Source organism: Anthonomus grandis, chromosome 15 (genome assembly GCF_022605725.1).
Source record: "Anthonomus grandis grandis chromosome 15, icAntGran1.3, whole genome shotgun sequence".
Classification (NCBI taxonomy): Eukaryota; Metazoa; Arthropoda; class Insecta; order Coleoptera; family Curculionidae; genus Anthonomus; species Anthonomus grandis.
In genome coordinates this window covers 18801562-19946181 of record NC_065560.1, presented here as the reverse complement: position 1 = coordinate 19946181, position 1144620 = coordinate 18801562, and the positions used below count along the sequence as shown (strand labels likewise).

Genomic DNA, 1144620 nt, shown 5'->3' with positions numbered 1-1144620 from the left:
CTAGATTCCCGGCTTTTGCAGAATATGTACAGGATAATTAGTAGAATTATTAATTTGATTCTCAAAATGGTAAACCAATTGATGTGTTTTTCGATAAACGGTTGATTGATCATCTTATCATGTTGTTCGGGGTACTGGGTGAGGCTATGTTCGGCGATGTTCAGATCATCAACATTGATTTCATTGATGCATAAGGGGTTGAGGTTTAGCATTTTATGTTTTTCTGGTAACTGCTCACAACATGTGGATGGAATCAATACTGGTGACGGATTTACTTAGAAAGAGGTTTCTTTCATTAATCTATTGAATAAGGTTGAGCTTGGATTCTCGTACTTCCAACAAAGGCATTACAGGATTTAAAGATGTTCGTGGCTATTCCTTGCCTTCTTACTTTATGGTATATGGGATTGAACCGGACGTTGTAACTAACCATGAAATTGATTGAACCAGTTGGCTGGACATGGTAACCATCGGCGTAGAAAATTGAAGTCGTACAAGTTTTGGGCAGCTTTGTTTGTTGCCTAAGGAGTTGCGCCTCACAGATGGCGTCACTATCAATGGGGTCGAAAGTACATTGTAGCAAATTTTGGTCTTTTTGTCAATAATGTCTTAAAAGGTTATGAAAAATAATGAATCATCATCGCGCGCAATGTATTTTTTTACAGTTGAAATTGTATGACAGACCTGTTCGATTGTCTAAAATTGGTATTGGATATAGGCGGTACAAGGTATAGGAACAGTGCTCAAAAAGTGGTATTTTTAATACAAAGAGTATTTTTGTATCAGATTGGTGGGCCTCCAATTCGATTATGTCGATGTATTGGGCAATGGCGGAAGTTGAAATTAGTAGGGGCAAATTGTTTCTTTGAAGAGAATTCGAGATTTGTCTAAGAGATTCTTCTAAATCAGAGATTTTTATTATAGTGCCGTGCAGTATTTTTAGACATGCAAAAGTCACTGCACTTAGTACATCATTTAACGTGTCCTTGATAAACAAATAGCTTTCCATCAATGATTTACATAAATCCAACGCTTTGATTTGTGCCGATAAAAAGCTAAGTCGTCTGAAAGTTCAGCTATGGTGTCTTCAATTTCAACAATATTTTTATTAAATGTCTCTTCATCGATTTTTAATTTTTGTATAGTAGAGTTAAAACTTTTTATAACAGATGTTGCCACCGAAATTTGTTTCTGCATAAGCTTTTCAATGTTTCCCTCGTTACGGTTGTTTCTGTCAATGCAGTCATTAAAGTATTGTCCGTCTGATTCCTGTCTTAGTTTCCAGTTATTGTTTTCCAAATGGTTCCGATACCGTTAAATATTCCGCGTTTATATCTTAAACTAATATCCTTAGTATCTAGCATCAATTCTTGATATTTTGTATTTACAGATTTTGACATTTGTTTAAGAAGACTTATATGCGTTTGAATTTCCGATTTAAAAGCTACGATCATTTGATTGGTTTTTTCGGTTGATAGAGGGTCAAAAAAAGCATTTAAAATTTTGTCGTTATGCTCTATTGCGTCCTTAAACGGAAGTAAGTCTTAATAGATTAAAAGCGTCCATTTTTCTTTGGATATTTTAATATTAAATTCCTCGGTGAAAAACAGTCCAATTGTGTTATTAATAGGTGTGATTTGGTATTGGCTGCTGGTGATCGAGGATAATCCCAGTAATAGAAGAATCGTTTTAAGCATTATCTTGTTCTCTGTTTGTTCGATACCAGGGGCTTCACTAGGTGTTCCTTCCGTACCCTTGTTGCTGAGTGAGGACGCTGCTGGTATGCCTTGGGGCGGTTTCTTAGGGTGCTACTTGGTTGTTTCTACTAGTTGATATCACACGCGAATTAGGCAAGTCCTTGTTTTCGTGGTGTATAACTAATTCGTTCCGACTGCGCCAATGTTAGGATTTGTATATAGAAAATTGTTAGAATACAATGGTAAATAATATTACAGTTTGCTAGTGTGTTAAGTTTAGTATACCATTAAAGAGATGACGCTACTAGTACTGAAAAGTTATTTTTAATGACACACATGTTTTGTACCAAATGTGAGGTTAAGTAGTTCTGTTCTTTTTTGGCCGTAAGTTTACATGTACGGTTCGTGTTGGGGCGCTTTTTGGTGTCCTTTAATTTTGAATAAACCAGTTTAGTAATTAGTAATAGTCTTTATTTTATGCCCCACGCAAGTAAAATTCCTTTATAAAAACAATTTTATTTTAAATTTACAAATTCAAACCGACATAGTAACGTGCTTAATTAATACTCTCCTAATGCTAAAATTACAGAGAGTATTTATATCAAAATGGTAGACTGACGCTGCTGACTGAGCAAAGATAAGGTAGTTGTTGGTTTCCTCTTGAGACTAAGAGGTGGGGGAATGCAACGCTGCATATTCTTGGAACTGCATTTATGGTAAATAAGGCGTGAGATTATCTGAGTAATATAAGAACTGATACTGAAAGGATAATGGCTAATTTTTTATATTTTTTAACATCTAATAATTCAATAATTTTATACCAAAAAACATTTATTTGTAGAGGTTTGCAACCATCTCAAATGCGTTTAGATATTTATTATAAAAAAAAGATTAATTCAAACCCTTTGGGAGCCTTTTTCATTTCTTTAACATTTGACTTTTAAAGTAATTCTTATAAAAAATCTTTAGTTTGTAGAGGTTTATAACCACTATAAATCCGATTTAGTTATTGATTGTTAATATCTGGACAAAAAAATATTAAAATTCCTTGAGAATTTCAGGAGATACGGGCATTATATCGATGAATATATATGTATATATATATATATATATATAGAGCTCGGCAATATATATATATATATATATATATATATATTGCCGAGCTCGATTACCGAGTAAAAAAATAAAAAAATAATGATATGACATTATGAAAGATAAATCTAAACTAAAGATAAAGCTACAGTCTTTGGTGAGTTTTACTATGGCTAAACAATCCTATGCGAGATTTGCAAATCCGGCCACAAACATCACAAGGAAATTCCTGCAGAGCCGGTCTTTGGGTTCTTCTAGTCGGTTGAGGAGCAATGGACGTCGCTCTTCTCCATTGGACACGATTGTTAACTATCTCTTCCCAGTTGTTTTCAATTGCCAATAGCTTTAAATCATCGTGGTCGACATCTTTGAAGCGTTTGTATTGGCCTCCCGGCCTCCTTGCACCTTTTGTTAGTTCTCCATACAAAACAGATTTTGGTAAGCGCCGTTCGTCCATTCTGTATACATGACCCAGCCATCTCATTCTTGCCCTTCGTACCATAGTGTCAATATTTATACAGTTTGATCTTTGCAGAACCTCATTATTAGAAACTTAAACCATCTGATTCTCATCATTTGTCGCAGTTGCCGTTGCTGAAATTGTTCAAGAGCCTTTATATGTCGTCTGTATGGGATCCATGATTCGCAGCCATATAGTAGCGTTGGTACAATTATTGCTCTATATACTACCGTTTTCGTTTTAAGACTCAGATTATGATTGTAAAACACTCGATCCTTAAGACTCCAATACGCTTTTGATGCAGAGCTAATTATGTTTGCTATTTCGTCGTCTATGTTTAGTTTTGCACTAAATACGCTACCTAGGTAGTTAAAGCGTTCAACTTGCTCCAAAGTCTCGCTATTGACCTGTATGAGCTGAAGATTATCTGATGCAGGAGTTATAAGAAGCTTGGTTTTTGACGTGTTTAGTTTTAGACCTAAGGCTTGGTATGCCCAGGCATAAGAAGCAAGAATTTCCTGAAGAGTTCCTGCTATGTACGCAATCAGCGCACAGTCATCTGCATATTGAAGATCCGTGATAAAATGCACTCTTGTTCTAGCTCTAAGACGTTTTAAATTGAAAAGCCCTCTATCATATCTATATCTGATTTCAATCACTCTAGCAGTTAGATTTCTGTCAACAATGATCGATAGCGCCGCAAGGAAGACATTGAACAAAATAGGAGCCAGGACGCAGCCCTGCCTAACTCCCGTCTCAGTGGAGAACGGTTCGGAAAGCTCACCGTTTACTAGCACTTGTGCTTGATTACTTGTATGTAAATTTTCGACCACTGAGACGAATTTATTTGGGATTCCGAAGCGTTTTAAAATGCACCAGAGGACCTTTCTGTTAACCGAATCAAAGGCCTTCGCCAGATCTATGAATGCGACATGTAATTGAGTCTGATGTTCTCTCACCTTTTCTTGAAGTTGGCGAAGTGCAAAGATCAGATCGTTGGTTCCTCTGTTTGGCCGAAAGCCGCTCTGGGTTTCTGGAATAAGTTTTTCCACTACTGGTTGTAGTCTATCCGCTAGGATCTTTGATAGAATCTTTCCCGCTATCGACAGTAATGAAATGCCGCGATAGTTCATCTCATCTTGTGCACTGAATAATTCCGGGCTAGCTGGTCACTCTTGCCGGTTTATTGACTCGATTGTTGGATCTAGGCGCCTATCTTTTTTTCTCTTGGTCGCATCGGAGTGCTTTGACTGTTGAGGCTCGGAGCATGGGATTGACTGCCGGGACGTGGAAAGGTGGGTTATATTTATAGGTTTCGGTATTTCTGTGATTGGTCATTTGGCGGCGTGGGTGACACGCCCCCAAAAGCGAGAGATATATCCGTTTACCTTGGATCTATTTCAGAGTGAACGTTAAGTTTAATTTATTTTTTTAAAATACTTTATTTTTGTTAGTTTAATAAACCTATTGGTGAATGTTTTGTATGTGGGAGAGAATCGGATTTTACGTTTTTTTTTAATTGAATTTTGTTAAGAAAAGACGCCTCTCCATGGGCGGTTTTCCCTCCATTTAAGTAAAAATTTTTTTAGATCGCTATTCTCGAGGGCCCCGACACGTTCCTTGAATTTTGTGTGTTTTCTTTTCATAAACTCCTCTAAGGTCTCAATACGGCAATCGTCTCTGATATCTATGTTTCGTACATATCTGGGCGAGTTTGTAATTAATCTTAGTGTTTTATTCTGAAAACGTTCTAATTTTATTAAATTTGTTTTGGTTATATTTGTTAACACGCATGAGCCATAGAGGAGTTTAGGTCTGATGATTTGTTTGTATAGTAGAAGCTTTCAATAGACATTTTATTTTTTGGGCCCAAGAATGAATACAAGCCCTGTATAAGGCCATTGCACTGATTGAGCTGCCTTTTAATGTGATAATTAAAATTATTTTTATCATCAAAAAAACTCTTAGGTATCGTACCTCGCTCTTCCAGGGGATTTCAGTGCCCAACACCACCAGGTTTGTAATGTCGCGGTCTACTTTTTTGGTAATTAATATTGCCTCCGTCTTGTCTTCATTGATCTTTATCTTCCATTTTAGTGCCCATGCACAGAGTTTTTCTAAGTGGCTTTGTAGATATGCTTTTAACTGATCCAGGTATCTGCAGCTGGCGAAGACGCAAGTTAAATGTAGTCAACACGAAAATAACTTTTTTTTTTAAATTATTTATTTGAGAGCGAAATTTACAACTTAAAATCTAGCTTAACATGAACAGTAACTTAATAGTAATGTAATTAGTTTTTTAATGGCAAGGCAATATATATATTTATAGTGTGGGTTTGCTTAGTAATCAAATAAGTAAATCAATAGGTAATTGGTTAGCTGAATAGGCAGATTGGTAGCGTGTAACTCCTCCCTTCGTAGAGGTGAGCCTGGGGATGCAGGGGAACTTAGATGACGATTTGAGGCTGACTGGTTGTGGCTTCGGGTGAAGGAGAGCGGTTGGCATCTTCTAGAAGTTTGGGCACCATCTTGAAGTATTTCGCGTAGACTTGGTACCCAATGAAGCTGAGAATAATAATATATATTAACAGGGTCCAAATGCTGATGGGCTGTATATGAAGAGGTCCGTTGAAGAGTAGGGCTTCCTTCAGTTGTTCCTTTTCTTGGGCAATAATACTGGGTATATTTTCAATGTCCTCAAGGTTTAGCTTATCCATTTTAAAGGGCGGGATTTCTATATAATTAGGATTCAGATTGGCTTCAAAGATGAGTTTAGGCAGCTGAATGTTCTGGAATTTTGTTTGTTCTTTCAGGTGGTAGTTCCTAAGGAGGTGACCTTCTATTTGGATGGTACAGTTAGGCGGGAATTCTAATACATAGGTTCCTTTTAAAGGTATGTTTTCTTTGTTAGTTCCACATTGTTGGTTTGCGATTGTTTCGTTAGGTGTTATCAGCATCCATTTTTCTTCTTCTAACTTTTGGATTTTTAGGTTATTGATTTTTGTCTCGACAATTTGGCAATTTATGGTTTTTTTTGCATACGATAGTAGGTTTACTTCGCATGGAGGATCAGTTCCTATGCTCATAGGGCTGCTTTCTTTGCATATAAAGTGTTGTGGCGTTATCTCTTGGCACTTTGTGTCAAATGCAATATAGCTAACTTCATTTAAAAGGAGGTATTTGTTAGGTGAAATGATGATTTGAAAGGTATTTTTAAAGGGAACTGGGAGGGGATATAGACGATACAATACATAGTTTTTTATTTCGACTATAGGTACTTGTATGATGAATGTGATTTTGTTTTCTTTTATGTAACTTTTAATTTCAATAATTTTTTCAAAAAGCAATAAATTTTCTAATGTGGCAGTGAAAGGAAGTTTATTGTATGTTAAGTGTGGTGTTATAGACATGATTTCATTTAAAAGGTCATTAGGGTTTACTATGGAAGGATGGAATATATTTAATTTTGAAAATGTGATGGCTATACCGACATTTTCTAGAATATCGTAGATGTTTTGAAAAGCATTGATTACTTGAGATAAAATTATTTGGCTTGTAAAGTAACCATAAGAAATGGTGTTATTGTTCTGAATTTGTTTAATAATCGTGTCTATCTGCCTAATGTGTTTTTCTAAAATTTGTTGGTTGTAGGTTAAATTCTTGCTAATATTTATAAAATTTATTGATGATTTTTCTATGATAGTAATTTGCTCTTTGAGAAGTGTTTTAACTTTATTCTCATTATTTGTTATAGTATTAATAGCGTTGTCATATCTTTCAGCATCGTTTTGATCTAAGTTTCCAGTCAAGGATTTGACTATAGATCCTAAACCGTTAATGAGACCTCTCTTGGTACGTGAAAATGAATAGAAAGGGTTGATTTGTGTTATCTGTATATTGATTTTGTTTTTTAGAGACGCGATTAAATTAAAAGAGTTTAGAAAATGATTATAATTAGTGGATGTGTTTTTTATAGAAGATTGTAATTGGAAATAATGGTTTTCAAGGGACTTAAATTCTTTAATGATGTCACTTACGTCTAATATTTCAACAAAGGACCAATAGTCAGATATGTTTTAAGCATTACCAATTTTTAGGGGAAGGAGTCCTGGATTTTGATTAATTTTATGGAAGTTAGGGGTTGCTAGTTCTGCTCCTGCGAGCTGGAAGATTCTGTAACAACAGGGGGTAGTTTCAATTCTTTTATGTGAATTGTTATTATTTTGTTGTTAATAGGGTTTTTAATCTTAGCTTTATTTCTGTTAAGGAGCTCTACAATCTGATAGGGGCCTTTAAATTTGTTATCTTTTTTATTTCTAGAATTGTTAACTTTGTAAACTTTGTCTCCTTTTTTGAATTGAGTTTGATTGGGACCTAGTTTATTGTTTTTTTCTATGACTTTTTGTTTTTTATCTAATAAGTTTTGTGTTATATTTTCGTAAAGATGTTTAACTCTATCTTTATGATTTATAACATACTCGTTATAAAATGTCGATTCTAAAAGATTACTTGGATCTCTGGAATTTGTATGGCCAAAAGTTAATTCGAACGGGGTAAATTTAGTGGAAGAGTGTATAGAATTGTTGTATGCTATTATGGCATAATTCATAAGGGAGATGGTACTATCTGACGGATGTTTCTGTCGAAGGATTCTTAGATGTTCGATAAGGGTTGAATGTAGCCTTTCGACGAGTGAGTTTGATTCGTGGTGGAGTGGAGTGGTAAAATGTACATTAATTTTATGAGCACGCAGAAGCTCTTTAACAGTATCGTTTTTAAATTCTGTGCCATTGTCCATGGTAATTTTGTCAGGAATACCATAAAAGGAAAAGTACTGAATAAGGCCTTAGCGATTTCAATAGCTGTTTTTCCTTGAATAGGGAAAGCCTGTCCTAATTTTGTAAAAGCGTCTATAATAGTTAAAAAATCTTGGTTATCATATTTAAAAATGTCAATATTAATTAGTTGAAAAGGTTTTCCGACAGTTTCTGTTAATACCAGAGGAACGTATGGATTTTTTCTTGCATATTTGCTGGTTTGGCAAATATCACAATCGTTTATATATTTTGTTACATCTGCTTTCATTGACGGCCAGTAATAATTACGTTTAAGTTTTTCTAATGTCTCATTAATGCCACGATGGTTGCGTTTACCTTCGTGTTGATATTTGATTAGCATGATTCGTTCATCGAGTTCAGAGACGGAGTTTACTAATTTTGTGCATTTCATTAAGTCCGGAGGAATAAAAATGTTTCATGTAAACTTTGTTAAAATTTAAGTACATCGAATCATCGTAGAAGTAAAGATAAAATATTTTGTTTTCCTTAGTGTAATTTTTTAATAAATCAATGATAAGAGAATCATTAGAGTTAGAGTTAGGAATTTTTACATGGAGTATTTTATTATTTCCAAATTGTTCTTGTTTAATGTTTAATTTATTATAGGGATTTTTAGAAATTATTATTTGGTGGGGTTTGTTGTTAATTATGTCTTCCAAAATTGTAATGCCTTCGTTTATTATGTAGGGATCGCTAGAAGAGTGTGGTGTGGCTAAGGTGTTTTGTGCTTCTTCAAGTCTTTTACGAAGCCTGGTTTGGGGTGGTCTGGTTTGAATATTTTCTATTATATTTATTTTGGGTATTACTGTATTAGAACTTTGTGGGGATATGATGTTATGGTGGGTAGGGGGTTCAAGATTCATGTTTTTTAATGCTTCGTTGCAAAGGTCATTTAAGAATTCATCTATGTCTATATCTTGTTCACCAGGGTTGTTTACAATACTTTCGTTTTCAAAAGCATTGATTTGAATGCGAGAGAGGGCATCAGCATTTGTATTTTGGAGGCCTTTTTTATAGATAATTTCATAATCGAACTCTTCTAAACGAAGACGCCATCTAACTAATTTACTGTTAGGTTCTTTTAGACTGAATAACCAGACAAGGGGTCTGTGGTCGCTATATATTTTAAACTTTTTCCCAAAAAGATATGGGCGAAAATATTTACATGCCCAGACGATCGCTAGGAGTTCCTTCTCAATAGTGGAGTATTTGCATTCGCTATCGTTAAGGGTTCGGCTTGCATAAGCAACAGGCTTATCGTTAGGGACGTTACCTTGTGATAATACGGCACCTATGGCAAAATTACTAGCGTCGGTAGTTAGAATGAATGGCTTTTCGAAATCAGGATATTGTAAGATAGGGGCATTCATTAGAAGATGTTTGCAGTGTTCGAAAGATTTTATGAATTCGGGACTATGGATGACTTTACAATCCTTTTTGAGGCATGAGGTCATAGGTTTGGTTATTTTAGCAAAGTCTTTAATAAACCGTCTATAATATCCAAGGAGACCTAAAAATGATTTAATATCTTTTGAATTTTTGGGGATTGGAAATTCTTGAATTGCTCGGATTTTTTCAGGGTTTGGTTTTACGCCATTGGATGTTACAAGATGACCTAAATATTGGACTTCTTTTCTAAGAAACTCGCTTTTATCCATTTGTACTTTGAAGTTGGATTCTCGGAGTCGTGAGTAAACTTGACGTAGGCGAGAAATGTGTTCTTCCAAGGAAGTACTGAAAATGATGATGTCATCGAGATATACGACACAAATTTCATTGTGGAGGCCACGGAGGATATTATCCATAACTCTTTGGAAAGTTGATGGGGCATTTTTCAACCCAAATGGCATTCGGCGGAATTCATAGTGACCTGATTCTGTTGAAAAGGCGGTCTTCTGAGTATCATTGGGATCCATCTCAATTTGATGAAATCCATTAGCAAGATCCAGTGTGGAAAAATACTGGCTTCTACCTAATTTATCAAGTATATCTGCGATGTTGGGAAGAGGATACTTATCGCCTATGGTTTTTTCATTCAGCTTACGATAATCGATGACGACTCTCCATTTTTTTTTTCCGGATGCATCAACTTTTTTTGGGACAACCCAAATTGGACTAGACCAAGGGGAGACTGAGTTTTGAATAATTCCTTGATCTAACATTTTTGATATTTGATTTTTAACTTCCTTCTTGTGTATCTCAGGATAGCGATATGTTTTATAATAAAGGGGTGTCATTTGTCAAATTGATTTTATGCTGAATCTGGTTAGTAAATGTTAAGGGTATTTTGTCGCAGTAAAATATGTCGCGATATTCAAAGCATAATCTTCTAATAAAGTCTTTCTCTTCTTTATTGCAATGGTCCAAACGCAGGTTTTTAAGATTTTCTTTAAGTATATTATCATGTTCATTAGTTAGGGTTTGGTTTGTTTCGATTTTGTTGCAAAAGTTTACTTCTAAAATATCTATTAATTCAACATTAAAGGGTCTATTAATATTAATGGTAACGGGATATTCATTGGCATTCGTTATTGTTGTATAGGCAAAAAAATTTGAAATGTTTACAAGTGCTTTAGGCATTTCTGTATTATTTTCAAAATTTTGATATTCTAATATGCTTAAGCCTTCTTTTAGATTTACTGGGATTTTTACAATTTGTTGACATCTTGACGGAATTGTTATAGAAAAATTTTGAAGATCATTAAAGATATTTTGAGTTTCTATTGGTTTTTTTATTTCATAAATAATTGGAATAGTAGAATTTTGTGTTATTAATTTACAATTTTTTAAGTCAATATTAGCGTTAAGTTGTTTTAATAAGTCACTACCAATAAGTCCATCGTATTTTTGCGAAAAATCGAACAAATAAAATTTATGGTAACCATTAAATTTAAAGATTTTAAAAACTGGAATATTAGCGACTTCATTGTGATAGGACATAGCGTGTGCCGTTTGGATATTAAATTTCTCATTTGTAATAAATTTATGATAAAACGTGTAAGTAAGTTTAGGGTTCATTAAACTTCGACTACTACCGGTGTCTATTAAAAAATATGCGTTTAGGTCAGCAATATAAATATATGGTAAATCCGATCTAATGTTATTTAAATGGATTATGTTGGGTGTGTGTTGATATCGGGGTTTTGAAAATTTTGTTGTTCGTTAGAAATGGTTATGTCGTCACTTTTATAAGTGTCATCTTCGATCGAGTTGGAAAATTAATTATCAGGAATATGATTATACGGATCGTAATAATTATTATCGTCATAATAATATTGATCATTCTGATAAGGGTTATAATAGTCGGAGTAGGTATTATCGGAATCGAGATTATAGTCAATACTTTCTGGAGAAATTTGATGGGCATATAGTTCTGAAACGCGGGGCCTTTTGTTTCTAGGAACAAAGGTATGTCGACTATTTCCTGAACTTGTGTCCATTGGTTCGACTTGATTTCGACGAATGACTGAACTGGGTAAACTATTATTTGGGTTGAAATTAGGGGGTCTTAGATTCAATTGAGGTCTATTAAAGGTGTTATTTGAAAAATTGGGTCTAACAAAATTATGAAAACTTGTATTTGGAATATTTGGCCTAGAAATCGATATGGGATTTGGATTAGAATTTTGAAAGTTTGTTGGTCCTATAGGTTTTTGAAATTGGGGTCTGGCGTAATTAAAAGTGTTTGGTATAAATGATGGAAAATTGCTGGGGGTTGGTGGTAATGGGGATCTTGGTTGGGGTTTTGATTGTTTGTAATGAGTGCGAAATGGTGGTGGGTAGGTTTGTAAGTTATAATTTTTTCCTTGACTTAAGTATATAAAGTTTTCTTCTTCGACTACTAACGATAAAGCTTTTTCAATATTTTCTGGCTGACGTAATCTAACAACTAACTGAATTTGAGGGGGCAAGTTACTAATAAAAGTTTTCAGAGCAAATTCTTCATAGTGTTGAATTTTAATTTTCCTTTCATTATCATTAGCAACAGAGGTGTTTAATTTTGAAAATAAATTACTTCTGGCATCCTGCACTCGCATGCCAAATTGTGTAGGACTTTCGAACCTTTGAATTTTTAGAGAAATTAAATCTTGGATAAGACATTCGATGCTTCTTTGATCTGAAAAGGCTACTATTAGGGCGTCTTTAATTACGGCCCAATTATTTAAATCTGAGTTGGAGCAAATTATATCAGCGGCTCGACCTTTAAGTTTCATTAAAATGGTATCTATTAGGCAAATATTTATGGGATTAGCTATATTTGTTGTATCTTGGAAGTTACTTAAAAAGTGTTCACAAGCTGTGAGAAACCTATTTAATTGCCTAGGGTTGCCATCATACGGAGGTATGTTATCAGCTTGGTACCTTAAGAGACCAATATCTTTATTGTTAGACTGCATGTCTGATTGATTTGTGAGTTGAGAACCTTCTTGAGTGGATAAACTTAAAAATGATTGAGCTAAATTTTCAATTTCTTCAGCCAAAGATTTTGGCATTAAAGTTTATTGTTATGATAAAAAAGGAATAATACTAAAATATGCAGAAACTAAAGAAATATGAAAGAAAAATTAGCAAAAGAGAAAAATATTTACCTATAATAATATGTCAAAATATTTTACTAAATATTATACGTCTATGGTAAAAATAAAGGAAAAATGGAAAAATAGGAAAAAGTTGCTTACGCCAAAACTGCGAAAATTTCCATTGGTTTCTTTCTTGCCTTAAGCCTAGTGGTCCTAAAGGAATCGATGCTAGTATTCCCAGGAAAATGCTCTCGGTGTTGTTGACTTCCTTGGTGGGTGCAACTTCCTGACGATGTGTGTTCTGAAGGCTGCTTCCAAGGGTAGGTTCTTCGTGCTTGAACTGTCAAAACAGACCGGTTTTGGCGATTTTTGTCCGACCGTAACACGAAACTTCCGACTGCGCCAGTTAAATGTAGTCAACACGAAAATAACTTTTTTTAAAAAATTATTTATTTGAGAGCGAAATTTACAACTTAAAATCTAGCTTAACATGAACAGTAACTTAATAGTAATGTAATTAGTTTTTTAATGGCAAGGCAATATATATATTTATAGTGTTGGTTTGCTTAGTAATCAAATAAGTAAATCAATAGGTAATTGGTTAGCTGAATAGGCAGATTGGTAGCGTGTAACTCGCATGTGTCGTCTGCGAATAGCGCCAGTTGAGAATAATGATCATTTTTTGGTATATCCGCTTGGTAGATGTTAAAAAGGGTTGGTGAAAGTGGGGATCCCTGAGGTACTCCCGCTTTTATTTCCCTAAAAGGTAGGATTTTGTTTTCTATCCTTGCTGTGAAGGATCTACCTCTTAGGAAACTTTGTATTAGTTTTACCATACCAGCGGACACACCAAATTTTGACATTTTAAATATCAGTCCGCCATGCCACACTCGGTCGAAAGCTTTTTCGATGTCGAGCGTGATCATGGCGGTTGAATTCAGTGAGTTAAAAGAATCTGTTAAGTTCTGTTGAATTCTCGCCAGCTGCATCTCTGTAGAGAGACCCTTCACAAAGCCGTGTTGTTCTTTGGGGATTATTTTAAGTTCTTCTATTTCCTCTCTCAACCTGTTGAGTACCGCTTTTTCAAATATTTTACCTATTGTTGGTAACAGGCTGATAGGTCTGTAGCTCTCTGGTTTTGCAAAATTTTTTCCCTGTTTCGGTATCAATACCACTATTGCCCTTTTCCATGCTTCAGAAAAGTAGCACAGGTTTAGACATTGGTTGTAAATTGTCAATAGATCCATTAATATGTTGTCTGGTAGCATTTTTAGCATTTTATTATTTATGTCGTCATAACCTGGTGCTTTTCTATTTAATTGTAATGCTATGAGGTCTCTTATTTCATGCAGTTTGATTTTTTTAGGGGCTCTAATGTTTTGTGGTGGTATTTCTTCTATTGTTTTGTTTAAGTTTTTTATTTCTTCTTCTAATATTTGATTTTCAGGACCTGCGTTAATGTTGAATTGTTTTTCTAGTGAGTCGTTAAATGCCTCGACTTTTTCCAAGTCCGAGTACACTAGACTTCCATCTTCTATTTGTATGGGCGGGTAATCTGTTTTTGTCTTCCCTCTCAGTATCTTTGAGACTCTCCAGTATTTTTTGTGATTTTCATCATCGTTGTTTAATTCCTCTAGAAAATTGTTCCTGCTTTCTTTCTAAAGTCAAATACTTCATTTTTTATTGTTTTAGTTAGACTGTTTGCCATTCTTTTTGTTTCTGGGTCTTTGTATAACCTTGCCTGTAGGTTTAGTCTATTTCTTGTTTTAATTAAGTTTTTAATTCTCATTGGGAAAACCAGGAAATGGGTGTTTGGGATAGGGATTTTGGTGGTAGCTTTTTCATAAGCTAATTTTATTTTGTTTGTCATATTATCGACTTGAGTGTTTATTTCATTTGGGTTTAAAGGGGTTGGGATGGGATTTTTATTTTGCAAGATTTCTGAGAAGAATTGCCAATTAGTTATTTCTTTTACAGGTAATGGGTTTTTTTGAAGGTTTGTGCAATCGTTATTAATATTGGGGAGTGGTCTGAGGAGCTTAAGGAATCCAGGTTTTCTACTGCAATGTTGTGGCTAAGGTTTTTTATCACTGCTATATCTAGTATGTCGGGTGTTATGTAATGATAATGAGTTGGCTCTTTAGGAGCTGCTACTTGTCTTGTGTTTTCATTTATGTAATTTTCCAATTTTTTCCCGGCTGGATTGTCGATAGTACATCCCCCGATTCTGCTTTTGGCATTCCAATCTCCTGCGGCTATTGTTGGAATGTCTTCTTTGAAAAGCTCGTCTAACTCTTTGTATTTTAACACTTTATTTGGTGGTTTGTATACTGAGATGAGTAAAAGTTCCTTATTGTCTAAGTATATCTTTATAGCCGTGTTCTCTATAACCGGGTCTGTTTCCCTTTGCGGTACCTCTTGGTGTACAATATTATTTTTTATGATAATTGCTGTGCCTCCGCCCACAACATCAGGTCTGTCGTTTCTGTATACTTTATAGTTTGGTATTTTAAGCTTTGTGTAGGGTCTCAAGAAGGTTTCCTGGACCAGGGCCACGTCTATGTTATTTATGTTGATAAAGTCAATGAATTCAAGTTTTTTCGGAAATAATGACTGCGCATTCCAGCTAATGATGTTGAGACAGCTAGAAAAGTCCCCCGGATTCACAAGTTAGTACCCAGGAATAGTTTAATCGCCGGATTGGCGTTTAATAGGTTAAGTTTATTCATTAATAAATCGATTTTTTTTCCAATGCGCCTTCTGGCAAGCTCAATAAGTACATTAAATTATTGTTTCGGTTAGGGAACCCAACTTGCTTTGCAGCAGAAGTTGAGGTTCCCGCCCCCAATATGGCCCCCATAGGCTCCGCTCCTTTGTTTACATTCGCGTTGGGCGTTTTTTTGGTTATATCAGCAAAGGATTTTATGTTTTGATTTTTTTGTTTAATTAAATTGGCATAATTAGGGTTTTTCGGACAGCGCCAATAGTTTGCGGGGTGGTCCCCGCCGCATCATCGAGTGACCATATTCTTGACATCTATGGCACTGTCCGATTTGCCTGATATTGTCGATTGTGTAAGATTTTAAACGCAACTGAAGGTCCGTTTTTCTTTTTTTCTCCGGACCGGTGTTGAACCACCCCAGTTCCTGGGGGTCGAACCCCATCAGTCTTAGTTCTTCATCTATGTCTTTTAACTCAAAGTTACGGTCAAATTCTCTGAGAATAACGTTCAGTTTGCGATCGTCTTCAAGGAAAAAGGAGTGGTATTCCACTCCCTTCTCCCTAAGAAGCTTAGTGAGTGATCTATGGTCCTGGGGGGTCTTAATAAAGGATTTTTTTCATTTTGTATATTATTTATTGTATTTTCACTATTCGCCTTTTTTTTCTCGCTACTCTCCACCACACTACATTCGTCCCCCATGTCTGATGACTCTGGAGGGGCAAGCTCTGGGAATTGGTTTTTATTTTGTATTTGTATGTTAGATATCAGCTTTTCCTCGCCCCGTGGGGGTGAGGGGTTGCTGGTATCTTCTCTAGGTCTCTTTCTAGTTTGTTCAGTTTTTTGTGTGTTTTTGGCTTGCTCCTCCATAGCCGTCATATGCAAGGTTAGATTTTGATTATTTACTTTAAAATTTTGATTTATGTTTATTGTTTCTTCTAGTTGAAGTTTGAGGTTAGTGATCTCATCTTTAAATTTAGCGTTTTCGATAGCCAGCGCGTTGAGCTGGCTCTCGAATTTGTTAAGTTTTTCATTTAATTGGTGATTAATTGTTGAGAGATCTCGATCTCTAACCTCCTTTTCAAGTTCTTTTATTCCCTCACTTCGGGAATGCGCTACCCCAGCCCCCAAACTACTACCCTTTACTGTGGGATCGGGATTTAGGGAGGATTTTAAGGATCTACTCTGGGATCGGGAAAGATTTGTGCTAGGTTTTTTAAATTTGGAAGAGGATGCGGGATAGCCCTGCAAAGTCTTACCCCGCTCTTTTTCCAACTTTTTCTTCACGTTTACATTATCGCTTTTTGTCGAAAAATCAGTCAAATAGCCATCTGAGGTGTCCATCTTATCTGTCGTTTCAAAGGATGCTCTTAGATTTGGCCCCCCAGCGACTATGGGGGGCGACTCGACGTTGGGCTCCGTTTTTCTGTTAAATTGCTCTCAATAGTATTATTACTGTAGGTGTAAGAAAAATACAAGTTTGTTTATTTATTTATCTGTGTAACTAAACTGCAATGGGACTCTCTAGTTGCTTATGCCGAATGAATGAATGAATGAATAATGAAAACCGAATAAATGAATAATGAATAATAACCCCGCGATAGTTGTCACAGTCATACGCGGAGCCTTTATTCTTGTAAATGTTTATGATATTGGCGTTTTTAAAGTCTTGCGGGGTTTTTTCGCTGAGCCAGATTTTGTCTAAGATAGATTTCAATGGTACAATAATATTGTCACCGGCCGTCTTGTAGATCTCAGCTGGTAAGCCGTCGGGCTCCGCAGCTTTATTATTTTTTAATTTTTTGATAGCTGATCGAATTTCTTCCACAGATATTAGACCATCCAGTTCGTGTGCCGTTTCATATTGTAGAATCATGTCTATCACTTTGAGGTCAACTTCGTTTCATTGATTAAGTACTGTGCAATAGTGTTCCCTCCATCTTAGCATGATATCTTTTATGTCCTTAAGAGTATTGCCGTGCATGTCTTTTACTGGGCATATATTTCGGCGGGAAGGACCGTACACTTCTTTTAGAGCTTAAAAAAACTTTTTGTAGTCTCGGTCATCTGCGAACTGCTGTATTTCGCGCGCCTTGTTTGCCCATCAGTTGTTCTTTAGCATTCGCGTTTCCTTTCTGAGTTCGTTTTTAGTATCTCTAAGCTTCGTTTGCGCAGCTATGTTCTGAGGATTGCTAAGAGCGTTTTCCTGAGCTACGTACTTACGTTCCAATAGAGGTTTTATCAGAAGTTCATTCTCTTTGAACCAGTCTGGCTGATGATTGCGCGGCATGGTTCTCAGAATTGAGCTGCTAATGTCCATTAGATTTTGTTTAACTAAAGCCCAGTGTTCTTCTAGATCTTGTAGGAAATTATCGGCATGAAGATTTTCTCTAATTTCGCTACGAAAATGCGAAGCTACTGCTGTATCCTTGAGTTTTTCTAGGCAAAGCTTTTTGTTGACTTTCTTACTGTTGCCGCGCCTATACCTTGGTTTTAAGTTGATTTTTAAGTTAGCCAGGACCAGGCGGTGGTCCGTCCAGCACTCTACGTCAACTCTGGTTTTAGTAACTTGCACTTCGTTCAGATTTTTCTGGCGTACTATTGTGTAGTCCAGCATATGCCAGTGTCCCGATCGAGGGTGACACCAAGTACCTTTGAATTTATCATCCAATTGAAAGAAGGTATTTGTTATGGCTAAGTCATGTTCTGTGCACAGTTCCAATAGCAACTCTCCGTTTGAATTTGCTTTTCCGATTCCGTGGGCACCGATAACCTTTGGCCATATATCAGCTGCTTTACCAACCCTGGCATTGAAATCTCCCAAGAGAATAATATGTTCTTTCCTTGGTATTCTTTCTAAGATGTTGTTGAGTTCTTCATAAAATACTTCCTTTATTTCAAGGTCTGCGTCCAGTGCTGGTGCATAAGCCGATATGATGGTAACATAATTACCATTAGCCACTTGGTATTTGAGCGCAAGTCTTTCGGAGATGCCATAAGGTAGTTGTTGGAGTGATTTGACTATATCGTTCTTTATCACGAAGCCTACTCCGTGCAGCCTTCTACCATCCTCTGGATAACCTCTCCAGAAAAGGTATAGTTCTGTTCGGTTAAAAAACCTTCACCGAATAGATGGGTCTCAGAAAGGGCGGCTTGATCTGCTATAACTGCCGTTCTTCGTTGTGCATGAGTAGCAGTGTCCGAGTCGTGCAAGGTGCGGATGTTCCAGGTGGCTAAGGATAAGTTTTTGGTTTTACGTTTGTGGTAGTCTTTCTGATAATTCATCTTCGACGATTCATCTTCAAATGTAGGCTGCGATTGTGGTATTGTCGGAAACAACCAGATCAGGGTCGCCTGCTGCCCAGTTGCTATCGCATGAAGGAGGTCTATGGCACAGACGGTCTGCGACGATAGTTCCTTCCCAATCAGGACGCGATGAGAGTCATTTCCTACTCTCTTCTTGAAGACGATGATGGTGGATTGTTCTAAGGTATTCTGCTTATACCGGCAGAGACTCGGTTGTCTTTTAGTCGCCTCTTACGACAGGCAGACAATACCTTGGGTCTACAACCGTACCCGAACCCCACACGGGTGTTATATCGATGAAATAACAGCGGGCGCGGACTATAAATAGGTTGCTGGCCTACGAGATATGCTGCGTTCTAGATTTTGGTTGTTGGATATCGATCGGGCGCTAGCTTCACAGATGTGAAAAAATATCTAGAAAAACAACACAAAGTGGCAACTTCGGATACGTGCATTGTAAACATACAGGTATTCTACATTGCCAAGTTTCTTTTTTTTCATTAGCTTTTTTGCCAGAAATCTTTTTTTTATCATTTAGTCAGCAAATAAACGAAACTTTTAAAGAGTACACTTTTCATCTGTTACAAAATACAACACATTAAAAAAATTAGTAGTAGATTAATAAAATTATATATTGAATGAAAATTTTGAAAGTCGATTTGACATCATTGTCTGAGAGATGGTGAACTCAAACAACCTCCCCTATGGTTTGCAGCTGGGCGTATTCTAAGCATTCAATGTTCTAAGCAGAAACGTATATGGATTGCAACAGCGTTCATCAATTGCTATCGGCGGAGCTACGCATGAAACTATAATAAAGAATAATAAAGGAACTTCCTAGATGGATCTGAGACAGTGTTGCCAACTATAGAAAAATGAAAGCCGCTAGTTTGATGTTTAAAAACCGCTAAATTGCATATTTTTCCGCTAAATTACTAAGTTTGTAAGTCTACATTTATATAGTTATTTTAATTTTGTTTATGAAACAAAAATTGGTCTAAAGATGTAAACAAGGGTATGGCGTTTTTTTTTTAAATAAAATAGCATAAAACTTAACACTGATTTATAAGTTTGTTATTTTTTTAAACTGTTTTAAGGGGAAATAAATAAAGATCCTTAAGCTTGTGTATTAAAGTTTTTATTATTCAAAACAAAACAAAAATATTCAATAACAACGAAAAAATAGGAACTAAAATTTAATAAACTAAACTACATTATTCTGTGAAGTTCCATAAAACAAGAAATAGAATTGTTAAAAATAATAAACAAAAGGTTATTTCTAAATAGTTTTAAAAACTAAAAGAAGAGAAAAAAAATTAAAGATTCAAAAATGACAAATAAAGGTATGTATATACCTATGTTAAAAAAGATTACTCAATCAAAATATTAAAGTCTGTGGTATCGTCGTCATCATAGCACTTTTTTGTGCCTATTCGATTGACAATATCAAGAGGCACATCATAATCATTACAACATTTGTTATACCTTTTGAGTCCATATCTTACCGAAAGTATTGCATTTACCATATTGGTACTCATTTTATTTCGGTATTTGTTTTTCACTATATTTAGGGAACTAAAAATTCTTTCCATATCTGCATTAGAAAATGGCAGTACTAAAATTCCCAATGCAAAATTGGAAAGTTCCATAAAGGGATTTTCCCCACTTGCATCCCGATATTTTACGACCTCAGTCCAAAAGTTAATGGTGTGGGTTATATTTTCCCATTTAATAAAAGTTATATTGTTATATTGCAAAATAATTTTTTCTATTTCATTATCAGCAATTTGCATATTTTTTAATAATAAAATCAGTGGCTCGATTTCTTTGTTATGCTTTAAAATATTCTGAACAGAAATTAATGAAATTTTTTCTAAATGTTTAACATTTTCAGGAAGACGATTTTTAAGTTGCTTAAATAACTCTACTAAAAAATTACGGCACCGTTCTCTTATAACCTTTTCTTCTGCAGGAGTAACTTTTTGTTGGTTTAATAATTCGCTAATTTTTGTCTCAAATTGGTAAACCAAATAGGGTTTGGGATTTATTAAAATTTCAAATATATTATCGCCGTCTGTATTTTGAGTTTCCCAATTGGGAACTCAATTTCCAATACTCTTAATTAACATATTTAAATCATGTAACAATAAACTCGGATCTACATGATTAGATTCGAACATTTTATTAACTTTTTGTACTTCATTTAGTACAGGTTTTAAAAATAAAAGATATGCCAAATTTGTTACGTCTTTAAACATTGAGTACAAAATCTCAGCGGTATAGCATTTTTCCGAAAGACGCGAGTTATGTGATGCAACCAGGCCAAGAACCTCAGTTGACCCCATACATATTATTATTATTACAAATATTCCTGAATCAACAAAATAAGCATTTTAATATTATTAGGCTCCATAAAAATTGCATTATATAAAATCACTTATCTATTAATTTTCGACGAATAAAGTTGTAGTTAATTGATGGTCAAATTTGTGTAGAATTTATTTTGAATTAAATTTTTTTAAAAGTAGATGTTCAATAATAATTCCATCACTGGCGTAGTCGTTCATGTAGGTGTCTCAAAGATTCCTGGTTGTGCAAGCAGTCTAAGAAAACGTTGCTGAAGCCAAGAAATCGTCAGTTTTAACTGTTTGTTGAGGCATTGAAACCAACCCAAGGCAAGAAGACTACAGTTGCGAGAAGTAAAATCATGAGACAAATCATCCCATTCCTGCTCCTCCTACCCATAGCTACGAACTTAGAAGTAAAAAGAATTAGAAATCGCATATTACCAATGGCCATAGGAAAAACCTATATATCAGCTACGAAATATACATCCATTCGATATGCTAACAAAAAATCAAGAAATTCTAAATAACAACTTTAATAAAGAACAATCAATTCTATCCTCTATCACACAAGAATTTACTAAAAATTTAGAAAAAATAAATACCAATCAAGCAATTATATTGGAAAAACTAAATTTACTTGAGAAAAATCAGTTAGATTTATCTAATGCCCTATATATGTCTTTAATATTAGACAAAATAATGTTGCAATTAAACACCTTAATTTCCGTAATAAATAACATCGAAAACGCAATCTCATTCGCTCATGTAAATAAAATGCACAACTCTATACTTAATCCTAACCAACTTTTAAATTTAATAGAAAATATAAAAACAATATATGGTCCAAACCGAATACCTGAATTTAAAGAATTAGTAAACTTTTATAACTATTTATCTGTTCAAGTAATTATCAAAAATAGCTCAATTTTATTTTCAATACACACCCCAATTGTCTTTCCCAACCACTATATACTTTACAAACTCTACCCAATACCCATTGGAAACAAAACCATTCTCCCTTCCAATCCTTATATCCTACTCACAAACGATAACTACTGGACCACAGAAGAAGAATGCCCGCAGCTAGAAGACGTTTTCATCTGCAAGCAAACCACCCTCTCAAAAGACGAATATTGCCTCTTCCAACTGCTAACAACGTCAACCAATATATGCCCGTTAACCAATGTTAATTACCAAAAAAGTACCATTCAACGCCTAAATGGTAACGAAATTTTGGTCATTCCTGTGCAGATGACAATCGCCCGAGACAAATGTCAACAAGGACTCTACAAGATCTCTGAACCAAGTATTGTTACCCTATCTATGTGCCCCGTTGAGATAGATAACAAAACATACGAAGGCGAAAGAAAAACGGAATTCCAATATGTTTTAGAATTGCCAAAGTTTTCGTATGTCCAAAGCAGCAACAACAATTCCAAATTAACCCTCGAGGAAATAAACTTGGATGAACTGAAGACAGCGCAGAAAATATTGTCGACAATCCAGTTACACCCTCTAGAGGCGCCCGAAAATTCCACGTACCCGTGGATCGCTCCAATCTCATCCATTGCCGCCCTCATATGCGGAATCCTGCTGTATATTGGATGGAAGAAATGGAAAAAGCCTGTTTCATCCCATAGAAGCCACCACTACGAGAACGACCCCTTCGACGGCCCTTCACAAGAGAGTCGAAAAAACGAGCAGCCATTGCAACCCTTATTTTCCGAACTTAAGGAGGGAGGAGTTATGTGATGCAACCAGGCCAAGAACCTCAGTTGACCCCATACATAATTATTATTATTACAAATATTCCTGAATCAACAAAATAAGCATTTTAATATTATTAGGCTCCATAAAAATTGCATTATATAAAATCACTTATCTATTAATTTTCGACGAATAAAGTTGTAGTTAATTGATGGTCAAATTTGTGTAGAATTTATTTTGAATTAAATTTTTTAAAAAGTAGATGTTCAATAATAATTCCATCACTCGCGTTATTTCGAAATGGGTTTTTAACTCAATATATTGATTTAAAATTCTGTCTACAGCAACTTCAATACTTAACCATCTTGTGGAGCACGCGCGTACAATTTTTTTTGGATATGCTCCATCATTTATTGCATTAAAAAGATGCTTGTAATTATTTTGACGATTTACTAAACCAATTGTACGTTTCAGAAATCATAAATTCCAAGTTTCTTGGGAATGTTTCCTTAGCTCCGTGAGATACAGCTAATTGTAGAGAATGGCAGACACATCTAATTAAAAGTAAATTTGGAATTTCCGATTTTAAATGAGTGTAGACACTGTTGTTAATACCTGTCATAACACTGGCATTATCGGTACCAATTCCCACAAGATTATTTAGAGAAAGGTTAAAAGTTTTTAAAGTTTGTTTAACGGCGGTTGCAATACTTTCGGCATTACAATGCTCTAACTCAACAAGCGCTAAAAATGTTGATATTCTTTTACCCAATTGATTATCATAATAAATGATTGCCATTCCTAATAGTTTTGTAACACTTATGTCATTGGATTCATCCAATAACAAACTATATTTACAAAAACCAGTAATTACAGATTTTAACAAATCTTTTTGAAAATGGGGGTAAAATACATTTCTTATGATCCCGCTGCATTTTGTTCTATGTATTTTTAAATTTTTGGCGGACACATCCTGGAATGTATTTTTACATAACTCGCCAAGATGGTCTATGGGTAATATAGACGAATGCACACAAACAAATAACGATAATTTTGCCTCCGCAGTCGCTGAAGTGTTATCCTTATTCATACCGGCATAATTTATTTTTGATTGGACCCTAGATCTACTCGGTGCAAATGGTTCAGCTGCCTTGACATGTTTAAGGGATGTCAAGTGTTTTTTTATATCGGATAGCTTTGTAGAAAAATCAGATTTACAATATTTGCACCTTGCACGGGCTGGATGGCCTGCAACCTGCACTAACCAATTTCGAAATTGAGGAAAACTTAACCATTCTTCACGAAAATGTTGGAAATATTTTGTCTTAGGTTTTTTGGACATTTCTAAAAAGTAAATCGATTGGTAACCATAGAAATAATTTTTTAATAGAGAATTAAATAATAAAAATTTAAATATGTATGTTACGGATAAAATGCACTATTTGAATAAAACGCAATATCTTTATAGTATTTTAATTGCTTAATTCGGTATTTTTTAAATAATTTTAAGAATATAATAAAAATAATATTTAAAAAAAAACGACAATTCCACACTTATGTCATCATAACCCAAACCAAGACAATATTTACTAGAATTATCCGGCAGTGTTTCCAGATTTCGCATTTCACCCATAACGTACCTAACACTTGAAACAATAACAATAACAATAAAACTTACCAGTTATTCTGTTTTTAAGCAGAAAACGAACAATGTAAAATAATAACAACAAAATTGCAAAGAACTAAACAGCATAACCTAATAACGTAACTCTGACCTGATAAATTATGTTTCTTATTTCCCAATAAGGCAAGTTACGAACTAAAGAGAATCCCCGAGATCTGAATTATGCAGCCAATAGGAGTTCGAATATATCATTCGACAAAGCAAGCAAAGGCGATGTTGCCTATTACTAATAAATCGATTTGTAAAAACAATAAAATTATTCTAATTTATTGTTTAAAAGGACAGTTGCAGTTAATACGCTAAATTATGTTTTTTCCCCCAGGTAAACCTCAGTTTTCCGCTAAAAAATCCGCTAGCTGCAATAAGCAATTTTTTTCCGCCAATGCAAATGTAATTACGCCAAATCTAGCGGAAATTCCGCTAAGTTGGCAACACTGCTTCTCCGACAAGAATGACAGACAGACCCAGTGGCGGGGTTATTAAAATTATAGCCTACGTATATGCATTGGTGTACTAATTTACTCTACGCAAAAAGTCTTTTGATAATGAAATAACGATTTTAAATTGAAAGTAAAAGAATAGGTTAAGTCTAAACAGGAATTGTATCAACTATTAGATAGAATAGAAAACATCAGCATATAGGCAGGTCTCAAAATAAATAAAACAAAGACAAGGATCATGGTAATAGATAGAGCCAAAAACTAAAACGAACTAACGAAAATAAATAATATCGCTATTGTAAATCAGCGTATGTATCTGGCATCTGCAATAACCAATACGGGAAGATGCACTGAGAAAACTAAACGTAAATCGGCTATTCCAAAAAATACAATAGCTAAAGTAACTAAAATCTGGAAAAAATACAAAATTACCGTAACGATCAAAAGAAGACTAGTCAGATGCCTAGTCTTTGCAATTTTTCTCTATGCGGAGGAGTGTTGACTTGAAGAAAACTGACAAAAAGATGCACTCGAGATGTTTTGCTGTAGACGTATGCTCAGAATTCCTTAAATAGGTCGCAGAGCAAATGTGTCAATATTAGAACAATTAAATATTAAGAAAAAACTGAGAACCAGGTAACAGAGCAAACCATAGGCTAATTTAAACCTGTCTTTCAAAGGAACCGTCCTGAGAACTTTGCGCTACAGAGAAGGATGGAGCGTAAAAGAGGCTGAGGAAAATCTCCCACAAGATACACCGACCACATTGGCGTTTAACTATCAAAGTATGCAAGACTGACAGAAGACCGGAAAATAGATAAAGGCGTCGGCAAGACGAATTCATGATATTATGATACCTGTATCAGGTTAGGATATCCTATTAACGATATCGTGAATATGTTTAATATGTTACATCTTTAAGATATCTGTTTAATAACTTTTGCTATAGACATTATAAGGTTGAATAAATATACATTTCCATTATCGCTATTATTACAATTCGTAAAAAAATATTTTTTAATTTGTTCAAATCTGTTGCAATTTAACACGACGTTTCAAGTTTAAACTGACAACAACTACTATTCTACGGGTTTATATACTAATGATGTGCTAGTCATATGGAATTTGTGGTCATGCGTGAAATACATTATATCGTGAAGTGCCCGGAAGACAGTAGAGGTCTCCAGATGTTGGGAATTTCGACACTGGGCTGTCTGCAGATTCTTTGATTTTGCGCGACGTACATTTTCTCTTTTTTGTGTTTACTAGCCTTGTCTCATGATCTTCACAATCACTCAAATTATTATTGTCCATTGTATTGTTTTTCACTAACAGCAATAACAAACAAAACCTTTTTTACGCGAGTATCGTTAACCTTACTTGCCGAAGATATAAACAACGACTGCCAAACCACTAATTTATATACGTATTATTTAATTTCTTCAAGAAATTTTCTTTTTTTCCAATGCTGTTCCTTACATAGAATTTGTACTTCTGCCCTTGCATTGGACGCTTGGTTCAACAACCATGTATGAAGACCACAGGGGAAAAACGTGTTAAGTCAAGAAATTTGTGAAATCGAACTAATCAGAAAAAATGATCGGTTAAAAGGTATATGATCTATATACACGGCTATACAGGGGAATAACGTGACCAGTTACTAGTTTTAACAAGAATAAATATTGGTGTACTAGGAACTTGTTGTGGAATTATTAAGTCCACGCGGTACAATGAAAAAACGTGTTAAGTCACTTTTGTCGTCATCTTGCGCGTATATAAATTAGTCGTTTGGCAGTCGTTGTTTATATCTTCGGCAAGTAAGGTTAACGATACTCGCGTAAAAAAGGGTTTGTTTGTTATTGCTGTTACTGAAAAACAATACAATGGACAATAATAATTTGAGTGATTGTGAAGATCATGAGACAAAGCTAGTAAGCACAAAAAAGAGAAAATGTACGGGTCGGGTAAGAGATGCTACCAAGTTAATGAGGCATGCCTGTCAATGCCGACGATACAGATGCTTTGAAAAGATAACTGCAGATGAAAGAATGGACATTGTGCGAAAGTTTAATCTAATAAAATTTGGAATGATCAAACAGCCTATTTAACAGGTCTTATTTCTCTTTGTCCAGTGGCTCAGCGCCGACCTCGATTACCGGAAGATGAGAGTATCCTGAGAACTTCAACGTTTTATTACAAGGTTCGTATACTTCGTGAGAATGTAGCAGTTGAAGAGCGAGTTTGCAAGAATGCGTTTGTTTCTCTACATGGTTTAACAAGACATAGAATAAAAACCATACAAAAGAGTCTCCAGATGAGTGAAACTGCACCTATTGATAAACGCGGTAGACATTTGAATAGAAAACACAAACTAAGCGTTGAAACTAAAAACAAAATTTTAGAACACATTAAAAGTTTCAAGGCTAGATCAAGCCACTACAGTCTTAATAAAACTAAGAGAATTTATTTATCTGCCGAGTTAAATGTGAAAAAAATGTATGATATGTTTAAAAAAAAAATTCCTCAAGTTAAGGCTAGTTATGAAACTTACCGCTCCATATTTTGCAGCAAGTTTAATATATCCTTTAGATATCCCCGTAGTGATACTTGTAGCTTCTGCGACCAATTAAAAGTACAGATTGATGCATGCCAAGAGGAAAAGGGCATTAAGGATTTGATGTTTCAACAAAAACTACATCTAGCGAAAACCGAGGTATTCTACGCACGTAAAAAGCAGGCCAGATTAGGGAGTCGAACAAAGGCAGACACAAAAGCAATATGCATGGATTTCGGAAAAAATTTGCCCATGTCGAATTTATCCACGAATGATGTGTACCACAGCCGGCAGTTATCATTCTTTTCATTTATTGTACACAAACTCTTAAATTCTGAAGTATTCTTCTATGCTTATCCTGAAACAGTAGGAAAAAAGGGCGCGAACCAAGTCTGCTCATTTTTATTTGATTATATTACCTTGAAGTTACCTGCTGAAGTTAGAAATTTACAGATGTTCTGTGATTCGTGCTCCGGACAGAATAAGAACTTTCCAGTGTTCCAATTTTTACATTACTTAGTCCATCATCGTTCCAAGCTTGAGTCCATTGAAGTCACATTCCCCATTCGAGGTCACTCCTACATGGAATGTGATAAGGATATGGGGATCTGAAACGGAAAGTTTCGGGCGGAAGTACCGGATGACTGGTGTAAACACATAGAAACCGCTTGTTTAAAGCCCGCACCATTTCTTGTTGAAAAAGTTGATCGTTATATGATTAGAAATTGGACAGATTTTCTATCTGCAATGTATTTGAAAAAATGTCCTTTCGCCACACGTCCAATCCGGCAATTAAAAATTACTAAGGAACATCCTCGCTTAGTTTTTTATCCAGATACTTACAATGGTCTTTGGAACTCGTCAGTTATTGTACCTCCAAGAGAAAAGAGAATCACTGATCCGCCGCTACCCGACGGTCAGTTTTACCACCCACCAGTCGCAACTTTTGGTTAGTAGGCTCGTTTTGACTTTTGCAACAATTTAATTATCAGTGATTTTTTTTATACAGATGATACACCTATCCCTTTGGAAAAATATAAGGACCTGCAGAAGTTAAAAAAATTTTGCACCCCAGAGAGTCAGCTTTTTTATTCTAATTTAAAAGACAAGTAGAGACAACTCCTTGGCTTGGTGAGTTATGGTTGATTGTCACTAAATTACATGCCTAATTAATACTTTGTTTTTTACAGCTTTTTTCAGTTCATCCCATAAGAACCGAACCCAGATAAATAACATATAAATAAAATAATACATTATACTTTATGTTTGGTAAATAAATAACAGAGAATAAATAATTATTTAAGCAAAATTTAAATATAAATTAATCAATCGCCACTGACTTAGCAGTTTGTTTCTTTCATTGTATAAGTATATACAATGAAAGAACGTGCTAAGTCAGTGACATAACACCTTTTTCCCCGGTATTCGGTAGTTGTTTGAAACTTCGACACATTGTGGTGAAGTACCAGTTTGATATTATATTACAAAATGTCATTGAGGACATAGAGCAAGGTCATAGCTTCAATATGATGGCAAATAAATAACCATTTTGCAAGCTGTGTAATTGTCGCAGCGTTTCTAACCTTAAAATTCGTTTCCTGTCAAAAAATAGAAAAATGACTTGGCACGTTTTTCCCCTGTGGTCTTCGTATGTTATGGTTGTTGAAAGTTCTTTTGCAATTTCTGATCTGGAAACTTCGCCTTTTAGGGTTCACTTTTGGTGCTCTTTTTTCCTAACTTCCAAGGGTCGTTTTGTGGCGCCAATTTATAAGTCTCCGCATTCACATGGTATTTGATATATACAGTTCTTGGTGTTCTCTAGGTTTTCTGGTTTGGATCTCGATACTAAACCTCGTATGGTTGTATTCGACGTAAAAGCAGTTTTCACGTTGAACTTCCTAGCGATTCTCCTGATTTTCTCTGAAGTTCCTGTGATGTACGGAGTCATTAAAAATTCTGAGGATTTCTCTAGCTCTTGTGGTTCTCTTCTTTTTGTTATCGCTGCTTTCTTGATTCTTGATTTGATCAACTTTAGTGGGTACCCATTTTGTTGAAGGCTCTTGGTGATATTTTCTATCTCCATCTTAAGGTCGTCACTGTTGTTGCAAATTGTGGCCACTCTTTTACATTGTGATTTTATGATTCCCACCTTTGTTGACGCCAGATGGCTTAAATTCTAGTGCAAGTCCTGGCCAATATGCGTGAGTTTGCAGTAGACTGAGGTCTAAGTCGCACGTTTCTTACAAGAACGTCTAAAAAGGGTAGGGTTGATTCAGTCTCCAAGATCATCGTAAACTTAATGCTGGGTTTAATGTTGTTGAGGTGTTCCAGAAAGTCCGTTAGCTCTGCGTCGCTTTTGTCCCAGATGATGAATGTGTCATCTACGTATCGAAGCCACATCTTGCATTTAGAATGTGCTGTTCTTATAGCGTGCTCTTTAAACCACTCCATGTAAATGTGGGCTACGATTGGAGATAGTAGCTATCCTATTGGGAGTCCTTCATTCTGGGCATAAAACCTATCTTTATCTTGAAAGTAGGAATTATGAAGACAAACTTTCAAAAGCCTCATAACTCCCTCAAGTAGTAGTCCAGTGCGTTCAGCAAGAGTCATGTCCTTCCTGAACCTTTCCTTAATGATGTTCAAGAATTTCTTGATGGGCACATTCGTATACAGACTCTTAACATCAAAGCGTACTAGGCTGTCACCGTGCGGCTGTTAGTGCGGGACCGTCGACAGTCTATCGGGCCGGAGACTGTATCCCCTCCACAATGATTGCGTCACACTAGTGGCCGGCGGGAACCGCGCTTCGCGCCATTCACGCTTCTTTTTTTAAAAATTACTATTGCAATAATACTGCACAGTGAGCGTTTTGAAGCCCAAATGGAAAATTCGTTTTGAAAGAATTTTTAAATACAACCGATACTTCAACACTAAAAGCATCAGTGATTAACAGTACCACTTCTAATACTATTATTAATACATGTAATGATTCTTTGTTGTATAACGAAATAAGCATATCTGTTAATGATTTAAGATATGACTTAAGTATGCCAAAGATTATTTTAATAATATAATTATAACCATGCACACATTGTTTCAAACTATTATTTCTGAAAGATACTAGAAGACATTTTTAAATTTTACTGAACTTTCCTACAAAATCATTTTTAAAACACTTGCGGTAAAAAAACTGGAGGTAGCAAATTTTGAAATGGATAAATACAATTGTGACTGTGGTAACAACCTTATCAACACTTAATAAAAAATGTGTTAACACCTTTTCAAATATCCTTTTAAGTAATTATAGCCAGGCTAAAAATAATATTATCGAGGAAGATTTATTAAAAAAAAAGAGAAACTTGGAAAAGTTTTCTGGAAAATCCGAAGTTGGAAAAAAAAGAGAATTCGAAAATGTACTGAAGAGGCCAATGATCCTTAATTTGCTATTTTTTAATTTGTTTATGTTTTTTGTTTTATGACTAATTTACCCACCTTTTCACTTGACGAATTTAAACTTTTATCTGATTTAGTTTTTGTAGGTAATTATTTTTGTTTAGATATTAATTAAGTATATTTATAAATTATTTTTTTCTTACTTATATATTTTTGTTTTTGTACAAACACATTAAATAGGTTTGTGTATAATATTTTGTGTTAATTTTTTTCCGGAAAATATATTAGTTGAAATAAAACGTGTCTAATAATTATCTTGTTGTAACATAATTTTATCCTAGGCAATTGTGAGATATTATGTTCATTTTCTTGAAATAATTAGCAGTTAAAAATTTTAGATATTTTTTTTACTTACTGTAAGGCTTAAGAATAAAAAGTAACTTTTTAAATTTATGGCTAAAAATATTCCATGTCCAATAATTCTTACTTCAACTTACTACGAGTAATTGTTTCCGAGATATTTAAATTTAAATATATTTTCGACGCCGCTCTGTGTGTTAATTAAACGGGGCAAAGCTGCAATACACGGCCACTAACGTGACGTCAGGCTAACCAGTCTCCGGCCCGATAGACTATCGACGGTCCCGGTTGGTGGCTTGAAGTAGTTCGACGAAGTGGAATGAGTTTTTGACTAATGATTCCATGTTACCTCACAGTCTAATGATGTTTAACGAAAACCTATAAAGTTCGGATGTTAGCGAATCGCTGGAGCTGGCAATACATCGCAACGGCGTCTATTCTTTATATGTTTTGGGAAGTCTATAGAAGTGTGGTGGTTTGCTGTGGTGTGGAGTGAATTTGGTCCGCAGTGCATTTTTAAAAAAAATTGAGCTGAATACTTCTTGAGTCCTCTATAGACTCTGCCCTCTACGATTGGTGTAGGACCTTTTGTAAGCAGCCGGTATTCACCTTTGTTCAAGACTTCTTCAACTTTGTTATTATAAATATCCACGTACATTATGACTGTTGCGTTACCCTTGTCCGCCGGAAGGATCTTGATATCGGTGTCCTTTTTTAGGTCTCTCTGAGTGCAATCTGTTCTGCTCTGGAGATATTCATTTTTGGTGGTTGCTTCGTCACTTAGTCAAGTGAAGTTAGTGAAGTTCGTCAGCTGCTGCCCGGGAAAGGTTGATGGTCTGTACTGAAATGATGACGTCCAAAATCGCTGGTTTCGAAGATATGGCAAAAGAAAGTCCTTTACTTTAAACTTTTTTCTCAGATTCAGAAAGAGTCCTCTTTGATACATTGATTATGGTTTTAGATTAGACGGAAAGCCATTTATCTCGCGGTTCCTTGTGGTATTTAATTTTTGCAGTTTCAACTGGCATTTAGTTTTTCAATTTTCTCTCAACTTTTGACAAGAATAGTCTACCTTGGCAAAAATCGGTTCCAAGTCTTCATCTTGAGAGAGTTTATTTTCTTGAAAGTGTTGTTCACAGTCCTTTGCCAACTGTACCTTTTTCCAATGATGGTATTACAGTTGAGAGCGAAGCAGCTCCTTACTGGCGCGCTCTAGGATGCGCACTGATTTTGTGCGCGTCATCGCGGATCCTAAACTAAAACCCACCGGTATGACATCGTTATCTCTTGCATCTCGTAGGAAGTAGATAATGCTCTTTAACGATCCCGTGCATTAGGCGAACTTTAGAGAAAATTAGGAGAACCAAGAAGCTCAACGTGAAAACTGCCTTTATGTCGAATACTACCATACGAGGTTTAATATCCCAGACTAAACCAGAAAGCCTAGTGGATATCAAGAAATGTATAAATCAAATACCATGTGAACTTGCGGGAACTCATACAAGTGAAATAAAAGGACCCTTGGAAGTTAAGAAGCACCAAAAGTGGACCCAAACAGGGGATATTGTATATATATATATTATATATTTATATTATATCCTATTTTGATATATTGTCCGTCTCCATAATATGGTGTTACTACTAGAGATGAAACGGATATCCGGTAACTATCCGGTATCCGGCCTATCCGGTCTACATTTACTATCCGGCCGGATACCGGATATTTAAACAGTAACGTAAATAACAAAAAATAGTCGAACTATACTTCTAATAGCTTTTATTAAAGATAACAAAGTCATAGAAACCATCTGAAAAACTAAATTATTCGTTATAAAACAGTAAAAACTAAAAGAAGAAAATTGTAGCCACATAAAAATTTTAAGTATACTAGACTAGAACAACTCAACCATATATTAAAAAAACCGCAAAGGGATTCTTAAAATTTACACCTAAAAATATTTTAAAATTAAAAATACATATACCTAATAGTCAAAATTAAGAAGTGGTAAATTATGGTGAATGAAAACCAGATTTTCAGCGTTTGCCGAGAACAGGCGATTTCGCTTGTTTTCGTAAACCAAACCTGCTTCGGAAAACAGCCTCTCACTGAAAACACTGCGGCAAGGAGCTGAAAGGTATACTTTGGCAAACTTCATCAAATTGGGATACTCTTGTACGGATCCCGGTTGTGATCAATTCGAACTGTCTTCAAATAACCGTCAATATCTCTTGCAATTGGATTTTTCACTTGATTACTTTGACTGTTATTTTCATGTGCTATTTCATTGAAACAATCCCAAAAGGTGTCGTGGGAATCACGAGTCACATTGGAATCAGTTTCATTTCTGCTTTTTTTAAAAGGTGGTGGTGTGGATGGTGGCGATGTATCACTGCTGCTGGAGGACTCGTCGCAAGTCATTTTTAAAAACTCTAACTAGATCTTTTGTCGCGCTCTTTCAGCTTCGAGAGTCCCTAAATAGTTTGTTTTGAATCTGGGTCCAAGAAAGTTGCAATAAGATAATTCGAATTTGTAGATAATGACCTAAAACGAGAATTCAATTCTGATTTTAAGGCAGCTCTCATATGAGGTAAATCAGCTGTTCATTGCGCAGTCCCATCCTTGCATAGATATTTTTTCAATGCTACTAGATGCGGTATTACTTCGGATATGCAGGAGAAACCAGCACTTGTGATTTTAGTTATCTCTTTGAATGGCTTCAAAAGTTTGACACATTGTTCCATCAGACACCACTCATGAGTCGTTAAATTAGTCAGTGTGTCGTAATCGGTAATATAAAGGGATATAGCACGTTTTTGTTCTAACAAGCGTTCTGACATGTAAAACGTGGAATTCCACCTCGTGCTGAGTGTGTATCCTGCACTAATTGACGTTCGGGTAAACTCAACTCCTTTTGAATTGCCAACAGTTTTTCTTGAGCTAACTCCGAATGATTAAAATGTGTAACGAGACGTCTGCCTTTGCTTATCATTTCGATTACTTCGGGCTGTATCTTTAATGACTCAGTAGCAACCCTCTGAAGCGAATGAATGAAACATCTGGCACAACTATACTCTGCCATGCGAACACATTTCATCATGTTTGCACCGCTGTCATGAACAAGTACATGTATTAGGTTTTGGTGAATATCCCATCGAGCTGCAATAGCATTGAGTTCATTTGCTATGTTTTCCCCTGTGTGGGCTCCGGAGAATGGTTTCATAGCAAGAACTCCATGTTGAAGTTGGAATTCCGGAGACACCCAATAGGCTGTGAAACTCAGAAAGCTAGAGTTATTGTGCGCACACGTCCATATATCAGAAGTGACAGAAATTGCGACAGCATTTGAAATGCTTCTGGAATCTGGAATAATTTTTTGGGTTATATATGTGCGGCTTGGTAATTCATAGCGAGGTAAAGCATGTTGAAGAAGTCTTTTAAATCCAACTCTTTCTACGATACCTAGCGGCTCATTATCTAGTGCAATCATTTCTGCAATTAAATAATGATATTTTTTTGCCTTTAAATCATTAACATTCCAAACTTGTTTTCTCTCAACGCATTCTGATAAAGTTAGCTGTTTTTCTGTCGTTCTCAAAAACGAACTTGTACTAGAAGCACCAGACTTCTCAAGCATGGTAGTTTCTTCTTTGCCTATAGCTTTGTTAAGCAAAGCAAACTTCTCGGGATGATTTGATTTTACGTGGTTAGTCATGGCGGAAGTACCTAGAATATAGGTAATTTCTAAATTTACTTTTTTTAGAAAATAACCAAATATATACACACTTACCAGCCTTTTTTCCTTCTCCGCCCCGAGATATTTGAAGCTGGCACAGCAAACAGTCTACCTATACTTAGCCAACCTATTGTTGTCCTTATTTATGTCAAAATATTTCCATATTGGCGACCTTTTAGTGTTCGACGACATATTTAGAACTTCTAAACAATAAAAATATCTGCACTCTATCTACGCAGGGACTAAACCGATTTTGAAAGGTCACCAATACCACGCGCCCGGTCAAACTACGCAGAAACTAAACTAATATGGAACCGACGCCACGACATGCCCCCGGTCGATATAATCGAATTTTAAACGAAAGACGTCGAATAAACCCGATTTCGATGGCAGGATATCTGGCCGCCGGATATTCGGCCCTCCAGCCTCGCTGCCCGCCGAATATTCGGTATCCGGTATCCGGCCAAACAACTATCCGTTTCATCTCTGGTTACTACAGACTTGGATGGAGTTTTTAACTTTCAAACCATCAGCATATTCTATTGTCGACTGCTGCTCTATGTGATCAAAAGTAGTCAGTTCTCGATAATCATGATCTAAAAAAAGAAATTTTTAAATTGAATAACCTATACATATATATTCCTAGACTCGAAGAAATAAAAACATATTATTTTACTGATTTCTAATATATTATAAAAAATATGATTTGGCCACAGAACAGAGGTGTCAGTTCAAGACCATTCTAACTTACCTTGTGTTTAGCCTGGGAAGTTAAGTATTAAATATATTGGATCTGTTAAAAAACCAGGCAATTTGTGTTTTTGCTGTCCACAGATTTTACGCACCAGCTTCTTAGTATCCATTTCTCACTTTTGTTGTTTACATTTGCACTTGTTATTTTAATTTCCAACTATTTATGCAAATGGAGTAGGGCCAATGTCTATATTCTAAGTTTTCACACACCTAAATGAAAACTAATCACAGGTGATACACAATATACTGAACTAAACAACTGGAAAAACTTATGTTAGTGCGAAATATCAGAACAGATCGATTTTGTTAAGATTTTTCAGATGATTTGAATAATGAAAGTTAGTTTTTCGGCAGAAGCAAAAGGAAAGGCTGTGCAAACTAAAGAACTATGGCCGCATTTTAAATAACATAATTTAATGTTTGACAGTCCGTGCAGCCTCGATAAAAACGCTAGTTTTGCATTCTTAGCGCCGTCTAAATGTCGAGGAGTATAAGCTTTTTAGTGTTCCATACATCGCCCAATATTTCAAGGCTCTAACAAATCGACAGTTTCCACTTTACATACGTGAATTTGTTAATAATGTGAAGGTGATATAATAGTTACGATGCCATTTCGCATTAAATGATTTCCACTTAACCGATTTCACTTCCGTAATTCGCACGTGGCAGCGAGGGCGCTCCGTAAGCAGAATCAGGTCTTCTGTAAGCTGAATAGCCAATTTTTATTGCAAAATTGATAGCACGTTTGTGCAAAAAATCATGCCTATAACTTTCCCAGGAAAAAAACTAATTACTCAGCAAATTTTCATAAAAATTTTTATTACGGTAAATTAAACTACTTTAAGAACAGCGTATGTCAGCTTAATATATGTGTCATGCAATATAAATAGGCTCGGAATTTAATTAGCCATGAGCTGTCAAGCAAAGTAAAAACTATCCTTAATTTGAAAATTGATCTATATGATGAAAAGCTGTGTCATAAAAAAAGAACGTTAAATTGAAAACATCAAATGTCTATTTTCACTTTTTATTCTTAAATATAGAGAGCAACTCTATTGTAAATATTGTTCGTAACATTAGAAATTTATTAAGTTACATTATTATCTTAAATAGATTTGAAGATTAATTTAACAAAATTGCGTCTGTTGAAGATAAAACATCGATAGTAATAAATATAACTAAAATAATTATTCTGAGCGAGGCGAAACTGTCAGGACTTTTATTAATAAAGTTCTGGAAATCCGACAAACTATCAAAGGAAGCATTCGGTAACTAAGAATTTATTAGATACGAACGCACGTAGAGGGAAGCGGTCCTGTGGTGATAAATGTTCCGGTTCGTGGATCGGAATTAATTTTGCTTTTAGAACGGTTAATTGAACTATAAGGGAATGCCTAATGGCTTGAGTTAATCTTTTTAAAGCCTACTAATATCATCAATTAAATGTATTTTCATAAGTGCTAGTATTTAATATAGATGTAACTGAGCACTACTTTCATCTGTTGGAAGAATTTTATATGATTTAAGTGTAATTTATAAGCTGTGTTTAATAGTTGTCACTGAAATGCGAATGTTATTCGATAGAAGAAGTTGAGTTGTTGTTTTGTTATTAAAAATGGAATAGAATTTAGAACAGAAACAGTTAAAGAAAATAAATTATTAAAAATTAAAGAAAATAATGATTTCTAAATATTCCACCCACCAAAATGTAGATTTTAAGACCTAGACGGTACGTGTATAAATATGTACTTGTGTAACGAGCCTCAAATCCCACTGCAAAGGGTGTTTTTGTTTGTTGCGTATAATGGAAAGGGTATTTTCCGTAATATTTGGATTAACTGTAGGCTATTCTTAATGTTCTTTTAAAGTATTCACGTATTTGTGAGACTACCATTTTCAAAATTCAGCTCCGAGGGACTGGATTAATTACCATCTACTATATCGACACACCTTTAATTCGATTAAGGCGCGTTTAGACGGTTCAATTTGGATGATCATTTCGGATGAATCATCGTCGTCTAAACTAGTATTCATCGAAAGTGATAATCCAAGATGAAGATGAAATAAAATTAAACCCGCTCTACTTTGTTTCACTTTCGATGATTCATCGCGGATGTGAGTGAACCATGTAAGTGCCGTTTCACATGAGGCGTACGACGCGCCCTACGTGCTACGCCAGAACCTCGGTTGGCATTGACTCTATTGGTATGTTTCAGATGCAGGCGTGTACGCAAATTTTGAGCGCGCGTGTACGCCAGCGTGAAATTTACGGCGCCGGCTCCACGCGGCACGCCTGGCCCGTACGCCCGATGTAGGTACGCCAGGCGTAAGGGCATGGTGGCAAGTGTACCCATTCACATGCAACGACGAGCGCTGGAAGTGGGGGAATTTGTAGTAGCCGTGCTGTTGCCTAAATTCCATTTTTTTTCTTCAGTTCACATTCCGTGTATTTGTATTTTGTATCGTGGTATTCGTGGTTCAATAATGTGATTATTCTTGTCGAACTATCCTTTAACTGTTCAACCCTCAATTCAATGGATCTCGTCGACACAGAATTGATGATTAGTGCTATTGAGGAAAAAAAATATTTGCGACGTTTCCGATGAAAATTATAAAAACAGAGACGCTAGGGAAACATCTTGGGTGGATATTGCTGCTGCTATTATTCCCAATTTCAAGGATTTAGATGACAAAGAAAAGAAAACAGCAGGTATGTACATGTATTTAGTTATTTAGATAGGTACACCATATTGTATGCTAATTTATTTTACTATCTTGCCAAGCCACTTTTCCACTGCCTACAAAATAATTGGCAAAAGCATCTCTTGTTGTATTTATAGTAGAACTTTGTGGTATTCTGTGTGTGGAATCACGAAATCCATGAATTGTTAATGTATCTTCAAACTTGAAATCATCTCTCACATGAACAAAATTGTTCAGAATGCAGCAGGCTTTAATAATTTTTTTGAAAGGCGTAAACTTACATTCAATGGTCTGTGTAAAATTCGCCATTTGTTTGATAATATCCCGAAGGTACATTCGATAAATCTTCTAGCACGGGTTAACCTATAGTTGAATATTTTTTATTTGTAATTCAGATTCTTTCGTGCATATGGACGTAGTAAATTTTGTGTGAGAGGAAAGGCTTCATCACCTACTATGACATAAGGTTGAGCAATATTTTCTTTAGGTAAAGGTTTTTCTTTTGAGATATTTAATGAATCCTTTTGAAGTTTTTGCCAAAACGGACCATTTTTGAATACTCTTGAATCAGAAAACTTTCCATATGCTCCAACATCGACATAAGTAAAGCAACAATTCGCGTCACAAACGGCTAATAAAAGGACTGAGAAAAAATGCTTATAATTGAAGAAGAGAGAGCCACTTTTTGTCGGCTTAATAATTCTGATGTTTGCCGTCGACGTCCCCAATACAATTGGGAAAATTTGCGCGCTCTTCAAATTCCATGGAAATGTTTTTCCATTTTTTAGTACTTGGTATTCCCATACATTCATCCTTGAGCAAAGTCCAAATAACGATACAAACTTCTTCCACAACAGTGCTGCTGGTTGAAATGCCCAGTCGATATCTATAATGTAAATCTGTGAATGTGTTGCCAGTTGCCAAATATCTGAAATAAAAAGAAATATTCATGGATTTAATTTTTTTTAGTTGTTAAGCTACAAAAACGTAGGAAAACCGTAAGAGATGCCTTCACTCGTTGTCGTGCTAAAGGAAAAACTTTGAAAAGCGGATCAGCAGCAAAAAAAGGTGTCAAATATACATATTATGAGAATTTGAGGTTATTGGAGAAATCTATGGAACTCAACAGGTAATTTTAAACTATTTTATTTCACTTGGGACCTGAAAAAATATACTATTGTTAGCACCGAAGCAAATTTTACTGAGGCCACTCCACAATCAGATGATCAAAACAGTAACCAAGAAGATGATGACCATTTGGATAAAGAAATCGATGATGGGAAAGTCCAAGCTAAACGAGTGAAACCACTTTTTGAGAGAAAAGGGCTCCAAAAAGAAATGCATTAGAAGAAAGTCTGGTTAAATTTAAAAAAAAAACTGAAGAGCCTATAGGTGATGAAGACAAATCATTTTTGGACTCATTATTACCGACTCTTCGAAACTTAATCAGGATCGAAGCTGCAATTCCGAATTAAAGTATTGAATTTATTGGTTTAAATTTAAAAGAAAATCCCAGTACAACCTGCAGCAATAATTACACAGGAACCCTAACCTCCAAACAATAATTATTATTGTCAACAACCTACGTTATCTGCATCAAGTGGATTTCCTTTAATACCAACGATTTCCCCTGGGGCATACGACATTATATCGTCACCACAATCAAATACATCTACTTCAAGCCAACCACCTGACCAGTATATGAACATTCCTGCCTACACTCAGTTGCCATAATGTAGTTAAAAATGTAATATTATGTATCGCAATAAATAATATTCAATAACTATCAGTAATATACATTATTAACTTACCTCAGAGCTACACACAGTCGTTCGGTCGCCGATATAGATAGCCTAACTACATTTTTATGGATCAACTTGAATTCTAGTTTTACATTCAATTCGTCGAAGGTCGTAGTACTCATCCGAAAGTAATTAAAAAATTTCCTTCAATGCTCCCTCAACTCCGAATATAGGGTTACAAATGCACCTTTTAGTAACCTTTGGCTGACAATAGGATGTACCCAAAATCGTCTTTTTCTTGCTATTTTTCTCTGAATTAAATAATATGCTGCCACCGCAACAACGCCCGAGGTACACAGTTGCGCGTCCATTTTGATACTGCTTCACTATCCCCGTGTGAAAAGAAAGTCAACACTCTACGGCCTACTCGCAGCGTAGAACGTAGGCGCGTTATACTAAACATTCCCAGCGTTGTACTAAACATTACTAAACATTCACTAATCACTGCAGCGGCGCGGCGTACAGTGATTAGTGAATGGTTGAAAATTTAGCACGATTGGTGGCTGTTATTTACTGCGGATAGTTGTTTATAGCATTTTTATCAGCGTTCTATAACGTAAAATTATTATACATGGTTTTCAAGTGAAAGGAAGATCACCATTAATTTTGAACTTACTTAAAGCCCGACAGTGCTTGTGGAATACGAAAATAGAAGAGTATAAAAGTAAAACTGCCCGAGAAAGAGCTTTAAAGAAAATCGTCGACGAGTTAAATATCGAAGAGGTCACAGTTAAAGATGTTAAATTAAAAATAAAAACAATCCGTACAAGATACTCATCAGAGCTGGCTAAAGTAAATCAGTCAACAAAGAGTGAAGTTGGGTCAGATGATATTTACGTACCAAAACTTTTTTGGTATAAACTAGCAGATTCTTTTTTAAATGCAGTATGTGTACCAAGGAGTAGCACAGCAACTAAAGTAAGTATGGTATTTTATCTACTCAATATTTCCAAAATAAGAGGTGTGATTATCGGAGATTTCCAATAAAATCTCTACCATTAATTCTTAAATAACTATATTAGCAACGTAAATGATTAGGAAATGTTTAAATCATTTTCCATTGCCACGGGACAATTTCTGTTAAACAAAACTGTTTTACGTAATCATCACGCAAGTCTGTAGTAGATCTCTTGGAGTTGTTACTTATCGTGAGTTTACTATCTCTAAGACCATCATGTGTAACCTGCCGCCAATTTCCAGGTAAAATCTTGCCTTGCTCCCATAGTTCGGTCTCAACCAGTTCTGCATTAAAGTATGGGTTTTGTCGGGAAGAAGTTGTCCTGAGCCAGTTATGAAGAACACATGTTGTTTTTACTAATGGTTCAGTTGTTTCTACTTTCAGCGGAATGGCCTTTTCAAATATTCGAAAACGCGACACGAGAATGCCAAACGCATTTTCTACCACGCGACGCGCCCTGGATAGCCGGTAATTAAATATCTTTTCTTCATCGGATAATGATTTTTTGCTGTAAGGTTTTAAGAGACAGGTTCTATGAGGAAAAGCGTCGTCACCCACAAAGACACCATTTTTTAGTATATTTAGTTAATATATTTAGCCAATTATTCTCTAAAGCTTCATTAAATGTGCATTTGGAAAATACTAGTGCATCGTTTGCTCTACCATTCGTACCGACATACAAAAAGTTATAGTTAGCGTCTACAATTGCAAAAAGAATAATACTAAACGTTTTTTATAGTTAAAAAAATAAGAACCGCTCTTCTTAGGGCAACGTATCGCAACATGTTTGCCGTCCATAGCCCCGCAACAATTAGGAAAATTCCAAAGAGTATAGTAATCCTTTATTACTTTTTCCCACTCCGCCGTTGTAGTGCCAACATGCAATGAATAGACGATATAAAAAATGTTGTACTTTAAAAAAAAATTGTGCATGAATGAAAAAGTGTGTATGAACATGCGTGAAATGCACCATTCAATTTATTAAACAATATCTATTTACAAATCAATCAAACCAGATGTATTTCTATTTTAAAAGCTTAGCAAAGCGCTTTCGGCGTATGAGCCATCATCAGTGCTAACTGAAATGAGTTGGGTGTTAAATGCGTAAAAGACACTATAGTCAAAGGTGAACGAATGGAATGTACTCACTTGTCACTTAAGCCCAGAAGTTTACCATATTGGGAACACATTCGATATTATTAAAATTACACGTAACATTTAGACACACTTAAGACTACAGAACACTAAACAGGACGAACAGTATTTAAAAAGGGGAGAACGTTGGTCTCGTTTGTGTTTTGTTTACATTTATTGTGGTTTCTTAGATGGTGGGAAAAATGTGTGTCAAATTAGGTTAGCCTACAGTTAACTTTACTTTAAAATTAATATTTATATTATGCGAACCTATCGGAGTAGTAGTAGCGACAGATCGGTCTAGATGTCATTATCGTAAATGATGTGCGGTAGTGCGAGTTGGTTATAAATTGGTGGCACAAATTAGACTACAACAATGAATTTTTGTTTGGATAAGGAAGTTGTTATCCTTTAAGGATGTAAAGCGAACTTTTAAATTAGAAAGTTGCCAATGTTTATAAAAAATGTTAATTGTGGAGTTTTCTATGTAATGGAACGTAAGGTCTGTTAAGGTTCACTTGTATATTTGAACAAGAGGGATTTTTTATGAGCTCGTTGGTCATATAAATGTCTTCAAGAAAATCTAGTCGGTTATAGTTCTTAGAGGTTACCTGTTGGAGAATTTTAGAATTAGACTTTGGACTGAAATTATGGTTGTTAGATTTTATATGTTCACCAAATGCAGATGAGGGTCTACTTAAGTGCTCAGCTATGCGTGTTTTTAAGGGTCTACAAGTTCGTCCCACATATGAGCAATCACAAGAATCACACTGCAATCTGTAAATACCACTCTTTGATAATGGGTCAAGTTTATCCTTGGTATTAATCAAAATCGAACCCAAGTTGTTTTTAGTTTTATAAGAAATTTGTAATTCTGATTAGTGTTTAATGAAGCTATTGTTGATTTTTTTTATTTAGATGAGAATTAATGAATGGTAGAGATACGAATTTACTATCTTTTTTAACATCAGGAAAGATGTGTTTTTTAATTTTTGTTAATTTAATTTTTCTGATTAAAATATTAATTAGTTTGGGGTCATAGTTATTATTATAAGCAATTTGTTTAAGAACATTTATTTCGTTTTGAAAATTAGAAGGAGATAGAGGAATGCTTAAAAGAAATTGCTTGGTGATCATGGAAAAAGCATTTTATATATTAAAAGTTAAAACTTTTTTAACTAAAGACCACTAAAGTCCAGTCCTTTTAACAACTTTGTCAGAAAGACCTCTACTATTATAAAACAATTTTACCATTTTTTAGAAGAACATAATGCTCCATATACCCTCTTAGCCAGCAACCCTACATGTCCACGTCTTTACGGCTTACCCAAGTTACATAAAATCGGCATTCCAATAAGACCAATATTATTACCAATAACCTAACACACATTTTTCCCACCATCTAAGAAACCACAATAAATGTAAACAAAACACAAGGGAGACCAACGTTCTCCCCTTTTTAAATACTGTTCGTCCTGTTTAGTGTTCTGTATAGTCTTAAGTGTCTATAAGTGTGTCTAAATGTTACGTGTAATTTTAATAATATCGAATGTGTTCCCACTATGGTAAACTTCTGGGCTTAACTGACAAGTGAGTACATTCCATTCGTTCACCTTTGACTATAGTGTCTTTTACGCATTTAACACCCAACTCATTTCAGTTAGCACTGATGATGGCTCATACGCCGAAAGCGCTCTGTTAAGCTTTTAAAATAAAGATTGCTCTGAATGCATCTGGTTTAATTGATTTGTATTGTCCTTCGAGCAACACAGCCACTTTCCTCTTCTAATATCTATTTATTTCATATTCCACAACGTAAATCAAGCCCGACTCAAGATATTGATGATACAGATGCCACACCTGTAGAAGCATTAGCAAATGACAATGCACATAAAAGAGTCACAAAAGATAACACCTAGAGAGACTGTAAAGCTCCATCTTTAAAAAAGAGCCGCTTTTCTAAAGTTGAGAATGTAGAAAGGGCGATTGATAAATTATCTGCACTTTCTGCATATAATTCTGCCACAGAAAGTGAGCATGAATTTGATCACTTCTGCAAAAGTCTGTCAACACAACTGAAACGGATACCCCTGGATCCTGCCTTACTTTGTCAGGAAAAGCTGCAAAAAGTTATGATTGAAGAGCAAATGTATTTATTCCGATTGCAAACTACTTCCACAGATGTTTCCCAATATGCTCCACAATGGACCTACTCGCCTTCGCCGAATAGTCAGATATCAAACTCGACTACATCCTATGTAATAAATTCCTATTCTGCCACCCCCATTCCTTCACCATTACAGTCGCCTAACCTGCCGAACTTTGTAGAAAGTGCTGTTCAAAACGAAACTAACCCAGAACAGTCATCCCAGGATATATTGTCACAAGCCTTGTCTACTATTGATTACCAGTAAATAAATATTCATTATATTCACAGATTATATTAAAAGTATTACTTACCTTTAAATATACTTTAAGAACTTTGTAAATAGCGTCCAATCCTTCTGGTAAAAACTGAGAGATAGAACATTTTGGTACACGGTATAAGGCTTCTAGTGTTGCAAAGCAATCGCCTGCTACAATATATCTAAGTACAATGTGCAGCTTTAGCCTGGGGCAAAGACTTTCTCTCATATATGTATTTTCTCTCATATTGAACCGTCTAAACGCGCCTTTAGTTTTGAATCGGGTATGATTTGAGTAATAGACTGCAAAGTAAGAAAGTGACTTGGCATTAAAGGTTGCAAGTCGTCGGCATCGCCACTCAGAGGTCTTCTTAAGAAGAGCTTCAATCTGTGTAAGAAAAGTAAAGAGTTCTTCGAAGGAGAAGGTTTGAAGTCCTATAACTCAAAGTAAATATGCTATAACTGATTTTACAGCGGCTTCAGGGAGACCGTTCATAAATGGGTTGAAAGGATAAACAAAATTCCCATGTTATACTAAGGGACTCAGCTCATTATTTCGCAAATTCAGAAAGCAAAGTTACGACTCCTTTGAAATTTGTTTTCTGGTCGCAGTAAACCTGAATAACTTTACCACGCGTAGCGACAAACAGGTGAAACGTAGCTACAAAAGCCTGTGGTTATGTCAAAAGTAACCTCTAAATGTATACTTTAAACTGTTGTGGATACAAAGTCACAAATATAACCTTTAGAGGTTTTCGCACCTCTGTGCTTAGACATAATCAGGAAAAAAAAGGACCAGCGAAGGCTTGTCACGTGTCAATTTTGATTAAATTATTTTGATTGTTAATTATTTTAATTCTTAATAATAGATATTAAGTATTGGATCATTTAACTTCATTATTTCATTGCTTTATACTTCTTACAATGTAGGTGTTGGTTGACTGTAACTTAATTTACTTTCTATTTTATTTTATTTATCGCAATGTTATATTCCGTTGGTTAAGCACCAGTTTTTCTTGAGCCATTGTGAATGCGGCTTTATTTTGACATTTCTATGTACACATTGGCATTTTTTTGACCGCGTGGCAGGACTCACTTTTCTTCTGCTTGCCGGTGGTTGAGTGGCCTCGACATTTTTATAACCCGATTTTGGGTATTTTGGAGGCTCACGGCCTACCAGGTTTCCGCAGGGCTTTTATTATGTTGCTTCTTGGGTACCTTTATAGTCCTGTGGATAACCGCCTTGCGGAAATTACTAGGCAACTATACCAGAGGGAAGTGTCCTTTGTCAGCCTTTTTTTTTTGCACCACGTGCAGTTTTTTTCAATTGTCATTGTCGTCCGTGAAAAGGTTTTAGGAGCCCCTTGAGAAGGTTCCACTAAACCCACTGCTGCCAAACACCAGTGCAGACTACTAGGAAAAACCCTGTAACCAACAGGCTAAGACACTTTGTTCTTCTCCAATTAAATTTTTTTAATCCATTAATATAGCATGTGGTCACTTTTTTATTCATATCTTTTCATACTTCATACTGAAGTTCGCTTCAATCATTTTAATGTAAATTGTTTAAATTAAGATGTTATATTATAAGTATTGTAACTATAATTAAGGGATGATTGATTATATTTTATATATTTTATGATAGAAACTAACAGCTTTTCTCATAGGTTCTTCTTCTACTTTTACTTCTTCCTCTTCTTTTTTTTTGCCAATATTTTGTTTTTTTCATATTTTATCCAACGTCTAATCACACCTACAAGCTGCTATAAGACTCTGCAGCTACTGTAGTAACTAGTTTTTTTTTAAATAAATTATATTATTAAGCGTGTGTTTGACTCTACCGACGTCAGTAATCTAAGGTTAACTCTTTTTGAATATTATTAAATTGTGTTATTGTTGATGAGCGAGTTCTGGGACAATCCAGGGAACTCTGGCTCATTCCGCCTTGAACCAGTGGCGCTTTTTACCCACCCTGATCTTCACCTCCTTCTGGGCTATGGCATAACTTTTTCACCACTGAAGCAACTTACCTACCAATAAGCACCTGGTAACCTTTTTTTTTAATATTTTAATTTTTTTGTTAATTACTTCTTTTAAATAACGTGACAGTCAACACAGAATGGCTGGAGCTAAAAAACTCTGAATTTCTCTGGCACATCTCTTATGTGTGTATTATATGAATTGGGTTTACCTTTAAAGCAACAAATGCATTTTGAAAGAGATTTATAAGTAGCCAATCCGGTTGAAAGAATCCAGGATCCCTAATCTGGAGTAAAAAATTGTGCGTTGCTTTTAGCGGTGGATGATAATTTTCTTAATGTACCTTTTCGACTAATATATATGTAAGCGTATGAGATTTATTAGGGAGTATAGGATGTTTGACTTCGTAAGAATGATCAGGTGAATGACGAACTCTACTACCCATCCTGAGTAATCTCTCTGCATCTAGAAATAATGTTAACTTCCAATAGGGTTTTGGAAATAAATAATTCTTAACAATAATTGCAATAAGGTTGCCGAAACATTAATTTTGAACATGTTTGATGAATACCCTAAGGGCACTGTTAATTTCAGTAGGTATAATGATACCATCAAGCAAAGAAGATGCTTGATGTTTGATGTTTTTTGGGCTTACAGGTTAATTATTCTAGATTCCTTAACTATAATTTGCAGTAAAAGATCACTTTGCAGTAAAAGATTAAAAACATGATTTTCAGTTTTCACTGCAGTGTGAAGAGCTAGAACTGAATTTTTTGTCCTTTTCTCGCAGGTACGGGGTTATGTTCTCCTGATCCTTCCAAAATATTGTGGTTATCAAATAGTATATGTCCATAGGCCATACTGATTGACAAATTCTAGACCAGACCATCAGATAATTTCCGTTGTGATGAATGAAAGAGCCGGTTCGATTAATAACACATTTATTACTCGTCTGGTGCCGTTATAAACTTATTATATATACTAACTAGTAACAAGACGTCTCGTGTTAGCTAGATTCTTTGCCATATAATTCAGTAAGAGGTCCGACTAAATAAAACTTCAGTAGGGGATTAGTTTATCCGACTTATAAAATCTTAAATTTAAACATCTAATTGCTGATAGCTTACATAAAAAAATAATACCCACTTTACGTGGCTCAGTATGTCCAGCAGACAGTGATAGCGAGAAAAAAAACGTAATTACTGAATTTAAAATAATGTCGTATGCCCAAGTAATAACGTCATTTGCAAAATAAGCTTTCTCAATTAACTATTACATTTTACACAGCACGGTATGTCCAATCGACAGGGACAGGATCTTCAAAAATGAAATGAAATATTAAATTTTGATTTTGAGGTACCGGCCCTGAAATTAAAATAATAAATTACTAAGTCAAAGAAATCTAAAATCGTGGACACCAATGAATATCAAGTGATATAAGTCGTAGTACTACGCAGCATACCCCGTCTTACCTTACCGGAGTTATTTCCAAAATACGTTGCACATTAACCATAAGTAAATCTTGAATTTTTAAATCAATCAGCCATTACCAAAACTATATTTAAAATCACTTGGCCAATTAAAATTAAAAATCCGTGCAATAAATACTAGTCAAAACTATTGTAAATATAATGAAGTAATACTACAAGAACTAATGAGACTATCTATACTTGAGGGTTCTTTAGACGCCAGAAATAAAATTAATTTAAATGGGCTTTAACTCGCTTTCAAGAAAAATTTGAAAGTGGTTTGGAAACTCTCTTTAACAACTACTACTCAGACTAATACTTGGTAGAAAATAACAATTTGGTTGCAAAATATTTCAAAAATAGCTCACGGTAACCAAAATTCCAAACCTCAAAGCTCTTCCAAATTGAGTGGCAACTGCAGGCTTTAAATGATGATCACAAATATTCAGCCAAACCCATCCAGGCTCTAGCAGTATCCAGAGTAGACACAGCTCAATACAGTTGCACCCTCATCAGGACCTAACAGTAAAATCTAATGTGGCCAAGTATCCATAGCAATTAAGCCTCAAGAAAACCCATAAGGAATCCTAAGACAAGGACTGTCCTCCAAAAATTCCAAAACAGAAACCCATAAAAAAAAACTAGAATAAATAAGCCTTCATTTTGTGGAAAGGTGTGAGTTTTCTCAGATAGACAGAGTGAAATTATGTAAAAAAAAACGCATACCTCCAATTAGAGGGTTTCAAACCAAAATCCAAAAATGACAAGAGTGAATGACGCCAGTTTGCCAGTGGTACAGGGTATGTGTAAAGTTTTAAGGGTATAAAATTGCCAAAAAAAAACAGTAAAAATCAAAGCATTAAAATCACAGCATTACGCTCTAAATAGGTTTTTACTATTACAACATTAGTCGGTTATGTATTCCGTAAGAGTAAAATTTAAAAGAAAATTTTAAAAGAAGACTGAAGCACTTTTCACTTCCTGGTGGTTGTATAAAAAAAAAAGAATAATCTGACCCAACGGTCGATATGGCTTGCTCCAAATACACATTAGGTTGGCCAACATTGAACTTTTCAATCCTTTTTTTCTACACACCCAAAAATCACAAATAAACATTATGTTTTTAAAATAAAAACAAAATACTGTTGACAATAAACTAATGACACATCAGTGCACTCGTTTAATTTCGAACCTACTCCAAAAATCTACACACTGCCAACAAGATAGATAAGGTAAGAAGACACAGGAAAATAATTTATTAGAGACTAGAGAAAGACAAGACCAATCAAGATCCAAGAAAATCAAATTGAACTGCTAGAATACAACCTGTAATACAATTATAAATATAGAAATAATCCAGTCAATATTGCAGCACATGAAAAACAATTTTTTAAAACTGAGAAATATTGGGTAAAGTTTTGTCACAAATCACACAAGGTCTAACAAATCTATTTTGGTGAATTTTGTATTAAAAACCCTAAAGAATTTAATTTCTTTAACTAATAGCAAGGACCAGTACAATTAAACATAAAGCAGTAGAATTGTGCAGTAGAAGCGTTGATTGAATATTTGAATAACTCAAATATTCAATCAACGGTAGAAGTATCCATGTTAGGTTCCTACTGTTTGGTGATATGAATGAAAAATAGAGAACTGTTAATTGTTAAGTGGTGTTAGGTGGTTTAATTCACTAGTTTACTGGCTACACACAGATGGCGGCACTATGACCATATTCAAAAATAAAGAAAAATATGCAATTTATTTACGGTGGACTTTTGAACTGTAACAAGCTTTACTTTGATTCATGAAGAGGAGCTTGAATTGTTTTTACCTCTCAGTATCAGATTATGTACAGGGTGGCCAGATAAGAATGCAAAGTGCTGTATTTTGGAAACTATTCGTCGTAGAGACTTGCGGTAAAAAATTTTATAAATAAAGTGGGAAAAATAATACCGTGGAAAATATTTTTAGATTTCCAAGATGGTCGCCAGGGGGGTAATCGCCATCTTAAACTTTTTAAGTGATTTTTCACTGAAATCTACCCAGTAAATGTTACGAAAAAATATACGCTTTTTAAAGCTCAGCTCTATTCAAATAATTTTTGTTTAACACTTTGTGACGTATCTATTCAAATAAAGTGGTGGGGGTTAATTTAATGTTTTTTAAAATAAACAGCTGTAACTCCTAAACGACTGAACGGATTTTAACAAACTTGGTCTCGTTGAAAAAAACATTTATTGCTACATCAAATCCGTCTTATCTGTGATATATCTAGTGCTTACTAATGCCTCTAGAGTGCGTTTTTTGATCTATTAACAGAAAATTCCAAAATTCTCTAAGAAATTAAATGCAATAATATGACTTTTTTTCATAAAAATGTAGTAAAATGATAGCTAAATATGCCAGTGAAAACCGTATCTCGATATCTTATTCGTAGCCTGAAATATCGAAGAAAGAATATCTAGTTATCATATAATTTTAATAAGACGCTATTACACCAATATTTATTGTTATTTATTTGTCTTTTTTCAAGGTTCAATGATAAAATGTTTTAATTTAATAATTTTTAAATATTCTTTGTTCAAAAAGTTTTTAAAAAAACGCGTATGGGCATAATAACAAAAATGACCGATTTTGAAATAAAAGTAATGCCTCCTTAAATGCTCGAACTGTCTTCCATCAAACTTAATGCATTGTTGGAGCCGCTTATGCGTGCACATTACAGCAATTTCAATTTCTGCTCTTGATAGGCTGTAAATGGCTTTTTATATTCCTATTTTCATGTCGTCTCTAGTTGTTGGTTGAATTTGGTAAACAATATCTTTCAACCGACCCCATAGGTATAATTCCAAATAGGTGAGGTCTGGGAAGGAAATAGACTTCCTCGGCCAATCCACCTTTGTTGAAATCTTAAATCTACATGTTCTTGCACATTTCTTGATAAATGTGCTGGGCAACCGTCTAGTTGCAAAAACATATTTTGTCGTAATTGCAGGGGTATATCTTCGAACACAGATTTAACTAGCTAACGCAACAGATACCCATTCATATAGCGAAGTTTGGACCTCAGACCTCATAAAAATCGGCCGCCGCAGCAGCAGTGATACCAAAGCTGTAATATATTGTTCGAAATGCGGCGCCCTGTTGCCAATATGTAAAACTAGAACCGTAACTAAAATAAAAAGACTTCGTCTTTTAAATTATGAAAATATGTATGTATATTAATGTGTATAAAGTATGTACAATATTTACAGTTAATTACAATATGACATAGTATGTACTTACAGTATGCATAATATTTATATTACAAAATAATAATTAATAAAATAAAAATAAATACATATTTACTTAGTCACTGATTCAAAACGTGGTTATTATACGTAAGTATTCTAAGCTGATTGATAAGCAAAAAAAAACAATTTTACTCGAAAATATACAAATTTAGTGTTAGAAATTTAAAAAATTATTATTGGTATAGTCTCTATGATTTATATTTTTTTATATAAAAGAAAATCAGTATCTTGTATAAAAAAAAAAGAATTTTATCGACTTTAAAAAAATGTGTATCAATTAAACAAATATAAAATGTATAACGGCAAAGGGGTCGAAACTTTAGTAAAATTCTTTAATGTGGATTAAAAAAAATATAAAGTATAAGTATTCAATTTTTTAAATAAAACAAAAAATGGCAAGAAATATGTATACAGGGTGTGCCACAATCATTGTCAGAGGCTATAATATTTTAAAGATAAACATTTATACAAAAATTATTTTCAATACTTAGTTGTAGGGAAAACTACCTTCATCATCCCCCAGAAACCACTTCCAACTTTGTTTTGTTTAATGGCACTCCCATTATTTTTTTTTTTAATTTTTAGAATGTTTGTAAAATAACTAATTTCATTGCATAACAAAAATTATTATGTGTTAACATCAATGTAAGGAATTTTTCAATTTTGAAAATTAAAGGTTTTTGTGGCAAAAATAAGAATACTAAGTTTGTTTTTATTTCAATTTTCATTTATTAGTCGACATATTACATTAACTTGGTATTCTATTAAATAAAACAAAAGTGTTTTTATTGATTTATTTAATAAAAGCACTAAAAAAAATGTGTGTTCCTATTTTTGCCACAAAAACCTTTAATTTTTAAAACTTAAAAATTCCTTAAGTTGATGTTAACACAAAATGCTTATTATACGATTGAATTAGTTATTTTACAAAAATTCTAAAAATATAAAAAATAGTGGGGGTGCCATTGAACAAAACAAAGTTGGGGGTGGTTTTTAGGGGATGATTTTGTCAGGGGGTAGTTTTTTAAATAATTTTGGGTAGTATCCTGACATTTAATAATTTTTTTTTTAAATTTTATCTTCAAAAATAAGAGTTATAGCATGTGATGTTGATTATGAGACACCCTGTATAGACTCGGAAAATCGTTTTAAAAGTTAAAATTTTGCTTTTATATAGAAAAAACTAATATTTTATAATTTATGTTTTTTTTTTAATTTTTAGTTTATTCGTGTTTTAAGTTTTTAATTTTTTGTTTTTTATTGTGCAAAGTTTTTCGGGTCCATTTACAAATTTATAAAGATTAGTATAAACAAGGTTTGTTAAAAAAAAAACTTTATGTTTATAGCAAATTTGATCAGCTGGTCCTAACCACTTCATATTTTTTGATAAAACTTTGTTTTTCATTTCGGTCACAAATTCTTGATGTTTAATTTTTTTTAACTCATTTGAAAAAATGTGCATCGATTTTTCCACAATCGCGGTAACTTCTGTAGAAGAACTGACTAAATACGCGTTTTCGTGCCCACCGTAATTTTTATTTAAAAGAAATATTTGTGAAGGATCGGTTAGGTAGGTAGCTGATTTTAAAGAATGGGCACAATCTTCACAATTAAATTTTTCCAGCACTTTCTTTACTAGATACTCGGCGTAATACGAATTGCCACATTCTTCTAAAGAAGTTTTCGTCTTAAGGGACATTTTGACTTGATTTTTTGGTATATCAACAATATTTTTAATTTCAGGGGTTTGATTTGTTCTCAAACTCGTTGATAGGTTTGCTTTTTTTTTAGAAAAATCAATTAAAATTAATTGTTTGTCAGAATCAATTTCACAATTGGAAATTTTTGAAGGGGTCAACAAATCCATTACGCTTTTAATTGTGAAAAATAATCGGAAAGATCTAGCTGTAGGATTAGGATTCCAGCCACCACGTTGCCGAGCAATTGAAAAGAAATTTTCCAAAAAATCCTGATTTAATCTGTTAGTTAGCAAAAAATGATTATTTTTTTTTTTTTGGGTCTTCATATAAAATTTGAATGGCAGTTATGGACTAAACCAAACCTTTAAAACACGGCGGCCTACTTTTTGAAATTTTCTTTATTTGTTTTTTTTATTTAAAGTTTCACTCACTTTTATTAGAGACTCGAAAACACGTCTTCCTTTTTGCAAAATCTATAACCCGTATGTTTTGAGAATTCCACAGTTATAGGGATTTTTTGAAAATAATCTTTTGCTATTAAGGGCGTCGAATAAATTATTCATAATTTCTAAGAATTCTGCGGTATTAGTGCCCGTTTCCCTATCAATAAAGCCTTTTGTGACAGACGTCTTAACGGCTGCAGCCATTGTATTCGAAAAAAGTTGTAGTGCCAATTTACAGGACATCTTTTCAAACGCATCAGGATTAATATGCTTATCAGTTATATTTGGAAGAATTCTGGCCGATTGAGATGCCTTGTCAATTTCATAGATTTTTGCTATTATATCAAAACAAATATTGTTGTTAAATGATTCAAATCTTATTCCTGATTGCCAATTATTCCTGATGCTTTTGAAAAGATGAAGAACATCATACAATGCAATTATCTTTTTGCCGTTTACATAAAAGTATGGTTTATCTGTATTGACACCTAACAATTTCATTGCGCCCGTATTATTCGTCCCTTGGTCACAAACTACAGCAACGGGTAAAAATCCAATTGTGTCTAGAACACTAAGAACATATACAATTATTTTTTGTAAGTTTTCTTTACAAACTGAATTCTGGGAAAAAAAGTAAGCTAATGGAAGTAAGCTTTTTTCTGAGTCCTACCTAAAGGTCCTAGGTCTTCAAATCCCTCTATTAGATCTAACTTTTTATTAAATTCTAAATTTTCCTTGATGCTTATTTCATCAAAAGCTATGAGACATTTTTTTTTCATTTTGTTTCATTACCATAGCTTTTTGTTTTAAAAAAACTTGAATATCTTCGTCAATGCCCGTCTTAAAATCATTTTGTGAAATCCAGTTTTGAACAGTTGACAGAGCGGGTAATACGATGCCTTTTTTTCTCAAGAAAAGGTAAGCCGATGGAGATTTATAGTAAAATGATAAACAAAATTCTTTTTCTTTTTGATTCCAAATCACACGTTTTTTACCTCTTAACTGCATTCCTACAAAAGTTTTTGCCACTGGTGATAAAAAAGTTAACAGCGGTAGCGGTGATGAAAACATTAATTTGGATTTTTCTATTTTATTTTGTAATCTGAAAGTAGTTTTCTTATAATTTTTATTCTTTTTTGTAATAAATCTAATTTTTTTTCTTAATTTTAATTTTGTTGGAGTCTCAACATGATCTGGTAATGAAGTTATTTCACTGACAAACTTATTTTCCAATTCGTTATCATATTTTACTTTTTTCCTGGAAGAAACCTCCGAGCGAGCCTCCGAGCTAAGGTCAAGCAATGAACTTTTCATTTCTGCATACGTTTTCTTTGGAATTGATACCTGCAGATTTTCTGCGCAGTCGCTGGTAAATGGACTGCTGGTGTAAGCTGCATAGTTTTTCGGAACAGCGTCTTTCTTCAGGTAAAATTGTTTAGCTGTCCGAAAGTCCTCGCTTGTAAAGTGGTTTTGACATAAATATTTAGCACGTAAGGTTTCATCGCCAATACCAGCCAATTTAGCATTTCCTTAAATATAAAAAAAAAATTTGTTTAGCATTTGCGAAATTAAAATTTAAAAAATTAATTTTTTTACAGTTTTTTGTTTCATATTACGTACTTTGTTGATAATGAGGACCGTAATTAACAAAAATTGTTTTATTTAATTCCCGACTTATTTACCTGCATTCCTTAGACCACAGATTTAACTAGCTAAGTAAAATCTAACTTAGCTAGTTAAATCTGTGCTTAGACTGATCATTTAAAATATTTGCATGTATTTTCCAAGTCCCAGAATACAAGTGTCCAACCAGTATATTTTTTACATTTAATTTTACGGTATTAAAATGTCAATATTAAATATGTATATCGGCAAAATCTTTTTAAAATAATGTTAAAAGGACAAATCTTAATATTTTATTACCAAAAAAAAATTCTAAAAAAATATAAAAAATGGCATCCGGTTTTAGAACACAAAAAAATATAAATGAAGGAAAAAAAAAATCGAAACTTCTATATTAATAAATTTAAATTTTATAATTTATGAACGTTACTATCCTTCTTTTTTTCTAAATCCGTATAAAGTTTAGAACAATAATTGAATTTTAATAAACAATAATTTATTTAATCAATTATTAAGAATTTAAAATAAAATATAAATAAAAAAAATATAATAAAATAAAATATAATAAAAACCTGTGCAATTTCTTCAAAGGCATTAAAAAATTAACTTCTGAGGAAACTTAACGTTAACGTTTAAAAATTTTAATAATTCTATTAAAAAGCTGGTAGTCAGTTTTAATATTTTTGCTATACCTATCTGCCCTTAGAACATTGAAAGGCTAGAATTAGTAAACAACAACTTTGTTTGAGTCTAACATGTGCACAGGGGCAAGAGGGGTGTTTTGTTTACAAACATATTTGCCGATTCTCTGTTGTCAAGTCGACGCAAATTTCCAACGGAGGAAATTTTTAGCTATATTTTAACAACCATTATAACGTTAATTTAATTTATTTGTGTTGTATTTTATAGGAAAATTTAAAATAAAAAGCATAAATACTACAATTAACCTATTTTAAGAATAAATATAATATCCTTAAGCAAAAAAAAAACAAAATTATTAACATTCTTATCCCTAAAACTGCTTCTAAAAAATTTGAAGCGACAACACCGGAGCTTAAGCGCCCGAGCCATACGCGTAGTGTCATCTGTCAAACGGCTTTTTGTTTATTTTCGGGATTCGTGTATTTTCTTTAATTTTCGGTTTCAAAGGGGAAAAGGCCACATTTTAGTGTTTTTTTAAATTGCTAGGATGGGAAAAACTTGTGTCGTTTGTGCCGCATCATGATAAAAAGGTGATTCAAGCCGATCTTTTCACAAGTAAGTACCGATACTTTCATAACATCACTTCATGGGGTAATCATCATCATAAACGTAGAATAGGGGATCTTATAGATATAAACCTAATAAAAACTTGAATGTGAAAGTGTGCGTAAAATACCAAAATATTCATATTTTTAAATCTAAATATTTTTTTGAACATATTCATCTATCAATAGGCTATAAAAAATATAAAACTAGAATTTTGTCCCTGGTTTTATTACAGGATTTTATGTTTTTTTTTGTTGTTTTGGCAGAAAGAAGGCATACCTAATACCCATGTACCTATCTATGTATAGTTATGTTTTTTTAATATAGACATTAGGTAGATAGATGAAATTACTAATTTTTTATTGCCTTTGAAGAATTTTGAAATTTATTTAGATATTGATATCTATGTATAAAGTTAATTTTGTCTTTCCCTAAAATTTGGTCGATAATTTTTTTTGTTTTACCATATTGCAACTTACAATAATATATATAGTAATTGGCACCACATATTAATTCATTACTGTAATTTTTTTTGCTTTTTGATTAAATATCAAATACTTATTATAGACTGCCTAATATATGCCCAAAGGGAACAATGGATTTCATTAATGGAAATCAACACAATTAAACAGAACATATTTGTTTGTTCAGATCACATCCTTAGAAGTGATTTCTTATATAAGGAAGATAATATTAAAACTATAAAACAAATCAGCTCTACCTCAAAGATAATTTTTTTAAAATATATTTTTCTAGTATAAAAAAATCATCACAAAAAGGATTAGTGTTACTCATATAAGCTTTATTTATAACTAATACTAATTAAATTAGGTAACTGTGTAAAACTATTTTTTTACTAGGATTTCTGATGCACTGGTTAAAAACACAGCAGCGGATAATTCAGTTAATTTACCAAGTGATTTATCCTTCAAAGCTGCAGGGGCAGCTTTCCTGAAGAGTGCAAAAACTTCTTTAGCTTCCAAAATGGTATATAGTACAAACAGTGAAGCTAATATAGATAAGTATCGATAATTAAAATAGATTAATATTTTTGATACACCAAATTTTGTATAATTACAGATCTGATCATTCATCATCAACAATAACTGCATCTGAGATTAATAGTTCTACAGTAATCGTGGGGTCTAGGTCAACAATTACTATTTCTTATCCAAGCCGTTTTTGTTTAACTGGTACACATTCCCTGACTCTGCCAAGGAAAAGATAAAAATACACTATTTTATTTGACTATAGTAATACACTATTTTATTTTATTATACATATTTTATTTGACTTGTAAAAGTACTTGTTTGTATATTACTACTAATAAACTATCTAATCTATTGTACATAGTCTTTATTCTTAGGTAAGCTTTGTTTTTTAGTATAAATTAATATGATATAATAATTGGTATTAGGTATTATATAGGTCAATATTAAATGTCTCAAAACCATTATACAGGCTAAATACTCATAATAAAAATCTTATAACCTACAAAAAACGTGCAACTCCTTCACAATTTGAACATCCTTGTAGTTTTAACTTTTTCCGCTGAAGCAATACTGTCCCTTTGAAAAAGTCAGCACCATAGAAGTATATATTATGTGATATAAGTAAGTGATGTAAAACTGAGTTTTGTCCAATATAACAATAACAATAAAATTTTGCAAAAAATTTGTGTCTTAAAACATGATTTATTAAAAAATCTATAATATTATATTAATAAAATATTTAATTGCCATAAAAATGCTTTGACAAAAATGCTGCCTTTTATTAGGACCTTCCTCTAATGAAGTCCGTTAAAAAAAACACATAAATAGCTCATAAATGGTAATATTACTTATAGTCAAACTTTAATAATTAATAAAAATTTATCAGGTAAATATTTGTTGACGACGTCACTGGTAAAGAGTGCTTGTATCGGTGACATCAACAATGCGATCGAGCGGCGTTGCGGTGCCATTACCGTTTTCTCGTTTCTTCGTACTTTATTTTCATTTATTTAACGTATATTGACTTCAATATATTCGATATCTTATCAAATTTATTTTTAAAAAATGCTTCATATTTTATTAAAGGGGAGCAGTAGTATTGTTTTGTGCCTTCGGAAACAACTGAAAATGTTTATGCTATTATAAAGCGATTTTTGCCATTTCTCTATAAGCATTTGGCATTATTGCATCAGAGATGTTGCAAGCAAACAAACCTGCCCATAGTTCCACGGCATGCTACTTCTAGCCTTTCAATGTTCTAAGTATCTGCCTAACAGATTTTAAATTTATTTTAAAATTCCTAAAAGTCATTAAAACACTAAAGGCTTATTAGAAATAGTTTTCTAATTTATTCGATCTCTAACCATTTATGATATTTCAATTTTAAGCAACTAAACACTGACCAACCGGCATAATTATTAAATGCCTAACATTAAATTTTTGTCACAAAATATCTTGTCGCTTCGTAGGTTGGTGGCATATGGAAGAGGTGAAGCACCCCTTGGGCCCCATGCACCTCAACCCCAAAATCTTAAATGGAACCACCCTTTTTGTGGTACCTCAAATTAAAGTTCTTTTTGAGTAGTATTCACCTGCATAAGATTTTTTCAAAATTTTATACAGGGTCGCATTAAAAGTTTTCAAATTGTCACCCTGTATATAGTTACCCTGTACTAGTTAAATCTGTGATACTATTATAATAAGACCACCATACCATAAGCATGAATAGCATAATTATTTTTACATAAAAAATAACGCACCCTCCTTATTATTATTTTAAATTATAACCAAGAAAAAGAAGCTTAATTCTTAAAATCTAAAAAATACTTACCACAATTTATTATCCATTGGTCACAAATATGCTTAGTTTTAACTGGAAACCTAAACATTCGAGTTGTAGAGTTTCTTCGTGAATTTCCACAATTAAAATATTCACATTTACCACCACCCGGGCGCGGGCAGGTTTTTTTTGGAATAATATTCATTGTTATGCAATACTTTAATACAAACTCAAAAAAAAAACTTAAACTTACACTAAACACAAAAGTTTAAACTAATTACAAAACAAAACGCAATCAATTGTATAATAATGTATATCAGTTATAACACAAAACAAAACGCAAATACCTCGGCAAATTGCAACCAAAATAATATCGTAGTTTTAACCCCATACCTCAGGTTTTTTTTTTCGAACAACAAGCCGAGAGACCGACCGGCGCCGGCTTCCACCAAACTTGGCAACAATGGCGACGTAAAACGCCGATGGTTAGCTTGCTCAAAAAGCCGGCTAACATTTGGGGTCCCGCGATTTTACTATTCCAATCACAGAACACAAATTATATTAATTCCAATGGGTATCTGTTGCGTTAGCTAGTTAAATCTGTGCTTCTAATAAAAGAGGCAAATGGTTCACCAGAAAATCAAGAAATACGGCACCATTTAGTAGTTGATCAAAGAAATAGGGACCTATAATAGTTTCGCCCACAATGCCACACCACACATTGACACTCCAATGGCCTTGATGTTGGACCTCCCGCAACCAGTGAGGATTGTTGTCACACCAATAATGCATATTATGCAAATTAATGTTTCCATCACTCCTAAAAGTGACCTCATCTGTCCAAAGAATTTCGGATAAAAATTCTTTATTTTCCCTAATGCTACCCAACATCCAATGAAAATAATCTAACCGTCGGTCAAAGTCTCCGTGATTCAAGGTTTGATATAAAACCATATGATATGGGCGCAGTCTAAAAATTTGAAAAACACATTGCGAAATATATAAAGTAGTATTTTTTGTGACATAAAAATTTAGTTGTGATCCTTTAAAACGTTTAGAATAGAGTGAATGAGACATTGCTCTGATACTAACGTGGGGATTGAATTCCACGTATGCTAAGACATTAATAATATTATCTTCCCTTGTTCTAGCCGAGTGTCTTCGCAACTGAGGTCGAAAGCTGCCAGTATTACGCAAATTTCGCACTAAATGCGGAAAAATTCTCGCATCGCATAAACGCCGATTTGGAGATCGAGCTCTGTATACCCTTTGAGCCAATGCCGCATTTTGAAGACATTCAAAATATACTGCAATCATATCGACAGCTTTATCATTAGTAAAAGGCATTTTAATAGTTTTAACGCTTTACTTATGTGTGCAACGAACACAAATTGATAATGTAAAAAGAGTTATACCATTGCATTTAAATTTTAAGAGAAAATTTATTGAATTTGCTAACATTTCATTTAACGCTCTCTAGCGGAAATCGTAAAATCTATCGACACAACTCTAAAAGCGCAGTTTATAGGTTAGGACATGTTTTTTAAAATAAATTATTATTGGTTAAAATCGCTTAAGTCAAACCAGAAAAATTTCCAAATATAAAAAAAACGTTTTTACTTCCCCCCACTACTTTATTTTAAGAAATATAGAAAAAATTTATAACAAAAGACAAAGATAATTAAGAAAGCGTTAAAATGCATATATTATAAATACCACTTATTTTGAAAAAAAACGTAGAAATAACTAGTTTTCTGTTTGGTCATGCCTGTGATGCCCTCTAACGGCTGTGCCACAATCTCGAAAATAATTTCCAGCATTTTCTTGCATGCACTTTTGTAAAAAAAAAAGTTTCCCCACCGGAACGCTCTATCTCAATTAGCCGTTGAGATATAGCCGGTGAACATTCTTATTTGCCTACCCGGTACATACAGGGAGTCCAACATAAGGATGTACTGTATGGGGATAAGAAATACGAGGTCGGTTAAATTAGAATCCTTAATTAAATACAGCTTCAACTATCCGAATATTTCCGGAGATATCTGAAAAAAAACTAAATTTGGCAAAATGGTTTTTATTTTTTCCAGCTCTATATTAACAGATACCAAAAAACTGAAAGCACTTTTTTATTGCCACTTTTCGTGCTTTACAATTTGATGTATAAATAGTTTAAGTCCGACGTTTCATCTCTGACTTATCATCATCAACTTTCATTTTTATATGAATCGAAAAAAAACTATTCTGTGTATAAACGCTTATTTAATGATAATTAATACTAAAGCGTTTTTTTACATTTGCTCTCAGCTTTTACTATAACAAAAATTTAATGCTAATAACGGCCATACTTAGTATAAGTTACCTCTTATTAATATGAGTTATTTATATTAATACAGAATTGGCCAGTATGTCCTGCACGAGTAAGCGCTGGAAAAACAATTTCCGCTCATTGAGACGAGATAAACGAATTAATTTCAAACATTTCTCTTGACATTTATTGTGTTCAGTACTTTTAGATAATTAATTTAATAATGTTTTCTCAGTTAATTTGTTTTTGTTATTTATTGATTTATATTAGTATAATTTTTCAAGGGTAGTTTATAATTTAGTTTGTTAAGTATCGTATAATTTTGTTAAGTAAGAGAACGAGGTTTTTCAAACAAGAAAAAACTGGACATGGTGGAATGTTGTGTAAAACTCAAAAATAATTAAGACGATTTCTAAATAACACACGGATTTTATTACAATGAAATCAGATTAAGACAGAAGAGAATAAAAGAATAAAAATATTAATATAAACGCAAACGACTAAATTAAGCTAAAATAGGCTTCTGTATGCGACAAGTGCACGCTTTTCAGGCCAAAACCCAATTGTCCCTCATTTGGGTTCAAGTTGCCCTAGATCCATTTGTGTAACCCGATACCCAAAGAAATAGTCATCTTATTTATGGGTTCCTAATGGTTTTAAAGATTTTGCCTGGTTCTTGTCGTCCAGTGGTGATAACATTCGGCCATCCTGATTTTAGAGTGACCTCACTCTACAGTCTCCAGTACCAAAGCTTGACCTGAGTATAACAGAAAAACGGGATATAAGAAAATTATAGATTCGGGGCAGTAATAAAATTTTATTACGATATATGCATTTATGTAGGTCAAATAATCTAAATAATTTTTATTATGTTACGGGAAGCAGCTTTCGTCCTGTACTTGTCTTTATAATTTCCTGAAAAGGACTTTATAAGCTTATATATATATCTGTAAATATCTAAATAATATGTTGTTGTATTCAATCTGTAACCGTAGAAAAATGTGCTATAATAAAATAAATATTCAGGGGTAAATATTCAAGGTTGATTTTCTTTATGTAAGGGTAATAAAAGGAGTAAAATAACCTCGAAAATAACCAGACAAATAAAATAAATATTCAGGGATAAATAATACTACAATCAAGGAAAAATAACATCAAGAGTAACATAAAAATGGGTAAAATGTACGTAAACAAATAACACGCTATAGCTATATGGGCCCGCGCTAGACTAATAATCTAGCCCCTGGAAATGTACGAGCTATACCAGAGGCTCCAGAACCAATCCGGAATACCGGGACTATACCAAGGTCCCTATTCCTGGCTCAACCTCAACTCGACCGCCACAGAACATCATACTATACCTTGTACTATTTCACCGGGACATTTCCATCATACCTTCACCTATCTTATCACTGAAAATGTACACGAGTATACCAAGGTACCAAATATACTCGGCCCCCAAGATGAAATATGCTTAACATAAGTTCTTGGACCATTTTCAGATATCTCTCACCTTTTGCTACCCTTACAACCGGATCCAAGGCTTAATATTGTCGATACCAGCTACTCCTACATACGGAGTCTGCGATCTGGTCATTCCCGGGATGTCTCTGACCTCATACCGGTCATTTCCCAGCACCTTGATGATCCTAAAAGGTCTCTGCCATTTCGGCAACAATTTCCTACTGGACCCTGTAGCCTGTAAGTATTCTATCCGTATCAACACCAACTCTCCAACTATATATTTATCAGGAGCTCGACGCCGCGCATCAAAATGTTCTTTTTGGCGTGCCTGATAAACCGGATAATTATCACATACCCTTTGCCGTAACGCGGTAACGTCAATGTCCTTCGCAATTTGTTCCTCGGGTACAAATGCAAGTATTGTACTTTTCAACCAGCCATTTCCCCGTGGCAACCCCACAGCATTCAGGTAGTGAGTTATTCCCCATTCTGCTCAGTGGGCTTTCGAGGAGGCGGCGTATAGCATCTTTCCTGAACTCTACTGGAGCGATAACGAGATAACTCATGATCACCAGATCTTCTTTTCCCACTTGTGGAACGTTCACGGCGGGTACTAGGGAAACTCGCGGAGTGTACGTAACCGCGTTCCGAGTTTCGGGGCATCTTTACACGAAATTAATAGTCTAATAAACAATGCTTCGAGTTTAATAGGTCACTGGATTTACTAATCCCACTTCTGATGTAAAACTCAAAAATAATTAAGACGATTTCTAAATAACACACGGATTTTATTACAATGAAATCAGATTAAGACAGAAGAGAATAAAAGAATAAAAATATTAATATAAACGCAAACGACTAAATTAAGCTAAAATAGGGTTCTGTATCCGACAAGTGCACGCTTTTCAGGCCAAAACCCACGTGTCCCTCATTTGGGTTCAAGTTGCCCTAGATCCATTTGTGTAACCCGATACCTAAAGAAATAGTCATCTTATTTATGGGTTCCTAATGGTTTTAAAGATTTTGCCTGGTTCTTGTCGTCCATTGGTGATAACAATTGTATCTCGGAAAAATTGTGATGCCGCTGCGTATTAAAATAAGTAACCTGAGAGAGACCAGTCTGGTCGTTCTATGTTTAGGTCACTGCTTCAAAATCTCAAAGAACACGGTGCTTTCAAAAAACCTGGACCCGCAAGAAATAAGGTAATAAATGAAGAAAAAGAAATAACAAGATTCCAGTCAGTTGTTGAAGGTCCTACAACATCAACAAGGAAAATAGAAAAAATACAGGAGTTCCAGAATCAACGGCTCATTTTGTTTTAAAAAAGAACAAATACAAGCCTTTTAATTATCGAGTTTGTCAAGGTCTCAGACCCGGGGATAATACTCGACGGCTGACATTTTGTGAATGGAACACCAGAAGACGTTAATTTTTCCTTCAAGGTAATATGGTCAGATGAAAATATGGTTACAAATAATGGAATTTTTAATCGTTTTAATTCCCATCATTGGTCACAAAAGAACCCACGAGAAAAAAGAATAATCCATGCACCAACATCGATTTGGTTTTAATATTTGACTAGGCATTTTGAGTACAAACATATTAGGACCATTTATTTATCACGGCTCGCTGACATCTAATCGTCACCTAAATTTGTTTCAAAATGATTTAGAAGAGCGACTAGACAGACTTCCACTTGGAATAATTAGAGATTGTTGGTTTTAACAAGTTTTAACAAGAGAAGCCTGCTCATAATATCAGAGCAGGCTTCTTCAGAGCAGTACGAGAATACATAAATCAACAATTGCGACGTACGGTGATGTGCAGTTGAGTCCACAATCGCCAGATTTGACGCCTTTTGACCTCTTTATAAATAAATTAGCACTAAAATAAACAGATATACACCCATTGGTCCATAATAATCAAAAATTGTAAAATAAGAAATACCTACAGATAATTTAGTTGTTCTGTTTTGTTAAAAAAACAGCTTTAGTTTTTTCTTGAAACCCGCTACTGACATTTCTTTTATAGGATTCGGAAAAAGGTTATTGTAAATTGCCACAGCATTATACAAATAACTACGACGAAAGAAGGTTGTTTGATATCTAGCATTTGACAACTTATTTATAAATCTTAGATTTGCTTCATGTAATTTTTTCCGAAAAGTAAGTTTTTTGCGGATGTAGGGAGAAGTAGATGACGCTAGCAGTCTATGCACAAAAACCGTGAATTGCAAAGAGAATAGATTTTCCACGCGCAGTCAACCAAGTTCATAGAGCCATAAATAAATCTGCAGCATTTTTTGCAGCTATTGCAAACGGTACGCAGTGATTTTGTCTAAATATGAAAATAAACAATATTGCAGTAATTCATAATAGGTAATACTAAAGACTCACACAGTTTTTTCCTTACTTTAAAATTAATTATATTTTTGTTTGCATACAATGGCTTTAAAGAATAGGATGACTTTTTAATGACATTAGAAACGTGTAACTTAAAGCGTAATTCAAGTTCCGACGTGACACTCGCCAAAGTTAGACCTCTGGTGTGCGCTTAGGTACTTTTCGACGCGACGCGATCCGATTCTAATCGAGCGGCTCCGTAGTGTATGTTTTCCTTGTGTTCAGCGAGTGTTCAGTGAAGTGAAGTGTAGTGCGAGACCAGAAGAGTCATGTCCAGCGGCGACGAGTCCGACCGCAGCAGGTCACCTCTGAGCCATGAAGAGAGACCCAGCCATAGCCGTCGAGAGATGGACTATGACAGGGCATCTCTGCTCCAGGCGAACCTGGCCTCCCAGGAACGGCTAACAGCGCATTTCCAGGAATGCCTGGAAAAACAAGCCGCCCAATCCGCGGAAAGAGAAGCCCGTCAGCTGCAACTGTCCCTGGAACGGGAAGCGCGAATGCAGCAAACCATCAATGAGTTGACCGAAGAAATAAGGCAGCTCCGACGTCAACTCACCGAAAAATCGGGTAAGTCGCATGATCCAATTTCTCGGGATATTAATATTGCTACCCCCGCCTCAACCCCCGTTATTCCCTCTGCTATCACTCCGGTAGCAGCTACCCCCTCCGCCCTTGAAACCACCCCAGCAGAGGTATCTGTCTCCGTAATGGAGACCCACCGCAAACCCTTCTCCTTCCAAAGAGGATGACGACGATTTCGTCGTCGTCTCCTCCAAAAGGAGGAGAAGGAACTCTGCCCCCTCCCCTAAAGAGCATCCCCAAATCCCAGCTGCCACAAAAACCCCTACAGCCACGGCATCAGGCGCCAGACCTGGTTTCAGAAACCAGCCCCCTCCCCAACCCGCCCCACAAGCCCCTAAAAGGGAAAAAATCCCACCGATCGTCTTACGAGACAAAACTAGGTACGATCAAATAACTGCTCACCTAAATCAGTTAAAAATTAATTTTGGTCATACCGTCAATATACGTGACGGTATCAAAATCCACCCACAAACCATCGATGATTATCGTAGAACCCAGTCTTTCCTTGAAAACCACAAGGAGCAATTTCATTCCTTCTCCCTCCCTGAAGAGAAAAGATTATACGTAGTACTTAGAGGAGTCCTTGAGCACTGGTCATCTGAAAAATTTGCTGACAACTTAAAAGAACAAGGCTTCCATCCGATTACTGTTTCGCGTTGGTATAACGCCAACAGAAAACCAGTTCCAATGGTATTGGTTGTCCTCCCAAGGGAAGAAAAAGAAATCTTCCAAGTCCAAGCGCTTGGAGCCATGAGAATACGTGTCGAAGCCCAAAGGGCCAAGACACGTAGCACTCAATGTCACAGGTGTCAATTATTTGGTCATGGTCAATCTCGCTGTAACGCACACCCAAAATGTGTAAAATGCGGCAAAGACCATCTGTCGCAAGAATGCGAAAAACCTCTCTCCACTCCCCCGTCATGCGCCAACTGTGGCGGTGTCCACACCGCGTCATATCAGGGTTGCCCCAGGAACCCGAAACAAATCGTCAAAGCCCGCGCTCCAACAGCCACCCTTTCAACCCCTAACTTCAAATGGGGACAGCAAAACAACGCCAAACTTGCTGCTCCTGCCCCCGCTTCCCTTCCTGCGACCACCCCAACTAACGGTTCGTCTCCCGATCAACACCAAATGTTCGCCGCCTTTATGTCTAACATGCAACAGCAATTTATGCAGCTGATGCAGTCATTCTCCCCTGCTCACCAACTCGCTTAATGGCTAACGCCCCTCGCTTCAAACCTTCGATCTTAAAAATCGCCTCTGTCAATATTAACAGTATTGGCAGAAAAAAGGCGGAAATCCAAAGGTTCCTCGAAGATCACGCCCTTGACGTTCTTCTGATTCAAGAGACGTTCTTAAAGCCCCAACACCGTTTCTCCCTAGCTAATTACAACGTAATAAGGAGTGACAGGCTAGACGAGAGAGGTGGTGGGACTCTAATAGCTATCAAAAAATCAGTCCACCACTTTCACTCACCAAACCCGGATCCAACCCTCGAATCCACATTTGCAACTATAGAAATGAGTAGCGGCCCTATACTGGTTGGGTCGGTTTACGCACGCCCCAATAGGGAAATAACACGGGTTCAAATAGCAAACCTCTTCTCCCCTGTCACCCCCATCCTGGTAGGAGGCGACTTAAACGCCAAACACCTTGACTAGGGATGCAGGCGCCAAAATCCTAAGGGTCTCCTCGTACAGGAAATGGCAGAAACTATTCCATTTAATGTATTGCCCCCCCAGGAACCCACTCACGTCTCGTCAAATGGTGCACCAGATATACTCGACTTGTTCTTCTTTAAAAATATTTCCATGCCTACGCAAGTCTGCGTATTACACGAACTCTCGTCCGATCACCTCCCCATCTACATGGAATTAGGTCACTCGTCAAATAACCCCATCCCTCCCAGCCCCAGATTCTTCACAAACTGGGCAGCTTACAGGAATCACCTCCAATCTTGCCCCCCGGTCCCCCCTATTAACGACCCCCCTTCTCTCGAAGGCGCCATAAACAGGTTAACACAAAACGTCTCTGAAGCTTTATCATCAGCTAAGAGAGAGCTCCCAAGGAATTTCAATAAAACACACATCCCAGACGATATAAGAGAGGAAATAAGACGTCGAAACCGTCTTAGAAAACTCGCTATAAGATCTGGCGATCCGTTCGTAAAACAACAGTACTACCGCGCAAATCGACGAGTAAAATCACTTCTGGAAGACTTTAACTCTGAGAGATGGGATCAAAAACTCGACGATATTGAAAAAAATATTGAATATCCTTCGGAGCTTTTCCGCCTCGCAAAAAATCTGGTTAAAGGGGGGAGGAAACCCCTCCCGTTCATTAACCACAATAACACCAAAATATCCGACCCGCAACAAAAGGTTGAGGTCTTCGCAAATTCACTTGAAGGGCAATTTTCCCCCAACCCCCCAAAAAACCCTGCAATCGCTCTCAGCATCTCAAATGCTGTCCAAACGGCCCTTCAAGCCCCTACCACAGCCCCGGTACCCCAGGTAACCCAAGTCGAAATCAGTGGAATAATTAAAGCCACTAAAAATAAAAAAGCACCCGGCGCGGATCGCATCAGCAATCCAGCTTTAAAACATCTTGTCGACACTCAGGTTAACGATCTTACCAGAATCATCAATGGTATATTTCGATTCTCTTTTTTCCCCTCGCAATGGAAATCCGCTGATGTCATCCTTCTCCCCAAAAAGGGAGAATCAGCAACAAACCCCTCGAGCTACAGGCCAGTAAGTCTTCTCTCAGCAATGGGAAAAATTGCCGAAAGAGCTATCCTTAACCAGCTCACCACATTCTGCAACAGGCACGAAATAATCCCGGATGGTCAATTTGGCTTCAGATCAAAGCACTCCACCACCCATCAAACGACCCGGCTTGCCTTCCACATTCTCTCAGGAGCAAATCGTGGATTGCACACCGGGGCTGTTTTCCTGGACATAAGCAAGGCTTTCGACAAGATGTGGCACGACGGTTTATTGCATAAACTAGTCGATGCCCGTTTTCCCGACTGCCTTGTAAAACTTGTCCACTCCTTCCTGACCAACCGATCCTTTCGTGTTTGTGCTGACGGTTTTGTATCCACTCCCCATCCAATAAGAGCAGGTGTTCCCCAAGGTTCCCCCCTGCCCCCCCTGCTATTTAATGTTTTTATGTGCGATATACCCCCGTCCCCACACAATACAATACTCCAATACGCAGACGACACCGCAATACTCACCACCTCTCCCAAAAAAGAGCATATTAAAATCAGGATCCAGAGACACCTTAACTCACTCCACTCCTGGATGGACCGCTGGAGGTCGGAGGTCAACCCCAGGAAGACCCAGCTGGTGTTCTTTTCCAAAAGGAAAAGAGCACCCGCTGGCCATCTGAAATGGGGAGCCACTAATCTCGGCTGGTCCGTCCAGGCCCGTTATCTAGGTATAATCTTCGATCAAAAGCTGACCTGGGAAAAACACGCCAAGGCCCAAGCTGGCAAGGCCAAAGGCCAGCTGTCGACCCTCTACTCCCTCCTCCATCCCAGAAATAAATTGTCACTTAAGACCAAGATCCGGATCTACCAAACATACATCCGTCCAATCATAACCTACGCCTCCCCCACCTGGGCAGACATCCAGCCCCGCCACATGCAGAGGCTCCAAGCAGTGGAAAACAGGGCTTTCCGGATTATGTCAGGCGCACCATGGTACGTGCGCAACACCACTATACTGCGAGATCTCCAAGCTCAACCCTTGGCAGACCACCTGACGAAACTAAAGGACAAGTACCTGACCACTGCTCTGGAGCACCACAACCCCCTGATCCGGATCACTCATTCCACCCGAGCTCCCCCCAACGCCCCGTACCAGCTCCCCGGCGACACACTAAGACGTGATTGACCTCCTGCCCCGACCAACCCTCCGCCCCCGTCCAGGTCAGCAAACCCCCCCCACACCAGGTCCGCCAGCCCAGGACCCACGAAATGCGGCAGCCAATATTAATATTAGTATTGTGTTTTGTACATATTATTAGTATTAGTTTTAATCCGCCTAGCTTTTAAGATCTATGTTATATAGAATAAGATACACTTAGCTAATTAGATATAAAAATGTATATTTTAATCTAGTAAAATAAACGTGAGTTTCAAAGTAATAAAGCGTAATTCATCATCCAAAAGCAATCCAATATTTTTTGCACATTTAACCATACTTAGCTGATTACCTCCCACAAAAAGCTTTAAACTATCCAATGCAAATCTTTTTCTGTTCTTAAAGGTAAAGCACATAACACAACACTTTGAAGGATTGAGTTTTAAATTATTTTGAGAGGAAAAGAAGGAAATTCTAAAAAGATTGTCGTTTATTTTATTTGATGCCTCTAATACAGATTCAGCTTTAGAAGAATGATTAATTTGCCTATTATCTGCAAACGCCTGGATCTGGCAATATTTTACAACTTTAAATAAATCAGAAACATACATCAGAAATAAGAGAGGTCCCAAAACAGATCGCTGAGGTACTCGATGTTATATATTTGATACTTGATAAAGTCTAATCTTCCAAGACCACCATTTGCCTTCTGTTGGATAAGGAGGATCTAAAAAACATTTGAGAAACATTATCAAAGCCATAATAAGCTAATTTTGCTAAAATGATGATCCAAGGTGTCAAATGCTTTGGAAAAGTCAAGCATTATAAGTGCTGTGGAGTCCTTTATCCATTGCAGAAATTATCTCTTGGGTAACGTTTAGTAAGACAGATGTCGTGCTATGTTGTTTTCTGAACCCAGATTGCTTATGCGGAATAATATTATTGGAGGTCAGAAAGTCATAAATTTGCGGCTGTATAAACTTTTCGAAAACTTTAGCGATGACCGGGATAATTGAAATTGGTCTAAGGTCGCAGAAATTACTCGGATTATTAACTTTAGCCAAAGGTGTTAAGAGAGAAGTTTTCCACATACCAGGGAAATACCCAGTTTCTAGGCAACAGTTTATAATATGCTTAATATGTGGAGGTAGCTTTGGAATACAGTGTTGCAATATTGACGCTGCTTTTGAATCACAACTGTATGCATTTGATTTTAGGCTTAAGACATTCATATTTCAGAAATTTCCTCAACTTTGGCTAATCGAAATGAAAAATTTAGATCATGCTTAAACTGCTTGTTCTGAAAATTAGCAACTTCTTCCGGGCAACTACCTAACGGGCTATAAATTGAAGCAAAAAAGTCATTCATTTTGTTTGGATCTCGGAGATTTAAAGGAATAGAACGATTAAAGACATTTTATAGACTTAGATTATTAATAGCTCTCCATAACTGTTTACTATCTCTGATGTTCTGATGAAATTGCAGATAATTTCTTTTTTCTCGCCTAATTATTCCCACCACAAGATTACGCATCTGTCTATAATATGCTCAATCCGCCAAATTTTTAGACTTTTTAAAACTTGACAATGCCTTATTTTTTTCTTTTTATAAAAAGCTGCACATTTGCAGTTATCCACGGGGTATAAGGCTTAGAAATTTTTGACGTCGTAAAATGACGAGTAAAATCATAAGCTGTAAGGCAATCAAGCAAAATATTATTTGTTAAATGATTAACATTAACATCCCCAGGATAATAATATTCTCATACTGTAGACATGTATGTGATAATATATCATCAAAACATTCAACACAACGCCCTAAATCTAACCTTGGCGGTCTATAGACTGTTCCAGCAAATTGCCTGCTTTGCCTATATTTACTTTAATAAATAAACACTCTAAATCATCAGAAAAGTCAATGTCAGTAAAAACTAAAGAGCTTTCAAAAATCTGTCGTACATAGACAGCCACGCCCCCACCCCGACCACTTCGATTTTTTACAAATAATTTGTAGTTCGGTATTAGAAAATTATCAGCCTCAGAATCGCTCAGCCAGCTTTCAGAAATACACATTATGTCAGTATTGGTTGACGGAATTAAATTTACAAGATGATCAAAGCCTGTAAACAGTGATCGGACATTTAGATGCCCAAATTTAACATTTTTAACCATATTAGCTCCCATATCAGTTTACCAAAAATACCCAGCAGACCAACAAATTATAACAAAACAAAAGAAAAATAAATCAAATTAAAAAAAAAAGAAAAAAAATGTTCTAAATTGAATCGATTATTTCAGAAACCCGTCAAGCGCCAAAGTATGCAAAAATGAGTTACGAACGGAAAAAATTCCTTTGGATATAGTTGCATCGTTTAGCGCATAAACCCGGCAAACGCTGTTGCCGTATAAGGGGTATACGGACCATATTTATACCGTTTAGTGCAGAAACCCGTCAAGTGATGTCACTTTACGGCTTTCTGCGCCAAACCGAATATTAACCGAACATGGCCGCCATTATTCGCTGCCAGGCGTTTGTTTTTGTGCTGTTCTTATTAGTCTTTGTTTGTCGGTGTTCCTGAACGTTACGTAAAGTGAATAATAATCATTTAGAAGTAATTATATGTAGTTCTGCATGATAATAATAGTTGCTCGGTCAGTCATGTCAAGGTCAAGCAGTTCAGAAGAGGATGAACATGTGCCTAAAAGAAGACGTGGAATAACTCATGAGGATTTGTACAAGCGTAATAAAATGCGCAATGCTAGATTAAAAGGTGAGACTTATACAAACTATAAGAATAATGTAGTTCCTCAGAAAGTTAAGCTAAATGGAATAACTTGTAAGTGTGCTAACAAATGTCATTTAGAAATAAATCAAAATATAATAGATGATACATGGCATAAATTTTATTTACTACAAACCAAGGATCTTCAAGATACCTATTTACAAACTTTGATAGAAGTCGAAGATGTCAAGCGAAGACGAAAAAAGACCGAAGAACCTCTACAATCTAAAAGAAAAGTTACATATAGATACAATGTAAAAGTACATGGTGTTAAAGTTGTATGGAAAAATTGTTTTTTGCAAATACACGGAATTTCACGTGACAGGGTAGATAGAATCTGTCAGCTACTTGGAAAAAACCTTGGAACGCCAACTGATAAAAGAGGTAAAAATAAAAGTGGAAATGCTAAGCCTGGAGCGGTTTGTTTTCGCATCCATGAACATATTTCCAAATTTAATGTAAAAGAGACGCACTATGGCGGCGCACTGAAGCCAAAAAAATATCTAGATGCACGTTTGAATATTAAACTAATGTATCAATGTTTATATCCGAAAATGCGGACTTGGGAAATGAAGTTAAATATAACTATTATTATATGTATTTTAAGGAAAACTTCGGTTATTCATTCCTGAGTTGACGTTTGTAGTTTCTGCGAGAGTCAAAATGTTAAGATAAAAGATAAAGCTCTAAATGACACTGCAAAACGGGTTGCAGTAGCAGAGTTAGAGTAGAGTTATTCATAAGATAAGAGCAAAATAGTTCTATGTAAGTATGAAAGCTGCATCAGAGAATAAAGATGATGATAGTACTTGTTTCCTGTGCTTTGATTTTATGCAAAATCTGCATCTGCCAAACATTCCCGTGCAAGAAATATTTTATATGCATCAACTTCGGGTCAAAGCTCTACGTATATTATGAGGGGGAAGTAAACAAATCCCCTGATGAAGTTTGTAGTATGATTTTAAAATACATCAACACTGAAGTACCTGCAACTGTAAAACACCTTGTTCTATTCAGCGATGGTCCCTCAGGCCAAAATAAAAACCATACAGTTACTCGTTTTTTGATGAATCTTTGTGACAGGAAAAGGTTTTCTACAATAACACAACTTTCCAGTCAGAGGACATTACTACAGATAAAGCATAGATGCACCACAACCCATTGAAGAGATTTAAATTTAAACTTTAAATTTAAGCTTTAAGAAACTTAAGATGTATTTTACTCGCGGTTTTAAGAGTATTTTTTTGTAGTTATCCATAAAATGTAATAGAAAAAAAAAAGTAATAAATGTTGCAATATAAATAACTGACAACATTATTTCCTAATTACTCCAAAAAACTTCTTAAAAAAAACTTTTCAATATGTCAATAAAAAATATTATCGTTTAGTGCAGACACCCGTTAAGTACACGATTTTCAAAAAAAAAAATTGTTTAGGTACCACAAGAAAAAAAATTATTGTTTTCATAAAAACGCTTGGTATTATAAGTACTTTCAGTAAAAAATCACGTTTACCCTTTAAAAAAATTGTTTTTATAATGAAACAGTTTTCTTTACTTTTTTCTTAACTATAATTTTGACACTTTACGGGTTTCTGAAATAATCAATTCAATTAGGTTAAATGGGCACAAGTATGAAATCTATGAAAAAGATAAACAAAAAGAAGTTTATCATAGGTGCCTCTGAACCTTTTTATGTGGAGATATCTAAAAAATTATGTCTAATATAATATGGGCAAAATTGTGAGCGTGAAGAGGAACATCAAGTACTTATTAATGATCGAAGCCATTAATAGCATAACCCCTGATATGCTTATAAACGTACTAAACTTAACTGTTAGACGAGCTTACGTAGGCATGGAAAATGTTTGTGAATAAATATTTGAGCATACGTTAATTTTTTTTTTGTAATTTTATTTGTAAAAGTTGTAATTTAATTAATTAAAAACTAACGCTATATCAAAAAAACTTTCGAAGACGAACCTTTAATGAAGTTAAAGCTGAGAGTAAATATCAAAATGCTTTAGTTAGTAAGTTAATCATTGCGATTTTTTAATATAGGTAAGCGCTAAATGTTTTTTGAATGCTCCTTCATGGCCTACTATGACAGTAAAACCAAATATTATCTCTGAAATAGCCTTATTCTCTCCTTACTCGACTACGGTGATATCGTATATTCTAATTCTATAACATCTGAGCGTTCTAGATCTATACAAAAATTGCAAAATAGCTGTATAAGATTTTCTTATAGCGCTGCCTATCGGGAGCATATCACACCTTATTTAAACATAAATTCTATTTTAAATATGGAAAGGAGAAGAAAATTACACATATATGCCTTTATATATAAAATAATAAAGTCGGGTCAACCTCCTTATTTAAATAAGTTATTTACTACTCTCTCGCCTTTACACAACACTCGTAATGTTGGAAATTTTAGGATACTTCAACATAGAACAATTAACTTCCACAAGTCATTTTCGGTTGTCAGAGTTACAATGTGGAATAACTTGCCAAATAATATTAAAGATTGTCACTTAATAAATTTTACACCAAGGTTAAGCAAATTCTTCTCGACTCCCAACGAGATGCTTAGTAGTATGACTAGTAGTAGATACCTAGTGGTATAAACTGCAAAATCAACAAAGACCAAAGATAAGCTGGTCTGTTGAATCTTTCTTTTGTGGTTCTCTTTTGTCTATTCTTGTTGCCTTCCGTCGCATGCCAGCCAAATTGTTTTGCCATTTTTTGTTTCTGCCCTTTTTAGTTTTAGTTTTGTTCTTTTTTAGGTTAATTAGGTAAATTAGTTAATTTTTTTTTTGTGTTTATTTATAATGTTTTCAAGGCCTGTTTCACGCAAATTGCGCTATCGGTTTTATATAATTGCGAAGCAGTTCCTTTTACCAAAAATTGTCAATTTTTTTTCGCATGTAGCTAATTATATTTATAACTATTTTTTTGGTAATAAACTTTTTTGACTTTGACAAACAACAAATTTTCATAAAAAGTGACTTTTTGACCGTAAAACTTTTTTAAATATTATGTGTGATACATCGTTGTAATTTTCATTAAATACGCTTTTTTTCGGTCCATATAAAAAATGAAATTTGATGATGATAACTCAAATACGAAACGTCAGATTTAAACTATTTATACATCGCATTGTAAAGCACAAAAAGTGACAATGAAAAAATGCTTTCGGTTTTTTGGTATCTGTTAAATTAGAGCTGGTAAAAAATAAAATTTTGCCAAATCTCTGGAAGTATTCTGAATTTTAAAATGGTTGACACTGTATTTAATTTAGGATCGCAACTTTTCTACTTTAACCGATCTCGTATCTCCTATGGTTTCCGAGATCCCCATACAGTTCAATATTTAAAATTCAATATTAAAATTAGAATATTAAAATTTCAATATTTGCAATTATACAGTGACCGCCTAAAGTTCCGCATAAATTCGGTAAAAATTAGAGACATGATTTTTTCAGAAAACGCTCGGACCCGTCGATTTTTATTTTAAGTTGCGCATTATTTCACATAAATTTTTGTATAGAGGGTGGAACAAAAAAAGATATGACGTCATCGGTAATTTTTTTAAATGGAATGCTATATTTTTTATTAAATTTATGAAATATAGGCGAAATTCCAAGCAAGTTTCGTATAACACACTTTATCTCAAAACTCAACTGTCCGAAATATTTACATTTAAATAATAAGAAAACAAATAAGTACGTCTACGAGTATTTACAAATTAAGGTAAAATCGAGGACAAAAATAATCTTATAAACACTGCCAATTGTTTCTATTTCCATGGTTGCACTTGTAAAGAATCTCCATTTTCGAATGTCACTGTCAGTTAATAGTTTTTATCAGAATAAATTATGGCTAATTTAACGGAAACCCAACGAATTGAAATTTTGATAATGCTTGGGTACGGGGATCGAGTGCGCATGCAAAAAGAAGTAAGTGAACTGTTTAATGCCAAATACCCAAACTATCCTATTTCTCAGTCAACATTTGAATGGTTAGTCAATTTTTAAGCAGGTAAGTCAATTTTTTTTGATATATTGAGATATTGAGAGCATTCAGTTCAGAATTAGCGTAAATATCTTTAGAATTAGAAACACTTAACTGGATAAAAAGCAGGCTAGTCAGCCGATATACGGCTTCAAAGTTTTACTATAAGGGAAAAAAGCAAGTAAGTCAAGCGAAAAGAGAAAAAAACCAGGCAGATCAGTAATTATTACGAAACGCCGCCGCCGCCATTGCCACCTGGCACGGTTCCTACTGCCGCATTATTAACATGTGTGTCAACAGCGTTTAAAGCCATTAGATTGTTTTTCGTTTACTATTGTTTCGTTAGTTTTGTATCATCTATTTAGCTTTGTGTTTGTGACTATACCGTAATGTCAAGCTCGGACGAAAGTGATAAACTTCATAGTGAGCCAAAAAAAGGAAGAAAACTGGTCGGATGTCTGATGTAAATAAAAAATTAAGACTTGCGACATATGAAGCTGGCCCCCCTTGCCATTGCAAACGATTTAAGTGTTATGATTCAATATCTGAACATAACAGAAAAGAGATATTACATAACTTTAACCAGTTACAATCCCACGAAGAACAAAATATGTACCTGGCTGGGCTAGTTACTGTAGGACACGTAGTACAGAGAAGGACACGTGGCACAGAGACGACCTCGAAAGGAAGAAGAAGAGGCGAAGTTGCGTGATGCTAGTTTTTCGTATAGAGTTCGAGTCACCGACGAAGGGAAATAAGGTTGATATTACTGTATGTGCAAAGGCATTTTGCTCATTACATGGCATTAGCAAAAATAAGATTTACTATGTGCAGAAAAGTTTAAAATCAATGGGTTGTGCACCTAAGGATAGAAGGGGTAAGCATTCTAAGGAATACAGACAGCTAAATAGGGTCACTGCAGCTCTGGTTGAGAACCATATCAAAAGTTTTAAAATTCGCCAGAGTCATTATAGCCTTAAAGATTTAGGTAAAACTTATTTGCCAGAAAATCTAAACATAAAGAAAATGTATAATCTATTCAAAGAATTAGACCCTGCAGCAGTGGTATCTTACGATACTTACTGGATAATTTTCAACACGAAATTTAATATTTCTTTTAGGTATCCCCGCACGGACACTTGTGCAACTTGTGATGAATATATAACAAAAGTTAAAGCTTTATCTGCGGAAACTGATAAACAACAAATTCAACAGCTAACAACAAACAATATTTTTCATAAGAAGAGGGCGGAATGTTTTTACAACCATAAGAAGAAAGCCAAAATCCAGGCAAGAAAAAATAAAAAGAAAGAAGCTATTTGCATAGATTTCGCTAAAAATGTCTCCCTGCCGTAGATAGCTAGCAACGATGTATATTATAAACGTCGACTTTCTATGTACTCCATTTTTGAGTCCATTTTTTACATGTACGATGAAAGTGTTGTCAACAAAGGACCAAACGAAGTGGCCTCATTCCTTTTTCATTTTATTTAGAACTATTTGGATGACGAAGTTCAGGAATTGGAAATTTTCTGTGATTCTGCAGGAGGGCAGAACAAAAACTACACGATATTTAGATTCATTCATTACTTAACGAACAATCGCATCTATGGCCTCACAGACATTAAAATTACATTTTCTATACGTGGACACTCACACTTGAAGTGCGATAAAAATGTTGGTCTATGGAACATAAAAGCACCAATGGAAATACCAAAAGATTTCGAAGAAATGGTGAAATTATCACGATCGAAACCATCCCCTTTTACTGTGATCAGTGTTACTAAAAGAATTGTATTGGATTGGAAGATAATGTTGCTATCAAAGTATGCCACTAAATGTCCTTTTAAAACGCAGCCTATCAAAGTCATACAAGCTTCTTCTAGCCATAGCCGTTTGTTACAATATCGCACGACGTACTTTGGAGAAATGCTGACAGGCATTATTAGAGCACCGCGGCATAGTCAATAATTGTCAAAGGGGTTGTTTGAGCTTTCCTCTCCAGCTTACAATGGTATGTTCTATTAAATATTATATTTTTTTACAAGCAACGCGTGGAAAAATATTACTTTTCAAACTAGCTAGATAAATAAATATTACTTAGTTTTAACAAAATCTTATTTTTTTAGGCCTCCTGCCAATTTCCAGAGCCAAATTCCACGATTTGCAAAGTTTAATAAAGTTTTGTAGCCCCTCTGCTGTCAAGTTCTTTCTCAATCTACCCCATGACTAATTTAATGCAAGTTAAAATATAATTTATTACAATCACCTTACATTGATGTGGTTTTTTTTCAGGTCTGGATCAATCTGGATACAACCGACATCATGGAAACTCGCTTTTTACTTTCTTAGAACATACTGTAGTTATTTTTATAAACAGTCTTTTGATACTGATTTTGTACCGTTTTTAACATTAAATTGTGTTTTTCTCAGTTTCGTGAACAATTGACTTATCTGCTTTTTTCCCCTGACCCTTTTAGTAGAATAGGGCACAAATTCATAACTTCAGGTCATGTTAGGGATTTGCCAAGATCAGGTCATCCAAAAATTTCTGAAGAAACAAAATTAAACGTTCTGCTCTTCGTCGAAGAAAATCAAAACAATGCAACTTCACAAATTTCAGTTGATAATAATATAGCGGGAACGTCAGTAAGAAGCATCTTAAAAGCAAATGAATACCACCCTTATAAAATTAGACTAATACACGAATTAAATGAGGACGATCCTGATCGAAGAAACCAAGTTTGCGAGCAAATGATGAACTTTGTTTTCGGATGAAGCAACTTTTTGTTTAAACGGTGTCGTAAATCGGTAAAATTGTCGGTACTGGTCAGTGTCAAATCCACACTGGGCAACTGAGTCTCATACACAGTACCGTAAATCTATTAATGTTTGGGCTGGTATCGTGGAAAATAAAGTAATAGGCCCATACTTTCTCGAAGCAAACTTAACAGGACAAAGCTATTTGAATTTTCTTCAAGAAGATCTTATTCCTGCTTTGGCTGCCCTATACCCAGATGAACAAGACCCTGCTGTCCCGACAGATAATTTGCGGTTTCAGCAAGACGGCGCACCGCCACATTTCTTTAGAGATGTCCGTAATTACTTGGATACAGTGTTCCCAGGAAGATGGATAGGACGAAGAGAGCCAATAGAGTGGCCGGCCAGGTCACCAGACCTAAATCCCTGCGACTATTTTTTATGGGGGTACCTGAAAAGTAAAGTTTATATTGAGAAGCCAAACAACGTAGAAGATATGAAAAATAGAATTAGATATAAAATTAGACGTATATCACCCGAAATAATTGATAGTGTTTTACATGAGTTTGTAAACCGTCTTGCTTTCTGTCAAGAAGTAAATGGGGATCAGTCTGAACACTTGATACTTTAATTCTATTATTTAAAATTCTATTGATTGTATTAATAGAAAAAAAAAAAATATCTAAACATACATTCTAATAGATATTCTCAATACAGAAAACTTTTACTGCTGTTACAATCAAGATAAATAAAAACTTTTCCATAACTCTAACTAGCATAAAGAAAAAATGGCAATCGATACTCCCCAGCATCGTGTATATATTACTATTAGAAAATCCGTGTTTTATCCTATCTCACAAAATAACGAAGTTTGGTTTGTCGCTCAGATTTCCACGTGACTGGCCAGAATATGTCTCTGGATGGTCATAAATAACGATTTAATGATACATATCCATAAATTTTCATGTTTATCGATATTGGAGCAAATAAACGGAATGTTTATGGTGTTGACCCGAGCTATTTTCCCGTCAGCAAAACGGAAATTTAAGACATGGATAAAACTCAGCGCGTAGAAAACTGATTTTGCATATAGAGTAGGCGTAATATATTATTTATTGCATTTTGAAAAGCGATCGTTAATAGAATTAAAAAAACTATAGGAGTCCTAAAATTCCATTGGGGCGTATATACCACACGAAATTTGAAAAAAGTTATTATACGTAAAAAACCTTAAAAAGAATTGAATTAAGTTGGAACGTCGGAAAACGGGCGCAAATTTAATTTACGAAACCCATCGTACTGATTACCGTCAGTTATATTAGAGATTTGACTGATGATAAAGTATGATTTTCAAATATCTCATATGGCATTTGTCGACATAAATTGATGTATTTGCTTTTTGTTAACTTTTTCAAGGTAAGATATTTGTATCGAGCATAAGCAGGAAAAATACATTTGGGAAATTTAAAAAATAAGTTTTTAAACAAAATACGAGGAAAAAGGTCCATTAGTTTATTAATGGAACTTTTTACATTTATGGAAAACTTTTTTCACAATTTATATACAAAAATTGTGATTGATCGTTAAACAAATTTTACTTAAGAGGTTGCCTAGAAATATGGCCAAGCAAATGGCAAAATGTATTCGTTTAACTAGAACGGCAACACATTATTGAATTTAGCTTCGAAGTAATGCAAATTTTCCAATGAAATTTTAATCGTTTGTTATTATTTGTAATAGCTACTTATAAATAGATTTATTCTAGATTTATATATTTATTATCTTATAATAGTATTTATCTTAATATGTTTTGTTGATATATCATCAACATTTTTTTAGACTCGTGCTTGGCCCATTTACCCGCTCGTTCCATAGGAACACACATTACAATTAGTAGTGGCTCCACCAAGCTAGGCATTAGTTCGCAGGCCATGTACGCCACTCAAATCTCAAGAATTCTGAATATTGCGAATTTAAATTTAATAAAAGGCAGACTTGTTATTTTATCTGGCAGGCAAATAAAAAATCTGATGGATAATATTTTAACATTTCTTTGAGTTAAAGTTAGTCTATGTTGGGGAATCACAAAATTAGTCTATGTTTCAATTTGTTAGGATTCTTATAGCTTTTTTTTATTGTATAAATATGGAATCCCAGTGTGTAGATCGACCTCATCCCAAGACACAATACATCATTAGACTCTGGAACATGCCTATGTACGCAATTCTACCAATGTCTGTTGTTGTGTATATCAATGTCTGTTGTTGTGTATAGCATTATTTTTCTTAGTAAGAAGTTGACACAAGCAGATTATGGGAGGAGCTAGATGAACTCAAAATAATTCCGGAGGAGCAGTGCGCATTTACAAGAGTATTATCAACTGAGTTGCAGCTTGCACGGATACAACAGATACTGGCGGATTCTTTTAATGCGAAAGGATCTACTGCCATGAACACACTCGACATCGAAAAGGCATTCGATAAAGTGTGGCATGACGGTTTAATCTATAAGTTGCAGAAATTTGATATGTCCGCAAGGTTCACTAAATTTATTACAAATTTCCTGAAAGACAGGGAATTTACTGTTAAAATAAATGGAACTATCACCTTCTAGTCCAGGATGAGAGCGACAGTTCCCCAAGGCTCCCTGCTCGCACCAATTTTAATTAACATATACCAAGCGGACATTCCAAAGAGCACCCACTATTCGCGACTCGCATTATTCGCGGACGACACTTGTGTCTTTGCGAGCTGTAAAAATTTAGGCCAGATATCTGCATACATGCAGAGTCATCTAGATAAAACTATAAATAGGAGTATTTTTCGATAAAAAGAATAACTTCAAAACGCACATCCTAAAACAAATTAATTCATGCAATGGAACCATTCATGCGCTTTACTCCTTTCTCTGCAAAAGCAGTAGGTAAGCTCTCTTTGATTAATAAACTAATGGTCTACAAACAGGTTCTACGTTCTAAACTGCTTTACGCCTCAAACATTTTCTGGAATACCACGAAGACGAACATCAGAAAGCTTGAGGTGTTTTAGAATAAGTGTTTGAGGGTGTTCACTAATGCACCCTTCTTCGTAAGGAATGTTCATCTGCACTCTGACTGCAAACTTGATACTGTCCAAGAATACATATAATACAGAAGTGTGGACAACACCCTAATAAGAGAATTTCTCCTGAGACGAAGGGAAAACCGGCAATGGAAAGGCGTAATGTGATAGTAGCCGCCGAATTCAAATATACGCAATAAAACAGTTATTCTGGTATCTAAGATGAAACCAAAAGACTGAGATTGCTCAGTTCTTCGCATCACTTACTCAAGCTTTGTTTTCTCTGCGAGGAGTGGAGCTCGGGCTCTGGCTCCGCCCAAAGATAACTTGCAACCTTTCCCCAAAGCCTAATTACTTTTTCGTATCTTGAAATAAGTTGTAACAAAGGAAGTTAACACTTGCTAGTTTGTTATTTAATGATAATATATACGGTTTAAAAGAGAGCTCCTTATCCAATATAATTCCTAAAAATGTTGTTTAGTTTTCATTACTTGATACTTCTTTTTTTTTTTAAGAAAATTGATGATATATATCATAGAAATTGGCCTAAAGTTATTTAAATCTGTTTTTTGCCTTTGTTTTTATAGATAGATGTGACTCTTGTAAGTTTTAGTTTGTTTGTGAATTTTCCTGTAGAAAAACATATGTTTACAATTTTAGTTAGTGGTATTTTTGGTAACTATGCTGAAAACCCTTTTCAAGTACTACCCTATGCAGTAATCTGTTACAATAATACTCGCAATAAAATGCATGAATTTACTCCATATGAACTCATTTTCGAACTAACTGAAATCTAAAAACAAGCACGCTAAAGAACTGAAATAAAAAAGAATGTGCCTGGACATACTACCTCATCCAATTGATAGTGATGCAATTTGTGAAGCACAACTCTTGAAGCAAAATACCCAACTACTACCACAAGCCTACCAAGTTAATGTTCTCCTAGCCAAAGGTTATAACGTCCAAAATATAGACCAAAATTAATGGTTGATTTCACTGTCTGATCCACTACCCATCACCACTAAATGTATAGGAAGAGAGCCCTCCTCTGGTATCGCCAAGCTAAAGGGTATCCTGCAACTTCAACCCTCTTGTACAGCCTTCATTGGTAGGACCAGAGTCCAAACAAAATATATTGTTCAAACCTATCAAAATATCAGCTTCAAAAACCAGCCTGAACTTATTGGACAAATGTTGTAAGCATTTATCAACTAAAGAATATATCCCGGAACTTTAACCCTTAAAACTAAGAAAGATTGATATAGACGATTTCAATAGAATAAACACAAACTAGTCCAATACTCTGAAAATTTGGAACAAATGATACAAAGACCTTCAATAAATCAACACATCTTCTGGTTGACTATTATTTCAATCACCCTGATCATCCTTCTTGTTGCCATTTACAATTTGATGAGTACCACTTCAGCAGATGACCCCAACTTTGTCTCCCACCAACCTTGAGAATTCACAACCGCAAACTCCAAAGCTTTAGATTCAGCGGCTTCCTTCCCAAAAGAAGACCTGCCGTTCACCCTGATGACTCTCCTGAAGAATCCCCAAATTTGGCCTCGCCCTAAAAAAGTTGCTACCAATTAGCCTTTAACTAAATGAGGCAGTTGTTATATGTTGAAATACAAAACCACACACATGTGTTATTTCGCAATGAACCAAAGTCAGCAGTTCTACGAATTAGAAAGATTACTATTTCCGTTAATTGGCAAACCCGGGGCCTGATTCCTTTACTAAGGAAACAGCTGACGCAGCTCTACCATTGTCTACGCCCGATGCCTCTACCATGGGAACCGCTGACACCGCTGTACTATTTTCTATAAATACAGCACATATAATAATTTTAAGTTAGTTCTGTAAGATTAGTTTTTAGTTGCATATTTAATCTATGTCCATTTGAATTAAGAGCTCTCTTAAGAGCTTCTTCTCTTGAAACTTCCTACTAACAATAAAACGCCTGTAGACACTTTTATAAAAATGTACTCTATTGTACATTAATTAAACATCAAACTTATTTTAAAATGTATATCACATGGTCATTAAATTTCATAGTTCGTTTGGCTTTTATCTGCCCCAGTCGTCCGAATTGGAGGACGTACTCGATTATTTTCCGGGTATTAAAGCATAAATAGGCTGATAGAACCCCAATTTATTTTCTCATTAATATGCTGGCTGTAATTACACGGCTTTAGATAGGGATGCAGCTCCATTAAATTGCCGAATAATAAAACGGAAAAGCAGGGAATAAGTATTTTTATGCACGAACGGAATAAAAACTGGAAATTACTTTTTATAATTATAAATAAAAATAATGATGCCGGGTATTTACAGCGCCACATTGAAGATAAACATTAATAGGGATTAAATGACTAAGGTAATCCAAGCGTGTTGGACGAGATATATAGGGTGGAGACTCTAACTGGAATAAATTCGGTAAATTAATTCATATTTATTTTTGCTTGCGGGAATTTCAAAAAAAGGCAAAAACAAGTCTACTAAGACTTTTTTGCGACCTTTAAAAATATATTTAAAACATTTTTTTTCAGCACCTCCGAGAGGGTGAATCCTAACCCTACTTATTTTTTATAAATAAGATAATGCCACTTGTTGGAATGCTCTTTTAAAAAGGAAATTGATAGTGTCCTTTTTATTTTGAAACGAATTAACCCTTAACTTTAAATTGGAGAATAGATTTTTAGAGGTACAAAAATTAAAAACAAAATACCTCTATCTTGAAAACTGATCAATTCCCAAAAATAGTCACACAGGGTCGCGTAAGGACTTATCCACATATTTTTTTAAGTAGATACACTTCTTGTGCCACCTTGTACGAGTACTAATTTAAAATTGAGGTTGATGGCACATTTTGCTTGTCATTAGTTTATTAAAAAGCAAATTTTTCCAATTAAATTGAAATATTTTATGACATAACCTTTGGTAACGCAGCTATGCTAAGGTCTGCTGGCTAGCTTGTACGGTTAAAGATGTATGCTCGAGTAAAGTCAAAGTCAAAAGTATTTTATTAGTTTAAAAAACATACATATTTTCATTGGGAAAGTATAGGTTATAGCCTTACCTAAAACTAAGCTAAAAGTGAGAGAAAAAGCTAAAAAATATTAATACAGACAAGGTAAAACTTTACATATAATTTTATTTTATTAAATTTACGGGAAACCTCATTTTAGAAAATAAATGTACAAAATAGATTATTACAGTATATAATAAATAAATAGATTATAACCTAGTGAGTTGATACAATGTAAATAAATATATATATATATCTAAGAACTGAGTTGACACCATTACAGCCATAGTCTGCTCAGGCTATTCTTAAAAACGGACAGTGAACTACTACATAAATCAATGTTATGAGCGTTTAAGACACTCAGAGATCTATCGATAGGAGAAAGATGGCCATATTCAGTTCTGTGCATAGGAACATGATAAAGGTCAAAATTGCGTAGAGTTCTATTTGGAACATTAAGACCCACTTTAGAAAGAAGGTCAGGAGCATTAATCATGCCATTAACCAGCTTAAAGACAAAACAAAAATCAGCGTTCACACGCCGTTTGGCCAATGTATCCAGGTTAAGTCTTACTCTCATGTCCTCACGATGGTACTCGTCAAAGCTAATGCCCATTCTAAAATCCATCTTGCACTCTCTCAATCATATCTATATAGAGGGGACCACACTACTAAAGAGAATTAAGGATTAGATCTAACCAATGAGACATAAAGGAGTCTATAGGCTTGCAGAGAGAGATGTGAACTATACCTGTTTACAGCACCCAACACTCTTAGTCCCTTTAAAGTTATTTTAGAGATGTGATGAACAAATCTCAAATGCTCATCGAACCACACGCCCAAATCCTTGACTACATTCACATACTGCAAGGACTTACCAAGGATACTATATGTAAAATTGAATCTCTTCAAACCTCTATGAAATGATATGTAGCAAAACTTAAAAATATTGAGCCTCAATCCGTTCATCACTGACCACTCACACAAAGTATCAAGGTCTTCCTGAAGTTTGGCTATATCATTCACCTGCTTAATCTGCATGTAGAGCTTCAGGTCATCAGCAAACATACTTACAGAACTATGATTGATCACATTAACAATATCATTCACAAATAGATTAAAGAGCAGAGGGGCACAGTGAGATTCCTGAGGAACCTCTGAGACTACATTAGTAGGTGCAGAAGTAAAGCCATGCACCTTCACACTCTGAGTTCTTCCTATCAAAAAACTCTTTGGCCATTTTAAGAGGGAGTCATGAAAAGCAGCACTTTCCAACTTGGCTAGCAAGAAACCAAAGTTCACCCTGTCGAAAGCCTTGGAGAAGTCGGTATAGACCGCATCAGTCTGAACCTCCCTCTCCAAAACCCCCAACGGATCACACTCGTATTGAACCAAACTGCTGGTTGTGGATTTCCCAGAAGAGAATCCTGTTTTTCACTAACGATTCCTTTGCATTGCCATGTTAGCTGACCGCAAACCAAACTATCAAACAATTTGGCCAATGAGTTTTGAATAGATACTCCACGATAATTGGCAATATCCCCCTATTGCCAGCCTTATATATCGGCATGATGAAACTGTGCTTCCAAGCTTCTGGGAAGGCAGAGTCCTGTAAAGACATATCAAAGATTATCTGGAGAGGCTTACTAATTGTATAAATACAGTTCTTTAAGAAGACATCAGGTATATCACCTGGCCCACAGATAAACTTGTTAGGTAATTTTTGGATCTTAGAAAATACCTCCGAGAGAGTGAAGCGTCCAACAATAATATTCTGGGAACCAAATTCAAGAGAATCAGGAATGGGATAAGTAAAGTTGTCGTAAACTGTAGCAAAAAACTTTGCAAACAAATCAGTAATTGCTTCCCTAGGCTCTGCTATTTGTATAGTATAATTGAAATGTAAATATTAAGATACACTATAAAAAACACAAGAAAATCGTATACACTATCTATCACTATGTCATCCCGATAGAATTTCTACAGGCTATAATAAGCCTTGTTTAGAAGTTCTCTATTCAACAGTCCACGAAAGTCCTTAAGGCACGAAACATTTCTCAAAACAATGAGTAAATGATTGTACAATTTCCGTCCTTCATATTGTCAACTAAATTAATTACAGTCAGTATAAAATAAATAGTTTCTACTGTTATAATTTCTAAACAATTAATAATTACTAATCATTTTCAAAACCGAATGTGCGAAGCACAAAATGCAACCTTAGCAATTGTGTGTATTTCATCTTTATTTTACTATGGGTCATTGACATAATTTTTAGGTATTTGTATTTATACCTAAAAATTATGTCAATGGCTCGAGATCTAGAAAGATCATCAGTTATTCGATAACCACTTCGTGCTGATCCTCTACCCTCAGGTAGGAACCGGTTGGACCATAAACCGCTGGTCTCCGTCTAAGGGTGGAATACCCTTGTAAGGAGGTAACTCTGCCCTTTGAGGGGATCGACAAATTACCTGCAGTGACCCAGTCAATCTCTTTATCTGAGAGAAGAGTTGGCTCGGATAGCTAGGTTCCGGGGCACAGTTATCCAAAGGGTTGGACTTAGAACTGTTAGGTATTTAATTAGGTATTTTTATTATTGATAACGCTCCCTCAGCTGAAAACCAATGGTCAAAGTTACACCCTTTACTACCCCTGGCCTTTTGTGGTAAGGCTCTTTGTACAGCCTAAGGCGACCCAATACGTTTATCAAACAAACTAAATGGTTTTCCGCTATCGATCTATCTATCGAGTTATCTGTCCTCCCTTCCCGTACGCTGCCCATAATCAAGGAGCCAGAAAGGCCTACTGGCCCTTTAATCAACGCAGCTGCACAGGAACTACTTTATCTGAGAGGAGTTAGAGGTCCGCCGGACAATATTATCAATGATCTCTTAACCAACGCGGTTCTTGGCTTTGGCAAAGGTATATTGGAGGCCTGTCGCGTCACATATCTTTGGTTAGTACCTTAGATTCGAATACGGTTTTTATAAATAAGAGATGACGTTTCAAAAACAAAGAGAGATGTCAATATTAAAATCCTCTGAGCTACAATATGAGGCCTACAAGATTCTCTCTGGTTGATGTTAACAGAAATCTAATTGCCTTTTTCTAAAGGATGAACAAAATAGCTAGAAGATAAGTCCCACCCCAAAATGGAATGCCACATCTAAGATGCAACTCAAGTAGGCTGAAATAAACTGAACGTGCAAGATCCTTACCTAATTCATTCCTAACAGCTCTTATTGCAAAACAATCTGATGATAATTACCTGCTCAAGTGAATTATTTGATCTTCAAAATGCAGCTCCCCATCAATTAGAATGCCAAGAAATTTCGCTACTTTTAGGTCCGGCAGGCCATCCTCCTCCAAGAGCAAACCCCTTACATCACATCTAAACCCAACAACATGTGTCTTACTCATATTCAAGAAAGGTTAGTTGAAATTAAACTATCCTTTAACTACCTTAAGGTACCACTCCCTGCCACAGTATGGTAGTATCGTCAGAAAAGAGATTAAGAATACCAGTGATGTTCAGGTAAGCTAGATCGTTTAAATAAAGGAAAAATAAAACCGGTCCCAGGACAGAACCCAGCGGGACTCCACGTTTGATGTTTAGTGAAAAAAGCCTTAAACCAGAGTTGACAACAAGCTGACAACGACCTTTAAGGTAGCTTTAAACCAGAACAGAGCGATACCTCGGAACCCGTATATCTCCAGCTTAGACAGCAGTATTCCATGATCCACACAATCAAATGCTTAAAATAGATCACAGAACACCGGTATCATTTATCGACCCCTCATTCACCCTAAATTAAACCAAAAAGCTTCAAAAAGCTATAAATAGTATCCTGAGACTTCCTTGCCGACTGAAACCCAAATTGTTTAAATGTTATCAAATAAAATGAATAAAGATATTCCCACACTCTTTTCTTTACCAAAATTTCCATGACTTTAAAGAGAGCTGACGGAAATTGGACGGGTCACCAGAGTCACCATCTTTAAACGGAGGAATCACCATTGCACACTTCAGACAGGGTGGAAACAGACTCCGCGATCATGACGCATTAATACAGGCACATAGAGCATCCAGAGCATTGAGGTAAATACAAGAAAACCTCTCAGCGGAAATTCCATCAATTCCACTTGAATCATCTTTTGCTTGTAAAATCTCTGAAATCACTTCCCCAATTTCTTCCCTGTTAGTGCCAAAAAAAGTAAATGAACCACTACAGAAAACACTTTCAAGATATGAATTTTTATGTCAAGTTAGTAATTAAGTTAGTTGTATTGTGACCAAATCACTAGTCGAATTAAAAACTCTACCGCGACTACGTTCTGCGGGTGGTTTTAGTATCTTGATATAGTTATATCTTCGTTCAAAACTGAACATGTTACACTGACAAGATTTGTACAAAAATAGTCAATTATTGTGGAGGAGGTATTAGTAATTTAAGTTGGATCGTCAATTTTCATAGAAAGACCATAACTATTTAGCAGATTTACAAGCCAAATAGTGTTAACACCTTTTTTATCTAAAAAGTTTATATTAAAATTTTCTATAAAAATAATTTTAGATGAGTAAGACATATTTGACAAAAGTAAATCTAGATGTTCAAAAACATTATTTAACCATTTTAAAGGCTATCGATACACATAGATAGTATACAGGTCATGTGGCTTACAAAGGCATATTAAGAACTCAAAGGCCCTCTCTCAATCAAATGATTAAATTTGATTATTCGTTCAAAAAGGCCAGTATAGGTAGAAGACTTTATAGTGGAAGAATTAAAATAAGAGTACCACCGTGAAGAAAAAATTTCCTAAAACTAATGGAAACTGGGCTATAGCCAGCAACAAGAAAACATTCATCTGGCTTAAGCCAATGTAATTAACACTCTGTCTAGACAGCCTATACTAGGTTAGGTTAGGTTTGTTGTGAGTCGGACACTGCGAGTCTATAGTCGCTCACTCCTCCGCAATCAAGTCCGCCCTCTTTAGGAATTCGATAATTTGAGTGGAAGAACCATTCTTAAGGTCTTCCGTATTAGATAAGGCATTGCCGAAGATGGCCTGTCTGATTCTCTTTAGTGACATCTGCACAAGATGTGCTTTGCAGTCTCGTCTCCCTCCATGCATAGTCTGCATTCGGCGACTTCCGCCAAACCAATCCTATTCATGTGTTGACGCAGTCTGCAGTGGCCGGTATACATTCCCATATATTAAAGCTTTTAGATGCTTCCTTTTGAGTTCCCTTATGGTATCTCGTACCTTCCTTATTACGTCCGGTATGAAAGCATTTGCATGGTTGTGTTCTAATAATCCCTCTTAGTAGTACTTTGCTTTGTTGTGCAACAGGCTTGAGATTGTGTGTTTTGCTGTATTGTAGGCAATGCCTAATGCTGGTTCTGGACCTATCAGGTTGCATTCTGCTCCTTTTTTGGCTAGCTTGTCAGCCGCCTTATTTCCTGTAAACCCAGCATATCCCGGAATCAATGTTAGAATAATTTTGTTACTTTCCCGAAGCAGTATAAGCCCTTTTTTGCCGCCCCATATTACTGTAGATGTGCAGGTAGAGGATTCTAGCGCTTTTAGAGCCGCCTGAGATTCGCTGTAGATTTTGATGGTTCTGTTTTCAAGTTGTATTTGGTTAAGCATTATTGCACAGGTCTAAATCGCATGAAGTTTCGCCTGAAAAATTGATGAGTGTTTCCCAAGACAGATAGATCTTTCTGTCATTGGGTTAGTACAGTATATTTCAGCTCCTACTCCAAAATTGGTATAGGGACAGTTTTGGTTTTTTGATTGATTGTTTTGTCAAGATGTAAGTTCCAATTAAGCGTCGCATCTAAGGTTATCCCAAGATATTTCGCCTCCGTTGCAAATTGGATGGTTTCACCTGACAGGATTGGCGGTTTGAGTTCGCCCATACTCCTTTTTCTTGTTGATGGCACTATTTTATGCGGATTAATACATTTTCTCCCTCTTGCACCATTTTAGAATGATGTTCAGCCCTTCTTGTAGTGCAGCTGAGATTCCTTTATCATTTTTAACAGGACCACTACATCATCTACGTAAGCTTGGACTTCGACCTCCCACAGTCGAATTATGGCCAACATATATACCCCTTCCTGTAGGCAACCTCGCGTGGCCCTGTGCACTCAGTGCTTACAGTCACTTAGCATGATTCAGCTGCAGATAAGATGGCCGACTTCTCTTGCTGCTGTCGATTCATAGGGTAAGCAAGGCAGTGCATTGTTGAAGGCCCCTTCTATCTCTAAGAAGGCCGTTGAATAACCTGCCGTAGGCGTATTGGTGGAGATTAAGCGGGCATTTCTTCAGCGCCACATCTCTGTTGTGTCCATTAATGACCTTCACCAAGGTCTTCAACAGAAAGGATGTCAAGCTTATTGGCCTGAGCGAAGATGCCTCGGCAATTGGTCACCAGGCTTTTAGCATGTATGTTAAGTTGGTGGTTTTTTAGCACGTTGGAATATACTGCCATGCTAGGCTGGCTCTAAGTAGTGCGCTAACAGATGGGGTAAAAGTAAATCCAGCCCAACTTGAAGAAGTGCTGGATGGATTCCGTCCCCTCCTGGTGATTTAAAGGGCTGGAATAACTTTACATTTAACCGCAGTAGGCCAAATTATGTTTATGGTAAAAAGCCAGTTTTCTTTGGTTGGTCGCCAGGGTTTTGACCCAACGTTTTCTCTAAAGTGATGAGGCATTTTGCACCCAAGGAAGTGTGCCAGAATTGCAATCGTCTCTCGTCTGGTTCGTGTGAAAGTGCCGTCGGGGCGTTTTATCGACCCTAGCATCCGTTCACGTTCTCTTGAGAGCACTTTGAAGATTCTTGCACTGCGAGGCGTTCCATTAACGTCCTCGCAGAACCTTCTCCATGAATCCGTTTTGGCTTAATATATAGCCTTATTGTAGCAGACCGCATTTTGTTAAAATAGTAAAATTAGAAGCATAAATCTAATAAAAAGAGGTTACAATATAATAACGTAATTTTAGAAATATTATAACAATGGTTTGTGCTTTTTAAAAAAGAGTTAGTTAAGGCGACGCCGTTGTTTGAACCAGAATAAAGGAGTTGCCTATCAATTGACGTGTTTCATTTCAATGTTATTTCCCATTTTTATAACACAGCGGTGGGATGACTTAAAATTACTTAGTTTTTTGATTCTTAATGGTAGACATGCTTCTAAAAATGATAAATTAATATACGACATAGAAAAAGTTAAATCGAAAAAAGTTAGAGGCGAAAAATCTAAAAAACCTCACCTTAGGATTCGTTCACCCTCGTTTTCAGAAGGTGATAATTCTAGTTCGAGTTCTAGTTCTTCCGACAGTAGATCTACGAGAGAACGGACAATAAAGCGTTTAAGAAGAAAATTAAGTGAATTAAAAAGATACGTATTGAATGAAAAGTACGTTAGTGTCGGGTATTCGTGCGGGGACGAATTTTAGTGCCGATTTTTGACCCAAATCGGGATGACGTGATTGTGGATAAATGGTTGAGCAAGGTTGATAGTTTGGCAGAACGCTATCAGTGGATTAGTGGACGATACTATTCTTGGGTAATTTCTGCGGACGATTGCGAGGCAAAGCTCGCCAGTGGTATGACGAAAATGTAGAGTATGACTCTAGTTGGACTGAGATTAAAACATCAGTGAGCTATTGAAAGACGCTGCTAATTATAGGACGAGGCCAGGGCAAAATTTGGGGACTATTGTTTTAAGAAAGTGTCCAAATTAAGGGCACTTAAATATATAAATATACCTGACGCTTATTTGATCGATACGGTTGTAGGTGGTATTAAGGACTTACTTTATGCTTACTTAAATACCGTGGGTAATATGCCTAAAGACATAAAAAGTTTGAATGCAGATCAAGTAAGATTTCAAGTAAGACTTCTGTATTATTCTAGTTAAGAGGATGATTTAAATAGCGCTGACTAACCAAAGGTTAAAGGTACAATTAATAACTTTAGAATTTTTAATGAGAAATATTTCGTCTTTGAGATATTTGCAAAGATTAGGAAATTTGTCACCGAATATGTAAGGGCATGTCTTAGTAAGTATTACAAGCAACATTCTTCAAAATCAGAATGTAAATTGAACCCATTTGAAAAACCATCCAATTCCAACGTAGGGTCATTTGTGATAAGTAAAAGGAAAAATAAACTTAATTTTATAGTTGTTGACGCATTTACTAAATTTACCATATTGGAGCCAGTTGATAACCAAAAAAGTATGCACGTAATTAAAATAATTACCAACTTAATGTATTTATTTGGTATACCTACTATAATTATAAGCGACAGAGGAACAGCTTGTACATCACGAACCTTTAAATCTTTTTGTGATACTTATGGGGTTAAGCATATATTAAATACCGTTGCCACGCCCAGAAGCAATGGCCAATATGAACGCTACAACAAAACAGTTGTAAGGGCTTCATCAGCAACTGCTGCAGGCAAAGACGAAAGAGATTGGGAAACATGTAAAGTGCAAGTGCACTTAATACTAATTATAACTATAATTAGTATTAATTCGACCCCTATGAAGGCGCGTATTGGTAACAATCCCAAACATGCGACAGGCTGAAGGGATTGCTTTTTCAAACTCGTTATTTTCTCTTATTGTTAATGAAATAAAGCTAAAGATTTTGGAATACTTAGTGGACTGTATATTTTGTAAACCCTATCTGCCAGGCCGACAGCTGTTTGAGAAGTAGTCAGAATGTTTGTCATGAATTTCTACATAAATTGGATCAACTATAAGATCAACTAGTGGCTAGAAAGGAAGCCGAAGCAGTCCCATACGTTATCATATTTAAACGAAAATGCTGTATCCGATCACCTTTTTTACTAACCCACACAATTCGTTGTAGATCTCTATGTTTTGAATTATTTTAATTTGTCTATACATCTTAGCGATGTCTGCTGTCAAAACAATTTCATTTTGACCAAATCTAACTAAAATATTAAATAATTCTTGAATAGGAGGTCATACCTTTAATGCATTATTTAATGAGATTCCACTACTAGTTTTAGAACTGGCATCGAATACCACACGGAGTTTTGTTGTTATACTAGATTCGTTGACAACCGCATGATGGAGTAAATAGCAAACTTTTTCATTACCTAAAATCCCACTGTTTGGGATTCTAGACATATGACCTAAACTAATGTATTTTTCTATAAACTGATCATATTTCTGTTTTAAATCTGGATTTTTAACTAATTTCTTCTTCACTAAATACAATCTTTTCTTTGCAATATCTAAAGACTCGCCTAATTTTTCTAAACAAGGTTTCGTGGGTAGTTACACAGAATCTACCTGACTTGTTCCCACTTATTGTCCTAAATAAATTGTTACACTCTTCCTCCTCCTCCTCCCTTAAATAAACCTTTTTTCCTGCCAAAAACTCCTCTATCTTTCAGAACCTTTCTAATTGCTCTTGAACATCGAGCACAACATGATGACTAAAAACTGAACTACCTAACCTGTCTTCTTTGACCACTTGCAATGGTGCTGAAACTATCCATTCTGAAAACACTGTTTTCTGCAAGATAGGTTTCTGATTGCCTAATCTAATTTGGCCTACACACAACAAGTCAAAAAAGATTCTTGCTCCTAGTAAAATTCCACCCTTGGAAAACTGTGATAAAAAAAAATGATAAAGAGGAAATGTGAGACGTTATGTTTTGAAATATCTGAAATGGAATATTTGCCGTGAAATTATTGTGACTGACGTTTCGTTGATCTGATGGTGACTGAATTTTAATAGGCATTTTGCTCATTCCGGAAATTGGTATGTTAATTTTCTGCACGTTTAACCCTAATTGCTTTACTAGATTTTCGGTGACCAAATTAACGTGCGATCCATTATCTAGTAGGGCTCGACACTTAATAAATTGATTTTTATTATTTTTGATCTCTATGACCGCAGTCGACAAAACAATTTTATCCGAGTTCTTTGATTGCTACACATGGCTACTATCTGATTTTCATTTACCTATTCTTGACTACCTACATCTACACTACTAACGTGATTGGCCCTAGCCTTCTCTATATGCAAAATCATATTATGCCAACCTCGACATTTTCTACACCCACTAGATTTACAGGTTCTAACTTGATCGTAAATAATTGTAACATAATCCAAAATCCTTTGTGCAAACAAAGTGGTTTCCCTTGCATACACTTAGGATTACTACCATCAGATGTATTTCCTACCAAAGCATAAATACCCCGATTGCCTACACTTTTATTTGGTATCCTAAAATATTTACTGCTGTTATTATAATCAACTTTACCTAACATCCTGACTTTATTTTCTAAAAAACTGATAAAATTGCAAAGCTTAGGGTTACCCTTGAATTCAGCTATCGATTTTTTTTCTTATTCTTTTTTCGATTCTTCTTCGAATTTTCTACTTAGAAAGAAAATATTAAGTGTATCCCATGATTCTACCGGCTCCTCCAATATTTTTAGTGCTCTAGTATGCTTTTCCATATTAACAGAGTGTCCCTGCAACAATTATTTCCCGCATCTAAAGTTACATTTTTATATTTATACATTGGCAATACTTGGTTGGCACCTGGATGCGCAGACGACTTAGCAGTCTTGTGATTGAAGCGCCACCAGTCGTCTCTCTCTCCAAGTATATCAAAAAAGTAATTCTCAAAAGGTGGTTCTTCGCAAATTCCTTTTCGCAAAAGTCTACATTGTTCTTAAGAAAATCTAATCTAAGTGAATGCTTTGAAACAAGCAAAATCCAGTCAAGTTCTCCAGAGAAAATCAGGGATCCCTGCGACACTCACATCCAGAAATTCCAAAGGTAAGGTGCCATTCATCATTTTTATTGCCAAAGTATACCCTTTTCGCGTCGAATCTTAATAAAAAATTTGTCTTTTAATAGGAACCACCTTTTCGCGACATTTTCTGGTCCTTCGAGCCGGATTTTCATTTGCAAAGAAATTGAAATATATATGTAATAATTCCTGATTAATCCATTTGACTTTTCATATTCCACCATAACAGCCATTTTTTAAATCATTCGTGTCCGTCGGCTCTCATCGTATTTAAAAACGTGTAAACGGTTCAATTTTCGCTATATATATTAAAAAATCGACCATCTGACCGTCTTTACACAGGTGAACAGCACTTGACCCATCACCTTGAAAATCTATTTTTGGTAATTTGAATTTTTTATAAATAATAAAGAATAAAGCCTAATACGGCTGAGACGTTGACGGCGCGACGGGTTTGTTTATATTTTTTGAACCTAAAAGTATATCGTTCGGTTGTGGTTCGCGTAATATTAGGATGCATAAATATTTTAATTAAGAAAGAAGTCAGTAGAGAAAAGAAAGAATACAGTCCATTTTCTAACGTTTTTGAAATTGGTGAATTGGTGCTGGTTTGTTCGCAAGGGATGTAGTTTTATAGTTTATCAAGTGTAAGTATTCAACGTGGATTTCTTCTTAGGATAATATCGAATGTTGTAAGTTTTTTTTAATTCTTTTCTCGCACTAATTAATCAATTTCGCTATACTTTTTCGCTAGTATACTTATTTGAATATCATATCGCTATTGTTTTATCTTTTCGCTGATATTTAATCTCTAATTAAAAATTTTTGGCTGATTTTAAGCAATTTAAACCTAAAAATAATTCATTTTTTGGGCTGATCAGATTGTAGCTAATTATTTAGAAAGAAAAATGTCTTCAAAACATAAAGTCGCTCAAAAACGAAATGTTTCTGTTTAACATATAACCGACATTTATATTTTTGCCATTATTTAAATCTATGTATGAAAGTTTAGATAACGTTTATATCGAGTTTAAAAAATTTCATAATAATGTGGTTGGTTTCTTAGAGAATGATGAAGAATTCGTTGTCGAGGATGTTATTAGACAGCAAGTTGATTTAAATTATTTTAAAGTCAAAACAATTTATTCACAAGTGTGTCCACCCGAAGAAAATAGTTTTTCGTTAAGCACTAATGTAGCTCCCATAGTACCAAATCACACTGATTTAAGAGCTAAGTTACCAAAATTAACCGTACCTAGTTTTGATGGTAATTTGAAGTCATGGCCTATTTTTTTAATATGTTTAAGTCAATAGTTCACGAAAATATGACTTTGGCCAACATACAAAAATTTCAATATTTGATTTCTCTTCTAAAAGGTGAACCATTAGATCTGATTAAGTCCATAGCCACTATTGAAGCAAACTATGAAATTGCGTTTCAAACATTGTTAGATCGCTACCAAAATGAAAGAATTTTAGCAATCACATATTGGGACGCTTTAAATACTGTTCCGTTTTTAAAATCAAATTTTCTTAAGGACCTACGCAATTTGTTAGACTGTTTTAATGAAAATACTGCAGCTCTGCATATTTTAGGCTTTCCAACTGGCCAGTTGTGTTTTGTTTTATTCAATATGTTGCTTCAAAGGCTCGATAATCAAACCAGAACTACTTTTGAAATGGAGTATAGTAAGGTAGAATTACCACTTACAAAAATTTAGTTGAATTTCTGCATAATCATTGTAAAGCCTTAGAATCTGTTCAGATTATGCCTTCCCCTCAATACCAAAAAATACCTGTGTCATCCTCGAATAATTTCAAAAATCAAAATAGTTAATTTCATAGTCCCAAAAATTATTGTCAAACTTTTGTCGCAAATATTCCTAGTAACAATCTTAACCCTTCAGCATTAGCTAGTTCTTCAAATAATATAGGTTCAAGAGTTTCTTCATTCCCTGAAAAATTGCAAAAGTGTCGCCTTGGCAATCAATCTTTTTTTCTTGCTAAATCCCCGCATGATCGTTTTGCTTATATTAAACAGAATAATGCCTGTATAAACTGCTTAAGGTTTACGCATATGTTAAAGAACTGTCCTTCGACATTTAACTGTCGCAACTGTCGATCTCGCCATCATACCTTGGTTTATTTTTCGCCAAATTCCAGACATAATAATTCAGTGCAATCCAACGTTCCCGGACCTTCTACTTTAATAATTCATGAGCTCCCGATTTCATCTCATCTCGATAATATTTCGCAATCACACTCGAAACAACAATTGTCAAATTAATCTGAAGAAGTGACACAGGTTAACTGCGCATGTGCCTGTCTAAAATCTGTTATACCTAAAAGTACAGTACTTCTATCTACCACTTATGTGGACATTATCGAGGTACGAAGAAACATTCAAAAGGTTCGCGTACTCCTAGATTCTGCTAGTCAAGCTAATTTCATAACAGAGTCTTGCCTAAATCGATTGGGCCTTCCAAAAAAGAACTACGTTATTCCTATTGTGGGAATTAGTCAATCAGCGGGTACTACTAGTGGGATTTCCAGTTGTAGAATTAAACCTGTTGATGAGTCATCACCATTGTTTACCATTGACGTTTTTGTTTTACCGAAGATTTGCTCAGATATACCCTCTTTTAAGATTATGTCTCCACATTGGAACGATATTTCAAATTTGAAGCTTGGTGATAGAGATTTTAATATTCCTGCTTCAGTCGATATGTTACTTGGAGCAGATCTGTTTTCGCAAGTACTGAAGTTAGGTCAAATTCCTGGAGCCAGTGGTAGCCCTACAGCCATTGAGACTAAATTTGGATGGATACTTCTCGGAAAAATCTCCAATTTTCCTCAATCATTTCAGGTAGAATCTTATATTTCTTTAGCGAAACCATCCCTTCATCAGACTCTTAATAAGTTTTGGGAATTGGAATCAGTCTCGGTAAAAATATCTAGCTCTCCCGATGATAAGAGAGCTGAAAAGATATACCAAGACACTCTCTCTAGAGACAAGTCAGGTCGTTTTATTGTATCTCTTCCTTTTCGCAACTCAGAGCCCGATCTAGGTGATACCTATTCTATGGCGAAACGATGCTTTCATTCTCTTGAAAATCGCCTTTTAAGAAACCCCGATTTGTATCGTCAATATTCGAATTTTATGAGACAATATCTTGATAATGGTCATATGAGTTTGGTTTCGCAAGACGAAAAAAACCCTAATTTTTTCGCATATCTCCCTCACCATTGTGTGCTTAAGCCCGAAAAATCTACTACAAAACTTCGAGTCGTTTTTAATGCGTCAGCTGAAGGATCGAAGGGTATAAGTTTGAATGAAAGTCTTTTCCCCGGTCCTAAACTTCAACCTGATATCAATAGTATTCTCCTTAAAATTTCGCTTTTATGCTGTGGTATTTTCGGCATGATATAAAACAAATGTATTTACAAATTCTATTGACTCCTAAGGATAGAGATTTTCAACGGTTGCTTTGGCGTTTTGATTCCCAAGGCCCTCTTCAGGAATATCGCTTGAACACCGTTACTTTTGGGGTAAGTTCCATTCCATTTTTGGCCATACGTACTGTTCAAGAGCTAGCTTGTCAGAAGTCTCATAGATATCCAAATGCCTATGAAATTTTACGCAAACAAATGTTTATCGACGACATCTGTACCGGGGCTTGCTCTATACATGAGGCTCTTCAGAAGGATCTTATTGGAATTTTGAAGTCAGGAGGATTCGAATTAAGAAAATGGGCGAGCAATTGCCCCACCCTCTTGAAGTCCTTTTCGCAAGAGGAGTGTCAGATTCCCATAACCTTTGACAAAGAAAATTCTTCACCCATAAAGGTTCTTGGCCTCTAGTGACACCCTTCAACTGATACTTTTTCATATTCATGTCAACCATCTGACAAAAGTTGCACCAAAAGACACATTTTGTCAGAGATTGCCAGAATTTTCGACCCCTTGGGTTTTCTTTCTCCGGTTACTTTTTTCGCTAAGTGTTTGATGCAAAAGCTATGGTTATCTAATTTAGGGTGGGATGATATCCCTAATTCTCGTATCATTAATTCTTAGATGCGATTCAAGCAAGAGTTACCTGCTATATCAAACATTGTCTTGCCCAGACAGATTCTCGCTTAAAATAGTGTATGCTGTGAAATTCATGGATTTTCTGATGCCTCTGAAGCGGGATATGCCGCTGCTGTGTATCTGCGCACCAAGTTATGTAATAATAAAATTGAAACATTCCTCATAACTGGAAAATCGCGAGTCGCACCTCTTAAATCATAGAGCCTACCTCGATTGGAGCTTTTAGGAGCTACTCTTCTATCAGACCTTCTCGCTTTCGTACTAAGAACTTACTCATCTTTAGTTTCGATAAATGCTATTTTTGCATATACCGATTCCGTCGTAGTCCTCGCCTGGGTTTCGATTTCTCCTCATCGTTGAAAGACTTTTGTCGCCAATCGCGTAGGCCATATTCAAGAAAATATCCGTAATGTTTCGTGGTTTCACGTTTCATCAGATGACAATCCTGTTGATTGCGCAAGTAGAGGCTTAACGCCAAATAATTTAGTTAATCATCCATTGTGGTTTAGTGGTCCCACATGGCTGAAACTACCCAAATCGGACTGGAAATTAAATTCAAATTTTGCCAAGTCTCTTGATATTATCCAACAGATGTCTTGCGAGGAAAAACCCCTTGTTCTCTCAGTTGTAATCGAAGCCAACATTTTAGACGTACTTCTAGAAAACAAATCAAATTTACTTCAAATTCAGCGTATAATAGGCTATTGCAACCTATTTATTTTCAATTGTCGTAGTAAATCGATTCGAATTTGTGCCTCTAAACTATCATCTGACGAAATGCAAGACGCTCTGCTTACTTTAGTAAAAAGATGTCAGGAGTCTTCTTTCGATCAATTAATATCGAATATATACGACAATAAACTTTTACTAAAGCCATATCGCAAACTTGCCCCTTTTTTAGACCAAAAAGGTTATCTCAGGGTGGGCGGACGTTTACGTCATGCCAATATCCCGTTTGAGACAAAGTATCCTCTTCTACTTCCCCGTACTCATCGACTTACTGACCTTAATTGAAAATATTCATAAAGAACATTTTCACCCGGGATTTAATACTGTTTTGTATTTACTTCGTCAACAGTATTGGATACTTTCAGCTCGCAGGGCCATCCAGTCTGTTTTATCAAAATGCATTCGCTGCTTTCGTCTTAAACCAAAATCGTATACCCCCTATATGGAAGATCTGCCCTATTTTCGTATTTCACAATTGAAATATTTTTCACATGTCACCTTAGACTATGCAGGTCCCATTAACATATCTTTAGGAAGATATCGTGGTTCCAAGTTGTCTAAGGCCTATATTTGCCTTTTTCTCTGCTGTGCTGTAAAAGCAGTACACATTGAGTTAGTATTCGACATATCTTCTGAAGCTTTTATAGCGGCTTTTCGGCGTTTTGTCGCTAGCCGTGGTCGTTGCTCCGATATCTACAGCGATTGCGGTACCAATTTTATTGGTGCTAATACCCAATTGCATGACTTGTCCAAACAAGCATCTGAGCAATTAAAAATCACTTGGCATTTCAATCCTCCCGCTGCACCTCATTTTAATGGACTGAGTGAAGCTGCAGTAAAGTCTGTAAAGTATCATTTGTTCCGTGTTGTTGGAGATCAAATCTTAACCTACGAGGAGTTAAATACTTTACTTATACAAATCAAATCGCTCCTAAATTCTCGTCCGCTTTATCCTCAAAGTTCAGAAACGATCTGGTTTCATTGACCCCCTGTCATTTTCTGACCTTAGAACCCCTTACTAGTTGTCCCAGTCCAGACATGTCTTCTCTTAAATTAAACCGTCTCTCTAGATGGCAGCTAATTCAGCGTATGAATACCGATTTCTGGGTTCGGTGGAAGGACGAGTATTTGCATACATTACAACAGCGTTCTAAGTGGGTCCAAAAACCAAGTGAAATTAAAATAAATGCTTTGGTTCTCATAAAAAATTAAACCAAGAATCCAATGAATTGGTTACTTGGTAGAATCGTAGAAGTACATCCCGGTAATGATGGCCATATACGAGTAGTTACGGTGCGAATACAGAACGGATTGTTCAAACGGCCCATCGTAAAGTTGTGTTCCTTGCCGATAGATTAACTTCATACATTCATACATTTAAATACCACAAGAAAAACGTCCGTTTTGGTGGGCGGAAAATGTCGCTGAAACAATTAATTCCCGCGTCTAAAGTTAAATTTTTATATTTATACATTGGCAATACTTGGTTGGCACCTGGATCCGCAGACGACTAAGCAGTCTTGCGATTGAAGCGCCACCAGTCGTCTCTCTCTCCAAGTATATCAAAAAAGTAATTCTCAAAAGGTAGTTCTTCGCAAGTTCCTTTTCGCAAAAGTCTACATTGTTCTTAAGAAAATCTAATCTAAGAGAATGCTTTGAAACAAGCAAAATCCAGTCAATTTCTCCAGAGGAAATCAGGGATCCCTGCGACACTCATATTCAGTAATTCCAAAGGTAAGGTACCATTCATCATTTTTATTGCCAAAGTATACCCTTTTCGCGTCGAATCTCAACAAAAAATTTGTCTTTTAATAGGAACCACCTTTTCGCGACACAGAGATACTTTTACTTTCGAATAAATGCAATTTTGTTTATTTTAACACTATTGGAATGTTTGTCCGAACTCATTAAAGTAAAGGGACCCTTTTGGATGGTTTGAGCCACGCCGTTGTTTGAAACGGATTAAAATTAATTGCTTATTAAGTATAGAAATAGTGAAATTATGGTACGTCGACTTTTATCTTTGCAAAAGATTTAATATTAGTACCTAATCTTGATGTTAAATTTTACTATGTTTATTTCTATTTAGGGTAAAACAACAACAGTTTTTTACATACCACTTACATTAAATCCCAGATAATAAATGAATTTTTTATCCCGTAAACAAACGGACTTGCTCATCCAAATTGATGTACCCAAAATCCGATATCTGTCATATCATTAATCAATTTTACTATCCTCCCTCGTGATAAATAGCCGATTAAGGCAATCTCTCAGTAATTGCCTAGAGTGTCTCGATGTCATTATATATGAAATTTGATTTCCCATTTTGTTCGTGAAGCGCTAAGTGTTTTAGGCAAAGCTTTTAAAATTTAAATTAATTACATTTTTGATATTTTAACTTGGTAATTTTTTAAGCGACTTTAATATAATGAACTTTATAAAACGAATTTTACAATAAAATAAAGAGGGACCTCTTTTTTTAATGGCCTTTATGCTAGAAGCTATTTCATAATAGAACTCTTATATAAAAAGTTCTAAGCCTAAGATTCCTTTACTAAATATCTCTGTATATTAATTTATAATTTATTTAAAGAAACTGTGTTTTCTAAGTATTAACGAATATATTCTTTTCTTCTCATTTAATTTATTTTGATTTTGTTTCTGTGTAAGTAAATCCTTATTACGGGTAATGGGTATTTCTTCGCTGGCCTTATAGCATAAAAATCCTTTGAATGGCATTCACTAAAACCAACTCTCTTTATATCCCTGTTGACTGACGATGGGATCACCCTGCGGCATGACCCCTGTCCGGGCTTTCAGTTGAGCAGGGTTTCAGTTTATCTCAAATGTTTTTTTTTTTTAATCATAACGTTATTAGCTTTTAATGTCATTTTATTTTTACGTTTTTATGATTAAAAAAACATTCAAATACTATCATTATTTGTTATTGTAAATAACCGAACTTGACTGTAAGTTTGTCAGCGGTAGTCAGCCCAAGGGCAAGACTGTCGTTGGGGATACTAATCCAAAAATGATCTAACGATGTTTGTTAAGCATTATAGACTTTTGCATTTCTCGGTAAATTATTTCATGTATATCTATCTATATCTTTTATTAAATCTTGTACTTTCTTTGGAATTAGTCCCACACATGAGAGAACAACCTGGATGACCTTCAGATTTTCAAGCTTACATAACTCTTTATTACCTTTTTAGCTCTTCGTATTTGTTTGGTTTTTCGAGATATTTGATTTCTGTGTTATTTGAAATTGATATGTCGATTAGGAGAGCTTCTTTTGTTTGTTGATCACTGTGATATCTGGCCTACTATGCTGCACTGTAACATCTGTCATAATAGTTTTATCCCAATAAATTTTAACCATTTCATTTTCTGTTACCGGTGAGGATTTGTATTTGTTATGTATATATATTTAATATATATTATAGCGGGGTTCGTTACCTACTTGACGTAAGTCCACCCTTTAAGGGTATCCGTCAACCCCCTCACTATTTCTTTGTACCGTTATAGGAGAAAAGTTGACAAAAATGCCTCGGGGGACACTCTAACTCAAAAGAGCTTGGAGGTCCCTCGAGACTTTCGGGTAGGCCTTTAAACAGTGAAGAAACCAGGTAGGTATTTAAAGTTAACTGTCCAGCTATTATTAAATCTTATTACTATGAATCATTATTATTAAAAATATGGTAACAGGTTTGTTTGCTTAAAATAAACGAGCAAATGTTAAAATGTTAAAATCTAGCAATCCCCAATTACCAATTTCTATGATTTAGCACAGGCAGTAATTTAAGAAAATGTCGCGGATAATTCGGCACTCTATTAATGACTCAGAACAATATGATTAAAGGGACGAGGTTAAGGTGTTTTTTTATACAAGCGGTTACGGATGACATTCGTGAAGCAAAGTCAGAAACTCAACACTAATCAAGCGAAGTAAACTCAATCAATCGGACAACATTTACCCCTGCTCTGTTAATATACGATACAGCCCAAGTAATAATTAATAAACGCGGCTACTGCTTGCCCTACAAAACACGAAGAAAAATAGTGTCCAAACAGTAGTTTTCATCAATAGAAAATTAAACGTAATGGTACGGCCGCGGACAGAGCAGAAAATAAAAAGTCAACAATAAAAGTTATCAATTAAATACACAATTAATCCGCAGTGAGTGTTCCTCTGGTTCCAAACAAGAATATAACTTTTTGCAAACGGAATTGCTGAAACGTTGTTTTAATCACCCGTTTGCTACCTGCCCTACAAAACACGGAAAAATATAGTGTCTACGCACCAGTTAATAACACTCGCGACAGTGGCTTGCCCTACAAAACACGAAGAAAAAATGTGTCCAAACCACAGTTTTAAAAGTACATAAAACGGAGCGGAATCAATATGAATATTCTAATAACAAATCGCCTATAAAAACTCACAGCGGAAAAATAAAATACCACCGGAAGACAGTGGCGGCTTTTGGGGTAGAGCCACAGTGCCATGGCTCTACCTAATAAACGTTGAAAATAAAAAAAATAATGTATTTTTTAAATTTTACTTCAGTCTATTAATATTTAATACTAATTATAAAATTAAATACTGGAACGCAGCCAGTGCAAGATTCCGCAAATTTCGCTAATGCGAAATCGAAGACGTAGTTGTCGCGCCAGGCCCCGTATCGATGCGTGTTACATCTAATAATCACAGCAAATGTCCTTGAAACAATGTGGTAAAGCTACGGCAAATTAAATAATTTTGGGCCGGGCTCCAAACCAATAGAATCTTTTCTAGCAAAACGTGCGTGATATTGTTTGTTTTGATTATTCATCGGGCGTTCGCGGTTCCGTAGAGATCTTTTATTTTATTTGGCTGGCGTTTTCGGCTTTGTTGGTGTTTTTTATTTTTATTGAATATTAAAAACAATGAATAAAAATAGTTTTTTAAAAGCAAATCCATTTTCCACCTTATCATTGGAACAAAAAGTAGAAATAAAGGAGTTTTTATTTCTACTTTAGGAGGGCGACCGTTGCCCGATTTAAATATAGAAAATGTTTTTTGAGTTATTAAAAACAATAAAATTACTTATTTGTGTACCTTACTGTAAATATTGAAAACTGTATGTTACCTGTGACCTGAAGTATTGACATTTCCATGTAGTTTTTGTAAGTTCATTTCCTTAAATTTCAAAATTTTTAAAATTTGTATTTTTATCTACAAAAAAAAATAGAAAACTTATTGCATTATAATTTTGATAATAAAATGTAATAATTTCGATCACTCGTTCGGTCATGACAAAATTAGATCAAGGTTTGGCCCTACCTCCCTGAACTGTCAGGAGCCGCCACTGCCGGAAGACGGTGTAAAATGATGATGATACCGTAACGCGGATAATTTTACCATTATTTTATTAATATAATCCGTTTACTACATGCCCTACAAAACACGAAAAAAGAGTGTCTAGGTAGTAATTTAATAAAACGCGCTGCGGCCTGCCCCACAAAACACGAAGAAAAATTAGCCCAACCAACAGTTTAAAAATAAATTATAACGGAACGATATTAATAGCAACCGATACGATAGCAATCTTAATACACGAGCTTGGAAGCGGCAGGTCAACTGTCAACAGGTGGCTTTAAATATTGAAAATTTAACATTATAAAAAATACTGGTACTTCGCTCGAAAGGTATGGTATGACCCTACTGCGACGACTGTGTCGGCTTGGTGGACCTGGAGCCTTTTTATACCCACGGCAGGAATTTGGATGCCGGCGACACACGAACATCCTCGGAATCAATCGTTGGATAAAAATGCAATTGGGAAAACTTAATGGAAGTAGAGATTTCCGTCATGAAAATGGTACGGATATATAGGCGGATATATGACCTTATATGGTAAACAAACTTAGTTTCAGCTATCAAAACCGGGTATTTGAAGGTGAAAACAGCGGGACAAAGGTTGGTCACATGTGTACAAGAAAACTGGCATTTCAGGAAAACCGCGGGAAACCGAATCATGATTTATATTATATTTTGCCAAAGAGGACATGTCCCTTTGATTAAAACGGCTTTCCAAGGTAGGTAAACCCTAAAACTTGCATAATAGGATCTGTAAACATTGCAACAGCGTTAAAGGAAAATTCATGAAAATAACCGGAAAACTTGAAGCATAGTGATGCAACATCTCTCAGTTTTAGGCATTTGTGGTTCTTTACTGTCCTAAGAACAACCAGGACTGAAAACAATGAAGGCCAGGGACTAGAACATTTAACGTAGAACTAGGTATAACCTATAATAAATCGAATCTTTCGATGGTACTATCAGGATAGAAACCTCTTTAAGTTGGTCTCTTTATGTATGTTTACCATTAAAAGCCTCTATTGCAGCTTCTTTATTGTGCCACTCTAGGATATTGCTTTCGGTTAAAATTTAGCAACTAGATAAAATATTCTGTAATGTTTCTTAGTTCTTGTTACATCTCCTACACCTGTCTGTTGGTATTTCTTCGTTTACCATACATTTTTGATAGTTTCTTGTTTTTATAACTTGGTCTTCGTTCATCATGAATACTTCTGTTTCTGGAAACAGCGTTCTAGCCTTAAGTCAATTGGTGGACTTAGCCTGGTCTATTGAATCCTTTTGTAGTTGGTTGATAAATCTTCCGTGTAATTGTTTAGAGCATCAGTCTTGGATTTTTCTTCCATCGGCTTTTCTATCTCTATCTTCTTAGATTTTATAATGGAGTAATCAAGACTTCGTAGTAAACTAGAAACACTTATTTATTTTACTAAAATGGAGCGAAAACTTAACGTCGGCCATACACTTTTGCCGAAGAAAGACTAATTTGCAACGTTGTCGCTCGTAATAAAAAAAACTTGGATTCTCTACATACCGACAACTTTCTTCGACAGAAGAACTAAGTGACAGGAAAATCAAGATAGGATACTTAAAGAAAGGTGAACTATCGACTTTAAACAAAGAAGGGACCATCGAGCTTCTCCTTAAAACTCACTTTCCTGAAGAAGGAAATGCTGCACCTTGCGCCGAGAAACCAGATCCGGAGCCGGACTGGAACCTCGCCAAAAACAAAATAACGAACGAAGCCATAACTAAGGCAGTCGATGAATTTAGTCCATATAAGGCTGCGGGACCAGATGGAATCATACCCATGATGTCGTAGGTAGGCCTCGAAATTACACTACCTTACATGAAGAGAGTTTTTGAGGTAAGCGTTGGTAATGGGGCATGATCCACTCACATGGAAGGCTTTATCCCAAAACCGGATAAAAAAAACTACCGTCAACCAAAGTCCTTTAGAGCAATTAGCCTGACTTTATTTCTACTTAAGACTACAGAAATGCTTATAGACAGATATATAACAGAGGAATTCTAACAGAATCGCCACTACAAAGAAATCAGCATGCCTACATTAAAGGGAAGTTGAAGGAAACGGCACTTCTCTTTGTAGTAAACAAAGCTGAAAAACAGTGAACAAAGAACTGGCACTTGCTCTTTTCTTTGACGTGGAAGGTGAATTGGATAAGGCGAAAACAGATACTATCTACCACGCCCTACTTACCAGCGGCAGCTTATCTGGTCAGGTGGGTCAAAACGGCGCTGAAAGACCCGGAAAATCAGTGCTACACTAGGAGACTGTCGTGTCGAGAAGAGTGTGAAAGGCGGCTGCCCGCAAGGCAGTTGCCTTTCGCCACACCTTTAGTGCCTGGTGATCAGGACTGTCTCCTCTGGAAACTAGAGCTTGAAAGATTCTATGCACAAGCATACGCGGACAATGAATTAGTGATGGTGACGGGTAAATTTGTGAACACAGTCTGTGAGCGGATGCAAGCCGCATGCGGGTAATGGAACAGTGGTGTCAGGAAAAAGGGCTATCTGTCAACCCAGAAAAGACTGAGCTCATTCTCTTTACTAAGAGGCAGAATTTGACAGACTTTAAATCTCTCACTATATATCAGACTCGCCTAGCTTTGAGGCAGCAGGTCAAACACTTGGTAGTTACTTTAGACAGCAAGGTCATGTTTAAAACTCACGTAGCTAATAAGGCAACAGCGCTAATATGGAAATTACGGCCAACAATAAGTACAAGATGGGATGTAAAACCCCATGTTCTTCAGTGGCATTGTACTGCAGTCATACGACCGACCATCTCATACGGATCCGTGGTATGGTGGCTAGCCGTATTGAAGGTTATTAACACCAAAAAGCTGACTAGACTGCAAAGACTGGTCTCTTTGGGAATTACTGGAGCCCTGAGAACAACACCTGCGGCACTACTAAATATTCTTCTTGAGCTACCGGAGCTCTCAGTCTGGATTAAGAGGGAAGCCATGACGGTGGATAAGAGGATGAAGGATAGCGGAGACTGGCGCAATGTTCACTTAGGACGAGGCCCTATGATCATTGCTCTCAGGATTTGTAAAAACATACCAATTATGACATCCAGATGCACGACAGCGAGTGGCAAACTAAGGTTAAAGAACGGGCTTCAAGTCGAAATCCCGAAGGGAAGAATGGTCGGACCAAAAAATCAAATTAAAGAGTCAAATGATTTACAGGCCTCGTACACAGATGGGTCATGGATAAAAAGCAACAATTCGGCCAGAGCCGGAGTGTACAATATGAAAATGAACACCTCTAGGAAAACATACCACAGTTTTCCAAGCGGAAATTTGCTATTCTTGAAGTAGAAACAAACGAAAAGCATTGAAAGGTAATGGAAGATTTGCACCTACTCTGATAGTCAAGCTGCCCTCAAGGCGATCCAGAAACCAACGGGCCGGCGCAGCGCTAGTCCAGGAATGCAGACACGCATTGGAAAGACTTAGCAGAATACAGGGAAGTGAGATTGAGGTGGATTCCAGGACACCAGGATGTCGAGGGCAATGAGCCAGCCGACGAACTGGTTACTTTAGCTCCTTTGTAGGCCCCGAACCTTGTCTCGGTATTAGCAAAAAACAGATCTCCCAGGCACTTAATAATTGGGCCTGGAAAAATACAAGGAAGTATTGGAGAAGGACAGAAGGTTGTAGACAGGCCAAGGAAATGATACCAGACCATGACGGCTCTAAGGCAAGGCCACTGCTAACAAAGACTCGATAGAGTATCAAAGACTTGGTGGGAATCCTGACTGGTCACAACAGTCTAAACAGGCATCTACACCTTCTTGGTATAAGAGAAAGTCCACTCTGTCCGAGCTGTGGTACAGGGGAGAAAACTTCATATTACATACTAGGTATCTGTGATAGGTGGAGTCGCCTGAAAAGGAAACGTTTTAAAGCAACGACACTCCAACGGGAAGATCTTAAAGATCTGGACTGGGACAACATGCAAGCCTTTATTAAAACGACGAGCCGACTCAGTGAAGACCGCGCATTGGGGGTGGAGGCGTAGGGTTGGGTGATTCTGGAATTGGTGAAAGCGACTGTTTAGGCCTACTTGCCGAGCTCTAGCTCCCCCACCCTTACTACTACTACTAAAAAAAAAATTAATTATACTGTTCCATTCTTATGTTAACGTATCGTTAAGAAAGAAAAGAAAAAAAGTATCTGTTAAACTGCGATTTGATTGAGGTGATCAAGGTTGTCTACTCTATGAATTTCACCCTGATTGTTTTTTACATAAACACTGCCATTAAGGCACCACGCACTTTTTGCACTAAACCTATTCACAGCGGAACGAAGCAGATTTTGTCGCACTTTTGTGAGATCTTCCTTGATTGTAATATTCGGCGTCGATTTAAAAAATTGCGATTTTTATGCATCATTGATCATTTGCTTACGTCAGAAAACTGAACCAAAATAGCAGGCGGTTTCAATGGATCGGTTACTTTTGACTGCACATAATACCAGCGGCTCATGTCGGACATTTCGAGATTTGTGGTTTTGAGATTAGTTTTTAGCATGTTAAAGACCAGTTAAAGACCAGTATGTTAAAGCCAATTCAAGGTCGTCCTCGCGCTCGACTTTCAAACCGAAAATGCGAATATTACGCCTGCGAGTATATTGTTCCTGAGAGTTTAGCATAGTGGATAGGCGCGAATTTTCTTCTTTTAAATCCTTGAAGCCTTTGTAAGAGTTGTTGACTGTTTCTCTATTTCGCTTAATATTTTAGCGTATTTTGATTCCAGTTTCTTGGTTATATTTTTCGGTTTTATGTTTTCGGCGATAATAGGCAGTTGCGCTGTTATGGTTTCGCGCACCTCGTCATGAACTATGCGCTTACTATCTTCCTGATCTGTTTTCGTTAACAGTTTTCTCAGAAATTAATAGTACTAATCACAATAGGAATAATCGTCTATAAGCCAATCCACAATGTAGCTATTAATTATAGCTTCAACACACAAAACTCTTAAAATAATTCTACACGGTTGTTGGGGTATGTTTACTTGAGCAGCGCCATCTCGGCTCTTAATTAATTAATGATTATTGAAACATTTAAATCTATATTTTTAATAGTCTTTATTTAATTACCGTAGGTGCAAATACCGCATTTGAACTAGTTAGCTGTAAATGAACAGAAAAATAACTAGCTACTTGAGTGTTATCAATTTTTTGTTATTCGTTAATATGTCTTAAGTATTGCAGTATAAAGGGATAGCATAATTATAATAAGAATATGTTTATGTTATCACAGCTCGATGCTTTTCATTGAATATAAAATACTCACTATATCATAATCATTTACACATTGGATGTTACATTTCGGCGTAAGGCTGTTAATAAAGTGATCATGATAAAAATTGATTACATTATTTATTGCCCATAAATCTGCCCGATTTATACCTTAATATATTATAAGAATAATAATTGACTTTTGTTTATATCTCATTAATAAATACATTAGTTCATCCGAGGCGTGATTTTTTAATGTACCCTTTGATCTAGGGATTTATCTGTCGATCAATGAGCTGGCTTTTTCTCAATATTTACAGTATCATATCTAAAATAATTATCTTTTAGCAAAAATAAAAAACCGCACTTTACCAAATTAAATTATTAATTTTAACCATATATCTTCTAGTTATAGTACATATATCTTAGTACCTATCCCTTAGTTATTTTAAAATATACGAATACGGATACCGGCTACACAACAAATGATTTGTGGAAAGTTATTCTAAGCGGGAACCGGAACTATTTGAGAGAAAAATGGCATGTGTCTTGAAAAATGGACACTTATAACCCTCTTGTTGTAAATTCCTGAAACGTATTCCACTATGCGGTCTAACAGACAGGGAATAAAAATGATCTTAGATAAAATTTAGAAATATTTGGAAAAAACGGAAAAACCTTGGTATTTGTTTATTATACCAGGAAATAATAAATATTGCCGTGAAACTATGGGCAGTTTGTTGGCTTGCAATATCTCTGATGCCAAATGCTTATGTGGAAGTGACAAAAAACATTAATAATATTATTCAAATTTGTCACTTAATTTGACAGGTACAAAACAATATTCTAACCTAACTTGCCTTGACTGTCGTTTAATTGTTTCCAAGGTAAAAACTGAGTAAACAATTAAAACTAAATGAAATGTCACAAAGCGCGTCCTTTTTAAAGCCCGATGGAACAGTTTCAAAATATTAAGAATTATCTTCATTGTTTTTGACGAAAGAGACCAATAATTTTAGGAGAATACTGACAGTCAAAGCAAGCATACAAATTATAGAGAATTAAAAATATAGGGATTTACAATAATATAACTTAAATAACCTCAATTGCGGCCAAAATGGGGCCCTCAAACTAGATGAACTACTTAAAAACTATAGACAAAAATATTAACCCAAGCGTAAGTAAAACCCAAACCCTAAATAAACCCTACAAATTAACTTTAACCACAGAATACTAATAAAATAGTACAAAAACTAGGAGAATAATTAACGTATTTACAATTTCATAATACTGCTCCCCTCTCAAGTTTGATCAATCAAACACCTTCAGGGTCAAATATGGGAGCACCTGAGTCATGATAGGGCGCTAACCGGACGATGTTTACAATTTTCGTCTTCGTTGTCGGATGTCGCTGGATACGATACACCACGTCGTTGATTCTGGTGACCATATTGAATGGACCTTCCCAATCCTTCTGGAGCTTTGGTGACTTGCCCTTCGTCTTCCGTGGATTGTATAACCAGACTTTATTCCCAGGATTAAAACCGATAAAATTGGCCTTTATGTCATAACGTGTTTCATTCTGTTACTTTCTAGGTGAAGTTCATCCCGTGTTTGTTCGTGAACAATTTGAAAATGCTCTTGTAAATGGTCGACGTACTCCTCAAGGATTTTAGACTTATGGGGTCTTCCAGTAATAATGTCCAAAGGTAAACGAAGTTCATCACCGAAGACAACTTTTGCCGGACTTTTTCCAGTTGACTTGTGGATAGAATAACGATACGCCAATAGGAATTGTTGTATACAGGTATCCCAGTCGGTTTGCTGAATGTTTACCACCATCCTCAACTAGGTTTCAAATGTGCGGCTTAATCTTTCAACCATTCCATCAGACTGAGAGTGTAGGGGGGTTGTACGGGTCTTATTGATTCCCAGCAACTGACATACTTGTTGGAATATTTGTTACTCAAAGTTCCTTCCTTGGTCTGAATGTATATCAATGGGTACACCAAATCGACAAATCCAGTTCTGAAACAGCACTTCAGCTACTGTCGTTGCTTCTTAGTTTGGAATCGGATAAACCTCGGGCCACTTACTAAAGTAATCCATAGCAACAAGAGTGTATCGGTTTCTGGAGCTACTAGTAGAAAAGTGTCTACGTCTATGGCAATTCGTTCAAAGGGTGCACCAACAAGATACTGCATTATCTTTCTTCTTGTCCTGGTTCTTGGACCCTTGCTTGACGAACACTGCTTAAACTGTTGGCACCAGCGTTCAACATCTTAATGACTGTTCAGCCAGTAAAACCGTTCTCTTACTTTTGCCAAGGTATTAATAACTTGAAATTAATTAATTAATAACTTGAAATTAATAATTGGTATTAATAAAATGTCCTCCGCCGACACCGCTATGAACAGCTTTAAGAACTTCTGGAATCCGTTTTCGAGGAAGGACTGTCAGATATGTCTTTTGTTTTCCATCTACCATTCAACCATTCTGGTTTTGAAATTTTTCGTAGTAGTTCGTAATAATAGTTCGTAAATAAGACCAAATACTGGGTCATCACACTGATCCTGGATTAAACTAGCTACATCTCACTCTTTAGAACTGTGAAGGTCAATACGATTACAAGTAAATATCTCTGGATGCTGTTTTGATTCCTTTTTGAAACAATGTTAACATGTTTCAATACAGGGTCTTCTCGATAAAGCATCGTTATTTTGATGATATTCGCTTTTCCCATATTCTATTGTAAAGTCATTCTCTTGTAATCGTAGAAGCCACCTTGCTATTTGTCCTTCGGGGTTTTTAAACTAAAACAGCCATTTCAGAGAAGCATAGTCAGTTCTAAGGATGAATCGTTGACCATACAAATATTTATGGAAATGTTTAATAGCTTTTACTGCTGCCAATAGCTCTCGTCTGGTCGCAAAATAGTATCTTTCTGGTTTTGATAACGTTTTACTGAAATAAGCTATCACTTGCTCGCCATCATATTTTTGTGATAGAACGCCCCCAATTCCAACATTGCTTGCATCGGTATCTAAAATAAAAGTTTGTCCAGGAATCGGACATGTTAAAATTGGAGATGTGCACAGTGCTTTATTTAACCGTTGAAATGCTTTTTCATAGTCCGGTGACCAACTAAATACCATTTTGTCCTCCGTGAGCTTATGTAGAGGTTTTGCAAGGTTTATCGAAATTTGTTACAAATCTTCTGTAATAGGTACAAAGGTCCAGAAAGCTTCCTAACTCGTGTTTGTCAGTGGGTCGTGGCCAATTTTCGATTGCTTCTACTTTATCTTGATCAGTCTTGACACCTTTTTCTGATATTATATGGTCAAGGTATCGAACTTCTTTTTGAAATAAGCAACATTTTTTAGGACTTAGCTTCAGGTTGGCCTCTCGGAGCTTAACAAATACCTTTTGAATATTGTTCAAATGATCTTCAAATGTTTTTTCCAGTATGATGACGTCATCCAGATAAACTAAACATGATTCCCAAGTCATTCCACGTAACACTGTTTCCATAAGTAGCTGGAGTATTGCTGAGTTCAAACTGGCACAACTGGAGATGTCCAAAGACTCTGGGAAGGTTTTATAATTCCTTGTGTTCTTACTTCTTGAAGCATTGAGGAAACTTCTCCTTGTTTAGCTATCGGAATCCTTAGAGGTGCTTGTTTAATCGGAGCATTGTCTCCAGTGTTAATTCGATGGTGCACCAAATCAGTTCTTCTTGGTCATTATCGTGCAAGGAAAACACATCTTGATTTTCTTCAAGAAGACGTCGCAATTTACTACACTAGTCCATGGTTAAATTGACAGAAGATTCTTCAAACAGGTTTTGTAAAGATAACAGGAAAAGTCTGTTTGAATAACGACTTGTATCAGCATTTTTCATGACTGCCACTACTTCAGAGCTTACGCCAACGTTCTCTCCTTGTTTCAGGTGTTGATCATATCCTTTTAAATTTACCATTCGAATGAAAACAGTAGATTTCTTCTGCGATGAAGTCTTGGCTGAAAAAATTCCTTGACCATATAGTTTACAGTTTTCCATGGGCTCAATCAAAACAGTTTCTCCCTCTTCTCCTCCAGTTGTAGCCTTAACCAACACCTCTAAATTTGCTGGTATCGTAATATCCTTGAATAACTTAACGGCTCTGGTATTTAGTTTATCCTTATATAGGTGGTGCATAAAAATATCTTCATTTCTCGTCGTCAATATCCGGTTATATACATCCATTTTAAACAGCTGAGCATCTAGCTGAACAAACAGAAAAGGCAGAAAATAGTTCAGATAATTTATATCTATATTTAGAGGAAGCCAATTCTGATTGTCTGGAAAGAGTCGAAATCATGGGGGAAAAATTTGATTTGAGAACCGTTGCATCCCTTTTGCCAGTAATGGATGGCACAGAAAATACGACTGAAATGTTAGTTGAAGGCATCGAATTATATGACTCACTGCTGGAGGCCAATGCAAAACAATATTTAACTAATTATGTTCTTAAAACTAGATTAACAGCTAATGCTAAAATACGCCTCCAACGATCTTACGAGTCTAACGATTTATGTCATACATATTACACCTCACACTTTCGCTATATCATAATATGAATCGCCTTTTTTCCTTGGTGTGGACAGACGACACAAGTTTTTTCCCTTTCTCAACTAAAAATTAAAAACAAAACACACAACAGCCTATAAATAACAAATGCCTAGGGTAAACACAAGAACGATTGACAAGATGACATTTCGCGCATCACTGAACTTTTACTTGCGGTGTTGCCATTTCAAATTTTTCTGAAGTGGTTTTAGGAATAAACATTTTAATAGTTTTTATTAGTTTGAAGATAATATTTTTGCTCTTAGAAGAGATTATATATATCGCTGCTTTTTATTTTTAATCCAAAATACAACACAAAAAATCAAATGAACATAATGATATGTGTTAATATACTATAGCTGAAAATGTTCTCTTTTGAAAATGTGTGTAAACTTGACAACAAAGAATCGGTAAATATATTTGTAAATAAAATAATCCCTTAACTACAACAAAATAGTTGTTTACTAATTCGAGTCTTTCAATGATCTCAGGTCACGTGTTATTGTTCACGAGTTTTTCTTGCGACTAGGGAATTTGGTCACAAAGCACCAAATAATTATAATATTTTAATGTTCGTTTTTTGTTGCATGTTTTTCAACACCCTTCTAACAACAAGTTTCGAGAATCCACGTCTTCTGAAGTTCACTGTGGATATTGAAAGGTAAGTCCAGTAAATTTAAGTATTTCTCTAGATACTGAGTTATTTCTCCAATTGCTTGAATTACTATTGGAATTATTTGTATTTATTCTAGTTGCGCCGTCTTTTTCATGAAAACTTTTCTACCTTCTTTTTTTCTTTTCTGCCGAACCTATGTTCTGCCGGTTCATAAAGTCTGTCCACACCAAGGAAAAAAGGCGATTCATATTATGATATAGGGATACTGTGAGGTGTAATATGTATAACATAACTCGTTAGACTCGTAAGATCGTTGGAGGCGTATTTTAGCATTAGCTGTTAATCTAGTTTTAAGAACATAATTAGTTAAATATTGTTTTGCATTGGCCTCCAGCAGTGAGTCATATAATTCGATGCCATCAACTAACATTTTAGTCGTATTTTCTGTGCCATCCATTACTGGCAAAAGGGATGCAACGGTTCTCAAATCAAATTTTTCCCCCATGATTTCGACTCTTTCCAGACAATTAGAATTGGCTTCCTCTGAATATGGATTTAAATTATCTGAACTATTTTCTGCCTTTTCTGTTCGTTCAGCTAGAGCCGTTTATAATCTACTTTGTAATATTTTATCGATGGCGGAAAAATAAGACTCGATACCCTCAATATATTTTTTAGCCTCAGAAATTACCTCTTCTTTATGATTAACACTATTAAATTTATCTCTTATGTTCACAAATTCTATACTAAAATTATTAACTGTGTGTAACTTACCCCTATTATATTTAACATTATCACGCCTATCTAATGGATCCTTATTCAAGTTCCTATAAAATACTTTAAGCTCGTCCAAAAGGTACCTCAGCTCCTGGGTCTCCATGCATCTCTCATGCCTCGGTGCGTATTAGCGGCTTTTTGCCTCACTAATGCGTTCCCACGATGCTGGCTCCGGTATGGATACAACCAGTTGAAGTTCGCATGTTGTGACCGCTCTTCGGAATCGGTCTAATGTCGTCAAAAGGGCACTTAAACACGCTCTTGGCTTAGAGCTATTTCTCTCCGTATCTTCTGCTTTAAAAATTTATTATATCTGTTCCAGCAGAAATAAATTATGACAAAAATCGCCAATATCAGCACTCCTAGGCCTAAAATATCTTTGAGTGACCATGACGCGGTTTTTGCGATACTGGGGTTGTTGGTTAGGCCTCCACTGTTACCCGCTTGGGCAATAATTACCTCTTCTTTTGAATATTCGGTTCCCATGATATCCACCAAATATTTTCTGCGGCACTAACACTTATACACATTTACAAAATTACTTTAACTGAATTTACTTATTATTTACCACTACTATAATAACGCCAACTGGCAGATTTGCCGTGTGATGTTGGGAAAAGGTTCATCGTAAATCGAAGGCGTTAGAGTGGTTTTTTCTATACATTTATTAGCATCTGACTTACAACTGCCTTACGTCTACAATAATCCTAAACTAGTAACTTTAACTACGCAGCGTCTACGTGCTGTGTTTATGTAATCAGCATAATATAAATTATCAATATATTGGTGTTGCCTTGACAATCTAGAACACCATACTAACCTACATACCTTGGACTACAATCCTTAATTAAAGATAAAACAATAATTATGTCATACATATTACACCTCAACTGAGATAACATTAAATATCAAAGGAGAACCGACATCATGAACGTAGAACAGACGATCATAGAAATAAACTTAAAATAAAACTTGAATGTGAAGTGTGTATAAATTATACTACTGGCCTTATGTAGTAGTGTCTAAAATACCAGCTTTTTACTCGGCAAATCAAATTGCACATTATGTAAAGAAAAAACTGGGGACAACCGACTTTATTCATTGCTTCCCTATGCTAAAAAAATTAGTATACTTCTTACTCCGAAAAGTTGGCGTAAAGGACAAATATCATCTGAAGAAAATAAAGAACCTTAGCATGTGGCCACCAGGTACTTTAGTTAACAATACAATTTCTGCATGCTTTTTATCACCCTTATAGATAAAGTCACCAGCTTTAAATTCTGCAAACCATACCGCAATAAATCAGCAATTAGATTTTCAAGCTGCGGAAAGCTTCCGTGAAGGATACGCGCGCCCCAATTCAGCAATCCAATCTGGCGCTATGGAAAGAAGACGTTCATTAGTGTAGAAAGACCTACAATGAAGGACAAGCCAGATTTGGACCCAATGACGTCGCCTATAGTGCGATTGTCGCGTGACTCGGATGCAACTAATAGTCGTTATTTATTGGCAAGTCTAAGAAATCCGTCAATATTAAAACCTCTTAGGCTGTTTCTTGCTTATCTTCATGACCAACCCTCTAATGTCTGATTTGAAGGACACACTTGTACTAGCATCAAACTGGCATTAGCATCTGAGGGCCTACCGAGTGACGTCGATCCTCTTCGTTAGTTATATTATCGCTTTCACGACGCCTATGGAATAAATCAAGCTGAAGTCGATGCTGATCTGGCTACCATTAGTTCCTACTTTTCATCCGAGAAACTTATATGCCTGCAAAAAATTAGGGAAAGCCACAGCAATTACTATTCTAGTAGTTCTCCAAATAGAGCCAAATTTTTAGTTATTATGTCACGATCAGAGGATCTAGCACCCTCTGTAAATTTGGACAAAAGCAAGCTTAAATGTTGATGAGCCTGTTTTTGTTAAAAATTATGCAACAATCGCTAGATTTAATAGAAGTAAATTATCTCATGGAGGTATCAGTAAAGTTTAATAATCTGCTATTTAAAAAAGTATTCGAATGTTATATTATCTATAATAATAATTATGATCTCTATTGTTTGTATTTACATACAAAACTCCCGACGTGGACAATATATTCTTTCAGAAATTGCTGATCTTATTATTCAACGATGTTAAAATTGACCTGTCCAGTGTGTGCGCTGCTCTTCAGATAATTTTCAAATCATTTGGTATAGTCATGCATCAAGTAGCCAAATAGAATTTTTAAGACTAGCTCCAGCACCATAGATTATGTAGTTTCATTTTTTGATCTAGCACTCGTTGATAGTACTGTTTTAATGTAAAGTTTCTCTGACCATGAAGCAGTATTGACAAACTTTGTGTTGTCGTCAAACACAAGCAAAAATTCCCCGCACTAATTAAGCCGTATTTTTTTCTAACAAAAATTTTCTAAATTTATGTTTCCTCTGGAGATGTTGATGAATGAATTCTTTACCTTTATAAAATCATTATGTAGTTTAGCGTTTAAATCTTTTCCTCTTAAGCCATGCTCCCATTATCCCACTTAAAAAAAATTTCATACAGCACTTTCTTTCTTAATAATACTTAATACGTAAAATTCTACAGAAAAGTTTACCATAAGACTATAAAGGCTGCCGAGGACATTTATTATAATAGGAAGTTGGCTAAATCCGGTAATCTTGCCAAAAAACAAAAAAATATTTAAGAAATAAGACTCTTATATCTAGCAACATCTCTACTTAACCGATTAGCCTAAACGATTACTTTGTAAATGTGGCTAAAAATTTATTGAGTATCAATTGATTACTACTCTTATGCCTGTCATTCCAAAATGGAGTTTTTCCAAACTGTCTTAAGACTGCGATAATTATTGCCTAGCATAAAGCAGAAGGTAAAAGGGAGGCTTCGAACTACTGCCCAATTGCACTTCTCGCCATGCTGTCGAAAATCATGGAACGATTAGTTAAAAAAATACTTCTACCGTTTCTGTCCAAATATAAAATTCTCACTTCTCATCAGTTTGGATTTTCAAATAACAAATGCACAAATGACGCTATTTTTTCTCTTTTTCATAATGTGTACTCCAGCCTGAACAACCACCATTCAACATCGACAATCTTTTGTGATTTTTCAAAAGTATTTGATTGCGTAAATCAGGACATTCTAATTAATAAGTTACAGATATTACGGATTCAGAGGTACGCCTCTTGAATGGCTTAAGTCCTATAACAGAAATCAGCTTGTAAGGGTTGATTCGACACTGTCTATTAACGGTCAAATGTTGATCCACTTTACCCCATGCATGGGGCTAAAGTGGACAACATGTAAATTTTCACGTAAAACTCATTTTAAAAATGTGTGAGGTAAATTGGATAACTAAATATCGTTTTAAAAATTGGTTTTCCAAAAGAAATTTGGTAAAAAAGAGATAAAACAAATTTTATAGGGGTTTTAAACTGTTTATTAAATACAAAACAAACTTTTTATTCTTAATAGAAAAGTGAATGGCTAATAAACTTTAAAACGTAAAAAACAAAACATTTAAATTAAAAAAATTAACTCAAAATAAACAAAAATAAATAATCAAAATTAAACATTAACCCAACAAAATTATTCTACTGGAGAGAAATCCGCATTCAAAAATAAATGTTTTCCACGTTTGACACTGCTTAAACTTAACTTTTGTACAATTTGTTCCCTATTGACAGTTGGTATGTCAGCAACAACAGGGTAAACAAAAAATATGTTTTTTGTGCCGTTTTGTTTTCTTAATGTATTTATGACAAACTCATTTTTTCCAACCAAATTTTCTATTTTGCCAACAAATTTTCTATCACGTTTATTTGTAAAAAAATTCACTATTACGTTATCACCGATTTCTAAATTTTTTCCCTCAAGATTAAAGCACGGTAGGTCAATTTCACTCACATCACCATTATTTTCTTTATCCTCTTCTCCGTCAGAGTCTGAGTTTGCTTTCAATGGGCTTTCAGGATGTTGTCTTCGTCTGTTTCGTCTTCCAAGGATCTGATAATATCTCTGACTAAGATGCTTTTACCTGCAGGAACCGCCATTTTTTTCCCGCGTTTTTGGATGCCATCCTTGGGTCCTGCTCTGTAAGACTCTAAAGACTTACAAGGGCATCGGACCAGGCTTTTTCTATGGGATCTTCCATAGGGACATGTCCGCCTACATTTCTAGAAATTTTGTAAAGAACAGCGTTGGGGTTAAACGGAATTATTCCACACGCTTAAATACTGAAATCGATTTTTTTTCAGAATTCACACCAACTTTCTCGATTGTCTCTTTTAAAAGCCTTGGAAACACGGTCTTTGGAATAACCTCCCGGTTTTTCTGCTTCCATGCCTCCAATACATTTCGCCATGCAGCCTTCAGGGGCCGAAAATAGGCCACATCAAGTGGCTGTAATAAGCTAGTAATAATGGAATTTGGGGGCAATAATACAAAACGAATGTCATTGGTTTCGCATGCTTGAATAACGCTAAGAGTTAGATAGCTACCCAAATTATCGCCTATTAACACCTTAGGCCAAACCAAATTTTTAGTGTGCGGGATAATTATATTGAGGAACCAATCTTCAAATCAGCAGAATCGAACTATTCACTGGTGGTTCTGCTCTATCTGCTTCCTGGTTAGCCGCCTTCTGACCACCCGGGTTAAAGATGCTTGGCTTTATAAACTATGTATGGGGGCAATAATGTTCCACTTCCCGATATCGCAAACATTACGCTGGTGCTTGTTTTAGACGTATCTATTATCCTATGTGCATGTCTTACCCCGCGTTTTACGACAACCCTTACTGAGCCAGGGTCATCGACAAAATTGCTTTTATCATAATTTATGACGTTACATAAATGTGTAATTTGTGTACATTTTCCAAAGTTTTTTGCTCAGAAAAATAATTATTAAACATCTCATAGTCGACGGAACCTCTAACTCTTTTAGTGTTTTTAGCCAATTTTATTGTTAGATTCTTGCCATAAATACCCTGAACCAATCCAAATTCGGTAAATTATCTGTAAATCCTTTCTGTCGGCACCCCAGATTATTTAGATATTGCTGAACAAATAATCTTATGTCGGTTGATTTTAATGGAAACCCCCAGTTTGCACAAATAAGTAAGCCATCAACTAGTAATTTTTCCTCAGCCTCCGGCAAATCTAGTTGTCTGCCATATTTTAAAGGATGCTTACCATGAACCCGGTTATACAAGGTTGTGTATGGTACGCCATATTGTTCTGCAGCTTCCCAGACATTTAATGTTCTTTTGTTGACTGCCCTTATTAGAAATATTTCATTATAATTTTTTTTACCGGCTGACCCAATTTTCATCTCATATACTCTTGGCATATTTCCGAAAATAACAATAACAAAAATAAGAAAACATATTCCAATCTAATGTCTAATTTCTTTAAAAATCTATGATCCACTTTACCCCACAAAGTTGATATTTTTTATAATTCCGTGAAAGAATAAAATAGTTTAATTTTTTGTTTGTAAACTCGCATTGAATATTGTGATCTACATACAGTATATAATTACCTCAAATAGCCAAAAAACCCGTGTGGTGTATACTTTCCTTACTGCACGTCAATCTTTTCAACCAACAACAATCTTACGACAAACACGAACTGAAACAAAACTGCAATAGCGAACGCTACCAGCCTCATACATGCCATCCACTAGACTAAATATTCGCCTCGTGCACTTCTGTATACTTGTATAAAGTCGCGGTGCGGCAGCACTGTCGTACCGTGACGTTGAAGGTCGATCAACGAGTTCGGACTGTTAGAGTTAACTTTACCCCATAGTGTTCACTTTACCCCATTTGACAGTACTTATACAGTTTAAGGCAGTTTTATAAGTTATACAGTGACCGCCTAAAGTTCCGCATAAATTCGATAAAAATAAAAGACATTATTTTTTAAGAATACGCTCGGACCCGTCGATTTTTATTTAAGTTGCGCATTAGTTTACATAAATTTTTGTATACAGGGTGGAACAAAAAAAAAGATATGACGTCATCGGTCATTTTTTTAAATGGAATCCTATATTTTTTATTGCATTTATGAAATAAAGGCGAAATTCCAAGCAAGTTTTGTATAACACACCTTATCTCAAAACTCAACTATTTCAGAAATATTTACATTTAACCAACAAGAAAGCAAGTAAGTACGTCTATTTACAAATTAAGATAAAATGGAGGATAAAATGTTATAAACTGTGAAAACTCTTATTAATGTATTAGGTTTTCAAACTGATCCCCATTTACTTCTTGGCAGAAAGCAAGACGGTTTACAAAATCATGTAAAACACTATCAATTATTTCGGGTGATATACGTCTAATTTCATATCTAATTTTATTTTTCAAATCTTCTTCGTTGTTTGGCTTCTCAATATAAACTTTACTTTTCAGGTACCCCCATAGAAATTAGTCGCAGGGACTTAGGTGGTGACCTGGCCGTCCACTCTATTGGCCCTCTTCGTCCTAACCATCTTCCTGGGAGTAACGGTGCGCCGTCTTGCTGAAACTTGTCACTTAAACTTAGAACTCAAATTATCTATAGGGACAGCAGGGTCTTGTTCGTCTGGGTATAAGGCAGCCAAAGCAGCGATAAGATCTTCTTGAAAAAAATTCAAATAGCGTTGTTTTGTTAAGTTTTCTTCGAAAAAGTATGGCCCTTTTACTTTATTTTCCACGATATGAGCCCAAACATGAATAGATTTACGGTACTGTGTATAAGCCTCAGTTGCCCAGTGTGGATTTGACACTGACCAGTACCGACAATTTTGCCGATTTACGACACAGTTTTAACAAAGAGTTGCTTCATCTAAAAACAAAACTCGTAGCACAAACTGACGGTTATTATTGCAAATCATCATTTGCTCGCAAAATTGGTTTCTTCGATCAGGATCGTCCTCATTTAATTAGTGTATTAGCCTAACTTAAATTATTAAGTTATTTAACTCACCATCAAATAATAAATAAACATCAATACGGATTCGTTTACAAAAGATCGACGGAAATGGCCATTTATAGTGAAATTACAATATAACATGGAGAATCTTAACGGAAAGGCCACTGTGGCTGGACTGTATTTCGATTTGTCTCAGGCGTTTGACACGGTTGACCATTCTTTACTGCTGGACATCCTGGGACGGTATGGACAGTAAGTTGTCTTTGAACTCTGGTAAAACGGGGTTGATTAATTTTTCGAAGGCCACTGTTATCTCAGAATCTCTACTTGTGTGGTCTGGTGGGCAGTCAATCCCTGTAGCCAATAGTATTAAATTCTTGGGAAAACACATTGACCCCAATTCAAATTGGGAGAAACATATTATAAACCTTTATTCCAGATTAGCTAGCTTGTGCGGATTGATTAGAAGATTAAGGCATGTAGTGTCTGAGGTATCTCTTCGCCTATTTTATTTCGGATAGGTACAGTCGATCTTACAATATGGTATCTGTTTCTGGGGATCAGCAAGAGGAGCTCTAGATATATTTAGAATGCAAAAGCGTATCATTCGTTGTTTATTGGGCCTGACCTACAGAACTTAACTGTAGACCCTAACCGGTAGACCCTACTTTAGCAGATTAAAAATACTCATCCCTTCCTCCTTATACTTTTCTTTCTTGGTGTTATTCGTGAAAAAACACAATAATTTGTTTGTTAAGAATAGGGCAATGTACGCTGAGGATATGACTATAATTACACGACATAGAAATCAGAAAAGATCTGCGCATTCCATTGCATAGTTCAGAAACTATGGTCGAAGAAAAATATATTTAAACAATAAAAAACATATTTTAATGTTTTTATAATTTTATTTTTGGATAATAATTGTAACTTATATCTTAGATGTTTAGAATATTTATTTTAAGTTAAAAATTAGTTTAAAGCATACAGCGCAATATTAGTTTGTTACAAAATATAACCGATACTAATGGAATACTGTTGTCAAATTCCCAAAATATAGATGAGGCATTCACAAATTTCCTTCAAAGTCGGTCAAACTACCCTTACACATATTAATTTAAATCCTAACGTATGTTCCACAAGGTTCACATCTTTCACCACTCCTGTTTTGGTCACTAAACTGATTAAGACTTGATAAGCAATTAAATTTGTAAGTGAAGGTATTAAATGGTTCAAACACAGTGCTAAAATAGTTGTGTATCAAGAATCATTTTTAATAGTAAACTTTTTGTGTCATATCGAATGTTATTTTTTGTTTTAGCGATATTATAATATTAACTATTTTGGAAAACTATGTAAAATATTGACTTTTTTAAGTTTTGCCTTTTGTTACATGTGAATCAACAACATTCTCCAACTTATCATAACAGCGTTTTAGGTTCTGATCTCCATCGCTAGAACACAATATAATTTTTCACACACAATTCGTTTTTTTTAATTTAAGATAAATTTAACACTAGCCAACCATGATGGGCATCCTTCAGCTTTAAAAAAATTGTTACAAGAATATTTAAGAAATTCGTTATTCTAGGAGTCGATTCAATATTTATATTTCATTTATTATATTTACATTTTTAAACTTAAATAATGTAAATGCATATTCAAATGTCAGTCAACAGTCTTCTTTTTTTGATGCTCATAAAAAAACTTATTTATATTCTTAAAAAAATACAGATTTAATTTCATCCTATATAGAGTTTTACCTTTATAGTTTAACATTTTAATTTAAAAGTAATGAGTTAAGCGTACTTCTTATCCGCAGTCACCGCAGTCACGAGATGCGTCTCAAACCGTTGACAAAAATTTAATTAGGATATTGGCTATTTGGCAGGGCAATTTTCAGTTATCGAAATATTAAATTTCCCAAAGGCGGATGCAATTTGGGAACATTCATTTCTATTTTGAATTGACAGGGTAAGGGCTTCAACGCAGATTAGCCCTCTTCTGCTCTTTTAAGGAAATTGAGAAATTGCGGGTTTGAAATTTGCTGGAAGATTAAACGATTTATGCACCAATAATTTAAAGGTTTGTAATCATAAACTTGTTAGGATTTCATAATAGATTATTATATATTATATTAATATATTATTAACTGCATTAAAGAGTAAAATATCAAAAATTTATATGGACATAGGTTGAGGTGAGGAATTTGATATTATGTTTATGTTTTATTCACGTTTAACAAGATAATAATAATAATAATAATAATAATAATAAGCCTTTATTTCCAACAGGCAACTTGCCCAATAACAGGAAACAGCTGCAAAACAATGAAAAATATAGTGAAAAAAAAAACACACACAAACAAACCTAAAAGAATGAAAAGAAAAAAAAAAGTAAAGTAAAGTAAAGTCACAATCTCAAAAGTTATCCAAAAAATTAGAACAAATAATTACTAATGTGATATAAAAACCCAATTATAAAAGTTTAGCAAGATAATCACATATTCAACAAAATAAAATTAAATTAACTGCAATATACCTACTAACTATAACTTAAATATTTATAAATATTACTTGACGATTTTTTTTAATTTTTTTTTTTTTTAATGATACCTCTTGACCTATACTCTGACATCATTTTAGTGTTTTAGTTTTGTTTCCTATTAAATATTTTAATTAACTCCCTTCAACTTCTGTTTTATTGACAGCTTTACTTATTTTTTAATCAAATCTATCAAAAAGATGCTTTTTTTTATTTTTTCAATCTGTTTTGTTATAATTAATTTTGGTAATGTGTATAAATTTTATGGTAAAATGTTTTAGATGTTATATTTGTTTGTTTAAAATTTGAAATTTAGTGAATTTGGAATTTTTTAGTTTTTAGGATGCTTGTACACAAGATTTTGTTTTGTCTTACGTAATATAGCACATTTTCTTAAACACCTGGGTCTTAATCCCAAGAGTAATGATCCACCAAGATATCGACAATCACATGAACCGGAGAGAAATTTATATCGCACATGTCATGATACTATTACTGGAAAGATAAACCCACTTGGCGATGCAATTTCGTGTGACTTTGCGCATGACGTCACTCGATGACAAAAATTCTGTTTGTCGGTTGGAAAAGCAGTATTTTAAAGCCATTTTTTATTTAACATTACTTATTAAGTATTATTATATTTTGTTATATGAAATATGCTATGATTATTATAATAGTATGTAAAATATTTTCTTAATAGTATGTAGGATTCGTGGATCCGTGCAAGGATAGTAAAGCCTTATATAATATAAATGCCTATTTTGGTTTTGGAAAAGGTTTAAAAAACGATTTTTATTATTTAAGGTATTTTAATTTGAAAATAAATATACACAATATGAAACGTCTGAAGGCTTGTTAATTAATAATAAATTAATAATACTTAATAGCAAAAAAAAAAGGATTTATGGTTTTTATTTAACTTTTTTTTACTTTAAACGAATGCCTCTGCAGAAAAATATCAGTGATATAATATGTACATATTTTATTATGTTGTAAAAAAAATAAAACAAAAATAGAGGATTAATATACAGCCTATTGTAACAATTAACTTTTATAAAATTGTGTGCGCTAAGTATACATATGAGTACCCATTGGTTGTTGGTAATAATAGTGTTACCAGTAAATGCCAAAAGAAAATGCATGATGCCATTGATGACATACAACCAATTAATTTCACTTTCTTAAGTATCTATAATCTATATTTTTTTAAATTGCTTATGGGTAGACATGTTATTAAAATGGTTTTGTAATCCATTGTCGGCAAACTTGTTTGTCCTTTGGAAATCTAAAGAATCGGCAATCCGAAACTACCTTACTTTTTTTGTTATTGTTGCTTGAACAACCCACAACTGCACAGTACACCACCATAAAAAATTTTTAATTATTATAATTTAATAAACTCTGCCATATTTGTCACACAAAATACACACAAAACAAATAAACCATGCCCTAACCCTAAATCCATCGAACATCTAAAGCAAAAACGAAACGTCATATTAAAATGTATTAAAACTGTGTTCATGTATTAAAAGCTGTTTCTGGGGAAATTTGTCATCGACTGACGTCAGGCGTGCGAGAGAGATAGGCTCATCTCATGCGCGTGGCTTTATCTTCTCGAGTATTAGTATCACGCGCACATGTGACAGATCCGATTAAATATAGGGCATATTGTATATAGTGGCGATTTCAACAGGATGTTAGTATGAAGCCTTGGCAGAAAGAATGTTAAGGGAAGTCTAGCATTAAGCCTAGGCACCATGAAACGTACACCAGAACGAAGTACAGGACTATCACTGAATCCATTCAGTAACCCATGCAGGAATTTTACACAGAAGATCATTCTTCTGAGATGTAATGGATATAGATTGAAGCGTTCCAATAGTTGCCGATGATCAAACCCTCTAACCGAATATATGCCATCCTGCCTGAAGGCCAAAAACACAGCAAATCTACGCTGAACAGATTCAAGGAGACCAACATGATTCTCATAGAGCGGGTTCCATATAATGCAGCCAAACTCCAGTGTTGATCTCACAAAGCAACAGAAAAGCAGTCTTAATGTAGATTCCAAAGTAAAACTCTGAGAACTTCTAATTATGAACCCAAGCCTTCTCAGCGCTGACTTGGCTATGTTGTTGAAGTGTGGAACGGTAAATTCAGAGTCAAAGGTGATACCAAAATCAGAAATTTGCTCTAATCTACTCAAAATAGTATCATTAATAAAGTAATTAAAATTTAAGGGTGTTTTTGATCTAGAGTAACTGACCACACTACATTTAGCCGCATTCAAGCCTAACCTGTTAACAGCGCACCATACCTCCAATGTATTTAGACAGTTCTGAAGAAAAACACAATCTTCCAAACCATATACATTTAAATATAGCTTCAAATCCTCGGCAAAAGCCAGCCTATGACAAGTGAGTGACTCAACCAAGTCATTTATAAAAAAACTAAACAGGAGCGGACCCAGGTTCGAGCCCTGTGGCACACCCGACGTTACGTTAAAAAGTTAATAATAAATAAGTTAATAATAATAAAAAAGTTAATAATATACAATTATTATTTCATAAAAGTTAAACGTTTAAGTATGGTATATTGTATACTATTTAAAGTCATTTATAAAATGCTTTTAATAGAATGAGATTTTTTTTTAAATATATTTTATGCATCAGGGGGCATTTTTCGACGTACAAAGAAAAAAAATATTTTTTACAAATGGCGTCCATAAGAGATTTACTGTAACTATTATTTTTCTAAAATACCAAACCACTGCTATTTTTATTACTACTATTTTTTTAAATCTAAACAAGGATTTAAGCAAAGTTTTGAGCAAGTTTGTGTTTTTGAGTTTTTTTTTATTTGTATATCTTATTTGGTATAATTATTGTTTCATACGCGTAAATGCATTTCCTATTTTTTTGTAGATTTTTTTGTGTATGATATTCCATTATTACACTATAAGATATGAAAAGTATATAGTACCTTACACAGTGATATTAATATGATATGGGGACCATTTTATCATATTTGAGGTGTAGTGATCAAGTGTAAAGACTAACGATGTAAATCCCTTTTCAACTTTTTTAAATTCCGAAATTTTCTCCCTTGTGTAAACAGAACCCTATATGATATACGTATATTCTACAGTTTAATAAATATACCTTGACCATATACGGTTGATAAATATACCAATAGTTTTAATTTGAATCAAATCAAAATAAGCTTTATTGTTATGAATAAATATTTGTTGTTAACAAAGCAACTTAAAATGAAGAAAAAAAAAACAGAATAAAAACAAATCAAAGGAAAACAACACAAAGTCTCGGTCTCAAAGAAAATTCTTTAATTTGTTAGAGTGGTGACACGTGTTTCGCTCCTAAGAGCATCATCAGATCTAAAAACTAATGTAAACGAAACCAAATAAAATTACAAAAAGACCTTAAGGTAAAACAAAAAATTATACCTCAAGAAGGTTAAAAACACGCCCTACTGGGTCAAATATACACACACACTGAACGGTAAAATATAAGTTTAAAAAACTGACGTCACAAATATATAAAAAACAATAACATAGAACTTGAATACAAGAAAATAATAAAAAAATAAAAAGGAACTATCGAGATTTGAACCTACAACCTTGCAGCAAGACTGTTACCGTTTGCTGCGTTGACCGCTAGGCCACACCGTTCATGCGATAGCGTGAAAAGAAAGGAGGGGACTACAAGATGTTATTAAAAAAGAGTCCCGGCTCAAAATTTAACACGTCATTAACGCAAGTTAAAGCTGGACTCTTCTTTGCTCTTGTAATCTCTAGCTTCTCTAGAAGATCCAGCTTTTTGCCCTACTGGCAGTCATGAACCACTGCCACATTATTGGGGTAGGAAAAATTATGACCTGTTAACAATAAATGATTGGCAAACGCTGACTTGGTCTCGACAATATCGGTGGCTTTAAACTTGTTCACCAGACCAAGATGTTCTTGTACCCTTGTTGATATTTTCCTCCCGGACTGTCCCACATAAATCGTAGGGCAATCGGCACAATGCAAACTATAAACTCCCGATTTCGAAAGCGGATCTGGCTTATTCAATGGTTTAACCAGATTTCGCTTTACGGAATTAGAAGTCTTAAAAGCAATTGAGATGTTAAAAGGTTTAAAGAATTTCGCCGCCCCCTGGGAAATACTTCCAAAGTAAGTTAAACATCTAATATTTTTATTATTACGTTTATCCTTTCCTCCTGATATGCAATGTGGTACGAAAGTTTGTACTTATTAAAAAACTTAAAATATAGTTTTTGAAACTTGATAGAGGGAAGTTATTGTTGATTGCAATAGATTGTATTATATTGTACTCTTTTTTAAAGACTACATTGGAGAGAGGTAAATTACATAATCTATAGAAGAATCAGTTAAGAGCAGCAAACTTGTGTTGGCCAGGAGAAAGGGAATTAAATTGGATAATATTATCCGTAGCGGATGGTTTTCCGTACACTTCAAAAGTTATTCCATTGTTGTACCTAGTCAGAAATAAATCCAAAAATGAAGTCTTGTTAACTTTTTTTTCCAAAGTAAAAATAATGTTACTATAAAGAGAATTTAGGAAATTCAAAAATCCCGCCAGATCATCGTCGTTTCCTCTCCAGACTAGACAAATATCATCGACATACCTTTTGTATGTAAATTTAAAAAACTTACTAACCATAATTTGATTTTCTAAATGGCTCATAAATACTTCGCTTAAGAAAGGTGAAAGGCATGAGCCCATAGCGAGTCCTGCTGATTCATCCTCATCATTCGATCATTGGTAGTCGTACGAGACGGTTGTGTCTTCGCTCGTCGGCTCTGATGGTTGATAAGTTCTGTGTTGACTTTGATTTGTTTTGATTTGTCTTTCTGTTTTTGACCTTACCAGACGCGACGCGAAGTTTTGCTGTACGTGTGCTTTTGGTATAAATAGTTTTGATTTGCTTCCTGTATAAACATTAGTTTTGATTTCCGATTAAATTAGTACCTGTTAACCTAAACTTGACCTTAAAATCACAATTTATTGAACTTTAACTCTACAACATCAAGTTTTCGCAGTGCGTGTGATTTGATAATAAACAGTTCCGGTCTCCTGCTTAATAAACAAATAATTTTCGTTCACGGAACAATATTTGTTATTTAAATATTTGGACACTTTTTGAAATCAATCTTAAGAAATTATGGCTGAATTTAAGTGTAATTCCTGTCATAAGACCATCTTGGAGAAAGAAAAATATAAGCTTCGCTGTAGCGGGGAATGTCGCCGAAATTTTTGCATGTCCTGTACTGGTTTGGATAAGGCCACAACAAAGGTACTGTATAATCAAAAGTACCATAGCATTAGATTCTTCTGCAATGTTTGTGACTCTCCTACTTTAAAATACCTTCATGACAAGGTTTCACAGTTACAAAAAGCGCAGATTTCTTTAGACATTGTTGATGCTTTGGGTTCATGTCTCAAAAAGAATATGGATTTCTACCCTGTCATTACAGAACTATATGACATCTTGAGTCAAAATGATCCCAAATGGAAGGTTTTGTTCGAGAAAATGGATGACATTCACAACTTGCTTGCCAATAGTAGATCTGAAAATGGTCAAGAGTCAATGTTTCACTCAATTAGGGATATGAAACAAGAGCTCTTTAACCTGTCTTCACTTCTTTTGGGAAATCACGACGAATCCGTCAAGATCCAGATTCATGATTCACCCAAACAAGAACTTGCCAAGGAAATGGAAGATTTACGGAAGAGTATTAATCAAATGGCCCTTAAATTGGAAAAGTTGACAGTTAAGGAAAAAGAAATCCCTAAATACATTCCAACAATAGCAAAAAGATCCATTTCCATTTCTATACAGACCGATCAGGAACCAGAAGTTTCGCCCCCTACAAAAAGAATAACGGTTTCACCTCAGAAAACCATAACTAGGGAAGAATGGCATTACCTAATCGTCTCTAATATCTCTCCTGACTATACAGTAAACCGGCTCGCTCACTACGTTAAAGATAAGCTCCACACTAATGCTTTTATTCGATGTTTTCCCTTCACGCAAAATGAAGACAGTGTGAACTCCAGCTTTAAAGTAGGTGTCCAAAACAAGGATCTTTTTAGCCAGCTAAAATAGACGAACGTATGGCCGGCTGGTGCTGTTGTGGATGGACAGAGGATGGGTTTATTACCACCGTTAAATTCTCCACCAGCAGCTAATAAAACCACTCCCAAACCTGTCTCAAATCAGCTCAATATGCTTCAAATTGGTTCAGATAAAGATGCGATAGCTGCATCTAAGTCATTTGGGCAAGAAAATGTCAGCTTCAAACTTGTGGAGAAGGCGAACGATGATGATGGACTGCATAATATGGACCCGATGACTCCTCCAGTAGTGCGACTGTCCCAAAAATCTGATGCGGAAAATGGACGGTACCTGTTGGCTAGACTGAGAGACCCCACCATCTTAAAAACTCTTAGGCTCTACTTGGCATACCTCTATGACCAGCCTTCCAACGTCTGTCTCGAAGGCCACACCAAGACCAGTGTCAAGCTAATGCTAGCTTCAGAGGGCCTACCTACTAACATAGACTCCCTCCGACGCTTGTATATCCGTTTCCACGACGTCTATGGAATTGGTGCAGCCGAAGTGGAAGAAGACCTCTCCGCTTTTAGATCCTTCTTTTCTTCAGAAAAAATTTTAAGGCTTCAAAAAATACGAGAAAGTGAATCTAATTATTTTTCCACTGGTTCCTCATCTAGGAACAAAAATTTTTAAATAATGTGACGCGACCAGAGGATCAAGCACCCTCTGATAAATCGGATGATAGCAAGCTTAGCGTATTTTTTCTTAAGATTCAGTCCTTAAGACACAAAACTAATGAATTATTTCTTTTTTTAGAAGAGCTAAATTTTCCAGAAATAGTTGCTATAACCGAACACTGGCTAAACACTGATGAACCTGTGTTTGTTCAAAATTACACTACAATAGCAAGATTTAATAGAACTAATTTATCTCATGGGGGCACTATGATTATGTCTATAAACAACGATTTTTCACCGTTATTTGTATATTATTTGTATATTATTTGTTGTATATTATTTGTGTATATAGAACACCTAACGCTGACTTACAGACTTTCCTTCAAAAGCTACTAAGCTTGCTAGAATCCTTGCCCTTAAAAGGTAAATTAATTTTGTGTGGCGACCTTATTGATTTTTCCAGTGTGAGTGCTGCTCAAAAATCTCTTCACTCTTTTGTCTCAATGGGTATAGTAATGCATATTAACTTTCCTACCAGAATAACTAGAAATAGTTCTAGTAACATCGACTATGTCGTGTCATCTTTTGCTCCTGAACTCGTAGATTGTACGGTTTTTAATTCCGGATTTTCTGATCATGAAGCTGCACTAACAAAATTTTCCATAAATTCTAAAGGCAAAAACACGTTACGTAAATTAGGCCGTGTTTTTGGCAAAAATAATTTCTTACAATTCAAGAACTTATGCCAAACGGCTGATTGGGATTTTCTTTCTGACGATATAGATAGTGAATTTTCTAGTTTTAAAAAGTCTTTATCAAGTATTGCAGATAAGTCGTTTCCTCTTAGACCTATCACAATTAAACATCATAAGCCATGGACCACTAAAGGCTTACGTGTTTCTGCAAAAAACATGCGCTCATTATCACACCTAAAAAAATTTACAGACAGCGTATTTTTTCATAACTATGTCAAGCTTTATAGAAAAATTAACCATAAGACTATAAAAGCTGCAAAAGATATTTATTATAATAAAAGGATGATCGAATCAAGTAATGTTGCCAAAGAAATATGGTCTATTATAAATGAATTAAGAAATAACACTTCTTCATCTAGCACTATCCCTACTTCACCTGAGGACCTTAATCACTACTTTGTTAATGTAGCTAAAAATCTAATGGCTACCGTAACACCTTCTCACGATCCTCGTTCATATCTTCCAAATGAAAATTTACACAGCTTCTTTTTTACCCCCATTGTATCAACAGAGCTTCAAACTACAATTAATGAAATAAAAAACAAATCATCATCTGGTACAGATGGGCTCACTCTCAAAATGTTTTCCATTTTAGGGAGTCTAAATGTTTTCCATTTTAGGGAATCTGCCAAATTGCAGCTTAATCCATCTAACAAACTTAATTAACAAGTCATTCCAAAATGGTGTCTTTCCTACCTGCCTTAAGACTGCAATAATTATTCCTTTGCATAAGGGAGGAGATAAACAACAAGCTTCAAACTATCGCCCAATCGCACTCCTTCCCACTTTATCAAAGATCATTGAACGATTGGTTAAAAAAAGGCTCTTATCGTTTCTGTTTAAATATAAAATTCTTACTCCTCACCAATTTGGATTCTTGAGTAACAAGTGCACAAATGATGCTATGTTTTCTCTCTTTAATAGTGTTTACACCAGTATAAATAATAATCATTCAACAACAACAATTTTTTGTGATTTCTCCAAGGCTTTTGATTGTGTAAACCATAACATCTTAATTGACAAATTCAATCACTATGGGTTCAGAACGCCCCTTGAGTGGTTTAAATCGTATCTCAGTTACAGAAATCAGCTTGTAAAGGTTGATACGGCGCAGTCTTCTTGCAAACCAATAGAATGTGGGGTACCTCAAGGTTCAGTCCTGGGCCCTATTTTGTTTCTGATTTTTGTAAATGACATGGCCAATCTTAACATCAGTGGCAAAATCTGTCTTTTTGCTAACGATACTAGCTTTACATGGAGCAATCCGGATGCTAGGGCACTACATGCTACTATTTCTAATGACTTAATTACCATTAAATCATGGTGCGATTCTAATCTTCTGTGCCTAATTGTCTCAAAAACTAAAGTCTTATCATATAAAACTACTATTCAACCCTTTGTACTTAACAACACCAGTTTGGACGTTATTGAATCTGTGAAGTTCTTAGGACTTAATGTTGACTACTCCCTAAAATGGGACTTGCATATTGATGCCTTATATAAAAAAATTAAGTTCAGCATGTTTTGCCTTAAGATCAGTTTCCAGGGAATTAAGTTTACAAACATCAAGAACAGTTTATTATGCCCTTTTTGAGTCACATCTACGTTACGCCCTTCCATTCTGGGGCACATGCGGTGTGACTCAATTTGAGCGCATCTTTAAACTCCAAAAGAGAGCAGTTCGGTATCTGCTTGGACTTAATAGCAGAGCTCATTGTCAAGAAATCTTTAAAAAATACAAGATACTTACTCTTCCCTCTTTATTCATATTGGAATCTATTTGCTTAGTACGCAAACATAAGTCAGAAATGCCAAGTAGGCCGTCTCACAATTATTCACTTCGCAACGCAGTGCATGATCTTTATCTGCAAACCCCTCGGTCCGAGTTAGTAAAAAGCTCTATTCTATACAGAGCCAAAAAGATGCATAATCATTTGCCTTTGGAAATTAAATCAATTACTTCTTTTCCTCGATTTCATAATGCTTTGAAGGCATACTTTCTGGAAAAAACCTTGTACGCAGTGGAGGATTTTTTTCTAGGATAACTTTTTGGGTATCATACACACACTGGCTCTTTTTCTCTCTTAATATATTAGTTTTTTTTTTCTTTAGTAAATGAATTGCACTTTTATTTTGTATTTAATTAATTTACTGTTATTGACTATTGTGTTTATTTTTATTGACATTTTATACATCATGATGTATATTGACCAGGTACATTGTTTTTGTACAGTTTTGCATGTATTTATTTTGTTTGTATATTTTATTTTTATTTTTTATTTGTGTGTTTTGTTTTGTTTTTATATGTTTTTTGTTATTAGCTTTGTCCACAAAATTTTGTAATTTTTTGACAATAAAGCATATGATTGATTGATTGATTGATTGCTTAAAAATTTTCCATTAAATTATAAAAAGTTTTGTTCCAAAACCAGCGATAAGAGACATACGAGGTTGTCTATAAATAACTTAGGGAGTTATTGGGGTTAAGCAATTCTTCAACTAACGTTACACATTCTGAGGCGGGTATGCTGGGAAAGAGATTTTTTACGTCCAGGGAAATCAAAATAGAATTATCGGGTATATTAATATTTTTTACAAAATTTGCAAATTCTATTGAATTTTTGATCGAAAATTCATTTTGAAATCCTGTTATTGTCCTGAGAGTAGTGTTAAGCCAAGAGGGCAGTCTATAGCAGGGCGAACTGACGAAAGAAACCACTGGTCTCATAGGAATACCTTCTTTATACTGTATTTTTGGTAAGCCGTACAGTTAGGGAGTTCTAGGGTTCATAGGGTATAGGCTGGCTTTATTGGACGAAATACTCTAAAGTTATGAGGCAACGACCCAGACAGCTCTTAACTTTGTTAAAAAAGCTAGGAGTGGGATCGTTATTTATCGAAACAAAATCATCGCCAGATAGAAATTCCGAAACTTTATCCACATAATCAGCCTTATTCATGACTACCAGAGAAGCGCCTTTGTCTGCCTTAGTTATTAGGAGATTGTGTGTTTGAATTTTATTTTTAAGGGAATTTAAATATATTTTGCTAAAGTCATGCGGTGTTCTATTTATCCCTTCTGAATTAAGAAAATTTTTAATTCTGGCTCTAACTATGTTTTTATTAGGTATATTGTTAGATTGAATTATATTCTCAGCCTCCACTGATTTCTTTAACATTTTTATTTATATTTTGGGTAAAATTAAATTTTAAGTTAAGGTTAAGGATATTTTCTTCCTCTTTGGTGAAAGATACATTAGTGACGTTAAGAAAGCGTTTATGAAAAGAAAAGCAGCTCTTACCCGGTCCCTCCCGGATTTATGTGGGACAGTCCGGGAGGAAAATTTTGACAAGGGTACAAGAACATCTGGGTCTGGTAAACAAGTTTAAAGCCACCGATATTGTCGAGACCAAGTCAGCGTTTGCCAATCATTTATTGTTAACAGGTCATAATTTTTCCTACCCCAATAATGTGGCAGTGGTTCATGACTGCCAGTAGGGCAAAAAGCTGGATCTTCTAGAGAAGCTAGAGATTACAAGAGCAAAGAAGAGTCCAGCTTTAACTTGCGTTAATGACGTGTGCAATTTTGAGCCGGGACTCTTTTTTAATAACATCTTGTAGTCCCCTCCTTTCTTTTCAAGCTATCGCATGAACGGTGTGGCCTAGCGGTCAACACAGCAAACGGTAACAGTCTTGCTGCAAGGTTGTCGGTTCAAATCTCGAATGTTCCTTTTTATTTTTTTATTATTTTCTTGTATTCAAGTTCTATGTTATTGTTTTTTATATATTTGTGACGTCAGTTTTTTAAACTTATATTTTACCATTCAGTGTGTGTGTATATTTGGCTCAGTCGGGCGTTTTTTTGGGGACCTTCTTGAGGTATACTTTTTTGTTTTACTTTAAGGTCTTTTTGTAATTTTATTTAGTTTTGTTTACATTATTTTTTAGGTCTGATGATGCTCTTAGGAGCGAAACACGTGTCACCACTCTAACAAATTAAAGAATTTTTTTGAGACCGAGACTTTGTGTTGTTTGCCTTTGATTTATTTATATCAGGGTCTCTTTGAGAATATGGACGACTTCTTTCAATTAGAATAAAAACAGTAAAAAAGAGAAATGTATACATAAAAAAGGGAAAATCAAAATCTATATATACATACAAAAACATACACTGTAGACTCCACAAAACATTAAGCATAAAACCCTTCAAGGTTATAGTAGGCCTTTTCTGTCAAATACTTTTTAAGCCTATGTCCAAAGCATTTAACTATTGTAAGGTCTCTAATGTTGCATGGCAGGTGATTAACACCTTCGTAAAAAATTGATTTCTGAATAAAAGCGGACGTTAGAATGGGTAGTTGCAGATTGCCCCTCTGTCGTGTCACATACTCTCATATATTTAGAATCCTCTGCCATATATTTATGCCGATTCTTGAACATGATGCTAGCAACTTCCAGTATATACATAGAGGTGACTGTTGGAATGTTTTCTCGAGCAAATAGAGAGCGGCAGAAATCCCAACGTTTTGCCTTGCAAATATACCTGAGGGCTCTTTTTTGCAATACAAAGAGCAACTGGATAAGATAATTTCTAGCATTCCGCCAAAAACAAATACCGTAGCGAAGACGAGACTCGACAAGGGCAAAATATACAGTTCTATCAATCTCGGTACCAAGCTCTTCATTTACAATCCTGATGGAAAAACAACCAGTTGATATTTTACTAGCAAGATCAAGTACATGATCAGTAAATTTAAAGTTGTTATCAAGGATGACACCAAGACTTCTGCTGTGTGTTTAACATCCCCAAGCTAAATGTCAGGATTTCGGTCTTATTGACGTTCAATGACAACTTATTTGAGCCAAACCAGTCTCGTATCCTCCGGAGGTCCATCATCAGGTTCAGTCCCATAAATCAAGAAATCCGCGTTGCAATAATAACGCCACCACTTATAAATTTGAGATGAGCTATAAAAATGTGTTTTAGATATTAGATTTAAGTATTATTAAAAATTGTTACTTTATTTGACTGATAATCGAAAATAATCTATTTTATGATTCAGTTGAGTAATGAATGGAGCATTTGCCTTGTTATAATAAAAATTAGATTAAATAGAAAAATAAAATGCTACAATATTGCAGTTAATTGTTAAATCAAATGTCGTCTCCACTCATTTATTCTAAACATAGTTCTGTATTTTTGAGTTCTGTTAAGAGCAGGAACTGAGTAAAAGTTACAAACATATTTCGGACACAGTAGTGTTTGTGGAGGAAATCTTAAAGGGATTTGCCGTAAGCAAAGAAAAAGGAAATAAAAAACACAAAAACGATTTCAAAATTAATACAAATCATAATTACCAGACCTTGAGTTTCTGTGAAAAGTTACCATAAAGTGATATCAGTGTGTTGCAGTGACATACAGAGGGAAATCTGACAATTACATTCAGCAACTAGAGCACCAATCCATCAATCTTAGGAGAAAATAGTTATTTAAATTGCAAATTGGGTTAAAATATACAAATACAATTACATACAAAAAGAAGTGCTCTATAGACAACAAAAACAAATTATTCAATCATCCATTCTCTCATATTTATCTTTAATCACCCAATTTTGATTTTCTTTAAAAAAATTAATTGTACCTTTGTGAACAAGGAAACCTTTTCTTGAAGAAAATGGCGCAGACATTAAGTAGAGTTTTATCTAAATGGAATTTACGAAATTAAAATCGGCTGTAGTTCCAAGTTTTAGCTTATCCAGGATCAAGACTATTGGGAAAAAGAAACAGACCTAAAAATCATCAGCAAAGTTCGTTATTATAAAGCACGCAGCACGAAAAGGGGGAGCCATATTACCTATAAATCTATTTCCGCTCGTATAGAATGTAGTTAAAATATGTATACAGGGTGTCCGAGACAAAACAGTCCACCCTGAAAATTTTTAAAAATAAATTGTTTAGCCAAAAATGTAAAATGTAATATTGAGGGGGACATTTACTGACAGAAATGAGCCCCCATGTCGATGTTTTTAAATGAAAATAGAGGTCAAGCAATACCTTGAATTACAGGTTATTTTATTCCCTACATAGCCCTCTTTTATTTTTTTATTTTATCAATTCGTTGTCAAGAAATGTGAATAATTGTGGATAAAAAAATGTGATCTTATTTTGTGAAATAAAATTAAAAAAATTTAAAACTTATTTTATTAAATGTTGAAAATGATCTCGGTTGACCCCCATACAAAAATACAATTGTTGCTCAAAACGTACTTTAGCGAACAGTTCGGGCGTTATTAACTGACATTTGTTACAATTCTATTCTGAAGATCTTCTTATTCTGAAGAAGTCAAGCTTTATGGCAGAGAAAAAAAATCAAAAAAAAATCCAAAGGAGTAAGATTGGGAGATCTAGCAGGCCATTATAAGGTACCTCTCCGGCAAATCCATCGTCCACAAAATACGTTTTTCAAAAAATTCAAATTCAAATTCAAAACGTTTATTTGCCAATATCAAAAATTACAAAACAGTTGTGCTTATGATGTAAGTGGAGATAGCAAATAGGAATGCATCTCGATTATAAAAACCGTTTCTCAAAAGTACCTCTGCGAGAGGTACTTTTAAATGATACATCCTCAAGAAAAAGCAACAAAAAAAACCTTACGTAAGAATATCTTTTTGATACATTTTGATAGTGAGAGCTTGACCTTTAAAAATAAAAAAAAAAACAATTTATTTATATTTATGTACACAGGGCAGGGCTAGGCAGCGACTGAATCAGGGAAGCGCAGAAGAGGAAACACATCCAATATATATAAATATAAATAATATGATACAGGTATATATTGTTAAATGCGAAACGAAAATGTAAGTGTAGACTTGACCTAGTACAGCTACATGAATGAAAAGAGACTGGAAAAAATCCAATTGACATTCATCTTAAAACAGGGTCCGGCAGTCAAACCTGACGGTTTTTGAAATGGGATAAATAAAAAATTTGTTGAGATATTTTAATTATTATTTTTTTATTGTAAAGAGGCGGATGGGAAATTTAACATTCATAATAGAAAAACACAAAAATAACTTATATAGCAAAAATTATGTCACTTAAATGATGACCACCATTTTCTCTACACTGTACGAGTCTCCTGGAGAAGTTAGTCTTGACTCTCTGCAATGTTTGGCGCAGGATCTCACGAATTTCTTGCCGAATGTTCTCCTTCAGTTGGTTCAAATTATTTGACTTACAGACCGGTCTGAGATCCGAAGAGCTTGGTCGTGAAGAATGGCAGAGCGACGAGGGCTTCGTTCAACAGCATGTCGAACAGCTTATTAGCAGGTGTTCTAACAATAACACCTCTACAAAAGGACAAAGCGCTCCAAAAAATTTTGCTTGTGACGTCACACGTTTGGGCCATGCACCAACACCCACTCAAAGACAAGGCCTTAGTGCTTGGCACGTGACGTCATCGATGTGGGCCACCGATTTTTAAAAACCAAGGGATTTCATATGCTAATATCTCAATATTTGGCTTATTTTAAAAAAATGCTAGGAATAGAATAGAGTTCAGGAAACATTCAAAGGTATGTTTTAGTTCTGGTTGAATGGCAGGTTAAATATTATGGTGTAATATTAAATGCAGACTCCCAACTCCCCTACATCTGCGCCAAAATTCAACATACGTATTTAGGTATTTTTTTATTTTTTTTATACCATTAAGTAGTAAAAAATGTTATTATATACACATGAATACATATATTGACTTTAAAAGCTTAAAAAGCTTAGGTATACTCCAGTTCATGTAATTTTTTAATTGCAGAAAAAAAAGCACATTTTTTCTTCGAGGTGTCAAAATCAGGAAAATAAAATTTTTGGTCTGGTTTAGAGTTAAGCCAATTATTAAATACACATTTAAGTAAGTGAACTGTGTCAAATAGGTAAAATAATGGTCTCTGATTATCTATGAGATGAGGATGAACAATGCTAAGTTAGTCTGCAGTTGAAAAATGACTAATGACATTATTATCACACTATTAAAAAACTATGCACCCAATCTCCTCTAAATTTTCAATAATTGTCTTAATAAAATTATAAAGTATGTCTGATGTAATTTTGGAGATGGGAGCTATATGAACTACTTCCTTAAAGCTGGAACACACACTTGTAATCATAAAAGTAAATGCCGAGGAAGCTAGAGACTTATTATTGACTGATGTTCCAGTGATATTACCGCCTTTATAGTCCATGTAAGGGTCAATATGAATTTCATCAAAAAGTAGTGTCACAAATCTCCCATGATCCTTTAGTAAACTAAACACATTTCGGGCATAAGTTAAAAACATTTTTTTTCATCTATGTGGGGATCGGTCATGTGTTACAAATACCCATTATAATTTGTAACAAGGCAAGTAACAAGGTATTAGATAAATGATAAAATTTAAAAAAATGGAAGTTTAAATTATAAAAAGAGAAATAAGGATGCACTCTTTTTTTTTAACTAAATTATAAAGTAAGAGCAGTTAAAGATATAGATTTAATTATTTTAAGATAGTAATAGATCATCCTAACGTTTACGGCAATCTGCAAAGTCTGGCAGCGTTGCAGGCAGCCTTCCGTGGACGAACGCCGGCAGCGTCAACAGCTGAATTCACGCGAAAATCAAACATACTAAAAAGTTTTAAAAACATTGAAGACAACAAAATGGTGCATTCTTTAGATTTTATTTGTGAACAATTAGCTTTGCTTACAACTGCAAAGGAAAGGTACAGATATTCAAGTAGTACAATAATTTTGATTTCTATAATCTATACTATTAGTCCTCATGCATACCAGTATTTAAGAGATTATGGATCCCTAATTTTACCACATCCTCAAATTATAACGGGTATTTGTAACACATGACCGATCCCCACATAGATGAAAAAAAATGTTTTTAACTTATGCCCGAAATGTGTTTAGTTTACTAAAGGATCATGGGAGATTTGTGACACTACTTTTTGATGAAATTCATATTGACCCTTACATGGACTATAAAGGCGGTAATATCACTGGAACATCAGTCAATAATAAGTCTCTAGCTTCCTCGGCATTTACTTTTATGATTACAAGTGTGTGTTCCAGCTTTAAGGAAGTAGTTCATATAGCTCCCATCTCCAAAATTACATCAGACATACTTTATAATTTTATTAAGACAATTATTGAAAATTTAAAGGAGATTGGGTGCATAGTTTTTTAATAGTGTGATAATAATGTCATTAGTCATTTTTCAACTGCAGACTAACTTAGCATTGTTCATCCTCATCTCATAGATAATCAGAGACCATTATTTTACCTATTTGACACAGTTCACTTACTTAAATGTGTATTTAATAATTGGCTTAACTCTAAACCAGACCAAAAATTTTATTTTCCTGATTTTGACACCTCGAAGAAAAAATGTGCTTCTTTTTCTGCAATTAAAAAATTACATGAACTGGAGTATACCTAAGCTTTTTAAGCTTTTAAAGTCAATATATGTATTCATGTGTATATAATAACATTTTTTACTACTTAATGGTATAAAAAAAATAAAAAAATACCTAAATACGTATGTTGAATTTTGGCGCAGATGTAGGGGAGTTGGGAGTCTGCATTTAATATTACACCATAATATTTAACCTGACATTCAACCAGAACTAAAACATACCTTTGAATGTTTCCTGAACTCTATTCTATTCCTAGCATTTTTTTAAAATAAGCCAAATATTGAGATATTAGCATATGAAATCCCTTGGTTTTTAAAAATCGGTGGCCCACATCGATGACGTCACGCGCCAAGCACTAAGGCCTTGTCTTTGAGTGGGTGTTGGTTCTAACCGTTCGAGGTGATCATCAGCGAATTTTTCGAAACTTTCAGAACACTGAGGAGGAACATTAAACCGTATACGAAAACTCTGGTGTGTGAACAGAATGGCGACCATCCCCACCCGACCAGACCTACCCATGACCAGTGGTTGATCTGGTTAGAAAACCAAACTTTTTCTTTTATTTCTTTTTTTTTTTATTACTTATATTTTTAGTTAAGCACAAGGTGGATTTAGACAATTCAGTGAGAGATTTAAAGTGGTTTGTATTTATGTGATTAAAAGTAAATGTGGAAAGGTCGAAAAACCAGCCTTTAAATATCCTTACTTTAAGGTGTATGTATCCGGCTTCAGACCTGGTCTAAACTTCTTGGGTCTTCTAATTCGGGTTTAATCACTAAGAGTGGTTGCGGGTTTAGCTAGCGGCATATCATGATTTAAAGTGTCAATACTAAAATCCAGCAAACATAGGGTTGTTACTTGTATTTGTTCTTCATAGTGCCTAATATCATTCGTAAGATTTACCAAACAAGTAGTTGTACTAAAATGTTTCCTAAACCTGGATTGACATTCAGGTATAATTTTATAGGAATTTAAAAATGCAATAATTTGATTATACATGTGTCTCTCTAGAACCTTAGACAAAACAGGTCAAATACCAATAAAGCGTAGATCTTTAGCTTGTTTAAGGTTTGAGACTTTTGCAAATTGATTAATGATAGCCTTTTTCCACAAGTCTGGAAACTGATTTTCTAAGATACAGGAGTTAATAATATTGAGGAGCGGTTTGCTACATAATGGAAAATAAGTAACAACATCTCTTATCCATCATGGCCTACTGAATTAGTATCAATTGATGCTTTAATATCTTTTAAAGTAGTCTTATCCATAAGGTTAAAATTTAATGAATTGGGGAAATTGAAAGCTTTGTTATTTTGATAAAAGGAAATTTTTTCTTTGCAAGTAGTGTCATTCGATGTATTAGAAGTAGCAAAGAAGTCATTGATTACATTTGCTTCAGATAATGCGGCAGATATGTTGTAATAATTTTTTCTTTGTATAATATTTAACTTCTTTACTGTATCCCAAAGGGGCTTTCCAGAAGTTTTAGATAAGTTGCGAAAATAAGCATTTTTCTCGCGTATGATAGCGTGTTAAGAATAAATTTTTTAAATTACGATAGTACTGGAGCCAGTTACCACCATAAAGACGAACAGTTAATTTTCTAGGAGATTATCATATTATTCAAGTAACTCAATGATTTTGGGATTGATAGAGTCCTGCAGAAGTTCCACTAATACAGTAATTTTCAGCATTATGATTTCTATTAATAAAAAAAGGTCCAACATTATGATCTCTTTGGATATCATTATTCATTAATTTGATTGAATCCCATACATTGTTTGTGAGGTCGCTGCATATGTGTTTCTCGAAATATTGTGTATATTGACTTCACTATGTAAATAAAAAGAGCATTCAACTGAGAAATAGACATTGGACAGCAACATTCTCTCGCGATTTCAGCTATCACTAAGAGCCGTTTCACACGACGTCACCACCGTAGTGCGACCATGGTGTCGCTGCCAGAATTTTCCAGCTACTAGAGTAACCACCATGGTTGAGCTTCCATGCCGGCCACTAGGCAGCCGTTTTGTTAGAAATCGTATATGCGGTGATAAATACTATTTAACTAGTTTCAAAATGGATATCGAGGAAGTAGCAATTATAGCGTGCTTAGTTTCGTGTGAACGTAAAAAAGTGAAAAGGCGAAACAGAAAATTTTGAGTGCATCCTTTACTTACTGAACGATCCACAAAAGGATTATTTAAACATTTCTATGCAGATGTTAGAAAACACGAGGATAAGTTTTTCAGTTATTTGAGAATGTCAAAGAAGTCTTTTGACGATCTATTGAATAGTTTGAGAGAACCTTTAACTGGCCTCGAAACGAACATGAGGCGGTGTATAAGTCCTGAAGAAAAATTGGTAATTACTTTAAGGTAAGTATGTATAAATAATTTTATTATTGAACTATATTTTTCACAAACAACGTATAAAAATACAAACGTAAACAATTTTCTAATCAATTTAAAGGTGCGCATTTAAAAATCTTAAAATAATTCTAAATACTGTGAGGCTTCTGAGGTACTAGGAGATAATAGATTTATGTTGCTTGATGCAGGTGATGGAGTACTTGTTGTTGCTGGAAATAAATTGGGAGATAACTGTGGCACAGATACCGAAGTTGCTGGTCCATACAGGTTAGAGTGTATCTCTGGTGATGAAACTGCAGAAAAAATTGAGAAGCTTGAGCACGGTTAATTAAATTTATAAGTTCAATTTTTGTTGAAAATCTAATATGTTCAGGGATTAACTTTAGAGGTTTCAGTAGCGATAATAAAAACATTCTGTCCTCGTCTTCTTCCAAACGTGGAGACTGTTCTCTTTTATCTAAGCTTTTCTCAAGAACATCTATTAGATCTTTTTGGCTAATTTTTTCTTCTTTGAATAGCACCTGTTGGGGCCTGGTAGGGATTTTCTGCATTTTCACCTGAAACTTCTTCTTCGGCGGATTTTGCTACTTGTTCAGACTCGTGACTGGTTTCCGTATCTCTTAGTATATTAGTTTCAATTGTTTTAGATTGGACGACGTTTTGGAGGAATGATAGTTGCTTTTAATATATGTATGAATTTTTTCGAGAGACAGCAGATACGGATTTAATTTTTTTCAGCCGATTCACCTCTCTGTTGAAACAGTCGCGCAAGCTTTCTGTCCTGCAAATAAAAATATAAATACTCGTAGTTATACGTGTTTGCATAAATATTTTTGAGATTAAAATAATATTTTAATGATACCAAGTTTATGAATACTTTTACTAATTTCCTGCGGCTACCGGATGCACATTCACTGATCTTCATGTTGGCTTCAGACTTGGAATATCAACTATTGCTGGAATAGTGAGGCAAGTGTGTGCAGCTATATGGCAAAGACTAAAAGAAAAATGTATGCCACAGCCTACAAGAGAGCAGTGGTTAGAGATTTCTAAACGATTTCAAAAACCAGCTAATTTTCCTAATGCATAGGTGCCATCGATAGCAAACACATAAGGCTGATTAAACCTACTGATAGTGGTTCTTTGCATTACAACTATAAGCATTATTTTTCCACCGTATTGCTTGCCATTTGTGACTCAAATTATTTGTTTACTGCCATTGATGTTGGAGCATGTGGTAAAAGCAGTGACTGTACAATGTTTAGAGTCTATATTTTATAAGAAAATGAAAAACAATTCATTATACATTCCAGATCCTCGGTGAATTTCAACCGAAAATGCGACACCTTTGCCATATGTATTAGTAGGCGATGAAGCATTTAGATTATCACAAAATATTATGCGTTCATTTCGAGGAAATTACCTTACTGAGAAAAAATGACTCTCGGGCACGCAGATATATCGAATGCACATTTGGGATATTTGCCAACAAATGGAGGATATTTCATAGACCGATAAATGTACATATGGACTTGGCTATCGAGATAATTAAGGCTTGCTGCATTCTTGATAATTTCGTAAGAGAAAGGGATGGTTACAGATAGGAAGACTCGCTTACAGTACCCGGTTTAGAAGATACATATACAAGCAGTGGATAGAGGAAGCAGAACGGCAATATCTATAAAAGAAAAATTTGCAGATTATTTTATTAATGAGGGTCAGGTTCCGTGGCAACAAAGCAAGATATAATTAGTATTAATATTGTGTAATAAATAGGATGTGTAAAATTACTCGTGAAAATAAAAAACTTTGATTTAATTTTTTTTCTTACCAATTTCTTTCTTTTTTTCAACATCAACTTTTTGGTGTTAACTTCAGCGTCTCCAAACAAATTGACAATTTCTTCCCAACACTTGTTTTTTAAATCACGATTAGAATAATTATCATGTCTTATGTCCCACATAGCGGGACGATTTTCAATTTCAATAATGAACCTCTCAGTATCAAAATTCTTGCTGTCCATCTTATCCAAGAAAATATGGAGCTACTTCGGAAACTGCTGTCGCGAGGCCACATCTCACCACCGTGTGAAGGCTTGCATATGACTAAACGTATTTTACATATCGTCGCCACCAGAAAATCGCACTGGCGTCTAGCCCCAGGTATGCAACTATTGATCCTGACGCTAATTTTATTATTGACGGACGGTGGACAGTAATTTTTTTATGTTTTTACGTAGAAAATAGTTAAAATTATTTGTTTTTCTTAGTTATGCTTATTTTTAAAAATAATAAAAAAAATGTAATTAAAATAAATAATTAAATAAATAGAACAAAGTTGAAAATATCTCATTTATTGATAAAAAAAAACAATAAAAAAAAAGTTGGGCATCAAGATTTGCACTCTTCATGTCCTTGACAAGAAAATCTGCAAATAAATTAAATTTCAATGCGTTAAGCAAAAAACAATTTTTGGTAATTTTTGTTTGTTATAACGTTTTTCGCCAATTTTAGAGAGTGTTTACACTCGAGTTTAAAGAATACTTTTGTAAAGAATTTTTTGTTAATATCTCTAATATTGGAAAAAACCCGTATAACAAAAATTATTACAGATTTTTATTTAAAAAATCTTACCTGCTTTATTAAAGAAAAATTAAGGGTAGTGCTGTTTCATTTGAAGCTGTCTCAAGTCTCACTTTTCTATTTTTGGGCTTAGGCTTTTTTCGTGTGGAGAAAAATCATTTCTTCCTGATATTTTTGTTGTGTGGTTCCTGTGGTTTTTTGTTTTTAGCTCTTGGAATGCATTTGCTGTTTTTCAGAGCTCTTAACGTGTGCTTGATTGGAACTAGTGCTTTTTCTATAGTATCAAGCTCTTCATTTTCATCTGATATAGTAAAAGAAACAACGTGTTGCAGTTCTTCCAATAAACTTGCTACCCTTCGTTTTTTAGATTCAAAGGATGTAGTTTTTAACTTTGTGCTTGTTGACAGTTCCGTTAAATGCGCTTTTGCTTCTAATGTATGCAGTTCCTCTTCCATTGTCTCTTCCACTATGATTAGATTACTCTCGTTCTCTCTTCGCCGACAACTTTATCTACTGATACATTAAAACAAGGTCAAACTAAATTTATTCTTATAGCTAAAAAACTGAGCCCCTAGTCAAAATAATAATAGGTATATCCCAACTACCTAATCCAATAGAAACCCAATTAAAATAATACAAACATTACTTTCACCATTAATATTAAGCCACACATATTTAAAGACCATTACCTATGTTTTTTTATTTAAAATGTATACCTATTTTTTTCCTAATTGTCGTCATTTAAGAATATGAAGCATAATGTTATACAAAAAAAAAATGTTTATGTCGCATAAAATATTATTAATAAATTAATGGAAAATAATCATAAAAATTACTTACCAAGTTCTTGAGAATGCTCCAGTGAGTCAGTTACACATTGAGAAATATATCTGATCAGAAGATGAATATGTTTGCACATGTTGTATTTAACTGACGAGTCAAGACAAGAACAGCAAAACTAATGGATGCAAGTTTTACATTCATTGCACAGTAGTTGGCATTTACAATCTTGTTGAACTCTACTGGATAACATATAATTCTGCTGTTGTTTCTGAGGCAATGTTCCATCCATTTTCACACTCGACTACTAAATCTTCCCTCAATTTTAAACTTTTTTTGTGCCTGGACCGAATTATTTGCAGCTTACTGGACAGCTTCCTCTTGTTAAGAACTATTAACCTGTCAATGCATTTGTCTCTTACAAATCGCATTATTGCGTTGATTGCCTTGTCCAATCGCTTGACTTTCTTCCGTTTTAAATAAGTATATCTTAGTGTTTTGTGCATACGTTCTAAGTGCATGTTTGTATTTAAACCCGCACCAAGTCGGTGGCAGTATGCCCAACATTCTACACAGCACATGTAATACTTATTAAAATAGTTGGCAAATTCCATTGTATCAGGGTCTTAAAGTAACATAGTATATAACTTGTAAATTAAAATATTAAAAGTTGTGACATCCCTTTCTTCTAAGACAGCTCCTAAAATTATTATAAATAAAAGCCTAAAAATTAAAACAATGTTAATAATGTTATGATTTTTCAAGTTTGGCAAAACACACTTGCTTTTCTTTGGTGTTGATTTTTGATAAATTCTTACGTCACGCCTGGTCAACGTGCCATGAACAGTATAATCTTTTTGGCTTACCTGAATTTTGGAGGAGACATTATTTCAATCCATGCATTGAAGAAAGCTTCTGCCATATCTGACATGAAGACATTTCGGCAAAGTGCAGTACCAAGGCGAGATTTTACAAAGTGAAAAAATATTTTTAAAACTTGTTTATCAGACCTATTTGACACAAGAAAACTACAAGGAAATCCCTGACGAATATCATCAACAACAAGGAGAGTTATAAGTTCGAAGTCATAGTTATTCATCCCATGAGTTCCATGTATACAGATGCAATCGGTCCCATAAATGTTAAGCATTTCACATTGTGCAGCAGTCATGATAATCAAAACAATATCCTCATTTTTTAACATTGGCCATTCTTCACTTTTAGAACCTTGGGGCTTATAAAACAGAACTGCATCTCCATTACTTTGCATATCATTGATCCAGGACTCTACACTTATGATGTCGTTTTTATGTCTAACTGATGAGGAGCACAAATTGAAACAGGCTTCTATGTTATATAGATCTTTCTTTGTGAGCAGATGCAGACGTTTTAGTTCTGAGTCAGTGATTGAATCTCTAATTTCGTCTAAAATATCTTCAAATGGGACTTTAGAAGAAATTTTTACTGCTAAATTCTCTCTTTCTGTTTTAGACAAATTCAAGTGGCTGATGTCATTCTGATGTCCCACATGTTTGTCCATAATGGTCACTTTGCAAGTGCCATTATTAAGCTTTTTTATTTTTATGCTTGCTGGGCAGAGTGCATTTATTTTCTTACTTCCTAGTATCTTTAAGTGCCGAATATTTTTGCCTTCTGGAACATATCTTTCTGAACGATGGCATATAAAACTTGCAGCTACATGTGATTTAAAACATTTCTGATAGTTAACCACATATTTACAGTTTGTATCATTTTCAAAGGTAAGCTTCCAATTAATAAATTCTTCCTCACTTTGAAACGTCAATTTTTTATGTTCAGTAAAAATGTTGTGAAAATCTCTATAATGTTCTATAATGGTCTTCCTATCAGCACAAAAGTCACTGCACAAAGCACACTGATTTGCATTTGTAGTGGTCGAGGTATTGGGGTATGTAATATCTGGAGCTGAAGTGTTATTTGAGCTTCTATGTGGAATTTTAAATTTCTTAAATGCGTAAAACGTTTTTTACACTGGTCACAAGCAAAATTATATTGTTTATTTTGTCGTATTTGCAGGAAAGCTAGATAATTATCATTATTAGGATGAAACTTGATGAAATGCTTTCTTAGATTGCTAATGTTACTGTATTTTTTGCTGCACTGCACACAAGTATGTTGCCCCTCAATTTTTTTATTGTCTTAAATGCACTTCCATCTAATAGCAAATAAATTAACAAAACATGGATTTATACAGACAAATAAAAGTAAAAATAAACATAAAAATTAAAATTTTACCAACTTGAAAGGTATTTCCGGTATTTCTTATTTTATATTATCTACTATATTTAACTTTTAGTTTTATTTAATTTAGTTGTATAATTTCACCCGAAATTAATAGAGTTTTACAATACTAACGAAAAAACGACACTTTAAAACAACACACAACTTGCCGAACAGTATTCTAACCTAACTAACTTATGACTAACTTCACCAAGCGCATGTCAAAAAAGGAGGATCAATAGTTGCATACCCGGGGCTAGACGCCAGTGAAAATCGTGCGGACATTAGGTTAATTTTGCGTGGTCGCGGCCTGTGGCGCATACAATTTGGTCGGGCTACCGTGTGTGAATAGGTTAACCTATTTATTATTTTTTAATGGTGGCGCCACCATGGTCGCGCTACCGTGGTGGCGTCGTGTGAAACGGCTCTAAAGTACTCTCAAAATTGTACACGGCGATTAAAATTATCTTTATTTAGCTCATGTACTACTTGTAGGCATGATATTTGTGAATTAAAAGTTTGAGAACGATATAATTTCGCTCATTGAATGCAGAACTATTTTAAGTCACAAAATCGTAATTTTACAGGAGATGATTTTTTTAATTTTTGTTTAACTACGCGTTAATTTTAAAGAAAAAATAATAATCCTTGTTTAGTTTCTTCATAAGTTTGAGCTTTAAGTATGACTGAGAAAAAAAAAGGACTTAGAATCCCTATTTCTCACTACTAATATCCTATGTAATTATGAAATTTAGTTAAGTAAAATAATATGTGACATAGGTTAGTTCTGATTACAAAAAAAAATTATATAAAAAGTAAAAAACAGTGTCTACAGTAAATAAAATTCTTATGTTTTGCCAATAAAAAAACAACGATTTTTTTAATAAACAAAATAAAAAATATATTTCTCAAAAATACAAACTAGGTAATCAAACATGTTATTTAAACATTATTAAAAAATTCGGCTGTTTAATTACATTTTGAAAACATTTTGGAAAAACGTGTTTGTGGAAAAAAGCACTTATTATAGATTTTATCCCGAATCTTCATCGCCTTTTTCTTCTTGACGAATACTGGAAAATGGTAAACTATGGTAAAAGTGATGATACTGATCTGGTACTACTTTCTTTTTGTACAAAAATTGGAGATGATCATATGTCTTTTTTGTTAACGGAATTAAATCTTCATGGCATTGCTTAAGCTGAACTTTGGTAAGGTCAATGTCAATTTTTTTTCTTCCTTTTTGTGTTAGGTTTATTTATTTAAATTCTTCATTATAATTATATTTAAAAAGAATTGTGTTTGGTAAATTGTTATTTGCTTTGACCACCTTAATTTTAAGAAAATATACCTTATCATTGTTTTCGTCCCTATCCCAATTTAAAACAGTATCTTTGGTAAGGGCTTTTAGATCAAAAAAATCTTCTTGGCCCATCTCAATTACATTGTAAGGTTTGTTTTTTTTTGCGATCCGGACTAGGGTATACCACTGATCAGGGGTAAATATAGGAATATGCTTCGAAGCCCTCTCAGTGTGCATCGAATCCCCTTCAGTCTCTGTGTGACCTTTTTCTAAAAATGTATGTCTGATGATAATTCCATGTTCATGGGCCAAAAAGTTATACATGGAAAAAAATTTGTTTCTATTCTGACCTATACAATTGTCAGAATAAAAGGAAAATTTTTTCCGATAGACTCATACCACATATAACAAAGTCCATCACCATTAGCCATATTGTAAACCGTAAAATTATATGTAGAAAGTTTGAGTTTATAGTAAGTTAACCCAACATTAGATTTTGGTACAGGAAGAATTTGCTCTAGCTCAAAAACAGCTGCATATAAATTATTGTCTAATTTCGCTTTCTCCTTATCCGCGTTTTTGAATTGCCTCGCAATCTCTTTGTTTCTAATGTGTAGCTGATATTCCTCTTCATCTCTTTCTACTACTGTACTTTGGTCATACTTATTGCAAAGGTCACACAAATCTTTTTTTGGAATAAAAAAAGAAAAATTAAATTCACTATTGAAAATCAATCGGTAAATACTTTCAGTCGCTGGTGGCTTGAGATGTTTTTCACTAAAGTACTCGAGATAAAGGGCATATATCTTATTATCATATCAGTATCAATATTTTGTTGTAACCATTTTAGCATTTTACACGATTTAGCTTTTTTATAATTGTTTTAAAAATCAATTCTAAATTAACTCTGTAGTAGATTAGTCGTTTCATATTTGAATAGAAAATAAAATTCCGTGCTAATAAAATTTAAAAAAAATCCGTGGTATAACTACATAATTTATATTTAATAGTTAAGAGGTCTACACAAGTCAGGTGAAATCATACGACATCATACGACACATTTGTTTAGATGCCTAGAATACTATAAATCGTTTATGCTGTACATTTTACATGACAGGGTGGATTTTTATCCAACTCTAGACTGGTAACATATAATATAATATATAATAAAGCATGTTACTTCTGGGTTTCCTTCTCTAATTTTATAATAAATCAAATTTGGCCCTAAAGCAAAAGTAATTTTTAAGATTTTGTTTCTAATAATTCCATCAGGTTTTAGATAACTTGATTCTTTTTAAATAGTAATTTTCTTAAAAAGAACATTTAAGCATAACAAAGATGTAAATAAGACAAATATGGTATTAAATCACCTAATATAAAGGATTTTTTTTTCAATATTATATTTATTATTTATAAAGCTATTCTGGCCGACTTCGGTCAGAAAGATGCCTGACGTTAATTTCATCATATTCCAGCTGCGTAAGCCCTTCGCGATTTTTGTCGAGGCAGATCACGTACTTCTGGAAGGGACCGGCCAGGGCCACAAGGAATTTACGGGGATTTATAGGGCAGGCAAGTATAAGGCCGAAGAAATATTAATGGTTTGCATTTACCGCTAGACTGCATCCGAGCTTTTTCTCTCCGTTTTTGAATTTAATTGAGTTTAAGATATCTTAGGAATTAAAGGTAGTGCTAGTCTAATTAATAATTTAGTATTTTAATTTTATTTTTTAGTATTAATACCCAGTAGTCTAAAAATCTTCAGCAGGAGGTAACTAAACTAAAATGTGATAATCAAAAAATGGCAAATGCATTGGACAATCAGGAGCAAAGGTCAAGGAATTACAACGCCAGAATTTTTGCCGTCCGGTAAGCCTCCAGCAGTATTCGTGCGGTTTTGTAATGACGATGATCGGTTGACCATTTTAAAAAATAGAAAAAACTTTAAATCTACAGGTGTGCAAGTATGTGAAGACCTAACTAAAACAATTTATTTTGTGTAAACTTTATTTCTTATCGCATTTTTTAAAAATTATCTGTACAAATTTTGGGTTAATATTAACTTTGTGGTAGCTGCTACGTTTGGGTTCTTTTTTTTTACGTAAAAAGAGATTTTTCTTTCATATAATTTATTTATTTTTCTCTATTTTTCTTTCTTTCCCTTTTCTTTTACAAAATTTTTCTTGTGTTATGCACTACACACTGTTATGCTCATATTAATGCTAGATCTATTTTAAATAACTTCAATCATTTTAAAGATCATATTTCTAAATATGATTATGAAATACTTGGTATAACGGAGAGCTGGCTTAATCCAAATGTAACTTACGAAAGTACTTATCGGAAATATTTACAGACCTCCTGGAACCAATTATCAAGAATTTCAAAATTATTTTGAGGATGTTTTAATTAATTTTTACACCGGTTGTAACCAGATTTTGTGTTTTGGTGATTTTAACATGAATGTGCTGGATAATGAGGCTTCTCAGGTTATTTATTTAAATAATGTTTTGGATACCTTTAGTCTCAGTCAGATTTCAGATTTCAGAACAAACAAGAATATCTCATTTAACTTCTACGTTAATCGATTTGATCTGCTGCAATCCTAACATTGTACAGGATGTTGGCACTCGAGATCTTAATGTTTCAGATCATTTACTTGTTTATGTCCATCTGAATCTAATTAATGCCGAAACACCCAATACTTCATATTTGTTTAGATGCCTAGATCGTATTAATTATGCTCAGTTTCAGGCCGACATCGAAAGTGCATCTTGGAATTCCATTTATCTCATTCACAACATTGATTTAAAAGTAGATTTTTTAACGTAAACAATATTAAGCATTTATGATGCTTAATAAGTTAAGAATAAAAAATGGTAAAAAAAAGTCGTATAATCCCTGAATAACAAATAACTTCACGTTGCATAAAAATCTTCGTAATCAAGTACTTAATCACTTTAAGTGCACTAAGGATCCTGTCCATTGGGATTACTACAAAAGTCTAAAAAATCTTACAATAAGTGCTATAAGAGCTGAAAAAAAGTATATCTTAATCACAAGCTTCAGAATTGTAGTTTGAAGAAGAAATGGACTGAGTTTAAAAAACTAAATGTTCTTAAAAATAAAAATAAAAAAAATTTTAATATTGTTTTTAATATAAAATCTAAAGCTTTTGGTGCAGATAAATTAAATATTACACTTCTCTCTCTTTGCTGTCCTTTCATAATACCATATATAACACACATCATCAATAGCTGTATTGAGAACTCTCCAAAAAATTGAAAATATTCAACGTTTTGCCTCTGGTTAACGTTAATAACCCTAGTCAACTAAGATCAATATCATTTTGCCAACTTTCTCAAAAATTTTGCTGTCATGAAAACTATGTTGACAGACTTAATATTATTCCTTCCAAATAGTCGGGTTTTAGACCACGACGATATTGTCACTTCTCAATATTCTGTAAATAAAAGGCTCAAATAAACCGCCTTCTATCGCTAAACAAAAACTTAACCTATCGTAAAAGCTATTTCGCACCTCCAAAAGAGTTTCAGGTAAAATGGAATGGCACCTTCGACAATTTTACTTCGCAACTCCCCTAAATTTGTTGGCTTACTGAATTCATGCTTGTAAATGGTCTACTTAAGGTAACCCTACAGATAAACTAAAAACCTTATAAAAACACTACATTTTAGTATACTGGATCCTAAAACTACAGTGAAGATACTAAATACTTTTATAAATTTAACCACTCTTTTGAATCTGGCCCAAAGAGTTAATATAATTTTCTAAATTCTGTTTTTTTGCCTTTGTTCTTTAGCAGTTTCTTCCATTAAGGAAGGAAACAGTTTCTCTGTTGCCACTATGGATTCCAACTTCATCTCGCACATCAGCATATGCACAGTATAAATACGACATACGACAATACGACACAATAAAGTATATTATGTATACTTTATTGTGTCGCTGAAGGACAAACAGGGGCAGTAAGCTGTAAAAAACTAAGCAAAAAATGGACTTTTTTCCCAGAGAATAGAAATCATACATCAATCATAAATGTATCATACCATGTTTCGGCTAAATAATATAATTATGGATCTTTCATCCTCCTAAAATGATTTAATTTACTTCAAATATTCTATAACCCACCTGATAATTCCATTACAGCAGCTCTTAAGCTTAAATCCAAGTTTTATCAGGTATCTCCGCAAAATTGAGACTGAGAAATGTTTGTTCCTTGCCGATAAGGTGTCCTTAACCATCTCTATGGTCAGAACCTCATTGTTTTTTTTCATTTAGAATACACACCTTTCCTTGGCAATTTGTCAATATCCGTGTCAAGTCCCTTTGATTCTCCGGCATCTTTCCTTTTTTTTCTGTCTTTAATCCCTTTTTTTACAGGCATATTGTACTATAGGTTACCCCTGTTAAAAACGCTGTTTTTTACAAAGCACTACAATCATTTGTGAACTAAGGATCATTCCTTAGATTGTTATAGACATTTAGATAAATTTGTTTGGCGTCTATACTTAAACAATTACATTTTAAAACTTCTTGATTTCCCCTGTAGCTTCTACTTCCCTTGCTTCTTTTTGCTTTTTCAACACTAGAAAATGAACTTTCAGAACTATGTAAGTCTAAATCACTGTCCAGATCACTCTTATTGTTTTCATCACAAATGTTTTTGTCTTTCTTATGCACCCACGGTCTCCATAAGCCCCCATAAACACTTTCCTCTTCATTTGCCCAATTTTCCGGTCTATTTCCCCGGGGTCGAAACATTTAAGGTCTTTATGTACAATACCAAAACAAATCGACCAACAACTATTTTAAAGGCGATAGACCCATCCTTAAAGACTGTCTACAAACACGTCGAAAATAATACAAAAATAGCTCAAAAATTTATTTGGGTACGACCCCGCAATTCTCAAAATCAGTGGGATAGAGAGAGATATACAATCACTTGCACAGCCTAAAGTAGGAATCGACAGAACGCAGGTGTTTTATCTTTGTTTAATAGACTGGCTAAAAAGAGGTGACAAGTCTGTGAGTGCTGGAAGTGTTTAAAATATTTTGTAACATGCTTGGATGTTAGTCCGCGGTCTATTTTTTGATATTATTTTCTTGTGATATTATTTTCTTTCTAAAAATGGACATTTTCGAAAGAAAAATAAAAAATAGTATAAAACACGGGGTTTTACGTATATTTAAAATGATTTCATATATAAATAATATAAAATTTTGCCATTTAAACATGTATATCATGCGACAATAAATACGACATAGGCGCACGCACTAGTTAGTGCGGCATCTGCGACACATCAAAGATTCTAATAGATCTCAACAAAAACGACGATGAAGGACGAGAAGCTGAGCTATTTGCCACCATATGCGGGCTTACGCAGCTTGTGGAGGAACCTACCAGAATCCCCGATCGAGACGGCGAGTCTCCTAGATCTGGTCTTGGCTTCAGACCTTGACTCGTACACAGTATCAGTACATGCCCCCCTAGGAACATCGGACCACAAATTGATAACAGTGTCTTGCCAGTTGGAGGTTAAAACGCAGGATCCTCCGATGCCGCGGAAGGTATGGCACTATAAACCAGCAGAGTGGAATCATCTTCGGGAATTTTATCGCTCATTCCCTTGGAAAGAAGTCTGCTTTAGAACCAATAATATCTCAGAATGTGCAAACCAAATTACAGAGACGATCTTGGCAGGAATGGAAGCTTATATCCCTTTTTCTACTAAATGCGGATCAAACAACAAGCAATGGTTCAACCTGAATTGCAAAAAGGCAGTAAACACTAAAAACGCAGCATATCGCAAATGGCGTCAACATCCTTCCATCGAAAATCGGAGGAACTTTTTAGCCTCCAGAAATAGCTGCAAGCGAATTATTGATGAATGCAAAGAGAGTCACAACAACAGGATCAAAAACAAACTGCTAAACTGCCCAAATGGAACAAGACCTTTCTGGTCGGTATCGAAAGCCGTTAGTCAAGGATTTGCTAAGTCGGCCTTGCCACCCCTAACAGCAGATGATGGTTTTAACACGGTAACAGCAAGGGAAAAAGCCAACTTACTGGGTAAACTCTTCGCGTCCAATTCTACTCTGCACTCGCAAGGCAAAACACCGCCTTATTTGCCAAGGGTGAATTCATCGTTGGGAGAAATTTCGTTTCCCCAACGAATTATAAATAAAATTCTTAAAAGCGTAAACACCAACAAAGCTACTGGACCCGATGGAATTCCAGCCCTAATACTAAAAAGTTGTGCAGACGGATTGACTTCTGCCTTATGTAGACTGTTCACGGCATCGTATAAGCAGGGCCAATTTCCAACAAGCTGGAAAACTGCTCGAGTGCAAGCTGTACCCAAAAAGGGTAAGAAGACGATGCCCTCCAATTACCGCCCGATTGCACTAGTTCCAGTAACATCGAAGATTATGGAGAAAGCAGTCAACCAACAACTGTTAAGATATCTGGAATCATCTGGACTAATCAGCGATCATCAATACGGCTTCCGAAAGCTTAGATCCACCGGCGATCTTCTGGCCTACGTCACACACTTGTGGACGGAGGCCATGGCGAAGCACGGCGAGTCCCGCTCAGTCGCTCTTGACATTTCCAAGGCATTTGACAGAGTGTAGCATGAGGGACTACTAACCAAGCTCTCCTCAATCAGCATACAAAACTCATTATTGAATTGGATCAAAAGTTTTCTTGAACAACGAACAATCCAAGTAGCCGTCGATGGATACCTCTTCGACAAATTTAACATTAACGCTGGAGTCCCTCAAGGATGCATTCTATCCCCGACCCTTTTCTTGGTATATATCAACCATTTGCTAGGAACCACTGTCAATCCAATCTACAGCTTTGCGGATGATAGCACACTTATTTCCACATTTAAGTCCGCCAAACCAACGACAACCGCAAGTTCTCAGAATCTTAGGCAGCAACAAGTAGCTTCAACCAACAACGATATTAGAGCAATTTTGGAGTGGGGCGATAACAATTTGGTCAATTTTAACGCTAAAAAAACGCAGGCTGCAGTATTTACGATGAAGACTAACCTTGGTAGCCCGGAGCTGGTTATGGCAGGGAAAACATTGCCAATGAAATCATCTTTACATCTTCTAGGAGTCGAGGTCACCAACAGTGTATCTTGGCATGACCACGTTGCCGAGGTCGCCAGGGCGGCTTCCTAAAAACTCGGAGTGCTTTTCTAAACGAAAAAACTGTATACACCAGAACAGCTGCTGACTCTTTATAAGGCTCTTCCCTTCTTTATACTTCTTTATACGCCCTTCCCTCGAGTATTGCTCGCATGTCTGGAGCTCTGCACCCAAGCATAGTTTAAACCTGCTGGATTCTATACAGAAGAGAGCTATTCGTCTTATCGACAAACCAGAACTGACAAAGAGTCTGGATAGTCTGGAGCACAGGAGAAAGGTGGCTGATCTCTGTTTATTCTACCGTTATTATCACGGTAAGTGCTCCTCTGAGCTGGCAGGCCTGATTCCACCCAGGGCTGTTCCGGCAAGAAGGACGCGTCTAGCAGTTGCGGCTCATCAACATCGAGTCCACCTGCCTACCCCAAGGACGTCGCTGTATCGGGACTCATTCATCTGGAGAACATCTTCTTTGTGGAACGGGCTTCCACCTCACATATTTCCCGACGCATACAACCTACAGCGATTCAAGATAAATGCCCACAAATATCTTCGCGCAAGCACCACTCCAAGAGTGACATAGGACTTTCCTCTTGTGCTTGTGTTTACCATAAAAAAAAAGATCTCTGAACTGAACTTTAGATTGAAATACACTAAACTCGACCTCTATGAACCTAATTGTTACTTTTTTCCAAATTGTGAAACTACATCCCAAATTTAAACGATCGTTATTGTTTTTTATTTGTAATTTCGATTTCTTTTTATTGGAAGATACATGTCCATAAAGATATCATGCTTAATGTCCAAATATATTTTATAATTAGTCATTTATTATTTTTTCGTTTATTTACAAGTATATACTTATTTATGATGAATTGTAAAATTTTGTCAAATAAACGTATTATTATTATTATATCAATATATTATTTAAAAAAATAAACTCTTACCTGTTTTAGGATGCAAATCTAAGACATGTTTCAGTTAACCTAGTTTGCATTACTGTTTAAAAGCTGCTGGTACGGTTCCAACAAAAATACTGTTAGTTTTCTAGTTCGTAAGCCCTTATCTACGTAGTAAGTACTAAAGGACCCATTTACGTCTCCGTTTTGGGCCGGAATCCGGGCCGCGGAGCCGAGTCAAGGGTCCATTAATATTGATGTTGTTTGCAAGTGGCTATCATATTTTTCTAGGACCGTTAGGAACAGAGATAGCAGCCTAAAATACTTAATAATTTAATTTTTCATCAATGATAATTTTTTGTATCGGTTCTGGTATATTTAATTAACCGTGCTTACTTTAAACATTCCTTTTCTATGTTTTTAAGGCATATAAATAAATTTAATATTTATTATTTAGGTAGAAACTCAGATAACCATAAGGAAAAAGCAAATTAGAGAATAATTTCCTAGTGCCCGTAATAATTGTTACTTGGTATGATGTGAAAACAAACCATTCAATCTTAAGAATTGTTTTTTCAACAGCGACAGTGTTTAATATTTTCATTAAATTTTTACGTGGATTTGTGTTTTGGTTTAATAAATGTATTATTGTCAGCCTCGGATTTCTTTTAATATCGTTAGTAATAAAAAATTAGCCATCACAGTTGGCCTCATATAGTTGTAATTTAACGAGAAGCCATCAAGACTTTTTTTAATTTTCTGGTTTATCTTAATAACAATCATTCTAAAATCATTCTAAAATCACACGAAAAATTTCGAAGCTTATCCTTAGAACATTGACTGCTCTAGGCATTAATAATAAGCCTAGCTGCAAACCATGGGCGGGGTTGTTTGAATTCACCATCTCTCAAACAATGATGTCAAATCGCTTTTCCAATTTTTCATTCAATATATAATTTTATTAATCCATTACATATTTTTTATTGTGTTGTATTTTGTAACAGGTAAAAAATGTACTCTTTAAAAGTTTCGTTTATTTGCTGACTAATAATATACAGGGTGTCCGGAAAAAGGAGGCCAATCCGCCGGCCACATATAGGGTGAACCAAAATAATGCGACTTTCGTTATGCCATTTTTTTAATAAGCGCTTGGTATTCAATATACAGGGCGTTAAAATGAGAAATATAAAATCATTTTTTTAAAGTAAGTCGAGTGTTTCATAAGATATTAAATTAAAATTTGGTGTGAGGGGGTTTTTTGGAACGAGAAATTGAAATCCGTTCACGGATTGGCTATACCTTGCAGAGGGCACCACCTGCGGTATATTGCATGTGTTAAAAATACCAAAACTTTTTTCTACCCCTGTATAATAAAGTTCTAGTAAAAAATTCTAATTATCCAATCTTTTCTTGTAAAAAAAGTAAAAAACCCCCTCACACCAAATTCTAATTTAATATCTTATGAAACACTCGACTTACTTTAAAAAAACGATTTTATATTTCTCATGTTGAGGTTCTGTATATTGAATACCGAGCGCCCAATTAAAAAATGGCATGACAAAAGTCGCATTATTTTGATCCACCCTACATGTGGCCGGCGGATTGGCCTCCTTTTTCCGCATACCCTGTATATTTTGAAAGTAATTAACAAATTTTTCAGAATAAAAAAAAAATAAAAGAAGCAACTTGTCAATGTACAATACCTCATATGTTTTCAAGTTGCAAGCATGTTGCCACCTTGTATTTTTTTTTCTAGATATTTTTTCATATGTGTGAAGCTAGGGTCCGACCGATATCCAGCACACAAAAATCTATAACGCAGCATATGTCGTTTGCCAGTGACCTATTTATAGTCCGCGCCCGCTGTTATTTAATCGATATAATGCCCGTATCTCCTGAAATTCCCAAGGAATTTTAAATATGATTTTTTTTTGTGAAAACAAAACAAAAAATCATGAAAATTTACTTTGATTAATTAGTTTGATTGACACAAAACAAAATATTATATATATATTAATCATAATATATACAGATCGTCTTTTCCTTCGTTACTTATAGGAAACCGCATAGAGGCGAAATTTTGACGTCGCGCGTGTACGAGTGCGGCAGAGCACCGCCCCGGCCGGCCCGAGGACGGGATTAGTAAACATCTGACTTTCGTGGGAGCTGTGTCGTTTGGCGACAAAATGTCCCAAAATATTACGCGAAAATCCAGGCACTTTTAAAATATTTATTCTAATGCGGGTTTTACAGACATGACAATGTGTAAAACCCGCATAGAATTGTAATCTTAAAATGTTTAATATGCTGTGTTTTGCATAATGAAAATTAAAGCGTTATTCTAACAAAAAATAAAATATCAACTCTGATAAAAATATAATAAAAAATCAGAAATAAAACTCTAATAAACAAACTTAACAACATATCATTTTTTAAATAAAAGGCTCAAATAAACCGCCTTCTTTCGCTAAACAAAAACTTAACCTATCGTTAAAGCTATTTCGCACCTCCAAAAGAGTTTCAGGTAAAATGGAATTGGCACCTTCGACAATTTTATTTCGCAACTCAAAATTCATGCTTGTAAATGCTCTGCTTAAGGTAACCCCACAGATAAAAGTCATTTAGAGACAAATCTGGAGATCTAGGAGGCCAATTAATATCGCCAGTCCCACTAATAAGGCGGTTAGGAAAGGTATTTGTTAAAAATTCTTTTACCCTAGCCGCGTTATGAGCAGGACAGCCACCTTGCTGAAAATAAACCGATCCCAGGTCTACATCAGGTAGGATTTGAATGGCAGGAAGAACTTGGTTTTGCAGCAACTCAAGGTACTTTTGGGCGTTTAAAGTGCCATCAATAAAAAATGGCCCTATAACATTGTCGCCCAAAATACCTGCCCAAACATTCAATTTCTGAGGATACTGGGTACGAAACTGAAAACTTCTGTGCTCGTTTTCCTGAGACCAATAACGAACAGTGGAAGGATTGTGTTTGCCATGTAATGGAAAAGAAGGTTCATCAGAAAACAAAATATTTTTTAAAAAATATTCGTTTTCATTTGCCTTTTCCATCATGGTTTCACAAAATTCCATTCTTCGCCACTAGCTTCAGGAAATATTTCCTGAGTTTTTGAATACTTGAAACATTTGTACCTATATTTTTTCCAGATACGAGCAACAGTTTTATTGCTCATTCCCAGTTCCTCTCCAACACTTCTAGTAGACCGTGTCGAATCAAGTTCTAGGGTACTGCAAACCATTTCTTCCCGCCGTTCTACACCCTGGACCACTTCAATAGGTGGTTCTTGACGTTTTGTGTGGCATTTTTACAATCTTGAAGACAAAAAGATGTCTCAAAATTTGTGATCACATTTAAAACCGTTTTTGCACAAGGAATCGGTCTATGTCTCAAATGTCACTGAAAACAAATCTCTACATTGTACTGCGGAATTGCCTCCATAAAACCTTTAATTAGTTGAACTCTTTCGGAAGGGGTATAAACAGCCATTGAAAAAACACGAAAATAACGCTCAAAAATTATTAATGCAACGTGCAGTAACACAGCAAAGTGAGGTCTGCTGACTCCCGGTTCAAAAAATAAAAACGAAAAATTCCGCCGCCTGCAAGCCGCAACCAAGCGGTGTTGCCATTATTTTGGGTAATACGTAGCTCACGATAACACGATCTGTATGTATATTAATTTAACAGTAATCTTCTTGCATTTGCCGAAAATTTGTCTATGACAATCTTTTCAATAAACTCACTGCTTTCTTTTAAATAATTGCGATGTATGCTCATTAGACATAAACCTGTAAGCCTTTCTTCACCCATGGTGCTTCTAAGCCACGTTTTAATTCTTCGCAGCGTACTAAAAGACCGTTCTACGGTCGTCGTGGTGCATGGGATAGTGCTAGTTATATGTAGTCAACACGAAAATAACTTTTTTTAAAAATTATTTATTCGAGAGCGGAAATTACAACTTAAAATCTAACTTAATTTGAACAGTAACTTAATAGTAATGTAATTAGTTTTTAATGGCAAGGCAATATATATATTTATAGTGTTGGTTTGCTTAGTAATCAAAAAAGTAAATCAATAGGTAATTGGTTAGCTGAATAGGCAGATTGGTAGCGTGTAACTCCTCCCTTCGTAGAGGTGAGCCTGGGGATGCAGGGGAACTTAGATGACGATTTGAGGCTGACTGGTTGTGGCTTCGGGTGAAGGAGAGCGGTTGGCATCTTCTAGAAGTTTGGGCACCATCTTGAAGTATTTCGCGTAGACTTGGTACCCAATGAAGCTGAGAATAATAATATATATTAACAGGGTCCAAATGCTGATGGGCTGTATATGAAGAGGTCCGTTGAAGAGTAGGGCTTCCTTCAGTTGTTCCTTTTCTTGGGCAATAATACTGGGTATATTTTCAATGTCCTCAAGGTTTAGTTTATCCATTTTAAAGGGCGGGATTTCTATATAATTAGGATTCAGATTGGCTTCAAAGATGAGTTTAGGCAGCTGAATGTTCTGGAATTTTGTTTGTTCTTTCAATTGGTAGTTCCTAAGGAGGTGACCTTCTATTTGGATGGTACAGTTAGGCGGGAATTCTAATACATAGGTTCCTTTTAAAGGTATGTTTTCTTTGTTAGTTCCACATTGTTGGTTTGCGATTGTTTCGTTAGGTGTTATCAGCATCCATTTTTCTTCTTCTAACTTTTGGATTTTTAGGTTATTGATTTTTGTCTCGACAATTTGGCAATTTATGGTTTTTTTTGCATACGATAGTAGGTTTACTTCGCATGGAGGATCAGTTCCTATGCTCATAGGGCTGCTTTCTTTGCATATAAAGTGTTGTGGCGTTATCTCTTGGCACTTTGTGTCAAATGCAATATAGCTAACTTCATTTAAAAGGAGGTATTTGTTAGGTAAAATGATGATATGAAAGGTATTTTTAAAGGGAACTGGGAGGGGATATAGACGATACAATACATAGTTTTTTATTTCGACTATAGGTACTTGTATGATGAATGTGATTTTGTTTTCTTTTATGTAACTTTTAATTTCAATAATTTTTTCAAAAAGCAATAAATTTTCTAATGTGGCAGTGAAAGGAAGTTTATTGTATGTTAAGTGTGGTGTTATAGACATGATTTCATTTAAAAGGTCATTAGGGTTTACTATGGAAGGATGAAATATATTTAATTTTGAAAATGTGATGGCTATACCGACATTTTCTAGAATATCGTAGATGTTTTGAAAAGCATTGATTACTTGAGATAAAATTATTTGGCTTGTAAAGTAACCATAAGAAATGGTGTTATTGTTTTGAATTTGTTTAATAATCGTGTCTATCTGCCTAATGTGTTTTTCTAAAATTTGTTGGTTGTATGTTAAATTCTTGCTAATATTTATAAAATTTATTGATGATTTTTCTATGATAGTAATTTGCTCTTTGAGAAGTGTTTTAACTTTATTCTCATTATTTGTTATAGTATTAATAGCGTTGTCATATCTTTCAGCATCGTTTTGATCTAAGTTTCCAGTCAAGGATTTGACTATAGATCCTAAACCGTTAATGAGACCTCTCTTGGTACGTGAAAATGAATAGAAAGGGTTGATTTGTGTTATCTGTATATTGATTTTGTTTTTTAGAGACGCGATCAAATTAAAAGAGTTTAGAAAATGATTATAATTAGTGGATGTGTTTTTTATGAAAGATTGTAATTGGAAATAATGATTTTCAAGGGACTTAAATTCTTTAATGATGTCACTTACGTCTAATATTTCAACAAAGTCACCAAGATTCCAGAACAAAGTCAAAGACCAATAGTCAGCTATGTTTTGAGCATTACCAATTTTTAGGGGAAGGAGTCCTGGATTTTGATTAATTTTATGGAAGTTACGGGTTGCTAGTTCTGCGCCTGCGAGCTGGAAGATTCTGTAACAACAGGGGGTAGTTTCAATTCTTTTATGTGAATTGTTATTATTTTGTTGTTAATAGGGTTTTTAATCTTAGCTTTATTTCTGTTAAGGAGCTCTACAATCTGATAGGGGCCTTTAAATTTGTTATCTTTTTTATTTCTAGAATTGTTAACTTTGTAAACTTTGTCTCCTTTTTTGAATTAAGTTTGATTGGGACCTAGTTTATTGTTTTTTTCTATGACTTTTTGTTTTTTATCTAATAAGTTTTGTGTTATATTTTCGTAAAGATGTTTAACTCTATCTTTATGATTTATAACATAGTCGTTATAAAATGTCGATTCTAAAAGATTACTTGGATCTCTGGAATTTGTATGGCCAAAAGTTAATTCGAACGGGGTAAATTTAGTGGAAGAGTGTATAGAATTGTTGTATGCTATAATGGCATAATTCATAAGGGAGATGGTACTATCTGACGGATGTTTCTGTCGAAGGATTCTTAGATGTTCGATAAGGGTTGAATGTAACCTTTCGACGAGTGAGTTTGATTCGTGGTGGAGTGGAGTGGTAAAATGTACATTAATTTTATGAGCACGCAGAAGCTCTTTAACAGTATCGTTTTTAAATTCTGTGCCATTGTCCATGGTAATTTTGTCAGGAATACCATAAAAGGAAAAGTACTGAATAAGGGCATTAGCGATTTCAATAGCTGTTTTTCCTTGAATAGGGAAAGCCTGTCCTAATTTTGTAAAAGCGTCTATAATAGTTAAAAAATCTTGGTTATCATATTTAAAAATGTCAATATTAATTAGTTGAAAAGGTTTTCCGACAGTTTCTGTTAATACCAGAGGAACGTATGGATTTTTTCTTGCATATTTGCTGGTTTGGCAAATATCACAATCGTTTATATATTTTGTTACATCTGCTTTCATTGACGGCCAGTAATAATTACGTTTAAGTTTTTCTAATGTCTCATTAATGCCACGATGGTTGCATTTGCCTTCGTGCTGATATTTGATTAGCATGATTCGTTCATCGAGTTCAGAGACGGAGTTTACTAATTTTGTGCATTTTATTAATTTAAGTCCGAAGGAATAAAAATGTTTCATGTAAACTTTGTTAAAATTTAAGTACATCGAATCATCATAGAAGTAAAGATAAAATATTTTGTTTTCCTTAGTGTAATTTTTTAATAAATCAATGATAAGAGAATCATTAGAGTTAGAGTTAGGAATTTTTACATGAAGTATTTTATTATTTCCAAATTGTTCTTGTTTAATGTTTAATTTATTATAGGGATTTTTAGAAACTATTATTTGGTGGGATTTGTTGTTAATTATGTCTTCCAAAATTGTAATGCCTTCGTTTATTATGTTGGGATCGCTAGAAGAGTGTGGTGTGGCTAAGGTGTTTTGTGCTTCTTCAAGTCTTTTACGAAGCCTGGTTTGGGGTGGTCTGGTTTGAATATTTTCTATTATATTTATTTTGGGTATTACTGTATTAGAACTTTGTGGGGATATGATGTTATGGTGGGTAGGGGGTTCAAGATTCATGTTTTTTAATGCTTCGTTGCAAAGGTCATTTAAGAATTCATCTATGTCTATATCTTGTTCACCAGGGTTGTTTACAATACTTTCGTTTTCAAAAGCATTGATTTGAATGCGAGAGAGGGCATCAGCATTTGTATTTTGGAGGCCTTTTTTATAGATAATTTCATAATCGAACTCTTCTAAACGAAGACGCCATCTAACTAATTTACTGTTAGGTTCTTTTAGACTGAATAACCAGACAAGGGGTCTGTGGTCGCTATATATTTTAAACTTTTTCCCAAAAAGATATGGGCGAAAATATTTACATGCACAGACGATCGCTAGGAGTTCCTTCTCAATAGTGGAGTATTTGCATTCGCTATCGTTAAGGGTTCGGCTTGCATAAGCAACAGGCTTATCGTTAGGGACGTTACCTTGTGATAATACGGCACCTATGGCAAAATTACTAGCGTCGGTAGTTAGAATGAATGGCTTTTCGAAATCAGGATATTGTAAGATAGGGGCATTCATTAGAAGATGTTTGCAGTGTTCGAAAGATTTTATGAATTCGGGACTATGGATGACTTTACAATCCTTTTTGAGGCATGAGGTCATAGGTTTGGTTATTTTAGCAAAGTCTTTAATAAACCGTCTATAATATCCAAGGAGACCTAAAAATGATTTAATATCTTTTGAATTTTTGGGGATTGGAAATTCTTGAATTGCTCGGATTTTTTCAGGGTTTGGTTTTACGCCATTGGATGTTACAAGATGACCTAAATATTGGACTTCTTTTCTAAGAAACTCGCTTTTATCCATTTGTACTTTGAAGTTGGATTCTCGGAGTCGTGAGAAAACTTGACGTAGGCGAGAAATGTGTTCTTCCAAGGAAGTACTGAAAATGATGATGTCATCGAGATATACGACACAAATTTCATTGTGGAGGCCACGGAGGATATTATCCATAACTCTTTGGAAAGTTGATGGGGCATTTTTCAACCCAAATGGCATTCGGCGGAATTCATAGTGACCTGATTCTGTTGAAAAGGCGGTCTTCTGAGTATCATTGGGATCCATCTCAATTTGATGAAATCCATTAGCAAGATCCAGTGTGGAAAAATACTGGCTTCTACCTAATTTATCAAGTATATCTGCGATGTTGGGAAGAGGATACTTATCGCCTATGGTTTTTTCATTCAGCTTACGATAATCGATGACGACTCTCCATTTTTTTTTTCCGGATGCATCAACTTTTTTTGGGACAACCCAAATTGGACTAGACCAAGGGGAGACTGAGTTTTGAATAATTCCTTGATCTAACATTTTTGATATTTGATTTTTAACTTCCTTCTTGTGTATCTCAGGATAGCGATATGTTTTAGTGAATAAAGGGGTGTCATTTGTCAAATTGATTTTATGCTGAATCTGGTTAGTAAATGTTAAGGGTATTTTGTCGCAGTAAAATATGTCGCGATATTCAAAACATAATCTTCTAATAAAGTCTTTCTCTTCTTTATTGCAATGGTCCAAACGCAGGTTCTTAAGATTTTCTTTAAGTATATTATCATGTTCATTAGTTAGGGTTTGGTTTGTTTCGATTTTGTTGCAAAAGTTTACTTCTAAAATATCTATTAATTCAACATTAAAGGGTCTATTAATATTAATGGTAACGGGATATTCATTGGCATTCGTTATTGTTGTATAGGCAAAAAAATTTGAAATGTTTACAAGTACTTTAGGCATTTCTGTATTATTTTCAAAATTTTGATATTCTAATATGCCTAAGCCTTCTTTTAGATTTACTGGGATTTTTACAATTTGTTGACATCTTGACGGAATTATTATAGAAAAATTTTGAAGATCATTAAAGGTATTTTGAGTTTCTATTGGTTTTTTTATTTCATAAATAATTGGAATAGTAGAATTTTGTGTTATTAATTTACAATTTTTTAAGTCAATATTAGCGTTAAGTTGTTTTAATAAATCACTACCAATAAGTCCATCGTATTTTTGCGAAAAATCGAACACATAAAATTTACGGTAACCATTAAATTTAAAGATTTTAAAAACTGGAATATTAGCGACTTCATTGTGATAGGACATAGCGTGTGCCGTTTAAATATTAAATTTCTCATTTGTAATAAATTTATGATAAAACGTGTAAGCAAGTTTAGGGTTCATTAAACTTCGACTACTACCGGTGTCTATTAAAAAATATGCGTTTAGGTCAGCAATATAAATATATGGTAAATCCGATCTAATGTTATTTAAATGGATTATGTTGGGTGTGTGTTGATATCGGGGTTTTGAAAATTTTGTTGTTCGTTAGAAATGGTTATGTCGTCACTTTTATAAGTGTCATCTTCGATCGAGTTGGAAAATGAATTATCAGGAATATGATTATACGGATCGTAATAATTATTATCGTCATAATAATATTGATCATTCTGATAAGGGTTATAATAGTCGGAGTAGGTATTATCGGAATCGAGATTATAGTCAATACTTTCTAAGGAAATTTGATGGGCATATAGTTCTGAAACGCGGGGCCTTTTGTTTCTAGGAACAAAGGTATGTCGACTATTTCCTGAACTTGTGTCCATTGGTTCGACTTGATTTCGACGAATGACTGAACTGGGTAAACTATTATTTGGGTTGAAATTAGGGGGTCTTAGATTCAATTGAGGTTTATTAAAGGTGTTATTTGAAAGATTGGGTCTAATAAAATTATGAAAACTTGTATTTGGAATATTTGGCCTGGAAATCGATATGGGATTTGGATTAGAATTTTGAAAGTTTGTTGGTCCTATAGGTTTTTGAAATTGGGGTCTGGCATAATTAAAAGTGTTTGGTATAAATGATGGAAAATTGCTGGGGGTTGGTGGTAATGGGGATCTTGGTTGGGGTTTTGATTGTTTGTAATGAGTGCGAAATGGTGGTGGATAGGTTTGTAAGTTATAATTTTTTCCTTGACTAAAGTATATAAAGTTTTCTTCTTCGACTACTAACGATAAAGCTTTTTCAATATTTTCTGGCTGACGTAATCTAACAACTAACTGAATTTGAGGGGGCAAGTTACTAATAAAAGTTTTCAGAGCAAATTCTTCATAGTGTTGAATTTTAATTTTCCTTTCATTATCATTAGCAACAGAGGTGTTTAATTTTGAAAATAAAAAACTTCTGGCATCCTGCACTCGCATGCCAAATTGTGTAGGACTTTCGAACCTTTGAATTTTTAGAGAAATTAAATCTTGGATAAGACATTCGATGCTTCTTTGATCTGAAAAGGCTACTATTGGGGCGTCTTTAATTATGGCCCAATTATTTAAATCTGAGTTGGAGCAAATTATATCAGCGGCTCGACCTTTAAGTTTCATTAAAATGGTATCTATTAGGCAAATATTTATGGGATTAGCTATATTTGTTGTATCTTGGAAGTTACTTAAAAAGTGTTCACAAGCTGTGAGAAATCTATTTAATTGCCTAGGGTTGCCATCATATGGAGGTATGTTATCAGCTTGGTACCTTAAGAGACCAATATCTTTATTGTTAGACTGCATGTCTGATTGATTTGTGAGTTGAGAACCTTCTTGAGTGGATAAACTTAAAAATGATTGAGCTAAATTTTCAATTTCTTCAGCTAAAGAGTTTGGCATTAAAGTTTATTGTTATGATAAAAAAGGAAAATTACTAAAATATGCAGAAACTAAAGAAATATGAAAGAAAAATTAGCAAAAGAGAAAAAAATTTACCTATAATAATATGTCAAAATATTTTACTAAATATTATACGTCTATGGTAAAAATAAAGGAAAAATGGAAAAATAGGAAAAAGTTGCTTACGCCAAAACTGCGAAAATTTCCATTGGTTTCTTTCTTGCCTTAAGCCTAGTGGTCCTAAAGGAATCGATGCTAGTATTCCCAGGAAAATGCTCTCGGTGTTGTTGACTTCCTTGGTGGGTGCAACTTCCTGACGATGTGTGTTCTGAAGGCTGCTTCCAAGGGTAGGTTCTTCGTGCTTGAACTGTCAAAACAGACCGGTTTTGGCGATTTTTGTCCGACCGTAACACGAAACTTCCGACTGCGCCAGTTATATGTAGTCAACACGAAAATAACTTTTTTTAAAAATTATTTATTCGAGAGCGGAAATTACAACTTAAAATCTAACTTAATTTGAACAGTAACTTAATAGTAATGTAATTAGTTTTTAATGGCAAGGCAATATATATATTTATAGTGTTGGTTTGCTTAGTAATCAAATAAGTAAATCAATAGGTAATTGGTTAGCTGAATAGGCAGATTGGTAGCGTGTAACTTGCTTAAAACAATCAATGCCTTTTTGACAGTAGGGTAAAAAATGTTGGCTTTGTTGAACAGATCATATTCAATATCCGTATTATCCGGGAACGCCGCCAATATTTGTTATCATTGTCTGATGACGGATTACTTCTATGTGTTTGATTGTAAGCAAGGCGTGGAAACGAAATTTCTATGTTCAAATCCATTGCAACAGGTCGCGCTTTTTTAAGCATTTTATTACTTATTTTATCAGGAAACTCGCGGTCATTTCTGAGAATATCCTTAATATTTTTGATGTGTTTCCTCACCGAGATCAGTCGATCGATTTAGCCTGCAGTGCGCTAACTACTGGTTCTAAAACTGCTGAATATTTGGCTATTGTTTGTAGAGCAGTAATAAACACTGGTTTTGTAACGGCTGAATGCAACTGATATGCAGATTTTCTGGTGGCATAATTTCCCTCTACGGATTCTAGAGATTTCACAAGCTCTGGGAAATTTTAAGAAAACTTTCTGATTGATTTATATTTTTCAGACCATCTCGTCTCACATAATCGTGATAGGTTTGAACCGTAGTTTCGACGTTTAGTCGATTCTCTGAAAAACATCCTTTTTAGTGGCGACAGTATTTCTAATTTCTGGCACTGCGTTCGCATCATTCACGACCAGCGATGCCAGGTCTATTCTAGGATTTTCATGCTTTAGCTACCGGTCTACCGCAAAGCTGATTTTATCTACCGGTAAAACTTCTACTCATATTTTCAAATTAATTTACAAAAAAATAAAGAAGAATTAATAAATATTAGTTATGACGTTTCGGTAATTCTCCCATGTCTTAAAAAAATCGTCTTCGCATATGACAAATAAATAGTTTGATAGACAAATTATAGGTCTTTTTAAATATATATGTTAACGTTTTGTAGTTTAACGTTTTAGTGAGTTTATCACAGAGCTATAATGAGGAACGTAAAATGTCAAAAAATATATTTTTTTTAAATTATTATATATTGATGACTATGATATAATTTTTGATGATTAATAAACCCTAATATATTTTTGAAGGCACAATTCATAAAAAATACCTTTATTAATAAATTTTCCGAACTTATAGTAGCAGATAATGATTTTCAAAAAGTTGATAATGAAAACAAATAATGCTAAAAATCTCGGATTTTTCTTAAGCATCTACAGCTTTAATAGATGCCATTTTAGATAATTTAAGTTTTCATATTCAAGTTGAGCAGTATGTTCATAGTCCGAGGTACATAGATAGATATACCGAGGTATATCTTCTGCTCTCAAATTTTGATTTTAATGTTTCAATTTTGCCTCATTTATCTGCAGATGCAGAAAGGACATTTTCACAAATTAATTTATTAAAAACAAAACAAAAGAACAAACTACCCACTAACAGTATTGTTGGTCTGATGCTTTAGAAAGAATACATCAGTTATACCTTATCTATGGAATAGATAGGCAGCAGTTAATGCTTTAATTATTACTATATTATTATAATAATAATAATAATAATATGTACAAAAAATCCGATCACCTTTCTGATTCAGACTGAATTAAATATGGAGCTTTAGTGAAATTGTTAATATGTAGGAATGAAAATTCTTTACCCCGTAAGATTTTCTGATTTGAAGAAGAGGGAAGTGGCTGTGTTGCTCGAAGGACAATACAAATCAATCAAACCAGATGTATTCAGAGCAATTTTTATTTTAAAAGCTTAGCAGAGCGCTTTCGGCGTATGAGCCATCATCAGTGCTAACTGAAATGAGTTGGGTGTTAAATGCGTTAAAGACACTATAGTCAAAGGTGAACGAATGGAATGTACTCACTTGTCAGTTAAGCCCAGAAGTTTACCATAGTGGGAACACATTCGATATTATTAAAATTACACGTAACATTTAGACACACTTAAGACTATGCAGAACACTAAACAGGACGAACAGTATTTAAAAAGGGGAGAACGTTGGTCTCCTTTGTGTTTTGTTTACATTTATTGTGGTTTCTTAGATGGCGGGAAAAACTGTGTCAAATTAGGTAAGCCTACAGTTAACTTTACTTTAAAATTAATATTTATATTATGCGAACCTATCAGAGTGGTAGTAGCGACAGATCGGTCTAGATATCATTATCGTAAATGATGTGCGGTAGTGCGAATTGGTTATACATTGGTGGCGCAAATTAGACTAGAACAGTGAATTTTTGTTCGGATAAGGAAGTTGTTATCATAAGGATGTAAAGCGAACTTTTAAATTAAAAAGTTGCCAATGCTTATAAAAATTTTTTAATTGTGGAGTCTTCTATGTAAAGGAACGTAAGATCTGTTAAGGTTTACTTGTATATTTAAACAAGAGGGATTTTTTTATGAGCTCGTTGGTGATATAAATGTCTTCAAGAAAATCTAGTCGGTTATAGTTCTTAGAGGTAACCTGTTCGAGAATTTTAGAATTAGACTTTGGACTGAAATTATGGTTGTTAGATTTTATATGTTCACCAAATGCAGATGAGGGTCAACTTAAGTGCTCGGCTATGCGTGTTTTTAAGGGTCTGCAAGTTCGTCCTATATTTGTAACTCTTCTCTGATTTTCCTTTTGCTTTCATCGTAGAATCGCACGCCTATTGACAGCTATTCTATTGCAGCTACGTCTAAGACAGTGTAAGCCATGGTCTTCTGAACCTCACTTATTATACTCTCCTTAATAACCTCGCCACATAAATTTATCAATTCGTTTTGTATTTTTGGCGATGTGTATGTATACATTTATTATACAGGGTGTCAACTTAAAAACTTATTCCCATCCTTTATATTTTAGAAGCTATAAAATTTTTAAATTTGCACATTCAAATTTACTCTGAGGGAGACATTTTTTAAAGTTAATTTTCAATCAAATTACAGCAGCCTCCTGGCTGAACTAGGACTGAAACTGAACAACACCTCTAAAATCTTAAATGGATGATGGATGGATGTATTCTGAGCACTATAGGGTTTAAAACACAAACCAAAAATATACCTTTTCAACTGTCGGTTTTTTAAGAAACAGTTATAAGTGGCAACATTCAGGAATCATAAAGTAGGTTCTTATGGGATTTAAAAACGAGGTATCACTGTATCGCCCTTTCCATTTATGAGTGGATTAATGTTAACAAAATAATTTGCAAATTTTTTCTCCATTCAAAGCCGTTGGATTTTCACCACTTAATGAATCAGTTCTTAAATTGCATAAATATAGTCTGTAGTAGCATCTCCTTCGATATATGTTGCTGTAGGTATGTGTAGTGTCCCATTTACCATTTTTTCGAAGAGTGCCGAGTTTTTAAAAACTCCAGAGTCGCTAAATTTTTCATATCAGCCAACATTGTATGTAAATAAATAATTACCACCACACAACGCAAATAGTACCATTAAAAAATATTTTTTATAGTTATAGAACATTGCACTGCTATTAGATGGCTGTATGAGTCGAATGTGTTTGCCATCAATGGCCCCTAGGCAGTGCGGGCAATTGAAAGTTTTTTTAAAACTCTCAGCTATTTCAAGCCTTTTTTTAGCATTTAAAATTGGAAAAGCCATTTGCCACATGTGCTAAATACATTCACAATCGAACATGCAAATCCACAAATGAACAACCAGTTGCTAGATCGCTGCAAAAAATATTATTTTCTGTAATTTTCAGGTTCTATGGTCGAAAGAAAGTGAAAAAACATCAGGAACAGGTACTTAACGAAACTTTCAGATACCAAATGCAAATCTGGGCAAGGCCAAAAAGTAAAAACTCGATTTATGTATACGCAACAGCTGGCATTTTTGTCTGATATAATAATCAGGATATATTTTTAGCCACTCACAAGGAGACTGTAGCTACACAGGATAAAGCTGCAGCGTCAACAGATGAAGCTATAGACAGGGAAGATCCTATGAATTCGGCAGCAGCAAAATGAGGCCTTTAATAAGAAGAAAAAAAAGTGGAGAAAGTCGACCAAGTATTCTGTGACGCACTGCCGAAACTAGGCACAAAGAAAAGGACAAACAAGCATTAAAAGACCGATAAAATGCAGACGAAAATGATAAGAAATTTTTGTTGTCATTGGTACCCTTTTTGAAATCAATTCCAATGTATAACATGTTGGCAAAATGGCCACAAAATATACCACATCAACATCAGTCGCATTCCCAAAATCAGCCAGGGCTTTCTGGACTACAACAACAACTATTATTGCTAACACAACAGCAACAACAGTTGGATCAGCAAAATCAGCCAAGGCCTTGTGGACGGCTACTTTAATTATTGTCACCTCAATAGTCGCAACATTACAATGAACTAAGGCCTTCTAGATGGCAACAAGTTGAACAACGAGCGACATCACTATACTCCCCAAATTCCGAAAATTCAGATAATATAAGCGTATTTTAACTTTATTTCGGATACTACTTCGGATATTTACTTCGGATTATGTAAAATTTAAACTGAAAAAGCAGCCTGTTACTACTAAAATGGTTTGACAGGAAATTTTAGCTTCCTGTACATATTTCTACAAACTTAACTTCTGTTACTTCTTGAATATTTTAAAATATTTTTTTTCGATCTTATAACACCTATTGCTAAAAGTACAAATGTATACTTATTCCTAAAAACTGAAAAATCCATTAACAAATCAGAAGAGGAAATCAATGGGACTGTAAGAAAATAGATAATAACAATTAATTGACAACTGTGAGTGAAAACAGACTACAAAATTATAATCCCGAAGAAGAAGAAATTTTGCTTGAAGAAGGCGAGGTTCTTATAGTGGCAAGAGCGATAATATAAACAAAATAAATGTGTTAAAGGGAACTATATTAGAGTTGTTTCACTTTGAAGTACCTTTGCTTTTACTGAACCTGCTTCTACCGACAGACGATATAACAAAAATCAACATGGTAAAATAAATGTGATTTGCTTCAATACATGCAATAATTCCACGCTCAGAGGAGATGAGTGGATCTCAAGTATATGCTTGTATCCCTTTACAAAGTTCTATTAAAGACAACACGTTGATATCTTGATATTTTTGCTCAAACTATTAAATATTTACGATTCACGGATATTATGTAAAAGAGAAAGAAAACTATTGGGCATAGAAGTTAATGAAATTCTTCAAAAAAAAGTTCTTAATTGCTCAATCTACTGAAAGAGAGAAAAAAAAATAAATGAATAGATTCTCCTGGACGTACGCCAAGAAACATTAAGCCAGTAGTTGTTATCAGACCTCCAGATAACTTATGAAATGACGACGTCGGCCCTTTCATAGTATATTAAACACAAAGACGATGCCGATAATATAAAAAGGGGAGATACTCACTGGATGTGTACTAAATGTGAAACCAGATTGTTCCTGAATTAAAAACAGAAATTGATTTCATAGTTTTCATCAGAAATAATTATTTATGATGAAAACTTCAATTTTTTTCTCGTATTCGTGACAATGTTGATCCTGCTACATTATTAAGAAATTCATCATTTGTAACAATAAGCAAAAATTTAAATGGGTAGGAAAAATCATGATTATTTTATTTTATAGGAGGCAATGTATCTTATAAAATATTGATTGTATAGCCATCAAATCTGCGGCAAGGAAAGGAATTCGGACAAAAATGTTTGATGTTGCCGACAGCTTTTTGTGTAGTTTTCATTTAAAATTCAATGCCGTAAAATCATAAATACATAATGAAAAAAATATATAAAAAAATCAATATGTTTATGTATGAAATCATTATTAAAGTTATTAAAGTATATTTGTTTTTATATTTTATAAATATCAATTCAAAAAAGTAACATAAAAAATATTTGTTTGATTGCACAAACTGGTACAATGTAACAATAAATTTATGCTCTGCTTACCATTAAATCGCTTTAACAGCAATTCTAGCCAGATATATTGAGCTTTCAATATTTAAACCTAGATTAGATTTGTTTGGCATTATTGGCCATAAAATTTGAATTTTATAAATGCTTCGAATTTATCTGCATATATGATACTGATTTGTTGATTACACAAATTACTATTTGTGTGTGTGCCGAATAATAAAGAAGAGTCAGCTCGAAACAGTTGAAAAAGTTAGCCTCTAGTTTTGTGCTTTAAATAATACTTGGTATATTAATATTTTTTGTAAATTATGACATTGCAAAAATATTTTTTCTATTAGATGTACATAATATGAGAATGTGCATTCATCATTTAAGGATATTAAATCATTCTACTGTTGTTCTATGTCCCATTACTTTTGGGACACCCTTTATATTTATTTTTCATTTCTCTATACCTTTCTGTTTTCCTTTTTTTTCTGTATAAGTTTAGCTAGGTTTAGATATTTCTTCATGATCGTTTTGTCCTTATAAATATGAAATTAGCCAAAAAAATTGTTATGACGTATGGAATTATTTTTACGATTTAATTATATATTTTATGTTAAAACTCCAATATTTCCAGTCCCGAGCAGCATAAATCCGGTTTGTCGAGATGCGTTTTATATCATCCGCTCATCTGTTATATAGTCCGTCTCATAGAGCATCATTAAGGAACTCCGCAACATCATAATTTACTCCCCTTTTAAGCCCCTTGTACGTATTCGAAGACCTAATGCCTAAGGGAAGATGATTAAAGGCTTCCTTAGCCTTTAATAGTGAAGTAAACAAAAGACTTTTTTAGCAAAGTGCTTCTCGGAATCATTAATTGAATATTATTCACCTTGTAACATATCGTTGAGTGGGGACAAGGATTTGGAATACTTCTTATAGATTAAAAGACATTTGAAATATGAAGCTTAGTTTCTGTAAGACAAATATTGAAGAAAAACTGGTTTTACTATAACAATTCCAGAATGATATTCCATAAACAATGTGAGATTCAACTAAGGACAAGTCAACAGATCTCAGTATAAGTCGGTCTAAGTGATCGGAATGCACTCTCAAGGGAAAACAACTCGAAGACAGCTTTACCGAAATAGCTCTGATGTGTTTCTCAAATTTTAAATTCTGATCAACTAGCTGAATGCCCGCGTGAAAATAAAAGAAAATTCGAAGAAGGCCTCCAATAATAGTAAATGCAACCCACAATACACAAAAATAAAATCCGAAGCCACGGCTCAATGATTGTACATGCAACCCACAATACACAAAAATAAAATCCGAAGCCTCGCCTCATTGATAGTACATACAACCCACAATTGCCACGCCGTTTTTCTTGAGGTCAAGGAGCGCAATTAATATAATATAATTATTATAAAACCAAGACACAAACAATCTTAAAAATGATTCGTTAGATGCAGAGCGAGCGGTAAGACTGAGTCGAGTCACCTCTCGGGTATCAGTCTCGCATGGACCCGCCTTGTTGTTATGTCTACCAAAATATAACTTTTAATCGTATTTATTAATCAGTTTTATGCCTCTATGCGATATTTATCATATCGCTAACACCGCTTATCGGTGGAATTTCAAAAAGTTCGTTCGTATCCGGGGCCTACATTATAAAAAAACATTGTTGCAGTTAATTTTTTTTTCTTAAGTTGATGCCTGCGACTCTTTGGTGCGGGCAGTCTCCGTTCAAACTCCGAAGCCACGCCCCCTTAGTTCTCCAGGTCACGGGTAACAATTTTCTCATTTTTTACCCCTTATCGGTGGAATTTCGGAAAATCCGTTCTTATCCAGTGCCTACATTATAAAAGGAACCCGTTGGCAAAACGTTTCTAGCTATTGTAGTTTGGGCTCTGCGATGATGAGTCAGTCAGTCAGGACAAACTCTTTTATATATATGTATAGATAGTGAGACCCAGGAATTTAGCACTTACAGTGGGAAATATTTGATTATGGCTTAAAGAGAGATAGAGAACATTTAAAGTTTACCATATTAGTTTTTGGTATGTTGAAGGATCGTTTATTGCTATTACACCAAATTCTTATCGAATGTAAGTCAGTTCTTTGTTCTAGTAGCTCAATACTACCTCCATGCCAAACCATCATGTCATCAGCAAAAAGCCTATAATACCTTTTTCGATCTGAATAGAGGTTAATAGAGATCGAAAACAAGAGGAGGCCAAGGCTGGAGGTCTGAGGCATTCCACAACTGTTCTGCAATGACACAGAGATTTTTCCTCCATTGGATACTGATTGCCTATGATCACATAAATAAGACTTAAACCAATTGAAAGCTACACCTCTAAACCCATAAACCCAAAGCTTTTGGAGCAATATATAATGATCGACACAGTCGAATGATTTCGACAAGTCTTAGAAAATTACTGCTGAAAGGAGGTTTTCATTAATACGCAAATAAATATCTTATAGAAGAGAGAAAATACGGAAGACGGAAGTTTGCTGGAGTATCAGAGTAACGCCCTTTATAAAGAGAACTTGCTTAAGAATGCTGGGAAATTCACCCCTCTGAAAGAAAAGATTTATGGCGCACATAAGTGCATGAAGACCAGCATCGCTAAGGAGAAGAATTCAGTACTTCATAGCAGGCTAATAAAATCTTTAAAAATCTACAAAGTACATAATGTCATGAAAGAATTTCTTAAATATAAGATGGAGAAATGGTAACAAGATGAAAGTGGAAATATTACTCTCAGCCCTATGTCTATGTCTCAACTCACTATGACGGAGCCTAAGCCTCACTGCATATGGCGCAACTCTAAAAACAGGACGTACTGCAGAAACAGTAAGTTATCTGCTTTTTATGAATGATCTGAAACTGTACACGGCAAATAAAAAACAGCTTGAGTCAAACCTAAAACTCGTTCAACAATAGAGCACAGATATAGAAGAAATGTCAAAGTGTAAAAGTTGAAAAATGAAAACTAAAAAAAGGAACATCCATTGAACTAGAGCCAGGGAAAGTAATTGATGCCATGACTAATAAACCATACAAATACTTAGGAATACTGCAGACTCATAAAACTCAACTCAAGAAACCTCACTATAGTAATAAAGAGCTATGCCATATCTGCTCTTCAATACTCCTTCGGTATAGTTAAATGGACACCAACTGATCTGATAATGATAAACAAAAAGATCAGAACAGAACTTACAAAATTCAGAAAACACTATCTAAAAGCATCAGTTATTATAGAACAAATAACACTGTCGCGTAAAAAAGGAGTCAGAGGAATAAGGGATGTCGCTTCAGCCTGCAGCCAGCAAATAAAAGGCTTAAGGATTTTCTTCATTCTTCAAGACAATGAGCCGCACAAAACAATAGTAAAAGCGGATAAAGGCTATACTGCAATAAATCTGTTAGAGCGTCCAAGTTTTTTTATTAAGAGCGACAACGTCGCAAATTAGTCTTTCTGCGGCAAAAGAGTATGGCGGACGTTGAGTTTTTGCTCCTCTGTTATCGATCTATTCTATTTACATAAATAAGTGTTTACAGTCTACTACAAAGTCTTAAGTAACCCATTACATTGGTCCATGGAGCTGAATATGTGGTTCTATGAATAAAGTTAGATAAGCTTCATACATCAAGTGCAAGTATCCACAGGAAACTTAAAATTCGTTGGGACGATAAAATTACTAGTGAAATAAAAAATGTTTGATGAAGAATTACCCTATAGACAATTTAAAGATACCAAGATGTGCAGTCATTTCAGAGTATATTGAAATCCAGTTACATCGGTTCTCTGATCCATCGATCAAAGCATATAGAGCATGCACCTTAGATGCTTAATTTCAACATGAGTTTACGTTTCTACGTTACTATGTGCAAAATCCAGCGTTGCTCCTTTGAAGCAGAATAGCCTATCAAGGTTAGGGTTATGTACAGCTTTCTTGCTTGCAAATTTGCTTCAAAAATTAAGAGAATCTTTGGAAATTAAATTCAGTCGTTGCTATTATTAGATTGATTTATCCATAACTCTTTTTTGAATATATAATATAAAATAATAAATATAATAATTTATAATAAATATGATAATTTAAAACCTTTGTTGCGAATCGTGTAAGTGAAATTAGAACTCTAATCGATTATCAGAACTGGAGCCACGTAAGTTTAAGTGAAAATCCAGCTGATCTACAATCACGCGGAAGTTTGGTGAAACTTTTGGATAATTGTAAATTTTGGTGGCATGGTCCTTATTGTTTCTTGCAACATAGCTCAGAGTGGAATTTAAATTTTCCATTACCAGATGCATCTGAGATTCCCGAAAAGTGTCTCTTGTATTGTATTAAACTCGAGTAGTAAATTGATAATTTAATTACTAAATACTCCTCATTTCAAAATATTCTAAATATATTTTGAGTTTAATTTCCAACCTCAAGGCTAAACCAAATGATAGGGTTCCTGGTAGTTTGCGACCACAAGAATTAAGAATTTTTTTTTTTCAATTTTTACAAAATGGTGTGTTTGTTAGGTGTTGGAGGCTTAGACATTCAGATCAACCCTTTGATAACAGTACAAATTAAAATGAAAATTAATAAGGCGTAACGTCGTCGGTAGGTTGAATAACGGTTGAGTAACGTCTACCAGGTAGGTAAATCAACAGCCTTAGCTCTCCACAATCTTTTTACGAGCATCAGTAACTCCCTGAAACACAAGAAAGTAGCAGTGGCGGCCTTCTTGACATAGAAAGGACCTTCACCAACGCACTGTCACGCTCACTCTATGAATCGACAGCAGCATAAGGCATCAGCCGCCTTAAGGCCGGGACACACCTATCATGCACCCTTCCGATCCGACTACGATCCGATTGTTCTCCAAAGAACGGGTTGGTGCCGGATCGGTGAGAAATTGGAAGGGGTGAGCACACACTACACGCTTCCGAGTTCTTTCCGATTTCCAGCATCGGCTCGATACACTCGATACTGTCATCAGTCTTGATTCAATTATAGTCGTAAAAGGTTTTGTGCGCAAAATGTTCAAAAATTTTAGCAATTGCGAATTAGCTATGATGGCACTTTGTTTAGAAGAAGAAGATGAAGAAAACCGTAGTGATTTTATGGAGAACAGACAAAAACGCAGATTGTGGGTACATTCTGCTTGGAAAAGACGATCCGTAGAAGGAGAGTGTTTTTCACTTTTATCTCATCTGATGGATGACGAGACAAAATTCTACCAATATTTTAGAATATCGATGGAAGCGTTTAACCAGTTAGAACTTAATCTCCAAGAAACTTTGTCTAAGCAAGACACATATTTTAGACAAGCAATCATTTCTACAGACACCGTTTGGCAGTTTTTTTGAGGTAAGAAATTAATTTACTTTCCTAACTTTCATTTATTTTTTAATACCAAGAATTTGAGGTACACAAAAAAGGGAAAACAAAAATTGGAATATGTGGAACAATATATTACATTTCAAACAGAAAACCTTTTTTTGCAACTAATAATTAGTATAGATGAATGTTAATTATTCATTAGCTATATATAAGCAAAAAGAGTTGTCAAAGTGATAATAGTGCCCGTGTTAACACTTGTGTAACTAAGGACATTTAAACATTATTAGGAAACAACGTTAAATTATTTGCCAGTTTAATGCAAATAAATTTGTACGTTAAAGAAAAGTTTTTGGTTTAAATTTTCAACGCACTAAACAAACCCTGTGCCTAAAAGACAGAAAAGAACATTTTTCTCCCTCCCGAAATATGATGGGTAATTTGTAATAACCCCAATCATAGTGGTCCTTCGAGCCGGATCGTTTAGTGCCATAAACTAGGTCTAAATTGCAAATTGCAAAAATAAACATTTAAAAACTGTTAATGCTGGTGTACTCGGGCCGTCGGAAAGTAGACGAAAAGTTTAATAGTGGCAACAATACTTGGATTGACCAATATTTTGTGAAATGGAATGGTTTCTACTGGAAGTGGTAAAGAAAGATAAGAATCTGTGGAATGGAGATTTCTACGCTGCTAGAACCTGGTGAGATCGTTTTAAATCTACTTGGCATGCTCGTTTTTCAGCGCTCTTTTGTGGAAGATCCCTTCAAAATAAATAAATACAAAGACCCTTTTTACTGAACTTTTTTCTGTTATTTTATGGGACTTGTTTATAGAGTTGTTATTTTATTTTAACATTTATTATGACGGGTTTTAGGACTCTTTTAGTTGAATTTGTATTTTAATTTACGAAGTAGGTACCCAAATTTACCTAAATTTACAATTGAGGGTAGAGTTTTCGCCGGGCATATTTTAGTAATGTTAACTTAATTAACTTTAGTATGTTTTAAGTTTAATATTTATAGATTAATTTAGTAAATAAGGTAGTTAAGATGAAGCAAGAAAATATTGCAAGTCTTGAGCAGTTAAAGCATATTAGAAGAAATATAAAAGCTAAATTAACTAGGGCAGGTAAATGGTTAGACTCAAATTTTGATTCAGAAACTAGTATTAATGTTTTTAAATCTCGATCAGACAAATTTGTAATAGATTTTAATAGTTATGAGGAAGTTCAATCACAGATAGAGAATTGTGATGAAGGTCAAGAGTCAGATAGAGATATGGTCGAGTCGATTTATTTTAAAAATTTGGGTAGATTTTTGGATAAAATAGAATCTTTAACTCAATCGCCCCCAAGGGAATTACTCTTGGACTCATCATCTCAGACTCAAAGGCCTTAATTCCAGAAGCAAAAATTCCTGATTTAAAAATCCCTACATTTAATGGGGAATTCTCTCAATGGTCTAGCTTTTATGATATATTTAGTACCTTAATTATAAAAAATCCCACTCTTACAAATGTGCAACGCCTAATGCACTTAAAAGGTTGCTTGATAGGTGAGCCTCTGAATTTAATAAATAATTTGCAGTTGACCCATACAAACTTTGATATTGCTATAAAAACTTTAACCGATAGGTATGAAAATAACTTAATCACTATTAACTGGCATATTAAAACTTTGTTGGAAGTTCCTTCCCTTGTAAAACTAACCGCTAATACCTTAAGAGAATTTGTCACCACCATAAAATAAAATGTTCAAGCTCTAAAGGGCTGGAATATCCCAGTCGATCAATGGGACTTACTTTTAATATACATATATTCTCAAAAAATAGATTTTAACACTCGCAGGTCATATGAATTAGAAAAAAATAGGTCCCAGTTGCCAACACTTAATGAGTTTTTATTGTTGGAGGTTTATATACATCTGCATAATGTTCATTTTCTTCTGGTTCATGCGATGTGGGGCAGAGGGCGAGTGGGCTGATGTTGACAGATACAAGGTTATGGTAGTTCTTTGTTGGTTAATCGCATAAAGCTGCTGCAATTCGTACTCTTGCACTACATTAAAAATCTTCCCTTTAGCAGATTAGATTTGAGAGTTGGTGCGATTCCGGCCAAAAAAGCATCAACAGGAGTTGATGCTTGGAGTTGTCGCCAGTAGAAATGGCAAGGGTTCAGTAGTTTCCTCAGGTTTATCAATATTGCTCATATCTGGTGATTCCAGGATGGAGTTCTGCTGTTGTGATTCATTACCGGATACAGATTCAGTATCATCGCTTTCTTCATCCGGAATGTTAATTAAACCTTTCCGCTCGGCGAGATAAGGAATTAAGAATTCAAGGATGGCCTCATACTAGTACATAGAGGTTGATGTAGCCCCCTGGCCAGATTTTCTTTTACTTTTTTGTCGAGCTCTACATAAACTGTCTCGAATACCGTTCCATTTTTTTGCATTCTTCCTTATGACCTACAACAAGTTATTATATATACATATAAAGCAACTGAAAAAACAAATAAATTTTAAAATACTTTTACATACAGGGTGTTTCACTACCCGTGCTCCAAACTTTGGCAGGTGTTTGGCAGTACTCATAAAAAAAAACAAAAAAAATCCGATGGGTCTAACAAAACAAAAAACAAACAAAACATTTTGTTTCAGGTTTCTTGCTACAGGATATTCCTTTAAGACGATATCCTTTAGCTACAGGTTGGGAAAAAGTACAGGTTGTTCTATTGTTCATGAGATGAGCAGAGCAGTAATTGGAGTGCTTTTAAAGGAAGTGATGCCAGTACCGGATGAGGTCAAGTGGGATAAAATAGCAACCGAATTTTGGAAAAGGTGGCAGTTTTCCAATTGCATTGGTGCAATGGATGGCAAGCACGTCACAATACAAGCCCTAAAATTGTCGAAAAGTCTATACTTAAACTACAAGAAAATGTACTCCATTGTTTTTGTAGCTCTAGTTGATGCTTCTTACAATTTCATTTTTGTGGACGTGAGAAGCTACGAAGAAACTCAGATGGTGGTATTTTGTCTAATTCCAATTTAAAAAAAACTACTCAGAAATAAAGTCAATATCCCAGAGAAACGGTGTCTTCCAGGGGCAGACACTGAACTATAGTTGCCGATGACGCTTTTTCTCTCACAACCAACATCATGAGACCATTTCCGAGGAAGAATTTAACTGACAAGCAGAGATTTTTTAACTACCGATTGAATAGGGCAAGAAGGATGTCTGAAAATGCATTTGGCATTTTGGTTCAAAAATTTCGGATGTTTATGAGACCTCTCCAGGGAAATCCTGAAAACGTAACGAGCGTTATACTCGCAGCATATATCTTGCACAATTTCATTCGAAATTACGAAGGCTATAATGTGTATGAACTTCCTGACAGTACTGATGATAGGACTCGAGAGAAGAGATTTCGTCTTCAGAACTTTCCTTTAAGTATTTAATTTGAGCGAGCAGTTTAAACAATTCTTCAATTCTCTCATATTCTCAAGTCTTATAGTCAAGGCCATTAATATTTAGACTTAAACAAAAACAACTGCGTATTCTATGTTCGATTACAAAATTAAGATAAAATCCGTAAACAACACACACCATCGTATAGGTATATCCGTACCTGTCACGGATGGTAGAAGAAAGTGAATAAAAAGTCTACTTTAGGTATCACCGAATTTGAAAATTTTTGAATATACAATGGATAGCTTACCTTATTTGAAGCATTTTGCTAAAAAAAATCTGCATAAACCATTTTTTTTTCGGAAAAATAAAAAAATTGAAAAAAAAATCCAATTTATTATTTCTCTTTTTATCGCTAGCAAATGGTATTCAAATTTGTACAAACGTTGCGAAATGTATTTTAAAAGGTTTGTGCTTTACAATTTTGACACAAAAATGGATTTTCTTATACGAAAACTCATTTAAAATGCAACAAACTACTTTATAAACAAATCAAGAAAACCATGTTGGATTTGGCATTTGGCTCCGTCAGCTGATTTATGTCGACCCCTTTCGTCGTCGCCGCCTGCGCTATTTATTATAACTTTATATTTTTTTTTAGGATGACTGTGTGATAGGACTAATTAAGGCGATTGTTGTAAATACAGTTTTTAGTATTTTAGCAATTATGAATTTTTTTTTACGGTAGCTGTATTTATCTGATACTTTAAAAAACATTTTCATTTTAATCAACAAGTTTTTTTGAGAACTTTAGCTTTAATTAATTAGTTGCATCGGTAACGGGTTAGCACCGGGTTGTTTTAATTCTATGAAAGAAGAAATAGGGTAGACCGGGGATAAAAGTGCCATTTCTAGTAAAAATTGGTTATAAAAAACTTTGAGAGGTCACTTTTTTTCATTTTTGGTTCCTGTGGTAACTGTAACCTTAAGTTAATAAACTGGCTTGCCACAAAAATCTAACGTGAAGAAAAAAACTGGTATTATCAGTTTTTATGGATTCTGGTAAATGACACTTTTTACCCCATGCATGGGGTAGAAAAAGACGCCCATGGGGTAAGTTGTGCCGTGATAGAATAGAATAGAAACTACGTAAGTAAGGCTGCTTTTAATACGTTTAAGTAAAAGTAAAAAGTAAACTACATTTTTAAAAGGTGTAAACAACTGAACAAGGAACTGTTAAAGAACGAAAAACTTAGTCCATATCCTGAGCCTACTCTTTGCAGGTTCTACATTGCACCCATTCCTCTGAAGGTAAGCTCTGTAAATATGAATCGCAACATATTAGGCAAACGCAGTCATCCTCCGTATCGGTTGAGGAATTCGAGTCTTGATTCTTCTTGCTTGAGTAAACCCTTCTTTTAACTTGTTTTGCTTTTTGTTTAACTTGTTTATTCTTTCTCTGACTTATTGTTGCCTGTCCCTGCTCTAGGGCGTCCTTCTCGGGAGTGTCTGTGAGCACAGCGGTATATCTACGTTTTCTGCCCTTTGTCGATCCTGTTCGAGGTCCTGCTCTGGGAAGAGGTTTTACTATGTCTGGAGAAAATGTTTTCTTTCCTGGCAGATTATCAATGTTAGATGGTCCAGCAATTAGATTTTCGGCATTATTTATATTTTTTTTACAATCATTTTCATTAAGGGCAGGATATTAACTATTTTCATTGGGTTGTTGAGAAGATTCATTAAAAATGAGTCCTTGAAGATTTTCATTGACGACTTGTGGTTCATTCTCAAGAAGTTAGTTGTCCTGATTGTCATTTCCGTTAGGGGGAACTGGTCGATCTGTGACATATGCTGGAGCAAAATCAATGTCTGAGAATACGTCCCGATTATACGGAAAAATGCCGCTCTTTTTAAAATAATTTATAATATTGTTCGGACACATCGCTAGGGGGTAAGCCGAATTAACAATCGATGGAATATCATAAATTGTAATATTCTTTCCGGCATTACTTCTCATCCAGGCATCTTGGGCAGAAGATAGGTATTTCTTGAACGGGCCGTATACACCCACATCTAATGGCTACAGCCCATACGAGCAGTGGGGCGGAAATGATAATAAAACAACGCCATTATATTTAGCCAAATTTAACACTGATATAGCTAAATGCGAAATATGGTTATCTAACAACAGAAGGACTGGTGATTGCTTTGTCGGTTTTACATGTTTAATGAAATGCCTCATGAACAAAAGGAAGCTATCTTCTATCATCCATCCGGATGAATTTGCTGTGCTCTACCAATACAGTCGGGTGGTCCACCCCGAATAAAATAATCTTTATAATTCTTTAAAATTTAATTAACCATTCTGCATAGTGGGGTAAAAGGTGCCACATAGAACGTGTGTGGCACTTTAGACCCCAACTTGTTTTTTTCCAAAACTATTGATTATAACAAAAAAAACTATCTGAAATTTTAAGATTTGACAGCACTGTATGAAAATAGAATCAATAAGGTATCAGAGCAAACTTACCTGGTTTAAATTGGATGAAAAATAGCTTCTTCCGAACAAAAAATATACTATGGCAAATTTTTACGTAGTGAGGCACAAAACTCAAAATGATGCGTCCTTTCGCTTACACGGCTACTAGAACACTGAATGCATGGGCTCGTCTGGCGGCGGTATAGGACTGATCTTAGAATGTTAGTGTCGAGCGCATTTCGGCTAATTTAAAGAAATGGCGGCAAGTGGCACTTTTTCCCCGTGGCACTTTTATCCCCGGTCTACCCTACGCGTACTTTTTTCTAACTTTTTTTAAATTTTAATCAACAAATATTTTCGTAAAAACAAACAAAATTTCATAACATTTTCTTTATTCATATATATATTTCATAAATCTGGCAACATTGTATAGTAACGTTGGTATTTGTGGTATTGCTTGTGCGTAAAAACCTGGATTTTTGACAACTTTACAACATTTTTTTTGCTAAAAACTGCGTCATCCAGCAATTTTTTTTTCTTAAACTGTTTTATTAAACACGGTCTTTCACATAGAATCTAAAAAAACTGTAAATTCAATGATACCTAAAGTCGACAAGACCCATCATCGAATATTGTGTTTATGCTTTGTATTTACTTTGATATAATCTGTACTGTACTTTTGATATTTAATTCTTGCGCGACTTTCTTCCAAATCATTTCTTTGTAGTTGGCGTTTCGCTACTGCTCTTTTGTCTAGTCATACAGTACTGCATACTTCCTCACTTCTTCAATAAGCTCTTCCGGTTTTATAATCCACATTTTTGCCAATTTAATAAAAAAAACAAACACTGCAAAAACTCAAAAATATACAAATTTCAACCGACACGCGTCCTGCAGCCGTAAAACGAATAGACTGCACAATCGGAACACAATCGGATGTATTACCTGAGTCGTGTAGAAAAGGAATCGGACACTTGTCGGAAAGGTGTGAATTACGCTGTTCAAACTTTAGTATCATTTCCCTCTCAGACACACGTCCGACTGTATGATCGTAGTCGGATCGGAAGGGTGCATGATTGGTGTATCCCGGCCATCTGCAACTGGATTAAAGCCATGCTAAGTGACAGAAGAATAACGACCACCTTACAGGGCGAATGTATGCACTTCAGGGCCGCGCAAGGTTGCCCGGAAACTATCTGCTGAACATCATTCAAAAATGGTGCGAGAGGGAGGAAATATCCATTAATACGCATAAAATGGTAATTGTAGCCGGGGATCTTAATGTAAATTTTGATGATAGGAGCTCTGCATGCACAACTCGCTTGAGGAATCTACTTGAGTGTTATGGCTTGCAAATGCATGTTAAATCGCCGACACGTATTGCTCGATTCTCTTCGAGTACTATTGACTATATGCTCTAACAATTGTTCTGAGATCACTATATGTACCATTGAAAATGCTGCACTGTCCGACCATGAAGCAATTTTTTTTAACGTTTTACAACCTAAAGAGCAAGCAAAATCTCTACCACATTTTGGCCGAGTTTTTAGCACTACAAATTACAAACAATTTAACAATTTATGCGCCTCTTCTAACTGGGACACAATTCTTGAATCAGATGACCCTATATCTGCTTTACACAATAGGATTGTTGACTCGTTTAATGCAAATTTCCTATGAAGAAGAAAAAACGCAAAAAACTGTCTAAAAAAAGTGGTTTACTAAGGGTCTAACTATTTCTTAAAAAAATCTCCGTTCGCTCCATACCATCAGGAAATATACGCCATCTCTTTATTTCAATGAGTATTTTGCTAAATGTCGCTCCATATTTCGTCGCTTAATAAGGAACAATATTATTCCAACAGGCTGATGAAGTCCCAAAATTCACAGAAGGAATGTTGGAATATTATAAACGACATACGCAATAAAAACTCTCATAGCCCTGCTTCCGTTCCCAATGTTTCCCCAAACGCACTTAACAACTTTTATTGCAGTATAGCATATAATCTCCAACAACGCTTGACTCCATCAGTAGATCCAATGACTTACTTGTCAGGTATCAACGTTTCAGACTTCTTTCTGTTTTTTCCAAGTGATCTGACAGAATTAAAAGGCGTCTTCAAATCGATAAAAAACAAAAACAGTTCAGGTGAGGATGGCATAGCTGCAAACATTCTTCTTAATAGTCCTGATTCAGCCTTAAAGGTCCTGGTCAAAGCAATTAACCATTCATGGGAAACAGGAACATTTCCCTTTTGTTTAAAAACAGCCAAAGTCATTCCAGTCCACAAAGAAGGAGACATGGAGAATCCTTCTAATTTCCGGCCAATATCACTTTTATCCACCATGTCAAAGATCATAGAAAAACTGGTGAAAACTCGTATGCTGTCTTTTATTAATGTAAATAACATCCTTAGTAAGTGTCAGTTTGGTTTTCGAGAGAATACCAATACAAATGATGCTGTATACCATCTTCTTCAGGACTTGTACTGTCATATCAATGGCGGGGAAGTTTCGGCAGCTGTTTTTTGTGATCTGTCAAAAGCTTTTGACTGTGTTAGCCATGATATTCTGCTGCGGAAATTCCACCGCTATGGTTTTAGAGGCTTTCCTCTATCATGGTTTTCTTCATTCCTGCGAGATCGACGGCAACGGGTTTTGGTTGGGTCCAAATACTCAAAATATAGCTTTATTAGATGGGGAGTGCGTCAGGGCTCAGTCTTAGGCCCAGTTCTATTTTTGCTTTACATAAATGATCTGGTTGGTCTCTCTATTCGCGGTGTCTTCACTATTTTTGCAGATAATACCACAATATTGTGGCAGGCTCTGGACTCAGATTCTCTCCATAAGATCATCCTGGAGGATCTTAAGATGGTAAAAAGGTAGTGTGACTCTTATCTACATTAAATTCAACAAAAACTAAATTGCTATGTTTTAAATGTAATCTTAAAGATGTTTCGATAGATGGTGATCGAATTCAGATAAACCCTGACAGCAAATTTTTTGGAAATTTCATAGACAAAGATCTCAAATTTGATACACATATAAATCTTCTGACCAAAAAGCTAACATCTAGTTGTTATGCTGTCAGGATCAGTGTACAGGAAGTTGGTCCAAAAATTAGCAAGTCCGTTTGTTGTTCCCTCTTTGAATCCCACCTTCGTTACGGTATCGCTTTCTGGGGCAGTGCAAGCAGTTACATTATTCAAATGTTGTTTGTTATTCATATGTGGGGCTAACCACCGGGATTTATGCCGTCCTCTATTTTACCAAAATAAAATACTAACTCTCCCATGTCTGTATATTCTTGATACTGCTTGCATAATCTATAAGTACAGAGAAAAGTTCGTGGTCAAGAGTGCCTCGGTACCCAAGCAGGAATAAGATGATTTTGCACCTTCCTCGACCTCTGAAGTAGGTCTTTAGGTTTAAATAATTAAAGATAAAAATACGACAGTATTTTTATCTTTAATTATCTGCCTATCACTATTAAAAACTTAACTTCGCCTAGGATTTTCAAAAAAACATTTAAAAAGATTGCTTGCTGCTAAGACCTATTAGTCTGTTGAAGAATTTTTTGATTATATACTCTTAGTAACTGTTATATACATAAGATCAATGGTTATGTTTTTGTATGTATGTTCATATTTTATATGTGTGTCTTAAATATTTCCTTTTTAATTTTAATTTTTATTCTTGTAGTTTGTAATTTTTCTAGCTTTGTTAAAAACATTTTAATGTTATAACAATAAAGCAATATTTAACATGACTTGACTTGACTTAATAATGCCATTCACCAGAAAAAGGAATATGGGCGAACTAAACCGCCAACTCGAAAAATTCATTCATTATCCCAAAGATGCTGGTCAAAGACTTGATTGTTTAGTTGAGTTCTTTACTTTATTGAATTATATTTATTTCCCCACTTTATTGTAAGCTTTGTTTATTTATATGTTAGGTATTTTGTGTATGTTATGGCAAGTTTTTGTTGAATTTTCCTTTTTTCGGGTTACATCATTTTAATTATTATTTAGGTCTGATGATGCTCTATTTGAGCGAAACATGCAACCTTTGTCGTTTTATTAAATGTATTTGTGATGCTGTAGATTTTGTGTTTTTACCTTTTATAAAAGTGTATGACCAGCAACTTTGAGATAGTGGATGAATTTTTCGAGTTAAATAATGCTAATCAAGCTTCACTCATCCGCCTCTACCAGAAAAACCTTATCTCAAGGAAGAATTACCTACTGAAGATATGGTTTATTGAACAATGCTTGCATTTTCACCTTACGCCAATTTCGTTTCTTTGCGATGCAGAGTAGAAAAGCCTTAGACCTGGCTAGAAAATCATGGCTGAAACAAGAAATCAAAGACCACTACAGGAACTTAAACAACGTCAATGTAAAATTGAAGTTTCTATTTTTCAAACTTAACAACATATTACATTATGCGGAATTTATTTATTTGGATTGTAAATTCAGAGATGAAGTAACAACTTTCGGCTCTACTACTTTTAATAGATTACACAAGAAACTTAGTAACCTTAAAAACAAATATATAACTTCACTTAGACTCAATGATTTCCACGAATATCGCAAAAGCAATTTTAGTCATGTTTTTCACGATAGATTTATGAACCTTAGTGGTGTTTCTTTCTCTGAAGCCGAATTAAAATTTCTTAACAACAATTTAAAATTTAATCTTTCTACTAGAACTGACCGATGTGTTAGGGAAACATTGGCTGTAGAGGCTGAAAATGCTCTACAGTCAACAAATATATCAAATAAGAACATTTTAAGAGCAAGAATAATTTCATTTTTAAATCAAAATTGTTTCCTTAACAATAAACAAAGAATAAGTGAAAACAACGACAAAATATTAAAATCAATAAAAAAGAAAATGAGGGACAACGATATACTTTTCACAAAAGCCGATAAGGAATCATGCTTACTTGCCTTAAAAAGGGACGATTACATAAATAAAGTAATGGATTTTCTAAACACAGATGACTTTGAAAAGGTCTTAGACATGACCTTGGTAACCTTAGTATATTTTAATTCCACAAAACAAAAACTATATCCCATGAACCCTAAAACATCTCTATTATATGGGTTGCTAAAAGTCCATAAAACTAGCATGCCAATTAGACCTGTGGTTTCCTTTGTTAACTCCCCTTTGTTACCATCTTCTGTTATCATCTTGGCTTAATAACGTTCTTAGAAATGTCTCAAACTTCAAAGCACCATATTCTGTAACAAATTCAGTGAATTTTGCCAAAAGCATTCAGAATGTTTACTTTCCAGATAGCCCAGCTTATATCGCTAGACGTGAAAAACTTATTTTCAAACATTCCACCCGCTGATTGTCTGGTCTTAGTCAAAAATCTTCTCAGGGGGAAACTTGATTCACTCTTGGTGGCAAATCTACTTTTGCTTCTTTCTACACTAACCCAAGGACAGAAATATCTATCTGGCCTGGGAAACACTTATCAATTTATCACGCGGATGTACATGCCATTGAAATCTGTGCAAAAATGCTTAACCAAATGCAACTTTAAAACAGAACCATCAAAATCATACAGTGATAGCAGGTAGCCTCTACCTGCATATCTAGAGCAATATGGAGCTTAAAAACGAGCTGATACTACTTAAGGAGGGGAAAAGAAAAACAAAATTACTCTAATATGGATTCCGGGATATGCTGGCTTACAGGAAATGAGACGGCTCACAAGCTAGCAAAAAAGGAACAGAATCCAACCGATAGGTCCAGAGTCAGCATAAGGCATCGCATACAATACGGCAAAACACACAATCTCAAACCTGGTGCACAACAAAGCAAAGCTTTCTGGGAGGGATTACCAGGACACAACCATGCGAAGGCTTTTATACCGGACGTAACAAGGAAGGTAACAGATACCGTAAGGGAACTCAACAGGAAGCACCTAAAATGGGAATGTATACCGGCCACTGCAGACTGCGTTACCATATGATTTGGTTTGGTGGAGTCGCTCTGCATGGAGGAAGACGAAACTGCAAAGGACTCCTGTACCATGTAGATGTCCAGTACTAAAAAGAATCAGGCACGCCATCTTCGGCAATGCCTTACCTAAGACAGAAGATATTAAGAATGCTTCTGCCAGTCAAATTATCGGACTCTTAAAGAGGGCGGACATAAGGTGCCCCACTCACAACAACAACCTAACCCTAACCCTAAATCAGTGAGTAAATTATTAATTATTCTATTCATATGATCATCGAATATATTTATATTATTTTCTTTAGCTTTTTTAATAAGATAACTTTTAATGAGAATAAAAAACTTTAATTTTAGGAATTTGTGTTTATTTATAAAAAAACTCTAATTTTAAACAATTTATATATTTATAATATTATAGAGAATATTGGCCAAAAACAGTGTTAAATAGAGTAAGTAACATCTGTTTTCCCTATTTCTCATTTCAAATTAAGGCTCCGGGATTCGGGTTGTTTTATTAAAATTTCGTTTTAGAGGACGATAATTTGCTAATGAGCGCCATCTTGCACTAGTTATTTTCTCATTAAACTAGGTAATTGCTTCTCTTCGTCATCTTGCGCTGGAATGAACAAATAACCTAATTACTAAAATGTTATAATAACATATAGAACATTTTTTGCCTCCAAAAGCTATTACGATGTAGAAATAATATAAAATTCTCAATCTTCGAAACTAAAAATGCTAGGGATTACTTTATGTGATTATTATATCGCGATCTTGCAGTAATGATAAATGGCAAAAAGATAAAATGAGAAAAAGGTTTAAAATTTAGATAGTTGTTCAAGCGAAGCTTTAAATCATAACCTGTGAAGAAGATTTTTCGTTTATTCAAATGGTAATACTGGTAAAGTTACGCAATTCTTTACAGTTATTTTCTTACTGATATTTTAAATTAAATAATAGTTTCTAATAAAGAATGCTTTTATTCGCTAATCAATTCCAAGCAATAAGTCCCTTAAATAACAATTTCATATATCTCTGCCCAAAGCAATAAATAAAAAAACCTGAAACATCCTCAATCCCTCCAAGTTAATTACATCCATAAACTATAGGCTTCCGGACGCAATTTTACGGTATTTTGTTTCGTGTCGTATAATATATAGTAGTTTGGTATGTTTTACAACTACAATATGTTGGTTTACTTCCTTATGTTTGGCAATTTCTTTTGTGGTACTTTTCTCGGAACTGAAGATTTTATAGATAAGGTAAGGTTGGAAATTCGTGTAACGTTAGTTCCCCCGGAAAGACGGTTTATGGTCTAAACTGCTTAAGAAATCAAGTATCGATTTTGAAAAAAAAATTGTACGTACTCCTTATGTGCGTTTCTTGTACTAGAAAGAAAATATGCATGGAGTGTAAAAAAGTAGATTTAACATGAAAGTTAATTTCTTAAAATAGCACATTATATTTTTATGTTCTACTTATATTTTGTTCATAATAATAATTTTCCTGGGAAGATTGTATTTAGTTCCTTTATTAAATAACTCTATACAGTATAAGTAATATTACAAGCCATTTGTAATACACTATTCTTAAATTAGAAATGTAATTGTAAACAATTTTGTATTATAGTCGTACGCTATTATAATTCTATACCTGACTGATGGCTTCTTTTTTATTAGATTGTTTCTAGGTCGTCTACTCTTTTACGGTTTGTGGCTTTTTCTAATTTTTAGGCCCAAAGCCATACTTGAGAAATTCTAAACTGCGGCTTTTAGTTCATATTGATTTTAGAAGCTCCTTGAACTGTGTAAGCACTGGAATGACCATCTGGTTAGGGTGGTGATACTCTTTAAAGAGAACTCAGCTCGTCATCACGCTCACTTTATATTTCACAGTAATTAACCCATTATTGCTTACCTCAGGTTAGTCTCTTTAACCGTCACACTTGCTCTATTTAGCACCGTCGACATATTAAATTTTTGAAGGAAACCCGGATTTCCTAGGACTGTGCATATCTACTGATGTGCCCTCAGTTATGGCTTAGAAATTGAACTTTTATTTTATTTCTCTCCTATAATGTTCCATGGAAGGAAAAGATCTCCGTACGTTCCTACAGGCTATAATACTGCGGAATTTTGCGTTTAAAAAAAAAAGTTATTTTTTTTTCCATAAAGCCGGGCTTACACCAGTCAAGTTACCTTTTGCCCTTGCATTTTGTAGTTGCATTCTACTTTACTTGATTCACAACTTGATCCAAAAAGCGCGTTTCCACGTAGTCCAGAAGATGTGCAATTCGACAGTTAAAAACATGGGGAAAAGTCCTATTGTCATACGAAATTGTGTTATTAATCTCACAAGTATTCTCCTGGAAGAAGGGAGAAATCCTGAAAAAAGGATGGTGTCGATAATGGCTTTCACGGAGAGAAAGTGAAGGAGCTTCCACAAATTTAATAAGACAGGTGAGATTTAACGATTCTAAAGAATATAAAATGATGCTCAGAATTATTGCTGAAAAAAAATTTTAGGCTTAATTAAATAAAATTTACTAAATTTTAAAATTTATTAAATTAAATCCTCTGGTGATGGCAAACATTTGCAACAAATACTTTGTGGATGTCAGTACAGAACTTAAAAAAGAAATAAAAGTGCCCTTGCTACCACATAGATTAGACCCAAACCAGAGTCCTAACTTGTCTATGTTTTTAAGACTAGTGTCAGTCAAGGAACTTATATCATATATATCATCATTAAAATCAGATAGTAGTCCAGGGATGGACGGAATAATCAGCAGAATAATTCACTCTTTTATTGTTTTACAACACATAGTTAATCCAATCCTAAAAGCAGAAAAGTTACCAGAACACTTTAAAGTCTCCTTAATAACTCAAATTCATAGGGCCGAATCACGAAATAAAATTCAAAATTATCGATCAATAAGCCTAGTTAATAATCTAAGCCAAATTATTTGAAAAAAGCGTTAAAGGATAAACTGATACATTTTTTTCAAGCAAGCTAAAATCTTATCGTCGAGAAAATATCGATTTTTAGAAGGAAGAAGGACCACCGATGCTATAGACTGGCTTACCTCAGAGATCGCCAAAGGCCTTGACGATAATGAAAAGGTGATAGTGGTTTTCATGGACCTTGTTAAGGCTTTCGACACAGTGTCTCACCAAAACTTCTTTGATGTTCTTGAACATTATGAAGTGAAAGGCATTGTGTTGAAAGTCGTTGAAAGTTATTATTAATCCTCAAGAAAGCAATACACTAGAGTAAATAAACTTAAGTTCCCCAGAAATAAACTCCCGGACACAATTATCGCACAACTTGATTTTTACAGATTTTTTTTTAATAAAAATAAAAAAAAAAATAATGAATAAGCATTGTTAACTATGCATTATTTATTAACAAAAAAAATTATATTCTATTTAACAAAACGAGATTTAAGTAACGTCATTCAATACAAGGAAAAAACATCGATTTTCACTAATTTTAATTTTGATACAAAAATAAAACAATAGACCCATAATGAATTCTTAATATCGTGTATTGCCACCTCTAGCTGCAATGACCGCTTGAAATCTTCGCGGCATTGCTCATATCAAATTTTGAAAACTTTCCTGGGAAACGGAATTTTTTCCCACTCCTCAGGGGCAGCATGTTCTATGATAGAGCGTAAACATAGTTTTTGTCTAGTTCTGCTTTTTGTATAACAAAAGATATATAACTGTTTTAACTAATATTTATTTTTATTTGAATTTTCTTGACAAAATCAGTGGTGCGATATTTTTGTCCAGGAATATATACAGTACTTTCATTTCAAAACGATCCACCCTTAATAACTTTCTTAAAAAAAAAAAACACGTCAAATTAGATATACAGGGGGACGTTTAATTATGCATTTACTGAAGTTCTGTCAATCACCTCCTCACCTCCAGCTAACCTCACTTTAATATGTCAAATGGGAGCCTCCATCGTGTACCAAAACGGTACCAAAAAAAAATGAAATCGGTTAATGTGTAAGCAAATAGTTAGCAAAAATGTCTAGATATAATGAATATTTTATTTACGCCAAACTTTGGTATGTCAAATGGCTACCCCATGGTGTGATACATTATTAAATAATAACATTTAATTAAATAATATTAAAAAATGTGGTTTCCTTGAAAAACAGAGAAGAATTTTCTAAAATGTGATTTTCTATAGTATCATGGGAAGGTATTTTTGACGAGCTTCAAGATAATGTATCATTTGACTATGTATCTTTCTATTGCATTTCAGGTATATATTATTATAGGGGTGACCCTAAGTCCACATTCGAAATACAAGATACCAAATTAAAAAGGTAATTAAAAGGTCTGTTTAAAACTACAAATGGTCAATATACCGCCGACAAAGAAAAGCAAAGTTGATGATGGCTCTCTAAAGACAGAACGTCGGATTTTAAATTTAAAGGTGTCATCGTATAGGCGAGAAAAAGTGATCACAATAAATTATTCATTTAATAAATAATTTTGTTAAATGTTTTGAAACAACGCCAGAAAAAATTTAAAACGATTTTGCCAAATTTCAGTTTTTCGCAAAATTTAGGAAGTATTTGGATTTTATAATATTTTATTATAAAAGAAAACTATATTGCTCAACTTTCCTCTAATTATACCACCTCTATTGACGTCCTGTATAACTGTGATGTTCTTTTTGTTGTTACTACCTTTTTATAGTTTTAAGTATAGTTGTAACAACTGGTAATTGAGATTTTGCCTGTGTCGCTTAAAACTTAAAATCTGGCCTATTTTCCGTCCTATATCGAGTTCTATTAATATCCTCACTCAAAACCCCTTACTTTACAGATCTCACTATGCTGCACAATTTTTCAGATACTGAATGACATGACAAAAAAATTATTGATCAAGAAGTTATATTACCATAGGTATTAAGTCTTATAAATTACTTCAATTGTTCTTTATAATATCTACGTGAAACCTACTAATATCTTAAAATTTGTTGCACATATTTTTTGTATATTAGTTTTTAGTTAATTAAGTGCAACAGGCTTGTTATATAAAAACTTGACCCTCTTGAACACAAAATCGCATCTATAAAACTTTTCATTTTCGGTTGAGGGAAACGTTCAAACATTACCATTTCATCTTCAGAGTCTGATTCACTACTGCTTAATATGGATAAAATAGCAGCAGACACGATCTCCTGGTGAAGGTGCGTAAAAACATGCACTCGGTTCAATGTTATATGCCCTGGTTTTCAAATGGAATCTAAACACTTGAAAGGTGCAAACAAACGCTGAATATGTTTAGCTACTAAACTCGTGTAAACAAGTTATAAGACTTAGCACGGCGGCTGACTAGAGGATACATTAATTTCTGCACCCATGCGGGCCAATAAAATCACGGATCGCTTTCGGATTTTGTCGGTCGGCATCGTCGAAATAATCGGCGGGACTGTTGATGTGGTTTGCTGACCTCACTTTCAATTTTCAGCTTTGAGTCTTTGAACCGTTTTGTTGTTTATTTACTATTTGTGCGACCATGAGTAATTATTATTACTTATATTATCTTGTTGCCTTGTAAATTCAAAACAGCACTGTATATTTACATAAATTTACTACACCTTTATTCGGTGAACATGGATATAAACACATAAGTTCTTTTAAAATTAAGAACCTTTGTGAAATTTTATTGAACAGTATATATTTTTTTTGGGATAATAAATTAATATGTGAAAATTGTGGAAAATCATTTTATTCCACTTCAACATTGTATCGGCATATGAGGGATATACATAATAAAAAAAGAGAGTGAAAAAGAGAGCCAACCATTATTTGCCCCCTTTACCTGGATAAAGAGAAGTTTACATCCTATGATTCTTTAATAAGACACTTTCATAGTATTCATAATATACATATTAAAAAATCTGTTTTAAATTTTAGGAATTTGGCAGAGTTTAAAATTTGGAGGTCTGCAGAAAACAGAGAGGTAGATTATGCTGTTCATCGAAGAAAGAAATGTACTAATGGAGAAGAATATTTTTACTATAATTGTAATAGAAGTGATTCAAAAGGTACCTAGTTAGTTTTATAATTATTTAAGTCGGTAATTTTTTAATAATTAATCGTGTGTTAGGATATGTGAGTACATGTTTGCAATGGAATTTAAAGTCTAAAGGAAGAATTTGTATTCAAGGAATTTGTCCATCAAGAATAATAGTTAAAATTCTAGTAGATAGTAGGTATTTATTTTCTTAATAATTTTAAAAATAAAAGATTTATTCATTTGTATGACATTTTTTCAGGAGTGATTAGAGTCAGACTTTTTAAAACCCACGTAGAACACCCTGACGAATTAAGAAGCAAAAGGCTAACCAAATCAGAACAGGAGATAATTGTGGATAAATTAGCAGCAGGAGTTTCAAATAAGAGAATTATTCAGGAGGCCAGAAGCATAGACGGCAATAAGCTACAAAGGAAACATTGTATAACAAGAGCAGATTTAGAGTACCTAATACAAAAATTTAATATTGACAAGAAAAGGGACAGTGATAATATGATAGCCACAGTGTTAAAAATTCACGAATGGAACAGTGAGGGAAAAATCATGGATTTTTATTTAAACAGATAGGACAGGTTAGAATTTCAGTTTTATATATTAATATTATCTTAACAAGTTAATGTTGCTTAAATGTGTTTTAGGAGAAACTTATCCAAGATTAGAAAAAGATGATTTTGCAGTTGGATACATGAATGCTATTATGGAAAAAAATTAAGAGATTTTCTCATGGAACTCATGGAACAAATAGGAGAAACTGGGACTTTACAATTGTGCTATAAGAGATGGACAAAATATGGGTTCTCCAGTCGCATTCTTACTAAGTAACAGATTAGATCAATTATTTCAAGAGGTTTTTTAGGGCACTTAAAATTAGATTAGGAGAAGCAATTCAAGCTGAATATAAAGGGTGTTTTTTTAGAGGCGGAGAACTTTAAATTGAAATTAAACACAAAATATTTTATTGATATGAACGAATTTGCTTTTATATTAAAGAATTATTTTTTTTTGGGCATTAATATTTAAAAATAATTTCGGGCATGTGACCCCCACGGCTGGCGCGTACGTGGCGTAATCTAGAAGTCCACTTTCCACACATTCTTTCCAGTACTCCAGGCTGTATTTCAGCAATCACGGGTATATATTGGCTTCCAAGTGCTCAAGTGTTTCGGGTTTATCAGCGTAGACATGCGACTTAACATAGCCCCAAAGAAAATAATTTAATGGCGTCAAGTCGCACGAACAAGCTGGCCAGTTTACAGGTCCATTCCTTGAAATTAATTGTTTAGCGCGCTGTATGGCACGTGGCACCGTCCTGCTAAAACCACATTTCTGCAACGCCTGCAAAGGCTTTCAATTGAGTTGTTATCTGTTATATTAAATTTGGTTATCATGTTTCTGTATCGCTCACCGTTTACTGTAACGTTCTGACCATCAGCATTTCTGAAGACATAAGGACCAATGATTCCACCGGCCCGTAAAGCGCACCAAATGGTTAGTTTTTCTGGATGTAACGGTTTCTCGACAATAGCTCGTGGATTCTCATCCCCCAAATTCGGCAAATATGCTTGTTTACATAGCCATTTTACCAAAAGTGTGCTTCATCACTGAACAAAATTTTCATAGGAAATCGTGGATCAACAGCAATCTCTCCTTCCGCCCATTCAGCTAATGTACGGCGCAAAAGATGATCCTGGGGTTTCAACTCCTGGACAAGTTGAATTTTATATGCTCGCAATCCGAGATCGTTGCGCAAAATTTTCCATTAAGTGGATGGACCTAAGTTGACTTGTTGAGAACGACTACGAATTGACACATTTGGATCATTATCAACACTATGCTGCACAGCAGCAATCGATTGTTGCGTGCGCACTGTACGGCGTCTTACGGGATGCGTATTGTCGACTAGAGTAAAAGTATTGCGAAAATAATCAACAGTTTCTCGAATTAATCTCTCTGAAGGACGATTATGAGCACCATAAAACCCACGTAATGCTCAATGTGTTTCTCGAATAGAACCATGTCTTTCAAAATAAATTTGAACAATTTGAAAACGTTGCTCCGACGTGAGTCTGTTCATGATGAATTGCCAAACCAAACTAATCTAAAAATAATCCAGAACTATCAGGTCGGCTGATATAAAAAACAGTGTTGCCAAATAAAAGTTCTCCGCCTCTAAAAAAAACACCCTTTATAATGAGTGATAACGATCCAAAATATTACAATGCATAGATAATGGCTATGGATGCAGGTATGTGTATACTGTATAATTAAACAGTATCATAGATCATTAGTTATTTTTTCACCTATTTGTAGAACATAAACCAAGAAGATTACTTTGTACCTGGCATATAGTGAAAAATTGGAACATACAAGAAAGGTCTAAAATTAAGAAGTTCGAAAACACACAGATAATTAAACATGAAATGAGGAAAATTTTAAAGGAGACTGATCCACAAAAATTTATACAGTTGAAAGAGAACTATTTTAGGCAATTAGAAGAAGAGGAGGAAACTAATTTTCAGAATTGCCTGAAAAAGAACTTAAAACACTAAAAAAGTCAACACTAAAAAATTATAAAACAAATGTAATTAATTTTTTAATATTTTAGGTACTATTTCCAAAGTCAAGAATAATGACGTCGGCGCATTGTTATAGAATCAATGCCAGAATTAATACAAATATGGCAATTGAAAGCTTAAATAAAGTTCTGAAGTACAACAAAATGAATGACAAGCAGAATATTAGGTAAGGAAATTTTAACACATTACAAAAAAAAATATGTAGAAAATATATTTTTTCTCAAAAGGATTGAAAAACTGTTGGATTTACTGGATGAACTTGTTGATGAAAGAATGTGGAAAAGGATTATAAACATGGAAAGGCTAAATGCAAATAATTGTTAGCACAAAATATGTCAGAGTGCACATAAAAGAGCAGAAGAAATGGTGGGTAATAACGGTAATGTATCATATTCTGAATTAGGACATTTTAAGGCAAGGTCGTTTAGTGATAATCATACATGTGTAATGTATTGTGTAAATTATATTGAGGTTTGTGATGAGGACTGTAGGGCAATGCATTGTGAGAAGTGTAAAATATGTAAACATAAATATAATTGTGATTCTCCAGAATATACTGTTAAAAGTGCCATGTGTAAGCATATACATGTTGTAGCTTTATTTGAGCAGAGAAGCGAATATGTTTCAGGTTTCATGGATGAAATGCAAGAAGATAATAATCCGTATATCAATGAACCTTCAACAAGCAAGACAGTTTATGAGGATGAAGTAAATAATTTTCTTGATGAGACTGAAAATAGAATGAATGTGACAATTGATTTTGAAAGAAAGCGTGAGGTATTTAGTTAAACAATAATTTTATTTGGTAGTTCTATAATATAGTATGGTATAAAATTGTAGATTTGTCTAGAACAATTTTGCTCTGAAATTCGTAGTTATGGTGGTGGATTGGGTGAACATGATTTAAAGAAAATGTATGGGTGATTTTAGAAATTTTATGCAGACAGTAAAACAAAAAGAAATAATGATGAGTAAAAAAAGAAAAATAGAAAAGCAGCAGTATTATCCCAACAAAAAACCTAAATAAATTTATTTATAATAAAATGTTGATAACTACTTTATTATTACATGACATTGCTTTTGTGAGTGACCTATTCTGGTATTATATCTAAGTGGTGTTGGCTATTTGTATTCATGTTGGCTTATCACTTTGGCTTATGGTGAAGGATACTTATAAAATATATTACTTTAATTTTGATTTTACCTTTATTATAATTAAATAATATATTAGTGTTTGTTTCATATTTATTGGTATTTGTTTTCAACTTTTGTAAATAGAACCCTTTGTGCAACTTTGTTTTATAGATATTAGTAGATTGCTTAATAGATGAAGTTGATATAATACATTTTTTATATTCTGGATCAGTGTTATAAATAAACCTACTTTACTAAAATATAACCTGGTTGTTTTATTCATATTTGATATATGATATATGATGATATATTCATAATTAAGCTCAGACCCTGAAAAATATTGGAATTTTTTCATTGTTGAAAAAGAAGTAATGTTTTCTATTATTTTGGCTCATTTTCATAGTATGCAATTGCATCTGATGTATGAATCACACGAGACAAGAATGTGTAATAGGTAGGTATATCACAATAAAATAATACTTTTCGAAAATTTTTCATTTCAAAATGAAAATTTTTAAGAATATAATGGATTACTACATAAAATAATAACAAAATGTGTCATTTTTAGACTATTTAATAAAATTATCAATTTTTTTATACTAAATTTTAATTGAGCGGAGTTTAGAGCCTGAGAATTAATTCAAAGCTATCCATTAAGTGCCTGAAATGAGATAAATTATATTTTAGTAAAAGCAAAATTAATAAGATCATGCAACAAAATTATTTTCCATCATTTCCTGAAAATAAACAATTTCTTTACTTAAGTAAAACGTTCCGTATGTTTATTTTTCTCAAATACCATAATTCTTCTTATAATCAGATTTGAAATAAGGTAAGGTAAGGTAAGTGCAAAAAGCGGGCAAATGCAACCACGCAAGCCACACACAAAGCTATAATATATTATAGTATATTTCAACCAGTAAAACCAGCGCCATCTGGTTCCTAACGTGAACCTAAAAGCTCATCATAAAGACCGAATCCTTCAGTAATGCATCTATTGTTAATACGTCTTAGTTTCAAGCTAAGCGCGAGAGACTGCATTAAAAAAACATCTTGTCGGACTTGCATTGTCTTATTTATTTAATGTAACACGACGTTTCGGTTGGTAAGTATCTCCAACCGTTATCAAGTGTAAACTGGTCATAATCTGTCATAACATAATCTGTAAGTCTGATAACATAATCAGTTTACACTTGATAACGGTTGGAGATACTTACCAACCGAAACGTCGTGTTACATTAAATAAATAAGACAATGCAAGTCCGACAAGATGTTTTCACTGTACCATTGTCTACCACCTTCAAAAACAGACTGCATTAACGCGAAGCAGGTGTATTTTTAATTTGCTGGCTTTTGCCGAAAAACTGAAGGTAAGTATTTTATTTTAGGTGAAATAATAGGGTATAAGGGTATTATTTATGAATTGTATTGTTTTAAATAAGTATCGCCAATTATTTTTTGTTTGTTTACATGATTGCACTTGCCTCGTCGAAAATCGACCGTGGGGCAAGTGCAACCACATTTTGTAGGGAAAGTGCAATCATTAGGTTGCACTTTCCCGATATACAAATATCATTTGATTGCACTGTCTCGATGGGTGTTTTTTGGTTTTAGATGGTTAGAAGCTATAAAAGAAAGACACAACGAGGAACAGGTTATACAAAAGAAGCTATTGCGGCTGCGATTTAGAGCATAAACTCCAACCTATTAAGTTTAAGAGCTGCCTCAAAAAGATACTCTATTCCATACAGTACTTTACAGTGCTATCTGTCTGGTCGTCGTGGCAAAAAAAGCTAAACTGGAGGGTATTGTACAGCTTTAAAAAAAGGGGATGAAGAATTGCTAGTCGAGTATCTAACAACTTTAGAAAAAAGTGGTTTTGGTCTTTCACGAAAGGAGCTTTTGGACGTCATTTAACAGTATGTGATTCGGAGTTAAATTCAAACACCCTTTAAAAACGGACGTCCTGGCAAAGACTGGTTTATTCTTTTTAGACGGCGTCATCATCTAGCAATAAAAAAACCGCAGTCGGTTGAATACGTTCGAAAAAAGTAAACCGATCCCTTTATTATAAATGAATATTTCAATTTACTTGAGGGAACCCTTCAACGATTAAATTTGGCTGACAAACCACATCTCATATGGAATTTGGATGAAATGAGTATACGTACAGATTCTGGTAAAACGAAAGTTGTAGGAGAAAAGGGAAAACCGTCGTCTAGAATTACTGAAGGCACCGAAAAAGAAAACTTTACGTGTTTAGTAGCTGCTAATGCTAGTGGTGAAAAGGCACCACCTTTAGTAATTTTTAAGGGCTTAAACTTATGGTCCAATTGGATTCCTGAAAGTACGGGTAATAAATGCCCCAACATGACTTTTGCTGCTAGTAAAAATGGCTGGATAAATTGCGAAATCTTTATTAACTTTTTAAAGAATAATTTGGCTACCACATTCACTGAAGAGAGACCTATACTGCTGATATACGATGGACATGCCACCCATATTACCGAAGAAGTTGTACAGTTTGCAAAAACTGAAAATATTGAAATTTTTAAATTACCAGCCCATACAAGTCATTTGTTGCAACCCCTAGACCTTTCTGTTTTTAAATCAGTAAAAGTATCTTGGCATGAAAGTTTGTGTGTTTGGCAACGAAAGAATCCAGGAAGGCGTGTTTCAAAACGGGAGTTTGCACTTCTCTTTGGAAATATTTAGGCCAATTCGGAAACAAACATTATTAAAAGCGGATTTTGAAAAGGAGGAATTTTACCATTTAATAGGAATGTTATAACCCCTGAAACGTATGATCGTGATATATGGTTAAGATACCAATAATTTCAGTATCAAAACAATAATAAACCATCAGTATCAGATAAACCTACAGACATTATAACCGAAAAGACACCGGAACAAAGTGACCAATGTTTTAAAGAAAGAAAGAAAGAAAATGTGCTTTATTACGTAATACAACAAAATCTTGTGTACAAGCATCCTAAAAACTAAAAAATTCCAAATTCACTTTAAATTTAAAATTTCAAACGAACATAACATCTAAAACACTTTACCATAAAATTTACACACATTACCAAAATTAATCATAATAAAACAGATTGTGAAAAAAAGCATCTTTTTGATAAATTTCATTAAAAAATAAGTAAAGCTGTCAATAAAACAGAATTTAGAGGAAGTAAATTAAATTATTTAACAGGAAACAAAACTAAAACACTAAAATGATGTCAGAACACAGATTAAAAGGTATCATTAAAAAAATCGTCAAGGCTATAATATGCCCTGGATAATAAAAGTGATTTTAATTCCTTTTTGAATCTCTTAACTTCTAAAATTTGTCTGACACATAGAGGAACATGGTTGTAAATTTTTTTGCTAAGGTATATAAGTGAGTTCTTGGTGAGGGAGGATGTAGGGATGGGTAAGGGAAAATCGTTAACCTGGCGAGTCATATGACCAGTGTTAGAGGAAGGTTTAGGACATTTATGAATAAGAGTAGCTGTTTCTAAGATAAAAAGAGAAAAAAGAGTTAAGATTTTTTGAGATATAAAGAGAGGTTTACAAGAATCTCTTAACCCAGCGGAACATAGGTATCTAACTGCCTTTTTTTGAATCACAAAAATTATGTTTAATAATCCCTTGTTGCTTAAACCCCAAAAGGGCAAGCCATAACGAAGGTGGGACTCAATAAGAGAAAAGTACACTGAACGTGCAACTATCCCTCCCAGCTCATGCCCCGCCATTCTTACTGCAAAGCATTCAGAGGATAATTTTGATGCAAGATTTAGGATATGATCTTCGAAGCGAAGGCGACCATCAATGGTAATACCAAGGAACTTACAGCTTTCTTTGTTTTGCAAGGGGGAGTTTTCACTAAACATAAGGCCCTGAACGTCACACTTCAGGGATGTACATAATACTTATGGGATTTACATAATAAAGGTTTTGCCCACATTAAATACAAGCCTGTTTGCAGCACACCACTCCGATAAAATCTTAAGATCCTTAAAAACCTGGGCTCTAACATTATCAGAATCTCTATGATTCCATAAAATGGTGGTATCATCAGCAAACTGACCCACTCTGCCCTGCAGTTTTAATGAACCCAAATCATTTACATAAAGCAAAAATAATAGTGGTCCTAACACTGAACCCTAAGGTACTCCAGTTTTAAGGGATCTGGAATCGGATAAACATCCAGATACTGTAACTCTTTCGGTACGATTAGACAGATAGGATTCCAGCCATTGCAATGCCACACCTCTAAAGACATAATTATTGAGCTTAGACAGCAGTATTCCATGATCTACACAATCAAATGCCTTGGATAAACCGCAAAACACGGCCGCCGCGGAATTTAAGGACACATAGACACTCTCCAAAAAACCGAAAACAGCGTCATTAGTCCCTTTTCCCGTTTGAAATCCAAACTGATTTGCAGATAAAATGCAATTATGTTGCAAAAAAGATAAAATTCTGATTTTTGCAAGTTTTTCAACTATCTTGGAGAGGGTAGATAATATAGAAATTGGACGGAAATTACAAGGTTCACTCAAATCTTCACCCTTATAAAGAGGGATAACCACTGCCTCCTTCAAACATGCTGGAAAGATGCCATTATGAAAGGAATTGTTTATGGCAGAAGCTAAGGCATTCAATGCTGAGTCAGGCAAAAGGAGTAGTAATTTTGATGATATTCCATCAGCTTCAGCTGATTTATGGTTTTTTAAGCTTTTAATTGCATCTCTAACATCAGTAAGGCTAACAGGATAAAAGAAAAAAGAATTTTGAACTGACACTTGTTGAATATAATTCAAAGGATCAATATTAGTATTCACATCTTTCAGCAATAAATGAGGAATATTACAGTAATAATCATTTAAACTATTTGGTCTTACTTCTGGTTCTGAAACTTTCTTGTGAGAATGCCTGAAGTCATTTATAATTGACCAACATTCTCTCTGCCTATTTGAGGACATATTCAAGCGGTCACTATAATATTTAACCTTTGCTGCTTTTATCGTCTTTCGGTCAGGAGCCATTTCAACTGCATACCAATTAACCAAAGCTGTAGTAGAAGAAAAAGCATTGAAATTTGCTCTGCTGAAAATTCTTCCTATATAATTAGATGAAGGAAATACAGTGTTGCATGGAATCCTAGCGAGAATGGCTTCATGGTCAGAAATACCAGATGAGAGTACTCTACATGACACATCATTTAAATTTGTACACAAATAATCAATAGTAGTTGCAGATGAGGATGTTATACGTGTGGGTGAAAGAACATGCATCTTCAAGTCATAAGATTCCAATATACTTAAAAGGGATGTATGATATGATGGCAAGCTTACATCAGTGAAGTTAATATTAAAGTCACCAGCCAATATAACTATGGAGTGTAGAGACAATTGGGATAATAGAGAATCAAGTTTGTCCAGGAACATACCAATATCTCCTGTAAGTGGTCTATAAACACAAAGAACATATAAATTAAATCGCTTACAAAAACAAAGGGAGAATTCAAAAACCTTCTCCAACAGAAAGCTATCATACTTATTAATTTTACAGAAAAAGCTTCAATTGTTTGTTTTGTATAGGAACAGCTATTTTACTGTTCCTCTATGTATGGAGTGTTGCCGACAAAAAATTGATATAGGAATATAATCAGATATTAAGAAACAAAACAGTTAGGCTTTAACCAGTGCTCAGTTAGTAATACAATATCAGGAAAATCACATGAATCAAGTAAAAGATGAAGCTCGTCCATTTTATTTCTTAGAGACTGTATATTTAAAATAAAACTACTGAAACTTTTCGCATGCTTATTTTCAATGTTGTTTATAGAATGTAAGTGAGCTTCATCTTCTGTGTATTTATCTATAAAAAAGAATCCCTATCACAGTCAGTATCTAGAAGTCCAGGTTGATTACTTGGTTTTATTGTGGACACATTTTTTGATGAAATGCTACTTTTGAAATGTTTTAAAATATGGGTATACAGTAATGATGCCAAATCTGATCCAAAGTTGCTGGCATAATTAGACTCTAAAATTCTATTTAGATTAATATTATTTGCGTGAAATATTCTATAGAGAGCCTTATTGCTATTATAAATTACATTATGGTTTGGATACATGTAAGGGCTTGTCATCACTAAACTATTGCTGCGTAAATGTATAATTTTTTTTTAAATATCGAATGATGAGCAAATACCATTTAACATTAAAATCAACATATCATTTTCTGTAAATTCCTTAACCTTAGATGATGCAGTATAAATCAGTTCATTGTTTGTACTTCCTGGCTTCAGGAAACACTGGACTTTGTAGTTAGCTTCAAACTTCAAACCAAAAATATTTTATTGGATAAAATACGATTAAATAAATCGGAACATCCTCAAGCAAATAGACTGCGAAAAAAAATTTCAGCAGGTGCTGAAGTTTTAACTGCCACAGTGGCATACACAATTCTTGAAAGCAAAACTACGAAAGTCATTATCGAGCAAAACGATGTTCCAAGCACTAGTCGAATGAACAAATGGAAACCTAAAAAAAACAGGAAGATAAGTTCAAGTTCTGAATGTTCAGATTACGAAGAGCCAACATATATTGACACCGAGGATGACATAGATTTGGAATCAAATAGTTCCATAGAAAGCCTCTCAAGATTTTGTGATGTACAGAAAATTACTGAAGAATCTGATGGCTCAGAAAACATACCTTTAGCGAATTAAAAAACCTCAGATAAGGATCAGTCTAAAGATCTAGCTGTAGGCACATACATAAAAGTGGCATTCAAATCTCGAAGTTATGAGAAAATATACGTTGGCTTAGTGACCGAAATAATTGAGCCATTTAAAATGTATGACTGTTCATTTATGAAAGCTGCTGTAGGGCAAAAATATCCCAAATACTTTTATTTTCCCAGACGTAGAAGACAAATCAGTGGTGTATAAGTATGAAGTTTTGGAAAGTTTAAATAGACCGGTGGTCAGACGGGGGCTTTACACTTTTTCCCAATTTTACGTTTTTACGATATGGATTTGCTTTTTTGGACTTTTTCTCAAATTTCCACTTATTTGTTACATTTCTTTGGTTTAAATAAAGAACATGCTTAAATTTGAAAATATTGTTTCCTTTTTTTCTGATGGTATGCATTTTATATTAAAGATATATCAAAAATATAATTTATTCCGATTTTTTAAGCTTACTAGAAATATAATGCTCTTTCCCGTTCTTCTTTATAATTCGATTTAACTTCTTATTTTATGTCCGATAGCACTTTCCCCCTCCGGTTGGGAAAGAGCAATCACCTGCAACTAAAAATATTTATTATTATATTTCCAAAATTTGTAAAAGTCTTTATATTTTTAATACTATATCTTTATAGGAAACTCCTGAACAAGTCCGCAAACAAAAATTAATTCGGCAATGTATATATTTTTAAAAAAATATGAAGATGTAAAGAGGCACTATTAAAATTCTTGGTCGCACTTACCCCACCTTACCTTACGCGCCTTAATTATCTGAGCAAATCACAGACAAAGCGCCGTGATTAGCCGGCCACACACATGCAGAGTTCTCTGCATACTTTATCTGGAACGGTCAAAGTCTCGAGACAAAAAAACGACTTAGTCTCTTGCAATTTAATAAAATACAAACATGAGTGAAAATATTGATACACGGTTTATGGGAAAAGAATTTCTGTCAGGATTTATCGAAATATATAAAAGTCATCCGGCATTATGGGAAACAAAATCTAACGAATACTCAAACAAAAATTTAAAGAACAGAGGTTATGAAAATTTGGTGGAGTATTCGAAAAAAGTCTATCCTAAGGCAGATCGTGATTTTTTTTACAAAAAAAATCAAAATTTGCGTGGATGCTTTCGAAAGGAACTGAAAAAAGTATTCAATTCACAAAGGACAGGGGCAGCAAGCGATGATATTTACGAGCCCCGTTTATGGTACTTTGATCTTCTGCTCTTCACAAGTGATCAAGAAGTACCGGTACAAAGCACTGAAAGTGAAGATTTGGAGATACAGAGTCAGTCACAAGAAAGTGAAATTGAAACAGAGCATTCAGAAATAACTGAAGATGACGAAATTACACATAACTCAGTGGAGGTAAGTAAATCTGTTTCAAATAATAAAATACATAGAGAATAATTGTTAACAACATTTATTTCATATTATCAATTAAATATCTATTTTGTAACTAACAAGAAAGAAAATATCTACTATGCTTTACCAGCTTCGATCATTTTATCTTGCCAATCAAGTTTTCCTTTATTATTAAAATATTCGCAGTATTTATCTCTATTATTCTTAGCTTCTATGGATGCTTTACCATGTTTCCTTTTTGAGAGGGAAATCAGTTCCACATCTTTTGACGGCCATTTCCCTTTTTCAGTTATATGTGTAGTAAGATTTTCTTTGTCGGCAGCTGTTGCATAAGACGGACTACTTCTTATTAAAAAATTATGTAAAGTGCAAGCTGCTAGGACTATTTTAATTATGTTTTTTTGATCCATTGCCAAACTGGTGTGGAAAATCCGAAAACGGGCGGCAAGTAAACCAAACGCATTTTCTACCATATTTCGTGCCCTAGACAATCTATAATTGAATATCTTTCTTTCATAGGTTAAATCTTTATCTGGATAAGGTTTTAATAAATTATTTTGTAGAGGGAATGCCGAATCACCAATAATAACAAAATTTAGATTTTCTTTAGTTTCACTGTTGTCTGGAAAACCTAAATTGCCTGTAAGCAGTTTTTTATAAAATGAAGTCCATTCGAAAGCGACACTGTCGGACATTCTGCCTTGCTTTCCAACGTCCACATAAATAAACTCGCAATTCGCTTTCACTAACGCCATCAGAATAACGCTATAAAATTTTCTATAGTTATAATACAGAGCACCTGTTCTTGGTGGTGGTACTATTCGGATATGCTTTCCGTCTAGGGCTCCTGCACAGTTAGGAAAATTCCATCGGGATTCAAAACTGGATGCGATACTTCTCCAGTCTTCTTTGCATGTTGGAAACTGAAAACAAAAGTTTATTTAAGAATATAATAAAAATTTTCTAATCTACCTCTAGTTATTTCAAATTAAAGTCAAATACATTTTTTTTTGTTTTAGATATCTTTCCGCAAACCGTCGTGTCACAAAAAAAAGTCAGTAATAGAGAAACCGCTGGTAATTAAAAAAAAGAAACTATCATTTTAAGAAAGTCAAGTGGACTTCATGAGAACATGTATTCAAGTTTTGAAACAAAATACTGATACGCCGCCGCCGAATGAATTTGAAGCTATCGGGATTAATGTCGCAGCTAAGTTAAAAAAAATGGACTCCATGCAACAAATTTTAGCAGAAAGACTAATCAATAAAATACTAACAAAAGGATTGTTAAAAGAACTATCTCGGTCAGTAGATATAGTAGATACTTCCATCATAAACAATACTTGGCCGACAAATGAAATTTCAAGCAACTTAGGATATTCATACCATTCCAGTACTCCTGTAACTACACCATCGCCTCAACCAAGCCCTCAGTCATCTATTATTAGCAACGATTTAGCTGCATATTACTCTGAGAGTGCTCGAAGTATCTCAAGTTTACAAGATATTTAGATAATAATTTGAATATTTTGTTTGTATTAATGAACAAATTAGAATGTTGTATATTATTATATTTTTAGATTTTCTAATATGTAATGAAAGTAAATTTCTATATTTCGATACATACAGAGGATTAATTTTTCGACGTCATGTGGTTCAAAATAATAGCCAGTGGTGCTACGAAATTTATCTGCTCTATCTACAGACCACCAAGCGACACCCAATATAGACGGCTCTTTTTAAACCTGGTTGATTGCATTAACCATCTGCAAATTGACTACCCAAGCGCAGAAATCATCGTCATGGGTGATTTTAATGTTCACAATATCAATTGGCTGCGCTTCTGCAACAAGAACGACGATGAAGGATGAGAAGCTGAGCTATTTGCCACCATATGCGGGCTTACGCAGCTTGTGGAGGAACCTACCAGAATCCCCGATCGAGACGGCGAGTTCGCGAGTCTCCTAGATCTGGTCTCGGCTTCAGACCCTGACTCGTACACAGTATCAGTACATGCCCCCCTAGGAACATCGGACCACAAATTAATAACAGTCTCTTGCCAGTTGAAGGTTAAAACGTAGGATCCTCCGATGTCGCGGAAGGTATGGCACTATAAATCAGCAGAGTGAAACCATCTTCGGGAATTTTATCGCTCATTCCCTTGGAAAGAAGTCTGCTTTAGAACCAATAACATCTCAGAATGTGCAAACCAAATTACAGAGACGATCTTGGCAGGAATGGAAGCTTATATCCCTTTTTCTACTAAATGCGGATCAAACAACAAGCAATGGTTCAACCTGAATTGCAAAAAGGCAGTAAACACTAAAAACGCAGCATATCGCAAATGGCGTCAACATCCTTCCATCGAAAATCGAAGGAAATTTTTTAGCCTCCAGAAATAGCTGCAAGCGAATTATTGATAAATGCAAAGAGAGTCACAACAACAGGATCAAAAACAAACTGCTAAACTGTCCAAATGGTACAAGATCTTTCTGGTCGAAAGATGTTAGTCAAGGATTTGCTAAGTCGGCCTTGCCACCCCTAACAGCAGATGATTCTATCGCGGTTCTATCGCGGTAACAGCAAGGGAAAAAGCCAACTTACTGGGTAAACTCCTCGCGTCCAATTCTACTCTGCACTCGCAAGGCAAAACACCGCCATATTTGCCAAGGGCGAATTCATCGATGGGAGAAATTTCGTTTCCCCAACGAATTATAAATAAAATTCTTAAAAGCGTAGACACCAACAAAGCTACTGGACCCGATGGAATTCCAGCCCTAATACTAAAACGTTGTGCAGACGAATTGAGTCCTCCCTTATGTAGACTGTTTACGGCATCGTATAAGCAGGGCCAATTTCCAACAAGCTGGAAAACTGCTCGAGTGCAAGCTGTACCCAAAAAGGGTAAGAAGACGATGCCCTCCAATTACCGCCCGATTGCACTAGTTCCAGTAATATCGAAGATTATGGAGAAAGCAACAACTTTTAAGATATCTGGAATCATCTGGACTAATCAGCGATCATCAATACGGCTTCTAAAAGCTTAGATCCACCGGCGATCTTCAGGTCTACGTCACACACTTGTGGACGGAGGCCATGGAGAAGCACGGCGAGTCCCTCTCAGTCGCTCTTGACATTTCCAAGGCATTTGGCATGAGGGACTACTAACCAAGCTCTCCTCAATCGGCATGCAAAACTCATTATTGAATTGGATCAAAAGTTTTCTTGAACAACGAACAATCCAAGTAGCCGTCGATGGACACCTCTCCGACAAATTTAACATTAACGCTGGAGTTCCTCAAGGATGTATTCTATCCCCCACCCTTTTCTTGGTATACAGGGTTACTGGTAATTCGATACATTCCTTTGGAGATGTGATAGGAGAGGGGGTAAGAAGTAAATTGAACCCTAATATGTATTATGCAAAAGTTGATAGTTTTCGACATATTTAATTTTTTCTGTTTTTCTTCAAAATGTAGACCTTAGTGGTTTAAAAGGCAGTTTCCAGAAAATCCGCTGTATATTTTTTTAACTTTTTAGGCAAAATACAGGCTCAACACAATAGTGTTACGTTTGTAATGGCAAAAGTCCCGCAAATAGTTGTAACCATAGGTAAATTCTCGATGCAAAGTGTAATTTTTTTTTCTTAAATAAAATACTACACTTTCTAGTGGATATTTTTTGAAAAAAAAATTATGCTACATTCTTCAAAATTTACGTAAAACTTTCTTATTATCTAAGCTAACTCATAGGCTATAAATGCTACCAAAAATGTTAACAGAATTTTGTATTTTTATTATTAATAATAAGAACGCACTTGAAAAATGCCAAGTGGTATTTACTTCTATGGTATTTAAGTACTATAGCAACAATTTGTTTTTTTAATTTTATTGTTAAGAATTTGATGTGTAGATAGTCTGACAGCAATAATTGTTGTGGAAAGTAGTTAAATTACGAGTTTCGAGTTTATTTTTCTCGTGTTTTCAAAGAAGGTATTCTATTGGTTTCTGCGCTATGGCCACGTTTACTAACGCTGAATATGCAGATATTATGTTTGTTTATGGGTTTTGCAATGGTAATGCCGCGGAGTCTCGCCGAGAATACCAACGTCGCTTTCCAAACCGCCGCATTTCAAATGTCCGTGTTTTCGCTTCGACCTACCGAGCTATCGCTGAAACTGGATCCGTAAAACCAAGAAGAGGTGACGCTGGCGCTCCTCGCGTATATCGAGCAGAAGATGAGGAGGAAATATTAAGACATTTTAAAGACGATCCAACCACATCCACTAATGCCGTAGCGCAGCAAACAGGATCATTGCAATGGAAAGTTTGGTCCACGATTCGGCAAATGGGAAGCCATCCTTACCATTATACGCCTGTCCAAGGATTGGAAGAAGGGGACCCGATAAGAAGGGTAGAATTCTGCAGATTTATTATAAATTCTGATGCAGACAATAGAACTTTTTTAACCGACATTTTGTGGACGGACGAGTCAAAGTTTAGTCATGAGGACATTACAAATTTTCATAACCTTCATTTTTGGGCCGAAGAAAATCCCCGTTTAACAAGAGAAACCAGTTTTCAAAGAAAGTTTTCTGTAAATGTGTGGATGGGACTTATTGGCCGGGATGTAATAGGACCACATTTTTTCCTAGACCATTTAAACGGGGATATTTATGAAAATTTTTTACGACATGACCTACAAGATCTTTTTGACGATATTCCTCTCGCCGTTAGAGGACGAATGATATTTCAACATGACGGCTGTCCAGCTCATTTTTGGCGGTCAGTTCGGCAGTTCCTGGATAAACGTTTCCCGAACCGTTGGATTGGTAGGTCAGGTCCAATAGCTTGGCCAGCACGATGCCCTGACTTAACCCCGCTTGATTATAGCATATGGGGTCAAATGAAAGCACTGCTTTATGCAACCCCAATAATTACCCGGGAAGATCTTATCCAAAGAATAACTAACGCTGCCCAGCAGATCAGGAATACCATAACAACTAGAGCAACAACGACTGAAATGAGAAGGCGCTGCCGAGCCTGTATTCGCAATAGAGGCTCTCATTTTGAACAAGATTTGTGAAGGTAAATACTGATAAATGCGTTACTTTACAATTTATAATAAAAATACAAAACCATGTCACCTAACTTTTAAGCATTTGTATCCTGTGAGCTAGCTTAGGTAATAAGGAAGTTTTAAGGAAATTTTGAAGAATGTAGCATAATTTTTTTTTTAAATATCCACTAGAAAGTGTAGTATTTTATTTAAGAAAAAAAAAATTACACTTTGCATCGAGAATTTACCTATGGGTACAATTATTTGCGTGACTTTTGCCATTACAAACGTAACACTATTGTGTTGAGCATGTATTTTGCCTAAAAAGTTTAAAAAATATACAGCGGATTTTCTGGAAACTGCCTTTTAAACCACTAAGGTCTACATTTTGAAGAAAAACAGAAAAAATTAAATATGTCGAAAACTATCAACTTTTGCATAATACATATTAGGGTTCAATTTACTTCTTACCCCCTCCCCTATCACATCAAAGGAATGTATCGAATTACCAGTAACCCTGTATATCAACGATTTGCTAGGAACCACTGCCAATCCAATCTACAGCTTTGCGGACGATAGCACACTTATTTCCACATTTAAGTCCGCCAAACCAACGACAACCGCAAGTTCTCAGAATCTTAGGCAGCAACAAGTAGCTTCAACCAACATCGATATTAGAGCAATCTTGGAATGGGGCGATAACAATTTGGTCAATTTTAACGCTAAAAAAACGCAGTATTTACGATGAAGACTCACCTTGGCAGGAAAAACATTGCCAATAAAATCATCTTTACATCTTCTAGGAGTCGAGGTCACCAACAGTGTGTCTTGGCATGACCACGTTGCCGAGGTCGCCAGGGCGACTTCCAAAAAACTCGGAGTGCTTTTCAAAACGAAAAAACTGTATACCCCTAACAGCTGCTGACTCTTTATAAGGCTCAAATACGCCCTTCCCTCGAGTATTGCTCGCATGTCTGGAGCTCTGCACCCAAGCATAGTTTAAACCTGCTGGATTCTATACCGAAGAGAGTTATTCGTCTTATCGACAAACCAGAACTGACAAAGAGTCTGGATAGTCTGGAGCACAGGAGAAAGGTGGCTGATCTCTGTTTATTCTACCGTTATTATCACGGTAAGTGCTCCTCTGAGCTGGCAGGCCTGATTCCACCCAGGGCTGTTCCGGCAAGAAGGACGCGTCTAGCAGTTGCGGCTCATCAACATCGAGTCCACCTGCCTACCCCAAGGACGTCGTTGTATCGGGACTCATTCATCTGGAGAATATCTCCTTTGTGGAACGGGCTTCCACCTCACATATTTCCCGACGCATACAACCTACAGCGATTCAATATAAACGCCCACAAATATCTTCGCGCAAGCACCACTCCAAGAGTGACATAGGACTTTCCTCTTGTGCTTGTGTTTACCATAAAAAAAAAAATTAAACATATTTTTTTTGTTTATTGAATTCTAATAATAAAATTACTTACCTTTAAATATTCTTGCTTTAATTCCTCAAAAATTACAGCACATGTTTCCGGTATAAGGTATCCTAATGCTTGTGCGGATATTCCTACAGAATATTTTAGATCTTCATAAGATCTCCCTGTTGCTAGAAATCGAAGTGTGGCTGTAAGACGTTGTTCTGGAGAAATTGGCTCTCTCATAGCAGTGTGCTGTTTTGTTAATCCATTTTTTACCATGGATAATAATTTACCAAAAGTTGCACTATCCATTCTTAAATAATGACCATAATCCATTCTTAAATTTGACTACGTTTTCTAATAGTACGATGTTTAGTTGCCATAAGAATCATACCAGACATAGCTAAACACAGTGCAATCTTTTTCTTATTGCTAGGCATCTTCCCTGTTCACACATACCTATAAGCACAAAAACACAAAAATTAGTAGCCTTATTTACGATCGCGTTCTCTCAAAACTTTTGCCGAGGCCACAAACTTATTTTCAGGCATAGTCTGCAGATAATTGTACAGATTATATCCACTAACATACGGTTTTGTCTGCAACATATTAAGTCTGTCAGATTTGTTCATAAATATGTCTTTACGTTAGTGGTAACGAAAGTTTTTACCTCTGACATACCAAGTCCGCCAAAAACATACGACTTGAACCGCGACGGATTAAATCTCGAGAGAAGTCTCTGTGTGTGTGGCCGGCTATTGGCCGCATGGGTGCGGAAATTAATGTATCCTGCTGACTAGTACTAATCATCCAACATAATGTAAACACCGCTTTAAAACAGCTGCGTGGACCGTCATGTTTTTACGAAACAGCTTGGCAACAGTGGAATCCTTGTGTGTGTGTGTGTGTGTGTGTGTGTGCTATCTGTCTACATACCGGTATTATTTCCCGCCACAGAGGTTTGTTTTCTAATATTGAAATATAACCTACAAATTTGGAAAGTGTAATTCAGTGTAAAGTAAACTATTTGTTAAAAGTGGATGAACTTTTTAATGTTTTAGTGGCCTATTTGAAATTAAGCGAAATTTAGTTAAGATAACTGTTTAAAGCCTAAATAGTGTCATTCGATAATATTCTTAGTACTATATTTTTAGTGATCCCTAAGTTGTATATTGTGCTTTTAGCATCTAACTTTTACTAGCATATAACAAAATGTCATCTCTTCTTAGTGCGGACTTAGCAGCTGCATGCAACGCTCTCGGGTACTACGACGCGAAATCGGGTAAATATTATGCAGATGCAAACACATTAGAGACAGTGAAAGACTTAATTCGGTATTTAAGACGAGATGATGAGACTCATGACATTCGTAGACAGCTCGGTGAAACTGCTGTTCTGCAAAGTGATTTGTTGCCACTATTAAAAAGCTATTGGGAGGAAGCTGATTTGTTTGATGTTCTTTTAAGGTTTGTAAAACAAAATACAAATATTAATTCATTTAGCATTTTGTCTATATTTTTGCTTTTGAAAATGCAATTTATTGTCCTGTTTCCTGATGTCCCCATTCTAACAAAATTACAAAATAAATTATATCCTAATCCTAAATGTATATAATTATCCTGCCATCAACAAATATATTAATCAGATATATAATGAACTTAATCTGAGTATTGAATATCCATATTTTCTATACATCAACAATATATCTATCTAAATAAAGTTAAAGAGCCTTCTAAAAAATGATTTTTTTTTTGAAAATGTTTACATAGAATGTTGAGTTTAAACATTTTATTAATAAAAAAGTGAGGATGAAGTAAAAAAATGCAAAATTTTAAAAATTATAAAGGATTTTCTACTTACGTATGATTCACAATTACACCCGGCTTAACTACACTTTAGTTGCTGGTATACTGGTATTGCTTTATATACTGGTTCTTATCCCATTCTCTGGAAGAGAAGTTTTCTAAAACCCATTTTTAAATCTCGAATTTTCTAAAACAATTTTTAAATAGTAAAAATGAAATTTCCAATTATCGGGCTGTGTGTAACCAATCTGAGTTGCCAAAGCTGCTTGACCGCCTGATCAGTCATAGGATTGCCTGGAGTTTTAAATCTTTATTTAATCCTAAGCAATTTGGATTTATAAAAGGCAGATCTACTGATGCTAATTTGGTGCTGTATGTCAACTACCTCTACTGCTGCTTGGAGAAGGGACTTCAGGTTGACTCAATATATACAGATTTTTCCAAAGCTTTTGATCAGGTTAACCATGGGGTACTCTTCCAGAAGCTTAGGACTTTAGGTATTGCTCTCACTCGGGCCTTGTTTTGTTTTGCCTCTTTTTGATTGATTTAGTTTGGAAACTTGAAAATTGTCGTGTGCTAATGTTTGCTGATGATGTGAAGCTATTTAGGTTTATCACATCCTTTTCCGATGCTGTGCTTCTGCAAAAAGACCTTAATTTGTTCTTTGATTGGTGCCACTTGAATAGAATGTCCCTTAATATCAATAAGTGCCATAAGATTATTTTTTCTAAGCAAAGAAATCCTATTGCTTTTCTTTATAAAATAAATAATGTAGCAATTGGTGTCAAAACAGAGGTTTCTGACTTAGGAATATTTATTGACTCCAGGTTGTCTTTTAAAAGTCACATCAATCAGGTGACTGGTAGGGCAATGAAAATGCTGGGTTTTATCCAACAGTCTACAACTGATTTGTCTTTGCTTACTTTTAGATTACTTTATTGCTCTCTTGTTAGGCCCATTTTGGAGTATGGCTCAATTGTGTGGTCCCCATCATATAACTGCTACATTGAGCAGATTGAAAAAACTCAAAATAAATTTTTAAGGGTGGCTACTTTTAGATGTGGTTACAGGAGTATTACTGTTAGTGGGTCAGGGATAACCTGAACTTACCCACATTAGAGTCATGAAGAACATTACTCGACTTATGTTTTATGCATAAGGTTTTAAATGCTACTATAGATTGTCCCGAGGTATTGTCTCTTTTTAAACTTAGGGTGCCTTCCAGATTGTATAGACAATCAGAAATATTTTCAGTTCCACGGGGAGGTAGCCCCGTGTGCGCACATGGGACTGTGTGGTTGGCGCACATGTGGAGTTGGGATTGCAAAAAGGGATTGGAACCTTGGGTTGGCGCTAAATAGTGGGTTAGGTAGTCGTTTAAGCCCTACTTAGGGAATGGGATAATAGTTAGAAAATGGGAATTATAGGCACAAACATGCCAGGCTCCCCCCCCGCGAATTGGAATGAGGTAGATATTTATTTATTTATTTATTTATTTATTCATGCCAAAAAGTATGAAGCTTTTACACAAGTCAGTCAAAAATATAACTCCAATTTTTTTTTTTTTTTTTTATATTACTCTCGGATATATTACATATAAGCTTTTACAAAGTATGTGTAATAAAATCCAATAATTATAATCTATCTCAGTACATTTTAAGGTGCACCTAGGTAACCAAATACCTGTATGTGCAAAAAATCAAAAACAATTTTATAAAAATAAATATTTAAACAAAATATGTCCCATTCACTAACTATTGCAAAGTTTCCATTTAACACCCAATAAATAATTAAACATTAGAAAACAAAAATCTTTCACGATCACGTATGAATGCCTAAAGCTATGAAATATGAAAATTAATTAACAGTAAGTAGTTTTTTAAATACATGTAAATGATCATAAATGTAATCCCCAGATATTTTACAAAATTTTTTGACAACTTTTGTATGTCTAATATATGGTGGTAATAAGTTGTACAGTTTGGGTGCGTGGTAAAAAATTGTTTTTAATTTCATAGTAATGGCAACAGTTGGAATTGATAAGTGTCTATTTACATTTAATCTAGTCTGATACTGATGATTAACAAAGTTCTTAAATTTATTCGACTTGTGAATATATATACAGAGCGACCAACAGTATAATGTGCGTACATCAAAAATATTTCTGGAATAAAGTAATGCAGTAGAAAATCTTTTGTTTTTTTTGAAAATAACTTTTAAAATGTAGTTTTGGGTAACATTTAAAGAAGTCAATGTGTTTTGGTATATCCCACCCCAAAGAATTAGACCATACCTTAGTAGTGATTCCACAATTGCTTTATAAATCGAAATCAAAAGTTGTTTATTTAATATTTCCCTGAGCACATAAAACTTGTATATTAGTTTTCGAATATTTTTTGATAGTCTAAGGATGTGGTGGTCCCACTTTAAGGTTTGTCAATATAGATTCCAAGATATTTTGTAGAGTGAACTTCATGAAGTTTATCCATAAGACTATCTATGTAAATACTATCAAATGATGGACGGTTTGCAGCTGTGAGGGAAAATGCTATATAAATAGTTTTAGTGATATTTAATGATAATTTAAATGAGTCTAGCCAGTGTTTTATTTTCTTTATACCATTTATAGCATGTTCCTTCACCAAATCCCATGTTTCCCCATGGAAAGTTACTGCTGTGTCGTCGGCATAAGAGATAGTACTACCGTTTTGTATTGACATATTGGTTAAGGAATTTACATATGCTACAAATAAAATTGGACCCAGAACAGTCCCCTGAGGGATGCCCATTTTAATTTGAAGGGGTTCACTTATAGTATTTTCAACTTTGACGGATTGCTCTCGATCCATCAAATAATCAGCAAAAACGTCTAACACGGTTCCCCTTATCCCATAGGATTCTAGGACTTGGAGCAATTTGTTATGAGGGACCGTGTCAAATGCCTTGGCTAGGTCTAGGAAGACTGTAAGACACTTTCTGCCACCATCCAAATGGTCTGTTATTTGCTCACAAAGCACACAAACTGCATCGGTTGTGCTGAGGCCACTCTGGAAACCAAATTGGTTCTTAGAAATTATATTGTTTTGATTAAAAAATTCCACCAGGCGGTCCTTAAGGCATTTCTCAAAGACTTTAGAAAAAATGTTCATTATACTTATGGGTCTATAATTATTTATATTTGATTTATCACCTGCCTTGTGAATAGGTTTTACTATGGCTTGTTTAAATTTTTTTGGGACCTTTGCAGTTTGAAAAATTAAATTTATAATGTGTGCGAGAGGGGAAGAAATATAGATATGAATATGTTTTATAATATCGGTTGTAATACCATCAATTCCGGGTGCAGAGGAATTTTTTAAAGAAGCAATTTGTTTGATAATTTCATTCTTATTAGTAGGTCTTAGAAACATTGAAGCCTGTGTGGATGGTTTTATTTGCAGGGAATCTGGAGGATTTTTAATTTTATTATACATATTGTAACCGACATCAACAAAATATTTGTTGCAAAAATTTGCCATATCCAACTCATTATTAAAACTAGAATTATTGTTAGTTACGTTAAACTTAAAATCTTGGTTACTGTTTGAATCTGTTACTTCATTTATTATCTTATATATTTTTTTTAGGTCAGTACCACTAGACTCGATTTTGGCTTTGTAATAATCCTGTTTACATTTCTTGATTAACGTGCACAAGGTATTACGGTAACTATTAAAGGCAGTTTTGTTTTCTAAATTGTTATGAATTAGTAGTGTTTTTTTCATTTTGTCCCTCTTTTTGATACTATTAATTATACCAATTGTGATCCATGGTTTTATTTTTTTTTACTTATTTTGATATAATTTTTGGGTTTTTGAATGATTTAATGCTTGTGTAATAGTACTGTATAAAATTTCCAATGCTAGTTCTGGATCATCATTGTTAAAAATGCTTTCAAAATTTTGATTATGTATAAAATTGTTAATATGGTATAATTTATTCTAACTGTATAAGAATTTACCTCCTCCTTGTTTTTTTGCAACCCAACTGTATCAGTAATATGCAACATGGTGGGAAAATGGTCAGTTATGGCAGATTGAATGACAAAGGAAGAACAATTAATCTTAGAACCATTTTTTCTTCTCAAGAATATATGATCCAGACAACTAGATGAGTCAGTTGTAACCCTAGTGGCTGAGTTTATGGTAGAAATAAAACCGAAGTGGTTCAGAATAGCCTGGTATGTAATAATTTCATTATTGTTTTCATCAAGAAGGTTCAAATTTATATCCCCTAACATAATGTCAATCTGACTGGTAAATGAATCTGTAAAGAAAGTTTCGAGATCCGAAAGAAAATTATGTGTATTAGTAGAAGGTGGTCTGTATATACAAGAGAGTCTTATTGAGTAATTGTTTACTTTGAATTTGATACTGGTTAATGTTACTTTTGATAGGGCAAGCTCAATATGTGTTACATCGTGTACTAGACTGGACCTAACATAAACAACTGTGCCATCATTTTGATTAAAACTTGCATTATTATAGTACATACAAAACCCATCCAAGCAAAACCCATTAGCATTCTCTATATGCCAACATTCTGTAAGCACAATAATATCACAAAAGTTAAGCCAATAGCTTTCAAGAAAACTAACTAACTGATCAAAATTTTTTTTTAAGCTACGAATATTAAGATGTAATACATTTATAATCTTATTATCTAGTTCAATATTATTCCCCAATAAATCACAATTTAAAATAGTTTCCTCCCTAATGTTATTACCTAAATTGTCCAGGTTCTGTAGAAGTTCAATCTCTTCTCGTGTGTTAGCCATTGATAGATCCATAATCGATTTTAGCTCTCAAAACAGATAATAAATATTGATAGGAAGGACAGTCCAAATCATTAGCTTTATGGTCAGTCTTATAATTTAGTTTGTGTCTATTGTTGGTGTTGATACAGTTTTTACATTGCTTGTGCGCAGCATTATTGCAGTCTCGAGAGCTATGAGAACCAGAACATGATTCACAAACTGGTTGGTTCGGGCAATTGTCACCTCTATGGAAATGTTCTTGACAATTAAAACAGCGTGTAACAGAAATATCTTCGAATATAGCATATCTCTCCCAGCCTATAAAAACCTTCTTAACAGCCATAAACCTATGAAATAGGGAAGGAGAACATTCTGCAAAAACAGTGTAATGGTCCTTTACTTTCTTCAAAAATGTTATATTGAGCTCATCATTTGGGTCAATAAATTTGTTTTGTTCCCTTATACACCCTTCCAAGTCCTCCTTGGCAATTTTACCATCATAGCCTGGTATTTTTATTCTGGGTTTTCTTAATTTTGGTATATCAATGTCATATCCGGCAAGTTTCTTATCAGCTTCCTTCTTCAGAGCATCCAGATCTTGTTTATTTTGACACTTGACAATTAAGTGACCACTTGAGGTAGTACGGGTACCCCGAATAGCAATTTTTAGGTTGGATGGATTTATATTTTGCTTTAAATCAGCCTCCATTTTTTCAATACTCTGGTTGTGTTTGGGTTTAATTATCAAGCTCGGCAAATTATGGTTAGTATGTTTACTTTGTACCTGCTTTACTGGATTTGACAAGGCATTACTGTATGTTATAGTTAAAGAATTTGATGATTTCTGGGTATTTTCTAAGTCTTCAATTTTTCTTTTTAGTAAGGCAATTATCTCATCTTTGGTGGAAATGATAGTGGTCTTATCCTCAATGGTATTTTGTAAAAGACGACATGTCTCTAGAGAGATGCATTTCTTACAATGAAAAATCATAACTCGAGCACTAAGTTGTAAGACTTTAACTTCAGAAGCCGTTAATCCTGCACAGGCCTTGCACACTCCCTTCCGACATCCATCACATTTAAAAACATTATTTTTGTCCTTGCAGACATCACATTCCATGATGAAGCCAGATTACTATTACAAAAGCAACAGGCCAGCTGGCAAATAAAAGTATTGAACTGTAAAATTCGTTTTACCTAAGAACATAAATAAAACACATATAAGCCTAAAAAGTAATGCTTAAAAACACTTAACACTAAAAGTCAAGAGACCCAGCCTATGCAATAGCACTGAAATTTGAGCTCAGGAATTCCTCAAATGAATAAAAAGCATTGGTGACTAAAAAATGTTTTACCTTAGTCTTATAAGCATTAAGAGGCAAATCCTTAACGGAGACCGGCAGGACATTAAAGAACTTAATTCCATAATAAGACACGCCATTACGGGTACGTTCGAGTCTCCTAAATGGTGCCACCAAGGAGCCGCTATTTCTGGTGTCATGACTGTGAGTGCTAGCATGAGTCGCAAACCTGGGTAGGTTTCCCTAATGAACACAAGGCACAGAAGTATGAAGGCGCTTGGTAAGGTGAGAACTCTCAGAAGCCTGAAGTGGACCCTATATATAATTCCTATGCCTTATTCCTATTCTTAATGCCTATAATGAATTTAAAGATATTTATTGTTTTGACTATAAGTTAAGGTACATTAAACCTCATCGTTATTATTTACCTATTAATAATTAAATATCTAAAATTATGTTTTTTTTTTTAAATTTTTTTTTTGTGTATTTATCTTTCAAAGTTTTTTTTGTATATTTATTATATATAAAATTACATAAAATATCAAATAATTTAAATAAATAATACCTATTTTTTAACACCTGATAAATGTGTTTTGTTCATGTAATGTAAAATCTAACTAGGTATATTATGCCTTTATTATCTAAAATTGAGTCCACAGCCAACCCATCCAACTAAAAAGTGTTCCAGGCAAAACCAAAAAATACTACTGGGGACGTAGTGAAGCCACTGCCGTTTTTGTCAATAAGGTTGTTGTTTTATTTTTCTTGTGTGTAATTTACAAAATATGTAATTAAAAGGGGTATAAAGCGATAAAAAATTATATAAATTTACAATAATAACCCCCAAAAAGTTCCAAAATTGCCCCAATATATATATTTTTTAACTATAGCAAAATCAAGAGCTAAAAAACCTTGTGCAAGTTGGCAATAATACGTATTTAACGTATGTAGAAAAACCTTCATAATTTCCAAAATTTTGTATTTTTTCCAATCATCCTCACTTTTTTATCAATATTTTGACCACACTCAACATTCTATGTAAAAATTTTCAAAAAAAAAATCGGTTTTAGACGTCTCTTTAACTTTACCGGACCCTAAATGTATATTAATATGTAGCAGCCCAAGATATACAAATAATACAAAACTTCCAAAAAAATATATATACAACTAAAAACATACCCTTAAGAAAAATAATCAAAATAAGAAAAGTAAAAGCAATCAAATTTATTTGATACTTATCACATAGTACTCAATGAGTAAACTCACTTAGACACCTTTTGAGTTTTGAAGGCTTTAAATCCACTAAGTCAAAAGCCTGATTAAATCTATTTCCCAACATATGGAGTCAATTAATTGGAGAAAATTTACCCTAATTGGAATGGTTTTATTCAACCAGAAAAACAGATGTCTCTCTAAGGACTCTGGTATTGCACCTAAAGTTTATCTGCAATAACAATTCAGGGCAATCAATAGCATTATTTTAGCTTTATAAATGACTTGATTGAGTCACTCACTTGTCATAGGCTGGCTTTTGCCGATGATTTGAAGCTATATTTAAATGTATATGGTTTGGAGGATTGTGTTTTTCTTCAGAAAAACATTAAGATGGAATCTACATTAAGACTGCTTTTCTGTTGCTTTGTGAGATCAAAACTGGAGTTTGGCTGCATTATAGGGAACCCGCTCTATCAGAATTGCTAAGTTTTTGGCCTTCAGGCAGGATGGCATATATCCGGTAAGAGGGTTTGATCATCGGCAATTATTGGAATGCTTCAATCTACATCCATTACATCTCAGAAAAATGATCTTCTCTGTAAAATTCTTGCATGGGTTACTGAATGCATTCATTGATAATCCTGTACTTCTTTTTGGTGTACATTTCATAGTGCCTAGGCTTAATGCTAGACATCCCGTAACATTCTTTCTGCCAAGGCCTCATACTAACATCCTGTTGAAATCGCCACTATATACAATATGCGCTGTATTTAATCAGATCTGTCACATGTGCGATATAAATTTCCCTCCGGTTCATGTGATTGTTGATATTTATTTTTTTTATTTTTTTTTTATTTATTTATTTATACACGGGATCAACCCCATTACAAAAAATATATATATTTCTGAAAAAGAAATAAAAGCTATACTACCTAACCACTAATTACTAATTAACAATAATTATCAAACTTAATCTTAATACCAAGGATAATTAAACCGTTTTACAAGTAGTAACAATATTCTCTCATAATCAGAACAATTAACAATGCAAAATTAGCTAAGAAAAAACAAAATATATTATTATCAATGACAATGATCAAATGTATTTCAAATTATTAATCATGGAGCAAAATTAATTCAAAAAACAAAATCCTACAAACTCTTAATAAGACTCCTAAAATGCAATAAGGAAATTCCCAAAACTTCAATTCCAGCCTCAAGGTCCTTTCGACAGGCGAGTGCATAGCATAGTTATTACGATGATAAGGCAAAGAAAACAATCGATTTGCCCTCAGATTACGGTATGGAATATTAAATGAAATCCTATTAAGTAGTTCGGGACAAATCACAAGGCCATTCAAAAGTTTATAAATAAACACCAAATCATTCTCAGTGCGTCTCTTAAGTAAACTCTGCATATTCAGCAAGTTTATTGCTTCATCATAACAATGGTCATTAGGAACTGGAATGTGAAGTTTATAAAGGCAGAATCGTAGAAATTTATTTTGAACCCTCTCCAGTGCCATACAATTATTCATGTACAGAGGAGACCAAATTATTGATCCATACTCCAACAAAGAGACAACAAGTGATATGTACAACCTTTTGCAAGTTTCAACCGACAGATCCTTACAATTGCGCAGGACAAAACCAAGGACCTTAGATGCTTTAGTTATAATAGTATTTACATGGGTATTAAAATTCAATTGTTCATCAAAAAAGATACCAAGGTCCTTTACTACTTCAGTGTACCTAAGATTAACATTATCAATAGTATAGGAGGAAGTTACCTGTTTGTTTCTTTTGTAGAAACTAATGTAACTGCATTTACCCACATTCAGAGCCAAACTATTACCAACACACCATTCACACAATCTATTCATCAATTATCAATCAAGATCATCTTGCAAGAGAACCATGTCTTGTTCTAAACTGATCACCCTATAAAACTTTAAATCATCGGCAAATAACAAAAAATTACTATTTTTAAAGCAAACCAAAATATCATTAATGAAAATATTAAACAACAGGGGAGAACAATGACCACCCTGTGGAACCCCAGAGGTCACACTGATAAGATGCGACCTAGCATCCCCAATTTGTACCTGCTGAAATCTGTCAGAAAGAAAACTTGCAAACCAGGCCACCAAACAATCTGAAAAACCAAAAAGTCTCAATTTTTCTAATAATAAGCTATGGTTGACACTGTCAAATGCCTTGGAAAAGTCTGTATATATTACATCCACTTGTTCACCCCTCTCCAAAGCACTTAACAGAGCACCCTGATACAGCAAGTTTGTGATAGCAGACTTGCCACGACTGAAGCCATGCTGTTCACTTAACAGAAGTTCTTTGCAATAAAAACTAATTTGGTCATAAATAAGACTGTCTAGAAGTTTTGGGATGGCAGACTGTACACACACACTCCTGTAATTAATCATTTCATTAGCAGCACCACATTTAAATATAGTCATAATAAAACTGAGTTTCCACTTGAATGGAAAAACTGTCAAGTCTAAAGACCTACTGAATAAAATAAAGAGGGGATAAGAAAGGGCACATACACATTTTCTCAAAAAATATTTGGGTATACGATCAGGGCCAGCACTAAGTTTAAGGGGTCATCGAAAGATCTTATCAAAAATTAATCCAATAGATAATTTAGGATTTGGAATAGTCATGTTTACACCAGCCTGCCGAGAAGGTAAGACATTATTATCTCTATTATAGACAGTAAAAAAAAACCTGGCAAACCCCACTGCAATTTGTTCACAACCTGCAAACTCCCTATCATTATAGGTCATCAAATCAGGAAGCCTGTTCGTTGTCTCCTGTTATTAAACTTATACCAAAAACTTTTGGGGTTTGTATAAAGTAACTGGTCCAAATTTGAAATAAAGTTCTGGTAACAAGTCTCCATTAGAGTTTTGCACCTAGCTCTAAGATCTGAAAAGACTTCGTAGTCTGCAACAGTATGACTAGACTGATATTTTTTATGTGAAATTTTCTTTTGCTGGATCAAGTACTTTAACTCCCCTGAAAACCAACTGGGAAAAGACGAGGTTTTGAATCTCTTAAGAGGCACAAACAAAGCTATAGCCATATTCAATATATGATAGAACTCTGAAACTGCATCATCAATATTAATTACATTCAAAACATGGTCCCAATCAACTCCACACAAATAACTATTAACACCCAAATAATTTGCATTTCTAAAGTCATAGAAGAACTGTACAAAAGTTTTTTTTTTACCATTGTTAAAAGTTAATTCAAAATGATAAGGCTTATGATAGACAGATTTATCAAAAACACAGTCAACAGCTTCACTCACCACTAGATCATTCCTATTTGTAAAAGTGAGATCAAGAAAGGCATTTCTATCATTTGGCACAAAATTCCTTTGAAAAAAGTTAAGGTAAGAATAAAACTCCCCAAGTATTAATCCACATGAGTTAGGTGGGCATCTAACAACAGTTCCAAACTCATCATTTTCCCAAAGAGCATCCTAAACATTAAAATCACCAAAAATAATAAAGTCAGAGTTTGAAAATTGTTGCCTGAGAATATCAACTGACTGACAATGTCCTTCATAAGAATCCGTATTGGAGCCAGGTGGGATATACACCCCACCAATTACAAAACTACTCCCGCTCACATTACAAGCTAAAAACAATTGCTCAACTGAATTCTACTGTAATCTAAGTTTTTTGGCATTTATAAAGTCTCTATTGTAAATTAATACACCTATGATACATAATACACATATCTTGGTGGATCATTACTCTTGGGATTAGGACCCATGTGTTTAAGTTATAGTTAGTAGGTATATTGCAGTTAATTTAATTTTGTTGAATATGTGATTATCTTGTTAAACTTTTATAATTGGGTTTTTATATCATATTAATAGTTATTTGTTCTAATTTTTTGGGTAACTTTTGAGATTGTGACTTTTTTTCTTTTCCTTTCATTCTTTTAGGTTTGTTTGTGTGTGTTTGTTTTAACTATATTTTTCATTGTTTTGCAACTGTTTCCTGGTATTGGGAGAGTTGCCTGTTGGAAATAAAGGCTTATTATTATTATTATTATTATTATTATTGATCAACTTGTGAAGAAATATCATATCACACCTGGTTCAATAGTCCTCAAGAAAAGTCATATTTAGCCTTGACTTAAGTTGCAATAAAGACTCATCTTGGACATTTAATCGCCAGCCACAAGTTTTGAGAAATGGACCTTATCAAGACTGTAAATATGGTTAGCATAATAAGGGGACCAGACTATGCAAGAATAAGACATGATACTATGAATAAGTGTAAGATATAAAACTCTGAAGGCAGCTACTGAAAAGTCTTGAGTATTTCTAGTTATAAAACCAAGAGTACGAAGGGCTTTACTAGACAAACTGTCAAACAACACCCCCAAATATTTAATTAGCAATACTTTTAAATTTTTTAAGAAAATAAAAATAGACAGTTGTTGCATGGAGTCAGAAATTAAAAAAAAAACAAAAACCAGTTATCCTCAGGCACTAAGTCTAGGTTTCTTTAATAAATAAGTACAAGTGCATGAGTGAGAACAGTATATATACCGTGTAAGGATAACATTAAACCATCCATAAATTATGGCATTATTATTAATGATAACACTTAAAGTTTTTTTGGTATTTTTATTTTAGCTTATTTTATAGATGTTTTTTATGGTATTATATTAAAATTTAGTGTAAAATTACTTCTTACATGCAATATTCCTGTATGTATTCTGGAAAACATTCCCTCCACTTATTTATTAAATATTTAGTTATTTAAAATTCCCTACATGTTTCGGACACAGTGGTGTCCATCATCAGGGGGTAAAAGGTTTAAAATTGGTATTAGATATACACTCCAGGGTTTGATTTGATTTTTTAGCATACTGTTCGGTGCTTGTTAACAACAGAATGTAAATAAATAAAATAAAAAAAAACAATAATAATGAATAGAGGGTTTTTTTGATATGGAGTCAAACCCTGGGGCGTATATCTGATACCAATTTTAAACCTTTTACCCCCTCATTTTGGACACCACTGTGTCCGAAACATGTAGAGAATTTTAAATAACTAAATAATTAATAAATAAGTGGAGGGAGACTGCAGGGTTTTCATTTTACTTTAACCTACGACTCCGCTGCAAGTATAGACTATTTCTTCACTAAAAAAAAGGATTATTTATCTGGTACAATATTTAATCCTTTTGACATTAATAATTTTTTTGTAAATAACATACCCCCAAGTAATAATTCTGTTGAAATTCATAGATACTATGAAAAACCAGTTATTGGTGCAAAATCTGAAAGTTTTAAATTTCTCATTGTCTCAGAAACTGAAGTGTCTAAATATTTAACCCAAATCAAGACTAGGGCTGTTGGTTCTGATGGAATACATGTAAATTTTTTAATATTTTGCTGTACTTTTATTTTAAAATATTTTTGTCATATAATAAATAATTGTATAGCAAATTCTCTATTTCCTTCTGAATGGAAACGGGCTGATATTGCGCCAATTCCGAAAACAAATATTGTAAAGGGTTTTAATGAGTCAAGGCCCATTTCCATTCGTCCAATATTTTATTTTATTTTATTTTTATTTTATTTACGCCATTCAACAGAAATGCATCCAATTACTGAATGGGAAAAAAATACATTTACAATCAATAACAATAAGGAAATGCTTAAAAAGAAAAACAATGAGAAAAGTAAAGAAAAAAAAACAAAGTTTTACTAAGGATAGTGTACTTTTTTGATATCTGCTATGCTACAGTTAAATAAGTCACATTGACCCTGAATAGAATTACATATATGTGTTACAGGCTCTGCGTAGTGGAGAAAATTTGTTAATGTTAGTCCTTGGTCTAGGTAGGTAAAATGTTTGTGAGTTTCTGGCTGATACAATCATCAGCTGAGGTATGTGAAAGTTCAGTACTTGTAATAATTCTGGCAAGTCGATTAAGTTGTTCACTAATTTATATAGAAACTGCAAATCAGCAGATTTTCTTCTATTTTCTAAAGAATGAAAGAGAAAACTTTCCAGTAACCGTGCATGTGGAAAACCGATTTCTGGGTACACTCCATCGCATTTATAGCAAAGAAATTTTCTCTGTATCCCTCCATCTCATTTATATGCTTTTGGTAATAAGGGGACCAAACTTGAGAAGCATACTCAAGTATGGATCTGACATATGAGAAGAATAAGATTTTTAGGCTGAGGATATTAAAATTATGAGAGTTACGTATTACAAAACCTAGCATTCTGTAGCTACGTTTGACAATATCTGTAATATGTGGCTGAAAAGAAAGAGAGCTATCAAATGTTACACCTAAGTCATTCAAAACTATTGATCTAGGGACTGTGACATTGTCTATGGTATAGTCATAAATAATTATTTTTTTCTTTAAACTGTAAGAAACAACATTACATTTAGCAGCACTTAGAGGCAGGTTATTATTTTTACACCATGCATTAAGTTTGTTTAAGTCACTTTGAAGTAAGATACAGTCCAAAATGCTGTTAATTCTATAAAAAACTTTTTTATCGTCCGCGTATAATAGACTATTTACAGAAAGTTCGTCAGATATTTTATTAATAAATGAGTTGAAAAAAAGCGGTCTCAAAATTGAGCCCTGTGGGACTCCGGAGGCGGCAACAATCTTCGCTGAGCTTCGACCATAGCATTCTACGTACTGGGGGCGGTCACTTAAGTAGGATCTAAAAAGATTCGTTAGGCTGGAAGAAAATCCATAAATTCGATCGAAGTTGTTAACGAGAATGCCATGGTCGAGTCGGTCAAAGGCCTTAGAAAAGTCCGTATATATGACGTCGAATTGAGAGTTGTTATTTATTAATTCAGTTATAAATTCAGTAAGAGAAACTAGATTTGTTGTGGTAGACCTGCCCTGTCTACTGTCAATCAGATGTTTCATCGATGGATTTAAAGCAGTATGCAGAACACGTTCAAAACATTTAGAAAAGTTATTAATTATTGTTATAGGGCGATAGTTTTCTATAAGATTTTTGTCACTCTTTTTGTGTACAGGGTGGCCAAATAAGAATGCGAGGTACTGTATCTGGGAAACTATTCATCGTAGAAGCTTGCGATAAAAAAATTTATTACTAAAATGGCCAAAAGAATGACCTGGAAAATATTTTCAAGTTTCTAAAATGGCCGCTAGGGGGCGCAACTGCAATCTTGAATCTAGAAAACTGATGTTTCTGTAAATTTTGCTGAATTAACCTAACAAAAAAATAGCTGATTATTAAAGTAGAGACTAATCCGAACCTTTTTTATTTGAATAGTTTTGCTGTATCTCTAAAAATAAAGTGGTGGGGGGTGTTCAAAAGTTGGCTTAAAACACACCCTGTATACTAAAAACGCCTTAGCCGATTTTATCAAACTTGGCTAGTTGAAAAGAGCTATTATTAAGCTACGAATATTATTATATTTCATGTTTTTTTAGTTTTACATCTCGCCGCTAGAGGGCTTTTTTCGGCTTTCTCACACAAATGACTAATTTTCTCAAAAAACTTAAATGCAATGGTATAAATTTTTTTATACAAAAAAATAGCTTAATGACGCCTAAATATGCTTGCGAGAACCGCATCTTAATATCTTCATCCTAACCTAAAATTTAGGCCAAAGAAAATTTTATATGGAAATCCCTTAATATTTATAAAAACTACAAAATAATTTATTTCGAATTTCTTTTATAATGTAAGTTGTGGCTCTATAAAGGACCGATTTTAAAAAGAAAGGGTTTTAATGCCCCCATAAATGCTCGAAATGCTGACCATCACGCTCTATGCATTGCTGAAGCCTCTCATGGGTAGATAGAACTGCAGTTTCAATTTCGGCTCTCGGTATGGTATGTATTGCATTACGAATGCGGTTTTTCATATCTTCTCTAGTCGAAGGCTGAGTCTGAAATACAATGCCCTTTAACCGCCCCCATAAATAGAAATCAAGACAGGTTAAGTCTGGGGATCGCGGAGGCCATGGAAACAGGCTTCCTCTTCCAATCCACCGCTATTGAAAAATGTTATTAATATGCTCTCGCACATTCCTAGCAAAATGTGCTGGACAACCATCCAACTGCAAAAACAAATTTTGCCGGACTTCCAGTGGCACATCTTCCAGCAACAACGGTAATTGATTTACCAAAAAGTCGAAAAAAACATTGCCATTTAGAGATTGTTAAAAAAAATATGGTCCAATAATGTTGCCTCCAAGTATACCACACCACACATTTAAACTCCAGCGCCCTTGGTGCTGAACTTCACGCAACCAATGCGGATTTTCTGCAGACCAATAATGCATGATATGCAGGTTGACTCTACCGTCACTATTAAATGTGGCTTCATCGGTCCAAAGAATTTTAAATAAAAAATCTCTGTCCTCACGTATCATGCCTAATATCCAATGGCAAGTCCAACCTACGGTCAAAGTCTGCTTCTTCCAATGCCTGATGTAAATTAACATGATATGGGTGCATTCTATAAATATATAAAAAAAAAAAGCTGAACTTAAATAAATCCATATATGGCGATGGCTATTAGAATTTACCTATTGTCCTTCAAAATATTTTGAATCGTTGTTCTTGATATGCCTAATTCAAGGGATAATGCTCTTGTGCTAACATGAGGATTTCCTTCAATATATCCCAGTACGCTGTTAATATTGTCCACATTTCTTCTAATTCTTGGCCGTTGAAACCTAGGCCGAAAACTACCATTGGCTCGTAAGTTCGCCACTAATCGGGGAAAAAATCTAACATCGCAAGGACTTCGATTTGGATATCGAGCAGCATAAACTCTTTTTGCTACTGCAGCATTTTGAAGACATTCAAAATAAACCGCAAGCATATCAACAGCTTCATCGTTCGTAAAACGCATTTTGCAAAAACAAAAAATGCTCAAGTAACGTAAAACTTTTGACAACTTACTATTGACAATTTGAGGAATGTTTATAATTTGAGTAGACATTTGTTTTGTTGCATTCCATGGCCTGCTTTCTAATAATTATTTTTTTCGTATTATATCCATAGTGAATATATAACATAAAATAGGTCTGATTTTTGATATAAGCATTATTAATACTTACCTTTTAGTGATATTAGGTAATATTTTCAAAAATGGTAAATTTTGTTTTCAAAAGTAGTGAATTTTAAAAAATTCCAAAATAATTAGTATAAAAAAATTAAAATTTAAGGGTATAAAATATTCTTTGGCCTATATTTTAGGTTAGGAACAAGATATCGAGTTGCGGTTTTCGCAAGATTATTTAGACATCATTTAGCTATTTTTCTATGAAAAAAAATCATATCAACGCATTTAAGTTTTTTGATAAAATTAGTAATTTGTGTCAGAAAGCCGAAAAAAGCCCTCTAGCGGCGAGATGTAAAACTAAAAAAACATGAAATATAATAATATTCGTAGCTTAATAATAGCTCTTTTCAACTAGCCCAAGTATGATAAAATCGGCTAAGGCGTTTTTAGTATACAGGGTGTGTTTTAAGCCAACTTTTGAACACCCCCCACCTCTTTATTTTTAGAGATACAGCAAAACTATTCACATAAAAAAGGTTCGGATTAGTCTCTACTTTAATAATCAGCTATTTTTTTGTTAGGTTAATTCAGCAAAATTTACAGAAACATCAGTTTTCTAGATTCAAGATTGCAGTTGCGCCCCCTAGCGGCCATTTTAGAAACTTGAAAATATTTTCCAGGTCATTCTCTTGGCCATTTTAGTAATAAATTTTTTTATCGCAAGCTTCTACGATGAATAGTTTCCCAGATACAGTACCTCGCATTCTTATTTGGCCACCCTGTACAGGGATAATCTTAGATATTTTCCAAAGATCAGGAAAGCTTTCTTGTTTTAAGGCTAAATTAAAAAGGAAAGTTAATGTTTTAACAACAGCTATGGCACAATCATAGAGAAGGAAAGCAGGAATTTTGTTGGGTCCAACAGTTGCTTTTGGTTTAATCGTTTTAAGAGCTCGTAATACTTCATCTTCCGTGAATCTGGATATAATGATGGTATCTGCAAATGTTTTGAGCATATTTTTAACACCCTGTATGTTAAAGTCTAAAAAAAATAAATTTGGATACCTTGAACCCTAGGCTAAAAAAAAGGTACTCTTGTTGATTATCGATAAAATGAACCGTTTTGGAGAAAAAAAATAATAAACGAGCCAATTTTTTATTTTTTTTTAAATGAGATAAGTACGCCAGTTATTCAAAGACCAGAAAATTTCGATTTAAGTCATTTAATTTAAAAAAAATACGTGTTCCTAAAAATACAGTGGTGCCCTAAAAAATACTTTTACAAAATATTTCTTATTTATTATACGTTTATTTCTTTTTTGTTATTCCTAAAATAAAAACTAAACATAAAAAAAAAACTAAAAAAATAATGTAAACCAATTGTATTGTATCTGACTTATTTATCGGAATTTTTGCATTTTTGAACGCATTATTGTTACAAACGTTGCTATACTCCAAATTTAGCAAATATCTATCATTTAAACCTAATCTTTGTCAACATATTCATCCTTTATTTGATAATATTTTTTTAATTTTTGGTAACTTTTAATTTAAATTACATCAAAATATGGAGTTTACTTTTATTGAGTATGCAGATATACATGCATCTTATGTATGGCCTGGTGTCTTGCAATGCATTGGAAGCAAAAAGATTGTACAAAGAAAGATTTCCCAATCGCATTATTCCGGATCAGAAAACATTTCAACGTGTTGATCAACGTCTAAGGGAAACTAGTAGGTTTCTGTTTTCCACTTAATGAGGTAATACTATTAAATTTCCTTAATGCAATTTTAGGATGTTTTGAAATAAAAATATAATGGTGGTCGGAGGAGAACAGCACGTACAGTGCAATTGGAGGAAAATATTTTAGACGCTGTAGCTGACACTCCTACAACGAGTACTCGAAAATTAGCCGCTCAGCTTCATTCGTCCAAAACAATTGTACATATGGTACTTCCAGAACAACTGTTATGATATGTACCCATATCACTTACAAAAAGTGCATGAACTACTGCCCAGAGATTTTGCTCTTAGAATACACTTCGCAAACTGGCTGTTAGATCAGCAGCGAAATAACCCTAACTTTATCAGCACGATTCTTCTTACGGATGAAGCAGGGTTTACCAAAAATGGAATTGAAAACTTACATAACTCGCATGTATGGGCTGATGAAAATCCCCGTGATACTATTATTTCTCATCATCAACATCAATTCCAATCAATAAATATCTGGGCAGGAATTATTGGCAATTTTTTGATTGGGCCATTTGAACTGCCACCACGTTTAAACGAAGAACTTTATTTGGAGTTCCTCCAGAACAATCTTCTAGATTTATTAGAAGATTTGCCCCTTGCAACCCGCCGAGATATGTATTTTATGGATGATGGAGCCCCACCCCATTTTAGCCTTGCTGTAAGACACCACTTAAATAATACTTTTGAAAACCGGTGGATAGGTAGAGGAGGACCTGTTGCTTGGCCTCCTCGGTCTCCCGATCTAACGCCATTAGATTTTTATCTATTGGGTCACCTCAAAACCTTGGTGTATTCCACCCCAGTCGATACTCGGGAAGAACTGCTCCAAAGAATTACATTTCATTGTGATAATATAAAAAACAATCTTGGGTTATTGTGGCGAGTGCAGCAGTTTTAGATTCGTGGTGCCCGCGAATGTGTTAGAGTTCACGGAGCCCCCGTCGAACCTACTTATGAAGTTTTTAATAATTAATTGTTTATTGCTCGTATTGAAGAATTTAACTTTTGTTTACATATTTGGTTTTTGGCATTTTTTTGTAAGTTGGTTTTTCTAATTTAAAAACATACACTCATAGGTTTTTTTTAATTATTTTGTAAAAGCTTTTTTAGGACACCAGTGTATTTTTAGGAACATGTATTATTTTAAATTAAATGACTTACATCGAAATTTCTCTGTTCTTTAAATAACTAGCGTACTTATCTCATTAAAAAAAAATTTAAAAAAAAAACATTGGCTCGTTTATTTTTTTTTCTCCAAAACGGTTCATTTTATCGATAATGAACAAGAGTACCTTTTTTTAGCCTAGGGTTCAAGGTATCCAAATTTATTTTTTTTAGACTTTAACATACCGGGTGTTAAAAATATACGCATTAAAGTGTACAACCTAGTCCGCCTCTGGTAAAGTAAACAAAGTAAATGTATTTTAAGGATGTCATTTTAAGAGGTCCCTAATAGTGTTCATCACCTAAAATTTTTATTAAATTCTACCGGGTAGTTTAAAAGTAATTTATGAAAAACCAATTTTCAGCAGTGTCCTTTAGGAGGAATTTTTTTTATAGGAACAATCGGTATTATTTTTTGATGTTCTACCTAAATCCGAGAGATTTCCCACATGAACCGGGACACCCTGTATATTATTTAATTTAAGTTGAAGCTCATGTGTGCTTAATCAAAGTCAAAAATAGTTTTATTGTTACATAACATAATATGTTGCATTATATAAAACCTTAAAGATAGTTGACAACATAATCTTTTACAAAAATATAAAAATTTTTACAATTCTTATGTACATAGAATATAGAATACACGCAACACAATTAAAAAAGTAAAAGAAGAAAAAAAAAAGAAAAAGTAGTAAGAAGTCACATCACGCTACGCAAAACTCCTCACTGTCAAAAAGTTAAATACTCATCTAGAGAATAAAATGCTTTAGCAAATAAAAGTTTCTTTATATTTTTCACTAAAACGTTTTTCACAATTTATCAGCCTTATATAAAGGAGTAGATGGTTAAAAAGCCTTCTGCCCCCGTACACAATAGAGGACTTAATCTGCTCACTTTTTGGAGTAGGCAGAGGTAAAGAGACGGTTGTTCGGAGATTGTAACCCGAGGAGGGAGGGCCAAGCTGATGGAATATTTTTTGTGGATAAGACAAACAGTTTCTCGAAATAAAAAGGCATGGCAATGTCAGGACAGTGTGTTTTAAAAATAATGGCCTACAGGCAGCTACACACATATCTCAGATGAGACTCAATAAGAGCATGGTAGGCAATTTTAGCACCATCAAGTCCCAGAGAAAGTGTTATTACTCTAATAGCATAACAGTTGGATGATAACTTCCCTATTAAAGAGGAGATATGATTTTCAAATTTGAATTGTTTATCAATTGTCAGACCCAAAAATTTGCATGTTTCGGAAGAACTTATTGTTTCATTTTGCAAAGTGACAGTTCCGAAGTTACATTTAAAAGTTAAAATATTAATTATAGAAATATTAAAAGTTAATCTATTAGATTCACGCCATGACTTTACAAAGTCAAAGTCAAAATATACTTTATTTGCTAAGTTTACAAACTTGTGCTAAAAGCTTCCTAATCCTAGAATTTATAATACAAGTATTTATTTGGTTATACAGGATACAGGACAAAAACAGAATACAGAATCGATTTTGATTGTACATAGAAGCATATTTTATATAAACAAAGAAAAAACCAAAAAAGAAGAAAAGAAAAGGCGAGAACCAACATAAAACAAGAATAATAAAAAAAAAAAATAATAAAATAAATCTGATCAACAGATATATAATTAATTATAAATATAATATTAAAATGAGTCGTTCAAATACTCTTCAATGCTGTAGTAAGCTTTTGGTAAGAATAATTTCTTTAGTTCTCTCCTAAACTTTTTAAGGTCTATAACAGTCCTAATCGAAAAAGGAACATGATTAAATATTTTACGACTAATAAATATAAGAGAGTTTCTCGTAAGTGAGGAGGTGGGGATTGGAAGAGATAAGTTGCTCACTTGACGAGTATTATGACTGGTGCAGGATGGTGGACTTACAGACTTATGTATGAGTATTGCAGTTTCCAATATAAAGAGTGAGAAAACTGTTAAAATTCTTTCAGCTACAAAAAGAGGCTTACAAGAGACTCTCAGACCAACACCACACAGATACCTTAATGCTTTTTTCTGAATAGTAAAAATTATGTTAAGGAGTCCCTTGGAGCACAAACCCCAAAATGGCAAGCCATAACGGATATGAGAGTCAATTAAGGCGAAATAAACTGAACGAGCAAACAACCCCCCCAACTCATGCCTGGCAACCCTGACTGCGGTAACAACCAGAAGAAAATTTAGCGAGGCCCAAAACGTGGTTGTCAAACCTTAAACTCTCACCAATGAAGAGACCGAGAAAGCGACAATAATCCCTATTACAACAATTAAATCTTCATCAACAATATTCTTTAACCTCTTGGGGTCAGTGTCATGTCAAAGTATTGTTGTATCATCCACAAAGATAGTAAATTTGCCCCTAACTGGGATTTGAGAGATATCATTGACATATAGCAGGAACAACTTTGGTCCAAGAACAGAACCCTGGGGTACACCCGCACCCATATCCAGACGGGATGACATATCATTGTCAAAGAATACCCTTTCAGATAGGTAAGAATGAAACCAGTCGAGAGCAACTCCTTTGAATCCATAGGTTTCTAGCTGCTGCAGCAGTATTCTGTGACTTACACAATCAAACGCCTTAGATAAGTCACAGAACACCGCCGCCACATTCTCTCCAGCGTAGAACCCTATGTACAGACTCTTCAAAAAATTAAAACTAGAATCAGATGTACCCAGTTTCCTCCATCATCCTAGTTTTTACCAATCTCTCTATAAGCTTGCCAAGCATGGAAAACAGGGCTATGGGTCTGAAATTTGATGGATCATTGTAGTTTCCACCCTTAAATAATGGTATAATCAAGGCATCTTTAAGTAAATGTGGAAAGGACCCACTTGAAAGTGAAACATTTATCACCTTAGACAAAGAATCAAGAGTTGGTGCCCTATTAGGATCTCTAGTGACAGCCCATCCCATCCAGAAGAGTTCTTATTTTTCATTGAGGATAGAGCTTCCATTATTTCACTAGAATCTGTTGGTCTAAAGAAAAATGTTTCAGGCACCTTAATGTTGTGTAAGTATGAGCGCGGATCTCTAACAGACTGAAGCAATAATATTAATAGACCCAAAGAACACCCTGGAAAAAATGATTGAGTGTTTCGACCATCACCGTGCTATTAGAAACAGAAGGGTTCCCACGTTCACCACGTGTCATTAACAATTTTCCAAGACTCTCTAGACTTATTTCTTGATTGGTTTATTTTACTTGAGTAGTATAAGTTTTTTGCCAGTTTCACTGCTTCGCGGTAAATTTTGCGATATCTATTAAACAAATCAATCAAACCAGATGTATTCAGTCATAACACAAAATATTTCGAGACTTTTAATAATTTAATGGTTTTTATTTTTTTTTCGTATTTCTCCTTTAGATAATCACAAAAGTAAATAGGGCAATTTAATCAAGAAAAAGGGCTCTATTCAATGAGAGTTTAAAAAAAGTGGCTCTCCATTTGAAAAAAAAAAGTTGGGGTTAATTTGGACCCCCCTGTAGGTGAAAAAATACAAAAACTATCTTGAAATGTGAAAAAAAAATAAACAAAAATCGACGGGTCTCAGGAATTTTGCGAGATAAATTTTGTTAGTTTTAACTGAATTTATTCCAGTTAAAGTCACCACACTGTATATATCGTTACCAGGATTATTCTTTTTTTTTTTGTAAAAATTGAATTTCCCGTAAATCTTGCAATAAATAAATATAGGCAGGAATATTATCGGGTCCTGATATAGATTTAGATGAGTTGGCTCGATGTTTAAGAATCGCATGTTGAAATCTACTCGTTTCTTTAATCTTACGAATATAGTCCATAGAATACCATAGAAGTGGGGTAATGAAGTTTATTTGTGGTATTTTTATTTGTTGTTTTGGAATAGATATCATATCAATAATTGGTAGCATTTATAGAATACTTTTCTAATTTCCGTCAAAAAATTAAGGGTCTATCCAGGAGAAAAAACAGCTCTGAAAATCCATTGTTTCCAAAGAAAACTAAAACTTTTCTAAAAAATTATTTTTTAATCAATATTTTAAATATCTCTCATGCGATTTAAAAAATGTTATTTACAATGATAGTGGCGGTTCATACTTTAGGCACTCCACTGACTTTTCTTATATTTTTTTATACTAAAACCTTTTTATCCCTTAAATTGTTTTCCTACTTCAGTTTTTTTGTTTGAAGTAAAAAAACACTTTATTTCAAGAAGTGTTAAGGGTGTTAAAAATTGTGTCTTGTGTAATTATTGTTAATCAATCTAAAAATATACTCATATAAATGCAACATAAAAATTATTATGAATTTATACATATTTTTAAACAAAATTTAGGTCTCTTTTCAAAACCAGAAATAATTTACTGTAATATACCAGCTGAAAGTTCCATTATTACTCGCTTCATGTCTACTTAAGGTGCCTTAGGAACTGGAACGGAGCAGCATATGCTTTCTTAATTTAGCCCTTTCTTTTGCTGACTTTTCCCACGATACATCTGCCCTGATTACCTGCGTAAAAAAGTTCAGTTCACTATTAAATAGGGGCGAAGGACTGGTTTTAGGGCAGAGGGAACTTCTAAAAAAACGACTACATATTGATTGGGTTAAAGGTGGCATAAGGCTACCATCGTAACAAATTGAATACATTTATTCATCGATGTGAAAGTTTTATAGATATAAGTATACCGAATGATAATGATTTATATTTTTGAATACATCCAAGAAAAATTAGTGGATAGAGATTTTATTTGGTAATGGTGCGGAAATTACAGATAGGCAAACATTATAAGATGGCTTTATCTAGTTCTTTTCAGATCGTAGGGATCTGGATTGTCTAAAAGTTAAAGCGAGGTTGGTTAGAACCAGGTCTAATAAAAATGAACATTCATTAATTTTTGGCAATAGACTTCAATTGCTAAGAAGTGATATTGCACAAAAAATTTCTAATGATCCTAATGTTTCAACAAACAGAAAGTTATTAAGTATTTCCAGAAAACTACGTTAAATACTTTTATTGCAGGTTGTAATCGCGTGCAAAAAAAGGCACGTTCATAGTTAACAGTCAAGTTGTTGGAAACCCCGAAGACTTTTCAAAATTGGTCAAATAAATCCATGAGGGTTAAATGTAATTTCACAATTCCAAATGAAACCAATGAATATACTAAGGGTGGGGGACCTAGAGCTGGGCAAGTAGGCTAAACAGTCTCTTTTCGCCAACCCCAGAATCACCCACCCCTACACCTCCACTCCCAATGCGCGGTCTTCACTGAGTCGGCCCGTCCTTTTAATAAAGGCTTGCACGTTGGCCCAGTCCAGATCTTTAAGATCTTTCCGTTGGAGTGTCGTTGCTTCGAAAGTTTTCCTTTTCAGGCGACCCACTTTATCCACCGTAATATGGATAAAGTGGGTTTTTTTCTTATGCCAAGAAGGTGTAGATGCCTGTTTAGAATGTTGTGCTCAGTCAGGATTCCCACCGAGTCTTTGATACTCTGTTGGGTCTTTGTTAACAGTCGCCTTGCTTTAGAGCCGTCATGGTTTGGTCACATTTCCTTGGCCAATTATTAAGTGCCTGGGAGATTGGGAGATTTCTTTTTTACTAAGACCGAGACAAGGTTCGGGGCCTACGAAGGGGTTAACGAAACCTTGTCTTGCCAGTTCGTCGGCCCGCTCATTGCCCTCGACACCCTGGTGTCCTGGTATCCACCTGAATCTCACTTACCTGTGTGCAAGCCTTTCCAATGCGTCTCTGCATTCGTCTCTGTCTCGCATGGACTAGCGTTAAACTGGCTCTGGGTCTCTGAATAGCCTTAAAGGCAGCTTGGCTATCAGAGTAGATGCAAATCCCCCCGTTACCTTCCAGTGCCTCTCGTTTGTTTGCTACTTCGAGTATAGCAAACACCTCCGCTTAGAAAACTGTGGTGTGTTTCCCTAGTGGAAAGGATTTCCCTTTGTTTGTTTCCATCCTGTACACTCCGGCTCCGGCCGAATTGGTGCTTTTCATCCATGCTCCAACTGTGTACCAGGCCTGGAAACAAAATTAAAGGGTCAAATTTGGTTCGCCGACCATTCTTCCTTTGTCAGGATGACGACTTCAAACCCCTTCTTTAACATTAGTTTGCCACTTTCTGTAGTGCATCTGGATGTCAGAATTGGTATATTCTTATACATCCTGAGAGCAATCGTCATATGGCCTTGTCCTAAGTGAACAATGCACCACTTTCCGCATCTCATATCCTTTATCGTCTCATGCGCCGTTCCCTCTCTATCCAGAATGGGAGGTCCGGTAGCTCAAGAAGAATATTTAGTGGTGCCGCAGGTGTTGTTCTCATGGCTTCAGTAATTCTTAAGCAGACCACTCTTTGCAGTCTGGTCAGCTTTAGGGCGTTGATGACCTTCAATACGGCTGGCCACCATACCACGGATCCGTATGAGATCCTCGGTCGTATGCCTGCAGTATAAAGTCACTGGAGAACTTGGGGTTTTAGGCTGCATCTTGTACCTACTGTTCGCCGTAATTGCCATATTAGGGCTGTTGCCTCATTTACTGCCTGCTCTACGGGTGTTTTAAACATGAGTTTGCTGTCTAAACTAACTTTCAAGTATTTGACCTGCTGCCTCAAAGTTAGGCGAGTCTGATACATAATGGGAGGTTTAAAGCCTGTCAAATTCCGCAATTCTTAGTAAAGAGAATGAGCTCGGTCTTTTCTGGGTTGACCGACAGCCCTGTCTCCCGACACCACTGTTCCACTATCCCGCACGCGACTTGCATCCGCTTACAGACTGTGTTCACGAATTTACCCTTGACCGTCACTAGTCCGTCGTCCGTGTATGCCTGTGCATAGAATCCTTCAAGCTCTAGTTTCCAGAGGAGACAGCCTGATCACCAGGCACCAAAGGTGTGGAGAAAGGCAACTGCTTTGCGAGCAGCCGCCTTTTACTTTGGTCTCGACACGACAGTCTCCTAGTGTAGCACTGATCTTTCGGTCTTCCAGCGCCGTTTTGACCCACCCGACAAGATGAGCCGGAGTGCCCCTGGTCAGGAGAGCTTGGCAGATAGTATCTTTTTTTGCCTTATCAAATGCTCCTTCCACGTTAAAGAAAAGAGCAAGTGCTATTTCCTTGTTCTCTATGGCTTTTTCAGCTTTGCTCACCTATGTAGTGGCGATCTATTAGAATCTCCACTGTTATATACCTGTCTATAAGCCTTTCTATAGTATTTAGTAGAAATGAACTCAGGCTTATTGCCCTAAAGGACTTTGGTATACGGTAGTCTTTCCTGCATGGTTTTGGGATAAAGACCACATTTGCCGCCCTCATGTTAGTGGAATATACCCCACTGCAATGCTGTTCTCAAAAACTCTCCTTAAGTAAGACAGTGTAATTTCGAGGCCTACCTGCAAGATCATGGGTATGATTCCATCAGGTCCCGCAGCCTTTTATTAACAACTCTAAACTCATCCACTGCCCAAGCTATGGCTTCCTTTTTTTCCTTCTCCAGGAGAGTGAAGCTCGATGGTCTCTTCTTTGTTTGAGGTTTATAATTCACCAGGCATCCTATCTAGGTTTTGCTGTCAGAGCCCTATTATAAATGATACTTATGATGAAGATTAAGGGTTACTCCAAGAATATTTTACTGCACTTGATGAGGGTGTAGACAAAAGTATTCTATGTTACATTTAGTACTTTTTACAGGAGAAGAAAAAGACTAAATAACTTGCCAAAGTGTAATATTTAAATTTTTTAAAAACCCTCAATTTATTGTGTTTTTATTGCGGAATATTCTCTTAATAATATTATACCTTAATATACGTATTTAAAATTGAAAATAAGGGACATAGCATACGTTTGTATTCAGAATAGTATCATATATCCATTTTATGTGACTTATGATATCTTGATTTTGTAATAACAAGTATAGTCTATGTCTATACCTAGAATTGCGTAATCAAGCCTATGTAAAAAATTTTGGTGGAATAAACGGACCACAAAGTGTATGAAAAGAGCTTATTTTCCGGAAACCTAAAATGTTCACTGAAAACAAAATAAAATGAATAAACCCAAAAAAAAAAACAAAAGCTTAACAAAAATATCCTTAGTAATGATAGTAAAACTGAAATGGTAAAAAATATTACTTATTCAGACTCTGAATCTATTTCATTGCTTTTATTTTTATAGGTAGTATCTGAAAAAAGTCGTCGTATTGCGAAGGTATAGCCAGTTTGTTGCAAAGAAAATTGAGATGTTCATACACTTTTTTTGTTTATCGGAAGTAAAGTTTGATACAAGGTTTTCATTAAGTAATCGTTTTTTTCTGCGTTGTTTTCCTTTCTTTTCGTATTCTAAAGCTTCAAACTCATACTTAAACAAGATTGTGCCTGAATTCTGCGAGTTCGTCTATAATTTTAATTTTCTGCTATTTTACTTTTTCGTTATTAGTAACTTTATCCCAATTTAGAAAAGTCTTTTAAACTGAATATAAACTTTTCTGCCTTTCCTGAACCGTATATTGAGGATTATTTCTTTTGGAAGTGCGAACCAGAAAATACTATTGGTCCGGTAAATATATCGGAATATTTTTGGTAGGTGCGTTCTATCAGGCTATGTACGGAATCGCTTTCGTTCTATGTAGGTATAGCCTTTTTCTAAATAACTAACTATGCATATGTCCCACTTCTGATTTTGGTAGAGGCAAGATTTGTTCGAGGTCAAATACAGCTACAGGCAAAATTAAATGTAAAAGTTTCTCAAAAAAAATTCTCAAGACTTTTGATAACAAAGGGGTTGCGGCAAGGTTGCTATTTTAAAAATATACATGCATTCAGGATAAAAGAAACAAATTCATTTAAAATTCAGGCGTTTTTTTTCTTTTATTTTTCGTCACATTGTCACCTGCGCATTTTTTGCAATAAAAATTTTCTGTACAGGATGCCCCAAGTAGAAACTATGGCGTCAACATAATTTTTTAAAATGTAACACCCTGTAAATCATGACATTTTACAATTTTACGATATATTCTGAATACTTTTTGTATAGCATAAAGTCAGCGGTTTGTCAAATTTGACGTGATAGACTAATAAAACATACGACATTAAAAAATGAAAACGTACACAATATTTATTGCAACTGATGTTCAATTTATTGTTCATTTACTTAAATGCTTATTTGAAGTCGATAAATAACTTCCAAATGCATATTTTCAACTACGTGCGGATCGATTAAAATCATCAACCATTATTTAGTCTATTCACATAAACTTTCAACTTCAAATAGGTTCATAAGAAAAAATGTAATGGGGTTATATCCGGTGACCTTGGTGGCCACTTAATCGATCCTTTTCGCCCAATCCATCTGTTAGGAAAAGTTGCATCACGAAATTGTCGAGCGGCGATGGCAAAGTGAGGAGTCCCTGTCTTGTTGAAACTATATCTCGTTACTAGGTATGTCAGCCCCGTGTGGATTAGGGAATAAAACAACTAAAGCATGGATTAGTTCAAACTATAGAAACTCCAAGTAGCGCTCTCTGTTTAATGTTTCTTCGAAAAAAAAAGGTCCAATAATTTGATTTTTCACAATATCTGCTCACGCATAATTTTTTTGAGGGCACTGTGTGTGGTATCCTTGGATCCAATGATGATTTTCCGTTGCCCAATATTTTTAATTTTGCCTCTTAACGTGTTCATTTAACGTAGAGGTGGCCTCATCAGAAAAAATAATATTTTGAATGAAATTTCCAGCGTCATTGTTAGCCTTAAGAATTTGCTCGCAAAACTGCACTCGGCAGTCAAATAGTTTTCTAATAATTTATGTGTCAGTTGTACTTTAGAAGGATGGTATTTATTTACACGAAGCATTTTTGCCACTAACCCTACTAATAAATTCCAATTCCTGGAAATTGTACTAATCGCAACATGGGGATTATTCTCCGTTTCTAATAGAACATTCAGCGTAGCAGATACTTTTGGAGGTTTTCCTTTAGATACTTCTATTACACAGTCATATTCCCTAAATTTTGATTCAATTTTGCTATCGGTAGATCTAGTAATTGCAGGCGATTAGCATGAGTTGCATTAAATTGATTATGCAGACTTTTTTTTTGTGTACGCACGCGGTCTCCAAAACCACTCATCATGAGTATTTCAATATATTCTTTCTCAGATAAATGCATTTTATTAAAAAATTATGGATAAAATGATAATTATTATGATGATTCCATACTCCCAAATGCATGACAAATTGTTATCAAGTAGGTTCGAAAATTGGAAACTATTAAAAAATAATAAGGTCTACTTACTTTCTAAGAAATCACATAAAAAATTAATGTTGGCGTCATCGTTGCTATTTGAGCCACCTTGTAACCAAAATTCTTATTGCAATGGACGCATTCAATCAAATGGACAACAAATTAAATATTAATTGCAATACATCAGGAAAAAATTGTATGTGTTAAGTTCATATATCTCGTTAGACTGTTAGGTCATATCTGACAAACCATTGACTTTAGGCATCTGTAAAAAGTATTCACAATATATCATAATCATATATCATACATTTTTTATTTCAAAAAACTCGCTGTGTGACAATACTAGTCAATATTTAAAACAATAGAGATGATCCTACTCTGAAATGGGCGTACCATTAAATAAGGAGACAACCCTTTACTTGGATACCTCGAATCTATGACTCGAAGAAAAGTCTTAGATTGATCATAGACCTCGAATCTATGAATATAAGGGTGCGAACATACCGAAGATATCTCGATGATCGCGGTCGCGGTCGATGTCACATCGATATAAAAAAAAACATTACTTTTCAATGGGAGCGAACACAGCAAAGAGGCTTCGATCCTATCACCCTCACTTCTTTACACCGATATCGATGCCAGAACAAAATATTTTGTTTTTACATATCGGTCATCCAGATAGAGTGTCTGCTGATTGGTTGAAATTAAATAGTTCGTCGAACTCAAGTACAGATAAGTCAGCGGGCCGCACAGGTACGTTCAGTACGATTTGAGTTAATAATACGAGTATACGGAAATGGATAAAGATCACCTCATTGATTTAGTGTTTCGTGCAGTTCCAATATGGGATAAACGTCACAAACAGCACCACAATCGACATGTTTTAGCACGAGAATGGGAAAAAATTCCTAGAGAAATGAATACAACAGGTAGGTTTGTTATTTTTATAAATTTTTTTCACAAGAAAAAAAAGGGAACATACCTATTTTTATTTAGGTATGATTTTCATATTTGTAACGGGTTAGCATCAAAATATTGTGTAAATTTCTGTCGAACTAATTTTGCTCTATTTGTTAAGGGATTATGTGATCTTGAGCGTTGCAACTGACATTTAGTCGGGATAGGGGGAAGATCCAAATTATTTAATAAGTGACTTTCCTTATCAATTAGTATGTTATGTAGAATGCATATTGCCTTAATAATATCATCGGCAGTTTTTTCGTGGGTTTCTATAGCGCCGCTTAAAATACGCCATTTTGCAAATAGAATCCCAAAGGTACACTCTATAGTTTTTCTAGCACGTGACAACCTCTTGTTAAAATTTTCCTGTGACATAGTCAAAGATTTTCCCGAGTATGGTTTCCTAACATTTTCCTTAAGAGGATAAGCTTCATCGGTAATAAAAACATATAGAGTTTTAACATTGGAGTTTGGCAGAGTTTTTTCTTCGGGTATTCCTAATTTGTTAGCTTCTAATAATTTTGAAAGGCTTGATGCTTGAAAAGTTCCTCCATCGCTTTGTTTTCCATATGCACCGACATCAATGGATATAAATCTATAGTGATCATCACAAAGCCCTTGTAAAACTATAGAAAAAAAATGTTTATAATTAAAGTACATTGATCCTGAATGGGCAGGACACTTAATTCGTATATGTTTCCCGTCTAAGGCCCTAATACAATTCGGGAACTGCCAAATACGTTCATATCCTTCAGATATTCGTAAAAAGTCGAAAGTTGTTGGTTGGTTCATATGTATTGGCTGAATGACACATGACTTGACATATTTGTTTTACAATTACTGCAACTGTAGTTGCTCCCATATGAAATGCAAACGCCAACGATTTAAAGCTGTTACCTGTAGCAAGGTACCTGAAAAAATAAACATAATATAGGTATCTTTATAACGATTTTAAGAGGGTGAAAAACTATAGAACCAAAACACTGTACGAAACAGGAATTAGCTACACTTTATTTTCTTTAAAAAGAACAATCGGTGTTGTTGCTATAGTACTCCTATAAAAAAATCTTCGTTTCAGAAAATGATGCTAGAAACTGTTGGAAAAATCTACGGCAGGAATTTGGAAAACAATACAAAAAGTACCAGCGTCGTTCAGGAGATGCCGCTCCTGATGAGAATGAGAACCAATGGCCGTATTTCCGAAAGTTAATGTTCCTACAAGATTAGTTTACACCTCGGGATACTTCCAGCAATTTAGTCCCCGCTACTGAAACTTTAACGCAGAGTGAGATGCAGGGATCTATCAGTGACTCAGAAACGTCGAATCAAAGCGATAGTTTTGGTGCCGTATCAAATATAACTGAGTCTTCTTCTGATCTCGATTGTGCACCTCCAACTCCACAATCTACAGTTCACGCGACCCCATCAACATCAACCAATACCTCTGAAAAAGATTATGTTGTGACGAAAACTGGTTACAAGAAAAGAATTACGGCACAGGTACAAATAGGCAAACAGCTAATTAATCTGGGAAAACAAAAGATTGCATTAAGAAAAGAAAAGTCAACCACAGTAAATGATGAAGATGTAGGATTTTTTAATTCTTTACTACCCCATGTAAAGCAGCTCAGCCCGAGAGATAAGTTGACTTTCAGAATGCAAGTCCAGCAAACGTTGTTTAATCTCCTATTTCCATCCGAAGAAACGCAAGTAAACACTAAGGTACTGCAAAATTACCAACATACTAATCTTAATCAAGAATCTTTAGAGGAATCGTTCGTTTTTCAAAACTTGTAAGAATATGTACGTAATAAAACAGTATTGTTAGGTATTTATTGATTCACTTACCTTAATGTCACGACCAATCTTTCTTCAGCCAAAATTGGGTCAGTATGATAATTATTATATTTGCAGACTTCCACTTCTTCTCTAATACTATCATGAATGTAATAAAACGTATCAGGTGTCATTCTCAGATACTCAAAAAATCTCTGTGGGTGATTTTTTAATTCTTTGAATAAATGGTGATATTCTCCCAGATTTTGGCGTTTTTGGTTAATAGGATGTACATTATACTCACGGTTGTTACACACCAACCACCACTTTGCGCTTAAAGATATAGAATCATCACTGCTATTACTGCTACTATTCATTTTTACATTAAAGTTCACATATATAAAATAAACCGAACTCAGTGAGGTGGCGAGGAAGACTGACAAGGAAACCTCTTTGGTATGTTTGCTAAGCATCCATGTAAACTGAAACCGCGATTACGACATCGACATCGACCGCGACCGCGATCATCGAGATATTTTCGGTATGTTCGCACCCTAAGACTTTTCAAAGAATATGCAAAATGGGGATTATCAATAAACCGTACAAAAACACAGTATCTGCACATCGAGAATTAAAGCAGCAACTTGACTGTGGATGAAAATGAGATAGTTAAGGCATGTGAGGAATATACATATTTAGGTACAAAAATAAGCATCAGTGGATACACCAAAATTTAAATATAGAATAAAGAATTGTAAAACAAAAACAAGATATAGGCTGCTTAGATTCAATCTTATGGTCCAAAAATATCTCCCTCTAATAGCATAGTGTTGTATAAATGTAAACATGTCAGCTGAATACATTTTTAAAACGTAGTCTATTGGCACTAGAAATAGGCTTCTAGCGAAGAGCAGCTGGAAAATCTAGACTGGAAAAAAATACTCAATAACCAGATTAGACAGACAACAATAATAGAAGAAATCAAATGCAGGCAGTTAATATGGTATGCGCATGTCGAGCGCATGGACGAAGGAAAACTCTCTAAACAAATACTGAACTTGTTGCCAACTGCTAGGAAAAAGAAAGGACGGTCAAAACCATCTTGAATAGTAGGGATCCAAAAAGCAATGTTCTGAAAATGACCTCATAGAAGCCGAAACGTTAACATTGGCTTTTATTATTTTTAATCTAAATCAAACCTTGTGAAAATGCTCATAAAAAGACCAATATCTGCTAATCTTTCTTATAGTTTTCAAACTTATTGGAACAAGCCTCATGTCATCTAGGTTAGTTGTCCTGTTGTCTTTTCCAAAACGACCTTAAATTGTCCTTTTAGCTTGATAATAAAAACAATAAAAATGAGCGCCCAAACGCTATTTTGGGATTTAGTACTTTAGTAAAAAAACATATCCCTCTTTTTTTCTCTCCTGCATCCTTTCGGAGAAATTTTCAACGCTTGACAGACGCCACAAAACGTTTTCAATTACCTAAAAGTTTAATTGCCTAACAAAGTAGAGGTATAAGTTATACCTCATGCATAAATCAAGGTGCATAAATAAACCCGAATTAAAGCTGGTCTCTCTAAGCCTAGCGTACACGTTCCATCCCCATTAAATATTTAAAATTTAAATTGAGATTAGATCTTAACATGGCTATAAAAAGCCGGGTTGAGGTCCTAATCCGTAACAAGGCTTTAAACTTGATAAACAGAGAGGAGAGTGCATCTGGGCTACCCTAAATTTAAATTTTACATTTAATGTTTTCATAAATTATACGCCTGTTATAGTTAAGGACCTTCGTAAATCTCAATCAAGATTTTTTTAAGAATAACATAGAGTGGCCCTTTGTAAACGTACCGCAGGGTTGGTTAAGGTTAGAAAGAACCTTTCGGCTATCAAGTTTGTTTTTAAAGGGGACAAGTTTTGAATCAATAAACTTAGCAGAACTTTGAAAGAGAGAGTGTTCTCCAATTTGCTGCCTAGTTGTTGACAATAGATCCACTTTTTTGGAAAATATGGAGCACTGAAATACCAACAATACGTTTGACGAAAGATGTACAAATCGATCTAACTCCATACAGTGATACAAATTATCTTCAAACTGTTCTTCATTCATTCTGCAATTTTTGCGATACTTCGCGACATACGCCAATGATTGCCTGCTTGTAAAACTTCAAATGGGTCAGGAAGAGTGTGTAAACTTTGCTTTTCATGTGTCCCCAAAAAAAATATTGGGGACTTAAGTCTAATGACCGAGAGAGCCAGTCAATTGCACCATTTCCAATAGAGCGTCCTGGAAACGTGTCATTTAAATAATTGCGCTCATTTAGCGAATAATGCGGCGGAGCTCCGTTTTGTTGGAAAATCAGTCCTTGTTAGCAGGGTCATTCTCTATGATATTGGTTAGAGCTGGGTCGAGGTATTTTCTAATAAATCCAAGTACAGGGTGGATAAATAATCGAGGTAAACGGCTGTATCTCAGGACTGTACATCTGGCAACAATAGATTTCTTTTTATTATCATAACAGTGGGCATGAGAAAATGCTGGAAATTATTTTCAAGTTCCGTATTTCACCGCTAGAGGGCATAACTAAAAATTAAATAAGAAAAATAGCTTCTGTTTTGAAAACTTCTTAATTGACCTACACCTTTGATAATATTGTTAGAAAGCCTAGAAAATTCTCTATCATTTGGCATGAGAGAAGCTATTGAAAGTATAATCATTAAAGTCGGTGTTAATCCTAAACCACTTATTCGATCTAAGCCATTCAAAATTTTTTGGCAAGATCAATGTAACTGTATTAAATGTCCAATCTCATTACTACTCTATAGTTCCTAATAAAAGAGCTAGAGGGCACAATTTGTAATAGTTCCAGTTTTTTTTAAATGTTACTCCTTAAGTTCAAATCGAACGGTATATTTTTGATATCATATTTGAAAAGCAGATAACATTTTCAAACATATTATAAAAGCCGAACGGTGATATCTTTGCTCATTTTAAAGTTATAGGGAGTTAAAGTTTTTATTAAGCACCGAGTCAAAACTTCTGAACCGTCATCTAGCATTCGGCCTTAGAATGTCTAATTAATGTATAGTAGGCAGCAAAAACGAATGAAACTTTTAATTAAATAATTTATGGCCAAATATTCATTAGACCCAGTTTAATTCTTGTAATAAAGACTAAGCCATATGGTATCCACATCAGCTACAGTATTATGATAGAAGAATGTTTCTACGCTTGGTTCAGCGACTACGCGATACTGGGATTTAGTCGGCCCAGATTTAAAAGGTGTTGCTCTACTGGAAGAACGGAATAAAACAATATTAATGTGTTGGCCTGCGGAGAATTTAATAGGCATATTGGAATTCCAGCGGCATTTTTAGATTTGGGAATAGCTCGAATTACTGTTCGAAATATACTAAAAGACCAGAGGTAAATAATTGCATTAGCCCACATCTTTTTTAAAACCCCTTTTTATATCTAATATCCTTTTTTGCTCGAATATATAGGCATTCCTTTTTATTTGAAGGCTACACTCCTACCATTAAAATCTATACCAAGCTTTAAACGAACATGATTTTGAGCGCAGAATTGATTTTTGTCAATGGATGCGAGAAATGGTTTGCGAAAGCAGGGATTTAGAAATTATTGGTTTTTTTTTTCGTGGCATTTTTTTCGTGGCACAATAACCGGTAATGTTTGAATTTTTCAATAAATGCTTTGCCTATTTTAGTGGAAGATTTGATATTGGAAATGAGACAGACCACGTGTTTCCAATTGGACGGGTGTCAGAAAATTATTCCCGTTTCGTGCGGAATCATACTAATAGTTATTTTCAAGCGCGTTGGATCGGAAGGAGAAGGTAATTTTTTTAGGCCGGCCAGACCACCCGATTTAACATGTCTCGACTTTTACTTATGGGATCGTCTAAAACAGGGCTTCTTAAACTTTTGTCAGTCACGACCCCATTTAAGATGCGAGTTTCTTGACGACCCCATACAAATATTAAAGAAAAATAAATTAATATTTTTTGATGATTTATTAGGTAGCAATATACAGGGTGTCCCAGCGAAAACGAAACAGGTATTTTTGGTATGAAAAAAAAATTTTTTTACAAAAATCTCGAACACGTCGATTTTATTTTCGAGGGGGACAACTTTTCCTTACCAAGGCACCCTCATATCAGTAACCCTCTTCGAGGGGGTGGGATCACCCCTAAAATCTTAAATAGAAAGAGCGGTCGTGTGATACCTTATTTTAAAGGTCTTTTAATTCTGAATATAACTGCCAAATTTGAAGTGGCTAAAATTTTTTATCCGGATATGACAGCTTGTCAAAATTGTAAAAGCAGCGAAAATGAAAAAGGTATTTTGAACTCTGTTTTGGATAATATTTTTAAAAGAATAAGGAAGTCCTAATTTCAAAGGGGTCACTTATTAATTAAGAGGCCACCCTAATACCTGGAACCCTTTACATGGGGTTGAAAGCACCCCTTAAATCTTAAATAGAAAAGGGGGTTGTGCCATTACTTATTTTGAAGGCATTTTTACTCTGAATTTAAATGGTGACTTCTGAGTGACTGATGGATATCTTGTGGATATAAAAATAGCAAGAAATACAATCTCTACTGCCAGTAAAAGTGGAGAGATAAGAAATACCTACCCTTTTCCTTTTGTGTCTTTTAAATAAAACAAGTTTATTTAAATTACGTCAATTTATTAAATGTTCAAATTGTGCCCCGCCTACTTCCATGCAGGAATACAGGTTTTGCTCAAAACGATGCCTGACGTTTTGTAGAACTTCAGGTGTTATCATCTGACACTCATTTATAATTCTCTGCCGTAAGTCTTCTAGGGTGTCTGGTTGGGTTGGGTTGGGTTGGGTTGATTTGGTAAGTCTTCTAGGGTGTCTGGTTGGGTAGCGTAAACTTTTGTTTTTAAATGCCCCCATAAAAAAAAATTTAATGGGGTTAAATCGGGTGACCTAGCTGGCCATTCCATAAAAGGTCCTCTCCTTCCAATCCAACGATCAGGAAATATCTCATCAAGATATTGCCTCACACCAGCAGCATAATGTGGAGGCACTCCGTCTTGTTGGAAAACGACTTGATCATCATCAGAATGATTTCCGCCTTCCATTATTTCTACTATTCTTGGATATACGGCATTTTCCAAGAGATCTCGGTACATTTCTCCATTCAAATTTCCGGGCAGAAAAAACGGACCAACAATGGAGCCGCCCAAGATTCCCGCCCAAACATTTAACTTCTCAGGGAACTGGGTATGAACTTCACGAAACTGGCCCGGATTTGCATTTGACCAGTAGCGGCAGTTATGGCAGTTAAGCATGGAATTTATTATGCTTAAGTATCCTATGAACACTACTTTTGCTTACTCCTGTACTCGTCGCCAATTTTCTGACACTTATTCCTGGCTCGACATGAAGTTGACCTAGGACAGTTATTTGCATTGCTTCATTGACAACAACAGCATTTTGAACCTCACGCTTTTTATTTAAGACACTGCCAGATTCCCTAAATTTAGCAACTATTTCTAGAACGTATTTTCTGTTGACTCGTTTTTCTGGATGAAGGTCATTAAATTCTTGTACCGTTCTATTGGCACAATTGTTATGCCGAAAGAAAAACTCTATCATCTCAACCCTCTCTGCAGTAGAATAAACCATTGCTAACAGTGTTTCAACACGTAAAAGACTGGGTAATAATTTAAAACTATTTAAATAAATGCTGCTTTATGAAAAAAGTACCAATGATATTTAGCAAGCTAAATAAATTCTTCAGATACTTGTGTTTGCATTTTATTTGGTATTTTGTTTTTATTTATGATATGCTGATAAGGTGTAATAACAATAATATTAACAATACTAATAAATTTTTAATCATGTTTTAATGATCCAATAAAAAAAAATTGTAAGAAAGGGTTTCAGGCATAAAGGTTTATTTAAAGCATTTTTTCCATACTTTTATTTGGCTTTCATATCCAGAAGAAATCCATCAGTCACTCAGAAGTCATCATTTAAATTTAAAGTGAAAACGCTTTCAACATAAGGTATAACACGATCCCTCTTTCTGTTTAAGATTTAAGGGGTGCTTTCAACCCCTCGTAAAGGATTCCAGGTATTAGGTGGCCTCTTAATTAATAAGTGACCCCTTCGAAAATAGGATTTCCTTGTTCTTTTAAAACTATTTTCCAAAAAAGAGTCCATAATACCTTTTTCATTTTCGCTGTTTCCGCAATTTTGACAAGCTGTTTTATCCAGAGAAATAATTTTAGCCACTTCAAATTTGGCAGTTATATTCAGAATTAAGAGGACCTTTTTTTTCATACTGAAAATAGCTCTGTTTCGTTTTCGCTGGGACACCCTGTACATATACAGTGTGGTAACTTTAACTGGAATAAATTCAGTTAAAACTAATCAAAATTTATCTCGCAAAATTCCGGAGACCCGTCGATTTTTGTTTATTTTTTTTCACATTTCAAGATAGTTTTTGTATTTTTTCACCTACAGGGGGGATCCAAATTAACCCCAACTTTTTTTTTCAAATGGAAAGCCACTTTTTTTAAACTCTCATTGAAAAGAGCCATTTTTCTTGATTAAATTGCCCTATTTACTTTTGTGATTATCTAAAGGAGAAATACGAAAAAAAAACCATTAAATTATTAAAAGTTGCGTTTAATGTATAAGATGCTCAAAATGAGCACCATTTACTTGTTGGCAAAGCCCAAGACGATAATAAAATTCGTTTCTGACATTTTCTAACACTTCTGGAGATTTTTGTCGGATTTGTTGCCTAATACGTTCTTTGAGTTCGTCTAGGTTTCCTGGTTTGCTCATATAAATTTTACATTTCAAATGTCCCCACAGAAAAAAATCAAGTGGGGTGAGATCGGGAGAACGTGCCGGCCAGTCGATTGCACCCCTTCTACCAATCCATCTGTTGGGAAAATTGTCATCTAAATACTGGCGTACATTACGGGCATAATGTGGGGGAGCACCATCTTGTTGCATCCATATTGTTTCATCATACAAATCTGGATCGAACTGACTCGGATATAAGGCACGTAAGACTGGAACTAGTTCATGTTCAAGAAATTCTAGATGTCTTTCCCCAGTTAAAGTATCATTGAAGAATATGGGCCCTATAACTTGCCTGCCAATTATGCCAGCCCAAACATTAGTTTTCTGGGGATATTGTGTATTAGTTTCCCTTACCCAGTGTGGGTTCTCGTCAGACCAGTAGCGACAGTTCTGCTTATTAACATGGCCATTTAGGGTGAATGTAGCCTCATCAGAAAAAAGGATCCACTCCGAAGATATGCGATTTTCGTCAATGGCGTTCATCATTAATTCACAGAACTGAACTCGCATTTTAGTAGTAAGGTCGTTTGTTTGCACTTTTTAAAATTTTTAGCACAGATTTATGATGAATAGAGTTTTCGCGAGCTATTCTTCTGGCTGCAGTTACCGGATTTTCTTCCATCGCTAACAATACATTTAATTGGGTGTTTTCATCGATTTTAGAAGACCTTTGTCTTGAAACATCCTTCACGTGCCCAACTTCTCGAAATCTGCTTTCGATTTTACTAACCGTACCTTGGTTAATAGGTGGCAAATCTGGATATTTCTGCCTGAATAAGTGGACAGCCTCTAGCTGAGTACGACTTCTGTCCCCATAACCAATCATCATTAAGATTTTAATCTTGTGGGATTCGGATAAATAAGGCATTTTTTCAATATAAGTTAACTTATTTAACAACTGGTTGAAATTCACTTTCAACCAGTGACACTATAACAATGTCAGGAAATGTCTAGATACCAATAAAATAAACAAACACGCCAAAAATTTACCAACACAAAATATTTCGAGACTTTTAATAATTTAATGGTTTTTTTTTCGTTTTTCTCCTTTAGATAATCACAAAAGTAAATAGGGCAATTTAATCAGGAAAAAGGGCTCTTTTCAATGAGAGTTTAAAAAAAGTGGCTTTCCATTTGAAAAAAAAAGTTTGGGTTAATTTGGACCCCCCCTGTAGGTGAAAAAATACAAAAACTTGAAATGACTATTAATATAATATTCATTATTTCTAGACATTTTCGCTAACTATTTGCTTACACATTTACCGATTTCATTTTTTTTGGTACCGTTGAATAGAAATTTTTACGCTCCTTACTATGATGTATCACACGATAGGGGTTCCCATTTGATATATTAAAGTGAGGTTAGCTGGAGATGAGGAGGTGATTGACAGAACTTCAGTAAATGCATAATTAAACGTCCCCCTGTATATCTAATTTGACGTGTTTTTTTTTTTTTTTTTTTTTTTAAGAAAGTTATTAAGGGTGGATTGTTTTGAAATGAAAGCACTGTATGTATAATGTATGTATATAATATATGTATATAATATATGTATACATATATAATAAACTAAATTTAAGTTAAAAGGAATTTTTTTTTGCAACCATGTTACTTAATATATTTTTTAATGAAATTAAGTTTAAGAGTCTTTGCTTATGTTTATAAGACCTTTTATATTGAGGGAGGATGTTGTTATTTTAATGTAAGGTCAAAATAATATAAATAGTATTTATCGGGTTCAACGATTTTTCTTTTCCTTACTGTAATATTTTTTTTTGCCAAGCTTAAGATTCTGTATTTTTATCCTCTGGTTAGTGGCCTTTGTATTTAGGCAAGGTTTTAATATCGCTTACTTGTCACTTTTCTGTTAAATATTAAATATATAATTCTCGGTTCTGTATATAAAGTAAGACTATTAAATAAAATTTTACGCAGAACCTATTTAAATAGACCAGCTTGTCTAAAACCCTACTTACAATTTTCAACAAACGTCTTATATAAGAAAAATTATATTAAAATATACTGCTGAAGATATACAGCCCAGAGAGAAATATTATTTTAAATTCAAGTCGCGAGCAGTAATATTAAGTTGCTTGTAAAGTGAAAGAAAAAGGATAAAAGAAAATTGGATTACTAACATAGAATTTTTTAGTGTTATATCTAAAGAAAGCACTCCTATTCAATCGCTCAAATATAAGGAATAAACCGACTTTATCCAGAGTTTTGAGTTCAATTCCAATCAATTTCTCTGAAAGTAAGAACCCAATTTCCGGTGCTTAAATCAGAATTTGCCATGGGCTACTCAAGGAAAAGCTCAGTTACTGTTTATTCGTTACGACTTACGGTTGATTTTTCTCAAAAATGTATTTTTGTATTTCCGATTCTATAGGTAGGGATTTAAGAGCACATCTCTAGAATAAATAAAATCATTTTTCTCGGAAGTTTTGTGAATTTTGATAATAGCTTTACATTGTTTATGTAGGAAGCAAATAAATAAGAGTGACTTCGAAGTAGGATAAGGCTTAGACCGATATACAGGGTGTCCAAAAACATACCGACAAACTTCAAGGGGTGGTAGAGGATATCAGAACAAATATTGTTTGTACAGTATACATACTATGTCCGCGAATAAGGCAGTTTCGGCTCTAGAGCAAAAAAAACGTTTTTGGTACTATTATTTTGCTCATTAACTCAAATGCTGTTTGCAGTGCAGTCTAATCATTATTTTGTTTATCAACAAATGAATTATTGGTTACAATAGTTGCTCAAAATCCTGACCATTTGCTTTAACGCAAAGATTGCACCAAAGGGTCATTGAGTCGCAAACTATTTGGAGCATTCCGGGAAAAGCTTCTACATTTGCATCATATAGCCGGCCATTATCCTTGCTTACATATCTTCCTCAGTAGAAACAGGTATTTCGTAGACCACTTTTCAAATAACCCCAAAGAAAAAAATCTAGGGGGTTGAGTTCAGGAGAACGCGCGGGCCAGGCAACGGGACTCCTCTTCCAATCCATTGTTGGGGAAATCGCTCATTTAAATACCGGCGCACATTTGCATAAAAATGTTTCGCAGTAATCAAGGCAAAGTATTTTGTAGAAAATGGAAGTAATTATCTGCATTCAAACGGGCAGGAAACAAGTAAACAATTATGTTATGTCTTTATTTTTATGTATAGATGAATAAAATTAAGTACACATTTAATAGAAATGGGTGACGCCGTTCGACGTAACCACCCCTAGAAAACCAGAACCTATAATTATTAATTTATTTCCCATGGAAAGATTCATTTTCCCTGCATAACCCACTGTAGCATAGTAAACATTACAATAGGATATCAACAATATGAAAATATATAGTATTAATAAAAATATAATAGTATAAATACATTATACAGTGCTTTCATTTCACCACCCTTAATAACTTTCTCTAAAAAAAAAAAAAAAAAAAACACGTCAAATTAGATATACAGGGGGGCGTTTAATTATGCATTTACTGAAGTTCTGTCAATCACCTCCTCACCTCCAGCTAACCTCACTTTAATATGTCAAATGGGAACTCCCATCGTGGGATACATCATAGTAAGGAGCGTAAAATTCTCTATTCAACGGTACCAAAAAAAATTTAATCGGTAAATGTGTAAGCAAATAGTTAGCGAAAATGTCTAGAAATAATGAATATTTTATTTACGCCAAACTTTGGTATGTCAAATGGCTACATCATGATGTGATACATTATTTTAAAGGGCATTCATATGCTAATGGTTGTAAAAAAAAATCAAATTGATTGACCAAGAAGCAATTAAAGTGTAAATCGGTACGGTAGAAAAACAAATTTAATTAGTTTAACAAATTTATTTTATTAAATGTTCAAAATGCGCTCCGTTATTAGCAAGACAATAAAAAAGCCTATTTTCAAACTCCTTACGAACATTGGCAAGGGTCTGCCCGCTAATTTCTCTGCATTCTTAAAATATTCTATTTTTTAAATTCTCAATACTCTATATATAAACATATATATACAAACAATATATATAAACTTTGCTTTTTTTTCCAATCTATGAAAATCAAGTAGATCAACATGGTGCTATATTATTGAATGAAAATAATATACGTTTTCAGCAGGATGGACCTTCCGCGCACTACACTTTGGTAGTTCGAGAGCGGCTTGATGAAAATTTTCGAGAAAAGTGGATTGGCAGACGTGGTGCAATCGAATGGCCTGCGCGATCTCCGGACCTAACCCTACTAGACTTTTTTTCTTTGGGGCTACTTAACTTACTACTTTTGAGTAGTGTTTAAGAGAAAACGCCTCTCCATGGACGATTTTCTCTCCATTTTAATAAGAATTTTTTTAATTCCTCATTCTCGAGGGACCTTACCCGTTCTTTAAATTTGGTGTGTTTCATTTTTATAAACTCCTCTATGGTCTCGATGCGGCAGTCTTCTCATATCAATATTTCTCGCGTATATGAAAGAGTTGGTAATTATTTTTAAAGTTTTGTTCTGAAAGCGCTCTAATTTAATAAGATTCGATTTTGTGATGTTGGTTAGCACGCATGAGCCATAGAGGAGTTTAGGTCTTATAATTTGTTTATACACCAGGAGTTTATTCTTTATAGACATCTTGCTTTTTCGACCAAGTAAGGAGTAAAGTCTCTGGATCAGGCCATTGCACTGATTAAGTTGCCTTTTTATATGGTAGCTAAAGTTGTTTTTTATATCGAAGAAAACCCCTAAGTAGCGGATCTCGTCTTCCAGGGGACTTTCGTGCCCAATACCACCAGATTTGAAAATTCGCGATGTTTCTTTTTTGTTATTAATATTGCTTCAGTCTTGTCTTCATTGATCTTTATCTTCCATTTTTGCGCCCATGAGCAAAGTTTTTCTATGTGGCTTTGTATGTAAGCATTTAACTGATCCAAGTATTTGTAGCTGGCAAAAACGCAGGTGTCGTCGGCGAATACCGCCAATTGTGAATAATGCTCATTCTTCGGTATATTCACCTGGTAAATGTTGAAGAGGGTTGGTGATAGCGGGAAGCCCTGAGGCACTCCCGCTTTCACTTTCCTATGTGGTAGGGTTTTGTTTTCAATTTTAGCTGTGAAAGTTCTTCCTTTTAGAGAACTTTGAATTAATTTTACCATGCCAGCGGATATACCGAATTTTAACATTTTGTGTATCAATCCGCCATGCCACACCCGATCAAAAGCTTTCTCGATGTCGTGTGTGATCATGGCGGTTGAGTATCTTGGGTTAAATGAATCGACTAAGCTTTGTTGAATTCTCGCCAGCTGTATTTCTCTTGAGTGGCCCTCCACAAAGCCATGTTGTTCTTTGGGGTACCTGGCTAGTGTTGGATTTTCAGGTCCGTTAATGTTGAATTGTTTTTCTAGTGATTTGTTGAATGCCTCGACTTTTTCTAGTAAGTCCGAGTACACTAGACTTCCATCTTCTATTTGTATGGGCAGAAAATCTGCTTTCGTTTTTCCTCTCAGTATCTTTGAGACTCTCCAAAAAATTTTTGTGATTTTCATCATCATTATTTAATTCCTCTAAAAAGTTGTTCCATTTTTCGTTTCTAAAATCATACACTTATTTTTTATTCTTTTAGTCAGACTGTTTGCAATTTTTTTTTGTTTCTGGGTCTTTGTATAACCTTGCCTGTTTATTTAATCTATTTCTTGTTTTAATCAAGTTTTTGATTCTCATTGGGAAAATCAAAGAGTGGGTTTTTGGGATAGGAATTTTGGCCGTGGCTTTTTCATATGCTGATTTTATTTCATTTGTTAAGTCACCATTTACACTTTTGGTAAATAAGGGATTTTATAGCTTGGAGGAGTTTTATGCAGATAATTTGATCTGATGCTTCTTTTAAATATTTCTGCTTATCGACATTGACGAAATTTTAATTTTATTACATCCAGATTACTTATGTATCGTATTAAGTATGTAATTTTAATGTATGACTGTTCTTATTGTATTTTTTAGTGTTTCATATTTTCTTAAGTTTTTTGTATTTCTTGTTCCTATTATAAGTATTATAATTTCTATCTTATATCTACATTTAAATGTTTGTTTTACCAAATGGCTTTGTCAACAACTATGTTATGATAATAATCTTTGACTTTGACTAACATTAAATTTACCAACCAAAAACTCTTCTTACTGATGTAATGTCGATTCGACACAATTTACTACTAATGTAATTTACGTATTTTTAATTTAAAAAAAAGACTCGTAAAGCATTCTTAATTTGTAATTTCACATCTTATAAGATGCCGGCCTTTCCGCAATAAATTGTGTCCGTTAATCAGTAAAAACCTCCACTCTCGCTAATCATTATGTTCTATTTTTAGATTAGTTGTTAATCTAACTACACCGGCCTTACTCCTCTGGAATGAGCAAAGGCCGACTGAAAAGACGGCGAGCAATTATTACCTACAAGTCGAGGGACATTTGCAAAGCTATAAAGAAGCTTTTGCCGACGAGACCGTTTGGGCCGTTTTAAGCAAGAGGCTTAGTAAAATTTTGGAATTAGTAAGTAGATCTAAAATTCTTAATTATACTAAGTTCGCATTTTGCAGAGGTAAAAAATGTAATATAATTAAAGTGAAATATAATTTCTAAGCATATAATAATAATAATAATAAATAATCAATAAACGTTTATTATGCAGCAACAAAATATGACATAAAAGGTAACATTCACATAATGTGTTCTTCCATGCTACCTGAAAAATACAGTATTAGTGGGCAGTTTTAATACAATACTACTTTATACTAAACTCGTTTCTTAAAATTACTTAACATTACAATAAAGGTATATGTGAATCTAACAGAAAAGCCTTGTATTTCTTCTTGAAAGTGAGCATGATCTTATTAAGTTGTATACTTCAGAGTTTAATAAAAATACACCCTGGTAGGCAAATGAGTTTTTAATGCACTGGTATTTGAAATCTTATAATAGCTTTGTTCGCGAGTCCAACTCTGAACCGGTTCAGGGACTATTCGCATGCGCAGTATAAACACGAGCGTTCGCGGTAACACAATTCTGAATTCAGCATTCAGCGTTCAAGGATAACATCGGATTGGTTCGTTACCGATTCAGAATCAGTTCTCGTAGTCCCCGGATTTTTGATGGTATTAAAAGTTTAGTTCTGCTGTTCATGTGCAATATGCAACATTCTTATCAGCTGTTTGTATAAATCGATCCATACCAACCTGATACTATACTATTTTTCTTGATTCTTACTTCTTAGTTTAATTCATTTTGATTTTGAAGTATAAAGAAAAAATATAGGTGATTATAAATCGATAGAATTAGTAAGTTAATTTATTTTTTTAACAATGGCTTTAATTATTTGCTAAATTATTTTTAGATAGATATTTTCTTTCATCCATTATGTCCGACCACTTATCCTCTAGCGATTAGGGTATGGAAGAGTTGTTAGAATTTATATATATTCCTAAAAGCAATGCATATTTTGAAGAAGTTGTACCACAGTTTAGTGATGTCCAATATACAGTACCCCTCAAAAGTATTTGCCCACCATGTATTCTTTTTAATATTTTAAATTAGATGCAAAAATCTTATCTTTATACCTATATTTACATTGTCTCTCTTTTGTAAATTGCATATATGCTTACAAAACAGCATACTTATCAACTATGGTTCGTTGAAAAACACCGAGTATTTAAAAATAGTCTTGCAAATAACAAACAATGTAGTGAAAATATGCACTTCTTCTAAAAAACTAATCTGTTTACAGCTTGTTTCCGATAAAATTTGAAACATTTAAAGGTCTTCAAGCATTGATTTTGTGTAACATTAGAAAATAATTTCGCTTGCGATTGTCACCGTTTCTTTGCTGGTTTTTCAACATTCTTTAAAATATCTAAAACAAAAGAGTTATAGGTAGAAAGAAAAGGTATTATCATTAGACTTCATAAGGCTGGAAAGACTAACCGTCAAATTTCGACGGATTTGGGAATTCCAAGGCGGACTGTCGATTATAATGTTAGGAAATTCACCAGAGAAGGGACAAACCTCGATCGGAAGGCCAAAGGCAACAAGTTCAAAGGAGGATTTAAATATTATAATTACAAGCAAACGCAATAGACGCCTTACCGCCCCTGAAATCACAGCAAAAATCAACAAGGAGCGTAAAAAATCGGTCAGTGTTTCGACAGTAAAACGGCGACTTTATAATTCTGGTCTTAAAGGACGTTTAGCTGTATTAAAACCGCTACTGAAGGATGTTAATAAGAAGAAAAGACTTGAGTGGGCCCAATCACACAAAGAATGGTGACTTGGAACCATTGGAAGAAAGTTCTCTGGAGTGACGAGTCGAAATTCGAGGTTTTTGGAACGAAGAGGCAAGTTTTTGTTCGCCGTTATGCCAATGAAAGGGTCGCTGAGAACTGTACGGTGGCCTCAGTTAAACACGGTGGTAGTTCGGTGATGGTGTGGGGTTGTTTCGGAGGATCTGCAGTGGGCGATCTATTTAGAATAGATGGAATTCTTCGAATCGAAGTGACAATGTACTTCTTTCTGACACTCGAATAATTGGGGAAAACTTCATCTTTCAACATGACAATGAACCCAAGCACACGTCGAAATTGTGCAAGCAATATTTAGGTCAATTACAAAGGCAAAACATCTCCTGAAAGTTATGGTATGTCTAAATTATAATATGTCAAAATAACAAATTCTAAATGAAAATAAATCAAAATTCTCAGTAAAATAAACTTTATAAAACAGTTATGCTTACCTATCTAAATATTTAATGTAACACATACACACAAATTTAGTAGCTCTTCTAATATGGCACATATTCAAATATGTACAAAACAAAATAGGTACTCTATAACAGAAATAAAATTCTGAATGAAAAATACTTACAATAAATATATAATTCTAATGGGATGGAATGTCCACAGTATAATAAAGCAGTTAAAGGAATATAACAATTGTTCTCTAAAAACTTTTCTAGTAAAACATTGTTCTTCTCTAATAAATTGTTTCTCCTTACTTTCACTAAAAGTATTTGTGTCTTTAATTTCTAGCCGTTTTGTATAGTATTCCTTTCGATCAGTTCTGATTTCCCTTAAAATTTAATATTTCAGTCTTTTGTTTTCATTCAGATTTTTTGGTGATTTCACAGCTTTTCGTTTTATCCTTGAAGAAACAGTGGAGGTAAGACTTTTGACCATTTGATTTCACTAGACTCTATAGGAATTTCAATTTCTACCACTTGTCTGGATGTTCCTGGAGCAATATCTGACTCTGCCACCTCTATATTTTGTCTAGATGTTTCCAGAGGAGCTACCGTATCAGGTGAAAAGAAGATGGGGTTAATATTTTTCACCTACTAGGTGAAAAATATTAACCCCATAGTATACTATACTATGTATTATATCTGCATATTCAAATACCTTTCTTCCCCGTCCTGTTAGTTTTGCATTATCTATAATATTTTTTCGTAATTTCTTTCTAAAACCTTCAATCTATTTTCGCAATTGCTTGCTGATATTTTTGTTTTGGTAAGAGTTGCCATTTCGTTTGCAATTTCATTTTCTTTAAATTTTTTATCTTCAATGAACCCACCTGGTCGCGGTACTGTTTGTAAAGGTCCAAAAAAGTCAAGGTATTTTGATGAGTCCATCTATGGCCCACCTTTTCTGTACATTGGCTTGATGGAATATCCAAAAATTCTCCTAATGCTTCTAAAAATATTATTTCAAATTAAGAATCAATTTGAAGTAAGTATATTACATAGTAGTTCTTACCACGTGCGGAATTATCTATTATTTATGATGATTATGATGGTATTTTTAATCCTGAACGGTTCAGTTCTAGTTCCAAATTGGTTCTAAACATAACCCGCGAACAAAGGTAATGTTTCTTAGGCGGTGGACTATGTAAATCTTGTCTTGCTGTGAAATAATCTGATAGATATTTAGGGTACCTCGACTTGTAAATTCTCTAAACAAACTGACCAAAATGTAAAGCTGCTCTCCTTTCATATTTTAGTATTTTATTGTCAACATATGTTGGTTATGTGATAAAATTTTTGTATGTTGAAAACAAATCTCATAGAGGCGTTTTAAGCTAACTGAATTTAATTCTTCATTTCAAGAGTGAGGTAATTGTAAAAAACAATATTGCAGTAATCTAGCTGTGAACAAACAAGAGCCTCCACAAGCATTAATTTGGCATTTTTGGGCAAATAACGGCAATAACGCCATGTCCTAGGTAAACGCGGGTACGTGCGATGCGATAAACCGCATGCATCGCACGCTATTGCATTGCGTGCGTTTTCACATAGGTTGCAAATTTAAATACGATATTTTAGTTAAAAAACAATGGCTTCGACGTCAACTCGCTTAATTTTACTAACGGAAAACAGTGTTGTTAAATTAAAATTATTACAAAAAACTAAAAAGAGACGTGAATATAGAAAAAATATTTATAGAATCTATAGAAATAGGACCGTTTACGGTGAATTTCATCACCTTTATCTTGAATTGCGACTAGATGGAAGTGCTTTTCGACAGTATACTAGAATGGCAATAAATACATTTGATTATATTGTAAAAATTCGAGATGCCTGCTACCACTGTACCACACATTTTCAAAGACCTATTTCTATTGAAGAGAGGCTTTTGTTAACCTTAAGGTAAGTAACTTATGGAAAAATGTACATTTTAATTGTTTTTATTGAAGTTAAATGTATTAAAAAAGTCTTATTCGAAATTTCCTTCGTTATATGCACTATTTGAATACAGAGTAGTAAAGTTGGAAGCAGGCGAAGACATAGACATACTCGAATAGGAGGAGGGCCCTGATGGCACAGTCGATGGTTGAGCAGGGAAATATGTACCCACAATTGTACTACTGGTAGTCTGCGGTGACATTTCTTCATTAATACCTCTTGGAATTTGTTTCTTACCCGCAGCTGCTGTATCGGATCCATTTTTTGGAAATATGGCAGTAGAGATCTTAAAAATAGAAAATTCTAGTCTTCCGGTGTTCTGGTGCTCTGCTCAAGCAAAGCGATTCTTTTAGTTTCTATATTAAGTAACTTTTCTTCCATATCAATATTCTCTTCGCGTACCATCTTTCTCTTTAAACGAGAATGGTTTTTCTTGGAGGAAGACGGCATATTTTTCGATTCAGCCTGTATCTGTACAGGCTCTGTTTGTTGTGAGCCATCATTGTTGGCATTTCTTTGCGAAACGCCATGCTTAGCAACTCCGAGTGGAACAATAACAGTGGCAACCACTTGCGAATCATCTACAGTGCCACTTACTGGTGACGATGAAGCACTTGGAGTCCAATTTTCGTCCGAGATGTGCGCCTCAGTATCTTCATCGTCAACTAACAAGGTCTGCAATTTTTCCAATACCGCATTGTGAGGAACATTTCCTTCCGTAATTCTAGGAGCTACTATGCACTTCATAAACTGTAGATTAGAAAAATACTGCCATTTGCCTGTATATTTCTCATATACAGCATCACCTGAATGAGGTTTACGAACTTTCTTCAATTCTTTTGCAAACTGATCGCGCAAGTTTCTCCATTTCTTTTTAGCTTCTTCCTCTAAAATAGAAAACAATGCATCAATAAATACACTGCGCGTCAGTCAAAGCAAGACACCTGGTTTTTTGAGTAAAATTCAAACTGCTGTAACTTTTTTTAAACTTAACTTTTTTTGCTTGGTTTTCAGTCGTGGATAAATTTTACCCAAGCAATCAGGTGTCCCGATTTAACTGACGAGCAGTTTGGTATATTATATCCGTATACACTGTGGGTCAAAGATATTTTTGTGGAGTTATGATTAAAAATATGTATTGCTTTTTACTTGACTCCCCCTGAATATTTTTTGGTATAAATGTGAGTATAGATATAATAAATTTTATTTATTTTAGGTATCTATTTACTGGAATCGTATTTAGGCAAATTGCCTTTACATTTCGAATATCGAAATCATCAGTTGCATCGATAGTTATGGAAGTCTCTAAGGCCATTTGGGACTCACTTCAGGAAACGCATATGCCCTTGCCTACCGTCAGTGATTTTGAAAATGTTGCAGTACAGTATTTCAATAAATGGAACTTTCCTAATTGTTTAGGCAGCATCGACGGAAAACATATCAGAGCTAAATGTCCAGCTAAATCAGGCAGCATGTTCTATAATTACAAAAACTTTTTTTTCAATAGTTCTAATGGCAATTGTGGATGTAAATTATCGATTTTTAATGATTGATGTGGGTTCATATGGTAAAGATAGCGATTCAGGAGTATTTTCTAATTCAGCAATTTATCAAAACATCGAAAATGGCACTTTACTTCTTCCAAGCAGTTACCTAACTCTGAAAAAAAAATCCCCTGGTATTCATAGGAGATGAAGCATTCCCATTAAGAACATATCTGTTGAGACCCTATCCTAGAAGACGTCTTCAAAATAATGAAGCTGCCTCATATTACAATTACCGTTTATCACGGGCCAGAATCAGTGTGGAATGTGCCTTTGGCATAAGTTCTGCCAAATTTAGAATTTTATTAAAATCTATAGAGACAAAAGTTGAAAATGCAGTTTATATTGTAAAAGCGATTTGTATCTTACACAATACTATAATAATCGACATGCAAGAAGACCCATTTGTTAACGGATGAACCACTGAAAACAATCATAGTGATAACAATAATAATCTACGTATTCCAAGATCCCACAATCGTCCGACCAGGGAATCAGAAAATTTGAGAAATACATTTTGCGAATACTTTTCTTTAAACAAAATTTAAATAGACCGAATGTACGATTTTTGAATAAATGCAATAAAAATTGATTAAAAATTTACTAGGTACTTTTATTACACTTACTTGAAAATCCAATATTGTTAGCTACAGCATCCCATTCCTTTTCAACAATTAACCGATCCTTGTATCGCGGATTTCTTCTATTCCACAAAACATTTCTTCTTTGCACTTCACAAATTAATGCATCCATCGCAAAAATCGGACGTAAACTGCGGGGAAGATATAACTGATTTTAAATTAAAGACAATGCGTGCGTTGCGGCAATCTAGTTGCGTGCGGAATGATCGTCCGACGTGACAACGCTGGACGGGCTCATTTAAATTCATGTTATTTATTTTAAACGTTCTACGCATCGCACGCACCGCAAATATCGCATTTACATAGGACATAGCGTAATATTTAAATTGATACAAACTTTTAAGTAAAGCATACATGCACGATAATTTTTTATTGACATATACCTGAAAGTTTAGGACCTCATTAAAAATGACACCAAAATTTCTTACTGATGCTGAACAAGGAAGGGCACTGTTATATCTGTCACTGTTTTTAATGTATTAGAACCTATGAGTAAGTATGTGCTCTTGTTGGCATTCAAAATCATCCCATGCTGTCTTGACCATTAACATATTGAGTTTAAGTCCTCATTAATTTGCTGCATATGTTGACATGCATTATGAGGAGAAAATCCGGATAACAGTCACTGAAAAACCGAAGAAGCTCATTTTAGCCAACAGCATCTCATGATTTATGAGGTTAACGGCGTTACTGAAAGAAACATGAAACGTGAAACAAGAAACATGAAATATGAAATACGCAACGCGAAACTGTTTCGCTGATATACAAACTAATGAGTCAAAAATAAAATTAGTTTCAGTTTTCAGTTAGCAATGGACACCTATGATAGTTTGGACGACGCAATAGTTGCTGTTGTTACAACATTATTATTATCAAAATATAATAAAAAACGAAAGAAACGACTTTATTGGGTGCATCCGTATAACAAAACAAACCTTAAACATGGTTCATACGTAGTATCAAGAGAATTAAGTGATCATCCGGTAAAATTTCAATCATTTTATAGAATGTCTTTGCAGACATTTACTAGATTAGTTTCTGTGGTCGGCCTTCATTTATTTAAATGATACGAATTTCAGACTTGCTTTAGGAGTTGAAGAAAAGTTACTTTGAGGTAAGGAAAAAATAAAATTGATATTAAACATATATTTTAATATAATCAGCTTACAAACCTCAAAATATTATTTTATTGAAAAACAGTTGCATTAACAAGGTCCGCATATTGCTTTCCATTATCAGTTGAATATTGTATGTTGCTGTCATAAGAAGATACTGATACTGCAGAAGAATATGGGGATTAAAGAGGAATCTGTACAGTACTACGCGCACAATCTTCATTTAAGATGTCATCATAAAGAACAAAAAAATTCGTTTTTTGAACTGTCTCTTTTGAGCATCATTTAATTTTTTTAAATCAGATAATTCTTTCTTTTCTGTATTTACATTATATTTATTACTCAAGGCATTAAGACATTTTACAGTTAAATTTTCCCAGTTTTGAGTACTTTCAATTTTGCGTTTCTTGGAAGAGAACCTTTGCGGATTTTTTTTGGCAAATCTGTCGGCACTGAAGAAACTGTTCTTTCCAATATATGTGAAGTGCCTATTTCATTCACTTCTTCTTCAATGTCATTGTTTTCAATATTTGAACTCTCTTTACTTTCTTCTTCATTGCCATAGGTTTGACAGTCCTCAATTTGCGAATAATTATCACATACCTCGTCTTCATCTGACTCCGCATTTCTAGTTTAATGTCGGCTTTTCGTATATGGTATCAAATACTTCATTGCATCTTCTAAATAGAATGGTTTCTTCTTTTTTCCAGAACTGCCACTTACTTTCTTGTTTTCTCTTAGATGTCTTAGGAGACTATTTCGTAACAACCTCCACCTCTTTTTACATTCCTCAACTGAAATCAAACAAATAAAATCATGTATTCATGATATTTATATTGAAAATATACTAATGCTATTTATGTTTGTTGCAGGTTTCTCGCTACGGGTTGTTCATTTCGAGCGCTATCCTTTTACTTACTCCTTTTACTAAAAAAGGAAATACCTTCAAAAAGAATATATGCCTTTGTTACAGGTTAAAATTGGCATTTTATACTCATTATTAAAAGCGCTGATTACAGTTATATTTTCAAAATAGATATTTTACAAATATTAATGATTGGTACTAGTAATGCCCTCTCTGTAATAGCCTCCCAAGTAACCCATAGTTCTGTTCTCTAGTCATTTCAAATTACAGTATTCTTTTTTTTTAATGACACATTTAGTCTTGTATATTCCAGCTTCATATTGTACTGGTTGTTAATGAAATTTTATTTATACTCTTATAAAACCCGGTTCTGGACTAAAGAAATATTTTAGAATGTAAATTATATCCAATATTGATTATTCCATACTTTATTTATTTCTTTTATAATAAAAAATGATTAATTGGGCATGTACAATTGTGTATGTTGTACTGTCCATAGTACAATAACTGATTTTGGCTTGACCATACCAGATATGCTGGTTGATTTTACTCGGACTGACCTATCTAATTTTTGTCTCTTTTTATCTTATGTAAATATTAGTTTTCTTGGAAGATAGCAAGCAGTTACTGGTCTAGGGAAAATCGAAATTGAGTGTCATAGTGACACATATTTTCATTGCCAACTTCCTTGGACCATGGTATTTATAAAAAAAGTAAAGTTATTTTCGATTGGCAATACATTTTGTGTGTGATTGCTTAAATACAGATTTAACCTCTGCGGTCGTTCCTTTTTCCAGACCGCCATCATAAAGTGAAGAGTGCTTTAGTTCTCTTTGAAATTCGTGTGAATTTTACCCCTATGGGGATATAATTGACTAAATGTGGTGATAGTAAATCAACTTTTTGGGCGTAATGCTATAATTTGTTTTTTTTTTGTTGAATTTACTGGCCTTTATGGCGGTTTAAAACCTAATAATTTTTCACGTGCCCTCGAACATCGGCAAAATGGCGGTCCTGATTGGCATTGGCAGGGGATAATTTAATTAACAAAGCTACATAACATGGATTTTGGACGGATTTTTTTTGTACGGACCTGATTTCTTCATGCCACATGGTACTTTTATTTTGGGGGTTATGTACTCTACTGGCTCTAATCTAGAGGAGATTTTAAACAACTGTGAGCTAACGTCTGACCTAGACCACTACCAGAGCTTGGCGTATTGTGAAGTGGAAGAGGTGAAGCTTGGAAGCCTGCAGTTTTTCTTCGACTGGGAATTGGATGTCTGGGAGAGTCTCGAATCTAAAGTAGTCTGCTGTGTGTGGAGCTAAGTGACACAACATAACATTTTTTTTTATTCACTTAGTTTATTTTATTTTTATTATCACAATTTTTATCTATTGAGTTGAGATGCATACATATCATCTTGACAATCTGAGCGGGGTGAAGCTGAATTGTGGTGGTTAGGGGATGTAATTATTTTTCTCATTCAAAGGCTGGATATATTTATATTATTTTGATAATCCAAGGCCCACCAGGTTCGACTGTACTTGTCTTAAAAGTTTAAATATTAAAAGTTAAAATTTTATTGACATTATTTAATCGATGCTATTTTATTATTGAATATTACTGATAAGAGTACGTATATATGTGACAAGTGACTCCTGTGAGGTAAGACGCAGCAGGCTTCGTAGTACTAGGAGTATATACTTGGGTTATATTATTTATCTTCAGACTCCTCCTAAGATGTCAAATTTTCTCAGATTAGCTAGTAAATATAAGAGTAAAATAATAAAAGGGTAATTTTGATTGGGGAAGCTTTAACAGTTAGGGTTTTCTTTCTTTTTTTTTTTGCTTAGGTCAATGTCCGTGGCGGGATATACCGGGCCATGTAAATTGTTAGTTTAATTCGAATTGAAGCTTCATTCCCCAAAAGGTTCGGGTGTAACATAATTTATTTTATTTTGACAACCACACTTTTGATTGCGTTTTTTTTTTAGATATATTTCTTATAGATATATTTCTTATAGATATATTTCTTATAAGCATGGTCACGAATGACAGTGCGCCATTTTGGAAAATTAAATTTTATGGCATGTTATCTATTGACAACTTTGTTTTTCTTGTAATTAGAAACTTAAACGTTGTGGTTCCTTATTACCAACTTAAATAGTTATTCCTCTTAAAGATAAATAAAATAACATAATAATAATTCGCTATGATAATCAAGACTTAAATAAATTGTTATTTTCTGTTGTTATTTTCTTTTTCACTTGAGTTGAGTAGGTTAGAATATCATAGGTAATTTGGAAACAATAGTGTATACCGACTTGACCTTGATTTTGTTTTCCAAGTTTCGTTTTGAACTTGCCTAAATAAATTTTGATAAATATTAGGCGTCCATTGGGATTATATAAAATCCAAAACTTGATGGCGCCATACTGACTTTGACATTTATTTGGGTAACTCTTGGGTAGTTACTACCTAAGAAATTTTGGTTCATTTGGTTGAGAAAGAAGGTTAAGCTAGCAGCATTGTAAAGGATTCCTTCTCTGGGCGTTTCAGGTGAGAGGGGTTAGGTTCCTCCGGGCATCAAACAACTTTTGGAGACCCTCTTAAGGCCATAAACCATTCACTATTTTTAGTACTTCTTTTCTTTTGATTAACTTGGGCATTCATCGGTTCCCCCTTTCATTTCATTTAGAAAGAAAAAAAAAGTTATAAAATAAGTGGCTGGAAAGTGGCTAATAGATATGAAAAACTATGGAATATCACCAACTGTCTAGGTAGTATAGATGGTACGTATGCGACGAACGTATGCGAATCCAAGCTCCACCGAAATGTGGCTTTGCTTTCTGTAATTATAAATCATACAATTCGATCATCTTAATGGCAATCGCTGATGCCGATTCTCTTTTTACTGCAAGCTCAGTAGGTGATTTTGGAAGAAACAGCGATGGTGCAGTATTTAAAAATTCCCAGAGTATTCGTACTAAATAACTAGTAAAATATTTTTACAAAACTCACCTCTACATTTTATTTCAATAGCCACCTGCTGCCATGCTAATTCCTTGGAGTTAGAATACTTCTCCAACTTATAATTATAAAGAACCTCATGTTGTATAATGTTGTATAACGGCATATTGTTAAGAATTTCAACTTTGTCCCAATTTAACCATCTTATCATATCTCCTATAGATTTCGAGATCCCCATGTTGAGGGTCGAATTTGAAACACCCTGTATATGTAACACTCAACAAAATAGGTAACTAAACAACTATTTTTTTTAATAAAAAGAGTGACTTTTAATAGTTTACATTGTTTAAATAATATAATTTTTCTATTTAATTGTTTTATTTTAATATTTTCTAAAGTCGTTACTAATTTAATAGCAATATAAAGCGATTAAAATTTACTGTAAAATAATTAACATAAATATATATTTGGTAGCAGTCTCGATATAAATTATCGAAACAAAGCAATCCTACGAAATATTAAAATCCCTTTGTGGACCGTTCAAATTATATTTTAAATACAATTAGTGAATACATTTTACATAAGCGGCAAGGCACGTTGTAATTTTGTTTAACGTTTAACACTATAAATCGATTGCATAAAACATTTGGTATTTCCAAATAACATACAATAATATTTTTGAATTACTAATTTTCCTTCGCTTGTATTTCAGTTTCATTTTATATAGGGGAAACTGGGTAACAGTGAGACACGGGGAACAGTAAGACATTCGAAATTGCTCCGGTTCTTTGTCCAGTCAAAAGATGTCACTACTTGTGTATCTTAGCTACATTGACAGTTACCGATTTCCTATCCGTTTGATTTTCATTCGTGCCTGAATTAAATTCTGTCGCGTTCACGTGCCTTTCGTGTGCAAAAAGTAATTATCAACAGGTAAGTTGAGACTTTTTTGTAAAATTAAGTTGAATATTTAGCAGTTGTTAGTATTACCATAAAGTTATGTGTCGATTAGCTAACAGAATAAGGCAGTTTAATAGGGCAAAAGAAATTTGAGGTTAGGGTTATGATGTTTTTCTAGCTTTAGCGACAATGGGTAACAGTGAGACGGGGTACATTGAGACATGTCTTATTGTTACCCAGATGTTATTAAAAAATATAGAACTCGCTTCTTTTTTTTTAACTTTAAGTGTTCAGAATGCCAAGGAAACCACCAAGGAAAACAAACTATGGAACATTTTCCCAGGAAACTATGAAAAGGGCAGTTGAAGCTGTGCTTAGCGGAAGTAGCACTAGATCTGTTGCAAAACAGGAAAATTTAAGTTTCTAGACCTTATCTAGGTAAAAAAAAATTAGTTTAATCATACTTACCAAATACATACAATATTTATTTTTAGATATGTGCGAAAGAGAAAATCCAGTCAGGATGAATTGATTCAATGTGCACCTAATTATGCAGTAAATAAAGTATTTAATACCGAGCAAGAAAAAATGCTGGCTGATTATATTATTAAATGCTCTCAGATGTTTTATGGGCTCCCTCTTCGTGATTGCCGTAAATTGGCTTATAAGTTAGCATTCATAAATCATTTTAAGATGCCTCCGAAATGGCCCGTTAATAAAATGGCAGGAGAGGAGTGGATGAGAAATTTCATCAAAGAAATCCAAATGTTTCTTTAAGAACTCCAGAAGGATGTAGTTTGTCACGGGCCACATCCTTTAATAAGTATAACTTTAATATGTTTTCTAATAACTTATGGAAAGCAATGAAAGATTTAGCGATGGGACGCGTATTTTTTAATCTTGATGAAACGGCTACAATAACTATTCAAAAATCGGCTAAAGTTTTAGCCGGAAAAGGAGCCGAACAAGTCAATAAAGTTACAAGTGGTGAAAAGGGCGTTCTTGTAACAACATGTGCATAGTGCTGCAGGAAATCATCTCCCTCCTGCTATGGGTTTTCCACGGGTTCGCTTCAAAGAACACATGATTGTTGGTGCTCCGCCTGGTACTTTAGGTCTGGCGTCTCCGTCTGGTTGGATGAATGCCGACTTGTTTTTTAAAAGTAATGGAGCACTTTAGTAAGCACACGTCTAGTTCGAAAGAAAATCCAAGTCTTTTACTTTATGACAGCAAATATTAGTTCCGCTTTTAAAAAATGCGGAATATTTCCCTTTGACAAAGAAATATTTACAGTTATTTACTTTTTGCCATGCTCAGTTACTGAAAGACCTCAACTAGAACTGGGTAATCAAACTCCTCCTCGGGAACCAACCAACAAAGAACCACATGATCAAACTAAACTAAACGCAAATAGATTTATACCCCGGAAAAAATTCGCCAGTTTCTTAAAGCTGAGCCGAGAAAAGAGACATCCAAAGGTAGACGAGAGAGAGAAAGCATGATACCCACCGATACCCCCGAAAAACTTGAGAAAATGCATTCTAATGCATCATCTGAACAACTTGAACTTGAAGTGGATCCCACAGCATTTGAAGATCTGTCAACATTTTCAAAGGTTGAGGATTATATTTTGAAAGAATTTAAACCAGAAAACAAAATCAAACCTTGTTTACTACATAGGAAAGGCGATTTCTTGTGTTACTGAGACAAATGAGGCGAATATTAGCTTTATAAGGAAAAGCCAAAAGACTGATTCAAAATGTTACTTTCCCGTTATCCCAGACACTGCCACAATACCAGTTAAGGACGCTAAAATGATTTTACCAAGACCCCTTAATTACGGTTATACTAAGCGACAATATTAATTTTTTCGTTTGAATTAAGTTATGTTAATAAGAGGATGTAAAAATACAGTCATTAAAAAATTTTGTTTATAAATTTAATAGTAATGATCTTATAATAAAAAGAAAAAAAAAGTGTCTCACTGTTACCCAGTTTCCCCTAATATTTTATTTAAAATTTCATGCACGACGTTCCTGTGAACATTTATCCTAATGTAAACTTTGCCCTGAGGTTTACATGTAAATGAGATTCATAGGTCTGAAAATAAGACTTCTTAAGAAACCTGTTATGATTTAAATTGCGTTTATAAAGGTTCTGATAAAAATCATTGTTTGGCCTGCAGCTAAGTTTATTATTTAAAGGGTTTCAGTAAAAAAAAACCATTCGTCTCATTCGTTTTTTTCTACAATTTTAAACAGTGCGTCTAAAAAGTGTGGAAAAATACCTTTATAGGTAAACGAATTACCTGGTTGAAAAACGCCTCAGATACGTCAATTCTCTTTTATTTTATTGCCTTTTTTCAGATTTCTAAAAAATATACAGGGTGCGTCAAAAAGACTGGGCAGCAGTCCTCCAATTTCGTTCTTTTAATAGCTTTTTTTCTCAACCGCCTCAGATTTGTCCCCTGTTGAGCTCCTGAATTATAACATATTCAAAACCAATTACATAGTTAACCCCAATATCTTGATCTCCAGTCTATACATTTCAACATCTATTGTCGAATTTTCCTGCCATTAATAGGCTACGTATATTTGACGTTGCAATTTTTTTTTGCTATATATTTGTATTCTGTTAGTTTTCATGAACGGGAGCTTTCACGCCCTTTCCCCACTTAAGAGCTACCACGGACTGCCACCATATGATATCCATGAATTGTACTACCTCTACAGCGCAACCCCAAATACCCCAGCTTAACACTAATCTAATATTATCGGTTTTTGATCATGTGTCCAAATATCGCCAAAATCAAAACTGCTGCGGTAACTGTGACGGTGCATACAAACCAGATAAATGCTCTTGCAATGTGCCACCTGATTATATCCTCTCTCCTTATACTTTTCTTCCTTGATGTGGCGTTAACTTTACAGTGTTACTATTTTGCCAAGAGTTTGAAGACGGTAGCTTAGAATTATTGCAGGCTTGGGTTCGACGATTCACTTATGACTGGCTATTAAAGAATCTAAACTTGATTATCACTATTAAATAAGAGGGCGCCACTTAGTTTTTTTTTTATAAATGAATTTTTTTTATAAATTAAGAAAAAGACTTGGTGTATAGGTTTCAATTAACAATTAAATGACCCTGGGTAAAATAGATTTAGAGAGGCAAAAAAAATCTAAACAATACAACCAAATTACATTTACATCAAAGATATGTACACACCTCATGTTCTAATCTCATAAATGTTAATAATTTGCTATAAATTAAAATATGAATAAAATAAGCTTGACAAAAGTAACATTTAAATTATGATTTCGCTACTAGGTAGATTTCAGCACTTGAAAATTTAATTGCAATTATTAAAGTTTTTAGTATATATTGGTATTACGCAGGGAAAAGTTCATGAACCTTTTTACCTAAGGCAGTGTTACTCAAACTTTTTTTCGTGACGGAACCCTTTTTAAAAAACTAAATTTTTAACGGAACAGTAAACTTTACTAACTAACCCTAAACTCTACTAACGTAACCCTAAACTAAAAGCAAAAGCAGTTATATGTGAATTGTTTATTAATAATCATAAAAAAAGATAGATACAGTAAGTAGTGAGTTAGTAAGCAAATGATAACACTAAGTTCATTTAATGCGAGGCATGTAATTGTTTTTTTATTTCCTATCAACTGGGTAATGTCAAGCTTGATAGAAGAAAGTTGAATTCCCATGTCTGATTCGGCATCCATATCCGTTGCGGTATTTTGTTTTTGTAACTGTATATGCCCGTTTCACACAAATACGTTGTTGGGAACGGCAGAAGAACATTCAAAGAACATTCTGTGGCAAGTTGTAGATATTCATCACGAACCCTGCACCAAAAATCATTTAGTGAAATTGTTTTGAACAATGATTCTATGGTTGTATTCGATGTCATTCGTTTCATTTCTAGAAATGATTCATAGATCTGATTTGACATATTTTAAGGCTTCTGCAATTTAGATGAAAAAGCGTTTTGAATCCATGGGTTTATTTTCAGATTTGTATTCTGTTCTTCAGGAAAGTAAGATTCAAAAGATCATTGAGATATTGCACCAATTCAGCAAATAATTAATTTTGAAATATTTCTGTATCACTAAGACTATGGTGACTAAGGAACTCACTTAGCAAAGACAAGCTTTCGATTTCTCTCTTACCAAAAAAAGCAATCCAAAAATCTAATTTTCTTTTAAAGGCAGTTATTTTGTTGTTAGCATTGAAAACTGTTGTCTGTTTTCTTTGTAGTGACAGGTTTAATTCGTAAAATTTTCCAAACATGTCTGCTAAAAATGCTAGTCTAAATAACCAGCCCTTATCAGATAAACGGTCTTTTAAATTAAAAGGAACATCTGTAAGAAATGCTTTTAATTCTGTTCTTAGTTTAAAAAGCCTTGTCAAAGTTTTACCCCCAGACAACCATCTCAATTCAGTATGGAGCAGTAGTGTTTTATGATCGCTACTATAATCTTCACATAATATTGAGAACAATCGGGATTGTAGTGGACGTGACTTGACAAAATTAATTATTTTTACTGACTCATCAAGAACCAGTTTTAGATTTGGTGACATTTTCTTAACCGCGAGTGATTGTCTATGCAGGATGCAGTGGCTGGAACTACAATTTGGCGCTTTCATTTTTATTCGTGATACTGCTCCTGCTGTTCTACCTGTCATTGCCTTGGCTCCATCGGTACAAATATCAATGCAATCATTTCAATCGAGTTGGTTTTCTTCAAAAAATATGTTAATCGTGTTAAAAATTTCTTCTCCGGTTGTGTTAATAGGCAGCGATGAGCAAATAAGCAAGTCTTCTTCGAGTGAATGTTTATATGGATATCGCACAATTACTAGCAAGATGGCCAGTCCAGCAACATCAGTCGACTCATCCATTTGCAACACGAATTTGTTATTTTGAAGCCGTGAAATCAGTTCTTGTTTTATGTTTGCTGCGATATCCTCAATTCGGCGCCCAACTGTATCGTTCGAAAGCGGCACTGTAGAAAGACGCTTTACAGATTTTTCGTCGAGCATACATTTTGTTATGTCTATAACACATGGTTTTATTAGCTTTTCTGCGATGATTTCAACTATGACATACAAACGCACACTGTTTGTATGTCATAGTTTTTTGGCTTCTTAATAATTGTTCTTTTTTACGTAGAAAAAATTCTTTACTTTTGTTTGTGAAGTCGGGATATACAGTTTCTCAATGTCGGCGCATCTTAGCAGGTACCATCGAACTATTAGGAAGGAGTTAGCTGCACAACATACAAAGAGGTGAGCCGTTGGAATCAACAAATCCGAGATAAATGTATGATTCGTCATACTTTCGTTTTTTCTACTTTGTTGTTTTACTACTTGAACTTGAAACCGTAAAACTAGAACTTGACGCCGTCATATCACCTTGATTTGAATTTGACGCATCATCCAAGCGAACCACCTTTAAGCCAGCGCTCCATTCTTCTTTAACACTAATTTGATTTGGTCAATTTTATGACAAATAGTATCTCTTACAAAATACGTACGCACAAAATACAAGATTTTACAACCACTACGAACAACAACAAGACAAGCGAACATAAAATACTGAGCGCGATGTGAGTAAATTTTGCGGTACGTTGCTTGATTAGTAAATTCTCCGCGCCAAACAATCCTCCTTCATATTATACCAGCAACCATCGAATCATCTCGAATTCCTCAGAAACTTCGGAGAGCCGGACGATTTTCTCCGAAGTACGCGTCGACGCACGAGTTCGAGAAACAGCGCGACGAGGTCATTCGATTGGTTATAGTCCGGGGGCGAATGGTGGCGTACGAGTAACGCTGTAACATTTCAATGTAATAGGTAGGGCATTTACTTAATAATACATATATTAAATTTTCGTATATGTATCAGTAACACTTATAAGGCGTTTCGTTTTGGTTGTTTATTTTTATCTTAGGTAACTTTATTCTTATAGGGTCCATTTTAATACATGCATTCATTTATATGACTACTGGCGGAGCCCTACCGTAGGTTTCGCGGAACCATATTGGCCACTTCTTGCTTTACAAATTTCGGAAATTAAAAAATAACTGGCCTTTTACGTGCGCTCCTACCTGCAACACGGGACCAAGTCGTCGAAAAATGGACGCAGTACCGACTAAGTCAATAACGACCCCCCCACCTGTCGCTTGAGCTGTCAATATCAGCCAATCAGAGGAAATATTAATTATGACCAATCAGAGAAGTGACGGACCGTCAACAGAAAGCATGGATAATTAAACCAGGAGAGTGATGCGTTACAGTAGTAATGTGTTATTGACAGTGTGAATTTAAAGAAATATGAATAAAAGAAGTTGACTGAAATTATTAATGTAATTATTGAAATTAATGAAATGTCAATGGAGCGTTAGTGAACATAAGGAATAGAAAAAGAAAACGCTACAATTCGTGAAAAAACACAATCATCCTCTAAGAAATCAAAATTTGGTAAAGCGTCACCAAGTTTTGGATTTAATCCTTTAAATATAAGGAAGTCAAATAAGATGTTTGTATGTAGCATAGTAAAACTTAGTGGCAAAACTTAGAAAAACAATAGAATAAAATAAAAAAGTCAAATAATTTAAAATATAGAAATTAACGTTTGCATACAGACTAATTCAATTGTAATAAATTATGTAAAGTATACTAGCCATATAATTTTCAAAAAATGTAGGTTCCCACGGAATGTAAAATAGCAAAAGAATTGGATTTGTCTTCCTAAATCCTCCTTGCCCTAAAGAAGCCAATAAGCAGAAATATGCGTCGGTAAGACTATCCTTATTTTTTCTACTTTCTGACTCACGGACTATCCCCACTAGCACATTCTTATACTAAAGGATAAATGATTGGTCGTTTCAACAAAAAAATAAAACTTATTTACTTTAAAACCAGTCCAGATAGTAACAGCCTTGAAAGAAAAAAAACGAATCCATTATAATGCCGTATGTTCAAGCAGTGACGTCATTTATACAAGAAACGCCTCAAAAGTATTATCTCCGCCTCATATATTACTATTGCAGGTAATGGTAATTAGCACAGCATGTTCAGTTTACAGTGACTCTCGTAAACATCTCTAGAAAAACTAATAAGTATTAGGAATCGGAATTTATGTATGCACCTGATGAAATATGAAATCATATAGTACTACGCAGACGGACCTTAGATGAAGTTACGGCTACTTAGGCCTAAGTTATTCATAAAACCACTATCAATTTCAGAACATATCTGTCTCTCACTTTTTGTCTGTAGCTCTTACAATCCAGGGTGCGTCTTGGCTGACTCAACAATTTTCCTCCACTAGACTCTGTCATCATTCGCGATATTCACAGTACTAACACAAATAATGTCCGGTTGGTCATATTATAGTTCTTCTATTTCCCTGTTTTTTCTACTACGGATTTTTGTTTCTGCAATTCTGTGTTCGTTCTTTTTCGTCATATCGGAATTCATAATCATAATCGCTCTAAATAATGCAGTGGTATATTCGTTCTTATTTTAGTCGTCTAAGATATATTTTTGGATCTTATTATTTTCTGTAATGCAAAATAGCAGTGATTGGCACTTTGCATTTTGATGTTAATTTCCTTGATCATGTTATTGTCTGACGTGATAGTGGCACCCATATACTTAAATTCATGGACTCTGTTGAACTTGTATTGGTTCATCGTCATATATTCGATGGACTCCTATACGATTTCGACGCTCAGTTCTTGATCGTGGACATGTACTTGGTTTCGCTCCCATTTATTTTTAGGTCTATATTTTCGAAAATTCGGCGAAATTCTTCTTTAAAGTTCACATTGAGTTTACAACGATGTCAGGACAAGACAGGAGCCTCGTTTTTCAATAAAAGAGTCTCCGTTTTTGCCTCCCTCACTACCTTCTCTAAAGCTATAAAAAAGGAGTGAGACGATGGCATCTCTCTGTTTTAGGCCATTTTATACAGGGTGTTCCGTTTATCATGTTACAAACTTCTAGGGCAGATAGAAAAGGTCAAAAGAAAAACTACTTTAGCTACCGCAACCAATTTTGGGAGGTAAATTATTGTTAGTTTAATATTGTTAAATTATTGTTATAGTAAAGTACGTTTATTCTTTTGAACCTACTAAATAAAAAAAATATTTACCAGGGGCTTCAGAATCAGGGGGGTATTTGGTAAATTTAGGCCCATTTCTTTAAGACTTTAATTTCTGCCCGTTTGGGCATTAGATTATGATGTTCCTATGCTTTTTACATAAAAAAGGTGCTCTTAGTGCTCTACGTGCTGGCGAGACCGGTCACGCAAAAATTTAGTCACGGGCCATACAGGAATGTCCTCTCCTTCTGATGGGCAGTGACTGCATTGCTCCAGTGACTGTGGACTGCGGGGGATTCGTGACGCACATTGCAGGCAGAGAGGAGTGGCAGCATTTCAACAGACCTGCATTACTAAATAGGGGGACCATCTGGTACACAGATGGCTCCAGAATGAATAACAGAGCTGGATCAGGGCTTATTGGTGGGATCCCACATACCAGTAGGGCATACTCGCTGGGGGAGCATGCCACTGTCTTCCAGGCCGAAGTATTCGCTGTATTAAAATGCGGTCAGAAAATCCTAAGCAGCGGACACCGCAATACAGTTGTATCAATATGCTCGGACAGCAGAGCTGCCATTAAGGCTATTACGGCCGCAAAGGTAAGCTCCAAGCTTGTACTAGAGTGCATAAAAGTCCTGAAAAAACTGGTACAGGTTGGATGGATGCAGGGTCCAGCTCGTCTGGATACCTGGCCACGCAGGCCATGCAGGTAATGAGGAAGCGGACTCTCTCTCCAGACTGGGATCCGCGAATGTGCCGATGGGGCCGGAACCCATAGTTGGTATCGCCAAATGCGTTGCGGTCGCGTCAATGAAGGGTCTGCTGGACAAGTGGACCCACCGAAGATGGACTGAGTCCCCTGGTATGAGACAGGCCAAAGCGCACATAGGTGGGCCCTCTGCCTTTCTCACCAAAAATCTACTACGCCTAAAAAGACGCGAAATTCGGCTAGTGACAGGTCTTTTGACCGGTCACTGGCACTTAAGAAGCCATCTCCATACTATCGGTATTGCGGACAACCCGGAATGCCGATGGTGCTGTGAGAAGGATGAAACCGTTGACCATGTAGTCGGGGAGTGCCCAGCACTCACGCGCGCTAGGTTCAAATACGTGGGTAACACTTTCAGTGTACCGAGCGACTTTAAGTCTTTCAGACCAGAGAGCCTTATCGGTTTCTCTAAGGCCGTTGGGTTCTGGTAACCCCCGGTGGGGCATGACGGGTCCATCAGAAGATCTATATGCACAACTGCCTTGGCAGCCCACTGTTTCCTCAATTCAATTCAAGGTGCTCTTAGTAAAAGTCGGTAAATATCCACGTTTTTGTGGAAATTGACTAAAACCAAACTAAGGTACAGCACCTAAATTAATTATTTTAATAATAATAATAATGCTAATTCATTGCCACTGTCAGTATTTTTTACATGATATTAAATCCTTTTTTATTACGGTTAAGTAATGGAAGATTACCCTTTGGCTGAATACGCCGATATGCTTTTAATTTATGGGGAAGTTCGATGTAATGGTAGAGCTGCTTCTCGACTATATGAAGAGCGGTTTCCCGAAAGGCGAATCCCAGCTCACACACTTTTTGAAAGGGTCAATCAACGGCTCAGGGGGACTGGCTCCGTTAAAATAAAACGCCAAGATAATGGCGCGCAAAGAAACATCCGAATCCCGGATTTTGAGGAAGAAGTGCATCAGCGATTTGAACATAACCCATCAGTAAGTACTCGAGCAGTAGCTGATGCGATGCATGTAAATCATGTTAGGGTATGGAACGTTGTTAAGGAACAGCTTCTTCGGCCCTACCACCTGCAAAAGGTGCAATCATTAGGACCCAATGATTTTATGCCCCGCGTGAATTTTTGCCAGTGGTTTCTTGACCGGTGTACAGAAGAACCTCAATTTCCAAAATATGTCCTTTTTACTGACGAGGCTTTATTTACAAAAGAAGGAATTTTTAGTTCTAACAATAATCATGTGTGGAGTGAGGAAAACCCTTATGGTATTCATTTTAGGAGCTATCAACATAAGTTTTCGGTCAATATGTGGGCCGGCATTATTGGAGAACGCTTAATTGGTCCAATTATGTTGCCTCCTCGTTTAACGGGAAATATTTATTTAAATTTTTTAAGAAATGTACTGCCAGAACTATTAGATGATCTGCCCCTAAATATACGACAGAACTTATGGCTACAACACCGTGGAGCGCCAGCTCATTTTTCACTTATTGTCCGCGAGATTATATATGAAAAGTTTGGAAGGCGCTGGATTGGCCGCGGAGGCCCTGTCACCTGGCCAGCGCGCTCACCAGATTTGACACCCTTAGATTTTTTTCTTTGGGGGCATATGAAAAGTCTCGTATATGAAACTCCAGTCGAGTCAGAGGAAGACCTGGTGGCCAGAATTTCCGCAGCTGCTGAAGTAATCCAAACCACGCCTGATATTTTTAACCACGTCAACCTTAATATGGTGCGTAGATACAATAAATGTATCGACCGTGGCGGCCGGCATTTTGAGCAATTAATATTTTAAGTTTATTTTTGTAATACCAATCTTTAATAAAATTTGTTTACGTTTCTAAAATTGTTAATTTGTTGGTTTTTTATTACACTTAAAATCATTTAAACATTTTATGCCTCAAGGTAATTAAAGTGACAGTTAATTAATTTGAGTACCAATTTAATAAAGTGGCTACCTTAACTTTTTTTAAACATTTATTTTTTATTTACGCCAGATTTTTTTTTAATTGTTTATTAATAATAATAAGTAATTCATTTTTGTATCTCATAACTTGCTTTTCGTCAATTTTTACAAAAACGGTGATATTAACCATTTACCGACTTTTACTAAGAGCACCTTTTTTATGTAAAAAGCTTCATAATAGGTAACATCATAATCTAATGCCCAAACAGGCAGAAATTAAAGTCTTAAAGAAATGGGCCTAAATTTACCAAATACCCCCCTGATTCTAAAGCCCCTGGTAATTTTTTTTTTAATTTAGTAGGTTCAAAAGAATAAACGTACTAACAATAATTTACCTCCCAAAATTGGTTGCGGTAGCTAAAGTAGTTCCGAAGCTATTAAAAAAAAACTAGTTTTTAAAGGTTATTTTCAAAGAGCTCTAGCTCCCTGAGGAAGCTTTTCCGGACCCATATTTATATGAACTTTTGTTTTTCTTTTGACGTTTTCTATCTGCCCTAGGAGTTTGTAACATGATCAACGGAACACCCTGTATAGTAAAATAGTCTGAAAGCTTTCCTCCGATCCGTACTTCATTAACTTCCATGTTGTATATGGGATTCCTAGCTTTACCATAGCATTACCACCCTCAGGATTCTCTCATACGCTTGTTTAAAGTCAATAAAGAATTGATGTAGGACTTTTTCGTATTCCCAGAACTTCTCCATTAATTGACCGATTGTGAAAATCTTATCTACGGTTGATCGCTTTTTTATGAACCTACAATGGTAGTCGCCTTGCTGATGGTCTACGTAGTAAGTTAGTCTTTCGAATTGTACTAGTAATCAAACCTTATATCCAGTATATTTGAAAACTCTTGCTCTTGCGGTTAATAAATTAAAAAATAAAAACAAACGCCATTCTCAAATGTTGACAAGCTATTAAAAATTCCTTTAAAAGCAGTTATACCCTCCTCCCCCGTTCCGCGTAAGGTTGATAGGTTTATAAATGAAGTATTTTGTCCCATAAAATAAAAAAACAGGTGCGAGCGAAATGGAAAATTTGCACCACCCTGAACATACGATCTTTATTAAAATCTTATATATTCAATAAATAAACCTTGGCGTATTTATAAAACTAATGAAGTTATTAAAATTTATTAACTTCAGGCAACTAATTTTATGCCGCGAGTGGCGCACAAAGAAAATTTGAAACAAAACCAAACAACCTTAACAATGGAAAATCTTCGTTTGCTGGAAAAAAAGAAAAAGTTTAAATCCGTCCCCAAAGGACTTTCATTGAGGGACTAAACTCGCGTTTGGGCTTTTAATATTTTCCCCATAAAACTTTAATTAATTTACTTTTGCGGATCCTTTATTTCGCAGCCTTTGTGTTATGTTTTTGCGTGATGAATTCGCATTATGGCTTTTTATTAAACGTACCAGAAAAACTGACTTGAAAAATGTGCTTTGAGCCATATTTAGCGGGGACGAGCCTGTTGTAAATTTCCTCTTTTTAATTAGTGTTTAATTATTTTTTCGAGTCTCAATTGTTTTATTTTTTATAATTTTAAAATTCATATTTGCAAGAGTTCTTGTCCAAATCATCTTAAATAAATAAATGACTGATTTAAAACAAAAACTTACATAATGAATAAATGTTGTTCCGACATAATAACTCATTTCTGTTTTAATCTAAAGGCGCTTACATATGTGGCGAACGCATGTGGCGGAGGCCCTTTGACCGAATTCATTTTTTTTTTGGGCGTTCGGTGGAAAATTTGTTCTGTCGTCCACATTATGGTGAACAAATTCGTTTGCAGTCATTTTTCAGTTTCGCGGGTATTTTTGGCTATTTGTGGCACGGAAGTTATTTATTTGATGTGAATAGTAAAAGTGGCATCCGATGAAGATATAATTATTAGCGAGGCGGAGACCGAAGCAGTGAAAGAGCCCCCAAAAAACGACGAAAACGGCGCTGGTGGACAACATCATTATTCAAAAGCAGAAGTCGGTATAGAGGGATAGACCTAAAGCTATGGTTTCGCTTGTGCGTCTAACGGCTGCGTCCAGACGCAACCAGTATAGAGATTTACCTGTAACCGTTTCTGCTTGTGCGTCCTAGCCGTACTGCCCGACGTCCGGCGGTGTGCATCTGACGATCTACTGGGACGTGTCTCAGTCTGGACGCAGCCGTTGTACAAGCAAGCATATGTTTTTATTGTTTTTATTATTATGGCGCCAAAATTTTCTGTTTTTGAGGATGAAAAACTAATTGAGGAAGTGAGAAAATATAGTGCAATATATGATCCCGAGCAACGGGACTATAAAAACTTGACTATTAAGGACGCAATATGGGTAAAAATAGGAGTATTGTTGGAAAAAAACGGTAGGTATTTACTTGAATTTTTTTATTTATAATCTTTAATTCGGATTACTACTAGTTCTAGTAATATGAACATTTTGCCCACTAAGAAGAAAGAAAGAAAGAAAATGTGCTATATTACGTAAGAATAATCTTGTGTACAAGCATCCTACAAGCTAAAAAAAAACAAAACAAAAATACAATTTCAAAAATTGACAAAACAATGAAAAAAATTAAACACCAGAAGACAAAACTTTTTGAACATACTCGAATTAAAGATAACTAAATAAAACAATCAATTACTAAATAAAGGTAAACTTGTTGACAAAACTAGAGAAGAAAAAAGGAAAAAAAAACTTTCCAACATGTCCGAGGTTTAAACCTATCCAAGGTTAAAATCTATCCTAAGTCATCATTATAATATGCCTTAGCCAATAAAAGCGCTTTTAATTTTCTTTTAAATTTCTTAACATCCGATATATTTTTAACACATAGAGGAACATGATTGTAAATTTTTTTACTTATGTAAATTAATGAGTTTTTGGTAAGGGAAGACGTAGGAATAGGTAGGGGAACATCATTTACACGACGAGTCAAATGGCCAGTGTCAGAGGGTAGTTTGGGAATTTTGTGAATAAGAGCAGCTGTTTCTAAGATAAAGAGTGAAAAAAGAGTTTTCAGAAATAAAGAGGGGTTTGCAAGAATCTCTTAACTTAACTAGCAGAACACAGGTATCTAACTGCTTTTTTTTGAATAACAAAGACAATGTTAAATAGCCCCTTATTGGTTAAACCTCAAAAAGGCAAGCCATACCGAATATGAGATTCAATAAGTGAAAAGTACACTGAACGTGTAACCACCCCTCCCAGCTCTTGTTTTGCCATTCTTACTGCAAAACATCCAGAAGATAATTCCCAGCTAAATGTAAAATATGATCTTCAAACCGAAGGCGACCATCAATAATTCATCAAAATAAAGGTAATTCCTAGGAACTTGCAGCACTCTTTATTCTGCAAGAGGGAATTTTCGTCAAACATCAGACCCTGAACATCGCACTTAAACCCCATAATAGACGCCTTTCTTACATTAAACACGATCCTGTTAAAAGCACACCACCCTGATAAAATCTGAAGGTCTTCAAGGATACAAGTCTTAATATAATCAGAATTTTTATGGCTCCATAGTATGGTGGTATCATCAGCAAACTGAACCACCTTGCCCTGCAGTTCCAACGAACTCAAGTCATCCACATACAGTAAAAATAACAGTGGTCCCAACACGAAACCCTGGGGAACGCCGCATTTTAGGGATCTAGAAGCAGACAAACGCCCAGACACTGTAACCTTCTGAGTACGATTTGATAGATAGGACTCAAGCCATCGCAACGCTACGCCCCTAAAACCATATTTATCGAGCTTAGATAACAGTATTCCATGATCCACACAGTCAAATGCTTTGGATAGATCACAAAACACTGCCGCCGATGACTCTCCAGAACTCAACGACACATAGACGCTCTCCAAAAAGCTAAAAACAGCATCATGAGTCCCTTTACCGGCTTGAAATCCAAACTGATTTGCAGACAAAATGCCATTATGATGTAAAAAGGACAAAATTCTGCTTTTTGCAAGTTTTTCAACTATCTTAGAGAGGGTAGACAAAATAGAAATGGGACGGAAATTACAAGGCTGATCCAAATCTCCACTCTTATGAAGAGGGATAACCACTGCCTCTTTTAAACATGAAGGAAAAATGCCAATACGTAAAGAATTGTTTATGGCAGAAACTAAAGCATTTAAGGCTGAATCAGGCAAAAAGAGTAACAACCTCGAAGATATCCCATCAGCTCCAGATGATTTATGGTTTTTTAGGCGTTTGGTTTCATTTTTTACTTCGGTAAGATCGACAGGATGAAAGAAAAATGAATGCTCAACCGACACTTGTTGAAGATAGTGTAAGGGATCAATATTACTACGAATGCCCTTGGGCAAGATATTATGTATATCACAATAATAGTCGTTTAAAATGTCAGGTCTTAACTCCGGTTCAGATACTTTTCTATGGCAATGTCTAAAATCATTAATAATCGAGCAACACTCTCTTTGCCTATTTGATGACATATTTAAGCGATCCCCATAATAATTAGATTTTGCTGCTTTAATTGTTTTTCTGTACAGACTACGGTATTTCTGATGATATACAAGGATATTTTCATTTGTGGTATATTTACACAATTTAGTCAAAAAACGGAGGTTTTTAGCTGAAATTCTAAGGCCTCTTGTAACCCATGGTTTTCATTTCTTAGCTTTAAGCCTCATTTTAGGAAAGCACTGATTAATCTTATCACACAGAACTTGAAAAAATAAAGTAAGTGGGTCAGAAGCCGTTTCAAGTACATTCCAATTTACCGAAGCTGTAGCAGCAGAAAAAGCATTGAAATTTCTCCTGCTGAAAATTTGTCCCATATAATGAGATGAAGATAATACAGTATTATATGGCATTTCAGCAAGAATAGCTTCATGGTCGGAAATACCAGATGGGAGTACTGTGCATAAAACGTCATCAAAATTTGTACAGAAATAGTCAATTGTAGTTGCAGATGAAGAAGTTATTCGTGTGGGAGAAAGAACGTGCATTTTCAAGTCGTAAAAATTTAAAATACTTAAAAGAGAAGTGCGTGGCAAAGTTTCATCAGTGTAGTTGATATTAAAGTCACTAGCCAATATAACCTTAGAGTGTAGGGACAACTGGGATAAAAGAGAATCAAGTTTGTCCAGAAACATAGCAATATCTCCTGTAGGTGGCCTATAAACTCAAAGAATATATAAATTAAAACGCTTACAAAAAGAAAGAGAGAATTCAAAAACATTCTTTAACAGATTATCATACTTATCAATATTACAAAAAATCGTTTCAATTGTTTGCCTAGCCAAGACCACGGTTCCTCCATGTATAGATTGTTGACGACAAAAATTTGATATAGGAACATAATCAGATATTAAAAACGTGTCCCTCGTCATTAAAAAACCTCATAAATTGATCCCGTACCTCAAATCCATCTCCGCGGGCAAACCCTCCATGCCCTGTAAAAGATGTTATATAGGGCGACGGTACCTGATCTGAATCAAAATTATAATAGGTCGAATTGTTTTTTTCCAAATAGGCATCTCGGAGCATGTTATGTAGACAGCAAGCAACAATTATTAGGTTATCGCAGGTGTCTGTATTTAAATTTATTCCTGTAAAAAATATTCGAAAAACTTGACATAAAATTTCAAATGCATTTTCGGTAACCCTTCGGGCCCTTGAGAGTCGATAATTAAATATGGCCTTATGTCTATCAATGCGAGTGGAGGGTCGACTATATGGTTTTAAAACATGTTTATGTATTTTTTTTTAATCAATGCTTTATTGTCAAGAAATTGTTACAATTTGTAGACAAAGCTGTAAAACAAAAAAGACACAAAAATACAAACAAAACACAATTAAAGAAAAGAAAAACAAAACAAAATTTAAGAAAATTAAATAAATAAATAGAATAGAATATCTACAGTATATACAGATTAGTAAAATTTCAAAATTGTAAGTAGTCAAAAATATTATAAAATATACAATTTAATGTATACAATGTCAAAAAAAATCATTAAAAAATCTCTCTATGTTAAAAAAAAATTATAAAAAAACTTAAAATAGCTACACAAAGCAGTATACCTAAACATGTACAGATAGTAAAAATACATAATCAGCTAGTGCGAAATTTCAAATCAATGATTACAAAAAAAAAACGTTAACTGTGTAAAAAGCTCTCTCCAGTAAGAATGCTTTTAATGCTTTACGAAATGCAAAAAAAGATGTGATGGATTTAATTTTCAATGGCAGATGATTGTGCATTTTTTTTGCATTATATAATATGCAACTTTTGACCAACTCTGAATGTGGGGTAGGCAGGTATAGATCATGTTTCGTGTTTCTAAGTGGATAACTATGGGAAGGCCTATCAGATGCTGAACCGTGTTTGCGTATTAGACAAACGGACTCAAATATGAATAAAGATGGAAAAGTTAATATTTGAAATTTTTTGAAGAAATGCTGGCAATGACTCCTGTATTTAAGTCTCAGTGTATAACGTAAAGCTCTCTTTTGTAGTCTAAAAATACGTTCAAATTGGGTTCACTACATGTACCCCAGAATGGAAGAGCGTATCGAAGCTGTGATTCAAAAAGGGCAAAATAAACTGTTCTAGAAGTAGACAGGCTAAGCTCCTTAGAAATCGATCTTAACGCAAAACAAGCGGAACTTAATTTTCTTCATAAAGAGTCAATATGTGTGTCCCATTTTAACGAGTTGTCAACAGTTAGCCCTAAAAACTTTACAGAAACCATTCAAAAGGCGCTCCTCTGAACCCGTAATATTGCAACTTTTTTAATAAGATGTCATGATTAACACAATCAAAGGCTTTAGAAAAATCACAGAAAATTTTTGTTGTCGGGTGTTGGTTATTTAAGCTAGAGTATACATTATTAAAAAGAGAAAACATATCATCATTTGTGCATTTGTTATTTAAAAATCCAAATTGATGGGAAGTAAGTATTTTATATTTTAGCAAGAATGATTGAAGTCTTTTTTTAACCAATCTTTCAATAATTTTTGAAAGTGTGGGAAGAAGAGCGATAGGGCGATAGTTGGAAGACTGATCTTTGTCTCCTTCTTTATGTAGTGGAATTATTATCGCCACCTTAAGGCAGTTAGGAAAAACACCTTTTTGAAAAGACTGATTAATTAGAGTAATAAGATGACATCATGTACATTCGGGCAGATTTGAAAACATTTTGAGAGTAAGTCCATCAATTCTAGAAGAGCCTTTGTTTTTGATTTCCCTAGTTGAACTGCAAAGCTCTGGTAACACTACGGGCGTAAAGAAGAAACTGTGGAAATTCTCATTTGCAATGGGAAGATATGAAAGTGGATCATGGGAAGGAGTTATGGTACTCATTAAATTATTTGCCACATTTACAAAATAATCATTAAGGTTCCCAGATGAAGTGGAGATAGTATTCGACAAAGAAGGCTTATTTCTCAAAGCATTAACAATCGACCATATTTCCTTAGCCACATTTTTAGATTTAGCCAGTCTCCTATTATAGTAAATATCCTTGGCGGCTTTTAAAGTTCTCTGATAAATCTTTTCGTAAAGTCTTACGTATTCATGAAAAAAAGCGCTGTCTGAAAATTTCTTAAGATGAGATAATAAGCGCATGTTCTTAGCAGATGTACGCAAGCCTTGGGTAGATCAGGGGTTATGTTGCTTCTTTTTAAGAGGTCTCAAAGGAAAGGATTTGTGAGAAAGACTAGATAGCGTTTTTACAAATCTAGATAATTCTGAATCAACGTCGTCAGAGAGAATATTCCAGTCAGTTGATTGACAAAGGTGCCTAAAATGTAAAAAAAATTTATCCAAGAAAATACGGCCTAATTTGCGTGGAACATTTTTACTTTTAGATTTAGTTATGGAAAACTTTGTTAACACTGCTTCATGGTCTGAGAAACCTGAGCTTAAGACAGTACAATCGACGAAATCTGGCTCAAAGGAAGATACGACATAATCTATTGTAGTAGAGCTGGTTTTAGTTATTCTGGTAGGTGATTTAATGTGCATGATTAAGCGAAAAGAGTCGAAAATGGACTGGAGAGATTCTTGAGCAGCACACACACTGGAAAAATCAATGTTTAGGTCGCCACATAAAATGAGTTTGCTTTTTAACGGCAGAGACTCAAGCAAGCTTAGTAATTTTTGGAAAAAAACATTTACGTCAGCATCATGTGTTCTGTAAATACAAACAACGTAAAGATCAAAATTATTATTGTAGACAATGGAAAATTCAAATATTTTTTCAGAAACTAAATTATCGAACTTGGTTACCATTGAAAAGCCGTTGCTAGTAGATAATATCACAGTACCTCCTTCAGTTAGATTTGTTCTATCAAATCTGGCAACTGTAGTGTAATTATCCACCATCACAGGCTCACCAACATGCAACCAATGTTCAGTTATGGCAACAATTTCTGGAAAATGAAGCTCTTCTAGTAAAAGAAATAAATCATTCGTTTTATGTCTTAAGGACTGAATATTTAGAGAGAAAATACTAAGCTTGCCATTGTATTTTAGAGGGTGCTTGATCCTCTGTTCGCGTCAAGTCATTTAAAAAATTTTATTCCTGGCGGGAGATTCACCAGAATAATAATTGCTATGACTCTCTCTGATTTTTTGAAGGCGTAGCAGCTTTTCTGATGAGAAGAAGGATCTGAAGGCTGACAGATCTGCTTCAACTTCAGTTGGACCAATACCATAGGCATCATGGTAGCGAAAGTAGAGCCTCCGCAAAGAGTTCACGTCACCAGGAAGTGCCTCTGATGCAAGTGCCAATCGGATGCTGGTGTTGGTATGTCCTTCAAAACACACTGGAGGGTTGATCATGCAGATAGGCAAGGAATAGCCTAAGAGGTTTTAAGATGGAAGGGTCTCTCAGTCTGGCCAATAAATAGCGACCATCAGTCGCATCTGAGTCTCTTGATAGCCGCACTATTGGTGGAGTCAACGGGTCCATATTTGCTGCTTTATTAGCCACTGAATTATTATCGATGACAAAATCAACCTCTAATAATTCTGTTGCAAGGGATTTAGAGGCAGCAATGGTCTCCCTATCAGAACTAATTTTCAAAGATTGAACCTCTCTGGATATTGTAGCAGATGTTGATGGAACTGAGCGATGTGGCAGGTTATGGCTGTCTGGAGAGTGAGGCTTAGACTTAGACTGGGAAGGCTTAGATTTGGGCGAGGTGGTACTATTTATTTGGACTGGCGCTTTAGAGGTTTCCAAACATGAATTTATGAGAGTGCCCGGTGGCCACATACTAATATCCTTCAGCCGCTTTAAGTGATTTAAGTTCTGCACACCAATTTTGAAGTCGGAATGTGCAATGTCCTTGGTTTTTAGCATTGGGAAACATCGGATAAAGTCCGCCGTTCCCAGTTTTTCTTTGATGAAGTGTGCAAGCTGATTTCCGGTATACGGAGGTGGGATATTTGATACAACCACGTAATGCCATTCATCTTTGTTCATTGTATTGTCCTTCGGTGACGTCGGAACCTCCGGGTCTGGTTTTTCTGTATGATCAGTCTGGCAGGCTATCGTCCTTTTAGTTACAGGTTGGTAACTTTTAACATAAGATTTTCCTTTAGCTAATTGTTCTATGGTGCGAGCCATTTGTTTAATATCTTTCCTCAGATTCACTACTTCACTTTTTAACTCTCCATTGGAAGAATCATGGACCTGTACCTTTACCGTCTCACCATGGTTGTCCATAAGAATTGATGACAGGTTGAAAATTTCCTGTTTCATATCTCTGATTGAATGGAAAAGAGATTCTTGTCCATTTTCAGAGACAGTATGGAGGCGATGAATGTCATCAATTTTGTCATGTAAACGGAAAGCTTCGTCGCTAATAAGAACATATGGTAAAATCTTGTCAGAGCCTGATAGGCGGTCACCTAGTGGAAACAAAGCTCCCGAGTCCGTCAGTTTTCCTATTTCAGATTGTGAAAATAAACTGCTGTTGCCTTCTTTACCATATGCTCCTACGTTAACAAATACAAATTTGTAGTTTGCATCCACACAGGCCATTAAAACAATTAAAAAATAATCTTTGTAGTTAAAAAAGAGCGAGCCACTTTTGCTTGGACAGAATATTTTTATATGCTTGCCGTCAATAGCCAAAATGCAATTAGGAAAATTCCATTTGTTCCAAAAGTCCAAGGCATTTTGCTTTAATTCTTCTTTACTTGGAGCTTTTAAAAATATTGGATGCAAATGATCACGTAATGCCTGTAAGATGCCCTTAATAATTGTTGAAATATAACAGTATGATATCCTAAAGGCGAAGGATAATGACCTTAGTGATTTACCAGTTGCCATAAACCTGTAAAAAAAAGTTTACAATAATAGAAAATGCTAGTAAAATATACATAAATATATATTTTTTTTAGCTGAAGACTGTAAAGTCCCTTGGAGAAACATAAGAGACTTTATTAAAATTATAAAAATTATTTAAAACATAAAAACGAAAAACTTGGCACAGGAAGTGCAGCTCTATATCAACCAAAATGGCAGCTTTACAAGCAACTAACATTTCTTAACTGGTGAAAAACAAAAGAAAGTAAGTTTTGTGTATATCCAATAATAATTATATCTTGGTTAATGTTTAAATAATTTTTAGAAATTTTACTAATGTTGCAAGTATAGAATCTTCTCAATCAGAGGGAGATGAAATTATGACTCAGGAAGATGATTCAGAAAGCTCACAATTCTTAGAGAATAACGATCCACCATCTCCAATGTACCAGGAATTATCATCGAATAAAAAACAAAAAATTGATGATAAAGGTCTTGGTGATTCTACACCTGAAACTTCAAGAAGTAATACCCCTTTCGCTATTTTAAAAAGACAAAAAAAAAGTCGAAGATTTTCAGGAAGAAAGATCAAAGAAAAGATTAGAATTATTACAGAAAATTGCTAACAATGAAGATGACGAGGTGGACCTGTTTTTTAAAAGCGTTGCTCTTAAAGTTAAGAAATTTCCACCCCATTTAGTAACTAAAAGTCAACTTACAATTTTAACGGCAATCTGTGAAATTGAGAAAGAAGCTGAATCATTTACAGCTCAAGCAAACAATCAACGATTTTCAACTCTAAATCCTCAATCATTTAAGCAAGCAAGCAGTAGCTCATTGCCAACTCAAACAAATTCTCAATCATCTTCAACTGCGGACACTTACTTGTTTCCACTTAAAGGAAACACACAATCACCCGCTCCCATATGGATTCAAAATATCAGCCAGAACCAATATTTGCCAGAAAACTATCGAGATCAGAATTTACGTAATAAAGAGTCCAATGAAAGCACAACTCAACATGGTCTTTACTTACACTCATTTCCCGAAAATTCCTAATTATATACATTAGTTTAGTAGGTATACTAAAAGCACCTTCTATTAAGCCTTATTTTAGTTGTTATTTTTTTTAGAATAGTTGATTTTAGTAAGATTGAAGAAGAAATTTTTATTTGTTTTTTAATATATACAGGTACTTCATCAATAAAGTAAAGACGTAAGTGAAAATAAGTGTTTTTCTATGTAAATATGTTGTTTTTTAATGTAAATACTCGTATAAATATCATTATCAATTTAAAATAAATATCAAGACTTACTTCAAAGTAATGGCCAATTTTTCTGGTGGTGTTACGGGATGCCTTACAAATCGCGTTGACATTTTTTGAAGATCATCTTTTACAAGGCCTAACACAAACTGAAACTGATCATGGTTTAGTCTAAAAAAGGCTCTAAACTTCTTTTCATCCTCATTTAGATGATTTCTTATTAAGATATTATGCTAACCTTCTGTAGATCGTTTTTTAAACAAATCTTGAGTTTTTTGGCGTTTCTTCTTTAATAATTTTAAATATTCTTCTTCTTCATCCTCTTCCAATAAAAGAGCACATAATAGGCGTTTATTCATCTTTGCACGTCGAGATATAACAAATGATTGCGAAAATAAAATTATAGTCAAACGCGTAAATGAAAACACTCTACCGCACTGCCAGACGCGGCGGCTAGCGGTTGCGTCGAAACGCAAACCTCCAGACGCACAAGCGAAACCATAGCTTAAGGGCGGCCATACACGTAACGGTTTACCTGTACGGTAGGCCTGTGCAGGTTACTCTGCAGGTATTCCTGCACAGGTAAAAGAGCACATACACGTTACGGTAAAAAGCGGAGGGATTTAGTTCAGTTCGAGATGGCGATCAATCAAGAAGACGACGCGATCGCTTTAGTCGGTTAATTACTTGAACGTATCAACACACGACGACCGAGCTTATAACTAGCGACAATAATACAGAAAGTTTTTTTACTGGGTTTAAAGTATAAGGGTGCTTACTGTCCTTTCTAGGTCATTAAAGGTGTAAAGAGGGAGAGAAAGAAAGAGAAAAACCCGTCTTGGGTATTAGGGGTAATGGGGATAATAGGGAAAAACTTCCATGAGAAACTTCTCACTCCGATTGCGACTAAGACTCGTGACTCGACGCACATACTACTTCTCGACGACAGTACCTCAACTTGACTGTGACAGTAACTCAACTCGACTATATACTGCAACTCTTGGACCAGTATTTTGCTATCAAGAGCCTGGACAGAGAGGGAGACCCATATTAGGGTTGAAAGAGTAAAGGGAATACGGGTAACTCGTAACCCAACTTGACTTCTACAACAACTGAAATCGACTGTTTTCCTAAATTTTGACCTACGACCTTTTTACCAGCTTGTTTTACTTAGTGGGTGTAAAGATGATCAATAAGTGCCTCTTTCATAAACAAGGGATGTGAAAACCGGCTTAAGACCTAAGAGCCTGACAGTTTTATGGCAATTTATGGGTTATATTTGTTTTTCTTAAAAGTTTGAAACGGTTAAAAGTAACCACTTTAAATTGATTATTTTATAACCTGTGGGAACCTTCTAGGAATCGATGATGTCCTTGAAATATGAACATAGAGCAATTAAAAAATAAATACATCTCGATGACAGAAAAGGGTGTTGTTGGGTTATTTCCCAACACCTGCTTTTCTGGGCTGTATTTGCAAGGCAGGATATCTACTCCTGCATTTTAAGGATAGCGCGTCAGTTGAATGGGCGAAGGTAAACATCACCGATTAGACACCATGGAGGGAAATCTCGCTGAATGCCATAGAGGAACACAAGATTCCTCAACCTCGCCTGCAGTTGGATACTTTTCAAACTGGACTGCGCTAGAGACGATCAAGATCTTGAATTACCGATATTAGCAGAAGGTTTACTGGTGGCACTACTACTACTGGTCCGCATACGAAGCCTCAATACAAAACACTCAGGTAATTTATGATACGAGCACAGCCAAGGCAAAGGCTGCGCTTATCATGAACACCGATGTTAATTAGATAATTTATGGATGGCGACTCTGCTGTGGTGCTAGTCGAATTGGACCCAAACGGAAGCAGGAGAATTCGTTATTACCTTAGCCTACTTTCAGGGGGACACAGACAAAGCACCATCTTTGAATATTAAGAGACTAGTGGAATATTGTAGATGCTATAGATAGACCCTGATCATTGGCTGTGATGCGAATGCCGACAATACAGTATGGAGAAGCACGGACACGAACAAAAGAGGTGCGTCACTGCTAGAACACCCTAACATGGGGATTGCAAGTAGTAGGAATAGTTTAACGTTTTGCAACGCCATTAGAGGAGAGGTTCTTGACCTGACCCTCATAGCTAACAAATCTCTTGAAATGACTGGAGGGTTTCTGAAGAGGACTCCATGTCGGATCATCAAACACATCAGAAAGAAAATCGTTAAAGAGTCAATCGCTCTACAAAAACATCAGGGCAATAGATTGGACCAATAAAATCCACTCGCAAGATCTGCACTCTAGAATCACTAGAAACACATTTTTCATTACAACATCTGAGGAATTGGATGCATCAGTAGATAAACTAACTGATACGATAATATCCTCATTTCATACCTTGGTCGAATAGAAATCTTAGAGAAACTGCGCAGCAAAGCAAAATTGGAATTCAATAGAAAGCCAAAAGAATTGAAAATTGGGAATTGTATAGAAAAGCCCCAACCACCTTTCACAGGGAGTGAAGGAAGTCCGAAAGGAAATCATGGAAGTTTTCTTAAGGACGTCCCAGCCACAGCTAGGCTGCACAAAGCCCTTCAAAAGGAGGCACGAATCCGATATGCATACTGAAAGATTGAATCGTACCTATACAGATACTTTTAATGAGATATTAGTGCTTCTTCTTAGAACTCACTTTCCTGACTTTAGGTTTGGGGCTTCGGATACTGACATTCAAGTGGCATGGCCACAAATTGAGCGAAAGGCGACGAACCAGGTCATCGGGAACTTATTAACCTTTGAGCGAAAGGTATGGGCTGAAAATTTTTTTTAAACTTACCGAGGCACCGGAGCCAGTTGACATTTTTCCGGCCTTGTTAGTACAATGGAGAAATTATTGAACCAGTACCTCAGGAACGGCGCATCCTGGAGGATCTCACTGGAGGTATTCTCCATGAGACGGTTGCATGGACTCCAATTCGCCTATCAGGTGGACAAATCATAATAGTTGATTTGTCCATGGTTCCCAGGTTCCCAGGGAGAGGGTGAAATATCTGGGACTCGCCCTGAATAGAGAAGTTACCTGAGTATCGCACCTCGAAGAATTACTGGAAAAAGACACGATGAACCTTTGGACGGCAAGAGAACTACTTGGTAGATCCTGGGGTCATCCTACATGACCTATTGGATATATGTCCAGAGGATGCGACCCACCATATTGTATAAGGCTCTGATATGGTGGAGGAAAACTGAGCCGAAGACAGCCATATCGAGATAATGCAGGCTACAAAGATTCGCATATCTATGCGTCACAGAGGCCCTGAAATTAACCCCAATGCTAGGCATGGAACCTATTTTAAACCTAGTACCGCTCAAAAGAAAAAAAACGCAAAACCTGGTGTAAAGACTGGCTTTGGAAAAGGAATGACTACACCCACACAAAATTACTACAAGAATTAAGTTCCGAACCAATAGATTACCGTAATTATTTGCGGATGAGCGAGGAAGTCTACCAAAAATTATTGTCAATGGTAACCCCTTTAATACAAAAGAACAATACAGTTATGAGAGCTGCAATTTCCGCGCATGAAAGATTGACAGCTACATTAAGATTCCTTGCAACTGGCCGGTCTTACGAATGTCTCAAGTATTCTACTATAATATCGCCCCAAGCTCTTGGTAAAATAATTCCAGAGACATGTAAAGCTATATATAAAGTGCTACGATAGGACTATCTTCAGGTACGTACAATAACAAATAAATATAAATTAAATTAATTTTTTTTGCCGTTAAGTTTTTTATTTAATGCCTCTAACGAAAAAATTACATACTAGCATCAAACTGCGAGAAATAGGTACCTGCTAAACTTGTCTGGCTCGTACATTCTGCCACTGTTGACTGTGTACCTTGTTCATCATAATTAGAAGATAGCGAGACATAGGGTATGCTGGTGTATGAAGAGGGGTTGCTCATAGGACTGCTCAGTGTAGGGTTCGAATACTCGGGATTATTATGTGATGGGTATAATGGCGGATTAAGCATGCCAATTTCCGCGTCAAATAATATATCATTAATTATTTTCTCAATCATTAAACCCTGATGTTTATCCAGAGATCTGATTATCATGGCAATGCTTTTACCGAAAAGGTCATAACGATCTTCCTGTAGCCGAGGCTTTTTGAAATGATCACGTACTGAAACTAAAACATCATTCGACAGTTCCTCATTTCTTTGACAGATCAGGTCTTGATACAGGAAGTCGCCCACGTTTGTTGGAGTCTATTTTCACTTGACCTTGCTTGTTTTAGACTAATCTCGTTTTTCTCTGTGGTTAATGTTACTTCATTCACGCAAGGTATTGGGGCTGGTTCCTCGATCATCTCCTGCAACCGATTTTTTTTGTATAACAATACAGCACTAATAGCAAATAAATTTATTAACTTCAGCTTAAATAGGCATATAATGTTAATGAATTTAATAAATTATAATTATAAATTTAGAGAACACAAAAATCATAATATTTTTTTTTCAGTTTCCTGATTCTGCTGAAAAATGGGAAGGAGTTGCGGGAATGTTTCAGGAAAAAATGGCATTTTCCACACTGTCTCGCGGCCATGGATGGTAAACATATAGATATGGTTCCCCCAGGTAATACCGGATCGTTCTACTTTAACTATAAAGGCAGACACAGCATGGTACTGCTCGCAATAGTGGATGCTACATATCGGTTTCTCTTAGTGGATTTTGGAACTAATGGTCGAATTTCAGATGGAGGAGTTCTTTCAAATACTACATTTTATGAAAGATTGATCAGTAATAACCTCAATATTCCAGAGCCTAGCAATGTCTCTGATAATTTCAAACAAATTCCATACGTGTTTGTGGCTGATGACGCCTTTCCTCTAGTAACGAATATTATGAAGCCGTTTCGACAAGCTCAGCTAGACTCAGCTTCTAAAGAGATTTTTAATTACCGACTTTCCAGAGCAAGGCATGTTGTGGAAAATGCGTTTGGAATACTTGCATCCAGATTTCGTATATTCCATACACAAATCAATTTAGAACCGAAAACCATATCAAAAGTAGTGATGGCAACGTGTGTCTTGCATAATTTCTTGATGCAACAACAACCAACTACTTATGTGCATCCAAATAATACATATAAGGAGAATTATGATGGGGAAGTTATATGCACCGGCTTGGATACCTCCGAATCGAACATGATCGCATTGGAGCGTCAAAACCAGGCAAATTGGAATTCTACTGCTAAACAGTTAAGAGATAAATTCAGTTCCCATTTTATGCATGAAGGTAACCTTTCTTGGCAGGAAAGTCGTATTCCTAAAAATAAGAAGTGAAAAATTATGTATTATTTGAAAACTATTTAATAAATTTCAGTATTTTTATTTAATTGATTACTTACTTTGTCACTTTCATCGTCGTCATTCAAATTTGAAACAGACGAACTAGGCATGTCTTGATCTCTCAAAAAATCGAATGAGTTGTCGTACCACAGTTTCGGTACGTACAAATCGTCTGTTGATGCTCCAGACTTCTTTGACATATCATGTTTCTTCTTCTCTTTACGTACGTTACTTCTCAAATTGTTAATAATCTTTTTTACTACTGAGTTTCTTGTAGTATCGGGCTCCAACTCCTTTAACTTTGTCACCAATTTTTCGTATGCTTTATTTCTCTTATCGCGATCATGATATTCCTTACTTTTTACTCGCCATAAACAGGATTCAGATTTATATATTTCAATAAACTGTTCTATTACTTCATTACTATTCCGTCCTGACATTCTATCCATATAATTCCACAAAAAACTAAATAAACAACGCAACGTAAACAGACGCACCCGCTCAACAACAAACTGAAAAATAATTGACTGCGCAGGCATTCAATAAGCGGCACACGCGCTCCGGAAAGCACAACTGCACAGGTCGAAAGAATCGATTTTTCATTCCTCTACGGTCACCTGTTCAGGTCGCTTCGCCTGTGTACCTTTGCCTGCAAACGCTGACATACACGCTTGATGTTACTTTACCTGAACAGGTCACCTGTTCAGGTAAACCGTTACGTGTATGCCCAGCCTAAGGCGCTGGTCTCTCTCACCGGCTAACCGCGACCGACGACGTTCGGCTGACGTCATACGGGAGCCTTGCCGGTCGTCGGCGACGGGCGCACGTTCTCTCTGAAATAAGTCACACGTCACAGTTCGCAGTCTAACGCAGACACGCGCTTCAACTGGGCTACTGCTACTAGTTTGTTCAAAGAATGTGTGTAAGATGAATGAAGAGTTACTTACCTTTTTAATTTTGGAAGAAGATGACGAAGAACTATTGGCTTTGTCTACAAAAAAAACAAAAAACTGATACAATGTTCCAGAACAGAGAGAAATAAGGCACTTTGTACAGTTTGGTTAACAACCATCTTAAAAGCAATGATACGAAATTTATAGAATTTTTTCGACTTTTCTAAGGACACTTCGCAAAATTATTAAGTTTAATTGAACATGAGATCACAAAACCGCCTTCCAATAAATACCCACGGCCAATTTCACCCACTGAAAAACTAGCAGTAACGTTAAGGTAAGTTTGTATTGTTCTAATACTCATTAGTTTTGAAGCGAAATGTGTAGGAAAAACAGAAAAAAAGATTACGTTCGTTACAAACTTTTATATTTGGTAGACTAATAGTATAAGTGAAATATTTTAAGATAAATTTACAAGTCTACCATTGGTAGAAATATTCGATGCCATTGTTCGCGAAGTGGATTGTTCATCGTACATTTTTATTTCCATTTCATGTACTGCTTGAAATACTTTGTTTCTTGCCTCTGCGGCAAGATATGGAGGAAATTCTGAGACAATGTCAGCCAGTAGTCGAAAAATTTATGTACTGGTGATTTTGTTGGTTGCGACAATAGTTTCGCAAAAATAAGAGATCGCTCTTCTTGCCTTTTTTCTAAAACTGCGGGCAAAGAACTTTCATTGGATTTCTTTCTTTTTTTACCTAATGAAGGCGTAGGAACTCCGCTTAAGTTTAAAGTGACATAATTTAAGTCACTATTCTGGACTATAATTTCACTTTCTTGAATAAGTGAATTTTCTTTGTTATCATGAGTAATCTTAACTGTTTTTTGAGTGTATCTTTCCTCAAAGCTCTCGGCATTTGTCAGAGTAATTCTTTATGATGGAATTTGGGACAGAAATGTTAATTGTGACATGTATTCCCAATGATTAAGCTTCTCGCCTAGCTCGTACCAGCATCAGCTTTGTTTTTTTTTATGTAATGGTCTCTCAGATATTTCCAGCTTTTTTTCACATCTGCGACTGAATTAATTGTATTTAAAATAGTTGTTTTAATATTCGATGTTAAAAAAATTAGCAAAATACTGTAAATACAAACTTTTTTTGGATTTTGATATAACTTGTACATAATGATATTTTTTTATGTTACAGATTCTTGTCGACTGGAGAAAGTTTGCGATTTCTAGCCTTTCAGTTTCGCATCTCCCATAATTACATATCAACAATACTGAAAGACAGGTTGAATTCACTTTGCAATCATCTGACCCCTTTGTTCTTGTCAAGGTAACAAAAGACAAGTTAGAAGCCATTGCTAAAGATTTTTTAAAAAAAGTGGAACTTTCTCAATTGCTGTGGCGCGTTGGATGGGAAGCAGTGTCGTATACAATGCCCCCCAAATAGTAGATCGTTATTCTAAAATTACAAGCAATTCTTTTCTATTGTTTTAATAGACTTAAGTTTTTGAGTAGATGATTGTAAATTCATATGTGTTGATATTGGGTCATACGAAAAAGAGGGAGACAGCGGAATTTTTTCACCAGCACTACCTGGCTCCGATATATATTTCCCTCACTTTGTTATAGGAGATGGAGGGTTCAGGTTCTTACCCCGTTTGATGAAGCAATATCCTTTTGCTCAGTCAGGAAGATGCACAGAAACGCCAATTTAATTATCGACTTAGCCGTGCACGTAGGACAGTGGAAAGTGCTTTTGGAATGCTAGCAAATATTTTTCGGATATTTCATACACCCATATTACTTGATGCAGAAACTATAGACCGCGTTATTCTTCTGCTGCTGTCTTCATAATATGCTTATAGAAGACCAAAAGGTTCCGATTAATAGGTGTAATGTGGGTAATAATTTACCTACTGAAAATTTGCTTGCCCTGAGAAAAGTGCATTTGTAGCAGCATTGAATTTGAGAAACGAACTAAACCAATATTTATGTTCGCCGCAAGGGGATGTTACTTGGCAGTCAAATTATGCATGATAAAATCAACCTAACCTTTAAATATTATATTATTAATTATTTGTTAATTAACTCATAATAAAAATTAATAAATATTTTTTTGTATAGGAAGAATGGTAAGAACTCAAGGCTTGTTACCAGAGAGTTCAAGAAATGGTAACAGACGATTTTGTGCTGAGGCTCCAATTTTGTAAATGGATAATTAAAAACCCAAACTTAGTCCCTTTTATTTTATGGACTGACGAAGCTACCTTCACTAGAAATGGTTCGTTTAATATGCATGCTTGGGCAGGTGATAATCCAAGAGCGATACGGCGTATTAACTTTCAGAGGAGGTTTTCAATAAATTTGTGGGCGGGATTAATCGGGTACCAACTTATTGGTCCGATATTTACACGTACATATTTAAATATGCTGGAACATAATCTTGGGCAGTTTTTGGAAAACGTTCCTCTTAACATACGACAAAATTTAATATTTCAGCACGACAGAGCGCCTGCTCATTTTGGACGTAATGGTCGTCAGTGGATGGATATCCATTTTGCTGAAAGGTTGGCCTCCTTGCTCTCCAGATCTAACTTAGCTAAGATCCAGATCTTAGACAGATCTAACAGTAGATTACTATTTATGGGGTCATTTAAACGAATTGGTATATGCTCTAGAAATTAATGCCGGTGAAGAATTAATTCAGAGGATTAATTGGGCGGTTAGTGAGATAAGGGAAAATCAATTTTCTATTTTAAGGGCTACTCGTGTAATAAGGCGTAGGGCAAGATTACGTCTCCAACAAAATGGCAACCACTTCGAGCATTTGCTATAATTTGTTTTCTTTTGTTTGTTTGGTTGGTATTTTGAGTTTTTTTTCTTAGCTAATAAGTTAATTGTTTTAATTTTTCTCAATTATTTACACATTATTTACACTTTTGAAATAAATTTTTAAACAAAGAAAACGGTTTTTGCTATTAAAATTAAGTATTTGTTATAGCCTTATGTCATGTTTATACCTGATGATTTGTAACATACCGTTTAATTTTATTAAACGTGATCAAAAATACTTTAAGAGTGTAGGTTGCAAAACATTTAGGTCTGATTATTTCAAAAACGGGCGCTTCTATCAAAATAAGACAAGAGCACCTTTTTTATTTAAAAATATTGATTCTTTTCGATTTTTTTAACAAAATTATTAGAAAGTAGCTAGAAAAAAGGTTTTGACATTTTTAACCTTGCTGACCATTAATTTTAATCGACCCTGTATACATTTTAGCATAAAATGTTATAAAATCAGTTAGTAACAATAACAGTAGTATACGATAAAACTTTCGAAAAAATCACGATCAGGCGTTTCGAAAACATTAACGAAAAACCATCTTCGATAGGAAATTTAAAACACCCTGTAACATAAAAACTATTCACTTTTCAAGATTCCTGTATATTAAGTTTTTGTCTTATTTTTAGACAAAGATGCGGCTGGTGAAATATTGCGATGTAATTTCGGAACACCCTGTATTATTATTTATTTATTTATTTATTTATTTATTTATTTATTTATTTTTAGGGTATAGATTTTCAAGGATGTAAGATAACTCTCGGGCGGTTCAGACACTTTTAAACGAATACAGTGTGTTTATAAAATATACATTTATTAAATATATTAAATTACCTTAGGATATTTTAGCAGTTAACTATTTTTTTTCTAACGTTATTAACTTTTATTTCTAGGAACCTCTTCAGCGTGGTGATGAAAACAGCCTTATTATCGAACGCATCTTGATCCTTATCCGAAATATTCTGTATATTCCCGCCGACTCCATGGAAAGAAGACCTGATAACGATGCTAGTATACATGACCAGGTACGTATTAGTGAAAAGATCTAGGGCGTTTCTCTAAACCTTTTTTCCCTACTACCCTATAGCAGCCTCACTATAGGTTTAGGACAAGGTGGTTTGGCCGTAGTAGGTTGAGCAATGAGAGACTATTAAGTGTAGAACTCAATACTGGTTTATTCACAAAAACTAACAACTATTTATATCAATCTTAAGATAACAATTCGTGGTAATTATAAAAATCAAGATGAGCAACGTAATCATAATTTCAACTATTTGCCAATTACGACCTTGCGAACTTATAACAAACGTGAGCTTAATTATCCATCCCAAACACCTTGATTGACTAACAAACAATTTTATATAATGATGCATGGATACTTAAAGCTACCAAAAAATTTAAAAGTACTAAAAAATGTCATTTAGACATATTTCCCGCTCTCTCTGCTTTCTGCTGGAGGGGTGTTTAAGGGTCGGAGTTCCACCATCGTCGTCTCGCTGGGGTCATGTGTAGATCGACGTCGCTTGTACTGCCTCTTCATAACCCTTAAGGATATGCAACATATCGAGATAATGATCAATATGGTGCAGCCACTTGCAGTGTAGGAGTAAAGTGTGACTTTCTTCCATATTTCGCCTTCCAACTGCTGACCTAGTCGCTGCTCGTCCAGTGAAAGTTAGTCAGGTCATCTGCTACGTTGAATACGGGTTTCCTCGAAGAAGTGCTGGCTGGATTGGCTTTTGCTTGGTGTAGGTCGGTGATATTAACAAATGTTGATGTTTTTGTATAGCTTGACACAACAGGAACGGTATCGAAGCGTTCTGCGATTATGTTGTTTTGTTTGCTTTTTAAGATGCATGCTTCGGTTAGATGAATTATGCCGGTGGTATTTACTAATATTTCTTCCCTTATGCCCTTGCAGGTAATGGCGATGTTTATTGGATTTGGCCAAATAAACATCTATGTATTTGGCGTGAAAAGCTGTTTCCATATGGTGGTGTGCAGTTCGTGTGTTTTGTTGTATGGCTTCCCTTGATGTCGTTGATATATTTCGTCAATGACGCAATTTGGACTGGCGTCTATATTTCTAACCGTTGTCGGTGAACACAGGTATTTGTTGCTTCGGCGTATGCATGCTGTTAATTCATCGTGTGACAGCTTGAAGTACTGTTGATTGTTGTAGTCGACTACCAGAATATCATTAGGTATTTCCAGAGACCAGTAGGAATTGTTTTCAACATGAAGGGCTGTTAAATATACTTTCATGAGGTTGAAATTAGAAATATCTTCAATGGCAAAATGTGTGAACACTTTTGCCAATTGCCTTCCCTCTTCTTGTAGCGACGTTCTTATGGGTATCTGCCTTATTTTCAAATGGGATGGTAACTTCACGTTGGCTTTCTAAGGGATATTGTGAATATGGACCACCACTATACTGGTGACAGGATGTTAAATATCGATCCCTGTTCGAAAAGTATCCGGAAAAGATTCGGGTAGGAACCACTTATTTCAGTGATGAAGTTAGATGCCAGCTGATAGACCATCAGAATATGGATGTTGACTTCATTGCTGTCTGCTATGCGCTTGTATCCTTTCATCTTGTTGACAATTTCCATGGTGTGGCTTATTTCTTCATAAAATGGCAGAGATCATCACTTTGGGTTGGTGTTTGGAGGCTCGGATTAGTTCTTCTTGGTTGTTCTGCAGACTGTCGATGTCCTTATATACTTCGTCGTTCACTCCAAAAACTGACGTTAGAAATTGGCCAAATAGACCTCTTCTTTTGCGGTGAACTCCAAATATTCATTTTAAGAATTGTTAAGCAATTCTATTTTTTTCTTTTTATCTAGGAGATGGTATGCAAAGGTTTGACAATTAATTGATGTCGACAGTTGCTTTGCTTCCTCGCATAAGCTCTGGTAACTATCGTCATATTACTGGTAAGACTTTTTCACTGTCATTATCAATTCGACTCTTGTTGATGTTCAGTTGAAGCCTGAACTCTCCTCTCTCTATTATTGAGATTCCCAACTGTTCGATAAATAAACTTTTAGCTGGTTGCTTGATTGTGTAGTTTGCTGTATCTTGGATTAGTGCTGTAGCCAGTAGAACTTGTTTTTTCCTTTTTTCAGCTGCGTGGTGAGTGATTTCTTGAATTATGACTCCTTGTATTAATTCAAAAATCATTATATCTTGGATTGACTGTACTGGGCCTTTAGCTAGGTTCGTAATTTCTCCTAACGCTGTTATTTTGGTAGTTATTTGGTCTTGAGGTGAGGTTCATTGTTCCAGTGTTCGACGTGTCTTGCCGGTCTTGATGTAGTAAAATGTGGTGGTACCCATTGCAAACTCTGCACTTACTTGTCATGGTGCATCTATCTCTCGAATTATGGCTTAAACATCTGGCACATAGTGGATGGTCTTTTATCATCTTCATTCGACCCGTTGGTGATTGGCACAGAAATAGATTGCAGTGCCAAATAGAGTGTCCTCGATTGCATAGTTGGCATACTAGATTTTTTTGGGATTTGTCGTTTTTCCCTGAATTAACTGCTTCGAGTGACTGAAACCTTCTTTTTAGAAATTCTAAAATCTCTTCTAGTGTGGAAACTTCTAGAGGGTTTTCTAAACTTTGCTCGTAAGTTTTTATGGTTTCTTGATCCCATTTCTTGCATATGATTCTTCCTACCATTGGATACCAAGATGAAGTGTCAAAGCCTATATTTTTAATGCCTTCCAAGCATTCGGTGGTGACACTGACATGATCATACAGTTGTTATTTAATAGTTGAATTATAATTTATCTATCAAAATGTGTTATCTCAGTTAAGATGAGACTCGTTTAAGATGACTTAATAAACTGAAATAAATAATAAATGACTTTAGGACGGACTAGCTTCTAAAGCGCAGTTAATAACACTTTATTTAACACTTTTTGAAAATTATAGGAAATTCTTCATTCTCTCATAAATCATTGTAATTATCCAGCTGCGTATTTTTCGTACAGGGTGTCTCATTTTGGGTACTTTTGCGGGATATCTCCGTTATTTTTAGAGATAGAGAGTTGCGGTTTTCGCGACACTGTGCTACTTTTTCGTAAAACTAAAGATACCGTCAACAAAATTTTCATAGCCCTTTTATTTTTTAAAATACAGGGCATTTTTGAAATTTTTGCATTTTGGGACCCCCCTCGTATGTCCGTTAACTTTTAGGTTTTTATAAAAGTAAAAACTCATTCTTATAGATTTTTTTCCGTAGAATCTAGTGTAGTAATAGTTTTTGAGTTATAACCCAAACTTATGTTTTTTTTTAAATGGAACACTCTTTATATTTATAATAATAATAATAATGGCTTTTATTTGAAAATATACAATAATAAATACAGTAAAGAGCTATTACTACAAGATATAATATGGCACAGTCTAGCTTAGAAGCTACTCTACTGAACCATTTGATATTGGTCTAAACCTAAATAACAAATAACAACACAGATCTGTCATAATAATTAGCATATAACTCCAAAAAGCATTCACCTATCAGAAGAATATAAAAAAATAGCAATATGTATAAGTTAATAAATAAACATAGAAAAATCAACATTTCATGTACATCCAAATTTAAATGCCCTTACTCACAGTATGAACCCAATTACAGCAACCATTTTCACAAAGAAATAACTATTGTAATATGAAGTCTTCTACATGAATAACTGATCAATATTAGATCTAATAAATGTTTTGAAAGAAACTAGTGTGAGAGATTTTATGTGCAGAGGAACTCTATTATAAAGTCTCGCTATATTGTAACTAAAAGACCTTTCAAAAATAGAAGGTGAGTGAAGAGATATAGTAACACAGCTCGTATCGCGATCTAGATTATTGATTTCTGAGCGAAACTTTATTTTCCTGTATAAGTAGTCGGGACACTTTCTTGCTATTATTTTATAAAATAACACAACTGAATGGAAGACGCGCCTCTCATCCATTCTAAGCCAATGCACATCTCTCAACTTAGCCGACACTCCCCGCTCTCTACCCCGTATACCCCCAATTAGTCTTACACAGTGGTTTTGTATTAACTGAATGCAATATTTATCCCTTTCCAGCAAACATGGGCCATAAACTACATCGGCATAATTGAAGTGCGAAAGCACTAAAGAGTCACAAAGCATTTTCTTTAATGACACTGTCAATAGATGCCTTTGTTTAAATATAAGCTTTAGATTTAGGAATGCTCTCTTAATACACATGTTGACATGCTCAGTAAACCTCAAATCACTGTCAAGAACCAGCCCTAGATTTTTAGCGTGGTCAACAAGTGCATGTTTATTATTATTATTTAAATTTATTTGAATGCTATCCTTATGCAACTGTCGTGATTCAGTTCTGCCAAAGAGCAACACCTGAGACTTGGAGGGGTTAGGAGTGACGCAGTGCTTATGAGAAATTAAGAGCAGTGACTCCAAATCTTTATTTATTTCATTTATGCACTCGAGAACACGACCCGGATTAAAAGATTTGTAGACCTGCGTATCATCTGCATAAAAATGTACATTACAAGATTCAATGTATTTTGCCATTTGGGAAGTATATAAGGTAAAAAGAAGAGGCCCCAAAAATGAACCTTGTGGAACCCCAAAACATAATGGCTCGGATTCAGATACTTCGCCATTGATTTTCACCCTCTGACTTCTACCCTTTAAATAACTGGTAACTAGATTGCAAGCGGTAGTGTCGAATCCCAGATATTTTAAAATCGCCAAAAGAAGATTATGATTTATTCTGTCAAACGCTTTTGAATAGTCTAAAAGGACTAAAATAGGTAATTCGTTATTCTCGATAGCTTGAAATATATCATCTGTTACTTTCAAAAGCGCTGTTGAACAACTATATCCTGGTCGAAACCCAGACTGGGTGGCTGGTAATAAATTGTACTGTTGAACATATTCTCGCAACATTTAGAGTACATATTAGATTAACATGTGAACAAATAAACAAGTCCAAAAAAGTCTACTCTGCCAGACCCAGGTGAGTTGGTTCGTTCACCATTTGCTCTATGCCAAGAGACTCTAAAATGGATGAGAAGCGTTTAACATCTTTGGATCGTAAGTTAGCCATATTTATATTAAAATCTCCCACACACGTAAAGTTGTCACATTTACCTCAAATTCATCTAGAATCTATTCAGATTACCAGTAGGAGGGCTATAATAACCTCCCAAATAATGTATAGTATTACCAATTTTATATTTTATCCAAATTTGTTCCGAGTGTACGCTATTACCATAATTAATTATTTGAAAATTAATAAATCCCTTTACATAGAACAATATTCCACCTCCCCGCCCAGTAGTACGATCTCGTCGTATTAAATTATAATTTGGGATTTGAAAAATCTCATCTGCTATGTAACCAGTGAGCCACGTTTCTGATATAAACACAATATCCAGATTATTATTTACAACGAATGATTCAAAATGATTAAATTTTGGCACCAATGAGCGTATAATATTAATTTGTCCTATTATTAACTTATCAGCCATAAAAGATATCTATAATTAGTATAATATCACAAACAAACAGTATCAGTACTTAAAATAGTAGAAAAAAAAACATAAGTAACTATGAAACAGTTTCATCTAAGTCTATGATGCTCCTAATAACTATATACCGTTCCCCATCAGTCTTCCGTGCCAAAATCCTTCCATTCCTGTGCCAGATATATTTGTACATGTTCTGTATTTGTTGCTTAGCCTTCTTAAAAAGAATATAGCTCTCCTTTGTGAGTTCCTCCTCTATATAAATAGGTACTGTTGAGTCTCCCATGCCAGAATTCTGTGCTGTTACTTTTCCCTTTAAAGCTCTAGACCGAAGAAGCTGTTGTTTTAGGTCCAAATATTTCATTGTGACTATTGACTTAACTCCATTTTTAACTGTTATGTGATGTATATCGTTTACATCACTTTCCTTAATCTCTGGACGTAAGCTTTGAAATAATTTTATTATAGAAGCCTCTTTATTCTCAGTTTTAATAGAATGTAGGAGCCCAGTAACACAAACATTATTTATAATTTTAGCTGTTTCGTTAATGTTTAATGCGGACTTAAGAACTTGAACTTCCTTCTTAAGTTCCTGGTTGTCTCTAGAGATTTCAGTTACGATTTCAGATAAAATTTTAGTACGCTTGAGTTAATCTTCATACTTTTCGTTTAAAAAGTCCATTGATTTCCTCATTTCCCTAATTTAATTTTGCACGTCTTGAATAAGTGCTTTTAATTCAATATCACGATTTACTAATGAGGTTTCAGATGGTGACACAAACATAGAAGAAACTCCTCTGTTATGATCCATAACGTTTGATTCCCTACCATGAGACGAGGTCTCCAATTGCGAGAAATGTCCAGATGATCTGCGACTTATCACGAGACAATTATTGCAGGTCCAAGGTGTTTTGTCCTCTTGCATAATTCGTGCTTCTAACTCCGACACATTCCCGCATGCTAGGTGAAAATTGCCTATAGTTTATAAAATTGGCCTTTTTTTTAACTTTTCAACAATATATAACAGTATGGACTTATTTTCAAAAATACGCAAATAACCAACAATTTTCTAAATTAAATGCATAATTTAATCGTAGGCGATGAATAACAATAATAAACAAATAAAAAGTTACAAATTATTAACGACGAATGGGGTGTTGCATCATTCTTATTTTTTTTTGTAATAAAAGAACATAAAAAACAAATATAAATTTAATAAACACTATAAGAAAACAACCATATAACAAAACAACAATGTAACAAAACAATATTTTTACGAGAGATGTTCAAAATGACCACCATCTTCTCTGATACAAAATTGGCACATCTTTATAACCCTTTGAATAGCATTCAAAATAATACTTTTTCTCCTTCTCAGATTTTAAAATTCTAAATGAATTACGTCTTGAAGTTTAATTAGATTATTGCATTGTCTTTTATACACTTGATCTTGTATATACCCCCATAAAAAAATCTAAAATCGAGAGATCGGGAGACCGTGGAGGCCATCTAACAGGTCCGTTGGTACCTATCCATCTTTGAGCAAAGTTATTTTCAAGAAATGCCCTCACTAGCCCAGAGTTATGACTTGCACCATCTTGTTGTAGGTAGACAATGTTAGATTGGGCTAGAGGGATATTTTCCAGAAGTTCTCGAATAACTTCCTCAAGTATGTCTAGGTACCTATGCGCTGTAAGATTCCCTTCAAAAATTCGGTATAATATGTGTTTTCTCAAAATGAAACAAGAGATTCCAACTCCAAAGACACTCGGCGTCGCCAGGATGCAAATGATGAACTATGTTAAATTTGTATGGATAATACCTATATTTCTTTAACCCTTCATTAGTCGCGCGGATGACACTGGTCATCCACGCCTCATTAGTCTAATACTGCATTTCATTGGTTAAGATTTATTACGCGAGCTTTTATGTACCTTCCTACAAGTGATTTAGGTACGTGTATCAGTTATTAGTTGTTGTCGCCTCGTTACAGTTGTTTGGGCTTTCACACATATTTGACAGTGGATGACATTGGTCATCCGCGCGACTAATAATGCTATCAAATTGGATTTTGGTAAGTATTATTTGTTTTTACTATTATCTTTTGAAATTGATACTTTTTTATGTAAAATATGTATATTATTTTTAGTGACAAAATGTTGGATTCTATCAATTAAGTTTCAGTGTGTAAAACAGAGACAGATCGAGATTAGACAGAGAACGCATGCATGTAAACAAATACATGATGGCGGAGCAAAGTTCTATCTTTCTTTTTACAGTCTCCCGTCTCTGTTCCACGCATTGGCGCAAAAATTGGCCATTGTAATTTCTAACTGGCACAATGTGTATAATAATTTACTGTCAAAATTGTAAAAAATCTGTTTTTTTTTAGATTTTCGAAAATGTCACAACCAAAAAGATCAAGAGACGAACGTAGCAAAGATCCCATGAAATGGTTGCAATGGTATAATGAAATGGATGAAGATGAAAGTGAACCGGAAGAAAACGAAAGCGGATCGGATAATGATTTTGTATATGAGAGCGAACATGATACAGATAGTGAACAGGGAGCTGACGAGGAAATTCTGGACGATGAAGATGAAGGGATGCTGGATAATGATCATATCTTGCGAAGGATGGAATGATGAGGTGGAGAAAAAGTAATTTTCCTCTCAATGTTAGAACACGGGCTTGCAATATTATAACGCACTTGCCAGGTCCAAGAAAAGAAGCTCGCGAGTTGAAATCAGAAATTGATATTTACAATTTATTTTTGGACGAGGATATTATTGGGACCATTGTAGAATCAACAAATATTTATATCCAGAAAGTTCGTGCTAAACTTGGAAGGGAAAGAGATGCTAGGGAGACTGATGCTTAAGAGGCTCGAGCCTTTATCGGTTTGTTATACCTTATTGGATCTTTACGCTGTTCTAAAAAAAATGTCAGTAAATTATGGGACAATTCAAAAGGCAACGGTCTTGAATCATGTTATTTATGTATGTCGGAAAGGTGTTTTAGATTTCTTTTGAGATATCTAAGGTTTGATGACATTCGGGATAGGGAACAAAGAAAGGCCCTTGATAAACTAGCACCATTTCGAAAATTAATGGAACTGTTAAATAAAAATTTTCAGAAGTATTTTTGTCCAAGTGAATATCTTACTGTCGACGAGCAGCTATTGTCATTTCTAGGAAGATGTTCATTTCGACAATATATTCCAAGTTCCAAGTAAACCTGCCAAATATGGTTTGAAGGTTTTTGCGCTTGTCGACTCGAAAACAGCTTACACGCTAAACTTAGAACCATATGTTGGCAAGCAGCCAGATGGGCCATATAGCATTAACAATGCGGCTGAAGATATCGTCCTTCGTTTAGTGGAACCAGTAAGAGGAACAAATAGGAATATTACTGGTGATAACTGCTTTTCTAGCCTTTCCTTAGCAAAAAAGCTACAAAGTGTAAACCGCACGTATGTTGGTACTATGCATCAAAATAATGGGGAAATACCCAAAGACTTTTTACCAAACAAGAACCGACAAATAAATTCGTCAATCTTTGGATTTCAGAAAGATTGTAGTCTGGTATCCTACTGCCTCAAAAAAGGCAACGCAGTTCTAATATTATCTACAATGCATTTTGATGGAGCCATAGATCCTTTAACTGGCGAAGCACAAAAGCCAGAAATGGTCACTTTTTATAATATGACAAAAGTTGGGGTTGACCTTTTGGATCAATTGTGTCAAAAAAATAACGTGCAACGCAGTACAAGACGATGGCCCATGGTACTGTTTTATGATTTTCTGAACATAGCGGCAATGAATTCGTTCTGTATCTATAGGCACCATTGTGCAGCTTCAACAACAAATACCAAAAGAGCTGAATTTCTAGAAAATCAAAGAAATTCAAGTTGGGCTCTAATAAAACCACAAATAGAACTGAGGGTGAGCATCGAAACCCTCCCAAGGGAGCTTCGCAGAAGAGCTAAGTTACTTGTTGGGATCCAGGAGAAGGCAGTGGAACAACTTGATAAAATCGGTTCACGAGGACGGTGCTATCAGTGTGGGAGGCAACGTAACAAAATGAGCAGAAAATGGTGTTACAAATGTAATAATTGGGCCTGTCTAGACCACCTTAAAAATATTTGTACCAGTTGTCTTGAGAATCAGTAAATACTTATATTTAGTACAGTACTTTTGGTTACTTATTTAGAATTAATTTTAGTTCTATTAAAATCAAAATCAGTGTATCAGGTTGATTCATTAGTTTATATAATCCAACATTATTATAAAATAAAACATTTTTCCACTAAACTTTTCGTTTGTAAATCATTTTTTGAAAAATAATAACTGGATGACAACTGTCATCCGCGCGACTCTTAGCGTTACAAATATCCACGCGAGGGTTAAGATTCGTCGTGCGTCAGTTTTTGGCTCTCCAATTTCTTTTTCGATTTTTCTGCATGAGCTCGAGGATGTAACCTAAAACATCTATTTCTTTTTCCTCGCCATTTTCTTTATTGTATGCTTTAGGACGCGGCTGAACAAAAGATCCGTGCTCAAGTAAATTGTCCTTTAAAGGAGCAAATATACCAAAAAATGGTTGCCTTCTCTTTTTCTAATCAAAACCCGACGATAATTGACATTTATTTATTTATTTGTCATTTTTTTATTTCTTGTTATAAATAGCCATGGCCTCCCATTAAATTATGAATTTGATCATTTAAATTTAGTTATTTATTTGCGTATTTTTGAAAATAAGTCCATACTGTTATATATTTTTGGAAAAGGTAAAAAAAGGCCAATATAATGGATTATAAATATACAGGGTGTTCCGTTTAAAAAACATAAGTTTGGGTTATAACTCAAAAACTATTAATCAAAAAAAATATATATATCAACACCACTGGATTCTACGGGAAAAAATCTATAAGAATGAGTTTTTCTTTTACAAACACTTTAAAGATAACGGAGATACGGTGGGGGTTCAAAATGCAAAATTTCCAAAAATGCCCGGTATCTTAAAAACTAAAACGGCTATGAAAAATTTTTTGACGGCATCTTAAGTTTTTTGGCAAAGTAGCACAGTATCGCGAAAACCGCAACTCTTTATCTCTAAAAATAACGGAGATATCCCGAAAAAGTACCCAAAATGGGACACCCTGTATATGTTAAAAAATTGAAGTATTTTATTGATGCTTCCAAAACCTACATTAGTGGAACACATTTTTAACGGCTTAAATATTCATGCATGTAAAAAGCGTATATGTATGTGTACCGTACGCTCTTTAAATATTCACATTCAGTTGCACTCGAATCGTTTATTTCAGGTCCTTTGGGCCTTTCACCAATCCGGTATGCTGGACATAATCCTCTATATAACCAGCTCACAAAATGAAAGTGCCTATTACTTACACATCTTGGAGATCCTTTCGTACATGCTGCGTGAACAAAAGGCATCGGATCTTGCACATGCCGCTTTGCAGCGGAGCCAAACGGAAAAAGTGCGGGACGAGGCCGAACTATTGGCCATAAGACACAAAGAAATCAATGAAAAACAGAAGAAGAGCAAGGCATATAGTGGAACAAGGTAATGGTTACATTATCTTAAGCGACAATAAATATTTTTATCGACTGGTTTATTATCCCAATCTCCGATATAATCGTATTTTACGAGTTTGTCAGCTGCGAAAATAACTATGGCTAATAAATGTAGGATTAAATGTGGTAGTAACTTAGACTTTATTAGAATAAGGCGCAATTTTTTAGGATACTTATTAACTTACTTACTAATTTAACACTTACGTGTCTAATAGGGCGGTTATAGATAGATAAATTATATGAAAATAAAAATGTAAAAATATAACTAACTTTTATCGAAATTATTTATAGGTTTACAATTTAAAACCTTAAAATGGGAATCAAAAAAATATATTTTTTTTAAAGGTATCAAATGACTTACTTGCCAACTAGTAGCAACTTGCATTTAAAGAATGGCAATTCTAGTTCATTAAAAAACATGCATGTTATAGAGGGTAAAGAAATATCAGATGATTTTCTTATAAGATCTTTATTTATGCAATGAATTTTAAATAATAAAAAAAATTAATATGCTAGATATGACACATGGAGCCTTATTCTTAGAGGAAAATATACTATATTTTAAGAAGGATAGTGAACATTAAAATGTTTACCAAGAAGTACAAAAATGATTGACAAAAAAACTCAAATTGTATTTTTTTTAGAAAACATTGAATTTGTAAATATTTTTAAATTGATGGATGACAAGTAGAAAGTATACAGGTTGGGGAAAATAGATCATGCCTCATTTTGCTGTCTGACTGCATGCTGCACTGTTAAATTTTAAAACGCTATTATTCTTTTCTCAACTTTTTATGGCTGCTTATACTCTTTCCGAAAGAGCTCAAATTATTAAATGGTTTTATGGAGGCAATTCGGCAGTATAATACTATGGTTAATAAATGTAAGATTTTATGATGCAATAACTTACATTTTATTAGAATAACGCGCGTAATATTATTGAATAAAATGTACAGTTTTTTAGATTATATTTTTAAGGATACTTATTAACAGTTGCGTGCAAGTGTTAATAAATGTGGGTAGTTATACAGGGTGCGTTAACAAGGCGTACGGCAAAGATATCGTCTAAGGGTACATAGTGCAGCGACGAGATTAATTTTACGCAGTGCTATTTGAACGGAAGCGTATATAGTGAAGCGACGGGAGTGTCCTTGTAGCATGGAGACAAAGATAGGCTACGAGCCCTAACAACTATATATTGGAACTAGTAGTCATTTTACGAATAAAATTCCAGTTTACCGTAATTCTTTTAATTTATTTAAAAATAATAAATTAATAACATTTTTCATGTTTTAGACAATTATTTCTAAGGTTTAATAAAATGTTGATGTTAAATAATATTTATTTAATTGTTTGATAATCAAAAAATGTTGACAACTAAATGTTGGAACATGGGTTGCTTTTGCTCAAATTTTTCCAATTTTATTAGCATGACGCGAAGATGGCTTTGAATAAACAAAAGTAAGTAGTACGTTTGTTACAGTTTATTTTCGTCAGATACATAAAGAATAAGAAAATAAAATGAATCTAAAATGTTAGCGAAAGCATAGCTCGATTATAGAACTAAAAGAGACAATTTCTAAGTTATTCTGGTGCTAAAATTAATAAAATAAACAGTTATCATTTCAGTATTAATTCTATTTTTGATATCAATAATTTTTAACCCTCATGATAAAACTCAAATTATTAATCATAACATTATTTTTTTTAAATTGTTTTGATTTCACTAATGTCAGAAGTCATATCCTAGCCAATAAGATCCCAGCTCATTCTCCTATATCCCTACTAAAACCATTTCTGGCGCGAAAATCTTTGACCTCTAGGAGTCTTGAAGAACAAGCCTTTGAAGAAGGTTGTTTCTTGATATTTTTGCCGATTTTACTCTAATGAAAAGTTGAAAACTCACCTTTTGGGTATTTTAGTTTGTGGATACTAAATGCCATACTGCAATAGGGCAGGATTATAAGTGGTGTAGTTAAATCCCAACTTTTTCAAGGTTCTTTGTTTAAGTGTCCAGTTTTGTGTTCCCGAGAAAAGGCCAATTCCCTTGGTAAGTCCTAATATTTTCATTTGGCATTTTGGTTTATGATAATCTACATATTACACATGTAATTTTATATAAGTAGACTCACGCATACCGTTAAGTTTAACCATCAATGCTTATATCTACTTACTCTATTGGCCTCAATCTGGGTATTCTTCCACTTTCAGGCTTTTTCTTTTATCCCCCGGTGTGGTCTGTAGAAATCTCCACTCATCTACTCCAATAACGTCCATAATATCTACATTGACATTCACTGTTAAACCGATCCACACTCTTAAAAATAAGTGAATAAAAATTCAACAATTGTATAAATTTTACATACAATTTGATTCTGGAAATGGTACAGAATCAATTTGTGTAGAATTTCTCTATGCCATTGTGGTTCTATAATCAACAAATTGTGTATCAATTTGATTTATTTTATTGTATATATAGTACACTATTTGTGTACTTAAATTCGACAATATTTTATATTTATTTAATATAATTGTTCAGTAAAAAACCAAACTCTTAGTGTTTTTTTAACATGGTATATACAGGAAAAAAACACAATTTGTGCAGTTTAAATACACACGTTAGTGTAGGTTGTTTTAACAATATATTTTATTTTCTTTCATTTCAACTGTTAAATTTTATTATAAATTGTGTATAATAATACTATATATTGTTTTATAAATTTAAATATAATGTAGGTTACTTATTTTAGGTTTGTATATCTAATTAACATAAGAACTGGAGTTTTTTATTACAATGTTTTGTATTTATATTCATAAACATTTAAAATACATTTTAGAGAATTTAGTCATAAATCTGTGTAATAATAAATTTTAGTGCGCCTGGAAAAACAGGATAAAAAAAGCTGTTTTTTTATTTTAACAATTTATTTAATTGTATGAAATATTTTCGATAATTCCACCATTAATACATTAAAGCAATGTATTAAATCTTTTCTTCAATCGTTTCAAACCTAAGTTTTTTCCATAGATATTTTACACTGTCTCCTTTATAGCTCCATGTAAGTTTAGGGGATCTTGGTGAACACGATATATATACAGGAGCCTTCCTTCCTATCCAATAAAAAAAATCTGAATTATTTGTTTTAATTGTAATAGCCTAGGTTATTTTTAAGAAATTTTTAAAATTTAATTTTAAAAGGTTTTTAGTTTGTTGATAATAGTTTAGTTACCATAGTAACATATCCAAACATTATTTATTTTCTTGTTTCCATAGCAACTAGACTAAACCAAAATAAACAGCAAAAAAATTAACAATGGTTATAAAAGCTTATTTTTTAAAAACAACCCTATCATGTGATACATCATTAGAATCAGATTCCGAGATCTCTGTACTAAACATCGAAAAAAGCTCACCCTGTATATATCGTATCTTTCCCTCTCTCTAAGGTTTTAATAATTTAGTAGGAACTTTAGTAGGTATATATCTACCTACCTATAGTTGTGAAAGTTATACTTGCTAGATTTAGTATCTGTGGACTGCAGTTCACTTTTATGAAAAGTTTGATTTAAGTTTAAACAAACCACATTTATAAAGACTTACATAAAGCATTTCAATGCAATGACAATATTTGGTTTTTCTAAACCAAGTTAACCAAAGGACGAGAGTGTGAGAGCTAGTGGCTGCCCACAGTGAGTAGGTAGGTATAGGTGTTCAAATTTCCTTACAATACTACTACATGACTTGAAAAGGACGGTACAGGACTGTCAGACAGTGCTATGATTAAGTAGATACCATTTTGTAATACAAATTGAAATACAAATGCAATAAAGGTTACAAATTTAACCGACCTCTACATTAAAATTGGATAGGTGCAAAGATAAAAAAGATGTAAAAAAAGTAAGTATACCTACTTATCTATTCTATAAGTAAAGTTATTAGTTATCACTGAAAAACTAAATAGGTACAAGCTACCTGTCTAAACATCAAAATATCCAGTAAATTCCAAAGTATACAATAAATGCAAAAAAAATATGGTGCTTACCTAATTACCTACCTACAAACTGCTCCTGGAGTTGGTCCAATAAACCCCACTCCTTAATTTTATCTTCAACGAATATATCCATTTTTTTCTTATGCAATTTTCACACTTAACGAAACGAAAAATCCTTAAAAGAAATCAATGCCGGCCGATTGGTTGAAGGTCTGAAGAATGAACAGTTGAACACCTGTGGCACTGGGAATTATAGCAATGCTGCCATCAAATGCCATCAAATCTTAAAGATTACACCGCCAATTAAAAAAGTTACGTTTCCTTTTTCCTTACGCGTGTTATTATCACGATATTATTTAAATAAATAAAATTAGAACTTATGCTGATTGGGCTTATTTTTAAATATCCTATTAAATCATTTTCAATTAACAACTTTAAATCGACTGCAAATTTTGATGCATACCTTTACAACTGTTTAATATTGAATCTGGCAACATTGACGCTAACAACCAAGTTCTAGCGGCAAAGGCAAGGACGTCGGGCGCGTCCTCCTTTATACACAATTGTGTATTATAACTACACAATACATAGTTTAAAATTCTATAATTGTGAAGGGCTATTAGCAAGAATCTTTTTTATTCTACACAATTGTAAATAAAATCAACACAAGCCAGAATAAAAAAAATATTAAAAATTGTAGTAAAAATATACTTGGTTATTAGATTTTTTACCAAACTCCATTGGATTTAAAAAAAAAAAATGTGGAATATTTATACACATTATCTTAATAATTAATATCCACTTATGGTGTATTAATTTAATATACAATAATTGTATGAAATATACACATTAAAACATATACAAAATGCCTGAGAATTTTCATACAGGACTGTGAGATATTATCTAACAATTGTGTATTAAAATTAAACATTTTTTTTTTACACAACAAAATGTGAAAAAATCCATCGGGATTTTTCTGTATGCACCCAGGTCCCCCATCGCAATCATGCAGCCCTTTTGGAGCCAGGTTTGATCAATGTTTGTGACGTATAGTGAACCATGCAGTCAGTAAAACAACCTAACCAGTAAACCAAAGTCCTATCAACATTCATTAGCTTTACTGTAGTATATTAGACTAAATACTAACCTCAAAATTACATTGTTATCACTCTCATTATTAGATTTTACTACCACACCGTTGTTTTGAATAGTTTCATAATAACTAGGTACATGTTAGTTATTTTATTGAAATAGACCGTATAGATCTTGTAAACTGGATAAATAGGCCTACTTCGAAAGTACTCACGCGAACTTTTAGCCAACTTTTAGCAGGACTTTAAAACAGGTGGCGCTTATATTTTATTGATCACTTGTTGAATCCACGCCACTCTACCAAAGTGGTTAGTGCTACCCGGCTTCCTTTTAAGAAGATCCCCTGAGCTGTCTCTATAGTCTATAGTAAGTCTCCCTCCTTTCATTGGTTCCCTTGTACCCATTTTCTAACCCTCACTTCCCATACCTTTACTCTCCTTTTTCCTTCCTGTTATTACCCATCCGTCCATTCAAATTTCATTTAATCCAAGTATAATTAAAACAATATTAAAGTAATAAATTGTTATTGATTAATTATAATTATTAATTCTTTATTTTTTTTATTTTTTTAATTTTTTTATTTAACACGTTGTCAACAACAAAAATTTTGATGCGTCACTTGACCATTAATAATCAATTACTGTCATTTTTATTACGAGTAAAATACAATAATGGCTCGTGGAAAACCTACTGATGTAAAAGTGCGAGAAATTATTATCCGGCAGTACCATAAAGGGAAAACAATGGGAAAAATCTCCAGTGGGGTCCGGTAAAGTTAAAGGGACGTCTAAAAACCGATTTTTTTTTGAAAATTTTTACATAGAATGTTGAGTGTGGTCAAAATATTGATAAAAAAGTGAGGATGATTGGAAAAAATACAAAATTTTGGAAATTATGAAGGTTCTTCTACATGCGTTAAATACGTAACTATTGCCGGCTTGCACAAGGTTTTTTAGCTCTTGATTTTGCTATAATTGAAAAATATATATATTGGGGCAATTTTGGAACTTTTTGGGTGCTAAAATTGTAAATTTATAGGATTCTTTATCACTTTGTACCACTATAATTACATATTTTGTAATTTAGACACACGAAATATAAAACAATAACCTTATTGACGAAAATGGGAGTGGCTTCACTACTTCCCTAGTAGTATTTTTTGGTTTTGCCTGGAACACTTTTTAGTTAGATGGGTTGGCTGTGGAATCAATTTTAGGTAATAAAGGCATAATATACCTAGTTAGATTTTACATTACATAAACAAAATACATTTATCAGGTGTTAAAAAATAGGTATTATTTATTTAAATTATTTGATATTTTATGTAATTTTATATATAATAAATAAACATTTTGAAAAAAAAAACATAATTTAAGATATTTAATTATTAATAAGTAAATAATAACGATAAGGTTTAATGTACATTAACTTATAGTCAAAACAATAAACATTAAATTCATTATAGGCATTAGGAATAGGAATAAGGCATAGGAATTATAGGCACAAACACGCGGGGCTCACGCCCCCGCGTGTTTGTGCCTATAATTCCCATTTTCTAACTATTATCCCATTCCCTAAGTAGGGCTCAAACGACTACCCAACCCACTATTTAGCGCCAACCCAAGGTTCCAATCCCTTTTTGCAATGCCAACTCCACATGTGCGCCAACCACACAGTCCCATGTGCGCACACGGGGCTGCCGCCCCATGTGCGCCCGCCTTGTATGCGCACACGGGCCTACCGCATATTTTATGATTATATAAATAAACAAATGTCAAATACTTACCTATAATGAGACAGGACAGAAAATTACGATAATTGTACTAGTACAGTAGCCAGTCCCAATAAATATGTGACATTTTGACAGTTTTTTTTATTTATGAATAAATCCGTATTTGCATATTTGATATTCCTGATTTGCGTGTGGAAATTTGTGTTTATCACCTAAAGAAGTGATGTAAATCCTTCTAAGTTGCAGAATTTTGTTACTTAAGGCTTTAAATTTAAATTAATACCATATATAATGGTCAACGTGATGCCTAGTCGCAAATAGAGTGTAGTTAAGCCGGGTGTAATTGTGAATCATACGTAAGTAGAAAATCCTTTATAGTTTTTAAAATTTTGCATTTTTTTACTTCATCCTCACTTCTTTATCAATAAAATGTTCAAACTCAAAATTCTATGTAAAAATTTAAAAAAAAAAATCGTTTTTTAGACGTCCCTTTAACTTTAACGGACCCCTCCAGTGAATTAAATGTTGCAACAACTACTATATTTAATATAATTAAAAAATATAGTAAAACTGCCAGTATTGGTGTTCGCGGCAAAAGTTCAGGACGTCCAAAAGTTGTTTCTCAAATAAATGTAAGGAACTTGATTAAAATTTGTAAGTCGGGAAGAAGAAATACTCTACGAGAAGTAACTGAAAGGTGGAATAGAGAAAGTGGGATAAATGTTTCCAGAGAATGCTGCCGCAAATATATCCACAAGAGCGGTCTTAGTTTTTATAAGGTATGTTTAATAGGCTGTTCTGTGCTATATTATTTTCATTTTTTCGCCTAGGCCAAAGAAAAACCATTGTTAACGGAGACTCAAAAAAGGAATCGTTACATTTGGGCCAAATCAAAACTCTCGTGGACCAAAGAAAATTGGAGCAAAGTTATTTATAGCGACGAATGCAAATTTGATGTCTGTGTCGGAGATTATCGAAAGCGTGTGATTCGGGACAAAACAGAAGCATTCCATAAGGATTGTCTTAAACTGACTGTAAAGTTTCCACAGGGCATCATGGTGTGGGGTTGTTACATGCAGATTTTGCCCTAAGCATGTAACATGGGATTTCATATAAATTCGGGCAAAAGTTTATGGGTTTTGGTATCGGCTTGAAAGGGTTGTGTGATTTACAGTTTTATAAATGGAATTTGGGGTTTGATAATAATGCAATTTATTTTTTTTAGGCTTTTGGGGTTTGATTATTTTTAGGAATGTATTTACCTACCCTATCCTGTCAGCACACCTCTGTGGGGTTAGTCTTATGTTTCCTTAGTCCCTATTCATGTACCTGGTGTTGGGAACTTTCTGACCTTTGATTTGTTTGTCAAGAGTTTCTATGAGGCCGGTATATGTCTGGGGTATGGAGGGACTTCTAGAGGGTGCTGTTGTGCCATAGATTGCGCTATGAGTGGAGTAAATAAGACCTTTTAGATGGTGATCCGTTAGTGTAGGAAAATTTACAAATACTTTCTTCTATAGCGGAATCATGTTGGGCAAGGTATTCTAATTGATTTGAAATTGGCCTCCCCAGTTTTGCTTGCTATATTTCCCTTCAATTCTTCAAGTTAAGTTTTAGTAAATAAACGTGCCTTGACATCTGGTTTCTAACCCTACTAGCCGATTGACAGTGACTGTGATTGACAGTAATGACTATTGACACACTTGTTGTTGTGGAGGTTTGGCAGCGTTGCTGTTTCCTATTAAAGTTTGGTCTCCATTTGGCGGATGACGGAGCGTCATAAATCAGGCAGAGCGACGTAAGAGGAAAATTGGAATTTCGTAGCCCCGTTGGGAAAATTTTGTTAGTTTTCCATGTTTTAGTATCCGAGCAGTATCATTTTGCTGTGGTCTTGCGGAATTTCTATTTTGATAGAGTGAGGCTCCGCGTAGTTTGCACCAAGAGGCAGGGTCAGTTCGTGTCGAAGAGAGAGAGTGACAAGTTCACTGCCAGTGTCACCTGTCATTGTCTGGTCGGTTGTCAGTTCCTTGTCCAGCCGGTAGCCATCCCGTTATCAGAAAGAACAGTCGACATTTTGTGGTTTTAAGGAAATTTAAGTTCATCTTGCCGGGAATTCGGTTGAATGGAAAAATATTCCTCCCAAGTTTTGGGGTTTAATTTGATGAACGTCTAGTGGGAAGTTGTAGCTAGATAGTTGTAGATTTCGGATTGACCTGATATTTTTGGATTTGGTCGGCTACTCGCACACCATTTATGGGATTTTGAAATTTTCTAACCACAAAACGAGACTCTAGGCCTCGCTCACCACCTTAGGTATGTAGCAACATGTTGGTAATTGCCATAGAATTGATTGTGTGTTTATTTTACCGATTTTTTTTGTCCTCTATTTTAGAGGCCTCTCCTTTTTCTCATTCTCTCCTCTATTCTCTGGTCTCTTCCTATTCTCCGGTTTCTTCTGGTCATCCCAACACTGTTGGCGACCGGCTGAAGTGAGCCTCAACACAGCCTGGACTGAGCATTGTACTGTGGCTCTGCGATTTTGGATTGGAACTTGCCTGAAATCGACTTGCCCATGTGGTCGTTACCCTGGTTGTAGCTGACTGGTTCCAGAGCTGTCGAGTTAAGCTACCTTAGCCAAAATACACAAGAGATTAGAGGACACGCAAGTTTTTGCACATTTTATTTTATTTTTCTCTTATTGAACGGTTTGGTTTAGGGTTGGGAGTTGATTTATTAATTTGAATTTTATGGGTTTATTTTCTTTTATGTAAAACAAAAACGTTAAGGGGTTCTTGCTAAGTCTATTAACATTAACCTGGGGGTTTTCATTTGAGTCGAGCATCGACATAATTGATTTTGATATTGAGCCTGGATCACCTTGTAAGGGATCGGGGGTTGTTGGTTAACAGGTTGTATTGCACCAACATACCATTAATAGGCTTTTAAATTCGAACCTTACTATTTAAAAGTTTTATTTAGATTAATGTGACTTGACTAGAGTTTGTAAAAGGTATTTTAGGGCCAGTGAGGTATTGTGAATTAGGCTCCAAACATATACTTCTTGTAAACAACACGTGATCACGTTTTGGATTTTCCCCTTGAACAGTAGTTCAGTGCGGATTTGTTTTTTTTTTCCTTACTAATTCCTCGCCTTAAGCATACCTCAAATAACTCTTAATTCTTTTATCAATTTTTTTTATTTACTTAAAATTACTACAGTATTACATTTTGAATAATTATCTAAATTTAAATATCTCAGTGGAATTTAATTTTTTTTATATAAATGGAAGTGACTATGTAAATTCTTGGATGATTATATCAATCTGGTGGACCTATGGATTATTATTTGAGTTTTTCCCAAATTATTTTCAGCTTTTAGGATCTAGGTACAGGCATAAATATAGGTCATCATTTTCTTGATTAAGGGGAGCTTATATTACCATCATAATATATCAGGGTTTGGTGTAAAATATTTAAATCAAGTGGCGCTTTTATTAAAATTTCTCCCACTACCTTCTCCACTGTCTAAAAGCTGGCGGCCACCAAATCTCTGAATCTTTTAAAACAAAATTTGCTTGTCTGGACTAAGTAAGTTTTTTGTGGTTGGATAGTAGGTATGACTCACACGAGTTGGAAATAAATTGGTTTGAACCGAGTTACGCGCTACAGGGTTGTATGTCAGCGAAAGGGTTGGGAACGTTACACTTTATTGATGGCATAGTAAATGCAGAAAAATATCAAGACATTCTGGAACATTCGCTTTTACCAAGTGCAGCAAATTTATATCCATCTGGAGATTTTATCTTTCAACATGACGGTGCCTCATGTCATACTACTAAATCTACCAAAAAATGGATGGGGGAACATAATATTAAAGTTTTGTCACACCCCTCTAGCAGCCCGGATGTCAATCCAATCGAAACACTTTGGCACAAAATGAAGCAACGCCTAAGAAATAGTCCGCAGCATACTTTGCCACAACTACGTGCTAAATTACAGGTAAATAGTTTCACCCCTGAATTTTGTGAAGGTCTAGTTGGTACAATGCCTCATAGAATTAAGGCTGTTATTCAAGCTAAGGGCGACGTTACGCCTTACTAATTTGTATTTTCCTTTTTTAAAACTCACTTGTTCCAATATTTAGTTGTCAGCATTTTTCAATTATTTACCAAGTAATTAAATACTAAATAACTTAAAATATATAAATAAATTATAAAAACAATATTAAACATTATAAAAAAGCTTGTTCATTTCATATTTATGATTTAAAAAAAATTAATAAAATATTTTCGCTAAATGGGCATTTATTTCAAAATAACTGCTTGTTCCAACATATAGTTGTTAGGGCTCGTATAATTATAGATTTAAAGTTTTATTTATTTGTCGTGCGACATGCAGCGGCATGTTTCAATCAGTAGTTAAATTCTTGTTGTTATAAGGTAAACAAAATGAATGAAAATTTAATAACTTTTATTTATAACAAAAATGCATTATGGAATTCGCATCCAGATCATCGCAATAGATATATTTTGGATCGGTTGTGGATTTAGGTGGCCAATGAATGCAAAACATCGGGTAAGTAGAGTACAATTTTATTAAATTTTATTAATTACACAGTTATAGTAATAGTACTTATCAATAGTTAGGCTAGATCTACTTTTCGTTTACATATAACTTTATATAGTGTGTTTAAAACAACATTATTTTGTATTATACTGAATAAGAAACGAATTTACATAATTTTGAAAAGTCTCGTACAGACACTGCTTCTTTAGTAGTCCGTACACTCGTAGTACACTCTCAGTAACCAGTTTCAAATGTTTTTCAAAGCCTTCCCTGTGGATGATAGTGTTATGCAAGATACATTAAGCTTTAATTATTTGGTCTGCAGTTTTTTCGTCAGTTTCGATTGATTTTGATAATATGGGCCATTTCGAATACAATTCCAAATGCACATTCTATTGTTTTTCGTGCTGTAGAAAGACGCATGTTAAAATTGATATTTTCTGGGGTTAAGTTTCGTCTGCTTTACGGTTTTAATAAATGGGTCATCAGCGAATGTGCTTCATCAGCAATAACAACGAACGGCGCTTTAATGTTGGTTTGTGGAAGAAAGCTATCTGTAGGAATTTTCAACTTTTGTTTTTTAAGTAATTTATACATATTTGAGTTTTGAAATGTGCCTCCGTTACTTTGCTTTCCAAAACCTCTTCAATAATTGTAAAAACTTAATGCGAGTTGCAAACCGCCTGAAGAACGATTGAATAAAAATGTTTATAATTATAATACATTGTACCTGAATGTTTGGGGCGTTTTAATTCTAACGTGCTTCCCATCCAGAGCACCAATGCAGTTGGGAAAATTCCACAGACGTAGATCATAATCATTACTGACTTGAAGAAAAGCTTCTGTTAAAAGTACGGGTATATGATCAGGTCGCAAAGTATCCCACAAGACCTTGACTGTTTCTTTTACAATTACTTCTACCCTTGAAGCCCCTATTCGGAATGTGAAAGATAAACTTTTAAAAGATTCTCCAGTTGCCAAATATCTAAAAAATAAACGATATTTGAAAATCATTGCTATATATTTATTAAAAATATGATATTATTACTATACATATTATGTATGTTCTAAATAAATTTTCTAAATTTCAGTGAAAGAAGCCCAAGCTAAGTGGAAAAACCACAGGGATTATATCAGACTAGAACTAAAAAAACTACTGCCTCCTCGTTCTGGAGATCCTGGAGTTTCAGAACTGAATTGTCAATGGGTCCATTTCAAACAAATGTTGTTTTTGAAAAGCCAGTTTCACACCTCCGCCAACTCAGAGCAACATTTCTATAACATCCGATGATAATGGTTTTGAAAATTCTGCTAGCGTGTCTTTAAACAGTCCACTGCCCCCCTGTAGCACTTGTTCTAATAGTGAAGAAGATTACTCGCAAATTCCAGTAGAGGATACCCACTTGGAAAGCCAATTTGCATCTCCACAGCAAACGCTTTTCACACCTACAGGTACTCTGGATTTTCAAGAACCTCGAACAGTTTTGCAAGCTAGATGTCGCCACAGAAAAAATCAAGTTGATGCCCTACTGGAAATTGAAAAACAAAAAATTGACTATCTACAGACGAAAAGAATGGCAGTGCGCCAGCCAGAAGAAACACCAGATGAAGATAAGCTTTTCTTTGACAGTCTCGTCCCTCATATTAAAAAAAATTCGGATGGTCGCAAACTAGCTTTTAGAAATGAGATTCAAACCTTAGTACAGCATTATGCCTATCCAAAAGAAAACTTACAGCCTCCATAACCTCGTTACACACAACAAAAACGTTTAATTATGATTGTGACTCAGTTACACTCAATCAATCAACATTGACTCATGAAATGAACTATCCATTCAATAATAATTTATAGATACCTAGTTCGGTGCCATAGTCGGCACTCTTTACTCTAACACATAAGTAATAAAAGTTCCCCTGTTAAGAAACCAGCGGCTCTCAAACAATTTTTTAATTTATATTTTTATGATTTTTTTTTATTTGATGGGTATTAGTATTAATTTCTATAAATGTAAGTAATCATATTTTATTTTCTACTAAAATAATACAAAAAAGACCTAAATAGGTTAAAAAGACTTATTATATTTAAAAAAAAAACGTTAAAAAATATAAACAGAGGAGCAAAAATATAAACATTAAAAAATTATAACGTTAAAGGAAGTTTAGTTTAAAGTTAAATTAAATGCATTAAATTAAATTTAATCTAATTTTGAAGATAGGTCAATGTTGGAATAATTAGATTCATTACTACTTGAATAGTCCACTGGGCGAATAATTAAGGGTCGTACCTCGTCTATCACTTGTTCGGTTTGATAGCTTTCAGCTGTAATTTTTTCTGTGTGATTTATAGATTTTCTCCATGTTTCTTCCTTTATTTGATGTAAGGATTCTTTCCATAAATTAAGGACGCTGGCTTCATCGGTTGTTTTGGAAGCGTGCTTATCATAATAATTTTTTGCTATGCCCCAAATTAACTCAATTGGATTATATTGGCAGTGGTAAGGCGGTTTTCGATCACGTATTTCTCATTATACCTGTATGTTTTACATCCCTGCAGCAAATCAGCCTTAAAAAATATATCGTCATGAGCAATATTTTTTTGTCTAGCAACGTTTTAATTTTCTCTTTCTTCCAACTGCTAGTGGGAAATTTCTCTTCTACTCTGGAATGGTATGAGGCATTATTCAAGACCTTAATAAAAGGATTTTCCAACCGTTTTAAGGAGTTTTTCTTCAATGTTCAAAAATATCGGCATTCATATTTCCGTGGTGGTCGTCTGTTTTTTTCGTCGAAGAGAAAATCAAACTAGCGTCGGAGATAAAGCCCTCGTCATTTCCTGCGTGTAGCACAATGAACATTTTTTCCACAGCTAGAACTGCTGCTGGGATTGGCATTGCGTGCTACCATCTTGCCATGATGAAGTTTCGTCTAGAAACACAATTTTTTTGGGATTTTCCGAGTTTTTATTTTCTAAATATTTTTTCAGAAAATTCCTCCTTTTTGTCACTACATGTGAAAGTTCACACAGTACCGTCCGATTATTCGTCTTTTTGTAACGAAATACAAACTCTTTAGAACTGTTGCCAAACTAGTTAAACTAATGTCGCAAAGTTCTTTGTCCTTTATTATTTGTAGTACAGCAGCCATCGTCGCGTGGTGTTTACTTTTATAGATGTTATAAATAACGGTTCTAATTTCGCTCTTAATTGCTTGGGCTAAGTCCAGACTTTTTGGATGCCGACGGATTCTTTTATTTGGTTTGTCCAGTTCTTCTTCGTCCATATTGCAAATCTTATGTAAAGTGCTTTTTGAGATCTTGCATGCATCACATGTCCGCTTCTTTACTGTCAAAACAGATGGCAATGGCTCTATGTAATTTTTTTCTGGTTATAATAATTTTGTACTTTTAAAACTAAACGACGTTCACCCGAAGATAGAAACCGATATTTAGCAATATGTTTGTCTTCTTGCGAATCCATAATTCATAAATTAAAAAATTACAAAGTAAATTTAATTTTTTTTTTATGGTAAACCCAAGCACAAGAGGAAAGTCCTATGTCACTCTTGGAGTGGTGCTTGCTTGATATGCGAAGATATTTGTGGGCATTTATCTTGAATCGCTGTAGGTTGTATGCGTCGAGAAATATGTGAGGTGGAAGCCCGTTCCACAAAGAAGATGTTCTCCAGATGAATGAGTCCCGATACAGCGACGTCCTTGGGGTAGGCAGGTGGACTCGATGTTGATGAGCCGCAACTGCTAGACGCGTCCTTCTTGCCGGAACAGCCCTGGGTGGAATCAGGCCTGCCAGCTCAGAGGAGCACTTACCGTGATAATAACGGTAGAATAAACAGAGATCAGCCACCTTTCTCCTGTGCTCCAGACTATCCAGACTCTTTGTCAGTTCTGGTTTGTCGATAAGACGAATAGCTCTCTTCTGTATAGAATCCAGCAGGTTTAAACTATGCTTGGGTGCAGAGCTCCAGACATGCGAGCAATACTCGAGGGAAGGGCGTATTTGAGCCTTATAAAGAGTCAGCAGCTGTTCTGGTGTATACAGTTTTTTCGTTTTGAAAAGCACTCCGAGTTTTTTGGAAGCCACTCTGACGACCTCGGCAACGTGGTCATGCCAGGACACACTGTTGGTGACCTCGACTCCTAGAAGATGTAAAGATGATTTCATTGGCAATGTTTTCCCTGCCATAACGAGCTCCGGGCCACCAAGGTTAGTCTTCATCGTAAATACTGCAGCCTGCGTTTTTTTAGCGTTAAAATTGACCAAATTTTTATCGCCCCACTCCAAGATTGCTCTAATATCGTTGTTGGTTGAAGCTACTTGTTGCTGCCTAAGATTCTGAGAACTTGCGGCTGTCGTTAATTTGGCGGACCTAAATGTGGAAATAAGTGTGCTATCGTCCGCAAAGCTGTAGATTGGATTGACAGTGGTTCCTAGCAAATCGTTGATATATATCAAGAAAAGGGTGGGGGATAGAATGCATCCTTGAAGGACTCCAGCGTTAATGTTAAATTTGTCGGAGAGGTATCCATCGACGGCTACTTGGATTGTTCGTTGTTCAAGAAAACTTTTGATCCAATTCAATAATGAGTTTTGTATGCCGATTGAGGAGAGCTTGGTTAGTAGTCCATCATGCCACATTCTGTCAAATGCCTTGGAAATGTCAAGAGCGACTGAGCGGGACTCGCCGTGCTTCTCCATGGCCTCCGTCCACAAGTGTGTGACGTAGACCAGAACCGGTGGATCTAAGCTTTCGGAAGCCGTATTGATGATCGCTGATTAGTCCAGATGATTCCAGATATCTTAACAGTTGTTGGTTCATTGCTTTCTCCATAATCTTCGATATTACTGGAACTAGTGCAATCGGGCGGTATTTGGAGGGCATCGTTTTCTTACCCTTTTTGGGTACAGCTTGCACTCGAGCAGTTTTCCAGCTTGTTGGAAATTGGCCCTGCTTATACGATGCCGTGAACAGTCTACATAAGGGAGGAGTCAATTCGTCTGCACAACGTTTTAGTATTAGGGCTGGAATTCCATCGGGTCCAGAAGCTTTGTTGGTGCTTTTAAGAATTTTATTTATAATTCGTTGGGGAAACGAAATTTCTCCCATCGATGAATTCACCCTTGGCAAATATGGCGGTGTTTTGCCTTGCGAGTGCAGAGTAGAATTGGACGCGAAGAATTTACCCAGTAAGTTGGCTTTTTCCCTTGCTGTCGTTCCCTTGCTGTTGCTGTGTACCGCGATAGAACCATCATCTGCTGTTAGGGGTGGTAAGGCCGACTTAGCAAATCCTTGACTAACGGCTTTCGATACCGACCAGAAAGATCTTGTTCCATTTGGGCAGTTTAGCAGTTTGTTTTTGATCCTGTTGTTGTGACTTTTTTTGCATTCATCAATAATTCGCTTGCAGCTATTTCTGGAGGCTAAAAAGTTCCTCCGATTTTCGATGGAAGGATGTTGACGCCATTTGCGATATGCTGCGTTTTTAGTGTTTACTGCCTTTTTGCAATTCAGGTTGAAAGAAGTTTGCAATTCAGGTTGAATAGAAAAAGGGATATAAGGTTCCATTCCTGCCAAGATCGTCTCTGTAATTTGGTTTGCACATTCTGAGATGTTATTGGTTCTAAAGCAGACTTCTTTCCAAGGGAATGAGCGATAAAATTCTCGAAGATGGTTCCACTCTGCTGATTTATAGTGCCATACCTTCCGCGGCATCGGAGGATCCTGCGTTTTAACCTCTAACTGGCAAGAGACTATTATCAATTTGTGGTCCGATGTTCCTAGGGGGGCATGTACTGATACAGTGTACGAGTCAGGGTCTGAAGCCAAGACCAGATCTAGGAGACTCGCAAACTCGCCGTCTCGATCGGGGATTCTGGTAGGTTCCTCCACAAGCTGCGTAAGCCCGCATATGGTTGCAAATAGCTCAGCTTCTCGTCTTTCATCGTCGTTCTTGTTGCAGAAGCGCAGCCAGTTGATATTGTGAACGTTAAAATCACCCATGACGATGATTTCTGCGCTTGGGTAGTCGATTTGCAGATGGTTAATGCATTCAACCAGGTTAAAAAGAGCCGTCTATATTGGGTGTCGCTTGGTGGTCTACAGTATACAGCAGATAAATTTCGTGACACCACTGGCTATTATTTTGAACCACATGACGTCGAAGTCCGCAGGTTCAAGCGTTTCCTCCCGCTGGCAACTCAAATCGTTCTTGACAAATACTGCCAATCCAAAGTTTAGTCGAAATCGGGTGTGTAGATCGTATCTAGGATAAATGAGGTGAACATTTTTTGTTGAAGGTTTCACCTTTGTTTCTGCCAATGCCAGAATGTGAGGCTTATTTGATAGCAGGTGTTGGTGTACTGCATTAATATTGGTGTTTAGGCCTCTGATGTTGCAGAAATTGATTTTTAGGCTTTTTGATCCGCCTGATGGACCCCCCGACCAGCCTCCGCCCGGAGATCCGAATGGGAGGCGAGTTTACCTCCGGAAAGTTTTGGTCGTGAGGGCGCCATCATGCATTTACTTTTCTTTTCCATTTCCTCTTTGGAAACCGGACACATCGACATGGCGGCGAAACGTGAGTTCCATGGAACCACTTCACGCCGCCTAAGTCCTATGTGGTGGTATTGAACCGGGCGATGCAAATGGACAACATCTACCACCAAAATTAATAGTAAATTATATAGCTAAAATTAATAGCCTGATGATATCACTTCAAAATACTAAAAGGAATAGAATGTAAGTATAGACCACCAAAGTATTTATTTGTCCAAACAGGCAAATTATCACCTTTCAGGTACATAATCCTCTTAACCTATTTTTTCGGCACTATATTTGGGTTTTGTACATTTCCCAGAATTTATAATCCTTTTTTTAACCCAATTCTACCTCTTTTTTACCTTATTAAATCATAATAAATTATAGAGTACACAAATAAATAATAATATTAAAACAAAATATTTAAGTATAAAAAAACATTCCCTTTAAAAAATATTAGTACCCTTTAAAATAATAGCTAATATTACATTAAAAACCAAAAATGTTTTTGAACCGCTGGTAACAGTCGTCCAAACCGGTACTCAATACAAATAGAGAATAATACGGCGATAAGGAATTCATTGTTTAACCGGTCCACTTATACGCCGAGATAATCCGTTATGTGTTAGGGTAAAACAAGCCGACCATATTAAGGTTATTTTTATTTTTTTACCATTTTTCACATAATAAAATGAATTAATTTAATTAATAACATAACTAAAAGCCTTTCTTCAGGACAAATCGGTTATCGTAGAAAAATTGTGAATTTTTTTCTTTCGAAATGGCGACACTTTCTAGGATGTATGAAAATGTAGATTAATCTATTCTCACATAATTACAGAATCTGTAAGGATGTTTTTTTAGTTCTCTGAACAAAGTATAGTAGGCTTCACATTATATTCTCCTTTTGTTAATCGGATGATATCGTCCCTTTATAAAAGAACTGAAATTCGCAATGAGGCACCAGACAGAAGAGTTTCTTCTTCGCTATCCGACAACATTTTGATAACTGATATATTATCGTGCTGTATCTCACTAAAAAATATGCAAAACGAATCGCTCTACTATAAAATATGTTTCTCTGCGTGTTTATCTAGTCGCTTACCTCGTTGCTAGACTCGAACCTCGTCGCTGCACTATATTTGTACCTTAAGTTGTATAGTCTAAGAGCCAACGACACTACGTCATCGGGAATTGTGACATAAATGATAATAGTGTAGAGCTTGGACATGGGCGAGTATGGAACACCCATGTTGACCGGGCAAAGCCTGTGGCAAGCCTAGCAGTTCCTTCTTCTGAGGGTAGCTGAAACATGATCTTTATTTCCTCTTCACAGTTACATGCTGAATTAATATACACTGATGGATTTTTTTTCTTTGTATTTATATTTATATTATAAACTTATGTATATCTATGAGTGAGCATATGTAATATCTTATGAGGAAATATAAACTGATTATTATTATTATTATTATTAATTCGTGTTAATGATAACTGAAAGATGCGAAAATCGTGATTCGTAACGTAATGGAGAATTAATTAAATAAGTACATTAAAGGGGACAGTTGGCACATTAAGAAAGTATGTGTGTGCCGCCCCCTCCCCCCGTGCCGAACTTCTATTGACCGAGCGCAGAGGTTGTTTTTAATCATTGAGCTCATCCAGAATTTTGATAATTTTCTTTAAAATTAAAACTTATGAATGTGCACATCAAGAATAATTATGTGTGCCGGGGAAATTCATGAGCCAAATGCGATGTTGACCGGTTTTTATCGGTCCACTTGGGCGCCATACCAAGATCGTTGTAAGTAAATAAATTCATTAAATTCGCACTTTTGCAATTAATTTTTTTTATAAATCATTTAAAAAAAGGTAAAAATCTAATTAGTGCTTGTAAACACTGGGGAACATAACGAAACAATAATTAATATACATACGTGTTCATTTGAAAACTTCCCACCACGCATTTATCGAAAACCACTGTTTAAAAAAAAAAACGCCGAAATACGTCAAAAGGTTTGTCAAGGGGGACAACTTTCTAACCTAAAATTACTTCACCCCCTTTCACCCTCTGCCCCCCAGGGTCAACCCCTTAAAAAAAATTAAATGGCAAGGGCTATCGAGTAATAGCTTGTTTAAAAGGTCTTTCGAAGTCTTTTATTTTGACGTTTGATTTGTTTAAATCGGTCGATTCGAGTTTTCGAGGAAAATTAGAAAAATCTTTGTTTATCTTAATTTGTTCAGATAGAAAACAAAAACATGAAAATATCAGTTTTTATTTTAATAAGTGTTCAAAATGTTGCCCGTTAGGGTTTGCCAAATCTACAATTCGTTTATAATTTCAAATGGAAACTACCAACATAAACAGCAAATTCCGAAGATTAGACGTGGAAAAAACTAAATAACAACCTGAATTTTTTTCCGCATTCTTTTCATCAACAGAGATATTCTGGGCGAACTATATTTATTGCTATATCTGCTTAGTTATTTATAGTTGCTAAGGAAAATAAAGAATTTATTTTGTCGTCAGTTACATTTGTGACAGTCTTAACATCTTGTCGAACTTGCATTGTCTTATTTATTTAATGTAACACGACGTTTCGGTTGGTAAGTATCTCCAACCGTTATCAAGTGTAAACTGACAGCAAACTACTATTCTATAGGCTTATATACTAGATGTGTGCAGCGATGTGGAAAGGAAAGTCATCCGTAAAAAGAGTTGGGGGGAGGACACGCCTCTCTCTAGATCCTACACTGTCCTGAGAGTAGAGGCTTCCAGATGTTGGGTACATCGACGCTTGTCTGGCTGCAGATCCCCTGATTCTGTGAAATGAAAACTGCCTCTACGAACTTTCTCTTCCGCCAGTGCTGTTCCTTGTGCAGAATCTTGGCTTCTGACCAATGGATATTGTGTCCATTATGCCACGCGTGCTCTGCTATTCCGGATTTGGAAACCTATCCTCTTTGGGTCCAGCTGCGATGTTCCTTCGCTCTGACTTCTAGGGGGCGCTTTGTTTCAGCTATGTATGAGTCACCGCACTCACATGGGATCTGGTAGACGCAATTTTTGGAATCCAACAGGCCATCTGGTTTGATCTTTGATACCACGCTTCTGATAGTGGTGCTAGATCTAAAGGCAGTTCTAATATTGTACTTGCTGGCAATGCGTCGGATTTGTTCCGATGTACCCCTAATGTAAGGTATGGGTAGAAGTCTGGTTGTCGTGGTGGCCTCGTCTCTGATTTGATTTGGACGCGTCCTTTGGATGGTCTTACTTATTAGCTTCTTTGGATATCCATTCTGTTGTAGGTCTTTGTAGATGGTATCCACTTCAGTCTTGAGATCCTCGTCGCTTTTACAGATGGTTCGAGCTCTATTGTAGAGGGATCTTATGATGCCTACTTTGGTGGTTGCAGGATGGTTGGACTCATAGTGAAGATACTGGCCCGTGTGTGTTGGTTTTCTATAAACTGAAGTTCGTTGATTTTTACCGACCTTCTTAACGAGGACATCTAGGAAATGTAGAGCTGAGTCCTTCTCTGTCTCCATCGTGAACTTGATTGTTGGTCTGAAGTTGTTGAGGTGAAGCAGAAAATCCTGAAGTGCTTTTTCCTCTTTGTCCCAAATGATGAAGGTGTCGTCCACATATCGAAGCCAGAGCTTGGGTTTGCAATGGGAGGCATCTATTGCATGTTCCTCGAACCATTCCATGAAGATGTTTGCTATTACTGGGGAAAGAGATGAACCCATTGGAAGTCCTTCGTCTTGGGCGTAGAATCTATCCTTGACCTGAAAGTAAGAATTACGAAGACAGATCTCCAAAAGATCTCCATCACCCCGTCCAGAGGCAGTGTGGTCCGAGTTGAGAAAGCTGCATCCTTGCTTAGTTTGTCTCAGATGATGTTAAGAGACTTTCCTATGGGTACATTGTTGTAGAGACTTTCGACATCAAAACTCACCAATCTGTCATTAGTCTCGACTTCGATCCCTCCAAGAAGGTCTACAAAGTGGGCAGAGTTTCGCACGAAAGACGCTGCATTTCCCTGGATCGGTCTAATGATCTCCAAAAGGAATTTCGAGAGTTCTGATGTCGGCGAATTTCTAGAGCTCGTGATGGGCCGCAGAGGCATTTGCTTCTTATGAATCTTGGGTAGTCCGTATAGGTGTGGAGGTTTGCTATAATGTGGTGTCAGCCTAGAGCGTACCCCATCCGACAATGTTGAGGAGTACTTCTTAAGTGCTCTGTAAATTCGGCCTTCTATGGTTGTCGTCGGATCCTTAGATAGTAGCCTGTATTCGCCTTTATTCAAAACTTCCTTAACTTTGTTTTCGTAGGTTTCCAGGTCCATAACCACAGTTGCATTGCCCTTATCTGCAGGAAGAATTTTGATGTTCTTTTCACTTTTGAGATTCCTGATAGCTGTTTCCTCTTCTTTGCTAATGTTCTGCGAAGGTTTCTGTTTTTTAAGTGAGTCCAGAGCAACCCTTACCTCGTGTCGAAATTCATCGGCCTCAGGACGTGGTAGGTGGATTGATTCTACTGAAGACACTATGTCTATAAAGGATGGTTTTGAGGATATGGCGAAGTTAAGTCCTCTGTTTAACACCTTTTGTTCAGCATCGGTAAGGGTTCTTTTTGACACATTAATGATTGTGGCGGGGAGGTTAGAGGTTGGTGCTGGTTGAGTCCTGTTGGTTCATCTGGATTTAAGGTTTTGGAGTTTTGAAACGTGGCCTGCTCTTAGCTTTTCTCTTAGTTTCTGGTAAGCGAAGTCTATTTTGTCAAAGATTGGTTGATAGTCTTCCTCCAATGTAACTTCTTTGATTTCTTCGAATCGCTGAATGCATTCGATTTCTATTTGTGCTTTCTTCCAACGGCGGTAGCTAAGTTGAGATCGCAGCAGCTCCATACTAGACCGTTCAAGAATACGTTCTGATCTTCCACCTGGTATAGCGGTTTTGAGGCGTAGACCAGTAGGAATGACATTGGCGTCTCTCGTCTCTCGCAGGAAGCTGATGTGTTCCTCCTCCTTAATCATCTTTATCTTGGTTTTCTCAGGAAGCCTCTACTCTCAGGACAGTGTAGGATCTAGAGAGAGGCGTGTCCTCCCCCCAACTCTTTTCACGGATGACTTTCCTTTCCACATCGCGGCACACATCTAGTATATAAGCCTATAGAATAGTAGTTTGCTGTTAGTTTACACTTGATAACGGTTGGAGATACTTACCAACCGAAACGTCGTGTTATATTAAATAAATAAGACAATGCAAGTTCGACAAGATGTTTTCACTGTACCATTGTCTACCACCTTCAAAAACAGTGAAAATGTATTTGTTGAATTGAAGATTTTACTTCCAAAATGGTTTACACACTAGCCGAAAGAGTGGAAATTATTCTAACTTATGGTGCCCAAAATCAATGTGCTCGGCAAACTGCCGTCACGTTTAACGCCAGACATCCGGAGAAGATAACTTCGCAGAGGTATGTTTTAGACTTTATTACTAAGTTTACTGAAACTGGATATGTTGCAAATAAAAAACGTGATCATCGGCGAATTTTGGATGAAGCCGCTTAAGTTGAAGTTTTGGGTCATTTTGGAATAAATCCTAATACTTCATTACGCAAAATTGTTGCTGCCACTGGTATTTCATTAAAATTGAAAATATTGCAACAGTTAACCGAAGACGATTTCGATAGACGAGTTGAGTTTTGTGAAAAAATGACTGAAGCGATTAATGATAATACTATTCATGTAAAGAATATCTGCTTCAGCGATGAATGCACATTTTATTTAAATGGATTTGTTAATAAGCATAACTGTAGATATTGGAGCAATGAAAATTCTCATGCATTTGTAGAAGGGCATACTCAGTACCCTCAAAAAATTAATGTATGGGCAGGCTTTAGGAAATAAAGTGATTGAACCATTATTTATTAACGATAATTTAAATGGAGACATTTATTTGGATATGTTGGAAAATACCATCAATCCGCTTATCACTGAATCCATTGAAAACCAAACCGATGATGATGGAAACCCTATACTTGATGAGGCTGAAATATATTTTTAGCAAAACGGCGCTCCTCCTCACTATGTTCTTCTCGTTCGGCAATGGCTAGATGACGAGTTTTCAGATAAATGGATAGGGCGAAGGAGGCCTATAGAATGGCCTGCTAGATCTTCTGATATAACGCCGTTAGACTTTTTTCTATGGGGTCATTTGAAATCTATTGTGTTAACCTGAAAGTTTGGATGAACTTCGTCAACGCATCATCGACAGTTGCCATGATATCCCACAACATGTTTTTGAAAATGTCCGTTAGGAATTTGAACATCGCCTATATCATTGTTTGGCCAAAAACGGGCAAAATTTGAATACTTATTAAAATAAAAACTGATATTTTCATGTTTTTGTTTTCTATCTGAACAAATTAAGATAAACAAAGATTTTTCTAATTTTCTCGAAAACTAATCGGCCGATTTAAAAAAATCAAACGTCAAAATAAAAGACTTCGAAAGACCTTTTAAACAAGCTATTACTCGATACCCCTTGCCATTTGAAATTTTTAAGGGGATGACCCTGTTGGGCAGAGGGTGAAAGTGCTGTACCAGCCTTTCCGTTTCCAGATTTAATAAACTTGTCGCACAAGCTAGGAAGACTGGTTCACACAATCGGTGTTGTGAAAAATGTGCCGGCGTTAAGGTTGGGGCCGTGCATCCTTGGCGCCATCCGATCTGTTGAGTGACCCGGATCAGGTTCAAGACCAGCAGGCATCTTTGTCGGGTCGAGTAATGTCTGGTCATCAGTCCGACTTGTTGTCGTCGCCTGCGATCGCCAGCAGCGATTTGGTTACAGCCCGTAAACAGTGCTCAGGATCAATTCGCTGAAACAGCTGACGACTTTTCGAGATTAAGACAGAAAATTCAAGATCGTCTAGTAAACAAACAGAATATTGAAATGTCGGATGTTGTTTTGATCATATTAAATATTTTTAATGCTATTAACGATAGAACACTAAGTTGACATGTCTGTTGGATAAAATTGAGGCTATTCAGACAGGCGAGCTTGGCTCAGTGGTATTTGAGCTTAGATTTGTGGTCCAAGACCTCAAGTATTAGTTGGATCAATTAAAATCTTATAGGGGTAAGTAAGACTAACATGACTGCTGAGCAGACTCCTGCAGAGATTTACGAGGAAATGCAGGATAGAGCTTTCAGATCCAGGAATTTTATTTTTTATAATGTCCCTGAGAGTAATGCCGAAGAATCTAAAGTTCGTTTATATCACGCAAGAAGTATGTAACAACCTTTCCAACACTATTATCATTTATATCACAATTCCTGATGACGTAGGGTCGAGCTTCGCGGACTCTTAGACTATTAGCGAATACTCGCACAAACTGTCACGTTGATGTGATGCAGGGTCAAAACAAAGCAAACAAAACATTAAAACCCCAGAACCGACGAGCCAAAACACGACCGTTTTGTACGACTGCTCGATATTAAACTGAACTAACTTTTATTTAAAGAATTAATTTTTGTTAAGTTTATTTTTAAGATGATAATACATAATAAACATTGTAAGATTACGATTCTGTGGGTTGTACACTGATGTATGTCAAGCGTGAATAAGAAAAATATTTTCGAAGTGCCTGAGATTTCGCGTAATATTTTGCTAAATTTTATTGCAAGTAATACAATTACTTTTATTAAAGTCAGAAGACGCTTAAGAACGCTGTACTTACGTACAAAACGACTATGTAACACAGCGTACGAAATGCATGCGTGTGAGTTACCATATTTCACTTTTATGCACCTCTCTATGCGTAATGATCGATTCCCTAACCTGTATAAGTGTATAGACCTCACTGCTATGTCTTAAATATATTCACAAATATTTAATTTTAGTTTGTGTTTGTATGACAAAGTTAAATTACTCGTTCAACAAATTGTACATCCTTATGAATTTTACAGACACTCAAGATTCGGCGGTACATTTGTGGTGAAGTCAATGAAATCTATCAGTGAAAACGAACTGATTTACTACAAACCGCTCTCGAAATTGGAATCTCTGGATTTTGATACAGATAAAGTGAAACCAAAAACTCCGAGAAATAGACTTCCTGTAAGTATTTTTATAAATTTTAATTGTTTATATTATGAATTAGAATTATATATTAAAGAGTTTTATGATATAATATGTTACAAATATTAAATTAATATATTATTATATTATACGGGTTAAATTTAAATTAATTTAAATTGGATCGATTAAACTGTCCAGCATATTTTGACATGACACTGCTTAGAAAATAGTTAAATGTACATTTTATTTCACTTTACTAGTATTCTACGTTAAAACATTTAACACAAGATCAATAAAACAGTTGAAAAGTTTAATCCATTTAAATAGATTAGTGATATATAGGGTGTTTCATTAATATTCCGGAAAAATTCTGAATAGGTTTCCTTGAAAGCAAAAAAGAAGTAGATTTCCATTTCCGTTTCTTCCCAACTAGTAGAGAAAGGGTGATTTATTTGTATTTTTTGATTTTTAATATGCTGTTATTTGAATCAGAATTGGTCTGGAGGTTTTGTGACTACCAAATTTATCATAATTTTTTACACTTTTGATGCGTCACATTTTTTATGCTAGCCTGAATAAAATCTTTGGGCAAAAGAGGATTTCTCTATCATTCTTACGTAAAAAATGTATATTGCTTAGTAGAGATCTATACGAGTCACCGTTTTCAAGATATTTGGGTTTAAACTAATTAATGCATTAGTGGGCTTTCACACCAAAGTAGCATGCGACGTGCGACTTGCTGCTTGGAAGCAAGAAGCATGCTACTTATTTAAAAACCGATACATATTATGAACGGTTTCACACCAGAGTAGCGTTGCAAAAATGCTACGTGGCAACGTGCGGCGTGCGACGTGGGTATACGACAGGTCGTATAATATGCTACGCGGCTGCGTGGTCCCTTGCTGCCCACACGTTGTTTATAGCCATTTGGTGATTGAGGTAGGTATTATTTGTATATTTTCTCATGTCTGTTCTGATGTCGTGCACAAAACGTTAACCAGACAATGAAAAATTCAATATATCGTTTGTTCAAACTGTGGAAACCTATCAGTGTCTTTATGACCACACATTAAAAGCATATAGCAACAGAAGTAAGCAAGATAAAGCTTGGAATCAAGTAGCTGGGAAATATTTTTTTACAGGTAAGTTTATTCTTTTTTTACTTTTTCAATATCAGTATCGATTTATCTGCAATAGGTGCCGGATGGTTAACTGCTTCGAGAGATAACGACGCGTATTTAAAATTACTTCGTTTTTATAAAGAATAGTGGCTTTTCAAATAGGATTAAATTGAACAGCAATTCTGTGAGTTGTATCTATTTCAATTTAAATAAAAACAATTATCACGCCGCTTACCCTCTCATGTTGTTAATATGATTGGGGGTGGCAGTAATGAAGGGCGGGGCGAAAAAACCCCCCGATAAGCAAAATATTAAAGTAGTGGATATCACATATGTCGAAAAGAATAAAGATGTATCTATGCATGATTTAAGTATTCAAAATCAATATAATTCAGGTGCAGAAAATATATTAGACGATAATTCCCAAGATAAAATTATATCAGAAAAAATAAATAACATTGATTTTAATCTAAGATATAGATTGAATAGTGAAGGCCCATTTACCATATATGTTGAGCATAAATACTTAAATTTTGGAAAGTTACATCCACTTAAAATTAGCGAAAAACTCCTTAATCTAGGAGGAGATGAGAAATATATTAATCATATTAATCCAGTAGGTCTTAATAGGGTACATATTGTTTGTCAATCTGCTTTAGGTGCAAACAAAGTTGTAGTTAACCCAGTATTTAAAGTAAATGATATAGTTGCCTATATTCCTTCATATTTAATACAAAAAAAAGTTCGTTCAGAGGAGTAGATACTTCATATTCGGGAGAAAGTCTATTTAGTGCTATTAAGTCTTCAATCCCTATAAAATCACTGCAAAGAAGATACAAGACTATTATAAATGATGAAGGTAAAACCGGTTAGGGTTCCTAAACAACAAATTTAAAAAAATATAATTATAAACTTTTGATAATATTCAACTGCCTCAATATATACAGATATGATCATTCTAACTTCGCCTATAGGAATTATATATCGCGGTAGGTCTGGCAACGTTGTGACAACATATTCGAAGCAGCGGACCCCGCCGAAGCCCGAAACTGAAACCTTTCAGTATTCTTGGGGCGTTCAAGTGGGGATATACTGCTCTATGGCAAATAAAAAAAAATATTTTGTTTCGTTTGAGTCTTTTCTGCTGCATGTCCTAACAGCAAAAAATAAACTAAAAACCGACTGCAATATTGTTGTTAACATAAATTAACTAAATATTGGAAAGGAAATAAAAAAATTACTTCAAAATAAAGCAAAAAATTAAGTTAATTTGATAATATTAAATAAAAATTAAAATTATCTTATGTCAGGTTCAAAAAGGCCACCCTGTTTAGCAGTGCAGTACGTCAATCGATCATAAAACGACCTTCTCGTGTTAGACATCATTTCAATGGAGATACTATTAAATGCTTGCCTAATTTTAATACAAACCTCTTCTAAATTAGTAGACCATTCATTTTCGTGCCTATAAATTTGTTCTTTTAGGTATCCTCAAAGAAAAAAATCATCGGGGGCTAAATCGGGGCTTCTGGCGGGCCATCTAATAGTACCGTTTCTACTGATTGTTCGATCAGGGAAAGACGTTTCGAGAAATTGATGTACCACTAATGCTTTATGAGCGGGACAACCATCCTGTTGAAACCAAACTTGTTCTAAATTGATATTGAGCCCTCGAATAGCAGGAAGAACTTCATTCCTCAAAAGATTAAGGTATTTTAAGGAAAAAGTCCATTCTGAAGTGGAGTCAATATAATATTAAAAAGTTAGTAGGGGAAGTCTGTAGGGGAAGTCTTTTCTCCACAAATGCCAAGATGGTGGCAAGAACATTTGCCGAAATGAATCACTCCTGAAATTAGAGGATTAGCATTTTATTTGTGGAGAAAAGACTTCCCCTACTAACTTTTCAATATTAAGGTATTTGTTGGCATTAAGGTTTCCATCGATAAAAAAGGGCCTATAATTGAATCACCTAAAATGCAGCCCATACATTACCTTTTGAGGGTATTGTGTATGTGTTGGTATGCTTATGTGCTTATTTTCCCTCGAATAACCCACTGTAATGGACGGATTAAGTTTACGACAAATAGAGAAAGAGGACTCATCTGAAAACAAAATGTTACTAATAAACATTTCGTCCCGATTTGCCCTTTCCAATACTTCATGGCAAAATTCCAGCCGTCTCTCATGGTTCTGTGGGAAAATTTCTTAAGTTTTTTTGCAACTTATAGCACTTGTACTTATTTCTTTTTAAAATTCTTCTAACCCTTAAAGGCTCAATACCCGTTTCTTTGGCAATGGTTGTACTATTGCAAGGAAAGTCATTTCAGCAACAGCATAAACATTAACCTCTCGAAGCTCCCTTTCTTCACCTAGCGGTCTAACATCAGGTGGTTGCTCATTTGCGTAGCATTTCCTGCAATTTTGCAAGCACCCAAAGGTCCCAAACCTATGGATAATTGCAAAAATTATGCTGCGTACGGGAATGGGCCGATTTTCGAACGTGAATGCAATTCTGCCTGATATTTCATCGACAGAACTGCCGGCATAATACCACTTAATAATTAGCTTTTTTTCCTCAAGAGAGACATTTTAACAAGAAAATAGCGAGCGGTTTTAAATTTAATCTTTGCTGATTAAGCAGGAAGCTAGGAATAAAAATAACGTTAAACGTTTAAAATGCAATCTCATATTGGCGGTGCAGTGTGGTGGGGATAAGAATTGTCTCGTTTTTCGATGAACGAGCGGGAGAGCCGTGCGGCAGAAATATCAGTGTTGCCAAACGTATTATTTTGGGAACGACATGTATTGTGCCCTCTGTCTATCTCATGCGGACTCCTGTATGTCCCCTCTCGTTTACGCTCATAGACTATTTCCTATAGGCGAGGTTTAAATGATTAAATCTGTATATGTTTACAAACTAAGATATGAATTAGAAACGTGGTACAGTCCAGTTACGATATGTTTTAACCGCCTTCATTTTGGACATACAAATAAACAATGCCGAGGAAAGAAACGATGTAAAAATTGCTCAGTAATTATAACAGACAATGAATGTACAAATTGCAATAACTTTTGCATCCACTGTAAATCAATTGAACATTCTTCAACTAGCAAACAATGTTAAAAATACCAAAGACAAAAAAAAGTCAAAGAAGCCATGGCCAATTTAAACATTTCATTTAAAGAAGCCGAAAAAATCATCGAAATGCCCTCGTATTCAAGTCTAGTGCAAAAAAATTAATTTGCACCTTTATTAAGTATCAATCAAGACAATTTTCCTAAATTAACCAACAAATGCAATTACAAAAATACCCACAACATTAACAATTTATCACTTTCGCAACCTACTTCTTCTAAAAACATAAATACTCCATCATTGTACTCTCAGCCAATTACTGACAATAGTAATTCAAATAAAAAACGGCGGGTTCAGGATAGAAGCCCTATTCGAAGTGATTTCGATTGGTCTTATACCGGTACTCCTTTAATCCAAATAAATCAAAAACAACCTAAAGAAAATTTAAAACAACTTAAACAAAAAATACATGAAAACATTAAAAATGGATTAAGTCAATCTCTCAATTCTAACACCATTATTAATATTCCAGAAATTCTTAAATGTGTTAGTGATATTTTAAGCGATACTCTAGTTAATATTATTGATGAAATATGGCTAATAAAAGACAACAACTAAATATCATACAGTGGAATGCTAGATCTGCTTACTCTAATCATAACCATTTAAAAAACCTTATTATTGACACCAAGTGTACAGACGCTATACTATTATGTGAAACTTGGTATAAGCCAGAATATAAAATTCGATTTAAAGGGTATAATATCATAAGAAAAGATGGGGTTTAAGGTAAGGGCGGGTAGCAATTTTTCTTAAAAATTCAATACGTTATAAAATAATTGACTTTGTAAATTTAACAAATAATAAACTAGAATTGTGTGGAGTTAACATTATGTTTAATAAAAAGGAAATCTCTTTGGTGTCTATTTATAGACCTCCCAATGTTCAGGTATCTATTTCCGACTACGAACGAATATTCTCACAATTAAAGGAGAATTGTATTATAGGGGGGGATTTCAATGCCCATTATATAGCATGGGGTTCCGATAGCTCTAATAATTTTGGTACTACACTAATTAACTCCTTAGATAATTTTCAGAATTTAGTTATTAGGAATCAAGGGCAACCAACCAGAGTTGGTGATCCTAATCAGTCTAATTCTGCTATTGATGTTACTATTATTTCATCCAATCTGATTTAAAATTCAGATTGGAAGATACTTCAGGATTCATACGGTTCAGACCATCTCTCAATTGTCTTGAATTTAAATAACTTTTTAATTTAAAAAAGCACAAAATAATAAGTATTATATTCCCTGGTGGGACGAAGAATGTCAAAACCTTTCAAATAAACGTAAACATATTTATAACTTTTACCGTAAAAATAATAATTTAGAAAATTACATAGCATATAAAAAAATATCGGCCAAGTGCAAACTATACTTTCAAAAGAAATCTAAAGAGAGCTGGATTAACAAAAATCTCAACAAAAATTTGGAATAGGGTAAACTGCATCCGAAAATCTTTGGTTGACAGTAATATAATGCCAGCAACTAATAATATTGCTAGTGAATTTTTAAGTAAAGTAGCACCTATTTCGGTTTACCAAGATATTCCATGAAAACAATCAGATAAAAACCACTATTTAAGCCAACCAATTTCATTTTCAGAATTTAACTTACATCTTAAAAGACATAAAGATAAAAGTCCTGGTCCCGACAATATCACATACAGCATGTTGCTAAATCTTCCTAATTCTGCCAAACAATTTTTAATTAAAGCCTTTAATAGTGTTATTATTGATGGAGAAAGTATTAATTCCAAGTCAGCAATAGTTTTAATTAATAATCCGGGTAAACTTGGTGAATTCAGACCAATAATTTTGTCCTCATGTATTAATAAAACTCTTAAGCGAATTTCAAAAAGGCGTCTGGAGTTTTGGTGTGAGTCCAATGGCATCTTTACGACCTATCAGTTTGGCTTTGGTAGGGGTAAGAGTGTTAGCGATTGCTGAGCACATCTTGTTTCAGACATACAACAAACATACTCAGAAAATAGTTATTTGGGAGCATCATTTCTTGATATTCAAAGTGCTTATGAAAATGTTAATCTTTGTGTCCTGTTAGAAAAGCTTATTGGTTTAGGTGTTCCTGAACGGTTTGCTCATAATCTTATTAAATTATTTACAAACAGAAATATTACCATAAAAACTGCCTCAGGGTTCGGTCTTGAGCCCCTTACTATTTAATCTTTATACAGCTGATTTTCATAAGCTGCAAATAAGATCTAAAATATTGCAATTTGCATACGATTTTTGTATTTATTGTACAGCATACGATATGCCACCTTGTAAAAATAATCTTAACCATGTTATGTATATTTGTAATAAATATTTTCCAAGCAATGGTTTTAGTATTTCTAGCAAAAAATCAGCCTTAGTAATTTTCACACGACACAATTTACAAATAAAAAATCAAATAATTTTAAGTAATACTACCCTTCCATGGATAAAAGAACTAAAATACCTTGGTGTATATTTAGACCAAAAATTGGCATGGAATACCCATATAAATTATATCTTACAAAAAGCTGAAAAGAGCTTGGATATTTTAAAATCAGTCACTGCCCGAAAATGGGGCTCTGATCTTAAGACATTTTTAATGTTCTATCGAGCATTTACTAGATCGTTGCTGGATAAAGGCTCAATTTTTTATGGTTCTGCTAGTTAAACGAGACTATTAAAGGTTGATCGTATACAATATAGAGCTTTGAGATTAGTCACAGGCGCCTTAAGATCCACGCCGATTAAGCATTATTGGCAGAGGCTAATGAGCTACCATTAGAGATAAGACGAAAAACTTTAGCAGAAAAACTTTTGATTAAAAATGTGCAATATTGGAATAACCCACCAATAGATAAAATTCATAAACTGGCTATGTCTAATTTAACTAATAAATATTGGTTGAATAAAAATAGTCCTCCATCGGCTGAAGCTTATACTGAAACAAAAAACCTCCATCAATTCATTAATGAAACAAATATACTATGGATGTTCGAATTAGCTTTTGGAGTTAATTTTTTTGACCCCACAATAATATTTCCTACATTTACGAACTGTCATAAAACCAATCAAACTATTCTTAGGGATACATTGAATAAATTTCAAAATTACTTAGAAATATACACAGATGGATCAAAAACTGCTGATTGTACAGGTTGTGTCTTTATTATTCCTAAAATTAGTATAAAGAAAAATACAAGTGTGAGGATTATGCTTCTATTTTTACTGCAGAGGCATTAGCAATTGTAAAGGCCCTGGAATTTATTAGTGATGCTAATATAAGTTCAAACTTTTTAATACTTTCTGATTCACATTCAGTTCAACACCCAGTAATTTTTAGGTTTCGAGAGGCTTCGATTCGATCAGTGATCTTGATAAACATAGTACTAAGGAGCATTCATTTGGTTAAAAGGACACACAAGATTGCTAGGAAATGAATTGGCAGAAGAGACCAAGGAAGCAATTAAGAGAGATAGGATTCTTTCCAAAGTACATTTTAGTGATATAGTTCCAATTAACCGAAAGAGGTCTTCAGAAACTTGGAAAAGAAAATATCTTGCATATTTAGCAAATACTTCAAATACATACACTTTAATAAAAGCGTCCCTTAGCAGTTATAGTATGGTTTCCAAATGTAACCTTCGAAGATATTTGATAACATCTGTCTTCAGATTTCTAGTGGGTCATGGTAATTTTAATAAATATTTACATAAATTGGGAATAAATGACTCATATATGTAATTGTGACAACCAGTCAATTGATGATTTGAACCATATTTTATTTGAATGTAAAAATAATATTGACGCAGTGATGTTTCTGCATAATAAATTGAAAGAGCTTGGTTTGCTTCCTATGTATCATACTTCACTTATGGCAAACGTAATTGCGGACGATAGAATGGAGTCTATTTTCATAAAATTTTTTGAAATTGTCCAAAAGGAAAATATAACTTGAACGTATATGCCCTAGTTAATAATATTAGTTACTTGGAGATTCCTTTGTTTTTTCCCTATTTTTTACCTACCTATCCGAGCCCCCTATATTCTGTCTTTTAAGAAATATCCTGCATTGGCTCCAGGACGAGAAGCGTGTGACCCTGTCTAAGATCCCTAGTATTAATCTTTCTTGCACTATTCCTTTTTTTATACTCTTTTTATTAGATACAATATCATACTACCCAATAGTATAATTTTTTAAATACTATATTAGCAACCTGTTCTATTATGAATGAGTTCCTATATTGGAACACGTGGCTAAATGTGCCAAGCACAAGGCCAAAAAACCAAAAAAAAAACTTTTTCAATATAACTCGTAAAGTCTATACGAAGTCACTTGAACAACAAGAAAATTCAAACCCCGGCTGATAGTCGGCGAAACATGGGCGTGCGTAATTTTAAAAAAGTTTTCAACACCAAAATAAATTCAATTCATTTCAGTACGCTTAAAATTTTATTTATTTTTTATTTACTTTTTATTTTCTGGAACTTAGAGTTGTTAACATTAATGTTTAGTATAAATATGAAGTATCTGCCGGAGAGTTTAAAATCGGAGTCCTAAATCGATACGACGGAGTTTAAAAACATTTATTTATAATCAACACATACATATTTAATTAGTATTTATATACAAACATTGTTTTGCCACGGTAGTGCATTTTCACGTTTCACAAAGTATGCGCATAGCCTATCTCGTAAACTGCTTGCCGTTGTTGGTTGAGGTCCGTGAAGCTCTTGTTGTAAACTCGCCAACGCATTGTAAGCAGCATCAACATCTTGTTCGTTGTTGACATGCAAAAACCTGCCATCGTGCTTGCGAACATAGTTATGCAAAATACAAGCAGTTTTGACAATATGAGTAACTTTATCTGGTTTACAGTCAATTTGTGTTTCAAAAATTCTAAATTTTGAAACCAGCATACCAAATGCACATTCAACACTTTTCCTAGCTCTCGAATGTCTGTAGTTACATATTCTTTTGGAGTTGGTTAGGGTTCTTCTAGGGTAAGGTCGCATAATATTATGAAGCGGAAATGCTTCATCTCCTATAAAGAACATAGGAAACGTTGAATTATTCTCATCATTCGGTAAGACAGTAGGAGGTGGAATGTTCAATTTATTTCGGTCAGAGCGCGAAAAAAACCGGAAGATTTAATCACACGACCATTGCTATTTCTACCAGAGTCACCAACACTCACAAAAGTGAATATGCCATCTGCGTCCGCACTTGCCATTAAAACTATTAAAAAGTAGCCTTTGTAATTATAATATGATGAACCTGATTTTTTTAGGGCACTTTATTCTTATGTGTTTGCCGTCTCAAGATCCCAAGCAATTTGGCATATTCCATAGTTCATAATATCTGGCAGAAATCTCTTTCCATTGCTCCACTGTAGGTAATGCCATAAATTGCGGTTGGAGAACTATCCATAATTTTTCAGCAGTATCCGCAATAATGCTACTTATTGTTAAAATTTCTCGATAAAATTCAAAGTGAAGCGCTGTAAACGTCATACCAGTTGCGAGTAACCTGAAAATGAAGCAAATAAAATATTTGATAAACCAAAATCATAATCAGTATTAAGTACAATAATAGTATTAACTGAAATAAATTATAATATGCGGACTACACTAATTTATTGGCATACGTTTTGTTTTAGCATCTGAATGCAAAAAAAAAATGGAAAACACTTCGAGGTAGCCTCACGAAATATGTGAAACAGCGTGCTGGAAAAAGTGGAGAGATTCAGCTAAATCAAAAAAGCCGTTTTACTTATGGGGCGTTATGCAATTCGTATTACCATTCACCAAATCAAGACCTCAATCGGGCAATTTGTCAACTGAGGCCAATGAAAATAAAATGTTTGAAGCCGATCAGGGTAGTATAATAGACGATGATGAAAATGATTCCACAGCTGCCGGTCCAGAAGAACCGAGAGAAGAACCCAACCCTAATAATTATTCGGAGGCAAGTTTCCAAGATGGAAATACTTTTTTAAGTACACCATCACGTACATCGAGTAGATCCTCTACAAAAAGAAAAACTTCTGAAAAACCACTAGACGATGAAATGGAGCATGCTGTCACCAATTACCTTTCTCAAAGAAGCGCGCCACAACCTGAAAACCCTGACCTACATTTTTTTTAAAGCATTATTGCGGATATGGGTATTTTAAATGCATCTCAGAAACGAAGATTCAAAGTAGTGGTGCTGCAGACATTAGACAATATGTTGCAAGAAAAGAATAGATCAACATCAGCGAGCGCTTCTTTGTCTACGAATGACAGGCAGGCTAATGCTGTTTTTATGTATTCTTCTGATCTTTCAGCAGAATAGATTTAGTTAGTTTTTTGAGTATATGTTTAATAAAAACATGTTTTAGCAAATTGTCTTGTGGTTTATTTTCATGCATTAACTGGTTTATTACCTACCTACCTCAAAAATATAAGAAATCTTACCTCCACAGTGATTAACAAGCTTCTTGAATGTTGTTTGCTCCATCCTGTAGAAGTTTTGAAATTTTTGAGGATGTAATTGTAGCTGCTGGGATACAATGAAAGTGCTATGCGTGTCAGCATTATCACGTAAATACGGATGAATCCAAACTTTTCTTCTTTTTTTCCTTCTTCTTTTTTCAATCATAGCAGCAATTAATACAAAATTGTCTTCTTCCCATGACATTTTCAATATTGTTTTTTTATTGTACACTACCAACACAGAACTGAAGATAAGTCGCAATTTGCGGCTTCGGTGTGAAGCTAAACGTAAAAGATGCTAGTTGCGACGTGCTTCTTGCTTCCAAGCAGCGAGTCGCACGTCGCATGCTACTCGTACTTTGGTGTGAAAGCCCACTTACGGTTTTAACGTATTGGATTCGGCATATCATTGTAATGGATGTTTTATACTGATTAGTTAACAAGATAATTAAATGAACTAGGAAGAGAGTCTAGTCATAAGTCGACAATGGTTGTATAGTGACTTGAATAAATCAACTAAAAGATTTTCCACGTTTATTATTTCTCTCCTTCGATGCGTAGAACTAGTACCTACAGGATATTTAGCCAGGATATTATTATCTTAGAGCATTGAAAGACTAGAATTATTTTAAAAAAATTTGTTTGAATTCAACATGTGCTTAGGTGCCGTATCATGGAGAAGGGCATTTAAAGCCGACTTTTTCACAAATAAAGACCGATACTTTTATAACATCACATCATGGGGGAACCATGTTTATAAACGTAGAGTAGGGAATCTTAGATATAACCCTAAATAAAAAGTTGAATGTGAATGTGTGTGTGTGACATACGAGTATAAGTAAAATAAGAATATATTGTTGATCTAAATATTTTTTTGAAAAGTATTAAAAGACAATAAAAAAAACTGAAGTTTTGTCCATGGTTTTACTAATAGGACCTATTTCAAATGGTATATTACCTATTTAGACAATAGGTAGATTAGTTTCCGATAAAGCAATACTGTCCCTTTGAAGAAGTCAGCACCTTGTATATATTATCTGATGTGACATAAAATGAGTGATGTAAAACTAATATTTGTTTAATACAATAAAATTATGCAAAATGTTAAAAGTTTGCATCATAAAACATGAATTATTAAGAAATCTATTCAATACTTCATTTATATAAAAATGCTTCTTATTAGGTAGGTACCTTTACTCTAATGAAGTGCGTTAAAAAATACATAAATGGTTCATAATTGTTAATATTACTTATATTTAAAGCATACTACATATATTATTAATAAATATTTATTATGTAAAATTTTTTAACGGCGTCACTGGTAGTGATTCCTTGTGTCGGTAGCATCAACAATGTGATCGAGCGGCATTGACATGTCATTACTTTTTTTTTAATATATTACCTACATTTATTTAACGTTGAATATCGACTTCATTAAAGATTATCCAATGATAGTTTTTTTTTAAATGTTTAATATTTTATTGAAGAACGGTAGTATTGTTTTGTGTCTGTCAAATTACGTGACAAATTTTTATGACAATATATAATGTTTTTTTTTTAAATAATTTCTACATAAGCATTTGTCATTATTGGATCTGAGATGTTGCAAGCAAACAAACTGCCCATAGTTCCACGGCATGCTACTTCTAGCCTTTCAATCTTCTAATATTATTATATAAAAGCCTCATCCTTGTTACCAAGTATGGATGGTTCGAGGATGTGATTTTTTTTAAGAATGTGTACAGGGACTTCATGAGATCAACAAAACACTTATACTCCACGTGACTCTGACTATGGCCACATTTGTCGCAAAGTATATCTCAAATCACAATACTAGTTCTAGTATATCCCCAAAAATAAAACCACGGCAGGTAAAATAAAACCAACCAGGATCCCTAGTTTGTCGTTAAGGATTGCGCGCAGGTAGTTTTATCACCACTAAGTCATATATTCAATCAAATAATCTATACTGGCTCATTTCCTGAAATGTGGAAGCCCGTAAGTGCATGTACTCTATTTAAAAAGGGTGATTCCAGTTTTATTGAAAACTACCGGCCTACTTTAATCTTATGCAATTTCTCCAAATTATTTGAAACCATCCTCATCCTGTTATTTTTCAAATTTGTCCCATTATTTATTGTTCGAAGGTCGATCCTTTGTTGTAGACGGAAAGCTGGCTGCGTGGGAGTATGAGTCATTCGGTAAAGTAAGAATTTGATCATTTATAGGTTCCATATTTACATACATAGCGAGAGGTCGGCCGGCAGAAGGCGTCCTGGAAGAATAAAGTAAGGGTAGGGGGATAAATTGCAATTGCATAATGCAATATTTTCTCGTAAAAAAATGTTGACGTAATGTGTTGACAATTTGCAGGATAACCGATAAGTTAGCGTAAATAAGTAAAGAAAAAGTGACAGCATTCCAACAGGCCTGCATTGTTAAACAGAGGGACCATCTGGTACACAGATGGCTCCAGAATGAAAAACAGAGCTGGATCAGGGCTTTGTGGTGGGATCCCACATACCAGTAGGGCATCCTCGCTGGAGAAGCACGCCACTGTCTTTCAGGCCGAATTTTCTGTATTAAAATGCGGACAGAAAATCGGTATCCCCAGCTTAGGGCGGATTCCGCAATACAGTCGTATCAATATGCTCGGACAGCAGAGCTGCTATTAAGGCTATCACGGCCATAAAGATAAACTCCAAGCTTGTACTAGAGTGCATAAAAGTCCTGGAAAAACTGGTGCAGGTTGGCTGGCCACGCAGGCAATGCAGGTCACGAGGAAGCGGACTTTCTTGCCAGACTGGGATCCGCGAATGTGCCGATGTGACCGGAACCCATAATTGGTACCACCAAATGCGTAGCGATCGCGTCAATGAAGGGTCTGCTGGTCAAGTGGACCCACCGAAGATGGACTGAGTCCCCTGGTATGAGACAGACCAAAGCGCACATAGGCACAGCATAAAGAAACCAGCAGTCGCACTCCGCTTGAAAATGTAAGCGAACTAATAGCATCCTTAGCCATGCCGCAGCCATGTTCTCCGGATGCCGAGCTCACTGTTTATCGAACTGTGTTCATAGGTGTATCGCCTAGTTCAGCGCCGTACTTAGTGACCATTTTGATAGCGTTTTTACAAAGCGTAGCGTTTTTTATAAAAACTTTTGTATGTTTGTTTTCTGATTTTGATTTGCGTTACTATACAGGGTGTTAATTAAGTATGTACCATAAATAATTTAACAGGCGATTGTTTAAGTAATTTTAAGACAAAAAGTTCATATGAACATAGGTCCGCAAGTTCTCTGGCGGTGTTATTTATAACATTAAGGAGCTAATTTACCCCTAACATGATTAAATTTATTAGGTTCAGTGTAATCTCGAACGGGACCTGAAGAAATATTTGTGGCAAAAAAATTGGGGCACCTGAGTTTTGTGCCATTTTTAATATCTTATTTGATTTACTCAAATACAAATACAACTTTTTCGTATCTTGCTAATTTTTCGAGAAAAAAAAAGTCCACTTAATTGCATATCCCTGGATCACATAAGGAATTTGGGGAAAAGTTTCTTTTGGAATTTATAATTAACTAAGCAAGATACGAAAAAAAGTCAAGAGACATAAAAGTTTTATTTGTATAATCCACAGAACATAATAAAAATTGCACAAAAGTCAGTGGCGTATATTTTAGTTGTTGTTAAATTTTAACACCCTGTATATTGAGAACGAAGAATTTCTGGACATATGTTTATATGAACTTTTTGTTTTAAAATTACTCAAAGAATGGTCTCTTAAATTTATGGTACATACCTAATTAACTTCCTGCACGTTCTTTTCTTCGTTTCTTCTATATCGTCGTTGTTAGATGTAGAAATGCGAGGTTTATTTTTGTTTAAATATTTTGTTAATGTATGAACTTTATTAATATTAAAAAATAAATATTTGTACTATGTAGGTATTTTTATTTTACAAGATGATAATATCTAAAAAAATGTTTAAGTCCGGCTCTAGCCAAGGCAAAAGCCGCGTGGACCGTAGCGAGTGTCAGCGGCATCCCTACTATAAGCAAATATGCCGCGCCTGCGTTAGTACACATGCACCGAACTCGCTTATTCAAGCCAATGTATTTTTATTGAAGTGCTACTGCTGGTTTCTTTATGCTGTGACATAGGTAGGACCTCTGCCTGTCTCACCAAAAATCTACTACGCCTAAAAAGACGCGAAATTTGGCTAGTGACAAGTCTTTAAACCGGACACTGGCACTTAAGAAGCCATGTCCATACCATCGGTATTGCGGACAACCCGGAATCAGCAAGAAGCGAGAAGAAGAGGTATTACCCACTTCACAAATTCCATATCTGCTCGACAGGGGTGGTCGAAAAGCAAAAGTACGAGATCGACGATTATTTCACATGTATACATTGAAAGCGGTATCAAAAAAATTCAAGACAACAACAGCTTTGGAAAAACACACAATCGCGAATGATTCAGCATTTGCTGCTAAGCAAAATATAAACTTGTTTAGCTGTTCGGAAACAAATAGAAATTTTTTATTTAATATTAAAACAGATCATCGCGCATCAAAACCCGTGACCGATTTTCTTTTAAACGTGAAAGAAAATGGACAGGTTATGCAACAGTTATTTATATCAAAACGTCACAGATGATAAAAGATTCAAAGCCCCAATTAAGCAAAATAAAATTTAAAATTTTGCCAGCTGCAATAACCAACAAAAAGTAATTGCTACAACAAAGTACGCGAGGTTCGCATGCAACGCGACGTTTATTTGGTCGGATGATGGGTATTTCGATGAAAGAGGCAGCGGATATCGAAAAAATTCTTTCGTATCCCATAACACCCATAGCCACGTCATTATATCACTTAGACGGCACTATTTGCAAAACGGAAAAATCCGCTTTGATGAAGAATTTCCGAAAGGACAGTACGTTATTACAAATTCTTTGCAGCTATGATGCTCCATCTATTCATATTATTTTCGATCGTTATTGTCGCACTTCAATAAAAGATTACGAGCATTCATTGCGAGGAGGTTTCGAGTCATAATATTGAATATGCCATCGCTGGTCCAGAACAAACAAGACCAAAGGACTTCTTGAAATGACTTCGTAATGACATATTTAAAGAAACGTTGGTCGAGTTAATAATGGTATTGGAATAACAAATGTATAGAATTGTGTTGTTCTCCGCAGAAGAGTCTAGTTTGTAATTAAGTGTTCCGAGACGGATATTATTGTTATTGCGTTAGGTAACTTACATAAAATTCAATTAAAAATTTGGATCGAGTGTGGAGTTTTCGATAAGCGTCATATTATCAATTTCAATGAACTTCATGGTCGCTCGTAGTAGAATTTTCTAAAGTATTACCGGGATTTCATGCGTTAACAGAATGTGACTATAACCACGCATTTTCCGAAAAGGAAAACAGCGTCCATATAAAATGCTTTTAAAATCAAAAGAATACCAAACTGTATTCGATAATTTAGGTAATATAGCTGCAAATAAAGAAACTACTTTTTCTGTTGTTGAGTCCTTTGTAGCATGTACGCAATTAAATCTTGCGAAAAAGTCAATCAACTTCGATATTAATTGTTCCACCGAAATTATACAATAAAAAATGTAAACGAGCCTTTTCAAAAAAAAAAACTATTAAAAACTTCTATGCTTGCCACCTTGCTATATCGAATAACGCCAACACATGGAATGAACGAATTATATCGCAAATATATGGACAAGTGCGAATTTATTTAATCCGTACGAATTAGAAACTGAAAATTGCGGGTGGATATTGAATGGCTCTCAATATGAATTCAAAATCATTATACTTACCATTAATGGTTTCGTAATTAAAGCCGAATTTACACGTGTCAAGTAGCTAAAGCAAGTTACGAAATCAAGTTACTAAATTTAGTTACTTGTATGGTGTAAACAACTTGATTTAGTACTTGCGCAAGTATCTAATTTAGTAAGATGTTTAGTCAAGTAAATAGAAACAATTTCTATTTACTTGAGCAAGTTGTCTCCCCCACCTTTGCTTTCTAGAAACTAAACCGCCGACTAAACAAGTGTAGACAGGTTTTTTAGTCGAGTTCATAAGTACAGACTGCGACGTTAATTTTTCTTTTATTTGTGGCGTGTTTTAAAAATGTCTCGTTGGAGTGAAGAAACAACAATAAAATTTGTAGAAGAGTATCGAGAAAGGCGATGCTTATAGGATACAAGGGCTACCATTTACAAAAATAAACAAGCTCGGGACTCGGCGTATAAGGAAATTGAGGAGATCATGGGATACAAGGATTCGGAGTGCCTGAAATCAAGAACAAAATACGGGCGTTGAGGTCAACTTATTCTCAAGAAAAAAAGAAAATAAGGGACTCTATGAAGTCAGGCGCAGGATCGGAGGATATTTATGTCCCCAGTGTAAAATGGTTTAAGGAAATGGACACATTCTTACGTAGCGTAGAGGCCTACGCAGGATAATTTCAATGTAAGTGTATTGTAGTAGTGTTCATATTATAAGTAATTAATCCGATATACGTGTTTTCCCGTCCCGTAACCCGTAAGTATCAATTTGTTTATATAAAACCCTGTAAAAAATAATAAAAAATCATTTCTTAAAACTCTCTTATCATAAGGAAAACACGTATACCGAACAATAATTCCCATATTATATTATTTATATTAAAGTACAGTCAAAATATTATCCGTTGCTGCCATGGCACCGCACCTTCGCCCATAAAGTACTGGCAGACTTGATCTCGTAGTTCTCTTGCACATCTTGAAGAATGATTACCCCCTAAGGTTCTTATAGACGGCAAGGGCGTATTAGTTTCATTTCTCCACGAACCTAGTCTAACCTGACCGCTTTCTATATCTTCTTCATCTAACGATCCACTTGGTGTGTAAGTGTTATGAGAAGTGATCCGCAAATAATTGTGTATTGCACAACAGGTCTTAATAATTTTGTAAACAGTTTCTGGTAAGCATGCCATAGGCTTTTCAAAAATGCGAAATCTGCTAAGCAGAATTCCGAGAGCATTTTCTACTATTTGTCTTGCCCGCGAAAGGCGGTAATTGAATATTTTCTGATTTTCCGAAAGTGCTACTTTTAAACCATTCTCTAGGGCTTCAAATAGAGACGATTGTTGGAAAACTCCACCATCGGATTGTCTTCCAGGACATCCAACACTTATATAGTAAAAACAATAGTTGTCATCTACACGAGCTAACAAAATAATGCTGTTAGTACCCTTATAATTAAAGAATTCACCGCCACAATTTTCCGGTGCATGAATCGTCACATGTTTCCCATCAATCGCACCGTAACATTTGGGGAAATTCCACTTCAAACGAAATCCCTTCTCAATAACGTTCCATTCTTCTTGGGACTCCGGCACCTAAAATAGCTTTTGGTCGCAGTGTTGCTGCACAATTAATGACCTCTACACATCTTTCCACCATACAAGCACAGGAACGCATTCAGTCTGTTCTGACAAGTTTTAAACTACAAGACCTACAGGCCCAGAATAACCAGTACGACACATATGCAGATACCAGTAGTGCTCACGCCTCATCTTCCATCTACACACCACTGCAGTCCCCTACATATTCCGACATGCATTCTTCGCATAGCGATGGATCCACAAATATAATTCGTGCAGAATCAGTTGCCGATGATATTGTACGGTTACAGATAATAGCAAAACCTTTTTCCAACATCTAACATGTTTTTTTTATCAACAACTTTTTCGTAATAAAAATATTTAAAAATAAAACCTTTATATATTCTTTCAGACTTTCATAAATAGCATCACACACCTCGGGTATAAATATGGAGATTGCAGGTGTGGACACACGAAATAACCTCTGCAAAGTTCTATCACTATTTCCTGTGGCTAAATAAGACAATGTGATTTCCAATTTTATTCTAGTTGGAATAGCTGATCTCATTACAGTGTTCTTTTTCGTTTCACAATTCAGAATGTTTCAGAATTTGAGGAGCAATTTGAGCCAACAATATATCAAAATGTTCTTTAGACATCCTCAGCCAATTTGTATATTCTGGCACGTCTTCAGCTGCTAATTCTCTTAATAAAGTAGATGAAGCACCATATATTTCTCTTCGACTCAGCCATTTTCTCACCCAGCAACGTTTCTTTTTAGTTTTGTTCATTTCTTCTGCAACTATTTCGGATGACTCGTCACATACTTTTAAAATACAATTCCGCACTGTTGCACGCGTAACTTTTCCGGCCATGTTTTATCAACGCTAAACAACAAATCATGTAAACGCTTACAAAAACAAAAGGACTAAATTTTAGCTACTTGATTTAGTAACTTGCTTTAGCTACTTGACACTTGTAAATTCGGCTTGACTTCTGGCAATTAATAAGTAGTATGCGGTCTAATTGCGAGAAGGGTACTTGATGAAATACAAATATATGTGAGATAAAATATTTATTCGAATAGGCCACCGACGCACATACCATTTCCAATATCTTCCTAATTCTTCCAAATAGCCTTCTGCCGTTTTGCAACTAATGTTATTTTGAGTTACAGACTAAATGTAAAAATTGCCAGAAGTTTACTCAGTCACATAATTGTCGCAAACATTTTGGCAGCATTAGCGCCTGCTGCCGACTGTTTATCTTCCTTCAGCCTTCTGCCAATTTTTTCTTTACTTATTTACACTATCTTTGGTTATCCTGCAAATTTTCAACACTTTACCTTAGAAATTTCTTACGAAAAAATATTGCATGTCTAACTCTATTCTTCCAGGTCGCCCTCTGCCGGTCGGCCTCTCGCTATGTCTGTAAGTACGGAATCTATAAATGAACAAATTTCCACTTTACCGAGTGTATTAGTAATCTTTGTTGTTTTTCATAGATGCCAACAGGTCTGTAGCTTGACTCTAACTAACTTCAGGGGTACCTCAAGATTCTAACCTGGGACCACTACTCTTTTTTTTCTTTATCGATGACCTTTTAAATATTACTAATTGTCATAAATTAGCCTAAGCAGATGGTTTGAAGATTTTCTGGAAAATGACCACCGTCGGAGAGTGGTTCCTCTTGCAGCCTAATACCAACTTAGTGTGTGGTGTTTTGCAAGTGAGTTTGATGAATCTAGGCGCTGAGAGAACAATTTGCTTTACAGGCCCAATAGAACTCCGCTGCCACTTAATATCCTTAGAAGATCCAGCTTTCGGTCTGTCGTAAGAATCCAGAAACAACTCCGAATCTTGGATATCTGGCTGGAGCCAAGACTTGATAATAGTGATTACGTAAGCTTACATAAGTTAGAATTCTACAAAATTTATGTAAATGGATCACTTAAATTGATAGTAGTTACTTATTCTGTCGGGTACATTACTATTTCGTACAGTCAAATATTAAGAAAGTATTTTCGAAATTGCTATTTACTTAAATGCCCAATAAAAAAAGTAACTAATTATGAATTCATTACAATAATAAAAATTTTACATAAACCGATATGTTGTCTCTTTTCTTATGTCAAAAACATTTATTTAAGCTTACAATAAGTTTGGAAGGCGTACATTCAAAAAAAGCTTCAATGCAGATAACGTCTTTGTAGTCAAATTTACCTTGCAATATTTCGGATAACTTACGGTTTTAAAAATGCTTCAATATTTTTAAGTTTCTAATGTTTAAAAAAAACATTATTGTCAAAAATTCAAAACTATCAATTTTGATATCAGTTTGGTTTCGTTGAAGACGAAAGTCAATAATTGTATAGAATAAAATATAGTATAAAATATAAAACTTCTAAAAATATTTAAAAAACTCTCAATTTTGATAATAATTTGGTTTAAAGTTACAAGGAAGTCAATAACTGCCGTATGGCATAAAAAAAAATTTACTTATTGTTATTTATAAATTCTAGCTCGTATATAAAATAATAATCGCTCTTATATTCTATGATAGTAAGCCAGGATTACAATTTTCTGTATTGTTAAATAAATGCAATTTAAATAAAAACATTGAATTTATTAACTCCGTTAGGTATAAGTTGGAATGCTGTCAAAAAAATTATTTTAAGGAAAATTATAAAACAATTACGTAATGCATAATTTAAATGGATATGGTGTGCGTTTTCATATTTCCTTAAATATATGATTTAAGTTTTTGTTTAGTATTCAAGGAGATGTTTTTGCAGCAATTGTTTTTTAGAATCATCATACATTTTTGTTTAATTGTAAATTTTGAGAAGGTCTATTATTTTTTGGTTTTTAATGGGGTATACACCTGCTTTAGAAAACGTTGAGTCCAAAAATTAAAAACTATTAATTTTGCTTTATGGCATATAGAATTTGTAAATATTCTCCATAAAGAAATTCTATACTTACTTTTATTCATAAAATATAAACATTTTTGACGAAATGGAACATTTTTAACAATTGTATAATATTATTTTTCAGAATATTTAATTAAAGATATGACAGAAAACAAAAAAAAATAGATATTAGACTCATGTTGAGCTAAAGATTGGATGATAAAAAAATATATTTTTTTTAAATCTTAATATGTTATGGACATATTAAGATTTTAAAAATCTTAAATCTTGTCCCTGTAGCGATTTTAAGGATAGAGCAAACTAAAATTTGTTTACCGATAACCCAGGTCAGAAGATCAGATATGTATGCTTTTGGAGGCATCTCTGCAGTATAAAATTCATATTAAAAAGCATAGCACTCGTTTTTGCCTTTCAAACATCTCATTATGTTGATAGTTAAACCACTACCAGTATTGGGTTCATTGTTAGTGCAGGGCCTTTTAACTTGAATTTCATTAATGTTAGGCAGAGCGTTATTTAATTGCGTAGTCAGATTGGTTTCAATATGTCCATGCGCTTCTGTAATATAGTAAGCAAACAGATAATTTACTCTTACGAAGATAGTGGAATATACGCAATTGTTGGTAAACTGGATGACTTTGGACACTAATCAATAGCAGAGATTTTATTGATTTTCTTGAAGTGATATTAGATTAGTAGTATAGAAAATGTATATAAAACCGCTTGAAATAGCCTAAAGCACACACATGTATATGTACAAATCAAAATATACTTAATTTACTAAGTTTACAAACTTGTCCTAAAAGCTTCCTCTATTCTATTAAAAATTCTAGAATTTTCAAAAGAAGTAGGTTTTGGTTACACTTAAAACAGAATACAGAATTCATTTTGATTATACATAAGTATACAGGGTGATTGATGGTTGATGGTACCTTAGACGTTTACGGAGAACGGAAAATAATTTTTTTTTGAAAATTTGGCAACATGGGTTTTAGCTGATGATCTAACGATTAAAAATATTTTTAGCGATGCAGCGTTGCCGCTTATACCAAAAAGTAGTAGCAACTTTGGTATTTTAAATGGAATACCCTGTATATTTTTTTATTTTCCGATCCGCTATCACTTTATGATTGGTTCTGTATAAGGTGTTCCTATACCTATCTTTAGTGGTTTTCGAGAAATTAATTATTTTCTTTATTTTTTGACCAAAACATAGCTCCAAATAAATTTGTATTACTACGGCACTGGAACGCGCAGAACCTTAAAATTATAAACGTAATTTATGGAAGTATTATACATTATTTTTCACTATGAAAATTTGTTCTACGTTATACAGGGTTGCTCAAAATTAGTGATTTTACCGCTAGATACAAAAATGGTAAAAAGTGCATTTTTTTAAATGGAACACCCTGTATATTATAACATATTCTAAAAGGAAATTAAAATCCCTATCTAAAGAGGTATTATGTTCCTATATCGAAGTAGTTCGGTTTCGGAAATAAAAGCAATTTTCTGTAAAAATCGGAATATTTTGACATATTTGCTTTAGTTGGACATGAAAGGTCATGATGAAACAATGCTATTCTATTGATGTTTGACAGTGACATTTAGTTGATTAATAGTGAATACGCTTGGGTGTTTTTTTAAAATAGTGACCTAAAAATTCATTAAAATGGAAAGAAATAGTTATTCAAATGAAGTTTTGATGAATCTATTTATTATTCATGGAAAATGTGACAAAATTGTAGCAACATGCAGAAAGTTCAATGAAATGTACCCGAATTTACAAAAAATAGATAAAAGAAAATTTGTGCGAATACAAAATAACTTTATACAATTTGGTTCACAACTTAAAAATGATACAAGATTATAAGTAATTTACAATAAATTTTCAAAATGATTATCATTGACTTCTAAGCAATTCAAAATCCTGCGTTGTACAGCATGTGTTGTCGCTGGTTGTATTTCAGAAGGATCTAGTTGACCAATGCAATTGATAACTCGTTGACGAAGTTCCTGTTTACTGTTTACCGGTGTCTTGTATACCATTTGCTTCAAATTACCCCAAAAGTAAAAATCAAGTGGTGTAAGATCAGGTGATCTCGCAGGCCCATGGTCCCAAACGCCTAAACTAGCGGTCATCGAATTTCTGAAATAACTCACGTAAATAAAGTGACAGTCGATATTTGAAAACAAGTATGAATTATTCAATCGACGAAAAAATAGCAATAATTAAGTGGCATTATGCAGGAAACAGTTTTAGAGCAGTATCTGAAATGTTTTCAGTTTATTTCCCCACCAAGCCCATTCCATCCATTTCAACTATTAAACGTATTGTCAATAAGTTCGAGTCCAAAGGTACCGTAATAAATAATTGTAAATGTTTAACTCAGGATATCGAAAATAGAGCCGAAGAAAGAGAAAACAGAGATCTTAATATTCTACTGAGTGTAGAGGAAAACAAGATGGTTTATACGAGGGTTCTTGGGCAAGAGGTAAATAAACATCTTACAACGGTATTGCGCACTTTAAAAAAACACAAATATTATTCGTATAAATTCGAAAAACATCAAGAGCTGCAGGAAGGAGATGAAGAGCGAAGAATGGCACTTTGTTTTGTAATGATGGAAAGAGAAATAATGATAGGGATTTTTGAAGAAATATTTGTTTTACCGATGAATGTACATTTACCCTCAACCATGAACCAAATGTTCAGAAGTGCCGGTATTGGAACCAAGTAAATGAACATCGCTCTGTTCATACTCAGACACAATATCCTCAAAAAACAAATGTATTCGTGGGAATTATCGGGCACATATCATTGGACCGTTTTTTATGGACTATAACCTAATTTTAGTATCATCGGCAAACTGACCCACTACTCCATGCAGTGGTAGAGAGCTTAGGTCATTAATATATAATAGTAATAAAATAGGACCTAATCCTGACCCTTAAGGTACACGACACTTAAGGTGTGCGATCCCTGAAGAAAATCTGGGTACGACCAAATAGGTATGATTTCAACCATTTCAAAGCTACCTCTCTAAATCCATAAAAATCAAACTTTAACAGCAGTATTCCATGATCCACATAATCGAAAGCTTTGGACGGATCACAGAACAGAGCTGCTGCAGCCTCTTTGAAATTCATAGATAGGTACACACCCTACAAGAATCTGAAAATCGTATCCTGCATAGCCTTAGATGACTAAAATTCATACTGATTACGGGATAGCACATTGTATTTGGTCAAAAAAGAGATAATTCTTGTTTTTGAAAGCCGCTCAAGAACCTTGGAGAGGGTAGACAAAATTGATATGGGACGGAAGTGGAAGGGTTGGTCCAAGCTACCACCCTTATGAAGAGGGATAACCAAAATCTCTTTTAAAAAGGATGGAAATTCGTCCTGAAGCCATGACTGGTTGATTACCTAAACTAAGCATACAAAGCGCTCGCAGGCAGACATCACAGCAGAAGTGACGAGATACCATCGGAACCCGAAGACCTATGATTCTTCAAACAGTGAATTGTTTCAAACACCTGGGTGGGACCTACAGGGTGGAAGAATAATGATTGGTTGACAGCAGTTCGATTCTCAGCCATATTAGAAAAATATTCGTTAAAACCAACAGGCCCCAAGTCTGGTTGAATCGATCGCCGATGAGAAGACTTCGTAATAATTCGTTCTGCATTCGTTAATAATTGACCAAATTTCCTTCTGTCTGTTACTGGCCGAGCCTAAGCGCTCATCGTAATGCAGTTTCATTCTAACTTTTATCAGACCCCTATAAATTTTCAGTTGATCACTTTGAAAATAAGGCCTGATGACTTGATTGTCAATCGATTTGCGAAGTCTTGTCAAGAATCGCAAATTTTGGGCAGATGTTTTAAGTCCCGCGGTGATCCATGGTTTTTATCTCTTGGGTTTAAGTCTAATCAAGGGAAAGCATATATTTATTTTATCACGCAATGTATCGTAAAAAAAAGTAAAAAGTAAAATGGTTGTGGAGCAGCCTGAATTGCATTCCAGTTAACAGCCGAAATGAATCCAAAAAATAAATTTAAATTGTTTTTAGTAAATACTCTCCCAAAACGGCGGTGAATGGAATAAGAATGTGTGTTGGGAAAAGACACTTTATCGCTACGTCTCCCTGTTCTTATAACCCATCTCTATTAGCGGTGTGAAACTGTCAGCGGCCGCGTCGAAAATCAGCGAGTGGAGTGACAGTCAGTCATCGTGGTCGGTGCTTCCCTGATGTATTGGTTTTTTGTTGACCGATCCGCGTTTATGTTATTCTAAAACTAAAAAATTACGTAATCAGGAATCTCCTGTATAATTTGAAAATGTAATATTCTATTACAACAATCTTAGAGAAATTTTTAGCCAACAACATGAAAAAAATAATTTTGCCATTTAACCCTGGAATGCTACTTGGGATACATCTATACCCCATCATTAATCATATCTCAAGTTAAATGGAAGTGAGCGCGGGAACGAACGCCGACGTCTTATTAGTTTCAAGACGCGGCAAGTCAGTTCGCGTGCGACAATTGACATTGGCACACGGTTTTTTCTTTTCGACATTTGTGATATTTGGGGTTAGCGCGTACCCCAGTGTAGCAGTTTAGGTTAAATATACTCTGTGATTATTATTTTCTTTGATTTTTAAGTTATTATTGATTTTCTTTGTTAGGCTGCGCGAATAATGGCTGGGCAGAAAATGTTCTTCGACCTAACAAAGCCTGAAGATGTCTGGATAAATTCATCACATTTTCTATGAATCTGATTCAGACAGTTTTTCGGATGACAGCGAGGAGGAAGATGCCGGTATACCTGATTTTAGAGAGGAGCCAGAAGAGGATAAAATACGCGGCAATCAAATCAATCGTAATTCTTTTATTGCACCAGAACAGACTGAGGATACCTTTCCATCTGATACAGATTCGGAAGATGACAATATACCATTGGTAGAAATACAGGCGATCAACAGAGATATGGTGGAATTTTACCAGTGCCTACCAAATTAAGGGGTAAAAATGGGTTTATGTGGTCAGGTATTTCATCGTACACCAAAACGAAATCTGGTTTTGCATTTACCTGGAAACAAAAACGAAGCAAAACATATAACATCGAGAACTGAAGCTTGGAAATTATGTTTCACTCAAGAAAATCTCGAGAAAATTTCCCAATATACTAATAACGAGATACAAGTTCAACGATTGAAATATTCAAATAAGAACGATAACCAAGATACTGATGCACCTGTTATTACGCCAGTAGGTAAGAGACTCTCTTGGACTAAGGATACAAACAACATTGAACTCCAAGCACTTTTCGGGCTATTTTATTATGCCGGTGTTATGAAAATGGCCGGAGTTTTGACCAAGGCACTATTTGAAGACACAGGAATTCCAATATTCCGTGCTACCATGCTCGAGGCACGTTTCAGGTTTTTGATAAACTGTCTTCGCTTTGATGATAAGCCGTCCAGAGCTGAAATAAAAGAAACTGATAAGCTTGCAGCTTTTCGAGAGGTATTTGAGAGGTCAATCGTTAAAATGAAAAACCTATATACTCCTTCAGAATATATTACAATTGATGAACAATTGGTTAGTTTTAGAGGGCGATGTCCTTTTAAAATGTACAACTCTTCAAAGCCCATTAAATACGGAATCAAAATTGTGTTGTCCTGTGATGCCAAAACAGCTTTTGCACTTGATGCTGAAATTTATATAGGAAAAGGTTCCACACCAAATGATGTTCCTGTAGCTCAGTATTACTGTAATAAGCTAACCAGTTCTGTCCAAGGAACAAATAGGAACTTGACCGTGGATAACTGGTTTACTTCTATTGAGACCGCGAAACATCTTTTGGAGAGGAAAATTACCATTGTTGTACTGTGAGAAGAAATAAAAAAGAAATTCCTGAGTCGTTTTTGGAACTCAAAGAAAGGAATCAAAATTCTGCCATGTTTTGCTACAGTGGACATCTGACACTGTTATCATACTGTCCACCCAAGAGTGCTAAAAAAGCAGTAATTATGCTTTCGACAATGCACGAAAAAGGTGATGAGCCATTTACGACCAAGTTACCAGATTATTCAATTTTATAATTCTACAAAAGGAGGAGTGGATACTTTAGACCAGTTGTGCCACACTTATTCTACTGGTAGAAAAACACGTCGCTGGCCATTATGTCTGTTCTATAATTTGCTGGATATTCTGGGATATAATTCCAGGGGATTAATTGGGATATGATTCTTTTGCGTGGCTCTGGTGAAGTGAATAAAGAAGTTGTAAAGCACATGATGAGTCGTTTGAAAACTCCAACTTTGAGGCGCGAACTCCGTGAAACTATATGTAGGGTCCTCAAGATAACCACTTCAGAAGAAGTACCTACTAGGCTTACAACAACAGTGGGTAGGTGTGTGCTTTGTCCCAGAAGAGAGGATCGAAAATCGAGAGTAAGCTGTGCTGTATGCAAAAAGTTCGTGTGTTTGCAACATCAAAAAAAAATATGCTCAGTGTGTTTATTATGGATGTGCGTTAAAAGTGTTCTTAGAGACTCGGTTTAAGTTATTATTTTTCTATAAGTGAATAAATTTTTCGTTTTTCTAAAATACGACGTGTTTTATTTGGGGTATGGTTGTATCCCTGTGTAGCAGATGCAGAGTCGGAAATAAGTGTAGCATTCCAGGGTTAAAATCTAATCAATTGATTTAAAAAAATTAAATCCAAATATGTCAAAAACGGTGGCTCGTAGTAACTTTTACCAGGATATTTTATTTTTATTTTATTTTATTTTAATTACACCACTCCACAGAAAAAATTCCAATTATTGAGTGGGGGAAAAAATACAATATTATACAAATTACAATCCAAAACTAGAGAAAAAAAAAGAATACATTATTAATAGCAATAGTTTCCTACAATATTATACAATACTTGAATAAAAAATAATTTTGTTTATGTCTACTATCTAGGAAAAGCGTACTCTTTTAATTTCGGACAAACTGCAGTTGAATATGTCACATTGATCCTGAACAGAATTAAAAGTGCCACATGCTCTACGCATTGGAGAATATTTACAAATATTCGTTCTAGGTCTAGATAGGTAAAATGTGTCAGAATTTCTAGATGATATGCGGGGCACATGAAGATTTACATGTCGTAATAAGTCTGGCGAATCAATTTTATTATTAAGAAGTTAAGTAAATAAAAATTTCAGATCAGCAGATTTTCGCCTCTCCTCAAGACTACTAAAGGAGTACCTTTCTAGTAGGCGTTGATGTGAAAAACCAATTTCTGGGTACACTCCGTCACATTTATATGAAAGGAACTTTAAGAATTTACGCTGAATTTTCTAGTTCATGTATATGATTCATGTAAAATGGTGACCACACAGAAGAAGAAGATTCCAGTATTGATCTCACATAAGAAAAATACAAAATTTTAAGACTAAAGATATTATTAAAGCTATGTGCGTTTCTAATGACAAAACCCAGCATTCTGTAGCTCCGATTAACAATGTCCTGAATGTGTGGCTGAAAGGAAAGAGTGCTGTCGAATGTTACCCCCAAATCCTTGAACTCCGTTGATCTCGGGACAGTCTCACTGTCCATAGTATAGTCATATATAATCAGGTTTTTCTTCAAAGAGTAAGAAACAACTTTACACTTGGCAACATTAAGAGGAAGATTGTTATTTTTGCACCATGCATTGAGGAGATTAATATTATTTTGCAATTCCATACAATCTAAGATACTATTGATGCCATAATACAATTTTGTATCATCCGCATATAACAAACTATTTACAGTGAGCTGTTCCGATATACTATTAATAAATGTATTGAAGAAGAGCGGCCCCAATATGGAGCCCTGTGGAACTCCAGACGTTGCAACTATCTGAGCCGAACTACGGCCATAACATTCCACGTGCTGAAGACGACCCGTAAGATAAGAGCTAAAAAAGTGTATTAGGTGAGAAGAAAAACCGTAGTTTTGGTAGAAAAACCGTAGTTTTGGTCAAGATTATTTAGAAGAATACCATGATCCAGACGGTCAAAAGCCTTCGAGAAGTCTGTATAAATAACGTCAACCTGTGACCTGGCATTTATTGACTCAGATATATGTTCTGTAAGACAAACTAAGTTTGTGGTGGTAGATCTACCTTTCATAAATCCATGTTGACGATGATCTATAAGACCCCTCATTGAAGGAAATAAAGCCGAATGAAGAACACGTTCAAAACATTTAGAAAAATTGTTGATTATTGTAATTGGCCGATAGTTCTCGATGAGATTTTTATCATTTTTTTTGTGTACTGGAATTATCTTTGATGACTTCCAGAGGTTCGGGAAACATTCTTGTTTTAGAGCCAGATTAAAGAGAACTGTTAACAGTTTAGCAAAAATACAAGCACAATCATATAAGAGAAAAGCTGGTATTTTATCAGGGCCAACTATTGATTTTGGCTTGATAGTCTTTAAGGCCAGTAAAACATCATTTTCAGTGAAATCAGACAAAATTATGGACTGTACATAAGGCTTTTGAGTTATATCAACATTATTTTGCGGCGATTCACCAGTAGTGTAAGAACTCTGGAAGTAATCGGCAAATGCATTGGCAATACCCTGAGGGCTACTTAACAGCTCTCTTCTCTGATCAAACATAGATTGTGGTAACGAGCTATTTTCTTTTGAGTTCTGAATTAACTTCCAAAAATGATGAGGTTTTAATTTTAACTCATCTTCAAGACCTCTACAATATTGCTTATAAGACAGATCAACATCTCTTTTAATCTTAGAACGTAATTCTTTAAATCTGGCTAAATCTTGAAGATGACCAAAACGTTTATTTTTTTCACTTGTTATGTTTTTCTTTTAGGGATTTCATTATCTCTGCGGTAAACCATGGCGGATAGGTTCGTGTTCGTTTTACAGTTTTTGGAACAAGCTCATTAAGACAGGAATAAATTTTTTGATAAAAGAGCTCCAGGGCATTATTGACATCCCCAGCGACTCCCAAATCAATCCAATCAATTCCGAGGAAGCTATCATATAAAACTCTAAGATCAGCTCTCTTAAAATTATAGAAAATATTTTCTACTTTACAAGTATTACATTTTTTGCTCTTGACGTCATTAATTCTTATGAGTAAAGATGGATGAACTGCTTCCTCCTCCACCAAAGAATCAGAGCAACCCTCCACTGTGCAAAGCTCAGAATCAGACGAGATGACAAGATCCAATATCCTACCTTGAGAATTCCTAATAGAATTAATTTGATGCCAGTCGAAAAATTTTAAGAGGTGAATAAACTGACTTAGTCTACTGGATGAGGCAGAATTAACTGAATAAGAAGTAAACTCGGGGATATTAGTCACCCAAAAGAAGTACTCTTTGATTATATAAATAGGTTAAAGTAGATAAATATTCAAAAATATCTTCATATACCTGGGAGTTGAGTCCGGGCGGTATATATAATAAAATAATAAACAAGACAGAAAACCCAAGAATCAACTTAGTTTCTACAATCTCGACCATATTAATAAGATTTTGAGGTAGCTTTAAATTTAAGTTAATGACCGAAAATTTTTGCTTCACGGCTAAAATAACACCGCCACCCCTCTTCTCTCTCATCTCTGCATAGTTACGATCACAGCGGTATACCGAATATTCATTTGGAAATAGTTCTGACGAAAAAATGCCATCATTCAGCCAAGACTCCGATATCGCAATAACATCGAAGTCCGTCGATACAACCGCGTTAAAAAACAACTTAGTTTTTGGTCCCCTGGCATTCTGATAGAATATACGAAGGTCGGTGGTACTGGTACATTCGCTCTGTGATTCCTCAACCGACTGCAGCCGATGACGCTCACGAGTGTCGCGAGAGGAGGAGGCCGCGATGTCCGTCCTCGGTAATTGCTACAGGGTGCCCCCAAACACATCCGATTTATATTTCGCATTGGCTTGTTTGAATGCGTAGCAGGTAGAATAATTCCACACTGCATGATTAACTGCAATATTTAATTTATATTTATTTTTTAAGGAAACGCAATTATTACATTTGTAATTACTATCGATCGCTGCGACAGAACAAGCTTTAAGTTCATGTGCCCCTGCGCAAAGTGGACAAACTGTATCACCCCTGCAAAATTTCACAGAATGACCAAAACTGTTACATTTAAAACAGCGTGTTATTGATGTTGAATCATAAATAATGCAATTGTCGAGACCTACAACGATTTTTTTAAGATCTATCAACCGCTTATATGTAACATTATCCAACTGCAAAATAGCTTGAAAGATAATTGCATTTTTTCTAGTAGGCCATATTTTAAGAACGCTCATCCTAGATGTATTATTAAAAATAAACTTATTTTGAGATTTTAAATGATTTTCAAGAACTTCCTTAGAGTAATCTTCAGATAGACCAACCAATCGTACTAATGGCATAGTCGCTTTAATTTCACGAATCTCATATTCTTCGGCGAGTTTCTGATTGGCCAAAGTTTTCATTTTGTCTGCACTATTCGCTTCAATCGTAACAAGAAGACCACCATTCGAAATGTGCTTAACATGACTGAAGGTAATATTTTCATCGGATGGCTTGATGCGATTTAAAATATCCGACTTCGTATGACTGTTATGTTGTTCAGCATTTTTGGGTTTTATGATAAGCTTCCTCTTTTGGTTGCTTAGCGCGTCGGCGCACGTGACTTTTGGTTGAGTTTCGGTGGATTGAAGAATGGTAAGTTTATCTTCGACAATCTGCAAGATGGATTGTTTGAATGAGGAGATATCAGTCTGCCTGGACTCTCTGATGGTATTTTTAATATCATCCAGTGGAAAGTGGCGGCAAGATGGACAACGCCAACTCAATCCGGGAACCGTAGTTATAAGATTTATAGCGTCACCCGGTATTCGCATGCATTCAGCATGGTACCGTCGCTGACAGGGACCTGCGCAGCCTAGATGCGGCTTGTTTCGAGACGAGCCTGCCGCCAAGTTGCAGAAACCACCTTTACTTCCTTATTATTATTATACTAATCATAAACACGCGTACTACGCAAAGAAAATTAGAAAGCACGCGGCGCGGAGGCTTGCAGCCAATATGTTTATGATATCGTTTTATGTGCGAATGATTTTTTTGCTTAAAGATTTAATTCAAGCTAGCATAAACATGATGCATTAAACGTGTACAATACCGTGTAGGTAGCCCTCCCTACAAGTGAAAGCCTTTCTAACTTTTAATAAACCTTCAGATGCCAGTTTTGATCAAACATCAGCATAATTTCAAAAATGATTTAGAAAAAACTAAAAATAAAAAATTTAAACGCGCTATATTTGCAAAACAAAGCATTTGTCTGACTCTGATTTAGCCTCTAAATAATTGTTATCCTATTCATTTATATGACATTAGGTATTGCGATTTAATGGTCTCCAAATTTAGCCTTTTAGTCGTGCCGTACATAATGCATTTTGCAAGCAAAAATAACGTAAGTTGTTTTACAGGTAAAAGCTACGTCAACCGAGCGCAGATCGGCTTTCAGCATTCGTCTGTTCCTAAAGGAATTCTGTGTCGAATTTCTAAATGGAGCCTACAACACTTTGATGTATCACGTAAAAGACAATTTGGTTAGGGCGAAATCGCAGGCCAACGACGAATCGTATTACTTGTGGGCTATTCGATTTTTCATGGAGTTCAACAGGTGCTACAAATTCGAGGTGAAGCTGGTTAGGTAAGTGCTTTCCGATATTTTTACAGTGTTTGCCGAGAGAAATCGAATAAACATAGGGTCGGTTGGTTTTCAAAACGAGTTTCAGATTCCAGATTTCTTTTTTTAATGGAAATATTTGTATTTGAGAAAGATTTGTCTATGATTGGTTAACAAGCTAAAATTTAAACAAAACTATGGAATTAGAAATTAATAGAAATAGAAAGTAAAATGTTTAAATAAAAAAGTTTTATAGTTGCTGAAGGAGTGTTTCAAATATATTGCGATGGGTATAGCTATGGTAAAAAACAAGATTTCGGAGGGTAAGCTAAATATAATAAAAATTATGTATATTTATTAAGCAAAAATATGGCTAATTACAATTAAGATAAATAGAATAATTCAAATAAAAATACTTTAATCAAAATATTAAACATAAACAGCGTTCCACTTAATTTGCAAATTATCATTAATCAATGCTGCTGCTGAGAATGGATGTTTCGAGCACATTAACAAACTAAATTCTAGGACTATGAGACAAACTGTTTTCTAGGACTATCTTGATCCAGATTAAAAATAGAGCATCTCGGTTCATTTTCTGGAAGACCTTAGAAAATCGTCCATGGAAAACCCGGACAGTACTTTTATAGGGGTTTTTCATGGACCGTTACAACATCCCGATTTTCTAGAAATACGCCTGTTATTAAGGAATCATGTCACAAGTCAAAATAGTAAGCAAGTCGAATAACAAATATACAGGGTGGTTCGGTTTCGATGGCGGAAAATTAAATGGCCGACGGAGAACGAAAAAATAATAAGTTTGCTATTATAAATAATATTCGAAAAATGATTCGTTAAAAAATTACAGGGTGTCAAAATTTTAATTAAAAAAATCAATTTTTTTTATTTTTCTTAAACCACTTTAGATATTTTAATGAAATTTGGCACGTTTAGACAGTTAATCAAGACGCATCTTTTTGTGCAAAAATTATTAATTTTATTTACCAGTGATGAATGATGAAAAAAATGATGCGCCACTGTTTTTTTTAAATTTCTTTTTTTTATGAAATCCTTGTTTAATTTAAAATAAAAAACATCTCTTTACTTGTTGTCGTACGACATACCGTTTGCAAGTAAAAATGCTGATTTATAAAAACACATAAGAAGATAACACATTTAATTCGTTTAAAAACAATAACAAAATAAAAACAATTAATAATTAAAGAAGTTGTTCAAAATGCAGCCCACCGATCTCAATACATTTTCTACACCGAGTTATTAAGGAGTTTATTGCAGCCAGTACCACAAAATGTTGATTTTGCATGTCATTACATGCTTCCTGAATTCTTAAGATTAATTCCTCTCTGTTAAATTCGGGATTAGCGTAAACTTTATCCTTTATGTTTCCCCAAACGTAAAAATCTAGTGGATTAAGATCCGGTGACCTGGGTGGCCAGGGTATTGGTCCAATACCATTTTGATCATTAATATCATTCCTCCCTAGCCGGTCAATCCACCTTCGAGGGTAATTATTATTAAGCCAGTTTCTTACACCTATTCCAAAATGTGGGGGGGGCTCCATCCAGTTGTATCCAACTTTCATGTCTCAAATTAATGGGTAAATCCTCAATGTAGTCCGGCAGACTATTATATAAAAACTCCCCTCAGAAATAGTTGTGAGTTTAGCCTTGGAGGTAGGCAATGCGGACCACAAACATTATCACGAATAACGCACAACCAAACATTAACGGAAAATTCATTTTGAAACGATCTTGGCCGAATTGCATGAGGATTCTGTTGTGCCCAAACATGAATGTTAAAGTATCTTGTCCAAAGTATCTTGTGTAAAAAGTCGGGATTTTCCTCTGTTGAGTTTAAAAGCCACTGAAAAAATCATACTCTCTTTTCAGCATCACCAGGGTGTAAACCCTGAACAGGCTGTAGGTGATATGCATGCCTGTGGTCAGCGTGTAAGGTTCGCAATATTTGAGATTTAGGAATTTGTAGTTGTTGAGCTGCCTTGCGAGAGCTCAGCCTTGGATTATTATCAAAAGTGCGCAATACACGATTTTCATTATTATTTCTCTGGTTTCGGTATTGTTCATTATTACTACGTAGACCAAAGTTCCTAAAATTTTGATGTGTTCTAATGAACACGCGAGCATCTGGAATTCTTCTATTTGGATACCGTCTTCGATATTCACGAACTGCCGCTTCCGCATTTCCATCACAAAATCCATAACAAAAATGAAGATCAGCGTATTTATTACTTGAAAAACGCATTTTTCACAATACTTTTAACAACACTGTTAACAATAGCAAAATTAATAAGTTAACCAACGCAATAATTTGACTTACTTAAATAATTAACTGTCATAATAAAATAAAAACAAACCGTCTTTTGTTTTATGCATGCATTGCCTTCTTGCCGGCATTATGATATTCATTATTTGAATTTCGGAATCCAGATTATTGTGTCTTTTTTAGCCAAATCAGAACAAAAACCCAACAGAATAATTTAGTCTGTAATTAAATTTAGTATTTTCATATTTTTTGTTTAATAAAAAAAAATCAGCATTTATAAAAATTTATTTTTTTACTCGCAAACAGTGTGTCGTACGACAAAAAGTAAAGAGATGTTTTTTATTTTAAATTAAACAAGGATTTCATAAAAAAAAGAAATAAAAAAAAAACCGTGGCGCATCATTTTTTTTAATTAAAATTAATTAAAATTGTATGAAGGTCGGCCCGCGCACACGTCACTGGTGAATAAAATTAATAATTTTTGCACAAAAAGATGCGTCTTGATCAACTGTCTAAACGTGCCAAATTTCATTAAAATATCTAAAGTGGTTTAAGAAAAATACAAAAAATTGATTTTTTTAATTAGAATTTTGACACCCTGTAATTTTTTAACGAATCATTTTTCGAATATTATTTATAATAGCAAACTTATTATTTTTTCGTTCTCCGTCGGCCATTTAATTTTCCGCCATCGAAACCGGATCACCCTGTATTACAAAAAGGAAATGATAAATTACAATTATTGGTATCTCACACAAAACAAAGATTACATATAATTAATTTATTAAGTATTAATTCTATTAAATACAATAAATTTAAGCACAGGGGCAAGAGGGGTGTTTTGTTCATAAACATATTGATCGATTCTCTGTTGTCAAGTTTATACGCATTTTCGAAAGAGAAAATTTTCAGCTATATATCAACACATATTGGATTAAAAATAAAAAGTAGAAATAGATATATGTTATTCTAAGAGCAAAAATAACATCTCCAAAGCAAAAAAAAATAATAACCTAATTCCTAAAACCGCTTCTAAAAAATTTGAAATGACAACACCGCAGGCATAAGTTGATGTCATCTTGCGATATATCATCTTGACAAACGGCATTGTATTTACATTCGAAATTTGTGAAGTTCTGTGTTTTTTATTTAGTTTTTGGTTGAAAAACGAAAAACGTTGAGTCATTCCAGTGTTTTTGTGAACTGTTATGATAGTAAAAACTTGTGCCGTTTGTGCTGCACCATGGGAAGAAGGCGATTTAACCGATCTTTTTACAAGTAAATACCAATATTGTAGTAACATAATATCAAGGGACAACCGTCGACATAAACGTAGAATAATAAAAAATTATTAAGAAGTCTATAATAATTATAAAATATTTAATGTCCATAAAAATGCTTTTTATTAGATAAAATACCTTTACTCTAATGAAGTACGTTAAAAAAACGCTTAAAGAGTTCATAAACGGGAATACTTTTTATAATTTAAAGCGTAATCTATTAATAATAAACATTTATCATGTAAATATTTTTGACGACGTCACTGGTAAAGATTACTTGTGTCGTTGGAATCAACAATGCGCTCGGGCAGCGTTGCGATGTTGTTACATTTTTCTTTAATATAAGTTATCTACATTCATTTAAATTTGAATGTTGACTTCTTTATAGAGTATCTTATCATATTTTATTAAAGGGAAATATTATTGTTTTGTGCCTGTCAAAATAAGTAAGTAACTAATTTTTTCTTCGACAAATTATTTTTGTTCCTAACACATTGATAACACTTTCAGATCAGTAATATTGAAACCACCTCAAAACATTATCCCAAAGTCCCAAATGCTTTAATTTTTCAATCAAACCTTTCCTACTCACTGTTTCAAATGCTCTCGAAAAATCTAGAAATACTGCTGTAGCGGGGGGTACTCACGTACTTGCCGTATGTCCACCCCCCAACCTTTGACGTCGCAGGGTATCCGTCAACCCCCCTCACTATTTCTTTGTACAGTTCTAGGAGAAAAGTCGACAAAATGCCTCGGGCGCCACTCTAAGTAATTAAAGGAGCTTAGAGTCTCCTCTAGCCTCTCGGGTAAGCCTTTAGACAGTGGAGAAACCAGGTAGAGATTGAAAGTAGACTGTCCGGTTATAATGAGATCTTATTGCTCTTAATCTTTATTATTACAATTACTAATAAGTAACAGGTTTGGTTGCTTAAAACTAAATGAACAAAAGTGTCCTTAAAATCTAACAATCCCCATTACCAATTTCTGTGATTAAGCACAGGCAATTATTTGGGAAAATGTACCGGAAAATTCGGCATTCTATTAATGACGCAAAATAGTATGATTTAAGGGACGGGATTATGATGTTTTGTACAAGCGGTTACGGATGACATTCGTTAAGCAAAGCCGGAAACTCAACACCAATCAAGCGAAGCAATCCCAATCAATCGGTCAACATTTACCTCTGCTCTGTTGCTATACGAAAAGTAATTATGACATCACGGACTTGGTTATTACTTGTCTCTCACCACTTTGAGAAGCCAAGTAATAATTAATAAACGCGGCTACTGCCTGCCCTACAAAACACGAAGAAAGATAGTGTCCAAGCAGTAGTTTTCATCAATCAAACAATTAAACGGAACGGTACGGCCGCGGACAGAGCAGAAAATAAAAAGTCAACAATAAAAATTATCAATTAAATACAAAATAAATCCGCAGTGAGTGTTTCTCCGGTTGCAAACAAGAATGTAACTTTTCGCGAACGGAATTAATGAAACGTTGGTTTAATCACCCGTTTACTACCTGCCCTACAAAACACGAAGAAAGATAGTGTCCAAACCACAGTTTTAAAATTAAATAAAACGGAACGGGACGGAACGATATCAATAGCAATGGATTCGATAAAGATCTTAATACGCGAGCTTGGAAGCGGCCGGTCAACTGTCAACAGGTGGCTCTTACCTAACCCAATTCACACTGTCAACGTCAAGACAAAATTAAACGTAAATATTGAAAATTTAACGGTATTGAAATATGGAAAAATTACTGGTACTTCGCTCGAAAGGTATGGTACGACCTTACTGCGACGAATGTGAATCCTTGGTGGACCTGGAACCTTTTTATACCCATCGCAGGAATTTGGATGCCGACAACTCACGAACATCTTCGGAACCAATCGTTAAATAAAAATGCAATTGGGAAAACTTAATGAAAATAGAGTTTTTCCTCATGAAAACGGTGCGGACTTGTAGGCTATGACCTTATATGGTAAACAAACTTAGTTTCAGCTCTCAAAACCGGGTATTTCTAGGTGAAAACAGCGGAACAAAAGCTGGCCACATGTGTACAAGAAAACCGGCTTTTCAGGAAAACCGCGGGAAACTGAATCATGATTTATATTATATTTTGCCACACCGGGCATGCCCCTTCATTTAACAGGGCTTCCCAAGGTAGGTAAACCTTGAAACTTGCAAAATAGAACATGTAAACAATGCAACAGCATGAAAGGAAAATTTCATGAAAATAACCGGAAAACTGGTAGCATAGTAATGAAAACCCTCTCAGTTTTAGGCATTTGTGATTCTTTATTATCCTAAGAATAACCAGGGCTGAAAACAATAAGGCCAGAGGCTACAACATAGTCAACGGAGAACTAGGCATAACCTATAAGAAATCAAACCTTTCCAGGATACTATCAGGCTAGAAACCTCTTTAAGTTGGTTTCTTTATGTATATTTACAATTATAAACCACTCATGACTCACAGGTAAAGCTTAAAATGTATCTTTTTATTATGTAAATTATAAATTTAGAGGTTAAAATGTTAACGGAGCAAAATTATCTAAGTTGTTCCATAAAAGACTGCCTGGGCTTACCCTTATTACTATAAAATAAAGACAAAATCTTGTAACTTCGTTACACTGCTAAAACGAGACTCAGAGTCAAGAGTGAAGTCAACAGACTCGGACATAAGTGATTCTCATGAAAGTTCGATGGGACAGAGCTAATTAATTTATTCCTGTTATAAAGTAGTAATGAAAACCCTCTCAGTTTTAGGCATTTGTGATTCTTTATTATCCTAAGAATAACCAGGGCTGAAAACAATAAGGCCAGAGGCTACAACATAGTCAACGGAGAACTAGGCATAACCTATAAGAAATCAAACCTTTCCAGGATACTATCAGGCTAGAAACCTCTTTAAGTTGGTTTCTTTATGTATATTTACAATTATAAACCACTCATGACTCACAGGTAAAGCTTAAAATGTATCTTTTTATTATGTAAATTATAAATTTAGAGGTTAAAATGTTAACGGAGCAAAATTATCTAAGTTGTTCCATAAAAGACTGCCTGGGCTTACCCTTATTACTATAAAATAAAGACAAAATCTTGTAACTTCGTTACACTGCTAAAACGAGACTCAGAGTCAAGAGTGAAGTCAACAGACTCGGACATAAGTGATTCTCATGAAAGTTCGATGGGACAGAGCTAATTAATTTATTCCTGTTATAAAGTAGTTATGAAGCCGTGCACATTTTTCAGCACTCAGAAAAGAGAACTTCAGAAGAAACGGAAAGAGAATTTAGTTCTCATTGAAATGTTCGTCAGTCACTTCACACAGAACCAAGTTTTAAGAATTTCTTTAATTTTTGTCATGGAATTTTTATTAAATGTTGTCATTAAACTATATGGTACGGAGGTCCTCGTAAAATTGTAAAACCTGAGGTTATATCGGGAAAAAAACTCACAGGTCCAGTGTTTACAAGCGACTTACTTTATTATTACCCATCCGTTGACAGTATGGTTGACATAAGAGTGACACATATTAAGACAAGTTCACATACTATATGTAACGCACCGCAATAAGTTGCTACATTTAAAGCATAATATTCAACACTCCCACTTGTGTAAATGTTTTCCAAATGTCAGTAAACACTAACCTAGCACTTAACAATTCCCAACTTATCTAAAAATCTATAATGCTTTTGAGAATTTAAACCTTTAGTCTCGGGGGTCTAATAGGTCAGCGGGCATATCAGATGTCTGTAAATATTTCAACACTATCAAGTTATCAGCAATCAGCTCTCGAATAAAATAATGCCTTACATCATTGTGTTTCGATCTTTTATGCAAACTTGGATTTACAGCCAGCCTACGTGCACTATGATTATCATTATAGAGAATTACTCCTTTCGATTCTAACATAAGCTCCTGGACTTAATTCCTTAAATATATGGCTTCCTTAGATGCTTCCGAGATAGCCATATATTCAGCCTCCGTGCTGCTTAACGCAACTGTCTTTTGCTTTCTACTTTTCCATGACACAATAGAACCAGAAATTTTAAAGCAAAATCCAGTATATCACTTTCTGTCGACTAAACTATTACCCCAATCAGCATCAACAAAACTTAACAAATCTTGATTATCATTATAATATTTTAATCCATAAGATTCCGTACCTTGCAAATATTTTAACAAACGTTTCCAATGACTCTCGTTATAACAATTGTTAAACTGACTTAAATAACTCACTGTAAAAGCAATATCAGGCCTAGTCAAAACACATAAGTACACCAAGCTACCCATGAGCTGCTGATATGGTAACCTTTCAACAGACACATTATCCTTAACTAAATTAACATTTGGTTCAATAGGTGTTGACACCTCTTTACAGGTACTCATATTGAATATCTTTAACAACTGTTCAATATACCTCTCTTGATCTATAAAAATCTCATTTTTATCCCTATTTATGTAACTCTCATTCCTGAACATTGTTTTAGCTCTCCTAGATCTTTAATCTTAAAATTAGAAGCTAACTCACATTTTAAAAGTTCTGTTTCTTAGAATTACCAAAAATGAAAAAATCGTCAATATAAAGCGCAATTACAATCATTCTGTCATCTTCACGTTTAAAGAATAAAAAAGGTTCAAATTCTGATTTCTTGTAATTTAAATTTTGCGACAAAACCTCAACCTTTTTATACCAAACTCTTGAGGATTGCTTTAACCCATAGATTGCCTTATTTAACTTTAATGCCTTATCAGAATTTGACACTTTTGGGCCTTTTGGCAACTTCATGAAAACATTTTCTTTCAGTTGTCCATTTAAAAATGCCAACTTCAAAATTAAGCTTCACAGACAAAGCCAACAACAATCTTAGATTTGAGTGTCTGGCAACTGGAGAAAAAGTTTCTTCAAAATCAATTCCATACCTTTGAGTATATGCTTTGGCCACCAACCTGGCTCTATATGTCACATTTTGGGCAGCATTATGCGTCTTAAATACCCACTTACACTCCACTATACTACCATTTTCTGGAGCATCCACCAAATCCCATGCCACGTCACAGGATCATCCAAATCTGGCTTCTCACCTATCAGATAAGTCACATAGTCACTGGAAGTTTTTACCTTAGGTATTCTGCTTGACCTTCTTGACCTTCTTGCCTCCCTTCAGTTAAACTGTCACTCGCCTCCTCCATAGTTTGGTACTCCACACAGTCTCCCACTGAAACTGAGTCTCCTATTGAAACTGAGTCTCTAATAATTTCGGGCTTGTTCATTGTAATTGTTGTTTCATTAACATCAGATGGCTTCTCCATTATTATAACATCCCTACTTGTGGTTACAGCCCCTGTCTCTGGATTATATACTCGATAGCTCTTTATAACCAAGATATGTTTTACAGCTTTCTTATCCCATTTTAATGTCCTTTGTTTTGGAATATGCAGCATCACAATGCCACCAAATATTCTTACATTCATGACATCAGGCTTCCTGCTATACAACAATTCAAATGGAGTTTTGCTAAGTCCTGAAGCCATACTTCTATTTCGTAAATAGGCAGCTGTATGAACTGTTTCTGCCCAAAACTTCTTGTCCACTGTCACTAAAGGGCACATCCTATGGTGCTTAAGAATCACGAGTAATGCCAGCGCTATGAAGGTGTCTGTGGATATTTTTCTTATTAAGTTCTGTAATGTTTAGGAAAGATGTGCTTTGGGAGTTGATTCCAGACTTGCACTCCATAGAAAGGAGTCCCGATATAGCTATGTTCTAGATGTCTGTGTCACATTTGCCTATCTTGCATGAATAGCTCTTAATGGAATGATATAGCAGTTTAGAAGAGCATTTATCGTGATGGTATCGATGAAACAGAGTAAGGACCGTCACCATCCTTCTACCGTCATACTGTCGAAGGTTCTATCTTCTGGATCTCCTATAAGCCGTATGGTTCTCTACATGAGAGAGTATACTACCAAAGAGTATAATACTAAAGAGGACAAATCTGAGCCTTATAAAGTATCAGAAGTTGTTGTTGTATATACAGCCTTTTCGTCTTAAAAAAAGTCCCAAGGTTTCGAGAAGCTGCTTTAGCTATTCCCACTACATGATGATGACAAAACAGATTGCTTCCAACCTTTACACCTAACGAGCGAGTCTTAGCTGCATTAAGCTTAACTGATTAAGCTGAATTGCCCCACCCCACTCCAAAATGACGTTAAGATTGGCATTAATAGTTTTTACCTGGCGACGCCTTTGGCACTGGGTGTCGGCTGAAGTCATCTAGTTGGCAATGTACTATCATCAGTAAAGCTATAAATTGGATTAGAAGTCTTGTCGACAAGGTCGTTGATATGTAACACGAAAAGGGTAGGGGACAAGATCCATCCCTGAGGGACACCAGAGTTAATTTGAAACCTACACCTTGCATAGGTCCATCAACGATGACCTGGATGAATTATAGTTATAAATGAAGCTCCCAAGCCAAGCAAATCTTGGTGGTAAACTATAGGAGTACAGTTTGTTTAAGAAGTTTTCATACCAGACCCTATCGAATGCCTTTGAAATATTAAGAGCTATTGTGGGGGATTTACCATATTTCTCGATAGCTTCGGTTCAAACATGTTTGACATAGGTCAATAGGTCGCCAGTAGATCTGTGTCTTCGAAAGCCGTACTGGCTCTCGCTTATGATCTTGGTGGACTCCAGGTATTTCAAAATTTGCTAGTTGACAAGTTTTTTCATTAGCTTGGCGATCACCGAGACTGGACGGTCATTGATGGGCATTTCTTTTTTTTTGTTTTTGGGTATCGGTTAATTCTTCGCAAGTTTTCAGTCTCCACGAAGAGACTTCTTCTGTATTTAAACCTATATGTACAGCTGCTCAGGTCCCTAAGAATCGATTAATTATTCGAGGTTATCTTAACTTGTATTCACTTATGTCCTCTTTGGGATTTCCACAGTCTCCGATATGGCATGATATCGTTCCAGTTGAAAAATTGTTGTATCCTTGCTCAGTGTTATATATTTGTGAGGTCTAGGCCTTACTATTCCTATCCCAACTCCTCATAGCGTCTTTAGTTCATCTGTGTACCGCATTTGCCATTCATCCCGTACTCACCTTGAATTTGCGCACCATTCTTCCCTTATATTCCCTGTATTTCCTATCGAAACTATTGTATAGCTGTATTGAGCGGTGCTACGTTTAAGAGGTTCCATGCCTAGCATTGGGGTTAATTTCAGGGCCTCTGTGACGCATAGACATGCGATTCTTTGTAGCCTGCATTGTCTCGATATGGCTGTCTTCGGCTCAGTTTTCATCCACGATACCAGAGCCTTGTACAATATGGTGGGTCTTACCCTCTGGTAATATATCCAATAGGTCATGTAGGATGACCCCAGGATCTACCAAGTAGTTCTCTTGCGGTCCAAAGATTCGTCGTGTCTTTTTCCAGTAACTGTTCGAGGTGCGATACTCAGGTGACTTTTCTATCCAGGGCGAGACCCAGATATTTCACCCTTTGCCTGGGAATCCTAATAGTTGATTTGTCCATCTGATAGGCGAACTGGTTACTAAGTTCCCGATGACCTGGTTCGTCGCCTTTCGCTCAATTTGTGGCCATGCCACTTGAATGTCAGTATCCGAAGCCCCAAACCTGAAGTCAGGAAAGTGAGTTCTAAGAAGAAGCACTAATATCTCATTAAAAGTATCTGTATAGGTACCATTCCATCTTTCAGTATGCATATCGGATTCGTGCCTCCTTCTGAAGGGCTTTATGCAGCCTGGCTGTGGCTGGGACGTCCTTAAGAAAACTTCCATGATTTCCTTACGGACTTCCTTCACTCCCTGTTAAAGGTGGTTGGGGCTTTTCTATACAATTCCCAATTTTTAATTCTTTTGGCTCTCTATTGAATTCCAATCTTGCTTTGCTGCGCAGTTTCTCTAAGATTTCTATTCGACCAAGGTATGAAATGAGGATATTATCGTATCAGTTAGTTTCTCTACTGATGCATCCAATTCCTCAGATGTTGTAATGGAAAATGTGTTTCTAGTGATTCTAGAGTGCAGATCTTGCGAGTGGATTCTATTGGTCCAATCTATTGCCCTGATGTTTCTGTAGAGCGATTGACTCTTTAACGATTTTCTTTCTGATGTGTTTGATGATCCGACATGAGTCCTCTTCAGAGACCCTCCAGTCATTTGAAGAGATTTGTTAGCTATGAGGGTCAGATCAAAAACCTCTCCTCTAATGGCGTTGCAAAACGTTAAATTATTTCTACTACTTGCAATCCCCATGTTAGGGTATTCTAGCAGTGACGCACCTCTTTTGTTCGTGTCCGTGCTTCTCCATACTGTATTGTCGGCATTCGCATCACAACCAATGATCAGGGTCTATCTATAGCATCTACAATATTCCACTAGTCTCTTAATATTCAAAGGTGGTGCTTTGTCTGTGTCCCCCTGAAAGTAGGCTAAGGCAATAACGAATTCTCTCCTGCTTCCGTTTGGGTCCAATTCGACTAGCACCACAGCAGGGTCACCTTCCATAAATTATCTAATTAACATCGGTGTGGTAACATCAAGCGCAGCCCTTGCCTTGGCTGTGCCCGTGTCATAAATTACCTGAGTGTTTTGTATTGAGGCTTCGTATGCGGACCAGTAGTAGTAGTGCCACCAGTAAACCTTCTGCTAATATCGGTAATCCAAGATCTTGATCGTCTCTAGCGCAGTCCAGTTTGGAAAGTATCCAACTGCAGGCGAGGTTGAGGAATCTTGTGTTCCTCTATGGCATTCAGCGAGATTCCCTTCCATGGTGTCTAATCGGTGATGTTTACCTTCGCCTATTCAACTGACGCGCTATCCTTAAAATGCAGGAGTAGATATCCTGCCTTGCAAATACAGCCCAGAAAAGCAGGTGTTGGGAAATAACCCAACAACACCCTTTTCTGTCATCGAGATGTATTTATTTTTTAATTGCTCTATGTTCATAATTTTAAGGACATCATCGATTCCTAGAAGGTTCCCACAGGTTAGAAAATAATCAATTTGAAGTGGTTTCTTTTAAACGTTTCAAACTTTTAAGAAAAACAAATATAACCCATAAATTGCCATAAAACTGTCAGGCTCTTAGGTCTTAAGCCGGTTTTCACATCCCTTGTTTATGAAAGAGGCACTTATTGAACATCTTTACACCCACTAACTAAAACAAGCTGGTAAAAAAGTCGTAGGTCAAAATTTAGGAAAACAGTTGTTGTAGAAGTCAAGTTGGGTTACGAGTTACCCGTATTCCCTTTACTCTTTCAACCCTAATATGGGTCTCCCTCTCTGTCCAGACTCTTGATAGCAAAATACTGGTCCAAGAGTTGCAGTATATAGTCGGGTTGAGTTACTGTCACAGTCAAGTTGAGGTACTGTCGTCGAGAAGTAGTGTGTGCGTCGAGTCGCGAGTCGTAGTCGGATGGGAGTGAGAAGTTGCTCACGGAAGTTTTCCTCTATTATCCCCAATACCCCTAATACCCAAGACGGGTTTTTCTCTTTCTCTCTCTCTCTCTTTACACCTTTAATGACCTAGAAAGGACAGTAAGCACCCTTATACTTTAAACCCAGTAAAAAAATTTTCTGTATTATTGTCGCTAGTTATAAGCTCGGTCGTCGTGTGTTGATACGTTCAAGTAATTAACCCGTTGTAATTAGAGTATAAGAACCATTGTTAGTAGTTAGTAAGAAGTGAGTGAAGTTACCTGCTAAGAAGCAAAGTGAGTGTAAATAAGGTAAAATTAAGTATACAAAAGGACAGCAAAGACAATTCATAGTTTACAACTGCTTTACTGAATAACTGTTCCATTTTCCTGTCTTCAGATCTAATAAATGACCATAATTTATATTGTTGAAAGTTTGTTTCATTTATTAAGTTAATTGGTTCAGCGCCATATAAGCTGTGGTCCTTCGATAAATATACAGATAAACAATTACAATCCACTAGTACTCTCCAGTGGCACAATTAAACAATTGTTTTATAAAGTTTTGTTGGCTAGATGTCTTTGTATGAGGCAGTAGGCCTTTATATGAGGCTGCATGGCCTCACTGGACTCTTTTTTTCACTGACAAACTGAAATTACTTACTTAATGTACTCCAGGATACATAAATCTTTCTATTAATAGTATAACTTGTCAAGTTGTCAAGCAACGCTTCAAAAACATCTTACTGGCAATTATTTTAATAGCCAGGGAACACTTTACATTATTTCCATTTGGGTTTTGGCCTCTTTTTTCTTTTATAAAATACAGAATTACCATGACAACCACACCCGTTATTAATGATCCATAAGTAATGAGTTATTACTCATGGGGTAAGTAATTGGTTTTATTAATTATTAAAAATACGTGAATAATAAGCCTTTTATTAAACGGTTGTAGAAAGAATATTTTTTAATTAAATAACTTATGCAGTTTAGCTACTATCCCATACGAAATATTAAATATAGACCGTACTTGAAATCTCTTTTCCGCTACTTGATTTGGATTTTCGGTTTCCCAATAATGATGATTGTGCTTGTTAAAAACCCTACAGTTGGTGGAACGAGCTTATTTAATCCATACATTTTTTATTGTAAAAACGTAATTTTCTTTTTCATAAAGACCTTTTTGGGAGAAAACCAACCGGCAAAATTATAATTTGTTTGGATAATCATTTTTGCTTAACCGATGTGCAAGTTATTCCAGTTAAGAAAAGAAACGTTTTCTTTCCCGTATATTCAAGAAATTTAAGATATCCAATCAATATATTTTAGCTTATATTTGAAACTCGTAATAAAAAAACAGTTGCATAAAAAATAGTGATCGACCGATATATCGGCCGAGAGCCGATTATCGGTATCGGCCGATAGATATAAACATATCGGCCGATGTGTAAAAAAATAACCATAGCAGTTTAAAAGATTTTATTTTTTTATTTTTAAATTTAAAGTATAATTCAAACAACTTAATCTTAAGAAATTATGGTAGATATAATATGAAATAGAGGAATTTAATATGAATAATGAAGTTTAGGGAGTTTAGGCAAATTATCATGTAAAAATATCAGTCTCTCGGTTATTTCTGGATTCAGCCGATTCCTTTTCGCCGAATTTACGGTTCCAGCTTCTGAAAATATTTGCTCACTTGCAACAATGCCAACTGGTGCAGATAAATATATAAGAGCGTGATTATATAATAATGGTAGAACTTCTCGTTTTTCTTGCCACCAAGAAATAGGATTCGCTTTTCTTTCAAGAAGAGGATATTTTTTATATTCTGCAATTCCAGCATTCACTTCTTCACAAATGGATGCTCTAGAAGATGATTTTGTGTCACAAGATGTTGTTGGAATGGTTTTTGTTGTTATGGAGCTCATCCCTTCTCCGGCAAATTCTTCGTACACTTCCCAAAACAGATTTTGGCCAGATCTAGACTCAGGTTCAGAAGTTCGAGCATATTAGCAAGTGGTTTGTCGTCATCACTATCAATTTCTATAGTTTCATTTATTGTATCTGAAATGACAGGGGAACTAGAATGTTCTACAGATTTATTGGTTTCTTTTATTAGCGACTTTAGATTTGTAGTTATGTATTCGCATATAAAATTACGGTCTTTTGTTGTAAAAAAATTGTCTTTTAAGCGAGGATCCAAGAAAGTCGCGATGGTATAATATTTTTTTAGAAATATATTCTGAAATCGTTTATTTAAGCTGCTTTTCAATCCTTCTTTCCTTGTACCTACTCCTGCAAAATTAGCGTTTTCTTTGTTAAGATAGGCAGTGATAGTCGAAACAAATGGAATGACTTCAGATATGCAGCAGTCTGAGGAACTTGTAATTTTTGTAATGTCTTCAAATGGCTTTAACAAATTTAAAACGCTTCCAACTAATTCCCATTCGGAAAATGTCAAGTCTGTAACAGTCCCATGATCCAAAATATATAAATTTACCGCTTGTTTTTGTTCAAGTAGGCGAGAGAGTAGATAAAATGAGGGATTCCAACGTGTTTGTACATCCTGGAAAAGTTTATGTTTGGGAAGGTTTAGTTGTTCTTGAAGTTTACTTAGTTTATCGCAAGCAGTTTGAGAGTGATTGAAATGCGAAACGATTTTTCTTGATATTGCTATTAAATCACTGACTGCACGTTGAGTTCCTATAGCATCCTGTATTACAAGTTGTAAAGAATGAATGAAGCATGCTTCATAATTTACTTTTGCCTTAACAAAACCATTCCTCATATTGGCAGCATGGTCTGCTAATACTAAGTGAATATGTTCCTTTTTTATATTCCATTCTTGTAACAAAGAATGAAATGCTTCAGCTATGGCGTCTCCTGTATGAGATCCTGAAAACTTCTTGCAGGCAAGTGAAAAATGGGATCTCTGGTTTAAACTTAAACATGTTTTTTCAAAAAAATGGATTGTGACAGACAAAAAAGAACTGTTTGTATATTTGCGCGTCCAAATATCTGTAGTAAAAGATGCTTTTCCCAACATATTTGAAATTGTTTAAGTCACTGTGCTGACACGTTGTGCTTTACATCTTGGGTAAATATCTGGTACAACTTTTTCTCTGAAGTATCTGTCAAAAGGAATTTGATCATTTGGAATTGCTGTCTTCAGTAACCGAGTAAAGCCACCATCTGATACAATGCTGAATGGCTGATTATCTAAACATATCATTTCACCTATAAGGCAGTGAAACTCCTTCGCTTTGGATAAACTGATGTCCCACTTTTGCATTTGCTTGAAAGAGTCAGCCAGTGAGACTTGCAATACCTTAGAGTTAGAAGTAGAAGTACTTCTAGAAGGTCCAGCCGTTTCTAAAAAAAAACAATAGACTCAGGGTGATCAAAAAATCAAATTAAATTATTAATAAAATGATTTAAAGTGATGAAAAAGACAAATTTTTTCCCTCCTACACAAATTTCTTTAATTTCCCCAAATTCCCAACAATACAGGGTGATTCAAAAGTAAGCGGCATCCTTTCAGGGGCGTAATCCTTGTATGAAAATAAGGCAAAAAGTTCATATTAATATGGGTTCGAAATTGCTTCCTAAGGGAGCTACGCCCCTTTGAATAGGACCCCTTGAAGACAATTTTTTCTCTATAACTTTAAAACCCTTTAGAATTAAATTTTAAAAATTGGTGTACTGCATAAACATTTCGTTGTGAATAAGATTCTAAATTCAAATTTTTTAAATTTTATTCAGGTGCGTCGCATGCGGGGGTTGGTAAGGGTAAAACATCTCTTTTTCTTTTACTCTTTAGGTTATTGTGATTTTGTTTGAAAATTATAAAATTTTAGAGTCTTATACGTAAAAAAGGTACTCTTAGTTCAATTCGATAGAGCGTACCATTTACGAGAAAAGCGACTTTGAAAATGTTCTGATTGCGTATGTTTATTGATGAAAATTAATTCGCATTACGATGGACAAAAAAGACACATTTTACTCACATTTTATTTAACAATTTATAGAAAGTGTTCAAAATTATTACCATTCGCGTCACGGCAAGCTCTTAATCTTTTTATTAGATTATGGTGTACACGTGGTAGAATTCTTGGATTGTTTTTAATTGTCTGAAATCCTTCCTCTATTCTTTGCCTGAGAACATCAATATTGGGTATAGGGCGGGAATAAACTAGTTGTTTTAGATGTCCCCATAAATAAAAATCAAGGGGGTTTAGGTCAGGAGACCGTGGTGGCCATGGCACTGGACCCCCACGACCTATCCAGCGGTTTTGATAGGCATTATTTAAATGTTCTCTAGCGAGAATGCTAAAATATGGGGGAGCACCATCGTGCATAAACCACATTTGTGCTCGTAATTGAAGTGGTAGATTTTCTAATATTTGTGGTAATTCATTCTGTAAAAAAATTGTGTAAATTTGTCCTTTAAGTCGTTGCGGCATAAATACAGGTCTAAACTAAAAACTATAAATACAGGTCTAAACACACGTTTAAACTAAACTGCTGCTGATATGCCTTCTGTACCGTAGCATGGGGATTCTCATCCGTCCATAGGTGGTTGTTGTGGAAATTGAAAATTCCGTTTCTTGTGAAGCCGGCCTCGTCAGTAAATAAAATTTTCTTCTCAAAATTTTCAAAAGCAACGCGGTTTTCTTCTAGCCAATTACAGAAGTGTACACGAGGAAGGAAATCTCGCTCTTCCAAAGCCTGAACCCGTTGAATATGATGAGGGTAAAGTAACATATCGTGCAAAATTCTCCATACGGTTGACTGAGAGGACCCTTCTTGATTTACGATGATGCGAGTGCTCAAAGATGGATCTTCTTCAATACGATCTAGCACGCTTTCTTCTAATGCTAGGGTTCTGGCATTTCTTGGTCGCCCAACAACTTCCTGTCTTTAAAATGTTCCTTAAGCAAAATTTAAGTAGATATTATGCGATATTACTCACATTTTTGAATTTACCTGTTTCCCTTAAATTACGATCTACTCTTGCGAAAACCGTACGGTGTGGCACTCGTCGATTAGGAAATGCCTCATGATACAATTGTCTTGCTTCAACACAATTACCAAATGCTCTTCTAAACATGTGAGTATCAGCTTGTTCTTGATACGTAAAATCCAAGTTTGCTTTTTAAACTTAGAAATACAAAGTACCAAACTCAACAAAGGCAATCCCCTTCTTATTAATAATAAATAGTAATTTGTAAAACACTCTATGAAACTAATTTTACTTTGACAAAGTAAATTGTATTTTACAATGACATTTATCAGTCATTTAAATGCCAAAAACCAAAAAACAACCGCCAACTTCGTTTTAAATGCGTATCCAGTAATTTTATTATGTATTAAACATACGCAATCAGAAAATTTTCAAAGTCGATTTTCTCGTAAATGGTACGCTCTATCGAATCCTTTTTTACGTATAAGACTCTAAAATTTTATAATTTTCAAACAAAATCACAATAACCTAAAGAGTAAAAGAAAAAGGGATGTTTTACCCTTACCAACCCCCGCGCTGTGTGACGCACCTGAACAAAATTTAAAAAATTTGAATTTAGAATCTTATTCACGATGAAATGTTTATGCAGTACACCAATTTTCAAAATTTAATTCTAAAGGGTTTTAAAGTTATAGAGAAAAAATTGTCTTCAAGGGGTCCTATTCAAAGGGGCGTAGCTCCCTTAGGAAGCAATTTCGAATCCATATTAATATGAACTTTTTGCCTTATTTTCATACAAGGAATACGCCCCTGAAAGGATGCCGCTTACTTTTGAATCACCCTGTATACTAAATTCTTCACATTTTTAGCAAAAAATCTTTAGCTGGTTTGCCCTTGGGGGTAATTTTTTATGCAAATTCCCTTAAAATTCCTTAAATTCCTTAGAACATTGAAAGGCTAGAAGTAGCATGGCGTGGAACTAAGGAACAGGTTTGTTTGCTTGCAACATCTCTGATGCAAAATGCTTATAGAGAAATGGCAAAAATCACTTTTAATATCATAAAAATTTTCAGTTGTTTCCGAAGGCTCAAAACAATACTACTGCTCCCCTTTAATAAAATATCAAGCATTTTTTTAAAATAAATTTGATAAAATACTCTATATCGAAGTCAATATTAACTTTAAATAAATGAAAATAAAGTACGAAAAAACGAGAAAACGGTAATGGCATCGCAACGCCGCTCGATTGCATTGTTGATGCCACTGATACAAGCACTCTCTACCAGTGACGTCGTCAACAAATATTTACCTGATAAATTTTTATTAATTATTATGAGTTTGAGTATAAGTAATATTACCATTTATGAGCTATTTATGTGTTTTTTTTTAACGGACTTCGTTAGAGGAAGGTCCTAATAAAAGGCACCATTTTTGTTAAAGCATTTTTATGGAAATTAAATATTTTATTAATATAATATTATAGATTTCCTAATAAATCATGTTTTAAGACACAAATTATTAACATTTTGCAAAATTTTATTGTTATTATTATATTGGACAAAACTCAGTTTTACATCACTTACTTTATATCACATAATATATACTTCTATGGTGCTGACTTTTTCAAAGGGACAGTATTGATTCAGCAGAAAGAGTTAAAACTACAAGGATGTTCAAATTGTGAAGCAGTTGCAGGTTTTTTATAGGTTATAAAATTTTTATTATGAGTATTATTTAGCCTGTACAATGGTTTTGAGACATTTAACAGTGACCTATATAATATAATACCAAATATTATCATATTAATTTATACTAAAAAACAAAGCTTACCTAAGAATAAAGACTATGGTACAATAGAATAGATTAGATAGTTTATTAGTAGTAATATACAAACAAGTACTTTTACAAGTCAAATAAAATATGTAGTATGTTGGGCTTTTTCGAAAATCATGTTATTATTTCTTAAGTATTTTAATAATGACTTGAGATCTAATTCAATTTCTTTGGGGCAAATTTGTTTATTGCAATCTTCGAATTTTAATTTTTTGTTCTTTATTTTTTTTCCATAATTTGGTAACAAGTGATTTAGCTTTTGAAACGGTGGAATCATCAGTGCTTAGGTCCTCAGGATATCATTTTGATTTTACCCTAGAATAATATACATAAATATATAGTATTACCAAAATTAAAAAGAAAAAATTAAAAAAATGTATTATGATAATCCAATTGATCAATAAAATGTATGTTATTATAAAGAATCTTTGTAATATCATACATTTGATTAATTGCATTTAATTAAACAAATATAATACAATAAAATACTATATATATAATAATATATCACTTTTAAATAAGATCATAGAATAACCAGACAAATTCTCTCGTTAGCCTATGATAAGATATATAGAATAGGATGATACATGGCATAAAACTAGTAATCTATTTTGAGTGTATTTTTACCTTTTCCTTGGCAGAGTCAGGGAATGTGTAGCAGTTAAACAAAAACGGCTTGGATGAGAAATAGTAATTGTTGACCTAGACCCCACGGTTACTGTAGAACTATTAATCTCAGATGCAGTTATTGCTGATGATGAATGATCAGATCTGTAATTATACAAAATTTGGTGTATCAAGAATATTAATCTATTTTAATTATCCATACTTGTCTATATTAGCTTCACTGTTTGTACTATATACCATTTTGGAAGCTAAAGAAGTTTTTGCACTCTTCAGGAAAGCTACCCCTGCAGCTTTGAAGGGTAAATCACTTGGTAAATTAACTTAATTATCAGCTGCTGTGTTTTTAACCAGTGCATCAGAAATCCTAGTAAAAAAATAGTTTTACACACATACCTAATTTAATAAGTATTAGGTATAAATAAAGCTTATATGAGTAACACTAACTTTTTGTGGCGATTTTTTTATACTAGAAAAATACATTTAAAAAAAAATTACCTTTGAGGTAGAGCTGATTTTTATAATTAAAGTCTGACTACTGATAATATTATCTTCCTTATATAAGAAATCACTTCTAAGGATGTGATCTGAACAAACAAATATGTTCTTTTTAATTGTGTTGATTTCCATTAATGAAATCCATTGTTCCCTTTGGGCATATATTAGGCAATCTATAATAAGTATTTGATATTTAATCAAAAAGCAAAAAAAAATACAGTAATGAATTAATATGTGGTGCCAATTACTATACATATTATTGTAAGTTGCAATATGGTAAAACAAAAAAAAATTATGGAACAAATTTTAAAGAAAGACAAAATTAACTTTATACATAGATATCAAACTATATATAGATAGGTACATAGGTATTATGCATTTTTTCTGCCAAAACAACAAAAAAAAACGTAAAATCCTGTAATAAAACCAGGGACAAACTTCTAGTTTTATAGTTTTTATAGCCTATTGATAGATGAATATGTTAAAAAAAATATTTAGATTTAAAAATATAAATATTTTGGTATTTTACGCACACTTTCACATTCAAGTTTTTATTAGGTTTATCTATAAGATCCCCTATTCTACGTTTATGATGATGGTTACCCCATGATGTGATGTTATGAAAGTATCGGTACTTACTTGTGAAAAGATCGGCTTGAATCACCTTTTTATCATGATGCGGCACAAACGACACAAGTTTTTCCCATCCTAGCAATTTAAAAAAACACTAAAATGTGGCCTTTTTCATTTTGAAACCAAAAATTAAAGAAAATACACGAATCCCGAAAATAAACAAAAAGCCGTTTGACAGATGACACTACGCGTATGGCTCAGGCGCTTAAGCTCCGGTGTTGTCGCTTCAAATTTTTTAGAAGCAGTTTTAGGGATAAGAATGTTAATAATTTTGTTTTTTTTTTTGCTTAAGGATATTATATTTATTCTTAAAATAGGTTAATTGTAGTATTTATACTTTTTATTTTAAATTTTCCTATAAAATACAACACAAATAAGTTAAATTAACGTTATAATGGTTGTTAAAATATAGCTGAAAAATTTCCTTCGTTGGAAATTTGCGTCGACTTGACAACAGAGAATCGGCAAATATGTTTGTATACAAAACACCCCTCTTGCCCCTGTGCACATGTTGGACTCAAACAAAGTTGTTGTTTACTAATTCTAGCCTTTCAATGTTCTAAGTTAAATTCCTAATAAATCCCTAGATTTTTAGCAAATATTTCATGGGTGGTTTGCCCCTCATTTCAATTCTAATATAATTCTGAATAAGCAGGTGTTTGTAAATATTTTTATAACTTGAACTGGAAAATAAAAATTTAGTACTAACCTAAGCTTGAATCAGTCCCTTTCAATTTATAATATTCTTGAGGGTGTTTTTTCCCTAAATGAAAATATTTGAGGTATTTGCCGATTTTCCCACTCCCCTCAATGAAATGGTTATGTCACACAATTTACATTTTGCGGTGGATTTCTTATCTGCTGGGGATAATTTATTCTTGATGAAATATTTGCAATAAATACTTTTTCCATCCATTTCGCTACTTTGCACTTCACCAAACTCCAATTAATAATATGTCTTTGTTAAAGAATAACTAAATTACGCTAAGAAATAAACGATCTGCTTTAAGCATGTAAATACTGAATGCATGGCGTCGGCACTAAACGCACGGGACACGTGTTTGTACGGGATTCACCGAAAAATTAAGGGAATTTATCAACGACTTTGAGCTGAGCTGTATAAATTACCGCTTGTTGCTGTGTTGCCAAAGTGCATTTTTTGTTTTTATTTTTATGATTTTAAATTGAACGTTAAGGAACTATAAATTATATTACAAAATATTCAAATTTTAGACATTAATAATGTTATCAATTAAAAAAGGCCGATATGCCGATATATATCGTTATCGGCCGATTATCGGTATCGGCTAAAAAAGTCATATCGGTCGATCATTAATAAAAAACAAGACTTATGCTATAATTGTTGAGTTTTTCGTAAATGGAACACTCTATTTTCTACATATTTCAATTGTGTGGTTAATTCAATAAAATAACAAATAAAAATACGACTATGTAAAGACTAAAATTACTTTTAATTCTAGGTATCACTAGGTAAAAAAATGGTCATGGGGGTAAGGGGATGACGTCAGAGAAACGCAATTTCTGTCAATAAATGTCCTCCTAAATATTAAATTTGACGTGTGTCGCCATGTTTAGCTAAACAATCTAATTTTCAACATTTTCACCCTGTGATAGACTAATTGAAAAGTAAAATTTATAAATTTTGGGGATGTAGTCAAAGTAAGAAAACTAATAGGCCTAAGATATGTGGAACTCTTTATTGTATTGTTTAGCTTTCGAGTACTATTGCACTCTTCTTCAGAACTCACTGTCATTTAATATAAGGAAAAAAAGAGATTAAAGAACTTAGGTCTTAAATCATTGGAGCACTTTTCTTAAAGTGACGTGTTATATATTATAATTCGTCTTTATCATTCGCTATGACAATTTGGTTGTCAGCAAATTGTAGAGTATAAAAGCAAGTGCCTCCAATGCACTCATCCCGTTACACTTTATATTCCATCGGTACAGAGCTCACGCTACATAGATCTTAAACAATGTTGATGATGCACAGCACCTTTGGCGTAAACCTTTATCTACCGGAAACTTCTCTGACAAGTTATTACTGACTTTTATTCTTGACGATGTGCAGTTTTTGAGAGCTTTTATAATACAAGGGTAATTTGAAAAGTTTCCGGCCTTTTCAAAAAAACACATAATTCAAGCCGAACAAAAACTAATTTCTCGACATAGTCTCCACACAAGTCAATACATTTGATCAAACGCTTTTCCCAATCCTTTAGTCCATCAGAAAAATAATCTTTAGGTAAATCTGAAAAATACAAGTTTACTGCCTCTTCCACCTCAGTATTTGACCCATATTTTCTACCTCCGAGAAATTTTTCAAGTTGGCGAACAAAAAAAAGTTACGTAATCGGAGCTAGGGCTGGTGAGTACGGTGGATGTTGAAGCAATTTTAACATCAATTCTTCCAATTTTCACCATCGCGCTTTTCGTCGATTGTCAACAATCGCGCGCATAATTTTCCCATGTTATCATGCACAAATCTCCATGTAAAATCTTATGCACCCGTTCAGTCGATATCCCGCAAGCCTCAGCAATTTCTTTAATAGTTGATTGACCATCTTCCATCACAGCTGTGTGCACTAAGGTGATGACATCGTCCGGTGAAACAGTTTTTGTACGTCCAGAACGTTCATCGTCAAAAATGCTTGTGCGTTTAAACTCTGCCATGCAATGTTTCACGGTTGTAAATGAAGGCGAAGATTCACCATACACGGAATCTAACTCTTCTTTCACTTCCCGAGTTTTTTCCCTTTCAAATAGAGGAACTTTATCACCGCGCGATATTCGATTTTATCCATTTGTTTAAACAATTGTCGTCTGTCAACTTTAAAAAGGTTCAATGTTTTGTACTAATTATAATTTGTGTGTCATATATATGTAAATGCCATCTATCGGTAAGCGAGAGATCTCGAATATACAGCGACGTTTTGCCGGTAAGGCCGGGAACTTTTCAAATGACTTTCGTAGAGTAACTGAGATTGGTTTCCTGTAAAACTTCTTTGTTTTCTTTTTTGTTTATATATTTCTGTTCAATTAGGCTTTTGTTTGATCCATTAAGATTATTCCCCATTAGCTTGTAGCGAAACTGAAATATTATGGCTGTAGTGATGTTGTTTTGTCCTTTTTTTTAGATTTACTTGTGGCGTAGAACCCAAAAAGTGAGGTTGAATAATAAATATTCTGCTTCGAAAAATATTATTTCTGGTGTCCCACAAGGGTCGATCTTAGGCCCATTATTATTTCTTATATACAGGGTGTTCCTTAAAGAGCTGCTAATATTTAAGGGGGTTATTCCTGGACCTATTTTAAGAAAAAAAGTTCCTATGAACATAGATACAAGGTGTTAAGTTTTAAAAAAATCAGTTTTTTAATAATAACTTAAATAATATTGTAGATATTTTTATGAAGTTTGATACATGTATTCTATGCATCAAGACGCATTTTTTGATGTGCAAAAAAAATATTTTCTCTGCCAGTGGCGTCCCTACAGGTCTTCTATTTCATATTTTTAGTGAAAAAAATACTACGCCACTGCTTTTTCTTAAAATAAAAATTATTTTTTAAATCCTCAATCACTTTTTAGCAAATTCGATCTCTTGGTTTTTTTTCGTCTCGACGCATGGTTTTCGCTTAAAAAAAATAAAAACAATTTTACTAAATTTAGAGAATTTCGTCATGTTAGAGATCTGCCGGAATCTGGTCGTCCTGCTCGAGATGAAAATGAACTACTTGGCGTTTTGCTTTTTTTAGAAGAAACCCATGCACTCCTCTGTCGCAGATTGGGACAGGGCTAATTTACATATGGTGAAATCTGAAGTTCACCGAATAATTAAAAAGCACAAATATTACCCCTATAAAGTTATTCCAGTGCAAGAGTTATTTGATGACGATTTCGATAGGTTAAATGAGTTTTGTAAACGTTTGCAACCTAAATAATAACTTAGTAACAAATATTATTTTTTCCGATGAAGCCACGTTCTAATGGAATGGTTGTGTGAACAGACAAAATTGTCGATATTGAGCAACAAAAAAGCCGCATTGGATGATGGAAATGAATACCCAGTACCCTCAAAAACTAAATGTGTGGTGTGGTATAGTGCGCGGAAGAGTAATAGGTCCAGTTTTCTTTACAGACTTTAACGGGACAAGTAGGGTATCTCGATTTTCTGCAATTTCAATTAGGTCCAGCGTTACTAGATTTCCAGATCTATTGGATCCAGACTATCCTGACGAAGTACTAATTTTTCAGCAAGATGGTGTTCCTCCGTTCTATGCTGCCACTGTGCGTACAATTTTGAATTAAACCTTTCCCCATTGGTGCATAGGAAGGAGAGGACCCATCGAATGACCTGCTAGGTCGCCTGACGTAACACCATTGGACTTTTTTTTGCGGGGATACTTAAAGTCGAGTCGCGGAAAATGATTGAAAATGTGCAACGAGAATTTATTGATTGCCTTGAATATTGTCAAGCCGTATGGACCATTTTAAAGGAGTATCAGTAATTAGTTATTATAGCCATATGACATACAACGAGTCTAGGCTTTATTACCACGAGATTTTCCTAGGCGTCTTGAACTTTCTCCTTGGATGCTAGAAGTCATTGAGCAAAGCCGTCAGTTTTTAAGGCAGATTCTGTTTACCGACGAAGCTAATTTTTCCAGAGAGGCAATCATTAACTATCATAATAACCACATTTGGGCAGATGAAAATCCCCATGCCATAGTTGAAGTTCAACACCAACAACCATTTCCTTTAAATCTATGGGTTGGAATCATTGGAGACCACCTTATTCGCCCACATTTTCTACCACAGAGATTGAATGGGGAAACATACACTCGTTTTCTCCAAAACATACTTCCAGGACTTCTTGAGGCAATACCCTAAATGTTAGAAGAATAATGTGATTTAGGCAAGATGATATTTTAGTTTATTAGCGCGTCGTTATTTAGTATATCGTTGATATTTAGTATCGCGTCGTATTTCGTTGGATAGGTCTAGGCGGTCTTCAGTTTTGGCCACTTCGGTCAACAGATATGAATTCACTAGATTTTACCACATGGGGTCATTTAAAAACTTTGGTATAGTTCAGTTCAGAGATCTATTAGAATCTTTGATGTGCCGCGAATAGTCCGTGTGCCGGTGTTGCTTGTATTGTCACATGACATCCATGTTTAAATCGCAAAATTTTATGTGGAAAGAGTCATAAAGTAATATTCTAAGCGACATTTAATCATTCCATTAAATAAATAAATGTGCTAAGCATTTTTTAAAGAATTTATACATTTGATTCGTAAAATTTGACTCTATGCGCCCACGTACTATTTTGTTAGACGTCTGACCTCAGTCATAGCCACTCAAGCGTGAAAAGTTGCACAGGTCCGGCTTTAAAATTTATTTGTATTTAAAACTTTATTATTCGGGATTTTTGGGTTTAGTTTTATTAAGTTAGAAATTCAGGATAGTTGATAGCTAGATAATATTTAATTTAAATATAAGTTTTAAGTACGTAAAGTGAGTTTAACCAAAAATTTTAATTTAATAAGTTTAGTTTTTAGTGCCATCAGTGGGGTGTTTATAACAAGTGATGAGAGAATAGGTGGTACGAATTACTAAGGCCCATTTATTCTGTGGATTAAGGCATTAAATACTTACTTTTTGACACAAAATGGTAAAATGTTTTGGTTTGTCTTCAAATTATATATATATATATAGTTATTGAGATATATAGGTATTGAGATTTATTTTTACTTGGTGGTGATTATTAATGGGATAGAGAGAGATACACAATCACTTGCACAGCCTAAAGTAGGAATCGTCAGAACGCAGGTGTTTTATCTTTGTTTAATAGACTGGCAAAAAAGAGGTGACAAGTCTGTGAGTGCTGGCAGTGTTTAAAATATTTTGTAAGATGCTTGGATTTTAGTCCGCGGTCAATTTTTTCGTATTATTTTCTAGTGATATAATTTTCTTTCTAAAAATGGACATTTTCGAAAGAAGAATAAAAAATAATATAAAACATGGAGCTTTACGTATATGTAAAATGATTTCATAGATAAACAATATAAAATTTTGCCGTTTAAACATGTATATCATGCGACAATAAATACGACATAGGCGCAAGGACTAGTTAATGCGGCATCTGCAACACATCAAAGATTCTAATAGATCTCTGAACTGGACTTTATGCATGATTCCGGTACTGGATATTGATGACTTGAGAAATGAAATCATTAATTCATGTGCCGTAATTCAAAATTCTCCCGGAATTTTTTATCGAATTCGTCGACGAAAGCGGCGACGCCACGGTGGTCAGAAATGCAAAAAAAACCGGACAAACCCGAAAAAATCAAATGTTACCATTCGAGGTAAAATACCTCTGCATCTTGTCTAGATGGCGTTAGGTTCCTAAACTTTGGAGAGTCAGGTGATTTTATTGAATACCTGATGACAGCTGTATCTCGAAAGGTAACCTATTCGAGAATAGTTTGTGACTCAGCTGTTCGTTAAGTTTTCCAGCGCTCTGGAAAATCATTGTACAGATTCGAGTAATTGTGTTACAATCATCATACGACATGTAAAATGATCGTAAAGATGTATACAAAATTAATGTGTAGATAAAGTAATGTTTAAAATTTTCCGACTTATCGTAAAAAAGGTGTAAATGAACGGGGTGGCCACGGAACAGGAGCATCTCGATCCCGACCAATCCAGCGATTAAGAAATACTTGATGTAAATAGTTCCTATATCCCATTTATAGCAAAATGAGCTGGAGCACCGTCAAGTTGAAACCAAAGATTTTGTCTTAAATTTAGAGGCAAATCATCAAGCAAATCGGGCAGTATTGTAGAAACAGAAATGAATCACCAGTCAAATTACCTGGTAAAATGACAGGTCCTAAAAGAAAGTTATCCATAACACCTGCCCACACATTGGCTTTAAAATATACTTGATGATGTGTCTCAACTATGGCCCTAGGATTCTCTTTCAGCACATATGTGTGCGTTATGGATATTTGTCATGCCGTTTCTCGTGAACGTGGCTTCATCAGTAAACAGAATCGCCTTTATAAAATCCACATTTCTATTATTCATTTCACATTCGTCGGGTAAAAGACCCTGTACTTTTTGAAGATGAAATAGGTAAAGTTGTTGACTCCGTAAAATATTATGTGTCTCGGTTTTCCCAATATTTCTCATCTGTTTATCCAAAACCCTAGTACTAATGTTTGGTGATTCTTCGACAACTCTTAAAATTTCTTGCTCTTTCCCTGGTTAAACCGTCTTTCGCTGAAACTTCCAGTCTCCCTTAGGCGGTTAATCAGATTTAAAAAATATTTTCTTTTGGAATGAAATTGGTTTGGGAATGTCTGGGCATAGTCCTAGCGGGTAAACTAGTATTGGAGTAACATTTTCCTAGTTTCCTAGTTCCTAGTTTCCTATTTTAGAATTCACAGGTATTTACTGCTTACAATAATATTTAAGACTTACCAAACATCAAAACCATATCCGCCATTTCGGAAAAGGGTACATTTCTTGGTCTATGAGCCATTATGGTTTTTATAAGTTGTAAGAAAACACACCAAATACAAACATGTATTTAAAAAATGTAGATTTAGGAGTAATTGAGAAGCTTGTTAAGAGCGTCAGAAGCATTTAAATTTGTCACTTTAAGAGTACGTAAAAAGTTACTGGTGCCCGAGGTCAGCCAATTTGTTTTGAAAGAAAGAACTAGACTTTTAAATGAAGATATCTAATAAACGGTTTCTCAGGCCGACATTTACTAAGAATACTTTTTTTACAAGAAAAGATTGGGTAATCAGAATTTTTTACTAGAACTTTATTATACAGGGGTACAAAAAAGTTTTGGTATTTTTAACACATGCAATATACCGCAGGTGGCGCCTCCTGCAAGGTATAGCATCCGTGAACGGATTTCTATTTCTCGTTCCAAAAAACCCCCTTACACCAAATTTTAATTTAATACCTCATGAAACAGTCGACTAACATCAAAAAAACGATTTTATATTTCTCATTTTGACGCCCTGTATATTGAATACCGAGCGCCGAATTAAAAAATGGCATAACGAAAGTCGCATTATTTTGGTCCACCCTATATGTGGCCGGCGGATTGGCCTCCTTTTTCCGGACACCCTGTATATATGTTAAAACTTGAAAAACTATTTTATATTTTTAAAAACAATATTTTTATTTTAAATTATATTTATTCAAAAATTAAACGGACAGAGTAACGTGCTTAAATTTATTATAATACTACTGTGCTTTTTATTGGAAAACATCCTATTTATATTTAAAATTGATTGCTTAATTGGCATATCTCACGGTAAATTCCATATTTCTAAATATGCTGAGTAAGTTCCGGCGGTCGTTGCTATTGCGACACCATGGGATCGTGACCTGTTACATAAGGTCAATATAATCGCATATAACAACTCCCTCTTTTACTAAAAAGTTAATACCGTGTATTAAGTTTTTCTTAAAATTAAATTATAAAATAAAGTCTAACTAAAACTAGGTAAATACAAAATAAAAAATTATAAAATAATAAGATTGATATTCTTAATATTAAAATGGAGTCTCTTCATTGTCTTCTTCGTCATCTTCGGGATGGATCGATGGTCTTCTTCTTGCTAAGATTCGGCTTAGCTTCAGTCTGGTAGATACTTTGGGATGCGGCCTCGACGGTGATGGGAAATCGTCATCTGTTGGACCCATGGAAATGCTAGGTAACAGTCTCCTGCGTCGACGACACTTTATCAGGATATAAAGACCAATTAGGACTGAAATTAGAGTTATTAAAGAAATTATGAACCAAAATTGATGTTTCTCGATAAATGGTTTTCTCATCATTTTCTCTAATTCTTCTGAATACTGGTCCAGTTGATGCTGCGCTATGTTAAGGTCTTCTATGTCTAGGTTATTTAGCTTTATCGGTTTCAGATCTGGAATCTTTATTTTCTCGGGAATGTTTTGACAGCATTTGTAAGGAACCATGACTTGGTGATTTTTGTAGGTGACATTTTGATCTCTATCTATGATCCGTTTTGCTTGGATTCTTGTGACACCTACGAAACCATTGCAGTAAGGTTGGAGTTTTAGGAGCGAGTTAATTTGGATTATAATCGTCTTTACTTCTTTTCCTTCACACTTTATCGTTATTGGTAACGGATTGGAAACTGTGATTAGCCAGAGATTTAGATCAATTTCTTTGACGTTATATCCTTGTGCCAAAAGTAGAGAAACTTGACAGGTTTTTGGGAGGTGAGAAGCTGCGCTTCACAAATGGCTTCGCTATCGGATAAGGCAGAACATCGGAACAGATTTTTTGATGGATGGCTAGTGGTTTGCAGTTTTTCATATTTGACAACGAGATCTAGAGCATCGAATCATCGTTCTGCGCGATATATTTTTGGTGTGTTGGTATTACGTGGTGAAATTCTGTTCGATTATCAAAAATGGGGGTGGTATAAAGATGATATAAAGTGTAAGTTTCTGGTTCAACCAGAGGTATCTTTAGGATCCAAACTATTCGTGTGTCAGTTTGATAGGCTTCAAGACCTATTATGTCGATATACTGAGCAACAGATGATGAGTAAGTAGGTAAAGGAAGATTATTTTTTCTTAATGTTTGTGAAATTTCTTGCAATGCATTTATTAAGTCTTTGGGTGTGATAATAGAACTGTGCAGCATTTTTAATCTCGCGAAAGCTATGGCGTTTAAGAGGTCATTAAGTGAATTTTCTAAAAAGGAATAACTTTCCATTAGTGACTCACAAATATCTAAAACTTTAACCTGAGCTTCGTAAAATGAAAAAGTATTGCTGATATTAAATATTGACTTATGGATTTCCTCGAGATCTCTATTAAATGTTTGTTCGTCTATTTGCAATTTTTGTATTGTCGTATTAAAATATTTTATGACCGATGTAGTGACAGAGATTTGGTTTTTTAGTAAATTTTCTAGTTGATGTTCATCTTCAGTAACTTTATTTATGCAATTATTAAAATATTCGCCATCGGAGGCGTCCAGATTTCCCGTTATGGATTTCCAAACGGTGCCAATGCCGTTGGCAAGTCCTCGTTTTTCCCTAAAAGCGTATTTTTTTGTACCCGCAAAGATTTCTCTCTGCTTAATATTTACTGAATCAGAAATTTGTCTAAGAAGACTAACGTGTGTTTGTATTTCCGCTCGAAATGCGATTAATCTGGGTTCTTGGACATAAATGAATGAATCTTGCAATTCATTCAAAATCTTATCGTTATTTACAATGGCTTGCTTAATTTCACTTAAGTCTTTGTACACTAGAAGTGTCCATTTTTCGTTAGATATTTTGATGGAACCTTCTTCGTGGAAAAATTGGGCCAAGATAATCGACAGGAAGGTGGACAGTCTGGAAAGAAGAAAGCCTTATTCAAAATAGGGTTTAAGTCTATCGAAGTTAACTTTAGAAATTTGTTTAGTACGGGGATTTAATAACATAGCGGAATTTTGGAAAACTTCGGTTATTTCAAACGGGCCATTAAATTTGTTTTCAGATTTACTTTTGATCTGAGATTCCCTAACATATACTCTTTCACCGACATTATACTCTTTGCTTGTTGTAGGGACGGTTTGATCAAATCTAACTTTAGCTTTTTCTTTGTGATGATTAGTTTTGGCACGTGCGATTTTATAATAGTATTCCATTCGACTATTGAGATCTCTGACGTATTTTGAAATTAATTTTTCTTGGTTATATAGAGCTTCAGAGGGTCTACTTGAGGTATGACCAAAGATAAGTTCGTAAGGTGTAAAACCGTGCGTCTTATTTTTTGTGTTATTATAGCATATTACCGCGTAGGGTAGTACATTAAATGGATGTTCTGTAGGATTTTCAGCTGCATTTGCTCGAATCATTTCTGCTAATGTAGCATGAAATTGTTCCAAAGAACCATTAGATTGTGGATGGTTTACGCTGGAAAAAGTTAATTTTATATCGTACAGTTCACACAGGTCTTTTACCAGGTTATTGTCAAATTCACGTCCATAGTCACAATGTATGCGAAGTGGAGTTCCGTAGTGTTGGAAAAATACAAGTAGGGTATTCACGATGGTGGAGGCCTTTTTGTCGCTTAGGGTAAGCTTGCGTAAACTTAGTCAGTTCATCTCGAATCGTGAGTGCATGATGTCGCGTGGGATATTCGAAAATATCGATGTTGATCCGCTCGAAAGGAGTTTTTGGGGTTTCTGTAATTACTAAGGGGCTACTAAGATTTTTCCTACAAATTTTGACTTTCTGACAGATTTCACAACATTTGATTAATTTTTCGACATCTTTAATTAGGTTGGGCCAGTTATATTTTTCTTTATTACGTCGTACCGTTTCGTTTATTCCTCGATGTAGATTGCTTTTCCCTACATGGTACTGGTCTAGAATTATTGGAATTTCATCTTCGGTTGGCGTTTTCACAATATTTTGGCAGATTTTAAGTTTTATTTCCTTGTCTGCAAAAATAAATGAAAACATCTCGAGAATTGGAAGATCAATGTTATTTTCTACACAATATTTTTTCGAGGTGTCGAATTCGTCCTGTCCTTTAAAGAGGCTATAGAAAAGGTGAGGTGCTACTCTTCCAGGATCGAACGGTAACAGTATGATTAGATAATTGCGATCTTTTACTGATTTACTGGGGACAATATTTATTTTGGTGTCGCTAAATTCGATGTCTTCTCCTAGTATGTCGTCTATGATTTGGTGGTGTATTTCTTCAAGTTTATTGTGCCTAAAGAATGTCACAATTTGTTTATGAGATTTATCCAAAAGTTGGGAGTTAGATATCTCAATTTTTGAATAGTCTATTAGTGATTTTATTCCATACATAGTTGCAAATTTATTGTATTCGGTTGTCAAGACGTCATCGTCTATATCTAAGTTTTCAGGAGTAGGTGGGCTTTCGGGTTCGTCTTCGATTTCTGTCCACTCATTTGAAGCATAAATCGGAATTTTAGATTGAAAGTTAGTGCATTGTTGAAAATTATTAATTTTTATTCTTGATAGCGCATCAGCGTTTTTGTTAATTTTCCCGGGTTTGTGTTCAATCTTATAATTGTACTCTTCCAGTTTGAGTCGCCACCTGGCTAACCTGCTACCGGGATCTTTTATGGAGAATAACCATGTTAGGGGCCGATGATCGGTAATTAATACAAACTTTCTTCCAAACAAGTAGGGACGAAAATGTTTGACGGCCCATACAATCGCGAGTAATTCTCTCTCGATTGTCGAGTATTTGGTCTCTGCAGCACATAGAGTTCTCGATGCGAAACCAATGGGTAGATCTTTGCCAACCGGTCCTTGTGAGAGGACGGCGCCTGTGGCAAACGCGCTTGCGTCTGTGGTCAATAGGAAGGGTTCCTCGAAGTTAGGGTAAATTAGAATAGGGTCGGATATGAGTGTTTGTTTAAGTTCTTCAAAAGCATTTTTACAATCGAAATCAAAAATAAAGGCAGTGTCTTTCTTTAAAAGCTTAGTGAGAGGCTTCGAGATTTTTGCGAAATTCGAGATAAATCGCCTGTAATAACCTGCCAGGCCTAAAAAGGATTTTATATCCTTAGCACTTTTTGGCTTGGGGAAATTTTGGATGCACTCTACTTTGATGGGATTTGGTTTGACACCATCTTTGGTGACAAGATGACCAAGATAAGCAACCTCTTTTCTTAGGAATTCGCACTTATCTGGCTGAATTTTTAGATTCACTTTCCTAAGGCGTTTGAAAACTTCTTTAAGACGCTCTAAACGCTCATGGATAGTGGGCGAATAGATGATAATATCGTCCATGTATACCAGGCACCTTTCGTTTTGAATGCCCAAGAGGATATTGTCCATGACACGCTGGAAGGTGGACGGAGCATTCTTTAGTCCAAACGGCATACGTACAAACTCGTAATGACCGTTCTCAACTGAAAACGCGGTTTTCGGGGTGTCTTCAGGATTGATCTCAATTTGATGAAACCCGGACGCGAGATCTAGCGTCGAAAAATATTGGCATTTGCCAAGCTGGTCCAACAAATCAGAGATATTTGGTAAAGGATACTTATCATCAATACTGAGCTCATTTAGTTTTCGATAGTCTATGACTACGCGTCTAGCTTTTTGGGTACAACCCACACAGGTGAAGACCAGGGGGATATTGACGGTTTGATGATCCCTTGGTCCAACATCTTGTTCACTTGAGTCTTTACTTCCTCCTTGTGAATTTGGGGATACCTATAGGCTTTGGTAAACACGGGCTTTGCGTTGTTGGTGTTTAATCTTATTGGTAAAGGTTAGCTGATCTCCCTCTATATAGAATATGTCTCCGTATTCGAGGCAGATATTAGTGATTAACTCTTTTTCTTCACTATTGAGGTGATCTGTCCTTAATTCATTTCTTATTATGATATTTCTGTCAATAGGGTGATTCAGGGGGTCATCAAGGTTAAGATTAAAAATGGTTTCATTTGATGGGACATAAGGTTCAATAGACAGGTCAGAAAAATCGACAGATTTTGAAATAACGTTAGCATTAATTATTGTTGTATAAAATTCGCCGTTTTCATTTACATGTACGAGTGCGTTAGGTAACCTAACTTTTTCCTTTTCTTGTGAATTGAGAATGGCATTGATATTCGAAAGATTGCATTTTAATTTAAATATTTTTTCGGTACGTCCTTCTATCGAGATTTTATTAAAGGAATTATCGTACATTTTTTCTACTCGATTTTCTGTTTCTTTCACTTTGTGTAAGGGAATAGTTTTAAAGTTTGTAACTAAAGTTTTTGATTTAAGATCTATGACTGATTCATAATGTTCTAAGAAATCGAGGCCTAAAATTCCGTCGAATTCTATGTCAAGATTGTAAACATATACTTTATGAGGGTTTCCGATAGGAAACGGTACAAGAGTGGATTCTTTTATAAGAAGTTTTTCATTTGTTATTTCTTGAATGGATACGTTTTCTGGAAATCGGGTAGGAAGATTTTTTACCGTATTTTCTTTAAATATAGAAATTCCTGCTCCTGTGTCGATTAGGAGTTTAAAGGTATTTGTTAAGTCGTTAATATAGTAGAGATTTTTGGGATTAACGGTTAATAATGGGCTTATAGAAATGTTTGCTCTGGAAAATTGAGGTTCGAATTGAAATCGTCGAGATTCATGGTATTCATTTGGGATTGAATCTGGGCGACAGGATCTTGACTGTCCGGGGGTTGGTTCTCTTGAGGCAGTGACAGAAAATTTTGGTAGTCGTTAGTGTCAATCATTTGATCATTTTTGTCTAAATAAAATTGATAATTTTCAGAGGAATATTCATCGTATTGATGTGGATAATCGAAGTCGTCGATATTTACGCTATCAGTAAAGGAATTATTTTCGAAATTAACATGATGGGTCCGCTGTTGATTTTGCGGAAAATTAGGATTTCTTGTATATTCTAAGGGTCGGAAATTGTTGCTTTGGGGTGCATTAGGGTTTCTTTGAAAATTGGGAAAGGTTCTTGGTTGTTGAATGTTTGGAATGCTGTTTTGTGAAAAATTTGGCCTTTGGTTTTGTTGATAATTGGGTCTTTGGTTTTGCTGGGATCGACATTCAGAGGTCATATGACCTAAACGGCCACAATGCAGACACTTAGGAATTTGAGGTCGGGTCCTCATTGGCTGCACTGGTTTTGAAGGTATTTGTGTTCTCTGAGATTTCTGGGTTTCAAAGTAAGATAACTGAAGCTCTCTTCTAATACGAGTATGTGCTTCTACGAGGTTACGGGGATTTCCTGCTCTTATTATTTGTCCTAATCTAGGTTCAAGTCCCGTAAGGAGAGTATTTAATGCCATTGTTTCGACAAGGTTATTTTGCGCGACTTTTTGATCATTAGTAAGATTAACAGCTTTTTGAATACTTGATAACATTTTCGCATTAAGTACTTGAACACGATTATAAAAGGTTAAAGCGGATTCGCCGGGTGTTTGACGTAATCTTTGTAAATCCTGAATAAGGGATGTGAGATCTCTAGAATCTCCAAAGTGCAAATTTAGTAATTGCTTAATTTCATTATAAGTAGCTGGATTTCGGGAGTTTATTAGCTGTGCTGCTCTTCCCTTGAGTTTATTTTTGACATGTATAGTTAAAAGAAGTTTCTGATCATTATTGGCCATTTTAAATGCACAATCACACGCATTTAAAAAGGAGCACAAAGAAATTTGGTCACCTTCAAATTCTGGGACAATAGAAAATATTTCTGAAAGTTTATATGGTTCTACTTCCTCTTCACATGTTGCTTGAGAGCGAGTTTCAGGCATTTTTATTTATTTATGTTATTAAAGCTCTTATAATTGAAATTTAATTAAAATTAATTATTGCAAAATTCTCTAGTAATTCTTATAATTTATTTATTTGTTTATTATTATTATTTTTTTATATGCTTATTGTAAAGGAAATTGATTTAGACTCAATTTTCTCTAAAGTTAATTAAAATTGAAAATTATTAATAATAAGGTTAAAATTGGCAAATAGTTAAATGACGTATGGTTTAAATCGTACAGTATTTCACCAAAATAATACAACAATAATAATAAAATAACGAGATGATTCGATTACTTTGCTGTTGCTGATTCTGTATCAGCAACATTGATCGTCTTGTTCTCTAGATCGGGCTGTCAGGGGTTTCACTCGGTGTTCCTTCCACAGCTCTCTGAGTGAGGACGTCTTTTCTTTCTGGGTCGTTTTCTTTAAAGGATTGGAATCCACCGTCACTAGTTAGGTCTTTTCCTTGTTCTAATGACGTTGAAGAATCCTATGCGACTGCGCCAGTTGTTAAAACTTGAAAAACTATTTTATATTTTTAAAAACAATATTTTTACTTTAAATTATATTTATTCAAAAATTAAACGGACAGAGTAACGTGCTTAAATTTATTATAATACTACTGTGCTTTTTATTGGAAAACATCCTATTTATATTTAAAATTGATTGCTTAATTGGCATATCTCACGGTAAATTCCATATTTCTAAATATGCTGAGTAAGTTCCGGCGGTCGTTGCTATTGCGACACCGTGGGATCGTGACCTGTTACATAAGGTCAATATAATCGCATATAACATATATATTACCGAGCTCGATTACCGAGTAAAAAAAAAAAATAATAACATTATAAAAGATTAATCTAAACTAAAGATAAAGTTACAGTCTTTGGTGAGTTTTACTATGGCTAAACAATCCTATGCGAGATTTGCAAATCCGGCCACAAACATCACACGAAAATTCCTGCAGAGCCGGTCTTTGGGTTCTTCTAGTCGGTTAAGAAGCAACGGACGTCGCTCTTCTCCATTGGGCACGATTGTTGACTATCTCTTCCCAGTTGTTTTCAATCCCCAATAGCTTTAAATCATCGTGGACGACAACTTTGAAGCGTTTGCTTCAAGGCAAGGAGGCCTCCCGGCCTCCTTGCACCTTCTGTTAGTTCTCCATACAAAAGAGATTTTGGTAAGCGCCGTCGTCCATTCTGTATACATGACCCAGCCATCTCATTCTTGCCCTTCGTACCATAGTGTCAATATTTATAAAGTTTGATCTTTGCAGAACCTCATTATTAGAAACTTTATGAAACCATCTGATTCTCATCATTTGTCGCAGTTGCCGTTGCTGAAATTGTTCAAGAGCCTTTATATGTTGTCTGTATGGGATCCATGATTCGCAGCCATAAAATAGAGTTAGTACAATTATTGCTCTATATACTGCCGTTTTCGTTTTAAGACTCAGATTATGATTGTAAAACACTCGATCCTTAAGACTCCAATACGCTTTTGATGCAGAGCTAATTCTGTTTGCTATTTCGTCGTCTATGTTTAGTTTTGTACTAAATACGCTACCTAGGTAGTTTAAGCGTTCAACTTGCTCCAAAGTCTCGCCATTGACCTGTATGAGCTGAGGATTATCTGATGCAGGAGTTATAAAAAGCTTGGTTTTTGACGTGTTTAGTTTTAGACCTAAGGCTTGATATGCCCAGGCATAAGAAGCAAGAATTTCCTGAAGAGTTTCTGCTGTGTACGCAATCAGCGCACAGTCATCCACATATTGAAGATCCGTGATAAAACGCACTCTTGTTCTAGCTCTAAGACGTTTTAAATTGAAAAGCCCTCCATCATATCTATATCTGATTCCAATCCCTCTAGCAGTTAGATTTCTGTCAACAATGATCGATAGCGAATAATCAGAATTAATACATTCAAAATGGCGGACATTTTTTCCAAAAAATTATCAGATTAACACCAAATAGCTGGTAAGAGGGGTTGTTATGCTCGCTCAATTCAAATTTGACATACATGAGTCATTATTGGATCACTTAATTTTAGAATGGTTCTGTTAATTATGAAATATGAATATCTAATAATAAAAGTATATACAATTATGTTTGAAATAATGTTGATGTTGTTATTTAAAATGTTTCATAGATTACAGGCATAGAAACAGGTTAAGAAACAGGCGAAATTTCTTGGACTAAGCAATATACATTCGATGTCCTCGACGAACAGCTTCATTCAAATTTGAATTCAAACTTTAAAAGATGCAATAAAAAAACTTTTTTGCAAACTTAAATCCAAATGGAAAGATAATAAGTACATGAAAGTCCGATTTTTGGAAAAAAATTAAGACTGGCTGCAAAGGACAATCGATATAACGGTAAAGTACGTAGACATTCGCGAGTGACTTGTATATTTGAAAACGTAATTTGTGATATCATTTGGCAAATTAATATTCTTATATTGCAGTATATGTTGGTTCCGAAACAAGAGTCCGAGAAAATCAATGCCAAGGATAAGAGAAGAAGTGGCAGTGGCGGGCGACCATTCATTTCATTTTTTGAAGTCTGCAATCGTACGAAACGTCGAAAAACTGCGGAATTACGCGTACGCGTAGAAACCGTACACGCCTGAGGAGCTTGTTTATGCCACAAAAGTAAGCCTTCGTTCTGCTGGAGCTGTGTCAGCCTCTAAAATTATCGAGGATGATACGATGTAGTAGCTATAAAAAGAAATTCTCAACCGGTAGACAAAATTACCCCAAATAAAGCACTGTCTATAGTTATCAATTCCAAATTGACCAAGTCGCAGTACTTGAATATCAGAAATGATGTCACAGCAAGAACTTTACGAATTCTCCCCACTTATCAATCCGTTCTTGAAACTAAACTATTATGTTACCCTGAGAATCGTACAGGGTCTGAAACTTGTGCCGAAGTGAAATTTGTAGTCGTTATTGGACCACACTTGCAAAAGAATTCTGGAAATGCAGAGTGAGATGACATGAGTCAACAAAAATTAAATAAATACAAACAAAAATTTACGGACGATAGTAGCACTGACTCGAATATTTTATTAACTTCCATCGTGCCCCTCCAACTTGCCGGTGTCGACAAGAGCTGATATTATTGTGTGGAAGAATCCCAGACCCTCTTCCCCACTATTTTCTCTTGGCCAATTCGACTGCAATTTAAACGACGTGAGGACAAGGCATCAACCATGGACGAAAAACGTCATACGACGAGCAAATAGCTTCCCTGGTTCAGTAATATGAGTGTTACCCATCAATTCGAGTTTCTTATAATTTGGCTTTTACTATGATTGACGGTAAGGTTTCTACCACCGTAATAGAAACTACCTCTTCATTGCGATGTTCGGTATGCGAGGCCACTTCGAAAGTGACATGGACAAAATGCAGAAACTAGTCGTTCACGCCAACAATTTACAATATGGACTGTCGACTTTGCATTGTTGGAGAAGGTTCTTCAAATGCCTACTGCATATCAGGTACAAAATGGATAGAAAACAGTGGCAATCTCGTAAGGAAGATGTAAAACAAGCAACTGCAGCGCGTAAAAAACAAATTCAGACTGATTTCAAGAACCAACTGCATTTACTTGTTGACCGACCAAAACAAGGCATGGGAAATTCAAATGACAGAAATACTGCTCGACGTTTTTTTTTAAGAAAGAAAGAAAATGTGCTATATTACGTAAGAATAATCTTGTGTACAAGCATCCTACAAGCTAAAAAAACAAAACACAAATACAATTTCAAAAATTGACAAAACAATGAACAAAATTAAACACAAGAAGACAAAACTTTTTGAACATACTTAAATTAAAGATAACTAAATAAAACAATCAATTACTAAATAAAGGTAAACTTGTTGACAAAACTAGAGAAGAAAAAAGGAAAAAGAGAAAACATGTCCAAGGTTAAAACCTGTCATTAAAAAAGTCATCCAGGTTATAATATGCCTTAGCCAATAAAAGCGACTTTAATTCTCTTTTAAATTTCTTAACATCCGATATATGTCTAACACACAGAGGAACATGATTGTAAATTTTTTTACTTATGTAAATTAATGAGTTTTTGGTAAGGGAAGACGTAGGAATAGGTAGGGGAACATCATTTACACGACGAGTCAAATGGCCAGTGTCAGAGGGTTTGGGAATTTTGTGAATAAGAGCAGCTGTTTCTAAGATAAAGAGTGAAAAAAGAGTTAGGATTTTTTCAGAAATGAAGAGGGGTTTGCAAGAATCTCTTAACTTAGCAGAACACAGGTATCTAACTGCTTTTTTTTTAATAACAAAGATAATGTTAAGTAGCCCCTTATTGGTTAAACCCCAAAAAGGCAAGCCATACCGAATATGAGATTCAATAAGTGAAAAGTACACTGAACGTGCAACCACCCCTCCCAGCTCTTCTTTTGCCATTCTTACTGCGAAACATCCAGAAGATAATTTCCCAGCTAAATGTAAAATATGATCTTCAAACCGAAGGCGACCATCAATGGTAATTCCTAGGAACCTGCAGCACTCTTTATTCTGCAAGAGGGAATTTTCGTCAAACATCAGACCCTGAACATCGCACTTAAACCCCATAATAGACGTCTTTCTTACATTAAACACGAGCCTGTTGGAAGCACACCACCCTGATAAAATCTGAAAGTCTTCAAGGATAAGTCTTAATATACTCAGAATTTTTATGGCTCCATAGTATGGTGGTATCTTTAGCAAACTGAACCACCTTGCCCTGCAGTTTCAATGAACTCAAGTCATCCACATACAGTAAAAATAACAGTGGTCCCAACACTGAACCCTGGGGAACGCCGCATTTTAGGGATCTAGAAGCAGACAAACGCCCAGACACTGAAACCTTCTGAGTACGATTTGATAGATAGGACTCAAGCCATCGCAACGCTACGCCTCTAAAACCATATTTATCGAGCTTAGATAACAGTATTCCATGATCCACACAGTCAAATGCTTTGGATAGATCACAAAACACTGCCGCCGATGACTCTCCAGAATTCAAGGACACATAGACGCTTTCCAAAAAGCTAAAAACAGCATCATGAGTCCCTTTACCGGCTTGAAATCCAAACTGATTTGCAGACAAAATGCCATTATGATGTAAAAAGGACAAAATTCTGCTTTTTGCAAGTTTTTCAACTATCTTAGAGAGGGTAGACAAAATAGAAATGGGACGGAAATTACAAGGCTGATCCAAATCTCCACCCTTATGAAGAGGGATAATCACTGCCTCTTTTAAACATGAAGGAAAAATGCCATTATGAATTGTTTATGGCAGAAACTAAAGCATTTAAGGCTGAATCAGGCAAAAAGAGTAACAACCTCGAAGATATCCCATCAGCTCCAGATGATTTATGGTTTTTTAGGCGTTTGATTTCATTTTTTACTTCGGTAAGTTCGACAGGATGAAAGAAAAATGAATGCTCAACCGACACTTGTTGAAGATAGTGTAAGGGATCAATGATACTACGAATGCCCTTGGGCAAGATATTAGGTATATCACAATAATAGTCGTTTAAAATGTCAGGTCTTAACTCCGGTTGCGATACTTTTCTATGGCAATGTCTAAAATCATTAATAATCGACCAACACTCTCTTTGCCTATTTGATGACATATTTAAGCGATCCCTATAATAATTAGATTTTGCTGCTTTAATTGTCTTTCTGTACAGACTACGGTATTTCTGATGATATACAAGGATATTTTCATTTGTGGTATATTTGCACAATTTAGTCAAAAAACGGAGGTTTTTAGCAGAAATTCTAAGGCCTCTTGTAACCCATGGTTTTCGTTTCTTAGTTTTAAGCCTCATTTTAGGAAAGCACCGATTGATCTTATCACACAGAACTTGAAAAAATAAAGTAAGTGGGTCAGAAGCCGTGTCAAGTGCATTCCAATTTACCGAAGCTGTAGCAGCAGAAAAAGCATTGAAATTTCTCCTGCTGAAAATTCTTCCCATATAATGAGATGAAGATGATACAGTATTATATGGCATTTTAGCAAGAATAGCTTCATGGTCGGAAATACCATGACGTGCATAAAACGTCATCAAAATTTGTACAGAAATAGTCAATTGTAGTTGCAGATGAAGAAGTTATTCGTGTGGGAGAAAGAACGTGCATTTTCAAGTCGTAAGAATTTAAAATACTTAAAAGAGAAGTACGTGGCAAGGTTTCATCAGTGTAGTTGATATTAAAGTCACCAGCCAATATAAATATAACCTTAGAGTGTAGGGACAACTGGGATAAAATAGAATCAAGTTTGTCCAGAAACATAGCAATATCTCCTGTAGGTGGCCTATAAACACAGAGAATATATAAATTAAAACGCTTACAAAAAGAAAGAGAGAATTCAAAAACATTCTCTAACAGAAGATTATCATACTTATCAATATTACAAAAAATCGTTTCAATTGTTTGCCTAGCCAAGATCATGGTTCCTCCATGTATAGATTGTTGACGACAAAAATTTGATATAGGAAGATAATCAGATATTAAAAAACATTCACTAGGCCTCAACCAGTGCTCAGTCAGAAGTACAGTATCAGGAAAATTGCACGTGTCCAGCAAAAGATGAAGCTCATCCATCTTGTTTCTTAGGGATTGTATATTAAGAATAAAGATACTTAAGTTTTTCGAAGAGCTAATTTCAATTTTACTAGTAGAATATGAACATGAATGAGATTCAACTTTCGTGGACATGTCTATAAAAAAGAAGAATCCAATTCACGATCAGTAACTAGTTCAGACTCATTAATTTGATGATTCAAAGACAATTTATTCGATGAAATATTAATTTTAAAATATTTGAAAATATGTGCATGTAAAAATGATGCCAAGTCTGAACCAAAGTTACTGGCGTGATTAGACTCCAAAATCCCACACAGATTAATATCATTCTCATGAAAAGTACGATAAAGGGCCTTATTACTATTATAGATAACATTATGGTTTAAATAAGTATAAGGGCTTGTCATCACTAAAGTGTTTGTATCAACATGATTTTGAATTAAATTTTTTAAAACATCAGACATCATTAAAACATGGCAATTGCTGCAAAATTTCTCGGCGTTGACGAAAATTTGATCAAACGTTTTCATGTTACGTCACAGGTTCTGTCAAGTGGTTTCAATATTAATATCAAAGCAGTTGGCGATTTTTTTATTGTTCAGAAACTGCGAGATTGTTTGACGACTGTCCACAAGGTGCTAATTCATGGCGCGAAAATTGCTGAAAGATCCATTCTTACTATTAGGCAACTATCGGAGGCACAAGAAACTCGGAATAAGGATGTGAGAAATTACAGAGAACATTTCCCACGAAAATGTTCGCGGGAAAGTACGTTGGAAGACATTTTTCTGCGACTCCTTGCGTCCTTCCGATCCATTGATTTTAAGTTTGCAACACCCAAAAGCAAAGCGAAGTAAAAGTTTGTTTCCAGAAGCAATTGCTCTTTTAACTTGTACGAATAACAATGATTGTGGTCAGTCCAGTGCAAGAAACAAAGAACATGAAAAATTGATAGATGAAAGCGACGACGATGACACTAACGATGATGACAACTATTCATAAGATTGAAATTATTGTTGTAAGATAGTAGTTAGTCAAATTTTATAATAAAATACTGATTACAATACAATACAAACTATTTTTTTTCAAAACATTTCATCATTTTGTTTCCGTAATTTTGATTCTAAAAAAATGAATATCATTTTCGAATTCAGCGACCCAGAAAACGTAAATAAAAGCTAATTAAACATTAAAACGCTTTTTTTTATACAAGTCGGCCGCCATTTTGTGCCCGCCATTTTGAACTTTAAAAAATAAGTCAAATTTTTTAATTCAGCGACTCCGAAAACGTAAAAGAAAGTTGATTTTAGTTCAAAACGCAATTTTTTTATACAATTTGGCCGCCATTTTGAATTGTAAGAAACAAATATCATTTTTGACTTCAGCGACCCCAAAAACCTTGGGGTATGTACATTCGACTTGATTGTCACACGTTTAGGGGTTTTGTCCAGAAATATTGGATTTCAGACCACTGTCCGACGTATAGACTCTTGCATAATGGCAGAGTGGTCATTTTCAACATATTTTTATTTTTTATAATTATTTAATTTCTTTTTCTTTTATTTGGTTTAAAACAAAAATTAGAATTACATCTAAACATTAATAATAAACACGTAACACATTTAGTGGTAGATGGATTTTATTTTTTTAATCGAATACGCAACCTCGAACAAAAGAAAGTCAAGAGATCAAATTTGCTCAGAAATAAATGAGAATTACAACAACAAAAAAAAAGTGGCGTAGCATATTTTTCATCAAAAATATTTAGTTTAAACCTTACACGAACATTACTGGTACAAATAAAAAAAAATAGTGAGTCTCAGAAAATGCCTTTTGATGCATAGAAAAGGCATACCAAATTTTATTAAAATATCTACAGGGGTTTTACAGGTTTTATAAAAAAAATCATATATTTTTCTTCAATCTTAGTTACGCCTTCTAGGACATACGTTCATATAAAGTTTTTTTCTTAAAATTTACCCAAGAATCAGCTCCTGAATTTATTTATTTACACCCTGTATAACTTACAAGAAAGTTCAGCATCATTAGCGACTTTAATAATCTCCTTACACATAAAAATGTCCATAATAAAATAAAATGACATCATTTATTCGGCATCATGCTTCCCTTTTTTAACGAAATAGGGATACTGGCTTCTTATAATATATAAAGCAACTCCGCTTCACGGTTGCCAAGCAAACAACGATTGCGGAACTACTATCTTTAGTTAAAAATCTGCACAGCGTGCAACAGCAAATGAGATACTTTATCGTCAAAGAGTTGATACTGTTGCCAAAACAGATTAGACGCCGTCATTTGCATTTGAATAGGAATAAATGCTCTCATTTTAAAAAGTATACTTTAAAGGCAGGCGGAAACATGTTGCGCTCGCAAACTGAACAGTAGACATTTTTTAAAATTTGAATTTGTTAAGTTAATTTGAAGTGTCTATAGGATTTTAAATAAAAGCTTATACTTGATTGATTTTTTATTGTAGGATAAAAAGTAAATTGATTTACTCGAAAAATGCATCCATTATCCCAAAGATGCTGGTCATACACTTTTATAAAAGGTAAAAACACAAAATCTACAGCATCACAGAAACATTATAATAAAATGACAAAGGTTACATGTTTCGCTCGACTAGAGCATCATCAGATCTAAATAATAATTAAGATGATGTAACCCGAAAAAAGGAAAATTCAGTCAGAGACCAGAAAACTACTTTCTTTGTTTAAAGGCGAGTTCATGTTACAATCTCACTTTTAAAATGACATTTTAATTTTATGATTTATTATTTGTCGTTCGACCCAATCTATACGTTGATGCACAGAAAATTAAAAAAGTTGTGTTATCTTTTCTTTTATATCAGTTAAAAGTCAAAAAAAGATAAAAAAAACTAAAAAAAAACTGGTAAATGCGGCGGGCATTTCTATCTCCCAGGGCATTCACCAATTTATTTACTTAGCTTTTTTTTAAAAGATAAATACGAGGGGAGCTACGACAGTTCTTTAAAATGTCGTTTTCTTATGAATATTTATTTATTTACACATTACAAGGCAAAAAAAGATTGAAACTAACTATTAAAAAAATGGAGAATGCGCCGGGCATATCTATCTCCCAGCGCATTCACCAATTTATTTACTTAGCTTTGTTTAAAAAAAAAAAATTGTACTTTTTAATCATAACTAAATAATAAACGAAATGCAAAAAGAAAACTAATTATTTTAATAATGAAAAAGAAAATAAGGGATTGCTTAGAATGTACAAGAAGAAGTAGCTAAAGCGCTTGGAATTAGTTTAAGAATGGTGCAAAAGGTTGTATATGTAAACAAGAACAATCTTATTTCCAAGCAGGAAACAAAGTCTAAAAGGAAGAAGCCGAAGGCTGAAGATTTAAGTGAATCTGTAAAAATGAAGTAACAAATTTGACTAAAAAAAGAAACTAATTATAACTATCATTATCATTAACAGAGTCGGAAAACTCTTCGTCATTTTCCGAATCTTCTTCAAATGGAGCAATGATCAATGGTTCAACTTGGATATTGAGTACTTTTTCTATCTTCCACCAGGTTCTAATAATGTTTTCAGTGTGATCCACTGATTTCCGCCAATACTCCTTTGTGATGTGATTCAATGCCTCATTTCAAACAGCTTCAACCTGGTCAGATCTAAGCCCAGCACCCACATACTTCTCATAATAAGATTTTGACCCTGTCCATATAAGCTCAATGGCATTAAACTGACAATGGTATGGTGGCAATCTTAAAACTTCATGGCCATATTCACGTACTATTTCGTCAACAGCATATATTTTTGGTCTTTTCAGCGATTTTGCAATTGAACTAAGTTCGGATTTTAGCATATATCGCATGGGATTCTGATTTTCTTTTACTAACCATTCATAAATTTCGCTTTTTCTCTAACTTCCATTTGGTTGTTTATTCAAAATTCTTCAATCATACGACGCATTGTCTAATACTAATAACGAAGGTTCTTGCAAGTTCGGTATTAACTGTTCCTTTAACCATTTTTCAAACATTTCGCAATTCATATTGTCATGATAATCCATACTTTTAGACTTAAAAGAAAAAATTAAACTTGCACCTGGAACGAATCCCGTTGAAGACATGGCATGTAAAATAATAAATCGTTTTCCCTGACCACATCCTTTTTTTCTTTTCACGCTTTTCCCAGATTCATCTTGCCAAGATTTTATTCCACTCCCGTTTGAAAATATCCAAGTTTCATCTAAGAATACCACTTTCCTTAACTTTGATTTTTCATTTTGTGTATATTGTCTTGAAAATCCTATTCGTTGGCTCACAATATTTGGTAGTTCACACAAATATCTTCTATTGCAGTCTTTTTTATAGCGAAAACCTATGCTTTTAATTAATTTTGATAAAGCAGAAAGTCCAATTTCCAAAGTGCCGCGTTGCTTTAAAACATCCCTCAGAAATGGCAGCGTTATATTTGTTTTTAGCCTATATAGTTCATAAATTCTATCCCTTACTTCCATTTTTACACATTCACTTAAATCTTCAGTCTTCGGCTTCTTCCTTTTACACTTTTTTTCCTTCTTGGGAATAAGATTGTTCTTGTTTTCATATACAACCTTTTGCACTATTCTTAAACTAATTCCAAGCGCTTTAGCTAATTCTTCTTGTACATTCTTAGCCAACCCTTTATTTTCTTTTTCGTTCTCGAAGTAATTAATAACATTCAGTACCATTTTTTTGGCTTGAGGATTTAGAAATCCACAAAAAGGCTTTTTCTTTTCCATAATTTGAAATTTAAATTATCTTGTGAAAAGTAATGTCATCCGTCAATCGAAACGAGACAGGCATGTTTGTTATGAAAGTAATTGTTTTAGAACCACTGGCATTTCTCATTTTATCTTCTTTTGATACATTAACGTTGCATATATCTGTTTTGTTTATCTGACGCGTTGTAGTTAAAAAACGTTGTTGCGCAAATTGAAATGAAACGTAACTACAAAAGTTTGTCATTGATAATCCGATACACCCGCACGATAAGAGCGATTTTGACTATACTTAATAATGTAATGTAGGCTAAGCAACAAAAACTGAAAATAATTACCTTAAGCAATTACCTAACACCAAAGATAATAATACTACTAGTAGTTTATCCTTGCTAACACTGAAATTTAAAAATTAATGCCACAAAACTAAATATTAGTTAATTTTAATTAACTAATTAATTAATTATAAAATTTAATTAATTTTTAATTCTTATACATTTTTCTATGTGTCTTCTGTTGTTTACTACCACCCTTCTTAACTGTACCCTGCTTATTTCATTACACTCTTGTCTAATGCGCTCACAAAGATCATGTAGAGTTTGCGCTCTTGATTTGTACACTTTGTTTTTAAGGGTTCCCCAAAGAAAAAAATCGAAAAGGAAGGGAGGAAGGTCGGGGGAACGTGCTGGCCACTGAATTAATGGACTGTTTCGTCCTATCCATCGATTCGGATAATTCTGATTTAGCCAATTCCGTACTACCACTGCATTGTGGATAGGCGCACCGTCAAATTGTATGTGTAAGTTTCTTGTTTCGGCTAACGGCAAATCATCGATTACGTCACTAAAATCACCTTCCAGGAATCGAAGAAAATTAAGTCTATTTAGATTTTCATTAAAGAAAAACGGCCCGATTATACGTTCGTTTAAGATACCGCACCATACGTTAATTTTCTGCGAATACTGCCTTTTACATTGTATCACCCAATGGGGATTTACGTTACTCCACATTCTAATATTTTGAGATGACACAATGCCGTTTGTAGTAAATGTTGCCTCATCGGTGTCTAAAATATTTTTCAAAAATGTAGGGTTGGCCTCTTGCTCGCCTTGTAACCACAAACAATATTCCATCCTGCGTTCTTCATCCCCGTGTTCCAAAGTGTAAAGGAATATAGGCTTGAAAGGCTTCTTGTTGTTTTTCTTTAAACACTCCATATGCAATTTTTGGAAATATTTAAGTTGGCACTAGCAACTCTAATGCTAGTTTGCGGATTAGCAAAAAGAGGACGTACTCCGCCTACTGAACCAGACTGATCAAACCCGTAGTTTATTCTGACTATTGTTGAATGGTGGATGTTTTTACCAAGATATCTCCTGTTAAATTCCGCCGCAACTTCACGAAATGTTCCAACTCCATCGCCAACTAGCCGCACTACTTCAACTCTTTCGTTTAAATTATAATCACCCATAATTGTTCGACAAGCAGTCAAAATGAACTAAATGCATGAAAACTTTGACAAACTGTCAGGAACATTTTCTTTCATAGCATACTTGGGTAAAATTCTAACAAAATAATTTTTAACCAGACACAATCATATCTTTGGAATTTAACAAACAAACAAATTGAGCCCAAAATAGTATGATAATATGATCGATTGTTGTTTATTGAAGGATATTTCCAACCTTTGTGTTCTCAAGACGCATGCCAATTAGCCAAAAATTTAAAAAATATACGTATTTGATTAAGAATATTATTGCGCCTTTTAAAAATTTGACTCCAATTTATTTCAACACCCTGTATACTATCATAACCAAATTTGGTACACTTATGTTTTAAGTGGTCCTGCACAATAATCCAGTACCATTTTTCAAAAATAAATATCGCTAATACTACTTCTCGATTTTTCGCACTTCAAACTTGAATACAGTATGCCATGACCTGCTTTCTCTAAATGTCGAACTTGGCTCATAAGTGCCATTTTTGACCAACTATCCAACAAAAAAAAGTTTTTGAAAATTGGTCAAGAAACAAAAAATTTTAAAGGGGTGGCTAACCCTTAAGTGGGACACACTGTATAAGAAAATTACAGCCTAGAAATATCGAAAAAAAAATAATCAACCAATCTCTGAAGTGTTTTTGGTTGTCACATCACGCTTGTAATGTTAGATATAAATTGTATTGTACCCGCCATCGGTATTTGATTCTGGTCACCTGTGATAAACCAGGTTTCCACCTGTCAAATAATGTAAACGGCATTGTTTGACAGGTGGAAAGTTTTTGGCAGGTGACCAAAATCAATTATACCCATTATATTTCTAACATTTTGGCCATCTTTCAAAAAACTGGTTAACACCATTACATGTCACACAATGTAAATAGCAGAGGAAAAGCTGGTGTTTTAACTGGTGCCCAAAATCATAGAAATATGACGGCTACAATACAGTTTACCAAACGAGGCATATTTAGCCTTTTTATTTCTAAGCTGACACAAGAGCGGCACCAGTAATTAGTTTTATTACAATGCGTTTGATGTTTGTGATGATATTGAAACAAGGCTGTATAGTAAAACAACTATTTTAACTTCTAATTATTATACTTTTTCATTCCGTTATTTATCGCAGATAGATACCCTGTGGTTGTCAAATGGAAGGAAGAAGCAGTCATTTGTTTAATTGGTGAGGTCGACAATGGAGTGGACTATAAAAAAAATTATTAGAAACATTATAAATTATATTTTAACCTCTTTTCTCACCATATTTGAAGAAGCAGGATGCTCTGTGGTTCTCGAATTGCATGAAAAGATTGTCTGTGATTTAGTGCTAAAATTAAATGGTTGACCTAATCCTTGCCTCTAATCCTGGTCTTCCAAATACTCTTCTTTATCATCTGATTCTTCATTTAAATTTATGATGAACCGGTCTCCCCTATTTAACATGATGTGGTGTAAGTTTCTATATTCTTCTTTGAACCTAATTATTTTTTATTCTGCTTTTGTGTACAGATCTGTCCCTATGCGATTAACGCCTTCCTAAATAATCTCTACGACCCTGCTATCATTGGATTTTGACAATTTTGGATACTTATTGCTTCTTCTAATGCTCCTTTTGAGTTGTCCCCAAATCATTTCAATGGGATTAAACACACAATAGTAGGGAGGTAATTTTAAAATGGTATAACCATTCTGTTCAGCAATTTGGTCGACCCTATATTGCTTTCCCCATGACTTGCTATGAAGAACTTCAAGTAGTTCTTTTTTGGTGTACGATTCATGAATATCATTCATGATCTTGCTTCGTACTGGATGAATTGGGGATTTTTTCGAGTAGCCTGGAATGATAAGAGCATTTTCCATGACAACCATACTATTTTTTTAACTTAGGAATAATGCTTCTTTCAAACCATGATTCAAATATGTCTGACTGCATATTTTTATGGTAATCAACATTACATTCCTCAATTTTTTTTCACCCATCCTTTGAACCACAATGAAGAATTATCAGACTGGATCCTCGGGTTGGAGGTGCATCTTTTAGTTTACATAGATTAGAACCATCAGTCCATCCTTTTTTTGCAGTATCATGGGTGTCATACCATGTCACGTCCAAATAATAAATTGGTTGAGACTCCTCCCTAATTTTTTAAATTTTTTCCAAATATTGAATGCGCCATTTGACTATCCTACTGCTTTCCATTCGGACTGCCCTTTTATTTACTTTAAACCTAAATCCCAATTTTTTCAAATGCTTCCTTAAGGTTGTATCTAAGTAGTGTTTCTCCTTTTCTGACAGGGTTTTCCTTATCCTCTCTATGGTTAGCACCTTACTGCGTCTTATCATAGACAATACTCGTAAGCATTTAGCAGTAGCTGGGCTAAGTTCCTTTAGTTTTTCTGCATCTTTCCTTATTTTCTTCTTCCTAATCCCAGTTCTTGCCATTTTAGCTATTGTTGAATAAGGGATACCAGTTAAAAAGGCTGCATTTTGCAAAACAGAACTTTTGCTTTTAAACTTAGGGTCGTTTAATAAATTTTAGTACACATTCAGACAAATTTGTTTTGCTCCTGACTAAGATTTGTGCGGCTAGCTGTTTATTCTCCAGCATTTTCCACTTCATTCGCTTCTTCAATACTGGAAAATGAATTCGGAATCTAAGTCACTGTCCAGATCCCTAACATTATCGTCTTCTTTTTGCATCCACGATCTCCAAAACTCAGTACCTACTAAAATTTTCCCAGGGCCGAAACATTTTAAAGTTTTTAAAAATCAACACACAACGTCCACAATTACAAATAATCGAAACACATTATTATAAAAAAAACCAACTGCCAATCAGTTTGCTCTTATATAGCACTACTGACCTACTAAATTTAATTTACCGCACCGAACAAAGTGAGTGACACTTCGTCGCACCACCCCTCTTCAACAAATACATAAACGCATCAGAAAAAAACAAAAATGGAAATAATCCGGAATCCGGCACTGTCAAATGGCCGCGTGCCCTTAGATGCGGGCAAACTCATGTTGTCTTAGTCAGGTGAAATTACGCGTTTAACTTGAGCATTAAATTATCACAAAAAATATATTTCTTTTCAAATAATGTAATTTTTGTTTTATATAATCGTTTTTCAGATACTTTAAAGTAGTAAGACTGAGTTTAGTGAAATATATTGATATTTAAATACATGAATTAAACACTGCTCAAATTTCTAAAACGACCGTATTATGGTGGCGCCAGTGGGCGAGATCAATCAGTATCTTAGAGATGTGGAGGCTACAATACAAGTTATAGGAGCGAACAACATTTAAAAATAACCATATTAATTAATTCACATATAGTTTTTATCTAATTGTTAGTAATAAATGATTTTGAAATTGCCAAAACAAATGATATAGGTTTTATATTTTAAAAATAAATTTAGTATAATGCTAATTTATACGAGTTTTCTTTTATATTTTACTATAAAACATTTGCTAAAATATATTCAAAGAATTAGACCATCGCCATACGAAAAATAGAATGTATAGCCTTCAATATATATTACGTCCAATTTCATCGAGTCGTTTAGAAAAACCTTTCCCGATCTTATGGAAATCGTATTCTGAAAGGAAAAATCATTTTCTTTTTATTTCCTGCTGAACTTTGGATCCTGCCTGTCAGCTCAATCCAATCTGCAAGAATAAAATATCTCATTTAATGCTGCACATTTTCCGACTTTATATTGACATCTCCGTTTAGAACTTTTCTTTAGTTTTTATTTTATCGAAACTGATCAGTTGGCGATCTTTGCTTCATTAAATCATGCAGTATTTAATAAAGAGACATGTGAGATATGAATATTGAATACACAATTACTTTGATATTGTATTTCTTTAAAACGTAGTATATCATACATAGTTTAATATACATTATTTGTATAAAATTGTTATTTGTTGCAACTACAGGGTGTTTCAGAACTATGGGATCCAACTTCTAGGGGTTGTTCAGTGCAACAGTAGAATCCATTTGAGTATAGGAACCCATGTCCGGAAATGTGTCACTACGCCACTACGGCCCTAAGACGCGTTTAAATTTAGAAAAAATATTAATTACCTAAATAGGATCTGATGCATTTATTTTTACCTTTTGTATATGATACCATCACAACAATTGTTCAAAATGTATTCCTTCCTCCAACCTCAATACACCGATTCAAACGCCGCACATGATTTTGGCGGACTACACTAAAAATTTTATCATCGTTTTGAATGATTTCAAATGCTGCTGTTATTCGTCCAATTAAGTCTAGCTCTGATTCTACTGGAGTTTCGTAGACTAAAGACTTTACATGTCCCCCCAAGAAAAAATCGAGCGACGTTAAATCGGGTGACCTAGGAGGCCAAGAAACTGCTCCACCTCTGGCAATCCAACGGTGCCCAAACCGCTGAGCTAAATACTCGCGTATTTGTACAGCAAAGTGAGCCGGCGCTCCATCACGCTGAAACCACATTTGCTGTCTAACGTTTAGTGGAACATTTTCAAGGGGTTCTGGGAGAACTTCCTCCAAGAATCGCAGATAAATAGGTCCTGTTAACCGTTCCGATAGAAGGTATGGCCCAATTAAATAATCATCAACAATGCCTGCCCATACTTTGACAGGCCAACGATTCTGATGTTTTCTTGGAAAAATTGCATAAGGATTTTCTTCGTCCCAAACATGGCTATTCCTACTATTAAAAATACCGTCGCTTGTGAAAGAGGCTTCATCGGTTCACAAAACATCGTAAAAAATTTGGTTGTGCAATGATGTGATCCAGAAGCCATCGACAAAATTGAACTCTAGGATGATAATCGGCTGCAGTCATACCTTGAACTTTCTGGAAGTGGTAAGGATGGAGTTGTTGCTCGTGTAGTACCCGCCAGAAGCGTTACTCGTATTCATATTCTTAGCGACGTCACGTGTGCTATTTGATGGTTCATCGGCAACTCGCTGAAGCACATCATCTTCAAATTCGACCATTCTTACGGTTCGAGCAACACCAGTATCATGCATCTTAAACATGCCTGTCTCAGCGAGCCGCCGATGAACCGCAATAAACTTTTTGTATCCAGGATGCTGTCAAATGCATATCCGGCAATTCTTGATTGGTAAAGTTTTCCATTAGCAATAAATGTTTAAAAATTGTAAGCTATAACATTTTTAAACATGACATTGAGAATTGGCATTGTTAAGCGTTGATTTTAAACAATTGTTGTTATGGTATCATGTCCAAAAGGTAAATATAAATGCAGCAGATCCTATTTAGGTAATTAATGTTTTTTATAAATTTTAACACGTCTTAGGGCCGTAGTGGCGTAGTGACGCATTTCTGGACATGGGTTCCTATACTCAAATGGATTCTTCTGTTGCAGTGCACAACCCCCAGAAGTTTGGTCCCATAGTTCTGAAACACCCTGTATAGTATATCATACTTTAAAGGCGGCATTTCTGCATAGATTCTAAATTGAGAAGTTGATATAAACTTCTTGGTTTTTTAAGTTACATACACTGTAACTAGTGTAGGTAAAGGTAGTGTAAGTAAAGGTTTATTAACCAAATATGTTGTTTCTTAAATAATGTGTATAACAACAATCACTGCCAATGAATAAAGGTAACTAGACTTAACTCAATAATTTTTGAGTTTGTTCCAGAGCTTTTATAAGTACTGAACACTTTTTTAAACCCGACTTTTTAGAATTTCAATCACATCAATGTTTTATGAAAATCGTTAAAAATGTTATCATAAAGTACACGTTTTATTGTAGCCTTCGGCGACCTGGTAGGGGTATAATTTGAGAACTGCTAGGACCGGAAAGTAGAAGCAATTAAAGAAAGGATCCTTAGAATAAACCATTTCGTGTTTCTTTTGTGAATATTCTTGATTAAAAATGGCACGGCCCGGCTTTTACTAAAAACAACAATTATTTCTAAAATGTCCATTCCAGTTTGGAGCAAATTTGATATATATGTCAGTTTACATGGAAATGAATAGTTTTTTTGCAGTAGAGTCGCACTACATAAAGAAAAATATTGCTGAAGACTAAATGCATCGTACCTACGATCCTAAGGGAGAGCGCCCACCAAAGCAGCGATATGATTGAAGTGAAGCGTACCTGAAACGCAAGTCAAGTGTACAACATGTGTGCGTCTTGTGATCGCATACCAAAATGGTATACAAAACCATGCAAATTGAAGATGGTTTTTAAAATGTCGTCCTATAAAGATGATTTACTTGCAGTTTTGCATTTAAATCATATTAACTAGGCTAATTTTCAACAAAAACGAAGGCGGTTTTGGGTGCATCCCTTTTGGCAAGAACAAAGACGAGATAGTGCTTTTAATTTTTTTAAGGAAGTACATTTGTATGTGGATAAATTCACGTTATTCTACAGGACGTCAGGAGACTTTCCAACTTTTAACTCAGAAAGTCCGTCCTTTTATTCAAAAAAAGGATACGAACGATAGGTGTGGGTGAATTTGGCAGGAATAGCGATGGGAGAGCTTTAAAAGGGAATGCACTTGATAAAGCTTTATTAAGAGGAGTGTTAGGAATGCCGGACCCGAAACCACTTTCAGGAGAAATAACAAATTTCTCATATTTTTTCGCAGCTGATGAGCCCGCTGACACAAAACATTTTAAAACCTTATCCCGAATGAAATGTAACAAACAAAGAGCGTATATTTAATGCAAGGCTTTCAAGAGGCTGAAAATCAGTTGAACGTGCTTTTGGCATATATTAATATTCAAGTTTAGAATTCTAGAAACAACAATCAATCATTCAGGCTTTATGTGTTTTACATAACTTTATCAGGGAACTCTAGCCTATAGGGACGAACTCGCTGATTTTTTTATGACACCTACAGGATCTATACTATGGCAAAATAAATACTTTGTGAAAGAATAATATTATAAGAAAACACTGTCAAAGTTTTAAGTTTTTTTTTTGGCTTCACAGATCTAAAAGTTAAAAACAATGGCATAATACGTATGTATATATTTGTACTTAACATCAGAAAAATGAATGTAATAAAAACAAAATAAACACTTTTAAAAAAATAATTTGTTTTACTTACCTGATGCATTTACTTATTATGCTATAATTTGCCAAGCTTTCTCCTGCACATTCACTCGATGCCAATCTTTGCTAGTAATATCGTAGTGTAATATCGTAGGGTGAGATTCTATTAACTGTACGAATTTAACATTAAATTCTTGAAAAATGTATAAACAAAAGTATTCAAATTCAATTTTATACATAACTTAAAACATATTAGCACCTCGGTACGCATCAGTCGAAAATTGAACGTGTCCTATGTTTCAGCACCCATGCAGTGAGACACTGCATCGAGAAGCTTTAAAAATTTTCAATTGGCGGCAGTCGCGCAGCTTCGGTGAGCATTGTTCCATATAAAAATAAGGAACACTACGCTTAAATGTACATCAAGTCATTATTCTGCAGCTAGTTGTGAGCAGTTAGCAGCATAACAGTATCCACAGCGAACAAAACAACAAAAATTTAAAAAAATCATCATCACAATCCCGTCTTGATCCTAGACTCCCCAAAACTTTTTAACAGTTAAAAAGCCCTCCAAACCCCGACCTGGGAGCTGGCAAAACGCCACCTCAAAGTGCCGAGCTGAGGCCCAGTGAGGAATGGAAGGGGAAACTCGAGGAAGAAATTCAGGAAAGGGATCTGCGAATTGAGAGAAGGAACGAGATCTATGAGATCAAGTTCAAAAATTCTTAACTCACCGAGACAATCAAACTCCTAGAGTATAAAATAAAGACTTGAGTAGAAAATTCGAAGGGCTGTTGAACCAAAACAACGCCCTAATTAACAAAAATGCCAAACTCATAAAGCATCTGACGGTGCTGGAGGGTCCGGCTAAAGTCATGTCCTCAAGACCAAAAGAGGAAAAGAACCAGGGATGATGCGAGCCTGTCTCCGTCTTCACAGGATGGAGGCGAGCTGGCGTCTGAATTGGTTCACCCTGTAAAAACACCAAACAGAGAGCCTGCCCCTCAATATCGTCAGATTCTAACCCACACCCAACTGTAAATCCCATTTTAAATCCCAAAAGCGTTGATCCCAATATATCCAAAGTCCCAAAGGTAGTGCTAAGAGACAAGTCCAACTGGGCTACAAAATTTAAATTATTTTGCGAAAATAAAATAAACATTTAAAAAGTACAGAAGGATAGATTGAGATTAGCTTTTCCCAAAAACATCCAAAGACCATCAAGAACTCACAAGACTCCTCAAGGAACAGGGAATGGAATATATATATTTCATTCTAACATTATAGTATTAACGGTATAAGTTCTAACAGTATACATTTCTTTTCTTCTTAGTGTGTTCCAAACCCAAGTCCCATCCTTACTAACCACTCCAAACACAAGTCCCACATAAAACCCAAATCACACGCCAAATAACCAAAAACAATTCCTAAACACCGTAAAAGACCAGTTACGTTGACAATTCCGTTCTAATCAGCTTTAAGTTCCGCAAACTGAGGGGGCGTGGCCTGCTCCGTTGGCTCGCGTCCAATAACATCACACCCAGACCTTATAAATACAAGCAACCAAACCTTATCCCGTTCAGTCGATTCCTATGTTCCTAGATGCGACCCAGAATTATAAAAAGATGGCGCCAAATCTCTACAGTACGGTCTTAAAAGACCGGCAAGAGTCATTTGATGATAGGCCTGAAGAAATACAGTGCATAACAAGCAAAATGCACATCATTCCTTTTCTCTTCAAGCGCACACCTTTGGTGGGCACTCTTTCTAACGCACTCACAATTCACTGTCAATCAACCAATCACTATCAACCATTGATACATTGATGAATTTCATCCGTTGGAAGAGTGCACCAAAGCAAAAACGGTTGAATATCCGAATGATTATTAATATAATTTTAATGAATCCAGCTGAATTATGAATTCCTAGATATGTTGGAATCTTCAGTTTTACTCAAAGGCCTAAATCATTTGTAAAAATGAGAAAATTAAAGGTTAAGTTTTTTAGGATCAAAGTATTTCTTTGTTTATATCTTTCATAAGTCTCACTGTCCGGCAAAACATTGGACTTTCTTATGCGAATGCTTTATATAAAAAAAATAACAAAATTATACTAAGCATGGTGACATCCACCACCATCAGACGAGGCAGGTAGAAGATCTTAATGCGCCATTTTGCAGACTACTGAATTGTCAGAGGCACCCTGATTATATGGGAATCAAAGTGCCAATGGAAATAAGAAAGCTATCAGTGAACAATTTTAAAAATATATACTATAATACAAAAAATAATAACTTAATATTTTTAAATTTTTAGTGTTGTTTAATCTATTTTAACCAAGTTTTATGTCAATGTTCCAGTGCTGTTTTTAGTTAACTGTACTTAGGTTAGGGTTTTTGGGTATTTGTTTTTTATCCTTTTTTTAACGTATGTAAACATCTTGAAAGTTGCATTGACATGAATAAAGTATTAATTTGAATTTGAATTTGAATTTCGATTTCGATTTCGATTTCGATTTCGATTTCGATTTCGATTTCGATTTCGATTTCGATTTCGACTTCGACTTCGACTTCGATTTCGACTTCGACTTCGACTTCGACTTCGACTTCGACTTCGACTTCGACTTCGACTTCGACTTCGACTTCGACTTCGATTTTGATTTCGACTTCGACTTCGATTTCGATTTCGATTTCGATTTCGATTTCGATTTCGATTCTGAATCTGAATCTGAATGTGAACTTGAATGTGAACTTGAATTGGGAATTTGGAATTTGGAATTTGGAATTTGGAATTTGGAATTTGGAATTTGGAATTTGGAACTTGAACTTGAACTTGAACTTGAATTTGAATTAGTATTTAATTCGGCTTCGACTTCGACTTTGAATAACACTTATGATGGATAACTGGAATTTCACTGAAAGTTTCTAGATGTTAAAAGAGAGTAAGGACAAGCCAATAAAGTGTCCTTGTCTCATGGAATTCATGTCCTTAAGTAAGCTGTAAAGCGTAAATAGATTCTGATGTACTGACATTAATCAGGAGTTCACATAAGGATCGGGATGAATTTGTTGAGCCTCACCTCAAATAGAAGAGTTTTCAGAGGCCAAAGAACTTAAAGAATTTAGAAGTTATCTTGGTTCTACGTCTTGGATTAGGTCTAAAGAGCTTGAGCTTATCTCATCGTTTTCTGAATCAAATCAAGTACTTGCTTACAGAATATCCAAAGTTATAGAAGGAAATTCTAACTGGAGCTGATATTCTGAGCATGGATGAGATCGTAAAAAGTAATCTAGAAAAATCAGGATTCGCTCTGGAAAAACGATTGAAAATGAATGGATTTCATCGATTGGAACTACCAAGGACCAGAAGGGTCATAAGCTCACTTAAGAACTTAAGAATTTTAGAAATAATTTTGGTTTTAGAAGAATTAGTGGCGTACAATTTTTTCTTCAAGAATATTCAATTAAAAATCTCGTATAGACACCATTGATGAGAATTTTCCAAAGTCTGTAGTGCATATATTATGGAAGTTTTCGATGTAAAATGCGTACGTTTATAGTACAGCCTACTTCTTTATGAAACTTACATTACAAGTCAAACATTTTTAACTTAGTATATTGCTTTATTAATTTTTTATAAGTTAGTATCAGTGTTTGCCAATTAAACAACATGACAAAAAAAATCACATTAACTTAATATATTTTTCAATATTACAGATTTCCCCCTTATTTTTTATCTATCTAGACGCCCGCGTAGTCGTTCTTCAATTATTTTCTTTTAATAATTGCCATAATAATTAATGTAGACCCTCATTTTTTACAAAAATATTCGCAGGGCCTGGTATTTTTCTTTATTACTGCCATTTATTCGCTGGCCTTAAAAATATATATTTATTTTTTTACTTTTTAATGAAATTTTGAGAGTGATGGCAAAAACAGAAAACTTTAAAATATATTAAGTAAAAAAAATAAAGCTAGAGAGAAGATTTAAATGGTAAAAGGATATGTTTATCGGGATACTCCGTAAAACGGAAAGCAGAAGTAAAAATGGTATCTGCCGACAAGTGTTTCTGCTTTTTGGCTTCTTACTTCTGCTGCTCCCCGTCTTACGGAGTATGCCGATAAACCCATCCTTTTACCATTTAATTCTCCGTGATAGCTTGCTTTTTTTTTAACTATATTTAGGATTAAGATTTTATTACAGGTAGCTTATGCCTTATTAGTATGGATGCTGTATGTATTTTTCCGCCAAAGCCGGAGGTACTAGTGCTGAAATTGGTTGTTTGCTCTTGTTTGTAATCCCTTATGTTTTTTTCTCCACTCTTTCTTTTGGTTTTCTGGTTGCTCTGTTCTGAAGAAGCCAAGAAACATAAACACGCGTTGGTAGAGATCACCTTGACTCCTTCTGCTTACGGAGCATTCCGATAAACCTATCCCTTTATTATTATTTATTAATCTTCATAAAAATAATTATATGAAATATGTATGTATATATGAGATTTTTAATAACGTTTCTATATAAATGTTAAATTTAATAAACATAAATTATTCTAAGAAATTTAACTTTGGAAGAGTTGTCACGTGAAACTGAAACTGCGGCCATCTTACACATTTTCAAGATAATATGATTCAAGATATAAGATATAAAGTTGTGTTTGTCTTTTTGCTTAAATCCGCTGTTAAATATTTTAAATTCATGTATTGTTAATAACAGATTTCCCACAATTTGGAAAAGAGCAATAATCAAACCAATTTCAAAAGTATCAAATCCCCTAGAACTAAAGGATCTCAGACCAATAATTATTTTACCTGCTATGTCGAAAATTATTGAAAAACACATTTCCATTGAGCTTGGTCATTTTGCAGAAGTCCATAAAATTCTTCCAGAATGCCAGTCAGGATTTCGCTTGGGGTACAGCAGAAGTACTTGTCTTACAAAAATATTAAATGACGCTCCAGTGAGGAACAGAAATCTGGCACCTGCATGGCTCTACTCGACTTTAGTAAGGCCTTTTACACGGTAAATCACGACTTGTTACTAGCAAAATTGCACTATTTTGGCCTCTCAGCGAACACTGTACAATTTTTAAAAAATTATTTTAACAGTCGAGAGTGTCAAGTGGCCATTCCCGGAGGGGCGGGCATCACGAGGTACTCAGAGTTTCAGGCAATCTCTTGCGGGGTACCACAAGGCTCAGTCATTTCACCTTTATTATTCTCAATTTATGTTGCGGATATGTATAAGGTAGTCACATGCCAACATGCCACTTTGCAACAATATGCTGACGATTCGCAAATCTATATACCAATAAATAAGGAAAATATTGAAACGACACAAAACTCCCTCATATCCGATCTAAAAAGCATTGAAACTTTCGCAAGAGACCACAATCTTAAATTAAATTCCGCGAAAACGCAAGTTATAATGCTAGGAAGTAAAAACATCAGAAGAGATGTTCAACATAATTTAGATATTAGCATTTCAGGTAATAAAATTCCAGTTGTTCACCAAGCAAAAAACCTCGGTATTATTATAGATAACGCCCTTACTTTTGAGCCTCATATTAAAATAAAATTAAAAGCTGCCTATTTGCGTCTTAAAAATCTATATAAGCTAAAAAAATATATTCCCTCTAGGCAAAAGTATTTGTTGTGTGACACTTTAGTTCTGTCTCTTTTTGATTATGGTGACACTGTATACAATAATTATTTGCTGTCACACGTAAAAAGAATGATACAAAAGGTACAAAATACCTGTCTAAGACTTTCTTATAATATAAATTTTAGAGAACACATTACACCACATATGAATAGAGTAAATATTTTAAATATGGAAAACCGGAGAAAACTTCATATGTATAATTTTATTTACCCCATTATAAATAATAATAAGCCTACCTATTTAAGAAATATTTTAAGGCCTGCCATTCATACACTTTTATAAAAGGTAAAAAACACGAAATCTACAGCATCACAAATACATTTAATAAAATAACGAGGTTACATGTTTCGCTCGACTAGAGCATCATCAGACCTAAACAATAATTAAAATTATGTAACCCGAAAACAGGAGAATTCAACAAAAACTTACCATAACATACACAAAACCCTAATATTTAAGTAAACAAAGATTACAATAAAGTGGCACTATCTATGTACAAAGAACTCAACTAAACAATCAAATCCTTTATACATTTCAGAAATCTAACCATTATTTAAGAGTCTAGAACTACTTGAGGTTATTAAAAACTAGGTGGCCATCAAAATCAAACCTTTCATTAACACAGGACAGATCTGGGCTTTTAAAAGCTTTACTAATCTCCATTGTCTCCAACAAGTCTAGTTTTTTACTTTTGTTGCATTGATGCAGTATTTTTATATTTTGGCTGTCAGGAAAATCATGTCTGGAGTCGAGAAGGTGATTAGCAAAAGCTGATCTGGTCACTGTGATTTCGGTATTTTTAAATTTATTGTATTGGGCCTTGTGTTCACTAATCCTAGTAGAAATCTTCCTACCAGACTGGCCGACGTACACTGCAGGGCACTCTTTACACCTAATCTCATAAACTCCTGGAGAAGATAGCGGGGGTAGTTTATCTTTAGTTTTAATTAGATGTCTATTTAAGGTATTATTGGTTTTAAAAGCTGCGGTTATGCCAAAGGGAGAAAAAAAAAAAAAAAAAAAAAAAAAAAGCGGGATAATTGTGACGAAATTGGTCCAAAATAAGTAACAAAATAGTAACTTTTTCCCTCTTAAACCTATATATAAAATGTATTTTCAATATGTGAACAAGTATAAATTATCATTTAATTTTATCAGACAACAAACAAGCAATATCAAAACTTTTAGGTCGTTTACTTATTTTGGACCAATTTCGTCACAATTATCCCGCTTTTTTTCTCCCTTTGGCATAACCGCAGCTTTTAAAACCAATAATACCTTAAATAGACATCTAATTAAAACTAAAGATAAACTACCCCCGCTATCTTCTCCAGGAGTTTATGAGATTAGGTGTAAAGAGTGCCCTGCAGTGTACGTCGGCCAGTCTGGTAGGAAGATTTCTACTAGGATTAGTGAACACAAGGCCCAATACAATAAATTTAAAAATACCGAAATCACAGTGACCAGATCAGCTTTTGCTAATCACCTTCTCGACTCCAGACATGATTTTCCTGACAGCCAAAATATAAAAATACTGCATCAATGCAACAAAAGTAAAAAACTAGACTTGTTGGAGACAATGGAGATTAGTAAAGCTTTTAAAAGCCCAGATCTGTCCTGTGTTAATGAAAGGTTTGATTTTGATGGCCACCTAGTTTTTAATAACCTCAAGTAGTTCTAGACTCTTAAATAATGGTTAGATTTCTGAAATGTATAAAGGATTTGATTGTTTAGTTGAGTTCTTTGTACATAGATAGTGCCACTTTATTGTAATCTTTGTTTACTTAAATATTAGGTGTTTTGTGTATGTTATGGTAAGTTTTTGTTGAATTCTCCTGTTTTCGGGTTACATAATTTTAATTATTGTTTAGGTCTGATGATGCTCTAGTCGAGCGAAACATGTAACCTCGTTATTTTATTAAATGTATTTGTGATGCTGTAGATTTCGTGTTTTTTACCTTTTATAAAAGTGTATGACCAGCATCTTTGGGATAATGGATGAGTTTTTCGAGTTAAATACTGCCATTCATATTCGCAACACTAGGTTTAATCACAAATTTGTAATCCCTCACCATCATACGACATCATTTCATAAATTCTGTTGCTGCGCACGTGTGGAACCAACTGCCGGAACAGATTAAAACACGTATCAAGAAGGGTTTCTCAAAGCATGTCAGATTAAAGTTACTCTATGAACAATGTTCTCAAGCTTAGGAAATCAAACATTAGTCATTAATAATACAACATACTTCAACGGACTTCAGCGTAATATCATATATTATAATAATCTTTTTTTTCTCGCTTTTCCCGCGGCCAGGCTGCCCTTACTGTCGCCCCTCGCTTCTGCCTCCTTAATTGCAAATTTTTTGTTTTTTTTTTCATAACTTAACATTATATTTCTTGTATTCGTTTTAAATTCTTTCATAGACTAAATACTAATGATAGTGCTTGCATCTGTCATGCATTGATTCTTTTTTTTTAGTTTAGTTTTTATATGGAATTATTTAAAAATATTTAGCTGTTTTGTTTGTTATGTATAGGATAGTTCACATATGCTTTCCTTAATATAAGGAGCATGTGAAGCGATTTTTTTATAATCGATGAACTGTCCTTTTTGTCATACTTTTTTTTTCATAAAATGTATTCTTTTTTTTTTCTTATTTTGACAAATAAACGAATTGTATTTATATTTGTATTTGTATTTGTAATATTTTTTAACCCTATCAGTATCCTGTATTCGTTATAACACAAACATTTAAGTTTAGATTGAGTAGTGGTCACATAACTGTAGAGTGTTGATAGGGTCAACGATAATAAAACGGTGAAAGATAAGACGGTCAAGTTAATTGGTGTCAATGATATTCTATTTCTTTTAATCTGAGCGTAATAGTCTAAGCTAATACAACGACCCAACTTATTTATAAAACCCATTCAAGAAAACTATCTTACGTTTTAAACACAAAAACTTTTGTAATAATTTATTATGAGTGATAGTTGATTTCTAAAATTCCTTCTGAAATAATCTTCAGAATTTTTAGGCAAGTTGGCCGGTGGCGGTGTTTAGCTATACAGGTCGAGATTTAAAATCATTATATCGATTTTTTTATTTTTATATATTTATTTTGGTTACACAACTTTTATTTTATCTTTAGGGTTTTGTTACAAATGGGCCAATACTAAATTTATACTTTACTGAAAATGAGAAAAGTTGTATTTTATTTCTTGGAGTTTAAATTGTTGCGTTTTAGTACATATTCTGTTTTTATTAATATTATCTATTATAACATAATGTTGTGAAAATATTGTTTTGTCCTCACTAATTACAAATAAATTTAATTTTTAGCGTATAGTAAATTAAAACGTTAGGTTCATATTTCATTGCTTACATAATTTATATATACAGTATCGGACAAAAATTAAGCGACGCTATAATATTCCTAAAAAACTTTGTGACTGTACCTCGTATAATTAGGAACAATTTTGTAGTATCAGTACATACCTTTGTTAATCGTATTTAAATAAATATTCTTTGCCTCTTGTGATGAATAGCAAGAGATTAGTAAATTGTTGTATGTTTTTACGCATTTTTTCATGGACAAAAATAAAGCGACTTGATCGATATTGTTCATACCATTAGTAGATATAAACATCGGTTTTGGTCGGTATCAAATCTATATTTTGTTTAAAAATGCCTCGTGGTAAAAGTTTTTCTATTGATCTTAAAGAAAGAATTATTGCATCGTATAAGATGGGAACACCACAATACGTAATAAAACAAGAACTAAGGGTTTCATAATCTGTTGTGTCGAGAACCATTCAGAACTATCGAATTAGAGGAAAAGTAGTTAACCGAAAACAGAGGGATAGACCGAGAAAAACTTCAAAGAAACTGGATAGAAAAATTAAAAGGATCTTCCAGGCAAATCCTTTTCTGTCAGCAAAGCAAATTCTGGCTGAAGCTGGGGGCTCTAATGTTTCCTCTCGAACGATACAGCGCAGACTAGTTGAAGCAGGCTTAAAAGCATGCAAACCTGCCAAAAAACCGCTTCTTAGTAAGAAGAATATTAAAGCACGTCTTCTGTTTGCAGAACAACATGCTCATTGGACACCAGAGCAATGGAAAAAAGTACTTTTTAGTGATGAGATAAAGTTTAATTTGTATAAAAGTGATGGTGTTCAATATGTTGAAGGTAAAAGACTTGACCCAAAGTATGTCCAAGGTACTGTAAAACATGGAGGTGGCAACGTGTTAGTGTGGGGTTGTTTCTCGGGCTATGAAATGGGACCAATTTACCAAATTGAGGGCATTATGGATAGGTTTAAGTATAGATATGTCCTTGAAAATGTCATGCTACCTTATGCGGAATGGAATATGCCACTAAGTTTTGTTTTTCAACATGACAAAGATCCAAAACATACAGCAAAATGTATAAAAGGATGGTTTAATGAAAATAAAATAGCCATTCTTAAATGGCCAGCCCAATCGTCCGATCTTAACCCGATCGAAAACCTGTGGGATATTGTCGATAGGCAACTTAGAGGTAAAACCTATAAAAACAAAGAATACATTTTTGAAGAAATTAAAAATATATGTAAAAATATTGATCAAGATATAATAGTACAGTCAATCTGTAATTAAAAAAGGCCAGAACTTTTAAAAACTATCCAAGTCGCTAATTTTTTGAGGGTCGATTGCATTCCCGAAGAAAAGCTTAAGTCCTCGGAATTGAGAGTCAACCCCCCCCCCCCTTTTTGGGAAACTCAAAAAGTTTTTCAAATCGATTTTGCGGCTAAACAGTGAGTCATGCAGAAAAACTTATTGAACATAAAATGTAGAGCTTTTTGTGCTCTACAATTCATCTTATGGGCCCAAAGCTGTAGAACCAAAATTCGAAAAGTTAGAGGGCGGTAAAGTCACCAAAAATGACTTTTTTCATTTTTTCACTGAGAAACAATTTTTTTTTACCATCGCAAGGATTGCAAAAATGTAGAGGACAAAAATACCTACAAAATGCATGTCTTACTTTTTTTTTTCGATTTACCGTTTTTGAGATATAATGCATTTAATACGGAAATGTTTACTTTCGTGTATGTAGCCTGCCTCAGATGTTTGGCGAAAGCTGTTTTTCGTCGCCTGACGTTTGCGCATCATGAAATTAAAGTAGAACCTGAACAAAATTTCTTTTACCCTTCTTGACAAATTGAAAAAAGCCATGCAGATGGCGCTGTAAGTCCACGAAAATGAAATTTGCATAGATTAAATGTTCTTTTGCTAACTCCAATTATTCTAACTTGCACAAAATGAATAATTGAAGTGATTTAGTAGAAAGGGATAAGAGAAATTGGTACATGGTTTACGGAGCACCAATTACAACAAAAGCAGAGGGCGTTGCAGTTGTGAAAGTGACGTGCCTCAATAATTATGGTTGCGTAATGCATGTAATGATAATTGATTACTGAATAATTATATAAAATAGCAAGAAATTTACAAATTACCTGGCATTTTCCAATTTGGCTTTATCCCGTTCAGCAACCCGCAGATCGCTGTAATTTGCATAGCATTTTTTATGCATAACGTTAGGCACGCTTTCGTCGCTTAGCAGTGTTTCAAACTGCACGTCTTCTCGGATTGTACATGACGCAAGTAATTTCAACCGACCCTTCGATCCCACGTTGTACGGATTGTCCTCAACCCTCGCATTGCATGTGAAACAAACACTCATTGCTGCGCAGCGAAATGTACGTGTTTACGTCAAAACTGTAAATTAGTCACTGCCGGATCAGCTGATGGAGGAGAGTAGATGCGGGGAGAGTGGGAGTGGAAAGGGCGACAGCGGTCCAGCGAGCAGCTGCTTTTTTTTCATCCTCGCGAAGCACTACACGACATTTGAATCCTTGTATCTCGAAAACAATAAATCGAAAAAAAAAAGTAAGACATGCATTTTGTAGGTATTTTTGTCCTCTACATTTTTGCAATCCTTGCGATAGTAAAAAAAATTGTTTCTCAGTGAAAAAAGTCATTTTTGGTGACTTTGGCGCCCTCTAACTTTTCGAATTTTGGTTCTATAGCTTCGGGCCCATGAGATGAATTATAGAGCACAAAAAGCTCTACATTTTATGTTCAATAAGTTTTTCTGTATGACTCGCTGTTTAGCTGGAAAATCGATTTGAAAAACTTTTTGAGTTTCCCAAAAAAGGGGGGGGGGTGAGACTCTCAATTCCGAAAACTTAAGCTTTTCTTCGGAAATAGAATCGACCCTCAAAAAATTAGCGACTTGCATAGTTTAAAAAAAAATTACAGATTGACTGTACTATAATTGATAATTTAATTTCTTCCATGCCTCAAAGGTGCCGCCAGGTAATCGCAAATAAAGGCTTTTGGACTAAATATTAAGGGCGCAATTTGATAATGTTTTCTTTTATTTTTATTGTAAGCGCTTAATTTTTGTCGTATAGAAATATTTAACTTTTCTTTTTCTTTTTATGATCTTGTTTATACGGAAGAATTTTAGTATGTTATGTAATAAATATATGTTTATTAATGAGTGCATTTGTTTTATTGACTTTTAATTCTTCTTGCGTTTTTGCTTTTTTAATAAAAGAAAAAAACTGTATCGTCGCTCTATTTTTGTCCGATACTGTATATATACATATATATTAATTTAACTTAAGTATTTCTTGCACTTAAGGTTGCTTTATTGCCACATTTTTTGATACTTAAAACGTTGACCGCCATGTGTATCGAATACACAAATACTATTTCGTTCTATAATAAGTGCTGTGTATCGTTTCCGCACGCGTATTTAATATAATTTACATGGCAGAAAGTAAGTCTTGGCCTACACAAATTTCTTGGTATATTTGGGTTGGGGACAAGGATGGGCTAATAATGAATAAAAATAAATCACAAATTATTTTCAAAAAAAAAACAAGTTATATATTTCTAACATAAAAGAACATTTTTAAGGGTAGGTAAAGTACGAATTTGTTACTGAAAACGACTTTATTATCTACATAATATCAAAATAACGCATTAAACTAAAAAAGTCTAATGTGTGGAATTAAAACAAGAACGACAGATAATATCTTGGCATACGGGACACGTGGTACAAACTTGGGCTGCTCTAACAATTTTTCCATTAATTTCTTTTCTACCATATTTGTTGTAACATTTGACACATCGCCCACGAACATTTTTTCCATGCTCTTCATTTTTGACCAAGTAGTGCTTGGCTTGTGCATTTCTGGATGTACCAGGCAAATCTCTAGGAGTGTCAGCTCTCTCAAGCAATCCACTTATTACTTCCTCTCTGAATTGTTTGATGCTCATTTTCTTATGGGTTGTGACTTCGTTAAACAGAAAATGCGCGTTTACCAAACTTGTTTCCCATAAAATTTCAAAAAAAAGTTGACGGTACCACTTAGTACAACGTCGTAACAGATCCGTAAGTCGCCATCTGGTCGCTAAGGTCGATCGACGACTTGCCTGCATTATATTCCGTAATAATATTTGGCTTTATTATTGGAGTGCGCTTTCTAGCTTTGGAGGTAGAGACTTTTAGAGCTGATGTTTTCGTTGACAACATTCTACGATATCTTTTATCGCGGCATTTTAGGACAACAATACCATCGCCAGTTTGCTTAGCCGCCATCTCGCCTCTTTTTATTTTAGCTTCTATAACATCTTTTGATTATTGAAGTATTTCCTGTTCGCTCTCAATGTACCTACCAGATGAGTCTTTCTGCGTCTCAAACGATAAGCCAGAGGAATGCTTGTGTAGTAGTTATCGGTATACACAGTTCGACTCTCATCTAAAAGACCATCTGTTAAATTCATAACGGTTTTTTCAGGAACTTCAGTTGTTGGGTCTTTTGATTTACTACAATAAACTGAGAAATTCCTAGTATAGCCTCTCTCAGTTCAGAGCTTATAAACTTTTATACCATACTTTGCTGCTTTGTTCGGTATATATTGGCGGAATATAAGCTTTCCCCGCCAAGGTATCAATGATTCATCCACACATATCTTCTCACCGGGTGTAAAAGATTTTTGGTAATTTTTAATAAATTTATCAAGGACTTCTTTGATTTTATATAGTCTGTCATTAGTATCAGCCGTTGTATTGTCGAAAAAATGTATAAACTTTAAAATTAATTCAAAACGATTCCTGAGCATTACGGTGCGTGCTAATGGAATACCATAAAGTGTATGTACTCTCCAATAATCCCTTATCTCTGGGAGTTTCTCTAGACCCATCTTTTTTGCTCTTATCCACCCCATAAGAGCAAAAAATCTGAAAATTTCATTTCTAGTTACTGGAGTCCACGAATGGGATCGTGACTGCCCAGGAGTGTCTACACTAATTAAATGCTGAGTGGCGAATAAATTCGTTTGGTCCACTAGGAGAGCTATAATATCATTAGTCAAAAACAAGTCAAAAAAGTCGATTGGATTTCCTTGTGCCAAGATTCCAGCAAAGATATCTTTGATTCCAGTAAAAGGTGCGGTGTATTCAATATGGGGTGGATCTTCATGGGTAGGCATTTCCCATTTAATATTGGCTAGTTTTTCTTTTAACCACTGGGATTCAGTAGTATTGCCTGAAGTGCTCGGCATATCCAAATCGGTAACTTCGTGTTGCGGAACTTCATCTGTAGAAGCTGCTTTTCGCCTTACTTCGATAGGACGCCTGACAATTTCATCATCGCTATCACTTTCGCTTGACGAGTCTTCATACTCATCACTACTAAGAAGAAAGTTTGGGTCTTGAACAGAATCATCACTACTAAACTCCATCATTTTCAGTTATAAATTAACTTAGTCTTTTGAAGACAATTAACTTTATTCAGCTAAACACTCTGCAACAAAGAGACGAGAAATTTAGAAAAAACAATCAGGTTGTTTTATCTAAACTTCTAGTAGGGTTCCGCAGAAATCTTCTATAATATGCTTGTTCATCTGAAAAGAAAAAAAAATAAAAAAAAACAAAAAAAAATGAGTATCTTTTATGATACACGCGGCCTGTACATGAAGAATTTTAATAAAACTTTTTCGTAGACCAGTGTATCAAAAAAGATAGACATATAAAAAAGTATACAAAAGGTAAAAAAAATACAAAAATGTTATATAATATTGTATAATAATGCATAAAAACCATTAATAAGCAAAAAACAAAAAAACTTAAAGAAAATTGTAAAATTTTTGAATATGGGCTTGGCGCTGAACGTGATATCGGCATTGTTTCTTTTGATAGAATATCCATAGTTAGTCGAGTTCAATCTTCGTAGATAGGGTTCATTGCCACACAAAACCAAAGAAGACTAAAAAACGAAATAATAATAATAATAATCATTATTAATAATTATATATATTATTAATTATATAATAATAATAATAATAATAATAATAATTATTATTATTATTATTATTATTATTATTATTATATTTTAACCTCAATAACAATTATAATAGTATGTATTAATGACTAAATTAATGTTTTTTTTTCCAGTGAAACGATGTCCGTACAAACTTTCCATTATGTTCAGCAACAGAGCGAGAACTTTTATGATATGATGGCTACCGATAAGAAAAAGATAAAACTATGGTCTCGCCGATTGCATCTCGCGGTTCTGGCCTACCGGGAGCTTTTTATGACATTGGCTGCTATGGATAGATCGCCAGACGGTACGTACGACTATAATTTTAATTATATCTTAATACAGGGTGACAATTTATTTATTTATTTATAAACGGGCAAAGCCCAATTACAATTTTGTTAAACTTCTACATTCACAACAGTAATACATAATGTAGGTAATATACAGAAATACAGAAAATCATTAAGTAATAATTTTTTAAGTAATAAGTTTCACTGTGTTTTACATTATGCAACACAATGTAAAACACAGTGAAACATTCATCTATATCATTGATAAAAATATTAAAAAGAAGTGGCCCGAGATGAGAGCCTTGAGGCACTCCAGATGGAACCTGAATAGTTTTAAAAAGAAAATTACCAATTTTAACAATCAGTCTACGATCAGATAAATAGCTCTTGAACCAGGATAATAAAGTTTCATCAATACCAATAATTTTTAGTTTATGCAACAAAATATTGTGAGGTACCTTCGAATGCCTTGGAGAAATCTGTGTATATTGTATTCACTTGATATCCCTTCTCCAAGGTATCCAACAAAAAGTCCACCTGAGTAAGAAGGTTTAGCTCTGTAGATTTGCGTGGTCTAAATCCAAACTGCTGATCAATTAGTAGAGGTTCAAGAAGAGGGGTGATGATGTCACATAATAAGCTTGCAAAAACTTTGGGAATCGCACTGAATATAGTGACAGGACGATAGTTGGTAGCACTGGTTTTGTCGCCCGACTTACGAATAGGCTTTAGGAAACTCTCTTTCCAATAGTCTGGGAACATTCCAGTTCGAAGGGACAGATTGAATATGTGGTATAAGGCTCTGGAGAGATTGAAGCTAAATTTTTTTCGGAATAAAGTAGGCACACCGTCTGATCCAGGACTCTTGTTAATATTCAAGGATGAGAGTTTAGTAAATATATCAGATATACTAATGTGAAGGTTAGGTATATGGGTATACTAATGTGAAGGTTAGGTATATGGGTATCGGATGCAGATAATTCATAAGTGGGGACGTTAACACTATGGTGTGAGTATACTGTAGAAAAATAATCAGCAAACATGTTAGCAATCTCTTCTCCAGCACAACTTGTCCCGTCCAAGTATCTCAGTGTATTTGGAAAAGAGCTATTTTTCCTTTTATGATTAACAAATGACCAAAATTTCTTTATGTTTGAGCCAATAGCTGCTTCAGTGCAGTAAATATACTATGTGTAAATTTGTGCGTCAGATCCTTGCATAGCTGTCTCAATCTAGAAAACTCCCGATACTCTGCAGTTGATCGTTTTTGTTTATATTTTTTGTGCATTTGTTCTTTTCGATAATACGATTTTTATGTTCAATTGAAAACCACACTGGGAATTTTCTAACCGACTATTTATTTAGAGGAACAAATATTCAAGAGGCTTATTCAAAAATAAAAAATCCCAGTCGAACTGATCCAAGAACACTATAATCTCTTGAAAAATGGCAGACTTAAAATCCCTGTAGAATCCATTAAACCCGAGACCCTCTTCGACCTCCACGAGACAACTATTTAATTTAATACATAGCGTTGAGTGCACAACTGCAGAAACCAAAAAATAGTCTGCTTGTTTGATATCTGTTGAGGGTTCTTTAATTTAAAAACGAACAGCATTTAATATTGCCTCTACCAATGATAGTGTGAAAGTTAGGCGAAACACGCTAATTTACATATCAAGAGAGACAATTTTTAAGGCATTTTTTGTCGTACTTTCATCCCTGACCCCCAGTGCACCTACTCCTAAAATTTTAAATGGCAACTCCTATTTCTTTTATTGCTTGCAAAAACAGCTTGCAAAAGTTGCTTTGCAAAAACAGCGACCACAATCAACGAAAGACATCTTGAAAGAAATGTTGGACACAAGTACATCCGTGAGTTAGTACTACATTTGAAGAAACAGGATCTGTTGTCAATAAGAAAAGGAATGAGCCAAGACTGCTTGATGAAGCCGCTGAGATTAAAGTACTTATTGAAGTTGCTATGACTCCCTTGCATCCCTATGCACTAAGTCCCTTCGTAAAGTTGCAGATCAAACTGGACTGTTACGTGAGTCAGTCACGAAAGTATTGAAGTTTTACAAGTTTCATCCATACTAACGCCTAATTACTCAAGAATTAGGGAATGATGACCCAGACCGACGTATTGAGTTTCACGAAATTGTGACGGACAAGATTATTACTCAACCCACGTTAATAAAAATATCTGTTTCAGTGATATATACACCTTTTACTTAAATGGCAAATTCAACAAAGAAACCTGTCGTTATTGGAGCGACTTCAATCCTCACATTATTAGAGAGGGACACACGCAATACCCTCAGAAATTTAATGTTGGCAAATGGGCAATAGCACCATAGGTTCCCTCTTTATCAATGGAACTCTAAATGGTGACATTTATGCAGAAATGTTAGACACAACTATAAAACCTCTTATAGCTTATGAGGTGGAAAATCAAAGGGATCAAATGTTGCTTAGATGAACATTTGCTGCACTTTTAACAGGACAAAGAATTGTACAGGAGTGTAGAAGTATTTCTCCTGAAACTGTTCAAAATGTCCGAAAACAGTTTGAATACCGGCTGTACTTGTGCTTGGAAAAGAATGGAATCCGTTTTTCCCAAAAAATTTTAGAGGTAGGTTCAGTGGGGTTGAAAGTAACGCGACCAGAAATGCCTTAAAAATTGCCCCCTTGACATTTAAATTGACGTGTTTCGCCTAATTTTCATATTGTCATTGGTAGAGGCAATATTAAATGCTGATCGTGTGCAAATTGTCATCCGGTATGTAAATAAGAAAGTATTAGGTAAAATTACGGCAATAAAAAACGTTTTATCCCCAAAAGGTATAAAGTGCAATATTATCGATAGCATATACATTTTTAAATTTCGCGAATTTGGAGATTCAATTGTCAATTTATTTTGTAATGTTAGTACACATGTCCCCAAAATATCGTAAAATTTTCAGCTAGATTTAGCTAGCTATTTTGTTTACTTTGCCAATGGCAGCTACTAGGTTAGACGTGTTTTTATGAGCTCGGCGATTTTCGTTTGCTAAAAGACATAGATTAAAGAGTTTGTATAAAATTTTGAGTGAAAAATGAAATAAAGTATAAGAAATTGTGTAAAATGTTCACATTTGCCTATGGCGAGTCTGCAATAAGTAAACTAAAAGTTTAGTAGTAGTATAAGCGTTTCCAAGATGGCCATGAAGGCCTTAAAGGTTATGAAGGCCCCGGACGCCCCAGCATATTAACAACCGATGAAAACGTAAAAAATGTGAAAGAGATTGTTACGAACCAAAAAAACAAAGCTACGATTTACGAAGTCACGTCACTTTCACACACCACCTGCTGTGCCTCTGGGTGGAGTGTAATTGCAATACTCTAGGACATTTCTGGAAATCACATTAGATTCCAAACTCTCCTGGTACCATCACACAGACACCAGAATCAAGAAGGCCACCCGCGCACCATCTAGCCGCAGAACGGCTTTTGGCAACACCTAGCGTTTGTCACCTATGATCTTTCACTAAATCTATTCATCAATTATCAATCCTCTTGTTACATACGGGGCATTCGTTTGGTGACCATGCACAGAGAAAGCGAGAATCTGGGGTAAATGGATAGAGTCCAGCGCCCTTGCATGTCACAACATATCGGATTCCATGCAAACGGCTTCAACTAGAGCGCTAGAAATTCTGTTGAGCCTTCCGCCATTGGACCTGGTGGTCCAATTCGAGGCAATGAGGACTGCGCATAGGCTAGAGGTCCTTTGTGAAATACGGGTTGAAGAGATTGACTGGTCATTTAAAAATCTGGTCACATGCCGTGCAGGAGTGCCCTCTTCTTTTGTTGGGCAGTGAGTGTATGGCATCTAAGACTGTGGATTACAAGGGTTTTGTGACCCACATCGCAGGCAAAGAGGAGTGGCAGCACTCCAATGGACCTAAGCATCTGAATAAAGAGACCATCTGGTAAAAAGAGCTTCAGAATCAATAATAAAGATGGTGCAGGGCTCTGTGGTGGGGTCCCACATACCAGTAGAGCATACTCGCTATAAGGAAGCATGCTAGACAGTAGCTGAAAGACATTTCATTTAATAAAGTGCAAATACTGCAACACAGTCGTATTAATCTGTTCGGACAGCAGGGCTTCCATGAAGGCTGTTACGGCCGAAAAGGTAAGCCCCAAGCTGGTAAAGTGCATAAAGATCCTAGAGAAACTGGTAAATGTTCAGCTAGGTTCATATTCTTGGATAACACCTACAGTGTACTGAGCGACTTTAAGTCCTTAAAACCAGAGAGCCTTATTAGGTTTTCCAAGGCTATTGGCCTCTGGTAACCCTTGATGGGGCACGACGGATCCATCAGCAGACCTATGTGCTTATGCACTGTTATCAGTCTCCGGCTGCCCACTACACTACTAATCAAAAAATCAATGATTATGAACGATAGCCGAATTATAATCAGAGAAGTCGCTGATGATGTTGAAATATCGATGTGTTCATGCCATAACATTTTTTCAATGTTTATCAAAATTGTTGAGTTTTAAACCAAAACAGCGACAAATGGAAGTTTTCTTAGGAGTCAGTTAATGAAGTCCACCACTATGCAGAATTACTGAAACATATTATAACAGATGGCTAAACATGAGTTTAAGGATATGATATCGAAACTAAGGCTCAATTATCCCGGATTATAGTAGAGGCATTTTGGATCTCCCAAACTGAAAAAGGCTGGACAAGTGCGATTAAATGTAAAGGTTATGTTAACTGTGTTCTTCGATTTAAATGGCATATTGCATCATGAATTCTTGCCACGAGGTCAAAAGGAGTACTACCTACAAGTTTACCTGAAGCAATCCGAAAAAAAAACTCCCGGATTTGTGGCAAAACAATTCATGGCTTTTGCACCACGATAATGCACCTCCTCACCCTTCATTACTTGTCCGTCAATTTTTGGCCAAAAACAATATTGAAACGATGCCCCAGCCTCTATATTCCCCAGAAATGGCTCCGTTTGACCTTTTTCTATTTCTAAAAATAAAGAGAACTTTAAAGAGCCCTCCTTTTACAACCATAGATGACATTAAAAGCGCATCACTAAAAGAGCTGAAGGCTATCCGAAAGATTGAGTTTGAGAAGTGTTTCGGAGATTGGAAAAAGTACTGGCACAAGTGCATTATATCTAATGGGGACTATTTTGAAGGCGACAACATTAGTATAGACAAATAAATAGAAGACGTATAAATGTAGACGAACAACTTTTTTTTCAAGAAACAAATATTTTTGTTATTTTCTGAACGCACTCTTACATTTTACTATTTATACGTTTCCATAAACCATTATTTATGTTTGGATCATTTAATATATTGGTAGTAAATACGGATATATTTTATTATATTTTTTACATAATCTTGTTATGTTTTGAGTCAGTGACCTAGCTCAGAAGAGTTTAGAGATTTGTCTACAATAAACCTCAAAAGTGAAGTTGAAAAGTAGAAAAAATTGCGTTTTTATTTGACAAGACTTTAGTTTTCGAAATTCAACCTTTCGAACCAGCTCAGGTTTCTATCGCACCATGATTTGATGATAATTAAGTCATTAGATACGGTCCTATGAAGTGCAGTAATATTCGAGTTGCTCCATCTAAAAGTAATATCTTCCGCGAAGAGACAAGTTTTACTGCTAATGTTCATACTACCAAGGTTTAAAATTATTTTAAGTTTAAATTTATATAATTTTTAAGGTGGCGTTAAAAAACAATAAGTCTAGGGAATTATATAGCATTGTAACGATATTGGCAACGTCGCCAATACCACCTGTTCTTCGTCATTCTGTAATGACATAATTGCATACAACGCACCACATCTTTGGAGACGCGTGGAAGGTTAGCGAATTTTTCGTCAGTGGCCTGCCAAGTATATAAAGAGCCGTGTCGCCGCTAATTGGCAGCGGACAGTTCAGTTGGGAATATTGGTGCGATCTTTAAATCGGACATAAATAGTAGTAAATAAATATTTCTAGTAGTCGTAAGTGACCGTGTAGTGTAGTGTAAGCGTGTAGATAAATCACTTTACTATTGTTGGTATATTAAGTATTTTAATTTACACTGAATGTGTGAATTGGAGTCAACTAGACGTTGGTGAAAATTAAACACTAACGAATTTGGCATTTGCATACACTTTAATCCGATTTAATTAAAGTGTATGCAAGTGCCAAAGCTGGTGGATTTAAAAATTACTGAATTTAAAAGGAAGCTAGAGGAAACGGACTGCGATACTACGAGAATTAAAGCGGACTTGTGGGAGCAGCTTCGCAACGCATTACTTGAGGAAGACGATGACCCGAACATTTTTCGCTATTGTTAGCGATATCAATCAAATGTCAGGTTTGTTGTGAGTGGGGCACCTTGTGTTCCTGCACTGCGACCCTAGGTCTATTGTGGCTCACTCAGGCTCACTAAGTAACGCATTAGCGAAGATGACCTGCCTGGTTCTCTTTAGTTCCGGACATCTGCATAGGATTTGCTCCGCAGTCCTCCTCCATGCATAGTCTGCATTCGGCGATTTCCGACAAACCAATCCTAATCAATTACTCTAGAACTGCAGGTAGAGTCTGATATGTTGATGGAGTATGAACTTGGGTGTAATATTTTTCTTGGCATTAGATCTGATGGCATTTTAAATGTGCTATGATAGCACACCCTCTCAACCAGTTCAGTTTATTCCATCCAGACTTTGTTTGCCGAGATGCCATTTATGACATAGTATAGCCTGTAAGTGGTTCTTATGGCCTTCCCCTGCATATGTGCACATATGTGTATATGTGCAGAAGGGTCAGTCAAGTAGTACTTCCATGGCGGCTGCCGGGGTGGTTCTGATTACCCTCGTTATAAGCAAGCAGGCCTGCCTTTGAAGGCTGTTAGGTTTTATTTTGGCCAGTTGTGTTGCCTTACTCCTCCACACCACAGAGCCGAAGGAGTTTGTAGGTCTGATGACCTGTGTGTATAACGACTGCATCTGTTTTAAGTTCGTTCCCCAGGTCTTGCCGCATATCCTCCGACAGATTCATAGGAACAGTTTTGCTTTCTTGATTTTTTGTCAAAATGCGATTTTCAGTTAAACTTCCCATATAAGATTTCTACAAGATATTTCGCCTCCATCGCAATAGCGACCACAAGAGAGGAGATAGTAGCCCTCCCTGCGGGTAACCTCTCGTGGCCCTGAAGTGTACACGTTCGCGGGTACGTGGTGGTCGTTATTCTTCTGTCACTCTGAGTTGCTGATGGTCGTTTCAAGATTGTTAAGAGCTAAGTCTGTTGATTTTCCTTTCTGAAAGGCGTATTGGTGGACATTGAGCGGGCGTTTCTCCAGCGCCACATCTCTGATGTGTCCATCAATGACCTTTTCCAGGGTCTTCAACAGAAAGGATGTCAGGCTTATTGGCCTGAGCGAAGATGGCTCGGCAATTGGTCGTCTGGTCGGTCAAATGTTGCTGGAGAATTCTGCCAACCTGAAAGCTAAATTGGTGAAAAATTCTGCAAAATTGGAAAAAAAGATTTTAAAAAACAATGCCAATTTGAAAAATGAATTAAAAGAAGACTCTGGTAAAGCAAATTCTTGCGAGCCATTGATAAAGGACAGAATTTAGGAAGAATCGCAATATTGCACGTCAGCACTTTCGATGAGCTTTTCTGTAGATCTTTAGCAGTGCACCACAAGAACGAACTTTATGACAATACGAAATCCTTTGGACTGATGCCCCTTAAACCGGCGTAATTTAACGGGACTACATCCTGGAATATTTATTAGCGTCAGTTTGAAGCGGCTGGAAAAATAACCGGTTGGTCATGAACGAAAAAGGTCACTGCCCTTACACTAGCCTTCAGAGAAGATGCTCCTGCCATCTTGCAAAAAATGTTCCGACAACAACAAGACGTATGCGACCACCTAGGAAGGCATTTGGAATGCGTTACGGCCAATCACACCTGAACCTCTCCCAGACACAGTTGCCAAAAGTCAGTTCTTGCAAGAATTTAAAGCTGACATTGCACGTTTGGTTCGACTGGCATATTCAGATTTCCGGGGAAGAATCATGGATTGTTTGGCAGTTTCAGCATTCCTAAATGTAATACTCCACGATGTTAAAATGAGGCAGTACTTACTACTAGCACTAAAGCAACCTACACCTGAGCTAGTAGATGCATTAACACGGGTCCTTGATTTTGAAGTTCTTGTCCGGCAAGTGCTTCTGGGAGAGGATGGCTTTAAAAAATGGATTAAGCAGATCAGTAGGGGGGTTGGAGAACGTAGCTGCCAGGACTGGAAGTTGGATGGTTTGAAACAAAACGTTCGAAGCTCAGAAGGCGCTAGTTCCACTCCTGCCAAACTGAGGAAGGTCGATGCGAAGAGGCGATCGTCCAGCTGTATTCAGCAAGCTCTAGGAAGAAGACTTTAAGACGGCAGCGGAGAAAGATACTCAGTTGCTAAGAATCATCATCGTCGATTATAATTGGTAAAATGTGTACCTTATAAGATACCAAGAGGAAGATCATCTTGGAGCAAGAAAAATCCTGAGAAATGCTTTCACTCTATCAAGAAATTATCAATAGGTCAATAGCAATGGGACTGGTGCAGGAAATGCGTTGTATGTAGGGCAAGCAATAAGGTAGCAGCAGGTAAGCAGAAGGTTTTGATGAATCAGTACAACATGGGAAGTTTCTTTGAAAGGATTGCTATTAATGTTTCCGTTCCGTTTCCTGAATCAGAATAAGTACATCGTAGTTGTTATAGACTACTTCAGCAAATGGGTTGAGCCGTATCAAACCAGAAAGCCTCTACTATCCCCGACTAAATGTGCCGATTTGGTGTATCTTTGGAGCTACATTCATATCAAGAATGATATTTTGCATCCAGCTTGTTCCAGAATATCTGTAAGATGTTTGGATTCAACAAAACGAGGACTTTTGCATTACACCCGCAGTCAGATGACATGGCGGAACTGAATGAATGGAACCATTAATCGGTATTTGGCCAAAATAGTCTCTATCCACCAAGAAAAATGGGGTAGGTTTCTTTATTTGTTCCTGCAGGCGGAATTGTGATGGGCAGAGAACACAAGGCACAAGGAACTGTAGTGTCATAGCACGATAACGTTCGCCATTCACCGTCACTGCAGTACTGTTCTTCGTTTGTGAAGGAAAACGGTCTAAATGGTAATTAATTCTTCAGACCATAATGAACACCATATAGTGTGGATGCATTGCTTTCTAATGAATCATTCGTAGATTTTCTAAGCCTCCAATGTGACAGTTTTGCCTATTAACGAAGCCATCGAGGTAAAAATGGGCCTTATCACTAAAAATGATGTTTGTTTGCAAATTCAGCAGGTTGCTCAAGTATCCAACTGGCGAAAATGTAAATCTCTAGTAAGAATTCGCTGAAGAGTACCTGTTGAAATGTCCAATTCTTGTGCCCGATGTCGAATTGACGCCTCTGTGTGCCTTTCTGTCACACTTTCGAGACCTGCCGTGATGTTTTCAGTTTCCTGGTACAACCTATGAAAGTTCTCATTTATAAATTTATTAGCTTGGATCACATCGGTGTTTTTAAATGAAAAATATGATTGGGTGGTATCTGTACTCGTATAGCAATGGTAATTGCAGTGAATATTTGTTTTTGTTAGTTGTGATGTATATAAAATATGGAATAAAGATCCTTGAGATACTCTAGAAGTCACTTCAAGAATCTTGACGAATTTCCATTCAGCACTACTTTGCTGCCTACTTTGATACCAAAGGTAGTATAACAGAATCACTAAAATTAATATATTGCAATATAGCCTAGAGAAACCTCGAACTCGTAATGTGTGTTTCACATCACTAACCGAACCAGTACTTTCGAATTTTTAAAATTTTTCTTTTTACAATAGATGAATTAGAAACACTATTTTAACCGAACATTTGACGCACTTTATGAATAGTGGCACTTGAATCTGTCAAGTTTCAAACTGTTATGGGAGATTACGACTGTCAAACATGGCGCGCAATTTAAATCTTGCATTCTTATTGAAATACATTTTATATCGAATATAATGCATAATAAATTAAAAAACTCAACACATTAATTTAAACAAAATATAACAAACCTAAAATTTACAAGATTTCTTTTTTTTAGGAAACGTTCGTGATTCAGCTAAAGTTATCAAAAGCAATATTTTCTACGTCCTGGAGTATAGAGAGTTTATTTTGACATTGCTGGTGAACTATGATGAACTAAAAATGTCGGACACTTATTTAAAAGATCTGATTGAGACGCAGCATATTTTTATAAAAATGCTGGAAACGTTTATTGGTCGAGAAGGAAGTGTGATGGTCCAAGGCAAAAGCAGAAAGAAGAAAGGGACTACTAAGAAAGGTAGGTTTATTTTCATTATATGTATTTTATAATTTAAATAATTCTTCATTATGGTTTGACAATTTTTACAATTTCTATACTTCTTTCCTGATCACCTCGTATTGATATACATCAATTAGTATTGCAGTTATATCAAAATTAATCTTTTTTTACAACTTAGAAAATTAACCTTAATCAAATAATAATCTAACTTAAGTTCTTTTATCAATAAGATGAAATTTGACAAATAAGAGGAAACAAACAAATGAGTCATCCTCACTAATAATTTACTTAATAATTTCTCTATATTAAATTATTAATTACTAATAAGAAGACCTATACTAGAAATATTTAAATATCCACTGAAAAATTATGTATTTCATCAAAAGGTTGTTATAGAGGCATCGCTATGAATTTTCTTAATATAATAATAGTAATAATAATAATAATAAATCGTTTTTTATTAATCATGCATATACATCACATAGATATAAATCTGTTTATATAAGTATATACATAAAGGTTAAAGAATACAAATGGCTAAGTTTAGCCTTATAGGCTATTATTAGGCCTTATTAGGCTACTGTAACACTTAACCTTAATACGTAATTATATTATTAAAATTTAATATTTAATTATTAAAACCTTATTACACCTAATATTTCGAAAATAGGGATCCAAGGCATTATACAAAAGATACCGTATTATAGGTAAAAGATCTCAGAAATAGCGCTGTATGATGTTGCGGCATAGTAAGATGATTTCCATAACAAAGATCACATGAATGGATGTTCGAAAAACTAACTTTTCTCTCAAATATATAGGAATATTTGACATTAATAACCTTATTAGAAAAGTAGCGTAATGATGTCTTACCACACCCGACATATTTAATCACTTTAATTGTTTAAATTCTCCTGAAACATGATCATATCTCCTCAGACCAAATATGAAGCGACAACAGTTATTTTGTATAACTTGCAGTCGATATTTTGTAACTAAATCTAAACAGGGGTTGTACACTATATTACAATAATCAAAAATTGGCAAAACTAGTGATTCACAGAGTTTTTTCCTAATCTTAACTCCTAAGTCTAAAATAAATCTGTTAGCATAAATTTTCATTTCCACATAACTTTTTTAAACTAACCTCCTCACATGATCCCTGAACCTTACGTCAGTATCAATAATAAGCCCTATGCTCTTCGCATATGTAGAAAATCCTAAGTTTGTATTACCCAGTTTCAAGTGCAACCTATCTTCTAGCAGTTTTCGTCGTTTTTCGTCGATAGGAGTTTTATGAAAGCCCAGATATTTTAGTTTAGCATATAGTAGATCATGGTCTAACAGATCAAAAGCTCTAGAGTAGTCCAGAGAGACTAAAAGAACCGCAATGTCTTTGTCTAATGCCCCTATTATGTTGTCAGTTAAGTTCAAATAGCAGTAGTAGTACTATGACCAGACCTAAATCCTGACTGATGAACTGGAAGTAAATCATTAAGATTTAGATAATTTAATACTTGTGTATGCACAGTTTTTCGTATAAGCTTGATTTTTGGATACTTTTTAAATTTGGTACGCGTATATTACAAAATGCGAACTTATGGTCGCTTATACCAGTAGCAGAAATTGTGCTAACATCTAGAACAGCATCTGCATCACTAAAAAATATAGGATCTAGCAATATTGATACTCTGTCAGTGATCCTTGTAACCTCATCAATGGTCTGAGGAAAATTAAAAACATCAAAAATGTCGGATATTGGAATTGAAACCATATTTGATGAGATGTTTGCAGACAGCCAAGTTTCAATTACCGCCACAACATCATAATCATTCCATATTATCAAATCTACAAATTCCTGAAATCCCGTAAATATTGACCTTAAGTTTAAATGTGCCATTTTAACTATGGCATGTTTATTTCTATTATTAATATTCATATTGAGAGAGATCTATACACAGTCAGATAAACATTCAATCTTTTTATTATATAAGCTAATTAATCTGAGTAAGTAGGGACATTCTCGACGATACTTACAAATAAGTCGCACATTAACATTTTTGTATGAGTTCAATCGAAATATCCTCATGATCTTCTGGTAAAACAGTTTATTCACTATTTAAATTAACGGATTTAATTTATTTATAAAAAATGCTTTTATATAGAAGGGTATTAGTATCACAAATTTAGGGAGAGAAGGAATGAAATATAAAAATGTTTATAATTTTGTCTCACTTTCAAATATATGTACCTAAAACAGTTTTTAGTAATTAAGATATATATATTAAGAAGCAGCCCTATAGATGGAAAAAAAAATTGTGTCACTTCCAGGTATGCCTAACACAGTTAGTTAGCAAATATATTACAAATTAATTTATAATGTACAGCCTAAAAATAAAAATCTAAATAAAAATTACAAAATAAAGATATTGAAACAGCCAGAATAGTGAGTCGAGTTATATCTTGTTTGAAAGGTCTTTCAATTTTCTTTACGGCTATACCTAGTTTAAAAGACTTTACTTTAGCGGTTCTCAAACTATTGACTATTTTAACATTTAATACAATATACGTCGCATATTTCGTAGCATATCAGGTGTTATCTGTTGGCATTCAAATGTAATCCTTTCGCGCAATTCTTTTATTGAATCTGGTTGGGTAGCATAGATTTCACTCTTTAGGTGACCCCACAGAAAAAAAATCCAGAGGTGAAAGATCAGGCGACTGCGCGGACCATTCAACAGAGCCTCTTTGTCCAATCTAGCGATCAGGATAGTTCTCATTTAAATAATTGCGGACAGCTATTACGTATTGAGGGAACGCACTATCCTGCTGAAACATCAACTCGTCTTCAATATATTGATTGTTATTGTCATTTTCAATCATGTTCGTGATTGCTAGATCAAAAGCTTCTTGTAAGGTTTAATTTTTAACCACACCAAAAGTTTAATTTTTGGGGATGTTGAGTATGTGCTTCGTGATAAATGTGTGGATTGTGGTCCGACCTATAACGACAATTATGACGGTTGACAGTGCCGTTTGAGAAAAACGAAAATTCATCTGATTCTGAAACACATAATTGGGATTATTTAATCCTCTTTCACTAGTTATCTCACAGAACTCCAAGCGCCCATCCTCATCGTCTTCATTTATGTCATGTACAAGATTTATTTTATAGGGGTGGAAATCATGAGTTTTTAGAATCCTTTGTATACTTCCCCGATTTTCCTCAAGCAAAAAATAACTTCACTATTTCTATTTTTTCTTGTAGGGTAAAAACCATTTTAACTATTACTTTGTTTAACACGATAAACTAAAAATCAATGATCCGATTTCACTCTGATTAAGTCAAATTGACCTCTAAGTAAGATTATTATTTATTGTTTATTTGTAATTTGACATTCTTATTTTTTTCCTCCTAAATGTTAATGTAAATATGTATTATTGCATGGAGTTTATAACGGTGGCCATTTTCAGTATTTTTTGGACTAACGTTTATGTATAATTGTTATAAATTCATAGTTTGATAAAGAATTGCGATTTAATACAGTTTTTCCAAACACCCAACATTTAATACAGATTTTCCAAGAAACTATATTAAATCGCTCCGTTTATAAAAGAACGTCATAACTCAAAAAATTGCATTTTGTAGATAAGTTATAAAAACAATTCATAATCTAACCTACTATTTATGTGAAAGACCGTCACAACTTGCACTTCATAACATTACCGACAGATGGCACAAGTGTCGTTTTACACTTCATCAGATTAACTGATCGGTTATGCGGAAGAACGACAGTTCTTACTTAATTCGCAAGAGAGACTATTCGTTTGGTCCTAATTTTTACGAAACCCATATCATAGAAAAGGATTTATCGCGAGTAAAAAAAATTAGAATTAGGGGCAATCATGACGTAGTCGCTGTTTTTGATTCACAGGCTGTCCTACCATTCGCCAAGGGTAATGTGTCTCTTTTCTACAATAAGTCTAAATTAAATGTCTTAAATTTTACCATCTATGAAATGAAAGGAATAGTAAATTTAGATGAATGTTTCTGCTATGTCTGGGTTGAAACGAATGGCAATCGAGGAGCAAATGAAATAGGATCTTGCTTGCTGAGCTATATAGAATATACATCAAAGGCTAGATCCGAATGTGGCGATCTTGAATTGGTTTTTTATTCGGATGGTTGCGCTGGCCAGCAAAAAAACAAGTACATAAATACATACATTCTATGTACATGTATGCTCTAAGAAAGTATCCTAATATTAGATCCATATGCCATAAATTCCTTGTAACGGGACATACGAAAAATGAAAAAAATGAGGGGATTTGTGCAGATTCCGTAATAGAACGGCAAGTAAAGCGCTACTTAAAATCAAGCCCAATATATTTACGAGTACATAACTTTAATTCGAACTGCAAAAAAAGTGGTAAGCTTTTTCAAATAAAGGAGCTAAGTTTTAAGGATTTTTTTGATTTAAATATTTAAATGGAAGGATTGGAAATCTCGTTGGACAGAATAAATTAAGCGACATCAGAATTCTTAAAATTGAAAAAAAATTATCCACTTACAGTTTTTTATAAAACGTCGTATTCTCAGGAAGAATTTTCGGAAATGACGATCAAAGCGGTTCGAGGTAAGAGTAACCTAATATTACAGACTCTTGAACCTGCATACAAGTCTAAAATAAAAATTAGTGAACGTAAGTGGTCAGATCTTAAGATTTAGTAAATGATGCAGGCATTCCGTCATGTTATGCAGATTTTTACAATAACCTTTAATAAGTGCTATTCACTGTTTGTATCCTTATTACAAGTTTTGTACTTCCTTAATACAAAAAAAGGCAAAGATCGTTTTTTATTTCACCGTCACAATATTAAAAAAGTTTAAATATTTTTCTTAAACAAAGTCACAATACACATACATATGACGATAAAGTAAAAAAAAATTAAATAATGCATTTTTTTTTGGAGAAGAAAGACACAAGTTTTCATAAATCATAAATTTCTCAATTCAAGTGTAAATCTCATGTCACCTGTTAACCACTATACTTTGAGGTCTAAAATCACAATAAAAGCATTTAATTTGTCAGCAAGGTTAAATTGTTACAAAAAAGTAAAAAATCATTAATCTTTAAACCGCTATTTTGACAAATATTAATTTTTGGGTTATGACGTTCTTCTATAAACGGAGCGAATGTTAAAATAGTCAATAGTTTAAGAACCGCTGAAGTAAAATCCTTTAAATTAGGTGTAACCGTAAAAAACATCGAAAGACCTTTTAAACAAGGTATAACTCAACCCACTATTCCATTTAAAATTTTTGAGGTTAGTTCCACCCTGATTAAGGGATGGATGGGGGTGATTTTATACTCTGAAAATGTTTTCTCCTGGTAATCTAAATTGACGTGTCCGAGCGTTTTCTTTTTAAAATCTTTACGAGCCCGACGTGGCCGCCGTCTCGTTTTCGTTTAGCCACCCTGTAAATACAGCTCTCATCAAAGAGAGGTAGAATCAGTCGTATAACGTAAAAAAAAATAATTTTTAAAAATGTTAATCACCTTTAAATATGCCTTAAACAGTTTTTAGGAATCAGAATACAAAAAATAAATTATAGACACACGCGTGAGCCTCATCAAAAGGGCGTAAAATAAACCCCAAAGTTCAATTAATTTAAAAAAAAATTGTGTCTCACTTTCAAATACAACATGCTATAACTTGAAAATTGATGTGTAGAGAGAAAATAATAAACAAAATAACATGTCTCAGAGACAATAATAACATGACATAAGACAATATTAAACAGTTATGTAAGTATACAAAAATGAAAATTATAATATAATGAAGTGGTATATTCTAATGAAAATAGAAAAACCAAACAAATATAATACAAAAATTGTCATTTTTAGCTCGAGTTCTAGATGGGTTTTAAATTTCCATGCCTCTATTATGCCTAGGATCTATGATTTCAGGCAGTAGACATTTAAAATAAAAAAACTTAAATTTTTCTATCATTTTTTCTTTCCAAAATGAATCATTTATTTTCATTTAGATATAAACAGTAAAAGTACAATGTGGCATTCTTACTCCATATTTGCAGCCATTCTAGGCCTAAAGTGATCCTTTTTTGGCTTCCTACTTCTTCGTTTAGAATAATAAACTTTTGACTTTCCTTCTTTTCATTTTCTCATTTTTTAAAAATAAGCATAAAAAACTCAATAGTATAAAGAACAACGTGCACAAAATTGGAACACCTTCACAATAAAATACTTCTAAGTGAACTCCCAATCAACATTTCAATTTTACATAATATTGAATTGCTGTTGACCAGTAGCCGATACCATCGTTTGCACGGATCGGGCGCGTCGCGCGTTTCTTGATTTGATTGACGCTAGCCCGGCCGTGCGTTGTTGCCAAATGATACTAAACTTATCGGCGGTTCAAGAAATTGTAAGAAAAATGCCTGAATTTTGTATTTCCATTCTCAAAGGTTTATTATTAATTTTTTTGAAATGGTTTTTCAATATAATGTTTCTAAAATCGATGTATCTAGAGTCGTATGGAAAGATTTTTTTATTAGTACAAACAACGCATTCCATAATTACTCAATTTTTGCGACAAGCCGGCAATATCGCGAACAGCCTTGTAATCAGGTTGTCTTGTATTTCGTATTTCGTGTACCAATATTCCGTATAATAATAAATAGTAATAATAATAAATCGTTTATTTGCCCAATTTACAATAAAGTATTATGTCTTAACTAGATACAAGATAATAAATATCATATGCTTAAAAAAGATTCGTGTTTAACCTCCCTCATCAAATAAGTTGTAATTTATTTTTTGTTTCTTTTGCTGCATCCAAAATAAAAGATACAATTGTATCTCATTAATTGAATTGTATTTATGTTTAAATACGCTTGTTGATACATTTTTAAAGTCTTCAGGAATCTGGTTGTAAATTAAATAAATATTATAAGAAAATGACCGCTGATAAAACATAGTGGTATGCAAAGGCGGAGAAATTAGACCTTTATGCCAGAGATTCAAAGAATGTACGTCAGTTCTATAGCGCATTTTATTTAATAGATACGAGGCGCGATTTAAGGTTATTACTTGGTGAAATACAGTAGTAGTATGCAAATTTCTACGATCTTCCATGGAAAGTCATTTGGTTTGTCGTAGCATGTAACTGACAGGATCTCCACGACGAATGCCGTAAATTAATCGCAAGCATGACTTTTGCACTCGCTGAATTCGACCTTTGTCGATAGAGTTTAAGCATGGACCATATACGACGTCGGCAAAATTAAAATGACTTAAAACCAGAGCGTCGCATATGGTCATTTTTTGAGATGTTGAAAGCAGGTGTCTATGCGGAAACAGTTGTTTTAAATTAGAATAAGCAGATTGAATGCACTTACTTATATGCTGTTTATACCTCATATTGGTGGCAATGTGAAGTCCCAAATTGCGGGAACAAGTAGAATGTAAAATCTTGTTTGAGGAAGCTTCCAAAGCCATACTCTGATGCAATACTTCGCGATTTTTGCCGAAAATCAAGAAGGTAGATTTAGACGAGTTTATTTGCAGATTGTGTTTTTCTGAAGAGTCTATTAAGGCTTTTAGATCATCGTTTATTTTCTTGGCAGCTATTTCCTTACTTTCAGGAAAAAAAGAAAAGTAGAGTTGCGTGTCATCACCATATAAATGAGCACTGCAATATTTTAAACAAGTGGTGAGATTACTGGTATAAATACAAAATAAAAAGGTCCCAATATGGAACCTTGCGGAACTCCACCTAACTGAAATGCAGTAGATGAAATGCACTTACTCGTTTCAACGTATTGATTTCTATCGGTTAAATAACTTTTAATAATATCAATTGCGTCAGAGTCAAACCCATTATAGCCTAAGATCGCGTAGAGTAATGTATGATTGATACGATCAAATGCTTTGCTGTAGTCGATAAGTACTAAAGCAGTGAAATGCTATGATGAATGCCATGCCACTGACTGAAATGCCGGTAAAATATTATATTTATCTAGGTACTCCCTAATTTGGACATTTAATATCTTTTTCATGACTTTAAAAAGAACTGGCAAAATACTGATAGGTCTTAAATCATTAAAATCGGAAATATTTTTGAGACCTTCCAGCCACCAGGAAAACATTTGTCTAATATACATGAGTTTACAATATTAGTTACAAAAGGTATAACCCGGTCCACACACAACAACATCTCTAGATTTATTTGATCCGCCCCGGTAGCAAGTGATTTAATTTCGAATAAATATTTTCTCACAATATCAGTGGACACGGTATGAAAATTAAATTTTGATAATATTTGACGCCTTTACTTATTTTGATACAAATTTAAAAGATTTCCATGCACTGAATTGTTCTGCGTTGAAGCCTGTATAAAATGATTATTTATAGAATTGGGGACATTGAGATGATCGGGTAATTCGTTAACTTTGCCATTTGAAAATACATTAATTTTCTTTAGCCTTTGCCAAAAAATCTTTTTATCTTTAAAGCCCGTAGTTACTATCTGTGCAAGGTATTATTTTTTTCCTTCACGTATTGCAATGCTAGCTTGATTTTTAATGTAATAGTCCCAATTTAAATCAGTTTTAGTCTTTTGATATTTTTTGTAGGCTTTGTTCTTCAAACTTATCATCTTTTTAATGGTATATGTTAACCATGGAGGTTGTTGTTTTTTTATTTTGTGCTGGGTTAGAGGTGCTAAAACGTCGAACAAATTTATCAAAAAATTATTTTAAGCAGCGACTTTTTCGTTAACTGTTTCCTAATAAATTATAATGGGTGATGTTTACGTTTTTTACATGCCGACACGAAAAAGGAATTCTAATAATTTTAAAGTTAAGAGAGTCTAAAATTCACAAACCTATTTCACCAATTACACGCAGACTAGGTTTCGATTAGTATAAATAACCAGGTTTAAACAATTATTATCTACTTAAAACTGCATAAAAAAACACTATATTTTTGGAGCCAAATAACATAATAATCTTGTCACTTTGGCGATGTTGCCATCCAATAATATGATATCAGCAAATTTATCTTTAATTTTCACTAACCTAAACGAAATAGCTACATAAGTCCGTCTTAAGGTTTTCGTAAATCTTTTTTTTGTGTTTCGCACAGATAGCCAGCAAAAGAAACAGTGTAAAAGGGAAATATCTAGGGTTTACAGGAACTCGGCCCCCCTTTTCTGTCATAAGGCTCTTGAAGGATCAACCCCAATTCCAATCAATATTGCTCTTCCTTACATTTTATTAAACTCTAGTCATTCGATCGCGAGCGCCTCTCGAGCTCCCTGCCGATTTTCAATGCGACGATTTATTTGAATGCGCACAAAGGAGAACGCGAGAATATTTGAATTTTTATTTGGTTAACCTATAGAATTCTCATAATATATAGACAGGCACATATAATGGAATGTCATTATGATTAACGTCTGCGAAGTCGCCGCGCACATTTCTCAATATTTAAGTGTTTGGTTACACTCAAAATATGAAATTTGGTTGATTCTTTATAGATTGACTTTTTTTTATAGAATAAGCTTTAAGATGGAATATTGGTAATTAAAATGGGGTATAGTAGTGTAGCGTTTTTTTTTTCTATTCCTTATGTTCACTAACGTAACGTATGATTTCGCTACTAGGTAGATTTCAGAACTTGAAAAATAAATTGCAATTATTAAAGTTTTTAGTGTATATTTGTATTACGCAGGGGAAGGTTCATGAACTTTTTTACCTAAAGCATATTAACCTTAACCGTGTTATATCTACTTAACTACCAAAAAGGGTACTGAAAAATACTGAACAAAATATAACTAATATTATAGATAAGAAATTGACGTATTAAATTATGACATTGATTAAATAGTTGTAACGTTAAATTGAAATAAAAGGTATATTAATAAAAATTGAAATAAGTGAGATAAATCGATGGTTAATAATATTTAAATAAATGGAATAAACTGACCTGGATATTCCTCCAAGAAATGAACGGCTAGCCTTCAAAACCGAGGCTGTGAATGTATGCCATTTGTAGCTCAGCTATCCGGACTGGGAATCTCTAATACTAGCTCTAACTCTGGCTTCAGGTCCACCGCTTTCAGCGATTTCCCGGGGAAATCAAAAGCCTGCAGCCATTAACAATTGAAGAAGAATAAAGAAGAAAACGGAAAAGTAAAACCCTAAAACAACGGTTTATATTGTATTCACTGTCGATAAAAAATGAATGGCGTTAAAAATGTGACACACTCACCTTGCTAAGTTTCATTATCTATCCAACAAAATCTTGGGCATCCTGCACCAGAATTATGAAATAAACGGTTCCCTAAAAGAACAAGATTAAGGACCATAAATTATAAACCATATTGACCACTTCCTGCTTCACAAACTTCGGAAATAAAAAAACTGGCCTTTTACGTGCGCTCCTACCTGCAGCACGGGAACAAGTCCTCGAAAAATGGACGCAGTACCGACTCAATCAATAACGACCCCACCTGTCGCCTGAGCTGTCAATATCAGCCAATCAGAGAAAATATTAATTGTGACCAATCAGAAAAGTGACGGACCGTCAACAGAAAGCATGAATAATTAAACCAGGAGAGTGATGCGTTACAATAGTAATGCTGTCATTGACAGTGTGAATTTAAAGAAATATGAATAAAAGAAGTTGACTGAAATTATTAATGTAATTATTGAAATTAATGAAATGTCAAAGGAGCGTTAGTGAACATAAGGAATAGAAAAATAAAACGCTACAGTAGTTGTGTTTTTAAATTACACTGGCCCGCAAAATTAACCGGAGAATGAATATTTGGTTCAAATTCAATCCTCATAATAACATTTTCAGTATTGCATCGATTTTGATAATTTTTTATTTTTTTCATATCGAAGCTACACAAATTTCTAACGGATTTCTTATTATACGAATGATAATAAAAAGTAGAATTTGACTCTAAATTTTTAAACACTGTGGAGAAAATTCGCAACAAGAAGATACTTTTTCCTGCATTTTTAAGCCCCATTTTTTTAACAACTTGTTTTTTTAATTCATTCTAATATCTATATTCTTAAAGCAAAAGCACTGACAAAAAGTAAACAATGCACTAATGCTTTATTAGCAACCAAATAAAAAAAACATGGATAACGGCTTTAGAAAATTGAATATATTAGATTCATTAGAATAAACATTGGCTGCTTTGAATTGAGCGCAACATCTACACAGGAGACAGATGGGATATTTTGTTGATAAACATGCTTAGTATTCCGTGTTGCCAGTGATCAATTTTAACAGAAGAAAATAAAATGATATACTAAAGTATTATAATTAGCAGAAACTTAGTTGCATTCTTTATTATAAAACAAAAAAAAAAGTGAAACTCGTTTAATAACCAAAACTCTTTTGTACTATATTTACACTAAACATTAATACTAATTAATATTTTTAATCTGGATTCTTTAAATCACCAAATTTCCACACACAGCGGCAACGCTGTAGATTTTGCCCAGAATATTCTCTCGATAAAGGTATATGGCAACTGCGGTCGTTGTTTACTTTCGGATGTGCACCTTTCGTACAGAATTAGTATTAAAAGGATATTTTGAGTAGTTTAAGTGTATTTTTTTATTTAACATTAAGAATAAAAAATCCATTTTTGCTGAAAAATGATAAAGAAGTCTGAAGTGGGTCACATATATTGGAAAAAAAGAAAATTCAAATCATTCCTTTCACAGGCGCGTTAGGTGTGAATGGTGTCATCCTTCTAGGTTATAATATTATAAAAGACGGCATATTTGTGAAGTATCTATTAAGTACTGGATGATGTTATTTAAATAATGGGATTGATATTCTTAAAAGCAAAATAATTTGCTTTGCTTGCGAAAAAAAATTATACAACAAAAATAAGCTTTTTTAAATTAAACCAAACTAGCCCAAAGCAAACTAACTTTAGTTATTGCTAAATAACGTAAAAAAAACTAAAACTATTCGTGACTCAATGAATTATAAAAATAATAATAATCGCTATGAATTACAGATTTAAGAGTTTGTAAGTTATTATACTTATCGCGAGAAATTGGCAGGGAATTATTATATAAATTCTTGTGAGCTTTATTATCATTTAACAGCATTTTTCGTGAAGGAAGTGGAATCCACTTATCTTCAAAGTCTAACTTATACTGAATGCCATCAGACTTTGTGTATCTTAGTGCTCTAATATCTGTAACACAAGGGTCACCAGTTCTTTTCCTAGGACGTATCGAGTTGAAGTATTTTAGATCAGAGAAGTTTAATAAAAATGTATGATCAACGTATTTGTATTTGTATTTGTATTTGTATTGATTAGTTAGTGTAGTCATTAGTTCAGCAGCAGTCGTACGAAGCGGTCGTGTTTCCACTCGTTGGCTCTGCCGGATTGATGTTTTGTTTTGTTTTGTTCTGTTTTGATTTTTTTTTTGACGTTTCTGCTGTGCGTGATTCCTGCAAAAAATAATAGTTCCGCTTGACTGTTATTGTTCCTGATCTAAAAGTAGTTCCTGTTTAATACACGTGTTTTGTCAACATAGTTTGTTGAACCATCATAACATTACGACGACGCGGCTAGTGTTTATTGTGCGCGTGCTACCTGTTTATAAATTTGTTCCCGCTTAACTGAACTTGACTTTGGCAATTAGCATTGACCCCTACATAAGTGTTTTTGTCTTTGAACTTTTTAGTCTACAATCTTACATTTTTTATTATTATATATTTCTTTTCTTTCTTCACCTTAATAAAAAAATTACTGAGTTCAAATGTGATTCGTGTCAAAAAACCGTATCCGATAAGGATAAATATAAACTTCGTTGCAGCGGAGAGTGTCGCCGGAATTTCTGCATGAACTGCACCGGGCTGGACAAGACAATGACAAAAGCGCTTTATCAGCAGAAGTGCCACAATGTAAGATATTTTTGCAATGTCTGTGACTCTCCGACACTCAAATACTTGCACGACAAAGTCTCTCATCTACAAAAAAGTCAGATTCCCCTTGAAATTGTTGAAGCATTGGGAACGTGCCTAAAAAAGAACAACGAACTGTTCCCTGTATTATCTGAGATCTACGACATTCTGAGCTACCATGACTCGAAATGGAAGACCTTATACGATAAAATAGATGAAATTCATTGCCTCCATACAAGAACTCCTGAAAACGGAAAAGAAACCTTATTCCATTCCATCAGGGAAATGAAGCAAGGCATTTTTAATCTCTCGTCTATTCTCCTGGATAATCATGGAGATTCTGTTAAGGTCCAGATACACGACTCATCAAGGGAAGAGCTCGCAAAGGAAATGGGTGATCTCCGAAAAAGTGTTAACCAAATGGCACTTTCCATCGACAATTTAACTTCTAAGGGAAACACGAGTAGTGGAAGTAGCCTCCCGAAACCAGAAAAATCCTGTTCAACGCAGACCGAGCATTTGGAAAAGCCTATAGATGTGAAGACTCCCATAAACAAAACCACTCCTCCACCTTCCAAATCTTTTGTAAAAGAGGAATGGGAATACGTGGTTGTGTCTAGGATCCCCTCATCCTATACAGCAAATCAACTTGCACACTACGTCAAGGAGAAACTTAAAACCACGGACTTTGTTAGATGCTTTCCTATGCTGAAGAACAAGGACTGTCCAGACTCAGACTTCAAAGTTGGCGTGCAAAAAAAGGAGCACCTAAAAACTTTAAAAGACCCAACTATGTGGCCAGCAGGTACAATTGTAGATGGCTACAAATTGAATGCTTCAACCCATCCAGATTCACCAACATCCAATATTCAGCCACCACCAGAAGCCACTGCTACGCCAGAGAGATCTTTAAGAATTGCTTCAGACAAGGAAGCAATCGTTGCGAGTAAGTCCCTTGCACGGAAACCCTCTAAAATAATAATAGAAAAAAAAACGATGAACGAAGACGAGCCCTTTATGGATCCGTTGACTCCGCCAATAGTGAGGCTGTCCCAAAATTCTGATCCTGAGAATAGCCGTTACCTATTGGCCAGACTGAGGGACCCCTCAATTTTAAAATCACTAAGGCTCTACCTGGCATACCTCCACGACCTGCCGGCGAGTACATGCTTTGAAGGGCACACGAAAACTAGCATTAAACTAATGCTTGCCGCAGAAGGACTTCCCACTGACATGGACTCCCTGAGAAAATTATACTGTCGGTTTCATAATGCCTATGGTATTGGTTCGGCTGAAATTGAAGCAGACCTCTCCGCCTTTGGATCCTTCTTCTCTTCAGAAAGACTCCTACGGCTCCAGAAAATTAGAGAAGGTCAAACTAATTATTTTTCTCCAACTAAGTCAAAAAAATTTTAAATAAAACGACGCGAATAGAGGATCAAGCACCCTCTAAAAAAATGGACGTTAGCAAGCTTAATATATTTCTCATTAACATTCAGTCCTTAAGACATAAAACAGACGAATTACATCTTTTATTGGAAGAGCTAAACTTTCCACATATTGTTGCCATAACAGAACATTGGTTAAAGACTGATGAGCCTGTATTTATTAAAAACTATACCACTTTAGCTAGATATAATAGAAGTAATTTATCTCATGGGGGTACTATGATAATGTCCACTAACAACGATTTTTCCGCGGTCACAAAATTTGATAATTTATTATCTGAAAAAGTATTCGAATTTTCCATTGTCTATTATAATACCCTTGACCTTTATATAGTTTGTATTTACAAAACACCTGACGCGGACGTGCAAATTTTATGCCAAAAATTATTAAGCTTGCTAGAATCCCTGCCCTTAATAAGCAAATTAATCTTGTGTGGCGATCTTAATATTGACTTCTCCAGTGTGTGTGCTGCTAAGGAATCCCTTCAGTCCATATTTGATTCATTTGGGATGGTTATGCATATTAACTCCCCAACCAGAATAACCAAAACTAGCTCTAGTATCATTGACTACGTCGTATCAACCTTTGATCCGGAACTCGTTGATTTAACTGTCTTTAACTCAGGTTTCTCCGATCATGAAGCAGTGTTAACTAAATTTTCTCTAAATCACAAAAATAAAAGAGTCCCGCGTTCCGAAAATTTCCTAAATTTCAAAAATCTATGTCTAAGAACGGACTGGGACTTCCTATCTGATGATGTTAACACTGAGTTTTCTCGATTTATAAAGTCACTATCTGATTTGGCATCCAACTCATTTCCTCTTAGACCCATCAAAATTAAACAAAAAAAACCATGGTCTACTAAAGGCTTACGCTTGTCTTCTAAAAATATACGCTCCTTATCACACTTAAAAAAATTCTCAGACAGTGTGTTCTTCCACGATTACGTAAGGTTGTACAAAAAAATTTACCATAAAACAATAAAGGCAGCCAAGGACCTCTATTACAATAAAAGGATTTCTAATTCTGCAAATGTTGGTAAGGAAACTTGGTCTATTGTTAATGAATTAAGGGATAAGGCTTCTCCATCTATCACAATCCCCACTTCACCGGATAACTTAAACAACTACTTTATAAATGTAGCCAAAAATCTCATGAATACCGTAACTCCTTCCCACGATCCTCTCTCATATCTCGCTAATGAGAATTTACATAATTTCTTTCTTACACCCATAGCATTAGAAGAACTACGCAGCACAATAAAAGACATTAAAAACAAATCTTCATCTGGGGCTGATGGTCTAACGCTCAAAATGTTTTCAAATCTCCCGGATATCACTTTAAACCATCTTACCAACTTGATTAATATGTCTCTTCAAATTGGAATCTTTCCAAGCTGCCTTAAGACGGCAATTATTATTCCTTTACATAAAGGGGGCGAGAAGGATCAATGTTCGAACTATCGCCCAATTGCACTTCTCCCAACATTATCGAAGATTATTGAAAGACTATTTTATCCTTTTTGTTTAAATATAAAATTATAACCCCGCATCAGTTCGGATTCTTAAGTAACAAGTGCACCAATGATGCTATGTTGTCCCTCTTTAATAATATATACTCCAGCCTAAACAGCCATCTCTCTACAGAAACAATTTTCTGTGATTTCTCTAAAGCTTTCGACTGTGTAAACCATAATATCCTAATTAATAAATTGCAGCACTATGGAATTAGAGGAACACCTCTCGAGTGGTTCATGTCATACCTGAACAACAGAAATCAGTTTGTTAGGGTTGATTCGATGACGTCTTCGAGCAAGCCAATAGAATGCGGGGTACCTCAGGGCTCAGTTCTAGGCCCTATTTTGTTTCTTCTATTTATAAATGATATTGCTAATCTGGACATAAATGGTAAAATTTGTCTCTTTGCGGACGATACTAGTTTTTCTTGGAGCAACTTAAATATGGTGGCTCTTCGTAGAACCATATCTCGTGACCTAGTCACCATTAAATCGTGGTGCGATTCAAATCTCTTGTGCCTTAACGTCTCAAAAACTAGAGTATTATCATTTAGCGGTGCATTGCAACCTTTTGTAATTAATAACAACAGAATGGAGGTCGTTGATTCCGTAAAGTTCTTGGGACTGATGGTAGACAACTCTTTAAAATGGGATATCCACATCGATTACTTATCCAAAAAATTAAGTTCTGCATGTTTTGCTCTGAGATCAGTATCCAGGGAGCTAAGTTTGGCAACGGCTATAACAGTTTATTATGCCCTGTTTGAGTCGCACCTCCGATATGCCCTTCCGATTTGGGGTACGTGTGGTGCGACTCAATTTGAACGCATATTTAAGCTACAAAAGAGAGCTATACGCTATTCATTAAGACTAAATTACAGAACTCACTGCCAGGAATATTTTAAAAAATTTAAAATACTAACTCTTCCTTCCTTATTTATATTTGAATCCGTCTGCCTAATCCGCAAGCACTTATCAGATATGTCAGAAAGGCCATCTCACAATTATCCTCTTAGAAACGCAGAGTACGATCTTTATCTACCAACCCCACGATTAGAACTAGTTAAACGATCCATTCTTTACAAAGCAAAAAAAATGCACAATCATCTCCCATTTGAAATCAAATCAATAACAACTTTTTCCAAATTTCGGAAAACTCTGAAATCATACTTGCTGGAGAGAGCCTTATACACAGTAAACGACTTTTTTTAATTTTTTAATAATTAATGTTATGTAATTTTAAGCAAGCGCTTCCTAAACACTGGTAAATTTGTTTATGATGTTATGATAATGTACATAAATAATATTCGTATATTATATAAACAAATTAGTAGTTTGCTAATAATGTTTTTGTAAACAACTGCCTTTTGCCGACTTTGTATACAAGTGAATGTATATATATTTTATAGATTTTAAGGAAATGTGACCTAAACAATTTATAAAATTGTTAAGTTTTTTGTATGTTTTGTTGTATTTTTTATTTTTATATATTTGTATTTTTTGTTTTGTCTTTGTGTATATTTTGTTTGTATGATTTATTTAAATAATAGCTTTGTCAACAAAATTTTAAATTTTATGATAATAAAGCATTGATTGATTGATGTTTCGATTTTTTTTTCTGGCTTCAATGCTTGAGTGTACACGATCGCACTCCATTTGTGAGTGTCCTTTAACCAGGTATTTTTGCATAATCTCCGTATTTGTATGAATAGAATAATTGAGCAGTACATTCGAAAGCAAAGCATTCCTGTTTTGTGCGGCACAGCTATCACTATAAAATATTATAGGTTTATTTTTTGCTTTCTTAGATAATTCATTATCTAAAAAATCTATTAAGCATGTAGCAAAACAGTTGCTTTCCATGCCACCGTGGCCCTCATGCCAGACGTAACAAATTACAGCCTTTGTGACCATATAAATCGTAAAATTGTGACATGCTAACTTTTATTTAAAATAAAGCATGCTTGCCTGCAATTGTGGCACAAGCTGTACAGCTTGCACATCGACCGTAAATACAGTAACAGACTTTTGAGTAATAGCATCATCTTCATCTTTTTCCTTCTCTTTTCTTGCCTTATTTTTTCCTTCTATGTGTTTATTATAGGGATCATCATCGACATCGACCCAAATTGTGTGAAAAACAAAGATCGCATTGATCTTTTCGTGGCTGAAAGATATCAATGTTTAGTTTCTTCATTTCCGCTACAAAAACATCTTTGCTACTAGGATTTTCAACCTCTTTTTTGTAAACCTCATAAACTTCATAGTACGATCGAAAAATTGGCTCCAGGTATAATTTGCTCGTGAAAGCCCTACAATAATGAGAGGGCAGTTTAGGAAGTTTTTCAAAGAAGTTCCGGATTTCTTCACGTTTTTTCTCATTAGCAGTTTAATTTTCTTGGGATATTTTTCAGTAATATTCGGTATTCCAGCATTACTATTTTTTTTACCCATTTTTTACCCAGTTAATGACGCTCCACTCACCCAGCCCTAAAGTAGACAAGAATAGTTTCTTGCAGATTGAAAGCAACTTTTCTTCAATTTTCAAGTGATAAAAGAACGTTGTTTGCCTTCTAGTTTTATTTTTAGTAGTCTTTTGCTTTGTTTTACATTGAGTTACCATTTGATACCGTTGATACCGTTGATATTTTGTATTTCTCGTAGTCTTTGAATAAAAGCAATAAAAAAAAAGGAAAATCACGAAAATTTCATTTATCTTTATAGTGAAGAAATAGTCCATACTTGCAGTGGAGCCGTAGGTTAAGGTAAAATGAAAATCCTTCAGTCTCCCTCCAATTATTTATTAAACATTTAGTTAGGTTAAAATTCCCTACATGTTTCGGACACAGTGGTGTCCATCTTCATTTATCTTCATTTATAAATATCATTTATCTTCGCCATTTTCTTCATTGCTAATAATGTCATCGCAATACTGACCATCAACTTCATCTTTGTCGCATCGATTATTAATATTATGGATGCTGTCATTAGCCTACGAAACATCACATTTAAGGTTAGTATCATTTTCACTTTTCACTTCTGAACGCCCAACTGTATATATTTAGAAAATGCAATTTTGACATTAAAGTTAAATTTGAAGCAAAGAAAATACTTATCTTCTTCTAGTTGAATGACAACTACCTTGACAGACGTAAGCAGCTGGTGACCTTCAAACCATCGACATTGATATTTTGAATCCACCTCTTGCCATCCATTATCAAGAGGCGATAGCATAGTTATGATGAGCGTTTTTCCAAATGTTCAAATATACAAAGCCTTTAAGATCTGCTGGTGTAATTCTGTTTGGCAAGTTTTTAGGTCACTCGTATTCCAGCGTCGTCACCTCAGCCGCTATCTCTTCTTATTTATCTACTGAATTTGTGAGTCTGGGTTTCGTGATTTTAAATAAGAGCCAGACTGTATGTATTTTCTATTATATTGTGTTATTTATCATGTGACCAAATTTTTAATTCTGGGAAAATAAGATCAAAAATGTTGTAATTTTTAGATATTTTAAGATCTTGCAAGACACATTTGCCAATTCCGTAAATCAGCCAGACTTTTGACTATGATTTATGAGAGCGTCGACCAGTAGCGACTTATTAGGAACTTTTTTACATATGTCTATGACTATCTAAACTCTTAATCTTACGATTCAATTTATTGTTTGTTATAAGTAACCATAAGCGAAGACCTACATACTACGTTTATTTACAGTGCGTCCCCTTTCAAATAATCAAAAATGCTGCAGACTATACAAGAATAATAAAAAAGTATTTTAAGATAGGACATCGATGGTTGGAAGAGCCTCATTTCAAAAATATAATTTTTTCCCTCTGTATTAAAAATGCTTTAAGCGATTTAAATGAATTTCTTAGATTTTAAATAATAGGAGGTGAGGCAACTTTTTGAGGAGTTGCAAGTAATTTGACTTTTCCAGGGATGGACGCACATGCACGTTAAATTTTTTATAAAAAAAACAGGTACGCCACTGTTTTATGGTAATCTCCATAAAATAAATAATAATAATAATAATAATAATAATAATAATAATAATAATAATAATAATAATAATAATAATAATAATAATAATAATAATAATAATAATAATAATAATAATAATAAATGTACAAAGTGTGTACATGTTTTTGTTATGTTTAGTGTCGGTGCATACCTACTATCGTATTTTTAAGGTATGAGAGTCACTTTTTTAGGAGATCGGATCGGAAGTCAATTTTTGCAGGAAATCGAGATACCATACTCAATTGCAAATAACGTTATCAGACAGAATATTGAAGGTCAGAAAGAACTCTGAGGTTCTAGCACGATGGCTGTCCAGCGCATTTCGCTCATACTGTAAGGGGGTTTATTAGATCAGAACTACAACAACAGGTGGATTGGTAGAAGAGGTCCAGTCCCTTGGCCAGCAAGGTCACCTGATCTGACACCTCTAGACTTTTTTGTCTGGGGCGCCATGGAACAGCTTATCTACGGAACACCTGTAACCAACAGACCTAGTTGCTAGAGTTGTAGTCGCTGCGGACTTTCTGAGATCCAGGAGTCTCAGATAGTCCGCGATCCAGGGATCTTTGCTCGCGTACATCTTGGTGAGCAGAAAATGTGTGAAAATGCATGGAGGACACTGAGCATTTAGTTTGAATTACTTATTGTTTAAATTTTATTTTATTGTTTATTGCTTAAATTTATCTTTTAAAATTGTTTTTTTTTATTTAAATTATTTATTGTTTAGTTAAATTATTAATTTTTTATTGTAATTATAATAATATTTTCGTTGTGACAAAAAAGTTTTGAAGGATCCTTGTATGGATTTTTTATAAAAAAATTAACATATATGTGCTGCAACTCCGTCCCTGGACATGTCAAATTACCTGCAATTTTTTAAAAAGTTTCCTTACCACCTTATCAAAAAAGGGGACACTCTGTATACCCAGACAAAAAAATTATCGATTAAGTTAGTCGACCTAATTATCTCATGGGGTACACGCACCGCTGTGAAAATGCGTTTTCTGGTGCATTTTGTAGCAGTCTATTTTTTACCATTTACAATCGAGTGAAACTTTTAAACATTATATGATAATTTATACGTTAAAAGTATAGTGTTTAATTTTTGTGCCAATCGCTGGGTGGCTCAAATATCCCTGGAAGATCTCAATATCCTAGGAAAAGAAACAAATTATACAGTCCACTCTTGGTAAGGTGCTTCCACGTGCCTTAAAACTACGACAGCAGGGAAAACTATCGACCCTCCCGTTCAATTCTCAGTCATCATTTTCACCCAGCCTGGTGTTACAGCCACTGTTGGAAATAGGCCTTCATTAAATTGTTCCAGTGAGCTCTGTCTTGAGCTGCTCCAGTGTCTCTACTCATTTTAAGTCGTCACTCAGACGTATTTACGATCTGCCTCTGCTTCTCTTGTCTATGTGTCTATTTTTTATAATAATAATCTATAAATCTATATTTATATAAATTTGTGCAGTATTTTTAAAATACTAAAAAATAAAATAGATTGTTCTGAAACTCTTAGTCAGTTACCTTTTGTTTTAAACAGGATAAACACTCGCCGTTACCTCAAGTATTTTATCTAGCTTATTCATGAGCCAACCTTTATAAAAGTTTTCCCATATAAAAACTTTGTGAATATTTTAACCTGCGTGCTTCCGATATTGACATTGATTCAGGTAGTCTGATTCAGTTTAAGACGATATTATTAAATTGAACAGTAATATGGTATTAATTATTGTATTGTGTTGGTGTAATTTCTGCGTTATTATGTGTATTGTGTGTTTACTTGTTTTTATATTTCCCATACTATTTATTTCATCATAACATTTTATGGTGTCGTAAGTAGGTATCTGTAAGTGGTTTTATAACTATTGATGTAATATGTAAGAAATAATTAAATTACTTTCTTACGCGACCTTGGATTCGAATTCTAAGATCTCTAATTATGTACGATATTCTTTATCAGCAAATATATTTCAGTACCATATCAGTCATATACTGGCATTGGTTCTATATTTTTTATTTTAGTCCCGTAAATTGGATTTACTTTGGCAGCTTAGAAACATTGAAAGGCTAAAATTAGTAAACAATAGCTTGGTTTGAGATCAACATGTGCACAGGGGCAAGAGGGGTGTTTTGTTTAGAAACATATTAATCGATTCTCTGTTGTCATGTTGTCACACACATTTTCAAAACAGGAAATTTTCAGCTTCATTATTTCTTTCATTATATTTTCTTTATTTTTTTTCTTTATTTCTTTATATCAAGGGACAACCATCGTCATAAACGTAGTGTATGTAATTGGACCTACAGGTCGCGTGTAATTATTAAATCAAAGATTTTTATTTCAGTGGACTGTATAAAATATGTGTATTAAAATAAAGTAAAATTGCCAAGGCGGTGGCGTAATTAAAAAATACGAAAGTAGTCGTCGTGCGTAAATGACGGGAACAAAAAGAAAACCTCTTTTTGCGATTAGATGGAAAGGCTAAGGTCAATGTTGCCAGGTGAAAAAAATAAAATTCACCAGAAAAAAAATTAAAAATCACCAGATTTAAAAAAAAATCACCAGAAATTTTAAAACTTTATTTTTAAAGCTGTATTACTAGATTTAAACAAAGAAAATGCATGCTTTAATGTCTGTGTACAACTTAGTAATAAACTCTAAACACTTTAATCTGAAAGATTTTTTTTGTTGCTCCGTTAATATATTTTGCTCAAATGCTACTGCTATTTTGGGTCCCATATACACTTTTTCGAGAGGGAGATAGTATGCAGGATTCCGATATTGGATTTGTATTATATCAGTGTTTTTTAAATATTCCGGCCTTATATAATAGCTCAGTAACATTTTATAGGCAGCACTGATTTTTGAGTAGAAAAACTAAATTTTAGGATTTTCTGATTGAAACTCTAAGTTTAAATCATTAAAAATTGGCAAACTGTAAGTATAATTTAGTGGTGGGATCGTTTAGCATATCATTAATTTTTGTAGCATCAAGGGATGATGCCTCAAATACCTCACTTTTAAAGTAAAACTAATGCTTCATATTGCTCAAGAACTCTCTTTAAAACTATGCTGAAAATAAGAGTAAGTATTTCTAACAAACCTTTCTAATGCATTGGGTAACTTCTCACACGCATAAGAAGCACATAGTGCTAATGAATGGCAAATACATTTCATAATGAATAAATGGGGAATGTCTTTTGATAAATGAGTTTTCAGAGAATTTTTTCGCCCCATCATGGTATTAGCATCGTCTACAGCAAAACCAACCATATTTGTTTTGTACGGTATTTCGTAATTATTTAAAAAATATATAATAGTATTATATAAACCTTCGGCACTTGCATCGGTGACGGGAATTAACGCAAAAAGTTAATCTTTAATTGTCAAATCTTTACTATTAAAGCGTACCACCATTGCTAAATTTTTTACCGCGGAATTATCAGTAGATTCATCAACAAGCAACGAGATATTTTCTTTTTTCAGTGTGTCTACTAAGGTTTCAAAGCTTACTTTACCTATTACATTATTAATTATGGCAGTACACTTGGTTCTGCTACATGATAGTCTTGATACTTGGGAAGAGTTTCATTCCAGAATTACATATACTTTTAACCAACTCAGACAAATGATCCACTACATTGATAGGAATATTGTGTTCTGTAATAAAGCCTGCTATTCTTATTTCATTTTGTTTAAAAATTTTTTCATTAGTTTGAAGAAACAAGTTCCTATGCAAATCGGACTGGTTTTTTTAAACTAAGAAGGTTTGTTTCATGCTTTTTTGAGGCGTTGTGTTTTTTTACTGCCCCAATGCCGCCAATAAAATCCTTGTTACAAACGTTACATTTAAAATAAGTGTTACCTATAGAGTACTTTTCTAAATCCAATGCTTAAAATCATTATGCTGCTCCCAAGTTGAATTATATTTGTGAGCATATCATTTTTTTTTCTGTGAAGTCTTTTCTGCATCATTGGTGTCTAATAAATTAGAATCAGATTGAAAGTAAAGTAAATGTTGTTCTGATTGTATGCTTCGATTATTAAAGAAGAGGAATAAGAGGTGTAGTTATCTCCGATCATGCCTTTGTTCTCAGGAGTGTCTATATCTTTAACTTTCAGCACCAGAACATCGAAAAACCATTTCTCCGAATGAAATCAATTGAATCATACCGAATTGAATCATATCAAACCAACTACTCTATGTATTTGCATAAATTGTTCTGGACGGACCTCCTTAAGTTCAATTGGTGTACAAATTTCTGGTTTTATAAACAAATATTGGTTTTAAAAATTACCCGCATATCATGATGCTAACCGATCCCTAGGGATCACCACCTTCTTAGCTCCAGGATCATCTTGAACTTTGGTCTCATCATAATTAAAGACCAGTCTGGGATCTGCATCCATTAAAACGTCTTTAATGTTCTCTAAGAACTCATTAATAGCGTTTGGCCCTACCGCTGCACAAGTTCGTTTGATATTCACGGATAATCAACTACTAAGGCTATTTCTAGTAATAAAGTCACCCCAATTTACTTTAATACTTTTGCATTTCGACCTTTTCAATGATTTTGTTCAATAGAGATATAGTTCCCCCTAATACCAAATTAGTCATTCAGAGTTCTGTTTTTGAAGACTTATACTCTTTCAAATAATCTGTTATCAGTACTATGTCTTCCATAAAGGGTAAGTTATTTTTCCCGTTTATGCTGATACCTATATTATTCCAGTCTAGTTAGTCTGAATATTATGTATCAAACAAGTATCTACCCAGTACCTAAGGGCTTCTAAAATCGCATGCATTTCGATCGTGTTAAATGCTTTCTAAAAGTCAACAAACATAAGCATCAATGGCCGGTTGTATTATATTATTTTCTTAATGAACTAATGTAAGAAGATGGTCATTTGTTTCGTAACTCGAACGGAAGCAAGCGTGTTCAACTAGTTGCTTAGAACATTGAAAGGCTAGAATTGGAAACAATAATAAGGTAAAGCCAATCTTTTCACAAGTAATACCGATATTGTCATAACAACGTATCAAGGGTCAACCATCGTCCATAAACGTAGAATATTAAAAACTTATTAAGAAATCTAAAGAGTGGTCCAACCAAAACGCACGATGTTAATTGTAAATAAAACAAAAAGTTTTCAGAGAGTTATCTTAATATTTTTTATTATGATGAATGATATATGAATGATATATGACAATTTGTGTAAAACAAAATATCGGTCAAATGCTCGCCACGGCTGCGGTGGCATAACCTATACCTCTATCCGATGGTCCATATTTTCAATTTCTGAGACATAATTGGGGTTCAATGTCGTTAATATGCCGAATAAAAAGCCATTGTTTCGAACAAAAGAGCCATTGTTTCGTTGGAACCACATATCCTCCAGGTCCATATTCTCAATTTCTGGCCACAAGAAGTCCGTTATCATCTCGCGATAGTGAACACCATTCACGGTAACTATTTGGCCGACCTCATTTTCGAAGAAGTACAACCCGATGACGCCGCCAGCCCACAAACCGCACCAAACAGTCACTCTTTGTGAATGCATTGGTTTTCCACAATCACTCGTGGATTCTCATGTGCGCAAATGCGGCAATTCTGTTTCTCAACGAATCCACTGGGGTTAAAGTGTGCCTCGTCGCTAAAGATGATTTTCTTTGTAAAGTCGCCATTCACTTCTGTCTATTCAACCAACCATTCGGCGTATTGACGACGCTTGAAATGGTCAGTAGGCTTCAGCTCTTGAATCAGTTGAACCTTGTAAGGGTGTAAATTGAAATCTTTATTCAAAATTCGCATCAGTGATGTGCGTGAGATGTTCAATTGTTGGGCACGACGAGTTGAGGTTGACGGCTCGTCTGCTACACTATCGCGAACAACAGCAATGTTTTTCGCAGAACAAACTGGGCGAGCATGCACAGGTGTTTTCACATTTTGTAAATTCCCGGTTTGCTGAAAGTTGCGCACAATTTTCCCAATTGTGGACTGTGGACACATTTGGTCGATTTTGGTGACCAAAAAATCACGAAGTGCACGAAATGCATTTTGATTTGAACGACCATTTTCGTAAAAGAATTTAACAATCTGAATGGGCTGCTCAATTGTGTACCTCTTCATAATTGACTTTTTCCATCACTAAAACAAAGAAATGCCAAATTAAGTTGGGCAAAAAAATTGACTTTAAGGTGTGAGTCACAAATTAACATCGTTCATTATCGCTGGACCACGCAGTATAATAATTATAAAATATTTATTTTCCATAAAAATGCTTTTTATTAGATAAGCACCTTTACTCTAATAAAGTACGTTAAAAAACACATAAAGAGTTTATAAATGGTAATATTATTTTTAATTAAAGCATAATCTATTAATAATAAATATTTGCCATGTAAATATTTTTTGACGACGTCACTGGTACAGAGTATTTGTGTCGGTGGAATCAAGAATGCGATCGAGCGACGCTACGATGTTGTTGCCTTTTTCTCTAATATGGGGACGTTATTTACATTCATTTAACTTTGAATGTTGACTTTTTTATAGAAGGTTCTTATCATATTTTATGAAAAAAATGCTTCATATTTCATTAATGAGGATTAGTATTATTTTCCGCCTGTCAAAATAAGATTTTTATGGTATTATGAAGTGTGTTTTTTTTGCCATTTCTACATAAGCATTTGGCATCATTGCATCAGAGATGTTGCAAGCAAAAAAACATAGTTCTACGGCAATGCTAATTTTATGCCTACTTTGTCATGCACAATTTGACTGCAATAATTTTTTTTACAAAAAAAATAAAAAAATCACTACATCATTTAATTTCATCTGGACATCAGGAATGTTAATTTAATGTTAATATTAGGTTATTAATATTTTTAATATTTGTTGATTTATTACTATTATGAAAATGGTAGTTACCATAGGGTGTATGAAATAAGACCATAACAAGGTTTGGTAATAGACTGATTTATTGTATGCTTGATTCCTCTGAATACAGTTTGGTTGTGACGCATTATAACAATAACACAACCTCGGAACAAGGTTATAATCGAGGTTTTAATAATATAACATAATATAACAAACCTTGATGGCACCACATCTTTCCCTTTCGAAAGAATGGCTTTCATCCGCGCATGATGGAAGACATTCGTTGTCTATTTGAAAAGATGTAGCGTTACAATAACACCTTAAGCCTGAATCTAAATTACCTTTTTGATTTTTTTTAAACTACCATCTAAATTATACAATGTTAGGATTTATGAAATGAATTGTAATCTATAATAATAATTCTTGATACGAATATAAAGTAAATAAAACAATAGTTCAAGTACATAGTAATGATAATAATAATACTATTTACATATTATTATGACATGCTCCTCCGCCCTTGAGGGAAATGTTTGCGAAGCAATTTGAAAACAAACTACTATTATTAATTTATCATACTGTGACGTCAATCTGTAACTATTTTGTCAGTGGTACCACTAAAATTAATTCTTAAAAATAGAAAAAAAATAGAACAGTTTTTTAAAGCTACTCACTACCACTTTTGGCACTTTGGCAGTACTCCTGCACTCGGTTTTTATACACTTTAAGTTCTTTTCCGTTTTCACTTTTCACTGTACAGTTTACATTATCAATACTTATTACTACAAAAGGACCTTTGAACCAAGGATCAAGTTTTGTGCGATTTTCGTTGTTAATCATAATCAAGTCACCTGGCTTTAAATTGAGACCTTGAGATGTTTGATCGTATTTAACCTTGGGTTTCTCTTTCGATTTGACCAAAAATTCCCTAGTTCGTTGTAAGGAAAATTGCATGCGTTGTCGAACTTCTTGGTAGTAAGCGTCAATGTTATAAACCGGGTCAATTTTATTTGTCAGTTCATTAGGAATTTCAGGGTTTTTTGCAAAAACTAGCTCAAAAGGAGTATAGTTATGCAAAACTCCAGGTGTTGTATTATAACAAAATGAAAAATATTTAAGACAACTGTCCCAGTCTGTCCGCGTTTCATTAACGTATGATCGCAAGTATTCATTTAATACCCTATGAGTTCTTTCGCACCCCCCAATGCTTTGATGGTGGTAAGCGGTAGAAAATTTGTGGCTAATATTCAGTAAGCTAGACAACTTCTCCATAACTTCATTTTTGTATTCGGTACCCACATCCGTTCGGATCTCTTTCATGGGGCCGAAAACTAAAATAAAGTTGTCCATGATAGCTCTTGCTACAGTTGATGCCTCTTTATTTGGCACTGGTACGACTACGAGGTATTTGGTCAACTCGCACTGCATAGTTACAGCGTAAACATTGTTTTTATCACTTTTAGTGAATGGTCCAATTGTGTCTATGCACACTATGTCGAAAGCCTGTTGCGGAGTTGGTGTAATGATCATGGGTTCCTTATGGGTGATTTTGCTTTTATTTATTTGGCACTTTCTGCAGTGTTTTACGTAGCTTGCAACGTCACGCGCCATATTCTTCTATCGATACTTGGTCCTTATCTTCTTTAGTAGCCTCTTTTGGCCGCAATGGCCTCCAAAAAGTGGGTCATTGTGGAATTTCTCTATAACTCCTTGTTTTTCTTTGTCGTCATTAATTGTTTTGGTGTCACCATATAGAAATATTTTCAAGTTGTCTAAACAATCTTGTCTTACTAATTTGAAAACGTCTAATGAGCACGTGCTAAATATTTTATCATTTGTTTTTAATTTTATTTTTTTGCAAATTGTTTTCACGAGCCAAAATTTGAAGCTGAGACAATGTTTTCCCTAAAGAAAAATTGCCATTAGTGAAACATATTTTGCTTTCAGCGCTGATTTTATTTTTTCCCCATTTTTTCACAATTATCCTTAGATAATCTGGCTTAAGCGTAAATTTTACTGATGGGATTTTAAATAAATTGTAATTGTCATTTGCGAATTTTATTTTATTGCAATTTTCTTGAATTGTTGTAGCATGAGTTCTTGCCGAAGTTTCTGCATTGTCAGCTAGGACTACTTGTTTTTTCTGTGTCATCGACCTGGTGATTGCTAAAATTCTGTGGCAGTCTGACGTCATGTTTTTGAGATCCTCAAATGTAATTCTTGATAATGCGTCTGCTACTACGTTATCACTTCCCTTAATGTATTCTATTGCGAAATCATATTCTTCCAAGTCTAGTCTCATACGCATAAGTTTGGATGATGGATTTTTCATTGAGAATAGGTAAACTAACGGCCTATGGTCAGATTTAACTAAGAAGGTTTTTCCATATAAGTAGGGTCGAAAATGGATAATTCCCCAATGTATTGCAGCTAGTTCTTTTTCTATGACGGATTTATTAATTTCGCCTTTAGTGAAGCTTCGTGAAGCGTATGCTATTGGGAGATCTTGACCCATTGAGTTTTGAGAAAGAACTGCCCCGCAGGCTTCTTTTGACGCGTCCGTTGTAAGAATAAAGGGCTTCTCAAAATTTGGATATTTCAAGATTTGTGGGTCGATGAGCATTTGCTTCAGTTTCTGGAACGACCTTTGGCATTCTTCAGTCTCGCATTCTTCGCATTCTTTTTTGTAAGCTTCCTTAAGGGTTCTGTTATTTCAGCGAAATTTTGTATAAACCGTCGATAGTAGTTGCAAAAACTGGTAAACCTTCTGACGTCATCACTTGATTGTGGTGTAGGGTACTTAAGAATTGCGTCATATTTCGACTCATCCGGCAAAATGCCGTCGGCACGTATTTGGTGACCTAGGAAATAGCAGTTGTTTTGGAAAAATTTACATTTAGTTGGATTTAGTTTTAAATTGAATTTTCGACAAGTGTCAAAAACGTTTCTTAAATTTTGAAGGTGATGGCCTACTGAGCATCCTATTACAATTATGTCGTCCATGTAGAGAAAAGCCTTTTCAGGTGTTATACCGGCAAAAGCGATGCTCATCATCCTTTGGAAACTGTTTGGGCTGACTTTAAGACCAAATGGCAAACGAGTGAAGCAATAGGAAGCTGTGTTTGTGCTAAAGGTGGTGATATCTCGTGAGCTTTCTTCCAGTGGGATCTGGTAAAATCCTGATTTTAAGTCGAGTGTTGAGAACCATTTGGCTCTTCCCAGTTGATCCAAGAAATCATGGATTCTTGCTATGGCAAACTTATCAGCACAAAGTTTCTTGTTGATTTGCTTGTAGTCAATTACAAGTCGCCATTTTTTCTCGCCATTAGATTTTTTAGGGACAAGCAGTATTGGACTATTGTATTCTACTTGAGACGGCTCAATTATGTTATCCTTTAACATTTTGTCTACTTGGGAATTGATTTTGCCTATCTGGGTATGTGGTGTTCTGTAGTTTTTTATGTACACAGAAGTATCATCTGCTAGTCTTAGCTTTTGCTTTTAAAAATTATTTGTAGTTAATGTATCTGTGTCTAGTGCAAAAATATCCGAAAATTCCTGACACAAGTTTATGAGTTCATTCTTTACAAAATCTGCAGCGTCGGCTGTGTTTAATTCCTTTAGTAACAGCTTATTTCTATCTTGTTTGTTACTGTTGTTTTTGCTATCCATGTGAAAAATGTTGTAATTACATAAGTTTTGGCATTTAATTTTTGGGTTTCTGATGGTAACACTGTTGAAATTTGTATTTAGTATCCTTACAAAGGGTGATTGACTAGATGCTATGGTGCTAGCGGTAAAAACTCCAAGGGCTATCCCCTCGTTCTGAACTACAGAGTTTTGTTTTAGATTTTTAAGTGAGTTGAGTTGCCTCACAACCTCAGATCTTGGTGGAATTATCAAGACGTCTTCCTCTGGACTATTATATATTGGCATTGTTATATATTCTTCTTTCTTTGGATTTTATTGTCATAGTCCAGTTGCTATAGTCTAGACGACATTGATATTTCGAGATAAAATCCCGTCCCAAGATTCCATCTGCTGGTATCGGAAAATCGTTACCCACGATATGTGAAAGCTATGTACTGTAGTTGTCTATATAAATATTGGTTGTTGTAGTTCCTATAGAGTTGGTATGCCCTTCTGTCACCCCCTTTATTTGGCTAACCTTGGATCTGTCCACGATCTGTTCTGGATTTATCGTTCTTCTTTTAAACAGTGAAATATCCGCTCCCGTGTCGACCAGTAACGTGACATACGTACTGGTAGCCTGTCATCTCTGTTTGGATGGATACAAAGTTAGACAGTGTTAGGTCCATATTAAATACATAAAATTTGTAGGAGTGCCCCAAAGGACCTGATGGCACTTGAATAATCGAGGTTATAATAATATGACATAATATAACAAACCTTGATGGCACCACACTATCGTGAATATTTTAAACCCTACTAACGATAGCTAATATGTTTACATAATAAAAAAAATTCCATTTATTAATTCTTCAATAAATGTATAAAAAATATATAGGATGTTCCATTTGAAAAAAGCGAGAAATCAAGCTATAAAATTCGTAAAATATGAATGATAACTACGAACACCCTGTATATGACAGAAAGAAACCACTTAAGTCCAAGTAATCCTCCATTCTTCTAGAATCCGAATTTGACCTAATAGGGACATTCTTGACCATATTAGGTCATTAGTTTTCTTTCTTTAGCAGATCTTTCCGGTTGTTCATTAATGATGCAGTATATTGGCTTATCCTACTGTCCTTTTGTGTTCACAACAAAACTTATTAGTTGCTTCATGGAAGTATTTAGTAATTTCTTCTATCCGTTTGGGTATTTTGGTTTAGGGTCTTTGTGATCATTTCTTAGAATTATGTCGAATCTATGTTCATTTTTTTATTTTTTGTTCATTTATGTCTTTCGTGGCGTAGACTGGATTTTAGTGTTGCTCTTACCACCCGATCATCACTTTCAATGTTTATTTGGTTTAGAATTGTTACATCCTATAGTACGTATTTCTTTATATCTTCCTCTTATGTAATTCCTCTGAAAAAGTCTATCGAAAATAAACATTAGCTTAGTTTATAACTAACAGTTCCTTATTTCTGTTGTCTATTTCGTTTTTTCTGTCTGTCTCTTTCTGTTTTATTCCTTATTCTGTTGGCAACGCCGCAAATATCAGCTGTTTTTCATCATTCGCGAATCTTCTGGAACCATGGTCTGCCGAGTATATAAGGAGCCTGCGCCTCCAGCATTTAAAGGAGTCACAAGTTGTGGTAATTAAATACAGTGTAAATAAATGTTTCTAGTAGTCTTAAATAATTATCTACGTGTAACATAAATCAGTTGACTATTTTTTGTGCATCGACTGTTTTAATTCACACCTTAGCGAACAGTAAAAATGCTTCATTTGTGTCACGTGTGAGGTGTGAATTTGAGGTCAGGCAAATGGAAATTGGTGAAAAATAAATAATAGTGAACTAAAACAAATCGGACTAAAGTGTGTGAATATGTCAAAACTGATGGATTTAAAAGTTACTGAGCTCAAAAAGGAGGTGGAAGAAAGGGACTTCGATACGACGCGAAAAAAAACGAATTTACAAAAGGGGCTTCGTAATGCATTACCTCGTAATGCACCTCAACATAATTCTTAAAATAATTTTGTTCCTTTCTGGAAAAATCCCAAACTTCCCTGAATATCCAACCTTTTTCCAACCAACTTTCATATATATTCATCATTACTGGAATATTAACATTTTGACCGTTACAATAAGAAAACTTTCTAGAACGTTTTAACGTTAGATAGCGGTATATATACCCTTTGAGATAATTAGATCAGGTGCGTGCTGCTGCCGCATTCAATTAAGATGAGACCTGGTTGGTGGATTATTGGGGTCCTTTCTAATATTATTTTAGGTTGAATTAGTACCGCAACACTGACAAAGCAGATTCTTTTATCGAGTAAACCATCTTCAAAACAAAATCGCAACATTGGACGTCAACACTTTCGATGCGATGTAGACTTTCAGCAGTGGACCACAAGAACGAAGTTTATGCTAATACGAAATCTGTTTGGCGAATGCGCTTTTCACTACCTCAATTTGATGGTAGTACTTCGTGAGATATTTATCAGCCTCATTTTGAAGCGACTGCAAAATCAAACGGTTAATCACCCAGGTAGAAGGTGGCTGCCCTTACGTTATCCTTGACAAGAGATGTTACCGCCATCCTACAAAGAATATCCCCTGAAGAAGTCAACGACCACCTGGTGAGGGATTTAGAGATGCGTTATGGCTAGTCACACCTGGAAGATGTCGATCACATGCAGTTGAAAAATTGGTATCAAAGTTAGGGGATTCTTGCAAGAATTTAAAGCTGATATTGCACGGTAGGTTTAATTGGCATACTCACATGTCCTAAAAAGAATCATGGAATGTTTGTCAGTTCAAGCATTCCTGAATGGACTCCGCGATGGTGAAATGAGACAGTGCTTACTACTAGCACATCCATCTAAGCCCGTAGATGCTCTTACTCGGGCTCTTGAACTAGAAGCTAGAAGCCAAGAACAAGCGACAGAGTCGTGTCCGAAAAGTATCTCCAGGAGAGGACAACTTCGGTCATGTGGATGATTAGTGAGGCGATTGGAGGACGTAGTTGCCAGGACCCAAAGTTAGAGTACTGAAAATGTGATATGGCAGGCTGTTTGGTGCTAGTTCGATGCCAGGAAGGTCGATTCTAAGGATCGTCTACGGAGAAAGACGAAGTTGTTAAGAACAATCATTTTTGATGTTACTTGCGAAAATAACGATCATATAAAAGACCAAGAGGAAGATCCCGATATCTCCAGATAGTCCTAACTTGAATAAAGGAAGGGAAGAAGCCAACTTGAGAAGAAGTTGCCAAGTATTCTTTCAATGTCAAGTCATATTGGGCACAATGGAACTCCCTAATGTTGGAAGTGGACTCTTGCGGCGGAAAATAGTATGACGGCAAAGATGAAAGAAGGCAAATCGTTTTGCCTAAATATCGGATCCTTATTCAGAAATGTTGAGTTGCTAGCGGAAATCTATGCCGGTGTGTCCGGAGTACATTTTGGAGTAACAAAGACCCTGGAAAAAGTGAGGAAAAGATTTTAATCAGTCAATAAAAAGACAGACGTAAGGGACTAGTGCAGGAAATGCGTTGTGTGTGCGCCAAGTAGTAGGCCGTAGAGAAAGCGGAAGACTTGGATGTATCAATACAACGTGGAAATTTCCTTTGAAAAGGATTGATATTGACGTTGCTGATCCAAAATCAAGCAGGGAATAAGTAAAACGTGGTCATGATAGACTTCAGTAAATGTATTGGGGCATATCCTCTACCAATATAGGAAGCTTCTACTGACGCCAAAGTCCTAATAAAAGAATGAATCTGCCCATTTGATGCACCTTTAGAGCTACATTTAGATCAAGGGCGAAACTTTAAATCCAACTTTTTCCAGAACATATTGTAAGCCGCTTGCAATCTATAAAAGAGGGCTACTGCATTACACCCGCAGTCGAACGAATGAATATAACTATTAATTGGTATTCAGCCAAAGTAGTCTCTAGTCATCAAAGAGCTTAAGGCCTTTTTCACATCCCTTGTTGATGAAAGATGCATTTATTGTACATCTTCACACCCACTAAGTGAAACAAGCTAAGTAAAACAAACTAGGATGGTCCGTAAGTACCCTCATATTCCCAACCCAGTTAAAACTACCTTTATTATTGTCTCTAGTTATGAGTTCGGTCGTCGTGCGTCATAGGTTTAAGTAATTAACCCATTGTAATTAGAGTATAAGAACTTTTATTAGTAGTTAGTAAGAAGTGATTGAAGTTACCTGCTAAGAAGAAAAATGAGTGTAAATAAGGTAAAGTTAAGTATAGAAAACGACAGGAACGACAGTTCATAGTTTACAACTGCTTTAATGAATAACTATTTCATTTTCCTGTCTTCGGATCTAATGAGCATATTTTGTATTGTAAAAGTTTTGTTTCATTTATTAAGTTAATTGGTTCAGCGCCATACAAGCTGTGGTTCGATAAATATACAAAATAAACAAGTACAGTCCACTAGTACTCTCCAGTGGCACAATTAAACAATAATTGTGTCCCCCTGTATTTGGGGAAGAAGCCAGGCAGCAGTTCTTTTCCGAATAACATTCTTCATTTGTACCTTCTGGCTTATCGATCGACCATCCATGAAAGCAAAGGAGAGTCTTTGGCTCGAAGAGTACTTGAAAGAGAACTCCGTCTCTCATGCCAGTTGAAATTTGGTTACTTATCAGAAACCGATGTTGCCGGGGAGCACTACGTCAGTGACCTGCGTAGAAGAATGGATGTCATTCGTAGTCAAGTGCGCTTTTCTATTCAAGATGCCAGCGATTGAATGAAGGGCGCATATGATGTTAATCCCAAATACCAGAGGTACAACCACGGTGTCTTGTCTTCTTTTTCTTGGCTTTATAACCCTAAAAGGCGAAAGGGCTTGTCACCCAAACTTCTGACATTCTGGGATGAGCCATACAAAGTTCTGCAAGACATCAATGATGTTCTCTAAAGAATACAAAGGCCGTCGAGAGGTGAAGCGTAAGTCGTTCACTTTAACCGAGTTGTTTCTTATTATGGAAACCAAAATCAATTCCAATCAGAACCCGATTTGATATTTGATAAATTTATGGCTTATCATTTTAATGGCTGAAAGAGTTGATACGGCAGGACCTATGAAGTGCTCCGGCCAAATATGTCTGGCAAGCACTCTAGATAAGTGATGAAAAGACTCGTAGACAGATTTTCTACCTGGTTACCAAAGAGAAGTTACATTAGAAGCCAACTTATAGGGACATTTGGGATGCTTTGTCCTTTAAAAGCAAGGAACCCCTCTTGATGAGAATCTGAGAAGTCTTCAATTCCCAAGCTTGCATGCGGACTCAGTAACTTGGACTTGAGGATCGAACCTTATGTCGATATCGATATTCACCATCTTTGGGATCATTTCGGAATGAAGTGAGCTTAGGGAAAGGGGAATCATCGTGTTGACGCAAACAGGCACACGGCACGACACCTCTGGAGACGCGTGGAATAAAGACTTCGCATCGTCAGGAGTTAAAGTTCATATTGGAATATTTAAATAATTATTTCTAGTATTCTTAAGGTGGATATTGAATTGCAGCAAAACACTAGGAAGAAACCAAATGCGTCGAGCGCGCTGTAACAGATTTGTCTAGTGAGTACGTTGCACCGAATAGAACAGAACGCGCAAAACGTTATCGTAGGTTTGTTGGCAAATAAAATTTGCTCAAAGAAAACTTGTTTGTTTGCAGGTGTTTAGTGGATAGATGCTAGTTGTTGATTACTGATAGGAACGCGGCGAAAACTGTGTATATGTGTAAAATAAATCAAGTGACAATTTTTGTGCAACAAGTGTTTTAATTCACACTTTAACGAACGCTAAAAAGGCCTGCATTTTCTATTTATAACACACGACGACATGGCTATTCGCTGAAATTTGTTTCTACTGCTTCTTGTATAAATTTCCACTTAATCTGGTGGCTGCGAATAAGACGCCCGTGATTGGTTGACAAGAGTCTACTTATTAAGTAAACTTAAACAGTTCAAAAAGACTACTTCTTAGATAACTTTTTCCATATCTGAATAAAACTAGAGGGAGTGCAACTACAACTACACCCTACCCAACTGTGTATATAGGGTATATCAAGGTAGGTTTAGGTTTCCTTAAAGGATTTTATTTGAATATTTGTCAACATAGGTATTTGATCAGTGATCTTGTAACCACTTTTTAGTAGATTTTTGCTTTTAATTAAAGTTGACTCATATTGAAAGTCTTTAATAGAGTGGCACATATGATAACCGCAGCTTATCAATCTAGAGAACACTAATTGGTGGCAGTGGCGAAGCGTGAACTTTTTTTTCGGGTAGACAAACAATAAAAATCGTTAATTAGAAAAAAAATGTGTATTCAATATTATTCACTTTAATCAAATAGAGAATGAAAGCGCATGAAATATTAACTCAAAGAGAAAAATTATGTAGTGATATAAAAAAGAAAAAAATAATTACTACTAGACTAGCATAAAAAGATAGATAAATAAAAGTAAATACTACTTACAAAAAAACACAACATAGGCATAACTAACTATAACTTATAAATCCATAATATCCATTATTTTAAAATTAATTAAAGACAAATAAAAACACAACTAAAATTCTAAAATACAATTGCCAATATCGAACAGTCGTTTATAAATAACCACTAAAAAAACCTGTAAGATGTATTGCGGCCGACCAGATTAAAATGGATGTGTTCAGGTTTTTAAGTGTTTTAGTATTAAGTATGTAGTCACAGAGAAGGTGGTTTATTTTCAAAATATAGTGTCTTGATGTAAATTGTGTTTGCCAAAACTAAGTAAGGCCATGCAACTAGTAAACCATGTTACAGCCCCTGAGATTAAATTTACCGCTTTAAAAGTAGTACACAAAAAGTTTTAGATATAGCCAATCTCATGCAAACTGTTCTAAATGATACAAATACACTGAAATCCCAGTTTGATATTTTGAAGATATCAATACTCTCATTAAAACTAAAAGAGAGGATTTGAAGAACGCAGCTAAGGAAAATCCAAATAGTTGGAGAACGGCAGAAAAGGTCAAAGAATCGAATGGTAATTCAATTTACTAGAGGTTGAAGTCAAGAAAAGTGTCGAAGAACTGTTTACACAACTTACCAGTCATTCCCCAGAGATCTTGCATTTTTTCAGGATAGGTGGAAATCAGGCTCGGGCTTTACGGGTAGTTCACCAGTTCAATAACCAGATAACGTCATGATCTTGTCAAAATCATTTTAAACTTAAAGGAAAAAAACATTTTGTGACTTTACTATGCAACAGAGGGGTGCAGAAAATAAATTTGTTGAGTTAATAATACCCCATATATTTTTCAGAAAAAAAAACAATAAATGGGACTTCTACAATAAAGCAACAATCTAGTAGATATCCAAACTAGATATTTCGACATAGTGGGCGGTCCATACGCATCTATATAATAGTCCTGAATAAACTTAGAAATTTTTCAGTTTGATTAGTAATTAAAATATAAAACGTAGTGCAAATTGATGTCCTAGTGCCAGAGAATAAATCCGTAAGTCTAATAATGTTTTTATTTATAAATGAGCATTAAAGACAATATAAACAATACATTTTCTATCCGACTGCCTCACAAAGTTGGAATTTGTTTTTTATAGTACTACACAAAGATCAATAAGAGAATCAACCTCACCGGCAAACCGGGCCTACTATACGGGAAGATCGGCCAAAATAAATGTAGGGCAATGTCACCGATAACGAATCAACAAAATTTTGAGTTATTAAATTGAGTTTACGCTAAATTGCAAAATGACAATATTAAAATTGATGTAGAAGCAATAAAAACAGATTTAAATAGTTTTCAAGGGAGAATACGGGAGAATAGGAGCTGGAGACAAAAATCAATGAATTGGAAGGCGAAAACTCAAAACTTCTAAGGTACAACAACTTGAGGAATCTGGTAAAAAAAAATTAAATAGTTATATTTGGCCTACAGGAAAAGGCGGATGATCCTCTAGAGGAAAGTACGCTACACTTATTTACTACAAAAAATGCTTATTAAAATAAATTCACAGGACATTGATAACATATACAGAGTGGGCAAAAAGGCTAGAGAGGCTGCAAGACCGATTATTGTGGGATTTCTACGTTTCTCGGATAAGCAGAAAATTCTGAAAACGCTTATAAACTTAAGGGGACCGGTATAGTTATTTCCAATGATTTAACGCCTCAACAACAACAGGAACAAAAAGTCCTCTGTAAATTCCTTAAAATAGCAAAAAATGAAGTTTTTTCGGCTTAAATAATAAAAAATAAATTAATGGTGAATGAGAATAGTTTTGAGGTGGTGGAATTGTTAGAAGCACATGAAGTTACCGTTACAGAGTTCTTTGTAAGCAAAAAGCAACTTTTTAAAAATAATAGTGCTCCCGCAACTCCGGAACCTCGAACCAAGTCCGAAAAACAAAAAACTATCCATCACCCTCCCCCTAAACCTTCTCCGACAAGACCTGAGGTAAATTCGGGAAAAATCTGAAATAGTCGAAAAGCATACCAACAAATTAATAATAATCATACTTCCAAAGCCTCCAACATTGTTACCAGAACTGTCGCTGTAAGAAAGAATTCATCTTCAACTGGTGTTGAGAAGGGGAAAAAATAAACTATTTAAAAAATTTTTCCTAGGAACCTTCCTATTGTGATTTTAATGTATGGCATAATATATCTAAGTTTTTTAGTGTATAAGACTTACTTCTTATTGGACTTTTTAAACGTTTTTGGTTCTCTATTTTTCGTATTTATTGTAAAATATCAAAAGTTTGAATCTAAATGTATTTTGTGAAAAGAAGAAAGGATTGGTAGTCTTATAATGCATCAATTAAAAGTTGGTCACATAAATGTGCGTTCTCTTTCGACGGGCTTCAATAAATTACGAAATATGGTTAGCGGAAATGAATTCGATATTTTTGCAGTAACTGGACTTGGCTAAATGGAAATATTCCCATTGAAATGGTTTCTTTACCCAATTATAAATTTTATAGGCTGGTGGTGTCGGCATATATGTTTGCATGGATTTACAGGTCAAGGTTGTCCTTAGCGATTATCCCAGAATCAAGGAGGTCGAATTGATTGTTCTGGAATTACAGGTGGGTAGGCTAAAGCTCAGTTGGGGTTGTTTTTATAGGGTGTCTTCGGGAAACTTGCAAGTGTGCGTGAAATACTGGGATAGTCTATTGTCATATGTAGCTACTCTCTATAGTCCAGTGGTTTTTCTTGGTGGTAGCAATATTGACCACAATGTAACAAATATTTTTTATGAATGTTTTATATCTTACGATTTTAGACAAACTATCGACAACCCCACAAGAATCACTGCTAACAGAGAAAAAATTATAAACGTGATCTACACAAATAACTTTGATTATGTAACTTCTTTCGGAATACTTTTAGCTGACCTAATATCGGATCATATAGCTATCTACACCACAGTGGTAACTTATCGCGATTTTGGGAAGTTTAATGGTTACCTTTTTTCTGAGGATCTGGGAAGAGTGTATTGGGATCGGATATTATATATGCCTAATATCGAATAAAAAATTAACTATTTAAACTATCAAATATCGAAACTATTTGATCGGCACGCTCCCCTTAGGATCTCAAGAATTACAAAAAGAGATGTCCTTGGTTAACGGATATAATAAATGCAGTTATGAAAAATAGAGATAAATTTCTAAAAAAATATAAAAAGGATAAAAATGTAATTGGCTTTAACACAAAGAAACAACTGCGTAATGCTGTTGTATCGCTATTAAGGCGTGAAAAAAATGCATATTGAGGATATTGTGAGACTAACAAAGATATAAAACAGCTTTGGAAAACTCTTAAAAGTATGGATATTCAAATTAAAAATAAAAATGAAATTCCTATCAATTTAAAAAAACCAAATGATATAAATCAATATTTCTCCTCAGTCTTTAGTAACTCAAAAAACTGTACAGAGCCATGCCTCTTTTTTTTAGGACTAATAAATTAAATGAAAAATTTACTTTTCACTTTCAACTTACGTCGTTTGACGAAATTGTTAATATAGTCAGTAATTTTAAAAGTACGCTGTTAGTTGAGATAATATAAATGCAAAAATGCTTAAATACTGTCTTCCTGCTATATATAAGCATATAACCCATATTAATAACTGTTGTTTGGAGAGTGATTACTTTCCAGACTTGTGGAAAATCTCGCATATAACTCCTTTACCTAAGATTACTAATTCAGAAGCATATTCGGATTTAAGGCCCATTAGTATACTTCCTACAATTTCCAAAATACTAGAAAGGGTAGTATACATTCAGCTTTATGAATATGCCTCTAGAAATATTCTAAGTCCTTTACAGTCTGGCTTTCGTAAAGGACATAGTACACGTCCGTATTATTAAATGTAATAGACGATATTTATAGGTCTCGCGATGTAAACAAAGCTACAATCTTAATTATTTTGGATTCTTCGAAAGCTTTCGACACTCTGGATCATGATTTGCTTTGTGCGAAGCTCGAATACTATGGCCTTGATCCGACTTGCATTAAGTTTTTAATTAATTATTTGAGTGACCGGTATCAGAGAGTCGTGATTGGGGATATGGTGTCGGATTTGGTGCGCATCACTTCTGGAGTGCCACAAGGACCCATACTTGGGCCGCTATTATTTTTGGTATACACTTTAAAAATTTTTGGTTGGATTATATATTGGAGTATATATTGTCTTGCCGATGATACCCAAATGCGATATTCATTCGACATTTCATCTATGGCCCAAGTTTTTATAGAATAAATAAAAATTTTGAAGAAATTTATCAATATTCAAAGAGAAATAACCTTGTGCTTAATGCAAAAAAAATTAGTCTTAACGTCATAAGTCAAAAAAGCTTAGCCTTAACTTTTTGTGATCCAAAGCACCGAGAAATGATAGAGAGAGAAAAGCTTGCATATGTGAGCAGTGCTAGAAATCTTGGGCTTATGGTTGAGAATAACTTAAATTTCCATAGCAATATTCACATAATTAACGATAAGTTAAGGAAAAAGCTCTGCGAAAGTCTTGTATTTTACATCATTGATTACTGCTATTTAGTATATTTTGCCTCTTTAGGCTCACTTACTAAAAATAGGTTGCAGAAAATTAAAAATACTTGTAGATTTGTTTGCGAAATAAGAAAGTACGATCATGTTTCTGAAAAACTGGTTGAGCTGGAATGGCTTAAAGTTGATAAATTGCATATCTATGCCTATTAAATTTTTATATACCGACTACTTCTTTCCACATCACCCCACTATCTCTATGATAACTTGAGTATCGCTATAATGCAAACAACCTTGCTTTAAGATACAGTCATAGATTTAGTTTACCTCGTTTTCGTCACGCATTTTTTAAGAATAGTTTCGCATACATCATACTTAATATTTTATTTTATAATTGTTATTGCATGTTAGATTTAATTTAATTTTAATCTTTCGCTTTTTTTGTCAAACATATGTTTACAAGAATAAATACATTTAATATTATTATTATTATTATTATTATTATTATTATTATTATTATTATTATTATTATTATTATTATTATTATTATGCTTTAGCTCGCTGATAGCGGTGTTGTCAATTTCATCGGCCTGAAGGCAAGATGAATTTTGCTATGGTAGATTTAGGAACTTTCGAACAATGTTGCATGTATTCAGTATAACAGATTTCTGTATAGTGACAATGGTCCAGGAGGAAAGACCCAATGCGTTAAGGTTTTTGGACAATGTTAAAGGGACAATTCCAGTGGATGAAATAACTAGAGGGAGTATCTTGCCTCCATTGTTGTTTTATCTCGTGATCTGCGTATTTCGCAAGTTTAGTGTGTGTCGTTTCTAGGACATTATTGGTATTTGGCACTGCTATGTCAATTAAAAAGGTTTTCTATTGGGCCGTGTTTATTAAGATTATATCTGGTCTGTTTGAAGTCAGCGTCCTATCGGTCAAAACCGTTTTGTCCCAGTAGAGGCGAAAGTCGTCATTTTCAAGTACAGTTTCTGGTTTGTACTGGTAACAGGGGCAAGTTTCGCCAATTAGATAATAAAGTTTTGCCAGTTCTTGATGAATAATTTTTGCCACACAGTTATGTCGGTGCAGATATTCGGCAGCTTATAGAGATGTGCATCCTGATGTTATATGTTGAATTGTCTCCGGTACGCGCAGGCATTTTCTACATCGATCGTCGATTACTTTCTCATCTTTAGTAATGTACTTAAGGTAATTTCTTGTAGTAATCACTTGGTCTTGTATAGCCATCATAAAGCCTTCAGTTTCAGGAAATAGATCTCCATGAGTCAACATGTTCGGCATTAAGTTCGTGAGGATGCTTTCCGTGTATTGCCTTCTGCTTCCCTGTGTTAACTTTAATGGCTGTGTGCTCTGATTTTGTTACAGAAATGTGTTCTGCTATACTTGCACGGAGATTCAAGGGTATGTATCCGTTATCCGCTAGCACCACAGCTCTATGAAGAGAAGAGGTTTCCCTTATAGTGAAGAAGTATTTCTGAAGATCTGCTACTTGTTTTTTGAAGAGAAAAGAAATATCAGTTAGTCCTCTGCCACCCTTGGATCTGGGAAGAGTAAGTCTTTCGATGGCTGACTGAGGGTGGTGGGCTCGAAACGTCGTGAGGGTTGTTCTGGTCTTCCTCTCAATCTCCTCTATATCAGTCTTTGTCCACCTAATGACTTCAAAAGAATACTTTAAGACAGGGATAGCGTAGGTATTAACCGCTTTAATCATGTTCTTACCATTCAGTTTAGTTTTTAAAATTTGCTTTAGACGATTGATATATTCCTTTTGGCGGTTCTGCTTCATTTTCTTATGCTCTGTATGGCCTGACTGATACGTTAAGGTACTTGTAAGTTTCCCCTTCTTCGATACCAAAGCTCATTTTAATGTATTGGGAAAATATTTCAATTGTTTGCAGCAATGAGTTGACATGCGTTGATGTCCGAGCATAGACTTTGATATCATCCATGTACATTAGATGTGTAATATTATATAGGTTTTCCCTGTTATCTTTAACGATAAATCCATGTTGACTTTGATTAAGCATATGGGAGAGGGGACTCAGGGAATCTCCCTGGAAAAGGCCTTGTTGTATTTTAATAGGCTCAATCGCTAAAGTTTCATTTCTGCAGTTAATATTCAACTGTGCGGTCCAGAAACCCATCATATGTTTTAATAAATTGATAAGCGGTGGAGCGACTTTATAAATCTCAAGGAACTTAAGCAGCCAAGTGTGTAGAACGGTATCGAAAGCAACGGTACGGTGGGAAAAAAAATGTATCCAATTTTTCCAGTCTTGACTCGATACAGGTCGCAACGGTTCTTTGAATATTATGAAACTCTACAGATCGATTAGAGTTTACATGAGACAGTGTGGTATAGTTTTTGGTTGTTCTTAGCATACGCGAAGTATGCGGGAGAAAAATAAAAAGAACTCAAAAAATAGATTTTTTTTAGTTTTTTCGGTGTAATATTTTTATGGTGCGAAATGCAAAAATTTTTTGCATTTCGCATCATGCAAAAATGTTTCGCATTAGTGATAAACTGACAACATCTTCTGTCAAAGTAATTGCTTGATTTTTGTGCAATTGTTATTTCCATGGCCATCTAAGCAAACTTCGATAACTATTACAGATAGGTATAGGACATGCTTAACAAAAAAAGAAAGCTATCACATTGTGAACATTTTAAGATAAAAAAATATAAGTCATTCCATTTGAAAAAAATAAGATATGGGTGTTGATATTTTTGGGTTTTGAATAGAGTATTGCGAACACCCTGTAAAATATTATCAAATTCTCATAGGACCATAAAGTAAGTGTAAGTATGCACTAGCAACCTACAAAAGATTTGGCTTGTAGGATCCCAAATGAGTGAATAATTTTTGTTTTTGTGGAGACGTGCAAACGTCGATTTTTTGATAAAATATTAAATATCTCACAAACGGGTTTGATATAGACGATGATTGATAAAAGGTATGCAGAATTTTTAAAGCAATCCAAAAATGCAATAAAATATAGGGTTTTCCATTTAAATTAAAAAAGTTGTGTATCATATAACATTTATGAATCACCCTGTATATCCAAAAATATTTTTATGTTATGCACCTTACACAGTAAAGTAACTTTGTATAAAAAAAATTTTTGTCTGTCAACAATCTTTAATGGATTTTTCGACTTGAATTGTATTCAAAAAAACTTTCGACTGATCAAAATTAGGGAAAATTTCTACTGGTACCAACATCTACCACCATGATATACCAACAAGTATTTATTGTTATATAATCAATATGACGTATCTATGTCAAATGCTGCCTTAGAACATTGAAAAGCTAGAATTAGCATTGCCGTGGAACTATGGGCAGTTTGCTTGCAACATCTTTGATGAAATGATGCCGAATGCTTATGTAGAAATGGCAAAAAAACACTTTATAATATCATAAAAAAATTTCGCGTATTTTGACAGGGGCAAAATAATACTATTCCTCTTTAATAAAATATTAACCTTTTTTTTCTCATAAAATATGATATGATACTCTATAAAGAAGATTCCAAAGAAGAAGTTAAATGCATGTAAATCACGTATATTAGAGAAAAAGGAAACAACCTAGCAATGCCGCTGGATCGCATTATTGATTCCACCAACACAAGTAATCTTTACCAGTGACATCGTCAAAAATATTTAGAGTAAAGGTACTTATCTAATAAAAAACATTTTTATGTAAATTAAATATTTTATAATTATTATTATTTTTATTATTATTATAAATTTCTTAATAAGTTTTTATTATTCTAAGTTTATAACGAGGGTCGTCCTTTGATATGATGTTATGACAATATCGGTATTTACTTGTCAAGAGATTGGGTTAAATCGGGTTTTTCCCATGGTACGGCACAAGTTTTTAATATCGTAACAGTTCACGAAAACAATGAAATGACTCAACCTTTATCTTTTTTGAATCAGAAACTAAAGAAAAAACACAGAACTTCACAAATGCCGAATGTAAACACAAAGTCGTTTGTCAAGATGACATTTCGCATTATGACGTCAGCTTTTACCTGCGGTGTTGCCATTTAATTTTTTTTAGAAATAAAAATTGCAGTAATTTTCTTTTGAATAACATATCTATTTCTACTTTTTATTTTTATTCCAAAATCTCTAACATCAATAAGTTAAATTAACATTATTATATGTGTTGATATATAGCTGAAAATTTCCTCTTTTGAAAATACCTGTAAACATCACAACAAAGAATCGATGAATATGTTTGTGAACAAAACACGCCTGTGCACAAGTCACAGCTTGTGCACAGGGGCAACAAGCCTTGACTGTGCTCCTGCTGGTCAAGCATAATATTAAGATATTATTCATCATTTTATTTGCGGGTTTTGAAATGACTTATTTTATTATACATATTTCGATAGAAAAATGACAATTCTTACCATTTAATTATTTTTGGTATAAACACAGCAAAAAATTCTTTTAACAACCTGAATTTGATTTTTTTTTTTTTTTAATATAGTGAAAGTCTCTGTGGAATATAGCATTCGAAACCTTCTATTTTGAGCCCCAATCAACCTACTTAGAAATAATTTCTGCTTAGATATATCTAGGTGACCCGTATATGGACAATAAGGGTCGGCAAATAAACGAGAAATTCTTTCGGATCCAGGGAAATGTTATCCGCGGTTTCGCTTCATTGTCCGCAGGGAAAAAAGAAGGCAGGAATGGAGGACCAATGAAAAATATAAGTGGTGTAATGGATCCGTGGCATTGTTAGGGCATGGCATACACATTATAGAGGAATTCCAGCCATTAATCTTAAGTTTTTATTACTCGACCTATTATTGCTCTAAGTGGTCCCCGGGATAATGGATGGGGTTGACAGATTGTTTTTCGCCTAAACCGGATGAAATTTCGGTTAGGTGTATAAGAAATGGTCTGTTGAGTCTGGTGGTTTTGTTAGAAGATTGACCGCTTATTTACTATTGGATTCATCCATCACTAACAGTATTTAAGTTGACTACTTTCTTACATTTTAAATAGTTATTGAAGAATATTTAATATTTTTAATATATTGACTTTTAAAACTAGCACATTTATAAAACTGATAATATTCAGTTGGATATAAATAAATATATTGACGTTATTTGTACTTTCCAATAATGACGAAATTATTGGAAAGTTATATTTGTTCAAACCTACTACTGACATATCTCGTGTAAAATTTGGAATAAAATTATTTTTAAGTGCCACAGCATTTTACAAAAAACTACGACGAAAGAAGGCTAATCGTTAGGTAGTAACCGGAAATTTATTTTTAAATTAAACTTGCACTATATGAATGTTTTTCAAAGGGTAAGTGTTGCGTACCGCAAGAACAATTGTGAATTCCCCTTTATATTAAACTGTTTGACGTGCAGATTGACCCTAACGCGAATTGAGGTTAAACAGTTCCATTACCCTCTCTTTTTTCCTACAATTAAACGAAGACTTTGATTCGCTCTTTGACTTTGCTACTAAACGCATCGAATTTTTCTAGAGGCTGTGTTTTAACTGCTTCCTGCTAAAAATCTTTGTGTTTGTTATGAGATTACGAGGTAAGTTGAGCTTGAATTCTTTTTGTTTTTTGCTTAAAATTTAGCTTTTTTGACTTGATTTTAGCCTTTTTTTCTGGCTTCTGTCCTGTGCATGCTTATAGCATTCCTTGCTTTTTGAACAGACATGAGTGATAGAGGGGGGGGGGGCGGCCCCCTTCTCCCATCTTCAACATGCTCATCCACTGATATAAATAATTGTGATAAAGACGTAGAACATTCTGCTAACATTGGTAACAATTTACAAAAAGTTGATAAACAACCAGTTTTTTATGCTAATTCCGATAGAGGTCCATTTGTAATTTACATTGAAACAACGGAAAGGCTGGGTTTTAACATTGGTAAATTTAAAAATATTTGATCCATTGGGTTGGATTGGTCTAATCACAATAAAGGCAAAAATCATGATGCAACATCTGTGGCAATTAGCATTAGATTGGGATAAAAGTGTTCTTCAAGAGGTTTTTTCAAGTTGGAAATTATACCAACCTTGTAATTTCCATAATAATTATACCAATTATTATGGAAATATATAAAACAACAAATTCTTGATTTAAATAGAATATCTATTTCTCGTCATGTCACTTGTTGTAATCCAATTAGTGCTAAAATGCATACATTTTGTGATGCTTCACAAGTTGCTTATCGATGGTCTAGTACATCAATGTTGTAAGTGCAAAAATCTATATTTTGAGTTATTTGAAATTTAAGGTTTATTAGTTCGCCGTAAATCACACTATTGATTTTAAATATCAAATATGGTTTATTAAATTAAGTTTTAGTGTTGCCTTAAGCGTATAAATGTTAATTTATGGTATTTAATTGTCTAGTATTAAAAATTATAAAGCATTAACTGAAATACCTGTCCTTACCACATTTCGCGTAATACAATTCGTTGTTTAAAAAAAACTACATACATCGATTGTTTGCGTTTGTCTGTAATATCGATTTCGAAAAAGCTTTCTTCTGAGAGATTATACTTGTATTGTATAATGTCAGGAATCTCCTTCTGGAAACGAAGCCACTTGATTCGAAGCCAGTTGACTTGGTCTTTATTTCTATTAAGTGTTGTATTAAATACGGTATCTTCTAAAAGTTTTTACAAGTTAAAAAAATCAGTGAATTTCATATTGGTGATATAATATTCCCTAGGTTTTAGCTTTGCTGTCGAAATTACTAAACACCATTCGCGCGTAGAGTAGTTTTTTTATGACGTTTCTATCGTGGAGTGCATCGAGTCTGCCTCTAGGTATGAGTGTCCAGTTTTCATAAACTTTAGGTCTTAAAATGATCGATGTTACTGAAAGCGTATAACATAGCCGCGGTAACAAATTTACAGCAGACAACTGCCTGCAAGTATTTCAGCAGACAACTGTTAATTTCAAGACCTGCCTTTGTTTCGATGTGTTTCATCCCAAAGAAAACAGTGCCCGTCAGAGTTTGATGCATAAATGGTGAAATTATAGACATTTAATTTATGTTTATAATAGATGCGGTTATCATCTGCATAGCTTCGTTCTTGCGTTGCTTGTGATTGTTGTAATCTTCTTGTAAGGGTTCTGTATTGATGTACTGTATTTAAGTTTAACATAAACTTTATTTCCATAAAATCAAGACTGGAGGACAAATAAAAATCGGTACCAAAACGCGATAACATAAATTTCAATCGAACACTGTTAATCTGCTGTTGGTGGTCGGCGTGCAAGAGAGCGAGCCACGTCAAGACGAGGCAAATTGGCGCGGTTGCCAGCCTTTGTCATTTGTATTGGCGTAAACATGCCCCCCGCCTTGAAACGGCCCACATTTTCAATCGACTGGAAGTGGGCAAATTCTGCAGAAGCTCCTTTTCACGATACCATGCTCGGTCAGGATAGAAGCTACACGACAAACGTCATCATCTTCAGGATGCAGAGAAACTATGCGGCCTAGCTTCCAACTAGTTAGAAAAGTGCGATCCTCCTTCAATAAAACCAGTGCTCCTTCAGAGAGTTGTCCAGAGTTCGTCCTCCATTTGCATCATTGTTGTAGTTTAGCTAAGTATTCTCGTTCCCAGCGGCGCCAAAAATTCTGAGACATTTTCTGAGTCAACTGAAACCTGGTTATTCGGTTGATTTTCGGATCCTCAACGGACTTGTCTGGCACGGCAATAATTGGTCTTCCGATAAGGAAATCAGCCTTGAGTTTAAGATTCCCTCTACTTAGCAAAGAACGGTCGAAAATTCTTCAAAGGTTAATCGAGCATCTGCTAATACCTTTTTAAGGTGATTTTTAACACTCTTCACGCCTGCTTCCCATAGACCCATATTTTTCTGAACACTCTGGTTTATTAACTCGTTTTTGCCTTGATGCAAAAATTTACCTAACTCACGATTAGCTCCTACGAATGTAGTACGGTTGTCGGAATATATTTTTAAAGGTTTTCCTCGCCTAGATGCGAAGCGCGGTAGTGCTTGCATGAAAGAGTGAATTGCCTTCATTGAAAAACACATGAATACTCCTATATAACATTTTTCATACGTGCGACTCGAACGACTATTTCGAACTAAAAACGACCCTGCGTAATCTATGCCTGTAACATGGAACGGACCTGAAGACGTTACCCTTTCTCGCGGTAAATCCCCCATAATGGGATGGATTACGGATGCCTTCTGTTTAAAACACTGTAGACACTTTCTAATTACACATCACACTTTTCCCTAATGAAAAACAGTAAAAGGTGAAGCCCTGGATGCAGTAAATTTTGATGGTAATTTTCAAAAATCAATTTGGTTAAATGATGCTTGGGATCCAGAAGAATGGGGTGTCTTATGTTAACTGGTAAATCAGAGTGATTTAACCGACCGCCTACGCGAATTAAACCAACACTATCTATGAAGAGATTTATGCTAATCAACCGGTTGCTTTGAGGCATTTTAAAGGCTCTACCCTTACTTAATTGTAGGATTTCAGCTGTAAAGCTTTGCCTTTGTGAGGCATATAGAAGGCATTTTAAAGCTTGACGCAATTCTTTTAAGGAAATGAAAGCTTTATATTCTATGGTTGAACTTGACACCTTAAATCTCAAAAGAAATGAAACGACTCTGTGCAATCGCGAAAGAGAAGCAAATCGCTTGAATGGAAAATCATTTCTAGAAACAGTGGCTAACTTTGAAGGGCCTGAGACCTGGCAGCTCCTCTACGTGATGCTTTAAGAATGGCCACGGGTTCTGATAGCCAAGAAGGCCCATGCCACCAGCTAAATGTTTCAATCAGTTGACTAGGAAGTAAACCTCGAGAAGCAAAGTCAGCAGAATTATCTTTGGATTAACGTTTGGATTTCTGCGACTCTATTGCTTTCAAACACCTTCAGAAGGTTAGGACTGGTTTTCAACCACGCCAATGTGATGGATGAATCGGACCAAAAAATAACTTTCTTAAAATCTAGACCAATGAACTTAAAAACCTTGTGCGCTAATGAAGCTAACAAAAGAGCAGCATAATTTTAGTTTAGGGATTGTCAATGACTTGATAGGGGCTACCTTGGTTTTAGCGCATAGAAGATTTACTGTTGCAGATGACTCTTGACCGACTGAACGAAGATAAAGGCAAGCACCGTAAGCTTTCTCCGATGCGTCTGCAAATCCATGAAGCTGGATCTCAGAGGGATTGTCACAGAGAACTTTATGTTTGATTTCAAGATAGTTAACGCAAGTAGAAAACGGCTCCACTCCGTTGCTAATGATAACGGCAGAGGATCATCCCATTTGAATCGTTCCGACCACAGCCACCGCATAGAAATCTTGGATATTATAGTGGAAGGACTCAAAAGACCTAGTGGGTCAAATATTTTAGCGGTTAAAGAGAGCACAGTGCGTTTAGTACATCTGCGATTGGTTATAGTGGCTTGAACATCCAACACAAGAAGATCATCTTTGCAGGACCACGTAAGACCTAAGATTTTAGTTTTCTCATTGGGCGCAAATTCTAAGACTGCAATAGACATTTTGCTCGATTCGAAAACATTCAAGATCTTTTGCTCGTTAGAGTGCCACTTACGAAGTTCAAAACACCCTCGTTTTAAAACTTTAGAAATTTGCTAACAAATATACTACGCTTGTTCGACTGAATTCGCACCAGAAAGGAGATCATCCATGTAAAAATCATGTCTAATAATTTCTGCGATATCTGGGTTAGTAAGTTCGAACTCGTTTGCTAACTGGATCAAACACCTTATAGCCAAAAAAGTAGCACTAGCATGACCGTAATAACTGTGTATAACGAGTACGTCTTTAACTCTTCTAAAGGGCTCTCAAGCTCTCAGCTAAAATTAAAAAGAGATCATCCTGAAGAACAGAGCCCACTAGCTGAATATTTTTTTAAAGTTAAACCATTGCTAGTTGCAGCGAATTCGTCGAAGACTACGCGCAATTTCGTAGTTAAACTAGATTTTTGAAATACCCCATGATGCAGCAAAAATACTCGACTCCCGATTGGCTAGCTAAGTGACCTTGTAAGGACATATGATTCAATGTATAATACTCGCTCATAAAATTTATATAATACTCGTGCAAAGTTTTGTTTTTCACTAGGCGTTTCTCCATTGAGTAAAATTTCTTTTCTGCTTGCTCTTTTGACTTGTCTAACGCGCCTGGAGCTTGCTTTAAAGGCAAAGTGACAATAAGACGACTTTGAGAATCTCTTCGAGTAGACTGTGTAAAAAGAGTTTCAGACTTTAATTCGTCCTTTGAAAGAGCCTTTGAAGAGCCTAGTTCCTCAATTTCCCAGAATTTTGCAATGGTTTTTTGCAGTTTGGACGTTGTGCTGAAATTACATGAAAATGGATAAGTAAGAGAAGAAGATTGACCTATCATGCCGGCTAGAATCCACCATAACTCGGTTTCTTGTAAAAATGGTTGGTTCTTTCCGCATGAGACCTTAGTCTTTCCCAATAAGTTCCAGAATAGATCGGCACCAACGAGGATGTCGCTTGGACCTAGCTTTAGAAACTCTGGATCTGCAAGGGGGTATTGAGAAGAAATTTTCAAATGTTGAAGGTCAAAGGTGGCTGAGGAGATACTAGTTATATCTAGCAAAATAAAACACGTTAATGTTGCCTTGAAATCTTTAAAAGTAAAATGTATTTCTACTTGACATTTAGTCTGCATAGAAGAAATAATGTTGGCGATACCTAGAACTTAAATATTGGCTCGGGCTTTTTTTAGACCAAGACGATCTGACATTTCTTCAGATATAAATGAAGATTGGGAACCGGAATGCAACAGAGCTCTTGCCATGTGAGGTTTTCCTTGCATGTCGAATACTTTAACTTGAAGAAGGTTTTTAGCGATGGCGATATATTGAAAATATAAATCTTCAAACGTAGCCCGCTTATCGTACTCATCTTTCCATCGTACTCAATTTCGCTTTGAACTTGACTGAAGTACCGTCTAATTTTAATAACCCTTCTTGCAAATTGATACATTAAATACTGTAAAAACCCTCAGGATTCTCGTCTTTACATTTATTTACAAATTTGGTAAATGTAAGTGGAATTTTAAGACTGCGCGTCTTCTTACTAAACCGTCGGTGATCTTGTACGTACCTTGAATAAACTGGATAACTATTTATTTACTTGTTAAATGTAAACTTGTGAATAGACTTGAATTGCAATTAAAATCACATATAAAATACTAGCAGAGTTAGGATATTAATCAATGATTAATGAGATTTATATATATATATATATATATATATATATATCTTGTGCGACGAAACTGACATAAAAATCTTGAAATAATAGGAAATGATTGGAAAAACTAGGAACGACTCACCTCGGCTCTCTTCTAGTTAGGCCAGTTAACGCCGCGGTTGCTTGCTTCTCGGCGCTCGTTACTTGGAAACTACTAGGAACTTGCTCGCCGCGTTATAATTTATGGTTTTAAATGCCGATTAATAGCCCTATTTGACTCGGACGGACCATGTATTGATGTACTGTATTTAAGTTTGACATAAACTTTATTTCCATAAAAAAAAAATTGGAGGACAAATAAAATCGGTACAAAAACGCGATAAAATAAATTTTAATCTAACGCTGTTAATCTGCTGCTGGTCGGCGTGCAAGAGAGCGAGCCATGGGTCCGCGTCGAGATGAGGCAAATCGGCGCGGTTGCCATCCTTTGTAATTAGTATTAGAAATATTGTGGTCTGGTGATAGATTCTACTTCTGGGAATCACGCCTACAATAATGTGATTCTATTCTAGAGAACGAGTCGGTGTGCTCCTTTACCATTTGTATGGTTTCCAAAGGAGTTACATTTGGTGGTTGAACATCAATTCTCTTGTCACGTCCAACATAAAGACCATTTCCACTGATGTTTCTTACACAGTTTTCGAGTACCCTATGACAAATTGCAATTGTACTGCAAAAAAATTTTAAATACAGTCGGTGGGTTTCTCCTGCAGAGTGTTTTAAGTAATAAACTCGGAATGGATCTCGATTTTTAGCTTTTGGATTATCTAGATTTCTAACAACGGTCACCTTTTGCATTAACGATGTCAAATAATTTTTCTGGTGAATATCATCAGCCAGGTTATAGTACTCTTGACATAGCGCCTCTATCTGCTTGTGAAAAATACTGACCATATCTATATCTGCATTTGATGCAATCGACATTCTTGGGTTTTTTATCTGGTACTGCTTTCCCACTTCGATTTATATACTCTTTCCCACTTAATCTTAATTTCTTGACAACAGATTGATGCCAAATTTTTTTGTCACCACTAAAGCTCATTGTCCTTGTATACTCCTCGAGACATTCGCAAGTATCTCGTTGAAATCAGCCGAAGAGTTATTGCTATCCGAAGAGGGATTGTTTTCCTCCAAGGAGGATTTGCTTGATGAGTGTTGATGAGGTTCACCTAATTCTTCAGACTGTATGCTCTTCAAGAACAGAAGGTTCTGTCACAGCAACTTTGCCACTTTTTTGTTCAGATGTTCCTAAAAACATTATACTCCCAGTAAACATATCTGTTACCTTAAGCCAAAATTTTCATTAATCTAAGGTCTACAAATTTTTACTAAAACATAGTTCAAATCAAATTAATTTTTAGGTTTTACCTTCAACACAAAACAAAAATGGACATCTGATTTCTTCGGATAGTTGGCTATGTTTTTTACTTGGGACCATAACATCTAATCGTCTTGGTACAATTATTTGATCTGATAAAATGCATATCTTTGCCGAATGGTCAATTTGAAATGTATTATTCGTTTTATCCTGTTTATAATGAGTACAAACACTAGCAGGGCTAGATTTTTCATCTAGGGTGTGTGCTGCTTCCGCTAGATAAAAAAAATTAGTAGTAAATTTTTTTTTACATATTTAATCTTTTCATACTTGATCGCCCACTAGTGGAGCTCAAGAAACTCGGAAGCTATTATCGAAAAATAAACTTACTGTTATTACAATTTATATTACTTGCTAATACTAAATTCACTAAATGTTTTCCCCTATAACACGACATAATTGCACCGGAATTAAATTTAATAATACCAGCGGTTTAACCTTTATTTCCATTGAACAAATGTGGTAAATGCAATTAAAGCAATTTAACTTAGCGCACACGTGTTAACTACGCTTACAACATGTGGCATAGCATTCTATAATTTGGAAGAACTTAACACAATTGGAAGATGGCGCTAAGATCAATAAATTTAAATATTTTACTTACCACTTGTATGCATAAAAAGATCTTGTCTGAAATTGTATGTTAGTGTGTTTAACTCGCTTTTGCTGAAAAATGCACTTACAACATTTGTGTACTAGACCATCGTTATGGTGCTTGCGCCTACATTAGATCATTCAGTAGTGATGGAACATATGTTTATTGTGTGCCAAATCTAGGGTTGCTCCATTGAAAAATGTAACTTTGCTTAGTTTCGAGCTTTCCAGGGCCTTGTTGGCACCTCGATTAGCTAGTAGGGCTTTAAAGTCATTGGATCTTAAGGTAGATAAAATAGTCTTTTGGTGTGATTCCAGTATAGCATTAACCTGGATTTTGGAAGAGACCAGTAAATGGAAAATATTTGTGGGCAACCGAGTAACCGAGATACAGGAACTCACTGACAGGAATGATTGGATGCACCTTCGCTCAGAGGATAGGTGGCAGAATATTTTTATTTTTTTCTCACCTCTACCAACCAATTGGTCATGTACTTTGTTGGTGTTTCTTGATCACATTTTAATCAATAGAACCAGTAAAATATAATTTGAAGAAAATACTCTTTAAAAGCCATAAGAAGGCAAACTGGAGGCTCCATAGAGAGATGCCCTCGGTACTTACTTGAACTGATTGTAATTTATTACTAAGTAACCTGAACTATTAAACAAGCCTTGACAGTCAGATTAAATGATGGAGAAACTAAACTAAGAAATGTTTTATGTAATGATAAATCAATAATTGTATTGAATCATAGTTTTAATTAGCAAGGTTGTCTAGCATGTATTGTAAGTATTGACTATCAAAATATCAGAGGCTTGAACACAAAAACTGGAGAATTTTATAAGTCTGTTTCAAGTTCTTGGAAGAAATATAAAACTACTTCCAGGCAGTTCAGACAGGGTGTTGGACCACCTGGAAGTAAAAGGAAATGCCTTCGACTGTCTGAAATAAATAAGAAATTACTTCCAAAAAACATTAGAATGGACTTTAATTGTCTCGAAAAGTTAATTAACTAAAAATTGAGAAATGCCTGGAAGAAATAAAAAACTACTTTGAGGCAGTTAAAGGAATATAATCCGCGTAGGTGTTAAACTGCTTGGAAGTTAATGGAAATGCCTTTGAATGGCGGGAATAAATAAGGAGTTACTTCCAGGCAGTTAAATAATGATCTTTCAACTTCCGGGAAACACTAGAAATGCCTTGAAGTGCCTGGAAGAAATAAGGAATAACTTTGACTAATAATTGGCAAATAAATAAATTAATAATTCTAGTTCAGGAACCTCCTATATTGATCCAAGAACTTTCACATTAAAACTATAAACATCTCCACTATTTTTATTTTTAAGTGGACTAAAATAATACCTGAATTATCAAATTTGTAATTAAAAAAAACTTTGAAAGGAGTATATATTGAAAGCTGCAGCCCTGTCAAGTGCAAGTCCCTGACTGCTGTGTCCGTTAGTAAGTTTAGATATCTAAAGTTCATATTGCTTCACATTGAACAATAAATCTGGTACATATTAATTGTTTAAAATTTATTAAGTGAGATTGATAACTTTTTCTCGAATTTGATCAGCATGAATGGCCTATTAGTATGCCAATCAAAATTTCTGAACTACCTGAGAGGCGAACCACTACAAAGGTTATGGTTAATTTACAACCTGATTTATCTTTATTTAAGAAGTATTCTTCCTTCTTAAGGCTCGAAAACGTTGTTGCATATTATATATTACGTTTTAAAATCATTGCTTTTAAGAAAAATATTCAATCTGGGCTTCTTTCTGTGTCTAAAATAGATCTGTGCTCAAATGCAATGCTTGCGCAATGCCTTGCAAGCATTGCGCAATTGCATTGTTTTTTGAAAGAAATTAATTCACTTAGATAAAAACAGGAAATAAGCAAAAGAAGCTTATTATATAATTGAAATCCTTTCCTAGATAAAGATCTTTTGAGGGTCTTTTGAGGAGATCTTTGAATATAATTTTAACTATCCTGCAATTCTCCCCAAGAGGCATCCCTTAACGACCCTCATTACTACTTATGAACATCGTAAACCACTTCATTCTGGAGCTCAAGCATTACTAGTTCATATTCGAACCCGGTTTTGCCCAATTGCTGGTCGATACGAGGTTCGAAGAGTTCTCAAAAATTGTGTTGTATGCTTCGGGATGAAACCTGTGATTGTGACTGACATCTTAGTAGGCCAATTTCCGCTAAATAGGATAACGCCATCGCGACCTTTTTTGAATTGCGGAATGTACTATGTTAGTCCATTTTTTGTTAGAGCAGGTCTGTCATGCAGTAAACAATTATCAAAATATACCTAAGTCTTTGCACTTGGAAATAATGTCTGACCTTACAACAAACTCCGTCCTTAATGCTTTCAAACGGTTTGTTTCACGCAGAGGTAGATGTTCGCATATATATTCTGATAATGGCAGGCTACATTAATTTGTTGGTGCATAAATTGATATCACAAATAAATCATCATGAATTGACAGAGTTTTTAAACCGATCAAAAAATCAAAGCATGTTTGCTGAATTTTTTGTCTCGGAGCATATAAATTTGAGTTTTATTCCGTCCCGATCTCCGCATTTCAGCGGAATCTGGGAATCTGCAGTTAATCTGACCATTAAATTTAATTTGCGTCGGATTATCGGTAATGCTTCCTTAACTTATGAGAAGTTGTCATTGTCGCCGCTATCAGCAGACCCAGAGAACCTAAATTCTTTGACACCAGGCAATTTTTTAATTGGAGGTCCATTGACTTCAATAGTTGAACCTGATTTGTCTGATTTAAAAACAGCGCGATAATATGTCAATAGATACCAACATATTACCCAAATGATGCAACACTTCTGGAAACGTTGGTCCCGTGACTACATTACAGAATTGCAACAACGTTCGCGCAGTAAGGATGCTTCAAATTTATTAACCATTACTCCTGGAACTATGGTTTTTCTGGTACAAGTTAACAGTCCTCCGTTAAGAGGGCCCTTTGGGAGAGTGGAGTCGGTGCACACAGGATTAGACGGTGCTGTGCGTGTTGCGAATGTTTGAACTGCAAAGAGTCTGTTTAAGCGTGCAGTGCGTAAATTGTGCTTGTTGCCCATCACCGAACGGACGCGACGTGTACATGGTGTGTTTCACGGACTTAATGGTGACTGTATGACTTATTGTACACAAAAAAGGTTTATAGCCAAGGGACACGCCTCGGAGCCTACGAAGGGGCTAATCAAACCTTGTCTTGCTAGTTGGTCAGCCCGTCAATTGTTCTTGACACCCTGGTGTTGTGGCACCCACCTGAACGGGGTGCAAATCGAAGATTGAATTTTTCTCCAATTTTTTGCCCACCTTTATCTAGTTTTTGAATTGTAGAGATTTCCTTGACGTGGACTGTATGTTGTATTTCGATTTTGGCGGTTTGAGATTAGTGAAACGCTCTTCTACTACTTAAACATCTATTTATTTGGCACACCACCAATAATTTTATAAAATTAATTGAATTTACGGAAAATAATTAGCCTTAAACTTAGAGTTACGTTAATTTGTCTAGCCAAAATGAACAAGTGTTATCTATCAGGTGAAGCCCAGCGCAATAGTTACCCTTGCAAGTTGATTTGATACTGGGGCCGTATTTTTGAAACCATTCGACTTTGATTCGCATACGAAATTAGAGGATTTCGCACGAAAAATCGATATTCGTATTTTCGACTGCTTCGTAATTAATTATATAATTATTATATAAATGAAACAAGCCTATTACGATGGAATTGATGTGCTCTTTATGTGCTCCAGACAGTTATGCACATACTTTTATCCACAAGGCTTGTGCAGTTTTAGCTGAAAAATCTTGGGTGAATTTGCCCGACTCTAATTCCGGGTGCTCTTCCATAAATGAAATTAGTTCTTTATTTTGCTCACTTGACACAAAACCGCAATATTTTTTATTTTTTGAATCTATATTAAAAAAAAAGTCAATTCAAAAAACCCAAGAAACGCCATGTTTTTTAACTTACATTTTAGGTTAGATTAAAAAATCTTTATCGTCTTCATCCCATTTGACATGGCCTCAAAAATGCACTTTTTAATTCGTGTGCGAATTTTGCCGCTCGACTTTGTTCGCATTCGAAGATTCTCGCATGGTTTCGAAAATACGGCCCCCTGATCTGTAACGGTAAAACGATTTCTAGTCGTTTCGAGCGCGACCGGCTTGCGCATCTTCACGATGTAATCGACAGGGTTGCCGATGTTAACAAGAAGTTTCGGAATCCCCAACACCACCTTACTCTTACTTTCTTATGTACTGTTAGTCTTTCTAATGGGTATTTTATGCATTTTTCTCAGCACTCCTTGACTAGCGCTGAGCTGGTCCTGGATTTCTAGATCATCTTGAGGACAGCTCTACTATCAGAAGTAGGTACAAATCCCCTCGTTACCTTCCAATACTTCGTTTGCGTTTGTTTGCTAAATTTAGATATAGAGAAGTGTAGTTTTGCATTTAATAAGATCCTGTCCATGACCTCCCCAGCTCCATCTAACCACACTTTGATATATCAAAAGGAAACCCGTATCGTGGAATACATAACATTATCTATTCAACCGTAATAAAAGTTAAATCAATAAAAAGTGAAATGCCATACCCAAGAGATAAATACCAAAAATGTGTGGGAATAATAAATATTTTATTGACTTTAAACTGTGGAATGTTATATGACTATTGTTTGGCTATCGAATGTACGGCTAAGGAAGGAATTCGGACAAAAATTTTCGATATTGCCGACAGCTCAATTGCAAAAGAGGAATTGAGCTGATCGGGGAGTTATTTTAATTTAAACTTCACTGCTATACAATCATAAAACAAATATAAAAAAAATTGAGGTTTTTAACTTGACCTTTAAAGTTATATTTATATTTAGTAACTATATTTTCTTATTACTGAGTATAAATTAAGTTCAAATTTTTCCAAGGATCTTGTTCGCATCGGTTAAACTCGCAACGTTACGCGAAAGAGAAGTATCAATGCGGTCTACACGTACCTAATTATATTATGGTCTGTTTTATTTAGATAGTCAGATTTTAGATATGTCAAATTTAAAATTTATCTTAAAACTAAATTAGGGTAGATTAAAAATGTAAAGTAATTTCTTGCAGTATAATATACAGGGTGGCCATTTGAAAACGAAACAGAGCCTATTTTGGGTCCCTCAGAACATTTGCGAAAAAATCCTCGGACCCGTCAATTTTTGGTTCAAAAGGGAAACATTTTTTTGCTAGTTTCGCCCCCCTGAGGGCAAAGCCCTAGCGCGGGTGACAAGGGCCCCCAAAATTTTAAATGGAACGGGGAGTCAAGTGATACCTTATTTTGAAGGTATTTTTATGTGGATTATAACCCTAAAGTTTTAAATCGTTACTATTTGCCTAGTCGATACAGGGGCTAATAAAAGTTACAAAGACATGTCAACATTTTTTATGAAAAAAAAATGCTTGTAAATTTAGCAGTTAAATAAATACAAAAAAATTTGTTCTCCTACATTGTAAACCGTACTTTCTGTTGTTTTTTTTTAATACCCGTAGGTATCTATGCCAATTCTGCAAGGGAACTCTTGGTTATTGTTGAGACTGTTATTATAGCAACATTTTGAAGTTTAATAGTGATTGTCAATTACTGCTGTCAGATCATAGTGTGTCAAACAAATAGCTCTTTAAAGTTAGTTAGTTACAACATTGAGTGTGATAATGGTTTATTCACTTGCTGAAAGAGTTGAAATAATTTCTCTTTTCTTTGCGAACAATGAAAACGCTAATAGAACTGCCCAGCTCTTTAACACACTAAAACACCCTAATCGACAGGTCCATCGCAAGTACATTTTGGAATTGGTTCAAAAATTTAGGGAAACTGGGTTTGTGGCTAATAAAAAGCGCGAAATGGATAATCCAGTGGTGAATGAAGCTTCAGAAGTAGCTATTTTAGGCCATATTGTGCAAGATCCTACACTGAGCACAAGGAAGTTATCAACCGTGTCTGGTATTAAGAGAAGCAGCATTCAGAAGATATTTAAAAAAAACGTTTCATCCGTACAAAATGCATCTCGTAAAAGAACTAAACGAAGACGATTTTGATAGGCGAGTACAATTTTGTGAAACTATATCTGAACAAGCCGCCAATGATCCACACTTTCTATTTAATGTATGTTTTTCTGACGAATGCTCCTTTTTCCTAAACGGTACTGTGAATCGTCACAACTGTCGCTATTGGGCTGATTCAAATCCCAGAATATTTCGTGAGGTGCATACACAACATCCTGAAATTTTAATGTTTGGGCTGGCATTTTTGGTAAACATATCGTAGGCCTCTTTTGTTTACCTGGTAATTTAACAGGAGAGATGTACCTGGAATTATTAGAAAATACAATTCATCCAGCATTAATGAATATACTAGAAAATAAAAACAAGTACTTGGAAAATCGTCTAGTATTTCAGCAAGATGGGGCGCCACCCCACTATGCTGCAAGGGTTCGTCAATATTTGGACCAAACGTTTTCAGGACAATGGATTGGAAGAAAAGGAGCTATTGAATGACCTCCTCGTTCCCCGGACTTAAGCCCGTTAGATTTTTTTTTAGGGGGCCATTTAAAAACTAAAATTTATGCTAGTCAGCCAACATCGCTAGACCATTTGCGACAAAGAATAATTGATGAATGTCGTCAAATCACCCCAGAAATTTTGCAAAATGTACGGGAAAGGTTTAAACAAAATCTGTATTATTGTATGGAAGTCGAAGGCCAACATTTTAAACATTTACTTGATTGATTTTATCTTTAAGCCCTTTATTTAAAATTATACTTTTTAACATTTTTTTGTAACTTTTATTAGCCCCTGTATCGACTAGGCAAATAGTAACGATTTAAAAGTTTACGGTTATAATTTACATAAAAATACCTTTAAAATAAGGTATCACTCGACGTCCCGTTACAAAAATGTTACATCCTGCTCCGGTAATTTTTCTTACATATATTTTTGTGTACCTTCGTTTTCTTTAATTCCTTAGGTCTCATCGAATAATTTTCTCAACTTGCTCTTTGCAGATTTTTTGTCTGAGAGATTAATTGGAAGATCATCTTGGAATCGTGATCATCGTGGATATTTGTTGATTTCTCGAATCCTTAAAAATTAAAAAATATTGTACTTTTAGAATAGGGAGAATTACCATGGGGAGAACGTATTCTCATTTATGCTGTACTCTTTTGTTTTTATCCGAGTAAAGCGAATTCCTTCTTATTTTCCGCGTGGCAACCTTGGTTTTCACAAATCCTTTTGTTATAAGACTTTGTTATGCAAAATAAACAGCCATAGATAGTCATTCTTTACTTTTGGATTGACTGTCGAGGTGACAGTTGACTGATGAATCTCAACCTAAGGTCGATTATGGACGTCTCCGTTACGCCGTTTCTAATTTTTCTGTTATCAATTCATCCCATTTGATGTTTGTTCTGTCATTTCTTTACTTTAGCTACATTATTTACTTGAGCATGACATGTGAGCTTTTAGTGGTCAAAAACCACTAAAAGCTTACATTAATTCTGCTTCAAGCTTCTGAGTTTTTATCACATGGTGGTAAAATATGCTAGTGATTGGGATAGTTTGATTTCCTTGATGAAATGAACAATTTGAACAATTTGTACCGACTCATATCTCAGATCAATTATAAAAAAAGATTCTCAATAGAACACAGGGTACTGAATAATCAATCGGTTTGTATGTGGCTGCCATGAGTAAATTGTTTGATAGGATGCCAACACCGATAGATGACAACTTGAGATTAAAAGTCCTAAAATCTAACATTCTTTTTTCTTAACATTTTATCAGAAACGATTGATTCTTCAACTTACAAATTCGCCAGCCTATTAAACTTTGTCGAAAATTAGAGTAGACTAGAATCAATATTGAACATTATGTACTTCCTAAGCCTGGATACCTTTTTTTAAAGCTTCACCTCAGAGAGAATTAAAACTTTTGGTATGTAAATCACAACCCTCAACTCAATTTGTTTAGTTAAATATTTTGAATTGTGAACTTTATCTGACTTATTTTGTCCTTCAATGAGAAAGTAAAAATTGCATCAGATATACAAGCGGTATCTAAATTGATTGAAATGGGATCCCTGGTTTGGCACAAAACATAACAATTATTTGCTATGTTTATTGGGTTTCCGTTTCGATAATAAAATCATCATCAAAGAACTAGTCTCGTCCAGAGCTGAGGCCTCATCAACATAGGCCTCTCTCAATACTCTTCAATTTTTCCGGTCCTGAGCAGCAATTTCCCGAGATGCGTTTCACATCATCTATCCATTTGGTTGGTGGTTCCTGGTTTCTGAAGGCTTTTTGTCTGGGTCGCCATTCTATTGTTTCATTTTTCATATGGCATTCTTGCTACATGTCCATCCCAACTTTGTTACTCTACCGCAGCTGTAACCCCGGTTCTCTCACATATTGTTTCATTGGGAATGTTCCAAGGCGCGTTGTGTTACTTAGCTTTTTTACTAATTTTTTCATTAATATTGAAGTCTCTGAACCATAAATCATTACAACCTAAAAGTCTTTGCATTTAGGGCACAACGGAATCTCTGAATTAAATATATGTTTAAGTTTACCATAAGCTAGTCCAATTATCTGCTCGAATTCTCATCTTTGATTATTTCTGCCGATTCTGATCTCATGTACTAGATATTTATGAAATGACACTTGTAAGATGTATTTTCCTTGTTCCAGAAGCTTTTAGTTAGGGACCAGGTATGTCATGAATTCCGTTTTTGTTGCATTGATTTTGAAGCCAACTTTGTGTGAGGTTTCGGCAGTAGTTTTGACTGCATTTTTTCCGGTTTACCTAAGCAATCTGATATCAATACAGTGTCGTTGGCGAATTGAAGGTAATTAATATTTTTTCCATCGATATTTATATTGTCCGTCCCAAAAGTGATGTCTGAATTCATTTAAAATTAGCGATCGGTTTTTTGCAAAAACGCTCAGACCCGTCGATTTTTATTTCAAGTTTTTTTTGTACGTGATGTTTGTATATACAGGGTTGCCCAAAAATAAGCTTCGACCATCAACTTCGTTTTTTTAATTGGAAGCACCTTTTTTATTTTAATTTATATAATATAAATTAAATATAGTTAATATATTAATTTTTCAATTTCGCGTGGAATTCTATGTATGTGGTCCATCATGTCCTATACCCAAGTAGTAATGATGGGGGTACAGTGTCCGGCAAGCACCCATGGTTTCTCTCCTAATCACACCTGGGGCACAGCGGGCGGGGCACCACGCCTAAGATATGCAGATGTTGGTTGAGTCTGTGACCTGTTAGGACTCCGATCAGTTCTGCTATATTCCCTCTGTGCCGAAACAGAAGCCACGCTATCGTAGCTTTAGTTGGATTTGATAGCAGTTCTTTGGCCTGTCGACAACTGCTGTCCTATTCCAGTTTTTTCTGGTCTTTTCCCATGCCCAGTTGTCTAGGATATGGGAAATGTGGGCTAATCTGGAAATGTGGGCTAATCAGTGGAGGAGCTAATCCGAGGCTTGCGGACCCGTCCGCCCGTTTATTGCCTCCACTCCGCTGTGTCCGAGAACCCAACACACTCGAACCTACTTCTACTACCCAATATGTCTAGCGCATCCCTGCACTCTTGGATCAGTGTGGAGCTGGTCCTGGGTACTTGGATGGCTTTTAACGCAGCCAGGCTGTCAGAGTAAATTATTATTTTAGTCTCATGATTGTTCTATGCCCTCTTTGACTTTTTCCCTGGTGCCACCTCGAGAATGGCGAACACTTCGGCTTGGAAGACTGTCGAATGTCTTCCAAGCGAGAAAGCTTGTCCTTGATCGGTATTGCTAGGATACACTCCACCTCGTGACAGCCCTGTGTGGGTCATTCTTAACCGTCTGTGTACCATATTTGCAAACCCTTCAAAGATCGATGCTGTATGTTTGGCCATTCTTCTGATGATGATAATTTGCCATTGCTTGAATTACAACATCGAATAAGTAAGACTAGCTCTACTGTCTTAGCTACAGATAAAGCTGCTCAAGCCACATCTACAACTGCAGTTAATTTGATGGAACAAAATAATTATTTGAATATTGAAGAAATACCTTTAAAATTACGTGGAAAAAATTAATTCAAATGGAGCGGCAAAGTCGAAAAACAATCAGGTGGGACTTCTAGAAGAATCTAGTAATTCATATTCTAGGAAATGAAGGAGCTTCTCGTTGTGTAACAAGCGGAATTGCAGCTTGGTCTTTGTTTTTTACGGACGATAATTTGAACACATTCGTCTCTTTTACTAACGCGGAAATTCGACTACAAAGAGAAAGGTATGCAAGAGATCGACCTACTGATAATGAGGATGTTGCCAATACAAAAATAAGACCATCATATGTTAGAGATATTAATTTAATAGAAAGCATTATGTGGAAATTACTACTATGCTGGGGCCCTAAACATGAATTCAGTAACCACTAAAGAACTGTTCAATAAGGAAACTGGAATTTCATTTTTTCGAGTAATAATGAGTGAAGTCCGCTTCAACACAAACTGCCTCAGATTTGATGATAAGAACACTAGAATCCAACGAGGTGAAACAGATCGCTTTCCACCAATCCGTGATGTTCTTGAAGCAATTGTCTCCAAATTTAGTGAATTTTATACACCTTCAGAATACTGTAAGTTAGACGAACAACGGGTAAGCTTCAGAGGCCGTTGTCCCTTTAAAATGTACATACCTTCAAAATCGCACAAATGCGGTATTAAAATGTTGGCTTTATGTGATTCAGAAACTTTCTATCTGCTCAATGCTGAAGTATATATTGGTAAAAATTTGATATGATACATTAAATCTAAAAAAGATAATTCATGACACAAACAGAAACCTTACAACAGATAATTGGTTTACCTCCATCCAAACCGCAAGAAAACTGCATGATGACTATTCAACATTAGTCGGAACCATAAAAAAAACAAAGCTGGTATGTTTGCCTATAGTAAATATTTTACATTGCTTTCATATTGCCCTCCAAAATCAAAACAAAAGAAAGTTATTCTTCTGCTAACTACTATGCATCCTGAAGGTGACAAACCGAATTGATTTTTATAAAATTGATTTTCACAACCGGACAAAGGGAGGAGTAGATACATTTGACCAGCTAGCTTACAGATATGTTGCCAGAAAAACAAGCGCCTCTTAGGATCTTTTATAACCTCCTAGATATTGTGGTTATCAAATGAAATGTTCTACATAAAGGTTCCTAAGCTCCTGAAAGGGAATTAATCCCTAACAGAAGGTGGTTCTTAAAAAATCTTGCCAGAGACCTTGTTACTCCGTCCTTGTCGAAAATCAAGAGTTATGTGCAAAAATGCCAAAAGTTCAGACTTTCTTGGGTTTTTAATTCAAAACTTGGATTATTTAATTATTTTATTCCTAATGGGTTTCTAAGTACATACAATAAAGAGCGATAAGACGTGTACATACTCTAATTTTCTATTTGTCTTTAGTTGTATGTATAATTATGGGTATATTTGGTTGACTATATATATATATATATGCAGTTTTTTTATTTAATTTTGCTATTGATTACGTATTACTACTTTCTATTTGATTAATTCTACACTATGGTTGGTATACTAAGACATAATGTTCAACTTGGTAATTTAAATGTGTGGTCCCTTTTTACAAATTTTAATGAATTGAAATCAATGACTGAACTATATAATTTTGATATTTTGCTTTTGATTTGCAAGATGATAAACAGAGCATTTAAATATACCTAATTACCGCTTAATTAGGAGAGATCGAGCCGGCAGAAGTGCGGGCATTGCGACATATGCGAAAACTAATTTTACTCTGGAAACGGTAGCTTTTCATTTTAAAGTAAATGCACAGCTGGAATATTTAATATTTAAAATAAACATTTTTAATAAAAACTATGCTTTTTGCGTTTTATATAAACCGCGAAAATTAAATTTTAATCTTTTAATTTTCGATTTTGATAAATATTTTTTCACACGTTTATCCAACCGTCGATGAAATTTTTTGTTTGCGAGATTTTAATATAAATTTATTTTTGAAACAAATAACTCTTTAAAAAATAATATCTGGCATGATTTCGATAAATCATCAATCTTCTATAAACCTTAATTTACAAAAAGTTTGTTTGACTAATATGAGGGATGACGTGTTATAATAATATACAACTAATACTTATTCTAAAATTGAATTTGAAGCTTTTTTTGTTCATCATGCGCCCATTAAGGAGTCTCTTATAACCAAGACTAAGCTCTATGGATTAACGAAAATTTCAAAATATTTAAACAAGAAAGAACTTGTGTCAGTGGTTCTAGGGTCTTGCAAATCATTTCAATCAATTTGCTATGGCGCTTTTGTTTCTAGCATTGTTTTATTAGCAATGTTATTTCAACAATGTGTACTTAATTTTCATTAAATAATACAGGTTGTCCGAAAATTACGCGTCAGGATTTCGGTTGGCGATTCTACATAAGAAATTAATGCAAGAAACTTCTATATATTTTTTTTCGAAAACTCACAATTAAGGAAAATAAAGCGTGTTTTTTTTTTTTTTTTTTTTTTCATATCATTTTTTATAGTGTACTGATTTTTGCCAAATGTTGCATGCATGTTAAGCTACGGTTTGTTAGAACACTGCGCGACGCATAGCATAAACGTTCAACAGAATCTACCTTGATCGACGCACGGTAGTTTTCATACAAGTGTTTTGTTAGTTTCTAATTGTATGCTGGTGGGTGCAGATGGAGACAAACGTATTTTGTCACATTTTCATATATTTATAGTGTATAATATAAGGATAATCATTATGTCTAAAAAATTTTTGCTGACGATGCTTATTGATGAAGAAGAACATGGATTGGATCTTCTGAGTTTAATTAGTTGTCGTCGCCAAGACAAGACTGAAAATTGAATGTTTTCTAATAGTTGTTTGGAAGGGGCTTATAAAGTAACAATAGAAAAAAGACTATTTGGAAACGACTACAAATTTCGGGAATATTTTCGACTATCCACAGAATTATTTCAATTAGTGTTAGATTATATAAGAGCTGATTTTATTCATTGTACAGGGTGAGTTTTTCAAAGCGCGGAGTAGTATTATGCATTGATGATATTATTTATCGATGACGTGCTCCTGGACTATTATTTGGTTAAGCATTCTTCACATTTTAAAAATATTTTGGACTATACAGAGTGCTCCGAAAAAGCAGGGCACTACAAAAGTTAATTTTTTTAAATGGAACACCCTGTATTGCAAAACATTTTTGAATTCTTTGCGTAATTACCAATCTTTTTTGATAATGGTTTAATATGCCAAAAACTAATAGTTTAGGAGATAAATCAAATTTTGTTAAAAATTTAGAATTTGCACGCATCTCTTTAATATTAAAATTTAGCACCTAAATTTTGAATACAGACTTAATTTTTATCATCAGAAGTAAAATAAAGTTACTTTGATATGCGTGCTATGTAAAATTATTCATTTTGTTATACAGGGTGTTTTTTTTGAAAGGCCAAACTTGCCCAACTTTAAATATAAAAATCTCTCTTATTTTGAATGAAACACCCTGTATATTTTCATGTCATCTAATAGCTTACTTAAGAGCCTATAAATTTTATTAATAATATTCTATCCCTATCTCTAATAGTTTTTGAAATATACTTATATTTCTTCATTTCGTGTTATTTTTTTCTTATAAAATGGAACAAATTTATGGACGTTTCTTTTTATTAAATTCACTTATTTTTATATAATAAAAGTTCATTTCTGTTCAACAAATGTTCAAAGATATGTCCTCCTTGTTCGATACAAATATTAATTCTTTTAATTATATTTTGTCGAACATGGTATAACATTCCTGGTGTTACGGTTTGACAGGCATCCCTAATTCTAATAATCATATCCTCCCTTGTAGTTGGTTTTGTTGCATAGACTTTATCTTTGAGATAACCCCACAGAAAGAAATCTAGCAGCGTAAGATCGCAAGACCTTGGCGGCCATGCAACAAATCCTCCGCGACCAATCCATCTTTGAGGATATTCTTGATCCAAATATTCCCTGCACGATGAAAATGGGGAGGCGCACCATCTTGTTGAAACCACATACTTTGCCGTTCCTGGAGATTGACTTATTCTAATAATTCAGGCAATTGCTGCTGTAAAAATACTCGATATGAATGCCCATTCAAAGGTTCATTAAAAAAATATGGTCCAATTATACGGTTATTATGGATGCCGCACCATACATTAAGGGACCAATGATTCTGGTGCTGAACCTCACGTACCCAATGAGGGTTCTCTGTTGCATAATAGTGCATATTATGCCTATTGACAGCACCATTGCTTTTTAATGTCGCCTCGTCGGAATACATAATATAGTTAACAAAATTTGGATTAATTTCAATTTTGCGAAGTAACCATTCACAAAAAGTTACACGTAGCTGAAAATCTTGATTGTGAAATTCTTGATGCAACTTAATGTGATATGGGTGGTATTTATATTTCCGTGTTGTCCGGTTTACCGTTGTCTGCGAAACATCAGAAAGTAAGGCTAACCTACGGCTACCAATGTGGGGATCCTCCTCAATTTGCAAAAGAATTTCAAGTTCTTTACCTTCATTTGCCACCCTATTAGCAACATTACGTTTTGGCAGATCCACGCTACCAGTCGTCATAAATCGGTCCATAACAACGCGAAAACTGCGGGAATCGGGTGTGCGCCGTTGAGGATATTTTTCTCTATATAGCCTTTGAGCTAGCAGACAATTTTTATTTGCTTCACCCAAAACAAAAATCATATCAATAAATTCATTTCTTGAATAATTCATTTTTAATATTGAAAACAAATATCTAAAAAACACCTTAAAACAAATCTAACTATTAATCTCTAATTAACTAATGTAACTGTCTTTTTGTTATTGAGATTTTTTTCATTTGTTTCCACGGCGCCTTGATGGATACATAAAAAATACGAGGTGCTTCAAAACTTTAAGTCGGCATTGTCAGTTTTTACAGGAGAAAAACAGAAAAATCCATGATATCTCAAAAACTGTTAGATATAGAGATTACATTATTAATAAAATTTATAGGCTCTTAAGTAAGCTATTAGATGACATGAAAATATACAGGGTGTTTCATTTAAAATAAGAGAGATTTTTATATTTAAAGTTGGGCAAGTTTGGCCTTTCAAAAAAAACACCCTGTATAACAAAATGAATAATTTTACATAGCACGCATATCAAAGTAACTTTATTTTACTTCTGATGATAAAAATTAAGTCTGTATTCAAAATTTAGGTGCTAAATTTTAATATTAAAGAGATGCGTGCAAATTCTAAATTTTTAACAAAATTTGATTTATCTCCTAAACTAGTAATTTTTGGCATATTAAACCATTATCAAAAAAGATTGGTAATTACGCAAAGAATTCAAAAATGTTTTGCAATACAGGGTGTTCCATTTAAAAAAATTAACTTTTGTAGTGCCCTGCTTTTTCGGAACACCCTGTATAGTCCAAAATATTGCAAAAAAATGTGAAGAATGCTTAACCAAATATTAGTCCAGGAGCACGTCATCGATAAATAATATCATCAATGCATAATACTACTCCGCGCTTTGAAAAACTCACCCTGTATTTATTCAATCAATATACGGGAAACCATCTTACAACCCACCAATTTTATTTTAAGTATTTATTTTAATACCAACCCATTTTACAAAAGATTTCGTTACAATATTAAATAAAGTAAAAGATGTATTATTAACATAATAAAAGTACTATCACCAACATAATTAGACAGTCTTCAAAACATATACACAAGAAATAAAGACAATAAGAAAACAATAAATTCAAATATTTGACCTAGTTGACCAATAAATCCAGAGAGTGAGCTTGCAAATGGATCAAGTTCAGGGTGAGAGTTTAAATAGGCAAGATTACGACAGATTGGAGAATGTAAAGAATAGTTGGAGTGACAGATTGGTAAAGCAAACAGTTCATGTCTCCTTAGGGTGCGTGCAGGGACCTTTAAATTAAAGCTGTTGATGAGAGCAGGGCAATCAATAAGCCCATGAATAACCTTATACATAAAGCTGAGGTCACTTTGAATCCTTCTAGATTCCAACGATTGAAGTCCCAATATTGCCTCCATGTCAAGTAGGTTATCCTGCATATTCAACTTGTAGGAACAGTACCGGGTAAACCTCTTTTGGAGTCTTTCAAGTTGCATTTTGTGACAATTATAAAAAGGAGACCAAATGATCGAGGCATACTCTAAATGACTTCTAACTAATGAACAATAAAGTATCTTCAAAGTAGATATAGACATGTCACGACAAATTCGTAAAACAAAACCTAACATCTGAGAGGCCTTCCCCTCCACAAGATCACAGTGTTCCCCAAATGTGAGCTGAGTATCATAGACTACTCCTAAATCCTTTATTGAGTCAACAGAACTAAGTACTTTGTCATCAATAGTGTATATATTATTCATTTTATTTTTAAGTCTAGAGAATCCAATTGAGTAGCACTTATTTATATTTAAAGAGAGATCATTCAGATTAGCCCACTTTACAAAAGAAGTAAGATTTTGTTGTAAGATATCAGAGTCCCGCTGTGACTTAATAACAAGTCACAGCACACAATAACTTCGGAAAAGTTTCAAATCATCTGCATAGGCTAAGTAATCACAGTCAGTTAAACACGTTACAAGGTCAATCAGAAATAAATCAAAAAGCAAAGGGGAACAGTGTCCCCCTTGAGGAACTCCAGAAGTCACCAAGATACTTCCAGATTTGGAATCTCCAATCTTAACAAGCTGCTCACGACCCAGCAGCATGCTTCTAAACCACCTTAGGGATCTTTCACTAAAGCCAAGGGAACTAAGTTTTGCTAGTAATAACTCATGATTGACCCTGTCGAAGGCCTTCGAGAAGTCAGTATAAATTGAATCCACTTGATAACCATTCTCGAAGGCCTCCAGCAAGGCAACCTCATATAAAATAAGATTAGTAGAGGTAGATCTACCACTAGTGAACCCATGCTGCCTCTCATCAAACACCCCCTTGCACGCCCACCTAAGCTGATCACAAATAATATCATCCAAAATGTTGGGAACAGCAGATTGCCTTGAGATGCTTCTATAGTTCTCAATTCAATCCCTCTTATCTTCCGTCTTATCCAGACTTATACACAGGGATTATATAGCTTAATTTCCATATATTTGGAAGCTTACCCTCTGATATAGATCTATTAAACAACAAAAACAAAGGAAGTGATATACTATATTTAAGTCTGCTTAACATGTACTCAGGTATCTTATCAGGTCCACAGGAAAGTTCATTAGGTAATTTAGAGAGTTTATCAAATACCTCAGACAAGCCAATATCACAAATAGAAAAATCAAGCCTATTCTCTAAACTAAAATTGGGAGTTCTTACATTACTGTTGCAATAAACATTAGAACAAAAATTAGCGAATAAATCAGCTATATCTTTACTATTATCTGCACTTTTGTTATTATAAAACATACAGGTAGGTAGATTGTAAGATTTTCTTTAAACTGGTTACATTTAAACTGGTTACACAAACAATTTGTTATTAAAAAAGAGGCACTAAAATTTAATATTTCAGCTGGAATACGCTGCACTAAAATCAGTTAAAAAGTATTAAAATTTGCTACACTAATATTAACAGTAGAAGTCCATTTACTGTAGGAATGTTCCTTCAACAATAGAAATTCCAATGTATTGTTGTTAAAAATCCTCTGTCTTTGGCATTTTATTGATTCTATGTAATTCTGTTCTAGGGATTAACTTTAGTTATAGCCAGTCAAATTAAACACTTTAAAACACACATTTAGACATTAAACACAACTTATAACACTTTGATAAACTGTGACAAAAACTGATAATAAGAGAGAAACATTAAACACGCGTTAACAGTTATACATCTTTATTGCGAATATCTATTACCAAACATCCTTACAACACGCGTCAAAATCCAATTAGTCCAGAAGAAAAACTCAGCTTGACTTTAAGGTAAATGATAAAAGTAATATAAAGCACTTTTACTTTATTTATAGAACTTATTTATGTTAAATGCATGTTTAACAATATTCATAAAAGTTCATACTGTGGTTCTTCTGAAAAAACATTCGAGATGGTCCCAGATGCGGCAGTCTGGCTGCGAAAATTGGCATCTGATGCTGAATTTGAATTTGACTCGGAATAGTATCCTTGGTGCGCTGATGTATTGACCATTGATGATGACCATTGTTTATTAGTAAAGGATTCAATTTCTTGTTGCGTAATTTCATCAATTTCATATTTTGAAACGAGAGACATAATTTCGGCTTTGATTTTTGCTTTATTGATTGGTGAAAATTTGGAAATTGTTGAATGCCACACTATTAAAAGACATATTTATTGCATGCTCCATTGAATCGGTTGGTTGGGTTGCAGTCTTCTCGTTATCTAATAAATGGCGTAAAACACCAGTTCTTTCTTCTCGTCCCTTTCTAATTTAGCTTAGAACTATCATGTTTTTGTCTTTTAAATGTGTGGTTTTCTTTTTTTTTTGTGGAGTTTCAATATTGATTTCCTCAGTATCCTTACATCGCTTTGAACTATTTGAGGTTTCAGTATGTTCAGATATTGCTGTTTCTATATCACATTGGGTTTCATCCTCAGGGTTTTCTTTTTCCAGCTGCTCAGATTGTGTTTCATCTTGCGAAACGATTCTTGTTGAATACTATCTTGGGTATTACTTATTGTACTGGAATAAAAAAAAATGTAATTGTTTCCCACTATCAAAGCAGAGGGATTTTAAGGATTTTAAAGTTTTAAGTAAATACCTTCTTTGATCCAAAAAGCGGAGGTGTTTAAATTTCTTCAGGAATGAGTTCTCAGTGTCATGTGTTCTTTGAGATCCTGTACCCGTGCCTTTGGTGTAGTCCTTTCTCTTTCTTTGGTAGTAATCTCTTATAGACTTTCACCTATTTTTACATTCCACATCTAAAAACCAATCAAGAATAAGTCATCGGAAGAAGAATTTTACTACACTAATGCGCAATATTTTTATTGCAGGTTCTTGGCAACTGGAGAGTCATACAGGTCACTATCCTTTCAACACAGAATTCACCATAGTTGGATTAGCATATGTGTAAAACAAGTTCTTCAAAGTATTGTTAAACGTATGCTTCATATCTATTTACCTCAGCCTAGTAAAGAACAAATGGAGGCAAATGCTTCAGATTTTAATAGCTTATGGAATTACCCAAGTTGTTGTGCATCGATTGATGGTAAACACATAAGAATTCGGTGTCCATCCAATGCAGGATCTCTCTATTTTAATTACAAAAACTTTCATTCAATTGTTCTGCTAGCAGTCGTCGATGCAAGGTATAGATTTGTGGCAATTGACGTAGGATCCTATGACAGAGAGGGCGATTCGGGGATATTTATAAAATCAAACATAAGAAAGCAGATTACTACTAACTGTTTTAATTTACCTCCTTCAAGAGTTATTCCTGGTACTCATATGCAGCAACCTCATGTAATATTGGGGGACAAGGCATTCAGTTTAACAACAAAGATGATGAAACCATATTCACAAAATTAAGCAAAGCATGACAAGACAAAAGCCATTTATAACTACAAACATTCCAGGGCCAGAAGAACATCAGAAAATGCATTTGGTATAATGTGTCAGTGTACCTACGAATATTCTACACCCATAGCCGTGGCTCCAGAGGTAGCTGACAACATAATAGTTTCTGCTTGTATATTGCACAACATGCTTCGAAAGGCAAAAATTTCTTGTCCAAACGAAAATGCCAATAGAATTCCGGATTTTCCAAAAGAAAGTATGTTAAAGTTAACCGCCACTTGCGACAAAAGAGCATCATATGCAGCATTTGAGGTTAGAGATAACTTTAAAATCTATTTTAATACTATTGAGGCTGTACCATGGCAAGGCAATATGGTGTCTCGTGTCGAGTAATATTATTATTGTCAAAATATTATATGTGCAATACATGAAACGTGTTATTTTTTTAAAATAATAAATATGCCCTTACCTTTCCTGTGAAGTTTTTCTCCAATTTCTTTCCATATATTAGTTTTCACAACACTATCCTTAAAACTTTTACTTTTCACAGTGTACAATGGAGGAGGTTCTCGTACAAGATCAATCAACTTTTCATCTTCCTCTAAAGAAAATTTGGTTGCCATTTTTCAATGTGTTTTTTATCTGCCCACTTTCAGCTTAACTGAACGACTGCGTCAAAATCAAACTCGGTTTTATTTCAGCGCACACAGTCGACGTTGTCTGTCGTGCGCCTACCTAAGCAGAACTTAACAAAACGCTCTTCTTTATTTACACACGTTTGAATTCAACGTACGTGCGCAGCGTTCAGGAGAATGTAAGTTTTGCGCCGCGTACTGTTCTAACAAACCGTAGCTTTAGTAGTGTTTCTTTGCATTCAGCCTATTCATTTGACTAGTCGTCAATGACAAAAGGCTTAAACTGTCTTTCACCTTAGGAAAATAACTTAGAACTTTTTTGTTTTAATCTTTTCATAAATTTGGATGTCAAATTAGTAAAGATCATCAACATATCTTTTAAGAAGGTGGTCTTGTTGCATCATCGTTGAATTAACGGTTTCCGAGAAAAACAACTTTAAACATTAACCCTACCTTTAATAATTAAAAATTCGTAATTTAAAAAAGTTTTAACGAATCCTTTAGAATATGCCTTCCTTCTGTTTAATTATTTTACAATTGTCAATAAGCCTTTGTCCCAGCTCTTTATTGTTATTTACAGGAACCTTGTAAACGAGAGATTTTAGGTAACCCCAAAAGAAAAAATTCATAGCGTTTAGTTCTGGCAATCTGGGAGGCCATTACACAAACCCACCGCGTCCAATCCATCTTTCAGGGAAATTTTGATATAAATGTTCTCTCACTGCTCCTTTGAAATGGGGTGGAGCACCGTCTTATAGCGGCCACATTTCACGCCTTATTTGAAGAGGAACATCATCTAGTAGATTGGGCAACTCATTTCTTAAAAAGTTTAAGTAGACCTCACCATTTAGCCTAAAAATGTGGCTTATTAAATGATCGTCGACAATACCGGCCCACACATTGAGGGAAAATTTATTCTGAAAACGTTGTTCTACAACTACGTGAGGGTTATTGTCGCACCAATAATGTTCATTATGAAGGTTTATTAAACCATCATGTCCAAAGCTAGCTTTATCAGTGAAAAGAATAAAACGTGTGAAATTTTGATTATGATTATGAAGATTTCTAATGGTGCTACAAAAATTAAGTCGAGCCACTGGATCTTCAGGGTTTAAAGCTTGAACCTTTTGATAATGAAAGGGATGTAGGAGTTGCTCTTGTGAAATTTTATGAACTGCACTTTTCGGAATATTATTATATATTACTGTTGAAATTGTAATGTCAAATTCTTTAAGAAAACTTTTCAGCCATAAAGTTTCTTTGAATACCAAGAGCCAAAGCCAAATACTCTGCTTCAGTGGTTGACTGTGCAACTACATTTTGTTTTTGGCTCTTCCAAGTAATTGGACCATTTGCAAGTATAAAAACATAGCCACTAGTAGATTTACGTGTATCTAAACACCCAGCTTAGTCTGCATCAGTATAAACACAACACCTCAGATTCTAAAGTCTTTCTATAAACAATTTTATAAAAATACGTTTTACAGCCTGTCAATGTTCATCACTCCCGTTATTAAAGAACTTACTTGATTTACCGCATAGGTTATATTTAAGCGACTTGTTGTGGCTAAGAAAATTAATGAGGCATGATAGGGATAAGAACTATTACAATTTAAAACATTGCCTACTGTCGCGTAATTCAATTTAAATCGACAAAAAATATAAACAAAATTTATTTCAATTTGTTACGCCACTGTTCTTCACGGCGGCGCTATGTAATAAAGGAAACCACCCCGCCCGCCTGTTATGACACCGGCTTGTAACGGCCTATCTTGAGTAGTGAGTCGAGTAGTCGTCGGTGACGAGGAGTCTTCGATCCATGTAGAGAAAATGTTGCCTTTGATTTGCAATAATGTGCATGTGTAATAATTAGTCTTTAATTGGGGTTGTAATGGGATTGGGGTGAATTTGTCCTAAATAAAGTGTAGTGCAAGTGACATTGGGTTTTATTGGCCCAGTGAAATGGATATCAATACGAGAAATAGAAAATAGATAACGGGTGGAATTCTCGAAGTTCCCCCACATTTTTTGGTGACCCCGACGTGATAAGTCGCAATAAGTGAGGAAATATTGGATCAGAAGGCAAGAAAATACCCAATTTAACCCTAGAAAATGTAGTTTTGGTGAAATTTGGGATTGCATCATTCCCGTTTCTGCGGCTGCGCCCGGCACCGCATAGCAAAGTAATCCGTAATCCGAATCCGTACCTGTCGGCTCCTGATACCGCTTGGTAACAACCGTTTTTATTCGAATAATTGTTCTGGCGAATGAGAGCGCTGGATTCGATTTGTCATTTGGTTGAATGGATGATGACGAAATTGGTGTTTTGCAAGTTGAAAGGTCAAGTCAAGTAAATATAAATAAGGATCATAGTAGGTAGGTCAGTAGCGGTCGGGTAAGTTTTTAAACAGTTTATACAATAATAATGTAATAGGGTATTTTTGTTAGGGCTGTTGTCAATTATTGTTGTCAAATTTTGTCAGTGCGTTCTAAGTGGTATTTTCTTGACAGTAAAATAAATAAGAACTTAATAAATAAATAATAAATTTAATAAATATGATCCATATAAGTAATTAATGGATAACTAATAATAGGTACCTAAATAGAAGTAATAAATAAATAAATATCGAATAATAGTTGATAAATAAATAATAATAATTAATTGATATTAATAGATATTAATAAATAATACTAATTAATCATCAATAAATAAATAAGAATAGTAAAATAATAAATAGGGCAATAATAAATAAATAGATAAGGGCCTTTGAATAAATAATAATAAAATAAATAAGTAGAATTTAAAATAAATAAGAAGGCCTGTCAGTGTGTTGACTAAAATAAAGTAAGTTATTTTTAGGAAATAGAAGTAAGTAGATATTTCCTCCCCATCCTCTCCCAGTTCATGTAAAATAAACAATAAGTAGGTAAATAAATAATATGTAAATTTAATAATAAATTAATAAGTAAATAAAGGAAGTTATTCCTATAAAGTAAATAAAGTAGTAAGTATAAGGTAAATAGAATAAACAATAACGAGATATACATAAGTGGTAAATAATATTAATATTTGTGAGTGTTACACAAAAACTATAAAATAATAATTTTTGTAATTTAATAAGTAAGATTTATTATGCCTACTGCTCAAGATAAAGAAGATTTAAATAAATTAGTTAGTGATAAATTACAAATTTGTGCCCAATTGGATCGGTTTAATAATTTTATTACAAATGTGGATGAGTCTGTGTCCAAGTTAATCATAGAGGCTCGCCTTAAAAGGTGTGAGACTCTATGGGACAAGTTTGAAGAGTTACAATCAGGTATCGATTTTATAGAGCCGTCTGATGGTTCGGAAAGAATAGATTTCGAAGAAAATTATTTTGAAACTGTATGTAAATTTCAAGAAAGATTAAAGGACCTTTCAAAGGGTGATGTTCAAATAAATAATAATAGTGAAATAAATAATATAAATAATGTTCAACAAAACTATGTGAAGCTACCTTCACTAGATTTACCCACCTTTAGTGGGAGCTATGACTCTTGGTTAAGTTTTTATGATACTTTTGTGGCCTTAATTCACAATAATAATTCTTTAGGGCCCGTACAGAAGTTTTACTATTTGAAATCTTGCTTAAAGGGCGAGGCTGCTCAGGTGGTTCATTCTATTGAAGTAAGTGATGCAAATTATAACATTGCCTTTCAGTTATTACGAGATAGGTTCGAAAATAAAAAAAATTATAATTCAGAGTCATGTTAAGGCTCTTTTTGAGTTACCCATGGTAGGGAAAAATGTTCTTAATGATTTGCGCACTCTAACTGACAGTATTCAGAAAAATATCAGAGCCTTGAAAAGTTTAAATGAACCCGCGGACAGTTGGAATACCCTGTTGATTTACATGTTTACTAACAAGTTAGATATACATTCCATGAGAGAATGGGAAACATTTTGTGTCAAACAAAGTGATATTAAGTGTCAAGATTTTTTCAATTTTGTTAATGAACGTTGTCATGTATTGGAAAATTTAGAGTCTCATAAAAAATCGTTAAGTCAGGGTGGTTTTTTAACTGGGTCAAATAGTTCACAAAATAAGTCTACTGGGTTCAAGGGCTCGAAGGGTGTTCATAGTTTTGTAGCTACAGAAGGTCAAGGGGGGTAGCTCGGGTGACAAAGGGCATAATAATCTTTGTCCTATATGTAAGGGCAATCGACATTTAATATTCAGATGTCCTAAATTTTTAGGTTTAAAGGAATATGAAAGGATAAATGAAATAAAAGGATTACATTTATGCCTAAATTGTTTTAAGAGTAATCATATTAGTACGAGATGTTCCTTTAAGGGTTGTGATAAATGTGGTAAACCACATCACACTCTATTGCATTTGGATTTTTCAAAGACTGAGCCTAAAAATAATGAAAATAAAATTAATGTCAATAATGCTTCATCAAATAATAATAGTGAAGTTAAAATAAGAGCTACACCTCAGGGTGAAACGGTAAGCACCCATAGTAGTTTGAGTGTGAATAATTGTAATCAAGGCGAGGTGTTGTTATCAACAGCTGAGGTTTTGATTGTTGATGATAACGGGGCTACACATAATGTGAGAGCACTGTTAGACAGTGGCTCACAATCGAATTTTATTAGTTCTGAAGTTGTTAATAAGCTTAATTTAAATGTCAAGGAAATAAATATGAGCATATTGGGGATAAATATATCAATAACTTAAACAAATAAGGCTGTGGAAATTTATATTTAATCAAAAATAAATTAATTTTCTGTTTTGTTAACATGTTTTGTGTTAAATAAAATAACTAGTAAACTTCCAACGGTGCATATAAATAAAGATAAATTGAAAATACCTTGTAATATTAGCTTAGCTGATCCAAGTTTTAATATCCCAGCCAAAATTGATTTGTTGTTAGGGGCGAGTGTATTTTATGAGCTTTTACTTGCTGGCCAAATAAGTAATCAGAATATGCCCACTCTACAAAAAACAAGGTTGGGGTGGATAGTAAGTGGTACTGTGCCTGATAGTTGTAATAATAAAAATGGTGAAATTAGTGAAGTGCCTGTTAACAGTTGTTTAAGTGTTTGTGGCTTTTCATCAAAGATTAATATAAGTGACCAATTAGAAAGGTTTTGGAAATTAGAAGAAGTTAATGAAGGGAATCTCTTAAGTAAAGAAGAAAATGAATCTGAAGAGCTTTTCAAACAAACAACCACAGTTGGACCAGATGGAAAATTTATCTATCTAAATTTATCTATAATAATTTATCTATATATAAAATTATTAAAATTTTCAGCTTCCTGTGAAAGGAAATTTAGATTCTTGGTTCTTCGAAGAAAATTGCTGAAAAAAGATTTCTTAAATTAGAGAAAAGGCTAAATGCAAATAGTGACTTAAAGGAGGAATATTCTCGATTTATCAAGGAAAACGAAGAGCTTGGTCACATGACTGAGATATCGAAGGAAGAAATAAAATGTAAGGAAGCTGAATATTATATACCACATCATGGAGTGGTGAAAGCAGACAGTACCACTACGAAGTTGCGAGTAGTGTTTGACGCCAGTGCGAAGACCAATAGAGGTGTTAGTTTAAATGAGATGTTAAGAGCAGGGCCAACTATACAGGATGACTTGTATTCCATTTTGATAAGATTTAGGAAACGCAATGTCGTCCTGGGAGCTGATGTCGAGAAGATGTACCGACAAGTATGGGTACATCCCAATCAAAGAAATTTACAGAGAATAGTATGGAGAAGCAATCCAAATGATGACTTCAAATATTACCGCCTGAATACATTGACTTATGGCACTACACCTGCTTCCTATTTGGCAATTAGATCATTACATGAGGCAGCAATGGAGCAGCAAGAAGCTTTTCCAAAGGCTGCTTTTGAGATATTTCAAAATTTTTTTGTTGATGATCTTCTTACGGGGGGATCATCAGTAGGAGAAGTGATAGAGCTAAAAAAGAGCATATCACAGGTCTTAGAAGGACGCGGATTTAAATTACGGAAGTGGGTGTCAAATAGAATAGAGATATTTCAAAATGAGGAAGCAGACAATATAAATCAATATGTAGTGGATAAAGAAGTTACCAAAACATTGGGGCTAGTTTGGCAATATAAGGCAAGATAGCCTTCAGTATGTAATTTCTCTAGATTATCCTGTGAAAGTTACAAAACGTAATGTTTTGTCAATAATATCTAGAATTTATGACCCCCTTGGGTTGGTGGGTCCAATTATCATTGTCTCAAAAATGATCATGCAAGAAATATGGAGGGGCAAGCTTGATTGGGATGAAGAGCTTCCCCACAATATCCATGAGTCTTGGAGGCGTTTTTTCCAGAACTTGCCATGTTTAAATAATCTTCAGATTTCTAGACATGTAATGCTATTAAAGTAGAATTACATGGTTTTTGCGACGCGTCTGGAAGGGCTTATGGTGGGTGTATAATTTTGCGATCGATATCCTACAAAAATAAAGTACATACTTACCTTCTTTGTGCCAAGTCCAGGGTCGCACCGTTGAAAACGATAACCCTCCCAAGGTTGGAACTATGTGGGGCGTTGTTGTTGTCAAGATTAATTACTAAAACAGTAAATTCTTTGAAAATGGAAATTAATAAAATTATAGGGTGGACCGATTCCAGGATCGTTTTGGCATGGTTGTCTTCGGATCCCAGTAAATGGAGTATTTTTGTGAGCCACCGAGTTGCAGAATTACAAGAGAATAAATTAGTGAATAAGTGGAATTATGTGGCAAGTCAGGATAATCCGGCCGACCTCATCTCGAGAGGTTGTAGCGTAGTTGAATTGATAAATTCAGATTTATGGTGGCACGGACCAGCATGGTTAAAAATGGATGATAATTATTGGCCTGATCAAAATGATTTGACAATTTGCACGCAAGATTTGCCAGAAATAAAAGGTGTAAGGGCTCATTTTCTACACTGTACTTTAGGTGAAGGTAATGAATTAATAAATAAATTTTCAAGTTTTCTGCGGCTTCAAAGAGTAACCGCGCTTTGTTTAAGATTTTGTAATAATTCTCGATTGAAAGGGGGTGAGAGATTAAATGGAAATTTAACGGTAAATGAATTAGAGAAAGCTTTGTGGGTTCTTTGCAAAATTTCTCAGGCTTCTGATTTTCCAGAACTTAAGGCGTTAAAAAATAAAAAACTGATTTCACGATCAAGTAAGTTAATTTCATTAAATCCTTTTTTGGATGATAATAATGTTTTGCGTGTAGGTGGGCGCATTGGAAAGGCTTTCATTCCATATGATAAAAAATTTCCTATTATTTTAGATAATAACAATTTTAGTAAGTTAATAATAGAATATGAACATAAAAGGAATTTGCATATGGGCGCCCAAAATTTATTAGCGAACATTCGTTACAGATTTTGGATTTTGGGTGGTATTAGTGCGGTCAAAAGAGTACTGCGTAAATGTATTGTATGTTTTAAGATTAATCCCTCTAGCATCCATACTTTGATGGGTGAACTGCCTGAGCGGAGAATTTCACCTGCTAGACCTTTTTTTACTTGTGGCGTGGACTACGCAGGTCCCTTTAACATAAAGACTTCAACTTTGCGAAATAGCAAAATTTTAAAGGCTTACCTATGTGTGTTCATTTGTTTCGTTACGCGAGCCGTTCATTCAGAAGTCGTTTCCGACCTCTCAACTAGCGCCTTTTTAAATGCTTTAAAACGGTTTATTAGCCGGCGTGGCAAATGCCAAACTATATTTTCTGATTGTGGCACAAATTTTGTGGCCGCTAACCACGAAATGAGGGATTTTATTAATTTAATTAATAATAAAAATTTTAATAATAAGGTGATCAAACAATTGTCTCAAGATGGTATAAATTGGAAGTTTATACCGCCTCGATCCCCTTATTTCGGTGGTTTGTGGGAGGCTGCGGTAAAACAGGCAAAATACCATTTAAAACGCATTGTAGGCAATGCAACCTTAACTTTTGAGGAGTTGACAACAGTTTTTACTCAAATTGAGGCCTGTATGAATTCCCGGCCGCTTAGCGCTTTATCTAATGATCCAAATGATCTTTCGCCGTTGACTCCGGGACATTTTTTTAATTGGAGACGTTGGTGGCTCTTCCGGAGTCTGATGTGAGTGAAGTGAATCCGAATAGGTTGAATAGATTTCAGTATGTGAAACAGCTGGTTCAGCATTTCTGGAATCGCTGGCAAAGGGAATGCCTCAGTGAACTAATTAGACGTTCTAAGTGGGATCAAGTTACTGGTCCAACCATCAAAATTGATGACTTAGTGTTGTTAAAGGAAGAAAATCTACCGCCTTTAAAGTGGTCCCTAGGTCGGGTTTTAGAATTATATCCGGGCAGTGATAATATAACTCGGGTTGTGTTGGTCAAGACTGACCATGGTAATTTTAAGCGCGCTGTAGCCAAATTGTGCATTCTGCCACTGGCCTAATTTGTAAATAATTAGTACCCTTTTAGTGAATAAGAATAATATGTTAACTTGTAGATTAAGTTCTTTTTTAATTGAAATTACTCATATTAGGATTAATTTTTTTTTTGTTGAAAGAAGGTGATTCTTTCAAGGCCGGCGGTATGTCGCGTAATTCAATTTAAATCGACAAAAAATATAAACAAAATTTATTTCAATTTGTTACGCCACTGTTCTTCACGGCGGCGCTATGTAATAAAGGAAACCACCCCGCCCGCCTGTTATGACACCGGCTTGTAACGGCCTATCTTGAGTAGTGAGTCGAGTAGTCGTCGGTGACGAGGAGTCTTCGATCCATGTAGAGAAAATGTTGCCTTTGATTTGCAATAATGTGCATGTGTAATAATTAGTCTTTAATTGGGGTTGTAATGGGATTGGGGTGAATTTGTCCTAAATAAAGTGTAGTGCAAGTGACATTGGGTTTTATTGGCCCAGTGAAATGGATATCAATACGAGAAATAGAAAATAGATAACGGGTGGAATTCTCGAAGTTCCCCCACACCTACGGATAAAGGCGCACTAGGTTCTGCAGGAATCTTTAGAGGCTTGGCATTAGTCATATTAAATTTATTAAGCAATTTTTCAATATAAAATTTTTGATGAATAGCAATAGTGCCACAAACAAGATCTTGTTCAATTTGAAGACCAACAAAGCGCAATTTATTATTGTTTAAATATACAGTGATTTTAAACATTTGCTGTAAAATTCCTATTATTTTATTTATAGCACTTTCAGATTTCGACATTATGAGTCCGTCATCTACATAAATTGCTAGATAAATTTCTGCGTTTGCAAAGTTACCAACAAAAACACATTGATCACTTTTCAATTGTCTAAAGTCAAATTTATTAAGAAAGGAAACAAACTTACGGTTCCAGCATCTTGGAGATTGCTTTAGTCTATACAAGCTCTTGTTTAGCTTGCAAACCAAGTCTGGGGACTTTTTGTTTTCAAAACCTGTAGGCTGCTTCATTAACACACACTCTGTCAAGTCACCGTACAAGAATGCAGTTTGTACATCAAAATTAGCAATTTTCAAATCCTTTTCAACTGCTAAAGCCAACAAAATTCGCACAGAGTCATATCGCACTACCGGTGCGAAAGTGTCTTCATAGTATATGCCTCTTACTTGCATAAAACCACGAGCAACAAGACGAGCTTTATAACAAAGCGGAATACCATCTGAATGAGTTTTAAGACAATAAACCCACTTATTGTCTATCACTTTTGCACCTTCAGGAAACTTTACCAAGTCCCATGTATTAGTTGTTTTAAGTGAATCTATTTCCTCCTCCATCGCTCGCTGCCACTTGCTAGCATCTTTACACTTGATAGCATTGTCATAGTTTGTCTCCAGAACTTCGCAGTAGTTTGCTACACCGAAATACTCTGGCTTAGCAAGTTTGATTCTGTCTCGTAAAACTGCCTTTCATCATGATTGCTATCTTCTGGATCATCAAATGAAACATCCTCTGAAACACCAAACTCGGAGTGTTCACCCTCTATATCCACTGACTCATAGGAACTGGTCTGTGGTATATTGAGGCTTTCAGCTACGTAATTTTCTTGAATATCTTCTGGATCGTCCACTTCTTGATCCACTTGTTGTTCAATGATATTAAAATTTAATGAAAAGGTTTCAACTTTACTTTCTACCTCCTTCCGTTTCATTAAAATTTACATTACAACTTACTTCAATTCTTCTTTTCTCTAAATCACATAGTCTGTAATTGAAAGAATATCCATCATAACCTACAAACAGTCATTTTCTTGATTTTGGATCAAACTTCTTACGAAACTGAGATGGTATCAACATATAAGCTGCACTGCCAAAAACTCTCAAGTGCTTTAAATCAGGTTTTCGACCAAACCATAGTTCGTATGGGGTTAGATTCTTCGACGAATTTGGTATTATTTTATTTAGAATATATACAGCAGTTTTTACTGCTTCGCTCCATAAACACCTTTTTATTAATAAGCCTAGACCTTGCGCTTTATACAATGGTCCTTAGCTGCCTCTCACTAGGACCATTTTGTTGAGGGGTGTATGGGGCTGAACATTCATGTAATATACCACTATTTTTAAGCAAATATTATTATTAAAAATCTTTGTTGACATATTCACCCTTACCTTGATCACTCCTCATGATTTTGATTCTGTTCCCAATCTGGTTTTCTAAAAGCACTTTAAAATCCTTAAACTTGCTTAGGACATCTGATTTTTGTTTTAAGAAGTAGACACTGCAATAATGACAGAGATGAGATGAGATGAGATGACAATAATGAGACAAAAATGTTTATGGGGCCACAAACATCTCTGTGAATCATTTCACCTAGTTTCTTTGACCTCTTTGATGTAACACTTTGTAAGACTTTCTTATTTGTTTACCAAACTGACATGCTTCAGAGAAAAATTGCTCATCAAATGTCAAATCAAGCGTCAAGTGATCAACTGTCCTTTTGATTGCTGTAGGGTTAATATGTCCAACGCGATCATGCTATAATTTTAAAGATGATTGCTGAACTAGGTTGCATTCTGGAACTGGCTTTGGTCGCAATTGCATAATCCATAAATTTTCTCTAGGGAGATCCACACATGAAACACTTCTAAAAATTCACATTTATTTTTACCAGAGCGAAACATAGAATTCTCATCAGTCATTACTCCCACTGAAAACAAGCTATGGCTTAGTTCTGGGATATAAAGTACATTATTTATTGTGCGATCATACCAATTAAACACCTGGATCTGGATGACATCCTTGCTTTCAGCAACAAGTAACTTGTTGTTTGCTATTCTAACAAACATGGATTCACTCGAAAGATTCTGACTTGGAAAACCAATCTTTTTCTCCGGTCATATGTAAACTCGCACCAGAGGCACATATCCATTCAGTTTTCTTAACATTGGAGCTTGACAAGTACATAGATGTAAAGTCACATACAGATCGTGTTATCGTGAGCTACGTATTACCCAAAATAATGGCAACACTGCTTGGTTGCGGCTTGCACGCGGCGGAATTTTTCGTTTTTATTTTTTGAACCGGGAGTGAGCAGACCTCAGTTTTTTTCACTATGGCTGTTTATACCCCTTCCGAAATTGTTCAACTAATTAAATGGTTTTATGGAGGCAATTCGGCAGTACAATGTAGAGATTTGTTTTCAGTGACATTTGAGAATAGACCGATTCCTTGTGCAAAAACGATTTTAAATGTGGTTATAAATTTTGAGACACCTTTTTGTCTTCAAGATTGTAAAAAATGCCACACAAAACGTCAAGAACCTGTTGAACTGGTCCAGGATATAGAATGGCGGGAAGAAATGGTTTGCAGTACCCTAGAACTTGATTCGACACGGTCCACTAGAAGTGTTGGAGAGGAACTGGGAAGGAGCAATAAAACTGTTGCTCGTATCTGGAAAAAATATGGGTACAAATGTTTCAAGTATTTAAAAACTCAGGAAATATTTCCTGAAGACCAGTGGCGAAGAATGGAATTTTGTGAAACCCTGATGAAAAAGGCAAATGAAAACGAATATTTTTTAAAAAATATTTAGTTTTCTGATGAATCTTCTTTTCCATTACATGGCAAACACAATCCTTCCATTGTTCGTTATTGGTCTCAGGAAAACGAGCACAGAAGTTTTCAGTTTCGTACCCAGTATCCTCAGAAATTGAATGTTTGGGCAGGTATTTTGGGCGACAATGTTATAGGGCCATTTTTTATTGATGGCACTTTAAACGCCCAAAAGTACCTTGAGTTGCTGCAAAACCAAGTTCTTCCTGCCATTCAAATCCTACCTGATGTAGACCTGGGATCGGTTTATTTTCAGCAAGATGGCTGTCCTGCTCATAACGCGGCTAGTGTAAAAGAATTTTTAACGAATACTTTTCCTAACCGCCTTATTAGTGGGACTAGCGATATTAAATGGCCTCCTAGATCATCCTCCAGATTTGTCTTCAAATGACTTTTATCTGTGGGGTTACCTTAAGCAGACCATTTACAAGCATGAATTTAGTAGGCCATCAAATTTAGAGGAGTTGCGAAATAAAATTGTCGAAGGTGTCAATTCCATTTTACCTGAAACTCTTTTGGAGGTGCGAAATAGCTTTTACGATAGGTTAAGTTTTTGTTTAGCGAATGAAGGCGGTTTATTTGAGCCTTTTATTTAAAAAATTATATGTTGTTAAGTTTGTTTATTAGAGTTTTATTTCTGATTTTTTATTATATTTTTATCAGAGTTGGTACTTTATTTTTTATTAGTATAACGCATTAATTTTCATTATGCAAAACACAGCATATTAAACATTTTAAGATTACAATGCGAGTTTGACATATTGTCATGTCTGTAAAACCCGCATTAGAATAAATATTTTAGAAATGCCTGGATTTTCGCGTAATATTTTGGGACATTTTGTCGCCAAACGACGCAGCTCCCACAAAAGTCAGATGTTTACTAATCCGGTCCTCGGGCCGGCCGCAGGCACGTGGTGCTCTGTCGCAGGCACTCGTACACGCGCGACGTTGCAAAATTTCGCCTCTATGCGGTTTCCTATAAGTAACGAACGAAAACACGATCTGTATATATGCAGAGCCGGATGTAGAGACATCCCCAGATCCTGAGCCTTTACCTTTGTCATTTTTTAAATAAAAAATTCGCTTTCTGCATTTTCTTATCCAATGACCCTTTTTATGAAAATACTTACAGGTAGTGTTTCTTTTAAGCTCCTGTATATTTGGCTTAATCTTATTTTTGCTGGTTTCTAGCTTAACTTGTAGGGCTTCTACCTGACAAGCCTACAAGACGGGATATTTCTGAGTCTTCATTAAGCATTCGAGTCTCCTCTTTTAGCAAACTTGAAAAATTCATGCATTATCCCAAAGATGCTGGTCATATACTTTTATAAAAGGTAAAAACACAAAAACTACAGCATCACAGAAAATCTTCTTTTAGTAGTCTTGCAGTTAGGTTTTCAAATTTTTGCTGATCACTACTAACTTGGTCCCATGAAGTACGAAAAGCATTATACCTTGGTGGTAAACTGTTAATTACCTTGGAACATATAGCACTGGAACTAATATTATTCTTGATACCTTTGAGTTGCCGTACAAGCAGCTCAATTGAAGAAATATGATCAGCAATTTTTGTATCATTGGACATGTTGTATTCATAAAACCTCTGCCATTACAGTTCTTTCGAAATTTCCGTTTTCTGCTCATGAATGGACATCAGCCTTTTCCACATTTCAGCAGCATTTTCACAATTTATCAAATGCTGGATCTGATCTTGAGTAATTGTGGACAGTAAAACAACTTAAGCCTTGGAATTATCTGCATCCCATGTTTTCCACTCTTGGCTCGTTGTGTCAGAAGGTTCGGTACTTGAACCATCCACAATCTTAAGAATATTATCAGCCTTTAACACAATCTGAATGCTAAACTTCCACAACTGGAAATTTGACCCATCAAACTTGGAAATATTGCCACAGTCTAGTTTTACGGCCATTTTGTTGCACTGTGTTCTTGTTGTTTATTTACACGACTCGAACGGTTTAAACAACAAAAACTCGGACAATCCACGAACGCGACATTTTAAAAACAAATACAGCAAAACCGAATCGATTAACAGGCTACCCTCGAAAAAATACTGCGTCTGGGCTCATAATCTGTTAAATAAAAGCCCAACGGTGGTCCTTATAACAACATTTATTAACGGCAAAATCTATTACAGAGGCACCGGGCATCGGGTCAATACTGAGATAACTAAAAATAAAATAAATGCAGATTCTAAGAACTGTAACGGCAACAGCACACTCGTTCAGGGTTAAATCTTTAATATCTTATAGTCCGGTCATCTATTAACTGATTTATAGTACGGTCGGACTATATACATTAACATAATACACAAAATTGCTAGTCCTTTAAAAACGATAAATTTCCAAAAGTCTTTTTAGCGTTAAGCCGGCAATTAAACTCGACGGAAAACGTCCGATGTAATTTATCGAATCACCACCTGTCAGTAAATTTTCACCATCTTCATTAATTTATTTACTTGTGGCATCCAAATTTAAATTCTCTCCAATAACTCGAAACGGGCCGACTTCGCCCGCTTTTCTCTGAATAAGGGTGGAATTAGCGTCTCCCTTCAATTTAAATAACAAAGAACGCCTGCCCCTGAAAAGGCAAATGGAAAATGGGTTTTACTTTGACCATTAACCACGACTTTGCCATGTTTCTCAGCTGGCTGGACCGCAAATGAACAGATTAAAAGAAGTTTGCTTAAGAAGTTTTTACATTTGCGAAATTAAAGATATTGTTGTTAATGTAAGCTCCATTCCAACAACTTTTTAAAATTTTGAGGATTCAACAACCACAAAACCAGAACGACATTTATATACAGTGAGGACGCGCAAGTTGGAACAAATTCATTTAAAATTCAGGAGTGTGTTCGAAAAAAACGCTTTGGCACGTCAATTTGTATTTTTTTGATGATGAATTCATCTATACAGGGTGTGTCTTATATCTAATACTAGCATTATTAATAAATTTGCAACTATTTGGGTCATTTGAGCATATTCAAAAAATTTTTTTCATAATTTTTTAACAGGTATATTTGATTGTTGACACCTTGTCACCATTTATGGAAACAGTATGTATTACATTACGTAAATGTCACTTAATTACGTAAATGTCACACAAGTGTCAAGTGTAGTAGCAAAGTTTAAAAGTATAGCGCGTTTAACTGAAAAACAAAGGATTGAAATTTTGATGATGGTAGGATATGGAGACAAGACTCGAATACAGGCCATAGTTTTCGATCTGTTTAGCAATAAGTATTCCTCAGATAATTTGAATCAAGCGCCCATTTTAGCATTTTTCAAAAAATGTTAAAGAGTTAAAAAAAAAGTTTGGAAACGTCGATTTTATCTTTCCAAAATTTCATAAAATGCCCATAAATCAAAAACCAGTAAAAAACATTTTGAAAATTGCCATACATATTCCTTAAATAATTTAACAACACATCTGTTTTAGCGGTTTCCAAAGTCCAAGTTCTGCGAAATAAAATAATTTTTGGAGGGCTCGATTTTTTTTTAAAATTTTCAAAATGCCTATTATTTAAAAATTAGGAGCAACAAAATTCTGAAAATTTTTACACATATTCCTTTTGTTAGTTTGTTTTAAGAAAAAAAAATGCAGATTTACAAAATGTCCATAACTCAGAAACCAGTGGCAATAAAATTCCAAAACTTTTTATACATATTCTTGAAGTAATTTAACTAAACATCTATTTTAGGGTCATTGCACAAATTTTCTATAATTATACCTTTTTTTTACTTTCAACTATAACTAACGAAGTATTTTGTTGTATAAATAGGCTTATTTTATCCATAAATTGTAAAACTAGATACAATGTGTAATATAATGTGTATGTAATGTAATATAAAGTGTATGTAAATTTTCAACTTGTTTCTTTTTTTAATTAAAATTTTTATTATAAAACATGATAATACTATAACTAAAAAGTCAATGTCATTTATTAAACCATTGTAACACATTTTATAGCTAAGTAATTTAGAAAATAAATATGTTTAAAATTTTCAAATTGCGTGACAATCAATATTCACTTCTAAAACGCGGCTACTTAGGTATAGGAATGGGTGATAATAAATAAAAGGTATTTTAACTGTCTATTATAAAAATTTAATAAAATATAGGGTATTCCATTTAAAAAAATTGACTTTTCGTCATTTTACTAAATAAAAAATTTTAATTTAATTTTCAACGACCCTGTATAATGCTGATTAAATCAGGTTATAAGAAGTTTATCAAGATGGTCTCTTCAACTGATGTTTAAAATTTGAGCTTTTTAGTACCTTAAATAGCGGAGAAACAAACAATTAGTTATCCGTTGGTTTTTCACAAAAAACACGCAAAATTTTTTTTTCTCGAAAACTGCTCGAGGTATAGGGAAGTATGATTAAAAAAGACTCAAAACGAAACAGGAAATCAAATATCTAATAATATATAGGGTGTTCCATTTAAAAAATCAAAGGTGTTTTCATTTTTCTATAAAATATTTTAGACCAATATAGAGTATGGTCTGTTACCATGATTACCAAATTTTCAGAAAAACGTTCAGAAAAACTACGTTCCATTTTCAACATCCCTATTTTTTTATGAACCATAATTTACTATTTAAATAAATTGAGAAAAATTGGCAAGGAAGAACAATTATATACCTAAACGCACCGATTACGTATGACTTCTACCGCATGTGATCACAACGAGTTTACAAGTGTAAATTCGTAATTAAGCCAGGATATTAAGTTATACGCAAAGATATACAGGAAAAAAAATATAAAAAAAAGATATACGTTATACAGGCTACTATCTAAGAATCCGACGACAACTATAGAAGGTCGAATTTACAGAGCACTTAAAAAGTACTCCTCAACATTGTCGGATGCGGTACGCTCTAGGCTGACACCACATTATAGCAAACCTCCACACCCATACGGACTACCCAAGATTCATAAGGAGCAAATGCCTCTGCGACCCATCACGAGCTCTAGAAATTCGCCGACATCAGAACTCTCGAAATTCCTTTTGGAGATCATTAGACCGATCCAGGGAAATGCAGCGTCTTTCGTGCGAAACTCTGCCCACTTTGTAGACCTTCTTGGAGGGATCGAAGTCGAGACCAATGACAGATTGGTGAGTTTTGATGTCGAAGTCTCTACACCAATGTACCCATAGGAGAGTCTCTTAACATCATCCGAGACACACTAAGCAAGGATGCAGCTTTCTCAACTCGGACCACACTGCCTCTGGACGGGGTGATGGAACTTTTGGAGATCTGTCTTCGTAATTCTTACTTTCAGGTCAAGGATAGATTCTACGCCCAAGACGAAGGACTTCCGATGGGTTCATCTCTTTCCCCAGTAATAGCAAACATCTTCGTGGAATGGTTCGAGGAACATGCAATAGATGCCTCCCATTGCAAACCCAAGCTCTGGCTTCGATATGTGGACGACACCTTCATCATCTGGGACAAAGAGGAAAAAGCACTTCAGGAGTTTCTGCTTCACCTCAACAACTTCAGACCAACAATCAAGTTCACGATGGAGACAGAGAAGGACTCAGTTCTACCTTTCCTAGATGTCCTCGTTAAAAAGGTCGGTGGAAATCTACGAACTTCAGTTTATAGAAAACCAACACACACGGGCCAGTATCTTCACTATGAGTCTAACCATCCTGCAACCACCAAAGTAGGCATCATAAGACTCCTCTACAATAGAGCTCGAACCATCTGTAGAAGCGACGAGGATCTCAAGACTGAAGTGGATACCATCTACAAAGACCTACAACAGAATGGATATCCAAAGAAGCTAATAAGTAGGACCATCCAAAGGACGCGTCCAAATCAAATCAGAGACGAGGCTACCACGACAACCAGACTTCTACCCATACCTTACATTAGGGGTACATCGGAACAAATCCGACGCATTGCCAGCAAGTACAATATTAGAACTGCCTTTAGATCTAGCACCACTATCAGAAGCGTGGTATCAAAGACCAAACCAGATGGCCTGTTGGATACCAAAAATTGCATCTACCGGATCCCATGTGAGTGCGGTGACTCATACATAGGTGAATCGAAGCGCCCCCTAGAAGTCAGAGCGAAGGAACATCGCAGCTGGACCCAAAGAGGAGAGGTTTCCAAATCCGGAATAGCAGAGCACGCGTGGCATAATGGACACAATATCCATTGGTCAGAAGCCAAGATTCTGCACAAGGAACAGCACTGGCGGAAGAGGAAGTTCGTAGAGGCAGCTTTCATTTCACAGAATCATGGGATCTTCAGCCAGCCAAGCATCGATATACCCAACATCTGGAAGCCTCTACTCTCAGGACAGTGTAGGATCTAAAGAGAGGCGTGTCCTCCCCCCCAACTCTTTTCACGGATGACTTTCCTTTCCACATCGCTGCACACATCTAGTATATAAGCCTATAGAATAGTAGTTTGCTGTCAGTTTACACTTGATAACGGTTGGAGATACCAACCGAAACGTCGTGTTACATTAAATAAATAAGACAATGCAAGTTCGACAAGATGTTTTCAAGGATTACCAAGTTGGGAGAAGCTTGACACCGCAGAAGATACAGGAAATGGAAAACCCTCAAGAAAACAATAAAAAGTAAGTATTTTTATGAGATCTGGGAGTGAAAGCTTACTTCTTACACCAGATGGACGAGGGTTTCAAGCCTATGATTTAATTATTATGATAAAGGCCTGTTTTCAGGCAGAGACAATATTTTGTGTTGGTGCTCTTTGACGCTATATAAAAATGAGAGATAAGTGAATAAGAAAGCTTTCAGGGGATAATGTTATTAACAAATGTTACTCACGTAGGGAATCAATGCAGTCCCGCCAAGTGGAATGAGTTATTGCCAATATCAAATGGCAATATGAGTTATTGCCAATAGTCAACGGCAGTAAACGTCAGGCTAACACCCAATTAACAAAATTTAGATTCAAAGCCTACAGAGGATGGTTAATTAACCTTAAAATACCCTAATTTTGCTTAGATTACCACGTTTACCCATAGCAGCTCACCAACTGTCGAACGCCCACTAATAACCTCTCCAAATGGCTGGTGAAAAAAAAACGAACGATGATCGGTCTTGTGATCTAAATAAATATAGAAATCTGGCCGTACAGCGATACTTTGCTGATATGATTTTATGGTACCGAGACCCGAAAAATAACTCAAATGTTAAAAAAGGATGAAGGGAATCATATATATTGGCAAAAAGGAAATTCAAATCGTTCCTTTTACAGGCGAATTAGGTGTCATCCTTGTAGGTTATAATATTATGAAAATGTAAATATGTTAATTATTCTCCTAGCTTTTGTACTATTTTGTTTTGGATTCTGTATTTAAAGTTGATTCGTAGGGTTTATTAAGGGATCTACTGACGTTCGGTTTAATTTTTTCATCTATAGTGTCTAGTTTTTAAGTAGTTTATCTTGTTTGAGGGCCCCATTAAGGTTATTTAGGTTATATTAGTGTAAATTCTGGCATTTTAAAATTTCTAGAATTTGTGCTTGCTTCCTTTGACTGTCAGTGTTTTTCTAATGGTCTCTTTCGGCAAAAACAATGAAGAAAATTGTAAATATTTCGAAATTGTTCCATCGGGCTTTAAAAAGGATGCGCTTCGTGAAATTTTATTCAGTTTTAATTGTTTAGTAAGTTTTTACCTTGGAAACAATTAAACGATAGTCAAGGCGCGAGTTAGGTTAGAGTTTTTGCGTTGCCAATAAAAGTGTGTGATTTTTTTGTGAAAATTAATTAAAAAGTCGTATGTTAAAGAAATGAACATGCCGATTAAAACTCCCAAAGGATTTAAATAAATCCAAATTCATGCTTGTTTCAACCTTAACAATGTTTTAAGATTCAATTGCATCCAATATAACAGACCAACCCAATTTAATCACTCCCACATAAAAATCCATAAAAAAAGTTTGGAAACAAGGACAGCTCCTGTTGCTTTGATTAGTTTTGCCACATTTTTTTTCTTGATTATTGTGTCTATTAACTATTATAATTATTAAGTTTTAAATTACTAATGTACTTAATTTTAGTATAATAGTGAAAATATTATTGTGGTGGTTGTGTAAGGTTTAAAAAATTTATAAAATTAGTTGTAGGTTATATATTCAACTTGAAATAGGCCAAATATAGTTTTGCTATACGGAAATTTGGCCGCGTTTGAATAACGTTTACAGAGACTTGCTTCTAAAATTGTAGGTCTAGTTACATCGTTAATATTCTAATTTTGAGTTAGAAAATCATTTTGCACAGGCACTGGAAATATTTCCCCTTTATACCACAAACTTTGGATGACGTTTATTTGCAAACTTTTCAGATAACAAATGGTATGCTCTCTTGGATACTTTCTTGCATTTTTATAACATATCCTTTTTTCCAAAAGACAAAAAACAGAAATAACCTTCAAAAAACCCCCTGAATAACATGCAATAAGGAAATGAAAAGCTTTTTATAATTAATTTTCACAAAAAAAAAATTGTATTGTGTATAGTTTGTAAACACCATAAATTGATTTAGTTATTCATTGTTATTATCTGGACAAAATTTTATTAAAATTCCTTGGAATCCAGGAGATATGGGCATTGACGCGGACTATAAATAGCATGCTGGCAACATACGACATATGCTGCATTCTCGATTTACTGGATATCGATCAGACGCTAGCTTCACACACATGCGAAAACATCTAGAAAAAAATTCAAAGTGGCAACATTGGATAGTTGCCTTGTAAATATAGAGCTAGTCTACGTTGCCAAGTTGTTTTTTCATTGAAATCGCCTGGATCAGTTTTATACACATGAATTAAAAACCGGGTATTCGATTTTCTGTTTTTAAAAAACAATTTATTAGACATACAGCCAACATGTAAGTTTACGTATATAAAAATATAAAAAATACAAAAGCTTAAGCGAAGTTTATCTTAACTCTTGCTAACTCTGACTGCTCGAATGAAAACAATAATTAAAGTATAAGGCAAATCAAAAGTGATTACAAAGTTAAAATAAAGTGCATGGTTATCAATATATATAGGGTGAAGGGTGTATAACTCATGCGCGAAGTTTGCACGGTTTCGTGTCGATACATTAGAAATTAAGATGCTTGGAACGCATTTGTAAAGTTAATAGTAGTTGTGTAGGTATAACCTCAACCCTTGCCAAGTTTTGCCGGTCTGTTTATTATCTTGTATTATTTAGTTGACGGTGGGAAATACTCTGATTTTGTCTTAACATTAAATTTAATTAACTTAATACACACACACAGTAAAACTTTAAAGTAAAGGATTTATATTTTACAAAATCAAAAGAAATGTTTTTATAAATAACCTTTTTAAACAGAACCGCTGGTCGATTGATACCTGCCAAGCACCTACTGCGCGTCATACAAGTTACAAACGGTTCCTTCTCTCCGAGACGTATCAAAATGTCCGTTCAGAAACCAATTTCTGAACGGTCCCAGATTCGCTTGGATCGCATTCAGGATAGTTCAGTAAACGGTCATAAGTCTCTTGGAATGCAATATAACTTTTGCGCAACCGCATGACAGTACGATGACCGGTTTTGTGGTCGCTTGGAACGAACCTATAGTTTTGTTCATCAATGAGGCTACATTCAGCCGAGACGGTTCAATAATTTACGGAATTCCCATCTTTGGCAGCTTGAAAATCCCCATGCAACAATCGAACAAAAAACCAGTTGTACCTGTATCTGATAATACGTTTGCCTGTTTTTTATCAAGCAAAGTAAAAAATCATTTTATAAATTTTTATTTAAATTTGAATATTGAAAATGGAGCGTTGCTATAAATGTAAATTACTACTTTTTCATCTGCCGCAACTTAGTTTTGCGGCGAAAAAAATTCGTATAATTAATGCAACCTTAGATTTAAACAACAATAATAATAAAACGATCAGTACTTAAATGCGTGTGTTTTTTTAGTTCTTGCCAGATGGTGCCTTATCGATAAATATGTTAATTTGAAAAGTTGTTCAAAATTTATGTTTGAGTTGTTGCATTTGGCGTTCTGTCTTGCTTTTTATATAGCGTCAGCGACTATATTATGAGCGTCACCGAAACCTCGCGCGACCGTGTGTTTTGAGATATAAAAATTCATAACTTTGGCTGTATGGTTAGTGAAACGATGAAATTTGGCATGTGGCCTCTTAATACATTGGGAATTATGGATCCGTAAACAAAATTTTTTTTTGGTACCCACAGAGGGAGCGGTACCGAGTTAAAGTCAAAAATTCGTAAAAAATCGGAGCAAAATCGAGTCAGACGCGATAACTCAAATTTAAAGCCTTTGATCGACCTGAAATTTTCAGGACATAAAGGGTATTGGGTGATTCATATCTGTATACTTTTTGAGCCAGACCCGTATACAGTGTGAGTCATTATAAGCGAATAAAAGTGAGTAAAAAAAAATTCAAACTGTTCTAGAGGCTAAACTATAATTTAAATAAAAAAATGTTTCGGCGAAAAGGCTTAGTTTTATAGGAAAAATGACATATTTGAAGCTTTTTTAAAAAAAAAAAAAATTTAATGAGTTCCGGCGTTTTTGGTTTTTTTGAATTTTCCGCTAAACGGTACTTATTTCGGAAAAAAAGTTTATATGAAAAAATTGCATCATCTCTTATCTTTCAAATGACATATAACCGAAATTTTTGTGAACCAGACAGGGCGAGCAATAAAAAATTTTTCCCATGAAGGTCCAAAAAATTGATAAAAAAAATCACATTTTACTTAATAACTTTTTAAGGGTGGTAATTAAACATTTTACACTTTCAACATTTTTAATACTTTTTAAAAGCTTTTTTCTGATATACTCTACAGTCATCTACGTAGAGTAGTTTTTGCTCTACACCTTTTTTTAACTTTGACACAAAGACCATTTTTGCCTTCAGACACGCGGAATTTATCTGGCTATAATCCACTAAATACCGTTTTGTTTCAAATATCACAATTTTTCAAGAAAATGCAATTTTCCATAAAAAGTCCAAAAAATCGGTCAGCTGAATATACCTCCCCCCTCCCCGGGCCCGGCTCTCATGGTACAATAATTAGTGTGGTCTAGCACCCAACAAGCGCGTCTCCATGGCAACGAAAACGGCGATTTTCGTCGAAAATAAGACCCTTTTTATAATCGAAATTTAACTACTAAACCCAATTGGAATCGGTCCAGAACTGATGTTAATCTGTTCCTAAGGCTTTATACTATTTTTCCATGTACCGGGTGGCCAACTAAGAATGGACGTCGGCGTTATCTCAGGCCCTAATAGTCGTAGCGCCTTGAAAAAAAAAATTGTAATAAAAGTGGCCAAAAAAAAATGCTGGAAATTATTTTGAAGTTCATTGGTCAACCGCTAGAGGGCGCCACAGCTTCTTTAAATCTTAAAATTGCATTTTTGCCAAAAAACCTCCAATAACGTACACCTCAAAATATTATATTAATATTCTAGGAAGATTTCCTCACAAAAAAGTTTCTACAAAAATTCCTGTCAGCTGTCAAATAAAGTGGTGGAGGGCGTTTTTAGCTTGAATAAAGAAAACAGCTGAAAATCAGCTATGACTGGACCGATTTTTTTTAAACATATTTTTTTAAGTCTATTGTTGCCTTATTTTTTCAACCAAAAGAAAAATTTCAAATTACTTTTCCTAAAATCCGCTAGAGGGCGTTGACTTGTGACTAACCCTTTCTGACGGATTATTTCAAAAAACTCAAATGCAACTATATATATTTTTTTACGTCATTAAGAGCGGGGAAGAAAACGGCACTTCGATATCACTTGTTAAACTAAACTTATTAACAAAATAGTGTCCATTCGAAAATAAAAGTGATAAAAGTGGCCATAAATTACTATTTGCTTAGGCAAGCTGAATAAACTCGTATTAACTAAGTATTTTTAAAAAGAAATAAACTCAGTAGTGTTTTAGAAAATCCGAGATATAGAATTGATCGTTATACGTTTATTTATACAGGGTGTTGTGTGTGTGCCCTATTGGCCTATTTTGGGAAAACTGTGCATACAGTTTATAGTTGTTCTATAGGAAAGTTTTGAAAATTTGGCACCATACCATACCATAGAAAAGTTAATTAAAGATACAACAATAAAATAATTTGACACTTGTAACAATTTTGATGATACCGGATGTAGATGAAAACTTGCTTATTTTAAATAGAACACTCTATAATATGTTATTTGATATTTAAATTCTACATACAATTTGAAGAAATCTTAGGTGGTAGAATAAATAATATGTTCTACACATAATTTATTTAGTTCTTCCCCAAATGTTCAAAATGCATTCCATCATTTTCTATGCACTGAAACATCTTTTGCTCGGTAGACAAAACTGCAGTCTCTACCTCAGCAAATGAGAGAGTCTGCATGCAATCCCTAATCCCGCCAATCATATTTTGTCGCGTCGTAGGTCTAGTTGCAAAAATAATTTCTTTAACTCGCCTCATAAATAAAAATCCAGGCACGTTAGGCCTGGTGATCTAGCCGGCCATCCATCCTATCCATCTACCAGGGTAGTTAGCATCTAAAAACTCCCGAACATTTCGGGCGAAATGTGCTAGACAGCCTCGTGCTGGAACATCATGCGTTGGCGAATTTCAAGTGGCACATCCTCTAATAAAATTGGCAATTCCTCCCTTAAAAACTGCAAATAATTTGCACCATTTAGTGCGTTGTTAAAAAAAATGGGCCGATAATTCGACCTCATAATATTCCTGCCCAACAATTCAAAGACCAACGGCCTTGATGCTGGACTTCTCGCATCCAATGCGGATTCGTTGGTGACCAGTAATGAATATTGTGGAGATTCACGCCTCTATTGCTGTGAAATGTAGCCTCATCTGTCCACAATATGTTTGAAAGCACCTGAGGATCCTCTGCAATCATACCCAAAAGCCAGTGACAATGGTCTGGCCTTCGGTCAAAATCTTGTGCACTTAATTCTTGATGCAGGACTAAATGATATGGATGAAACCTGGAACAAGATGATGACTGCTGATTCAACAGAATAGACCAATCTGGTGCTTTTCGTGTAAAAATTAATTAATTTTACATTTAAAGCATCATCATCAAATAATGAACTCTCCTTAGGAAAATTAAGTCTCATCGCGTATAGTGAAGATTAATATCCAAAAGATCGCTTACCTGTACTGCTTAAGAATATTCTGAACGCAGTAGTTCGATTTACTCCCAGGTCGTGCGCTATTGTTCGAGTACTTAAGTGAGGATTAAACTCGACGTAGGTTAAAACATTTATTATGTTGTCTTCGGTGCGTCCCCTGCGTTATCTCCGAAACACGGGCAGCCGAACGTTTCCAGTCTTTCGCAAACGATGTATGATTCGAAGAAAAACTTTTGCAGTAGGGTGGCGTCTATCAGGATACTGATGCGCATACACCCTTGCAGCAACTGTGGCATTTCTCATACATTCAAAATGAGTACCTATTATGTCAAACGCCTCTTCGTTTGTGTAAAGCATTGTTAAACAAAGCAATACGAAAAACAGAGATAAAAAGTTAAGGAACAAAAAACTTGAACAAAACACAAAAAACTGGAACAAAACAGGAAAAACTGGAACAATACGAACAACTGGCACAACACGAAAAACTGGAACAACACGGAAAACTGTAAAAACAAAGTTCAGAATACGGCGAACTATCAAGAAAACTATTGGATGTTATTAGCGAGACTTAAAAATGATTTAACAATCGCAAGAAGAGACGCTAAAATGACATTTAACTGAAATTTTACATATTTTGCTTCCATGGTTACCTGCCACTTTTGTTTCCATGGCCTACTAACTCAACTTTCCTATGCACAGTTTTCCCAAAATAGACCCATTTGGTCAACTTGGTTTAGTTAACACCCTGTATAAATAAACGTATAACGATCAATCCTGTATGTCGGATTTTCTAAAAGAGTACTATGAGTTTGTTTGTTTAAAAAAATACTTATATAAAAGGAGTTTATTCAGTTTGTCTAAGCAAATAGGAGTTTATCGCCATTTTTATTTTCAAATGGACACTTTTTTTTATAACTTTTGTTTAAGAAATGATATCGAAGTGCCGTTTTCACCAGTTTCTTTGGTTTTCTTTCCCGCTTTTAATGACGTAAAAAATATATATAGTTGCATTTGAGTTTTTTGAAATAATCCGTCAGAAAGGGTTAGTCACAAGTCAACGCCCTCTAGCGGATTTTAGGAAAAATAATTTGAATTTTTTTTTTTGTTGAAAAAATAAGGCAACAATAGACTTAAAAAAATATATGTTTAAAAAAAATCGGTCCAGTCATAGCTGATTTTCAGCTGTTTTCTTTATTCAAGCTAAAAACGCCCTCCACCACTTTATTTGACAACTGACAGGAATTTTTGTAGAAACTTTTTTGTGAGGAAATCTTCCTAGAATATTAATATAATATTTTGAGGTGTACGTTATTGGAGGTTTTTTGGCAAAAATGCAATTTTAAGATTTAAAGAAGCTGTGGCGCCCTCTAGCGGTTGACCAATGAACTTCAAAATAATTTCCAGCATTTTTTTTTTGGCCACTTGGATTACAATTTTTGTTTTCAAGGCGCTACGACTATTAGGACCTGAGATATCGCCGACGTCTATTCTTAGTTGGCCACCGCGTACAAATCATAAGGTAAAAACCTTTTCTTATACCCTAAAACATCGTCTGAAAATGGCCGATTTTGACGTCTACGGGCGATTTTAATGCCGACTTTTACAGCAGTTTTGATAACATGACGTCAACGTGGATGAATCGGCTCGGACTTGCTTCTTATTTTCATTGATAAAATGCTTAAATTAGCTCAGAATTTCATGAAATCCATATGGAATAATTCTAGAGACTCTGGAAAATTCGAGTATGTGCATATCTTTTACCAAGTCGCCTTCCTTTAGCCGTGATAATTCGACAAAGTTTTAGAATTTACTGTGTTTTAGAACCTAACCTCTACATGTATTATGTAAATAAATAACAATACCAAAAAGGAAAAAATATTGATCTTATAAGTTGGAATAATAAGGTCCAAAATGTTAAAGATTGGCAAACTTCCGCATAACTAAACGCTGTAAATGGTATATTACACCTTGCATATAAGTATATAATCAGTTTTCAGCGTTTCAAGCAAGAGGTGTGTAACCTTAAAAGAGTAAGGAAATTATGTGTGTGAAGCAAGCTTCCGATCGATCTCCATCGACCAAAATCGAGAACGCAGCATACCTATGTCGGTTGCCAGCGTAATGCCAAATTATAGTCACTCTCCTGTTAATTCATCAATATAAGGTTCGGAAATTTCTAACGGATTTTAATAATTTTTTGGCCAGGTATTAACAATAACTTATGGTGGTCTCAAACTTCTACAAACTAAGGTTTCATTGTGAAAATTAATTAAAAAGTCAAATGTTAAAAAAATTAAAAGGCTCTAACTTCCAAAATTCCCAAAGGATTTGGATAAAACTTTTTTCTATAATAAATATCTAAATCGACTTTAGATGGTTGCAAATCTCTTCAAACAAAAGTTTTTTGGTAAAAAATTATTGAATTATTAGATGTATAAAAATATAAATGGCTATGACTTTCAAAACTGCAAAAGGATGCGAATAAAACTTTTTTATGTAATTAATAATATATATCTAAATGGATTTTTATTAAATCGACACCGTAAGTCTTTTGCTATTAATCCGATTGGGATGAAATTTGGTATTTGAAGTTTATTTAGGATGCAATTAATAAATTTTAATAGATATTTGACATTTGAGGTCCAGGTCACGTGACACCGTAACTCTTGCTATTGAACCGATTGGGTTGAAATTTGGTATTTTGGTATTTTAGTATTTATGGTTCCTTGAAGCATGATACCCCAACAACTGATCCTCTCTTTCCATGGCATATAAACGTTGGCCCCCTGACTGATCAGACTTAAGTACAACTGATAATTTCTGTTTTTTTTTTTTTAATTTCTCTAAGGCTTTCAAAGAGCCAAACTGGTCCCCACGGACCAAAAGTATAGGAGCGAAGCGACTATACGAGGAATATAATTATTATAATAATAATTGGTATAACACACCGTCTTAACTCTTCTATAAATGTTAAAGATGGCGTAATATAGGCCGAAACGTTGGTAATTAAAGGAAAAAATTTGAAAAGCTTAGATTTTACTTGACCATTTATCCAACTAAACCCTTAAAAAACATAAATATATTGTTATTTCTTTTTATTTAAGGCTCCAAAAAAAGCTCGCAACCCATCAGCCTTACCTTCAATCTAGATGCAATGTGGGATGAGACTTCTCCACAGGTTTCAGCAATTTTGGAATCTAATACTCAGCTTTCTACCGACATTGCGCCTTTTGATGCTGCCTCAGATATTCCGATAGATGATCAAAAGTAAGTTAACGTCTATTAATGTTCTAAACATATATTGTAATTTACATGTAGGTATAGAAATATGTATGCTCAAAACAACTATTTGACTAGATTTTTCCCTGATTTTTCAAATACAGGAAGACAGCGTAAATTTCTAATTCTTATACTTCATGTGATATAAATATTCATCTTTTTATGAACTATGCATTTTGTACGCTACTGCATTCTTCAAATGAGCCACTGGTAGTAATTTTGATCAAAGGGTGTGGAATTTATACATATTTTAGATCATGAAGGAAATAGAGTTTAAAGAATAAAATCGAATCAAACGCCAAATGAATTATTATTTTCATACTCGCTTTGCCGAGTAGGATATTTCAACTTCTCGGAAATTAAACAACAGAAACCATTTACCCTGTCACTCTTTTCAAAAGAATTAAGTGACAAGTTTGCCTCAAGATGGGGAAAGTGTAGGCAAAAGCCCTCATATTCGATTTATATTCCACGTGTTGTTAAAATCATATCCTAGATTTTCGTACTTCTCTTCTCTCTCTTTCTTAGTCTTGATAATTTTATGAGAAAGTAGGATTTTTCTTTCTTCTTATAGAATATCTGGTCTGTTGATCACAACAGCCGTTCTATTGGTAATTATGGGTCTATACCGATATAATACACAATACATCATCGACTCCGGTATTAGTTGTTGTTTATATTTATAGTATGGTGAAGAGTTCTCTTTGATTAGATCGTTCTTGATGGCTATTTGGTGGTCATTAGATATCAATTACAGGATACAACTAACGAAATTCAATACTAGTTGCTGGTGCACTATTTTGGCTAACTGTTTATCTCTTTCGAAGTATGCATTGTCCGCCAGTACCGGACGCGTAATTCCAGACCCCAACCATAATTAGCACGCCTCAGCTCGAGAACCGTCCGATGACATCCGATCATGAAAATTGGCCCAACCCAACCCGGTTCAGCGCGTATTACTTTGCCCAACCACATTCAGCGCGCATTACTGAATCAGTTTGGAGACTAGTATTCGAGATTGTATGATTGCGAACTGAAACGCGTAGCACGTGCTACCGTATTATATAATGTTCTAATCTTGCAAATATATTACTTTTTTTTTATAATTGTGCCAAGCTGTAAATTCAGTACTTCTTCTGTGTTCATGTGCACCATGTCAGAGCTCAAGAAACTTCTAGAATTTGATGTCAACTGTTTGGTAATTGAGAATCAAAGCGAAATAAACAGTCCTGAAAATTTTACCGCTGTAGTTCGAACTAAGTTTAGTGGAGATAATCCAGGCATAGAAATCAATAACTAGTTATCCAAGTTTTCTGAAGCCACCTGTACAAACTGGATTGTATGGAAAACAATTCCACATCCTAAACGGTACTTATATAAGAAATGATTCAAATGTCAAAATAGTTGTTTGAACAAACCAACGACCCCAAAAAAAAGTAAATGCCGACAACGAAATTTAAACTGCGATGCATTAATTAGTGTACTTATTAAGAAGATAGACAAGGATACAATAAAAAACGATAAATATCTCAAACACGAATTAAACGTAGAAATAAAGGTAAGTTTTGTATAATATAATATTATGGTAATCCAATACCTAGATCTTGCAACAGTATTATCACGTTTCGCAAAAACGTGGTCCATAATAATGTTGCACCGACTTAATATTTTTTGACAGTTTATATGCCGATATGCTAGAGAGATCTGGTCAATAGTAAAGAGGCCATTAACGTCATTTTTTCCCGCGCAAAACATCAAAGACGTGCTTTCATCCTCTTTGTCTAGTTCGGTTGGCGACATTCAAGCGCAGTGGCTTCGTGCGTTTTAATGTTTTAATTTTTTTTAGTAAACATCATTTATGTAAATACCGGGTGTTTCTCCAATGTGGTTCCCCCCTATAACTTTTTTATTTTTTAGATAAAAATATGAAATTTGGCAAGTTATTTATTAGATAAATTGGTATCAACTGACTTGTTCAAATATTTTTTGTCACTTCCGGTATCACCGCAAATGGTACCATCTTTATAATTTCAAATGGCATCCAATATTTTTTTTACATATTTCAATATAAAATGACATTCTGAATACAATGACATTGCATATGTCAAATTTTGAATTTACGTCATATTATGCATTCACCGCAGCCATTAGGTTTCCGCCTGAGAGATGGGTGTTCATCAATTTAGTCAGGGCTTGTGATATTTATCCCGGAACTCTCAGCATTTCATGGTCTAGCCGCTGATTTTGTGGCATATTTAGGAAACGGTAAGTTTCTTCTGGTGGTAGCTAGCCTATGTCAAGATGCTCCGAAGATAAAAGAATAAATAAATATACAGGTTGGCGAATAGAAGTCTACACATAGGCATGATAAATGGTAAAACCGCTTCTCACTTACTTTTTGGTTGATAAGCGGTACGGCGGATTCCGATCATCTGATTTGCTATTTTCGGCATATATTTTTTTTTAAATATTTATCATTATGGCTGTTTATACCCCTTCCAAAAAAATTCAATTGATTAAATGGTTTTATGGAGGCAATTCGGCAGTAAAATGAAAGGATTTAATCCCAGTAAATTTTTGAAAATAGACCGATTCCTTGTGCTAAAACTATTTTAAACGTCGTGGCACATTTTGAAACATCTTATCTAGAGGTCTAGACTCATAGAACCGCGGGAAGAAATGGTTTGTAGTGCTTTACTTTTGCATTCAACACGATCGAGCAGATGTGTGGAAGACGAACTCGGTATGCATTATAAAACTGTGACGAGTATTTGGAAAAAATATGGATACAAATGTTTTAAATCTCCCAAAACTCAAAAGGTGTTTCCTGAAGGCCGCGAAGAATAGCATTTTGTGAAACTATGATGGAAAAGGTAAATTCAAATGAAAATTTGTTAGGAAATATTTTGTTTTAAGATGAGTTCTCTTTCGTAAACACAATCCTTCCATTGTTCGTTACTGGTCTCAAGAAAACGAGCACAGAAGTTTTTAGTTCCGTACTCAGTATCCTCAAAAGTTGAATGTTTGGGCTGGTATTTTGGGCGACCACATTATTGGGCCATTTTTCGTTGATGGTACTTTGAACGCCGAAAAATACCTTGAGTTGCTACAAAACCAAGTTCTTCCTGCCATTCAACTCCTCCCTAATATAGACCTGGGATCAGTCTATTTTTAACAAGATGGATGTCCTGCTCATAATGTGGTTAGAGTAAAAGAATTTTTAACAAATACTTCTCCTACCGCCTTATTAGTGAGACTGGCAATAATAAATGGTCTCCAAGATTTCCCGGTTTGTCACCAAATGACTTTTATTTGGGGGGTTATCATTAGAAGGCTATTTATAAACATCATAATAGTAGGCCAACCAATTTAGTTTACGAATTTACAAATTTTTGGAAGTAAGGAGTTTGAGGACTTTTTGAGCCTTTTATTTCATGAATTATTTGTTATTTTCTGCTTTTTTTGTAATGTTCACATTCTATTTTTATTAGAGTTTATATGTTTTTATTAAGAACAAAGCTTGAATTTTCATTATGCATTTCTCAGTATAAAAATGTGGAGAAATCATTGGCATAAAAAAATCTATGCGGGTTTTATATATGCAAACCCTGCATTATAAAAATATTATACCAATGGCGCGTAATATTTTTTTACATTTTGCCGCAAATGATCCAGCCGACGTTAGACGGTTACTAAAATAAAATTTATAAAAATCGAGCTCGAACGCTACTGTCGCGGCGGCGGCGTTGGAACATCTCGCCTGTATGTGTAGTGATCCATTCGCCAATTTTTTAAAGTATACGCTTATATTAACACTTTTAAAGTGCAAAGAATTATATAATCTATTCTAAGGGTAGGAGTTGTGAGAGAAAAGTAATGAGACTGATTTCTTATTTGTCAAAGTTTTCATTTTCTTTAAACAGTAAAATCTTATTTAAAGTCGTTCTCATAGAGACGTTTTTTTCACAGTTAGAAGCAGCGTTGGAAGTTTTCAGCCAGTATGGGCTTCAGCATATCGGTTACACACATATGAATCTTTTCTAATTTTTAACTCCAATGACGTCCTTTGAGAACATTTTTCAGTTTAGGAAAAAGAGAAAGTTGCAGAAACAGATGTCAGGTAAATACGGAGGCTGAAAAACCACATAATTGCCTGGGTACCGGAGAGGGCAGTGTGGCCGATGGAATATTGTCACGATAGAGCATTCATTTATCTGCCATGTCTAATCTGACGCGACTCACCCCTTCTTCTGAGTCTTTCAAGGACGACTTGTTTGATAGTTTGTCCTGGAGGAACAAATTGCTTATGGATGATTCCCCTTTCATCAAAAAATAAACAAATTATCATTGACTGAATTCCTATCAATTCCTTAGCCGAAAAGAGCATTACTTCCCACTTAGCTTCTTGGTCTTTGGATCGTATTCAAAACATCCATTTAAACTCTGTTAAGACGATCAAAACGCTTATTTTTTCAGTTGTCCTGCTCAATGCAGATGCTCAGTACACCGTTGCTGTTCAAATTTAATTGTTTACTCAACAACCTTTGTTGAAGGGGTTTTGATTCACTGGGTTTCGAAGGACCGCCTGTCCTCTCACACAACTTACATATGATGCTGATTGTTAAATTATCTACATTGATTTGTTTTTGATAATTTTATTATACTACCAAACGTTTACGTTGATCGCTTATATAACAACTTCGTTTGCTAACAGACATGTTCTAATGATAATAATGTACGTCTCCCTCTACCACTTGCCGTCTTGGATCTCTCCTCGCATCGGTACAATGTTGTCGCGCAGTACAAAAAAGTAAACTTTACATGAAATTTTATACAGGGCTTAACATCCTTAATGCTAAACGGTGGTCTGATCTCACAAAGGACTCCACATGTTTCGTCGATGTTTTTGTCAGTTTTCGAGGTTCAAGGCCTCCCTGAGAGTTGTTCTTCTTCAACTTCGTTTTCTCGAATTTTTCAAAAAAAATTCGAGAAATAATTTGTACCAGCGAAAAACTTTGGCTCGGGAAAACAAAAATTTCAATACACTGATTTTCCTAGCAATTTTGTTGCCTTCATTTTTTGTAGCCTCATGGTATATGGAAAAAAGGCAGCTTTAGCTCCACAGTATCAACAAATAGAGCACGACTTGAAGAAGCGTTGAGCACACAAGTTATGTCAAATACATGTAATTTTCCTAACCTATTTCAACTTAACCTATACCTAACCTCACACAGAAGCCTTCTTGATTTGGTGTTGACACAAGACCCCTCAACAGATGTCAAACAAGCAAACTATTTTTTGGTTCCTCCAATTGTTCACCCACCGCTATGTATTAAGTTAAATAGTTGCCTCATGGAGGTCAAAGAGGGTCTCGGGTTTAATGGATTCTACAGGGATTTCAAGTCTGACAATTTTCAAGAGATTGTAGTGTTCTTGGATCAGTTCGACTGAGATTTTTTATTCTTGAATAAGCCTCTTGAAGCAATGTTAAATCTAAAAAAATACTCGGCTACAAAATTTCCAGTGTGGTTTTTAATTGAACTCAAAAATCGTATTATCGAAAAGAAAAAAATGCACAAAAAATATAAACAAAAACGATCATTTGCAGATTATCGGGAGTTTTCGAGATTGAGACAGCTATGCAAGGATCTAATACAGTAATGTTACACACAGTATATTTACTGCACTGAAGCAGCTATTGGCTGAAACATAAAGAAATTTTGGTCATTTGTTAATCATAAAAGGAAAAAGAGAGCTATTTTCTAAATATACTGTGATACTTGGAGGGGACAAGTTGTGGTGAAGAGGAGATTGCTAACATGTTTGCTGATTATTTTTCTACCGTATACTTACACCGTAGTGTTAACGTCCCTACTCATGAATTATCTGCATCCGATATCCATATCCCTCACCTTCACATTAGAATATCTGATATATTTACTAAACTCTCATCCTTGTATATTAACAAGGGTCCTGGACCAGACGGTATGCCTACTTTATTCCTAAAAAAAAATTAGCTTTAATCTTTCCAGACTCTTATACCACATATTCAATCTTTCCTTTCGAACTAGAATGTTCCCATACTATTGGAAAGAGAGTTTCCTGAAGGCTAATCATAAGTCGGGCGACAAAACCAGTGCTACCAACTATCGTCCTGTCACTATACTCAGTGCAGTTCCCAAAGTTTTGAAAGCTTAGTATGTGACATCATCACCCCCCTTCTTGAACCTCTACTAACTGATTAGCAGTTTGGACTTCGCAAATCTACAGAGCTGAACCTTCTTACTCAGGTGGACTTTTTGTTGCCTTGGAGAAGGGATATCAAGTGGATACAATATACACAGATTTCTCCAAGGTATTCGACAAGGTACCTCACAATATTTTGTTGCATAAACTAATAATGATTGGTATTGATAAACCTTTATTATCCTGGTTCAAGAGCTATTTATCTGATCGTAGACTGATTATTAAAATTGGTAATTTTCTTTCTAAAACTATTCAGGTTCCATCTGGAGTGCCTCAAGGCTCTCATCTCGGGCCACTTCTTTTTGATATTTTTATCAATGATATAGATTAATGCTTCACTAGCTGCCTATTTTTGTTGTTTGCCGATGATCTGAAATTGAGTTGTATAATCGAGTGCCCTGATTCTTACAAATTAAAATATGATCTAAATAATTTGGTAGTTTGGTATGAAGGAATGGAACTTAATCCAGATAAATGTAAAATAATGACCTTTTGTCGTTCTAGAAATACTATTAATTTCGACTACAAGATTGGTTGCTATACCCTTGAAAGAGTTCCTCTTTTTAAGGATTTGGGTGTCACTTTCCATACAAGCTTACAATTTTCTCATCACTTAGATAGTGTTATCAATAAATCTTTCCTAATTGGTTTTGTTAGGAGATGTACTCAAGACTTCACAAGTATTGCTGCTTTGAAAACACTCTACTGTGCCCTGGTCCGTCCTAATCTGGAGTATGCCCCCTGTGTGTGGTCTCCTTTCTATGGGGTACATATTGATGCTCTTTAACTAGTTGAATACACATTCCTTAAACAAATTGCATATAAACAAATATCTTGGATAATTACAATGATGCAGATATGCTACATATGGCTCCCATTCCGCTACATCCCCCATAAGAGGAGGGATCTTATTACTTTTTACAATATCCTACATGGGAAATCTGAAGCTTCAGAGCTACTTAAAAAAATCAATATTCATGCTCCACTAAGAACAACTAGAGCCACTTATAGTTTACATTACCCAATCCACTGTACTAACTATGATCTTAATAACTCCCTCATTAGAATAATGAGATTAGCAAACCCACATCATGACATTGACCTTTTTGAAACTTATAACAAATTCCTGCGTCAAGTTTTAGTAAGCTTGAGTTAGATATTATTAATTATTATTACTTAATGATTTTCTGTATTTCTGTATATTACCTACAGTATTGGCCATAATAGTTGGAACTTTTGAAAATTTATTATATTTTGTGTGCCTTTTAATTAGCATTTTATTTTCTTTTATAAAGTTTTTGTACACGAAAAACTAGTGTTAATTAATTTAAATGTTGACAAAAATTCAGCACCAGTAGCAGTTCGGAATAAAAATTAAAAAAAGCTGGACAAAATACTTGGAACTAAATGATTTTTATTCAAAAACGACATAAAACATAACTTATTGAAACCATAATATTATAATTAATATGTAATGGTATGGTAACCCTTCGCATTAATTACTGCCTTCATTCTTCTGGACATTGATTCAATCAAATTTTCAATTATTTGTCTGTCAATGTCAGGCTTCAACAAGCTTATGAAATAGTTCATCAGCATTTTTGACTGTTCCAGATGCCCGAATTTTGCGATCCAGATGCTCCCATAAATTTTCAATCGGGTTTAAGTCTGGACTCTGGGCCGGCCATTTTAAAACTGTGATCTTTTCTTGGTCCAACCATTCTTTTACCAATTTTGACGAGTGTTTTGGATCGTTATCATGCTGGACTACAAAATTTACTGGCATAGACTCAAATGTTTAAGGCTCCATTATATTTCGCAAAATATCCCGATACATAAATCGCCCCATTTTCCCCACAATTTTATGTATCGGCCCAGTACCATACCAAGAAAAGCATCCCTATACTATCACATTACCACCTCCATGTTTAACCGTAGGTCGGATAAACTTTTTCTTGCGTCTTTCACCTTTCGGTCGTCTTACATGAACTATTCCATCACTGGAAAACAGATTGAACTTAGATTCGTCACTAAATAGCACTTTTTTCCAATCTTGTACAGTCCAGTTAAGATGATCCATTGCAAATTGTAGGCGTAACTTGACATTTTTCTTCCGCAGCAAAGGTTTTTTAGCAGGTCTGTAGCTGTTAAGTCCACCAGAACACAATCGTCTTCTTACCGTTTTTGCAGAGATGTTGGAAGGCTCACCTTCATTTAATTTTTGTAAAATTTTGGAGAATGACAAAAATGGATCATTCTGGGAAATATTTAAAATTCGCCTATCTACACGGGCAGTCGTGGCTTTAGGTCTTCCAGTGCTTTTACCTAGTACCACATTTCCAAATATACAATATTACTTAATTATCCGTGACACGGTGTTCTTAGGAACGTTTAGTCTTTGAGCAATATTACGCTGCCTAACACCCTGATTGTAAAAATCTAAAATTCTTTGGCGAATGTCGCTGGAATAGGCCTTGCCTTTTCCCATGGCAACACAAAATAAAATAAATAAAAAGAACCCACTTGCACCCTGGTGTGTCAAAGACTGCCTGTAAAAGACATCTTTTATAAAAATTTAAAGTATTTCTTATTGTCTGAAACAAGATAAGGTTGAAATTCTGGTATGCTTTTTTGTTACTTATAAATATGTTTATTGATTGGATGTACAAAAATAAAATATAAATTTAAAACATTGGAAAAATTTTAAATTTTTAAAAGTTCCAACTTTTATGGCCAATACTGTATATTATATATTACTGTTGTGAATTTAAAAGTTTAACATAATTGTAATTGGGCTTTGTCCGTTTATAAATAAATAAATAAATAAATTTAATGGCAAAACGCTGCTCCAAATTCCGCTTTTCCATTTTACTTAACGGATATACCAAAAACTTTATTAATAGCAGCTAAAAGAAAGTAATTACCGGAACACACTGAGTCACGGGATTATTAACGTCAACAGCTCAGCGTTGCCAGATCACTTGCACTGTTGTCATTCTCATTACTTTTCTGCCACGCCTCGTATATCTTCAGCAGAACCAGTCAATATTTTCAGAAAATTTACCGTACTTATGTTTTATCGTTAAAAAAAAATTAAAAACGACGGAAAAGTCATCAATATAAAATTAGCTTCTTTCCAGTATTTTCCCTCAGAATTGTTCGAATAAACAATAAGACAAAGATTTTACTACATATCTTTTTACGTCGTTCTTTCACAACGCATTATTTGGCAGTAACTTAATACCTATTTATAAAGTATGCAACCTAAATCTGCGATTAAGTAAGAATAGTATTTTACTTTCCAATATTAAATTGTTCTTAAAACTTGTATTCTTCTAAGGTTAGATGATATAAACATATGGAAATAAGTAAATTTTTTTAAACATGTATTTTGTTTTTGATCTCTTTAAGGATGGTATAAAATAGGGTAAGTACTGTTGGTGAACGGAAAATACTTAAAAAAATAGTTTTAAATATTTTTTTCAGTGTTTTATGTTTTTTAAAAATCTTATCGTTATTTTTTATCATCATTCTGATATTCCATTCCAGTGTGTATTATCCCTTTAAAAAATATATATATATATACATATATTATTTTTTTCTCGCGCTTTTATTATTGCTCTTTATTTTTAGAGTCGACGCAATGAAAAATATACAGCGCAAATTAAGGAATGGAGAATTTGAGACTGCAATTGCCATTTTACGGGCTGCTAGGTAAGAACAATATTAAATACATTTTTATTATTTATTTAAGGTGGAGGTTTAAATAGGTAGATGAAACAGAAATATATGTTTAAACTTGCAAAATAAAAATAAGTGATACACGTGTTGTAATATAAAAAAAAATCCTTTTTATTTGTCCAAAGTATACACTTAAAATACAGTAAACAATACAGAAATAATTTTATCAATTCTTCGAAAAAGGAAAAATAAGAAAAGCATCGCGATTAAATAAAACCGTTACAAAGATACATGCACACCACAAAGATGTCGATATATCTGCGGGATGCTACCCGTTAAAAGTATAAAAATACTATTTTCAGCAATATAAAAGTGTCTAATACAAAAATCTTATACTTATATAAATTAAAACCTAATTCTCCATAAAACCTAAACCTAAACCTAGATTTACAATAAAATAAAATCCTAAAAACTTTTATGTATGAACACACATTATCAGTTCTCTTACATTATTTCACTTAATAAGCTAAAAGAAACCGTAGATACACGCAATTTGTATTGAATTAATTAGAAATCTATAATAGATTTAATCAAAACAATAACCTGTGATACACAGATCAATTCGATCACATACATATTCAATTAAAAAATAATGGAGGGATTTAATTTTTATAAAACAATTATTTGTCCTTATAATGATGTAACAAGAAATACAAAAAAAAATTAAATGTATATGTTTGTGTTTTTATTTTGTCCGCTAGTTCATTCCATAACTTAATAGCTACTTAACTGAATGATTTTTGGAAATAAGAAATTATTTAGATGCTTTGTATCATGGTTATGCTGACTACAGTAAAATATCTGACGCAAATAAGGTGGCTGCCAAGTTTTTAAAACTCTATGCACAAAACTCAGCGAATGACATTTTCGCCTGTTAGTCATTAATAAAATGGAAAGCCTACTCAAGTGAGGCGTAATGTGTTCTCTGTATGTTATGTTAAAAGAAAAACGTAAACAGGAGTTCTGTAATTTTTCAATTGAATTTGCCGTTAGTGAACTTCCCTAAACAACATCTCCATAATCCATAATAGACAAGACCAAACTGTTACATTGAAAATATTTTGTCTTTGACGGTATATATTTCTTAATGCTCCAGAGTTTCCTCAAACGCATATAAGCAATAGCTAGTTTTCGCTTCACATATGCATTAAAAGACTCATTCATAGTGCATTAAAGAGTTCAGAATCCAGATAAATACCTAAATTTTTAGCTTCCTTCACTATTGGAAGGCGTGTATCATTTATTTTAGGAACAAAATTCTCGGACACTCTCTTAAGTTTTAGTTTGGTACCACTAAGAAATATTGCAGACGATTTAGAAGGGTTAAGTTTTAAATTGTGATTTTTGGCAAAACTATTAATATGATTCAAGTTAGTATTAAAACAGTTTTGTGCAGTTTGCACCTGACTTTTAGGGAATGATATATATAAAGGGTGTTTTTTTAGAGGTTTGGATTTTTAGTTGTCAAAACTGTTTCTGGTGATTGTCAATTTGACAGTTGGTGGTGTATTCGTGGTCAGTACAGTTTGCCATTTCACAATGAATAGACTTACTCCAGAACAACGCTTTCAAATTGTGCAAATATATTTTGAAAATCATAGTTCAATTCGCGAAACTTACCGTGCGCTGCGTCCATTTTACGGTCGACATAATCGGCCATCCGAACAAGTTATTCGAAAAACCATGGATCGTTTTCGTACCACGCATACTCTAGTTGATAATACGCATCCACAAAGACGCCATACAGTGCGCTCAGAAGAAGTTATTGCTGCTGTGGAGCATAGTGTTGAAGAGGACCCGAATGAGTCGATTCGCCATCGTGCACATTGGGGCTGTGCCCATCCACTTTGTGGAAGATTTTGCGGCAAGATCTTGGCTTGCGAGCTTACAAGATCCAACTTGTGCAAGAACTGAAACTGCGTGACCATTATGCGCGCCGTACGTTCGGTGAATGGGCGGAAAACAGTATTCAGCTTGACCCATTTTTTCAATCCAAAATTTTGTTCAGCGATGAGTCTCATTTTTGGTTGAACGGCTTCGTCAATAAGCAAAATTGCCAAATTTGGAGTGGAGAAAATCCAGAAGCTTTTGTTGAGATGCCCTTACATCCATTAAAAGTCACAGTTTGGTGCGCTTTATGGTCAGGAGGAATCATTGGCCCATATTTTTTTAAAGATGATAACGACCAGAATGTTACAGTCAATGGAGAACGTTATAGAGCCATGATTGCCGACTTTTTTGTTCCTCAGTTGAACTGACTTGATGTGGCAGAGCTTTGGTTTCAACAAGATGGTGCAACATGCCACACAGCGCGTGACACTATCAATTTATTGCGGGAAACATTCCATGATCGCATAATTTCACGCAATGGACCTGTGAACTGGCCTCCACGATCGTGTGATCTTAAAACCCTTGGATTACTTTCTTTGGGGATATGTGAAGTCACATGTCTTCAAAGATAAACCACAGACGTTGGATCACTTGGAAGCAAACATTCGCCGCGTTAATGCCGAGATACGGCCCCAGATGCTTGAAAAAGTGGTCGAAAATTGAACTTATTAGGCTAACCCGATTACGCTACATTCGAACCAGCCGTGGCTCATATCATCGAAATAATTTTTAAGCACTAATAGCATAACAATATCTTTTAAATAAAACCAATGCCATGTCAATAATTATTTTTTTTATAGTTTTATTTCACTTCAAATTTGTATACCTCTCAAAAAAACACCCTTTATTATATATTGTAGATGCTTATACATATCCTGCAACATAAATAGAGAACAACAGTGGTCCCAAAATAGACCCTTGAGGTATTCCCTGTGGCATAATCGCGTAATCTGACTTAGCTAGAAGGTAGTCATTAGTACGTATTGCAACACAGTGGGAACGGTTGCTAAGATAAGACGAAAAGAAATCTATCGAGGTTCTTGACAGGCCAAATTATTACAGTTTTGCTATAAGTAGCTTATGACTTAGAGTCAAAAGCTTTGCTAAAATCTAGCAATCCCAAACACGTTACATTTTTATTGTCTAAACGAATTAGTCGAATATTGATTAAACTTGTAAGGCTTGTAGTTGTACTATAATTTTTCCTGAAACCCGATTGACAATCTGTAATAACATGTGAAGAGGTACAAAAGGAAACTAATTGATAATATACAGTGACCGCCTAAAGTTCCGCATAAATTCGATAAAAATTAGAGACATGATTTTTTGAGAAAACGCTCGGACCCGTCGATTTTTATTTTAAGTTGCGCATTATTTCACATAAATTTTTGTATACAGGGTGGAACGAAAAAAAAGATATTTTTTTAATTTTTTTAAATAGAATGCTATATTCTTTATTGCATTTATGAAATATAGGCGAAATTCCAAGCAAGTTTCGTATAACACACCTTATCTCAAAACTCAACTATTTCCGAAATATTTATATTTAAATACCAAGAAAACAAACAAGTATGTCTATTTACAAATGAAGGTAAAATCGAGGATAAAAATAATGTTATAAATACTGCCAATTGTTTCTATTTCCATGGTTGCACTTGTAAAGAATCTCCATTTTCGAATGTCACTGTTAGTTCGAAAATTAATAGTTTTTATCAGAATAAATTATGGCTAATTTAACGGAAATCCAACGAACTGAAATTTTGATGATGCTAGGATACGGGGATCGAGTGCGCACGCAAAAAGAAGTAAGTGAACTGTTTAATGCCAAATACCCAAACCATCTTATTTCTCAGTCAACAGTTAGTAGAATAGGGCACAAATTCATAACTTCAGGTCATGTTAGGGATTTGCCAAGATCAGGTCGTCCAAACATTTCTGAAGAAACAAAATTAAACGTTCTGCACTCCGTCGAAGAAAATCCAAACAATGTAACTTCACAAATTTCAGTTGACAATAATATAGCCGGAACGTCAGTAAGACGCATCTTAAAAGCAAATGAATACCACCCTTAGAAAATTAGACTAATACACGAATTAAATGAGGACGATCCTGATCGAAGAAACCAATTTTGCGAGCAAATGATGAACATTTGCAATAATAACCGTTAGTTTGTGTTACGAGTTTTGTTCTCGGATGAAGCAACTTTTTGTTTAAACGGTATCGTAAATCGGCAAAATTGTCGGTACTGGTCAGTGTCAAATCCACACTGGGCAACTGAGGCTCATACACAGTACCGTAAATCTATTAATGTTTGGGCTGGTATCGTGGAAAATAAAGTAATACGGCCATACTTTTTCGAAGAAAACTTAACAGGACAACGCTATTTGAATTTTCTTCAAGAAGATCTTATCCTGGCTCTGGCTGCCCTATACATAGACGAACAAGACCCTGCTGTCCCGACAGATAATTTGTGATTTCAGCAAGACGACGCACCGTCACATTTCTTTCGAGATGTCCGTAATTACTTGGATACAGTGTTCCCAGGAAGATGAATAGGACGAAGAGGGCCAATAGAGTGGCCGGCCGGGTCACCAGACCTAAATCCCTGCGACTATTTTCTATGGGGGTACCTGAAAAGTAAAGTTTATATTGAAAAGCCAAACAACGTAGAAGATTTGAAAAATAGAATTAGATATGAAATTAGACGTATATCACCCAAAATAATTAATAGTATTTTACATGAGTTTGTAAACCGTCTTGCTTTCTGCCAAGAAGTAAATGGGGATCGGTTTGAACACTTTATAATGTTTTATCCTCCATTTTATCTTTAATTTGTAAATAGACGTACTTACTTGGTTTTTTGTTGGTTAAATGTAAATATTTCTGAAACAGTTGAGGTTTGAGATAAGGTGTGTTATACGAAACTTGCTTGGAATTTCGCCTATATTTCATAAATCATGTCTCAATTTTTTGTCGAATTTATGCGGAACTTTAGGCGGTCACTGTATATGCCTTTTCAACATATTAGAAACCGCAGGTAATATACTAATTGGCCTCAGATCATTAAAGCTTAAAGGATTGGATAATTTTGGTATGGATTTAATGCTTGATTTCTTCCAGATAGTAGGATATACATTTTTCCGAAAATCGATAAGAAATAATAACATTTTTGACAACATATTTGAAAGAAAAAGTCAATATTTCTTCCAACTTGATTGTTGCCTGGCAACCGAAAATAACAGTAAGGAAATATTCATTTCTGTACTGTAAGGAAATGTTATTTCCATACAGTAAACTTTAGAACATAAATGCGAACAGGCTTTTTCCTAAACAATTTTATTTTTAAAACTTTCAGCACAAACAAGGTTAACATTATATTTTAAAATTATTACTTATTATTTGTTATATTTACTGTTATTTGACAATTAGTACAAGTATTGAAAACTGGAAGAACTTGGGAACTAATAGCATTATTTTGTTGAATATTTTCCAAACTAATAATTTTATTTGTATGACAATAACTATTACTATAAATGATCTTGATGTATTGGTTTTTGAATCCGGTATGGTAACTAAAAGTTTGGATAGTAGGTCTTGTATATCTTGTACAGTCATTTTAACCAGCTCGTCCATTCTGCAAGCTCCGGAAATTCCAAATATTACAGCTACCTACAACAATAAATAAGCATGTAAAGAATCCAAATATAATTTGAAGTTTTGTAAGTTACCTTAATCATTAAATATTCCTTGTCTGGAGCTTCCTGAATAAATTTGTTTATTTCTTCTTTAGTTAAAATCTTGGATTTTTTTGGCTTATAGGCATGTGCTTGTTGTTTCAGGAATGCCCGAAGTTTTGAATATTCAGATATATCCACATCATCTTTAATTGCAAGGGTTGCCTTCAGCATTGAATAATTGGCCCATAAAGTTGAAGAATTCATCTTGGAACCAAGCTCCAAGAAGTATGCCATTACAACATTTTCCGAGAAAGAAGTTACATTTTTATTCGTACGGTAGTCCATGAAGCGGTTGTAGGCATAGTTATACTTATTTCTAGATTTTATTGGTAACAATTCCAATGATGCAGCATTCATTGCCTCCGTGAGTTCTGGGAGGGTTTCAGAAATGGAACAGTCATCATCACTCATCATTTTACACGTTACTTTGGCTTTTTAAAACGTTAAAAAATCAACACTTTGGAAAGACGGCACAAATAAACTTTTCACTCGTCAAGTTTGACAATTTAAAATTATGTACTTCGTTTCCGTAGTTACAAAACAATGTTTCATGGCTTCTTTTATTTAAGGGAAAAATAATAATGTTGATTTAAAATTTTTTACATGATTAGTAATAATTTACCGTAATTTTAATGATTCCCGATTTTCGGAAAAATAGTATGTAGACCTCGTAGGAAAAGCCACATTCCCCGACTCCGTATTGCCAGTCTCGGCTTGTGCCTCGACTGGCAATTTTTACGATCGCTGGAATGTTAAGCTTTTCCTACTAGGTATACAATATACTATTCCAGAATGCAAGCGTTAAGTATGTTAATCAAAGGTTTTAGGCAAAATGGTAAACAAAGCTTTATATCTTTAATTGAAATATTCTCTTCTTCGTGTACGTGTGTATTAATAGAATTTATTATTTTCATAACTGACATTTGGTCAATACAATTAAAATTTAACTCGCTTGTCTGTCTAGAGTGTTTATTGGTTTGATAAAATAATAAGCATTCATTGGATGTAGTGTCTGTAATATTATTGCACTCGGCATAGTGAAGATTTAAGTCAAATGGATTAGCTAAGTCAGAGGGTATTTCCATAGATTGGTTTTTAGTAAGATTAAGCTTTTTCATATTTGATCAAAACTGTTTACCATTTTTATTAGCAACCATATTAAAATATGCAGCTTTTTCGCGAATAATTGCATATCATAGAACGTCGCTATAGCGGAACTTCTATTTATGGAGAATTGCAAATGTGTAAAGATCAACTTCCAAAGCGTGTCTTTCCTGAACATTACAACTTAAAGAACTTCAAGTTCAACTTCGCAACTACTACAGAAGAACCATAACTCAAAAAAAAGAATATTATTCCAACAATAGACCTTAGGTCTGCTCTGAATATCATGAAAAACTGGATAGAGAGGAAAAGTCTTAAGATCAGTCTCCTTAAATCCGCAATTACACCATTTACCAAAAGACGTAAGATTGAGGATCTTGGGCTACTATTCTTGCATGGTAAAGAAATTCCATGTTGGGAGAGATAAAATATCTGGGGGTTATTTTGGACTCCCAATTAAACTGGAATCAACAGCTCGACAAAGTCACCAAGCAATCGGAATCAATTTTCTTGACGGCCAAACGCATGCATGGGCAAACCTGGGGACTAGAGCCCAAAATGGCACACTGAATCTAGACTAGAGTAGTAGTGCCTATTCTAACTTATGCTGCACTAACGCGGTGGACAAAAACCCTGCAAATAGGAGCGAGGCTTAAGTTAAGCATAATACAAAGGCTCGCATGTCTAGGCATAACAGGAGCCATGAAATCTACACCAACTGCATACATGGAACCCTTCTTAACCTTCCATCATTACACCTGGTTATTCAAGGAGAAGCAAAGCTGGGACTGGAGCGAATGGGAGATAATGAAGTTAACTTGACAGAATACCAAATCAAATCAAAAATGATTTCGGATCACATGATTCCAAAGTGTTGCTTCCGCACACCATTCAAAGTTGAATATTCAACAAGAAAAGAATGGAATGACAGTAACCGCAGATCAGACGGAGATCTTATTTGGTACACAGATGGAGCCAACACTTACAGCAGAACCGGAACTGGAATTTTTTGAGAAAAACCTAAGCATGAAACATTCCATCCGCTTGGAAGACATGCCACAGTTTTTCAGACAGAAATACTTGCGATACTAGAATGTGATAGGGAAAACATTAGGAGAGCATACACTAATAAGCAGATCCTAATAATAACAGATAGCCAAGCCACTCTAAGGGCCTTATCAAACCTTAGGGTTACATCAAAGCTGGTTTAGGAATACCTCATAAAACTGAAAACCTTAGGAGATCGCAATTCAATTAAGGTGGCGGTTCGCGTAGCTACAGAGACCGAGACACGAAACAGAAACAGGAGACAAGAGACAAATTTCTCGGCCTTGGAGGTGTACTGTAGGTCGAGACCACAAGATTGTAGACAGCAGACCAGTATTGCGTAATTAGTTGTATTAAGCGTAGTGTAATGGAGAGATATACAATTATTAAGTTATTATTGGAAGAAAAAGAAGACGATGATCTGCTATTATATTATTATTATAAAACAAAACAAAGAAAGTCGACTAACAAATTATATACAATTAGAAACCAAGAAGGATTATTTTCCCTTCTGATCAAGAACCATTTATTGTTAAATGAAAATATGTTTAGGATGTACTTTTGGCTGAATAAAATGCAATTTGTATTTTTTATGTATTAAGTTTAATGCAAAAAACAATGCCAAAAAAAGGGAGAATAACTTTGAAGGAAAAAATAGCATTAACCCTAAGGTAATTATATAACATTAGCAAACAGTAGGGAGATATAACATGTGAGTATCTATTAGAATTTTGTAGAAATTGTTGAGAAGATGATAGTAGATCATTCGACACGCTCTTAAATTGGTAAGTGAAAACCTTCTACACTAGGTCGGTGAAATCATTCCGGAAATGGCATGGTGATGATAAATCAGTAAAAACAGTCTGCGGTTGGCAAGATGTTGGCGCTAAATCAGCCGTACCTTTTGATAATGAGTTGGAAGGAGATGTGACGCTTATGGGAGAATAAGGAGTTGTGTCCGTTAATGAACTCGAACGTAAATTTTCTCTATCGATGTCTATTATCTCGCACTTAGTTATTATACTAAATATTTTACTCTTGGCCATTGACCTGGTGCGCACACTTAATTTTCTGAGAGACTTTTCAGTGTTTTTCGAAAATGCTGATATTTCATCAATTGACTTTGAGCTAGCATTGTTTGCTGCTGATGTTAGCAGTATATCTCTGTTTTCTTGTCTTTCCTTCATTAGCTTTAAAAAGTGATCTTCGTTTCTTTTTCTTTTTGTAATCCTTTTTGTTTGTCTATCTGAGATTGTTTTTATTGCATCATTACCTTCTTGTGTAGTTTCATCAATAAATGTTGAAGTAGAAGTTGATGGTAGTGATACTATCTCATGTACGGTATCTCATATATTTCTCTTCAACTCAGGTGTCCAAACTAACTCCAGGATTCATATTTTCATGATCTATAATGTTCGAAGAGCTTTGTCTTTCGTATGGTGTATTTTCTAAAAATCGAAGATTTCCAAAAAAATTTCCATTTTGAGTTTTTTGCAGGGACTGCCGATCCCGTTGAACATTTTTGTTTTCGCTTGTACTGGTTGTAGAAGTTCTTTATTAATTTCCCTTTCTTACGGCATTCTGAATCTGTAATAATAATAATTATTATTATTATTAATAATGAATTACTTGACTGTAATGATTTAAAAATAATTTACAGATAATTTTTTTTCAGGTTCATGGCAACAGGAGAAATATTCGCAACTTTGTCCTTCACATTTCGAATATCATCCTCTTCTATTTCACAAAGAAGTTATTATATATCACTATTTCGTTAAAGAAGTTCTCAAACATTTAATTATTAATTTGTTGCCTATTTTAATGCCTATACCAAAGAAAAATTATTTTAACTTTGTATCCGAAGGTTTTTTAAAAATAAATGACAAACTGCACCGGTGCTATTGACGGCAAGCACGTGCGAATAAGGGCCCCTGAACATAGTGGATCTTTATATTTTAATTATAAGGAGTTTTATTCTATAGTTCTCCTGGCTATCGCAGAGCATAACTACAAGTTTATTGCTGTCGACGTTGGTTCCTATGGCAAAGAAGGAGATAATGAACAATAAATTTAATTTCCCTTAACCGAAAATCTTCCTAGATCTAATACAAAATTGCCACATTTTTTGGTTGTAGATGAAGCATTTAGTCTTGATACTTTTATGGTGAAACCCTACGCTAGGAAAGTAGTTAAAAGTGATTTATTAAAAGAAATATTTAACTATCGCCTTTGTCGTGCGAGAAGAGTATCTGAAAACGCATTTGGTTTACTTTGTCAGACATTCAGAATATTTTACACGCTTATAGGAATAGTGCCAGAAACATGTACTGACACGATATTAGTTGCCTGTTGCTGCATAATCTTTTACGGAAAGGATTTTTAGAACCTGCAAAAACACCTGTACAACCAGGAGAAAAATTTACCTCAAAATGTCTTAACATTGCATGGGCGAGGAGGCTTTCCGAATAGTAATGGATTAGCAGTAAGATCAAAATTAACCGAGTATTTTATGACGCAGCAGGAAGCACTGGAGTGGAAAGAACAACATGTCACACGTCTTAATTAGATGTTTTAAGTCCTTAATTACAACTATGTCATAATTGTTAAATAAATGTAGATATTTAAAAACTACGTACCACTTTTATTTAGAGTTTCAGCTATACTCTTCCAAATATTATCCTTCAAATTTTCATCTCTGTATGAGTCAAGCTGAGAATTAAACAGCACAGGATGTTGTCTTATTATTTCAACTAATTTATCAGTATCTTCATCAGAAAACGAAGTCATTTTGCACAAATGTCCGGGTCGGAGACCGTCTCATTGTCTTCTGCCTCGCCTCGCGTCGCGGTAGCCGGTCTCGGTCTCGCTCGCGAAATGAACGTATAGGAAAGTCTTAAGTCGAGTAGCGGTCGCGATCTCCTGTCTCTGTTTCGTGTCTCGGTCTCCGGTCTCTGTCGCTACGCGATCCGCCACCTTTAGGCTTATATTGGTTCGAGGATATAGATCGGGGATTCCAGTAAATAAAAGAACCGATGAACTTGCAAGAAAAGGCTCTACAGCACCTTCCATCGGACCAGAACCTGCACTGGGAGTGCCAAGAAGAACACTCCACAGTGAGATCAGGGACTGGGTGAAAAGAAAACATCAAGCTTACGGGACAGCTGACGAGAGAAAATATGTTTATGAACTTTAAAATAGACGAAAAAATGACTAGAGACCTCCTTACATATGGAAGGAACAAACTCAGAACACTTATAGGTATCAGAACGGATCACATAGCCGTTAGAGAACACCTGAACAGGATTGAACAGTATAATGGAGACCTTAATTGTCGATTATACGAAAAGGAACCAGAAACATTCCAATATGTAATTTGCAATTGCGAGGCCTTGTGCCGCAAAAGGCAACAACAAATATTTGGGAGAGATACACTGGACTCAGAAGCATTAGGTACCACAGCAGCAAAAGACCTTGTACCGGCTGGTCCAGGGTAGCGAGGTGCTAGGCTGGGTAGTATAGATGTATATCGGGGTGAGCACAATAACCCTTTAGGCTGAAGTGTATTTGGGCATAATTGATGAACCGCAGGAGGAAAAAAAAACTTTAGGTCTCCCTACCCCCCTGTACATAGAGATGCGAACACGTTGCAACTATCAAAAAGAAATCAAATGATCGTAAGCGTGAGTAGCTACGATAATCTATCTATCTATATACAGCGTGGGGACTCTAATTGGAATAAAAATAGTTCAGAAAAACGCAACAACACATTTACTACGACTTTTTAGGGCCTTTAAACATCCATTCAAAAAAATATCCCCTCCAAAAGAATAATATTTAACCCAACTATTTTTTTAAATTAAATATTAATAAAAGGGATTAATTTATAGGATGATGGAAACCACTTTGTTGAAAAGCTCTTTTAAAACGAAAATTGACGGTGTACTTTATGTAAAGTAAGTACTCAGAATGTATTCGTGAGGATTTATTTACGCCAAAATGACGTACTTAACAAAAAGTTTAATAATCGAAATCCTAATGACGATTGGGTTTGTAAACCGGACGCGAACGTATAATGAAGGTGTGGCGCTATATCGAGAAGTTCATACTGATTTGTCCTCACTGAGTCAAAGTACTGTGAGTGAAATTAAGGAGTGTGAGAGCAATAAATTTATGAGAGAAAAGGATAATACAACATACCATAGGCTGTTGATTCCTTTCTTCAATATACACTTGAGCCGCCCGTCACTCCCGTTACCGGCCGGTATTTTCGATAATTTTGGCAAGGTTATACGGGAAGTACTAGTGAAGTATACACCAAATGTGATATAAATACACGAAATGGTTCCCTTTTAAGTGCTTGTTAACTCCTCCCACGTCTGGTTCCTCCTTCATTTTTAAGAAGATAATGACGAATTTTGGTGTTAGTGAGCAGACATATTTTTAGATATGGGGGTTATTCAAAATTTACTTAGGGAAGTATGATTAATATGAATATTTAAATAATTAATGCAAGTAATGCTAATGCCATTACTGAACAAAGAGCAATAGATAAAAACAACCATCGGTAAGCGAGGATATTCTACTGAGTTTTGAAGAATCACTTATATTATCATTTCGGCAAGACAAGTAGCTCGGGATTATGATATTTATGAGAAAACAGTTTTAAAAATTCCAAAATCAACAGGAAAATAAAATAAAACCAGTCCAAGAGCTGCTTGAGAACGCGCCTGATTGTAGATTAGAGTTTTGCGATACCATGATTGATTGGCTACATTAATTTATGATATTACTTAAAAATAAGAATAAGGACATATTAACTTTTATTGTATATTATTATTTTCTTTAAAGGGGACGAGTAAGTCCTGTTCTGTTATGTCATTTAAATGCAAATGTTTGAAATTTTGAAATCAGTTTGTAATCCTATATTATCTTATTTGATCAATACGACTTTCAATTGGTTCTGGATTAAAACTTAAATATTTGGTCAAATAAAGCTTTTACATAGAAATAAAAATGCTCCTATTTTAACTTACCAAACTTGTACAAAATTGGGAATAGTCATATATTTCCATACTTATTACAAGAATATTTCAAATTTGAGTCTCGAACATAAGAATATTTGTAAATTAGTCTAAGTTCGAAACTTTTGACCAAATTTTTAGTTTTCTTGTAAACTTGTATTATTTTTAAAATAGATTTCTCAGCCTTTCCTCTAATAACCACATTTCAGATCATAATTCCCAATAAAGCAATCGATATTCCACGACGATATTGTATACCTCTATTAGCGGAAAAAAACAAGTTATTCATCGTATAAATTGCGTCTGCTTTTAACTCGCCTGACGAACAAAAAGCTCCAATGACAGCTGCTATTAAGCAACTAAGCTATCGAACAGATATTGAAATGTTTCGCTTTAAGCTTATTAAAGCACGTCCCTTTTCAAAATACCAGAAAAACTCTCTCTTTTAAGTTCAATTTATTTAATTAGGGCATGTCTGGTAACAAGTATAATACATCAAAGGTAGTAGTAAAATGCCGCCAGTGTACTTAATTTTACTCTATAGCAGCTATCAGCGGCTTTAACTTTCATTAAAGATCTGAAGGCCAAGAAGATTCACCTTATGATAAGATTTACCCCATTTCAAACAATGTACAGGATCTTTCCCTATATATTGACCCTCCCATATATTCACCTAATCCCTTAGGTGTTAGGGTTAGTTGAAAAAAAAAACTAAATAATAATAAACCTTTGGGGTTTGACTCAAAATGTTGATAGATGGTCAGTTTTTCTTATGGAACACACTATATATGATCTCGTCGAAAAGAGCCGAATTTTCTGATTTCAAATATATAGTGCATCCGTAAAGTAGCGGATAATTTCAATAAAAATTAAATAGACCATTTCTGAAAAAAATGTAATGTGTCAAAAAAAGATATGACGTCATCAATATGTTTTTTAAACGGAATTTTTTAATGCAGAATCAGAAGGAATACATTTTTTTACAAAGGATATGGTACAAATAAATAGTGGTTACATAAGCAATTATGAACGAAAAAAGAATATAAAATGTAAAATTAAATAAATACCTATATAAATTAAATGTTCGAATTGAGCACCGTAAACAACCTGACAATAACCAAGGCCATTTAAAAATTCTTCTTGAACGAACTTGCTGAAAAAAAAAGGTCACGTTGGTGCATGTCGGATCCTTCCAAATTCGGATACAAAGTTATCGGAGCGGGGATAAGATCATGTTGAAGAAAGTCCAAATACCTCTCAACAGTGAGTGAGAATGTCATAAAAAAAATAAGGTCATAAAATTCTTCCTTTCACTATACCGCACCACACATTGACTTTTTGAGCGTGTTGTGTATAACATTCTGTAAACCAATGAGGGTTTTCGGTCGCCCAGTATCGACAATTCTGTCTTTTCACATAGCTGTTTAGAGTAAACGTTGCTTTGTCAGAAAATATTATCCGTTTTACAAAATTATTGTTATCATTACATAATTGCTGCATTTGCTCACAAAATTCATTTAACTAGTTTATTAATTCATAAACTAGTCGTTTTCTTTTCCTCTTTAATTGATCTTAACCATATTCTTTTGATTTCTTTGTATGATTTAACATGAATTTATTATCTTATTACCTTTTCATTTTAATCTTTAAAACTTAAGTAAATAGTTTTCACCGTTGCTGACATTTTATTTGGTGTTCCGTGTTTCCATTGAGAAATCTCTCTTAGGGCTCCTTAAATATGAAGTTTTGAACCGCCAGCCATAACCCAGCAGTGGTAAGGATTTCGCCTGAACCCTAAAAGCAGATAATTTCGCCGCCCTTAGCCCCGTCAACCCACATCATGCCTTAAGCCCTATGTGGTGAAAAATAGCCCATCGCGGACCCTCGCTCCGAAAGAAGAACACCATGGGACTTGACCCGTAAGCTTACTAGCCTTTTTCTTTTCCTCTTTAATTGATCTTAACCATATTCTTTTGATTTCTTGGTATGATTTAACATGAATTCATTATCTTATCACCTTCTCATTTTAATCTTTAGAGTGGCGGGTGAGTATCTATAAGGGCGCAAACGAATGGGTTGAGCATTACCACTATTAATCTGATGCTTCACTAAATCTGTTCGACCAAGCTTCCCACCCATTAAAGAAAAGTATTTTGAAGTCAATTTATCCAAGGCGGATCGCTGTTCTGGGGTTAAAGTTTCCTGAGGAATAATGGCTTCAGTGATACAGATTTCCTGAGATGGCACACCAAAATACCAACAACCATTTTGCAAATCAGGAACGACACCAATAGTTTTCCAAAAATCGGTACCCAATATCAAAGGACAACTCAATTTCTCCACTACCAAAACACTGCAAACCGCTACCTTATCATACTAAAAAATAGGTAAGTTAATTGCGCCAATCACTTTACTAAATACTAGAAGCTATGATTTCCAAAATTGCACTGAGAAAAAGGTGATGATAATAATTGTATATCTGAACGTTGTAATATATTCCATATGCTTAAACCAATAGCAGTAACATTTGCTCCAGAATCCAATAAGCCAATAAATTTCATACCAAATATCGAGACTTCGAGATGAGGACGATCATCGCCATTGCACTGTGGGAAGGCGTAATCTAGAATAGGGGAGCTTGGATTACTAGTCAAGACCTTAGGAATCGAACTGATCTCTCGACTAACTAACAGTTCGCCCTTGGGTTTCCCGACCTACTACAATTTAGACATGAACGGGTAGTCACATTTTCCCGACCGCAACGGAAACAGTGTCGACGAAAGGGTTGTGGACAAGTACTACTCAAATGGCCAGTACTACGACAATTCCAACAAACCACCGGACCACGAGAATTCTGAAGGTGCGGTGAAGACTTCATTGTATGTACACGAGGGTTTCTTGGTCGCTGATACATCAACTCAGGCTCGGCGACATTATTAAGGTTTACTGGAGGAGGTTGCATGCGTTGAGTTCGCAATTGGATGTTCTCAATCTCTTGTGCTGCAAGTTCCAGCTCTGTGACGTTGGTGAAATTGTTAAGTGCAAGTTGATTTTGCAATGAGGGGAGCAAATTTCGGCGTATAATGCAAAGTTGCATTTCCTCGGATGGAGGTTCACGTAACTTTCGAAACAAGTTTCGCCTTTGTGCAATAGCGATTACCGAGCTCTCTAATGGACCTTGTGTCCTATTCCTTATATCACACCAAATATCCTCCTCATATTCTGACGATAAATAGGCAGACCTAAGTTTACATTTCAATTTTTCCCATGACCTGATATCACTGCGTATAGATCTATACAAGACAAGGCTGTGTCCGAAAATAAAATTACTGCACAATGCAGCAGCTGATTCCAAGATATTCCACTAGCAAAACCCAACTCCTCTACACGCTCAATAAAATTCGTAACACTACCAGAACCATCAAAATGTAACTGCCATTTTGAAATTGTTGAAAAACTCTTAGCCAGATCATCGGAACCTAACGGAATCGTGACATCATTAGCATTAGCAGAAGTAAACACGGGTACATTCCGCTTCAAGGTGGAATTAGATTGTGGAGGAAAGGAATAGTTCCTTGATGGGGAATAATAAGAACACGTTATTGGGTTAACTTGATCCTGTGAAATAACGTTCGTAGAAGGAATGGTGTGAAGTGACTGAACTAAATGTGTCGAAGTATGGTCACAAAAAATTGGTGCTGTTCGAGTGAACTGAATTGAAGCAGGCCGAAACGAACAAGAGGGACCTGGATTTACAGATACCGTCGAAGGAATCACATTGGGTGAAAGATGCTGTGAGACTTCTGTCTGAGCTTGAGAAACAGGAAGAGGATGATCCAGAAGGGAGTCCTCTCCAGGGGAAGCCTCAATAATAACCGGTACTTGCAAAATTTCCTCTACACTCATTGTCAAGGTTCGCTTAGCCACTTCTAACCTATCAATAATAGAATTTAACGGATTAGACAAACTCATTACTTCTTCAGAAAAATCAGGGTGAAATTCTAATAGCTTCTTGAAACAACCCTGGATAATATGTAAGGCCTTAGACCGCAACCTACGATACTCTTTATTAATATTTAATTCACTAAGATCTGAGATAGCGCTTTCCAATAAATTACACTTTCCTGTACAAATATCGACTGATAACGAATCAGGGTCCAATTCTATTACCTCAAACATCGGCAAGCTATTAAGTTTCTCTAATTTCAAATATAACTTTAAACGTTGACGCTTTTCCATGAGAGTACCAGCAGTAATAGCACCTCGAGATCATAGCTCATACTCAAGCTCGTCCAGCTCCAATTTATTTATATCCATTTTCCCCTATTATTTATAGCATAACAAGATGGTTCCCAAATTAATAAGTTTTCTGGTTAAAAGTTGTCATTGGTCATTCTCTCTTATCTTGGGGTAAGACACTTTTAATAAAACGATAATTTAAATTTATTTCAGCAATTTTAATAGATATATATATAGATATAATTTTAGTAGTAACCCCAGCTTCCCTATTCTAGATTACGCCTTCGCACAGCGCAATGGCGATGATCGTCCTCATCTCGAAGTCTCGATATTTGGTATGAAATTTATTGGCTTATTAGATTCTGGAGCAAATTTTACTGCTATTGGTTTAAGCATATGGAATATATTACAACGGTCAGATATACAACTGTTATCATCACGTTTGTCTCAGTGCAATTTTGGAAATCATAGTTTCTAGTATCTAGTAAAGTGATTGGCGCAATTAACTTACTTATTGTTTTGTATGGTAATGTAGCGGTTTGCAGTGTTTTGGTAGTGGAGAAATTGAGTTGTCCTTTGATATTGGGTACCGATTTTTGGAAAACTATTAGGGTCGTTCCTGATTTGCAAAATGGTTGTTGGTATTTTGGTGTGCCGTCTCAGGAAATCTGTATCACTGAAAAGTTAAAGATTCCTCAGGAAACTTTAACCCTAGAACAGCGATCCGCCTTGGATAAATTAACTTCAAAATACTTTTCTTTAATGGGTGGTAAGCTTGGTCGAACAGATTTAGTGAAGCATCAGATTAATACTGGTAATGCCCAACCCATTCGTTTGCGCCCTTATAGATACTCACCCGCCACTCTAAAGATTAAAATGAGAAGGTGATAAGATAATGAATTCATGTTATTCATGATTCATTCATTAAATCATATAAAGAGATCAAAAGAATATGGTTAAGATCAATTAAAGAGAAAAAAAAAAGACTAGAAAGCTTACGGGTCAAGTCCCATGGTGTTCTTCTTTCGGGGGCGAGAGCCCGCGATGGGCTATTTTTCACCACATAGGGCTTAAGGCATGATGTGGATTGACGAGGCTAAGGGCGGCGAAATTATCTGCTTTTAGGTTTCAGGGCGAAATCCTTACCACTGCACCAAAAACACCAAATAAAATGTCACCAACGGTAAAAACTACTTACGAAGTTTCGAGAGGCATCAAACCACTAAAAACCATCCTGCTTCAAAAAAATATTTGGTTGAAAATGAGGTTGTTCATAGAAAGGGCCAAGATCATGTTGTGCCAGATATTCTCAGTAGAGCTGTGCCAGAGATTGCTAAATTAAATGTAAACAATAACAAAGAATTAAACTGGTGATAATATTGATAGTGGTTCAATGAAAAATATTGGCGAATTCCATTAAGAGTCGAAGGCAATTGTAATTATGGTGGGTGTCTCAGTCAGCAGTCTCGTACTTAAGTTTTGAAAGAAAAATTTAGAACAAAGTCATTTTTAAATATTCTAACCAAATGAATAAAAGTTAGGATTCTCCAGATCCCGTCTAAAGCGTAATTAATCCTGTAACACGGTGATCAAAATCATCTTCCGATAGCTCTTAAAGTAAGAATATTTTATAAGGGTGGAACTTTGCTTTTTTTAATACTTAATGCACAGTAGATCGCAATAAATTAACATTAGAAGCCTTGTCCGTGATTGTGCCTTAGATCTTGGACCATTAATAGAACGTTAAGCTCATCTTCTTCAGTTATTGAACCCCGATCAGCTTTTTGACTATCCCGAACATGCCCGAATTCACGAAGCTTTGCTTCAACTCTGCTTACCATGTTTTGGCTAATAGGCGACCGATCAGAATGAGTTGCATTAAACAACTGAACCACTTCCTTTTGGGTACTTTCACGCTCGGTTAATTTTGTCATATTTCATACAATAACAGTAAATAAAGTGTAGTTACTAATAAAACACAGGATGACATTGCTTTCGTCTCTCAAAAAGAATAAACACTACTTGCAAATGTAAAAATACTTCAAATAGTTCCACCAAAATACATTCACTTTTTGACACTAACAACAATAACGACAACAACAACTAAAAACCAAAATACCAACATTTAATTTAGATAAGTTTTCTTTAATTTTACATTTTATCGTCATTTTTTGTCTAAAATTGCTTATGTAACCACTATTCATTTGTACCATATCCTTTGTAAAAAAATGCCTTCTTTCAGATTCTGTGTTAAAAAAGGATGGGCAAGGTGGTTTCCATTTAAAAAACATATTGATGACTACACCCTGTATATTTAATTTCCAAGTAGTAAAACCCTAAACCGAATATTAAAATCGACGGGTTCGGGTAATTTTTTTCAGAAACCGTCCATGCCATTTTTATTGAATTTATCCGCTATTTTACGGATGCACTGTATATACAGGATGTACCCTTTCAAATGGTCAAAAATGCTAGAGTACATACTGGAATTATAAAGAAGTAGTTTAAAATAGGAAACCAATGGTCGGAAGAGCGCCCTTTCCAAAATACTGGATGATGAAATTTAAAGAAAAATCGTTTTTTCCTCTGTATTAAAAACGCTTTAAGCGATTTGAATGGAACTTTAGGTTTTAAATGATGATTTACATGAGGTAGTGAGGCAACTTTTTGAGGAATTGCAGGGGATTTGACCTGTCCAGGGACGAAGTTGCAGCATATGTATAAAAGATACTCAAACAAAATTCAAGTATAAAATTTAATAAAACATAAAACAGAAGATTATTTACAAATAAACGTTATTGAAAACGACCCGGCCAATGCTCAAGACGGCAATGCCGCTCCCCGCAGGAATCCTCTGTGACTCCTACGCTTGACCATATCAGGCTTACCACGTTGGCAACTCTACAGTTACGTCTTAATACTTCGAGGCGGTTCTAACATGTATGTATAAAAAAAAGGCCACTGTTTTTTTTGAAAAAAAATTTTTTTTTTTAAACATTTTGTTCATTTTTTTAAAACAAATCCCTTGCATTTTTGCGCTCCGACGCACCGTTTTCGTGCAAAAAAATAAAATTCATACAAGGATCTTTGAAAACCTATTTCTCACAACGAAAATTTTAATATCATTACAATTAAAAATAAAAAAAATAAAACAATAAACAATTTTAATTAAAAAAAAAAAAAAAAACAACTTAAAAAGAACAATTTAAGCAATAAACAATAAACAATTCAAACCAAATGCTCAAGGTATCCTCCAGGCATTTTCACACATTTTCTGCACCTGTTGACCCAAGATATACGCGAGCAAAGATCCGTGGATCGTTTCTCAGAGTCTTCTTGTCTCAAAGTCCGCAGCCACCACAACTAGAAAAAAAAATTCAAAAAAACAATGTACCTGTTTTCTTTTTATAAAAAATGTAACGTACATATGCTGCAAATCCATCCCTGGACAAGTCAAATTACTTGCAAAGCCTAAAAACTAAAGCCTAATCATTTAAAACCTAAAAAATTCATTTAAATCGCTTAAAGCGCTTTTAATACAGAGGGAAAAAACGATTTTTCTTTAAATTTCAACATCCAGTATTTTGGAAACAAGGCACTTCCGACTACCGATGTCCTATCTCAAACTACCTTTTTATGGTTCTTGTAATGCTACAGTGTGCATTTTTGATTATTTGAAAGGGGACACCCTGTATAGTTTAGTTTTTTTTAATTAAACCGTTTATCGTAATATCGGGCTTCAAACGTTAAAAAAATAATTTATTGAAGATCTTGGAAAGCTGTCTTCTGTTAGTGTTTGACGTTGATTAGAAAACAAATGATTCAGAAGACATTATCTTTTTGCCGTTTTGTAAGATAAATGAATTAAGTAGAAATAATAAAACCTTAAGATTTAATATTCATTAAGCGATATTTAATTTTTTTTTGGAAACAATACATTATTTTAATAATTATTTAAATTAAATTCAAATAATTATAACTGCTCTCTCTATACCGGGTGGTGCGTCGCCGAGCGGAACATAGGAAAACCGATGTAAATTATAAGCGGGTCAATTATTGGCTTCCCTGTACATTTTACAGAAAAATGTAAGATAACTTTTGAGACCAATCTAGCAAACCCTCGTGCAAAGTTTCAAAAAATTTTAATAAGCGAATCTTGAATTATTCAATTAAATGTAATTGCAAAATTAGCAAATTTTCGGTTCTACTACTACTACTACCATATAAATCACTCTCGCAGTCGTATTTGGAACGCCTGTGATGACACCAACGTTTACATTTAAGCCATTTTATCCAGTCCTCACCCTTGCTGGTCTAGTAATAATTTTTTCCGCATCTCACACACTCATTTTCATCCCATTCCTCGACTGATTTTCTGATTCAATTTGTCTTCGACACCGTCTTATAAAATCGGACTCTTACACCCCGAATCTGGAGAATCATTCAACCGGATTTTCTTAGATTTTTTATATTTATTTTTCGTAGGTAACTTTTTGCTTTTTAGCGCCGATTTTTTTCTTTTGCAATTAAATATTTTCTGAAGTGTTCAAAATTAAAGCAATTTGTCTTCCACGTTTTTTTACTTTTGCTGACGCACCGCAAAGTTTTTGGGATTGGTGAGATTTCATCAAGTAATTTTGCTGTCGTAAAATCGTCTTCCACTACCACATCTGCTTGATAAGAGCAACTGGGTTGAGGGGAGGAACCATGGCTTTCTGGATTATTTTTTAAAGGCGTCTGCGTCTTTTGCTCAGACGGTACAATATTTTCAACCCTTCTACACCAATGGCTACAAAAGCGTAATCTGGTATGATTACTGGATTAAATGGACATTCGATTTTCTACAGTCGCAGAATTGCCCCAAGCACTACGTAGAAGTTTTCCGAATTGAAATCTTGATGTCAGTTATTGTTGCAAGAAGCGTAGTAATAACTTTTTAGGGATTTAAAGAATGATCGGTCAAGCGGTTGGAGGTAGTGTCTTGTGTGGCTGACAGTGGCTCGGTAGACAAGGTCGAATACTGTTATTCTCATCACAAAATTCAAGTACTTCTGACAAACTGAGTTTGTATGCGAGGTATGCCCATCGACAACCAGTAGCACAGTGCCAGCTGGTTTGCGTGGTAAAAAGTGAAACTTTAACTAGTTAAGAAAAATCGACGCATTAACATATGCGAATTTTTCAAACCATACCATCAAGAAATTCCTCTTTTCTATGTTTGCCTTTGAAGATTGAGAAGGGAGGAAGAAACGTGCCCTCTGCATTACAGCATGCAATGACTGAAATTGGTTCACCCTTCTCACCTGATGTTATTGATCTCATATTTTTTGAACCTTTTGTAACCAATACTTTATTTGGTTTGTTGTTTAATTGTAAACTTGTTTCATCGCTATTAAAGACATTGGAAGGTTTATCATGCAGTTCATTTTTCGACAGGATCTTGTCCAAAAGCTCAAAATGATGTTTAACGGTCTCACGATTTATTCCAGTGGCACGATTAATAGAAATCCCTCCCGCTTTTCGAACAGAAATGTCTGGATGACATCGAATAAAAGAACAGAGCCAATTGTACCCAGCTTTGCCTTTGTCCATATTAAATCTTTGCCCTAAAGTTTCATCTGTTCAGCAATCTTGAATGCCCATATTCTTACCGATTCTCGATCAGGCGCAAATCCATATTTTTGCAGTTTTTTATTGTGATTTACCAACTTCATTTCTGCTTCTTCTTCCAAGTTTGATGATGGTCCAAGCCTTGTAATAGCATTTTCGGTCCTTTAAGGTTGTCTTAAGAATTCCAAAATTTTTGGCTGCTTCGTTTATTCTCGTGGTGCCATTTTTCACGCATTCCAGGGCTTTTTTGGAGAGTCGTGCCTCCATTTAACTCTTTTATCGTTTTTTCTTGTATACTCTGTAGGCATTTTGAAACCTAAAACAATAACATGGTCACACTAGCACAAAAAAAAATTTGTTTTTTATACTGGTCGCTGAAAATAAAGGTCGGAATACCATTTATCCGGGTTTTACCTTGTTTCTAGAAAAATAAGCACTTGCTGTTCATAATTTTGGGATTATATTTTACTTTTACCTTTATTTTGTTAGAAAACGTCAAAACAAACAAAAAAAACTTACCTTTACAATCAGTATTTTGAATACAAAAAATTATTTTGTACAGTACTGATTTTATTCATCAAATTTTTTGAAAAAAAATAACAATACCGATTTTGACAATGTAAACAGCTTGGTGTTGCATGGAAACTGTACTGATTTACTGACGTAACTTAAGGAAGCCATCTAGCGTAGATCGGGTAATACCGGTGGTGGTCGGCCTCTCCCGGAAGCATAATCGTATCGAATATAGCTTATTGCACAACCGAAATTACCGAACTATGCCGACTCAGGTTACTTTGGACGTGCATGATTACACATAAGTATGCAATATCAGTCATCTGATAGATACGTATTTGTTGCAATTACAACTTAATTTGGGAATATTTACTAGTCATCGGCTCGCATTAGTGTTTTGCTTATACGATTTGGAAATATAAAATATGTAGTGCATTTCCAGATAATTATAGTTATCACTATATAAGTAATAATACAATTAGGACTAAATTTAATTCTGAAGAAGATATTGAGGTAAGTCTTTAATAAAAGTTATAATTTTATTTAGTTTCATGAAGGTTTTGAGATTAACTATTGTGTCATTATTTGGCAAGGAAATGCTTCTAATGAAATAAGTGTCATGGCAAGCGTAGGATTATCCGAATAAAGTAAGGACACATGGTCTATAACAGGAACAATAAGAACACCCTCTTCTAAAGCAAAAAAGCATGTTTTTAAAAGATTGTACCACTGCTACTTCTATACTAGAATCATAAATTAGTTAAGCCACGAAAAGACCATACCCTTCTAGAATAAATTGCCCAGCTTAACTGACAAATCCAGCAAAAATACCTGTTGAACTAGGAAATAAATGGCCCTGCATAATTCCAAGCAAAAAAAAATTAAGGCTGCATATCGAAAGTGCGGCAACTCTTGTAAGAAGACAAAAACAGAAGTTATCGACTCTTTCGAAAGGAGACATTCAGTAGCTTCGGTGTACAACAATTTTTATATTAAAAAATGGAACAGTCCGGTAACGAGTATGACGTGTTGTCTTTAGGTCGTTACTTCTATCTAAAAAAGATGTTGAAAATATATGGCGACAACACATATTACAGCGAAAGTGTAGGAATAAATACGTTAAACAAGTTACAAGAAAATCTAATAAAATATTCTGGTGGTTCCTTTAGAATATCTGAAATTTATGATCACCATGCTGTCTCGTTTTGTATAGGGAACACGAAATAGGCATTAGAGAAACTCTGCCAATAATCTGAGGTTTTATTTATAAATGCGACTGGCAATTGCGACGGTTATATCACCAACTATATTTCTTAACTTTTGGCCTGCATTATTTTAACAAGTCAAAAAAGATGATGTTTTTGATAGAGTCGTTGAAAATTGAATGAATATAATGGCAGTTAAAACAAAGCCAAGCGTCAATATTACAGATGATGATATAATCGGCCTTCTTCTAACATGATATTATGTATATTTCATGTTTTGAGAGCGGTATAAGAGTGGCTGAATTTGTGCAAAAATAATATTTCTAAGGAGCATAGACAAAATCATTATTACATGTTCAGAAATATCTCGTATGCAAAACTTGATTTGAACTTGGAGACTTTCACGAAAACATGCCGTTTTTCAAATTTTCAGAAGCATATTTAAAATAAAATTGATAATGGTTTGCATTCATGGTGTCTTTTTTTTACCAACTCTTGGATCCAATACAAATAATTGTATTGAAGTTATGTTTAGATTATTTAAGGATATTCCTTTAGAAAGAACAAAAGCCTACAATTTACCACAACTCACTAATTTTGTAGTATCTGACTAAAAACTACTGTAAGCAGAAACCTTTAGATTTAATTTTTGATAGACTGAATAGCATTACTTTAAAGAGGTTATATCCAAATTCTAAAGATGTAAAATCTTACTAACTGTCGAAAACAATGTTTCATTATACGAAACTACTATTGGAAACAAGCCATTCATTGTTGTGCCCATTACTGAAAAGGTTAAAGAGAAAGCTATTTTAGATGATACTGAAGAACTTTTAGAATCGAATGATCCTGTAGATCGAGTAATATCAAATCAGGCACATATCCAATGCAATCGAAATAATATGAGACGCGGAATAGTACTGGTCTAACTTTCTTACAACAGTAGACAAAGCAGTAAAAGCTATATTAGAAGATGATCCTTCTGGTTTTTCTGTGACGATTAATGCATGTGGAACTCTAATGAGTGGTTGATTTCAGATGTTCAAATTTCAACAATCCGAGTCCTTAAAGATAAATCCTTTGCCTAAAAAGACGCAAAGAAAATGCAAAAAAATAAGCGTTTAGCCAACATCAGTGGTACACAGGAAAACTGCTACAAATAAATATTTTTTTATTTAATTTGTTTAAACAAACATTATTGTTCAAAAAGAAAATATGTTCTTTATAACATTCTAATACAGTATAAAATTAATCAACTGTAAAGTTGATTTCTAGACCAAAGATCCAATACTACAACCAAAGATAGTAAATTTACTACTTAGTAGCGTTTAAGCGCGATATTTCATATCGTATCGGACAAACAATATTGCACAGTTTTGTGCAATCACCAGCGTCCGTTACGAGCCTTAGTTCGGCATTTTCTTATGTGCAATAAGGTACGTCCGATAAGAATTCCCCTAAATGTCAAACAATAACAATGCACCGCCTACCAAGATCTTCAATATTTAATTTTTTTTTGTTTTTTTAAACATTTTTTTTTGTTTCTGTAATTCTCATTTATTTCTGAGCAAATTTGATCTCTTCACTTTCTTTTGTCCGGTTGCATGTTCGATTAAAAAAATAACATCCATCTACCTAAATGTATTACATGTTTATTTTTTTTTTTTTTTAATGGTAAACACAAGCACAAGGGGAAAGTCCTATGTCACTCTTGGAGTGGTGCTTGCGCGAAGATATTTGTGGGCATTTATCTTGAATCGCTGTAGGTTGTATGCGTCGGGAAATATGTGAGGTGGAAGCCCGTTCCACAAAGAAGATGTTCTCCAGATGAATGAGTCCCGATACAGCGACGTCCTTGGGGTAGGCAGGTGGACTCGATGTTGATGAGCCGCAACTGCTAGACGCGTCCTTCTTGCCGGAACAGCCCTGGGTGGAATCAGGCCTGCCAGCTCAGAGGAGCACTTACCGTGATAATAACGGTAGAATAAACAGAGATCAGCCACCTTTTTCCTGTGCTCCAGACTATCCAGACTCTTTGTCAGTTCTGGTTTGTCGATAAGACGAATAGCTCTCTTCTGTATAGAATCCAGCAGGTTTAAACTATGGTTGGGGGCAGAGCTCCAGACATGCGAGCAATACTCGAGAGAAGGGCGTATTTGAGCCTTATAAAGAGTCAGCAGCTGTTACACAAAAACTGTATACACTAGATACAGTTTTTTCGTTTTGAAAAGCACTCCGAGTTTTTTGGAAGCCGCCCTGGCGACCTCGGCAACGTGGTTATGCCAAGACACACTGTTGGTGACCTCGACTCCTAGAAGATGTAAAGATGACTTCATTGGCAATGTTTTCCCTGCCATAACCAGCTCCGGGCCACCAAGGTTAGTCTTCATCGTAAATACTGTAGCCTGCGTTTTTTTAGCGTTAAAATTGACCAAATTGTTATCGCTCCATACCAAGATTGCTCTAATATCGTTGTTGGTTGAAGCTACTTGTTGCTGCCTAAGATTCTAAGAGCTTGCGGTTGTCGTTGGTTTGGCGGACTTAAATGTGGAAATAAGTGTGCTATCGTCCGCAAAGCTGTAGATTGGATTGACAGTGGTTCCTAGCAAATCGTTGATATATACCAAGAAAAGGGTGGGGGATAGAATGCATCCTTGAGGGACTCCAGCGTTAATGTTAAATTTGTCCGAGAGGTATCAATCGACGGCTACTTGGATTGTTCGTTGTTCAAGAAAACTTTTGATCCAATTCAATAATGAGTTTTGTATGCCGATTGAGGAGAGCTTGGTTAGTAGTCCATCATGCCACACTCTGTCAAACGCCTTGGAAATGTCAAGAGCGACTGAGCGGGACTCGCCGTGCTTCTCCATCGCCTCCGTCCACAAGTGTGTGAGGTAGGCCAGAAGATCGCCGGTGGATCTAAGCTTTCGGAAGCCGTATTGATGATCGCTGATTAGTCCAGATGATTCCAGATATCTTAACAGTTGTTGGTTGACTACTTTATCCATAATCTTCGATATTACTGGAACTAGTGCAATCGGGCGGTAATTGGAGGGCATCGTCTTCTTACCCTTTTTGGGTACAGCTTGCAGTCGAGCAGTTTTCCAGCTTATTGGAAATTGGCCCTGCTTATACGATGCCGATTATTAATGTTTAGATGTGATTCTAATTTTTGCTTTAAACCAATTGAAAGAAAAAGAAATTAAATAATTATAAAAAAAATGTTGTAAATAAATGACCTTATGTGGTAAAATCTAGTGGATTCATACCTGGTGACCAAGGTGGCCAAAACTGAGGACCGCCTCGGCCTATCCTACGATTTGGATATGTTTCGTCTAAATAACGACGTGCTAATAAACTAAAATGGGCAGCAGCTTCATCGTGCATAAACCACGTTACTCTTCTAACATCTAGGGATACCGACTCAAGAAGTCCTGGAAGTATGTCTTGGAGAAAACGAATGTATGTTTCCCCATTCAATTAAATCCAAATTTTCTTTGTGGTAGAAAATATGGATCAATAAGGTGGTCTCCAATGATTCCCATCCATACATTTAAAGAAAATTGTTGTTGGTGATGAGCTTCAACTATAGCATGGGGATTTTCATCTGCCCAAATGTGGTTATTATAGTAGTTAATGATTGCCTCTCTGGAAAAATTAGCTTCGGCGGTAAACAGAATCTGCCTTAAAAACTGAGGGTGTTGCTCATTGACTTCTAACATCCAACGAGAAAATTCAAGACGCCTGGGAAAATCTCGTGGTAATAGAGCCTGGACTCGTTGTACGTGATATGGATATAATAACTGAAATAGTCCTTACTTTTGAAATAGCCCATACAGTTATATGATTTGACATGAACCTGCGGACCAATTTTTCTAGTACTGGTGTCGGGTTGTTCATCAATTAAATTAAGTACTGCTTCTTCCAATTCCGGTGTTCTAATATCGCGTTGGCGACCACAATTATGCTTTCTTGGTTGAAAAGTTCCAGTTTCTCGTAGTCTTTGATGAAGGCATGCAAATAATGTATGATGAGGTGCCATTCGTTGAGGGTACATTTCGCATTCTTTCTAGATGCTTGAAATAAATTTCCGTTAGTAAGTCCATAAACAAAATACATATCGGTCATTCTGCATTTGAATAATTTGCCATTTCGATAAAACGAATCAAAATTGCACAAAAAAGTTTCTATTTTAAAGGAGGCAAGAACTGACAATCAAGCAACAATCATCAGCAGACATTTAATAGGTTAATAAGTTAATACATTATTTGAATGGTTAAGTAAAAAACAAAAAATAATTTATTACTTTAAACCTTGCTCGAACAGAAAATGCCTTTTGAGGCATAGAAAATGCATACCATATATTACTAAAATGTCTACAGGGGTTTCAGAGATAATGTACAAAAAAAACATATTTTTTTTCTACCACCCGGTATCTCAAAAGTTAGGATTTTAAGGACATACGTTCATATAAAGTTTTTTTCTTAAAATTTTCCCGAGAATCAGCCCCTGAATTTTTTCGCATCTATTTATTTACACGCTGTACAATAATAATTATAATTTTGTATTAATGAAAAAATTTTTTAGGACGTATAGAAAATAATTATTTTGTAAAGAATACTTTCTTCTAAGAAAGTATCTTCCTTATTATTTAGATAAATACTGAATAACTGATAACTCTGATCGTACAAATAACAGCATATTATATTATATACAAAAATTATATGTTGATTATTGTCAAACAGACATTTATGACATACCATTGCTAACGTATTATAAATAGCTTTTTCTACTTTTTATTAACTTTTTCCAACCTTTTAACTGAAATCCTTGTTTCTAATCCTAGTTTTATAGTCTTTAAGATAAGTAAACTCGAAAAATAATTGGATCGTTTCCAACAATTGTTACCTTTTCTTAGTTGGAGCCCCTACATTTTTCAGGCAATTAATCAAAGGATAAGTCAAAAGTCACATACGAGTTTGCAAGTTAAATCTCTATAAATCTTCGAGCTTTAGAACAAGTTAGAAGTTACAGCCGTATAACACCCTTGAGAAATACGATGATTATAATGCTTTATAATAGACCGCTTACGTAAACTTTACTTTGTCTTAAATCATAATGGTGCGGAATATTCCTATTACCAGACACTGATCTTGGGTTTGCCTTGACAATTAAAAGTTCCACTGGAAGGGTTGCTTTTTAAATTTCAACATTGTACTATAGTTAGTAGTTAGCGGTTTTTTATACAGGGCGTTTACTAAATATGCGGCAAAAACTTAAGAGATTATTTCTTGGACTATTCTAAGGATATTTTGTCCTTTTATGATTTTTGTTAGGACGCTTTGTTTCGAAGATGCAAGGCGAAAAAGAATTTTAGCCATCCAATTATGCTAGTTTTAAAATTATTAACGTAGCCAAAATAAAAGTATAGGTTATTAGGTAGCATTTTTATTTTTCCATTTAAATTGATTTTTATTAAAATAAGCTAAATGCTCCACTCGTTACTTTAATAAATCAAAAGATGAATTATTTTTAATTATCAAGTAAATAAGGCAACAATTTTTCATGAATAATATAACTGAAATACATTTTTATTGCTCATCTTAAAGTGGAACACCTGTTCGGTATACTGGTGGCGCTAGTCGTTACGCCGCAGATTTCTTGATTTATTGGGTTCTGCTCCCTGCCTTGGTTCTTTATGGGTCTGTCAATTGTCAAGATCCATATCGATTGTCATTTCCGATATTTCCGCTGACTTGATTCCCGTGTGTTGGTAGGAGCGCACGTAAAACTTTATGGTCCAACCAAAGAAGTGAGGATGCAAGTTATATAAAATATTCCTTACTTTTGATTCATTGGAACCTCTTTTACCTTATCAAAACAAGATTTGGTAATTTCTTGGCAGGATGCTTAAGATTTCATTGGAAACTTAGCGAGGTGAGTGATAGACCATTTCTTTGTTAGTAACGGCATTGGGACATTGAGCTTTGTTATTATCACTAAAAAATTGTTTCAGGCTTTTCTTTTCTTTTCCGTTTTTTTCTTCGATTTTCGATCTCTATCACCATGAGTTCTTTTACCCACGGTGAGGAAATCTAACCTAACTATGAGCCCCATTTCATACAGATAGGACTCGAACAGACTGCTTAACTTGTCTTGGTAAAGCTCCATATGCTGACTGGAGACTAGAAGAATTCAGGCCAGTTTTATTGTATTTGCTAATCTTTTAAACCTTTTTATTTCTAAATAATTTATTATTATATACTATTTTCCATACAATTAACTTTTAATTAATTACTATAATTACTATGCAATTACCTTTTAAACACTTTGTCAAACTATTTCGTATTACCTAAAAAGTCCATATTTTGGAAGTAATTTTAATAATACACCCACTAAACAAGGTTCATGAACTTTCCCTGTGGTACTCGTTTAATTAGTTTCATTTAAATTCAATCTGATTGAAGTAAAGCATTGTATACCCTTAAACTATAATCTAACCAAAAGTGTAACATAATATTTTAAATTATTATTCTATAAGGAGTGATCATTGATTATATTTTACAAATATTGTATAAAGTGTAAAAAGGGGTTTATGTGAATAAAAAGGGTTGTTATTGGGAACTGTTGCCTCTGATTGCCATAGCATAATCCAAATTGTTTTTACTGAAATTTAAATAATCAGGTAAGAAATTTTCTTAGTTTTAGTGAAACTAAGTGGCGCCTATTTGGTTCTCTTTATTATTATTTTATTAATTTGTATTGTATTAATTGTGCAAACTTTGACTTATATTGAATCCTTACCTACGAACGCCCAGCCTCCAATAATTCTGATTTACCATCTGCAATACTTAAATCTAACAATTTCGTTGATATCTTTTAAAAAACATTCCGATTAACGTGGCCGAAAAAACTTGAGTGTGTCAATCAGTGTTAAAATTTTAGAAAAATCTGGACGTATATTTTCTGTGTTGTTATTTATGTTGTATTGATGTTATGTATTGATATTATGTTGTATTGTATATGATGTTATTTATGTTATGTTATTTATATTATGTTATATATTCTGTTATTACTTAAAGTCTTGTTAGTGAAATCGTCTATCATGAATGGCTATACGAACGCCGAGATGAATGACATGCCTTACATTTATGGACTTGCTGATGGCAATTCATTAAAAAGTAGTCGTTGTTGCTTCAATGACTACCGTCGCTAGTTGTATCGTAACGATTTCCTAATCGTAATGTGCCTAATAGAAAATTGTGAAGTGGAGGACCAGGAAGACAATAACAGTAAGAACGGTATAATTAGATCAAGAGAATGTGCTGGTCATAGTAAAAAAAGATCCAGGTACCTCTACTCGAAAAATTTCAAAGACTTTAAATGTAGGTAACGGGACAATTTGGAAGATTCTTAGAGAATATTTGAGAAGCGTTTATTCAAAAAGGGACATGTCCACTTTAAACGAGTTTGAAAAAAAAAATCGAACAAAATGCTTCAGATTAAGATCGTTAATAAGATTAAATGAGATAAAATATAATTCTTTGTCCGCCCAAAAATATATTCTCAAAAGCAATTTTGGTTATAATTTTTTTTAAGAGAAAAATTGAAAATAATTTTGGACCTGTTTCTCGTGATGTCCCATTTTGCGCGAACTTCAACGTACTAATTTTAATTTTTACTTTTTTACGTAGTATAAAATAAATTCTGTATATGTTTTTCTGTTTAAACTTTTATTCCAACGAAAGTAGACGTTAGTAAAGTAGTAAGACGAGTAAGTTGTTAAATATGTAATTCATGGTCATCTTCCAAACAGTCACAGTCTTTCACTTCCTGTGCAGCCTCTTCTGCTGCAGCTTCTTCAGTAGTTACTCTCTCTTCTAGATTTTTTTTTTTAAAAAGTCCAACTGAGGCAAAGTTTCCGACTTCAGTCTTTCGTGGATAATTGGTTTTTCTAGAAGGGTTCTAACATTTTTTCTTTTCGTTTCAAATTAATTTTCCAAACTTTTTGACTCTTGCTTTTTTTACGTCACCTTCTTGTAAATATACTAAATTGTATTCTTCAGAATTATGCCTCTGACGGGGAAATGCAAAATTACCTCCACTTCCACTTCCTCCAGGTTCATGGATCTCAGATGGTTGAGTAAAGCTGAACCAGTTTTAACTGACCCGCGTGCTGCTTGGTTCTCAGACCAGGTATAAAACGTGGGATGCTTTGATTTTACGTCAGTGCATCAAAATGCATAAAAACTGATTTGAATTGGGGTCTTAGGAAGGGGATGAATTTGTTGCAAGTCAAAGCAAAATGTGACACTTTTATCGGAAATTTCATTGAGCAGTTTGTAGAATACGTTGGCTCTTACTTTATGAATTCTCAGATCTGTCATCAGTTTGGCTTTGTTTTCTGACTTTTGTTTTATGGCATTTTTTAAGTTTAAGCAAGTTTCACAGACGTCGGAAGCGGGCGACGAAAACCTAATGTTGAATTCAAAATAGAAAATTCTTTTAAACATTGATTTGGATGCACGGAAATTGGCATACTTATGGTTAAAAATTTTCCACAGCTTTTCCAAGTTTAATTGACAGGAGAAATACACACGACAAGACTTACTGTTGTTGTTGAGTTTCACTTGCCGGCAAATTGTTCAAAAAATTTTGTTAGCATAACGGTCACCACTACGATTTTCTTTAGGAACGTTTCCGTATAATATGCTCTGGATTCTGGTTTTTGAAATACTGAAGGTTAAAGCAAAAAACTGCCTACAAACTCGCAACGTCGACGATTTTTGTTTACGACAAGTCAAAAAAAAATAGGAAGCAACCATATTTTGGCCTTCCCTTCCTCTTCATTTACACCATCCTTTGGTGTTTTCCTTTTGGGCTGACAAACGGACAGAAGGTGACATAATTTCTGATCTTGTAAGATCTTGTCGGTAGTCTCAAAAAACTTTTGTCTTGCTGGCAAAATATCAGATTTTTGTACTAAGGTAAATTGCAAGGAATTGGTGTTATGATTACACGGTGTCACTAAACCCCTTAGCTGGGGATCTTGATAAGAATACTGGCAACAATAGATAACACATCCGACCTTGTCTCGGCAAAGTATCATTTAAAAATAGAAATTTACCTTTGTCGTTTCAAAATATCTACTTTTCAGATTTTAGGCGGCTGTTTTTTCCTACTACTAACATTAATATTGTCCACTCTGATATCCATGTTAACTTATGCACTAGAATGTGCTGGTTAATTTATTATTAAATAATATAGCAACGATAGCGTTTATAAAGAAGTCACCAGCAAATACTGTTTCAATTGACTTTGAATACATTGCTACTGCGAGGAACGACGATCGCGCGATCCTCCACTGTCATGTCGCGTGCATTTTAGTAAGGTCTGATTGAATCGATATAATATAACCATGTTTTGGTACCGAAATAACCGGAAAATAGCAGCATACGTTAAAAGACAAATATGCCTAGCCAATAAGAATTGAAGATGGGACTAAATACCAATTGATCCCTTCGTTTACGTCCGTAAAATTTCGCGTGTCTATTGGCATTGGCAATATTGACATATTAATTTTGTTTTGTTTTCCCTAACCTAGATTGCAAATTTTATTTTATTTGCTTTGCTTCCTGAATTATTTAAATATCGCCGATAATTATTATTTATATCGATTTTGCCACTATTTGAGTACTCACAGCAGTCATAGTGCTTACTGTTGACTCCGTTGTCTATAATATTCGGTACTACGCTAATTTTGAGTTCAAAAACAAACATTTTAGTGTTTGATTTTCAATTTCTAGTAAACTGTTCAGTGATTTCTTTCCTCTATAATTTCTTTTTTAGCTGCTGCAGGGTCTGTTTCCGATAATTATGGCAACACTAAGGTAAGATATAATTTTTTTAGGTTTAATCGGAATTATTATGTATTTTTTAGCAAACAAAATGCAATCTGCGAAGTCTGCGAGAAGGAGTTTCAGGAAGGAAGTTTCTTCACATTAGGAACAGGAAAGGAATACATTACATACATACAACTAAATAAATACAACAACTAAAATACATACAACTTCACATTAGGAAAGGAATTCACATAAGGAACACATTATATGTCCAATGTGTACCAACGATACCTAGACATTTTCTTATTTTAATAGTTTAAACAAACATTTTTGTTTAATATCCACAAAATAAAGATAAAACAATCATTTTTAAATTTTAGGAATTTTGAAGAATATACCTCTTTTAGAGAACAAAGTAATAGGGAAGTTGATTATGCTTGTCAAATCCAAAATAAATTTGAGAATGGAGGATAACATATATTTTACAATTATAACAGGAGAAACACCAGAGGTTATATAAACTCTTAGTTATCAGACATAATTGTATATTTTGTTGTTTACTTTTAGGATTTAATAGCTTATGTAAAATGAGAAACATTAAGTCTGGGGGAAGCATATGCATCAAGGGACATGCTCCTCAAGAATTTTAGTTAAGGTTTTAAAGAATGGTAATATTGCATTAATTTTTATATTTCTAGACTAATTCATAATTTTAATTTCATTAATTTAGGTTAAAACATTTCAGTAAGCTAGTCGACATTAAGATATTTGATAAATATGATGGGAATTTTTTAATTTCAAAGTAATTTCAAAACTTTCATCACAATGATTTATATAATTTTCAAATTGTCTTTGAAAACTACTCAGCAAGTAAGATGCCTCAAAATATTTATGAAATATTTACTTCTTATGGACACTATGATGATGCATCATCAATGGGATTTTATCAAAACAATGCCTAAACAGTTATTTAAAAATTAAAATAAATACACATATTTTTTAGGATTATATGTTTTATATATTTTGATTTTAATTGTCGTTAAATAAAAGTTTAAATGTTATTTATATGGTGATTTTTTCTTGAAAATTCATATACTTTTAGTTGTTTATTGCCTGGCAATCTTTTAAATCTTTATCATCTACCTACTCGATATTCTCTGATCCACATATTTCAATCTCCTAAGTAATGTATAATTGGCTATTTAAATGTTTTTCAAACGTTCGTTGACAATTATTATATTATGAAAATTTTAAATTACCGATACCTATAGGAATATGGCATGTAAGAAGTAATTTTACACTAAATTTTAATATAATACCATAAAAAAACATCTATAAAACAAGCTAAAATAAAAATACCAAATAAACTTTTAAATGTTATCATTAATAATAATGCCATAATTTATGGATGGTTTAACAAAATCCTATAGTAGCAAATATATAGGTCAAAGATGCCAAATCTCGCTGTTTTGGCATCGAAAAATTCGTATTTTGAATTTTGGCGGCACGCAAGCTACGCCTCTGTAGTGCCGGAATGCTCTTATTGGCTGGGCATATTTGTCTTTTAACGTATGCTGAAAATAGCACATGGCCGACTTGTCTGATTTTGATTGAAACCAATTTCATTTTAATGGGCGGTGAACATGTCTGGTTTTGCTCGAACATAGTACTTTTATATAGTAATTCAACAAGGACATGAATTTTTTTGAGACGATTTGAAGGAGTGGGTCGATAAAAATCATAGAAAAGATAAGAAAATTACTATAAAACGCATTTTGTTTCTTTATGGATATGCCCTTTTTTGAATAAACGCTCCTCATTTGTCATACCCATCACATATACAACGCATTCAGGCACTTCTTTCTGCAGATTACCTTCCACGTATTGCGTCCTGTCAATGGATTTTGCACACATTGGAAAATGATGAAGCCAGTTTCTCAAGAAATGCAATAAGGAATTTTCACAATAACCATGTTTGGGCATATGAAAATCCACATGGGGTGCTTGAAGATCGCTTTCAATATTAGTTCTCGTTAACCGTTTGGATGGGAATTATAGATGACTTCCTAATTGGACCGGTATTTCCACCAGGAAAACTTACCGGCGATGTATACCGCAACTTTTAGAAATAATCGCTACCTCAGTCCCTGTAGGATGTACCATTGGCTACAAAAAAATACAACATGGTTTATGCACGATGGTGCACCAGCGCATTTTTGGCATTTTGGTTCGACAGTTTTTAACAGTAACATACGAAGATGGCTGGATTGGTCGTGGTGACCCTCACGTATGGCCTGCTCGATCCCCAGACTTAAACCCTCTGGATTATATATATTTCCTGCGATGACACCTAAAGTCATCAGTTTATACTACTCCAGTTAAGATGTAGAAAATGATGAGAAATCGGATAATTGCTGGATGTAACGCAGTTAGAAACGATCCTGGTATTTTTGAAAGAGTTGGGGCGTCGATGAGGAGAATGTTGGATGCTTCCATTCGACCGGGAGGGTAGTCATTTTGAACAGTTCTTGTAGATCATGGATGCACAGACCGCAGGCCGCGTAGATTTTTTCTTGCAGTGTTAACCCGTCAAGTGTCGTGTATAATTGAATTGTAAAATCGTACGTAAAACTCTGATAATAATAAGTGTTTCTCTACCTATTTAATCGATTTTAATCAAAGTTAGCTTTAATGTTGGCAATATTAAAATAAAACAAATAAACTATTATTTATTTTCAGAATTTCTCTAACTGTAATAACTACGTCATTATTTCAGATATAAATTCTGTATTAAAATATTAATATCATCTAAAATATTAAAATCACTATGAAACGCAGCATCCTTCTTTTACCAAGTTTACAGGCGAATTAAGGAAGCAAAAAATTTTGTCTTTAAAACGGGAACTTATTGGTCAGCAAGCTATGTTTACAAAACCCATTTAAGATTCAGAAACAGCTACAGAAGTTAGTTATGAAATTTCTCGAATGATAGCAAAGAGAAGTCGCCCCCCTTCAATGATGGCGATTTTGTAAAGGAATGTTGAGAAATTGCCGCTAAGAAAATGTGTCCAGAAGCAGCAAAAAAGTTTGAGAAAATTCAACTGAATCGTATGACTATCCAAAGATGAATTATGTCTTTGTCAGGTAATATTGCGGAACAATTAATTGAAAAAACTAAGATCATAGAATTTTTTTCATTAGCAGTCGACGAATCCACTGATAATAGTTCCACAGCTCAACTTCTCATATTCATACGAGGTGTTACTCAAGATTTTGAAGTCCTAGAAGAGGAGGATTATTAGGAATGTGTTCATTGAAAGGTCAAACCAAGGAGTTGATATACTCAAGGTACTTTTGGATGGTGTCCAAAAACTGATTTGGACTTGAATTGATCAAAATTATCGGGAGTTGCGACTGACGGTGCTTCTTGAAGAAATTGGAATATTTCTGGTGGCAAAAAAGCAAAGGGCTGTTCCAGAACTTAAAAATCCTGATTGGTTGTGTGATTTGGCTTTTTTAGTTCACATTACAAATTATTTGAATGTCTTGAACACACGGCTTCAAGGCAAAAATCAACTGATATCCCAGCACTACGCGCATGTATCATCCTTTCAATGCAAGCTGACACCTTTCAGATCACAATTGAATTCTGGAAATTACAATCATTTTCCGAATTATAAGAAAATGGCTGAAATATTCAACAAAACTGCGATTAATTTCAGATATGTAGAAAAGCTAGATATTTTGATTCAATCTTTTCAAAACAGATTTTCGGAGCTTAAAAAAGTGAAACCTCTGTTGGAAATATTCTGCAATCCTTTCCCAATTTCAGTTGAAAATACGCCAGAGTCAATGCAGTTGGAAATTATACACATTCAAAACGACCAAGATTTACGCAAGAAATTCAACGAAGGAGACTTGCTGAACTTTTACCGCTGCATTGATAAAAATATCTACAAAGAGTTGCGCATAAACGCTCTGAAATGTGCCAGCTTTTTTGGTTCTACCTATATATGTGAACAAACTTTTTCAATACTAAATAATAATAAATTAAAAATTCGAAACCGCCTTGCAAAAAAGTTTGGAAGCAGTTTTACGTGTTGCTACAAGTAAATTTGAGCCAAATGTAAAAAAGATTGTAAGCACTATGCAGTGCAACGCTTCAAATTAAGAAATTCTCTTTCAATTTTAATAAATTATTATCAATTCTTTATGGTCTTTATTTACTTGTACTTCTGGCGGTCGGCCCGCCATCAGTTCATGATTTGCTCGAGGGGCCCCTTGTCTTAATAAGTCTGTGCAACCATGTTGTAGATTACAAAACATTACATGTAATTTTTTGATAATAAATCATTCAAATTCCTTATTGTGTCTAACAAAATAAAATAATACTACAATTAAAAAAAGTTATAATATATTTTTTTTTTTTAATGGTAAACACAAGCACAAGAGGAAAGTCCTATGTCACTCTTGGAGTGGTGCTTGCGCGAAGATATTTGTGTGCATTTATTTTGAATCGCTGTAGGTTGTATGCGTCGGGAAATATGTGAGATGGAAGCCCGTTCCACAAAGAAGATGTTCTCCAGATGAATGAGTCCCGATACAGCGACGTCCTTGGGGTAGGCAGGTGGACTCGATGTTGATGAGCCGCAACTGCTAGACGCGTCCTTCTTTCCGGAACAGCCCTGGGTGGAATCAGGCCTGCCAGATCAGCCACCTTTCTCTAGTGCTCCAGACTATCCAGACTCTTTCTTAGTTCTGGTTTGTCGATAAGGCGAATAGCTCTTTTCTGTATAGAATCCAGCAGGTTTAAACTATGCTTGGGTGCAGAGCTCCAGACATGCGAGCAATACTCGAGGGAAGGGCGTATTTGAGCCTTATAAAGAGTCAGCAGCTGTTCTGGTGTATAGAGTTTTTTCGTTTTGAAAAGCACTCCGAGTTTTTTGGAAGCCGCCCTGGCGACCTCGGCAACGTGGTCATGCCAGGACACACTGTTGGTGACCTCGACTCCTAGAAGATATAAAGATGATTTAATTGGCAATGTTTTCCCTGCCATAACCAGCTCAGGGCCACCAAGGTTAGTCTTCATCGTAAATACTGCAGCCTGCGTTTTTTTAGCGTTAAAATTGACCAAATTGGTATCGCCCCACTCTAAGATTGCTCTAATATCGTTGTTGGTTGAAGTTGGTTGACTGCCTAAGATTCTGAGAACTTGCGGCTGTCGTTGGTTTGGCGGACTTAAAGGTGGAAATAAGTGTGCTATCGTCCGCAAAGCTGTAGATTGGATTGACAGTGGTTCCTAGCAAATCGTTGATATATACCAAGAAAAGGGTGGGGGATAGAATGCATCCTTGAGGGACTCCAGCGTTAATGTTAAATTTGTCGGAGAGGTGTCCATCGACGGCTACTTGGATTGTTCGTAGTTCAAGAAAACTTTTGATCCAATTCAATAATGAGTTTTGTATGCCGATTGAGGAGAGCTTGGTTAGTAGTCCCTCATGCCACACTCTGTCAAATGCCTTGGAAATGTCAAGAGCGACTGAGCGGGACTCGCCGTGCTTCTCCATGGCCTCCGTCCACAAGTGTGTGACGTAGGCCAGAAGATCGCCGGTGGATCTAAGCTTTTGGAAGCCGTATTGATGATCACTAATTAGTCCAGATGATTCCAGATATCTTAACAGTTGTTGGTTGACTGCTTTCTCCATAATCTTCGATATTACTGAGACCAGTGCAATCGGGCGGTAATTGGAGGGCATCGTCTTCTTACTTTTTGGGTACAGCTTGCACTCGAGCAGTTTTCCAGCTTGTTGGAAATTGGCCCTGCTTATACGATGCCGTGAACAGTCTACATAAGGGAGGAGTCAATTCGTCTTCACAACGTTTTAGTATTAGGGCTGGAATTCCATCGGGTCCAGAAGCTTTGTTGGTGTCTACGCTTTTAAGAATTTTATTTATAATTCGTTGGGGAAACGAAATTTCTCCCATCGATGAATTCACCCTTGGCAAATATGGCGGTGTTTTGCCTCGCGAGTGCAGAGTAGAATTAGACGCGAAGAGTTTACCCAGTAAGTTGGCTTTTTCCCTTGCTGTTACCGCGATAGAACCATCATCTGCTGTTAGGGGTAGCAAGGCCGACTTAGCAAATCCTTGACTAACGGCTTTCGATACCGACCAGAAAGATCTTGTTCCATTTGGGCAGTTTAGCAGTTTGTTTTTGATCCTGTTGTTGTGACTCTCTTTGCATTCATCAATAATTCGCTTGCAGCTATTTCTGGAGGCTAAAAAGTTCCTTCGATTTTCGATGGAAGGATGTTGACGCCATATGCGATATGCTGCGTTTTTAGTGTTTACTGCCTTTTTGCAATTCAGGTTGAACCATTGCTTGTTGTTTGATCCGCATTTAGTAGAAAAAGGGATATAAGCTTCCATTCCTGCCAAGATCGTCTCTGTAATCGTGATCGTTTTATCCTCCAACTGGCAAGAGACTGTTATCAATTTGTGGTCCGATGTTCCTAGGGGGGCATGTACTGATAGTGTGTACGAGTCAGGGTCTGAAGCCAAGACCAGATCTAGGAGACTCGCGAACTCGCCGTCTCGATCGGGGATTCTGGTAGGTTCCTCCACAAGCTGCGTAAGCCCGCATATGGTGGCAAATAGCTCAGCTTCTCGTCCTTCATCGTCGTTCTTGTTGCAGAAGCGCAGCCAGTTGATATTTTGAACGTTAAAATCACCCAAGACGATGATTTCTGCGCTTGGGTAGTCAATTTGCAGATGGTTAATGCAATCAACCAGGTTCAAAAAGAGCCGTCTATATTGGGTGTCGCTTGGTGGTCTGTAGATACAGCAGATAAATTTCGTGGCACCACTGGCTATTATTTTGAACCACATGACGTCGAAGTCCGCAGGTTCAAGCGTTTCCTCCCGCTGGCAACTCAAATCGTTCTTGACAAATACTGCCAATTCAAAGTTTAGTCGAAATGGGGTATGTAGATCTTAGGATAAATGAGGTGAACATTTGTTGTTGAAAGTTTTACCTTTGTTTTTGCCAATGCCAGAATGTGAGGCTTATTTGATTGCAGGTGTTGGTGTACTGCATTAATATTGGTGTTTAGGCCTCTGATGTTGCAGAAATTGATTTTTAGGCTTTTTTATCCGCCTGATGGACCCCCCCGACCAGCCTCCGCCCGGAGATCCGAATGGGAGGCGAGTTTACCTCCGAAAAGTTTTGGTCGTGAGGGCGCCATCATGCATTTACTTTTCTTCTCCATTTCCCCTTTGGAAACCGGACACATCGACATGGCGGCGAAACGTGAGTTTCATGGAATTACTTCACGCCGCCTAAGTCCTATGTGTTGGTATTGAACTGGGCGATGCAAGTGGACAACATCTACATATACAAAAGTCGGATAACATTGAACATTAAAAATGCACATATATATCTAATACTATTCTTTTTACTATTACCATCTCTCCACTAGTTAGCTATATTATGAGTGTCCTTGAAATATTCAAACACTGAATATTAAAAGAAAATCTTAAAAAAAATTTATACTCTTATAAAAAACTGATCTCTTGACTAACGCAGATGTTGGTATGGAAGACGTAATTTACCATGTTGGCGAGTAACAGATGTTGGGTGACAAACTGGTGTTGATTTAGGAAAATCAGGCATGCTACTTTCTGTATGTAGAGGCAGTAGATAGTAAGAATACTCTCTTTGATAGAGCATGACCGACAAGACTCTCTAGGACTCTAGGTGATATCCCGCATATACAGAGTGTGCCTTAAAGACGTGCTAATATTTAAGAGGGTGATTCCTGGACTCATTTTAAGAAAAAAAGTTTCTATGTCCTAAGCGTCTCAACTTTTAATAATAACTTAGACAACATTATAGACATTTTTATGAAATTTGGTACATGTTTTTTACGCATTTTTTGATGTGCAAAAAAAATATTTTCTTTGCCAGTGGTGTCCCTACAGGTCTTCTATTAATTATTTTTAGTGAAAAAAAAAAAACTACGCCACTGCTTTTTCTTAAAATATAAATTATTTTTAAAATCCTTAATCACTTTTTAGCAAATTTGATTTCTTGGCTTTTTTTTCGTCCGATGCATGGTTTTCGCTTAATAAAATAAAAACATTTTTACCTCCCTAAAAATCTGATATTTTTAGCGCGTTTTAAAAGTAAATGAGAGTAAAGAAGTGCCGTAACGCGTCTTTTATTAAAAGCCGATTTACACGATGCCAGTAACTGGCGCCAGTCTCACTGGTACGCCAGCGCTGATATCGTATAGACACTATTCTGTGCCAGTCCAGTGCTGGCCGACTGCACTGGCGAGAATAGAGAGAATTTTTCATGCCAGTGGATTTCACCTCCATGCTCCGCAACACCCGCGCCAATGCTTAGGCAGCGTCTAAACGCGTTGCCGCCAGTCAGTAGCATACTTAGGAAGGCTGTCTTGAAAGTTGAATTATTTAGTTTATTTTTTGTAATTATTTCTGGGTGTTTTTGAAAAAATGGCCCGTAAGTTTAGTGCAGATGAAACTTTACAGTTTGTTCAACTGTATAGAGAGCATGAATGCCTATGGAATATTCGATGCCAGGAATATAAAAATAAACAAAACCGAACATCGGCTCTTCAACAAATTCGGACCGAAATTGGTATCGAAGGTATTACGATTGAGGACATAAAATCGAGAAATCTACTAGATCTGGCGCTGGGGGAAATGTCTATATACCGAGAGTAACATGGTTTGAGGAATTAAATTACTTTATCAAAAATGTGGCAGTAAGACGAAGAACAACGGTAAGAAAAATAATATGTATATTTATAAGTTTAGTTTAACATTATTTACTATTTTTATATTACTATATGTGACTAAATTGCCACGGAACACTACCGTCGTCCATAAAAAAATTCTTATATTTATCTCTTTTTTCTCTAGCAATATTTGCTGAATGATTACTTCCTTGATTCGAGATACTTTTTAAGGGAGTTATTTCATGCCTCCATAAGCCTGGTATAATATTTCCGTCTTGATCTTCCCTATCTATACAAGTTGCAGTGATATAGGATTTTGATTTTTTTTAGCCAGTTATGTAGTGCACAAGTTGCAAAAATGATTGCATCTACCGTATTTCAGTTAGTCGGTATTGCCTTTTCAAAAATACGAAACCTACTGACTAAAATCCCAAAGGCCTTTTCGACTATACGTCTGCCACTAGCCTGTAATTAAATATTTTTTTCTTCTGCACTGAGGTTAACGCCTGGATATGGCTTTAATAAATGTGTCTTAAGCGGAAATCCTGCATCTCCAACAACAAATCCATCTTCAGGTAACAGGCCATTTTCTAGTTGCTCGTGAATTGAACAATTTTTGAAAACACCACCATCAGATGCATTGCTACTTGTGCCAACGTTTATGTATGAAAAACAGTAGTTGTGATCAACAATAGCTAACAATATGATGCTGCTTGTTTTTTTATAGTTAAAAAATTCACTTTCACTATTAGAGAGAGCTCTGATTTCTACATGTTTTCCATCTATTGAACCATAACACGTTGGAAAATTCCATTTTGTATTAAAGCCCGCCTCAATGGTTTTCCATTCCCTTTCTGTATTTGGCATCTAAAAAATGAAATAACATGATTAGATACTTTTTCTTTAAAAAAAAAATACAGTTTTATAATATATTTTGTTCTTTTATTTGCAGGATAACATAGAACATGTCGAAGAAAACCCTATCAACGACATGGAACGTTCAGTTTCACCAAGCTCGGAAAATAGGTGTCAGGTTGCTCCGGCAGTACCATCACCCGCGGAGAATGAATCAAGCCCAGAAAAACGGCCACTTACTACCTAAAATCTAAGCGCAGCAAACTCTCACAAATGTCTTCATTAATTGACGATTTAAAAAATATAGATAAAAATATGGAAGAAACAGAACATGACGTATTTGGAAAGAGTGTATCAGCTCAATTAAAGAAATTATCCGAAGAACAAGCAATCATTGCTCAAAAAAAAATACAGAACATATTAACTCAATGCAGAGTTGCTGATATAAAAGCCAAGAAACCTAATTCCGCATATTTTAATATTCAGCAACCGTCCAATATCAGCAGTCGAGCTACCAGCCAGCATTATACTGTCCTCCACCAGAAATCACTCCAACAGGCACTACAAGTTCTTCTTCGGCTTCTCACTACAACGATGATTTTTCCCCAATTTCATATCACAATGATAGCCTGGACGAAAGCACACAAGCCAGTGATATAATAGCCACTGCTTTGAGAAATATGTAATGTAAATTATTCCAAATATATTAAGCATACTTTACCTTATTAAATTGTTTTAATCCTTTAAAAATTGCCCGACACACTTCTGGTATTAACTGTGATATAGCAGATTTGGAAACACGATAAAAGTGACTTATGCTTTCGTAAGACATTCCTGTAGCTAAATATGTTAACTTTATTTTTGCGGGTAGTGCATCTCTCATTATGGTGTCTTGACGCTGAATAGGGTGTTCTATGAGAGAAAGTAACTCGTCAAAATTTTCGGCTGTAAGTCGTAACGCCAATCTGTACTCAGAGGGATCTTCTAATTTAAGCTGTTTTAACAGCAAAGCCGAACCTCCTGTTATTGATCTCTCACTGATCCATTTTCTCACCCATAGTCGCTTCTTTTTTTTTCAATTCTTCATCTAACATATTACTCAATTCATCTCTTAGTAACATAATCACGGTTCTTATTGTTCTTTTTTTGAAAAGTTTAATTTTTCTTCAATTCATTTTTAAAAACAACACAGTACAAATTCACAACTGACTTGAACTTACTAACATCGTGTAAACAACTTTAGGTACAACACTTGGCCAGTAAAAAACTGGCTTGCCAGTGAGCCAGTGAGACTGGTGCCAGTTACTGGCATCGTGTAAATCGGCAATAATTATAATAATTAACGCAAATAAAGTCGCGGAGTCGCTTATGCAAGTTTCTTATTGCTCGTTGCTATGGGCAATGAGCTGTGATTTTAAATGTCAAATTGTTAAAAAAACCATCACAGCGCGCATTTATTTCATTTTTAACTATTTATTGAAGTTATTTCGTTTTCACGCTATTTTTCTGAATATCAGTAATGGCAAATTAAACCAATGAAGAAGTTGCAGCAATGCTTTTCATATATGGCCTCGCCGATGATAACGCAACCGAAGCCAGACGTATTTATATACAGGGTGTCCGGAAAGTCAACGATAATACTGAAGGGGCTGATGGAGCAACTCATAAGCACCCAGAAAAACATAAAATGACCTTAGTAAAAAATCGATGGTTTTCGAGATATTGGCACTTTAGTGGAAGTCACCAAAATCCTACTCTTGGATCAGATTTTCGATTGTCACGTCTTAAAAATAGATATTTTTTAGAATCTCTTTTTAGCTATGCAACACTGAATAGCCATTTTACTGATCAAAGACAAACATTAAACTAAACGCCAAAAAAATATAATAAGAAATCTATTCTAAAATAAAGTATTACTTATTTTTATTTTTTAAACTTTGAATTTGACCGCTCATACTGGACCGAAAAATTGTACGGCAACCCGGCTAATACCTTAAAAAGTTTGCTCATTTAATCTACTTTTTAAAATTATCTAAATGTTGTTTTAACAGTATACTATTATTGTGTTATAGTAAAAAATAACCCTAATTCACCTTATGATATCATTGCAAAAAAATTAAACAAATTTTTAAGTTATGTTTAAAATGTTTTTATTTAACTTAAAAATTAAAAAATCAAGAGCGAAGGTAATTCTTATCACCATAGCAATAAACAATAAACATTTTTGAAATTTAGTTTGTTTACAGTATTCCGTCAACTAACTACTTTTTTGCTTGTATCCCAACGTTTCTGTTACCTTTTGCTTTGGATTTGTTTTTGAGTTCATTTTCCTGTGGACTGTGTTCTTTGAGCTGTTTGTTTTATTGGTTAATCATTTATTATGCCCTTGCCGTATACCACCCAAGAATATGCAAACATGCATCTCATTTATGGTGAATGCAGAGAAAATGCTCTAGCAGCATCTAATCTTTATCAACAAAGATATCCGAATTTGGCCCGATATCCTGACTATCGTGTATTTATTAATGTTCACCGCTCATATTCCGAAGGCAGAATGCCTCATGCTCCTGTTCGAGAGGGAAGACCTCGTATTGATTATGTTGCTCAAGTTTTAGAAGAAATTGAAAATGATCCGACTACTTCGGCACGAGCAATCGAAAGAAGAACAGGGATACCGAAATCGGTAGTAAACGACATCACTAGGCGATTTCAATATCACCCTTATCATGTTCAACGAGTGCAAAGCCTACTGCCTCGAGACTACGAACCACGCCTACAATTTTGCCGCAGAATGTTGCAAAAAAATCAAGAGTATCCGAATTTTTTAAATAATATACTGTGGTCGGATGAGAGTACGTTCAAAAAGGATGGCTTTATGAACATGCACAATTTGCACACTTATGCGTTGGAAAATCCCCACTCTATTCGAGAAGAAAGCTCACAGTACCGATTTAAAGTAAACTTGTGGACCGGTATCTTGAACGGACGTGTAATTGGCCCATTCGAATTACCAGAAAATTTAAACTGGCAGGCTTATTTAGATTTTTGTCGAGACAATCTACCAATTCTTGTAGAAGATGTTCCTTTGGGCAGTCGCCGAATAATGTGGTTCCAAAATGATGGTTGCCCGCCACATTATGCCCATGAAGTTCGTCGGTATTTAAACCAAACATACCCCAACAGATGGATCGACCGACTTGGTCCAATTTTATGGCCTCCCAGGTCTCCAGACGTAAACCCCCTCGATTTTTTTTACTGGGGTTGCATAATAGAAAAGGTTTATGCAAGACCAATAAATAATATTGCTGAATTACGGCAGCGAATAAATGATGCAGCCCAAGATCTTAACGCTGCCAGGAATGCAAGATGAATCAATAGGTCATTTATTAAAAGATGCGACGCCTGCATTCACGTTGGTGGTAGACAGTTCGAACATATTATTTGATTTTATTTGATTTTTTAAGTTAAATAAAAATATTTTTTGAACATAACATAATTATAAATTTGTTTTATTTTTTTTCATAAGGTAGATTAGGTTTATCTTTCACTTTATCACAATAACAGTAAAGCTTTTTTTAAAACATATTGGGTAATTTTAAAATTAAATTAAATGAGCAAACTTTTTAAGGTGTTAGCCGGGTTGCCGTACAATTTTTCGGTCCAGTATGAGCGGTTAAATTCAAAGTTTAAAAAATAAAAATAAGTCATACTTTATTTTAGAATAGATTTCTTATTAAATTTTTTGGCCGTTTAGTTTAATGTTTGTCTTTGATCAGTAAAATGGCTATTCAGTATTGCATAGCTAAAAAGAGATTCTAAAAAATATCTATTTTTAAGGCGTGACAATCGAAAATCTGATCCAAGAGTAGGATTTTGGTGACTTCCGCTAAAGTGCCAATATCTCGAAAACCATCGATTTTTTACTAAGGTCATTTTATGTTTTTCTGGGTGCTTATGAGTTGCTCTATCAACCCCTTCAGTATTATCGTTGACTTTCCGGACACCCTGTATATTTATATTTATCTATTCACTTAATTCTAGAGAAAAAAAACTGGACGGGTAAATTTTATTATTATAAAATTTTTCGAAATAAAACACAAGCTATAAATGATGGGATATTTAACTTTATACATACCTTGCAAGTCTAAATGTGTTAAACATTCAAATTACCGTAGAATTATACTCGGTATCTTCCAGCAGCAGGTCTGGTAACTAAAGCATGTTTTTCTTATTAAGCCGAGTTACCAAACAAACTTCGGCGATAAATTAGGAAAGATTTAAACTTTTCCGGATTTAGCAGATAATCCTTGTGATATAACGTAGTAGTTGCATTATTAGAGATTCCTGTTCCTTCAGAGGCGAACTTATACAAATTCCTTTTTGTAACCCTCGCTTTGTGTGCTCCTAGCTTAATGTAGATCCCGTGTTGTTTGAAAATGCAAGTCATAGTTTTCAGAGAAGAGTCAGTTTATCTTTTAGAAAAAGTTTTCCATTTAGGGTAATAATATAGATACCGCTGTTTTGCAGCGTTTTTTTAAATAAAATATTATTTTAGGTATTTCAAAATTTATAATCTTATTTTCTTCAAAGAAAATATTTGCGCGTATTTCGATAAGCCTTTTCAGGGAAAGATTAAAACTAAATTATGCCTACTTCAAACAAATTTCCTTAAAGAAGAAAAATTCAATTAATTTTAAAAAACTGGCTGATGTTTTTTAGGAAAACTGACTTTATGTTTTTTTTTGTCTAATTTTAAATCTATTTGCAAAAGAAGTGAAAAAAATGCTGCATAATCTTACAAATAAAGTACTCAGGATTAATCTAACCCAAGCAACAGACGATAGTTAAATAAACATTTATTGTTCGTTTACATCAGGTGTAAATTTTTTATTGAACTTTAACGATAAATATCGAATAAATTGTGCGCGTGATATATCATGAGGAATTTATTATTATATTTATGTTTTGTTCACGTTTAACAAGAAGGTTTATTATATGGTAATAAGATACAATTATTATTTCATAAAAGTTAACCGTTTAAGGATGGTATATTGTATACTATTCAAAGATGTTTACAAAATTTTTAATAGAATGTAACTAAACAAATATATTTATCATCAACAAAACGTTAGAAAAAGAATTTTTAGTTATAGTAAACCAGTATAAAACCTTTATTTTAATCGGTTAATAATTGTTAATATAAAATTTATAATAATAGTATCTATTTAAGCTTAAATGGTGGTATATTATACCGGATGTCAAGAAAATCTACCGACAAACTTCGGCATTCTTTGTACGCGTTCTTCGTTTTTTTTTTTGGATACATTTTTTTTTTGGTTTTTCGCTCACGGTAAACCGCCGAGCATCATTCATTTTCTGCCAAGATCCACTTCTGTGCAATTAGTACAGACTAAAATCGCTGTTTTGTGGCAATTTAACGCTTTAGTAATTTTGCGTTCCTTTGTGGATTAATAGCTACAAAATTAGCAAATTAAATGAATTATATCTCTGTAGGAGTTTTTTTTAAATTCATTTGCTGACTTTGGTCAGGATAAATGGTTTTGGTCTTATAGTACCATAGAAAATTTTTCGGTAAGTTCCTGAGACTTTATTCCAGCTTAATTGTTTTTTTGGGTGACTATAATAGGTTTAAATTTCTTTTTAGCTTAAATAAATCAATTTATATTGGAGGACTCGAAAGCTAGAACAATTTTATTAATTGTGTGGCATTCCCATTACTGAATTCTGAATTCTGAAAGTGTAAAAAAAAGTATATAAAAGCCACAAAATTTCACCATTGTGTAAGTAAAAAATAAACCTATTTTTTGTAATAATTTTATTAATATTAAGCCATAAATAATAAGCCAAAAATATTAAAAATAAGTTCTTTATTCATCTTGAAGTTTTGATATTAACTGTACATTTTATTGACACTAAAGAATAATTTTATTACATAATAGCTTACTTCTAAAATTTTATTACAACAAATTAAATAATTAAATAAGTACTCTAAATTTAAATTAAATATTTATTCTTAAATTTATGACAAAAGTTACATGGGTACTGGGGTATTTTAGGGTTGAAGGATAGGGAGAAAAGAAAGATCCAAAGCAGTTCTATTCTTCCTCGTTGGTCTCCGGTTTCCAGATTGGATGAAAGTTAGTTTGGTATGATGAAGTTCCAGATATGTCCAGTTGTTCGATGGTGTCCTCGATTCCTTGAGTCTGTTGTGGTGTCCCAGGCTCCCAGATAAGTCGTTTTTTGTAAATTTAGTGCAGCCTGAATGCTGAAAACAAAAGATTAAACTTACCTATTTTTACTTACCGTGTCCAAAGTGTATTTTTTGCAAGTATTTATTTTATTCAAAAGTAGGCTTAAACTATTACTTATTGACACAAAAGGTGTGATAACACAGTTTTTTTATATCGGCAGAAGTGTAAACCGGTGGGTTTATCCTTGTTGTATTTTTTTTTTAAGCTTTATTAAGTGATACCATGGTATAATAGCTCGCTTTTTAGTAGTGTTGAAATTTTCATAACCTTACGGTTCTTCCCCCAATTGAAGATATATAATTATTAATTAACAATCTAAATTTGAATTAAATTTACCTGTCATTTGAAAATAAATTTTAAAGCTTTTATTTGACCCTAATTTCCAGAGGCAGAGCTTTTACAAGACTTATAATTCGTAGATACTTGGGTCTTTATTTTATGCAGTAGTTTTTATAGTAAGTATTGTGTGGCCCTTTACTTAAATTCTATAGGGGTGTTTTAAGGGTAATTTGGTCACTGGCGCCCCAGAGCTTTATTTTATTTACTTCCTTTGTTTTAAAGAACTTACACGACCACTCTCTGCGAGATAGGCTAGCCCAGCACTCTTTTTTTGGCCACCCTTTTATATTGCATTTTATGTTGACCTATGGTTAAATATATGGGTGGCAAAATTTTATTTTTTAAATCCTTTTTAGTTTTAAGCAAATTGGTGTTGAATTTTGCAATTTTCTGTTATTAGCTCAAAAAACGCGCTCTAGCGGCATTACTAAGAACTAGACATATCACAGATAAGACGGATTTGATGAAGCAATACATGTTTTTTCCAACGAGATCAAGTTTGTTAAAATCCATTCAGTCAGTTAGGAGTTACAGCTGTTTATTTAAAAAACATTGAATTACTCCCCACCACTTTATTTTAATAGATACGTCACAAAGTGTTAAAAAGCTTAAGATGGCGGTTACGCCCTCTGGCGACCATTTTGAAAATCTAAAAATATTTTCCACGGTATTCTTTTGGCCAATTTAGTCGTAAAATTTGTTATCGCAAGTCTCTACGACAAATAGTTTCCAAAATACAGCACTCTGCATTCTTATCTGGCCACCCTGTATATCTTATTTGGTATAATTTTTGTGTTTTGGTGTATAAAATGTGTATTAATGCTTTTACACTTTTTTCTAGATTTCCCTATGTATGATATTCTATTATTACACTATAAGATGTATACGTATATGAAAATTGTATCGTATGCTACACTATGTCTAAATTCATCTAAAATTCAGGGGTGTGTTTGAAAAAAAAACGCTCGGACCCCAGTGCTTCGAGTATATAGGACCTTGGGACAAAAATCAGTTACTTCTATTGGGCTAAGCGTAATGTTCCGAAACTTATGCAACTTTGCACAAATAAAAGGCCCTTTCATTGAACGAATTTAGAGAATTTAATATCTAATGTTACAGGGAAATATGCTATAATATCTCGTTGGAAATATGCGACCAATACATTAAGAGCTGGATAAATGAAAATGTTGCTTTTTAATTTTTTTATAAAAAAATAACAGTAACTTGCCCATTTACCCTATGAAAATTAAATTATTTACTTAATTTTTAATAACAACAATACAATTACATAACAAATTTAAAGTACACGATATCTATAACTTCCATAAGTGTAAAAGTTGATTTCTTTTTCGTAACCTTTAGTATGCTGGTATTTCTTACGAGAGAAATTTAGTCCAAAAATGACTATACATATAATGTATTTAAAACATTAATAAAAAGGTATATACACATAACTACAAATTTTTCTTTAAAGGAAATACGGCAAAAAATATTACAGATACAAATAATAAATGTAAAAAGTGGGAAAAAATAACTCCTAAATTTAGCAAAAAATAAACAGTACTAATACTAAGCATGAAAATGCTTTTAAGTTTTATGTGAAAATTAATCTAATCAAAACTAAAATTTTGTTTGTATTTTAACTAAACCTGAAAACTATAACAAAAAAATCTTAACTTAAAAAAGATATGGAAAATATGTACACATATTATATATAGGTTTAAGGAAAATTATTCTGAATCAGAATTATCGCTAAAATCACTGCTGACAGAATTTTCTATAATGCCTACTTGGCATGTAATACCAATTATATAAGTCTAAATATAATTGTTTAGTCTCATCTAAAAGTTTCTTAAACTCTAGTACCTGAATGTGACAGCCACTAGAAAGAGTTCCAAGAATAGTCGAAAAATTTATTATAAGACGCTTGTCTATTCCTGTTATTTCAGAGCTTAAGTCTGGATTGTAAAAAAAGCGAGCTGTATTGCCATCGTTGCTTGACCCGTATCGTTGCTTTGGTTTGTCCACAATCAGGCCTATTTTTTATTTAAAATCTGACAGTATTTTCTTTTTGTTGTTTTCCACTATTTTCTTATTTTCTGCTCCTTTAACTTGCCAAGATCTTATTTGCAATCGATAACTAATGTGAAGTAAGCACTCAAAAAATCTTATCCAGCAGTGTAATGTGGATAAACCAAAGCTGTAGTTTTCTACTTTTGAAGGACGGTTGGTATTTGGCAAACTCATTTTTTTCGGACTTCCACAGATGATGCATCTGGATATTGCGTTTGTGTCAGAGAGAATATTTGCTACACTACCATCCATCATAGTGAACAATATTTTAAATGATACTATACAAGTAGTTCCGTTTTGAAATTTTAAAATAAAATTATTAAGGTCATTAATTTTATTTCTGCTTTGCTTGGTGAAGTGAGTTTCAACTTGAGGCAAGGGATTGCCCAAATTTAAAAGGGAATGGATTTTTTCTTAGATAAATAGTTTTGGATTTTAATTCCGATGGCCATGTCTCAAAAAGATCCGCATTCTTTATTGATTTGACATCCTCTGAAAAAAAAATATTTAAAGCTTCGTCGCAGACTGACGCAGATAAACTATATACGAAATGATAATATATAAATGTATTAACAATAAAATGTAAAAACTACAAATGGTTTTAAGAGGTTTTTTTTTATATGCCTTTTCAAAGTTTCAAATTTAAAGAGAAATATAAAATAATTGCAAACTAGTTTTACATTTATTATGGTTAAATGATAAACGACTTTTACATTTTTTAATACATGATATTACGTACATACCTTGTTGTACACTGTCCATGTTTGAAAAAGATTTCAACTTTTAACCGCTTGTCTTGAAACACCAACAAAGTATACTCAAGTTTTAATAACAAAAAGGTACTGGTCAACACATGAGATTTTATTATTTTTGGCGCAAATATTTATAAACAAAAAATGCTATTTGCAATAACATTTTTGTGGAATAGTGGCTATTAGTTTGTGGTCTTTAAGATAAGGTATTTAAATACTTCTGAAAAACAAGTCACTTTTTCGATTTTTGTCCATTGGTCGAAGCACTGTGGGACCCGTCGATTTTTATTTCAAGTTGCGCATTTTTGTACGTGAAGTTAGTATATACAGGGTTGCTCAAAAATAAATTACGACCATCAACTTAATTTTTTCAAATGAAAGCACCTTTTTTTATTTAATTTTTGAATTTCGCGTGGAATTCTACGTATGTTTCATGTATCATGTCCTATACCTAGAGTCAAAAGTTATCGAAAAAAAGACGACTAAGCATTATTATTGAAGTTCACCTTACGAGTCACCTTATCTCTGAGAATTTTTATACAGAGCAAAATTCCATTCATTCTTGTTTTTTTATTCTTGGCTGGTGACCGTGTATTTTCATAGAAACTGAATGACAGTTGTACGCCAAACAGATATTATCAAGTGTGAAGTGTACGAGCAAAATTGCGGTTTTCACAATGATAAAGTTAACGGAACGAGAAAAAATAGAAATTCTGTGCATGGTTGGATTTGGTGATAGAACACGTACTTAAAGAGAAGCTTTAGAATTATTCAATGAAATCCACCCTGATCGTCCTCCGATATGTTAAAAGGTGGTGAGTAGAATAGAGGCTAAATTCAGTCATGGAATTCGGTCATGTTAGAGATCTGCCGAAATCTGGTCGTCCTGCTCGAGATGAAAACGAACAACTTGACGTTTTGCTTTCTTTGTAAGAAAATCCATGCACTCCTCTGTCGCAGATTGGGCCAAATTTACATGCCGAAATCTATAGTTCACCGAATAGTTAAAAAGCACAAATATCACCCCTACAAAGTTATTCCTGTGCAAGAGTTATTTGATGACGATTTCGATAGGCGAAATGAGTTTTGTGAACGCTTATAAAACATGTGCAATCTAAATAATAATTTAGTAACAAATACTATTTTTTCCGATGAAGCCACGTTCTGTTTGAATGGTAGTGTGAACAGACAAAATTGTCGATATTGGGCAACAGAAAATCCGCAATGAATGATGGAGGTAAATATCCAGTACCCTCAAAAACTAAATATGTGGTGTGGAATAGTGCGCGGAAAAGTAATAGGTCCCTTTTTCTTTGAACAGACTTTAACGAGACAAGGGTATCTTGATTTTCTCTAATTTGAATTAGTTCCAGCATTACTAGCTTTATTTCCAAATCCATTGGACCCAGGCTATCCTGACGAAGAACTAGTTTTCCAGCAAGATGGCGCTCCTCCGCACTATGCTGCCACTGTGTGTACATTTTTGAATGAAACCTTTCCCAATCGGTGGATAGGAAGGAGAGGAATCGAATGGCCTGCTAGGTCGCCTGACCTAACATCAATGGAATTTTTTTTGTGGGGATACCTCAAGTCGAAAGTATTTGTTAATAGGCCAAATAATCTAGATGACTTGCAAGAGAGAATTCGCTGAGAAGTGCGCGCTATAACTCCGGAAATGATTGAAAATGTGCAAGGAGACTTTATTGATCGCCTTGTATATTGTCAGGCCGTGAATGGCAACCATTTTGAACATTTAACTTAATTTTTGTTCTTTTTTATTTGTTACAAGAATCGTCTTTTTTTCGATAACTGTTGGCCTTAGGTATAGGACATGATGTATGAAACATACGTAAAATTCCACGCGAAATAATAAAAAGGTGCTTTCATTTGAAAAAATGAAGTTGATGGTCGTAATTTATTTTTGAGCAACCCTGTATATACAAACTTCACGTACAAAAATGCGCAACTTGAAATAAAAATCGACGGATCCGAGCGTTTTTTTTTTCGAACACACCCCTGCATTTTAAATGAATTTAGACATAACTTTTGGGATGCACTGTATGTGATACTGGGGTTATTTTATCAAATATTTAAGGTGTAGCACTCGAGTTAAAAAACCAGTAAAATATGTAAATCCCGTGTCAATTTTTTTAAATGACGAAATTTATCCTCTTTTGTAAATAGAATAGTATACGAGTGTCAATTTGAAAAGGTACCACCCTCTATATTTTTGCCCCTGTACAAAATTTAAAATTTCTAAAAACACGTTAGATTTATTTTTGAACGCGATATTTTAAGGTTAGTGTATAATCAAATTGCACCAGCCCTTTGGCAGAGTCAGACATAAACTTTAAAATCTTAAATGGAAAGGGGGTCGAGTGATACCTCATTTTAAAGACCTTTTCAAAGAGACCACATCTTTTTGTTAATACTTTATAAGAAACAAATTAAAACCGTCAAGATATTTATGTTTTCAAGTAATAACTATTGTAATGAAATACAACATAAATAAAGTAATAAAGGTAACTTAATTTATAAAATGTTTAAAATGTTGTCCATTTTTTTTCCACACAGTAATAAAGTCTGCTTTCAAACTCCTTTCTAAAATTTTTAAAAACTTCTGCCAGGATTTTTCTACACGGGTCTGTGATTCTTCTTTTTAAATCTTTCAAATTACTAGGTTGTGTTTTAGAAACAATTGATTTTAAATGCCCCAATAAAAAAAATCTAAAGATGATAAATCGGGCGATCATGATGGCCATTCAATTATAATAATGATAATGCGTGTGACCTTCTCTAAAAATTCGCCAAATTTTTATTACTCCAGTAACGACAAATTTGTTTGTTGATATTTCCATTCAAAAACAATGAACACTCATCAGTAAAGCATGTAACTGGTCAATTCTATTCAGGGACCTCAGAAATCGAAGATTACTAAGTGCCTCCACCTTTCTTGTTATAAAGGATTGAAGTTGTCAAATAAGTTGTATCTGCTAGGTTGAAACTACAAAGATACACTGTTGTAATAGTAATTGAATATTTATTGACTATAATAAGTACAGTATCTTATTAATAAATTCTCTTTGAGGGGTCATTATGGTGGCAATATAAAACATTACCCCGAGATTATGCGTTTCCTGAGCTTGTCCCTTACGAGTCCCTTCGCTGTGGCTTTGCACCCTGTGACGTGACTGATCTGTTTGGTTTCGCTGTTGTGTGGTCTCAGTTTGGTACCACTCTGTTGTGCCGGTATTTCGTATTTTTCACTGGTTATCTATTGTTGATTGGTCACGATATCCTGTTTGTTTTCTAAAAGAGGAATTTCATTGTTATCCTATAACCCCTATACAGAATTTGTGGAGTGGAACCTCTTGGCATTCCCCGTTCGCTTTGTTTTGTAAGATTTATCTTGGGGAGAGGATTTCTTTTGGGGGCCTATGTTTTGATTTCATCTTGACGTTTGTTTTGACATTCGGCGCCTGTTAGCTAAGTTCACGTGACTGAATTTTGCTGACTGGAGCATGTGGGTGCTGTAGTACTCACAGCGTTGCCAAGGAATATCCTAAAGTCTTACGAATTGAGATATCTTGTCACGCCACGTTTGGAATTGATTCCTTATCACAGGATATTTGACCGATCACAATAGATTTCTCTGAGATGTTGGTTCAATGGGACGTGCGGGGATTCGGCTACCTTTTGGTGTATGTATTTTTGGAATTCATTTAAATAAATACAATAAATTACACAATTTCTGGTGGCACCGTGGTCTCCCTGAAAATTGTTGGCAGCGGAGCCTGTGACCGTCATTTCCGGTAGCGCTTTGGTGCCGGATTTCTGATGCCTACGGAGTTTGTCTTACGTCCTTTTGTTCATGTTGACTCGGGCATGATGTCTTCCCCTGTGTGTTGTGTTTTCCCTGGCGATGCTTGGCAACGGGATTGAGCTGAAGCTGTTGTCACTACTCGTCACTCTTGTGGCAGATGTGATGGGTTGTTTTTTTCTATAGTTTTGTTTTGACGAGGAAGAGGGATAGCACTAGATTTCCGGTAGTTTCGTCGTCTCTATAAATAGGGAGTTACGATTCGGCCATTCAGTCGAATTAGTGGTGTCAGAAGTGCTTAAGCAGCTTGCGTAATTTTTGCCAATTAAGTCAGTTCGCTGTGGCTCCAGGTTAAGGGGAATCTAACCGGCGCTGCCATTAGTGGTAGTTCTCATTTGATTTAATGTTTGACATGGTTGAGAGAAAATCCATACTCATTTGAGGATTCGAAGCACGGGCCCACTACTCATCGCATTTGCCTGCCTTAACATCGGCTCACTGGACTCTGCTGGACTATTGCTGGAATTACTTGGCCATACAGAGTGATCTGTCTGGATCTAGAAGAAAAACCCTCCGTGGAGGTGAGTCATTATATATAATTTGTTTGGTTCTTATAAGGATGGTTTTGGAATACTTACGAGGGTTGTATTCTAGGGTTGTTTTTTATTTAAAACTTTAACTTTGGGGTTTACTACCGTTAATGGTCCTGTCCCTGCCTTGTGGGTCGGTTTATCGACTTACTGTGAATAGTGTGGCTGGACGACTTCAAGAATCAACCCGGTGCCCACTAATTGAAAGTTCTGCTCCGCTGTGGCTAAACTATTCAATGTGGCTGCTTTGCTGTGGTTTGAAGCGTACTCATAAAGGAGGCATGTAGGGTGGCTTTACCCTACTGGCGAGGTTGGTGACACGGATTTACTGGTATCATAACATTCTTGACTTTTTCTATTATTGCTGATTTCTTTTAATTTATATTTCATATTATATATTCCATATTACATTGAATTATACTTTATTACAAAAATATACATATATTACTTATGATATGTCATGCGTAAATGTGACATTGGGAGCTTATGACGTCATGCACTCACAGTGAATTACGCTTTAACTGACTAAATTTATATATTATAGAGAGGTCTTAAACATTGTAAACAGTATCAATACTTTTTCACTTTATGGTTGTAATTATTTAAGCACAGCTTAACCTCGCGCTTGCATTTAATTCTAGTTCTTTTATCAACTTTTAACAAGTTTCTCTTGTTTTTTTTTAGTTAACATTGTAGCAGCATCCTCTATTTAGAATAGTATTAGTACATTGCACTTTTACCTTTATCCGACTATCAACTAAGGTTAAAATAAACAGTATAGTATTTGAACCAAGGTTTCTGTAATCCTATTACCTGCATACAGAGTATGGCTGTCAACTAGGTTTGTATAGGACAACTAACAAGGACTTCAATAATTTTTTTTTAATAGGTTTATTGACTAGCTGAATAGCATTGTGCAAGTTGGGAGTTGATTGTTCGTGATTAAGGTTGGGTCTCAAGGAAATAAGAGAATAGTATTGACATCTGGATTTCTGTTGGCATTATGGTGTTTAATTACGTGGCGGCCTCTTTCTAACTATTAGTAACGCACTCTATCCGACTGTAGCTGGGGCCACTATAATCTTGCCATTCTTCCTTCATTTTCTTCCTGGCACATAAGAGTCAGTAACCTAGTTTTTTTTATTGAATTTAATTTTTAAAGTAAAAGAGGGAATTAACGCCTCTAATAGGTGAATAATAGGTTGGATATATAGTTGTCAATCGTTACTAAAGTGATTACAAGAATGAAATCCATCATGTTTGCTTGATTTTTCGCAAACTTCTCAATCAACATTTTTTAAAAAAGCATTTTTGAAAAGGTAATTAAAAGACCTTTAAAATGAGGTATCACTCGACGCCCTTTTCCATTTAAGATTTTAGAGGTTATGACCAGTCGGGGCTGCTGCAATTCGATCGAAAACTAACCTAAAAAATGTTCCCCTCAAAAATAATTTTGCTGTGTTTTTGAAACCTTTAAATTTTATACAGGAGCAGAAATATAGTGGGTGGTAGCTTTTCAAATTGACACCCTGTATGATATACGTATATTCTACAGTTTAATAAATATACCTTGGCTATATACGGTTGATATACCAAAACCAAAAATTTACTAAAAAAACGTTAAATAAATATATATTTAATGATAATAGTATATGATATGTTGCTAGGAAATTACATTATTTGTACTATTTTAAGAGTAAAATGTTGAATTATACCAAACGAGTGCTCAGGCAAAAGCAGTTGGTCAAGGTTTCTGTAGATCAAAAATGGCATCATTGAACAGGGAAGGTGTTTCCATGACAATAACCGTAATGGAAAACGCATAACATTTTTGTCATGCACATTTTTGTTTGAACTAAATGTCCGCGTGATATACGTTGAATTTAATATTATCTTTATGTTATTCTCGTTTAACAAGGAAGTTTATTCCATGCTAATAATATACAGTTATTATTTCATAAAAAGTTAAACGTTTAGGTATGTTTATTAGCTTACAAGACGCATTTAATAAACAAATGTTTTCGCTATTAACAAAACTTTGAATATTTAGTTATGGAAAACCAGTAGAAAATCTTTATTTTAATTGGCAAATAACTATTTATATGGAATTTATAATAAAGGTACCTATTTAAGCTTAAATTGAGGTATATTATAACAGGTGTCCAGGAACTCTACCGACAAACTTTACAGGGTGATTCTCAAACAAAAAGTAAGAATTTTTTTAAATATAGGGGAGAGGTCCCTATTTTGGACCGGCTCTTAAATTGGACCATCGCCTTTATTCGAATAAAAACTGTGCCAGGCGCCATTTGTTGGCCGGTAGATATAGCTTATATATTTGCTAGCCGCAGCCCGAAACAAGAGATCTGTACAGTTCCGATAATTCGGGAAATAACATGTGTTATGTTTTCGTGCTGGCTGATGTAATTTTGCTATTAGCTTCTTATGGCTTTATTTTTTTACTGGTGAGTAACTTTGTCATCTGCCTATGTATATATTTTAAACATGTTGTCACCTATTATTTCGCCTAATAGTTTACCTGTTTTTCACAACCAAACCGTTTTAAAAACGACTATTTTAAAGTGAGGTTATAGTATCCTAAATTGAACCACTTAATAATTCTTATTTTGGACCGGTCCAAATTAAGCAACTTTTTTTTTCTTCAAGGTAAATATGTCACAACGTGAAAAATATGGAAAATGGAACGAGGAAGATATGAAACAAGCCTTAATTGTCCATCAAAATGGAGGTATAGGTTTAAACGAAATAGCTAGAAGGTATAAAATACCGAAGGCAACTTTAAAACGCAGAATTGACGACAAAAACAAACATGTTCATGGAAGTGAAAAAAAATTTGAACGAGCCGCAGATTTTCCACCAGAAATTGAGGAAGAGATAGTAAAGCATGTTCTAGAGCTTGAGAGAAGTCTGTTTGGAATCACTCGTAGTGATTTAAGGAAACTCGCACACGATGTCGCCGAAGTGAATGGAATTCCGCACAGGTTTAAAAATGGACGAGCGGGCAAAAAGTGGTATTATTGTTTTATGTCTAGACACAAAGAGCTATCGCTTCGCCAGCCGGAGGCAACTTTAGCGGCGAGGGCTGTAGGGTTCAGCAAAGAAAAAGCTTTTTTTAATTGCCTCACTGCTCTTTATGATAAACATAAGTTTGGTCCGTCGGAGATATATAATGTCGATAAGACCGGCCTTTCTACAGTCCAGAGACCGCAAAAAATAATTGGACAGAAGGGTAAGCATCAAATAGAATCTCTTACAAGCGTAGAACGTGGAGTAAACACGACATGTGTTTGCTGCATTAATGCTGCTGGTATGTACGTCCCACCGATGCTTATATTCAAGCGAATAAGATTCAAAGATGAGCTCAAAGAAGGCTCAAGAAAGCACCTCCAGAAACAGCTGGATAACGAGTGAATTATTCGCAAAATGGCTAAGGCACTTCATTAATTTTGCGAAGCCATCTAAAAATACGAAAGTATTTTTGATAATGGACGGACATACCACCCATACAAAAAATTTGGAAGTCATAACTTTAGCAAGGGATAATGGAATCATCATGTTGTCACTACCAGCACACACTACCCACAGGTTGCAACCCTGTGTCGTCTCATTCTTTAAGCCCCTTAATTCATATTACAATCAAGCAGCAGATAAATGGCTTTGTGCACACCCTACCCAAAATATTACGCAATTTCAGGTATCAAGATTACTGGGAGAAGCATATGCAAAAGCTGCATCAGTGGAAAATGCTATAAGCGGATTTGCGAAATGCGGCATATGGCCTTTAGATTAAAATGTGTTTGATGACAGTGATTTCGTTTGCCTTTCCAATGTGAACATCGAGCCTACAAATGCGCCAAAAGACAACATTACCTCTTCAGTAAACGAAATGTCCCAGAGTACTTCTACTAACATCAACAGCCTATCCCAACATGCCTCACCAACCTCAGATATATCGGCAGAGCTCGCATGCTCCAAGCCATCGCCATCGCCCCAAAAAAGAAAATCCATTTATGAAATATCTCCTTTACCAATTTTAAAACGAAAATCGCGCACAGCAGCTTCCAGCTCTACGACAATAATAACTAGTAGCCCCTACAAGGATGCCCTTGAAGAAAAACAACATAAGAAAGTGGCACCTCCTCAAACCGTTAAAAAGGTATTTTCTTCTTCAAAGCCGACCTTCAAGGGACATCTGGTCCTCTGAATCTAAATCTGATAAGGGAAAACGCCGCTTGCCGCAAAAGTCATCAAGTGAATCGGAATCGGAAGATGAAGAGTGCCTTTGCCTCGTTTTCCTATCTCCATTTTTGCAATCTGGTCCAGGGGAAGGATGGATACGCTGTGTTTTGTGCAAGAAGTGGGCACACTTAAAGTGCACCACTGGTCGCAATAGTGAGTTCTATGAATGTATAAACTGCGAGTCTGACAGTGACTGATTTTTTTCTTTTATATACCTAATATTTTAGGCTTATATGTATATTAGTAAATTAATGTCAGAATTACATTTAGTTTTATACTGTATTTGAATAGTTTAATAAACGTTTTTTCATTAAAAATAAAAAAAACATAGACATGGTTCAATTTAGGGAACTTGCGGTTCAAAATAGGAAACCAGTATCCTAAATTGGACCAATGACTCTATTTTGATTTGTTTTTTTTTGCTAACCACAGGAACAGGTTTTAGCCTGTTTTGTAAGCTCTATACATTTATAACAGGCCTAAAGTTATGTACAATTTTTTTGTTACAATTTGGTTCTCAAAATTTCATTTTACAGGTATTTTGTTAGGTGGTCCAATATAGGTCCTCATAGTCCAATATACCTTTCCCCTAAATGTATATTCTAAACGTCTTCGGGTCTATAAGGTATTAAAACTTAAAAAAAAAAATATTTTTTAAATAAATTTATCACCTACCAATGTGGATATATTTTTTTTTTTTTAATTTGCAGATGTGCAAATTTGTATTCTTCAATATGATCTGAATATGGTCTTCAGTTTTTTTTATTTGGTATAATTATTGTGTTTCATACACGTAAAGGCATTTCCTACTTTTTTTCTAAGTTTCCCTGTGAACAATATTCCATTATTATAGGATATATACGTGTATGAAAAGTATTTCGTATATTACACAGTGGCACATATGTGATATTGGAGTCATTTCGTCAAATATTTGAGATGTAATAATTGAGTTTAAAAACTAGATGTGTGAATCCCGTGTCAATTTTTTAAAATGCCGTAACTTTCTTCCTTTTTTAAACACAATCATATATGATATACGTATATTCTACAGTTTAATAAATATACCCTGCCATATACGGTTGATAAATATACCAATAGTTTTAATTTAAAAACTGTTTTTTTGAAGCTAGGTAATAAAAAGTTGTCTAGATCTAAAAAAACTGAAATTTTTTCAAAAGTTATTGACTTATTTTAAAAAAAAACGGCTTAACTACAGCAATGTAGTTAAGCCGTTTTTTTCAAGAAATAAAATAGGGTTTTATTACATTTTACTCGAAAACCTTAAGGTTATGTGAGAAAAGTATAGATACAAAAGCTATATGTTTTTTTATCACCTATCAGGCAATTATTTTCTGCAAAAAAAAATTAAAAATTTTTAATTAAATTAACCCTACCCCTGCCCTACCACCTTCCTCCCCCCCCCCCCCCACAAGTTACCAGTAAGAAATTAGTTATATAATATATATATAATAAATATTTAATACAAAAATAGTGTGATTAGATTGCATCGATGAATAATAGTGATTTTTCAGAAGAATTTCATCAAATATTTAAGGTGTAGTAATCGAGTTTAAGAAGTAAATATGTAAATCCCGTATCAAAATTTGTTGTTAAATGCCAAAATTTTCTGCCTTTTGTAAACAGAATAATATATAATAGGCGTATATTCTACAGTTTAATAAATATATATTTAACGATAATAATATATGATGTGTTGTTTGGGCTTCTTCGACGTCAGAGATATTGTTCCGTCATGGAAATCTTGAAAACACTTGAACACTTTTATTTTTTATTTGTTTATTTACTACCCGCCAAGATAAAATACCGTCAATAGTATTAAAAAAATATATGTTGTCTTGCGTACACCACCGTTGTTCAGTGTTTTATTTTTTATACAGAAGAGGTCTCTCTTCACTAAAGACTGGAAACTTGCGCGGATTTAACCGATTCAAAAAACGAGAAAAGACGGTGCCAATCTTCCTTGTTGTCTAGTCTAACGGTCTAAAAAACTGGCCTTTAACTGGCAGAAACTGTGAAAAATTAATGATGAAAAATCCGCCCACTTTAAAATATTTTTTCCTATCCACAAACATTCCATGGAAGGGCTGTTTTTTAAGCACGAGAATAAAATAATAGAATAAACTGTAATAATAATCGAGTTTCCGCTATCCATACACACTTAGGGCTTAATAGCATATCTATGATAATTAAATTGAGCAAGTTTGATCATCCACTTAAATATAGCCAACAATGTTTATTTTAATCCCCCTTTTCGTAAACTGTTCTGGAGAAACATAAGCTAATTGTTAGTATTAAAACTTGCTAACATCAGAGGCAAACCAAAGTCTTTGTTTGTACAGGTAATTAAGACGCCCTACTCTAACAGACGTTACTAATCCAAATAGGGTGTAATGCGGTTAAGAAGCATTACTTGTATTTATTATTTATCGTTTGTTGAATAAAGGTTTAGTTTCCTCTATGTAATTTATGTAATTAAACCTGATATATTTAGTATAATGTAAAGGTTGTTAAACACAGGCCCCAGGTAGCTTTTCGACAGATGTTTCAAGAGGCTCGCAAACATACCTCACCGGCATAATAGAATTAATAGAATTTTACGATGTTGCATTTCGTATAGACATGTGAATTTTAAAAAGGTAGTGTTGTCATATCAGTTCAACAGAATATTGCAAAATTACGTGTTTTTTATTAGTCTGTGTTGCTCCACGCTTTATTCTTCTCATAAAACCAATAAGCAGAAATACGATATCTCGTCGAGTCTTTGTTCTGTTTCAATACGTAATGAGGCTCTAGCGGGAAGAAGCTCCGGAACCCTCAGGATTTAATGTTATATGGTTTAAAATAATAATTAAAAGATCCACAAACTATTTCTGCTTCCTTTATAGACCACCCAGCGATACACATTAAAGAAGGCTTTTCACCGACCTTGCCAATTAAATTGACTATCTGCAAGCAAACCATCCAAAGTAGATGATCCGAGCAAAACATCCTCCAGAAACTGAGATAGCATTTATTCCAAAAAGTTGCGGTATACTTCGCCGGTAAGAGAATATACCGGTCCAATTAAGAAGTCACCTATAATCCCACCAAATATTTACCGAAAACTAATGTTGAAAACGATCTTCCTCCTCAATGCACCTCATGTGGATTTTCTTCTGCCCAAACATGGTGATTGTGAAAATTCTTTATTGCATTTCTTCGGTAGAAAGAATAAGAGTCAGTAGTTTAGGGATTTGAACTAGTGTGTGCAAAGTCCACTGACAGAATGCAATACGTCGAAGAAAATCTGCAGGAAGAAGTGCCTGAACACGTTGTATGTGGTATGGGTAAAACAAATATTCTCTAAGAACCTTCCCTTTTAGAGAATCTCAAGAATCTTTCTAAGAATCTTTCTCTTCTTTTGAGTATATCTGAAGAATTTGAATATTCTTCTACTATGGCCAACACATTCTCTGATAGTTTATAATTCTCTCTGCTAGTAATATTCTTACTGTTGTTGGCCTTTCTGATCTTCCACTTCGCTTCAATGGTCCTGTTTCACGAAGTCGTTAATGTATACTTTTGAAAGTTTTTCTATTAGGCACATACTAATCAGGCAATCATTCACCGAACAACCGACTAGCCTCTAATAAATTGATATCAAGAAGTCCATAAATGTACAAACAAACTAAAAACTCAAGTCTTTTCGCCAATCGGAATGTTTTTAAAAGAAACCAACGGAATTGTTATATTTTTTATTACTTGGTAGGTCCAGTATAGTACGCTATACCTTTATTTTGGCTACGTTAATAATTTTAAAACTACTAAAATTGGATGATTGAAATTCTTTTTAGCTCCGTATCTTCGAAACAAAGCGTCCTATCAAAAATCATAAAAGGACAGAACATCCTTCGAAAAATTAAGCAATTATTGCTTGAACTTAAAGAATCTTAAGTAATGTTAGTAAACACCTTGTATATAATACAACTGGAGACATTTAAAACAGCTTCTCTCTTCGTTTCCTTTGAATGTTGTCTGTTTCAGGCCAATGGTACTTCAGCATATACGACCAAGATCTTAGAGGTGATTTTGGCAGGTATAGAGCCTTATATTCCGATTATCTTGAAAAACTCTTGGTCAACAACATAAATGTTGCTTATCGTAAGTTGCGCCAAGCAAACCGTGCAATTCGTGTCAATTTTGTCGCCTTGAGAAATGCGTGTAAGCCTGCAAAGAAAACTTTTAATAAGATGGTGAAGAGCAAATTTCTCAATTGCCTCTCGAATGAACGATCAATATCGTTCTAATCTGTAGCAAAAGCAGTTAGTCAAGGTTTGTGTAGGTGAAAAATTGCAATGAACATAATGGAAAAGGCAAAATTTCTGGGTCAAATTTTCGCATCAAACTCTACCGTACTTTACCCAGAAAGGATTTTTCAATGCCAGATATGGTCTTTCTCCACAGAGATCTTAAGAATGTTCCCAAAGGTTTAAACACTATCAAATCGGATTAAAAAAGTGTGCGGTCGTGCTGACACCAATCTTGTGCAAACTATTTTCTCTTCTACCCAGTAGAAGGCTCTTCCCTGGAGACTGGAAATTTTGCGTGAATTTAACCATCTCGCGGATATCCAAAAAAAGAAAAAAGACTATGCTCATCAATTACGGTTCGATTGCTTTTGTTCCGGCGATCGTTAAGGTAATGGAGAAACTTGTCAACCAGCAAATTTTAAAATACCTGAGTCCACCAATTGTAACTTTAAAATGACTAGAAACAACACCTAACGTTAAATCTGCCGAACATGGTGAAACTGTGAAGCAATGAGACTTAGAAGATCTATATACTTTCTATGTTTTATACACTTTAGAAGATTCCTTATATGAACCAGTAGAGAAACCATAAATAAACTCAGCAACTTGGAAAGATATCACCCGTATATTCCTTTCATCTTCCACTAAAGACATTGATCGAGAGGTCAGTTCAGTTAGTGCAACGGGTGATGGTTTCTCGGCCAGTCCACTCCAGTTGCCCGGTCGCAAAGGCGGCAGGTTCCTTCACCAACTCCAGGGTCTAATGGGATGCTGAAATATGAGATAGTCTTAGTTTGTGTGAGGTTGCCACCAGACCACTTACCAACCATTAGCATTGCTGAGCCATTCACGGAACTGGCTCAGCCTACTTACGCAATATATAATATTTCCCTTTAGAATACATAATGAATTGACTTTTAATAAAACTGAGAATTCGGTGAGACAGGATTCTTTTATTTTAGATAGCGGTACAGCTTAAATTAAATTAATGACAAATAGTTTATCACAACAAAGAAATTCGAACCAAGAACAGTAACATTAGAGATTACCTAATGCAATTGCAATAAGCTCACAGCTCATCTTAAATTCTAAATACTTAATGTAGTCATTTGGGCAAAACTCCAGCCCCCTTTTATTTTTTTTTAAAGACTTATTTACACGTTTCATTTATTTTACTAGAATTAAAGTTACATTTTGAGTTGGATTAAGAAGAATCAAGACAAGAATAAATTATTTCATTTAGGAGCAGATTATATTTTATTTAATATTTATTAAAATTTACCTTTAGGTTAGTTGAAACAAATAATGTTAAAATAAAAGAAATACACTGAACAAAACTGATTGAGAAGGTACTTATTCTGATGTGGTATGATCCCTTGCCCGAATTGGATGTAGGTAGGTCTGCCACCTCTGCGGCTACATCACTGGACCTGAACTAGTTGCCCCCGGAAGTTTACCTCGCTAACTAGACTTACTCCTATTTGGATGCTGCTAGATGTTCTTGATGATCAAATTTATCCTCAAATCCCACTCGATAATTCCTCAACAAACTCGTTTATTTCAAAATGTACCATGCCCAATTGCTAATCAATATAATAGGAACATCGTGCCAGTGAGCCACAAGCCTGGTTTCCGACGAGCCCTCCATCTTCCTAAAACTCCTAGTTAAATCTTCTTTAACAGGATAATCAACAAATACGGCTTAACTCTTCAAGCCGATGAGTTTCGAAGAAACGGTGAAATCCCACAGTTAGTGGATAGTAATTCCCGGCTGGGATATTAGTCGATTAATACCGATTTCTACTTTAAGATGGTGGCTGCTCTTTGTAAAAGTACAAAGACGAAAGAGAACCAGGAAGCCGAACAAAGGTTCGGAGTAACCTCCGGGCCCCGCAAGAGTAACTCATTTGACCCTCATGACCTTAAACGAAGACCCCATTTAGTAACATTATTTACCTAAAATACAGGATAGGATTTGGAAGAAATTTTAGTTTTGATATTTGTTTTCCTCGTTTAAGAGGAAAACATTAATAATTAAGAAAAGAAATATATTTAACGATGCTGCAGGAAGACTGTAAAGGAATATTCTCATATGATCAACCACAACCAAACACAGGATTTAAAAAATTACTATCGCGAAAGTGAGTGTGATTCTGAATGCGGCCCTGTCCATTTGGTTAATCAATATTCGTGGAGTGACACAGCAGATCAATTCAGGTGATGAAGTGTTGCCAACCTACGACAATCAGCTGAGCGCGTGACGTAGCTGGCTATGGCGGAAGCAATAATATCGATTTCTGTTTGAGGAAGGTTAAGGTTTGTTTTGTTGTGAAAGATTAAATTTAGCATGGTGTATTTTACTATTGGGATATTTGAAAGTGGATAATTTCTTTAATTTAATCACGAAAACGAAGTAGTCTTATCAGATGAACCTTGAAATAAGCGAAGTGAAGTTCTTGTGTCTTTGTTGCCGATTAATGGACTTTGCCAATAGAATCCTCACTGTTACGGAACGACAACAAACATAAACTCCACCACAGAGAATCTTGCATAACTCATTGGTTTAAAGCATTATTCTACTACAGGGAAGTATCCTGGAAGTCAAATTAGTCCATGATCTAAAACTAGACACCCTGTGGTCGAGGAACTTATAGCCGTAACACAATATCATTAATGTCCGCCAGGATGGTTTTTGAAAACACAGGTCTACTGGCGGTCTGTTGGCCTGTGTCACGCATGTTTGGACCAAGCTATTGAGTAATATACTCTCGTTGTTTGGGTTAGAAGCTTCCTCGAATCGATCCATTTAGGTGGTCGTTGATAGACATCCCTTGCAGAGGTTTCAAATTAACGCTGGTGTCCCTTAGGGATACTTGTCCCCTACCCTCTTCCTGTTATATATCAACGACCTTCTCGACATGACTTCTAATCCAATTTATAGCTTTATTGATGACAGTAAAGTGTTTTGATTGAAGTCGTCCAACCAGACGCCCCAAGTCTTATTATATCTGGGCTTACTTTGCTATTGTCTTTGTTAGCTTGCTTGTTAGGTATGGAGGTTGGAAACAATATGTCTTGCCATGTTTATGTAGCGGAAATAGCTAAAACGAAATCTCAAAAACTCGGGTCTCTCTTTAAAACGAGAAGACTGTATACGCCGCAAAATCTTTAAACGCTTTCAAAGGGCCAGATTGGTCCCTCTCTTGAGTATTACCCTTACATATGGAGCTCTGCATCCAAACATACTTTGAAGCTGTTTGAGAGAATTGAAGAAGTTTGGAGAGTTTGGCGCCTAGAAGGAAGATATCGGACCTGACTCTGTTTTACCGATACCATCACGGTCAATGCTGTTCCGAACTGGCCCATAACATTCCACCTAGAGTTTTATGGGCACTGTGACTTGCAGCTATACACGCAAAATCTACTCGACAGGCAGATGTCGAATATCAAGTGCATCTGCAGACGTCTAGGACGTCGCTACTCGCTATATTCTCTTCCTAAGACTCCTTTTTATCGCGAAATGCAACCCTCTGGAATCAACTCCCAATGCACATCTTTCCCGAACATTACAACTTTAGGAAAACTTTAAGAAAAATATCCACAGATTCCCACTGTTCATAGAGTTGGTGGAGTTATTCGTTTAACTGCCACGCGCGTATCTTTGCGTTGCCAACATTAGATTTATATGAAGGCTTGTTTTTGTTGGTCAGTTTGTTTATCCTTGCCTTTATGTTCGTCAACTGTGTATGTTAGTAATGACGTCATTTACGTCATGGTCGTCATTTACGAATACAAACATTTCCTTAGTACGATGGGATATAACTTCAAGATTAAATATGTAGATGTAGAATTAAACATTTTTTCTTGACTGTTCAAAGACTGTTCTGACGCGTTCGACACACAAGCCATGATTTATTGCGGTCTAAAGTAAAATATTACATTTTGTCAAATGATTCTATGGCACTTTTATGGTCATGTTAAATGTCGTAGTAGTAAGGGTGGTTGAGCTCGGCAAATAGGCCTAAAAGTCCATTTTCGCCAGCCCCAGAATCAGTTATCCTTACGCCTTTACTCCCAATGCAACGTCTTCACTGAGTCTGCCCGTCCTTTTAATAAAAGCTTGGATCATGTCCTAGTCCAGATCTTTGAGATCTTCCTCTTGGAATGTCGTTGGTCCAAAAAATTTTTTTCTCGGGCTACTCCACCTATCGCAAATTCCTAATAAGTGGTATTAAGTTGCCTCCTCTGTACCGCAATTCGGACAGAGTAAACTTTCTCCTATACCAAGAAGGTGTAGATGCCTGTTTAGGAAGTTATGCCCAGTTAGGATTTCCAATAAGTCATTGATCCCTTTTCGGCTCTTTGTTAGCAGTTGCCTTACTTTAGAGCCATCATGATCTTATATCATCTCTTTTGTTTTCAATGCGTCTCTGCACTCCTGTATTAGCGCTGAGTTGGACCTGGATTTTTGGATCCTCTTGAGGGCAGCTTGATCAGAGTAGAGAAAAATGTATACCTATATATCGTTACCTTCCACTGCTTCCCGTTTGTTTCCTATTTCAAATATAGCAAACACCTTTGCTTGGAGAACTGTGGTGTGTTTCCCTAGCGGAAAGGACTCCCCTGTGTTCATTGCCATCCTGTACACTCCGACTGATTTAGTGCTTTCCATCCATGACCCATTTGTGTACCAGGCCTGGGAACTGTTTAGCTCCTTGATTTGGTTCGTTTACTATTTTTCCCTTGTCGGGATTTCGTCCCGAAAGCCTTTCTTTAACGTTAGTTTGCCACTCGCTCTAGTGCATCTGGATGTCAGAGTTGGCATGTTTTTATTAATCCTGGAGCGATTGTCGTATGGCCTTGTCCTAAGTTAACATTGCGCCATTCTCCGCTATCGTTCATCTTTTTATGCACCGCTATGGCCCCCCTTTAAATCCTAGAAGTTCCGGTAGCTCAAGAATAATGTTTAGAGATGCTTTTCTCATAGCAGATGTTGTTCTCATAACACCAATAATTCCCAAACAGATCAATTTTTGCAGTCTAGAGAGTTTTTGGTCGTTGGTGACCTTTAATGTCGCTAGCCACCCTGCCATAGATCCGTATTCAACGCTCGGTCATATGACTGCAGTATAAAGCCATTGGAGAACATAGGGATTTAGACTCCATCTTCTACCTTTTGTTTGCTGTAATTGCTATATTAGGGCTATTGTCTTATTTACTACCTGCTTTACGTGAGTTTTAAACATACGTGAGTTTGCTGTCTAAAGTAACTCTCTAATGTTAGGCGAGTCTGATACGTAGTGGGAGGTTTAAAAAGTGTCAAATTCTGCCACTTAAGAAAGAAAATGAGCACAGTCTTCTGTAAGTGGATCGACAGCCCTGTCTCCTGACACCACTGTTTCACCATCCTGCACGCGGCTTAGCTGCCCTTACATACAGTGTTTATGTTGTGAATTTACCCGTGAATATTATATTACACTAGTCTATCTTCCGAATATGCTTGCGCATGGAATTCTTCAAGCTCTAGCTTCCTGGGAAGGTTATCCATAATCAGTAACCAGAGGTGTGGCGTAAGGCAACTGTATAGTTTAAATAATATTAAACTATTATATATTTTACTATTTCTCGTGCATTTTGTTTAAACTAGAGTCTACGTAGCGATTGTTCCTATTCACCAGACTATAGATAGGCAACTCTGATTACACCGTCGCGTTGTGGATTGTATGACTGATAGAAGTCTGAGTTTTGTGACGTTGACACCATAGTAATTTGTGTGGATAATCTTATTTATGTTTAATAATTGCTAATTTACTACTTAGTCTGAGGTTTAGTTATAAATTACCTGTGAATGTGAAGAATAAGTAAAAAAAAGAAAATTAAAAAAAAACCCTCAGACTATAAGCTAAATGATGTTGCCCTAAATCTTTTGTTGTAAATAAGTAAGAAGTTCCTATTATTATAATTATTTAAATTTTATAAAAAATAAAAAAGTATATAAACTAGAAAAAAAATAGATGTACGTAGGTATACTTATTATTTAATTTTTATCCCTTTTCCACCCTTTAAAGTGAATTAAAACTATTTTTTAGCAAATTAGTTTTAAGGTCGCAAAAAATTTGTCATAAAATAGAAAACTATCTAATGTCCTCAACATGGTCGAAGTAATCGGTATTACCTATCCATAGTCCCGTGGATAGAAGCAACAGCTACTTAGACTCAGTTTTATTTAATGAGTTATATTTACTTTTGTAATCGATAAATACAAAGCCCAAACATTTCTTTAGACGGTAAACATACCTAAAATAAATATCCTCTAACCATCTAACTTTATGTTATGTTGTAAACTTGGATTAACAAAAGAATGAAAAGAAAAGCATAAATTCAGGGCTGCTTTCACTTTTGGAACACTCCCTTTTCCGCCACATTACGAATTTATAACGGTGACTGTTCCCCCTTTACCGTGTTGTTTTCCATTTTTCTCGTATACCCTGGTTTCAAATACATCTATCTATTTTCTTGCAGGGAGATTTGGCCTGAGAACGATAGTTTCGGGAGTCCTAATATGGCGCCAGAGGAGGAATTCTTGGCCCTTAGGGACATCTTCTTTGCTGACTTGGGAGGTGAGTGCATTTCGGATTATTTATTTTTATTACCGAACGATACCGGGCCCGCTATGCGACAACTGCAACCTACGTGCTTTTATATCGAGAAATTTTTCGTTTTTTTTTTATGGCGGGTAGCTGTAAATCTGCAAATCGACCGTATCTCGTTCTTGAACGAGGTCCAACGTTAATAAAAGCGGAAAAATGTGAATGAAAATAAAGGTCCTCTAGGTAAAATATATGGGCTTTTGAGGTCGTTTTTCAAATACATTTTTTAATTTTATTAATATTGAATATCAGCAATTCAAATGATTTATAAGTAACTGAGTTTGGTACTCACGTTTTGTAAAATTTATAAAAAAGGCTAAAGAAAAACTTGATTTTGATCCAAATTTAACGAGAGAAGGCGACGCAACGGCGTATTAGAAATCTGTTAAGAGAGAACGACAATCGCGAAGCATTGTCGTTCTCATTAGATCACTGAAAGACTAGAATTAGTAAACAACAACTTTGTTTAAGTTCAACATGTGCTCAGGGGTAACGGAGGTGTCTTGTTTAAAAATATATTCACCGATTCTCTGTTGTTAATTTTATATAAATTTTTAAAAGAGGAAATTTGCAGCTATATATATGAACATATACTCATCGAAAACAGTTCAGCGAGGTTTGGCCCTTATTTAAAAAATGTTAAAAAACGCATTCACATCCGTTAATTTTTGATTTTAGTAAAACGATTTTTTGTTCAAATTTTTAACCCTACAACTTCAATCCCTTAGCGGGGGCGACATTCACCCACATTTTTTAAATGGGAAGGGGTGTGTCGTAATCTTAGAACATTGAAAGGCTAGAATTAGTAAACAACAACTTTGTTGGAGTGCAACATGTGCATAGGGGCAAGAGAGGTGTTCTGTTTACATCCATATTTAGTATTGTCAAGTCTACACAAATTTTCAACAGAGAAAATTTTTAGCTATATATTAACAACATTAATTTAACAACGTTAATTTAACTTATTTGTGTTGTACTTTACAGGAAAATTTAAAATAAAAAGTATAAATAGAATTAACCTATTTTAAAAATTAATATAATATTCTTAAACAAAAAAAAAAACAAAATTATTTACATTGTTATTCCTAAAACTACTTCTAAAAAATTTGAAGCGACAACACTGGAAGCATAAGCGCTCTAGCGATACGCGTAGTGTCATCTGTCAAACGGCTTTTTGTTTATATTCGGGATTTGTGTATTTTCTTTTATTTTTGGTTTAAAAAGGAAAAAGGTCACATTTTAGTGTTTTTTTTTAAACTGCTAGGATGGCAAAAACTTGTGTCGTTTGTGCCGCATCATAGCAAAAAGGCGATTTAAGCCGATCTTTTCACAAGTAAGTACCGATACTTTCCTAACATATCATGGGGCTACCATCAAGATAAACGTAGAATATGGGATCTTATAGAAATAAACCTAATAAAAACTTAAATGTGAAAGTGTGCGTGAAATACACAAATCTTTATATTTTTAAATCTAAAATTGTCCATAGAGTTTGTCCATGGTTTTATTAATAGGATTTTTTTGTTGTTTTGGCAGAAAAAAAGTCATAATACCTATGTATTATGACTTTTTTTGTATATATACCGGGTGGTGCGTCACCGAGCGGAATATAGGAAATTCCATGTAAATTTTAAGGGAGTCAATTATTGGCGTCCCTGTACATTTTACAGAAAAAAATTTAAGATAACTTTTTGAACAGACCAATCTGGCAAACACTCGTGCAAAGTTTCAAAAAATGTGAATAAGCGAATCTTAAATTATTCAATTAAATGTAATTGCAAAATTAGCAAATTTTCGGTTCAGGTAAAACCAGACAGCAGCCATCAGCAAACAATTTGTTATAAGGCTTTGTCAAATCTAGCGTACAGCCGAATACAAGAAATGTTTTTTTTTTTGTTTTTCGTTTTATCAATCTGATAACCATACATTCAAAGTAAGACAAACATTACTTTTTTATCTAAACACTAGCAAATTCTCAGATTAACCCTAGGTTAGGGCAAATTTATTGGCTTTTCGACGAATGGAGGTATGCATTAGTTACGTTTTAAAAATTGGTTTATAAAAAAGTTTATAAAATTATTGTTATTTCAATAATATTTTACTATTTTTAAGGAAAATCAACTATGAGGGCAGAGATCTTAAAGAAGTAATTAAAATTTTGAAGAAAAGGCAAACATCTTTATGAAGAAAGATCTTTTGAAATAATGTGTAATAAAAAACTCAAGATTGTCGCACTTTTGACACCAATTATGAGGAGAGGGCATGGAATGAATTTTTCTAAGGACATAGTTTTCGTACATTCATTCCAGTGGATCTTGCGATCAAACTAATGCAGTAATAACATTTGTTTTTCGTGTGTCGAAAATTGGAGGTATACCCCTAGGTGTAATTTTACATACTGAACAAACAGAAGAAAATTATTTCCAAGCATTTATGCTACTAAAAAACTTAATTGGATTTATTGGCTTTAATGGACAAGGTGCACCTTCTATTAGTATGACTGACGATAGTTCTTCCGAAAGAAAAGCTCTAAAAAAGTGTTTTTCGGAAAGTAATTTACTACTATGTATTTTTCACATGATGCAAGCCGTATGGCGATGGCTTTGGGATAGTACGCCTAAAGTAGACAAAGAGGACAGACAAAAATTAATTTTCTTGTTTAGAAACATTCTTTATTCGTTATCCGATAATATTGCTATTAAGTCAATGAATGAATTAGAAAATCATGAAATCTCTCAAAAATATCCAAACTATTTGAAATATATCAGAAGACTTTGGATGAGAAAATCAGAATGGTGTCTAGCCTATCGCTCTAAACTGATATAACACAAATAACATTATTGAATCATCGATACGTATTTTAAAAGACGTAGTGCTAGAAAGATGCAGGGCATTTAATATGTGTGCTTTAGTAGATTTTATAGTTACCATCTAACATATACTTATCTTATTATTTTAGAAAACAAAAATTGCTTTTATGTTTTGGTTGAACGTCAAATAATACAGGCAGATGGCTACACCACTTTTCTGGAGGTCCTAAAAGTTCTTCTTGCGTTGTACTTTGTACTAATCTTGGTTTACCCGAAAAAACTAGAAACTACCCTCCAAATTGGAATTTCTTCAAAGAGATTTTCTAAAACTTCACCCCGATCAGGGAAGTAAAGCCAGCCAGGTATCTAATAGCCTTAGGAAGGTTTTTTTGTCTAATGAATTCAATAAAAAATAAAAAAACATAATAAGTATCTTTGTTAATATATAATATATCTTTGTTATATTATTATGCATACTATGTATATTTTTTATGTAGAAAAACATTTTTTTCGTTAACATGTTACATGCCATGTAATGTTATTTATTTTGTTTACGTATAAGTACCTACGACAATAATTTGATGGAAGAAGAAGGTACATATTTCCTATATTTTGTTTTATTATTATTAGAATAATAGGTTTTTGTTAGAAAGTGTGATTTTAAAGTCGATTTTTTGTTCTTTTAACAAAAGATTAAGATCAATAAAAGTTTATTCCATTTACCGCATTTTTCAAATATTTAACTTAATGGTGCTGGATATTAAAATGTACAATTAAAAAGTAATCATTTTGTAAAATTAAAATTATTACTCGCAATGGAAAATCACCTTACTCGCCTGTTAAAAGGAAAAAATCAACTAAAGATTTTTTGTTAGTTGTTTATACCATTTAAAATTATATATATATTTTTATACCCTTATTTAACTATACAGGGCCCATATATAGTTAAATAAAAGAACTGAGGCGCGCGTTTTGTGTTCGTACCCATAGAAGTTTTAGCTGATGTCTTAAAATCTCAACACTCTACATTTAAAATTAAATCTATAGTTAGAACGCTATTCTGGTTAAGTGTTAATGTACCTTATATGTACCAGAATGTTAAATTATTATTTTTTTAATATATACTTAATTATATAAAATTTATCCATTTTATTTTATTATATTTTTTAAGTAATATTGAATTACCAAATTTAACAATCATATCCTGTTTAAGTTACATAACATAAGCAGGATCTGATTGGTAAATTATGTAACTCTATATTACTTAAAAGTATAATAATTTAAATTCAGTATAAATCATTCAATTATAGATTTTAAAATTTTATTCATTTAAATATTAAATAATACAATATATATTTTGTAATCTTTACCAAAAAAAAAAAATAATTTCAAAGTATTTAAATGGACAATTTACTTGCTTAACAACTAATTCTTCATAACATATTTTAAAATTTTAATAATTGTATTAATAGATAGTACAATATATATTTTATAATTCTTACTAATTAAATTGATAACATCGTTTTTTTCTTTTAATTATTATTGATTTTTACAGTATTTGAACGGAAAATTTACAAATTTTAATTACATTGCATGTAAATTTACATTACATATTACTAATAATTATTACTTAAAATATTCTGTATTTTCATATTCACAATTGTTTTGTAATTATATAGAATAAGGATTGGTCACAAAATTACCTAAACTAAATACTGAATTTTACGAATCCTTTTTATCAGTGTATATATATTTCTTCTTCTTTTCAATTTTTGAACGTGTGAGATAGTATTTTCTAAATTGATTTTTGCTATAAGTGACATAACACACAATAAAATAAATAACTCATTATGAATTCGTCACAACAATACAGATTTTACTTAAATCAAAGGTATGGACCTAATTGTTTAGATATTTTTAGACATTTAGAAAAAAATATATTAAACTATCACAGTGAAAATAGTATAACATTTTTATATAAATGCAAAATTAATAATTTGATACCAAAATGTTTAAGATTACACATCTCTTACAAAAATAATAAAACAAATAAAATCTTAGAAAGAGCAAGTAAGCGTTATTAAGAGAAATAATTCAATTTTATAGATATAATAAAATTAATTTAAATAATGAAAAATCATATACCTATTATGCTTCTGCATAAATAAGAGTTATTTAAATAATTTTCAAAAACGAATTCACATAAATAAAATAAATCTACTTTATAATGAAAATAAATGAAGAACCTTTAAACACAAATAATAATGATTTTATAAATAAAACTGTTAACTTGTCAGATAGAGTTTTATCTACAAAAAAATTTTGTTTAAAAATATTTTTTTTTTTAAATTATTATATTTTTTTTTTAAATATCAATTCAGCTATAGAAAATGCAACGAAATACTTATCAAGGGATTACCAACATGAATTTAGAATTAGGACAAAGATAGAAATTAAAAAAAAACAATTAAAATTAAACAAAATTTAAACTCTTTAGAATTAAAAGCTTTAAAGACACTTAAATCTGATAACACTATCAAAATACTTCCGACTGATAAAGGTAATACTACTGTTTTTTTAAATACTAACACTTATGAAAATAAATTAAATTTATTAATTAAGGATGAATTATTTTAAATTATCTAAAGATCCTATGGAAAAAATTGAAAGACAAATTTATACTTTACTAAAAAAACATAAAAACCAATTTTCTGCTATTGATAGATTTAAATTAAGTCCACATAATAGTAAAATACCGCATTTTTATAGTTTACTAACAATAAATAAAATAAATGTGCCTTAAGACCTATAGTTAGTAGTTATACTATAGTAGTTACTATATAAAAGTAGCATAAATTCACGTACTCACCCTCTTGCAAAATATTTTTTAAATATCTTAACTCTATAATTTAATAATTCTGATTTTTATATTAAAAATTCTCAACACTTCTTAAAAAAACATTCTACAATTCCTTTTAACCCTCATAATCTATTGCTAAGTTTTGATGTTGTAAGTCATTTTACTAAAGTTCCTGTTGACAAAACTTTAAATTTTGTTAAAAATATTTAGCAGAACGTACAACACTAAGCATTAGTACAATTTTAGAACTTTTAACCTATTGTGTAAAAACTACTTATTTCCAATACAATAATGAATTTTATCAACAAAACTTTGGTATGGCTATGGGTTCTCCTCTTTCATTAGTTTCAAGTAATATATTTGTGGAAAATTTTGAATCTAAAATTATTCATACATTTGATAAAAAACCTAAAATATGGTGGCGTTATATTGATGATATTTTTTCAATTTATCACCATAACGAAATAGATCTTCAATTGTACTTTCAATTGTAATCATCCAATAATGGTAAAAAGAGGAGCGGTAAAAAGTTCATATGATCATGCGAACATTATTTGTGATAATTAATATTTTACAACTGAAGAAAACTTTATTAAAAATATCCTAATAAAAAATAATTATCTCCCAAAGAATTTTTGGAAAATTCTTTGGGAAAATTCTTTAAAGAGTTTGATAATACACATATAAAATTAAATCAACCAATTTTTATGACAAATCTTATTTTACCATTTATTCCAGGTTTTTTTGATAAGATAAAAAGAATTGCTAAAAAATTTAACATAATAACTATTTTTAAATCGCAAAACACATTCCGATATTTATTAACAAAAACTAAATTTTTCAATGAAAATGAATTTAATAAGAATGTAGTATATTAAAATTCCTTGTACTTGTAGTAAATTTTACATAGGTGAAACCTGTAGACCATTACCAAAAAGAATTATTGAACATAAATCTTAGATAAAAAACATTGAGTTTCAAAAATCCAAAATTACACAATAACCATAGTGCGTGCAGTGAGTGCATTTATAATGTTAAATGAAGATAAATGCTTAGCTACTTGTTCGGTTGATTTTAATAATACATGGATTCCTTTGCTAAAAAAAAGGAGGAAGAGGACATGCTCAAAAATTAATTAATAATTTAAAATATATGATATTCATATATTTACTATCATTAAATTACATTAAGATCACACCCTTGTTATTTTAAAAGAAGTAACCTTTCAAATTTTTTACTATATTTCAAAACAGTTTTTAATCAACCTTGAAATTATATAAAAAAGGTATTTTAAGTATTGTCGAATTAAGAAGGAGATTTAAGGAAGAAGGAATTTAAAAGATAATTATATTTTGTGTATATTTTTAATTTAATATAATTTAACTTTATTTACCTTGATAACGGTAGTAGATATAACTACCGAAATGTTAGTTTAAATTAGGTATTTTTATTAAAAAAGTATGTCTTCTCGTTGTTTTTATCGTTTACAATTTTAATATTGATAACAAAATTAGGTGGGATATTAAGAAGATTAATTGAGTTTAGAGATTAATAGATTAAGATATATATCCTAGATATATAAAAAATATATTATACCTCAAGTAAATTATGGTATTTAAAACTTATTGAACTTAAATTAAATTAAGTACAACGAAAGGTATCATTAAAGATTGAAGTTCATATTTCTTTTAAATATGTGAATAAGTCTATTTTCTTTTTTTCAATTTTTTGAGCGTATGAGATAAAAATGTCTAAATTGATTTTTGCTATAAGTGACGTAATACCCTATAAAATAAATAACTCAAACAGAAATAATGATTAGTAATCACCAAACAATTAGTAACGACGCAAGTTTTGAAGGGACCAGACAACTGCAAGGTACTCCCTACCTACCTATCCGCCGTGGAGATGCTTTGCATTTGCCTTGTCAGATTGCTATTTGTGTAACTGATAACCCACTCAGTACCATCAATATCAGGCGCTAATTAAGTATTCCCTAGCCATCCTGAAGGCTATTTCTACCAAATCATATTTGAAACAGGTGATTTTCATGTCAATCAAAATTATTTCATATTTAATTTTTTTATCAGTCAGTATCAATCACAAATAACAAATCTAGTTTTTCGGCTGCATAAGGCGATTTAATAAATATTTAGTAACCGGCTTACCGCTTATTTGTCCGTGATCACTCGTTATATCTCCTCCCCTATACTCCAAAAGCCCCCAGGGAATTCAATAAATTTCCGGTTCGTAGTTATTATTATTCCATTCAAGATTCAAACGGGCTAATTTTCCTTCTGGGCTGTTGCTCCCTGTTATTGTGTGTAAATGATTAATGAACATTTAATCGCCTGCTCAAAACTCACATATTACTTAGGTTGATATAAATGTTGTGTTTCATATATATATTGTAAAATATTGGTCGTTTTGTAAACCCAGTTTTAGTTTAAAATTTCCTACATCAAGTTTGGTGCTTATTAGCAATTATCGGGTTTACTAAGGATATAATATTAGTTTCATTATAAGGGATAAACTCGTTATCACTATTTTTTAAGTTTTTAGAGAAGCCTAATAATATGAAGTTTGATTGGGAAACGGACATATTTTAAACACAAAAAGAAGTTATATATGAGTTGTCAAAACATATTTTTAGTGAAAAATATTCATTCGTATATTTAAAATTTTCGAATTATACTTTGTTTGCGAATGAAAAGCTGTCGGAAAAGTGAACGATTTTAAGAATTTCACGTATTGTAACTATATTTAAGCGTTTACATCGTTATCGTACGACTGTCAATAATAATCTGCCGTGATTATGAAAACATACATATCTACTACTAAAGGCGACGGAGACAAAGCCGGTACAAACAACAACGTAAAAACATTGACTCTATCTCCGATCTTAGAACGGATTTAAAATTAATTCAGATTACTTTAAGTATAGATTATTCCTATTTTTTTGATAGGTAGAGTTTATTCTATATAAAAGAAAATAAATTATTAAAAATAAACAAATTACCTAACATAAACCGGTCGCCTTGAAATCCTACAGTATTTCAAAGTAAATTAAAAATTAATATCATAGCATACAAAATGTGATACTTATCATCTAAATATTAATAACTTGTCTCTTATTTATGACACATATAAAGTCTCATAGCAATTAAATGTCTCATCCCACTAATCATGTAAGTCGATGTCAGCTTGATTAGGTAACACACAAATTATGACCACAGGCCTTTTGATTTCTCCAGAAGCAGTTCGAATGGTCACTACTCGTCTTTCCCTGGATGCGTAACCAGAATTCGTCCCATACACCATTTGAGCGGTGGAAGTCCATCTTCTTTGATTAGTACCAAAAGACCAGGTTTAAGGAATTGCTGTACATATTCCTTCCATTTGACTCTTTGTTGGAGGTGTGATATGTACTCTTTGCTTCAGCGCGACCAAAAGTGTTGTAAGAGTTGTTGGGTTCTTCAATGTCTGGACAAATAACTTTGTTTGGTTTTTGTAAAATCCTGTTCGGGTGTTGTAGTTAAAGGTTCCCCAATGAGCAGGTGTGCAGGAGTGATGAAATTAAAATCGGTAGGATTAGAGGAAAGTGGGCAGAGAGGTCTAGAGTTGAGGCAAGCTTCTATTTAGTATATTACAGTGCAAAATTCTTCGAAAGTTAGAGCAGCATCGCCTGCTACGCGCTTTAAATGGTAATTTATAGATTTGACGCCGACTCCCACAGACCGCCAAAATGTGGGGCTCGCGGTGGTATGAAATTCCATTGTATACTATCATTCGATAGTATACAATGTTATTTGCATTATTTAAAAAAAAATACATAATTCGTTATTTGCACCGACGAAAGTCGTGCCATTGTCCGAAAATATTTGTGAGCATTTGCCTCGTCTAGCCATGAAACGTTTTAGTGCCGCTAAGAAACGTTGTGTAGTTAGGTCACTAATAACTTCGACATGTATTACTCTGCTTACAAAACAGATAAAAAGAGCGACGTAAGATTTTGTAGTCTTGTAATTTCGACCGATTCTGTCCCGTAAAAGAAAAGGGCCGGCATAGTCAACACCACATACAGCAAAAGTTAAGTAAAGCAAAGGTTAGAGTTGTTAAGACGACCACCAACTCTTAAAATATTATCATTGTCCATAAAAGGGTTTAAGGACAAAAGCTTACTTTTGCGGCTTATCGTTTTATTATGTGATAATGCATGATATTCATCGGCAAAAGATTGTTTTTGTAGCATTTGAATTAAAAGTTATAAAGAATTTTGTAACTCCTTGACAGTAAGTGGCCCAGTTCATAGTGCATCCTTATATTTGGAAATATTACTTATAAACCTAAGAACATAAGCAAATACTCTTTTAAGTCTACTTAAAGAAGAAATACTACTTATGTGTTCGAAAAATGCCTCATTTGTAGAAAGAAACGTTAACTTTCTATCACAAATTTCTAGAAGCTTTGTAACGCTCAAATGTTTTACATCAAAAGTGTAAGAAGGTCATTCATTCAGTTTCTGACAATCTCAACCAGACAGGTCCGTAAAACCAAAGATCACAATCTAGTAAATTTAAAGGATTTATTCCTCGTGTTAATAAGTCGGCTGGATTATCGGAAGTGCTGATATACTTCCAGGAAGTTGGCTTTGAAAGTGTGTGTATTTGTGAAATTCTGTTCGCTACAAACGTTTTCAGAAGATGTGGAGAAGTATTTATCCATGATATAACTGTCGTCGAGTCACACCAGTAAGTAATGGATTCAAAAGTATCGGAAGTGGATAAAGTGTTACAGACTGATTCAGTTACCGTGCTGACAAGTTCGGATAATAGCAATGCACCACAAAGCTCAAGTCTAGGTATAGTAATTTGTTTCAATGGTGCAACTCGCGTTTTGGCACAGGCAAGTTTAGATGTACAGTTTCCGAATGAATCTATAGAGCGTATAAAAATACAGGCTCCATAGGCAGATTTTGAAGCGTCACAGAAACCGTGCAATTGTATAGATTGTGGATCAATACAAAAAATGTACTTTGGTATTTGTAATTCATTAATTTTTAGTAACTCAGAACGGTACTTAGTTCATATGGAATGCAAATTTGCAGGAATTGATTCATCCCAAGAAAGGTTTAGTTTCCAGAGTTCCTGGAGTAATATTTTAGCTATAATGGTTACAGGTGCAAGAAGACCTAGTGGATCAAAGATCTGAGCAGTGCAAAATAATTATTGAAAAAAATTAAATACAAAGTATTGAATACAATCTGTGGAGCAATTCCACAAAAGTCCTAATGTCTTCCCATTCTCAGTGTCACCAATTTTTAAAATGCAAGAATCGTGATTATATATTGACTTCACATTGGAAGTTAATTTTCGCAAAGTGAATCCATATTTAAGTAAAAGTTGTGAAATACATTCTTTTATTTCAGTAAGTTCATTAATCTCATCACAACCTGTTAATATAATAAATCATCAACGTAAAAATCATGCAAGATAGTCGAGCAAATCTTGGAAAATTCTTTCATGTGACGAAGTGCTACTTCTTGCAAAGATCTAATTGCAAGAAATGATGCAGAAGCTGTGCCGTATGTTACGGTATTCAAAATATATACAGATATATTATCTTCTGGATTAAATCGCCTTAATATCTTTTGGAGATCCCTCTGTTCCTCTTTTATAAAGATCTGCCGATACATTTTAGCGACGTCTGCACTCAAAACAAAATGGTGCTTCCTAAATCGTAATAAAATGGAAAACAAATTATCCTGAATAGTAGGACCAACCATCATTATGTCATTTACTGAAACTCCTGTAGAAGACTTAGCCGAACCATCGAAAACAACTCTTAACTTAGTTGTAGTGGAAGATTGTTTCAATACACAATGGTGTGGGAGAAAAATTCCTGATTGTCCTCCTTGGTCAGTTGAAAGAGTCAATTTCATAATTTTCATTAGAAACTTGTAAAGACTGAATAATGTTGGCAGCGACACCTTTCAAGGACAAGCGCAAATAATGAAATTTCTGTACATTATTAAGTTTTTTTATTTTCAGGTATAATTGATTTAAAACTGTCACGAAAAAAAAGCCAATGATCAAATGACCCATCAAATGTTGGGAAATTCACGTCAGGTAATTTAATGTTAGTAATATCAACATCAGCTAGACCGGCTTCCGAAGTAGGAGAAGATCTAGTTTCATCTAAATTAGTATCATGGGAGTCATGCTCCTTAATAAATTCAGTAACCTCAATAATAATAGCATAGAAATTATCTTCAAATGCTTGTCGTTCAGGAATATGAACCGTCTCATAATTCTACTCGCAATCAGATCAGAGGTTTCAATAGACAATTGTGCTTCATTAAACATCTCTAAGAGTTCTTCAGCGTTCTCTAATCGTTTACGTAAATTTGCAAAATTAATGTTATCAGTGTGCTTAATAGTATTAAAATGGTTCATAAATCGAGTCAAAGAACTCTTAGCAGACCTACGTTTAACCTTATTGGCGTCAGACATCGTAAACGTATAAATCAAAACAAATTTAAATGACAAACTAAGAAAATGAGATTGTATTTAAACATAATTACGCTTAAACAAAAATATTAAATGTTAGTGTTTATGTTAGTAAATATTACTTATTAAATAAGTATACAGTATAGAAAGAGCTTGTATTGTACGTAAAAATAAATGAAGTCAGCAAAATACCAAGTAAAGTGTGCAATACAGCGGACGTAAATTGTTAAATCAAACCGAAAGCAATCAAAATGTTAACGTAAATGAAATATATTATAATAAATTGTTAAAATATTAAGTGTATGTAGGTATAAACCGTAAAATACAAAAATAGTAGGTATGTATTCGGACGACACGCAAATAAAAGCTAGTGACAAAAGGAAAGGTAAAATGGAACGCACTGACCTGCAGGTAAACTATGTGGTGATCAGCTGTGTAGATGTAGTATGCCGTCACAAATACCAAATAAACAAACTCCTAGTAAAGGGCTGGATTGTTCACGAGAAAATCCGTCGTCCAAGGACCAAAATATGTCGGGAAAGTGAAAGATTTTCACGTATTGTAACTATATTTAAGCGTTTACATCGTTATCGTACGACTGTCAATAATAATCTGCCCACAGAACACAAAGAGCAAAATAGAAAAAAAACATAAATGGGGATTTGCGCCAGGGGAAAGGTTCGGATCGCGTCCACTTTGGCGCTAGTAATGCGGTCCCATTTTATTTTCTGTTTTCTATTTTGACTGACAGATGGCAGCACTATATGCAAAAATGTGTGTTTACTTTTCGTTTCTTGGTTGGCTGGGAATTACAGAAAACGTTTAGAATTCATATTTATGTGCGAGTTTATGATGTTCATCCGCATAATAGATTTTCTTTTTAGGCGAATAGTGATTAGTTTATTATTATATACTGTTGTGACAATTTGTGTTGTGTATTATTATTAAGAAAAACTTTGAATATAATAGTTTATATAAGTGGCTATATTGCAAAAGTTCTTTTTAAGGGTAAACCTAATTTTTGCCTTACTTGCAAAAACAAGTTATTATATCGCGATGGAACGCGTATGGATGCAGAGGTACTAAAGTGTAGACAATATGAAAGGACACATTTAGTCAAACCTGGTAATTTTTAAAATTACCTAATATCTTTTGGAATATTATCTTATTTGATTCCAAGGAACTGTTTTAAACAGCATGTTTCAAAAATTCCTTTTAAATATTTAAGACAACTCTTAGTTTTGGAATACTTGATTGTCCATCTTATAATTTAGGTGATCATGTTTGTGAGCTGATTATTAAATGTGCTTTATTCTGGGGGTGTCGCAATGTAGATAAAATGTTAAAAGATGATTCTAAATTTAGCAACTATTTATCTCCAAACTCAAACAAATTGTATATCGACCCTATTAAAGTTCTAGCTCATCAAAAATACTTATCTCGACAAAAGCAAAGAAGTCAAAAACATATTAACAAATTTCGAAAATACATAGGATTAAGTAGAGTAGTCGTAGGCTAGACTTCGTCTCATATTATGGTGTTTTATTTAATTATTTAATTTTCATTGCATTTATATTTGTGTATTTATAACTTAATAAAGACAGCTTATTATTATTATTATTATTATTATTATTATTATTATTATTATTATTATTATTATTATTATTATTATTATTATTATTATTATTATTATTATTATTATTATTATTATTATTATTATTATTATTATTATTATTATTATTATTATTATAGATTTTTGCCTTGCGGCAATCACACTCCCGTTTTACGGGGAACATTCACTTATCCCAGATATCTAAGATATCAAAAGGATTAAGCTCTGAGGGGACCCTTTCCAGGTTGTCGGGCCCTGGATGGTGTTCGGTCTTCTGTACCCATGAACTTTCTGACGACCCGTGCTGTCCCCAGTAGCACCGCTTTTTGCATGTTTTTGTAGTGGTGCTCACTTAGTCCCAGTTGTTTGAGGTTCTCTACAAGGGTTTTTGGTATAAGTCCAGTTGACGAGATTATTATCGCAATTGTTTGAACATGCTCCATCTCCCATTGCCGTCTGATTTGCCCTTCAAGATCTCGATATTTGATAATCTTTTCGTTGTATTTTACGTCAATCAGCGTGGTTCTCCTTAGTCGCTTATCCACCAGGATAAGATCTGGTCTATTGTTGACAGTTCTTTGGTCGTTGAGAACAGTTCGGTCCCAGTACAATTTATATTCGCCATTTTCAAGAACTGGCTCTGGAGTATAATTGTAATATGGAACTTTGTCCGTCCTCAAGAGGTTCAGTTTAACTGCAAGTTCTTGGTGCAGTATTTTTCCCACGCAGTCATGACGTGCCTTATACTCAGTTTGGGCAAACGTTTGACATCCTCCCGTTATGTGTTGGATGGATTCTGTCACTTGGCATCCATATCGACATTTGTCACTCTGTACTGAAGGATCCGAAATAATGCACTTCAAGTAGTTTCTAGTTTCAAGTAGTTTTCATGAAAGAAATTTCTCAGAACTGAAATTGTCGGTCTAACTGTTTGCCAATGTCTGCCAATCCTCTACTTCCCTGATGTCTTGGTAGCGTAGTTCTTTCTGTGGCACTTCGAGGGTGGTGTTTTTGACCCTTAGTCAATAATGTTCGTGCCTTCCGTTGCAAGTTCTGAATGTCCGTCTTGCTCCATCCCACAATTCCAAAGGAATATGTTAGTGCTGTACAGGCATACGTATTCAACGCCTTAAATAGATTCTTACTGTTGAGGCTCGTTTTCACTATGTGCTTTACTCTTGTAAACTCAGCAGTGAGTTTATCTTTCATTGTTCGGTGGTCTATTCGCGCTGCCTGCATCATTCCCAGGTATTTGTATGTATCACCCTCTTCCATGGCATCTATAGTTTGGCCATCCTGCATCTCGAAGGATCCCGGCTGCATCTTTCCTCGTACAATGTTGTTAATACGACACTTATCCAGCCCAAACCTCATTCCGATATCAGCAGAGAATTCCTCCACGATGTTCAGCATCTGATCCAATTGATTACTAGTGGCACCCATTAGCTTTAGATCGTCCATATAGAGCAAATGATTGACTCTTGCGATTTCCCTACTATTCTTCTTACTAGCAAAGCCGTAAGAGGTGGAATTGAGTCGAGATGATAGAGGATTCATGGCTAGACAGAACCAAAGTGGACTCAGAGAGTCGCCCTGGAATATACCCTTACGGATACGTATTGTGTTTGTCTCAATACTCTCTCCAGTAGGAAGTTGTAGATGCATAGTTGTTCTCCATATCGCCATTGTGCTCTCCAGTAGAGTCACAATGCGTTTATCTATTTTATATATCCTAAGGACATCAATAAGCCATTCATGTGGGATAGAATCGAAGGCCTTCTTGTAATCGACATAGGCGGTGTAGAGATTTCTCTTATTACTATAGGCCTGGTTGCAAATTACGGAGTCGATGGTCAATTGCTCCTTACAGCCCATGTCTCCCCTAGCACATCCCTTCTGTTGAACAGCAATAATGTTGTGGTCCTCGCAATGTTGGTAATGTGCTCTGTAAGACACGCGGTTATCAGCTTATACAGTGTTGGTAAACATGTTATTGGCCGATATTTTGCTGGATCTTGTGTGTTCTGTGGATCTTTTGATAGCCGAAAAGTTGATCCCTGAGTGAGGAACGTTGGAAGTTCGTTTGGTTCCATCAGCAGATCATTTATTAGTGTGGTCAGTTGTTTGTGGGTTGACCACAGCTTTTTGATCCAATAATGATGTACGTGGTCTGGACCAGGGGCTTTCCAGTTGTAAAGGCCTTTAATTATAGTGGAGACCTCTTCAACGGTAAATGGCTGATGATGCATTTGCTCGAAAAGTTGAGACTTTTGTCGCTCTTCATCTATCCAACTTGCCTGGCTATTACATGGTGTTGTCGTTGTTAATTGACTACTCCAGAATGTTGAAATTTTATCGCTGGTTGGATAGTTATTTTCGCAAGGACTGGTTGAAAACTTAAGTTTTCTATAAAAAGATTTCTCCGAGCGTACGAAAAGCGCGTTGTCCTGCTTTCTGCTATTGCTGGATTTATATCTTTTAAACCGTGTGCATATATTATGATTATATAAATAAAAAAATCCTTACCTATAATGAGACACGACAGAAAATTACGATAATCGTACTGGTACAGTAGCCACTCCCGATAAATAATAAAATAATAGTTGTTTACGTAAGTGACATTTGACAGTCTCTTTTATTTATGAATTAATCCGTATTTAGTATTTACATATTTGATATTCCTGATTCTCGTCTGGAAATTTGTGTATATGACCTAAAGAAGTGATGTAAATCCTTCTAAGTTACAGAATTTGGTTACTTAGGGCTTTAAATTTAAATTAATAGCATATATAATGGTCAACGTGATGGCTAGTCGCAAATAGAGTATAGTTAAGCCGGGTGTAATTGTGAATTATACGTAAGTAGAAAATCCTTTATAATTTTTAAAATTTTGCATTTTTTTTACTTCATCCTTACTTTTTTATCAATAAAATGTTCATTCTATCTCAACATTCTATGTAAAAATTTTCAAAAAAAATCGTTTTTTAGACGTCCCTTTAACTTTAATGGACCCAGATGAATTACTTAAAAACTAAACGCTATAGATAAAAATAATAAACCTAAAGAAACCCTACGAATCAACTTTTACTACAGAATACTAATAAAAATAGTACAAAAACTAGGAAAATAATTAACTTATTTACATTTTCATAATAATATAAAAGAAAATAAATTATTAAAAATAAACAAATTACCTAACAAAAGCACATACAATTTCAAAAATACTATTTCAAAATGTAGAGCTTTTTTTACCAAAAAAACTTAAGCTGAATTAATGAAGTGGGAATTCTTAAGGGTGTAAAATAAATCAGAAAGATCTACCACTTTTCTTCTAAGATAGAAATATGGACTTTAAATTTAGGTAATGTATGTCAATTTGTCAAATAAAATTACAACTTATTGACCATACTTCAAAATACCTTGCAAAGAAATATGTGCAATTGTTTCATTAATTATTAAAAACATTTAATTTTAATATTATGAAAAAACTAAAAACCTTATTATTATAAAAAAATTATTATAATGAAATATTATTATTATGTAAAACGAGAATTAAATAAACATTTATTATTGGTTTACATCACGTGTACATTTATGGTTGAACTTCAACTATAAATAACGGATGTAATGTCCGCGTGATAATATTTTATTTACGTTTAAAAAGAAGGTTTATTACATTTTAATAATATACAATAATTATTTCATAAAAGTTAAACGTTTAAGTATGGTATATTGCATACTATTCAAAGACGTTTACAAAATGTGTTTTATACTAAAACATTTTTTATTGATGGCGTCTATAAGGGATTTATTGCAAATATTTTTTTAATAAAAAAAAAGTGCACCACAGCATTTTTCTAAGATACATTTTTTTTAATCGTTATTTAGTTTTGAGCAAATTTGTATTCTTAAGTTTTTTTATTTGATATAATTATTTTATTTCATACACGTTAATGCATTCCCTACTTTGTTCATGATTTCCGTGTGAGATCTGTTATTATTACACTATTAGATATATGCGGGTATGAAAAATATGTCGTATACTACACAGTGGCGTATATGTGAAATCGAGGTTATTTTATCAAATATTTGAGGTGTAGTAATCGAGTTTAAAAACTAGATGTGTAAATCTTGTCAATTTTTTTTTTAAACGACGAAATTTTCACCCTTTTGTAAACAGAATAGTAAATGATATACGTATATTCTACAGTTTAATAAATACACTTTGATCATATACGGTTGATAAAAATACCAAACCAGACAAAAAATTTAAAACTAGTTCAACAAATATACATATATCTCAGTTTAAAACCGTTATCTACGGTAGAAAACGCATATAAATTCTTGATTTAAATTCGCTAAAAGTGTTATAAAAAAGACACACAATATGAAAGTCTAAATATCCGACAATGTCTGTAAATTGAGGCGGCAATAGCGCTGAGTTTTGGTCCCATATATGCCGAAGATATTACATCGACGTTTCATTTCTAAAAGTTTAATTTAACTGAAATATGGATCTGGAACTATATGATGAATTTGGGCTTATACATAAACTACCAGTTTATTTGAGAGTTAAACAGCACATCAAAAACAACATTCAGCGTAAACAAGATATGTGCATAAGCCGGGTCATATTTACATATATGTATTTACAGTTTCGTTTTATTAGTACAAACTTTTCAAGTTTATTTAAAACTTTATGCCGGATCTATTACATTTCCAGAAAACATATTTGCTATTAAAGAAGATAATATTCTCTAATATGATGTTGTCAATTCATGTGGCATAAGTATGTACAATTTATTTACTAATTATTATTGTCTGATAATGCAATCTGTGGATATGGGGAATCGGTAAGAGGGACACAGTTGTAAATATATCATGCCTAATTTAATTAATAAGACGGCCAGCAATGTGTGATGATGTGATGCAGATGCTGTTGTGGATGTTGGAACAATTTCTGCTACCGGTATAAGTTGGCATTTTGTAATAAACGCGTACCAAATTTAAAAAGTGTCCAGAAAATAAGCTTCAAAATGGTACAAAAATTTTAATGAAAACCTTTTTAATGCGGAGCTTTTGCAAACATCTTGGGATAACATATATTACATGCCAAATATAGATGACAAAGTACAATTTCTGTCTGATAAAAACCGTCCGCGTAAATAAACCGCCAGGATCTTGGCTTACACCAGCCCTAAAAGCCATATTAAAAGAATGTGATAAGACTAACTTAAAATATAAAAAATCAAAATCATTGGCTAATCTCGAAGCTTATAAGAAGGCTCGAAACTTTGCTCTTACTTCTATTCGAAGGAAAAAAGGGTTATTTAAACTTTGTAGATTAGCAAAAAAACAACAGGTTGCTTTGGAGAAATCAAACTTAAATGTAAATATAAGTTCAAAAACCTCAAATAGGGAATTTCCACTTGATTCTATTAGGCCTGATTACTTAAATGACTACTTTTTGAGGGTATTTGAAAGATAAAATAAATGTGACCAAAAAACAGTTGTGTTAAACTGAAGAATAATTTGCATTTTCAATTTAATATGATAGGTTAAACAAGCTATAACTTGCCATACCCCTTGCCATTTACAATTTTTAAGGGGATGACCCTGGGGGACAGAGGGTGAAAGGCGGTGAAGTAATTTTAGGTTAGAAAGTTGTCCCCCTTGATAAACCTTTTGACGTATTTTAGGATTTTTTTTAAACAGTGGTCTTCAATAAATCCATGGTGGGAAGTTTTCAAATGAACAACAAAATATTTTTCACTAACATATAACGGGGCTGTTTCATATAAAATACAAAGTGTTCTTGCCTCTGTTAATGTTGATAGTACTTTTAGAACTAATCATACCTTAAGCGGGCTTTTGGTTAATAATAAGGATCGGACAGATATTTTAAACTGTAAACTCGTTTATAAACTTTTTATTGTGAGTGTGATGGTTTTTATGGGTCGAACAAAGCGTAGCTTTAAGATCAAGTTTAGTGAAGATGATAGGTACATTAAACAAAATAATCCTGAGTCGTTATTTGCAAAACACATTATAGAAACCGAACACCGTTTAATCATACAACAAGACAATGTAATTTTACACAGAATACAACCACGACAACCTAAATAACCGGGAAATAATCCTGAAAATCTTTAATTAGGACTACCTCCCTACATGGGTTTCAAAACCTAAAAGTGACGTAAATACAAAATGTGGACTGTTGAGACCAATATAGAATTCCAACTCACAATAAGTGGGTAGTACCATTTCGAATGTGATTATGTTTATTTTCATGTAGTGTTAATTAGCGTTTGCTTATTATTATTAATGTTAAGTAAGAAAGTTGAAAATAGACACCACAAGTCAATATGTATTACAGCGCCCACAATCATATTATAAAACTTATAAAATTGTTGCTTAATAAGAAAAATACTTTATCGTGTAAAGATCGTGTTTTCGTTCGTTACTTATAAGTTATAGGAAACCGCATAGAGGCGAAATTTTGCAACCCCGGCCGGCCCGAGGACGGTATTAGTAAACATCTGACTTTCGTCGGAGCTGCGTCGTTTGGCGACAAAATGTCCTAAAATATTACGCGAAAATCCAGGCATTTTTAAAATATTTATTCTAATGCGGGTTTTACAGACATGACAATGTGTAAAACCCGCATAGAATTGTAATCTTAAAATGTTTAATATGCTGTGTTTTGCATAATGAAAATTAAAGCGTTATTTTAATAAAAAATAAAATATCAACTCTGATAAAAATATAATAAAAAATCAGAAATAAAACTTTAATAAACAAACTTAACAACATATAATTTTTAAAATAAAAGGCTCAAATAAACCGCCTTCTTTCGCTAAACAAGAACTTAACCTATCGTAAAAGCTATTTCGCACCTCCAAAAGAGTTTCAGGTAAAATGGAATTGGCACCTTCGACTATTTTATTTCGCAACTCCTCTAAATTTGTTGGCCTACTAAATTCATATTTGTAAATGGTCTGCTTAAGGTAACTCCACAGACAAAAGTCATTTGGAGACAAAATCTGGAAATCTAGGAGGCCATTTAATATCGCCAGTCTCACTAATAAGGCGGTTAGGAAAAGTATTCGTTAAAAATTCTTTTACCCTAGCCGCGTTATGAGCAGGACAGCCATCTTGCTGAAAATAAACCGATCCCAGGTCTACATCAGGTAGGATTTGAATGGCAGGAAGAACTTGGTTTTGCAGCAACTCAAGGTACTTTTAGGCGTTTAAAGTGCCATCAATAAAAAATGGTCCTATAACATTGTCGCCCAAAATACCTGCCCAAACATTTAATTTCTGAGGATACTAGGTACGAAACTGAAAACTTCTGTGCTCGTTTTCCTGAGACCAATAACGAACAATGGAAGGATTGTGTTTGCCATGTAATGGAAAAGAAGATTCATCAGAAAACAAAATATTTTTTTAAAAATATTCGTTTTCATTTGCCTTTTCCATCATGGTTTCACAAAATTCCATTCTTCGCCACTGGTTTTCAGGAAATATTTTCTGAGTTTTTGAATACTTGAAACTATTGTACCCATATTTTTTCCAGATACGAGCAACAGTTTTATTGCTCATTCCCAGTTCCTCTCCAACACTTCTAATGGACCGTGTCGAATCAAGTTTTAGGGTACTTCAAACCATTTCTTCCCGCCGTTCTATATTCTGGACCACTTCAACAGGTGGTTCTTGACGTTTTATGTGGCATTTTTTTACAATCTTTAAGACAAAAAGATCTCAAAATTTGTAACCACATTTAAAACCGTTTTTGCACAAGGAATCGGTCTATTCTCAAATATCACTAAAAACAAATCTCTACATTGTACTGCCAAATTGCCTCCATAAAACCATTTAATTAGTTGAACTCTTTTGGAAGGGGTGTAAACAGCCATAGTGAAAAAAATACGAAAATAACGCTCAAAAATTATTAATGCAACGTGCAGTAACAGAGCAAAGTGAGGTCTGCTGACTCCCGGTTCAAAAAATAAAAACGAAAAATTCCGCCGCCTGCAAGCCGCAACCAAGCGGTGTTGCCATTTTGGGTAATACGTAGCTCACGATAACACGATCTGTATAGAAGTATGAAGATTAATGAAGATTAAGAGATGTAAAAAAAATAAACTCATCATTTTTAGTAGTAGTAGCTTAAATATATCATAAGCTTCATCAAGACGATTAATCTGTATTTGGCGATTTGTCCTATATTTTTTGGTTATTTTATTTTCCATTGATATTACGAATTTCATTGAGAAAATCCTCATTTCTAAGTCAGAATTCTAGAATGAAAGTAGTATCAAATGTAGCAACGAAATGCAAAAAATATATTTTAAAAGGAAAGAAAATGATGAAAATTATTATTTTCTTTTTATTTATGAACACTTATAAATAATGATGAATAAATAACCGATTGAAATAAGTATTAAAGGACTTTTAAAAGTCCCGAGGTAATTAAATTACCTTTAAGTAGGAATAAAAAAAATGGTGTTTAACCGAATGTATTTTGTGCCGTTTATGTCTATTTAAAAATAAAATCGATTTATGTTATGAGTTATGTTATGAGTCTAGCTAAGACAAACTGTGGCGTAAAACATACGTGCTGCTGAAAAAGAAAGAAAATAAACCTATGTAATTAAACAGTTTGGTATTTTTCCATGCGTACAGAGATGAAATTAAATGTTAATGGTCGAAAAAACTGAAATGGAAATATAGGATTTATTAAAATAGAATTTAATTTATGCGAAACATGCAAAATCGACCAAATCAGGCTTAAAATGGACCATATGTTTTGCGGTGAAATTTAAATAATTTACTCAGAATAGAAAAATGGACTGATAAAAGATTTAACATTAAATTTCATAAGAAAAATATGGTATAAGGTAAATAAGTTTTTAATTATTTAGATTTTAAATAAAAATCGCCAATTCGGATATTAAGGCGAATAAATGGTGGGCCTTATTAAACGACAAGGTTTCTATCTTTAATTTCTGTCCAGAAGGATACCTAAAATGCCAGGAGAAAGAACAAAACGTGCAATATGGAGGTCAGAGCAACTTCAGTCTGCCATAAATGCCATACAAACTCAAACCATGTCACAAAGAACAGCACATTACCGCAGAACATTACAAAATTCTGAGAAGAACCCTACGGAACCACATACAATCTGGGAACGCTATAAAAAAAATGGGTAGATCTAGCATTTTAACAGCAAATCAGGAAAATCAATTTTCGGAAAGAATCATTCGTTTGTGTGAAATCGGCATGCCTTTTACTCCCCTGTTAGTAAGACGATCGGGTTTTAAATTTTGTGTCGGCAATAACATTAAACACCCGTTTCGCACGTCTAAAGGTGTAGCTGGAGAAGATCGGCTTTACGGGTTCTTGAAGCGCAACTCACATCTTGCTAGATGGAAAGCTCAACTTATGAATCCTGGGAGAGATCAAAAGCTCAATAAATTCATAGTAAATGATTAGTTTGCCAAGCTCTCTGATATTTGCAGAGAAATGAATTTTCAACAGTATTCCCAAAATCTCTTTAATATGGATGAAAAGGGTTGCAGGTTGACCATCCACCACCAGCAACAAATTATTGGGAAAACAGGTGCCAAGCGCATCCATCTCGTGGCACCTGAACATGCTGAGAAGGTGACCATTGCAGGATGCTGCAATGCTTTGGGGAATTCCATACCTCCTTTGGTCATATTTAAGGGCAAAAGATTGAAGCCTGAATGGCAAGATCGCCACCGGGTTCCCTTGTAAAAATGGCGGAGAAGGGTAATATGACGACAGAACTTTTTATTGCATTTCTACAACATCTATCTCGCTACAAAAACAACGGACCGGCTGTACTTATCTTTGACGGAGGTTCTAGCCACCTATATTTCATATCAATTATATTTCAATCGTTGATGCTGCAAATCAAGTGGGACTTAGACTGTTTTGTTTGCCGTCGAATACCACCCATGAGCTCCAACCGTTGGACAAGGCTGTTTATCGCTCGTTCGAGTATCATTGGGATCAGGAGCTTCTTCGATATTGGGATGCGCATCCAGACCGATGTCTTAATAAAAGCCGCTTTGGTTATATTTTCTCCAAAGTCTGGAGCTAATGTATGACTCCCAAAAATATAGTCAATGGATTTAGAGCCACAGGTTTGTTTCCACTGGGTCCAAGTGTCATGCCTGAATCAGTGTTTGCCCCATCGTTAGCAACTCAACGTCCTCCAGAAAATATTAAACAGCCTCAGCAAGAAATTAACATAATTCCGGAACCAACAAATGTTAGAGTTGTAAGCAGTATCAATAATATGCCACGTGACTATGACTCAGTTGACTCTAAAGATCACATGCCTTTGACGCTAAAGGAGATGATGAGAAATTCCAAAATAAACAAAAACTTACAAGTTACTACTAACACTACCTCTACTCAAAATATTAATAATGACCATCTTAATAAATCTTTTAAAAAATTACTACCAACCCCTGAACTTTTCGAAAGAAAAACTAACATAGCAAGGAAGAAATCACCTAAATACAGGGCATAAGCAGTGACTAAAGTTTTTTTTGCATCAGTTATCAAACCCACCACGAAGCCATCCAAAATATGTGCTTCTAAGAAGCCGATACCGTCATCTTCAAAAGGTATTGGAAGAAGGACTTTAGAAGTAGATCCTTCAATTACGGACTCTTGGTTTTGTTTTGTTTGTCAGACACAAGATAAAATTGAAATGAGACAGTGCATAGCGTGCGGGACTTGGTGTCACGAGGCGTGTGTGGGCGTCTCACAAGATGATGATGGCTCCTTTATCTGCCCAAACTGCTCTTAGTTTCTATTTTTATTATTTAATCTTTTGTTGGAATATAGTATATAAGCTTCCATGCCCGTTAAAATCACATCTGCAATCTCGTCACTACATATGTTGGGATCTGGTGTTTGAAAGCATAGAGTGCCAAGGGAAGTTGACGAAGAACTATTTTAGATCCCTCCAGTTTGCAGATTTGTAGTGCTATGTTTTACAGGGAGGTGCTGATTCATTTGGTGGTCATTTCGCAGATAGTTTTTATCAAATTTATGGTCTGATGAACCCAAGGGAGATAGAACTTTTAGAGTATACGGTTCTGGAATCGTAGTAAGGAACAGATCCAGAAGCGCCGCAAATTCACCATTTTCTTATATTATATAAGTCAGTATAATTATTATAGCTCGGTGGTCGGTAGAGGTAGCATATAAATTTCATTTCTGTCTTTGACGTTATTTTGAGCTTTATAACTTCTAAGTTTTTTGACTCCAGCCTTTCTTCTCAGTGGCAAGAGAGGTTATTCTGGACGTAAACACATATGTAGTCCAAATTTTTCTCTAAATCGGTGGTGTAGGTCATATCCAGGGTACAAATAATTAACGGTAGGTGTTGTAGAACAGATTGTTGTTTCTAACTTTCTAGAACCAGAACATTAGGTTTTTGATATTGCAGGTGCTGATGCGCTGAATGTATATTTGTGTTTAGCCCTCGTATATTGCAGAAATCTATTCTCAGCTCTGTTTGCGGTGTTCTTTTCTTTTTAGGGGATCCGTATGAAAAGCCCCCGGAATACCATCATACTTTTTTTTTGCTCGTTGCTGAAAACCGTAATTACAGCGCAGTAGCGAAACATGAGTGATGGAATTATGTATGAATACTAACTTTTTAAAAATTAAATTTATTCAAATAATTCTGCACAAAAAAGGGTTGACTATCTATTTAACTACGATCTTTACTACTCGGAAATTAAAAGATAAGTAAAAGTAAAACTAATTATGGGTACTAATATTACTTATAAATGCTTATTTTGCGATACAATAATAATAAAATAATATTATATAAATAAGCAGGATTGTCCGGTCATCGGGGTTATTGGCCTGGTTGCATCACATAACTCGTGGCAAGCCAATTCTCGTATCCACCAATTCTGGTATGGTGGTATCTCAATGGTCGGCGCCCAATGAGCCCAACGCCTACCACCTATATTTGAGCTATTTGTTCAAATTTTTAATGTTTAATCTTTTATTATTCAACTTTTATATCGGTGACTTTTACAAGCAGTTCAAATAAATGACTCAACTTTGAAAACACGCTGTATTTTACCTAACTAGTCAAATGTTGTGTATATTTCGTAGATACAAATTTTGGGCTACTTTACATATTTGCATTCCATATATGAAATAATAAATGAAAGCTTTTAGATAATAAATATGATATGTTTCAAAAGTAACCCTCGGGCATTTTGAATAGAATAATATTGGTGGCCCGGTAATTCGACGAATTCGCTCCGGGACCTCAAAGTGTCCGGAGGACGACTGTGCCTCACCCGCGGGAAATTTGCCAACACGTATGTGTCATTCTCACTTCTGTGCCCCCAGGGAAAATGAGCCAACACAAAAAATAAATCGATTGGAGTGTTGCTTTTAGACACTTTATTTAGGCCGGCCTATACACATTTACGTTGGTCTTCTTGAAAAGTTAAAAATACTACGCAGAGCTATAGGTAATCTTATTTATGGCCTCAAATAAGTGAATTATTTTGAAGGGTTATTAATTAATTTTATTACTCTTACATTACACTTATTACTCATTACACTTAACGTTACACATTTTAAGGCTCCGCTATTTATCCTTTCGAATAGCTCCTGCGGGGTAGAGATGAGAGGCGAGGAAGAAATTATTTTACGGCGGCCGGTATAGCAGAGACATTCTTAAAATGGCAAACGTTATATTCCCAGGGCTGGTTTATTATAAAATTACGGTTTTTGCCTTTCCGTTGTTTTAAAGAGATGTTAAATATGGATGATTATTATAGAAAAGGATGTAAGGTTAAAAAACATAAATGATAAATACATATCCAATTCCTTATTATTAACCTATTACGGGCGTTAATTCCATCTTTAAAAATTAAATTCAATAAAAAAACACTGGATTACTGACCCTTATGTGCCAGGAAGAAAAGGAAGGAAGAATGGCAAGATTATGGTGGCCCCAGCTACATCAGTCGGACGGGGTGGGTTATTAGTAGTTAGATAGAGGACGCCTCGTAATTAAACACCATCATGCCAATAAAAAGTCTCTTACTTCCCTGAGACTCAACCTTAATTACGACCAATCAACTCCCAAGTTGCATAATACTATTCAGCTGGTCGGTAGATCTTGTGTTTAAAAGGAAGGAAAGAAAATTATAACTTTTAAAAAAACTATTGAAGTTCTTAGTTGTCTTATACAAACCTAGTTGACGACCACACTCTGTATGCAGGAAATGAGATTACAAAAACCTTGTTCAAAATACTATGCTGTATATTTTTAACCTTAGTTAACAGATGGATAAAGGTAAAAGTGCAGTAAAATAATAGTATTCTAAATAGAGGATGCTGCTACAATGTTAACTTAAAAAAAAAACAAGAGAAATTGTTGATAAAAGTACTAGAATTAAATACAAGCGCGAGGTTAAGCTGTGTTTAAATAACTACAACCATATAAGTGAAGAAGTATTGATAAAATTTACAATGTTTAAGACTGCTATATAATATATAAATTTAGTCAGTTAAAGCGTAATTCACTGTGAGTGCATGACGTCCTAAGCTCCCAATGTCACATTTACGCATGACATATCGTAAGTAATATATGTATATTTTTGTAATAAGTGTAATAATCTAAGCGCCTAGACAGATCACTCTGTATGGCCAAATAATTCGAACAATAGCAAAACTTCTAAAATAACAGCAATTCTTTTTCCGATAGCTGCCGATGGAGCTATAGAGAGCGAAAAGATAAATATCTGATGAGCTTGGTAGCCCTCTTCCAAAGAATCTTAGTCCAGTGAGCCGATGTTAAGGCTGGCGAATGAAATGAGTAGTGGGCCCGTGCTTCGAATCCTCAAATGAGTATGGATTTCCCCTCAACGTCGGTTAGATTCTCCTTTACTGGGAGCCACAGCAACAATGAACCTGACTTAATTGGCAAACATTACCGCACGCTGCTCAAGCACCTTCTGGCACCACTAACTCAACTGAACTGAGATAGCCGAATCGAAACTCCCTATTTATAGAGACGACGCAGCTACCGGAAATCTAGTGCTATCCCTCTTCCTCGTCAAAACAAAACTATAGGAAAAAAAAACAACTCATTTACATCTGCCACAAGAGTGACGAGTAGGGACAACCGCTTCAGATCAAGCCCGTTACCAAGCATCGCCGGCGAAAACACAACATACAGGCGGAAGACGTCATACCCGGGTCAACACGAACAAGAGGACGTAAGACAAACTCCGTAGGCATTGGAAATCCGGCATCAAAGCCCTACCGGAAATGACGGCCAACAATTTTCAGGGAGACCACGGTGCCGCCAGAAATTGTGTAATTATTGTATTTATTTAAATGAATTCCAAAAATACATACACCAAAAGATAGCCGAATCCCCGCACATCCCATTAAACCAAAATCCCAGATAAATCTATCGCGATCGGCCAAATATCCTGTAATAAAAAATCATTTCCAAGCGTGGCGTGACAAGATATCTCAATTCGTAAGATTTGTTGGTATTCCTTGGCAACGCTGTGAGTCTACAGCGCCCACGGTCTAGTCAGCAAAACCCAGTCATGTGAAATCAAAACATTGGCCCCCAAAAGAAATTTTCTCCTTGAGATGAAATCTTACAAAACAAGGCGAACGGGGAATGTTACGAGGTAAGTAAATAGCCACAATAAAATTATACAAGCCGCCATCACAATCCGAACGATTCGTTCACAAACGCTAGGAATCTCAACACTACCACTCCACTTAAATTCTGTATAGGGGGTTATGGGATAACAATGAAATTCCCTTTTTAGAAAACAAACAGGATATCGCGACCAATTAACAACATATAACCAGTGAGAAAATACAATACCGGCACAACAGATAAACTGAAACCACACAATAGCGAAACGAAACAGATCAGACACGTTACAGGGTGCAAAGCCACAGCGAAGGGACTCGTAAGGGACAACAATCTCAGGAAACGCGTAGTCTCGAGGTAATGATTTACATTGCCACTATAATGGCCCCTCAAAGAGAATTTAATTAATAGAATTTAGGTACTGTACTTATTATAGTCAATAAATATTCAATTATTATTTCAACAGTGTATCTTTGTGGTCTCAACTTAGCAGATATAACTTATTTGACGACTTCAATCTTTTATAACAAGAAAGGTGGAGGCACTTAGTAATCCTCGATTTCTGAAAGTTCCTAAACCTTACACATATGTGAAGAAAGGGCACAATGTGTAGAGCGAGGGCAGAGGAGATTTCTTAGAACTAAGTTTCGACTTAAAGGCGCATTTATGCTTAGGGACTCTTTTTGTTTTTTATTTATTGAAATTACGGAACAGTTATTTGAAAGAAAGAAAGAAAGAAAATGTGCTATAATATTACGTAAGAATAATCTTGTGTACAAGCATCCTACAAGCTAAAAAAACAAAACACAAATACAATTTCAAAAATTGACAAAACAATGAACAAAATTAAACACAAGAAGACAAAACTTTTTGAACATACTTAAATTAAAGATAACTAAATAAAACAATCAATTACTAAATAAAGGTAAACTTGTTGACAAAACTAGAGAAGAAAAAAGGAAAAAAAAAGAAAACTTTTCAACATGTCCAAGGTTAAAACCTATCATTAAAAAAGTCATCCAGGTTATAATATGCCTTAGCCAATAAAAGCGACTTTAACTCTCTTTTAAATTTTTTAACATCCGATATATGTCTAACACACAGAGGAACATGATTGTAAATTTTTTTACTTATGTAAATTAATGAGTTTTTGGTAAGGGAAGACATAGGAATAGGTAGGGGAACATCATTTACACGACGAGTCAAATGGCCAGTGTCAGAGGGTAGTTTGTGGTCAACATAGAAAGTATCAAAAAACTACTTTTTCTACTACCGTGAGTTAATAATAAGTATTTCATTACTTGAACAGACGAAACAAAATTTGGATGAACGGGCAATAACAGGAAGGAAAAGAGGGAAAAGGAGGGTAATAGTATGGAAAATGAGGGTTAGAAAATGGGTACAAGGGAACTAATGGAATAAGGAAGAGAGAAGGGAGACTTACTATAGAGCTGACGGCTTAGGGGATCTTCTCAAAGGGAAGCCGATCAGCACTAACCACTTTGGTAGTGGCGTGGATTCGAAATAAATTAACAATGAAATAAATGTCAACTCTTTACTTTGGCTATTAAATTATCTACCATCAAATTACAGTTTTAGTGTAAGAAAACCTTAAAATTCATCGGCTTACACTAAAAGTCCCTTGTCTAACTGAGAAAGTTAGTGTTCAGAATAAGTCAATTACGTCCCTGCATCGCCCCGTCGACAGCACCGCCGCAAGCCTAGGCGAAGAACGCCAGAACACTCTCGACTGTGAACCGTGCACACAGACATTACTTTTTCTTGTATTTTAATTTCTTTTTTGTAAAATAAACGTGAATATTTTAATTTTAAAGTACCAGCTAATCATTCCACTACACATATATTTGGTCCTTCGAGCACGGATGGATATGGCAGGAAGTATCCATTAAAACATCATCATCAAATCCAATACGAATTTCGACGTTTATACGATATACGCCATTGCGAAGCCGAAGCACAGCGGTTGCGTTTGCCTTAAGAGGTGCGAGAGAGACGAGACGACATTCTGACACTTCAACGTTACGAAATAAATACCAGGAGAGCGGGGTGAGTTGTTCCAGTATCCTTTTATATTTCCTTTATTTTTTCTCTATTTTTTAAGTATTGCTTATACGTTAAGAATAATTATATGTGTTTTATTTAGTGTTAAAGTTATGCGTTTTATGTCCATTTAAAAACATATATTTTAGTTATCGATTTCTTGTTTTAAATACATAGATATAATTCGGCTTTCCATTTAAATTCAAAAGTGTATACATACATATAAAATGTCTGAGGAAGCTCTTAAGGCTTTAATAAAAAAACGGGCTTCCATAAAGGCTAAATTAACATTATTCGAGAAATATGTTGCAACATTTACAGACTTGGAGATTGACACTCTTGACAGGGCAAAAAAATTTGAATTGGAGCAACGCACGATAGGCGCAGAATTAATTTTACAGGCTTTTGACGAAATTCAAAACGAAATCGAGTATAGTATAACAGACGAACACAAACTGCAAGATCAAATAAACGAACGCGAATCATTCGAAAACAAATTTTATTCAGTTTCAGCAAATGCTAAATCAATTCTAGAAGAACTTACAAAAAATAAAGTTGCGGAAAATTCAAGTTTGCCTATTCTTTCGACTGTTCCTCGCATTGAAGGTGTTAAGCTGCCTGAAATAGGATTACCCAAATTTGACGGTTCACACGAAAAATGGATGGAATTTCGAGACATGTTTGACTCGTTAATTAATACTAATACCCAATTAAACAGCATTCAAAAGTTCCATTATCTGCGCGCCTCATTAATCGGTTCGGCTCCCCAAGTCATTCATTCCATTGAATTTACTTCAAATAATTATTTAACAGCGTGGCAAACATTATGCGATCGATTCAATAATAAACAGTTACTCATTCAAAATCACATTCGAGCCATCTTTAATATGGAAAGTGTATCAACTCCAACAGCATCAAAAATACGATTTTTATATGAAAATCTCTTTAAACATTTGAGTATTCTCTCGCAGTTAGGAGAACCCACGAATAATTGGGATACGTTATTAATTTACATTATTGTCGGCAAATTAGACAAACATACGGCCCAAGAATGGGAAAAACAGAAATTTAATATGAATACGGTTACAATAAACGATTTTAAAGATTTTTTAGCGAAACGTGCGAATTTATTAGAAACCATCGAGATGAATATGGATAATACGAGCGAAAATCAATTTATAAAAAACAAAAAATACAGCGACAATCGGAAGCCCTTTAAATTCAATCAGACTCGTGGATTACTTAATGTTGTTGACGAAAATAGCATTTCAAATAATTCGAATACAAAACCCTTTTCAACCTTTTTATGTCTTAATTGTAATAAAACTGAGCATAGCTTATTTTACTGTCCTGATTTTTTAAAACTATCCATTAAAGATCGCCTTACGAGAGTAAAAACTCTATATTTATGTACAAATTGTTTAAGAAAGGGTCATTCATCCAAAGATTGTAGATGGTCAGGATGTAAAATTTGCGGTTTTAAGCATAATACTGTCTTACACAATCCTCAAAACAGTGTAAAATCAGCCGTTACTGTAAGACAACAAAATACGAACAATTATGAATACGAGAACGCAGTCCAAAATTTAAACGTTTCTTCGACGTCAACGTCGGCTCCCGAAACGGAATCATCGGCCGCGACTCAAAGTCGATGCACGTTAGCAACGGCTAGTCAAGCAATTCTTTCGACCGCACAGGTCAGGACTTCGCGAACTGAAGATTCCAATTTTTTAATCTCGCGCGCTTTATTAGATTGCGGCTCACAATCGAGCTTTATTACGTTAGATCTTTGCAATAAATTAAGTTTAAACAAAATTAAACATAAATTAGTTATTTCAGGCGTTAGTGACAAATTATGTTATGCAGATTATAAATGCGAAATATTTATACGATCGATAAATAGCAATTTTTCATTTAAATTAACGTGTTTTGTATTAGAAAAAATTACCTCAGATATACCGGACACATTAATCGATACTGAACAATTTAATATACCGTGCGATATACAATTAGCCGATCCCGAATTTTTTATACCCCAAAAAATTGACATTTTAATTGGCGCTGATGCTTTCTGGAATTTGTTAAGTAATGGACAAATAAATTTAGGTTTACGATCTGCTATGCTTCAAAATACAAAATTCGGATGGATTGTTACCGGGTCCTTTTCAATGCCTTCTAATAAATATCCCATTAAATCGAAATGTAACTTAATTGCAAATGAGTCAGTTCAAAATCAGTTACGTAAATTTTGGGAAATCGAGGAAGTCGATAATCAAAAGGTATGGTCTCTTGAGGAGAATGCATGCGAAGAGCATTTTATAAATAACTTATTAGTTACCAAAAATGGTAGATTTATGGTGTCCCTACCACTCAAAGAATCGCCGAAAATGTTAGGAGATTCACGTAATATTGCCATGAAGCGGTTTTTGTCGCTTGAGCGGCGTCTTATATCAAACGAAAAATTGCGTGAATTATATACAGATTTTCTAACGGAATACGAGTCTTTAGGTCATATGACAGTTATTGAAGATGACGATCGTGATTTGTCCGATTCGGTAGAATATTATATGCCCCATCATGGCGTGTTTAAACAGTCTGATTTATCCACAAAATTACGGGTAGTTTTTAATGCGTCTGCCCCTACGTCTACTGGAATTTCTCTCAATGACCTCCAAATGACCGGTCCTATTATACAACGCGATCTTTTATCCATTTTACTTGATTTTCGAATGCGATCAATAGTTATATCTAGCGACATAAAAATGATGTATAGGCAAGTTCTTGTAAGTCCTGAGGATCGAAAACTACAAAGAATTCTATGGCGTACATCACCAAACGAAACTATTAAAACTTACGAATTAAATACAGTTACTTATGGTACAACAGCTGCATCGTTTTTAGCAATTCGTTGTTTACATCAAGTAGCCGATGAATGCGAAAACGAGCATCCTATTATAGCAAATATCATTCGAAATAATATGTACGTTGATGATCTTTTGGCGTCAGTGGATTCTGAGGAAGACGCTAAGTACATTGTCGAAAACATTTCAAAAATTTTATTCAAACGCGGGTTTGAACTTAGAAAATGGAAAAGTAACAAAAAAAACGTTTTATTAGGCAATCATTCAGATTCAAATGTAGTCGAGTTTTCGGTTAATAAGGAAGGGGAATCGAAAACTTTAGGACTTTTATGGGGATGCGACCGCGATATTTTAACTTATAAAATTCGTATCATTCAAAACCAAAATTATGATAATCATATAACTAAACGAACCATTTTGTCTACAATTGCGACCATTTTTGATCCATTAGGTTTGTTAGGTCCTTGTATAATAATAGCAAAGGTGTTATTGCAAAAGCTTTGGTCAGAAAATCTTTCATGGGATGACATTTTACCCCCACCGATTCTCAATAGTTGGTTAGATTTTTCAAAAGATTTGTTTGCATTGAATGATTTTGTAATAGCACGACATGTATCATGTAAAGATGCAATTTCTCTAGAGTTACATGTTTTTGCAGATGCGTCGGAAGCAAGTTACGGTGCTTGTATATATTTATTATCCGTCAATTCTCAACTCGAACGTTTTTCAAATTTATTGTGCGCTAAATCAAAGGTAGCACCGATTAAGTCTCTTACTATGCCCAAACTCGAACTTTGCGCTGCCTTAATTGCATCTAAACTTCTTAAGAAGTGCCTTGATTCATTAAATTCAAATTTTGACAAGATTTGTTGTTGGTCAGACTCAACAATCGTTTTAGGTTGGCTAAAAACCAGTCCTAATTTATTAAAACCTTTCGTAGCGAACCGAGTTGCTACTATTCAAACTCTGACAAAGGAATTTTGTTGGAGACATGTGCCTACATCAGATAACCCTGCTGATATTATATCACGAGGTCTTATGCCTAGTCATTTAATAAGATCGCGCATGTGGTTTCATGGTCCCTTATGGCTCTGTGAGGATTCAAATCATTGGCCGATTAGCCATACTGATACCTCAAATTTGCCTGAGAAACGTAAAGTACATCTTATAATGTTCCCTTCAGATACTAATATTTTCTTCGAGAAATTTTCAAAATTACCTACATTAAAGCGAATTTTTGCATACATTTTTAGATTCATAAAAAATTGTAAAACGCGACCGGAAAATCGGGTTTTATCTTGTTTAACAGTTTCTGAGATCGATAATGCTTTTATATTTTTAGTTAAATTAGCACAACAGAGTTCTTTTCAGGAAGATTATTATATTTTAAAAAGGGGAAATGTTTTACCTTCAAAGTCTAAACTTTTAAATTTAAGGCCCTTTTTAGACGAAAACGACCTCATGCGGGTTGGAGGTAGATTAGCAAATTCTGATTTCGATTATTCTAAAAAACATCCGATTTTATTGTCACCTACCCATAAGCTGACAAAACTTATATTTGAATATGAACATGTAAAATTAATGCACGCAGGTCCCCAACTATTATTATCGATAATTCGTGATAATTATTGGCCAATTTCCGGCAGAAATTTGGCGCGTAAAACCGTCAAAAATTGTGTTAAATGCGCAAGATACGCAGGGCAAACGGTCCAACCAATAATGGGCGATTTACCTAAAAATCGCGTTAAACTGTCATTACCATTTTCAGTCGTTGGAGTCGATTATGCCGGTCCGTTTATAATGAAAAATAAACCTGGTAGAGGTTGTAAGCCTATCAAATGTTGGGTGGCTCTGTTCGTGTGCTTCTCAACACGAGCTATTCATATTGAGCTTGTCCTGTCATTGAGTGCCGATGATTTTCTTCAAGCCTTTAAACGTTTTGTTGCGCGTCGTGGAAAACCGTCTGAGGTTTATTCAGACAACGGTACAAATTTTATTAAAGCTAATAAGGACTTGCTAGCAATAAGTGAATTTTTTAAATTAAATCATTCAATTATATGCAACACAGTTGCCAGCATGGACATTCGTTGGCATTTTATACCTACTAATTCACCTCATTTTGGCGGGATTTGGGAGGCTGGTGTGAAAAGTCTAAAATATCATTTAAAACGCATAATGGGAAATTCTGTTTTATTTTTCTTTGATTTTCAAACAATATTAATACGTATAGAAGCAGTACTTAATTCCCGACCTTTATCCCCCCTTACTTCCAATCCAGAAGACCTAACCCCTCTCACGCCCGCTCACTTTTTGATCGGAAGATCCATGATGTCAGTACCCGAGCTCAAACTTCCTGATGTTAAGGAAAACCGACTATCAAACTACCAATTACTTCAGAAGCTGTACGAACATTTCTGGCATCGATGGAGTAAGGAGTACCTCAGTGAGTTGCAGCAAAGAAATCGATGGAAGCAATCACAAGGCACCCTGCAAGTCAATCAGATGGTTTTGATCAAAGATGACCATCTACCCCCATCAATGTGGCGCTTAGGACGAATCGTAACGCTTATTCCTGGAAACGATGGTGTTTCACGAGCTGCGTCCGTAAAGACGATAAATGGAGTCCTGACTCGAGCTGTTGTAAGACTCTGTCCGCTACCCATTGTCAGCTAGAACTTCCAAGGCCGGGGGCATGTTCAGAATAAGTCAATTACGTCCCTGCATCGCCCCGTCGACAGCACCGCCGCAAGCCTAGGCGAAGAACGCCAGAACACTCTCGACTGTGAACCGTGCACACAGACATTACTTTTTCTTGTATTTTAATTTCTTTTTTGTAAAATAAACGTGAATATTTTAATTTTAAAGTACCAGCTAATCATTCCACTACACAGTTAGATTACCTTTCAAAATTCAAAACAAACATAAAAGAAAAGCTTTAGCTCTGAGATGCATTCAAGTGAATTCATGTTAAAAGGAAAGTTAATAATCAAACTTATTACCTTAAAAACAAGTAATGCAATAAGAAGAAGCAATGATAATAATAAGAAGCTGCCCCTCCCAAATATAGTGACCATATCAATGGTAAAATTTCATATTCCGTTATTTGGGGCTAAAAGTTCGCATGAGTACTTTCGAAATAGGCCTATTTATCCAGTTTTCAAGGAGATCTATTTGGTTTATTATAATGAAATAACTAATATACACTTAATTATTATGAAACTATTGAAAACAACAGTGTAGCAGAGACATCTAATAATGAGGGTGATAAAAATGTATTTTTGAGGTTAGTATTTAGTATAATATACTACAGTAAAGCTAACAAATGTTGATAGAACTTTGGTTTACTGGTTAGGTGGTTTACTGACTGCATGGTTTACTATACATCATAAACATTGATCAAACCTGGCTCCAAGAGGGCTGCATGATTGAGATGGAGGACCCGGACTGGGTCGGTTTAACAGTAGCTGTCAATGTAGACGTTGTTGAAGTCATTGGAGTAGATGAGTGGAGATTTCTACTTCTTACAATAGTGGATGAAGATCATACCAAGCAAAAAAAAACCTAAAAGTGGAGGAATATTGAGGAATCGCCAATACAGTAAGTGGATATAAGCATTGATGGTTAAACTTCAACTGTATGCTTGAGTATACTTTTAGAAAATTACATGTGTAATATGTCAAGTATCATAAACCGGGACGCCAAATTAAATATTAGGACTTACCAACGGAATAGGCCTTTTCTCGGGAACACAAAACAAAGAACCTTAAAAAAGGTGGGATAAAACTACACTACTTATAATCCTGCACTATTGCAGTATGGAATTTAGTATCCAGAAACTAAAATATCCAAAAAGGTAATTTTTGAACTTTTCATTGCAGTAAATCCGGCAAAAATACCAAGCACTCAGCAATAGCCCTCAGCTAACACTACCTAGCACCCAACTTAGAAAGCTAGCACCACCTTCTCTATGGAATTACAGAATATTTTTACCGGGGAGAGCTAATGTAATGCGAGCCCCCCGTTTCTATATTTCTCCAAAACTTTAACACGGTTTAACATACTACTAGCACTAACTAGCACCTAACTTACTTACTTTAAATCGGCCCTCCCTTTATATCAAATCTCATTTTGATAATCCTAATATTCTATAGAAGTTGACTAGTCTAATAGATTCGTTGACGCTCTGTATTGTTTTGCTTATTATTAAATACCTAATCTGTGATAATATATTATGCTTACAATACAAAAAAATACTGTATAAAATGGTTATGACACTCAACTGACTCAACTGACGTTATTAGAAAATTAAAATCCCCACAAAAAAGGTCTGATTAAAAATATATATATATGTACTTGGTTAGTTTATAAACTAACCAACATTTTTTTCTTGGTAGTTTATAAACTAACCAAAATTCTTAGCTATTTTGGTTTAAGTAGAAAATATAGAATTGATTAAATACTGATGAATTTTTTTTAAATATTTTTAAACTAAAACAACCCCAATTTATTATTGTCCAACTCACCCTTCATACACTTTTAAACAATTTTTTAAAGGTGTTAAAAAATAATAATAATAATAGCGTTAATCAATGTAGTTTAATTAAATATTTAATATGATTATTATGGAATATGTACCTACTTAAATGTACTAGTAATATCAACTTTCCACTAAAATAGTGTTTTGCGCGAAACACGCACTTTTACGCAACCACTTGTGCGCCACTTGTAGTATTGCGTTAGGTGAGTTAAATAAAAAAAAACCTGGGCAATTTTACGTTATTTAATTAAAAAGAACTCAGCGCTCCGTTTAGCCTTAAAGTCTAATCTATACTGCCTATATAGGATGTCCCGAAATTAGACGTCAATCTTTTAACCACGTATTTTAAGGCCCAAAAAAAGGTTAAAATTTTGTATACAGTGGGGTCCAAAACGTCTGAGTTTTTAAGATACAGGGTGTTAAAGATGAAGAGGTGATGGCGGTTTTTTGTAAATATTTTCGAAACACGTGAAGATTTTTAAACAAAAATTTGGTACAGTTACAAAATTTGTTATGCTCTATTTGACGAACTAAAACTTAACTTGAACTAAAAGTATTGAATTGTCTTCAGGGGTTGGTAACACAGGGGGGGGGTCTTCGATTTTTCGTAATTTGGACTAAAGAATTTGAAAATCTGAAGTTTTTTAAGTAAATAAGATACTCTCGTCGTACCTCACCAGAATGCATTATTTTCAAGAAAAAATAATTTGAAAATTTCATTACAAATTCATTTTTTTTATTTCAACGTTTACAATCGAGGTGCGGATAATTAGTTGGCCTCGGAATGACGTGTTTTCTTTGTTTGTGCTGCTGGGTAAACAATGGTTAAATGTCAATAATTCGACAACTTTTAATTTTGTAGGGTGTTGGTGAAAAATAAGGTAATTAAATCTCATGTGTTACCCACCCCTGAAGACAATCAAATACTAAGTTTTAGTTCGTTAAATAGAGCATAAAAAGCTTAGTAACTCTACGAAATTTTATTTAAGAGTTTTCACATTCGACAAGTCAAAAAAAACCGCCTTCACCTCTTTATCTTTAACACCCTGTATCTTAAAAACTAAGAGGTTTTGGACCCCACTGTATATAAAATTTTAACCTTATTTTGAGTCATAGAATACGTGGTTAAAATATTGACGGCTAATTTCGGGACACTTTGTATAAAATATTAAAACAAACACACAAAATGGTTCTACGTGACAAAATCGACCGCGGTATCCTTTTGCCTACACAACAGTTCTTAGATAATACATAACGATCATTCATAAAGAAAAAAAAATAAACTGAGTGTCTCGCCGCGGACCTTTCGATTGCTTTGCCTGAATTTCTTCTGGTCTTTTCTGGGCGTTTTTTGGAGGCAATTAAATTTCCTACAAAAATTAAAACAGATATAAAATTTACCACACTGGTTTGGCAGTTTTCACAAAAGAATAAGATTAGGGACAAAAAAATCGTAAATAATCATAACATAGTGATATTTTTTTCGTCATTCTTAATGACGAATAACATTCTCAAGGCTTTTCATTACAAAAAAAAAGATTCGATTTTCTTGGCCCAGTCTTACTGCCTTTGACTACTTCACATGTTTATGAAAACAAAAACATGAAAATATCAGTTTTTATTTCAATAAGTGTTCAAAATGTTGCCCACTAGGGTTTGCCAAATCTACAATTCGTTTATAATTTAAAACGGAAACTACCAACATAAATTCCGAAGATTAGACGTGAAAAAAACTAAATAACAACTGTATTTAACAGTTATTATTTAGTTTTTTTTAGTCTGGCGAACTGTATTTATTGTTATACCTGCTTAGTTATTTATAGTTGCTAAGGAAAATAAAAAAATTATTTTGCCGTCAGTTACATTTGTGACAGTCTTAGGAATAGTGAAAATTTATTTGTTGAATTGAAGATTTTACTTCCAAAATGGTTTACACACTAGCCGAAAGAGTGGAAATTATTCTAATTTATGGTGCCCAAAATCAATGTGCTCGGCAAACTGCCGTCACCTTTAACGCTAGACATCCGGAGATTTTGGATGAAGCCGCTCAAGTCGAAGTTTTGGGTCATTTTGGAATAAATCCTAATACTTCATTACCCAAAATTGTTGCTGCCACTGGTATTTCATTAGGCTCTATTCACACAGTTACCAAACTTCATAAATTCCATCCATTCAAAATGAAAATATTGCAAGAGTTAACCGAAGACGATTTCGATAGGCCAGTTGAGATTTGTAAAAATATGACTGAAGCGATTAATGATAATACTATTCATGTAAAGAATATCTGCTTCAGCGATGAATGTATATTTTACCTAAATGGATTTGTTAATAAGCATAACTGTAGATATTAGAGCAGTGAAAATCCTCATGCATTTGTAGAAAGGCATACCCAGTACCCTCGAAAAATTAATGTATGGACAGGCATTTTAGGAAATAAGGTGATTGGGCCATTATTTATTAACGGAAATTTAAATGAAGACATTTATTTGGATATGTTGGAAAATACCATCAATCCGCTTATCACTGAATCCATTGAAAACCAAATCGATGATGATGGAAACCCTATACTTGATGAGGCTAAAATATATTTCAAGCAAGACGGCGCTCCTCCTCATTATGTTCTTCCCGTTCGGCAATGGCTAGACGACGAGTTTCCAGATGAATGGATAGGGCGAAGGGGGCCTATAGGATGGCCTGCTAGATCTCCTGATATAACGCCGTTAGACTTTTTTCTATGGGGTCATTTGAAATCTATTATGTTTACTCCCCAACCTGAAAGTTTGGATGAACTTCGTCAACGCATCATCGACAGTTGCCATGGTATCCCACATGTTTTTGAAAATGTCCGTCAGGAATTTGAACATCGTCTATATCATTATTTGGCCAAAAACGGGCAATATTTTGAACACTTATTGAAATAAAAACAGATATTTTCATGTTTTTGTTTTATATCTGAACAAATTAAGATAAACAAAGATTTTTCTAATTTCCTCGAAAACGAATCGACTGATTTAAAAAAATCAAACGTCAAAATAAAAGACTTTGATAACCCTGGGGGGCAGAGGGTAAAAGGGGGTGAAGTAATTTTAGGTTAGAAAGTTGTCCCCCTTGACAAACCTTTTGACATATTTTGGCGTTTTTTTTTACACAGTGGTTTTCGATAAGTCCGTGGTGGGAAGTTTTCAAATGAACAGCCTGTATATTTAACGATAATAATATATATATGATGTGTTGTTTGGGTTTGTAAGTATTGTGTTTTATAATAATATAATAGATTAATTTTTAAACTATATTGTATTTTAAATTAAACTTCGTATCTGTAGAATGATCTATATCTTAAAAATAACTGATTATTTGGATTTACCTAAAATATTGTATAAAAACCATAACCCATGTAAGCTTTACAACAATACATTTTACATTTAATAGTCATAATAATCATATCTAAATCTGTTAAACCAAAAAACAGATCTAGAACTGAAAAAAATGTAATCAGATTAAAACATTGAAAGTTAATTTTGTTAGTATAAAGATATTTTATTAAATTATTCAGCCGCTTTATGAGAACGCCACGGCACGACTCTGAGGGCGGCAGAGTTTAATATATGTGGACAAAAATGTTTAATACACATATAAACAAAAATAAACTGTCTTTTTATCAAGAATGCAAACCAATATGATAAAAAGAAATGCTTAACAATTGCATACCCGTCATCACCAGAGTTATCCACAAATATTTATCAAAATTTAAGGTTAAAAATACTTTAAATTGATGCCATTAGATAATCTTAAATTCTGGTGATTTAGTTTGCATTTTACAGTAGAATAAAAGGTTTTAAAAAAGTTGTTGACATGTGCGAAAAAGGCTTTGGTATATACTTTATAAGTTTATATAAACCGTAACTTAAAACTGTGTTTTTAAATTTAACAGCAAAAGATACATTGATTTACGCTTTTTGAAATTATGCTCGTCACTTTTTGCAGAGATCTGCGCTAAGATTTTTTTTAAATATCTTAGTATTTGGAGTACCTCTGAAAAATTATACATTATTTGAAGTCTAGCGACTATGTAAAAAATATCAGATGGAACTTTTTATGAAAAAATAGTAGAGTTTCTTGACAAGGCAGAACCCTCTACAGATGTTCTTCAGACCTGTAAAAATGCGCAGCCAAATTTTTTTGCCTGACAATGAATAGATATTGGCAAGCATGTCAAAGGAAAAAAGATGTATTTTTAAAGAGAAAGCAGCACTCTTTGCAAAGCGATATCTATTTGTGGGATGTTTTGCTGGACTTTCAACGCCAAGAAGTATCTCGAGTATTACCTCAATCGAGTCGCGGTCGTCCCTTAAGTCCTTTGAAGAATGTTCTCGAAAAACAAAAATTAGGCGTGTCGAAGAATTAGTCACAATTACGAGTTATTCAAAATTTATTCATCATGAAGGTAAATAAATAATCATACACAAAATTGTAGGATAATAATATACATATGTTGTACAACCTACCAAATACATGATAAATAGGACCATGCCTCGATTATAGAAAACCGTTTACACAGGTTCATCATAAGAGCCCTTCAAAAACCTTAAAAGTAAAAAAAAAAAAAAGATTTTCTTAATTAATCGAGATTTAGGAGGTAAATTATTTTTTAAGCCGTAAAGTTTTCTTAAGCGCATGTATGCAATTTTGAGCTTATTCTTTATATGTGTTTGAAATGAAATACCGCTATCAACGTATACTCCCTAAGTTTTTGAGCTCTCGTACTACTGGTAGCTGCGCATTACGAATCTTTGCATTTAAAGTTGTTGCTGCATTAAAGCTGTTATTTCCACCACCTAGAAAAATTACACATGATTTAGACGAATTTAATGTCAAATTATGGTCGCAGGAAAAGTCATCTATATTTTCTAAATCCTTATTAAATTGTTCTTCTATTATGGGTAGAGTTTCACGTGAAAATGAAGTATACAGCTGGGAATCGTCAGTATATTGTTGTAGCATTGAGTACTTTATGCAGGATTTCATATCTGCAACATACAATGAAAAAAGCAACGGCCCCAAAATAGAACCCTGGGGAACACCGGTAGATACAGGATAATAACTTGATTTTTCAGTTGTAGAAGCCTTGTTTATTACTACGCAATTCGCTCTATTATTAAGATACGACTTAAAGAAATCAATCGCGTTATTCGAGAAACCAAAATAATAAAGCTTTACTAATAAAGTTTCGTGGCTTAAAGTATCGAAAGCTCTACTAAAATCCAATAATCCAAAACATGTTATTTCCTTTTTTTCCTCATTTATCCTACAGTTATTAAGAAGGTGTACTAGAGTCGTGGTAGTGCTAAAGTTTTTTCTAAAACCCGATTGGCAGTCTAGGATAATATTATAAAAATCAACAAAGCTGCATATTTGTTGGTGCACGAACCTTTCTAAAATTTTGGATACCAGAGGCGGTGTACTAATGGGACTAAAGTCTTTAAACCCTTTTGGATCAGCTCCTTTTGCTAGAGGTTTCAAAATTGCTTTTTTTCAAATTGTAGAATAAAAATTTTGTAATAAGCAGCTATTAAAAATATTTAATAATGGTTTTGTAAGATATGGTAGGCATATTTCTAGATCTTTTAAGCCTATGGAGTTTTCACGTATTGCGTTACAGTTCATTGTTTTAATGGTTTTAAATAATGTTGGCTCATCCACTTGTGTAAAATTTAGGTCAGACCTTGTGTTAAAATGCCTGTTAGCTTTATAAAAATTAAGTTTTTCATTTGAAGTTGTATCAGCTGTAGTATTTAAACCTGAAAAATAGTTCCTAAGAGCAGTTCTATTTAAAAACTTGTCTGGTAAGCCAGAATTCCTCTTACAGCCAAGGTTTAATTTCCTTGCAGCATTCCAAAATTCTCTTCTATGCTTTTGTGACATTGTGTTGAAATAGGTGATTTTTTTCCTCGCAACAGCATGCTTAGTGAAATTCCTTAATTGCCTATAGTACTGGAGGTGTGCCTCAGTTTTTTGTTTTAAATATCTACGATGAGCCTTATCTCTTTCTTTTATAAGAAATTTGATATTAGATATTTGATATTTGTAATCCACGGCGTAAACGGTTTTTCTTTTACCTTTTTGGATAATAGCGGAGCATGTTTATTTATTAAAAATAATATATTCCTATTGAATATGTCAATCTTTTTATCTACGAGTATATCTTGTGTATAATATATATTATCCCATGGTAGGTGTTCTGCGTCTAAGTTAAACTGATCGCGATTTATATTATTATAATTTGTATACTGGATGTATTTAACAGCATCACGTCCCTTGGCAAAATCCAAAACAGTATATACCATATTATGGTCCGAAATGTCTGGCGAAATACTTACTGAACCTGACTTTTTTATGATTGATAATTGGTTTGTTATAATAACATCAATGAGGCTAAAACTGTTTGCAGCAAAATTTATTCGAGTAGGTTCTGTAATAACCTGTTTTAGGTTAAAAATTTCTGAGAGTCTTTTAAGTTTTTTTTAGGTGACTGTTGTTTTAAAAAGTCAATGTTAAGATCTCCAACAAAGATAACCTGATCATAAAATGGCAAGGATAAGCTACATATTTCCTCTAACCAATCAATAAAATGATAAATGATGATATACAGTTGTAAAAAGAATTGATCTTTTATTTATATTAAGTTTAATGCTGGCATATTCAAAATCAGCTAAAATTACATTAAAATATATATTTTCATTTTTATATTTGTTTTTAATGTATATTCCTACGCCTCCACCCCTTCCTACTCGATCCCTCCTAATAAGTTTGTATCCAGGAATTTCGAAGCTACTGCTATCATGCTCAGGAGTTAACCACGTTTCTCTGACAGTCCCAAAATGTCAAAGTCGTAATCAGACACATAATTTGAAAATTCTTCAAATCCGGTGTTTGGCAGCTGAAGAATCCACGAGAATTTCTGAGAAAACAATCAGTACTGAAGAGGCTTTGGCTTTGTATTTGGATTTGGATTTGTCGGAAAGAAAGTATATAATTTTACGGTGTGCGGTTAATTCTATACATGAAAATTGCTTTTCCAGTTTCTACAAAATTCGCCAAAAAAAAAAAGAATTACTTTCCTTGAAAAGAAATTATGTCCTCCGAATATACAGCTTTAACTTTAACTTGTAAATACGGCTTAGACGGTAGTTCAGGACACAGTACTTATAAGAAATTTGAGGACGATAATTTGTCTGATGAGTATATGTTTTCAATTGCTATGTTAGAGATCCCTATTTAAATATTTTATGAGATAGCTTTAAAAAAAAATAAAAAAAAGCATATTTTTTTTTTTTATTTCCCGTATCGTCATATACTAGACGTACTTGCGGTGGCTTAATATTTGGCTCTTTCAAGTAAGAATCGAAAGGACTACACTAAACTAAAACTACTTAAATCTTTTTGAAAATGGTCTTTGGGTTATACAGCCTTAAATCCAATAAATATGAGAGATATCAAAGATGATATTTGACGGAAGGGAATGAATCTAACGATTTTTTCCATTTACTTTACAAATAGAATTCGTATTTTAAAGTTTAGAATTATTAATAATTAACCTTACTATATACAACCATAATGTAAAATTTTACCATTAATTTTTGATGTCGCAAATAAATGCAAAATTCGCATAAATTCATCAAATTTAATAACGAAAGTTGAAAATTAATTCAAAAGGTTCAATTTAGTATTTTATATGCGCTTATTTATTTAAAGCAGTATTTGATTTCCAATATTTATTTTTCCAGCAAAAAGGCAAATAGTGATTGTATAAAGAAATAAGCATATAAATTTGAAATATTAGTTCTGTCACAGTTAAAATTGCCAAATTCAAGTTATATAAGCTATTTTTAAAGGTGAAAGTTCCAATGTGTATAAAACAAATAATACATTAAATTTTTTACATTTTATTTAAAAAGTTTACAAATTAACAAAGCTTTAATTTTATTAGATCAATCTAATAAAATATAATATTAATATTATTATTATTAATAATATATATTGAAATCATTAAATCTCTATAAATTAAGCTTGAAAGCTGATAATGTTAATTACTTTATTTCCTATACGAAACAACCGGATTACAAATTGTATGGCTTTTTACTTTCTTCCCGGTTGTTATGGTGGCAGCATTTTATCGACTCTAGGAAATCCTAAATTAAATTTTATATTACCCGACGCGGGTTTAACTTTACGAGGGCGAGACCGAAAAACTTGACGTTCAGTAAATTGCTAAGATTATTACTGATTTATAACCCCTAAAATAAATAATAGTTATGAAATTTAAGCTTTTGCTAGTAGAGTTATAATTAGTTGGAAAATAAGATTTATTTTAAAGTTTATTTCTGTGAATTTCTTTGCTAAAAGGTTTGCTTATTTATTAGTTTATTTGTCTTTCAACGGGCAATTGCCCAAAGCAGAAAAATATAAAACATTTTGCCTAAGATCTCTCCTAACCTACACTACACATTGCACAAAAATCATAACCATACCAGATAAAAACTTAAATATGTTCACATCACTAATAAATCAAAGAACATTGGCTTTTAACAGTCTTAAAATTTCAGCTTTATTAGTAAAACAATTCAACTGATCCAAGTACTGGTTAGGAAGTTTGCCTGCCCTAGTAATAAAGAAATAATTTCTATAACTTCTTCGGTGGAATGTCATAGAAAACTGACAGGTCACGATGTTTGATATTAACTTCACAATCAAATTCGTGGTAGATAATGGGAAGTGTAAGATTCCTTTTGAAGGCAAAAAATTGTACTGAACCTGTTCAATCATCTGAATGTGATTGTTATAACGAGGTGACCAAATACATAAACTAAACTCTAGGTGGGGCCGAACTAGTGCACAATGAAGAAACTTAGTAGAAGTAATGTCCTGGAAATCTCTGATGCACCTCTTAATGAAACCCAGCATTTCCATAGGCTTTGATACATGAAGAGAAAAATTTTAATGGTAATCTTTAGATATACCAAGGTCTTTTACACTAGATAACAGGAATATAATTGAACAGGTTGGCGAAAAGAGACTTTTATGCCTACTCGCAGGATACTATAACTACTATTACAACTATTATTACTACTACTACTACTAATTTTTATAGTTTCGTTTAAGAACCCTGCAACGATTCATGCATGTATTTGCAAATACATTTATTTTTAATTTTCTCAGTTCTGAGAATCTTGTTGGCGCTACTTAAAATTGTTAACTTTGGCAACCGCGCCAAACGCACCAGCCTGCTGCTGCACCTCCGACGTTCGAGCTCTTCTCCGCTGACCAGCGGTTCGACAACAAGGCCTCCGTCCGAATTATTAACTTTAAGTTGTTTTTAACCGATTTATATGTCCGCCAGCCTTTATATTTTGTATGGAATAAAGTGAATTAAAAACTAAAGTTACAGTCCGTTAGAACATGGTCCTTCGCGACAGATTAGGACTAAAATCAATGCATTTCTGAACGAAACAAAGCAAGAAAACAAGTTAGTGTATTCGCCGCCGAACAACGACGCCGGGTTTTTTCCACAACGACGGGCTCGGCGCGAGTTATACGGTCGTGGCGGCGCGAAACAATTGGCCTGGTAGTAAAGCAGACGGGGTGAGTCGTTCCTAGTATTTTGTTTCCTATCCTAAGGTTAATCTCCTAATCTCTGAGTTCAAAATTTACGTGCTAGTTTTTATTGCATAAATTTGTATTAGTGAAACTCTGCTAGTATTTTTTTGGGTGGTCTTAACCTATAATTTGAATTTATTTGGTCAGCAGAAGGGCTTAATTTCAAGCCAGTATTTATTTTCTTAAGTATTTCAAGTGTTTAATTTATAATAGAATGCCTCCCACGGGTTTAACAAAAAAGCGCGCTGGCTTGAAAGTGTCATTAACTGCCTTTATTAAATTCGTAAACAAGTGTAAGGATGAGTATCCGCCAGAAGGTCTGAGTGACATTCAAGCTTTTAATTTGCAAGAAAGGTTAATAAAACTAGAAAATACCTTTACACAATTTAATGAAGTTCAGACGGCGATTGAAGAGACTGTTGAGGAGGAAAGCTTACAAGCCGAGTTTAATGAGCGCACTAGTTTTGAAGATTTATATTTTCAGCATCTCGCGATTGCTAAAAGTATGCTTTCTGGTCCAGATGAGCCTCCCCAACCACCCTCAAATCCAAGTGTTATTCACAGTATAACACAAAGTCCACAAGTTCCCGTTAAACTTCCAGATATTCCTTTACCTACTTTCGACGGCTCCTTCGAAACATGGCTTGAATTTCGGGATACATTCGATTCGCTAATAAATAAAAATACAGAATTATCCGAAATTCAAAAATTTCACTATTTAAGGGCTTCTTTAGAGGAAAGGGCTGCCGAAATCATTAAGGCATTAGAGTTTTCCGAGAGCGGCTATACAGTGGCATGGAATGCACTTCTGGAGCGGTACAACAATCATAAATTGCTTATTCATAACCATTTAAAGGCGATTTTTTCTTTAGAGAGTATTCAAAAGGAATCATCTGCAAAAATTCGAGTACTGGTGGATGATTTGAGCAAGCATCTTAGTTCAATAAAACAGTTAGGGCAAGCAATCACCAATTGGGACACGCTTTTAATTTTTATGATTACCTCTAAGCTAGATCAAAAAATTAACTTAGATTGGGAAAGATCTTCAGCTAGTACTAATGCGCCCACGCTAGATCAGTTTATTGCATTTCTTAAAAATCGTGCGGATGTATTAGAGACAATCGAGTTTAAAGGTAATTCATTAAATCGCGGCAGCGCGCCAAAGCCAGACAAGGAAAGGCATTTTTCTAGAGACAAGCCAGTTAGGTCTTTAGTAGTAAGCAAATATTCGTGTTATTTTTGTAACGAAAATCACTCAATTTATTCTTGCAAAAAATTTATTGTTTTGCCCATTCCAGAGAGAGCAAATTTTATTAAAAATAAAAGGTTATGCATGAATTGCCTTCGCGACAATCACAAGGGTAAAAGATGTCAAGTAGGCCCTTGTAAAATATGTAGGGCGTGGCACAATTCATTGCTTCATGTGGATGAAAACAACACGTATTCTTTAAATGACTGTCCAGAGTCAAGTAGTAATGAGCAGACAACTGCTGCTTTAAGCAAGCAAGTTCCTTCGGGAAAGGGATACGTTTTTCTATCCACAGCTAGAATAAAAGTGTTCGACAAGCAGGGAAGGGGTCATTTCGCTAGAGCGCTGTTAGATTGTGGATCCCAGTCTTCTTTCATTTCCAAGGAAATGTCAGAACGTCTTGGACTAGAACAAGACGTAGCTAATCTTTCAGTTCTTGGAATAGCCAATATTACTTCCAATATTCAAAGCAAGTGTCAAGTCCAAATTTATTCAATGTATAAGGATTTTAAGGTTACTTTAACGTGCTTTATTTTACCAGAGGTAACAAGTATTTCGTCAGCTAGTTTTGACTTGCAGCATTTAAATATTCCAGCAAACCTTTACCTTGCCGATCCAGACTTTTTAAAATCGGGTTCTGTTGATCTTCTAATTGGTGCCGATCTATTTTGGAGTTTATTAGGAGAAAGTAAAATATCATGCGGTAAAAGTCAGCCATTTTTACAAGAGACAGAGCTAGGGTGGATTTTAGCCGGCATGATAGGCAACTCTCCTTCTTCCAATGCATCTCCTTATTTGTGCAATTTAAGTACTACTTCTGAGCTACAAAAATCCATTGCCAAATTCTGGGAAATAGAGGAAATAAGCACCTCCAGAGCTCTTTCTAAAGAGGAATCTATTTGCGAAACTCTTTTCACACAAAGCACCCAAAGAGATTCTCAAGGGCGTTTTATTGTCACTTTGCCTTTAAAGCAAGGTCCAGACACATTGGGCAAATCCAGAGACCTAGCGGAAAAGAGGTTCTATGCTACCGAGAAAAGGTTGAGTAAAAACAAGGTTTTGCGCGATTACTATACTGACTTTATGGCTGAATATGAAGCATTAAATCATATGACCTTGCAAAAGGAAGATGATTCTAGCAGTTCCGAAATAGAGTATTATATGCCTCATCACGGCGTCTTTCGAGAGTCAAGTGTGACCACAAAGCTGCGCGTAGTCTTTGACGCTTCAGCTGCCACAAGCAACGGTCTTTCCCTGAACAATATTCAGCTAGTCGGTCCAGTTCTTCAAGACGACTTGTTCTCGATACTAGTTCGATTTCGTAAACATACTTACGTCATCTCGGCCGACATCGCAAAGATGTACCGGCAAGTCTTAGTCGATCCAAGTCAAAGGGCTCTGCAAAAAATATTTTGGCGACCTAATCCCCAAGCTAAGGTACAAACCTACACTTTAAACACCGTAACCTACGGGCATGCAAGTGCTAGTTTTTTAGCCATTCGACGTTTAGTTCAGTTGGCAAACGAGTGCGAACTTTCTAATCCCGACATCGCAGAGATTATCAAGCGCGACTTCTACGTTGACGATCTTTTATCAGGAGCAGATAGCATCGTACAGGCAAGATATATCTGCCAAAAGGTTACAGAAGTTTTGAAACAAGGATGTTTTGAGCTTCGCAAATGGCATTCTAATGAGCAAGAAATATTAAATATATTTGAATGACGTGCAAGCCGCTCTGACCGAACGCAAAGTCACCAAGCGAAACGTACTTTCTTTGACCGCCAGAATTTTTGATCCTTTGGGTCTCCTAAGTCCTTCCACTATAATAGCTAAGATATTCATGCAACGCTTGTGGTCAGAAAAGTTAAAGTGGGACGATCCATTACCATTATCGCTAGCATCGGAATGGAATCGATTTCGTCAAGACTTAGAAAACTTAAATAAGCTAGAAATTGATCGTCACGTTCTCTGCAAAGATCCCATAGAGATTGAACTTCATGGTTTCGCCGACGCATCAGAGAAGGCCTATGGTGCCTGCGTTCACCTTCGTTCTGTTGCGCAAGACGGCTGTATAACCGTAAACCTTTTATGTGCCAAGACCAAGGTGGCTCCACTTAAAGCTATAACAATCCCCAAATTGGAGCTATGCGCAGCATTGCTGCTAGCTAGGCTAGCTCACAAGGTTATACAATCCGTAAAGTTAAAGTTCGACAATCTCGTATTTTGGTCAGACTCATCTATCACTTTAGCATGGCTGAAGACTAGCCCAAACCTATTAAAGGTTTTTGAAAGCAATCGAGTCTCAGAGATTCAAGGCCTAACTGAAAGTGGCGAGTGGAAGTACGTTCCTAGCCAAGGCAACCCCGCCGACCTCGCATCGCGCGGTTTACTTCCAAGCCAGTTACTTAAAACTTCCAGTTGGTAGCATGGTCCTTTATGGTTGTCAGGACCCAAGTCCGAGTGGCCTACTTTTCAACATCACGTGCAAGAGCTGCCCGGTTTAAAGCCAGTTAAAACTGTGGCGATGCCTGTTAACATTTTAAAAAATGATTTCCCCTTCGAGCGCGTCTCAACTCTTGATCGTTTGCAAAGAATTGTATGCTACATTTTGAGATTTAAAAATTTATGTCTTAAAAATTCACAAACCAGAAATTCCATTTCGTTACAGGAAATGAATGAAGCATTAAAGTGTATTTTATATGCCGCGCAAACACAAAGTTTTCCTGATCAGCATTTACAATTATCCAATGGTAAAACTTTAGAAAAGAATAACAAGCTTAGTGGATTAAATCCGTTTATGGGTAGCGATGGTTTAATGCGAGTAGGCGGCCGTTTAAAATTTTCTGAGTTACCAGTTAATGCCAAGCATCCAATTATCCTAGATTGTAAGCATCATTTAACGAGATTAATATTTGAAAGCGAGCATCGAAATCTACTTCATCCAGGTCCGCAACTTCTCTTGTTTACTGTTAGGGAACGGTATTGGCCGATCTCTGGTCGAAATCTAGCTCGATCAGTCACTAAAAATTGTTTGCAATGTTTTAGATTCAAGGCTGCCACTATCGGCCCTATTATGGGGAATTTACCTCGCGAGCGTGTCACCCCCTCAAGTCCATTCCAAGTCACTGGCATAGATTACGCTGGGCCCTTTCTCGTGCGTAGTAGTCGTACGAGCCGTAAATATGAAAAATGTTATATAGGGGTATTTGTCTGCTTTTCCACGAAAGCCGTCCATTTAGAGCTTATATCTACTTTGTCGTCCAAGTCTTTTATACAAGCTTTACGTCGCTTTGTGTCTAGACGCGGCAAGCCCTCAAAAATATATTCAGACAACGGCACTACTTTCGTTGGGGCCAGTCGAGAGTTAGGTGAATTTTTAAAAATATCAGGGAACGAGCTAACTAGCCTAGCAATAAAGGAGAATATTGAATGGTCATTTATTCCTCCATATTCCCCGCATTTCGGTGGCCTCTGGGAGGCAGGCGTAAAAGGCGTTAAACATCACCTTAAAAGAGTTCTAGCAGATGCGCGCTTAACGTTCGAAGAATTCTGCACAGTTTTGTGTCAAATAGAAGGGATTTTGAACTCAAGACCTCTTTGTCCCATGTCGTCCGACCCAAACGATTTCCTATCTTTAACCCCGGCTCATTTCCTTATTGGAAAACCAATTGTGGCCGCTCCAGATGAGCCTGTAGAAGACCTACGAAGCAACCGGTTGACCAGATTCCAGTTACTCCAGAAAATCTGTCAGCATTTTTGGCGTCGTTGGGAACGAGAGTACCTTGCTGAGTTGCAGCAACGCAGCAAATGGAAGACAAATTGTGGAGCATTGAAGGAGGGAGCGTTAGTCCTAATCAAGGAGGAGCACACTTCGCCGACTAATTGGAAATTGGGTCGCATCCTCACGCTTCACCCAGGGGCCGACAACATTTGCCGCGTCGCCTCTATCAAGATATCGAGCGGCATTGTGAAGAGGAGCTTTTCGAGAATCTGCCTACTTCCATTGGATTGAAAGTGTGGGCCCTTTCAAGGCCGGGGGCATGTTGGCGCTACTTAAAATGGTTAACCTTGGCAACCGCGCCAAACGCACCAGCCTGCTGCTGCACCTCCGACGTTCGAGCTCTTCTCCGCTGACCAGCGGTTCGACAACAAGGCCTCCGTCCGAATTATTAACTTTAAGTTGTTTTTAACCGATTTATATGTCCGCCAGCCTTTATATTTTGTATGGAATAAAGTGAATTAAAAACTAAAGTTACAGTCCGTTAGAACAAATCTTTACCCAAATATTCTTAATATTTTTAACTTGGAAAGTTTCAACTTTGTTTTTAATTTTTTTTTTAAATCAATTCTAATTGTTGTAGTAAAGTTTCATTTATATTCCAGCCCTTGTACATCTGTTAAAGTTGTTAAACCAGACGAGTGCTGTTAATAGTATACACATAATTAAGCTAACCTATTCCACGAGACAATAGTATACTATTCATGAAACAAATCCCAGTATCATTGATAAAGATCTTAAAAAGTAACGCCCCCATAAGTAGGATCCTTAGGGAACACCAGATGGAGCCTGTAATGTGTTTAATTAAAAATTCTGCATACTGCAGTCTGTCTACGGTTAGATAAATAGCTTTTCAGCCTCATATATAAAGGAGAGGTAATGCCGTACTTGCCTAATTTTCTTAACAAAATTGCATAATTGACACAGTCAAAAGCTTTACTAACGTTCGTTTACACTGCAGTACGTGATAACCCTCCTTAAAAGACTGGATAACAAAATCAGTAAGTGAAAACTTTCATTTCAGTAAACCGCCTTGACATAAAACCAAATTGCCTGTCATTAATTACAACATTAAGATGACGCAATAAAAAACCATGAACAATTCTTTTAAAAAGTTTTTGGATAGAATTCAAGATGCTTTTGGTCTATAATTTAATTTTTTATTGGTTTATAATGTAATTCTTAATTTAGCAAATATAAAAGAATCCCGATTCATGAATTACACAAACTTACCATTGGCTTAATAACATTCCAGCAGCAAGTATTAATAGACATTATGGATGACGTTATATTAGGATTAGATGTTATGAATGCTCAGCAGTATAAAATGGATGTTCATGTTATAACCGCATTTTAACGACGAAACCTGAAGAGGTTCTTATGCACCATCTACATGAAGATATGGAATTGCCCGAGTCATTATCCTGAGATAAGGAGGTGGTGGTTAATGCCACAATTGATGGAAGAGATGGAAGAATAAACTGTTTTGATTGAGCCCATGGAAAACTATCAAATATATGGTCAAGGAATTCTTCCAGCAAAAACTTTCTTCATCCAGAAGGAATCTGCTATTTTAATTCAAATGCTAAACTTGGAAGAATATGCTCAACACCCGAAACGACTTGGGAATCATGCTTGGTTTATCTGGATAACGTCATTATGCTGAAAAAACATTTGAAGATTGATTTAAAGAATATTCAAGAGGTATTTATTAAGCTCCGAGAGGCTAACCTAATACTAAGCTCTAAAAAAGTTCGATTCGTCGGTCATGTATAATCAGAAAGTGGTGTCAAGACTGATCCAGATAAAGTAGAAGCAGTCGAAAATTGGCCGCGACCCTCTGACAAATACCAGCTAAGACGCTTTCTAGGCATTTGTACATATTACAGAAGATTCGTGAGAAATTTCGCTAACTTCTATATAAGCTTACGGAGGACAAAATTATATTTAGTTGGTCAGTAGACCGTGGAGAAACCTTTCAAGGCCTTAAAACAGTACAGTGCACATTTTTAATATTAACGTATACGATTCCTGCCCAAACTTTTATTTTGGATACAGATGCAAGCCATGTTGGAATTGGAGACGTCCTTTCACAACATTATGAAAATGGCAAGAAATCTTATTCCAGTAAAACGCTATCAAAGCCAGAAAGGGACAAGGGTTTATCCAGAAGACTTTAAAATATGTCAACATTGTCTTAAAAATAAATTTAACCAACATCCAGCGATACTTGCTTATCATCGTATTTGCCTTAACAGTTCTGAAAAGTGAGACGCAGTTAGTTTAATCCAAGATCAGTGCAATGAAGCCGTCTTTCGTCCTTATTTATGAATTGAAGGCTCGAGAAATTTCAAGGCCAGAATGGAAAGATATTTATGTCAAATATCCAAAAGTAAAAGCTCACTGGTCTCAATGGGATTCGTTGGTTATACAAGATGGATTATTAAAAAGACTTTGGGAGAGTGTAGTTGGACATATCTGATAGTCCTTCCTCCAAAATGGATTTTAGAAGTTCTTAAAGCTGTCCATGGCGGTGTTTGCGCAGGACATTCTGAAGTCAGTAAGATCTTGGCAAAAGTAAGATAACGTTTTTACTGGCTGAACAGTCATGAAGATGTTGAACTTTGATCCCGACAGTCCAGGAAGGTGTGTTCGTCAAGCAAGGGCCTAAGAATCCGAAGTAAAAGGAAGAGGTCATCTCTTCCACCCTCCCACGCGTCCCACTCCTGAGCCTTGGACTAAGTAAGAGACATATTTCCCATATCCTGGACAACTGCGCTTTAAAAAAGACTAGAAAAAATTGTAGTAGAAATAGCGGCTGCCAACGGCGTAAAGAGCTACTGTCAAATCCAACTAAAGCTATGATAGCGTGGCTGCTGTCCCGGCACAAAAGGATTACAGCAGGCCAGGCATGCGTCTATGAGTCCTAGCAGGTCACTGTAGACTCAACTGAAATCTGCATATCTTAGGTGTAGTGCTTAGTCCGCTGTACCCTAGTCGTGGCATGGCGGAGGAAATGGCATATCATTTTATAGGGAAATGCGAAGGATGGGCTAGGATCAGGTGAGAAACCATAGGTTCTTCCTTTCTGCCACAAGAGGAACTAAAGGACCTTAAATGGGAAGGCTTGCTCTCCTTCATTAGGAGGATGGGTCGCCTGCTTAGGGAAACTTATTTGCAAATACATTTATAATTAATTTTCTCAGTTCTGAGAATCTTTACCCAAATATTCCTAATATTTTTAACTTGGAAAGTTTCAACTTTGTTTTTAATTTTTTTTTTAATAAATTCTAATTGTTGTAAAGTTTCATTTATATTCCGGCCCTTGTATGTCTGTTAAAGTAGTTAGTGTTGGTACTATTGTCACTTGTGATGCCATAACATATTTTAACTGGTAAGCTTGAAAATGAAAGTTCAAACTGCTTAAATCATTATTATTATCATTAATAACAATGAACTTTTGCGAGTTTAAAATACAAATTAAATTATTTTATATGCTATACTTTCAAATTTTTACCGTCACCTTAAACGCCACCGTTATTCTCCGTGTTAAGTTAAAATCAAGGTAATTGCGACGATTTATGACTATTACTATTTATGACATTTCAGTTATTTCGAATAATTTTTTTTGAAACAAAATTTGCGGCTCTTGTCCCCACCAAACGGCCGTATCTCTGTTAGAATAAATTAATTTTTGTGGTAGGCGAATTTTAACGTTGAAAATATGGCTCTATATTTTTAAACAGAGTTTTCACGATTTAATAGTGCAACTGATAAAATAATGCTATTATTTTTTATATCAATAATAATGGAAATTTTTTTCATCTTTGTGAAATAGGTAATACAAAAATTAGATCAGTTGAACACCTCAAAATGATATACTGGTTGACAATAAAACTACTATCCTCTGAGTAATTCCAAATGGTTTTTGATAGAGTTTTGTTTGAGAATTGTTAAACGTTTGAGAATTAAAGAGTGGGATTTGACCGGAAGCCGTATTTTCCTTATTTGAAATTTAATACATTTGTTTTATGTTAAGAACACTTATATTTTTACGAAGTGAAATTAGTTTAGAATCCGCTACCCACTACCTACAATTATATACTCAAAGTTTTTGACATTTAATTTATTGTTTTTATCTAGATTAACAAAATAAGCGAACTTATACCTCACTTTTAAGGTAAAAAGACATTTTTAGAAAAAAAAATTATGTAAGAACTGAATATTTAATAAATGTTTTGATATTTTAAAAGCAGACTGGCAAAAGTTATACTGATTTAAAAAATTGTTGAATTTTTTCCTTTTAATTCAAATTTAAAAAATACTAATGTATATGTATATGAAAAATATAAAAGCAAAATGGATATGGCATAAAATGTCTTACTGGATTGTTTGTCCATTTGCATCTGCATTTTCTTATCATTTTCTTGACGCCCAATCCATTCCCTGATAACAAGTGAGGTATGAATTGGTGACTTGTCGTAAATTATTTTAAACCCGTTGGGATAGGTGAAGTCAACAGACGGCAGCAACATATTTTCAAATGGTCCTGTAATATGTATTATTATTATTATTAATAATAATAATGATAATAACAAGATTATCATTATACAGAAATCTGTTATACTGAATACATGCAAAATTCTTCGAAAGTTCCTAAATCTACCATAGCAAAATTCATCTTGCCCCCAGGCCGGTGAAATTGACAACACCGCTATCAGCGAGCTAAAACAGAATAATAATAATAATAATAATAATAATAATAATAATAATAATAATAATAATAATAATAATAATAATAATAATAATAATAATATATCCCTGTCTTTCTATTCTTTTGGAGTCATTAGGTGGACAAAGACTGATATAGAGGAGGTTGAGAGGAAGACCAGAACAACCCTCACGACGTTTCGAGCACACCACCCTCAGTCAGCCATCGAAAGACTTAATCTTACCAGATCCAAGGGTGGCAGAGGACTAACTGATTCTTTTCTTTTCAAAAAACAAGTAGCAGATCTTCAGAAATACATCCTCACTATGAGGGAAACCTCTTCTCTTCATAGAGCAGTGGTGCTAGTGGATAATGGATACACACCTTTGAATCTCTGTGCAGGTATAGCAGATACAGAAGATCAGAGCACACAGCCATTAAAGTTAACACATGGAAGCAGAAGGCAATACACGAAAAGCATCCTCACGAACTTAATCTCCGAACATGTCGATTATGAAACGTCGAACTACTGGTTGACTCGTGGAGATCTATTTCCTGAAACTGAAGGCTTTATGATGGTTATACAAGACCAAGTGATTGCTACAAGAAATTTACTTAAGTACATTACTAAAGATGAGAAAGTAATCGACGATCGATGTAGAAAATGTCTGCCCGTACCGGAGATAATTCAACATATAACATCAGGATGCACATCTCTATCAGCTGCCGAATATCTGCACCGACATAACTGTGTGGCAAAAATTATTCGTCAAGAACTGGCAAAACTTTATCACCTTATTGGCGAAACTTGCCCCTATTACCAGTACAAACCAGAAACTGGACTTGAAAATGACGACTTTCGCCTCTACTGGGACAGAACTGTTTTGACCGATAGGACGTTGACTTCAAACAGACCAGATATAATCTTAATAAACACAGCCCAATAGAAAACCTTTTTAATTGACATAGCAGTGCCAAATACCAATAATGTCCTAGAAACGGCACACACTAAACTTGCTAAATATGCAGATCTAGCTCACGAGGTAAAACAACAATTGAGGCAAGATAATGTATATATATTCCCTCTAGTTATTTTATCCACTGTAATTGTCTAATAATAATAATAATAATAATAATAATAATAATAATAATAATAATAATAATAATAATAATAATAATAATAATAATAATAATAATAATAATAATAATAATAATAATAATAATAATAATAATAATAATAATAATAATAATAATAATAATAATAATAATAATAATAATAATAATAATAATAATAATAATAATAATAATAATAATAATAATAATAATAATATATATTTATGTAGCAACATGTGCTACATACATAACCTGAAGATAATTATTAAAAATATGCGTAACATACTTAATTTGCTAAACGTTGCATTCCACCTTATTTGCGAACTCTCTGCAATCGATGATACTGCTGAGGTAGCAACTCGTGGTCGGCTCGTGTAGATCTTTCGTACATGTTACGACACACTTTTTTTTCTGGGTCGGTCTAAGGTAAACAGGGATCTCGGTCTTGGGAGACTATTAGGTATCGCCCCGGAATTCCATGGACAATCTCAGCTTCCCGGTTTTTCCAGAAATACCCCGTTAAGGAGTCACAACCCAGATGTGGTGCAAGTCGAATAAAAAATACAATGTTACTACCTAAGTTATAAACTAAATTTTAAAAACAATTTCTCTCAATTTGCTTAAAAATAATACATATTTCAATAAAAAATAAAAATAAATTAAATGTTACTAGGACAGCAAGTGTTCTCTCACTAGTTTTTTAAAAGTATTTAGAGTTGTACATTCCTTAATAAAATCAGGTAACATATTAAAATTGGATAAACATTTATAAAGTACAGAATTGAGCATTTGACTAGAATTACACCTATCTAATAAAATAAAGTTAGAGGAATGACGTGTGTCATAATTAAGTACTTCGCTAAAAATTTTGATTTTGTCGTAAATGTACGATGGTAACATTTTATTTTTTGCTTTAAACAGAAAGGCATATACACTAAAAGCAATTTTTTATTTTATTGACAACATGTTTGACACATTAAGCATTAATGATACTGGTGTAAATCTGTTGCATTTCAAAATAATTCTAATTGCTCGATTCTGAACCAGCTGTAATAGGTCTATTTTAAACTTAGGTAAATTATAAAGAAGTGATGAACAAAACTCAAGGTGAGGTGCTGCTCTGCTATTATACAGTGCTTTCATTTTAAAACGATCCACCCTTAAACACTTTCTCAAAAGAAAAAAAATACACGTCAAATTAGTTATACAGGGGGACGTTTAATTATGCATTTACTGAAGTTCTGTCAATCACCTCCTCACCTCCAGCTAACCTCACTTTAATATGTCAAATGGGAACCCCCATAGTGTGATACATCATAGTAAGGAGCGTAAAATTCTCTATTCAACGGTACCAAAAATAATGAAATCGGTAAATGTGTAAGCAAATAGTTAGCGAAAATGTCTAGAAATAATGAATATTTTATTTACGCCAAACTTTGGTATGTCAAATGGCCCCCATGATGTGATACATTATTTTAAAGGGCATTCATTATGCTATCAATGGTTGCAAAAAAAAATAAAATTGATTGAATGACCAAGAGGCAACTAAAAAGTAAATCGGTAGGGTAGAAAAAAAAATTTAATTAGTTTAACAAATTTATTTTATTAAATGTTCAAAATGCGAGCCGTTATTAGCAAGACAATAAAAAAGCCTATTTTCAAACTCCTTACGAATATTGGCAAGGGTCTGCCCGCTAATTTCTCTGCATTCTTGAAATATTCTATTTTTTAAATTCTCAATACTCTCAGGTGGGGTTTTATAAACTTTCCTTTTTAAGTAGCCCCAAAGAAAAAAGTCTAGTGGGGTTAGGTCCGGAGGATTATAAAAATGTAAGGTATTGCAGTGTTTTTTTTGTACCTATTAGGTAGGTTTCGCAAAAAATATAAGTGAAATAAATACACATACAAAGTTATAAGACTGCAAAGATTTTTTAAAATAATTTTATAAATTTGAAGACCCTCTTTTTTTCTCGCCAATAACGGTACACATTCTTTACTTAAAAAAATAAATAATTTGCTTTAACTAAATGTACTGTTTTTTACCACACATTTTAACTTCTAAATTGCTTGTATTTTTTTTGATGATCTATTATAAAAAATGTAAAAATGTAAGAGATTTATTAAGGGTGGATGTTAGCGTCAAGCGATATTTTTGTTAATAATCTTGTAGTTCTATGTTATTATTTGATTTATTATAATATTGAGATAAATATACAAGCTTATTATTATATTAATAATAATATGGGCAACGAGATGCGATGCCACTGTCTAAAAAATGCAATGCAGTAATAATATATTTTTCTCTAACATCAGAAGTGTGATAAAGAATCCCAAATATATGTGCCGTTTTGCTATTTATATTGTGCATTGTGCAGTTATCCCTAACATAAGTTATTTATGTGTTATTTAATTTTTGGGTGGCGTCCCAAACGTTAAAATTATAGTGTGTACTAAAATGGGGGAAGAAAATTCGGTTGCGTCCACTTTAGAGACTTTATTACGTGGCCTATTGGACCGAGTGGATTCGCGAGCAAATAATAGCGTTCCTGGTAATGTGCCCTCTGTGTCTTATGCTAGTGACTCTATAAAGTTACCTACTTTTGTGCCTGGAAGAGACGAACCGCAAAGATGGATTGATAATATTTCTGAGTTGGTTACCGATTTAGGTTGGAACGATGGTTCTCTGATGGGCAGAATTGCAAACTGTTTTGAAGAGGAGGCAAGTGAGTGGTTTTCTAATTGGGCTCCTATAGATCGCCGTTCTTGGGTTAACCTAAAGCGAGATTTATGTGACAGTTTTGCGGGTTGTACTAATTTTGGAAAATTAGCACATGACGCAATAATGTTTACTTCTGATGGATGTCCATCTTATGGCTTATATGGTCGCATGAAACTACATAAAATAAATTTTTTGCGTGTAACTTTTTCTCAAGAACAGCTGATAAGTTTAATTTGTTTTGGGGTAAAAGATTCTGTTTTGCAGGCACAGTTAACACAGTCAGGTCATGAAAATACGACTTCTTTGATTGCTCATTTATCACGTATTCAGTCTAAACCAAATAATCGACGTGATAACCAAAACAAAAGTGTTAATATTGCTCATAATAACAATCATGTCTCATCTAGTAATATAAATATCAAATGCTTTAAATGTGGAAAACTAGGGCACCGAAAAATATCTTGTCCGATCCGAGCGAGATGTAAAACGTGAACGGGATATCACTCTAACTCCCAGTACTTCGAAATCCTTTAATGATCCAATAAATAGTTATAGTTTTTGCAAGAAAACTGGACATTCTTTTAAAAATTGTTTTAAAAGATTGCGCCAGGATAAAAAAAAGTGACGAATCCAAACACATTAATGTTTGTGAGTCATCACCTACACAAAATAAAAATATTGATAAGTTTTGTTTATACTCTCTTAATATCGGTGGGACTTTTTATGAAGTATTATTAGATACAGGCGCTCAGGTTTCGCTTATTCGCGAAGATAAAGCTAAGGAAATATCTTCGTTGCATATTTTGAAACAAAAATTAATCAAGGGAGTAGGAAATAATAATTCCTTTTATTCCAAATATGCTATCGAAACTAAAATATTTTTAAATAAAGAAGTTTTTGTGCTAAAAATATTTGTTGTTCCGAATGACGTAATATGTTGTGATATTATAATAGGGTTAGATTTTTTGAGCATTCCAGGCATAGTATTTACGTACAATCAGTGTGTACCGTCTTTACATTTTCAGACCCCTGAATTGGGTTTGGATTTAGTTCAAAATCAACTTGATTTTTTATTTAATGAATTTCAAGATATTTTTACTAGTGGAAATAAGGTCCCTTCATTAATCACCACTGGGGAATTCAAAATACGCCTTACATCAGATAAGGAAATTAAATATCGACCTTACCGTCTATCAGTCACTGAAAGAGAGACAGTGCAAAATATAGTTCAAGATCTTTTGAATAATTCCATAATTCAACCATCTCAGTCACCATATGCCAGTCCCGTACTTTTGGTGAAGAAAAAAAATGCGCCTAGTTTGTGATTTTAGGGCTTTAAATCGTATTACTGTGAAAGATCGATTTCCCCTTCCCCGCATCGACGATCAAATTGATCGTTTAAGTGGCTGCAGGTATTTTACTACTTTAGATATGGCCGCTGGCTTCCATCAAATTAAAGTTCATCCTGAATCAGTAGAAAAATTAGCATTTATTACACCCGACGGCCAATACGAGTATTTGCGTATGCCATTTGGCTTCGCGAATGCCCCCTCCATTTTTCAAAGGGCGATAAATCTTGCTTTACAGGATGAAATTACAAAAGGTTTAGTTTTGGTGTATTAGGACGATATTCTGATTCCGTCTACTACCCTTGAAGAAGGCTTAACAAATCTACGAAAAGTTTTTGTGACGTTAAGATCTCACGGATTTTCCATAAATATGAATAAATGTAGTTTCTTAAAAGAAGAAATTGAGTATTTAGGTAGATTAATTTGCAAAGGTGATGTGAAACCCAGCCCTTCAAAAACATTGGCTCTAAAGTCTCTGTCACCCCCGACAAATGTTAAAGAAGTGCGTCAGTCTTTACGTCTTGCGGGATATTTCCGCAAGTTTGTCCCCGAATTTTCAGTTAAAACCAGACCAATATCACATTTACTAAAGAAAGATGAACCTTGGTGCTGGGGTGATAAACAATCTAGGGCTTTTGAATATGTCATTAATATTTTGTCAAATGAACCGGTTTTAGCCATATTTGATCCCAATCTTCCTATAGAGCTGCATACGGATGCCAGTAGTCATGGTTTTGGAGCCATTATCTTACAAATCCATGATGGGATTAAGCGTGTTGTTGCATATTTCAGTAAAGCCACATCTGATGCCGAGTCACGTTACCACTCATACGAGTTGGAAACGTTGGCCGTGGTTTACGCACTGAAACAGTTTAGACACTATTTTGTAGGTATTCCATTCAAATTGGTCACAGATTGCAACTTATTAAAAAGCTCTCAGTATAAGCGTGATTTAGTTCCGCGAGTAAGTCGATGGTGGATTTACCTACAGGACTTCAATTTTATTATTGAGCATAGGGCGGGTAATCAGATGTCGTATGTGGATTATTTAAGTCGCAATCCACCAAAATCAGTATGCATTAATCGGATTTCTGAGATTGTTGATGGTGCAAGCGAAGCAGAGTTTATTCTAATGCCTGACGGTTGGTTGTTTGTACAACAAAGTACAGACAGCGAAACTCAGGAACTTAAAGAAAAATTAAACAATGGCGAGCTTGATAAAAATCAGTTTTGTATGATTGGTAGTACTCCGTGCCATTTAAGTGAGATAAATTCGGAAAGAGTAACACAATACTTTGTGCCTAAAAATGCACGTTATGCATTATTAAAGGAATATCAGGACGGTCAAGCTCATGTTGGTTTAGATAAGACATTATTAAGTATAAACTCTCACTTTTGGTTTCCAAGAATGAGGGCATTCATTAAAAAGTATATTGACGCGTGCTTAACCTGCCTCACCCAAAAACGCATCCCTAAACCATCCAGCTATAAAATCCAATCAATAAGCAAAGTTGACATTCCATTCAACACTCTTCACATTGATTGTTTTGGACCTTTACCTAAGACTGAAGACGATTTTGCTCATATTTTCGTAGCTGTGGACAGTTTTTCGAAATACTGTTTCTTGTACGCCTTGAAGAGTCTCAAAACGGATGAAGTTGCTGATTGCATAATGGACATAATATATCTTGTAGGAACTCCAGCTCGAATAATAACAGATAATGGTAGTTCTCTTCGTGCAGTCCAGAACCATGAACTCTTACGTGAATGGGATATAGAGTGGCATTTCATTACCCCATACGTACACCAAGCTAATGGTCAAGCTGAACGCTACATGAGTTTCATTGCAAATTTATTGCGTGCTCAAGCAGACATTTTATCTCAATGGAGTGCACTTGTTTCGCATATTTAGCTGATTATCAATTCTACTGTTCATAAAACTACAAAAAGGACACCCCTTCAAACGTTATTTGGATGTGATAACAGGATACCCGAAATTAAGCGTATCATTGATAATGCGTCGGAAGATAAACTGCCTTCTTCGCCTATTCAGACGGAGAAATGGAAGCAGTTTGTAAAGAAGCGTCTTGATGAAAATGCAATTATTCAAGAGACGTACGTGAATAAACGTGCAAAAGTACAAAAAACCTTTAAAAATGGTGATTATATACTTATTAACAGAGAGGTTATTAAGCCAAAGAAATTTGAGTCTGGATGGTTGGGGCCATATAAGGTAACAAAAATCCTATCTACGAATAGATATGAATATTAAGGAAAGTGGGAGATGTTGCTGAATCTACTAGACTTACAGCAGCAGCGTCTTACCAGATGCGTTTGTGGCCAAAGGAATGGACTCCTGAGGACTGCTCAGAGTTACTTGAGTCATACGTATTTACTGACAATGATGATTGCCAGGTAACTAATATTATTATAATTGTATGACCGTGTTAGCGGTAATTGTTGGTATGATGCTGTCTGGCGGATATCTCACTGGGTTAAAATATTTTTGGATAGATGCTTGGGCATCGTATAATGCTGTCTGGCTGATATCTCACTGACTTAAATTATTTTTAGTGAAGATGCTTGGGAATGGTTTAATGCTTTCTGGCGGATATCTTCACTTGTTAGATTTTAGGCATTGGTGTTTGAGCATGTTAAATATATATGTGTATTTTGAAATAAAGTGCTCTTAAGAACACTTGATTATGAAACTGTTTTCCGTTGTCTAGAACATGGATCAAACCAACACTGATGTTGACATGAGCACATCCAGTACTAGTAGTCAGGATGAAACCGAGCATTAAAAAAAAAGGGAAAACATTGGGCTGAGAGCGTCCCAGTGTCAGGCTGGCCGTGTTAGCGTCAAGCGATATTTTTGTTAATAATCTTGTAGTTCTATGTTATTATTTGATTTATTATAATATTGAGATAAATATACAAGCTTATTATTATATTAATAATAATATGGGCAACGAGATGCGATGCCACTGTCTAAAAAATTCAAGTCCAGGTAGTGATTCTAAGTAATGCGTTGGTAAAAATAACAGAAATATTTACCAGCGATCAGTAGAGAATCATCAATATGTGCCTTGTTTGAAACGGTTGTTGTGCGTCTCCTATAAAAATAATATATTTTTCTCTAACAGTGGATCGTTTTGAAATGAAAGAACTGTATAACAATAATCTGGTAGTCAGTGACAAATTTTGTCCGACCCTTGAAACAAAACCAACTTTTTTCGAATACTTTCGTGTTATGTAATCGGCATGTACGTGAAAATTTAAATAACAGTCGAATATAACACCTAAATATTTAATTTGTTGTTCGCGTTCGATTGCAATATTGTTTATGTAAACATGATTATTATCTGTGTTAATACCTGATAGTTTACTTTTCCTTTCAAATAAACAAAATTTGGATTTTGATGTATTTATACATAAATTATTTCTACAAAGCAATTTAAATTTATTCCCCAAGTCAATTAAATATATCGAAAAGAGTTAATAGTAGTGAGATTTTCGAATTATACCTTTTTTAAGCAAAACTGCTTACACAATACATATTTTAAATAATAAATTAAATTATGCCGAGCTTAAAAAAGTTCCGTAATTAAAAAACAAAATTAAAATGTTGCTAGTGGCGCTGTCAGTAACATAATTTAAAAAAAAATATATTTTAAGATTTGCCATATAAAAACAACACCCTATTCCAAATTTTGTAATAAAAACGAATAATACTTGGTAAGTCTATGGCCATATCTTACTTGCATTTGACTTTTAAACTAGGAAAATTTAACTGACCCTCACTTTTTTTCAAAAGGAATCTGCTATTAAATTATTTACCATTATTTATGTTACACCCTGTATAGAGTTACTAAATGATATGCTAATGGGTCTGATGAATAAAAATCGAGCAATTATTTGAAGCAATTGCTTTTTAGCAAAAGCAATTGCTTTTGCGGTCGGTACTCTACCCATTTTGTGAAACGGTCTTGAAATACTAGCAGGTAATTGTTACCTTTGGAAGATCTCGGTAACGGTCCAACTAAATCACTCGTGACTACCTCCCACGGTTGTTCGTTTCGCGATGGCTGCATCAGTCCTGGTGTTTTCTGCTGCCATGGCTTGTACTTTCGACATGACTGACAACTCCTGACATAACGAGCGATGTCTCGCATCATTCCCGGCAAATAATATTTCCTACATATTCGGGAAGTAGTCTTGGCAATGCCACGGTGTCCTGCCACAGGAGAATCATAGTTCTCCTTGAGTACCGCCTCACGAGTTTCTTGCGGCATGCAAAGCTTCCATGGATCTGCCATTTCGCTCTCGGTTAAATCGGAAAGATCCCAAAAATGTCGGTATAACTGTCCATTTTTGATGCAAAAATCGGGGAAAACTGTGGGATTACTTTCTACTGCAGCTTTTTTTGCTCTGTACCAGGAACAGGGATTAAAGTCACCCAGACTTAACAGCGGTTCAGGTTCGGAGTTATCTATGGCACCTTCAAGCGGGTCCCTTGATAGGGCATCGGCAACCTTATTTAGTACCCCCTTACGGTATTTGATCTCGAAATCAAACTGTTGGAGATATACGCTCCAGCGAGCGAGTCGTAATATTTGTTAAAAAAAAGCAAATATATGTTAGTGTATAAAAAGTAAGAAAATTATTTGTTTCGACTTTTTACTGACAAACGTGATGAGATTTACGACTTTTATAAATCAGCCAGTATAATTTTTTATTAACCGCTTTATTAACATTTTCGTTACACTTGAAGTAATGTCATTGTTAAGTAATTTGTTTATTTTCAATAATTTGTGTATTTTCAATAAGTGTTTACAGTACAACCTAAGTGTAACCGTTTTTGATATATTATTAATTTCATGTGAAAATGACATTTTAACTTTTTAAAATTTTCTATCATTCCCCTAGCAGCGCAACATGGTGATTCCTGCTTTTCTGGAAATCTATCTGCAAATATTTGGCATGTTCTCGATAAAACTTTGTTACATTCTCCATACATGGTCCCCAACGACTGTGCCATGTTGCCAAATTTTCAAAATTTTTGAAAAATTTGTTCCTGAGATATCGATCGCGTCTATTCGTCGTAAGACAGTAAACAGGGTTACTGTATACTTATTTCCCTTACATAAACACTAACGTTTAATATTTTGTTTAAATGCAACTATATTTAAATACAATCTCAATTTCTTAATTTGTCTTTAAAATTTTTTTTGATTTATTCGTTTACGATGTCTGACGCCAATAAGGTTAAACGTAGGTCTGCTAAGAGTTTTTTGACTCTATTTATGAACCATTTTAATATTATTAAGTACAGTGATAACATTAATTTTGCAAATTTACGTAAACGATAAGAGAACGCTGAAGAACTCTTAGAGATATTTAATGAAGCACAATTATCTATCGAAACCTCTGATCCCGAGTGCGAGACTTAATAAAGAACTTAATAATGTACAGAAATTTAATTATTTGCGCTTGACCTTAAAAGGTGTGGCTGCCAACATTATTCAGTCTTTGGAAGTTTTTAATGAAAATTATGAAATTGCCTGTAACCTTTTAATTGACCACTTTGAAAACAAAAAACTACTTGCTACTAATCACATCAAAGCCATTTTTGCGCTTCCAGTTCTTACAAAAGACTTCTGAGGGTGTTAGACTACTTTTAGATGGAATTCAAAAGCATTTGCGCTCTTTAAATGCTTTTGGATGTCCTACTAATCATTGGAATAATACTATTGTTCATTTACTTTGTACAAAAATTGATAATATTACAAGATGTGCTTGGGAATCAACTAATTTTGCAGACGAATTGCCAATGATGGATGAGTTTCTACAATTTTTAAAGAATCGCTGTCGCGTATTGAAATCAGTAGTTTCCAGGAACATCGACATACCATCACAAATAAAACAAGATATTAAAGTACATAAAATAAAATCTTTTTCCAATACAAATAATTCACATTGTCATTGAAGTAATAAAAACCACAATATTTATAACTGCAATGATTTTGTTAAACTTTCCCCTTTTGACAGATTACAAACAGCTAAATGACTACATCTTTGTGTCAATTGTCTTGGTAACAACCACTCCACTAAAAATTACAAATCGTCAGGTTACACAAGATGTTCTAAAGTATATCATACATTTTGAAAATAAAACGTCAGCACTTTCAGTCTCTCAAAATAAAATAAATTCAAACACTGTTGAACCAAATATTTGTGTAAGTTTGGTGTAATGTAAGTTTAGTACAGCAAGATTTTCAGGAAAATATTTCTTCATATCATGTTAACACTATTTTAACTGAATCTTTTATTAAGCCTCTTATTTTACTTTTCACAGCTCGCGTCAATGTTTTTGATAAATTTGGAAAACCACATGATTGCAGAGTTTTACTGAATAATGAAAACCAGTCGAATTTTATTTCTGGTAATGCAATATTTTGCAATTACCTAAACAATCTTACAATCTTACTGTTTCCTCGATTAATAATTCTAAAAAACACCTTACTCATTTTGTTAATGTAAAGTTTAAATCAACTATAAATAACTTTGATAGATGTATATCTGCTGTTTTGCCACAAATTACAGGAAATTTACCCTATACAAACATAGATATATTAATGCTCAATAATGCAAACAATATTGTCTTGGCGGATTCAAATTTCAACAGATGCTCCTCTATAGATCTTTTAATAGGAGCTGACATATTTTGGCATCTTTTAAGTATACAACATATCAAACTTGGTAATAACCTTCCAACCTTACACAAAACCAAACTTGGTTGGATCATTCCTGGTTCTATCTATCAAAATCCTCAAACATCAATACACTGCTATCTTTTTATTACACCACATCTTAGCACACAATTGGCGAAATTTTGGGATATTGAGGAGTATCCTAAGACTAAATTCTTATCTGATGAGGAGAAATATTGTGAAACTCACTTTCAAGAAAACGTTTTTCAAACCACTGATGGAGATTTTATCGCGCTTATTCCTTTAAAGACATCCGTTACGAACTTGACTCGAGGACTATAGTATTTAATCGATTTCTTAGTTTGGAGAAAAAACTTGAAAGAAATCCCGACCTAAAATCCCAAGATCATAATTTTATATTTATTTAATTTTTATAGAATACATTCTACTTGGACACATGACTCTTTCAACTGACCAAGAACGACAGTCAAACAAGGATTTTTCCGCCCACACCATTGTGTATTGAGACAATCTTCCACTACAACTAAGTTAAGAGTTGTTTTCGATGCTTCGGCTAAGTCTTCTTAAGACAGGTCCTACAATTTGTTTTTCATTTTATTACAATTTAGGAAGCACCATTTTGTTTTGAGTGCAGACGTCGCTAAAATGTACCAGCAGATCTTTATAAAAAATAAACAGGGATCTTCACAAAATATTATGGCGATTTAATCTAGAAGATAATATATCTGTATACAGGGTGTTCGAAAAATAGACGGAGATATTTCAATGGGTGATTCCTTATAAAAAAATATGAGAAAATTTCTATAAACATGGGTCCGGAAATACACAGTTTTTAAGATACAGGGTGATACATTTTTTTAAAAATATTAATTGTTCATTAATATTAATAATTTTTCTAGGAGAACTGACACTTGTCAATGTCAAACTTCCATGCAGAAATTATTTTTTGTTTTCCAAGGCACCGGTGATTTTTTAACAAAAAATTAATAAACCAATTATGTCCACTGGCATGCAATAAAACGGTATTTATTTTTTTTGTCGAAAACGAAGAGAGATATGAAAAAAATACAAGAGGCCAATAAGTTGTATTTTTAAATACTTAATCAAGCAACAAATATTAAAGTTGAAAAAAAGGCAGTGGTGTAAATTTTTTTGTCATTAATATTTGCTAAGTCTCTCGAGACGCCACTGGACCTTATAATTTTAATCTAATTAGGGCTAAATTAGCCTCTTATTACAACTAGTAATACTGCCAAATTTCAAGAGAATTGAGTAAATATATTTTTTTTAATTTATAAAAAAATAATGTAAAAAAAAATCACCCTGTATCTTGAAAATTGTGCATTTTCGGGCCCATATTTATAGAAACTTTTTCTCATATTTTTTTACAAGGAATCACTCATTGAAATATCTCCGTCTATTTTTCGAACACCCTGCATATTCTGAATACCGTAACTGCTTCATGCATCATTGCTTTTGCATCATTGCAATTAGATCTTTGCAAGTTGTAGCATATCGTCACATTAAATCATTTCCAAAGATTTTCTCTATTATCTTCTATGATTTTTATGTTGATGATGTATTAACAGGTTGTGATAAGATAATTTAACTTACTGAAATAAAAGAACATATTTCACAACTTTGCCTTAAATATGGATTCATTTTACGAAAATGGACTTCCAACGTGAATTCAATCCATAATCCCGATTCTTGCATTTTAAAAATTGGTGACACTGAGAATGGGAAGACATTAGGACTTTTGTGGGATTCCTCCACAGAATGTATTCAATACTCTATTAATTTTTTGCAATAACAATTCTAAGGTAACAAAACGATATATTTTATCTTGCACTGCGCAGATCTTTGATCCGCTAGATCTTTTTGCATCTGTAACCATTATAACTAAAATATTTCTCCAGGAACTAAACCTTTCTTGGCATAAATCAATTTCTGCAAATTTGCATTCCATATGGACTAAGTACCGTTCTGAGTTACTAAAAATTACTGAATCACAAATACCAAGGCACATTTTTCGTATTGATCCACAATCTATACAATTGCACGGTTTCTGTGACGCTTCACAATCTGCCTATGGAGCTTGTATTTTTATACTTTCTATAGATTCATTCGGAAACTGTACATCTAAACTTGTCTATGCCAAAACGCGAGTTGCACCATTACAACAAATTGCCACACCTAGACTTGAGCTTTGTAGTGCATTGCTATTATCCGAACTTGTCAGCACGATAACGGAATCACTCTGTAATACTTTATCCACTTTAGATACTTTTTAATCCATTACTTACTGGTCTGACTCGACGATAGTTATTTCATGTATAAACATTTCTCCACATTTTCTGAAAACGTTTGTAGCAAACAGAATTTCACAAATACACAATTTCAAAGCCAACTTCCTAAAAGTATATCTGCACTTTTGACAATCCAGCCGACTTATTAACACGGGGAATAAATGCGTTAAATTTTAATAGATTGCGATCTTTGGTTTTACGGACCTGTTTGGTTGAGATTGTTAGAGATTGAATGGCCTTCTTACACTTTTGATGTAAAACATCTGAGCGTTACAGAGCTTCCAGAAATTTGTAATAGAAAGTTAACGTTTCTTTCTACCAATCATTCATTTTTCAAATACATAAGTAGTATTTCTTCTTTAATTAGACTTAAAAAAGTATTTGCTTAAGGTCTTAGGTTTATTAGTAATATTTCCAAAAAAAAACACGACTAACTGGGCCACTTACTGTCAAGGAGTTACAAAATTCTTTACAACTTTAGTTCAAATGGTACAAAAACAATCTTTTGCTGATGAATATCATGCATTATCACATAATAAAACGATAAGCCGCAAAAGTAAGCCTTTGTCCTTAGATTAATTTTGACTTGTCTAAGAAACATACAATAATTTTACCCAGCAAGCAGCATTTTTCCTCTCTCTTAGGTTGTACAAAATGAGCAAGGAATATTACTGCATGCTGACCCACAAGCAATTCTTGCTTCCTTAGGAGTGCAATATTCGGCTATTTTCAGTCTTGTTAAAAAGGTTATTTGATCTTGTACGGGTTGTTTCAGATTTAATCACACAACTGAAAAATACTTAATGACTGATCTTCCTTCAACTCGCATCACTTTAACTCCCCTTTTGCTGTATGTGTTGACTATGCCAGTCCTTCTCTTTTACGGTCACAATCGGTCGAAATTACATGAGTACAAAATCTTGCGTCGCTCTTTTTATCTGTTTTCTAAGCAAAGCAATAGATGTCCAAGTTATTAGTGACCTAACCGCACAACGTTTCTTAGCGGAACTAAAACGTTTTAAGGCTAAACGAAGAAAATGCTCACAAATATTTTTGGACAATGGCACGACTTTCAATGACCTGTCGAATGATATAGTCTACAATGGAACTTCGTACCACCGCGACCCTCACATTTTGGCGGTCTGTGGGAGTCATCAGGTGTTAAATCTATAAAATACCATTTAAAGCGCGTAATAGGCGATGCTGCTCTAACTTTCAAATAATTTTGCACTGTGATATACCAAATAGAAGCTTGCCTCAACTCTAGACCTCTCTACCCACTTTCCTCTGATTCCACCGATTTAAATTTCATCACTCCTGCACACTTGCTCATTAGGGAACCTTAAACTACAACACCCGAACAGAATTTTAAAAACTAAACAAAATTATTTGTCCAGAGATCACAGAAGCCAACAACATTTTTGGTCGCGTTGGCCCAAGAGTACATATCACACCTCCAGCAAAGAGTCATATGGAAAGAATGTGTACAACAATCCCTTAAATCTGATCTTTTGCTACTAATCAAAGAAGATGAACTTTCACCCCTCAAATGGCGTATGGAACGAATTTTGGTTACGCATCCAGGGAAGGACGGTAGACACATACGAGTAGTGACCATTCGAACTGTTTTTGGAGAAATCAAAAGGCCGTGGTCAAAATTTGTGTATTACTTAATCAAGACGATCGATTTACATGATTAGTGGGATGAGACAATTAATTACTATAAGACTTTATGTCATAAAAGTGACAAGTTATTAATATTGTGATTATAAGTATCACGTTTTGTATGCTATGATATTAAGTTTTAATTTACTTTGAAGTACCGTAGGATTTCAAGGTGGCCGGTTTATGTTAAGTGTATTTGTTTATTTTCAATAATTTATTTTGTTTTATATAGAATAAACTCTACTTATCAAAAAATAGGAATAATCTATACTTAAAAAGCAATCTGAATTAATTTTAAACCCATTCTAAGCGGAGATAGAGTCATGTTTTTACGTTGTTTAATAGTTTGTACCGGCTTTGTCTCCATCGCCTTTAGTAGTAGATATGTTTTCATAACTACGGCAAATTATTATTGACAGTCGTATGTTATCAATGAAAACACTTAAACTATAGTTACAATACGTGAAATTTTTGAAATCTTTCACTTTCTCGGACAGTCAACTTATTTCAAATGGTCACCTTTATATTTTTGCATTTCCTAAATCTACGACAAATCGTTGATATATTTTGATAGACACATGACCGGATTTCAATTGCAATTTGCAGGGATCCCGTAGATTGCATAATGTGCAGGTTAATGGGCATAATCGATCAGGGTAATTTGCAAATTGGGACAATTTATAAATTGTATCGGACGCTCATACAATTTCGAGCGATAGGGTCAATTTAATATGAAGTGACAGTTGTGGTGTATAAATTTTGCTGCAAATTTTAATTGTTTCTTTAAAGTGAATATTTTTTGTAATTATTGTTTCAGGTGATTATGTAAAAAACTAATTTAATGCTGTTTAATAAAAGTATAAATTGAATGAAATTTATTTATTGGGTTTATTAAGCATCATTTATTATTATACAGATATATATCCTTACATTTATGTTAGTTTTTTTTTCTTTCTATAGCCATTTTGAAATGTTTTTTTTTTAATTGAAACCATAGATTTGCTTAACATGATGAGGATTTTTCATTTCTTCAAAAGATATGAAGCCTTATCTTACGAATAGTTCAACTTCTCTCTCTGATTAATTGTATCGTGCAGATGGTATATGTAGGCAATCTGCTGGGTTCCTGCAAATTGTACCTTTGCACTTTGACTTCAAAAAAGTAACATTTTCAGTATATATACAGAATCAGCATACATATAGAAACCAAACAGTCTGTATTGGTAGAATAAACTAAAATTATTTTAATATGAAAAATGTCTACTATAAAAAATTACTTGAATACAATTTTGTTTTTCTGTTTATAATATAAGGAGCTTTTTTTGGTGCCTGGTATCCGACAAAAATTGGTTTATTCATTGAAAATGGGCTTTGCCTAGCTCTGTGTACTGTCACGAATATACGAAATGTACATTAATAATAAGTTACCTTATTCCAGTAGGACTGATGCCATATCCGTTTACACCGAGCATGCAGAAGTTGGGCAAATTAGTATTGTCCGGCAATTGTATCTGCGGCTACGAAGAGAATTGGAACTAAAATTTTCAACGTTGCCGAGAGCTTAGTTGTAAAAGGGCCATTAAGCCGGGCGGAAACTAAGTGTAATTTAATAACATTAAATCATGTAATAATATGTAGTAATAAATATTATGTAACAATAATAATAATATTGAAACAAGACCATCAAGCAATAAAGACAGAACTAACCACAAGGTTCATTAAATGGGTGAGGCAGGTATTACGAACTGATATAGATACGTAAGGATAAAGGTAGGTTCTTACGTATCTATCTTTGTGGTCAATAAATTAAAAAAGTCATCCATTTTCTCTCTAAGGTGCTGGTATAATATCAAAAGCAGGAACGAAAAACTCTCAAAATCTACAGCATCTATATAATTTAAATAACGGTTACATATGTTTCACCTGGTTAGGGCATCATCAGACCTTAAAAAATTATTAATTTAAAATAAAATTACAATAAAAAATAAGGTTTTCCCTTACCAAAAATAGGACGATACACATACATACACGTAAACGAACTCTAATTGTATACAAACAAAACATTCCAAATAGGTACAAAGATTAAAAATTTTATAATTAATACACATTGTGACATCCACAATAAAACACATTAGTTTACTAGAGTGAAGTTAAGTTAGTTGCAAATTTTTATATTCTGATTGTGCGGAGTACTATAGTTGGTTATTGGATGGCGCTGCGTCTGTAGCAATGGTACTCGTTGCAGGCGATTGAGATGTACAGTTAATATTGTTAAAAATAAAATGATTCTGTCCCGTAATTTTGTCGTTCACACATACAAAATCGGGACTTTTTCGATCCGGAAAGTGTGTCTATTTTCTAATATGTGGTTGGCAAAAGCTGACTTGCTTACTACAATATCGTGTTAATATGTTTATCAAACTGGGATTTATGTTCTTTAATACGAGTTGCTACTTTCATGCCAGATTGTCCAATGTACACTGCAGGGCATTCAACGCATTTAATTTCATATATCCCCGATGAAGTGAGCGGGTCCACCTTATCCTTAACCTTAACAATATGACTTTTAAGTGTGTTACTAGTTTTAAATGAGGTAATTACATTATATTTTTAGAAAAAAACGGCCCAAGATATCAGAGATTGTACCAAAATATGTCAAAGATCTGTAGGTAACATTAGCTTTAATATTTGTTTGAATAAAATTAAATGAAAGCTTATATTTATTAACAAATTTATTGTATATATTTGTGTTCAATGCTTTAAACATATTACAGTAAAACCAATATCAAGAACGTACAACGGAATACAAAAATCTCATCCATTTTTCTCAAAGAGATCAACATACAAAATTGACAAAAATAAATAAAACACAGTCAAAAACAAAGTCACGGTCTCACAAGATATAATCATGTTCTTGACTTAGCGTTTTCTTTGTTTTCTTTAATTTTGTACAATGGAAGATCAGGACTCTTCTGACAAGAGCATACGATCACCCTAATTTTGAAGTGGAGCAACAACGCTACCTCAACATCTTGGAGGAAGAGGTCTCATGGATATCAGAATTCGAATGGCCAAATAGCCAGTCTGCGATCCTACGTTCAGAAACTGGCACATACCTGTTTAAGGTTAAGTTTTAATCTTCTCCCGAAGCAACTAACGTCATTAGCGAAATACGCGTCGAGAGTAAAACACAGAGTTTTGCTTACTGATAAAACTGTCTCGTAATTAGAGTGTTACACCAAAGGTTCCAACCATAGCACTATTGGAATAATATTGATATGAAAATATAAATACTTTAAATATTATTCTCATAGTTTTCGTACTATTTTGCTCGTATTTTGTAATTTAAGTTGATTGGCGAAGTTTATTTAGCGTTCCACTTAAGTTTAGTTTATTATTTTTACCTAGAGTGTCTAATTTTTAGTAGTTCATCTTGTTTAAGGACCTCAATTTAGGTTGTTTAGGTTATAATATTAAAAATCCTTCTTTAAATCTTATAGAATTTGTTTACTTGCTTGCTTTGACTGACAGTATTTATGCTTTGACTGACTCTTCAAATTATTCGGCAAAAAAAAAGTAGAAAATTACTAAATTATTCCATAAGTCTTTGAAAGGGACTGCGTTTCGTGGTATTTTAATAAGTTTTGTTATTTACCTTGCAAACAATTATGGTATCACACACCATGGAAACAACTAAGGTGTCAGACCAAAGGCTCAACCATAGGACAATTAAATGACAGCCAACACGAGTCAGATTAAAATTTATTGACGTTCAATAAATACAATATTAACGTTAAAAAAAAGTGATATAAACGAATATTTCTGACGATTTTCTAGAGTCGCTGATGAATCAAAGACATGCGTAGACCATTGTGCAATAAATATAAATAATCGAAAACTTAAAGAAAAAGCTAATGCGATTATATTAAAACGTGATATATCCGATCATCATCCTATTCTTCTCAATTTAGAAATGAAACCAAATACATTCACACTCAATACATTTTAGAAAAAGACTAGACAAAAATAAACTTAAAGACAAATTTAGTAATATGAATTGGCAAAATATTGTAGAGTGTAATGACCCTAATATTATTGTTCCTGAGTTAATCACTAAACTTCAAGAAAGCACTAGATCCTGTAAAACAAACTAATAAATGTAAAAGCAAAAACGCTTTTTGCTACCACTGGTATTTTTCCAACGATTTTTTAGACATCAACTATGTAACACATGTACATAAAAGTGGGGATAAAAACGAAAAAAACAATAAAAAATAAAAATAATAACAATAAAATTCTTAAAAAGTGTATAAAACTGAGACTAAATGATTTCTTAAAAAATCAATAATTACTTTCTAAATTTCAGTATGGTTTCATGGAGGGGCGCAACACTGAGGACGCAATTGCAGAGGTCGCATACGGACTTCTGTATGTTGAGTGTGGTGTCCCACAAGGCACAGTGCTCGGCCCCATTCTGTTTTTAATCTACAAATTTTTTAACCGAGCTTTTAACCGCTGGTAAGACTATATGTTTCGCTGATGATATTGTCCTAACTCGGGACCAGACATGGGTCGGTGCCTTTGATAGGTGTGAGACTGTCGTGCCACAATTAAACACTGGTTGGACTTGAACTTCTTAACCGTTAATGTCGAAAAAACACATTTTCTTATCTTTGCAATGCCTATTGCAATGTCCTCCAGAACCTTGCCAAATACAGAGAGACTTATCCGTCACCACTGTAATTATAAGAGAGATGCGTCATGCAATTGCAAAACTATTTTCTTAAAGTTATTCTATTCAAAAATACCTTGCATCCGACAGTATTACTATTTAGAGAGGCAAACCTGTTAAATATAAGGCAATTGTATATTAAGAATGTTGTTAAATTTAGTTTTTGAAATATAAGTTTTAACAGTGTTATACAATCGGAACAAGATTGCTTAAAAATAGTAAAATAGTAAGTATATTATTCCAACCGTATTATTTGCCTCTACATAAAAACATATTTCTTTTATATTACCTATAGTAGTAAACATACTTCTAAATGAAATTAAAAATGTACAAAATTATCACAAAATAAAAAATAAAATACATCTTTGGTTAATTAATAATTTCGAATATATTTGCAACAAACTAACATGTTTTAATAGTATATCAATGTAAAATTATTAGGTAATCATTGTATAATTATTCACGTAGCGTAGGGTTAACTTTGCAAATTTTGGCACTGAAACTAATATTTTAAAAAATAAGTAAATGAGATAATTTCTGGGCCAGAATTTTTAATTGAAGGTGCACACACAGACTTTGGTCCAGAACTGTACTATAAGTTGTTAAAGTCGGCAGGCTTTACCCTAACATATAAGTAATAAAAGTTCCCCGGTTAAGAAATCAGCGGCTCCAACAATTTTTTATTTTATATTTTTAGAAGCTTTTTTTTATTTAATAGGTATTAGTATTAATTTCTACAGGTGTAAGTAATAATATTCTATTTTCTACTAAAATAATAAAAAAGACCTAAATAGGCTGAAAAGACTTATTATATTTATTTAAAAAAAACTTTAAGAAATATAAACAGAGAAAACATTAAAGAAAGTTTAGTCTGAAATTAAATACATTAAATTAAGTTTAGTCGGATTTTGAAAATATGTCAGTGTCGGAATAATTAGATTCATTACTACTTGAATAGTCGTCTGGGCGTATAATTGGAGATCGTACCTCGTCTATCACTTGCTCGGGTTGATAGCTTTCAGCTATGATTTTTTTCTGTGTGATTTATATATTTTCTCCATGTTTCTTCCTTTATTTGATGTAAGGATTCTTTCCATAAATTAAGGACACTGGCTTCATCGGTTGTTTTGGAAGCGTGCTTATCATAATAATTTTTTGCTATGCCCTAAATCAACTCAATTGGATTATATTGGGAGTGATAAGGCGGTAATCGCAGGACTTCATGCCCATATTTAAGAGCCATCTCATCGATCACGTATTTCTCATTATACCTGTATGTTTTACATCCCTAAAGCAAATCAGCCTTTAAAAATATATCGTCATGAGTAATATTTTTTTACTCTAGCCACGCTTTTTATTTCCTCTTTTTTCCAACTGCTAGTGGGAAATTTCTCTTCTACTCTGGAATGGTATGAGGCGTTGTCCAAGACTATAATAAAAGGATTTTCCAACCATTTAAGAAATTTTTCTTCAAACCAATGTTCAAGAATATCGGCATCCATATTTCCGTGGTAATCGTCTGTTTTTTTCGTCGAAGAGAAAATCTAACTAGCGTCGGAGATAAAGCTCTCGTCATTTCCTGCGTGTAGCACAATGTACCTTTTTCCACAACTAGAACTGCTTGCTGGGATAGCATTATTCGTCTTTTGGTAACGAAATCCCAAATTTTTTAGAACTGTTGGCAAACTAGTTAAACTAATGCCGCAAAGTTCTTTGTCCTCTATTATTTGTAGTACAGCAGCCATCGTCACGTGGTGTTTACTTGCATACCATCGCGCTTCTTTACTGCGAAAACAGATGTCAATGGCTCCATATTATTTATTTGGATTTGATATTTAGCAATATGTTTGTCTTCTTGCGAATCCATAATTCACAAATTAAAATATCACAAAGTAAATTTAATTATTAGCCTGATGATATCACTTCAAAATACCTAAAGGAATAAAATGTAAGTATAGACCATTTAGAGACATTTGTCCAGTCAGGCAAATTAACACCTTTCAGGTACATAATCGTCTTAATCTATTTTTTCGGCACTATATTTGGCTTTTGTACATTTCCCAGAATTAATTATCCTTTTTTAACCCAATTCTACCTCTTTTTTACCTTATTAAATCATAATGAATATTACACTAATAAATAATAATATTAAAACAAATTATTTAAGTATAAAAAAGCATTTCCTTTAAAAAATATATTAGTACCATTTAAAATAATAGCCAATATTACATTAAAAACCAAGAAAGTTTTTAAACCGCTGGTAACAGTCGTTCAAACCGGTACTCAATATAAATAGTGAATAATACGGTGATAAGGAATTCATTGTTTAACGGGTCCACTTATTCCCCGAGATAACCCGTTATGTGTTAGGATAAAACGAGCTGACTATAATAATTGGTTTGTACTTTTTGGGAAATAAATACTTTTTTGATTTGATTTTTGGAGTAATTGTGTTCCAGAAAGGAGTGTGTTCCTGAATTATGTTTCAATTTGTATAATTTATGATCTTTATTAGGCAGGGTTTACGTTTGGTGGAAGTAATAAAGTTACCATATTCGAGTATGGCCGAAACACTATTCATGGATGCCTACTGATGTTGAGAAGTTTGGCATTAGCGGCGATCGTGGGAATCCCCGATCTTCGTTAAGCGACGTACCTGTAGTATCGGTACCTTGGTAAAGCATTCATACTAGACATGCAAAAGTCACGGGTTCGAATCCCGCTTGGAGCCAACTTTTATATTTCTTAGTTCCAAAAATTCCTTTTTTGAGATACCTCTCTATAATATGAGCTTAAAAAGTCATAAGTCACGTACAATAATGTAGTGCTATAATAGGCTATACAAAAATTACCCTAATATTCATCGTATAATGATTATATTTACTTTGTCGTAAATAGTACTTTCAGCTATGCATATTTCAAAGAGTTCATTAAAGGAAACCATCGTAATTTAAAATGGAAGGGTTCGCTCTTTACATTATACTTATAAGGGCTTTACCCAGCACGCAATGAATAAATAAAAACCTTTTACTTGGCAAATTATTTTACCTTCTGCAAACGGTTTAGAATATTAACGTTGCTCGAAGTAGAAGGAATAATATATAAGTCAGTATTCTCTACGTAGAAGTTGACCCGTCGCGAATTTTCAATTTGTAATGCTATAATGCTATAGGGCGGGACAAAATCGAATCCCAAATTTAATTGTACGTCACACTCTGCAATATCATTCAAACTGTAACTTTTTTTTTCTTAATGAAAACAAAGAGTAATTAAGAGTATTTTGAGAGATTATTTAGTAAGTGTATGAGATAATTTTTTAGATTAACATTTATACAAATAGTGACGTAATACCCAACAAAATATGTAATAATTAGAAATTCGTCACAATCATATATATTTCAAGAAATGTTTTCATCATTACAATAAATATGCTTAGATATAACAAATATATGCAGTACACATAGTGTGAAAGGAAAGAGAATCATTTTAGAGTTAATCATATTAATCCTAAACAACACAAAAATAAAATAAACTTAACTTTGCTTGAAATGTGGAAATAAAAGTCATAAAACTATACAAAAATAAAATTAACTATAATAGTAACAAATATCTAAAACAGATTTTCTCAGGAGACGCTTGAATTGGTTTAGGCTGTCACAGTTCTTTATCATTATAGGTAAGTTGTCCAAATCAGATAGTCATTTGTGCAAAACCGAGTTAAGCTTTTATGTTAAATTGCACCGATCTAACAAAATATAACAAACTATGTACATTTTTAAAGAGCTTTAATCTATCACATTAATAACTAATCCATCTTTAAGACTAAAAATTAACATATACATATTAAATTTAACCCATTTATCTCTTTTCACATACAACAGATTTAAAGCACTTAAATACATTTAATAGACGTATACCAGTGGACCCTATGTATATATATATATATATATATATATATATATATATATATATATATGCCCTATTCTGTATCTTATCCATTTGATTTTCCATATACTGTGGTAAATTGTACAATAATGTAGAACAAAATTGCAAATTTAGACTAAATATGCAAAATTTGAACTTACCTGCATTCAAACATAGTTTGTTCACACACAGCCAATTAAATACATATTCAAATCATCATTCAAGTGCTCTTATTTGTTTAACAAAATGTCCCTACTTCATCTACTGTTTTAAAAGTTCTCCTAAAATTAAAAAAAAAAACAACCGAAACAAAGTTAACATAACAATCAAGGGCGCTGAGGAAATCATCACAAATACCAACAACACCAGATTCGCAACTGTGATTCTCCCCTAAGCCCTGATTGGTTAGAACACTTATTTTATTTCTATAAAAAAAATCGAGCAATTGTTCTTTTAAACTTCTAGTTTCTTTTAGTCTTTTTAAATTTTATTTGATTTGTGCAAACTTGATTAGAATAGCTGGTGTTCTTAAAATTGTGAACATAAACCAAATAAAAATAAATACACCTCGATGACAGAGAAGGGTGTTGTTGGGTTATTTTCCAACATAAGTGCCCGCGTTGAAGCGCCTGCTTCAAAATAACCAACAAAGAAATTTAAATTAATCACTAAAAACAAAACACAAAAATTACAAACAGCACACATATACATATTTTAGTGCGCGTTAATGTTTTTCTTAAAGGGAACCTACTTCCTGAGTAGGCAAGGGAAGTAATTTGGATATAAACCTGGTGGATATATCATTTAGAGTTCTGACCTTAACTACTCGAACCCGTTTGTCTGAAGCTGGCATTACTTCTACCACTCTAGCTAAAGGCCATTGCAAAGGAACTGAGTTATATTTTTTTAAGGGAACTACGTCAATAATTTTAAGATTCGGTGATGGAGCTAACCATTTTGGTCTATTTGGCAGAAAATTTAAATAGTCAATGGACTATATTCCCCAAATAGAGGGCGACATAATACTTCCCCAAATAGAGGGAGACACAATTGTTTAATTGTGCCACTGGAGAGTACTAGTGGACTGTACTTATTTTATTTATGCTTATCGAAGTGCCACAGTTTATATGGCGCTGAACCAATTAACTTAATAAATGAAACAAAACTTTTATAATACAAAATATGCTCATTTATTAGATCCGAAGACAGGAAAATGGAACAGTTACTCATAAAAGCTGTTGTTAACTATGAATTGTCTTTGCTGTCTTTTTATATTCTTAATTTTACCTTATTTATACTGACTTTGCTTCTTAGCAGGTAAGTTTAACTAAGTAAGTTTAACTGGGTTTAGAGTATAAGCACAGATTTAACTAGCTAACGCAACAGATACCCATTCGAATAGCGAAGTTTGGACCTGATAAAAATCGGCCGCCGCAGCAGCACTGATACCAAAGCTGTAATATATTGTTCGAAATGCGGCGCCCTGTTGCCAATATGTAAAATTAGAACCGTAACTAAAATAAAAGGACTTCGTCTTTTAAATTATGAAAATATATATGTATATTAATTTGTATAAACTATGTACAATATTTACAGTTAATTACAATATGACATAGTATGTACTTACAGTATGCATAATATTTATATTACAAAATAATAATTAATAAAATAAAAATAAATACATATTTACTTAGTCACTGATTCAAAACGTGGTTATTATAAAGTATTCTAAGCTGATTAATAAGCAAAAAAAAAAACAATTTTACTCGAAAATATACAAATTTAGTGTTAGAAATTTAAAAAGAAATATTATGTCGTATATAAAATAGTGATGTTAAAAATTTATTATTATTGGTATAGTCTCTATGATTTATATTTTTTTATATAAAAGTATAAAAATGTAAATAAGAAAATCAGTATCTTGTATAAAAAAAAAGAATTTTATCGACTTTAAAAAAATGTTTATTAATTAAACAAATATAAAATGTATAACGGCAAAGGGGTCGAAACTTTAGTAAAATTCTTTAATGTGGATTAAAAAAAATATAAAGTATAAGTATTCAAGTTTTTAAATAAAACAAAAAATGGCAAGAAATATGTATACAGGGTGTTCCACAATCATTGTCAGAGGCTATAATATTTTAAAGATAAACATTTATACAAAAAATATTTTCAATACTTAGTTGTAGGGAAAACTACCTTCATCATCCCCCAGAAACCACTTCCAACTTTGTTTTGTTTAATGGCACTCCCCTTATTTTTTTTTTAATTTTTAGAATATTTGTAAAATAACTAATTTCATTGCATAACAAAAATTCTTATGTGTTAACATCAACGTAAGGAATTTTTCAATTTTGAAAATTAAAGGTTTTTGTGGCAAAAATAAGAATACTAAGTTTGTTTTTATTTCAATTTTCATTTATTAGTCGACATATTACATTAACTTGGTATTCTATTAAATAAAACAAAAGTATTTTTATTGATTTATTTAATAAAAGCACTAAAAAAAATTTGTGTTCCTATTTTTGCCACAAAAACCTTTAATTTTTAAAACTTAAAAATTCCTTAAGTTGATGTTAACACAAAATGCTTATTATACGATTGAATTAGTTATTTTACAAAAATTCTAAAAATATAAAAAAATAGTGGGGGTGCCATTGAACAAAACAAAGTTGGGGGTGGTTTTTAGGGGATGATTTTGTAAGGGGGTAGTTTTTTAAATAATTTTGGGTAGGATCCTTACATTAAATAATTTTTTTTTTTTAAATTTTATCTTCAAAAATAAGAGTTATAGCCTGTGATGTTGATTATGAGACACCCTGTATAGACTCGGAAAATCGTTTTAAAAGTTAAAATTTTGCTTTTATATAGAAAAAACTAATATTTTATAATTTAATGTTTTTTTTTTAATTTTTTAGTTTATTCGTGTTTTAAGTTTTAAATTTTTTGTTTTTTATTGTGCAAAGTTTTTCGGGTCCATTTACAAAATTTATAAAGATTAGTATAAACAAGCTTTGTTAAAAAAAAAACTTTATGTTTATAGCAAATTTGATCAGCTGGTCCTAACCACTTCATATTTTTTGATAAAACTTTGTTTTTTATTTTGGTCCCCACAAATTCTTGATGTTTAATTTTTTTAAACTCATTTGAAAAAATGTGCATCGATTTTTCCACAATTGCGGTAACTTCTGTAGAAGGACTGACTAAATACGCGTTTTCGTGCCCACCGTAATTTTTATTTAAAAGAAATATTTGTGAAGGATCGGTTAGGTAGGTAGCTGATTTTAAAGAATGGGCACAATCTTCACAATTAAATTTTTCCAGCACTTTCTTTACTAGATACCCGGCGTAATACGAATTGCCACATTCTTCTAAAGAAGTTTTCGTCTTAAGGGACATTTTGACTTGATTTTTTGGTATATCAACAATATTTTCAATTTCAGGGGTTTCATTTGTTCCCAAACTCGTTGATGGGTTTGCTTTTTTTTCAAGAATCAATTAAAATTAATTGTTTGTCAGAATCAATTTCACAATTGGAAATTTTTGAAGGGGTCAATAAATCCGTTACGCTTTTAATTCTGAAAAATAATCGGAAAGATCTAGCCGTAGGATTAAGATTCCAGCCACCACGTTGCCGAGCAATTGAAAAGAAATTTTCAAAAAAATCCTGATTTAATCTGTTAGTTAGCAAAAAATGATTATTTTCTTTTTTTTTGGTCTTCATACAAAATTTGAATGGCAGTTATGGACTGAACCAGACCTTTAAAACACGGCGGCCTACTTTTTGAAATTTTCTTTATTTGTTTGTTTTTATTTAAAGTTTCACTCACTTTTATTAGAGACTCGAAAACACGTCTTCCTTTTTGCAAAATATCTATAACCCGTGTGTTTTGCGAACTTATTCCACAGTTATAAGGATTTTTTGAAAATAATCTTTTGCTATTAAGGGCGTCGAATAAATTATTTATAATTTCTAAGAATTCTGCCGTATTAGTGCCCGTTTCCCTATCAATAAAGCCTTTTGTGACAGACGTCTTAACGGCTGCAGCCATTGTATTAGAAAAAAGTTGTAGTGCCAATTTACAGGACATCTTTTCAAACGCATCAGGATTAATATGCTTATCAGTTATTTTTGGAAGAATTCTGGCCGATTGAGATGCCTTGTCAATTTCATAGATTTTTGCTATTATGTCAAAACAAATATTTTTATTAAATAATTCAAATCTTATTCCTGATTGCCAATTATTCCTGATGCTTTTGAAAAGATGAGGAACATCATACAATGCAATTATCTTTTTGCCGTTTACATAAAAGTATGGTTTATCTGTATTGACACCTAACAATTTCATTGCGCCCGTATTATTCGTCCCTTGGTCACAAACTACAGCAACGGGTAAAAATCCAATTGTGTCTAGAATACTAAGAACGTATACAATTATTTTTTGTAAGTTTTCTTTACGAACTGAACTCTGGGAAAAAAAGTAAGCTAATGGAAATTTCCAATTGAAATATATTCCCCTCATAGAAAAAACAAGAGCGTGATTAGCTTTTTTCTGAGTCCTACCTAAAGGTCCTAGGTCTTCAAATCCCTCTATTAGATCTAACTTTTTATTAAATTCTAAATTTTCCTTGATGCTTATTTCATCAAAAGCTATGAGACATTTTTTTTCATTTTTTTTCATTACCATAGCTTTTTGTTTTAAAAAAACTTGAATATCTTCGTCAATGTCCGTTTTAAAATCATTTTGTGAAATCCAGTTTTGAATAGTTGACAGAGCGGGTAATACGATGCCTTTTTTTCTCAAGAAAAGGTAAGCCGATGGAGATTTATAGTAAAATGATAAACAAAATTCTTTTTCTTTTTGATTCCAAATCACACGTTTTTTACCTCTTAACTGCATTCCTACAAAAGTTTTTGCCACTGGTGATAAAAAAGTTAACAGCGGTAGCGGTGATGAATACATTAATTTGGATTTTTCTATTTTATTTTGTAATCTGAAAATAGTTTTCTTATAATTTTTATTCTTTTTTGTAATAAATCTAATTTTTTTCTTAATTTTAATTTTGTTGGAGTCTCAACATGATCTGGTAATGAAGTTATTTCACTAACAAACTTATTTTCCAATTCGTTATCATATTTTACTTTTTTCCTGGAAGAAACCTCCGAGCGAGCCTCCGAGCTAAGGTCAAGCAATGAACTGTTCATTTCTGCATACGTTTTCTTTGGAACTGATACCTGCAAATCTTCTGCGCAGTCGCTGGTAAACGGACTGCTGGTGTAAGCTGCATAGTTTTTCGGAACAGCGTCTTTCTTCAGGTAAAATTGTTTAGCTGTCCGAAAGTCCTCGCTTTTAAAGTGGTTTTGACATAAATATTTAGCACGTAAGGTTTCATCGCCAATACCAGCCAATTTAGCATTTCCTTAAATATAAAAAAAAATTGTTTAGCATTTGCGAAATTAAAATTTAAAAAATTAATTTTTTTACAGTTTTTTGTTTCATATTACACACTTTGTTGATAATGAGGACCGTAATTAGCAAAAATTGTTTTATTTAATTCCCGACTTATTTACCTGCATTCCTTAGACCACAGATTTAACTAGCTAAGTAAAATCTAACTTAGCTAGTTAAATCTGTGCTTAGACTGATCATTTAAAATATTTGCATGTATTTCCCAAGTCCCAGAATACAAGTGTCCAACCAGTATATTTTTTACATTTAATTTTACGGTATTAAAATGTCAATATTAAATATATATATCGTCAAAATCTCTTTAAAATAGTTTCGAACAATAATTGAATTTTAATAAACAATAATTTATTTAATCAATTATTAAGAATTCATGACCTGTGCAATTTCTTCAAAGGCATTAAAAAATTAACTTCTGAGGGAACTTAACGTTAACATTTAAAAATTTTAATAATTTTATTAAAAAGCTGGTAGTCAGTTAGGTAAATATGTATGAATAGTTAATTTTGTAGAGATTTTAAAATAAATAAAATAAATAACAAACAAAGGAAAAAATTTAAATTTTAATATTTTTGCCTAACAGATTTTCAATTTATTTTAAAATTCCTAAAAGTTATTAAAACACTAAAGGCTTTTTTCTAATTTATTCGAACTCTAACCATTTATGATATTTCAATTTTAAGACACTGACCAACCGGCATAATTATTAAATGCCTAACATTGAATTTTTGTCACAAAATATCTTGTCGCTTCGTAGGTTGGTGGCAAGAGGAAGAGGTGAAGCACCCCTTGGGCCCCATGCACCTCAACCCCAAAATCTTAAATGGAACCACCCTTTTTGTGGTACCTCAAATTAAAGTTCTTTTTGAGTAGTATTCACCTGCATAAGATTTTTTCAAAATTTTATACAGTGTCGCATTAAAAGTTTTCAAATTGTCACTCTGTATATAGTTACCCTATACTAGTTATATCTGTGATACTATTATAATGAGACCACCATACCATAAGCATGAATAGCATATTTTTAGATAAAAAATAACGCACCCTCCTTATTATTATTTTAAATTATAACCAAGAAAAAGAAGCTTAATTCTTAAAATCTAAAAAATACTTACCACAATTTATTATCCATTGGTCACAAATATCCTTAGTTTTAACTGGAAACCTAAACATTCGACTTGTAGAGTTTCTTCGTGAATTTCCACAATTAAAATATTCACATTTACCACCACCCGGGCGCGGGCAGGTTTTTTTTGGAATAATATTCATTGTTATGCAATACTTTAATACAAACTCAAAAAAAAACTTAAACTTACACTAAACACAAAAGTTTAAAGTAATTACAAAACAAAACGCAATCAATTGTATAATAATGTATATCAATTATAACACAAAACAAAACGCAAATACCTCGGCAAATTGCAACTAAAATAATATCGTAGTTTTAACCCCATACCTCAGGTTTTTTTTCTTCGAACAACAAGCGGAGAGACCGACCGGCGCGGCGCCGGCTTCCATCAAACTTGGCAACAATGGCGACGTAAAACGCCGATGGTTAGCCCGCTCAAAAAGCCGGCTAACATTTGGGGTCCCGCGATTTTACTATTCGAATGGGTATCTGTTGCGTTAGCTAGTTAAATCTGTGGTATAAGGGTACTTACGGAGCGTCCTAGGTCACTAAAGGTGTAAAGAGAGAGAGAGAAAGAGAAGAACCCGTCTTGGGTATTAGGGGTAATGGGGTAATAGGGAAAACTTTCGTGAGCAACTTCTCATTCCGATCGCGACTACGACTCGCGACTCGACTCACACACTACTTCTCGACACAGTGCCCTTCACTTGACTGTAACAGTAACTCAACTCGACTGTGTACTGCAACTCTTGGACCAGTAATTGGCTATCAAAAGTCTAGAGATACCCATATATATTAGGATTTAAAGAGTAAAGGAAATAAGGGTAACTCGTGAGCAACGTATCACTTCGGTCACGACTACGACTCGCGGCTCGACTCAATAGCTTATGAAAAAAAAATTAATTTGTCTTGTTTTTGATCTGTTATTCCTGTATAGTTGCGCCAATTATTAATTACTACATTCTAAAAAAAATTTCTAAGACGAAAATATGTACTATTTGACATATACTTTCAAAAGCAAAATATGTGATTCCAAGAAAAACATTGAGGTTGTAACTTCTGTTTATGTAATTTCCAAAATAAGATGCTTTTATTTTAAGATTAGTCTTCTGTTGTCGATATACATATTTTATATAATTTTCTAATAAAACAAATAAAATGGACTCTGGTATTTGTGCGACTCCTGTAGTAATCTGACTATGTACACTTAGATCGCCACCTTTATTTTGCTTTGGAATGTTTCCGCATTGCTTAACAATACGTTTAACTCCATACTTTTGCAATATTCCAAGAAAGGCGTTTCTACATCTTAGTATAGTAACAGTATATTAACACTTTTTTATGCCTTGAATTTATTCCTACAAATTACCTTTTTAGCTTTTGTGAAAAACATTTTTTGTAAATTAACATGTTTTGTGTAACTTTATCTTTGTTTTTTTTTAATAATTTTTGGGTACGGCAGATACTTAACAACAATATAAAATTGCTCAGGGCTATGCCCCAAAGTAGAGGTGGAAGTTATCTTTAACCTGAAACCAGTAAAAAGCTACTACACAGGCCTTAAATCGTACAGATCTATCAGCCTTATCAGTTTTTTGCAGAAGATGATGGAAAGCATGATTGGTCGACACCCAAAAGAAAGCATCTTGGTCAAAAGATTACTGCATGTGCAACAATATGTCTACCAGGAGGGCAACTCCACAGACTTGAAGAAGGTGGAGGGTAGTCTAGGCAATGGTAAGGCCTGCCTGGGGTGCGTTCCGAGATATTAAAGGGGCATTTGATTTGATAACACCTCTTATGCAGTAATCTGCCAAGCACTCAAACGCCATGACTGAGACCCCTGTTTTGTGAGTTAGATAGAGGCCATGCTCTCGCGGCGCTACGTTTCTGCCCAGCTCAACAGAGAGGTTGTCAAAACGTTGGCGGCTAGGGGCTGCCCGCAGGGAGGAGTATTATACCCAAGTTTGTAGTACCTAGTGGTCGGCAGCTTGTTATTTAAGCAGGGCCGTCCACGCTGACGATCGGGTAATCCTTTGATCGTAGAAGGGTGAAATGAGGTGACTCTCGGGAGGTCTAAGGTTCAACCCCTAAAAAGCAAAGGCCTACTATTAAACTATAATCTTAGCACACCACCAGTTGTGTGTCTGGATAGAGTGCAGTTGCAATACTTCAGGACAGTTCGATTTCTGGGAATCGCATCAGATTCCAAACTCTCCTCGTACGATCACGCAGACATCAGAATTAAGGAGGGCTTTCGGCAACACCTTTTGGGTTGCCGAAAGGGGTTTGTCTTTTAAGATTCTTTACTGGATCTTTTCATCTATTATCAAATCTTTTCTCACATACGAGATTATGGTTTGGTGGCCATGAACTACGGGCTGATGAGACTGGTCATACAAAAATCTGGTCACAGGTCGTACAGGAATGCAGTCTTCTGATTTCAAGCATTTTGTGTCCCACATCGCAGGCAGAGAGGAGTGGCAGCGCTCCTATGGGTCTACATTGCTAAACCGGAGGACCATCTGGTTTACAAATAGCTCCAGAATGAACAACAGAGTTGGTGCAGAGCTCTGTACTGGGGTCTAATAGACCAACAAGGCATACTCGTCAGGCGGATAGAAAATCCTAAACTACAGGCACTACAATATAATTGTATCAATCTGCTCGGACAGCAAGGCTGCCATTAAGGTTATTACGGCCAAAAAGGTGAGTTCCAAGCTCGTACTATATAAACGTCCTGGAAGAACTGGGTGAAGGTGGGCTTCTGGTTTCAGCTTGTCTAGGTCGCTAGCTATACAGGCTATGCTGGAAACGAAGAAGCGGACTCCCAAAGCTTCTAAAAAATAAAGCATGGAAACCTTTCAAGCTTATGCGAAATGACATCTTGTCAAAGCCAAACCACTTTATGTTTACACTCGGCATTTGTGAGTTATTGTGTTTTCTGGTTGAAAAAAAGAAAAGGTCTCATTTGAGTGTCTTTGTTAACTGTTACGATGGTAAAAACTTGTGCCGTTTGTAGCGCAACATGGAAATTAAGGCAAGTAAAGCCGATCTTTTCACAAGTAATAACCGATACATAACATCATATCCTGGGAGAACCGTCTTCATAAACGTAGAATAGGGGATCTTAGAAATAAGCTTAAATAAAAACTTGAATGTGAATGTATGTGTGAAATACAAGTATAAGTAAAATAAGAATATGTTTTTAAATATAAATATTTTTTTGAAAATACCTAACTATTAATAGACTATAAAAAAAAGGAAACTGGAGTTTTGTCGATGGTTTTACTAACAGAACTTATTTCATGTTTTGTTGTTGTCTTGGCAGTAAAATAGCATAATACCTATGTACACCTATCTATAGTTAGACATACATATTGTAACGAAATTCGGGAACACACTTTTATTGTCAACCTCAAAAACACTAAACTAACTCTCTTTGACTGTCGTTTAATTGTTTCCAAGGTAAAAACTGACTAAACAATTAAAACTGAATGATTTGTCACGAAGCGCGTCCTTTTAAAAACCCGATGGAACAGTTTCGAAATATTTAGAATTATCTTCATTGTTTTTGCCCAAAGAGACCAATAATTTTAGGAGAATACTGACAGTCAAAGCAAGCAAGTATACAAATTCTAGAAAATTAGAACTACAGGGATTTACAATAATATAACCTAAATAACCTAATTTGGAGCCAAAATGGGGCTCTCAAACAAGATGAACTACTTAAAAACTAAACACTATAGATGAAAATAATAAACCAAACGTAAGTAGAACCCTAAAGAAACCCTACGAGTCAACTTTAACTACAGAATACTAATAAAATTGTACAAAAACTAGCAGAATAATTAACGTATTTACATTTTTATAATAATATATTATCTGATGCGATATAAAATATGTGATGTAAAACTGATATTTATTTAATACCATAAAGATGCAAAATGTTAAAAATGTATATCTTAAAACATGAATTATTAAAATTAGGAGACAGTTATTTTACCACTAACCGAAACTCTAAATTTTAACTTTCGACACGTGTTTCGCCAACGATGTTAGCATCTTCGGAAGTAGATTAAAACTCACTTTAGTTTTTGAATGTTACACTAAAGGTTCTAACCATAGGACTATAAATTATTAAGAAATCTATTACATATTTAATTTACATAAAAATGCTTCTTATTGGGCAGATACCTTTACTCTAATGAAGTACGTTAAAAATTATATAAATAGTTCTTCAACGGTAATATTACTTATATTTTTAAGCATACTCTATTATTAATAAATATTTATATTGTAAATATTTTTTGACGACGTCACTGGTAGTGATTCCTCGTGTTGGTGGCACCACCAATGGCGTCGAACGGCGTTGCCATGTCATTTCCTTTTTCTTTAAAAAACATTATCTGGAACAGTTTTATTGTTTTATGTCTGTCAAATTAAGTGACAAATTTTAATTATAATATAAGTGTTGCAATTTCTACCTAAATGCATTAGAGAAGTTGCAAGCAAACACACTGCCCATAGTTCCACGGCATGTTAGCCTTTTTATCTAAAATATCTTGTAACCGGACATTTAAGCCATCTCCACACGATCGGCGTTGCGGACAACCCGGAATGCCAGTGACGACGTCTTTAAAATTTTGATGTAAAACTAAACATCAGCCAATTTAGCTAAGGTAATCTCGAATCTCAATACCGCCAACTCGAATTAAAGCAGGACAACCAGGAGGAATCAGAAGAGGAGACACCCTTAGTTCATTCTCGTCTCGATAACTTAACATGAGCATATCAATCGAAAAAACAAAAAGCACCATTAATAAAGAACTACTCAGATGTAACCTCCAAATTGAAGACAAGTCTATAGAGCACGTGATGCTCGGCATGGATATGTCCGGCAGCCACGATCGAACAAATTACCTAAGAATCCAAATTAACAAAGCAATATATTATTTGAAGACTATTTGAACAATATTATTTGAAGACAATTTCCCTAAAATCCCAAGTGATATAACTCTATTTCTATAAAAGATGGGCTAATAGTATTAAAAGCTGTAGAACGATAAAAAAATAACGCTGCCACTATATGTCTAGCGTCTAATCTCTCTCTAAAAAACTCTCAACAGCTGCTGTTTCAGTGGATTTTCCTGTTCCAAAAACCACGTTGAGTCTTGTTCAAAAGACTCATCAATATTTATAAAGAAACCTAATTTTAGAAGTCAGTTAAGTATTTGGCTTTTTATTAGCCGAAAGTCCGCATTCAAATCTCCACATAAAATAAGATTCTGGGCAAGGTTCTGGTCCTCTTTGAACATTTTATCTGTAGGTCTTATGTATTCTTGAAAGTTGTCGAAAGGTGATCGAAGTAGCAATAACTATTAGTTTTCTTAAGTTAATATTATAAAGTAACTTCCAGAGGACAATTTTTGGATAAGCCCATTTACGGAGGTATAAAAACGGTTTTATTTGATGCTAAACTTTGGATATTATCAATGGCATTATTATCCAATTGCACACAGCAGGTTCCTTTTGATGACATTTAGAATCTTGTATATATAGACTGTATATATATATATATATACAGATATATATATATACATATATATATATATACATATATATATAATATATATATATATATATATATATATATATATATATATATATATATATATATATATATATATATATATATATATTATCTACTTCTGTAAAGTTCCAGGATCCTGTTGTGGTCATTCTTTGCAAGTGTAGAATCTTGAATAATCTTGTTTTGTACATCGATTATTCGGTTTAAGGCTAAACTTTGCTTCAAGTTTTCTGATCCAACCATATTCAACGGTAATGGAAATTTCTTAAAGAATCCCATCAATATTCTCCACAAAAGGCAAAAAAGAATCTGCAATCGATACGCGAAAATAATATCAGGGACAGTTGTCAGTAAATATGTGGGACTGCATTATGAAAGATTATATTGCTATGAAAATGTTAATGCGGCAAATATTTTCATAGTTTTTGTACTGTTTTGCTCCTATTTTAAAGTTTAAGTTGATTAGTTTATTTAGGGTTCTACTTATGCTTCGTTATAAGTCTTGTCAGACTTAAGTCTAGTTTTTAATTGTTCACCAAGGACTCTTCGAATGTTGATTTCCAGGTGTTCAATTGTCTCTGGTTTATCTACGTAGACAAGTGACTTTACATAACTCCAAAGAAAATAATCCAATGGGGATAAATTACACGATCTTGGTGTCCAAAAAATTGGACCATTACGTGAAATTATTCTTTCATTGGAAGTTTCTGTGGTAAATCAACGCGCCCTATGTGGCATGTGGCTTCATCCAGTTAGAACCCCATATCAGTAAGATTAATGCCAGCTAATTGAGGTATGAAAAACTTTCTTATCATATCTCTATACCGTTCATCATTGACAGTAACATTCTGACCATCATTGTTTTTGAATTTGAACCAATGACCACCAGCCCATAAAGCGCACCAAACAAAGTTTTTCTGTGGATATGAATGGTGTTTTGACAAAAGCTTGGATGACCCTCACTTCAAATGCGACAATTCTGCTTATTTACATACTCTTTCACCCAAAAATGGGCTTCACCAGAGAATAAAATTTTGAATGGAAATTCTTTATCAATATCAATTTCTAGTTCAGTCTATTAGTGGAACTGGCGGCGCATACGATGGTCGTTTGGCTTTTATTCCTGCATAAGTCGAATTTTTAAAACTTTTAAGCCAAGATCCTTTTGAAAATCTTGCATAAAGTCGCAGGACACAACCTTCATTGCTGAGAATGCTAATGCACATTATTATTAAGAGTAAAAATGGTCCGAATACGATTCAATGTTATTCGAATTAGCCGTTCTAAAGCACAATTATGTACTCCAAAAAAAGTGTCCGATAAGTTTACAGGATACAACCATTATTTTGATAAAAATTTTTAATAATTTGCAAGCCTTGTTTTGGTGTGAGTCTGTCCATAATGAAATGTCAGACCAAACTAAACAAAAAACAACTATTAGCTGGTAAATGGGCTGTCAAATGAAGCAGTGTTGCCAACTCAAAGTTGTGAATCTCTAAAAAAAACACCCTTTACTTGTTTCCTGTAACTGTCAGTATTCTCTTGAAAGTATTGGTCTCCATAGGCAAAAGTAATTTAGAAACTTTTACGCATTTCTAAATTATTCCATGAGTCTTTACAAAGGATCGCGTTTTATAACATTTTAACCAGTTTTGAGCAAGTGGAAGTTGTAATCTCGCGTTATCAATGAAAAAAATGTGTTCCCAATGGAAATTTGTTCCGGACAGGAGTGTGTTCCTGAGTTTCCTTACAATATGATAGAATTTCTTAAAGATGAACTCCCAGTGCTAATAGAAGAGGTACCAATCCTTGTCAGAAACGAAATATTTTTCATGCACAATGGTACATCAGCGCAGTGACGTGAGAAACTAAGTAAAATGTTTGATTCACCGTTTTGTACGTCGACGGAGGATTTCAGCTATGGCCTCCTAGATTACCAGACCTGAACAGCCTTGATTTCTTTTTCTGGGGATCCTTGTATCAGATCCCAACCTAAATAAAAGCAGATTTACGAAACAGAATAGCAGCTCCATGTGACAACATTCCATTTACCATTCGGCTTCTACTTATCTATACAATAAATTTAAATATATAATATTACAACTCTCAGAAAAAATCTAGATTTATGTATCGAAACTTTTAAAGATTATAGAAAATGTATCTGCTGAATATTCAGGCATCACCTTTGGCCAAAGTTATATACTTATTTATAAAAAATAAAGAAATTAAATCTCTTTTAGTATGTTTACAGATTTCCTTTTTGTTAAAAAGTTAAAGAATTTACTTTAAAAGCAATGAAGTTATATAAATGACCCAGTGTTCTGACCAGTGCTCTTACTGTAACTGGGTAATGTAAAAGGTACTTACAGTACGCCTATGGGAATGTCACTCCGAGGCCAGATCAAACAAGTAGTCGATGACACATTCCCCAATTAATAAGGGCTTTATATTTCAATAAGTCTCTTGGTAAAGCCAGTTAATCAAAGGTAAATGATATGTTACATGACAGGTAATGGTATGGAATGGTAGGAAACCGTAGAGAACAGTAGAGACCCTAAAAGAAACACGTCAATCTAAATATAGTTTCCACAGAAAATCGACAATAAAAAGGCCTTATCTCAAGATCTTAGGAGGGTCGAAATTACCCTCGAAGGACGGTATTCGTTAGGAGGGTCAAAGGACATTAGTTTGTATACACATGGTAGAAACAACGTCTTAAAGAACGACGAAAGGGAACTATGTGTTACTCCAAAATACGGCCGACTTTCGGAGTCCTTCAGGAAAAGAACCAAGATGGTCGATAATCGAACCTGCCAGATTACAAGGAGATAATCTCCACTCATCAGTAACAATGACGCCAAACATAACCAAAATAACACACTACTAAAGGATTTTATTCCCAAGTAGAAGACAAACATTAGGAAAAACAACAACAAAGCTGGGTAACTATACATTGAATAAAAACATAGGTTAACCCACTAAATACAAAGAAAGAAGGTAGCATGATCGTTCACTATCTGGGATTATGATTTAGTATCAACTCGATCTAGGGCTAACTCGTGACAAGAGTGGCTATTTCCAAAACCCATTAATCACAGAAGATATTCGCTTCAGCTTTGTTGTGCCGTATGCTGGCCACCAGTAATACAGTAAGCCTAGAGAAGGAATTGTAGATTTATTTTATTAAGCTATAGTTTGTTTTTTTATTTATTTTATACTAAAAGATTAAATAAATGTTGAGAATAAAAGAGAACTGTTATTTTAATAAGCAACCCACAAAAGTAAAAACGCTACAACATATTTGCGCCATCTACAACATTTGTTTTCATCATATCTGAACCGCCATCGTATTTGCATTTTTTTCTTATTTTGACTAGTTCTATTATCACCTTAAATATCTCCATGACATACATATTAAAAACTTGTATATTTTTCTAATAAGCAATTCTAATGATGATTTGAAATTATTTAATTTACTTAAGTTTGCATTTCTCCTATATTAATAAAAAGTTTAATAATATAAACTTAAAATATAAATAAAAAACCACTCACAAAAAGCATCTATTATGCTGGCAACTTTTTGTCAGAAATAATTGATTTTTCTTTTATGAAGCTTAAGACACAAAAGTTTTCAAAGAAAAGTTTTCTAGAGTAGGATTTCTCGCATAAATACAGCGCTTTTAAAAAGTTTGCAGCAAAGCATGGATTTTGACTTATTATTGGTTACGTTTTAAAACTTTCTTCACTGATTTATATAAATTATAGTTTCGCTAATGAGTAAAAAATTGCTAATTTGCAAGCTTTATATCAAAATGTTAACACTTATCCAACAAGTACTTTATTATTTAATTAAAAGTTGTAATAATTCATGATAGGCGCGTCAATTTACCTTAATTGCTTTTTATCGACGCAAAACGAACTACTGCCAAAAATAGGCACTGCACATAAGGGTGATGACCGATGGGTAGACGTATATTGAAAATGGGACACTAAATTATTATGGTAAAAGACACTGCACTATTAATCTAAAATATTTTTTGCATTGCGGCATTACTGATCATCTCAAAAAGTCGCTACAGATTTGATTTGTTATGTCGAATGCTCTGTATATTATTAATTTTTTTGATAGTTTTTTTATATTATTATGATTTTCTTTATCCTTCTACCGTCAAAAGCTTCTTGAAAAAGAAATAATTTATTATATTTTTTTGATGGAAACGTACGTGTGGTATAAAATTTAATATAATATTTTTTTAATTTATCTTATTTTAAATTGTTTTAATACCATATATAACCCATATTCAAATCACAAACAAATTTTGTAACTTACAACTTTCTCCATTCCAATATTTGTAAATTGGGAAATATTTTATTAAAAAAAAATTAATTTGGCATGTTCGCACTACAATTTGATTACATTGTCCATTAAAATTAGATATTTTCATTACCAATTTATTTAAGTAATCATGTTTTTCTACCTTTAGAAAGCGTTATTTTTCATAAGATTTTATATCGACACAAGTCGTCTATAATTCTTCAAAAAACCAAATCTTGGTCTTAAGAAAACATAATAAGTTAAATCTGAAACAAACAGGATGGATTGGCAAAGCATCATGGAACCTCAAAAATTAAAACAAACATAACTAAACAAAATATAACCAAAAAAAGGTGATATTGGCAGACTGGTCTGGATGCTGTAACGGATCAATTCTGTCTTTAGACTTTCTGTGAGGCCATAAAAATAGACTTTTGTAATAACATCATTAAATATTTATTGAGTATAATATTAAATATAGTAACTTATTAGTAAAATTTTATTTAATGGACTATTATAGTAGTGATGTAGAACTTTGTCCCAAGACGTATATATTTTCCAGACTTGTTCCTTACAAATCCCTTCTAGTTTTCCTTGCACCCTGTAATGTATTCCGACTGTTTGGTTCTGGTGCTGTGTAATCTCGGTTTGAGTCCAATCTGTTGTGCTGAATGAGAAATTATGGTATCACTTGTTATCGTATGTGAAATGGGTGGCGATTCATTATTCGCTATACCCTGCTTGCTTTCTAAAAGGGAGATTTCATTGTCAGGATTCCTATATCGATTTCATGGGGTATAATGTTATTAGGACTGTTTGCTTACCCCTTAGCATTCTTCCTTTACTTGGTTTTATAGGATTTAATCTCTGAAGGTTATATTTCTTTTGTCCAATGTTTTGACTTTTGATTTTATTTTTGACGTTTCGTTTTGACATTTCAACGCCTGTTGCTCTGTTCGCTTGAGTATCGAAGTGGCTCCGACCCGGTAAGTCGTGGTTATGAGACTACATTTATCGAGCGTAATTGGATCACGTGGCTAGGTTTTGTCGACTGGACCATGTGGGCGCAGTACTTCTTACAGCGTTGCCAAGTGATGCTCTGAAGTCTTAGGGGTAGGGATGTCTTGTGTCGCCATGTGTGGAATCGATTCTTTATTACCGGCTATTTGGGCGATCCCGATAGATTTCGCAAAAATGCTGGTTCAGTGGATTGTGCGACGTTTTGGTTATCTCTTGATGTGCATATTTTCAGAGTTGATTTAAATAAAAACACAATTTCTGCCACCAAACGCCACCATCGTTTTCTCCCTGAAAATTGTTGACAACGGCGCCGTGACCATAATTTGCGATAGGGTATATCTTTGTGAACTTCGGAGTTTGTCTCTGATCTGGAGTTGTTGTCATTGCTTGTCGCTCTTGGGGGAAAAGTTAATTGGTTGTTTTTTTTATTATAATTTTGTTTTGATGAGGAAAAGTGATAGGACTATATTTCTGGTAGTTTTGTCGTCTCTATAAATTGCGAGTTTCAACTCGACCAGCTTAGTGGTGCTAGAAAGTACTTGAGCAGCGTCTGGTAATTTTTTTTGGCCAGAGGTTAGGTTCGTTGTAGCCGTGGCTCCCAGTTAAGAGAACTTTCACCGGCGCTGCCACTATTGGTATTTTACTTTCGATTTGAGTTGTTCTTGAGGGAAAACCCATGCTAATTTCAGGATTTGATGCACGTGCCCACTGCTCGTTCCATTAACCAGCCATAACATCGGCTCCAAAGAGGGCTGCCAACTCCTTCGTCAGCTATCGGGGAAAAGATTGCTGCTACTTTGCTGTGTATGTAGAAGAGGTTTTGCTGTTTTAGAAGTTGCTAGAATTATTTTGCCATGCTGGGTGATCTGCACAGGTGCTTAGAATTGCTTAGCTCAGGAGAAAAGAAACCCTCTGTGGAGTTCCTTGACTTGCAAAAGGTCATACTTCACTGCTGTAAGACTCCAAGGTGGTCCAACCTATCGACCACCATAAACCGAGTTCTGCTGCCATACTTCAGTGGGATCACCCGATCGACCATTGGCTATACCGAGTCCCTCTTCACTGAGGTTACACTGATAGAGGGGTGGCTCTGATTGTACTGACAAGATTAAAGCTATGGATCTACTGGTATCATAATTTAACTTTAAGTACTTATTTTATCTCTTTATTTTAATTCTATTATAACATTTCACATATTGTCTTTATTACATGTCATGCGTAAATGTCACATTGCGGGATTATGACATTATACACTCACAGTGAATTGAGCTTTAATTTACTATGTATATATTATATAGAGGCCTTAAATATTGTACATTTTTTATTAACGATTCCTGATTCATATTGTCATTATCATTCTAGAAAAACTTCACCTCTTACTTATAACTAATACATTTTTTTTCTTAATTCAACACATAAATATTGTAGCAGCATACTTTATTTAAAATATAATATAGTATTTTGAACAGGGTGTACGCTATTATTCTTTTACCTTATACCACATACAGAGCATGGCTATCATAGCAAATTTGTATTGGGCATTAAGGATTTTGAGCACTTTGTTATAGTTTATTTTTGTATGTAATTTTATTGATATTGAGATTTACTGACAAATAATTTCGTGCAACTTGGGAGTTAATTGTTCGTCATTAAGATTGGGTCTTGAATTAATTTGACATCCTTTCTTGCTCGGCATTATGGTGTTTTAGTTACGTGGCGTCCTCTTTTCTAACCAATAATCCACCACATCCGACTGTATGTAGGCTGGGTGCCATCATAATTTGCCATTCTAGTTGTTTCCTCATCCTAGCACTGAACAGTCAGTAACTTAGTATCCTTTTCTTAAACTGATTGAAAGTCTTCAGATAAAAAGAAAGAACTAACGTTCGTAATGGGTTAAAGGGAATTTTTCACCTCACCATGCTTATATATTACGAACGCCTTGAAAAGCTTTTTAGTCAGCAAACCGTGTTCGATAAAAGTTGCATCAATGCAGTCAACAACAAAAATGCCGCTTACCATTAATGGTGCCCAGACCTAAGTCTTGCAAATCGTGTCAACTCTCTTCCTTTGAGAAATGCGTGCAAGCAGACGATATATATAGACGGTTTTTTCCCTTGGTATTCTTTCATTCCTTTCTTGTTCTCTCTCAACTCTTTCTTCTATAATATACTTAATTAGTGGGATATTAATAGTTACTTGAATTGCGGAACTAGAAATAGTACGGTATCCACATACTACCTGAAGAAGGAATTTTCTTCGTGTGCTTTTCAACATTTGCTGGTACTTTTTCATCCCGGTTATGTGACCCCATACCATGCATCCGCAGATAAGTGTTGACTCTGTGACATAAAAAAGAAGTTTGCGTTTCGCATTTCTTGGCACTTTCATATTTGTTTACTAGTTCGTGAGTGTTAACGTCAGTCTCCTTGCTTTTTTTGTCCGGGGCTAGCTCCAGTTCGTTTCGCCTCATCTAATTCTCAACCTGTCCAATCGCGGCGTTTGATCTTTCTATTAAGTCCGTCTTTGTTCTGGTACTTATTATTATTCCAGGGTCATTGACAAAGGCATCCTTCTTAGTTTGATTTCCACGCTCAAGGTGAAGTACCAAATCGTAAACTCATAAGACAAAGTCCCATAAGGTAGGCCCCGAAACTGAATCCTGAGCAATTTCGGCTAAAAGAAGCTTCTCGTCCTTTCCATTGAATTTAATTTGGAGTTTCGTAAGATAGCTCTGGATAATATTTATACAGTAATATGACGCTTTTTCCTCGTTTCTCGGGCAATCAAGTTCCATGACGCATTGTTGAATGCGATGTCTAATGCTACCAGTACACATCATCTTTCGCCATTTACGCCATTCCTTCCAACTGTTATTTCCGTATTGAAGGACTTTTTCGATTTTAGCGACTGTGGATTTGTTTTATCGGAGTCCAAATTGGTTCTCTGCTAAGTTCCGTTCTCCGTCATTTCATCCTCCAATCGGGGCCTTATTAGTTGTTCGAACAGTTTTACTATAGTGTTTATTAGTCACAGAGGTCTGTAGGAGGCAGGTTGGCCGAAAGGTTATCCTGGTTTAAGAAGAAGCACCATCGTAGCAATTTTCCAGTTATCTGACATATTTGTTCCACCAGCAACTGGTTAATTAAGTTAATTAAGATCACCGGAACTTGCTTCACAATTTCCATCACCAATACTTCTGCTGCCACTACATCAACTTGGTGCCTTTTTTGTTTTCTTTTTTATCTCCTGAGCCGCCTGCTTAATTTCCTCGATGTAATGTTTGTTGTTGTTTTGTTTTGTTTTTTCGGTTTGTTTCCTCGGTTTTGGTGCCTCTTCAGCTACTCTTGGATGTGTGTACTTCCTTATCGGAAACATCTTGTCTACAACCTTCTTAACCTTATTTTTCTCCAATTTGGCTTGACTTACAGAACCCCTTAAACTCTTTCAAGGTTTCGCTCAGTTGTGAACAAATTATTTTGATACTGAGCGTCTCGGACAGCCTTTGTGAGTAAATTTTTTATTGAAAATCATTTCAGATCTTAACGTCGTCTTTTTTGCAGTTCTACTATTTAATGTAAATAGCATATGTTTGTGAGGGCTTAATGGTTCGTTATCACTTCCCATCTTTAAATTTTACGACTTAAACCTGCAGTAGTACGTAAAATCTATGCGGGACTTGGTCTTTGTTCTAATAATAAAAGTAGGATCCTCATTGTGAATTACGAGATTTAACGCCGCTCCCGATTCTAGAAGGATTTGTCCATGCTGATCAGTCACTGGCGATCTCTATTCCATAGATTTTTCATTGAAGTGATTTTTCATAATTAACGCCTTCTCGTTTTGTGACTGTAACATATTGAGAAGCTCCTCTAGTTGAACTTCAAAGCTCTAAATTAGGATATTTGGCATAAACCTGTTAAAAATATATAATGAGAGAGTGAAGAACACACTTCTCAATTACCCAAATAGATCAAGATAGTTCTGGTCTATAGCAAAAGCAGTTGGTCAAGGTTTCTGTAGGTTAAAAATTCCACCATTGATGAAGGAAGATGGTTTCATTACAAGAATCACAATGGAAAATTCAAACTTGCAGATGTTCGCATTAAACTCTTCCGTGGGCGTACAGGGCAAAACACACCGACTGTGCCAAGACAGGCTTTTTTGATGCCATTGAGATAGTCTTCCATCAAAGAGATGTTAAAAAAGTTCTCCAAGTCCTAAACACTAGCAAGACCACTGGCCCTGATGAAATACTGCCAATAGTAATAAAAGAAAGTGTGCAGGCACCACCCTTGTGCAAACTGTTTTCTCTTTCATCCAAAAGAGGTCTCTTCCCTGGAGACTGAAAACTTGCGCGTATTTAATCCATACCCAAAAAAGCAAAAAAGACTTGTTGCCCATTAATTACCGTCTGATTGCTTTAGTTCGGGCACTTGCCAAAGTAAGGGAGAAACTTGTCAACAAGCAAATTTTGAAATACTTAGAGTTCTCCAACATCATTAGTAACCGCCAGTATGGTTTTCGGATGTGGACCGCAGGTCTACTGGCGATCTGTTGGCTTATGCCCCACATATTTGTACCAAGGCTATCAAGAAATATCATGAATCCCGTGCAATAGCCCTGGATATTTCAAAAGCATTAGTTAGGGTCTGGCATAAAAACTTCTTAAAGAAACTGTATTTTGTTGCTTGGCTTGGAAGCTTCCTCAAGAATCGATCCATCCAGGTTGTCATTGATGGAGACACATCGCAGAGGTTTCAAATTAACGCTGGTGTCCCTCAAGGATGCATCTTATCCCCTACTCTCTTCCTGTTATACAACGACATTCTCGGCAAGAATTCTCATTCAATTTAAAGCTTTGTCGATGACAATACATACAAGCCTTATTATGTCAGGGCTTACTGCTCCGCTATCTTCGTCAGTTCGCTTGTTAGATGTGAAGGTTGGAATCAATATGATTATGCCAAGATCATGTAGCGGAAATAGCTTAAGCCGCTTGGTGCTCTCTTTAAAACGAAAAAGCTGTGTACACTGCAACAATTTTTTAACGCATCAAACACACTTTGAAGCTGGTTGATTCTATTTAGAAGAGAGCAGCATACATCTTATAGTAGATCCAAAGATACTTAATAAATTTTGGCGCGTAAAAAAACGGTGACGGACCTGGGTCTGTTTTATATGGTCACGATAAATGCTCTCCGAACTGTACCAATACTAGCGACCTTCATATATTTTATCAGAATGCCAGAGGACTGAGCTCAAAAACTATATAAACTGTTTTTTTAACGCAATTGTATCGACGGCTTTTGATGTTATTGCGATATCAGAGACATGGCTGAATGACGGTATTTGTTTGTTTGAACTATTTCCAAATGAATATTCGGTATACCGCTGTGACCGTAACTATGCGAATATTAAGAGAGAACCCAAGTTCTCTTCTTGTTTACCATTTTATATATATAGACTCCCCCAAACTCAACTTTAAGATATATGAAAGTGTTTTTGAATATTTATCCACCTTAACCTATTTATATACTCAAAGAGTAATTGTTTTGGATGACTTTAATATCCCTGAATATCGCATTCACTTAATTCTGCTTCATATAGTAGACTAAATCAGTCTTACGCACTTCTTGGAATTTTTCGACTGGCAGCAGATTAATTCTATTAAAAATTATCAAGATTGATTGTCATGTCATCTAATTCTAGGCTCTGCACAGTGGAAAGTTGCTCTGATTATCTAGTTGAGGAGGAAGCAGTTCGTCCCTCCTTACTCATAGGATTTCATGACGTGAACAGCAAAAAATGTAATGTTTGTAAAGTTGACAATATCTTCTACAACTTTAAGAGGGCTGATATTAGAATTTTATACAATAGAGAATTTTATCTCGAAATTGATTGGAGTATCTTAAATGTGACTGAAGATGTTAATAATTCTCTGGAGCTCTTCTATCAGAATATTTATTCCTGTCTTAATGGGCATGTTCCAAAAACTGTAAAACGACGGCGAACCTATCCCCCATGGTTTTCCGCAGCAATAATAAAATCCTTAAAAGAAAAACATAGCATGTGTAAAAAAAGGTTTAACTATCTTCAAGATTATACAAATTTAAAAAATTGCTTTCTAAAATTAACAAAAATATTGATATTCCATATAAGTAATAATATAAAGAGCTTGATGACGACTTAAAATTGAAACCCAACAACTTTTGGAGGTTAGTGCAAAGTTTACAGGGAAATTGTTTGATCAAAAAAGAGAGTTATTAACTAGTTCATATTGACAATGCGTTTGCCGATTTCTTTTAAAGTTCTTATACTACTGTTAGATCACTGCCAAATAATGTTATTAAAACTCAAAATTCATAAGTACAACCCATAATTTTGTCCAGTTTTATCGAGATTGATGTTATACTTACCTTAAAAACAATCAAGCCGACAACACTAGTTAGCCCAGAGAAATTAACAGCTTTTCTCTTATCGGATTGTGGTTGTGTTTTTGTCAAACTGCTAAAAATTCTCTTTAATCTGACACTAAAATAAGACTGTTTTCCGAACCTCTGGAAGTCATCAAAGATAATTCCAGTATATAAAAAGAATGATAAAAACTTTATTGAGAACTATCGACCTATAATTATTATAATTAACAACTTATTTTCAACTTTCGCCTTTAAGCACCTCTCTAAGAGTAATGATGGATTCTCCAACGTGTATACTTTTATCGGAGAGGTGTGGAATTTAATACAAATTTGTAATTAATACTTAATTTTTTTTGTTAATTTTAAATCTTTCGTGTAGGCCGTGTATAATTTTATACTGCATAGTAAAATGTTTATTTTATATTTTTAAAACTCATTTATTTAATTTCTTTTTGTTTCAGGTAAGTTTCAACATAAATCGACAAGCTTTTCAAATTGGTAAGTCAGTTACCGTCGAGTAAAATTCTTAATATACAGCTCCTACAGAAATTAAAGGAGGGTCTGCAGGGTTCAGCTTAAAGTCAATAAACTTTGATAATTTGTAAAAAAACCTTAAAAAAGCCTTTTTTCCACTTTTAACAGCTGTTTTGCAACTGCGACTTCAATTGACCATATATTGGCATGAAGATTCTTTGAGAAAAAAAAGTCAGCTTTAGTGACTTCAAATTAGTCATAGAAACGCCTTTTTGTCGAGGTAAATTTGTGAAAAGGTGAAAAATTTTAAACTAATTATTGGTAGAGATAATCTCTACTGTATTATATCGATGACTTAATTTATATTAACACAATCATTTACTATCAACTCTGCTATGGGTTGTAGGAGCATACCACCAAGAAATTTTCTTAATATTCGATTTATTTTCCCTGATATAAAAATTATCGTTGCGGTCGCGACATTTGGTCGATAACTGCTACACATATTTTTATTATAATGCAATTTAATCAAAGTAAAAAAAATTATATTATAAGTGGTTTGTTTTTCTGTTCATTAATAATAACTAATATTTAAATTAAGTGAAACTGCTTTGTTTTCTTTGCAATAATTGATAAAACAATAATTAAACAAAAAGTAAGTAATATTTTATTTAAGAAATATTAGTTTTAACCTTACATCTAGTTTTATTCTCATTTATAGCGGTAATTTATTTGAAAAATTAAGAAGTCAGCTTTCATCGGGACCTTATATTTCTACTAATGAATAACAGCTTAACCCCCTTTGCACTGCTCCGCATCTAGCTTTACGCCAACTCTTCCAAACAATATTCGGCAAATGCCGCAAGTCATAAAATTAAAGTGTCAGGTGTTATATTTTGCTGAAATCGCTATTTGGTGCAGGCATGCAAGGATTATGAATGTGCAAACAGAGCGAGGTAGTGCAAGTATGAAATGCAGCAGATTTCTGACAGAAACTAATGAAAATCTAAAATTACGTTTTTAAAACACTAAACAAAAACTAGAATTATTAAAGCGTTTAAAACTGTTCTTTGTAAGATATGTATAATCGATTATAAATACTTTTTTTTTATTTATTGAACATTTCTACTATAACTTTTTATAAAATTTACAGTATGGATGCGGTGAGAGGCAAAAAGCGATTTTAGTACCTATATATTCATTTTAAAATTTGTTAATAGATATAAATTGTCTTTTAATTTATATTTGTTAACAATCAAAGAACGAAAGTGACTATATACAAAGTTTTGTCATTATACTTTGGTGGCATTTCTAACGTATTAAGCCAGTTTTTTGCAAAATATAATATTAGCACTTTTTCTAAGACTACCAACACACCCCTAACCACCAATAACACCCTTGGGAACCACCTTGTCGGGGTTAAGAACAAGCCCCTGACTTCTAAAGTTTATGAAATGAGGTGCCCAGAGTGTCCAACTGTATATATTGGACAATCTGGTAGAAAAGTGTCGCTTAGAATCGAAGAATACAAATATCAGTTCGAAAAACTCATTACCACTGACCCTGTTAACAGTAAATCATTATTCGCTAATCAGCTCTTAGAAAATAGATACATTTTTTCACCAGGACAAAATGTACTGCATAATTACGATAAGAGCAAAAAGTTAAATCTTTGAGGCGATGGAGAGGCAATAAAAAGGACTGACTGTACTTATATTAATGATAAGATTACGGGTCAGAACCACATTATTTTTAATATTATCCCATTATCTTAGTGACTTACCTTCTCATAACCCATAATATCTTCCATAACCCACGGGAACTATTTCACATAAATGATCCCAGACTTCGTATGAGTGTAATTTACTGCGTATCTTTGTACCTTAAACTATTCATAGGTGTCACCTCATGATCCTATTTTTAAAATTTTAAGCGTATAGTACTTTTGTACAGGGTAGTCGTAAAGTAAGGAATAACTCCAATATCTCGTAAAGAATTTTTTTTTAAATCGCTCGGACCGGTCGACTTTTTTTCTTTTTCGGAGCATCTTTTGTGAAAAAAAAATTGTATATTGCAACCCAATTTTTTTATTGCATGCTGCGTTTTGGAGTTATTCTCGTTCAAAATTTGAAAATTCAATATTTCGGCATGGCTCCATAGTAGGTTTTGGATTTATGACGCGGGAAACAAAAGAATAATTAATGTCAGTCAATAGTCATTATCGTCAATAGTTCAGTTTATATTTTGGTAAATGTAGTCAATTCGATCATCTAAGAGATGTTCCTAGATGTGGTTGAACTTAAGTTCATAAACATAAGCAGTTAGAAGTTTTATTGGCGGTTCAAGATAATTAGCATTTATCATCTAGGCAGGTAGCAAAGAACATGAATATTGGAAAAACAAGTGTTCTTAAAATATTACATACGAATAAATGCCACCCTTATAACATGCAAGTTTATCAGGAACTCTTGGAAGGAGTCTTTGCGAGGCGCCTTGAAGTTTGTGAACTTTTGCAAAATAGTTGAAGTCCAAATTTAGTGAAAAAATACTTTTTTTCGATGAAGCTACTTTTTGATTGAATGATGGCGTAAATACCCAGAACTATCGGTAGTCGTCCGATGTGAATCCACATTGAATGAGGGAAGGACATACGGAATTTATCAAATAAACGTGTGGGATGGAGTTGTTAGTGACATTATCATCGGACCTTTCTTGTTTGAAAAAATTTTGAAAAACTGGTGAGAGGTATTTGACTTTTCTAGAAAAGGAACCATGTGGATTGGAAGAAGCGGTGTTATTGAGTGACCACCAAGATTACCCGATCTAACACCACTAGACTTTTTTTACGGGGGACACCTTAAAGGAGAGGTATGTAATAGCTAACTGGCAAATGTAAATGATTTAAAACAACGCATATATCAAGAAATACGTCGAATAACGACCAAAATGGTTCTAAATGTGCAGCAGAAATTTGTAGATCCATCAGGCTATTGTCAGTTGACTAATGAAGGATATTTAGAATATTTGCTGAAATAAAATGATTTTTTAGGTTAAGAGGCTTTGTTTTCGATAGAATACAACATTTTAAAAATTATTTTATTTTTTCTTTTCTTCATGACTTTTTTTCAATTTTCAAATTTTAGATGAGAATAACTCCAAAACGCATGAACATGCTACTTGAAAAATGTTTGGAATTGTAACGGCAATACAATACAATTAAAAAAATCGGTCGCAATTTGAAAAAAAAATTAGTAAAGCTTTAATGAGACATCCTGTATATTTTTTTTTCGAAAAATATGACCCGAAAAAAAATTTAATCGACCTATTCAAGCGATATTAAAAAAACATTGAGAGATATTGAATTTATTCCTTACTTTACAACCAACCTGTAAAAACAGGGTTTTGCGGCATTGTAAAGAATTTTTATCCATAAGATACGTTTTTTTATACGGACACCGCTGGATAGTATCGTAATACTTAATATTAGCGAACATTCTGGCAACGTACCGCCTTAAAGCCCCTCTTCTGTACTAAGCCACCAAAATGCAGAAATAAATAGATAATGCGTGACGCCACGAGCTAAAATCTTGAGAGCATTTAGTGTTTTTTGTAAAGGCGTTATTGGTTGTTATCATTGGAAATTCTATTGTGGATATTTCATTCTATTTTTTCCTTATTGATTGTGCTTGGTTTTAATACAAAATGTCATCGACTCAATTCTAAAAAATATCATAAAAAACGACTCTGGATATAATGAACAAGAACTGTTTTTTTAACAAGACTCGGCTCTTTCGCATGATTCACCAAATGTACGCAATTATTTAAATTCCACGTTTCCAGGAGGGTGGATTGAACGAAGGGGTACAAATGAAATTGAAACAATTAAAAATTGAATTGAATTGAATACTCTGGTTTTATTAGTATCACACGGTGATAACGTAACACGATAGGAACATGACTATTCTATTTACGCATCAAACACTATTTGCAAAAGTACAATAATCTATTAGCCTTTGTTTCCGATTGTCACAATACTTCCCTGTACAATTCACTTAAAAGACAGATCAAACTCATTATTTTTAATACACTCTTATCATATTTACATAAATTAACATAACACACATACATAAACAACAACCTATTTGTAGGTGTAATTTATATTTCTAGACTTTTAGTCCTGTAGTCTCTAAGTATCTAACCATTTGCTCATTGAATTAAAGTTTGAAAGTACATTGTCCAAAAAATCAATATTCTTTTTTTTGTTCTTTAATAAACATTTTACACCAGAATCCTACAGCCATTAAAATAGCACAGTTTTATTTTAGGAGGAATTTAGTCATAAACTTTGTTATGTCAGTTATTTTCTTCAACTTACGAAAGAACAGTTTTAAGATACTTTGTTTTATTGTGCCGTCGATTCCGTTGTCCGACAGGGGAATTATAAGGAACATGCTTGCGAAAATTAGATGGAATAGTTTGGGTCGATAGGGATTCGTTCTACGATATTGCCAAAAAGTTATCTGGCTATTTCAGTATGTTATAAAAGAAAATAATATAAGAGATCGATAATATAAGATCGATTATTAAATATCTACATGTAAACAGTGTTTAAATATATAGGTAAATTGACTAATAAATAATATAAATTAAATAATAGGTAATATAAAAATAAATAATACTGCACTTGTAAATAAAACTAGGTGAATAAAAATAAAAAACGGAGTATAATTGTTACTATTACATTTATTTTTAAAGATTGTGTTAATCTGTTTAGCGGCTATTGACATAGTATTTATTGTTTATGTACAAAATGTTTATTAGGTAAAAATACATTCTTGCACCTTGACCACCGTGGGTCCGGTTCAAACGTCATTAATTTTAATACTTTTGCTTAAAAATGTTTTATAGCAAATCTACAGGGTGTCAAAGTTGATAAAAATATAATATTTTTTTTTTAATAACTTTTAAACCAATTGATATTTTTTTTTTCAAATTTTGCATACAGGTTAACAGGTTGTCCTTTTAAATAAAGATAAACCCAATTAAAAAAAATATCAGTGACGTAACATACAAGGGGATTCGTTCTTCTCTTGTTACCAATATGCGAAGCGGCGATATATTTTGTGACAAAGTTTAATTTTTAGATTTTCTGTTTAATTTAAAAAAAAAACAGTTGCTCCTGCAAAATTTTGATGTAGAGCACCATGTTTGAGATATTTTAGTTTAAAAGTTTAAAAAAAAAATCGGTAGGGCTACTTGTCAATAAGATAAATAAACGGGACAGTCAAGTGTCAAAATTTTACAGTTTTGGTTTATTTTGCCTATTCTGCTTATTAAAATAAATTATCCACTAAGAAAGTAACACAAGTATGAGAATACAAATATGAAAAAAAATGCTAACATTATTTTTTTAAAAAACAAAACATTACAAAAAGAATAATTAAAATTTAACTTTCACAGTAAATGAACAGTCAAAATGAAATCTTTAGACTTCCAGACATTTTTTAGCTCTTCTGGCTACAGAAATAATTGCCACTTAAACTTAATAGTCCCGCAGTTAATGGCAAGCTCTACTAATGCGTTCTACTAACTATTCTCGTATTGGAACTGGCGTTTCGTAAACTAAGGTAACCTCCACACATGGAAATCCAAAGGGGTAAGAAACAGGCCCCCTACCAACTTCTGGTTGATCATTCTCTGTCAAACGTCCTATCCATTTCTCTGGATAACTTTTATTCATCCACGCCCTCACCTGTTTTCCAAAATGTGCTGGAGTGCCGTCCATTTGAAACCAACTATCTATTCTTATACCCAGACATACTTCATCCAACAAATCATGAAGGTGGTTGGTCAAGAAATTCAAAAAAATTCATCGTTCAAAAAAATTCATTCAGCGGGAGAAAGACTGGACCAATAATATAACCGTTAATAATAACTAGACAAACATTAACGCTAAACTCATGGTGAAAAGACCTAACACGAGTTTCTCTCGGATTTTCTTCGGCCCAAACATGACAATTATAATGGTTGAAAGTCCCCCTTCAACTATAACTAACAACCTACTCAACAAGGACAAGAGTGTTCAACATCATGCAGAAATTTTTACTGCACTTAAGCTCACCCACGGCGCATTGAGGCTGCTGGACAACTAATCCTTATCGCTTTATACGGGGGGAAATACGTTGAAAGATAGTATACTTAGGTACTACTTAGGTACACCAAGTTTGTGCAAAGTGCCGACAAGATAAAGACGAACTTTTCATCTCTATCACCATCCATGAATGCTGCAAACCAATAGAGCCGAAGGGTTTATTATAAAGTACAGACGTGGCTAGGTGAAATGCTGGATCCAATGGACTGGGGATGGAAAAGGACGGAACAATGACTTCAACCCGTGATGACGACCGAGAACCCCGCTCCTGATAGAATAATGGATGTGATTTCGTGCAAATGCAATCGCAATAATTGTGGAGAAGCGTGTAGCTGCAGAAAAGTTGGTTTCAGCAGTGTGCAAGCATTGTGGAGGGGATGACTGCAGCAAACTGTCTGCTGTCATTGCAGATGAGCAAGATGTAGACGATCTTCCATCGCAAGTACAAAACACTAACATCTCCCACAAGTGTTATCCACCTCCGCAACAGGGATAGTGATAGCGTAAGAGGCAGTTATATATAATTAGCTACAATCTAAAGAAAGAGCTTGCGATGAGGAACCTCCTACTAAGAAGTCGATAAAACGAGGAAGGCCGAAAATGAAGAAATGAATAACCAGCATCTCATACTTTTGTTTCATTTCTCCGTTACTGATTTATTTTTCAATTAATTCTTCTCCAAACATTGAATCAATAACAAATTTCATTCATGTCGCAGTAATAATTTGAATCTCTCAGTACCATTTTCCAATACCCCAAAAAAATATTTCATTTTATATTATTTTTATTTTATTTATTTACATACTTGGACATTCCCTATTGAAAATTCACGATACTATAAGAGGTAAGTGCATTTACTTTCTTTCTTAGTATGTCTTTTTGAAACAGTAAATTCATGCAACAGTGAAAAAATATATATAAATATCTCTGTCCTAATTAGTTATACGGTTTCGCTCCAATAAAGGAAATTGTAGAGCATTTTATTTTCTTCATTTTATGTCTTACTTACTTATTGCTAAGTCCAACTGTTTTCGTGAAAAATAAAATCGAAAATGTTTTTGCGATTTCCAAAAATTGGAAGGGAGGTGGGATTCAAATTTTTGATTTTAAGGTTTTCTTATGGACCACTATCAACTGTCAAAAAAGGGCTAGATGAAGTGTTTTTGGAAAGTGCAAATGCCAGATTGACTGTACTATACGGTATTATTACGGTACTATATAGTATTATACAGTATAAGTCCAGTTCAGAGATGCATTAGATTCTTTGATGTGTCGCAGATGCGGCACTAAATAGTCCGTGCGCCTATGTCGTATTTATTGTCGCATAATATGCATGTTTTAATGACAATTATATAGTTTATCTATGAAATCATTTTAAATATACGTAAAAACCCCATGTCTTATACTATTTTTTTTCTTTCGAAAATATCCATTTTTAGAAAGAAAATAATATCAAAAAATTGGCCGCGGACTAAAATCCAAGCATTTTATAAAACATTTTAAACACTTCCAGCATTCACAGACTTGTCACCTCTTTTTAGCCAGTCTATTAAACAAAGATAAAACACCTGCGTTCTGCCGATTCCTAGATTTAGTCTGTGCAAGTGATTGTGTATCTCTCTCTATACCACTGATTTTGAGGATTACGGGACCGTACCCAGATAAATTTTTAGGCTGTTTTTGTATTACTTTCATCGTGTTTTTAAAGACATCTTTAAGGATGGGTCTCTCACCTTTGATAGTTGAGAGAGGTGTAATGAGGTGTTGGGTTATTATTATTTGATGGCTTTTGCCGGAGTTGCTTTTTACACGTTTATGAAAGTGGAGAATTTAGAATTTGGCCTGTATTCATCAAAATTTTTTGCAGTTTTTACTGTGAGGAAGTATGGTTTTTTATTTGTGTTTGTGGATTTGTTTTGGTATTATACCCAAAGACCTTAAAATGTTTCGATCCTGGGAAAATAGGCAGAAAAATTTGGCAAATAAAGAGGAAAGTGTTTCTGCGGGCTTATGAAGACCGTGGGTGCACAAGAAAGACAATTGTGATGAAAAACACTCACATAGTTCTGATAGTTCATTTTTTAGTGTGGAGGAAGCAGAGGAAGAAGCAAGGGAAGTAGAAGCTACAGAGGAAAATCAAGCAGTTTTAAAACGTAATTGTTTAAATACAAACGCCAAACAAATTTATCTAATTGTCTATAACAATCTAAGGAATGATCCTCGGTTCACAAATGATTGTAGTGCTTTGCAAGAAACAGCATTTTTAACACATATCTGTTACTCGTATACACTTTTTAAATCTGTTTTAGTATCCATATGCTTCAGTGCGAAATAAAGTTGGACTCCATATAGGCAACAAAGAAACTATTTCCTTCCTTAATGGAAGAAACTGCTAAAGAAAAAAGGCAAAAAAACAGAGTTTAGAAAATTGTATTACTCTTTGGGTCAGATTTAAATAAGTAGTTAAATTTATAAAAGTATTTAGTATCCTCACTCTAATTTTAGGATCTAGTATACTTAAAATATAGTGTTTTGTATAAGATTTTTAGTTTTTAGTGTAAGCATTAATTTTTGTAAATTTTCATTCAATCTGTCTTATTGTGTGTGTCTAGAGGCAAACGAATTAATAAATAATACATTCGGGATACAAAGTGTTTTTTTTATAAGTAATACTTGTGTATTTTACATGCATAAGATATAGATAGTTTTTAATGTAAAAATTTATTTTAAAAATTATACTTCCATTTTTCTGACTACATAATTAATTTTTATCAAAATATGTTGGTACTAAATATAAAGATACGATTTTCATGAGTAATTTATTATAATAATATATTATTATAATAAGATTGAATGTGGCAGCCAAAATCCCCGTTACTAATAACCACCAAATAAAAGAAAATCTCAATACCCAAAAAAAGGAAATGTATAAAATTTGAAGACAAACCAAAACATTTTACCCTTTTGTGTCAAAAAGTAAATCTTTAATGCCTTTATCCACAGAATAAAGGGGCCCAAGTAATTTGTACCACCTATTCTCTCATCACTTATTATAAACACCTCACTGATGGCGCTTAAAACTAAACTTATTAAATTAAAATTTTGGGTTAAACTGATTTTACGTACTTAAATCTTATCTTTAAATGAAATATTATCTTGCTATCAACTATCCTGAATTTCTAACTTTATAAAACTAAACCCAAAAATTCCGAATAATAAAACTTTAAATACGAATAAATTTTAAGGCCGGACCTGTGCACTTTTCACGCTTGAGTGGCTGTGACTGAGGTCAAACGTCAAACAAAATAGTACGTGGGCGTATGTAGTCGAAGTACGAATTAAATGTATAATTTAAAAAAATTTTAAACATTTATTTATTTAATGGAATGATTAAATATCGTTTAGAATATTACTTTATGACTCTTTCCACATAACATTTTTGCGATTTAAACATGCATGTCATGTGACGATACAAGCAACATCGGCACACGGACTAGTCGCGGTACATCAAAGATTCTAATAGATCTCTGAACTGGACTTTAACTGTATAGTTGTCAAATATTGGTATTTCTTTCTTCGCACTGAAAAATGAGTTATTTATCATAAATTTTCAGTACTCTCAACTAGATTAGTATACACTCAAGATTTTAGGTGCTTTAGGTTAATGATGAGACATATTTGAATAACCGTCGTCGTGAGACCTGTTTAATATTAATGCACAATTTACGACTTTTAATATGTGTTAAGACGATATAGCTGTGTCTGGTATTAGAAGTTTTGTTAAAATACAGGGTGTTCCGTTGATCATGTTACAAACTTCTAGGGCAGATAGAAAACGTCAAAAGAAAAACAAAAGTTCATATAAACATGGGTCCGGAAAAGCTTTCTCAGGAAGCTAGAGCTCTTTGAAAATAACCTTTAAAAACTAGTTTTTTTTAATAGCTCCGGAACTACTTTAGCTACCGCAACCAATTTTGGGAGGTAAATTATTGTTAGTACGTTTATTCTTTTGAACCTACTAAATAAAAAAAATATTTACAAGGGGTTTCAGAATCAGGAGGGTATTTGGTAAATTTACAACTTTTATTAAAAATTGGTATTACAAAAATAAACTTAAAATATTAATTGATCAAAATTCCGGCCGCCATGATCGATACATCTATTGTATCTACGCACCATATTAAGGTTGACGTGGTTAAAAATATCAGGCGTGGTTTGGATTACTGCGGAAATTCTGGCCACCAGGTCTTCTTCTGACTCGACTGGAGTTTCCTATACGAGACTTTTCATATGCCCCCAAAGAAAAAAATCTAAGGGTGTCAAATCTGTTGAGCGCGCTGGCCAGGTGACAGGGCCTCCGCGGCCAATCCAGCGCCTTCCAAAATGTTCATTTATAAACTCGCGGACAATAAGTGAAAAATGAGCTGGCGCTCCATCGTGTTGTAGCCATAAGTTCTGTCGTATATTTAGGGGCAGATCATCTAATAGTTCTGGCAGTATATTTCTTAAAAAATTTAAATAAATATTTCCCGTTAAGTAACATAATTGGACCAATTAAGCGTTCTCCAACAATGCCGGCCCACATATTGACCGAAAACTTAAGTTGATAGCTCCTAAAATGAATACCATAAGGGTGTTCCTCACTCCACACATGATTATTCTTAGAATTAAAAATGCCTTCTTTTGTAAATACAGCCTCGTCAGTAAAAAGGACATATTTTGGAAATTGAGGTTCTTCTGTACACCGGTCAAGAAACCACTGGCAAAAATTCACACGGGGCATAAAATCATTGGGTCCTAATGATTGCACCTTTTGCAGGTGGTAGAGCCGAAGAAGCTGTTCATTAACAACGTTCCATACCCTAACATGATTTATATGCATCGCATCAGCTACTGCTCGAGTACCTACTGATGGGTTATCTTCAAATCGCTGAAGCACTTCTTCCTCAAAATCCGGGATTCGGATGTTCCTTTGCGCGCCATTATCTTGGCGTTTTATTTTAACGGAGCCAGTCTCCCTGAGCCGTTGATTGACCCTTTCAAAAAGTGTGTGAGCTGGGATTCGCCTTTCGGGAAACCGCTCTTCATATAGTCGAGAAGCAGCTCTACCATTGCATCGAACTTCCCCATAAATTAAAAGCATATCGGCGTATTCAGCAAAAGTGTAATCTTCCATTACTTAACCGTAATCAAAAGGGAATTAATATCATGTAAAAAATACTGACAGTGACAAATTTAAAAAATACTGACAGTGGCAATGAATACGCATTATTATAATTATTAAAATACTTAATTCAGGTGCTAGGTATATCTTAGTTTGGTTTTAGTCAATTTCCACAAAAACGGTGATATTTACCGACTTTTACTAAGAGCACCTTTTTTATGTAAAAAGCATAGGAACATCATAATCTAATGCCCAAACGGGCAGAAATTAAAGTCTTAAAGAAATGGGCCTAAATTTACCAAATACCCCCCTGATTCTGAAGCCCCTGGTAAATATTTTTTTTATTTAGTAGGTTCAAAAGAATAAACGTACTAACAATAATTTACCTTCCAAAATTGGTTGCGGTAGCTAAAGTAGTTCCGGAGCTATTAAAAAAAACTAGTTTTTAAAGGTTATTTTCAAAGAGCTCTAGCTCGGAACACCCTGTATAAACTATGTGTTTTTAAAGCTACCGCGATATAATTTGCAGTAATTTTCGCGCAACAACAAAAAACCGAAACAACAAAATCCCTTAGTGTAAATTGAAAGAATTTGAATGCCAGTGTTATCAGAAATTTTTTAGACCAATTGTATCGTATTGTGTGTCTATAAATTATGTATATAATAAAATCGGCGTTTAGAATTTAAATTCAAATGTTGTGCAAACAAATCTTACATCTATTATTGCTGTGTGACTTGTTCCCATATTTTTTTATCCAAGCTGTGATCAAAAGATTTATTGCTCTAATCATTGCTTTTGAAAATGAAAGACCTAATCATCTCTGTGATGAGGCAGAAAAGTGTAAAAGAGAAAACTATTTGCTAGAGATCAAATTATCTGAAAGATGATTAGTTCTAGCTGGAAATAATATCTGCTGGAAAAGATGAGGTCATACAAAAATTTCAGAGATATATAGATAGAGTAACTTTACACTGTAACGGCTTACATACTGCAGTAAAAAAAGAAAGAGAAAAAAAACAGGATTTTGAGGAAGGCGCATTTTAGAATGAAAAACTATTTCAAACTGCAGTAAATGACAAACGAGAGGAGGTTGTCACACTGTGGAATAACATGGCAGCATTTAATGAGGAAATTACTGCACCAAATATTGTTCGAAAATAAGCTGCAATTAGGCAGTGAAAAAACTGTCAAGTTAGAAAAGGACTTAGAGGACCTTAATTCAATAAGCAAATCCATGGTGAGTTCTAATATGATTACAAAAGTGTGAAAATAATACATATTTTAATAAAATATGCATTTAAAAATCACAATTAGAAAAAATTCCATCCACGGAAGTTCAGAAAGAACCTCCACGGAAGTTCAGAAAGAACCCGCTCAAGAAGACGCTACCTCCATAAACAACTGCCCTCTGCAACCAGCCTTTATAAAGGGATCCTCATCTAGAAACATTCTTATTCTAGGTGATCAAGGAGTTACAACATCCGGATAAACAACTGCATAAACTCCTACCCGTAAATTTACGCATACAAACTATTACCAAAGTAAACGCCTCTTACAGTAGCGTTCTTGAAAATTTGGATGAACTGATGAACTGGTGAAAGGCTTTACAAAGCATGACTTAGTTTTTATTATGGTGCTAATGATCTTGATGCTGGTAAAAACCCTAGTATACACTTTCTAAACAACAGAATTAAAACGTCACCATATACTAATATAGTCTTTTTATCGTGTGCTAACTAGTCAGGACATGATAATAGTCAAAGATAAAGCTCTAGTCAGTAAGTTTACCCATAAAGTATCCTTTTATAATTGTAAACTTGGTAAGTTTATAGATTATGTAGATAGATTTGTGAAGATATATTTGTTAAACCATATCTTGTTTCTTAATTTTTTTAATACATGGCGCACCAAATTTAAAAATCTTGAGCTCTCCAATCACTTTCGGAACATCATAAATACATCAAAACCCACACTATCAAATCTGATTCATATACTAACTAATTCATTAGTGAGTAACAAAGAAAATGATGATCAGGAAAAGGGCCTACAAAATACCAACACACCAGAAATCATAGTGTGGTTCGTCTTCTGCCACTCATGTATTAGCAGCTGATAATAATTCTTTTTTAGATCTTATTATGGAAGCGGCATCAATATGTTGAGAACTCTTTTGATTAGTGTTTAATCTATTAGAAATTGATTTGGAGATATTCTTGGAATATATTAGATTTCCAGAGATCTTATTTATTATTGAATATTAATTAAAAGCTAATGAGTCAATTTATATTTCTAACTATAGTATTATATTTGAGTTCTGCAGATAGTTCTGCAGCAGGTAGAATAATGATATCTGTGCGATATAATCCACACGGTCTAAACCTTAATGAAGTAAATAAATATGATTATCTTTAGTAGTCATTTTATTAGAGGTTGACGAATGCGTTACGAAAAGTGTGATCGGACGAGGCGAATGGTCGTTGAGAAGGACATATGAGTTAGTGGAGGTAGAAAGAGACTTACGATTCGTATATTACTGCAGGAGCAAGAGAGAGTATATACATAAATATATTATATATACATTTAAATGGAGCTAAAGACGTTTTCCTTCGGTCCTGTGGTCTCAAGCGCACTAATTTTCTAATTGGGTAGTAAGAAACTTATCAGATGATTAGGAAGAACCTACTATTTTTAAAGATAAATATTTGTTATAGAGAGCTCACGTAGACTTCATGAATTTATAATAAACAGACAGAAAAAGCCATTACCATAAATATTATGAAGTACTTACCAAGTTTTCGAAATAACTTTTTTCAAACTATCATTTGCAGATAAAATACATAAAATATGCAATAAAGTAATTGTTGGTTATATTGATATTATTGCTTTAAAGACATAAAAGGAGTATCTTCAATTTTTTTGGAGATACTGCATTTTAGTCAAGCAACTATCAGAAACTGCTCTTCAGATATGTATTAACATCAAATAGTGGAGATACTGCAAATGTTTTAGCAATTTGTTTTAATATGCATTGGCAATACTGCTTTTTTTTGGTAACTCTAACAGATGCAAAAATGTCTTAGACATGTTAGGAATGCAAAGTGTTACAGGTTAAAATTGGCATTTTATACTCATTATTAAAAGCACTGATTACAGTTATATTTTCAAAATAGATATTTTACAAATATTAATGATTGGTATTAGTCATTAATATTTATGACTGAGCACCAATCATTATTGCGCATTATGAGCACCAATCATTATTAATGATTGGTGCCCTCTCTGTAATAGCCTCCTAAGTAACCCATAGTTCTGTTCTCTAGCCATTTCAAATTACAGTATTATTTTTTTTTAATGACACATTTAGTCTTGTATATTCCAGCTTCATATTGTACTGGTTGTTAATGAAATTTTATTTATACTCTTATAAAACCCGGTTCTAGACTAAAGAAATATTTTAGAATTTAAATTATATCCAATATTATTCCATACTTTATTTATTTCTTTTATAATGAATAATGATTAATTGGGCATGTACAATTGTGTATGTTGTACTGTCCATAGTACAATAACTGATTTTGGCTTGACCATACCAGATATGCTGGTTGATTTTACTAGGACTGACCTATCTAATTTTTGTCTCTTTTTATCTTATGTAAATATTAGTTTTCTTGGAAGATAGCAAGAAGTTACTGGTCTAGGGAAAATCGAAATCGAGTGTCATAGTAACACATATTTTCATTGCCAACTTCCTTGGGCCATAAATTTAGTTATTTATTTTTTTATAAAGGGTTTTATGGTACTTATAAAAAAAAGTTAAGTTATTTTCGATTGGCAATACATTTTGAGGGTGATTGCTTAAATACGGGTTTAACCTCTGCGGTCGTTCCTTTTTCCTGACCGCCATAATGAAGTGAAGAGTGCTTTAGTTCTTTTTGAAATTCGTGTGAATTTTACCGATATGGGGATATAATTGACTAAATGTGGTGATAGTAAATCAACTTTTTGGGCGTAATGCTATAATTTGTTTTTTTGTTGAATTTACTGGCATTTATGGTGATTTAAAACCTAATAATTTTTCACGTGCCCTCGAACATCGGCAAACTGGCGGTCCTGATTGGCATTGGCAGGGGATAATTTAATTAACAAAGCTATATAACATGGATTTTGGACGTATTTTTTTTGTACGGACCTGATTTCTTCGTGCCACATGGTACTTTTATTTTGGGGTTATGAACTCTACTGGCTCTAATCTAGAGGAGATTTTAAACAACTGTGAGCTAACTTCTAACCTGGACCACTACCAGAGCTTGGCGTATTGTGAGGTGGAAGAGGTGAAGCTTGGAAGCCTGCAGTTTTTCTTCGACTGGGAATTGGATGTCTGAGAGAGTCTCGAAACTGACGTAGTCTGCTGTGTGTGGAGCTAAGTGAAACAACATAACATTTTTTTTTATTCATTTATTTTATTTCATTTTTAATATCACAACTTTTATCTATTGAGTTGAGATGCATACATAATGCATGACTTTACAATCTGAGCGGGGTGAAGCCGAATTGTGGTGGTTAGGGGATGTAATTATTTTTCTCATTTAAAGGTTGGATATATTTATGTTATTTTATTTAAGATCTCAAATTTTCTCAGATTAGCTAGTAAATATTAGAGTAAAATAATAAAAGGGTAATTTTGATTGGGGAAGCTTTAACAGTTAGGGTTTTCTTTTTTTTTTTTTTTTTCTTAGGTCAATGTCTGTGGCGGGATATACCGGGCCACGTAAATTGTTACTTTAATTTGAATTGAAGCTTCATTCCCCAAAAGGTTCGGGTGTAACATAATTTATTTTATCTTGACAACCACACTTTTGATTGCGTATTTTTTTTTAGATATATTTCTTATAAGCATGGTCACGAATGACAGTGCATCATTTTGGAAAATTTAATTTTATGGCACGTTATCTGTTGACAACTTTGTTTTTCTTGTAATTAGAAACTTAAACGTTGTGGTTCCTTATTGCCAACTTAAATAAATATTCCTCTTAAAGATAAATAAAATAACATAACATAATTCGCTGTGATAATCAATACTTAAATAAATTGTTATTTTGTTTTTCACTTAAGTTGAGTAGGTTAGAATAACATAGGTAATTTGGAAACAATAGTGTATACCGACTTGACCTTGATTTTGTTTTCCAAGTTTCGTTTTGAACTTGCCTAAATAAATTTTGATAAATATGGGGCGTCCATTGGGATTATATAAAATCCAAAACTTGGTGGCGCCATACTGACTTTGACATTTATTTGGGTAACTCTTGGGTAGTTACTACCTAAGAAATTTTGGTTCATTTGGTTGAGAAAGAAGCTAGAACCCACATCGGCTTGAGCTAGCAGCATTATGAAGGATTCCTTCTCTGGGCGTTTCAGGTAAGAGGGGTTAGGTTCCTCCGGGCATCAAACAACTTTTGGAGACCCTCTTAAGGCCATAAACCATTCACTATTTTTAGTACTTCTTTTGATTAACTTGGGCATTCATCGATTCCCCCCATTTCATTTCATTTAGAAAAAAAAACTTATAACAAACTCCGAAATAACAAAATGTGGAGTTACTGCGCTTTAGCTTAGGAGATCAGTGTTGCCAAGATCTTCCTCCATACTCGGCTGAATAGCGACACTTACAGACAATTTTTACAAGAAATATTGCTAGGTCTGTTAGAAGAAGTTCTACTAGCAACAAGAAATACAATGTTGTTTTTGCACGACAGTTAATCTGCTTATTTTAGTCTTGCCGCTAGAAACTATCGTAATAACACTTTTTCTCAGCAATGGGTTGGTCGGGTAGGACCTCAGCTATGGCCAGCACGATCCTCAGATCTGAATTCTCTGGACTATTTCTTTTGGGAATATCTGAAATCGCTTGTTTAAGCGACGCCAGTTGTGAATGGAAATGATTTAAGAAACAGAATTGTAAATTCTTTTGTCATACGCAACATAAATCTCAAAAATATTAAAAAATAATGGAAAAAGATAAGTTTTTATTATTTTTCAAAAAAACTAAGCGACGTTCTAATAAACCAAAGGATATCTTATAAACTACTTAACAAGCTGTAAACGTGTTCTTTAGATATTAATGAAAAATCGATTTAACAAAATAAGTTTAACACCCTCTATTTTAAAAACGAAGAATTACTTAATTAAACGAACTTACCTGTAATGAAGTTCGATTGTAATTATATGAAGTAAACAATCCGACCGCTATGTTCCTATGCATGCCTAGGATGGTCCCCATTCCCATGGAATTCATTATTGAAAAACTTAACTGCAGTTGACGAAGTTAACCATAGGAGACGTAAGTCAGGGTGGGAGGGACTTATTATACTTATTACTTATACACCTTTACGATCTGCCATAGGTGTTATTTGAAATGCATATTTGGCAGTATTAATATCAGCCTACTTTACACAAAACTTCGGATCCAACCTAAAATTGTTTATGTTGTGACATAGAGACTTTGATACAGATTTTGAAGTTTCTGTATTCTCATCTTTTTTTTTAAATGGCGACCAAAGATTTAGCTGTATTTTACTTCGACCAGAAGTTTTACGCTTTTCAAGGCTTTAAAAGGGAAAAACCTAGATTCCTCTGCGGATTTATAAGAAATCTGCTCTAATATACTGATGCCCAATGTTTGCAAATAATTCAACCTGATCACATGATCCCTCCGAAGAATTTTTAATTCTTTAATTTAAAAAATAAAATAATAATTAAATTTTTAATTTTCGCAAAAGAGCCGTAACTACTGAACCTTTAGAAATTTCCTTACATTCTAAAGTTTATAATGAACTGATAAAAATTAAGAAAATCATATGATGCTTTGTTATTTTATTCTTGGGAATAAGAAAATGTGTCTTAATCTCTTTAAGGATCTTCCAGTCAAATTATCGAACTCTTAAAGAGGACGGACGGACTTTATTGGGGAAGCATAAACACCTAGGATTGAGCCACTATAGCCACTATCTAGGGTCGCAGTGAAGGGATACAATTAAGGTGCCCCACCCACAATAAACCTAATAATCTAATAACCTATTTTATTCTTGGAGCAGAAACTCTAAATTGGTCGCATATAATGCAGAAAAGCAATCTTTTTACACTGAACAGCGAAACTGATTCCAAAGCTTTGAAGCAGAATTATACGGATTGATAGTAAATGTTGTAACCCGTTGTTTGTTAATGAATGTGTTAAAGGTAGTCCATCACTCGAAAGCAAAATGATACAGATGTGTCACTAATAATTTTATTTAAGAATTCTTTTCTTCTGATCGACATACTAAAATTCAAAAGTATTTAATAACTTTAAAAAATAAAAAATAATAAATTTAAAAAAACATCATTTTGAGAGGTGTTCTGTAAGAAGAGGCTGTAGAACAAAAATGTATGCACATTTTCGTTTTTTTTTCTTGCAAGCTGTTCAAATCCGGCTTTTTTTTATAACAAATTTTCCACATAACATGTGTTTTCCGTATTATAATTCTATAGAAAATTACTAAACAGAAGTTAAAACTAAGCAAAAGAGTTCTAACAAAATTACTAAACAACCATTTTTCTAAGAACATTTTTTATTTCGCGTTCTAAGGAAGTTTCCAAGATCCTGAGATGCTTCCTATTAGTATTCTCGCTTAGGGTGCACCTACGAATGTTATTATCGCTGTAAATTATACGAAGAGATTTTGGAACTTAGACATTTTTAAACAACACACATTATGATATATCCATTGATAAAGTAAGCCAAATAATAATAAACTTACATTATAGACTTTCACAGTATAATTACTGTGTAAGTAAATATATATTATTTTCCTGCAAAATAGGTTTCGCTTTTTACATTAATTTTTTACAATTTCTCTGGTTGGACAACTTTTATTTATATAATATATATATAAGAAAACGACATAAAATCGATTTTTCACAAATATTTATTACATATATATATTTATATACACATAGTAGTCCTCCGAAGATTGCATCAATGAATTATGACAAAATTATGAATAGAAAAATATTAAATATTTAACGTTTATTCGATTTACCCGAATGTGGTACCTGAAATTATGTCTGCACAATATTTTCTACAATACTGGTAATTGGTATATATAGGGTCATTTGAAAAAGATAGATTACTTAAAAATGGTTCTCCTGTTATTATCATATTTTCATCAGTAGAAAAAATGCGATAGATTTTCTTATTTAAGTATCCTACCTTAAAATATATGTATATAAGATAGTAACAATGTAGTACCCACTTAATTTCAGATATTAACACGTTGAAAATTAGTTTCTATAAGATTACAGCATATGTTTTTATTACCTGTATATTTTGTAATAATAAATAAACAGTATTATTTTTTTCATTAGGGTAGATTAATGTATACAAAATAAATATGTATTATATTTACTACTACATTATATACATTCATTAAAAACTAAGTTTAAATAAAAAAACAATTGCATAATGATTTTTTCTAGATATTTGTAACAGAAGATAATTCAATTTTTTTTACACCAACTCATTATACTAGTATTTAAATATTTATATTAATCTTTATACAGATTTTTAGAATACTATAGAAATTAACATATCCTTTTGTGGAAAAAATATAAATATTTAACCTTTGCAAAATTTGTCATTTACAATTTTCTTGTTCAATAAGTCTAGAATTTTCCACAACAGAAATTTGTTATAAAAGTTCATTTAGACTGTGATTCAATTGTCAGTATTATCATTATTTATTAATTTAGTCCTAATACGAAAACAATTCTTTATTATAGAATTATCAAAAATTACCATTACTAGAATCAATTAGAGAGCCTCTTTGAAAATATGCCACATATAAAGATCTGTTAAATACTAAAAAAAAGAGATACGTGTTGACAGGTATTATTGAACTTAGCTAAAATTCATTAATGTTACATAGTTTACAGTTTACTATTTACATCTTTCTCCATTATTTTATTCAGAATAGGTATGTTTCAGACAGACGTTTATAATATGTTTTTTCCAATTTCCAAAGAACTTAGATTGCTCCAATCTATTCCGATAATGATTCTTTAGTACATGTCATTTTATATACTTTTATTATTTTAATTAATTTTAATAGACATTTTTTAATACAAAATGGTCAAACGAAAAGGTCCCGCAATTCTATTTATGACTCTCCTAATATATTGGTTAAAATAGTACATGTTCTCTAAGTGACTTAGTAGATAAAATACAAAATAAAATAAAAATACAAAGTCAAAGTCACAGACAAAGGGGTTTATTAAATTGATTACACGTGTGATTATTGTATTAGATCTAAAAGTAATGTAAAAAATCACGAATCCGTAAATGCCTAATCAAATATACAGTACGAGTGTCAAGCTTGGAATAAATTCACTAAATCAAAGGTGTTATTTTTCTCGGAAGTATGCTTGGACATGTCGATTAGTATTTTAAATTTCTTTTGTTTTAATGTACAACAATTTTTATACAGGGTGTCTCAAACGTGAGATATGGCGTTATCTATTACTCTTTTAAAATGACAACCCTATTTTTTAATGACCATTATCAAAGAGTTTAACAAGTTAGACATGCTTGAAAAATTTCAATTTTTGGTCCTTGTATTTTAAAAGATATTTAACAAACATTATTTAATTCTAGAAATGAATTCAATTCAATAGTATTTCTTTAATAAATGCTTGGAACGTCACATATGATAATACCGGACAATAAATAAGTTATAAAAACAAGGAGAGTATTAATGAGCGTACATTCAACATCCAAAAAATAAATATTTGTGCAGGGATTGTTGTTGACCGAGTTATAAGACCAATTTTCTTCTTAGAAATTCTTAATAGAAAAATAAAGTTTTAGTTCCGTTTAGGGTATTGTCAGTAAGTAAATGAGCAACATTTTGAAAATTTGTTATTTAAAAAAATTAATGATGACATCTTATCTCAATTTGAGACACCCTGTATATTTTTTTACGTTAAAACAAAGGCAATTTTCAGAAAAAAGAGCACCTTTGATTTAGGGAATGTAGTCTAAGTTAGAGACTTGCACTGTAGATACCTGCTAATAAAAATGCGCTACTTTGAGGTTAAAGCAGTCTCAAAATACTACAAAAGGCAAGAGTACATATTAAAAACAAATACATAATAAAATAAGGCTAAGCTACAACCATGAAAATAAATAAAACAAGAGTTTGTTGATGTGCGGGGTCGAAGTCAGCATCCTTAGATCCAATATCACATCATTGGACCCCTATGCTACATTGACCATGTCGAAGAACGTCAACTAAGGTATATAATTTTAAAAAATTAAATGTGGCTCAAAACGTCATTTATACAAGACACAATTGGGCTTTTCTTGCCTTCAATAACTTCCATCTTCTCCAATAAATCAAGCTTAATGCTCTTTTGGGGCACTCATGTTACACTTCAACATTATCCAGTATATTGGTGGAATGATGGCAGGACAGGACAAGTCATGTGTTCCTAAACTTTTGTAGAGACTTTTCTGCCCGACTGAGCTATGTAAATAAGTTGCAATCTTCACAAATTATTGAGTAAACTCTTGATTTTGAAAAAGCGTATCTTTTATCTTTATTACTAATGAGGTGTGTACATGAATTATTCGAAATTTAGAATGAAATTAAAAGAGGTGAGTTCTCGAAAAATAGTTGCCAATTGTAAGGATATAGCAATAGATTACCAAAACAAATAAATGAATACACATTCTTCTTATTAATATTAGAGTTTTCGATGTTGTAGTATAATTTGTATTTAAAATTGTTTATTAATTGTGCTTAAAGAAAAGCCATTGCTTTTGGCAATTAATTTTTTCGTATTCAAATTCTTCCCAAAAGCACGTTCTGAGAGAGAGATTTTAAGCAAATAATAGAAGAAGGAATTAAACGCAGTAAATTTGTGTGTGTAGAGAAAATTTGAGGAAGTTTGCATTACATTATCTGTTGTCGAAAGTTTTCTGTAAATTTCAAAATGAATCTTGTCTTGTTAAGAAAATATCTAATAACGGGAGTTTGTTTTCATTCTTTTCCTATAATGTGAAAATAATGTTTGGGTGTATAGAATTAACAAAAATTAGGAAATCTTATAAATTATGTTATCCTGCATTTTAAAAGATACATGTCATCTATGGATCTTTGATAACAAGACAGGTATTGGGCAAAAGAATTTGTCATTATTCTACCCTCTAGATAGAAGACCTCACTTAAGAGGGCTTATTACCTGCGTAAAACGGGGTTAGCTCCTGTACCAAGACAAAAAAAATTAGAAAGCGCAAATTTTGTGTAGGGATTGTTTACTGGATTATCTAGGCGGAATGTTATTTGAATTGAAATATTGAAAAGCAAAAATAATAATTTTGAAAATGTTTATTTTTAATTAAAACAATGTAAAATTGACCATCCCATATTCCTTAAATCTAATAAAACATAACACACGAAATATATATGTTTTAAACATTTTTTGTTTCTTTTAAGTTTTGGCTAAAAATTGGGTCTCCATGGGATCTTTAGGCAGATCTGGCAACGCCGTTCTTGTTTCCTAGGACGCGCAAAATTTACCGGTCAGCTTTCATTGGCCAAATTTTTGATAAACAGGTGCTAGTCTTGATTTATTCTAAGTGATATTCGCGATTATTATTTTCTTTTATTTCATTAGTGCATTGTGTCTTGTGCTTTCGTGTTTTGTTTGTGTGTATTTTCGCCGTTGTTTAAAAATTGTCGTTATGGGTCGTAATAAACGAAATGTTATAGTTAAAAAATATTTAGGTTTAGCTACTTTTCGTAAAAGTAAGAAACGTGTTTCAAAAGACGTCTGGTAAGTATAATGCTTTTTTTTAAATTAATAAGTGTATAAGGTATCCTAACTTTATGGGCCAACATTGGAGAATTTGGAAATCGTCGAACTGATACCTACATAACTGGTGAAATATGGGCAAAAGTTGGGGTTTTAACCCTTAACAGATGTTGTGGAGTCCCAGGGACTTCCAAAACTATATTAACACGTATTAATCTTTAGCCTTTTATATCCCAGCGCTTTTTAGTACCATCCTACTATGCTCAGCAACATCATGTTAGCAAAATTTTCAGTCACTCGACAACCGAGCACCTGGTAGTCCCTGGGACCTCACAACGTAGTTTTCGTGACTTTTTTGAGAAATGACAACTCGTTGGAAAGTATTGCAATCGGGTGATCCCGAGTTTAAAGAGACTGTTCAGGCGTGGTATGATGAATTGGACAGTGATTTTTCTGATCTGAAAGGAGATAGTATCGAAGATGGTGAATATGTTTTTAGTGCACATGAATCCGAAAGTAAAAATCCCTTCTATGCGTGGCATATTTGACGCTGATAATAACATAGAGTCAATTGACGCCTGGAAGAAGCTTTTTAGCCAAAACATGTTAGAAGTTATGGTATATTACACTAACCTAAAATTACAGGAGTACAGACAGAAGGCTTCCAATGAGAATCGCACTGAATTTACAGACACCAACGAAATTGAGATTAATGGATTCCTTGATCTCTTGCACTTGACATCTATATTCAAATCGAATATCGAAAGTATAGATGCTATGTTCGCCACAGATGGAACTGGACGGGAAATATTCCAACTGGTTTTTTCAGCCCGTAGGTTTCAACTGCTTCTGACATGTATTCGATTCGATATACGCAACGAAAGAATGGAGTGAATGAAAGTTGATTCAGTGGCTGCAATATCAGAAATGTTGAAAAAATTCAACAAAAATTCACAGGCTGCTTATACTTTGGGTGGAAATGTTACGGTGGATGAAATGCTTGTGGGTTTTAGAGGTCACTGTCGTTTTAAAATGTACATACTCAGTCAACCTGAAAAATATGGAGTGAAGGTGCAATGCTTAGCTGATGCCAGAACTTATTATGTGTACAACATCTATATATATTGTGGTAAAGGTAGCGACACTTCAGAGGACTTGACTGATGAAGAGAAGAAGCTGGCTATTCCTACGCAAACTATTGTTAGCCTTTGCAAACCAATCTTTGGGACCAACAGGAAGGTCACGGGTGACTACTGGTACAGTTCAATCGAACTAGTGGATATTTTATTAAAAAACAAACTCACGTACGTTGGTACACTAAAAAAAAAATAAGTGTGAAGTACCTCTTGAATTCCTTCCTTCCAGAATTACTACCTACTTCTCTTCTAGGCTCACGTCTTTATGGCTTTACCAAATCAATAACTTTTGTACCGAAGTAGGGCAAAGCTGTTGTCCTCTTTCATCCATGCACCACACTAAAAATGTTGACCCAGATACAAGATTGCAGGAGATAAATGAATTTTACGACAACACGAAATCAGGTGTGGATGCCGTGGACGAAAAATGTTCCAAGTGTTCGTGTAGCAGACGTACAAGACGATGGCCAATGGCTATATTCTATACAATTGTTGATATGAGTGAATTGAAAGCATACAGGTGTTATCAAGACTTGAATTTCTAAAACTGCTGGCTAAACAACTATATGTTCCTCTTCTTAATCAAAGAGCCGACAACCCTCGTCTACCAAGCCATTTAAGAGTAAATAATCCTTGCAGATTTTTGTATAAATATCTTTTGAATAACCATGTTTTTTTTTGGAGGTATATACTATAAAGAAAAAGGTACAGTAGTTGGTTACCGAATATTTTCATGGCGTAAGGTTGTCTACGCATTTAGAAAAAAATGTATTTAATTTTTTTTTTATTTTAATACCCTTTTTGTTTAATGTTAAAATAAAGTTAATTTACTTCATGTTTTTGTTATGGAAAGCCCTTTTTACCCTAAAATAACAAAAAATATAAAAGAGTGTTGCTAACTGTCATAATCTGTTGTCAAGAAATTGTCCCAGGCAGAAATTATTGGGAGTCTCAGGGACCCCACAACGTGGTTTGTATCCCAAAATGTCGTCTACCAAGCCACGTCAGTTAAGGGTTAAAACAAAGTACAAAGCAATATTTTATAAGTTTGAATAAAACTTAGCAGTGTCAATAATTAATTCAAATTTTATACTAGGTAAATGTTAAAATTATGGTTTACATTTACCTACAACAAAACCCATGTTTCGCTCTTTCACGAGCGTCACTGTCAGTTTCCTTTATTTATTTTCCATATTGTTAATTTGTATAATATGGTCTGAAGATGCTCGTAATAAGAGCGAAATATATAACCAATTTTATTTATTATACAATTTTAAAATATTTGAGACCGGTGAGTGAAGTTTTATTCATTTTTTGGCATTAAACTTGGTCACAATTGAGGAACATCTCATTAGCTACTAAAATCCTAAATATCTAAGTCTTTACATATAGGATGTCTTACTGATAAAGATGGTCCTGGGGTCTCAGTCGAACTTGATTTATTACCTGAGCAGTTCGAAATTCGCAAGGCAAAATTTTTAAAACAAATTTTCAAAAATATTGAAGAAGTTGCTCAGCTACAGGAAAAAACCAGAGGACAAAGTGGAAATCCCATTTGGAAGCACGAAAGAAGTTTGAGATTAACTGCTTCAAAGAAAGTTTACACTTGATAACGGTTGGAGATACTTACCAACCGAAACGTCGTGTTACATTAAATAAATAAGACAATGCAAGTTCGACAAGATGTTTTCACTGTACCATTGTCTACCACCTTCAAAAACCAACTGCTTCAAACTTTGGTACTGTATGTAAAATGAGAAAAAACACAAGCTGTGAAAATCTTATTAATTTTTTTTTGTACTTTCTGAATATCGACAAACAAGAGCCCATGGTCAGATGTGTTACTTGTCTGAAGAAATTGCCATTAAACATGGAAAATTTTTGTTTAAAACAACTGTTAAGAGCAACTTTGTGACTCAATTTTGTGTCACAATTGATGAGATGCTTGGAAAAGCGCTTTGTTAACATCTAAAGAACTTAAAAATAGCATTTTCTGGAATCAATATATCTTTAAGCTTAGAAAGTTAAAAGATATGTTGATTCCTTTTAAGGTTAACAAATTCTATGTAGTACTTCACTGGGTAAGATCTAATAAAACAAGAAGATGTGTTTGAGGAATGTGGAATTAAGGATCCCCATGATTTTATTGGCATAATCTGTCCTTCGCAACACCATTAAACAAGAACTTTTGTCGACTCTGGTCAATATTAAATAGTTATATTTAATTTTTCATATCAGTGATTTAAGTTGAGCAGCGATATAGTTATGTTTATTTATAAATCTGTGGTTGTTAAGAGAACTGAAAAGAAAAATAATTCTAGATCTAACTATATTTTTATCTGCTATATTAGTATCTTCGATAATACTTTCAGCTTATATGGTAATATTGCTTGCACTTATTAGTAAAATTTTGTGACAAATTCAATTTTAAATTATAGTTAAGTATATTATTTTCCTTTTTAGTAGCGAAGGTTAAGAGTAAGGTGTTATGGAAGTTAAAATTGCACTTATTATCGGGTTGTACTCTTTTTCTATCCTTATACCTCAAGGATGATATTTGGCATACCTTTACGTTTGCTATTCTAGGACATAGTCTATTGAGAGTGCTCACCCCGAATTGCTGTACCTGATTTCGAAATTTACTGTCAAAAATTAACTTTTGAAAATAAGTCAAAATAAGTTTAGAGGTAACCTTGTTGAGATTTCTATAATGAGACCTTATTTCCTCCTCAATTCAAATAGTTTTGGCGATTAGCAAGGTTTTTCAAAAGATTGACTATTGTGTTTACATCTCCATTTGATGTTTACAAACGAAGGTGTAAGGTTTAATAAGTAAAAAATTAAATAAAATAAAAACACAAAGACAAAGTCACAGGCAAAGGAGTGTATTAAGTTGATTACACGTGGTTCGTCCTGTATTAGACTGCTCTTTGTCGCAATTCTTGAGTGATGTATTTATGAGTGGTCTTCCAATCTAGGGAGTGAAACACTGATAAGTTCTTTTGTCCAATACTTCTTTTTATAAAAGATACGTTGATGATATATGTATAATTTTGGATGGAGAAGAAGAAAAGTTGAAAGATTTCATGAATTTTGTTAAATCTATATACCCGAATATTATTTTTACATTAGAGAAAGAAAATGATAACATTCTCTCAGTATTAGATCTTTTATTAATTAGAAAACAATACAAGATAAATGAATCTTGAAAATGACAATTTACCGAAAACCCTCGACAACAGATAATGTAATTTAATTTTTCCTAGAAACACATGTTTGCTGCATTTGTTTCGTTCTTTTATCGATTACTGAATAAGTTGTGAAGATTTGAAGACAACTCTATTTACATAGAATAGTCAAGCTCCGTCAGTTCCAGAATTCCATGAGTTTCAGAACACATGACTTTTTATAATAAATCTAAAACTCTGATATAGTGGATACAAATTCTGATTTTGCAAATCATTTGCTGTCCTGTCACCAATACACTGGATGATGTTAAATTGTTTGATGACTGCCCCAAGGGTATTAAGCTTGATTTATTAGAGTGTCTTGTGTCAATGAGGTTTTAACTTTGAGGCACATTTAATTTTCGACAACCAGAATTTATCACCTTAGTTGATGTTCTACCACATGGTCTGTGTAGCCTAACGATGCGATATTGGATCTAAGGATGTTGAGTTCGACTCTCCATATCGACACACTCTTGTTTTATTTATTTTTTAAACCTTAGAACATTAAAATGCTTGAATTAGCATTAAACTCGAAAAATTCATCCATTATCCCAAAGATGCTGGTCATACACTTTTATAAAACACATTTGTGATGCTGTACATTTCGTATTTTTACCTTTTATAAAAAAATTGAATTAGCATTGCCGTGGAACTATGAGCTGTTTGTTTGCTTGCAACGTCTCCGATGCAATGACGCCAAATGCTTATGTAGAAATGGCAAAAAAAGCGCTTTATAATATCATAAAAATTTGTCACTTATTTTAAAAGGCGCAAAATAATACTATTCCTCCTTAATAAAATATGAAGCATTTTTTTTCATAAAATATGATAAGATACTCTATAAAGACGTAATCAACGTCCCTGTATTAGAGAAAAAGGCAACAACATTAAATTAATCTTTACCAGTGACGTCGTCAAAAAATATTTACGTGATAAATATTTAATAATAATAGATTATGCTTTAAATTATAAGCAATTTTACCGTTAATGAACTCTTCATGCGTTTTTTTAATGTGTACTTTATTAGATCAAAGGTACCTTTCGAATAAAAAGCATCGTGCGGCACAAACGGCACAACATTTTACTATCATAGCAGTTTACAAAAACACTGAAATGATTGAACTTTTTTTAACCAAAAACTAAAGAAAAATCACAGAACTTCACAAATGCCGAATGTAAACACAAAGCCTTTTGTCAAGATGACATCAGCTTTTGCCTGCGGTGTTGCCAATTCACATTTTTTAGAAGCGGTTTTAGGAATAAGAATGTTTTTTTAATTCCTAAATTAATTTTTTTTTGCTTTAAAGATGTTATTTTTGCGCTTAGAATAACATTATATGTTAAACTTGACAATAGAGAATCGATAAATATCTTTGTAAACAAAACACCCTCCTTGCCCCTGTGCACATGTTGAACTCGAATAAAGTTTACTAATTCTAGCCTTTCAATTTTCTAAGTTTGAAACTTAATTTTATTTTTGCAATTCATGGTTGCAACTTCGCCTTATTTTATTGTGTATTTGTTTTTAAGATACGTTGGTTTTTGCATTATTTTTAACAACTTGAGTTCTAAGTAGTATATTTTTATTAAGAGGTAGGTTCTAGAGGTATATAAACTCGTATCTGATTAGCTTACGTTTGTAATTTTTTACCTTACTTTTAGATCTGATGATGCCTTCATACAGAGAGTAATACTATTTTGTTTTATATTTTTTCTCCTGATATATTTAGGAAAAAATCCTCGAACAATTTTGATTTTTACGAGGACGTCATTTCATCTGTAGCCTAATACATAGAGATCTAAAATTAGGATTAAGTGGGAGCGCCCTTTTTTAGAATCTGCATTAAAATTTTACTAACTTTTGTACAATAAAACTTATACCTTTCTCCATTCGTTGTTAAGCTATTTCGGTTAATAAAATTCCAGTAACTTAACTTAATATTGATAATGAATTTCACGGCAAAAAATAGTAATAATGGATACCAGCAAGAATACTCGTAAGCCAGTCTCATCGCAAGTGATAGAAAAACTGATTTAAAATTATTGAGTTACCTACCTAGTTGTGTTAAACATTGAATAATGATTTATTCAGTTTAAGAAAAGGTAGAATTAACAAAACGCAATTACTAAAATGGGCACATTGCAAGAGCTACTGCTTGTTACCTCTACCTGTTTATTAATGCATTATTCACAATTTTACATCCGGACAAAATTAATATTAATAAGTGAATGGCTAAGTTGTTAAGAAAATTTAAAGGATCTGTTTCTAATAATCGCTGTTTTCTCCATCGAGAAAATCGATCATGAAGCGGCAGAAATAGCAGTTTTGGAACACACTTGACACCCTTTTTGACAACAGCCAAAGCACTCGTGAACTGGCTACTTTTTTAAAATTTACAAATTTAAGAATAAAACAAAGAAATTTGAAAGATTAGACTTGTCCGCGAGCTTTATGAAGACAATTTTGATAGGAGCTTTGGACTTTTGTGAACTAATGTCCCAACGTTTAATCAATAATGTAAATCTGTTATTTAATGTTTATTTCTCAGATGATACGTTCTATATACACAGTGCTGTAAATAGTCATAATTGTCGATATTGGCGTGTACTCAAATACACATTTGTGTCAAGAGGTATACTTGCAGTAACCTGAAAAAATAGATATGTGGATCTACATTTTCTGAAAAACAAATTGTAGGATCTTCCTTTATTTTTGAAAATGTGACGGGCGAGACGTAACTGGACATGTTAGAAAACATAATGGAGACACAAATCACCGAATTAATGGAAAGTGGTGGTTGCGCAATGTACTATAAATGTGGCATCAGTACGATGGTTTTTGGACCTCCATTTGCTGAATCAGTAATTCTGCAGATGATGCCCCAATGAGTCTTCGGAATTAAGTACTTCACATTATTTTCTTTAGGGCATTTAAAAGGTAAATTTTTAGTACGAAGCCTAATTCTATTTAAGAATCAAACAAAATCTTTAACACAAAATCATTATAGGAACAAAATCTTTATTATTGCATTGAGGTAAATGGACACTTATTGACACTGTCAACACTCATTGACCTACCTCTTAATAGCAAATTAGTTTTAACTTTAATGTTCGTGTAAGGTATAAGTTGCATTTTTAATACTCGGAGAGTGTTTTTAATTTTACAGTAAAGCCTTGGTAAAATAGAAACTATATTTACTATATTAAAATGTAATATTTTCTTTAGAATTGTATTGTGAACTAAAATAGCTTCACAACGATTAAAAAATTGCATTGAACAATAATAAGGGTTTCCACTTAAAAATATAACGTATAATGCAATATCTCATTTTTTTATCACCCTCTTATTGTATGGATATAAATAAAAAGACATTCCCCTAGAAATCGAAATTGACGTGTCCGAGTATTTTTTCAAAAATTAGAGAGTTACAAATAGGCGCGCGACCTTGATTTTCAACAAATATTTTTTTATAGTACACTTTGGTGAATGCTTCGTATTACATACGTATTACATAAGAGTATCAAAGATTTCTTTAACTCGTGCATGTTTAAATGGCATTTATTTTAATGGAAATTTTAAAAAAGTAATAAATTTAGAGTCCGACTCTGGGTAAGGAGTCGCGTGGTTTCTGCTTAATTTAAGCGTGTTAAGTGTGTCCCATTTTGGTTGTAATTCCAGATTATCCCGGTTATTTTTAATATAAAAACTTTGCGGTTTTTTGTGAAGCTAATAATGCTGCAAATAGAGTTAAGCTAACTTATTTTACCGCTGAGGTACAGAGTAAAAACGAAAAATTATAGAAAAAATAAGAATAGAAAAAAGCTAAAATTCCTTTAGATTCCTTCGATGTCAAAATATTTCTTGATCCCAAAATACAAGCCAAAGCAACCGAGAGTCGACGAAGATGACGTAGAGCCTAGGTGAACTGTGTAAAATAGGCAATTTTGGAAGTCCAGGACTTAACTCTAAAAAGTAAAAGTGGATGTCAGACGAAGTTCTCCAACTGATAAACGCGAGAAGGAAATACAATATCACAGACAATAACCGGTACAAATAACTGAACAGGGCGATGTGATCAGAATGCAAAACAGAAAAGGATGGATGGCTAGCTGAAGCTGATAACTGAAGTAAAATGGAGGCAGTGAAAAAATAGCACAACTCGTTTAATCTCCACAAAAAAATCAAAGAATTCACAAACACACAACATAAGGAGATTTACAGTAGTTTGAAACACACTAACAACAAGATCTTAACGGGCTTTGAGGAAAAGCATAAAAGATGGGAGGAGTATATTGAGGCCCTCTTCAATGACATACGACGCCACCAACCATCTAGAGACTATGATAATATCCACGTGGCCAGCCCTGTTATCACGACAGAAGAAGTAGAAAGAGAAGAAACATGTGCTGTAAAATTTCAGGAAAATGATGTTCAGACCCCCGTTGGTGCAAATGATAGAGCCCTAAAATTTCTCACATCGTTGTTCAACTCAATATATGAAAATACTTTGGATAATATTTGGGAAAATACTAACAGACGAACGATGCAACGACTACCAAATGATATGCCTGATGTCGCACGTCCTTAAGATATTTCTCCGCACCGTCGATACTCGCATATACGTGAGATGTAAAAGACAAAGGCTTGAGAGACGCAATTTGAATTTAAGAATGGTGTGAGCACGTGCGAGGCTCTCTTTTCTTTCAAAAATCTCACACAGCGATGCGGGAGATCTGAAGATCATCACGCAGTTGTATTTGCATCAAACTGCAGAGACTAGGATAGAGGAAATAACTTCCAAAAAAACAAAAATCAAAACAGGACGTGTTAGACAGGGGTGCTCACCAAAATTAATGCATAATTTTATAATTTGCATTTTTTTTTGTCTTTCCAGCTCATTTTTTGTCTTTGTAGTTTAATTTATAAATAATAAATATAAAAATTCACAATGTGTTCTCAAAATTTTATACCAAAAAATAAATCAAATAATTTTATTACAAAATGTATTATTATGACATCTAAAAAAAATTAGTGTGCTTCAGACCACACGACTGAAGGAAAACTTTTTTAGCTGAATTCATATGTAAATTTATGCACAATTTTCGTACTTGATTTCTTCTTAAGTAATGGTCCTGGAGCACCACTTTAATATTCAGAATCCAATTTCACTTCCTGCCATAATTTCTTAATATTCACCCGAAAATTCACGAAATATGAATCTTAAAATAAATTTATAATTTTATTTACTTTAAATGTAGAATAATTAATACATTAAACAACAAAAATTAATCTCTCTTTTGCTTCTATAGTAACATACGAACCGTAACTCTCTTTCTATCACCACTAACTCATATCTCCTTCTCAACTACCGTTCGCCTTGCCCGATCATACTTTTTGTAACGCATTCGCCAGCCTAACTCAAGGGTGCGTAATGAAGTTTTAATTCAAAAAGTCAAAAACGGATATTTCCTCCTCTGGCAATTTTAACGGCTTGACAACGATCCCTCATAATGATAATCAGGGTTCTTATTTGATGTTGGTCTCTCTGACCCCAAATTTCTACCAATCTTAAATAAAGGTCATTCAAGTTCTGGGTGGCCAATTCGTGGTAGCGATTTTTATTTTTTCAAGGTACTCCCCTACCACCCTTACCACGTGTAGTCGCACATTATCGAGCATAAGCAGGAAATTATCTCCAACAAAATGTCTTTAATAAACCTCTGTGCAGTAAGCCATCCTTTATCTACAAGTACTAATTCTGTGCGTCCCTTCATATTATTCTCGCCCCACACCATTACTGACCCGCTACCATAACTAAGTACTAACAGTTCCCACTATATTGAACTGCGCATATCGTTCTCCTGGCCTTTGGTACACTGTACTACGTCTTCGTCAGAAAAAAGACAGTATCTGAATTTATCGCTAAATACTGGGTGAGTCAAAAGTCGCGAGGAGATTAAAAAAATTAATAATACATTTTAAAAAAATATATAATTTTTTCTTTACACAGTAGTTAAATATAATGTTTGGAAATTTATTAACACTAAACATAAAATATTACATCCCGCAGGTGATTTTCCATCTCGCAAAGTTGAGCTATTACCAGAATAGTTTCCATAACGCAAGTCAGAATATTTGGTTCCAACCCCCATATTTCGGCTCAAATATTCTATGAGATATCCCTAAAGAAAATAATCGGGGGCCGTTAAATACGGTGAACCTGCAGGCCAATCAGATTCTGAATTTCTGAAGATTATTCGTTCGCCAAAAGTCTCTCTTAAAATTTGCATGTCTCATGCAGTGTGCGTAGTAGAATCATCTTGTTGGAACCCCATTTTTGGTGTTGTCCCAATAGCTGATCGTATATATTATAGAAAATTTTGAAACATATCCCGAGATCGCTCGCCATTTACGGATAATCCATTGCTATCGCCGTCTTCAAAGAAAAATGGTCCAATTATTCTTTGAGACGTAACTAGACACCATACTGTGCACTAAAGTGGATGTAGTTGTCGCTGATGAAACATTCTTGGATTTTCAATGCCCTATATTTTGCAGTTTTGCGTGTAAACAACCATTCAGGTAAAAACGGGCTTCGTCGCTCATTAGCATTAAACGAATAAATCCGTTATGCTCTCTAGCCAGTTCTTGCAAGCGAACTGCATAAACTAATGTTTGTTTAGAGTCTCCTGGCGTTAACTCTTGCACTAGCTGTATCTTATATGGGAACAGATGTAAATCATTTGTTAAGATTCTGCGTTAAATCCCCCGCCATAACTGCAGCTCACCATACCGACTTCTAGTTAATGTTTCGGAATTCTCATCAACATTATCCTGAACGCGTTAAATATTTGCCATATTTACTGTAGATCGAGGTCTTCCGCTTCGTGGAAGATTCCTTACTGAACCACGTGCCTGAAAACGTCCCACGAACCGTCGAATTATGGCTTCGGAGGGTGGATTTCGTACATTGAAATAACGACGATACACTCATTGAACTTGAATTATGGATCGATGATTTTCAAAATAAAATTCTATGATTTTGGCCCGTTGGTTAACGCTATACTTTTCCATAATTAATCTCCCAGGTTTACTTTATGAAGTTCTGAAAAAAAAAGAAAAAAAAATATTGGTGAAAAAAAATATTTTTTTAAACCCCTTTGTGACTTTTGCTTCACCCTGTATAACCTATGTCCAATTTTCATTTTCTCAACCAACGTGTTCACGAGCGAATTGTAGTCAAATCCATATAATTTTTTAAAAGCTACACGTGTTTCGCTCTTATCACCTATAATTGGTTAAGTTAACAATTCCCACCATAGATAAAAATGTATGCTTCAAAAAAATATAAAAAAGTAAAAATGTAAAATGTCACCAGTCATCAGGGGAACGATCCAGCAACCTTTAGATTCACAGGCGCGCGTCTAACCCATAGACCACCAAGTAACATAATCAAACAAGTGGAACAATCCGAACTATACTAATAAGTGTGAATAAAAGTAAACAATCTTATTATTAAATTGTTAAATTTACCTAACTTTTCTTTTGTTGTTAGTTGTAATGTGATCTGTGTAGGTCTAGGTAATGAGTTTTATCATAATTTATAAGAGTTCTTTTTGTGAAAAATATCTTAATATATTTTTTAGGCCTGATGATGCTCAGATAGGAGCGAAACACGAGTAGCTTAAAAAAAATTATATGGATTTGATGAGACCGTGACTTTCTGTTCTTACTTTTATTTTGTTTTCGTTTGGTCTCTTAGAGAAAAATGGATGATACGTTTCTACTCCAGGAACTCATTTTGTAACGAAGTGCTAGTCACAAATTGTTGCCTTAAGGTACGAATTCATAGAAATCGGTCTTCAGCAAAGGTTGTAACTCTTCCACGGAGACTCTAACTCTTCCTGGTCTTCTAATGCTGCTACCAGCTTGTGCAAACCGACTCAAAACTCCGGAGATGATTGACTGGTTGACCTTAAATCTTTCAGCAAGATGAATTAGGGTATATCCTTCTTTGTGAAGAGTAAAACATCTAACAGAGTCAGCTTTTTAAAAATTGTGTTTTTCTCGTTGCGGCGTATTAATTTTGCAAGAACTTAATATGTAAAGTTAAAATCAGGTCGAAACTACTAACGTAAATGGCATGAAATACTAAATGGAGAATCAACATACTAGACAGACTATCAACATAGACCCCTTTTATCTTCATTCCCTTTTTTTTTCTCATAAGAGGTATGCGTTTGTTTACAATTCATCAAAGATCAACCGTCAATGGTCTAGTTTTAACAAGATATGTACAAATGCGTTTATTTTGGAGAGCGGTGTATATATATGAAGGCAGTGTTCGGAGAAGCACTAGAGAATGGAAAAAAGAGCATTAAAATCAACGGCACCCTTATTAATAATATACTATTCGCTAACGATATGGTCGTGGTGGCTGACAGACTTCCATATCTACAGAAAATAATGGATCTCATCGTTGAACAAAGCATACAATATGGTTTACACATAAACCAAGGTTGTGTTCTCCCAGAAACCAACACGGACGATCCTTCAAATCAACAACCATCAGGCTGTGGAACAAGTGCCGTTTGTTAAATATCTTGGAGCTCTCGTTAAAAAGAGCAGTGACCCCAAAATGGAAATCAGATCAAAGATAGAAGAGGCCGGAAGGACTTTCATCTCCATAAAGAACTTTTTCAACAGTAGAAACCTAAACCTACAGCTCCGCATACGTATAATGGCACTGTTATATCTTTCCAGTGCTACTACTCTATGGCTCCGAAAGCTTGCTATTCTGCCTGTCTCAAAAAAGGGGTACTGGTTTTTAAAAATTACCGAGATACTCTGGGATAACAACCAAAATGGGACTCAGTGTACATTTGTTAACGTCTGGCCTTTTCATTTTAAATTTATAACAATTATTCTACATACCAATATTTTATATTAGCAGGGATGACTTTTCATATGACTTTTTGTATATTCATATAATTTTCTTCAAATAATTATAAATATAGCATAGAAGTAAATAAAGATTTACAATTATGTTTTAGAAAAATGTTTTCTAAATAATTATGAAAATAATAATAACCCATTCTATTATCTAAATAACTAAACTAAATCTCTTGTTTTTTGTTAGCTTATATCAAAATATCCATGATATTGATTTCACTGAAGATAAAAATTACTATACTAATATTTACATATTTAATGTCAATGAAGTCTCGGGCTCTTCAAGATATCTTGTATTACCAAAGATCACTTACACTAGCAATGCTTGTCACAGGAATAACTTCTGGATCGTGTGTATTCAGAAATCGTTTTTTGTTGAGGCGCATCAGTAATACAAATATAATGATGGTACCCCCTAAAAGTCCTGCTGCTACTATCAACATTCCTGGATGTAGGAAATTTGTAGATTCGTAAGAGTTCTTAATCATTGAAGTCTTAACCTGTAAGAAAAAAGAATAATTTTATAATTTATCAATGAAAAAGAGTACCTTTACACCTATTTTGTTCTTGTATTAACCTATATGCCAGATATGACTTTTAGTAAGTCACAGATTGCATAATATATTAAACAGAATACAGAATATTCTATCATGGTTTAGTCCAAATGGATTAACCATGTCTGCCGAAAAATGAGTAATATGTACTTTTATCAGGAAAAGAACTACGCTACCCAATCTTATCAAAATAAACGAACGTTTAATTATTCCTTGTAGAAATACAATAAAGTATTTGGACGTTCTATTAGATAAGAAGCTTCTTTGGAAAGATCAGATTCAGTATTTAGTTAAAAAACCCAAAAACCTCTTAATGTAATATGTTGCTCTTATGTTTTATAGAGCCTATGTCAGATCAATATGGAACTACGGTTGTCAATTCTACGGATCCGCAGCAGAGACGCATTTAAATAAAATCGAAATAGTAACAAATAAATGCATAAGATATTGTGTCGAATTTTTAAATAATACGTAGTATTAGAGGCCGAAACTGCCGATTGTATCTAAGTGATAAGCTTTAAGGTTAACTTAAAAAAATAGTAGCTTAATTAGTAGGGTAGATAATCTTACCATTTTAAACTATACAAATTCTTACTGGCGTTTTAAGAAAACTCCATTGTTCGTAACTAGCTATTCCTGAATTAAAACTAATAGTTTTTTTTTCGTAAATAAATCCTCAATTTGATATTAATAATTTTACTTTAAATATATTCTCAAAATCAAAATAAATAATGATAAAAGTAGAAATCCAATAGTACTTAAAACTAAATTTGGAAAAAATTTAAATACGAACTATGCAAATTGTGAGCATATTTTCACAGATGGCACTGTTTTAAATCGCAAGATGGCATGTAGCCATTTTGATCAAAATATAAGTATTGTCAAACAAATGAGATTTCATGACGACGCTTCTATTTATACTGCTAAGCTTTGGGCTATCTGGAAAGCTTTACTATATTGCTTCAATTATGAGAAGAATAATAGATTTATAATATTTACAGGCAGCAAAAGTGCACTTGAAGCCTTAATAAACTGTAAAACAAATATATTATTAAAAACATTTTGAACACAAACGCATACACGTTTGGATACTGCTAACAAAAAATGTAACTTTAGTCTGTATTAAAGCCCATGTTGGTATTAAAGTAAATGAAATGGCGGATGAATATGAAAAAGAAGCTATATATTCGAATGTCTTTGCGGCGAATCTATTTACCATTTACTAATATTTTTGCTACTGCAAAATACCAAATACTTAAAAACTGATATGATTACTTTAAAGTATCTATTAAAGCTAATTATCTTAAAAACCTATTTCCCAAAATCTTTAAGAAATCCTGTTTTCACCAAGAAACTAATAAAAATTTTATACGAATAATTCTCGACTAAGAAACAAACATGGACTTGACCCAGTGCACATCAAAAAAATAAGGAGGATGATTATGTTTATACGACGAAGTCTATATTCTCTTCGTAGCAATCAAATTAATATTCTATGTTCTAATATAGTAGAACAGGTAATAAATCCGTTTAATGTGAGTACCATAATATTGTCAGAAAATATAGCTCTATACAGAGAGTTATATAAATTTATTGTAAAAGAAAACATATTAATTAAAAAAAATAAATAAATTTAAAAAAATTACAAATAATTAAAAAAAAAATTATAAAAAAAGATCTAAAATAAAAATTAATTAAAAAAAGGGAAAAGATGGAAATAGCAAAAAAAAAGAGAAAAAAAATATATGTAGTAGTAGAATAAAGATGCTGCACAGTTACCTTTATGTAATAGCATTCATTTTAAGGTGAATAGGTTTCATATACAGGGTGCTTCAAAATTTGCTACATATATTTCAAGGGGTATTCCTGAGGTCAAAATGACTTTTTTTTCCTATAAACATAGGTCCTAAAATGCACCCCCTTCAAGCTACAGCTATCGCAAGAAGTGTAAAAAAAATCGATTTTTTAAAACTGTGTCTACAGTTTTGCTTCAAATTTAACGAAATTTGGAATACCCCCGTTATTTTAGGCAGTCTATTTACTCTTTATCTTAGAAAAGGCCTAAAACTAATTTTAATGATGTTAACCAACATGGCTTTTTCCAAAAAAGGTCGGTAATAACCAACTTAATACTATTTATTCAGAGTATAAACGAAAGTATGGATAGGGGTCTGGAAACTTGTGCCGTGTACACTGACTTTTCCAAGCTTTTGATAAGGCATATATAATCATCCCACACTTTTCGTAAAGTTGGAGAATTTGTGCACGGTGTGAGGTGTGCACGGGACCCTACTCAAACTCATTAAAAGTTAAAGTTTTATGATATATGATAACTTTATTTAAGTTTTACGGTATGAAGCCCTTGGAGAGTCGGAGAAACAATTTTGATTTATAAAATTATTAATATAAATAATTTTATAAATATAAAATTATTAATTCTTCAAACTATTTGTCTAACTCTCCATTGTTCAGATGCGTCCGTGTGTTTTAATTATTTTCAAGAAAATAATTTAAATAATGACATATTTGTCTCCAGTATGGCTTTATTTAAGCAATACTTAACAAATTCTACCTAATTTCGCAAGGAACGATAAATATTGTCCTATTTTTCTTATTGTAATTATTCATATGTATATATACTTCCTTATTGTTTATAAGAGATATTATTAAATAAGATAGTTAGGTTTATATTACTTGGTATATTTGTTAGGTATGGTGAAATTGTAATGTTTATCAAAGCGCTTACTTGTATTGAAATTCATAAGATATTTTGTGCTTTCCTGTTATTGGATTGCTTAGTCTATCTGTAGGAGAGCCTTGTATTTAAGTAAATAAATAAATAAAAAAAAGGAAAGTCAAATGAAACTTCCATTTCAGAAAAGAAATATAGGTGTTTCCATTTAAAAAAATTATTAAATTAAGTACAACGATTTTTGGGACACCCTGTATCAATAAAACTATTTTTAATAAGTAGCCTCTCTAACTTAATTAATATTCCCCCTATTAAGCGTTTTTTTCGTTTCAAGATTTAGCAGCACTCGAGCACCACAATATTAAATGGACACCCTGTATTGTTCACCCTTACGATCCACGAAAAAATGTAAGCAATTATAAAAAATAAATGTGTTTTCTTATTCATATTCAAAGCTAGGCAAAACGTATCCAACGTTCACAAAATGTATACCAATCGAAGGCAAATAAAACAGACTAGAAATACAACTTACCGTTGAAACATTCCACTCTGAAACGTTATCTGTCAAATTAACTGCTCCCAAAATCTGCATCTCTTTCCCGCTATTGTCGGGTTCTGTTAAACCAAATGTGTCATTGAATTTCCTTTCGTGTGGCGTCCGTACTGGGATCGGGCTTTTAATAAGGATTTGCTTAGATGTTTCGTTTTGTCTCGGCACTAACAAGTTTCTGTCACTTCTCATACCTTCTTTGCTAAGAAGGCTCCCGTCTCCATCGCTAGTAGTGTAATCTGTAAGGAGAATTTGGATGTTTCAAATTTAGATTACTTATGAAATAACAGTTTGCTGTATTTGCAGTATAAGTTAAAAAACTGTTATAATTAATAAACAATTCTAGTTACTTCTTATATGTACATTTTTTTATAAATTATTCAAATACAGCTTTACTAACGGTGTCTTATAACTGAATTATACAGTGACCGCCTAAAGTTCCGCATAAATTCGATGAAAATTAGAGACATGATTTTTTGAGAAAACACTCGGACCAGTCGATTTTTATTTTAAGTTGCGCATTATTTCACATGAATTTTTGTATACAGGGTGGAACAAAAAAAAGATATGACGTCATCGGTCATTTTTTAAAATGGAATGCTATATTTTTTATTGCATTTATGAAATATAATCGAAATTCCAAGCTTCGTATAACACACCTTATCTCAAAACTCAACTGTTTCCGAAATATTTAGATTTAAAAAACAAATAAGTACGTCTATTTACAAATTAAGGTAAAATCGAGGATAAAATAATGTTATAAACACTGCCAATTGCTTCTATTTCCATGGTTGTACTTGTAAAGAATCTCCATTTTCGAATGTCACTATCATTTCGAAAATTAATAGTTTTTATCAGAATAAATTATGGCTAATTTAATGGAAACCCAACGAATTGAAATTTTGATGATGCTAGGGTACGGGGTTCGAGTGCGCATGCAAAAAGCCGGAACAATATACAGGGTGTTACTTAAAGGTATGTCATAATTTAAAAGGGACATTCCTGGACCGATTCGAAGTCAAAAAGTTCATATAAACATGGGTCCTAAAATACTTAGTTTTTAAGATACAGGGTGCTAAAGTTTTATTTTTTTTTCGTTTTTAATAAATTTTTCAAATAAGGTTTAAAATATTGAACTGAATTTTGGCGCAGGATATTATGGCATAAAAACACATTTTTTAGATGTTCACCTACTTTTTTTTAGCAACCAGTGGCGAAGCTATGATGAATTTTTAATACAAATTTACAAAAAAAATACTACGCCATTGACTTACGAAAAAAATTATGATTTTATCTTAATTATCAATTATTTATAAACAAAAATTATATTCCTCCATGACTTTTGCTGTAAATTTTACCATTTGGGTGTAATCGTTAATTAAAAAAACGTCTTTTATGCATAAAATGCATCTTTAAAAATTATGGAAATACATCAAGTTAGCTTTGCTCGTCGACACTGACATTAATGATTCTTTTTGATTGTGTTAAGTTTGATTTTATTTTCAGTTTTTATTAGGTACATTTTTTAAATATTTATTTTCAAGCTATTTTTTACAAACTGGTGAACAAAAAGCAACAACAATTAAATACAATACATACATACATAATTTACAGAAATGTTGGAAATCACCACCTCTTGCCTCTCTGCAGGCTTCTGCTCTTCTTCTCATAGAATCACGAACTCTTTCGAAAATTCCAGGCGTGTTTCGTATAGTTTCACATCCGTCAATAATTCTATTTCTTAGTTCTTTTAATGTCACAATTGGTGTCTGATAAACCAATGTTTTTAGGTGTCCCCACAAAAAAAAATCTAGGCTATTTAAGTCAAGTGATCTAGGTGGCAAAAACTGTGGTCACGAGCCAAAATGCTCACGAGCCAATATGCTAAAGTGGGCTGGAGCACCATCATGCATAAACCAAAGTTGTTGCCGTAACTGAAGAGGAACATCTTCGAGAAGCAAAGGCAAATCATTTTGGAGAAAATTACAATAATTCTGTCCGTTAAGACGTTCTGGTAAAAAAGATGGTCCAATTAAATGATTGGATACGATACCGATCCAAACGTTCATTGAAAATTGTTCCTGAAACTGTGTCTCTGTAATCGCATGAGGGTTTTCTTGAGCCCAGTAATGATTGTTATGGAAATTGATTATTGCATTTCTGGAGAAATTAGCTTCGTCCGTAAACAAGATGTTCGCACCAAATTGAGGATTTTGTGTTACTTTTTGGAGATACCATCTATAAAAGTGCGTACGCGGTTCATAATCTCTAAGAAGCAATGCCTGAACCCTTTGTACGTGAAAAGGATATAACAAAGAATCCCTTAAAATTTCCCATACCGTCTTGTAGCAGATGATCAATACCATACCAATTTTTCGTGTACTTGTGGTCGGATCCTCTTCGACTGCATGGAGGACAGCCTCTTCAACTGCCGGTGTCCTAACTGTACGGGGCCTTCCCTCGGCAGAATTAGCCTTAAAACACCCAGATTCAGCCAGACGACGATGAATGTTTATAAATATTCTTCTATCTGGGACAGCGCGATTAGGATACCTTTCTTGATACAAACGCCGCGCCTCCATAGCATTACCATTGGCAAGTCCATAAAGGAAATGCATTTGCGTCATTTCCAAATTAAAATAATCTACCATTTTTTAACTAGTACAATTCACGTTTTAAGATCCAAAGGGTACTAAAAACAAACTGTCAAGAATAATCACTAACGCAAGTGTCATAATGTTTAAAACAACAAAAAACAATTTCTGGCAACGAGCAAAGCTAACTTGATTTATTTCCATAATTTTTAAAGATGCATTTTATGCATAAAAGACGTTTTTTTTTAATAAACGATTACACCCAAACGGTAAGATTTGCGGCAAAAGTCATGGAGGAATTTTTTGTTTATAATTGATTGATAATTAAGATAAAATCATAATTTTTTTCGTAAGTCAATGGCGTAGTATTTTTTTTGTAAAATTGTATTAAAAATTCATCTGTGCCAAAATTCAGTTCAATATTTTAAACCGTATTTGAAAAATTTATTAAAAACGAAAAAAAAAATAAAACTTTAACACCCTGTATCTTAAAAACTAAGCATTTTAGGACCCATGTTTATATTAGCTTTTCGACTTAAAATCGGTCCAGGAATGTCCCTTTTAAATTATGACATACCTTTAAGTAACACCCTGTATAAATATAGCCAATAATATAGCCGGAACAATAGCGTCTTAAAAGCAAATGAATACCACCCTTATAAAATTAGACTAATACACGAATTAAATCGATCCTGATCGAAGAAACCAATTTTGCGAGCAAATGATGAACATTTGCAATAATAACCGTCAATTTGTGTTACGAGTTTTGTTTTCGGATGAAGCAACTTTTTGTTTAGACGGTGTCGTAAATCGGCAGAATTGTCGGGACTGGTCAGTGTCAAATCCACAATAGGCAACTGAGGCTCATACACAGTACCGTAAATCTATTAATGTTGGGGCTGGTATCGTGGAAAATAAAGTAATAGGGCCATACTTTTTCGAAAAAAACTTAACAGGACAACGCTATTTGAATTTTCTTCAAGAAGATCTTATCCCTGCTTTAGCTGCCCTATACCCACACGAACAAGACCCTGCTGTCCCGACAGATAATTTGCGGTTTCAGCAAGACGGCGCACCGCCATATTTCTTTCAAGATGTCCGTAATTACTTGGATACAGTGTTCCCAGGAAGATGGATAGGACGAAGAGGGCCAATAGAGTGGCCGGCCAGGTCACCAGACCTAAATTCCTGCGACTGTTTTCTATGGAGGTACCTGAAAAGTACTTCCATAGAAAATATACGTACCTCCATAGTAAATAAAGTAAGTAATAAAGTCCTGTAACTGTAAGTAATAAAGTCCTCGTAAATAAAGTACCTCCGTAGATATATTGAGAAGCCAAACAACGTAGAAGATTTGAAAAATAGAATTAGATATGAAATTAGACGTATATCACATGAAATAATTGATAGTGTTTTACATGAGTTTGTAAAGCGTCTTGCTTTCCAAGCCAAGAAGTAAATGGGGATCAGTTTGAAGACTTGATACATTAATAAGAGTTTTCACAGTTTATAACATTTTATCCTCCATTTTATCTTAATTTGTAAATACACGCACTTACTTGGTTTCTTGTTGATTAAATGTGAATATTTCTAAAACAGTTGAGTTTTGAGATAAGGTGTGTTATACGAAACTTGCTTAGAATTTCGCCTATATTTCATAAATGCAATCAAAAATATAGCATTCCATTTTAAAAAAATGACCGATGACGGCATATCTTTTTTTTGTTCCACCCTGTATACAAAAATTTATGTGAATTAAGGCGCAACTTAAAATAAAAATCGACGGGTCCGAGTATTTTCTCAAAAAATCATGTCTCTAATTTTTATCGAATTTATGTGGAACTTTAGGCGGACACTGTACGGTAAATATAAGAGATACGAAAATGGTTAAACTTAGAGCAAAGTTTCGTATTTTTGAGCCTAAACATGTGCCATTAAAAAATTTATATAAAAAATATTTAAATTTATATTTCTTATTGGGGCGCTATTGGAACACCCCTGTACATAGAAATAATGTTGTGAAGAATCAACCATTACTTAAGATGCGTGTCATAATATATATGTCTGTATATGGAAACAATTATAACAATTTTGAATTTTGTCAGTGTCTGTAACCTATAACTAGCATAGTGCAGACTTGGATCACCCTGAAATCGGTTTTGCGTTTATATTATACTGTAGTTCTTTTTGTTATTCTCTTTGTTATATACTGTTGTTTTATTTTATTTACTTCCGTCTGAAGATGTGAACAATAAAAATGTCATTTTGGTGAACTTTTGATACTAGTGATAATGAATCGAATAGTTGTGAATATTATATTGTTATATTAGTTTATGACCGTTTTACCTATCAAATTTTAAGACATTATCAATTTGTTAACACGTGTCATTTTCGACCTAAATATATTTTAAATCTGTTTTTTTTTAATCCTAAAATTTTTTTTTAAGATAGAACTCGAAGAGTTTGCAGGCGGTAGCTCAGAATTATTGGAGGTTTGGGATTGTTCGAAGGTTCACTTATGACTGGCTATTAAAGAATCTAAACTTGATTATAACTATTAAATAAGAGAGCGCCACTCAGTTTTTTTTTTAAAAGAAAGAAAACTAAGAAAAAGGCTTGGTATATAGGTTTCAATTAACAATTAAATGACCCTGGATAAGGTAGATTTAAAGAAGCAAAACAATTTCAACAATACAACCAAATTATATTTACATCAAAGATATGTACACACCTCATGTTCTAATCTGATAAATGTTAATAATTTGCTATGAATTAAAATACAAATAATGATTAAAATCAGTTTGACAAAAGTAACATTTAAATTATGATTTCGCTACTAGGTAGATTTCAGCACTTAAAAAATTAAATGCAATTATTAAAGTTTTTAGTATATATTTGTATTACGCAGGGAAAAGTTCATGAACCTTTTTACCTAAGGCATATCAGCCTTAACCGTGTTAAATCTACTTAACTACCAAAAAGGGTACTGAAAAATACTGAACAAAAAATAACTAATATAATAGATAAGAAATTGACGTATTAACTTATGACATTGATTAAATATTTGTAACGTTAAATTGAAATAAAAGGTATATTAATAAAAATTTAAATAAGTGAGACAAATCTATGGTTAGTAATATTTAAATAAATGGAATAAACTGGCCTGTATATTCCTCCAAGAAATGAACTGCTAGCCTTCAAAACCGAGGCTGTGAATGTATGCCATTTGTAGCTCAGCTATCCGGACTGGGAATCTCTAATACTAGCTCTAAGTCTGGCTCCAGTTCCACAACTTTCAGCAATTTCCTGGGGAAATCAAAAGCCTGCAGCCATCAACAATTAAAGAAGAATAAAGAGGAAAACGGAAAAGTAAAACCCTTGCTAAGTTTCATTATCTATCCATTAAAATCTTGGGCATCATGCACCAAAATTATGAAATAAACGGTTGCCTAAAGGAACAAGATTAAGGACCATAAATTATAAATCATATTGGCCACTTCGTGCTTCACAAACTTCGGTAATAAAAAACTGGCCTTTTACGTGCGCTCCTACCTGCAACACGGGAACAAGTCCTCGAAAAATGGACGCAGTACCGACTAAATCAATAACGATCCTACCTGTCGCCTGAACTGTCAATATCAGCCAATCAGAGAAAATATTTATTATGATCAATCAGAGAAGTGACAGACCGTCAACAGAAAGCATGGATAATTAAACCAGGAGAGTGATGCGCTACAGTAGTAATGTGTCATTGACAGTGTGAATTTAAAGAAATATGAATAAAAGAAGTTGACTGAAATTATTAATGTAATTATTGAAATTAATGAAATGTCAATGGAGCGTTAGTGAACATAAGCAATAGAAAAATAAAACGCTACAATACAAATAAACAAAGTTGTATTTATACGGAAAAAAACGTTTATTCAATAACACTTTCCTCTGCAAATTTATGATCATAAAATAGAGATTTAACAATACCAAGTTAACATCATCCAATTCTCAACTCTCTCTCTTACTAGGACTAAATGATACCAAATCTTTCTATAAATATTTTTTTCTTCTAAACCTAGTAAAACCTGAGTTTGCGCATAAAGACTTGCACGTTCAAACTCAGAGGATTATCTTTAATATGTACTCTAATGTTTCTCATTGTCTCTTTAATATGTTCTCTATGTTTAAAAAGTGAAAGTGTTAATGAGTGCAATTCGCCTGAAAATAAAATTTGTACGAGAATTTGCGAGTTGACCAAACTTAGTCGCAAACTAATGTTAGAGTGGTTAAAGACGATGATGTAATAGATCACTCACCAAAACGCAAACGTTTTGGTGAAAAGCTTAAGAAAATTGATATCAGCACAAAAGAATATATTCGTTGTATATATGATTTTTATGAGTAAAATAAAGTTCCAAAAATGGCAATAATTCATGATAAGTTACAAAACTATCCAGAATATACATACAAATCACTTTATACCTTACAACAAATTCTACTAGATTGTGGTTTTTAACACAAAAAATTAGATAAAAGGATGGTTGTCATGGAATCTGCTCGCCTTGTATCATTGAGGCACGAATATTTACAGAAAATAACGCAATATAGAAGCAGTAACAGACCTATAGTGTATGTATATGTGACACTCACGATGTTGTCAATTACGGGTGGGTGGATCACAGCATGAAATTTCGTTTAAATGCTCCTTGTTCTAGAGGCCAAAGATTTATAATTTTGTGTGCCGAAAGTAAGAATGGTTTTATATTAAATGCTTTATTGCTATCGGCCAAAATGATAAAACAATCTTCATCAGATTAACACGAAGACATGGCAGTCAACCTTTTTAAAAAATGGGCGATATAACAGCTTTAACCGAACCTTAAGTCTAATTCTGTCATAGTAGTGGATAATGCTTCATACCATTCCCGCATAAAGCCGGACATCAAAGTCCCCAACGCTAGTAGTAAAGAGGCTGATATAGTTAAATTTATGGAAAGCAAAAACATGCCCTTTAAAGGCCACAAAAATTGCAAATAAAGGAGCAAAAGTTCAAAAATTAATATTTCCTAGACAGTTTTTTCGAATCGCATGGCCACTCCATTTTACGATTGCCTCCATAATATTGTATTTTCAATCCTATTGAGATGGTCTGGGGAGGAATTAAGAAATAGTTGCATAAAACTAATCAAACACTGCAATTAAGCGCGTCCGTGCTAGACAATATACGAACGATCATTGAAGAAATCGACAAATTCATTTTATGGAGGACCTGTGTAGCCCACGTTAATAGTTTAGAAGACGAATACTGCATCTTACCGCGAATTAATCCAATTATAGTTAATGCCAATAACGAATCCAGTTCTGAAGAGATGGAGAGTGATGTTGAATAGGTAAGCATTTTTGGACGTAAAAAATTCTGGGTGCAAAATTATGAACATGTAGTTAACTTCACTCAAATTATATATTTGATTTCGATAAGGCTAAAAAATTCCGCTGAACAATGAAAGAACATTGGTCAGCGGGAATTTTTGGGCTTATCAAAATTAAATACCAGCGGAGGCAAATATAACAACATTGTATTGCAGCACGGTGGCGACATAATTTTATACCCGTATTATAACAAACCACGCACTATTTTTTCGAATTTATTTGCATTTTTACTTAATTTAATTTTATTTTTTATTGATAATTTTTGTTATAATTAAAAAAAACTGTGTAAAAAATATGTGTCAATTTAACTAACCATGACCTAATAAATGTTTTTGTTGGTTGTAAAAAAACATTTTTACTAACAAAAATTATATACACACCAATGCCTTATAAAGAAAACGCCGCGTGCTAAACGTTTATAGTTTTTATACTTATCCAAGTAACTTCACCTAAACTATAAAATGATGTATTGATTTATTAAAACAATTTACCAACCTAAAAAAATATGTGCCAATACAAAGCTTTCCCGTAATTAAAACACTTACACACTCACAGGAATAATGTTTAATAATAAGTAATTTACAATGTTTAAATAATCTTAACTTGACAACGCAGTACTCAAATTTTAAAAATAAGATGCCAAAATATAGAAAATAAAAGTTCTTTCAACCAATATTTCTGGGGTGTAGGGAGTTGGAAGATAATAAAATTAACGTGTCCTAGCGATTTTATAAAAACCTGGCCCCTTTTGAGATAAAGGGTGGGAAGTTTTCAAAACACCCTATATAATTATCTTTCTAAAATGTCATTACCAAATTAACCAAAACCGGACTAGATTTTTATTTCCACCCACTTTTATTATACTGGGTGTCAGTTTAAAATTATGTACATGGTTATAATGAAACCGTTAAAGATGGAGAAAAAGTTCCCCACCTATAAATAAGTAACCATCACCTGTAAGTGCCTATAAGTAATCTGTCATCTACTTCTTTTACTTGGAATAGCGACGGATATGCATTGTAAAACTGCATTTTTATCATGGAACACATCTTTATTTTTAATTATATTCTTACATATATGTCTACTATGTATATTTAATTTCTCTTAACCACACAAACTTTTATAAGTTCAATTAATATTTTGTTGTAATACCCGAAAGTAAATTGTTTTACCAATAAAACTTTCTTTTTTCCAGGTATGTATGTCTCGATACTGATTTGCGCAATCGGCCTATTATAATAGGTATTATTTATTCATCACCGCAGATAATGTAAGTACTTTATATAACTGATCAATTACTGTTTTATGGTTTTGTAATTAAGTTTGTAGGTTTATAAGCAGCGGATGGTAATACTAATTTACTTAAGTGTCATGTTTCTTATACCTAAGATTGTTCTGAGAACATATCGTTGGTGATATGTCCTATATGTGTGACAATATTCGGAACCTTTAGGGAATATTTCTTTTGCAGCAATTATAAATAGTGTGTTTGAAAATACCAGGAGTGATGGTTTTTTTCTTTAATACACAATCCGCGATTATGTATTAAAGAAACCCAAGTAGAGGATTTCCTAAAGATGAGTTGGACGGTAAAAACATAGTTCTATTGAATTATTTCATTAATTGAAAACAAGATTTATAAGATGTAGATAGACAACCTTATTATTATTTAGAAGTGAAGCAAAAGTAGTCTGTAACGATCCTTAATTGCTTATTTCTAATATGTCTTTAATGACAGTACTTAAGTACCTCATAGTATGATTTCAAATGTCAAATGAGAATAAAAAAGAAACCCAAATAAAAAAAAATAAAAAATAGAAAATCGTTTTATAAAATCCTTTATAGCTATTTATTATAAATAATAACAAAAATGTTTAGGCTGGGGATAAAAAATAACTAATAGTAAAAAATAAAAATTAATCTAGCCCCACTACGTTGAATGAGGCCGAAGTCAACTTTTATCTTTCTTATGGGCACCATATTAAATTTTTTCATTTTTCAATTCCCTTTTAGAAATGCTCTTCAACCATATAGAGGGTGTCCCAAAAATTAAAAAGTCAAGTCGAAAACGTTCACTGTTTGGCAAGTAATTTCAAAAGTTAGAATATCAAATCTAGATTTCAAAATGGTAAGATACTTACTAGATTATTGGTTTAATAGGAGTGTTTTTTTTAGTACATAGTTAAATGTACGCTACGCCAAGCTAATAATTGTACAGTCAAAATAAATGAAATAACCTTTACTTAAGTCGCAACTAATGCTCAAATTGCCTCTGCCTTTATCCCTGAAACGACGTTTTGAATTGGATTAGTGTCTACTTTTTCTTAATTTTAATTTTTCACTTTTCATTAATTATTTTTCCCCGTAAAGTAGGTAAATTTAAATAATTTATTTAAATTGAGTAAACATGGCGCCAGGCTCTTTTTCTACCCCGTCCTCTACCTGTGCGGGTATTCCCTGTTCCCTCAGAAATATCCCTACAGGATAAATAAGACAAGTAGTGACGCAACTTAGGTCATTAATTACGACCTTTGCTACTGCAGTACTTTGCTATTCTTCGTTTACTACGCATCTTTCTGTAGATAGTTTCGTGTTGATATCGTGTTTTATTTATTTTGGCTTGTTTGGATTTTTTCGTTAATTTGGCTTGGTTTATTGGATTTGATTTCAAGATTGAATTGAAGTTAGTTTTGTAATTGAATTGACTATTTCAGGAGCCCGTCAAGTGTCAAAATTATAGTTTAGAGAAAATTAAAGAAAAGTGTTTCATTATAAAAACAATTTTTTTAAAGGGTAAACGTAATTTTTTACTGAAAGTACTTATAATACCAAGCGTTTTTATGAAAACAACAATTTTTTTTCTTGTGGTACCTAAACAACTTTTTTTTTGAAAATCGTGTACTTAATGTGTTTCTGCACTAAACGATAATATTTTTTGTTCACATATTGAAAAGTATTTTTTTTAAAGAAGTTTTTTGGAGTAATTAGGAAATAATGTTGTCAGTTATTTATATTGCAGCATTTATTACTTTTTTTCTATTACATTTTATAGACAACTACAAAAAAATGTTCTTAAAACCGCGAGTAAAATACATCTTAAAGTTTAAATTTAAGTCTCTTCAATGGGTTGTGGTGCATCTCTATCTGTAGTAGGCCATTCAAAAATCCAGTCATAAAATGCCTCGTAGCCGGCAAGGTAAGGTTGCAGTTTTTTTAAATCTCTCATTTTCTTGATGTTTAAGGGTACCTGAAAAAATGTTCAAATTTATCAAGTCATCAAGACTCATGGAGCCAATTTTTTTTACCTTTCCCTCTGAATAAGCTACTTCCACTGGTAAGTTTGGAGGATTTGCAGTCTTCAGTAGAGAGAATGTGGACTTTACTAATCCGTCCATGTATTCACTAACTACTACTTTTCCTTTGGTTTCTTTACTATAGAAGAACTGCTTCTAGGTAGATATTTATCTCTTTTTGTGCTTGTGGGATTCCTGTGCCATGACTGTCAACAGAATATGTGGTTTTTTGTAATGTGTTGGCCACCATTTCTCGAAACTAAAGACTTCTGACGTTTTTAATAAGTGAACCTTAAAGCGGTTCTTGGTACTAGCCTTTAAAATTAGCTCAACGTATTGCTCTGGCGTTTAGACGCGATCCACTTTTCTCAACATACACTTTATACTTCCAAAGTTGCGATCACATGCTGAATAGGAATGTCCTCTGACTGGAAAGTTGTGTGTTATTGTATAAAATAATTATAATATAATAATAAAATATTCTTTTCCTGTCACAAAGATTCATCAAAAAACGAGTAACTGTATGGTTTTTATTTTGGCCTGAGGGACCATCGCTGAATAGAACAAGGTATTTTACAGTTGCAGGTACTTCAGTGTTGATGTAGTTTAAAATCATACTACAAACTTCATCAGGGGAATTGTTTGCTTCCCCCTCATGATATACGTATGGCTTTGACTTATTAGTTTTCAGATCATGTATACTAAAGACATTTACCCAAAGTTGACGCATATAAAATATTTCTTGCACATGAATGTTTGGCAGAGGCAGATTTTGCATAAAATCAAAGCACAGGAAACAAGTAGTATCATCATCTTTATTCTCTGATGAGCTTTAATACTTGCATAGAACATTTTGACTCTCGCAGAAACTACAAACGTTAACTTGAGGCCGCCCGAATGAATAACCGAAGTTTTCCTTGAAATACATATAATAATAGTTATATTTAACTTCATTTCCCAAGTCCGCATTTTCGGATATAAACATTTGATACATTAGTTTAATATTGAAACGTGCATCTAGATATTTTTTTGGCTTTCCGTCATAGTGCGTCTCTTTTACATCAAATTTGGAAATATGTTCATGGATGCGAAAACAAACCGCTCCAGGCTTAGCATTTCCAGTTTTATTTTTACCTCTTTTATCAGTTGGCGTTCCAAGGTTTTTTCCAAGTAGCTGACAGATTCTATCTACCCTGTCACGTGCAAAAAACAATTTTTACATACAAGTTTAAGTACACCATGTACTTTTACATTGTATCTATATGTAAATTTTATTTTAGATTCTAGAGGTTCTTCGGTCTTTTTTCGTCTTCGCTTGACGTCTTCGGCTTCTATCAAAGTTTGTAAATAGGTATCTTGAAGATCCTTGGTTTGTAGTAAATAAAATTTATGCCATGTATCATCTATTATATTTTGATTAATTTCTAAATGACATTTGTTAGCACACTTACAAGTTATTCCATTTGGCTTAACTTTCTGAGGAACTACATTATTCTTATAGTTTGTATAAGTCTCACCTTTTAATCTAACACTGCGCATTTTATTACGCTTGTACAAATCCTCATGGGTTATTCCACGTCTTCTTTTAGGCATAGGTTCATCCTCTTCTGAACTGCTTAACATGACTGACCGAGCACTAATACTATTATTATCATGCAGAACTACATATAATTACTTTTAAATGATTATTATTCACTTTACGTAACGTTCAGGAACACCGACAAACAAAGACTAATAATAACAGCACAAAAACAAACGCCTGGCAGCTAATAATGGCGGCCATCTTCGGTTAATATTCGGTTTGGCGCAGAAAGCCGTTAAGCGACATCACTTGACGGGTTTCTGCACTAAACGGTATAAATATGGTCCGTATACCCCTTATACGGTAACGGCGTTTGCCGGGTTTATGCGCTAAACGATGCAACTATATCCAAAGAAATTTTTTCCGTTCATAACTCATTTTTGCATACTTTGGCGCTTGACGGGTTTCTGAAATAATCGATTCAATTTATCGAAGGATTATTTAGGGTTACATTAAAAAAATGTTAAGAAATTCAAAATCTTGTAACCACAGTACTAAAAAGATCAACAGTGGGGTGACAATTTTTTTCGGTTTTCTATGAATGCCTATAATTTTAAAATTACTGAAGATATATTTTTTAAATATTTTTTTCCTGGTCTTTTGATCATTTTCGGCATATCGTTGATTTTTGGGACACTTTATATAACATGTTTATGTTCGGTCAAGATAAATAATTCAAATTAACATTTCATGGTAGTAGGCTTGATATTTCCATTTAATTTCCCCATACTGATGTTTGATGTTTATTATATTTACCTAGGTAACTGCTAAAGTAGAATTTATTGTCAGTGTCAAGTGTGTCAAATTAATTGTAAATTTCAAAATGAATAAACTGCAAAACTTGTATTTCCAATAAGACATAATGCCACATAATGGACGTATTGTCACAGAATTTTCAATTAACGAATTTACCAAGTAGTGGATACGGAGACGGGGATCAATAAGATGGCCTGCGAGATCCCTTGACATAACACCGCTTGTTTTTTTGCATGGGGTTTTAAAAAATATACTGTAAGTCATATGAAACACATTGTTGTAGAAGCTGTTAAAAGAGTTACCCTAGAAATGATAAGAAAATCCTGTGAAGCAGTAATGAGACGATGTATGTTGTGCGTGCGAGAAAACGGTGGCTTATTTGAACACCTACTTTAATTCTAAAATGTTACTTGTTGGTTGTATGATTAATAATAATTAGTAACTAACAATAAGTCATAACTAACAGAAATATCAAAGCCTATCCAGTTTAAATTTAAATATATAGAAATTTTCTTATAATAGGGCGATTCATGGGAAAACGTCAATACTTCTGGTAAGTATTCAGGACAGAAAAAATAAATATAATACCCATATTTGTATATATGAGTCTGCAAGGCCTTCGTTTCCAAAATATAGAGTGTTTTTATTTAATTTCCCCGATAATATGATATGTAAATATATAGATATGGTGTATATATAGTAAATATTGAAGTCAAAATTGGTATTCGAAGGTTTTAAAATTAAATTTTAAATTAGTTATTATAAATAAGATAACATTTTCTTACTGTCAAATTCTATTCATAACTTTATTAACTTAATCATTTAACAAACATTAGATCTAAGTGCGTTATTATACCTGCGCAGTTCTCACATCATTAATATGCAGATATGATATTCGTCTATGGCATAGGATCTCAATTCAAGCAGTCGCGGAGTACCAGCGTCGTTTTCCAGATAGAAGAGTTTTTTAAAATATATTTTATAAGTATTCGCTCCTTCTGGAGAATCTGGAATGTTTCCAGTGCTGTCGAAAATGATCCAGCATAAGCACTAGACGGATTGCAGATATTCATTAAGGCTCTGGTTCCTATCCTTTCGAATAACTGATGCGGGACAGCGGTGTGAGGCGAGGAAAAAATTATTTGTCTAATAGTTTAAGGCGGTCGATATAGCAGAGACATTCTTAAAATGACAAATATAAATAAAAAATATTCTATAATCTTTAAACATTAGATTTTATTCTAAATATTTCAGGGCTGATTTTTTATAAAATTACGGTTTTTTGCTTTCCAACGGTGCGACGGCTTTGTATGAGATATGTAGGATGCAAAAATCCACACGGTTACTATTCACGCTAATACTAAATCACTATACATGCTAACAGTTATTGGTCTAAGTTATTTTGAAGAGATTTTAAATAATAAATATTGATGAAAAGGAACAAAAGCACAACTTAGGTTGAATGCAAAAAGAAAACATCCAGGTCCAAAAAACAGAATATACTTAGTTTATAGACATTAACTATGAAATTCGTTGTGCGTATAGACCACCATCAACTAATGCACAATTATTTTTTAGTAACTTGAGTAAATTTTTTTCTGATAAAACCAACAGACAAATTAGGCTTCTAATTGGTGCTATGAAATATATAAAATAAGGAAGATGAAGAGGTTAGTCAATACCTATCCCTTTTAAATTTTTAAGGGTTCTATAGTTGCTTAAATGGGCCTACACGTGTTACATCTACCATCAACTCATGTCTTGATCACATTTTTGTAAAAAATAGTTTTAAAACATATTCAACTCAGCAAACGTGGTTTATACTTCAAAATAATATAAGTGAGCACTATCCTATAATGATCAATTTTTCATCAAAAGTTATCAACAGAAAAAACAAGCAAGTATCCAGGATTATCTTAACATTAGACCCTAGAAAGTTTGAAGATCTACTTAAAGGGGAAAGATGGGGAGAGGTTTTTGAAACAAATAACGCTGAGGCGGCAACACAATTTTTTATGAATAAAATTGCATTATTTGTGGAAAAAGCGAGTAAGCAAAAAACAGTTTACTACACCGAGCAGAAAAAACTTAAACCATGGATTAACACAGGTCTTATCTTAGCACTGAGGAAACGTGATAAATTGAAAAAAATACTTTTAAAGAATAACAATTTTGAAAATAAGAGTGTTTATATAAATTATAGAAACAATCTAAATAAAATAATTAATAAACAAAAGTTTAACCATTACAAAGCCCAAATTTATTTTTTCATCAACATGATGATTTCAAAAAAATATACCGGATCATTTCAAATGCAGTTAATGAAACTGAGAGACAATCTGGAAACATAGATGTTCAGGATGATAATAATCAACCCTTTACACAAAAAAGAAATGGCGGAGTACTGCAACCAATTTTTTGTTAATGTAGGGAAAACTATGGCCAGTAAAACAAAAATTCCAAGCAATATTTTCAATCTAAAGTATAGATCACTGAAAGGTCAAAAAGTACAAATTTTTGTCCAATTAGTGTGATTGACAACGACTCTTTAAATTCTTGTCTCATAATAACATTTTATCTAAAATCCAATTCGAATTCCGCACAGGTATTAGTACTTCGGACGCTATACTCCTGGTCATAAGAACCATAACGAAACACCTCGATAAAGGTAAAAAGTGCCTTGCAACATTTCTTGAAGTTGCGAAGGCTTTTGACACGGTACCTCATGAGAACCTTCTTAATGTCCTAAATATTTATGGTGCTAGAAGTTTTTAAGAGTTATCTGGCGGGCCGAAAACAGATGGCTAAAATTAATGATATCTATAGTGATGCCTCAGAGATGCTGATAGGAATACCACAGGGTACCGTTCTTGCGCCATTACTTTTCTTAGTGTATATAAATTCTTTAACAGATATCTTACTTGGAATTAGTATGGTGGTTTCTTATGCTGACGATACTGTGGTCATTTTTGTGGGTGAAACATGGAAAGAGTTGCGTGAAAAAACATCTTTAGGTTTAAGATTAATCAAAAATTGGCTAGTCTCTTTCAAACTTATATTAAATGTTGACAAAACCAACTACATAGCTTTCTTCCTAACAAATTCCAATCGTCCTAATTTTAATAGAATCCAGGTAAATGGATTTGAGAATGAAATAAATTTATTATTTACTTAATATTTAGGAGTAATCATCGACCAGAACCTCAAGTGGAAACAACATCTGTTAAGATTATCTAATAACATTAGAAAATTAATTCGGAAATTTTATATGATTAGGGAAATTCCAAACGAACAACTTTTGATATGTGTTTACAAAGCTCTTGTAGAGTCTTTACTGAGATATCGTCGGTCCAGTGCCAAAACCATGATTGTGCAAAATCGTGTTTATGAGATAATTGCAATTAAAAGATATAATTTGCTGTGAAAAATCTGTGTTCTGACTTATGTATTTGATCTTTTTGTACTTACTGTATCTATTTAAGTAGTTTAATAGTTGCCTGTTGTTTTGTTTCTATTTTGTATTGTTTTTTGTATATGTCACATTCATGAATTTGGATCTAATTTTTTCCAAGCCAAAAACATGAATGAGACACATTCATGAAATTTTGTCTTTTTGTTATTCTATTATTGCAATATAAAAGAGTTTAATGCGTTTCATTTTTACGATATAATGGTTAGGCCAGAATCTTTTAACTCAATATAAATATTAAACTAAAGTTAATTATGGTTTTTTTTAAGAATGATGAAAAAAACTTGTAGTCAATTTCGGGTATGCAACCAATTTTATTTTTGGGCCGCATTTATTTAAAAGGTTAAGAAAAGTAAACAACAATTTTTTTAAAGTTATTTTATTACCAAAAATTTCAAAAAGTAGTGTTTAAAAGTATTATTTTCAAATAAATTTGTACTTAGTACTTAAAAAATACGACAATACGTTTTCACAAAAAACTTTTTTAACGAAATTATAAATTTTCTTTATCGCTATCTCCACTTCCTTCCTCTACGTCTGGTTCAGGCAACCTATCCCTGACTTTGTCAATTACCTTGAGTGATTTATAAAATGGGTGATAAATTTTTGGTATGGTAAGATCAGTACACATTTTTTGTAGATCTTGATACTTTGCTGCATTAATCGGTAACTCATCTTTATACGCTTTACTTAATGTTACTTTTTTGGGCCTTTCTTTACCTTTAGTAATATTTGCGACTTGAAAGTCATCATCATAGTTGAGTTTGTATAGCAATTTGGTTTGATCAGCTTTAAGGTATCGAATCCAACAAACTTTACGCCAGGGAATTTGACTTAGTTTAAATGATTGATCTCCAAATGTTTTAAAGTCAAAGAAATCTTCATGTGTTAAATTTTTTACGGCGAATGGTTGTGGTTTTATACGAGCGCTTCTAATAATTTGGGTCCATCCTTCAGAAGAATATACAGGTATATATTTAGCTTTTTGTTCAATTTTAGAGTGTATGGAGTCACACTCCATTTCAGTGTGGCCGGTCTCAAAAAAATTTATGGTCTATTTGAATCAAATTATAGGCAAGTGTTTCAATATTTGCGACATTATCAGGAGAATGAGCAGTCTTGAATCCTGGCGGAGCCTCGGTTAGCTGCAAAAAACAGTGTGTATTAGTTATTAAGGCAAGGATAAAGGTACCTACCACAAAATATTTAAAAACATATGTTAGGTAAGTACATAAACTTTTTAAAACTTTAAAGATAAAAAGTGCTATATAAGCGTCTGAAAATTAAGGTTTACCTAAATGCAAAACAAATTAGCTGATTAAAATCATATCGATTTAAACAAAAATAATTTAAATTAATATGATTTTAGTCTCTTAATTGTTTTGCACTTAAGCCTTAATTTTTAGGCCCTAATATAGCACTTTTTATATCCGAAGTATCAATACCTTATTCTCTTTATTAAAAGTATCCTTAGCAGACTCTCTGTGGCTCACCATTTCCATTATTCTTTTAGCTCTAGATGCTATTTTTAAAAACACAACTTTAATCTTTAAAACAAAAAATCACAAAAAAGCTTAGAGTAATTTTCTTATTAAAGTACGAAACACTAAACTATAACATTCACAATACTATTTATGAGTTTTTTTTTTGCCAAAATTTGAAAAGTGCTGCACATTCCGTATTACGTACTAGTGTAACTAAATTTTCTGTGATATTACAAATCCAAACAGATGAATCTGGCACCTACAGATTGTTTTGACAAATTTTTTTCAAAGCCAAATTAATGAAAGTGCCACTTTCAACTTCACCATATTATTCTGTACAATGCCAAAATCGCGAAACTATACCATTCGTTGAGAGCCTTGCCGTTGAGAGCGAACGTAGCAAACTGACATTCGCGAAATGGGTTCTGCTCCCCCACCACATCAATGACGTATAATCAGATTCGCGTCTGTGGCATAGGAAAGAAGCTTGGAAAATAAATTTATCGATGCGCTTAGGTGAAATTCGAAAATTTTGCACATTCATGGTTTTGGCACTGGACCGACGATATGCTATAATAGTATAGAGAATACGAAAATGCATTAAAACCTTTAAAGACATTCTAAAATTATGTTCGTAAAATCATTTTTAGAAAGGATTAAGTGTTTCCAACATACCTACTTTACAGTGAAAGGATACTGGCAATTCGATCTTTATATATTTTAAGTGTTTGTTCTTTTATATATGAAAACCCTGAAATAGAAGTACGTATTAGTCATACTTACTCTACCAGGTTTAATGTTGAAGGAAACTTACCGATTCCCAATAGTACTACCAACCTAAACCTTGAGTGATTTCACTACCTTAGTGTAGAAATATACAACATTTTGCCGCTAACAGTAAGAATGACAGGGAATAGAAAAGCTTTTAATAAGAATTGTATCACTTTTATAGCTCATAGTTTCAAAAAGTTTCGTTTTTCTTGATTCAAAGTAATAAAACTTATATTTTTTTTTTAATTTAATTGTCAGGCTGATTAAGTTTTGTTATGAGTTTAAGCAAATGGTGCACAATTATGTCTTATTTTAATATTTATCCAGTTAGTTTTTATTGTTAAACTCTTAGTATTATAGTTATTATGGTACATACAGAAATTATTTCTAGGTACCTCATATAATTACAATAGTAAACATACAATTTTTTTTAAAATATAACCAAGTATGTAACAATTTAATTTTGGTAATATATGAGGATGAGTATGAGTAAAATATAATACAATATTTTTGTCTTATTTGAACAATGCCATTGATAAGGGATCGGGTCCACGGGTTTAATGGCAGCTTAATTTTTTAGTGACGTACTTACACGCATGTATGTACAGGGTGATTATTGACCGATGTTTCGTTAGATGTAAATGGATATTGAATTTTTCTGGAAATTAGGTTTTTATCGTGTTTAAAATAAATCATGCTTTATCACCAAAAATAGTTTTAGAATTGCGACTTTTCCATGTCTATCAAAACGTTAGCAATATTTTTAGCAAGTTTTTTTTTTAATTTGCATCTATGGTCTTGTATCTGTAACCGTTTTCGAGAAAAAAAAAATTGTAATTTTTATTTAATGAAAACTTGGCAGCACTGGAATCAAGCTGTGGCGATCAATGCCGAAACCCTGATTTTTCACCGGGTAAGCATGGAAGAGAAAGTGAAAAAAATTTATAGGGACTTAAAAAAATAGTGAAGAAATTTAAATAATAGATAAAAGTATCAGCGAACAAAATAACTACTCGGATTTGAGGTTCCTAGAACGCCAGAAGCGCCTTACTGCATCTAATCTTAAAGCAGCTTGCATAAAATTTAGCACTAGGGGTAATGGAGATACCAAAAAGTTTGTCGAGCAACTTCTCTATCCGAAAATATTAAATTCAGATAGTGGTAATTGGGGTAGGCAGAGTGAGAAACGCGCAAGTGATACATTAGAAAAAATTGTCGACAAAAATGTATCACCTTGTAGTCTGTACAGGGTGTCCCAAATTCGAGGGTGACCATTGCGATCTCGGAAACCGTAAGAGTTACGGGGTCGGTTAAATGGAGGCAAAGTTGCGCAATTTGGAGCCTAATAAAATAATGTTTAAAAAATTTTAAAATTCCGGTTACTTAAAAAATTTGTCAAAATCGTTTTTACCTTCTACCGACTTTATTTAAAGAGATGTTGGAAAACTAAAAACAGTTTTTTATTGTCACTTTTTATGCTCGCAAAAACGTCGTTTCGTTTTTTTTCGATTTTTTCTAATGGGTGCCATATTGGATTTTCCCATTTTTAAAAAGAATTTTTAATTGCCTTTAAAATGAGGTATCACACATGCATGTCCGATTACTTCTTCTAGTACTTCCCATAAGAACGCCATGAGTGCAAGAGAGAAAAATATATCAATGAGATTTCCAAATAAATTGATTTTATATAAACTGAAGCTATAAAATACTCTGTATTTGATATTGTTTTTTTTTTAAGCCAATTCAATGAAAATGTATCTTGTTTTTGAAGGTGGTAGACAATGGTACAGTGAAAACATCTTGTCGAACTTGCATTGTCTTATTTATTTAATGTAACACGACGTTTCGGTTGGTAAGTTTACACTTGATAACGGTTGGAGATACTTACCAACCGAAACGTCGTGTTACATTAAATAAATAAGACAATGCAATTTCGACAAGATGTTTTCAAAATGTATCTTTTCATTTTATTAAGTTTAACCGGCTAATATTATTTTGTCATGGCCTACTATATGTATTTAAAAAAATCAAAATATTAGGTTAGGAAAAAGTGCGATACCTCATTTTAAAGGCAATTAAAAATATTTTTTAACCTTGACCCTGTAACTCTTACGGTTTCCGAGATTCCAATGGTCACACTCGAATTTGGGACACCCTGTACATTAATTAAAGCTTTCTATATTTGGCACCAGATGCTTTATTAGAGACAAAGGCACAGTGGAAATAAAATGTCGATTTAGTGTCAGCAACCTTAATCCTAAGAAAGGGAAAGAAAGGAAGAAATTAATCAGAATCACGAACGGTTTTACCAAGTACAAGTCAGTTAAAAGTAACTGTAAGAGCATATGCACATGCTGTTTTGGGGGTTGGACCAATAACACCTCTACAAAAGGACAAAGCGCTCCAAAAAATTTCGCTCGTGACGTCACGCGTTTGGGCCATGCACTTCGTGTTGATTTTCAGGTGAATTCAGCTGTTGACGCTGCCGTTGTTCTTCCACGGAAGGCTGCCTGCAACGCTGCCAGACCTTGCAGATTGCCGTGAACGTTAGGATGCTCTATTACTATCTTAAAATAATTAAATCTATATCTTTAACTGCTCTTTACTTTCTTACTTTATAACTAACTTTACTTACTAACTTTACAATTTAGTTTAAAAAAATAGTGCATCCTTATTTCTCTTATTATAATTTAAACTTCCATTTTTTCAAATTTTATCATTTATCTAATGCCTTGTTACTTGCCAATAGGAGTTCTTTCTATATAAATCTGACAACGGCGCATCTACTAGTTGTGCCACCTGATGAGACGAGAGGTTAGGTTGTTTATATTTATGTTCTGTGGTTGCCGGTATTTCTGACGAGATCCGCAGTAAACATTAGCTCATTTTTGTGTTTTTTTCTAAAATCGGAACTATTTATTTCCGCGAAACGTGTATGTTATATTTATGTAAACTCTTCGCGTACTTTTAAATCAAAAAATGTATTTTCGGACTAGAAAAATCCTAGGAAAAACCGGTTCTCCGGCGCGCCGCGGTTTTATTTGTTTATATCAGACTTTAATACTTTAGTTCGTGTTTAATGTTTTTCTCCTAGTTCGGCTAGTTAATACCAAAGTGTAAATATGCTTCAAAAGTGTTGTGTTCCGGGTTGTAACGGAAACTATAAAAACGGACCTAAAGTGCATGTCTTCGGTTTTCCCAAGGATATAAATCTAAGGGGAAAATGGGTAAAAGCCATACACAGAGATGACTTGAGCCCACAAACAACATCAAAGTATATTAAGCTCATTTTCCTGAAGGTAGTATAATAAAGAGTACTCAAGTTCAAGATTCCAACGCAGGTAAATTTTTTACAATAGAATTACTAAAACCATGGCTAAAAGAAGACTGTACACCATCTATTTTTTAAATTGCCCTAGTTATTTGTCAAAAACTATAAAAATACGGCCAAGTAAAGATGAAAGGTTTAAAAATATTGACGAGTTGAAAGCAAAAGCCCTTGAATTAAGCAAAATTGACTTTGGCGAGCATGAGAAACAAAATAATTTTGACAGTTTTGAAGAGTTTATTGAAAAATTTTCTGCTTTTAAACTACCGAAAGATTGGTTTACTGTTCACAGTGAGTCTCAAGACAGCAAAAAGCTTACAATTTTTAAAATTGAATACACACCTGGTCCATGCATTAATTGGGCAATTGTTTTTAATTTTAATTAAAATGTTGAAACTTTTTTATATAGCGAGCCAGTTTGTGTTTTAACATCAAAATTTAAAACTTCATATACTTCCCATAGTTTAGATGATTTATATGCAATACTTGAAGCAATAGACCTAACTATTATTACTCTGCCTTTGGAAGAAAATGTTACCAATAATGACAACCCAACCCAACTGTGACTTAAATCCAAATACTGCTACCGAGACTACTACCAATTCCTTTGGGAATACTATTCTCGATCATGCCAAACCATCAAATGATATAAATAAAATGAAATGTGTGTTCAATTTTGTGTCAAACATACTAAAAAGTTTTGAAAACATTGAAGACAAAATAGTGCGTGCTTTAGCATTTGCTATTTTGCTATTTGTGACACTACTTTTTGATGAAATTCATATTGACCCTTACATGGACTATAAAGGTGGTAATATCACTGGAGCATCAGTCAATAATAAGTCTCTAGCTTCCTCGGCATTTACTTTTATGATTACAAGTGTGTGTTCCAGCTTTAAGGAAGTAGTTCACATAGCTTCCATCTCCAAAATTACATCAGACATACTTCATAATTTTATTAAGACAATTATTGAAAACTTAGAGGAGATTGGGTACGTAGTTTTTTGTGTTATAAGTGATAATAATGCCATTAACGGGAAAGTCATGAGTCATTTTTTAACTGCAGACCAACTTAGCATTGTTTATTCTTATCCCATAGATAATCAGAGACCATTATTTTACCTATTTGACACAGTTCACTTACGTAAATGTGTATTTAATAATTGGCTTAACTCTAAACCAGACCAAAAATTTTATTTTCCTGATTTTGACACTTCGAAGAAAAAATGTGCTTCTTTTTCTGCAATTAAAAAATTACATGAACTGGAGTATGATAAACTTTTTAAGCTTTTAAAGCTTTTAAAGTCAATATATTATGTATTTAGGTGGTATAAAAAAATTATTATAAATACTTAAATATGTTGAATTTTGGCGCAGATGTAGGGGAGTGTTTAATATTATGGTGTAATATTAAATGCAGACTCCCAGCATTTAATATTACACCATAATATTTAACCTGACATTCAACCAGAACTAAAACATACCTTTGAATGTTTCTTGAACTCTATTCTATTCCTAGCATTTTTTAAAATAAGCCAAATATTGAGATATTAGCATATGAAATCCCTTGGTTTTTAAAAATCGGTGGCCCACATTGATGGCGTCACGCGCCAAGTACTAAGGCCTTGTCTTTGAGTGGGTGTTGGTTGGACGCCGTTTGGTGTAAAAAAGGAAAAAAAATAAAAATTGAAGTAGTCTGCGACAAAATGAAAGATTAATTGACCGATTTTACCAATTTATTCAAACTTGTGGATTCTGGAAAATTTAGAAGTATGAATATTAGAAATATTACAATCAAATTTCATAGTGTATATTTTTTTTATTGAAACAAACTCAAACCCTGGTGTGTGTGACTTTTTTCTTCTATTTTGTTTTCTTTGTTCACGACCAACTCATTATCATTCTATTTACAACTTGATTTTTACCGATTATAAATATATGCAGGGTGTCCGGAAAAAGGAGGTCAATCCGCCGGCCACATATAGGGTAGACCAAAATAATGCGTCTGTTGTTATGCCATTTTTTAATTGGGCTCTCGGTATTCAATATTCAGGGCGTCAAAATGAGAAATATAAAATCGTTTTTTTCGTTAAAGTCAAATCTTTCATAAGATATTTAATTAAAATTTGGTGTGAGGGGGTTTTTTGAAAGAGAAATTGAAATCCGTTCACGGATTTGCGATATCTCGCAGAGGGCGCCACCTGCGGTATATTGCATGTGTTAAAAATGCCAAAACTTTATTGTACCCCTGTATAATAAAGTTCTAGTAAAAAATTATAATTATCCAATATTTTCTTGTAAAAAAAGTATTCTTAGTAAATGTCGGTCTGAGAATCCGGTTATTAGATATCTTAATTTTAAAATTTAGATACATTTTAACAAGTTAACAAAATAAACGTAAATTATTTTTTCTAAATTAATGCTAAATTACTCATAATAAAAATCATAAAATATTCACCCTAAATTATTTGTTCAACGTGACCTCCATTGGTTTGTATACACATAGGAGCCCTCTTTATTAATGAAAATCTAAGGTTTTAAAAAATATTTGGTTTCAACCTGAAATACTCTCCAGGTGCAATGATTCTTTCCCTTAAATGATCCTCGTTTAAAATCGGAACCATATACACAAAGTCTTTCATACATCCCTAGACTGAAAAATCCAAAGGTGTAAGGTCGGGCGAACGAGGTGGCCACGGAACAGGAGCATCTCGACCCCTACCAATCCAGTGATTAGAAAATACTTGATGTAAATAGTTCCTAACTGAGGAGCACCATTGATTGAAACCAAGATTTTGTCTTAAATTTAGAGGCAAATCATCAAGCAAATCGGGCAGTATTTCTTGTAGAAACTACAGAAATTAATTACCAGTCAAATTACCTGGTAAAATGACAGGTCCCAAAAGAAAGTTATCACTTGATGATGTGTCTCAACTATGGCCCTAGGATTCTCTTCAGCCAATATGTGTGCGTTATGGATATTTGTCATGCCGTTTTTCGTGAACGTGGCCTCGTCAGTAAACAGAATCGCTTTATTATTATATATTCTATTATTCATTTCACATAACCATCTACAAAAAGCAAGTCTTGCCTCAGGATCGTCGGGTAAAAGACCCGGTACTTTTTGAAGATGAATTGGGTAAAGTTGTTGACTCCATAAAAAGTAACGTGTTGTAATGTGTCTCGGTTTTCCCAATATTTCCCACCCGTTCAGCCAAAACCCTAGTACTAATGTTTGGTGATTCTTCGACAATTCTTAAAATTTCTTCCTCTTGCCCTGATTGCATCGCACGAGATACGCCGCAATTACCCTTCCATCTTTCGCTGAAACTTCCAGTCTCCCTTAGGCAGTTAATCAAATTTAAAAAATATTTTCTTTTGGGATTAAATCGGTTTGGGAATGTCTGGGTATAGCGTCTAGCGGCTAAACTAACATTGGAGTCACATTTTCCTAGTTAAGAATTGACAGGTATTTACCGTTTACAATAATATTTAAAACTTGCCAAACATCAAAAAGATATCCGCCATTTCGGAAAAGGGTACATTTCTTGGTCTATGAGCCATTATGGTTTTATAAGTTGTAAGAAAACACACCAAACACAAATATGTAATTAAAAAACGTAGATTTATTTTAGGAGTAATTTAGAAGCTTGTAAAAAGCGTGAGAAGCGTTTAAATTTGTTACTTTGACAGTACGTAAAAAGTTACTGGATCCGGGAGGTCAGCCAATTTGTTTAGAAAGAAGTATCTAGATTTTAAAATTAAGATATCTAATAAACGGATTCTCAGGCCGACATTTACTAAGAATACTTTTTTTACAAGAAAATATTGAATAATTAGAATTTTTTACTAGAAATTTATTATACAGGGGTACAAAAAAATCTTGGTATTTTTAAAACATGCAATATACCGCAGGTGGCGCCCTCTGCAAGGTACAGCAAATCCGTGAGCGGATTTCAATTTTTCGTTCTAAAAAACCCCCTCATACCAAATTTTAATTTAATATCTTATGAAACATTGAACTTATTTAAAAAAAAACGATTCTATATTTATCATTTTGACGCCCTGTACATTGAATACCGAGCGCCCATTTAAAAAATGACATAACGAAAGTCACATTACTTTGGTCCACCCTATATGTGGCCGGCGGATTGGCCTCCTTTTTCCGGACACCCTGTATATATATATATATATATATATATATATATATAACGTTTTGATTGTCAGATTTAGATTTTGTCAGATTATTTATAATTTTGTCTCACTGAACACTAGTTAATTTATGAATTAGTTTCAATTTGTTTGTTTTTGAAGACCCAAATTTATCATTAGACTAAATTGCCAAGTAATCAGACGCCATAAATTTCATCTTTATAAAATCATCTTATTACAGGATTTATTTTGAATTTTTTTTTCGCCGCTTTTTGTGATATCATGATGCAAAAATGTGAAAAAAATTGATTTTTAAAAAACATTATTTTTTCTGATGAATCGATATTCATGCTTATTAATTTAAATACCACCTAATATCTGGATTTTCTGAAAAATCAGATAGTACCAAATGAGAAGACATGCTAATGCTAATTTTCATCAAATATGGTTTCAAAAAGATAGCTCCCCTCCTCATTTTCGAGTTAATGTGAAAAGATTCTTAGATACGCCTTTTTCCAAATCGTTGGATTGGCATAAGAGGTGAAATTGAATGGCCAGCAAGAAACCCTGATCTTACAACCCTAGACTACTTTCGACTTTTTAAATACACACTAGTAAAATGCTTTATAATCAAAACAAAGAATTATTTCTGTTCAAGAAATTTTTTATATTTTAATTAAAATTATTTGACCTTGTCATCATTATATTATTTAAAATTGCATCATTTGAATAAAAAATAATATAATAGGGCCTGAAAATCTGAAACTGAAACTTAACTTGACTCTGAAACGCTTAACCCTACGTTAAACGTCGCGTCGCGGCGCGGCTATTAAAAATGAATTTGGAAGGGTTTAGAAATAATCGTTTTTTTTTTGCGAATGTAATTTTTTCAAGTATTTTTTACACCAACTTACAGAAAAATATTTTCTGGATGCCTAAAACTAATTTAAAATATGATGTGAGGTCTGCTATTATGTTTTAAATTCTCTTGAAGTATGCCAATATTTAATTGATAAAATAATATATTTCTTAATTTTTACTAAACTTTTTATGTAATTTTAAGCATACATCAATGCTTTAACTGAAATAGAAAAAAAATTAAGCCGAAAAGTGCAACGGTATCCAAATAAAACGATAAGTTCAAAACCTCTAAAAAGCAATTTCCGTGGGCCTATGAAACGGAACCTTAAGTTACGCAATCGTCTGTTTGAAGAAATCTTTACATCAAATGTTTATACCCACTTCATTTACCACGGTTTTATCATTTGCAGGAGGATGATTTTGAGTTAAGAATGCAATTTTGTAATTGGATTATAAAAAATCAAAGCTTGCACAGAGATGTTCATATGTTCAGATTTTTCACTGATAAAGGACAATTCACGTGTGATGGTATAAATAATCTTCACAATGAACACCAGTGGTTTTATGAAACCCGTCAGGCTACGGTAGAACATAATTTCCAACATAAATTTAGCATTAATGTATCGTGTGGAATCTTAAATGTCATTTAACTGGTCCATTTATAATCGGCAATCTTACAGGAGAAAAACATTACGATTTTCTTGAAAATCACTTGGAAAATATCCCCTAACTGTAAGTTGAAACATTTATTTGAAGCATGATGGAGCCCCTGCACACTACAGTTTACTGGTTTACTTATTTAATTTACTTAAGAATATAATTTAAAAAAAATGTGATCGTTCAAAATAGTAAAAAGACGCATATAGGTGGCGCGCCCTATAAGTAAGAGCCATAATAAGATTAGATTCGAAATCCCCCGGATACCAATTTTTACTGTAATATTGACATGGTTATAGAATGAAATAAAAACTTTAACGCCCTTTATTTTGGAAACAAAGGCCTTGCGGACCCATATTTTAATAGGCATGTACATATATTTATTTTTGAGCCTTGAATACTTACCCAAAGTATTGACATTTCCTCATATGTTTATTTTCCTGTTCATACGTTTTTGCTTGAATATGTTAATTTTTTTATATATTATACCGAAAGCAATATTACTTGTAAAATCTTTTATTGTATTCTCAATCTTGAACATAATTTGCTAGATGCAATGATCCTTAAATGAAGCCAAGTTTTAAAGGAGAAAAAGTTTGAAAATTTGTATCTCTGCCATTTCTAATATTTGATTTCTTAAAAGCACATTTTTGTTAATAAAAAATTGATTTCATTTCATGTCGATCCTTAAAATCGTTTATGATATTACGTTCAAATAATGTTGTCAGACACACACGAGTCATTTATTTCCTGTGAGACCGTCGGCTGTTTTTTCTAAAACATATTTTCCCAGCAAAGTGTTGTTTTTCATTGCAGTCCGTTTTCAAGATTAATGGTGCCTTCAAAATCTTGGATTATTTATGATTTATTTTTTTATGGCATCATATAAAAGTGACATAAACACATTATTTACGTTTGCAGTTTTATATGTTGTAATATAGAATATACACAGGGTGTTTTTTTTTAATATTACGACAAAATTCGAGGGTGTTGGAGCTCTTTGGAAGAAATCATGCAAAAAAGTTCCTATGAACAAATGTCCTAAACGTCTTAGATTTTATACTACAGGGTGGTGAAGTTGAAACAAAAAAAGTTCAAAAATTTGATACATGTATTTGAGGCATGTATTCGAATGTTTTATCGGAAAAATGCTGATAATAAAGTTTTCAAAGTAATACTTGATTAAGATAACCAGATTTAGGCGTTATAGCTATCTATAATAATGGTTTTTGTCTTTTTTATGCGAGACATGATATGCTCTAGAAGAAATAAAGAATATATTAATAGTTTTTATTACAAAAAAAAACAGAAAAAAGAAGCAATAATGATTATTATATTATTATCAACGTCGTACTTTGGTATGTCAAATGGCTATCCTAAAGTGTGATACATCATTTTAAAAAGCATACAATCTACCACCTAGCGGTGTATAAAAAGTTTAAGTTTATACAGGGTGTCCCAAAAGTGATGGATCAAACTCAAACAGAGGATAGAGGGAGTCATGTTCAATCAAAATCACCCCCTATGTTGTTATGCAATTGTGAATAGTTTAAAAGTTATAGTCATTTTTAGAAATTTTTTAAATTCAAGCACACTGTCAAATAAAAGCTTATAAAAAAATTATACAGTGGATTAAACAATGCGTTTTTTTGTTTGTTTTTACCTAGAAGTGATGTACCTTTCTAATAAAAATATTTTTTTAAATATTATTAATTATTAATTTCTTTTTGTTCTTTTTACAACTTTAAAAATAAGTACCCTTAACTTTGATGCCATTTTTTTCTCAAAAATGTAAGACATAAGAGTGACCCTGTAAAACCTGTGTTAAAAAATTGTGGATCCTGCCTATTACGATGAAGCATTTCTCTACAAAATTCCACCCTCTTGTCATAATCACCCGGTAATAGATCTTGAACCCGTTGTACATGATAGGGATGCAACTGGTTTCTTCGTAGAATGCGGTGTACTGTTGTTCTCGGAATACCAGTCTTGATATGCGGCAAACACTAGTTGAAGGTTCCTCTAATGCCATTTCAATGATGTCATCTTCTGCCTCAGCATTTTCATCAGGTCTTCCTATTCTGAGAGGATTTCCAGGAATCTGCCCCTCCACGTAGGCGTTATGCACTCGTTCAAACACCCTATATTTAGGATATCGTTCACGATCAGGAAATCGTTCACGATATTCCCTTTCAGCCGCTCGAGCGTTTCCATTACAAAATCCATAAACATAATGCATTTCTGCATACTCACGGACGGTATAAGGCATTTTGTGTTCAGTTGTATAAATAATACAAAATTGTATGTACTTAGTCAGTACCTGGACAACACAACACTACCTATTTTAAATTATTTTTAAATTTTGTTTACGACAAAAAACACGACAAATCAACATTCTTCAAAATAACCGCAGATAAATTGGTCAGTATTAGAAGTCGACACACTTATGTATTTTTAAACATTTTTGAGACACTTTACTATCTTAATTTTATTATTTTTTCGTAAAATAATAAAGCAAAATATTGATTTAGCCGTGAAATATTTTTTTTGCTTATTTTTTAAAAAAATAAAAATTTAATTAGACAATAAGAAATTTTAATAATCTATTCAAGTTGTACTTTGCTGGAATCAGTATGATTCAAAGAAGTTTTTAAGGTTCAGGGTCACTCGCATGTCTTATATTTTCTTCGCAAAAAAATGGCATCAAAGTTAAGTACTTATTTTTAAAGTTGTAAAAAGTCCAAAAAAATTGTTTTTCTAGTGCTCTTAAAAAGTAATGTTTAAAAAACATATTTTTGTTGGAGAGGCACATCATGTCTAGGTACAATAAAAAAAACAGATTGTTTAATCAACTGTATAATTTTTTTAAATGCTTTTATTTGACAAAGGTGCTGGAATTAAAAAAATACACATATATGGCTATAACTTTTAACCTATTCACAATTGCATAACAACATAGGGGGTGATTTTAATTGTAAATGACTGCCTCTATCTCCTGTTTGAGTTTGATCCATCACTTTTGGGACACCCTATATACTTATAAACAGTAAGGGTGTAAAAAGATGTTTAAAAAATAAACAATTAAATCAGTTCGCAGATTTAATTTTATTAAGTGCTCAAAATGTGCTCCGTTATTCGCGAGACAACAATAAAGTTAGTTTTGAAATTTCTCATGAACATTGGCAAGTGTTTGTCCGCTAATATCTCTATATCCGCGAATAATTCGATTGTTTAAATCATTAATATTTTCAGATAGGGTTTTACAAATTTTGCTTTTTAAATACCCCCAAAGGAAAAATTCTAGTGGTGCGATGATTTTATTACCTTAAATTACTGCCCATACATTAATTTTTTCATGAAACTGAGTATGATCCTCTCGAAAAAGGTGTGGATTTTCATTATCCCAGTATCTATAGTTATCCGGTTATAACCAACATTTTACTAATATTATTATACATTTTTACTAATATTATATATAATATTACTACATATAATATTACATTTACTATTATATCATTTTTACTAATAAATCGCTCCCATTTGCATCAATTTTTTTTTGGCGAAGTAAGATATAAAATTATTTGCCATTTAAAATAATGTGTGACGCTATGAGGTAAGACGCTACTAGGCAACCATTTGACCTACCAAAATTTAAGTTGATAAAATGTCTTTTATTACCACACATTTTTGCTTACTAATTTTTTTTTGGCACTGTTGAATAGACACTTTAATGCTATTTACAATGATGATAGGATGATAGGTATAACTATTATATATATATTATAACTATTTTAAAGAAACACTTACGTGTATTACTATTACTGATTAACTGAATGTAACTGTCAAACGTCAATAGCATAGCATTATTATGGTCATGACTTTTCGTGGACGCGTCTAAGTAAAGTAAAGGTAAATATGTCAAAATATTCCGTTATTAAGTAAGTAAAGGCAAATATGTCAAAATATTCCGATTTTTGCAGAAACTTGCTTTTATTTCAGAAACCTAACTACTTAGATATAGGAACATGATACTTCGTTAAAAAGGGATTTCAATTTTTTTTTAGAATATGCTATCATATACAGAGTGTTACATTTAAAAAATGCGTTTTTCACAATTTAGTTTCACACTTTGTATTTAGCGGTAAAATTACTAATTTTGACCACAGGGTTGGTTGGTGGATAATGTAGATGAAATTTTTATAGTGAAGGCTAATGTGCAATACTTCCGTAAATTACGCTTATATTTTAAAGTTTCTGCGCGTTCCAGTGCCGTAGTAATAAACATTTATTTGGAGTTATGTTTTAGTCAAAAAATAAATAAAATAATTAGTTTCTCGAAAACAACGTATACAAAAACAATCATAAAGTGATAGCGGATCGTGAAATAAAATAATACACAGGGCATTCCAATTAAAATTCCAGACAAGCAAATTTTGTTTTAAAAGATTCAGAGATTTGGTGGCCGCCAGCTTTTAGACAGTGGAGAAGGTAGTGGGAGAAATTTTAATAAGAGCGCTACTTGATTTAAATATTTTACACCAAACCCTGATATATTATGATGGTAATATAAGCCCCCCTTAATCAAGAAAATGATGACCTATATTTATGCTTGTACCTAGATCCTAAAAGCTGAAAATAATTTGGGAAAAACTCAAATAACAATCTATAGGTCCACCAGATTGATATAATCATCCAAGAATTTACATAGTCACTTCCATTTATATAAAAAAAAGTAAATTCCACTGAGATATTTAAATTTAGATAATTATTCAAAATGTAATACTGTAGTAATTTTAAATAAATAAAAAATTGATAAAAGAATTAAGAGTTACTTGAGGTATGTTTAAGGCGAGGAATTAGTAAAAAAAAACAAATCCGCACTGAACTACTGTTCAAGGGGAAAATCCAAAACGTGATCACGTGTTGTTTACAAGAAGTATATGTTTGGGGCCTAATTCACAATACCTCACTGACCCTAAATACCTTTTACAAACTATAGTCAAACCACATTAATCTAAATAAAACTTTTAAATAGTAAGGTTCGAATTTAAAAGCCTATTAATGGTATGTTGGTGCAATAAAACCTATAAACCAACAACCAACACTATGACTAAATATGTTATTTGTAGCAAATAGCTGATCCCTTACAAGGCTCAATGTCAAAATCAATTATGTCGATGCTCGACTCAAATGAAAACCCTCAGGTTAATATTAATAGACTTAGCAAGAACCTCTTAACGTTCTTGTTTTACATAAAAGGAAACAAACCCATAAAATTCAAATTAATAAATCAACCCCCAACCCTAAATTAAACCGTTCAATAAGAGAAAAATAAAATAAAATGTGCAAAAACTTGCGTGTTCTCTAATCTCTTGTGTATTTTGGCTAAGGTAGCTTAACTCGACAGCTCTGGAACCAGTCAGCTACAACCAAGGTAACGACCATATGGGCAAGTCGATTTCAGGCAAGTTCCAATCCAAAATCGCAGAGCCACAGTACAATGCTCAGTCCAGGCTGTGTTAGGCTCCCTTAAGCCGGTTGCCAACAGTGTTGGGATGACCAGAAGAAACCAGAGAATAGGAAGAGACCAGAGAATAGAGGAGTGAATGAGAAAAAGGAGAGGCCTCTAAAATAGAGGACAAAAAAATTCAGTAAAATAAACACACAATCAATTCTATGGCAATTACCAACATATTGCTACATACCTAAGGTGGTGAGCGAGGCCTAGAGTCTCGTTTTGTGGTTAGAAAATTTCAAAATCCCATAAATGGTGTGGGAGCAGCCGACCAAATCCAAAAATATCAGGTCAATCCGAAATCCTCTCGGCTACAACTTCCCACTAGACGTTCATCAAGTTAAACCCCAAAACTTGGGAGGAATATTTTTCCATTCAACCGAATTACCAGCAAGATGAACTTTTCCTTAAAACCACAAAATGTCGACTGTTCTTTCTGATAACGGGATGGCTACCGGCTGGACAAGGAACTGACAACCGACCAGACAATGACAGGTGATACTAGCAGTGAACTTGTCACTCTCTCTCTTCGACACGATCTGACCCTGCCTCTTGGTGCAAACTACGCGGAGCCTCACTCTATCAATATAGAAATTCTGCGATACCACAGCAAAATGATACTGCCCGGATACTAAAACATCGAAAACTAACAAAATTTTCCCAACGGGGCTACGAAACTCCAATTTTCCTCTTACGTCGCTCTGCCTGATTTATGACGCTCCGTCATCCGCCAAATGGAAACCACACTTTAATGGGAAACAGCAACGCTGCCAAACCTCCACAACAAGTGTGTCAATAGTCATTACTGTCAATCACAGTCACTGTCAATCGGCTAGTAGGGTTAGAAACCAGATGTCAAGGCACGTTTATTTACTAAAACTTAACTTGAGGAATTGAAGGGAAATATAGCAAGCAAAACTGGGGAGGCCAATTTCAAATCAATTAGGATACTTTGCCCAACATGATTCCGGTATAGAAGAAAGTATTTGTAAGTTTTCCTACACTAACGGATCACCATCTAAAAGGTCTTATTTACTCCACTCATAGCGCAATCTGTGGCACAACAGCACCCTCTAGAAGTCCCTCCGTACCCCAGACATATACCGGCCTCATAGAAACTCTTGACAAACAAATCGAAGGTCAGAAAGTTCCCAACACCAGGTACATGAATAGGAACTAAGGAAACATAATACGACTAACTCCACAGAGGTGTGCTGACAGGATAGGGTAGGCAAATACATTCCTAAAAATAATCAAACCCCAAAAGCCTTAAAAAAAATAAATTACTATCAAACCCCAAATTCCATTTATAAAACTGTAAATCACACAACCCTTTCAAGCCGATACCAAAACCCATAAACTTTTGCCCGAATTTATATGAAATCCCATGTTACATGCTTAGGGCAAAATCTGCACGTAACACCATCAACCATTAATCACCCTGTATAAAGTGGGAAACCTGTGTTAATTATATTAGTGAAAAGTTGAGAAAGCTGCTATAAAAATGTTACCTTTTAAGGACAAAAATAAATAAACATAGTATCATTAATAATTTTAAATCTTTTGTTGAATCGGTATTAAACTATGGGACATGTGTATGGGATTTAAGATATTCAAGTATATTAGCTCTATTATTAATAACTGAAAAAGCTATATTAAACCTTATTTTATTTAAAAGTAACCGTTTTCATACAGAAAATTAATTTGCGGAAGCTAACGTTATGCACATTTTTTAACTTTACATTAAAACCATTGTAAGCCTTTTTTGTAATAATAAATTAAAACATCAAATCATCGTCTCTCAACTAGAATTGCTGATAATTATATGATTACTACCGCTCAATTATTTTATACCTCTTTACGGAAAATGTCTACTATTTGTTACACTAAAAATTTATAATATTTTGCCACCTCGGTTTACGAACAAAAAGTTTTTTAAAATAAAGAAACCACTTATTCACAGGATTATTAATATGAAAACAAACAACATATTTTATAATCTTGGGGAAACCATATAAAGAAAGAAGGGAAGTAAAAAGAAAAGAAATGTAAAGATATAATATAATTTTTTTTTGGAATATTTGGGAAATACCTTGAATGAGGATGCATGTCAACAAAAAAAAGAAAAGCTGTGATATTGGGTGATTTAAATATTGACCTACTAAAAAATGACAATAAAACAAAAAACTTAAAAACAGTTATAGATGCAGCAGCTTTCGTCAAATTGTGAAGAAGAAAACAAGAATCACCAATACTTCTGCGACATTAATCGACTATAATATCTCCGAACTGCCTAGGAATTTTCCCGCAATAAGCGACCATAAGATTATAGGGGTAAATATGCCATTTAAAGAAGTTAGTAACAAGCCTTAAGATATACAGAGTGTCCCAAAATTAGTGAACGAAACGCGAACCCTGTATTCTTTGGTCAAAAATAACCTCACTTTTTCCTATAAACATATATCGGCAAACGCCCCCCAAGGGAGCTACGCCCCTTTGAAAGGGGGCACCTGAAGATGGTTTTTTCCACTTATTTTCGAAACGGGCAAATATAAAAATTTTAAATTTTCGTATTCTCCCAATTTTGATATGCTGAATTTAGTTGTCATTTCATAATTTTTATTATTTAGTCAGGTGCGTATCATTTAGGGGGTGAGCCTAAAAAAATATTTTAAAAAAATTGTTTGCAAAGTTTTTGTTTTTTTTTCTTTAAATTTTAAAAATTAATTTTAAAAGCTTTTTACGTAAAAAAGTACCTCTTGGTCAATATCGCTAGGAATCACCATTTTCGAGAAAAACGCATTTAAAAATAACGCGGCATAGTATTATTTTCACTACCAATTTTTATGAAAACTTAGTAGTAGGCTTTGGAAAAAATTGACACACTGCATAATGACATTAACATTTGTTGTAATTGATTAGTTGTCATTTTGCATTCAAATTGTTAATATCTTTTTAACTATGGAAGACTTTTCGACCCGTGAAAAAGTAGATATTCATTTTATGTATGGGTTTTGCAATGGAAACGCACATGCCGCTGCACGAGAGTATCGGCGGAGGTTTCCTGCACGAAGGCTTCCACATTGGAAAGTTTTTGTTAGAATTCATAGAAATTTACTTGAATATGGATCCTTCGAACGTGCTCGAGGGCAAAGAAGACCAATTGCAAATGATGGTTATGGGGAAGTACTGAATTTAATTGAAGAAAACCCTCAAATATCATTGAGAACCTTAGAAGAGATTACCAATATCCCAAAGTCAAATGTAAGTAAAATTAAATATGATAAATAAATAATTAAGTACCTAATCTGTTATCCAAAAAATTAAATTTAAAGTACTTATAACTGAAAATTGAGATTGGTATAAATAGTGTTGTTATTAATTATTATCGTCGGATCGGATTAAATTCATTTCAAAATACTCTAATTACTATTATTATTATTATTATTTACTTTATTTACTTGGATAAGTCTTATCACAAACATCAAACACCCCAAAACAAATCCTTTTGACGACTAACTGGAATGTTTAGTGGCTTACTAAGGTTTAGGCTTATTTCCTATGCAATTTAAAATATTTAAAAATAATTTCAGATTGGAAGAATGACTAAGGTGTTGGGATACCATCCTTTCCATTATAAAAGGATTCAGGAGTTAGAAGAAGAAGATTTTCCAGCTCGAGTAGACTTTTGTCATTGGATTTTAAATCACCCAAATCTTCGTCAAAAAATTTTGTGGTCAGATGAGGCATCTTTTTCTAGAAGTAAGGGCTTAAACAGCCGTAATACTCATTTTTGGAGCATCGAGAATCCGAGAGTAGTTCGACGAATCAACTTTCAGCATAGATTTTCCTTTAACGTATGGGCGGGTTTGATAGGAGCTAAATTGATAGGCCCAATTATTTTGCCACACAGGTTAACTGGTCGTCATTATTTAAATTTTCTTCAAAACAATCTCAGAGATTTACTGGACGATGGACATCCCATAGAAACTGGGCTGGAAATGATTTTTCAGCACGATGGGGCACCAGCTCACTACAGCCGACAGGTGAGAAACTAGCTGGACAATAATTTTACAGGCAGATGGATAGGCCGAGATGGTCCAGTAAACTGGCCTGCACGATCGCCCGACCTTAATCCTCTGGATTATTATTTTTGGGGTAATATGTGCAATAATATTTATGCCACCGAAATTGATACTCCAGAAGAGCTTCAGAGGCGAATTCTCGCAGCTGCAGGCCAAATAAGAGAAAACCGATTTTAAATTCTAAGATCCACCCAAAATATTCAAAAAAGATCCAGGTTATGCATTCAGGAAAACAGAAACTTGTTTGAACATTTGCCTCAAATAAATTAGTATTTTTATCTATTTACAATTTTATTTGTCAATTTACTTTTGAAGCGTGCTATTGAGTTTTAATAACAATTGTTATTAATAATACTATGCAGCGTTATTTTTAAATGCGTTTTTCTCGAAAATGGTAATTCCTAGCGATATAGACCAAGAGGTACTTTTTTACGTAAAAAGCTTTTAAAATTAATTTTTAAAATTTAAAGAAAAAAAAACAAAAACTTTGCAAACAATTTTTTTAAAATATTTTTTTAGGCTCACCCCCTAAATGATACGCACCTGACTAAATAATGAAAATTATGAAATGACAGTAAATTCAGCATATCAAAATTGGGAGAATACGAAAATTTAAAATTTTTATATTTACCCGTTTCGAAAATAAGTGGAAAAAACCATCTTCAGGTGCCCCCTTTAAAAGGGGCGTAGCTCCCTTGGGGGGCGTTTGCCGATATATGTTTATAGGAAAAAGTGAGGTTATTTTTGACCAAAGAATACAGGGTTCGCGTTTCGTCCACTAATTTTGGGACACCCTGTATTTTATAGAAATCTTAATGATGAAATGTCAAAAATTACGATAGAACTAGTGGGTGCTAACTGGAACTACTCCTCTAGTGATGTTATTATTATATATTCTGATTTTTTAGAGATTCTAAGAGCCGCAGTAGATAAAGTAAGTCCCAAACAAAAACGTACACTAAAAAATATCCCTGGGTTGATACTGTAAATCAAGCACAAACAGAACGTAACAACGCATACAAGCGATTTTGTCTTACCAAAAGTAAATTTATTGGAACACATATCAAAGGTTACGCAATAATGTGACTTCACTTATACGACAGAAGAAAAAATATTTTATGAACAAAACCTAGATATGTATAGAGGTGATAGTAAAAAAACTATGGCGAACTCTAAAGGGTTTGATAGGAAGCCAAAATCAGCCTACAGAGTTTGGGGATATTGTTTTTGGTCCATATAATACCAGTGTAGAAGAAAATTTTAACCAATATTATGCAGGTAGTGTCGCGGAAATCTCAGAAGATGATGAAATCTTATGGGACTCTAAAGTTAGTGAACATAAGAACTCAGAGATAGCAAACTTTAAAAACCTTACTATTCAGGAACTAAAATCGATTATTTGTAAACTTAAAAAAAAAGTACCAGTGATGAGTTTTTCACTGTTAAGTTGATCAAAGACTTATTTTGTGTGGTGGGATATCCTTTACTCCATCTAATAAATACCTCCTTAGAAACTGGTAGAGTTCCAGATGAACTGAAGATAAGTGTTATGATTCCCATCCCTAAAGTGCCAAAATCAACCCTTCCAGAAGAATTTCGACCCATTCGTCTATTACCTGTTGTAGATAAGATCATCAAAACAGTTGTATGTCAGCAATTGAGCTACTATTTTGAGAAAAACAACTTACTCTATGTTGGACAATCCGGATTTAGAAATTCATGCGAGTCGGCCTTACACTATATTTGTGCTAAGTGGAGAAAAAAAAATAAACGAAAATGTAAATCGCGATATCCTTATTTAGAAAGTAATATGGAAGTAAAAGTACGGTATTAAAATGGATTAAGGATTATTTAAGTAACATATGTACTAGAACTAAAGTGGGTGATTTTCAAATAAAGTTCTAAGCAAACTAGGTGTACCACAGGGCAGTGTTCTTGAGCCCTTATTATTAATAATTTACGTAAATGATATAAACACAATTTTGCGTAATTCATTTATTAACTTGTTGCCCGATGACACTGTGCTTTGTGTGATAGAAAATGACTTTAAAAACATTACCAGAATAATGAACTCTGAAATGTATATTTTGTATGATTGGTTGTGCAAAAATAAATTAAGATTAAATACAAAGAAAACAAAATATACTGTGTTGGGGTCAAAGACAAACTGTAATAAATTTTATGAATCAGGCTGTACTGTAAATATAAATGGAGATTAAGTAGATTTTGTTTCTGAAATTAAATACTTGGTAATAATTATTGATCCATAGTTGAACTTTTCATTGCACATAGATTATGTTTGTAAAAAATTAAATAAAAAAAATTTCATTTTTGTCTCGTATTTCAACTTATTTGTCACTATGATCTAAAAAGTTAGTATTTAACCCTATTATATTTCCTCATTTTAATTATTGTTCAGCTTTACTCATATCTTGTACACAAGAAAACATAAATAGGCTTCAATTAAGGAATTTATTATGTTACACACATGTATAATTAAATGTTTGTTATATGTACTAGCTATTATTATTATTATTATTATTATTATTATTATTATTATTATTATTATTATTATTATTATTATTATTATTATTATTATTATTATTATTATTATTATTATTATTATTATATTAAGTTTTGTTTTTATTTGTTATTTGGTTGTCAGTACGTCAGTACTCTTCTACTGTAAGAATGAGACATTTTTAGATTAAGGTTTAGAATAGCTACACACACGCAAACTTTGTTTATTTGCGTACTTAATTTTTTGTTGTTTTGGTTTTTTTTTTAATATTTTTTAATTTTAATGTCACTAAATACCAATAATTGTGATCATATGTGAGTTCAATTGAAAGAGTAGTAAAATCACAGATTTTCGACTTTGGGCTCAATCTTCGGATCTACGACCATTAGAGTTAGGACTTTGGCGCAATGATAAAAAAGTCATCTTTTCGTATAAAATAAAACATATTAAAAATTCAGCAATTTAGACTGGGGGCCAATTTACATTTAAAACCTGCCATGTTCTTTAGTTCATACATTTTTTTTTAATAGGCCATCTGTAAATTATTTTAAAATTTAAAAATATTCTATTATATTTTAAAATAAATAAATTTATTACTGCACCATCTAATAAGGCCATTTTTTATACCTCTAAAAATTTGATAAACAAATATGGAAAATTCAAAATTGCATGGTGGTCTTGAAAAAAGTTGATGATAATCTCTAAAAGATAAAACGCCATCAATTTTATTTGACGATTAAGTAAGAAAAAAATGGATATTTATTTTGTTAGATACCTTAAGATAACGTAAAAATAAAGACTTATTGTTTTTTTTCTAAAATCTCTAAAAATAAGAATGAAATTACTTCGTTTTACTTTGACCGACTTCTTATTTTTTGCGGTTGCCAATAGCCTTTGGGACACTCTGTTCAGTATAACAAAAATAATGTAGATAGTAAAACAGTATATCTAACATTTCAAAGGCACTTACCTTGCGTTTTTTCTTGCTGCATATTTGATATCCCAATACTTTTTCCATGCGTTTTCCCTCCATCGTTAATAATAGAACTCACAGGAGACTGTTTCCTTTTCAACAAAATTGAGTGTACTGTCTTGTTGCCTTTTCTGTTTGATTCATTATAAAGAGATGTATTTCTCTTAAAACTAAAGTTTTTATCAAAGAAATAGTTATTTATAAAACTGCTATTTTCTGTTTTACTAAAAATTAGTGAAGAATTTTTCAAATCAAAATTTTGCGTTTTACTGTCAATTTGAATCTGTTCAGACTTAACAGTATTTATTGTCGTTACACTAGGAGATTCTAAATCTAGTAATGACATGCCCCAAAGCTCAGGGGGACTGGCACACGTAATATATTTATGCTCCGCTTGAACTTGTCGTCTCATCCATAGAGCCAACCATTCGAGATCGGTGCAATTTAGCCGGTTATCCTTTAAATGGAGTACTCTTAACTGCGGCAAAAAATGCAATAAATCAGATCGAATATGTTTAAGGTCAGCTCCTGAAATATCTAGTTCTTGTAGTTCTCTAGATGATGCTAAGGCAGCCGTATCCTCTATAAATTGCCGCGCTAACCCGGGACTATTTGACAAATCCAAGCTTATTAAATTATCCGTGGATGAAAAAGGAAATGACACGTCTGTGGCCGGAGACACTGTGTCAATACCACTCAGTCTTAGAATCTGTAAAGATGAGGGCTCTGGAAAGCTTCCGGGGTAAAGAGACTTAATGGAATTTCCTGACAGGTCCAATGTTATAAGAGATTTCAGCATCGTAAAAGAATCTGACTCTATGGTAATAATTTTATTGTCATTTAATATTAACACTTCCAATTTCGGTAAATTCTTTAAGTCAAATCGCAACACATTTACAATATTATTATGCCCTAAGTGCAATTCACGTAGACTTTCAGGTAAACTTCGTGGAATAAAAACAATTTTGTTATTAGTAAGATGTATATTTGACAAAAACTCTAGCCTGCCCATAGCATCATCTTCCAGAGAAACAATGTCATTTGAACTTAAGTCTAGATATTGTAACAATGGGTAATCATCTAGCTCTCCACGGCTTAATGTTTTAATGGTGTTGTTCAATAGCTTTAGAGACTTAATCGAGTGTGTTATAGCAGCGGGAATTTTTTTAAGTCCAGTCTTTGATACATCCACGATTTGTACTCTTTGCCCTATTCCGAGTAAAAGTTCATACGAGTCTCCGAGCTGGGAATTGCCAGCAAGCAGTAAGCGTGACAAACTTGGTAATTGCAAACTGCCTAAGGCCACGCGGGCTAAATTATTCCAGGACACGTCCAGCTGCTGCAGGTTGTTTAAGCTGGAAAAATAAGCCCTTTGTAAAACTTGAAGCTTGTTGTAGCTTAAGTTTAAAAATTGCAGATTTTCTAGGGCTCTGAATGAATTATCATTTAATGTGTAGAGTTGATTTTGGGAAATATCCAGAACTTTTAGTAATCGGAAATTAGATAAAGTGTCATTATTTACTTTTCTTATAAAATTGTTGTTGAGATTTAGAGATTCCAGAGCACTTATGCTTGCTGTTAAGTTAATAAATGACAGCTCAGTCAGATTATTACTTGACAAGTCCAATAATGTGAGATTCATACGTTCACTAATCTGTGGTATCTTGGTTAAATTATTGTGCGATAAAGTTAAGGACCGAATATCTCTTAAAGCGACATTAATACTATTTACAACACTATGTGTGATCACAAGAGTTCTTAACTCACGTAAGTCGTTTACCGACAATGTTCGAAATAATTCATTAACACTAGTTTCATCTAGATTAAACACTTTAAGTTCTCGGGTTACGTTACTAAGCCTCTCGCTCGAGTTAAACCCGTTGCACCTCGCAGAGATATAATAAAGATAATTTGTCGACACAGTTTCGCGCGGTAAATGCTTACAAGTGCACATAGCGGGGCACTTGGAACCCGACGTCGTGATTAGAACTGACATCAGCAAAATTAAAAGCTGCAACATTTTATCTTAGAGTCACATAACTGCAAGCGCTTTTATTATTCACATGATACCGAAGTGAGAAACTTTATGTGCATGTAATGAAGTTCGTTGTATTCTCGCGACTTTCTCAAACCATTTTTGGCCCGCAACAGCACGCCAACGCGAAAGTCCGGAGAACACTGATATTTTATGCCATTTTAAGGCAGCACGATAGGCACATCCTGAAGGTGCGCGCTCCAATGCGCGTATGTGTCCTATGCAATTATTCCTTGGATGAACTCTGGGGGATCGGTATCGGTGAAATGATTTTACGCTAATGATTGAAGTTTCATAAATTAATAAAGACTTTAATTGTTAAAATTTAAGGAAAAATAATAAAATGGGATGAAGTGAATCCTCCTTCGATTGAATAATAGAAATATAGACGAATTACTTTGGTAATAATAATGTCTTTTTATTTAAATTCAAAAAAAATAAAAACTTACATACAGTCAGTTAATTATACTTACAAAGTAATGACGAAGTCTAGCTCTAGGGCTAGTCTTACTTAACCGTTAAAAATAGCTAACATATACATACATATACAGGGTGTCCCGAAAGTAATGGGACATAGAATAACAGTAAATTCCTTACGTCAAAGTAATGTGAGGTCAACTTGCCTCATTCTAACTTTAATAGTAACTGAAATACAGGGTGTCAAAGTATTATTTGATGTATCGTTTTTTTCTCATAGGTTCTGAACCAAATGACATACTAACATGAAAGTTCGAACATACGAGTCTTTTAAAAAGAAAAATAAAATTTCGTATACAGTTTTCGTGTTTTCGGTAAAGGGCGCTCGTTGCGTTAGTTTTTACTTTCTTAAATCCCCTTTTTTCTAACTTTTTTTCAGCCCCGTATATCGGTTTAAAACATATCAAAATAGATTCCTTTTTTAATATTACATAAAAAATCTATACTTTATTTAACTCGCTAGGAGCAACTATTTTCGAAATAATCGCACTTTTAGGTTTTCATAATATGTGAATGACTTAAATTTACTAGATTTTTAGCAATGCAATTCTAAATAAAATAAAATTAATACCTAATATTATTGATATTTATGTAAAATTAGAATACTTATTAAATAAAAAAAATATTACGACTTTTTTGTTCAGTCTTATATCATAACCAAAGTAAATGATATTTATTAATTTTTTTTATATTTTATTTTTAAACAAATATACCAAAAACAATAATAAACAAAGAAACATATAAATAACGCTAATATAACAACTATTCAAAATGCCCTCCATTAACTTCAATGCATTTTGAAATACGTTTAACAAATGACTGCCGTATTTTAAAAAGAAGATCCTCATTATTTTTAACATATTTACAGAATTTACATTTGTTACATTTAGTTCATTTAAATTATTTATAGGACTACCATAAACAATTGATTTCAAATATTTCCAAATACAGAAGTCCATGGGGTAAGTCTGGATTAGGCGCAGGCCAAAGCAAAGATCCTCCACGGCCAATCCAACGTTCGGGATATTGTTCATCAAGGTAATTGCGTATCTGTCGAGAAAAATGTCCTGGCACCCCATCTTGCATAAAATACATGTTTTGCCTAACATTTAATGGTGTAGCTTCTAAAAGACCTTCAAGTTCATTTTGTAAGAAATTTAAGTACAAGTCTCCGTTCAAATTAGGTGGTAGTTACTTAACTTTAAATTTATGCGGGAAATGACGACTGACAACTATTAAATATGCCGCGTCTGGTAAATATAGTCTTATCTGTAAATAACACTCTGCTAATAAGCATTGGATCTGCGTTTTGCATTTTTTTAAACTAACGACAAAACTGCATTCTGACTGGCAAATCTGGTGGGATCAAACACTGAACTGGTGTAAAGTGGTATGGATAGATGCCTTCTTTCTGAAGTACTTAACCAACAGATGATTTGCTTACACCCGTAGTTTGCCGCTATTCGCCTAGTAGGGTAGACCGGGGACCATTGAAACATTTCTACATCTTGAGTTTTTTTTTTCCGCATCTATCGAAAATTTTCGAAGTTAGTGATGAAAAGCGTCTACTATTATGTTTCCATTTATATAATTCTATTTACCTAATAATGATGCAATAATAAGATATTAAAAAAAAACTTAAACTTGTCAAGTTGTTGCACTTGTACCCGTGGCGGGGAAAATTGCAATGAAACAGACAGACATGGACAATTGAAACAGCACTAAGACAAAGGATAATAGTATTTCTTTTACTGAAAAACGGCTAATATAAAATATTATTCTGAAAGGCAATTGTGGCATTCGTATAGTTCTTCTTGGCGGGTATAGTCTTCATGGGTCCAACAACGACATTCAATGCACTGCACCCATTTCTCTCCCGAGCGACTACTATGATATGCTTCTAAGCAAATCAGACAATAGCCAACCTCCTCTTCGTTGCTGTCACTCTGTTGATTGTTCTAGTGTTGTTTGGGTTTCTTGAATTTTCTAATAGTTGTTTTTGATTCCTCGTTTAACTTAGTCAGTTTTTTCTTAACTTGTTTTTTCTTTTTTGCGTCATATTCCTTTTGGATAGCATTTTTCTCTGATATGTCCGTATAAACTGAAGACTTCCTCACTTTTTGTTTACCAGTTGTTTTTATAGGGAGCGCTTTCGGCAGTGAGCAGTTTCTGGTGAAAATACAGCTTGCGAGGTGCTTGATTTTACGTTATTGCACGAATTTGGCCCTTTAGTGCTGGTTGCAGAATGCGATGTTGGTAAAATAGGAACCCTTGATGACGTTGACAGAGTATGCGTAGAACTAGGCGATGCATGAGCAATGTGAGTACTTGGTGACGCTGGCGGTGTGTGCGTTTGTGGGGATGGCTAGATATCAGCTTTTTTACTATGTAGAGGATCTTCACTAGGTGCTTCTTGGACAAATTTAGTGGCATTTGGTGTCATGTTATTAGGAGCTGGTCTATCCGTGACATATAAAGGTGCGAAATCTAGTTCCGTGAATGGGTCTCTATTAAAGGAATATATGCATGTGCAAGCAAATCCAGCTATAATATTTAATTGCGTGTGGGCCAACGGTAGAGATAATTTAGCTATGTTGGGTATGTCGTAAATTATCATCGTTTTTCCCGGATTATTTCTCATCCAAGAATAACACCTTGAATTATTGAAAGCCTTTTTGAAGGGACCGTAGATAGAACGATCCAGAGGTTGCAACTTGTGCGAGCAGTGCTGGGGAAATGACAAGACGACAATGCCATTTGTTTTACAGAAATCCAAGCATCGTATACTTATGTGCGACTGCTGGTTATCAATTAAAAGCAATATTTTTTTTTTCGATTGAAGCATTCGCATGCTTTTGAAAATGATTCAGGTATGCCAAGAACTCATCCTTTTGCATCCACCCGCTCGTGTTTCCCGCTCCAATACATCCCACTGGACCGTCACGAACGAAGTGATCTCTGTATCTGATTCGAGGAAAATTAAAAATGGGCGGTATACTGTTAGCATTGTGTAGCATTGACGGCTAAAGCTATGGTAATCAACGTTCTCAATTCTTCTCTCCTGATGTAAGTGCGCCAACCAATCTTGTTCCCTTTTCGGCTACAACTTTACTAGGTTTTTGGACTGTCGTTACCCCTGTTTCATCAATATTATATATATCTTTTGCTTCAAACTTGTACTTATCCATTACATTAGCCAGGTTAACATAAAAAATATTTACGCTCGCGACATTGAAACTAGTTGCTCTGGAAAGACTTGTGGCTTGAGCGCAACGGATTGACAGTTCTGGGTTGCGTTTCATAAATCCAGAGAACCAATCCCCTCCTGCCATAGCATTTTGTCTCCAAGTATCAGGCATGTTCAACAAATATTTCACAGCCAATTGAAAAGCCAATTTCCGAATTTCTTTAGGTGGTAACCCGTAAAATATATATGCTGCTTTGATTATGTATCCAACAATGCTTTTTTCCTGGTTTTTACCAAAAACTCGTCTCATGCGATAATAACCCATCGTGACTGGGGTAACAGACCTTGCTTAATTGCTTGTTTCTTTTTTTTGATAAATCTACTCAGTAACACATGGTGCAGGTCAAATTTAGCTGCAGACGTGTTATTTTCAATAACCTCTTTTTAGGCTTCTTCAAAACCAAAACGGGCTTTAAACCCCTTTCTGTTTTTCTCACTCGTACTCGTAGCAGCCTAAAACAAACCACACAGTTAATACCACCACTTCTTACAAAGCATAACACACATACTACTAAATGACATTAAAATTACTACTACTACTGTGCTATTTGTTCAAATATCTTATAACACTAGGAAAACAGTAATAATTTGAATGGTCCTTAAAGAAGAAATGTCAATTTATCTAATAAAAATGGTCGAAGCTCCATTCTTACGTCCCAATATGTTGTGTCACCTTTTGTTGTTTAGTGCAAAAATTTACTTCGCAAGCGAAAAATCACGTTAACGAGAATATACACCAGTAATGCAAACGACAATAATTAATATCCTGACTGATAGCGACAGGGGGCTCCTAATGGCGCTGCGTTTGATATAAGCGCGCGCGGTTTGAATCGCAGAATACTACCAATATGGCGTCTGTTTCTATTGTACCCTGTTTCAATTGTCCCCGGCCTACACTACTTAACCCGGGATTTTCTGCTACTTTTAAAACCGGCATTTTTGGCCGGAATGATCCAGTTTCTCCTAGTCGGCTATAAATTCTTTGGAATAATTTATGGTTTAATTGTTGTCTATCTGGAAATATTTCTATCTTCAAATTGGTAAACAAATTATGCCTAGGCATTACTTAAAATGATTAAACTTAAGAGAAAAACTCTTTTACTCGTTTTATATGACATTCAAAAAGTTTGACATAAATAATACAAACACTTGTCCCGATTTAAATAATATAGTAAATAAATATTATTTTAATATTTTTTTTTGAAAAATGTTGATTATGTCGAAAATGGTTGCTCCTAGCAACTTTAAATAAGGTATACATTTTTTATATAAAATTGAAAAAGGAATTTATTTTGATACTTTTTAAACTGATATACGGGGAAAAAAGTTAGGGGTTCAAAGTAAAAACTAACGCAACGAGCGCCCTCTACCGAAAACACGAAAACTGTAAAGGAAATTTTATTTTTCTTTTTAAAAGACTCGTATGTTTTAAATTACATATCAATATGTCAATTGGTTCAAAATCTATGAGAAAAAAACGATAAATCAATTAATACTTTGACACCCTGTATTTCAGTTACTACTAAAGTTAGGATAAGGCAAGTTGACCTCAATCACATTGTTTTGACGTAAGCAATTTACAGTTGTTCTATGTCCTATTACCTTCGGGACACCCTGTATAATTTTACATACTCAGGGGCGGATTTACGCGAAGGCTGAGTAGACTGAAGGGCGGCAAAATTATGATTAAAAAAATTATCGGAAATTAATTTTAAAAATAGTTAAAAAAAATCCGGCCGAATTCATTCTAGAGCAGACTGGAGCTGAATTGTAAACAATAAAAAAGTAAGTTTCGTTTTTTGATTTTTCAAGTTAAAATTTCAAGTTTCAAAATAAATAAATGAATAAACGTCTTTATTATTACTTCATAGGTGAATACAATATTATTAGAAAGTAATTATGTGCACACTATGAAGGGCACCACTGGCGAAGTTTAACCTTGTGGCCATTCCTCCACTTAGCCAATCGTACCGAACAAAAATAAAATAAAAATTAAAACAAAACCAAAACAAAAATAGATATTTTGACTTACGACCAATTAATGAAAGATAAACATAAGTAAAAATATTTTAAATTACTGAAGTTCTAGTATCGTTAGTAATTTAAAATCTTTGATAAGTAAGTTGACTTTAGTAATAGTGTTCTCATAGATGTAAACAAGAACAACTCCTTTACGAGACCTTATCACATCTTTATCAATAAGCCTTGTCAATACCGAATTCCTGTATAATTAAGCAGACCATACACTAAAATACTTAACATATTATTAATTTTGGGTAGTTATATGGTAAAATGGCAAATGACGATGTAAAGCCAGTTTTAGAACACTTCCAATCAAGAAATCAAGGAGGAAATACGGCAAAATAGAACTACACTATCTGCTGAAATTCGACAGTTGAAGGAAGACTTACGAGGGGAAATACAGCAGCTTCAAGGTGAAAACAAGTTACTTAAGGAAGAGGTTACTAAATTAAAGGCAAAACTACAGAAAATTGAAAAAGAAACGAATAAGTATAGACTAATACTGCACTGACTAGAAGAAGGAGAAGAAGAGGATCCACAAGGTGACATTATGTCTTGCGCCAAGATATTTTAAAATACGCTAAAAAGCTGAAAGGAACAAAGATATTCATTGCTCCCGAATACGTGAAAGAAGAGTACGAAGAAACGAAAATTCTTCGTAAATACCTTAAAGAAGGCCTCCAAAATAAACAAGAGGCACAAATAAAAAACAAAAAGCTAATTGTGGAATGGGAAGCAATATTCTGCAAAAGAACTGCAAAGAACTTAAGACCTCGAGAAACTACTGCTAGCCAATTCCTAATAGTTGGTGAAAAACCTGACGATTTTAGTTCAAATCAGAAACGAAAACAGCCAACAAATTCTGAAATTCAAGAAGAAAACCCAAACAAAAAAGTTACTCGCTACCAATTAAGAGAACAAAAACTATCTGTATAATATTAGGTCGCTTATATAATTTTATAGACTAGGACATAGTTTATTAGATAGTTTTTTAATACTTGGTGAATCTTACAGATTTAAATTTTAGGCACGTAATTTGTAGTTTCGTATGTTTTAGATTTTATTTCTTATTCCATAATATGCTGTATAATTTTAATTTTATTTATACCCTATGTGCCATAGTTTTTAGGTTTTTAACAATCTGGTAATAATTTATTATATTCTATTATATTTTTACATATACTTGTCTATAATCTTAAATTTTAAGTGTAATATTAGGATTCCATGCATATATTCGAGATTATCAACGTGAGCCAATTGTGGCACCCAATTATGATAGCAAAAATGTTGCCTTCTTTCAAAAAGTTATTTCTCAAAATTTATTATTTTTATTAATTATTGTTTTAACTGAAACACACAATATTGAAAGTTTAAACCTTTCTTATATTGACTATTAAAATACAATCTATAATAAGGGCCAATAAAGTCAATAAATGTGATGGATGTGTAGTATTTATTAAAAGTGAATTATCTTGGTAGTATAAGTAAGGGCCTATAAAAATAATTGAAATTGAATTGAAGGGTTATGACAATGAAAAAATTTTAATAAGCTATATAAACCGACTACCAAGCACAGATAAGCAATTTTTTAATCAAGAATTCTATCAGTATCTGCAGAGTAAGAAATACTATGAAATACACGTTTTAACAGGGGATTTAAATATAAACCTTTTTTTATGAAAAAAAGTTTATACATAATAAAATACCTAATAACTAAAATACCAATAAAATACCTAAATGAAAAATACAAGAACATTCTCTCTTTTTTTGGATTCCTATCTTACATTAATAAAATTACAAGACCTATATCAGGAACATGTATCGACCATTATTTTGTTAAATTGCGCAAAACCTTTTTTTTTTTAAATGTCAAATCTTATATACATAATAATGATATCACTGATCACTATTCAATAGTATTGATAATGAAGTATAATAAATCAGTAAAAACTCAAATACCAGATCATAGAATTAAAAAATTTATAAATTATGACCAGTTCAAAATGGTTTTAGAGCAAGAAACATGGCCTTTTCCCACTTGTAATAATGGTGTTAATATTAACATGGATAATTTTATTAATAAATTAAAATTTTACATAGAAAAAAATACGCATACAATAAAACGAACAAGAAAAAATTGTGGTAAGCAAGTTTGGGTTGATAAGAAGTGGCTTAAAGCGATCTTTTTAAAAAATGTATACAACAACCAAATAGTGAGCAGCTAAAAGCAGAATACAAAAGGTGCAATAATTTGGTTAATCGCGACATAAAAAAAGCCAAAAAAGAATATATATCTTCACAAATAAATAAAAGTAAAAATAATAGTAAGATCCTATGGGAATATGTTGATCGTTTGTGTCGCAGAAAGAACACCGAGCAAAGGCAGATCACAAATTCAAAATGGCGGTATTATTTCTGAAAATAAGGTACTCAAAATATTTAATGACTTCTTTAGTAACATAGGACCAACGGCCTCAAAGTTTAATTGTCAACAGAGTTTAGTTGAGGGTACATTTGTGGAAGAGTCTATGTTTCTGTTTTTGACGGAACAGCAAGAAATTAAAAAACTATACACCAACAAAAAAATAATAAAACACCAGGGCATGACAATCTTTAATCAGAGACTTAAAAAAAAATTCCAAATATATTTCACAGCCTACATATCTATTAGCAAATTTATGATTTAGTACAGGTGTTGTTCCGGATGTTCTAAAAATGGGCACTGTTACTTCATAAATCGAGGTCTTTGGATGATGTAAATAATTTTAGACCAGTTTTCCTTATTTCGGATGTATCCAAGATAATTGAAATGATTTTGAAAGAAAAAGTAAATAACTTTTAAAAAAATAAGATCTTATCCCCAAACCAATGTGGGTGTCGGGAGAAGACGTCAACCGAGGATGCCATTATTAAATTAACGGAACAGCTGTATGACGCATTCAATGCAAATTAACCACTCTTAGATATATTTGTAGACCTAACAAAACCATTTGACACGGTTAACCACTCAATACTTTTAAAAAAATTAAAAAGTTGGCGGCATTCGGGGCGTAGTAAATAAAATTATCGAAAGTTATATGACGGTATATATACAGGGTGACCATTTGAAAACAAAACAGAGGCTATTTTGGGTCCCTCAGAATATTTGCGAAAAAATCCTCGGACCCGTCAATTTTTGATTCAAGGGGAAACATTTTTTTGCTAGTTTCCCACCCTGAGGGTAAAGCCCTAGCATGGGTGACAAGGGCCCCCAAAATTTTAAATGGAACGGGGGGTCGAGTGATACCTTGTTTTGAAGGTATTTTTATGTGGATTATAACCCTAAAGTTTTAAATCGTTACTATTTGCCTAGTCGATACAGGGCTACAGGGGCTAATAAAAGTTCCAAAAACATGTCAACATTTTTTTATGAAAAAAAATGCTTGTAAATTTCACAGTTAAATAAATACAAAGAAGTTTGTTCTCCTACATTGTGAACCATACTTTCTGTTGTTGTTTTTTAATACCCGTAGGTATCTATGCCAATTCTGCAAGGGAACTCTTGGTTATTGTTGAGACTGTTATTACAGCAACATTTTGAAGTTTAATAGTGGTGGTCAGTTACTGCTGTCAGATCATAGTGTGTCAAACAAATAGCTCTTTAAAGTTAGTTAGTTACAACATTGAATGTGATAATGGTTTATTCACTTGCTGAAAGAGTTGAAATAATTTCTCTTTTCTTTGGGAACGATGAAAATGCTAATAGAACTGCCCAGCTCTTTAACACACTATAACACACTAATCGACAGGTCCATCGCAAGTACATTTTGGAATTGGTTCAAAAATTTAGGGAAACTGGGTCTGTGGCTAATAAAAAGCGCGAAATGGATAATCCAGTGGTGAATGAAGCTTCAGAAGTAGCTATTTTAGGCCATATTCTGCAAGATCCTACAAGTTATCAACCGTGTCTGGTATTAAGAGAACCAGCATTCAGAAGATATTAAAAAAAAAACAAGTTTTATCCGTACAAAATACATCTCGTACAAGAACTAAACGAAGACGATTTTGATAGGCGAGTACAATTTTGTGAAACTATATCTGAACAAGCCGCCAATGATCCACACTTTCTATTTAATGTATGTTTTTCTGGCGAATGCTTCTTTTTCCTAAACGGCACTGTGAATCGTCACAACTGTCGCTATTGGGCTGATTCAAATCCCAGAATATTTCGTGAGGTGCATACACAACATCCTGAAAAATTAAATGTTTAGGCTGGCATTTTTGGTGAACATATCATAGGCCATTTTTTACCTGGCAATTTAACAGGACAGATGTACCTGGAGTTATTAGAAAATACAATTCATCCAGCATTAGTGGAGATACTAGAAAATAACAACGAGTACTTGGAAAATGACCTAGTATTTTAGCAAGATGGAGCGCCACCCCACGCTGCAAGGGTTCGTCAATATTTGGACCAAACGTTTCCAGGACATTGGATTGGAAGAAGAGGAGTTATTGAATGGCCTCCTCGTTTCCCGGACTTAAGCCCGTTAGATTTTTTTTATGGGGCTATTTAAAAACTAAAATTTATGCTAGTCAGCCAACATCGCTAGACTATTTACGACAAAGAATAATTGATGAATGTCGCCAAATCACCCCAGAAATTTTGCAAAATGTACGGGAAAGGTTTGAACAAAACCTGTATTATTGTATGGAAGTCGAAGGCCAACATTTTGAACATTTTCTTGATTGATTTTATCTTTAAGCCCTTTATTTAAAATTATACTTTTTAACATTTTTTTGTAACTTTTATTAGCTCGTTCCATTTAAAATTTTGGGGGCCCTTGTCACCCCCGCTAGGGCTGTGCCCTCAGGGGGGCGAAACTAGCAAAAAATGTTTCCCCCTTGAATCAAAAATTGACGGGTCTGAGGATTTTTTCCCAAATGATCTGAGGGACCCAAAATAGGCTCTGTTTCGTTTTCAAATGGCCACCCTGTATATAAATGTTTTATATAATAATAATATTATATTGTTAATAAATATATGTTTTTGCAGAAAATATATATTCAATATTTAATTTAATAACACTGTTTATTTAAATTTCATATAATTTTATATATTAATATTTAGTATGAAAACAGTGTTATTAGATTGTATATAATTGACGAAAAACAGTGATTTTTCGGAAGAATTTCATCAAATATTTGAGGTATTAATCGAGGTAGCACTGGTGTCAAAGAATAAAAGTGTGATAAATATATGGAAATATTCCAATTAATTTTTTCCTTGATATTTTTTCTAATATATAACTATTATACGTATAAAACGTGTAATAGGAATATAGTAGAAACGTAGGTAATATTAAATATAGTAGTCACGTAGTTACACGGCCGCAATTTTCCAAATTCATATAGGGCTTATATAATTGAATTGAGCAATTAATATAGGAAGAACCCTTAAGTCGCCAAGGAATTCTGGGGTGTTATAAACGTCTATTAAGACATTCCCAAATAACCACAGCTTAATAAGAATTATATTAAATGTTCCAGGTTAAAGGCAAGATCTGTCAACGTACTCCTTGTTTTTTTTGTTACATATTTAGTTTACATTTAGTTATATAATATATCTTCAATTAGTCAATTGAAGTAAAAGGCAAGTGTGATAACGTATCTCATCCTCCGTATATAAACAGATTTTGGATTTTATACAAAACTAAAAAATATTATAATAATTTAAAATCAATGTATTTTGTACTATGTTTAGCCCGATTTATTTTAATATATCCTTAGCGTTAGAACAAAGAATGATACTATAAAACTAAATGTAAACTGGATCTTGTTAAGCATCAAATACAAAACTTCAGCGTTTCTCGTTTAATATCCTGAGATCTTAATTATTACTTTAGCATTCTCGTATAATATCAACATAAAAGTAGATTAAGACCACTGGTGAACCTGGCTTAACTTAATAAGGTAATAATATTTTGTATGCACTGCTTTCATTGCCAGTATCTTCGGTTTGAACCAAAAGTATTAAGATGCGATTTTGGCTGATGTTCTTTTTAGCTTTTCAAGCAGTGTCGTCAAAAAAAGGCTTATTGGGAAAACAATAGCATTTTATTAAAAAATTTAAAATATAAAATTGGAGTTAAGAAGAACGTTCTTAAAATTACTGCAATAATAGAAATAACCATTACATTAACTTATAATCCAAAACTATGAGTTTCAATGGGTTCCTTAAAGTTTAACTACAAAGGTTAGATTTTACTTGGTCAGATGTTCTTCAACGGATTTGACTGTGACCATGGGACTCGGTCATAAAAATGACATTCCGTTGCTAAAAGCTCGTCATAGATCTATTGACGGTCTGCTACTGGTAATTTATTGACGGTTGTGGTGGTTGAAGCTTGAGCATATGTGTGTTCTTCTTCTAATTCATGGCAAGTAACCCCATTATATAACACGTAGACACACAAAATTTTGCAACTTTGTTGATTTTGCTCTCTTGACTCCGTTTAGCGTTGTTTAGCTAGAAGCATGAGAAAATCCAACTAGGTTAAAAAGGTGTAAGGAAATGAACTTTAAGATAAAGCTATACGTGGTGACTTAACCAAGTCCTAAATATCCTAACGAAGGGTTCAGGCGGAAACCAAGAAAACTTATAAAAAAGTATGCTAACACTCGGCAAGACAGTCCTAAAACAACGGTAGCTCTGACTGTAAACCTCTTAAAATCCCAACATTAGAGTACAAGCGTAGTCCTTAAGGAGAGTTGAGCACTTGGACGTAAATTTCTAGAACATCTTTTAATGGTGAGAAATTTGCTAAGAACAAGTGTATTAACCAATAAACCTCCTTTAAAAAAACCTAAATACTAGGTTCAACGTAATAAGCATACGCTAAAGACCGAAATTCTAAAGCCCTGTACATTATTGCAGCCTAGCTGAATAATGTGGAATAAAAATAATAAAATATTTTGAAAACCCAATCTAACGGAGCCTACTCTTCAGATTCTCACAACAATACTATAAATAAATGAAACTCACCCTTAAAGCAATAAAATTATATCTAAAAATCAAGTATTTGGTTGTGTCGCCGTCAAGCGCGTGTGTAAAATACCCATAAAATTTTTATAGAGTTCACTGTTTGGCAACTACGCTTATGTGTAAGTAAACCCAAAATGTTTTAATAAGGGTTGTCAAAAATTAACCCTTAGTTCCTTAACCTAATAAATATCTTGAACAATAATACTGCCGTCCTTAGTTAAAACGTCCTAACAACATTTTTTAAAGTTTTTGGCTATCTGCATATATTAGTTGGCATGTGCATTATTTATCTATTTTCCCAAATTAGAACGTCCTAACTTCACTATTTCTCTAACAGAATTACTTAAATATATTGTCCTATGTTTAAATATTATGGGTTTCCAAACGCAAAACGTCCTATTTATGAAATACAAGACTAAAAGTCAAAAGTTAAGACGATTTAATTTAGCATTCATAGCCGTGACATAAATGATTCAGCAGTTAGGACACCTTAACTTAGTACTTGTAAAAAATATCTTTATTTATTATCTCGTATAGTCAGTTATGGACAAAATATCGACGGTGTTGGGAGCAACGGACTTTTCAATTTACTATAACCTAAAATAGTTTATTGAAGGAAAGCGTGGAGGCAGCGTGTTGGTTAGTAGTGTAAAGTTAAGTAAGTGATCTAGAACTATTTGTTGAATGTGTTAGTGAACAATAAATATAAAATGTACGTAAGTTTTACTTTACTTTTAATCAGTCGTTTGTATAATTAGAAAATTGAAGGTTTAGAAGCAGCATTTAACAATATTAAACCAGAGCCAGATTATTTAAATACATCTCCAGGAAAAGTCGCGGGATTATTTATGGTTAAAATACTACAGATCTTGTAAAAATAACGCGTCACTTCATATCTTATTTATATTATTTTGTAATGTCGTGCCATCTCGACGACGACTGACGACCGACGCGGCGTTGCCAGAGACCCAAATAATAAGCAGATGTTTGATTTTAGGGAAAATATTTATTTTTAAGGTTTTTGTGCAATTTAACGATTAAGGTTTTTGTTTTAATTTTTATTTTATATATGTAGGTATTCCGGTAACAAATAAAGCCAATAATTATTCTGCAATTAATTTATTGTATAAATTAAATAACATTTTCTTATGAAAGTACGTTGAAAGCTGGCTGAAAGCTGGCTATGAAAAATATTTTCTTGCACCGTGTTTCAGTTTAAACAAAGGTGACATTTGCTGATTCGGGTTTTCAATTTTCTAAGGTTGGTAATAATTTTGCTTTTTAGTCCGTTTTTGTGTAGGTACTGATTTTTTTGATATCCCTTTGTTTATTTTAGGATGTTAAATCGCTCTAAGAAAATGGTAGCTATGGCTTTGAATATTGAGCTCCAACAAAGAAATGCAAATTATAAATCAAAAATCAAGCAGTTCGGCCCAAAAAAGATGACGATCCAGAATATTTACCTGACCATAATTTTATAAACCATAATGTTGACCTTAGCAGCGATAGCGAATTTAGCGATTTAGCTATAGAGTTGCAAAAAAAGGTAAGCCACTCAATGTCATAAATTAACTTGCCTCATGCAGAAAATTGCAAGAGTCAAGTGACAGATGATGATAGAGAGGAAAGTGAAATTGAAACAGATGACAACATAGTCAAATCTCTTTTATCAGAAATGGTGGAAAAGATTGCACAGCAGGTTACCAGGGAAACTAAAAAACTATACACAAAAAAAGGAATTCCAAGAAAACGAAGGTTATTTGAAGAATGCCTTGCTGAAAGAAAAAAACGAAAACTGGGAGAAAAGGTGACCTTACACAGTGTTAAACTGCCTTGTAATGAAAAGTGTAGGTTAAAATATCCAAAAACTTTCAATGTTGAAAGGCAAGAATAAATGAATAAAGAATTTTGGCAAATGAATAATAATAAACAAAGAACTTTTGTATTTGGTTGTATAAAACGATTTGCAAAACAAAGTAAAAGGGTGGCTAATAACTCAAGGAAAGAAAATAGTTTTAAGTATGTTCTAAAAGATTTGAATGGCACAGAAAATTATGTTTGCAAAACTTTCCTGCTCGCAACTTTGGGGTTCCACTCAGCAAATGATAGGTTTTTAAAATCTGTTAGGGACACTGAACCTACAGATGCTTTGCCAAGAAAGGATATGCGTGGTCGCCATCCTAACTCTGCAAAAGTTGACAGAAATTTTCTTGTAGACCACATTAAAACATTTCAACCAGTTGTTTCGCATTATAGAAGAGAGCATGCCCCTAACCGGCTCTATTTGTCAAGTGACATTTCAGTTACTTTGATGTATAAGGATTTCGTAGAAAAGAATCCAATGGTAAAAGCGTCTTATGAGTTGTATAGGCAGGCGGTCGCCAGCATGAATATTTCATTTGCTAATTTAGGAAACGAGGAATGCTTTGAGTGTGAGAAATTTAAGTTACATTTAAAAAGTTCACTACACAAGAAAAAAGATACAAGTATTGACTGTAAAGAATGTGGGGTATGGAAAGGGCACAAAGAAAACTATGTCGCTGCCAGAGAGGAATATGAAAAAGATAAGAAGGAAAGAGAACCCGAGAAATTAATTGTTTCAGCTGACTTGCAAAACGTAATTTTTTTTTGTTACCTATCTACAGCCTCTTATTCAATGTGTTTAAACTTTTTTAGGTGATAATGCTACCACGGGCCGAAATGTTTAAGGAAGTGATATTCACTCCAACGCTGATTGCTTTTAATGAGTCATTTGTTCCAGTTGGTGCATATTCAAAAGCTTTCAAACCAATGGCAGTTATTTGGCACGAAGCCATAAGCGGCGGAAAAAAAGAAGATTTAATCTCAACGTTTTATGCCTTTTTATTAAATAACAGGGACACACCGTATATAACAATTTGGCTTGACAATTGTGCGGCTCAAAATAAGAATTGGTCGCTTTTATCTTTTTTTATTTTTATTGTAAATTGTGCTGATGTTGATCTAAAGATTTTTGATGTAAAATATTTTCAGTCCGGTCATACATTCATGTCGGCAGATGCCTTTCATCACCAAGTGGAACTTAGTTTAAAGAAGGCGCGAAAAGTTTTTGATTTTAACGACTTTAAATTAGCTGTTCAAAATTCAAACTCATCAAAAGTTATAATAAAGGAGATGGAAATAAATGATTTTTATGAATGGAAAGATTATTCTTCTAAATTTAAATTACAAAAAATTACCCCTAAACCATACCTTAAAGATATGGTGCATTTAAACTCCAGAAGGGGTGAAAATGTGGTTTATTATAAGTATGGGTTTTCCGAAGAGTTTAAATTGTTACATTTTTTATCAGCCAAGAACAAAAGGGAGGAATTAAAAAACTGCCTTTTATGACTAAACAGAGAGGTATCTCGGCTACGCTCTTTAGAGCGCAAAAAAAATCTTATATCGAAACTTCAAGCTATCATTCCAAAGAATCGCTTAAAATTTTGGGAAGAACTAGTTACGTCAGAAACTAATCTTGAACTGAAAGATGAATTAGATTAAAAAGGCTAGTATTAGAGAGTAACGTAATAATACTTATTTTATATTTTGTTTAATGTATTAAAGGTTAGTTGAAAATGTCAAAATAATAAATATTTCTAAATGATAAAAACACCCATTTGTATTATTTTTTCCAGTGTTACATAGTTAAAACGTCCTAAGTGTTATTTTTTTTCAAAATACTTAAATTTTATAAACATAAACTATTTTCTCTTCTTACAATAAGTAATCCAAAACCTTATCTCTTTTCAAAATAATATTTAATTTCATTGATTTACATGAAATAAATTAACAAAGAAAACTCGTAGATTTGCATAAGACACTTTTAGAAATCGGTAACTACAAGAACAGGACAAACAATGACGACGAACCAATGGAATACTTGGAGGAACGTCAGACACAATAATGATGACAAAAAGGGTTGAATAAACTATAAAGGCTTAGAACACTAGTGTTTACTTCAGGTTATTTATTAATGTTTATTTAGGCAAAACTTAATGTCACATTTTTGATCAAGAAAAGTATGAAACTCAGTTATTTTAAACTGTTGTACATCAGACAAAACGTTCTGATGTGTATTACAATTAATTAAATATACCCTAAACATTCAAGCGGGGAATCGACAAATCACCAAATCTCTTAAACTTAACTTAAATTAAATTAAATATATAATATTTTTCATCTTTTCTTATATCTCCTCGATTCTTTCAAAAGAACTCAATCAAAGACTTATGAAATTTAAGATAAGATAGGTCATATAATCTTTGGTTTAATCACAAGCCCCTGATAAATAAGTAGATATGTTAGAAAATGCTTATTTATATATTATAATGGACTTCCATTAGTTTTCGCTATAAAAATAATGTCAAAGGATAGTTCTGTACACAATTATGCCACCCTTTATATAATATTTTGGTTATATACATGCTTACTTAGTTATATTGTATTTCATGCTTCATTTGCATTATTTAGTCTATATAATCACTTGTTATATTGAGTGAAGATAATCTTTGTTCTTGCTTAGAGTACACTGTATCGCGGCTTGTCAAAGTAAAAGTTTTTTAAAACCTTATTAACGTAATAGGAAATATAACTGGCGCAGTCGGTAGGATCAGGGCAGTTTTTGGTTGAGATTTGCACATCATCGAGATGATCAATCGTAAAAAAGTGAATTTTAACTCTTCGGTCCTGATACGAACGTGGAAGCTGAGATCAAACCTTATGAGAATCGCTCTGAGACGAGAGATCAGTGGAAACATCATTTGAACAAATTCTTAGAATATACTTTCTCTTTATCGTAAAGGAAGAAAGATTCAAATAATTTAGTAGTATAATTAATTTTAGAATTGAGTTTAAGTTATTTAATTAATTAAATTATTAAAAAAAATATTTTACTCTATGAGTGAACCAAGCGTTGACGTATTAGCTGAAGAATTTTTCAGAACTCAGATCAAATTCTATAAATTACACCGTTTTAAAAATGTATGTTGATACAATTCACCCTCACAATGATGATTCTAACACTTTTAAAAATTTCATTTCTGCCGCAGATTTTCTATTCGAAACATATGATAGCCAAGAAGATCCTATTATAAGAATTATCTTATTAGAACTATTAGAATGAAATGAATTGACCGTGTACTAATATTAGTAGGTAATATCACCGTATCAGCGTATGGAATTATTATCCTGGGCAGATATTAGGAATGCTTTATTAGATTGTTTTGGGGATAAACCTAGTATAGAATGCCTTGAACAAGATTTGTTTGTAGCTATCCCAAATAAAAATGAACAACCGTTAGATTTTGCAAAAAAGACTACAAGTATTGCGTAGTGCTTAAGCTCAAATTAATAGTTTTGATGATAATTTTATGACAGGTAAAACAAAACTTATTCATCTTAGCCAGTATGATACTATATGCTAAAGAACATTTATAAGAGGATTAAACAACCCCTTACAAAGTATTTTTCGATTAAAAAACCCAGATTGCATAGAAACCGCAATGACAATGATATCAGAGGAAGAAAATTTCCATTATACACAAAATTTATACAAACCATTTATACCAATAACCAATAACAAACATCCAACATTAATGCACAAACCACCAGCATATTCTTAAAATAACTCGCAACACAGAAATTATAATAATAATATACAATATCCAAATCAAAATAATTTTAGTACTCCAAATAATAATTCTAATTAACAACATAACTATAGACCGAATTTTATTCCACCTAATTATCAGAATTTTAATCAAAATCAGTATATAAACAATTGTGACATATGTCAACAAGCTAAGTATGACCGCCATCCTCCAAAAATAGAATTTTCACTAACACCCACACCTAGAGGACCTCTAGACTCCATCCACATGGACACTTTCCAATTTCTAACGTAAAATGTCTAAAGATAATAATCGTGTTTTACCGTTACGTCCAAGCTTACCCCTTAGAACCTAGTTGCAACACAATTACAGTTCTAGATAATTTAGCTATTTTTATAAGTCACCATGGACTTCCTCATCAGATCACCTCTGATAATGACACAGAATTTAAAACTTCTCTATTAATTGATTTTTGCAAACTTCACAAAATTAAAATTCATTTCACTACTACCGGAAATTCAAATAGAATAGTCCTATTGAAAGAGTTCATTTAACCTTAATTCTTAATTGACCACATTAGTGTTTTAAAACTTTAATTCCCAAATGCGACAATGAAACAAGAAATAATTTACGCGATTTAGGTTACAACAAATAATCTTAAATCTATACTCTATTTCAGAAGTGTATAGAGCAATAAACTGGGGAATTCCGTTCTGTTTGGCTACATTTCGTGGTAGTTCATAGGCGCAGGTACTTATAATATTTATGAATTTAATTTTCACGGATTAAATGCCTTTATTTTGAAAGAGATTAAATACTAAATAAATACTTTTAATCCTTTTGTATAGGTACCTATCTTTTAACGCTTTGTAACATGCAAAAATGGGGTCAGGTAATATATACAGACTATAAATACTTTTAAATCATATTTTAAACGTTAGTAGTCACTGCTACGCTGTAGTGTAATCACAATATTATTATCCCAATATTTAAAAAATGGAGGTATTCAGTCCAACGAAAAGATGTACTAAAAATTCTCCACTATCGCTGAGTGAAAAAGTTATTATTTTAAATGTACATGATATGTGCATAAAACACGATTACCCTAGTTTTACTGTGCAAGAAATTGTTGAAAAATGTTCTCGAATGAGTGGAATTGGAAAGTCCACCACTTTCAAATTGTTGCGGAAAAGAAAAGTAGCAGGTCAAGTGGAATCTCCCAAGCAAAAGCCAGGACGACCTACAAAAGTCCTTGATGAAAATGCTAAATGTATAATTCGAAGAAAAGTTCACTCTTTTTATTTTAAAAAGAAAATACCCACCCTAGACAAAATTTTAATGGAGCTTGGCTGAGATGACAGTATTCCGCTGATAAGTAGAAAAACTTTTATGGAAAACTTTAAAAAATATGGATTTTGCCTGAGAAAAGCATAACCGCAAAGCACTTTTACTGGAGAGCGACGAAATTGTTTGTTGGAGACGACAATACTTGAGAAGTATCAAGCAGTACCGCAGGGAGCAAAAGAAAGTTTTTTATCTTGCTGAGACGTAGATTAACGAAGGTTATATAGTCCAAAAAATGTGGCAAGACAAAAATATAACCAGTGCTCGCCAAGCTTTCATAGAAGGCCTGTCTACGGGTATTAAAGTACCTTCGGGAAAAGGAAAAAGACTTATTATCACACATATTGGAAGCGAAGAGGGATTTTTAAAAGAAGGTCTGCTAACCTTTGAGTCGACTCGCACAGGAGATTACCATGAAGACATGAACTCAGACGTTTTCGAGGACTATTTTGGTGAAATGATAAAATTTCTTCCGGCTAATTCGGTGGTGGTTATGGATAACGCAAGCTATCATTCACGGCGAATAGAGAAGACGCCAACTTCAAGTTGGAGAAAGCAAGAAATTATCGATTGGCTGACTGCAAAAGGTATTGCGTTTGAAGCAAATTTGATAAAAAAAGAACTGCTGGCAATAGCAAACTTACACAAAACTCGTTTCATGAAATACGCCGTGGAAGATATAGCCGAAAAATATAATATAACTGTACTGCGCTTACCGCCATATCATTGCAAACTAAATCCTATAGAACTGATATGGGCGCAGGTAAAAGGATTTGTAGCAAGACAAAACACTACTTTTAAAATGAAAGATGTTAAGCTACTGTTTGATCAAGCCATTACGGAAGCGACACCAGAGAATTGGCGAAAAGCAGTCCAGCATGTAATTAAGCAAGAGGACAAAATGTGGGATCTTGACAACCTCATCGATCAGACAGTCGATCCTTTAATTATAATGTCAAGAGGTGATGACAGTTCGTCAGATGACGAAGAAGACTACAATCTATTATAATTTAAAATTGTTATACACTGTTCAAAAAGTGCCAGATCCAAAAGTGACATTTTCAACTGTTTTACTCTACATATTATGTTCAATAAATTTGTGAAAAAAATATATTATTCCATTTAAACAAAAGTAACTTTCTAAAATAAAATAGCATTTAAGTACATTAATTATAAGGTAAAAAACAAGTCCCAGTTGCACGCCTTTGGCGAACCGTTTTCAATGTTTATCAGTGGGTAACAATAGGCAAAACTCATAAATTGACCCAAAACCGGGTGGCACTACCTGCAATCAACGAAAAGAAAGAATTTTACATTGAAACTAATACCCAACTAAGGTAGTGGCATAAAATATTGGTGGATCACCAGGTACCACTTTTGCATACCTAATGAGGTTTTATTGCTCTACACACTTCTGAAATAGAGTATAACTACCCTTTACGGTGAGGAAAGACTAATATCATTTAGCGACTTAAATTACTATTATCAATTAACATTTACAAACCATTATAATTCCCAAACTTCCTTACACTATAATTGACACTGATCTACGCCAATATCAATAAGAGGCCCTAGGACCTAGGCCCTAGGACCCCAATTGGATGACTGATCCCTCATAAGAAAAGCAGAAAATCTAAACTGCAAGCTGCTTAAGGTTAACGTCACTACCCCTATTATTCTTCCCATCAATCAGCAATACGTTCTAGCTATTTCTGCTAGCACCAAAATAAAAACACAACAAACGTGCCACAACAAGCAAATTTTTTTCATTGATACCCCTAATTTAATAGAAATACCATTTAAATACGTTATAAGCTTGCTAGGATCACAATTCTGGAATCAAGAGGATATCCTGAGAATCAACCCTTTTCGAATGTAACATTCAACGACTTAAAAATGCAGAGGAAACAATCCAACTGGATTCAATCGACTTCAACCACATCAGATCGTTAGCAGAACATTCCAATATCTTAAAAACCCTTCCAGAAGAAGAACAAAGAATTCACCCTGCACCCTAGAGCTTTAGTATAACTCTTGGAACCATACTAGCCATATGCTGTATATTCTTCGCTATCTACAAACTTATCAAAAGGAAAAGGTCTATTAAAGAGGAACTAGAACTTCAAGACAAGGAAGAAGATGCTACCCCTGGTACCTCGAGAAACAACACATCATCCATGTTGTTTTCGACTTAGGTGGGAGGAGTTATGTACTCAATTATGCCACCCTATATATAATATTTTGCTTATGTATATGCTTACTTAGATATATTGTATTTCATGCTTCATTTGCATTATAATCACTTGTTATATTAAGTTAAGGTAATCTTCGTTATTGCTTAGAGTACACTGTATCGCGGCTTGTCAAAATAAACGTTTTTTAAAACGTTATTAACGTGATCGGAAACATAACTGACTACAAGTTCCTACTTTTATTATTTATGGTTTCAAGTTAACGAACCTTACTAAAAAAATGGTTTTTAACCTTTTACGATATTATCCGACATTCACATAGGAAAAAGGCAAAATCTAGTGGGTACTTTATCACGTCACGCTATTTCTCCATTTCCAGATATAGGTCTATCAAGCCCCTTATAAATCATTTAAAATTACCGGTGTCAGACCAATGCCAGCGTTACTGTGCTTTTAGAAATCCACAACAATTGGCCGTTTGTATCATTTATCTTAGCGAGCCGTATATCTTTTTCGAGAAACTTATTTCTGTCAAATATTAATATTAATAATAAATATTTGAATTTTATAATATGATTATTATTACATTAATAATAAATATTTCTAAACTCTGCGAGACTTATGAAAGCAATAACAGCTCTGCAATACCAGCCCGGTCATACTCGTTTGGAATTATTAAGTGATCTCAAAAGGAATTAGAAAATCTTAATAGACGAGTACGAACAAAAATGAAAGCCTAGAGGAAGAAGCGTCCCTAATCTTCCAAACACCTAGGGACACTGCCACGTGAGAAAAGAGGAACAGATATCGTTAACCTGGTACATATTTATAGTCAACAAATTTTAATAGAATGAAAGTACTTCTTTAGAAATATTAATAACATTTTTTTCAGGAAACCGTAAGTACTGATACGAAACTTATGCCACTAAATTGAATGATTACTTCAGTACTTGATTATACATGAATACCTAGCATATCCGGATATGATTACCAACGAACAAAAGAAAGACACACTTTTGAGTATGGAACTTCAGGGCAGGTTTCAGTGGCCTGGAAAATGAAAATGTGGACAAAACTACCTTAAGAATGGCCCATCCCCCCTGAAACAGAAGGTTTCATGCTAAGCATCCAACATAAAAGATTTTGTCAGTTCTACGCTGTTATTGACTATCGGGAAAGTCCAAATAAGTTACGTATTCAGTGTAACAAAGAATGTACTAATATCTACCTGACGCTTTCGGCCGTAAGCCATCATCAGTATGGCTCTATAAAAAAACGTGAACAGGTTAAAATTACTAAAATTTTCATTAAACTTCCATATTATTGCTTTACAATAATGCATAGGGTTTCATAAATATAGAAATTATAAAACAAAATAATAAACTGCTTACTTGTCAACTACTTAACTAAAAGAAAAGCAAAGAAAAAACGCAGACCATACACCTTACATGAATGGATTTTGTTGAAAATGTGTGCACCAATCAATACATATTTCAACTACTAAGTAGTAACATGCGAATTTAAGCAGTGTTTTCTGTCCTCATTAGTGTGGATTTCTCTTGCGTCAGCGAGGGTTACCAGAGGCAAATAGCCTTGGAAAAACCAATGAGGCACTCTGGCTTATTATCGCTGGGTAAACTGTTAGTATTCCCCAGATATTTGAACCCAAAGCTGTCTGCAGTTTCATCCTCCTTTTAACACCACCGACGTTCCGGGTTGTCCGCATTAGCTATAGTATGAACATCGACAGTATTTCGGTGTCCACAATTAAGGATTTTCTGTCCGCATTTCAATACAGCGAAGACTTCAGCCTGGCAGACAGTATCGTGCTCCCCACCCTGCTGGTATATGGAACTACACTACAGTTGTTTATTCTGGAGCCATCTGTATATTAAATGGTCCTCCTGTTTAGCAATAAGGACCCATTGGAGTCCAGTCATTGTTCTCTACCTGCGATATGGGTTACAAAACCCTTTCAATTCACTGTCTCAGATGGCATATAATTACTGCCCATCAGAAGGAGAGGACATTCCTGTATGGCCTGTGACCAGATTTTTGCATGAGCAACCTCACCGACCCGTAGTTCACCCGTGCGTAGTCCTCCTTGCCTTAAATTAATTACACTACAAAGTCCAGGGGCAGAAGGCTCAACAGAGTCTCACGCGCTCTAGTTGGGGCTTAACACTTGTCATGTAGGTCTATAACATAAAGTTACTTTTATAACTACCTACATCGATTACCGAAACGTCTTTGAAGCGGTGCCGCATCAATGGCTTATATGTCAAGTTGATGGACATCAATTAACTTTCACCTTCCCATCGGAAGCAGCTTTTATTATTTTAGCGTAGTTAATCATGCGTGGAGCTCAAAAACTGACGATAATATATAACTTTTGAGGGCGGCGAAAAGTCGAACCATCCCAGAAGGCAAGCTTACAACCCACTAATTTTGGTTAAAGAATGAAGTGGAGTTTCTAGTCAATCTCAAAGAGCTTTCTAAATTCGTCATCGTCAATTTCGTCCGGCACAGCACTGACATGAGAACTATCTATCAATTTCTTCCCTTTTTTGAATACAGATTTTTTTCAGACTAAATTTTTACTTCTGTCGACTGTTGTAAAGTTGATGATTGCGAGTTTTATTTTTAAAAACCGGCAGAGAATATTACACGGCGAAAGTTAAAAATAGGCAAAAATTTTTATATGTATATATGTACACTGCGAAAAGTATACAGTTTGGCGAATGCATCACTACACATATAAAGTTCCTAACAGGCAAGATGTTGCAACGCTGCCGTTGCGATTTTAGATAAAAAACTCAGAAAGACCTTCTTCTTTATCTAAAGAAAAGGTTAGTCTATCGTAAAAGCTGTCTTTTTTTCTAAAAGAATTTGAGGTAAAATGGAATTGGCAGATTCAACAATTTTGTTTCTCAACTCCTCTAAATTCGTTGGCCTACTATTATGATGTTTATATACATCAAAATAAACTGAAAAAAAAATAGATAAATACAAATAGAAGCCACTTAATATTGCGAGTCCCACTAATAAGGCGGTTAGGAAAAGTATTTGTTAAAAATTCTTTTACAGCCATATTCTTGAAAGGACAGACATTTTCTTGAAGATAGAGTTATCTCAGATCTATATTAAAGAGGAGTTGAACCTCAGGAAGAACTTGGTTTTGTTGCAACTCAAGGTATTTTTTAGCGTTCAAAGTACCATCAATGAAAAATGGCCCAATAATATGGTCGCCCAAAATACCAGCCCAAACATTCAACTTTTGAGGGTACTGAGTCCGGAACGGAAAACTTCTGTGCTCGTTTTCCTAAGACCAAGTAACGAACAATGTAAGGTTTGTGTTTACCATGCATTGGAAAAAAAGGCCTCACATCTGAAAACAAAATATTTTTTAAGAAATTTGCATTTGCCTTTTCCATCATGATTTCACGAAATGCCATTCTTCGCCACTTATCTTCAGGAAACACCTTCTTAGTTTTGAAAGATTTAAAACATTTATATCCATGTTTTTTCCAAATTCTCGTAACAGTTTTATGGTGCATACCCAGTTCTTTTCCAATACTTCGGCTCGATCGTGTTGAATCCAAAACTAAAGCACAGTAAACCATTTCTTCTGGTGATTCTTGAGCTTTGATGTGACAATTTCTACATACTTAGAGGCTTTTAAAAAGTTGTCCCAAAATTTGACACGACATTTAAAATAGTTTTATTACAAGGAATCGGTGTATTTTCAAAATTTACTAAGAATAAATCCCTGCATTGTACTGCCGAATTGTCTCCATAAAACCGTTTGATTAATCGAACTTTTTCGGAAGGGGTATAAGCAGCCATATTGATAAATATTAAAAAAAAATGAAAGTAGCGTTTTTAGACTTGACAGTGCAGTATGCAATCAGACAGCAAAATGGGGTCTGCTGATTGTACCATGCCGAAATTAATAAATTAGACGATCTGAATCCTCCGAACCGCTTATCAACCATAAAGTAAGCGAAAATCGATGTTGCTATCTCTAATGCCTATGTAGACTACACATATTCGATTCGCCAACCTGTATATGCCCGCTGGCTTTTAACTTCTGCCTCGAAAGATTGAGAGATTTCCACATGAAAAGAAAATTGAGTAAGATCACTTCATACTTAATTTTCTTTTCATGTGTTCTTTTTTATAATACTTTGTGGTGGTCATTCAAAAAATGTAATACGTGACCCGTGTGAATGGCAAAGTAACTCATTCGCATTAATTTCTGAATAGAGGCATTTCACCATGGCTCTACCAATCTTGCTCTAAGAAATACCTAAAAATGTGTGTAGTTTTCTGATCAAAATAGCTATATACTCACTGCCAGACGCAAATGTCCTGCTTTTGACCTGTCACCTGCTATTTATATTGTCAGGTTTTTTGAAAAGTTTAAGCAATTTCTTTAATAAATAGCCGAATTAGGTTATGTCTGACGGTGACTATAATTATTTCTACCTATTAGGCACTGGCTTTCTAAATTATTTTTTTTTTACATTATATTCAAAAGTAAATCAAATTACTCGTACTTAATTAAAACAACGTTAGAATTAAATTTAATTTAAGTTAAAATCAAACATTAGTCATAATTTTAGTATTAAATAAATATTTTCAAGTCATTAAAAAGATACATACTATTACTTAAAGTGAAAAAATATATAGCAAAAGATTCTTTAAAATCTCTAAAATTCTTTTCTCATAAAATCGTGGATCTCCAAATCTGAAAACTTACATCATTTGGCGACTTAACTTGGGACAGAAGCATCTACAATCTAAACTCCATCCAAAATACCCAATTTCCTTAAATAAGCTCATTGCGACTTTTACCAGCTGGCGCGCACACCCGAAGCGGCGACGTATTTTTATATTATGAAAAGAAAATAAATAGCACTCCATTTGCAACGAGATGTTATTACGTTTTATATAAAACTTTTAGCAGTAAAAACCGAGATAAAACAATTTTGTCGAATGTACGTTATATTTCAAAAGTATTAGGTAAATTTATATCTACAAAATTAAATGTATTATACAGAGTATGAAGAGTGTGAAAATTTGGAAGTTTTTTTGATAACTTTATACAGGGTGATTAAGGACTGATGGTACGTTAGCCGTATATAGAAAACAGAACGCAGCATTTTTCTGAAAATTTGGTTACCATTAACACCTAATTTAATATAACGTATATACGTAAATAGTCGCGTTTTAGAAATAAATCCTTATTTTTTATGAAATTAAAAAAAAATATATTTTGTATAAATAACAGATATAAATAACATATTTTATTTTACTATTTTTCAAAAAATATTCAGAATTTTGAAAAAAAAATTTTGGAAAGTCGATTTTTTTCGAAATTTTATAAAAGACCTATATCTTAAAGCCAGCAGTACTCTCTAACTCGATAAACATAGAAATAGACAAGAAAAAATATAGAAAGAAAATATCTTTCTATGCGCGATTAGCACTCGCTAACCTTTTCTCTATGTCACTCGGCATCGTTCGCCTTTAGACATTCTTATACTACCCAATCTACAAACAGTAGACCATTTTTATAGCTAATGGGATTTTTCACACCCTACAATGTCAATTACTGAAATGTCATTCGACATTATCGATCTTAAGTAATAAGTATGCTTTGTTATTGTTTCTGTTTTCATCCTATATCCATAAGGGATGCCGATAAGGGAAAAGTTTTCTTATAGATTTTTGAAGTAATTTTAGGTATCAATAAGACGGCGAATTTTATGATGGATCGTCCTAATTTTATCTTATCTCTTTCCTAGTGTGTATTTATAATAGCTTAATATATATTTTTTTTTATTTTAATATATTTACTATTAAATTTATATTTTAATGTTTGTCTTAAAATATAGATTTAAGATAATAATATTATTAATTTTGCCTTAGAAATGGAAGAGAAAGAACAAACGATTGAATTAAGGATGAAAGGATTATATATATAGTATTTTCAAAATTTGTGAAGAGTAATAAAACCCATTTTATTCCCTTCTGTGGAATCACTGGGAATTTCCCAATTTCGGGGCGTAAATCAGCGTGGATAAACTATATGACCTTATAAACTTAATGATCGTTTTAAACCTGAAAAAAGGAGTTAACAAATTATAGTTCACTCAAAGATATACCGTTGATCTTTTGACCGAAATAACACCCTAATTATCTGTTGCAACCAAGTGATTTAAGTAAGTTATTTTTTTGTGGACTTTTATGGTTTAACATTTTCTAATAAAATACTATTCTTTATTTAATTAGTAAGTTTAATTTAGAATCACTTTTAAAGCCGACCCTATTCCCTTTATTACTTCTTAAAAACGTTGGTCCTTGCACAATGGGGCTTAATGGTCTAATATGAGAATTCGTTGATTTTCAAATCTGCTACAAAAACATCCCCACAACAAATATAAATACATCTTTTTTTCAATGTACTAAAAAGAGATGTAAGTAATAGCAAGACCATACAACCTCTTTCTATATTTCTATTCCGAAGGTTGCCGACGGCAACCCGACCTCTAACCGATCGAAGCCAGTTGAGATTGAGAGTAGGGTTTAGACTTTTTTTCTATAATAGAAAGAAATTTTCTTTCTATCGAGTTAGAGACAGTAGACACAAAGTTCTGAAAACTTCTGCACATATTCCAATGATAATTTTACTAGACACCTGTTTTAACGTTTTGTAAAAGAATAAGAGTAGAAAGTATAGAAAGAGTATTTTCAGAAAAAAAAAATTTTAAAGGAATCGATTTCTTATTTTAAAAATTTCCAAAATGTCCATAACTCAAAAACCAGTAAAAATTACATTTAAAAAATGTCTATATAAATTCCTGGCATAATTTAACAACATACCTATTTCAGCGTTTTTCAAAAAACTAACAAAAATTGGAGAATTAATCAATTTTCAAATTTAACAAAGTGCCCATATTTCAAAAACCAATAAAAATTAAATTCTGAAAATTGCTATATGTATTCCTGGTAATTTGGTTGGTTACATATTTCAATATTAAAAAAATAATTTGTCAGGCTTTTGAGATTTTTTTTTAAAAAGATTATTGTTTTTTTTAAACTTGACAAAATGCTCATAGTACAATGGGCATCATCTTCACAACATCTTCACAAAGTGAGAATGTCTGATCACATGTGATCGATTATCTTCCGGTATATTTAAAAAATAAATTTCAAGTGGAACAACAACGACCAGTATGTTTCTCTTTTCGTTCTTTTAATAACATAAATCTTACCAACTTTCAAAACGATCTTGAATCATTACCTTGGTATAATATTTACACTATGCATGACATAGAAGACAAAGTAAAAATTGTTTACGCTACACTAAAACAACTTTTTTATAGGCATGCTCCCTTAAAGGTATTTAAACGAAATAGAAACTATAAATATGCTCCCTGGATTACGGAAAATATCAGAAATCTTCAAAAGTTAAGAGACAAAGAAAAAAAGGCTTTTTTAAGAACTAAATTTAACGGTAATTTATCTTGTAAGGAAACATGGGCTGAGCTAAAAAAACTTAATACATATTTTAAAAAATAAGCAAAGATGCATTCCAACGCATCTATCTAATGTTAACGAAATAAATAGCTTTTTTTTATCGACATGCACTAATCCTCAACAACCAGACCAAAGTCTACTTGACTTTTATATAAATAATCTTAAAAATAATGCTCAAAATATTTTCAGTTTGAGGGTTGTGACAGAGGAAGAGTTAATGAGAATTATTTTATCCATAAAAAGCAAAGCATACGGATGCGATGACTTTAATATTACAATGATTAAATTTTGTTGTTCATTTATGATTCCTTTTTTACTTCATATAATAAATGAATGTATAACTAAATCATATTTTCCAGATATGTGGAAGCATGTTTACGTCAAACCTTTGCCTAAAATATCGCAACCTAAGGAATTGAAAGATCTGCGCTCAATAAGCATTCTTTCAACACTTTCTAAAGTGTTAGAAAAAATTTTAGAAATACAGGTTCGCGTTTTTTTAAATGAAAATAAGATTTTGCCATTAAAACAGTCAGGCTTTCGAAAAGAATATAGCTGTGCTAGAGCTATGGCTGTCATAACTGATAAATTTGGTGCTCTTATATATTTGCTAGACTATACAAAGGCTTTTGACCTCATAAATCATGAAACTCTTTTGTCTATCTTGCATTATATCGGCTTTTCAAATTGTGCAGTTAAGTTTTTCACTTCTTTTTTGAGTAATCGTCGACAGCAAACAGTTTTGAAAAGTTCCAAATCTAATACTATACCCCTATTTGTGGGTGTCCCTCAAGGAAGTATATTAGGACCACTTTATACATATTATACTTGCCGATTTAAAGACTTTTTAAAATTTTGTAATTACCATTTATACGTCGACGATACTTTTTATTTTCACTTTAACGCTAATAATATAACATCTGCAAATCAAAATATTAATATCGATCTCAAACATCTAATTACAGTTTCCAAACAACATCATTTAAAAATAAACCCTACAAAATCATCAGTTACCTTATTTGGAAGACATTAAAGGCACAGATCTAGAATAAGCGAGGAACTCAAAATAAAAATAAATGACACCCCTATTACAATAACTAATACTTCGAAATCCTTAGATCTTATTATTGATTCTGATCTTCAATTTCATGAGCATATAACTGATTAAGAGAGAAATTAAAGAAAGCATATAATGCACTTAAACCCATCTATAACCAAAGAAAAGTCTTAGTTCAAGACTTAAAAAAGCATCTTTGTGATTCTTTTGTGTTATCCAATTTCAGCCATTGTGATATCGTGTATGGACCATGCCTTAGATCGAGTCGACTTTCGTAGAATTCAAAAAGTGCAAAATGCATGCCTTCGTCTTATTTTTGGAATTCGTCGCCGAAATCATATATCTCATAAGCTATATATGGATATAGGATGGTTAAATATGTTCAATCGTCGAAAATTACATTTTTCTTACTCTTAATTACAAAGTTTTAAAATTAAAAACACCTTAATCGTATTATACAGTAAAGTCCAGTTGCGAATAAATTACTCACCACCGACAATTTAGACAATTACATCTACTAACTATTCCGCGACATAGAAAAGAAGTTTTTCATATATTCTCGACAATACTGTTAACTCATTAAATATTTCACCATTTGTCTTATCCTGTGCTACCTTTAAAAAACAAATTAAACAATTATTATTCTCTCGCCAGTAAAAAAGAAAAAACATAAAAATAAATATATATATATAATTTTTTTTTCATCCCGTTCCTTATATGCATTAAATATGTGTATATGTGCTTGCTTCATGCTGCTTGCATTTTAACTTATATATAACTTATTATTTTTTTTAACTTATATTATGTTATCTAATATTTTTTTATAATTTTTTTTGTTTCACTTTAAAGCGTCATTCTTATATTTTGTTATATTTGTTATTAGGTATTTACTTTGGCCTAACAGTTTCTGGCATCGCCTGAAGGGCGCATTGACATGGCCTTTTATTTTTCATGTTCTATTACTATTTTCCGTATATATTATTGTAGATCTGTCATGAAAAATAATAAATTTCGTTTATTGTTATTATTATTATTAAGTATAATTACTTCAGCCTGCTTAGATTTATCTTTTATTGTCATTACTTTCGACCTCCATGCCTTATCAACATGCCACATGCATAAAAGTTTTTTGGTTTCAACAGAATTCATAGCAGACATCCAAGCTGCAAAATACTGTTCTGCATCGTCACTCATAAATGATGCAGCCTTATAGTCCCAATAGCTTTTCTTATAGCAGCTACAATATATTTTAGAATAGGGTTTAGTACAGGGGATCACTCCGTGAAATAAAATACATATTTATGTTATAAAAACGGTACGCATTTTGTAAAGATGTTTGTGACTCGTACAAGTCTATGTTTATAGTTCGGTAATCATGTGATATCACCGAAATGTTTCAACATACAGTTGCATTTTGTTTATTGGAGAGAAGGCTTGTAGAAAATTCTAATGTCGACGTTTTTTGTAGCCGGACTTCAATAGCTTATACAAAAAATAATTTAAAGACAAAAAGTCCATATATATACATATATAAAGGTTAGTTTTCAAGATTTGGGGTTTTAGCTTTAAAAAAGTCGCCAACTTCAACATCTTATACTTTAGAAATTAAACCATTTCAGGCCTAATGTTAATTATAATAATAATGTAACGTTTCTTAAAAATGAATATTTAAGAAAAACTTTTTTATAAAGAAAAATATATTTGATATTTAGATATATATATTTTATTTTAAAAAAAGAGGTAATAATTCCTATTTTATATTTATAAAAATTTTCTTAAATACCTTAATATTTTTCTTTCTGGTTATACCGCGATATCTATTGGCTGAAAAGAATAATTTTTTTTATTAAGATACACTGATATATTTTTTTAAATGCAAGGTGTTAATAACAAACAACTAACAACTTAATAACAAAAACACCTTGTACATGGGAAACGATGCATTTTCAGATCTATGATTATACGATTTTTTGTCTTAAAATAACTTTTTCTATACGTATTAGAGTCGTGCTATAAAAAAATGGGGAGACCCGGTATATATACTTCAATTCCAAGATCAACTTCTACGTACAGGGTGGTGCGATTTCGACTGTTTTAACAGAAAACTCGTATTTTTCGAACAGATAGAAAAAAAATTGACTTAGATGTCATGAGCTTAAATTTTGTAAAAAAAAATTTTAAGTTATCAAAATTTCACTATGTCAAACTGTTTGGCCGCTAGGGGGCGTTTCTTGAATTTGGTCGATTTCGGTAATTAGCCATAACTTTTTTGCTATTAAAGATTACGTACCACGATTACGTATTAAAGATTACGTATCACCGATAGATCATCAATCATCTCCAGGTCGGCAGCTTGAGCCATATTACTTGGAGGTGAAATACAACGTAGAAGCCGACAAGATAATGGATGTTATCTATTAAAGCAAAACAAAATAGTATATATAGCAGACGCAAACAATTTTTTGTATTGTTAAAATGGGCCACCATTTTTTATGAATAGATTTACTTATTGGAAAAAAAAATCTCACAAACAATCAAAAATATTTCTAAATTTGAAACATAATGATAAATTTCATATAGATAAAGTTGTAAAAGCAATAACATTCTAGTGTCAATAATATCACCAGAATTTTTAATGAGTTATTGAACTTCTTTGATAGTTGTGTTTACATCTTCAGCACATTACAGCTCTTTTAAATGGCTCACAGGAAAAAATCGCAAAGAGTTAAATCCAGAAAACGTTGATCTTTTAGGAAACTTATTATATAATATTTAATAAACTCCTCCTCTTACATTTAAGAATATCTTGTAATAATTAGGGATAATTGTGTCGAAAATTACCTGAATAAAGTTTACGAGTTACAGGCAGACAATGTTGCTATGTCTCCGGGGCCTAAGTGAGACTGGAGGTAAATATGACCGCTTTATTGGCCCATACTATTCTTTTATTTTTATTTTTTATAAAAGAGAAGTGAACTAAAAAATTTTAATTTATACAAAAAAACTCAATAATATGTACATAATAATATGTTATGATAAATCGGATATATTATCTATTGTACATATTTTATCCTTTTTAAGACAATAAACGATTAAATAATTATTAACTTGAAGACAAAATTTTGTATCTATTTGTTACTAAGTATTGAAATATTTATTGATTTAGAAAATATACATTTGCAAATTATGTAAATGGTAAAATATATTGTAACTGGCCGCTACGGCTTTGCTGGCATATGCCTACCCTTCTGAAGAAGTTTTCAATAACGTTATTGTATACATGTGATGGCATAGTCGGCACGCTTTACCCTAACACACAAGGAATAAAAGTTCCCCGGTTAAGAAACCAGCGGCTCTCAAACAATTTTTTAATTTATATTTTTATAAGATTTTTTTTTTTAATTTGATGGGTATTAGTATTAATTTCTATGGGTGTAAGTAATAATATTTTATTTTCTACTAAAATAATTAAAAAAAAAGACCTAAATAGGCTAAAAAGACTTATTATAATTAAAAAAAACGTTAAAAAATATAAACAGAGGAGCAAAAATATAAACATTAAAAAATTATAACATTAAAGGAAGTTTAGTCTGAAATTAAATACATTAAATTGAGTTTAGTCTGAAGATGTGTCAGTGTCGGAATAATTAGATTCATTACTACTTGAATGGTCGTCTGGGCGTATAATTAGGGGTCGTACCTCGTCTATCACTTGCTCGGTTTGATAGTTTTCAGCTATAATTTTTTCTGTGTGATTTATAGATTTTCTCCATGTTTCTTCCTTTATTTGATGTAAGGATTCTTTCCATAAATTAAGGACACTGGCTTCATCGGTTGTTTTAGAAGCGTGCCATCTCATCAATCACGTACTTCTTATTATACCTGTACGTTTTACATCTCTGCAGCAAATCATTCTTTAAAAATATATCGTCGTTGGCAATATTTTTTTGCTTTTGTTTTTATTTTCTCTTTCTTCAAACTGCTAGTGGGAAATTTCTCTTCTACTCTGGAATGGTATGAGGCGTTGTCCAAGACTATAATAGAAGGGTTTTTCCAACCGTTTAAGGAGTTTTTCTTCATACCAATGTTTAAAAATATCGGCATCCATTATTCCGTGGTAGTCGTCTGTTTTTTTCGTCGAAGAGACAATCAAAGTAATACCTTAAAGCGGCGGCAGATTTTGCAGAAGGACAAGACATTGAACTAACTAACTATATCAATTTTAATATTAGAGCATTTGATATTACCTCTTTGCAATGCCGAAAACTTGCCTACAAGTTTACTGAAATAAACAATATTTCACACCATCAGTTCAACAAAGACTATGGTGCATTAACACCATGGTGAGCGTGGCCGGAACACGACTGTTGTTTGTGCCATGGATGCACAAGGATCGTACGTTCCGCCCTTTTTTATTTTTGCCAGAGTGAGAATGCGTTATGAACTGTTACATGGATGTCCTCCTAATTCCGGAGGTATAGGTCAACAGAGCGGATGGATGAATACAGATGCTTTTGTTAAATACCTTCATCAGTTTATTAAATTCACCTCTACTTCTAACAAAGTGCCTGTCTTATTAATTGTTAATAATCATTCATCCCATACATCTTTAGAAGCAATCAATTTGTGCAGAGAGCTTGGAGTGATTATGGTTGGTTTGCCTCCTCACACAACTCACCGATTGCAGCCATTGGATGTAGGCTTTTTTGGCCCTCTTAAAACATTCTATAGCCAGGCCTGCGACAATTTTTTGGTGGATAATCCCGGTAAAACAATTACAGACAAAGACATAGAACAGCTGTTTGGAAAAGCCTATTTAAAAGCAGCAAATTTAGAAACTGCAGTTAAAAGCTTCGCTAAATGTGGAATCGAACTCTGATTTGGACGTTTTTAGTGACGCCGACTTCGTACCAACTTCAGTTAGATTTTTGCATGTCATCGCAGAAGGAGTGTCTAGTGATGATGAACCACTCATCAACATAAAAAACAGACTAAAGAATAAAGCTGAAATATCTTCAGAATCAGCTAGTTTATACAGTATTCAAAAAATTCCTAGCGGTGTTTGACTTCAAAATGATGATGATGAAGAGAATAAAAGGGAGCCCGTGGTGCAAGCAGATTTGACTGTCACAGGTCCATCGGGTCTTCAAAATTTAAAACCCAATCAGCAAATTAATTTTGTTGAAATTAGGACTTTGCCTAAAATAAATCGACCAGTCCTGAAAACGAAGCAAAAAGCGTCGATATTGAGTTCTACTCCCAATAAAGAAGACCTTGAAGAGAAAGAACGAGAAAAAAATGATGAAGTTCAGGCTAAGAAAAGAAAGTGTGAAGAAAAAAACAAAAAGAAATGTTTTCAAAAAGACTGGATAAAAACTTATTAAAGAGGCCCAAAAGAAAACTGATATTTTTTGTCCCAGCTGCGAGGAATTATTATATATACATTGAGCCTCCAGTTGAAGATTGGATAAAGTGCGATGTATGCATAAAATTGGTGGCTTGAGGTCTGCACGAGCTTCGAGAACAAAAGTGTCTTCATATGTGACCTTTGCATGTAATCGTCATCTTGCCCCAATATCTTCGTTATTTTACCCCACCATTGGGGCAAGATGACGAATTTTTTTAATTTTTTTCAATAATGATTTGTTTTTTAATTTATGATTATTTTATGAAAATTCAAGTTAATGTTCTATGATTCTATGATACTTTTGAAAACCTTAAAATTATATGTAGTTTATTTTTTATTTTATTTTTTACCTTAAGCTCGTCAACTTGCCCCACCTCACCCTACTGTCCGATTATTCGTCATTTTGTTACGAAATCCCAAATTCTTTAGAACTTTTGCCTAACTAGTTAAACTAATGTCGCAAAGTTCTTTGTCCTTTATTATTTGTAGTACGGCAGCCATTTCGCTTAATTGTTTGGGGTAGGTCCAGACTTTTTGGAAGCCGACGGATTCTTTTATTTGTTTTGTCCAGTTTTTCTTCGTCCATATTGCAAATCTTATGTAAAGTGCTTCTTAAGATCTAGCATGCATCACATGTCCACTTCTTTACTGCCAAAACAGATGTCAAACAGATGCCAAATCAGCTTCATGTTATTTTTTTCTTGTTTAAAATAATTTTATACTTTTAAAATTTAACGACGTTCACCCGAAGATAGAAACCGATATTTAGCATTATGTTTGTCTTCTCGCGAATCCATAATTCAAAAATTAGAAAAAGCACTAAGTAAATTTAATTAATAGCCTGATGAGAACCTCACTTGAAAATACTAAAAGGAATAGAATGTAAGTATAGACCACCAAAGTATTTATTTGTCCGATCAGGCAAATTATCACCTTTCAGGTACATAATCCTCTTAACCTATTTTTTCGGCACTATATTTGGGTTTTATACATTTCCCAGAATTGGTAATCCTTTTTTTAACCCAATTCTACCTCTTTTTTACCTTATTAAATCATAATAAATATTAGGCTACACTAATAAATAATAATATTAAAACAAATTATTTAAGTATAAAAAATCATTTCCTTTAAAACAATATTAGTACTCTTTAAAATAATAGCCAATATTACATTAAAAACCAAAAATATTTTTGAACCGCTGGTAACAGTCGTCCAAACCGATACTCAATATAAATAGAGAATAATACGGCGATAAGGAATTCATTGATTAACCGGTCCACTTATACCCCAAGATAATCCCTTATTGATACAGCGCCTAATTTTGGCTTTCAATGCTTCGATGAATGCAGGCTTATTGGCACACTGCAAAAAATGCAATCTTTAGATATCCCATTAAAAAATATCTGAATAAGGTCAACGAATATGTAATTACCAACACAAATTATGCTTTAGTAACAACACACGTTAATGTGGCCAATAGATACATCTTAATAAAGTGTCAAACGCAAAAATATACTAACTTTTGACCATCATAAAAGATCTAAATATCACAAAAAATTAAACTTAATAAGTCACAATTATTTTAAGGTCAGGTAGATATCCTAATTGTAGTCAATATATGATCTTATTAAAACTCATCTCAATAATCAGTAATAAATATGCATTTACCATCTTTAGATGACTTCTTTATTACTATGTCCAGTCATGTTTGTCACATGGCATAATGTGTTGGGGTAACTGCTCTAGAAGTGGTGAAGTTCTTACGGCCCAGAAAAAAATAATTAGAACTATTTTATTTAAGCCTTATACATTTTCTTGTAGAACACTCTTTCCAGACCTTAAAATTATGCCATTTCCTTGTCTATTTAAATTATTTAATAATCTTTATATACGCATTCTCCTACAAAATATGGACTTCTATTCAACTACCTTGTCTATTTATTTTCAACTCGGACCTGCATATAATGCGTAACCTGTCTGACTATTCTTTGTCTAGAGGGACCCACTCAGGGTTAACTTAAATTTGGATTTACCCAAACATAAATTAATCAAAATGGCAAACAGCCCAGTAGTTTTATCACTTAAATTATACAATAATCTTCCCATTAAAATAAAAAAAATTGAGAAGGTTAATAATTTCAAAGCTCCATTGAAAAGAATTTTAATTAAAAATTCCTTTTATACGGTAACAGAATATTTAAATTGCAGCGTCTCATCCCTACTTCCATAATTCGTATTTGTTTGTTTGTTAAAAGCTGTAGTTTTCTTATATTCTTAGTCCTTAGAGGGGATAAAAAATTCACAGTTACCTGTTCATTTTTGGGCATAAATGTGATCATTAGTAAATAGATCAACGGGGGAGTAACGCGTTAGGTACTATTCGTTTGGTAAACGTTAACACATCATAACCGGTGTAATACACTTGCGTCTACAGTTTCAGCAGTTTCCACAAATCGTCGCCATAGAAAAAGTTTATATACAAAAGGTAATATTACATAGTTTGGAAAATAGTAACAATTAACAAGTGACAACAACAATAATAAAAAACAAAAGATCAAAGAAGGTAAAATCGAAAGCGCAATAAAAGTGCAAGTCATAGAACGACCAAAAAATGCAGATGCACCTGTCCACACACAGTCGATTTTTGTTTTGAGGGGGACATATTTTGCGCCTATTATCAGCTTCGTCACTTCGTCACTAGGGGGTAAGATTCACCTTCAAAATCTTAAATGGAAAGGGGTGTCGACTGACCCTATTTTGACGGTCTTTGACCTTGGGTACAACTGCCAAGTTTGAGGCTTTTACCGTCATTCTTGTTGAAATTTCAAGTTTTCAAATAAAAAAAAATTATCCCTTAAAAATTGTAAATAAAAAGGGGAACAACTGCTAACTGATACGTTAATTATTTAATCTTACAAAAATTTAAAAAAATTGCTAAAATAGAATTTATTAGTCGGGTAAAATTTATAGAGGTATTTACTTCACAAATAATAACAATAAAAATGTCAAATACCGTTTTTTAGTACCTATCAATCATTCATGCGTTTGGTACATTTTATTTCATATTGAAAATTATTTTATATTGAAACTGAAAAGAACGAAAAACAAAATGATGAACAAAAACGTTTCGGTAGTTGAATCTACTGCCGTTATAAACCTAAATAAAAATTAAATTAAATATATCAAAAACTACTCATCTCTATGATTCTTTTTAAAATTCTTAAGCAAATACTTTTTTTTATATCACGATTGTTTGACTTTAATAAACTGTTTCGAAAAGTTTATTTAAGTCATTACCACAATACAGATTTTACTTAATAATAGCTCTGTATATTACTCGTAATAAAGTATACCTGCCCTAAAATTCATATACTATAGTTAACTAAATAGGTATGGAGAAGAATCAATATGTATGCTTTTAGCCAAACACCCATTTATGAAGTCATAATGGAAAATTCCATCATAAAATTACTTTAGGGGAGGAAGTGAAACGGTTTCTAAAAGCCGAGTGAGAAATCGTCATCAGATGAAAAGCTAGAAACGCGAAAGCAGAAAATGTTACACTTGACGTAAATGTTACTCAATCTTCAACGCTGATTTTATGTAAATTCACTTGGGTAAAATGTAATGCTTTTTGATGTATGTGATTTTAAAGAGTTATATGGGTTTTCGTCTTCATATATAAATTGACTTTATATTAAAAGCCATGTAACTACATGACGCGTTAATACAACACTGTGATTAATACAACACGCATACATGTCATTTACATGTCATACGTCACCGTATAACACTGTGTTCCCCACTTATATTAAATTGAATTATGAAGCTAAAGTTTCCATGACAGATCATTTCTGACATAACTTTTACCTTATATTATACTGTCATGCCATAACCTCTAGACTGTACCGAGACCTTAGAAAAACCGATAAATCTTTTTACCATGATTGTCTGGACAGGGCTCTACGGACAGTAGTAATTAAAACACCCAATGATTAGTAGGAATTCGAACAGTATGCCACTAGCATCCAAACTCTCATTTAAAGTCAGACAAAAAGTGATGCCCATTGAGGCGTTTTCAAAACTCTGGTAAAACCTCAGTTTGTTAGTTTTAAAATTGGATAACATCATGGCAGATTCAAGAAAAGCCTTCAATAAAGCAAAAAATACCAGACAAGCGAAGAATATCACTTTAATCAATATAAAAAGATACTAAGACAATAGACAGGTGCATAAAGAACGTAATGCAGTAAAATAGAGAACTATTTCGATGCTGCAAGAATCCAAAATGGTATCAGTAAAGACCCATGTCGGGAAATAGACATAGTACGCAGAGAGGATGGCATATTTACTGTAAACCTCTAAGAAAGCACGGAGCTACTATTTGCTAGACATTTTCGTGATTCTACTTTCAATATGACAGAAGACCGGTTAGTGTACCTTACTTACTCTCGGATGCAAATTGGCTACTGGCCCAACTCCCAAATCTTATCACTCTCATCTTTTTAGGGATAAAATCCCGAAGTAATCCGGAACATGGAAAGGACGGTGGATCACAAAGAGTTTACCCTGGAGTCACCACTGTCCATCGAGGACAACCCTCCGTAAAATATTAGCTAGTCGCTAAAAATTAGAAACACATGAGGCACGCTGTCCATCATCAAGCCATCCGTCATCAGCGGTTGTCCGCAGGGAGCGGTGCTATCACCTGTGGAACATGGTTCTGGACAGTCTCATTATCCCCCTAAATATTTACTGCCACCACACAATAGGCTACGCGGATGACTTTTATTCTGAAAACGGGTAAATTTCAGCAATCGCTTTGCGAACAAATGCAAGCGGCACTTCTTACTTTAGAAATGGCGTGGGGAATATTCTCTTCTATTATGCTTTGGAAGGAAAGTTCCTAGGTGAGACACTCGTTAGCAAATAAAAAATTAGAACCCTCACATTTTTACGATTTAGTGTTTTTCTATTTATAAAGTAAAAACAAACATATTTTGTGTTTTTTTTTTAACAGAGAAAAATATCGTGTCGTTGTTTGGTTTTTAATTAAATTTTTTTGCAGTTTAAATAAACTATTATTTTTTTATTATTTGCAAAGTTGAAAGTCAAAAAAAGGGCAGTGTCAAAATGTTAATTATTTTAGTAGTTTTTGTACATAAATTAATCAAACATTTGTGTACAAAAACTATTTCTTTAAAGGTGCTTTAAAACCAGTTTATTTTTAAATGTGACAAAAACACAAACATTGTCATTTAGTCAAAAGACATTATGCCAGACAGTAAAGCTGTAGATCTTTCAAATGCAAAAACGAGTACTTAGAATATTATTTAATAAAGGACTATGTTTTATTGAGTTTTAGGCTAAAGTAAATACTTACTTTTCCAGCTCTCAATATATTTCTCTTTTTTAAACATGTAAAAAGTAATATAGACCAATATACCTGTCAAGATAAAATTCATGATCATAATTCCAGAAGTAACAATAATAACTTTTCTTTGCCTTTCTCAGAGTAGATATCGTACAAATTATTATGCACCCCTTTTCTTTAACAAAAGACGAAGAAATGTTCAAACACTTGGGAGAATTCATACGTTCGAGTTTCTAAATTCGTCGAAAGTTCAACATCAGGCGAAGCGCTCTGACGTGCATCAAAATTAATTAAAGACACACTAGACATTTAAGAAGCGAACCGACAAACCACCTAATTTCTCAAAATATTTAAGATATTCGAATTGATGGTGCGTTTAAGCGCACTTAGATAATTTGTAAAAGAAATAAATGATTTTATTACATAATTTGTTAATTATATACAGGGTGTTAGTAAATAAGTGAGTAATACAAACAGGGTGATTCTGCATGGAAAAATAATGACAGTTTGTTATATAAACGTATGCCCGCAAATGCTTCGTTTCCGAGATACGGGGTGTTAAAGTTTTTCTTAAAAATTGACGATTTATTTATTGCTCTGCAACCGGTCGAGATATTCAAATGACATTTGGAGGGTTTTAAGAGGTAGTTATCGCGCATTTTTTGGCATGCAATTAAGAATTTTATGTTCACCAATGGCGCGCATACGGGTAATAATCTCAATTTTTTTAAAGAAAAAAATAGTACGCCACTGAGATATTTCAAACTAAAAATAGTTTTTAATTTCGTCGTTCAATTTGTGACCAAAAAGCTCTCTTATCTTTTTTTTCGTATGTGGCGCCGTTTTTACGCAAAAAACAATTATTACGCGTATGTTTCATTTCTCTAATACATTATCTAGTAGGCTACTGTCAACATTTATCTGCGAAATATGAAATGTCAAATTAGCGTTCCTTCACTATTAAGCTTTTAGTTATTATTAATAAGTAATTATAATTTTTCTTTTATCGAAAAAATGGAAAATATTATAAGTGCGGAACTGTCAGATATGCATTTTATCTATGGCCGAACTAATGGAAAGGGTCGGCAAGCTCGAAGATTGTATGCTAAATTGTATCCAGGACGTAGAGTACCCCATCACACAATACTTGCTCGTCTTCACCAACGTTTGCGCGAAAATGGAACGTTTAAGAAACAAACGGCTGACTGCGGGCGTCCTCGACAAGTACGAACGGTGCAACTATAAGAAGCAGTTCGGTACTTAATTGCGGAGTCACCTAAAATAAGTACTCGAGAAATTGCCAACATATTGAATGTAAGCAACTTCACTGTATTTGAAATTCTTAAAGAAAATCATGTGTATTTATTTCATATTCAACGTGTGCAAGCTCTACTACCTAGAGACTTTGTCCGTGTCTATTTTTTTGCCAATGGATTCTTCATCGCTCAAATTCCTCATTTTTTAAACGGTATTTTGTTTACTGACGAGGATACTTTTGGAAGACATTGCATACGAAATTTCCATAACAATCCATAACAATCACTTATGGGCTCAGAAGAATCCATAATGGAATCTTTGAGGCTTATTTTCAGCATTAGTTTTCAGTAAATGTATGGCTTGGATTAATTGATGATCATGTTTCCTCCCATATTTCCTCCCACAACGCCTAACAGGAGAATCTTACCTTCATTTCCTACACGAAGAGTTACCTGTTCTTTTTGAAGAAATTCATGCATGACGGTGCACCAGCCCATTTTAGTATCAATGTGCGTAATCACTTAGATCAGTATTTCCAAATCGTTGGATAGATAGGGGAGGTACAGAGCATTGGCCTGCTCGATCGCCAGATTGAAATCTTCTAGATTTTTGCATTTGGGGTTTTCTTAAGTCATTAGTTTATTCCTCTCCCGTCGAAAATGTTGATGACTTGAGGAACCGAATTATAGCCGGCTGTGAGATAATAAGAAATAGATTGGGAATATTTGCGCGAATATGAGAATCAAAAAAGCAAAGAGTTGAATCTTGTGTAACGTCTGACAGAGATCATTTTGAACACTTGTTGTAGCTTTGCGCCTATTTAAAATTTTAGTATTATTATTTTCTATTATTGTTCTAGTTTAATGTTGTTGTATTAGATAGTTCTTGATATAATGTATTAAAGAATTGAAAAATAGACGTCAAAATGTTTTTTTTTGCATAAAAACGTCGAAAAAAAGGTGAGAGATATTTTTTGTTGCATATCTTGACCGGTTTTAGAGCAATAAATAGATCGTAAATTATATAGTTATGTGCATAAAATTATATATTTTTATATAGCAAACTGACATTATTTTTCCATGCAGAATCACCCCCTGAAGTTTGTCACTGTGTGACTAACTTCAGGGGTCTGTACATATTTACACACAGAAGAATAAAATAAAATACTGCGAGAGTAATATACAGAACTCTAAATGCAGAGACAGAAAAATTACGAGAATTACTTGTTATAAAACCAAGAACGCTAGAAGCTTTATTTAACAGATTATTAATGTGGGGAATAAATGTCAAATAGCTGTCAAACAGTACACCCAAATCCCTAATTTCTGTCACCCTCGAAACAACCGTTGTATTACTATGATAGTCAAAAGCAATAACAGTTTTGAATTTAGTAAAGGAGATAACAAAACATTTATCTTTATTGAGATACAAGCGATAGTGACCACTTGTACAGTGAATTAAGATCCTCTTGGAGTCTATGACAATCAGATGAATTTGAAATTTGTAAGCATAGTTTCATATCATTGGCAAATAATAAAAATAGGCAGTATTTTATAATTCCATGAATATTATTAATAAATAAGTTAAAAAGTAGAGGACCCACATGGAAACCCTGTAAGACCTCTGATGTTACCAAAATTGGAATTGAGAGTGAACCCCTAATATAAACAAACTGAACTCTTTTGCTTAGGTAACTTTTTAGTCAAAAAAGAAGCCATTCAGAGAAACCATAACTTTTTAATTTTAAAAAGGGCAAGGAGTGAATGACAGAGTCAAACGCCTTGGAGAAATCTGTATAGATGAAGTCCACCTGATATCCATCCCCAAAGGCCTCAACAATGTAGTCATCACACAATATTGGATTTGTAGAGGTAGATTTACCCTGTCTAACCCCATGTTGCTCATTGACCAGGAGATTTCCGCAATGCCAAGTAAGGTGTTTGTTAAGTATGAACTCAAAAAGTTTAGGAATAGCAGACAGCATAACAACAGGTCTGTAATTTTTTATATTATTTCTGTCACCATTCTTGTAAACAGGGGTTATAAAGTTATCACTGGTTTTGTTAAACTTAAAACACATCTTTTGAGGAAATATGTAGGAATATTGTCAGGTCCATAACTTAGTTTATCCTTAAGACCATTTACAGAATCAAATACCTCAGCAAGTTTAAACTGAATAAATGGAATGTCAACAGAATGATTAGAATTAAAGTTGCTTAGATCTATCTCATTAGAGTAATATACGCTAAAGAAGTGGTTAGCAAATAAGTTTGCTATGTCTTTGCTTGATTCAGCTGACATGCCATTAAAATTGATAGCATTTGGAATGCCATGACTTTTTTTTTAATGAGTTAATATGATTCCAAAACTGTTTGGAATCAGATTGAATGGCCTGATTTATGGTTGAAATATATGATCTATAACATTGATCAGTTAGTATTTTGCATTGTGGTCGAATATTTGAAAACAAAATATAGTCAGCAGCCATTTGGGCAAGTTTAAAATTTGCAGGAGCACTATTTTTAGCCAAAATAGGCCTCTTTAATTCTGGAGAAAACCAACGGCGGAACCTTGCAGGTTTGTATAATTTTTTTGGTACATAGATTGATATGGCATTTGAAATAACTTCATAGAAATTATTGACCGAGACATCAATATTTGAAGTCAAAAATATTATTCCAGCCAAGAAAAGTAAAAAAATTATTTAACCCTAAAAAATCAGCATTGCGCAAATCAAAATAAATTGTGCTATAATTTAATTGCCTAATCCTCTCATTATAACAAATATCACAAGTAATTGCTACATGATAATTGTCTGGGAGTAAAGTGTCTGATGCTTGTTGAACTGACATTTTATGGTATTTATTACTTTTAAAAATTAGATCTAAAAATATTCCATGATTATCAGGTATTATGTTTGATTACCTTAAATTTAAATAAGAAAATGATTCACACAATACTCTGGCTGGGTAGTTTTGTGCATATCGAACTAAGAGGTCTTCGTCCACTGAATAGTCCCATGTTGCCAGTGGTAGATTGTAGTCTCCAAATAGAAATATAGGAATCTCAGGATTCCGTAGAGCAGTCGGCAAGGTATGTGTTTTCTGTCGAATTTGGAAAAATATAAATACCACCGAATATATATGTTAAAGGTCCATGGGCTACTTGTACAGGGTGGCCAAATAAGAATGCGAGGTACTGTATCTGGGAAACTATTCATCGTAGAAGCTTGCGATAAAAAAATGTATTACTAAAATGGCCAAGAGAATGACCTGGAAAATATTTTCAAGTTTCTTAAATGGCCGCTAGGGGGCGCAACTGCAATCTTGAATCTAGAAAACTGATGTTTCTGTAAATTTTGCTGAATTAGCCTAACAAAAAATAGCTGATTATTAAAGTAGAGACTAATCCGAACCTTTTTAATTTAAATAGTTTTGCTGTATCTCTAAAAATAAAGTGGTGAGGGGTGTTCAAAAGTTGGCTTAAAACACACCCTGTATACTAAAAACGCCTTATCCGATTTTATCAAACTTGGGCTAGTTGAAAAGAGCTATTATTAAGCTACGAATATTATTATATATACAAATGTCTACTCAAATTATAAACATTCCTCAAATTGTCAATAGTAAGTTGTCAAAAGTTTTACGTTACTTGAGCATTTTTTGTTTTTGCAAAATGCGTTTTACGAACGATGAAGCTGTTGATATGCTTGCGGTTTATTTTGAATGTCTTCAAAATGCTGCAGTAGCAAAAAGAGTTTATGCTGCTCGATATCCAAATCGAAGTCCTGGCGATATTAGATTTTTTCCCCGATTAGTGGCGAACTTACGAGCCAATGGTAGTTTTCGGCCTAGGTTTCAACGGCCAAGAATTATAGAAGAAATGTGGACAATATTAACGGCGTACTGGGATATATTGAAGGAAATCCTCATGTTAGCACAAGAGCATTATCCCTTGAATTAGGCATATCAAAAACAACGATTCAAAATATTATTATGAAAATGTAAATACGTTAATTATTCTGCTAGTTTTTGTACAATTTTATTAGTATTCTATAGTTAAAGTTGATTCGTAGGGTTTCTTTAGGGTTCTACTTACGTTTGGTTTATTATTTTCATCTATAGTGTTTAGTTTTTAGGTAGTTCATCTTGTGTGAGAGCCCCATTTTGGCCCCAATTTAGGTTATTTAGGTTATATTATTGTAAATCCCTGTAGTTCTAATTTTCTAGAATTTGTATACTTGCTTGCTTTGACTGTCAGTATTCTCGTAAAATTATTGGTCTCTTTGGGCAAAAACAATGAAGATAATTCTAAATATTTCGAAACTGTTCCATCGGGTTTTAAAAAGGACGCGCTTCGTGACAAATCATTCAGTTTTAATTGTTTAGTCAGTTTTTACCTTGGAAACAATTAAACGACAGTCAAAGCGAGTTAGGTTAGTGTTTTTGACGTTGACAATAAAAGTGTGTTCCCGAATTTCGTTACAATTGGTGTCAGAAGTAAAGGATATTTGGAAGCTCATTTTAGTGGATGCCTTTAACAAGAAGTCAGGCCAAGATGGAGACCGAGAAATTGATGGAGCTGCTATTAAGGAAGTTTGACGAGCAAAAAGTAGAACAAGAAGAACGAGACCGCAAACAAGAAGAACGAGACCGTAAACAGAAGGAAGAACAAGAAGAACGAAACCGTAAACAGAAGGTAGAACAAGAAGAACGAGACCGTAAACAAAAGGAAGAACAAAAAGAACGAGACCGCAAACAAGAAGAGCGAGACAAGAAACAGGAAGATTTACTAAAGACAATTAAATCTGACCTGAAGAAGGAAAATGAAGACCTGATAAGGACCATGAAAGATGACCTAAAGAAAGAAAATGAAGACCTGATTCGAACCATGAAAGATGACTTACTTAATTTAAAAAATAATCTTAAAAAAGAGCAGGAGGAACGAGACAGAAAACAAGAGGAACGAGTTTTACAACTTAAAGAAGATCTGGAGAAGAATCAGAAACAATTAATGACTAACTTTGAAGCAACAGTAGAAGAAGAATTGGGACAAGTACAAAAAAAGATCCAAGAACTAGTGATGAAAGTAAAACGGACTGCTCTTCATCCCGATCCTGGAATGCAAACAATGATGAAAGTAAAGCCACCAAAATTCGACGGCAAAGAAGCTTGGAGTACCTATTTGAATCAATTTGAGGCCGCTGCTAGGGGAAATCGCTGGGATAACGAAGAAAAGGCAATCAATCTTAAACTAAGCCTTAGAGGAGAAGCTACAGAAATGTTAAGAATGGTGCCATCTGAGGATCAGCTCAATTTCGACGTACTGGTGCGTACCTTAGAGAGGAGATACGGTGAAGCCCATCTACAACAAGTGTACCAGGCTCAATTGAAATCTAGAAGACAACAACCCGAGGAAGGACTCCAACAGTTTGAGGCCGATGTTGCTCGATTAGTAAATCTGGCTTACCCTTCAGCCCCAACAGAGTTCCGAGAACAAATTTCTATAAATTGTTTTATTGACGGGGTTCGAGATCCAGATACTAACCACGCTCTAAGGATGGCTCATCATAAAAGTATATCAGAAGCTTTGGCCCATGGACTAGAGTATGAGGCAGCTTTTCAAGCAACTAGAAGGCAGACACGAATAAGACAAATCAGAACTTTGGAAAGTGATCTCGAAGACCGCCTAAAGAAGCTTGAATCATTATTAGCGAGGAAACCTAAAAGACCATTGCAATGCTGGAATTGCAATGAGGAGGGGCACCTTAAACGTCAATGCCCCAAGCCTTTAAGAGATCAAAGGAACCAGGAAAACTTCAACTTCAAGCTGGCTGGGTGCTACCAAGCCCCACGTATAAAACTAAACCGGCTGCCACATCCTGGAGAGAGCTTGGTAGTACCGGGAAAAATATGCGGCCGTGAATGTGAGATGGTAGTGGATACAGGATCAAGTCATACTATCGTGAAGCCGAACATCGTAGCACACTGTAGGCTCTCAGCACCACCCAATTTAATTCTGGAGTCTGCAAATGGAAAAAGGATCCCGATTCTTGGATTGCACGAAGCTACAGTCACCATTGGCTTAACAACATTCCAACAGCCAGTACTAGTGGCAGAAATCATGGATGATGTCATATTAGGATTAGATGTTATGAATGCTCAGCAGTTTAAAATGGATGTATATAACCGGATATTGACGACGAGAAATGAAGAGATTTTTATGCACCACCTATATGAAGATAAAGTAAATACCAGAGTCGTTAAGGTGTTCAAGGATGTTATTATACCAGGTAATTCAGAGGTGGTGGTTTATGCTACAACTGGAGGAAAAGAGGGAGAAACTGTTTTGATTGAGCCCATGGAAAACTGCAAACTATATGGTCAAGGAATTTTTCCAGCCAAGACATTAACTACGCAGAAGAAATCTACTATTTTGGTTCGAATAGTAAATTTAAAAGGATATGATCAACACCTGAAACAAGGAGAGAACATTGGCGTATGCTCTGAAGTAGTGGCAGTCATGAAAAATGCTGATAGAAGTCGTTATTCAAACAGACCTTTTCCTGTATGTTTACAAAACCTATTTGAAGAATCTTCTGCCAATTTAACCATGGACCAGTGTAGTAAATTGCGACGTCTTCTTGAAGAAAATCAAGATGTGTTTTCCTTGCACGATAAAGACCTGGGAAGAACTGATTTGGTGCAGCATCGAATTAACACTGGAGACAATGCTCCGATTAAACAAGCACCTCGAAGAATTCCGATAGCTAAACAAGGAGAAGTTTCCTCAATGCTTCAAGAAATGAGGACACAAGGAGTGATAGAGCCTTCTCAGAGTCCTTGGACATCTCCAGTTGTGCTAGTGAAGAAAAAGGATGGATCCACTAGATTTTGTGTAGACTATCGGCGACTGAATGATATTACCAAGAAAGACAGTTATCCCCTACCAAGAATTGACGACACCCTGGACACGCTATCAGGTTCACAATGGTTCTCAACACTCGATCTAAAGAGTGGATACTGGCAGGTAAAGATGCACCCAGAAGATAAGGAAAAGACCGCATTCTCGACTGGAACAGGACTTTGGCAGTTTACAGTAATGCCCTTTGGACTCTGCAATGCTCCAGCTACCTTTGAGAGACTTATGGACACAGTTTTACGTGGAATGACTTGGGAATCATGTTTAGTTTATCTGGATGACGTTATCATACTGGGGAAAACATTTGAAGATCATTTGAAGAATATTCAAAAGGTATTTGTTAAACTGCGAGAGGCCAACCTGAAGCTAAGTCCTAAAAAATGTTGCTTATTTCAAAAAGAAGTTCGATACCTTGGCCATGTAATATCAGAAAAAGGTGTCAAGACTGATCCAGCTAAAGTAGAGGCGATCGAAAAATGGCCACGACCCACTGACAAACACCAGTTAAGAAGCTTTCTGGGCCTTTGTACCTATTACAGAAGATTTGTAAGAAATTTCGCTAATCTTGCAAAGCCTCTACATAAGCTCACGGAGGACAACACAGTGGTATTTAGTTGGTCAACAGACTGTGAAGAAGCATTTCAACAGTTAAAGAGAGCACTATGCACATCTCCAATTTTAGCATATCCGATTCCTGGACAAACTTTTATTTTGGATACCGATGCGAGTAATGTTGGAATTGGGGCCGTTCTATCACAAAAATATGAAGATGGCGAGCAAGTGATAGCTTATTTCAGTAAAACGTTATCAAAACCAGAAAGAAACTATTGTGTCACTAGACGAGAGCTATTGTCAGCAGTAAAAGCTATTGAAGATTTCCATAAATATTTGTATGGTCAACGATTTATCCTTAGAACCGACCATGCTTCGTTGAAATGGCTGTTTCAGTTTAAAAACCCCGAAGGACAAATAGCAAGGTGGCTTCAACGATTACAAGAGTATGACTTTACAATAGAACATAGGAAAGGCGCATATCACCAAAATGCCGATGCTTTATCGAGAAGACCCTGTATTGAAACATGTCAACATTGTTTTAAAAAGGAATCAAAACAGCATCCAGAGATATTTACTTGTAATCGTATTGGCCTTCACAGTTCTAAAGAGTGGGATGTAGCTAGTTTAATCCAAGATCAGTGTGATGACCCAGTATTTGGTCTTATTTACGAACTGAAATCTCGAGAAATTTCAAAACCAGAATGGAAAGACATTTCTGACAAATCTCCAGAACTTAAAGCTTATTGGTCTCAATGGAATTCGTTGGTTATAAAAGATGGATTATTAAAAAGAGTCTGGGAGAGCGTAGATGGAAAAGAAAAGACATATCTGACAGTCCTTCCTCGAAAACGTATTCCGGAAGTCCTTGAAGCTGTTCATGGCGGTGTCGGCGGAGGACATTTTGGAGTTAGTAAGACCTTGGCAAAAGTGAGAGAACGGTTTTACTGGCTGAACAGTCATCAGGATGTTGAACGCTGGTGCCGGCAGTGTGAGCAGTGTTCGTCAAGCAAGGGCCCAAAAACCCGGACAAGAGGAAAGATGATGCAGTATCTTGTTGGTGCACCTTTTGAACGAATTGCCATAGACGTAGCAGGACCCTTTCCTACTAGTAGCTCCGGAAACCGATATGCTCTTGTTGCTATGGATTACTTTAGTAAGTGGCCCGAGGTTTATCCGATTCCAAACCAAGAAGCAACAACAGTAGCTGAAGTGCTGTTCCAGAACTGGATTTGTCGATTTGGTGTACCCAGAGAGATACATTCAGACCAAGGAAGGAACTTTGAGTCACAAATATTCCAACAAGTATGCCAGTTGCTGGGAATCAATAAGACCCGTACAACCCCACTACACCCTCAGTCTGATGGAATGGTTGAAAGATTTAACCGCACATTTGAAACCTATTTAAGGATGGTAGTAAACTCTAAGCAAACCGACTGGGATACCTGTATACAACCATTCCTATTGGCATATCGTTCTTCTATCCACAAGTCAACTGGAAAAAGCCCGGCAAAAGTTGTCTACGGTGATGAACTTCGTTTACCTTTGGACATTATTACTAGAAGACCCCATAAGTCTGAAACCCTGGAGGAGTACGTCGACCATTTACAAGAGCGTTTACAAATTGTTCACGAACAAGCACGGGATAAACTTCATCTAGAAAGTAACAGAATGAAATCACGTTATGACATAAAGGCAAATTCTACCGGTTTTAATCCTGGGGATAAAGTCTGGTTATACAATCCACGGAGGACGAAGGGCAAGTCACCAAAGCTCCAGAAGGATTGGGAAGGTCCATTCAATGTGGTCACCAGAATCAACGACGTGGTGTACCGTATCCAGCGACATCCGACAGCGAAGATGAAAATTGTAAACATCGTCTGGCTAGCGCCCTATCATGACTTAGGTGGTCCCATGTTTGATCGGGACGATCAAACTTAAGAGGGGAGCAGCATTATGAAAATGTAAATACGTTAATTATTCTGCTAGTTTTTGTACAATTTTATTAGTATTCTGTAGTTAAAGTTGATTCGTAGGGTTTCTTTAGGGTTCTACTTACGTTTGGTTTATTATTTTCATCTATAGTGTTTAGTTTTTAGGTAGTTCATCTTGTGTGAGAGCCCCATTTTGGCCCCAATTTAGGTTATTTAGGTTATATTATTATAAATCCCTGTAGTTCTAATTTTCTAGAATTTGTATACTTGCTTGCTTTGACTGTCAGTATTCTCGTAAAATTATTGGTCTCTTTGGGCAAAAACAATGAAGATAATTCTAAATATTTTGAAACTGTTCCATCGGGTTTTAAAAAGGACGCGCTTCGTGACAAATCATTCAGTTTTAATTGTTTAGTCAGTTTTTACCTTGGAAACAATTAAACGACAGTCAAAGCGAGTTAGGTTAGTGTTTTTGACGTTGACAATAAAAGTGTGTTCCCGAATTTCGTTACAATATTTTGAAGGACAATAGGTAAATTCTAATAGCCATCGTTATATATGGATTTATTTAAGTTCAGCTTTTTTTTTAATATATTTATAGAATGCACCCATATCATGTTAATTTACATCAGGCATTGGAAGAAGCAGACTTTGACCGTAGGTTGGACTATTGCCATTGGATATTAGGCATGATACGCGAGGACAGAGATTTTTTATTTAAAATTCTTTGGACCGATGAAGCCACATTTAATAGTGACGGTAGAGTCAACCTGCATAACATGCATTATTGATCTGCAGAAAATCCGCATTGGTTGCGTAAAGTTTAGCACCAAGGGCGCTGGAGTTTAAATGTGTGGTGTGGTATACTTAGAGGCAACATTATTGGACCATATTTTTTTGAGCAATCTCTAAATGGCAATGTTTTTTTCGACTTTTTGGTAAATCAATTACCGTTGTTGCTGGAAGATGTGCCACTTGAAGTCCGGCAAAATTTGTTTTTGCAGTTGGATGGTTGTCCAGCACATTTTGCTAGGAATGTGCGAGAGCATATTAATAACATTTTTCAACAGCGGTGGATTGGAAGAGGAAGCCTGTTTCCATGGCCTCCGCGATCCCCAGACTTAACCTGTCTTTCTATTTATGTTTTCTATTTCTTATTTATGATTTCTATTTATGGGGGCGGTTAAAGGACATTGTATTTCAGACTCAGCCTACGACTAGAGAAGATATGAAAAACCGCATTCGTAATGCAATACATACCATACCGAGAGCCGAAATTGAAGCTGCAGTTCTATCTACCCATGAGAGGCTTCAGCAATGCATAGAGCGTGATGGTCAGCATTTCGAGCATTTACGGGGGCATTAAAACCCTTTCTTTTTAAAATCGGTCCTTTATAGGGCCACAACTTACATTATAAAAGAAATTCGAAATAAATTATTTTGTAGTTTTTATAAATATTAAGGGATTTCCATAAAAAATTTTCTTTGGCCTACATTTTAGGTTAGGATGAAGATATTAAGATGCGGTTTTCGCAAGCATATTTAGGCGTCATTAAGCTATTTTTTTGTATAAAAAAATTTATACCATTGCATTTAAGTTTTTTGAGAAAATTAGTCATTTGTGTCAGAAAGCCGAAAAAAGCCCTCTAGCGGCGAGATGTAAAACTAAAAAAACATGAAATATAATAATGTTCGTAGCTTAATAATAGCTCTTTTCAACTAGCCCAAGTTTGATAAAATCGGCTAAGGCGTTTTTAGTATACAGGGTGTGTTTTAAGCCAACTTTTGAACACCCCCCACCACTTTATTTTTAGAGATACAGCAAAACTATTCAAATAAAAAAGGTTCGGATTAGTCTCTACTTTTCAGGTTAATTCAGCAAAATTTACAGAAACATCAGTTTTCTAGATTCAAGATTGCAGTTGCGCCCCCTAGCGGTCATTCTAGAAACTTGAAAATATTTTCCAGGTCATTCTCTTGGCCATTTTAGTAATAAATTTTTTTATCGCAAGCTTCTACGATGAATAGTTTCCCAGATACAGTACCTCGCATTCTTATTTGGCCACCCTGTACATACAAAAATGTGCTCAACATGAAGTACTTCAGATTTTATTTGCTTAGCTTTAAATTTATTACGCACTAGTATTAGCACTTCACCTCCACGTTGCTTAGTACTAGTTTATAAATTGCAGTCAAGCCTAAAAATATATTAACCAGAGTTTGACAATTCATTGCTTGAGTAGTCCTGATTCAGCCAAGTCTCAACCAATATAATCACATCATAATCATGTGCGAATGTCTCCTAAGTTCTGGTAATAGACAGAAATAGAGTTTAATGTATTTGGTTTTTGCTAAAGTCTTTTTAGTAATGGATGGAAGCCCTTTAATAAATTTGATAATCAAGTCAGACGCACCTTTCTGCTCTCGAGACCGAAGTTTGGCCAGTGCAATTTTAAATTGCTCCTGCTGAAGTCTGGTTTTATCATAGCTTATTTTTATGCCATTGTCAACTCTATTTCGCGTCTTTACTGCATCCTTTACCAGGCTTGAGTATTTAGTAATAATCTTAATTGGTCTAATTTTGTCCTCCGACACTTACCCTACCCCTAATATTTTCACAACAACCTCATCAGCAAGACCGAATTTTTTGTATGAAGAATAAAGTCTGTATAAATTATACTTTACAAGAAAGTGTTACAGAAGTTTTACAAGAAGTTGGTTATGGTAAATGTACAAAGGTCAAATTTTTTTTTATAAATTCACCAAGGCTGACTCAATTCACAAATAATTCATATGGTAAATATTATAAAATATATAACTTTCAATAAATTATAAATGAAAAAGGCAATAAGAAAAAATTACAGCAGTAGAAAGAGAGCAAAGTGGATAAAGTAGAATTTATAAAGTATTACAAAAGGTTATGGTAAATCTATAAAGATCAATAATAATGTAATAAATTGTCCAAAGAATTACACTCTACTCAATTCACGAGTCGTGTTCCTTCATGCATTAAAACTGCTGAAATTGGTCTTCTCTCAGGATTGGCGTCACATTTTGAGTATGTTTTGACGTTAAGGCCGTCAAAAAGTTTATATAGGAACAAGATGAAATGTGTTCCCCGTGTTGAGCTTCAGTGGGTAATTTATTTTGGAATTTAATATCTAGAAATAGAAAGCATATTTTGAAGTAAAAATCAAATCTTACCCCATTTTGCTATATTGTCTGTCTAGGATCCTATGGTATTGCTAAAGACCTGGGTACAGTTTTTACCATTTAATCTACCAGCATATGCTATTGTCGGCTGCTGCTCTATGTGATTAAAAGTGGTCAGTTCTTTATAATCCTGATATGAAAAAAGACATTTTTCAATGGAATGTCCTATACATCTTGGACTCTCTTGAAATAAAGAGATATTATTTTATTAATTTCAATTATATCATATAAAATATCATTTGGCCACACAACATTAGTAATATATTTTTACTATGAAAAACCTAAATTATTAATTAAAGAGCATAGTTTAACCCAAGCGGTTTATCATAAAATTAGGATTAAGCTTACAACTCTGGTGGGGTCACTTGTTATAAAGACCATTCTAACTTACCTTGTATTAAGCCTGGAAGGTTAACTAAAGGTATAGCATCTGGTTTAAGGCCCCTCCGTGAATTGGGCTTCAATGAATGTGGAGTAAAATAATTTTAACATGCATAGAATTGTTTATTACTGAGATTTTCATGGTTTCAAGGCCTAAGAATCTGAACCCAAGTATTAAACCTATTGGGCTTATTGGAAAACCAGGCAAACTATGTTTTGGCTGTCCACAGATTTAACACAACAGCTTCTTCTTAGAATCCATTTCTCACTTTTGTTGTTTACATTTGCACTTTTCGCACTTATATTTTCACAAAAAAAATTTATTGCAATAACTATTTATGCAAAGGCAATATCGCCAATGTCCTATATGTAATTCAAAGTTTTCCCTGTTTCTATTTCAGTTCTTTTACATCATTATAATTAATCCCTTTTTTAGAAATTTCCTCTGTCCCAGGTGTCAGCACACCCAAATGAAAACTAATCAAAGCTGACACATAAAACTCTGAACTAAAAAACTGGAAAAATTTTATGCAAAATATGAGAATAGATCAATTTTGTTAAGATTTTTCGAAAAATTTTATTAATGAAAGTTAGTTTTTCGGCAGGAGTAAAAAGAAAGCCTGTGCAGGCTAAAGAACTATGAAAAACAGCCGCATTTTATATGACGTAATTTGATACTTAATAGTCCGTGCACCCTTAATAAAAGCGGTAATTTAAGGAGTTTTGCATTCAGCGCCATTTAAATTTCGAGTAGTAGAAGCTTAAAAAATATATAGTAGCGTAAATAGCCCGGTGCGGACCGGATGCAATTACGTAATGGTCAAATGAAATATAAGCTTTTTTATGCAGATAAAAATCAAATTTTGATTTTTTTTAGAATGTGCCGGTATTGCACTCAGTGAGCGATTTATTAATCTTGGACCCGACTTATCCCATCACTAATGATTAAATTCTAACCCATCTTGGATAAAGAACAAAACGAGGGTCTGCAACGTTTTTCTGTATCAGTTTTTCAGAATACAATTTTTAGAGACTGGTCAGTTATTTCTTAACTGCTTTAAATTAAGCTTTAGGTCAAGTATGCAATTTCATTTGTACGAAAATTTCAAACAAAAATAATTTGTTCTTAGGTTAAACTAAAAATAAAAAAATATATTTAGTATGAAGCATGGCTCAACCCATTGAAGACTATTCTCAACCTAACGGAAATTCTCGTAAAACCGTCAACAATCCAAGCTAAAATAGCCACTAACTCATTCCTATTCATTATTTGTTATCAGCAATGTCAGCCCGTTAGGACACACGAGTCTGGGAATCTAGCCACCGCACCGCACAGTTTTCTAAACCTTCGCAACCCTTTATGTTTTAGCTGCTGCTGCCAGCAGATATCAGACTATTACTACCCCTCCATTAAATAGACCGACGATCCGTTGAAGGCTTAAAGGGATTGGTGATAATAACAATGACGAGAGAATCGATTAATCGACATTTTAAGCAAGGCCACTTTTTCATCATTGTTTGTTTGTTGCTGACGGACGTACACTCTTGACAAAATGTATTATTTTCAACAAAAGTAGACCCTAATAAATATAGCTTTTTGCTGTACATTTAACATTTCTTATAAGTCGTTTATTTTAATGATTGTTTATAAGTCAATAATTCTAGGACCGAAAGGTGTATAAAACTACAGGAGATGCAAATCGGTTAATAAAAATGAAATAACTAGAAATAACATAATAATCCAATTAAAATAATCAACTATTAGATTATCAGTTAGTGCATGACTTGCTAATTTAATGTAATGATTTTGATGGATGTGATAATAGCCCGTATTTATAAAAATACTTTGAAGTAAAAGATACAAGCAAAAGGAAGAAGTAAAAGGTTTTGCTCTAATTCGTATTCATAATCTCTACCTCTTCCTTGCAAGCAAATGCTTCAGGAAAATAAAGTAAAAGGTACTGAGCTTAGAGCATTGAAAGGCTAGAGTTATCATTGCCTATGGGCAGTTTGTTTGCGTGCAACATCTCTGATGCAATGATGCTAAATGCTTATGTAGAAATGCTTAAATTATTAAATATTTGTTCAGAATTTGGGTACGTCAAAATTAAAGATGTACATCAGACTGAGATATAATTTCTGCAAGTACTGATTCAGGAACGTTGTTAAACTTCTACTGTTAGTGACTGTAGCTTCATGTAATCCAATGATGGGGTTCTAGATTAAATGTGGTGATGAAATCCTTCACTAAGCTAGGATATTCGTGTACACGATGGTATGACTTGATTCTGTATTTACCCGTTTCCTCTTGTTCTTCTCTGTGCATTTCAGGAAACACTTTCATATCATCCTTTTTTTTTTAATTATCAACGTCAAAATACAAAATATTTACCTGCACGGCATTGACCGTCTACCTTTGAATTGTTTGATTCTACAAAAACCGAATATTTCCTTAAAGGAACCTGTTTCTTAGCTCTCCAATTAAACACAATGATGCCATTAAGTACTATGCCAAGTGTCTTTTAAACCGAAATATACGGTGCTTTCATTTCAAAACCAACCACTCTTAATAATAGTCTTATGGTTGGAACCTTTGGTGTGATACTCAAATTACGAGACAGTTTTACCACTAACCAAAACTCTTTATTTTTACTCTTGACACGTGTTTCGCTAACGATGTTAGTATTTTCGGGAGAAGATTAAAACTGACATTGTTAAACGACTGAGTTTAACAATGTCACAGATTGAGGACAAGACTGAAGGAGAGAGGAAGACTTACCCGAACAACTGGGGATGAAAATTGAGTCATCTTTGAGTCAATAATAATATTAGTAATAATAATATCTAATGACCTGGTGGTGACAGTGAAAGAAGAAGGCAGACCACGGTTAGGTTACCCGAACAAAATAATGCCTCAACCGAAGACAACAGCCAGAACCTATGTGTCTGCTAGAGAAGTTCCTCGCAAGGTCAACGCCATTTTACCCGAGACCACTCTTGCAGGCAGACCAAGAATACGGATAAAATGGACACACCAATTTAACATATTCATCATATAAACATATTCATCATCATACCTATACCTAAGTCTCGAGACAGACTCAACGGCTTTTTAGCGGAGACATGATGCATGCAATGCATGATGCATTTGTGTGTAGCACAATAACCTGACATCCCAGTACCAGAACAACGTATAGCTAATCAAAGGAAAGCTATACTCAATAACAAATTCTTCTCAAATGAAACACTAAAACAAATAAATAGAGAAGTAAGAGAAAAACTAGAAAGGGAGAACAACATATCTCCAAACTCTCAAACAGCAGATAATGATCCACCCGGTGATGAAACCCAAAATACGAGGTCAACTAGTTCTAGTGAAACAACTCCTAGCCAAACATAATCTAATCAATTAGAAGTTAGTAATCGTACATAGTCAAGAACCTGAGAATAAAACAAAAAGAAATAAACAAAGAATTATTAGAACTGGATAAATTGTTGAATACAGTATTGCAAAAATATGGTAGAATATGACCTTGGATTCCGAGACAGAAAACATCAAGAAAATTTGCAATGATTGTATACACATTAAACACAAAAATATTACCAGGTAAGCTAGATATTGAGAACTTCATAGAGCTTCATAATCTTATTTATTGCGCAGCCTTTAGAGCAGCAGTTGCTAATGGAGCAAAGATCGATGAAGAAAAGACCAGGAGAGAAACCAAGGATTACACATTACCTTAAAAGAGAACACTATTTAAGAAGATTGAGATAAAAAAGAGCTGAAGAGTTACTCACTTTAAATGGTACAAATAGGTATCCTAAGCCTAAAAAAAAACAATGAGCGTAACTATGAATTTAGAAGTCTTTTAAACTTTCCAATTGATGAGGAAAATAAATCGACATTTGTATAATTTTTGTGGTAATTTCGGTCCAAAAAGCAATTGAAACCATAATTTGTTTGATGTGGCCACTAGCAAAAAAGTCTACGAGTTGATGTTGACCTTGGTGGTATTCTGATGTGGATTTCTGTAAGCAGCTCGGAACAGTCGATGATGTTGTTTAGTAATTTAAATAGGAAAATTGCCATTGCATCTTTTTTTTGCTCTTTCAAAGTGGTTAATCCTTCTAATTGTATTCGTGTTGCATAAGGAATGTCTCGATATTAAAATCGGTGTTTGTATAATAAAAACATTTGCTAAGTTTTTATTTTGCACACTCTTGATCCTATGCTGCTGATACTGATACACTGGTCATCATATTATACTGTTGTACTCCATGAAGAGTCTGACTAAAGAGTTGTAAAGATACTGAATGGCTTGAGTATCGTAAATATATTTACATATATGTCCTGCGTAGAAACTCCAACATTCTACAACCCTTCAGCACAATGTTATCAATATGTAAGTTAAAATTTAGCTCAGGATCGAACAACACACCTAAATCACTGATGCATGTGACTGACTCTAATAAAATATTATCCATATGATCTCATTATCTTAAAATCTCATTTCTTATCTTAGATTTAGATACATTTAAGGACAAGCAATTTTCTTTACATCATGTAATTAATCTTCTAAAAAATGTCTAAAAAAGGCCCTCCTGGATTAGTACACAGTCGTCAATGCTGTTAACCCAACAAAAAATTTTAAATCGTCGGCATATAAAAGATATTTACAAACTGTAAACACTAAGACCACGGAATTGAAAAGCAACAAGAAGAGAACTGGACCAAGATGAGAGCCTTGTGGCACACCTGATAAGACGTTGATTTCTCTTGATACTTTCCCACACAGTTTAACACATTGACTTCTGTTGTCCAGGTATGAGGCAATCCATGCTAGATACGATTCTGTTAAACCCACAGCCTCTAACTTTGCCAAAAGAAGCTCATGAGATGATGAAATAGAGTCTAAAGCTTTTGAGATATCTGTATACATTACATTGTCTTGCAGTCCTGATTCAGTGTTTTCCACTATATAACTTTGATAGATGGCCAGATTAGTCGTCATAGATCTTCCTCCAAAAAAACCATGTTGTTCCACTGCAAGGGCGTTCCTGTATGGTTTGAAGATATCTGTTACTATTGATTCGAAAATCTTTCCAGATAATGAAAAAAGTGAAATCCCTGTGTAATTCTTTATATCGGTTTTAGAACTAGATTTATGTATGGGAAACAATATCGATTTCTTCCAAATAAGCCGAAATGTCGTCCTGTTAAATGATTTTTGATATATTCTTTGCAAAGCTCAGTAATCACGTCGGCCTATTTCTTGAGAAATAGTGGGGGTATTCCACTAGGACTCTAAGTAATATCAAGGTTTTGGAGTTTCCTGAAGATTTCATCGCTGGTAAAAGAATATGGGGATAAAGTGTCAATGAATTCCTCAGATAGGGCTGCCTAGTTACTTGTACTGTGGTCCACATAACAACTCTCGAAATGGTCTGCAAAGCTGTTAACAATATCTACTAGACCATCTATTATTTTTCCGTTATACTCCAGAGACCCAGGCATTCCTTGGATTTTCTTTAGGGAATTTACATACGACCAGAAGTATTTAATATTTGTTAGGATATGTTGGGATACAGTGCTCAATATTTGACACAAAAATGAGGTAATAGATGCCAATTAAATATTTTGTTTGTCTTCTGAGCTCAGAGTTTTGTTCGTAATCTTCCTGCAGTCCCGATTTCTAAAATTTCTGGTACCTTTTGTTTTTAATTCTGATAAGTTTCTTCAGTTCTGGACTATACCATTTTGGATATTTGCTACAACGAGAGAGCAGATCGACCTAACATCGTAGGTCAGAACTTTCTAGATACTCTGCAATAGAAGTTAGCAGCATTTAGTACGAGAATAAGAAGATACGATAAGTGCAATAACAAAAAACAACAAAACAATGAACTTAAAGTAAATGAGAAAAAATTCTATAGAACACTAAAATTCAACACGGAGGATAATATAGAATTACAATAAGAAAACATGCCTAATTAACAAAAAATAAATGAAACCTGCTGGTCATCAATATGGAACCAAAATAAATTACATCATCTCGGAGCCAACTGGATACAACAAGAAGTGGAGGAAAACGCAGAAGTGATATCTAAAGTTAAACCAAACGTCACTGAAGATATACTAACAGAAGTCATCAACAGCACCCATAGTTGGAAAAGTCCAGGAAGTTATAACATACATATCTTTTGGTACAAAAAGCTAATTTTTAATAGAGCTATATCTAAAAAGCTTTTTTTGTTAAAAAAAATATATTTTTTTTTACGGCTGTACTTGAATGTCATTTTAATTGTGTCGTGGTTTTTGTTGTTTCTTTTTAATTGTTTTACTTGAAATGACTTTGTTTCATCTCTCTGAGTACTTGAATCCATTTCAGTGTCCTGAGGATGACTTAATATAAGTCGAAATGTCGACATTTAAGTAAACAGGTTTCTGTTTTATTTCTGGCCTCACCCAACAATCCGCATTATTGAAGATATTGGGTCACAAACACAAAACTGAAAATGAAATGGCAGGTCTAGAAATTGCAGGAAGAAGCCAAAAATTATCCAACATATTACAGCAGTAGCTGCTGTAATATATCAATTGTGCTAGAAGCTCCTACTATAAGTAGGGCCCATCAGCTGTTACTGAAACGCTGCAATACACCATTTACTACGACCGATCAATAATTATAACCGATCGGAATATTTCCTACAACAAACCAGATATCATAGTTTAAGACAAAAGGTGATCATTTTAGACGTGGCAATACCAAATGCCCATAACCTGCCGAACACCATTGCAGAGATAAAGAGGAAATACACTGATGTGGCAGATGAAACCAAGAAACTGTCTGATTTTAAATACCATACGAATAGTTAGAAGATTCTTGAGTCAAGAATAGGTAGGACTACTTGGTATTGCACTCGTATCTTGCTCTAAATACCAGGAAAACCTGAGAAGAACAGGAAATATTATCATTAATAATAAATATAATAATAATAAACAATGATATTGTCGGTTATTATATTTATAGGTACTCGCCTTGTTCACAGTATTATTTCGGGACTAATTAGTAACATTTAAGGCCCTATAATCACAGTAGTGGGTGTAGTTAATGGCCAACTCTAAAACGCTAATTGCACCCGTTGCTTGCCTTGCTATTAATTCGGCTACGGAATATAACAGTGGACGGGCACTTTCCAGCTCCAATAATTGTCATAGAATGGTAATCAAGGAAATAATTGTTTTGTGTATAGTACATAAGGCACGATAAAAATTAAATTAGGCAATTGCGTAATTATGAAAAATGTGGCATTAATATTTGTCAACCATAATAAAATACGTAAGGTAGAGTTTTTTATACTAAAGATTTAATCAAAATATAATGGAAAATAATTTATCTCATAAAAATAATATTATAATAAAGCCTGAATTATCCTATATTTTACTACAATTGCTATATTTTACTACAGAATTTTCCCTATTGTTTACATTTTTGATATAAAAAAAAAATTGGCAAATATTTCTTTAGCCAGAACCTAGGTGATATCAAACATTCCTACCTTTAGTTAAAGAAGGGTCCTTTAACTAAAGATATTAAAAGAAAAACACTTTTAATAGGGTATAAATTAGTGTCATACCTAATAACCAGTACCACGTTGGGAGCCTTGTGCAAAACTCAATGTGTCACAATCTTGTTTAGGTTTATGGCCATCTGACTCAATATGTACTTAATCAGATTCTCAAGTTTGTAATTGGAAACAAATCCTTACATTGTACTGCCAAATTATCTTTATAAAACTATTTAATAATTTCAACTTTTTTAGAATAAACAGCGATAATAGTGGAGAAAAAAGTAATAGCACTTCAATATACAGGGTGGCCAGATAAGAATGCAAAGTGCTATATCTTGGAAACTATTCATCGTAGAATTTTATGACTAAAGTTGCCAAAAGAATACCGTGGAAAATATTTTTAGATTTCCAAGATGGTCGCCAGGGGGCGTAACCGCCATCTTAAACATTTTAAGTGATTTTTCACTAAAATCTACCCAGTAAATGTTACGAAAAAATATATGCTTTTTAAAGCTGAGCTCTACTTGAGTAATTTTTGTTTAACACTTTGTGACGTATCTATTAAAATAAAGTGATGGGGCATAATTCAATGTTCCTTTAAATAAACAGCTGCAACTCTTAAACGACTAAACGGATTTTAATAAGCTTGGTCTCGTTGGAAAAAACATTTATTGCTCCATCAAATCCGTCTTATCTGTAATATGTCTAGTTCTTAGTAATGCCGCTAGAGCGCGTTTTTTGACCTATTAACAGAAAATTGCAAAATTCTCTAAAAAATTAAATGCAATAATATGACTTTTTTTTCATAAAAATTTAGTGAAATGATAGCTAAATAGGCCAGTGAAAACCGTATCTCGATATCTTATTCGTAGCCTGAAATATCGAAGAAAGAATATTTAGATATCATATAATTTTAATAAGACGATATTACACCGATATTTATTGTTATTTATTTGTCTTTTTTCAAGGTTCAATGATAAAATGTTTTAATTTAATAATTTTTAAATAATTAAAATATTCTTTGTTCAAAAAATTAAAAAAAAACTGCGTAGGGGCATAATATTCAATGCATATAAAATGCAAGTGCAAGGTAGGCAGAATATTGAAGAGTAGGCCATGAAGGAAAAAATAAATGCCTAAAATCAACTTGTCAACAAATATTAAAATTAGGCAGTGCAATTTGTGTTTGTTGCACACATAAGTAAGGCATTGGCTCAAAGGGTATACAGAGCTCGATATCCAAATCGGCGTTTACGCGATGCGAGAATTTTTCCGCGTTTAGTGCGAAATTTGCGTAATACTGGCAGCTTTCGACCTCAGTTGCGAAGACACTCGGCTAGAATAAGGGAAGACAATATTATTAATGTCTTAGCATACGTGGAATTCAATCCCCACGTTAGTACGAGAGCAATGTCTCGCGCGTTGTGTATATCAAGTACTACTATTCTAAACATCTTAAAGGATCACAGGTAAATTTTTATGTCACAAAAAATACTACTTTACATATTTCGCAATGTGTTTCTTTCAAATTTTTAGACTGCGCCCATATCATATGGTTTTACATCAAGCCTTCAATCATGGAGACTTTGACCGACGGTTAGATTATTGTCATTGAATGTTGGGCAGTATTAGGAAAAATAGAGAATTTTTATTCAAAATTCTTTAGACAAACGAGGCCACTTTTAGGAGTGATGGAAACATTAATTTGCATAATATACATTATTGGTGTGACAACAATCCTCACTGGTTGCGGAGGTTACTGGTGTCTGGAGGCGGTGGGAGGAACATCAAGGCCATTGGAGTCTCAATGTGTGGTGTGGCATTCTGGGCAAAACGATTATAGGTCCCAATTTTTTTGATCAACCACTAAATGGTGCCGTATTTCTTGATTTTCTGGTGAACCAATTGCCTCTTTTATTAGAATATATACCCCTGCAATTACGACGAAATATGTTTTTGCAACTAGACGGTTGCCTAGCACATTTCTCAAGAAATGTGCGAGAACATGTAGATTTAAGATTTCAACAGAGGTGGATTGGGCGAGGAAGTCTGTTTCCTTGGCCACCCCAATCCCCAGACCTCACCTGTTTGGACTTCTATACCTATGGGGTCGGTTGAAAGATATTGTTTACCAAATTTAACCAACAACTAGAGACTACATGAAAATACGAACACAAGAAGCCATTTACAGCCTGTCAAGAGCAGAAATTGAAGCTGCTGTAATGTCCGCGCATAAGTGGCTCCAACAATGCATTAAGTTTGATGGAAGACAGTTCGAGCATTTAAGGAGTCATTAGTTTTATTTCAAAATCGGTAATTTTTGTTATTATGCCCATATGCGTTTTTTTTTAACTTTTTGAACAAAGAATATTTTAATTATTTAAAAATTATTAAATTAAGACATTTTATCATTGAACCTTAAAAAAAGACAAATAAATAACAATAAATATCGGTGTAATATCGTCTTATTAAAATTATATGATAACTAAATATTCTTTCTTCGATATTTCAGCCTATGAATAAGATATCGAGATGCGGTTTTCACTGGCCTATTAAGCTATTGTTTCACTACATTTATGTGAAAAAAAAGTCATATTATTGCATTTAATTTTTTAGATAATTTTGCAATTTTCTGTTATTAGATCAAAAAACGCGCTCTAGCGGCATTACTAAGACCTAGACATATCACAGATAAGACGAATTTGATGGAACAATAAATGTTTTTTTCCAAGGAGACCAAGTTTGTTAAAATCCGTTTAGTCGTTTAGGAGTTACAGCTGTTTATTTAAAAAAACATTGAATTACCCCCCACTACTTTATTTTAATAGATACGTCACAAAGTGTTAAACAAAAATTACTCGAGTAAAGCTGAGCTTTAAAAAGCATATATTTTTTTGTGTATATACATTTACTGAGTAGATTTCAGTGAAAAATCACTTAAATAGTTTAATATGGCGGTTACGCCCCATGGCCACCATCTTGGAAATATAAAAATATTTTCACGGTATTCTTTTGGCCACTTTAGTCATAAAATTTTTTATCGCAAGTCTCTACGACGAATAGTTTCCAAAATACAGCATTTTGCATTCTTATCTGGCCACCCTGTACAACAGTGCAGTGTGCAATCACACAGCAAAATAAGAGAGCGGTGTTACCATTATTTTGAACAATGCGTAATCTCCAATTTCCCAACCTGTATACTAATTTTTTTTTTAATGTAAACATGTCGCGTCTGTCAACTCTTCTAAGTCTATAGTATGTAAAAAGCTTAGGAAGGAACCACATTTCATAAACACCAGTATAATAAAACCCTTTATAGATTTCTAATTATATTTATTTGTTTCAGGTAAGTTAATCTTCCGTCTTTTGAGCTATTTTTATACTAGGTAAGTTTATTATGTTCAGTTACTATAAAAATTGTTAAAAGTAATTAAACAATATAATATAATAAAAGTCTTAGACAATATCCGTAAGATTGTTCCAGCAGTTACAGATATACTTTGAGTCAGATATATTTGCTTTATATGTTCTCATATTTACAATATTTTACATGGAACACGTACCAAAGTATCTATAAAACCAATTTTGAATAAACAATTAATTATCTCTATTTGTACTAATATGGATCCATTTTACCGAACTAATATGGGTATTGGGAACAAATTGGCAGGTGTTCAGCTACCGTCTGCAAACTCTTGGCAAAATAGTAACACTGTAAAGTTAACGCCACATACTATGTAAATGAAAAGCATATTCTCATTATCAGGGTAGATGATAGATTACAGAAGCCTGCTCTTCTATTTGATTCTAAACATCCAATATTTCAGTCAAAGAAGCATAAATTAGGGATTTAATAATAAAGTGATGTGACCACTTTCTTTCAGGGTTATAAATCTTATATAACAGCTATTCTATATTCTTCCTTCAAGTCATTCCATTTAAAAAGCTTAACCTTTCCAGATACCTTCGATGTTTTTGCGTTTTCAATTGGTTTTACTTTTTATAGCAGATTTACCTACTTTATTACCTGCCAGATTTTCCCAAGGCACAGATTTTCATAGGTATGTTTGGTCTATGCAGGCCCCCTTTGTTAGTGGTTTTCAGCTTCTTTTGCACCCAGGAAATAATGAAAAAGCATGCACTTTACAGTATATACTTCAGCCGTCCTTTTTTTTTTAATTTCTTAAGCTTCCAACCAATGTTGTCCTCCTGAGTCTTGTAATATCTGTAGAATCGTCGACCGATATTAAAAAGTTGAGTTGATCGAACTGAAAACATAATAATTTCAGCATGCAAACCAAACATTAACTTTTATCGGGTTCAATAGTCTCTCGACTAGTAGAGAATGTTCTCGCACCAGCAACGGCAGCTTTGTATATTAACGAAGTCATTGGTTCTCTGCAAGCCAAGTCATCTCATCCGGATAAAGGCTTAAATCTTGTTCCAAAATTCACCACGTTTACATCGGTAATTAACTCAATCGATTTTACAGCAGCGATATTTTTAGCGCTCGTTACATTTCTTTCTCCTGTCGGTGGCTTATTATGCAGGAAAGTGTACTTCTGTTCAAACGTATTAACTAAGCACCTCATTGCAAGCCCCAAAGACTGGTAACGCTAGCCAAATTCTGCTCTAAGAGCATAATAACAGGAACTTATCCTACTAGTAGCTTTGTAGAATTCTACTATTGTATATAATGTAACTGGTTTAATTAACTCTGACTCCTGACCTAGGCTGAGCTTCTTAGTATTAATATATTTCAATTGGTAATATTTTAATTGTTATTTCAATTGTTTAATTTGTTATTAAAAGATATTTGCTAAGATTTGCTAATTATCGATCCTGAGTTTGTTAAACAGCTGCATAACTCAGGAAACATTTAGGGTGATTAAGGTGTAGTCCTAACGTATTCTGATCCCTAATATTATTAAGGAGACCCTTTCCTCTAATGAATATTTCCCCTAATTATGTCTTGGCTCTATAGGGTGCCTCGGTAACATGGTCGATCTACCACCGTATCGTTTTAAATCGTAACTATTAGTAACCTATTAAGACAAATGGTTAATTAAAGGTACTCAATTTAAAGAATTAAGATTTAAATTTTTATTAAAATCGGTTATTTTTGGACACTGGTTTACGAAATATGAATTTAGCAAACAATTATTATTTTGAGAGACCTAATCGCCATCAATACTAAAGCGCAGCTTAAAAATCTACAGGAGCCAGGTATTTTTTTAAATTTGAAATCTGGACAAAAATGATAATATTTTTTAGATAAGTTCTTAATTTGATGTATAATCTTTAATGATTATTTTTCCGTAGTAGTAAAAAGCTTTTACGGGATGTAAGGAAATACGTGTCAGGATTTCGGTGGGCGATTCTAAATGAAAAATTAATGCAATAAACTTCTATATAATATTTTCGAAAACTCAAAACTAAGAAAGATACAGGGTGCTCCTTTTTTTTTTAATAACTTTTTTCCAGTGTACTGATATTCGCCAAATTTTGCATGCATGTTACTATTGTTTCTTTGTATTCACCCTATTAATTTGATGCTAGTCGTCAATGGCAGAAGGCTTAAGCTGTCCTTCATCTTACGAAAATGATTTTTTTTTAAACTTAAAAAGAACTTTTTTGTTTTAATCTTTTTATAAATTTGAATGTTAAATTAGTAAAGAACATCAAAATATCTTTTAAAAATGTGGTCTTGTTGCATCATCGTGGAAATAACGGTTTCCGAGAAAAACGACTTTAAACATTTACCTACGTTTATTTTGAAATTTTGATTTTCAAAATTAACAAAGCAAGGCTCGAAACGAAACGCTTTAATTTCCATGGAAATGACTTATGATATTGTATTATAAATTTTGAGAGATAATATCTGCAATTTTGATAATTTTAAAATCATTAAGATTGAAAATAAGACGAATAATAATAATAATAATTTGTATTGCAACGCAGAACTACGCGACATGGATTATTATTATGGTGCAGCTGAGGAAAATGCCGTAAGACCACAACGTTTGTACAGAGAAGCATTTCCGAATAGAAGAATACCATGATCGCAAATGTTTAGCACTATCCATCAAAGACTAGGAGAATTTGGCGCATTTAAAATTAGTCGCCATGATGTGGGTCATCCACGAAGAACTCGAACTCAAAGAACGGAACTCGGAAAATATTCCGAAAAGTCTAGTTCATAAAATTTTACAAGAGCAACTCCTACATCCCTTTCATTATCAAAAGGTTCAAGCTTTAAGCTCTGAAGTCTACTGGCTCGAGTTAATTGTTGTAGGGCCATTAGAAACCTTCATAATCGTAATCAAAATTTCATACGTTTTATTTTCACCGATGAAGCTGACTTTGGACCTGATGGTTTAATAAACCTTTATGATGAACATTATTGGTGCGACGAAAACCCTTAAGTAGTTATAGAACAACGAGTTTAGAATAAATGTTCCCTCAATGTTTGGGCCGGTATTGTCGACGATTATTCAATAGGGCCTTACCTTCACCCAATTTTAATGGAGCAATGAGGGAACATTTATATCAAAATTTCCCTGAAAGAAGCCTCCCCGATCACTAGAACTAAACGCTATCGATTTTTTCATTTGGGGTTACCTAAAATCTCTCGTTTACAAGGTTCCTGTAAATAATCATGAAGAGCTGAGACAACGGATTATTGACATTTGTGAAATAATTAAACAGAAGGAAGGCATATTCTTTAGGTTTCGTTGGAACTTCCAAAGAAGAATTAATTTATGTATTGAAATGGAAGGGCAACATTTCGATTTTTTTTATGAAAGTATTACTTTAAAATTAAATTAGTTGTGTTTTCGTAAATAGTTATTTTATTTAACAAATTACTTTTTCACACTGTTAAAAGGTATTAAAGGTAATCAATTATTAAAGGTACGGTTAATGATTAAAGTTGTTTTTCTCGGAAATGCGTTAATTCTACGATGACGCAACAAGAGCACCTTTTTAAAAGATATTTTGATGGTTTTTACTAATTTGACTACCGTCAAATTAATAGGGTAAATACAAAAAAACACTAGTAATATGCATGCAAAATTTGGCGAATATCACTAGAAAAAAAAGTTATTAAAAAAAATAAGAATTTTTTTTTAACACCCTGTATGTTCCTTAATTTTGAATTTTCGAAAAAATTGTATAGTAATATTGATATTATTAATATAATATTTATTTTGATATTTTGCACTTTTTCGTTCTATTTTGTAATATGCTACTATAATTAACCTCGTTTATAATAAAAAGGGACATATAATACACGATGCAAAAAACCGTCGACACATGCCTTACGGAAACTGCCTTCGTTGTGTGGAAATGACTGGAAAATAAATGGTCCAATTCTAAATAACCCAAATGTATTTCCTCAAACGGTCCAGGGGATTGACTTCACAATTTTAAGCCCTTGGATAAGGGTTTCCAAGGGCTTTAAACTGTACATTTAGCATTTGAATTGAAAATTATTGAAAAAGTTTGCTAGAAGAGAGCACACAAAAACCTTCAAGAAGCAAAAACGTCACTATTCTTTTTAACGCTTATGGATTTTGCTTGCAACGCATATTTAAACACAGAAAAATTTGAATTCAATGGAAATTTGTCCTAAGGAAAAAGTTAAATTAATATTTGAAAGAGTTTTTAAAGAATAATATTTTTTTTAGTTTTCTCTATAATCGATTGCTTCTTCATGCATTCTATCTGCAGATAAGTTATTCATGATCGATTAACGTATTTTCATATATGAGAATGATATAACAAAATTTGTAGAACTTATGAAGATGAAATTGAACAATAATATAGCAATAATATTTCAAGGAAAGTTAGAGAAACGTACTATTCTTTTAAAAAATAAGTAGCAGTTAACCTTAGAGTTCTTCTTTTTCTTCTGGTGCCATACGTTTCTGTTGCTTAACCAAGACTGATGTTTTCGCCCTGGTTATCTTTTTCCTTTTTTCTTTAAACTTGGGACACGTCGGTTATATTTTCAAGGGGAACAAATTTGATTGTGCAAGGGTGCTTTTAAAAATTGTCCTGTTAAGAGTTTAGGAAATGGGATCACCTAAAATCTAAGAAATAGAAAACCGGATTACGTGATTTCTGAATTTTATTTCTGAATATAACGACTAAGTTTGAAGTAGCTGCTATCGTTTATCTGGATAACAGAGCTTTTCAAAATTATAAAAATAGCAACAAATGGAACACAGGCATTTTGAGTAATTTAACTATATTAATCTTAATCGCTTGTTTTTAATAATAATATAAATATTTATTAATATTACAACGGGGCCGCTTCTTTTTGGGGAGCTTTCGCATAAAATACGGACCCGTCGGACAAAAATGCTTATTATAACGTTGGTTGTATTCGGGGTAGAGAAAAGATGTTTACTCTTTTATAATATGGATATATGAGGCTACAGCCTGATTATTTACAAATTTTTATTTGTTTTTTTGTTTAGGACTGGGGCGCCTTAAGTTAGTGATCCAGCATCCAATGCAATAGTATAGGGAAAAGGTTAGTGACAACAAGCCCGATGACGTTTCGCGTGTGTTTCTTTTAACAGATTGCGGCCATTTCTAAATTGAGTCGGAGCCGACTTTTTAATTTCAAAATTTAGAGGCTTAAAATGGATTTTTTTCTATTGGTCCGATTTGAATAAAACTTGGTATTTGGGGTTTTTTTTAGGAAATTATTATTGATTTTTAACAAATTTTTGAAATATTGAGTTTTAAGGTCACGTGACAATCAAAACATTGTTTATGTTTTAATTTAATTGAAATTTGTCATTTGATATTTATGTGAGAAACTATTATTGATTTGTTACAAATTAAAAAAAAAAAATAAAGCTAGGGTCGCGTGACTATCAAAAATTTTTTTCTATTGGTTCGGTTTGATTGAAATTTGGTATTTGAGTATATGAAAAATTATTATTAATTTTTACAAATTTTTAAAAAATTCAGTATAAAGGTTACGTGATCTTTGAACTTTTTCCAAATTTTTGCGATTTAATTAAAATTTGCTATTTCAAGGTTATGTGTAAAACAATTATTGATTAAAATATTATATTTGATGTATTTAGGTTTAAATATAAAAAAACTAATATTTATAATAAGTAGCATTCATAATATACAGGAGGCATTAAGGTTTGAAATTATTTATAAAGAAAAATTAAATTGTAGTAATAATTTTAATATAAACTAAAAACCAACTGCACCTTTAAAGGAACTTTATAAAATATGGGTTGTTAAGGTTAATAGGAATATGATCGCAGTTCTTAATTTATATATATATTTAATAATTTAGAAAAAAACATTATTGCTGTGTAAAAACACGTGTTTGTTTTTGTTTTTTTACGCTTTTACTAATATCTCGGTTTTATATGTATTCCTGTAAATTCTTTTTTTATAATAATATATAACCGCCTTTTAAAATAAAAATAAAAAAATAAAAAAATCTACATAAAAGCCTTTTTGTCATATATGAATGCATACTCTTATGGGACATAATATTTTCTCTTTATTTTGTGGCACTCCTAGAAATCATGGAAAATTTTGTCATTAAGCTTTTTTACTACTGAAATGATCGTGAACCAGAAAAAAGAAATTTTGAATTCGAAGCATACATATTTTGAAAAAATACGCGCCCCGGATATTGTTAAAAAATCGAAAATTGCAAAGAAATAGATTTTCCGTTTATTTTAGAGTCAACTCGGTAATAATCTTTTTTAAAGGTACTCTGAAGTAGTACCTGACAAATAAAAAATTTAAACATGTATTTTTTTTATAGGGTATTTCATATTCCCTTGATAATTCGATATTTATGTTTAGAGATTTTTTCCTATTTTTTTTTCCGATTCTATGAGCCGACTGTAGGTTCGTTTTAACGTACAGATGCCTCGTATTATTCCCAACATCTTTTATATTAAAAAAAAAAAGTTGTGAGAGTAACAGGGAGGTCACAAAATTCGATGCAAATATTTTAAGAGCGCATTGTTCAAGTTAAAAATAGGACTTTTTCTTCTTATAAACACGTGTCCTGAAACTCAGAGATACACCCCGCGTAAATTGCTTGAACAAAATCTATTATTTGGAACCGTAACTACAATTTTGCATCAATTTTTCTGAAAATTGGCATTTCTCATTTTTTGGGTACACACATAAAACACTATCGTTTTTTCAAAAGTAATATTATTAAGCCAATGACACGCTATATTCCGTATTCCTCGAGTATATCAGTGTTTGGTTTAAACAGCAGCATGGTATTGATTACTGAATATACACTATCATAGTCTCAACTATAAGCACTCATTGATTTTCAATGAAGCCATTAACAATAGTTGGCATTGGATTTTAATTATAAGGTTCTTTGGTGGCAAATATAAGGTAAAATAAAATTAACATAGGTTTTCTTGAAACAATTTTAACTACTTTTTGGATTGAGAGTATTTCGTGTTACAGATAATGAAAGTATATTTACGTTAAAGGAAGTATATTGTTGATTTATTGATATCCTTTATTTCAATGAAACTATTCTATACTTAAATAAATTTAAAGTAGTTTTTAAATTAATATACGTCTATATTTGTTTCAAATATATATTTTTTTAATTGAAATAACGGTTCTTTTTGATTTGATACTTGAGTACGTTTAAATGAATGATTGTAGTTTATTTAAAATTAAGAGCTAGGAGGATTCCTTAGCTAACTTTAAATAAAAAAATGTTATGAATATAAATCCGAAAATGCTTTGATTTAAGATTTGGGGTGTGGAGAGTAACAAAGGGTTAAAACTTCTTTTAACATTTTATACACCCTTTATCTTGAATATAAAGCATTTTCGGACTTATATTCATAACATTATTTATTTAAAGTTAGCCCATGCGAGTAGATAAGCTCGAAAATGTTATAAAATATATTAACTATAATACCTACACTATATTATGCAAAAAAATTTTAGGTAACCATAGAGATATAATAAATATACAGGTATGTAGGTAGATGTATATTTTCACAAATAAATAAGTAGGTAGGTATGTACAGGGTGTCCCATTTTGGGTACTTTTGCGGGGTATCTCCGTTATTTTTAATGTTAGCGTGATGCGGTTTTCGCGACAGTGTGCTACTTTTTCGTGAAAATAACGATGCCGTTAACAAAAATTCCAAAGCCGTCTTAGTTTTTAAGATATAGGCCATTTTTGAAAATTCGACATTTTGGGACTCCCCTTGTATTTCGGTTATTCTTTAACTTATCGAATATGTAAAAAAACAGTTTTATAGATTTTTTTTCCGTAAAATGCAGTGGCTATATTATTTTTTTTTAGTATTTACTGTTTTTGAGTTATAAGCCAAACTTATGTTTTTTTAATGGAACACCGTGTATATATACACTAATAAATTTGTCTTCTTTTTACCTTTTCAAAAATATATAATGGTATGCACTCAAGAAACATACAAATAAATGACAATTTTCTAAAATTAAGGACATAAATTTATTAGTAGGCCATGACTCTTGTTGATAACAAAACAAAAGTCAACTAAATGTCAAATATTTGTATTGTAAGTATTTGTTTTTTTCTTTATTTAATAAATTCTTTGAAAAATGGCAGCGTATGAAAATTACAAAAAATATGATATGTTGGTATGTTTTATACAAAGTAACGAAAATTCTGAAGAAGCTTCAGCGTTATATTTTCAAAGATAAGTAAGCGATAATGGGTACTAAAATTTAAATTACGATTATAAGTTTGTGTTTGTTAGATATCCAGAGAGGCGACAACCCTTTATTGAGATATTTGCTCGCTTAAAAGCAAATTTAGTTGAACACGGAACCTTTGTTCGCCCGCGTCCGAAAACCTATAACAAGGAGAATAGGGAAAGAAAAGAAATAGATGTTTTGGGGTATATTGAAGCAACACCTTCGTCCTCATGCAGAAAAATTGAGAAAGATATTGGTGTGTCAAAAACTAATGCTCAAAGGATCCTAAAAAAATACAAGTATCATCGGTATAAATTTAGTATTGTGCAACAGTTGCATCCTGGCGATGCTGAGCGCCGAGCACTGTTTTGCCGGTGGTATCTACAATAAATCGAAGCTAATGATTTGTTCGGCAGACTTGTTATTTGGTCAGATGAATGTTTTTTTTCAAGTGCGGGTATTTTGAATCGTCACAATATCAGGAATTGGAAAACAGAAAATCAGTATTTATTGTTCGAAAGGGCACAACAGGGACGTTTTGGAGTTGGAGTGTCTTGTTTCATTTTGGGCAGAAAAATAGTTTATCGGATTTTTGAAGGAGGTCTTACAGCACGTAGATACCTAGAGATCCTTGAGGAAGTTATTCCTGAACTGCTAGAAAATATTCCGCACAATATAATGCAATTTACTTACAACAAGATGGTGCTCCTAGTCATAATTCAAGGCTAGTAAGGGAATTTCTTGAGAATAATTTTCCGCAAAGATGGATAGGTACCAATGGACCTGTAAGATGGCCCCCACGATCTCCAGATCTTTCAATTTTGGATTTTTTTTTATGGGGGTATCTACAAAATGAAGTGTATAAAACACGTTATGATGGAATTGCCGAACTTCGAGAGGCAATTAATTTAGCCTTTCAAAATCTGCGAAGGAGACCAATGGTTCTATTGCCATTAAAAGAATCACAAAAATGTGCCAATTTTGCATTCGAGAGAATGGTCATCATTTTGAACATTACCTTTAATTTTTTTTATTTTTGTTAAATACAGTTGAGTTTTTTGTTTTGTATGTTTTGTTGCTTTAGGCAACAAAACAAAACAAGCTTATGTTGTAAAAATTGGAGCTATACTATTGTAGTGTATTTTTTTTTAAAATATGCTTTTGTCTCAATAGATATATTTTGATTGCATCCAATGTATTTGCAACGAATCCAATTCTTTATTAGTGATTTGTCTAAGTTTTATCTTTGTTATTGTTATTCATGGCCTACTAATAAATGTATGTCCTTAATTTTAGAAAATTGTCATTTATTTGTATGTTTCTTAAAAAAAAGTGCATACCATTATATATTTTTGAAAAGGTAAAAAGAAGACAAATTTATTAGTGCATATATATACAGGGTGTTTCATTAAAAAAAACATAAATTTGGCTTATAACTCAAAAACAGTAAATATTAAAAAAAATAATCTACGCCACTGCATTCTACGGAAAAAAAATCTATAAAACTGTTTTTTTACATATTCGATAAGTTAAAGAATAACCGAAATACAAGGGGGGTCCCAAAATGTCGAAGAGGGTTTGGAATTTTTGTTAACGGCATCGTTATTTTCACGGAAAAGTAGCATACTGTCGCGAAAACCGCATTACGCTAACGTTAAAAATAACGGAGATACCCCGCAAAAGTACCCAAAATGTGACACCCTGTACATAACACATACAATTATATAATATATGCATGCATAATTATAAAAATACATACTTACCCTTAGTACGAAATACAATAAAAAACTATAAAAAATTTAAAAGAGCTTTAATAAAGAAACAAAAATTTAAAAAAATTATAATAGTACTATTGTTTAAAATACTTTAGTGTTTTTTCTGTGTACTCTTTTTATTTTCCGTCTCAAAAATGGTGTAAATCTAATTTTAGGGGAGGATTCAGGGGAGCTGCCCTTCTGATAGCCCATATCTTATATTTCCTATAAGAAATTTAAAAATCTATTAAATTAGAAATAATGAAGTGGGCTGTAACTGTTTTATTTTTTGTCAAATCAAATTAATTTTATCTAAAAATACAAAAAACGATAATTTTAGATTTTTTCATGGCTAATTAGATGATGTCTTACATTTTCAAATTTCTTATTGGAAACATAAGATATGGACCATCAAAAAGGTCAGCGCCTCTGAATCCTTTCCTAAAATTTGGTTTATACTATTTTTGGATCGGAAAATGTCAAGAGAACCAAAAACACTAGGACTCGCAAATTTCCAAGAGATTTAACGTATAAGTGTAGTCAATGTTCCAAATAATCGACTTTCTTCAAGCAATTTGCGCGGGCTATAGCCCTAAGGGGGTGCATTTTAGGACACATATTTATAGGAAAAAAAAGTCCTATTCGAACTTTAACAATATGCTCTTAAAATATTTGCACCGAATTTTGTAACACCCCGTATAGTCTATTTTTAATAGTAACCCTTTTAATTCTGAACTAAAAAAAAACATTTTTTTCTTGGGTTTTTTTACTCAAAATAATTGTCAGTTCAGGGCTTACATTAAAATTTGTCAATATTCATTTTAGAAAAAAATGGCCCGTGGGAAAATTCTTTTGTTTTTTCCACTGTTTCATTAATATCTTCAATCCATTAATGGTTTGTTTTATTCCTTATTCCTCTTCTGTTAATTATTTGCACATTTCATTATATTGGTCTTTCATAAAATAAAGGATAATAGAAAAGGTCTATGAGAAAATTAGTTTGGCATATTCCAGTGCAGGCTTTTATGAAACACAAAAATGTGTGTTTTATTTAGGGTTAAATTCTTGAATTTTTACAAAGGGTTGAAATATTATGCATAAGTGTGTGCTAGAGTCATATTCTGTATTTCAGCATACTTACTCTCATTGGCATAAAAAAAACTCTTTATTAGGCGTGACCTAGACCTAAGTCTACACCAACCTTCATCCTCCTGTGTGGCTGCATTTGACTGTCAATTCCTCGATTGAAAAACGCATTAAGGCTTTCGAAATGTATAAGAGAAACTCTATGCATATCCTGAATCGAAAAAATATGAAACAGCATAATTCCCAATGGAATTCAGAAAAACTAATGATAACAATAAAAGAGTGCAAATTAAGGTGTATTGGACATAGAATAAGAGGAGATAAATATGAAATACATCGACTGGTTATCGAGGGAAAAATTCAGGGGAAACGTGAATAGTGAGAAAACAAAACTTATTGCTCAAGGATCTACACGCTCTATTCAGAGCAGATGTTTAACAAGTTGTTCATGAACTTTTTGTTTGAGGCATAACCTTTACCGTTATATGTTGATTAGTTAGATAAAAAATTAAATAATATTAAATAAATAGTAAGTAAATATAATCATTAAGAAAAAGAATTTTTAAAAAAATGAGGTGAAATCAATGGTTAGTAAAAATGGAATGACCTGGCCTTATTCCTTTAGAACTAGTGATTTTGTAAATACTGAGACCGGGGGTATGAATCTTTCTAGCAGTCAGCCATCGTTGGCATGGAGTTTACAAACGTCAAGTTTATCCGATTTCAAACAATTTTCCCCGAAAGTAAAAGTGTAACAATTTGTGTTACACTACGTAGAACCCCGTAGCTGATTCTACTTTTGATTTCGAAGGATAACAATAGGTTGAATTTCATCCTAAGAAATGCAAAAGTTACATTAAAACAGACTTAAGAATTACTTCTTTACATCTCTTTAATATTGTAAAAAAAATACATTCTATTAAAAATACTTCACATTTATTTCCCCAACACTTCTGCAACGACATCCAATGCAGTATGGCAACGCAGGGAAACATCGACATTACCCCCTGCACTCCGCGCAGCCAGGTAAATCATCTAATCTCTGCCGATAGCGTCAAAGCTGTCAAACCATGTGAAGTGATACGACGGGATACGTTTTTGTCGTAAAAATCCTAAATACTAAAAATCCAGTTGTCGAAAATAGGTCAAATGAATCAGAACTGTCAACGTCAAAACAATAACACGTCACTGACAACTAGACGAAAACAATAACAAATCCAGTTCCAGTCAGCTCAATAAAAGATATGTTACCGGCCTTTGAATGGTTACCAGTCAGAGAGTATCTTCTACTCAATATGCTGACATTTGTCCATTAGATTAAAATTGGTCATGCTCCACAGTATCTGTTAAGTAAAGTCATATTCTCTGCCGAAATACAGGATCATAACACGCGATCAAGAAGTAATATTTATATAGCTAGAATTTCTCAAGAACGTGCTCAAAATTCATTATTTATTAATGGCCTAAACAAATACAATATGTTGCCAATAGAAATCAAAACAATCGAAAGTATAAAGTTATTTAAAAGGGCTTGTAAAAATCATTTAATCATAAATTTAATATAATAAACCACTTATTTCTAAAAAAATTTCATGTTTTGTCTCGTTTTTTGTTTGTATAAGATACATATATTTGTGGTAATTGTATAGTGTTTGTTAGTTTCAATTCAAAGTTTATTCAATTCTTTTTTAAAAATGTAATATGGTAATTATTAAGTAACCTTGTTGTATAACTTGTATTAGTTTTTGACTAAATAAACGATATATATATAACTACTGGGGAGGCAGGAAAAAACCAAATTGAAACAGCATCTATTGAGGTTGTGGCTAAAAATAAAGAGGATCAATTCTGGAAGGCAATCAAGAGAAATCAATTAAAGAAAATTGGCCGTAATAAACGTTCTACTCCTGTTAGAGCGTCTAATGAATACTTTAGGAATTTGAAAATTGCCACCGTGCGGTCAAGAGATAATAAATTTGAAAGGTTCTTCATTTCGAATCTAATACAAGCAGAAATGAGAGAGATATAATTTAATTCATGGGAAAAACTAGTGTGAGCCCAGAAAGTCCGTGTTACAAAATGTATACCAGAGAAGACAGTATTAAGGCATCCTTTAGGCTGGGTATGCCCACGAGCAAACCCATATAGTTATGGAAAGTGGTTTTTAGCCCACAGGTTTACTTGTCAATCATTTTCTGAATCTGCAGAACGTTACCTACTCCAAGAAAATATTGGGAAGGGGGGAAAAACAAGGCTGTTTCATAAAAATATATGTTCTTGAAGAAACAAATTATGTGAATTGGAAGCTTAAATGTGCGACAAAGATATCCAAATAAAGTGCATAACTGAACATTGTGAGTGGCTGCTTTATCTCCATAGCTATGTAATGTGTTTATAGACCTCCGTCGGGTTATTTTTTAACATATTTAGATGTATTGGAATATGCTCTGAACAGTCTAGGCTGTAAAAGTGATATAGTTGTTTGGGGACTTCAATATTTTGTTTGGCACGGAGGCTCGAGAGTACACTGATTTGAACACCTGAATGCAGTCCTGTGGTCTTACACAACTAATTTATGACCCTACTAGGCAAAACACTTGCCTTGGCAATGTATTCTTGAGTCTCAGTGCAGATAATTGCTTGGCGGAGATTGTTGAGATCGGGTTGTCGGACCACCAAGGTCAGGTTCTAGATTTTTCAATTGTCTCACAATACCCACAAAATTGAAGAAATTCTCTCAAGGCCAATAACAGGAGTGGGTAAGTTGCATTTCTTTCATTGCATTGCATCCCTTTCAGGGAGTTTTATTATTGGTCATGATATCTCTATTGAGGATAAGTATTCTGTTTTTATTAGCCTCTTACTCACTGAATACGACAAGGGTTTTCCTGTAAAATGTCATAAAAGAAAGTTCGGCAAATGACGTGATAATGGATGGTTTAACGATGACCTGAGATCATATCGTGATAGTGTGAAGTCTTGGGCTGAATTGTACAGTCAATATCATATCCCTGAATTTAAATCTGTTTTGACTAAGCAAAGAAAATTATACAGAACACCAAATGCAAGGGTTGCCGCAATCCAATCAAAACCATGTGGCAGATCCTAAATGAATACAGGGGTAAATCTATAACAACGAAGGTCCTGAACTTTTTTCACTGTCACCAGATGATTTCAATGACTTTTTCAATCGGATATTCAGAACAAAACTGCCTGTTGTATTTTTTTTTCTATAGAGAACGTGTTGCAAGATGACTCTGTCTTTTTCACCTTCAGAGAAGTTATTCTCGTCGAGATAAGGGATGTCATCGATAATCTTGTTATGTAAAGTAATGTTAGGTAAAAATAATAGTCCGGCAAGACAAACCGGTTTACAGGGACTATTTCTAGGGAGTTGACTTTGTTCGACAGTCTTGATTTAAAAGTTTTAAACAACAAGAGCAACTCCCTAGATCTGATAGGTTCCAGAAACCCTGTTAAATTTAAATGATGAAAAAAAGAACCTATCAGGCCGCCTTCATGGGTTCTCTGTATGGTCAGTTGTCTCAGTCACACTCACTCACTCAGTAGTAAAACATTACTTTAATTTAAATAGGGTGTTTATTAAAGTTGTAAGGCAAACAAAATCTACATGGAAAGTAAATATACATGATGATATTAAAAATGTCAACAAAAATAAATAAAAGATATATATCATAAGTTTATGACCTAAAGGTACCTGAATTCGTCAGTGATCACTTCGGAAGCATTAAATAATAAAGCGTAACATTGAATTGTTTTAATTTACATAATTATAAAATAAATATACCTTTAGTTTTAAAGATTAAAATGAGAAGGTGATAAAATAATAAATTCATGTTAAATCATAGGACAAAGAAATCAAAAGAATATGGTTAAGATCAATTAAAGAGGAAAAGAAAAAGACTAGTAAGCTTACGGGTCAAGTTCCATGGTGTTCTTCTTTCGGGGGCGAGAGCCCGCGATGGGCTATTTCTCACTACATAGGGCTTAAGGCATGATGTGGGTTGACGGGGCTAAGGGGCGGCGAAATTATCTGCTTTTTGGCTTCAGGGCGAAATCCTCATCACTAGCTAGTTCATGGCTAGCGGTTTACAATTTCATATTCAAGAAGCCCTAAAAGAGATATCTCAATGGAAACACGGTACACCAGATAAAATGTCACCAACGGTGAAAACTACTTACAAAGTTTCAGCAGGCATCGAACAGTTAAAAACCATCCTGCCTCAAAAAATTTTTGATTAAAACTGAAGAAACACTAATAATTTTTAGTTTTTAGTATTAATTTCGCTAAAAATGTGCTGGCGGAGTGACATGAGACTAGATTTATTCCACGACACGATTAATCTCTCTCCGTCACAGCGGGCAGGAGATTGAGGAACTTCGCTCGTTACTTTATGGGTTTAGCCGCTATGGGCCCAACCAAATCCCAGACATAGATCACTAATAAGAAAACCATAGAGTGCCTAGTAGAAAGGACAAATACGGGACAAATCGTAATAATTCAACACGCGGCGCCACTGGCGTCCGCTTTAGTAAACCTATTGACCAATTCAATTGCCGTGAAATATTCTCCATGCACCGCATATTGTAAACAATAACAAATAATTATTATAAAGTGGAGATAACGTTGATAGTGGTTCAATGAAAAACATTGGCGAATTCAGTTCATTGGTGTCTCAGTCAGCAGTCTCGTACTTATAAAGTTTTGAAAGAAAGATTTATAACAAGGTCATTTTTAAATATTTTAACCAAATGAATAAAAGTTAGGATTCTCCAGATCCCGTCTAAAGCGTAATTAATCCTGTAACAATCTAAAAAATAAGAAGAGCAAGGACCTTTTTGGATTTACTGTCAATTTAATCAGGAACATAAAAAAAAACATAAAATAATATGAGCTTTAACGAGCCTTATCATCGAATGCATAAAAAACTGCACTTTCCAGGAATCTTAAAATTGGCTACTGTTGTACCCATCTTCAAAAGGGGTGCTGTGGATTAAGTTCTGAAATTACAGACCCATATCTTTGCTCCCTTTTTTCTCAAAGGTATTTGAAAAGTGCTTAACTACTAGGACCTCTCATTTTATTTAAATCAAACAGTCTTTTTACAGATCGGCAGTTTGGCTGTCGAAAAAAACTCATAAACATATATGAGGCTTTTGAGATGGGTGACTTTGTTGAGGAAGGGTTTTCTGACCTTAGCAAAGCCTTTAATTGTGTTTCTCATGACATCCTCACTGAAAAACTTTCTAGGTAAGCCTTTATTGAGGAATCAAAGAAAAGGGGGATGTGTATTGGAGTGCCACAAGGATCAGTCCTAGGACCTTTGCTGTTTTACCCTATTCGTTGATGACACCACACTTGCCTGTCCAGCTAGGAGCAGCGCGATGGCAAAACGGATGTTGGGGGATGCACTCTTAAGGGCTGAGCATTGGTTTTCAGCCAAACACACCTTTTCTGAAGGCATCAAAGACACAACCCACGATTTTTCTACTCGAAATCGTTATAAGGGTGGGGTCGCTAGTGTTACATTTGTATATCTAGACTCAGAATTACGCTGGAAAGCTCCTGTGGTGTGCTCCTATGTGTATTGCCAAATTGGGTAGAAATATATTTTTACTGACATGCTTATCCAACTATGCTTAAACAAGCTTACTATTCAGTATCTCACTGGCATCTGACATATGCAATTATTGCGTGGGTGCACAATTTAGGGGTTATGAGCGTTTTTGCAATGCAACGTAGGGTAAACTTGACGAATTCTTGCTAATCTTACCTATAGAAGTGAATGCAGATCTGCTGTCATTGCTTCGAAAATTCTGGCTCTTCCTTCCATCTTTGTCTTGGAAAATTTAATATACATTAAAACTTATATCTCTTAGTATCAAATTCAGGTGCACTCACATAATATTAGAAATAGATTAGATCTTATTCCTAGTTTTCATCCTTTGGAGGAATGTAGGGATGGTATTGGGGATTTGGAGATATATTTTTTCAATCGACTTCCTGATAGTATATACCTCTGAGTCAGTTTAGAAGGCATATTAAGAATATCTTCTGGTTGGTCAGGCTTTCTACAGCCTACATGAGTTATTAAGGTATAAATTTTAATTTTGTAATTTTCATTCGGATTTTCTGAGATTTAATATATTAGTCTTATTTTACTGTGTAGTCAAGTTCTAATATACAAATCTTAAGATTTGTATACTTTTTTACATTTTAATTTTATGTAGTGTTGACTTTTTAGTATTTAATATTAGTACTGTTTTATAGCAATCTACGATATATACATCTTTTTTTGGCTTGTGTATGTACTTTTGGTATTGTAAGCACTAATAAACTATTTGTAGTTGTCAGTTTTATAGTAAAATTAAATCGATTTTATCATTCTCTATCAGATGTAAAGCTCTTTGAAATACGAGCTTTACATCTGATAGAGAATGATAAAATCTCTCATTATATCCAAAAGAGTGCACCAATGTGTAAGAGTTAAAAGACCTTTTCAATGGGCTTAATATACAACCCCCATTTCCATTTTAAAAAATTTAGGGATGAAATCCCCTCTTATGGACTTGCTCTGATCTTTGTGTCAATGCTTATTCCCCACAGAAACACACCTGAGATGCTTTTTTGCGTTTGAAAAACAAACGTAGTTTTGTTTTTTTCAGGTTTTTAATTAAACCTTTTCTGCATATAATCCTGGCATTATACAGGGAATATTGTTAAGAATAATACCAAATTCAGTTTGAAATCAATGTATAATCAATCATTTCATTCAAGAATCACACCCTGAACTTTGTAGAAATAATAACAACCTGTATATAGCATAATAGATATATACCCTCTTTCTTTTTTAGAATATATAATATCTCGGAGGGTTTTCAGAGCCTACAAGGGACGAATCAGTTTAGAAATTATCGTCGGCTGATATTACAAACTATGCCGATACTTCAACTGTTAGTGGCTGGGGTGCGAGTCGCGCGTTGTGTAAAGGGCGCGTAAAGGGAAGTTTGATGATATCTTTCTTTTGAGTATGCTAATGTCAGACACAGAAGCAATTCAATTTGGGCTGTTTTCATTACGTCGCCATGTTCGTTACAGAAGCTTTTGAAAGAAAATCTAGATAGGTAACAAAATTGGTAGGGATTTAGAGATAGGGCAAATAATCTTTGAATTAATTTCCATAAATACAAACTGTCATAAAAGTTTTTGGATTTTTTAAAAAAAGTTTTATTGTATTTTTTAAATAAGTGTATAATAATCATAAATTACGAAAGGCTAAATTTCATTAAACATTTTATTTTACAAGTTTTGTTCTACTTTGTGAATATTCACTCAGATGTGATCAATATTTGAAAGTAGAAGTCCATTCTTGAAGTGGAGTGGCTATAATATAGCGATGATGTTTACATATAAACATCACAGCTATGTAGTGTTAGAGTCTGATGATAATGAGTGAACTAATCGAAATGCGTAACTCTTGACAAAAGACTGGCATTTTCATTTGTGGAGAAAAGACTTTTCGCCCTTCCCAACCCGCTATGTGACCAATATATTTGATTTGTTATTCAAATTCAAATTCAAAACATTTATTTGCCAATATCAACAATTACAAAACAGTTGTACTTATGACGTGAGTGAAGTTTCTTAAAAGTACCTCTGTAAGAAAAATACATCCTTAAAAAAAAGCAACGAAAAAGGAAACAATATGTATGTAAGAATATTTTTTTGGATACTTTTTGATAGTGACAGCTTAAAAAAATTTCAAAAATACAATTTATTTATATTTATGTACACAGGGCGGGGGTAGGCAGCGACTGAATCAGGGAAGCGCAGGAGAGGAAACACATCCAATATATATGAATATAAATATTATTATGCAGGTATATCTTGTTAAATGCGAAACGTAAATGTAAGTGTAGACTTGACATAATACAGCTAAATGAATATGACACAACCTGAATGAAAAGAGACTGGAAAAAATCCAATTGACATTCATTTTAATACATATGTAATTATTAGATAGAGAGTGATAATTTTTTTTAAATATTAATATTTTATTAATATTAAAAAGTATTGCTTGTTGTATTAAGAGGCTAATTTAACCCTAATTAGATTAAAATTATAAGGTCCAGTGACGTCCCAGGGGACATCTTAGCAAATATTATTGGCAAAAAAATTTACGCTACTGTCTTGTTTTTAACTTTAATATTTGTTGTTTGCTTAAGCATTTAAAAGTACAACTTTTTTGCCTCTTGTGTATGTTTTTTTAACATTTATCACAAATTAACATTTCAAGTACAAAATCAGTATATGTATTAATTAAGGAACCATATTAACATTAAGTTAGTTGAATAGAAGTCCATATTTTGGAGGAGAATGTGTATATAAAGATTACAAATAGGGGAAGTCTTTATCTCTAAGAAAAATTCATGTAGGTCACTTAGGTAAATGTATTATGCTTTTTTTTAAATCTTTTATTTATTGTTGTTTTTTTTCCCGATAACGGGTAAGTTTTGTTTTATTTGGTGAACGTATATGTTTTTTGTAATGTTCTGTAACTGATGATGGTTGTTTACACCTCCGAAATGCATAATACATTTACCTAAGTGACCTACATGCATTTTTTTTGGAGATAAAGACTTCCCCTATTTGTAAACTTTAACATTAAGTTAGGTTTGGATTGGACTGGGAACCAAATTTTGATAATATCCAACAACATTCTATGAAACCCTGAGCCCAACAGCTCCATTACAGATTAAAAAAAAAACTTACCCCTTAGGTACCTACCAAACAAGAAATGTTTACTACACACTTGACCATAGGCTAACAAACTTTCTGATAAGTTATTTCTTTTAATTGCATTTATCCATTGTTGGTGTCTTTTTTTGAAGAGTTCATTAAGATCTAGTCTATGCTTGAAACTTAGTTCTTTGAGAATCTTATAAAACTTAGTTAGGTTACTTCTGCTCCCACAATTCACAACACAAGTTGTTGGCATTTTCCTCGCCAAAATAAAACAATCGCATGAAATACTGTCTAAATCAAAACCAAAATGAACTCCTTACGCTGTCAACTGTTGAAAATGATCAGAAATAGAAATTTTCGTTTTAAACTGCAATGTAAACAAAGCAGAACAAAGACAATGTGTGCCTACAGGCAGCCATATTGGATTTATTTTGACAAAATGCTGATTTGCCCAATTGCAGATGTTATTGTTTAAATGTTAAGTTGTGATCGCAAAATATATATTCGGTGTTTTTTTCTGTATTACAAGCTGAATAGTTGTTAAATTAATGTGCCACGAAAATGTGTCAACTCCGTAGACAATTTTTGTTATATTTCTGGCGGAATAACATTTTCTTCATACAAACTGAAACTGCTTGTGAAAACTGCCTTTGGACTCCATTACTTTGGTATCAAGGTAGGCGATCATGGGCTGCACACATCTGTTGTAATTCTTGTTCAGTTATTTTGAGGTAATGGTTGAAAAACAAAAAACGATCATTTGCCATTTCTATGGTTTGGCGGGAGCCTACAAATCGTACAAATGACTGCTTCTTCTACTTAACTTCGCCCATAAAGGCATGATTGTCAATAAAAAAAATAGGAACGGTTACAGGTACACAAACCTTCCGTCAGCTCGACCCATCCCGCATTCAGTGAGAAAAACGTCGTTGCCGAACCTCTTGTTGACCCAAAAGATGTTCTTCTTCTTCCTTTACATATTAAGTTGGGTTTAATGAAAAACTTTGTTAAGGGTATGAACAAAGAAGAACAGGCTTTTCAGTTTTGGAGAAACAAATTCCCTTCGCTAAATAAAGCATGGTTAAAGAAGGTATTTTATATTATATTGGAATGAAGCTATGCTTGCAAAGTACTGCAGGTTTGTGAGTAGGAATGCTCCAGACGTATCTTACAAGAAATAAGCGAAAAGAAGACGAGCTCATAAAACTAACATTTAATCTTTTAGTATTTTTTTTCATCAATTTCATGCTTTTAGAGTGTAGTTGAAACTATACAAGTAATTAAATGTTCAGTTTTTTTATATGAAGTAGGCAAATAATATAGTTTTTCTTATATACCAGCTATTGTTCCACCTTCGTTTTTGCATTTGATTATTTGTGGATAGCAAAAATCAAATGCAAAAACATGCAAAGACCACCGTCACGTAGTGAAGGCAATTCTGAAAATAATTCACAAGAGAATATACAAGTGCGAAGAAAGTGAAAGTGTGTGAATCTTACGAAACACAGTTTGGTTTCAAGAAAAGTTGAAGCACACGAGGGGCTCTTATACAGATTTGCTGCTACCAACGAAAATGCGTTTTTATATACTTCATTGACTACCAAAAAACTTTCGATAACGTAAAACACGATCTTTTATCCCTTCAACCCATTCAAGATATTCAAATATACTGGAACAGCAAAAATACGAACTCATGATTCACATTATACGTAACATAACTATACCTAAGGGAGTTCGACAGGGATTGTCACCATTTCTCTACAGATACACACTACTCAACCTATACACGAAAACGATATTTCAACTAGCAGTAAAGGATAATCCAAGGGGAATAAAGGTAAACGGCGTTCCCATCAACAATTTAACATACTCTGACCATACGGCAGATAATATCCTTAACAAGCTCTATCTGCTATACCGTTGAGAATGCTACTAAAATTTAAAAAAAACCATAATGAAGCTGATAGAATATCAAAGTTAATACTCTGCCTGTGATTCAGTATTGAATGTATGAGTTTCTGCTATAAACAATTCCTATCAAAATAACATTTTTCTTTCATATTTAAAAGAGGCACTGATTATCCTTCTTCATAAGAGTAGAGATTTAAATGAGTCTTGTGAATTTATATTTTATTTACCCTTTCCAAAATAGCTGAAAAACTTGCAAAAAGCAGGATTTTGTCTTTTTGGCAACATAAAAGCACTTTATGTACAAATCTATTTGGTTTTCAAATTGGTAACGGGATTTATCATGTTATTTTTTTTTGGTCAGTGTCTCTATGTGTCTTTAAAATCTGGAGAGTCGGCGGCGGCTGTATTTTGGGATTTATCCAAGGCATTTAATTGTGTAGATCATGATTCACATTACCGGACACACTGTTGTCTACGCTTAATAAATAGTTAGTTTATGGAGTGTGGCATTGCAATGGCTGGAATCCTATTTATCAAATTGTACTCAAAGAGTTACAGTATCTGGGTGTTTGCCTGATTTTAGATCCCTTAAGTCTGGAGTACCTCAAGGTTCAGTGTTAGGTCCACTATTATTTTTGGTGTATGTAAATGATTTATGCTCATTGAGACTGCAGGGCAAAGTGGTGATACCACCATATTGTAGAGTCATAAAGATTCTGATTACATTAGAGCTCAGATTTCCAAGGATCTTAAGATTTTATCAGGGTGGTGTGCTTCAAACAGGCTTGTGTTTAATGTGGGTAATAAAACCTTTATTATGGGGTTTAAGTGTGACGTCCAGGGCATGATGATTACTGAAGAGTCCCCCCTTGCAAAACAAATAAAACTGTAAGTTCCTTAGTATTATTATTGAAGGTCGCCTTCATTTCGAAGATCATTATCTTCTGGATGTCTTGCAGTAAGAATGGCAAGATGACTGATCGGAGGAATGGTTGTACGTTCAGTGTACTTTTTTCTTATTCAATGTCATCGTCATTATGGCATGCCTTTTTGGGGTTTAAGCAACAACGGGTTAGTGAACATAATTTTTGTGATTCCAAAAAACGCAGTTAAATACCTATGTTCTACTGCGTTAAGAGATTCTTGTAAACGCCTCTTTATCCTATTGTGTTCCTTTACGTATTAGGTAAACGTTAGATGTTAAAAAGGCCAAAGTTAGGATCACTTTTATTAACTAAGGCTTATTATAGTCTTGATGAATTTTTCAATGATAAATTTTGACATATGCTCTTACATAATTTTTATTTTTTTAAATATCTTTTGTTTTATTTTATTATTGTTTAATTTACTTCTTCTAACTTCTGTTAATGATCTGCAGTTTTATTTATTTTTAAGACTGTTTTGTCAATTTTTAATGTGTTTTTGAACAATTTTATGGCTTAGAAATATGTACTGGTTCTTTTGTAAATTTGTGATTTTTTAGTTTGTAGGATGCTTGTACACAATATTTTATTTTACGTAATGTAACATATTTTATTTCCTTCTTACAAGCAATCGTAAATTCTAAAAACGGAAAAGGACAGGAGTTTGACTTTAGTATATGAACAGAAACAAAACCAAACTGATGGTACTAAGCAGACAACCCCAAGAAGGTCCCATTATAAGGGTACCATATAAGAGGTACCATTAGAGCCCGCCTTCGAGTGGTGAAGTGTTACATATGACCTATAACATTATATGGAGTAGAAACCTGGAACGAGTCTCTATAAATTTTCCCTATTCAGAGAAAAAAAGCGAATAAGTAAAGGAAGAGATAAGGATCGCTATATACAGGGTGTCCATTTAATATCGCGGTGCTCGATTGCGGCTAAACCGTGATACAGAGAAAAACTTAACTTAACTTAACTAATAGTGGGAATGTTAATTGAGTTAGAGGGACTACTTTTTAAAATTAGTTTGGTTGATACAGGGTGTCCCAAAAAAGCGTGATACATACTTTGAACTTTTTTTAAATGGAACTACCTATATTTTTTTTCTGAAATGGGAGTCTCATTTGACTCTCTCTTTAACCCTAAAATTATTTGGCCCTAAAATGTGACGTTGCCTAGTTATTAACAATTTAAAGAAATTTTCACGAAAATCAATGTTTCACTTAAATATTAATATTTACCACCGACGTTGTTTATCTTTTTGAAAAATCTATGTAGAGTCCTTGGCTAAGTTCATTTTATCTTATGAAATTCCAAAATTTATTTACTTTTATACAGGGTCATGAATCATTTGATTCTGATCTTAAATCATTGATCTGTATTAAAATAAATGAATATTTATTTTTATACAGATCAAAATCGTTACTCAAATAATGATATTTTCAATTAAATTTTGCGCTATTTTTTTAAATGGAACACCTTATATCTAGTAACGCATTTTGATATATTTATCTTCTATTTGATACCGACAAGTTTGCGTTTATCTCTAACCGTTTTCTCAAAATTTATTCTTAAAGGAAGAGTGAGACTTATTTTTCATAGGCATTACGATTTTAAAGTTTGTTCCATCTTATCCTTTGTGTTTATCAAGTGTTTTTTCAAAGTGTTTGCAGTTTTAAAAGTTATTGAAAGATTAAGATTCGTTTTAAAAGTTTTGCAAGTTGGAGAGATATTGAACCAAAAAATGTTAAAGATCTGAATTTGTTAAGATTTAACGAATTGGAGTGTAAGATGTGGTAGGAGAATTTATATTTATTCATGTATGCGAAAAAAAGTTTATTTATGGAAGAAAGTGGAAATCCGTTATTAACTGCAAGCTGCTTTATTATGTTAAATTCTTTATAAAAAGATTCTTTGGATAGGGTGAACATCCTATATAACAAAGAGTTAAATGAAGCAAACTTGTGGGTATGTGGTGAATTAGAAGTGAATTGTATGATGTTGTCAGTTGTGGATGGTTTCCTGTATATATCGAATTCGATTTTATTATTATTCCTGATTAACAAAAGGTCTAAGAAAGGCAATTTAAAGAAACGTTAATGAATTAACCCATACTCTCAAATCATTCATAAACTTTTTAAGCAAAAATTATTTTTTCCTCATTCAGTCCTCTTAACGATCTTATTCTGAAAGATGAAGTGTATAGATAACACTACTTATTAAATATACAAAGAAATAATAAATTATAATGTAAATCAAAAGAGTCTAAAATAAATTCAATCAAAGCACATGGCCTTACTAAGAAGGTAAATCAAAAGTCAAAAATAGCACAAAATTTAAGTTTAAAAATTCCTATCTAAACATATTATTAAATGGAAGGGAGGGTTCCTGTGTAAAATATAATCGGGCGAAGATCCTCTTCCATACAGATCCTCTTCATACCTTGTAAATTCATTTTGCCATTGTACTCGTACTCGAAAATGGGAAAAATGTGTAGTATATGTATATGTACTTGTGTAAAGTGACAATATTTTGTCCCCATCAGCAACGGTTCCAGCGTAATTGGTCATATTTAATGCCTCATAATCACAGGGGCATGTCCAATTATGTCCTGCTGTTACAGCACTCATTACACCCGATGTTGTTCGCTATCATTTACTACACACCGTGTGCATTTGTGCATATTTGCGATTATTCAGGCGAGAGAGGTAGGTATAGTATTTCTTCCAGATATATGTATCTATGTGTGTAATTGCATATCCAGTTATGTGTATCAGGTTAAATAATATACCAAAATATATATATTTTTTTAAACACTAGGAATTAACATAGTAGATAAAAAGTGAAATAAAAATATGCAATATATTTTAAGATCGATGGTACCAGAATTATTCTCTGGCAGCTGAATTCTAGTAGTGTCATTTCGGCTCAAATTTAAATTCTTATATTAATAATCCTCATGGTCTCATTATTTTGAATTTTGTATACTTGCTTGCTTTGACTAATTTATTAAATTTTTGGAGCTCAACAATCAAAAGGCAAGTTGGTGAAAATCAGAAGTGAATAATGAAAAAGTGTGCCAACAGCAGTGTTTTATTAAAGTCAGTTCTATTACAATTTAATATTTAAATATAAAGCAGTACAGGAGTTGTATTGCTTTAATATGAGAACTGTAAATCGCGAAAGTTAATTTTGAAAGCTCTAATAGGGCATTAATTTTTAATATCCAGCAAATATAGTTTAATGCATAGACAATTTAAAATGATTGGCTGGGACTGTATAACGCAGAGTGCTAGCTAGTGATAAGAGAGTAAATTAATATTTATAATGCTAGGCCTGTTCGCTTGATGTATTCCTATTATCGGATTTTCCTTTCGCATACATATACGAGAGATTTTATTATTGCTTGTATTGTTTAAAATGTAATAAAAAAAATAGGTTTATATATTTGAATAATTTTTTTTATTCCTGTTCGTTATGAAAATTAATAAAAACAAAATGAAATCATATAATTTTATAATACGTGAAATTATAAGGATATCTATATTTAGTCAATGCGGTTGCTCAGTCTTCCAAGCGGAGGCGATTAGTCGGTTCGGTCCAAAATAAATACTAAAATACTGTATACCAGGTGGTGCGTCGCCGAGCGTAACATAGGAAATCCCATGTAAATTTTAAGGGGGTCAATTATTGGCTTCCCTGTACATTTTACAGAAAAAATGTAAAATAATTTTTTGAAGAGACCAATCTGACAAACCCTCGAGCAAAGTTTCAAAAAATTTTATTAAGCAAATCTTGAATTATTCAATTAAATGTAATTGCAAAATTATCAAATTTTCGGTGCAGGTAAAACCAGACACCAGCCACCAGTAAACAATTTGTTGTAAGGCTTGTCAAATCTGACGTACAGCCGAATACAAGAAATGTTTTTTTTTCGTTTTATCAATCTCACATACATTCAAAGTAAGACACGTTAACATTACTTTTTTATTTAAACTTTTATTTAATATAACGATGAAGTTATATTAAATATTTATATCTATTTTTTCGTCGATTGAATAATTCAAACTTGTTTTCAAATATCGACTGTCACTTATTTAAAATTTTTTGAAACTTTGCACAAGGGTTTGCCAGATTGGTCTCTCCAAAAAGTTATCTTACATTTTTTCTATAAAATGTACAGGGAAGCCAATAATTGATCCCCTTAAAATTTACATGGGTTTTCCTATGTTCCGCTCGGCGACGCACCACCCGGTATATTAAATTTAATCAACTGTACCCAAAGTTGCACAGACGAGTTTTTATTAGAAATATTTGCGTACGAAAATAAGTGAAATAAAATGATAAATAAATAAGTGAAAAGTTTCAGAAAACAATGTTACTACAAAAAAAAAAAAAACAATTTACAACTACTCAATCAACAATACCATTTTCAACAGGCTTAGTCGAATTACAAATTCTACGTTTAAACTGCTGTTTAGCTGCTTTGTTAGGTCAAAACTGGAATATTATATGACATACGTCATCAAAGATAGCAGCAAGCGGGTGGTTTCATTTAAGCTCCGATCTCGAAACGAATGCTATATTAACTGCACGGAAATAAAAAAATTTAAAAAATCGCATCCCACTTCTAAACTGTGACGGTATAGGAAAATAAGACGATCTATTTGAAAGTACATTTTAATCTACTTGTCTCACCAAAAAATTTATATTGCCAAGGCCTTATGTTCTAAACGTCTCCCTTTCTTATCGCCCTTCAAACAAACAGAATAATTAAATGCAGCAGTACCTGAGCTCGACCCTTTTTCGTGCAACCTAAAAAGATAACCGCACATTTTCTACTAATATAATGCAGTACAGGGTAATAGTTTAATATATCGAATAACAAAAGATTTAATTTATAATTAACTGAGGTAACTAACATAATATTAATAAATATAATATAATACACTTACATTTTTACTGTAATCAACTAGAATGTCATCACATTTTTTAATACTTATACTCAATGGGAAAAGTATGACAATAATAGTTAAACGTATACTCTCTAAATTCAAACCAGGTATCAACGGAATAGGAAGCCTATAATTTTGAAGTAGTAATTATCCGTATTGTGCAATTTACTATTGAGTATCTGGACCCTCATGACATGGCCGTCACACCGTATTGCCCTACTTGGTCTCATCCATTCATGAAAGATCTAATTAACGACTATTTAATCCTGACACAGGCGCAAATTTGGAGGATGATACTTGCTATAATTTTCGCATTGTTAACCACTACGGCTCCTAGAATAATTAAGTTAATCCTAGTTAGATTCGTACCTTGCTTCGCATTATAAATGCGTAAAGCATGAAATGAATAGTTGATGCTTTAGATGCTTTAGTTTTCATGTCGATTTTAATTTTTGTAGGAATAAGTATTTTTAGACACATTTCACATCCATAATTAGCACTAGTTTGTTTATTATTGTTGATAATTGTGACTTAAATATGATATTTGTATCAATTTACAACAATTATATGTTTAATTCTATTTGATTTTTTTTCATATCTAAGTTATTATTAAAAAAAAATTACTTTCTTAGTATAAAAAAAGATAAATATTTTATTGAAAATCGAGTATTGAATGGAATATTGGATCGAAAATGCTTGGATAACTTCATGTGAAAGGTACAAGAATAATCGTTCGTTGGTAAATATGCATTTAAAATCGTTATTTGAATTAGAAGCTATAGACCGTGAGGCGGCAGACCAAATTAGAAGTTTAGTTGATAGCGTGTCAAAGAGTTTAATAGCGTTAAAAAATTTAAATCAGAAAACTAATCATTGTTTGATCAGGTCCATCGAGAGGGAGGGGGGAATTCACCCGGGCCCGAAGTTTTTAGGGGCCCGGAAATCTAAGGTGGTTATGTTTTCTTTTTTCTAAAATTACATGCTTAAGCAACACACGATGGTTAAATAAACTTTTATTTTTAGGTTAATTCAACTATAAATATCGGATAAAATATCCGCATGATATACGTTGAGGAATTTAATATTATGTTTATGTTTTATTCACGTTTCACAAGAAGGTTTATTACATATTAATAATATAAAATTATTATTTCATAAAAGTTAAACGTTTAAGTATAGTATATTGTATACTATCTTAATATGTTTATAAAATACGTTTAATGGAATAAACACTTGTTTTTAATAACTTACTACCAATGTAGATATTTTTTTTTAATTTGCAGACATTTTTCGACGTACGTAAAAAAACAATTTTTACCAATAACGTCCATAAAAGATTTATCCTAAATATTTAATAAAAAAGGTACATTTTTGCATTTTTCTAAAATAAATTTTATTTTTTAAATCCTTGTTTAGTTTTGAGCAAATTTGTATTCTTACGGTTTTTTATTTGTAATGTTCCTTAAAGACATGCTAATATGTAAGGGGGTAATTCCTGGATCCATTTTAAGAAAAAAAAAGTGTCTAAAAAACAGTTTTTTAATAATGACATAAACAATATTGTAGACATTTTTATGAAATTTGGTACACGTATTCTATACATCAAGACGCAATTTTTGGTATGCAAAAAAAAAATTCTCTGCCAGTGGCGTCCTTCGGTTGAATATTTTTAGTGAAAAAAATACTACGCCAGTGCTTTTTCTTAAAATAAAAATTATTTTTTAAATTCTCAATCACTTTTTAGCATCTTCTGTTTTTTTTTTGTCCGGCGCATGGTTTTTTTTACAGGATATGCTCTTCGTTTAACTTTGTCCATTTGAATCTGGATGTCAATCTCTTTCACAGGTCTCCTCGTCATTAAACAAAATATTATCAAATAATATTGTTAGTATTTAGTTAAGTATCTCTTGTACTTTTTTCGTACATATTTTATGATTACCTATTTGTTAGGTTTTTATGTATGATTATTATTATTTTTCATTGCGTATGCATTGTTAGTACTTATATTTTCATATTTTGGCCTAGTGATTAGGACTAGATTTCTGTTAGACAAGAGATATATTTGCATTTGAAAATTTGGTGAAGATTTATGGTTATATTTTGACAGACAGAAAACAATTGAATACCACTTTCGGTGTGGTCGGAAGCAGAATCAAGAGTCAACAGGCTCAGAATCCTTTGATGGAATTATTTCCAAAAAAATTGGAGTATAAGATTTTAACTGTGTTGAGGCAGGAAGTATTTTTTCTTAGCTTGCATACTTTTCCAAATTGATGCAAAAATTCCTATGAATCTCTCCGCGATCCATTCAAAATAACTGGTTTGATCGCTGTTTTGTTTTACAATAGCATCTATTTTCTTGGATAATTTTTGCAAATTTAAAAAAAAATCTCTATTTTTATATACGTTTTCGTCCATTGGGTTTATTTCGTTAGGTTTTATTAGGCCATAATCTTAATCAGGAAAGACTGCTAGTTTTGAGCGTCTCTGTGGAAAAAGTGGTCTTTTTTTTAAAGAAATCCTACGCTTATATTTTGCATTTTAACCTTTATATTTTGAAATTTTCTTTCTAAAATTTTAAACCACTCTGAACAATATCATAATAATCATGAATTATATGAATTAAAAGAAATTGCAGCAGCATTACAACCGGTCGGATAGGGTCCTTTAAGGAAATAATTTATGCATTTTCCACCAACAAGCTTACAAACTATAGAATTCTTATTTAAAATTAAGCTGAATGTACTTGTTGCGACTCGTTTAAGGCCTTAGAATATTGAATGCCTAGAATAAGCCTAGCTGCAAACCATAGGCGAGGTTGTTTAAGTTCACCATCTCTCAGACAATGATGTCAAATCAACTTTCTAATTTTTCATTCAATATATAATTTTCTTAATCCACTACATATTTTTTTAATGTGTTGTATTTTGTAACCGGTAAAAAGTGAACTCTTTAAAAGTTTCGTTTATTTGCTGACTATTAATATACATATACTTTGAGAGTAATCAACAACTTTTTCAGAATAAAAAAAAGATTCCTGACAAAAAAGTTGAATGAAATGAAAAAAAGCAACTTGGCAACGTAGAATACCTCTATGTTTACAATGCACGTATCCGAAGTTCGCAGCATATGTCTTTTGCCAGCGACCTATTTATAGTCCGCGCCCGATGTTATTTAATTGATATAATGCCCGTATCTCCTAAACTTCCTAAGGAATTTTCATATTTTTTTGTCCAGATATTAACAATCAATAAATAAATCGATTTATAGTAGTTATAAACCACTGAACCACGGGATATAGTATAATCAATTTAATATTATAAAATTAAAAAGATTATAAAAATCTGTAATTAAGTATTTTTTTTCTATAAATATACTTAATTTTACATTTTTATTAATATTTTGGCATCCAATACTTAATAGATACTTACAAATATGCTGTATTTTATAATATTATAACCTAGAAGGATGACACCTAACTCGCCTGTGAAAGGAACGATTTGAATTTGCTTTTTTTCCAATATATGTGACCGACTTCAGACTTCTTTATTATTTTTCAGCAAAAAGGGAGTTTTTAGTCTTTATATTAATTAAAAAAACACATTGAAACCATTCAAAAAATGGTGCACCATCCAAAAGTAAACAACGAGCGCAGTTGCCAAATACCTTTATCGCAAGAATATTTCTGGGCAAAATCTACAGCGTTGCCGCTGTGTGTGGAAAATTGGTGATTTAAAGAATCCAAATTAAAAATATTAATTATTATTAGTGTTTAGTTTAAATATAGTATAAAATAGTTTTGATTATTAAACGAGTTTCACACTTTCTTTTGCTTTATAATAAAGAATGCAACTCAGTTTCTACGAATTATAATGATTTATTATATCACTTTATTTTTTTTCTTTTCTGTTAAAATTGAGTAATCACTGGCAACATGGAATATAAAGCATGTTTATCAACAAAATATCTCCTCTGCCTCATGTGTAGATCTTGCGCTTAATCTAAAGCAACCAATGTTTTTTAAAGTGTATTCAATATTCTAAGGTCAAAGCTGTTCAATTTTTGGTAAGATTAGAAGCTATACTATAATAAAATGTGTTCAATTGATCAGGACCTATGTCAATGTTGCCACTAGTAGCCTTATTACGAAATTTATTAATTATCGCCCAGTTGTCTTTATGTTTATTTTAAGAATTAAAAATCCTATTTCTATAATAGTTGTCCTTGGCAGATTTAATTACCTTTCTGTAACTGTAGTACTAACCCAAAGGTCGTATCGTGGTTTTCCCAATCTGCATCAGAACATAAAGAATAAAATCTGTGAGAACTAGGAGCATTGAAAACTCTACCGGGACCGAGAGGATTGCTTACAAACTTCGGGTATTACAGGTTATTATAAGAAACTGTCGATCTGGCAGTAACGAACATTTTTGAAAATGACATTAACAATTAATACGTTGAAGCTGATACAATATGTTTCAGTAGGATGGTGCGGCCCTCATTACGCAATAGCTGTCCATAATTATTTAATGAGAACTATCCTGGTCGCTGGATTGGACGGAGAGGCTCTGTTGAATGGCCCACGCGGTCGCCTAACCTTTTACCTCTAGATTTTTTGTTTGGGTCCCCTAAAGGGGAAATTTATGCTACCCAACTAGCTTCAATAGAAGAATGGCGCGAAAGGATTTCATTTCAAATGCCAACAGATAACTTCTGATATGCTACGAAATATGCGCCGTCGATGTGAACAAATCTGTATTATTGCATTGAGGTTAATGGTGACCATTTTTAGCATTCGAGTGTTTATAAATAAATAGTTTGGCAAATAATTACGATTTAATAACTTTTTTTCCAAAAACCCAACATTTAATATGGGTTTTCAAAAAAACTGTATTAAATGTTAAAATAGCCAATAGTTTGAGAACCGCTGAAGTAAAATTCTTTAAACTAGGTATGGCCGTAAACAGAATCGACCCACTATTCCATTTAAAATTTTTGAGGTTAGTTCCACCCTGGCTAAGGGATGACAGATGGGGATGGTATAATACTCCGAAAATGGGAAACATTTTCAGATAATCTATATTGAGTTGTCCGAGCATTTTCTTTTTAAAATCTTTACGAACCCATCATAGCCGCCATTTCATTTTGATTTAGCCACCCTATATTTAAACCTTTATAAACAATCAATTTAATAATCCCTTATAAATTGAAGATCTAATTAACAAAACAAATCCTCGCGTCATCACTAATAATCAAGGCGATCGTGTCAGTGTGGTTTTATGGACCAACTGTTTGGAAATCATCAACAACCCAGAAACGTTTATAAGAGTGATTTACTATTTATAGGATATATAATATATGCTATATGATTTATAGAATATATACTATTTAGAGGATATATACTATGTTAGGAACATTGTTTTCAACATTTATTAAAGAATAACAAAAATTTAGAGTTCTTATTTATTGTTTTCCTTGATAAACAGAGAAACATTTTTTGAAATGTGACTTTCTATGGTATCATTGGAAAGTATTTTTCAGGAGCTTCAAGATGGTGTATCACTCGACCCCCTTTTCTATTTAAGATTTTAGGTGTGTATGTCACACTGTCCAAGGAGGTGCATATAAGGGTGAGATAATATGTTCGTTTATGGTCCCCCTTCATTTAATATAAATTATTTTCAGCCTTTTTTTTATTCAGTTTTTCGTTCCTAATATGTGGACATTTCAAGTTTTTAAATTGTCACCCTGTATATGCAGGGTATAAAAATGTTGGTATGTACGTCCGGACTAACCGTAGCCGATCGATAGTTCTAGCCTGGACACTTATCCCCGCTTCCATCGATACCTCACAAAAGAAGCCGAAATCATGCGAGGCACATGGGGCACATATTTTGCGTTGATTCGAAATAATATTTTACTGCAGTTATTATTGTAGTTTATAGTAAGATTACGCATTTAAATTTTAAACTACCAAACTATTTTGATACTCGCTTTGAGTTTTAAAAAGAATAAAAATTCAGTATTTTAATAAGGTGGGTAAATTAACAATTTTATTTTTAACTTACATTTTACAATCTTAATTTTATTTAGAATAATGCCTACCTCTTGCTGCATTCCTGTTTAAGCTCAGAAAGAATTAAAATGAATTTAAATTTTTTTTTTGTTTTTTTTTTGATTATCTTCGGTTTAATTATCTTTGATTATCGGAATCATTAAAATTTTCGATTTTTTAAATAAGCAACAAAAATTTGGCGTAGGTAGGTAGCTACCTAATTTTGTTTTCGGCATTAACATTTTTACGAAAAACTAATACAGCAATGCAAAAACTTTCCCATAGCAACCAAGATAACCCACAAAAGTGTCAAGAATAAGTTTTTGAAAATTTGTTTTTTTTTTCAATAATCTTCATAACCACATAAAATATAATATATATTTTTTTATATGGCATATTCTTTTACAAGTAAATAATGTGCAACTTTGGGGTAAATTATCCATTTTCGTATTTTGAGGGTAGACGAATTTGAAACACCGTTTTATGTATATTTTTCCAATAAAATAAATAATAAAAAATATTTAAAACATTTATCATATACCTAAAAATACGTAATAATAAAAAAATATATTATCTTGTAAAATGTAAAATATTAGGTCCCGCGGTATCTCCACTTAGTCGTTCCACTGTACGGCGTGCGCCACCAAATCTCGGCTTCAATGTTGACGCCACGAAACCAGTGTCACGGCTAGAACTCTCGATCGGCTACGGACTAACCGTAGATAATCAAAAAAAACCAAAAAAAAATTAAAATCCATTTTAATTTTTTCTGAGCTTAAACAGGAATGCAGTAAGAGGTAAGCATTATTCTAAATAAAATTAAGATTGTAAAATGTAAGTTAAAAATAAAATTGTTAATTTACCCACCTAATTTAAATACCGAATTTTTATTCTTTTTAAAACTCAAAGCGAGTATCAAAATAGTAGTACAAAAACGAACACTATCGAAACAAAAACAACTGTTAATTTATTTTCAAAAATGTACTACTTCCGTCGCATAGTACTAAAGACTATTTTTAGTAAAAAGCACCATTCACAATTAAGCTTTATTCAACAAAGTCCCGTAGGCTTATCTCTTAATCTCTAATATATATACGATACTTGCACAATTGAAGTCGGCATAAAATGTAGCATGGTCTAACTAAGCCTCAAGAAACCGTTGAAATGGGAATTGAGAAAGTTTTGACGTCTACATATAATAATTGCTGGCGACTTTCATGAGTCTGGATTTCCAACAAAGGGCATAAAGTTTATGGGCCTAATTGTTTAACTGCCTGCGTTAGTTTCCGCTATCTCGACCGATTTTATGCATGGCTAGTCAGCTAAATCTTTTTGTAGGAATCGCCTAAATGCTATTATTATTTCATTAATGCCGACTTAATGAGATCACGGAACCGGAATAATGCACTTTAAAAACGTATTAAATTTAATGCTCTTTGAAGTAAGAAGAGATCGGCTATTGTTGCGCTTTAACTGCGCTATGTTTTAATTTAAAAAAAGTCTGCATTCGCATTTTAATTTAATTCTATTAGTGAATCGACTCTCGGGCTCGGCAAGAAAAACAAATATGGTAAATGTTTTTTGTTAGGATTTCAGTTTTGGAGGTCGATGCTGTTCAGGTTCTGCCGAATCTGACTATATCTAAAAACTCCATTTTCTTTCACTCCTGTATCTTTTATTAAAATCAGAGATATAATGACAAATTAAAAAAAAATAAAGTAAGCTGCAATATGGTACTAGCCCAAGGAAAATTTAATACAGTGAAAGAAAGAATGCAAACTGCTCTGAACATCGTCAAAAACTGGACAGAGAGGGAAGTCTTAAGATCAGTCCGCTTAAATTCGCAATTGTACAATTTACCAACAGACGAAAGATCTTGGGCTATTCTTGTATGATAAATAAATTCGTATGTAGTCGGAGATTACCAATTACCTACCTTTCTTGTTGTAAGAGATTGAAGTTATTAAAGTTTATTATAGTGGAAATGTAAAATTTTATCTTGATGCTATTCATTTTCAGAACTTGTCCCTTACAGCTGTTATTATCTTTTAGCTGTCCTTGCACTCTGTGACGTGTTCGATCTGTTTGGTTTGGGTGCTGTGTGGTTTCAATTTGGGGCCACTCTTTTGTGCCGATATTTTCCCACTGGTTATCTGTTGTCCCTTAATCTCAATGTCTTGCCTGCTTTCTAAAAGGGAAATCTTATTGCCAGCACCCCTAAACGAAATTTATAGAATAGGATAAAAGCCTGATTTTGGGGCGAGTCCTAGTATTGGTGACCGAATTGTTCGGACTGTGATGGTGCCTTATATAATTTTATTGTGACTGTTTACTTACCTCTTGAGATTTTTCCTTTGCCTTATTTTGAATAGTGGAAATTTCTGGTAATAATGATTATTTTATCGACGTCATACTTTGGTATGTCAAATGGCTATCCTATAGTGTGATACTATAAATACCTGCCCATACGAAAAAAGTGTGGATTTTCATTATCCCAATAGCTGCAGTTCTTTTCTGGATATCTGTCATTAAATGCCCTGGCGGTTCTACGAGCTTCAGCGTCATAAAGAAAAATCATTGTTCATTATTCGACATTATTATTGTTATAAAATTGTCGATTATATATTGGTGCATAATTATTTTTAAAATTAGGCTTAGAAACTCTGAAGATTTCGAGATTACCATAGAGTCTTTTAAAATTTACAAATTCAGTAATGTAGGCCATTGCATCTTGAAATGTGGTGAGCTTTTTTCGATGCATATAAATATGCAATAAACATATTTAAAGCGATTTTTTTATAATACTTTAATTTTTCGTCTGTTGAATAATTAGGATCATTACTAATTTTTTGAGCAATATCACTTCTTAATAATTAATTGAAGTATTACCAAATTTTAGTAAATTTTAATTGGATCTAGTTCTAACTAATTCCTGTGTTAGACAATCCAGATCTCTACGATTTAAAAAGCATTGGATTAAAGCGTCTTTTAATATTGGCCAACTGGTAATTTCAGCTCGGTTGCCAACTAAAATTTCAGCTTTTTCCCCAAGCTTTTCTTGTATACATTCAAAAATATGATGATTTAATTTATCGTCATTCGCACACTTATAACTATAAAACTTTCTCAGCGACTAATAAATTTATTTAGTTTATTACAATTACCATCATATGGTTTAATGTAGATCTAAAAAGATTCCAGTTCATTTTTGGTGGTGTCATTTCTTGTTTTTCTTTTATAATAGGTAAACCACCAAGTGAATAACTTAATAGCTCATTATCTGTCATATAGCAATTAAGTTTTTTAATATATTTATTATCAACCTAAAAATTAAAAGCGTTCAATTCGCTGTTGCTCAAATTATCACTATTAATTCCTTAAACAAAGGGGTAGTTAAGGTTAAGAGGCCAAAGGAAAAGGCACTTTCAGTGACTTTTTCTTCTCGAGATTATTGGACACCTCTGATAGTAGAGAGCTTTGATACCAGATGTCGCTGGTTCTTTGGATTGCGCTACCAGTGTTGAAACACTCCCAGAAGTTTTCTTCGACGTTGAAGCTGCTTTTGGGGAACAATCCTACCGACTGCCCCAATTATGAACGTTATGAAACACTATGATTTTTTCAAAAGTAAATTATTTTATAAAAGTACAACTGACAGAGTACTTATAAATCTTATACAATACAATAATTTAATAGTTTACAATAATCTTATATGATCTAAGGGTTTATATAGATAAAATATGCTGATGTAGGCGACCTTTGTGGAGATTCAGCAGTTCTCACGATGATCATTTGGTTAATTACGCCATTGGAAAAGTCTATGGTGAAGAGGCAGCGATTCTCACGGATATAACTCTCGCAAATAATAGATATTAAAACATATTAAAAGAAAATATTTGGACTCAATGAACTGTTTATCAACATACTTTTTTACCGGTAAATCGATTTAACTTGCATCAATTTTTTTGGCGAAGTAAGAAGAAAAATTGTTTGCCATTTAAAATATGTGTGATACTTTGAGGCAACCATTTGAAAAAAAACCATTGACACTATGTGGCAAACCATTTGACCGTAATAAAATGTATGTTGATAAAATGTCTTTTATTTACACATTATTGCTTATATGGCAACCGATTTTGTTTTTTCAGTTTGGGTAGATAAGAGATTGTATGCCCTTTAAAATAATGTATCACACTTACGGTAGCCACTTGAAATACAAATTTTCAGATCGATGAAATATCCATTATTTCCAGACATTTTTGTTTACTGGTTCACTATTCGCTGGTACGTCAACTGTTGAATAGAGTTTTTAATGTTGCTTACAATGATGTGTCACACGATGGGGGTTCCTATCTGACTGATATCAGAGTGAGGTTAGCTGGAGGTGATTGACAGAAGTTCAACTCAAATCCAGGATGTCCCAAAAATCAACAATAAGCCGAAAACGGGCCAGGTGCTCAGGGATTCAAAAAAAATCTATTTTGAGTACTTTTAAAACTATAGGCGTTCATAGAAAACTGAAAAAAATTGAGGTGATCTTTTGGGACTGTGGTTACAGCTGCCGCTGAAGATACATCAAAGGTACCCAATTGCAGAGCGTTATCCAGATTACAGAGAAAAAAATGTGAACAGTTGTGTTTGAATTTAGTTTTGTAATTTATCAAAGGATTATTTAGCGTTACATTAAAAAAAAATTGTTACGAAATTCAAAAAATTGTAACCACAGTACTGAAAAGATCAGCAGGGAGTGTTAATTTTTTCGGTTTTCTGTGAATGCCTATAATTTTACTCAAGATAGATTTTTTTTAATATTTTTTTTAAATTCCTTTAGCACTTTTTTTTAAGAAGTTATTAGTAAGGATGGTTCATTTTGAAATTACACCTCTGTATTTAAGTGTATATGCAATTTTTCGTTTTTAATAGAATCTTCCTAATTTTATCTATTGTGACTTTTTGGTTTTTAAATTTAAAAGGTTTGACAATTCTGTTAGGTTTTTTTTATTTTAGTTAAGTTTTATACCCAATTTTTCAAAATTATTAAGTTTTTTCTGTGTCACCCAGTATATAATACTATTTAATATTTTTTTTACCATAAAAGTGTTTTTGAACAAGGCAAAACTAAAATCTTCAAAAATAGTGTCATTATATTTTAGTGTCATAAATTTGCCATCTTCTTTTTAAGATAATACAACAGAAAACATTACGATTATCAATGATCCCATCAATAATCAGCTAGCATGGTTCAATTTCAACTAATACTTGAGTCTCACCAATAGTGTGATGTAAGCGAGGACGTAAGGTAATATTATTGGTAACATTTGCTAATAAGACAATGTTATCTTTATTCTTTAGATAACTCTAGCATTTAAAGTTAACAATACTGTTATTAAGTACAATATCTAAGTCTAGTTGCTATTTGATGTAGTTATTTTTTTTTTAAATATTCAATTCGCTTATATGAATCACACTTATTACCCTCCTAAAATGATACTTTTTATAATAACATTATTTATATACTGAAGACTATTAACAATATAAACTTTTACATCATGTGATTCAATATACTTTGCATATACACGACACAGGATTTCATCCGATATTCATCCTTTCTCCTTCTGTAAAACTCTATGAGCTGTATCATCAATTTTGGAGACCATTGAAAATTTGTTGTGTTAACAATTTTGTTTTTAATTTTTTTTTATTTTTATATCTGACATCTTGTGCTTTTTATTTTGATTAGAATCTCAATATCTGCAAAATTGTACTCACATACATTAATGCCAATCCCTTTAAATAGAAACGTATCATCCATTTTTCTCTAAGAGACCAAACGAAAACAAAACAAAGGTAAGAACACAAAGTACGGTCTCATCAAATCCGTATAATTTTTTTAAAAGCTACACGTGTTTCGCTCTTATCGGTATAAAATCGGTACAAAATCGGTACAATAAAAATCGGTATTTTTTAGGCCTGATGATGCTCCGATAGCGAAACACGTGTAGCTTTTAAAAAAATAATATGGATTTGATGAGACCGTGACTTTGTGTTCTTACCTTTGTTTTGCAATCCCTTTAACTTTATGTTTGTTGATTTTTGGTACTTGTGCAACAGTGTAACTATTATCCATTTTTTCTAGTAGTGATTGCCTTCTTATTTCCACATTTTATAATGTGTACCGGGTGATCAGTTAAGGGTAGCGAGCGGCCATATCTCATAAGATATTGGTCGTATAGATTTGAGAAAAAAAATCATGATAAAAGTCTCCAAGAGAAATTGCTGGAAATTATTTTCGAACTTGTCAAACGTCCGCTAGAGGGCGTAACAGCCAACATCAAGTAGAAAAATGGGATTTTTATAAAATTTTGTCTAATGAAAGTATATCGGTAATATCATTCTCATATTTACCGACCATTTCCCTACATTTTTTGTCTAAAACGTTTTATTCTATCTATCAAAATAAAGCGGTGGGGCAATTTCAATTGTTTTTTTTAAATAAACCAAGATATCTCCCGTTTCTTTTGACCGATTTTAGCAGACTTAGGCTCATATAAAAGAGCATAATTTGCACTACAAAATGCTTATTTGGTTTTGAATTTTTGACTTTTGCTGTCGCCGCTAGATGGCGATAACTTAAATGGTAGCACATTTTTGAGTTTTTTTCAAAAAAAAAATAAATGTAATTGTATATTAATTTTTATATATTTTAAAAGAGAATACATTTCTCTATAATTTAGTGAAAATAATTTATTGTCTACCTTTTTTAAACCGTTGATATTGATCAAAATATAATTTTAATACATTAAAAAATGGCACGCCACTGTTTTTTATCAAAATAAAAATCAGTTTTGTAATCTGTTATAGGTTACTAAGAAAAAGAACCTCCTGACTTTTTTTAAAAAAAAAATTTCAATCAAATTCAATCATTTAAAAAAAAAATTTTCAGAAAAAATTTTCTTAATAAAACTGTCCAACAACAGCTGGAGCAATAACACTAAAAACAAGAACACAGAACTTAAAAATAAACGTTAAAAATAAATTAAGGTTTTATCGTAAATGTTCAAAATGTTGTCCGTTATTTTAAATAAATAAATAAATAATAAATAAATAAATATGCCTTTTATTTTTAAAATTACATAAACATAGCTGAGAAAAAAAAAACATTATTAAAAAGCTGAAAAAAAAACATTATTAAAAAAAAAGTAGCATAAACCACTGGCGCAGTCTAGCTTTAAAGAGCTACTCTACTGAACCAGAAGCTATACTTTACCATCAGTAAATAAATTAGGTAGTTAAAAAAAAAATTATCTTAGGCAAATTAATTAGTAAATTACAATAAATTATTAATTAAATATTACAATTAGAAGAAACTAGAAGAAACTTGCATAACAAACATTAAATTTGCCAGAAAAATTGCACAAATAACAAAAGCCACTAAAAAAAATCTCCATTGGTTTGCAAATTAAATAGATGTTCCTTGAATTTTATTTTAAAAGATTGAATTGATAAATTAATTAGGTTTGTTGGTACTTTATTAAAAATATTTGCTGCATTATAAGAATATGACCTCTGAAACATGGCACTATGATGAAGTGGAACCGTAATTCTTTTAGAAAACCTTATATTTAAACCATGAACAGTGTCCCGAAAAATTAGTCTTTCTTTAAGGGAGACAGGGGAAGATGTGTCATTAATTATTTTCAATAAAAACACTGCAAAATGTAATATCCTGCGCATATCCATTTTAAGCCATCTAATATCTCTATATAAATAAGATACATGGTCAAATTTTCGGAGTCCATAAACAAATCGAACGCAAGCATTTTGGACCCTTTGAATTCTTACCCGACTTTCCAAATCTAGACAAAACCCATAAACTACGTCAGCATAATTAAAATGAGACAGTACAAGGGATTCACATAATTGTTTTCTTAACTTTACATTTAACATATGGCGGTTATTATACAATGTTTTCAGGGACATAAAAGTTCTTTGAAACATTTTTTTAAGATGTTCCTTAAATCTTAATTGTTCATCCAAAATAACCCCCAAGTTTTTACCGTTGTTTACAAATTCCAATCTTGTATTATCGAAATTAATATTTATATTAGATTTTAAAAACTCTCTTTGATTTTTGTTACCAAATATCATAAGCTGGGACTTATTAGGATTTAATTTTAAATTGTGATTTTTTGAGTTTAAGCCTAGTGCTTGCAGGTCTTCATTTATGAGTGATTCGGCCTCTTTATAGTCGCTGTAATCAAAACAATAATAAATTTGCGTATCATCAGCAAATGCCTGAAGCTTACAATATTTAAGCGATTTTAAAACATCTGAGGTATACATTATAAAAAGCAAAGGACCCAAAATAGAACCCTGCGGTACTCCACAACTAATACTTACTTGTTCAGACTTTCTGTTATCGGAAAAAATCGTTTGATATCTATTAGACAAATAGGATTTTAAAAGCAAATAGGAGTTATTATTAAAACCGTAATACTTAAGCTTAGCGCACAACAAATTATGGTTAATGGTGTCAAACGCCTTAGAATAATCCAACAGCACTAAAACGGTATGCATGTTTTTATCACAAGCTCTAAATAAGTCATCAGTTACATTACAAAGTGCTACCGAAGTGTTAAAATGTTTCCTAAACCCACATTGTGAATTTGGTATTATTTCATTAGATAAGCAATAGTTATATATCTGATTATAAAGAATTCTTTCAAAAATTTTCGAAACGGCAGGCAAAATACTTATAATGCGAATGTCATTAAGAGTTGTAGGAGTAGACATTTTAGGCAAAGGTTTTCCCATTGAAGTTTTCCATTGATCAGGAAAGTAACTTATCTCTATGCAACAATTTATAATGTGGGTTAAGTACAAGTCAACAAAGGGGCTACAATACTTAAGCATTAATGAAGAAATTTCATCGGTACCTATCGCAATTGTTTTTATATTATTTAAAATTTTGTTAACCTCATCCGGACTCGTTAAATGGAAACTAAACATATTCGCATCTCTATAAAAGTTATTATTATAATAAGACGTTTTTTCCTCACAGTTTAATTTAAGTATTCCAATCTTCCAATAGTTTTGACTGTTTGAATATACGCAAGGCATCGTCCCTTTGTCTCATAAAGATTTTTAGGTTTTCTGTGAGCCATGGTGCTTTAGGCTTAGTAATGCGAGATTCTCGGACAGGCGCATGCCTATCGAAAAGGGTTAAAATAAAATTATTAAACATAGATATCTTCATATTAATGTCATTTTCGTAAAAAATATTATCCCACGGCAAATTCTGCATGTCTGCATTGAAATTGTATACATTAAAATTTTTAAAACAACGGTACCTAACAATTTTTTGACTGCAATTTATTTTTGCTAAATTTAATTCACAATATATAATTTTATGGTCGGATACGGCATCAGCCGATAACACACCCTTATTAGAAACCAACAGCACATTAGAAACAAATATGACATCTAAAAGAGTACTTACATTTGCCGTTACTCGTGTGGGCTCTTCATTTACTTGATGTAGGTTGTAGTTTTCAAAAAGTGTGGTAAGTGGATTTTGAAGACTCAATAAATTAATATTAAAGTCCCCTAAACAAAAAGTTTCTTCTACAGCAGGATAAAGACATGAAAATATATTATCAAAGTCAGCGGTTAATGCACTAAAATTTAGCGTTGGTGGCTTGTAAAAAACACAAAAGCCATAATACTTATTTCCCAACCTAATCTTAAAAACAAGGTATTCAAGTTTAGGATTAATATTAAAATCAAAAGTCAATATATCAACTTGATATGTACATTTAACAAAAGCAGCCACACCTCCCCCCCTGCCGACCCTATCTTTTCCAAACATTTGGTAACCCGGAATCTTAAATGCGTCAGAATCATCCCCCTCAGACAGCCAAGTTTCAGACAACAAAAATATCTCAAAATTATTTGCTTCTATCATATCACGTAATTCAGCAAAACCCGTAAAGATAGATCTTACGTTTAAGTGGCCAACTTTGAATTTACTAGTAGTCATCATCCAGTAACCAATTTGATTCTTATTAACAATAATATATGTATGTATAATTATATGAAAAATGCGGAAAAATTTAATGTTATGCAAGCTCGAAAATATATCAGTGTTTCCCTATACAGGTATATATAGATAATAAATAGCTTAGCCTAAAAACAAAACAATAGAAAACAAAATAGAAAAAACAGCGCTTCCACACAATGCCCCGGGATTATTTTGTAAAAAATAATAATTATTCATATAGAACCAAAACCAAGCAAAAAAATTAAGCAAAAATCGTAATAACTTCATGCAATTAAATAAATTAAACAACAAAAAAAAAAAAAAGAGAAAAACTGTTTCTTATCCCAAACAACACAAAATAAAAATGTAATTATGATTAAGTTATTGGTTAAAAAGTATTTTCTTACCGAAAATCGAAATTGCATGAGTATTGATAACAATAACAAAACGTATTAAATTACTGTCCATTATTAAGCTAAGCAGACTTTATTTTAATTAAGTCACTTTCACTAGGTATACGATGCACTTTATTGTTAAACTTAGTATAAATAACTCCATTCAGGACCCATGCGTTTTTGACACCAAACAAGTCAATGGCCTTATTAAGTAGAAAAAGGCGATTTTTAGTTAAATCTTCCTTTATAAATATATTACTGTTTTTCAAATTTTTGCGACCTTTTAGTACCGAAACACGAGCCATATCACTACCGAAGTTCACGAGAACTGCAGGAGGACTATCATTGCGTGCCTTCTTATTTTGAATGCACTGGTTTAATCTCTTTTGGGTGGAGTTGACAGCTGACTCAATTTCCGCTTGGTATACTATTTATCGCATTTCGAATTCGGACTATCATGTCTTCTCGAGTAGTTGGTCGAGTTTTATATACTAAATCCTTTATTCGGCCCCACAGATAAAAATCAAGGCAGGTTAAATCGGGGGACCGTGGTGGCCAGAAAAATAGACTGCCTCTACCAATCCAACGGTTAGGAAAATGCCTGTTCATAAAATCTCGCACATTTCGCGAATAATGTGCCAGGCATCCGTCTTGTTGAAACCGCATGTTTTTTCTTACTTCTAATGGCACATTTTCCAAGAGTCCTGATAAATCGTTCAATAAAAGGTTCAAATACATGTCATCGGTTAGATTGCCATTAAATATGTGCGGACCGATAATAGCACCATTAATAATACCGCACCAGACGTTAACGCTCCATCGACCCTGCTGATAATCTTCACGTAACCAGTGTGGATTAGTGTCCGACCAGTAATGCATGTTATGAAGATTTACCTTGCCATTACTGCTAAACGATGCTTCATCTGTCCACAATATTTGTGACAAAATAGGACGGTTTTCGCTAATAGAGTCTCTAAACCAGTAGTAGTAATCGAGCCTACGTTCAAAGTCAGTCTCATTTAAGGATTGATGAATCACGACGTGATACGGATGCATTTTAAAATCCATTAATATTTTTTGCACTGAGCCATAGGATATTCCTAAATCTCTGGAGATCTCTCTTATGCTTATATGGGGGTGTGCATGAATATAAGCCAACACATTTATAATGTCATCTTCTCTTCTTACCCTATGATTTCTTCTCAAAGTTGAAGTTGGTTGCACTTGGCCATGTTGCCTTAAACGTAAGGCTAAACGTCGAAAAACCATTCTGGAATGCCGTCTTCGGAGGGGATAACGCAGTGCATACTGCCTAGAAGCAATCGCCGCATTTTCAAAACATTCAAAATAAATTTTCAACATATCAAAGGCTTCTTCATTCGTAAAAGGCATGATTTGTTGTAAAAATACTTTTAACATAACATTAAATTAGATGTCAATGGCAGGAACTGTCAAAATAGCGTGATTAACAATTTGGTGTTTTCTTTCATTTTTTTTCAGTCTCGTAGATCATGGCCTGCTTCGCTTAAATGCGATGTTTGATTTTTAATTTAATTTATGAAATAATAATAATTATTATTAATAAATTATGAACTAATGCATTCTCTCGCTAATTAAATAATTATTAATGATAAAAAGAATAGATAATTATTTTATTATTGTGAGATGTAATATTTAAAAATAATTTTGAACCTTATAATAATTATCAGTATGTAAACCTATTTTATTTTTTTAATCCAAAACCGTTTGTTTAACGAAAAAAACTCAAGAGGTTTTTTTTCTTAGTAACCTATAAGAGATTACAAAACTGATTTTTATTTTAATAAAAAACAGTGGCGTGCCATTTTTTAATGTAATAAAATTATATTTTGATCAATATCAACGGTTTAAAAAAAGGTAGACAATAAAATATTTTCACTAAATTATAGAGAAATGTATCCTCTTTTAAAATATATAAAAATTAATATACCATTACGTTAATTTTTTTTGAAAAAAACTCAAAAATGTGCTACCATTTAAGTTATTGCCATCTAGGGGCGACAGCAAAAGTCAAAAATTCAAAACCAAATAAGCATTTTGTAGCGCAAATTATGCTCTTTTATATGAGCTTAAGTCTGCTAAAATCGGTCAAAAGAAACGGGAGAAATCTTAGTTTATTTAAAAAAACAATTGAACTTGCCCCACCGCTTTATTTTGATAGATAGAATAAAACGTTTTAGAAAAAAAATGTAGGGAAATGGTCAGTAAATATGAGAATGATATTACCGATATACTTTCATTAGACAAAATTCTATAAAAATCCCATTTTTCTACTTGGTGTTGGCTGTTACGCCCCCTAGCGGACGTTTGACAAACTCGAAAATAATTTCCAGCAATTTCTCTTGGCGACTTTTATCATGATTTTTTTTTCTCAAATCTATACGACCAATATCACAGATGTAAATAGCTCCGCAGCGGAGCTATTTACAGTTAACAGCTCCGTGCGGAGCTATCTACATCTGTGCCAATATCTTATGAGATATGGCCGCTCGCTACCCTTAACTGATCACCCGGTACAGGGTGTACCATTTTGGGTACTTTATTTTGCGGGGTATCTCCGTTATTTTTAACGTTAGTGTGATGCGGTTTTCGCGACAGCTACTTTTTCGTGAAAATAACGATGCCGTTAACAAAAATTCCAAAGCCCTCTTAGTTTTTAAGATATAGGTAATTTTTGAATATTCGACATTTTGATATCCCCTTTGTATTTCGGTTATTCTTTAACTTATCGAATATGTAAAAAAACAGTTTTATAGATTTTTTTCCGTAGAATGCAGTGGCGTAGATTATTTTTTTAATATTTACTGTTTTTAAGTTATAAGCCAAACTTATGGTTTTTTTAATGGAACACCCTGTTTATATATGCACTAATAAATTTATCTTCTTTTTACCTTCTCAAAAATATATAATGGTATGCACTTTTTTTTTAAGAAACATACAAATAAATGACAATTTTCTAAAATTAAGGACATAAATTTATTAGTAGGCCATGACTCTTGTTAAGAAAACAAAATTCAACTAAATGTCAAATATTTATATTTTACGGTTTCTTAAGTCAAATATTTGTATTGTAAGGAATTTTTTTTTCTTTATTTAATAAATTCTTTGAAAAATAGCAGCGTATGAAAATTACGAAAAACATGATATGTTGGTATGTTTTATACAAAGTAACGAAAATTCTGAAGAAGCTTCGGCGTTATATTTTCAAAGGTAAGTAAGCGATAATGGGTACTAAAATTTAAATTACGAATATAAGTTTGTGTTTGTTAGATATCCAGAGAGGCGACAACCATTTATTGAGATATTTGCTCGCTTAAAAGCAAATTTAATTGAACACGGAATCTTTGTTCGCCCGCGTCCGAAAACCTATAACAAGGAGAATAGGGAAAGAAAAGAAATAGATGCTTTGGGATATATTGAAGCAACACCTTCGTCCTTATGCAGAAAAATTGAGAAAGATATTAGTGTGTCAAAAACTAATGCTCAAAGGATCCTAAAAAAATACAAGTATCATCCGTATAAATTTAGTATTGTGCAACAGTTGCATCCTGGCGATGCTGAGCGCCGAGCACTGTTTTTCCGGTGGTATCTACAACAAATCGAAGCTAATCATTTGTTCGGCAGACTTGTTATTTGGTCAGATGAATGTTTTTTTTTCAAGTGCGGGCATTTTTAATCATCACAATACCAGGAATTGGAAAATAGAAAATCAGCATTTATTGTTCGAAAGGGCACAACAGGGACGTTTTAGAGTTGGGGTGTCTTGTTTTATTTTGGGCAGAAAAATTGTTTATCGGATTTTTGAAGGAGGTCTTACAGCACGTAGATACCTAGAAATCCTTGAGGAAGTTATTCCTGAACTGCTAGAAAATATTCCGTTAGCACAATATAATGCAGTTTACTTACAACAAGATGATGCTCCTAGTCATAATTCAAGGCTAGTAAGGGAATTTCTTGAGAATAATGTTCCGCAAAGATCGATAGGTATCAACGGACCTGTAAGATGGCCCCCACGATCTCCAGATCTTTCAATTTTGGATTTTTTTTTATGAGGGTATCTACAAAATGAAGTGTATAAAACACGTTATGATGGAATTGCCGAACTTCGAGAGGTAATTATAATTATAATTTAGCCATTCAAAATCTGCGAAGGAGACCAATAGTTCTATTTAATGCCATTGAAAGAATCACAAAAATGTGCCAATTTTGCATTCGAGAGAATGGTCATCAATTTGAACATTACCTTTAATTTTTTTTTCTTTTTGTTAAATACAATTGAGTTTTTTGTTTTGTATGTTTTGTTGCTTTATGCTACAAAACAAGCTTATGTTGTAAAAATTGGAGCTATACTCTTGTAGTGTATTTTTTAAATAATATGCTTTTGTCTCAATAGGTATATTTTGATTCCATCCAATGTATTTGCAATGAATCTAATTCTTTGTTAGTGATTTGTGTAAGTTTTATCTTTGTTATTGTTATTGGCCTACTAAAAAATGGATGTCCCTAATTTTTGAAAATTGTCATTTATTTGTATGTTTCTTAAAAAAAAGTGCCTACCATTATATAGTTTTGAAAAGCTATAAAGAAGACAAATTTATTAGTTCATATATATATACACAGGGTGTTAAAAAACATAAGTTTGGCTTATAACTCAAAAACAGTAAATATAAAAAAAATAATCTACGCCACTGCATTCTACGGAAAAAAATCTATAAAACTGTTTTTTTACATATTCGATAAGTTAAAGAATAACCGAAATACAAAGGGGATCCCAAAATGTCGAATTTTCAAAAATTACCTATATCTTAAAAACTAAGAGGGCTTTGGAATTTTTGTTAACGGCATCGTTATTTTCACGAAAAAGTAGCTGTCGCGAAAACCGCATCACGCTAACGTTAAAAATAACGGAGATACCCCGCAAAAGTCCCAAAATGGGACACCCTGTACATACACTATGTAATAAAACGATTTTATAGAGTTAATCATCTGATACATTTTATGTCTTTTCCATATTCGTGAAAACCACTTCTGTTTTTCTGTCCAGATTTTTTTTTAAATCAAGCTTTTACAATATTAATACGAGTACAATATTATTGTATTGTTATATATAATATTATTGTATTCCTTATTGAATATGATCTCTATTACATATAAGTATTTTTTTTAAATTTCATCTGAACATTTCTTCAGTCTCAAGAAGATCATACTAAAAGCGATGTAAATAATTTTGCAATTTAGAATTACGAGGCCAATTTCAGACTAACCCCGGTTGCTTGCTTCATTATAAATTTCATTTTGTGTTATTGGGTTTTCCAACTCGAGTAATTTGTTCATTAATTCCTGGTATATTTATTCTGTTACATCGGGTAGGCTAAGGGTTAAAATTAAATTATGAAGTGTAGCTTCTAGAGTCAATTTGTTTTTCTATTTTATAGTTTTTGTTGACGACTGACAACCTTTTAAAACCGCTATTTTAAATTTGTTTGATGTGTTTGATGAAACTAAAAACAGAAATCTATAGTCTTACAAATTTAATAGTATGTCTACATGTTTGGCTAAATTTACAGTATCAGCAGGTCTAAAAGGATAAAGAAACTTGTGCCATATAATACCGTGAAAACTATTGTTAAGGAGGCATAGTTGTTGTTGGTTATCCTGCGTGATTGGTTACTTTTTGGATCTTAATAATAGAAAAATACAGAAAAAAACCCACATCAGAATGTGCTGAAAATTGGTCAAAGTATTTTTTATTAGGTATATTTTTATTATCTTTATTTTTTATTCTATTCACAGCGTAACTCAAATAGGAGATGTGAGCAAAATATACAGGGTGTCTAAGACAAAACAGTTCACCTTGAAAATCTTGGAAAATAAATTGTTTAGCCAAAAACGGCCGAATCCGTTAAATTCTTAGAACTTAAGAGGCTAGAATTAGCATTGCTGTAATTATGGGCAGTTAAGCGGGGGTGAATATCTTTCATAGGTGATATGAAATGATCCCCTAATTTTTTTCAAATGAGACGAGAGGGGTCAAGTAGTAGTCAAGTGATTTTTGCGGCAAATCCTTTAGGCACATTTAGTGAATAAAAATATCCGGTTTCTTTCTTCACTTTTAAATTAGGTGAAGTAGTTTTGCTAGATACCTGTTTTGTGGTTAAAGCAATTACGGTGTACTCATTTGCAGAAAGGGTAGAGATTATTGAGCTTTTTTTTAAAAACAATGAGTGTGGAAATCAGATCGCGGATTCATTTAATCAACGGTATCCTGAGAAACATCTCTCTGGAAAAATTGTTCGGGAATCGGTTGCAAAGGTTTGCGAAACAGGTTCAGTTCATAACAAAAAAAATATTGAAAATCCATGGTTTTATGAAGCTAAGGAGATTGCAGTATTGGGGGGGGTTGCAATGGATAGTACGCTAAGTACAAGACAATTGCCCATTCAATCAATCAATCAATCAATTTATTAATGCCAATATACAAAATAGTATTCACACAAGTCAAGCATTACAAAGTTAAAAAATAGGGTGACTGTTTATAAAAATTGATAAGAAAATTTTTCCTAAAACACTACATAAAACTCATTAAAACCAAAACACAATGATTGATATACATACTATGAATAATACACAATCACAATATGTCTTAAATAAAATGCAATATATAGGTAGGTTCTCAATATCACAGATAGAATGTGAAGTTTAAAAACTCTTCATTTGAATAGAAGGCATTAGAGACTAGAATTTGTTTTATTTTATTCTTAAAATATTCCAAATCTAAATCCACATAGTCGATAGGAAGTTTGTTATATAACTTAACAGCTAGAAATCCGGGACCACTCTGACACCTTGTCAAGCGTTGGTAAATTGGAACTAGCCTATTTGTGTTTCTAGTACCATAGTTGTGTATATCACCATGTACTTTATACCGATCCCTATTCCTGTGTACCCATAAAAGATTTTCCAATATATATACGGAAGGTAGGGTAAGTATTCCCTTCATAGAGAAGACAGATCTACAATCCTCCCTGCAACCCAGCCTACCCAAAATTCTGATTGCCCTTCTTTGTAGTGAAAACAACCTTTTTGTTTGTGGGGCATGACCCCACGCTAGAATAGCATATGTGGCTATGGGATGGAAGGTGCCAAAATAGGCTGTTCTTAAGCCAGATTCAGATAAACATCCACCTAGGCGACGAAGGGCATATATAGATGTTTTTAGCCTTCCGGCAACAATATTAATGTGGGAATGCCAGTGAAGTAGAGGATCCAAGAAAACTCCCAGAAACTTAACAGAAAAATCCTTTGATATGTCAGCTGGTCTCAGAGAAAAAATAACTTTGTTGGTCTTGTCTGCGTTGAGATGCAATCGGTTCATGTTAAACCATTCCTGAATTCCCCCTTGCAATACTCTCAATTTCCTCTCCACGGTCTCAAGAGTATCTTCGGCACATGCCACTGTTGTGTCATCAGCAAAAATGGTGAATTTACCAGATGGTTCAGTTAATGGTAGGTCATTTATATAGATCAAAAAGAGGATAGGCCCCAAAACAGATCCTTGGGGAACACCTATGGTTATCCCACTTTTTGCTGATGACACCCCACCAACACTTACCATCTGATCCCTATTGGCCAGATAGGAAGCGAGAAGTTTAACACTGTTGGGACTTAGTCCATATTTAGAAAGTTTTTGTAGCAATATGTTATGGGGAACACAGTCGAATGCCTTGCTCAGATCGCAGAACAAGACACTGCCATATTGCAAGTTATTAAAAGCATTTAACAAGTAATCAATTAAGTCTGAAATGGCCATAGTGGTACTTTTACCCTTTCTGAAACCAAACTGGCTGGATGTGAAAAGATTGTTACCCTCAAAAAGTTTCACAAGTTGAGCAGCAATACATTTTTCAAAGATTTTTGAGATTATGGGCAGCAAGGAGATAGGACGGTAGTTCTCGGGCCTATCAGGATCACCCTTCTTAAAAATAGGTATTACCTTGGCTGATCCGAGCACACCTGGAAAAGTGTTCTCCCTGAAGCATCTGTTTATTAGTTTTGTTACTGGAGCTATGATAATGTTTTTAACAGACTTAATTAGTTTGACATTTAGCCCATAGATGTCTTGACTAGTCTTATTTTTTAAGCCATCAATAATCTCTCTTACTTCTATAAATGATACAGGAGAGAAAGAGAACACATTCTCCGGCATACCCAGAACAGAGAGACCCCGGATTGGGTCACCCCGCGACAGTGGAATGTCTCTAACAGTATCATGGGCAATACGTGAAAAGAAATTATTGAAATCGTCAGCCGTTAAATTACTTTCATGAGATTTTTTCGTTTTTGACGCACCTACACTACTATTAACAACTTGCCATACGGCCTTAGTTGGATTAGAAGCTGATGAGATGAATTTATCATTGGCTTTTATTTTTGCCTCCTGTATAGCAGCTCTATAAACTTTTTGAAAGTCCTTAAACTCCTCCTCAAAATTTCTGTTTTTGCACTGTCGAGACACTCCACTCAGCAGCTGTAGATGATCCCGCATGGCTTTTAGGTTATTGTCAAACCAAGTTATTGTATTTCTCTGATCGGTCCTCACCCTATATGTTTTCAGGGGAAAAGATTGAGTATAAGCTTTTTCTAGAGAAGATAGAAATATTTTGAAACAGTCATTGACAGCTATACTCTCCTCTGTCACAAAATTCCAGTTATATGAGGAAACCAGTTCAAAGAAAGACAACATACCCCTTTGGGTCACAGGCCTACATACCTTATGGTGGTACAGAGTCCCACCAACAATACTCTCAACGATCACTTCGAGCTCCTGTCCAAGATGATCTGATATCCCAATATCAAACACACTGGATTTAAAGGAATCAGTGCTGAAATTTATAAAAATGTTGTCCAGACAAGCTCCAGCCCTTGTATGGTCTGTTATAGTTTGTTGAAAACCATAGCTCCCCATGATGTCAGAAAGGTCAAGGAAATTCTGCTGATCAGTATTGAAGTGGACATTAAAATCTCCTACAAAAAAAATTTTTTTATGTATACCAATTTTATTTATAATTGATTCAATTGAATTTAGGAATTGTTGGAAATTTCCTGATGGAGACCTATATATTGCTAAAACATATACATTTAAGTCATTTAAAAATGCTGCACAACATTCAAAACATTTTTCTACACAAAATATTTTTACATCATAATCTGTTACTTTAAAACAATTCTTAGTATATATACCTACTCCCCCACCATTAAAGGATGCTCTCGAGTATATGCTAGCTTGCTTGTAACTACCAAGCTGTAGAACTTCTGCTTCTTCCTGTTTAAGCCAATGTTCCGAGAGACAAACAATATCAAATGACTTGTCTTCTAAGAATGCCTCAAGCATTTGGGCTTTGTTTCTTACAGATCGGGTGTTTATATGCATGATTTTTATTGTTTTTGAGGGTGTACTCTTGCCTTTGAGTTTTGGCGCTGAAGGTTCTGAAAAAGATTTACAATAATTCCCTGTGGCCACACAGATGCAGACATGTAATCCTTTTTCTTTTCTAGTGGGACTATCAATTTAAAAGAACTGTATCTTTTTTCTTTGGTAGTTTTCATCTTTTCACAGAAACATTGGTCTCTCAAATTTTGACTTTCCAAAAAGTTCAAAATATTTTCCTCCTTTGTACTGGGATCCAGGCCAGAAACAAAAAGAGTGGTTGTTTTCTGAGCAGCCTTTAGTACAGAATCTGCTTCATTTGATCCTCTAATGGGTTCGGGACGCGGGGTTGCATGGACCACTGTCTTGTTGTTTAACCTTTTTGGTTTTCTCCTAATTTCCGTCCATTCGGTGTCTTTTTTGTTGTCAACGTTTTTGTTTACGTTAGCTTCATTTTGTGAAATTTTATTTCCATCGGTGGCGGTGCCGCCATCTAGGTTTGATTCTGTGAACTGTTGGTTTCCTGAACTTGTAGCGACATCACGCGGCGTCTTGGGACAACTCTCGGAGAAAATGAAAGTGGCGACTCCGTGTGTGGCCGGCAGAACTGCTAAGTTTGGAGTTGGAATCTGCGGGTTTGGGTTTGCGGAAGCGGGGATAGGAGGGTTTGTTTACCTGGCCAAATAACCTCATTTTCCTGTGTTTTTAACTGTTTTTCCAAAAAACCAGCTTTTTCTCTCCACAACTGGTTGTTTTCCTCCAAAAGACGATTTTTATCTTCAAGTTCTGCTACAAGCTTCTTGAGGTAGATGATTTCAACATCCTTATTTGTAAGGGCTTCATTGCCGCCATTGTTTTCAGCTGTGTCTGCTTGATGTTCGCATACCGCTGATTTTTTTGCTCCTGCTTGCCTTAGGCATGAGGGATGGAATACCTTATTGCATTTCAGGCACTTTTCTGCTGTTTCTACTGACTTTTTGCAGTGGTAACACATTTGCTTGTTTGTTTTTCCACTACTTTTTTCGCAATTTTCAGGCTCAGAACTCGACTGCTGCCGCACAGTCGACGCCATCTTTTAGCAAGAATTGTCCAACCATTGCAAGAATGTGTCTTGAATAAGTGTCCAAAGGGTATTAGAGAAATACAAGTTCCTTCTATATATAATTCTCTTAGTGCAAGAATTGAATGAAGACGACTTTGATCGTCGCTTGCAGTTTTGCGAAGTTATGAGTGAGCGACCATCAAATAATGATAATTTCCTAGTTAATGTGTGTTTTTCGGATGAGTGTTCTTTCTTCCTAAATGGTTCAGTGAATCGCCGCAATTGTCATTATTGGGCTGACAGCAATCCAATGAATTTTCACGAAACACACACACAACACCCCCGGAAGTTAAATGTATGCGCTGGTATTTTTAGAAATTCCATTGTGAGCCCTTTTTTCCTCCCTGAAAATTTAACAGGCGATATGTACTTAGATTTGTTACAAAATGCCTTCGACCCAGCTCTAACAAATATCATAGAAGAGGACCGCGCATACAATGAACATGAATTGATTTTCTAATAGGACAGAGCTCCTCCACATTTCTCACTAAATGTATGCAATTATTTAAATGACAGATTTCCACGACGCTGGATAGCACGAAGAAGCGCCTTTGAGTGGCCACCTTGGTAACCCGACTTAAGTCCTTTAGATTTTTTTTTGTGGGGACACATAAAATCCGTAGTTTACAAAACTTAACCTGCTACATTAGAAGAGTTGCGAAGAAGAATTATTAACGTGTTTCGCGAAGTGATCCGCAAATGCTTCTAAACGTTCGGCAATGGTTTGAAGATAATTTCTATCACTGTCTGAACGTTGGCGGACAGCACTTCGAGCATTTACTTGATTAACATGGTAAGTATTAAATCGCTTTTTGCATTTTTCGCAACACATTATTTTTTATTATTTATTTAACTTTCAAGGGCCCATATTTCTTGAAAAATTGAGTCACTCGCAATTTTTATAAACTAAGCAGCGTTGTATAGGGAATTACAAGGCCCTTGTAAAGAGGTATCACTTGACCCCCCGTCCCATTTGAAAAAAATTAGGGGATGTCACCCCTGCTTAGGGAGTTGAGTTTTTTGAAATGGTTTTTAAGTCAAAAGTTGTCCCCCTGACAAACATACTTGACGTATTTTTGGATTTTGCCGAAAAGTTTTTTCCCACCCTGTATCGAGAAGTCAATATTCAAAGTTAAATGCATTCATTTATGACTTTCTCAAAAAAAAGAAAAGAAAAGAAAGAAAAATGCAACAACATCGCAACGCCTTTTTCGCAGGATCGCATTATTGATTTCTCAAGAATTCCTTACCAGTGACGTCGTCAAAAAATCTTTACATGATAAATATTTATTAATAATAGATTATGCTTTAAATTATAAACAGTATCACCGTTTATGAATTCTTTATGCGTTTCTTTAACGTACTTCATTGAAGTAAAGGTACCTATCTAATAAAAAGTATTTTCATGAAAATTAAATATTTTATAATTACTATAGACTTCTTAATAAGTTTGTATTTAGGTTTATTTATATGATATTCCCTTATTATACCTTTATGATGACGGTTCTCCTTTGATATGAGACGATCAGTATTTACTTGTGAAAAGGTTGGCTTGAATCGCCTTTATGGTGCGGCACAAACGGCACAAGTTTTAACATCGTAACAGTTCTCAAAAATACTGAAATGAGATCTTTTTCCTTTTTCAACCAAAAACTAAAAAAAAAGACGCAGAACTTCACAAATGCCGAATATAAACATAAAGCCGTTTGACAAGGTGACATTTCGCAAGATGACATTAGCCTTTGCTTGCGGTGTTGCCATTCCAAATATTTTAGAAGCGATTCAAAAATGTTAATCTTTTTTTTGCTTTGAAGATGTTATTTTTGCGCTTAGAATAAAATATATCTATTTCTACTTTTATTTTTAATCCAAAATCAAATAGCAATACGTGAAATTAATATTATTATGTGTGTTTTTGCTTTTGAAAACTGTGTAAACTTGACAACAGAGAATCGGTGAATATGCTTAACAACAAAACACTCCCCTTGCCCCTGAGCTCAACTTGAACTCAAACAAAGTTGTTGTTTACTAATTTTAGTCTTTCAATCAGACCAATCAGCCTACATATTAGTAATATTAAATCGGAGGTATTTCTTAAGAGAGTAAAAGAATTCTTCAATTAGTAGTCCCTAATATTGACCTTGAATGCAGTAAGGGGCAGTTCCTTAACAGAGACTAAATTAATACTGTATCCCATAATAAAATGTACCGTTACGGGATCATACGCAGAGTCTTCAATATGGCTGCACCAAGGATTAGTGGTTTCTAGTTTGGTGAGAATGAATATCAACGTGAGTCATAAGCCCACGAACATTCCGTCTGACATACAGTAAGCATTGCAAGACATAAGTACAGTAATGTAAGAATACCCAGCCTCTTGAATTCAAACCTGCAGCATTCCCTGTAGCCCAGACCAGCAATTACCCTCACGCATCTTCGTTGTAATGCAAATATTTTGAAAAAAAATGAGCAGAATGGCCCCAGTTAGACAAACAGTAGGTCATTAGCGAGTGGAATTATCCAAAATAGGCACTTCTCAGTGTACAAGCTGAAACTGAGGCGGCTAAGTTTCTTAACAAAAATATGCAGCTCGTTAATTTGGAGGAGAGTTTTTCAATAAGTAACTTTCAAATTAAACCTGTACCCAATGTGAAGCCAAGGAAGGTTACTGTTTCATCTAAAGCTTGAAAACAAGGACCACAGTCTCGAAGGGAAAAAAGTTTATTCTAGGTGTTGGTTTCATTCAAGCATGACTGATCAGTGTGATAGACTAGGTACTGTCAATAATCAAATATGTTGTGTCATCAGCATGTAGATAAAATCTTCATTCAAGATGACAGCTGAGCAGATCATTGATATACACCAGGAATAAAATAGGCCCAAAAACGGTCCCTGTGGTACACCATATATCAACAATTAACTCTAAGATCTATCACCCTCAAAATGGACATTTTAACTCCTGTTATAGTTCAGTTCAGAGATCTATTAGAATATTTGATATGCCGCGAATAGTCCGTGTGCCGATGTTGCTTGTATTGTCACATGACATGCATGTTTAAATCGAAAAATGTTACATGTGAAAATGTGAAAAGAGTCATAAAGTAATATTCTAAACGATATTTAATCATTCCATTAAATAAATAAATGTTTTAAGCATTTTTTTAAAGATTTGTTACATTTAATTCGTAAAATTTGACTACATGCGCCCATGTACTATTTTGTTAGACGTCTGACCTCAGTCACAGCCACTCAAGCGTGAAAAGTTGCACAGGTCCGGCCTTAAATTTGTATTTAAAACTTTATTATTCGGGATTTTTCGGTTTAGTTTTATTAAGTTAGAAATTCAGGATAGTTGATAGCAAGATAATATTTTGAATAAAGATAGTAGGTAAGGAAAAAGTCCATTCTGAAGTGAAGTCAATATAAGATTGAAAAGTTAGTAGGGGAAGTCTTTTCTCCACAAATAAAGCGCTAATCCTCTAATTTCAGGAGTGATGCATTTCGGATTGTTTGTTATTGTTTAGAATTTGTGTATGTGTTAAGTAACTTAAGTCTGATGATGGCAAGAACATTTTCCGAAATGCATCACTCCTGAAATTAGAGGATTAGCATTTTATTTGTGGAGAAAAGACTTCCCCTACTAACTTTTCAATATTATATTGACTCCACTTCAGAATGGACTTTTTCCTTAATATAAGATAATATTTAATTTAACTATAAGATTTAAGTACGTAAAATGAATTTAACCAAAAATTTTAATTTAATAAGTTCAGTTTTTAGCGCCATCAGTGGGGTGTTTATAACAAGTGATGAGAGAATAGGTGGTATGAATTACTTAGGCCCATTTATTCTGTGGATTAAGGCATTAAATATTTACTTTTTGACACAAAAGTGTAAAATGCTTTGGTTTGTCTTCAAAATTTCCTTTTTTTGGGTGCAAAAAACACACTTTAGATCCTGAATGTAATATTTATTAATTTGTTTGCCTCATATTTAGTTATTGTGCATATTAGGAGAGATTAAATGAAAATTAACAAAATTAGAACAAAAATAAATGATTATACTAAAATCGTATACAAACACTACATTTTAAGTATACTGTATCCTAAAACTACAGTGAGGATACTAAATACTTTTATAAATTTAACCACTCTTTTAAATCTGGCCTGAAGAGTTAATACAATTTTCTAAATTTTTTTTTGCCTTAGTTCTTTAGCAGTTTCTTCCATTAAGGAAGGAAACAGTTTCTCTGTTGTCACTATGGATTCCAACTTCATCTCGCACATCAGCATATTTTCCCAGGGTCGAAACATTTAAGGTCTTTAGGTATAATACCAAAACAAATCCACAAACACAAATAAAAAAACACACTTCCTCATAGTAAAAACTGCAAAAAAATAAGACGAATACAGGCCAAATTCTAAATTCTCCACTTTCATAAACGTGTAAAAAGCAAAACCGGCAAAACCCATCAAATAATAATAACCTCACATGACCCCCTCTCCCAACTATTAAAGGTGATAGACCCATCCTTAAAGATCTCTTTAAAAACGTGTCGAAAGTAATACAAAAACAGCCCCAAAAATTATTTGGGTACGGCCCCGTAATTCTCAAAATCAGTGGGATAGAGAGAGATACACAATCACTTGCACAGCCTAAAGTAGGAATCGCCACATGGGTGTTTTATCTTTGTTTAATAGACTAGTTAAAAAGAGGTGACAAGTCTGGGAGCACTGGGAGTGTTTAAAATGATTTGTAAATTGCTTGGATTTTAGTCCGCGGTCAATTTTTTGATATTATTTTCTTGTGATATTATTTTCTTTCTAAAAATTGACATTTTCGAAAGAAAAATAAAAAATAGTATAAAACATGGGGTTTTATGTATATTTAAAATGATTTCATAGATAAACAATATAAAATTTTGCCATATAAACATGTATATCATGCGACAATAAATACGACATAGGCGCACGGACTAGTTAGTGCGGCATCTGCGACACATCAAAGATTGTAATAGATCTCTGAACTGGACTTTAGTCAAAAAAAGAAAGTCATCAAGAAAGATTTGGGCAGGTTAATGCTCAGATCGTCGAACCCATAGTAAGCGAGCTTCTTAAGAAGTATACCATGTTCCACTCGAAAGCCCTCGACAGGTCGTAAAAAGTAGCCTGACAGTACACACCTCTTTCAAAACCGTCTAGAATTTTATCACACAGGTCCGTGACTGCTGAATTGGTGAAATGTTAATGTCTAAAACCATGTTGCTTTATATAGAACAGGAGAGTTTGTAAAAACATTATCTATATAATTTTTTCTCCTAGAGGGGGCTTTTATTATATAGCACCTGACTGCTCAGATTTTTATGACATTATGTTGTTAAATGTTAGAGGTTTCAATACTTCTAAATCTGACTTTGAAAAAAGTCACTATACGGAAAAAAAATTAAAATTTTTCTGTCTCTCAGAAACGTGGGGTAATTAAAATAATGTAAATTTTATGGTTATCGAGGGATATTGTCTACGTGCACACTATTGTCGCAATGATCTAACTTATGGTGGCGCAGCTATCTAGGCACATAATGATATAAATTGTGACAATATTAAATTGGATTATTTTTGTGCAGAAAGGGATATCGAATTATGTGGGGTATCATATCCTTATGCACCAAATAAGTGTTTGTTTATTTTTTTATGTTATAGGGCACCAATTGGTGATTTTAATATTTTTATTCGTAATTTGTGTTGTATGATGGAAAAGTATTTTAAAACTAATCGCGAGATTATATATTTAGGTGATTTTAACATGAACACTTAATTCTCTAGAAAACTAGCAATTTATTTATGTAATGGTCAGTTTTAATTTAAGAAATCAGGTTCATATACCAACTCGTATTGGCCTTGAAAGGGCTACTGTATTGGATTTAATTTTTATAAATTTATCTGACTGTGCTGATGCGATTGTTCAAAGTAATACATTATCAGATCATGAAACCATATTTTTTAATACCGGTCTATTTAAAAACAATACTGAACGGGTTACTATGTTCAACAGAAATTTTACCCAGAACAATGTGGACAATTTTAGGCATGCTCTTATGAATGATAGCTGGCAGGAGGTCTACAGAGAAAGTAATTTTAATTTGCAGTTTCACATATTCTATTCATCATATGTGTGGCATTTTAATGTCAACTTTCCCACTAAACCATAGGATTCCGGTAGTAACAAGAAGTCATGGGTTATTAACGAAGTTCGTAAATCTAGTAGGCTATTAAAGGAGCTACATCAGCGTCGACGTGCGGTTCCGGCACTCAATGCAGTGTACAGAATTGATAGCGCCAAACATAAAACTTTGATTAATAATTTAAAAAAAAACAATTTTACCAGCAAAGAATTATTGATTCCGAAAATCCCAGTAGAACCATATGGTATGTTGTGTCAGAGTTAAATGGCACCAAAAAAAGGTATCTAATATTAAAATTAATGATAATGGAGTTTTAATTAATCCCAAAGAAGTGGCTACTTACTTTAATGATTTTTTTTATAAAAGAAGCGAAAAGATTTTTAAGCAATATTGCTAAAAATAAAAATATGGCTAAAGACATAAACAGGTCAGTTATTTTACGGCAAAGCATGAGCATTATTCCATTTAATGAAAATAAAATTTTACATATTATTAAAACTAAAATTAAAAACAATAAGTCAAGTGCTCAACATTCATCAGGTCCACTTGACTTTCATTAATCATAAAAATCAAGCCAACAAAATATATAAAAACATACACTTTCGATAATATATAAAGTACATTCTGCTTCAACATTTGTTACTTTTCGTAGTTTATATTTCTTGGGGTAATGTAACTCTCTAATTCTAATTCTAATGGTACTCTTGCAAACTAACATTTAACTCCGAGTCAAAATCTTGGATTGGCATCATGAAGTCTGTATCAATACAATAAAATCATTTAACTTCACATATATTCATTCTGTATTTTTCTGCCATTAATATACATCTTTGTACGAGTTTTTCAGAAAGAGCAAATATCGATGTTTACCAAATAAACAAGTTTTAATCCATATTTTTCACCTTTCCGTATTTTTCAAATACTTTTTGTTACTAGTAGGTCTTATAATAATCATATCGACATTTTAGTTTGCTTATTAGAATAACGAATTGCAAAATAGATTGGATAAACGTCAACATAAACAAAATAAATCTAACCTCACTTTGTTAGGATTTGTATGTGGCAACAGCTTGACAAGGTCGAAGAGAGCAAGGCTCTATCCCGTTAAATATATAAAAGCATAAAAAAGTACAAGATTCAAAAACCTTAAATCAGATTTGTCTCAAATTTGGTACACATATGATACCTTAAATTAAAGGTAATTATCTACAAAGCCCTATTTTAATTTTTTTATCAATTCGTTCTTAAGGAATATAGGATGTTTCTTATGGACTAAGAAATAATTGTAGATAAAAAAATAAACCTTATTTTTAACATGAAAAAAATAAAAAGGATCTAACACGTTGAGTTCCGCACAAAAATGCAAATGTTGTTCAAAACATCTGCGCACATTAGCAAACATTTCGAGAGTTATTAACTGACATTCATTAACAAATTTATTTCAAAGATCTTCAAGGGAGTGGTAAAGGGCTAAGATCGAAATATCTAACAGGCCATTTTACGGTACCTCTTCGGCCATTCATTGTTCAGGAAATACGTTGTTTAAGAAATGACGAACGGCAGCAGCATAATGTGGTGATATCCCATATTTTGATATTCTTGTTGAAGTAACTCAGTTATTCTGCCATTGATGGCGTCAGAGAAGATTTATATTAATAAAAAAAGGTCCAAAAATATGATCTCCCAGGATACCAGCCAATACATTAAGTTCTTGAAGTCGCTGCGTATGTGTTTCTCGAAATACTCACAAAATTGCACGCGATGATCAAAATCATGTTCATTTGCCTCATGTACTAGTTTGATTTTGTAGGCATGATATTTTTGAAATTTTAGAATTTTGTGAACGGTACTTTTAGGCACGCCAGGTGCGGTAGCAATTTTTTGGGCAGATGTATTAGGTTTTAACTCAACATGACCCAACACTACAATTTCTACCACTTCGTTTCTCACTGGATGCTGAACTTCATTTTTTATAATAAATTGTTGATAATAAAGGCCCACCAACTCAATTCTTTCTTGCAGCGTATAAACCATTGTTATCAATACTAATATTCTAAAGGTAGCTGCAACCCATTTGCCCTCCATAAAGAAGAACTTAAAATCAACTGTAAACAACCATGTAACTCGCAATCACTCCTGGATATTTCTATCAAGACTGGCTCTCGACAATTCAGTTAAGGATGGGGTTTTTTGTACTGTGAGTTTGAAAAGATAAGCACATCAAATGACCAAATCAAGTCCTTTAGATTGGAGTGACCCCTAACATTATGCCACAGGTGACTCAGATATGTGGTCTAAAGAAGTAACTGCAAAAAAAGTTTATTACCTATCGTCGCCGATTTTTCAACAGAAAGAAGCAACAGTCACCAACATAAATTTAATAATACCATATTGCACCTTAATGTTCAATAACTGTGTTCAAAGGTGCATGACTAAGACTAGCATCCTGTGTCCTAATGAGCACTAGCTATCTGAAACAGAGTTAGGGGTGACGCATATACAAGACTTTTATCTGATTTCTAAATTTTGTAGGGCTGTATGGAGGGATGTGTATATTTGTTCATAAATCAGTGAGAGAAAAGTGTGAGCCCATTGATGTTGTACCTCCTGGATCCATATGTGAATTGGATTTCGAGATCGCCGGGATCAGATTTGATGAATCTCTGATTTTCACCATATATCGATCTCTATCAGACGATTTTGAGAATTTCCTTGGTAGCATTTTCTGAATGCCCTTACGCTAACTGATAAATGTAATATCCCTGGCGATTTTAATGTGAGGTTTAACTCAGGTCAAAGTCAGTCTCAGAGAGTTGTTGATGTCTTTGCCAGTTTTGGATTTCATCCATCAATAATCAAATCAAATCGAATCGAAACTTTTATTATCCAAAAAAAATAGACACAAAGTGTATGGATTTCGTCACAGTTTTACATGTTATAATCTTGGCCTAACAAAAAAAATAACTACCTAGATAACTAAAATTCAAAAATATCTACCTATACTATATATTACAAAAAAAAGTTTTTTAGAAATAAGTAGCCTGCTATGAGGCATAGACAAGTCATCGGTGATACTCCGGCAATACCCCTAAGAATCTGTTTTTGGCTAATAAACACTCGACGTGCATGCGACGTACAGCCCCAGAACTGAATACCGTACAAAATTCGTAAGTGCATAATAGCGTGGTATAGACAAATTAGTTAATTAATTTCCATTACCACCCTAAGGTTCCTAATGGCATAACATAAGCTACCGAGCTTCATCGACAACTCAGCACAATAAGATTCCCAAGAAAGTGAATCATCCAATGTTAAGCCAAGAAACTCAACTGATTTTTGGCGTTTCAAACAATCGTTATCGTTGGTTACACATAAATTAATATCACTATTTATTTGACTATGACATGCATGAAAAACCATGTAATTAGTCTTTTTATTGTTCATGTAAAGTTGATTTAAAATAAACCAATTGCTAAGTTCCCTTAAGGCTTTTCCAGCAGATACATCAATTGTTTCCATGTTCTGTCTTCGGACAAGCGCAGATGCATTATCAGCATACATGGCGATGACACTATGTGTTATTGCCAAAGGCAAGGGATTAATAAATAAAAGAAACAACACCGGACCCAATACGGAACCTTGTGGAACCCCAATGTCCACTTTAAGGTTTTCAGACCGCATACTAGATCCGAAGCTATCCCTCACTGCTACATATTGTGAGGGATCTGCCAAAAATTATGCAAACCAGCTCAACACTACTCCCCTTACACCATAAGATTCCATTCTATCCAAGAGTAAAGTATGATCTATGCAGTCAAACGCCCTGCTGAGATCACAAAATATCCCAACAGGGGATTTTTGCACCCGCCTCAAGAGCCTCGATTACCCTCGACAAAAATGCCAAAACAGCAGACGTCGTGTCGTGGACCTACCAAACACATCGATTTTTTTTCAAATAAGACATAAGCCAATCAAGCATTGCATATTCAAAAATTTTAGAAAAAACAAGAGGTTAAGGCTATGGGACTGTAATTGTCAGGCATAACTCTGTGGCGCCACTGCCTAGCAGCGCTACCCTACCAAGTCGTCGCCAACGCAAGCAAGTGCTTGTTCCGCGACCCGAGTTCTAGCCGTCTTGCCGTCTCTTCTCCTTGCCGATGTCACGTAGACGTCAATGGTGAGGATTGTCAAAAAAGGTGCAAGTCAGTCGGTCCCTTTTGTTTATCTCGAGAAATTCTTTCTGTTTTTGTTAATTTAGTTTTAGTCAGAAAAGTTGTAAAGAAGTGAATAAAAACCCTAATCTCATGTTCGGGGTTGTTGTTAATTCCACCTCCACAGTGTAGCACAAAAGCGGCCACCCGCGCGAGACTCATAGTGGATCTCGGGCGGAGTGCACTTAACACGAGGCAACAAGTCGCGTGTTCCTCATGCCTTCACTCAAAACCCCTCTAAACTCTAAAACTCGATCCCCTTTTTTAAATAACGGTATAACTTTAGATATTTTTAACGAATTTGGAAAAATTCCCTTTTTAAAAGATAAATTTATAAGATCAGTTAATGGTTTAAGGCAAGCCCCAGCAGTATTTAATAGCTGATATTATACCAAAATACTCAATTGTATACCTACTATAAAAATATTGTAACGATATTGGCAACACTGCGAATCTCGGTTATAAGATAATCTGCGAATATCGGATACATTTGTCGTTATTTCGGAAACATCGTATTGACGCAAGCGGGCTGTACGACATCTCTGGAGACGCGTGAAAGGTTAGCGAATCTTCCGGAACCATGGTTTGCCGGGTATATAAGAACGCCAGTTCAAGTCATAATATTGGCGCGACTTTTAAAATCGATATAAATAGCAGTAAATAAATACAGCGTAAATAAATATTTCTACCAGTCTTGAGTGATCGTGTTTAGTGTGTACGTGTAAAATAAATCAGTAGACTATTTTTGTGCATCAAGTGTTCAGATTCACATCTAACGAATGGGTACATAGTGGTGTCAGGTATGTTGTGTAAATTGGACGTCAGTCAACTGGACATTGATAAGACATAAATAATAGTGAACTGAGTGTGAGAAGTGTGAAAATGCCAAAGCTAATGAATGGATTTAAAAGTTCCTGAACTGAAAAAGCTGGAGGTAAGGGACTGATAAAGAATACGACGGGAAATAAAACCGATTTACCAGAGCGGTTCGTAATGAATTACTTGAAGAAGGCGATAACTCAAACAACCTTATGTTGTTAACCAGCGATCTCGGTCAATTGTTGCAAGGTTTGAAAAATTATTTTCTGGAAAATTCTGCAAAGCTAGAAGGTTTGAAAAACGAATTGATAGAAAATTTCGCCAGCCTAGATGCTAAATTGCTAAAAAATAATGCAAAACTGGAAAAAAACTGTGTCACCTAAGAGAGAATTATGCCAGGTTGGAAGAAAAAAAATTAGAAAATAAGAAACTATAAAAAAGAACAAATTCTAGAAAAATCTTTGTTACTGAAAAAAGAGATTTTTCTCACTAATGGAGGCAATACAAGCATTCCTGGATGAACTCCGCGATGGTGAAATGAGGTAGGCCTTATTACTAGCACATCCACTTAAGCTAGTAGATGCACTAACACAATCCTTAAATTTGAAGCTGCGAAAAATAACAAACAAGGGCCGCACGCTCGTGCCCGGTAAGTGATTCCAGGAGAGGGCAATTTTGAGGAATCGGTTAAACGGATCAATAGCGAGGTTAATGAAGGATGTAGCCGTCAGGACCGGAAGTTGGAGTATAGGAAATGTAGCAAAAAAGATCGCATAAAAAGACACTATCCAGAAGGCGCAAGTTCCACTCCTGCCAATCCGGAAAACCAAATAAGGTCGATGCGAAAGGGTGATCGTCCATCTGCATTCAGCAAGCTTCAATGAATACCGCCCAGGTCTCCTCGCTGCTTCACTATACTAACAGTGTTTTCGTGAACACGTATTTTGATGGAACCTTTTCTACTGTGCTGCTGAATACAGATGCGATAAAAACACTCATAAGACTGGACGCGACGTCTGCAGCTAGGTTCGGTAATCAAAGTGTCATCGAGCAATTATTCATGGTGAAAGAAACATTAAATTTACTATAGAAAAAGCCACATTTAAGCATACTGTTTTAGTGGTTGAATTGAGGATGAGGTGATCATCAGAACGGATATAATGGACACCAAGGCTTTGAGTTGAGAAAGAGTCCTGAAGATCGACGATGGGGAAGTTATTTTACACTATGAGGGGACTCAACGTGCTCGAGTCCTACTTCCGGAGGAAACTTGCCAGAGGATGCCATATTGTTTCAGATTCGATCGTTTTGCAGATCGTTGATGTATTGATAAACCTAGCAATGCATGACAAGTCTGTTGGTAGAGGGATAGCAGTGGGAAAGACCCTTGTACTTGCTGAAAACAAAATTCCTGTGAGGGTAGTGAATATTGTAGAAAATCATTTGCGTATCTTGTCTTATTAGAGAAGGCATGTTTCAGCAATACTTCGACAAGTTGCATTCTTGAAAGAATTAAAAGGGCTGGTATCGTCGTCAGGTACCGGCCAAAGGCCTGATTAGAAGTGTTTTGGTTTTTGCTTAACAGATTTCGAGATGTTTTTGATACTGGGAAGAAAGAGAAGACCAACATACTCCAGAACAAAATTATTACAAGAGATGCTCATCCCATCTCTTGTAGCAGCCTTACAGCTCGATGACTACCACTGGCCAAGAGAGACGAAGCTGATAATATTGTTGAGAGTATGACCAAGGAAGGCTTCATACCATCATCTAGCAGTTCATAGTCTTCATCGGTTAAAAATTTGTTGGGTTTTTTCAGCAGGTTTTTCGTAGATTACCGCCAGCTTAATATTGTGACTAAAAAGGACAATTATCCACTCCCTTGCGTTGATGACACTTTGGACACCCTGACTGGATCAAACATATTTTCCAACGTAGACCTGAACTAGCAAGTTGAGTTGGCCTCTGAAGATCGAGAAAGGACAGCTTTCACGGTGGGTGCTGGATAAAAACGGTTTTAAGAGGATTGTTCTGGAAGACTTGACTTGCTTACCTTGATAATATTATTGTGGTAGCAAAATCGAGGACCACATGAAAAATTTAGAAGAAGTATTCCTGAGGCTACGAGGTTCTGGACTAAAGTTAAGCAAAGAAATGTCATCTATTTCAAAGATCTCTGCAGCATCTGGGTTATATTGTTTCCAGTCAAAAAGTTTCGGTTAAAAAAGGCAAATGTGCAGACTGCCAAAAATTGGCTAGTTCTCAAAGAGACGCAAAAGTTATGCAGTTTCTTGCTATTATGCACTTACTACCGACGCTATGTGACTACCGAATTTTCCAGCATCGCCAAATCATTGACCAGGCTGACAGAATGAAAACGAAAATTCCAATGGTCCCAAGACTGTCAGGAAGCTTTGAAGCACCTAAAAGAAGCTGTGACAAGCGCGCCTATCCTGAACTATCCGCTAGTTGAAAGAAAATTTATACTGGACATCGACGCTAGCAATATGGGCATAAGAGTTATGCTGTTTTAAATACAGGATGGCCAAGAAAAAAAAATCGTTGGCTATTTTAGTAAGACGCTGTCCAAGCCAGAGCATAACTGTTGCATCACTTATCGAGAGTGTCTAACTGTTGTCAAAGTGATGGAGCACTTCTGCAAGTACCTCTATGGGAGGAAGTTTCTGCTGCGAGATGACCATGTAGCTTTTAGAACTTTGACTTTATACTGAACACTGAGAAATAGAAATGCAGATAATTATCAAGAAAATCCTGTCCAGAGGACTGAAATCATTGTTAGTAGGCAGAGGAGGAGAAAAAAAGCTCATTTGCTAAGAACCACCTTCGTTGATGATAATTGGCAAAATAGAGACTTTATAAGAGAAAAAAAGAAACAAAACAAACTAGATATAAAATTACGAGACAGTTTTACCAATAACCAATTCTTTATTTTTGAGAATTTTGAGAATCATCTTCTCCCGAAGATGCTAAAATCGTTAGCGAAACACGTGTCGAGAGTAAAAATAAAGAGTTTTGGTTAGTGGTAAAACCGTCTCGTATTTTAAGCGTCACACCAAAGGTTCCATCCATAGGACAAACTAGATATATTTAGAGCAAAGCGTTTATTAATCAGCGCTTTCGGCGTATGAGTTATTTGTGCTAATTAAAAGTGAGTTGAATGTAATTTTTTAATATAGGAAAAGGGGTTTTAAAAATAGAGAGATAAAACGTTGTCAATTACCCCAGGAGTTCCACATAGTGGAAAAAACATTTTCACAAATAAAACAACATTTAAAAACATTTAAGACTACAAATAACTCACCACTAAATGTAGAAGGACGTACAAATTTGAAAAAAAGGGGAGACATTAGTACCCTTCCATGCTTATATTTAAATCGTGTTAAAAGGCGGGAAACACAACGTTAAAATAGGTTACAGTTATCCTACTGTCAACTTCAGAACCAGCGTCAAACCTGTTAAAAAAATAGTGGCAACAAATTAGTCTAGAAAATTGACCACAAAATTGTCACAAAAATTGGACGTTAAAACAAAAAAGGGTGAAACAAACTAGACTTCAACAATGAATTTGTGTTTTGGTAAGAAGCCTGAAAATAGATTGCAATTTTTTTAACGATGTAAAATAAAACTTAAAACAGCATCAATCAGAAAAGATATTAATTATAAAATTGTAAATTGTGCAGTCTTCTTTGTATCGAAACGTAAGGTCTATTGAGGTTTACTTGTATATTTAAGCATGAGGGATTATTGTTCAGCTCATTAGTGATAAAACATATTTAAGAAAATCAAGTCGGTGGTAATGTTTAGACGTAACTTGTTGAAGGAGTTTAGAATTAGACTTTGAACTAAAATTGTGCTTACTAGATCTTATTGTGTTCACTAAATGCAGAAGGGGGTTTACTTTAATGCTCAGCTATGCGTGCTTTTAAGGGTCTACAAGTACGTCCCCCTTTAAGTTGGTGGGGATGGTCGGAATGATTTGAAATTATGTGGTCTGTTTGTGTGAGTTTTCGATATATTAGTGAAAAATTATATTCAAGTACTATTAAACAATTTTTTCAAAGAATGTCCTCAAGTAATATTGATACACATATCTCATACACAAAAAATAATATTTCTTCTTTCTTTAGTAAAAGACACTATACATATTTAAATGGAATATGTAATGTTCAACTAGTTGTTACACAACATTATATTTTGTAGTAATAAATTGCCTAACAACAACATTATATAGATTTGGCTGGTTTTCAGTATATTCAAGAGTTAACTCTTTTATAGCGCCTATATTAGTACTATCTTGATCACAAACAGTTACACAGACCTTCATCCTAATTAAGTACAACTCTTTAAGGTTTTAGGTCTTAATTATAAGATTTTTTACAACCTCCGCCTAAATTGTATGTTGTGTAAAAAAGTAAGGCATTTTATAAGTTTTTTAAAGACCTTTAATCATGAATATATGATAATATTTATATATAAAGCATGATATGTTTGCTTGAAATTTTGAGAAGCTTATATCTAGTCTTTAGTAAGTCTTTATATCCTGAAATTCTTTGACTGGATTTTTATAGCAATTAAGAGCTAATGTGGTATAATTCTTTAGTTACTTCATTAAGATTTTCTTCTATAAATACATTAAAGAGGCAATATACACTCTTTCATTTTTCAGAAGTAACCTCAATTTATACAGGGAATTGCTTTTGTATAACAACAATTTCCTGTGCAGGAGTTAAGCTATCTTGTGAAAGACCAGCATTAATAATAATGTTTTTTTCTATTCTCTAAAGAGAAATGAATATTTATCAAATTATCAATAAAATTTGTTGAAAATATTGAAGCAAACCCTAGTAGCATTGATGGAGAACTAAGGAATAATTAATGGTAAATTAATACATATGTATGTGGAGAAAACTTACTCCATTCCGAATTTTACACCCTAATTCGACAAAAAATATAACTTGAAACTAAAAATTACGGTAAATAGACAGCCATTAATTTCTGCAAATTTTCCTTGACCCACGAGGCGACGCTTGATCAAAATATAAATAAAAAAAGTCAACTTCAAAAGTGTCGCTAACATTACTACTGTCAAATTTTCCTAATGTCAAGTCACCCTAAGATGGCCGCCCTCCGAAATTCCGTTTTGGCAAATCAAGTTTCATGGGGCTGATTGACTCAGCTGTTGGGTGAATGCCCGGGTTGTCGGCGTTTTTTTAGTCGTGACGTCAAATTTACTAGTTGAGCGTGTTTTCGCACCAGCAGCACGGCCAGCGTCATTGATTTGAAGAGATCAGGCAACATTTGGTATTGGACGTATTCGGCTGCCGTTCTTGATGGGGTCCGGAGAGATGGATGACATTAGACAATTCCACAATTGATTTTTGCTCCAATAATTTAATTATTTTTCATGGTACTCTGGGCCTCCTAGGCCTGTAGGCCTTTTTTGCTCGCAATTTCGCAATAATAATATCTTTGAAAATTTTCTATTGAGACATATTTGTTCGCATCATGACCTCACTTTCGTGCTTCCATAACATTTCACGATATTATCCTTTTCTATGGCCCTCAAGCCTGGAATATTTTAATGTACATAAATTATATTACCCTGATTGACCAGATTCACACTTAACTATGGTGAGTCACACTTAACTGTGGTGAGAAAAATACTTTTTTTACACAAAATCTTCAGATTACTCGCCGGTGCTTTGTCATCGCCAGCCATCTTTTTATGTATCTGCGCCCAATACTATATTTCAAATCATAATTAATATTTTTACTGAAGAGATTTTTTTATCTAGATACATTTGCTTTAATGTTATTTCTATATTTCGTGATTTAGGAGTTTTATTATTTTCCTTTTTTTTCTTACAGAGAATACAAAAGAAGCACAGCCCAATGAGTCCGATGACGGTAAGTTTTGTTATATTCAGCCGTATTTATCTTAATTTAAAAAAAAAACTTATTTTTGTTTGTTAAGAATATATGGTTAATTAGAAATAGAAAACTTTCTACAATTAGATTATACAAGTTACAGTTTAATTTAAATGGTTCTTGAATTCAAATCAACCAGAAATGCGTGTGTTTATATTAGTTTTTCCGAATCCAACAATCAGTTAAAGGCAAATAGTATAATTTAAAACCAAGAAAACTATTAATGTATTATACAAGGTGTTGTGAGTAAATAAGTGCGGCAAACTTCAGGGGGTGATTCGGCATGGAAAAATAATGACAGTTTGCTATATAAACGTATGTCCGCAAATGCTCCGTTTTCCGAGATACGGATTGTTAAAGTTTTTCTTAAAAATTGACGATTTATCTATTGCTCTAAGGTCGATCGAGATATGCAAATGAAATATGGAGGGTTTTAAGAGGCGGTTATAGCGTATTTTTTAGAATTATATCAATTAAGAATTTTATGTTCATCATTGGCGCGGCGCGCATACGGGTAATGATCTAATGATATCACAGTAGTGTAACATTTTTTTTCTTAAAAAAAAAATGTTACACTACTGTGATATTTTAAATTAAAAATATTTTTTGTATTCCTCGTTCTATTTGTGACAAAAAAACCTCTCTCACCATTTTTTCGTATGTAACGCCGTTTTTATGCAAAAAAAAACATCTTGATGCGAATTTTTCATTTCTTTAATATATTATCAAGAACCATTTAATACAACAACATTATAACCCTCAAACTTCATTTGCATATCTCGACCGGTTTCAAAGCAATAAATACATCGTCAATTTTTAAGAAAAACTTTAACACCCGGTATCTCGGGTAACGAAGCATTTGCGGATAGGTTTATATAGCAAACTGTCATTATTTTTCCATGCAGAATCACCCCCTGAAAATTATCGCACTTATTTACTAACACCCTGTATACCGGTATGAAAACGAAAGCGACGATCATAGGAAATTACATATAATATAGGAAGGCATAGTCTCGAATTAATTTAACCATATCCCTTGACACGGGTACTATACCGCTAGTTTAGAAACAAGTATGCGGAGTTTTGATATGGCAGATTATGATTGAAATTATTTATTTTAAACCGAAAATAAACCTGATATTCTGCCGTAACCAAAATTATACAAAATTTGTCTTCAAATTAAATTAATAATAATATCCTTAAAAACAGTTAAATACCGCCGGCTTATGCTAAACAATATCCCAGCCTGTTATAGAACTTTCGACGAGTATTCCGCAACATTTCGGCATTTAGTGTTTTTATTATTCAGTGTTTCTCGTACCCTGGCACGAAGTTTATCTAAATTAGAGGTACGTGAGGTCTAGAAATTTTCTCCATCACATATATCCTCAAAGGAAAAATCTAAATTAGCATAATTTACTTAACCAATCTTCTTCGGTTCGAATAAAACAAGCAAGCATTAAGATTAAACCGTTCATGGACAACGAAAACAAAAAATAACAGCATTTGGATGCAGACTAGAGTGATATAACGAAACCGAAACAACTAGTTTATAATTAGTAGCAATTAATATAGTAGAATTTAGAAAATCAGTCTATCATAAACGTCAGACATCCGATATTAAATGTTTATTTGCAGTCCATTTAGTAGATTGGCATTGATTTAATCCAGGTTTATGTTCATTCTTTTGATTTAATTTTTTTTCTATCCGCTGATTTTTCTTTTCTTTTTTTTTCTTTTCTGATCTTCGGCAGCGGATAAAAACTTCGTCTTCCCCGAAGATGCTAACATCGTTAGCGACACACGTGTCGCGAGTAAAATAAGGAGGTTTGGTCAGTGGTAAAACTGTCTTGTAATTTGAGTGTCATACGAAAGGTTCCAATCATAAAACAATTCCACTTATTATTCAATACTATGATAAGATCTGTGAATTAGCATTCCTACGCATCACGATTGGATTAGATTATCTTTCTACGTACGTTTTAATTTTGAATAAGAAAAATAAAATTTTTAACAAATATTATTAATTTGTTTCCAAAAATACACCTGAGTTGCATATATAATATGTGAATTGTGCTCTTTACATTTGTCCAAGAATGTGTAGCTTTTCTAAATATACAATATAGGAGTACATTATACATTTTTATGTATTTTTTAGATTTAAGATAACTTAGAATCATTATTATATTAATTCTTGGTAATATATCATTCTAAAAATAGTTTCAGATAATGAAAATGAGGAAGATGAAGAAGATAGAGAACAGGAGACATATCAAGAATGCGACTTTAAGTTTAACGATTTTATTAAAAGGTAAGGCAGGTAGTGTATTAACTTTTCTTAAGTTAAGTTACAATATGTATTATTGAAAATCAAAAACTTAAATACTTAAAAACTTAGCTCATATTAACTTGTCTATATTACCAAAAGTCTGAACTCCCAAGTGCCGAGAAATTTTCTTCTTTCTAACTCGCTTTATTGTATAATGTATCAGGCTTTACTGTGAATTCACCCGCTATGATCATATTATTACAAAATGACATTTACAATAACTTTAAATATTAAGCAATAAAAAATTATGTGCATTGGCTTCTTATTTAATATACATACTTAAGCACAAATGGTTGAAGCATTGTCATTCTCTCTTAAACATTATGTTTGCCTGTTGCATGACAATGCATAAGTATTTTGTCACCCATGAAAGACATTTGCCAAACGTAGAAAACAATTTTAAATATTTAATTTATATTAAATTGTACTTATATTAAATTGAATACCTAGTTCATCCGACTCTAGACGAAAAACTTTAGAGTTTACTGTTTAAATTGTGGCCTCAATATCCTCAGTGATAGAACATAAAGATATTTGAAAGACATCTCGCACGGTATTACCTAATAAGTTTTTAATATTAGTTATATACGTGTACTATAGTGCGGCTCTTAATTGTCTCCACCCACTCTTGTCTTTTGCAGGGCGTCCCAACTATCCAGAGGAAAAACAGGTGTATATTATACCAGCTACGGTAAGAGATCCACAACAGTCTACTTCCACAGTTGGTGACACATATTCTGTGAAAAGAGTACCTAAAAAATATAAATTTTTTCCATCTAAATTCAAATGGTTCATCAATTGACAGAAGATCATCCTGATTGACGTATGGAATTCTGCAAAGTAATAACCGAGAGAATAGGACGCCAGCATACTTATATGAAGAACATTTGTTTTAGCGATGAATGTACTGAATATGAACATTACGATTCAAAAAAGTAGACAAAATGTTCGCTATTGGAGTGACGTAAATCACGAAACGTATTTCGTGAAACACACTGAGCTGGCATATTAGTGAATCACATTGTTGGGACTCTCTTTTTAGACCAAAATTTTACAGGAAACCTTTACTTAAACATGTTGAAAAATGCAATAGTACCACTGATCCTTGAGATTATTGAAAACAATCCTCATTAATTTGAGTTGGAGCCATTTTTTTAACAAAATGGGACACCACCTTACTCTAGCAGAAATATTAGAAAATATTTGAGTAATACTTACCCTAATCGGTGAATTCGTCATCGAGGGCGTACTCACCTACTGAGTAGCCAGTCCGGTCGCCTGATCTTACACCTTTGTATTTTTGTTATGAGGCTTAGTTTAATCATTTTAAATGGAAATAAACATGTGAAAAATAAGATTTTTGAAAGGGTGCCATTTTGCTACGGGTAGAAGTAATGACTTAATATTCAAGGACCATAAAGCATTCAGTGAAAGCTTTCAAACGATGTATCGCATGACCCCTCTTTCTATTTCATTTTATGTTTCAAAATGGCGTCCCGCCGCTATTTTGAAGTTTTGCAAAATGATCTAGGGACCAAAAGGTAGTATTTAGGTTGCTAATGATGTGTGAAAAATTTCCAATTTTTTATACAAACGCATTCAAAAGATAAGAGGGGGAAGGAAAAATATCACTTATTTAACAAGATTTTAATGAAGAAAATAAATTTCAAAAGTAGAAATAAAGTAAGAGGTCGCCAAAGTCACCAAAACGCAGTGTTTTGCACTTTTCAAGGGGAAATAAATTCTTTTTTATTGTCAAAAATTTTCTTAAACGAAATATTTTATAGAACAAAAGAGTCATATTTTGTACAATTGAGTTTCATAGAGGCACTGCTGTAACAATTACAGTGTCAAAGTTACAGGGCGCCAAATTCATTCAAATTCGGATTATGAGAACTACTTAGAATGGCTTAGTGGAATTTTTAATTGAAAAAAACATTCATAAATTAATTCATTTGGCATTTGATAATGTGTTCATATTGTAACGAATTTAAGGAACATACTTTTATTGGCAATATGAAAAACTCTAACCTAACCAGCGTTGACTGTCGTTTAATTGTTTTCAAGGTAAAAACTGATTAAACAATTAAAACTGAATAAAATGTCATGAAACGCGTTCCTTTTAAAGATCCATGGAACAATTTAGAAATGTTTAGATTTGTTTTATTGTTTTTGCCGAAAGAGACCAATAATTTCAAGAGAATACTGACAGTCAAAGCAACTAATCATAAAGTTCTATAAAATTCAAAATACAAAGATTTATAATAATATAACCTAAATAACCTAAATTGGGGCCAAAATAGAGCCTTCAAACAAGATGAACTACTTAAAACCTAGACACTACATATGAAAATATTAAACTAAACGTAGAACCTTAAATAAACCCTACGAATACATTTCGAATAACGAATAACTACAAATTACGAATAAAATAGTAGAAAAACTATATTCTTCTAGTTTTCTCTCTCTCTCTACTAACCTATATTTACATTTTCATAATAATGTTACCAAATAGACTGTGGATTTTGTAAAATTTATCCTGCATGGTTAAACTTCATTCTTTTCCGATCATCACCTAGTTGTAACGTGTGCAAAAATCTTAGTGTAGTTTCTTTTCAAATATCTGGAAACTATACTCTTTCGATTGCTATAAAAGTTTAAACTGGATGTTGTAGTCAGTAAGAAATTATTTAAAATACTTAGTTTCTCCTACCATCAAACCCCGTTAATTAAACATTCGATTCACTTTAGACACCGTGCTGTACGATAATAAGTGGTCAGAATGGAATTATCTTAAATTGTCTTAACGGTTTTGCGTACCATCTCTTACTATTTCTATTTTTTCTGCTAAACTTAAACGCATATTAATTCTAAAACTGCATACATTTTATTAGGCTTAACAATATGACAGTGAAATATCAATAATTTCGACGCGTGCCTTAAGAATAATATTATTTTGTTTCCATATTCGTGTTAGTTTCTATATATTTATACTTTTTGCCGTTAACTTATAGAGAGATTTTGTAAATTCAGCTAGATGGTGCTCCGATCCATAATGCTGTACCTATAAGCAGATGGCTCAATGAAATTTTTCAAGATGAATGGATTGGTCGCAATAATTCTTTTGTAGCATGGCCCTCTAAACCTCCAGACCTCACACCTCTAGACTTCCTTCTGTGGGGTGGTATCAAAAATAAAGATTATAAAACCTGTCCACGAACTTTAGAAGAATTATAAACTCAAATAAGACCAGCATGTGTACACATTTCTAGACAAGAATCACCAAAAGGTTGCTTAAGAAATAGGATAACTTATGAAAAATTCATTAGAAATTGTGGTGGTTTGGTCGAAGACTCTTATTTTTTTTAGTGGCATCGTAAGTATGTACTTAAAAAAATAATTATAAAAATATCTTAATTTAATGACACACTCTGTATCAATATTTATCAAAATTAAAGCTTAAGTATCATGGGTCAGGAGGATTCAATATAATATAACAGAGTCCTAAAGGTAGTTTACTCTTGCATCAAAAAATATCAAACTCCATTAAAACGTACGTCTGTGAAGTATCGCATTTCTTACCCTGGCCAAACCTCCAACCAAAAATGAAAACCATCGCTCAACAAATAACCAGGATATAGGCTTATATCCATCTTAAGTGGGACACCCTGTATATGCGCCTATGTCTGCCTATGCTTCCCTCCTTTCTATCAACCAGTCTCTTCATTGATGCAGCAGCTACGCATTTCAATATGCCGATTATATTCAGGGCCTACTGGCAGTTTTGCGGATCTCAATCAAGCAAGAGAGTCTACTCCTTCTCTGATGTGATGCGCTTCTAGATAAGCTGAACCCTACAACTCTTCTTCACCAGTTCTAGGACCTCTATAGACTTTAGTATAAGCTTGGAGCTCCCCTCTTAAGTCGTAATAGCTTTAATGGCATTTTTGCTGTATGAGCAGATTGATACGACTGTGTTAAAGTATCATATTCTAAATATTTTTTTTGCATTTTAACCGAGAAAATTCTTGAGCCTGCAAGACAGTGGAGTACTGCCGGAGCAAATAGGCGATGCCAGTACTTATTTACCGGGTACCATTTTTAAATTTCCACCCTATACACAGGGTGACGCATCGAGAACGAAACAAAGGCCTTTACTAGAAGTTCAGTTTTTTTTTTGGAAAAAGGCTCAGACCCGTCGATTTTGTTTTCAAGGGCGACATAAGTTTGGTAACACGTGCAGGCCTCTGGGTGGGGGTGGCACCACACCTAAAATCTTAAATGGAAAGGGGAGTTAAGTGATTACATTTTCTTTATAATGATGTAAAATTCATGTACTTTAGTGCTGTCACCCCCGCCCAAGAGGCGCCACGTTACGTTACGTTAACGTGATTTTTCACCAAACTTGTGCCCCCTCAGACAGTTCAGTATTTCCAAAAAAAAAACTGAACTGCCAGTAAATGCCTCTGTTTCGTTTTCGATGCACCACCCTGTATATAATCTCCTTCAATATTCTTAAAAAACTATTTTTCAAGCGGTTTTGTGAAAGCAGTTTGAAATAAAGATACTGGTACGTCGAATTGAATAAATGGGCAAAATTTACTAGTGTCTATAAAAAATAGTAAAGTATATTTCTAGGCGATGAAAGGATTGTTTAGACTTTTTGGTGATATATAGATTGTAATTGTATAAAAAACATCTAATATTTTACTGATTATTTTATCATGTTTAGGTTATGTCATCCAAGGATCGTACGAGCTGCATCCCTGGCTCTTAAAGAGTTTAACGTAAACTCAACGCATACTAACCATTGTGTGGCTAAGTTATTACATAGAATAGCTTTTGATTCAAAAATGAGCGTAATGGTATGCCAACTTAGCATTTTTAGAACTTTTCAACATATTTTTGAGGTACAAGATGTTCCAGAGTACAAGGTAAGATAAAAAGATTTTTTTATTGCAGCACTAGAGTTTTATTTTGATTAATTACTTAGTATTGATTTGACAACTTAAAAACATATTTTGTTTTACAATGCCATCCTATATTAAATATTTGCTAAGGTGGTCATTTATTTAATTTTATTTAAAAAGCTTTTATCAAAAAGATGATATTCGGGATATTCCAACGAGAAGTAGAATAATCCGACTAACATTCTTTTATTATAAAACTTTTGATGCTAACTGTCTTTCTATAAATAATACTTTTATCATACGAAAATGTGAACAGTTTTTTTTATTTACTATTCTGGTTTTTAACGAAGATTTTAATAGATATAATTAAAAAATACAGACGGAAATACAGACAGCTAAATTCAGGCACATTGTTAATAATTTATTAATTTGTACGATGGTGTTTTTAACATTTTATTCTTTTTTGACAAAAAAAACAATTTTAGGAATTGGTAAAGTTTGCAACTTACATCATAAGGCAGTTCGTGAAAATAGCAGATATTAACAAAAAAGTGTTTATGGAAATGCTATTCTGGAAATCTAGTAAAGAATGTTTTGACATCGAATATGGATACAGTGAAACACATGGAAAGTAAGTTCCTTCTTTTATATAATACATTATTTAAAATTTTTAATATTCAATATATTATTGATAATAATGCTGTATTAAAAAAAATAGTAAATTTGTAGACAAGGCACGTAAAACAATATACAAAAACATAATAAAGAAAAAATATATCCTATACCGATATTGTAAACACCGAGAAACCAGCTGATTTTCTTTCATTCCGGAATGGTCAGTTGAGTATATAAAGAGCCGCGTCGTTGCTGGGAGTCAATTGTCAATTCAGTGAAGTAAATTTCGAAATATTGGCGCGACATTATAGTTGTTTAATAGTTGTATATAAATAGAGTAAAAATAAATATCCCCAGAAGTCGTGAGTGATCGTGTTTTCATAGTGAACTGCTTAAATAAATTAATTGACTATATTTCGAATGTTTTAATTCATATCTAACGGAAAGGAAAAACGCTTCCTTGGTGTCAGGTGTGGGGTGTGAATTGGACGTTAGTCACTGGACATTGGTAAAATAAATAACAGTGGACTAAAATAAATTGGACTAAGTGTGCGAAATGCCAAAGCTGATGGATTTAAAAAAGTACTGGTGGAGCACAAGATCCAGGAAGTTCAAAACAAAATTACAATATTGGATGTCAACACAATCGATAAGCTGCCCTGTAGACCTTCAGCAAAAGACCACAAGAGCGAGGTTTGTACCAATACGGAATCTGTTGGGCTGATGCGTCTCAAAACACCGAAGAGATGCCATTCTGCTAAGAATGTCTCCAGAAGAACAAGAAGCCTACAATTACTTGATATGGTATTTAAAGATGCATTATGGCCATTCAAACCTGAAACATGTCTACCACACACAGTTGAAAAGTCGGTGCCAAAAGAGTGGTTGCAAGAGTTTCAGGCTGACATTGCACATTTGGTTCCACTGGCATATAGATGGACTTCTTAGAAAGAATCATAGAAAGTTCGCGATGGTGAAATGAGGCAGTATTTGATAGTAACATACTCACTGCTAGTAGATTAAATGGCTCCTGGAATTCGAAGCTGACAAGAACATCTGTAAAACGCTTGGAATCAAGAAAACCACAATTACTGCATTACACTTGCAGTCAGATGGCATGGTGGAACTAATGGATAGGTCCATTAGTCGGTATTTGGCTAAAATGGCCTCTAGCCATCAAAGAGACTGAAGCAGGTTTTTTCATTTGTTCCTGCTGACCTATCGATCGGTGATCCATGAAAGCACAGGCAAGTGTTCGGCTTGGCCAGTAAAGGGAAGAGAACTCCGTCTCTCCAACGTCGTTCTCTAAAAAAAACCGTTGATTGTTATTTCGTCAAGAGGTCCAGTTGCCGGAGGAAACCTACTGCCGATATCGACATCCACTATCTAAACATTCCAAATCCATCATTTCGGGACGACATGAGCTTAGGGAGAGGGCAGTGTAACGATATTGTAAATACCGAGAAACCAGCTGACTCCCGTTATTACAGAATGACACAAATGGCACATCGGATGACGTTTCGAAGGTCAGCAGATCTTCCGGAATGGTCAGGCGAGTATATAAGGAGCCGCGGCGTTGCTGGGAATCACTTGTCAGTGCAGTGGCCACTTAAGCGAGGTGAGCGGCTGTATCTTGGTAAAATTAAAACTGTAATTGTAAAACTAATAACCGTAGAATCTTCAAACAAAAAATTTTGTTATAAAAGCGGGAAAAAAAATTGGAAAATATTTCTAGCTCATTGGTCGGCCGCTAGAGGGCGCTTTTGAATCAAGTTTTGGTTAAAAGTCTCTTTTCTGCTCTATTTTTATATCAAAAAAATATTACTGTTAGCTTTTGCTAAAATATTTCAAAAAACTCAAATGAAAAATTACAAAAATCGTCGTAAATTCCTATTGCCTTAGTCGAGGTGAGAAAACTTGTATTTAAATGAATTTTTGTTTAAAGAAAGAAACTAAAAATACTAGTCTTTCGAAAATTCGCGACGTGGTGCTCTTCCATACATTTATTTAGACACGAAAAAGACCGTTTTTTTAAACATTGGTCTAGTGTCTTCCTAGTTGTTCAAATTATTTCTATGCTGCAATCTTTCCTTTATAGAGATGACGGCATATTAAATTTCCTCTCTAGGCAAGCCATGAATCGCATTTTACATTCTCAATATACATACAAGGATCATATTTTCCCTGGTTGTAGGCCTAGACCGAAAAAACCAGATCTTTTATTCTTTTTCAGAGGTAAAAATCCAAAACAGTCACGTCGGGTGATCTAGCTGACCATGGAAACAGGCTCTTCCTATCCATCGATCTGGGTATGCCGCATTTAGGTGTTTTCGCAAATTTCTTGCAAAATGTGATGGACAACCACCAAGTTGCAGAAACATATTGCGCCTAAGTTCCAGATTTAAATCTTCCAATAAAATTGACAATGTGGTTCTGACGAACTCTAAGAAGACATAACTTGTTAGTGCCTCGTCAAAGAAACATAGTCCTATAATTGTGCCATCTTTTATGCCATATTATGCATTTATATACCAGCGTCATTGATGCTGAACTTCTTGCATCCAATGGAGATTTCTGGCAAACCAATAATGCGTATTATGGCGATTTACCCCACCATTGCTACTAAAAATCTGTCTATAGAATTCTAGATAGAAATTGAGGGTTTTCGTTAACCATTCCCAGAAGCCAATGGCAATAATCGAGTCGCCTATCAAAATCCATATCCGCCAAAACTTGGTGCAGCAGAACGACATGATAGGGATGTAATCTGAGAGTAAACCAAATTTGCATCAATTTGAATCATAATTGATTAACCTCTAAGATATTTAAAAAATAAAGATAACAGAGTAATAAAAATATACCTCTTTTAAATTGTTCTTGTGCGAGCGACTTCTGCTACGACTTCTACGATATACAGGTCGGTGAATGCTTCCAGTAGCACTAAGCGCAAAAAATTACGTCTGCCATAATGTCTGCGATTTGGATAGCGCATCGCATAGGGAGTATGCGGTTGCTGATTCAGCGATTGCTGCATTTTGAAAACATTGAAAGTATACAGCTAACAAATCAACAGCTTTTTCATTAGCAAAAAGCATTTTAAATCAAGTTAAAGTTAAATTACATTCAAAATGATGGTTTTGACGTTTCAATTTATTATTACTTTACAAACAAATCTTGTTTTTAAAGTCTACTTTATACGCTAACTAATATAAGGTCATTCAAATAGCAGGGTCGTTTTGAGAGACTAGAGCAACATTTTAAGAATTGTTTTGAAAGAATTTCTTTTAAAAGAATTCGTAACATTTAAAAATAGTTGCGGTGCATGATGTGATCAATGGTTTCCGATTAATAGATATTTCAAAACTTCAATCAAAAACAATTAAGATTTACTATGGAAAAGTCAACACTATTTATCAGATATAGAATGATATTATTTTTACATTCTCATATTGACTTTTTTAAATCTATTTGGTGCATATATTTTTAGTTGCATTTAAACTATAAACATGTTTAACATACAAAAAAAAATTGACAGGACACAACCGCTCCAAGTAGACCAAATGGCTTTAACAGTGCTAATAAAGTATGACATGTTTTATTCTAAATTATTTTGGAATTTCATAAATAATCTAAATATAAAATAATATATAGGGTGTTCTATTTAAAATAAACATGTTGATATCCGCTTATTATCTACGGCATTACCGGTGTTTCAATAGCAAACACATACATCTTGTAATGTATATATTATAAAAAAAGGCTTACATAATTGATTATATAATTAGTACTGAGCATAAAGACAGCAACACACAAAAATATGTGTTTCTAAATAATATTAAAATTAATCATCCAGTATGTAAGATTTTTATAATAATTATATATAAATAAAAAATGAATTTACTTCATATTATGCTCTCTTTAGTAAATATGATTTTAAAGCCTCCGGAAATACAGTAAACGATGTTAAGAACTTCCAGAAGAAGGCAGATAATTGAGAATTATCATTGCGTTATAAAAGATTGAATGTTTAATTACTTCAGAGCATTGCTTTTGCAGATCAAGATCATATTGTGCATTCGTAAGAGGATAGTTGTGAAGTATTCTTTTAGAGATAAGAATTTGCGTATTAGAATGAAGAAATGGACTCAAATATAAGCAAGAAAGAAAGAGTTCATGTTTTAAAAATCTTGACTATGAGTTCTAGCGCATATCGAACATATTTGTAGTTTGAAAAAATGCTTAACTTGGATTGCACAACACGTACTTCAAAATGGAAGGGCATATTGGAGATATGATTTCAAGGGGGCCTAATAGACCGTTCTAGTCTTTGTCTGCTTGAAACTGTTTTTGCAGAGAACAGGCAGACCTGAATAAGGCAAAGCTTTAATGTGCAAGTTTCATTTTAGGGATTTACAGACCATTCGAGAGGCATACCTCGAAATTCGTAATACTGCTATTTGTTAATTTATTATGATTCTTACAATCGAAGGTTTTTAAGCAATCACAAAAAATTTTTCCCGTGGAGTTTAATTTGCACATACTGGTGTGAATACCAACATCATTTTAAATGGACGAAAAATATATATTACGTCGTCATATTTAACTGCAGTGGAGAAGTGCATCCATTCTTTTACATTGACTATTGTAATGAAAAAGCTCTATAATTTCTCACATCACCAGAATCTCGGTGCCTGTAACACGGCTGTGCTTCCATAAGGAAGAAAAACTAATGCTTAAAAAGAATGTAATTGCTTTAAAACAGGCCACACGTATTTCTTAAGTATTGATAATTTTATCTGGTGCCATAATATTTTTAACTAGCAAGCTGGATCTTGAAACGCTCTGGCAACTTATAAATCAGCTGAACGTAAGAACTTCGCAGAGAGAGTCATCATCTACACTTGAAAAATGATTTGTGAATAGGTTCCAAGACAGGAAATATTCTCTATATTACCTGCCTCACTATTACCTGCATGGTGCATGCTATTTGACGTATTAGGTATGTGCATAAAAGAAAAAGTGCTTTTTTTGGCGTTTTAACACATCTCCTACACCGACAGCTCTATATCTATTATTTATATCAAGTTTTTTTTACATTCAATATATTAGACTTTAACACCGTTAACAGTTTAATAGATCGCATTTACCTCAAAGTTTATATAAAATATTACATAAAGTTTGTATATACCCCAAGAGGTCATAAAACTTTTATAAGAAATAGAATAAAAATATAAGCGATGCTTTATAACGTAAGGGAAGTAAATCTTAAGTTTTGTCAAGAACAAACTTTTATAAAAGTTGGGAATTTTGCATAATATGTATCCGTTTTATATGTAATAAATTTACTAATTTATTTACTTTTTTTAAAATCTTATCGCATAATCAAGATGCCGTTTTTATTTTTAAAACCACTTTTTATGTATGAAAGTCTTGGAAGGAAACTAATCGCATATGTATGTCATCAATAGAAAACTGTTCCCACTACACTGTTTTCTTATATTTTATTGGTAAGTAATAATTTTTTAGATTGCGCAAGTTTAGAATTTGTATGGCCTTAAAGATTTTAAAGCCACTACGTCTAAAAGCACTCTTTGTGGCTTAAACGAACGAAAAAGGACGTTGAATAAACGAGAAACGACATTTAAGCAATAATCTATAAATTCATTTTACGAAAAATGCTGCGCCACTTTCGAAAACCTTCTAAAGTGACTTAAATTATTATAGAAATAAAAAATAGGTACGCTAGCGTTAAGTCACATAAAAGTTACTTGATAGGTGTTTCAACGGTTTCGATTTTTTTACTGTAAATAGTTAACTAAGATTCGTAGCTAAAAAGGAAGCATTTCAAATTATTTTTATAAGGCTATAGTTTACAATTTATTGCGTTTTGGTAATTAAGGTAATTGCCGAATTCAGGTGTTGTAGTACAATTGAAGGGCTTCTGTCTTTACTGGGAGCAGGAGTCATCTGTTTGGGGCTTCTTTGGCAATTCACATGCAAAAGAAAATTAACAAAAAAAAAAAGATACTTTTTCCGAACATGGAGAAACAGTTTAAAATTTTCATGCATAGATAATTTCTTTTCATTTTGGGCAATAATTTGCATTTTATTAAAATAAAACTATTTACGGTAAAATATTTCAAGCCGTTGGAATATATATTAAGTAATTATTATATGACAGTATAGATTTCAACATTTTAAACCCTCTTATAGTCACAGAAGAGCAAATGAAATTATGACCTGCGTAGCACTAAGGATCGAGAAGCTTTACAAGGGAAGGCTTCACACTTTTACTCAGTTCCAAAAAATAGACCAGCAAATTTTTTTCTGCAGAAATTTGCGTCAGATTAGCACTACGCATAAAATTTTCCATTATAACATATTACCAAGTTATAATAATAATAATCTAGACTCCTAACGACTCCATTCATTCATTCATCTTCGCATGCATAATCCACCAGTTCCAGTACCCGTCTAGGAATGAGTGTAGTGATAATTATTATCACTACATAATTATTACATACTTATTACATAACAAAAGTTTAAAACCTTGGTGGCAGCGACGACTCGAGGCACGATTGATAATATTCGGGGAGAACTAGGTTGACTCACTGAGTTCCATAAGAACCCAAAACCATCTAGGCGCCTTAGAAACCGAGTCAGAAAAATCTTATAAAAAATCGGTACTCATACGAAGCGTCCAGAACTTCAACAGCATGTGTGTGAGCATATTGATCTGCTTAAGCAAAAGCTTTGAGGAACTAACAGCCGAAGAAATTTCGGAGGTAATTAAATTTACTAACAGTTGGAAAGCACCAGTAGTTGATAATATCCGGAAGACTCACAAAGGTTCCTTATACTGGGTATGATAAATATGCTGCCTAAGAGTGAACAAACTGAAGATCCTACTCAATATAAACCAATTACATGCCTACCAACATTATATAAAATACTAACATCATGTCTAACTAACCGCATTTACAGGCATGTCGAACTTAACAACATTTTAGCCGAAGAGCAAAAGGGATGTAAGCGAGAGCACCACGGGTGTAAAGAACAACTTATTGTAGATTCTGTAATTCTCAAGCAGGCTCAGAACAACCAAAGAAATATATGCACTGCCTTCGTAGATTACAAGAAGGCCTTCGACAGCGTGCGGCATTCTTGACTCAGCGTGCGGCATCTACCATGTTAAATGTTACTAAATATGGTTTTAAAATCACAGCCAACAGAAACACCAATTGTGTTGTCTGGCATCTCCTGTACATGGATGATATAAAGCTTTTCGCAGCAAAGCAACACCAAATGCGACAGCTGCTGGACATTACGCAAAATTTCTCCAGTGACATCCATATGGAATTTGGTCTTAATAAGTGCAAAACCTTAAACATCGAGAAGAGTGTCATTGTGAATGGAGACGTTAAGCTCCCAAGTTAAGGACCAGTATACACAACGGGTAAGGTTCTTACTTAAATACGAATTAGATGCAGGTAATCTGATTCAGGAAATTAATACCTGTGCAATGCCTGTATTGACTTATTCATTTGGCATCCTCAAATGGACTAAAATGGATTTGGAAGAAATTCAAAGGCTCACACGCACCCTTATGACCAAACATAGCTGTCACCACCCAAAGTCATCAATCCTCCGAATGACGTTGGCAGGAAGAATGGGAGGACGAGGTCAAGTCGATGTTAGCAATCTACATTGCCGACAAGTACGTAATTTACGCGAGTTTTTCTATACCAAAGCTCGAACCTAAAGCCTCCATAATACCGTTGCGAAGGCAGACAAGAATTATACGCCTCTTAACCTCGCCTCGCCTGAACTATTGTCTGAAGTAAAATCGGACACTACAAAGATGGAGGAATGGGCTCAAAAAGAGTTACATGGTCGACATTATCACGACCTTAACCAACTTCATATCGACAAGGAGGCATTCAACAGATGGTTCTCTCAAGGCGAACTCTTTCCTGAGACAGAAGGGTTTATGATAGCAATTCAAGATCAAGTCATCAATACTAACAAATATAAGAAATTTATCATTAGGGATCCAAACACTGAGTCAGACAAATGCAGGAAATATCACCAAGTATCGGAAACAATCCAGCACATAACATCTGGGTGCAACTTGTTGGCAAATACCGATTATCTTTATCGACATAACCAGGTCTGCAACATCAAAAGTTGGCCAACAAGTATGGACTTATTAATACTTAGGCCGTCGTCCCACCAAAGATACGCGACGGCGACGCGAAGGCGATACGATTTCGCCTGGACACTTTCAGACGACATGCAGTTGCTCCACCAAAGATACGCGTCTCATGTTTCCTACGTTTAGTTGTTCAGTTTAGTTCAAAATGTCATCGAGTGAAGACGAGGATGTGGTCGCAATGTATTGGTATTTGCGGAATAGAAAAAAAAAATAAAAAGGCAAAAAAAAGAAAATGGTGGGTGCATCCTTTTATTGAGAAAAATTAAAAAAAAACTTTGTTGCTGCTAAGGAGCTGCACAGATATCCATTAAAATCCAGTTCGGCATTTTGTTGTGCCATAATAAACAAAAAAACAAAACTTCGATAAATGAAACAAAAACGCCAACACACACAGCTTGAATGTTGTTTCGCAACTGACACGTCCAGTCTCCCGGCAACACGAAGGCGACACGCATTTGGATGTGTCTTCGGCGCAACCTTGGTGGGGACAAAAATAAATGATTTGAAAACATGAGTTCGACACGAAAGATACACGTGGCGACATCGCGGAGATGTGGCGTCGCTGTCGTGTATCTTTGGTGGGACGACGGCCTTACACTCCATACTATAACCCTAGAAGGTACTTGAGAACGACATCTTTAAATTCTACTACGACAGGCAGGTGACGAATAACAGGCCTGATATAGTGGTGGTGAATAAAGGAATCAACTTTGTCCTTCCAATAGACATCGCGATACCAAATAACAACAATGTATTGAGTAAGTATTAGGAGAAGGTTTGTAAATATGCAGATCTAGCTTTTGAGATCCGACAAATGTGGCATGCAACGAGGGTCGAAATCGTCCTAGTAATATTATCATCTACAGGGCTTATACCGAAATCACTAGAAACTAGCCTCTTGAAACTGGGACTGCACAGGAACATCTACATCGACCTCCAGAAAGTGGTCATTCTGAACACTTGCCGCACCGTGAGACAATTTTTACAGGTATAAGAGTTATTGACAGAGCCCAACCCTTTTGACACTTGCATCCTGGGGTGGGTGAATTTTATCCAGCCAATTGGCTGAGATAGTGTGTGTATAATAATAATAATAATAATAATAATAATAATAATAATAATAATAATAATAATAATAATAAAATGCCTTTATTTTTAACTCGGCGAATCTCAGCAGAGCTATTTGGTTAACCGAGCATACATATTACAATCGACAAAAACATAATATTAATAAACTTAATTTAATAACAAAGCAAAAGAAGAGAAAATAAATGTAAATAATAAATACACCAATGCTTAAAAAAAGGAAAAATAAAATATTTAAAAACGATGGTCTACATAATAATACAATTAAAATGTAAAATGTAAGGAAAAAAAATAAATATCTCAAAACTCATAAAATTAACCTATTTTAGAAAGAAAGAGTAAAAGATAAATAAAATGATTTTATAGAAGCAGAATAAGAACATTAAAGAACGCCTGTAACACAATCTAGGAAGGTAGCTTATTTACATTACTATTTAAGAAATATTTAAAATTAGTATTAAATGTAATAAAGCTAACACTATCCTATCTGCCAAGCAATTCAGAATTTAAAAGTTTTGTTAAGTATGAGAAAGATCGCTGAAAAAGGGCTGTTTTATGATTATATGTTTATCAGTATCACGGACATGTACATCGGTACGTCGAACCAGCTTACTTCTAATATACTCGGGAGATCCAGAGCGCAACACTTTAAAGAGAAAACAAGAAAAATGTAATTTAGTCCTGTTTAACATGTTTAACCTTGATTGATTCCTTCCATTGATGTGGATACGTGCAGGTTTGAATGCATTTGTTATAATTTCTACTAAGATAAGAATGATTACTGGACAACATAGTTTTATCATAACGAGGGAGAGCTGATCAGATCCCGAAGCATTAGACTTAATCTGGCATAAGGTCTTATAGATATCACTGTTTGAACACAGACTAAATTGAAATCTATTTGCAGTACATTTTGTGGTGCGATACATTGTGGTATTGGTTGGGAATATCCAGCTCTCGGATATTCCTAACATGTCCAGTTGTAATTCTAAAGTAATATTACGAATTGCGTCAATACTTGGCAGAAGAGTCCGAATATTAACATGACCGATTTGAGATATATAAGATTTCGAATATTGACATTGTATGCCATTCAACTAACAAAACAGAAAAAAACAGATACAAAAATTTACAGTTCTTCCAAATCCCCTTCGCTCATAATTACAGAATATCGGGCTCCATCATCTTTTCTTGCCATTATTTTGCCATTCCAATGTTAGACATATTTATAATTTTTATCCTGAAGAACTTGCTTGGATTTTTTTAAAAGTTCATACATAATTTTAGAGAGATTGTCATCAATAAAAATTGGCCGTGGAGATTTTCCAATACCCAAATTTCTTGCGGAAATGTTACCTTTCTGGCTGCGTTCCTTTAATAATTGACGCTTTTGATCCAAGGACTTAAGTGTTACTATTGCTTTGGTACAGTCGTTTAATTTGAGATACCTTATATTTTTAAAGTCGCTTTCATTTACATGAGAGTTTGTACTAATTTTATTATTTTTCCCTTTGAGGAGGTGGGCTCGTCGTTGGTATTTAAAAGACCAGTAATGCAAATGTTTTGCTTTACTTTATTTGCCTCTTGCACGTTTAAATTTGACTTCAATTTTAAGGCTCTGATTGTCATTCGAAATTTCAAAAACCATTTCTGCCAATTAAAAAGTGTTGATTAGCGTCTGACTTCGGGTAAGCACCCATTGCAAGTCCAGGGTGTTTTTTCAACATGCATTAGGCGGGCATTGACTTCGATAACATTTCCGCAATCAAGGTGAAAATACCTTTTGCCTTGACCACACTGCAATTTGATTTTTTTCTCAAAAACTTTTTAGCAATGCTTGCAATTTTTAGTGGTACGATTTTTAGTTACATGGTTAGTAGTACCAGGAAATAACGCAGGAAATCAGGAAATCATGTTACAAATATGATTATAGTTTTCGACACTTTGTTGACTTGCTACATTTTTTGTCTCTTCTATAAAAAAGTAGGAAAAACTTTTTGTGATAGTTTAGTGTCTGTCTTAATGAATTATAATGAACCTGAACATTTAAAAATGGTTTTTAGTTAATTTTTTTCTAAAAAATAGATGTTATTTAATGCCTTTTCATGAAATCCACCCACTCTATACAATCGGGCGTTTTGACGCTTAAAGTTAATAGCTTTGTTGATCAATTTACTTATGTAACGAAATTGTAAATATCGAGAAACACCGCATGACGTCTCGAAGGTTAGCAAGAATATTCCGGATCAGCGTTCTGTCGAGTGTATAAGGAGCCGCATCGCCGATGTTGTCAGTTCAGTGAAGTAAAGTTTGAAATATTGGCGCGAGATTTAAATCAGACATAAATTGTTGTCACTAAATACTTGCTACTAGCCTTGATGCTGCGGTCATCCTGTAAAGAATAAATGAAGATTCCCCAGAAAAATAAGAAGTGTACGACCATCTGGTGAGGCATTTGGAGATGCGTTATGGCAGTCACCCCTGTTATATATCTACCATACACAGCTAAAAAATTGGTGACAAAAATCATTTTGCAAGAATGTGAAGACGATATTGTCCGTTTGATTCCACTAGAATATCCAGATTTTCTGGAAAAAATCATGAAACTTCTGGCAGTCCGAGTGTTTCTGGACGGTCTCTGCGATGGTCAAATGACGTAGTATTTATTACTAGCACATCCACTTGAATCAAACTAACACGGGCCGTGGAATTTGAAGCTGCCAAACATGCGAACAAGGGTCAAACTCGTGTTTGGCAAGTGATTCCAGAAGAGGACGACTTTGAGGAATCCGTCAAGCGCATGATTAGGGACGCAATTAAAAGACAGCAAATTAGAGTATTGGAAGCTTCACAAGGCATGTCACGTAAAAAGACGGTCTCCAGAAGGCGCTACTTCCACTCCTATCAAACTAAAGAAGGTCGATGCGAAAAGACGATCGTCGACAGGTCTTTAGCAAGCCGTAGCAAAAAGATCTGGAGGAGTTGAAGCTTTCTCAGTGGGCAGAGGAGAAAAATTCTAAATTATTAGGAACCACCATCGGTGATAATACTTGACAAAATGGGGATCCTATAAAAGACCAAAAAGAGGGTCCCAATATCCAGGTAGTCCTAACCTTGGTAAAAGAAGGGAGGAAGCCAACTTGGGAAGAAATCGCCAAGTATTCTGCCAATGTGAAGTTATATTGAATACAATGGATCTCCCTAATTTTGGAAAATGGACTCTTGAGGCGGAAAAAATGGTTGAGTACGACGTCAAAGACAAAAGAAGGCAAATCGTTGTGCCCAAATGTGAGATACTGAGTAAGGCATTGCTGCAGGAAATGTTGTATGTGCGGCAAATTTTGGGCCGCAGAGAAAGTAGAAGATTTTGACGCGCCAGTATAACGTTGGAATTCGCTATGAAAGTTTGGCTATTGGTGTTGCCAGTCTGTTTCCTGAATCAGAAAGAATGAATAATTGATGTACTATTTCAGCAAATAGGTTGACGCGTACCCTTTACCAAACTAAGAAGCCCTTACTTTTGCCGACGCCTTAATAAAAGAATGGATTTGCTGATTTGGTGTGAGTTTGGAGCTACATTCCGACCAAAGACGAAGTTTGACATCCTCAGCTTCTTATAGAGCATTTGTAAGACGTAATCAAGAAAATGAGAACTACTGCATTACACTCAGATGGCATGGTGAAACGAATGGATAGGACCATTAATCGATAATTGGCCAAAGTAGTCTCTAGCCACCAAAGAGACTGGGATAGGTTTCTTCCATAAAAGCGCAGGCGAGTCTCCGGCTCGATTAGTGACGAAAAAAGAACTTCATCTTCCATGCGACGTGAAGTAAGCTACATAGTCTCATCTCATTCATAATCAAGTGCATTTTCAGTATGCTAGCGATCGGATGAACGACGCATATGGTGTCAATGCTAAAGATCCGAGGTACAACAACGGTAACTTGGTTTAACTCTATGATCTTAAAAGACGGAATGATCTATCAACGAAACTATAAATATCCTGGGATGTGTTATACAACAACGTGCTGGAAGCCATCAACAATGTTCTTTACAAACTACAAAAGCTGCCAAACTCGAGTCATTCACTTTAACTGACTGGCTCCTTATTATGGATACCACGAAGGCGCTGAGCTGCGTCAAATTCAACTAGAGTCGGGTTTGACATTCGAGAAATTAATGGCATCATTCGAATCATTCGAATGGATGAAAGAGTCCGTACGACGTGACCTGTGAAGTACAGCAAGGCTTGTTTACTTACAGCCCAGTATGCTTTGGCACATTGTGCGGCTAAGGATTTACAAATATCTGGAGGACTAGCTAAAGTTTCCGTAGAAAGTTCAAAAATTTTCAAGAGCTCGTCGGTCTAACCCGAGAGTGGGCCAAGCACTCAAAATTACTGAAGAAGAGACTGGTAGAAAGATCTTCTGTTTGGTTACCAAAGAGGTGTCATACCAGAAGCCAACCTGTAAGGATGTTTCGGATGCTTTATGTTCTCTAAAGGACGAATTATTTGCCTTGAGGATCTGGAAAGTTTACTAATTTCCCAACTGGCATGTGGACTCGATAACCTAGACTGAATGATGATTCGCAGCATGTTAGAAGTGATCATCAGGTCTACAGTGCTGGTGTGCTATTAAACTTCCAAGGTCCTTCTACACGAGAGTCTACACGAGATTGAGTTGCATCTTGGGAATAATTTCGGAACTAAATAAGCTTAGGGAGGGGGCAGTGTAAGGATATTGTAAACACCGAGAAACCACCTGATTCTTTAGGTTCAGATGTTAGCGAGAATCTTGTGGAACAGCGTTCTGCCAAGTATATAAGGAGTCGTGGCATCGATAGTAGTCTGTTATTAGTTCAGTGAAGATTTAAATCCGACATAAATCGTTTTAAATAAATACGGTGAAAATAAATATTACAAATAGTAGTAAGTGAAAGTTGAGTGTTTCGTAGTATAAGTTTGTAAATAAATTAGTTGACTATTTTTTTTCAATTATTTTAATTCACACCTAACGAACGGGTTAAAACGCTACAATAGGTACGCATTAAGTTCAGTAAGGTTGAAAGAGAATAAACTGTACTAATCAGTCGTTTTGACATGTTAATCAGTTATGTTACTTAAAACTCAAGGGTTTGTTTAAGTACCGCTTAAATGAAAAGGAAAAGATTTTCCAGTTTTTTTCTTTAGCCTACTCACATTATCCTGTGGCTAGATCATTTCTGTACATATCGGCCTTAAAAACGTAATAAGGTTCCTTTTCATAGGGTAAAAGGGACCTTATTAACTGTTCAAAAGCCACTTTTATTGGTAGTGTCTTTGGATTTGCCAGAACTCTTATTAGTTTTTATACACATATCCAAAGATTACCTAATAGTAGATTCCAAAGATTACCTAAAGTAAATTAATTATTAGTTTTATTTAATATTCTTATACAGATAAACTACAACGTTTAGTGATACTAATTTTATACTACTCGTATAATTATTATTGTATTTCTATATTTGAATTTTAAAAATCCAGTCTTTAAATTATTTTTAGTCTTTTAAATTGTCTTATCAGGGATTATATTAGACAATTTAAGAGCTATTAAGACTATGCTTCTCCGTGTGAAGTTGATTTTTTATTTACTAGATTGTTAATTTTAGATTGATGTGATAGAACTTCTGATATACTGTCCCTTTAAAAATTATCAAAGTTATTTAACATGATTAATTGTTTCATCAATTTGGTCATAGATTATTCCAGATTATACAGATAACATCTAGTTGTTTATTTTTCTTATATTTTTGTTACATTTCGAGATTATACTTTTGTTGTACAAATGTATAATATTATGTTTCAAATTTGAAGGTGACAATTGGGATCTCGGAAACCGTAAAATATATAAAATTGGTTAAATCATGCCGAAGTCACGTAATTAGATACTTATTATAATGCCATTTAAAACTTTTTATATTCCGAACATATCCAGAGAAATATCTAAACAAAAATGGAAATTCAAAACAAATTTATATCAATGATAAAAAATAAGGTTGTCGAGATACTTCAAGGCGTGAAGTTCAAGAATCGAAGATAGTATCTGCTGATACGAGTTTCTGCGTATTGGCTTCTTTAGGATAGACCAACTGTCAGAAAACCAAAGGAAAAATGTTTAAAAAAATATAAAGGTTTACAGATCAGAAAAGAACAACCAATTTGTGTAATCAGCTATAGTATCCTTATATTTTTTCTAACTTTCTTTCTTATTTTTCTGTTGGTTTTCTGGTGCTCCTGCTCTGAAAAAGCCAATAAGCAAAAGCACGATATCAGCAAGTACCAAAGACACAGACAAACACATTAAAGCGCTTGGTATAAAAAAAATTATGGTAGACGCTAAGAGATCGCAATTTTTAATCATCATATGGCAAAAAAGTAGGATGAGAAAGTGTCGTTCAAAGCATTATGAATTTTCGTTTTTTTGGGATTTCTCCGAAAATAATTGAAACTTCTTCCGAAAGTATTATTTATGGGCTAAATATTTAGATAAAGAAAAATATTTTTTTTTTAGAGATGCTGCCAATAAGGCTTGGTCTGAACAACAAGAAGATGAAGTACGTCGCCTATTTATGGAACATCAAAGCTCAGGAAATACCGATGGTAAAGAATTTTATAATTATTGTATACCTTACAGTAGAGTAAATCTATTAAGAGAAATAAGGTTTTTTTTATAAATCGTTATCTGGTTCCCTGAATCACTCAAAACCAAACCACCATCAGTTTTTCTCAGGATGAATTAATTAAAATGAAAAGCTTCCTTTAATCCACACCAACCAGTCCAATTTTTTTAGACATACATTTTTTGATTCGACCCAAAATTCTTCAAGGGAACGGTAACGAACTATTAGTTTTAAGCTATTCATATACTGTGCTATGGTTTAAAAAATAAAACAGCCTTAGATATTTTTTCTCAGAATTAAAATAACATACATGTGTTTTTATAGAGGTAATACATAAGATTGAACCCTTTGTTTCAGATGTAGTAGATTTCATCACTGAAAATCTTATAGAACAAACCAAAAGCAGGCGACAGGTTTTAAAAAAACTGAAAGAACTAATGTTGCTGGTAGACTATAAAGGAAAGAAAAAATCTGGTTCGAGGCCACCAAAAAATTGGACAACCGAAGAAGAAGAGACTTTACAAGAACTATTTGAGCAATTTAAAAATACTGATGGTAAAATTTCTAGAGATAACTTTTCTAATTTTATATAATTTTTATCTGTTTTTCTAATCGCAAACTATTTGCGTTTTATTCTTCTAACTAATACACTCAAAATAACCATTAAATACAAGTGATACTTAAAAATACTATTAAACTATATCATATTATTGCTAAAAATATAGCCAATTACTTATAAATTTATACTTTTTAATATAACTTTTTATTATTATATTGGCTGAAGAGAAAATTGAAAACAAATTATAAACTTATTTATTTTAATAAAGATAACAGCAATAACAAATCGACTCTACTGTGATCCTTGTCTATGCCTCTCTCCTGTCAATGCATTTTAATTTGTTACCGATAGTATCTAAAAACTTCAACAAAAATAACGTACATATTTGACAGGTGAGAAAAATATCTCGTATTTAGGGAGTTCAAATAATTAATATATTATCTCAATTCATTATTGATAACAAAATTTAGTATTATAACTTATTTCTTTTAAATTCCTTATATAATTTTAATTATAAACTTTTTACAGATCCTTTAGGTAACATTATGAATAGCTTGATTACTCCACGGCCGAAAAACCGAGTCGTTGAAAAGCTTCTTGTAATGGGCTTGATTCAAGACAAAAAAGAAATTCAGAAGAAAAGGTCTGGATATTGGAGAAAATGTAAGTTGTAACTGTTAAGGTTTTTTTATACGGGCCATATTTTTTTGAAATTTATTTTATTATTTTTTAAGTTGTTGTTGTCACATTTCAGATTAAAAAAAGGCCTTCACCTGCCTGAAAGTCGTGATTGACGATACGTCGTCAACGTCTAATCCGGTCGCGTGATTGGTTACTTTTGCAAAATTGGAAATAGCATAAAAAAACTGACATCAGAATGGGTTAAAAATTGATGATTTTCTTTATAAGTTATCAACCGTAGTTCAAGCAGTTTTTAATAGATCACACTAACTAATAATCTTTTAAGCGAATTCCTTAATCTTTAATTGACTAATTCAAATTGATCAATCTTTAATTGACTATTTCGAAATTATTTCATTATTATACTACAAAGTCTAGCGATAAATCCTGTTTAAAAAACAATGATTGTGATTTTATTTTATGGAAAATGGTGCTTTTAATATTTATTTTATAAATTCCAATATTTAATTTTTATGCAATAAATGAAAATATAGACAGTGTGTCCCAGGATGAGCGAATTTCTACGTAAAAATCAAGCATGCCTTGATACGAACATTTTTTTAATTTTATGAGTAGGTAAAATAATATTTCTAGGCAAGATATAAAAAAAAGTTGTTTATAAAAGTTGTTTATAGAATGCAAAATTATGCCCGAATACCGAATTTCATAGCCATAAGCCTACTTATGATGATTTTTACGTTTTGTGTACCAATTAATTTTTTTATTCATATTTAATTATTAAAGAAAAACTAACTAATTTATTTATCTAACAGTTAAATCACTGATCTAAGAGTTACAAATCATCCTCAAAAATATGTTTGTAATAAAATGTACATAATACGTCTAATTTAACAAGAAATTTTATTTTATTCACTTATTTTAAATTTATTCAATGTAGCTACCTCCATTTTCGAAACATTTTTCAATATTTTTCCTAAACATTTTAAAAGAATTTCTAATTTCTTCAATGGAAGTTGAATTACAAGCATCTCTAATTCTTTGTTTTAGTAATTCCCTGTCATTTGGTAATGGCTCGGAATAAACAATTTGCTGAAATGGTTAAATCAGGTGATCTTGGCGACCACTCAATTGGGCCGCGTCTTTCAATTCATTGATTCGGAAAAGTTCTATTCAACCATTCTGCTACTCGAATAGTGGGGTGCGCTGGACATCCGTCGTGTTGAAAAGAAAGATGTATTCTTTGATCAACAGGTAAAGGTTCTAAGTATTCATCAAAAAATCTTTCCAAAATTTGAAGATAAGTTTTTTGATTAAGAGATCCTTTGATAAAGTATGGTCCAATAATACCTAAATGGTAAGATAAGGCGCACCATGTTTTTTGCGCACTTTAATTTTTTGAAAATATTACCTCTTGCCATGGATTACAAAGTTTGGCGTTGGACCAAAACAGACAGCTTTGGGATAAAATTACACCATCTATCGTGAAAGTAGATTCGTTCGAGAATATTATTTTTTTATGAAAATCCCAGTTCTCTAAAATTTTATCGCCTAACCAAGCAGAAAATAATAAACGGCCCGCTTCATCCCCCTATTCTAAAGTATGCAAGTACCTTGGTTTGAATGCTTTAATATTGTTAGCTTGATAAATTCTTTGTAATTCAGATTTGCTTATGATAAGCACCGCCGACCTGGGGCTCTCAATGACATCCGAGGGTTCTTAGCAATTGACTCCAAAGCAAGGATTGTAGCAGCATCGTTGTCATCGCATCTCTTTTTCTGCTTTTTTTTCATCTCAACACTACCCAAAAAGGTTAATGACCTCAAAAGTTTAATGAGTCGTCTTACAAAAGATATTGTTACTTCAACTTGCGGATATTTTTCATGAAAAAGATTAAAAAGGTACGTTAACGACATACTATTTCCACTACCATACGATTGCACAATGAACATTTTCTGCTCGAAATTGAACATTTATCTGTAAATTCTGATAATTTTATTAATAACTTTCATAAACTTCACAATAAGATAATGGCATAAGTACGTTTTTTATACATAACTTTGACAGTGACAATGTTTTATAGTAGCTGCCATATTTAATTGGGAATGTTTAAAAGTAAGAATATGTAAAAAGAATTAGTCCAAGGGCAATAATTTTTACTATTTTAACTATTAAATTGGTTTTTGTTTAAACTTTTAAAAAAGTGAGAATAAATAATTAAATAATTAATAAATAATAATAAATAACTTAAGCGTAAAAATCAAAGTATGGATGCCAAACGGTTAAATTTCAACTAGAAAATTTTTCGTCATTTTTACGTATAAATTCGCTCATCCTGAGACACACTATATAGCTTGTAAGATATAGAACAAGAAACGAACACAACACAAGGAAACTACTTATATCAATGGATACTGTAAGAATAAATCCCAAAAACCTTAAAAATTTAATGCAAAAAAAAATTATATTGTACGCGGTCAAAATATAATAAGTATAGTACCGGGTGGCCAACTAAGAATGCGAGGTACTGTATCTCGAAACGTTCTCATCGCAAAGGCTTGCAGTAAAAATCATTATTATTAGGAAAAATTTTCTAAAAAGTTTCTAAAATAACTGCTAGGGAGCGTAACTGCGATCTTGAACATAAAAAAGTAAAGTTAAATATAATGGTCAATATTGTGGCCATAACTAGTTCTAAAATATTGAAATAAACGCCTGTTAACCTTGCTTAATGTTTATTTTAGTCTTTTTGAGACTACGTGTTTTTCTACTATACAGGATGTTCAAGATAAGGATCATTAGCGTGGGGATGTCAGTACCTACTGAAGTTACAGCTCAGGTTAAATTAGAAAAAAGTTGCGTACTTTAAAGCGTATTTAAATGAGAAAAAAAGAAAATTAAAAAATTTTCATGTCCTGCCGAGGTATTGGAAAAAACGGAAATTTGCCAAAATCGATTTTATGTTTTTCTGACATTATTTAAGATATAAAAAAACTAACAAAACTTTTTCATTGGCACTTTTTAAAAGCAATGTGATGGGGTTTATAGATTTTCTATCCGACGTTTCGTTTTCGAGAAACCATCATCAACTTTATATTTTTATATGGCCCGGAAAAAAATATACCATGTATCTGATTCCATTTTTTATTACAAATTCAACGATGTCATGTCAACGATCACATGTTATATTCTTTTTATTAGATGCAAGAATAAATGCGATTTTGCTATTTTTTTAATCATATTTTAAGGTAAGCTTTGAAAACAAATAATTCTTTGACATTTTGACGTACATACCTCCTACCCTATCACATATGGCTTAATTTTGTTTGTGGTCGGATAAAATAATCATTGTTAAGTTGATTTAGAGTTATTAACTTATTTTTAGAGTTTTTGTTGTTGTTACAGTTTTTATTGTTGAGTGTTTTTTTGTTGTGTTAATATCGTTAAATATGCCATTACCCCGTGCACAATTGAGGTGGCCATTATATGAAAAAAAGAATGACATCCTGACCTGCTACATGTTGTGCCAGAAGAACACTGAAAATACAGCAGCAATGTATTTAAATAAATTTCTAGATAGAAACCAGCCATGTAAGTCAATTTTCTTAGAGTTGACGCGAAATTTAAAAGAACATGGTGCATTTAAAAAGCCAGTTTTATCTAGGAAAAAGGAATCTTCTGAAGACACTCAAAATAATGTGTCACAAGCAGTTTTTGAGAACCCTACAATTTTAACTAGGTAAATTGAGAAAAATGTAGGAGTAGCCAAATCCACTGCTCAATTTATTTTACGTAATAATAAATATCATCCGTATAAATTTAGAATTTGCCAACCACTGAAGTCAGGGGATCTAGAACGAGGACGACATTTTTGTGAGTGGTACACACGCGCATGCGAAGATAATATAAATTTCCCTGCAAAAATGATATAGTCTGAAGAAAGTTTAGTGACTAATTATGGTGTCTAATCGCTGGAATTTAAATACCCGTCAAAGTACGCAACTTTTTTCGAATTTAACCCAGACTGTAACTTCAATAGGTACAGAGATCTCCATGCTTAGAATCCATATCTTGGACACCCTATATATATATATTGCTTCTCCTCTTTTTTTAGTATCCTCGAACTTTCGTTTTTCTTCCTTTTGTCCTGCTCGGTAATTGTGTTGGCGCAGCTTCTTCTCTACGAGTGTTAGATCCAGTCAACTCATGGATTTTCTCTAGTTCTCGAAGTTCATCTATAAGTTACACTTCATTAGTTTAGTTCACGAGTTATAATAATCAACTTTATTTTTTTATTTAGAACACCCTATAACTTCTTTCAAATTTCGATTCTACGTAAAATTCTACACACATTTTATGTATAATGTCCCATACCTACATCTAACCGTTTTTGGCGTATTGACTGTCGAAATGTGACCAATTTGCATATTTAACATTGTATAAAATTAAAGAATAAAATTGAAGATAAAGAAATGGCATGCTTTAAAGACTAACCTTAAAAAGGTAAACTTTTAACGTCATTATTAACGAGTGTCATGATAATAAAACGATTATTAATAAACCGTCAAATCATATAAAAAAATAAAACGATTATTACTTTTAAATTGTGACTATTACTTCGCAATAAAAAACAGTGTATTTAACAGAGCAGTAACAGACTGATATTCTAATAATGGCTAGTTATAGTGACATGAAAGATTCCTTTAGAATGAGAGGGTTGCAGACTATTTAGACGGAAAATGTCCAAATATGAACATAATGCAATCAACGGCTAGGGTGTATGAAATAAGACCATAACAAGGTTGGTAATAGACTGATTTATTGTATGCTTGATTCCTCTGAATACAGTTTGGTTGTGACGCATTATAACAATAACAGAACCTCGGAACAAGGTTATAATCGAGGTTATAATAATATAACATAATATAACAAACCTTGATGGCACCACATCTTTCCCTTTCGAAAGAATGGCTTTCATCCGAGCATGATGGAAGACATTCGTTGTTCATTTGAAAAGATGTAGCGTTACAATAACTAAGCCTGAATCTAAATTACCTTTTTGATTTTTTTTTCAAACTACCATCTAAATTATACAATGTTAGGATTTATGAAATAAATTGTAATTTATAATAATAATTCTTGATACGAATATAAAGTAAATAAAACAATAGTTCAAGTACATAGTAATGATAATAATAATACTATTTACATATTATTATGACATGCTCCTCCGCCCTTGAGGGAAATGTTTGAGAAGAAATTTGAAAACAAACTACTATTATTATTAAATCGTACTGTGACGTCAATCTGTAACTATTTTGCCAGTGGTACCACTAAAGTTAATTCTTAAAAATAGAAAAAAATAGAACAGTTTTTTAAAGCTACTCACTATCACTTTTGGCACTTTGGCAGTACTTCTGCACTCGGTTTTTATGCACTTTAAGTTCTTTTCCGTTTTCACTTTTCACTGTACAGTTTACATTATCAATACTTATTACTACAAAAGGACCTTTGAACCAAAGATCAAGTTTTGTGCGATTTTCGTTGTTCATAATCATAATCAAGTCACCCGGCTTTAAATTGAGACCTTGAGATGTTTGATCGTATTAAACCTTGCGAACCTTGCGTTTTTCTTTCGATTTGACCAAAAATTCCCTAGTTCGTTGTAAGGAAAATTGAATGCGTTGTCGAACTTCTTGGTAGTCAATGCAGTAGTCAATCAAGCGTCAATGTTATAAACCGGGTTAATTTTATTTGTCAGTTCCTTAAGAATTTCAGGGTTTTTTGCAAAAACTAGCTCAAAAGGAGTTATGCAAAACTCCTGGTGTTGTATTATAATAAAATGAAAAATATTTAAGACAACTGTCCCAGTCTGTCCGCGTTTCATTAACGTATGATCGCAAGTATTCATTTAATACCCTATGAGTTCTTTCGCACCCCCCAATGCTTTGATGGTGGTAAGCAGTAGAAAATTTGTGGCTAATATTCAGTAAGCTAGACAACTTCACCATAACTTCATTTTTGTATTCGGTACCCAAATCCGTTCGGATCTCTTTCGGGGGGCCGAAAACTAAAATAAAGTTGTCCATGATAGCTCTTGCTACAGTTGATACCTCTTTATTTGGCACTGGTACGACTACGAGGTATTTGGTCAACTCGCACTGTATAGTTACAGCGTAAAAATTGTTTTTATCACTTTTAGTGAATGGTCCAATTGTGTCTATGCACACTATGTCAAAAGCCTGTTGCGGAGTTGGTGTAATGATCATGGGTTCCTTATGGGTGATTTTGCTTTTATTTATTTGGCACTTTCTGCAGTGTTTTACGTAGCTTGCAACGTCACGCGCCATATTCTTCCATCGATACTTGGTCCTTATCTTCTTAAATAGCCTCTTTTGGCCGCAATGGCCTCCAAAAAGTGGGTCATTGTGGAATTTCTCTATAACTGCTTGTTTTTCTTTGTCGTCATTAATTGTTTTGGTGTCACCATATAAAAATATTTCCAAGTTGTCTAAACAATGTTGTCCTACTAATTTGAAATCGTCTAATGAGCACGTGCTTAATATTTTATTATTTGTTTTTAATTTTAATTTTTGCAAATTGTTTTCACGAGCCAAAATTTAAAGCTGAGACAATGTTTTCCCTAAAGAAAAATTGCCATTGGTGAAACATATTTTGCTTTCAGCGCTGATTTTATTTTTTCCCCATTTTTCCACAATTATCCTTAGATAATATGGCTTAAGCGTGAATTTTACTGATGGGATTTTAAATAAATTGTAATTGTCATTTGCGAATTTTATTTTATTGCAATTTTCTTGAATTGTTGTAGCATGAGTTTTTGCCGAGGTTTCTGCATTGTCAGCTAGGACTACTTGTTTTTTCTGTGTCATCGACCTGGTGATTGCTAAAATTCTGTGGCAGTCTGACGTCATGTTTTTGAGATCCTCAATTGTAATTCTTGATAATGCGTCTGCTACCACGTTATCACTTCCCTTAATGTATTCTATTGCGAAATCATATTCTTCCAAGTCTAGTCTCATACACATAAGTTTGGATGATGGATTTTTCATTGAGGTAAACTAACGGCCTATGGTCAGATTTAACTAAGAAGGTTTTTCCATATAAGTAGGGTCGAAAATGGATAATTCCCCAATGTATTACAGCTAGTTTTTTTTCTATGACGGATTTATTAATTTCGCCTTTAGTGAAGCTTCGTGAAGCGTATGCTATTGGGAGATCTTAACCCTTTGAGTTTTGAGAAAGGACTGCCCCGCAGGCTTCTTTTGACGCGTCCTTTGTAAGAATAAAGGGCTTCTCAAAATCTGGATATTTCAAGATTTGTGGGTCGATGAGCATTTGCTTCAGTTTCTGGAACGACCTTTGGCATTCTTCAGTCCATAGGAACTGCGCATTCTTTTTTGTAAGCTTCCTTAAGGGTTCCGTTATTTCAGCGAAATTTTGTATAAACCGTCGATAGTAAAAAAAAACCTTGTCTACCACCTTCAAAAACAGACCGTCGATAGTAGTTGCAAAAACTGGTAAACCTTCTGACGTCATCACTTGATTGTGGTGTAGGGTACTTAAGAATTGCGTCATATTTCGACTCATCCGGCAAAATGCCGTCGGCACGTATTTGGTGACCTAGGAAATAGCAGTTGTTTTGGAAAAATGTACATTTAGTTGGATTTAGTTTTAAATTGAATTTTCGACAAGTGTCAAAAATGTTTCTTAAATTTTGAAGGTGATGGCCTACTGAGCATCCTATTACAATTATGTCGTCCATGTAGAGAAAAGCCTTTTCAGGTGTTATACCGGCAAAAGCGATGCTCATCATCCTTTGGAAACTGTTTGGGCTGACTTTAAGACCAAATGGCAAACGAGTGAAGCGATAGGAAGCTGTGTTTGTGCTGAAGGTGGTGATATCCCGTGAGCTTTCTTCCAGTGGGATCTGGTGAAATCCTGATTTTAAGTCGAGTGTTGAGAACCATTTGGCTCTTCCCAGTTGATCCAAGATATCATCGATTCTCGCTATGGGAAACTTATCAGCACAAAGTTTCTTGTTGATTTGCCTGTAGTCAATTACAAGTCGCCATTTTTTCTCGCCATTAGATTTTTTAGGGACAAGCAGTATTGGACTATTGTATTCTGCTTAAGACGGCTCAATTATGTTATCCTTTAACATTTTGTCTACTTGGGAATTGATTTCGCCTATCTGGGTATGCGGTGTTCTGTAGTTTTTTATGTACACAGGGGTATCATCTGCTAGTCTTAGCTTTTGCTTATAAAAATTATTTGTAGTTAATGTATCTGTGTCTAGTGCAAAAATATCCGAAAATTCCTGACACAAGTTTATGAGGTCATTCTTTACAAAATCTGCAGCGTCGGATGTGTTTAATTCCTTTACTAACAGCTTATTTCTATCTTGTTTGTTACTGTTGTTTTTGCTCTCCATGTGAAAAATGTTGTAATTACATAAGTTTTGGCATTTAATTTTTGGGTTTCTGATGGTAACACTGTTGAAATTTGTATTTAGTATCCTTACAAAGGGTGATTGGCTAGATGCTATGGTGCTGGCGGTAAAAACTCCAAGGGCTATCTCCTTGTTCTGAACTACAGAGTCTTGTTTTAGATTTTTAAGTGAGTTGAGTTGCCTCACAACCTCAGATCTTGGTGAAATTATCAAGACGTCTTCCTCTGGACTATTATATATTGGTATTGTTATATATCCTTCTTTGGATTTTATTGTCATAGTCCAGTTGCTATAGTCTAGACGAAATTGATATTTCAAGATAAAATCCCGTCCCAAGATTCCATCTGCCGATATCCGAAAAAAAAAATGAAAGCTATGACTGATACTGCAGTTGTCTATACAAATATTGGTTGTTGTAGTTCCTATAGAGTTGGTATGCCCTTCTGTCACCCCCTTTATTTGGCTAACCTTGGATCTGTCCACGATCTGTTCTGGATTTATCGTTCTTCTTTTAAACAGTGAAATATCCGCTCTCGTGTCGACCAGTAACGTGACATTCTGGTAGCCTGTCATCTCTGTTTGGATGGATACAAAGTTAGACAGTGTTAGGTCCATATTAAACATTTTTAGGAGTGCCCCAAAGGACCTTCTTGGGGTTCCTGTGGGTTTTCCTGACCGATCTCGGTGTTATATGCCCTTATATAGCGATTTGTTTGTCCTCCTCGGTGAGTTGATCGCCTTTTGTTATCGGTGCCTCTTCTTTGGTTATTATATTGATTGTTATTATATTGACGGTCATTGTAGTTATTTTGCCGCCCATTTTGATTGCAGTTGCTGTTCTGCGTATTTCCATTGTAGCGGTTGTTATAATAATTATTATCGGGTCGGTTTGAAAATCTTTCAGTACCCCTTCTGCGAACATTATTTCTTATATTTCCCTCCCGATAATTATTTCTTTGTGTGTAGAATACCGTACTGGTGGTGGCTTCAGTATTCACACTGGCGAATTTTGTCAACGCTTTCTGCACAGTCTGGAAATTTCCAGCTTCCATTATTATCTTTGCTTTTTCGGAAGTTGCGTTTGTGACCAGAGCTTTGATGGTCGTGTTGGTGGTATATGTCTCTGCCAGTTGTTCCGGTACGTCCTCGATAACGTATGCTGTCTTCAGCTTTTGACATAGTTCCTCTATTTCGGTAGCGTATTTTGAGTCGTTTCGCTGCTTCAAGTTAAGTAGCTTGGCTGTCACTGATTGTGAGCTTTCGGGCTTGATGCCATCCTTTTGCATGGATCAAGTCGAGACTATTGCTATTGCCTACCAAACTTCTAGCTCTACCTTATGAGTCTGGTTTTGACGTAAGCGACGGCATTAACTTCGTGCGTCTCAACATTTGCCTTAAGAAGAGTGAGCGCATCCAGAAAAGACGTCAGCTTATCGGCAGAACCATCGAACTCATTTGGTAAAATTTTGCAATTCTAACGTAGACAGAGGCATTGTGAGTGAAATATCTGTCTCGGTTTTTATTATCGGTATCGGTTCGTCAATGTCGTCGTCTTCGTCACTACTTGTTAAATAAACTGTGATTTCGTCCTTAATTTCAGGGTCAATTTCCTTTAAAATCGAAATAGGGACTTTATAATCGACGTGAAGAACCTCGAACGATCTAATAACTCTATCTCTACAAGTGCTAAATAAAACTTTTATAGATTGATTTTCTTTGTTTGATTTGACTTTCTGACTGAGGTACCTTTTTCTTTAAGACTCTTTTTGATTCCCTGAAAATTTCGTCTTTTAAACTTGATAACTTGGTTAAAATGTCCTCAAATGTCACTTTTACGCTGCTCATAGGTAGCCAATTAAACAAATAATGTTATAATATTAAATAATAATATAAAGCTTAAATTTATTACGTATAGAAGTTTAGGATTATTTGCTCAGACAATTGTTTCCTATTATTTGTCTATTTTTAAAATGTTTAACTAAAATCGTACAAAATTATTACCTAAGTAAAAAAAAAATCTAATATTTATAAAGCATAACAGCTGACCTATAAATTTACTTCTACTAAAATAATATAATGTCAGCATAATTAATTAAAAATTAATTTGTTCTGCGAACTTGACACTGTCGTTACCCTGTTGCCCGTGGCTAACGACCTTTGCAAAAATGTATATTATCAGCGTTTTCTACCACGGATGATTGTTCAAAAACGATGTGTTCGGAAAAATTCACAGCATAGGCATAAATGTACATACCAGAGGGTCAGCAGCTGTTCACTCGGTTATCTTATTCTCTGCCACCTTCCTCGTGGGCTCTCGCTGGTGCTCTCAGGTAAATGCTCCTACTGATGTGTCTTTTCAAACACCTTCGGTATACCTTTCGGACACTTAGTAAAGTCAGAATAAACACACAGCTCGCAATAATATACAAAACGGCACGAATATCATGTGGAACTGATAGTTTTTCGTCTTCGACTATAAAGTTTGAGTTAACCACACCCGAACTGGTTACCTCACTTTCTTTCGATATGGATTTTCCCATAATTACTGGTACTTAGCCATTAATACATAGACTATACTGGGTTTTGCAGTCTGCAAGGGTTTTACTTCACGCACGTTTTAAACTTTCCCGAATTCGCCTTGGATCTTTAGGCAGGATCGCCATGTGGAAAGGTAGTTACCATAGGGTGTATGAAATAGAAATAGACCATAACAAGGTTTGGTAATAGACTGATTTATTGTATGCTTGATTCCTCTGAATACAGTTTGGTTGTGACGCATTATAACAATAACACAACCTCGGAACAAGGTTATAATCGAGGTTATAATAATATAACAAACCTTGATGGCACCACACACTGGTCTCAAGAAAACATACTAACTTATCGAAAAAAATACCCAGTATCCGCAAAAAGTAATTAACAATAGGATCTTAGGACCAAATTTTTTTGAAGGAAATCTAAATGCAGATTTATATTTAGTTTTCTTATCTTTAGAATTCATTCCTGCCTTAGCAGTAATTTCTTGCAAATCAAGAGGGTATTCCACTTTCAATAGAACGATGCTCCTGCGCACTTTCAAAAAAGGGTACAGCAATAACTTAATGAAGTCTTTCCCAACAAGTGTGTAGGGAGAGGAGGAGACTGTAAATTGGCCGGCTAGATCTCCGGATCTTAATCCGACTATTTTCTATAAAAAAAAGCTTTGAAATTATTCACCTTCAAATAGTTAATGAATCATTCACTTTGAACATTTGCTATAGATACATACTTTTTTATTAAAGTTGTTTTTTAATTTTTTAAATATTTAATTAAATACGGTTGAGCATCATATCAATCTAAAATTTGAAATAAAATTTAAAAATACAGAAACAATTGCGGGGGTGCGTTAAAAAAATACAGTTTGGTACAACACCAACTCTCCTTTTTTGAGCCACATATTCTCATTTTAAGAAATTGGCAAAAAATAATAAAAATCGACGGGCGAAAATGACCATTTATATTATTTTATAGTTTGTGTGCAAAACATTTGTCTGTCCTGTCTCTTAATCCCTCGACCGTCATAAAAAACTCTGTACATCTTTTCACAAATGGCCCCAAGAAAGATGTTTTACTTGAACTTACGTCAACTCCTAGTCTCCTCCCTCCCTTTCCCTGATGACCTTTTTTGACCAATCAATACTTTCTATTTCCCTCCTAAATTTTGTTTTGTACCGTCTACTTAAGAACTATCCTGTTAATTTTTTAATTTATTTAAAACCTGACACTTGAACGCACAAGTCACGAAATATAAGCACATATACCGAGCATTAAATACATAGTGTACCTACGATTTTATATGTGTATCGCGCATTGATTGTACATTAAATATCTTTTAATATAAAATCAGTGTTTCCCTTTTTTTACAAAGTACATTAGCAACAATTACAATCACCCACATAAAGAGAAATCGGCGTGTGAGACTCTCATCCAACTACGAGAGAAACACCATATACGTTGATAAATATACCAAAACCAAAAATTTACTAAAAAATCGTTGTATAAATATATATTTAAATATAATAATATATTATGTGTTGCTTGGGAGTATACAAACGAGTTCAGGAAAATTTAGAAAATTATTGAATTTGCTAACATTTTACAATTATTACTTTAAACCAACTTGGCTATTATCTAACAGACTTAAATCACTACTGATCGACTGACTCATCAACAAACAGTGAAGATTATTTTAATACATGGTGCCCTAAAAAGATACAGATAAAGTTTAGGAGTAATTAAGGACAAATTGAATATATGTCAGTAAATAAGCTATTTGGGTAGAGCAAAAAAACTATTTGGTACTTATTACACCAAATAGTTATTGTAATAGTATGTATAATCAATGTTAATTTGTTTATTACTATTACTGTTTGTGTTAAATTATTTAAAACTCTATTTAAGTATTTATTTTAATTTAATTGTTATTTTGACGCTAAATAATCAAATAAATAAGAAATATGAAAGAGCATTTGAAAAAATTTTATTGCATTTCAAAATGTTCTAAAATTTCAGTCATAATCACTTTATTCAAAATTTTAAAACATAAGTGAGTGAATGCCGCACCCTCTAAGGGGTTGAAGTTATAAATTTAATGTCTAGCTATATCCATCTAAAATCAAAAAAATAAGATTACTTATTTACATTTACACATTCAATGCTGTCACAACCTGTAAAATGTTTTTAATGGGCTACGGTGTATATTTTTTTCATATCTAACTGACATTTTAATTAATATTTCAGATATCTATTGCAAAATCAGCAAATCAGGCGCTTTTAATGAAATTAATGTTTGTTCGTCCCGTGGCAAAATCAGCCGAGGAACTACGTGACGCAGTCGGTACAAAATTACCCTTTGCATAAATCAAATATTTTATCGGCCGGCATTTTGTTTCAAATGGGCAAATAAACGAGTCTGCCCCTCCGGTTGCTTTTATCATCAGTCGGCTCTCAGCTGTTCACATTTACATGGCTTTTTTCCCTGTCAAAACGCTTTTAAATTAAGCAAAAACCTGGATAGCGGTGGAAAAATATAGATACCTTTTTACTGACTTTGCTTTTTACTTCTATTTATTTTGCCCTACGAATATTACATAAATATTTTTTTAATAAAATGACAATAAATTATAAGATATCGCCACAACATTGGCACGAAAATGTAATTTTTTTTATTGGATATAGTAAATTACATACTTTGTGGTAGAACCTTAAAAAATAAATTTATTATAAAAGGCTCAAAAGAAAAAAAAATTAAATTTATAATTTATATATAGATATAAATTTTTAAAATTAATATTTATAAATTATTAAAATTATTTAATTTTTTTAAAAATTAAAAAGGTGAAATTTATTTTCAAATTTTTTGGTCAGCCGCTAGTGCTAATTCAAAACTTATAATTGATATTTTTTTAAATAACGAGCATTCCAAAATTATATCATAATAATCTACAAACATTTTCACACAAAAAATTATTAACACGAATTTAAGTCACTTGTCAAATAAATTGGTGGAGGGGAGTTTTTATCTTGAATCGGCTCTGGGCGGACCAATTTTTTTGAAAAAACTTTTGTTTAAGAGTTCCTTTATTGCTTCGAAATCTTAATTGCTATCGAAAAATATTATTGCTAGCTTTTGCTAAAATCCGCTAAAAGGGGCTTTGACTTGTGATTTACTCTATTCGACAAGTTATTTCAAAAATTTCAAATCGAGCCATATATACCGGGTGACACAGAAAAAAGGGAACACTTAATAACTTTTTTATTTTCCAAGATAAACCAATGAAATTTGGTATATCGATAGGATAGTTATAAGAGCATTTTTTGACATATTCTATTGTTTCCCATCACTTCCGGTTTAACAAGAAGTGACCTTAACTTTCTTATTTTAAATGGGAGTAATGTGCTATTTAAAAAAGTAAATGCGAAAATTAATGGTTTGGACATTTTAAATAGGCGTGTAAAACATTTAAGTCATAAAATGCAATGAAAACTATTTTTCCGTGATTACTTCATTAAAACTTAAAACTTTTGATGCATTCATAGCACCCTATTTTAAAACAAAAAAAAAATGATTTTTTCTATGAGTAAACGGCTTAACTTTTGAGATACAGTTTTCAAAAAAAAAACAGTTTTTTAATAATAACTTAAACAATATTGTAGACTTTTTTATGAAATTTGGTACATGTATTCCATGCATCAAGACGCATTTTCTGATGTGCAAAAAGAAATATTTTCTCTGCCAGTGGCGTCCCTACAGGTCTTCTATTGAATATTTTTAGTGAAAAAAATTCTACGCCACTGCTTTTTCTTAAAATAAAAATTATCATTAAAATCATCAATCACTTTTTAGCAAATTTCATCTCTTGTTTTTTTTTGTCCGATGCATGGTTTTCGCTTAAAAAATAAAAACAATTTTACTTCCTTAAAAAGCTAGCTCGTTGCCCATAGCAACGAGCAATAAGAAACATGCATAGGCGACTCCGCGACTTTATTTGCGTTAAATAAAGATGCGTTACGGCACTTTTTTACTCCCATTTACTTTTTAAATGCGTTAAAAACATGAGTATTTCTTGAATTATTTAAATTTTTTAACTTTTCATACTTTTTGTAATAAATCTGATCCCTTAATTTGCTTGCAATCGACGAACATACATTTTCACACCGCATCAAATTTTTAGGGAAGTAAAATTGTTTTTATTTGTTTTAAACAAAAACCATTAGTAGTAAAAACCAACAGATTAAATTTACTAAAAAGGCATTGGGGATTTTAAAAATAATTTTTGTTTTAAGAAAAAACATATACATTTATATCCCGATCAAAAGCTGAAATCCATTTTTGTTATACCATCAACAACCCGAGATCCGATTTTCAAGATGAGTATATATATGTATATGTATAAGTAACACGTGTATATATATGTCTCATTTGAATGCTAACGGTCTAAAACGACTTTTTACAAAAAATTGTCCGGATCTTGTTCGGCACGATTATATATATTATAAGGGTGTTCATTTGAGAACTTCCCACCACGGATTTATCGAAAACCACTGTTTAAAAAAAAAACGCCGAAATACGTCAAAAAGTTTGTCAAGGGGGACAACTTTCTAACCTAAAATTACTTCACCCCCTTTCACCCTCTGCCCCCCAGGGTCGTCTCCTTACAAATTTTAAATGGCAAGGGGCATCGAGTAATAGCTTGTTTAAAAGATCTTTTGAAGTCTTTTATTTTGACGTTTGATTTTTTGAAATCGGTCGATTCGTTTTCGAGAAAATTAGAAAAATCTTTGTTTATCTTAATTGGTTCAGATAGAAAACATAAACATGAAAATATCAGTTTTTATTTCAATAAGTGTTCAAAATATTGCCCGTTAGGGTTTGTTAAATCTACAATTCGTTTATAATTTAAAACGGAAACTACCAACATGAACAGCAATTCCAAAGAATAGACGTGGAAAAAACTAAATAACAACCTGAATTTTTTTTCCGCATTCTTTTCATCAACACAGATATCCTAGGCGAATTGTATTTATTGTTATACCTTAGTTATTTATAGTTGATAAGGAAAATAAAGAATTTATTTTGCCTTCAGTTACATTTGTGACAGTCTTGAAATAGTGAAAATGTATTACACACTAGCCGAAAGAGTGGAAATTATTCTAATTTATGGTGCCCAAAATCAATGTGCTAGGCAAACTGCCGTTACGTTTAACGCCAGACATCCGGAGAAGATAACTTCGTATAGGTATGTTTTGGACCTTGTAACTAAGTTTACTGGATCTGTTGCAAATAAAAAACGTGATCATCGGCGAATTTTGGATGAAGCTGCTCAAGTTGAAGTTTTAGGTCATTTTGGAATAAATCCTAATACTTCATTACGCAAAATTGTTGCTGCCACTAGTATTTCATTAGGCTCTGTTCACACAGTTATCAAACTTCATAACTTTCATCCATTCAAAATGAAAATATTGCAAGAGTTAACCCAAGACGATTTCGATAGGCGAGATGAGTTTTGTGAAAAAATGACTGAAGCGATTAATGATAATACATTCATGTAAAGAATATCTGCTTCAGCGATTTGTTAATAAGCATAAGCTGCAGATATTGGAGCAATGAAAATCCTCATGCATTTGTAGAAGGGCATACCCAGTACCCTCAAAAAATTAATGTATGGGCAGGCATTTTAGGAAATAAAGTGATTGGGCCATTATTTATTAACGGAAATTTAAATGGAGATATTTATTTGGATATGTTGAAAAATACCATCAATCCGCTTAGCACTCAATCCATTGAAAACCAAATCGATGATGATGGAAACCCTATACTTGATGAGGCTGAAATATATTTCGAGCAAGACGGCGCTCCTCCTCACTATGTTCTTCCCGTTCGGCAATGGCTAGACGACGAGTTTCCAGATAAATGGATAGGGCGAAGGGGGCCTATAGAATGGCCTGCTAGATCTCCTGATATAACGCCGTTAGACTTTTTTCTATGGAGTCATTTGAAATCTATTGTGTTTACTCTCCAACCTGAAAGTTTGGATGAACTTCGTCAACGCATCATCGACAGCTGCCATGATATCCCACAACATGTTTTTAAAAATGTCCGTCAGGAATTTGAACATCGCCTATATCATTGTTTGGCCAAAAAAGGACAACATTTTAAAGACTTATTGAAATGAAAATTGATATTTTCATGTTTTTGTTTTCTAACAATTTTCTCGAAAACGAATCGACTGATTTAAAAAAATGTCAAAATAAAAGACTTCGAAAGACCTTTGAAACAAACTATTACTCGATGCCCCTTGCCATTTAAAATTTTTAAGGAGATGACCCTGGAGGGCAGAGGGTGAAAGGGGGGAAGTAATTTTAGGTTAGAAAGTTGTCCCCCTTGACAAACCTTATGAGGTATTTCGGCATTTTTTTTTAAACAGTGGTTTTCGATAAATCCGTGGTGGGAAGTTTTCAAATGACCACCCTGTATACTAACATGTGTTCCATCGTAAATCTCTAGGTGGCGCTCCAGCCGCCTTCCTCTATATGCTGCATTCCGATTAAGACGAGATGCGTGAATCGCGGCAACGTTGATGCATTATTTTGTTACTGCAGGCGCGGTTTTTTATAGGACTTTAGAAAATGGGCTTTATCTTTTATTTTTGCTTTTCCTAAAGTTTATTACGATTAAGACGAGATCCATCAGACCAGCATGAATCATGCCTTTTAGCGAGTGATAAAACTATAATTTGCGGTAATAGTTATGTGTTTTCTATTAACTACAAATTAAAACTCTTATGAAGAATTGAAATTTACAGTGTTGTGTCAGCTCAAAATATGAATTAAAATTGCAGTAAAAAAACTGCATACCAATTTGCAGAAAAATATTTACTCGCAAAAAAATTAGTTTTTTTCGTATGTACAACTTTACCACCTTTTTTTATTGATTTTATGCAAGGAACACATCCCTGAATTTTGTCGCAGAAATAAAAGAACACTTTGCGTGTTTGTAATTTGTATTTAAAATTAGCTTTTATTTTGTTTAAATTAATAACATATTACATTATAACTATTTTTAATATTAAAATAATTAAAATAATGTAAAAAATTATATATTTACCAATAATATTTTATATGGCATACTGTCAAATTTAATAGACAGTAAAATAGTATTTAGTTTTACACTTAATAACTTCTTTAAAAAAAACGGATCTAGATCTAGATTTACAGGGGGACGTTTAATTTTTTATTTGATAATAGTTCTGTCAATCATCTCCTTACCTCCAGCTAACTTTACTTTGACATTTCAAATGAGACCCCATCGTGTGACACATCATTGTAAGCATTAAAGTTTTTTTTCAACAGTGCCAAAAAAATTAATTCGGGTGAAGTACTAGCGAATAGTTAGCTAAAAAGTCTAATAATGAATATTTTATCCACGTCATACTTTGGTATGCCAAATGGCTATTCTAAAGTGGCGTATAAAAAATGGAAGTTTATAGACTTATAAACAGTAAGAGTGTAAAAAGGTGTTTAAAAAATAAATAAATGAGTTTTTTTTTCAATTATTTTCGTTTAGTATCGCAACACCATTTTCATCTACTTGGTTTTCCAAAGATTGGGTGATTAAGGATATTTTCAACTAGTTGGACTTGAATGAACTATTTCTTATGATACATTTTTACTGGCAAATCGTTATCAACAAGTATCAATTTTTTTGGCAAAGTAAGATAGAAAATTATTTGCCATTTAAAATAATGTATGACACTATGAGGCAAGCATTTGATCTACCAAAGTTTAAGTTGATAAAATATCTTTTCATTTGCTGTTTAGAATAATTACGCACTACTGCCAATATTATCTTTTCATTTATCCATTACAGCATTAATTTGTTGAATACTTTTTTCATGGTCTTCTTTGATAATTCCTTGGTCCATAAGCATTAAAAGTATTTTAGCAATTTTTGAGGTTTGGAATATTTCTTGAAGCAATCTAAAATTTTGCCTATTGATTACTCAGTGTAGTACACTGACACATCACAGAGTATATTTTCTCCACAAGCTGAGATTTCGGGTCTGTTTGTTTACCCAGTTGCATTTCAGATGATAGTTGATTCTCACGATATTTGTATACGTAGCAAGAACGAGATAAGTTCTTTAAAAACAAAGATGTTGAGTCTTTAAAATAATATAAAACATTATCATGAATATCTATCTGATTCGACTTATTACTAAGTTAGTAAGTTGATAAACAAAAATATAAAAATCCTATAAGAAGATGAAAACTATTTCCGATGAAATCTAACTATAGTTGAAAGTGTAAAAGATTTTTTTTTTGTCTTTTACACTTTGAAAACATGAAACCTCTTATATATTTTTGCATATTCGAATTCTCCGAATAATTCTGGACATGTATTATAAATAATGTCCTTTACTTATCTTCAATTGTTCAGGAAATAATTATGTTTAAATAATAATTATAACACTTTATTGCAACATAAATTAATTCATTACATTGCATATTCTTCAAATTTATTTTAGCAAATGGCCGCCATTAACATAATTTTAAACCAGTTATAATAATTTATGTATACAGTGCATTTACGATAAAAGGAACAAATTTTGTTCAAAAATTAAGATGTTTTCTTTCTTTTATTTTTTGTACAAACCGATTAGCATTGTCACTTAAGCGTTTTTGCAATAAAAATTTTCTATACAGGGTACCTTAAGTAGAAACTATGGCATCAACATTAATTTTTTTAAATGGAACACCCTGTATATCATGACATTTCACAATTTTATGTTATATTCTGAAAACTTTTTGTACAGCATACCATATGTCTAAAGTTAGCGGTTTGTCAAATTTGACGTAATAGACTAATGACACATACGACATTAAAAAATAAAAATGTATACAACATTTATTGCAACTGATGTTCAATTTGTTGTCCATTTACTTCAGTGAATTTTTGATCGATTAGACTAATTTCTTGTCGAATTCTTTGCTTTAAATCATCAACATTATATTTGATCCATCCACATAAACTTTGGGTTTCTAATAAGAAAAATCTAATGGGCTTATATCGGGTAACCTTGGTGGCCACTCAACCAGTCCTCTTCGTCCAGTTTATCTGTTAGCAAAAGCTGCATACAGAATTTACCGAACGGCAATAGCAAAGGGAGGAGGTGCCCCGTCTTGTGGAAACCATATGTTGTTACTAGGTGTGTCAGCCTCTTGTGAATCAGGGAATAAAGCAACTAAAGCAGGGATAAGTCCAAATTGTAGAAAGTCCAAGTAGCGCTCTCAGTTTAATATTTCTTCAAAAAAAAAGGGTCCAAGGGTTCAATTTTTCATAATACTTGCATATTAATTTTATGAGGGCGCTGTGTGTGGTATTCTTGGGTCCAATGAGGACTTTCAGTTAACGTGTCCAGTTAACGTAAGGGTGGCCCCATCAAAAATAGTAATGAAATGAAATTTCCATTGTCATTGTTAGCCTCAAGAATCTGCTCACAAAACTAATTCGAGATTTAAGACTTCTTATTGTGTACGCACCCGGTCTCCAACACCACTCATCATGAGGATTTCATTTCGTTCCTTCTCATAAAATCATAAATATATGTCCTATAAAATATATCCTCATCATAAAATAAAAAATTAATAAACAAAAAAAATAAATAATAAATGAACATAACAAACCGTTCTAAAAGTTCTAAAATTAAAAGCTATTCGAAAATAATAAGATCTACTTACTTTCTAAGAAATCACATAAAAAATAAATTTTGCCGTCATAGTTTCTACTAGAGACTTAGTGTAATCAAAATTTTCATTGCAAAAGACGCATTGAATTAAATGGACAACAAATTAAACATTAGTTGCAATAGATCAAGAATACACTTTTATTGTTTAATGTCCTATATTTCATAAGTTTATTACGTTAAAATTGCTATACGATTGCAGAATATATCGTAGAATTATAAATTGTCATGATATACAGGATTTTCCATTTAAAAATGCAGATTGGCACCATAATTTCTACTTGAGGAAAAATTTTTATTTCAAAAACGTGCAAGTAACAATACTAATCGATGTATCCAAAAAATAAAAGACGAATTAAATATATTAATTTTAAATGAAATAATTCCTTTCATAGTGAATACACTGTATAACCAGTCGTTTCAGTTACCTACGTCTCTGTAAATATTTATCATAGTTTTTAAATAAGTGTTAATTATTTAAAAGTTTTAACTGTATTGTGAATTGAAAATATTTACAATACATTACAATCAGATTTAAATTTTTTATATATTTACGTTATTAAAGGCAATACGCATTAAAAGGAACAAAGCTAATCAGGCTGGTGAAATCAAACTAAAGTTATTAAAAAATTACCACTTTTACCAAAAACCATTCATTTTTTATCAAGAAATTTCTGCTTATTGATATTTTTTGTAATGGGACACTTCTTATTTAGGATTGTAGTAACATCTGACACATCTGCTATATTGAGAAAAAGTATCTGCTATCAGATATATTGCTATTTTAACGTGTTTTCAACAAATCTTCTTGTAATTTATCACTCATATAATTGTGCCTGGATCTTCTATATTCAATTACGTTGGTATTTAGAGTATTTTGCTGGACAAAAGTTGCGGACAAAATTGAGTGATCACTAATTTTTGGTGTCGAATGAACCTTATGTAGTAAATGTTGATTGTTACAATGTAAAATAGTACTTTTAGTCAATCAGTGTCTGACTTCGAGGAGTTATTCTAGTTGAAGTCATGATTTTAGCCACAATGTGGCTAAAACCATAGGAGCTTATAATGTTTTTGATTTTATGAGAATAAAAGGAGTCAAAGTTAAAGTCGCCCACCATAATATTTGTGCCAATAAAATCACTGATCTGGTTCATAAAATCATCAAACAAATTCAATAAGTTGAGCATGATGGTTTTGCGATAGATGATAAATGACAGAGCACAAAAGCTTCATATTAATCGAGAATATTACCAAAGATAATAACTAGAATTAGTTATCAATACTTCGTACACTTTTAACTTTATATTTAATATAATTTCTTATAACAGGTAATACTCTTCCGATTCTATTATTATTTGTATTGCATTTCTCAATTCGATAACCATCATTTGATAATAACAATAACAGTATAATAACAATATCCTAAGTTTCCAACCATTAAGTAATACATACAGGGTGTTTCAGAACTATGGGATCAAACTTCTAGGGGTTGTTCAGTGCAACAGTAGAATCCATTTGAGTATAGGAATCCATGTCCGGAAATGTGTCACTACGGCCCTACGACGCGTTTAAATTTAGAAAAAATATTAATTACCTAAATAGGATCTGATGCATTTATTTTTAACTTTTGTATTTGATACCATCACAACAATTGTTCAAAATGTCTTCCTCCAACCTCAATACACCGATTTGAATGCCGCACATGATTTCGGCGGACTACACTAAAAATTTGATCCTCGTTTTGAATGATTTCAAAATGTGCTGTTATTCGTCCAATTAAGTCTAGCTCTGATTCTACTGGAGTTTCGTAGACTAATGACTTTACATGTCCCCACAAGAAAACGTTAAATCGGGTGACCTAGGAGGCCAAGAAACTTCTCCACCTCTGGCAATTGGCCCAAACCGCGAGCCAAATACTCGCGTACTTCTACAGCAAAGTAAGCCGGCGCTCCATCATGCTGAAACCACATTTGCTGTCTAACGTTTAGTGGAACATTTTCAAGGAGTTCTGGAAGAACTTACTCCAAGAAACGCAGATAAATAGGTCTTGTTAACCGTTCCGGTAGAAGGTATGGCCCAATTAAATAATCATCAACAATGCCTGCCCATCTGTTGACAGACCAACGATTCTGATGTTTTCTTGCAAAAATTGCATAAGGATTTGCTTCGTCCCAAACATGGCTATTCCTACTATTAAAAATACCGTCTCTTGTGAAAGAGGTTTCATCGGTCCACAAAACATATCGTAATAAATTTGGTCGTGCAATGATGTGATCCAGGAGCCAACGACAAAATTGAACTCTAGGATGATAATCGGCTGCAGTCATACCTTGAACTTTCTGGAAGTGGTAAGGATGGAGTTGTTGCTCGTGTAGTACCCGCCAGATAGAAGCGTTACTCGTATTCATATTCTTAGCGACGACACGTGTGCTATTTGATGGTTCGTCGGCAACTCGCTGAAGCACCTCTTCTTCAAATTCGACCGTTCTTACGGTTCGAGCAACACCAGTATCATGCATCTTGGTCTTAAACATGCCTGTCTCAGCGAGCCGCCGATGAACCGCAATAAACTTTTTGTATCCAGGATGCTGTCGTTCGAAATAACGTTCATGATACAACCGCGATGCTGCTCGTGCATTGCAGTTTGTTGCTCCGTATGCCAAATGCATATCCGCCAATTTTTGATTGGTAAAGATTTCCATTAGCAATACATGTTTAAAAATTGTAAGCTATAAAATTTTTAAACATGACATTGAGAATTGACATTGATAAGCGTTGATTTTAAACAATTGTTGTTATGGTATCATGTACAAAAGGTAAAAATAAATGCAGCAGATCCTATTTAGGTAATTAATGTTTTTTATAAATTTTAACGCGTCTTAGGGCCGTAGTGGCGTAGTGACGCATTTCCGGACATGGGTTCCTATACTCAAATGGATTCTTCTGTTGCACTGAACAACCCCCAGAAATTTGATCCCATAGTTCTGAAACACCCTGTATAATAATACTATTCTTATTTTTTTATAATTTAATGTCGCATGGAAAATCCTGTATTGACTCACTAAACAATTTGAGATTCGTTTAAGAGTATTTAAATTTATTATTTATTTTAAAATATTGCTTTGGTTGATGTTCATTTATTTTTATTTTAAACTGAAACTTCTAAGTTATTTTTTAGCTCATCAGCATTCCTCAGAGGAAAATATCTCATCCAGTGATGAGGATGTTTCAAAACCAACAAAGCCTTCAGGAATACTGCAAAAACCACTAAAAAAGAAAAAAATTGCATCCAGTAACTCAAAAGAAAACCAGAGGCCTAAATTTGTACAAGTTGCCAGGTCAAAAATAATACAGTTACTTATTGCTGTCAAAAATAATGGTAAGTTCTAATTTTTATATCACGTCACTTTATTAACAAACTTATTTAGGGTGCTTCAAAAGTAGACGTCCAAATAAAAGAAGGCAATAGAAGAAGTCATATGCAATCAAAACAATCATATTATTATCCGATTATTGATGGTTTAAAAGTTATTGCGGTTTTTGTGAAAGAAAGATTTTTTTAGAAAATATCCTCACGTTTTTGCCTGGTATTTTATTGGAGTGTATCTTTTCATAAGTATTAATTGCGTGCATTATTCCTTCTGTCACTATTTAGAAAATGATAATTGTTCAATGTATTTAAGTTTTACATATTAACTTTTGCGTTTGAATTGATGCTGCCACAAAGCTATCAGAAAAAGTTACCTTATTCAATGCAGATTCTCATACGTTCAAACATTCTATGATAAGAAAAATAAACATGGTTTTTGCAAATAACTTTTAAGATCAACATACCGTTGCTCCATGTTTTGTCAACAAGGCCTGTTTATGAACCTAATATTGTATGTATTGTTTCTCTTTTTGGAGTTTATGGTGTTTTCAGTTCTTTACAATTACAAGTAAATCTTCACAAATAGGTAATACTTCCCGCCAATATGCAGAAATGCACTATGTTTATGGGGTTTGCTCGGATGAAATCACTATCCTGACCATTAAGTGTTCATAAATGTGCATCAGTGTAACTTGGATGGCACACCTTGTCAGCCACAGAAAGTAAGAACAGGCCTAGGAATCATAACTATGAAGAAGATATTGTGCATCTTGCAACAGATAACTCAACATCAAGTGTCGCAAGACCTTCGCACCTTCCCAAATCCACTTCCACACTTTATCGTTCTTACAAAGGAAACTGTTATATCTCTATCATGTGCTACGTGTTCAAGCACTTCTGGCCATTGACTATGAAAAATGAATTCAGTTTTGTCGGGATCGTAAATCGTATATAACATCGTAATAGACAAGATCCTTAATTTAAAAAAAAAATGTGCAATGACGAAAGCAGTTTTAAAAGAACGGGGATATTTAATATATACAATGTACATTATTGGGACTAGGTTAATCCTAAAATGGTGAGAAATGAACGAATCTATGGGCGAGGATCATTGAAGGCAAATTAGTTGAACCATTCGAGTTACCAGGAAGACTTCGCCGTTTAGATTATTTACATTTATTGCAAAATAATTTGAACGATTTACTTAAAGACATATTTCTAGCAGCACGCCAAGACATGTGGGTGCAACATGATGGAGCTCCACAGAATACTTACTAAAGAACACAGAACACAAATATATAGAGAAGTGGTGGTTGCATACAAACTGATCGAAATTCTTCTGACAAATCTGCTAGCGTCCTCTCGCTTTGCAACGGAAACTATTGTAACTAACTTGACAGATTGACGTATCTAATTAGACCAATCAAAATGGTATAAAGGCGTGGCCAAATTAAAGCGGGAAAATTCAAATTTGATTTAATAACAAATCTCATAATTTTATTATTTAGTCGCAATATCCAAAGCAAACAGCTAATCAAAAAGATTACTTTTTGATAAGTGTTGGTATCAGATATTGATCAGGATAAAATAAAGCTCTATAGCTTTATTTTTACATATCTAAATTAGTAAATCTACTGCAATAATCAGTTAACTGGCTGTTTATACCCCTTCCGAAAAAGTTCAACTAATTAAATGGTTTTATGAAGGCAATTTGGCAGTACATTGTAGAGATTTGTTTTCAGTGACATTTGAGAATACACCGATTCCTTGTGCAAAAACGGTTTTAAATGTGGTTACTAATTTTGAGACATCTTTTTGTCTTCAAGATTGTAAAAAATGCTACACAAAACGTCAAGAACCACCTGTTGAACTGGTCCAGGATATAGAACAGTCTCTATACCTATGTCTCGTCTTACTGAATATAGGAAGTGGTATGATATGAGCATGAAATAAAATGAAAAAATAGGCAGTGCCATCCTTGTAAATAAATTCTCTGAATGATTCATGTGAAAAATAATGAAAAAACAAATTTTTAAATAAATATGTATTGTAGTGTAAAGCCAGCAGTATCAGCGTTATTAAAATTTGGTGGAGAGAACTGATCAGAAAAAATTCTAGCTCTAAGTATTAATAAAATTTGCATTGCATATCTCTCTCCATGTTTTTCTTGTAATGGGGACTGAAAGAAATTGAAAAATCTTCTATTACTCAATCTTTTAATTGTCGAAAGGAAATGAGAGGCCAGACATTTTGTATTATGTGTTTATAACAATAAAGTTAAAAATTAAATATTTGAAAGGTGAAACATCTTGATTGAAACCAACGGAATTTGATTTTATTACGGACTAAAAATTGACGATATAAGGGTAATAAATAATAATAAGGGTAATAAATAAAATGATATTTTCTTACCTGACACCTGGAATTGCTGCAGATCAATTAACATATGAATTGATGATAAATTTTTAGCGAAAAAAGTTATTGATTTAAAATAGCATGAACCATCCTTAAAACAATCCCAACCCACGCTTCCAGCATACATTGAAATCAAAAACAAACTCAAATGATATGACAAATAATGTTCAATCAGTCAATGTCAACGTCATTTCTGTCAGCTCCTGTCAATTTTGCCAAGCAAGATGGCCGACATACGATTCCGATTTTCACCATACAAGCTTCATACATGTGCTGCGGACGATAATAATAATAATACTAAATTATGCGGCAAACGTACGAATGGACTTGTTGAATGTGAGACACATCTTTCTTTAAAACACACAAATATTATGTTTAGCTATCATGGGACTTTTTGCAGTGAACTAAAGCGTATGTTTACTAATGGACTTAAGTATATTTTGCATTGAAGTAGGCAATAATTTGAAAAGTAATAAAATGACATGTTCATATCTTGACTTAGGTACATATTGGAAAGAATTAAAGATATTGGCAAAAGTTGCCACTCAAAAATCAAAAAATGCAGAAATGTGACTTAAGCAGCTTTTGCATTGAGTCGTTCAATTAATATAATATACAACTTTAACCGTCATATAACTTAACCATCATAAATATGACAAATTTGTTTTTTTAATATAAAGATTTTTAATAATATTATATTACGTGGATTCAAATTATATTGGTTTTATAATTAATTGGGGGTTTATATTATGACTTATTGAGTTTCTAGTTGCATTTTTCCGACTTACTGTAATAATTAATTACTATTTCATCTCTTAGAAATGCAGGAACCCCTGCAGTGGTTGAGAGAGAGCTTAGGCGATGCCATTGATGATTACGAAGTCGGAAATTCTGAAGGCATTCCATTAGTCCCAGTAATGGATTATGCTGAGGCGGCAATGGAAAACGTCGAGTTTCAGAGACTTCTCAAAGCATTCGGTGTCTGTCCGCCGTTCGACGAACAGGTGGGTGCATCTACTTGCTTTCGCTCGTTAGGAGTAATAAAGAAATCGAAAAAAAAGCGTTGACTAGTATCAAATTATATCGTGTGCGTTTGTAGTTTTAGTAGTTTTTCATAATTAAATGATAGAAATTATAAAAAATTAGAACGCAGTGTTGACGGTAAGTCGTTGCTTTTCAAATTTAAAATTATAAAGTTTGAAATTAAATGACATTAAATCAATGAAAAACACTAATTGGGCTAATGACTAATACATTTTCTTTGAATCTGGTGTTCCAGATTCCAGTGTAATGATCCGCCTGAAAGTGCATAAATTGTGAACCTTTCTGAGCTATAATCGATTAGCCTAGCTTGAAAGTGCATAAATTATGAACCTTTCTGAGCTATAATCAATTAGCCTCCGCAATTTTTGTTGTATTTCGCTTTTAAGTTGTTGTTATTTGGGATAGCAGTATCAATGACAGATGTGAGGTCAAGCCTATTGTTACTTAGTTACCTACTAATCTGTAAGTACAGGGTATCCTATTTTCCTATGTTTTATGGGGTTTCTTGCTGATGAAAAGAAATAGAAAGATGCGGTTTTTGCGACACCGTGCTACTTTTTAATGATACCAAAGGTGCAATAATCAAATTTGCCATAATTATCTTAATGTTTGTGCTACAGGGTGATTTTGAAAAAAAAATAGCATTTTCAGTCATCCCGTGTAGTTCTAAAAACTGATATTTGTCGATTTTCTTGCGTAGAATCCAATAACGTAGTCAAATTTTCTTTAGAGGTCACTGCTTTTGAGATACTGTCATAACTATTTTTTTTAATGGGACACCATATAAATTTTTTAACATCTGTTTCCGCTGGTTAGGAGCTTCATAAAAATATAGCATAGTCTAAATTTATTTTTTATAAATAACGTGACAAAATGATTTTTTAAATTGATAATAGTACATAGCCCTGGGCAACCATGGTAACGCAAGTAAACAAAATGATTGACGTTCTATCATTACTTACGTATTGGATTTTGGAAAATCGTTGATACATTACAAAGGCCAAATAGCTAACACTCTTTTATTAAATTTATTAAAATAATAACAAAAAATCTATATAAATATAAAAATATAATAGAAAACTTAAAAAATTTTACAGCAACCTAATTAAAAAAAAATCTCAAGTATTGTTCAAAATTCAGACCATTATATCTCAGACAAGTTTTCCAAGGCGTATAAATTCTTCTAATAGCATTTTCCAAAATAAATTATGGTCTTTGTAGTTCTGCAAACACATTTTCCGTTGCAATTTTTAATTGTTGTCTGTTCGCATTTTGCCTTGAATAAATTTTATTCTTTAATACCACCACAAAACAAAATTGAGAGATCCGAGAAGTGATCGTGGTGGCCATCGAAAAAATCCGTAGGTTCCAATACATCTTCTAAAATGTTCATGGTATTTTCTTTTTAAATTTGTAAATACTCATTAAAGTTTAGAGAGCACATTAGATTTTCTTCATAAATCTTGTAAACTATTTTTCGGTTAAAAATAAAGCAGGAGAGATTAAATCTAAACCTGCCTCGACCCTCCCTAGGAAAAATCACATGGGTGTTTTCTTGACTCCGAAACCGCGAGTTGTGTCTATTAACAATTCCTGAACTTGTGAAATATGCCTCGTCTGACCAAACTATTTTGTTTTCTAAATTATTGCCCTAAATTTTCATATTTATAAACTAATTGCAGAACTGTAATATTCAACATTACCGGGGCGCAGATGATGAACAAGTTTATAAGGTTTCACGCAAATTAATCAAACTAGATGTATTCAGAGCTCTCGAGAAAGATTTTTAAAAGCTTAGCGGAGCGCTTTCGGCGTATGAGCCATCATCAGTGCTAACTCAAAATAAGTTAGCACGAATGGAATGTACTCACGTGTCAGTAAGCTAGGAATTTTTCCCTCTTCTACAAGGTTTCAGTTTATGTTTTTTTAAGTCATTTGCACTTTTATTATAGAAACACCGGTCTCTTAATCTATTTTCGACGGTGGCTTGAACAACTGCTAAAACGTTGATTTGTTTCTTTGTTGTAAACTCGGGGTCGAGGTTTAAATTTCTTTAATATTCTTTTCCCGGCTTGTCTTCTTTTGGGATATCTATATGAAAAAATAGGTATTAAAAAAAAATGAATCCTAAGAGAAAGATTAACCCATCTATTCAGATAGAGTTCTAAGGCCTGGTCGGCGTTTTCATTAGATAATATGTAGCAGGTATTCATATCATATTTCTTATAGTTTTCAAATTTTTGCTTTTGAGCAATATAAAAAAAAATCAAACAACAATAATAATAATACCTAACTATAAAGAAAAACAACGAATAATAAATATCAGCACTAAATTTGGAAAAATGTAATCAGGAATAATTTTAAAGAGGCAGAAACTTTAAAAATCAAATACTACATACGTAGTAATGACAGAAGTAATAATAAATAGACATAGAAATAATAATAATAATAATAGACGTAGTAATAATCATTGTGTTTTTTGTGTTACCATGGTTACCCCCGATTATCAACTATTATCAATGTAAATTAATCAATTACTGTAATTATAATAAAAAAAATAATTTTGGCACCCTATTTATAAACATAAATATAGACAATGCTTTTATAAAACTCTTGGCTAGCGCAAACACATTTTTAAAATATATTTAGGGTGTCCATCAAAAAAATTTCAATATCGCAAAAACTATGACCTCTAAAAAAAAATTATTCTACGCAAAAAAATCTACAAAAAGGGATAACGCAAATGCTAATTTTTCAAAATCACCCTGTAGCACAAAAGCCAAGATAGCTCTCTATCTCTTTTTATAAGCGAGAAACTCCACCAAATATTCGAAAATGGGACACCCTATACAGTTCAGAATTAGTTCAAAGGGGCGTAAAAATCGTTTGTCTTTTTCTATTTGCGCTGTTTTTGAATATACTTTGTCCTACCTTAAACTGATATTGAGTTTCCTTTATTGATAGTTTTCTGTTTTTGTGATTCTAATTGAACTTTTATATCTTCATAGATTTGTATAATTTTTTCTTTATGATTGTTTACATAATCGGTTTAGAAGTGATCTCTTGAACTGGTATGGCCAAATATGAGATCGAAGGGAGTAAATTGGGTTGAGGAATGGATATCTATGTAAGTATGGATCTATTGGAGAGTTTGATTCATGATGAAAAGGGGTTGTAAAGTATGTTTATTTTATGAGATTTAAGTAGCTCTTTAACCGTAGTATTTTTTAATTCAGGACCTTTGTTCATGATCATTTTCTCAGGAAGACCATACAAAGAAAAGTAATGGACACGGCTGAACATATTTCTATAACAGTTTTTCGCTGAAATGGGAGAGTTTGGCCTAATTTCGAAACTGTATCGCTTATCCTCAAAAAATCTTGATTGTCAGATTTAAAAATATTTATATGAAGTAATTGAAATGGTTTTCCTGTAGTTCCCGTTAAAATAAGATAGGGTGGTTTTCGGCAATATTTAGAGGTTTGACATGTATGCAATCATTTATAAGTGTAGGTTTTTTAAAGTTCTAATATAAGTTGCGGATAAGATTTTGGAATTTTAACATTCTATATATGATGTTTTTTAAATGTTCTTCAATTTACGATAAGCTTATTATGTAGGTTTTTGGAAATGATTAACTGGTACGATTTATTATTAATAATATCATCTAGAATGAAAATTATTTATATAACTTTCAAGAATATATTGTGTAACTAAATTGAATGGGGATACTGGTAATAAATTGGTGTAATCCGCCTGTGGAGTTACGTTATTTATTATAATATCTTTAGTTATTTGTGTATGATATTGAGGTGGCTCATTTTGAACATTAAATTGGGATGGGTATTGTATGTTCGGTGAATATTTTGAATTTATCGCCAAACAAGTAAGGGTGAAAATTTTTTGAAAATTTTTTTGAATGCTCAAACAATCGCAAGTAATTTTTTTTCTATGGTGGCATATTTTACTTCTGCGTCGTTTAGGGGCGTAGGCAATAGGTTTATCGTATATTGAAGTATTGAAGAATTTTTAAGCAGTTCGCAATGGTTGAATGCATTGATGAATTCGGGACTGTAGGCTATTTTGTAACCTTTTTTTTGACAAATTTTCATAGGTTTTGTTATTTTGGTGAAGTCTTTTCGAAATCGCCTATAGTAGCCTAGTAAACCTAAGAAAGATTTTAAATCATGTGGAGATTTTGGGATAGGAAAGTTCGTGATGGCTGAAATTTCAGGATTTGGCTTAACGCATTTGGTTGTGACAAGGTGCCCTAAATATTGGACTTCTTTTTTTAGGAATTCTGATTTATCTAATCGGATTTTGAATTCGGCTGTCGGAGTTTATCTTATGTTTTTTTGAAATATATTCCTCAAGAGAAGTGCTGAAAAGGACAATGTCATTCAAGTATACAAGACAAATTTTATTTTGGAGGCCTCTTAAGATGTTGTCCATCCCCCTTTGTTGAAGGGTCATTTTTAAGACCGAAAGGCATCCTTCTGAATTCAAAGTGACCGTTATAAGTCGAAAAAACTGTTTTTGGAATATCTTCCTGGAATTGATTGTCTACTTACGAATGGGTTAATACAGTAATCCGTGTTTATGGCGTTAAACAAGTTCCTGCTAGTTATATTCATTTTTAGAAGCCTCGTCCTCGGTCTCGTTCCTTGGATGAACATGTTTTCTAATTCATGCTATACAATTCAACGATTTATTCTTTGAGCTTGTTTTACTTCTAAATATATGTATAAAGGTTTCTTCGTCGTCTATGGCTTTAATAATCGCCATCTGAAAGTTACCTGCCTGCGAGTAATATCTAATAATATTAACGGTAGTGCCTAATCCAAAGGTCAATCCTATGTCGCCAGAACTCTCACTATTTTTATCACTTGGTCTAATTAGTTTCGGATAGCCGCTAATAACTAAAGGTCGTCCATATAAAGTTCCAATTAGTAGCATCTTTAGCCTTTCTTGCATTTATTTTTCGATATTGTAATGCTTGTTTTTTAATTATTTTTTAAAATTTTTCAGGAAATATACTGGCGAATACCAGTAGCTCTTAAACCTGATACACTTCAAGAATACTGCAACATGATTGATCAAGCGTTGGATGATAATCTTCAGGTTACAGTAGGAGAATTGAAAGCAGATATACAATTAGACTATAGCCTAACAAATATGGAGAGTTCTGACGATGATAATGTCTTCAATAAATTAAGAATTATGGTAAAAGATAATTCCGAAGAAAATAATAAAAATATACGGTCTGAAAAGTCACCATCAATAGAATCAAATGCTTCTGATATAAATTCTGATGAGGAGTCCAATACTAACAAAAACCGATCAAATTCGGACAAAAGTAACGATGGTGAAATTTTTGCAGAAATTAATGTAATGAACCAGGAAGAGAATTTTGAAGAAAATTTAAAAGGAAAAAGGCAACGGGCCTTATTAGATTCGGACGATGAAAATCAAGCTCCCGTATCTAAACGTAGTAGAATCATAATTGAATCTGATAGTGAGTAACCTTACAACGAAACCAGGATTAAGTTTCCTCTGGAAGCTAACTTCTATATTTAATATGTAGAAATCATATGTAATAAATGATTACACTGCTGTTGAGACTTTTTTTACATCCTTAAAAATAGCAATAAGTCGTATTAAAATGAAGAAAAAAACGATGCCGTACAATTTTGAAACCGTGTTTGTAATTCTAATGCGTCAATCACAGCTTGGCGTCTAATCTAACTCACCTTTACACATTTTTAATAAACATGTCAATAATTTTAGATTTACTTTTTAATTTAGTCAGGTAAGAATTGTTAAATTATTATGATATCACAAACAAGATCCCCTAATCGGTAAAGTACAGTAATCGTGTTCTTAAACAAAATTTGCAAAACATCTCCCTATTATCCAGTTCATACTTTTTTGAACCTTAAAACCTATTTTTAAATTAATGTTTATACTTTACTTATCCTGCTACTTTTAATTTAATTCATCATTTCATTTTCATAAGATTCTCTGTGATGAGCAAACTGGCCTACTAATTTGCTAAATATATTTACACACTATAATTTTAATAAATAACTTTATTTAATCTCTCTGGGGTCTGTCTATCATTCTTGTCTTAAGTCACTTTAGTTTTTACTCAAGTCGTGTGTGGACGTTACACACTTGCTCTTTATACAGGGTGTCCGGAAAGTCAACGATAATACTGAAGGGGCTGATGGAGCAACTCATAAGCACCCAGAAAAACATAAAATGACCTTAGTAAAAAATCGATGGTTTTCGAGATATTGGCACTTTAGTGGAAGTCACCAAAATTCTACTCTTGGATCAGATTTTCGATTTTCACACCTTATAAATAGATATTTTTTAGAATCTCTTTTTAGCTAAGCAACACTGAATAGCCATTTTACTGATCAAAGACAAACATTAAACTAAACGGCCAAAAAATTTAATAAGAAATCTATTCTAAAATAAAGTATTATTTTTATTTTTTAAATTTTGAATTTAACCGCTCATACTGGACCGAAAAATTGTACGGCAACCCGGCTAATACTTTAAAAAGTTTGCTCATTTAATTTAATTTTAAAATTACCCAATATGTTTTAAAAAAAGCTTTACTGTTATTGTGATAGAGTGAAAGATAAATCTAATCTACCTTATGAAAAAAATAAAACAAATTTATAATTATGTTATGTTCAAAAAATATTTTTATTTAATTTAAAAAAAAAAATCAAATAATATAATCGAACTGTCTACCACCAACGTGAATGCAGGCGTCGCATCTTTTAATAAATGACCTATTCATCCATCTTGCATTCCTGGCAGCGTTAAGATCTTGGGCTGCATCATTTATTCGCTGCCGTAATTCAGCAATATTATTTATTTGTCTTGCATAAACCTTTTCTTTTATGCAACCCCAGTAAAAAAAAATCGAGGGGGTTTAGGTCTGGAGACCTGGGAGGCCATAAAATTGGGCCAAGTCGGCCGATCCATCTGTTGGGGTATGTTTGGTTTAAATACCGTCGAACTTCATGGGCATAATGTGCCGGGCAACCATCATTTTGGAACCACATTATTTGGCGACTGTCGAAAGGAACATCTTCTAAAAGAATTGGTAGATTGTTTCGACAAAAATCTAAATAAGCCCGCCAGTTCAAATTTTCTGGTAAATTGAATGGGCCAATTACACGTCCGTTCAAGATACCGGACCACAAGTTTACTTTAAATCGGTACTGTGACCTTTCTTCTCGAATAGAATGGGGATTTTTTAACGCATAAGTGTGCAAATTGTGCATGTTCATAAAGCCATCCTTTTTGAATGTACTCTCATCCGACCACAGTATATTATTTAAAAAATTCGGATCCTCTTGATTTTTTTGCAACATTCTGCGGCAAAATTGTCGGCGTGGTTCATAGTCTCGAGGCAGTAGGCTTTGCACTCGTTGAACATGATAAGGGTGATATTGAAATCGCCTAGTGATGTCGTTTACTACCGATTTCGGTATCCCTGTTCTTCTTTCGATTGCTCGTTCCGAAGTAGTCGGATCATATTCAATTTCTTCTAAAACTTGATCAACATAATCAATACGAGGTCTTCACTCTCGAACAGGAGCATGAGACATTCTGCCTTCGGAATATGAGCGGTGAACATTAATAAATACACGAAGATGAGATGCATGTTTGCTTATTCTTGGGCGGTATACGGCAAGGGCATAATAAATGATTAACCAATAAAAAAAACAGCTCAAAGAACACAGTCCACAGGAAAATGAACTCAAAAACAAATCCAAAGCAAAAGGTAACAGAAACGTTAGGATACAAGCAAAAAAGTACGTATACTTCACGGAATACTGTAAACAAACTAAATTCCAAAAATGTTTGTTGTTTATTGCTATGGTGATAAGAATTACCCTCGCTCTTGATTTTTTTAATTTTTAAGTTAAATAAAAACATTTTAAACATAACTTAAAAATTTGTTTAATTTTTTTACAATGATATAAGGTGAATTAGGGTTATTTTTTACTATAACACAATAATAGTAAACTGTTAAAAAAACATTTAGGTAATTTTAAAAAGTAGATTAAATGAGCAAACGTTTTAAGGTATTAGCCGGGTTGCCGTACTATTTTTCGGTTCAGTATAAGCGGTCAAATTCAAAGTTAAAAAAATAAAAATAAGTAATACTTTATTTTAGAATAGATTTCTTATTAAATTTTTTGGCCGTTTAGTTTAATGTTTGTCTTTGATCAGTAAAATGGCTATTCAGTGTTGCATAGCTAAAAAGAGATTCTAAAAAATATCTATTTTTAAGGCGTGACAATCGAAAATCTGATCCAAGAGTAGGATTTTGGTGACTTCCACTAAAGTGTCAATATCTCGAAAACCATCGATTTTTTACTAAGGTCATTTTATGTTTTTCTGGGTGCTTATGAGTTGCTCCATCAGCCCCTTCAGTATTATCGTTGACTTTTCGGACACCCTGTATAAATTACTATCACATCTTCATTATAATATGTAACTGCATTAAAAACAGTGTTTTATTGAGAAGAGCAAGAAACCACCCAAAAAACTAGTCGGGAAAAACCCACACCACCACAAACAATAGCTACGTTTACAACGCGCGGATCTATTAGGTCCATGGATCAAATGATAGACTAAATAAAAATAGTCTATTAGCCCACTTTACGAGGATTGATTTTGAGGGTTAAATTAGTCCAGCATTATCTCTAGGATCAAAAAGTCAGTTGAAGTGAGTTTTGACGAAGAATTATAGGACAACCTCTAAATCTTTAAAAGTGTTATTAGTTTATTTTTATTATCTTTAAACAATAATTTCTTTTTCAAGGCTTAAGATTGTCCTCTGTATTTTCTTCTTAATTTTTGTGTCCAAAAATAAAAACCTCCTAAGCTCAACATCCAGTAAAATGTCAAACGTCATTTTAGTATTTCAAAATAATAGGTCCTAGGTGTTCACACCGAAAAAAACCAAATTTATTCTACCCTGTTTGAGAAGCATCAAATTAAGCATCAAACCAAGTATTAAATGTTTGGTACCAGCGTTGTAAACGTAGCTAGTGTATTTAAATGGTAAATAACAAATGTGATATTTACATGCCAATCCTATATTCTGCATTTCTTTTTATGCCGTTTCTTATTAAAGGTTAGGGTTTTACTTCCTATTTTCTTTTTGCCCTCTACTCTACCCTGCATTATATTTTGTAGCAGTAGGTTTTATCGTTGCGCAAGAAGTGTCTTACATAAGAAGTTTTTTATATGTTGATGAGTGTGAGCAGCTTTGTTTTGTGACCGATGCGTCTTAATACTTCTTCGTTGGTGATTCTGTCAGTCTATGGTATTTTCGCCAACAAACGCCTCAAGTTTTTTGGTCATTTGAGATTTCAAGGTCCAAGTTTCCATTCCATACAGCAACACAAACCACACATAGCATTCCGTAAACGTTATTTTGGTGTGTAGATTTAGATTCCTATTTGCTAGTATTTGATAAAGGCCTTTCGAGCGATTTCTATTCTGATTTTAATTTCTTTGTCTGGATCCATTTAAGGATTTATAAACCGAGATATTTGTATTTTTGCACCCTTTTTATTAATTTTAATGTTAGAAAACAGTTAGTGTTTAGTTTTTTAGCGTTTATAGTGAGTCCTACTTTTTCACATTCCCGGTTGACTCTGGATTTGTTCGCACAGCAGTAAGAAACAAGTTTTCAACAAATAAACATACGCAATAGAGTAAAATGTGTTCGCACAGGCACTTCTGATCGGTTTCAGAAGAAAGTTTGATGTTGTTACACAAATTTCTGATCGTCATCTCACACAGTTAGACTTGTTTTCGGATTTATTTGAAGCAAAGTGTCAGAGATTTCGTGTAGCCAGTCAACGCCGATCTTCTCAATATGAACGTAACCTCTAAATTGTTGCTTGTGTTTTGTCTAATAATGTTGGCTCACATAACAGTTCTATGAGCCGAATTAAAAAAGTTAAAAAAATTAATTTAATTTAAGTTTAAAAAAGTTAATGAAATAATTGTTTTTCAAAAATTACCATCAACTTTTGCTAGTAGTGAAGTGCTTTCTGAATTAAAACAAAGACTGGTTGTTGAGAAACTGTCTTTTCCGACATTAACAGTGACTGTGACTGAGGTTAACTTCAATGAAAAAGAATGTGGCAAGCAAGAGTGTTCAAAATGAAGAATGGAATTAAAATATAAAAGCTCTAAGGTGAGTGATCTTTGTAAATTAATCTCTCACCTAGAAGATAAAATTTTGGAGCAAAAACAATTTATTTCTATGTTACAAAACATTAACAAATCCACAGATCAGTTACCATCAATGCCATCTACTAATAATTCCATGAATAACAAAATATATAAACCTATTGACACTCCACAGTTTACTTCGCATCAAATTCAAAAGCGGTTTTCAAGTTCAAATCAAAAGCAAAAGCTCAGATTTATTACTGCCAGATGTCCATCTGACAGTAGTAAGTGGGAGATGGCAAGATCATCAAGCTTTGAAAGCTTGGACGATTTATGGAACAAGAAAAAGCTTCTACTCCTCGAAATTCAGAGGGCGCAACAGTCAATCGACGTTCAGTTTAATTGGTTCTTACAGGAGTTTCCAATCTAAGAAGTATTAATCTATGTTCTGGCTCTGAAGAACCAAAATATTGGGGAAACGGAAGAATATAAATTCAAAAATGTCTTTTACACTTCCACTGCCTTTTTAGTACTTTGTTTATTACGACTGATAATGGTGTAACTAAACACCACCATGTCTAGAGTACAACGCCGCTTTTCTTTTTCATACGCCATTACCACTACTACAACTATAGCCTTTCCTAGACAGTTATTTAAAAAAATGTTAAATTTTTAACAGCCTGTGGATCCGAAAGTAAGACGTTTAGGACATAACATTACATTTTATGCGCATTAAGGAATTGATTTTAGTAACGATATACCATATACAACCTTTTAATAATACATGTTGTAGGATTCATTGTTGGTAATTGATGCAATAAAACTAAAAAAAGTAATATTTACAAGTTTTACTTTTCTCACCTAACCGATACACAAAATGTCTAGGTAATCCCAAATTAATAAGATCATCACCTGAACATTGTGAAATATCCGGGCTATAATAAAGAATCGCCTCCCAACACAATTCGCTCAATTTAGGAAAACAAACCCAAGTAGAAAATACCGCATTACTTCTTTTTACTTCATCATCTATGCTATGTATTCCACCGAAAACGTACAATCTTCCTTGAGGAGTCACTGTGACAGCGTGAAAATATGTAGGTCGCGGAAGAAAACAGGTTTCAAAAAACGTCCACTGGAAACTTTTAAGGTTAAGTCTCCATAAATCTCTAAATATCATGTGCCCGTCAAGACCGCCTGTTATAAATACTTCAACTCCATTTCCATTATCGATTTGGGCGGCTCCGTGGCATCTTCGTCCCTTTGGTATTCCTAAAATTACATCAAAATATATAATTTTTATTAATTAATATATTTTTAAATGCAGTAAATTCACGATAAAAGAAACAAACTTATTTAAAATTCAGATGTGTTTTTCTTCTTTTATTTTTCGGACACATCGATTAGCATTGTCACTTGCGCGTTTTTTGAAATAAAAATTTTCTATACAGGGTACCTCGAGTAGAATCTACGGTGTCAACATTATTTTTTTTTAAATAGAACCAGGGTCGCCAAGAGAAGAACTGGGTTCGGGTATAAAAATAAAACATCTCAAGCAACACATTATCGTTAAATATGTTTATTAGACTATAGAATATACGTATATCATATACTATTCTGTTTATAAAAGGGAGAAAATTTCGGCATTTAAAACAAATGATACGGGATTTACATATCTAGTTTTTAAACTCCATTATTACAGCTTAAATATTTATATTTTTTTATATAAAGTTCTTCTGAAAAATCACTGTTTTTCGTCCATATGATCCAATCTAATAACGCTGTTTTTGAACTAAATATATATAAAATTATATCAAATTTACATAAACAGTGTTATTAAATTAAATATTTAAGATATATTTTCTGTAAAAACAGAAAATTGTTTAATTGTTAATTTAATTTCATTAAATTGTTTTTTATCAACACAACCCTTCGCCCCCCACCCACCTCTAACATTTATCCAGTAAGAAATTATTTTGAAAAATCACCATTTTCGTCTGTAAAATCCAATCTAATAGCACTGTTTTGGTGTTAAATATTTATTAATATACATATGCATATATAATTATCTCAAATTTAAATAAAAAAACTGGTTTATTAAATTAGATATTATTGACAACATTACCTGTTATTCATGTGCATTATTATTGTAAATTATTGGAAAACAATGATTTTTGAAAACTATTTCTTACTGTTAAGTTGTGTGGGGTGGGTGCTGAGGTTAAGGGTAGGGTTAATGAAAAACGGTATATTTGAAGAAAATAATGGTCTGAGAAAAAGGTATATTTATTAAACTGTAGAATATACGATTCTGTTTACACAAGGGAGAAAATTTCGGCATTTAAAACAACTGACAAGGGATTTACATAACTAGTAATGGAATATCATACACAAAGAAATTTAGAGAAAATAGAAAATGCATTAACGTGTATGAAACAATAATTATACCGGGTGGTGCGTCGCCGAGCGGAACATAGGAAATCCCATGTAAATTTTAAGGGGGTCAATAATCTTGAATTATTCAATTAAATATAATTGCAAAATTACCAAATGTTCCGCTCGGCGATGCACCACCCGGCATAGATAACATATACAAATAAAAAAAATTCAAGAATATCAATTTGCTCACAACTAAACAAGGTTTCGTTTACAAACATATTCATCGATTCTCTGTTGTCAAGTTTACACGAATTTTCACAGAAATATTCAGCAGAAATTTTCAGCTATATATCAACAGATATAATCTTGTTAATTTAACTTATTGGTGTTTGATTTTGGATTAAAAATAAAAAGTAGAAATAGATTTTCATTCTCATTCCTAATCGGCTCTAAAAAATTTGAAATGGCAACACCGCAGGGAAAAGCTGATGTTATCTTGACACACGGCTTTGTGTTTACATTCGGCATTTGTGAAGTTCTGTGCTTTTTTATTTAGTTTTTAGTTAAAAAAGGTTCAGTCATTTCAATGTTTTTGTAAACTGTTACGATAGTAAAAACTGGTGCCGTTTATGACGCACCATGGGAAAAAGCAAGTAAATGCATTCAGTTATAACATCACATCAAGGGACAACCGTCGTCATAAACGTAGAATAATAAAAACTTTTAATGTTGACTTCTTTATAGAATTATATAAAAAGTATAGTATTGTTTTGCGTATTGTTTTTGTAAGCAAACAAACTCCCCATAGTTCTACGGGAATGCTAATTCTAGCCTTTCAATGCTCTAAGCTTCCCGCCTTTCCTAACCCGCTATATTATCAAGGTTTTTATTGAAAGTTCTTCTCTTATCAGGGATTCACAAAGAACTGCAGTTCGCGCCAAGTGAAAAGCAGTTATTTACCAGCATTAAAAGAAACGTGCGCAAAACGTCTATAGTTTGAATCAGATATATTCTAAAACAAAACCGAACAGAATAAAAGAGACGAGTACAAGTGGTGTATGTATTTATCCGCGGCAATTTAGTTATATCCATTTGAACATATCTTGCCTAATTTGCCTACAAATAAATCTTAATTAATACATACGTACCATGTCTACCAGCAGGTTTGGTTAACTCGCTGTACCATTCTCGCTTTTCGATATCAAAAGCGGGTACGGAATCAAAGTCATATACATCATCAGCTGTTCCTCCAGCGAGGATATATATTTTCTTTCCGTCAAAACCGACCTCATGTCGGTAACGTCCTGGAGGTTCATGGTCTCCCACACCGGTACACAAGTACACAGCTTCCCATACCAAAGTCTTTAGGCTAAGTCTAGAAAAGAAGAAGATGATAATATATGTCACCTTAAAATAATTTAATAAATAGTAATACTATCTCAATATTCCCTTTTACTAATAAAATGGCGAAACTTAAAAATCTATAGTACCACTACCTTGCTCAGAGTGTGCATAGATGGCAGTGGCTACTGGGCTATTTAACATGGGTTTAGGCAATCATCATTTTCATTCTCTATATTGTAATGTGCACATCGTTAGGATAACTATATATCTTGTTATTTAGATAAGATTTGAGATAAGTTAGATGGCGCCATAGCTGGTTGTTGTTGTGTGAACGTGCTTCGACAAAATCATAAAGTTCCAGGCTAAATACGGTACAATAATAATTATTTTTATAGTAATAATATTTAAGCCTAAAGTTTCCCTAGTGTGGTGTGTTTTTGCTAGTATTACATTTCTACAAGTGACTATGCCACTTAAAACCAGGTCCAATTACACCGACAAGATGGAGGATATTGCTTGTGTTGTCAAGGCAGAAATTGAAAAAGTCTTAATTATTACTAAATTATTAGAAACTGAATTTGGCAAGCGAATAGTGGCACTAGAAAATTACATTAGTAATTTAAAAAGTCAAAATCAAGCCCTACTTTAACAAATGGATGCGCAGGAACAGCGTCTGAGACGGAGCAACATACGCATCTTTCGAATCTGACGAAAATCGGTCAGCAATAGACAAGGTGGCCGATTTCTTTCAAAATAAACTTAAAATTAACAATCACATAAATAAAAGCCAAATAATTTCTTGCCGTCACATTCATTCAACAACCCCAATAGCCGATAATCCACCGGCAGTACTGGTTCAAAGAGTTCGCAGATCAAAACGTCCATAGTGCTGTGCTAAAATCGAGAACGATTGCGTGTGCTTAGTGCGGCAGTAAGCAAGTTTACGTCAAAAAATGCATGTTGTTATGGTGGAGTGGTGTATATCAATATGAAATAGTAAATAATGGCGGCGTATAATATTGCGATCTGATGGGACTATGTACTATTTATTGTTTGGGTTACCTGTTTTAATTTAAACTAAGTGAATTTTGGTAGAAATAATTCAACTAGGCTTAATTTTCTCTACTTTTTGTGTGTGTCATATAGGTCTTTTATCTGGCTTCTGAATGAAACACCTGCATTTCTATTACAGTTTACATGCATGTTTACGATTAAAAACAATTACTACTTTTATTTTACAATTCAAACCTGTTTATATTTCGTTTTTTTTGGGTATTATATTATAGTGAATATAAATTAAATTTATATACATTTTTTTCTTTCTATTTATTTAATTGCTATATTTAATTATTTTCACGATGTTAAAAGCTGGTGTAGCTTTAAGTAAGCTTCAGTGGTAGTTCTCCGTACTATTAACTGTTTCTAAAAGTGTTTCGTAGTATATAAAAAATCATAATTTTTTTATGAGACAAGATACCTGCATATTTTTTCACCATTATGAAATTAGAATGAGAAAGGAAAGTTTTGAAAACTCATGTTCACGATAAAACATTAATTATTTCTCTTACAGTGTAAGAGCAAAACAAATAGTAATTAAGTGAAAAAGCAATAATCCTAGGAACTCCTGTATTATTTCCACAATAAAGAAGAACTTTAAAAAAGTAATTACTGTTTAAGGCATTTCATCATTGGACAATATTATAAAGTTATTAAAGTTACACCAATATTGTCATTGGCGTAGTTTAGATTTTTTTTTTAAATTTGGTCAGGATCTTTAAAAAATTTTAAAATTCCCTTATAACTCAAAAAACCGATAATATAAATCAATTTTAGCAAGACTTGCTGCAATTGATTCATATTAATGCAAAGACTTGCTTGGAAGCAATTGAGTGAAATGCTATTTATATTTTTGAATACAGTTAATTTTTTTTCTAATTTTATTTTCACTAAATCGATTTCGCTCTACACGTTAGCCTCAACATTTGCAATATCACAAACAACTTCGAACAAAGACCTTTTGGAATTTTATAAGAATAATAAAAAAGTTAATCAGGAATTTTGTTTCACTGAGGTAACAAAGGATATAATTTCCAATATTGTACTTGGGATGAAATCTAAGGCTTCTGGAAGCGATGGTATATCAGGATTTCGGTGGGCGATCCTAAATTCTAATAATAGAAAACTCAAAATTAAGGAAGATACAGGGTGTTAAAAAATATATTTATTTTTTATTTTTTTTAATAACTTTTTTTCTAGTGTACTGATTTTCGCGAAATTTTGCATGCATATTACTAGTGTTTCTTTGTATTCACCCTATTAATTTGAGGCTAGTCGTCAATGACGGCTTAAGCTGTCTTTCACCTTAGGAAAACGACTTAGAACTTGTTTGTTTTATTCTTTTTATAAATTTGGATGTCAAATTAGTAGAGCATCAATATGTATTAAAAAGTTGCTGTTGTTGCATCATCGTAGAATTAACTTTTTCCAAGAAAAACGACTTTAAACATTTGCGTACGTTTAATTAGAAATTTTGATTGTCAAAATTAACAAAGTAAGCTTTGAAATGAAACGCTTTAGTTTCCATAGAAATGAGTTATGACATTCTATTATAAATTTTCACAGATAATATTATCTGCAATTTTGATAATTTTAAAATCATTAAGATTGAAAATAAGATGAATAATTTTTAGTTTCGTGTTTGTGACCCAATATCTTCAATATTCCGGAGGGTTGTTGGGTGGGGTCAGAAATAAAACAGAAACCTGTTTACTTAAATGTCGACGTTTCGACTTATATTAAGTCATCCTCAGGACACTGAAATGGATTTAAGTAATCACAGAGATGAAACAAAGTAATTTCAAGTACATAAAAAAGAATATTAAAATAAATGTTTTTTACGTATACAAAAATTAAAACAACAAAAAAAACAAAAACCACGACACAATTAAAATTACATTCAGGTACAATCTGTAAAAAAAAAAATAATAAAAAAAATATAAATATAAATATAAAATTTATTTTTTATATATTACACTTCTTACCTAAGTCTAGGTTTCTTTAGTTATAATTAAAACACATTTATAATAGGACCGTAGAATTATTTTTAACATGGGTTAAATTGTAGGTATTATTGTGGGTAAACTAGAATCAACTAAATCTGTTCTAATTAATAGAATGTCTAGAAATGGAAGTTTGTTATTTGTTTCACACTTTATAGTGAGCTGTAATTTAGGGTGGAAGCTGTTAAATGTACTTTTTATGTTTTTTATTTCATTTTTGGAATACACGTGGCAATGTCGTCGACGAATCTTTTAAAAAATGCTAACCTTTATTTTATTTCCCCACGCAATATTTCTGTAATTCTGACATAACTAGATCAGAACAGATAGGTGCAGCACCTGGGAAGACTGCTCTAGCAGAACACTCCTTCAATCAACAACAAACACCAATTTGATTTTAACAGCACTCAGATCATTGGCAGAGAATCAAATTACAAAAAAAGAATTTTACTAGAAATGGTTAATATAATAAAGTGCAAAGAAAGTATTAGCAAAAAACCAGACACCGATGATCTGAGCGCAAGTTACTATAATTTAATTAATTTATTACCAAAAAGATAAAACTGAAACACAAAATTTTATTTTTGTCAAAGAGTGTATGTCCCAAATTGAGATCTCGCAGTGTATTAAAAAATTAAGTTTCTGGTTTTGAAAGTTTAGGTTATATCTTATTAGATCATTTATCTTATATCTTATTAGATCATCTTATTATCTTATTAGATCTTTGTTATATCTTAGTTCCTTATCTACTAATCCTTAACTTATCAACATAACATTGAATCATAAAAATTAAATAAATAAACGCTCGGAAGAATAAAAACATTTGTTTCTTGGCTTATTGCTGATTTTAGTTTGCCCACAATAACACCTACAATTTAACCCATGTTAAAAATAATTCTACGGTCCTATTATAAATGTGTTTTAATTATAACTAAAGAAACCTAGACTTAGGTAAGAGGTGTAATGTATAAAAAATAAATTTTATATTTATATTTTAATTTTAATTGTGTCGTGGTTTTTGTTTTTTTTGTTGTTATAATTTTTGTACACGTAAAAAACATTTATTTTAATAGTGTTTTTTATGTACTTGAAATTACTTTTTTTCATTTTTGTGATTACTTAAATCCATTTCAGTGTCCTGAGGATGACTTAATACAAGTCGAAACATGGACATTTAAGTAAACAGATTTCTGTTTTATTTCTGACCCCACTTGGGCCATTTAACCATTTGGGCTAATTTAACCATTTGGGCATAGTTGTACAACTGCTTTGGCTAAGACTACAGACCGTATTAATGGAGAATTGGAACAGCAAAGCGGGCGTTCTTTTAATTTTGACTTGTTTTGTTGAATATTTTGGTTTATATTGGTTTTAGGTTAAATGCCCAATTTAGGTTAAATTCAATCATTTCTGAGTAACAGGATGCAGAGGGTATTAGTTGATAGGAAGTAATCTGAGGTAATGACTTTACACTCGGGTATCCCACAGGGAAGTGTCTTGAGGGCTCCTTCTTTTTATAATTTACACGTCTAATTTTATTAATTGTATTCACTATTGTGATTATCATTTAGATACCGACGACACTCAAATTTTATACCCTTTTAAGCCAGAAAACGCGACAGAAGCTAACTTTAGATTAAATACGGATCTTCGGGCGCTTTGTGAGGTGTCCGAGGGTCACATGCTGAGGCTGAACCCCTTGAAATCGGTGGCTTTATTATTTTGTAATGATAAACTACGTAAATGTAATGATAAACTAAAATATCTTGGGTTAGTTGGATCTTAGTATCGAAAACGCTAATATTTCTTTTACGTTAAAATAATAAAAGGCTAAAATTCCTCTAAAAACCTTGGTTTAATTTGTGACACTAAAATTAAATTTATCGAACACATAACAGCTTGTATTAAAAAATCCTATAGCGCCCTTAAATCACTTTTTCCTCACAGGCGTTACTTAGTAAAGAAAACCAAAATTGAACTATGTGACGCACTCGTATTATCACACTTTAACTTCGCGGATAGTGTTTATGGTCCTTTTCTGGACATCAAAAAAGTCATTTTCCAACACAGGCCCGGAGAGTATAAAAGGTTCAAAACTCATGCAATGTTTTATATGTGGCACAAGACGTGGACAACACGTTTCACATAAGCTTAAAAAACTTAGCTGGTTGTCAATGTTAAATAGGCGTGTACTGTACTCGGCTTGTCTGTTTTATAACATCATTAAATTTCAGTGTCCTATCTATCTCAGTAGGAAAATTATTTACAGAACTGATGTTCATAATATAAATATACATAGAAAGCACATCCTTACGATCCCCAGGCACAATAAGGAACTTTTTAAAAGAGGATCCTCTTATAACATAGCGTCAACCGTAAATAAATTTCAAGTTACTCATTTTAACCCTTTCAGTCAGCGCATGTATGGACATCAATTTTCTATACATTTCAAAACCTCTTTTTTCAAATAAAAGTACCTTGCTTGGGCGTGCATAATAAACGCATAAAACACATGTGGCGCCATCCATTACTGATAGAGCGAACTTTGCAAACTTCATTATATTTTCATTTTTAGCGCAGTTAAACGCTTATGTTTACAACTACGATAATAAAGAAAGATTTTTGTAAAATAAAGTGTTGTTTATTACTGATGGTAACTAAAAACTATAAAGTCGTTAGTTTTTATGAATAATGCATAAAATATTTTTCGAAAAATATTTATTTGAATCAGTATGTCCATAATAATGGACATAATATGACCAAGACAAAAAACTAATTTCAAATTTGAACGGTTTTCGCAGTAGACTTTTGTTTAATTTTCTTTTTAGATAATATAATAATACGCAATTGATGTACCTTCAACCAGTAAACCAAAGAAATGAAACAGGCCTATGACAGAAAAAGAACTTTTAGATTGTCTAATGAATGACAATGATTCTGAAATAATGGGATTATCGGATGAGAAAAATAATTTTGAAGATGAACTCGATGATGATATTATATACGATTTAGAAATAACAGAAACCGAAAGTAACGACCAAATAAGACAACAAGAAGAAAATGAAAATTACGAAAAAAACAGGATATGAAGAAAACGCAAATATAGATGCGGAAGAGTGTGAATAGGAGAAAAGAATTTTGTAAACTTCATAATTTTACCGATAAAAAGAATATCGTATGAAAAAACCGGCGATATGGCTTGGTTCACTTCTCTACCCGAGACTATACATGAATTACCTGCTCCAATAATTTTTTTTTATGAAATATATTATACCAGATTCTTTGTTTGAACAAATGTAATAAACCAATTTGTATGCACACCAAAAAAACTTTGCTCGATTTTACCCAATATGCAAAGAAAAAATGCAAGAGGAGTAGCGATAGGATAAGCGATTTATAAGAATTCATATTGTCATGGGTAATCTAAAATTTCCAAGAGCAAGGATGTACTGGAATCAAATTACTGGCATTTCTTCAATAAGAGATAACATGACTTTTTGACCGATTCTCAAAATTGCGCAGTAATTGGGTTGGGTTGGGTTCCCCCTCGAGGAGCTGCTGGACCTTGTCGAATGGTGGAGGGAGCTCAGACAGTCATCCGATCTCGAACATAATATCGGTCGAGGTAGGTTTGCTAAGGACAGCTCAGTCGTTTTGTATAAACGCTTACTACTGACCTTACCTTATATCTACTTTTACCTTTTAGAATCAATCCCTTATTCCCTAGTGTTCCCATCCCCTCCCACGCTATTAGGTTTGCGAGGGCATTCCCTTTTTTCTCTCATCCCGAAACAAACAAAAAAAAAGGATTCCTGGATATCGACATATGCTATAGACAAGGATAAAACCTGGCAAGAGGTATAAATTGCACACAAAAATAATGGGAGATAAAACACAGGACAAATTACCTCAGGTGGGTTCCGGTGGTGCCGGGGAATACCATCCATTTCTAGAGGGCTGCCTCACGGATTTTGGGGGAGGCAATCAACCATTTACTACACAAGAATCTGAACAAGCCCGTATGGCAAATTTTTCCAGAAGATCCAGCATTGTTAGAAGGTCGATACCGATAACACCCAATAACTTTGCTCCAGAACAAGTTTAAACGCTCACAGCAAAACCAGCTACAAGCGAAGAGAATAAAGAGAATCCAGCAGAAAGAAAAAGGCAGGAAACTCTAATGAAAAAGATGAATAAGTAATCAAAACATAAAAAACTAAAAAAAGAAGAAAACAGACTGATGGAGGCGATGAAAAAGAACCAGAATACCAGAAGGGACATCAAAGAGACGACAGAAAATATTAGTAGCCTAATAAATGGACTAGAAATAGATCATCTAATAGACACTTTAACATCGCTGGACGAACAGGAGAGTGAAAAAAGAGACCAGGCGACACAGACAACAGCCTGGAAAAGTCAACACGAGGACAGGCGGGAGATCAATGTAGGCAATCTTCAAAGATACGGAAAAAAAATGGACAAAATTTGCACAGCTAAATTGGGAAGACAAATTATTGACTAATACTAAAATCAAAATTGGTAACCTACTAAAAACTAAAGCCCCGACAGTAACGGTGGTTCTAGTAGAAAGGGAAGCCACTGCGATGTCTAAAAGTTACTAAATGTTGTACAGAGATAGATTTCCAGAAATAACTGAAACAAAAAACGATTTCGAGATATTTGAACGGACCACAATTACGGCTACCAAAACATCAAAGGAAACGACAACCCAACTAATTATTAGGATAAACCAATGGTCAAAAGAAGAAGATTTGTGGAACCAAATTAAGCAACTACAGCAAGAAACGGAAGATGAAGATAATATGGCAATTCATAAAATAGAAAGTATAAGTCCTTAAAGATTTAAAAAGATGTTGGAAGCCATCTTCCATCAAAAAAACATACGTAACTATTTACACGAACAACGAGAAAGATCTCCAAAATGCCAACCATAAAACAACGGGCTACCTCAGCCTTAATTATAAATAATGACGAGAAAGAATATGAAGAAATCATGAAAGAACTTAAAACCAAATTAAAGAATAAGGAAGAAACTAAAATTATACACAACATTCAGAAGACCAAGGACGGCAAGATAATTATTCTCACGGACAATAACGAAAATGAAGTTAAGAAACTAAAAAAGGTCATAGAAGAGAACATAGAAAATTATCGAATACGCATAAGTAATGGCAACCCACAGCAAGAATCTACAATACTACACATCAGAGGAATGCACTTTTCGGCAACTAAAGTAGAAATTGCGGGTGCAATGGAAAAAAATAGTTGGACCGGTAAAAGAAGAAGAGGACTACAAGGTCAGCAACGTCCGAAATACCCTGACGGTTACTCTAATAACCAGCAAAAACGTAGCTTGGATACTTCTAAAAAGTAGGCCTTTGCAAATCGGAATTACAAGGTGCAGCGTGGAGGACAAACTAGATGTCCCCAAATGTCATAAAGACTGCCAAGACCCCAACAGAACACATCTCTGTACGAATTGTGAAAAAGAAGGGCACTTTTTCAAAGAGTGTAAGGAACCATCTAGGTGCTTCCTATGCAAGAGGGAGCACAAAACTATCACATGCTAAGATTAAAGAAATAAAAACTATGACATAAATATGTTTTTTTTAATATGTTTTATATTTATATTTTTATATTTACTTAAGGGTTTACGCGGTCCTTGCTGCCCATGCTCACATTGTTACAAATTAACGCAGATAGATCTTCACGGGCACATGATATTGCTTTGAAGACAGCTCTGGAACTTAAAGCAGACATTGCTCAAAAAAGCTCATGGATCACAGACCAACGAAGAGATGTTGCAATATACTTTCGTCGTGGACAAATCCTTTTAGAATCGGGAGCAGTGCTAAATCTCGTAATTCACAATGACGGAGGTCCTACTTTTATTAGAACGGAGACCAAGTTCCACACAGTACAAAGTACTAGATAATATGCCATGTCTGTGAGGGCAGACATATACTTTTAACATTAAATAGTAGAACTGCAAAAAAGTCGACGTTAAGACCGGAAACGACTTTAAATAAACAATTGCTCACGGAGGCTATCCGAGACGTGCAATATTATTAGATAATTCTTTAACTTTATCACTAAGCGAAACCATAATATAGTTAGTTTAAAGCTAAGCGAAACCATAATTAGTATTACAGCAAGAGATGATAATCCAGATGGTTTATGGAGGTCAGGAATATTTGCAATGCGATTAGAAACCGTTGTTTCGAACTTGAACTAGAAACAAATCTTTGTTTGGACACATTATTTCTTTCAAAGGAATAATAAAATATCAAATAATATAAATAATCAACAACAAAATATCAAATATTTTCCAAATAAGCCAAAAATGTGGGGGATTAAATTATGGATTTTGCAGGTCAAAGTGGATGATTTACGACTTGACTTAACGGTCAGGAACTGAAATAAAAGATATATACTCTCAATTTGGATAAGGAGCTTGGACTGTTAGGCAGTTAATCGAAAGACCGTGGCTTTTATCTTCTACGTAAAGATCATGGTCTTTATTTCGATAAATAATTTAGCAACTACAATTTGTTTTAATATCTAAATAGCAAATCTATAATGGCAGTAGGAACAATACGCGCAAACAGATTCGCTCGTGTAAATCTGGCAAGCATTAAGGAATTAAAACTCAAAGGTAGAGGCAGTTTTGATGTTGCAGGTAGTACTTATAATAAAGTTATTGCAAAATAGTATGATAACGAAGGGGTATTGATTGCTTCAAATTTTGTTGCAGAAGGAAAATTAGATATTTGCAAGAGGTGGGATAAAGCATCTAAAAATTTTAAAGATGTCCCACGCCCAGAGTCTATAAAACTCTGGGGGTGTAGACAATTTAGATTTTTTATTGAGTATATATAGATCTTATCGACGCTCCAGAAAATGGACAGTATGCATGATTACCCACGCTTTGGATATAGCAGCAGCAAGTTCGTGGCTTGAATATAACAAACAAACTTTCCAACATTTTATTCTCTACAAAGATCCTTCACAGAGAGGAAGACCAAGGGACAGTGATAATATACCACAAAGACCCAATAAGAAAATAAAAACACAAGAAAGGCCACATTCAGAGCAAAGATATGACTATTATGGTTATTTTTCTGAAATAGATTCTAATAAAGACAGTACAAGATGTAAATTTGAAATTGTAAATAAAAATCGTGTATTTATTTTTTTTTTAATTAAAGTTTTTTTGCACACATCTGTTTCCTCTGGTAAAATTTCTATAGGTCACCATGTCCATCAAAATGGACAAGTCATAAATCATTAAAATTGACCTATTATTCCTTGCACTTAATTTCAGAATTTTCTGATCATCAAAGAAAAGTTGTGACTAAAAAGGGTTAACACATCTTTATCCTGTTTCAAAAAAAGGATCAGACAGCAGCTTCTCAGTGAGTGAGATTTTATGGGCGTTTATATTTATTTCAGAGAAAATTAGATATTATATACATACAATTTTTTTTATTTTCTTGACCAAAGCTTAACATTTTTACCATTTATTATCGCTTTAACATAATGGACCGAATCATCTAGCTTTTCATTAATATTTGGGTTTTAGTAGACTTAAGTTAGGTAACTAAATGTAAGTACGGTTTAGAATTTTTCTACGGCTTTAACAGCCTCTCCTTTGGGAGGAAAGCTGACTATAAGGGCCATTTGTTTCATTTATATAATTTTGTTTTGTATTTTCAAAATTGTTATAATTAATTGGAACAATAAAATGATTTATTATTATTACTATTATTATTTGATTTGTCATTTATATTAATTTTGTATTATGTATCACCGGAATTATATTGTAACGAAATTCGGGAACACACTTTTATTGTCAACGTCAAAAACACTAACCTAACTCGCTTTCACTGTCGTTTAATTGTTTCCAAGGTAAAAACTGACTAAACAATTAAAACTGAATGATTTGTCACGAAGCGCGTCCTTTTTAAAACCCGATGGAACAGTTTCGAAATATTTAGAATTATCTTCATTGTTTTTGCCCAAAGAGACCAATAATTTTAGGAGAATACTGACAGTCAAAGCAAGCAAGTATACAAATTCTAGAAAATTAGAACTACAGGGATTTACAATAATATAACCTAAATAACCTAAATTGGGGCCAAAATGGGGCTCTCAAACAAGATGAACTACTTAAAAACTAAACACTATAGATGAAAATAATAAACCAAACGTAAGTAGAACCCTAAAGAAACCCTACGAATCAACTTTAACTACAGAATACTAATAAAATTGTACAAAAACTAGCAGAATAATTAACGTATTTACATTTTCATAATAATATGATATTCTGATAACGTAATTTTGTAGATATTTTGTTATCCTCTATTTACAAGAACTTACTTGGAACTTTATGTCAGTCACCGTTATTTTATAGGTTTCGTTTACAATATTATTTGTAATTTTATAGATAACTATGTAGTTATGGAATGTTTGTTTGAAAATTTCACTATATCGTTTTTTTTATTTGATTTACTTTCCATAAAATTTCATATACAGGGTGTTAATTTATTGAGTGCCGATAATACAGGATGTGATTCCTTGGGTAAACAAAATATGTCCTAAACGTCTTAGTTTTCGAGCTACAGGGTGTTAAAGCTTTAAGAAAAAAATATGGTTTTTAATTCATAAAAAAAATAATATTGCAGATATTTTTATGAAATTTGGTACACATTTTTTGATCACTAAGGAGCAGTTTCTGACGTAATAGATCTTTTAAAATTTTTACCAATGTCCGTACGGGATATGAACTAAAAATTTCTGAAGAAACAAATGATATACCACTGATTTTTTTAAAATCCAAAAATTATTTTTGAAATTTTCATTTATTTTAGAACAAATAATGTCTCTTGTCTTAATTTTATACAACGTACCGTTTTCGCGCAAAAAAATAAATACCACAAATAATTGACAGCAATTGCTGGAAGTTTCCTGCACCCACAAATATGCAAGCATTTTTCCTTTCCAATTACTTGTTCGCATAGAACCTACGCACATTATTAAAGATTCCTAGGGTATTCCTTATAGTTTAAAAGGATTTTATTATACGATTTTTTAACTCTTTTTCAGTTTGAATCGGCACCTCATACAGTAAGCTTTTTAGATGCCATCAGAAAAAAAAATCTAAACTATTAAGCTCGGGAGACCTAGGCGGCCATGATTGTGTTCCTCCGCGCCCTATCCACCTATTGTGATATTGGCGATTTAAAAATGTAAGCACTCGTAAGCTAAAATGTGGAGGCGCACCATAGTGCATTAGCCCCATCTGGTTTCTCAGTAAAAGAGGAAGGTCTTTAAGTAATTTTGATTTTCTGATTTTCCACCACTTTTTGAATAAATCATTCAGAGAAATTAATTCGCAAAGGGAAATCTCTAGGGAGTAATGCTTGATGCTCTCTTTGAATGTAATACGGGTATAACAACTTTCGATGAGAATTTTCCAAACGAGTACTTGTGAAACATTAAAGGTTGATGCGATTTTCCTTGTACTAGTTTCGGGATTCTCTTCAATTTTTATGTAAAATTCCTTCTTCAAGTTCTGGTGTTCTTACTGTTTGATGGAGTCCTTTAGCACTGTGGTCTGCTTTTAATGTCCCGATCTCGTGAAGGCATAGAAATTCCACGCATTGTGAGTATGGGTGCCTAACAAATTGCAACAACAAAATATTAAAAGCAGTTTCAATGATTATACTGAACAAGGAAAGTTTTTGGTAATTTTTTTTGCGCGAAAACGGTGCGTCGTGTGAAATTAAGACAAGAGACATTATTCGTTTTAAAATAAATGAGGATTTTAAGAAACAATTTTGGATTTTAGAAAGAACCGTGGCGTATCATTTTTTTCTTCAAAAATATTTAGTTTATACTGGTAAAAATATTTATTACGTCGAAAACTGCTCATTAGTGATCAAAAATAAAATTCAAATTTAAAACTTTTTCTTTCGCCCTCAAGATGCAGAGTGATAGTTACAAAACAATAATAATAGAATAAAATATGAGAAATAAGGACCACCTCGCGATTATATAACCAATTCACAAGACTCATTTGAATACAAGCTTGTGTGAAGTAGCCTCTATAATACTTTTACAAGTAATATAGAGGTACAGTTCAAATATAAAATATTAGAACCAGGTTAACACATAAAATAAAATGAAATATCATTCTGACATACATAAGTGTAAGTTAGAAATAAAACTTATATATCCTAAAGATAAGAGGCGCAAAGAAGAGCAAGAAATACGTACGAAATAAAAAAGTGTGCAAAAGAAAAGAAAATAACACTGAGAATCAAGCAAAAACAAAGTATGAAATGTAAATTTCAATTGTTAGAGGAAACTTAAGATTTGCATAAGGCAGGCGAACATTAACAACAACAAAAAATTACTACAGACCAATTTCGGTAATAACTGTTTTTTCTAAAATTATTGAGAAAATAATTAAAAAAAGGACGACGTCTTTGATTAATAAATATTTACCACTTGTTGACTACCAATATGGGTTTGTTAAGAACAGTAATACTCTTAGCGCAACAGTTGATTTTGTAGATTACATATCGCGAGCATTGGATAAAAAAGAATTAGTCGAGGCCGTATTTGTCACTTGCAAAAAGCATTTGATGTTGTGAGTACCGATATACTTTTAAATAAGCTCGGAAAAATGGGATTCAGGGGAGTACTTTTTAATTTACTTAAAACATATCTCGAAAATAGTAAACAATATGTAAAATTAAATGATACACATAATTCAGTGTTAGTTAATTCTTATGACGTCCCACAGGATTCCATACTCGGACCACTGTTTTATTCCTTGTATGTATTGAACTTGAAGCTTGCTAATCTCACTGCGCGTTATTTCACTTTTGCCGACGATACTGTGTTAGTTTATACAGGTAGTAGCAAGGTTGTTTTAGAGGATAACATCAATTTCCATCTCAAAATATATATGGACTGGTTGCATTTTAATAAATTAAAAATTAATTATAAAAAAACAAAATACATATTATTTAAACAAAAAAATATACAAAATATACAAGTTGACGACTTTTAAATTAAAATTAGAATCTATTTGTGATACTTTTGATCTCACTCAATTAATAAATGATCCTACCCGAATAACTGGAAATTCGTCCTCCTCAATAGATTTGTTTTTTAGGAACTGAAATAATATTATTAATAAGGGAGTTCTCGATTGTCAATTTTCATTTTGGAATATCCTGTCAATTTAATAATCATTCTACCTCTGTAGTTTTCAATTTTCTTTTCGATCGTTAAAAAACATAGATCTTTTAAGCTTTCAAACTAATCTTGAAAAAAATCTAAAAACTAAAAGCATACAAAAAAGAAAATACTCTCCATGGAATTAAGAAATAAAGCATTAAAGGAATTTAAATCTTCCAATTAGCATTTTTCCAAATTAGCATCTAAGTGGGATTATTATAAGCAACTAGCTAAGGATACAAACTGCAATAAAGGCTGAAAAGCGAGCATATTATAAAATAAAACTTTCAAGGTTCTAGTATTACGAAGGGCCTAGAATGCAATAAACTAAGACCAATGAATAATCAACAAATTCCTGGTAATATGAAAAATGTTAATGACTTTAATAGGGTATTTTACTAATAGCGGTAATAATCCAACAAATTCAAATGACCATAAGCTTTTACAATTTTACTTAAATAACAGTGTTACACAGAACATATACAAGTCCAAGGCGTTTGTAGTAGACAATTTAAATATTTCTCTTATTCATCTTTGTTGTCCCATTATTATAAAATACCTAACTCATATAGTTAATGAGTGTATAACACAAAAATACTTTCCTAAAATTTGGAAAGAGGCATATATTATGCGTTTACCTAAAATCGCAAACCCTACTGAATTTGGCCACTTTTGATGAATTACCCACCCTAGTACTAGAACGAATTCTGGAACAGCACATTTTTAGAGTAGTTTGATTTTACCCTCTAAGCAATGGCTTTATGGCGGATTACAGTTGTGCTTCAGCTAGGCCCTACATAAAAACATTATTATTGAACGTGATAGGGGTAAAGTCACGGCCTTGATATTACTAAACTATAGTAAGGCCTTTGATTGTGTCGATCATCATATTTTGACATCAATTTTACATTATGTCGGGTTCAGTGAGGTAGCAGTGAATGTTTTAAAACTTAGAACATTAAAAGGCTAGAATTAGTAAGCAACAACTTTGTTTAAGTCCAACATGTGCACAGTAGTAAGAGGGGTGTTTTGTTTACATACATATTCATAGAATCTCTGTTGTCAAATCTACACAAATTTCCAGTGGAGGAAATTTTTAGCTATATATTAACAACCATTATAACGTTAATTTAACTTATTTGTGTTGTATTTACAGAAAAATATAAAATAAAAAGTATAAATAGAATTAACCTATTTTAAAAATAAATATAATATCCTTAAACAAAAAAAAAACAAAGTTATTAACATTCTTATTACTAAAACTGCTTCTAAAAAAATTGAAGCGGCACACCGGAAGCTCAAGCGCCTGAGCGATACGCGTAGTGTCATCTGTCAAACGGCTGTTTGTTTATATTCGGGACTTGTATATTTTCTTTCCTTTGTGGTTTAAAAAGGAAAAAGGTCACAGTTTAGTGTTTTTTAAAATTGGATGCTAGATTGCGGATAGCTAGGATGGCAAAAACTTGTGTCGTTTGTGCCGCATCATAATAAAAAGGCGATTCGAGCCGATCTTTTTACAAGTACCGATACTTTCATAACATCATGGGGCTACCATCATCATAAACGTAGAATAAGGGATCTTAGAATAAACCTAATAAAAAATTGGATGTGAAAGTATGCGTAAAATACAAACATCTTTATATTTTTGAATCTAAATATTTTTTAAAAATATTCATCTATTAATAGGCTATAAAAAATAAGAAACTAGAGTTTGGTCCATGGCTTTATTAACAGGATCTTATGTTTTTTTTTTTTGTTGTTTTGGCAGAAAAAAGGCATAATATTAGATGTCTAATGACCATGCCCAAAGGGAACAATGGATTTCATTACTGGAAATCAACACAACTAAAAAGAATATATTTGTTTGTTCAGATCACTTCCTTAGAAGTGATTTCTTACATGAGGGAGATGATATTATTAGTAGGACTTTAATAAAAAAATTAGCACTACCTCAAAGGTAATTTTTTTTTATGTATTTTTTTAGAATATTTATAGAGTATGACAATATTTTACAGTAGAATTATTGATAAAGGTTTAAATTATTGATGCTTTTATTTACTACATTATGTAAGCTAAAAAAAAGCCTTTTAAAACTTGTGCTTGGGCTCTATTGTAAAACATACAGCTTCGGCATAAAAAGTATTAGTTTTACTTATATAAGCTTCATTTATACCTAATACTTATTGAATTAGGTATGTATGTAAAAGTACTTTTTTACTAGGATTTCTGATGCACTGGTTAAAATTATAGCAGCTAATAATTCAGTTAATTTACTAAGTGATTTACCACTGAAAGCTTCTATTAGCACTAGCACTATTCAGGAAAGTTCTTTAGCTTCCAAAACAGTATATAGTACAAACAGTGAAGCTAATATAGACAAGTAAGGTTAATTAAAATAGATTAATATTCTTGATACACCAAATTTTGTATAATTACAGATCTGATCGTTCATCATCAACAATAACTGCATCTGAGATTAATAGTTCTACAGTAACCGTGAGATCTAGGTCATCAATAATTACTATTTCTCATTCAAGCCGTCTTAGTTCAACTGCTGCACATACCCTGACTCCGCTAAGGAAAAGGTAAAAATACACTCAAAATAGACACCAACATATCACATTTAAAAATTATTGTTCATTTCTTTCTCTAAGTACAAATAAGAGTTTTATGCCATGTATGGCAGTTCTTATTTACAAGTGATCAGCATTAGTTTTTTATTTAAAAGTATTTTATTGTGTTATAGTTGTTTAATTACATGCAAATAATTATTAAAATGTATGATATTATAAAGATTCTTTATTTATACATTTTATTGATCAATTGAAATATTATAATGCACTTTTTTTATTTTTTATTTTCATTTTTGTTGTTAGACTTAGAGATGGTTGGAGAAAGATATTAATTTAACAACATTAATATCATCAAAGGATGATATTAATGTTATCATCAATTATTCTAGGGTAAAATCAAAACGATATCCTGGGAACCTAAAATATAAAAATTTGAACCTATATAATTCTCATGAAATCATCCATAATTGAGGCTATAAGTGCAATATCGGACTAACCCACAAAAATTCAAAATCGGCTTTATTGTAGAATATTATCCGTCAAGTTTAAATCTATTTATTGCACAGTAGACCAAACAACCAATTCCTTTTCGTTACGAGATGGCAGCACTAAACTAGTTATTGAACTTAATTATTGATGAAAGATTAAAGAAGCAAAGTGAACTATCCTCAGTTAGTTCACTGAGCTACTAAAAGTAAGAAGTTTATATGCTAGAGACACCCTAAAAAAAAGTCACTAAACTGGCAAAAAGTGGAAACGCAACGGTCATCTGTTTTGATCTAATGAAGACTCTTCCTACACCTGTACTTACCACAGGCATTTGTTACTATAAAAGGCAGTTATGGACTTACTGCTTTAATATACATGAAATGGGAACCAATAATTCGTTCATGTTTGTATGGGATGAAAGTATTGCTTCCAAGGGGCCGCAAGAGGTGGGATCTTGTATTTTATATTACATAAAAAACTTTGTTACATCGAAAAGACTTATGTGTGTGGTCAGAATCGTAATATAAAAATGTCATTGATATGTAACTATATTACTGCATCTCCATTATTTACTATGGAAGAAATAGATCATAAATTCCTTGTAAGTGGTCATTTCTATTTAACATGCAACAAAGATTTCGAAATCATGGAAAAAGAAGAGAAATTCCATCCACATATTTTTATACCTTAAGACTGGCATACAGTCATAAGACATGCTAGAAAAAAAATCCCTTTACCATAATAGAAATGGATAAGTCAAGATTTTTTTCCACAAAGGAACTTGAAAATAACTAAATAAACACAAAAGTATCTGAAACAAAAACAATGGTGGCGAGGCTCAAAATCCAATGGTTAAGGTTTAGACAAAATTATCCCAATACTATTTTAATTTTTCCCAATACTATTTAGTATAAGTACTCGAATAATGAAGAGGTTTATTTCAACACAGTAGATCTTAGTAAAAGGAAATCTGTTTCCAAGGAAATTAAGGATCTGCCCCTTTTATACCCAAATGGTAATGCCATTAATGAAACTAAAATAAAGATCTCCTTGAGTTAATGGAATTCATATTTTCTATATACCAAGATTTTTATAAAAATCTGAGGTCATTTGCTCAAGCAACTGGAGGTGAAGTAGTTGGCCCAATTGAGGAAAAAGAAACTTTACGTATTTAATAACTACCTACTTAATAAAAAAATTAAGTTTCTATATTTTTTTATTTATTCTCGTGACAATACGAGTAATACAGTTTTTGACGTAATACTTATAATAGCTTCAGTTATAGTAACCCATTAAAAACCCAATCTATTTTAAATGCAGAGTGGACTAACCCACATAGAAAAATCGAATATTATAGCCATATCCAAAAATTTAAAACAAGTTGCGCAAATTTAAGTAACACTCAAGAACATTCAATTAATTCGAACTACAGAAATGTCCTTTTAAAAGGGTTTTGCGCACTTACATTTTCGTATTTTTTTAAAGCTATTTTTTAGCACTTAATAATATTGGGGTTAGTCCGTTTTTGCACTCATAGCCTCAATTATCCTACAAGGAACAACACCAATCTTGCACCTGATTTCTGCCGATTTGAGAGATCCAGAAGCGGCTCCAGATACCGATGTGTAAATTTCTATAACTGTGTACCAGCCAGACCAAAGGTTTTAAATTTGTACCAATATAAAAAGGAAATGAAATGTTTTGTTTTAGAAAAAGCTTTTCTTTTATTTGGGGAGTACTTTGAATCAAATTTTAATTTGCCCTAGTTCTTATAATGTGTTTTGAAAGTGTTTTTTAAATGAATTTTACCTCTAATAATAGCCATTTTGAATTTTAAACGTTTCATATTTCTATTTTATATTTTTATATGTATATGTACCAACTATGTAGCTACTATATTGTTTTGTACCTTCGGAAATAACTGAAAATTTTTATGATATAAAGTTTTTTAATTTAAAATTTTTGCCATTTCTATATAACCATTTGGCATCATTGCATCAGAGATGTTGCAAGCAAACAAACCTGCCCCTAGTTCCACAACATACTACTTTTAGCTTTTCAATGTTCTAAGTTTTAAAATCATTTCTAAGTGACAGATTTCAGAGAAATAAAATTGATAGTGAAATGTCAGATGCTCAACGACAAGAGCTCAAGTAACATGCGGCATTCCACAAGGCAGTATTATGGGCCCTCTTTTATTCACAATATACACGTGCCGGTTTTACATAGTACTGCGACATTGTAAGTACCATCTATATGCATATGGTAAACAACTATACTTCTCATTTTTAACCCATGAATTAAAAGATACTCAAAATAAAATCAATGAGAATCTAAAAGCAGTGTCTCTTATATCATTAAAACATATGCCACTAACCCACCATTCCTTTATCGGAAATTTTCCTTTAGTACTGATGTTCATTATTTGAATCTTTGAAGAAAAACGCTTCAAATTTCCAAACATCGAACTGAATTCTTTAAACGGTAATTTTCTTACAATATTAGTAGACAAATTAATTTTTTTTGATAACGACTTAAACTCTTTACATATTTCAGCTAATGTGTTTAGAAAACATATATTTACGATGCTGTTTGATGGTCAGTAGATAGCCTTCTGAACCTTGTGCCCGGCATTGATTTTGTTTTTTGGTTTAAAAATTGTGTTAAAAAAGTTTAAAATAACTGTTATAGGCATGTTTATAAATTTAGATATTAGCATTTTTCACACTTGGGAGCTGATTTATACATCGAAATTTGGCTACAGTATTAAAGAGCAGAATCTGCTATATGCAGAAATCTGAATCTGTCGGCCTTTTATTTACTCGCATATTTTTTGTTCCATATGAAACTTTGTATGTATTTTTGAGTTGAGTGAAATAGAAAACATTTATGATTATTATTATCATTATTACGTTTTTGGAAGTATTAATGTTTATAATAGCGGTGAGGACAAATACTTGAGCTTGGTTGATTTCCAGAAACCTGAGTTGGTTCAATGACTATCTCTCTATTTATCTGCTCCTTAAAATTACTCCCGAAGGATGACATAAGAGAAACTTTCTTAAATATCTGAAAAATTACGTAAAAAATCAAGAACAATCAGTTACCAATCACTCGAAATGCCTGGAAGGTTAAAAAGATTTTAATGGGCGGAATATTTAAATCTCTTGCTCTATTGTATTGATGTGCTCTCTATAATTATGAATTTTGATGAATAATTTCATATTAATATAGTCATTTCAGAGCAACTGAATTATCTCTGGTTCTGTTGAGTTTAGAGCTTTTGAGGTTGATATATTTTTTTAGAATTAACTATTTTGAATTCAAAAAACTTTATTTAATGATTCGGGTTTGCGTAGGTCAACAACTATGTCACAGCTTAACATAAGAAGGGTTTGCTGACGTGGAGTAAAATTTAAATGGTCATAACTCATAAACTGTTTTTCCAATTAAACATTTTAACGGCAATTAGTAGAAGTTTGTTTCTGACCATCATGACTTTAAATCACCTACCAAAGAAGTTATAAGGGTTTATTGGGTCACGACTGCCTTGACAATAGCAACTCAAATATCTCTGGTTCTGTTTAGAGCTTTTGAGGTTGACTCTTTTTTTGGATTTAGCTATGCTCAATCTAAAAATCTTTATTTCATAATTCTAGCTTGACCCAAGAAGATTTGCTGACGTGAGGCAAAATTTAAAAGGGTCATAACTAATCAACCAGTATTTCAATAAAAATAATTTTAATTACCGGTTGATAAATTATAATTTGTTCAAGTTTGCTAATGATGACCATGACTGTAGATCAACCACCACAGGAGTTATAAGGGCTTTTTGGATCATGACTGCCTTGATGAGTAAATTTTGTATAAAAGCTGAAATTTTTTTTATTATTAGGTTTGGAGGTTTTAAGCTTAAAACACTTTTTTTAGATTCGACTATACTAAATGCAAGAAACTTTATTTCATGATTCTAACTTGCATAGATCAACAATCATGTCTCAGCATGACCGAAAAAGGATATGATAATGTGAGGTAAAATTTCAATGGTTGTAACTCATAAACTGTTATTCCAATAAAAAAAATTTCAAAGGCAATTGACAGATATTTGATCATTAATTCTTCAAGTTTACTTATGACGATCATGACTGTAGATCAACTACCAAAGAAGTTAGAAGGGTTTTTTAGGTCACAACTGCCTTAACGAGAAAATTTTGTGTAACAGCCCAACTTGAAATAAACAAATAAATACCATAAATAAGTCATTTAAATCCTAAAAGTGGCCATTTTTAGAATCAAATTAAAGGTCTTTTACCTTAAGTGAATCTAACCTGGCATCATTTAGTTTTAAACCACAAGAGTTTAAACTATGATTAACAGAGTCACTGAAAATAGGATCCAAGGATTAAAAATATTCAATGGAACGACCATGTGGTACAGTTTATAGAAGCCATGAATTGGCTGAATACCTCACTTTTACTCAATTTCAGCCTTCGACCATTGCGCTGCAGGTAAATTGAAGACCTCTACTATGTACAAATATCAAATATATTATTGAACACCTGACCTACCGTGAAACTATTTATGCATACCTATGAATATCACACGTATAATCAAACCCCGTGGTTCCACCTATGGTAAACAAGTAATCATTATGGTATACAACAGCTTGGCCATATTGGGGTAGTGGTAACTGACCACTAGTCCTCACTTCCTCCATTGGAATGGAATCATCCTTTATATTACAAATATATAACTGGTTGCTGCATCTTGTGCCGAATGGTGACCCAGTTCCCCCATAAACCTACAAATTACATAAAATTAATAAATAAGCTATTTTAATAGAATAACATTTAATGAAAATAAAATATGGTATAGGGGATATTGAGACACACACAAATTTTCTTATTATAAATGCAAATTGTAACTAAGTCTAAACTGTTATTATATGCCTTATTTTAAATCGGAGAACAAAAACTAACGGCAAGAAACATGCTATTTGTGTACTTTTTTTCTATATTAATTCATAAATAATAAATAATAATAATAATATCGTTTATTTCCTCAATACAAAGCAAATATACATACATAAAGTTCTCTAACTGAAGAAAAGTCATATTCACAGTGCAAAATAAAAAATACAAATATTATTACAAAGGCATCTGCAGGTGTGAGCTATAAAGCGAGTGTGGAGACCGGGGTAATAAAAGCCAAAACTTGGCCATTGATAGTGTTTACCTGGGTGTAGGGGAACGCTGGAAATTCCATAGGCTCCTAATACCAATACACGAGTACCTATTTGCATCAATTTGTTACCCGTTTGTACCTGGTCATGTACATATTTGCGATTGTAGGATATAAAACTAGGTATATAGGTTATTATTGTAAATGAAACAAAGATAATAATTACAAAGACTGGTTAAAGTTTTATTAAAATAAGTAGTTACATTATAAATGGACGGAGAGGTTGACCATTTTGTTGTATAACAACTTTATTCTAAACATATTTTTTAACCTAAATACGAAACACATCAACTTATATAAAATAATTATTTAGTATGATACATAAATACTATGAGTACTTACAAATGTTTTAATATGTTAAGCTTGCTTACATAAACATCTTTATCTTACTTTACAAATATTTTTTTTTTAGATTTTTCTTTCTTAATATCGGCATTTATAAATTTTAATGTATAATAAATACGGACCCTTATGGATAAACTTATAGTCAATGGGAAATTCATTACAGGGATGCTTAAAGGTAATGTTAGAAAATAGTTTTTTTAAGATTATAGCCAATTGGTTCTTGCGCTGATAATTTCTTAAATTTAGCGATAAAAATACATTCTAATTTTATTATGTACTCAATAATGTCTTTTGGAGGTATGGTTAGACCACCAAATAAGGTATTATTTTCATATGATTTTAATATACAATAAAATAACTCTTTATTAAACTGGACATTTGAGTTGCAAAATTATTGCATATTTCACAAGAGGGACGTCAGAGACATTATTTAAATAAATATCCCGCTACATATACTAAAGCATTTCCTTCCGCGCTTTTTAAGTTTACATAATTGGTCAACACTCGAAGAGAAAGATATTTAGTGGGAGAATAATTGTATATATTATTGCAACTCTTGATAAAATCGGGATTAAAATTTAATAGGGCCTTAGCGCTATCATCTATACAATTAGCTGTTTCGACATTAACTAAATATCCTAACGTAAAAACCTTTTTAAAGGATCGACAGAATTGAATAGGAGTAGAATTCTTTGAATTTCCACAACAATTTCTAATTTCACCAAAGAAGTACTCGAGGCAATTTTGATTGAGATTACGTATAAATAAATATCTATAACCTTTTTTTTGTAATATTTCCCCAAGAATTAAAATTGATCTTATTGTAAGCCGCCACCCAGAAATAAATTTTGCCCTATTTGTCGTATTTTTTCCTTCAAAACTTCTTACTTTTAAGTTTTTAAAAAGGTATTCCATATCTTGCAATAACGTTTTTTGTTTTTCAGTTCCCATGAAAGCTTAAAAATCTTGTAAGTTGTTGGAGTTTAATAAATCAAATAGATTATTCATTTTAAATATAAAATTGGCTATTATAGTTGCTTCTTTTGGCAAGGCGTTAAATTCAATATAAGTATGTATAGCTACCGCTACAGAGCGGCTAAATACTTGCGAAGCTAACTTTACTTTCATTTTTTGAAATTTATTAGAATAAATGTGGTCGTTTGTTAATTTATGGGCCATTTTAAACTGCTTCTTTTTGTCAATATTATACATCATTATACATCATACTTCATCTAAATATTTTTTACTTGTTTCTCCTTCATTTAAATAAAGAATGTGTTGAAAAAAATTATTTCTTGTCGACTTGAGTAAGTGGGTAACATCAAATAAATAAACTAGTTTTAAATTTTCATCGTCAACAAAGAATATGGGATTATCTATTGTCACTTTTAAAGAACTTATAGCTAGTTTTTGAAAATTAGTACCCTGATCTGATACAACCCCAAAAATATTTAAACCGGTTTTGCGTATCCTTCGGACAGTTTCAAATAAAATATCTTTTAAATGATTAACAGGTGCAGATGTATTATAAAAAAAATAGGCAATGGGTTTTTTGTTTCCAACTGCTAGCAATTCCCTTTGCCATTATTGTTAATGCACTTCCTGCAACTTTATATGACCCTGAACCAAATCCTACAATTTTTTCTTTAAAAATATCATAAGAAAAAGGTGAGATTTTAAAGATATTTCGTCCATGTATAAAATACAGTCTCTTTCTTTTTCCTGCAACAATTTTACTCTACATTCAATTACTTTAAAAACAAACTCGTTAAAACCGGGATTATTTACCCATTGTTGCGTAAAACGGTTTAATGTAGATTTTGATCATCGAGGATAACTGTGGAATATTTTTGTAAGCTTTTGGACTCAGAAAAAACACACTTAGAGCAAAATAAATTCATTGGTATACCTGCGTCCTTTTGAGTCCTTATTCAGCAATAAAATTTGAGTTTATTTAACAGATGTTTTTCTTTAGAAAAATTTGATTCCAAAAATTTCAATGCCATTTCAGCCATGGTAATTTCTGTTTCAAGGCTTCTTTTGCAAGTGTGGGTAGTAATAGTTTTTTTTTACTGTTTTTACTGTGTCCTTAAGTAAAACTTTTCTTGGCGTATTTGCTGAAAGCTTTAGTGACGTTTGGGTTCCTGCAACTAATTTTGCTAATTTAGATTATATATTCAATATTATGTATTCAATTTATACGAAAAACTTAACTAATTTAGTTAAGTATTAGTATATTATAGGTATTTTGATTTAAATAAATATCTTACCTTTTAGTAGCGGCTGCTTTGCCTCATTTACTTCGAAGGGTTCTGTCTGAACAATGGCATCAACGGCTTTAGGAAAATGTGCATTGTCTACAATATGTCCTATATTATTTAAATTTAACATTAATAAAAATAATTTGATTAGGTTTGAATTTATAAAAAAACATACCTTTTTGGGTAGGTACTCCAATCGATGGGATAGCATACAAATGAATTCAGGTTTTCGAGGAATTTGTAAAACTGTCATCATTAAAATGCAAACTACAAATTAGTTAGTTATAACATTACGTTGGAGTATTATCTGCGTATCTATGGGATCCTATAAATCCTAGGGCATTTTTCCAAACTTGACACCTAAAATTTTTGTTTCATGTAAGACTGCAAATATTATAATTTTTTATTATTTTTTAGTTAGTTGGGTGGTTAAATAAATAATTATTATATTTGCAATATTCATTTACTAATATTAATCCCTTGTAAAGGATTAAATACAAGGTTGAGTTAAAGTAATACAAAGATAATTAAAACTCCATTTTCATAATTAAAACTTTTTTAATAGAATCTATATTTGGTACATACCTTCCTTGATCTTTAGGGCACCTAAAAAACGATATCTGATCTGTTATTCGACTTTCACAACCATCCACTAAACAAATATTTCGATTAGACATTTTATTCTCCACACAATCAATAAAATCCACAACTATTTCTTTTAACTCCACCGAAACGTGAGAAAAACTGAAATGAGCTTGGCGCGCTCGGTATACATCGATAAATAAATGTGCACCAGACCTGATGCACCGGGCAGACGGCGAACTGCGGGGTGGATTTTGACGGCCGACCGGAGAAACCCAACTTGTATTCTATTCTGTAAAGTTTGCTGGAACTGAGGTCAGACGTCTAACAAAATAGTACGTGGGCGTCTGAAGTCAAATTTTTCGAACCCAATGTATAAATTTAAAAAAATATGTTTAAAACATTTTTTTATTTAATGGATTGATTAAATATCGCTTATAATATTACTTTATGACTCTTTCCACATAAAATTTTGCGATTTAAACATGCATGCCATGTGACAATACAAGCAACACCCGCACACGGACTATTCGCGGCGAATCAAAGATTCTAATAGATCTCTGAACTGGACTTTAATACCGTATTAAAATAGTCGTGTCTATATCCAGCGCCAATGTCCTTCTTTTGCATTGAATGTAAATAAATTATTTATTGCCTATTTTCAGAAAACAAAATTGATTTGCTAAATATCAAAAACTCAACTGATATGATAAAAGAATTTATTACCTGTATAGGCACTAGAATTAACTTTTGTCAACATTTGGAGCTGTACAGGGTGGCCAAATAAGAATGCGAGGTACTGTATCTGGGAAACTATTCATCGTAGAAGCTTGCGATAAAAAAATTTATTACTAAAATGGTCAAGAGAATGACCTGGAAAATATTTTCAAGTTTCTAAAATGGCCGCTAGGGGGCGCAACTGCAATCTTGAATCTAGAAAACTGATGTTTCTGTAAATTTTGCTGAATTAACCTAACAAATTTTTTTATCGCAAGCTTCTACGATGAATAGTTTCCCAGATACAGTACCTCGCATTCTTATTTGGCCACCCTGTACAATAAAAGAAGCCAATCTACTGGGGATCAAAACATACAAGTTTTAGATCTAGAAAACATTCCTATGGTATAGTTAATTAAATTTAATATTAAATTATTTTAGGATAAACCACATAATAAATTAACATTTTAGATTTTAAACACCATATCGGATGATGCTGAAAACAGTGCTGAATGAATATATGAGGAATAAATTAGTAGACATCATAGGCAGACACATCTATGTCTACATAATGAAATAGTAAGTTAAATTTTAACCACTTACTTAAAAATACAGCATGTTCTAGAATGATGAAAATATAATGAATATGAAAATATTTCAGAGGGAGATTCCAGGCAATATTTTATGAAAAAAGTTAATAAACGTTTTACAAATTAACAAAGTCAATGCTCTAAGACCTTTAATCGTGAATTTGTTAATTTTGAGAGAAAATATTTCTGTGTGAAAATATAACACTTTCTCAATGTATTTCTTTCAATTTGATGTTTTCCTTTCAATATACAAGGTATCAAATTTAAATAATATTTTAAGGACTTAAATTAAATTATATGAAATAAATTTTTAGAAGAGTTTTATTTACATAACATATTATATATTGACAGGAAAACGTCAAAATTGAAAAAAAACGTCAATAATAAAACTAAAAACTTTACTATCGGTTGAGTTTAAACTAAATTTGAATAAAAAAATCCGCGTATGGTTTATATTGTCTTCTCAATGTGAGTTTAGTGTTTTATATATCTAGGCCTTTGTAAACAACAAAATCTGTCTGAATGTTAAATCTGATGAGCATTAATTAAACATATTTTGATGGAAAAAAAGAATTTTAAAAGGTTTAATTTAATCTGTGTACTAATGAACACTGGTTCTATTAATTTACATTATAAAGCATACAAGCTGGATTTTAATAACTCATATATATTATTAGACGTCTGAAGGGGGAATTTTAATTATTACCCATCATTTTTTGGGAGGGAGAAAACCTTCTGTTTTCTGTCTTTTAGGCACTGATTTTGTTTAGCGCGTTGAAACAATTAAACCACAAACTTCCTCTGTACTAAAAATTTATTTGCATAAACCAGCAAACAATCTGACTACTTCCTCCAATAATGCTTAAATGTCTTTTATCATCACTTGACAACTCTATTCAAATTGCACACAGGCAAACACAACTTTTTTAGCTTACATATAGCTAATGAATTAACATACATCTGTTCTAATTGATTTACAAATTAAAAACTATGATTTTATATTGAGAGTAGAGATATAATCATTGTATTAATTTAGTGGATAGAAATTCCTCGATATCCCGAATCTTTTGTTTACTTCTAAAAAAAGTATAGAGATCGTGTAAGTGATTTTTTGTTCCCACAAAATTGGTAGCATTGTCACTATAAACAATTTCCGGAGAGCCCCGTCTGCTAATAAACCTGCGAAGACACAAAATAAATGCTTCGATAGATAAGCTGCTTACTAATTCTATATGGACAGCTTTTGTACTTAGACAAACAAAAATTGCCATGTAGCACTTTTGGGTTGGCGCTTTTCTAAGTCTATTTTTAGTCTTCCTTGAAAAATATCTAGGGTTCTTTTAGTCGGTATTTTTGATAAGAGCAAACATCCACATAGTTCTAAACGGGCTATAGAGTGAGACTTTTTTATAGGGGCAACACGTGTTTTAGAACAAATTAAATTACAAACAACGGGGTTCTTTTCATAAATAGTTCTTAAGTATAGACAGCACCCGTAAGCCTTAGCGCTGCTATCACAATAACCATGAAGTTCAATCCTCAAAACATGGTTTTTTCCTGTAAGTGACTCACTAGAAAATAAGCAACGGGCAATACGTAGATTTTTAAGATCAGGCAAGTATTTTAAATATTTAAGCCACTCCGCGAGTAAAATATCATTTAAAGGCTCGTCCCAATTTATTTTTTCAGTCCAAATTTTTTGCATTATGAGCTTTGCTATAATTATTACTGGGGAAATTAGCCCCAGAGGGTCGAACATAGAGGCAATAATGGACAAAACCTTTCGTTTTGTATAATTTTTTGAGATTTTTATTTAGGGATAAGATATTGAGAAATCGTCACTCCAGCTAAGCCCAAGTACCTTATTGGATACATTTTCATCTTTAATACAGACATTCTCGGATTGATTATAATCATCTACAGTTGAGTTTGTTTGTAAAATTGATTCTATATTCGAGCACCATTTATGCAAATTAAAGCCTGCTTCCTGCAGGAGAAAAATTAGTTGGGTTTTTAGTTCATATAATTCGGATTCTGAATCGGCTCCGGCAAGACAATCATCCATATAACATTGTTGTGTGAGCGCTTGCGCAGCGAGAGGGTATGCATTTTTTCTTTGTGAAATCAATTCGTCCAAGCACCTTGTAGCGATAAATGGAGAAGCTTTGTTTCCAAAAAATACCGTGGAGAGCTCAAGGCATTGCAAATTCTCAGAGGGGTTATCTCTCCAGAGGATGTTTTGTAAAAATCTTAACTTTGGGTTAACCTCAATCTGCAAAAACATTTGTTGTATATCGCTAACCAACACAAATTTATAGGTGCGAAATCTGAGTAAAATGTCAAACAATTCTGGTTGTACCGAGAATCCCTTTAAGACAATATCATTAAGAGAATATCTTGTAGATGTTTTCATACTTGCGTCCCAAACAACCCTAATTTTTGTGGACTTGCTGTCTTCTCGAATGACACAGTGGTGAGGCAAAAAATATTTTACTTCTCCCTGAGGATTAGTTAAAGTAAGGGGAATATTCTTAGCATAACCATTGTCTAAATATTCATCTATAAAAATTTTATATTCTGAAAACAGTTTTTTATCATGACAAAATCTTTCTTCCAAAGAGAAAAATCTTTTACTCGCTTGTTTAAAAGAGTCACCAAGCTTAAGGTACGCCAATGGTTCTATAAAGGGCCAATCTATTTGAAATTTACCATTTTCGAGTCTTTTAGTTGTAGCTTTAAATACCTTTTCAGCGCGAATGTCTAGGGAAGACAAATTTCTTTGATTTTCGACTTCCTCTATCGCCCAAAATTTTTCTAACAAATTTTCAATCTTAGAGTGAGAATCCGAGAGTGATATTACTTGAGAGCAACAGGATACTTTATGTGAGGCGCTAACATGAGAATTTACATTTTTTCCGCCTATTACGTATCCCAGGTAAGTGTTAAAAAGGGTTGGCAAACCTTCACCTAAATGGAGGATACCAGGAGTAATCAACTCGAAAAATATATCAGCGCCAAGCAATAAATCTATATTTGAAGTTTTATAATATTGAGAGTCTGCTAGCTCTATGTTAGGTGGCAGCTGAACTTTTTGAGGGTCCAATTGCACACAGGCAAACACAACTCTTTTAGCTTACATATAGCTAATGAATTAACATTCATCTGTTCTAATTGATTTACAAATTAAAAACTATGATTTTATATTGAGAGTAGAGATATAATCTATGTCGAGAGAGTGAGAGAGCGAGAGAGAGAGAGAGAGATCGATATTTACTTCAGCAGCTAAGACGTGAGATGACCCTTGACTCTTGAGAAACTTTTTATTGAATGCCGAATTTTTCTCCATTACGTCGCACCTTCGCTACTGGAGCAGGTGACGTACTTAATGCTGATTGGTGCGCCAGGAAATAATAACATTACCGAATTCTTACTATAATGAGCAATTCTTACTATTATAATGCGGCATGGCGGCGACCGGAAAGAGATTCTAAGAAAGGCGGCAGTTTTGATGCGGGTTTTTGCTTGGTTGATGTTTTGCGTTAAAATGTATTTTTAAATGAGAACTGAAAATATATACCATGTGAGATAATTTCGCACAACGTTAACACATTTTTTTATGGATTTCCAGTTTTGCTAATAAAATATCAAAACAGACTTGTCTTGTGCCGTGTTAATGTGTTTAATTGGGGAAACAATTATAGTTTCAGAAAAGTTCCTGAGATTAAGTACGAGTAAGTAATTGACTTCGGCTATATCCCCGTATTTTGCATCTGTTTTTGAAGTTTCTTCTATTGATTTATTTACCTTTAAAAAAGTATTTTTCATCAAGCTTATTTATGTAAAGAAAAAGTTTGTTTTGTTTTATGTGTTAAGTTGGCATTTGTGACCTTTATTTTATAGGAAAAAAGTATTTGTTGCATTTTTATTTTATAATCCTAAAAGGAAGAAGTGTAGTTAAAAATCTATCTAAAATATAACTGATATTAACTTATCAAAGGAACTATAACATCTAAAAGAACAGAAAATTCAAAACTGATTTTATAGGTAGGTGCAGAAGATGCTTTTCTTTAACACGTAGGTATTCTTTCTCCCTGATTAGGAAACTCAAACGTACAATTGAGTATTTTTTAAATAAATGCTACGTTTTAGGACAACATTGACAAATAAATTTTTTTTAATGGGCCCACTTTACATAATTTTAAAGCTATATTTTTTGGGTTTTCTTTTACTCAACGTAAAATACTAGATTTTTTAAATTTATTTCAGACTAAAATGTAGCACTTATGAAACGCATTAAAATTTTCAATTTTCTAATTAAATTCGTTCAAAAAAAATAAGAGAGAAGGGGATAAATCAAAGAAAAGCACTGTAATAGTTTAAATATAATCTATACTTTTTCTAAGAAAAACGTATTACATTATTGTAATGTGTAAGATCAATGCAAATCATCTTGATATAAGATTAAATGCAAATCATATTGATATAAGAGCTCTATTAAAATATAATCTTTCTTTCACAAAGAATATTCATTCCTTACAATCAATAGTTGTTCTTAATTCAAGAAATGATAGCTCTCATGTCAATAATAATTAATGTAGTATCAAGAATAAAACTATGCTTGATACTAAACACTATACTTAATATAAATATATGCAAATCTGAAATAAAATAGATTTTTTTCCTAAAGGAAGTATATTCGGCTCTTATAACCTAATAGGTATTCTTGATTCAAGAAAAGAACACTTCTCATGTAAATAATAATTAATCTATATTATTAAAAGGAAAGCTATGTTTAATTATAAGGTTTTAAAGCTTAGAATAAGAACAAAAATACTTAAATTTCATGTATATGGATAGCTGCAATACAATTAACTACTTATACTTGCGGAATGGGAAGATGATATTCTTAAAATAATATGACTCATCTTCAATTCAGTTTAGCTTTTTTCCATGTAGAGAGCAGCCTTAATATTTTAAAGCCACGTTTTACAATAATATTATAAGTAAGACATTTTGTTAAAGGTTGTGGAAAATCCTCGCGGTTCCTTTTCGCCAATTTTCTTTGGAACTGAATATACCTAGGATGCAGATTCAGAAAGTTTAAAAAAAAAAATAGGTATCGACCATGCAGAGTCCTTATTAGCCAAGAACTTAAGCCAGGAGACAGCGCAAGACGGCGTCGATAATTAAAATAATGCTTTTTAAAAGCAAAACGTAGTTAGATAAGATCGAAAGTAGTTAGTAGTAAATATTAACCAATTATACATAAATGCGGTAGTTTGATTTATGATGAAATCCAATTACTATAAAGAAAAGTTGAGCCATTTTAAAAGCACAAGAAATGCCATAGTACAAAAGGTAACTCTGCAACATCCCAAACATGCTCTCTGTCAGAACCATATTTATTGTGTGGGACCAAAAATATTTAATGATCTCCCAATTAATATTAAGACCACTGAATACTTTAAATTAAAAATAGAGATAAATAAATGGATAAATAATGATAATTATACAAGATCTTATTTAATATAATTAATAGAAAATATAATATCTAGTTATGACTAAAAAGAGGTATATTTTATTTATGAGAGCTATTTTTATTTTTGTCTGATTTATAAGATTATTATCAACGTCAAAATCGACAGCGTAAACAAGTTTTTTTTTTCAATTTTATTCATCGGAAAAAGTGATTCATTCGCCTTTTTCCGTTCAATTCGGGTCTATCGTATCTAGTTTTAGGTCACCGGCTGTTATTTTATTCCTGTTGTAAGCGCTTAAATTGGGGCTGAAGAATCAAGGTGGACGTTCTGGGCTGGGATTCTAAAATCACGATTCGACACGATTACTCGATATGACTGATTCTAAATAAAATTTTCAGTCGTGAGTGTCTTGCGGATTGCCTAGTTTTTAACGATTTGTCGACGACACGCTTGGGTATATCGTATACACCAGACGATATAGCTTCTTCCTTTTTTAATACGTGCATAATGTGACAGCATCTTTTTTTAGGGCGTTAGTAACACATAGCAATATTTCGAGTTGTTTCTCTATGAAATTGGCTTTTTTGCGTTTTCTTCTTGAGGTTATGTACTCATAATTTTTCAGTCAGGTCTGTCACATTGACAACAATTTTTAATAATAGTATTTTTAAACGCATTTTTTGTGATTTTTCTTTATATAAAGTGATAAGTGTTATTTTTTAAGGGACAAACAACTCCACAGCTTTATTTAGTTTTTTACTTTATCTTAGCTTTCTACTGGAAAATAAAATTAATGTGATAGAAGTCAAATATGTTTTTTTTTTAAATTTTAGTTAGCACCAAAAGCGAGTGAACCAAACATGTTAACAAATATAAATACCAATAACGATGCCTTTGATATTCAAAATAATATTATAATATTATCACCTACGAATGTGGATTTTTCGAGCAATAACCATCCAAATAATATTATTATTGAAGAAGTAAGTCAGATGGATCCTGGGCCTGATGGGCATGAATATGTGAAAACAATATTGGATGACAATGATTTACAGGTATATTCTTTTACATGTACAATGAAATAGAATTAAAATGTTATTTATATTATTTCTTATTGTTTTAGGCAGAGTTGCAGTCTAACGGTGAACTATTGATAATTAATAAATATTGTGAGGGCCAAAATTGTTCTTTGGAGTAAAATGTTATAATAGAGGTAGTAACTAATATTGCTTTAGTTAAAATTTTGTGGTAATAATAAATTATTATTTATTTGTAGGAACCACTACATACAGTTGTGGTCACATAAATAGCACACTTAGCCTTTTCATATATTACTTACAAAAAACAAATTCCTGACTGATAAGAAAATATTTAAGCAGTTAATCTCCTCCTAATATGCAAGACTTTATATTTATTTTAAAAATATATGCACATACAGAATTTCATTCCAATATTAACGTTTTAAGGCTGGACACATAAATAGCACACCTTTCATTCTTATTAAATATATCGAGTGTTAATTAGTAAGTATTATTTTAACTTTTAAATTTTTGAATATTGTCAAGAGTAGTTTTGTTTTTAGTGGGTTTCTACCCAAGAAACATTGTGGACCAGAGAGGAGAGCTCTTATTATAGAAAAGAAAAATCAAGGCTTTTCTATTTCTGCTATAGCAAAAAATTTAAATTGCTCTAGGAAAATGGTTTATAATGCTCTGGCTCTCTATGAGACCACTCAAAGCACAATAAACAAGAAAAGATTAACAAGGCCTCGAAAAACCACGTATAACATGGATAAAATTATTATTAGAATAAGCAAGGGTAATCCATTTTTAAGTTCCGCCCAAATAAAACGTGAAATAGCAGACCAATATGGCGTCAATATTTCTGCAAGAACAATAAGAAGAAGATTATGTGAAAAAGATCTCAAAGGTTGTGTAGCCAAAAAGTGTAAAAAACCACTTGTTTCAAAAAGAAATATTAAAAAAAGATTGGCATTTGCTAAACAACATATAAATAAGGACATTAATTTTTGGAAAACCATATTATGGAGCGATGAAACCAAGATTAATAGATTTGGAAATGATGGAAAATGCTATGTTAGACGTCCTCCCAATCGTGCCTTAAACCCTAGGTACACAATTAAAACTGTTAAGCATGGAGGAGGATCAATTATGATATGGGGAGCAATGTCATGGCATGGTGTTGGACCTATTCATCGTATAGAGGGAATAATGGACCAATACAAGTATAGGGAGATTTTGCAGAATGTTATGGAACCATACATGGAGCATTTTATGCCAATTACATGTAAGTTCATGCACGATAATGATCCAAAACATTCTGCAAAATCAATAAAACGATGGTTTACTAAAAATGTGGTAGATGTTTTGGAATGGCCGCCACAAAGCCCAGACCTGAACCCTCTGGAAAATTTGTGGGATCACGTTAAAACCAAAATTAAGGTATTAAATCCCTCAAATCTGGATGAACTATGGCAAAACTTCCAAGAGGCTTGGAACAGTATTCCGGCAAGCGTGTGTGCAAAATTGGTGGAGTCAATACCCAAGCGATTAAGTGAAGTTATAAAAAATAAAGGATACCCAACAAAATATTAAATTGGTTTTGGTAAAAGTAAATATTTTTTAAGTGTGCTATTTAAATGGCCAGCATTTCTTTAGTTTTTTTGTTATGTTTCTTATATATTTAAAATACTCTTTTAATTTTAATTAAATACAACTCTTTGTAGAACATCTAAGCTAAATATATTATAAAAAAAATAGAGAATGGTATTTAATATTTTTTATCGCAATTTAGAAAAGTGTGCTATTTATATGACCATAACTGTACATTATTAAACTTGGATGTTCAGAAAATGGATAATATAGAACTTAGTGCTGATAATAATATTATTATGATTGAAAAAAATGCATTGCAAAATTTTGTTGAGATTCCCATTGAAGATTCTTTTGAACAGGTTTGTAAACCATTTTAAATGTGTGTTTTAGTGTTTGACTTATTGCAGAAAAACAGTAAGTTTCTTACGAAACACTATATTATTATCTTTTATAGAGAACCAACAAGAATTTTTCAAACACACAAGAAGAAGAGGTGACACCTGATATTGACGATGATCATTTTATCTCTAATGATTCAGATCAAGGTTCCAATTATGATCCTGAAAACGAAACTTGTGGGTCCAGTGAGTATTCATCTGAAAACGGTGAGGAAGTAAGAGGTGAAAGTGAAGTAAATAGAGATAATGAAGATTCTTCGAAGAAACGAACTAGGAAAGTTTTTTAAGATACCCAGAAACATGGAAAAGATCCATCACCAAAAAAAGAAGAAGCGAGGGGTTAGAATATGTTAATGTAAAGAATAAACTAGTTAAAAGTCGAGAAGTCGGATTACCTTGCGCGGATAAATGCAGATTGAAATGCAGATATTGGATAAGTCAAGAACAATGTAAGGCAATCCATAAAAAGTTTTGGAAAATTGGAGATATTCATCACCAGAGAGATTATTTTTTACAATGTCTGGACCCAATAACTCCCTAAGTATAGAATGCACACCCCTAATAGCAACCAGTCCAAAAATTATGCATACCATTTTGAGATCGAAGGGGAAAGAACCAGAGTATGCAAGTCATTTTATCTGAGCACTAAGATGGGAGCGGAATTCTGATGCCAGACATGCGCGGAAAGCATAAAAAGGGTGGTAAAAAGGTAACCGACAAAATAAAAGGTGAAATCCGAAATCATATAAAATCTTTTCCAACAATGCCATCACATTACTGCAGAGCCCAAACAAATAAGAGCTACATAGATGGAAGCCTTAATATTGCGTCAATGTACAGACTTTATAAGGCAAAGTGCGAAGAACTTAATAAACCATTTGCCAAGCAAAACATGTACGAAACCATCTTCAACACAGAATTTAATATTGCCTTTTACATCCTTAAAAAAGACCAGTGTATGACTTGTGAATTGTGTCACTAAACAATTGTACTGAGACAGAAAAAGAACTAAAACAAGCAAATTATGATAAGCACATAAAGGAGAAAAAGCTATGTCGGCAAGAGAAAGAAAACGATATAAATAAAGCAAAGTTAGATAACACTTAACAGGTAGCCTGTTTTGATCTACAGGCTGTTTTGTCTGTTCCCTGTGGAGATATTAGTGCCTTTTTCTATAAAAGACGACTTGCTACATACAATTTCACCATTTATGATGTAGTTGGTAATCAAGGTTTCTGTTTAATTGAGAGGAAAAAAAACGTTGTCTTCGAAGTGGGGCCATTTATACCCCCGACCAATTAATTTCCATAATACGACTCGCAAAAAAAAGGGCAATGCTTATAAATGCATTGAAATGAACTACACTAACTTCTTGGATGTAAAATATTTGCAATCAGAAATTGGTAACAATTTTAATCAAAACGTTATTGGCGAAAAAGTCCAGGAAATTTGTGCGATAAATGTTATGAAAAGTAACCCTTTTAGCATTTTTTATAAAACCTCGTACACAGAAGATGACTACAAGGAAATTGATGTTTATTATAAGACTAGGGGTTAATGTAATTATAGTAATAAGAATATTAATCTAAAGAAGCTTTACTCCAATCCAATAAAAATACCACAGGCCAAAAAAAACGACCTTATAAGCCGATGTGATTCTAATGCTATACCAAGTCAGTACTGAAGCTTTTACAAAAATTTGCCAGCTACTTCAAAAGTTTGTAATAATGACCCAGCAGATAGTGATTCTGAATAAATTAGATATTGTAAATAATAATGGTTACTGTTAAACCTGTTTTGTAATAAAAAAGTTATGTTAAATCTCTTTTCTAATAATTTTTTTTTTAAACAAAACCAATCCTATATTATTATTTACATTATAATAACTGAAATTAAATCATAGAAGTGAATACATTATCAGTGTCATAAAGCAACCAGTCATCAAAATTGCTTATAATAAATATAATACCATAATTAAAAAAATATATATTATTTATTGTATCTGACTCCTATTGCTCAGAGTGTCTTCAATAAATCTCATCACCTACAATTTAAAATATACCCATAGAAAACTTTTTATGGAACAATTAAATGTGCTCATTATGTTTAAGAGCCAATAAATAAAAAACATGCATTTTGGACTTGGTGCTTTATGGAACTGGACCATCAATATATGCAGTAAGAATTGCTCATTCAAGGAAATCAAAAATGAACTTTTTGGGTATCCGTGTGATTTCTGCAGGAGAGTTATTTGCAGAGAACGTGTTTTGTGGTAGCATATCCTCCAGTGAAATTAGACTTATTGTGATGGTTTTGAGAATGATGCCATTTGCTTGTCCCCTCTGCAGGTAAGGTTTATTTAATATTCCTAAGTTAATTATTATTATTATTATTATTATTATTATTATTATTATTATTATTATTATTAGCTAACCTCAATCAATTAAGATACTAACTTTAATGTTTAAAGGTGCAGACACAGTAGTTTTAATACCATTGTGCATTAATTGGTTAGAATCAATTGTTAAAATCAATGTTGAGCCAATTACTGATTGAGTATTTACATAAGTAAAACAATACAATTAAGTTGGAGTTTTGGGACTTGGTGCTCTGATTTGTGAATGGAATCTAAGAAGTTATTTAATTGATTATTTGTAAATATGTTTATTTAATTTATGGGTATATGTTACTATAATTGTAAACAATTGTAATAAATAACAATTGCTAATAAATTTATTATCACTATTATTATTTATGGCCTAGGTGGTTTCTGGTATGCTTTGCTCTTTGAGACTTAGTTCATAGTGTATCTACTAAGGCTGCTTTGTCCATAAGATATTTACTAAGCCTATTTTGCATGTGTTCATTCAAAAATATCATATGGAATTCTTGCCTGGGGTCATGCCTGCAAGTCATATTTTCTCTCTTCAAAGAAAGGCAATAAGAATTCTTTTAAATCTAAATTAAAGGGCAGTCTGTAGAACACATTTCTCTAAGATGAACATATTGACTTATCCAATCCTATATATATTTCAGTGTCTGTTGCATGTTAAAAAGAAAATTAATAATTATAAAACTTTCAAAGACATAGATATGCATTTCACAATAAATCACAATCATATACACACTACATTTCATAGAATACATCACATTAAAACTGGACCTTCTTTTTATGGGCCACTGTTCTACAATAAATTACCACTTCACATTAAAATGTTGCCTTTTAACAAATTTAGAAGAAAATTTAAGCAGTACCTTGTATGTGAAAGTTTTTTTAGTATTAAAGAATATCTAAATCATTTTGTGAATTAATGGGTAATATTGATTGTTTAACGGTCTAATATTGACTTGTGTAAGCTCTATTATGTAGTATTATTTATTTATTTTATATCGATGGAATCGGTTTACATTGTAATTATAGAAAATATATAATAAATTACATCTAAGCTTGTGAAAAATATCACACTGCATATCTCTATACTCTATACTCTCTATAAAAATATCAATAAAAATATCTCTATACTCTCTATAAAAACTCCATCTTATATCACAGGAAGCAAAATTAAAACCAATACAAATTCAAATACATAATACATAAATCATAAAAGTTGCAACACTACAAATCATTTAGACAAGTTGTAAGGTGGGCATCACAAAATGTTCTTTCAAATCTCTTTTAAAGCTTGTAAGCTTAGAGTCAAAAAATATATCTGATCAGCCAAAAATATTAGCCTTAGAAACCAAATGAGAAATGGGCTCATTAACGCCATAGCTAGTCCGATGGAATGGAACAAAAAAACTTTCGCTTCTCTTCTATTTCCAGAGGGTATCTTTAACTTAACCAAGGCCAACAATTGGGGGCAATCAATGATAGTAAAGCACCTGATGCAAGAAACATCAATTAGGATTCTCCTTGCTTCCAAAGAATGTAAGTTCAGACTTGATATAACCCACTCACATTTATATTCCTTTCTCTAATAACCACACCTGAAAGCTACAATTCTTAAAAATTCATTCTGCACTCTTTTTATGAAGGAGACCATACAACAGAACAGTATTCTAAAATACATAGGGCATACTAGAAAACAGTATAACCTTCTAAATGTAAATTTTGAAAAAATGGTTGAACACCTATGGATAAATCCCAATACCTTCATTGCCTTTAAAGTAATTTACTTTTTGTGACTAGAAAAAGTAATCTTAGAATTCATTAAGATGCCAAGATCTGCAGTCTCCATTTAATTATTAAGTGGAGTATCATCCACAGAGTATACAAAGTTAATCAAATTTCTTTGTCTTGAAAATATGATTTTTTGACACATCCCAATATTTAAAGTCATTTTATTTTCTACACACCACTCAAAAAATACCTCAAGCTCTTCCTGGAGACCAATAGCATCATTGAGGGACCTAACCTCCCAGAAACGCTTTACATCATCAGCGAACCACAAAGAACTACTCTTTTTAATCCTCTAACTTAAATCCATCAGGAAAATGCAAAAAAGTACCTCCCATCACCCCTCCCTGCCAAACCCTCTCATTTTCACCACCTGGGTTCTATCTGTTATAATTATAATCATAGATCCTGGACAGAAAGGGATTCAAAACTCCCAAAGCCTTAAGTTTGCCACAAAGCACCCCATGATTGACCTGGTCAAACACCTTAGCAAAATCTGCATAGACCAAATCAACCTAAGAGCCCCTCTCCAAGCTGTTCAAAATGAAATTTACAAATAAAAGCAAGTTTGAATACTGATTCAAACATAGGGTAGATCTACTGAGTTCTACCCTTAATAAAGCCAAACTGCTCTAGATTAATAAGATTTCAAAAAGATCAAGAAAGTCTTTTACTGACTAAGAAGTTAAGTAATTTAAGTATCTCTGACTGATTACAAACTGTTCAGTAGTTAGTAGCCTCCTCCCTGGAACCAGACTTGAATATTGGTTATGATTATTTGAATATGTCAAACTTAAAAATGTCAAAAAAGAATTTTTTTTTATATTGTGTCAAACATATACAACATGCTTCCATTTGATATAAAAAATAAAACCTTTAATAAAATGAAACCCAAAATTAGTACATGGTAAATAATTTAGATTGATCTACTAAATGACTTTGTTTGTACAAAATGACTTACTTGCTACTTGATTTTCTGGTATAACTTATTCCTTTCATCCTTTACATATTTAAGTACTTAAAGTAATATTATATTTGCCATAAGTTGTAATTAGTTAATTTTTTGTATTTAATTAAACTATGCGCACACACACAGATTGTAATCCATTGTACACTCTAAATAAGATTTCTATTTGAGAACTGTTATATGTGGCACAAAAAAAATGATTGGAGATATTATAAAATGCCAAACAAGAGTGAAAGTTGAGGCCTTTAGAGCATTGCAACCCCACAATATTTCCTCCAGCACAAATGAGGAAGATATCTTATTATGTTTAGTTCTTATTAGGATAGTTTATAATAATTGTAATTAATTTTGATCTAAAATAATTTATGACTGTATAAGGTTTTGGCCTTCTGACATATGAAGTACAACTAAAAAGAATACAGCATTACAGCAATGCCAATCCACACAAAAAATTCTTAATTTAATGAGTTTAAAGATACTGGAACTATGAAAGTATTAAATGAAATATGCCATTTTGATAAAACTAGTTATATTAGTATTCATGATTAAAAATACTTACCATTAAAAAATGTTTATGCAAAAGCAATGCATTTGATACCAATTCCTTTGGCAAAGAAGAACTGTTTCTAAATTTTCTCCATTTTTTGGATGCAAAATTAAACTGCCACAATTCTTGGAACAACGGGTAGGAATCAATATAAGATTCATCTTCGTAATGATACTCCTCATTTCTTATTAGAGGATTATACCCTCCAAAGGCATAAAAACTAGTTGCATCTGCTCCTATTCGATGGCCACTTCTTGGATGGGGTATCTTACCACTTGTGGGAGCAAAAACAACCCTTTTAAAGCAAAATGGTTTAAAGGAATAGAGACTTTCATCACAACTTGTTGTAGTGCACATTTTCAGGATGAAACCACCAACCGCGTTGAAAAATATTTTTAGCCAAACCAGACATTTTTTGGAATACATTCATGGTACATCCACGAACAGAGGTCGACAATTATTAACATTTTGAAAAACTACCTAGAACAATTTCACAATAATTTTAAGATGAAGGTTAACTACTCTTCAGTTTGCTTGCTGGTTAAAAGGTTAACTGCATAGACAACATACCTATAGACACAGAACACAAATATAGAGAAATACGGGTTGCTTTGTTGACGAGGAGAAATTCCGGTGGTATGAGGCGTCCTCTACGAAAGATGCAAATTGAACTAATTTTGACATATAGGGTAAAGTAGACAGTGGTGCCACCATACAGTTATTGGCATACCAAGAGTTTTTTACATTTTGCAATATCCCAAAATTGGTCTTCACCTACTTTTTGATTTATTTATGACGACCGCCCACGGTGCGACTTTTTTAAGACAAAAGTTGCAACTAGTATACTTTTTTTATAATATACTTTTCTACACGACACGTATGCGACAATATGAAACGTTTTTTTACGATTGTACATAATATAAAAGTACAGGGTGTTTCGGGAGGAAAATTTCTAAAAAATTCTGAAATAATCGGTCCTGGAGTTTTTTTTGTAAGATTTTTTATTTTAAAAGCAACACAAACAAATACTAGTAAAAAAACAAAATTCCAACAATTTAAAATGTTTTTAAAAATACCCCCACCAACTTCAAGGCAAGCTGCATTATGTTAAGGAATTCTAAAACTGATGCGTCAGCGATAAGCCACGACGGTGGAGAATCGCAGCAAGGCAGGAAGTAGTAACAAAAATATATCGGCTCAAGTTTGTCGAATATTTTGTTGGCTACGAATATTTCGTTATTATAATAAATATATAAGTTATAATTAATATTACGGGAATATAAATGTTATTTTGGGAAATGAGACGCTCATCTAGTACAAAAGGACTAAACAACTGATCGTTCAGCATTTCACACCACATGTTAACACTAAATAGATATTGAAAGTTTCGTTCAAACGTGGCATGAGGATTTTCATCTGACCACCGATGTTCATTGTGTTGCTTATTAATTTCATTGCGGGTAAAATAAGCTTCATCGCTAAATAAAAGGTATTCATGTATGGCCTCGATTTTGTTGGATTCATTCGCAAACTTGAACCCTTAAGCCATAATCACCCTCTTGAAGAAGTTGACACGGTTAAATATGGAAAGCCTTAAAACCGTTTTTCCTAAGTGTCTTCCAAATGTCCACATGTGATGCTAATCGAAGTTCTTTTGTAATCCGCCTCGTACTACACCCGGGTTCTCCTCTTCAGCCATATCCAGAACATTTTCTTCATTTTCCACATTTAGTCCCGCCTCTTGTTCAGAATTAATTCTTACGCTTGGAAACATTCCTGTTTCTTGAGGAATTATTTCAGAAACGGTTAAGAATCGGATTAAACATATGGGTTAATTTATTTTATTTTGACCTTCTGAACCTTTTCCTTCCGAAACACCCTCTATACATTACTGTCATAACATTAATATATCTATAGTTTAGGTTATTGTTAAATATTATTTATTAACCATATTCGTATTTATAAGTATCTCCTATTAATTATTTATTATTAGTTTTTTAATAGTACTTGATTCAGTTATTAATAATTATTATACATATTAACAATTATATATTACTTATTATTATCTGTAAACTCAGTATATCACTATTTTACACTAATTAAGTAAATTCCATCATCAATAGGCATCAACGCTTATATTTCTTACATTGTTCTGTTAAAAACCGAAGTAAGATAAAATATTTTAGGGTTCTCGATAATAGCGAGTAAGGAATATAGACGGCAGAAAAAGATGGTCGGAGACAGGTCGTAGCTCTGTGCATTTTTTGGAAAATAAATTTAGTTCGTGTTGGCTTTTGTTGTTAATATTTAAAACTATTGGAATCAGTTTTGTGTTTATAGCAGTACAATATAATCGATAATAATTATTTTTACAGTATAAAGTTCTGATGAGGAAGACATGATTGATTATTATCAATACCGCCGTAGAGAACCAAGGGCACGAAAAGAATACTGGGTCCATCCATACATAATCGTAATTGATAAATAAACGTAAATCGGAAAATCGTAATTCTAGACTGTTTGTAGCAGCATAGGAACTGTCTCAAACATATAGAAAGGTTATAGTATTTTATCGAATGTCCAAAGAGTGTAATCGAGACTTATTAATAATAAATTACTTAATAATAAACTTAATAATAATAATAAATAATATTTATTAATTTATTTAATAATAAATAATATAATTGCTAAGCAATTGCGACAAATTCATTGTTATAATATAAAAAGGCCATTGATACCTTCAAGCCATACCAAATTATAATACTCCAAAATTGCAATAATAACATATTAGGAAATAAGTAGATCTATACGTGCATGCATTACTTATTGGTTCAATGTACTTAAATTATTGATGACCATGACTATTTCGGCAACTTGGCGACTATTTTTTGATAAACGTATATTGAATATATTCCAAGCTATGAACAGTTCTGTCTAATTAATAAGGGCACGTAGGTAGTGTTACCCCCAAACCTGTCCTGATGGGAATAACCCAACATTACAAGAGTCCTACCTGGAATTGACAAGAATAATTAGCCCGCTCATAGAAAAGATAGAAATATGAGAGAGTGTGTGCCTGCAGGCGAAAGAATATTGATTACTCTAAGGTAATTTTTGTTTTTTGCTTAAGTTTTGTAGCAATAAATGGAAGATTTCAAAACAATAATAAAATACATATTTTAAAAAAGTAACAAAATATAGTATTCAAATAGAACAGACATTTTTCTTTAAATATAAATCATATTTAGCTATTTAAATTTAATGAATTTTTGTCGCATCCGTGTTTTTTTATTTAAATATATGCCTGGAAAATAATAATTGAATTCATGGAAAATCACAAAAAGTTGCGTTTATCCACGTTTGGTTTTAATATGGCAACATAGGTGTAATCAATAGGACCTATAAAACCAGGGAAATTGGATCTCTCCACAAATGTTAATTCATTAATGTAGGTTTTTATGTAGTTGTCTAGGGGTTGGAGGAACTTTAAATAAAATTTTTTTTAATAAAATAAAAGAGAATAAAAGATAAATAAAGAAACGCTCTTGAATAACAGTTAAATTTAAAGTCACGCAATGATTTGAATAAGAACAAAGGTTATTTGATAACCAAAAACCGTTAAAGAAATTAAATCTGCGAAAATAAAATGATCCCACATTAATTTGTCTCTCATCTCTTATATTTGGAAAATGAATGAATCGATCAGCTAGGTGATTGTCAATAATTTCAGTAATTTTATGGATCCAACGACTTGCAGTAGTTTCGTTAATTCCAAAATTCAAATCTTGTTCAATGCTTCTTTGGTAACATCTGTCGCATGAAATCTTGACATATTGCCCATTCAATGGTAACTCTCTACTTCCTCTGTCTCCATTATTAACAGAAGGTTGTGGAAAATAGGGTCGAATTATATCTATTACATTAGTTGTTGTGTTTAAGAGAGCTTCTTAATAAACTGATGAAAACCTGGTATGACTATTGGTTAACAATCAATGAAACAAATACGTTTAAAAAAGGATGCTGACAAATTATGCACGTAAAAAAAGGAAGATAATTTTAAATAAGGAAGAAGCTATATCGTCAAAAAGTTATAAAGTAGGCAATCCGCAAGATACTCACGATTGAAAATTTTATTTAGATTCAGTCATATCGAGTAATCGTGTCGAATCGTAATTTTACCTACCTACTATTTTTTTTTAATCAATAGGCTTTCAATTAAGAGTAAATTTATTAAATTACTCCACCTAACACACTGCGCTGCTTGGGTAAAAATAACACTCAAGCAGCGCCATCTCGATATTTGTATATGTTTGCAACCTTATTTAGTAGCTCTTGGGAAAACGTCCAAAAATTATAAAATATGTTTTATTAGTTATGAACAAAAGGCTTCTAAATGAATTAATAATTCTTAGGGGGATGTTCTGTGAAATAGCTTGAGAAATAAAATTGAATGGAACGAATGTGTCGACTTGTTTTAAGTTGTCCGCTTGATCAAAAGATCGGCAGGCATCGATTTGCCGTACATTATAGGAGCTGTTTTGTTTCATTCAGTCTCCGATAAATAGAGGCACTGTATGTTTTATTATGGTTTTTCTCGATTTGCTTTCGGTTCTGGCTGCAGTTTTATTAATTCAATAAAAAAACATATGAATGTTTTTTTGATTGAATTAATAAAACTTCCTAAAGTATGATAGGTGTGGTAATTCAAAAGCATTTTAATTTAATATTATATTTAGAAAAAACACCAGTATTCTTTTTAGACATAAAATTAATTATGTTTAGTATCACAAAAGAATATTAATTAGAAAATATGGCTACATCCATGTACATTTATGTTATATATACAGATTCTGAAATATGCTACCCCGTCACATCCTAAATGAATCACGTGGTACAACCTAGCCTTTTTAAGTGCTTTGATTTGAGGGTAGGTAGAATGAATTCTGGGGCAAAATGATTGGCACAGACAAGGTGTTCTGTTTGAATTATTTTGCCAGTTGTTTTGAGGCAAGGATTTCTAATATTAATTATCCATTGCTGTCTATATTTGGCATCTCTTGGAAAAAGGAAGCGACTAGACTATAGGTCTATGCAACCTGGGACATAGCATTTATGTTTTGCCTTTACGTCACTCATAAACATAGACATTATGTGAAATGGTCTTAATACCAATTTAATGTTAATAATAAAAAGTTAATAACCAAAGTAAGAAGTAACGTTTAGATAGTAGATATCTATTTTTAGTTACATAAAAAAGTTACAAGAATCCTTTGGGAGTTTGGAAGTTACACCCTTTCCTTTTTTTATATCTATCAATTCCATAATTTTTTACGAAAAAACTTTCGTTTGTAAAGGTTTGCAACTATCTAAAATCAGTTAAGATATTTATTTTTTTTATAGAAAAAAATGGTTTTATCCAAATCCTTTGGGAATTTTGGGAGTTAGAGCTTAAAGTTAGAGCTTAAGCGTAATTTTTTTAACATTTAACTTTTTAATTAATTTTCACAACATAAGGTTTTGTTATGAAAAGAGGTTTAAGACCACCATAAGTCGATTTAGGTATTCATTGTTAATATCTGGACAAAAAATTAATAAAATCCCTTGGGAATTTCAAGAGATACGGGCATTATATTGATTAAATAACAGGGAGCGTGTACTATTAATTGGTTGCTGGCAACCGACATATGCTGCGTCTCAATTTTGGTCGCTAGAAATCGATCGGACGCTAGCTTCACACACAAACCAATTATTGAGTTTGCTACAAACACTTTTCTGGTTATGATTTTAACAACCCGGATAATCCTGTGCGACTTAGATGGGATGCTGGAGTAGAAATGATATTGACATAGACTAGAAACACAACACCTATTTGTTCAGTTTAAAGAAAATGATGACACATTTAGATTGACATATCCTTCTTAAAAATTGATTTCCCTAATCAACTTAATCCACTTTAAGTTATACACATTTTTGGAAAACCGTGGTCATTTAGTCAATTTAGAGAAAAAGTTGTGGTTGGTTTATGAACATTTTTTTATGGACTTCTCTTTTTGTGACCAGTATGGAGTTGTAAAATTATTCAAGGTAAGACTAGCTTAGAAATTTATAAATATTTAAAGGATAGACATCAAAAGCTAACTTCAAAACCACAACAACAATCTTTAAGTGTTAGTCGTTCTAGAAAACAGAAAAAGTTTTAAAAATCTAAAATGCCTTCAAAAAAACAAAAATCTTAAACATCCTCATTTAATACTCATAATACACAATCAGAATCATTTTGTTTTTTCAATTTTTGAGCTAATGATACTAAGATATTAGTAGGTAATATATTATTTTTTTAAAATTTATTCAGCTTTTTGAAAATCGCTGAATTTTAATGGATATATATTATTTAGTTAGAATTGTATATATGGTTAAAAAATATATTTTTATACCATATTTTTTTATTTAGGTGTGTTTGTTACATGTTTCTTATAATGAATAAACATTTATGGAAACAAAAAAAGCAGGTAATTTTTTCTGAAAATCCAGAAATTATTAGGATTTTCAGTTAAAGTATTACTTTATATTATTAAGTAATTATATTAAATATTACTAATATAATTAATATAATCAATTAATAATATACAGATCGTGTTATCGTGAGCTACGTATTACCCAAAATAATGGCAACACCGCTTGCAGGGGACGGAATTTTTCGTTTTTATTTTTTGAACCGGGAGTGAGCAGACCTCACTTTGCTGTGTTGCTGCACATTGCATTAATAATTTTTGAGCGTTATTTTCATGTGTTTTTCACTATGGTTGTTTATACTCCTTCCGAAAGAGTTTAACTAATTAAATGGTTTTATGGAGGCAATTCGGCAAAAGCGGTATCTGGGAAAAATATGGGTACAAATGTTTGAAGTATTCAAAAACTCAGGAAATATTTCCTGAAGACCAGTGGCGAAGAATGGAATTTTGTAAAACCATGATGGAAAAGGCAAATGAAAACGAATATTTTTAAAAAAATATTTTGTTTTCTGATGAATCTTCTTTTACTCCCTTAATCTTCTCGTCCTTTTACTCCTTCTATTACACGGCAAACACAATCCTTCCATTGTTCGTTATTGGTCTCAGGAAAACGAGCACAGAAGTTTTCAGTTTCGTACCCAGTATCCTCAGAAATTGAATGTTTGGGCAGGTATTTTGGGCGACAATGTTATAGGGCCATTTTTATTGATGGCACTTTAAACGCCCAAAAGTACCTTGAGTTGCTGCAAAACCAAGTTTTTCCTGCCATTTAAATCCTACCTGATGTAGACCTGGGATCGGTTTATTTTTAGCAAGATGGCTGTCCTGCTCATAACGCGGCTAGGGTAAAAGAATTTTTAACAAATACTTTTACCGCTTATTAACACCTAACCGCCTTATTAGTGGGACTGGCGATAATAAACGGCCTCCTAGATCTCCAGATTTGTCTCCAAATGACTTTTATCTGTGGGGTTACCTTAAACAGACCATTTACAAGCATGAATTTAGTAGGCTAACAAATTTAAAGGATTTAAGAAATAATATTGTGGAAGGTGCCAATTCCATTTTAATTGAAACTCTTTTGGAGGTGCGAAATAGCTTTTACGATAGGTTAAGTTTTTGTTTAGCGAAAGAAGGTGGTTTATTTGAGCCTTTTATTTAAAAAATGATATGTTGTTAAGTTTGTTTATTAGAGTTTTATTTCTGATTTTTTATTATATTTTTATCAGAATTGATATTTCATTTTTTCTTAGAATAACGCTTTAATTTTCATTATGCAATACACAGCATATTAAACATTTTAAGATTACAATTCTATGCAGGTTTTACCCATTGTCATAACTGTAAAACCCGCATTAGAATAAATATTTTAAAAATTCCTGGATTTTCGCGTAATATTTTGGGACATTTTGTCGCCAAACGACGCAGCTCCCACGAAAGTCAGATGTTTACTAATACGGAATACCGTCCTCGGGCCGGCCGGGGCGGTGCTCCGTCGCAGGCACTCGTACACGCGCGACGTTGCAAAATTTCGCCTCTATGCGGTTTCCTATAAGTAACGAACGAAAACACGATCTGTATACCATACTTACAGTTTACAGTATTTAATTTAGAATAAATTGTAACTATTTTTATGTGTTTTAAAACCCTTTGTTAAATTAATTTTAATTCATCTTAAAATAAAATATTTAAAAGACAATGTACTTTTGTTTTTTTTATTTAAAATTTGCTCCAAAACCTATCGTGCCAATTTATAATTCTTGGTAAGTATCTATATCTTAAATATAATATATCTATATAAATATATCTCAAATATATCTCTTACCACTCGAGTTAACGCATTAACTTCTGTAATTCTGCATATTAGGGAGAGTGGTGAAGCGTTGGTGAAGCATACCTGAAACGCAAGTCAAGTATACAACATGTGTCCGTCTTGCGATCGCATACCGAAAGGGTGTATAAAACGCATGCAAATTGAAGATAGTTTTTAAAATGTCGTCGTCCAATGAAGATAATTTACTTGCTGTTTTGCATTTAAGTAATATTAACCAGGCAAATTTTCAACAAAAGGCGGTTTTGGGTGCATCCCTTTTGGCAAGAACCAAGAGGACATAGTGCTTTTATTGTTTTTAAGGAAGTAAACCTGTTTCCGGATAAGTCCAGGTTATTCTACAATGTGAGTCAGGAGACTTTCCAATTTTTAACTAAGAAAGTCCGCCTTTTTATGCAAAAAAAAGGATACGAACTACAGGCAAAGTGTGTCCGCAGAAGAACATCTGCTTATTACTTTGAGGTCAGTATAAATATGTTTTATAATATTTTTACAAGTAATAACAGAGGTAGGGTGTTATTTAATTTAAAGTTAGCTAGTCAAATCTGCTGTCAAACTTTTCTTTACTTGTCTGATAAATAAAACTGGCTTGTTAGAATTGTGAAATTTTAATTATTTGCGTTAAACCAAGATTCAGCTTGTTCTTCCTGATGAGGGTTGTTTGAAAGTAGATTAGTATCTTGTTGGGATGCTGATTGAAGTACTGTAAACTGAGCAATACTACTATTTTGAGATTGTTCTGAGACTGAGTTGGGGGCGAGGGATAAGGTACTTTAATCACACTTTTCCCGTCTGAAATATCCGAAGCTAATGAGATTATGCCAATCTTGAATCTTCTCTTCTGTTCTGGATTCATTGCTTGCATTTCCGGAACCATATTCACTAAAAATTAAACTTCAGGAACTTGCGTTACACCTGGTTGAAATGTAGGGATTCTTTCGGACTCACGTCTTGATTCATAACACTTAAGAGCCGAACGATTGACATCTTTGAGAGTAATGCTTATGTTGCATATTTTCGATGAAAAATTCTTACTACTTCCATTCTAGTTCACGCTTTTTTGCTAAGAATAAAAATTATCCCACTGTACCTGATTTAAATGAGTTGTCGAACTTTTTTGGCTTTGTCTTTGAATTCGGTCAGTATGAACATTTGTAATAATATTAGTTAAATCTGGCTGCTGCAATTGAAGATCTTCTTCTAGGTTATTTTCGGGTAGATCGGCAACCTATGTAACATCATTTGATTCATCTAGGCTCACCATACTCGTATTTTCTGTTTTGTCTTTACGTTATATTTCACCGATACGGGATCGTTCGGAATTATCCGGAAGCTCAGAATGTAAAAAGTCAATATATTCTTCAGAATCCTCTGTTCTCTGTAAATTGCTTTTGCTTTTTCGAGAAGTGGTGAAAGGGTCCAAAAAATTCATATATTCTGCTAAGTAATACTGTTTATATTTTACACATGTAGCTCCTGAAGATTAATATTTCTTCTTTTGTCTAACATAATGGCCACAGATTTCTCCATTGTAGCTTACACTCAGAAGCTGGATTCGAATGAAAATTATAATACGTATATTTATTATTATACTAGTTTTATTAAGCTTATAAGATATTAAACACATTTTTATTTAGTTAATAGTACAAAGAACCTGAGGTACTAACGACTAATTAATACTATTTTATTATAGGTATTTTGCTACAGGATGCAACTTAAAACCTCTATCGTGCTATTTTTTAAGGGGGCATACCACTTTGAGAATAAATTATTAAAGATACGTCAGTTGGCATATGGAATGCTTTGCAACAAGAGTATATGCCTACCCCTACACTACAAATTTGGACTGATACCGCAAAGCGTTATTGGAATCTCTGAAATCTACCAAACTGCATTGGAAGTATAAAAAGGAAGCACATTAGATTAAAATACCCTTCAAATACTAGGTCAACACATTTTAATTACAAAGAATATTTTTCTGTGGTACTATTGGCAGTGTGTGTGATAATTTTTTTGTGATAAAGTTTTTAACAATAGATGTGGGTGAATTTGGCAGGAATAGTGATGTAAGAGCTTTAAAAGAGAGTGCTTTTGGTAAAGCTTTGTCAAGAGGAGTGTTAAGATTACCGGACCCCAAACCACTTCCAGGAAAAATAACAAATTTCCCATATTTTTTCGCAGCTGATGAGGCTTTCAAGAGGCCGAAAATCAGTTGAATATGCTTTTGGCGTGTTAACATCCAAGTTTAGAATTCTAGAAGCACCAATCAATTGCAACGTCAAGCAAATAGATGACATCATCCAGGTTGTAGGTGTTTTACATAACTTTATCAGGAAACGCAAAGGAGTTTTTTTAGTACCAACAGTGGACCAGCAAATTCCAATTCTTCATAACAACGAAAAATCGAGCCTGAAATACAGCTCTAGCCTTCAGAGACCAACTCGCTCATTTTTCTATGACACCTACAGGATCTATACCATGGCAAAAAAATACCTTGTGCAAGAATAATATTATAAGAAAACACTGTCAAAGTTTTAACTTTTTTTAGCTTCACAGCGCTAAAAGTTAAAAACAATGCCATAATACGTATGTATATAATTCTACTTAACATTAGCACAAACTTAATATTGGCACCTCGGTACGCATCAGCCGAAAATAGAACGTGTCCTACGTTTTAGCACGGATACAGTGAGAGACTGCATCGAGAAGCTTTAAAATCTTTCCAGCGGCCGTCGCGCAGCTTCGGTGAGCGTCGTTCTATCTAAAATCAAGGAACACTGCACTTAATGCACACCTAATGTGCACATCATTCCTTTTCTCTTCAAGCGCATATTTTTGGTGGGCACTCTCCCTTACTTCAAATTTAATATCACGCAATCACGAACATAATAATATGCATGGACTGCTAAGGCATATGGTCACGATACCCAAAAATGACCACTGCCTGATGGTCGCCATTTCTATAGTGATTGTGTCTAAATATTAGAGAAAATAACAAATATATACCAAGAAACCTAAATCGAATCGAATATAACGAGTTTAGCCGACGATTGAAATTTAGAATCACCCTTCATTTTTTTTTGGAAAAAAATTTCCAAAAATTTTTATTTGTTTTGTTAATTTTGTCACCTCCATGTCTTTTTATTTAACTATAGATATGCCCACATTATTTCTTTAGAATAAAAAAATATCCTTTAAAACCACCACTACCTATAGGCAAATAATAATTAAATTCATGGAAAGTCACTTGTTGTGTTCATTTCCTTTTGGAAATTGGATCTCTCAATAAATGTAAATTTAATTATTTGTCTATCTCTTATATTTGGAAAATTAATTAATCGGTCAGCAAGGTGATTGTCAATACTTTCAGTAATTTTATGGATCCAATAACTTGCAGTAGTTTCGCTAATTGCAAATTTAAAATCTTGTTCAATGCTTCTTTGGAAACAATCTGTGGCATAAAATCTTGACATACTAAAACTGCCCATTACTTCCTCTGCCTTTATTATTAACAGAAGATTGTGAAAAATAGGGTCGAATTAGATCTATTAGTTGTTGTGTTTAAAAAAGCTTTTTGATATACTAATAAAAACCTGGTACGACTATTGGTAAACAATCAATAAAACAAATACGTTTAAAAAAGGATGCTGACACGGCGTGTCGTCGACAAATCGTTAAAAACTAGGAAATTCGCAAAACACTCACGATTGAAAATTTTATTTAGAATCAGTCATATCGAGTAATTGCGTCGAATTGTAATTTTAGAATCCCAGTACAGGGCTTAAATTTCACGCCACCCAAGATGGATGCCTCACCTTTATTGACGTCTTTGTCAACAACGTCAATAAAGGTGTCAACAGAATTTATGTCTGTTCATTAGGCAACACACATTTCCCTATATTTGTGTACTCTGGGGTTATTATGATGATTAATCGGGTCCTATAGTTAGTGATTTAGTGCGTGATAACACCTTTGTCGTGATAAAATTTGGCTTTCTGCCACTTTTAGTGAAAAATATAATTTTATTCAAATCTACCCATTTTGCAAGAAACCCGACCATTTTTCGTTAGTTTTGACAAAAGCCTCTATTCTCCATAATTACCAATAATTTTTAACATAACTGAGTGTTTTGTAATAATGTTGAGGTGTATTTTGAATGTATTACGATTTTCCAAAGTATATATAATATATTTGTAGATTAAATCGTATTTTCGACATATCTATGTGACAGTTCTCAATCCATACAATTCAATTCTAATTCTTAGACCTCTATATTACACCCATCAAAATTTCTGGTATTCTCTACTTGCCTTTATCTAGGTTAAGATATTTGTGCAAATATCCTTTATCCACATCAGTTGCAATTGCCCAAACAGTCACAGAATTCATAAATATTTTAAATTCTTTTCAAATCCACTCTTCCCAACGAGCAACTTTATGTGTTTCTTATTACAACATATCTTTTTTGCCTAATCAGTTAGGGCTAAAACAACTAAAAAATCTAAAAGTCAGTTTAAATAATTAATAATAATATAATAATAATATATAATAATTAAATAAATGGTGCTCTAAAAAATATCAATGTCGATGATGAAGAAGAGGTTTTAGCTCCTAGTTTGGAAAATCCAGATCTCAGTACTCGTTGGTTAAGTATGGCAACAGGAATAAGCCAATCGTCTATCTGAAGAATTTTAAAGAAAGATCCATCCATAACATTCCGTCCATATCACTATACTCCTGTCCAAAATTTGCTACCTCAAGATTTACCAGTTCGCCTACAGTTTGCTCAATTTATGCTAGATAAACAATCCGAAAACCAGGAATTTCTTACTGACCTTCTTTTTACCGATGGGGCGACGTTTACTACACGAGGTGTTTTTAATTGGAAAAACAATCATTTGTGGAACTCCGAAAATTCACATACTCTAAAGTAGCGACATTTTTAGCATGCATTCAAGGTAAATATTTGATGTGGTGTGATATCTGGTTTTTTATTGGTCCTTTCCTTCCTCCTAATCTAAACGGGCCCCTCTTTTTAAACTTCCCTGAATAACAGTTAAACCCACTACTAGAAGATGTACCACTAGCCATAAGGCGGAACATATGATTTATGCAAGACGGGGCGCCACCAGTCCAGATCTTAGCCCTCTAGACTTCTCAATATGGTCACACCTGAAGGACATAGTTTACAAAGATACAATTAAGTCCATCGAAGAATTACGACAGAAAATTCAAGAAGATGCTAATATTATCAAAAATAATCGACAAATGGTATTTAATATTCAAAGATCTTTAACAAGGCGCCTTACAAAGTGTATTGAAGTGGAAGGCAGGCATTTTGAGCATTTACATTAAAGTTTTATTTTAACATTGTTACTGATTGTGATTTGTTGTTTTACTGTTGTTACCCAGCATAGTAGTAATTTAGAAGAATAAATTCCTATTAAGCCAATGTAATAACGGTGGCTTAGGATCTTTTACGCTGAATGTTTAAAATGCAAATAACTTAAAAACTGATAGAGTTACATGAAATAAACAAGAGTACCTTTAAAGATTACAAAATGGGGAAGACTTTATCTCCAAGAAAAATGCATGTAGGTCACTTAGGTAAATATTTTATTCATTTCGGCTGTGTAAACAGCCATCATCAGATACAGAACATTACAAAAAACATATACGTTCAGTTTTTTTTGTAATGTTTTTGTAATGTTCTGTATTTGATGATGGCTGCTTACACAGCAGAAATGCATAAAACATTTACCTAAGTGACCTACATGCATTTTTCTTGGAGATAAAGACTTTTTGTAATCTTTATATACACATTCTCCTACAAAATATGGACATCTTTTCAACTAAGAGTACCTTTTTTATTAAAAATTGAACTGCCCTTTAGATTTTCTAGTCGTTTTAGCCCTAACTGATTAGGCAAAAAAGATATGTTGTAATTTACCTAAGTAATAGGGTGTAACTAACGCTCGGTATAAATAATGCTAAATTCACCACAAAATTCGTAATTTTTATGCCAAAACACATAAATTCGCCAATTTTCAAGACGATACTGCTTAAAATCACAAAATTATTAAGAAATGTCGAATTAAAATTCCAACTTTTATTAATACCCTGTATCTCGTAAACCTGCTACTTTTGTATAAGACATGTTAAGCTCAATTGCCATATTTTGGTGTATAGTATCTCCAGTTCAGAGATTGCCTATTCTTAATGTCCTGTATATATATAGTATTTGGGCTATATCTAGTCATTATTAATTAATTTCTTAACCATGAGGAAAAAAAAGCAGGTAATTTTTTCTGAAAGTTCAGAAATAATTGAACTTATAAAAATTAATAAATCAAAAAGATGCTTTATACCTGCAACAATTCCATATTCATACATAAAAGGTATAATTAATACCATGCATTGCTTACAGTTTATAATATTTAATTTAGAATGTATTGTAACTATTTTTTGTGTAGCCCTTTGTTAAATTTGTTTCATTTCATCTAAAAATAAAATATTTAAAAGACAAATTATTGTTGTTTTTTTTATTTAAAATCTGTTTCTTTTCCTATAGTGCTAATTTATAAATATTGGTAAGTATATATAAATATTGGAGTCTAAGTCCAGATTTGAATGTCCTAAGTCAGCAATTCCTTGAGAATTCAATTTTAATCAAATAATATTTTAGTTGATGTGATATTTCTTAAGAAAATGATTCTTTCAAATACAAAATTATCAACTTTAATACAACTTAAATGTGGGCATTCTTAATCTGATAATGATGATAAACTGATAATATTATTTTTAAAATATAATAAAATTATAATTAAATATATCACTCTTCAGTTAACGCATCAATTTCTATAATTATGTGAATAACTTCAACTATCGCGCAATAGGTCAGGTTTAATTTTCCGCCACACGCCACCCAAAATCGTTCGCTTCGAGGTTTGTTCTCACAGCAGTAAGAAACAAGTTTTCGACAAATAAACATGCGCAATAGAGTAAAACGCGTTCGCACAGAAACTTCTGATCGGTTTCAAATCAAAAGTTTGATGTTTTTACACAAATTTCTGATTGTCATCCACGAACTTATAAATATACCTGGACTCTACATGTACTCTACTCTATTTGTGTTGATATTCGTTTTGAAAAATTGTATTTTAAATTGTTGGCTTAGTCTATAAATACGCATTAAGGAAATGATTTTGAATCGTCGGAGGAATCTTATCAGAATTTTGTTAATTTCGAGTTATGTTGATTCCGACACAGACTTTTAAAGAAGATTTACTGGAAGAACGAAAATCAAAACTACTTTGATAAAAACTGTCCCAATTTAATAGAATAGAATTTCTTGACCATTGTAGAGTAAGCCCTGAAGTAGTAAATAATCACACAATCTTAAACTGTATTAATAATATACAGCTATCTTAAAGTTGTAGTGTAAATTTTCTTTGCTTATGTTTTATTTTATTGCCCACTGGCATAAAAAAGTAAGGTTATTTTTCTTCTCCACTCAACCCATATTTGATGTTCGCACAAGCGGTTTCAACTCGATCAGAATATTTTACGCATGCGCATCAAGAATGGATTAGAAGCAGTTTCAAACTTGTAAGAAATTTGCAGTGAGAACAAACCTTCGGTCGCCCCTGTCCTTATCATCAATGTCAATGGAATTTCTGCAACACGCATTTCTTTATATACTTAGTGTTCTTTGCATTTTTTGTTTTTGTGGTGTTACTTTTGAAGTTACTGACTTGAAGTAATATTTTGATTGTAAAATAGTAAATACTAAATACATAGAAACGAATAAACGCTGCGTGCTAGTACTGTGTAAAGGCTCTTTTTTCTGTCCAACTTTCTAGCGGAATCGATGCAGCTTTTTAGTGGACTATTTTTTGACAATTTTGTGTTCTGGGGTTCAGGCTAAAGTTGCCAGAGTATTTTACAAGGTAATAGATTGCATTTTCTTGTTTTTTTCTTTCTAGTTTACTTGTTTTCAGAAATTTAGTTAAGATGCCTTGTGCTGTTAAGACCCACAGGTCCTTATGGAGAGATTTGGCAGCAAATGAAAACATATCTTTTTATCAGTAAGTAATTTATTATACTATTGCCACTAATATAAGTAGCACACCAAAAAGTGCCTATTGGTCTATTTCTTGGTCTACCCTACGATTCTTCATAGATAAATACTACTATGAATTATAAAATCATAAAATATGACTTACATTATCATTCAGGTTATAATCAGAGAACATAAGTATAACCTCTCTTAGAATCATTCACATTTCAGTTTTAAAAAAGTTAAATAAGTTTAAAAAAAATTGATAAAATATGGCATTTAAGTGTATACAATTTAGTATCATAGTCAAAGTGTTCTTAAAACATACTTAAAGTAAAACTGTTAGTAACTGCAAAGAGAATTTTAAAAAAAATTTTTGTTATTTAATTTTATTTTCATTTTAGAAGGTTAGTGATGCAAAAAGTTAAAGGCCTTGTAAAGAACAAGGTATTCAAATATTTAAAAAAAATATAAATGATATTATATTATAATATTATATATAAAAATAATGATATTATCAAATAAAACAAGCATTGTTGCTTCACTTTAATATGTCAAATATCTGTCCAAATTTATTAATTGTATCCTAAATAAACCTCAAATATTATAAATATTAAAATATTTGTAGTATAGAATCGCGGTTAATTGATTTAATGGTTTTTTAGAAATAATTCAATAGAAACAATAATAATAGTTAAACGATATAAATAGTGTTCTTAGCAACCATTGTTTGAATTTTATTTTGGTTCATTTTGTAACATCTCAAAGAAGACAATGGATGTTTATGAAATGGCGGAAAGCCTACAAGCGGTAATGGAGTGTGTACTGGTAAGAATTAATTTAGATTATATTTCGAATAAGTTGTTTGTTATATTTTATTGAATTTCTAGTTGGAACCTCAACCCAATTAGGGAAACTTAACCAACCCAACCCAAGCAAACTACCCAATCCTCTCAACCAAGTAATAATAGTAAGTAGAAAATCCTCTGAAATATTGAATTTTTTATTTTCTTTTTAATTTCGGCGGAAAACATTGAAATTCTTTATTACACTACAGAGGAAAATGCTAATAGCAGAGGAACTAGAATGGGAAGACAGGGAGGCCTAGAGAGCACTTAATTCTTCACAAATAAAGTAATATATAACTTTTTTATATTGCATTTAGGTTTGTTATATATTTTTTTTCTTTCAGAACCGCTATTGTCTGCCGTGATCAACGCGGTGATCAGTTTAAAACAGACGGCAATGAATAGAGGAGGCTACAGGGCCATTACCATAGTCGAGGCAGGGGTGGGGGGAAGCATTAAATATTTGTTTAATTTTTGTTGTAAATTGTGATTTTTTTTATATACATATTATACATACATGAGTTTAATATAGCATACATAGGTATAAGTACTGTTGCTTTATTAAAAAACTATAAAAATAGACTGGATATGCTGATTTATTCTGCGGGTCATTGCAGATTCTTATATTTATAGATAGAAATAAAACGCAGTAGGAAACTGACATTTTTTTTTAGATTTCTTTCTATTACAAGTTTTTGTAACAATTGATGTGTGTAGTAACTGGCACAGCCGACTTTACTCAAACCGCGAAATGATAACATCGGCAACATGGCTTTCAGATCCGTTTTCATTTCAGTTCTCACGGGATTTAATGGAGATCGTTTGAATTCCTCTTTTAAATTTGAGTTTTTAAGTGAAATTTCGGAAAGGCAAGTGAATGCAGGTATTATTAAAACCTTACTCAATCTTAGTAACATCTTCAAGCCAGTGCCGTGTTATATACTATAAAAAGAGTGATAAATTGTTATAAAGACAAACACCTTGTTTGTAAACAGAAACAGGTGGAGCCGGCCGGCTTCTTAAGTGGGTCATTGTACTATTTATCGATTTTCAAGTTTATTTTACATATCACTTTTTTTTGTGTTGTGCTCTTATCTGTGTGATTTGGGATTTTTTGTGAATATCTTGTGTTCCACTAAAAATAGAAACTTATGCCTAAGAGCCAAGGTTAATGCTTTATTTTCATCAAAAAATTTGGGTTTTGTTTTATTTATAAACATATTTGGAGGAATACCCATAGTATTACCACCGAACAATAACAAGACTTGTTATTATTCGGTGGTATTAGTAAGTATAGGTAAACCTATTAGCTTTATTTATATAAAAGAATTTTTTTGCCTTTTGAAACAGGCCCTGCTGTGTTCCCGGATATAAATCTAATTACAAGAGGAGGCAAGTATTTCTCTTTTTGGTTTCCCTAAAGATGAACAACTTAAAATTAAATGGCTAAAAGCCATACCTAGAGATAATTGGACTCGTAGTCAATATTCTGTGGTTTGTGCCAAGCATTTTGACCCAAATGATATCCGTGAAGATCATTATCTTTTACCTGATCGCACACTCACTAAGATTAGAGTGCCTCAAATTTTTCCAAATTTACCCGCATATTTAACAAAAACATTGCCTCTTCCTAGAAAAAGTCCAGACGAAAGAAATAATGAACAAGAAAAACGTACACTCAACAAAAAGCCTAAGTAAAATCATCCAAAACGAGCCTATGAAAATGCGTCAAACTACCTTCATAGTTATATTAACCAAATTTTAATGGTTAAATTGATTTTGTTCTGCTACAAATTTTTTCGTTGATTTTAACATGGTCTTAGCGAATTAACTAAATAATAGTCGTTTAACAAAATTTTTGTTGCAGCAACAATTTAGAAGGTGTATTGACATCTCTTTTCGTACTTTAACAATTTTTTTGTTATATTACTATTATTTTGTTTGTATAAACAAAATATTTGTCCGATATCAATATGTTCATTTAGGCAACAAAAAAAACGAGGTATACTTACGATTATGTTCGCTCTCTACCAATTTTTTTTAGTTGAATGACTATTTATTTTTGTTTGCCGTTCTTTTTTTAGTTAAGGTGTTACAATTAGGTGGTATAGCGATATTTTTTTAAATATTTATTTAAATTTTTTGGTTTGGCTTTATTAATAGCATTTGTATAATTTTTCATTATTAATCCTTTACTGTGGGATTTCAAATACCTGTTTAAAGGTCAGTCTTTTCATCGGCCATGAAAATGTGTAATGTATACACTGAAACACCCTGGTTAAACTTCAATTTTGACTTTCATTCAAGTTTAACAAAAAAATCAAAACGAAAGGGTTTAATCCTTTAATATGAAGAAATTGGTTCTCATAATATTTGTTTTATTTTTTTATTGAACATGCATGACCATTAACGAGTATAAAATTAATGATAATTTTTAGCGACAATGTTAGTAAGATATTAATTATTTTGGTTGGGTTTAATAAAACACAAGATTTAAAATTATTTGGTCAACTTTAAAAATATTTTTAAAATTATCTTTATTTAAAATATACTTAAAGGCAATTTAAAAAAATTATAAATCTAATTTTTTTTTGCTTTTACACCTTTGATGATTATACCAATTTTGTTTTATATCTGTTACATTATTTTTATAACTAATTATCAATTATAAGCTTTTAATAATATTTTGGTCTTATATATTCAAAACCATTTGGTGATTTATATACGTGAATAGGTGCGTAGTGAAATTCATGAAGCTGTGTTAAAAATATAAAAAAATTGTTGGTTTTATTTAATACTTTATAAGATTGAAAGTGATTGTCGATGTTACTAATTTTATGCTCAACACAAATAAGATAACAATTTTTCAAATTTTCTTTAATTTTCACAGCTATATGAACAATCTCATACAATTTTAATGATTTTGAAAGTAAAAAACATTGACTTTATACAGCGTATTTTTATATTTTACTTCCCTAAGAAAAATCAACGATTCTGAGCTTACAATTGCATCGTTAAATAAATCCAAATTTTGTATTCTTTCATAATAGGGCATTTCTTATAAAGTAGATTTAGTGATATGCTTAGATTTATACTCTAATTCTGGCTCATCACTTAAGCTGATTTTATTTAATAATCTATCGCAAAGTTTAAATATAAAATATTCATTCATTCATTCATAGCAAGAAACTATAACAATATAAGAATACAAAAGTGGAAAATGTATTAACCTAGTTACTGGAAAATTAATAAAACACTTGTTTGTTGGGCAGCAAATGTAATGATTTTAATATAGGTATTTTTTTTGTGTGGAGGTTAATGTGGATACATAAGTATTGCACAAGGAATAAGTGGATATACTTTAAAAATGAAATTGGTAATAATGGAAAAATTACTTACATTTTAAAATTTCGAATAAATTTTCAAAGCCCCAACTTTGCAAAAGGCGTTTTAATGTTAAAGTTTCCTCGATTTCTGGTTCAGACTCAGCTTGATAAGTCAGCCCAGAATAGTTTAAACCAATTTCAAGAGAATTAGACAGGCTGGATAAATTGAGACCACCTTCGTCTTCGTTGTCTTTAGTTGAATTGAGTAGAGAATTTACAAACTGATTTGTATATCTTACTGAAAAATCATCATCCATCTTTACTACACCAATTGTTTACTCACTCTTATAAAATATAAAAAATAACTCACAAAACACTGAGTGTATAATACAAAATGAAGAAAATTATTTCCTATTCCTATTATTTGGCGCGCAATTTTATCAACGTGCAACGCGAGCCGTATTGTGGAAAAGAATGAAACGGGCCGCAAGCAAAGAATATGTATCGTGTGCTACTTATATTTTCAGGAATACCGAAAAACGTTGTAAATTTACCTGGAATAAGTGGTAAAATCAATCAATGAATATAGTTATTTGAAACAAAATTGTGGATGATCCAAACAAAGTAGTAGGTTGATTTAACAAAAAAAATTGTTGCTTTACTAAATACTAGTTGCTTTACAAATAAAGTGGGTTCAATTTACCACGTGGGAATAGGTAAAATTAAAATTGAACATTTTTTAGTTTCAATTAACAAAAAAGCATGGTTATGTTACCCAACTATTGATAAATTATACTATTTCTTAAGTAAATTTTATTAGACAGTTGGCAATTTCTTATTGTTAAAATAACTATTCCTGATAAGTAAAATTAACTTATTAAATATTATTGCAAACAATAATTTGGTTTATCCAAAGAAAATAGTGGGCTGATTTAACAAAAAATAGTCTTAATTGTCTATATATTAGTAGTTTAACAAAGAATGTGGGTTAAATATATTATAAATAAATAGTTAAAAATAAATTAAACATTTTTTTGTTTGAATTAACAAAATTTTACTAAACGGTGGGAAAACAAATAAAGAAATAGTTAAAATAACTTTTTTAATAACGAAAAGGTTGTTAGGCAACAAAACTTAAGTTAAAATTATCTAAATTATTAGATAAATAAATTTTGTATGGTAACAATTTTTTTATGATTACATTAACTATTACCCTTTAGTTAAAATAAACAATATAGTAGTTTTTTTTACAAAAAAAGCGGTTTTGTTACTTAACAATATTTTTTGTTTGAATCAACCTATCAAATTTTTCTGAGTGTATTGAACTTGCCAATGAAGCCACATGTTAAAGTCTTTTTAAAAAACAATGACCTAAAATTGATTTTTCCTTTCGAATTGAAATTAAGTAGGTGGTCTCCCCCAAAACGGATCCGACCCCGATCTCCCACGTGGTGCGAGGTCGCCAGCTGTTATTTCGCGGCTCGAGTAAAGTCGGCTGTGTAACTGACAAGTTTAACCAAAAGTCCTTTCTGTTTTCTTCCATGAGTCCCAATAACTTTTTTATTATATCGTATTTTTTTCTTGAGAGGTCCCACATGGAATACTGTGGCAGGCTGGATCAGGAATGTCCTTCTTCTTACATATGTCCCCTCGTAAAAAATTAAGTGTCTTGGATACACTAGAATTAAGGTCTGACTTAATTTCCAAAAGAAAGAACCTCGAGAGACGATAGTGTTTCTTTTGTGGGTTTAACTTTTATTGTAACCCTTCCATTGTTGGACTTTTGTATTGCTTGAACAAAGTCATAAAATCTTGAGTTTTTTTAGCGTTTCAACAATAATTCTATTTGGTGATGCAGGGAATCAGCCGACATAAATATATGTCCTGGCTCGAAATAGTTCAATAAAAGTGTCTCAGCAGCTACCTTGAATTAGGCTGAACAATTGTCCAGCCAAAATATAAAATGCTCGGCATCACGATTATGAAGCATGAACTGGAAAAAGGTGCTGATCAGTTGCTCTTTTCCTTGACCACGAATGGCTTCATCCCAAACAACTACAACGGGTAGAATCTTTTTGTTTTTTTCAACGAAACATTTGTCCCAAGGGGTACAAATGTTTCGTTGAAAAAAACAAGTCTTTGTCTAAACAAAACTTTTTTGAAGTTCTCCATTCTGGGCTGGAGCATCGCAGAATCGATATTAACGTCGATTTGATTAAAACAAAGTTGCTTGACATGCAACTAGTTGGCAGCAAATTTACTGGTTCCTCATCAGCTGGAGCTTTTATAGGGGACGCTGGAAACTTTCATAGACGTCAATCTCAATATAATGCAAACAAAAAAAATATATTAATATAAGCATTTAGGTAAAAGGAAAGTAGTGAAACGGAGTCTTGTTAGAAAACAGGATCTAAGCCATATTTTAGCGAGTAAGCGCCTATAAGCTAGAGATCGGTCAAACCCGCTATTTTTGATTAGCAATTACTATTGCTACTGCTAAACTGAAATAACAGCAAACTTTTTAAGGTATTAGCCGGGTTGCCGTACAATTTTTCAGTCCAGTATGAGCGGTCAAATTCAAAGTTTAAAAAATAAAAATAAGTAATACTTTATTTTAGAATACATTTCTTATTACATTTTTTGGCCGTTTAGTTTCGTGTTTATCTTTGATCAGTAAAATGGCTATTCAGTGTTGCATAGCTAAAAAGATATGCTAAAAAATATCTATTTTTAAGGCGTGACAATCGAAAATCTGATCCAAGAGTAGGATTTTGGGGACTTTCACAAAAGTGCCAATATCTCGAAAACCATCGATTTTTTACTAAGGTCATTTTATGTTTTTCTGGGTGCTTATGAGTTGCTCCATCAGCCCCTTCAGTATTATCGTTGACTTTTTGGACACCCTGTATATTCGGGTTCAGGGCTGGGATTCTAAAATCACGACTCGATCTGGATACGATCACGACTTCGAATTCGATCGCGACTCAGTCGTGACATGAAAGGTGATTCTAAATTTCAATCGTCGGCTAAACTCGTTTTATTCGATTTGATTTAGGTTTCTTGGTATATACAGGGTGTCCGGAAGCTAGATGCAATCCTTTAAGGGGGTGATAGCTGACTTAATTTCAAACATTTTAAGCTAAATATGTGTAGGTCGAAATTTGTTTATAAAATTTTTATGGCAATTTTTGCATTTTTCTCAAGAAATACCAAAATTTCACACTTAAACGGTAATAGAGCGCAAGTTACAATAAGTATCGGAGTTTCAAAGTTTATTTTGTTTTGTCTAATGTGTATTAATAAAAATACGATCAATTTCAAGCTTCTGTGTAAACTTATTAGAAAAAATAGAGATATTGAAACGTAAAAAATGATGCTTTTACCAGGAACGTTATCCAGATCGGAGGTTACCAAACTTGGTGTTTCAAAACACCTTTCACCGTCTTACTGAAGTTGGCGTTGGGAATAATCCGGCACGTGGAGTCAACCCTGGTCATAATAATGTAGAGATTGAGGAGCAAATACTGAAAGCTTTTACCGCAGATACTACTGCAAGCGTCAGAAAAGTAGCTGAAGACCTTGGCCTTTCTAGATGGAAAGTGTGGACGATCATGAAGAAATATGGACAGTATCCCTTTCATGGTACGGGCGTGCAGGGCTTACAAGAAGAAGACCCTGCAAGACGAATTCAGTTCTGCCGCTTTTTATTGAACATGGACATCGAGGACCCGTTATTCTTAAGAAGTATCTTGTGGACAGACGAGTCCAATTTTTCAAGGGAGGGTATTACCAACTTCCACAACCTCGACGAATGGGCTGCCAAAGATGCAAATCCGCAATGGAAAAAACAAAAATCATTTCAGAACAGATTTTCGGTCAATGTGTGGGCCGGAGTAATAGGCAGGACTATTATTGGGCCACATTTTCTACCAGAGAATTTAAATGGTGCCAACTATTTAAATTTTCTACAAAATGATATCCCCGTTCTTCTAAACGAAGCTGAATTATTGGAACGAGGAAGACCAATAATCTTTTAGCAAGATGGTTGTCCAACGCATTGGTCCTTGGCTGTCAGGAATTACTTAGACGACTGTTTTCCGGACGGTTGGATCGGTAGAGGCGGAACCTTTCCTTGGCCTCCTCGATCGCCTGATCTAACTCCAATGGATTTTTTCATATGGGGCCGAGCAAAGGAGCTTGTATACACCACCGAAATAAGAACAAGAGAAGAGTTGATTCGCAAAATAAATGAAGCATTTGACAGGATAAAAAAAGATACCATAAGAGTAACCACCACCGAAGTAACAAAAAGGGCTCGTACCTGTATGAGAAATAATGGATTGCATTTTGCACATGAACAATAAATAGTTTAAACAAAATTGTGTTTTATTTAACATTAAAACCTAAAATAACCCCACAATCGGAGCTCTAATGCTTAGTAGGCTTATTAGAGGTCTCAGTCTAATAATTTTTGTTTACATGACCTGCCGCACAAAAGAGGCCGTAATTCTGAGAATTGGCCAGGCATCGGCATGAGTGATATCTTAAAATAAATGGCAGAAGCTAGGCATATTTTTAGAGAGGTTTGAACGACGAAAGCATTTTCATAACAATTATTTAAACATAAAACAAAGCATTTTTATTTTAACTCCATATTTATTTTTTACGTTTCAATATCTCTATTTTTTCTAATAAGTTTATACAGAAGCTTGAAATTGATCGTATTTTTATTAATACACATTAGACAAAATAAACTTTGAAACTCCGATACTAATTGTAACTTGCGCTCTATTACCGTTTAAGTGTGAAATTTTGGTATTTCTTGAGAAAAATGTAAAAATTGCCATAAACATTTTATAAACAAATTTCGACCTACACATATTTAGCTTAAAATGTTTGAAATTAAGTCAGCTATCACCCCCTTAAAGGATTGCATCTAGCTTCCGGACACCCTGCATTTGTTATTTTCCCTAATATTTGACCGATGGAAACGTCAATTGTCTTTTTTATTGATAAACACTAAGAATTTTCATTTATTTTCTTAATTTTTTTCGCCTTCGTGTTTTTTTATTTAAATATATGCCTATATTATTTCTTTAAAATAAAAAATTGTCGTTTAAAACCACCACTCTCCATCCACTTTTAGTTTTAATATGGCAACATGTATGCAATCAATAGGACCTAGAACACCAGGGAAATTGGATCTCTCTATAAATGTTAATTTATGAATTTCTCTAATCTCTTATATTCGAAAAATTAATGAATCGGTCAGCAATTTCAGTAATTTTATGGATCCAATGACTTGTAGTTTCGCTAATTGCAAATTTAAAATCTTGTCCAATGCTTCTTTGGTAACAATAGGTGGCATAAAATCTTGATATATGTACTAAAACTGTCCATTCAATGGTAACTCTACTTCCTCTGCCTCTATTATTAACAGAAGGTTGTGGAAAATAGGGTCGAATTAAATCTATTAGTTGTTGTGTTTAAGAAAGCTTCTTGATATACTAATGAAAAAAAACTGGTATGACTATTGGTAAACAATAAATGAAACAAATACGTTTAAAAAAGGATGCTGTCACATTATGCACGTATTAAAAAAGGAAGAAGCTATATTGTTTGGTGTATATCGAGGATGAAAGGGGGTGAAGTAATTTTAGGTTAGAAAGTTGTCCCCCTTGACAAACCTTTTGACGTATTTCGGCGTTTTTTTTTAAACAGCGGTTTTCGATAAATCCGTGGTGGGAAGTTTTCAAATGAATACCCTGTATATATACATATATATACGACAATACGTCAATTTAGATTACCAACCCCATCTGTCATTCCTTAGCCAGGGTGAAACTATCCTCAAAAATTTATTACTATCCTTTAAATTTTTTATAAATGAAATAGTAGGTCGAGTTATAGCTTGTTTAAAAGGTTTTTTGATTCTCTTTACGGCTATACCTAGTTTAAAGGACTTTACTTTAGCGGTTCTCAAACTATTGACTATTTTAACATTTAATGCAGTTTTTTAGAAAATAATCGCAATTCTTTGTCAAACAATTAATTTATAACAATCATAGATAAACACTAGTTCAACAAATGCTGAAAATGGCCACTGTTAACCTCTATGTAATAATACAGATTTTGTTCAAATCGACGTCGCACATTTCGCAGCATATCAGGAGTTATCTGGTGGCATTCAAATCTAATCCTTTCGCGCAATTCTTCTATTGAAGCTGGTTGGGTAACATAGATTTTACTCTTTAGGTGACCCCACAGAAAAAAATCCAGAGGTCAGGCAACAGCGCGGCCCATCCAACAGAACCTCTCCATCCAATCCAATGACCAGGATAGTTCTCATTTAAATAATTGCGGACAGCTATTACCTATTGAGGGGGTGCACCATCCTGCTGAAACATCAACTCGTCTTCAACGTATTAATTGTTATTGTCATTTTCAATCATGTTCGTGATTGCCAAATCGATAGCTTCTTGTAAGGTTTAATTTTTAACCACACCGAAAGTTTAATTTTTCGGGATGTTGAGTATGTGCTTCGTGATAAATGTGTGGATTGTGCTCTGACCTATAACAACAATTATGACGGTTTACAGTGCCGTTTAAGAAGAACGAGATTCATCTGAGAAATAAACGTTAAACACATAATTGGGATTATTTAATGCTCTTTCACTAGTTATTTCACAGAACTCTAAGCGCCGATCCTCATCGACTTCATTTATTTCGTGTATTAGCTTTATTTTATAGGAGTAGAAATCATGTGTATTTAGAATCCCTTGTATAATTCCCCGATTGATCCCAGATACAGAAGCTAACTGTCGAGTGCTTAGTTCCATATTAACATGTCTCAAAACCGCAACCTCTAGAGCTTCGTTTCTTACAGGTTCCTCAACATTTATTTGCTTTATTGGCCACCGACCCTGTTTCCCTGAATTAATTCTATGACATACTTTCTTTGTACGTTTCTGTTTTCTTCACGTTCATTGAATAGTTCTGCTGTTCGAAATGTATTTGAATTGTTAGCAAAAAATAATTCTACTATTACCATTCTTTTTTGTGGGGTATACACCATTTTGACTATTCCTACTTTGTTTAACACGATAAACTAAAAATCAATGATCTGATTTCACTCTGATTAAGTCAAACCGACCTTTAAGTGACATTATTTATTGTTTATTTGTATTTTGACATACTTATTTTTTTCCCTCCTAAATGTCGATGTAAATCTTTAATTACTGCATGGCTTATAACGATGGCCATTTTCAGTATTTGTTATGTATGATTGACTAGTGTTTATGTATGATTGTTATAAATTAATAGTTCGACAAAGAATTGCGATTTAATACAGTTTTTCCAAACACCCAACATTTAATACAGGTTTTCCAAAAAACTATATTAAATGTTAAAAAAGTCAATAGTTTGAGAACCGCTGAAGTAAAATCCTTTAAATTAGGTGTAGCCGTAAAGAAAATCAGTAAATATAAAAAAAATTGCACTGCACGATTTGTTACAAAGTTTTTTCTGGGAAGTTTTGCCGTTCTTTCTTTTTCAAGCTTCGTTGTATGTCCTCGGAGATGATGGTTTTGGCTATAGTGGAAAAGGTTCGCCAAATTGCACTGGTAATAACCACTGGTAATCTTGTAGGTTTCGATGAGATCGCCTCTATGTCTTCGCTCTCTGAGAGTGGTCAACCCAAACCTGATTAATCTTTCTGGATATGACACCTCGCTTAATTCGTAAGGGATTTTTGTTACTTTGCGCTGTAATTTCTCCAATTGGTCTATATCTTTAATATAATATGGGTTCCATACAACAAAGGCATATTCTATTTTTGGTCTTATGTAACTTTTGTATAGAGTGCATATCATTTCCATAGAATGGTCCCTAAAAGCTTGTTTTATTAGATAGACTAGCGAGTTTGCTTTTTACAAATTCTGGTTATATGACGTTCCCATTTTAGGTCTGATGTTATAAGGACTCCTAGATCATTTTGTTCGTTCACTGATTTTAAGGCACATCCATCCAGAAAATATTCATTATCAGGATTATCTGGACCGATCCTCAACACTGTGCATTTGGATGTGTTTAGTTTCATACCCCATTGCCTTGACCACATTTCAACATTTTGCAGGTCTGTCTGGAGCAGCGCTGCGCTGGTTAGAGGATTAGCATAAATTTTGCAGTCATTTGCAAACAGACTTGTGTCCATCTTTATAAGTCCAACTAGATCAAACAAATATGATGTAGAAAGCACTGTGCCAACTACCGATCCCTGGATAACGCCGCTGCTCACTCGATGTGTACTGGACAGCTCCCCATTGACTATAACCTGGTAGAATCTCTCATTCAGTAATGCCTTGATCAGATCAAGCAGCTTTCCTCTGACTCCAAAATGCTCCAGCTTTGCCATTAAGAGCTTATGCGGGACTTTATCAAATGCCTTTTCATAGTCAAGATATATTATGTCTGTTGGCTGGCTATTGTCATGATTTTTTTTGTCCAGTCATTCAAACACTCTAAAAGGTTTGTTGTTGTGGAACGTTTAGGCAAAAATCCATGCTGAGAGGCAGGTATTTCAAACCATTCTCCAGAAAGAATGCTATGAGCTCCTTAACTGTTACTTTCTCCATACATTTCAGTGGGTTGCATGTGAGGCTGATAGGTCTGTAGTTTTCCGGTTTGTTCCGGTCTCCCTTCTTGAACAGTGGTGTCACAATTGAATGTTTCCATTCTTCTGGTATCTTTCCTTGTTCTAAGCATTCCTGCATTGCCCCCGAAAGCAAGGGACTGAGGGAATTTCTGCAATTTTGTAGGAAAACTGTTGGGATTTTATCTGGCCCTGGGTTTGAGTCCCTTTTCATATTTTCAAGCGCTTCTTCGACTTTCTCTTTTGTAAAGTGAATAGTTACAATTGAGGGTTGCACCCTGCTGTGATTAGGCAATAATGGAATTGGATATGAATCCTTCGTGAATGCTGTATCAAACTGTTCTGCGAATGTTTCCGCCATGGATTTGCTGTCTAGAAACTGCTGGGTTGCTGTATCTTTTAGGGTTATGGTTGAGATTTTTGAGTTTAAGTTGCGATTTACATATTTAAATAGTTTCTTTGGCGGGGCCGAGTTTGCAATACCATTTTCATATTTCTTTCTGGCGTCGACCAACGTTTTTTGTTAATTTCTTTGAAAATATTTTCATTTATCCATGGTTTTTGGGGGTTTGTTTTGTCTGGTAGGAATGTATTGTATTGAATGTATGCATTTTGATAGTTTTCGAAGATCGATTTGTTCGCATGCGCTGGTTATAGTTGAATGAAGGGGTTGATTTCTTCATAGTTTGCAGTGTAAAAGTTCCTTCTTACAATTGTTTGTGTTTGTTTGGGTGGAATTTTTAGTTGTGTTTTTGCTTTTATTATGACATAGTCGCTGCGGCCAATGGGCGGTTCTGAGCAAAGATCAAAGATGCTTTTAGGATCGTTGGTTATGAAGAGGTCCAAAAGGGAACTTTGGTCTTTTCTGTATCTTGTTGGGAAATCATTCAACTGCTGGGCTCCTATTTCTTGATACATGTTCATAAAATCCTGCGTCACCTCATAATCACTTATGCCGCCCTGCAGCCATGTTTCTGTCAGCATAATAAAAGTGGGATTCGCTGCTGCAACTCTTGCTTTCCATTCGTCTATCTTGTTCACCACCGAGTTCAAATTACTATACCAAAACGAAACATCAACTACCCCAGAGCAGTATAGGTTTTTTCGGTCTTTTCGATAATTGTAGGTATATTGTTTAAGTACTTTATGATTAAATTGGTCCTTCCTTCGGCCTTTTGTTCCTCTAAGTCGGCCAGAGCCCCCTTCAAGAACGTTCTCTGGGCCTCTGTTTGATCGTTTTACATGCCTGGTTGTTTCTCCTCAAGTAACTTCCTACTCTTTAGGGCCTTCAGAACTTCTTCTTTTGTTAGCAGGATTACTCTAAGGAGTCTTCGTTTATCCGCAGCTTCTCTTCCCAGCCTAAATATTTTGGTCTCTTCTGGCAGAGCGAGATTCATACCTAAAAAAAGACCTGTTACCTTTTGTAGGTCATCTTTTGCTTTTTCTTGAGTGCTATCCTTGTTCGACTTCTTAACACCAAATATTAGGACGTTCGTCGCTCTTAACTCTCTTTCCTTTATCTCAAACAAGGTCGGTTCAATGCTTACTTTAGCTGGTGCTTTCATAGTATCCACCCTCTTCTCGAGTTTTTTTAATGCATCGGCATAGCTTGTTTCTGGTAGTTTTTTGGTTACTTGACTCATATCATTTCTTACTTCTTTGATTTCCTTCCTAACTTCTACAGATTTTCTTTTTCTTTTTTTCATGAAACCTTTCAGGGTATCCACCACATTCTTAAGCAAGGACAAGTTCTCGGCCGTTTTGACACCCTGTCCCTTAATTGCTTTTAACTCAACGTCAGTCCTATCTGCTTTACTTTGTATTTGAGGTAGCTTTCTGATGGAATCCTTGCATTCCGGGCAAAAGTACATAGTAGCTCGCACGGCACTGGGAATTACTCTCACTTCCTGTGCCATTAAGCCGGTACACTCACCTAGTTATTATAAATAACTTGACAGTTTGACGTGACTAATTGGACCAATCAAAATGGTAGAAAGGAGTGGCTAAATTAGAGTGGAAAAATTCAAATTTCATTTAATAAGAAATAACATGTTATTATTTAATGGGAATATCCATAGCAAACTTATCCATTTTACCCGGGGAGGGCCGGGGTAGAATAGCCCTCCGGTAGGCTCTGCCTGTCGTAAAAGGTGACTAAAAGAGCAACCTCTTTGGTGATAGATGTTGTCCACTTGCATCGCCCGGTTCAATACCACCACATAGGACTTAGGCGGCGTGAAGTGGTTCCATGGAACTCACGTTTCGCCGCCATGTCGATGTGTCCGGTTTCTAAAGGGGAAATGGAGTAGAAAAATAAATGCATAATGGCGCCCTCACGACCAAAATTTTCCGGAGGTAAACTCGCCTCCCATTCGGATCTCCGGGCGGAGGCTGGTCGAGGGGGTCCATCAAGCGGGATTAAAAGCCTAAAAATCAATTTCTGCAACATCAAAGGCCTAAACACCAATATTAATGCAGTACACCAACACCTGCAATCAAATAAGCCTTACATTCTGGCATTGGCAGAAACAAAGGTGAAACCTTCAACAACAAATGTTCACCTCATTTATCCAGGATACGATCTACGACCCGATTTCGACTAAACTTTGGATTGGCAGTATTTGTCAAGAGCGATTTCAGTTGCCAGCGAGAGGAAATGCTTGAACCTGCGGACTTCGACGTCATGTGGTTTAAAATAATAGCCAGTGGAGCCACAAAATTTATCTGCCGTATCTACAGACCACCAAGCGACACCCAATCTAGGCGGCTAACCAACTGTAAATTGACTACCCAAGCGCAGAAATCATCGTCATGGGTAATTTTAACGTTTACAATATCAACTGGCTGTGCTTCTGCAACAAGAACGACGATGAAGGACGAGAAGCTGAGCTATTTGCCCCCATATGCGGGCTTACGCAGCTTGTGGAGGAACCTACCAGAATCCCCGATCGAGACGGCGAGTTTGCGAGTCTCCTAGATCTGGTCTTGGCTTCAGACCCTGACTCGTACACTGTATCAGTACAGGCCCCCCTAGGAACATCGGACCATAAATTGATAACAGTCTCTTGCCAGTTGGATGTTAAAACGCAGGATCCTCCGATGCCGCGGAAGGTATGGCACTATAAATCAGCAGAGTGGAACCATCTTCGGGAATTTTATCGCTCATTCCCTTGGAAAGAAGTCTGCTTTAGAACCAATAATATCGTAGAATGTGCAAACCAAATTACAGAGATGATCTTGGCAGGAATGGACGCTTATATCCCTTTTTCTACTAAATGCGGATCAAACAACAAGCAATGGTTCAACCTGAATTGCAAAAAGGCAGTAAATACTAAAAACGCAGCATATCGCAAACGGCGTCAACATCCTTCCACCGAAAATCGGAGGAACTTTTTAACCTCCAGAAATAGCTGCAAGCGAATTATTGATGAATGCAAAGAGAGTCACAACAACAGGATCAAAAACAAATTGCTAAACTGCCCAAATGGAACAAGAGCTTTCGGGTCGGTATCGAAAGCCGTTACTCAAGGATTTGCTAAGTCGGCCTTGCCACCCCGAACAGCAGATGATGGTTCTATCGCGGGGCAACTAACCAACTGTACCTTTACAACAACAGCAAGGGAAAAAGCCAACTTACTGGGTGAACTCTTCGCGTCCAATTCTACTCTGCACTCGCAAGGCAAAACACCGCCATATTTGCCAAAGGTGAATTCATCGATGGGAGAAATTTCGTTTCCCCAACGAATTATAAATAAAATTCTTAAAAGCGTAGACACCAACAAAGCTTCTGGACCCGATGGAATTCCAGCCCTAGTACTAAAACGTTGTGCAGACGAATTGACTCCTCCCTTATGTAGACTGTTCACGGCATCGTATAAGTAGGGCTCATTTCCAACAAGCTGGAAAACTGCTCGAGTGCAAGCTGTACCCAAAAAGGGTAAGAAGACGATGCCCTCCAATTACCGCCCGATTGCACTAGTTCCAGTAATATCGAAGATTATGGAGAAAGCAGTCAACCAACAACTGTTAAGATATCTGGAATCATCTGGACTGATGAACAGACTGATGACAGCGTTCATCAATACGGCTTCCGAAAGCTTAGATCCACCGGCGATCTTCTGGCTTACGTCACACACTTGTGGACGGAGGCCATGGAGAAGCACGGCGAGTCCCGCTCAGTCGCTCTTGACATTTACAAGGCATTTGATAGAGTGTGGCATGAGGGACTACTAACCAAGCTCTCCTCAATCGGCATACAAAACTCATTATTGAATGTAGCCATCGATGGACACCTCTCCGACAAATTTAACATTAACGCTGGAGTCCCTCAAGGATGCATTCTATCCCCCACCCTTTTCTTGATATATATCAACGATTTGCTAGGAACCACTGTCAATCCAATCTACAGGTTTGCGGACGATAGCACGCTTATTTCCACATTTAAGTCCGCCAAACCAACGACAGCCGCAAGTTCTCAGAATCTTAGGCAGCAACAAGTAGCTTCAACCAACAACGATATTAGAGCAATCTTGGAGTGGGGCGGTAACAATCTGGTCAATTTTAACGCTAAAAAGACGCAGGCTGCAGTATTTACGATGAAGACCAACCTTGATGGCCCGGAGCTGGTTATAGCAGGGAAAATATTGCCAATGAAATCATCTTTACATCTTCTAGGAGTCGAAGTCACCAACAGTGTGTCCTGGCATGACCACGTTGCCGAGATCGCCAGGGCAGCTTCCAAAAAACTCGGAGTGCTTTTCAAAACGAAAAAACTGTATACACCAGAACAGCTGCTGACTCTTTATTAAGGCTCAAATACGCCCTTCCCTCGAGTATTGCTCGCATGCCTGGAGCTCTGCACCCAAGCATAGTTTAAAGCTGCTAGATTCTTTACAGAAGAGAGCTATTCGTCTTGTCGACAAACCAGAACTGACAAAGAGTCTGGAGCATAGGAGAAAGGTGGCTGATCTCTGTTTATTCTACCATTATTATCACGGTAAGTGCTCCTCTGAGCTGGCAGGCCTGATTCCACCCAGGGCTGTTTCGGCAAGAAGGACGCGTCTAGCAGTTGCGGCTCATCAACATCGAGTCCACCTGCCTACCCCAAGGACGTCGCTGTATCGGGACTCATTCATCTGGAGAACATCTTCTTTGTGGAACGGGCTTCCACCTCACATATTTCCCGACGCATACAACCTGCAGCGATTCAAGATAAATGCCCACAAATATCTTTGCGCAAGCACCGCTCCAAGAGTGACATAGGACTTTCCTCTTGTGCTTGTGTTTACCATAAAAAAAAAACACCTAATCATAAACTACTTAGTTTTTATTTTTATTTTAGGATAAAATAAAATTCTTTAGCTATATTTCACATACATATCTAAATGAGTTCATGTACTCCAATAACCGGTTAACAATTAAGTGTACAATATCACCAATTTCAAAATGGAAATAAAACAATGTTTTTCTTAATTACATTTATTATTTAATTTTCCTGAAAAATAATTACTTAAAAAATGTATAATATAACATAAAATAAAATTAAAATTACATACAACATAATATACAATAATACATTATAACAGATATTATATAAATTAGAATTAATCTAAAAATGTTTAAAAGTATTTTATTAGCACTGAACTATGCCAACCCAAACAAATTAGAAAATATTGTGAAGATTTTTGTGTTATTTTTTTATCATACATGTAAAGATATTAGCACTAGATTAGTAATACCCTTATAACAAAAATATATTTTTGTTATAATAAATATAATAATTTTGTTATCTTAAAATAAATATTTTTTATTTGCAAAAATACAATACACAAAATAGTTATAAGTGTAGTACAAAACTATACATGCAAATAAAAGGCCGACAAATTCAAATTTCTATAGTGCAGATTCTAGTCTTCAAGATTGTGAGCCAAAAGGAATATTTTATAAAGTATATGGTTCATCTAGCAGACAATTAAGATAATCTTTTCGGATAATACTTAAGACTAATGACATAAGTACTAACATCATACTTTACCACAAACATCATACTTGTTAAAAATCAGAATGATGTGAAAAGTGCAACCCTGTAGAAACAGAAAACAGACCAAGGATTCCTCTTTGTGTTCTGTGCCTGTAGATTATCAATCCCAGACTATTTATTGATAGCGGCCGACTACCGTAAAACGCGTACCGAGAACTTTTTCCCCCTCTTTTTTGTTTACACAGCCGAGTGAATAACGTCTCTGTTGACCATCGAACTGAGTTACCGAACGGTCGCGGTATACTTTAATATTCCGTATGGTTTATAATTACGATTTTCTTGTTATGACTATTATTTTCGATTTACTAGTTTTTGAGTTAATAAGTAACGTTTGGTGTTACGACTAGCCCGTTTCTACTAACTGTTGTTTTAAAGAAGCATTTAACGAATTCTACCGAAAGTGACGTGTCCAGAACACTGCTTAAATCATTTTACGTTGACGATTTGGCTCTAGCAGTAGGTTCGGACTTAGAAGCTGTGGACATTTATGAAAAAGCGCGAAATATTTTGTCTGAAGCTAATATGAATTTGGGAAAATGGTGCACTAATAATCATTCATTAATGCAACGATTCGTTAATGATAATGTAAGTTCGGCTAGTGACAATCTCGTTACCGTTTCAAAAAAGGTTTTAGGTGTTGCTTGGAAACCTTTTACGGACGAGATGTCTATAGATTTAAACGCGATAAACTCTAATGACTCAGTGCTACCAACTAAGCGTTCAGTACTACAATCGGTCACGAAAGTTTTTGATCCTATTGGCGTGCTTTACCTACCTTGGGAAGCCCTGTTAAATGAAGGGACATGCCGGTATGGAAAAATATAATATAAATCATGATTCAGTTTCCCGCGGTTTTCCTGAAAAGCCGGTTTTCTTGTACCCATGTTGCCAGCTTTTGTCCCGCTGTTTTCACCTAGAAATACCCGGTTTTGAGAGCTGAAACTAAGTTGGTTTACCATATAAGATCATAGCCTATAAATCCGTACCGTTTTCATGAGGAAAAACTCTATTTTCATTAAGTTTTCCCAACTGCATTTTTATTCAACGATTGGTTCCGAGGATGTTCGTGAGTCGTCGGCATCCAAATTCCTGCGATGGGTATAAAAAGGTTCCAGGTCCACCAAGGATTCACATTCGTCGCAGTAAGGTCGTACCATACCTTTCGAGCGAAGTACCAGTAATTTTTCCATACTTGAATACCGTTAAATTGTCAATATTTACGTTTAAATTTGTCTTGACGTTGACAGTGTGAATTGGGTTAGGTAAGAGCCACCTGGTGACAGTTGACCGGCCGCTTCCAAGCTCGCGTATTAAGATCTTTATCGAATCCGTTGCTATTGATATCGTTCCGTTCCGTTCCGTTTTATTTAATTTTAAAACTGTGGTTTGGATACTATCTTTCTTCGTGTTTTGTAGGACAAGCCACAGTCGCGAATATTATTAACTGGTGCCTGGACACTATCTTTCTTCGTGTTTTGTAGGGCAGGCAGTAGCCGCGTTTATTAATTATTACTTGGCTTCTCAAAATGGTGAGAGACAAGTAATAACCGAGTCCGTGATGTCATAATTATTATTCGTATAACAACAGAGCAGAGGTAAATGCTGACCGATTGATTGAGATTGCTTCGCTTGATTGGTGTTGAGTTTCCGGCTTTGCTTAACGAATGTCATCCGTAACCGCTTGTACTAAACATCATAACCCCGTCACTTAAATCATACTATTTTGCATCATTAATAGAGTGCCGAATTTTCCGGTACATTTTCTCAAAGAACTGCCTGTGCTTAATCATAGAAATTGGTAATGGGGATTGTTAGATTTTAAGGACACTTTTGTTCATTTAGTTTTAAGCAACCAAACCTGTTACTTATTAGTATTTGTATTAATAAAGATTAAGAGCAATAAGATCTCATTATAACCGGGCAGTCTACTTTCAATCTTTACCTGGTTTCTCCACTGTCTAAAGGCTTACCCGAGAAGCTAGAGGGGACTCTAAGCTCCTTTAATTACTTAGAGTGGCGCCCGAGGCATTTTGTCAACTTTTTCTCCTATAACTGTAAAGAAATAGTGAGGGGGGGTTGACGGATACCCTGCGACGTCAAAGGTTAGAGGGTGGACATACGGCAAGTACGTAAGTACCCCCGCTACACTCTAATGCCTGTGCGCCATCAGTACTGATATTTTCTACACTTTGTTTTACGATCAATAATAGCAGATAATCCACTAAGAACATTTTTGCGGACCCTTTTCGCAGCATCGGCATTATTAAAGGCAAAACCCTTAAATCGTGGGTCCAGATACGTACTTATTGCCAGGGTATTGCTGTACTCAACATTCCCCACTCGGTCTTGTAGACCGTTTTGCAATTTTCCTACCACACATTTAAATATGACTAATAGTTCCATACTTAGTAATTTATTACATACATCAAGTAGTCCATTTGTTATTACTATAAATAATGATCCCAACATATATTTTTCGCTGCTTATAGATTTAGTCGCCTATTTAAAGGGCCTCAAAACTTTACAAAGTTATTTCAGCAATTCCCATTCTTCGAGGACTAATACGGGCAAATCAGCATCCAAAAGCGCCAGAGTAGAGCGAATTGAGGGTTCCAGTTCAACAAATCTTTCCACCATATAAAATGTGGAATTCCACCTTGTAGAAACATCCTGTATAATTTTTTTTGTTGGGTTCACACCAAGATTATTTTGAGTTTCGGTAAGCTTTAAACTAGCTTTTGAGCTACGTTTAAAATGGCCTACAATCGCCTTAACCTTATCTAAAGTCAATTTAATGCCAGGAACGTTCAGGGCATACCTTACAATTAAATTAAGTGTGTGTGCATAGCAGACCAGAAATTTCCAGCCAGTTATATTAATCGCTCCCTTTATATTTGCTGCATTATCTGAGATCGCTAATATTATCCGATTTTCTAGGTTCCAGTCTTTTACTACCGCTACAAGTTCTTTTGCCAATAATTCGCTAGTATGATTCTCGTAAAAAACAGAACAATTGAGAAGCACGGATTATAATTCAAATTTAGAATTGATAAAATGGGCGGTAATAGCCATAAAACTTTCATTATTAATTGACGACCAACAGTCCGTTGTCAAGCAAACAAGTGGTTTAACGGCAGTGAAGAAATTTTTTAAATTTAACATGCATTTTTCATAAAGTCCTAATACTTACCATCAAAACAGGATCATCCGAATCTAAATTTTGTGAAACGGAACATGGCTTGCGAGAATTATTTTTATCTGTTTTCGGTAATTCAACAGTCGGATGCTTTCTGTCTATATGTTTTTTTAAATTTGAGATGGTTGACTTAAAAGACAGCTTTTGATTGCATAAATTGCACTTGGCTACTTGTTTTTCGACGTCAAAAATATAAAAAAAACTCCAGACTACGTTGGTTTTTTGTGAGATTTTACTCATTATCGTTTATTAAATCGGTTATAATATTAATGAAAAAGAAAGACCTACTAAAAATTTTAAATATAATAAAAAAATACCAAAATACTCAGGAACAGTTACGAATGACGAAGGCAATAAGCCATCGTACGCTGCGTACGCGTTTTTGCATTTGCATCTTCCCGCGGAAACGCACGTAACAGGCGCAGTATCGCTTAAAACCCGTGCTATTTTAATGGTCTGATGCTAAAATCGACCTTAAATACGCCAAACGCAAACGGTTCCATCTTTCGTCTACTCGTCTAAATAAATCCCCAATCCGGCCAATACCCGTTTTGAGTTTCGTGTTTCGTCGCCTAGGTCGAATAAAAGAGGAACGTCAAAAGGCAGTTTCCTTCGCTATTCTGTTCTCTCATTCTCTCTCTGGTGCTATTCCTACTGTTCCGTCTGTAATCTGTTATATTCTATTACTCCGGAACAGTTGATATCTTGGAACTAGTATTTTCTTAAATTTTAAATTAATACCTGTTACAGCCGTTACTCGTTTGGAACTGTTCCTAATATTTTGTATCATCCCTACCTGTAAGACTTCCGCGTCATCCTTCACCCAGTCAACACGTGGTCGTTCTATTCCTACCCTATCCTTCGAATTCCTTTTCTAAACCCTTTCCTACCCCTTGCCGTTGGATATAACGTGCCTTTAAGAAGTAAATTTAGTGAAAGTATAAATCCCACTTCCGCGTCATCCTGCACCCAGTCAACACGTTCTTTCCTTTCATATCCTTTGGAACCCTTCCTAGACCCTTTCCTGCCCTTGCCCTTTGCCAGTGGCAGCTGAGCCTATTCACGCCGGTAGCCAGGCCGGATGCATCGTAGGGGAGGCTTGACCGTGCATTTCAGTATTAAAAATTGTGAAAATATCGATTCGGAAAACAGGGTACATACCTGACAGTTTTCCCGAATCTCCAAACCGTGCTGGCAGATTGCCTCGTAGCAGAAGCCATTAAAACCATAAACCAAAACCACAGCATAAAGAAACCAGCAGTCGCACTTCAATAAAAATACATTGGCTTGAATAAGCGAGTTTGGTGCATGTGTACTAACGCAGGCGCGGCATATTTGCTTATAGTAGGGATGCCGCTGACACTCGCTACGGTCCACGCGGCTTTTGCCTTGGCTAGAGCCGGACTTAAACATTTTTTTAGATATTATTATCTTGTAAAATAAAAATACCTACATAGTACACATATTTATTTTTTAATATTAATAAAGTTCATACATTAACAAAATATTTAAACAAAAATAAACATCGCCTTTCTACATCTAACATCGACGATATAGAAGAATACGTGCAGGAAGTTAATTAGGTATGTACCATAAATTTAAGAGAATATTCTTTGAGTAATTTTAATCAAAATCACAAAAGTTTTTATAAAAAACACTACGCTTTGCAAAAACGCTATCAAAATAGTCACTAAGTACGGCGCTGAACTAAGCGATACACTATGAAGGTTGAATGTGGCGGGGCGGAATAGTCTGCCACCCAAGATGGCCGATTCATTCTGATTGTCTAATTTTTGACGTACATCAAATATGCCAATAGTGGCGTTAATGACATTTTAACTGTCGTATTTGACGATATGTCTTTTTTTAACTTCTCTTTCTCTTTGGGTGGAAAACAAAACAAGCCAAGCCTCATGATTTTCTTCCAATTTAAAGTTTTTAAGTAATTTTATAACTTTTTGTAGTTTTTTTGAGTCCGGGGTTGATAAATTATTTTACAAACGTGCCAATATCGAATCATCGTGCAACTACATAGAGCAGAAAACAGGTAAATTTCAATTATGACATATAACCTAATTTAACTAACCTATAACCTATAACCTATTTTACCTAAGTGTTTTCTAATAATGTTTAGGTGCATCTTGGATGTATTATCATTTTTCAGGATTATAATACAATAGATTTAATCCTATTTTGGACATATCTATGTCACTATTCTCAAATTAACTTTTTTTTTACAATTCCGTTTTAATTCTTGAACCTTCACTGGGAAAATATCAGCTATTTCTTTTTCCTTGTCTTCATCTAGATTAAGATATTAATGCAAATTTCCTTTATGCACTAGTTTGTATATTAGGAATTTCCCAGACAGTCACAGAAATCATAGATTTTCTTAATTTCCATTGAATCCATCCTTACAAAAATCTTAGTCTGTCATGTAAGTCCAACTAAAAATGTGAGTTTGCTCCAAACACTTTTCTGGTTCTTGGGTAGAAATGATATTCACATGTAGTAGAAACACCATTTGTTCAATTTAAAGAAAATAATGACACATCCAGATTGACATATCCTTCTCAAAAACTGATTTCCCCAATCAACTTAAGCCACCTTAAGCTATACACATTTATGGATAGCCGTGGTCATTTAGTCAATTTAGAGAAAAAGTTTTGGTTGGTTTATAAATATTTAAAGGATAAAATCAAAAGTCAACTTCAAAACCACAATGACAATCTTTAAGTGTTGGTCATTCTAGAAAACAGAAAGTTTTGACAATCTAAAATGCCTTCAAAATTTGATCTTGAATATCCTTATTTAATACTCATGATACACAATCAGAATAATTTTATTTTTTAACTTTTTAGGTAATGATACTAAGATTTTAGTATGTAATATCTTATTTTTTAAAATACCTAAATTACCTGAGATATTTTGATAGTAAATGCTATGCTGTTTACAGTCTTATTTTATTTACTGACCCATAATTAAAATCATGTTATAAAAATCGTTTAAAGTTTTATTAAAGTTTACAGAATAGAATACAATATAATAGTATTCTATTCCGTAAACTTTGGTATTATTTAGAACCTTAATTTGTAATCATAACTAATGTGATAATCAATACTTACTAATAATAAATACTTATGTATTTTGGATCATTAGGATGAAATACTTATTAGGAGATTTAATTTTAACCCAATTAAAATATAATATTGTATACACAATACACTGTCTTAATATGTTTTCTTATGTTTCATGTTCCATACTTACTGGAGACAACCGCACTGACTTTTGACATCTTTACCCAATTGTGACTAACCAAAAATCAAAAGTCATATTTTGTTTTTATTTTCTTATACTAAAAAATTAAAATAGAAAAAAACATGCATATTAACTTGTACATGTGTATTTGTGTTATATCTAGTCATATTAATAAACTTATTTACAATGAAAAGCCAGATTTATTTCAAGAGATAGGTTCAGTTTCTGTCTTTATAAGAGTTTATATTTTGTCTTCCATAATGTGGATATATATTATTTTGTTACTATTGTTTAGGTGGTTAAAAAATATATATGTTTAATTTTTTATTTAGGTATGTGTGTTACATGTTTCTTATGTTTTATACACTTATAAAAACAAAAAAAAGCAGAATTTTTTTTTTGAAGATCCAGAAATTAGTATTTTCAGTTAAAATATGGTTTATACCTGCAACAATTCTATTTTTTACATAAAAAGTTCTTATTAATACCATACTTACAGTTTGCAGTATTTAATTTAGAATATATTGTTGGTAACTTTTTTTATGCATTTTAAAACCCTTTGTTAAATTTATTTTATTTCATCTTAAAATAAAATATTTAAAAGACAATTTAGTTTTGTTTTTTTTATTTAAAATTTGGTCCCATATCTATTGTGCCAATTTATAATTCTTGGTAAGTATCTATAGCTAAATATCTTAATAAGCAATGTCTTGAGAACCTTATTTAAATTAAATAATATTTTAGTTGATGTGTTAATTCTTGATTAAAGTGATGAGGGATGTCTGAGATGCAATATTTTTATTTTTTTCTCAGCAAAATTAACCATTTTAATTAAATGTGGGTATTTCTAAATTGATAAGCATATCGTTTTTTTTATATAAAATTCTATTTAAATATATCTCATCACTCGTCAGTTAACGCATCAACTTTTGTAATTCTGAAAATTTTTGAAATTTAAATATCAGACAATAAACCAGGCTTAAATTTCCCGCCACATGCCACCCAAGATGGTTGCTCCCGTCTCTGTCAACAATGTCAATAAAGCTGTCAACAGAATTTCTGTCTGTTCATTAGGCAACACGCATTTCTCTATATTTGTGTTCTGTGGATACACCTATGAACACAGTTCGATAAACAGTGAGCTCGGCATCCGGAGAACATGGCTGCGGCATGACTAAGGATGCTATTAGTTCGCTTACATTTTCGAGCGGAGTGCGACTGCTGGTTTCTTTATACTGTGCCAAAACCATAACCTGTAAGAAAGTGACAGTGACATGTTTACTTTTGAAAAATCGACAATGTTTATCCTGTTTGTTTTCTCTTAATAAAATATGGGAAATAAATTAACACAATTAGTTCTTATATTTCCTAGAACACTTGCAATCCTAAGGTAAGTATCAAAGGTCTTTTCCCCTAATGAGGAATAAGGCATGAAAACAAAACAAAAGGATAATTCAGCAACTGATTCACAGAATGGATAAGGACAAATAGCTATGATATTTGATGTGTGTGAAGCTAGCGTCCGATCGATATCCAGCAACCAAAATCGAGAACGCAGCATATGCCGGTTGCCAGCGACCAATTTATAGTCCGCGCTCCCTGTTATTTAATCAATATAATGCCCGTATCTCCTGAAATTCCCAAGGGATGTTAATAATTTTTGTCCAGATATTAACGATGAATACCTAAATCGACTGACGATGGTCTCAAGCCTCTACAAACTAAGGTTTTGTTGTGAAAATTAATTAAAAAGTCAAATTGAAAAAAAATGAAAAAGGCTCTAACTCCCAAAATTCCTCAAGGATTTCGATAAAACTTTTTTTTATAAAAGATAATAAATATCTAAATTGATTTTAGATAGTTGCAAACCTCTACAAACGAAAGTTTTTTGGTAAAAATTTATTGAATTTTTAGATGTACAAAAAATTATTTAAAGCTATAACTTCCAAAACTCCCAAAGGATTTCAATGAAACTTTTTTATACAACTAATAATAAATATCTAAGTTGATTTAACATGGTTGCAAACCTCTACAAACGAAAGTTTTTTGGTAAAAAATTATTGAATTGTTAGATGTATTAAAAAAACTTAATGGCTATAACTCCCAAAGCTCCCAAAGGATTTGAATGAAACTTTTTTATACATTTAAGAATAAATATCTAAATCGATTTGTAAAAATCTGATTTTTGTTTATGTTTGTATTACTAACAGCCTTGACGTAAAAAAAACATACCTCACTCTTCACTGATATGGCTTTCCATTATATTAATAAATTAATATAATCTAGGAAAAAAGACGTTGAATACAATCAGTCATGGCTGCTCTTTAATCAACAAAAAATTGATACTAAAAATATCAAAGAATGTAGGGCAAACATTTTTGACTTCTTAGAAGCTGGACATAGTGTTGCCCCTTAGAACATTGAAAGGCTAGAAGTAGCATGCCGTGGAACTATGGACGGGTTTGTTTGCTTGCAACATCTCTGATGCAATGATGCCAAATGTTTATATAGAAATGGCAAAAATCACTTTATAATATCATAAAAATTTTCAGTTGTTTCCGAAGGCTCAAAACAATACTACTGCTTCCCTTTAATAAAATATCAAGCATTTTTTAAAAATAAATTTGATAAGATACTCTATATCGGAGTCAATATACGTTAAATAAATGAAAATAAAGTACGAAGCAACGAGAAAACGGTAATCGCATCGCAACGCCGCTCGATTGCATTGTTGTTGTCACCGATACAAGCACTCTCTACCAGTGACGTCGTCAACAAATATTTACCTGATAAATTTTTATAGAGTTTAAGTATAAGTAATATTACCATTTACGAGCTATTTATGTGTTTTTTTAACGGGCTTCGTTAGAGGAAGGTCCTAATAAAAGGCAGCATTTTTGTCAAAGCATTTTTATCGAAATTAAATATTTTATTAATATATTATTATAGATTGCTTAATAAATCATGTTTTACGACACAAATTTTTATTATTTTGCATAATTTTATTGTTATTGTTATATTGGACAAAACTCAGTTTTACATCACATAATATATACTTCTATGGTGCTGACTTTTTCAAAGGGACAGTATTGCTTCAGCGGAAAGAGTTAAAACTACAAAAATGTTCAAATTGTGAAGGAGTTGCAGGTTTTAATTTTTTGTTCTTTATTTTTTTTCCATAATTTGGTGACAAGTGATTTTGCTTTTAAAACGGTAGAATCATCAGTGCTTAGGTCCTCAGGATATCATTTTGATTTTACCCTAGAATAATATATATAAAAATATAGTAATACCAAAATTAAAAAGAAAAAATTAAAAAAATGTATTAAGACAATCCAAGTGATCAATAAAATGTATGTTATTATAAGGAATCTTTATATTATCATACATTTGATTAATTGCATTTAATTAAACAAATATAACACAATAAAATACTGTATCACTTTGAATAAGATATATAGAATAGGATGATACATGGCATAAAACTAGTAGTCTATTCTGAGTGTATTTTTACCTTTTCCTTTGCAGAGTCAGGGAATATGTAGCAGTTAAACAAAAACGGCTTGGATGAGAAATAGTAATTATTGACCTAGACCCCACGGTAACTATTAATCTCAGATGCAGTTATTGTTGATGATGAATGATCAGATCTGTAATTATACAAAATTTGGTGTATCAAGAATATTAATCTATTGTAGTTATCCATACTTGTCTAAATTAGCTTCACAGTTTGTACTATATACCATTTTGGAAGCTAAAGAAGTTTTTGCACTCTTCAGGAAAACTACACCTGCAGCTTTGAAGGGTAAATTACTTGGTAAATTAACTGAATTATCGGCTGCTGTGTTTTTAACTAGTGCATCAGAAATCCTAGTAAAAAATAGTTTTACACACATACCTAATTTAATAAGGTATAAATAAAGCTTATATGAGTAACACTAATACTTTTTGTGACGATTTTTTTACACTAGAAAAATATATTTAAAAAAAATTACCTTTGAGGTAGAGCTGATTTTTTTAATAATTTTTTTAAAAAGTCTGGCTACTGATAATATTATCTTCCTTATATAAGAAATCACTTCTAACGATGTGATCTGAACAAACAAATATGTTCTTTTTATTGTGTTAATTTCCATTAATAAAATCCATTGTTCCCTTTGGGCATATATTAGGCACTCTATAATAAGTGTTTGATATTTAATCAAAGAGCAAAAAAAATTACAGTAATAAATTAATATGTGGTGCCAATTACTATATGTATTATTGTAAGTTGCAATATGGTAAAACAAACAAAAAATTATCGACCAAATTTTAGGGAAAGACAAAATTAACTTTATACATATATATCAATATCTAAATAAATTTCAAAATTCTTTAAAGGCAATAAAAAATTTGTAATTTCATCTGTCTACCTAATGTCTATATTAAAAAAACATAACTATATATAGATAGGTACATTTAAAAATATAAATATTTTGGTATTTCACGCACACTTTCACATTCAAGTTTTTATTAGGTTTATATCTATAAGATCCCCTATTCTACGTTTATGATGATGGTTACCCCATGATGTGATGTTATGAAAGTATCGGACTTACTTGTGAAAAGATCGGCTGGAATCACCTTTTTATCATGATCAGGCACAAACGACACAAGTTTTTGCCATCCTAGCAATTTAAAAAAACACTAAAATATGGCCTTTTTCCTTTTTAAACCAAAAATGAATGAAAATACAGGAATCCCGAAAATAAACAAAGAGGCCGTTTGACAGATGACACTACGCGTATGGCTCAGGCGCTTAAGCTCCGGTGTTGTCGCTTCAAATTTTTTAGAAGCAGTTTTAGGGATAAAAATATTAATAATTTTGTTTTTTTTTTGCTTAAGGATATTATAATTATTCTTAAAATAGGTTAATTGTAGTATTTATACATTTTATTTTAAATTTTCCTATAAAATACAATATAAATAGGTTAAATTAACGTTATAATGGTTGTTAAAATATAGCTAAAAATTTCCTCCGTTGGAAATTTCCGTCGACTTGACAACAGAGAATCGGCAAATATGTTTGTAAACAAAATACCCCTCTTGCCCCTGTGCACATGTTGGACTCAAACAAAGTTGTTGTTTACTAATTCTAGCCTTTCAATGTTCTAAGTGTTGCCCACTGTGTCTCAGCGGACTTCAAAATGAGTACCTAGAGGGCTAGCTGCAAAATTCAGGTATGTAAATTGATTTTAACCAAAAATGCGAATTTATTTCTAGAGCGAAGTTTGGCGTACCCAATTTGAATAAGAATTGCGGTCAAGTTGGTAGTTGCGTCGACCAGCCAATAAACAGCGGCTATATATTCCACCTAATTAGTAAAGCCCGATTTTTCCAAAAACCAAAATATATACACATATGGAGGGCTCTTATAAATATGCGGCGATTATGCATTTTGGGTAATCTCAAAAACCTGGCTTTGCCCAAAATTGCTTGCGGGCTGGACCGCAAAAATTTTAAGATAATAAGATGCATGATCGCCTATATTTATAGGAATTGCACCACCCAAATAACCATATGTGTATAAAACTAGTTTGGCTTTTAGGAGTTAAGATGGGTACATATCGGCGCCTACGGAGGGGTTTAGTGGGTAGTGGCTTCACCGAGCCCCACACTGTCCTGGAGTGCCTTGTGCGTCCCAGTTCGTGCGTAAATGCATTCCCCGTCGTGTAATAAAACAAAATAAAAAAAAAATTACACCAAAGTACGCAACGAATTTTATTGCTGGGCAGTTCAGTGGGTAAAAAACTTAACTGCTTCTAACAACATATACAAATTCCTGGATGAATTTCCAAAAGGATCTTAACTGAGACCACACACTGCTACAAACGGGGCCTATGTAAGGTTTCCTTTAATACAATTAATGAAACTTCCTCGGGTATACTTTCTAGGCATCCTGGTAACAATCCAGCCAGTGGTTTTAACGTAATTTTTGATTGGACCTTTATGGAGAATATTGACTGTTGTCTCCTGAAAGAGATTACCTAAAGGGAAGACCCGGACTCCTTTTGTAGGACCTGACTGTAGTATCGACGACTTAGAGCTACTAGCCCCGATGGTTTAATTCCATACTACTATTTGGCTGGATTTGGATCTTGTATTTCTACTCAGAAATTACTATCTTTGTATTTGTTATATAAAATAAACAATTGGAAAATTATTATGGTCTTTTGATTGGTTAAAATACCTCAATTTAATTAGTTTAAATAGAGAGTTTTGCAACATGTCTTAAATCTCATCACTTAAAATGTTTATTATTAATATTAAAAAAAAGTTTTATTCAAATCCTGTGAGAGTTTTGGAAGTTATAGCCTTAAGTTTTTTTTAATACATCTAACAATTCAATAATTTTTTACCGAAAAACTTTCGTTTGTAGAGGTTTGCAACCATGTTAAATCAACTTAGATATTCATTATTGGTTGTATAAAAAAGTTTCATTCGAATCCTTTGGGAGTTTTGGAAGTTATAGTCGTTTATATTTTTCTACATCTAACATTTCAATATTTTTTTTACCAAAAAACTTTCGTTTGTAGAGGTTTGCAACCATGTTAAATCAACTTAGATATTTATTATTAGTTGTATAAAAAAGTTTCATTCGAATCCTTTGGGAGTTTTGGGAGTTATAGTCGTTTATATTTTTCTACATCTAACATTTCAATCATTTTTTACCAAAAAACTTTCGTTTGTAGAGGTTTGCAACCATGTAAAATCGATTTAGATATTTATTACTAATTGCGTAAAAAAGTTTCATTCGAATCCTTTGGGAGTTTTGGGAGTTATAGTCGTTTATATTTTTCTACATCTAACATTTCAATAATTTTTTACCAAAAAACTTTCGTGTGTAGAGGTTTGCAACCATGTTAAATCAACTTAGATATTTATTATTAGTTGTATAAAAAAGTTTCATTCAAATCCTTTGGGAGTTTTGGGAGTTATAGTCGTTTATATTTTTCTACATCTAACATTTCAATAATTTTTTACCAAAAAACTTTCGTGTGTAGAGGTTTGCAACCATGTTAAATCAACTTAGATATTTATTATTAGTTGTATAAAAAAGTTTCATTCAAATCCTTTGGGAGTTTTGGGAGTTATAGTCGTTTATATTTTTCTACATCTAACATTTCAATAATTTTTTACCAAAAAACTTTCGTTTGTAGAGGTTTGCAACCATGTAAAATCGATTTAGATATTTATTACTAATTGCGTAAAAAAATTTCATTCAAATCCTTTGGGAGTTTTGGGAGTTATAGTCGTTTATATTTTTCTACATCTAACATTTCAATAATTTTTTACCAAAAAACTTTCGTTTGTAGAGGTTTGCAACCATGTTAAATCAACTTAGATATTTATTATTAGTTGTATAAAAAAGTTTCATTCAAATCCTTTGGGAGTTTTGGGAGTTATAGTCGTTTATATTTTTCTACATCTAACACTTCAATAATTTTTTACCAAAAAACTTTCGTTTGTAGAGATTTGCAACCATGTAAAATCGATTTAAATATTTATTATTAGTTGTATAAAAAAGTTTCATTCGAATCCTTTGGGAGTTTTGGGAGTTATAGTCGTTTATATTTTTCTACATCTAACACTTCAATAATTTTTTACCAAAAAAACTTTCGTTTGTAGAGATTTGCAACCATGTCAAATCGATTTAGATATTTATTATTAGTTGTATAAAAAAGTTTCATTCGAATCCTTTGGGAGTTTTGGGAGTTATAGTCGTTTATATTTTTCTACATCTAACACTTCAATAATTTTTTACCAAAAAACTTTCGTTTGTAGAGATTTGCAACCATGTAAAATCGATTTAAATATTTATTACTAATTGCGTAAAAAAGTTTCATTCAAATCCTTTGGGAGTTTTGGGAGTTATAGTCGTTTATATTTTTCTACATCTAACATATTAATAATTTTTTACCAAAAAGCTTTCGTTTGTAGAGGTTTGCAACCATGTCAAATCGATTTAGATATTTATTGTTAAATGTATAAAAAAGTTTCATTCGAATCCTTTGGGAGTTTTGGAAGTTATAGCTTTAAATTATTTTTTGTACATCTAAAAATTCAATAAATTTTTACCAAAAAACTTTCGTTTGTAGAGGTTTGCAACTATCTAAAATCAATTTAGATATTTATTATCTTTTATAAAAAAAAGTTTTATCAAAATCCTTTGGGAATTTTGGGAGTTAGAGCGTTTTTCATTTTTTTACAATTTGACTTTTTAATTAATTTTCACAACAAAACCTTAGTTTGTAGAGGCTTGAAAACATCGTCAGTCGATTTAGGTATTCATTGTTAATATCTGGACAAAAAATTATTAAAATCCCTTGGGAATTTCAGGAGATACGGGCATTATATTGATTAAATAATAGGGAGCGCGGACTATAAATTGGTCGCTGGCAACCGGCATATGCTGCGTTCTCGATTTGGTTGCTGGATAACGATCGGACGCTAGCTTCACACACATATTTAAAATAGAAGGTAGCAAGAAAGAACAATTCGCTAGTGTCCCAACAAAAACAAATTTGATATTTATGTTAAAAGGTTTCATTTATCTCTCTAAGAAAATATTTCTTCAATTTAAAGATAAATATATAATAACAAGGGCTTTTCAACAAGATGCATTAGAAAACTTTTTTAGTGCTATAAGGGGGTATGGTTTTAGAGGAAATACAGCTAGTGTTTCATATTTTCCAACATCATTTAAATCACTTGTAACCAACAATTTTATATCCATCAGTCATTCCCCAGGTTCGTATTGCCAAGAAGATTTAACTTATGGACCCTTAAGTAATCTTAGGGAGCTTATTCAAGATTTTTTGAATAAAAATGATATAAACTCTCAATTTTTTGGAAATAATATCTTAGATCCAGAAGTTGTCAAAATAGAAGTTCCATTAGCTATTCTAATGCCACAATATAGTAAAATCCAAAAATGCACTATAAATTACACAGGACACATTGTTAAAAATATAAGTAAGAAAATTAAGTGTATTAACTGTACTAAAAATATGACTTTTAAAGAACATAATTTATATAATGATTTTATTTTGGCTCGACAATATCAAAATTGTAAATTAGAAACTCCTGATATTTCAGTTTCCTCATATACCAGTGCATTGCACATTTATTTTGTTTAATTCCTAGGTTGTGCCATAAGCCAAAAATATAAATACACTTAGAAAATAATTTATGAAATGAATTGCACTAATAAATTGCACAGAACAGCAAAATACACATAAAACATTGATAAGATTTATAATCAGATGTTGCTTATATTTTTGGTGTAAAACCATAAATAATAAATAACAATAATGTAAAATATAAACCTGTTCTATCTGTTTAAATAAAAATCCATGATTTTTTCCATCATTGTTCCATTCCTGAATTTTTAACACTAGCTATCATATCATCACTGTCCCTTTTCTTGTCAATATTAAATTTTCGTATTAGGTATGCTAAATCTCCTCTTGTTATACAATTTTTTCTTTGTAGTTTATTGCCGTCTATGCTTCTGGCCTCCTGAATAATTCTCTTATTTAAACCTCCTGCTGCTAATTTATCCACAATTATCTCCTGTTCCGATTTTTGCTTCTTAATTCATCAGAGTGTCCTATGTGGGTTTCAAAAAATCTTACTCTAATCACTCCTGAAAAAATTTCATATAAATGTTTTAGCAGCAAAAAAATAAACCATAAAATCTATAACAGGTAGCGCCCGAAAGCCGATATACCGGGTCGTATGCCAGAACAGTGAGAATAGAGTGAGATAGAATATATTTTTTTCATTTTTGGGTGGTTATTAAAACACCAATATAACACATCTTCTTTAAGCCGGAATGTCAAGAAGTTAATGTTTAGGACCCAAGTATCATGTGGGCGTTTTTTTATTTTTAATATCGAAACAGTGGCAGTCGCATTTCTGACGAAATTATTAAACCGGCTTAATTTGTTTTTCGATTTTTCCCGTAGTGTTTCTGATTACTTCGTTGTTAATTGTTACTTGTTCTTGTTGTTATTTGGTTATAGTTATTATGTTCATGTGCGATGCCAAAGAATAATTTTAAACATATTTCTAAGTCTAAAATGAGAAAATTTTGATCAGTCAGAGAGATATGTCTTAAGACGTATTGAACGATTAACTTCCGATGTCAACAATATATCGTATGTGTAAGTGCCAACATCAGAAATAATTCGTGATAAATTAAGTATATACCCCCACTATTCATACAAAAGTTTGGCGACACTTCGACGCATTTTAATAGACTGTTAATTTATTATTTGGCCGAGACTTGGTTTGATACCCATGACATGGTAAAATATGATTGGGTAAATAATTTTAAAAAATTCGTCTTAGATACTCCATGTTCCAGGGGAAAAAGAGTAATTATTTTGCACGCTGGTAGTAAAGATGGTTTTATACAAAATGCACTTCTTGTATCAGCCAAAAATATTTCTGTGATCTGCCGATTGACAGAACAACTTCTGCCTACTATTCCAGAAAATTCAATTATTTTAATCGATAACGCATTATACCACTCCAGAATCCTGAACAAAATTCCTAATACAGCGACTAAAAAACAGGATATACTAAATTTTATCAGAATTAAGATTGCTATCGTTTTACTGCGTAATCAATCCAATTGAAATGGTTTGGGAAACTAGTAAAAAACGCTTAAAAAAGTGCAATAGTTCCCCAACGTTAAGTGCGGTAGTGATCGACAATATTCGGAAAGTCATTAGTGAACTAGATATGCCACCGATACCTCCAGTGAAAATTGAGCCTGACGATTCCCGTTCCGCAGACTCTTCTTTTGTAGATTACTAAGTTATGATTAAACTCTGAAGTGTATCCATTTGAAAACCAAAACTTTGACTTTACAAAGATTAGCAAGTATATTATTGTCAGGCGAAAAATGTTAAATTCAAATCCGGTGGCGGTAAATAAATATTTTAATATATGGGGCGTTTACCAATTTTTATTATAAAAACAATATTAATCAAATAAATCAAATACTAATCTTAGTGATAATTACTTACATTATATATTTAAAAACCACGATACTTAAATTATTTGTTGATTATGTTGATAAATATGTTGATACATGTAGTCAAGTGTAAGATGACATAATGTACGTACCTGGAAAAAATAAATGCGTTGAGCAATCAATTTTCTAATGTTATTTTATTTAGTATTTAGATATTTTGATTATTAAACGATTTAAACATTTGTAACTAGTTAAATTATTTAATAGCTATTTATTATATTTGGAATATTATTACGCATTGTGTCTCTCACCCACTAGCGCAATATAAATGTGCTATTAACTGCTTAAACAGGATATTTGGAAAGGTTTGGAAGGTTCATACTATAAATAGTAAAGGAAAACGTAGTTTGCAACATACAAATCTGTAAGTGGCTCAAACACTCCACAATACAGAAAGATTGCTCTGTGGCTCAATCACTCCACAATGAGCAACTCGTTGGTAAATAAATCTACGTTATATGGCCATTTTACGTAAAAGGAAAAAGATGATATGCAGCTCTAGCACTTTGCTTTTATTAAATGAATTATCTGTAAATATTTTATGTAGATTAAACAGGTGTTAAATGTTTTATGTCAAATATTATTATTATCTTGTAAAACACATATATTTAAAATAAAATGTTGAAATGTAAATAGCAACAACAATAAAAATAGAAAATAAAAAATAATGAAAATTAGATATGCTTCGTGAGAAAACTCACCAGTATAAAAATAATCCAAAATAAGGCACAAGCACTTAAAACAAATAATATTCATGCACGCTACTTTCACTTCAAAAGTCGAATACGTTTTAAGAAGATCTTTTAAGCAAAGTTTTGATCTCAGGGCTCTTAGACTGGATGTTTATGAGATCGAACCTCAAGTATCGAATTACTCTTGTATGGCTTGTCCATAAATTCTTTCTTAATGGTTATAGTTATTGCGGCGTTAAAAGAAATGGGATGAAGTTTAAGTCTAGTTTAATATTTTTTTAAAGGAAAAAAAACTACATCTTACATTATTTAAAATAATATACTTGTATTATTATAACAATATACTTAATATTATTATTTAAAATTATAAATATACCGAAGAATATCAATTATACAAGGACTATCAGAAGTTATTTTACGGCAGGAATATAAGCTTTCCTCTGTTATTATACTACTGTAATTATACTACCTTTTTTAAATATCTAATAGTTGTAATTAATTATTCCCGCCAAGAAGATATAAAATTATCCACAGTCGACGTAAAGCTAGAATTTGAGGCTAGCACGAATTTTCCTGATAATACCCGATGTTGTTGGAAAATTATTAACGATAAGATAATGGAGTACAATCCAGCGACTACTTTGGTAAGGAAACAAGTATAAAGTCACGTGTTTATTCTTCATTTATTTATTTCCTGTTTAGATAACAGCAACAACAACAATAAAATATGAGATTTATTACCACTGACATTCAAGGTCTTTACAAACTAGTGAATCAAATAATATTATTATACCCAAAGAAATTACCGTATTTGAGAAGAATCAGTGTAAACACTGTTTAATTAAACCAAAATGAATTAAATGAATTAAAATTATTTAATGAATTGACTATTGCTGAAAAAAGAATGGCAAAATATTTAAGAGAACATCATCATGGAATTTAAATACTACACCGGATCTAGTACCTTATCTGACGTAAACAGGTTTTTAGTGGAAATGGTTGGGAAAAGGATTCTGAATGTCAAGGATCTTCTAAAAGAACTATCCGCAAGTGGACATTCTCGACGTTAAGCAAACCACTTCAGGTTTTAAAATGGATCGTCCTATTTGCTTTTCTTATTATTTGTCAAATTGTATGTGTAGTAAAAATAAAGCTACATTTTTGTATAACTATTTATGTAACCTATTACCATGTTAATAAATGTATAAAAACATGATATATCATTTTTTTAGTTTTAGTTTATTTCATTTCCTCACCTCAACAACAACATATTATTACTACTACAATTAAATAATATGCCAATGTTAGTATCAATTTTTCTACTTGTATCAGCTCTAATTAATAATACATTTCATTACCCGGAAAAAAAATACATTTATTTTAATGGAACAAACGATACTTAGCCATTTCCTTGGACTAGAATGGAATTAAAAATTAACCCTTCATCACCCTTTTCTGTGCAAATACCCGAAAATGCAACGGAATATAAATTAAGAATTAGATTTATAAATCGCACGTTTGGCGATAGCGATTGTAAATATTCATAGAGAAATTAAAAGTATATATATTTAATATTCATTTCTCTATGAAATATTTTAACCTATGCTTGCCGAAGGAATCTTCAACGAGAGCTATTTTACAGGATTGTAAAACCGTAATTGATAACTTCACCATTGACTTCTAATACCTGCATTCATTTATTATATAATAGCAATTACTTCTTTTTTATTTGCAAAAGCTTTCTTTCGTCTGAATAAGTCGCATCTCTGCACAACAACACCAAACCAATAACAATAATATGGCTCCTACAAGATGGCAAATTAGGAACATTAAATTTACACTCAACAACATCCAAAATCCAGAAACGTTCATATGACATTTTGTTAAATTAGTATTATTAGTTCTATTAAAACTAATAGAACCTTGTTAAGGACACTATAAACATAATAAAAATAATGCTGAATATGAGATCAATGGACCCACTGCAGCTCATAAATTAAATCGTAATACTTGCATACAATTATTTATTATGAAAAAAGAAATTCTATAATCAAATGTTTAAACATGGTTTTTATTTTCCTAAATTAAAATAATTCAACCAAATAACTATAACATGCAATGCGGTATATGCTATCCATAACACATCCAGTCGTATCCGACACAATCTTATCAATCTCCATCCAAATAAAAATAATTTACCGACAACCGAACATTCTTTAACAATATATTTTTTCTATTAGCACATCCGCAAACTCATTTACATAAGCTCCGCCCACTTTTTAATTCTAATAATATTTTAGAAGAAATTTAAAAAAATAGCAAATGCTACAGAAAATAGATCAGAAAAAAGTGTAGAAAACAAGGTTTTTGAGAGCTTTAATGACGGCAGTGTTCTCATGGAAAAAAGCCGAATACCATATGTCACAAACTCAATATTAGGCAGAACAATGGAACATATGGTAGCCTACCATAATTGTGATGAAGAAGAAGAAAATTTAGACGACGAGGTTAACGAAGAAATTTGTATTATTTGTGAGGAAATTGGAAAAAATCAGAAACAATTGGACAAATCAATAAGTGCCTAGTAGCCAAGTATGCGTACGTTTTAAGTGAAGGA

The 1144620-nt window shown here is 33.8% G+C and overlaps 3 protein-coding genes and 8 long non-coding RNA genes across 13 annotated transcripts; 5 read left to right on the top strand and 6 right to left on the bottom strand.

The window, feature by feature from the left end:
* Positions 1-56228: 56228 nt before the first annotated feature.
* Positions 56229-57714, top strand: LOC126745144 (uncharacterized). Its single transcript, XR_007663442.1, has 3 exons — positions 56229-56375; positions 57227-57388; positions 57447-57714. It is a non-coding gene; the product is annotated as an uncharacterized LOC126745144 (long non-coding RNA).
* A 144935-nt stretch (positions 57715-202649) lies between these two features.
* On the top strand, positions 202650-206125 carry LOC126745145 (uncharacterized). The gene is made up of 5 exons (XR_007663443.1): positions 202650-202972; positions 203039-204645; positions 204711-205142; positions 205204-205753; positions 205817-206125. It is a non-coding gene; the product is annotated as an uncharacterized LOC126745145 (long non-coding RNA).
* A 15531-nt stretch (positions 206126-221656) lies between these two features.
* LOC126745138 (protein timeless homolog) lies at positions 221657-1038863 on the top strand. Its single transcript, XM_050452863.1, has 21 exons — positions 221657-222185; positions 268044-268224; positions 312838-312969; positions 323810-324069; positions 349991-350141; positions 382682-382908; positions 454928-455103; positions 465263-465502; positions 569024-569186; positions 579078-579158; positions 651949-652046; positions 980587-980625; positions 982867-982957; positions 987708-987909; positions 988371-988516; positions 1004356-1004444; positions 1004822-1005019; positions 1005552-1005686; positions 1029599-1029799; positions 1033025-1033209; positions 1038278-1038863. Exons 1-21 carry the CDS (start codon positions 221932-221934, stop codon positions 1038770-1038772), a joined length of 3744 nt encoding a protein of 1247 aa, XP_050308820.1. The 5' UTR covers positions 221657-221931; the 3' UTR covers positions 1038773-1038863.
* Positions 387418-389633, top strand: LOC126745143 (uncharacterized). Of its 2 annotated transcripts, none has more exons than XR_007663441.1 (3): positions 387418-388424; positions 388498-388636; positions 389237-389633. It is a non-coding gene; the product is annotated as an uncharacterized LOC126745143 (long non-coding RNA). The 2 variants fall into 2 exon arrangements; XR_007663440.1 differs by lacking the exon at positions 389237-389633 and adding an exon at positions 388752-389193.
* Positions 750902-751473, bottom strand: LOC126745141 (uncharacterized). Its single transcript, XR_007663438.1, has 2 exons — positions 751294-751473; positions 750902-751217 (listed from the first exon to the last, which is right to left on the bottom strand). It is a non-coding gene; the product is annotated as an uncharacterized LOC126745141 (long non-coding RNA).
* Positions 795036-842288, bottom strand: LOC126745139 (podocan-like). The gene is made up of 3 exons (XM_050452864.1): positions 840120-842288; positions 798643-798899; positions 795036-795364 (listed from the first exon to the last, which is right to left on the bottom strand). Exons 1-3 carry the CDS (start codon positions 842140-842142, stop codon positions 795161-795163), a joined length of 2484 nt encoding a protein of 827 aa, XP_050308821.1. The 5' UTR covers positions 842143-842288; the 3' UTR covers positions 795036-795160.
* Positions 1008382-1032519, bottom strand: LOC126745142 (uncharacterized). Its single transcript, XR_007663439.1, has 2 exons — positions 1032203-1032519; positions 1008382-1009898 (listed from the first exon to the last, which is right to left on the bottom strand). It is a non-coding gene; the product is annotated as an uncharacterized LOC126745142 (long non-coding RNA).
* Positions 1038864-1044278: 5415 nt separating the features above from the next.
* Positions 1044279-1089078, bottom strand: LOC126745054 (kelch domain-containing protein 10 homolog). Its single transcript, XM_050452733.1, has 4 exons — positions 1088518-1089078; positions 1069175-1069386; positions 1046998-1047224; positions 1044279-1044742 (listed from the first exon to the last, which is right to left on the bottom strand). Exons 1-4 carry the CDS (start codon positions 1088929-1088931, stop codon positions 1044294-1044296), a joined length of 1302 nt encoding a protein of 433 aa, XP_050308690.1. The 5' UTR covers positions 1088932-1089078; the 3' UTR covers positions 1044279-1044293.
* LOC126745055 (uncharacterized) lies at positions 1070302-1074214 on the bottom strand. Its single transcript, XR_007663419.1, has 3 exons — positions 1072608-1074214; positions 1072442-1072540; positions 1070302-1072321 (listed from the first exon to the last, which is right to left on the bottom strand). It is a non-coding gene; the product is annotated as an uncharacterized LOC126745055 (long non-coding RNA).
* Positions 1089079-1104397: 15319 nt separating the features above from the next.
* LOC126745122 (uncharacterized) lies at positions 1104398-1106302 on the top strand. Its single transcript, XR_007663433.1, has 6 exons — positions 1104398-1104797; positions 1104849-1104935; positions 1105573-1105735; positions 1105798-1105877; positions 1105965-1106041; positions 1106100-1106302. It is a non-coding gene; the product is annotated as an uncharacterized LOC126745122 (long non-coding RNA).
* A 26973-nt stretch (positions 1106303-1133275) lies between these two features.
* LOC126745275 (uncharacterized) lies at positions 1133276-1135028 on the bottom strand. 2 transcript variants are annotated; one of them, XR_007663496.1, is made up of 3 exons: positions 1134824-1135028; positions 1133740-1134095; positions 1133276-1133486 (listed from the first exon to the last, which is right to left on the bottom strand). It is a non-coding gene; the product is annotated as an uncharacterized LOC126745275 (long non-coding RNA). The 2 variants fall into 2 exon arrangements; XR_007663497.1 differs by lacking the exon at positions 1133276-1133486 and having other exon boundaries at positions 1133704-1133875; positions 1133934-1134095.
* Positions 1135029-1144620: the final 9592 nt, after the last annotated feature.

What these genes read in the sequence shown, in the direction of transcription:
- LOC126745138 (XM_050452863.1), top strand. Translation starts at nt 221,932, where the DNA reads ATGTCATCTCTTCTTAGTGCGGACTTAGCAGCTGCATGCAACGCTCTC. An exon ending in GCCCAATGAGTCCGATGACG is followed by an intron (nt 980,626 to 982,866) that starts GTAAGTTTTGTT and finishes TTCTAAAAATAG; the next exon opens with TTTCAGATAATGAAAATGAG. An exon ending in AAGCTCAGGAAATACCGATG is followed by an intron (nt 1,004,445 to 1,004,821) that starts GTAAAGAATTTT and finishes CCTTTGTTTCAG; the next exon opens with ATGTAGTAGATTTCATCACT.
- LOC126745054 (XM_050452733.1), bottom strand. Translation starts at nt 1,088,931, where the DNA reads ATGTATTCCAAAAAATGTCTGGTTTGGCTAAAAATATTTTTCAACGCG. An exon ending in TGCATAAACATTTTTTAATG is followed by an intron (nt 1,069,387 to 1,088,517) that starts GTAAGTATTTTT and finishes TGTAATTTGTAG; the next exon opens with GTTTATGGGGGAACTGGGTC. An exon ending in TATACGTGTGATATTCATAG is followed by an intron (nt 1,047,225 to 1,069,174) that starts GTATGCATAAAT and finishes CTTCTTTTCTAG; the next exon opens with ACTTAGCCTAAAGACTTTGG.
- LOC126745139 (XM_050452864.1), bottom strand. Translation starts at nt 842,142, where the DNA reads ATGTTGCAGCTTTTAATTTTGCTGATGTCAGTTCTAATCACGACGTCG. An exon ending in GCAGCAAGAAAAAACGCAAG is followed by an intron (nt 798,900 to 840,119) that starts GTAAGTGCCTTT and finishes TTCTCCTTACAG; the next exon opens with ATTACACTACTAGCGATGGA. An exon ending in CAGAGTGGAATGTTTCAACG is followed by an intron (nt 795,365 to 798,642) that starts GTAAGTTGTATT and finishes TTTTTCTTACAG; the next exon opens with GTTAAGACTTCAATGATTAA.